Raw genomic sequence first — 1,153,433 nt, forward strand, 5'->3', positions numbered from 1 at the left:
TGTCACTGGGGCCGCCCTGGGGAGGAGATGGAGATGTTCCCTGAGGCCACCCCCGGGGAGGGGATGGAGATGTCACTGGGGCCGCCCTGGGGAGGAGATGGAGATGTTCCCTGAGGCCACCCCCGGGGAGGGGATGGAGATGTCACTGGGGCCACCCTGGGGAGGAGATGGAGATGTTCCCTGAGGCCACCCCCGGGGAGGGGATGGAGATGTCACTGGGGCCGCCCCCAGGGAGGAGATGGAGGTGTCACTGGGGCCACCCCCAGGGAGGAGATGGAGGTGTCACTGGGGCCACCCCCAGGGAGGAGATGGAGATGTCACTGGGGCCACCCTGCCCCCGGGGAGGGGATGGAGGTGTCACTGGGGCCGCCCCTGGGGAGGAGATGGAGGTGTCACTGGGGCCGCCCCCGGGGAGGGGATGGGGATGTCACTGGGGCCGCCCTGGGGAGGAGATGGAGGTGTCACTGGGGCCGCCCCTGAGGAGGGGATGGAGGTGTCACTGGGGCCGCCCCTGGGGAGGGGATGGAGGTGTCACTGGGGCCGCCCCTGAGGAGGGGATGGAGGTGTCACTGGGGCCACCCTGGGGAGGGGATGGAGGTGTCACTGGGGCCGCCCCCATGGAGGGGATGGAGGTGTCACTGGGGCCGCCCTGGGGAGGGGATGGAGGTGTCACTGGGGCCACCCTGGGGAGGGGATGGGGATGTCACTGGGGCCGCCCTGGGGAGGAGATGGAGGTGTCACTGGGGCCGCCCCTGGGGAGGGGATGGAGGTGTCACTGGGGCCGCCCCTGAGGAGGGGATGGAGGTGTCACTGGGGCCGCCCTGGGGAGGAGATGGAGGTGTCACTGGGGCCGCCCCTGAGGAGGGGATGGAGGTGTCACTGGGGCCGCCCCTGGGGAGGGGATGGAGGTGTGAGATGGAGATGTTTGCTGGGGCCGCCCCCTGGGGAGGGGACAGAGCTGTTAGTGGGGAGGCCCGCGGATGGGGGCTGCTGAGCCCTGTCTGAAGGAGGGCATACAGCAGGCAGATCTCCCAGAGATGAGGCCCAGGTAACAAGCAATGTGGGAATTTGAGGTGCTTGTGTGCCTGTGGTGTTCCTGGAGCAGCGACTTATAGAAAAAGGGCCACTTGTCGTTCAAGTTGTGCAGTACATCAGGGGAAACGCATGCAAAAATGGGCCCATTCACCTCGGTTCTCGGAAAGAGAAAATGTTTGTGCGGGGGAGGGAATGGTGAGGAGGAGACAAGGGAGACACTAACTCTCGGGGTGACCACTGGGAGCTGCAATTCCCCTTCCTCTTACCCTCATTACTGGGCAGCTTGCATCCCGGGCTCAGGTGACCACATCACTAGGGATTTTGCTGGAGCCTGGCCTCCTCGTCCAGCGGGGGCCGCCTGGCGGGGCCCATCAGGCTGGGCAGCCGCTCAATCGCTGTCTGTGTGCATCTGCAGGGGTCTGGACAAGAGGGCCTCAGAAAAGGAGTTGGCCACTAGCCCTGCTGTGGCGAAAAGAATTCAAAGGAGGGGAGGGTGGATTATTTCCAGTAAGAGAAGGAAGTGGCTGAAATAGTGAGCGCAGAGGGAGACTGCCCTCTTGAAAGTGTCTGCAGGGATAAGAACGTTCAGGGCCTAGGTCTCCTTACCTCTCTCCCCCAGGAAACACGTCTGCAGATGGCCTCGTGGTGAGAACAGAGTCTTGCGTGTCCCAGGGCGCAGTCTCAGCCTCACTCTGCATGCACAGATGGATCGTGGCGCACGTTGTGGGAAACAGACTGGGCCGGTGGGCAAAGATGACAGGGACCCTGCTAAGTGCCACCCCCCACTCCTACCCAATCCTTTTTATGCAAACCCACCCTTTTGTCCAGCTCTCTGTTCCCGGATGCCCACCCACAAATGACTCTTTTAAAATGCTAATAAATGACAAACATTCGGAATGAAACTCCCCAAGCCCAACTGTCCCCCCATAATTTAGTGTAAATTCATTGAATCAGATTCTTTCCTGAGGGCTCCCGTACCCTGGGGCAGTGGGGACTTTACAGCATGGAGGAGAAAAAAAGGGACATTTCAACCTTGGGGGGAGGGTCCCAAAGTGAGATCCTGGAGAGGGAATGAGTGTTTCCCGGGTGCGGTCAAGGCCAGGCGGAGGTCCCAGACTTGCAGGCTTGTGTTCATGATTTCCCCAGGCCCAGAGAGCAGTGCTTTGGGAGGGAGGGCACTGCTGGCTCCCAGCCCTACTCCATCCCTCCCTGTGTTCATGATTTCCCCAGGCCCCGACAGCAGTGGAGGGCACTGCTGGGAGGGCACTGCTGTCCCCAGCCCTACTCCATCCCTCCCTGTGTTCATGATTTCCCCAGGCCCCGACAGCAGTGGAGGGCACTGCTGGGAGGGCACTGCTGTCCCCAGCCCTACTCCATCCCTCCCTGTGTTCATGATTTCCCCAGGCCCCGACAGCAGTGCTTTGGGAGGGAGGGCACTGCTGTCCCCCAGCCCTACTCCATCCCTCCCTGTGTTCATGATTTCCCCAGGCCCCGACAGCAGTGCTTTGGGAGGGAGGGCACTGCTGGCCCCAGCCCTACTCCATCCCTCCCTCCCTGTGTTCATGATTTCCCCAGGCCCCGACAGCAGTGCTTTGGGAAGGAGGGCACTGCTGGCCCCAGCCCTACTCCATCCCTCCCTGTGTTCATGATTTCCCCAGGTCCAGGCAGCAGTGCTTTGGGAGGGAGGGCACTGCTGGCCCCAGCCCTACTCCATCCCGGAGGAATGAGGGAGCTCTTGCTGCCTCCTCTTTCTGATGTGTAAACATGAGTGCTAGGAGTACCTTTCTCAAAGGGCTACCTTGAAATGCAAAGAAATGATCCTTGCAAATGTTAAGTGTGGTGGAGGGCACTAGGGGAGCCCTGGGGAGGGCCCTGGGGAAGGTGAAGGCAGCCCACAGATAGGAGGAAGCCTGCTTCCACAGCCTGTGAGTGGGCCAGTGGAGCCCAGCCCTGGGGCAGGCCTGAGGCTGCAGTCTGGACCTCTGCCCTCTGGAGTCGGAGAATGTGCGCAGATGAGTGAGGCTGCTGGTGGTCCTCCAATGGCCATCCGCAGGGGTTTTCTCATTCTACTCCCTCTGCTGCCATGCAGACCTTGGCTTTGGCCTTGAGTTCTTCTGACCAGGAGCAGAGAAATCTCAGCTCCAAAAGAGCAAGGACTCCCTTTGAAACACGTGCTTGCAATTATTAAGCTTTAAATAAATTAATTTGGAGTCATTTTATCAAAGCTAAAATGCCTTCTCTCATAGGTATGAAAGACATACCAATATACTATAGTTTTGAAAAGAATGAAAATATACTGTTAATTAAATTGTAACATGCCGCTGATAGGTAGTTGCACCCTAAATTTACAAACGTTAAAATATTAAGGAGGGAGCACATATAAGAATTAAAGAAATATGCTAAATTACATCTGGCTAAGTTAGATAGCACCTTATGTTACCAGTAATATTACTGACAGTCATAAAAGTTTTGAAAATGTATAAACCATTTAAATTAAAAATATTTCTTCCAATAAATTTTTCTATGGGTGTGAGAACTTTTCTCTCTATCAAGTATTATCAAAAGCAGTGGGAATAGCATAATTGCATGAAAACGTGCAGAATTTCTCCCAGGAATAAACAGTCTGGGCAACAGGGGTAACCATGTATTTAGTGTTGAGGTGGAAGCTTTGTGTCTGGAAGTGGAAGTGACAGAAATCAAGACCTTCAGAGATGAGTCAAGGCTTGGGGCTCCATAGGGCTCTACCAGCCTGGCAGTCTGTCTGCACCGGCTCTCGTAGGCTGGTCAGGGGGTGACTGAACTCCAGTCCATTTCTTTCAATCTCTTAGCTGCCAGTACTGAACAGCAGCTTAGGAGATGGCAGACTGATTAAATTCAGGCATGATTGGAGTCAGAGACCAGAAGGCGGAAGACCCCAGAACCCTCTGTGTTTTCCAGACCTTATGCATTATAGAATATTTATAGAACTGTAAGGTCGGTGGATAGAGGGATGGTCACGTAGGAACTCAGACCCGCCCACTTTGGCTAGGACCGCCCACAATCAAGCCCGCCAAAAGAAGCTTCCCAGGAACCATTTGGAAAGAAGCGATTGTCTGCCCCCCAGTGAAATTTCACCACGTCATAGTAGCTCCACTTCCCTAGAGGAACCCTTTAAATATCTCCCACGCGGTTTAATCTTTGCAACTTCCCTGACCTCCATCTTGCACCTCCATTTCTCTTTCTTTCCTCGGGGCCAGGGAACCTTGCCAGGTGGGGTGTGCGCTCTGTACTCAATAAAGCCGTTTATTATTCCACACTTTGCGGCTCCGGCCCTCTTCCTTCCTTCTCGGCAGGGAAAAATACCTTACAAGAACATACACACCCCACGCAAACACACACACACACACAAATCAGACACACAATTCACACTCGAGCACCTGTCTTTACAACCAGCAGAACACTATGGTCTAGTTGAAGAGGAGAAAGGTGTTTCTGATGTCTGAAGATGGGACACTGTCAGAACAGGAATCATTCTGAAACCTCTTTGTTCTCCCTAACTCAAGGAGCATAAATTGTATCTGCTTTGCAGAAAATTTATTTTCTATTGAAAAAGGAAAAAAACACCTGTTGATAGTCTAAGTTATTGATGGGTTGTGGAAACTCTGAAAGCTGGAAAGAATCTTTGGAATTACACACACACACACACACACACACACACACACACACCTCACTCATGAATTTGTAATCTGAGACTGCCTTTAGATTTCTTTCTCTTGATAAATAAAGAATTGTTTTCTTCTGGATGCACAAACCTAAAAGCAAGATAGACATTACCGAATTATCAATTGTAGTTCCAGTTATTTTCCCCTTTAACCATAATATTACAAGAAACTTACACTGAAATATACACCATATTTTAATTAAGGAATGTCCATGTTCACATTTTTCTCTTGAGCAAGCAACTTCTCCTTATCTGTTTTCTGCATTTGTACCTGGGAATACAAAATTGCTCTCCAAAACCAAACCTGAGACAAGTTAAGTCCTTGAAACAGTTCCTGGTGAGACCTCACCAGTGTGCAGAAGACCCCAGATGACCCAGGTTTGCCCGAGCTGGTGCACCAGGTGCACAAGGAGGCCATCTGGAGAAGGAAACCTTAGGTAGAAAGCACATTCGGCAGCACCACAGCCAGTGGAGGAAAAGCATAATAAAGCAAGTTCACAGTCTCACGATGAGGCTGCTAGATTTTTACTCATGTTTATGTTTATCCATATTGATAAAATCCCAGTCCCAGGGCCCCAAACCTTTGGGGTCTGAACTTGTGGTGGGGGTAGGAAAGAGGGCAGAATTACAGACATGGCGTCCTGGCTGAGGGACAAGCCACCCTCTTCTGACAACACTTTAGAAACTCAACAATGCCAAATTTCAATCACTTAGTCCACCTGTGCCTTCTCCAGAAAAGAAAGGTCCTTGGGGAAGGTGGCCCGTGGGGCCACGTGTCTCAGTCAACAGTGCTCCTAGACTTACCTCTGACTCTATTCGGGTTTCTGAGCTTCTGTGTGTACTAGAAGCACCGTGGGAGCAGTTAAAGAGAAATTCCCAGACATTGCCTCTTGAGCTGTTGATTCAGCACATCTCACATTTTTAATAAAGACAATGCACATAGTTCTGACATCGTTTGTCTAGTTCCTGAGTTTGAAATATTTCCTGACATGTAAAGAACTCCTAGAGGGAACAAGAAAAGAAAGATGAGAATCCAAAACAGTCAACAAGCTTCTCCTTGTTAGCAAACTGAACAGGTGAGCTGGTATATTTAACTATAGTTTTCAGTTCCTAATGACTTTCCTTTCCATCCATCTCCAGCTAATGCATCTGCATTAAATCCATCAACATTTTACATTATTTACCTGAATGTTTACAGTGGGCTTCATTCAAGAAAGGATTTTAAAGCTTCCTACAAGCTGTATCATATATAAGCTGAAATAAAATTTATAATAGTGGATTGAAAAAAAACACAAAGACACATAAGTGTTGAATTTGAGAAACCAGTTGTTCATAAACTGTTCATTATCAAGTAGAAACATTTCAATTTAAATCTAATACTTCATTACTTCATAAAAATGGTCATCCTATGTACCAAGTATAATCATTTCATAGCACCATCTATATGACCTAAGTGTTCTAGGAATTTAAAAAACAACAAGCTTTGATAGAGAATTAAGGTATTACCAGTGCAGGAAGTTGAAAAATAATGATAACTTTAAGTGATTTTAGACAATCAACTTTAATATTAAGGCGTGCTTCTTTCAATTTGGAGGTATATACAAACATGCAGATTCATAAAAATAAACTATGTCCTGGTAGGGGTTATGCAACAATACGTTTTCTTTCTACTTTACATAAAATGTCCAGAATAGGCAAAGTTATAGAGAAAGAAAGTAGATTAGTGGTTGCCTAGGACAGGGGTAGAGCAAGCCGCTGAGAGTGTCTGGGAAGTGACAGTGAATGGGTAAAAAGTCTTTTATTAGGGTAATAATGTTCTAAAATTATTGTGATGATTGAGCAACTCTGTAAATTTATTAAAAACCATTGAGTTGTTGTATGGCCAGTAGTTGCTGTAGTCACGACCATGCACATGCAGGTTCCCATTTGATTCAGGCAGACGGTAAAGAAACATTGGAGCCAAAAAATGGTGGGCCATTCTTTTATTCAAGTCTCACACCAGCCGACAAGCAAACACACAGGGCTCCCAAAGCCACTGACACGTTCTCCAGTTCCACAACCAGGAGAATCTTCCCTGGTTTCTCCTAGAGTCAAAGACCCACCAGTCTCAGCCGAGCTTGCCAAAGCCCCTCACCTCTGGTTCCCCATCTGCATATCTTCTCCCTTCTCTCTGCACAAACTCTGCAAAAACATGGCTTCCTCCCTTCTCTTTTCAATACTTTCTGGCACAAAAACCTCTCCTCCAGCAAACATTAGCGAGACAACGGCCCTTCCCAAGCAGGAAGGTAATTTGCAGTTTCACAGACCACATACCTGGCGCTGCCCAGCACCATTTTTTAACACGAAAAGTGAGCAAACTCAAAAAATACAAATTTTACCAACTCATTTGCCCAACAGTTGTATACTGTAATTGCGTGAACTTTATGGTGTGTGAATTATATATCAATAAAGCCATTAAAAACATAAATTCCTTATTTTCTTTGCAATTTTCTTTCATCACCTTATGTTAGAGTAAATATCAATTTATGTTAGTTTGTAGATAAAGTGTAAGCTTGTAAGGGAGATCACTTTGTTCCGGTCTGAAAACTTTACAAAATATCTAAAATAAGATGATATATATCATTCCAGAAAAAAAAAAATTTTTTTTCTGAATTAACAAACACAGTAACAACAGACATGGATTCATTTACTCCTTCATTCAATAACTTCCATTCAGCATGTCCTGCTAGACTTTGAGCACCCAGTGTGAGCCAGAGGACACTAAGGCCCGGCCCAGGGTCCCCAGACCCTTCTCTCAGGGGCCACAGCAGGTGGAGGCACACAGGCCTGAACCTCCAGCTTCTCTCCTGCCAACCACAAAAGTAATTTGTTAGGCAAAATGCGAAAGGTGCATTTGAAAAGAAATGCTACAGGCAGATATAGATTCGTAGAATTTCAAAACCTTAGTGGTCCATTACAACTTTTATAATTTGATCATTTTATAGACATGGAAACTGACCCACAGGAGTTCAGTGATTTGACTGAGGAACCATGTTGCAAAATGCAAAAGTCTAAAACCCACAGACCCATGTATACAATACAGAAAAACAATCATTTTTCTCTCTTGAGGCATATTTATAAGGCGGATTTTCTGAGAGAGTTCCAATTAGAGGTGGTTTTATTCTTTCCAAAGGCCATTTTAAATGCATAAGTATATAGATTTATTTTTATTCCTTTGTTAAGACTTATAAAAAAAAATAAATTCCTAAGTCAAAAGTGTTGTTTTTTTCAAAACATGTTTTTGATTTTTTCGTCAGGCCATATTTTGAGTTTATAAAAGACAATCATCATAGGCACATTGTTCTCAAGAAGAGTAGGCCGTTGTGGCCTTGGAGTTCCGTGTCCTCTGCACTTGCCAATATCATTAACTTGCTAAACCTGAACTTCTGCTTTACTCAAAATTTTTAATTACTCCCTGCTTCTCTCAACCCCTTCATTATTACAAGCAATTAAATTGCAGAAGTAACGTCATCTTTTTTTACATCTGGAAGGTATTACCACTAGTCTCTTTTCTCTCCAACCAAACTGCAGTCTGAGGCTGAGTGGGACTGTCCAGGCAGGGTCAGCACAGGGAGCTGGCCAGCCCAGAGTCTCCAGGTTACTCTGTGAGTGTGGACAGTCACTCCACCTTGGGGCCTCGGATGCTGGCCTGGGAAATGAATGAGTCCACTACATCTGTATCTCTCAGTCCCAGATGCTCAAGCTTAGGGACATGTGAAGACACAAAGGGCTATGTCTTGTTAGTCTTCCCGAAAAGTCATTATTTAATGGAAAACTGAAAACTATTATTTCATTAAAGCAATCAGATTTATTAAAAATAGAATATCAGATTTATAAATTATTAAAACTAAAAATATAAGCTTTTTAAAGAAGTTCTACATTCAGCAAAAACTTGTGGTTAAACATGGAGCCTGCTGGGGCCCTTGGGGCAGGGGGGATGCTGTGAGAGCATTCTGAAGCTAGTGGGGTTTTTTTGTTGTTGTTGTTGTTTTTTTATTTAGAGAATTAACTTTAACATGGTGACATTGATCAATAAGAGTACATAGGTGGCAGGTAAACATTTCTACAGCATTTGAACTGTTGATTATGTTGTAAACTCATCACCCAAAGTCAAATCATTTTCCATTACCTTATATTTGTCCCTCTTTACATCCTTACACCCATCCCCTCCTCCAACCCCCTCCCTCACATCCCCTTCCTCCTGGTAACCACTTCACTTTTATCTATTTCCATGAGTCTCAGTTTTACATCCTACCTATGTGTGAAATTATACAGTTCTTAGCTTTTTCTGATTTACTTATTACACTTAGTATAACGTTCTCAAAGTCTATCCATGTTGTCATAAATGTCACTATGTCATCATTTCTTATGGATGAGTAGTATTCCATTGTATATATGTACCACATCTTCTTTATCCAATCCTCTATTGAGATACATTTTGGCTATTTCTATGTCTTGGTCACTGAATAATGCTGCGATGAACATGGGAGTGCATATGTCCTTTACATACCAATGTTTTTGAGTTTTGGGGGGTAGATACCCAGTAGAGGGATTGCTGGGTCATATGGTAATTCTATTCTTTTTTTTTTTTTTGTGTGTGTGTGTGTGTGTGTGTGTGTGTGTGACAGAGACAGAGAGAGAGACAGATAGGAACAGATAAGGACAGACAGACAGGAAGGGATAGAGATGTGAGACATCAATTCTTCGTTGCAGCTCCTTAGTTACTCATTGATTACTTTCTCATATGTGCCTTGATGGGAAGGGGTAGGGGCTACAGCAGAGTGAATGACCCCTTGCTCAAGCCAGTGACCTTGGACTTCAAACCAGCAACCTTTGGGTTCAAGCCAGCAACCATGGAGTCCTGTGTATAATCCCACACTCAAGCCAGGGACCCTGCGCTCAAACTAGTGAGCCTGTGCTCAAGCGGGTGACCTTGGGATTTTGAACCTGGGTCCTCTGCATCCCAGTCTGATGCTCCTATCCACTGCGCCACCACCTGGTCAAGCTGGTAATTCTATTCTTAATTTTTGGAGGAATCACCATACTTTCTTCCATAATGGTTATACTAATTTGCATTCCCACCAACAGTGGATGAGGGTTCCTTTTTTCTCCACAGCCTCTCTAACACTTGTTATTACCTGTCTTGTTGATAATATCCAACTTAACAGGTGTGAGGTAGTATCTCATTATAGTTGTGACTTGCATTTCTAGAATAGCTAGTGAAGATAAGCATTTTTTCATATATCTATTGGCCATTTGTATGGTCTCTTGAGAGAAGTATCTGTTCAGGTTTTCTCCCCATTTTTTAATTGAATTGTTTGCTTATTTGTTGCTGAGCTTTGTGAATTCTTTATATATTTTGGATATTAACCTCATATTGGAGCTGTTGTTTGAAAATATAATCTCCTACTTTAGTTGGCTGCCTATTTATTTTGTCAGGTTTTTTTGCTGTGCAGAAGTCTTTTAGTTTGATATAGTCCCATTCATTTATTTTTGCCTTTACTTCCCTTGTCTTTGGAATCAAATTCATAAATTGTTCACTATAGCACAGGTCCATGAGTTTAGTATCTATGTTTTCTTCTATGTAATTTATTGTTTCAGATCTTATATTTAGACCTTTGATCCATTTTGAATTGATTTTTGTGCAGGAGAACAAATTGAAGTCAACTTTCATTCTTTTGCATGAGGCTTTCCAATTTTCCCAGCACTATGTATTGAAGAGGCTTTCTTTTCTCCATTGTGTGTTCATGGCTCCTTTGTCGAAGATGATTTGTTCATATATATGTGGATTTATTTCTGGGCTCTTGATTCTGTTCCATTGTCTGTATATCTGTTTTTCTGCCAATACCATGCTGTTTTGATTATCATGGCTTTATAATATAATTTGAAATCAGGTAGTATGACACTTCTGGCTTCATTCTTTTTTTTCAGGTTTGCTTTGGCTATTTGAATTTTTTTATGGTTCCATACAAACATGGTAATTTTTTGTTCTACTTCTTTAAAAAATGACATTGGAGGCCCTGGCCGGTTTGCTCAGTGGTAGAGCATCACCCTGGCATGCAGGAGTCCTGGGTTTGATTCCCGGCCAGGGCACACAGGAGAAGTGCCCATCTGCTTCTCCACCCCTCCCCTTCTCCTTCCTCTCTGTCTCTCTCTTCCCCTCCCGCAGCCAAGGCTCCACTGGAGCAAAGTTGGCCCGGGCACTGAGGATGGCTCTATGGCCTCTGCCTCAGGCACTAGAATGGCTCTGGTTGTGGCAGATGGGCAGAACATCGCCCCTGGTAGGCATGCCGGGTGGATCCCAGTCAGGCACATGCGGGAGTCTGTCTGACTGCCTCCCCGTTTCCAACTTCAGAAAAATACCAAAAAAAAAAAAAATGACATTGGAATTTTGATGAGGATGCTTTATATTTGTATATTGCTTTGGGTTATATGGTCACTTTAACTATGTTAATTCTTCCAATCCATGAGTATGTAATATTTTTCCATTTCATTGTGTCTCTTTCAATTTTTTTTAAATAATGTTTTGTAGTTTTCAGTATATAGGTCCTTCACATCCTTTGTAAAGTTTATTCCTAGGTATTTTTTGTTGTTGTTGCAGTTGTAAAAGAATTTTTTTTAGTTCATTTTCCAATATTTCATCTTTGGCATATAAGAAAGCAGTGAACTTCTGTATATTGATTTTGTATTCTGCAACTTTACTGTATTGGTTTATTGTTTGAATAGTTTTTTTGGTGGAATCTTTGGAGTTTTCTAAATATAGGATTATGTCATCTGCAAAAAGTGATAACTTTACTTTTTCTTTTCCAATATGGATGCCTTTTATTTCTTTCTTTTGCTTGATTGCTCTGGTTAAAACTTCCAGAGCTATGTTTAATAAAAGTGGAGAGAGTTGCCAGCCTTGTCTTGCTCTTGATTTTAGAGGAAAAGCCTTTATTGTTTTATTATTAGTAGTATGATATTAGCTGATGGTTTGTCATATATGGCCTTTATTATGTTGAGGTACTTTCCTTCTATTCTGATTTTATTGAGTGTTTTGAACATAAAGGTATGTTGTATCTTATCAAATGCCTTTCTATATCTATTGATAGGATCATATAATTTTTGTTCTTTGTTTTGTTGATGTGGTGTATTACATTGATCAATTTCCATATGTTGAACCATCATTGTACTCCTAGAGTAAATCCCACTTGATCATGGTGAATTATTTTTTTTAATGTGTTGTTGTTTTCCATTTGCTAGTGTTTTGTTTAGGATATTTGCATCTGCATTCATTACAGATATCAGTCTGTGGTTTTCTTTTTTGTGTTATCTTTGCTAGGTTTTGGTATGAGGGTTATGTTGGCCTCATAAAATGTGTTGGGGAGTATTGTTCCTTCTTCTATTATTTGGAAGACTTTGAGACAAATAGGTACCAAATCTTCTTTGAATGTTTGATAGAATTCACCAGTGTAGCCATCTTGACTTAGACTTTTGTTTTTGGGAGGTTTTTGATAGCTGTTTCTATTTCCTCCCTGTTTAAAGATAGGTTTGTTTAGGTTTTTCACTTCTTCATAACTCAGTCTAGAAAGATTGTATAGTTCTAGGAATTTATCCATTTCCTCTAGGTTGTTGAATTTGGTGTCATATAATCTTTCATAATATTCTACTATGATCTTTTGTATATCTATGATGTCTGTGTTAATTTCTCCTCTTTTATTTGGATTTTGCTTATATGAGTCCTTCCTCTTCTTTTCCTTAGTGAGTCTAGGTCTAGCCAGTGGTTTATTGATTTTATTGATCTTTTCAAAGAACCAGCTCTTTTTTGAATTAATTTTTTCTATAGCTTTTATTTTTCGTTCTATATTTCATTTAGCTCTGCTCTAGTTTTTACTATTTCTTTTCTTTTGCTGACTTTGGGTTGCATTTGTTCTTTTTTTTTTTTTTGTAGTTCTTTAAGATGTGATGTTAAGTTGTTTACTTGGGATTTCTCTCTTTTTTTTTTTAATATAAGCTTGTAATGATATAAATTTCTCTCTTATTACTGCTTTTGCTGCATCCCAGAAATTTTGATATGTGTGTTATCATTTTTATTTGTCTGTATATATCTTTTGATTTCTGCTTTTATTTCTTCTTTGACCCAGTCATTTTTTAGAAGTATGTTGTTTAATTTCCATATTTTTGTGTGTTTCTTTACATCCATTTTACAGTTGAATTCTAATTTCAAAGCCTTATGATCAGAAAATATGTTTGGTACAATTTCAATCTTTTAAAATTTGTTGATGTTAGTTTTGTGGCCCCATGTATAGTCTGTCCTTAAAAATGTCCAATGCACACTGGAGAAAAAAGTATAATCTGACATTTTTGGATGAAATGTCATATAAATGTCTATTATATCCATTTGGTCCAGAGTGTCATTTAAGGCCATATGTTTTTATTGATTTTCTGTCTTAATGATCTATCTAAAGCCATCAATGGTGTGTTGAAATCTCCAAGTATGATAGTATATTTGTCTGCTTCTATTTTTAGATCAGTTAATAGATGTTTTATATATTTTGGTGCTCTCAGGTTCGGTGCATATATATTAAGAAATGTTATGTCTTCTTGATACAATGTCCCCTTTATCATGAAATTATCATCTTTGTTTCTGGTTACCATTGTTTTGAAGTTAGCATTGTCAGATATGAGGATGGCTACACCTATTTTTCTTTGGAATTATTTGCTTGGAGAATCATTTTCCAACCTTTCACTTTGAATCTACTTTTGTCCTTACATGCAGCTTAGATGTGTTGCATGAAGGCAGCATTTGGTTTGGTTTTCCTTTTTGATACAATCTGCTACTCTGTGCCTCTTTATTGGTCCATTTACATTTAGGTAATTATTAATACTTAAGGATTTCCTATAGCCATTTTATGTTTGTTTTCTGATTGCTTTGTGTCTTGTTTGGTTCTTCTCTTTTTTGTTTCTGTCAGTTGTTTTTGTTTGGTGGCATTTTCTACTTCTTTCTTCTGTTTATTTTTATTTTTAGCTGTTCATTTCAGTGATGATTTTTTGTGGGTGGTTACTACAGTGTGTCCATAAAGTCATGGTGCACTTTTGATTGGTCATAGGAAAGCAACAAAAGATGGATAGAAATGTGAAATCTGCACCAAAATAAAAGGAAAACCCTCCCAGTTTCTGTAGGATGATGTGGCAGCATGTGTGTTTGCACAGATGATGTACCACTGTGTATACAGTGGAGTAGCCCATGGCCATGCCAGTTGAGATGTGGACAGTACAGAGGAAAGTTCAGTGTGTTCTGTGGCTCGCTAAATTCAAATCCATGACCAAAGTGCAACATGAATATTGGCATGTTTATAATGAAGTGCCACCACATAGGAATAACATTACTCAGTGGGATAAGCAGTTGAAGGAAACCGGCAGTTTGGGGGAGAAACCCTGTTCTGGTAGGCCATCAGTCAGTGACGAGTCTGTAGAGGCTATATGGGATAGCTACCTAAGGAGCCCTAAAACATCTGTGTGTGATCCCACATCTAACTTCACTGAATAGGTATGAAACTGGGAGAGTTTTCCTTTTATTTGGTGCAGATTTCACATTTCTATTGTCTTTTGTTGCTTTCCTGTGACCAGTCAAATGTGCACCATGACTTTACGGACAAACTGTATTAGATTATTAAGAGAAAAATGTTCATAAGTACAAGAGTCCTTTGTCTTATGAGTGCTTCTGCACTTCATTCCCCTTTGTTACTGAAAATCTTTATCCTCTCCCATTTTATGTTATTGTAGTCACAGATTATCCTTTGTTTTATTGTGACCTTGTTGGAGCTTTTACTTGTAGTTTTGATTTGTTTTGTTCTTTACATCTGACTGAATAACCCCCTTGAGTATTTCCTGCAGTGGGGGTTTTCTGGTGATAAATTCCCTCAGCTTCTGTATGTCTGTAATAGTATTTATTTCTCCATCATATTTGAAGGATAACTTTGATGGATATAGTATTCTTGGCTGGTAATTTCTCTCTTTCAGTATTCTGAATGTTTGGGTCCACTTCCTTCAAGCTTGTAGAGTTTCTGCTGAAAATTCTGATGATAACCTAATTGGCTTTCCTTTTTATGTTACAGTCTTCTTTTCCCTAGCTGCTTTGAGGATTCTTTCTTTGTCATTGATTTTTGACATTTTTATTACAATGTGCTTTAGAGTAGGTCTGTTTGGATTGCAGTAACTCGGCATTCTGTTTGCTTCTTGGATTTGAGGTTCTAACTCTTTTCATAGGCTTGGAAAATTCTCACTAATTATTTGTTTTAATAATCTCTCCATTCTCTTCTCCATCTCTTCTTCTTGTGATATACCCATTATTCTCATATTTCTCTGTCAGATGGAGTCAGACAATTCTTGTAGAGCTCTCAGTTATTTTTAAATTTATGAGTCTCTCTCTCCTGTTCTCTTTGTATCACCTTTAGCACCTCTAATTGCCTATCTTCAATGTCACTGATTTTTTCCTCTATTAGGCTTGTTCTATTAGCTAAACTTGTTACCTCAGTCTTCAATTTATGTATTGAATTCTTCATCTCTGTCTTTAAAGTTTCAATCTCCTTGGTGAGGTATTCATTTTGTTCATTAGTTTGTTTTCTGAGCTCATTAAGTTGCTTATTGGTGTCTTCTCGCATCTCAGTGAGTTTTTTCAGAACTTCAATTTTGAATTCTCTATCATTTAACCACAAGGTTTCCATGCAATTGAATTTTTTTCTGTAGATTTTTTAATTTTCTTTATGAACTATGTCTCTGTCTTATGTAGCCATGGTATTCAATTTATTCTTCCTTGATGGCATTTGAGAATGGTATTGTTAAGAATCTTAACAAAAGAAAAAAACTAAAAAAATATTAAAAATTAAAATAAAAAATACAGTAAAAAATTTAAAAATTATGACAAGAAGAAAAAACCACAGAAAAATAATCAAAAGCAAGCAAGAAAAAGTCAAAACAAAAATAAAAAACAAATCATAACAAAAAATAAAATATATAAAATTTAAAGAAGATGAAATTCAGAAGAGAAAAAAATAAGAAGGAAAAAAGGGTAAAAAGAGAAAAAAAATCAATGTTGGTTTTGAGAGGTTTCTTCCAGTAAGTGTTGCTATATTACAGCTTTCAGGTCTATGAACTTTCTGAGTTGTCCAATGATATAGGTGAGGCTGCAGTTGCATTGGTGGGTGGGGTGTGTCGTGAGGGTTTTACCGCTTAGGCCTTACCACTTCAGCTTTACAGCTTCACAGCTCTAGCAAAGGTGATCTCAGGTTCCGTGTGTTCCTTTCCATGTCTCAACAGAGCTGGGGGCTGAATGCGAAGCACCTCTGTTCTTCAGGGGAGGGTGTGGCTCTGGAGAGCTAGCTGTGGGGTTTGTCTCTGCAATTCCTTTTACTGCAAGATGGTGGAGCTGGGATCTGGGAGGCTGGAGGCAACACTTTAGTTTTCTCTGTCTCTGCCAAGTGTGGTCTGCAGGCAGATCATGGAAACACTGGGTGTGTAACCCCACACTCTGGCCACTTTAGTTTCTGCACCTCTATCTGACCGCTCTTCCTGGCAGAAAGAAACCCAGTCACTCCAGGTTTCTCTCTCTGTACCTCTCAAACAAAATTTAAAGAGCTTGAGCTTTCTTTCTTCCGTAGTCCAGCAAAGAAAAAAACCCCCAGTCACTACAGGTTTGTGTCCTATCCTCTCTAAAGCCCACCATGAATGCATTTTATCTTCCAAACCTCTTTTTCACCCATCCCACCTTTAGTCCATTCAATGTACGGATATTTCAGGCTTGCCTGTGAGCCCAGCTGTGTTTCCTTCATTGCGTTATAGTTATTAAATTTGTTGAAATTTCAAGGGGAGAGATCAAGAGCATCTCTCATGCTGCCATTATTCTGACATCATCTGCTAGTGTTCTTTTAATGTCTAAGAGTTTACCAAAAAAAAAAAAAAAGATAGACCTTGCACAGAAACCTTAAGGCAGCCTTCACTTCATTAGAGAATCAGCACCCCTAGAGAACCTCAAGGCATTAGTGCTCTTTCATTAAACTGAGATCTGGGTTTCCATCCAAGGAACAAACCCCTCCCAGCTCAAGGCGAATAGGTTCCCTTTATTCATGGCTTACTTCTCTCCAGGTTGGTTCTGGGACTCCAGGCATCCCTGTACCCAGCTTCTCTCCTCTCATCATGAGAAGATTGTTCTGCAACGCCACACTTGGAAGTCTCTTTTTCTGGGCAGTATCCCCACAGTTCTGTGGTTCTTAGCCTCTCAGGCCAGGCTCCCCAGTATGAGCTGGAAAGATGAAAAAGAACCTGGAAGGAGGCAGAAAATAAGAAAAGGTGAAGCTAGCAGGCCTTGCCCTGCAGAACCAAGACACACTCCACTGGGTAGGGGCTAAAAGAGGCACATACCTGCAAGTGAGCTGTCTGCCTAGGTCAGGGGTCCCCAAACTATGGCCTGTGGGCTGCATGCGGCCCCCTGAGGCCATTTATCCAGCCCCTGCCACACTTCCTGAAGGGGCACCTCTTTCATTGGTGGTCAGTGAGAGGAGTACGTTGACCATCTCATTAGCCAAAAGCAGGCCCATAGTTCCCATTGAAATACTGGTCAGTTTGTTGATTTCAATTTACTTGTTCTTTATTTTAAATATTGTATTTGTTCCCATTTTGTTTTTTTACTTTAAAATAAGATATGTGCAGTGTGCATAGGGATTTGTTCATAGTTTATTTTTTTTTATAGTCCGGCCCTCCAATGGTCTGAGGGACAGTGAACTGGCACCCTGTGTAGAAAGTTTGGAGACTTTCCTGCTGAATAAAGATACACAAGTGAATCAATCTAGGTGACACAAGTCTAAGAAATCATTCAATAAACCCACAGAATTATGAGAAATAATAAAAACTTGTTTTAAACCACCACATTTTGGAGTGCTTTGTAGTAACATAAAGGCTAACTGAAATTAATGGGAAAATTGTGACTTTGACAAATTTACAGTCCCACCCTAGGAACATACCCTAGGAAGTATTAGGCACCAGCAGTCCTGAACACAGGGATTTGTCTGATGGTGGCCAAATGAGTGAAGGGACTCGACAGGACAAGAAGGTTATAAAGCATAATTTCTCATGGTAATCATTTTGAATTACTCACAAAATGATTGTCTCACTGCAAAATGAGAAAAATCAAAGCTCTCAAATGTTAAACAGTATAGGTAGTGTTCAAGGTGCTGTCACTAGACAGACATGAATTTGATATCTATCTCTGCCACAGTTAATGATGTGAGCTTTTCATCTCTCAGTTTGCTTATTTGTAAAATAAAGACAACAATATCAAACTATATTATTCTAGTGAGGGTTAAATAAGGGAGTATATAAAATACCTAGCCTAGTCCTTGAAAAGGACCCTCACTTTATAAATGATAGCTACTAAGCAACTTGCCAGGGCTGCATAGGTAAAAGTGAAGAATTAGCTTTGTTCTTTCCCCTGTTTGACTCTGAAGTCTGTGTTCCTTCACTGTATTTCATCTTTTATCTCTTCTATTCAGCTGGAAAACCATAAAAAACAGATTTTATTTTGTGTGTCTGCTCATACTCATTTATTCAAAAGATTTTAATTGATAGTTACTAAGAATCAGATATCAAATTTTACTCCAGGATAATGTCACCAGTCAACAAAATATGAAGGTGTGTCAGAGGAGACACGTTAATAGCACAGATGACTCTAATTGTAAATCGTAATCAGTTATGGAAAGAATAGGACTACATTCCACAAAGTTGAGGAACAGGAATATTTGACCTAGACTAGGCACAGAACTGACCAAGGGAAGGTTCCCAAGGAAGTGACATCTAAGTTGATATTTCAAGAATAAATGGGAGGTAAAGAGGGTGTGTTGAGACAAGCTGGGACTATTCTAGTCAGAAGACAGCAAGTTCAAAGATCCTAAAGCCAAAAGGAATATGGAACTCTGGGGAGCTGGAAAAAAGATAACGTAGCTAGGGGACGGAGAGCAAAGACGAGGCTGGTCTAAGGGGAGCCTGAAGAGGAAGCAGGGTCAGATCTCACAGGGTTTTGGGAGTCACTTTAAAGATTTTGATCTATTCTTACAAAGAGGGAAGCCATTGAAGAATTTCAAGTAGGAGAGTGATATAAACAAATTGATGAGATAACAGTCAGCATCTTGGTTCTTCTCAGAACAGTTAATGACCTATTAGTATCATTGCCCATAATCGTGGAAGATAAGAAACACCAGCAACTCATACCGAGGCTAGGTCATTCTGATTTAGCACACAACAGGCAAAGAATAAAAATCTGTCAACAAATAAATGGATAAATGATTCTTTAGTGATACACTTTCAAGCATCTTGATGGGCTAGCTAGGAAGGAATTTGGGAAGTGCGGGAGCTCTGAGCATGAATTCTCAAATTATATCAACAAGGGCAACTTATGCCGTCGTCTGTGGTTAGAGAAGAACCTGGCATGTCAGAGGCAGTAAGAGAAATGGGAGTATCTTGTGACCAGAGTCTCCCAAACTCTACCAAAAAGTATGTGAGCTATTCTTTGTTTAAATTTATGCTTTCCTCTAGATGTTTTATTTTGTAAATTGTCAGTTAAGTCTTCTTTGAACATGTTTATAAAGTGCTTATACAGTCTGAGATGAAAATCATCACAAAAACACTGGAAGTTGCTGCTTCTCCTCTTTATTGGAGGTGCTCCTGTGATTCTTTCTTTCTACCTCAGCCAATCTTCAAAGGAACGATTTATTGCTTAAAAAATAGAGTTGAGCCATCCTGTTTTAGTGCCAGTTCTCCTGAACACAGGGCACTAGAAGAAATAAATGAAGGGTAAAGAAAAGGAAATTCTTCAAACATCTTTTGCAGGTTCTTCTTAGAGAAACCAGTTTACTTTATTCCCCATATATAACCAAGTGTACACACAGGGAAACATGCAGATAGACATTACAAAAACCCCCACTAAAAATAAACACAGCTCATTCTCCTATATATTTTTAAAGATTTATCTATGTAATTCAAGATCAGGCATTTAGAGGCAGCCACACTCAATGCCACACAGCTCTAAACTCAGCCAGCGTGAGATGAGTCACCCTGTAAGAGCAGGTTGGATGAAGGCCGTGTCAGAAGATACATTCCTCTCGGAAATCTATTCTTTCCATAATGAAAGGGATGTCGAGTTTAAAGTCACCAGTTATGGTGTTCTGAAATGTTTTCTTGAAATAGAAAAGACGCTGGGAAAAATACACCCAGGGGTTCAAAGACATAAGTGTAGGAGGACTATGAAATTGCCTCTTCTGGGATAATAAGAAGCCAGTCACATTCCCCTTTACTTGGTGACTTAACCTAAGAGAAAAAGAAAAAGAAAGGGAGGGGAAGCTTTATTTCAGCATCAGGCATATGGCTGGCATTCACCAAGTGTTTATTAATAATAATGACTTATGTATGCCAAACCCCCTTCAGAGCAAATTGTCCCAGATCCAAATTCCACAGTAAGCCAAAAATTTCAATGCCCTGGCAGGAAACTCGAAGGCTTTGGACCAATATACACATAGTGCAAACTCCTGCTTATACACCACAATGCATTTTCTCCACCAGCTCAGCTCTATTCTCCCACTCCCACCTCTAGTGGGGTGGTCCACTGGAGCCCTCTGCCCCATCTCTTTAGTTAATAAAAGGGTGTCTTTTTTTTTGAACCTATATCAGACTTCTCACATTTCCTTCACAAGATAAACTAAGTTCTAACTGGGTTCTTCCTCCCAAGAATATGCACAAAAAAGTCTTCATGATCGGGAAAAACAAAAATGCAGCAGTTGCACCGGCAGCAAGATGGTGGTGGGAAGGTCAGGTTAGTCCATCGGCCTGTTCTCCTCTGCTCCAGGCCCAGCCTCATCTTGATGAGTGTCCAACACTTGAGATAATATACACCCGACATAGTGTTCCAAGTTTGCAGATGAGCAGACTGAGGCCACGGGTTTTTCCACCTTTTCTGCTTTTCAGAGATAAACACAAGATGATAAACACCTGGCTTGGGGTGGGGGATGAGCTGTATTCACTATGGATAAAACTCTGGACTCAGCTTGCAGAACTTCAGCTCAAACTTCCCCCTACTCCTGCCATGAACAGCATGAGTCACCTTCTCCTCTAAGAAGAGCAGAATAAGGTCCTTATTGTCACTTGGTTTGCCAGACAATAATGGATTTTGCCAACTTTAGTGCCTTTTCTTTCCTAAACACATTTGCTCTTACAAACACATAGAGCTTTTCACACTATCCTTACTATAAGCCGTTTTAATTGCCATTTGCCAGAGTGAAAAGGGCGTGAAAGCTTTGTTTATAGATACAATAGACAAAGAGTTTGTTTTGTTTTTGTAATTGTTATTTGAACTTATTTTCAATAACACTAATTTTACTAAACTCTGTTGTGTATTAACATACATGGGAGAAATATATTAGTAACAGCCAAGGAAAAAGGAATTTCATTTTTTACAGATGTGGTTCAATTTATTGCCAGTAAGAGCATGGCTCCTTCTCCTCAACATCAGTCAAAAAAACTCCTTCAACAAATTAGTCCTCTCATTCTGGTAAGACAATCTTATATAACCCTGAAGACACAAGAGCGAACAATAAGGATGCAGTCATGGAGCTTACCATCAGTTTCATAGCAGATAGAGCCAAATAAATATAAATAAAATGCAGTTTCAGTGTTCTGTTTCTTGATTTGGTGTTGGCTACACAGGTATCTTCAATTAGTAAACATTCAATGATTTATACACGTAGCTGTGGGATATATGTGTGTGTTTATACATATATATACATATACACACCTATATCTTTATCAAAAAGCTAAAAATACTTTCTAAATCTAAAGACTAGATATACATATTATTGTATACCAGGGAAACAGACCTTTTTCTCGGTTCTGAAGGTAATTCCCATAAGTCAATCTGTTATGGGGCAGAATATACTGAACAAATACAGAAAAGAGAAAATACACAAGACAAAGGGCTTTATGTGCAACTAAAATGACCAACTATTATTTTGGTAAATGTAAAATAATAAAAAGGCAAGGGCTCTCTAAGTAATGTTTTCGGGTGTTCCAGAAATGGTCTTAAAGGGAGTATGTCTGAAAGCAAGGCCTTCTATAGACTGTCTGAAATAATAAAATATGGTGGGGGTGTCTGATGCTAGGCACAGCTCTGCTCCTCGAGACGAAGGGTTGGGGGTGCTGACCTTTAACAAATAAGTGGCAGAATATTTCTCCAGGAAGACTGGATTTGTTTGGGAACAACAAAGAATTGCAATTTTGGACATGCCGTTCTATGGCAAACCACACACAAGTCCCAGAAACAAAGGAGAGGCCACTCTTCTATAGAAGAGAAGAGGAAGTTGAGAGAGCATTTACAGAATTCTTCCTGTTGGGTTCCATGATCAAGTAGGGTGTGAGAGCTCCCTTTCTGGCCTTTTGACTTCATTTTAATTGAGTTTTCTATTTGTTCAATTTTACCATGAGCTTCTTATCTGGTACATATGCTGGCCTGGACAGAGGACCAGGTGAGTCCAAGCAAAGCATCAAGAACCCTGCCATGGGCCCTGGCCGGTTGGCTCAGCGGTAGAGCGTCGGCCTGGAGTGCGGGAGACCCGGGTTCGATTTCCGGCCAGGGCAGGTGGGAGAAGGGCCCATTTGCTTCTCCACCCCACCCCCTCCTTCCTCTCTGTCTCTTCCCTCCCGCAGCCAAGGCTCCATTGGAGCAAAGATGGCCCGGGCGCTGGGGATGGCTCCTTGGCCTCTGCCCCAGGCGCTGGAGTGGCTCTGGTCGTGGTGGGGCGACGCCCCGGAGGGGCAGAGCATCGCCCACTGGTGGGCAGAGCGTTGCCCCTGGTGGGCGTGCCGGGTGGATCCCGGTCGGGCGCATGCGGGAGTCTGTCTGTCTCTCCCCGTTTCCAGCTTCAGAAAAATACAAAAAAGGAAAAAAAAAAAAAAAAGAACCCTGCCATGGGTCAAGGAAAAATCGGAGTCCTGGAATTCAAAGGCCAGAACAGAATGGTGAGAAGTTCCAGGGTGGCTGGTGAAGGAGGCGTTGCACTGTTGTTTTCAGGGGCTCTCTTCTATTTATGCATTTCACCAGTGACAAAGAAGAGTGAAGTTGGATAACAAGGTCAAAGCATATATATATACTTTAGAGATTCTTGTCTTTGGAATGAGTAGAGGTGGGAGTGTTTCAATCTGTTATATGTTCTGTGTTTAAAGAAAAACACTTATTTATTAATGAAAAATATAACACATATAAATAAGTTGAAAAAGTAGGAAATAGGAGAGGAGGATGAAGACAAAGCAAACAGGAAGATTATGGAGTGATGGTTAACCCAGAATTCACTCCGGGAGGTTGAGACTTCTGCATCCAGCCTGGATAGACTAGCAGGGATGGGATTTGCACTATCACCAAAATGAAGAAACAAACAAAACCCAAACCTAAAACACTGAGAAAAATATTTGAAATGAGTTTCCAGACATTACCCAAGAGGAAGGACTGAGAGTGAGAGATAGAATACACAAACAGACCATGGCCAGACTATAGACAAAAATCCAACTCTGACCCACTACCTGCAGCTACCAGCCCAGGAGGCTAACCTACTATCTGCAGTAACTGGTCCAGGAAGTGAGACCTCTATCTCTAGCAAAGTGTCCAGGATAACCCTTGTAACAATCAGCCCCAAATAGCCAAGTCTTGAGTAATTACTGACAGTTTCCCTGATTTTTGTCCCTACCTCCAACTTAAAACCAATCAGGGAAAGTCAAATTGTGAACCCCTAACCAATCAGACAGGATGTCCCAGTTCTAGTTAGCCTGTCCACAGCTTCTGCATACCTACAGCCTCCAAGCAGAGGATTAGCTTGTTCTCATTTGGGTGGTCTTTAGTTATTTCCACAAGGGGAATGATGAGGTGAGGAGAATTTTTAGACCATAGCACAGGGAGGGCACTGGAGTGGAACAGAGAGAAGGAGAGTCTGGAGAGGATAGTCTGACTGGAGTTGATGTAGAAAATCTTGGAGACCAGAGAGCTACACAGAGAGAGAACAATCAGAGTGCAGGATCAGCCATCTGTCATGTGTGGCTCAGTGCCCTAGGAAAATCTGAACGGCATACCTGTATAGAGCATACCTCAGTTACCCCTGCCAGAGGGTGAGAAATCTAGAGTATTAATCCTCCCTCTCCCCATTTCTGAGTTGCTATCCTTCCAGGGTTGAGAAAAGCCTAGAAAGAGTTATAGCTGGCATATGGATAAGGCATTGATAATGACTGAATTACCTTTCCCTTTCTAATTTGCTAAAAGTTATTTTTTTCCTGAACTGGCAATGAACTTTATTAAATGTCTTTTACACATCTATTGCTATGATCATTTTTTTTTTCAGTTTTAGTCTATTAATGTAATGACAGAGACAGATTTAATGGTGGGTACACTGGGCACGAGCCCTGGGCCCCAACGTCTGAAGGGCCCCGCAAAACCCCACCTTTATACCTTTTACTAATGTAAGGGGCCTAATATTTCCTTCTGCGCCTGGGGCCTCAACTGACTTTTTTTTTTCTCACCCAAAGTCAAATTGTCTTCTGTCACCTTCTATCTGGCTTTCTTTGTGCCCCTCCCTCCCCCAACCCCCTCCCTCTCCTTCCTTCCCCCCACCCCCATAACCATCACACTCTTGTCCATGTCTCTGAGTATCGTTTTTATGTCTCATCTATGTATGGAATCATATAGTTCTTAGTTTTTTCTGATTTACTTTTTTCACTCAGTAAAATGTTATCAAGGTCCATCCATGTTATTGTAAATGATCCGATGTCATCATTTTCTATGGCTGAGTAGTATTCCATAGTATATATGTACCAAAGCTTTTTAATCCACTCATCCACTGACGGACACTTGGGCTGTTTCCAGATCTTCACTATTGTGAACAATACTGCCATAAACATGGGGGGTGCATTTCTCCTTTTCAAACTGTGCTATGGTGTTCTTGGGGTATATTCCTAAAAGTGGGATGGCTGGGTCAAAAGGCAGTTCAATTTTTAATTTTTTGAGGAATCTCCATACTGTTTTCCACAGTGGCTGCACCAGTCTGCATTCCCACCAGCAGTGCAGGAGGGTTCCCTTTTCTCCACATTCTCGCCAGCGCTTATTCTGTGTTGTTTTGTTGATGAGCGCCATTCCGACTGGTGTGAGGTGATATCTCAATGTGGTTTTAATTTGAATTTCTCTAATAATTAATGATGTTGAGCATTTTTTCATATGCCTATTGGCCATCTGTATGTCCTCTTTGGAGAAGTGTCTATTCATTTCTTTTGCCCATTTTTGATTGGATTGTTTGTGTTCCTGGTGTTGAGTTTTACAAGTTCTTTATATATTTGGTTATTAACCCCTTATCAGACATATTGTCGAATATGTTCTCTCATTGTGTAGTTTGTTTTTTTATTCTGTTCTTATTGTCTTTAGCTGTGCATAAGCTTTTAATTTATATAGTCCCATTTGTTTATCTTGTCTTTTATTTCACTTGCCTGTGGAGATAAATCGGCAAATATATAGCTGCGAGAGATGTCGGAGAGCTTACTGCCTATGTTTTCTTCTAAGATACTTATGGTTTAACAACTTACAGTTAAGTCTTTTATCCATTTTGAGTTTATTTTTGTGAATTGTGTAAGTTGGTGGTCTAGTTTCATTTTTTTGCAAGTAGATGTCCAATTTTTCTAACACCATTTATTAAAGAGGCTGTCTTTACTACACTGTACGCTCTTACCTCCTTTGTCAAATATCAGTTGTCCATAAAGCTGTGGGTTAATTTCTGGGTTCTCTTTTCTGTTCCATTGATCTATGTGCCTGGTCTTATACCACCAGTACCAGGCTGTTTTGAGTACAATGGCCTTGTAGTATAACCTGATATCGGGAAGTGTGATACCTCCTGCTTTATTCTTCCTTTTCAAGATTGCTGAGGCTAGTCGTGTCCTTTCTGGTTCCATATAAAGTTTTGGAATATATGTTCTATATCTTTGAAGTAAGTCATTGGTGTTTTAATTGGTATTGCATTGAATTTATAAATTGCTTTGGGTAATATAGACATTTTATTTATTTATTTATTTATTTATTTATTTATTTATTATTATTATTATTATTTTGTATTTTTCCAAAGCTAGAAACGGGGAGAGACAGTCAGACAGACTCCTGCATGCGCCCGACCGGGATCCACCCGGCACGCCCACCAGGGGGCGATGCTCTGCCCCTCCAGGGTGTTGCTCTGACACGACCAGAGCCACTCTAGCGCCTGGGGCAGAAGCCAAGGAGCCATCCCCAGTGCCCGGGCCATCTTTGCTCCAATGGATCCTCGGCTGCGGGAGGGGAAGAGAGAAACAGAGAGGAAGGAGAGGGGGAGGGGTGGAGAAGCAGATGGGCGCTTCTCCTGTGTGCCCTGGCCAGGAATCAAACCCGGGACTTCTGCACGCCAGGCCGATGCTCTACCACTGAGCCAACCGGCCAGGGCCAATATAGACATTTTAATGATGTTTATTCTTCCTAACCATGAGCACGGTATATGCTTCCACTTGTTTGTATCTTCCCTGATTTCTTTTATCAATGTTTTATAATTTTCCGAGTACAAGTCTTTAATCTCCTTGGTTAAATTTACTCCTAGGTACTTTATTTTTTGGGTTGCAATAGTGAAAGGGATTGTTTCCTTAATTTCTCTTTCTGACAGTTCATTGTTGGTATATAAAAATGCCTCTGATTTCTGAGTATTAATTTTATATCCTGCCACCTTGCTGAATTCATTTATCAGGTCCAGTAGTTTTTTGACTGAGACTTTAAGGTTTTTTTATATATAATCTCATATCATCTGCAAATAATGATACTTTTACGTCTTCTTTTCCAATTTGGATGCCTTTTATTTCTTCTTGTTGTCTGATTGCTGTGGCGAGGACTTCCAGAACTATGTTGAATAAGAGTGGTGAAAGGGGGCACCCCTGCCTTGTTCCTGATCTTAAGGGGATTGCTTTTAATTTTTACCCATTGAGTATGATGTTGGCTGTGGGTTTGTCATAGATGGCCTTTATGATGTTGAGGTATGTTCCCTGTATTTCCACTTTGCTGAGAGTTTTGATCATGAATGGATGCTCGATTTTATCAAATGTTTTTTCTGCATTTATTGAAATTTTTCTCCTTCCTTTTGTTTATGTGATGAATCACATTGATTGATTTGCAAATATTGTACCAGCCTTGCCTCCCCAGAATAAAACCCACTTGATCATGATGTATGATTTTTTCATATATTGCTAGATCTGGTTTGCTAATATTTTGTTGAGGATTTTAGCATCTATATTCATCAGAGATATTGAACTATAATTTTTTTTTTAATTTTTTTAAATTTATTCATTTTAGAGAGGAGAGAGAGAGAGAAAGAAAGTGGGGAGGAGCAGGAAGCATCAACTCCCATATGTGCCTTGACCAGACAAGTGCAGGTTTCGAACCTGCGACCTCAGCATTCCAGGTCGACGCTTTATCCATTGTGACACCATAGGTCAGGCTGGACTATAATTTTAATTCTTTGTGTTGTCTTTGCCTGGTTCTGAAATCAGAATTATGCTTGCCTCATAAAAGGAGCTTGGAAGTCTTCCTTCCTCTTGAATTTTTTGAAATAGCTTGAGAAGGATAGGACTTAGTTCTTCTTTGAATATTTGGTATAATTCACTTGTGAAATTATCAGAACCAGGACTTTTCTTTGTTGGGAGTTTTTTGATAACTGTTTCAATCTCATTTGTTATAATTGGTCCATTTAGGTTTTCAGATTCTTCCAGATTGATTTTTGAAAGATTGTATGTTTCAAAAAATTTGTCCATTTCATCAAAGTTGTCTAGTTTTTTGGCATACAGTTTTTCCTAGTATTTTCTTACAATATTTTGTATTTCTGTTGTGTCAGTTGTTATTTCTTCACTGATTTTTTTTTTTGTATTTTTCTGAAGCTGGAAACGGAGAGAGACAGTCAGACAGACTCCCGCATGCGCCCGACCGGGATCCACCCAGCACGTCCACCAGGGGCGAAGTTCTGCCCACCAGGGGGCAATGCTCTGCCCCTCTGGGGCATCGCTCTGCCGCGACCAGAGCCACTCTAGTGCCTGGGGCAGAGGCCAAGGAGCCATCCCCAGTGCCCAGGCCATCCTTGCTCCAATAGAGCCTTGGCTGCGGGAGGGGAAGAGAGAGACAGAGAGGAAGGAGGGGGTGGGGGTGGAGAAGCAAATGGGCACTTCTCCTATGTGCCCTGGCTGGGAATCAAACCCGGGTCCCCCGCATGCCAGGCCGACACTCTACCGCTGAGCCAACCGGCCAGGGCTTCTTCACTCTGATTTCTAATTTTATTTATTCGAGTCCTCTCTCTTTTTTTCTTGGTGAGTCTAGTAAAGGTTCATCAAACTTGTTTACCTTTTCAAAGAACCAGCTCCTGGTTTCATTGATCCTCTGTATTGTTTCTTTAGCCTCTATGTCATTTATTTCCTCTCTGATCTTTATTATTTCCTTCCTTCTACTACATCTGGGCTTTACTTGCTGTTCTTTTTCTAGTTTTTTTAGATGCAGGGTTAAGTTGTTTATTTGAGCTTTTTCTAGCTTCTTAAAGTATGCCTGTAGTGCTATGAACTTCCCTCTCAGTACTGCTTTTGCTGTGTCCCATAAATTTTGAGTTGTTGTATGCTCATTATCATTCATTTCTAGGAATATTTTTATTTCTTCTTTGATCTCATTCTTAATGCATTCGTTATTTAACAACCTCCTATTTAGTTTCCATGTGTATGAGAATTTTTGAGTTTTCTGTTGTGGTTGATTTCTACTTTTATGCCATTGTGATCAGAGAGAGTGCTTGATATGATTTCAATCTTCTTAAATTTGTTGAGACCGCTTTTGTGCCCTAACATATGGTCCATCCTAGAAAATGTACCATGAGCACTTGAAAAGAATGTATATTCTGCTGCTTTAGGATGAAAGGTTCTGAAAATATCTATTAAATCGAGTTGATTTAGTGTGTCCTTTAAGTATGCTGTTTCTTTGTTAATTTTTTTTCTTGAGGATCTACTAGTGATGTTAGTGGGGTATTGAAATCCACTACTATTATAGTATTGCTATTGATCTCGCCCTTTATATTCATCAATGTCTGCTTTATATATTTAGGTGCTCCTAAATTAGGTGCGTAGATATTTATAATGCTTATATTTTCCTGTTGGATTGCTCCCTTTATCATTATGTAGTGGCCTTCTTTATCTCTTACTATAGCCTTTGTTTAAGTCCATTTTGTTTGATATAAGTATTGCTACCCCAGCTTTTTTTCATTTCCATTGGCATAAAATATTTTTTTCCATCCTTTTACATTCGGTCTATGTGCATTTTTTGTTTTAAGGTGTTTCTCTTATAGACAGCATATTTACGGGTCCAGTTTTTTATCCATGCAGCTACCCTATGTCTTTTGATTGGATCATTTAATTTATTTACATTTAAGGTTATTATTGATATGTAGTTGTTTATTGCCACTTTATTCTTTAAAGCTATATTCCTCTTTTGCTATATTCTTTTTCTCCTTTGATCTGTTTACAACAGGCCCCTTAACATTTCCTGCAGCATTGGGTTGGTTGTAATGAATTCCTTGAGTTTGTTTTGTCTTGGAAGCTTTTTATTTCTCATTCAATTTATATGATACCCTTGCTGGATAAAGTAGTCTTGGTTGTAGGTTCTTATTCTGCATTACTTTGAATATTTCTTGGCATTTCCTTCTGGCCTCAAGTGTTTCTGTTGAGAAGTCAGATGTCATCCTTATAGGGGCTCTTTTGTAGGTGATAGTCTTTTTTTTCTAGCAGTTTTTATTATTTTCTCTTTATCACTTAGCTTTGGTATTTTAATTATGATGTGTCTTGGTGTAGATTTCTTTGGGTTTCTCTTTAATGGAGATCTCTGTGCTTCTTAAACTTGTGAGAGTTTTTCCTGCATTAATTTAGGGAAGTTTTCAGCTATGATATGATTGAACAAAGTCTATATCCCTTGTTCTTTCTCTTCTTCTTCAGGAACCCCTATGATGTGGATGTTATTTTTCTTCATGTTGTCACAGAGCTCTCTAAGAGTTTCCTCAGACTTTTTGAGTCTCTTTTTTTTTTCTGCTCTGCTTCCATGCCTTTGTTCAACTTGTCCTCCAACTCACTGATTCGATCCTCAGCTTCATCCATCCTGTTTTTAATTCCTTCCATTGTGGTATTCATTTCTGATATTGTATTTGTCATCTCTGACTGATTTTTTTTTAATATTTCAATGTCCTTTTTTATACTTGCTATTTCTTTATTTAGGTGTTCGTAATGACCATTCATTATTGTTCTAAGATCCCTAAGCATCTTATCAATCATTATTTTAAACTCTGCATCCGGAAGTTTGGTTATTTCCATATCACTCAGTTCATTTCCTGGAGGTTTTTCTTGTGGTTTCATTTGGATTGCACTTCTCTGTCTTCTCATTATGTCTGTGTGTTTGGGTGTATTGTTTGTAGGGTTGGTTGAGTCTAGGCTTGATGTTGTCTGCTTCCAGGTTTCAGTTGTGTTATTTCTAGGTCTTCTTGGGTTGGCATCAGCTGTTATTTGTAATCCACTGTGGTATTTGGCTTTTCTAGTAGAGCCGCTTTGAAGTCTTGATTTGTTTGTTTTCTTCTCAGTTTCCTTAACATGTGGTAGTCTTGTTTACTGATCTCAGCAGTCAACCAACCTTAATTCACCTCTGTGTAGTGAATTTCATCATTTTCAAAGATTAAAGCAATCCTATTTCCTAGAATAAATCCGACTTGTTTCTGATAGACTATTATTTTTTTAGATTATTATTTTATTATTTTCATATATTGCAGATATTCTCAATGTACTTCAAAATATACTATCAATCATATAGTATATATGATTTAAAGTATTTGCTAACATTTTATGTAGGGCTTTTGCATCTTTGTTTATGAGGGTACCTAACCTAAAATGTTCTCTTTCTGGTGTTTTTGTCAAGTTTTTGTTAGTTATTCTGGACTTAAAAAATGAGCTAGAAAATAGGCCAGTGTTTTATATTTTTGGGAAATTTTTATGTAAAAATGGACAGAAGAACTTACCAGTAAATCTTTCTGGTTCTGGAGATTTGAGGAATGTGTTTAATTACAAATTTGAGTTCTTTCTTAAAAATAGTACTATTCTGATTTTCTACTTTTTCTAGAATCTGCTTTTGGAAAGTTGTATTTATCTAAATTGAAAAATATGTGTAGAGTGAAGGTTGGCAAAATATCAAAAGTAACCAAATTTAATTATTATTGCATATGTCTGAATAATAGGTTGATGACCTAGTAATGTTTTTAGAGGTAAAATGATAAAGACCCATATAATTAATATACTACTATAAATTTATTTTATAAAATTAATTTTTGCTTCCTTTCAGTGGAGTCACTAGTTATGCTTTCATAGCTAAAATTTTTAAATAATTTATATTCTGTTGTCACTAATGCCAAATGAAATAAACTTTCTTGAGTCATTGTAGTTATTGTCTTGACTTTAATTTGTTTCAATCTGGAGAAACTATTTTTCCAAGAGAATAGCAACTGGAATGTCAATAGAAATGTTAAACAAATTTGTACATTCAATAAATTTGACATATCATGGTGTATACATCACAATGGGTTGGAACAATTTCTATTTACAAAAAATATTACAAAATATTTTATTTTATTATGTAATTAGTGTAATTTATGCTGTGATTTTCACCATCTCTAACTACAAAGTATTTTAATTTTTCTCCAATGTATTCTTAAAAGAAAATTACATGTGAACAGAACACCTAAAATTATTTTATTTCATTCAAAGACCACAATGAGCTTTTTATTTGATAATATTATATATTTTTAAAAATTCTTCTAGTGCACGTCATATATTTTCTAAATTAAATCTAATTTTTGGAGCATTTCATTGGCATTCCAAACATAGAATATATCCAAAAGTGGCCATACAGTCATCTTTTATGTGTTTCATAGAAATGTTTCTCTTCAGCAGGGGCATAAATCAATGAATGAATGAAACAATCCATCAATCAATCATGGATAACTATTAAATTGTTCTGAAGAATGTCATCTACACCCACAAAGTTGCGACAGTGTCTCTGGTAAGACATTTTCTCTAGAAACTTTTTATTAACACAATAATCCTTTTGGATTTATGCTCAAAATTTTGGTGATACCTTTTCTTTTAATGACAGAGCTTTGCACATTCCTAGGCACCCATAGAAAGTCATTTTGTTTTCTCTTTACATTTTTTATTAATTTTAATTTAATGGGTTAAGACAGATTGAAGTGTTCCACTCAATATAACACACACACCCCCACCCAGATGTCCCCAATTATATTCCTTTTGCCACCCTCCCCATAACTCCCTCCCTCCTTTCCCTCTGGGATTTCCTGTTCCTTTATCTGTATCTCTGTGTTATGTATATATATAAATAGTTTCACAAATCCCTTCACCTTCTCTGATTCCATCCCCTCATCCCCCTTCCCTCTGACAACTGTCCCTCTGCTTCCTGTTACCCTGCCTCTGCCTCTATTCCATTTTTCAGTTTACTTTGTTCGTTAGATTCCACATATAAGTGAAATATGATTTTTTTTCTTTCTCTGCCTAATTTATTTCACTTAGCATAATGATCTTCAGGTCAATCCATGCTACTGCAAAACGTAAGAGTTCCTTCTTTTTCACAGCCACGTAATGTTCCATTGTGTAGATATACCACTGCTTTTTAATCCACTCTTCCACTGATGGGATACATAGGCTGTTTCCAGATCTTAGCTATTGTAAACAGTGCTGCAATAAACATGGGGGTGCATATCTTCTTTTGAATCAGTGATTTGGTGTTCTTAGGATATATTCCTGAAAGTGGGATAGCTGGGTCAAAAGGCAGTTCCATTTTTAATTTTTCTAAAAAACACCATACTGTTTTCCACAGTGACTGCCCCAGTCTGCATTCCCACAAGCAGTTCAGGAAGGTTCCCTTTTTCTCCACATCCTTGCCAGCACTATTGTGTGTTGATTTGTTAACAAGCACCATTCTGACAGGTATGAGGTGGTATCTCATTGTGGTTTTAATTCACATTTCTCTGATGATTACTGATGTTGAACATTATTTCATTTGCCTATTGGCCATCTGTATGTCCTCTTTGGAGAAGTGTCTATTCATTTCCTTTGACCATACTTTAATTGGATTGTTTACCTACCTGGTGTTGTCTTTTAAAAATTTTTTTATAAATTTTGGTTGTTAATCCCTTATCAGATATATTGGTGTATATATTCTTCTATTGTGTAGGTTGCCTTTTTATTTTGTTAATGGTGTCTTTTGTTGTGCAAAAGCTTTTTAGTTTGATATGGTCCCTTTTTTTTTTTTTTTTTGCCCTTTATTTCACTTTCCTGTGGAGATAAATCAGCAAAAATATTGCTATGAAAGATATGGGAGAGTGTACTACCTATGATTTCTTCCAAGATGTTTATAGTTTCGCAACCTACATTTAAGTCTTTTATCCATTTTGAGTTTATTATTGTGAATGGTGTAAGTTAGTGATCTAGTTTTACTTTTATTTTTTTACATGTACTTGTCCAATTTTCCCAAAAATTTTTTAAAGAAACTATCTTTATTCCATTGTATGCTCTTACCTCCTTTGTCAAATCTCAATTGATCATAATGTTGTGGGTTTACTTCTAGGTTCTCTATTCTGTTCTATTAATCTGTATGTCCGTTCTTATGCCAGTACCAAGCTGTTTTGAGTGCAATGACTTTGTAGTATAACTTGATATCAGGAACTGTGATATTTCCCACTTTATTCTTCATTTTGAAGATTACTGAGGCTATTTGTGTTCTTTTTTGGTTCCATATGAATTTTTGGAATATTTGTTCTATATCTTTGAAGTATGCCATTGGTATTTTAATAGAAATTGCATTGAATTTATAGATTGCTTTGGGTAATATAGACATTTTAATGATGTTTATTATACATGAACACAGTGTATGCTTCCACTTGTTTGTATCTTCCTTGATTTCTTTTATCAATGTCTTAAAATTTTCTAAGTACAAGTCTTTTACCTCCTTCATTAAATTTACTCCTAGGTACTTTATTTTTTTTGTTGCAATAGTGAAAGGGATAGTTTCCTTAATTTTTTTTTTCAGACAGTTTATTGTTGATGTAAAAAATGCCACTGACTTCTGAATATTAATTTTATAACCTGCCACTTTGTTGAACTTACTTATCAGGTCTAGTAGTTTTAACTGAGACTTTAGGGTTTTCTGTTTACAGTATTGTGCCAACAGGAAATAATTATAGCTTTACTTCTTCTTTTCCAATTTGGATGCCCTTTATCTCTTCTTCTTGTCTGATTGCTCTGGCTAGGACTTATGTTGAGTAAAAGTGGTGAAAGGGGGTACTCCTGCCTTGTTCCTGATCTTACGGTGATTGTTTTTAATTTTTGCCTATTGAGTATGATGTTGGCTGTGGGTTTGTCATAGATGGCCTTTATTACATTAAGGTATGTTCCCTTTATTCCCACTTAGCTGAGAGTTCTGATCATAAATAGTTGCTGGGTTTTGCCCTGGCCGGTTGGCTCAGTGGTAGAGCATTGGCCTGGCTTGCAGGAATCCTAGGTTTGATTCCCGGCCAGGGCACACAGGAGAAGCGCCCATCTGCTTCTCCACCCCTCCCCCTCTTCTTCCTCCCTGTCTCTCTCTTCCCCTCCCGGAGCCAAGGCCCCATGCTAGCAAAGATGGCCCGGGCGCAGGGGATGGCTCTACGGCCTCTGCCTCAGGTGCTAGAATGGCTCTGGTTGCAGCAGAGCAATGCCCCGGATGGGCAGAGCATTGCCCCCTGGTGGGCATGCGAGGTGGATCCCGATTGGGCACATGCGGGAGTTTGTCTGACTGCCTCCCTGTTTCAAACTTCAGAAAATACAAAAAGAAAAAAAAAATAGATGCTGGGTTTTATCAAATCCTTTTTTTTTTTCATCTATTAATATTATCATGTGATTTTTATCCTTTCTTTTTTTTATATGATGAATCACATTGATTGATTTGCCGATTTGTACCAGGCTTGCCTCTTCAGAATAAATCCCACCTGATCATAATGTATGATTTTTTTTCAGGTATTGCTGGATCCGGTTTGTTAATATTTTGTTGAGAATTTTAGCATCTCAGTTTCATCAGGGATATTGGCCTATAGTTTTCTTTCTTTCTAACATCTTTACCTGGTTTTGGAATGAGTATCATGCTTGCCTCATAAAAGGAGCTTGGAAGTCTTTCCTTCTCTTAAATTTTTTGAAATAGTTTGAGAAAGATAGGTGTTATTTCTTCTTTGAATATGTGGTAAAATTTGCCCATTAAGACATCTGGTCCAGAACTTTTGTTTGCTGGGAGTTTTCTTGTTAACTGTTTCAGTTTCATTTGTTGTAATCCGTCTAAGTTTTCTAGTTCTTTCAGATTGAGTTTCAAAAGTTTATGTTTCTAGGAATTTATCCATTTCACCTAGGTTGCCCAATTTTTTGGCATACAGATCTTCATAGTATTTTCTTACAATCCTTTTTATTTCTGCAATGTCAGTTGTTACTTCTCCACTTTCATTTCTAATTTTATTTATTTGAGTCCTCTCTTTTTTTTCCTTGATGAGTCTGGTTAAAGGTTTGTTAATTTTGTTTACCTTTTCAAAGAACCAGCTCTTGGTTTCATTGATCTTTTGTATTATGTTTTTAGGCTCTATGTCATTTATTTCCACTGTGATCTTTATTAATTTTTTTCTTCTACTTTCTCTGGGATTTATTTGTTGTTCTTTTTTCTAGTTCTTTAAGATGCAGGTTGAGTTGTTTACTTGAGCTTTTTCTTGCTTCTTAAGGTATGCCTGTAATGCTATAAACTTCCCTGTCATGACTGCTTTTGCTGTGTCCCATAAATTTTGAGTTGTTGTATGTTCATTTTCATTTGTTTCAAGGAAATTTTTGGTTTCTTCCTTGATCTCATTCTTAACCCATTCATTATTTAATAACATGCTATTTAGCCTCTAGGTGTTTGAATGTTTTTTAGTTTTTCTATTGTAGTTGATTACTAGTTTAATACCATTATGATTAGAGAAGATGCTTGATATAATTTCAATCTTCTTAAATTTACTGAGACTCGTTTTGTGTCCTAACATGTGGTCTATCCTAGAGAATTTACCTTGAGACTTAAAAAAAATGTATATTCTGCTGCTTTATGGTGAAATGTCCTGAAGATATCAATTAAATCCAGTTGAACTAGTGTGTCATTTAAGGCCGCTGTTTCTTTGTTAATTTTCTGTCTGGAGAATCTACCCCTGTTAGTGGGGTATTAAAATTCCCTACTGTTATAGTATTGCTGTTGATCTCACCCTTTATGTGCTTCAAAATATGCTTTATATATTTAGGTGCTCCTATATTAAGTGCATAAATATTTACAATAGTTATATCTTTCTTTTGGATTGCTCCTTTTATCATTATGTCTCTCTTGTTTTCTTTATCTCTTGTTTTAAAGTCTATTTAGTCAGATATAAATATTACTACCCCAGCATTTTTTCATTTCCATTTGTCTAAAATAATTTTTCCATCCCTTCAATTTCAGTCTATGTGTTTCTTTTGTTATGAGGTGGGTCTCTTGTAGACAGCAGATGTATGGGTCCTGTATTCTTATTCATGCAGCTACCCTATGTCTTTTGATTGGAGCATTTAATCCATTTACATTTAAAGTTATTATTGATAGTGTACTTATTGATTGCCATTTTAGTCTTTAAATCTACATTTCTCTTTTTTTCTATCTTTTTTTTATTTTCCTTTGCTCTTTTCACAGCAGGCCCCTTAACATTTCTTGTAGTACTGGTTTGGTTGTAATGAATTCCTAATTTTTGTTGTTTTTTGCTTGGGAATCTTTTCATTTCTCCTTTAATATTAAATGGTAGCCTTGCTGGATAAAGTAGTCTTGGTTGTAGCTTCTTGTTTTGCATCACTTTGAATATTTCTTGCCAATTCCTTGTGACCTCAAGTGTTTCTGTTGATAATTCGGATGTCATCCTTATGGGGCTCCTCTGTAGGTAATTAACTGCTTTTCTCTTGCAGCTATTAGGATTCTTTCCTTGTCTCATAAATTTGGCATTTTAATTATGATGTGTCTTGGTGTAGGCCTCTTTGGGTTCCTCTTTAATAGGACTCTCTGTGCTTCTTGAACTTGTGTGACTTTTTCCTTCATTAATATAGGGAAATTTTCAGCTATGATTTCTTCAAACAGGTTCTCTATCCCTTGTTCATTCTCTTCTCCTTCAGGAACTCCTATGATGTGGATGTTGTTTCTCTTCATGTTGTCACAGAGCTCTCTTAGAGTTTCTTCAGTCTTTTTGTGCCTCTTTTTGTTTTGCTGCTCTACTTCTGTGCTTATGTTTATCTTGTCTTCTAAATCACTGATTTGATCTTCTGCTTCATCTAGCCTGCTGTTGATTCCTTCTAGTGCAGTCTTCATTTCTGATATTGTATTTGTTATTTCTGACTGGTTCTTCTTTATGATTTCAATGTCCTTTTTTATGCTGCTTTTACTTATGTGTTCATTATGTCCATCCATTTTTGCTCTAAGATCCTTAAGCATCTTAAATATTATTATTTTAAACTCTGCATCTAGTAGGTTGGTTAATTTCATTTCACTTAGTTCTTTTTATGGGGATTTCTCTTGTTGATTCATTTGGGTTGCATTTCTCTGTCTTCCCATTTTGTCTGTGTATTAGGTAGTTCTGTCTGACTGAACGTTTTTGTGGTGTCATTATGAGGAAGATGGGCTTGGTGGTATTGACCTGTAGGCCACCTGTTTTCCTTGTTCTAGAAATGCTTCCTGAGGGTACTATTTTCCATCCTGTTGTCTGTGAGTATTGAATGCAGTTGGTCATTTCATGGGTACAGTTATCCCTTTAGGCTGGCTAGCTCTAAGGGTCAACCTTGATCATGTGTATTACACACTGTGCAATGTCTGTCTTGTTGGGTGTATTTATTCTCCACAGTGTCTGGTGCCTGCTAGACTCTACCTTTGGGAATGCTGCTTGTGTAGTTAGCTGAGTCTAGGGTTGGTGCTGTCTACCACCCACTACCAGTTGTGTTGGTTCTGGATCTTCTTGGGCTGGCATCAGGTACTTTTTGTAACCTGCTGTGGGCTACCTAGACAGGTACTACTATCTAGACAGGTACTACTACCTAGACAGCTACTGCTCTGTTTGCTGACTGCATTTTCTGTGCCTGGTTAATGTGGGAGGGGCCAACCTGTGTATAAGGATTAGCTTCCTCCCACTTAGAGATGACAATAGCTCCATAAAATCCCCATGCTCCATAAGATTTGCCTCACTTTTTAGCTGCTCCAGCTCCTCTTAAAGCTGCCTGGTCTTCCCACAGAGTCTTCTGTAAAAAGACTGAAGTGTGGGCCCAAACCAACTTCACCCAACCAACCCCTCTGCAGTTTATAATCTTCTTGGGTTAGGGCAGCTGAGTTTAGGAATACATTATTAGTGGGACTCCCTACTTCAGGGGTCTCTTGGTCAGTAGCTCAGTATGGGGATTGTGGCCCCTACTCCCTCAGCCACTGCTGGAAACTCAAATTTTACTAGTCCCCAACAAGGTGAACAGCAGGTTCAGATTGAAGTGATGCCGACAGTCCTTTCTACAGAAGTTCTTACAGCTGATGAGACCCTGGTCTCAGGGAGGAAGACTGAGAGAGTCTTTTCCTAGAGCTGACTGTGCCCCTTCAGAAAGTGGCTAAGTTTCTTGACCAGACCCAACAGTAGGCTCACAGGGACTCACACTTTAAATGTCCATGCTCCATGCCTCTCTCCTTCCTCCTGTGGAATCTAGCCCAGCAGGGCAAGATTATTCAACACCTGGGCTGGTTGACTGTGAAACTTCACCCTATCCAAAGCACATGATCTGCTGTGCTGGTGCTGATCACAGAAAGCAAAATTCACCTCAGCTGGTCCAGGTTTGAGGAGCCTTTCCTTTGGATACCACTCTAGCAAGGGTTGTTAGAGAGCATCAGCTCTCTGCAGCTGGCTACTGGTTGTGTCAGCCCTGGCCTACCTGGCAGGAACCAGGCAAAGACCATTGGGAGACACTGCCTGTGACTTGCCCTCAGCAAACTTCTTGGAGCTACAAGCAATCCAGAGTTTGTGGCAGCCTCTGCTGGGCCCAGATGCACATGGAAATACCAAGCTGCACACCTGGACTGGCTTTTACCCACACTGGGCTTGGGGAAGGTCTGCTTAAAAACCCAATGTTTCCTGAGTCCCACGTCTTGCAGCCTCTGTTTGCTGGCTGCTTATAGGTCTTGGCCACTGAAAAAACCTCTGGTTGAGTCTAGCACTTGTGGCAATTCAGGGATTAGGAAGGGTGGTGGGTGTGGCTATGACCTCCCCAGGTGTCAGTCTGTCCAGACTTTTTTCACAGACCTCAGTAGGGTGTGGCCCCAGGAATCAAGTGGTGTGGCCTCTGAGAACCAAAAGTATGGTCTGCCTGGAGACCAGATAGTTTGTACTGAGTCTCCTGTGGGTGGAAGCACCAGTCTTCAACTTGGGAGCATGTGGGGGAAAGCTCCAGCTTCAATACCAGAAAACTGAGTTACTGAGGTGCCCCTACTTCCTGGCTTCTGAGCACAACTCTGTCTCCATTATTAAGGCAGGAGAGATTCCCAATAGCAGAGCATTTGCTTTTCCCCAGGATGATGCCACTCAGAGGGGACTGCTCCACCTAAGAAAGATTGCCACTGCATCTTTCTTGGAGAATGACTTAACACAGGGGTTCTAGTGGCTGTCCCCCACGGTGTCTCTCCCTGGGCCTCCAACTTTACATTCTTCTTATGCAACTCTAGTCCTCTCAGCTCTTCCTCCACCAGAACCCTGGGTAAGTGGCTATGAATGAGATTTTCTGTGCTGGCCCTTTAAGATGGAACCTGCATCTCTGAGAGCTTCGTCTCTTTCTCACAGTCAGAAACTTCAGCCCTTTTTACCTCCAAATGCTGTGAGGATGCCTCTTCTAGGCTCTGGGGCTCTAGGCTGGGGCTCCTAGCCTGAGGCTGAGGACCCACACCTTTCAGGCAAACCTCCCTGTCATGAGAGTCCCTCTGGACATTCAGCTGCCACTCGTTCCTGGGAGCAGGGCAACCCTTCTTGCATTTCCACACTTCCTACCAGTCTCAATGTGGCTTCTTCTGTGATCCTTGGTTATAGACTCCTCTTTGTTTAGTCCAAAGTTGGTTTTTTAAGATGATTGTTTTTAAATTAAGTTGTAATTCAATTTGGTCCTGGGAGGTGGTAGTTGGGATGTCCGCCTATTTTGTTGTCATCTTGGACTCCTCCGAAAGTCTTTTAAATCAGCACTTCATGTTAAGAGGTGGTTTTTTTTTTTTTTTTTTAGATTTTAATTAACTCAAACTTGTACTCTTTATAACAAATGTAAAGCCAGTGAACCACTCAAGAATCCCAATACATGTGTTTTTTTTTCCGGTACAACCTAGTTGAAATAAATAATATTTACTTTTTTAAGCTGTTATGCATTTTTTTTCTTGACCAAAAACTGTTTAAATTATATTTTCACAGTTTTTAAATATTTAAGCAAACCATCTTTTTTTTTACTTTAAATAATTTTTATTTTTTAATTATGGTTGGCATACAATATTACATTAATATCACATCAGCAACCCAGCAATTAGACATTATATAACTTACTAAGTGATCATCCTGGTAAATCTTGCACTCATTTGATACCATACCTAATTATCAAAATATTATTGACTACACTCTCTGGGCTATACTTTATATCCCATGACTATTCTGTACTACCAATTGGTACTTCTTAATCTTTTCACTTTTTTCACCCATCTTCCTAGTCTCCTCCCATCTGGCAATTGTCAAAATGTTCTCTGTTCCGAGTTCATGTTTATTCTGCCTGTTCTTTTATTTTGTGTTTTAGATTCAATTGTTGATAAATATGTATTTATTACCATTTTATTATTCATATTTTAATCTAGTTTTCTTCTTTTTAAAAAAGACCCTTTAGCTGTTTTTGTCTGGGAAGCTCTTATATGTTCTTCAATTCTAAATGACAACTTTGCTGAGTAGACTAATTTTAGTTGTAGGTCCATGCTTTTCATCTTTGCAAATATTTCATGCCAATTCCTTCTGGCCTGCAAAGTTTCTGTCGAGAAATCCTGATGATCTTATGGGAGCTCCCTTGTAGGTAACTAACTGCTTTTCTCTTGTAGCTTTTAAGATTCTCTCTGTCTTTAAACTTTTGCATTTTAATTATGATGTATCTTGGTCTGGGCCTCTTTGGGTTCATCTTGTTTGCATCCCTCTGCACTTCTTGACCTAGTATGTCTATTTCCTTCACCAGGTTAAGGAAGTTTTCTGTCATTATTATTATTATTTTTAGTTAGGCTTTCAATTCCTTGCGCTTTCTCTTCTTCCCACTCCCTCATGATGTGTATATTGGTATGCTTGAAGTTGTCCCAGAGGCTCCTTAATTTTGTTCATAATTTTTAGGGCTCTTTTCTTTGTTGCTGTTCTGATTGAGTGTTTTCTACTTCCTCATCTTCCAAATCCCTGATTTGATCATCTGCATTATCCACCCCAATGTTGATTCCCTATAATATATAATATATTCTTCATTTTAGTTCATGTATTCTTCAGTTTCAGTGGGGTTCTGGTGCCCACTGAGTTGGCCCCTTGAGTATGTTGCTTGTGAAGGTGGTTGGGTATTGCTTTGACATAGTCTAAGGCTTTTCACAGTGTGCACTGATTCTGGGCCCTTCCTGAAGGTGCAGGTTAATGTCAGCCACTGCCTGTGTTCTTCCTGGGGCCACCAGCATGAACTACAAAGTGATCTTCAAATGGCTACTACGTATGCTGAGCTTGGAGCTGACCAGGAGAGGCTAAACTGTGAACCAAGGCCAACTGCTGCTAGTGTCATATCTGGGGACACTTAATGAAAGGTACAAAGCATGCTGAGGTCAGAAAGATTTTAGCAGAGTCTGGAATGTAGGCCAAAACAGGCCATTCATAAGGAAAAGGCACTGGAACAGCTTGGGTGGGCAGAGTCTCAGGAAATCCCCATGGTAGGGTCAATAGCGTCAGCCAAGTTGATAGAGACACAGATATGTTGCCTGCTTGCCAGCTTTGTGGAGAGAGGGCTCAGCAAAGGAACAATGGTCTCTGCAAACACTTCTGTCTAAGAAAAAGCTGCCCTTCCAGCTCTTGCCCTGCTGCCAGACTTTTCAGTTTATCCCGGCATGTCTCTGATGCTTTTCAAACTGCTACCCAGTGCTGGAGCTCAGAGCAAGTGAGTCTAGTCAATTCAGGTAGCAGCCCTTTAGGAGGAATGCTTAGGACTCCAGCAACCCTTTGTCTCACTCAGCCACAATCTTTGCTGATTTTTACAGCCAGTAGTTATGGAGACTTCTCTTCTGGCACTGCAACCCTAAGCTAGGGGGCCTGGTGTGGGGCTGGGACCCCTCATTTCTAAAGGGGGACATCTGCAGCCAATATATCTCTTCCAATTCTTACCTGTCACACTTAGGTGCGGATCCAGCCCACTCAGTGTCTTCACCCCTCCTACCAGTTTCAGTGGGGCTGCTTCTTAATATCTTTAGTTATAGGTTGTTCATCTACATTTCAGGTGGTTTGGATGATGGCTGCTGTGTAGTTCGGTTGTAATTTTTTTATGTGGTTGTGGGAGAATGTGAGTACCATGTTTGCCTATGCTGCCATCTTGATTGGAAATCCATACCACCTTTTGAAAGTGTTTTGAAAGTATTCTTTTCTTACCTTTTTTGGTCCTGAGCTCTACTTCTGAATTTTATCCCCCTGTTCTATTCATTTATCTAATTGAAAAGTTTAAAAATGTAGTCACTTTTAAATATGAGTAAATCTTCAATATATGTATATACCAGAATGAAATTAAATAAAAAATAAAACATTTTACATTATTTTATATATGTTTTCCAGTTACTTTTTAAAGATATCAAAAATTATCAACTGAAATCTAAAATCAAAATACATGACAATGAATTATAATTAATAAGTATTAATATTCTAAATCAAAATGTGTTGTTTTATTTTATAAAATTTAAATGTTTTAAAATATTTTATTCCAACAGTCAATGTTGTTTACCTATTAGTGTTATGTTTAGATCAACATATTTACAAATTTAAGAGTAATAGAAAAACTTTTATACTGCAAATATTTCTTGATTTTATGCCCAATTCATAGAAATATATTATTAATTTAAGATGGCTTCTGAAATGAAAACATGGAAAGCTAAAAAAAAAAATCAAAGCTAAAATGATGCTCAGTACTATTTGGTAATAATACTTCATTATATAAAAATTTGTACTTTTTGAGAAGACGAATTTGACAAACAAGTTGATTTTTCTTTTTCTTTTAAGTTCTTCCATTCCTAAAATTGTTCCTAACAATTCAAATTAATGTCCTTCTACAAGATCAGCAGCAGCACAAACCAGAAACTTTTATGGAATTTTGAAATAGCTGCATATGGCAAGAGATATGCACAAGTATATTCCTGGGGCTTGAACACTCTCAGTCACTAGAGTGAACGTTTAGGTTAGTCATTTCACCTTTGTGCTTTGTAACATGCAAGGACCTCAAAAGTGTGAGGATCTAGGGTAAAGGAGTTCTTACAAAGTCCATGGATTGTACTGATCATGAAAATACTACTTAACTATATAATTTTATAACATATAGAGTGACAAATGATAGGACCAACATGAGATGTACATAACTCAACACTTTTAGTTAGAGCTTTTGATACACTCTAGTTAGGTCTATTAGATTATGTTAAGTATAACAAAAGATATAGAAGAACTGAAAAATACAACTAATAATCTAAACCTAATAGATATATGTCAAACTTGACTGTATAACAAAGCTTATGGGGAGAAAAAAAATAACTACTAACAAAAAAAAAGTCAGTAAATAAAACTTGATCACTGTGGGGAAGCTGTGTTAGGCTTGCTTGTGAAGTTACCAGCTGCAAACACTTTGCCTGATTGGTACGTTAAGTGCGTGGCTCTGCCACATGTGTATGGTCCTTTATATAAGGTTAGGGGAGCTTGCACTCAAGAGAGATGAGAGGTTGCAGGTGCATGGATTGCCTGCCCACCACTGTAAGGGGCCATTTTGCTGTTTGTTTGCCTGAGAGGTGGTTTCCCCTGCCTGGGTTCTTGTCTGCCATTGTGAGACTTTATTAAACAGAATGGCCCAACCCTTTCTGGCTCTGCAGTGTCTGCCCAAATCCAATGTGAAACTGTCTGGCCTTGGCCACTGGCATTCCAATCACACAAACAAAAATAAGAAAAAGTGGAAGTAATCAGATAGAAGAAATAATATCCATAAATTAATATGTAAGAAATAAAAAAATTAATACAATAAACATAAAAAGACTAAATTTCCCTATTACAAACCAGGTATTTCTAGATTTTATTAAAACAAAAAAACCAGATAGATGCTGAAAATTAGAAAATCACTTAAAGCAGTGATTTTCAACCTTTTTTTTTTTCATGGCACAAACACACACTAATTCCTAAGGTCAGTGCCCCTGACTAAATAGAACCATTTTCATCTCATGGCACAAATAAATTATAAATTAGTTACTAAAGGAGAAGAGGTCAGGGCCCCTTTTTCTTTAGTAATTAGTTTATGAGTGCGTGAGAAACAAAGGTTGAAAATCACTGTCTTAAAGTAACAAAGAAAAATTTAAGATAAAGGGATAAGCAAGAAGATACACAAATGCAAAGAAAAAGATTAGGAGTGAAACCATTCCTTTGAAATTCTTGAACAATTTTATAAGAGCTGTTTTAAAGTTCCCTTTTGCTAATTTCACATGGAGGTCATCCTGGCATTGGTATTTATTTCCTTTTTTTTCCCTTGGCTGTAGGTCATATTTTTGTTTATTTGTATGCCTAGTGAACTTTTATTGTAAATTGAATATTGCAAATGATACATGCAGGGGTCCCCAAACTTTTTACACAGGGGGCCAGTTCACTGTCCCTCAGACCATTGGAGGGCCGCCACATACAGTGCTCCTCTCACTGACCACCAATGAAAGAGGTGCCCCTTCCAGAAGTGTGGCAGGGGGCCGGATAAATGGCCTCAGGGGGCCGCATGTGGCCCGTGGGCCGTAGTTTGGGGATGCCTGATAGAGACTCTGGATTTAGTTATGTTCTTTTGAGAAGTGTCAAGTTTTATTCCAGCAGGTCTCCAAACTATCTCTTTTGTGGTGTCCAGTGGTTAAAATATCTCAGGTCTTTTCACTTCTAGCTGCTTCATTTTCCAGGCCTCTTGAAATCTCCAATATACACAAGGTTTAATAGTTAGAAGAGTTTATTATTTGGGAAGAGTTTATATTCATATTTATGAGCTTCATTTCTCTGGTTTCCTTTCTTCTGAAAATTTCCTCCTAATTTTTCCGTTATCTCGTCCAACCTCAACTCTGACTTTTGAGTCTTTGAGCTTATATAAGACTGTCTGTCCTTCTAGTGCAAACTGGGGAGTGCCATCATGCAAAAAGGCCCAAACATTTAAATTTCACTGTGGTAGGCAGAGTTCTAAGATGGTCACCAAGATTCTCACCCTCAGTGCACATACCCTAGAGCAGTGGTAGTCAACCTGGTCCCTACTGCCCACTAGTGGGCATTCCAGCTTTCATGGTGGGCGGTAGCGGAGCAACCAAAGTATAAATAAAAAGATAGATTTAACTATAGTAAGTTGTTTTATAAAGATTTATTCTGCCAAACAGTGAAAATCTGACATAAATTACTTGATAAGTAATTATTATTATATGCTTTAACTTGCTGTAACTCTGCTTTATAAATTTTATAAAGTAAAGTTACTTCCCTACTTTATAAATCACCATTACTGTGGAACTGGTGGGCGGTTAGAAAATTTTACTACTAACAGAGATACAAAAGTGGGCGGTAGGTATAAAAAGGTTGACTAGACGATCTCCTGCCCTTGTATGTGAGGGCAATGGAGAATATAATGAGATTTCACTTTCATAATTAGATTAAGTATATGAGAAAGATAAGGGAAATTTTTAGAATTAATAATGTTCCTAATAAGTTGATGGTAAATTAATGAGGACATAATCAGGTGAGCCCTTATAAGAATTCAGAGAGATAAGAAACAGAGGATGTTCTTTTACTGGTCTTGAAGAAGCATCCTCCATGTTGCGGGAAGGTCACATGGCAGGACACAGTGGGCAGCCTTTAGGGCCTGAGCATTTCAGCCCTAGTGCAAATAACTGGCTTGTGCCAACAACCCATGAGCTGGAAGGCAACCCTGGGCCTTGATAAGATTAGAACTCTGGCTGTCACTTATTGCAGCCTGGTAGGACCTTAACAGAGGACCCAGCTAACATGTCCCCAGATGCGTTTCCTACAGAAACTATGACATACTAAATTTATATTGTTCTAGGCCACGCAATTTGTGGTGATGTATTATGCAGCAATAGAAAATGAATATATTTACCCAGTTCAGTTCTCATTTTTCAAATGTCAACTTTCCTTCAGTTACTGCCTGGTTTTGGTAGTTCTCCAGTGGCTTTTAGTTAATTTTATTTATTTATTTTTTTTGGCAGTATTTTGTGCAGATTTTGTAAATGTTATCTGCAAGAGCATTCATCTGGTCAAACTATAAGTTGTTACTAGAAGACAAAACTCTAACTTTTAATAGTTCATATTTATTTGGACTATAGAGAATGCACCTCTTTTTCAATAAAAAACATCCTTATTGAAAAGAAGGTAAAACTAAATATTGTTTTTAGCCTTATTGACCTTGAAAATACAAAAGAGCTGGAGCTCCAACAAGCACCCTTCAGAACTGAACAGGAGACAGTCCAGGAAAAGTTGACCTATGCACTAATTCTGCCTGAATGCTGACCCTGGAAATTTGATTTTTCTCCAAGAGAATAAACAGTCAACTTTGGTGAGAGTTGCAATCTGTTCGCCTCAGACTTCCCTCCTTACTATTTTTCTCCTGCTTACAAACCCTCCCTTGAGAACCATTTTAGCAGGGACACAAATCAGCGTGTCCTACGAAATGGCAGTGGCTTGTTTAGTGAAGCACTTATGAAATTTGGTTTCCCAACAACTTCTTAGGAATAAACAAGTCAAATGTACTTTTCATTTGTGATGATCTATTATTTGGTAGGAAGGGAAACATAGCGTGCCAATGTTTTAGCTGGCTAAACAAATGAATGAGACCAGTCCACATAAATCAGCCCACAGGGGTTTGATAGGCACATTTGTGCGCAGTATGTTGGACACCAGAGAGAACAGTTAGCAAGCAAGAGGACAAGGTCTATAGGAAGCCGGTGGAAGATTCCCAAAGACTTGTCTGTGCTAGGCTTCATGTTATCATGTGTGCAGTAATAACGCTCTATGGCATCTGCCAGGAAGCTTCTCTCCCAATCTCTTCCAATTGTGCAGAACTTAATGACTTTTTTCATTGGGAAAATGACTTCCATTTTGGCATGTGAAGCATTTGTTTATAGCTGGGCTCACAAAAAAAGAATCTGGAATTATTTATTCGTAATTTGCACGTTACTAAATAACAGATGGTCTGCAAAAGACTATCTCTTTTGCAACTGGAAAAATGGTTGAATTTTAAATGCTTTAATGTAGAAGAGTCTCACATTTTATAAAAAGCCCTTCAAGGGACACCAAACTGCCAAGGCCAGGCAAATACTGTACCTTCAAGATCGCAAAGATCTACTTAAAAACCAAGAGACCCTCTCTCTTGACTTGGGGTGGCTCTACCCCTGTGAATCACTGTGTGTGTGATATATAAGAACAGTAACATGCTGGTGAGGTCCTCAAGCTGGAGCTCATCACTGCATTTCTCCAAAAGGACTGAGTAATCACAATAATAACAGTTCGTTTTAATTCTGTGGACATGCTGCTCCTAATGTTCTAACAAGAAGAAAGGGAAGGGAAGGGAAGGGAAGGGAAGGGAAGGGAAGGGAAGGGAAGGGAAGGGAAGGGAAGGGAAGGGAAGGGAAGGGAGGAGAGGGGAGAGGGGAGAGAGGAGAGAAGAGAGAAGAAATGGAGGAGATGACTAGGAAGGAGAGGGAGGGAAGGGAAGAAAAGAGAAGAAAGCAGAACAGAACAGGCACACCCTGGTTTGTTTTCCCTGCATAGCTGCCTCACCTCTCCTGGTGGGGGTGCTCCTTCTAACCACAACTTATATGTGCGCATGTTGTTTGTTGTGCTCTGTCTGTCTCCCTCTCAGTGTCAGCAGTGCTTTTTCAGAAAGCCCTGAAGCTGTGTGTCTACTGGGGACATATGCCTGCTCTCTTAGAAAGAAGCCAGACAACAGCATGCTGGGGGTTCTGAGACAGGACTACTGGAAAGGTGAGACCAACTGGAGGGGGTGCCCTAAACACTAATGGGGGTACCTGTGAGATGCAAGAGATAGGGCCTAAGAGGGGAGAAATCTCCTTTCTTGCTTCAACAACATGCTAGTTCTCTGGTTTAGCAGCTTGGGGGAGGAGAAAGAGGAGGAGTGAAAGGAGGGTGAGAATCATCTGGAAAATTAAGAAAGGGCCAGCCCATTTTCTTTCCTTGGAATGGAGAAAACAGACTACAATGGGTTGACTTTTTAAACTGGGAACCCTGTAAGGGCTTAGCCATTAACTAGTAGGCTGGAGTTTTCTCGTTTCAGAAGAAAGAGTCAGGACTGATGTAAGAGGCTAAAATTATTGACAGCTGGCAAGAGGCCCAGTGGGGCTTTTTTTTAGGCTAAAATATTTCTGATACCAAAAGGAAAAGAACCTGAGGTTGTTATCAAGGACTTCCAGGATTGGTCAGGACTTCCACTTTCTACAAGATTTTCATGGGAATTAGTCCTGTTGAAACTACTTGGAATTTGAGGCTTCATGTGAATCTTACACCTCCTGTGTCCTCAGAAGTGTCTAGTTTTTGTAATAACTCACCCACTTATATTCTTAGTGTCTGAAAGACTTCTCTGTCCACTGTTTCACTGCATTGATATCATATTATCTTTAAAACTTTTTTCCAGAACACATTTATAAAATCATTACCACATGGAACACAGTTGAACACATCAGAATATCAGGGGAATGCCGGGAGGTACTCCAGGGGTATTTCCAAGCAGGAAAAAAAAGAAAAGGGAAAAAATATATATAGAAAGAAAAAAAAAAGGAAAGGAGGAAGGAAAGAAAGAAGAAAGGAAGGGAGAAGAAAAAGTCTCTAAAATATACTCTCAGTTAATTCATTAACTAGAAATGCTAGGTTGTTTCAGCTCTCATCTGCCCTGTGAGCTGGCCGGAAATGGGCTAATTTTATTCCCATTCTACAGATGGGCTCATTTTATTCCCATTCTACAGATCAAAAGGATCCAGGAGCAGAAAAGTGGCCTACCTGCCTGGGGTGAGTGCCCTAGTGACACAGCTGGGCCAAGCTTCCATTTTACCAGGAGTGTCCCCAGACAAAATGCCTGAGAAGTCTCGGAAAGGCAGGTGACATCATCTCGCCGTGGATCATTGAGGAAAGGGCATCTTGGAGCTCCAGGTCTGGAACCAGGAAGAAAGCTGATCGATCGCCTCTGCACCTTGGTGGTGGAGCTCACGACTTCCGACTCATTGAAATGGCAGCGAAGGCAACTTTTAGCGTAGGGCTTGTTTTGTCATGCCCAGTCCTGTGGCTTTCATCCGGTGCAGTGGATGTCTAAGGGAGAGAGAGTGAGGGAGACCCTGCCTCTACGCTATGCAGCTCCCACTCACTCACTTTCTCAGCCTGTTTCCTTTCTTCCTCACCTCTCACTCGGGCTATGTTCAGTGGCTCCCGACCAGATCCATGGTCAGGTCCCATCTACAGTCAGTCGTCACGGCAGGGCACCCTCACACTGCCCCTCACCGCTGTGCGGAGCCCCCTTCGCCCCGCCATGCCCTGGGTACGGCTCCCGGCCCTCCTCCACCGCAGCACCCCTGTGGCCAGCGCCCTGTGGTCTGGGAGCCACTCCCCCAAGGAGCAGCACATGCAGATTTGTCCCAATGAAGGATTACTACTGTCCCTTTCCTTTTCCATCTGCAAGCACAGGAAGGAGGTTGGAGTAGGATTGGTTTATTTTGTGGTCCCTCATTATCAACTCTGCTAAACAAATAAACAAACAGAAAAAGGCTTGGCTTGGCATAGAAGGAATTTAAACGATTAGCTCCAATGGAGGTTCGGGGGATTATCTGTGGATTTCCCGTATTTGTTCTCTTTCCTCCTTGGTCGTAACTAATCCAAATTTGATGGTAAGTGGGGCATAAACTGTTCCAGAAAGCCCACAGAATACTTCGAAATGCAGAATCCCAGGCTGCTCGTGGGTGTATTTTTGTCACTCCTGGGTGTATTCATGCCCCAAGTCTGTGCCCTGCTGCTCCATGCAGTGTGCTGTTGAGTTGCCTGAGGCCAGATCCAAGCAGCTTTGGACCCAAGACAGCTCTTTCAGGCCCACGACGCCAGTTAGCTCCCTCCAGGCGTCCCAGAGCAAGACATACGTGCACCACAGACCTCTGCTCCCCACCAGCACGCACTTCTGTTAGCACCCATGTCTTGCATGGCCCCTGAAGATGAAATAGTGATCCGAATGGTCGTTTGCTCTCAGAATTTTGGAGGCTGGGATCAAAGCCTGTCTCCTGGGAAGGGATGATTCGTTCTTCAGCAATGTCCTGGGCATATCATTAAGAGCTGCAACATGTCCTGCCCGAGATGCCCTTAAAATCTTTACAACTCCAGTTTAAAAATGCAACCCCTCAGAAAAATGTTTTCACAAAGGCAAAAGATAAAACCCACCACTTCCATGTTTTTCTTAAATTTTTTAAATCCCGAGGGCTTGTATGGATTTTCTGAGCATCATTCTGATTTAGCTCCAATGTCAAATCATTTACAACAAAGGTTTTTTTTTTTTTTCTTTTGAATAGGTGTTATAGTCTTTTAAGCTTTGTGTGAATTACTATTGTTCATATTTGAAAAAAAATTTTTAACTGTCAGGAAGAGAAAAGCAAGGTTTAATAAGTAAGAAAGACATTTTATTATAAATTAGAAAGCTAGATCTATGTCATTCAAGAAAAAAAACTATATGCCTGCACTAATTCCATGGTATATTTGAAAGCTGATTTAATTTAATCAGTGAAGAAAGACAGAGATAAAAAGGACTTATTTCTCTCCTAACAAATGAAAATCAACTGTGGATAAAATAAACCAGATGATCAGTTAAACTTTAGAGTTTGCTGGCTCAGGCTTCAGGGAGTGAAGTGAGCTGAGTGTGGGGGGTGTGTCCAGCCCATGTTAGGAAGGCTCTAGGTCAGGGAACTAACTTTTTTTTTTTTAATTTTAAGAACGAAAGTTAGGTTATACAACTGATTTTTGAAAGCAACTATTTCAGAGCTGAAAAAAAAACTTTTTTAAGAAAAGTCATGAGATTTTTAATTCTAGTTAAAATCTGTCCTTTAACATTCATGACTTAAAATCCCCTTAAGATACCATTTACAAATTTATAATAATTGCAGCCTTTGAGAGTTTCTGGGAGTGCATGTGAAATAAAAATACAGGCATATCTACTCAGAAATAAATAAATGCACTTTAACCAATTTTCTTTCTTTGTGAAACAATATAAAACGAAGTTATTTGAGAAAAAAAAATGTAGGCAGCAGTAAAGATTCCAGAGGCCAGTGAAGAATTTACAATAGAAATATCACCATTACACAGTACTTGTTCTTGTTTATGAAACTCGGGTCTCCGCAGTGCTTGAAATGTTCTTCAGTGGCCCCCATCTGCTGGTTGTGCCTGTTGAGTTCAGCACTTTCGTTAATTCCACTCATTCTTTAGAGGCTGTTTGAGCTGTGCTTTAATGAAGGAACATGTACAGATTTTAATTTTGCCCTATGAAGACACCTTGGCATGGCGTGTAAACATTTCAGGGACCCCTGGCCGGTTGGCTCAGCGGTAGAGCGTCGGCCTAGCATGCAGAGGACCCGGGTTCGATTCCCAGCCAGGGCACACAGGAGAAGCGCCCATTTGCTTCTCCACCCCTCCGCCACGCTTTCCTCTCTCTCTCTTCCCCTCCCACAGCCAAGGCTCCATTGGAGCAAAGATGGCCCGGGCGCTGGGGATGGCTCTGTGGCCTCTGCCTCAGGTGCTAGAGTGGCTCTGGTCGCAACATGGCGTCGCCCAGGATGGGCAGAGCATCGCCCCCTGGTGGGCAGAGCATCGCCCCATGGTGGGCGTGCCGGGTGGATCCCGGTCGGGTGCATGCGGGGGTCTGTCTGACTGTCTCTCCCTGTTTCCAGCTTCAGAAAAATGAAAAAAAAAACAAAAAACATTTCAGGGACATTGTTCATTCCACACGTTACACTGATCAATTGAACAGGAGCTGCCTTACTTTTCACAGCTGGGTCCCAAACTCTTGACCAAGGGCCCCAAGGAAAGACCCAACACATTTTCTGTAACTTGTAGAAAAAATTAAATCACTACTTATTATTTTCTGCCTCCCCATCCCCAAATGTCAGGCCACGGGCCATTTAATCCAGCAGCGAGAACCTGTTGGATTGCTTGAAGGGACAGGCACTGGACCACACAGGTGAAGAGGAAATTAAGTTCCCTGCTCTTTCTCTGAATGGAAAATCAGAACTGACACCAGGATTTCAACAAACATTAGCAGTCAGTTAGAGTTGAGTCTAGCTTCAGATGTGCCACCACGCCAATATTAGCCGCCCTTCAGTCTGGCAGAAGGGAAAAAAAAAAAAAAAAGTTAACTCTCAGTAATATTAAACTGGAATATAACTTGGTTAGAAAAGGAAAATGATTATTAAGAATTTGAAATATAAATATATATTTCTATGAAACAGAAATATATAGAACTCCAATCTTAAACTCCTTTCAAAGTTGCCAGCAGCACCAATCACAGACTCATACAGTCTTAGAATGAAAAAAAAAAAAAACAACTTTGAGGTCATTTATTCTCAAGTGAAACTTCTGTAACCAAGTTTTAGTGACCTTCTGGATGGAAAATTCTAACTCAGGTTTTGTCCTGACTTTTTAACACCTTTGCCAATATTTGACACTCCTGGACATCCCTTGTTTCACAGTCTGGCTTATCTTGACTCCCACAGCACTGCTCTTGCCTGGAATCCTGTGCCATTCTTGCTCACAACCCATTGTCCCACGTCAAGGTCTTCTGTTTCTGTCTCCATAACACAGGTGCTGGAATTCACTAGTTCACTATGACTTCACCGGTAACCTTCTTTTCTCACACCATCTAATCTTCCTTGGTCATTTCACTCAGCTCCATGGTTTCGGCTACCCCCTGAAAGCTGGTTCTTCTCTTCTGGCTTTGATACGTGTTACCCAAGCCTTGCTGGATGTCTCCAAAGGGTGTCAAACCAAACATATCAAAACTGGACCCATCTTCTTCCTTCACATTCTAGCTTCCCATTCATTTTCTTACTGGTAATGTCACTATGCTCCCCTTTTTACCCAATCCAGAAACCTGGGAGTCCTCTTTTTCCTTTGTACTCTTCAACTAAATGATCTGCAAGTCCCATAACTGTTTTTCCCTGTGCACATGCTGGATTATTTAAGTGGCTTTCTAACTGATCTTTCTTTCTCATTCCCCTCACACCACCATCTATCCCACTGCCTAAGTAATCTTTGTAAGATGCAAACAAGTCTACATCAAAGGTTCCAATAACCCTCCAAGGCTTGTATGATCATTTTCTAGGGTTTAATCTTTCATTACCTGGGTTCCATCTCATCTGTTCAAAATAGACACCCTGGCCAGCATGTTGAGAATATCTGATCAGTCCCACTCGGTAGACTAAAGCTGCTTCCTGGAACCTGTCTGGCTAGCACAGCATTGCATACGGTGTACAGCAGAAGTAATCTGTATAAGCAAACAGTGCGGCTGCCAGACCAGGAGAAAAAAAGAGAATCCAAAAGAAAAGGTAAATATACATTTCATTATTACTTCATTTGCTGAGGTAAAATCATATCTGTTTTATGACTAATCAAACATTCTTGAACAACAAAGAGCAAGAATGCATGACCTCTTAAATCTCCTATGGTGATTACATATTACATTTTATAACTCCTCTGCTTTGTGTTTCTAGCAGTTTAGACAGAATCAGTAATGCACCAGAATCTGGTTGTAAAGAGGTAGTGGCTGCAGATTTGAAAAATAAAAAATGCGTGCATCAGGACTGAAAGCATCTGAAGAAGGGAAAAAATGCAAGTGGCAGGGCACCCGCAGCGGTGGCCATAGGACACCAGGCCAGCTGAGCTGCCAGGCTGGTGTCCCCCCACACCCGGGTGGAGGGCCAGCCCAGGGCGTTTCAGAAGTTCCCGCCAATCACAGTCAGTGTGGGAATAGCCTCTCTGACTGGGGAATGTGATGGCAGTGTAAGCTATGGACCCTTTGTGGATTTAATATAACTTTTGCTTACATATACTGAGTTTTTAGAGTTTTGGAAATGCTTTCACAAGTAGATTCCAACAACTCATTCTACAAGGAAGGAAAAGCAAGTCTCAGAAATAAAAATATCTCACCCAAATTCACCAGGCTGAGCAATGGATGCCCAAGGAAATAGAAACGAGGGTTTCTGAATCTTACTTTGTAACACATGCAGATGTCCGGTTGAACTGCATCACACACAGAAGAGAGGAGCGTAGACAATGAGGAATTTGGTGTGTGTTTTATGCTATGTTAACGGGAAGTAAAGGGTCAAGTAGAGGATCATCATGCCCAAGTCTGCCGGTTCGGGCCCCGCTGGCACAGGGGTAGGCAGGGTAGGATGGCCTGGAGGAGACGTGGACTCGTGCTGGGGGCACCCATTGGACAAGCCAGGGAAGAGAAGCCAGTGCTTTTGTTGTGGAGGGCTGTGGGCATGTCATCCACAGTCAGAAAGTGCACCTGGCTTGTCTCGTGGGGAGAAGGTCTGCTCTGGCCCATGACAGCATGTGAAACAATCGCATGGGCGCAGCTTCTCTGACAGTGATCAAATTATCATGGAATGACATTAGACCCCATCGAGCATCAGAACTTTATAAACACAGCACAAAGGCCCGCGAGAACTGTCTTCTAATAGTTTGCTTTTCACTCATGATTTTAAACAGTTCATGCCGCTCCCTTTTATCTTGTCATGACTATTTATTTTTCTGTTGTGTTCTGGTGGGAGAGCCTAAGGCAGTGTGATTCAGAGGGAGCTGGTGGCAGGCGAGGGCTGCTCGGAAGGGCCAAGGCCAAAGGGCACTGCCTTTTCCCAAGAGAGCAAAGAGCACAGTGGATGGTTAGGGCACTGTTCTAGAGCCAGACAAAGCGGCATTTGAATTGTGCCTTCCTTTATGGAGTGAACTTTTACAAGTTGCTTATCCTTTCTAACCCTCAGTTTTCTTGTCTGTAATAGCGGTAATTATAGCACCTGGTGTAGCCACATCACACTTATATTGTCTTCTCTGATATGCCATTACTTCACTGAAGTCTATCTGCAACACATATTCACACACACACACGTGCACACGTACACACAAATGCACACAAGCACACACACACATGCTCACTCTGAGTCAATCTAGTTAATCCCAAAAGAACTGCAAGTAAAGTGCAGAGGTTTCCATGCTGCAGCTAATACCACTGCAGGAGTGAGTCGGACATTTATCTCTTTCTGTACAAGAGACTAGGTGGCAATAATGATGGTAACAGGACCAAAGAAACATTCAAATTCTACAGATTTTCTTGCCTCCCAGTCAGTTGCCAAAATTTATAGGTTTAAATTATTTTTATTTACTTATTCATTTTAGAGGAGAGAGAGAGAGAGAGAAAGAGAGAGAGAGAGAGAAAGAGAGAGAGAGAGAGAAAGATGGAGGGGAGGAGCAGGAAGCATCAACTCCCATATATATCTTGACCAGGCAAGCCCAGGGTTTTGAACCGGCGACCTCAGCAGTCCAGGTTGACGCTTTATCCACTGCGCCACCGCAGGTCAGGCCAAAATTTATAGGTTTAAATCTAAGCCCTACATAGTTTTTTATAGCCTATGAGCTAAGAATGGTTTTTTACCTTTTAAAATCATTGGAAAAAATAAAAAATATTATTCTGTAACATGTGAAAATTATATAAAATTCAATTTCACGTTCATAAATACCTGTTTATTGATGCATAATTGTTCGTCTGGGTGTTATCTGCAGCTACTTTCACAGGACAGCAGCGAGGGTTGTTGTGACAGACTGCGATTGGCCTGCGCAGTGTGATGTGCTCACGATCTGCTGCTTGGCGGAAAAGGCTTGCCAGCCCTGATGGATGTGCTTAAGTCACTTAATCTTTTTAGGTTTTAGTTTGCTCTTCTGCAGAATGGAGGGAATGATTCCCAACTCAGGAGGCCATACTGAGGATTGGATGAGGTCTGTGTGACCCGTAAGGCAGCCACTGGCACGTAATGGCCATGCAATGAATCTTGGTCCTTCTCTCTTCGCTCTGCCCTACCGCCTCCAACCAAGACACACTGCTACACATCCATATTTAGGGGAGGCTGTGCCAGTCTCCTGTGGCTGTGAGGAGTAGGCTGAGTGTGGCCTGGCCAGTATGTTTATATATTCTAACTTCTGGAAGCCCAGATGTGGAGGCAGGATCCACATCTCGATCATGGGCCTTTTTCCTCCAGCACACCTGCTATTTATTCCACAATACCAGCACGCAACAAGGGCCCCAAGCATCAGTGGCACGTGACAATGTACATTTATTTAGCTCCTGAGCTCAAGCCGTTCCATGGATCTGGGTTGTGCTCTCACATCCCTGGGGCTTGGCTTGCTTTGGCCCTAGCATGGCCTCAGCTGGACCAGCAGGGGCTACCCAGCTTCGAGCTGTGTGTCTTTCAGTCCCCAGCGGGCTAGCCCACATGTTCTCATGACAATTGCAAAGCTGAAAGAACAATTGAGCGCAATCACCAAAGTGCCTTTCAAGTATTTCATCTGTCCCACTAGCCAAGAGAAGTCACAAGGCCAAGCTCAGAATCGAGGGGCTGGTGAGTGGACTCTACCTCTTGATGGGAGAAGCTGCAAAGTTATGTGGGAAAGGGTGTGAATAGATCGACAAACTGACGGGACACTAATACAATGGATCTACCACTCGCGGGGTGGGGGTGGGGGCTCCTAGACTAGAGCTTTTCTGTTTTCTTCCCCTTCCTCCAATCAATACCTATTTTCAAAGCAGGTTCTAAAGCCCATTCATAAACAAAAATAGGTTTTGAAAGAAGTAACAAAAATGTAAAATACAATACTATACCTATTGGTGGTATTTAAATTTTAACCGGGAATAAATTTTGAGTTAAAGGCGTCGCACTCCAATGGGGGAATTTTAGGTAGGCCGTGAGAAGCAGTAGTTGGTAGAACTGTGGGAGAAGAGAACCTGCCTTCCCGTTTCCTTTGGGGGCAAACAACTTAGGTGGTCCCCTGCTTGGCCAGCTGGCAGCAAGAGTGGAAATGGAAGCTATTTACTCAGGGAACTCTGACCGCATGACTATTAAAATCTCTTGGAAACCTTGACAGCGCTCTACTCGATACCATTAAAATGGCTTGAGCTCCCTTGCCAGCTGGTGGGCCTGGGAGTGACCCTCTTCCCCCACCTATTCCCACATTAGAATTCTGCCAAAAAAAACATTTGTCCTTCAATTGTCATAGAATTCATAGAAAAATCTCCAGACATTCAATTCACTGATTCATTTAAAAGCCATCTTTTCGTGTGGCTGTGATTCTGATTTGGAAACCATTGTTCTAGCTGACTCATTTGTTTATCTGTAATGTTTCATTTTTCTGTATATGTTCTGCCTCTTTTGGGGTAATATTGCCATTTTTTTTTGCATATTCATGTCCAATAGTGGGAACAGAAACAATCGGTTCTAGGAATTCTGTGACCAGGAAATCACATACATATTCTTAAATAATTTTTTTTACTCGTGTGGCTGAGAGGTCCCCCAGAACTATTTTTGTGTGTTTTTCATGCTCACAGGGTGCTGAGCTCTTTGACTTTCATTTTTTTGTTCACTGAAATCCAGTGCACTTTCATTGGGCAACCGGCATGCTTGGTATGTACTGCACTATTGATCCAAAAATTAATAAGGTGTGAATTTGTTCTTTAGAAACATAGTCCATTGACTACATTTTAAGACAATTCTTTCCTACATGGCTAACAGTTCTTCACCTTTCTGGTGTTCAGAGACATTTATCCAACTGAAACTATAGCCTTGCTTCCATCAGGACTGTGAGAAAACTGAAAAAAAATAAGCCATTCCTTCTCTCGGCTTCCTTGGGAAGATGGAGACTTTTAATCTTCACAGATCCCAAGATAAAGATCTCTCTCTTTCTCTCTCTCTCTGCTTATCCATCTAGTTCCCTTTACTGCTTTTGAAGAGAGGATGAAGATGTCCAAACTCAGCCAGAATTCAGCCTAGTCCATTAAGTGAACATTAGGTTCCAGATGTATAGAACATGGTCTCATTGTCTCCAAGATCAGGGTCTGTGCGGGAGATCCAGTGTCCCTACCTAAATGGCAAGGCTGTGAATATACCTAAAATCCTCTAAGGACGTAGATGAGGAAGAAATTGATGCTGACAGAGAATTATGGACTTAACGAAATTCCACAAAGCCTTTAGAACCGGCTTTGATTGTTTCCTTTCGTTAAATTCACTCAAACATTCAGGCATTTATATAAACATCAGTGTTTCTTTCAGCTATTCTTTGGGAATTCTAAAATGTGCATCTATTTAGTCTAAGATGAAATACTTGTTATAGGATGAAAAAAAAAAATTACACATGCATTCCTCAGAGCTCAGACCTCAACCACAAACTGAACTAACTAAAAGAGTCATTAAATCACTGTGTGCTTAAAGTAACAAATTTGAAAGAAAAATGTTCCAAGACATTAAACTTCAAAATGATCTCTGATTGTAACTCTTTCTGTGCTTGAGTCTGTATGTCATTTGTGCCTCCCTAAAACATCCAGGGAGAGACTAGCAGGGGTCTCAGGAGTAGCACACATAGGCCATGTTGGGTGCTTGGTGTCCCCATACAATGCAACATTCTTGACAAATATTTGTGTGTGGACATCAGAGTCTAGCTTCAAAACTCATAGAAAAAAAATTTTTTTTGATGGTTCCGAGAAAGTGGAGAAGCAGATATAAGTGGATTCACTTGGGCTGGAGAGTAGGGATTCTTCTGTGCTGCCCAATGTGGAAATCATAAACTTACGTCCCTTACTTTTCTAATGTTCATCTGTGCAACAGTGCATTCTAAGAGTCCGTAGTAATGTCCATTCCATCCATAGGAGAAAAAAAATTGCAAGTGAGGGTGCCAATCAAGAAGCAATATAGAAATATCTTAAATAACAGTTTTATTGTTTTTTTTGTCAGGTATTATTTAATATTTTTCATTAATATTTTAAAACCCATTCTTATAATCTAGTTTTGTGTATCTCTTTTATTTTTCTTATTTAAGTATTAAATGCATGATATAATAAACTGCCTTTTGGTATATCATATTTTGTACTTAAAACTATCATTAGAGCAGAGAGACGGTTGTTAAATTATTTGAATCCCACCACTGGTGAGGGGGTGTCCTTGGCTCTGGGCCAGCTGAACACCACGGGCAGGATGGGCAGGCAGCTGGGACAGTGTAAAAACTAGAAACTAGGTCTTAAAATGAATGTTTAAAGAACTAAATGTTTATTTCAGGCAAAAAAACAAAGGGTAGATGCAATGCTTCCTTCAGATGTTTGAAGCTCTATTGTTTGGAGGAGGAAAAAGCTTTGTTTTGTTTGGCTCTAGATGACAGAATTAGAGCAGATAGGAAGAGGTTACAAGGATCCAGGCTTTGAATCAGTAAAAAAGAGCATTCTACCAGAATTTAGAAGAGCAATAGTCATTCCCTAAAGAGGAAGGGATCCCATCTTTTTTTTTTTTTTTTGTATTTTTTCTGAAGCTGGAAACAGGGAGAGACAGTCAGACAGACTCCCGCATGCGCCCGACCGGGATCCACCCGGCACGCCCACCAGGGGGCGACGCTCTGCCCACCAGGGGGCGATGCTCTGCCCATCTGAGGCATTGCTCTGTTGTGACCAGAGCCACTCTAGCGCCTGAGGCAGAGGCCACAGAGCCATCCCCAGGGCCCAGGCCATCTTTGCTTTAATGGAGCCTCGGCTGCAGGAGGGGAAGAGAGAGACAGAGAGGAAGGAGAGGGGGAGGGGTGGAGAAGCAGATGGGTGCTTCTCCTGTGTGCCCTGGCCGGGAATCAAACCCAGGACTTCTGCACACCAGGCCGACGCTCTACCACTGAGCCAACCAGCCAGGGCCGGGATCCCATCTTTGAAGTGGTTCAGGAAGAGCTAGAGAAGCGCCTGTCAGGGATGCTGGAGGAGATACCCCTTCACGCCCCCTCCCCACTCAGACTTGGGATGGAAAGGAGAAGCAGAAGGCCTCCAGTGTTCTTTCTAAGACACGAGTTCATTGTTTGGACGTCAGCCATGGAGAGACCAGACCCTTTTCCCTGCTGACCCCTCTCCCCCCCCCCCAGGGAAGGGAAGGAAGGTTGATTCATCTGTTTGTCTACAGGGTGAGTCCTTTCTGAGCTGGCAAACGAGGATGCTGTAAACATTTTCTTACTCTGTCCCATATTTGTACAAACAAATGTGTTTTTAATGTAAATATGTGCTTACTAATGAATGCTCTTGCCCCAAGCACTAACCAGATTTCTTTTGTCAACCGAAATATCTAAACCCTGTTGTTTAAACATTAACCATTTCTCTTAAGAAATCCATATTTGTCTTAATTTTTAACTACAGAAATGATTGATAACAAATCTGAAGCCATAGCGCCTTCCAGGTGGGCAGGGAGGTAGATGCACTCAGAGCATAACAGAGTCTCAAGACCACACAGTATAGATGGAGCTCAGCTTGAATGGGGAACTCGCATGGCACAATCCCACAACATAAGAATTGAGGGTTCACCACAAGAATGCTCAGCATTCTGGGTCATTGTTAATCCAATAGACCCACCAGTCACCAGGGAGCCAAGGGGCAGTTATAAGGGCATTGATCAAATCATACCTCAGTCTCCAAGAGAATATAGAATAAAAGACATTTTGCCTGATAGGCTAAACACCAGAAGCAACCACATACTAGGACCATTCTACGGGGATTTAAAAATGACTAATAATTTTAAAATTTGCACAACTATTTTAAGAGAAGAATAATATGCCATGACTTATGGCTCCTGGTGATGACATAATACACAGGTTGCATATGACCAGCCCATGACACCCCCTTTTCTCTATGTAAGTACGGAAACAGGGGCCTAGTGAGATGCATCACAACAGGTCAGAAGTGACTCCATCAAAGACTGGTTCATGTGGTGAGAGTCGTATGCATTTCATCCCAAAATGACCATTTCTTACTGAGCTGATAAGACTCTGGATTCATACAGAAAAGTTAAAATTGAAACGGAAAGTTGTAGCAAGAGCAAGCATAATATTGGCAGATGTGTTTGAAAAAGAAATTCAATCATTTTCCACAAACGTTTTACAACAGATTCGGATGATTAGTGGTCTTGCCAAATCCCTTCTCGTTCATTACACAGATTTCCCCGGAAATATTGCTGTACATCTTCTACTATTTACATGATGTTTTGGGGCCACATTTCAGGAAATAAGTGAGGATTAAAAATTACAATATTTCAGTGTTAATCTATAAATCGACCTTGTGTGTTGACTTCATGTGCACCAGTTAAGAAAGAACTCTTGAGTGGAAGGCAACAAATGTGAGCTTAAGTTTAGGGTCCCCGATTTACTGGGTGGGGAGAACCTAGTCCACATCCTCATCTGTTAGGGGAGAGAGTAGCATCTAGCGTCCCCACACCTGCAGAGTTGCGTGAAGCAGCGCTGTGTGAGCGCAAAAGCATGTGAGACTGGTGAACTGAAAGAGCGCTGAGCTGCAGTCACTTGGTCTAGAATCCTGCTGCTCACCATTTAGTTACTGCTGATTCTTTCTAATGACACTGAGGTTTTTCAGTTTGAAAAAAATGAAGATTATAATCCTTAACTTTTAGGATTAAATGTAGTAATTTTTAGATGCTCCCAGCAGGGTGATTTAAAATGGAAGGTGCTGAACACCAATAACATAGTAGCTGACATTTATTAAGCACTTAATAAATTTCTGGCACCCTGCTAAGTGCTTTATATACATTCTGTCATTTAGTGTTTATGACAGCCTTGTGACTAGGTAGCATTATTAACCCCACATCATACATGAGGATATCAGGTATAAGAATAGCTTTGTAACTCATTGAATGTCACACCATTATTTCACTTTTTAAAGAAACACACCAGACATTCTTCACAAAATGAAGCATAGCTACTCGAGGAGCTAGTGGATGGATTCTAACAGTTTACTTCTGTTCCTTTTGGGAAGATATTATTAGAACTAGTATATTAACCACACAAAAAAATTGAGCTTGTTATTTGACAATTATTTCTTTTCTGTTTTGTTTCTTTCCCAAAATGTTATCACCCAGACTGCTCACCTACCTTTATCACCAGACTCAGCTCAGAGTGAGTTTTTTTTCTACAACAAATGTAGACACCATTAAGAAAGACTTGCCATCACTTTAGGCATTCAGCATAACCTACCTTAGAATCTAAAGACTTTTACATAAGAAAGTTTTGAGCAATGGAAGCAAGGCAGAAATGAATTTAAGCTTCAAGGTGATTTGGATACTAAATATCTGATTTATTCTCCTAAAATCACACATAAAAGTCCTCATCGTTGAGGTTTCCTATTTTCTTCCTGATGCTGTTGATCACTCCTCCTCTGGAAGCGGGGGTCTTGTCTCCCCTTCCATCCGTGGCTCTTGGCATGAGTCATTTCAAACCCTGACAGGAAGCTTTCCCTCTGAGCTGTGCGGACGTTCTCGGAAGACTTTCCCTTAGATTTTGTTACACTGTTCATACTCCCTTCGAAGTGCCTGTCCAGCTATCCTTAGTTTTAGTATGTATTTGTTTTCATATGCTTATGCCCCCTTAGACCAACATTTGCTATTTTATTTAATTATTTCCCACTGTCAATTTCTTAACATTTCCATTTTAAGTGATATAGACCAGTGGTCCCCAACCTGTTTTGGGCCACGGACCGGTTTAATGTCAGAACGTATTTTCATGGACCGGCCTTTAGGGTGGGATGGATAAAGGCATCACGTGACCGAGACAAAAGTCAAGAGTGAGTCTTAGACAGATGTAACAGAGGGAATCTGGTCACTTTTTAAAAATAAAACATTGTTCAGACTTAAATATAAATAAAACGGAAATAATGTAAGTTACTTATTCTTTCTCTGTGGACTGGTACCAAATGGCCCACGGACCGGTACTGGTCCTTGGCCCGGGGGTTGGGGACCACTGATATAGACCATCTCACAATAATTCCAATGAGATCAAGTGTTTAGCTCTGAAGAAACTGTTTTCTGGAGGTATGTAGAATTATTATTTTCTAGCTAGACACTTGAGTCTCAGAGAGGTTCAGTGATTGCCCTGAAAAAAAAAAAAAGTTAAAACACTACAATAAATAAAATAAAATTTAAAAAAAGCCTGACCTGTGGTGGCGCAGTGGACAAAGTGTCGACCTGGAAATTCTGAGGTCTCTGGTTCGAAACCCTGGGCTTGCCTGGTCAAGGCACATATGGGAGTTGATGCTTCCTGCTCCTCCCCCCTTCTCTCTCTATCTCTCTCCTCTCTCTCCCTCTCTCTCTCCTTTCTAAAATGAATAAATAAAATAAAATGAAAACACTACATGTTTTTAATTCTTACCAACATTCAGCTGCTTTTCTTGAATAAATGCTCTTTAAATTGTAGCAAGAAAATAAAAAATTTTTAAAAAGACACACAGCTTCTAAACTGTAGACCCAGACTCAGCTCCTTCAGGACCCGAGTAAGGGCCTTAGCGAGTTGGCATTGATAATTTGGTATTCTTCCCCTTCAGAAGGTCCCCGGAACTTGGTGAGAACTTCCGCAGCCTCTCCGCTTCCTCTGTTTCTCCTGTGCAGAGCTGAGCCCTGCTCTCTGCTGGGACGCGTGCAAATCCACCGCACATTGCGGGGCTGTGGGGCCTCTTCCCTGCCGCAGGGATGCCTCCCCTTTTTTGTGGGGGTTTTAGTTACAAAGCTCTTCCCATAGTGCTACCTTGTTTGATCCTCTTACCAACTCTGCAAAGGAGATTTAACAGACATAGTCCTAAGAGAATCTTAGAAGAGGCTAAATGGTTTAGTGTTTTAGAGCTGGGTTTAGAATTATTCAGACAACTGTGGGTTTCTCATCTTACTTGACCTCTCTCCCATTTCTGAGCCTTACTACTTTTGTAAAGAGAATGGAGATGCCAACAGCAGGTCACACAGGGTCAGTGTGGATTCACTGAAATATGGCTCAGAGAGACTAAATTTCTAGGCCACCCAGCTATTAAATAGTAATTCTGAATGATAGCCAAGTGCCCTCTCCACAGCGCCCTGCTCTCTCTTTGGTCACATCCACTTCCTTTAAGGATGAGGAGTAAGTGACTTGCTTATGCCACAAGCAAGCATGGAGCAGATTTACTCTAACCTACATGCATGACAGGTAGTGTTGGGTGTGGTATCACACAACTCCCAGGGCAGTCTCTCTGGGTTTAAATCACAGCTCAATCTTTATTATAAGAAGTGTAACCTTGGCCTGACCAGGCGGTGGGGCAGTGGATAGAGCATCAGACTGAAATGCAGAGGACCCAGGTTCGAAAGCTGAACTCGCCAGCTTGAGCATGGGCTCACCAGCTTGCGTGCGCGGTCATAGACATGACCACATGATTGGTGGTTTGAGCCCAGAGGTCACTGGCTTGAAGCCCAAGGTAAGGTCGCTGGCTTGAGCAAGGTGTCACTCGCTTTGCTGTAGCCCCCAGTAAAAGCACATATGAGAAAGTAATCAATGAACAACTAAGGTGATGCAATGAAGAATTGATGCTTCTCATCTCTCTCTCTCTCTCTTCCTGTCTTTCCCTATCTCTCTCTCTCTCTCTCTCTCTCTGTCACAAAAAAAAAAAAGAAGTGTGACCTTGGATGAGTTACCCCTTCCACCTCAGCTTCCTCATATCGGACAATGAAATTGCTCATCCCAAAGGATTTGGAATATTGAATGAGTTATAATGTTGACTCTTATCACTAATCAAAGTTTCGTGTATGCTGGAGGGCAGCTATCTGTGAGCTCTGTGGAATACTTTTCTCCCTTCCAGATCTATTCTTTCTGCCTTCACCCCCATGGCAGCCACTTTAGGGTCTTTAAGAATCTTGCGGGGGGGGGACATAAAATATAGTTACTGAAGGGGAGAGAGGAGAAACTAATTCTAATTCACCACATTTTTTAAAATGTCTGTGATGGATATGGTCAACCGCACTTATGAAGTGTCTGTGGTCATCGCTGGGGGAAGCTAGTGGTAGGGAACTCAGTGGCCATCAGCCACAACCCTGCCTGTCTGGGAAGCCCAGCCCAGCCTCACAATCTTGTCTCTGGCACGTAGTGATCCCCTGTGGTTATAAGTGGGCTATAGTCCACAGGCCCTGTGTCAATGTCTGCTTATGAAAAGCTCAGGCTCTCACTGCCCCTGGCTGCCTGGATTCACATATCTAACCTTCCAAGGGCCACCTCTTGCCCCCAAGTCTGTGGTTCCCAGCAGTGGGTGAATTGTGGTTGAACAAAGCAAAGGCCAGTAGTTTGGAAATTTGGGCCCCACTTGTTTCAGACTCTCCCGTACGCCAGCCTAAGGCAACAGCCTTTATGGAAATTGTCCCAAGTAGGGCATCCTTTCCTAAAGCTATCTTTTGCCTTGCATAAATATAATTAAATGAGCAAGACTTAATTTAAATGAAGATTTAACAGCACTTATTTCCTATGGCCATTTTTAATACAGGTAACTTAATATTGCTCATTTTAATATTAAAAGTTATGTTTCTTTTCTCTTACTATTTTAAAATTTTGAATGCACCCCCATAAGCACACTGCTAGTTACAGCTCTGTAAAGAATCCTTGGCACTGGCCAGTTGGTTCAGTGGTAGAGCGTCGACCTGGCCTGTGAATGTCCTGGGTTCAGTTCTCCATCAGGGCCCACAGGAGAAGCGACCATCTGCTTCTCCACCCTTCCCCCTCTCACTTTTCTGGCAGACTCTTCCCCACCTGCAGCCATGGCTTAATTGGAGCAAGTTGGTGCTGAGTACTGAGGATGGCTCCATGGCCTCCGCCTCAGGCACTAAGACACGAAGAGCTCAATTGCATGGCCCCAGATGGGCAGAACATCGCCCCCTAGTGGACTTGCCAACTGGATCCTGGTTGGAGTGTATGCAGGAGTCTGTCTCTCTGCCTCCCCCCTCTCACTGAGTAAAAAAAAAAAATTCTTGTGCTTTTTCCTAAAAGTGGATGGTAATCCAAGTTCTTTAAGTATACTTTCCTTGTCATGTGAATCTTTGTTCAAAGGAAACAATAGCACAAGTCATGCTTTCCTCTACGTTTCTCTTTTTTTTTTTTTTTTTTTTCTGAAGCTGGAAACAGGGAGAGACAGTCAGACAGACTCCCGCATGCGCCCGACCGGGATCCACCCGGCATGCGCACCATGGGGCGAGGCTCTGCCCACCAGGGGGTGATGCTCTGCCCATCCTGGGCGTCGCCATGTTGCGACCAGAGCCACTCTAGCGCCTGAGGCAGAGGCCACAGAGCCATCCCCAGCCTCCGGGCCATCTTTGCTCCAATGGAGCCTTGGCTGCGGAAGAAGAAGAGAGAGACAGAGAGGAAGGCGCAGCGGAGGGGTGGAGAAGCAAATGGGCACCTCTCCTGTGTGCCCTGGCTGGGAATCGAACCCAGGTCCTCCGCACGCTAGGCCGACGCTCTACCGCTGAGCCAACCAGCCAGGGCTCCTCTACGTTTCTCTTAAGGATACTGTCTTCTTGTCTGCTCAGGCTGCTATAACAAATCACCGTGGACTGGGTGGCTTCATAAACATCTATTTATCACAGTTCCAGAGGCTGAAAATACAAGATTAAGATGCCAGCAAATCTGGTGTCTGGTGAGCCCTCTTTTTAATTTGTAGATGGCTGTCCTCTTGTTACATGATCACTTGTCAGAGACAGAGAGAGAGAAGGAGGAAAGAACATGTTCTATTCTTCTAAGGGCACCCATCCCATCATGAAGCCTCCCTGCCTATAATTAATTACCTCCGGAAATCCTTAGCCTTAATAGTATTCCATGGGCATTAGGGTTTCAACACAAATGTTGGGGGAATGCAAACATGTAGTCTGTAACAGATACCAAGTACTGCACAGCACATCATTCTATAGTGCCAGGAACCAAGGCATCCCAGGACTCTGCCCCGGGAAGAACTACAAGCAGGCCACTTGTGGGCACTGGTAGGGGTCTGCATTTTCCTCATACTTTCAAGGTCTTGAAATCCTCAGAATGGGGATTACTCACAAGTAAAGCCCGAAGACCTCCTTTCTTTGCTCTTAAAAGAAGAAAGATACACAGAAGAAAAGGCGCTTTTATTTTGAAAAACCTTCCAAATTCTGAGTCTGACAAACACAGTATAACATGTCAAATACAGGGGTCTTCGGGTTACAACAGTCTCGACATACAACGTTTTGAGTTTACCACGCTCACTCCCATAAAAACTTTAAAAAGTTGAGATGTAGATATTTCAGCTCACACAGTTATCATCGTACTTACAGACTACATGGGCGAACTGGTCCCAGACTAGCCTAGAACAATTTTTTTAAGAAGGTAGGGAGGCCTGCAACAGATCCTGTACCCTCTACATCAGCTGCTTCTCGAAATGAAACACTTTTAATACAGGTAGAATTATCTCCAGAGGCTCCTGCGTGTTCCTTAGGCAATCCTGATTCACCTGACCCGGTATCTCCAGCACCTCCTGCAGGTTCTCCTGCCTCTCCAGCTCCCTCCTCCCAGGAGGCCAGTTTCTCCCACCTTGCAATGCCCCTTCCAGTGTGCAAACCAATTACAGGAATAAAGGTAAGACATTTTTTTACACTCATTTTTTTCTGTTACTACAGTATAATGTACAGTACAGTATATTTATGTCCTTTTCTTTTATTGTGGCTTAGTTGTGTTTTAATGTTCTAGATTGTGATTTTCTTTATTCATTCATACCCGGTTTATTGACTTTAGAAAGAGAGGAAGGTGACAGAGAGAGAGAGAGAGAGAGAGAGAGAGAGAAAGTCAGGAACAATGAGCTGTTCCTGTATGTGCACTCCTGACCGGGAATCAAACAGATTATGATTTTATAACTGTATTCGGATAGGAAAGTGACTTAAGCTAGGGTGTGTTTTGACTTACACCAAAATTCGGGTTATGTCACTGTTATAGGAACAGAACTGTGTTGTAATCCGAGGATCCCCTATATATGTAAAATTACTTGGAGAGAGGTCTTGCCCCTAGAGCAGTTTTTAAAATATGTATGAAGTGGGCTGGGGTGGGAGGAGGAGTAGATAAGGGAAAGAAGAATACAGAGACATCAGAACCTAGGTAGACCTGCTTCTGAAGAATGAGAGGGTTGTAGAGAAGCCATTACACAGAAAGGAGGAGATCCAACCGCCCTTGTACGGTGTCACTGACCCCCCAGGACCACTCTCTTTGGAGACGAGGCTGATGGTGAAATCACAGACCCACCTTCTCTGACTCGCATCCCATGTCCTTGGACGCTCTTTTCTAGGAATTACATCTCTTCAGATTCATTCTCTCTTTTTTTCTCCAGGGCATCCGCCATCCATAATCACCACTCCTTGAAGTTTCCAAGTAACTGGTCTCCTATGTTATTTCTGCACTCTACCTCCATTTTATCTGTTGTCTGAAGTGCAAAAACCTGAAACCCATTCTGCAATGATCTCATCCCCAGCAGTCGTTTCATTTCTGTTATTCATCGGGGGTCAGAGTCACTGTCCTTTTTAATGACGTGACTAAAAATTCCAGTCGGCAAGTTTCAACCAACAAGCTCTTCCAAAGTAAATCATAATTGGCTTCATGGCTAAACACTCAACGCATTACTTTCTATGACCCTTAACAGCTGGATCATGGCATAGACAACCACCATGTAATAGCCAGGGTCTTTGTAACTATGGCTCTTCCCAGGTAACTCCCATAAGGTTCATCTGACATCCGCTCTAAATCTGAGCCTAATGATCTGTCTCCAGGCCTTTAAACTCTTATTCTTTTTCCAAAACTCACAGCACATTATCTACTCTCTCCTTTGTATTCAAAAGTATATATATTTGGAATAAAATTCAGCTATTGTTTGTTGAGCACCTACCATCTGACAATCACCATGCTAGGTATTTTAACCTCAGGTCTCTGTACTCACACATCTCAATGAATATTTGGCATTTTCTCACTTTTTAATTGATGTCTCTCATTTAAGTAAAAAAATGATGTCTCATTATCATTGTAATTCATATTTTCCTAATCAATAATGATTTTTACTATCTCTTTATATGTTTATTGCTCTATATGTTTATATGTTTTTGCTCTATTCTTCCACAAATTATTTACTTATATGCCATTTGTTTATTTTCATGTTAGATCTAATCTTTGACTTATTTTTTATATATTCTTAGTTAGCATAGATATTACTTTATTTTTAGTTCACTTATTCCAAATATCTTCTATCATTCTATCACACTTGCCAGCCTTGTCATTGTTTCATTGTACATAAATCTATACTGTTAATATAATAATATTAATCATTGCTGTACCTCTTTTTTCTTTTTTTTAAAGTTATATATCTAATAGGCTGTTTCCCATGTGAAGATCAATAAGATATTTTTCTACATTCTTAGATTATTTAAAAAATATTAGAGTAAAATATATGAGTTGTAGGACAATATCAAATACATATTGGAACAGATATAGAAAGAGTAAACAGAAAAAATATTTAAAGAGACAGTGGCTGATAATATTTTTAATTAATGAGAGTCAACAAACTAAAGATTTAAAAAGCTCAGGGAAACTGAAGCAGGATAAATAAAAAGAAAAACATATACAGGTACATCATAACAAAACTGCAGAAAACCAAAGATGAAAGAGAAAATCTGGAAGGCAGCCAGAAAATAAACATAGAGGATAAAAGACAAGAATTTTTTTTATATAATTAATTTTAATGGGGTGACATTGATAAATCAGGGCACATATGTTCAGAGAAAACATCTCTACATTATTTTGACATTTGATTATGCTGCATTCCCATCACTCAAAGTCTAATTTTCTTCCATCAAAAAGACAAGAATTATTGTCAACTTCATATCAGAAATTAATTAAGCCTAAAGAAAACTAAGAGATATCTTTAAAGTATTAAAAGAAAAATGAATCAATCCAGCATTTTATATTTAGTGAAAATATTTTGCAGAAATTAAGACAGAACAAAGACTTTTTAAATAAATGAAACCTGAAAGATTGACTTCTAACAAGTATTGCAGATTTTTTTTCAGAAATAAAGAGTAGGATAGCATATGAGAAATTAGATGTACACAAAAAAAAGGATGAAGGGAAAAATAAAAATGATGTTAACTCTAATAGACATTTTTCTCACTTTTAATATCTTTAGAAAATAACTGAAGATCTAAAGCAAAACTATTAATGACATAGGTAGGAATAACCTGAGAGACAATAATAAAATTATAAATATACTCATTTTCTCTAAGAGAAGACTTAAATAATATCCAAAATCTTATAACATAATACACAAAATATCCAAGATGTAATTAAAAATCACTTATCATACCGTAGGTCAAGAAAATCTTAAATTGAATGAGACAGACAGTTAACAGAGGCCAACACTGAAGTGACACAGATGTTGAAATTATTGGAAGGATTTTACAGCAGCCATCACAAAAATGCTTAAAGAGGCAATTATGAACATGTTTGAAACAAAAAATATCAAATATCAACAAAAAATAAAAAAGAAACAAATGGAAATTTTAAAACTTAGAGATTTAATGACAAATTCAAAACTATAGATGAGTTCAATAGAACAGAAAGAACAAAAGAAACGGTGAACTTGAAGAAAAAACAATAAAAATTACTAAATTCTAATAACAGAGAAAAAATTTTGAAAGAAACAAAATGAACAGAGCCTGAGGGATTCTGGTACTATAAAAAAGAAATTTAATACTTGTGTCATGACAGTCTTGTAAGAAAAGAAAAAAGAAAATGGGGCTTAAATGGCATTCAAAGAAGTAATGATTAAAATTTCCCAAATTTGGCAAAAGGCATACACCTAAAGATTCAAGAAGCTGTCCTGCCTAGTTACAGTAGCTCAGTTTGTTCAGAGCGTTGTCCTGAGACAACAAAGTTGCAGGTTCAATCCCCAGTCAGGGGACACACAGGTAGCAACCAAAGAATGCATGACTAAGTGGAACAACAAATAAACACTTCCCTTCTCCCTCCCCTCTCTCTCCGTCTCTCTGAAACAATAAAGCAAAAGAAATTAAGCCCTGGCCAAATTGCTCAATTGATTGGAGTGTCATCCTGCAGCATGGAGGTTACCAGTTCAATTCCCTGGTTGGGGCACATACAGGAACAGCTTGATGTTCCTGTCTCACTCTGAAAAAAAAAAAAGATTCAAGAAGCTGAGTGAGCTCCAAACAAAAAAAACCCCAAACAAATTCATGCCAAGACACAATGTAATCAAACTTTTGAAAACTAAAAAACAAAGAAAATATCTTAAAAGCAGCAAGAAAGAAATAACACCTTACTTATAAAGGAAATAATTTGAATACCAATGGATTTCTTATCCTAAACTGTGGAAGTCAGAAGGAAATGTCACAAGATTTTTCAAATGCTAAAAGAAAATAACTGTCACCCCAGAACAAATGGCATTCAGAAATGAAAGGGAAACCAAGATGTTCTCAGATGAAGGAACACTGAGGAATTTGTCACTAGTAAATCTGTCCTGAAAGAATGGCTTGCTGAAATTCTTGAAACTGAAAAGGAATGCTGAAAGTGGAAAAATTATGACGGATGAAAGAACATAGGAAAAGTAAAAATACAGGTAAATAGACTTTCCCTTCTCCTTTGAGTTTTTCTAAATGGTGTTGTTATTTAGGCAGATATATAACACTTTCTGATGTGGTTTTTAATGTAGATAGAGAAAGTATTTAAATTAATTCTACTATTAATGGGGAAGGGTAAAAGAACTTAAAGAAAGTAAGGTTTCTACGCTTCACTTAAATTGATAAAATGTCAACATCAATAGACTGTGATGACTTATATATGTATAATATCATACTTAGAGAAACTACTAAAAATCTATACAAAATTATATACTCAAAAACACTATAAATTAATACAGAATCTTAAAAATGTTTCAGCAACACATAGGCAGACAAGAAAATAAAAAACACAAAACCTAGAAGGAACAAAGAGAAAACAAAAAATTAAATGACAAACATTAACATATCAACATTACATTGAATGCAAATGATTTAAGTATACCAATTAAAAGACAGAGATTGGCAGAGTAGATTTTTTTAAATGTCCCAAATATCTGCTGTCTAAAAGAAATTTTATTCAGAACCCTGCCAGTGAGCTCAGTTGGTTAAGAGCGGCATCCTGAAATGACGAGTTTGTGGGTTCGATCACCAGTCAGGGCACGCATGGGAAGCCACTGATGAATGCACGACTGAGTGGAGCAACAAATGAATGCTTACCTTCCCCTTTCCCTTTCTCCCTTCCACTCTCTGTCTCTCTAAACATCAGTCAATAAATGAAAAAAAAAAAAAATTAACTCCTGGCCATATAGCTGGTAGGTTGGTGTGTCATCCCAAAGCACAGAGGTTGCTGGTTTGATTCCCAGGCAGGGCACATACAGGAACAGTTCAATGTTTCAGTCTCTCTGTCTCTCTCTCCCTGTCCCTCTAAAAAAAATAAGAAGAAAGAAATAAAGAAGGAAAGGGAAAGAAAGAAAGAAGAGAGAAAAAGAAAGAAAGAAAGAAAGAAAGAAAGAAAGAAAGAAAGAAAGAAAGAAAGAAAGAAAGAAAGAGAGAGAGAGAGGGAGGGAAGGAGGGAGGGAGAGAGGGAGGGGGAGGGAGGAAAGAAAGGAAAGGAAAGGAAAGGAAAGGAAAGGAAAGGAAAGGAAAGGAAAGGAAAGGAAAGGAAAGGAAGGAAGGAAGGAAGGAAGAAAGAGAAAGAAAGAAAGAAAGAAAGAAAGAAAGAAAGAAAGAAAGAAAGAAAGAAAGAAAGAAAGAAAGAAAGAAATAAATAAATAAATAAATAAATTCAACTATAATATAGGTAGGTTGAAAATAAAAGATATGGAAAATGATATACCATGCAAACTTTACTCAAAATAAAGCAGGAGTTCTTAAAGTATACTTCAGAGCAAAGACAATTACAAGATAGAGATTAGAGCATTATATATAATGATGGAAAGGTCACTTCACCAAGACATAGCAATCCTAAATGTTTAGGCATCAAACAATAGAGTCACAAGTTGTGTAAAACCAAAATTTATAAAGCTAAAGGGAGAAAGAGCAAATCCACAATTACAGTTGGAGACTTCAACACCTCTGTCTCAGCAACTGTCAGAACAACTAGACAGAAAATCAGAAGGAATATAGACCGACTCAGCAATACCATTGATCAACAGGTTGTAATCAACATTTATCGAACACTTCACCATTTCAGAATACATTTTCAACCTCTCACAAAACACTTAATATATAATGGGCCATAAAATAAAGCTTATAAAAATTAAAGAACTGAAATAATACAGAGTGTGTTCTCTGGCCACAATAGGATCACTAACAGGAAAATTAACAGAAAAATTTTCAAATACTTGGAAACTAACATACTTCTAAACAATCCATGGTAAAAGAAGTCTCAGGAAAAAGAAAAACTTTTAAAAATACATTGAATTAAATGACAAAACACACAAAATTTGTGGGACACAGGTAAAGCAGTGCTGAAAAAGAAATTTATATCACTACATGTTTACATTAGAAGACAACAGTCCTTGGAATATCATCCAAAAGTGAACATAAGTGGTATTTCAAGTTTGTGCATTTCTCATTTTTCGAGCCCCAGATATTCAAGAGATATTATTCTATCAAATGATCCTGTTCAATAATTTATTTGAATTTAGAAAGGTTTTCCCTGAAGGTTTATCATAGATGAACAAGCAATAGGTTGATTTTAGCAGACTGTTCTGAATCATAAGCAAAGATGTAAAAGATCGCTTTCTACCTGGTGATTTGTTTAGACATTTAAGGAGTTATCAGCTCAGAGTATCATACCCATTGCTAAACCTTGCCAGTGATAGAATGTAAATGTGATTAACTGAGGAAGGACTTACCCAGTAACAGGACGTCTCTATCCTCTACCTGAGGGATGGGTTTCAAGGGTATTTGTAATATCATAGGCCAAAGATTCTCAGTGTGATTGTGTATTTGCTTTGCTTTTCTGTCTAAGCTTAAAGGACAGAATAAGAAGTCTCATTTGATATGGTGGTCACAACACATTCTTAGTCCAGCAGAGAGAGCAATCTCTGACTTTTGGGTCTATTTTGCATTTGATTCAGACCTGATACTTATCAAGAGTTTATAGTTTTTCAAGAATGCTGTCTAAACTATAGTAATCTCTCAATAAATGACTGCTGTCATTACTGCTATGATTAATGTTGTTATTAAAGATGACCAGCATGTGAGAAAAACTCCTGGCCATGGAACTAGATCAACTGAATGAGGAAAATGAAGTAGGGAGGGAGAAACTTGCCTAGAATTACACGTGGCCAGTTGGCTCAGCTGTAGAGCGTTGGTGCAGCCTATGGAAGTCTCAGGTATGATTCCCCATCAGGGCACACAGAAGTGACAATCTGCTTCTCCCCTCTCCCCCTGTCCCCTTTCTCTCTCTCTTCTCTTCCTGCAGACAGTGGCTCAATTGGTTCAAACATCGGTCCCAGAGGGGGTTTCTGGGTGGATCCCAGTCAGGGCACATGCCAGAGTCTGTCTCACTACTTCCCCTCCTCTTAGAGGTGGAATAAGGTCAGTTGAGGCCCGGATGCAGAAGAAAATATTAAGCCCCTTTAAAAAAAAGACAGGGAAAATAAAAATACATATTAACCGTATTTTTAAATAAATAAAAAATATTATGTACTATTAATGTTAAAATTGCACATATGAAACCAACTTGATGTCATTAGAAAAAAGTATAAAGTTGGGGTTTTGTGGGGCTCTTCAGGATGCACGCCCGGTGTGCCCGCTGTTAAATCTGCCTCTGCCTCCTCTCACTTGGAAAGGAAGGGAAGGGGAGGGGAGGGGAGGGAAAGGAAGGGAAGGAAAGGGGAGGGGAGGGGAGGGGAGGGGAGGGGAGGGGAGGGGAGGGGAGGGAAGGGAAGGGAAGGGAAGGGAAAAGAAGGGAAGGGAAGGGAAAGGAAGGGAAAAGAAGGGAAGGGAGGGGAAGGGAGGGGAGAGGAGGAGAAGGGAGGGGAGAAGAGGGGAGGGGAGGGGAGGGGAGGGGAGGGGAGGGGAAGGGAGGAGAAGGGAGGAAGGGGAGGGGAGGGAAGGGAGGAGAAGGGAAGAAGGGGAGGGGAGGGAAGGGAAGGGAAGGGAAGGGAAGGGAAGGGAAGGGAAGGGAAGGGAAGGGAAGGGAAGGGAAGGGAAGGAAGGGAAAAAAGAAAAAGGAGCACTGAAGTCAGTGCTCTGAAACCCTGGGCTTTCTGGTCAGGGCACATAAGGGAAGCAACTAGAATAAATTGATGCTTCCTACTCCTCCCCTGCTTCTCTCTATCTCCTCACTCTAAAATGAATAAAATTTTAAAAATATTTTTTAAAATATGCACAATGCACTTTTAATGAATTTACAGCTTTAATGTAGTGAATAAAGGTTAGAATATGTCTCAAAGAAAACAAAGTAAATGGAAAACATATACAATTGAAATAAGTACAAATATATCCAGTAATCATGTTAAGTATAATTTAATTTAACACACGTATTAAAAGAGAGATTGATTTTTATAATCCAGTTACATGCTGACTATGTGAATGAAAAGAAATAATTTTGATAATATGATGTGCAGTTTAAAATATGAAGTTTACTAGGATGATACCATTTATATATAATTTAAAAACAAAACAATACTGTATATTATTTAGGAATATATATGTAATTGAAAAGTAAAAAAGTTAAACTGAGAAACACTCAACAAGTCTGTGATAGTGTTTTTCTGAAAAGGAGGTGAATGAGTTTGTACATGGGTATCAAAGTTGGAGGCAACTCACTCATCTTCTACATGTTTCATTTTCATAATATTTAGAACAAAAAAAATGACTAAATGTTATAGTGAGTATTTTAAAGATGTATAGAGTCTTTTATAGTGAGTATTTGGGAGTTTCTACTTAAAAAGTTAAACTGGAAAGGAAGAAGACCTTTAGAATGAAAGCAAGCAGGCACTTGTGCACTGCTGAGGGTGGGGTTCAATGGGGAGATGATCTTAGTAATGTTGGGTTTTGGGAGGGTGGCCTTTCAGTATCTCACCTACAAGTGGGCATAAATTTGCCTTTTATTACTCTGGACATTAATACAACTGTATTATAGGAAACAGTACTGTACTCACTAGAAATAAAATATATGCAAGAAAAACGTAGAGTCAGAGTCTTGTCTAGTTTAAAATTTCATCCCAAAGCACAACACACACTACAGTGTAACCGTGTGATTCAGACAAAAGGCCCTCACCTCTATGGAAATTTGGGAAATTCACAAACCATTCCAACATTGTTTTGTCATCTGAAAAACATTATTATTGATAGTTTGTAGAGTAATATGAGAACCAAGTGACACATTTGCAGAATTTTCTGCATTCACTAAAGTAACATATATGTAGGTTACCACTTTGCGATTACTAAAGGTTAGAAGTACACAGTGATAGAATAGCCAAATGTCTGATTTCATTTTCATCTGATAATTTCAGATTATGGCCTTCACAAAAGTTATAGGGCACAGAGAACTGGTATTTTTTTGGTTAGTACAGAGAACCTAAAATGAACAAGGAAATAGTTTTTTAATATGCCAGTGGCATTTCTGTGTTGCTAGGAAAATGCATTTGGAAAAACTGTATGTAAATGAAAACTGCTTCTCACATCTAAGCAAACTTTTCCTGGTTGAACGATTTTTTAGAATCACATTAAAGCCTATTCATTATTTTGATATTGAAGGCCAACTTCTCACAGACTCATCCACCCAGGGAGTCTACCATCAGCTATAAAAGCTAGGGAGATTTGGAACTGAGAAATTGAAGTAATTATCTCTGGCAAAATGTGAGTGTGAACACCATCTGTCTGCTTAGGGTGAGAGAGGGTAATAAAGAATGCTGAGTGAAGATGCAACCCTGGGAAGGGAGACCAAATGAACCGCCAGCTTCTGCTATGTGATGCACACACACTCACGCACACACACACACACACACACACACACACACCTCTTCACACACATCAGTGTCCAAGTGTAACACAGAATTATCCAAATTGTCTTGTGTGTTTTTGCTTGTGGATTTGTTCTCATAATTTGATTCAATAATATCAAAGACTATGGTCCTAAACTCTTAATAAATAAAACCTGTTCATTTTTACCAACAGAATTAATGTCACAATGTCACATGTGAATGTATTTTACATGAGAAAATCAAACTCTAAAATATTTTCACTTGTATGCTCTGAAGGTTTCTCCAGGGACTGGAGGTTTCTTCCCCACATGTTGGAGGCACAATGTATAAATATGGGGGCTTCAGAAAAGATTAAAGAACCGCCTGCCCTCTCCCACATCCTGTGCATAGTAAGACATCACTGTACATTTCTCATTTGGGCTACTCAGGCTAATGAGGAGCAGATAACAGAAATAAAGCAATAAAATAGCCAGTTCAAAAACAATTTACATTTAGGTTTGAAATATGTTAAGCAACATTCATTTTATTTCTTAGTGACATGTCGTGACTATTTCAATAGGAAGATATCAATAATTTTGGATGTCATAGGACCTGGGGTCTTATCATACAGACATAGTCTATTCCCAGAAAAGTCCTAGGCCAACAAAGCTCTGTCTCTTTGCCCAGCTGCTCCCTCAGTTGAGAATGTCATTCTCTACTTGTGTCGACGGGACTCATGCTCACCCATGACCCACACTGTTAAGTCCTGGTAACAACATGAAGGATGCATGTGCTTCTAATGTCAAACTTGAAACAACTAGGGCGTGACCCCAAATCTTCATAGCTCCCCTCAGCAGTACACTATCAATCACCTATTAATGAGTGAAAAAGTGGAGGTGATGCAAAAAAGGAAAGAAAAAATGCAACTTAAATATAAGAAGAAATGTTCGATCTCACTCATAGTAAAGAAAATTCTGGATAAAACAGCACTGAGATGCAATCTCTAATCTAGTAGTAGTTTGACAGTTTTTTCTGACAGTTTGATAAAACTATGTTTATTTAGGCTGTAGGGAAGAGGATATTTTCCTATAGAATTGGTAGGTGTGTACATATGGAAAACAATTTGGAATGGCTATTTTAAAATATCTATTTAATTATAAATACCTTCATCCTTAGACCTAGAAATCCCATTTCCAAAAATGTATCCTACATATATATTGGAAGATGGAAATAATATATGTACAAAGTTATCTAATACATTGTAACTGCAAAAAAGAGTGTGAACAACTCCGATGTCCATTAGCAAGGGATTGGTGCATTCACCAATTGTCTAAAATCTGTTATGCTGTATACATACAACACAGTATGATCCAACTGCAAACAGTGTAAGGAAGCTCTATATGTACTGACAGGGAATGCAAAATATATTGTTGTGCTAGGTACAAACAGCATAGGCAACATTACTAAAAAGTGGGCATAAGTATCTGTATTTGCTTATGCAAATGTGAAGAAAACTTCAGAAAAGATTCTGGAGAAGCCAATTATTACAGTTACTTGTTGCTTCCTTCTAATTTGGTAAAGGAGAAAACTGGGTAGTGGGGGCAATGTGTTGGAAGGAAGATAATATATTTTTATATTTTTGGATTTGCAAAATATGTTCATGTATTAGCTAATAGAAATTAAACAAATACATTTTCAAATGTTGAAATAGATTGGCCATTTTGGGTGTTAACTCTTAACACTGGAATTTGCTGCTTGATGTGATGTTCTAAGCCTTCATCTGAGCTCATTGGGAAAAACTGCCTTCTTTTAGACTGAAATAGCTCTTGAAATAATAAGCTAAGCCCTTGCCAGTTGGCTCAGTGGTAGAGCATTGGCCCAGCATGTGGATGTCTCAGGTTTGATTCCCAATCAGGGCACACAGGAGAAGCAACCATCTCCTTCTCCACCCCACCCATCTCCCCTTTCTCTCTCTCTCTCTCTCTCTCTCTCTTCCTCTCCTGCGGCCATGGCTCAATTGGTTTGAGCACATTGGCCCAGGCATTGAGGATGGCACTATGGAGCCTCTGCCTCAGGTGTTAAAAATAGCTCAGTTTGGAGCATGACCCTAGATGGGCAAAGCATCGGCCCCAGATGGGGCTTCACAGGTGGATCCAGGTCGGGGCATATGCAGAAGTCTGTCTCTCTATCTCCCCTCCTCTCACTTGGAAAAGAAGATAGATAAAATAAAATAAATAAGTTAAATAAATATATTACCATCTGTTTTTCTTTTTATTTAAACAAAAATGACCCATTTTTTAAAGACAAAATGGTATTATTTCATCATAGTGCTCTTGTGATTTGAGAAACAAATACCCAACGATTCATTTAATTCAGAATTGTAATGATAAGACCAATAAAACTGAAGAAAGAACCCGAATTCCCATTCCAGTACAACTGTGGAGGCCTGCTGTGCTGTTGGAAATCACTTAAACCGTCTGAGTTTTTAGTTTCTTTTATGAAAAGTAGTCGAGGCAGCTATATATTTCTTGTTCGTCCTCCCAGGGTGTTATCAGATCCCACGTGACAATAGTCTGGGAGAACACCACAGTCAGGTGCCACCTCCCAAAATGCAGTGCCGTGGGTGTACTGGCACAAAGCTGCCTGTTCTGGGCCTTTCTTACCTCCCTCAGGACCCTCAGGTGTGGCAGTCAGAGCCTCTCAGTGCCACGGGCAGACCCAGTCCCAGCGGAGGGCAAAGTTCTTAGCCTCCTTCTCTTTCTGATAACGCTCAGCTCTCTGTTGGCCTTCCAGAAGACGAGGACGGTAAAACAATGGGCTGATGACTTTCAGAAGCACATTGACAATAAGTTCTAGGGACCAGGAGCTCAGAGGCCATCTAAGATGAGAAGAAAAATCTGCTCCCCGAAAGGCATTATTGTAGACTTTCCACACATAGACTCATTTGCCATGTTTCTCTGGGTTTCAGGGGATTGGTGCTTAAATCATCCTTGGTCTTTTCAGCGGACATTATTCACACAGCAGGAGCAGCTACTCCACAGTCTTTAAAACAGACTTCTAAACACCCATGATCTGGGCACATGAGTTTCTTTCCACCTGGCTGATGGTACTTCAAAACATCACAAGAAGCCCTGGCCGGTTGGCTCAGCGGTAGAGCGTCGGCCTAGCGTGCGGAGGACCCGGGTTCGATTCCCGGCCAGGGCACATAGGAGAAGCGCCCATTTGCTTCTCCACCCCTCCGCCGCGCTTTCCTCTCTGTCTCTCTCTTCCCCTCCCGCAGCCAAGGCTCCATTGGAGCAAAGATGGCCCGGGCGCTGGGCATGGCTCTGTGGCCTCTGCCTCAGGCGCTAGAGTGGCTCTGGTCGCAATATGGCGACGCCCAGGATGGGCAGAGCATTGCCCCCTGGGGGGCAGAGCACCGCCCCTGGTGGGCGTGCCGGGTGGATCCCGGTCGGGCGCATGCGGGAGTCTGTCTGACTGTCACTCCCTGTTTCCAGCTTCAGAAAAATGAAAAAGAAAAAAAAAAAAAAAAAAAAAAAAAAACATCACAAGACAGTCTTGGAATCTTTGAAGCTGACAAAATGTAGAGCTGTACTCTTGAATCCTGATACACACATTATCACAAGGTTAGCGCCGGAGAGGTTTGAGGCTTTCTGTCTGTCTCTCCAGAGTGCCTGTCATTGGTAAGATTTACCATCTTCTGACACACAAAACTAGACTCTTATCCATAAGCATAAAAGGGAGTAGGAATGAATAAATCCTAGCCAACAAGTTAGCAAAAATTTACTGTTGGCTTTGGAATTTCTCTCACAGATACATCATATATATGCATATGTACGGTTATTCTTCCAACTTGTACTTTGATATGTTGAATTCCCTAGCAGACAGGCACCTTGAACTGAAAGAAAGAAAACTGACCAGAATTGAATTGGTGAATAAAATGAATCCCTCACACATTCATCAAAGGAACGAATGTGCTTAGAGAGAATTGATGGTCGCATGCCCCACCTGGAGACCCAGCATCCTTCCTACCTCTAAGATGAATTCCGTTCCTTCCCCTTGGGCACCACAGGCTGTGGGCACCACAGGCCTTGGGCACCACAGGCCGTGGGCATCACAGGCCTTGGGCACCACAGGCTGTGGGCATCACAGGCCTCACTCATCACAAACCTAGGGCCCCACAGGCTGTGAGCATCACAGGTCTCGGGCATCACAGGCTGTGGGCATCTCAGGCCTTGGGCACCACAGGCTGTGGGCATCACAGGCCTCACTCATCACAAACCTAGGGCCCCACAGGCTGTGGGCATCACAGGCCTCGGGCATCACAGGCCGTGGGCATCACAGGCCCCACTCATCACAAACCTGGGCCCTACAGGCTGTGAGCATCACAGGCCTCGGGCATCACAGGCTGTGAGCATCACAGGCCTCGGGCATCACAGGCTGTGAGCATCACAGGCCTCGGGCATCACAGGCTGTGAGCATCACAGGCCTCGGGCATCACAGGCTGTGGGCATCACAGGCCTCGGGTATCACAGGCTGTGGGCATCACAGGCCTTGGGCACCACAGGCTGTGAGCATCACAGGCCTCGGGCATCACAGGCTGTGGGCATCACAGGCCGTGGGCATCACAGGCCTCACTCATCACAAACCTAGGGCCCCACAGGCTGTGAGCATCACAGGCCTCGGGCACCACAGGCTGTGGGCATCACAGGCCTCACTCATCACAAACCTGGGCACCACAGGCTGTGAGCATCACAGGCCTCAGGCCCCACAGGCTGTGAGCATCACAGGCCTCGGGCATCACAGGCTGTGGGCATCACAGGCCTCGGGCATCACAGGCTGTGGGCATCTCAGGCCTTGGGCACCACAGGCCGTGGGCATCACAGGCCTCACTCATCACAAACCTGGGCACCACAGGCTGTGAGCATCACAGGCCTCGGGCATAACAGGTCATGGGCATTTAGAAGGTGACACCCACTGCTCCTCTCAGTGAGATCAGAGCCTGAAAGATTCTGAGGGAATATAATTAGCACCCTGTGTTCTGAAAAGGCCGGTGAAATGTCAGAAGCTTAACAGTGATATTTCCGTAGTGAGAAAGTTTTCCACCATGAGAAAAGAAAAAGTCCCCTCATTTTAGCTTTATGTCCTTCTCCAGTGGTGGGGTCACTGGACACACCATTTTGATTTTCAGATTAAAAGGCCCTGATGCTTTTGTGACTGGCTGAGTAATCCTTTGCCACACAGACCCATTGTCCCACTTGAACTCACCATAAATGAAGAATAAGCCCCTTCCATGAGCTCCTTAATTTCCGCAAAGGCTAAAAAACTCCCTGGCAACCCGGGTCCCCCTCTGCATCCATGCAGGGGGATCTGTGCAGCCAGGCCCCACACCCCTTCGCCTGCACACAAAAAGGCTTCTATTTTTTCAGGGATTACTTGGAGGGCAGAGAAAAGAGCAGCCGAAACACGTGACGCAGGGAGTAGTGTGAATAGCTGGGCCGAGCTGGGCGCTTAAATGAGCCTGTGACTAATTTACTGCATGGGTTTCCTTTCCCGGGGCTTTGAAGGAGTTGGTTGCACTCCACCCATCAAAGTCATAATAATGCTGCATATCCTGAACTGCTCAGTGTGCTGCTCACCCGGGGAACTCACAAGTGTTTCTATTTTGACTCATTTGAAATAAATAAAATAAAATAAAATACATGCTCATAGAAATGCTTATCCCTAGAGCCTATTACCTCAAATCGAAGTTTTAGATAAGGCTTTTTGAAAATATCATCTATTCCAGTCGTTAAAGCAACTTCCATGGTGATGCCTGGCTTCGTTCCCAGCGGTCCCAGCGAGCCTGGCTCGTCCGCGCTGGGAGTGGGGAGGCACAGCCCCATCTCTCTGTCCCTAGCTTGGTATCTGGTAAGGGTCGCCAAGTCTCTCCGGGCCTTTCCGCGGAGCACAGAAGTCCTGAGCAGAAGGGGAAGCTCAGTTTGCTCTTTTGACTATTGATTTGATTGGAGCCAATGCCTTCCTTGGTCCCCGGAGGTTCAGCGCGCTGGAGAGAACAGAGCCTAAGGCGCTTAGACGTCCAGTGAGGATAGACGCTGAAAACCCAACTGCAGGAACCGAAGAGAGGAACACAGGGCAGGGAGTCACGCATTTCGAAGGTAGCACCTTATTGTACTTTATCTCATCTCTAATTCTAGTGGAAAATTAGGAAGATGAAGGTGCTGAGTTTTAACTCCAATTCTAAAAGTGTACAGTTTCCAGAATCTGCTAACTCCTTTTGCTCACAAATGTGATTCTTGGGGGAAATGGTTTAAACACATGTCAGTCTTCTAAAGTACCTTAAAATACTATTTTATTTATAGGGACCATCAGTTTTCAAATTGGCATTGTCGTGTCTTGAAATAAAATTAAACTCTATAATGTTGCATCAGAGTTGCATTTAGAAGAATCAGTTAAGCAAAGACTGCTTATACCTGGGATTAGTGGTCATTCCACACTATCTTCTACCTCAGAAATAATTTTTAGCCCTGGCCGGTTGGCTCAGCGGTAGAGTGTCGGCCTGGCGTGCGGGGGACCCGGGTTCGATTCCCGGCCAGGGCACACAGGAGAAGCGCCCATTTGCTTCTCCACCCCCACCCCCTCCTTCCTCTCTGTCTCTCTCTTCCCCTCCCGCAGCCAAGGCTCCATTGGAGCAAAGATGGCCGGGGCGCTGGGGATGGCTCCTTGGCCTCTGCCCCAGGCGTTAGAGTGGCTCTGGTCGCAACAAAGCGATGTCCCGGAGGGGCAGAGCATCGCCCCCTGGAGGGCAGAGCGTAGCCCCTGGTGGGCGTGCCGGGTGGATCCCGGTCGGGCGCATGCGGGAGTCTGTCTGACTGTCTCTCCCCGTTTCCAGCTTCAGAAAAAAAAAAGAAAAAGAAAAAAAAAAAAGAAATAATTTTTAATTGTAAGAGTTATCATTATTAAAGAAAACTAAATTTGGAAGCAAAAGATGATCGAATTTGTACTGTGGTATTTATAACACGTAGTTATCAGGTATGCTATTTCTTTCTATTCTTCACACCTCTGAACGCTCTCATCTGTCATTTGTGTGACTATACTTTTAACAAAATGAAACTTTCAACAATGCAATAGAAATAGCATACAGTGTTATTTATTTTTTAATTAGGAGACTTGCATGAAACTTGACAACATGGTGGTAGAACTTCACCAATGCTCCTGATCGCTTGACTCATTTTAACCTTACCCCGTGGTTGGAAGGTGGACTCTGGAAATCAGAGCCTGAACCTGGAGTCCTGGTCACGTGAGAACCAGGGCTTGAGGGCCCCAGGCTCTCAGCTGGCTCAGTTCTCCTGACAGCAGCCTGCATCTGGAAAACATTAAATAGCCTCATCCTATGTGAATCCATTATGTTCTCTCGAATTCATTATCAATTATCAACTGATGGTGAAGAATGTTTTAAATCAAAATGAAGAGGAAATAATTAACGATGAAAAAAGAGATCTAAAATGTAAGCTGAGTTCTGGTGATGGTGACAAGGAGACAAGTTCTATGTGTTTCCTTAAATGCAGTGGCTTTTAGAGGACTTTTTAAATCAGTGGAAGATAAGAAATTAGGCTCTGTTGTATGTGAGAAGAAGCAAGGCCAAAGTCTAAGCTGATGTATATCTCAAATGGCACTCAGAAGGTTTGTGGCGTAGCCACAAAGCCAGGTTTTTGGCATATTGTTATCTACAAAGAGAAAACTCAAAAAAAGAACACCCTCTCTGAGAATAAGACTCTCCCCCAAAGCAGTCTGGGCTCTCAAGGAAAAGTTTTCCCACAGACTCTGACCCCCAACTTCCTGACAGACCACTGATCTCAGAGCTGGAACCCCGTCATTCACAGAGGGCCTGCCCTCAAATTCACCCACGAACTTGGGATGGATACGGACCTTCCACAAGATAGCTGTTCCTCCTGTGAGTCCACATCTGGCTTCTGAAAACTTTAGAGTTCAGTACCCAGAGCGTGTAGTCCTAGATTGGGCAGTAAGACTGGATTCTGTGCTAGGAAGACTGCCCGGCCCAACATCAGCCTGCAGAAACAAAAGGTGTGTCCACTGGAAGGAGCTCGCCTGAGCTTCCAGACCCTCTCCATGCGTTAACAGATGGTATGTGCATAAATACATGCGGGCCCTGTGGTGGGGAGAGGGAGCCAGCATGTTCCCCTCTTCAACTGGGCAGGAGGGCAAGACAAAAGTGCTTCCACCTCTCAGGCTAAGGAATAAACCGTGAGAGGGAGAGAGAGAGAGAGAGAGAGAGAGAGAGCCTGCAAGAGCCCTGAGCTTCATTATCAAGATGCCTTTCTTCCCCAGCCAGCTTCAGAGAACCATCTGTTGGTTTGGCCAGGAAATGCTGCCTGCGAGCTGACAAAGGAGCCCAGAGGTGCTGGCCGTCTGGCACCTGTGTAAATGTCTGCCACAGCTAGAGTGACCTACCCTGTAATCACCTTGACCTTGTGCAAGTAAAAGTTCCCCATCAACCCGAGCCTGATTTTAGCAGCCTGTCTGCTCCTTCCCCTCCCTGGGAGGGAGCCAGTGGAATCTCCCAGCTCATTGCATCTCCACAGCCCCATGGGGGAGCTTCTCCTCCTCTCCCGAGGTGGGGGAAGGGGACACCCCACGCAGTCCTGACATCAAAGACTTCACTTGGAAATACCCCAGCTGGGAGCTTTCTTCTGACTCGGACTCGTCAGCTCTCTCAGCCAGTGTGCTCAGGAGCCTGGAATCCATTGTTTGTAAAATAAATGCAGAGTCCAAGTTTACACACTCAGAAGAAAGGAGGAGTTTTTAAAGCACCTTTGAACTCCTGTGATTCTCAAATGCCACCTTTACAACATTCCTACCTGCCCTGCATCCCCTTTCCTGCCCCCCTCAGTCACAGGTGAGGTGATGTGTCATTTTTAACACATGTGAGGAGGATTTGTTACGAGCTGAGCTGAGGTAAGAAAATACTCATTAAGCCAGTCAGTTAGAAGGCATAGATAAGTGCTCACAAGAAACACACAGGAGTGTGACCTTTCAAGTTTTCGCTTTTCTAATATCACCTATGCTGAGATAAAGAGAATTTTCCCATACAGATTGAACTTTAGAATTTAAAGTTCCATATGCTATTTAAATAAGTACACAGAGACATAAATTTGAAAAGTAAAAATATCACTCCTCAAATGCAAACAATACCACTAATAATAAAGGAAATGAGAATTTAAGCAACTTTAAGTTATCATTATAAACCTAACCAAAAATCATCTAAAAGTAAACCATTTAGTTTTTGGTAGCAATGTTGCTTCAATATTCCTTTTTTTTTTTTTCCAGTGAGAGGAGGGGAGGCAGAGACAGACTGCTGCATGTGCCCCTACTGGGATCCATCCGGCAAACCCACTAGGGGGCAATGTTCTGTCCATCTGGGGCGTTGCTCCATTGCTCAGCAACTGAGCTTTTCTTAGGGCCTGAGGCAGAGGTCATAGAGCCATCCTCAGCACCTGGGGCCAACTTGCTCCAATTGAGCCATGGCTGGAGGAGGAGAAAAGAGAGAGAGAGAAAGAAGCAAGAGGGGGGAGGGGGGGAGAAGCAGATGGGCACTTCTCCTGTGTGCCCTGACCGGGAATCAAACCCGGGACATCCACACGCTGGGCTGATGTTTTACCATTGAGCAAACCAGCCAGGGTTTGATATTCCAGATGCTCCATAGATGAAGACTGTTGGGCAAACCAATGTGTTCACATGTGAAACAAGTGTGTTTAGGTTTGCTTGCTTATATTGGGGCAGCACCATGTGTGTATAGTTTATGGAAGACTGTGGGTATTTGCCCTCTATGGGGAGGGGTAATTGTTTGCTATTGTTTGCTGGAGAAGGGTATTTTTCCCCTAGCTGGTTTTACTGGAGAGTCAAAAGAGGGAGGGAGAGAGAGAGAGATTGTTGAGGGGCTTGGGAACCCTGCTAGGCTGGTAGGAGCCTGGAGTCTGGGAGAGTCTGGAGAAGGAGTCATGGCTTTGGGAGCCCTGAGTAAGAGATAAGTAGTCTGTCTTGCCTGTTTGCTCATCCGTCATTATGAGACTTTAATAAAGGAATGGCCCACCATTTTCCGGCTTCACTATTCCTTTACTGTCTGCTCACATCCAATGAGAACCTGCATGGCCACCACGAGGGCAGTGGTCACTGGCCTTACAAAGAGGCAGCTCATCATTCAGACTTAGCCCTCATCATTCCAAATAACCTACCCTCCACAGGAGTAACCTAAAAAAAATTAAAATGACTTGTGTCAAATTAGAGGAAAATTCTGCCTGACCAGGCGGTGGCGCAGTGGATAGAGCATTGGACTGGGATGCCGAGGACCCAGGTTCGAAACCCTGGGGTCGCCAGCTTGAGCGTGGGCTCACCTGGTTTGAGCAAAAGCTCACCAGCTTAGACCCAAGGTCGCTGGCTTGAGCAAGGGGTTACTTGGTCTGCTGAAGGCCCGCTATCAAGGCATATATGAGAAAGCAATCAATGAACAACTAAGATGTTGCAATGCGCAACGAAAAACTAATGATTGATGCTTCTCATCTCTCCGTTCCTGTCTGTCTGTTCCTGTCTATTCCTCTCTCTGACTCTGTCTCTGTAAAAAAAAAAAAAAAAACTTAGAGGAAAATTCAAATCAACTCAAATATCGTCTAAACTGTTTGAATGAGAGTAATGTCTTAGAGCTTTCAAAAGAATGAAAGAGTGAAGATTCAATAATGAGGACACCGTTAAATGATGGTGTGTCCGGGTGACATAATGCAGTGAAGCAGGGGTGATGTGTATTTTCCAAACGAGCTGTGTCTACCCCACCAGGCCTCTCAAGCTGTGGGAAATAATGCCTATCCCTTCGGTGCTCAAAGTGGGAAGAACTCACTGCCCAGGAGGAGAGTCTAGGGCAGCGCTAGGCAGGGGTTAAGAGCACCTGGGTTCCATGTGCTGGCTGTGTGATCGTAGACAATAATCTTTGTGCTTCTTTTTTTTTTTCTCATATACAGTGTGTCCGTAAAGTCATGGTGCACTTTTGACCGGTCACAGGAAAGCAACAAAAGATGATAGAAATGTGAAATCTGCACCAAAGAAAAGGAAAACCCTCCCAGTTTCTGTAGGATGATAGGGCAGCATGTGCGCATGCACAGATGATGACATAACACTGTATACAGCGGAGCAGTCCACGGCCATGCCAGTCGAGATCTGGACAGTACAGAGGAAAGTTCAGTGTGTTCTGTGGCTCGCTAAATTCAAATCCGTGACCAAAGTGAAACGTGAATATCGGCATGTTTATAATGAAGCACCACCACATAGGAATAACATTACTCAGTGGGATAAGCAGTTGAAGGAAACTGGCAGTTTGGTGGAGAAACCCCGTTCTGGTAGGCCATCAGTCAGTGGTGAGTCTGTAGAGGCTATACGGGATAGCTACCTAAGGAGCCTAAAAAATCTGTGCGTGAGCCCACATGGAACTGCACTGAATAGTATGAAACTGGGAGAGTTTTCCTTTTATTTGGCGCAGATTTCACATTTCTATTGTCTTTTGTTGCTTTCCTGTGACCAGTCAAAAGTGCACCATGACTTTACGGACACACTGTATAAAATAGCAAGAATAGTGGTGCCTTGTGAGGACTAAATATTTGTGAAGCTTCTAAAAAATTTCTAATCTTACCTAATGTCCTTGTTAAAGAATGTTCATGTAATAAATAAGCAATATTAAGGTAAACAAGATAGACTTTTCCAAATCTCCTCTCACTGGCCAGGAACTGTGGGCAGCCTCTAGGAGCTGAGAGCAGTCACTATCCAACAGCAAGCCTCAAAGCGAAGAACTCAGCTCTACAACGGCAAAGAACTGGATTCCGCCATCAAATGAACAAACCTGGAAGACGACCCTGAGCTCCAAATGAACACCAACGGAGTAGCTAACACCCTGGCTGCGGACTTGAAAGACCCTGTGCAGAGGGACCAATCTAGCCACCCACGCAATGCCCGTCCACAGACATGTGAGCTAACAAAGTGTGAGCTAACAAATGTGCTTTGTTTTAAATAGTTAAGTTTGTCATGATTTGTTACACGGTAATAGATACCTCAAACAAAGCAGGAAAGGTCTCAGCCCTATAAACAGATCTGCCCCTGAGTTCCTGCAAGGGTGAAATAGACAGCTCTTAGTGAGTGAAGAGGCTCCCCGGTGAGATGCAAGTTAACTTTTTCTTTTTTTTGGAAAGAAATTTTACCAGCATGAAGGTGCAGAAACTGTCGCTGGTTCCAGTTCCCCAACAATAGAGAGATTTTGCAACTGACACATTAATTCCTATTTCTCATGCCAATGAAATATGAGAAAAAGAAAAAAAAAAAACACAAAGAAAAAAACAAGAAAAGCCAGTGAAACTAATCAGCAATATCAAAACTATCCTATAACATATCTCCACCGGGTCAAAGCTTCTACACAAATATTTACTTAAGATGAATATATGTAAATTTTAATAGGAACTAAGAGCAAATAATTATTGAATTATCCTTTCATTTTACTTCTTACTTTTATCAATGCTCAGTCATCTATTTTTATTTACTGTCATGTCTACATACTATATGTTAATTTTGCTTCTTTAATTAATGGTATTTCACATGCATATACTATTCCATACCTTACTTATTTATTTATTTATGGCAAGAAAGAGAAAGAGATAGACAGGAGGGGAGAAAGATGAGAAGCATCAACTCATACCTGTGGCACTTTAGTTGTTCATCGATTGTTTCTCATACGTGCCTTGACCAGGGGGCTCCAGCCAAGCCAGCAACCTTTGGGCTCAAGCCAGCAACTATGGGTCGTGTCTATGATCCCATATGCTCAAGCCTGAGACCTCACACTCAAGGTGGTGACCTCAGCGTTTTGAACCTGGGTCCTTAGCATCCCTGGTCGATGCTCTATCCACAGCACCCCACCTGGTCAGGCTATAGTTGTGATCATTCAAAGCCAGCAACTTAACAGCTCTGAGCTCCTTTCCTGAGCAGTAAGTACAGTCCTAAATGTCAAGTCAATATAGACTTAACGGATCTCCAGCCTTGTGAACTGGTAAGAGGTCTGCAAAGTGTGATTTTAACTCTTTCTACAAGGAGTTTGCCAATACACTCAAATAGGATCGGAGTAATGTCAGTCCAATGACTGGGGTTTGTCTGCAGTCAGCAGGCCTCCTGGCAGCTTCCCGCACAGTCCTGAACCTCCAAGAAGGAGAGAGCTGGCTAGCTGCACTAAGAGCAGAGGCTGCAGCTCATGAGTGTGAGCCTCGGGGCTGCAGGTGACGTGTCAGTGCTGAAAGCTGGGGTGGCACCCATGGGCACAGGGTGTGAGCCCATACTCCTTGCCCATGTAGGAGTTCAACTCCCCCATACTCAGCCTACATAAAACATCCTAGCCCCCTGAGACATTTTCCTCTCATCCCCAGAGGGTCTAAAAGGTGAAGAGGAGAATCCTTAAGATTTTGAGTGATAGAAACAGTTAGGACTATGAGTCTCAATCTTTCTCCTGTGTGACTGGCCCTTTCCTAATCCATGACACCTAGCAATTACTTTCCCATGTGCCATGAACACCCCACCCCCCATTCCCTGCCTGATGGCATCAGCTCCCACCCCTTCCTTCCTACTTAATGGAGTGAGTGAGAATACATTATCTAAGGGTAATGATGAGGCCACTCCATTCACTTTAAAAAGTATATAACTTACAAGGTTTAATGAAATTCAGCTTTGGAATCAGACTCCACGAGTTCAATTTAGCCTTGGCCAGTTGGTTCAATGGCAGAGTGCCGACCCAGCATGTGATGTCCCAGGTTCAATTTCCAGTCAGGTCACACAGGAGAAGCGATCATCTACTTCTCCACCTCTCCCCCTTCCCTTTCTCTCTCTCTCTCTCTCTATCTTTTCCTCTCCCATAGCCATAAATTGGTTTTGGGCACTGAGGATGGCTCAGGCACTAGAAATAGCTCAGTTGCGAGCACAGCCCCAGATGAGCAGAGCATCAGCCCCAGACAAGTATTGCCAGGTGGATCCTGGTTGGGGCGCATGTGGGAGTCTATCCCTCTATCTCCCCTCCTCTCACTTGGAAAAAGAAAAAATAAAAAAAACTTTAATTCCCAGCTTTTCAGCTTCTAACTACTTGCATTGGACAAACTGTTCATCCTCTCCGTGTCTCAGTTTCCTCTGCAGTAAGTGGGGAAATCAATGGCACTGGCCTCATAGGGTCATTGTGAATGTTAATAAAGACAAATATATACAGTGCTCACAGGTGTGGAGCACGGTAAGTGCTTAATGAATAGCACCATTCATTAGTAGCAGAAGCGTGAACGAAGTAGCTGGGCCCACTGGTGCCTCACTGAGATGTGGGTACAACAGCTGTTCTCAGGAGCATCTGCCAAGCAGAGCAGAACCTCTTCCCTAGTGGGACACTTCAGTCTGCCCTCATCCTAGAGCCCTTGGGCAATGGCTCGTCTCAGCTCTCAGCCACTCATCTTCCTCCGCTCTGTGTGTGTGCCCGAGAACTGGGCAACGCAGTGCAGATGATACGCCTAGAACAGAGAGGAGGGGTGCCGCTGTCTCAGTTCTCCATCTGTTACTGAAATTTACATGAAACAAGCTGCTGCTGGAGACCAGGCAGGACCTGGGTGGCTGTTTTAACCGGGGCAGACAGAAACCAGGTTCCCCAGTCAGCGAACCCCTCCTTCTCCCACTTGTTCAGCCCTCAGTCCTCATCCATCTGAGCAGCAAGTCCCCTCCCCGTGGGTCACCTTCACAGCAGTCCCAGCAACACTTCTGTCGCCATCTCCACTCTCAGACAGCCTGAAAGGCCAGCCCTCAGGTCGTTCCCAAGGCCAGCCCTTTGCCAGGGGAAGGCCCTGCTGTGGCCGGGACTCTCTGGAGGGTCTTAGGAGATTATTTGGGTGGAAGGGAGTCCTCGAGTCAGGAGGTCAGAAATCAAGGAAGAGCTGCCACTCACCCAGTGCCTTGTGCGTGCGGGCACTGCTCTGTGCTTGTCCGCGCGTGGGTGCATTGACTCCTCCGTACCACAATTCCAAGATGAGAGCAACTTGCCGTGGCCACACAGTCAGCGGCAGAATCATGGGATTCAAAGGGCCAGGGGTCTTTTTACAGACTTTCCACTGCTGAGCAGGGCAGGGCAGGAAAAGGACTAGACTTTTTTTGTTTGCTATGTGTCGAAGGTTTTAATGCATGGTTTTTTTTAATTCAATTTTAAAATCTGAGGAGGTAGAAATTTTTACTATAAACCTACACACACACACACACACACACACACACACACACAGTCCTTATGCTCTTTCTCTGCTTTCTCTGCTTTATTGTCCTCAATATATTCGTCACTAATGAGTACGGTGTATGTTCTACTTGGTTCTTTATTCATTCTTCCCCATGAGAATTTTTTCCTTTTTTCCCCCACTCTTGGGTTTCTCATATCTAGAACATGGCATGTGATATATTTATTATGTAATGTATTTATTATTATAATGTAATATGTTTATGTATTGGTGCCTAATAAGAACTGTAGAACAAATTCCCACTTTACAGATGAGAAAACAAATGCAGAGCAGTCCTAGTGTTTTTCAACCAGTGTGCCGTGAGACATGGTCAGGTGTGAGTATAAATACATTTAGAAACTATATTATTAACTATATGTATAATATGTACTGTGTTAGAGTGTCATTTTGTGTCATTTTGGCCTTGGATTTGAACGCCGGGCATCCTGACTGGAACCCCACACTCTTTTCTTCCCCTGTTGTAATCATCAGAAAGCACTAGTGTATGTGGAGTTGAACCTTTTTTATGGTATTTCTTCTTATCACCATGATTACTATTCAGTGATAAAAATGAGTCCCATCCCCTTTCTCCTTAACAGACTTTGACATTTGCCAATAGTTACCGTTCCCACTTGGATGTGGCCAGGAAGGACCTCATGTGCAGCCGCTGTTCCACCTTTCGCGTGAACACGATTTAGTTTGTCCTCCTAGAAGCGAGACACAGAGCTCACCTCAGGGTGCAGAGACACAGAAGAGCAGCAAGCCCAGTGGATGGCCCCGTCGCTTGCACAGGGGTCCCCCTGCCGTCCCTCCACTCCTGCTGCCCTCCCACCTGCCCTGACAGTGGCCCCGCCCAGCTCTTCGCTGTTCTGCCCACTGACATGGTAGGTTCAACATCGCAAACCGTGCACTATGTTCTCTGCCAAGACAGCATTACGTGGGCAGAAGGAAGAAAAGCCACTGGCAGCCTGGCAGTCCCATCTGGGAGGCAGAGGGCAGGCCGACCTCCTGCAGCTCCTCCGAAAGCCGAAATCAAGACTGAGCAGGCCTGTGCCAGTGTCCTGTCCTCTCTGTGCTCAGACTTGGCAATACTGCATTCCTCACATAATTCCCTGTCCTCGTGCCTGCGAGGCACCGCTGTGTGGGAAGGGCACCCTTGCCTAATGAGCTGAGATCAATCCAGCATTTCATTCATGTGGGTGCCCCTCGCGCCCCTGGGCTCACATTAAAGGTGGCCGTTGAAAGTGGCTGTTGAAACTGTGCAAACAAGTATGAGTCAAGTCTGAACCCCGGTGAATCGCACATCACAGTTGTTCCTCTAACTTATAAAAGAGGCTGAAAAATGTTTCCTTTGCCTTTATCTTAGGACGGACGACATTGCTAGATTTTGCTGGGAACAGGATCCCCTACTTAAATTATCTTCCAAACATAGAGGGTGAGGCGAGGTTGCCCGCCCACAGCATGTGAAAGCACTGGGCGCCCCCCAAGTTCAGAACTCCCTACCGATCCCCTCCTGTCACCGTTCTGAGAGAATCGTGGCCACGTGCGTACAAGTGCTCTGCCTCCTCCACCAAATCTAGAAGGTCTCAGTTCCCCTTCAGTCCCCAACAACAACTCAAGTGGGAGCAGAGCCAAATGGTAGGGGGTATCTTATGCCCCCCAAGAGTGTGGGGTTCCAGTCAGGTGATTCTCAACCTTTTTTGAGCCGCGGCACATTTTTTTCAATGCTATTTATTTTTGAGCTTTGCCTCTTTCAGGTAGAGTAGAACTCTGGCTTGGCAGACATTAAAAATATCCATTTTTCTAATAGGGGAAATAGGTTTTTGGACATTAACAGCATTTAGAAACGACTTGGAAATGGCACCAAAGCAATTATTTTAAGTCGACGCGGCTGTTTTGATCTTGGGAGTCACCTGTGCAGGCCTCGTCAGCAGCTGTGCACACATGAGTCATTACTGCCAGCCTTGCACGGGCTCCTGCCTGGCGCAGCTCTGGGCTCCAACCTGCACACCTCCCAGGGTGGAAACGCCCCTGCCCCTTGGTGAAGCAGCTGGTATACGTGACATTCTCAAGTTCACCTCAGAAGTGGTAGTCTCCCAGTACCGGGTAGTTTGAATTACCCTAAAGCCACAGACTTTGGCTTTCCCTTCCAAAATGGAGCACTAAGGAAGCTGCAGAGAAGAATCCAAATACCGTCTGCAGGAGACATGCAAAACGTCACCCACACATTGGGCCCAGATCGGAATGTGTGGCCTCCGACCACCTGCAGTTGAGAGCAATTGCTTCTCTGTTGTTTCAGGCACTTCTTCCACTGCCCCTTGAGCAGCGACAGCAACATGGGTCTGGCTGGTCTCTACGCTCCCACTTGGCTTCTCCGTAATCTTTTTTCTACCCAGCAGCTAGAATCATTTTCTTATCATTTATTTCCTCACACCACCCCCTCTTCGCCCCCTTTACTTCAGCTTCTTTTCAGAACACAAGTCACATTCTTCTTTGCCCTGATTTACCAGGTTCTACATGGTGAGACCTTACGCATCTCCCACCCTCCTGGGCTCCTCTCGCCCCGGAGGCCTCAGCACATGGGCTTGCTTTCTTTTTTTCTTTGAACTTGCCCAGCATATTTTCACCTTAGAGCTTTAACTCGCTATTCCTTTGGCCTACGAATACCCTTCCCCTTAATCAATGCTACTATAGCAAGGGGATTGTGGCAGCAATGTACAAATATTCACTCATCTTCCCTGATCTTCACACAGTTGCTCTTCTTGCCTCAGCGGACAGGTCAACCCACCGGAGAGGCCTTTCTTGATCCTCCACACAAAGCGACCGAGTCACAGCACCCCGTTTTTTTTTAACCTTTAATTTTTTTTTTTTTTTTTTTCATTTTTCTGAAGCTGGAAACAGGGAGAGACAGTCAGACAGACTCCCGCATGCGCCCGACCGGGCTCCACCCGGCACGCCCACCATGGGGCGACGCTCTGCCCACCAGGGGGCGATGCTCTGCCCATCCTGGGCGTCGCCATGTTGCGACCAGAGCCACTCTAGCGCCTGAGGCAGAGGCCACAGAGCCATCCCCAGCGCCCGGGCCATCTTTGCTCCAATGGAGCCTTGGCTGCGGGAGGGGAAGAGAGAGACAGAGAGGAAAGCGCGGCGGAGGGGTGGAGAAGCAAATGGGCGCTTCTCCTGTGTGCCCTGGCCGGGAATCGAACCCGGGTCCTCCGCACGCTAGGCCGACGCTCTACCGCTGAGCCAACCGGTCAGGGCAGCACCCCGTTTTTATTGTGTGCCTCGCGCTTGCCATTCCGTGTTGTTGTTTTTCTTTGTTTATTATTGTCTCTCTTTCACTAGAAGGTAAGCTCTATGAACACAGACCAGTTTTGTCCTTAGAGTTTAAGAATGTCATGTGGCATAAACTCAATCACCCTTTTTTGAAGAACAAATAAACATATAGGACACTAGGCGTATTTCCCCCCAATTTTCAGTGTGCATATCACTCTCAACATGGGTACAATTATTTATTCACAAACTTGTAAGACTGTGACTCTCTCCTGGTCACATACAGGAACTAACCTTTCAAACTCAATTGCATAATATATCAATAAATGACCCTTTGAACCCCTAAACAGAAAATATATTCCAAGGACACCATCATAAAGACCATGTTTTTACCTTCAGGTATTAACACAAACATTCTATTCCTTAAGGTCCCCTAGTGGATACTCAATTATTTTGATGTTTAAAAAACAAAATGTGGCCCTGGCCGGTTGGCTCAGTGGTAGAGCGTCGGCCTGGTGTACAGGAGTCCCGGGTTCAATTCCCAGCCAGGGCACACAGGAGAGGCGCCTAACTGCTTCTCCACCCCTCCCCCTCTCCTTCCTCTCTGTCTCCCCCCCCCCCCCCCCCCCCCCCCCCGCAGCCAAGGCTCCATTGGAACAAGGATGGCCTGGGCACTGAGGATGGCTCTGTGGCCTCTGCCTCAGGCGCTAGAATGGCTCTGGATGCAACAGAGTGATGCCCCAGAGGGGCAGAGCATTGCCCCCTGGTGGGCATGCAGGGTGGATCCCGGTCGGGCGCATGCCAGAGTCTGTCTGACTGCCTCCCCATTTCCAGCTTCGGAAAAATGCAAAAAACAAACAAACAACAATAAAACGTGCTTTCATGACAAAAATATATTCCATTTCATGTGTCACTGATGTTTATGGGCCTAAAGGTATTTTGGTCAAAAATATATTGATAACTAAGGAACCAACAATTTTCAGGTCTTAAATTATTATTGAACATATAACTAAGAACTGGAAGGAAACGGTTTGTCTATTGAGCTCAGAGATTTTTTTAAACTCTTCTTACTTAACTGAGACACATAGTAAGAATTGCATTTTATATTATAACCTGGTATTCATACATATATGTCATTGAAATGAATGATTCACAGATAATCTGTACGTTTACTATATATAATAATCTCCTGTATTTTGTTGTGTTCTGTTCTACTCTATTACATTCTTCAAAAGGCTGGCCGTAACTCACTAAAAGTTGATTTCACACCCCTCTAATGGTTTATAACCCATTGTTTGAAAACACTGATTTGAGTACTACCCCTTTTTCTTGCAAAAAAGCAAGTACAGCCCAAAAGTTACGGATCTCCCAGACTTCAATAGCTAGTGCAGAACCGGCCTAGAGGCCAGCATCTGGTTTGCAGTTCCTCTCTGAACACCTGCTTCGTCCCTCCATGTGCCTCTCTGATCACCAGGGAAGGAATTCCATTAGTTTAAAGCAGCAATTTTTATACTTTTTTTTTTATTTCATTACTAAAATTCTGTGGCACACCAAAAATATATATTTTTTGATCTAACGATAAAAAAAAAGTTATACTTTTGACTCATTCACACCAGAAGGCAATTGTACTGGCTGTTACCTTTTTTTTTTTTTTTTTTTTTTTTACAATCTAAGGAAAAAGAGGTCAGTGCCCTTGACTAAACAGTCAGGTATTGCATGAGCCTCTTGTGGCCTAAGGGTTGAAAATTGCTGAGTTAAAGTGTTGTCTTTTTTTTTTTAAGCCTGTGAAATTTAAGTAGTGCTCACTGAACAATTAGCAGTGTATAGACAAGGTCCAGTTGTTGACATCACGTATATGATGTCATTTCCTCTTGAACATGATCAGTCCATTTTCTCATCCAGAAGGACCCCCCAGAGTTAATGACACTCCTGAACGGCACAGCAGACCCTGAACTTGGCAGAGTGTGCATACATGCAGAGAGCACTGTGCCCCAGAGGGCTAATTACATTGAAAAACAGTGTGCTTTTTCACATTTTTCTCAAAGATAATGACATGCAGATCTAAGATCTTACACACAGAGGAAAGGCATTTTATGAGATGATAATCCCAGAAGAGAATTCCAAGGTCAAAGTTAAATGGCTAGATATACACTAGAATTAATATACTCATTAGTTCTTAATACGAGGTAAGCCCTAGAATTTAAAAGGGAATGTTTTAAACACTCATAGAAGGAATTTGAACCAATAACATGTCATATTTATTCTAGGTTTACAGGGAGAGCAAGAAATACCAGACTTTACATGTACACTCTTGGTGGGTGGTTTGATTAAAAGCACTTAGGTTCCTAGGAGGACAGATGTTGTCCCTGATTTATTCAGTAAATACGTCCTGAGCTGCCTAAGAGTGGCACCTCTACCTGGGGCAACTTCATACTTAGTAAATAAAAAGCACAAATAGCTGGGAATTGAAAGACACCCCCGCCCCCAAAGGAAAAGTCAGCCAGGACAGACAAGCAGCATGAAAATCCCAAAACAACAAATTTGGCTCAGACAACAATGGCCATCAGTTCACCTGAGTCATTCAGAAGTGCCTCTGTACCCTTATCCTTGGCTACTCTGCTCTCCCAGGGTCCACACTCAGGGCTCCAGAGCATGCTTGCCCTGACCCAGCATGTCAAGCTGTTCAGTCCATGAGCTGTGTCACCTACTGTCTGAGCCTTCCTCCCACACAGTAGAGCCTGGGGCGCCGCACCTGAGCTATAGTGGGTGGGGTCCACATGCCAAGTCTGGGTGTAGTTGTTTGGGCAGGACGTGCCCTTGGGTACTGATGTTTAGAGACAAGGGAGCCAGGCAAGAGAAAATACCTTACCTTTTAAAAATCAAAATCAAAGGTGAGACAGTTCTTCCAAGAGAAGAGTAGGACAGACTGAAGAAGCCAGGTTTGAGGGAATCAGAGATGAATGGTAAAACCTGAAAGAATTCCTTGAGCCATGAGAATGCTCAAGGAATGGGATGGGGGGAGGGATGTGACTGGATGGCATGGGATGGGATGGGATGGGATGGGATGGGATGGGAAGGGAAGGGAAGGGAAGGGAAGGGAAGGGAAGGGAAGGGAAGGGAAGGGAGGGAGGGGAGGGGAGGGGAGGGGAGGGGAGGGGAGGGGAGGGGAGGGGAGGGGAGGGGAGGGGAGGGGAGGGGAGGGGAGGGGAGGGGAGGGGAGGGGAGGGAAGGGAAGGGAGAGAAGGGATAATATAATATGTAGTAGGACATGGAATGTCCTGTGAAACATTCATTTCAGTCCTATGTATGTATAAATACTGGATTATGATGTAAAATGCATCTTCTCCTGAGGTTTCGTTAAGGAAAATGGGTTTTGGTCATCCACTGCAGTGTCCTTGAAAAGTTGCTTAGGTGTGCAGTTCCAGGGAATGGGTTCCAGCTAATAGCATGTCCCTAAGAAGTGACCAAATTTCACCAGCAGCGCACTCCTTGTAGCCTCAGAGATCAGGGGCCTTTGTTTAGTGACAGCAGCATCACCTCCTGTTCCTCAAAGGGCACTTCTCTAGGTTAGCCCTCACTGAGGACAACATGATCAGCCTCTGGCCGATACCCACGTCCCCACCCCCAGGTCCCACAGGGCTGCTGCTTCTCACAGGGGAGGTCTGCACTAGCCAGGGCTGGTGACCTGGCAGTAACGGCCTTGAAGACATGATGCCTGGACCCGATGACACACAGCCACTGACAGGACAATAAGCCAGTGAGAAGTAAATACCTTTTCCCTCTCCGTTATTTTAAATCTTTCTCAATAAATTACTATATCCATGGATCTTTGGTTTTGTAATACCTGTTTAAATCAAGTTTTATCGACAGGGGCTCTACAAAAAATTTTTATCCAGTGTCCTGCAAAGCCTGAAGCAAGTCCTACTGAGGCTAATTTCGGCCTTAATTTTATCTTTAATCCTACTCTTTGGTGGCCTCCTTCAAATTGTGTCCATCATGCCAGCACAGCACCCAACATCTAGCCAGTCGCCGGTAAGAATGTTCCGGAAGGAAGCAAGAACTGGTGACACTAGTCATCCTCTCGTGTTTTTTTTTTTTTTTTATCTCAGAAGCAGCATGTGATAAGGGACTTATCTTAAGCAGTGAAGTAAAAGTGCTTCCAAAAGGAGACGAGTTTAAAGTTCAGATTTTAGGCAGACTTCAAAGTGAAGTTCAATTGTAGATAAAAGTGAGGTTCTCAAGCTAACACCGCTCAGAGACACCGTGAGGCAGGGCGTGGGGACCAGCGGTGCACAGCAGGGCACAGCAGCCTGTGACCTCCACTGAATGGCCAGTTTTACTACCGAGTAGGAACAGCTCAGGAGCCATAGGGACAGACGCATTGGCTAAGGAGCAGGTTCCTGAATGGGAACCCCACAAAGGAAAATACAAGTTTAGAAATCATAAGAGTTCCAGACAAGACCGCAGTCTTCAAAAGCAGCATGCATTTCATTACTAAGTGAATTTACTGATTTGTTTCAGTTTATGTCACTGGAAGGCTCTATCTTGGCAGGATTTTCATGTTCAGATCACTCCATGCTGTCACTGGTGATTTTTTCCTTCCTCAGCGGTGACCTCTCCCGGAACTGACAGCGAGCCACGCTGTTCCTGAACACGCTGCGATGCCAAGCACAGGCAGTCAGCCACAGGATTGCTTTTTAAACTTCTCTGATCGCTTTTGTTTTTGAAATTTGAGTTGCATATAGTTTGAGAGCAAAGCACCTTTTATAAGCAGGGACCTAACCAGCACCAGCTTAAATTGCTGAAAAAGTTGTTCTGGCTAAAAATCTGCGTTTATAAACACGTGCAGTCACAAAATATCTGCTGGGACCACTGTCACACCCCTGCCTGCAGCCTGACTGCACTTCTGATTACCACTTCCCCTTGTCTGAAAGGCTGATAAACACTTAGCTTCTCAGAATTAAAGGACTGAGTCTCTCTCTCTCTTTTTTTTTTTTTACAGGGACAGAGAGAGAGAGTCAGAGAGAGGGACAGATAGGAACAGACAGACAGGAACAGAGAGAGATGAGAAACATCAATCATCAGTTTTTTGTTGCGACACCTTAGTTGTTCATTGATTGCTTTCTCATATGTGCCTTGACCGCGGGCCTTCAGCAGACCGAGTAACCCCTTGCTCGAGCCAGCGACCTTGGGTCCAAGCTGTGAACTTCTTTTTGCTCAAGCCAGATGAGCCTGCGCTCAAGCTGGCGACCTCGGGGTCTCGAACCTGGGTCCTCTACATCCCAGTCCAACACTCTATCCACTGCGCCACTGCCTGGTCAGGCGAGGACTGAGTTTCTTTTATTAGACAAAATTTCTTCCCAACTTTAAAAATGGTGATGGAGACTGGTGCATTTTCCAGATTGGGAATGGTGACCGAAGTGATTTGCAGTGTTTGCCAGCTTCTGCTCATGGAGGCCGTGAATGCCCGTGAGCCTGACCCCTGGTGCAGACACCATTCAGGGTATCTTTGCTGGCAGGGATGATTATTATAATCTATAGTCATGCATTCCCTGAGGGTTTGCCTTTGCAGTGATCAAGAATGTGAGCTGGTTTATGTGCATACATGTTTGTAGAATGAATTAGTGCATGAATTAAAGCAGCCACGGGCAACTCCCTGCCCTCTGGAGGATGGGCTCTATGGACCCTCGGTAGCAGGGCATATGAGGTACACTTGGGAAGAACAGAGGTGGGGCCCGTGAGGAAGATGGAACTGTTCCAGCCTTTAGCAGAAACTACTTCCAGAGGTCCTGGGAGAAAGAGCTTACCCCTCTTCCCCTGTCCGTCTCCATGTGATGTCACTGATCCAGGCTGCCCAGTTCCTTCCTTCATTTCCACACGATGCAGCAAGACGCTCTCTGAAGTCGGGGCTGCCAGAGAATTATTTCCCCCAAAGAGATGCACTTAGTGGTGTAGAACAGTTGTGATGACAACTAAACACAAAGCACCCACGCCACACAAGTATTCCAAATCCGTGAAAGCAGGGTCATCTGCAGCATAACCGTCTCGATGGTGCCTTGAAGCAATGATTCTGTAAAAGCTGAGAATTGTGGAGTTTATAGCTGGAGGAGTGTTATCTAGCCCAACATTCAGGCAGCCCAGGGATTTCCTCTAAAATATCCCTGGCAGGATGTATAAAACCTATGCAAGGATGAGGAGGTATCCAGGCCACGACCATCAAAAGCCTTTAACAAGTTAGTAGCTTTCAACTTAAGTGTTCATTAAGAGATGATGGGAGCCTGACCAGGTGGTGGCGCCGTGGATAGAGCATCGGACTGGGATGTGGAAGGACCTGGGTTCGAGACCCCGAGGTTGCCAGCTTGAGCATGGGATCATCTGGCTTGAGCAAAAAGCTCACTAGCATGGACCCAAGGTCACTGGCTCGAGCGGGGTGTTACTCAGTCTGCTGAAGGCCCGCAGGCATGGCACATATGAGAAGGGATGATTGGATAAAGATGGGGTGCATTTACAATGGAATATTACCCGGCCATAAAAAGAAGAAACTTTACCACGTGCAACAACACAAATGGACCTGGAGATTGTTACGTTAAATGAAATAAGTCACATGGAGGAAGACAAGTACCTTATGATTTCACTTACATGTGAAATCTAAAGAACAAAATAAGTAAGCAAAATAGAAACAGACCCATAGATAACAGAGCACAAACTGATGGTTGCTGCATGGAAGGGGCATTCTAAACTCGGTAAAAAAAGATGAAAGGATTAAGAAGTACAAATTAGTAGTTACAAAACAGCCTTGAGGATGCAAAGTACAGCCTAGGGCTGTGATGGTGAACCTTTTTATAAAAACCACCCACTTTTGCAGTGCTGGTCAACCTGGTCCCTCCCGCCCACTAGTGGGCGGTCCAGCTTTCATGGTGGGCCAATTGCAGCGCTGTTTGTTGCTCTGCTACCGCCCACCATGAAAGCTGAAATGCCCACTAGTGGGCAGGAGAGACCAGGTTGACCAGCACTGCAAAAGTGGGTGGTTTTTTATAAAAAGGTTTGCCATCACCCATGTAGGGGATATAATCAATATTATAATAACTGTATATGGTATCAGGGGACTATTAGACTTACCAGGGGAAATCACTTCATAAGTTATATAAATGTCTAACCACTATGCTGTACACCTCAAAGTAATATTGAATGTCAACTGCAATTGGAAAATTTTTTTAATTAAATATAAAAACTTTAAAAAAATTAGTAGATTGCATTTACTGAGGGCATACTGCGTGTCACACATCAGGCTAGGTGCTTTAAGAATACTCTCAGTCTTCATAACAAGCTTACTACATAGGAACTGCTAATGTATCCATTCATAGATAAGGAAACTGAGGATCAGACATGCTAATTAACTTATCCTTAGTCACACACTAATATCTAGCACAGCCAGGATTCAAAACAGGTCTGTCTGGCATTAGAGCTAAACAAGTAACAAAGGCTGTCCTTCCTCTGTTACATTGTAGGTCATATAATAATGTCTTACCTTTCTCCTAAGGTCAAGAGGAGCCTGTAAAGGCTTGGAGAGCAAGAACACACCTCCTTCATGAAGATACTTCAGAATGCTGAAAACCTCTCCAAATGGGATATTCAAAATGGCCTGCCATTCTACAAATATGACATACCATGGAACTGTTGCTTCCTTTGTTTAAGAAATACTCATAACCTAACTCTTTAATAATTGGCTGTAGAATTTTGTCCTCAATCTTTCTCACCTCTTTTGGAAGTTCAGACCATTTCGAATCTCCAAACTTTTGGCATTTCTCATATGTTATTATAGGATATTGCCAGTAATATTATCAGTAATGATGTCAAAATCTTACCTTCAATTTTTATGTTTTATGAAGTGTTATTATAATTATGAAAAAACAAAAAGCTCCTAAGGTGAATTTTTCTCTTCCTCAAGCAGTTAAGACATTTTGAATAGATTTTAACATACTTCCCATTGTGTCGATAAAAAAGTAGGTAAACTGTGCTTGTGTATGAACCATTTCTTTTCCATTAAAAATTTTTAAATGTGTTTTACTAAAAATTCTCAGGAAATATGATATATTGTAGACCAACTTCACTTTTGTCAACTTTACTAACACTTAAATTTAAGTCATGGGGCATTTACATTTCAATGGGAATCAAGGTAATGGAACTCACAATTCTGGTCCCAGGGCAATTCTTCCAACAACACCATCAGCCTCCCTCTTGTCTATAGAGTAGTGCAGAATTGTTGATATTTGGAGATTGTTATTCATCCTCAGGAGTCAGAACTTATTTACAATTTGTAGTACATATAGGATGTCAGTGAACATCTGGTATAATCAACTGGGCCACCAAAACTAGCTCAGATAGGAAAAGCTTCCTTTGATGAATAGGTGGAACACAGAGATGTTTTTTCTTGTTTTCCAAATTGAGAGGAGGGGAGATAGAGAGACAGATTCCCGCATGCATCCTGACCGGGATCCACTCAGCAACCCATGTCTGGGGCAGATGCTCTTCCTATCTGGGGCCATGCTTGCAATGAAGCTATTTTTAGTGCCTGAGGCAGGGGCTCCATGGAGCCATCCTCAGTGCCTGAGGCCAAAGCACTTGAACCAATGGCTGCAGGAGGCAGAGAGAGAGAGAGAGAGAGAGAGAGAGAGAGAGAGAATGGGAGGAGGAGGGATGGAGAAGCAGATGGTCACTTCTCTTGTGTGCCCTGACTGAACCCAGACTGTACACACGCCAGGCAGACACTCTACCACTGAGCCAACCAGCCAAAGCCAGAACACAGGATATTTTTAGGGCAGTAAACTATTCTGTATGATACAATGGTGGATACGTGTCTTCATACATTTGTCAAAGCCTAGAGAATGCGCAACTCAAAGAGTGAGCCCTCCTGCAAACATTAGACTTAGTTAATAATGATGTATCAGTGTTGGCTAATTACTGTAGCAAATGTGCCTCACCAGCTCAGGATGTTAATAATGGGGGAAATGGCTTGTGGGCAATAGGGGAACTCTCTGTATTTTTCCCTCAATTCTTTTTCTGTAAACTTAAAGCCGCTAAAAGAAAAAAGAAGTATTTTAATTAAGAAAAAAAAGACCTCCTCTTAGCTGGTGTACAAATTTCAGAGGGGGAGAGCAAGGGAGAGAAGGAAATATGGAAGCATTACATGACAAAGAACCAAATTAGAAAGAACACATAATTTAATAAATGGAAGAAATTCAAATGTAACTTAAGGAAAAGAAGAAATTTCCCAAGTGCTTTACACTACAGAATTTTGAAAACACACGTTATTACATGACTGTAGAATGTGGCTATGATCTAGCCAAGAAAAATGTAAAATAACACTGAATCTAACAAGGCAGTAGTAGAGAGGTTAATTAAATCTCATGTCACAGAATACACGGCAGTAACATGAGCACAGTGCCGACTCCATCTCTCCGACTGGGATTAGCACCTAGAGAAGAGCAGAACTGGACACCAGCAGTGAGCGCTCGGGGTGGGGGTGGGGGGCTGGCTGTCAACCCAAACCCCGCCTGAAAGTGACCACCAAACCCTGACTATGAGAAAGGTTGAGCATGTTCTCCTGTGACTTGCGGCTACCACTCACTCTTGACCATGTAAAGTGCCTTTGTACAAATGTGAAAACGTTATCAGCTCTAGGAGAATAAACTGATGAATAAAAAGTCCTTGTGGCTGTTTCAGTCAGAACAAGGCAGCCGCTACTAGCGGAACAATTCATGCGAGCACCCCTCCTCTAGGCTGATGTGTTTGTTCCCTTGCTGGGGCCATGGCTTGGCAGAGTAAGGCTGGATTTCAGCTTCCATGATACACCCTTGCAGATCCCCCGGTGTAGGGAACAGCCTGCATATCTGAACCTGACTTCTTTACTTGGATAGCATCATCTTGCAAGGGCGTAATCCCCCAGGCCTCCCAAGCACCAGTGCCTGAATCTTAGGCTCAGATCTCTGGTTGATGAGCAACAGTAATGTCTAGAATTTTTGATCCAGGAAACCCCAGTCCACCAGAGAAGGTAAAACTACTCCTCTTTGTTGAATATAGAAATGTATTACTACATGGGGCTTTTAAAAATCAAACATAAAGTTATTAAAAACTTACATGATTAATTATTTGTGATAAATATATATCTATAAGTAGAAGAGTAAGGTTTGTGGGTTAAACTTGAAGCCTTAAAATTAGATTTTAACAATTGTAATTTTAATCAAATATTGATTTTCAGCCAAAAAATTTATAAAGAATTCTTTCTGCACATAAAATCACTGCTCTAACATTAAAGAGAAGTTCATAAAACAACAGACAAAACAAGGTTTGAAAAAAACACAGATTGAGGATTATAGAATTGTAGTGCTGAAGAAATAAATTGAGTGTGGAAATAATACCATTACAGAACCAATAAATGGATCAGAAGGAACAAGAAACAAAATAGCTAAGGTCAGAAATCAATTACTAACATAAAAGAATGGCTTCAAATAATCAGAGTAAATAAAAAAGAAAAAGACAAATCAGTTACAACAAAGAGAGTGTAAGAAATAAAAAGTTAGTTCCCTCAAATAAAAAAGTTGGCAAATGAAAAACTAAAAGTATTCAAAGATATATCAAGTAAAGAATGCAGGGAGAAGAGAACCTCAGGATCATGGAGCACAATTTCCAGAAAATTGATACAAAATGATGACTATTGAGACTTACTCTGGTTGTTATTAACCTCCAGGCAAAAACAAAAATTCTTCCGTCATTCAAATAGCGAAGCTCTAGGCCCAGGCTGGCCTCAGACTTGCCCACAACAACATTCACAGCCAAACACAGTGAAGCACTGTCATAAGGGGGAAAAGCATGAGCCAAGAATATTACACCCAACCAAGATGTTGTTCAAGTACAGAGTCCCCAGCATGAAAGCACTCAAGAAATACATCAACCTTGGGTCCTTCCTGAAAAGCGATGTATTGCTGTAACCAAGAGTAGATGGAGAAACTGAGGGCTGATATTTAAGGCCAGAAGGTAGTGAAGCAATGTTTACAAGATTCTAAGGGAAAGTGATCCAGGAATATGACATCAGGCAAGTTTTCTTTCAGATATTTAAGAATGAAATCTTAACCAGCCAACAAAGTGATAAATTAAAGAGACGGGGAATAGAATAGCTCTCAGGATAGAACTAATGGTGAGCAAGGAATTGTTTACAAAGAGAACTAAGGCTAAACAATCCATGGTTTCAATATGAAATAGAAACATTATAAAACTTAAAATCACAAAAGAACATAGAAAAGCAGGAGGAAGAAGTATAAAAACACTCAAATGGCCCAGTTTTGCACAGCAAAAGTGAATCTACTCTGCATAAAAATAAAATGTATTTTAAAACAACTAATGACTCCCATTACTTACTGTTTTCCTGATCTTTTCATTAATCATGAAAGAATATCTTAAGAAAGAACCTTTTGGGAAGAAAACAGCAAAACATTGATCTGAATCCCTAAAATCCCTTTATTTTTAAATGTTTCCACTAAAAATTTTTTAAAAGTTAAATTTAATTAATTTACACTATAGCCTCATGTGTATAAGATGTTGTAAGTCTGTCTATGTTTTTATTTGTATATGTTCATAGAAAGATGAAAAATTTTTTACATAATGCTAATGCTACTGAATTATTTGTGATGAGGTTTGGGATAATTTTTTCTTTCTTTGTATTTTTCTGCATTGCTTGAATTTTCATAACAATTATGAATCACTTTTGCAAGAAGAACACAGTTATTGTCTTAAAAAGGAAAATACATTGGCCTCAGGGGTGAAAAATTGGTAGATGGGGAGGGGGAGGGCTATACACACCAATAGGAAGGGGACCCTAGAGGTACAGAACTCACCTTAAAGGCAAGCAGAGAAGACACTTGCCTACCCTATGTGATTTGAAGGACACAAGGAGACACCAGCCCATATAAAATTATCATTCTCTTGAATTATCAACTAGGGTTACATTGACATGAGTTCACTCATCAAGTCCCCTTTCAATCTGAAGTGGCTAAAAGACAAAAGTCCAAAGGGATGACAGATGTACAGACAGCCTGGACTGAGCTAGGAAAAGCAATACCCAAGGTCAGCAGGTGCCTGGGGAGCTGGAATCCTGGGAGAATGAAGAGAGAGGGAAGCAAAGAAAGTGGATAGAAGCTAAATTGGCCAAGGAACAGGTATTTGCAATCTAGAGCTTGCCAAAGACTAAATGTAGTACAAAAATAAAGGTCAGCTTGAGAATGAATCAGGTAAGAACTAAGGGACTGATAGGATGAAAGGATAAGTTAGAGACAAAGACTCAAAGAATACTTTCCTTTGGACAAAAATCATTTGCCAGACCCTTCTTTGGGAGGCACCAGGCTTCCAGTAAAGGCTCACCTTGCCAGTTTGGCCCCTGAGGTGTGTGGTGATAAGGCTGATATATTAGGAATGGTCTGAGAAGGGCTAAGTTGGATGGAGTCCCCTAAATAGCATGGGAGCAGCAAGAGATAGTTGAGTCTTCCCTGGGAGTGGGGCACAGAGTGGACTTGAAAGGAGGGGTGCATGTGGAGGGGGAGGGGCAATGTGTAATTGTAATGCCACTGGCCGAGGCCAGGTGGGTCCACAGTGGATTTGGGTAGACGGTAGAGGAACTTTGGAGCCAGGAAGCATTGAACCATTACTGTTTTATAGATTCTTGGAATGGTGGATGAGCAAACAGGCAGGGGAAAACCCCTTCTCCAGCAAACAAACAGCAAAAATGGCCCCTCACAGTGGCAGGCAGGCAACCCACAATCTGCCATCTATAATCCCTCCCGGGTGGAAGCACCCATAGCCTTACATAGGCTATGCACACGTGCCTCTGCCATGCGCTCATGCATTAATCAGGCAAAGTGCTTGCAGCTGGTAAACCAGTGAGCAAGCCTAACACGGCTGTTTTTTCAACATTCCACCCCATTAGGGTTGCTCACTTCATAATCTACATGACAGGTATCTTCTGCAATGGTCCCTGTGTGAGGAGTGAGGTACTTTACATAAAGATAAACAGTGAAGACTACAGCAACCACATTACAAAGACATAAGCTATTACCAAAAATGAGAATTACAAAGGTGCCCTTCACAATGCCTCCCCGAGCACTCTCCCTAGGGAGTTAATTGGAGGCCCACCTCTAATTCTGTACCCCATGGTAGATGGGAAGGCCTGTATAGTCCAGGGCCATGTCCACTGAAGAAAGTGTTCTTGGTGCATCTCTGCAATTGGGGGGGAGCAGCTTTCCTGTGCAGGAGGGCCTCCACAGGTGCTGTGCCCCCCCCCCATCAGGGTCTCTCATACTGTCCAAAAACAGCACATCCATCCAGCAAGAAAGCCGGTGTCCTCCTCTCGTCACAATCCAAGAGTCCATTACACAGCTCAGTGATCAGTCCATGATAGACAGCCCAGCTCTCTGCGCAAATCACCAAGGTAAAGGTCCATTACAGGCAACTAGCCACACAGCTCTTTATTAATGGATCTCAGCACCTTTCCTTAAGTGCTCTGTTCATTGCCACAAGCTCCATCCAAACACCTCAGAGGTTGGGCTTGGAGTCTGCTGATGGCAGTTTCATCCTGAACCTTCTCCTCCTCAGAAGAGAAGTCGGAAATGCATGCTCCGGCTGACTCAGAGCCACTCCACCGGCATGAATGCAGCTCCGTCTTCCACGCCTGCTTTGGCTCCTGTGGCTGTCAGCTCTTGGCTCTTGACCTAAAGCTGGAACTTGAGCTCTTGAACCCACAGTTGTTTCTCCAACATCTGTCACTGCCAATATTCAGCTTCCAGGACAAATTTCAACTTGCAAACCTGTAACTCCTTTTCCAGAGATTGCTCAAGTTCCAGGTGCACCTTGTGCTCAGCCTGCGTCTCACACTGCATCTCTCAAACCCAGCTGGCCTTCCTCTCCAGTGCTCGGCTCCAGTTCACACTATCACTGGTTCTCAGCCTGCAGCCTGACCCGCAGTTCTCAGATCTGCAGGTCTTCCTTCCATGACTGTTCCAGCTTGTGTCATTGTTGCCACACAGTCCACAGCTCACCCTGGAGCTCTCAACCTCAGGCAGCCTCTTGCAAAGAGCTCTTGGTTTCCTCTCACAAGGCTGTAAAAAGCACTCAGCCCACTTTCCGCGAAAGGACAGCCACAGGGAACCATATGCTGGAGAACAGCGACCACTTCTCTACGCCACCCTTCAAGGGTATTGGTGGCTCCATACCCATCTGCTCTGAATCCTGCCCACTACGCCAGATGTAATGCCGGTGGCTGAGGCCAGGCAGGTTCACAGTGGATTTGGGTAGATGGTAGAGGAACTGTGGAGCCAGGAAGCGTTGGGCCATTACTGTTTTATAGATTCTTGCAACGATGGATGAGCAAACAGGCCGGGGGAAACCTCTTCTCCAGCAAACAGACAGCAAAAAATGGCCCCTCACAGTGGCAGGCAGGCAACCCACAATCCGCCATCTGTAATCCCTCCCAAGTGCAAGTACCATAGCCTTATAGAGGCTGTGCACACGTGCCTCTGCCACGTGCTCACGCATTAATCAGGCAAAGTGCTTGCAGCCAGTAAACCAGTGACAAGCCTAACACAGCTGTTTTTCCAACAGTAATGAAGCCCTAAAGATCAGCTTTACAGTCTTCACCCCTCCCCCTATCTCCAGCTAGTCTCGCTCCTATTGAAACTCATAAGGACACACCCCTTACGAGAAGTGAAGGCGATGATGCCTGTGAGCCACTAGAAAAGGTATGTTCAGGTACCAAGCAGCTGGTGCCCACAGCCGTGTCCAGGACCCTAACCTGGTTCTGAAGTTTAAACTGGTTGATGCTAGCCAGAGGCAGAAAGCCTGCTTGGCCCCTGTGTGCACAGCAGTAGTAGCGTGATTGCACAGAGCTACTATTAAGCAAGCTGAGTCACGCTGAAACCCAGCATTTAGCTCCAATTAGTAGTGATGTTAAGAAGGAGGTGCTCCTCGACCAGCCTTGAAACTCTCCCACTGTGTCAACATGGTTCACAGAGACCGTGTTTGGACACATTCTTACACAGTGGGCCAAAAATGGAGATGAGATTAATTTCAAGCAATAGAAATCAGTTGAAAACCAACATTAGTCACTTTAGTGTACACCCAGAAACTGACAAAGGCCATATATGCACCCTGCTTCACTGATGAGAAACTTAGAACAAAGACTAGAAAATCAGGCACGCACAGGATCAGATTAGCAGCAGTAAAAAGCCACAAATGAAACATAACATAGTAATGAAATATAATATAAAAATATGTCCCCCTCCCCCGAAAAGAGGCAAGACATCTCCCTTAAAGGAAGTTCAGGCCCAAAAAGATGTTCTGAGCTCAGCTGCTGAAAACAGCTTCTCACTACCAGACCTGCCCACAGTCCCTGTAAAGACCACTATGCAAATACCCTCCCCACCCAGCAGCTATGAGGAGGCAAAAAACCCACTAGATCAATCCTATTTGTAAATGAAAGCGGTAGAGTAGTCTGGTAGAAAAACGGGTGCTGGCAGGATACGTTTCATTACAGCTCCTTCGCTGGTTTACCGTCTAGCCTTGGCCGATCATTTAAGCTTTCAAAGTCCCATTCTCCTCGTGTGTGAAATGATGCACTGTCTGTCACCACCAGCCTCTCAGCCCCAAACCACGGGCCTGGGAGTCATCCTACGGTCTTCAATGCCTGGATTCTTCCGTTGGTCAGCAAGCCTCGTAGATCCCGCCTCTCTTTCCGTGTGGGTTCCTCCTCCCCCATCACACCGCAGACACCTGGCCTCAGGGCATGCCGGCTCTCGCTGGCTTCACCTTCACCACCGCAGCTTCCTCCTTGCCTGACTTCCACCCTCTCTATCATCCCCATGACTTTTAAGACAATTTTCCTAAAACATAAACCTTAATATATTTCCCCTTTGCGGAAGCCCTTTATTGGCTGCCCGTGGCTTTCTGGGTAGAGTTAAAGCCCCTTGACTTGGCCCAGGGGTGATAAGCATGTGAATTATGCTCACCTGTCCAGCCGCATCCTCTGCCATTACCACGTGATCAACCATTTGGTTGTTTCGGGCCTGTCCTGGTGTTTGTCCTGGTTCTAGTCCTGTCCTGCATTCTAGGAAGCCTCCCAGTCCTTGTCTAACCAGGATAACTGATCTCTTTACTGGGACCCTTCTCTACAGCCCTAAGGACAATTTATAATCCCCAAAGGCCCCTGCATTGGGCCTCATCCTTGGTATTCCATAAACCTAGAATGATCCTTTGTGGTGTTTTTTTCCTCCTATAAAGCTAGATGAGCATCTCTTCTTCCGGCATAGTGGTCTCAAAGAATTAGCTCTCAACCAGCAAGTCCAGCGTTCCCCATAAATTAATTAGAAATGCAAATCCGTGGGCCCACCCCAGACATACTGAATCAGAAACTCTGGGGTGGGGCCCAGCACCCTGTTTTTTGTTTGTTTGGGTTTTTTTTTTTTTTGTATTTTTCTAACGGGGAGAGACAGTCAGACAGACTCCCACATGCGCCCGACCGGGATCCACCGGGACGCCCACCAGGGGCTACGCTCTGCCCACCAGGGGCGATGCTCTGCCCCTCCGGGGCGTCGCTCTGCCGCGACCAGAGCCACTCTAGCGCCTGGGGCAGAGGCCAAGGAGCCATCCCCAGCGCCCGGGCCATCTTTGCTCCAATGGAGCCTTGGCTGCAGGAGGGGAAGAGAGAGACAGAGAGGAAGGGGATGGGGTGGAGAAGCAAATGGGCGCTTCTCCTATGTGCCCTGGCCGGGAAGCAAACCCGGGTCCCCCGCACGCCAGGCAGACGCTCTACCGCTGAGCCAACGGGCCAGGGCCCCAGCATCCTGTTTTAACAAGCCCTCCAAGGAATCCTGATGCTCCCTGAAGTGTGAGAACACCTACCCCAGGAAACCTTCCTGAGTAGTGGCCACTCCCCAGAGCAGCCTGGCCCTTTTCCTCCTATGCACTACCATGAGGCTCATCACACGAAATTGCAATTATTGGCTGACTTATCTACCTCCCCAATCTGACATCAAGTGTGTTGAAGGCGCTGTTGCACCTTCTGTTGCTTTCCAGGTAATATCAGTCTATGTTTACAAATCCTTGGAGGTTTTATTAACTCTTTTATCAAGGGAACAGACTTATTAAATTATAGTTAGTTTCCTAAGTCAAACCATTTTACAGAGAAGTGTGTAATCCTAGGAGAAAAGAATGTCAGAAAACGACAAAGGAGAAGGTGTTTACACGCTGCCTGCAAGAGTCGGTACGAATGAGTTTTGCCCTAATTCTTATTAAAAGCCATCAGTCTCATTTAATCATAATGATAAACATTCTTTTCCTGCTCAAAGTATTATCACTACTTTTCAAAAATACTTTATCCCTTGAGCTCTAAGGCTACACACGAATTCTTAGGCAAAAAAAAAACCTCTGGGAAACTCAAAATTGACGTGGAATATTTCACAGCCTCCGAGTTTGCGCTGTCTTTGTACTAGGAAGAACCCACACTTTTGGTCCCAATTTAAAACATCGCCACATGTCTGCTATTAATAATGACAGCAATTTACTTCTGTTGAAATTGAAAGCCTTCAATTCTCTTTGAAAAACCTAAATGTATTTCACATGGTTTACAGACATGTTTCAAAGCTTTCTTCTCCTTTATAGTTTTTCTTTTTGTTTTTTAAAATAGACTTAATTTTCTAAGTGTATGATTGCCATTTGGTGTCTGAAGATACAGCTCTAAACACACACATACATGTGTGTGTGTGTTTACACTGATACTGAGATTTATATGTTGTGGTTAAACAAATAGTTCTGTCTTCTGAGACAACTTGTTATTGTTCATGTGAATATAATTTAACTTTTTTTTCCTAGCACTTTTATTTGACATTTTAAGAGCCAGTGAAACTATAAAAAAGAAAAAAGAAAAAAAACTTTTCAATAAAGAAACATAATTGTTTTCAGCAAACCACACATGTGACATTTCAGATGTAAGTTTTATATGGTATTGTCTTGAAAGAGTATATATTAGGGAAGACTTCTTAAAGTAAATCATTAGGAAGAAACCTAAAACAACTAATTAACATTTATCAAATACATAAGGAGAAGAGATGTGAGTAGGACCGCATCAAAGGTTCATGTTGTAACGGTCCAGTTTTATAAACTGAAGATTTAAAAATCAGATTCTGATTCAAAAAGATTCTGTCCTCCCCCAAACAAGTGCATGAGGGCTAATGTTGCTGGTGTCGGTCACGAAGACATCTGGAAGCAATCGGGCAAGACTTCCCTGATACTCAATAGGAAGCAAATTCTATGCCAGGGCCGATTTCTGAAGTACGCAGAAAATTTAGGGTCAAAATTTGGATTAAGTAGAAAGATTTTAAGGCAATAATTTGGAAAATTCATTTAAAAAATATCTTACAGCCACTAATAACAAAGTTTGGGATTTTGTATGGAATTTGTTCAGTTTGATCATTTTCATTGATCATATTTGTCAAAGTAGCTTAGTCATCCCATTTTGCTGAGTAGGCACAAAGTAAACCCACATGCAATCATGCAATTACCTACAATATAATTCAGCAAAAAGATGTTCTCTGTTTATGATGGACCATGAGCAATTTCACTTATTCATTTATTTGTTCATTACTGAAATGGTGTTTGGCTCTCTATAACAGTGGTCCCCAAACCCCAGGCCGCGGACCGGTACCGATCCATGGGCCATTTGGTACTGGTCCACAGAGAAAGAATAAATAACTTACCTTATTTTCATTTTATTTATATTTAAGTCTGAACAATGTTTTATTTTTTTAAAATGACCAGATTCTCTCTGTTACATCTGTCTAAGACTCACTCTTGACGCTCGTCTCGGTCACGTGATACATTTATCCATCCCACCCTAAAGGCTGGTCCGTGAAAATATTTTCTGACATTAAACCAGTCTGTGGCCCAAAAAAGGTTGGGGACCACTGCTCTATAAATGCTCAGTAGATTGGATATTTCTAATTGCTTATAAGCTACTACAAATTCTTAACAGGTACTATCCTGCTTGTTTCATTTAACTTTAAGCCTGGGAGTTGAAAAGGCCAAAGAGTTCAGGATTATCCAGTGCGGCTGTCCTCAGGGACATGACGTGAAAGAGCATGTGCATAGATAGGGTGGTTATTCGTTAGAAACTAGCTCACAGTGACAGGAGATTGCTGGGTCAAAAGTAAGCAGGTAAATACATTAAAAATCCAAATGCAGCTGTATTACTAGCTCCACAGGGTTCTATGATTAAAATCAAGTAAAATATTAATCATAAAGAGGTAAATTAAAATAATAGGTTTCACTGAATATGTAGACTACATAAATCTTTGCGATAGAGTTGATGTGGCAAAAACACTCCCCAAACTTCCACTGGAGAGGATATTAGTTACAAAAGCCATTAAAAGAAAAAAGAAAAAAGCTCTGATATTATTTAATCATTATTTAAAATGTATCAAAATTAGAAACTAAAAATAAGTCTTTTAAGAATATAGAGGAAGACAAGCAGCATGGCAGATTGGGAAATCCTGTCCAAGGTGTCCTATACTACAATCTGCCCCTTCATTTGGAGTTAACCCTCAAGGACCCCTACCAGGACACGTTATGTTTGGGCATTAAATTGGACCATTTAGAAAAATTTTCTCCAAATATTTATGAATAGAGATATGAGAGCTTTTATAATATTTTAGTAACAAAATCATGTAGCGATTGAAACAATAGCAAATATATATTTTCAGTTTGGGGGAGGTTTTTTGGTAGCAAGAGACCCTTCTGAAAACCAGTTTCTTCCTCATTAATTTTTTAAAGTCACTCTTGCTTTGAGAGTAATATAACAAATACCTGCTATGACTCATTCTTTTGAGAGAGAGACAGACCTACAAGAAGGGAGAGAGATTAGAAGTATCAACTCCTAGTTGCAGCACTCTTAGTTGTTCATTGATTGCCTTTCTTATGTGCCTGACTGGGGGTGGTTCCAGCTGAGCCAGTGACCTTTGGGCTGAAGCCAGCAACCATGGGGTCATGTCTATGATCTTACACATGGAGTTTCAAACCTGTGTCCTCAGCATCCTAGGTTGACACTCTATGCAATACACCACAGCCTGGTCAGACAATACCTACTCTTACTTATTCTTGAGCCATGCTTACCCAAGAGATTATTTCCTTCCACCCCACCAAAATACAACAACAGGACCTGCTAAGTATCCTTCCACTGACATGGATTTATTACCACAGAAAAAGATACAGATGCCTTTTATTAATAAGAAAAAAAACATACTACTTATTTTTATATTAGAAAACTCTCCTAATAGCTTTACAGTAAGGTGACAGTACATCTCAGGGTGGTACATAACACAAAATTTTCATGTTAATTCACAATCTCATTACAAAGGTTGGTAAATTTTTCCCATCTGCAGTTCTTAGCTTGTGAGAATGCCAGCTGCCAGCTGCAAGGGGCTGGCAGGGGAGCCGGAGAGAGGCGGAGCCGCTGCCCGCGCAGGGCCGCGGGGGCTGTGCCTTTACAGGTGACTTGGGACCTGAGACTTCCCGATGCACAGACCAAATGAGGGTGACGGGTCAGCTTGTGTATGAAAAATTAGGACAACTTAATTTTTTCTTACTTTTAACATAAAAATAAAATCAGTAAAGGTGCTGCTATTTTCTTCTGTCTGTTCTCCCCACCCCCACCCCCCCCCCACCCCCCCCCCCCCCCGCCATGCCCATGGGGCAGGAAGTGCACCAGGATGCTTTGGAATCCAACCAACATCTTAGTGGCTTTCCTAATATCGTGTCCATGTGGGTCTAGCACCCCGTCTCCAGTCTGAGGTCTGGGAATAAGCAAAAGTACAACCAGGTGTATGATATCAAATCAGCGCAAGCCAGTTACGCCCAGGAGAGCGGACGCTGGTAACTCTTTCCATAATAAAGACCTGGGTCGGGGAGGTGCTGGTAATCTTTCATGGACTTTCCTGGCTTCGCTTAACCAGGAGTTAAAGTTCCATGAGCACCCAGTAGGGGCGCAAGAAGCTTCTTCAACCCTCCTCAGTCCTTTGTCCCTAAGGGTTGGGACAAAGAGTATCCCTGCCAGAGCCACCTGACAAATTATCCGATGCGCTGAGCAGCCCTCCCAGTGTCTCAGGGCTCACCTGCTCAGGAGCACAGCCTGTGGTGCTGGGGTTTTGAGGTTGTTCTCTCAGCTAACCGTTTTCTCCACATCCAGGGGTCTCTTCTTCCATATCCACCTCCCTCCCTGCTCATGGCTTTCTATTCCCAGTTAGTTTTCCCTCCTTTGGTCCATTAGATGCCTTCTCCTAGGAGGCTCACCAGTCTCTGCCTTCTGAGCTTCCAGGAAGACTGCGGGCGCTACAGGTAGGTGGACCAGAATAAAACTTGTGGGGAATCCAGAGCTTGGCCACCCATCCGGTCCTCAAACATTCCTTCTTAAGCCAAAGCTCCCAGGTGCTGCGATCGACTTTGACCCCCACAGTGAATCAGGCAGCCCTGGAGAATAGTAGTGCAGAAAGCCTGAATAGCCCACACTTTCGCAAAGAGGAACTTCGAGAGACCCCCCAAGGACACAAAACCAACTCACCTCCCCACTCAGCTTTATAACTGAAACTTATGGTGACAAGAAGCATCCTTTAGGAATCCATTCTGGTTTGAGTGGGCCAGAGGGGCAGCCAGTCAGCACCTTACAGGGAACAGGGGCAATAGTTCTAGCGGCCGTTTTCAGGGTCAACGGTATCCACAAGGCACTGTCTTTATCAAAACAGCTCTCTGCTTTCTGTTTCAATTAGCTACAGTTGCTCTCCAGCCCACAACCCTAAGTCAGACAGTTAGATTCCAAGACAAATGTGAAGAGCTGTGATCAGCTCCCACAGCAGGGTGCTAGCCCAGGCTGGCTCTGTTAGGGACATGTCTGGTCAGCTTATTTCAAAGGCTGCTCAACTCTTACCACTAACCACTCCTTTACTGACACTCACTAGGTGCCAGGCATCACGGGCAGAGCTTTACATGTCACCGTGTCCAAGCCTCACAATAATCCTATGAGATCCACGCTGCTGTTGCTACCACCTCACAAATGAGAAGACAGGGTTCTTTTTTTTTTTTTTTTTTTTTTTGTATTTTTCTGAAGCTGGAAACGGGAGAGACAGTCAGACAGACTCCCGCATGCGCCCGACCGGGATCCACCCAGCACGCCCACCAGGGGCGATGCTCTGCCCACCAGGGGGTGATGCCCTGCCCCTGGGTGGGGGGTCGCTCTGCCGCGACCAGAGCCACTCTAGCGCCTGGGGCAGAGGCCAAGGAGCCATCCCCAGCGCCCGGGCCATCTTTGCTCCAATGGAGCCTTGGCTGCAGGAGGGGAAGAGAGAGACAGAGAGGAAGGGGGGGGGTGGAGAAGCAAATGGGCGCTTCTCCTATGTGCCCTGGCCGGGAATCGAACCCGGGTCCCCCGCACGCCAGGCTGACGCTCTACTGCTGAGCCAACCGGCCAGGGCCGACAGGGTTCTTGAAAGACTGGATAATTCCTCCAAGTTGCATTGCCCGAACCCAGGTCCATGGCACCAGAGGTCCATGCTGTGATCCTCCAGCCCCAGGCATTTATCTCCACGCATCACGATGTTTCTGACCCTGACTGGACCTCACAGTTTGATCCAGTACGAGCTAATTTTAAAATGGGTAGCAGTTTTCAACCTAGATTTTGGACCTCTGCTGCCAAAATGCAGGTTTGAGCAACAGCTGTCAAAACAGCCAGTTCCGATCACTGTAGATGTGGTTGTGACTTGCAGGGTAACTGAAAAAAAAAAAAAAATTCCTAAACCATTTTGACTCCATACCCTTAAGTCACCAGAAGAGAACCCTGTTTTTCACCATTTAGCGATCTGTGGTATGCTCTCCCGGGAGCTCATTACAGCACGCGGCCTCTGAGGCCAAATACTCCAGCGACGAATAAGGTGGCCTAGCGGTCTTATCTTACCCAACACTCACCAGGAGACACTGTCGGAGCTTTTGCTAAGCCTCTGATTAACTGCCTTTCTGTCTTGTCATAACTAATTCTAACCACATCGGTGCTACAGAATTAAGCAGCTTTTTTTTGTCATCTGGTTTGACGCTGGGCGCAGCCGTCACTGGGAGTTGGGACAAGAGAAAGTCAGTGCACTGAATGCTCATTGAATGCAGATACAGCCCCAATCACAACTCCCTATGCACTGGTCTTGAGCAGATGGTTCAGTTTAGTTTTACAAAGCCATGTTGTCCAATCTAGTGACACCATCTACACGCCACACACTTCATAAAAGGGATTGGTTCTAACTATATGGTTTTAATATTTCCTCTCTTTGTAGGAATGTTAAAATGCTCAAAGGAGGTTGTCAATGTAAGAAACATCCAAATCTGTAAGAAATTTTTATGAGTTTCTTTGAGCCAAACCGATGACAATTGCTTGGAAGAAAATTTCAACAGATTGAGAAAATGCTCTGAAAAATGGCAGTTTTAACACTTATTTTATATATCAGAATCAAAGGGGAAGACATAAGAGGGTTACTTGAAATCCACTGGTGACATAATAAGGAGACAGAAGAAAGCAAAACAGGGAAATCTCTAGGATTGAAGAAACAGTAAAACTAACAGACACAAATTTCTTTGACATTGGTCGGTAAAGGATAGCTAATAGTTAACAATTAACATGATAATAGTAACAATGAGGGGACTTTTGGTCTGGCTCCGGGCAGTGGTTGTGCTTTGAGAGGTCTGGAAAAAGGAAATTACTTTGACATTCCTAAGGTATGTTATTGTAGATACAAAGAAAAAAAAAAAAAGAAAGGACAACATACAGGTTCAGTTAAAGGGAAGATCAACTTTGGTTAGGGAAAAATACTGGCCCAGAACATGATTACCCACCAAGAACTGCTTTTAGTTAGAACTTTTTACAGAGACACAGAGAGAGAATCAGAGAGAGGGATAGATAGGGACAGACAGACAGGAACGGACAGAGATGAGAAGCATCAATCATTAGTTTTTTGTTGCGACACCTTAGTTGTTCATTGATTGCTTTCTCATTTGTGCCTTGACCGTGGGGCTACAGCAGACCGAGTAACCCCTTGCTCAAGCCAGCGACCTTGGGTCTAAGCTGGTGAGCTTTGCTCAAACCAGATGAGCCCGCGCTCCAGCTGGAGAACTCGGGGTCTCAAACCTGGGTCCTCCGCATCCCAGTCTGACGCTCTATCCACTGCGCCACCGCCTGGTCAGGCAGTTAGTTTGAACTTTTAAATTTCAGACTATCCTATGTGATTGGTTACTTTAGGTCTCTGAATTTGTATGACTGTCATGTAGGCCTCCCCTGAACATATCAGGTTTAGTATGTGGTCCCTTTTCATCCATACTTTTTCCTTTTTGTCATAAATCAATCTAAAGTATTCCTTGATGATCAACTTCTTGGTTGCATAATGCAGTCCCACAATGTTAAGAAGGCTCATTCCTAGGAAGTCTCAGAGTTGGGGTCTGTCTTGCTGAACAACGGCCCATTGGGGATGGGAAAGACCATAACAGTGGATGGAGGTCAAGGCCAAATTTTTCTCAAAAGTTAAAGCAAAGAAATAGGAGGCAGTCAGGTCACATGGGTCTTCATTAACGAAAATACTCTGGATCATTTCTCACCTATAAGTTATTATGATCCAGGTTGTCTGTCTGTCTCACTTCTCCGTGTTTCGCGTCTAGTATAACATTGACTTGCAGTTGAGGGCACAACATACACCTCTTCAGTTTTCCTAATCTGACCACGAGATGGCTTCCCATTTACTATGGCCCATCTATTTCCCATTGGAAGCACTCAAGGGCTATCGTTAATCTGATTTCTGCTAGTTGTGCAATTGGAATCTGTGACCTTAAGGTTTAATCAGGACCAAGGCATGCTGTAAATCAGGGGTCCCCAAACTACGGCCTGTGGGCCACATGCGGCCCCCTGAGGCCATTTATCCGGCCCCCACTGCACTTTCGGAAGGGGTACCACTTTCATTGGTGGTCAGTGAGAGACGCAAAGCATGGCATCGCTCACATACAGTACTACTTCCAGTGACATGGGACGCATGCCTCACGGCTCCGGAAGCACATCACATCACTTGTTACATCTAGCAGTGACAAATATGGAACCAGACATTGACCATCTCATTAGCCAAAAGCAGGCCCGTAGTTCCCATTGAAATACTGGTCAGTTTATTGATTTAAATTTACTTGTTCTTTACTTTAAATATTGTATTTGTTCCTGTTTTGTTTTTTTACTTTAAAATAAGATATGTGCAGTGTGCATAGGGATTTGTTCATAGTATTTTTATAGTCTGGCCCTCCAATGGTCTGAGGGACAGTGAACTGGCCCCCTGTGTGAAAAGTTTGGGGACCCCTGCTGTAAATTATAATTACCATCTAAAAACTCCAGAGTCCAGGAAGATAGTAAGAGATTCATAAATAAATGTCCTGTGTCTCAGCAGCAGTTGGAGAGGGCCATGTTTTTATAGCCACCTCAGCTTCCACCTGAGTTGATATAGGTAGTAGTCCTTGTTAGGCTGGGTTCTATCGTTTCCCAATATTCCTTTTCCACTAACCTTCTATAACTTCCCTTGTTCTTAGTTTGTCTCTTTTTATTCAGTTGGAAATAATCAACTTATTAGGACAAACTACTTCCTTTTTAACTTCTCTTAAAATATTCACATTTCTTTCCTTCCTTTTGCAATAACATTTCTTTTAAATTTCAAAAGAGAAACCATAAAAAAGAGCATTACTGATAGTACAAAATTATTTTATACACCTTCAGCAATTATTAACAGTTGGGCTATATACACAAGGTTTGAAAAAAGCCTAAAGAACCAAGTGTAACTATTAATATTATGATTGATGTTAGCAGGCATGTAAAGACAATCAAAGCAATAAAGTTCAGCATCAATTTGTAGGTATACAGGCCTTGTCAATGTCTTGGGATCTACCTCTGATGTCGGCGGCTTCTCATGCTTGAGAAGTGTTTGATCTCTGCTGCTGTTGGAGGCAAGTATCTGAGACAGGGGCAAATGTCCATTCATGGTGAGGCACCTGATAAGGTCCCATTTAACAGTGTTGGAGTCTTTAAATGATGTTTCTTCTAATGGACAAAATCTCATTGTTTCATGGTCTTTGAAGTCTTTGTCCTCCAGGAGCACACACTGTGAAATAAATGTCACTAATTTATAAGTCCGTACAAGTTGGTTAATAAGCTCTTGATAATAATGCAGAATGTCTCCTTTTAGTCAAGTTGATTCATATGTCCCTTCATCTAGACTCATAAGACAGCTGGTGACTATTTTGTAAGGAAAAAGGCTGTTTACTAAAAGAAGTATATTTTAGTCTGACCAGGTGGTGGCGCAGTGGATAGAGTGTCGGACTAGGATGCAGAGGACCCAGGTTCGAGACCCCAAGGCCGCCAGCTTGAGCGTGGGCTTATCTGGTTTGAGCAAAGCTCACCAACTTGAATCCAAGGTTGCTGGCTAGAGCAAAGGGTTACTCGGTCTGCTGTGGCCCCACAGTCAAGGAACATATGAGAAAGCAATCAATGAGAAACTAAGGTGTCGCAGCAAAAAACTGATGATTGATGCTTCTCATCTCTGTTCCTGTCTGTCTGTTCCTATCTATCCCTCTCTCTGACTCTCTCTCTGTCTCTGAAATAAATAAATAAATAAATAAATAAATAAATAAATAAATAAATAAATATAAAAGAAGTATATTTCAGGTTGAGGAGCAGTATAGAGAGAGATTTGGCCAAGGGAGATTAAAAGCTTCTGAACATTTACCTAGTTGAGTTTTAATCATACCATTTATATTTTCCATCAACCAGAGGACTGGGGTGATAGGCATAATGAAAATATTCTATAATAGGATAAACATTACAAATGGATTACATTATTTGCTCAGTCAAATGAGTACCCCACTCACTAACTGAGAGAGAATTTCTTAATTGGGAATTAATTTTTCCCAATAATAATTACCTACTATTAAGGTTGTTGCTCTCCTGCAAAGGAATGCTTTGACCCAGTCAAAAAAAAATTCAAATACTAACACATATTTATATCTTTATGATGGTGGCATTTGGATAAGATCGAATCACTATCCCATAAATGGAACTAAAGGAGTGGGAAATATTCTTGGGACCCATGGATTGTTTTCCAAATTATATTTTGGACAGATAGAATATCTGCTATATACTGTATGAGTAACAGTAGGAGTAATATTGTTTACTACATGAAAGCAGCTTTTTAGGACCCCAATATACATGTTAAAATAAAGCACAGGTAACTGAACACCTGTAGGTAAGATTGGTTTCTGATTAAGGTCATATCTGTTTGTTTGGGACCAAGTTTGCCTCTTTTTGCTGCCATATCCTCTTTTCTTCTTTTGCAGCTGTGCATTGGAAGTATAAGAGAGAGTCTTTTAATGATTTAAGAGGAGCAAGGAGCATCCCTGGGTCTGGATCATTTGGCTGTTTAATGCTGCCTGTCATGCTGCAGCATCAGCTAAATGTTTTTTTGTTTGTTTGGGGGTTTTTTTGTTTTTTTTTTGCTTCTATGGTGGCAACTTTAGAATGTTCTGGAATTCTGGTAATTGCCAATTGTTCCAATTTTTGTATGACATCTAATAATTATGCAATCTATTTTTCATTCTTTATGGGCTGCCCTGAGAAAGTTAAGCTTCATTGCTTCTACAACATTCTAGAGTTTTGAGTTACACCAAGGGCCAAGCTACTATCGGTGTTAATATTGGCTGTTTGATCTTTGGCCAGTTGACAAGCCTGAGTTAGAACAATTAATTCAGCTTGTTGGGCATATCTTATTCAGGTAAATAAAAAAACTTCAATTATGTCCACCACAGAAGTTGTTGCATATCTAGCTCAGTAACACTCCTGTTCAAATTTCATTTATTTATTTTATTGTTTAAGTGAGAGGAGGGGAGATAGTGAGACAGACTCCTGCATGTGCCAGGATCAGGATCCACCCGGCAACCCTGCCTGGAGCTGATGCTCAGATCAACTGAGCTATCCCTTAGCGCTGGGGCTCACGCTCAAACCAATTGAGCCACTGGCTGTAGGAAGGGAAGAGGAAGAGAAAGGGGAGAGGGAAAAGGATAGAAGCAGATGTTCACTTTTCTTTTGTGCTCTCACCAGGAATTGAACCCAGAATGTCCATACACCAGGCCGACACTCTATCCACTGAGCTAACTGGCTAGGGCCTTGGTTCCTATTTCAAAGATCCATCTATAAACCAAATTAAATCAGCTTTATCAATAAGAGCAGGGGTCCCCAAACTACGGCCCGCAGGCCGCATGCGGCCCCCTGAGGCCATTTATCCGTCCCCTGCCGCACTTCCAGAAGGGGCACCTCTTTCATTGGTGGTCAGTGAGAGGAGCATAGTTCCCATTGAAATACTGGTCAGTTTGTTGATTTAAATTTACTTGTTCTTTATTTTAAATATTGTATTTGTTCCCGTTTTGTTTTTTTACTTTAAAATAAAATATTATATGTGTAGTGTGCATAGGGATTTGTTCATAGTTTTTTTTATAGTCTGGCCCTCCAACGGTCTGAGGGACAGTGAACTGGCCCCCTGTGTAAAAAGTTTGGGGACCCCTGAATAAGAGCTTTCTGTAAATTATTCCAAGAAACAAGAAGGTAGTCAATAACCAAAACACAATTATGGAAATCTTCATCCTGCAAAGAAAGTAGCAAAGTTGCTGGGTTAAGACTATAACATCAAATTAAAGTAATATTAGGCACAGAAGGCAAGAGCCTGTTGATTGGCAGAGTGTTTAATATGATGGAAATTCAATAGAGATTCAACAGAATGAGGAACATTAACAAAGGAGAACCCATACCTATCTTTTGTTTACTTATATTGATATAATATGTCTATAGCAGAGATGGCTATCATGCAGGGAGGAAGCCCTTTGGCTACTGAGTCTAGTTGCTAACTGTAATATACTATAGGTCTACAACAGTGGTAGTCAACCTGGTCCCTACCGCCCACTAGTGGGCATTCCAGCTTTCATGGTGGGCGGTAGCGGAGCAACCAAAGTATAAATAAAAAGATAGATTTAACTATAGCAAGTTGTTTTATAAAGATTTATTCTGCCAAACTTAGCAAAAATCCGACATAAAGTACTTGGTAAGTAATTATTATTATATGCTTTAACTTGCTGTAACTCTGCTTTATAAATTTTATAAAGTAATGTTACTTCCCTACTTTATAAATCACCATTACTGTGGAACCGGTGGGCGGTGAGAAAATTTTACTACTAACAGAGATACAAAAGTGGGCGGTAGATATAAAAAAGTTGACTACCCTTGGTCTACAATGATCTCTAAGTTTTTGAGTTAAAACTTCTAAAAGTAGGCCCTGGCCGGTTGGCTCAGCAGTAGAGTGTAGGCCTGGCGTGCGGGGGACCCAGGTTCGATTCCCGGCCAGGGCACATAGGAGAAGCGCCCATTTGCTTCTCCACCCCCCCTCCTTCCTCTCTGTCTCTCTCTTCCCCTCCCGCATCCAAGGCTCCATTGAGGCAAAGCTGGCCCCGGGCGCTGGGGATGGCTCCTTAGCCTCTGCCCCAGGCGCTAGAGTAGCTCTGGTCGGGGCAGAGCGCTAGAGTGGCTCTGGTTGGGGCAGAGCGATGCCCCAGAGGGGCAGAGCATCACCCCCTGGTGGGCAGAGCGTCGCCCCTGGTGGGCGTGCCGGGTGGTTCCCAGTCAGGTGCATGCAGGAGTCTGTCTGACTGTCTCTCCCCGTTTCCAGCTTCAGAAAGGAAAAAAAAAAAAAAAAAACTTCTAAAAGTATTTCCTTTATTTTTATGTATAAAAAGTTAGAAAGTTTATAATTAAGGTGTCCTAGAGGGGGGAGATTTAGATAATTCTCTAGAGACTATATGGCTTGTTTCCCTTCTGGGTTCCACTGAATTGGATCCAATTTAATTTTAATAAGACATATAGAGGCTAGGCTGTTAATGAAAACTTTGGAACCCAATTGTGACAGTAGTCAGTCAAACAGGAACCCTCCAAGCTGGTTTTTTGTTGTTGTTTTCATTTTTAGAAGAGAAAAGGATATTATGCCTCTGAGTCTTTTAGGGTTAATTAGTAACCCATCTTTACATATTAGATTACCAAAGTATTTTACCTGGGGTAATAAAATCAGAGCTTGTCTTTTGATATTCTATGTCCCTTTATGGCTAGCCATTGTAACAGGTAAATTGTGTCCTCTTGGGAGTCTATTATGTTCCAAAGCATAAACATAAAGCATCTACCACGTGGATTAGAGTGAAATCTCTAGAAAATTCAGCACCATTCAAATCACCTTCAGTATCTAAGACAATACGTGGGACTCTCAACATATCCCTGGGTCATTACTGTCCAAGTAAACTTGTCATCTTCCCAGGTGAAAGCAAAGAGGCATTTCTGTCTTTTTTTTTTTTTAACAGAAAAACTGCAAAAGGCACTACATAAATCTATTATAAAAATTTTGGTAGTCCACAGGAATAGCTAATAGGTTATATGGATTTTGAGTCACAGGATGTTTGGGAATAACTATTTTATTTATAGTTATAAGATTCTGTACAAATATCTAGCCTTTTCCATTGAGTTTCTTTACTTGAAGGATAAGAAAATTACAGGGCCACTTACATGGAATTATAAGCCCTCTTTTTAAAGTAATTTTGTATAATGAGCTTAATTCCAGCTAAAAAAATATCAATGACTGGAGAAGTCCTGAGGTAGCACGGGAGCATCCTATAACAAATAGTCAGTCAGTTCTTCCTGTGGATTTCCTTTAAAATCATTATTTTCTCTATTATTTTAGCATCTGATTTACATATTTCTAAACACATTTCCTCTTCTGGAAAAAGATGTGTAAGCATCACTGGTTTCACAAAAATCTTACCCTGGCAGGTGAATTGAAGCAGATTTGGTTAGCAAAAGTATCATTCGAATTGGAAGGGAACAGGTACTGGTTTAAAAACAGTCATTGGTTGATTAAATATCCTTACCATTTGCACGGAAGCTTTCCTCCGAGTGAAGGACAACTTGGTCGATTGTGGTTAGGAACAGATAAAGTAGCCCAGTATCAGTGAGGCTCTAAATAGTTTCTCCTTTTTGTGGTAATTCTAATTGCTCCTAAACTATTAGTAAGAAGCAGTGGAAACGTCCTCTCTTAGTCCTCAGAGCAACCATATGCTTGCCTCTGTCTCTTTTCCCTCCCTAAATCCCTCTTCTGTTTCCCATAACTGTTTAGGTGAGGTGACCTGGCTTTCTACAGTAAAAACAAACTTCTCTACAGGAATTTTTCCAGCAGACCTTATTCAGTAATTCTGTTGCTTTGCTTCCAGAAACCAGTAGGTATATTAATTGGAAGAGGCCAGAGTACTCAGGATCATATGTTCTGACAGTTAAATTCCTTTGTGAACCCATCAGGGTCCTGGAGAAAATTGGGGAGATTTTTAGGTAGACTCCTTAATTCTGTTGTAGTCCAAGAAACATCTACAAGTGCTGGTTCGTCTCTGCCTGAGACCAGCTTTTCCAAAGGGAGCTGCTAGAATTCCTGGATTATTCTTGTCTGAAATCTTATTCTCATTTCCCTTAGGTTAGTAAGGAGTGGTAGCGGAGGAGATACACAGGAGGTAGAAGAGGAGGAAGGAGGGGAGGGCACGTCCAGACAAGGAAGCTCATAGAGCAGTGGTTCTCAACCTTTCTAATGCCGTGACCCCGCAATACAGTTCCTCATGTTGCGGTGACCCCAAACCAAAAAATAATTTTGGTGGCTACTTCATAACTGTAATTTTGCTACAGTTATGAATCGGAATGTAAATACCTGATATGCATTATGTGTTTTCTGATGGCTTTAGGCGACCCCGTTGGGGTTGCAACCCACAGTTTGAGAACTGCTGTCATAGAGCAAAAGGTCTAGTGGAGGAGCAGCAGAAGGAAAAGAATGTGGTGATAGCATTAATTCGCTTCAGCCTTATTTAGTTCCGAAGCAGTCTCTAAAATTTCTTATTAACTTCTTTTTCTTAAAAAAAAGAATTTTTTTGTGCTCCTCCTAGAAGCTTCTAATTTCCAATCAAAATATGCTTCCCATTCATTCAGTTTTAGATTAGGCATTTTCTAATTTGGCATGCAAAAATTAATTTAGGTGCCCCCCCCCCCGCCAAAGAAGCTTTATTTGAGCCATCTTAAATTGATATTATTTCTAGTTAAATCTTCCCATTTCTGTACTTTCAAGTAAAGGCTTCCTATTTATAATAAAGAAGTATTAAAGGGGGGTGGGGCTGTGAGTTGACAGCCTTGTAAGGCACTATTTTTCATGTTAATTTTAGTTTTCTTTGGATATCTGCAGAGTCAAAACAAATTTCCAGGATAGTGTGTGGTGGATTGAAGTGTGCTCTTTATTCATTGGCTCCAAAGGGCTGTCACTTCCAGAGTCACATTCAACCCTCTTCAGTGTGTCGGATTCTCTCTCCAGCTGTCTAATACAGCCACAAGGACTCAGATCACTAGGTGACCAGACTTTCTGGGCATGTCTTGGGATGAGTCAATTAAGTAATTACCATTCAGATGCCACCTGACACCTCCACAAAGATTCTCAATCACTTATGCATACCTGAGATTTGGGCTGGAGGGAGAAAGTGCCCCTTATCTTTGAAAGTGGAGTTCAGGGTCACATTTATGCAGTGAAACGTTTCTGTTTAGACTCTCGGAAAGCAATTCCAACTAAAAAGCCAAATTTTAAAAATACCCACCCATTTTTTCCTCATGTTCAGCCTTAGCCTGGGTTCTCTCAACCTTTAACCTTTAGCTCTACCTCAAGGATTAAAAAAAGCAAGCAAACAAACAAACAGAAAAAGCAGCTCACATAAAATCAGAGCCTCTTACCTTACAACGGGGAGGTCCAAAGAAAACTCATCCAAGTTTACCTAATGCAAAAAAAGGAGCCAGTTGGGCACAACGAGCCCCTGCTGTTACCAACCATGGGCCCAGGTCGACAAGGTGGTCCTGGTGCGCTTCTTTGGAATCCTGCTGCGCTAAGCCAAGTAAATGTCAATGTAAGAAATGTCCAAGTCTGTATAAAATTTTTATGAGTTTATTTGAGCAGAACTGATGACAATTTCCTGGAAGCAAAGTACCAATGGATTGAAAGAATGCTCCCAAGAACCCCAAACGGCAGTTTTACAGCCTCTTTTATACATTGCAATCAAAGGAGGAGGTGAAAGAGTCACAATGAAATTCACTGGTGACAGATTAGAGAAGCTGGAGAGAGCGGAGCAGGGGAAATCTTTAGGATTTGGATAAAAAGTAAAACTAATGGACAGATGCTTCTTTGACACAGGTGGGTATTAGATAGCTAATAGTTAACAATGAACATGATAATAATAACAGTGAGGGGAACTCGTCTCTCTCTGCTGCAGTGGTTGTACTGTGAGGAATCTGGAAGAAAGGAAATTACTTTGATATTCAAAGGTATATTTTAAAAAAGCAAAAAAAAATGATGGAAGGCTCAATTATGGTAAAGATGAACCTTTGTCAGGGAAAATACCAGTCTAGGACATGACTACCCACCATGATCTGCTTTTAGTTAGAAAGTTTTAATTCCAGGTCATCCCATGTGGTTACCTGAGGTCTCTGAGTTTGTATGGCCCCAAGTCGGCTTCCCCTGAGCTTGTCAGATTTAGTATCTGGCCCACTCTTTTTGTCCACAGGTTGTGAACTGGCTGGCAGTAATAATTTCGTCTTGTTTTGTTTTCCAGTTTGTTCATATTATCATGTGTATTCTGTGAATATATTTAGATATAGCAGACAGCATATACACACACAAAGCTTGAGTGTTTAGCAGTTGACTGAAGATGGCTCATTGCATAGTAAGATACTCTGTTGATTAGTACTATTATTACTTTTTGTTTGTATGTGTCATGGACTGGTTTTTAGGCATTCTGCATATTTTATGAATTGTAAGTAAATCTGCATCCCCCAAAGCAAATGAGTTATTAAAGCTGAGCTATTCCATTCCTTTTGTGTAACAACTTTTGTCTCTACTTGGAATAAAATTAACTTAATAAATTGAGGATGTCCATCTTCGTATTTCTAGAAGTGGTTCTACTTTGAATGAAGAAAATAAACAAAAAGGCAACTTTAAACAAACACAAACAGCCCACCTCTCAGTGGGACTAAAAGGAACTTTCCTTGCATTTCCTATCTCTTAAAGAGTCACAAGATTTACTGCAGTCAGGCAAAGGATTTTAGGTTTACTGTGTGTTTTCTGTTTTTCTTTCTATTTATTTTCACTTTAAAGGGTTTTGTACCTAAAAGGAGTAAAAATTGTAAAAAAAAAATTACTTTGGAACTCTGGCTAAGAAAAATCTCTCTACTTTCACCTGCAATAACAAACCTCTTTCCATAGTAAAAGAGGCAATTATTAGGCATCTGTAGGAGCCTGTCTTGTTGATTTATTTAAGCCAGGTACACTAATTCCTGTAATGAGCTATAAATAAGTTTGTTATAGTTGACATCGAATACCGAAGTCCCATATGTGAAAATAGACTTATCTTTTCCTTAGGTAATACTGAAATATTAGAGTAATTTTGGGAGGGTCTTGTTTCGGCCATATACCAGCCCTAGACACTGTCACCACATTCAAGGTCTTTGGCCCATCTGGAGCTCTGCCTAGAGCAGGGGTCCCCAAACTCCGGCCTGCGGGCCACATGTGGCCCCCTGAGGCCATTTATCCAGCCCCCGCCGCACTTCCGGAAGGGGCACCTCTTTCATTGGTGGTCAGTGAGAGGAGCACATTGACCATCTCATTAGCCAAAAGCAAACCCATAGTTCCCATTGAAATACTGGTCCGTTTGTTGATTTAAATTTACTTGTTCTTTATTTTAAATATTGTATTTTTCCCGTTTTGTTTTTTTTACTTTAAAATAAGATATGTGCAGTGTGCATAGGGATTTGTTCATAGTTTTTTTTTATAGTCCGGCCCTCCAACAGTCTGAGGGACAGTGAACTGGCCCCCTGTGTAAAAAGTTTGGGGACCCCTGGCCTAGAGACTGCAAAGTCCCTTACGACACAAAGTGCTGCTTACGGGTGTCTTCAGCATTTTCCCATTCCATCAAGTGTTCTTGGATATCACAATGGACCCGTAGTATATTCAACTATGGGATCACAGTCTAACTCCTGAAATGCATCAGCATCCCATCTACTCTGGGAGACCTCATCAGTGAGGCCGCTGGCCAGTGGAGAACAGGGACCAGGAATCTTGAATCTTCAACTTGCTGATGATAGAGAAATCACCACCAGAAAATGGAAGAGAAGGCTATCAGGGCAAAGCTTGGAATGAAAAGTATGTAGAGCTTTTGGTTACTGCCCTGAATGTCAAGTCTTCTCCCCAGTGATACCTTATAGAAGGTACTAGGACTGAACAAGTGAGAGGAAAAGAGAGAGGAATGGAAAGGAGAGAGGAGAGAGAAAGAGAGAAGAAAGGAGGAGAGAAGAGAGGAAAGGAGAGGAGATGAGAAGAGGGGAGGGGAGGGGAGGAGAGGGGAAGGGAGAGGAGAGGGAACCACATGTGAGAAGTAAACAATCCTATCTAAATAAATATGTATGATGATTATCTGTAACCAAATCCTACCCTTTCTCTTTGCTTTCACACGGGAAAGGGAAGGGTTTTGCAATTTGATTAATGTTTTAGATAATATAGATCCTGAATTTATATTACATAAGGTGGAAAACAGAATAGAACTAGGTAACATTTACAAGTTAGAACAAAACCAAAAGGCAACACTTCAGTGGCATTACCAAATTCTCCACCAGCAACTAAAGATAATAAATAAAACAATCAGAGCCATAAGGTAAATGCAAGAGAAATCTGGCTTCCCTGAGTTCAAAATAAACACCACAAAGCCAAGTCTTCACCACTCCCTCACTCATATTGTGACTGGGGAGTGAACAGCCTCTTAAACACAAGCAGAGGCTCAAGTATTGCAAGTCTTAGCAAAAGTGAGATGCCCCAGGCTTGGGGTGGTTCTTCCAGATGGTGGCTCTTTCACCAGTGCCCTCTACTTCCAACTGATCCCTGAAAGTCCACCTTTCCAGTTTGATTCTAGCTCAGGGTTTCATCTGCAGTTTAAACGCTAACACCTTTGACTTACTGATTGTTTATATTTGAGTGTGGATGAGTTGATGAGATCAACTCTTGTTTTGTTAAAGGATGAGGACAGAGGACATGAGGGCACTCTGGTGTCTCTGGGGAGAATGGGGCAAAGGAAACCCCACCAGAGAGGTGAGTGCCAGGCGTGGCAGAGAGGGGCATGTCTCAGGGCTGCACTGGGGAAGAGATGAGAAATGCATCTTTTTGAGAGTCCCTCCTCTAATCCTGATGCTCTTATGTGCTTTTCTTGTGAAAATCGTGGGCACTTATAGATAATGTCTGAAACACAGTGGCTGCTAAATAAATACCTATTGAATGACACTAAAGTAGACACGAAGGCCCTCCCTTAGCCCTTTGGTTCTGTTCCAAGCAATAATCACACTCAGAGACCCACAATGTGGGAGGATGTGAGAGGTAGTCCAAGCTACAGCCCCTGGGCAACCCCTGCAGGTTCCTGGTGCCTTAACATCCATGAGGCTACTGAGGATAAGCAGTGCGCTGAGTGATTTACATCATTCATGTCCTTGGGCCACCCACCAGCCCGAAGAGGTAACCGGTAACCGTTTCACTCTCATGGCTATTTCACAGATGAGAAGCCTAAGGCTTGGGTTGCGCAGGGCTCAGACAGTGAGTGTTAGAGTCACAATTCTAATCTGGTTCTGACAGAACCCAAAGCCTGCCGTGGTAATCACAGGGCTACATTGCCTCTGTTGTTGTTGAAAAAGTAAAAATAACCTACCATGTGTATTATTATGCTTCCTTCTACTGTTATCACATCTGTTTGGAAAGGTCCTAGATATAATTTTAAAGGTCTTCATAGGGAACTTTTGGAAACCAATGTTTTTCAAATCAAGAGTATATCTGCCTCTGCACATTTGACTATACTTGTATCTGCAGATTTTAATTTTCAAAAATATTCTAAGTGTTACATATATATTATATTTTCTAATGTGTAGATGCATGCATGCATGCATGTATGGCGATGGTGCTCATATGTGTCTCTGTATGCATGTGTAAAGAGGAAGGCAGGAACAGAGAGAACAAGTGTTGTGCCTTTGGGGACTATGTGTGTCTCATCTCTGACATCACCTCCTTTACAATGAACTGTCATAGGCACTTCTGACAGTCATGGGGCACTAGGACTGGCTGATGGACAACGCGCATGGGTGTTCTGCTGGGGCGATCTTTGGCTCCTCTTTGTCCTGTCCTGCAGCAGCCACTTGTTTCTATGAACTGTCTGTCCCATGTGTGCTGCTGGTCTTCCTGCCCTGAAGACAGTTATGGTTTGCTCCATCTCCCAGGGAAGCGTACACGCCTGCGCAAATGCTCCTCATCTTCCAAGGCCCAGCTCTATGCCAGGTTGAGCCCATTACAGTGCAGCTGTTAGAGGCCCAGGACCTGGAATCAGAAATCCAAATCCAAATGCTGGTTCGGTCTCTTTTTAGCCTTGAAACTTTGGGCCATTAATACCTGTGGTAATGAATTTCTCTGTGGGTAAGATAGGGATGTTAATAGCTCATTACTCACTAGTTGTAAGAACTGGATGAGTGCTCTGGCCAGGTAGCTTAGTGGATAAAGCATTGAGCCAGTGCACCAGAGGTTGTGAGTTTGAGCTCTGGTCAGGGCACGTACAGAATCAATCAATGAGTACACAACTAATTGCAACACCTAAGTAGAACAACAAGTTGATGCTTCTATCCCCCAGCCCCACACCCTGCCTCTCTCTCTCTCCTTGCCTCTCTCTCTCTCTCTCAAAAATCAATGGAAAAATAAAAAAAATTTTTCTTAAAAAAAAAAAAGCAATTGGATGAGTTAATTCAGGTGCAGCAAGAGCTCAGCATCCAGAGGAACATGAAGGAGAAGGGATCGGATTTACTTAACCTGACTTATATGTAAATGTCACTTCTCACTCTGACAGGGGCACTGGGAAATACAGTAGTTCAGCCAGTCACATTCCCACCCCGAATAAAAGGATTCTGATACTAAGTCAACAGACCAGATGAGTATTAGACAGACACCCAGCCACTGTCCCATTGGGTCCTGTGTTCTCCGTATCTCCTATGCCCTAGTCATGTATATATAACCTCGATTCTCAATTTAAAGAAGTTGAATAAAAACTATCATTCTCTAACACCAAAAGTGATATCCTTCCCAGAACACATTTCTAAAGATCAGGAGTTCCGCTGTCACTGGCTTTCAAACACTATGTAGCAGAGAAATGAAGACAACTTCAGAACTGCTCCTGGCTCCATGTTCTCCACCCAGCAAGGCCAAAGCCACGTCCACATAAACATTCTTCTGCTCCTCCCTCAGGGCAGGACCCAGTACAGAGAGTGGACTAAGGAAGGCCTCATCTCGTAATAGGGAAAGTGTTAGGAGCAGAACTGAAAATGAAACCCCCATTACCTCCTGGTTGTCTCCCTGCTTTCACTGTGCCCTCATGTCAGCCCGGCTTAGGTTATCAACTGAACGTGTCTAGGATTCTCATCGCCTTCTCACACTGGCTGTGAGCCACCAGAAACACATTTTGATTTCTAGCACTTAGCCAGCTATCTGGAACATAATATTCATTATTTCAATTATCTAGCAAACATTTATTTAATACGGAACTGTGCCATACCCTGTCCTGAATGCTGACTTGGGCCCTGCCTTCCCACAAGCATCCAATCATGTCAACAGCCATCATCAACACAGTCAGGGCTGCCGTGGGGGCAAAGGAGGGACATGTGGCTTGAGAAAGGCTTCCAGGAGGAAGTGACATCTGAACTAAGATAAAAGGGATGTGTAAGAGGACAAATGCAACTTGGTTCTCAATAAGTATTTACCGAATAAAAAAGAAAGGTTTTAAATATTTTCCTTTCTTTTCTGTTTGGCTCTCTCTATATGTCAGCTTTATTCTCAGATTGCTCTGTAATGTAATTTTTCCTTATTCTTTTTTTGTTCCTGTTCTTTGACTTATTGGAGACAACATCTATTTGTTTTCAGATCATTTCGCCACAATCTGATTTCAGTGGTTGCCTCTGCAGAAGTCTCTGGTCACAGACATACTCCACCACCAGCTCATCTCTTTGAGTTAACTTGGCCAGCAAATGGAGCATCTAGATCAGCGTCCCTTATTATCCAAGGTGAAGATTAAAGAGTGTTGGAGCTGGACAAATGCATGCGCAGACTGGTGGTTACTGTAATAACTACTTCTGTCTGCATAGTGCTTTAAGACTCCTCCGGCCCTGCACCCACTTTCCACACCTGGGCTCAGCCCTGCAAAAACAATCCATCTCCATGGTAGGACATTTCTCTGTGGCAGAGCAGTGGACGAGTGTAGGGGAGGGGAGAGGAGAGGGTCGTTATGCAAAGTTTTGTGCAGGGTCTAGATTGTAAACCTGTTACTGAATTCAATACAATACATGGGGTCAGCCCTCTTCAGATGGCTGTCTCCTAGCAAGCAGCCCCACCCCTAGAAGTGTTATGTGTCATGAGGTCTGTCTGCTGCAGTGGCTTCTATGGAATTGGTGACAAGTTAGTACCATGCTAAATTCAGCGTGGGCTGGCAATGCCTTAGTCTCAGTGCTGAGACATAAGGAACCAGCCTCTACCTCTCTCCCTATCTGCCATGTTCTAGGGCAGTGGTGGTCCCCAACCTCCGGGCCGCGGACCAGTACCGGTCCATGGGCCATTTGGTACTGGTCTGTAGAGAAAGAATAAATAACTTACATTATTTCCATCTTACTTATATTTAAGTCTGAACAATGTTTTATTTTTTAAAAAAATGACCAGATTCCCTCTGTTGCATCCATCTAAGACTCACTCTTTCTTTTTTTTTTTTTTTTGTATTTTTTCTGAAGCTGGAAACGGGGAGAGACAGTCAGACAGACTCCCGCATGCGCCCGACCGGGATCCACCCAGCACGCCCACCAGGGACAATGCTCTGCCCACCAGGGGGCGATGCTCTGCCCCTCCGGGGCATTGCTCTGCTGCGACCAGAGCCACTCTAGCGCCTGGGGCAGAGGCCAAGGAGCCATCCCCAGCGCCCAGGCCATCTTTGCTCCAATGGAGCCTTGGCTGCGGGAGGGGAAGAGAGAGACAGAGAGGAAGGAGAGGGGAGGGGTGGAGAAGCAGATGGGCGCTTCTCCTATGTGCCCTGGCAGGGAATCGAACCTGGGTCCCCCGCACGCCAGGCTGACGCTCTACCGCTGAGCCAGCCGGCCAGGGCCTAAGACTCACTCTTGACACTTGTCTCGGTCACGTGATACATTTATCCATCCCACCCTAAAGGCCGGTCCGTGAAAATATTTTCTGACATTAAACCGGTCCGTGGCCCAAAAAGGGTTGGGGACCACTGCTCTAGGGGAGCTGCTAGGCCTAACTTCCTCAGCACCTCCAACTGTGCAACAACAGGGACAATGTCTTTCGTATTTCATTCTGCACTAAAATGTGGGAAAGATGTGGCTGATTACCTGGGAGGGTATGGCAGAATATGCATCAGAACGTAGCCTCTAATTTCTGTCCTTTGGCCATCTCTCCCCAGACCCGCTCTGCAATGACCGTTCAGGAGTACTTCTCCCCGTGGCTCACCCTCACAGAACCGCAGGGCTAGACTGTAAAGAGGGGCCCGAGGGGATCAGCCGGTACCACGGAGACAGAAAAGAATCGTGTTACTTATCAGGTTCCGTGGATGAGCTTCACAATGTTAGACACTTGGATAGTGACTATGAACCGCGAACTTGCTGTGAAGTGGAAGATACTTGAGTTCCGGGACAGAAGAACCGGACACATCTCCAGAGCAGCAAAGCCAGGACTGATGCCATGGGAGAAGAATGAGTGATGCAGACATGCACTTAAGAGGAAATCCAAAGTACAATTAATTTAACAAACAACATGCCTCATAAGGTTCTGCTTCCCAAATTTTTAGTCACTATGAGAGAAAATACATATTTGTGAGGGGAAGATGCTATACAATGAGACGACGAACCGGGTATCTGCCCAGCTCCAGACCCAGCCTACAGCACGTGTGACTGTGGGCAAGTCTGACTTCAGGTGGCCTCGGTCCCCTCATAGTCAGAGCCCTCTGGCTGAAACCCAAGCTCTGTGCTACTCATCACAGCTAGTCTCCCCGTCCGAGTTTAAGAGTCTCTGATTGGCTTTTTCCCCATCTACTTTATGGTCAGTTGTTTAACTTCTGACTACTTTGGAGTAGCTCCGCCCTTTTCAGCTTCCAAGATGAAAGGAGTGAGGTGTGTCCTAAATGCCAACAGCCCGACAGTACAGCTTGACCACTTGCTCCATCTCCGGAGCATCTGCGGGCACCAGGTGTGTTGGTGACTGTGAGCCACCCTCACTCACAGCAGAGCCATTCTGTCCCACAGCTGTATGGCCATCCCCATTGACACGGGATCAGACAGCTGGTCAGCATGAGACTCTTACACCCAGAGAATCCCTCCAACACAAGCTGGTCCTTCTGTTCCGGATGACCTTCCATTATGTTGACTCTTGTTCCATGAGCTAGGCTGGTGTACTTGACCCAGTTTCTCACCTCCTTGTATATTTCCCCGCATAATTTTCCCAGCATATGTGCAGCTACCCATTGGACTCAATGGGTCCATTGCAGGAAAATTCTAATCGCTTGAGAGTTTGGAGATAGCTCCTAATGTTGGTATTAGCTAAAGCATATAAATGATTCTAGAGACAAAATGTGAGACAATAATCTACGTACGCATGTGAAGTTTTCCTCCATTGATATGGTTAATTTATTTTCAATTGAACTCTGGTGCTTTTTTAGTGTTTGTGTCAATTTATAAAGATTTCCCCCCTACTGTCTGCCTATAGATAGAGGTGGCAAAAACACCAAGTTACTGTATAAAAATAAATATAAGTGATTCTAAGTTAGGGCCCGAGGTGCATCCATACGAATAAAGCACACATTGCTAGCACCCGGACACACGGAATTGTGCAGTATTATGTGTCTTGAGGAGATCGTGTGGAGACAGTGTAAACCTCTCCAACCTCCAGCTTGCATCTCTGAATCAGAACAGCCCTGGTTGTCATCTGCCCTTCACAAAAGTGCATGAAGACCAAAAAAGAACAGGCATTTGAAAGCCTTTTGTGAATTACAAAGTGTTAACAAAAACTTGGAGATGAAGTATTGCTATGGAGTCCGTGACTTTGAATTTGGTGGCCCAGAGGATTGTTTTGTTTAATCTCAGCTCTGCTTTAGGGACCTCAAGTTTAAGGTGGATGAAATGTGTTTGCACATGGCCATGTCTACACAGCTCGTTGCTCTGAATATGCACAAGCCAAAACATGATAATTCAGCCGTGTATGTTCTGAAAGGACTAGCCAGGTCCTACCCTGCAAAGCTCGGGCCCACAGCAGCCAGCAGGCAGCATTTTAGTGACTATCTGATCCACCCTCGTATCTTATTTGCAATAATCTGTTCTAAAAACTAAACTGCTTGGACATTTTCCATATAAGATAGTGATGACACAACACACCTTCAGGTCTTAACTATAATAAATGTCCAAATAGCCTACACAGCATTTTAGCTTGAATGTCTCAAAACACATCAAAATCAATATTCTGCTTCTAAGAGGTAAAAATAATTTTTTTGTACAACCTTGGTGCTGAAAATAGCACCTTCCTGGGAATTAGAAAACCTACTGATTCTATCATATAAGTTGTACGATTTCCAGACAAACCACTGACTCTTTGGTCTTAGCTTTCTTATCTGTAAAGAGAGACTAGTATATTGACGTATCTAAATCAAAGATAATAATATTGAATGTGATGTTATGTTAGGAGGCTAGTCACGTAAAATAAAACATATTTGATTTTATATAATAAAAATCTATCCAGTGAATTAAAGAAACTGTTATTATAAATATTTAATATATGATTAATTATAATAAGACTAATATGTTATTCCTCTAGTACGGTGTTTCTTAAACTCCTTTTCATGATTTTTTGGAGACCCCCCCCCCCAAGTATCAATTTTCTTCCTTGGAGGCAATTTCACCAATGTTGAGAATGTATGGTCAAGTCTAAAGTCATCACTATTAGTGAGTTATTTTTTAGGGTACATTTACATAGTGCTTGACTACACGTAGTACATCCTCCTCCCTCTCATTTGATAGCTGTGTTAGGTAACATGCCTAAGGTCCTCCAGCTGAGAGGCTTGAGCCTGGTGCATCTGGCTCTTTAACAAATGCGGCATACTGCTCCTCACTTGTCAACATGTTTGAGCGTTGCTATGTGTACTGTAACAGCCCAGGGCGTGCTCGGATTGAATACCAGTGTTTTTGTGTCTTCCTGTGTCTGTAGTTGTGTGCTGCAGTGGCTTTGGGTGGTGCTGGCCTCATAAAGACTCTTTCTTGATGGTCTGATCTTATCCTGCCTCATCTACTAGCCCAACAAATGCCCATTATGGAACGACTTGTGAAGGGGCTGGAGGGAGATGTGAACATAATACCCAATTTTCTTCCCACCCTCAAAGAGCCAAATAATCTAGTTATACAGATAAAGCAGCTGGATATACATGGCAACCAGCACTACAAGGAAGAATTTTATGACAGTCACATGAAAGTACAGACAAAAATGTTTCACCTCCTGCTTGAATTTTCCTCCAGCGATAAGTCTTCTCATCAGCCCCTCTAACAGACCTGTGACAAAGGGTGAGCAGATGGTTAACCTAAATCACCCTCAGACGTAGCTGTCTTTAGTTTTGGATGGTTGCACATGTATACCTGATACACAGTATACGTTGGTTGGATGAATAAATGAACGAATGAATGAACTAACAAATGAATGCTGAGCTTATATTTTTTTTTTGTATTTTTTTTGTTTGTTTTTTGTTTTTTCTGAAGCTGGAAACCGGAGGCAGTCAGACAGATTCCTGCATGTGCCTGACCGGGATCCACCAGGCACGCCCACCAGGGGGCGATGCTCTGCCCATCCAGGGTTTCGCTCTGTCGTGACCAGAGCCACTCTAGCGCCTGGGGCAGAGGCCAAGGAGCCATCCCCAGCACCCGGGCCATCTTTTGCTCCAATGGAGCCTTGGCTGCGGGAGGGGGAGGGGTGGAGAAGCAGATGGGCGCCTCTCCTGTGTGCCCTGGCTGGGAATCGAACCCGGGACTTCCACACGCCAGGCCGACGCTCTAGAACTGAGCCAACCAGCCAGGGCCTGAGCTTACATTTTATTTGTTTTCTCTGATAACCTCCGTGAATTTAAAATGCAATGCAATCTTTACTTTCATAAGTTCAGAAGACTATGCCACTCAAAGACACATCTAAAACGACATTTTATTTTCCAAATAGAGTTTGTTCTAATTAACATGTTTTTAAAAATATAACTCAGAAGTATGCCCCTTCCTAAAGACTCCTCAGGGTAATTTTATTAGCTCTGCCTCTGAGGAAGAGCTGTAAGATTGTTTTCAATTTACTGTCTTTACCATTTATTAAAGTCTTGCTGTGGGCAAAATACTGAGAATACTGGCATGGGTGTTTTTAGTATTTTGAAAATAGGTGCTGAAAGGAGTATGGAGGTGATTAAGCACCACTCCTGTCCTCCAGATGTTTACAGTCTAGAGCAGTGGTAGTCAACTTGGTCCCTACCGCCCACTAGTGGGTGTTCCAGCTTTCATGGTGGGTGGTAGCGGAGCAACCAAAGTATAAATAAAAAGATAGATTTAACTATAGTAAGTTGTTTTATAAAGATTTATTCTGCCAAACTTAGCGAAAATCCGACATAAAGTACTTGGTAAGTAATTATTATTATATGCTTTAACTTGCTATAACTCTGCTTTATAAATTTTATAAAGTAAAGTTACTTCCCCTACTTTATAAATCACCATTACTGTGGAACCTGTGGGCGGTGAGAAAATTTTACTACTAACAGAGATACAAAAGTGGGCGGTAGGTATAAAAAGGTTGACTACTCCTGGGCTAGAGGAACGACCCTAGGTCTTGGGCTTGTACTGACATCTAGCAACTTTCAAGAAAAGTCCATTTATTCCAGTTGCCATATCCCAGCCTCTGAGGATGCAGAGGGAGTAAAATGTTTTCATCCATACACATAGTTGAGCATGATTTGAAATTAAGGCTTTAATCCCTTCTGACCCTTCTTTTTTTTTTTGTATTTTTCTGAAGCTGGAAACGGGGAGAGACAGTCAGACAGACTCCCGCATGCGCCCGACCGGGATCCACCCAGCACGCCCACCAGGGGCGACGCTCTGCCCACCAGGGGGCGATGCTCTGCCCCTCCGGGGCGTCGCTCTGCCGCGACCAGAGCCACTCTAGTGCCTGGGGCAGAGGCCAAGGAGCCATCCCCAGCGCCCGGGCCATCTTTGCTCCAATGGAGCCTTGGCTACGGGAGGGGAAGAGAGAGACAGAGAGGAAGGAGAGGGGGAGGGGGTGGAGAAGCAAATGGGCGCTTCTCCTACATGCCCTGGCCGGGAATCGAACCCGGGTCCCCCGCACGCCAGGCCAATGCTCTACCGCTGAGCCCCTTCTGACCCTTCTTAATACTATCATTTCCTCAAGGCCCGAAAGACCTGGCCTCTGAAGTTCCAGATGATCTGTGTGATGGCACACCTTCAGATTAGCTTTCACAAGGACTGCATTAGGAAACCAAATTGTAACCTGTTTTTAAGGACATTGGTCCTCGTGTCTCCCCAGCATAACAACGTATTGGAGCTCTCTACCACTCTGTGTTCACTGAAGATCGAGACACTTTCCTAAGAAAATCAATCCGAGGTCATCACTCAAGCTCTGCGCCCCGTGCAGACATACCAGAAAATCTGCCTGTGACTCAGAATGCCTGTGGAAGAGCAAAGCTGGCTCTGACTCAGAGACCGAGCCAATTATTGAGGCTGTTTGTTAAGACTAGCAGGGCTCACGGGAAGGGACCACCTGGTAAACATGTGAGAGAGGTCTTGTGAGCTGGTGACGGAACAGTCACGGGGATTCCAAGTGTGCCTGCGATGTGCTATGTGGCGGAGAACTCGGCCCCTTTGAGCTTCTTCTTCCACATCAACGTGGTAAGAGTTGTTTGTGGGCAGCTCTGAGTATTCTAACATACTTACTTATTGATGCTAAGGGAATTCTGTCCAGCTGCCTTGGTCAGGAACTCTTCTGCTACAACCAGGGACTGGCTACACACACTCCTGCTCCACGCTTGGTTCTTATAAGTGGTCCGAGGAGATTCTCTGTAAGGGTTTTTCAGGTGGCCAGATTCTGAGTTGGAACTCACAATCCCATTCCTGGAAATGCCTTCCTCTCGATTTTATTATTCAAAGCATATATCCACATACAAGCACTCTAAGACAACTTACAGTGTATTTTTTCCCATTATTCTCGTGCAGTACACTAACAGTGAGAGTAAAAAGTCCTGCAGAAAGTGAACCCTTTAACTCAGGGGTCCCCAAACTTTTTACACAGAGGGCCAGTTCACTGTCCCTCAGACCGTTGGAGAGCCGGACTATAAAAAAAAAAAACTATGAACAAATCCCTATGCACACTGCACATATCTTATTTTAAAGTAAAAAAACAAAACGGGAACAAATACAATATTTAAAATAAAGAACAAGTAAATTTAAATCAACAAACTGACCAGTATTTCAATGGGAACTATGCTCCTCTCACTGACCACCAATGAAAGAGGTGCCCCTTCCGGAAGTGCGGCGGGGGCTGGATAAATGGCCTCAGGGGGCCGCATGTGGCCCGCGGGGCCGTAGTTTGGGGACCCCTGCTTTAACTATAGTCTGTACCTGGTAGACAGGCAGAAGGCGATGGGGTTGTATCTGGGAGTAGCACCCCTGGCAAGATGTTATGTTGAAGGTCAAGAACTTAAATCTAATGACACTACATGTGGAAAATAAACTGGCAAAAGAAATTTGAAACTGGTGACATCATCTAGGCTGTGTTTATACCACACCAGTGAAACCAGTTGAAAAAACAAAAATGGAATCAACTTGACTGTCAGGATGACACAAATTACGGCTGGACTGCTGGTTTTCTTCTTCTTCTTCTTTTTTTTAAATGACTGAATCAAATAATTATTTAAGTAAATGTATTATCTAATTGTTCCGCTAATGTGATAAATGACCTTACATTTCTCAATTACTATCAACCCAGTTGCTTATACATAAACATACCATCTCTAACACTCTCTAATGTTGTTTGCTTCTTTCAAACGTACCCCAATAGACTAAAAGGCATCAAATGACTAAAAGGCCTAGAAAAGCTAGACCTTGCCTTGCTGTGTGCTTGGTGATGAGGCTAATGTTCTGCATAAGCAGCCAAAAGTGCTGTTTACATCATTTTCAACTGCCCCACATTCTCGAGGAAATCAAGTTCCTGCTTTAAGCTCGATTGATCCTTGGGCAACATTCAAACTCATGAGTCATCATCTGCTACCCAAACCTCGAAACAGAGACAAACAAGGACAATGAAGCCATAAGGAACAACGTTGACCTACAGAGATGCTTGAAGAGCAAGCCCAACATAAAAAGATAGCTCCTGATCACAGGCATTATTGTAACAATCTTCCTTTTCCTCACATGCAGGGAGTCTTTCATCTTCAAGATTTGCAAATACTAACACTTTAATCCTCACAACATCCTTGTGAGCTAGGCAGGTGGCATGAGTTATGATCCTCATATTAAAGGTGGAAAGATGATAATGACGGTGATAAAAATTAAAGCACATCAAACAGTATCAGCTCCATGGCATCAATGGATCCGTGGCTTTCTCAGAAAATTAAAAAAGCGAAAACTGTCAAATGTATTCTCATCTATTTTACTAAGTTTCACACCGATGCTTAGGACCCACTCCTTTTGAAAGACTAAAGCACAAGTTTAATTACTACTTTGTTTAAAGTGGCAAAAGACTCTCTTGGGAAGTCAGGCATCGTTTTTCTTAAGTGTTTTTATTTATAAATAACACCAGTACAATTGAGTCAAGAAATGTTCTTTTGATTCCATCTGGTCCTGTGGCTGTTCCTCAGCTTAGAGAGGAGGTGGTGACATTTAGCCTAGGTAACTGAAGAAGCCTCTACCTGGTGGTCACAGAATGGCTGGAGGATCTTCTTGGCAGAAGAAAGACCTCCAGATAAATTCGAGTCCAGGGCACTTCAGGCCAGCATGGGGGCCACCACTTATGGAAAGCAGCTTGTTTGAGCCCTGGGGAATTAAGAGAGTGGAAGTTGTTTCTGCCTTTGGGTTGTAAAACCCAATGCAAAACTGAACATACACCCCCAGACCCACAGAACATAAATAAAAATCAAGACTTGGCCTGGAAGAGAAGACTCACAGAAGGGGCCTGGGTGCTCTTTCTTGGGGACTGACAGGGAGTCTTCCTCTAACATTTCTCCTTTGTTTCAACAGGTAATTTGCTTCCCGGAAGGATGGAGGAAGGGAAAGGGCTCCTGCTGCCTACACCATTCCCTTCACAGACTGGGACCGGTGAGGGCTCTCACGCGCAGCAGAGGAGCCCAGGCACTAACCTATGGGGGGCACGTCCAGTTAGAGCAAGTACTGCACTGTCCAGGGAGCCCCGCACGGCAGCGCCCCCACCCTGAGCAACTTTCCAGGCCTCAACTCTTCTCTTTTCTCCTCTTCTTTTCTCTTCTATCTTCTATCCCATCTCTCTCTCCCCCTCCCTCTCTCACACACACACACACACACACACACACACACACCAATCTCTGCAAACCCATCTCTCTCTCACACACACACACACACACCAATCTCTGCAAACCCATCTCTCTCTCACACACACACACACACACACCAATCTCTGCAAACCCATCTCTCTCTCACACACACACACACACACCAATCTCTGCAAACCCATCTCTCTCACACACACACACACACACACCAATCTCTGCAAACCCATCTCTCACACACACACACACACACACACCAATCTCTGCAAACCCATTTTTCTCAGACCTCAAGTGAGACCCCCAGCCTCCCAGCGCCCCTCGTCCATCCTTTGGAACACCTTTCACAAATGGGGCATCCACCCCTGTCGAGGGAAGAGAAAAGGTCCCAAGTTCCCCGGGGTGGAGGCAGGGAGCTAAAGGGCACGTTTTCTTTCCCTGCCGGCGGTGCCAAGGGCTGTAAGCCCTTCGAAGAAAGAAGCTCCCACGGAGTGGGCAGCTGGGGAGGAGGAGAGGGCTGCGCAGAGCCTGGGGGCAAGAGAAGGGGAACTTTCGGGGGAGGGTGCTCGCAGCGAGGAGGAGAAGGGCAAGGGTGGAGGGAAGTGGGCGGCCGGGAGGGCGGCGGGGGGAGCAGAGGCAGGAGGGGAGCCGCGGCGGGGGTGGCGGCGGAGGGAAAGGGGGTGGAGAGGGAGGCAGGAGCTGCGAGAGGCGGCGCCCGACACGCCCTTTCAAGTCCCCGCGCCCCCATCCCCCGCGGCGGCCCGGGGGCGGTGGCGCGGCGTCGCCTCCCCGGTCCCTCCCCCAGCCCCTCCTCCGCCCCGCGGCCCGGCCGCCCCGCCGGCGGCGCTCTGGAAATATGAAGAGACGCTGCAGCTGCGGCGGCGGCGGCGGCCACAGCAGCTCCGTGGGGCGCGCGCTGCGGCGGCGGCGACCGGGACGGGACGCGGCGGGTCCGGGCGCGGAGAGAGCCGCAGCGCCGACAGGGACAGGCCGGGCGCGCGGGGCCCCCCGGCGCCGAGGGAGCGCGCGCCCCGCGGCCCCCGTGCCGCGCCCCCCGGGGATGGGGCCCCGCGCCGCGGCCGCCTGATCGCCGGCCCGGCCCGGCCGCACTCGGGCTGGGGCCGAGGAGCGTCCCGCCCCCGTGGCCCCGCGCCGGAGCACTCGCCCTGCTCGCGCCGACGCCGCGCCGTGTGGCCCCAGGCTGGAGGCGGGAGAGCAGCGCGCGCGCGGCGCCGCGGCGCTTCCCGGGGAGCAGGGGCCCCGGACGGCTCGCGGCTCGAGCGGTTCCAGGCGCGCGGGAGGTCCCGGAGGAGGACCGGAGATGTCCTGTCTGTGCCGCCTCCTGCTCACATACCTGTTCCCGGCCCTCCTGCTTCACGGTGAGTCCGAGGCGGGGTGGCGGTGCCTGGCTGCCCGCCGGAGCGGGAGCGGGAGCGGGAGCCGGAGCCGGGGGGCGGGAGCCGCGGGAGCCCCGGGAGCGGCAGAGAGCTCCCGCGGAGCCCGTCTCGGTCGCGGCGCTCCCTCCCCGCCCGCCGAGCAGCTCCCGCTTCCTCCCGCTCCGCTCTCGACGAGGGGCTGGCGTTGCCTAGGCTCTGAGCTCCTCTCCCCTGGCAGCGCCCGGACCTCTTTGGCTGCTGGAGTTTTCTTTTCAGGAAGGTTACAAATGTCACGCACAACTTTTATCTCCTGAATCCACTGCCTCAAGTCCTAGGGAAAAGTTTTATCCACTGTTAGATTTTCCAACTGTAGACTCATGAAATCACAGGCTTTGCGGTCCTGGTTCCAAAGTGTCAGCGCAGGAGGAGCTCTTGATGTGGTCCAAGCTTTTATGGGACTGAAAGAGAAACTACGATTATTTGAGCAGAAGAACAGCACGCGAGTGTATCTGTGTGCCTTTCCTAGGACTAGTGTTTTTTGAAAGGGTGGTGATGGGGTCTTCTCCCAAGTAGACTGGGTGCAGTTACAAGAAGCAAGGGATTCCTAATAGCCACGGTGTAATAATTAAAACCAGTCACCTAAGTTCTCTTGAACTTGATGCCTTATTTTCCTCAAGCCGTTGCTTGATCATTTTGTCTCTGTGCTGCATTCGCTACATTTTCTTAGGAGGTCTAGTAAACACACAGAGAACATCCATAGTTTATAAGAGTTCCGGGAATTGCCCTGAGAAAATCAAAGCAATTGCCTGGGAGTTGCCAAGGCAGATTTTGTGCTAGATTGATGTTCATCATCTGGACAGGCGGTGGCAGAACATATGGAGCCCATTCTGATGTCCTGAGCGAACTTTCCTTAATGGTGGACACCTGCCTTCAGCAGAGTGTCTCCACTGGGAGCCTCCACCAGGAGTGTGGCTCTGCTTCCTCAGTACCTACCACAGTCAACCCACATCTCTGCAGATCAGATTACCCTCCAGGTAATCTGGACATTTCTGAGTAGGATCTGCAGCTGATTGGGGAGCTTCAGAATGCTTTGTAGTTAGCCCTGAAGATCAGGCTATGGCCATTGCAGAAGATTGAGGAAGGTTAACCTGCAAGCTGTACATGGCTATTTTGTTGGCTGTTTTGTTTTGTAGTCCTGCTTTAGGCAGGGGGCTTGGGCAGCACAGCCACACAGACCTTGCAAACATGTTGGGCTGGGCCAGACCCGCCTGATTGCCAAGGTGTGTATTCTGAACTCTAGTGATCCCAGACTTTAAAAGTCAGGGTGGAAGGCTTGCAATTCGAGGGCCAAAGAGAGAAGGTATAATTATAGGGTTGCACTCCTAGGCCCATCTGCTTAGAATTACAGAGTAGTTTTAATCTTTGGCTGAAACATGAAACAAATCAGAGCCAATGAACAGATCAAACAGCAGCTGCCACACACACCAGAAAAAAGAGAGCAAGAGAGATGAAACAGAGGAAATCGTTCCTCCTTACAAAAAACCTGTCGTAATATCTGTAAAGAAAAAAGACAGTATGGTCAAATGACTTTAAAATGAAAAATTACTTGAAATTTGGCAAAAACATTTTTTTTTTGCATAAAACCATTGACTTTTGGACAATAAAAGCAATCCTCAGAGATGCAGCCTGGGCCAGTTTGTACTGAGATTCTTCTCCTTTCCTTGAGAGGTGGGGGTTGTAATTAGACTTCCTACCCCTCTAGTCCCAGCTGGGATTTTAATAGCTGGCAGGTAACAAGAGCTCAAGTGTGTCCCTAGTGAGGTCTGGATATAGCCCCAAATCTCTAAATTCAGATGTGAGTTGGCCTGAACTCCTTTGGATCAGGGATTACCCAGACCCAGCTGTGCCTTCTGCCTGGAGAACAGGCTGGGGGGAGAGAGAATGGAGGGGCAGCCCATGCCCTGAATGATAAATGGGAGGACTGTGAGGCTAGACCCAGTGGGCTTGTGTGTGCACGTGTGCTCACACTGTGTGTGTGTGTGTGTGTGTGTGTGTGTGTGTGTGTATGACAAAGAGGATAAAAGATTAAAAACAAAGGTTTGCAAAGTGTAATTGGATGACCTGGATAACCCTGCGAAAAGTTATCCTATTTCAAAGTGAATCTGCGATGACAAAGTTAGTAGCACTGAAGTGTCCCAAAGATCTACTTAGATCCTTGTAAGGAGTATCCAACTGGAGGGAAGAAAAGACACAGGGAATATTTGTTCACTGTATAAATCCTCGTGATTTAAGAAAGGCTTGTAATAATTCATTTGGATAATGTAAGAAAGACACCAGTAAAGAATTGGGTATTCTCCCTTCCCTTTTATTTTTTTTGCCTGAATTTTACTTGACTGAAGTAGTTTTAATAGAAAATGGGTGTTAAACTAACCCAAGAGAGTGGCTGTGTTGTACTCTATAGGAAGGGGTTTTACAAGCATTTAAAAATTCAGTAGTAACAGATGGCACTTGATCATATATTGTAATAGATGCTGTAAGTCTGAAAGAAATTACCTGAAATCTCCTTAGGATAGTTGAACGATTTTTTTCCCTGATAAATAAGCGTTTTCTTTTGCTAACCATAGGACACCATCTGTCTATTAATGGTAGTGATTAGTAGGTAAAAGCACATTTTCTGTGATTATAAATGTACTTGTGACAAACAATTACATTTCAGACACAGACTTTTTGTTACACTAATAAGTCACATTAATATGATTAAAAAATGTACAAGACCTTCATGAAGATTCTTTGTGAGGATGCCTTATGTTGGGCGTACAATTTTTGTCCAGATTTTTGGTTACTTTTATTTCAATTAATCGCAAGTTACAAATCACCTTTAGGTCCTGTTAGTGAATAAATTAAGTTCCGGCAAGACTCAAGTCCATTGTTTACTTTTGCTATTTTTTTAAAGATGGAAATGCAGTGCAAAACTCAAATTTAAAATTTAATGGCATAAAAATATATATGTCATTGGTACTGTCCTCTCCCGCAACTTCTGAAAACAATCGCATTTCCTAATCCAGATAAAACCTATTGAATGTTATGAAGGTATGCAGCTGGAAGATGTCCATTATCACTGTTTTCTTTGCTTAGAGGAAAAGCTGCAAAAATCATTCAGCTCTAAAAACACAGATCGGCACGAGGTATTCCAAAATCAGTAGTGCTTAAATGCACAGCAAAGTGCTAACTAACATCTCTTTGATTTTCAGTTTTGGAGCTGATGTTGAGAGAGATGTTCTTATTCCCCAGTGCTGTTCACTTTTGTTCAATTCATTTACTTTTCTGAAAGGTGAAGACAGTTTTGAGCTCTTCCCTTTCATTCGAGCATCTATTCTATCAAAATATTTAAAAACTGTGTATATTACTGAATGATAGCTTAACCAACAAAATGTGAGGAAATATTCTGAGTAGGATAAAAGAAGAATCATTGAAATACCATTTTACTGAAGAGAGTTCTTATAAACAAGAAAACATTGTCTTTTTCATACTGTTTCCTCCTCAGTCATAAAATGAAATGTTGAAAAGAAATATGACTCATCTGTTCATAATGGGGCAAGGTTCTTGGACAGATGTTAATGTTATTTTGTGAAATAAATTGAGTTGCTTTAAACATGTGGCTAAGCAGATCTATGATCACCATGTTTATACTTTTTCTCTCTAAATGAGAAAAGCACTAAAAATGAGTGGATAATAAGACTATAATTACACACTGTTTAGGGACAGACTGATAACTTTATATAATCAATTAAAGAGAAGCATAAAACATTAGAACTAGAAACATAAAAAGATAAGTTAGAGATTATATACTTCTATTGAAAGCTTGCATAGCAGGACATGTCAATAAACTGCCAGTAGAGTCGAAGTGATTATAGAGAAAACCTCAGTAAAAAACCTGCCATTCTCCAAGTGTGACTTCTCACTGTGTCAAGATTTTACATGTACAAATTGTTTAGTTCTCTCCAGTTGGGGAATAAAATTATTCTGGAAAGTCACATGATCGGTATCTAGGTTTGAAAAAGGATATGGTGTCACTCCAAAACAATTAACAGTATTTTGTTCTATAGGGTTTTCCAGATTCATTCATTCGCTAACCATTCATTCAACAGGTACATTTATTAGAACTGACTTTGTGCCAGGTGCCGCTGCTTGCCAGGGATAGGGGTTGTAAGGAGGAGCATTCCCCCTTTCCTGAAGAGTCCTGAAGAATATCTAGAGGTTAAGAAAAAAAGCTATTGCAGAGCCCCAGAGCTGGGAGGATGATGTCACCCTATGGTTGACTGCAGTATTTTCCCTGCTGGGACTCGTAGCATGCACGCACACACACCACAGACATGCACAAACACACCGTGCACACAGTTAGCACATGCACACACCGCACATGCACACAGCTGTGCTGAAAAGCACGAATGTGGCTGCAGCAGCCAGCTGCAAACCCATCATGCAACTTTAGCACTCAGTGGTTCAACCCCAGTGTTTGGGGACCATGGCATTAGAATAAAAACACAGAGAGAATTACTTCGTGCTCAACTAAAGTTAGATGGAGCCAGGAATTTTAAATATTGATTTCGTGATACATTTCATGAAGGGAAAATTCTTTTAGACATCACGTTTTAAAGATTGGCCAAAGCAGCTCTCTTTGCTTTTATAAAAAATAACAATAATAATAATAATAATAATAATAATAATAATGGAAATAGAAAGAAGAGGTTGGTAAGCACAGATTTCTGTGTAGCAGTAAAATCCAATATGTCTGTGCTACATACGTGCTTTTATTCCAAAACATGAAAAGCTGCCCTGGAGTTTATCTAGCAGTATCCACTTCAAAGCACACATTTACAGTAATGACTGCTTATTTAATTGGGCAGGGCAATTTCATGGCTAAGTAATTACCTGCATTTAATCTAATCAGTCTCATTTTATCTGCTTTAAGTTTTTAGGTATCGAACCAGTCCTAACTTGAGAATATTTTCTCACTCTGATTATCAAAGGACTACATGTCACATTGTATAAAATACAGAAACATGCAAAATGAGCCAGAAAAGAATCATTTAAAACCCTTTACCCAGAGAAAACCATTATTCATGTTTTGACATTATACCTATTTAGCCTTTTTTTAGTTTTTTTTTTAAAGCATTAAAGTACGTATATAAAGGCTAACCTGATCAAAGATTTGTTTTCAAAGTTTGCTTGAAAATTGTTTGCTTTCCAACTAATTTTACATTTCATTATCTGTTTGGAACTTTTGATTCTCAATCTAGATAAGCAGGTGAAAAACTGCAGAATATATTTGGAAAAATCGGGATGAGGACCCTGGAGTGCGTTGCCCTTTCACTTTTCCTAAAACAGTGCTCCCTGCCTGAAAGATAGGCTCACACATAGTAGGCTCTCCGCTATTTGTTGAATGAATGAATATCAACTTTCAAAAGGCAAGCAGTCACTTAACCTTTCCCTTTTCCACACCCTTCTGTGTTGTCCCATCAATGGACTGCGTTGTTTTTTGAGGGCACCATGGGTTGAGAAACAAGCTTTGCTGTGGATGACTAGTAGAAGTACTGTATTTGTCCCCTTTGAAAACTGCGCTAAGCACAGCTCTCTGAATGCATAATCTGGCCAGTTCAGTGATGTAAATAGTTACCTGGTCACTAAGGCATTTTTTTTTTTTAGCTTGTAAATCCCTGCATAAACGGTCAACCCTGTGCTTCCTTTCATTTCATGAAACCTGGTTTTTTGTTTGATAGCATTGGAAATTTTCACTCTCTGAAGAGTAGATTATTGCAATGATGGTAGTAATTAATATTGTTCTATAGTCATTTAGGATTACTGTTGTGGAGTAATTTATTCCTTGGGAGTAAATCACTCGTACAGATGCACACACATGCACGAATACACACACTCACACACATGCACTCACTTGCACGCACGTGAATAAACCCTCCAGAGCTCCGGGATCTCATTTCATTCGCTGGAAGTGCTAATCTATAAAACTGTACTCTGAAGTCTTCAGGAATGAATTTGTTTTCAACAGGTGAACAATTTCATTCCAGAGGAGACTTTTTTCTTCCACAGTTGTATTATTATTTGTCATAATAACTTGATCTTGTCCCAGGTCATGGACCCCTGAGGTTGGAGATATTTGATAACCTACCGGTATTTATTCAGAATCCCACTGGACAGGGAGCAGTGTTAGGGAGAGCTTCCAGCTGAGCTGGTATCACAGACTGGCTGTTTGTGTAACTCTTCACATTAAAGTGTGGTTCTCTATTGACTCCTTTCTCTACTCGTATAGTAACTATCATTTGATATATTAGATATAATATGCATAAAGTGGATTGTCAAGTGTTACACAAATTTTAGTTATCAACACATTTTTTTTTTACTTTATACAGGGAAAAAAGGCACATATCAGATAACCCAAAGCTACCTCAAAGACAGGAAACTCATAGCTACTTTCTTACTGGATAGTTGTTCATTCTTAGATGCTCTTTTCCTTGGATTTATTTACAGCAAAATCTTAATGAGAACCCGACTAATTAGTCTTCTCAATTAACCAAAACATCTAGAATCTTCAGTTAACCAAAATGTTGAAGTTGTTTGTGTGTGCACTCACACACATGTTTTCACACTCTTGTAAGAAAAATAAGGAGGAAAACTTTTCATGGCTTAAACAGAGCTGTTACCTGTTCAGTCCAATATCTCTTTATCCACACCACCGTCCCATGAACAATGATGTTCCTAATAATGACCTTGAGCCACTTTAAGAACTGCATCATCTGAGAAAGATCATCATGTCAACTGCACTCAACATACACTGGTAGAATTTTCTACAACCAAATATTATGATTGGCCAACACTTCAAATTATGCAAAAAGTCTAATTAAGTGGTTTAAAAAAGTTATTATATATAATAAGCACTTCTATTATTATAAATTATAGGTATATTCAGACAGGAACTGTCATTGTAGTTAGTTGCCATACCTAAGCACTGCATTAAAAAGTACCAGGATGATTGATTTACACAATTTAAGATGTATTAAAATAGGACATATAGGTATTTCGCAAAATTTTTCTTCAGATATAGTGCTAAATTAGTAGAAGATCCTTCTTTTCTCCTTCCCTCCTTCTCCCCATCTTTTTTTCTCTTTTAATATAACTTCTTGATAACACTTCTCTCTACAACCTGCAAAAGATGGTCAGTAGCACTCCCAAGACTACAAAAAAAATTTTACTTCTGTTTGTTGAAAGCCGTTGCCTTTTTTGATCTTATTTATTCAGGCAAAATGATACACTGAACCATTACAGAAGCTTCATAATTGAACTTCTTGCTTCCAGTCAGCTTCTCATTCCTCCAGAACAGGGAGAAGCGGTTTTCCCAGTGGGCTTCTTCTCATGCCATTACATTGTTTAAAACCTTGTAGCAGTTCCTCTTTACCTTTCCTGTTGAATCCACTCTCAGTATGACACATGGCTTCTTCATCCTGACCCTGTCTCTCTCGCTGCTCTTCTGTCCTTGGCCATCCGGTGATCTCCCTTCCCCGAGCCTTGTCTTGTTCCTTCTACACTCCTACCTGCCTCCTTATGTTTGAACGTGCTGTGTATTCTGCCTAGACCACTTCCGTTCAGTCTTCAAGGCCTAGTCACCCCTCCACGAACCCCAAAGAGGATGAATTCAAGAGTCTGCTGCCTCTGTCCCTATGAGTCCCTCTGCAAGCCCATCCATCTGGGGCTGGTTTCTTACCCAACCAAGAGAGACTCCCTCTAGGCATAATGTTTGTTGCTTCCATGCCTAGAACAGTACCTGACACTTCTGAGCCTTTCTGACTTTTTGAATGAATGAATGAATGAGTTGACAGCTTCAGTCCCACATTGTAGTTAACATACTCCTGGTGACACAGTGTACTCAGGGGTCCCTGGGTTGACCAGATATCCAAGTCTGGTCTCTTTGGAGGGCACACCATTGCTGATCCTGAGAAGGAAGTCTTGAGTTATAAACATATAGCTGTTACAGTTGGCCTCCTCTCCTGCCATTGAACTTGGTTCTTCAAATGACCTTTATTTAATTCACAAGAAGGCTACCTACATTTTCCACACCAGATGTCAGTGGGGAACCACTGTCAGTCGACTGCAGACCTAAGAGACAGTTTCTCCGACCTGTAGCGACTCCTGCTTTTACTTAACCCGTTTAATTTTGCCCCTAAGGGTAAACAAGGTGATGAGTACTTTGAAGGGAAAAAGATAAAAAAGGGAAAAATAACAACCCCACTTTGTTTTCACCCTGAAAATACAATGTCTCCCTGGAGTGTGAGCCTGAAATCACTGTGTCCTGTGTCCTGAGTACTGTGCTAACCGTGAAGTTCTTTTCCATCTGGCTGCTCACTCTGATATTCTTCTGTCCTGACAGCCTTGCCAGGTTCATGAGCTTTGCTCATTGTCTAATAAATGCAGTAACGAAATGGAGATTTTACTCTAGAAACCCAGAGCAATTTACTTATTTGCCTGCTTTCTGACGCTCTTTATTTCTTCCAACTCTGGGGAAACGCATAACTGTAGGCTTCCTTCCTGTGTGACTAGCCTTGGGAATGACCAGTGCACACCCTGACCTGCTCCTCTTCTGCCTTTGAACTCCCAGCTTCCTTCCCGGAGCCTTCTTCATCATCTCTACCTTTGTTCTCTGACATCTGGGCCACTGAGACCTTAACAGCCTCAAGGTCAGAAAAACTTGTCTTTTTTCTCTTTTATGCTTTTGGCTTCTAAAATACAGTGTGTCCGTAAAGTCATGGTGCAATTTGACCGGTCATAGGAAAGCAACAAAGACGATAGAAATGTGAAATCTGCACCAAGTAAAAGGAAAACCCTCCCAGTTTCTGTAGGATGATGTGGCAGCATGTGCGCATGTGCAGATGATGACGTAACACCGTGTATACAGCGGAGCAGCCCACAGTCATGCCAGTTGTGATGTGGATGGTACAGAGGAAAGTTCAGTGTGTTCTGTGGCTCGCTAAATTCGAATCTGTGACCAAAGTGCAACGTGAATATCGGCGCGTTTATAACGAAGCGCCACCACATAGGAATAACATTACTCGGTGGGATAAGCAGTTGAAGGAAACCAGCAGTTTGGTGGAGAAACCCCGTTCTGGTAGGCCAACAGTCAGTGACGAGTCTGTAGAGGCTATACGGGATAGCTACCTAAGGAGCCCTAAAAAATCTGTGCATGAGCCCACATCGAACTGCACTGAATAGGTATGAAACTGGGAGAGTTTTCCTTTTATTTGGTGCAGATTTCACATTTCTATTGTCTTTTGTTGCTTTCCTGTGACCGGTCAAAATTGCACCATGACTTTACGGACACACTGTATACAGGGTAATAGTGAACAGGTATTTGTTAAACTTGGTGAACTTGTCAACAACCACAGAGACCCACCCTTTTCTCCTTCAGGGTTACCAAGTACTCTGGCCCGAGAGCCCTGTGTCCTCATTCTGAGTGCTCTGCCCTTCCCAGGACTCTGAGTGAGATGGCTATGGATGACCTTTACCATCATTTTAACTGTGCTGTTAGCTAGGAAAGACTATTTACGAGCCATCTAAGAGCCTAGTTATTATTTCAAAAAACAATGGCTAACATTGAATGAGAACTGTGTGCCACATCCTCTTTTAAAGAAAACAGTCTCTGTTAATCCTAAAACCAAGCCTAAGAGATGGGTAATGTTACTCCCTCTTTACAGATGAGTAAACTGAAGCTTGGAGATGTGAAGTAACTTAAGGTCACAATGCTAATAGTTTTTCAGTAGTGGTAAGACAGATTTTTTTTCATATTTTAAGATCTTTGCGATAGAGGCACATTGATCTTAAGGTGAATGGAGTCCATCCCTGTTAGCGTGCAGACAGCAGGTATGGGAATAGCTACTCATCACTGCACTCACTTCCTTGATGTGCATCATTGGGCCTCTGTATCTTCAGTTTAGTTGCAAATAGTTTGGTTTTGAAAATAGAGTAAACATTTGAGCCAAGCATGTTTGGGTTTTTTCTCCATAATTTATAAATGACACTCAGCACAGGCCTCTCGACAGAGCACCGGAGTGTCATTTGACATCAGTGAAGCAAATATTGATCACTGGAGGAAGAACTTCAATTCCATATCTTCGCACATGGCAACAATCGGTTGCTTAGAAAGGAAGATGCCCACAACGAGATGAGGATGTGTTTGAGTTTTGTTATTGAGATAGGAGCGGAACGGAGGGATTGCCTGTCACCTGTAAAGCAATGCAACTAAAGGCAAGCCATTACCACATCAGTTTGAATAGATATCTTTTATCTACTGTCAGAGCAACCAGAGGTTGCTGGCATGGTTCATAGGTATCTCAAGACTGGTAAGGCATTATGCCATCATATAAATGGAAGTGTTTTTGCCCCTGGTAATAAAATGACAATGTATCTTAATTGTTGAAGTCTTGGATTGGAGGAAATCCTCTAGGGTGGCAATCTACTTTCAAACTCAAGAGCCTAACTGGAGATTTTTCACCCAAAACCTCCAGTCTATCTTTACAGGAGAACATATGCAGGGGGTAAAGAGGTTACAGATCATTTTTTAGAACATGGCTTGGTTGATAGTGAGTTGATGACATCTTTACTGAATTCCTAGTGACATATTTAAAGTAGAATCTTCCCCGACTCCCAGCGCCTCATGACTTCAATTAAAATCTGTTTCAAATTAGCCACATCATAATTGATCACCAGACAGCAGGTTGTACTATGTTTTATTGCCTAACAGGGAACTTAGGAAATGCTTCCTATCATTAATTTAAGATAATATAACTGTTGGGATTGGCGGAGGTACAGTGACTAAGTACCCTTTTCACCTCTCTAGTTCAAAGCTAATTGGGAGATAGATACAGGTGTGAGGCAAATGGGGATTAAAACATTGGAAATCATGATAAATACTTGGTAAGAAGATACCATATAGACGGCTTGTCCATGGTAGGGTTGCTAATGGTTCATTCCTGGGTTTCTACCTGGCGCAGTGCCATAACAAAACCCCTGAAGGGGAATCGTCCTTACTACATGGCAAGGAGCTGATCAACATGCATGTAATTTACAAACAAGTTGGTTTTGAAAAGAAAAAGAGAGAAATGGGGCAAACACACTTGTTTCCTCCTTCATCACATACATTACTTCACTTGGAGGGTTGACTGAGGCATGGGGAAGGACCACCCAGAAGATTGCGGGTGGGTGGGAGCGCCTTCCCTTGGATGGAAGTAGGAGGCCACAGCATGGGAGGTCGGCCCTTCAGAGCGCAGAGCATAGTCTCAATGTTTTCTTCTAGCTCACGTCTGAGTCACCTGGTTTGGCTAAACACGTTGGCTTATAGTGAGATTGCATTTGATTTGAACACAACACCATCATCTTTTACAGTCTCTTTTTTACAGCTTTCAGTTAGTTGAATCATGCACAGATAGAGTCTTTGCTTTGTTGCTTTTCGCTTTATTTAAGATCTGCAAGAACCATGTGAAACTCTTGTTCCATCCCAAGGTAGCATTTTGCTCAGAGGAAGACCCTGAGACTTCCTTGGTGGAGACTTGTCTTAGGGCTTGCAGTGAGACTTTCAGAAGACCTTCGATAGAACTCAGTGCTCTGGTCAACCCTCCAGACCTTGGCAAATGTCTGCCTATTTTACAAATGTCTGCATGTTATCAACCTGCAGGTCTGAGTTTCTTTCTCTAGCATATTTTCATCATGTTGGTGGAAGTCACTGTATTCTGGGTCTAACTTTTCATTTTCAAAAGATCTGTGATAAACCATAATTTCTTTTTTCAGATGTTTATTTAAAAACATATAATTACCTCCTCATAAATAGCATTCTACTGGGTACGTTTTATCTATTTTATTTTTGTGCATACGTCTAACTAGTGTATTCTTTGCTAACATGGTGCTGAAAGCATGGTATAGCCCCAATAGAGACCTGTCAATTTGTTAATTACTTCAGGAGTGAATCTCAAAGGAAACAGTGGGTTTTCAGATTATAACTCCATTTGTTTTCATTGCTTTGTTCTGAACACTGGACTGTGAGTTTACTGCTATTTGTAGGATAAACTAGTTATACTAGGGATGAATTTAGACTTCTTATTCCTTTAGCTAATGGAAAATGAAAAAGGCGCAATCTTCTTCAATCACTCTTCATCTTAAGCTCTCACCGGCAGGGGTCGTCAAACTTTTTATAAAAACCGCCCACTTTTGCAGTGCTGGTCAACCTGGTCCCTACCGTGCAACCAAACAGCGCCGCAATTGGCCCATCATGAAAGCTGGAACGCCCACTAGTGGGCGGTAGGGACCAGGTCTACCAGCACTGCAAAAGTGGGCGGTTTTTATAAAAAGTTTGACGACCCCTGCTAGAAGTTCTACAGTGTACATTTAGTCACTGACTTTGTGGGGATTAGAAGGGGCCAGACTTGGAGGATGGGGGAAATGTCATGCCCTGACTCTGCCGTAGGGCAGGTAGATGGCTTGCACCCACTTAGAGGGTTTGCATGTGGAGACTGAGAAGACCAGAAGGTGCCTGACCTGGTGTGAGTGATGGAACCACACATGGAAGCAGTCACAGTTGGGAGCTTCGAGAGCTGTTCGCTGGGCCTTTCCCGATTCCATCAAAATTACATATGCACTAAGGCTGGTCTCCTCACTCTTTCCCGTACTCACCTAAGTGTGTCGCCACACATGTCACCCTTCTTCTCCCTTGAGTCCCATCTCCTCTTGGTACTCTGGAACGTGTCCATTTCTCTGCTCTATATCCCCTTGACATTCATTTGTCTGCACTGCATGACTGCTCATTTAGATGCATGACCTTTTACCTTTTCATAGATGCCTGGATTGGAGCTCAGGCTTTGCGAGGAACCAGCCAAGTGATCTGGTACAAGTCCATGTTCGTTATCACCATGGACCTCCGTGTCCTCACTTGGGAAATGATCTCCCAGGACACTCCCCACTTTGGATGTGTATTTATGGAAGCAGGCGCAGTGACAGAGCCTGGTGGGGCTGGGGTAGGGTAGGTGTGCATTTCCCACCGGCGGTGATTTTCATGCCACAGAGGTGGATGGGATGCATGTCTGCTGTTACCCACCTTTCTGCTAACTTGCACTGTGTTTTCTTGCAGGGCTGGGAGAGGGTTCTGCCCTCCTTCATCCGGACAGCAGACCACATCCAAGGTCCTTAGAGAAAAGTGCCTGGAGGGCCTTCAAGGAATCGCAGTGTCACCACATGCTCAAACATCTCCACAATGGTGCCAGGATCACTGTGCAGATGCCGCCAGCGATTGAGGGCCACTGGGTGTCCACTGGGTAAGAGAGCCAGGACAGCAAGGGTGCCAGAAGGACCAGGAGCATCCTCCTGTGGAAGGCCCGTCGTAGGGTCTCTCAGACTCATACAGGCTATACGTAATGTACGATGATGTAGGTGTTGTCTAAATCCTAACCAAGAGCCCAACAACGCTTTGAAATTCCGGTTGGCAAAGAAACAGAGCTCAACACTGTAGAAATCTTAGCTCAAGCAGAGGTGATACTGTACCACTGTTAGCCACAGGGTGTGAGTGAATAGGTCCTTGTTTACTGAACTGTGTGGGACCACTCCAGTATAAAAAGAAACCATTAGCAAGTGAAATTAGGAGTCTGTGTTTCCCCAACCCTGAAACATGACTTGCAAGTTTCTGATGGTCTAAATATTCCAGCCATATTCTGGTAATTGAATATACGGCTTCAGGGTTCTAAGAGCAAGTTAAAAGGTTCTCATGCTACCTCCACTAGCCAGGCTGTAGTTCTTGGATTCTTTTCCAGGCTGTGGGGCTGAGATTTATCCCAGTTTGAGCTCGGGCTTATCTTCCATTAGAGCTTTTAAAAATAGCCTAGAAGGCAGGCTTGCAGTTTTTCTCCTACCCACTAAATGGTTCAGAATTAGCAAGGCTAACTCTGGGATCTGATCGCCTCTCCCCCGAAGTCTCTGGGTACCTTGGGGAGGGATCAAATAAATATGGAGAAGAAGGAAAAGGAATTTTATAAGATGATGAGGACCCAGAGGGGTTTTTTTCCCCCCCATAAAAACGGGACTTCTCAAAATAAATACATGATATTTGCACAAGCCATTTTAATATGATGTACTTTTTAAGTAATTTATCATTTCATTGAGCAAATATTTATGTAGTAGACAAATACCGAGTGTCGAGCATTATTCTAGATTTTGTGTTTATAACAGTGAGCAAAACAAACATGGTCCCCGTCTTCGGGAATTTTACAAATAAACACACAAAGAGATATTATGATGAGGGAAAAGAAAAACAGGTGCTAAAGGAGAATGCCAGGGGGTCCTGTTTTAGGATGAGGTGGGGTCAGGAAAGGTTAGCAAAGAAGAGGACGCTGGGCCTGACCTGTGGTGGCACAGAGGATAAAGCATCGACCTGGAAATGCTGAGGTCGCTGGTTTGAAATCCTGGGCTTGCCTGGTCAAGGCACATATGGGAGTTGATGCTTCCAGCTCCTCCTCCTCTCTCTCTCTCTCTCCCTCTCCTCTCTAAAATGAATAAATAAAATAAAAAAATAAAAAAAGAAGAGGACGCTGGAGCTGAGTTGTGGTTGGCTTTGCAAGAACTGAGGAAAGAGCTTTGCATCGGGAAGAACGAGCAGAGCCTGGGTCGCCGCAGCACCCCGTGGCTGGGCCGAGCACCGCAGGCAGAGCAGCTCCCGGTGAGCTGTCTGGAGGGCAGGGTCAGCTCCCCGGGCATCTTGCAAGCCAGCTCTCCTCTCTGAGTTTAGCTTTTTAATCTAAGAGAACTGAGAAGTCACTGAAGGGTGTTCCACAAGGCCCATGCTTACGACGGGGTTTAACTCTGGCACGCTGGCTGCTGTGTGGCAGGTAGATGGTAGACACAGTGATTTGGGGATGACCAATTAAAAGACTGACAACAGTTCCCACTAGAGATGCAGGAGGCTTAAGGTGAGGATGGCGGCCAGGCCGACAGAGAAGGGAATGGACCTGACGTGTGCTGAGCTCCGTGGCCAGGTCCGCAGATCATCAGTGCTTAGATAAAATACTAAAAATAAGAGATCTTCTTAGCTTAATCACTGCTCACATTAAACCTCTCTTTCCATGGGGCAGAAATTGTGGGTCTTCTCTCACTTCTTTTTCAGAGGTGATGAGCAGAAGTCCAAGTACCGCCGAGGGCTTTGCATACACGTGGTGTTACTTGACGTCGGTTGACAAATCTTGACCTAGTGAAATGCATCCACTTCAACGTAGTGCTAATTTCTTATCAGTTTACCTGAAAACGGGAATGTTAGCAGTTTTTTTTGTTTTGTTTTGTTTTTGTATTTTTCTGAAGCTGGAAATGGGGAGAGACAGTCAGACAGACTCCCGCATGCGCCCGACCGGGATCCACCCGGCACACCCACCAGGGGCAACGCTCTGCCCACCAGGGGGCGATGCTCTGCCCCTCCAGGGCACCGCTCTGCCGCGACCAGAGCCACTCTAGCGCCTGGGGCAGAGGCCAAGGAGCCATCCCCAGCGCCCAGGCCATCTTTGCTCCGATGGAACCTTGGCTGCAGGAGGGGAAGAGAGAGACAGAGAGGAAGGAGAGGGGGAGGGGTGGAGAAGCAAATGGGCGCTTCTCCTATGTGCCCTGGCCGGAATCGAACCCAGGTCCCCTGCACGCCAGGCCGACGCTCTACCACTGAGCCAACCGGCCAGGGCCTAATGTTAGCAGTTTTGAGAGTCACTGGCCTTTGGGATTCCAAACACCAGTGTTTGATTTAGCAAAGCTGAGTCAACTTGACACTAGAATTATTATATATAATATAAATATGTATATGTATATTGTATATAATAATAATATGTATAGTATAGATGTTAGTCAAACTTAATGAGATGAAAGTCATGATGTAAGTGATGCTGAGATCTGGTAAAAGGTATGGACAGACGAATTCTGTGGCCAACACATGGAAAGAAAGCTTCACCCCTGCCTGGGTGGGCTGTGCTGCACGTCTGAATTGATCACAATTAAAGCAGTATAAGGAACGTACCGAAGTTAGAACCGGCAGAGCCATTTGTGCCTTGTCGACCCAGTCCAAGTCTTCTAGCCTAGGAACAGCATTTATCTAAAGCCACAGCAGAGGACACTGTGTCGTAGGCAAACAGCGGAAAACCTTTATAACTTGTTATATTAGCTGTGTTTTAATAATTGCCTCTTTATGAATCTAGAGGGAGACTTGGTTTTGATGGGCTGGGACTGACTTTCTGATTGCCTGTAGGGGACGCCTCCCTAAGACCAGGACGACGGACTTTCAGCAGCTGCCTACTCTAGACGAGGTCCATAGAACAGAGGTGGTCAGGAAAGCAGTCATCTCTGAACTTGAATAAGGGAACTTCTTTATAGGCCAGAACTCGACTCTTTTTCCTATTTCCTACGAGAAAGGAAGAAATTTCCCCGTGCGTTAGGCCCATGGGGGGAACGGCCAGTAGCAGGTTTTACTCTCCTGGCTTGTTCGTGAAGTGAGGGAAAGGCTTCTGGTGTAGTGCGATCCGGCTCCCAGGCACAGGGGCACCGGGCCGTCTGCGCTGGTTCACTGCCTGGCTCTGATGCTGGCCGGTTACATGAGCATGTTTTTTCATCTGTTGTGCCTCTGTTTCCCCGTCTATGAAATACAATAATAACACCTACCTCACTCATAGGTTCTTGTGAGGATTCAAGGGACTGGTATCTGTACAGGACTTAGAACAGTGTAAGCATTTCGTTGTTATCGTTACTGTAACTCTTTAACACTGGAACGAATCTCTTATTCATGCCTTTGGACTTAAAAAACTTCTTTCTTCCCCTTTTCTTCTTCAGCTGTGAAGTGAGGTCGGGCCCAGAGTTCATCACGAGGTCTTACAGATTCTACCACAACAACACCTTCAAGGCTTACCAGTTCTACTATAGCGGCAACCGCTGCACAAGCCCCACCTACACCCTCATCATCCGGGGCAAGATCCGCCTGCGCCAGGCCTCCTGGATCATCCGCGGGGGCACAGAGGCCGACTACCAGCTGCACAACGTGCAGGTGATCTGCCACACGGAGGCCGTGGCTGAGAGGCTCGGCCGGCTGGTGAACCGCACGTGCCCCGGCTTCATCCCTGCGGGAGGCGCCTGGGCGCAGGACGTGCCCTACGACCTGCTGCAGGAGGAGGACGGCTGCGAGTGCACCCGGGCCGTGAACTTCGCCATGCACGAGCTGCAGCTCCTCCGGGTGGAGAAGCAGTACCTGCAGCACCACCTGGACCGCCTGGTGGAGGAGCTCTTCCTCGGGGACATCCACACCGACGCCTCCCAGAGGACTTTCTACCGGCCGTCCAGTTACCAGCCCCCCCTCCAGAACGCTAAGGTAACCCGAGGCCCAGTGCCCTTGCGGCCCAGACCGGCAGGCTCCTCTGCGTGAAGTAGAACGAGGGGCCTAATGGCGCGGGGTGTCAGCGGGGTCCGAGGGAACCCATGACAGAGGGAGAAGAGAGAGCTGAGTCCTGAAGGAGAGACTGCTGGGAGGGGAGAGGAGTCTCAGGCCTGAGGGAGAGACCCATGGCCAAGAGTCAGGAGACCTGGATCAGCCACCAACTCACTCTGTGATTTGGGGGCCTCGATTTTCCTGTTTGATGTGGGGAGTAGTTCTGGGGTTGGTGGTGTGGGCCGATCTCTGGTCTCGGGTAATTGTCCTAGAAAATTCCTGGCCCTGGCTGGTTGGCTCAGTGGTAGGGTGTTGGCCTGGCATGCAGGAGTCCCAGGTTTGATTCCTGGCCAGGGCACACAGGAGAAGCGCCCATCTGCTTCTCCACCCCTCCCCCTCTCCTTCCTCTCTGTCTCTCTCTTCCCCTCCCGCAGCCAAGGCTCCACTGGAGCAAAGTTGGCCTGGGCGCTGAGGATGGCTCCGTGGCCTCTGCCTCAGGCGCTAGTATGGCTCTGGTTGCAACAGAGCAACGCCCCAGATGGGCAGAGCATCACCCCCTGGTGGGTGTGCTGCGTGGATCCCACTCAGGCACATGCAGGAGTCTGTCTGACTGCCTCCCTGTTTCCAACTTCAGAAAAATACAAAAAAAAAGAGAAAATTCCTGAGGCTGCTTTCAGGCTCACACTCCGGGAACTTTTCCTGTGATTCTGAGAGGGAAGTGTGAAGGAAATATGGAGATGTTCTAACCACACATGGGACAGAGACATGCACAGTGGCGACTCCAGCCCTGGGGGGAGGTGGGAGGCCCCGGGGGCACAGCGGCAGTGCCGTTTGCCTAGGGCTGCAGACCCCATGAAGATCTCCCACCTACGCTGTGGCTTTCAGACTCCACAGCGACCCTCTGAGGCAGATATTCCCTCTCTCATAGGCAGGAGAGGCCGCTAAAGTTCAAGAGGTTAACCTCCTGCCCACGGTCCCCCAGTCGGTTTCAGGAAACTCGGACCCAGACGTCTTTCTCCAGACCCTCCGCTTGACCACATTAAATGTAAAGCCAGTGCGGTCAGAAGGGAGGACGGAGGGATCAGGAAACAATTAAAACCTTCCAATGTTCTTTTCTTGAATGACCGTGCAATAATTATATTTGGAATTCAGAAAGCGTTTCTTTCCCACGGTCTCGGTATTCGTGTCAGCGTGCAGTGGGATCCTTCCCACCACGGGCGCTGGGGAAGCTCGGGGCCGGTGGACATGCGGGCTCTGGCCGTGGTGGGCCGGGGTGGGCCGGGGTGGTCGGAACTTTTCTCTATAACGGCATTTCTAACTGCAGGGCCCTGTTTGACTTTTGTTTGGCAGTTTATTCATTTTTTTTTTTAAACGTTTTTTTTTCTTTCTTAGTTTTCTTAGTCCTTTGAGCTCATTCATGACTAGTGGAGAGATCACAGAATACTTCCCCTGCCAAAGACCACTCAGTGTTATCTTCTTGGCTGTGTTATTGTGAGCTCATGTAATGAGAGTCAGCCTTATTATAATTGTGGGAAATCTGCTGAGGAAGCCTGCTTGGCCGAGGCCGTTTCCTCTGGACGCGGCTGGTCAGGGATGGTCTTGTGAGGTGAGGCCACCTGAGGGCCGAGGGCATGGACCCGGCGCCCCCTGGGCTCCCCACACGCAGGTAGTAGTAGCTCACCAGCCTGGCACGGGGGCCGCTGGGGGCAGCTCCCCACGGCACAGGACAGGAGCCGGCTCCACGGCGCTCCGCCTCGGAAGTGTCAGAGGCACGGAGGGGAACGGTGAGTCAGGGCAGCGAGCAAGAGGGCACGCACGTTCATACCCGCGTCCAGGCTTCTCTTGGGATGGGTGAGGAGGGAGGCTAAGCTCTAGTCGTCCCACACGTTGATGCACAGGCATCAGAGGAGAATTTTCCGCGGGGGGGGGGGGGGGGGGGGGGGGGCACCTGGGTGATGGCCTGGTTTGCAGAAAACAGGAGTAATGAGCTTCCAGTTTCATCATGGGACCTTTCTGGTGGGTAGCATTCTCCACAGTCTGTGCTGTGTGCTGCAACTAAATAGCACTGCTGTTGAAACCTTTGGTGTGCGATAGCAGCCGGGGCAAGGGGGGTTTTCATACGTATGTTTGGCTTCCTCTGAGTCCTGTCTAGCCAACATTTAAATTATCTCTGGTGATGGAAGGTAAGAGTGTCATGAATAAAAATGGTCCACAGATAATACAGAAAAAACTCACGTGAGCCAAGAACAGCAGCCCCTGGCTCACCCCAGACCTTATGAAGAGTCCGTTTCATCCCTCGTCACCGGGCAGGGGAGATGCTAACGAGCAGCGGAACAGCCAGAGCTCAGGGGCAGTGGGGCAGGGGCTGAGGAGGGAGGGAGGAAGGAGGAGGCTGAGTCGCTCAAGGACGAGGCGCGCTGCCGCCCGGGAGCCGCAGCTGGAGCTAGGGCCCTCTCAGCTCCGAGCCTGACCTTGGGTGGGTCGTGTGCACACACTGCTTCAGATTCCGTGTCCTCACCTGCAGACGCCTGTGTAGGCCCTTTGATCTCTCTTTAAAAAAAAAAAAAAAAAAAAATTATTTATTTATTCATTTTAGAAAGGAGCGGGAGAGACAGAGAGAGAGAGAGGAGAGACAGAGAGAGAGAGAAGGGAGGGAGGAGCTGGAAGCATCAACTCCCATATGTGCCTTGACCAGGCAAGCCCAGGGTTTCGAACCGGCAACCTCAGCATTTCCAGGTCAACGCTTTATCCACTGCACCACCACAGGTCGGGCTTTTTTTTTTAAATTATTTTTATTTATTCATTTTTAGAGAAGAGAGACAGAGGGGAGAAAGAGAGAGAGACAGAGAGAGAGAGAGAAGGGGGGGGAGGAGCAGGAAGCATCAACTCCCATATGTGCCTTGACCAGGCAAGCCCAGGGTTTTGAACCGGCGACCTCAGTGTTCCAGGTCGATGCTTTATCCACTGCGCCACCACAGGCCAGGCCCTTTGATCTCTTAATAGCTTTTTAGGACTCTAAAAAAAAAAAAATACTACTATAACCATTTCCTTATCCCTCTCTTTTCTCCCTCAAACTCACTGTTGTACTTCCGGTAGCGTGGCTCTTCGGAAAGCCTGACAGGTCCACTCAGTCTCGCCGAGCCTTGTAGCTGCCCCTGGTTCTCTCTCCCTCCCTCTCCTGGCTCCGGAGGAGAGAGTTCTCCTGGTCAGTGTCCCTCGCTAACTGGAGCCTGGTTGTTGGGAAAGCGAAGCATACAGGTGTGGCTCTAGGAGGAGAAATGTCTTGAAAGTGCGTTATTGGCATTGGCATGGAGAATTCAGGATGAGAGTTGTAAAGACTGACCTTAGGATTTTTATAAACACAAAGCTGAAGGGTTTTTTTGTGTTGTTTTTTTTTTTAAACCCTGTGTGGATAAATTGGCGAGAATATGGACTTGGAGATGGTGGCCAGTCCTGGAATCCATGCTCCCGTGGCTGTCGGCGGTGGGCACTGGTGGTGGTATCCGACCTTTGGGAGTCTGCGTTTCTCTTTTCTGTAAAATGTACAAATAGAAGATTCAATTGGGTTCATGTGCAGAGTGCTGTTCGCTCTGGAAAGGGCCCTCACCAAAGCTCCCCGCCCCCGGCCTGGAGTAAGTGACCCTTCTGGGCATGTGGCTCCTAGAGGAAAGAGAAGGACAGTCAACCAGGGACGACATCAAAGTGTTTTATGCACTTAGCAATAAAACCGTTCCTTCCAGTTTCTCCTCCCCCTTCTGCGAAGCCAGTTTCTTAAGTAAACTCTTTAAAGCCTAGGTCTGATTCCCTTAACTTAATATTCAAGAAATATTAAGGGTGGAAAGAACTTTGGGTCTTAGATATTAGCCAAGATGTACTGTTAAGTAAAAAAGAAAAAAAGAAAAAGAGTACAGAATAGCATGATGAAAAGTGTTTTGCCACTGTTGTAAAAACTAACCATGAAAGAAGAAGAAAAGCTCACAAATTAGTATTCGTGTTCCTGGAAGGTTACATCAGACATGTAAGGTTGTTTCTGAGGAGGGGGCTGTGTAGCTGGGGGACGAACAGAAACTTGTCACTGTATATCCAGGCGTCCCCAAACTACGGCCCACGGGCCGCATGCAGCCCCCTGAGGCCATTTATCCGGCCCCCCCACCGCACTTCCGGAAGGGCCACCTCTTTCATTGGTGGTCAGTGAGAGGAGCACTGTATGTGGCGGCCCTCCAATGGTCTGAGGGACAGTGAACTGGCCCTCTGTGTAAAAAGTTTGGGGACCCCTGGATACCTTTCTGTACCTTTTGAAATTTGTGCCCAGATCTTAAGTTACCTAAATACAGTCACCACACAAAATTAAAATACATTTTAAAAAAAGTCCGGATTCCAAGGCTCAGAGCGCTGTGGCCACAGATGAAGATGGCGGCGGGGATGGGGGGTGGGGTGGGGGACGCAGGCAGGCGTCCAGGGCCCAGCGTGTGTGCTCTCCGCGCCAGGACTGCCAGGGGGAGAGGGGCGTCCTTCGAAGATCGGGCCCCGAGGTCTGCGCGGCTCCGAGAGCTGAAAGGGCTCCTTCTTCTCTTGTTGTCCCTGGCATTGTACGTCTTGGCCTGCAGCGCGCGGCAGAGTCTTCAGGAAGTTTTTAGATCCTTTCCCCAGGACAGCTATGAGGAGGAATAAATGGACTTGGCCCCCAGTGCCTTTCCAGACACCAAGTGCAAAGCCCCAGGTGCTCGCTCGCTGCCTGCTGGGCCGGCGGGAAGGAGGGGGCTGGGGCGCATCCGGAAAGACTGTGTGCCCCGCCACCCCCTTCTTTGAACTCCTTGCCTTCTCTAATTGTTGGTCCATAGAGACCTGGCTGAAAATTAGTTTAAATGCTAAATTGAGTTTGAAACCACTAGTCTTGGCCCTTCTGGAAACGGGACACCATGTAAAAATAGAAACTTTAAATCATCTTGTTTTTCTAAGCTTTATACAGCTTTACTGTGAGGTTCAGAGTCCTTTGGCAAATAAATTATGTTTGAAGAAAATCAGGTGTGCTGGGAGTCTTTCAAGATGAAACCAGCTACTCTTCATTAAAAAAAAAAAAAAGTCAAGGCCACCTAAAATAACCCGGAGAGAAGATGCTTCGCCTGGATTGAGTTTAGCATCTGGGCAGCCATTACCCTAAACCTAGATTCTTGTGCAGTTGAAGCGTTAGAAAGGCGCATTTTTTTTCCCATGGTAGAATCAAAGTGTAATTAAAAGCAAATGATCGCTGGGGTCGTTGGCAATGCCAAAGTCAGTATCTGACTTGTTAGCAAATGGAATTAGCCTTTCTCCAAAACTCCGCACTGATTCAGCCACAGGGTCGTAAATCAAAGGGCTGGTCAGAAAACCAGACAACTTTCCTCAAGCTCTGTGTCTTACACGTTCTGCGCCAGCATGCGTACCACAGTGGGTCTGCTCATTGGAGGCAGGGATGCACCAAGTGGTTTGAAAGTCCCTGGGCAACATACACGAAGAAGGAAGTACCTGTGCGCTTGCTTGGATTCATGGTAACCTCCAGCTGTGAACAAACAGGCTTGTTCCTGAGGAATCTTGCCTTTCCAGGTCTTTTCAGAGTACGTGAACATGACTGATTAATTGTAAGACGGTCTGATATCTGGGGCATCAGAGGGACTTTGGACCAGGTGGCCACCGGCAGTGGACTTTCAGCTCGGCTCCAGGAGGCAGGTCTGCAGCAGAGCAGGGTCTCTCCCTAGGCGCGAGCTTAGTGTGGCCCAGGTGGGAGGGTGAGCGCGTATTGCGGGAGTAAGAGAAGCAGCAGCCAGGTGCTCCTAGAAGAATTTGTGTCCCTTCACATCCTGTCAGTGCCGGTTAAGGAGAGGGCTTTGCAGAGGTGATTGGAGCAGAGAGAGGTGGTAGAGGATGAGCAGGGTTAGGGAGTTATGACCTAGAATGGTTTCAGAAGCCCCGCTTATATTAAGAATGACTCCTAAAGAAGATGGTGAGCCTGCTCCCTGGGACTGAGTGTTTTAACACTGAGGCAGCAAATGTTGCACATTACGTGAGATTGAGGTTGGATGATGGTTGACTCTGACAGGCTCACATTTATGTGGACATTTTATGGGGCCAGGTATGAAGTGTCACACAATTCACACTATGCAGATGCTGGCATATACTTTTTATTATTTTTTATTATACATTTTTAAATATCAGAAACAGTTTCTTATAGCTTTTTTTTTTTTTTAGTTTTTTGGATTTTTTTAAGTGAGGAGAGGGGAGATAGACTCCCACAAGTGCCCTGACCAGGATCCACTTGGCAACCCTGTCTGAGGCTGATTGATGGCCTCACCCTTTCCTTGATGACATGCCTCAATTAGATACTTCTACATGATTTATCACAATCTTATCAATAATCATCACACTATTTATCTTTATACAGTTAAAAATCTCCAAACACACATACTATTCAAACCCTGAGCCTTCTTTAGCTAAATCACTAAAACATACAACTCCTTGAGAAACAAAATGAACGAAAATCTATTCGCCTCTTTCATTACCCCTACAATAATAGGACTGCCTATTGTTGTGTTAATTATTATATTCCCCACTATTCTATTTCCTTCCTCAAGCCGCCTAGTTGCGAATCGATTAGTTGTAATTCAACGATGACTCCTTCACCTAACATCAAAACAAATGATAGTAATCCATAGTCAAAAGGGACAAACCTGAACCCTTATGCTAATATCACTAATTATATTTATTGGATCCACAAATCTACTCGGTCTCCTACCTCATTCTTTTACGCCCACTACCCAGCTGTCAATTATATTAACCACTAATGTCTCAAATCAACTGAGCTATCCTCAGCGCTGGGGGCCACTCTCCAACCAGTCGAGCCACTGGCTGTGGGAGGGGGAGGCAGAGGGGGAGAGAAGCAGATGGTCACTTCTGTGTGCCGTGACTGGGGATCGAACCCCAGACATCCATACGCCGGGCCGATGCTCTATCCCCTGTGCAAAGTGGCCGGGGCCAGTTTCTTATAGTTCTGGATTCCACAGTATTTCAGCAGATAAACAGGCATGCAAGGTTGCTTTATTTAGGGAATTAGCAGACCAGGAAATACTTGTTGTCAGGGACAGGGCAAGTGGTAAACATTTCATCCCTTAAAAGGCAAGAAAGCTGAGAGGACAGACGGGAAGCCTGAGCAAGCAGGAAGTCACCCGTGCAGAAAGCGGCGTGAGCCCCTGCCACGTGGGAGTGCCGGCTTCCGAAGCGGGCAGAGGGTGGAGAGAGGGGTGCACGGTGGGGTCCCCCGCATCTACAGTTTGCTTTAACTATTTAAATAAACTTAAATTAATAGGAGAAGAAGAAACAGACAAGCAAAAGATAAATAAAAAATGTCCTCTGAAAACATTTTAAACTAATTTCTATTAAAGAACCAGCTTATTATGGTTCTTTTAATCTGGCTGTTGAGTCTATACACAGTGTTGAGGCATAGGCATGGTGGAGGCAAAACTATCTTTTGTGTGATTTTTTTTTTTTTTAATATCTTGTAAAACAAGAAAAAGGCCTTTGTGAGCTAATTTCTTAGATTCTAAGCTTCTTAGAAAACTCATTTCTGGAAATGTGTCGCTCCCCAGGGTAGACAGACTGCCTGTTCCCAGTGGTAGGCCCTCAAGCGACAGTTAACAAAACCCAACATGTACAGCCGTGGCTATTCACCCTACTTCTTTCCAACGTGGAATCACCATGATCGCTTTAGGTGGTCAAAATGAGCTGGAGATCATAAATTCTCAGGATCCCAGATCTGAAAAGCACCCCAAGAGGCTCCTTCTACCAGGCTAGTCAACTGTCATCATGTGTCATAAATGCTGCCTTACTCTATTCATATTTTTAAATATCCAGTGATGTGTTTCTATGAGTCAGTTAGTTTAGAACAGCGGTTCTCAACCTGTGGGTCGCGACCCCAGCGGGGGTCGAACGACCAAAACACAGGGGTCGCGACCCACAGGTTGAGAACCGCTGGTTTAGAACCTTTGTCATACCCACTGCACTCTCCTAGATGTCATGGAAAATTACGGAAAAGAGAGAATATATTGGTCTTGGCCTTAAAGAACTTATAATAAAATGGAGGAAATTTGGGAAGGATATACGATAGGAATACCTACAGCAGAAATTTAATCAAAGACATGGTGAATTGCAGTTGTAAAAAAAAATTTAACATCAGTCATTGGCCATGGCAGGTTTGTGCCTGAGAAATATTATGTGTTTTTTATCCCATGGAACAAAACTCTATAAAAGGAACTATTTATCCTCTGTTCCCATTTCTCCTCCTCTTTGAACAAAACTTTTAGCCCAAGAAATGCTTTTTATTCAGCCTGCTTCTCTAGTTGATCTATTCACAGCAAGGTCATATCAAGTAATTTCTTCCATTCTGGGAAGATGCTGGAAACAAGTGGATGCTGTCAGCAGATGTTGAAGAACCAACTCTCCAGAAATAAATATTGGCAGGGGTAGGAGAAAGCCTGGAGAATCCCGATCAGTCATCAGCCAGAGAAGACCATTTCCAGGCCCTGGAGTCCTTTATAGGGAGACGTGTGTTCTTTGCAGGACCTTGGCCTCAGAGGCAGCAGGGGGCCAGGAAGTAGCTCTCAGCAAGCAGCAAGACCAGTTATGTTCCATTTTCTACTCTGGGCTTACAAAGTGATCTGAGCCATGTTATTCTCTCTCTCTCTGCCTGGGTGGACTCATCTGTAAAGTGTACCTGTGGTCTGTTTAGGAGGTTGTGAAGCTTAAGGAGGCCATGTACTTGGACTTCCTCAGAATCAAATGCCCTGTCTACGCAAGCTGTGGCTATTCGATGTGTTATCAGAACGCTGGGCAGCAGACAAGAGAGTGGGGAGAACCCCACTCTTTGCCTAGAACATCGCTCACTTATAAAGTTTAAAGTTGATTTCTTGTTTTTAGAATAAGCTTGATTAATTTAAGAGATTAAATGTATAAGAATCTTTTTTCCCCTCCCCCTTTGGAATTAAACCTTTTTATAGTTGATGTGAAGAATAGCAACAAGGAAACACGTTCTGGCCTGTCTTTTAATCTTCAGAGCTTCTGTGGACAGAAACCCTGACTTTAAAATAGTCCTTTCTGAGATCGGGGGGGTTGGGGGGGGAATCTCCCTGCCTGGGAGGCTGGGAGAGGACAGCTTCTCAGATGGGACTCCTTTGTCAGAGCGTGGCCCCAAAACAGAGAGTAACTTCATAAAGCAGATGGTATTTCATGGTAAAAATTACTCTTCGTGTTGAAAAATTCTTCCCTTCTTGAAAGACTACTATTTAAGAGAAGCAGTTTGGGAAAAAGAAACAGTCGAGCCAGTATAGAGCACAATGTGGGCTTTAACTTCTGCCTCCCGTAGTTGTTCCTCTAGGTGTTTTGATTTCTTCTGGTACCCACTAGAATAGCTATTAGGAAAAATAATAATAATAATTGTTGATGAGAACGTGGAGCAATTAGAACCCTGGTGCACTGCTGGTGGGGATGGGAAATGGCACAGCTGCTGTGGAGAACAGTGTGGTGGTTCCTCAGAAAGTTAAATACAGAATTACCATATGATCCAGCAATTCCACTTCCGGGTATCTGCCCAGAAGAATTGAAAGCAGGGTTTGGAATGGATTGTTTATCCATGCTCACAGTATTATTATTTACAGTAATCAAAAAGTAACGGCAACTCAACTGCCCGTTAGCAGACTAATGAGTAAACAAAATGTGGTCCACACATGCCATGGAATACTATTCAGCCGTTAAAAGGAGGGAAGTTCTGACACAGGCTATAACATGCATGAACCTGGAGGACATTATGCTAAGTGAAATAAGCCAGTCACAAAAAAAGGGCAAACACTGTATGATCGCACTTAGATAAGAGACCTAGAGTAATCAAAGTCATAGAGATAGAAAGTAGGATGGTGGTTGTCAAGGCCTGGGGCAGGGGGGAAGAATGGGGAGTCGCTGTTAAATGGATACTGAATTTCAGTTTGGGAAGATGAAAAAGTTCTGGAGATAGCCCGGGCCTGATCGCTGGGTTGGTTAGAGCATCATCCTGAAGTGCGAAAGTAGCCAGTTCGATTCCCCAGTCAGGGAAAATGCAAGAACAGATCGGTGTTTCTGTCTCTCTTTCTTCCTTCCTCTCTCTCAAAGCAATAAAATTCATCTCTAAATAAATTTCTAGAGAGAGACGGTTGTGGTGGTTGCACAGCAATGTGAGTGTAGTATGCACCACTGAACCATACGTATAAGATGCTTAGGATGGTAAGTTTTATGTTATGTTTATTTTACCACAATAAAAAATAAAATAAAATAAAAAAGCTACGTTAGGCATTTGGCATGACCAATACCGAAGGTACCTAAGGTCTTCCCACTCCCTTCCAACTTCTCACAGACCCAGCTGAGGATGGCCAGCTTCCCCCACGCCGTCTGATCAGCTCTTCTGTGCTGAGAAATGGAAACGCTTCATCTCAAGACCATCACTCCCCTGAGTCAGCCACAGTTCAGCCAGGCCCTCATCTCAGAGCTCAAGACCCTGCCCCCTTGTCCCTTGTATTTGTTTTATTTACTTACTTACTTATTTATTTATTTATTTATTTAGTAAGAGGAGGGGAGGCAGAGAGGCAGATTCCTGCATGTGCCCCAACTGGGACCCATGGGGCAGGCCCACGAGGCGGTGATGCTGTGCCCATCTGGGGCTCCTTTGCTGAGCAATGGAACACCTAAGACACAGGCCACAGAGCCATTCTCAGCGCCTGGGGCTACCTCGCTTGAACCAATGGAGCCATGGCTGCGGGAGGGGAAGACAGAGGGAAAAACGGGAGGGGTGACTTCGCCTGTGTGCCCTGACTGGGAATCAGACCCAGGACATTCATGCACTGGGCCAGCGCTCTACCACTGAGTGAACCAGCCAGGACACCCTGCCCCCTTGTTCTTGAAAGTGCCACATGAACACCAGACACTACCAGGTTGAGTGTGGCACCTTTCCAGAACGACGTGGGTCTGACAGCTGCACCATGTCCCCTCCCCGAGCCTGTTTCTTTTTTGAGCTAAGAAGCTCCTGAGCAGCTTCTGAATTGCTGTTGGTATTGGAGGAAACAGACCTTTTCAGGGATTGAGACTCATGCCTTTTTAGAGTGGCCAGAAATGAAGTGGTCACAACTGATGTGTTTAAGTTCCCAAACGGCTGATAGCCAAGCCAGCTGTGGGGGATGGGAGGAAGAGGAGGTGCAGGCCAGGTTGGCCTGTAAGTAAACAGGCTGCCCACTTGGGCTGTTTAGGACGGGCTCGGAGGGCCATGGAGGAGAGTCGGCAACTGGTTAGCGCCAAGTGGAGGAGCGTGGAGCTCTTCGTGGACCAAAGCTGCTGGCTTGCGCTCTGAGAGAGCCGCTTGTCTTTGCAAGGTCGCCCCGCAGAACTCAGCGTCCCTGTTTACAGGCACCAGAACACCTCTCTCCTGTCCGTGAAATCTCAGAGATCTGAATCTGAGTACTGGGCTCGTTTTACTCAGACCATGTGGGGCTGGGGTTGGAGGCAGGGACAACAGGTGCAGTTTGATAAATGTGCTAACCCTTATGATGTTTGCTAGCAGTTCGGGGGCTGCTTCCCAGGTGCGGGAGATAATATGACGTGACACCTAAATCGTTAACTTCTCATCTCAGATTTAGAGTGTCAGAACTCCGTTTTAGAGAAAAAACACATTGGAACTTTTACCGCCTGGTAGTTTACCAAGAAAATACATCATGGCAAAATTACTGTATTTAGTGAGGCTTTATTTTAATTAAATGTGTCTTGTGGTGGCACACAGACGGTGGGACACTCCCTTTAGTCTTCCTGTGAAGCGCCATGCATGCAGGTGATGCTACTCCTGCCCCACCCCCACCCCCCGCGCCACTCTGAGAATCCTCTCCTCAGAGTGGGGAAACTCCTTATCTACTGCTCATTTCTTGCAGCACAGTTATGCAGGGAAATATGCGGATCCCCATTTTACATATGAAGAGATAAATAACTTGCCCCAGGATTGGTCATCAGCCATTAAGCGGCAGTCCCTGCTGAGAGCGTGGGCCTAGTGCTGGCTGTCAGGACCTGGCTGGAACCCTCGCTTTCTGAGAGGGTGGGCACAGTGCTATGGGCGTGCCCCCTCTGTGTCCTCATCGCAGCTTCAGCTCACTGCTGACCACAGACTGCCCATCTCTTGTGCCTTCAGAGTCCTTTGTAGGAGACTGTACACCACAAATGCATCGGGACCCAAGACAGCGAGTCCTCTGCCTTCATCTCTCTCTGCCTCCGTCTACTTGATTTCATCGTCTACACGTTGCAAATGGTGTTAGCAAAGGAGCCCTTATCTCCCATGAGTTACAGTGTAGTCTTATCTAATGAGCACAGCAATGAGTGAGTGAGCGCTAGGTCTTAGAGGAGGATGTAGGGGGCTGGTGGCTGGAAGCCCCCCTCCCTCCCGCTTCCGACTCTCTGAGATGGCCGTGTGTCTCACTGAGTGTCCATAGCAATGTCACATTGAGTCAGTGCTGGAGATGGAGAGGGCTTTGAGCTTTTGGGATTTAGAAAACAAAATGTGTGTCTGCCCAGAGTGCCCAACTACCAGCAAGCTTCTGCACCTCATGGACCCCCGGGCAGGGGAGCCCAGGGTTGGGGTCCGTGGCTATCCACCTGAACTCTGAGCCTCACCTGTCACCCCCACAAGAGCACTGACTGGATTTGAGTCATGCTTCTAGCATGGCCAGTGCAGGCCGGCCCTGGCTTTACAGCCCCGAGTGGGAGGGAGTATGAGGCGACAGATAGATGGTCCCCACTGCCAGGGGAGGCAGGCCCTGGCTTGCAGGAATCTGTGACTGAGGTCACATAGCTGGACAATGGCAGGTATGGTCAAGAGCCCAGCTCTCCTGTCCTCCAGACTGCAGCTTTGTATTAATCACTGAGCCCTGCGGGCCACCATCATTTACATGACTGGCAGTGTCTGGCTACCCGACTAGTAGGTTTTCCAGCCACAAACCTAGAGAACCCCGTTCCAAAGTCTGTGTTAGTGTGGTAAAGCAGACTCAGCAAGAGGGAAGCTCCCGAGAGAGCCACAGCTAGCTTGCACTCATCAGATGGCTTAAAGCAGGGGTCCCCAAACTTTTTACACAGGGGGCCAGTTCACTGTCCTTCAGACCGTTGGAGGGCCGGACTATAAAAAAAAACTATGAACAAATCCCTATGCACACTGCACATATCTTATTTTAAAGTAAAAAAACAAAACGGGAACAAATACAGTACTTAAAATAAAGAACAAGTAAATTTAAATCAACAAACTGACCAGTATTTCAATGGAAACTATGGGCCTGCTTTTGGCTAATGAGATGGTCAATGGCCGGTTCCATATTTGTCACTGCTAGCCGTAACAAGTGATATGACGTGCTTCTGGAGCTGTGACATGTGTGTCCTGCGTCACTGGAAGTAGTATTGTATGTGACCAACGCCGCGCTTTGCAGCGCCACCACATACAGTGCTCCATCCGCATCCTGTGCTCCTCTCACTGACCACCAATGAAAGAGGTGCCCCTTCCGGAAGTGCGGCGGGGGCTGGATAAATGGCCTCAGGGGGCTGCAGTTTGGGGACCGCTGGCTTAATGCTATAAAGCAGGAAGCACAGTAAGAGCCCATAAACCTTCCAAACCCCGAGGCCTGCAGACACAAGCGGGTGACCGGTGCACCAGCCCACTTCGGAGGCTCTGCTCCCTCCTTCCGGCTTCCATCACTCCCTCCTTCACTAGACAGCTCCCTTTCTCATCCTCAGCAATTGGGTTCTGTCCTTTTTAAAAAATTGTGTCTTCTAATTTTTTTTTAATGAAAAAAATCTAATTGTCGTAAAATGCACATAAAATATACCATCTTAACCATTTTAAGTGTACAGGTTAGTGGTATTAAGTATATTTTATGTTATTGTAACCATTACCATCATCCATCCACAGAAGGTTTTCATCTGTCTCCAACTGAACTGTGCTCATGAAACACTAACTCTTCCCCAGCCCCTGACCCACCATTCATTCTACTGCCTATCCCTATGAATTTGACTACTTTAGGTCTCTCATATAGGTGGGATCACACAGCATTTGTCCTTTTGTCATTGGTTTATTTCACTTAGCATAATATCCTTAAGGTCCATCTGGGCTGTAACGGGTCAGAATTTTCCTCTCTTTAAAAGGGAATATTTCATTCAATGAGTATGCACATTTTGTTTAGTCATTTTTCAGTCAGCGTGCATTGGATTGTTTCCATGTTTTAGCTCTTCTGAACACTGTAAGAGCTACGAACCTGATGAAAAAATATCGCTCTGAGATGCTCAGTTCAGTTCTGTTGGATATAACTCAGAGGTGGAATTACTGAATCATATAATAATTAGTTTTCATAGCAGCTGCAACATTTTACATTCCCACCAGCAGTGTGTGCACAAGGGTTCCAGTTTCTCCATATCTTTGTCAACACCGTTTGTTGTTGTTTTATAGTAGCCATTCTAATGGATGTGAGGTGATACGCATCCGCCTTTTCGGAAGAGTGTCCAGCACACATGGTCTGAAAATGTAATAGGATTCTAAAGAGAGTCCATATCTCTTTTTTTTTTCTTTTCTTTTCTTTTTTTTTTTTTTTTACAGGGACAGAGAGAGTGTCAGAGAGGGATAGATAGGGACAGACAGACAGGAACAAAGAGAGATGAGAAGCATCAGTCATCAGTTTTTCGTTGCGACACCTTAGTAGTTCATTCATTGCTTTGTCATATGTGCCTTGACCGCGGGCCTTCAGCAGATCAAGTAACCCCTTGCTCGAGCCAGTGACCTTGGGTCCAAGCTGGTGAGCTTTTTGCTCAAGCCAGATGAGCCCGTGCTCAAGCTGGTGACCTCGGGGTCTCGAACCTGGGTCCTTCCACATCCCAGTTCGATGCTCTATCCACTGCGCCACCACCTGGTCAGGCGAGAGTCCATATCTCTTTATGAAATATTTAGGTAAGTTTCTAATGTCAGCCGAACACGTGTGCACTGTGAGCATACACAAACACGTGCGCACACACGCGCCCCATCTGTGCCGTATAGCATGGCTCCAGGTGCTTCTTGGGTACTCAAGTCACAAATGATGGTGCTCAGGTCCCTTACCCACCCCTGCTGTGGTGGTCCCCGATTGCAAAAGCACGTGTACACTTCTCTCTCATGAAGACAGGTGGTCTCTCTTTGTGTTTGTGTCTTGACTGCAGAACCATGACCATGCGTGCATAGCCTGTCGAATCATCCACCGGTCGGACGAGCACCACCCTCCCCTCCTGCCCCCCAAGGCCGACCTGACCGTCGGCCTGCATGGCGAGTGGGTGAGCCAGCGCTGTGAGGTGCGGCCCGAAGTCCTCTTTCTCACGCGCCACTTCATCTTCCACGACAACAATAACACCTGGGAGGGACATTACTACCACTACTCCGACCCTGTCTGCAAGCACCCCACCTTCACCATCTATGCCAAGGGCCGGTACAGCCGCGGCGTGCACTCCTCCCGAGTCCTGGGAGGAACTGAGTTTGTGTTCAAAGGTAGGTCTCCTGCCTCTAGCCCAAGACAAACAGCCCAGCAGGTGAGAGTGAGCAGTTTTGTGACTTTTGTTGAAGCAGGACCTGAGGGCAAGGGCCTCTTATCAGCTAGAGATGCTGGAGAAGAGATTAGGGAATACTTTCTGCCCCAAGGTCATCATTTACCATAGCCTCTGAGCTCTGCTGTGCCAGCCAGGGTGAGGGGGCCAATCTATAGACCATGGTGCCCAGGAGCCCACCCGCTGTGCACGGCGTCAGATGTGTCCCGGGAAGGTGTTACCAGCAGTGAAATCTCAAGTCAGCTCGTTTCCTTTCTTATGCGCAGCTCACGGCTTATTCTGAGCTGCCCCGTGATAACATCACACTGGCTGCGTGCACCTGATTTCTTTAGTGGGAAGTAAAGAGTGGGGATTAGTCGGGGACTCAGAGCTGTCATTTCCAAAGCTGAGTTTGCCCTGCAGGGGGAAGTTTTCACATGCTCGAAGGTGAGAGGAGTAAGGATTTTTCGCTTCATAAGACATACCTGACCATAAGACACACTTAGGGTTTTAAAGAGGAAAATAAGAAAAAAAAAAATTCTGAACCAAATGGTGTGTTAAAATATTTAATAAAATATGGTAAATAGCAAGGAAGGTAAGGAACAAGACTCAGTGGGCTATTATCAGGAAGGGAGGTCTTTTGGCTTTTATGTCTAGATCTTTTTTTAACTGAGAGGAAGGGAGATAGACAGACTCCCGCATGCACCCTGCATGCCAGGATCCACCCGGCAACACTCATCTGGAGCCATGCTCGCAGCTGAACTATTTTTAGCACCTGAGGCAAAGGCTCCACAGAGCCATCCTCAGTGCCCAGGGCCAGCGCACTGGAACCAATCAAGCCATGGCTGCAAGAGGGAAAGAGAGAGAAGGGGGAGGCAGAAGGGTAGAGAAGCAGATGGGCACTTCGCCTGTGTGCCCTGACCAGGAATCAAACCTGGGGCTTCCACACACCAGGTCGATGCTCTACCACAAAGCCAACCGGCCAGGGCTCTATATCTAGTTTTTTTGTTAAAGCTTGTACATCTTTGTAAAGTAGTGTCAGCCCTGTCATGGCCAAGAAAGACACCCTGGACAGTGGGTATGACCGCTTTCAGTATTCCATAGTTCAATCTATTTAGTATGAAGTATTTCTGATAATTCAGGTGAGTCCAAGGGCATCTTAGCCCTCCTCATAGGAAGGGAAGATTTGCTCCAAGAAGAATGGAATTTTGATAGTTGTAGCCAAGAGCATGGCCATGTTTATCTGATTCCAGCCCAAAGCACCCTTGTTGTATGCAGATTGCAGTCCCCTGAGAGAGCCTTCAAAAGAGGTGCACTGTCAGTGCTGGGGTTTGTATTTAATATATTTACTCATTTTTCTTGCTTGTAGCCTAATTTGTTTTAGTTGTTAATTTGTGGGCCAGTACTAACTTTGCAAGACTTTTAACTAGTATAGGTGTTTGATACCAAATCTATTTAAAAACTTTAATACCTTTTTATAAAAAACCAAATTCTAGATTTTGTAAATATTTTTTCAATATCAAAGAGTCATTGTCACCAAAGACAACTGTAATCGATTGCAGTCTGGGCTCAGCGACTGTCTGCCAAATATAGTTGTTTTGGGGGTTTTGTTGTTGTTTTTTTTTGACCACACACATTTGGTGTGATGGTCACTCAGGGCAACACATTGATCTTTCCACCTGAGAATGCTTTTCTCCGGCTGTGGTCCCGTGGGTGGGTATCGGGGTTGGTTTCAGATCAGAAAGCCTCGAGGAGGTGGCGTGCTGGCAGCAGGCGCTCCGTGGGCTGTCTGCACTGCCCCCTCACTCCCTGAGGGTCACGGGACTGTCCCTCTCTCCTCTGCAGTGAACCACATGAAGGTTACTCCCATGGATGCAGCCACCGCCTCTCTCCTCAACGTCTTCAATGGGAACGAATGCGGGGCCGAGGGCTCCTGGCAGGTGGGCATCCAGCAGGACGTGACGCACACCAATGGCTGTGTGGCCCTGGGAATCAAACTACCTCACACGGAGTACGAGATTTTCAAAATGGAACAGGACGCCCGTGGCCGCTACCTGCTGTTCAACGGCCAGAGGCCCAGTGATGGGTCCAGTCCAGACAGGCCCGAGAAGAGAGCCACTTCCTACCAGATGCCCTTGGTCCAGTGCGCGTCCTCTGTGTCCCGACCTGAGGACTTCTCTGAGGACCACAGGGCTCACCAGCACGGGAGCCGGGCACCGAGCAGGGGCGCTTGTCCCTGGCTCCTCACCACGCTTGCCAGCCTTTGGACTCTGACGTACTGGAATGTCCTCAGATAGAAATATTTTTAAAAAATTATATTTTTCCAAACCAGGTTTTCCTTACTATTTACAGGTTGTTGTTTTTTTTTCCTTACGAAAAGAGAGGACACTTCTTCCAACGCGCTTGAGTGCCCGAGAATTGTGGTGCCTTTTCCCTCCTCCCGGCCCGCCCTCCCCGCCTGAGTCATGAGCAGCGCCGTTTGAAGATTCTGCTTTGAACTCTGTCCAGTCGGATCCTGGCCTGGGAAGCTCCACAATAGCAATTGCACTTTAAAACCGCAGTGTTTCAGGCTGGTGTGTTTGGTAGAGAGAGGGAGCAGGGCGAGAGCCTGGTCCTCTTCTTTTCTTCCTCTGAATTATTACTAGGTTGCTGAGGAGAACTTAGAAGAAATGAATAACAGCTACAGCTTTTGACTGTGGTTTGCTTCCCGTTCTCCTTTGAAACTGTTTCCTCTCCCAAGTTTTTTTTTTAACCTGCAATCCAGTACAGTGTTGGTTTGGGACGGCAATCAAGACACCTTGTATTAATAAAAGAGACTTGGGTGTAGATAATGTACATAGGTAAAGACACACGATTTAGCTTAACCACCTTGACAGCCTTTATGCAGAAAAGGAGAGAATCTGAACTTGGCCATGTTGAGTGGAAAAACACCTGTAATTAAAGTTTCAACGTAATTTAAACTATTGTTGTTTTAGCTTGCTGGGGAAGAGGATGGCGGGTAGACGCTGGTTTCTGGGAGGTTGGGGGCCGCGTGCTGCTCCCCTTCCTGCCGAGGAGACGAGGGCGGCAAGCATTAGACAGACAGGAACACGGGATGGTGGCAGTGTGTGCAATGCCACGTGAATGACAAAGTGCCCGTTGTTGCCACAGTTTCCTCTTCGTGGGACCCTCGTCTTGGCTCACTCTGTGTCTGGCTGGGGTGAGCAGTTCTTCAGTCTGGTGTCTCTGCCCGCTTCAGAGATGAATGCTCAGAGAGCAAGCACACTGTGTTATTTATGGGCCCAACTGATCAAAGAGAATGCTGTAAGGCTGAGTGCTCCCTTCGGCCCTTGACTTCTGGGAAACCCAGGCTTTGTGTATAGTCTCCTTACCATGGAACATGCCAGCTTTCTGTCCCGCCATGGCCTTGGCTCTGTCACTGCAGTCTCTGGGTCACCTTACACAGACTCTGCGAGCTGCTTTCTCCCAGACAACGAGAGGGTGCACGAATCATGTCTGATTGTTACTTTGGATTATTACAAATGGTGCTATCTGAATACCAAGATCTATTGCCGGTAGAGACTGATGGAAATGGTAAATAGCGGGAACCCTGGATATAGCTAAAAATAAACATGGCAGCCGTGATCAAGGTCAAGAGTCATACTTGTATTTAAGAAATAAATGTATGAATTGCTATAGCATTCGATGTGGTGTTAAGTTATAAGGATGGCATGGAGTACCAAAATGCTTTCTCTTTAGATTAGATTTTAAGTTGTGGTGCAAACTAAAGGGACTTATTCAAATGAAAATACTAACTTAATATCTGCCAAGTTTAATAAACAAAGATGTCAAAAATACTCTTCAGAAAATACATTTTTACCTGTGGATCTATTTAATTAATACTATCTTTAAAGGATATAATAAAATTATATGGAAAACTAAGTTCACTGATAAAAAATACCTCAGTGATTTACTATAAAAGTGGTACATTTATAGCCACTTAATTCACAACTATTCACCTAGATTTATGTATCTGCTCACACTTTTAAAAAGTATATTACATACATATGTACACACACATATGCACACATACATACGTATCCCCAAATATGTAAGTATTAACATGTACATAGTGTAATATATATAAATGTGATTGAGGGATAGCATGAACTTCACATGGTTATATCACTTCTTTTTTTTATTTGTTTTGTTTTAAAATTTTTTTTTAATTTTTTTTATTATTATTATTATTAATTTTAGAGAGGAGAGGGAGAGACAGAGGGAGAGAGAGAGAGGAGAGACAGAGAGAGAGAGAAGGGGGGGGAGGAGCTGGAAGCATCAACTCCCATATGTGCCTTGACCAGGCAAGCCCAGGGTTTCGAACCAGCGACCTCAGCATTTCCAGGTCGACGCTTTATCCACTGCACCACCACAGGTCAGGCCAGTTATATCACTTCTAATGCAGAGAATGACCAATATAGTTTGTCCACAACTTAGTAACACAATTTGATTTATACCTGTTGCTTACTTTATCACCTACATATACAGTCTTATCTTGCTTATGTCAGTCAGATTAATACCAATAAGTATCTCTGAAAGTAAGTACCCATGTATCCTGTGAAGATCTTTCCAAGTGATTTCCCATCATCTTGAAGAAAAAAAGTCATTCAGGTTTAAGAGTCAGAAATTTTAACTTAAGACCATGGTGCTATCTCTGAAGATGGTATGACTGAGTCTAGAATATTTTATTGTAAGCTTAAAATACCCCATAATATGTACTCAGGTGCTGGCAAGTCTAGCCCTAATTTAGTAACAGGCAGTTCTACTTCTAAATACTAGGTTTGGGGAATGTAGTAAATAATTAAAGGGTGTTCTAGACTTCACTGGCTTTCTGGGACTGGACTTCTCTTCCTGGGTAGCAGTCTGATAACAGTCAGGGTTGGAAAGTTGTCCCTTGGGCAATAATAAAATTTGTTGGTGATCTAGGGTTCAAATTCTAAACTCCAAGTTGACCCTAGACTCAAAAAGGAGCTTCCTGGAGTCCAAAGTCTATCCAATACAGAACAAAGGTAGTTTGTTCAGATAGGACAAGTTGTGTCATGTGTTGTAGAGTAATAAAACATCATAGCCAGCGTCTGAATTCTGGGTGATATAGATCCTAAAGAGTCCATCATAGTGCTCCAGTGCTGTGGCAGCCCACCCGAGTTATTCTGAGCATCCCAATCAAAGGATCTCAAGTAGAGAGGCCCTCAGTCCAGGACATCCTCGATAGGGTCTCTTCACACACTATGGTTTGGAATGAAAGAATCTTGTGGTTCCTGGTTGAAGGAAAAATCTTTAATATATTAAAGAGTCATTCTCTATTCCACCAACTTTTAAAAAAATATCTTGAAAACAGAGATGATGTTCGTAGCAGTCCAAGAACATTGCAATGTTTTGTTTTATAATGGTGAACCCAACCTCTGTTAAACTAGACATACGAGGTACCTGGCAGTGGAATATAGAAACCAAGAGGTAGCATCTGATTGAGCATTTCAGGATACTGTCCTCAAAGGAGAAAGCTGAACATCCTGAGGTGGCTTATGGGAGAAGGGGTGGTGGGCGGAGACAGGGAGGGTGAGTCTACTCTGATGTAGAGAACTCTAACCCACACAGACCTGGCCTCTTTGAGATGTCTGAACTTTCATGAGTCCAAACAGCTTGCAGAAGGATTTATCTTCATCAAGAACAAAGGTAGCTTGGATAAAATGATTCCCCCTGATTTCTAGATTCATGAGAAAATGCATAAGCGTTCTTACCAGTAAGAGAGTCACATGTCCTACCATGGTAAGTGAATTCTTCAAATCCCTGTGGTGGCCCAAGGGTGACTTACAGGGTAAACAATCTCTGGATGTACAACAGGCTCCTAGTTATTTATCACAACCTCGTTTCCCTAGTGTTCAGTTCAATAGGCATACGTAACACTCATGAGAAAAAATACTGGGGAAGTTATGACCTCCAACTTTTCCATTGGCTCAAGGGGTCATATCCTCGAGGGTCACACCCCTCCAGATGAAACCTAAATGATACCAAGTTATTGCCGCCAAGAGTGTGAAACTGCACAAACATATCTTTACTGAAACGCAGTGTCCTACTGGGAAGCAGGTGTCAGGTTCTGACTGGTAGCCTCTCATTCTAAGAACAAGGCTGTGGATTCCGTGGATTCATTTTAGTCTGTTTTACAGCCACCTCCACAGCCCCTGTGCCCTTTGAAACACCATCATATCCACTCCTTCATTTAAGTCAGGGGTCTCAAACTCGCGGCCCGCCGAACAATTTTGTGCGGCCCGCAGACTAATCCACGATGTTCAAAATATTTTGGATAAAATTAAGTAAGCCTAGGGGCCTACTTGTATTTTTCATTTCTCTAGCATCCTAGCTAGATATTAGCTTAGTTAACAGCAGTTGTGATGCAAACTACAGTTTCTGGTCGTTTTGCGACATTGAGTAAACTGCATGTACGATTGTGCTTGTACTGATTTTTTTTTTGTTTTCAACTGCAGTGAGAAAAGTGTTGCGTAACAGTTGCCTTTTGTAGACCTAGTGCGGCCCGCCGAAGGGCTGTGATCTTGCTCTGTGGCCCACATGCTGAGTTGTTTGAGACCCCTGATTTAAGGAATCTCCGGTAGCCATTACATTGGAATTCAGGGGCATGAGAGTTTGGGGAGACTTTGTGAGCACAGAACGCTGCGTTTTGCAACCTTGGACCTCCAAAGCTCTGTTGAGCTAGCTCAGTCTCCATCCTGAGCTGGAGGAGCAACTGGCACTTTCATTAGCATCTAAGGAGCAGCTCCAGCCTTTCTGTCTCTCATGAAGTCACTTTCTCCTAATTGATATTTTCTAAGAACTTTAGGCAGTTGAGACCCAGTCTTTTCTGCAGCTGATAAGAAAAAAATATGTAAGACAATTGAGAAGCTGTGACCTTCAGAAAATCAAGGTTGTTGTAAACAAGTGTGGGCCACTGTGTATTAAGAGAGCTCATTTACAGAGTGTTTTCCTGACCTCTAAATAAAATAATCCAGGTTTTCACAGTCGGGGCCCAGGATAATATACCTGTCCTGGAATCAGTTTATAATATTGAAACTTTTGAGATATCTGTTGCATTTGTGATTTTATTCCAACTTAGCTGAGAGTGAAGCTATGTTATATGTAGGTTCCAGCATTGCTTATGTGAAAGAAAAAAGTTAATTGGCCACGTAGCATGTGCTTAAATCCTAGCTTCTAAGTAAAACGCGCACGCGCGCGCGCACACACACACACACACACACACACATGTTTTAGGAAAAGGTCCATAGTCTCTAATGGGTTTCAAAGCGGAAAAAAAAATAGATTGCATTGTATTAGAAATAAGCAGCTTGGCCGGGTAAACCGGTGCAGGCAGCAATGCTGTGAAAGAGACGTGTAGCACGAATACAGCCCTCCCCCACTCTTGCCGCCTTGCAAAATACCTAGAAATAAAAGGTGCCTTAGTAACACATAAAGCCTTATTCCCTGCAAGTATTAAACTTTATTGAAATGAACTCTCTTCCTAATATCAAATGGAGATTGCAGCAATACAAGTAACGGTCTTTTAAAAATCAATAACATAGAGTTCTCTGCCATTTATGTACAAAGAGAAGCAATCACTATCTAAATTCAGTGCAGACCTTTATCCATGCTCAATGCTTTTGCCACTCTCTATCAATGTGCAGATGTTATTTTTCAATTATATATATATATATTTTTCCCTGTACAAATCAATTATGTTGCCCAAGAAATTTGACCAGTGGTTAAATGTTTCTAAAAATAAAGCTAGTGACTAGACCACTGAATTGCTTGGAGATGTCACCCAGATCTAGAGAAAATCAAGACGGCATTATTAATCTCAATTTAGAGAACCTAAAAGCTTTATTGAGCTGTTCTTTCCTTGCCCCGGAATTTCAGCCTGACTTTCTTAACAACACCACTATTTCTTGAATGCACACTAAATATGTCTATGGCATTGTACTTCGTTCTTTACATACACTGTATCGTTTAATTTTCACAACTATCTTGAGTGTTACATTACAGTTTCGAATTTCTTACTGAAGAAAAATTTAGTTATGGTTTGCAAGATGCTCAAGTTTAATTCCCTACAAATAAATGCCTTTATCACTGACCCTTCCGGAAGATGTGAAGATGGAAAGAAGCTTACAAAGCAGATACCGCCTTCCGAACTCTGGGAGGATAATAAAGTGGAAACGAACGAGGCATCAGAGTCAGTGCTTCGGTTTCCCGGTGGGAATCCCCCATCGCTGTCCCCTTGAGCAGGCTTAGGAAAGCTAAGGGAGCCTCTTTCCTTCCATATGGCTTCAGGAGCCATCCGGGCAGAACAGTGCATGTCCTCTGACACAGGTGGATAATTCCAACCTCCATCCATTTGGGGGCTTGCCTTCCCATTCCTCAGGCAGCCCAAGAAGGATTCCTTCCAGATTTTTCCTCGACTAAGGTCTCCCTAGCCCAGTGAGTGAAGGTGCCTTCAAGATGGGTTCCTGCACACATCAGCACACCCTTGATATTTCAAGTTCAAATGACAGATCTTTGGGCAGCTCAGGTCGGTTGGAGAGAGGTTTAGTTCACTTAATGAAACTCCTTGAAAGAAGCACGTGTGTGCAGTGCGAAGGCTCCTCTGAGTGGAAGTAGGCAGGCCGAAGTCTGCGGTCTTTCTGGCCACCAACATGCTTCGGTGAATTACCATTCTAGTATTCTCCTTGCACTTTGGTCCTGGATTATCTACAAGTGGGTCAAAGTTGTTCACATGGAACATAAAATAATAATAGAGGAATAAACTCTGTGTTTCACATACTCACAACTGTGAACCCACCTTTGCCCCACCCTGTCTGTATTTGTCTTCATTCTCCGAGTCTTCCCAGAAAGACTAATGTAGTCACTATGACTTTGAACTAATTAATACTCTAATTTTCAGTATAAAAAGCTCAATGCCAAGACATGGAGTATGTTAAACAAATATGTTACATTTTTTTTATTGTAATAAGAACATTCAGCAGGAGGTCTGGCCTTTTAACAAAATTTTAAGTGTACAATATAATCTTTGTTAACTATAGACACAATGTTATATAGCCATTCTCTATAATTTATTAACCTTGGATAACTAAAACTTTATACCTATTGAATAACAACTCCCCATTTTCTCTCCCTGAAGCCCTGGTAATCACCATTCTATTCTCTGTTTCTATGAGTTTCTTTCAGATACCTCATGTAAATGGAATCACACAGTACTTGTCTTTCTGTAACTAGCTAATGTAACAATAAATGTCCTTCTGTTTCACCTATATTGTTACATTTTGTAGGATTTCCTTATTTTTAAAGGGTGAATAATATTCTATTGTATATGTGTACCACATTTTGTTTTTCCATTCATCCATCAATGGACATTTAGATTGTTTCTGTATTTCAGCTATTGTGAATAATGCTGAAATGAACAAGGGCACATACTGATTTCAATTCTTTTAGATAAATACCCAGAAGTGGGATTGCTGGGTCACATGGCAGTTCTATTTTTAATTTTTTTGAGGAGCCACCATATTATTTTCTGTAGTTGTTGCATCATTTTACATTCTCAACATAGTGTGCAACAGTTCTAACTTTTCTGCATATTCTCTTAACACTTGCTGTTACTTGTTTTTTTATAATGGCCATTAGAGTGAAGAGGTTACCAGAGAAGGAGGGGGAGGGGAGGAAAGAGGGACAAATATACAGTGACGGAAAATGATTTAACTTTGGGTAATGGGTACACAACACAATCAACAGTTCAAGTGCCATATAAATGTTTACTTGAAACCTATGTATTCTTATGGACCAATGTCACCCCATTAAAGTTAATTTCTAAATAAAAGAAAGGTAAATGTAAAGTGATATCTCATTGTGGTCTTGAATAAAATTATTGCAATTTACCTAATGATTTTAGTATATTTGTTGGCCATGTGTATGTCTTCTTTGGAGAAATACCTATTGGAGTCTATTGCCCATTTACAAAAATAGAGTTTTTTAGAACAGTTTAAGGTTCATAGTAAAATTGAGGGGAAACACAAAGATTTTCCATATGCCTCCTGCCTGTCACATAAGGGGCCTCCCCCATTACCCACATCCACCACCAGAACGGTACATTTGATACTAATGATGAACCTCTATTGAGTCATCATAATCACCCAAAGCCCATATTTCCATTATTTTTCACTCTCAGTATTGTACATTCTATGAATTTGGACATATCTCCATAATTATGGCATCATACAAAATATTTTCACTGCCCTAAAAATCCTTTTGTGTCTATTTATCTCCTCACTCCTTGTCAACACGTGGCAACCAGCAATCTTTTTACTGTTTTGCCTTTTCCAGAATGTCACATCTATGTAGTTGGAATCACAAAAACCTTTTCAGATTGGCTTTTTTCATTTAGTAATATGTTTCCTCTCATTTTTATGGCTTGATAGATCATTTCCTTTTAGTGATGAATAATACCCCATTATCTGGATGTGCTACAGTTATTTATCCATTCACCTATGTTAAGATATCTTTGTTGCTTCCAAGTTTTTGGCAATTATGAAGAAAACTGTTATAAACCTCCATGTGTAGATTTTGTGTAGATATAAGTTTTCAGCTCCTATGGGTAGATACCAAAGACTGTGATTGCTGGATCATATGGTGTTTAGCTATTCAAGAATCTGCCCAACTCTCTTGCAAAGTGACTGTATCATTTTGCATCTCACCAGCAGTGAGTGAGAGTTCCTGCTCCTCCATGTCTTCATCGGCATTTGGTGTAGTCAGTGTTCCAGATATTGACCATTCTGATAGGTACAGTACGTAGTGGTATCTTAATGTTGTTTTAATTTGCATTTCAGCAGATGACATATGATATGGAGCATCATTTCATATGCTTATTTGCCATCTGTATATCTTCTTTGGTGAGATGTTCATTAAGGGTTTCATTTAGGCCCTGGCCAGTTGGCTCAGTGGTAGAGCGTCGGCCTGGCATGCGGAAGTCCCGGGTTCGATTCCCGGCCAGGGCACACAGGAGAAGCGCCCATCTGCTTCTCCACCGCCCCCTCCTTCCTCTCTGTCTCTCTCTTCCCCTCCTGCAGCCAGAGCTCCATTGGAGCAAAGATGGCCCGGGCGCTGGGGATGGCTCCATGGCCTCTGTCTCAGGCGCTAGAGTGCCCTGGATGGGCAGAGCATCACCCCCTGGTGAGCGTGCCAGGTGGATCCCGGTCAGGCGCATGCGGGAGTCTGTCTGTCTGCCTCCCTGTTTCCAATTTCAGAAAAATACAAAAAAAAAAAGGGGGGGGTTTCATTTATTTTCACGTCAATCTCCAGTTTTTCCAGCATTACTTGTTGCTCCATTGAATTGCCTTTGCTCTTCTGACAAAGATTAGTTGAGTATATATATGTGGGTCTATTTCTTGAATGTCCAGTCTTCTCCATTCATATATTTTTTGATTATTCTTCCCATGCCATGCTGTCTTGATTACTGTAAGTTTAAAGTAGGTCTTGAAATTGGGTAGTGTCAGTCTTCCAACATCGACTATTCTCAGTCTTTTGGCTTGCTATATAAACTTTAGTATCAGTTTGTTGAGATATACAAAATAACCTGTTGATATTTTATTGGAATCACATTGAATCTATAGATCAAGTTGGGAAGAACTGACATATTGACAATATGGAGTCCTCCTATCCATGCATAATAGAATATCTATTTATTTAGTCATTTTAAAATTTAGTTCATTTTATAGTTTTTCTTTTCTAGATCTTGTACAATTTTGTTAGATTTAGAACTAAGTATTTAATTTTTATTATGTTGATGCAAAGGGCATTGCACTTTTAATTACAAATTTTACTTGTTTGTTGCCATTACATACAAAAGTGATTGACTTGTGTATACTAACCTTGTAATCCTATAATTTTGCAATAATTGCTTATTAGTTGCAGAGATTTTATTGTTGATTCTTTTAGATTTTCTACACCGATGGCATGTAACCTACAAACAAATACAGTGTTATGTATATATTTCTTCCCAATCTACATGCATTTTATTTCTCTTTGACTTAATGCATTAGCTAGACCTTCCAGTATAATATGGAAAGGAATGATGAGAGACGATATCCTTGCCTTGTACTTGACTTTAGTAGGAAAACATCAAGTTTCTCACCATTCAGTTTGATATTATTATAGGGTTTTGAAGTCTTTATCAAGTCCTCTATGGCTAGTTTACTAAGAGGTTTTAATCATGAGTGGATGTTGGATTTTGACAAATGCTTTTTCTGTACTAATTAATATGATCATGTGATTTTTTTAAGCCTATTGATGTGATGGACTACATTAATTGTTTTTGTTTTTTGGTTTTTGTTTCTTTTTTTTGCAAAAGACAGAGAGACAGACAGATAGGGACAGACAGGGAGAGAGATAAGAAGCATCAATTCTTTGTGTGACACCTTAGTTGTTCATTGATTGCTTTCTCATATGTGCCTTGACAGGACAGGGACGGAGGTCCTACAGCAGAGCAACTGAGCCCTTGCTCAAGGCAGTGACTTGGGCTCAAACCAGATGAGCTTGCACTCAAGCCAGTGACCTCTGGGTTTTGAACCTGAGTCCTCCGCCTCCCAGGCCAATGCTCTATTTACTGCACCACCACCCGGTGAGGCTACATTAATTGATTTTTGAGTGTCAAACCAGCCTTGCACACCTGGAATCCCACTTAGTCATAGTATAAAATTCCTTTTATCTTTGCTCATTTTGGGGGGTTGTGTAGCCCTTTATTAGCAACTAAAATAGAAAATATCTGTTGTACAACACAAGTAGTAATTGAATATAACGAGATTTATTATATTTTAATGCGGATCACTTATAAATGCAATTTCTTATGAAAAATTTCCACCTTTTTTGTTTGTGTACAATTTGTAAAACTGTAGCAGAATAAATGGACACAACCCTTCAAAGAGTAGAAATTTAGGCCATGGTAAATGCTTTATAAGTTACTTTCAAAAACTGTCTGCCACAACTGGGCCTTGACACTGCCATTTTTTAAAAAAAAAAAAATCAAAATATTTGATGCCAGGTTGCCTTCCACTGACCTAAACTATAAATGTTTTTTTTTTTAATGAATCGTAATTAAGGAAGGACTACACCTACTAGAAGAGTAGAAAGTTCTATTAGTTTGAGGTTTCAGAATTCCCCCAAACCAAGACCAGTATCTTGGCAAGAGCTAGGCTGGGATCTGGAGCAGAGCATGCGTACATGCAGGTAACCTCTCTGAGGATTCAGAGCTTCAGTGGACTGTGAGTACTCTAGCTGCATAACTCACTGAACAGTCTTACCAGTTTCTGCCCTGGCTTGACTGGAAACAACTCAAAAAGGAAAAGCTCATATTCATTGTATTCTTCTGTTGCTCTGTGATAGCATTTAATAATTCCCTGGGATGCCTTCCACATGTAGTATTATGGTATTTCTTCAGGTAATTGCTAAAAGATGCGGGTCACTCTATAATACTCATACTCATTTTATCTCGATGTTCAATGGATCTATAAATCTCTCTCTGGAATTTATTGCAGTAATTGTAACAGAACCTTTGACCGTTCCATGGCTTTCTTATAAGGCAAATGCATTTCTATGCTGTGTTCCTGTCATCTGTCTGCAGAAACTTGTGTTCAAACATTCCTGTCATCCATAGTTTTCTAAAAATCATTTGGTCAATACAAGGTCATATAGAGGTGTTCTATATATACCCACATTAGAAAAGTACACATCCAGAGAGAGGCACATCATGAGGGGGCCCAAAGATGAAAATTCTCCAGGTGCTAGATGGACCCATTGTCTGTAAGCGTGAGCAGCACAGGACCCACAGTGTGTATATGCTGTATAGGTACAGTGATGGCCCTAGCGGGTCTTTTTGTGGACTGGACTTGTGAAAGCCCTGCAGTCTTGAGGATGCATACCAGCAGCGGCCCACGGCTCAGTTGGGGAATCTTCATGCCTGCGTCCCAGATGGTGTGAGAGGATGAATGAGGGGACAGCGCAGCAGGAGCAGCTACTGGAGGGGAGGAGGCACTGTTGGCTCAGCACAGGAGAAGGTGGCAGAGGGGAGGGGAATCATTCTGGCCCAGGGGGAGAAGGATGAACAGGTGGCAGAGACACGGCAGTAGCAGTCTTCACAAATTCTGGTGATCATAGGAAGATGGGGACCATGGGGCGTCACTGAAGCCCAGCAAGCTCTAGCCCCACCCCTGGAGTTGCCTCCGCTCTGCATTCTGGGATGGTTCCACAGAGCTGTTCTCATGCCTCCTACCCTACAGTGGCCTCTAGGAGCCACTGCCAGTGACTTTGGATCTATCCTTCCCCCCACCTCCTGCGGGACTCCTGCCCATTTTTATCTGATTATTATTATTATTGTTATTGGGTTGTAGAAGTTCTTTATATGTTTTGAATATTAACCCCTTGTCAGATATTTTCTCCAATTTTATAAGTTGCCTTTTCACACTAGGAATAAACTAAAGAGGTGAAAACTTGTACATTGGATAAAATAAATTAAAGAAGACACAAAAGAATGGAAGAGATCCCATGTTCATAGATTAGAAGAAGTAATATTGTTTACATGTTCATATTACTCAGAGATCTACAGATTCAATGTAATTCTTATCAAAATCTCAACAGTATGTTTTGCAGAAAAAGGAAAAAACAATCCTAAAATGTATATGGAACTAACTATAGAGGACCCCAAATAACTAAACCTGTCTCAAGAAAGAAAAACAGAGCTGGAAGCATCATACTTTCTGATTTCAAAACATATTGCAAAGGCACAGTAATTAAAATAGTGTATTATAAACCAGTGAAGGAAAATAACCTGGCATAGAGACAAACACATAGACCAGTGGAATAGAATAGAGTCCAGAAATCAACCCACCGTATATGGTCCACTGTTCTCTCACAAGGGTGCCAAAATGCATAGGGATACTCTCTTTAACTAATGATCCTGGGAAAACTGAATATCCAGACTTAAAAAATTTGACCTTTACACTATACACAAAAGTCAAATCAAGATGGATTAAAGGCTAATATATGGAGACCTGACACTGTAAAACGCCTACCAAGAAAACGTAAAGAAAAGGCTTCATGACATTAGTCTTGGCAATGACTTTTTGGATAAGACTCTAAAAGCACAGGCAACAAAGCAAAACTAAACAAGTGGGACTATGTTAAAACAAAAAAATTCTGCATAGCAAAGAGAACCATTAATAGTGTGCAGAAAAGCAACATATGGAGTGGGAAAACATATTGCAGACCATATCTAATAAAGGGTTAATATTCAAAGTATATATAAAAAACTATTACAACTCAATAGAAACAGACAGACAAACAAAAACCCAAACACACCAACCTAGATTTTTTAAAACTGAGCAAAGGACTTAAATAGACCTTTTTCAAAAAAATATATATTTTTATTGTCTTCCTTAAATATTTTTTTTTTTTGCCATGGAAACAACTGAATGATGTCACAGATGGATTTCATAAATATGGAAGTTGAAGCTTCACCAAAGGGTTGGTCAAAGATGAGAAATAGCTCTAATTTCCAAATATAAATAATTTCAATAGCCAAGAAAACAAAGTCCCTAGTACAATAAAGTGCATTCTCTAAAGAATCTTCTTTGAGCGTGTTCCAGCACAAATATCTGTGTACAGTATTCATAGCAAACTCTAGCCAACCTCTGCATTTCCTTATTAACTTGAAACTAAATGGCAGGAAACACCCAGGGCACCAATAATACTTCAGAATCTTGTGCCAGTTTCAAACTGAGTAGTCTGTACTATGGAGCTAATTTCTAAATATTTTGAAAATTTCCATTGAAATGAGAGATAACGAACTTGAAAGGCAAGTCCTTTTTCTGAATTAATAAATAAAACATCAAAGTGATTATTGAGCCAAACATCCAAAGAAGTCATGTGTAATTTTCAACATAATAAAGCAGCAAATATGAATTCTAATGAGCAGACTGATTTGAAGGAAAAAAAACAAAACAATACTTTCTATTTCTGGAGTAACCATTCTCCTAGGGAATGCTGTGGGCATTAACATCACTGTACTGTACCCAACTGTTCACTTGTGCCTGGTTTCTGACAACAAAGAGCCAAGAAGTTCACTTTTCACTTTTAATTCACTCAAAGAGCACCAAGATGTTGGAGAGAATGGTGGTGCTAAAAATAATTTTTTTGTTGTTTTCTTTTGTTTTTACAGAGACAGAGAGAGAGTCAGAGAGAGGGATAGACAGGGACAGACAGACAGGAACGGAGAGATGAGAAGCATCAAACATTAGTTTTTCGTTGCGCATTGCGACACCTTAGTTGTTCATTGATTGCTTTCTCATATGTGCCTTGACCGTGGGGCTACAGCAGACCAAGTAACCCCTTGCTCGAGCCAGCGACCTTGGGCCCAAGCTGGTGAGCTTTTCCTCAAACCAGATGAGCCCGCGCTCAAGCTGGCGACCTCAGGGTCTCGAACCTGGGTCCTTGGCATCCCAGTCTGATGCTCTATCCACTGCGCCACCGCCTGGTTAGGCACTGAAAAAATTTAAAAGGAACTGAACTGAAAGTCTGGAAGCCCAAAGTTCTTGTGACAATACATAAATTTAAGGACAAGAATATAAATTCTTTTACCTTTAGCTGACCCATCTAATGATTTGTAAGAAATCCTGAAAAACATATCCTGTCTTGGAAACTGCTTTCTCATTTTGTTGTTTCCTCTGAGCAGGCTGGGCAGAGCTGTCGTTTCCTATAGCCCTTCCACGCGTGCCTCGTGCTCTGTGCTCCAGCTTTCTTAGACGTGTGGTGGAGAGAGTATGGGCTTTGGAGCCACACAGACCTGTGTTTGAATTTCTGCTTGCCTACACCCCTCTGGCCTCCTTTAGATAAGTCCTTTAGCTTCTCTTTGCATGGCTTCCTCACTTAGTGTAATGAGAATTATAACCTAATAGAACTGCTGCTTTCATAACAGACCTACCTTCATTTACCAGGGTCTTGGATTCATGGACTCTCCCATTTCCTCAGGAAAATATACTGGCTGATGCCCATGGCCTGCTTTAGCACTTTGCTGTCTAGACAGTGAAAGGTCAGCATTGTATCATATGTGCTTTTATTATTATTATTATTATTTTTTAGATGTGTACATTCTGGTTATGTTTTTCAATCACTTTTATTTTTATAAATAAATTTTTGTTAATGTTAATGGGGTGACATCAATAAATCAGGGTACATATATTCAAAGAAAACATGTCCAGGTTATCTTGTCATTTAATTATGTTGCATACCCATCACCCAAAGTCAGATTGTCCTCCGTCACCCTCTATTTAGTTTTCTTTGTGCCCCTCCCCCTCCCCCTTCCCCTCTCCCTCCTTCCCTCTCACGCCCCTCCCTCCCCCCCCCCCCCCCCAGTAACCACCACACTCTTGTCCATGTCTCTTAGTCTCGTTTTTATGTCCCACCAATGTATGGAATCATGTAGTTCTTGTTTTTTTCTGATTTACTTATTTCACTCCGTATAATGTTGTAAATACTCAGCCATAAGAAATGATGACATCGGATCATTTACAACAAAATGTACTTTTATTAAATATGCACAATCCCAGGCCCCATTCCAGATCTCCAGAATCAGAATTTGCATTTAAATCAAGCCTTTCTCTCTTTCTAGGTGATTTTTGTGCACACTGAAGTTTGAGAGGTATAACTTCAATTTAATTGCTGCCACCTGCTTAATTGTATGCCTATTACGTTTTTTAAATTCCCAACCTTATTTATGCTGGCTGTTCTTATTGTTGGGATTATATAAATAATTTCAAAACTGATTTTTAAAAAGAGGGAAAAGAAAAGAAACATTAATAAAGTAATTATTAAAATTTTAAAAAAGAGTGTTGTCTTCTCCATGAAACCACAGTTCAATATGTTAGAAAGATAATATAAAAAGTGACTGTAAATATTTCTGCTGAATAAGCTATAAATAAGAGAACTGTAAGTTACTGGTTAGAATAGAGGACAAAAATATCAAAGGAATTTGTGCTTCAATGATTTCACAAGCATCTCTAAGTACTTTTTCCTCAGTAAAGAAACCAAAATGGAAATTGTGGGCTATGCTTTACAAGTGAGATGTATGCAAGAAATTGCTTCCTTATGAAAAGATTGATGACTAAATATACAGTGTGTCCGTAAAGTTATGGTGCACTTTTGACTGGTCACAGGAAAGCAACAAAAGATGATAGAAATGTGAAATCTGCACCAAATAAAAGGAAAACTCTCCCAGTTTCATACCTATTCAGTTCAGTTCCATGTGGACTCACGCACAGATTTTTTAGGGCTCCTTAGGTAGCTATCCCATATAGCCTCTACAGACTCATCACTGACTGATGGCCTACCAGAACAGGGTTTCTCCACCAAATTGCCGGTTTCCTTCAACTGCTTATCCCACTGACTAATGTTATTCCTATGTGGTGGCGCTTCATTATAAACGTGTTGATATTCACGTTGCACTTTGGTCATGGATTTGAATTTAGCGAGCCACAGAACACACTGAATTTCCCTCTGTACCGTCCAGATCTCGACTGGCATGGCTGTGGGCTGCTCCGCTCTATACATGGTGTTACATTATCATCTGCGCATGCGCACATGCTGCCACATCATCCTACAGAAACTGGGAGGGTTTTCCTTTTATTTGGTGCAGATTTCACATTTCTATCATCTTTTGTTGCTTTCCTGTGACCGGTCAAAAGTGCACTATGACTTTACAGATACACTGTATATTTATATGTTTCTAATCAAAATAAAATATTCAAATTCATAAAAATCTTCCCTTAGGCCAAGGTCCATAAGTTTAGCACCTATGTTTTCTTCTATGTAGTTTACTATTTCAGATCTGATATTTAAATCTTTGATCCATTTTGAATTAATTTTTGCGCATGAGTAGTAAACTGTAAAAGAGGCCAAATATATGGCTATGGAAGGTAATTTGACTTTAGGTGATGGGCACACAATATACCGGTCATGTATTATAGAAATGTGCACTTGAAACCTATTTGATTTTATTAACCAATGTAATCTCGATAAATTTAAATTAAAAAAATAAATAAAATATGCAAAGTACATTCAGACAATTGTCTATGATAGTCTCACTTTGACTCTTGGTATTAGTTGAACAGCTATCATTCCTTGCACGTGATAACCCTGTCGTACCCACCTTGCAGAATTGTTGTAAAGATTAGAAATGATGAACATGCATGGCTCAGAGTAGTTGCTCAAGAAATAAAAGTTATTAGAAGGTGGTCATGCTGCTTGTCAATGTGCGTCTTTGGGCTTTGATGCATCTTTGGAGCCCATAGCCTTTGTGAGGCATTTTACTTTAAGGACTACTACATGTAAGATATGGAAAGTGGCATTGTAAAAAATACAAAGAAATAGCCCTGGCCGGTTGGCTCAGCGGTAGAGCGTCAGCCTAGCGTGCGGAGGACCCGGGTTCAATTCCCGGCCAGGGCACACAGGAGAAGCGCCTATTTGCTTCTCCACCCCTCCGCCGCACTTTCCTCTCTGTCTCTCTCTTCCCCTCCCGCAGCCAAGGCTCCATTGGAGCAAAGATGGCCCGGGCGCTGGGGATGGCTCTGTGGCCTCTGCCCCAGGCGCTAGAGTGGCTCTGGTCGCAACATGGCGACGCCCAGGATGGGCAGAGCATCGCCCCCTGGTGGGCAGAGCGTCACCCCTGGTGGGCGTGCCGGGTGGATCCCGGTCGGGCGCATGCGGGAGTCTGTCTGACTGTCTCTCCCTGTTTCCAGCTTCAGAAAAATGAAAAAAAAAAAATGAAAAAAAAAAATACAAAGAAATTAGTGCACCGACTCCAACTTCTAAGAGTTTGCCATTGACTACTGATAAAGTAACAGAAATAAACATCATTTAAGGCAAGATACTTTCTGTGCATTTTGATAGTTATTCCTTTCAGGAAAATTTTACACACAGTGAGGTGTAGACAGAAAATGGCCACAAATAACTTTTTAACTAAAGATGATTTTATTGTGTTTAAAGTCACATAACCTCAAATTCATCATCGTAACCACTTTAAAGTGTACAATTCAGTGGCTTTTAGTACATTCACAATGTTATGCAAACATAACCACTATCTGGTTCCAGAACATTTTCATCATCCCCAAAAGGGACCGATATCCTTTAAGCAGCCACTCCTGTAACCCCTTCCTTCAGCCCCAGGATATCAACAATCTGATTTTGTTCCCTATGGATCTGTCTATTCTGAATATTTTATTTAAATGGAATTGTACAGTATGTTGCTTTTCTCTGCCTGGCTTCTTCATTTATCACGTTTTCCAGGTTCTTCCATGTTGTAAAATGTATTAGTACTTCATTACTTTTTATGGATGAATAATTGCCCACTGTATACCATATCTTGTTTATTCATTCATTGACTCATGGACTTTTGGATTGTTTTCATTCTGAAGAAATTGCAAATAGTTCTGATATAAACATTCGTGTGCAAGATTCTGTTTGACTACTTGTTTTCAGTTATTTGGAGTATATGCTTAGGAGTCAAGTTGTTAGGTCATAGAGTAAGACTGGTTAACTTACAAGAAACAGCTGCATCATTTTACCTTCCCACCAGCAGTGTACAAAAAGTTCAATTTCTCTATGTCCTTGTCAACATTTATTATTTTCCATTTTTTAAATTATAGCCATAGTAGGACCTACAAATTGGTTTTCCATTGTAGTTTAATTTGCATTTCCCTAATGACAACTGAGGTTGAACATTTTCTCATGTGCACAGTGGCTATTTGTGTATTTTCTTTGGATAAATGTCTTTTAGTACTTCATCCACTTTGAACTATGTTTTTCTATATATATATATATATATATATATATATATATATATATATATATCCTTATCATATATAAGTATACCTTAGAGCTACTGCAGGTTCAATTCCAGACCACCACAATAAAGTGAATATTACAATAAAGTGATATTTTGGTGATTTGTTTGGTTTCTTAGTGCACATAAAATTTATATTTACACTATACTGTAGTTTATTAAGTGTACAATAGCATTATGTTCAAATAAAATATAAAATATATGCCTTAATTCAGGCGTCCCCAAACTACGGCCCATGGGCCGCATGCGGCCCCCTGAGGCCATTTATCCACCCCCATTCCCCGCCGCACTTCCGGTAGGGGCACCTCTTTCATTGGTGGTCAGTGAGAGGAGCACTGTATGTGGCGGCCCTCCAACCGTCTGAGGGACAGTAAACTGGCCCCCTGTGTAAAAAGTTTGGGGGGAGATGACGTCAGAGTAATGGCAGGGTAGGAAGTGATACCGATAAATCTCCCCCAAAACTCAACAAGATCTTCAACCAGAAACAGAAAAACCTATCCTTGGAGCCTCCAGATGTTTCGCAATACACCCGAAGGTATGGTCGAGCGAAAAATTGGCTAAATATATAACCAAACCCCGAAGGAAATAGAGAGTAAGAAATGCTCCGCCTTTCTCACTAACCTAAACAGGGCGGCTTTCACTGGGAACTGTGAATATAGAAACTGAGGCGGGCAAAGGGGGTGAAAAGATCCAGGCCGCGGCACAAATGGCCGAACCAGGCTGTGGCACGGAGATCCAAGCCAAGGAAAAACTGTGCCTGTGGCAACCGGGCAACACAAGCTAACCCTCGCACCAAACCCAGACAAAGAAAGACAAGCGGGGCAGCCATTTTCCCCGATCCCCTGGTCAGCGCGCATAGATAGTGGGCGAAAGATTCCTTCCAAAGCCCCGGGAGTGGGCGCCCGTGTTATCCCACAAAGAGGCAGAGTCAGAGGCCTTTGTGTGGGCCGAAAGTGGAGTCTCTGGGCCGCCCCAGCGCCCTGGGAAAGCCATGCACTGGAGGGAGCGAGAACTATCAATAATTCCAATGGTGGAACTTTTCCGTGCTGGTGGGGATTTCACTCAGAGGGAGAGGTGGCTGGCCTGATATCCTGGTCTGCGTGCGCTGATAGTGAGCGAGAGATTCCTCCGAGTGCCTCGGCAGTGCGTGCCCATGTTATCCCACAGAGGGGCAGAGTCGGGGGCCTTTGTGTGGGCCAAAAGCGGAGTCTTGGGCCGCTCCAGCACCTTGCAAAAGCCGCGCACGGGGACGGAGCGAGAGCCAATTCCAATGCTGGAACTTTCCCATGCAGTTGGGGGTTTCACTCAGAGTGTGAGACTGCCGGCCTGATATCCTGGTCTGTGCGCGCAGATAGTGAGAGAGAATCTCCTCCAAGCACCCCGGAAGTGGGCGCCCGCCCGTGTTACCAGACAGTGTGGCAGAGCCAGAGGTCTTTGAGAGGGCGGAAGCCCCACCTGATTATGCTAGCAGCTCTGAGTGACAGAGCCTTACCCAGAGCCCTGTGCTGAGTGGAAATAGAGTGCGGAGTTGCCGGCTCTTTGAGCCTCTTACTATCCAGGCAGAGGCAGCAGCAACCCCATAGCTGGATTATCAGGCTACTAATTGAGGAAGGAAAGACTAGGAGAAAGGCTCCAGGAACACGAACTCTCTCACTGGCGGAGCCTATAAATGCTAATGAGCCTTGACTGCCAACGAGACTAAAACACAATACATGACATCGCCATAGAGACTTATCAACAACAAACCTCTACCTGAGCATGCCGAAGGGGCAGAACCTGGGGTACAGAGTCACCAACCAGGAAGAGGGAGAGAAAAGAAAAAGCAAGAAGATAACCTCTCAAAATCAAGAATAAGCCCAGGCTGGTTGGCTCAGCGGTAGAGCATCGGCCTGGCGTGCGGGGGACCTGGGTTCAATTCCCGGCCAGGATACATAGGAGAAGCGCCCATTTGCTTCTGCACCCCCACCCCCTCCTTCCTCTCTGTCTCTCTCTTCTCCTCCTGCAGCCAAGGCTCCATTGGAGCAAAGATGGCCCGGGCACTGGGGATGGCTCCTTGGCCTCTGCCCCAGGTGCTAGAGTGGCTCTGGTCACGGCAGAGCGACGCCCCAGAGGGGCAGAGCATCACCCCCTGGTGGGCAGAGCGTCGCCCCTGGTGGGCGTGCCAGGTGGATCCCGGTCGGGCGCATGCGGGAGTCTGTCTGATTTTCTCTCCCCGTTACCAGCTTCAGAAAAAAAAAAAAAATCAAGAATAATCTGCAGACTTTATAACCTATCCCATTTTATTATATTTGTTCATTTGTTTCTCTTATCTTCATTCTTGATATTTTCTTTTCCTCCTCCAATTTGGCCGATTAATTCTCTGCCGGTCTTACTCTCTCCTCTCCTTGAATTACACTACCCATAAGTATTACATCTCCCATTATCTTTTCTTTCCTCTTCCTTTCTCTCTATGAGGGTTGCACTCCAAAACCCTTAACTCTCTCTCTCTCTCTCTCCTCTTTTTTCTTTTTTCTTCTTTTAGTGGTTCCCTCTTTTTTTCTCTCTCTCTCTTTCTTTTCTCCCTCTATATTAGTTTCTTCCTTTCTCCTTTACATCTCCTCTCATTCAAACCTCAATAATGAACAAATTATCTTATCTGAGACTCAAACTTATGTTTGTGGCATTTTGGGGGGTTTTTACTTCACCTTTTTAACTCACTAGCAGTGCTCCCATCCCTGGCTCTCCATTTTATCTAGTTCTTCTTCCACTAAATACAATAATAATTTTTTAATTTGTCCCCTCATTTTCCTGTTTCCCTCTTATTCCTCTCATCATAACTCTTAGTCAACCAACACCTAAAAGTAAATCATTTTATTCTTGACCCAAATTTTTTCCTTATTTGCTTTTTGTGGGTCCATACCCCCTTCTTTTTTCTTTTCTTTTCTTTTTTTTTTTTTTTTTTTTTGCCCCTTTATTACTTTTCCCCAATTCAGGCCCTCCATTACAGGCATTGTTTGTTATAATTCACAATTCACCACAAGATTTTCTCAAGAAAGAGGGGAGAAGAGAGGAGAGGAAAAAAGGAGGGGGGGAATAATTTCCTTTTTTTAAAATTTTTATTTTATTTTATTTTATTTTTCTTTATTTCATTATTAATTTTTTTTTTAAAAAAACCCAACTCTTTTCGATTTTTTATTTTTTTAACTTTTTATTCTTTATTAAATCTCATTAATACTATCAACAAAACCATCCTCAGATGCCATTAAGGAAGAGAAAATCGAATATCATGGATACGAAAGAAAGAGAGGTAACACAGCTAGATGAGGAAAAATCTATGGAGAAAAAATTTAATATATTGGAAACCTTGGAGCTAAATGACAGAGAATTCAAGATAGAAATCCTAAAAATCCTCCGAGATATACAAGAAAACACAGAAAGGCAATTTAGGGAGCTCAGAAAACAACTCAATGAACAAAAGAATATATTTCCAAGGAAATTGAAACTATAAAAACAAATCAAACAGATATGAAAAACTCAATTCACGAGCTGAAAAATGAGGTAACAAGCTTAGCTAATAGAACAGGCCAGATAGAAGAGAGGATTAGTGAAATAGAAGACAAGCAACTTGAGGCACAACAGAGAGAAGAAGGAAGAGACTCAAAATTTTAAAAAAATGAGATAGCCCTACAAGAATTATCTGACTCCATCAAAAAGAATAACATAAGAATAATAGGTATATCAAAGGAAGAAGAGAGAGAAAATGGAATGGAGAACATACTCAAACAAATAATAGATGAGAACTTCCCAAGCCTGTGGAAAGAACTAAAGCCTCAAGTTCAAGAAGCAAACAGAACTCCGAGTTTTCTTAACCCCAACAAACCTACTCCAAGGCATATCATAATGAAATTGGCACAAACCAACGGCAAAGAAAAAATTCTCAAGGCAGCCAGAGAAAAGAAGAATACAACATATAAAGGAAGGCCCATTAGATTATCATCATATTTCTCAGCAGAAACTCTACAAGCTAGAAGAGAGTGGACCCCAATATTTAAAGTCCTGAAAGAGAGGAAATTTCAGCCATGAATACTATACCCATCAAAGCTATCCTTCAAATATGAAGGAGAAATAAAAACATTCACAGATACAGAAAAGATGAGCGAATTTATCATCAGAAAAACCCCACTCCAGGAATTACTAAATGGGGCTCTCCAATCAGATACAAAGAACAACAACCAAAAAAAATCCACAAGTAAAAGCTCCAAGAAGAACACAATAAAACCAAATTTAAACTGTGACAACAACAAAAAGAAAGGGGGAAGAGGATGGAGATTAACAGTAGCAAACGATGATGGAGTGCAAAAGTACTCAAAAAATAGTTCGCTACAATGAACAGGATAGGAACCCTTTTCATTACTTAAAGGTAACCACCACTGAAAAAACCACCGCAGAAGCACATGAGATAAAAAAGATAGCAACAGAGGAAAGATGTATGGAATACAACCAAATAAAAACAAAAGATAGAAAAATGAAAGAGAAGGATCAAACAAGACACAAAACTAACAGAAAGCAATCTATAAAATGGCAATAGGGAACTCACAAGTGTCAATAATTACACTAAATGTAAATGGATTAAACTCACCAATAAAAAGGCACAGAGTAGCAGAATGGATTACAAAAGAAAATCCAACTGTATGCTGCCTACAGGAAACTCATCTAAGTAACAAGGATAAAAACAAATTCAAAGTTAAAGGCTGGAAAACAATACTCCAAGCAAATAACATCCAAAAAAAAGCAGGTGTAGCAATACTCATATCGGATAATGCTGACTACAAGACAGGAAAAGTACTCAGAGACAAAAATGGCCATTTCATAATGGCTAAGGGGACACTGAATCAAGAAGACATAACAATTCTTAATATATATGCACCAAACCAAGGAGCACCAAAATGTATAAGACAGCTACTTATTGACCTTAAAACAAAAACTGACAAAAATACAATCATACTTGGAGACCTTAATACACCGCGGACGGCTCTAGATCGGTCATCCAAACAGAGAATCAACAAAGATATAGTGGCCTTAAACAAAACACTAGAGCACCTGGATATGATAGACATCTACAGGACATTTCATCCCAAAGTGACTGAGTATACTTTTTTCTCCAGTGTACATGGATCATTCTCAAGAATTGACCATATGTTGGGCCACAAAAACAACATCAGCAAATTCAGAAAAATCGAAGTTGTACCAAGCATATTTTCTGATCATAAAACCTTGAAACTAGAATTCAACTGCAAAAAACAGGAAAAAAATCCCACAAAAATGTGGAAACTAAACAACATACTTTTAAAAAATGAATGGGTCAAAGAAGAAATAAGTGCAGAGATCAAAAGATATATACAGACAAATGAAAATGACAATATGACATATCAGAATCTATGGGATGCAGCAAAAGCAGTGATAAGAGGGAAGTTCATATCACTTCAGGCATATATGAACAAACAAGAGAGAGCCCAAGTGAACCACTTAACTTCACACCTTAAGGAACTAGAAAAAGAACAAAGACAACCCAAAACCAGCTGAAGAAAGGAGATAATAAAAATCAGAGCAGAAATAAATGAAATAGAGAACAGAAAAACTATAGAAAAAATTAATAGAACAAGGAGCTGGTTCTTTGAAAAGATCAACAAAATTGACAAACCCTTGGCAAGACTTACCAAGGAAAAAAGAGAAAGAACTCATATAAACAAAATCCAAAATGAAAGAGGAGAAATCACCACAGACACCGTAGATATACAGAGAATTATTGTAGAATACTATGAAAAACTTTATGCCACTAAATTCAACAACCTAGAAGAAATGGATAAATTCCTAGAACAATACAACCTTCCTAGACTGAGTCAAGAAGAAGCAGAAAGCCTAAACAGACCTATTAGTCGAGAAGAAATAGAAAAACCATTAAAAACCTCCCCAAAAATAAAAGTCCAGGCCCTGACGGCTATACCAGCGAATTTTATCAAACATTCAAAGACTTGGTTCCTATTCTACTCAAAGTCTTCCAAAAATTGAAGAAGAGGCAATACTTCCAAACACATTTTATGAGGCCAACATAACCCTCATACCAAAACCAGGCAAGGATGGCACAAAAAAAGAAAACTACAGACCAATATCTCTAATGAATACAGATGCTAAAATACTAAACAAAATACTAGCAAATCAAATACAACAACATATTAAAAAAATAATACATCATGATCAAGTGGGATTCATTCCAGAATCTCAAGGATGGTTCAACATATGTAAAACGGTTAACATAATACACCATATCAACAAAACAAAGAACAAAAACCACATGATCTTATCAATAGATGCAGAAAAGGCTTTCGATAAAATACAACACAATTTTATGTTTAAGACTCTCAACAAAATGGGTATAGAAGGAAAATATCTCAACATGATAAAGGCCATATATGATAAACCATCAGCTAACATCATATTAAATGGCACTAAACTGAAGGCTTTCCCCCTTAAATCAGGAACAAGACAGGGTTGTCCACTCTCTCCACTCTTATTTAATGTGGTACTAGAGGTTCTAGCCAGAGCAATCAGACAAGACAAAGAAATAAAAGGCATCCATATAGGAAAAGAAGAAGTAAAGGTATCACTTTTTGCAGATGATATGATCCTATACATCGAAAACCCCAAAGAATCCACAAAAAGACTACTAGAAACAATAAGCCAATACAGTAAGGTCGCAGGATACAAAATTAACATACAGAAGTCAATAACCTTTCTATATGCCAACAATGAAACAATTGATAACGAACTCAAAAGAATAATCCCCTACACGATTGCAACAAAATAAAAAATAAAATACTTAGGAATAAACATAACAAAGAATGTAAAGGACTTATATAATGAAAATTATAAATCATTGTTAAGGGAAATCGAAAAAGATATAATGAGATGGAAGAATATACCTTGTTCTTGGTTAGGAAGAATAAATATAATCAAGATGGCCATATTACCCAAAGCAATATACAAATTTAATGCAATTCCCATCAAAATTTCAATGACATTTTTTAAGGAAATAGAGCAAAAAATTATCAGATTTATATGGAACTATAAAAAACCCCGAATAGCCAAAGCAATCCTAAAGAAAAAGAATGAAACTGGGGGCATTACAATACCTGACTTCAAACTATATTATAGGGCCACGACAATCAAAACAGCATGGTATTGGCAGAAAAATAGACACTCAGACCAATGGAACAGAATAGACAGTCTAGAAATAAAACCACATATATATAGTCAAATAATTTTTGATAAAGGGGCCAAGAACACACAATGGAGAAAAGTAAGCCTCTTCAATAAATGGTGCTGGGAAAACTGGAAAGCCACATGCAAAAGAATGAAACTGGACTACAGTTTGTCCCCCTGTACTAAAATTAACTCAAAATGGATCAAAGATCTAAACATAAGACCTGAAACAATTAAGTACATAGAAGAAGACATCGGTACTCAACTCATGGACCTGGGTTTTAAAGAGCATTTTATGAATTTGACTCCACAGGCAAGAGAAGTGAAGGTAAAAATTAATGAATGGGACTACATCAGACTAAGAAGTTTTTGCTCAGCAAGAGAAACTGATAACAATATAAACAGAAAGCCAACTAAATGGGAAATGATATTTTCAAACAACAGCTCAGATAAGGGCCTAATATCCAAAATATACAAAGAACTCATAAAACTCAACAACAAACAAACAAACAATCCAATAAAAAAATGGAAAGAGGACATGAACAGACACTTTGGCCAACAGATATATGAAAAGATGCTCATCTTCTTTAGCTATTAGAGAAATGCAAATCAAAACTGCAATGAGATACCACCTCACACTTGTTAGATTAGCTATTATTAACAAGACAGGTAATAGCAAATGATAGAGAGGCTGTGGAGAAAAAGGAACCCTCATACACTGCTGGTGGGAATGTAAAGTAGTACAACCATTATGGAAGAAAGTATGGTGGTTCCTCAAAAAACTGAAAATAGAACTACCATATGACCCAGCAATCCCTCTACTGGGTATATACCCCCAAAACTCAGAAACATTGATACGTAAAGACACATGCAGCCCCATGTTCATTGCAGCATTGTTCACAGTGGCCAGGACATGGAAACAACCAAAAAGCCCGTCAATAGATGACTGGATAAAGAAGATGTGGCACATATACACTATGGAATACTACTCAACCATAAGAAATGATGACATCGGATCATTTACAGCAAAATGGTGGGATCTTGATAACATGATATGAAGCGAAATAAGTAAATCAGAAAAAAAATAGGAACTGCATTATTCCATACGTAGGTGGGACATAAAAGTGAAACTAAGAGACATTGATAAGAGTGTGGTGTTTACGGGGGGGAGGGAGAAGAGGGAGAGGGAAAGGGGGAGGGGGAGGGGCACAAAGAAAACTATATAGAAGGTGACAGAGGACAATCTGACTTTGGGTGATGGGTATGCAACATAATTGAACGACAAGATAACCTGGACTTATCTTTGAATATATGTAATCCTGATTTATTGATGTCACCCCATTAAAAAAATAAAATTATTTTAAAAAAAAAGTTTGGGGTCCCCTGCCTTAATTTAAAGGTACTTTATTGCTAAAAATGTTAATCATCTGAGCCTATAGCTAGTCATAATCTTTTTGCTACAGAGGATCTTGCCTCAATGTTAATGGAAATAGAGAATTTGTGAAGCCTAAGAAAGCAAAGCACAATAAAATAAGGTATGCCTGCATATAATTTACAAATATTTCCTCTGATCCTGTGGATTTTCTTTTTCTTTCTTGATTGTCTTTGATGCACAAAAGTTTTTAATTTTGATGAAGTCCAATTTATTTGTTTTTTTTCCTTTTCTTGCTTGTACTTTTGATATTATATGTAAGAAACCATTTCCAAGTCCAAGGTCATGAAGTTTTACTCGTACCTTTCTTCAAAGAGTTTTATAATTTTAGCTCTTAAATTTAGATATTCAATGTTTTTGAGTTAATTTTTGGATCTGGTGTGAGATAAAGGTCCAACTTTCTGTTGTGTTGTCTCAGCACAATTTGTCGAAGAAACTTTTTCTAATTGAATGGTCTTGATACACTTGTGAAATCAACAAAAGATGAAAGCTTATTTATAAAGTTTCAATTCTATTCCATGACTTATACATTTATAATTTTACATATACCTTTATTTATAATATACCTTTATTCCAATACCATATTATTTTAATCACTGTAGCCTTGTAGAAAGTTTTGCAATGAGAAATACAGGCATTGCAACTTTGCTTTTCTTTTTCAATATTGTTATGGCCATTTAGGGTCCCCAGCAATTTATGTGAACTTCAGGATTGGTATTTTCCATCTCTGGAAAAAAAAAGTCTATTAGAATTTTAATAGGGATGTCATTGAATCTTTAAATGCTTTGGGGCACTTGCCATCTTAACAATATTGTTCAATTTATGAACGAAAAATGTCTTTCCATTTATTTAGCACTTCTTTAATTTCTTTCCACAATATTTTCTGGATTTTGGTGTACAAGTTTTTCACAGTTTCAGTTATTTATTCTGAACTATTCTTTTTAATGCTATTATAGATTCAATTGTGTGTTTTTTTAGATTGTTTGTGGTAGTGTTTAGAAATGTAACTGATTTTTTGTGTGTTGATCTTGTGTCGTGCAACTTGATGAATTCATTTATTAGTTCTAATCATTTTTATGAGGATTTCCCATTTTTTCTTATATAAAATCATGTCACCTGTGAATAAAGATAGTTTTGTTGTTTTTACAATTTAAATGCCTCTTAGTTCCTTTAATTGCTTAATTGTTCTGGATAAAACATCCAGTAAAATTTTGAAATAAGCTTCAAAAGTAAGCATCCCTGTCTTGTTCCTGATATGATGAGGAAAGTTTTCAGTTTTTCATCATTGAATACAATGGTATTTGTGTGATTTTTTCCCATAAATATTCTTAATTATTTTGAGAAATTTTCCTTCTATTTATAGTGTAATAAGTGATTTTTATCATGAAAAGGTGTCAGAAATCATAAAATACTTTTTCTTCACCATTTGAGATAATCCTGTATGTGGTTTCTTTCCTTTTTGCTCTATCAATATATTGAATTGATTGCTTTTCTTATTTTGAACCACCCTTGCATTTCTGGAATAAATTCCACTTGGTAATAGTGGATAGTGTGTTAGGTATACTGGTAGATTCAGTTTGCTAGTATTTTACTAAGGATAACTGCATCTATATTCATCAGGGATGGAGGACTGTTATTTTCTTTTCTTATAATGTCTTCTTCTGGCTTTGGTGTCAGGGTAATGCTGACTTTATGAATTGATTTAAAAGATGTTCCGTCTCTTCTATTTTTTTTTTAAGAATTCAAAAGTTTTGGATTTAATTTCTTAATATTTTGTAGAATTCACCAGTGAAGTCATCTGGTCCTGGGCTTTTCTTTATGCCAAAGTTTTTAATTACCGATTCAGTTTCTCTCCTTATTATAGGTCATGAGAGTTTCTATTTCTTCTTCAGTCAGTTTTCATAGTTTGTGTTTCTATGAATCTGTTCATTTTGTCTAAGTTATATAATTTGTGATGTGTAATTTTTCATAATTCTTTTTATTTCTGTAAGGTTGATACTTCTCTGATTTCACTAATTTGACTGTTCTCTTTCATTTTTCATTAGTTTGTCAATTTTGCTGGTATTTTGAAAGAACTCTTTCACTCTACTTGTTTTTTTATTTTATTTTTCTCTATATTAATCATTATTATTTTTTCTGCTAGCTTTGATTTTAGGTTTTTTTATTCTAGTTCCTAAAAGCGAACAGTTAAGTTGTTGATTTAAGATCTTCCTCCTTTTTGAACACAGCTACTCAGTTATAAATTCACCCTGAGTACTGCTTTTACTTAATCTCATAGGTTTTAGCATGTCATGTTTTTGTTTTCATTTGTATCAGAGTATTTTCTTATTTTCTCTTGCAATTTCTTCTTTGCTCAATTGGTTTTTAAGAACTATATGATTCCATACATAGATGGGACATAAAAACGAGACTCAGAGACATGGACAAGAGTGTGATGGTTATGGGGGTGGGGGATGGGGAGGAAGCAGAGGGAGGGAGGGAGGGGAGGGGTACAAAGAAAACCAGATAGAAGGTGAAAAAAGACAATTTGACTTTGGGTGAGGGGTATACAACATAATCAAACGTCAAAATAATCTGGAGATGTTTTCTCTGAACATATGTACCCTGATTTATCAATGTCACCCCATTAAAATTAATTTAAAAATGTTATTTCTGAAAAAAAAGAGTGTTGTTTAATTTTGACTTATTTGTACATTTTCTAGTTTTTCTTCTGTTATTGATTTATAGTTTCATTCATTGTGGTCAAAGAAAATACTTAGCATGATTTCAATATTTTAAAACTTATTGATAGTTATTAATGGCCTAACGTGGCCATTCTGGAGAATGTTACATGTGTGCTAGAGAAGAATATGTATTCTGCTGTTGGTGGAGTGTTCTAGTCTGTTAGGTCAAACTGTTTATGTCTTCTGTTTCCTTACTGATTTTCTGTCTAGTTGTTCCATCCATTATTGAAAGTGAGGTATGAAAATCTCCAACTATTATTGTGGAACTATCTATTTCTCCCTTCATTTTCACCAACATTTGCATCAGATATAACAAAGCCCTGTTGTGAAGTGAGCATAAATTTATGATTGTATCTCCTTAAAGAATAGACACTTTATCAATATTATTTTTAATTTTTATTTTATTTATTTATTTATTTATTTATTTATTTATTTTAGAGAGGAAAGGGAGAGACAGAGGGAGAGAGAGAGGAAAGATAGAGAGAGAGAAGGGGGGGGAGGAGCTGGAAGCATCAACTCCCATATGTGCCTTGACCAGGCAAGCCCAGGGTTTCGAACTGGCGACCTCAGCATTTCCAGGTCGACGCTTTTATCCACTGCGCCAGCACAGGTCAGGCCAAATATTATTTTTGCTCCATGTAGAGTTTTGAGTTTCCCAGGAGGCAACAGGGTACAGCTGGACACCACAGGGCATGCTATGTGGTGTTGGCTCTGTGGGAGGTGTAATTGTGGGTCTTGATGGACAGGCAGGGATAAAATGGATAAAATGGATGGGATGAGCTGAGTGTCAGGGGTGGCTCAGAGAATAGCTAAATCAAGATGCTGCAACCATGATCACTCTCCCCAGAGAAAGTTCAATCTCATGGTATCTTGGGAGTTCTATAAGAGTGGTCAGGGAATTTCTAGAATGAGAAAAACCTTGGTGTCCTGGTCACCAGAAGCCCGTTGTCTCAGACTCATCTGTAAGGAGTATGGCTCAGACTACCTGTCAGGTAAACCCCATGTTTTTCTTTCAGAACTTTATATCATCTAATTGCTTTATGTCCTTCATTGTTTATGATGAGAAATAAGTTGTTTAGCTTAGTGAGTTTCCTTGAATGTGAAAATTAGTTTCTCTCGTGCTTTTTTAAAAATTATTTCTTTGCCTATGACTTTATTTTTAACAGAAACAGAGAGAAAGAGTCTGAGAGAGGGATAGATAGGGACATACAGGAATGGAGAGAGATTAGAAGCATCAATCATCAGTTTTTTTTTTGTTGGTTTTTTTTTTTAATATTTTTTTTCTTTCTTTTTCTTTTTCTAAAGCTGGAAACAGGGAGAGACAGTCAGACAGACTCCCGCATGCGCCCGACCGGGATCCACCCGGCACGCCCACCATGGGGCGACACTCTGCCCACCAGGGGGCGATGCTCTGCCCATCCTGGGCGTCGCCATGTTGCGACCAGAGCCACTCTAGCGCCTGAGGCAGAGGCCACAGAGCCATCCCCAGCGCCCGGGCCATCTTTGCTCCCATGGAGCCTTGGCTGTGGGAGGGGAAGAGAGAGACAGAGAGGAAGGCGCGGCAGAGGGGTGGAGAAGCAAATGGGCGCTTCTCCTGTGTACCCTGGCCGGGAATCGAACCCGGGTCCTCCGCACGCTAGGCCGACGCTCTACCGCTGAGTCAACCGGCCAGGGCCAATCATCAGTTTTTCATTGTGGCACTTTAGTTGTTCATTGATTGCTTTCTCATATGTGCCTTGACTGTGGGGCTACAGCAGACCAAGTAACCCCTTGCTCAAGCCAGCAGCCTTGGGTCCAAGCTGGTGAGCTTTTTGCTCAAACCAGATGAGCCCACGCTCAGCTGACGATCTTAGGGTCTTGAACCTGAGTCCTCCGCATTCCAGTCCGACCCTCTGTCCACTGCACCACTGCCTGGTCAGGCTGCCTATGACTTTTGACAGTTTTTTTTTATGTATTGACCCTATTTGTTTTATTTATTTTTTGTTCCTTTACATGCCTCATAAATTTTTGTTGCAAATTGAATATATGAATGCTGTAATGTCATAACCTTGAAAGTCAGATTTACACATCTGCCAGGGGTCTTTTTTGCTGCATGTTGTGGGTTGGAGTACTCCTTTAGTGAATTCTCTAAAGTATTATTGGAAAGACTGTATTCATTGTCATACATGGTCACTGAAGTCTCAGTTCTGTTAGCTTTGTCATTAGAGATTTCCTTAAAAGTCTAAAAATTTAAAACAAAACAACAACAACAAAACACCACTTCCCTGGATTCACAGATTGGTTTTTGTTGGGATGTTCTTGTCATATTTAGCCAGGCTGTTGACAACTATGTCTGGCTTATCTGGAACCTAAAGGAGTATCAGAGGTGAAAACTCAAGGTCTTCTCAAATCATTTTTGAACAAATGTTTAGCCCTGAGAAAGAATTTGACCTCCTAGATTCCATGGTGATTGTTCATCAATGTTTTCTTCCTTGCCTTTACCTCCCAAAGACTCATGGTCTGTATGCTATTTGCTTTTTAATGTCTGAAGCTAGTAGTATATTTGCCTTTAAATGCATTTGACAAATACTACCAAAGAGGTTATGCAGTCTGACAAAGCTCCAATAAGGGAGCCCAATGCATGAGTTGAAGCTTAGAAATAAGAACAGTTTAGGGGGTTTCCTCTATAGACAAGGCCTGGTATATTCTTTGGCTAATCACAGCAAAGGATTTCTTAGGACCCCAGCACCCTCCAGGCATCTGTCATTGTGGGAAGATATGCGCTCGTGGCTACAACCACGTTACTACTTCCTTGGGGTACCCCCCAGGTATTGTTCTTGGTGGAGACCGCATCTGTCCAGAAAGGCCTTTTCCAGGCCTCTGGCATGCCCTGTGAGCATTGGCCTGGCACACGTACTTGTCACTGGACACTTGATGAAAACTCACCTCAGATGATGGAGAAGACAGTCATCATTAGAAGATTCCTGCTCTGAAGAGTCAAATGGTGAAGCTGGATGATGGATACTCCTCCCCTCTCCCTTACCATGACATGAGGTACCTGCTGGGCCTCTGGAGCTCTGGGGGTGCTCCGTGCTTCCTCTGCACTCAGGGCCTACACTCTAGTGCTGGAGGCTTAGCAGGGTGCTCATTAGTCTCCCTCCATCCCCTCCACCTTCCCAAAGAGAAGCCTCTGGGGTGTGTTGAATAACCTCTCTCTTCTGAGTCCTTTCAGTGAAGCTTAGGGTTTCTTTCCACAGGAACCAACAACTTGCATAGGCCTACCAGGTCCCAGGCAAGGCTTTTGACATGCTGGCATTTGGGCAAACAACAGTGCCTCACCTATGCACCATGGTCTCCACAGGAAGGGCTGCTAAGACAGGCCAGGTGCAGAGAATTCTAACCTAGCTACTGTGTCAGGGTTGACACCAGGCATGCGTACAGCTCCTGCACCACTTGGTGTCAAAACTTCTGCCTCCATGGCCTGCTGGGGACTTTGGTGCCTCTCCATAGAGACCTGGGTACGCCTGGACTCTTGAAGGCCTGACTCACACCCCTCCTCCTGAGAGCAGGACCTGGACCTGCAGCCCCGTACATTGTCCCTGTTTTCTCCAAGGAGGAGCCTGAGGTCTAGGGGGGTCAAAGGAACCTGCATGAGGTCACGTGACAGGAAAAAGTCAAGATGCCATTGAATCTGAGTAGTTTAGGTCTATTGTGAGCTGAAACCCCTGAATAGGGTGAGGAGTTGCCGTCTACAGGGAGAAGGAGATTGGCCTAAAGATACCTAACAGTATCCTAAATCCAGCTTGCATAAGTGAGAGCTAACCAACTGAGAAAGCAAAATCAGACTTGACATAACCACTCTCCAGACTGCTCTGGGGTTCTCCAAGGGCGAGCCTGAGCACCTGTGTGTCTGCCCACCTCCTGCTGTAAGAGAGAGAAGCAGTCTCTCTCCAGGGCAACACTTGGAAACTATAGGAGTCCTAACATTTTTTTATTGAGGAGTCTATTCTTCCCCCTCATTCTGGATTTTCAAGGTACCCCAAGTCTTGGGATTTATTAGATCTAAGCATTCCTGACAGTGATAATTGTAATCAGTCTTCTCACGAGGATATACGTTGGCCTGTGGTCCACATGGCAAGATGAGTTACAGTGCCAGCAGTCCATTTGAAAGAAATGATAGGCACCACCCATGGTAAATAAAATAAAAACACCTCATTTCCACAACCCTGGTACACTAAAGGTGACCCTTCGCCTGTATCCATGTATTCTTCAATCATTTATACTGACATGTACACACGTGCATGTATGCATGCGAGCGCACACACACACACACACACATAGCCATTCCCTTTCTCCTCCCCCTTTCTCTTTCTTCAGACAGGAAACTGGTGGCTGTGGCATGGAGGGTCACAAGTACAAAGCTGGACATCTTCAGGAGTCACAGTCAAAGGCCCTGGCCAAGTAGTTCAGTTAGTCTGAGTGTTGTCCCAATATGCCAAGGGGTCACAGTCAAAAGCTTCCATAAAGCCAATACTTCTGTTTTCCTTGGAAGTGCCATTCCCTCAATCTGACTGTCCCTGTATTCCTTATTCCACCTTTTTGCTGTTTTTCATTTTTATACATTTCTCTCTAGCCCACGATCTTCATCCATATTTGCCTCCTCCACTTCAGGGAAATATCCCTCTTGCTTTACATCCTAGTGAGAATTTTTGATATTCTCCTCTTGAGTCTTGAGATTGTTCAAAGTTTTCTCTTACTCCTTAGGTAGAAGGCCTTTCACCTCCTTTTCAATGCCTGAGGATTACAGATATTGTTCGTCTTTTCCAATTGTGTTTAGTTCTGACTTTGTTCTACTTTAAGTTCATTGAGCTAGTTGGATCTGGAAATTTATGTATCTCATCTTATTCTGGAACTTTGGCCATTATTTCTTCAAATACTGTTTCTGTGTCTTTCTCTTTCAGGCGTCCCCAAACTCCGGCCCGCGGGCTGCATGCAGCCCCCTGAGGCCATTTATCCGGCCCCCCACTGCACTTCCGGAAGGGCCACCTCTTTCATTGGTGGTCAGTGAGAGGAGCACTGTATGTGGCGGCCCTCCAACGGTCTGAGGGACAGTGAACTGGCCCTCTGTGTAAAAAGTTTGGGGACCCCTGATTGTTATTTTTAAGACTCTTGTTATGCATATATTGGTATGTTTTATGGCCTCCCACATTTCTTCTCTGTTCATTTTTATTCATTATTTTTCCTTTCTCCTCCTCTGACTGGATTTCAACCAGTATCTTCAAGGTCATTGATTTTTTTTTTTTGTTCTGTCTCTTCTAATACACTCTTGAAATTCACTAATAATACTTTTATTTTTATTGTTATATTTTTAAGCTCCAGGATATTTGTTTGGTCTCTTTTTATAATTTCTATTTATACTCTTTATTTGGTGGGAAATTATTCTTTTTACTTATAGTCTGTATTTTGTGGGAAAGTATTCTTCTGCTTTTTGTTGTTTAATTTTTTGTCCACTATTTTTTTAGTTATATGAGTATATTTAAGAAAGTTGATTCAAACTCTTTGTCTAATAAATTTAATATTTAAATTTTATTAGGGACAGTTTTGTTATTTTTAATTTTTCTTATGGATGGACCCTATGAATGGTTCCTTTACATACTTCATATTTTTTTTCTCTTTGCAAATTGGATATTTTTAACTTTATGATGTGATGATTCTAAAAATCATATTTATCCCCTTCCCTGGGTTTGTTGTTGCTGGAAGTTGTGGGTTGGAGTTACTTGCTTAGTGACTTTTGTAAATTATTTTTGTAAAGATTGTATTCTTTGTCACTCACCGTCACTGATATCTCAGTTCTGTTAGCTTTTTCATGAGGAAGAAATTTTCTTGAATGTCTAGAAAAAGAGGGAAATAATACTTTTCTATGTTTACAGGTAGATTGGCTTTTGTTGGGACACTCTTCATGTTTAGCCAGATGGTTAACAATTATACCTTTCCCTTGACTTCCTGCTTATCTGGAGCATGAAAGTTAGAGTGGAAAGGGTCTTCTCAGGTGTTTTCTAAACGTATACCTATCCCTGGGCATGCATGTGGACATCTAGATTCCTGGAGGGCTTTTTAAAGCCCTTACTCCCCTGTGAACCTCCTTCCTTGGCTATTCCTTCCCAGGATTTTTGGTCTGTCTCTTTCTTGTTTTTTGATGGCTGATGCTAGTAAATCTGCCTTTAGATGTATTTGAAAAATTTGCCTTTAGATGCATTTGTTCCCCCAGGAATCCATGCACTCTGAGAAAGCTTCAAGGTGGGAAAGCAAAAGTTATCTCCCTGGGCTAATCCCTCGGGGAGCCCCCAGACAGACAATGCCCACAAATGCAATTCTCTAAGAAAAAGATCAATGCACATTACCCTTGCTTGTGCCCCTGTACTCATGGCTACGTTTGCTGAGGTGCTGGTGATCATGGGTAAGTAAGTCAACATGCCACAATTACATCTTACTAAATTTCAGAAGCCTTTTTCTTCTTTAAGCATCCCCCTGGTTGTTGTGAGTTTTTAATTAGATTACAGAAATACAAAAAGTTAATTCTGACAGATTTTGCCAACTTAAGCATTGCTTTAAGTAGAGGAAGGTAGTTTTGGAGTTCCCTATGGCACCTTTTTCAATCATGTAATATTTTTTTTTTAGCTTTCTTTGGAACAAAAAGCAGACAGGTTTGCCTATGCCTGTGATAAAAGGTTTGGATTTCTTAAACTCAGGGATCTTCAGATGTAACATAAACCTACTGCATATATACCATGGCATGTAATAATGTTTTAATCTTAATTTTTATAGAACTGTTATTCATGTTTTGTATTTAATAGTATAATTTATATTGAGCCCAGAAAAGATCTCTGTGCTGAAAGTCCAAGACCTTGCTAAACCCCTTAATCAAATTTTCTTTTATTTTTTGATGAGCACTAAAATAAAGTGTGCTCCATATTATATTATGTCCTGATTGCCTCAAAATAAATCTATTCATTTATTGACAATGTCTTTAAAACTAAAGTCTTTTTTTTCTTATAACAAATATTAGGATCTGGTTCTGTAAAATAGTATTGTTTACCAACAAAAAGCTGGACCCTAATTCTATTTATCATACTCTATTTCTTAGAAAAGATTCAAGAGTAGTCTTAGGAATGGGAATTTGGCTCTTTTAATTTCCTGTTACTTATGCCAGGTTTAGGTGATCTACGACTTTGCAACTTTACCCTGAACCTGTGATTCTGACATCTTATTACCAGGCACTATGGTTAAGATGAAAGTAGCTCTCACACAAAATTCTGCCACACATGCCAACATCCATTAACAAACAAGTGTAAAAACAGTTTCAATCTGTTTTTGTGAGGTCTGTGAAGTGCCAGCGTCTTCCTTCAGGCTAATTACGTGGCCTGCCTGATTTTTAGTGGGACCCATGCTGCCACACAATGGTGCATGTAGGTTAGTTCACCCTAGGTGCATCATACCTTATTCTAAAGCTTAATATTTATTTTGATAGTTACTCACTTATTTTTTACATGACCAACATTAAGTAAGTAGATTATTAGGCTATATCCTTCCAGAAGTTAGAAATAACAAAAATGTTGCAACAAATAGAGGATTTTACATTCACAGGAACTTTGAATCTGTCTAGTCCTATCCCATACCCAACACAGTGGTATCTGCTCCATGCTGTAACTGATGAGGACTTCCGGTGTCAGCTTGACACTTCCACAGACTTGGCTGAAATCTTTAAGGCATGTCATTCCATTTCTGAACACTTGAAGTTAAAAGAAATTATTATTGATATTAAGATGAAATCAGTTTGCTTCCACCAATAGTCTTATTTCTGTCAAAATTAATTAGGCTCTTCCCTTAATAAGCTTCTAATTAACTACCTTTCCCAATTTGGTTCTTTGGCAGAAGTGTTTTGGGTTTTTTTTTTTCACACTTTTCTAATATGACTTTGCTACAGTGATTCCAATCCATTCTTTGTTTTTAAATTTAGCTTCAGTTTGACTCATTATTTCTCCTAAAATGCTGAATAAAATATCATACACACAGATGGAGCAATGGAAATAATAGTACCGCCACTACCTCTACTATTCTAGCCTATTCTTGTGCAATCAATAAGTTATCATTTGAAAAGTAAGACTTACATTCATTTTTTTTTTGAAATTGGCGTCAAAGACTATACTTTCAGGGATCATTTTTATAGTTTGCAATTGGCATCCTCAGAGATTTGGAAGCTGAAGTTGTTTCTTTTGTGTTGCATTGTTATAAATATAAGGAGTAAAAAACAATTGCTATAAGAATTTGAAAAGATTCAGAGTTTTTATAAAGAAATGATATATGTATGTATTTATTGTATCTATCTAGAAGCTATTCCAATGTAACATCAATTTTACCTCCCTCATGTCTGGCATCTAAGGTATGTGTCATATATAATCCCCCCAAAAAGAGATGATGCATGAAGATACCTATTAAAATATTTACCTTTGACAGATTTGGTGCTTATCAAAATTCATGGAAGATACTTAATTGTAATGAAGAGTCAGGTCAGTCTGCAGGGCAAGTCATTAGGACATGTTTGAGAATCACTGGAGGCAAGACAACTGGGTTTCATTTCCCTAAAAGACCAAGAAGTTTTAAGAGTTTGATGTCTGTTCAGGGGAAGATAAAATAGAGAACATTACCTTGATCTGATAGCAAGAAGCTATATTAAGAGCAGAGTAGTGGTTATAAACTGATTCTTTGGCTCATTTTAGTGCTTTATTGCTTGTGCTTTGAATGGTTGATCTGTATTCTTGGCTTTGATCTTAACTGCATCGGTTCAGAACTTCCTGTATTAGTTTAGTATGCTAAAATTGTTTGTGTTTTTAATTTGTAATCTGTGTTTATTTACTTATTTTTTTTATCGCACTTTATTCTAAAAATGATTCAAGGCAGTTAACAGAAATACCTATAATTCAACAAGACCAAATAGAACATAAAAATAGCTGAGTGCATCCAGCCAAACAGAATGTAAGGCTACGAAAATAAGAACAGTCCAGAAATGACCTGGATTTTATCAGGATGTGAGAGCAAGTCTTAGATCCTGGTTAAAGGAGAGCCATATTTAATGTCAAGCTTTGTAGAAGCCAAAGTGGCAATATGACTTAAAATTTCACATGACTTGAACAAGTTAATTGCTCAGGAAGAAGAACAACTATTTTTGACAGCAGAGAGAGAGTTTCGTTTGAGAGACTTCCCAATCTACTACACTCCCATTCAAGAATATGAGAGCTAGACAAACTTTGCATGCTTATTCACTGAGCTGGGTGCCATTTGTATCTTTTAATTGATGTAGTAATAATACCGGTGTGTGCATTCCGGGTCTGCATCACATTTGTTACCAGTAGTAAGGTTTTCACTTAAATTTAAAACTCTGGGTCCATGTGAAATTAGCCTTCCTTGGTCCAGGGGTCTTTAGAAAACATAATTCTCTTATTTGTGTGAACCTTTGATGTATGTGGTTTCAATGTTCAATTATTGTAATAAATACAGTGGTCTTCCTTTCTAGGGTTTTGTGTAGCAAAAAGTTGACTTTCATCTTTCAGTTAAATCTCATTAAGAAAATCAACTGAAGGAATGTTCCATAAAAGTGAGATGTTATTATGTGCTAATGAAAGGCAGATTGCCTCCTAGTTACATAAGACATAAACACAAGGTTGAATTTCTATTAAAAGGTCTTAATTGTCTGTATCCAGAGTGTTCTCATGACAATGACTATTAACAGGTGTTAATAAATGCCCAAACATGCAGTCTACGTGCAGTCTGCATGCAGAGTGTGTTCTAACAAATATTGAAAATGACAATTTTTGTTAGCCAATCTAAGTTGAAGACTCTAAATTGGTCTACTTCTTTATAGCAAATCTATGTACTTTATAATCTCCATGTACAAGTCTCCTTGCTTTTCTTATATATCCAAGGATGTTCTTAACAAACTCTTGTGGAAAGCCTGACCAGGCAGTGACGCAGTGGGTAGAGACACAGAGGACCCAGGTTCGAAACCCCAAGGTCGCCAGCTTGAGCGTGGGCTCATCCGTTTTAAACACAGCTCACCAGCTTGAGCAAGGGGTCACTCGGTCTGCTGTAGCCCCCAGTCAAGGAACATAAGAGAAAGCAATCAATGAACAACTAAGGTGCTGCAAAGAAGATTGATGCTTCTCATCTCTTTCCCTTCCTATCTGTCCCTATCTGTCTCTCTCTCTCTCTCTCTCTCTCTCTCTCTCTCTCTCTCTCACACACACACACACACACACACACACTTCAATTTGTAAAAACACAGTATACAATAAAAAAAGAATGGGGTGCCAATCATGTCCATCTTACTGACCTCATCCCAGAAGGGTCTTGCTGTGGCCAGCCTCATGGGTCCCCTCTCTCTACCAAAGTTAATTTTCCTCAGTGTCAACCTTCTTCTTCCCATTTCTCTGACACAATGGCTGGCTTGGGAAATAATTTTTTTCAGTGTTCCCCTGCCTAGACAGTCTAACCATAATCAGTTATACCAGATCTCAATGGTATTATTTTATATATAGTCACAAAATATTTCCTTGGAATACCTCAAAGTGATGGGCTTTACCAAGACAGTCTCTCAAAGGCATACCATCTCTCTTAACTTCTCTTTCTTTCTTTCTTTTTTCTTTTTTTTTTTTTTTTTTTTTTGCAGAGGGCTTTTTTAAAGTTTTCAATCCAAACCAACTTCTCTGGGAATTAATTCCCTGCTCTCCCTAAGAGAGGTTTATGTGTGGGTGCATGTGTGTGTGTGTGTTTATTTTGTATCACAAAGCTTTTCTTTATCTTACAAACTACTGTCCCTGGCTTTAAGGAAAGGCTCCTTCTTGGCAGGGTTCCACTCAGCTCTCAAACAGGAGGAAAAGGCACTGGCTCCTAAATGAGTGAAAAATGAGTTAAAAAGAGTCCTACACATCCTTTTTATCTTTTGCATCAGCATAAACTGGGGTGGATTTCATCATTGGAAGCAAACACCACATTGCAAGATGAGCACTGTTTTGTTTTTGTTTTTGTTTTTTTACCGTAGAGTTAAGAAGCATCCAACCCTCCGTTGAAATTGCTTATAATTGAAGAATCAACTCAAGTTAGGTTTTTTCTATTTTCAGTCATCATTCTTTCTCCATTCCCTTCTCCCAATTAAAGTGTTTCCTCAGTTTAGCCTGACCTGTGGGGCTCAGTGGACAAAGCATCAACCTACAATGCTGAGGTCGCCAGTTCAAAACCCTGGACTTGCCTGGTCAAGGCACATGCAAGAAACAACAACTATGAGTTGATACTTCCTGCTCCTCCTCTCTTTCTCTTTCTCTCTCTCCCCTCTCTAAAATGAATAAATTAAAAAAAGTGTTCCCTCAGTTCATCTTCATGAATTACAATAACCACATATGAATCACAGATTATTCAAAAACCAATCATTTTAAAGAACAACTTTCAACTCTGAAAAATACCAGAGTTAGAAGATGTGGCACATATACACTATGGTATACTACTCAGCCATAAGAAATGATGACATCGGATCATTTACAACCAAATGGTGGGATCTTGATAACATTATACGGAGTGAAATAAGTAAATCAGAAAAAAACAAGAACTGCAGGATTCCATACATTGGTGGGACATAAAAGCAAGACTAAGAGACATGGACAAGAGTGTGGTGGTTACGGGGGGTGGAGGGAGGGAAGGAGGGAGAGGGGGAGGGGCACAAAGAAAACTAGATAGAAGGTGACGGAGGACAATCTGACTTTGGGTGATGGGTATGCAACAGAATTGAATGACAAGATAACCTGGACATGTTTTCTTTGAATATATGTGTCCTGATTTATTGATGTCACCCCATTAAAATTAATAAAAATTTATTTATTTAAAAAAATATCAGAGTTATCTGATGTTTTATGCTCCAAGTCTTATAATATTATTCCTCGATTTGCCATATATTTAGGATTTGAGATGTAATATATAACATGCTGGTCAAGCATCATTTATTCAGTTGATAAGTGTTGAGTACCTGGTCACTATCCTCAGTCCACATTCACACCTAAAGTAGAGGTGGAGTTCATGGGCACCAAGATCCAGTCTTAGGATCTCGCTTATCAACCCATGCAGTCTCTTCTGTAGACGCCCATCTCTACATTTTCCCGAGCTGTTTGAGATACAGCACGACCATCCTTCCCTAACCCACCCTCAGACAGGTCCCATTCCCCTGGCAGCAGTTTCCATATTTGTAATTTTGTAAAATGTTATTTAATATCTGTCACTTTCGTTACAGATTGAGGTTCTCCAAGGAAGGTACCATGATTAACTTGCCCATGCTTTGTCTACATTGTGGGCCTCAGGGCTTTGCAAACATGTTCTGGATCAATAAGCAAACACTGAATGTGCTATTTCAGTCCCCGCCCCCCTTCCCCACCAACTATAAAACCTGAATTCATTAAAAACTGCCCTAGACAGAATTCAAAGTTACAGAATATTACTCAATCTGAAACAGAGTCAACAGACTTTATTATAACTCTGGCGAATAAAGTCAGCAGAACTCGAGCTTCAAAAACAATCTTTTGATTCAATTCAGAATGTTTGATTACATTACTCTAATTCCCTATCCAAAACTATTTTCAAGAGCAAAGTTAATCATAAGTGCTTCTCTATGCATAGACCTTCAGTGCTTGTCTAAAGAACAGAAGGGGATTCTTTATTTCAGAGGCAGAAGAAAGGATCTTGTCTGGGCAAATTAAACACAGATAGTCCCAGCCACAAGGGAGAAGATGTATGTCTTCTCTGTTCAATGCCTGGAGAGCAGGGCAGCCAAAGTGGTCTCTGGGAGCCGAGAGGCCTGACTCGGCCAAAGCCACCAGCCCTACAGCTTCTAGTGACAACCGAACTGTCTTGATAAATTGATACAAGAAAAATTAATGTTAAGGTTTTCTGTTTTTATAAGTTTGTATGTTTAATTAAAAAGATATAGATTATATAATTGAGTAAGAGAATTTAAATACTAAAGAGCCAATTTTATTTTATTTTATTTTTTTTTTATTTTTTTTTTTTTATTATATAATTTTATTTTTTTAATGGGGTGACATCAATAAATCAGGATACATATATTCAAAGATAACAAGTCCAGGTTATCTTGTCGTTCAATTATGTTGCATACCCACCACCCAAAGTCAGATTGTCCTCTGTCACCTTCTATCTTGTTTTCTTTGTGCCCCTCCCCACCCCCTATCCCTCTCCCATTCCCCCCTCCCCCCGTAACCACCACACTCTTATAAATGTCTCTTAGTTTCACTATTATGTCCCACCTACGTATGGAATAATACAGTTCCTGTTTTTTTCTGATTTACTTATTTCGCTTCGTATCATGTTATCAAGATCCCACCATTTTGCTGTAAATGTTCCGATGTCATCATTTCTTATGGCTGAGTAGTATTCCATAGTGTATATGTGCCACATCTTCTTTATCCAGTCATCTATTGATGGGCTTTTTGGTTGTTTCCATGTCCTGGCCACTGTGAACAATGCTGCAATAAACATGGGGCTGCATGTGTCTTTACGTATCAATGTTTCTGAGTTTTTGGGATATATACCCAGTAGAGGGATTGCTGGGTCATAAGGTAGTTCTATTTTCAGTTTTTTGAGGAACCACCATACTTTCTTCCATAATGGTTGTACTACTTTACATTCCCACCAACAGTGTATGAGGGTTCCTTTTTCTCCACAGCCTCTCCAACATTTGCTGTTACCTGACTTGCTAATAACAGCTAATCGAACAGGTGTGAGGTGGTATCTCATTGCCGTTTTGATTTGCATTTCTCTAATAGCTAAAGAGGATGAGCATCTTTTCATATATCTGTTAGCCATTTGTATTTCTTCCTGGGAGAAGTGTCTATTCATATCCTCTTCCCATTTTTTTATTGGATTGTTTGTTTGTTTGTTGTTGAGTTTTATGAGTTCTTTGTATATTTTGGATATTAGGCCCTTATCTGAGCTGTCGTTTGAAAAAATCATTTCCCATTTAGTTGGCTTTCTGTTTATTTTGTTATCAGTTTCTCTTGCTGAGCAAAAACTTCTTAGTCTGATGTAGTCCCATTCATTAATTTTTGCCTTCACTTCTCTTGCCTGTGGAGTCAAATTCATAAAATGCTCTTTAAAACCCAGGTCCCTGAGTTGAGTACCTATGTCTTCTTCTATGTACTTAATTGTTTCAGGTCTTATGTTTAAATCTTTGATCCATTTTGAGTTAATTTTTGTACAGGGGGAGAGACTGTAGTCCAGTTTCATTCTTTTGCATGTGGCTTTCCAGTTTTCCCAGCACCATTTATTGAAGAGGCTTTCTTTTCTCCATTGTGTGTTGTTGGCCCCTTTATCAAAAATTATTTGACTATATATATGTGGTTTTATTTCTGGACTTTCTATTCTGTTCCATTGGTCTGAGTGTCTATTTTTCTGCCAATACCATGCTGTTTTGATTGTCGTGGCCCTATAATAGAGTTTGAAGTCAGGTATTGAAATGCCCCCAGCTTCATTCTTTTTCTTTAGGATTGCTTTGGCTATTCGGGGTTTTTTATAGTTCCATATAAATCTGATGATTTTTTGCTCTATTTCTTTAAAAAATGTCATTGGAAGTTTGATGGGAATTGCATTAAATTTGTATATTGCTTTGGGTAATATAGCCATCTTGATTATATTTATTCTTCCTAGCCAAGAACAAGGTATATTCTTCCATCTCATTATATCTTTTTCGATTTCCCTTAACAATGGTTTATAGTTTTCATTATATAAGTCCTTTACATTCTTTGTTATGTTTATTCCTAAGTATTTTATTTTTTTTGTTGCAATCGTGAAGGGGATTGTTCTTTTGAGTTCCTTCTCAGTTGTTTCATTGTTGGCATATAGAAAGGCTATTGACTTCTGTATGTTAATTTTGTATCCTGCGACCTTACTGTATTGGCTTATTGTTTCTAGTAGTCTTTTTGTGGATTCTTTGGGGTTTTCGATGTATAGGATCATATCATCTGCAAAAAGTGATACCTTTACTTCTTCTTTTCCGATATGGATGCCTTTTATTTCTTTGTCTTGTCTGATTGCTCTGGCTAGAACCTCTAGTACCACATTAAATAAGAGTGGAGAGAGTGGACAACCCTGTCTTGTTCCTGATTTAAGGGGGAAAGCCTTCAGTTTAGTGCCATTTAATATGATGTTAGCTGATGGTTTATCATATATGGCCTTTATCATGTTGAGATATTTTCCTTCTATACCCATTTTGTTGAGAGTCTTAAACATAAAATTGTGTTGTATTTTATCGAAAGCCTTTTCTGCGTCTATTGATAAGATCATGTGGTTTTTGTTCTTTGTTTTGTTGATATGGTGTATTACGTTAACCGTTTTACGTATGTTGAACCATCCTTGAGATTCTGGGATGAATCCCACTTGATCATGATGTATTATTTCTTTAATATGTTGTTGTATTCGATTTGCTAGTATTTTGTTTAGTATTTTAGCATCTGTATTCATTAGAGATATTGGTCTGTAGTTTTCTTTTTTTGTGCCATCCTTGCCTGGTTTTGGTATGAGGGTTATGTTGGCTTCGTAAAATGTGTTTGGAAGTATTGCTTCTTCTTCAATTTTTTGGAAGACTTTGAGTAGAATAGGAACCAAGTCTTCTTTGAATGTTTGATAAAATTCGCTGGTATAGCCGTCAGGGCCTGGACTTTTATTTTTGGGGAGGTTTTTAATGGTTTTTTCTATTTCTTCTCTACTGATAGGTCTGTTTAGGCTTTCTGCTTCTTCTTGACTCAGTCTAGGAAGGTTGTATTTTTCTAGGAATTTATCCATTTCTTCTAGGTTGTTGAATTTAGTGGCATAAAGTTTTTCATAGTATTCTACAATAATTCTTTGTATATCTACGGTGTCCGTGGTGATTTCTCCTCTTTCATTTTGGATTTTGTTTATATGAGTTCTTTCTCTTTTTTCCTTGGTAAGTCTTGCCAAGGGTTTGTCAATTTTGTTGATCTTTTCAAAGAACCAGCTCCTTGTTCTATTAATTTTTTCTATAGTTTTTCTGTTCTCTAATTCATTTATTTCTGCTCTGATTTTGATTATCTCCTTTCTTCGGCTGGTTTTGGGTTGTCTTTGTTCTTCTTTTTCTAGTTCTTTAAGGTGGGAAGTTAAGTGGTTCACTTGGGCTCTCTCTTGTTTGTTCATATATGCCTGAAGTGATATGAACTTCCCTCTTATCACTGCTTTTGCTGCATCCCATAGATTCTGATATGTCGTATTGTCATTTTCATTAGTCTGTATATATCTTTTGATCTCTGCACTTATTTCTTCTTTGACCCATTCATTTTTTAAAAGTATGTTGTTTAGTTTCCACATTTTTGTGGGATTTTTTTCCTCTTTTTTGCAGTTGAATTCTAGTTTCAAGGCTTTATGATCAGAAAATATGCTTGGTACAACTTCAATTTTTCTGAATTTGCTGATGTTGTTTTTGTGGCCCAACATATGGTCAATTCTTGAGAATGATCCATGTACACTGGAGAAAAATGTATACTCAGTTACTTTGGGATGAAATGTCCTGTAGATGTCTATCATATCCAGGTGCTCTAGTGTTTTGTTTAAGGCCACTATGTCTTTGTTGATTCTCTGTTTGGATGACCGATCTAGAGCCGTCAGCGGTGTATTGAGGTCTCCAAGTATGATTGTGTTTTTGTCAGTTTTTGTTTTAAGATCAATAAGTAGCTGTCTTATATATTTTGGTGCTCCTTGGTTTGGTGCATATATATTAAGAATTGTTATGTCTTCTTGATTCAGTGTCCCCTTAGCCATTATGAAATGGCCATTTTTGTCTCTGAGTACTTTTCCTGTCTTGTAGTCAGCATTATCCGATATGAGTATTGCTACACCTGCTTTTTTTTGGATGTTATTTGCTTGGAGTATTGTTTTCCAGCCTTTCACTTTGAATTTGTTTTTATCCTTGTTACTTAGATGAGTTTCCTGTAGGCAGCATACAGTTGGATTTTCTTTTTTAATCCATTCTGCTACTCTGTGCCTTTTTATTGGTGAGTTTAATCCGTTTACATTTAGTGTAATTATTGATACTTGTGGGTTCCCTATTGCCATTTTATATCTTGCTTTCTGTTAGTTTTGTGTCTTGTTTGATCCTTCTCTTTTGTTTTCCTATCTTTTGTTTTTATTTGGTTGTATTCCATACATCTTTCCACTGTTGCTCTCTTTTTTATCTCATGTGCTTCTGTGGTGGTTTTTTCAATGGTGGTTACCTTTGAATAATGAAAAGGGTCCCTACCCTGTTCATTGTAGCGAACTATTTTGTGAGTACTTTTGCACTCCATCGTCCTTTGCTACTGTTAATCTCCATCTTCTCCCCCTCTTTCTTTTTGTTGTTGTCACAGTTTAAATTTGGTTTTATTGTGTTCTTCTTGGAGCTTTTACTTGTGGCTCTGTTTTTTTTTGTTCTTTGTATCTGATTGGAGAACCCCCTTTAGTAATTCCTGGAGTGGGGGTTTTCTGATGATAAATTCCCTCATCTTTTCTGTATCTGTGAATGTTTTTATTTCTCCTTCATATTTGAAGGATAGCTTTGATGGGTATAGTATTCGTGGCTGAAAGTTCCTCTCTTTCAGGACTTTAAATATTGGGGTCCATTCTCTTCTAGCTTGTAGAGTTTCTGCTGAGAAATCTGATGATAATCTAATGGGTCTTCCTTTATATGTTGTATTCTTCTTTTCCCTGGCTGCCTTGAGAATTTTTTCTTTGCTGTTGGTTTGTGTCAATTTCATTATGATATGCCTTGGAGTAGGTTTGTTGGGGTTAAGAAAACTTGGAGTTCTGTTTGCTTCTTGAACTTGAGGCTTTAGTTCTTTCCACAGGCTTGGGAAGTTCTCATCTATTATTTGTTTGAGTATGTTCTCCATTCCATTTTCTCTCTCTTCTCCCTCTGATATACCTATTATTCTTATGTTATTCTTTTTGATGGAGTCAGATAATTCTTGTAGGGCTATCTCATTTTTTTTAATTTTTGAGTCTCTTTCTTCTTCTCTCTGTTGTGCCTCAAGTTGCTTGTCTTCTATTTCACTAATCCTCTCTTCTATCTGACCTGTTCTATTAGCTAAGCTTGTTACTTCGTTTTTCAGCTCGTGAATTGAGTTTTTCATCTCTGTTTGATTTGTTTTTATAGTTTCAATTTCCTTGGACATATATTCTTTGTGTTCATTGAGTTGTTTTCTGAGCTCCCTAAATTGCCTTTCTGTGTTTTCTTGTATATCTCGGAGGATTTTTAGGATTTCAATCTTGAATTCTCTGTCATTTAGCTCCAAGGTTTCCAATATATTAAATTTTTTCTCCATAGATTTTTCCTCATCTAGCTGTGTTACCTCTCTTTCTTTTGTATCCATGATATTCGATTTTCTCTTCCTTAATGGCATCTGAGGGTGGTTTTGTTGATAGTATTAATGAGATTTAATAAAGAATAAAAAGTTTAAAAAATAATAAAAAAAATCGAAAAAAGTTGTTTTTTTTTAAAAAAATTAATAATGAAATAAAGAAAAATAAAATAAAATAAAAATTAAAAAAAAAAAAAAAAGGAAATTATTCCCCCCCTCCTTTTTTCCTCTCCTCTCCTCTCCCCTCTTTCTTGATAAAATCTTGTGGTGGACTGTGAATTATAACAAACAATGCCTGTGATGGAGGGCCTGAATTGGGGAAAAGTAATAAAGGGGCAAACAAAAAAAAAAAAAAAAAAAAAAAAAAAAAGAAAAAAGAAGAAAAAAAAAAAAAAGAGCGTATGGACCCACAAAAAGCAAATAAGGAAAAAATTTGGGTCAAGAATAAAATGATTTGCTTTTAGGTGTTGGTTGTCTAAGAGTTATGATGAGAGGATTAAGAGGAAAACGGAAAAATGGGGGGACAAATTAAAAAATTACTATTGTATTTAGTGGAACAAGAACTAGATAATATGGAGAGCCAGGGATGGGAGCACTGCTAGTGAGTTAAAAAGGTGAAGTAAAAACCCCCCAGAATGCCAGAAACATAAGTTTGAGTCCCAGATAAGATAATTTGTTTGTTATTGAGGTTTGAGTGAGAGGAGATGTAAAGGAGAAAGGAAGAAACTAATATAGAGGGAGAAAAGAAAGAGAGAGAGAAAAAAAAAAAAAAAGAGGGAACCACTAAAAGAAGAAAAAAGAAAGGAGAGAGAGAGAGAGAGTTAAGGGTTTTGGAGTGCAACCCTCATAGAGAGAAAGGAAGAGAAGAGAAAAGATAATGGGAGATGTAACACTTATGGGTAGTATAGTTCAAGGAGAGGAGAGAGTAAGACCGGCAGAGAGTTAATCGGCCAAATTGGAGGAGGAAAAAAAAAAAGTATCAAGAATGAAGATAAGAGAAACAAACGAACAAATATAATAAAATGGGATAGGTTATAAAGTCTGCAGATTATTCTTGATTTTGAGAGGTTATCTTCTTGCTTTTTCTTTTCTCTCCCTCTTCCTGGTCGGTGACTCTGTACCCCGGGTTTTGCCCCTTTGCCACGCTCAGGTGGAGGTTTGCAGTTGATAAGTCTCTATGGCAATGTCATGTATTGTGCTTTAGTCTCGTTGGCAGTCTAGGCTATTAGCATTTATAGGCTCCGACAGTGAGAGAGTCCGTGTTCCTAGAGCCTTTCTCCTAGTCTTTCCTTCCTCAATTAGTAGCCTGATAATCCAGCTATGGGGTTGCTGCTGCCTCTTCCTGGATAGTAAGAGGCTCAAAGAGCTGGCAACTCCCCACTCTATTTCCACTCAGCACAGGGCTCTGGGTAAGGCTCAGTCAGTCAGAGCTGCTAGCATAATCAGGCGGACTTTCCGGCCATTCAAAGACCTCTGGCTCTGCCACTCTGTCCGGTAACACAAGCGGGTGCCCACTTCCGGGGCGCTTGGAGGAAACTCTCACTCACTGGCTGCGCGCGCAGACCAGGATATCCGGCCCGCAGTCTCACGCTCTGAGTGAAACCCCCAACCGCAGGGAAAAGTTGCAGCGTTGGAATTGAGTCTCGCTCCGTCCCCGTGCGCGGCTTTTGCAAGGCGCTGGGGCGGCCCGAGATTCCGCTTTGGCCCACACAAAGGCCCCTGACTCTGCTCCTCTATGCGATAACACGGGCGCGCACTGCCGAGGCACTCAGAGGAATCGCTCACTCCTTATCTGCGCGCGCAAACCAGGATATGAGGCCGGCCGCGATTCCCTCTGAGTGAAACACCCTCCAGTACGGAAAATCTCCACCGTTGGAATTAGTTCTCACTCCCTCCCGTGCGTGGCTTTCCCAGGGCGCTGGGGCTGCCCAGAGACTCTGCCCTCGGCCCACAGAAAGGCCTCTGACCCTGCCTCTCCGTGAGGCAACACAGGCACTGACTCCCGGGGCCTAGGAAGAAATCTCTCGCCCACTAACTGCGCACCAGCCAGGAGACCGGGTAAAATGGCCGCGCCGCTTGTCTTTCTTTGTTTGGGTTTGGCGCGAGTGTTAGCTTGTATTGCCCGGGTTGCCACAAGATCAGATTTTCCTTGGCTTGGATCTCCGTGCCACAGCCTGGTTCGGCCGTTTGTATTCACCCCCTTTGCCCGCCTCAGTTTCTATATTCACAGTTACCAGAGAAAGCCGCCCTGTTTAGGTTAGTGAGGAAGGCGGAGCATTTCTTACTCCCTATTTCCTTCGGGGTTTGGTTATATATTTAGCCAATTTTTCACTCAATCATACCTTTGGGTGTATTGCGAAGCATCTGGAAGCTCCAATTATAGGTTTTTCTGTTTCTGGTTGAAGATCTTGTTGAGTTTTGGGGGAGATTTATCGGTATCGCTTCCTACCCCGCCATTACTCTGACGTCATCTCCCAAGAGCCAATTTTAAATACTAAAGATTTAACCCTGCATTTTAAAGTCACCTGCTAGTTGGTGCTGACCTAACTTATAGGTACAATGTTGGACTTAGACGTCAAAACCATAAAACTAAATTTCTACAGTGATAAATGCTGCAGCTTCCAGTTAGTGCTTTGAGGTGATCTATTTCTTCAGGTAGATTGCTGTTCTCTTATCCCACTGACCATAGGAGTGGGAATCTTTCTCTGTTTGTAGGATAAGCAAACTCTCTGGAAATGAAGAAAGAGTAAGTTGTTGCTAATGTGGAAGCTTCCTAGAGCGACCCTCACTCCACCCACTCGTCTGCGCAGCTATCAGTGGTATATGTGGAGCCTACTAGATGAAAATTTCCAGCTCACTTGTCTTTCTGTCCCCAGAATAACCCGTGGTGGGTGGCAGAAAGCCAACCAAGGGCAACGAAAATCCATGAAAGGGATGCTTTCTAAAGGTAAGGAGGCCAGTGGGGAGATGGGAGTCAGTGGGGGCCTGCGTGCTCGGCCAGCCCAAGCGGCAGGGTCAGGCCTGCAGGAGTGTCAGAGATGTGGGCCAGGACGCCGAAGGAAACGGAACACGTCAGCGATGTGGGCCAGGACGCCGAAGGAAACGGAACACGTCAGAAATGTGGGCCAGGATGCCGAAGGAAACAGAACACGTCAGAGATGTGGGCCAGGACGCTGAAGGAAACGGAACACGTCAGAAATGTGGGCCAGGATGCCGAAGGAAACAGAACACGTCAGAGATGTGGGCCAGGATGCTGAAGGAAACGGAACACGTGACCCATAGTGACAGAGGGAGAAAAGGAAGCTTGGTTTCTAGGTGGGAAGGAGGAGGTCGCTATGGCTACATGGGAGCCCTAAGGAGGAGCTGCGGTCCTTAGGAAACAGAGGAGTCCGGAAGTCTCAGCATACAGACTAGAGTGCTGCCCAGTCCCCGCTTTGTTGGGGACACCTGAGTGTTGATTGAAGTCTCTCCCCTCCCAATTTTTGCTGTTTTATTTTTTGCTTTCATCTATTCCTCCCTTTTTCCAAGCAGTGTAAAAGAACCAACCGGGAAAGCACATCATGCAGAGCTATTTGTCGCCACCCTGGGAACGGATGGACCTCCAGGTTCCCAGCTTGGGGTCCAGAGGTGGATTGTGAGAAACACGAAGAAGCACTGGAGGAGGAGACCCTCCCTTCGGCTCCGAGTTGGGCTCACCTGCTCCCATCGTGTTTCGGCGTGTCACCCCCCACTCATCCTGACCTCCCCTTCTCTTTGGGGCTGGGCAGAGCGTCATCCCCACCCTTCATTCAGTACAGCAGGTGAGGGCAGACACAAGGTCTGGGCCAGGAAAGCTGGGTATCCTGCCTCTGGGAGTCTTCTTCTCCTTCTTCATTTTCTTTTTGGTTTTGCTTTTTGTTTCTTTTTAGCCTCCATTCTGACTTCATTAACAGTTTTGGTTTTATAACACTTAGTAGGGTAAGCATTCCCCAGCCAGACAGAATATCCATTCCCATGTACAGTGGTCGACAAACTCAGTCAACAGAGCCAAATATCAACAGTACAACGATTGAAATTTCTTTTGAGCGAGCCAAAGTTTTTAAACTTAAACTATACAGGTAGGTACATTCCCTTTTGAGGTAGCGCCCACACGTGGTATTTTGTGGAAGAGCCACACTCAAGGGGCCAAAGAGCCGCATGTGGCTCGTGAGCCACGGTGTGTCGACCACTGCAAACATTTGAGTGAAGACACAAGTTATCTGCATAAGCCTGTTTAAACATTTCAACTTGCATAATACCATAAACCCTTCATTAGGAAAATAACCATTATGTTCTCTCAATCTCAGTGTAGTCCATGACGGGGTTTCACCAGTAGATTTTTGTACCACAGTCCGTGCGGCAACTATGTCAATGAGTCCAGAAGCTTCTCTTCTCCACCTCCTGACCCGTTTACCCATTCTGGTGCAAAGGCTTTGAGTCCCCAGTGAGGGCTTGAGTCAAGGGACCACAGTCTTTTTGTCAGCTTTTTTTTTATTATTATTTTTTAATTTTTATTTTATTTATTCATTTTTTTAGAGAGGAGAGAGGGAGAGAGAGAGACAGAGAGAGAGAGAGCAAGGAGAGAGAGTCAGAGAGAGAGAAGGGGGAGGAGCTGGAAGCATCAACTCCCATATGTGCCTTGAACAGGCAAGCCCAGGGTTTCGAACCGGCGACCTCAGCATTTCCAGGTCGACGCTTTATCCACTGCACCACCACAGGTCAGGCTTGTCAGTTTTCATCTTGATTCATCTCCCTAACTATTACTCAAAGCAATTGCAGGTTAGATTTCTCATTATAGTCTTCAGGATAAGTAGATTGAGTTATTCGGGACTCTTTAATCTTTGGGGTTCAGTAAGGGATTCTTTCAACCTGCACCAACTTGGGTAGTACTGTATTAAAATCTTTGCTTAAACTCCATTTCATTCATACCTAACCATCAAGAGTGTGGGTGTTCTGGCTAGGGCTGCTATGGTTGGGTTGCAGCATCGGCTCGTCCTCTGGGGAAGCTCAGTGGCTTGGATTCTGAGATTGACCTAAGCAAAGACTAAGGGAATTCTTAGTAGCAAGAGCTTTGGGTGTCCCTGACAGCCACAATGGCTGCTTGGGACCCCGGTGGTGAAGGCTGCTGGGGTCTTCTGCTTGCCTTTTCCTCCACAGGGTGAAGTCACAGCTGAAGGGATCTCTTCTGGTGGCAAGCTATGTATGACTGGAGGATGGACTGACAGGTAAGTGTTGCCTATGCCTTTCTATACAACTGTCTTTGATTTTCATGCTCCACTGGGTGCTGTAGCACCTCCATTGTACTCTGGAGCTCTTCCAGAGCTCTTTTCAGCAGTAGGTAGATGTTAACCATTATTTTTCTGAAGGCACAAATGCTGGGACCTCCTATTTCACCAATCTTGCTAAGGTCATGCTCTTAAATGTTTGTCGTATCTTCCTGTTTTGTGTAAGAAATAAAGATGGTCCTTGAGGGACAGGAATTTTTACATGGTATTTACTTTAGTTGGGGTGGTATCACGGTGTTAAACTCAATTGGGACAGGCCAGGACCCAAGGAAAACTAGCTGGCTTCCGCTTCCTCCAAAGACACCAAGGATTGTCCATGTCCTTGATACTAAAATTTGGCTCAGGAGACTCAGAGGACAGAAATTTCAGGCAATGATGAAAGTTAGAGAGATTTCTTCTTATACAAAAAGATAAATAACTGGTCTACTTAAACTGGAGCTCACCCATAGAAGTATTTGGAAATGTCTCTCAGCTTGGCAAGATTTGGATCACAGACCTTTCTCAAGAGCCATAGCTATGTAAGCCATCACGCTGAAAATCAGTCCCAGCCATACCTCCTTAACCAGGACACATTGGGAAGAGGTACTGCTCTAGACTGCTGGTGTGATCGTCACCAAGTAAGGCATATAGTTATATAGACTGATTTATGTCATAGCAAATGGAGGCCCAATGAGGATCAGACATACCTAGACATATCTGTTGGAGATTGTAGGGCTGAGAATAGCCATGATGAATTCTACACAGAGACATCAGCCTTTCCAGGCTGTTTGATTTCAGAAGTCTTAGGTGGTTCGTAGTCATAGGCATTCATCATCCTGGGATGAGTGTTCACAGAAGTTACAGATAAAGGGGTCTCCTCCTTCACTAAAATGATTGGGTTTGGTGCTTCCAGTGCTGGATTTAGCGAAGTTTATAGTCGTTGCTTCCTCCTTTTGAGGCACTAGTTCTTGAACCAAGTCTTCCATAATACCTTTCAGAAGCAGAATGATCCACTGTGTGTGTTTCTGAGCTCCTGAATTTTGTCTGTCAGGAGTTGCTACATTTTCTTCTATCCATGAGGAACTACTGCAGTTGTTGAAATGGAATGGTGTGCTCACACAATGACATTTGTGCTTTAAGGAGGCTGTGCTGCAGAGTGGATGATGGATCTCAGAGGTCAGAGTGGTGGCTGGATGACTGATCCAGTGGTTCTCAAAGTGTGCGCCCTAGGAAATGTGTAGGTGTGCCCTATGGTCTTCCAGAGAAATATGTGCCTTTTGAAGACCAAAAAACCAACAGCGTTTTTGGAGTTTAGATTTTGGGGGACAGAGGTGTGGGGAATTGGCTGTAAGCTGACAGTCTGCCCAACCCCCCACCTCACTTGCCTGATTAGGTTGCAAAGGGCTGTTAAGCTGTGGTGCTGGATTGTTTACACTACCCCCCATGTTCCCCAGAAAGTCAGCAGGCAAGTTTCTTCTATCCTTTGTTTGGTGTAAAGTTAAGATGATATATATGGTGGGGTTTTTCTGCACTCAACACAATTAAGAGTAAAAAGAGAGAAATTCTTCAATATATTGACGAGGAAATGAGAGTTTGCCTTTCAAATATATGCCCAAACATTGAAGAAATCACTAGGACACATCAGGCTCATGTTTCTCATAAACACAAGAATGAAAAAACTTAACACATTTGCACTGGGACCTGCTGAATTTACTAACTCTTACTAAGAATGTATCTATCTATCTATCTATCTATCTATCTATCTATATATATATATACATAAAAAGATAACATTTTGTCATTTTAAAAATTTTTTTAATCCCTCTTTTTTATGAATTCTAAAAAGCATAATTCAAAAAATGTAACATAAAAATGTTTTTTAATGTTGGAATAAATTTAATTTTGTCATATTTACTTCATTTAATTACCATAAAACATGCTCAGACTTTATATTTTTTCTGTAATATTTGACTTAGTTATTATAAGATATTTCTCAGAAATTTGTATATAGTGCACCTACAATTATTTGTAGAATTTTTTTTTAACAGATACAGAGAGAGAGAGTCAGAGAAAGGGATAGATAGGGACAGACAGACAGGAACGGAGAGGGATGAGAAGCATCAATCATCAGTTTTTCGTTGTGGCACTTTAGTTGATTGCTTTCTCATATGTGCCTTGACTGCGGGCCTTCAGCAGACTGAGTAACCCTTTGCTCGAGCCAGTGACCTTGGGTCCAAGCTGGAGAGCTTTTGCTCAAACCAGATGAGCCCGCGCTCAAGCTGGCAACCTCGGGGGTCTCGAACCTGGGTCCTCTGCATCCCAGTCCGACGCTCTATCCACTGCACCACCTGGTCAGGCATTTTGTAGGATTTTAAATGCACCCTGACTTCAAAAAGTTTGAGAACCACTGGACTAATCAGTAAGAGCAGGTTGAGAGGATGCCGATGGCAGCAGGGAAGCAGAGTAATGAGCTTTTACTTGACAGATTAAAGGATCAGCACATAACATCTTTTTGAATTCTGAGTTCTGTAAGTTTACTACGATAAAAATACTTTCTTTCTTCTTTTTTTTAAGCAACAGTGGGGAGATAGTGAGACAGATTCCCACAAGTGCCCTGACTGGGATCTACCTGGCAACCCCATCTGAGGCCAATGCTTTAATCAGCCGAGCTATCTTCAGTGCACAGAGCCGATGCTCAAACAATCTGAGCCATGGCTGTGGGAAGGGAAGAGGGAGAGAAGAGGGATAAAGAGGAGAACAGAAGTAGATGGTCCTTCTCATGTGTGCCCATTGGGAATCAAACCCAGGACATCCATATACCAGGTTGATGCTTTATCCACTGAGCCAGCTGGAAAGGGCCAAGAATACTTTATATTTTAATATTATCAGTACCACAATGGTCCCAAGAAGTCTAATGCCATCATTGGAAGTGTCCCTTAAATACCTGTGACTGAAAGATAAGATCCCCTGGGGGCTATGGAGACCAGAGGACCATGAGTGCTTGAGAGGTTCTCAGCCTGGCTGGTGAGCTCTCTTCTCCCCCATAGAGCCTGGATATCAACAGCTACATTTAAAGATCTTCTCCTTAAACTCAATTGTGCTGCCTGACCAGGCGGTGGTGCAGTGGATAGAGCGTCAGACTGGGATGCAGAGGGCCCAGGTTCGAGACCCCGAGGTCGCCAGCTTGAGTGCGGGCTCATCTGGCTTGAGAAAAGCTCACCAGCTTGGACCCAAGGTCGCTGGCTCGAGCAAGGGGTTACTAGGTCTGCTGAAGGCCCGCAGTCAAGGCACATATGAGAACGCAATCAATGAAAAACTAAGGTCTCACAACGAAAAACTGATGATTGATGCTTCCCATCTCTCTCCATTCCTGTCTGTCTGTCCCTGTCTATCCCTCTCTCTGACTCTCTCTCTGTCCCTGTAAAAAAAAAAAAAAAAAAATTGTGCTTAGTTGCCTATTGAGTTTCGGTCATCAACAAGATTGACAGGAGAAAAAGAAGACAAGCGTGGAGCTGTGCTAGCCGTGCCTCCGGTGTCTCTGGAATGCAGGGCCAGCACGTCTTGCTCACTGAAGAGGCACATGTTTCACGTCAGCGCCAGCAGTGACTGGACTGAGAGGCTCTGCCTGTACCCGACTTGCCTAAGCTAGGGATCTTCGCAATCCTGAAGCCTGGGAACTCCCTCGTGAGTCAGGTCTGAGGGATTTTAACATTTTTTTGTGAGCTCAGAGAGGATTCTCTGCCCACATTTCTAAAAAAGTACCCTATGAAAATTAAATGCAGAGGAAATTAAATGCATTACTTAATGATGATGGTCACTATGTACCGAATGCTCACTATGTGCCAGTTCTGGGTCTGGTGTTTTGAAGGGTTCTTTGTAAAACTAACATAGCTCCACAAGATAGGCACTTACTGCACTTGCCTGCTGCTGCTTAACCAACGACCCCAAATCTCAGTGGCTTAAAACAGGACTTTATTATAATTGTGTCTGATGATAGTGTGGGCAGGAATTTGGATAGAACACATTCAGAAGAGCTCACCTCTGCTTCCTGATGTCTGAGACCTCAGCTGGGATGGCTCTAATGGCTGCAGGCTGGAAGAGCTGGGGCTGGTTGGGCATCTCTCCTTCTACACACAGATCTTCTCCCGCAGAGCTCAGGCTTCCTCACATCATGGCAGTCTCAGGGTAGTTGTGCTGTTCAGGGCTCCAAGAATGACAGGAAATAAGAGCTGCTCTAGTCTAAGGCCTGGGCCCTGGAGCAATATCATTTCTTCTATGTTCTGTTGGCCAAAGTCGGTATAGAAACTACAGCCTGGGGGATGTTCAGGGAGGGAACATACATTGCACCTCTCAATGGGGATAGTTGTAGAGTTTTAACTGCCTCCCCCCCCCCCCCAGAGAGAGAGAGAAAGAGAGAGACGGAAGGGAGAGAGATGAGAAGCATCAGTTCGTCATTGCGGCACCTTAGTTGTTCATTGATTACTTCTCATATGTGCCTTGACTGAGGGGCGGGGGGCTACAGCAGAATCAGTGACCCCTTGCTTAAGCCAGCGACCTTGGGCTCAAGCCAGCAACCTTGGGCTCAAGCCAGTCACCATGGGGTCATCTCTATGATCCCACAGTCAAGCCAGCGACCCTGCACTCAAGCTGGTGAGTCTGTGCTCAAGCCAGTGACCTCAGGATTTCGAACCTGCATCCTCAGTGTCCTAGGCTGCGCCACCACCTGGTCAGGTTTAACTACCATTTTTAATTCACCTCATTATTGTCACCCTTATTTTATAGAAGATACTGAGGCCGAGTAATTTAAGAGTTTGTGTTTCTATGAGAAACACAGCTGAGTTTGGAAAGTATCAGTAACGACAGGTCAGTTCACTTTCCAGTCCACGGCCCTCAACACGTGAGTGAACATTTGGTATAAATAAGGTAAAACTGTTGAGGGGCAAACTGCTCTCTGACAAGATCAGAACCAAGCACAGAAAATCATCCTGCCACCGTCTCTTCTGCCATGTGTCATTACTGACAAGGCCCAGTCCTGTACACAGCCCGAGAATCCAAGGCTTCTCTTCGGTTTGAGAGGTTGTTCAAGGTAAAGGAAGAGGAAAAATACAAACAACCACACTCACCAATTTAAAAGAGAAATACCTGGTTTGCTGTAGGTTCCTTCCCCAGAGGATACAAATATATTTACATTATGAAATAAGCTGAATCCAATGGGAACTCTTTGTTATTATTAGATTTCCTCTTGGGAAGGATTTATAAATGGAAACATAACTTGCTATTTTAGTATTTTGTTTTTCAGGGGAGAAAAACCTATTGCAAAAACAAATTTAAAAAAGAAAAACTTACCCACTTTAAGCACTTGTTTATTTACTTATCTGCCAGGCTAAAACTGTCTTCTTTCATCTCTGACTTTGTTGGGGGTTGAGAAGAAGAGGGTTGGTTTTTTTTGTTTGTTTGTTTTTCTATTTTTTTATTTTTATTTTTCCTTTTTCCAAATCTGAAAAGTCCCTTCTCAAATGTGAGCAGTACTAAATCCTTCCTGGAGACCCGGGGGCTGAGTCCCAGACTTCCACCCGCCCAGCCACGGCTGAGGGCTCCGTGCTGAGCCGCGGGGGGAAGGGAAGGCAGGGCAGAGGGCTTAGGCTCCGGGCTTTCATCCGGGTTTCGGAGGCTCCTCTGCGTTGCTGCGATCAGCTTGCTCTCCAGACCTTTTATATCTCTTGTCTAGGATGTGTCCTGCCAAAGTGTTGCTATTCTATTTCCTCAGCTACATGAGAATCTTGACAAAAACTTTCCTGTCGCTGCTTTTGCAATCCTAGTCTACTTTGTGGGCTGGCCATGTTCATGTCTAAGTAAACTCCATCTCCCGGCTGTGTGTGCTTCCTTAGCTTCCCTATAAACGTGTTAATTCTCATCTCAGAGGTAGCAGGAAGTAAGAGATGGGCTCCTGAAGATTTTCAAACATAATCCAAACTTCGCCTGAATCTAGTCTTGACAAAAGATGTGTGTTGGTTCACTTGCTAAGGGGTCACTCCGCTGTGTCCTCCTGGCCCTCTTGCTCTGTCTGGAATAAGCCAGGCACACCCTGCCCACAGACGTGTGCTGAGCCTATCAGCAACTCTCCCTGTCCCCACGCGCCATGGCCCAGGCCATCAGTTCTGCAGCTCTCATTCAGCTGTCACCTGCGCAGTGAAGTGACTGCGCCTCCCCTCACATGCGTGCTGTTCCAGCTCCTCTTCCTTCTGTACACTCCCTGCAGTGTGGGTACCCTCTAGCACTCCGTCTACATCTCCTGCTTGCCCTCCGCTGCCCCCGTACTAGTATGTAAGCTCTGGGAGCAGCGGGCAGGATCCTGTCTGTCTTGTTCATGGATGCATCCCAAGCCTGGAACAGTGCCTGCTATGGAGAAGCCAACCCATAAGTGTTTGTTGAATGAATGTTTAAAGAGTGAATAGTATAAGCCTGGTTCACAAGTCTTTATTCCTGACAACTCAAATTGTGCAATTCTTGAGGAATTTTTAATGTGAAAAATGCATGTTATTTTAAACTTTTCATTGATAAATTGAGGTGTTATTAATATTTTATATTGTATTATTGAAAATTTGCACAATTTATATTTCCACAAAATGTAACTACATGAATATATTCCCCTGGCAATAAAATTAAATTATTACAATTTAAGACTAAAGTCCCGGCCTGACCTGTGGTGGCGCAGTGGATAAAGTGTCGACCTGGAAATGCTGAGGTCGCCGGTTCGAAACCCTGGGCTTGCCTGGTCAAGGCACATATGGGAATTGATGCTTCCAGCTCCTCCCCCCTTCTCTCTCTCTCTCTCTGTCTCTCTCTCCTCTCTGTCTCTCTCTCTCCCTCTCTCTCTCCTCTCTAAAAATGAATAAATAAAAAAAATTAAAAAAAAAAAAGTCCCTTTCACAGATATATCTGTGGGATATAGTCTTATCTTAAAAGAGAACATTTACTGGATAGAATTAAGTTATCTGTACATTGTCTAATAAAATATACAGTAGGACACAACTGAGCCAGCTCACTATATTGGTTTCAACTTTCACTTAAAAATAGCTAACAGAATAAGTTCTATATCCTGTCTCTTTCTTTTTAAAAGTAATATTCATCAAAACAATTGGTTAAAGTGGATGTAAAGCTTGTTATTAAGAATATTAATGAGGCAGATCTTTCTAGTTTTACCGTACTCTGGACTTTTGAGCAACAATGCTTACCTTTGTGTACAAAATAGTGAGAGTTATCAGTTTCATGTAGAAAAGTCGGTTATGAAGGCAAAGGGTTCAAGAATCTCACTGTAATCCAAAGTAGCAATCACCTCTGTTTGATGACTTATGTCTGTAAAATCATGTGCACATGGTGCCACCGTGTGTTTGTTAAGAGAACTACAAGACTACAGGTAAAGAGGAATGGACGCCAGAAAGATGCCGCCTCAGGTAGAGACATTCTCAGGACAGTAGGCTCATTATGTTTGTTAAGGATGCTTCTTTATCAACCATTTGCCAACTTACTTCAGTCATACCTAATAATAAACTCCAAAGTGCAATTATTCAATTATTTGTGAAATTTCAAAATAGTTACAGTACACTGCATAATAAAGTACACTGTGGTTTTTTTAAATTTAAAAACATTTGAAAATCTATCATTGGCCCATGCAGCTAAGCAGAGATGCTATGTGAGTTGTTATTAAACTACAAAACAGAGGCCATTTTTCTGTCCATTATAGTGGCTCAATTACAGATTTGGAGTCAAATGGTTTGGGGTTCAAGTCCTGTCTTCCCATTTACTGACTGTAAGAGCTTTGGCAAGTTATTTAGCCTCTCTGAGCCTCAGGATCCTAGTATATGAAATGGGATAGTAACAGTACTTCTAAGGTGGAACACATAATACACACGGCAGAGTTTCTGACTGATGCTAGTTGCTCGATGGCCATTTGTCTCATAATTGCCAGGGAGCCCAGGATCAGAGTCTTAGCTGCTGGCCTCCATCAGGAGCCTGGTCAGTAAGGCGAGCTGGACAGTGCTAGGTCCACTCCCAGTACTGCCGTCACCCACCTCCGCCCCGCTGAAGCAGAGATGACCGTAGGACTAGGCTCCGTGGCTTGGGTTTCGGTTTCGTTACACTGGTCTGCGCTGCCCTGTGCTGAGTGCGGAGGACTGGCAACGCCCCACACGGTCCTGCTGGTCTGTTTTCATTTTCATACCCTCGCTTTCTTACTCTGTGTTTGAAATTCTATTGAAAATATAGCGAATTTAAAAATGATGACTCTGTGAAAAGGTAATGTAGGAGAGACCCAGGAAACCGTGGGGACAGCCCAGAAAATAGAAGCAGATGACAAGCTAAAGAAATCACTTTGAAGAGGGGTCCCCCCCACGCTCCTGAGAAAACAGCTTCGAAATATTTGAAGTCATCTTTCTGTTCTCCCGTAATAATGCAGGCGAGTGTGGGGCAGACAGGGCAACCGTCAGACAAGGTAGAAGTTGGCATCATAAGGGTATCATGAAAGGGCCCTGCATCTGCCTGTACAAAAGGGAGCGAGTCATCAGTTAAGACCACAAGCGTGCATTATGTGCCTGTGTTACATCCTAGCGAGATAGACTACAGCAGACACAAAGTAAATTTTATAAGTTTTATTGCAGACCTGCACAGGGACTGCAGGCAACCCATGCAAGGGAGCACTGCAGCCCCCCAAACCTGCACAGGGATGCAGGTAACCCACACAGGGGAGCACTGCAGCCCCCCAAACCTGCGCAGGGACTGCAGGCAACCCACACAGGGGAACACTGCAGCCCCCCAAACCTGCGCAGGGACTGCAGGTAACCCACACAGGGGAACACTGCAGCCCCCCAAACCTGCACAGGGATGCAGGTAACCCACACAGGGGAACACTGCAGCCCCCCAAACCTGCGCAGGGACTGCAGGCAACCCATGCAAGGGAGCACTGCAGCCCCCCAAACCTGCGCAGGGACTGCAGGTAACCCACACAGGGGAACACTGCAGCCCCCCAAACCTGCGCAGGGACTGCAGGCAACCCACGCCTCCGAAGAGACTGGAGCACTGCAGCCAACAAACTGCGCAGGGACTGCAGCCCCCCAAACCTGCACAGGGACTGCAGCTCCGAGCTTCTAAAATGGCTCCTTTTTATAGGGTGGCTGTCTAGGATGAGCAAGCATCATACAGAAGCTGATATGGCTGTTAGTCATTGGCTAGGGAGGTCGTGCGCAGTTACGGGGGGGTATTACTCAGTGGAGAATTTCAAACATAAACTTCTGATAAGGGTCTCTGACTCAATGCAGGATGTTGCTGAACTCTTTGTTCTCAGCGTCACAGGGACCTTGTACACTCTTGGCAGCCCCAGCATGTCAGTACTCCTTGAATCTAACACCTGTTACCCTGGTACGTGTGAGACATTGTTCCAAACACCAGCAATAAATAAATAAATAAATAAATAAATAAATCCAAAGACACCTAACCTATGGAGCTTAAATTCCATGGGGAGAGACAATTAATAAAAATTTAATGAAACAAGTAAACGATCTCATGTCAGAAAATGAACATACTATGCGGGGACGTAGGACAGTAAGGGGGCTGAAACTGCGGAGGAGAGGGGGCAGGCTGCGGTTATCCGTGGCCAGCTTCACGGACCAGTGAGGTTTGAGCAAACTGCAGGAAGGCGGGGAATCTTCTGGAAGTTCTCTGGGGAAATGTTCCACAGGAGAAAACATTGGAACAAAGGCTCTAAGGTGAAGTTTTCCTGCTTATTTAAGAAAAGGTGTGGCCAGTGTGAATACAGGAAAGCCCAAGGCAGACCTGGAGGTCGTGCAGGCTGTTGTCAGGCCTTTGGCTTTTCCTCAGGAAAAAAAAAAGGAGTAATTGGAGAGTGTGCAGCCAGGAGTGATTTGATCTGATATCTTTGAAAAAGTTCCTCTGTGTTGAGAATAATTTGTGTATCCCAGGCAAGAAAAAGCTGAAGAGGTCATCACTCCCAATCCAGTATTACAAGATATGTCAAGGAGACTTAGAAGAAGAAAGAAATAAAATGAAAAATATGAATAATGTAATGGCGATAACTATAAGGTCTACCGGAAAGTTCTGTCCGTTTCTATCACAACAAGTTTCGACACGTAAGCACATGTTTATTTGGCGCATGTGTGCCTCTCTATTTTTATCACTTAATGTCTACATACTGACGTAGCAAATTAACTAAAACAAAGTTGATTCACGTCAGTCTTATGTGTGAAGCGATAGTGTACCCATGGCTACTGATAAAGTTCATTTACGCCACTGTAATTTTTACGAATTTCAACAAGGAAGAAATACTACAGAAGCATGTCTGTCACATCCACCATATTCCCCGGACTTAGCACCCTCTGACTATCACTTGTTTTTGTCCTTACAAAATTTTTGAAGGGCAAAAAATTCAAAAATGAAGAAGATATCAAACAAGCACTGGTTCAATTTTTCGCATCAAAAGATAAACCACTTTTCAAAAATGGGATATACAAATTGCCCTCACACTGGCAAGAAATCATTAATAATAATGGCAATTATATTATTTAATAAAGTTTATTGACAGGAAGAAAAATTCGTATTTTGTTTTCTTCCAAAAATGGACAGAACTTTCCGGTAGACCTTATATTTTCCTGTCAATAACCACTGTAAAAGTAAATGGGTTAAATGTTCCAATCAAAAATATAGAGTGGCTGAATGAGGAAGAAACAAGACCCTTACACATGCTGCTTACAGGACGCCCAGTTCAGATGATGGAAAAACGCACACAGACAGAAAGTAAAGGGATGGGAAAAATATTCCATACAAACGAAAACAAAACAAACAAACAAAACAGCTGACTAGTAGAACCTAAGATAGGTAGGGGAAGAGATTTTTTTCTATCCTACATTCTCTTACTCACTATTTTGTCCTGGGTGTCTAGGTGCAGGGCCTTGTGTGGAGTGGTTGCTCAGGAAATACTTAATAAATGAATATGTGAACAAGTAAGGACGAGGCTGCAGACTTCTAGTGGAGATAACCTTAGAAAACTATCCGGGCACTTTTAACGGTTTTAGAAGTTGATGGCACTGGGTGGTTAGTCTAATTTCACTTAAAAATGTAAAGTTTTCCTGTTTGCTGACACAGGCACCAGCAACAGTTAGTCCTCTTGTACTTAACCAGTCATCCCAGAGCTATGTTGGATTGGAAGTCATCACAACCACCATATATTTTTAAAAATGTTCCCATTGATTTGAGGAGAGAGAAACAGAAGCATCAACTCACTGTTCCACTTGGTTGTTCCATTTAGTTGTGCCCTCATGGGTTGCTTCTTGTATGTGCCCTGACCCAGGGTTGAACATGTGACCTCAGTGTGCTTAGATGACACTCTATCCATTGAGGCATCTGGCCAGGACCTAAGCCACAATATCTTGCGATTTCTTTATTTCCTCAACTCTTGAATCTAGACTTGCTTTGTGACTTAGTGTGGCCAGTAAAATATGGCAGAAGTGATATTGATGTAGTTTTGGGAGCCTAGGCCTTATGAACCTATAACTTCCACTTGTAATGCTGTCTCCTTCATCCAAGGAAGCTCAGGCTAGACTAGAGGGTGATGGAAGGCCTCAATCACCTTGTGCTTGGGTGGCACTTATACCCATGAGACTAAATAAGAAAGTGAGGCTAGAAAGGGGAGAGGGCCAAGGCCAGTTCAACCATTGACACTGGAGCAAAGGCAGGATATTTTGGAACAGATACAAGTAATTGGTTGATGGGATGATGAGGGAAATGGAAACTCTCTTCTAATTGCTATTTGCTGTTGTTGTTATTATTATTATTAAACAAGAAGTGAGAGCTAGCAGGTGGCAGGCAGGCAGGGAGACTGTACTGGAGTTTTTTTTTTTAATTTTCTTTTTTTTTTAATTTTTTTTTTATTCATTATAGAGAGGAGAGAGAAGGGGAGAGAGAGAGACAGAGAGGGAGAGAGAGAGGAGAGAGAGAAGGGGGAAGGAGCTGGAAGCATCAACTCCCATATGTGCCTTGACCAGGCAAGCCCAGGGTTTCGAACCGGCGACCTCAGCATTTCCAGGTCGACGCTTTATCCACTGCGCCACCACAGGTCAGGCTGTACTGGAGTTTTGAGAAGAGAAAGGTGTATACAAGCATCCCGGGGAGTGCTGAGTGACTGACCAGGGAAATGTAGTGCAGCTGCCTGGCAGCACCAAAGGTCTCCGTGACGTTTACCACCATCACAATGAGTAATGTTAGCATTATGCTGGATTGTTTTTCTCAAGCCACATCTACTTGCCCAAAAGTAGTTCCAGGGTAGGTGAAGAGTTTGGGTTTTTCCAGACAAGGAGAAAGGAGAAAGAGGGGAGGTGAGAGGTTGAGAGTCTTTGGAAAAACTAGCTTAAATGATGGAGCATGGAATTTATGCCAGATAAAGAGGGAGGGTGAATAAGAGCAGAGGGATAGAAAAAAAGGTGCGAGTTCTGTAGAAGGTGAAGAATTATTGGCACTAGGATAAGTGAGTTGGAATGACAGGAGGAGGTAGAGTGGGCTGCTTGAGATTGACACTGTGGAGGACAAAGTTATTACAAATTAATAAGGTCTAGGTTATAATCCTGGAAATGCTGGCTGACCCTGTTGGGCTAGAAGCTTGAGAAGCTGCATAGACAGTGCAGGAATCATCTATGTGGATATTGAAATCACCACGAAATATGAACTGAGCCAACTGTATTACTGACTATTATCTCTGCTAGATGGTCTCAAGCCATTCTAACTCCCTAAACTTTTCTTTCAGCTCATTCACCACAGTTTCTATTGGTCGTGTGATTAATTGACAGTAATCAGGAATAACAGTCTGTTTTTGCCTACCGACTGACATATAGTTATATGGTGACCAACTTTTTGACAATGAAAAGGAGGACAAAAATAAACTGAAGAAAACAATATTGTAAATAAAAGAAACATTTTATTCATTGCAACAATAATACACTATAATATGATAAATGCATAATAAAAACATTTGTAATATCTTATATTATAATTATGCTTACATGCCTATTAATTTTTAGTAATAATTGTAAGAATAAATGAATATTTTTGTCAACGTATCATCTTGTAACAATATATTGGAAATATCTGAAGAAATATCCTTTATATTGAATTTTATGGCAAGTGCTGTAGCTAGAGTATCAACATTCAATCTCAATTTCTCACTTGTCCAAAAATCATTAGCAACTGAAAAAACTCTTTCAACTGCTGCATTAGTTCCAGGGCGGCACAATGTAAATTGAACAAGAATAAATAAATTTTCACATGGAATATGTTCATTTTTGAAATGGCTGAATTCCACCCATCTTTTATCAATTTTGATGTGTTCATTTTCCCATTGTATTAATTTTTCAGAATTTATATGTATTTGGAAATTATTAAAGATAATAAATTAATAAAACGTGAATTGTGCTTAACTGTCTATGATTGAATACTCACTGAGAAAGAAATAATCGTGAGTCTACAATGCCGTATGTGCTATGTTGTGTTTCAGTAAGAAGTTTCCAAAGCCATTTGCGAGCTCCGTATATTGCGCACTCTCTCAAGGTCTCCTGTGCAGAGCGCATGCGTCTCCTGTCTCATACTCCCGTCTCACCGCACTGTACTGACCCTTGTCAAATCATCACGTCAAGTACAGATACATCACATCACACGCAATGGAGTGACTCTGCATCGATCAAATACAGACATTTACAGATTAGTCTTCCAATATCAAAAAGGAGAACATGTAAGAGGACACTTTTCAAGGGAGGACAAAACTTACAAAAGAAGGGCTGTCCTCCCTAAAGGAGGACGATTGGCCACCTTAATAGCACTCAAAAGGAAAAATAAAAACAATACTCTTAGGTTTCATTTCTTTAACCCTGCCAGTAAGTCTGTTTCAGGGCTTGAAGCAGATGACCAACCGCAAAAGAATGTCTGATGTCACAAGAGAAGTCCTGGTAAACTTCCATAAAAGACCCTCTTTGGTCCAGCAGCCAATGGGTTAATACCTCACGACCCTTCTCACTCCCCCCCAAACCCTAAAAACCGAAGTCCCAGGATGTGCCTGGCGTGACTCGCTTTGCAAGCCAGCCGGGCAGGTTTCCTCTCAATAAAGCCTGTTACTCTGGTCTTGTCTGACTCCGATTAATTCTAACAAATACTATTCTAGCTATGGAACAAATGTAATAAATTATAACGCCCACGCTTTTTTCACATAAATAGGGAGGGAAGGCTCCATGAGGGAGGCAGCTTTTGTCTGTTGTACTCCCCGCCGATTTTCTGGTGCTTAGAGCAGTGCCTGACATACATATATGAGGGGTTCCATAGAAATTTGTTGAATGAACTACCAGTAAACGAGGGAACCACCTTTAGAACCCAGCCGCGCAGGCGCTAAATCCCTGGCGCTGGCGCTTGCGCTTGCGCAGGACCTTCCTGCCTTGCGCCCTGACAGGCGTCCGTTCCTCCTTTGCCTCACTAGATTTGAGCCCTGCTGGCCCCTGTAGCCGCTGGGTTGTGGCGCTGCCCTGGTTTCCTCCTCGGCGTTCCCACGCCTACTCAGCCAGCCTTCTCTTCTCCACGTCAGGGGCGGACCGGAGAGATGGCAGCACAGAAGATCAATGACGGGCTGGAGCACCTCGCCAAAGCTGAGAAATAGTGAGTTCGAGACTCTGATGTGGGCCTCTGTACGGGCACTGGGGTCGTGCCCCTCGCAGGCCGGGTCTTAGCATCGCGGGGGTTGGAAGGAGGGAGTGACGGTGAGGGCGGCGGCGGCGGAGGCCTGCGACGGGTCGGGAGCGCGGGCGCTGCGGGGCCGAAGCCCAGTCCCCCTCGGCGCACCCGCGCCGGAAGTCCTCGCGCGCTTTCGGGGTCGGTGGAGTGAAGGCTCAGCCGCTTTGACCCTAGACAGGGTTCCTGAAATTCTCACTGCGGACTGCGCATCCCGGTGGCGGGCCGCCCTGTGCGTGGCGGCGTGTTGAGCGGCATCCCTGGCCTGGACCTACTACGTGCCAGCAGTGTGTGTCTCCTCCCCCCTATTTGTGACCACCAGCGCTGTTCCTGGGGAAGATCAAGTCGCGCCGCCGAGAACCCCTGCCCTAAAAAGACTGCCTTGTGTTGGGGAGTGGGCTGGATTGACCCTGACGATTCCCCGGTGACCGCTGGTCATGCCCCATTGCCGTCTTCCCGGGGTCGAGAACTTCCTGAGTCATTTCATGTTTGTTTGGCCGGCTTATGGTACGTCGGCACCCACAAATATCATATTTGCGGAACTGAATTGAATCTGCCTAATTCACACTCCCCTTCTTCTCGATTGCGTTATTACTCCCAACCAAGTTTTTCTTGGCAGTTCGAGATAATGGAAAGTGTGCATTGGGCTCTATATATCAGATGCTTCACATACCTAATCTGACATCTCCACGGCTTTCTAAATCGATTCTCATTACGGAAGAGAAAATGAGGCTTGGAGAAGCTTCCTAGCTTACCCAGGGCTGGCACAGTGGGAAGACACAGACTCGGTACTCCACCAGTGAAAAAGCCCAGGCTCTTTCTGTTGTACCACATCACTTCCAGCAGTGTGGAAGGGGCAGCTTCCCACAGCGGTCTTGAGAACAAACACAACGTATTATCAGAATAGTGTGTGTGTGGACCCTGGCCGGATTGCTCAGTGAATCAGGTGTCCTTCCCGGCAGGCCGAGGCTGCAGGTTCGATCCCCCGTCAAGCTACATAGGCGAAGCAATCAATGAATGAACAATTAAATGGAACAACTAAGTGTAGCAAAAAATTGGTGCTTCTTTCTCTTTCTCTCTCCTGCTTCTCCTTCCCCACCCCTACCCCAAATCAATGGAAAAGTTAAAAGAAAAAAGAATAGTGTATGTAATAAGGATCATCCTAAAGCAGTGTTAACTATGCTTTGATAACTCAGAGGGAGAAAGAAGTTTTTTCTGCCTGGGGAAATTTAGAAACATGTATTAACAAAAGGTGATTTATGAGCAGGGCCTGAAAAGTAAGACATTTTAGAGGTGGGTAAATCCTGTGAGAGAATCTCTGCCCAGAATGTAGAATCTCTGCCTAGGATGTAGTTTGCACACAGGCCTGAAACGTGCTTGGGGAACAGTGAGTAGTTGAGTCCACCGTGTGAGCTAGATGGATGGTCCTGAATCTTAGTTTTTCTGAGGATCAAATAACCAGTGAGACATGGTTGGATTTATTTTAGGCAAAAGAAATATGGCATCCCACATTGGCTCAGTGGTAGAGTGTCTGCCCAGCACATGGATGTCTGGATTCAATTCCTGGTCAGGACACACAGGAGAAGCGACCATCTGCTTCTCCATCCCTCCCCTTTCCCCTTTTCTCTCTCTGTTTCTTCTCTCCTGCAGCCATGACTTGATTGGTTTGAGCTCATTAGCCCTGGGCACTGGGAATGGCTCTATTAAGCCTCTGCCTCAGGTGCTAAAAATAGTTTGGTTGCCAGCATGGCCCAAGATGGGCAGAGCATTGGCCCTGGATGGGGTTACCTGGTGGATCCTGGTGGAGTGCATGTGGGTATCTGTCTGTCTCCCCTCTTCTCATTTGGAAGAGAAGAAAAGAAATATGACAATGTGAAGAATGGACTGGGAGCAGAAAGAGTGAGAACTTTGGCATATTTAGTAAGCAAACATTTACAAAGTTGTCACCGTGTATCTGAACACCAGCTACTGTGGTTACTGTGGTAAAAGGTGGTCTCTTCCTCAAGATCTTAGAATTCATGGGAGGGTGGGCAAGTAAACAGATGAGGCAAAATCAGGTATTCCGTGCTAGAATAGAAGTACACAGTGGCTTCAGTTGAGATACAACGGAGGAAAGGTTGCTGTCACCATAGTGGGAGGAATGGAGGAGGAGGGCAGGTGGGGAAGGTGACTTTCCCGTTATAGGGCAGTAGGCCCTCCTGGGGAAGGCCTGAAATCCAGCAACAGTGCAAGGGGCAGGGTTGGACAACATCCCTTAGAATTGAAAAGCTTGATGACTTGACTGGATGTGGAGGGAAAGGCTTGACCCCTGTATTTCTAACTTGGGAAACGAAACAGAGCGATGGAAAGACCTTCAGCAAAGCCAGGAACAGAGAGGTAAATGCATGTGATGGGTGGGCAGGGCTAGGGCAGGGAGGTGTGGGATTAAGGCTTGAATGTGTTGTTTAAAGGCTCAGTTGGTGGCCAGTAAAGTGGGCTTGGAATCTAGGAGGGCTTGGAATTTAGGACAGACGATTTGATATTTATCTTCTAATGATAATATGGTTCAGTAGTGCCAAGTAGTTTTATAATTATAAAAAAAAGTAATCCCCTCAAACAGGTAGTGGTTTTGTGGGTTTGGGCCTCAACAGGATTTCTTTATTGAATCTTTTGACGAAAATAGTCAAAACAGATAGCCATTAAACTAAATTAACCAGAGTGCCTTCACACTTCTGTTAAAGATTCTCAGTTGACTGGGTATTTACTGTTTGTAAATCTCTAGCTCTTTCACATGTAGCCCCTTAGCAACTGAGTGATTATACCTTGTTTTTGATGGAATATTCAAAATTCCTTTGATACACAGAATACAGTGTGTCTGTAAAGTCATGTTGCACTTTTGACCAATCACAGGAAAGCAACAAAAAATGATAGAAATGTGAAATCTGCACCAAATAAAAGGAAAACCCTCCCAGTTTCTGTAGGATGATGTGGCAGCATGTGCGCATGCGCAGATGATGACGTAACACCGTGTATACAGCGGAGCAGCCCATGGCCATGCCAGTCGAGATGTGGACAGAGGAAAGTTCAGTGTGTTCTGTGGCTCGCTAAATTCGAATCCGTGACCAAAGTGCAACGTGAATATCGGCACGTTTATAACGAAGCGCCACCACATAGGAATAACATTACTCGGTGGGATAAGCAATTGAAGGAAACCGGCAGTTTGGTGGAGAAACCCCGTTCTGGTAGGCCATCAGTCAGTGACAAGTCTGTAGAGGCTATACGGGATAGCTACCTAAGGAGCCCTAAAAAATCTGTGTGTGAGCCCACATCGAACTACACTGAATAGGTATGAAACTGGGAGAGTTTTCCTTTTATTTGGTGTAGACTTCACATTTCTATCGTCTTTTGTTGCTTTCCTGTGACCTGTCAAAAGTGCACCATGACTTTATGGACACACTGTATATAATAGGTGTTTTGGAGTGGCGGGGGATTAAATTTTTATTGCGTCCTTCCTCAATTTTGTGGATTAGAGTGGACAGGCTGCAATTTAAAGTTTTTGTTCTGAGCAAAAATATTCTTGCTAAGCTTGAAAAATCGCTTTACAGATTTGTGTCTATGCCAGTATATACATGTAAAGCCAGTAGCCGCCATCGTGGCCATTCACATGCAGGTTCGCAATAGATTCGGACAGATGGTAGTGAAACAATGGAGCCAAGAACTGATGGGCCATTACCTTTAATCTTAGCTTGCACCCCACAGGCAAGTAAAAACACACAGTGGGCTCCAAAACCCACTCATTCAGTGCTCACAAAGCTACTGACTTATCTGAGTTTCCTAGAGTCAAAGGTTTCTAGCTCACCAGACTTATTCACCTCTGTTCCCCATCTCCTCTCTGCACAAACTCTGCACAAACTGGCTTCTCCTTTAGCATTCTGCCATCTTGGCTGCTTCTCCTGGGCTCCTCCACGTGGCCTTTCTCTACTCTCTGTAATGCTAACCTCAGGAACAGAGAGCAAGCTCCCAGTCGGCCCCAGTTTGTAGTGTAGATTCAAAACCTTTAATCCAATATATAAACTAGGAAGTCTCTGATACAAAGTCACTTATCTGAGGCATAATGGGATTCCTCATGAGAGTGTACCACCCCACATCAAAAAGGGTGGGAAAGGCTTAGTCTTAAAACTAAGCCTTAGGCTATAAGGATCCTGCCTGCTTACAGCCTGTCCCCCAACACACATTAATATAATCACGCCCATCCCAAGCAAGAAGGGCAACTAATATCCACCTGGGTGACAGACTTCCACGTGGGCAGCGCCGTTTTTAACAAAGTGAGCATAATATATTTTATCTGCTCAACAATACACAAGTACAAATATAAATATATAAATTTAATTGGCAGAAAAATTTTTCTTTAAAGTTAGGGCCTCTGCACACAGTTGTCTCAAAATGAAAGCGTGCTCCTGAGGGCTCTGAGGTTTCTCCATCTCTCAGGTAAGGCTGGAAGCTAACGCGTTACATTGAATGCTGCGAACTGAGTTGAAATTTAGAATCTAAGATGATGTTTATTTAGTCATTCTTATGCACACTCAGGCTTTATAGTCACTAAATTCATACAAAATTATTTTAAATTAAAGCAAGAAAATAAAATATTGCAGAAAGGGCAAGTAAGGTAAGGACTCAAACCTGAACGACCTTTGGTTTGGCATCTGAGAAGCCCGTAGAGATCCTTGAAAGCAGCTTATTTTCATAACATCCATGTCTTTCTGGAATTCTTCCTGTTCACCGGTGGCTCATTTGCATCCTTTTTTGGTGACTCCCTTTGTTGCTCCTCTGAATGTTTGTATTCTATGGTTTTCTGCCCCCTCTCTAAGGTCTCCTTAGGGCAGGGGTCGGGAACCTATGGCTTGAGAGCCAGATGTGGCTCTTTTGATGGTTGCATCTGGCTCGCAGACAAATCTTTAATAAAAAAAATGTTAAAAATATAAAACATTCTCATGTATTACAATCCATTCATTTCCTACCGCTCATGTTCATGGTTGCGGGTGGCTGGAGCCAATCACAGCTGTCCTCTGGGACAACACCAAATTTTTTTTTTTTTTTTTTTTTTTGTATTTTTCTGAAGTTGGAAACGGAGAGGCAGTCAGACAGGCTCCCGCATGCGCCCAACTGGGATCCACCCGGCATGCCCACCAGGGGGCGATGCTCTGCCCATCTGGGGCATCGCTCTGCCGCAACCAGAGCCATTCTAGCGCCTGAGGCAGAGGCCACAGAGTCATCCTCAGCGCCAGGCCAACTTTGCTCCAATGGAGCCTCGGCTGCGGGAGGAGAAGAGAGAGACAGAGAGGAAGGGGAGGGGGAGGGGTGGAGAAGCAGATGGGCGCCTCTCCTTGTGCCCTGGCCAGGAATCGAACCCCAGACTCCTGCACACCAGGCCGATACTCTACCACTGAGCCAATCGGCCAGGGCCAACACCAAATTTTTATTGGATAATGCGGAACGTACATGGGTCATTGTATGGCTCTCATGGAATTACATTTTAAAATATGTGGTGTTCATGGCTCTCTCAGCCAAAAAGGTTCCCGACCCCTGCCTTAGGGGATCTTAATTGGGCCCTTGGCATAGCATATACTGATAACTCCTCCTGTGCTTCAGTCTCATAAATCCGAATGCTTGCTTGATGCTGTGCTTCAAGCTTTAATGTGCCCAGGGGCTTGTTACAGCCTGGCTTTTGCTGCCACCGTTTCTGGTTCAGTGGCTCCAGGATGGGACTCAACAATTTCCATTTCTAGCACATTTCCAGGTAATACTGGTCTGGGGACCATGCACTGAGATTCTGTGCTATACTTGGATGTTATTCAGGCATTTCAAAATGAGGAAAACCATGTCTATGGCAGTGGAAAGGAAAATGGTGAGGTTGTATTAAATTTAAAAATGGTTGGATGGAGATTGTCAAGATGGGGACTTGTTACCTGATGGCCCCTCGTCCTCTCTTTTTAATACAGCCGTTACAAGCAGACTTCTGACTTATAAATGTGGTTGGTAACCTCTAAGAGACATGTCTTTCTTTCATTTTAGCCTGAAAACTGGTTTTTTGAAGTGGAAGCCAGATTATGACAGTGCTGCTTCTGAATACGGAAAAGCAGGTATGGGTGACTTATAGCCCTGTAACTCCCATGTGTAATCTTAAAGGAGGCTGATAACCTTCTCTTATACTTACTCATAATGCTTCCTCTTAATGCTTCCTATAAGGGTCTACTGATTAAACAACCACCAGCACCAGCCCAAGCCCTTGCAGTTTTTACACTTGTTATCTTCAAATGTGTGGAGGGCTGAGTCAGAGGTCTCCATACTTCTGCCTCTCGTAACAGCAGAGATGAGTAGGGTTGGCATAACATGGCTGCAGGTTTCAGCATTGCGTACATTCCTGAACTTTAGTCAGTTGCATATATTTCTAGGCGTTTTGCCATCTCTTACTGAATAAAGATTTTAAGATTTTTGTTAATTAATTTTTTTAATTAGCTTGTTGTGAACATCTAACATCAGATGTTTGGTTCATGGTTTTTTTTTGTTTCTTTATTTTTTTTTGTGTGTGTTTTTTTCTTTTTAGTGAGTGAAGGAGAGGGAAAGAGACAAGGAAGGGAGAGATGAGAAACATCAACTTGTAGTTATATTATTTATCTCTTCATTGATTCTTTTTTATTTTTTGCCATTTTTCATTTTGTCATGTCACTGACTGAAGCAAAACAACACAACCTGCTGCTGCTTCACCCAAATCAGCGTTTTACTCGGCCCTTTCCTGACAGCTCAGTGAGTCATTAGCAAAAGGCCCAATGATTGCTTTAAAAAGGGGCACATTGATTGCCACTCATATGTGCCTTGACTGGAGGGCTCAAGCCAAGGCAGTGACCCCTTGCTCAAGCCAGCGACCTTGGGCTTCAAACCAGCAACCTTTGGGCTCAAGTTAGTGACCATAGGATTATTTTAATGATCCACACTCAAGTTGGCAACCCCATTCTCAAGCCAGCAATCTTGGGGTTTCACACCTGTGACCTCAGTGTCCGAGATCAACTATCTTCTGTACCACCACCAGTCAGGCCTTGACATGTGTTTTTTATGAGCCTCACTTTGAGATATACTGATAACTGTTCATGAGTATTATCTGTATGTAAGATAAAAATGATCTGAAATGTACAACAAACGGGCTTTACTAAATTTTTAGCATTTTAAATTATGGAATGATAGCTTTCAGCATATTGGATTATTTTGGGTGTAAAGCATAATACGATTTGAAGTACCTGAATGTATTTTCAGTTGTGTTTTGGTGATAGCCCTAATTACTTTTGTTATCCTGGCATAGAGATCATGTAGGAACTGTGCTTAATGACAAACTTTAGTTTTAGTATATCACTAAAGGAAAAAGAAATGGGGTAAATTGAAACTAATCAGTACAATGAAGGTATAATTTTCTAGATAATAAAAGAAATGACAACAAATGAGTCATTAGCCCTTTTTTTTTAACCTTGAGTAAATTATCTCTGGTATTTATATATCATATTTAAAAGGAAAATTATTCAAAGTTCAATCTTTATATAGATTTTATGGACACCTTGTATAAGAAGACTTCATAAGTGGAGGGCACAACAGTTTGCAAATTTCCACTAGGGAAATTTGACACAGTTGTTTTAGGGATTTCTGAGACCGTGAGCTGCTTTCAAAAATAAATATTTCAGGTCCGATTTCCCCGTTAAAGCATTCTTTGTTTATTTTCTTTAAGAGTTTACACAAAATGTGTTTACAACAGAATAAATGTGGAAATCCAGAGAGGGAAATAGTTTTAGAAGTTTATTTTCAATATTTTATTAAAGAGAATTTTAAGAGTCTTATTTTTTTAATTTTTTACTTAATGATTTTTAGAGAAGAAGGGGGCAGCGGGAGCATTGGTATATTGTTCCATCCAGGGGTCCCCAAACTTTTTACACAGGGGGCCAGTTCACTGTCCCTCAGACCGTTGGAGGGCCGCCACATACAGTGCTCCTCTCACTGACCACCAATGATAGAGGTGCCCCTTCTGGAAGTGCAGCAGGGGAGGCCAGATAAATGGCCTCAGGGGGCTGCATGCAGCCAGAGGGCCATAGTTTGGGGACCCCTAAATACATTCACTGGTTGATTCTTGTATGTACTTTGGGGATTGACCCCGACAACTTTGGAGTATTGGGATGACGCTCTTAACTAACTGAGCTACCCTGCTAGGGTTTAAGAGTGTGTGTTTAATAAATAACTATTTTTTTTTAAGTTGTATCCTTTTTATGTATTTGTAGCTAACCTTTAGTAAGCTTACAAAAATCTCTAATACCATCTTTTATGGCAGTCCTAATTGTTTTTGCTCTGATGATGACATTTTAAAACAGTGAGCAATGCATTTTAACTCTTTAAATACTGAGATTTTTTCCCCACAGAAACCTATACAGTGCAAGAGTTTTAGTTTTAAAAAGCACTTTTAATTTTTTAGACATATATTTAAAGATTGTGCCAAAGAGGAGGGTTTATTGTAAAAGTAATGTGTGTTCATGGGTCTTTATTTCTAAATCATTGAGAAGATGGAGTAAGCTAGGAGTAAAGCACTGTTGGTGTGTTGTCATTTCTTTTTTATTATCAATAAATGTAAAGTCAGTGAAGCGAGGTACTGGTTTTTGTGACAGTACCTGTTATTTGGTGTGACTGATGCAGTCTTAGTTTCTCAAAGCTTAGATGTTGGTGTTAGAAAGATTTCTTGATTTGAGTGGAAGTATCACTGATTTTAGCAAATAGTCTATAATTTTAAAAAAACTTTTGATAATACTTCTGAGTTATTGGTCATCAAAAAAGTAAGAAAAATGCTTTAGAAAAAGTAATACTTTATCATTTTATGAAACCGCCTAAGTATTTGATTAAAATAAGTATACATATTTTCTAATACTTTATACATGATGCAGATTTTGGTAAATTTGAACTTTTTAAAGTGGTGGAAGTAGAAAGTCTCTTTGTTTTATTTCAGCTGTTGCTTTTAAGAACGCCAAGCAGTTTGAGCAAGCGAAAGACGCCTGCCTGAGAGAAGCTGTCGCCCATGAGAACAACAGGGCGTATCTTTTTCAGCCTCTACAATAAGACTTGACAGTTTGCTGATTTTAAAAAACACTTTATCTTCCCTTGTTATAAATTTGCTACATGTGGGTACAATGCTGTTAGAAAATGATCAGAAAAATATTCTGCCTTTTTAAACTCTGAAGGAGCATTTGTAGATTTTTTTTTTTTTTTGTATTTTTCTGAAGCTGGAAACGGGGAGAGACAGTCAGACAGACTCCCGCATGCGCCCGACCGGGATCCACCTGGCACGCCCACCAGGGGCGACGCTCTGCCCCTCCGGGGCGTCGCTTTGCCGCGACCAGAGCCACTGTGGCGCCTGGGGCAGAGGCCAAGGAGCCAGCCCCAGCACCCGGGCCATCTTTGCTCCAATGGAGCCTTGGCTGCGGGAGGGGAAGAGAGAGACAGAGAGGAGGGGGGGTGTGGAGAAGCAAATGGGTGCTTCTCCTAGGTGCCCTGGCCGGGAATCGAACCCGGGTCCCCCGCATGCCAGGCCGACGCTCTACCGCTGAGCCAACCGGCCAGGGCCTTGTAGAGATTTTTGATCATAGGGTCCACACTGCTTTGCAGAACTACCTTTGAGGGTTTATTTTTGATTTTTTTCTGGATTTCCTTGACCTGTTGACAGGCACTGAAGACTAAGGAGGAAGCACCAGTGGTGGGGGCGCTTAAGCTGCTGTAGAAGTTTTTGTTTGTTTTTTTTTAACAGAGACAGAGAGAGAATCAGAGTGAGGGATAGACAGGGACAGACAGACAGGAACGGAGAGATGAGAAGCATCAATCGTTAGTTTTTCGTTGCGCATTGTGACACCTTAGTTGTTCATTGATTGCTTTCTCATATGTGCCTTGACCGTGGGCCTTCAGCAGACTGAGGAACCCCTTGCTTGAGCCAGCGACCTTGGGTCCAAGCTGGTGAATTTTTGCTCAAACCAGATGAGCTCACGCTCAAGCTGGCAACCTCGGGGTCTCGAACCTGGGTCTTCCGCATCCCAGTCTGACACTCTATCCACTGCGCCACCGCCTGGTCAGGCTGTAGAAGTATTTTTAAAGTACAGTCTGCCTCAGGAACTTGAAATAAGATGTATAAGTCGTTTAAGACAATAACTTTTCCTGAAGTCTTTTAAAATCTATACTGAAAAATGCTTGTGGTGTCTCGCTGGCTACTGATAGCTGCACTTTAGTGAAACTTCAGATGAATGTGGGATGGAACTAGCTTGAAATCTAAGTGGTGTTTTTGTGAATTAGGGGGTTTTAAGAGACATCCACAGGCATTAATTTATTTCTTTTTTACCTATTTTTAGGATTTCCTTTTTGGATCACAGCTGGGGCACTGATTTAGTTACTTTTGTCTTTTAAATAGCACATATTTAGAAGTGGTTGATTTGCTTCTTTTTTTCCTTAATTTTAACTGTTACACATCCATTCAGTCTTTTTCATGCTGCCAAGTAAGTAAATATTCTCCCACATTTTCATATGTTTGCAGATTGTTATGTTTTAAATGTTTTCCATAGGTCAGTAAATTTTTTCTAACATAAATTTGTAAAAGGTGAATTCTTTTGTACTGATTTAAATAAAATCAAAATAAATGGAAAAATAAATTTTTCCATTTATTTCAGTCTTCACCTGAACCTTACAAACTAGGCTCTCATAAGATAAACATTTTATTCACTTAACACTTTTAGGACCATTTTGTTCAGTAACCTATGAAAAACCAAGTAAATTAGACTCTTTTTTCCCCCCCTCTTTCTTGGTAGTTAATAGTGCCTATGAAGAAAAATATGGGGCTTTCTCTCTCCTGCTATTGCGGAGAGTACTTATTTGTTTTTAAACTTGGAGTTAGGCTTGTGAAATAGAAGCTCATTTAACCTTTCTGAGTCATACTGAATTTTGTATCTGCAAAATAAAATCCCTTCACCTCAGATGCCTGGTGTTTCTAAGGCATTACTGCCCATGAAAATGAAAAATAAGTATGTTGTGTGCTAATCCAAGCCTAAAGCCATGTGTAATGCCTGAGCCAGTTAAAAGTGAAGTAACTTCCCTTAGCTGAAGCAGAAAGTTTCTCCTTATTTCTTTAAGATCTCATCCAAGAAACTATATTCTCTTTGCAGAGCTTATGAGCAAGCGGGCATGATGTTGAAGGTCAGTAATGTCCTGTCACAACTGTTATATAGCTAAAAGGAATTAACTACATGGTGTTGAAGTAAATTTATGTTGAAGTTGAAAAGTGTCTTTGCTGTAAGGTAAGAGATGTTGTCCACAGAAAGCTAATTGGACCTATAGGGTGCCTTGTGTGTGTTATAAGATAGGGAGTTTTAAAAGTGAAATTTAGGAGAGAAAGTGTTGGAGGGAACTTGGCACCCCAAGGGTCTAAACTTTGTAACCAGGAGAGAGCTAAACAAAGTGGGAGGTTTCCCTACTTTTGAGAACTTTAGGACATCTTAATGTAATAAAAATCTACAAGTATTTATTTTTTTACTATCCATGGGTTAGAGAAAGGAGAGATTTTGGCTTATTTTATAAATGTCAGATGGCATTAAGAGAACCAAAGACTTAAGCTGTTGCTATTTAACTCTTTTTTTTTAAATGGAATATTTTAATTAATATAGTTATGCTGCTTTTCATATTTCTGCTTCTTAATAACAGGTTGGGAATTAACTTCCTGTTGTGAGACAGAACGTATTACTTTATGACATTGACTCTCCAAGTGTGCCAGTGGCAATTGAAATAGAACATTTTCCTTTCCATTTTTGTTCTCTAATATGGTAAACAGTTGTTTTGAATTATTTATTGTAAAGCCTTGTTTTAAGAACTTACTCTGTTTTTAATGTTTACAACTTCCATAATCTTAACTTACTGATTTTTGTAAGTGAATACATGCTCATTGTAGAACACTTAGAAACAGTGAAATGATTCAGGAATGTTAGTTATTGCTGTTAGCATCTTTAGTTTTTTTTCTTCTAGTTTTTTTCACATAAACATTTTCATTTATGTAGAAGACAGTTAATGTTTTACATACACTTTTGTATCTTACAGCTTACAGTTCATCTTTTCAGGAAGATTTTCTAATGTCATTTAAAAAATACTTTCATAATATATATCAAGGGCTTGAAGAGTTTCCATAGCCTTTGGCCTAGTAACTCTAATTCTAATTCTACCATAAAGAACTAGAGAGATAGCTTCCCCTAAGACTAGGAAATTCTAAGACGCCTCATGGAATGGCCTGGACCTTGCGTCTACTATTAGGGTACACTGTCCCAGTACGGAAGTGCTAGAACACTAATCATGCATAATCTTGACAACCTCAGTTTATATTCTAGCAGCTGTACTAAGGCATTAGTTTTCATCAGAGTTTGTTCAGAAATAATTTCCTTTTCTCTAATATCTTTAATGTGAGGATTTGAAAGGCGCTGCTTTGAATGAAGGTAGAATAAACCTGTGAATAGAGGAAAAGATAAAAGAAAATGCTTTCTGGCATTCTCTTGTGTTTAAATTAAATACCTCTGAACAGTCCTGGCATTATGAGGAGGTCTGAGCTACCTGTCCACAGTTCATTCGGGATGATAAAACTTCCACCATCTGTCATACAAACCTTCATGTTCACCCCCATGAGGCTCAGGAGGGGCGGTTGTAGATGGAGGCACTTGTGATTTCATGTCCTGTTTGCTTCAGAGAAGCAATAAGGTGACTAAAGCACACAGGCCACTAAAAATAGGCATATTTTAATTTTGTTCTTTATGATTTTGCCATACTAGAAGAACACGTGAAGAGTATAAAATTGTGTAACTTTTAAGTAGGCCGCCCGTTGTTTTTCTATGGAGAGGTGTCAGTGCTGTGGTTGGGCCTCTGCTACTCTTAGTCATGCTTGATTTGATGCAAAAGCAGGAAGAGGCACTGAATTAATTTTTAAACACATAACTTAGATGATACTTCATAGTGCACTTTCACGTAGTGCTGCTCTGTTTTGTCTGCGAGGGCAGGACTTATGAAGGACAGTAGTGCCCTGTGATCTATTTCTTTAATCCCCCTCATTAGTTTTAGATTCTCGGTAGATATTTATTTAATGGATAAGTAAATCGGGGGAAGAAATGCTCTATAAAAGCCTAAGTAACCGTCAGGACTAAAGTGGGTGAAATAGATTTGTTAAGACTTACCTCCCCTTCCTACCAAATATCCTTCAACATATATATACCATAGACTCTGAGTCTTTCCTTGATCTCTGGCTTCCATAACAAAAAGACTTTTTCACTGAAGGTCGAAGTTATAACAACTGATACCATTCCACTTGAGTTTGATAGCAATTTATTTTTTAGTATAGTGTTTTTTAGTCTTTTTACTGTTATATATTTCTATAGCTAAATAATAATAAAAAAACATTTTAAAGTCTAGGAATGAGACCGGCAAGTTTTGCATCCTAAAAAATTTGTCAGCTTAGTGAGGGATTGAATTGGTATTGGTAGATTTGAAAACAATCCATGAGATGTCAGCATGGAATCTACAGCATGTCAACCCTAAATAAATAATGTGTGTATACTTTATATTGAGCTTTTAAGTGGATTTTTTAGTTTTTTAAAAAAGATATTAGACGTGAGGTCCACAGGGTGCTGAGGTTTATGGTTTAATGGTACAATATGGAGTGACTCTGTTGATAGCATTTGTCGTGGAAGGCGGTTGCAGACTCACAGGAGCTCCGGGAGTCGGGGAGTGCTGCGGTGGGCCTGGGCGTGTAGCGCAGGGGGGAGGGAGTGCTGCGGTGGGCTGGGCGTGTAGCGCAGGAGGAAGGGGGGGCGACGAGGCTGTTGCCAGGAGGTGGTAAGGTGGTATGCCTGCGCCGGACTGCTGCTGCTCAGCCCCGGTGTGCTGTTGCTATGCTGGAATTCAAACCTGCTGATGAGATATATATAATATTATATTAAATATGATATATATTTAAATAGGAAGTCATAAAACAACTTGTTGAAGTATCTGATTTAAAAAATTCTGAATGGTTCAAACAACATGCTCTTAGAAATAAGATACAGCCCTTGGGCTACCAGTTTGCAACCTTTGGCATAGGCCTTGTGTATAGTAGGGACTCAGTAATGTTCAAAGAAGCTTGAATATTTACGAAACTGTAAAGAGCCAATGTTTGGGTTCCTACTATTTGTATAGTTCCCTGAAATACTGTAAAGTGATGAGGAATTCTGTGCATAGCAGTAACATACCTTTGGCATAGGCCTTGTATATAGTAGGGACTCAGTAATGTTCAAAGAAGCTTGAATATTTAAAAAAACTGTAAAGAGCCAATGTTTGGGTTCCTACTATTTGTATAGTTCCCTGAAATACTGTAAAGTGATGAGGAATTCTGTGTAGGAATTAACTGATACAGATTTGGTTTGGCTAACTAGAGCTTGATGGGAAAAATAGCCCTGTGAAGGCATTTCATTGCAGTGTATTTATCGTATAAGATTTAAGTCATTTCCTTTCATGAATCAGGGATAAAAGAATTGAATTTCAGATGAACGTTGTCTTTCTCAAGTGGAAGCACTCGCTGCTCTGTGTGCCCTCCCCTACAGGAGCTGCAGAAGCTGCCCGAGGCCGTGCAGCTGATCGAGAAGGCCAGCACCATGTACCTGGAGAACGGCACCCCCGACACGGCCGCCATGGCCCTGGAGCGGGCGGGGAAGTGAGTGTGCGGGCGCTCTCGGCACAGAAGCCAGCCTCTTTTTGTTTTAATGAAGTCCTTTGAAAAGCAAGTTTTCAGTTTCTCTTACGTCAAATTTTCTTGTCTGATTTAGGCTTATAGAAAATGTAGACCCAGAAAAGGCGGTGCAGTTATATCAACAGACAGCTAATGTGTTTGAAGTAAGTTGGAACTTTATTTTTTCTTTAAGTGTTCTTAGAGTGTTCAGAACATGTAGGAAAACAGAAACGCAGCAGCTACTTTTCAGAACTTTTCTGTGCTCATAGCTGTTTTTCCCCTTCGAGAGTTATAAATGAACAGCTGCTTTGGTGTTGTCTCCCAACCTCACCCCTCACCCCCATCTCGAGTGCCGTTATTTTTATTAGACGATGATTGGAGGAAGGAAGATTCCTACGTTAAAGCAGCCAACACTCTTCATTTGCTTCTTTAGAATGAGGAGCGTTTACGACAGGCAGTGGAATTACTAGGAAAAGCCTCCAGACTGCTGGTGCGCGGACGCAGGTGAGTTTCCCAAACTGTGTTCATGTGTGTCCACACACATTTTTCGTTTGTGTTTGAAACTGTTAAGTAATTTTGGTGACAGCTTGTTAATCTTTTTGGTGTGAACCACAGATGCACCAGGTGACCCAGTAGAAAAATTGATGTCTATAAGATGGCACACTGAGTTAAATAAGAAGATCTGCTGTTTTTCTAAAGTGGATTCTCATGCATTATGCTTTTATTTATTTTTTTTTATTTTTTTAAATTAATTTTAGAGAGGAGAGAGTAAGGGAGAGAGAGAGACAGAGAGGGAGAGAGAGAGGAGAGAGAGAAGGGGGGAGGAGCTGGAAGCATCAACTCCCATATGTGCCTTGACCAGGCAAGCCCAGGGTTTTGAACTGGTGACTTCAGCATTTCCAGGTCGACGCTTTATCCACTGCACCACCACAGGCCAGGCATACATTGTGCTTTTATTGGTTAAGACCTGGCTCAGCAGGATGAGAGAGAGCAGTTTTCTTGATGTGATAAATTATAATGTCTCTTTCATGAAGAGAAATAGTTATATAGACATGAGTAACAATGTGCCCTAAATGCTCACCCATGAAAACAGACAGCTTTTTGCTAGCCAGACTCATTAAATAGGGTATTTGCTTTTTATCCTTTAAACATATGGCTTAAAGCACAAATAGCTGGATCCCAGAAGCCTAGAATTCCTATTGAATTTTCCTTTGTTCTTACTGTACCTCAATTTAAGCTTAATACACAATTTCTGTCATTCATGAAATTCTGTTATCTGAGATCTCATTTAATAACATTTAAGATAAACACCTTTAGGAGACTCTAAGTCTGAAACTAGATATTTGAACTGAAATTTGCTCCTAGCTGTCCAGTGGCAGGAAAGACCCCAGACACATTTTGTCAAGGAATCAAAAAGAATGACTGAAGGTCCGTTTCTGAGACAGAATTCAAGTTTTTTCTTCATTAAAACTACAGATTCTAGAATATGATTCAAACATTTAGAGTAGTATCAGAATAAATTAATATAGAATTAATAACTATTAAATATTCTCAAATACAGCTTTGTAAGACCTTTTTTTAAATTGATTTGGGTGTTTGTTTTTATTTTGCTTTTAAATTAGGACTTTGTATTAAACAATGAAGCAGAATCTAATTTACAGACCAGCCTTGGATCATTACCTTTATTCATCTTGATAATATTGGCTTCCTAGAAATTGAAGGAACTGAGATGCTAACTGGAATTGCCCGCTGATGAAGGGCGGTGTGATAAGTTGAGGCGAGTCTCGGACTGTTTCCTGAGGAACACAGCTGTGTGGTGGTTTCTGGCCTTTGCAGGGCTGCTGAACGGAAGGGTAGATTCGGCTTTGTGAGCAGGGCACGCAGACCGGGCACGCAGAGACAGGAATGGTGTCTTTGACTCTTTTTAAATTTTCCAATAATAAAAATTGATTACAGTTTACTCAGGAATCTTAAAGAATTTGGTATTTTGAAAAGTGTCACCCGGGTACGTGTAGTATGGAAGAATTAAAAGTCACTGCCATAATAGTTCTATCAGGAATTTAAGTAGTGCAGGGTAAGAAAACATGGAGAATTACTAATAATTGAAAGATAATTGAGGTAATTTATGTGCTGTTTGAATATCTTGAATTTATACTTTGATTATAATCTGATTTGAGGCTATCAGTTGCCCAAAAGAACTAAAACAGTGCTAATTTTATACTTTATAAATAATATCTGATCGTGTAGCATGAAATTTAAAATTTTGTTATTTAGTTAAGATGCTTATATTTTTACATTAACCTGAGACTGTAAGATTTAATTCTAACTAAATAATTTGTGTCTTGATATAGCAAAATTAATCTATTTAATGCAGTGATGTTAGTCTCCTGTTTCTCCATCGTTCTAGAGAATCGTAATGCAGAAATGAAATTTTAGTTTAGGTCGCATCCAGGAGGCCTTAAATCAGTCCTAGATCAGTGTCCTCGTTTCCTCCTGGGAAAGACCTTTCCAACAAGTTGACCTGACTTACCAGTACGCCTTTCTGTTTCTGTGCCTTCCAAAGATCTGAGGCAGCTGAGCAGATTGGCACACTGTGTGGCTGGCTCTCAGTGACCCCAATCCAGAGACCTCTTTCCCTGAGCTGTGCTGGATCCCAGTGAGCAAGAGAATATGGCGTTCATTTCAGTTTACCACCCTCAACCGTACCTCACTCCCTCTTCTAAGACTCACTTTGCAGAGGAAAGTTCTTTCCACTAGTCATCTGGAACAGTCCCTGGATTCTGAACTCAGGGAGGGCTCGGGGTCTGTGGGGGGTTGGGCAGGAGAATACTAGCTGAGGATAATCACTGGGTTTCTATCTTGTGTAACCACCCCGTCCAGTGTGATGCCTAGGTTTGTTGTGGATGAGGACAAGCTTTGTTGGCAATGTGATGAATCAGCTGAAAAATTTTATAGAAAGTTAAAAGTGTATCCTGGATTCAGGAAGTAGTGGGGGCCAGAGGAGGACTTTTGAGTCACTGTAAGGGAGGTGTCCATTGAAAGCTGGGTGGAGTGAGGTCCTTGACAGATTCCTGTCATGTGCATATAATTTTTATGGGGCTTACATTTTGTTTTATTTTTGAATTACAGGAAAATAAAAATTCTCTTTTCTTTTTTTTTTTTTTTTCATTTTTCTGAAGCTGGAAACAGGGAGACAGTCAGACAGACTCCCACATGCGCCCGACCGGGATCCACCCGGCATGCCCACCAGGGAGTGATGCTTTGCCCCTCTGGGGTGTCGCTCTGTTGCCACCAGAGCCACTCTAGCACCTGGGGCAGAGGCCACAGAGCCATTCCCAGCACCCGGGCCATCTTTGCTCCAATGGAGCCTCGCTGCGGGAGGGGAAGAGAGAGACAGAGAGGAAGGAGAGGGGGAGGGGTGGAGAAGCAGATGGGCACTTCTCCCATGTGCCCTGGCCGGGAATCGAACCTGGGACTCCTGCACGCCAGGCCGATGCTCTACCGCTGAGCTAACCAGCCAGGGCCTCTCTTTTCAACAAATCAGATACATTTTATTTCTTTAAGCAGAGGAGGGATAGGTGGTGATGGAGGGTAACTTGGGGTGGTGAATACGCAATGCAATATACAGATGATGTGTTGTAGAATTATATACCTGAAACCTATATAATTTTATTAACGTCATCCCAATAAATTCAATAATTTTCTTAAAGAATTAATGCTGTGTTTTATTATATAAGCACTAAATAACTTTCAGTATACATTTGAAAATAGATGACTATATACCAAATTTATGGACTTATAGCAAAGTTGGTCAACTTTTTGTTACTACAAATCCATATAATGTAATGGTATTTTTATGCCATAGAAATAATTCATGTATGCAGAACATAGCCTTTATAGTTAAATTCTTGAAAAGCTTAAAATACTGAGATTCCTAAATAGAATGATATAATCGGGACATTGTGAGCATAGAATGTTGTGATATAGTTTATTTTTTTAAATCAGGATCTGTGATAGCTCATGGTCACAATTAAAAATGATTCGGATACGTGTAATTATTCTGTATTGATTCTCTGTTTCTGCCCAACAGGTAACCAGAATCCTAGCAGCTTAAAACCCCATTCACTCATCATCTCTCGGGTTTGTAGGTCAGGAGTCCCACACAGTTTAGCCAGATTCCCTGCTCAGGGTCTCTCCAGGCTCATATCACAGTGTCAGGTAGAGCTGTGACTTCATTCCAAGGTCACTGGTTGCTGGCAGAATTCCCTTCCTTGCATCTGTAGGTCACAGATTCCTGTTTCTTGTTGGCTTTTGGGCCAGGGGCCACTCTCAGCTCTAGAGTGCGTGCAGTTCCTTAGCACATGCCCTCGGAGTGACTTACAACATGGTAGCTTGCTTCTTCTTTAAGGTTGGCAAGAGCACAGCTCTCTTGAAACCCAATCACTGACCTTTCAAGGGTTCACTGATTAGGTCAGGCCCATCTGGAAAATCTTTCTTTGATTTACTCAAAATCAGTTTAGTATTCTCATAGGAGTGGTATCCCATCGTATTCAGAGGTTGTGCCAGCATTCAAGGGGAGGTTATACAGGGACTGAATATGAGGAGCTCGAGTCTTGGAAGGCAGTGTTAGAATCTGCTACCATGCCCACCTTGTAAGTCAACTTTGTTCCCACAGTATAGCAAGTTGATCTTCGGAAATTCAGAATACATTTCTCTGATGAATACATTTCTCTTACTTTATGAGACAGTGAATTGACAAGGCACAGCCCATTAAAATTCAAATTAATTTATAATGTCAGCTATCCCAAGCCACAGTATTTATTTTTGTATGCAGATATTTTTTAAAAAGTGATTAATATAGAAAAATACAGTGTGATGTTTCTGAATGTATGTGTGTTTTTAAAAACGTTTTATTTATTGATTTTACAGAGAGAGAAGGTGGGGAGGAGTGAGAAGTATCAACCCATAGTTGCTTCACTTTAGTTGTTCATTGGTTGCTTGTCATCCTTGACCGGGCAAGCCCAGGGTTTCAACCCAGTATCCTCGGTGTTCCAGGCCGACAGTGTATCCACTGCGCCACCACAGGCCAGGCTCGTTTCTGTGATTTTAATTTAGTCATAGCAAGGCCTTTTTCTGTATCCTAACAGTACAGACTGCTCTGTTTGGCTGTTGGGATGAGAGAGAGGGGGAAAGACTCAAATTCACCCAGTCACAGATGTTAGGAAGGGAGTTCTGGAATTGAGAGCATACTACGGCTTTACTATGAAGATCTGAGTAGGATGTGATGAGGTATGGGTTGAGGAAGCAAGAAAGGGGGCCGCTTGGAGTGTCAGAGGAAGATTTTGGGGATCCTTTCCTCTCCTTCTGCCATTGGAGTGGGGTGGAAGAAAAGGAAAGTGTGTGAGAGTAGACGGAAAGAGATGAGCATTGAGGATCAAACGTGGCGGGAAGGACTTTGCTGGCCTCAACTGCCCGCCCTCCACTGCTGCCCTGTCTGCACCAGGTGCTGTCAGGGTCACTGTCAACGTGCCCGCCCTCCACTGCTGCCCTTGTCTGCACCAGGTGCTGTCAGGGTCACTGTCAACGTGCCCGCCCTCCACTGCTGCCCTGTCTGCACCAGGTGCTGTCAGGGCCACCGAGGCAGCGGTGCGGATGCAACAGTGGGGACAGCGGAGAGGTTCTTCGGCGGGAGGCTGTGCTCTCAGGGATCTGGGTGGCCTTCAATGGAAGGAAAGAAATCTGGGATTATTAAATTGAAGGCTGGTTTGTTTTTTTTGTTTTTTTACAGGGAAAGAGAGAGAGAGGGGGATAGATAGGGACAGACAGGAATGGAGAGAGATAAGAAGCATCAATCATCAGTTTTTTGTTGCGACACCTTAGTTGTTCATTGATTGCTTTCTCATATATGCCTTGACCACGGGCCTTCAGCAGACCGAGTAACTCCTTGCTCGAGCCAGTGACTTTGGGTCCAAGCTGGTGAGCTTTTGCTCAAACCGGATGAGCCCGCGCTCAAGCTGGCGACCTTGGGGTCTCGAACCTGGGTCCTCTGCATCCCAATCTGACGCTGTATTTATTGTGCCACCGTCTGGTCAGGCAAAGGCTGTATTTTAATACATTTATAAACATTCATAAAGCAGGTGTTGAACTTGGTAGATACTGATTAATGATCGTTACCAAACTTAAAACTATCCATTTGAAGTAACCCGTCCATAAGTTCTCTTGCTTTGCTGTCTGCTTGATGCCTACAAGGACAAGTTGAGCACTTAAAAGACAAGCCGTATGAGCAAGGCTCATGGAAACAGGCTGCGGAGCAGTTGCTATAATGCCTGTTACTGTCTGTTTCTCTGAACACTGTAACATCAAATATGTTACAAGAAGACCTCTGCTACAGAGCATTTAGACCTACCTGCCTTTGTTACATTTCTTTGTTTTGTCTTCAGGTTTGATGAGGCGGCACTCTCTATTCAGAAAGAGAAGAATATTTATAAGGAAATTGAGAATTATCCAACTTGCTATAAGGTATGTTTTGAAAGTTCTTATTTTTGTCTTTATATTAGATAATTTGTCTTTTTTTTTAAATTGAATTTCTTGAGGTAACATTGATTAATAAAATTACATAGGTTTCAGGTGTGCAATTTAGGTATTGTTTCTTATTGGCATAAATATATATTTATCTACAATTAGATTCCATGGCTATTTGTATATTTTTTGAAATAATGCTTTCTGGGTCTCCATTTTTGACCAAGTTGGAGTTAAGCCCATTGTACTGTAGCCTCTCTCTCCTGTTGATTACAACTGAAACTTCCAGACAAAATAGAAGAAGCAGTTCTCTGAGAACTGAATAGAGCAGGACGGAGGGGAGTAAACACTTAGGAGAACCAGCCCAGGGCCGGGTTCCCAGGGTTTCCGCTCTCTCCTCGTGCGGCATTGACTTACAGGAAGCGCAGTCACGAAGCTGGGCAGCAGGGGCCCAGAGCTGAAACTCCTGGAGAGCCCACCCACCTCACTGTCTACGCACAGGACCTGGGAGGAGAGGCCCCACTGTTCTCCTCTCTCTCTCCCTTGGCTTTACTCTGGGGAAGCCCTCGTCATGGGGCTGTGCTGGTGGGCACAGGCTGGTGGGCACAGGCAGATGGCCTGCCAGTGGAAACCCGGGCTCTGTGACCAGAGCAGCTGGGAAGATGAGCTGAGCGAGCAAGGAGAAAACCCCAGAAGGGCGAGCTGGGATAGGGAGTTCTCCAGCGTGTGTGGCCCACACAGTCCTGGGTTTCCTCTCCAGCATGATATCGGGACAGGCCCGGAGGCAGAGCATGGGCTTCGAGAACTGCATTGAGGTTGAACCGCGGCCAGGGCTCCTAGCATCTTTGCCAGGCTTGTGCGTAGGGCAGAGCGCAAGCAGCGTGGAGGGGCTGAACTGAGACTAGAGCCTCTGCCGCCAGGAGCAGACAGAACGCAGTCCGAGCCTGGCTGGGCAGTCCCTGCTGGAGATCCAGCTCTCCCGAGAATGACAGGAGAGGCTGTGCAGCATGACATTCACGGGGTCCAGATGCAGTCCCAAATCACTGATGGGAAGAACCAGGGAAACACGACCAGTTTTTAAGAGAAAGACAACTGATGCCAACCCAGAGATGACCCGGGCAGTGGAGTGGTCATGTCAGGCTTATCGGCAGCTGTCATTGCTGCATGAGGCAGAAGTGATACAGGTGAATGACTGGAGGACAGATTTTTTATTTTAATAGAAACTATAAAAATGAACTAAATGAGAATATTAAAACCTTAAAAGCAGTATCTGACAAAATACTAGATGGGCTTAATGGAAATGAGAAGATTCAGGAAACTTAAAGTTAGATCAGTAAGAGTTATCTGAAAAATAGAAAAAAGATTGAAGAGCTATTTTGCCAGCAAGATCTTATCAGTCACGTTTGATCTTATTAATGCTTTTGTTGGCTAATAAATAGTATCATTTCTTTTATCTAAAGTTTTTCTTCTCCTTTTTCCTAGTATCTATCTAAGAATTACAGAGTTATGTTCCCACCCCATTTTTATTCTGTTTTCAAAATGAAACCTATATAGGTTTTTAGAAGAAATTTTCTTTAAAATGTGTGGTGCTGTGGGCCTCGGACTGGCAGTGTCAGGACCACCTGGGAGCTTGTTAGAAACGGCAGGACCTCAGGCTTGCTCTGGGCCTGCTGACTCAAAGCCTTGTTAGAAATGGCAGGACCTCAGGCTTGCTCTGGGCCTGCTGACTCCAAGCCTTCACTCTGACAAGACCCCGGGGTAGTCTGTGTGCACAGTATAGTTCCAGATGAACTAAATTAGGGATCCAGTACTTTCAGCCTTTTGTACAGTGCATTTTCACCAATGAAATAAAAGTTGGTTTTGCATCTCATTTGTATATTTGTACAACTTTCTTTGACTTCTCATTTGCTTTTCTAATGTTCTTGTTTAATAAAAAAAATTTTAATGTTTTTATCACTTCATATTCATTTTGAAATATCCCCTAATTTTTGTGAGCATTATATTTCAGGGTACTATTTTCTCAGCTGTCGTCTGGAAGTTACTGTAGAATTTGTAAATCTTGCTGTATAAAACCAAAACTTCGAAAGTTAAATTTCAGATGTGGGGAAATTGACTTTATTAAGTAGATACAAATCTGGACCATAATCACTCTTTTCTTTTAGAAGACAATTGCTCAGGTCTTAGTTCACCTGCACAGAAATGACTACGTGGCTGCCGAGAGGTGCGTCAGAGAGAGCTACAGGTATGAGCTGCAGCGCTGTCTTGGCCGGCCGTGGCCTTTGTGTTCATTTGAGATTATTGCCTCAACAAGTAATCCTGGCGTGAGAGGAGCTCTGGACTCTATTTCAGCTTTTACAGCAGGGTTTTTACACGTTACATTCTTTCTTGTGTTTCTCTCCTGGGAACGTCCATGGAGATGAATGACTTGAATGATTTTGTTATATTTGCTTTCTAAGAAAAAAAGAACAGAAAACGAAAGAAGGAAGGGAGGGAGAAAGGGAGGACAAAAACGTCCTCAGAACATGTTACAGGAAGATCTGAATAAGTGATTTTCCTGTCAGAGATGTTTGAAGCGAGCAGTCTCAGACTGGGCACTGTTGACATCTTGGGCTGCAGAATTCTGTGTTGTCAGGCCTATCCTGTGCACTATAGGGTGTCTAGCCTTACTCCTGACCTCTGCCCACTTGTAACAAGTAAAGCTATCTCCAGCTTTTGCCAACCCTCTGCTGGGGGAAAATGCATCCCTGGTTGAGAAGGACCAGGTGGAGTGTGTGACTTGTGTTTGCTCCAGCATTCCAGGGTTCAACGGCAGTGAAGACTGTGCTGCCCTGGAGCAGCTTCTCGAAGGGTATGACCAGCAAGACCAGGACCAAGTGTCGGAGGTCTGCAACTCACCGCTCTTCAAGTACATGGACAATGACGTAAGTGGCCTTTGGCTCGCTTTCTTCTTTCTTCTTTTTATTTTTTTTATTTTTTTACAGAGACAGAGAGTGAGTCAGAGAGAGGGATAGACAGGGACAGACAGACAGGAACGGAGAGAGATGAGAAGCATCAGTCATTAGTTTTTCGTTGCACATTGCAGCACCTTAGTTGTTCATTGCTTTCTCATATGTGCCTTGACCGCGGGCCTTCAGCAGACTGAGTAACCCCTTGCTGGAACCAGCGACCTTGGGTTCAAGCTGGTAGGCTTTTTGCTCTAACCAGATGAGCCCGCGCTCAAGCTGGCGACCTTGGGGTCTCGAACCTGGGTCCTCTGCATCCCAGTCTGACGCTCTATCCACTGCGCCACCGCCTGGTCAGGCTTCTTCTTTCTTCTTGAATGGAGGAGGCCTCTAATGAGATGCTGTCTCATGAATTTGTGAGATTTTTCTCTCTCTACTTTTTACCTGGAGATACTTACAGAAAGGGAACTTAGCATTTGCACTGAATTTCATTATAAGTTTAAGTTGTTTGAATGTTAATCATGTAGATTTACAGCCAGATATTTATGTATCTGTGTTGACCATACATGTATTTTTAAATTCAGCCCTAGTTTTTCAGCTTCTTTCATTCATTGGCCTCTATAGGTGCTTAGTTTTATTACGTTTCTGTCCCAGTAGAGCCCAAGCTCTACGTCGATCAGGCATCTCTGATTGACTTCCCCGTGCAGTGGGACACTCCTGCTTATCAGCAGGGCTGGCAGCCTCTTCGAGACTACTCTTGAGGTGGCTATGAGGATGCTACTGTTAAGTGCCACCGGAGGAAAGATGCGACCGACACACAAATTAGTTGCAATAATCACACAGGCAGTTTATTACTCACAAACCCTTTTGGTGTGCCTGGGTACAGCTTAAGGGGGCCCTGTCAGCTGCTCCTCTCGGCTGGCTTTGGTCAGAGCTCAGAGCGGGTGGAGACGGTCCACATCAACATTGGAGTCTGGCGACTACTGCACCAGGGGCCCCCTCAGCTTTAGTACCCTTTCTGGCTAACGCCTTCTAACAGGTGTCAATCTGTAGGATTATCACCTCAAACCACCTTTTTGGGAGTTTCTTGCAGGGAACCCCTTTATATCAATCTACTGAAATGTTTACATTAAACCACTTTTAAAGATGTTCTTATTTTCATTAATTTACAAAGTTAATATAAATAACACCAAGCCACTTATCTATGTATAACTTTACACACATACTAACTGGGCTCTGCTTGAAAGTCAGAGTCTGTTTATCACATTACAGAGTTATGGCACTAAGCCACTAGATTAATTCCTATCCAATTGGCATAACTTTACTTAATTTTAATAATTATTTTTAATATCCTTTTAATTACTTTTATATATCTTACATATTTTTATATTTCTATATATTTAATTACTATAACCTTATATACTACAACAGTTTCTTTTAGGCTCATAGTCTGAAAGAGACCCATCATGTAGTGGCCTTTGTTATTCAGTAGGCCTGTTGGAATTCCACTTCTGTGACAGCTGGCTGTGGGAGGCAGCATATTAATCAGCTCTGTAAACCCCAGTTCACTCAGCTGGAGAAGGGGGGCACGGGCCATCTTCCCAGCCTGTGGTGAAGAGGACAGTGGGTGCTCACGGAGCAGCCTCACGGGTTCGCGCGCAGACTGAGCCGGGGTGGCCGCGAGTCTCTCCTCTGCAGTCCCCTCTGCGGTAGATTGCTGAGCACCAGGGCCACAGTCCCCTCCTCTGCAGTTCCCTCCTCTGCAGTCCCCTCCTCTGCAGTCTCCTCTGCAGTCCCCTCCTCTGCAGTCTTCTCTGCAGTCCCCTCTGCGGTAGATTGCTGAGCACCAGGGCCACAGTCCCCTCCTCTGCAGTCCCCTCTGCAGTCCCCTCTGGGGTAGATTGCTGAGCACCAGGGCCCCGTTCTCTCCTCTGCAGTCCCCTCCTCTGCAGTCCCCTCTGCGGTAGATTGCTGAGCACCAGGGCCCCGTTCTCTCCTCTGCAGTCCTCTCCTCTGCAGTCCCCTCTGCGGTAGATTGCTGAGCACCAGGGCCCCGTTCTCTCCTCTGCAGTCCTCTCCTCTGCAGTCCCCTCTGCGGTAGATTGCTGAGCACCAGGGCCACAGTCCCCTCCTCTGCAGTCCCCTCTGCGGTAGATTGCTGAGCACCAGGGCCCCGTTCTCTCCACAGTCCCCTCCTTCACAGTCCCCTCTGCGGTAGGTTGCTGAGCACCAGGGCCACAGTCCCCTCCTCTGCAGTCCCCTCCTCTGCAGTCCCCTCTGCGGTAGATTGCTGAGCACCAGTGCATTTGATGTGGTCGTGCAGCTTTAGTCCTATGCTGTCAGGTCAGCTAAGACCTTCATTTTCTTTTAATCACAGTGTATAGAGAGGAACCATTTTTTTCCTGGATAAATTCTTAATAGGCTTTTGTAAATTTGTATGTATTTTTTGAGAATTTGTCCCTAGCTTACACTCTTCATTTACTCAGCATATCTTTATTTCATAGGAACTATGAGTATTACTTAATCACTATGTCTTGATTATCGTCAGATTCCTAAGTGTGGCGTATAATTGACATTTTTGCTAGTTGTATGCTTGTCACATGGCCACGAGCCAGATCTGAGGGCAGAGCATTTGAGGTTGGTTGTGGTTGTGTTTTCCACCGTGTGGTGGTATTGTTTTTTGTGAGGTAGAGCTGAGATCTACCTTTTGTGTGACATCACACGTGGAGACTAGTTACCCAGCTTTTTTTTTTTTTTTTTATTAAATTTAATGCAGTGACATTGATAAATCAGGGTACATATGTTGAGAGAAAACATCTCTAGATTATTTTGACATTTGATTGTGCTGTATACCCCTCCCCCAAAGTTAAATTGTCTTCTGTCACCTTCTATCTGGTTTTCTTGTGCCCCTCCCCTCCCCCAACCCCTCTCTCCTTCTTCACCCCATCACCCCTCCCCCCACCCCCCACCCCTGTTGCCATCACATTCTTGTTCATGTCTCTGAGTCTCATTTTTATGCCCCTTCTATGTATGGATTCATCTTAGTTTTTTTTCTGATTTACTTATTTCACTCCGTATAATGTTATCAAGGTCCATCCATGTTATTGTAAATGATCCGATGTCATCATTTCTTATGGCTGAGTAGTATTCCCTGCTGGTGGGAAAGTTACCCAGCTTTTGAGGACATGCTTTTCGTTGACAGTACGCCAAGCTGGGCCTGAGCTTGGTGGTTCCCGGAGGCGGAATCAAGAAGAAAGCGGCCGCAGCACCACAGGCCAAGCCTGAAGGCGCCTCTGCCACAGCGGAGGAGGACGAAGATGAGTACGCGGGAGGGCTGTGCTAGGCTCTGCCTCTGCGCCTCTGCGGAGAGGAGGGGACACCTGACATCGAGGACACGGGACTTGCCTAAGGGCATGCAGACTTCACTGCACCATGGCTTTGAAAGCTAATGAAGACTAATGTTTTAGTTACTGGTTCCCCAAATCACCCATTGTACCCTCTACCTGTAAAACACTTTTTCCCCCCAGAGACACCAGGGGAAATTTACAGAAAACAGTACTGTCACATTTTAATACAGTTAATTTTAAAGTTTGCAGACCAAATTCTGGGCAAAGTATGTTGTAAACAAGAGGGAGAATAATAGGCACAGATATTCTTTTTCTTATAATTTATTGTTAGAGAGTTTTCCTTGCATTCTATTTACTTGCTGCTAAAATTGAAGTTTACTACTTAAACAAAATATTGTAAACATTTTTTATGTTTTGGAAAGGAAATTTATCTCCCATAATGTTAGTTATATTTAAATTATTATTAAATTAAATCATTTCAGAGGCAAGATTGGGACAGGAAGCTATTTTGATCCTTACAGTATTAATTAACCGAATAAAAGATGCAGTTCAAGTCTTGTATGTAAGTTTGGAAGGTAGCATATGAAAGTGATGCTGTAAATGTCTTCAGTTATCTGTGAAGTGGGTGTTCTTCCCACCAAAAAAAACACGTAGTGACTGTCTCAAACCCACTTGGTTTTTGACTAAGTGTGAACTGATGTGGGCCTTTTTCTGTGTTCTAACAAAGAGGTAATGTTTTCATCAATTTATTTATACATTTTTTTCTCTCCAAAATAATTTGATTCATTTAGTCTTGTAACAGGACAGTAACGTGATACGGGAAATGCTTTATACCATAAGAATTTAGCTGAAATGGGAGAATTGCTTTTGAAGTGCTTACATTTAAAGGACTGTGCTTGCAACATTTTGATCCTTTGTAGGTATTCCTAGAAGGTGATGTTGAAGCATTCCTCTTTCACAGAACGAGGCTCCACACACCAGCCGGGTGCATTCTGCAGGCCCTGCTGCCCAGAGTGGCTCCCGTTCATTCGCGCCCTGTCTCTCCACATCTGTCTACCTCATGTGTGGGGGGGGGGGGGCATGGTTGTTAGGGCTGAAATCTTGATTGAAGGCCTGATTCAGAACTCTAATAAATCTGATCTTTTGATTCCTTAAGTTGCGTACGTAGTTCAGTGGGTAGTAGCTAATTTTTGATAATTGTTTGGAGATTAACATTGAACAATCTCAGTAAAACTGTTTAGGCAGTTGTAGTTAATGACATTAATATTTCAAAGTTCCTATCATTGCTGTTGTACCCTTTAGTTCCAGGGAGAAACTTCCAGAGTCTTATTGGAGCTAATTAACAATCTGTTTAGACAGACCTGGGAGCACTTAAACAGTATTTGTCTATAGACCATATTATCCATTACAGCCTTGGATGTTTCTTTTTTTTAACTTTTACTCTTTTCTTACATATTAAACAAAACCCAGGCAGGATTCAGTCTATTCTGTAGCAGCAATGCAAGCGAGTCTTCAACAGCATAACAGGTTTATGCAGGTGCGACCTCTGACCACCCTCCCTGCCCACATTTAAGAGCTAATGTGCAGGGCCTGTGGACGGCAGGGCTATTCTCTGTGGTGTCCAGTAAAAAGCATCAGTTCCACACGTGTGCATTTAATTTTCCACTTACTTATGTAAGTCCCTATTTTCAGAGAATAGAGTGGAAAACTTGTGTTTACAAAAGGAAAAATTGTTTTCCAGAACTTATGTCATTACTTTTACCAAAGTGGAAGTCTGCATGAATATGTTCAGAATTTAATATTCAATGTTCTATTAAACTGTAAGTACAGTCAGCCTACAAAATATATATATTAAATATGAAGAATTTATTTGTACATATGCAGAGTATGATATGTGTGCTTTATTCCTATTTTTTTCCAGCTCTTAAATGAATAGAATATTAAATGTTATTATGGAAATGCAATTGTTGCTACCTATGGGGAGATAATTATGAAAATAAAATCTGAAACATAAATGTGATTACTCTTTTTCTAAGAACAGTATTTGACTATTGAGTTGCATTTTCTGCTCTGTGGGAGTTAGTTAAGTACCTTTGGGAATTACTTTAAACTATTTGGGATTTTAAGATACCGGTAAGTTCCTGTCATACCACATGACCTACTACATGGTGAGATAGATGACTTCAAAACATCTGCCAAAAAAATAATTGTTTCATGGCGTTAAGTGAGGTAAAAATGCATGATTAGGAGGCTAAGAAAACTTTGTTTGAAATGCCATTGTTTTGCATTTAAGCAACTAGTTTAATAGTTAGCATCTTAATTACCAGTGGATCTACTTATAATTGATCAGATATTTTTGAGTGCCTGCTGTGCGGTATTTTCTCAGACTGGGAACCAGTATGATGTACTAGCTGACTGCTAGAAGGCGGAGTGCGAGGGGGGGAATGCAGGGAAGGAGCGGCGCTTGGACATGATGTGAGTTAGCATTTCTTTCAAGACACCTTGGAATGTTCTGAGTGTACCTGTGGTCACCTTGGTATTTTATAGCAGTGGTCCCCAACCCCCCCCCCCCCCCCCCAGGCCGCAGACCAGTACCGGTCCGCAGAGAAAGAATAAATAACTTACATTATTTCCGTTTTATTTATATTTAAGTCTGAACAATGTTTTATTTTTTTTAAATGACCAGATTCCCTCTGTTACATCCGTCTAAGACTCACTCTTGACGCTTGTCTCGGTCATGTGATACATTTATCCATCCCACCCTAAAGGCCGGTCCGTGAAAATATTTTCTGACATTAAACCAGTCCGTGGCCCAAAAAAGGTTGGGGACCACTGTTTTATAGCATTAAGGTGCAACAGCTAGGAAGAATGAACAAACTCTATCTCCCTCCATCCCGCCCTTTGTTTTTATTAGGCTGGTACCCATAAAGGGATTAATATAGACTTTAATTTGATGTTAAATTTAAGGACAGTAAAAATGTCTTGAAAGAAAAAGGACTGAAGCAAATATTAATTTTGAAAAAGGAGAACAAACTTCCATTTGAGGGCTTTTTTTTTGTTTTTGTTTTTTAACAGACCTTTGTGCATAGGAGGAAATTATAGGTCTTAATTAGCATTCAAAGGCAGTGAGTACGATTTCCCTAAGTAATTAGATCCCATTAATAACTAGGTTAATTAAATCCCCTTAGACTTTAAGGCTTAAACATTTTAAATTACATTTATAGATATTTTTTATATCTGATTCTCCCAAAGCTTTCAAGGGATCTAATTATATGCACGCCTAAGCCGTGTGTATGGACCCAGGTGTAAGTGTCTGTGTGGAGGTGGGACAGTCAGGATATGGAGAAGAAACATTCGGGATGGGGAAGCTGTTGAAGATGTCAGAAAACCCAACTCAGCTACAAAACCATCCCCAAATCCAGGAACATATCAAAACGTGTTGCCAATTCTACACTGTTCTAAACACCACAGCTTAGTTCGCTTAGTATGAGTGTATCACCCTGCTCAGTGACATTTTTACAGCATCCTTAATTTCAAAAAACCATATTCAATCAAATCCCTAGTATTTGCTAAAAACCAGTTGTAAGGAACTACTGGCAGCAGAATGGAATCTACCCACAACTTCAATTTTGAACAGAAATGTAAAGGCGGAGTTGTACAAGCTGTCTATGCAATAGGCTTCTGCAGCACTGTCTGTCCTTGCGGGCAAGGACCTCAGTGCGAGGAATGTAAGCTGTAGGGTGTTCTACCTCTTGAACTGGAAGCCCAAATTCTAGAAAGGGCTCAAGAAGAACTTTTAACTGAAGAGGAAAGACAAGATTTTTGTGTACAAGTTCTATTATTGAACAGGGCAGTTCAAATCAATTTTGTTTCTTTTTTTTCTTTTTAATATTTAATTTTTTCTTTTATTAATTTTTAGAGAGGAGAGAGAGAGAGACAGAGAGAAGGGGGAGGGAGGAGCAGGAAGCATCAACTCCCATATGTGCCTTGACTAGGCAAGCCCAGGGTTTTGAACCGGCAACCTCAGCGTTCCAGGTCGACGCTTTATCCACTGCGCCACCACAGGTCAGGCCTCAATTTTGTTTCCGATTTCTTTTTCTCTCCCAATCACCATCCCTCCAACATGTCACCCTTGTGAAATCACAGCCAGATCACATCTTAGCTTCAGGCATTGAAACATTTTTATCGTTTGGCTCTTGACATTTGGAAAGCTTGGAACTCAAGATGCCCTTGCTGGGCCCTGGGAGGCTGGGAGCTGGCCCCCTTTCCAGGTGCTCACTTATCTCCAAGCATATCCTGAAATCCCAAATGCACCCTGGCCAGAGGTCTAGTCATCAGGTATGAAGGCTGGGGAAACAAAGAGTTCTGTAAATTAAAGATTTTCATGACTTTAGCAACGTTAGATCAATTTGGTTTGAAAAGTGTTGGATAAATATTGGTTAATAGAAATTCAGAGTGACAAACTTAATTCTCAATAGAAAATCACTAGAGAACAGCCAATTTTAATAAAGTTTATTTGTTGAGTGCTTTTGTTCATGTATGTACTAATATTTATTTGGTGCCTACAATGTGCCAAGCACTGTTCCGGAAGATTCAGTGGTGAGGAAAGAATAAAGGCCTTCCCCCATCCTGAATGTTTCCATATCTTGGCTATCCCATCCCACCTCCACACAGACCACTTACATCAGGGTCCATATACATGGCTTAGGCGTGCATGTAAGCAGGTGAACATCCCACTGCAATCCAGATCATCCAGTCAGCTTGCAGGCATGTTTAAGAGGGATGTCCGGAGTTTATTTTCAGAACATTGGCTTAAATAATTTAAATTTCTTTTTATTTATTTATTCATTTTAGAGAGGAGAGAGAGAAAGGGGGGAGAAACAGAAAGCATCAACTCCCATATATGCCTTGACCAGACAAGTGCAGGGTTTTGAACCGATGACCTCAGTGTTCCCAGGTCAATGCTTTATCCACTGCCAGAGATCAGGCAATTGGCTTAAATAATTGAATGCTAGTTCAAATGGAGTCTCGACAAAAGAGTGAGCTGGTATCTGTGTTATCAGAGAAGAGTAGAAGGCTCAAGAAGAGGAAATGAAGGGAAGTGTTACGATTTATCAGGACCTGACTGCCATTGAGACCTTGGAGAATCCTTACATCACGGTCCTTAATCATTCAGTAAACATTGATTGAGATGTTGTTATGTGGCTACAAAGAATCGTGAGCTATGGTTCTTGTGCTCAATGTCTAGCAACTCTGGTCCTGCTCCCCATTTTCTGACCCCCTTGCACAAGCTCTGTGCCTTTTGACAGCTGCAGAAAAGACAAAAAAAATAAAACAACAAAAACCACGTCCAGGCACAGATTGTCCCATTGGTCATCACAAATTCAACTATGGATAGGGACAGGATAACCTAGAGGAAGGCAGACTGAGCTGGGCGTCTGGAGGGAGTTGTGAAGCATCCCTGTGCTGCAGAGCATCCAGGTACAAGGTGTGCACAGGAGCCATTCACTCCCTGAATGACCTAGAACTTCAGGGTTCCCAACGGTTTCCCCACAGCGGCCTGAGATCACATCACAGTTCTCGTGCCTCCTACCCAGGTCCAGCCAGGCTTGAGTCTGGAGTTTGGAGGTGCTCTCAAGCCAGGACCAGCTATGATTTTGTGGGGCCAGTACAAAATATATAAAAATGCAGGGCCTTTAGAAAAGGAAAAAAGAGACAAAAGTGTTCTTCTGTGCCTCTCTCTGCCAGTCAGTATTTCATATTAGCTATTCAATGTCAGTCCTTTGGGTGCACACCCTCCTGGGGACTTGTGCCCTGCCTGTAATGTAGTACAAGATTGCATTCCTCATGCTGACTCCCTGCGCCCACGTCACTGGGGCAGAGGCAGCAGCAAGTTGGAGAGCCGGACAGGGAGTGGGAGGCCAAGAACGTGACCTGAGGAGGCGGGCCCACAGGAGCCGAGGCTCTGAGCCCTGGCACACCCTCTATTGGCCAACAGACTTTGCTTAAAAAACACAATTATGAGGATAAAATTATTTAAGAAATACACCTGACCTGTGGTGGCGCAGTGGATAAAGTGTTGACCTGAAACGCTGAGGTTGCCGGTTCAAAACCCTTGACTTGCTCGGTCAAGGCACATATGGGAGTTGATACTTCCTGCTCCTCCCCTTCTTCTCTCTCTCTCTCTTTATATATCTCTAGCTCTCCTCTCTAAAATGAATAAAGTCTTTAAAAAAATGGAAATGCAAGATGACCCCAGGTGCAGGACCCTCTGAATGTTCCCTGTTCGACTACAGTGGTTCCCTGCCAAAGGCCAGAGCAGTGGCCACGGGCTTCAGCTTAGGTAAAATTTCCCCTCCTGATGAACAGCTTTTACTTTCTTTTAAAATAGAATTCATTGGGGTATAGGTTTCAGGTGTGCACCTCAATAAAACAATGTCTGTGCCCTGGCTGGGTAGTTCAGTTAGTGAGAACGTCATCGTGACATGCTGAGGTTATGGATTCTATCCCCAGTTGGGCACATAGAATAATGAATCAATGAATGCATGAGTAAGTGGAATGATAAACTGATGTTTCTCTCTCCCAAGTTAATAAAAATTAAAAAGACATCTGCACACCGCATCATGCACCCATTGCTCCAAGTGTCTCTTCCCATTTTCTCCCCCTTTGCCCGCCTCCACCTACTCCCAATTTTTACGTTTGAATGTGGACCAGGGAGTCCCTTTTACCTCCCAGCCTCAATATTCTCCCGTTCTGGAGGAGTTCCCTACGGGCCCTGTTCTGTCGCAGGAGGGCAGGGATGGATTCATACCGCCCAGATGCTTGGTCCCAAACAGGAGTAGGTAGAGGCCTTCCAGGCTCTTTGCTGCAGGGTAAATAAGCACAAATAACATTTCTTATGATAGTATTGATCCCTTCTCATAATCCAGCTTCCTGAATTATTAAACTAAGAGATACCATTGGGGGTAAAGGGAAAATACAACTATGTGGAGAGGAGAGAGGTTTAAGGAAGCTGATTGTATCGGACTACAGGAGCGGAGCCCCAGTCCAAGTAGAAATGCAGAAGAAAGCCTGCTGAAAAGAGACCTGTGCTTATCAGCAGATCCTGAGCACTGCTCACAGCTATGATCTAAGCTTGCCGGTGTCCACACATTTCCTTGCTCCCGTTTTGTTTCTCTTTTGCTTTCTCATTTTGATAGGGGAACTCAAAAGTTAGAAATTTGGCTTCAGTAATAAGTAGCCTTTTAGTTATAGTGAATAGGAGATATTTAAGGGTTAGGAAATAGTTAATCTGCTTGTTATTCTCTCTTTTAATGGCTTCCTGGCCTTTACTTTGAAACGTAGCAAAAACTTTACCTTTGTAGTAATACAGTGGTACCTTGAGATACGAGCAGATCAACATACGATCTTTTTAAGATATGAGCTGCGACTCAGTCCGTATTTTTGTTCGAGATCCAAGCGAAATTCTGAGATACAAGTCGTGATTTGGGAAGCTGCCACTAGTTGGCGCATTGGCACACGGGTCCAGTATTGGCAGCACAACACCAGCATCTCGTTCTTTCTCACAAGTTACCCGCATAATCAAGTTGAATCTCGTGCGCTGTACTCGTTCTTGCATCATTTTTGCATTTTTTACTAACTTTTTCTGTGTGCTATCAAGGGGCCGAAGAAAGTGAATATAAAGGACAGTTGTGAGAAGAAGAAGAGAATGATGTCGATAGAAGTAAAGCAAGAAATAATAGAAAACATGAGCGTGGTGTACGAGTGATTGAACTGGCAAAGCTGTACAACCACAATCCATCTACAATTTGTACCATCCTTAAACAAAAGGATGCCATCAAAAGCGCAAATCCAGTGAAAGGAACTACAATTCTGTCCCAATTAAGTACAAATATCCATGAAGAAATGGAGAAGCTTCTGCTGGTGTGGGTGAAAGAGAAAGAACTGGCAGGAGATACAGTGATGGAGACTGTAATATGCAAAAAGGCACATATTATTTATGGCGAATTGAAGAAGAAAGAACCATCAACCTCAAAAGAGGCAGCAGAAGATACGTACGTTTAAGGCAAGTCACGGCTGGTTTGAAAATTTCAAGAAGAGATCTGGCATCCACTCGGTGGTGAGGCATGGTGAAGCTGCGAGTGCTGGAATTAAGGCATCACACATTTTGCTGCGCTTATCGCAAAGGAAGGCTGCATCCCCCAACAAGTGTTCAACTGTGACAAAACAAGATTGTTTTGGAAAAAAATATCCTGGAAGGCTTTCATCACCACAGAGGAGAAGAAGCTGCCAGACCCATGAAGGACCATCTGAACCTTGCATTGTGTGCAAATGCTAGCAGTGTCTGTAAAGTAAAGCCATTGCTAGTGTATCATTCCAAAAATCCTCGGGCCTTTAAGACTCACAAGATTCTTAAAGAAAAACTGCAGGTTATGTGGTGTGCCAATGCTCGGGCATGGGTTACGTGGCAACTTTTTATTGAATGGGTAAATCTCATCTTTGGTCCTGCAGTGAAGAAATATCTCCAAGAAAATAAACTCCCGCCTGACCAGGCGGTGGTGCAGTGGATAGAGCATTGGACTGGGATGTGGAGGACCCAGGTTCAAGACCCCAAGGTCGCCAGCTTGAGCACAGGCTCACCTGGTTTGAGCAAAGGCTCGCCAGCTTGGACCCAAGGTCGCTGGCTCGAGCAAGGTGGTTACTTGGTCTGCTGAAGGCCCATGATCAAGGCACATATGAGAAAGCAATCAATGAACAACTAAGGTGTTGCAACAAAAAACTGATGATTGATGCTTCTCATCTCTCTCCGTTCCTGTCTGTCTGTCCCTATCTATCCCTCTCTCTGACTCTCTGTCTCTGTAAAAAAAGAAACTCCCGATGAAAGCATTACTAATCCTTGAAAATGCTCCAGCCCACCCACCTGGTCTTGAAGATGACATTCTAGATGAGTTCAAATTTGTGAAACTCCTCTACCTCCCACCCAACACGACTTCAATCTTGCAACCTATGGATCAGCAGGTCATTTCCAACTTTAAAAAGCTTTACACAAAGCACTTGTTCCACCGCTGCTTTGAGGTGACTGAGAATACAATTCTAACCCTTTGAGAGTTTTGGAAAGATCACTACAACATCGTGATATGTTTACACATTATTGACTTGGCATGGTAAGAGGTTACAAGAATAACCTTGAACTCAGCATGGAAAAAGTTCTGGCCTGATGTTGTTGCAGACAGGGACTTCAAAGGATTCGAACCAGAGTTGGAGGAGACTGTGTCCCTTGGAAAGTCGATGGGTCTGGAGGTGGATGAGGGTGACGTAAACGAGCTCATCGAGGAACATGAGGAGGAACTCGCAACTCAGGAGTTGAAGGAGCTACAGATGATGCAACATATGGAGCTTCTGCAAGAGATTAGTAGTAAGGAGAAGGTAGAGTTGGAGGAAGTGATTTCTACAAGTGAAATTAAAGATATGCTGGCAATGTGGGAGAAGCTTTCAAGTTTCATTGAAAGGAAACACCCAGAAAGTTTCAACTGGTTGTGCTTCAGCACTTTTTAATGACCCCTGTTTGTCATATTTCCGTAACATTTTAAAAGGCAGGCAAAAGCAAACCTCTTTGGATAGATTTTTATTCAAAAGTCCTGCAAGTGAAAGTGCCGAAAGTGCAGCCAAAAAGGCAAAAACAGGTGATTATTAAATGAAAAATACGTAATGTTAAGCTTAGGTTAAGTGTAAAGTTAAGAAAGTGCATTTTTTTACAATTAAGTTTTTGTGGTTTCATTTTAAGTAAAGAAAGTGTAGTTTTAGTTTTGTTTAAAGTAAAGAAAATGCAGTTTTAGTTTACATTTAGTGTTAAGAAAGTGCAGTTTTAGTTTACGTGTCTACAGTGCCTGCATCCCTTCCTCCCTCCCTCCTCCTCCTCCATTCACCTCCATTAGCCGCACTCGTCTGTCTCCAAGGTAAGAATACAGTATTAAATAACACTTTTTTCTTTTATTTCATTTATTTTGTTATGTATTAGTAAAGTATACATGTGTGTTTCTTAATTAAAAACATGTCTTTTTCATAATTTAGGATGTTTTGGGGATGTTTCACAGGGCTGGAATGGATTAAATCTATTTCAGTTATTTTAAATGGGAGAAATTTGTTTGATATACGAGTTGACTGACTTACGAGCTCGGTTACAGAATGAATTAAACTCGTATCTCAAGGTACCACTGTCTCAGGAAAAGCTTACATTGGGGGGGAGGGACCTGACAGTTAGAGGAGTTTAATCAATATTGTTGTTTGTAAAAGCCGAGCCACAGGATTTACAATGAAAAGTTAAGGCCTATAAACTAATTAAAAACTTAGCTCACCAATCTTAAATCTTTACTTTGTATCCTAAGAAAATAGGGAGTCTTATCACAGATAATTCCCAGAGGCAGAGGATGCCAGAGGCACCAGGCCCTGGCTGCTCCTGGGAGACTCCTGCCCTGGCTGTCTTGGAGATTTACCAGGACACCAGAAAGAACCATCCTGATTGGCTTGTGCTACAGCAGAATAACCTGCAGAGGAGATGTTTCTGCGACTGATCCTCTACCTCCTGTACATTTGTACATGACTAACTGCACAGGATTTTTACTTCTTTTCCTTTTTTTCTCTGAACCCTATTAAAACTGCCAACATCAAGAGAGTATTAAGGAAGCTTTGTGGACAGGACTCCCCAGCCTTCCAGGGTACTGGTATTTCGGAATTAAAGCCGCTCTTATACTCAGTCTGGTTCATCTCTTTTGATGGGCTGAGTACAGCAAGCTGCCCCGAACTGGCTTGTTCCAGTAACAAATTGGCCTTCTGGAGATGTCCCCTCCCCCAAGGCCATGCTGCCCCAGACATAGGTCTATGCCGACACACACGGCCTAATCACCCATACCTGTCCATAAGCCACCACTTTACAGATGAGAGGGAGGAGAACACAGCAGGGAGAATGCATCACAGGTCCAACCGGAAGGAGCCACCACGGGGAAGAGTGTAGGAACCTGGAGTGGGAATGAAAAAGCAGAGAGTAAAGAAAGGCCAGGGAAGCTGCCAGCCCATGTGGGAGACAGGAAGCTGGCTGGACCAAGGCAGACTGTGCTCCGCCTCTCCCCAGCAAGCTGGAGGCTAGGAGTACCCCCTGGGAAGCAATGCCACAGGGTTAACATCTCTGACACCTTCCCCAGATCTCACCTTGTGACAGCTCTGAAGACCCACCTCCTGCTGTTATCCACCAGGAAACAGTTTTGCAATGTTAACCTCTTTATTTGCTGTTTATTCCTTTCCCCTCGTTTTTGGCATAATAATTTAGGTTTATCAAGGAGAGTCTCAGCTTCTTCAGGGTTCCAGTGTTAGAATTTTTGAAGCCGTTAGGTGGAGCTGTGGAGCACATTTAGGGCTTGCTGGGCAGGATACTGCTGGTCACAGGGAACCTCTCCATTTGTGATCTAGGCCCAGAGTTACTTTACAGAGATCAACGTGAAGTCATTGTTGATAGAAACTGCAAACAACAGGATGGGTGAAGAGTTTTCACCAGATGAAAACTTGCAGCTATGGTGTCTATCTCTTTCTCTCTGCATCACGCACATATGCTTGTGACGTACAGACACACTCTTTTCACAAAGCCTTGCTTGTAACCTATTGTTACTATCCTTGTCCCAAGCCTTACCATGACATCATGCAGTGGACAAGAACTGTCCTGTCCTTTGCTAAGGCTCTGTCCTGGGCTTCTTACATGGGGTTGGGCCGTAAGAATTTGGTCAGGACAATTCTTTGTGTGGACTTGTTTCTCTCATTGCAGGTCATTTAGCTTTCCCTGGCTCTTGCCCAGTAAATGCTAATAGTGTCCCCCAAGCACTGTGACCAATCAACAATGTCCTTCCACACATGCGGTGTCCCACCAGGGCTGGGGTATATTGTCCCTTGTTGGAAACCAAGACAGTTTTGAGAATACAGTGTCCCTCGGTCCTGCTTTCTAAACACTTACATAACATCACAGCATCCTGGCTCTAGGCCATGCTGTCCTTGGTCCCACTAGCCACATCTCGGGAGGCATGCACACAGAGAGCATTCTAGCATTGCAGAGAGTGCTGTTGGACAGTGCCAGTCCCGATCGTTCTTCTGAAGTACAGCTGAGAACTGTTTCACGCCTGTACCACAGAACCCTGAGTTAGAGGGTCTGTGCAGGTGGAGCACCCGCTGACCAACCCTGGCAATCTGTGAGATGCCAGCTGCAGCCATAGTCCCTCCCACCTGTGCAGGTGCAGGTACAGGTAAAGCAGTCAGACTGTCCATTTCTGCAGCTCTGCAGCCAAGTCTTGCTCACGGTCCTTCATTTGGCTCCCTCTGTCTGATCCTGAATCTGCCGCCTGCCTGGTGCAGGGTACATGTTGTCTGGGACCCCACGAAGCCTATATATATTTTTTTTTTTTTTTTTTCTGAAGTTGGAAATGGGGAGGCAGTCAGACAGACTCCCACATGTGCCTGACTGGGATCCACCTGGCATGCCCACCAGGGGGCGATGCTCTGCCCATCTTGGGGCGTCGCTCTGCCACAATCACAGCCATTCTAGCTCCTGAGGCAGAGGCCACAGAGCCATCCTCAGCGCCCGGGCCAACTTTGCTCCAATGGAGCCTTGGCTGCGGGAGGGGAAGAGAGAGACAGAGAGGAAGGAGAGGGGGAGGGGTGGAGAAGCAGATGGGCGCTTCCCCTGTGTGCCCTGGCCGGGAATCGAACCTGGGACTTCTGCACGCCAGGCCGACGCTCTACCACTGAGCCAACCGGCCAGGGTCTGCCTACATTTTCTTTACCTGACCTCACTGGATTTATTCTTTCTCCTATGGGTTCACAGGTTCACTTTCATGCACAGCCCTTGCCCCTTTCTCCTTTCAGACTGAATTATTCATATCAGAAGAAGGCTTTCTAGTTTAGCAACCCAGAAACATTCAAAGGATTCTGTCAGAAGTACTGTTTTCCCCTAATACCAAAAACAGAGGCTCAGTTACACAGAACACATCAGGCATCGGGACTTGGGGGCTGGGACGGTGGGCACTCCTCAGGGAGACACTGTGGGTGGCTTCGGAATGTCTGCCACCAAACGCTGCCTGTGTAAGTGGGTTTCCCAGTTACTTCAACAGGAAACCATGATACATGAAGGAACCATTAGCAGAGAGAGAAAGACACATGCTTTAAACAGGATAGACATCTCCTTGCCCGGGAAAGGGACTGGGAGCTCCCAGCAGCCCGCTGGTGAGGATGTGAGCCTGCTGTGGAAGCAAGGCCCACCCAGGACTGTTTCATCTCGACTGTCTGTTTCTTACAACTTTCTAGCAGGTACCATTTCCTGGGTGTGTCACAGGCCATTATTCCCATGAGGTGCTCCTTGGAAAATGGTTCCCCCAAACAGCTCACAATGTTTAAGAAAAGCTGTGTGGTATCTTATGGAGCTCCACAATGCACTAGCGTATTAAGGGTTCTGAGAAGTTCTAGCAAGAAAAGAGTCGTGAATGTGTAACTCAGCATTCCCTGATGCATTTGACCCTATGACCTTCTCTTACAGTGAGGGAGGAAGGGCTGGCTGAGTTAGTTTGAAAAGTAACAAACCACAGCTGTGCAGCCCCTTTATCAGCTCCTTGAAATAACTTGCAACACAAGCAAGAGAAACAGGATATGTGAATAGTCAAGGACAAATGGTTCGAATCTTCTCTCCTACCCCCGCCCCTCCCAGAGACACAAAAGTCACGTAGGCCTGCAGACAAAGAAATCCCTTGTCACGTGCAAACTAAAGCTGTAAAGGAATAAAAGATTTAGAAAAGCTAATTTGCGGGAGCTCGTGTTTTGTTGCCTTTTTTTGGGTCACGCTGCTCCACCAGCTAACAACCCCCACTTCCTCCAGCACCTGTCTGAGCATCTTTGCCCTCCAGGGGTCACTTCTGTTGTTTCCTGCAACAGCAGAACCCCATCCACATGCTACAAACGAGGTACCTGAAAGACGAGCTATTATACGGGAGGTTATCTGCAGGTTGTCAGCCCAGGAGGGCCACGTCCCCCTCGTGATGACCACACTGGAGCCCACCTGCAAGAAACCCACAGATGCAGGTTTTACTGGGTGAGAAGGACCCATTTTAGAACAACCTCGCTGGTGAGGCCACTGACTAGTACAACAGCCATGTAGCACTTTATAATCTAACTCTCCGCAGGGATAGGGAGGACGTTTTTCAATTAGGGTAAGAACAATCCTAAATGTTCAGCAATTTGCCCTAGATCTACACGTCCTGGGCACTCTCCTCTTTACCAGTCTGTTGTACAGAGACACCATTTGCTCAGGTTTCTTCTACTCATACGTTGCAGTTCTGCAGTCTAGATCGACAGAGTGCAAATCCATTTCTGTTTGTTGTGGTTGAAAACAGAAACTTCAGAATTAAAGCGGTGAGGATTTAAATTCCAAAGTTGTCCTGGAAAAGTTGCTAAACCCTTCTGCGCCTCAACTTTCTCATCAGTAATACTCCCTACTTTGGCTGGTTTCTGTAAGGATGCACTCAAATGGAAGAGAGTATGACAGAGTTCTCACTTCGAGGAGTTTAAAGGCCTAAGGGGAATGTGACTGATACTCACTCAGCAAGCAGTATGCATCGGACTGTTAGTGAGACTGGAGCCACTCCACTGGGGCTCAGCTTTGTAGGGCAAGTGACTCAACCTCTCTGGCCCCCGTTTTCTCATCTGTAAATGGAGCTCATATAAGTCCCCACATTCAAGAGTTGTTGGGAGGACAAGATAATAATAGGTTGCAGAGCAAATAAGTTTGTAAAATTTGTGTTACTTGATTTTGCTCACTTTTATTGTTAAAAATGGCCACTGCCCACAGGAATTGCGTTGCCCAGGTGATACTGATAATTACCTTCTTGTTTGGGAAGGAGCTTTGTTATGCTAATGTGTGCTGGAGGAGGCGTTTTCACGCCAAAATGTTATAAGAAGGAGAATCGAGGGGAAGGAGGACACGTTTTTTTGCAGAGAGAAAGCAGCCAAGATGGCAGGGTGCTGAAGGAGAAGCCAGTTTGTAAAGAGAGGAGAAGCGTGCAGATGGGGAACATGAGGTGACTGAGGCTACTGGGGCCTTTGATTCTCGGAAAACCAGGAGAAAGTCAGTGGCTTTGGGAGCCCTGAATGGAAAGGAAAGTGTTTTCCCACTGTGTGTATTTACACTGTGTGCCAGTGCGAGGCTGGAATAAAAGCATGGCCCACCAGTTTTCGGCTCTGCTGTTTCTCTGCCGTCTGTCTGAATCTAATGGGAACCTGCACCTGAACAGCGGCCACGGTGGCCACGGCGGCCATACATATGTATAAACAACTTAAGAGTGATGTCTGGCACATTTCAGAGATTTGAAGTAATGGGATGAGGAGGCAATTTTAGAAAGGACATGGAACTATTGCTGGAAGAAAATAGAATCCTTCCTCAGTATCGCAGGAAAAGCGTTCCAGGGACACAGACGTTGGAGGATTGGAGCTATAGATTTAGTGGAGCAAAAACAAAGGACTGCCACCAGGTGCCCAGTGCTCACCCACAACCCAGTCGCTCAGCTCTGCATTGCTGCAGAAGAAGTCCAGCCTCTGGGGCAGGGGCAAAGGAGCCCCACTCGTCCCCACCAAGCCCAGGAGGAGGGCCAGGACCCCAAGCTGCCATTCCATTAGCCCAGCATCTGAGCCTCCAGTAATCCAGAACAGGCTCTGTTCCCATCTGACCCGTGTTAAGGACCACATGGCTGCTGAAGGCTGCTGAAGAGACAGGGTGCGCTAATACCTCGGGCCTTTGTTAACATTGTTTCTTATCAAGCTTGACTTGAAAGGGTGGGCTTTCTTTTGACTATCCAATCTCTCTCTCTCTCTCTCTCTCTCCTTTTTATTATTATTATTATTATTATTTTTTTTTTTGGCAAGAGAGACTGGAAGAGAGAGAGATTAGAGGCATCAATCAACTCATATTTGGGGCACCTTAGCTGTTCACTGATTGCTTCTCATACATTCCTTGACCGGATGGGGGGGAGCCCTCAAACTGAGCCAGTGACCCCTTGCTCCGGCCAGTGACCCTGGACTCAAGCCAGCGACCTTCCCAGTTTAAGCGAGCAACCCCACGCACAAGACTGAGCACAAGCCGGATGAGTCTGTACACAAACTGGCAACCTTGGGTTTCAAACCTCAGATGTCAGCGTCCTAGGTCAACACTCTATCCACTGCCATACTGGTCAGGTCAAATTATCCAATCTCTTTCCTGGCTTTTCCTGGGACTACTCTGGTGCCTCCCCTTTTCCAATACTTTTCCCAGATTTTCCAGGGTTTCTGCCCTTATCCTATCCAGTCCTTCCCCCAGGCTAGCCTCCTACCCTTTATGGCAGGGGTCGGGAAACTTTGGCTGAGAGAGCCATGAGCGCCACATATTTTAAAATGTAATTCCGTGAGAGCCATACAACGACCCGTGTATGTTACGCATTATCCAATAAAAATTTGGTGTTGTCCCAGAGGACAGCTGTGATTGCTCCAGCCACCCGCAACCATGAACATGAGCGGTAGGAAATGAATGGATTGTAATACATGAGAATGTTTTATATTTTTAACGTTATTATTATTTTTTTTTATTAAAGATTTGTCTGCGTGCTCGCTTCGGCAGCACATATACTAAAATTGGAACGATACAGAGAAGATTAGCATGGCCCCTGCGCAAGGATGACACGCAAATTCGTGAAGCGTTCCATATTTTTTGGTGGTTACGGGGGGGAGGGAGGAGAGGGAGAGGGAAGGGGGAGGGGGAGGGGCACAGAGAGAACTAGATAGAGGGTGACAGGTCAATCTGACTTTGGGTGATGGGTATGCAACATAATTGAACTTTAAGATAACCTGGACATGTTGTCTTTGAATATATGTATCTTGATTTACTGATGTCACCCCATTAAAAATAAATAAAATAAAATATAAAGATTTGTCTGCGAGCCAGATGCAGCCATCAAAAGAGCCACATCTGGCTCGCGAGCCATAAGTTCCCGACCCCTGCTTTATGGTCACCATTTTGGCTCCTACTGCGCATGTCTCACAGTTTTGCTTCATCATCTGACATTTACTGCACATCCCTCAGTGGAGGAATTGCCCCTCACTGTTTATACTCCCACCCCGTAATCTGGGCAAATGCAGTTGTTCTCAGGGAGATTAGAAAGTCAGTCTTTCTTGTCCACTCTGACACTAATCCTTCTGGCAGAACAATTCCGGCTGTGCCCTGCTATGTCTGAAGTCTGTTGTTTCCTAGTTAATCTGGCTTAATTAGATACCTAGCTTCCTTCTCTTTCGTAAGTATCTAACTAGCTACATACTGTAACAGATTGAGAAGCAAACCTTGACATTTTAAATCAGTTGGTGAGGTGGAGCTTGGGTGGTGGTTTAGCAGGTATACGACACAGGATCTAGAGCAGGGGTCCCCAAACTACGGCCTGCGGGCCACATGCGGCCCCCTGAGGCCATTTATCCGGTCCCCGCCGCACTTCCGGAAGGGGCACCTCTTTCACTGGTGGTCAGTGAGAGGCCACAAAGCACAGCATCGCTCACGTACAGTACTACTTCCGGTGACGCGGGACGCACGCGTCAGGGCTCCGGAAGCATGTCATATGACGCACATCCGGTCTGCGGCTGCGGCACCCCACATCACCGGAAGCCCTGTGAAATAACAGCAGAAGTAAGAAGAAAGGCAAAGCACTATAACCATTACTACACAGTACAGTGGCCCCCATACTCTCCCAAATGTACAACAACATAATGGCCCCTATAACCTCCCTTTGCCCAAAACTCTCCCCCCACATTACTACACACCATGTTTCCCCTATTATAAGACCCTGTCTTATATTAATTTTACCCCCAAAAGACGGGAGCTGTCTTATTTTTAGCAGGTGTCTTATAATAGGGGAAACATGCAGCAGTGGGCTTCCTACAGAGAAGGCCCACCGCTGCTGCTGCAGATGTCCAGGACACTGTATACACAGTGTCACAGGCTGGTCACCACCATCCCTGAATACAGCACTGGAGGGGTGCTGGGCAAGGTGGCATGTTTCCCAGTTACTAAGCTAATAGCGTGCACTGGCAGACCATTCGTGGAGGGAGAATTTGTTAAAGAGTGCCTTCTTTCTGTTGCCAAAGAGATGTGTCCAGAAAAGGCAGACTTATTTAGTACAGCTAGTCTTTCAGGATCTACAATTACACGAAGGATTGAAGAAATGGGAGACAATTTGCATCAGCATTTGCAAAACTCCGCAAGAAAACTTTCCTATTTTTCCTTGGCACTAGACGAGAGCAATGATGTTTGTGATTCTGCACAACTTCTAATTTTTATTTGTGGGACGAATGACGATTTCGAAGTCACAGAAGAGCTTGCTGCACTGCAAAGCATCAAAGGAACAACTACAGGAGAGGATATCTATGAAAAGGTTTCCCAAACTGTGAAGGATTTGGAGCTACTTTTAAAGTAGCCAGTGTGACAACTGATGGTGCTCCTAGCCTGGTGGGGGGGGGGGGTCTAAGAAAGGAGTAATTGCTCACATTAACCTAGAGATGGACAAACGTAACCATTCTCATCCAATAGCCATACCCTGCCTCATCCACCAACAAGTGCTATGTAGTAAATCACTGAAGTGGTGGACTCTGTTATGAAAATTGTGGTATCTTGTGTTAACTTCATTAGAGCTAAGGCACTAAACCACAGACAATTTCAGGAATTTCTGTCTGAGCTAAATGTTGCCTCTGAAGATGTTCTGTACCACACAGAAGTCCATTGGCTGAGTCGAGGGAGAGTTTTGAGACATTTCTATGACTTACTTCCACAGATTACAGCTTTTATGCTTTCAAAAAACAAAGAAGTACCAGAGCTCAATGATGCCAAATGGAAATGGCATCTCGCCTTTCTGACAGATGTAACAGAGCTACTCAACAGTTTCAATGTGCAACTTCAAGGAAAAGGGAAGCTCATCTGTGATATGCAATCACATGTGAAAGCATTTGAAGTAAAATTAGGCCTCCTTATCAAACAAGTGAAGGAGGAAAATTTCTGCCATCTCCCCTTAACTAAAAATCTTTTAGCGGAAAAACCCTTGATTGCATTCCCAAAAGAAATATGTGTGGATTCACTGGAAAAGTTGCAAAAGGAGTTCCAATTCAGATTTAAAGAGCTTCATCTCCATGAACAGGACATACAGCTTTTCCATAACCCATTTTCTATTGACATTGAAAATGTGGATTCAATTTACCAAATGGAACTGGCTGAACTGCAGAATTGTGACTCTCTGAAAGGCGCGTTCAAGTCAAGCAGCTTGCCTAATTTCTATGCATCTCTCCCCTCTGAGAAATATCCTAATCTCAGGAACTATGCACTCAAAATGGCAACCATCTTTGGCAGCACTTATGTCTGTGAACAGAATTTTTCCAGAATGAAACATCTGAAATCTCCAACCAGATCTAAACTAACTGATGCACACTTGCATCACTTGTTATGGCTAGCAGCGACAAATATGGCAAAAGCAGGCCCATAGTTCCCATTGAAATACTGGTCAGTTTGTTGACTTAAATTTGCTTGTTCTTTATTTTAAATATTGTATTTGTTCCTGTTTTGTTTTTTTTACTTTAAAATAAGATATGTGCAGTGTGCATAGGGATTTTTTTTTTCAGGGACAAAGAGAGAGAGCCAGAGAGAGAGAGACATACAGGGGCAGACAGACAGGAACGGAGAGAGATGAGAAGCATCAATCATCAGTTTTTCATTGCAACACCTTAGTTGTTCATTGATTGCTTTCTCAAATGTGCCTTCAGCAGACCGAGTAACCCCCTGCTTGAGCCAGCGACCTTGAGTCCAGGCTGGTGAGCTTTATGCTCAAGCCAGATGAGGCTGCGCTCAAGCTGGTGACCTCGGGGTCTTGAACTTGGGTCCTCCGCATCGCAGTTCGACACTCTATCCACTGCGCCACCACCCGGTCAGGTGGTATAGGGATTTGTTCATAGTTTTTTTTTATAGTCTGGCTGTCCAACGGTCTGAGGGACAGTGAACTGACCCCTTGTGTAAAAAGTTTGGGGACCTCTGATCTAGAGGCTGGTAGAGAGGCTAAGACTGCCCTTTCAGTTTCATGTTTCAAATTCTTGATTTCCAAATGAAAGCATCTGGTCCCTCAAAGGGACAGACGGAGAAGCAGCAGTGGGCTGGTATCTCCCCAAATGGGGGCGAAAATCTGAGGCCTAACCCTGGGCTGACCTGGCGGGCCTGCCCTCTACCCAGGGATCTTCTTCTTCTTCTTTTTTTTTTTTTGTGCTGGACTCAGCTTGGTGCTTCCTGGGCAAAAAGGTTGCCCTCTTGGGCTAAGCATCTGCGAGTGCCGGTCAGCCACCCGCACGCCTGGTCCCGGGCTGCAGGGAGTGACTACACTTCCACAGCCAGAAGAGGGAGCTGTGCTTCGCTGAGGGAGCCGGATGGTGACCACGGAGAGCGGATGCAGAACCAGTCAGGCTGGGAGTGGTGTTCACTGTCCCCTCAAGGGTATCAGTCAAGAGGAGGGGACTAGCTCCCTCAGATGCTGTCTCAGTTTCCCTACTCTACCTGTCCTGTCTCACTGGCCTAGTGCACGAAGAGCTGACGTTGAGCATTTCCTACCACACTGCTGGCGTGGCCACTACCTTCCACCTGCGCTAAGGCAACGGCTCTTGCCTCCCACTCCATTCCACTTTCTACCCAGCAGCAAAAAATATAAGTGAATTTCTAAAAATATAAGTGAACGCATGTTATGTTCTTCCTTAAAGTCTTTTGAGAGCCTCTTTTTTTTTTTTTTTTTTCTGAAGCTGGAAATGGGGAGAGATAGTCAGACAGACTCCTGCATGCGCCCGACCGGGATCCACCCGGCACGCCCACCAGGGGGCGACGCTCTGCCCACCAGGGGGCGATGCTCTGCCCCTCCGGGGCGTCAATCTGCCGCGACCAGAGCCACTCTAGCGCCTGGGGCAGAGGCCAAGGAGCCATCCCCAGCGCCCGGACCATCTTTGCTCCAATGGAGCCTTGGCTGCGGGAGGGGAAGAGAGAGACAGAGAGGAAGGAGAGGGGGAGGGGTGGAGAAGCAGATGGGCGCTTCTCCTGTGTGCCCTAGCCAGGAATCAAACCGGGACTTCTGCACGCCAGGTCGACGCTCTACCACTGAGAGCCTCTTCTTGAACTTAGAGAAATTCAAACTCTTTTATATGGTTTCAGCTTCATTTTGTGCCAGTTGCTTTCAGAAATCAAGTCCATCTGGACTTGGGTGAGGACAGGCCTTACCAGATGAGGATAGTACATGTGTTCCGAGTATGAATTCCGTAGACCTCACTGCCAGGTTGCAGCATGGACACTGTGTATATTTTATAGAACATGCATTAATTTTCAACTTTGAAGCCTCATTCAGTCTGATGAGAAAAACAATCTAGACCAGCACTATCTAATAAAAAATATGATGTGAGTCACATATGCAACTTTATATGTTCTAGTGTGGTAGGCAGTTAGACAGACATGAGCAGAGCAAGGACAGTGGGTCAGGTACAGCATGTCACCAGAGCAAGGACGATAGGCCAGGCCTCAGTTCTGTTTCAGTTCTAGGCCCAGAAAAGCAGCAAAACCAGCCAAGTAACTCCAGGGCTGAGCTCAGGACCAACTGCGTTGAATGAAGACGTCCTGCCCTGGTGCCGACTGATCAGAGGAGACCATGACCTGGGGTCTCCCCTAAAATCCCTACCCTTAAAAGCCCTTGGCACAGAACATGCCCACACCTTCCCCTGCCCATCTCCCCATCCCCAGACCCATTTCTCCCTTTCTCCTAAGCCCCCCTCATATTGCCTCTATAACCTGTTTCCTAAAGCCTATTTCTTCTACCTCTGTAACTTCCTTAGTAAACTTTCTTTTGTATTTTGAGTCTTGGCTCTGAATTCTCATCTACTCAGAACTCAAGTACCGAGGCTGCTGAACCCAGGTCCAGTCTGCCCCGCTGGTCTAACACCTGGTGCCAATTTCATTCTCACCGCCGCCAACTTTCGTAGTTATATTAAAAACTAAAAAGAAACAGGCAAGATTAAGTTTAATAAAATCTATTTTTTTAGCCCTATATGTGTTGCTCCGATATAACTTGTTCCTATTGGTCCTAAAGTGTGTCTGTAGTTCACGCCAACTCCCTGGCTTGGATCCATCCACTGGCCCTCTGCCCTGTGGCATCCAGAGAGCCATCCAGGATCTCGCCCAGAGCTCTGGAGACAGGACAGCTGCTTCCCTGCACTGAGGGCCCTTTTTGACAACCCCAGGACACTGGAGGCTCTCATCAGGCACTTGCCTGTCCCCAAACTTCTCACAATAATCTTACTTTTGTTGCAAAGCTGCCAATTCTGAGGGTCATAATAGATCACTCTAGCCCAGAGGCTAGGGCCCACTGGACTCTAGCAACCTGTCTTATCTGGGAAACTCCTACTCAGCTTAGAAGAGTCCAGGCAAGACCCAGGAACTGCAATTCCGTGTCCCCTTGTCATCCCTACTACCTCCCTGCAGGCTTCAGAACCGGCCGCCCCACTCGGTGCCACCTTGACACGCAGAGCATTTCAAACTGAAAACAAACAAGGCCTAGAAGGCTCAGAAAGAAACTTTGACCTTTCTCTTTACTGCTGAAAAGACAAAGGACTTGCTCTAGACTGGGAGATACCATCATAGATAACTGCAGGTCAATCTGAAGTGGCGTGATAGACAGGAAGGAACCTGGCAAGGAGACCCGTTGGTCAAAGTCCTCTCCCTGGTCCATTGCTTCAAGATGCCAGACATACACTTGTTTACTAAACAATAACTCTTTTCATCTCCCTGGAAGGTGCCCTACTATCCCCTCCTTAGAGCTGAAGGACATGTAAACCTCATTCTGATGCATTGTCTTTGGATTTATTTTATTTTATTTTATTTTTGTGGCAGAGATAGAGTTAGAGAGAGGGACAGACAGACAGGAAGGGAGAGAGATGGGAGACATCAATTCTTCGTTGCGGTTTCTTAGTTGTTCATTAATTGATTTCTCATATGTGCCTTGACCAGGGGCTACAGCAGAGCAAGTGACCCCTTGCTCAAGCCAACGACCTTGAGCTCAAGCTGGTGAACCTTGCTCAAACTAGATGAGCCTGTGCTCAAGCCAGAGACTCTGGGGTCTCGAACCTGGGTCCTCCGCATCCCAGTCTCAAACACTGCGCCACCGCCTGGTCAGGCTGTATTTGGAATTTCATGCAGTGTGAATTCTCTGTGAGCACATATGAAAACTTGGTTTTCTCATCTGAAAATACAGTATGTCATTTTGTTACTGAGCGAGGACCTGTTTCCCAATGTGCATAAGAATCAAAACCATGACATAAGTCTTTGAGAAAAGAATGAGCTGTTGATTTACTGCTGAATCTTGCAGAAGGTGGGAGGCACTGCTCACCACTGTCTCCTGGATCTGGGGTCTCGGTGAGGGGGAACAGCACGGCATGAAGCCGTGTGGCAGGCCTAGGTTTGATTGGAGTGTTTGGGAACTTGACCAGTTATGATATAGGGTCTAGAGGCGAAAGAAAGCAAAAAGAAATTTCAATGTGTCAGGGTTTGATTGGTCAGTTCTATATTCGTCCATGTTTGATCTAAGCCCCACAGACTCTTTACTAAAGGACTCTCGTTTATAAAGGGCTCTGGTGGCCACAGTTCTGTTACTTGAGTTCCATGGACTGAAGATTCTTGGTTCCAGGGTCATCTTAAGAATAGGGTGTCACATATGCACACTCTCTCTATAAAATAACCCAAGGGTTGTATTCATCTCCAGTTTGCTTTAAAGGAATAGAACCAGTGTGCTGTTTCAATAATTTCAATAATCAAATTTCAATTTGATAAGTTAATGAGCCAGAAGAACTAAGAGGGGAAGAAAGAGAGTTCCCTCATGCCCAACAACTCTCTTCCAGATAGGGGTTTTATCTTATCTTGGGAGATGTCATGGAGGGGGTCAGGCTGGGTGCTGGGTGGTAACTCCCTTCACTAATTTTCTCTAATGGCAGCCCTGCTTCCAGCCCCTCCTGTCCAGAGGCACTGGGCGGGCATATTTCTAGTGTAACTTTGCAGAAGCTCCCTTTCTTTAACATGACCTTTTCTTCTTTTTGTCTGTCCACTCTCTTCCTTAATCATTAAGCCCTAGGACAGGGGTCCCCAAACTTTTTACACAGGGGGCCAGTTCACTGTCCCTCAGACCGTTGGAGGGCCGGACTATAAAAAAAAACTATGAACAAATCCCTGTGCACACTGCACATATCTTATTTTAAAGTAAAAAAAACAAAACGGGAACAAATATAATATTTAAAATAAAGAACAAGTAAATTTAAATCAACAAACTGACCAGTATTTCAATGGGAACTATGCTCCTCTCACTGACCACCAATGAAAGAGGTGCCCCTTCTGGAAGTGCGGTGCGGGCCCAATAAATGGCCTCAGGGGGCCGCACGCCATTTCCTCAAAAAATAAACTCGTACTTTCTTGGCTGCAAACTCTTATTCATATTTGACTAGGCTTTGATGCATGCAGACAAACAAACCTCTTTAATTTGGTAGCATTATGTGTACCCTGGGCATGGATCAGAACCGGGGTCAGAGATGTAGAAGATTTACCACCAAGGATCCACTGGACTCTACCCATTTCCAGCTCACCAAAAAGCTGGACCCTGCAGGTCCCCCTATTACTCCTCTTTTTAAAAAACCTTACAGGACCACATCCGCGAAGTTTCTCCAGTCACGGCCAAACCGATGTTCCTACTGACACCCCTCAAAACCACCACCTGCCCATCTCCCCCTCCCCACGATGCCCCTAATCAGCAGGAAGTAGCTAGACGAATAAGCAGCGCCCCTAATTAACACAAAAAGATCGAAATGTAGGGTGGTCAGCAATGGGGGAACAGTCACATGGGGAACCCAGGCCCAGGAACTTTGGCTAGACCCGCCCACAGCCAAGCGCACCAAAAGAAACATCCCAGGAGTCCTTTGGAAAAAAGCGACCGTCTGCCAGCCAGTGAGATTTCACCATGTCACATTAGCTTGACCACCCTAGACGGGACCCTTTAAATATCTCCCATACGGGTCACCCCATGCGACTTCCCTGGCCTCCATGTCCCCAGGACCAGGGAACCTCATCGAGAGGGATGCACTCTGTACTCAATAAAGCCTTTTATTATTCCACACTTCGTGGCTCCGGCCCCTTCCTTCTTCCTCGTAGGGGAAAAATACCTTACATTCTGAAATTTTACAATGATGTGACTTGGAGTTGTTCTTTCCACTTGATCTTACCCAACAGGCCAAGGAGCGATTGGAATAGTTCTTTCCATTGATTGTGCTGGGAAAATAAAGTTCTTCATTTCTGCCATGTTTTCTTTTCTTTTTGAAAAATAGTTTCCATTTTTTTCCCCTTTAGATTGCCTCCTGGTGGGATGTTGCACTTCCTGATTTAATCCTCTCATTTTATTATCTTTTCTCTCTTATTTTTCATCATATTGTTTTACATAATTGAGAATTTTCTCAATTTTATCTTTCACACTTTTTGTGCTTTTTTTTTAAAGCTGCTATATTTTTTATTTCCACTGAGCCTTTCCCTCGTGTTTTCTAATTGTTCTTTTTTTTTCTCTCATAACTAAAACTGTTATTAATTTTTTAATGCAATGTCATATTATCTTTTGGAAGATATTAATTAATGAGCTTCTCTGCTTCTGCCTCAGAGTTCCGTTTTTGGGTATGTTTTGGTCTTTCATGTTGGAGCCCCTTCCTGAGTGTCTGGTGATACTTTGTGACTTGAAATTTGAGCCCTGGCCGGTTGGCTCAGCGGTAGAGCATTGGCCTGGCGTGCGGGGGACCCGGGTTCGATTCCCGGCCAGGGCGCATAGGAAAGGTGCCCATTTGCTTCTCCACCCCCCCCTCCTTCCTCTCTGTCTCTCTCTTCCCCTCCCGCAGCCAAGGCTCCATTGGAGCAAAGATGGCCCGGGCGCTGGGGATGGCTCCTTGGCCTCTGCCCCAGGCGCTAGAGTGGCTTTGGTCACGGCAGAGCGACGCCCTGAGGGGCAGAGCATCACCCCCTGGTGGGCAGAGCGTCGCCCCTGGTGGGCGTGCCGGGTGGATCCCGGTCGGGTGCATGCGGGAGTCTGTCTGACTGTCTCTCCCCGTTTCCGGCTTCAGAGAAATAAAAAAATAATAAAAAAAAAAAATTTGAGAGGGAAGCACTAAAAGTTAGTGGGAGGAGTTGTTTGTGGGTGAGGCTTATTGATGAAAGGTTGTGTTGTAAGGAGATTCAGACAAGCATCCCTATATGTTCAGAAACTGAAGAGCTTTCCTCAGGGTCCACCAGTCTTCCCAGCGTTCTGTGAGCGAGTGGAGGAAGGGAGACGTCTCCCAGAGGCTTGTGGACTTGCACGTGGTCTTCCCAGATAGCCCTTCACGCTATGTCTACAAATCCAGAGCCCCTCTGAGGGTAAGAGAGTTTCACCCAGGGCAGCACACCAGGACCAGGAATATGGGGGTCAAGTAACCTCTCCTTAACCAGCATTTGGATCCCTTTCCCTGTTTTCCACCTCTCACCTCACTCATCTGATTCCTGAAACATCTGGCTCCCCAGACTTCATGGGCTTCTGGCTGGACAGGCTCTCTTCTTGTCGCCGTCACGTTCTACAGGCACTCAGGGCTCTGCCTCTCTGTGCTTTCTCCTCCTTACTTTCCACACGGCAGACTTTCTTACCCTTTCTCCTCTAACACGGTTTCTTTAACATTTCCTTTCTTGGGAGTTTGAACACTGCTTTACCCTCTCACTCTCCTTTCAGGAAAGCTTGGCAAGGGGTCCGTGCTCTAAGTGAGCGTTGTCCCCCGCCACGTGTTATCACCAGTGCTTTCATAACTGACTCTTTCCCACTTCGTCTGCTTCCCTGTCTTCTTTAGGAACAGCAGTGTGAGCACGTTGGATTTTCTTCCAAGTCCGCTCATAGCATGATGATCTTTCTGTGTTTTCATGAAGCTCCTGGTCATGCCCACCTTGTTTCTATTTTAAACCAGGCTGACTGTTTATTACTTCCAATGCCATTTTCATCGTCTAAAAATTTATTTTTGTCTTCTATTTTTTTCCTTGAAAAGATTGCTTTGAACCCTAATATCTTTTCATTTCCATGGTATAGCCTGTGCGTGTGTGTGCGCGCGCGTGTGTGTATCTTTAAGATTATGCAGAACTATTTGTCTAAATTCAGTCTCTTTCTTATTCAGTATCTCTTATGATATACATTTGTCCTCTGACTTTCACTTACATTAATTTCCTACTTAAAAATATCTATGAATGATTCTTTCTGATTATTACTCATTTTTAAGTATTACTCAACACTTACCTGAGGAGGGCAGTATTGCCCTTTATGATCTATTGCTGGCCCTGAACGTGGCTTCTGTGTGTGCAGCAGAGCGGCCAGCGTTTCCTACGTGCACTGAGGTCCGAGAGCCCGGCTTCTGCTCCCTGCGTTCTGCTCCGTGAACCCTCCGGGAGATTTATTCCATTGGCTCTGTAGTACTTGGCTGTCAGTATTTCCAGAGAGCTGTCTCAGAAATTTGACTCATCGTACTTGAACTCTGGTGAGAAAATCCTACAAAGGATCACATGTGTAAATGTCAATAGGAGGAGTAATGTGATTGGAATGGGTTGGCTGACCTGCCGGCAGCCCCTGGCCGAGGCCTCACCCTCTCCTTCTTCATTCACGTGGGGCCTGAGCCAAAGAAAGGAAACCAGAGAGAGGCCTGTGGAGGGAGGGACCGCGTAGGCTCTGCAGAAGGCTGCTTCAGCCCCCCGAGGTGGCCCTCGGACTTCGCACTTGTCCCAGTGCAGCACGGGTTGGGGCTGTAGCTACAGGGTGTTGTGAAGCTGGCTGGGCAGCACTTCCCACACAGAGTAGAGTTGGAATAAAAGTAAGACTGTTCTACTTGTAAGTGGACAGCAGGGGGCATTGTGGCAGGAAAAGCTCCTTAGGGGGTTGGAACGTGCTTCTTCTGAACCAGCCAAAAGATAATAAAAACATATATCTGTCTATTGCTGCATAACAAGTGCCACAACACTTACTTAGTCCAGCACGCTATTGTTCTCTCTCCTGGTTCTGTGGATCCACTGGATTCAGCAAGTTGCTCTAACTCAGGGCCTCTGGGCTTGCAGCTAGAAAGAGGCTGAAGGGGGAGTCAGATCAAGGCTTATCGGCGGACTATCAAAAAATGGTGCCCCTTCCTTGGCAGTTGATGCTGGCATGGGCTAGGGGCTCGGTTGCAGCTGTGAGCTGGAGCAGCTGCCCACGGCTGCCCACGTGGCCGGGCTTTCTAATCACGGTGCTTGTTCCGACAGGAAGTGGCCGAAGAACAAACATTCCAGGGGACTCCGGTGGGAGCTGTAAAGCTCGTTATAATCCCAAAGTATCACTTTATTTTCACACTATTGGTCAAACAAATGACTAAGTCCAGCCCAGGTATGTGTGGAAGGCAGTTTCCAATGGGGAAACGGCAAGGGCAGATTATAGAAGAGCACGCGCTGCCACAAGGTAAGACAAGGGGGCAGCCAGGAAAGCTAAGGTCGAGGCTACTTCCTACCTGCCCTCCCACCGCTGGCAGACTCCCAGACCACTCCTTACAGAGTCATCCTGGCAGCTGCGCCATGGGAGTGGACTGGAGCAGGAAATGATTGAGAAGAAGAGCTTGCAGAAGGGTCATTATTCCTTCCTCTCCAAGACCAGCGTGTTTCCTTGGTTGTACCCACCTCACGAACGCAGAGAAGAACCCTGCTCGGTGACTTCTCCATGTCCGAGTCAGGGGTCTGGGCTCTGCTCACTGCCCTAGCTCTAGCTGCACCATTTGGACTCCGCATTGCATCTCTGGGCATCGAAGGAGAAAAACCACCCATGTTTGGAGTCCATATAGGAATCTGTGGATTTGTCATGGACCCCTTCACCCGCCCCCTGCCCTGTTCTTCTGCTCTTTCTCTAGTTGCATTGCCCATTGGAGAGATCCAACCCAAGGAAACTGAGAGAAATTCTGAACTTATGTAAAGCCAGTTGCCACGGCCACCATCAGAGCCGCCTGGCCCATGCAGATTTGCATTAGATTCAGACAGTCGGTAAAGAAACAACGAAGCCAAGAACTGGTGGGCCATTAGCTTTAATCCTAGCTTGCATCTGGCAGGCAAGTAAAAACACACACTGGGCTCCAAAACCCACTCATTCAGTGCTCACAAAGCTACTGACTTATCTGAGTTTCCTAGAATCTAAGGTTTCTAGCTCACCAGCCTTATTCACCTCTGTTCTCCATCCTCTTCTCTCTGCACAAATTGGCTTCTCCTTCAGCAATCTGCCATCTCGGCTGCTTCTTCTCTCCTCCACGTGGCCTTTCTCTGCTCTCCTCTAGCATGGGCTCCTCCTAGAACATAATCACTCTTCCCTTCAGAACAACGTGATCTCTCTTCCTTTTAAAACCTTTTTGGCGCAAAAGCCTTCCCCCAACACACATTAATATAATCACGCCCATCTCAAGCAAGAAGGGCAATTACTATTATCACCTGGGCAATGGGCTTCCACGTGGGCAGCACCATCTTTAACAAAGAGAGGACAATATATTTTATCTGCCCAACAACTTAACAGAGATCTTTTCTCCAGGGAAATTGGCCAGGATGAGAATGCAGAACCAGCCACACCACAAGTGGTGCATAAGGCAAATATCCCTGGGCCCATCTTCCCAAACTTATTAATGTTATGAAGGCTTGGCCAGAGACAGCTGCATATAGAAATGTCTTATGAACTCAAAAGATGAGTTATTGCTTTGTCCTTTATGGGCAGGTAGAGCATGATGCCACATTCATAAACTAAGACCTGTTGTCATCCCTGGGATCATCTCACCTGGGTACAGGATGTCTTCATGAACAGGAACTGGCAAGCACATGGTTACCCAGGCTGGAGGAGGGGGAAATAGAACTAAATCTCTTCTTTTTTTTTTTTTTTTTTTTTTTTTTTCGTTTTTCTGAAGCTGGAAATGGGGAGAGACAGTCAGACAGACTCCCGCATGCGCCCGACCGGGATCCACCCGGCACGCCCACCAGGGGCGACACTTTGCCCACCAGGGGGCGATGCTCTGCCCATCTGGGGCGTCGCTATGTTGTGACTAGAGCCACTCTAGCACCTGAGGCAGAGGCCACAGAGCCATCCCCAGCGCCTGGGCCATCTTTGCTCCAATGGAGCCTTGCTGTGGGAGGGGAAGAGAGAGACAGAGAGGAAGGAGAGGGGGAGGGGTGGAGAAGCAAATGGGCGCTTCTCCTGTGTGCCCTGGCCGGGAATCGAACCCGGGACTTCTGCACGCCAGGCCGATGCTCTACCACTGAGCCAACCGGCCAGGGCCAAGTCTCTTCTTGGAACAGGGCCATAGACTAGGGGCCAAGGTAAAAAGCCAGCATCAGGAAATGGCATGCTCAGGGCTTAGGGGTGGCACACAGGAGCACCACTGGCAGGGAGGGGCAAGGAGTGTAGTCAGCAGTTGTGCATGGCATAGCAAAGCAGCATTTCCAGGGATGCCAGGGTGCCATGTAGGGCTCAGCATCTAGTTCTGAGTCCTTGATTCCTGGGCCAGCCTACGGGAGAGGAGAAGTTTCAGCGAACATCTGATAGTTCTCACATATCATCTTCTGTATTGTCTTGTTAGGTAGGGTAGACAGTTACCAGGGCAGGAAAAGGGGAGGAGAGGAAAAAAGGGGGTTTACCTCACCCACTGAAGGAGGAAGTCAATAGTCTTAAGATCTGCCCAAACAAAATCACCAGATGTTCAAATGGCCTTGGCACCCTGTATGTTAGTCACGATATCAGAGAACGGGAGCCTTGAAACCCTATACGTTAGACCCAGTAACATCAAAACAAAGCCTTGAAGCTAAGAGTATATAACTCTTAAGACCCCTACAGGTCAGGCGCTCTAACTAGCTGAGTTGCCAGCTTGTGCCTTTTACCGAATGTGTAGCTTTGCTTAATAAACTGCTGGCTTTGCTTGAATGCTGCACCCTGTCTCTCATTTGAAGTCTTTCTTGAGAGCATGACAAGAACCAAGGACGGAGAAGCCTCCTTGGACTTGAGCCTTCTCCAGTGACATCTCACCAACTGTTCTTTAGGGTACTTCTTGGTCTTTCTTTACTCCAGGAAGAGACAAAAGGGAGGGAGTTATGAAAAGAAAGGTGATCATCACTTAAAAACATTGTCTTGTTGAACATAACTTTCAAAAATAAGAAACATTACCTCTATTTTGATCGATTAGAAACTGGGGCTAAAGAGTGCTCATGACTACTCAGCTGTGAAGTACTAGAGTCCTGCTAAGAAGGTGGGAAACTTCCTGCTCCCCGCCCCCCACAAGCTGTCAATACCAGACCTGGCCTGAGGGCTGGATGGTGGGGTCAGTTCTTTCGGTTTCACTTCAGGATTGGTTTACAGCCCCTGGGGAAAAAGAGGTCAGTGAGCCTGGCTGTGGGCTTGAGAGGAGGGGAGCGAGGGGGAGGGCAACAGGTGGGACCCAGAAGTGGCCGTTCTGTGCCTCAGCACTGCAGATGTCTCTGTGCTCCAGCACCGTAGATGGCTCTGTACTCCACCATGTCCATGGCTTTGTTTTTACGCTGAGTCTCCTCACTAGGGAAGCAAAGGATGCCCGTGCTCCCCATGTCGTAGGCGGTACAACACATTGAAAACTGATGTGGTTGACTCTCGAGAAACAATGGAAATCAGTGAACCGCCCAGTACAGGTATTGATCAATTTACGACCTATGCAACTTGCGGCCATTCGACTTTACGACCACAATCGCTAGCCACGACTGCTCCGCGTCTGGCAGCACAAGCGTTGCCCAGTTGGGCTTACGACAGTGCGGACTAGCTTCCGGCAGCACTACTATCTCCGTGTACACCATTTCAACTGTTATTCCAGACTCGGTACAGCAATTTGTGTTTTGTGTCTTGGATATTTTTCATCAAACCCCTCCCAAGATGTCTACCAAGAGGAAATTGTCTTTGTCTTTGACTTAAAGATTTTTATAACATCATTTCACAGTACTGTACATATAGCCTACTCAACTTACGACCAAATCATGTTACGACTGGTCTGTAGGAACCAATCGTGGTTGTAAGTCAAGCACTAGCTGTATAAGCTTTTTCTCATCTCTGGCCATCACTTTGGGACTTAACTGAATGTCTGTGGAAAATGAGCCCATGACCAACATGTAAACTTCTCTATCATTTTACCACAAAGAAATTGGTTAATTTGTGAAAACACAAATTCATTTTTTTCAGACTCAAGGCAAAATACTGCATTATACTGCCCAGAAAATGCAGTTTGGATGAATTCCAAAGCCAGTTAATGGGTTTTTCTTACATGTCTAAATAGTGTTTTGATGGCAAATCCTGCATTTGGTTTAAAAAACAACATGGTTAACAACTAGAAGAGGGTTGTGAATTCTGTGTAAAAACAGAGACTCACATTTGGGGAAGTCATTTGAACGTGACAGGGAGAGCACAAGACCTTTAACTGTGGTAAGGTACCAAAGGATAGAAAAATTAATATTAATTTTAAGAGAAAAAGTCAGGTTTCTTATCCTCTCCTTTCTGTAGGGAGTGAGGGGGGAGAAATGTGAAAACTTCCTGGCTTACGGAGACATACTGTGTAGGAAATCCCCTTTTACTAGGAAGCTTAAAGGGCATTTTATAATTTGGGCTAAGCATACAGAGAGATTTTGTAAATATGATTTCTATACTTGTGTGTGATTTAAACCAGCTCAGGATGGACGACAGCATTGTTTTGTAATTAGAGAGATTTTGGTGCTGGGTTTTGAGTGGAAGTGGAGAAGGAACTTGGATCCCCCCCCCCACACACACACACACCTGTGAGGAAGAGGATAAACACCTAGCCAGGTGCAGGGGACGGGAAGAAAGATTAAGCGAGCCCTTTTCCTTCCCCTTTCTTTCTTTCTTTAATGGGCCACTCACAAACCCTTACCCCCTGGCTCCATGTAGGCTCCCCCTCCCATCCTGAAGGCGTATAGTTAATGCATACACCTCTAGATCAGGGGTCTCAAACTCACGGCCCGCAGGCCGCATGTGGCCCGCCGAACAATTTTGTGCGGCCCGCAGACTAATTCACGAAGTTCAAAATATTTTGGATAAAATTAAGTAAGCCTAGGGGCCTACTTGTATTTTTCATTTCTCTAGCATCCTAGCTAGATATTAGCTTAGTTAACAGCAGTTGTGATGCGAACTACAGTTTCTGGTCGTTTTGTGACACTGAGTAAACTGCATGTACGATTGTGCTTGTACTGATTTTTTTTTTGTTATCAACTGCAGTGAGAAAAGTGAAGGGGTAGCAGATGAACACTGAAAGATTTGGAAATGTCTTTTGATATGAAAAACATTTTTCGCTATTGTGTTACCTTATAAGTTTTAATATGTAAAAATGTTTTTTTTTATAGATCCTGTAGACGAATGTTATAAGCTTAATAATGATTATGTCATGCCCTCCTCTTTTCCCGCCAACCTGTGTGTGATCAAAGGTATATAACCTGCCTCAGGGTTATATTCTGCACAGCACAATTTGGGTCAGCTTTGCCCCATGTTAGTCATATGCAGCCGGCATATTAATAATCTCCTCCTTTTAATAAAACACCTTAAAAGTTCATTTGGACTTGGTGCCTCTACGTAAACCCCATGAAAGTTACTTTACAACATAACAAACTGCAAATTATTCTCCAGAGCTTTTAGCTGCTCAGGGGAGACAAACCACGCAGGCTGCAGCTGTCTTAGCTGCAGGGCAGATGTGAATGAAAATCTGGACCCGAGAGCAAATCAGAGGCTAGAACTATCAAATAAATCAAGCTTTTTTTTTTTTTTCTCTCCTTTCTCTTTCCCATCCCTCCCTCTCTCCCTCCTGCCTTCTTTTTTCTGTGCTTCTTTCCTCCTTTTTTTTTTGCTTTCTTTCTCTCCTCTTTCCCTCCCTATCTTCTTTCTCATTCCCCTTTCTTCCTCCTTTCCTATCTCTTTCCTTCTTCTTTTTCCTTTTCCTTTTCCCCATCTTTACCCCTCTTCTCACTTCTACCTCCTTTACCTTGGCAACTAATATTCTGGTTAATGGGAGGAAAACTGTCAAAATAACAAAAACAACTCAACCAACTGAGTCAGAAATACGTATCTCTGTATAGCCTCAAACTAAAGGGCAAAGCAATAAATTACATTTGTATTTTATCAAAGAGGGGCACAGGATCCCAAAATGCTGGGAATGCACCTCTATTTCTTACAATAAAGACTGTTTAATAACTTTAAACCAACATACCAGTCCATTCTCATTTCTTCAGGAAGTCAAGTGATAGGTGCACAGTTTGGCAGCCAAGAGGCTTTGGACAAAATATTCATTGCTCAGTTCCTTGGAGTGAAGGTAAGCAAGGAACTGGGAGACTCCGAAGTGCAGGACTTGGCGTGTCTGCCCCAAAGGATGAGGGGTTAGTGGCGGGTAGGTTTGGTCCACTTTCTCCCTGTCCTTCATATGCTTTGTAACCTAACTGCCATCACAACCTACAAAGTTCCCAGAAAAACACAGAGTTCCCAGCAGCACCGACAGAGTTGGTTAGATGGATTATAAAGAGGTGTAAAGAAAGAGTTATAGGAAGGGAGTTTAATGTAATTTACCTAGACAGCCCTATTATTTTTTGAAGCTTGCACTAAGTTGAGAGCTGGTAGGTGCTCATTCACCTATGCCTCATCTATCTTATACATATTTTAAGCATCATCAGCTTAGAATTCAAAAGAAAATACAACAATGTGATTAAAGAAGACCTCATCCTTTAAGAATGTGGACTAAGCCCTGGATGGTTGGCTCAGTGGTAGAGCGTCAGCCTCGAGTGCAGGAGACCCAGGTTTGATTCCTGGCCAGGGCACACAGGAGAGGCGCCCATCTGCTTCTCTACCTCTCCCCCTCTCCTTCCTCTCTGTCTCTCTCTTCCCCTCCTGCAGCCAAGGCTCCATTGAGCAAAGTTGGCCCGGGTGCTGAGGATGGCTCTATAGCCTCTGCCTAAGGCTAGAATGGCTCTGGTTGCAACAGAGCAATGCCCCAGATGGGCAGAGCATCGCCCCTTGGTGGGCATGCCGGGTGGATCCTGGTCGGGCGCATGCGGGAGTCTGTCTGACTGCCTCCCCATTTCCAACTTCAGAAAAATACAAAAACAAAACAAAACAAAAGAATGTGGACTAAGCCTCAAGAATGAAGAGGATGTGAACAGAAAAGGCATTGGGGTAGTGAGGCAGCAGAAGGAGGGAAATTTGAGTGGAAACGGCTGGAGCTGCTAACCCTTCTGTCAGTCCTAAGAAGCCATCTGTCCACATTTCTTTTCTTTTTTAAGTGAGAGGAAAAGAGATGAACAGATTCCTTCATGCACCTCGACTAGGATCTACCTGGCAACCCCTGTCTGGGGCCAATGCTCAAATTATCTTCAGGGCCCAGACTGATGCTCAGACCATCTGACCTATCCTTAGTGCCCAGGGCCAGTGCTCGGACCAATGAGCCACTGGCTGCAAGAAGGGAAGAGGGAGAAAAGGGGGGTGGAGGTCAGGGACAAGAAGCAGATGATCACTTCTCTTGTGTGCCCTGCACAGGCCGGACTGATGCTCTATCCACTGAACAAAATGGCCAAGAGCCACATCTCTAACACTTAGACATTCACACTTTATAATGCATATATTTATTTGTCGGCTCCCAGCCAACTAGTTTTGCTAAGTTTTATTTTTTTTCAAGGATTTGCCTACTTTATCTAGGTTGTCAATGTCTTTCTATATCCATTTTCCCCCTTCTGCAGATTGGATAATTTCTACTAGTCTTTTTTCTTTTTAAATTTTTTTATTGTAATTTATTGTGTTTACATAGATTCAAGTGTCCCACAGAATATATCTTCCCCTCCATGCCCGTGTTCCCCTCAACACCCCCCTTCCCCCCTCCCCCCAACACCTGCCCCCCTTCCCTCTAGGATTTGTTGTCTTGCTCTCTATAACGCTATTATGTAGATATAATTTCACCAATCTCTTTCCCTTCTCTGATCCCATCCTCTCATCCCCTTTCCCTCTGACCATTTTCCCTCTGGTCCCTTTGATCCTACCTCTGCATCTATCCTGTTCCTCAGTTCACATTGTTCATTGGATTCCTCAAATGAGTGAGGTCATATGATATTTTTCTTTCTCTGCCTGGCTTATTTCACTTAGCATAATAGTCTCCAGGTCCATCCATGTTGCAAAAGGTAAGATTTCCTTCTTTTTCATGGCCCCATAGTATTCCATTGTGTATATGTACCACTGCTTCTTAATCCACTCGTCCACTGACGGACACTTGGGCTGTTTCCAGATCTTGGCTATTGTGAACAATGCTGCCATAAACATGGGGGTGCATTTCTTCTTTTGAATCAATGATTTGGTGTTCCTAGGATATATTCCTAACAGTGGGATAGCTGGGTCAAAGGGCAGCTCCATTTTTAGTTTTTGAGGGATCTCCGTACTGTCTTCCACAGTGGCAGAGGGAATGAACCAGCTGCGGCAGCCAGGCGCTGCGGCTCCTTCGTTTCCCCCTCCCTGGTATGGGAAATGAGGCCTGACGCTCTTAGGTCATAGGAGCCTGTGGGTCTGCATGGCCCAAGTGCAGATGTTGATGAAAAATGGCCTCTCCTGGGCCCCCTCTGCACATCCACCTGCCCGTGCTCATGGGGCATAGTGTGCCTGAGAGGCAGTGAGCGCCAGCCACAGGGAATGCCTCCTCAAAAGTGAAGCCCCACTCAGGGGTAGCTGTGGCAGTGACTTGCTGATGCCTTTGTTTGGGAAAAGGAAGGGCTGTTCCAGCTCCTGAGCGCTCCACAGGGATCGGCAAATCTCCACTGCAGCTGTGTGGCTGGGCCAGCTTGTCCCTCTGCCTCATCCTGCCTTCCTCGCTGACCAGGGTGACTCCTGGGCCACTCACCCACATGTCCTTGGGTGACAGACCATCTCAGGGGCTGTCTCCTGAGAATCCAGTCGAAGGCAGCAGCCTGCTTTCCTAAGGGGCATTCACTGGGGCAGGGCAAGCACTCACCTGAGGCTTAGAATGCGGCTGGTGACAGCCTGACGATCCCTTCATGCTGTCAGATAAAAGAAGTTTGGAGAGGAACAGTGACCAGCTGGGCTGAGCCAGAAGCAGAAGTCAGGCAACCTCACTCTGTTCCTGTTCCACTCCAGTGCGTGTCTCCCTGGAAGGGATGCTTTCCTAGTTTTTGTATGTTAATCTTCTGTATGTTCATGTAAACAACAAAAAAAGGGGAGGTCTATAGAAAATAACCTCACAGGGTGATATGACCATGCGCTACTCACTAGGCAGGTCATGGTGGGTAGTCAGGTTGTAGGCCAGGGGTCGGGAAACTTTTTGGCTGAGAGAGCCATGAACGCCACATATTTTAAAATGTAATTTTGTGAGAGCCATACAACGACCCGTGTACTTTACGCATTAGCCAATAAAAATTTGGTGTTGTCCTGGAGGACAGCTGTGATTGGCTCCAGCCACCCGCAACCATGAACATGAGCGGTAGGAAATGAATGGATTGTAATACATGAGAACGTTGTATATTTTTAACGTTATTTTTATTATTATTAAAGATCTGTCTGAGAGCCAGATGCAGCCATCAAAAGAGCCACATCTGGCTCGCGAGCCATAGGTTCCTGACCCCTGCTGTAGGCATATAACTGCTTTAACTAAAAGGCTTATCTTTGCCTTAAACAAGCCCGGTCCATTGTTTCTGTACATCTAGGTTAACACACCTTCGAAATAACCACACTAAAGCTCATAATTCTGTTAACTATCCTGTAATCCAATCCCCACCTGGCTTTCTCCAATCTTCCTCCTGTCCTCTCCTTCATTTCAAATGCATAAAAGAAGCCGTGACACTGTTATTCTCCAGAGCATCTGAGATCCTGCTCCCCAGCATGTGTTTGGCTCAAATAAATTCGTAAAAATTCTCTACAGGTTTGGATGTTTCTTATGTCAACAGCTTCTATATTTCTCCCCTTTATACAATGAGAAGCTTTTTTTCTTGAAACCCAGAAGTTATTTTCTTGAGGAATGTTACAATTCTGATATACTTTGACCATTATACCTTTTTTATTTTCAGGAGCATTTTCCTACTTTTCTTTTTCCTAAATGTGTCATAATGTACTCTCTGGAAATTCCCTGTTGACATTTTTTAAAAGAAAGAATTCAGGACCAAAAATGTGCACAATGATTCTTCCCGTTGTAGGGAAGTCAGAAGGTGGGCCACAATGTTCCCTAAGTGGTTCAAGTTTAGTGTTTCAGGATTGAAGCCATTGATTTCCGCAGACTGGAAGCATGCGGGCTATAACAGTTAAACAAATATCCACTAATTCTCTAGAACACAGTGAACATCATTTGAACTCTGCTATTTTTTTTAAAGCCCCATAATTACTGTAATAGTTTTTTTTTTCCAGAAAGTAATTTGTTTACAGTTGCCTCCTGCTTCTATTATTCACAAAGAGTACCTACATGAGAAAAACACCCTAATCAAACCAATAAGAAGCAAATTCTTTTCTCAGGTGATTTTTAAAAACTCCTTGTACACATTTAAAACAATTTTCTCATTTCATGCGAAAAGGCAGAATGATGAGTATTCTTAAAATGACTTTGCAAGATGTGCTTTATTTTAAGCCAGTCCTGAACCCCAAACTACATAGGATCATTTTTTTGACATATTCTAGTCCATTCAATAATTCTTCTTAGAAACTGTGTTTTAATATGGAATGAAAACTACATTTTAGTCATAAATTTCCATGCTACATTGTTATTTAATGAAGAGGCTGTATTACCAATAACAATAATTTAAGAAAAGGCCTTTTTTTTTTTAATTTCCCCAAGCTCAATATACATATTTCTTTCATAATTATGAACTTAAAAAACCCATCTCAGATGTAAAAATGTGAATTGGAATATGTAAACTCTTTGATATACCTGAAAAACAGGAAGGAAAATTGTCACTTACTGGAAAAACCATTGCCTTAAATCATCGAAATGGGGAAAAGCATGTTAAGGGCTGGGGAAAGGTAAATGAGTGCTCATGACCTCACTTAACAGTTACAAAGTCAAAGTACTTCACGTCCGCCAGGTGGCGTTCTCCTCTCTCTCATGTCCTGCCTGGGATTCACTAGGAGCAGTAACTTTCTGAAGTGGAACCGCCACCACCATTGAAGTGGGTCACTAGCTGGGCCTTGACAAAACCAGTGCCCACATATTTGTTTTGCTGCTTTTTTTTTGTTTTTTCCTGAGAAGTCACTGGTGTTTAATGGAAAAAAAATTTTTTTATTAGTCTTCAGTTAAGATAAGGCAGTAAGAGTGTCACTAAGTTATCTTTTTGCTTAGAATGAGGTGTATCCATCCACTGGCGTCTTCGAGGGTTTGGCTCCCTCTTTCTTCTCCTCCTGGGAAAATGTTTAGGAAAACGGTCAGCCTCCTATTGCTGTTGTGTATTTGGGTCGTGCTGAGGCCCATCTGTGTCCTCATAGTGGCTTCCCCCATCGGGGTCAAGCACTGTGGACTGCATTGCAGCGGCCCTTCAGGAAGGCCGCCACCCCCACACAGGAAAACATGGCGTCTTTCCTTCTTACGTCTTCTTCTCTTCTGTTTCTCTGAGGGGGGGGGGGGGACCATCAACGATTCCTTCACGTAATCTATCGGAATGCAAGACACTATTGATTAAAACATAAACCAAGTAGCCCTGATTTCAGAGAAATGGAAATACAAATAATTGTTTTCAACAGCGCCTTAACTTGCAAGGTAGCTTTGACGACAAAAGGAAGTCAATTCCTTTCGGCCACCTGTCAGAAGAGACACCATTTCCATTGAACTAGAAATGCTTTAGCTCTTATGAGGATATTGTGCTTTTTGGTTTTTGTTTTGAAAATGCAAATATTAGCTTGATTTGTAGTCTGTGTCCCAAGGTATCAATCAATTTGTTTTTTCTCTGGTCCATTTGATCATGGTCTCTGGTGAACGGTACAGGAAGATTAATTTGGCATAGAGATCTTCCTCCAGTTCCAGCTCCCCTGTCTCTCGAACTAAAAAAATGTCTGTGCACAACTTCAGAATTCGGTCCACATTTGGGAGCTCTTCAAACATGATGGAGTGAGAAATCCCACTGAAGAACTCACGAACGAACTTCCCAATCACAAGGACAACAGAAGCATATAATCCCATGATACTGAAAAACAAAACAAAACAATTAAGTAGAAATTGTATCTAGCAGTTAAATATGGTTAATAGAACAAGTCTTAAAGAAAAACATAGCATTTTCCTTCAAAATCCATACAAGATATAATAAACTTATTCAAGCTTAAAGTTTTTCCTTTTGTTGAAGACATTTATTTTTTTTCCCAGATAAAAAAAAGGTAATTCATGTTCTTTCTAAAAAATTTACATATTATAGAACTGTAAGACTTAAAATATCTCACACTTTGGAACTTCCCAATGTTAACAGTTTCATGTACGAACTTTATGTGGTTTTTACCTCATATAATACATGTACAAACCACATAGTTTATTTGGTGGAAATCCAATTGTACTATATGTACTTTTCTGTACTTAACACTCTTCATTTTAATAATACTATTTCCCCCAGAGTTTCATTTTTATAATAAAACTTTGGATAGACAATGATTTCTTAAGAGGCTCATTCTGGGAAATGAAAAACTTTCTACCTGTGCTTGTAAGAAATGTAGGTGTCATAGAATTTTAAGTATCATAATGTGGTTAAAGGTTAACAATGGACTTGCCTAAAACTGTGGTTTCTAATTGATTCTAGATCTGCTAAGGTTGTATAAATATCTAAAAAGAAAGAGATAATTGTATGCCAGTTTCTAAGTTTAAATACTGAAATGCATCAAACTATGCCATAATATGATGATATAGCTAAAAAGCTGGAAATATAGCTTCTAGTCCCATTACTAACAGTGTGATTTATACAAGGCATTGTGACTCTGGGACTCTGGTCCTTCATTTTAAGATGAAGGGTCATGGATCTGTGAATTTTAATATTTCAGCTATACAATTGGAAAATTTTAAGAAGATAAATCTTTCCATCTTCCATTTTATATGATACAGAAGTAGACTTTTTTATGAGAACAAAAATGCTTTCTTTTTTTTATATTATCTTAAATTTTGTTTTTCAATTACAGTTTACATTCAATATTATTTTGTATTAGTTTATGGTGTACAGCATAGCGGTTAGCAGAAGCAGACACTTGCAACTGTTGATTGTTAAATGAGTCCTTACCCATAGCCAGCCAGGAAGCCCAGACTGGGGGGGCTGACTTTGTCATTGAAGACCATCAGCTCTAAGGCCTGGGCATGCTGATTGTATAGCCTAGTTCCAGTCAGATTGAGAACCCACCACTCACTGTTAGATTTAGCTGTATCATCTCTGAACAAAATGATGGTGATATTCATGAAATTATTATCTGGAAGAGAAGAAAATGAAATCAAGCTACCATGAGAATTTTAGGATTTAATGCACATCAACAAGTCTTCAGAAGGCTAAACCTGGTTCCTGTCCATAGCAGTTGATTCCAGGATGTCTACATGGACATGTTAACAGTGTAAGTGGAAAAGAGAGTGAGGGGCCTAGGTGTGAGTGGAGTTTCTCATTTCCACTAAAGAGGTCAGTCACTGTTGTAACATGTGCAGGACAGTCAAATCACAGGAGAGGCAAAGACCCATCATCTGAGCATCTTTGCTGATAATTTCATACAACTAATTAGGCATTGAAAAACCCAAGCCACTGGCTCTTGATTGAATTGACTGGTTTATTCATATTACCAGCATTCATGAGTATCTAAGAGAAAGGCACTCTGTTCGGTGCTGAAGCGTTGTAAATTTGCATACAGTGTGGTTCTTTATCTCGATGGGAAAAGGCCATGCATACAAGCACGATTGATGGGTATGTGGAGACCACCGGGAGACCTGCATTGAGAAGCTCTACTAGTGTGGAGGGACCTCTTTTGGTTGGTGTGATACACGAGAGCTTCTCAGAGATGCCAACATCTGAGCCGAGTTTTGCTGAAAGAAACCGTCAATAGGTAGAGATGGAATGGGGAGAGCAGACCCTTTCGGGAAATTGCTGGCACGAAGCTCTGCTAGGTTCTGAAAACCCATAATGAACAGTCAGTGACTGCCTAGGGTGAATGTAAAAGAGCAATAAAAATAGGGTAAACAAGAAACGTAGAGTGACATCGAGTGCAAGTCCTGTGGTGGTCTTTTTAAGGACAAGCAGCCTTTGCTACTGATAATACGGCCGCCGCTGAGACTCATGATGGGAGACCGTAAACACTGTGAGCTTAGGACTACCTTTCCATTATTTCATGTCAAATTCCTAGATCATAGGAATCTAGGATATCTGGCAATAAACATCTGTCTGTCGGAAGGAAGGATGGATGGATGGATGGATGGATGAATGGATGAAGAGTGAGGAATGACAGGAGGCAGGTAAAGATAAAGTCCTTACCCAGAAAACACTATGAATTACCCAGCATGCTCAGGAATAGGAAGAGCCTTGATTCTGAAGTCTAGAGATAGTTCGAAGGAGAAAAATCTGGCCCTGGGCCCACACAGGCCCAGGTTTGGATCTAATTCCTACACATGCTGCTTGTACAACCTCAGCTGAGTGTCTCACACCTGAGCCTGTCTTCTGTCTGGTAACCTGGTGATAACCATCAGGTTCTGCTAAATGTACCTGTGGTGAAGATTAGAGGTGACTCAGCTAAAGCTCCTGAGATAAGCCGGTAGGTTGTTGTGGACAGGATCTGAGAGCACCAAAGCCGTGTGGTCTGAGGAACAAGCCTTTGTAGGCTGGACCTCAGATCATTTCCCCACAGACAAGTCGGGGTGGGGTGAGGACAAGACCCCTGAAAAGAGGAGGGGAGAAAGGACACTGTGGGAATGAAGGCAGGGAGGGGATGGGCCCAGGGCACAGGGAGAGGCTGACCTTGTGAGGGAGTAAGGACACATATTGCTGTGAGACTGAGAGGAAGGAGGAAGGGAACTATGCAAATATAGGTCATTTGGCCATGGAACAAAAGGAAGCTGAAAAGAACTTCCCTGGCCTGCAGGGTCCCGCTCTGGAAGCAGCAGGGCGGGGCCTGCGGAGGGACAGAGACCTTTTGCAGAGCAACTGCTGAACAATCTGCACTCTCAGATTAAACACTCATAGAACTACTGTGATCTGGATTGAAAGGGAAATACCAAAGTTCTCAACGCATCTTGCAATTACCTTGTAAGACATACTTATTTCCTGTTGAAGAGGAAAAGCACATAGGTGTGGGATCTGGCCAGCACTTGCAGGGGTCGTCAAACTTTTTATAAAAACTGCCCACTTTTGCAGTGCTGGTCAACCTGGTCTCTACCACTAGTGGGCATTCCAGCTTTCATGGTGGGCCAATCATGGCGCCGTTTGGTTGCTCTGCTACCGCCCACCATGAAAGCTGAAACGCCCACTAGTGGGAGGTAGGGACTAGGTTGACTAGCACTGAAAAAGTGGGCAGTTTTTATAAAAAGTTTGAGGACCCCTGCCTGGGCCCTCTATCCTGCCTTTATTCCTGGTAATTGCTGTGGGGAATTCTAATTGATTACTTACATACAGTTTCATCTTTACAGTGACTATGGCAAATGAATGAAGATGATCTTGCATTGTCCTTCTACCTTGACCAGATATATTGATTAAGCTAATTGATTAAGTCAAACAGTGCTTGGTTGTTAAAAGAATCCAAAAACATCATTTCGCTCCCATCGTGGTTGTATGGAGAAAATACAGTCCCTCAAGTACTACTGTTTATATTCACTCACCTGGGGGCTAAATCAAGTTTCCTGCTATCTTCACATTGCTCTTTTTCTTTTCTTTTCTTTTTTTTTGTATTTTTCTGAAGCTGGAAATGGGGAGGCAGTCAGACAGACTCCCACATGCGCCCGACCAGGATCCACCCGGCATGCCCACCAAGGGGCGATGCTCTGCCCATCTGAGGCATCGCTCTGTTGCAACCAGAGCCATTTAGCGCCTGAGGCAGTGGTCATAGAGCCATCCTCAGCGCCTGGGCCAACTTTGCTCCAATGGAGCCTTGGCTGTGGGAGGGGAAGAGAGAGACAGAGAGAAAGGAGAGGGGGAGGAGTGGAGAAGCAGATGGGTGCTTCTTCTGTGTGCCCTGGCCGAGAATCGAACCCGGGACTCCTGCACGCCATGCTGACGCTCTACCACTGAGCCAACTGGCCAGTTCACATTGCTCTTAGTGTGAGGCCTTCATATTTAATGTGGTATGAGGCAATTTTCTGCCACAGATATGATTGCCAAGAGAAACAAGCAAACAGACTGACTAAACAGTAACATAAGACACTAAATATGAATTTGAGTCAATTAAGTTCTATATTAATAAAAAAAAAAGAAAGAGGCCCTGGCCGGTTGGCTCAGTGGTGGAGCGCCGGCCTGGCGTGCTGAAGTCCCGGGTTCGATTCCTGGCCAAGGCACACAGGAGAGGCGCCCATCTGCTTCTCAACCCCTCCCCCTCTCCTTCCTCTGTGTCTCTCTCTTCCCTTCCCGCAGCCAAGGCTCCATTGGAGCAAAGTTGGCCCGGGCACTGGGGATGGCTCTGTGGCCTCTGCCCCAGGCGCTAGAATGGCTCTGGTCGCAACAGAGCGACACCCCAGAGGGGCAGAGCATCGCCCCCTGGTGGGCGTGCCAGGTGGATCCTGGTTGGGCGCATGTGGGAGTCTGTCTGACTGCCTCCCCATTTCCAGCTTCAGAAAAATACAAAAAAATAAATAAATAAAATAAATAAAAAAAAAATAAAATAAAAGAAAGAAAAAGAAATAACATGGCTCCCAGGTGAGTGAACGAGTCTTCTGGCTGATAACTACAGGCAGGAGCCTGATCCTTGCAAGCCCTGTCACTTAGAGAAAGGAAACTGGAAAGGAGCTTGATCAAGGCTGAAAAATGTGAGCTGTGAAGTTGACTAAAGAAGGATTAAAAAAGAATTCTGCATGAATTCCTTCCCATTCTTACCAGATAAAAGTTGCTTTATAGGTTTGGAGTTAGAATCACTAGGTGCTCTCACGTAATACGGGTAGATCTTTTCTATAGTCCTGCGCATTAAGAAAAAACAAACAAAAAAATAAGTTTTGTTGTTTTACTCACATAAAATAGATTTTTTTTGTTGTTATTTTGACCTTATATCAAATAAACAATGGTGAGAAACTTCATCTGTCTATGTGATGTATTGTCGTCATAATTTATGGGTTTCTAGTTTAATCAGAATTCTCTGAAGCCAAAACTCACTAGGTTCTATCCAACTCACTCATGTAACTGCTATACAGAAGCTAGGTAATGCTTCAAAACTCCCCCAGAGATTTCCCCATGTCTGTGACTGTTTCTGAAGCAAGGGGCTGCCTTTCTTGATAGGAGCCTATCATTTGTTTGAACAACACTGAATGCTCTTCTCATGTTAATTTTAGGATTCTAAAAATATCTATAATCAGGTGGACAACATTTGATCTGTGATAAGAGTGAGGAATGAGGAGAAACTGGCGACCTGGACCTTTTCCTGCCTCTGCAGATATGAGCTGGCTGACCTGAGAAGGTTATTCCATTATTCTAGACCTGTTTCCGCATCTGGAAAGTGATGGGGGAGGATGTGATGATCTTTAAGGGCCCTTCCGCTTTAGTGATGAACACAGGGTATTTTAGTCAGGGATATGTCTAGGGGCTGCGCATGGTGGTTCCCACATTCAACTCCAACAGTGGGGCCCGGGCAGCCTAGACGCTAGACTGGGAGATACTGGTGGACGTTATGAATAGGAAATACTCCATTTAGCAGTTTGATGGCAATGGCAGTTTTCTCTCTTGCTAGATCTTACATTAGAATCTAAACATCACGACTTGGATGTGTTTGAAATGGAGCACTTACATGGCAGGATACTATGTTAATATATCATTTTTCTCTCAAATTTCTGTTTATGTTTTGTCCCACCGCCACCCCAAATTCACTAGCTAGGCATTCAGTGACCCTGAAGCAGGAGTAATAAAAAGAGGTCTTGCAGGGTCTTTCCCTGGCTATTGGTGATTATGGTAATAAAAGAGCAAGGCTTGCAACTCAGAGACGAGAGCAATACTCCCTGGCCAGGTGGACAGAGAGTGAGAGGGAAGAGAACACAGCGGCATTAATCTAGCACAATGAGACCTCCAACTAGAAATTCACTGCAGGTACCAAAGAATGACTGATGACTGAAGTCGCATTTCTTGCACATGATGAATTCGTAGGTAGAGATTCTCTACCAGATACATATACCTAGTAAAGCTATATTAACAGGAACAATCAACTTACACGGGTGTTGTTGAACTTGCTGTGTCATTGCCAGCTATCATTTTAGCTATACTCTCTCGTGTATTATTTTTAAGAGGAAAAGAAAGCTTATCTGTTGCTATTTCTGCTTTTGCACCCAGAGTCATGTTTCTGTGAAGAAAAGAAAAAACAAATTTAAAGTCAATGATTATTCAGAAGTTGGGAAGAGAAATAAAAAACTCACTTGACTCTTTAATTTTATTAATTTCACCACAGTTTTATTGGGTTCAAAATTGTCAACCCCTACCCTTTCTGTCCATTTTGCTTTTGTGTCCGGCTTCTTAGACAACCAAGTTAGTAAAACCCAGAGAGACCACAAACAGACAGCAGGTAAGGAGGCATGTGCTGACCAAAAGAGGGACCATCCTGCTTTCTGACAGGGATTTCTAAAAATGTCTTTATATTAATCCAGTGAGGTTGGTCTTCATGGTGACCAATCGAATTCACATTTTTAAAAGAATGTTCAATCAGCCCTGGACAGTTGGCACAGTGGTAAAGCGTTGGCCTGACGTGTGGAAGTCCCGGGTTCGATTCCCGGCCAGGGCACACAGGAGAAGTGCCCATCTGCTTCTCTACCCTTTCCCCTCTCCTTTCTCTCTATATCTTTCTTTCCCTCCCACAGCCAAGGCTCCATTGGAGCAAAGTTGGCCCGGGTGCTGAGGATGGCTCTGTGGCCTCTGCCTCAGGCACTAGAATGCCTCCACTTGCAACAGAGCAACATCCCAGATGGGCAGAGCATTGCTCCTGAGTGGGCATGCCGGGTAGATCCCAGTTGGGCACATGCAGGAGTCTGTCTGACTCCCCACTGCTTCTCACTTCAGAAAAATACAAAATAAAAAACCAGAAAAGAATGTTCAATCAGAAGTTGATTTTTAAGGTTGTTGTTCTTTTTTGGTAGCTCTTGAAAGAAAGACTAAGAGTAAAATTTTTGGTAGTGCAGAATTCCATATGATGAATTTAGGACATTTAAAAGCAGAAAATAAGATGAAAGAAGTTCTTTAAATCTGAACTGCCGCTTTAAAATATTTTTTTACTATTTCCTTGTGAATTTACTTGAGATTCTAGTAGGCTTTCTTCTGTACCTATTATTATTCTTTTTTGATTCTGTGTGAGAAGCTGGAATCATGGATCCAAATGAACCTAAAACTTGACTGACAAATAAACTTGTATAGAGTCCTGAGTCACAACCGTGATGAAAGAAAGCTAAACTAATTCATTGGTATATTGTGTAGAGGCCCGTGAACGGCTTCACTAACATGTTGGGCTTTGGGATGCTGTAAGGTCAGGGGCTGCTGCTGTGGCCATTCAGATACTCTTTGGATTCGGGCAGATGGTAAAGGAACTTTGGAGCCAGAAAATGGTAGGCCATTCCATTTATTAAATTTTAACAGCAGATGAGCAAACAGGCAGGGAAGATCGCTTCCCTCTTACTCAGGGCACCCAACGCCCTGACTCATTCTCCGCCTTTACCAGATTCATAGGCACCCACCAGTGTCTGCACTCCCCAGCCAAAACAGGCCAGGCTGAAATATCTCTTTCCCTCTCCTCTCCTCTCCTCTCCTCTCCTCTCCTCTCCTCTCCTCTCCTCTCCTCTCCTCTCCTCTCCTCTCCTCTCCTCTCCTCTCCTCTCCTCTTCCCTCTCCTCTCCCCTCCCCTCCCCTCCCCTCCCCTCCCCTCTCCTCTCCTCTCCTCTCCTCTCCTCTTTCCTCCTCTCCTCAGGCTGAAATATCTCTTTCCCTCTCCTCTCCTCTCCTCTCCTCTCCTCTCCTCTCCTCTCCTCTCCTCTCCTCTCCTCTCCTCTCCTCTCCTCTCCTCTCCTCTCCTCTCCTCTCCTCTCCTCTCCTCTCCTCTCCTCTCCTCTCTCCTCCTCTCCTCTCCTCTCCTCTCCTCTCCTCTCCTCTCCTCTCCTCTCCTCTCCTCTCCTCTCCTCTCCTCTCCTCTCCTCTCCTCCCCTCCCTCCCCTCCCCTCCCTCTCCCTCCCCTCCCTCTCCTCTCCTCTCCTCTCCTCTCCTCTCCTCTCCTCTCCTCTCCTCTCCTCTCCTCTCCTCTCCTCCAAAACAGGCTGGGGCATGCTGGGAGGAAAACCCCCTTCTCCAGCAAACAATAGCAAACAATCTCATTCTCCTTGGGAGGGGAAGCACCTGCAGCCTTCCATAGACCATACACACATGGTGCTGCCCCAATACAAGTCCCTATACACACATGTTCCTGCCCTAAAAAACACTTGATACAAACCTGTTTGCCCAACAGATGCACAATCTTTTCCTAAGACCTGCTCTGTCTGAGCAGGAGAAGTAGCAGCTGCATGCTGGCCACTGGCTCGGGGCTGCCTCCTGGGTCTGCCCAGCTGCTCGCACACCTTGGAGATCTTTTCTCACTTGGAGAAAAGATGTTGGAGACATGCAGGTAGGGAACACCCAGCTGGGGTTCCAGAGGCTGCATGTTTTTTATTACGTATTAAGACCAAACTTCAACTTAGAGGTCCTTAGTTTTGTTAACAATTTCCAGGCAAACCATTATTTCATAAACAAAAACATTAGCTGTGGCATTGAGTGAATGTTCCCAAACTGAAATGTGAACTAAGGTCCACATTAATTTAATTGTTCTATCCTTGTATGCCCCCACCCCGCCCCACGTTTAGACTGGGGAGAAGGGAAATTATGCACGGAAATGCAGTAACTACCTCTGAATACTCCATGAAAAAACAACAGAGAAGCTACTATTGGGGTCCATGAGTTCGTGAATCATTTTCTGCTTACTGGGAGGGCTGATGGTCCATAAAGAATTTGAGTTTCCTTCCAGTTCTGCTACTGTTATGTCTTCTTTTTCATAATTTTCCAGAAATTGCATAGCACCCTGTATGCACACAAATACATATGCATAAATAGATCATATACGTCAGTGTTCCCCAACCCCCGGGCTGCGGACCGGTACCGGTCCGTGGGCCATTTGGTACCAGTCCGCAGAGAAAGAATAAATAACTTACATTATTTCTGTTTTATTTATATTTAAGTCTGAACGATGTTTTATTTTTTAAAAATGACCAGATTCCCTCTGTTACATCCGTCTAAGACTCACTCTTGACGCTTGTCTCGGTCACGTGATACATTTATCCGTCCCACCCTAAAGGCCTGTCTGTGAAAATATTTTCTGACATTAAACCGGTCCGTGGCCCAAAGAAGGTTGGGGACCACTGATATACGTGATGATGTATAAAGAAGGCTATTACTTTTGTAGCCCACTGTACAGAAAGACTTTCTTCCTATGAAAGGAAAATTTCTATAACAGATTATCTGGGTGGTCCACCGCAGCTCCCAGCGCCATCGTCAAAGCCTGGTGGCGACGCTGCTGCACCAAAGCAGCTATGGAATCATTCCGATTCAACAGTTAGAAAAATCTAACAATTGAGTGTCTTTTCCCCTTCCCGCTAAGAAGAAAATTTATCAACTAGCGGGAAACGTCCCTTTTGTGAGAGAGTCAGATTGTACCGACCCAGGACATCCCAGCCCGGTCCTCCTAGCTGTTCATCCTCAAGGTTGGTTTTGACAGTGTGCATTATAGACCAATCATTTTACAAAAGAGAAAAGCCTCTGTTTGCCTAATCACTTTGAAAAAAATTAAATATAAAGTATTGTTTGTAAAGCAAACTTTATGTATGAAAAATAATGTTATAATGCTGTTAAAAGTTGGAATGTAGAGAAAAATAACAGCAGCCACAACTCTGCCTCAGAACTCCAGCTGCTCCATGCTGCAGGGGGTTCTATCTTATTTTTTATCATTTAAAAAGTCAACATTTCTTATCATCTCTATTTTATCTTGAAAAATGATCATGCCATGTATAGTCTTTGTAATGATTATTACAAAAGAAGTTTTTTGGAAACAGAGGTGGATTAAGGTTGATTGAGGCTCTGGGCACAGAAGAAAATATTGGGCCCCTTAAAAAAAAAGAGACAGGGAAAATAAAAATACCTGTTAACCATATTTTTAAATAAATAAAAATACTATGCACTATTAATGTTAAAATTGCACATATGAAACCAAACTTGGTGTCATTAGAAAAAAGTGTAAAGTTGGGGTTTTGCGGCGCCCTTCAGAAGTTGGGGTCCAGGGTGTGCGCCCAGTGCACCTGTCATTAAATCCACCTCCACTTGGAAAATATTCAGACAATGTGACATGTAAAGAAAATATAAAGGGAAAATCCCCTTCCTCTCCTATGACCACCCTAGGGAAGCCAGTGCCAATCAGTTCACTTCACACTGTGTGTGCGCTATAACTTAACTAGTTCCTACTTGTTGAATCCAAAAGTTGCTTCCAGTTTTTGCTAATACAGGGAATGCTCTCTGTAAGGTCGGTGGGCAATGGGGAAGGTCACATGAGGAACCAGACCTGGGAACTTCGGCTGGAACCGCCCACACCCAAGTGTGCCAAAAGGAACTTCCCAGAAGCCCTTTGGAAAAGAGCGACCATCTGTTAGCCAGTGAGATTTCACCACCTCATATTAACTCAACCACCGTAGACGAGACTCTTTAAATGTCCCCCACACGGTTTCGTCCATGCGACTTCTCTGGCTTCTGTCCCCAGGACCAGAGAACATTGTCCTGGAAGCGCTGTACTAAATAAAGCTTTTACTATTCCACACTTCGTGGCTATGCCCTTCCTTCTTCCTCGATGGGGAAAATACCTTACACTATCAGAAGTCAGTACCGACACAGTGCTCTTCCCACATTTTGAATCACTCCTTCGGATAGCATCCCAGAGTAGACCCTCTGGTGAAAAGGATCAACATGTACCACAATTTAAAAAAATTTAAAAATTTAAATGGATCAATACCACTGAGTTTCCTTAAAATGTTCTGAAATAAAATTATATTTGTTAACACCTATATCCAATAATATAGACGTCTTAGATCCCTGGTTGGCAAACTGCAGCTCGCGAGCCACATGCGGCTCTTTGGCCCCTTGAATGTGGCTTTTCCACAAAGTACCACGTGGAACTTGGGACTATCTCGATAAGGAATGTGCCTACCTATATAGTTTAAGTTTAAAAAATTTGGCTCTCAGAAGAAATTTCAATCGTTGTACTGTTGATACTTGACTCTGTTGACTAATGAGTTTGCCGACCACTGTCTTAGATGATCAGAGTGGCCAGTGGCTAGGGATCTGCTGGTACAACTAATAATCTGTGAAAAGCCCTTCCCCCCACAGGCCACAGCAAAGCAGTGAGTAATATGACAACCACTCAGTTCAACTAGATGAAAGGTCTTCATGGAGATTTATTATACATATTTACTTACAGTGTCCTTAGAGAAACGTTTTGAAAATTCAGAAAACTTTGTTTGGTTCATGACTTTCAGCTGGCTTTGCTGGGCGCTCATTGTAAAAATAGGCTGGAAAACAAGATACACAGTATGGTCAATATTCCAAAGCTCTTCTCTGCATCCTGGGTTCTCAGTATACTAACTGCATAGCATGTCACCCACTGAATACCCAGCAGCAACTAGCCTCAGAGATTTCTTTTTGAAGTGGCTATTTTACACTCAAAACCAGAACACACACACACACAACACACACACACACACACAACACACACACACAACCCAGAACAGAACTATCCTTTCACTGCCTTCTGAACCTTATTTCAAACATCATGTATTTCCTGAGAAGTCAAAATTTAGACAGGAAATATGGATCAGCAAAACCTAACTGAAGGTCCTCTAGGTGGTTATCAGGAAAGATTAATGCACAAGGTGAGGTACTCGTAGGTGACTGAGACCTGGAGGAAGTTTCACAGCGATTACCTGGTAACCTCCCAAGGTGATTGTGACCGAGACATCCAGGGGCTGGTTGATCACCCCGGCAACAGATTTGATGAGAGACATGAAGAGAAGAGGAAACCAGACGATACAGATAAGCAGGACGATGATCATGCCCCCCATGCCATACTTCACCACCTTCTTCTTCTTCTGCCCCCGGGGCTGAGGGTATCTCTGCAATGGAAGAGTTTGCACCAGGTTCAGACTACTGTGCCCTGAGAAGCAGACGGAGGGGACGAGTGCTCTTCTCATGGGGTTGTGACTCGATTCAGTCCTGATGCTGCTCTGTTTGCTCTGAAGTGGGGAGAGCAGCCTTGTCACAGCCTGGGAACTAAGTTAAGTGGTGACATGAAGCTATAATGAGATTCCCTACATGTCCTCACCGTGGTGCCACAAGGGACCAACAGGACCTGAGCAACTTTTTCCTTATAATTCTGGTGTGGGTTTTGCTGGTGATGAATCTAAGGACCGATGGATCAAATATTCTGCTAAATAAAGCCTTGGGTTTTATGGGATCATGTAGGAGAAAGGCATTTTACTTTAAATTCCTGAGTGTTCAAAGCTGTGTCTTTCAACTGACCCCTCCTCCCCTTTGGTAGGTGGAAACACTTTTTCACTTCATTCATCACACACATTGTCAAAACAATGTTGTTCAAATATGATAATAAGATTTGTAGGATCAGACCAGCCGTGTGTTGGAACTGAACTCCACAGGGGTCCTTGCTTGGGTGCTGTGCTGAGTGGGGAGGGGTAGGCGTGGTGGTAGGTGTGTGTGTCACACAAGGGACTTGCTCCTTCCTGTACAAGGGCAATGCACTTGGCAAGGCTGGAATCACTTTCATTCATCTTACCAAGTACCCACTAAGCTCTGTCTTAGAGGCTATGGGCAAGATGGAAGGAGCCAGCTTTGCTGCCCAGTATGAAACTGTACCAGCTGTCTATGTATATTTCTTGCTTAAATGTTGCTTCTCGGTGACCTAATTTCTTATTTCTTTCCAGGGTGACCCTTGAGGTTAGGCTACGTACATAATGGGGCGGTCATCCCCCTCCCCAACCTGGAGCTCACACTTCCTTGGGATTTGTTCATTCAGTAGGTTAAGGAAGAAAAATAATTCATGTTCTACCTGTAAGCAAAGAGTTCTGGGTTACAAACTTAGAAAGAGAGGTCTCGAAGCCAGCAGAGACCTCCCTGAGGACTTTAAAGGACACTGGTAAAGGGCTCTCTAAGCTTTGACACTCAGTGGCTCCTGACTATGGACTTAGAAACACAGGACATGAAGGGCGGATCAGAACCAGCATGGAAGCATTATTTACTTAGTGCACAAAAGATAATGCGTTTAAATTACTCTGGGTTGTGAAGTTGCATGAGGTTCATATTAAGGACTATAGTTAATATCTTTGCACTAGGATTTGAGATCGTTGCTTAAAATGTTCTATTATGAAAGAAAAATTAGAATATTTGAAATATCTATTCATACACACACAGATTTGCTTTTTCTTTATTTTCTCAACGAGGCAAGCTTAGACAATGGGACATTTTATCCACTCCAACAGCACCGTCGTATCACATAATGAAGAGTTCTGTGAATTTAAGGAGATACAACTATTCTGTCAAGAACAGTTTGAGTCTCTTCTGCCTGAAGTGAAACCATGCCCTCTCCTGAAGGCCAGTGTCCTTGAGGCTCACGGCAACAGACTCTCCCTTCACTTTCGCAGCAACCTCCTTGCCACCTTCTCGTCCTATGCTGCCCCATCACCCCTTTCCTACGTGATTCACTCTCAGCCAGGTTTCCTGGTTGGCAGTTGCTGTCATGCCACATTTCCTGACAGCTGTGTAAAGTGTTTTGGGCAATGGCTGCGTGGAAATCATTGTGCGAAATGACTAGGAGGGAGTGGCCTGCACTGTTGCTCATGCTAACATTGGCCGTTCAGAAAATTGTTGTTTCTTCCTAAAGTGCATTAATAAAGCCCAAGGAGAGCCCTGGCCGATTGGCTCAGTGGTAGAGTATCGGCCTGGCATGCAGGAGTCCCGGGTTCAGGGCTCCATTGGAGCAAGGTTGGCCCCGGGCGCTGAGGATGGCTCTATGGCCTCTGCCTCAGGTGCTAGAATGGCTCTGGTTGCAGCAGAGCAACACCCCAGATGGGCAGAGCATCACCCCCTGGTGGGCATGCCAGGTGGATCCTGGTCGGGTGCATGCAGGAGTCTGTCTGACTGCCTCCCCGATTCCAGCTTCGGAAAAATACAAAAATATATATATATATATAAAACCCAAGGAGAATATTACATTCAATATAGAATAATCCACAAGAAAAGTCACTTTTAAAAGACACTCTTCCGCGTCATACTAGACAAGTGATCGCCACTGGTAAGGTTTCAGTCTCTTATGGGATGAAGTAGAAACTAGAGTCAGATTTGCTTAGACTCCCTAATACTTACTTCCCACATACCTACATTTCTCAGGATGTTTGACCATGTTTGATTTAAATAGCCATAGACATAGCATAAGTTAGAAGCACATGCGCTGCCCAGGTGGCTCAGTGGATAAAGTGTCATCCGGGTGTGCTGAGGTCATAAGTTTGATCTCCCGTCAGGGCATGCACGGGAAGCAGTCCATCAGCGCACAACTAAGTGGAACAAAGAGTTGATGCTTCTCCCTCCTCTCCCTTCCCCTCCCCCTCACTCTGTCTCTCTCTTCCTTCTCTCTGTCTCTCTCAAAACAATGAAAAATTTTACAAAAGGTAAAAAGTTAGAAGCATATATGTAAGTAAAGGCAATACATTAAAATAAGGCATTTATTTATTTTTATTGAGTTTACTGGGGAGACATTGGTTAATAAAATTATATAGGTTTCATGTGTGTAATGCTATAAGACATCATCTGTATATTGTACTGTGTTCACCACCCCAAGTCGAGTCCTCCTTTCATCCCCACTTACCCCCCTGTACCCTCTGCTCCTCCCCCACCCCCTTCCCCCTCTGGTAATCACCATACTGTTGTCTGTGTCAATGACATTTTTTTTGTTTAATCCCTTCCCTTTTCACCCAGCCCCCACCAACCCCCTCCTCTCTCACAGCTGTCAGTCTATTCTCTGTATCTATGAGTCTGTTTCTATTTAGTTTGTTAGTTTATTTCTATCATTAGATTCTACATACCAGTGAGATCTCTGCCTGGCTAATTTCACTTAGGATAATACTCTCCACGTTCATGCATGCTGTTGCAAAATATATGATTTCCTTTTCTATGACTTAGTAGTACTCTACTGTGTAAATGTACCAGAGCTTTTCTTTAGCCACTCATCTACTGATGGGTATGTGGGCTGCTTTGAAACCTTGGCTAAGTCATAGAAAAGGAAATCATATATTTTTCAAATAATACTGCAATGAACATGGGGTACATAGATTCTTTCAAACTCGTATTTTGTTTTTTTTTCAGATATACTCCCAAAATTGTTGGGTGAGGCTTTTATTTCTTAATCATAAATAAAAATGAGAAAAGTATAATTGTAAGTCCTTTGTTGTGTAGAAATACCTACTGTTCTAGGCCAGAATGACCCTGTCCTTTATAAGAAGGATGGCCGTAACACAGAGGCCACACACTGTATAGTACAGTGGGCCCCACAACTATAAAGCAGAAATTCCCAGAAGAAACTGCAAAGTACAGAAATTATATGGACTAGAGGGCACTTTTCCAATAAGGGTATTATGGAGATAAGTAAAGAAACATTTCATGCCACCTCGGCTAATGTTGCCTGAGTATTTCTATTGCTACTATGCAGCTGGCTCCTGTTTCATGTTAAACTTGAAAAATCCGACAAATAATCATAATTCTATCCATACTTAACCTTAATATTCAATCTGGCAGAATAATCAAAAATTTGCACTTCAATTTCTTTTGCAAAAAGCAGTTCTATGTCTATCCCTCATCAAAGAGGACATTAGGTGGTGAGCTTGGGTCTAAGCCACCTGACCCCACTTTTCCCCCTCATAGCACATTCCCCTCCTGTTCCCAAAAGAGCCATATAAGAATTATTGGGTCATACAGCAGTATGTCATTTCTTCTTTTAAAAATAACTACAATATACAGTTGCCAAAAAAAAAAAAAAAAATACATCTGGATGCTATTGTCCAAATTTCCCAACTCCAGCGGGGCGAAAAGCAAAAGACATTTATAGGTTCCAGTATTTTTTTTTTGCCCCATCTCCATTTATTCGGCCACAAAACTTGAGAAGTTCACAGTAATCTTATAACCAGCCTGTATCTAAGAGACACAAATAAGGAGAAGGGATTCTTTCTTGGCTTACTTTTTCTGACTCCCGCCAACACTTCAGGATGAATATGTGAGCGTAGATGTCCTCCACACAGATCCAGCTGGAGAGGCTCAGAGTCGTGTCTGTCCACACCCAGTCCATCACCGCCCTGAGCTCGGTCAGAAACGGGACGAGGCGGAACCTGGAGGAAACCACGTCTTGTTAGAGCAGTGGTTCTCAACCTTTCTAATGCTGTGACCCTGCAATACAGTTCCTCATGTTGCGGTGACCCCAAACCAAAAAATAATTTTGGTGGCTACTTCATAACTGTAATTTTGCTACAGTTATGATTCGGAATGTAAATATCTGATATGCATTATGTATTTTCCGATGGCTTTAGGCGACCCCGTTGGGGTCGCGACCCACAGGTTGAGAACCGCTGTGTTAGAGAGACCTTGTGGGATGGCCCCCAATACCTAGCCAACTCTGCGAGCTCATGTAGTTACTTATTTTTTTAGCCCTTAGATCTTAGGAAAAATTCTCAAAGTGATCCACGTGGTAAAATCCAACTTGGCACACAATTGCTTTTCATTAGAAGTCTAATAAATAGATTGGTATTTTTCATTCTTTTTTTTTTTATTTTGGCTGATACAAACTGGAATTCCCTTTTAAAATGTTTAAAGATGATCTTCAAAATTTTTTAATAAGAAATTGGGCAAATCTTTCATTTCTTTGGTTAAGTTCATTTCTAAGTATTTTGTTCTTTTTGATGTTATTGTAATGAGAGAGTTTTTCTTCGTTTCATTTTCAGATGTTTTCGTCTTAAAACATAATCGATTTCTGATTTTATATCCTGCCACTTGACAGAATTTGTTGATTCGTTTTAAAGTTTATCAGGTGATGAGTTTTCAGAATTTTCTATATATAAAAATCGTATCACGTGTACTCGAAACATGTATAATTTTGTTAATTAATGTCACCTCAATAAATTCAATACAAATTTTAAAAAATTAAAAAATCATATCATTTGCCAATAACCACTATTTACCTTTCAAATGCATTTATTTGTCCATATTACTAGTCTCTGTTGGTCATAAGATTATTGTGTTGTTGGGGCTTTGCTGTCGCATGAGTTGGGAAAGGTAATACACCTGGTAAGTGAAAGGTGAGGGCAAACGGGAGCCATCAGAGGGAACAGGACGTCATCGGGGGCACACAGGAGGGCCCATGGCCGATAGACCTACTAGATGACTAAGGCTAATAGGACTCAGGCTTAGTCTATTATATTTAAATATATTTAAATTGGGTAGGCTGGTCTGGGTTCCTTCTCCAGTCTGGGGACAGTTCCTCTTTCTTGACTGACACAGAACTTCTCCAGGTTGGAGAGTCTGGTTCATCTGACGGCCCTCACAACAGCTTGGGTTACCACTTGGGCTAATCAGCCTTGTCACGAGAGCATTAATTCAATCCCTTGATGAAATATCAGTCCCTCCACTCCTACAGGATGGCAATAAGCAAAACACTGTTCCATATAGGAAGGTTTATAACATCTGAGCATGCTCCACACCTCTTCTATGACTAAGTCCCCAGTCCCGGGGACTGCTTCTAACTAGGAGCCAGCTGTACCAGGAGAAGACCAACTTTTCATGCCCTAGTCTAATTTCTGAGGGAACAGAGAGGAGTTGCTACCAATGAAATTCTCACATGGAAGACCTATATGCTTCCTTTGACAGCTAACTTACCACTGGGAATTAGACAGTTATGTGACATTCCTATTGATGTTAAAGGGAATAAACAATCTTTTTCGATGGATAGACTTATGTACATGCAAAATTCCAAAGATACTTTGGAATAGTCTAGGTTCCAGGCATTCTGTTCTATTGTACCCAGAAGCATATTAATACTTAAGGATCATGTATTCCGAAGTATTATCACAGTAATTATGCAGGATACGGAAATAGAAAATTAACCCACATGGACGATCCTAGAACAGCATCCTGGCCAGGTGTGTGGCAACTACACATAGTATTTCAAAAAGCATAGTTGTTCTTTGCTAAACATTGCAAGAGTTCCATAATGATCTGCATTATTGTATGTCAGCTTTCTTCCTCTTCCTGTTCCTTCCAGTAGGAAACAAAATGCCTTTTCATTGCCAGCCCCCACTCTGTGAGAGACTGTGATGACAGAGAGTGTGTCCTTACCCTTGAAACAAGAAGAGGTTGACATAATTGTAGCTTTTTGTGAGGAAGTTTCCAAGGACTCGTGTTGGGTAGCCACAACGGATCTGATAGGCAGACAACCCGAAGTAAACACATTTCACAAAATACCAGAGCTGAGCAACCAGGTTCTGGCTGAATTTCCTAAAATACAAAAATTTGGAAAATTGAGAGAATAAAATCCTCCTCTAGGAAAAAGAATACCAGTTTAGGATTTTAGAAAAAGCCTAATTACCCATCTCACACGAAAGTCAATTCAGTCAAGTCTAAGGAATTCATTATACATAGTTGTTTAGGCGATAATTAAAGTAAATTACTGTTAGGCAAACTTACTAATAACATTTTTCTCACAATATGGATGGTGATGCTACCCTGGTCCAAATTAAAGACCAGCAAAAACAAACAAACAAACAAACAAAAAAAAGCAAAACGCACATGTACAGTGTTTTAAAGTTCATGAATGTTAGTATTAAGTTCAAGCAAAAACAGTGGAACTAAATATCCCACTAGAAAAACAATTTTGGAACAGATTTTCAAAGAATGATGAGACATAGGATTTCTTTTTACTCTGGTAAATATAGCGTTCTTCAAGAGTCTTTAATATGGTCACTACAGATTTTAAAAAACTTTGTTTAAATTAAGAGAAATACTTGATTTTTCTTTTAATCAAGCAATGTATTACTCAATATTGTATTTTGGTTTTGTCTTAGTAGCTTTTACTTTTGTTATTAGGAGAAAACATGTATTATTTAAAAATTAAAAATAGCTATTCTCAGTTGAAAAACTCTAAGGACAAGCCAGGAATGCACTGGCCTATGTATCTGGAGGACCTAGGGACCTCTACATAGATGTCAACAACTAGAGAATTCAAAAAATATCCTTATAAATGTCTTTCCTATAGAATAATCCACCTTGGGCATTTCAGAACCTAAGGAATTAATTTAACTATATTGAAACATAATTTAACGATATTGAAGCATGATCTAGCCAGTTATCAATATAAATGTGAGATACTTTATAGAGAGCTCACATATACTACTCATTCTCTCACTCTTTCTAAAAACTGTCCTTATTGATAGAGTATTCAGAGAAAATATTCCTTTAGCTCTCCAGGGAAATGCCCTTAGGTATTATAGGCAATTGATATAAAAATGGCATGGGGAAGAATTCTTCTATATCTATCAAAGTTATAGTCAAGGACATAAAACTGTGTGGCCTATTCCTTAGGAAAGGATCAATCCATGATTCACCCATTAAAAATTTTTCCCTCCCATGACCTTAAAGTGTGTTAAAAAAAGTAATAGTTAATCTGTGGTCTTTGAAGCAATTGTGTTAAATCTAACTAGGGACATTGAGGGTGGCTTGCACGGGAAGGTTTCTTTGTTGGTCTCCGTGTGTTTTGTTGCTGGAAGTTAGAGTCAACTCTATGTCTTCCATAGCACCTGCTGTGCTGCTTTGTAGACTGCAGGAAATTCTGGGATGTTTGTGGACTAAATAATGGCATATCTACAGAAAAATCCATTTATTGAATTAATTATTAATTAATTATTCAAGACACCAGAGCTTCCTAATGCTCAATATACGACTGGTAGCCATAATATATATTTTTTTACAGAGACAGAGAGAGAGAGAGAGAGAGTCAGGGAGAGGGATAGATAGGGAGGAATGGAGAGAGATGAGAAGCATCAATCATCAGTTTTTCATTGCGACACCTTAGTTGTTCATTGATTGCTTTCTCATATGTGCCTTGACTGTGGGTCTTCAGCAGACCGAGTAACCCCTTGCTCAAGCCAGTGACCTTGGGTCCAAGCTGGTGAGCTTTGCTCAAACCAGATGAGCCCGCACTCAAGCTGGTGATCTCGGGGGTCTTGAACCTGGGTCCTCTGCATCCCAGTCTGCGCTCTATCCACTGAACCACCTCCTGGTCAGACTGGTAGCCATAATTTTTTCTTGTATAGCTTAAAAGACTCCTAATCTATTTTTCCCTTTATTCTTTTATTTGTTTTCAAAAAGACTTAGAAAATATGGCTATTAAGAAATGTTTTCTTTGCACAATAAATTTTCGATAACAATATTTGAAAGAAGTAAAATAAATTTGGAATGTTAAGGAATGGCAGCATGATTTGAAATGTCAAGAAATTATGTTGTCATTGATATGCTGGTGATGGAGGCCAAAGGCTCCCAAACCCAATATATCTTAAATTAAATATACAAAAAATAAGTATAAGGCCATCTGTTTCATTAAGAATGGCATTCAGGTGAGGCCCAAAGGTGAGATCTAATAGAGACATGATCGATCTCTGTGGTCATAGTGTCATGAGCTCTGGAAGCCCACTGTGTGGGCCGTCTCACATGGCGATGAGTCCATGCTATATTTATGTTGGCGGTATGCCCCTTTTCACTTGGTCTACTGCCCTGGGCATAATAGGTACTCAATAAATGTAAAGTGGGATTGAATAGGCATGATTGTAAATCACCTCAGGAGAAGCTTTTATTCATGGAGTCATTATAACTAACATTTCAGCAATATTTGATTTGGAAGGTGTTGCCGCCATGCTGCTGATTTTTTCAAAAGCCTGGTACAACCGCGTGGAAGACAGAAGGACAGCCCCCCACAAAGATGTGTACGTCCTGATCCTCAGAATATACGAATATGTTACCTTAGATGGCAAAGGCAAACTTTGCAGATGAGAGTAAGGTTAAGAACCTTGAGGCAGAGTCCTAGATTATCCCGGTGGCCCCATCTAATCAATGAGTCCTTAAAGGAGAGAGTCTTTGTCAGCTGGGGTCAGAGGGAGACTTGACAACAGAAAGGTCAGAGAGATATGATGAGAGGACTTGACCCTTTGTTGCTGGTTTTGAAGATGGAGGAAGGGGCCACGAGTCAAGAAATATGGGCACCTCTAGAAGCTGGAAAAGGCAAGGAAGGGGCTTCTCTCCTAGAGCTTTTAAAAAGAAAAACAGCCTTTGCCGGCACCTTAATTTTAATCAAGTAAGACCTGTGTGGAACTGCTGACCTACAAAACTGGAAGATGATACATTTGCATTTGCACTTTTTAAAGCTCTAAGGGTGCATCAATTTGTTCCAGCAGCAATAGCAAATTAATACAGACAGGAGCCAGGGGTGATGAAAATACACTGCTCACAAAAATTAGGGGATCAGAGAACATGCAGATACTCCAGTACTTTCAGCCTTTTGTACAGTGCATCTTCACCAATGAAATAAAAGTTGGTTTTGCATCTCATTTGCATAATTGAACTTTCTTTGACTTGTTTGCTTTTCTGCTCTTCTTGTTTAATAAAAAAAATCAAAATGCTTCTTTTTTTATCACTTCATATTCATTTTGAAATCTCCCCTCATTTTTGGGAGCAGTATATTTGGTGGTTTGATCCCGCTAAAAGTGAATCTCTGTGGCTTCACAACTGTGGTATATTTGGAAGCACTGGTCTTTTTGGAGGCTCCCCTGTAAGGACAAGGCAGAGATCCTTGCTCTGGGGCTCTGAGGCTCTCTTCTAGGACTGGAATGGTCAAATTCTTGACACTGCACAGTGAAATAGTTGGCTATGTGTTTTTAAAAGATCTGCTTGGGGCCCTGGCTGGTTGGCTCAGCGGTGGAGCGTCGGCCTGGCGTGTGGGGGACCCGGGTTCGATTCCCGGCCAGGGCACATAGGAGAAGCACCCATTTGCTTCTCCACCCCCCCCTCCTTCCTCTCTGTCTCTCTCTTCCCCTCCCGCAGCTGAGGCTCCATTGGAGCAAAGATGGCCCGGGCGCTGGGGATGGCTCCTTGGCCTCTGCCCCAGGCGCTAGAGTGGCTCTGGTCGCGGCAGAGCGACGCCCCGGAGGGGCAGAGCGTCGCCCCCTGGTGGGCAGAGCATCGCCACTGGTGGGTGTGCCGGGTGGATCCCGGTCAGGCGCATGCGGGAGTCTGTCTGACTGTCTCTTCCCATTTCCAGCTTCGGAAAAATACCAAAAAAAAAAAAAAAAAAAAGATCTGCTTGTAAGCAAGTATGAGATGCCTCCCATGAGGAGAGGGGTATCGCATATAGTATGTACAGCATACAGTAGGGCCAAGAGGCCTGGGATGGGGAGTCTGGTCTCACCAACAGTTAGCTGAATGACAAAGAGCTTGCCTTAATCTGAATTATTTTTATTGTCTGAAATATATTTACTCTCTCAAAATACAGTGCGTAACAGAAGACTTACTGGGCTTCTGAGGATCTTCTAGTTAACAATCTTTTGTTTAGTTAGTACTACTTTACACTCCAGAAAAATGATCTTAATTTATTTATTTTTAAGTGAAAGAGAGAGAGAGAGAGAGAGACACACACACACACACACACACAGAGGGAGACAGAGAGGAACAGACAGGGACAGAGACAGGAAGAGAGAGAGATGAGAAGCATAAATTCTTTATTGCAGCACCTTAGTTGTTTATTGATTGCTTTTGCATATGTGCCTTATGGGGGGGGCTCCAGCTGAGCCAGTGACCCCTTGCTCAAGCCAGTAACCTTGAGCTCAAGGCAGTGACCATGGGGTTATGCCTATGATCCCGCGCTCAAGCTGGTGACCCTGTGCTTAAGCCTGGGCTCAGGCAGTAATCTTGGGGTTTCAAACTTGGGTCCTCACTATCCCAGGCCAATGCTTTATCCACTGCACCACTGCTTGGTCAGACTTAATTTCATTTTTACTTTGAAAATATTTTGCATTGCTACCAGTTATTAATATAAAGCAATAATTTTTATACTAAAATTAAAAGGTCAGAGTCTAAACATTCAGTTAAAAACAGATATTTAGCTCCAGCATCATTAGAGCTGGATTTCCTCATTACGAATTACACTTCAGTCAATTTATGAGCAAGGCAGCTAAAATCCATTTTCATTATTTTCTATTCACACTTCTAAAAAATGGTATTAGTGGCCCTGGCTGGTTGGCTCAGTGGTAGAGCATTGGCCTGGCATGCAGGAGTCCCGGGTTTGATTCCCGGCCAGGGCACACAGGAGAAGCGCTCATCTGCTTCTCCACCCCTCCCCCTCTCCTTTCTCTCTGTCTCTCTCTTCACTCCCACAGCCAAGGCTCCACTGGAGCAAAGTTTGCCTGGGCACTGAGGATGGCTCTGTGGCCTCTGCTTCAGGCACTAGAATAGCTCTGATTGCAGCAAAGCGATGCCCCAGATGGGCAGAGCATCCCCCTCTGGTGGGCATGCCGGGTGGATCCCGGTCGGGCACATGCGGGAATCTGTCTGACTGCCTCCCCGTTTCCAGTTTCGAAAAAATACAAAAAAAAAAATGGTATTAGTCCACCTCATTGACACGTTATACATAAGGCTATGAATGACTCTAATGATTAAGTCAAATTAGTGTTGCACATAAAGACTTCTAATAATATGTTTATTAAAAATATCATTCCTATTGCATTAAACGAACACTTCCATGTTCCCCTTCTGTGGGCCCTTTACTTTCATAACCTAACAGAACTGATAGTTCCTGTTTATAGCTGTCTCCCTTGCATTATCAATCAACACATTTATCTGTTCATGCATTAAGAACTCAATTTGTCCCAAGTATTATTTTGGGTAGAAGTGAGTGGTGGGAAAACCCGGGGAAAAATGGTATCAGGGTTAAGATGTAACGGGCACTGTGGGTTGGAGGTTGGAGAGAAGGGGTGACAGCAGAAGAGCTTTGAGATTTGGGACGACATGGTACCCTTGGGAAACTGAAGAAGCTCAACACAGAAGATGCTTAGGGTTCCAGGTGATGTAGGGGAAAATGGTGTTAGCAGCTTTCTAGGATCTTAGCAGGCCTCTCACTCTCAGACTTTAGGCTACTCTTTTTAAATCTCCCATCTCTAGCCCGTCTTAACCAGAGGCAGTAGTGGTGGTAACAGCAGCAGCGTCGTGGCTTCTTGGGTCTGCGTTCCTCCCTCTCTGTGCGCTGAGACTGTGCCTGGCGCTCCCCAAACGCTGCTACTCGGCCCGCACACTTACCCTGCGTGGCAGACACTAGTATCATCTGCCCTCCACCATCCTCTGCATTTTCTTCTTTTTTTATTTATTTATTTATTTATTTATTTATTTATTTATTTATTTATTTTTTTATTTTTCTGAAGCTGGAAACGGGGAGAGACAGTCAGACAGACTCCCGCATGCGCCCGACCAGGATTCACCCGGCACGCCCACCAGGGGCGAAGCTCTGCCCACCAGGGGGCGATGCTCTGCCCATCCTGGGCGTCGCCATGTTGCGACCAGAGCCACTCCAGCGCCTGGGGCAGAGGCTACAGAGCCATCCCCAGCGCCGGGCCATCTTTGCTCCAATGGAGCCTTGGCTGCGGGAGGGGAAGAGAGAGACAGAGAGGAAGGCGCGGCGGAGGGGTGGAGAAGCAAATGGGCGCTTCTCCTGTGTGCCCTGGCCGGGAATCGAACCCGGGTCCTCCGCACGCTAGGCCGACGCTCTACCGCTGAGCCAACCAGCCAGGGCTACATTTTCTTCTACCAGTTAAACAGTCTGCATTTTTCTCATCCACTTCTCATATGACAGTCTCGTGTCCTCTCTTCCTAAGACTATGTCCCAATACATGCATCTACAAGGCAGCAGTTTGCAACCTGTTTCATCTCACAGCATAGATAAACTGATTACTAAAATTCTTTAGCACACCAATAAATATATTTTTATTGCCGATCTGACAAAAAAGATAGTATAATTTTGATTCATTCACACTGAGGAGCTATTGTTGTATTGGCCTTTGTCATTTTTTTATTTGACAGTCTAAGGGAAAAGAGGTCAGTGCACCTGACTAAATAGTTAGGTATCCCATGTTTTAAAAATTCCTGTGGCACGCTTGTTGAAGATTGCTGTGTTAATGTGTAGAAACAATCACAACATAATAACCTTTGATTTGCTCTGATCCTTAAGGTTGTCACCTCTGTTGTTCTGAAGACCCTATTTCTTTGAATATATATATATATATATATATATAAACAAGCAATGAAAAGATTTTGCAGAATGCGTTTACACTTCGGATGCACATTGAATTTAACAGTTATTAAACGCTCCAGCGTCTCCTGCCCATGGAGCTGCTTTGCCATCCCTCGGCCTGTGCCTGGTGACTCTGCTGTGCATGTGGAGCGATAACCTTCCGAAATTCGTTGCATTGTGGGCCCTTGGCTCCAGCTTCCAAAGATCTTACCTCTCTGTCACGCCAGGCAAGATGAAGAACATCCAGAAGTGAATTCCAAACACAAGAATGACCTGGAAAATGACCTTTCCCAATACGGTCTTCCTGAGGTATAGGGCTCGGTCCACCACCATGGTTCCAAACTGGATGAGGACCATCACCAGAAACGGCCCAGGGACTTGGTCTTCAGACAGGGAAGAGGTGATGTCTGCTGCTGCTGAGTGTTTCTGGGGAGAAGTCAACAGATTCAGGCCTGAGTGGCATTTCACACGGAAGCATCGCTATTAGACATTGCCTATGTCAGTGGTTCTCAACCTTTCTAACGCCGTGACCCCGCAATGCAGTTCCTCATGTTGCGGTGACCCCAAACCAAAAAATAATTTTGGTGGCTACTTCATACCTGTAATTTTGCTACAGTTATAGTTCGGAATGTAAATACCTGATATGCATTATGTATTTTCCGATGGCTTTAGGCGACCCCGCTGGGGTCGCGACCCACAGGTTGAGAACCGCTGGTCTATGTGGTGGCCTTTACCTACCCCAAAGGCCCAAAAGCCAAAGACGATGATGATGAAGTCAACAGTGTCAGCCAGGAACATAAGCACATACACGTCTGTCACGGCACTGTAGTCCGGGTGGATGAGGTTGTAGAAGAACTGTCTGATGGGCACATATATTTGCAGTGTCCTGCAAAAGAGAGACCAGCCCACTTGCTTCAGGAAAGGCAGAAGTGAAGAGAAGAGCAGATACCACAGTCACTCGGCTCCTCTACACTTCTCTTTTCAATCAGGCTGAATGTCTCTCTCGGCATCCGGACAGTCCTGCTGGGCGGCGGCTCTCGCTCTAACCAGGTGTATTGTATACAAGCTTACTACCAAGGTGGGAACTACAGCCCTTTTTGATGGTGGGAAGACAGAGCTTTTCTCTTGCCTGATATGTAACAGAATGATACAAAGCCCTGAAATTTAAAAGAACAATTTGTCACCTGATTCAATTACACTCCACCTGTGAGACCTTGAGCATGCTATTGAACTCTCCTTGTTTTCATTTTCTCTTCTATAAAATGACAGAATCCTCAGACCTGAAGCACAGGACTGGGATGAGAAAGCAATGGGAATACTTATAGCGTAAGTGCTGATCAGGCCCCAGGTCATCGTTAGGAAGCCCTGTCCTCCCCTTTCAGGGTCTTGGGCCTCCCTCGGTTCCCAGGTGGTGCCCTGGGCATTGAGTTCTCCTTGCTCTGTCCTGTGTTACTGTCTCCTCCTGGCCTGGCTTGTCTGCCCAGCTTCTGCCCTATCTTTACTGTGCTCTGGGTTTTGCCTTCAGTTCTAGGCCACGTTCAGGTATAGATGACCCCCCTGGTCTCAGAACCCATATCCAGGACCAGCCTTGCTTTGTGTCCTTTCTTTTGCCTTCTCAGTGGTTGCTTGTCTGTGTTCTTGACACTTGTGAACAACCTGTATATTTGCTGGAGACCGACTATATGACAATGGACAAACTATTTCTCTACCACGTGCCTCAGTTTCCCCTCAGTAGGATGAGATTGTATGTCTAAAGCTTTGACATCGAATTCTTCTCTGTCCAAGGAGAAATGCACCCCCATGTTTATGGCAGCATTGTTCACAATAGCGAAGATCTGGAAATAGCCCAAGTGTCCATCAGTGGACAAGTGGATTAAAAAGCTTTGGTACATATATACTATGGAATACTACTCAGCCATAAGAAATGATGACATCGGATCATTTACAACAACATGGATGGACCTTGATAACATTGTATGGAGTGAAATAAGTAAATCAGAAAAAACTAAGAACTATATGATTCCATACATAGATGGGACATAAAAATGAGACTCAGAGACATGGACAAGAATGTGATGGTAACAGGGGGTGGGGTGGGGGGGTTGGGAGGGGGCGAGGAAGGAGAGAAAGGGGGTGGGGGGAGGAGAGGGGCACAAAGAAAACCAGCTAGAAGGTGATAGAAGACAATTTGACTTTGGGGGAGGGGTATGCAGCATAATCAAATGTCAAAATAATCTGGAGATGTATTCTTAGAACATATGTACCCTGATTTATCAATGTCACTGCATTAAAATTAATAAAAATAAGTTAAAAAAATTCATCTCTGTCCAGTATACTTTCCCATGATAATGACTGGAATTACATACTGTGAGCTTCTGAAATTACTTATTTATCCTGTTCAAACAGAAAATGTGTGTTTATAAATGCAATGAATATAAAAATGAATCGCACTTATTAAAAATTGATTTTTCAGAATAATATAATAATGAGTCCATTTTTTCATGCCTTAAGAAGATGATATGTGTGATATCAGAAACCACTTCTCTGTTTACTTCAATGAATTGTTATCAATTATTTCCCAAAGTTCCCCAGCCCTAAAATAAAACCTATAACCCAAGGGTTTGCATGCACTCACTTATTTATGGTGAATGCTTTTGCTTTGATTAAATGTTCTTGAAGCTTTTCCATATAAAGTTCTTTTTTGCTTTTTTGCTTGATGCTCAAAACACTGCTTCCTTTTTGACTGCTGTTGCGGGTGCTCGTGCTGCCTGGAAAGGAAGAGACCGAGACGCACTGTGAGGCACGGGCATGTTGACACAGGAGCCACAGGAGCTCCCGGGGCCCACATGGCAGATGGGTGGCTTGACGCTGTTTCAGAGGGAAGAACACACAAGCCTGTAAGAACAGTGACTGAAAAAGTGGAATCTGCTCTCTCAACTGTGTCAGCAGTAAAATGCATCCGGGGTTTTTTATACCCAATGCTGACTTTTTCCTGGATTATTATGTGACCTCTGTTCCCCGGAAGAAATACATTCAAAGAACAGCTTTTGTAGTGCTAACTGGGGTCCTAGGTTGCAGGCTTTTCAGATTGGGTCCGTGACTCAACCCTTTTTTCATGTCCTAATTTCCCTAACTGTAAAAAGCATATGAGATGATGTTCTAGCATCTGCCTGAAAAATATCTTCTGGTGAATCCAGTCATGCACCAATTAATGACACATTAATTGGGGCTACATTCTGAAAAAATGTATCAGTAGGCAATTTTGTGGTTGTGTGAACACCAGAGAGTGTACACAACTCTAGATGGTACAGCCCCCTACATAGCTAGGCTTTATGGCATACCACCATTGTGTATGTGGTACATCATCGCCTGAACAGTCATTATGCATGGCACGACTCTACACAGCATTTGGTAAGTTTCAGACAGAAGTGCTATAAATACAAACACGCAATCATTCCTAGACTGGCAACTGTAAGGCATATATTCTGATTGTATTCACTGTTTAGTAAGAAATTCATAATTAGGTGGAAAAATTACTAGATAGTGTGGCTAAAAGTTCCCATCAATAATATCTAAATATGTTCTTGAATTGAATTGTGATTTCCAGCACTCTGGACACACTCAGCAGAATGTGTGGTTATGATTTTAAAACTATCGTGGGTCCTACATTTATTAGGTCTCAAGCGGTATGCTGGTCGCTTTTCACAATTATCTGAACTCCCTGTTCCAGAAGGAATCTGCTATTTGGAGCAATAATACGACTGCCCTAGGTCACATGTGCAACTAATCCAGGATCTGATTGGGGTTTGTCTGATGTCAAAGCACTTTGTTTTCACCTGTCTCCTTGGTAGCACCCAACAAACTCCCCTACCCCAGACATACTGGCACCAGGAAAAGGAGACAGCTCGGTTGGTATTTCCAGCCCCGGGATACCTCTTTGGGACCTATTTGAAGAAAAGCTGGATCTCTGGGATATCTGGGAGCTGCTGCCAGAACGCTTCCTTCGGACAGCCGTCGGCTGCTCCGGGAAGGACACGTGCACTGACTCTGTGGACGCGGCCAGGTTGATGGATTTCAGAGAATCAGAGGAAGCCCTTCTGCCGTGACTGAGGGATAGCTCGTCCTCCGAGTCTTCCTTGTCGGTGCTGCTGTCGGTAATGTCATCTTCATCCCATAAGCCGTGACACTGTGGAAATAGGGGAGGGACACTTCAGAGTGCCATTTCAGGAGAAGGCGCGTGTACTCTGACCTACAATAGCTCATCCAACAAACTGTCTCCCGAGATTAGAAAACCGAAGGTAAAACAGAGTGACTAGAGTTGATTGTGTTGTGTTATTATCTGTTGCTATGTAACAAATTCGTGGAGAGAGTGGAACTTAAATGTTCTTGTTAAAAATAAATTTGTGAGGTGATGAGTGTGTTAATTAACTAGATGGGGGAGTCCTTTCACAATGTATATATTTATCTAATCACCATGATGTACAGTTTAAATATTTTATAATTTTATTTGTCAGTTATACCTCAATAAAGCTGAAATGAAAAAGAAAGGATTAGAAAACCAGCGATGGGGAGGGATTCTGGGAACTCTTATTATATATAATATTATGGTAGTCCCAGTAGAGTGGAAATGAGTGGGTGTGGATGATAAGAGTTTGGCCAATTAACTGAAATGGAGACAGATGATTTGGGCAGATGGAGAAAAGGTAAAATTATACGTAATCACTTTACTTATTCTTTGAGTGACAGCACTTTCCGGAACACATCTCTATGCTTACAACTAGTATTCCAAGCATCAACTTGAAGTATCAGTGGGTGAATTTAGCCCTGCTGCCCTGTTTACCAAATGTCTGTGCTTGAACAGTGCTACTGTCCCCTCCCAAGCCTGTATAACAAGATGTGAATACTTGAGTCATCCATGGCTGACTCAGAAACAGAGCTGAAATACTTTACTTAAGAAATGTCGGCCCACATGTGAGACAGAGATTATGTTGCATCCTACAGAGCCCGGGTTTGCCTCAAAGAAATGGGATAAAAGGGGCTGATTAAGAGGGGAGGAGTGATAGTAGAAAAGGAGGCTGGGAATGCAGGAGCCTTGCTGGAGTAAGATGCTTCCTGGACTGAAAGTCACCCTTACAATGACGACCTTGCTGCTGTTGGACAAAGCTCCCCAGTGAGCTAGCTCACTGCCCGACTGCCAGGCTCTGCGTCGATTCCCCAACGTTCTGACCAATCCTCCCTCTGACATACTTCTGCAGAGAAGAGCTCCAGGCCAATTTGACAAAATTCGGTTGGTCAAAAAAACCAATTCACTAATTTAATTATTCTTAAATATCTATCTATCTATCTATCTATCTATCTATCTATCTATCTATCTATATCTATATATCTATATATAGATATTATTATTATTTTTTACAGAGACAGAGAGAGAGTCAGAGAGAGGGACAGATAGGGACAGACAGACAGGAATGGAGAGAGATGAGAAGCATCAATTATCAGTTTTTCATTGCAACACCTTAGTTGTACATTGATTGCTTTCTCATATGTGCCTTGACTGTGGGGCTACAGTGGACCAAGTAACCCCTTTCTCGAGCCAGTGACATTGGGTCCAAGCTGGTGAGCTTTGCTCAAACCAGATGAGCCCATGCTCAAGATGGCGACCTCGGGGTCTCAAACCTGGGTCCTCCGCATCCCAGTCTGATGCTCTATCCACTGCACCACCGCCTGGTCAGGCTGTTTTTAAACATTAAATGAATGCATTTTTATAAATAAACATTTTAGCTATCATTGAGATTTTTTAGTTTATACTGATTTCTTTCAAATCACTTTAAAAGTTGTTTTGACTTTTGCCAACATTTTAACATTAATATTTTGAGTCTTTCCCTACATTCTTAATAGTATATTTAAGTTTATTAATTCTTCTAATTATTTATAAAATTGCAGCACTTAATACTAAATAGGATAGGTTTAACTACTTTTCAAAGTTTTACATAGTTTTTATTGTTTGGTTTCCATAGCAGCATTTTATAAGAGGTTTTTCTACCAAAAAATTTGTAGGGTAGTTTGGTCTTCTCATGAAAAGAATTATCATTCCAAAAGTATTTTTCATATGATTATCCAAAATTTCAGCATAATACCAGTACCTCAAATCTTATACATTCACCATGTAAATGAAATTTTCAGTGAAGAAATCAAAGTATATCAACACAAAACACTAAAATTTTGTTTATTGTATACTTTAAATGTAAAATTGTAACTTTAAAACATTTGACTATTTGCAAAAAGTAGTAAAAGTGCCTAAAGGTTTATAAGAATTTTTAAAGGACCATGCAAAATGATACAAAAGTTGCAAGATAAATTATAAAGTGGCCAAAATTATATCATTATCTTTTAAATATTGACTATATTTTAAATAATTTCTAGAACGAAAAATATAAGATCAATATATTCAAAATTTAATTAGTAAAGTGGATTAATTCAGAAAATTAACATATTCATCAGCAAAACCAAAGCTTTCGGGCATATTCAATGTTGGCTAACTGGTTTTTTTGAATAACATACCTTTGCAAACCTTGAACTTTGAAATAGAGTAGAACAGAAGTTGAACACACTATTACATATATATGTGTGCATGTGTATATATGTGTGTATATGTATTAATTTAGGTCAAGTTTATTCTAAAAAGGAACTAATAAAGATACTACTTATTAAATTAGTTTAAATGTTTTATAAAAGGAGACAAGGTTAAAGTAAAGGAAGAAAAGTAAGGCTGTGACAATAACTACATCAACACATAAAATGTATACTATGCAATAATTTCTAATATTTATCATTGAGTAGCATAGTTTATATATTTACAAGCTTAGCTTATAGTTCATAGTGTACAAGAAGAAAAAAACCTACATAGTTGCTCAGGAGGATGACAAGAGTTACTTAACCTGAGACAGGTCATTCTGAGGGCAAGTCTTGCCAGAGCAGTGTGACAGTTTTCGTAACAGAGAGCTGATAGGAAGTAAGACACAGCACTGGCCACCCCAGACGGATTACTAAACGATCTCTCACTAAAGCGAATGGTTTCCCAACAAAGAAAATACCCAGTGAGAGAAATGCTACCAGAAGAAGGCAGGCACAGGATGGGATGGAGATGAAAAGCAATATGATCCACTTCACATTGTAACTCTCTGATGTTCTGCCTGAAACTAGGAGTAGAAATTAGTATATCAGGCATTAATTATTATATGTTTAACACAGGATAGAAATATGGGGAAATCTGCTCCCAGATTCATAAGTTTCATTACTGAGCACAGAGCATTAGAGAAAATATCCACTAAATGAATAAAATGAATATAACCATTAAAAAAAAAAAGCATCCAAGAAGATGCCACCCCCTGGTCCCTCAGCACTATCACCAATCCTAGTGTTCACATTCTCTAGGAATATTACAGGGACAGCAACTATCAACATGCCCTGGTTAACTGTTAACGTACAGTACCTTTAAAATTGATCGATGGAAGAACAGAGCCAGGAGCTGAATGAGATCATAAAGAACATAACCGTCTTTCTTTTCCACACCTATGATATTAGGTGGGTGGTAAGGTTTATCCTTGTGTAACTCCACACGCTTATTCCAGGGGAAAAACCCAAATTGGAAGAAATACTTGACCACAATTGTCACCTACATGTGGATGATAAAAAATAAAATTCTTTGTAAGAATAGTTATATAGTAGAAAAAGCAATACAAAAAAGGAAAAGAAAAACTAAGAAAAATCCATTTCGCAGTTTTGATGATGGAATGCACACAATTATGTGGAATAATCACATTATTATTCTTATAGACTTCAGAACAGCAGCTAAATCTTACCCTTGGGAATGCCTTTTTTGATCATAGAAATATCAGGGTCAGTCAGATTACTCATGACACTGCTAAAATAATTTCCTCTATTTTTGAGGAGTAAGCTCTGATTTAACTGATACATATATAATTATCCAACTATTAAAATACAGTAATTAGGATACAAGAAAAGAATAATGTTTGTCTTCATTTTTTTACGTATTACATTAATTTGTAATCTTTATGAACATATCATACTTTTGATGTACACAATTTTCACTGTACTCCGATCTTTTTCTTCCCACTACTTAATTGTTCACTAGAATTTCTTCTCAAGAAGAAATAGAAATAAACAAGAGAAACTAGCCAGTTGTGCTGGTGTAAGTGTATAAATATGTAGAAAAGAGGTATGTTGAGAGAGGAGGGCAAATGAGAAAATTGACGGGTTTCATTTAGGCATACCTCTATGTCTATTGGGAGTTCATTGCAACATACACAATTCATCAATAAAAATACTTTTAAAAGCCCTCTCTTGACTTAGAGTCTTCCTACAGCTCTTCTCTCTCTCTTGTCTTCTTAGTCAAACTTCCGCAAAGAACAGTCCTGTTTTCTTATCTTAGTGAATGACATCCCCACATACCAAATTCCAAAGCAGAAGCCTGCAGGCCCTCCTTGCCTCTCCCCTTCTCCCCTGCACCCTACCTAGTTTTACTCAATTACTAAAACCTCGTGTACCCACTCATCTTCAGCCTCATCACCACTGCATCCAGACCTTATTACTTCTCATGCAGATAGTTACAATGGTGTCCTAGCTGGTCTCCATGTGCTCACTTCCGTTCTGTATAAAAACTTGCAAAACCACAAATCCAATTGAGTCATGCCCCTGTTTAAACCCTTCGGTACCGTGGGGATAAGTTCTGAGCATAAACCCTGTTGACATTCTCAAGCTCCTGCAGCTGCGCTCTCCACTCATAACCTACCTTCCAGCCATCGTAAGCCACCTGTCATTCTGGGCATTTGCCAGGTCGTCATATGCCTGTGTTTCTTTGCATGGCTTATTCCCAATGACTGGTGCTCTCTTTGCTTTTCTTCCTTTGGTGACTTTATACTCACCTCTTAAGACTCAGCTCTAAGCTCTCTTCCACTGAGAAGTCACTCCCGTGCTGTCTAACCTCTCCCCACATTCCCCCAGGCTGCATGGGGCACAGCTCCAGTCTAACTCTGTATCTTCTCTGATGCAGTTTTGCATCAGTTGTGGGGCAATTCTTATTTACATCACTTCTATTTGCCACAGTAGTCTGTGAGCCATTGGGAAGCAGAAATAGCTTTTTTATTTTTTTTTTGTGTTTTTCTGAAGCTGGAAACGGGGAGAGACAGTCAGACAGACTCCCGCATGCGCCCGACCGGGATCCACCCAGCACGCCCACCAGGGGCGAAGCTCTGCCCACCAGGGGGCGATGCTCTGCCCCTCCGGGGCGTCGCTCTGCCATGACCAGAGCCACTCCAGCGCCTGGGGCAGAGGCCAAGGAGCCATCCCCAGCGCCCTGGCCATCCTTGCTCCAATGGAGCCTTGGCTGCGGGAGGGGAAGAGAGAGACAGAGAGGAAGGAGGGAGGGGGTGGAGAAGCAAATGGGCGCTTCTCCCATGTGCCCTGGCCTGGAATCCAACCTGGGTCCCCCGCAAGCCAGGCTAACGCTCTACCGCTGAGCCAACCGGCCAGGGCCAGCTTTTTCTTTTTTTAAAAACTCATCATTGTATTCTCATGCTGAGCATAATTCACATTGTGGAGTGAATTAACATCAACTTAATTTTTCACTTCTTCTCAAAATGGAGAACCCAAATTTAACTTAACCAGGACGATTTTTATTTTTATGATGAAAGCTGTATATAAGTAGCTCTTGTCCCATTCTGCATTCTCAGTACCTGCTCTTACTTTACTTCTGGGTGAGAAACTTCCTCTCACTGAGATGTTAGAGGGTGTAGCCATTCTCTAATGAGGAAGTCATTTACATCCTGGGTCATGAAATGACATAACGGAAGTAATATTTAAGAACAATTCTTTTGGCAAGATTGTGATAGGCTAATTAAAGTAATAGATATACATTTGGCTTTACAGCTTTTATTTTATTATGAAAATAAGGTACATGATATCAATACTTTAAATTGAATACTTTTGAAATGATTTAATATGTAACTTTGTTTTAATTTTACTGTTGAAATACTTATACATCTACACAATTTCTAGACTCAGATGGTACATCCATGCTGAGTACTAGCCTTTAAGAAGAAAGCACCTTTTAGAATTAAGTACCACTGTTAGTGAAAACCCTTTCCTTTTGCATAAACCTAACACAAAGATCCAGCATAGCCCAAGGCACAAAGTCTAAGAGCTTCCTTTTATTTCAGTTTTATGATTGTCATGGGAATTTCTGATCTTCTCTGCATTTGATAGGGCAGGATAGAAAAGCAGGTACAATTGGATAGTGTCTTTTGTCCCCTCACCTGTGATAGAAATAGGCTGGTAATTCTCCATTTTTGTCATTCAGATTATTTATTTATTTATTTATCCATTAAAATTTATTTATTTATTTATTTATTTATTTATTTATTTATTTATTTTTTAAGTGAGAGGAGGGAAGATGGAGATACAGACTCCTGCATGTGCCCTGTCGGGATCCACCTGGCAACCCCATCTGGGGCCATGCTCACAACCGAGCTATTTTCAGCTCCTGAGGCAGAGGCTCCATGGAACTACCCTCAGCACCTGGGGCAAAGCACTTGAACCAATCGGCCATAGCTGTGGGAGGGAAAGAGAGAGAGAAGGAGGAAGAGAGAGAGAGAGAGAGAGAGAGAAAAGGGGAAACAGGGGAGAAGAAGCAGATGGTCACCTCTCCTGGGTGCCCTGACCGGGAATAGAACCCAGGACATCCACACGCCAGGTTGACACTCTACCACTGAGCCAATCGGCTAGGGCAATCATTCAGATTTTTAAGTGGGTTATTATATAACTTGTGTTTTGATGTGCGGAAACTGGCCCAAGTTTGAAAATGGGACCTATCCTTGCTGCTGTTCAAAGCGCTTGCTGCATTGTTTAATTCAGCATGCATTCGGGGAACTGCCCCAGCCCCAGGCACTGTGCTGGGTTCTGCCCTGTACAGCTCCGCTGTTACCTTTGTGGTTCCTGTCGCCGGACAGCCAACCAGGATCCAGGAGTCTGCCCCACCACTCACCCGCTGGGTCACTTTGGGCCAATTATTTAACATTATTAGAGCTGGTTCTTATCTACTAAATATGAATGATATTAGCACACCTACCTTGTGTGAGGTATGAAATGTCAAAGATATCTAGAATTACCAGCACTAGATAACTGTCACTGATATTCATTTGTCTCTCTAAGACTATCTATATAACTGATTGTTCTGTGTAACAGCATGTGGGGCTCAGGCAGGCTCACCTAGAGGAAATGTCTGAGCAGCACACAGGAGGGGTCCGTTCAAAGCTCACCTCTGTGTAGACAATGGCCATCATCCAGAAGCGTCTGCTGGGCCTGGGGACAGACAGCATGGCCCAGAGGAAGATCAGAATGGGCAGCACCAAGGTGATCATGGAGGCAGAGACCATGTGGTTGAGGATAATCACAAAGTAGCACACCATTTCCGAGCGGGCCACCAGCGTGTTGTACATGGCGTAGAAGAGCAGCAGGAACCGGGGCTGGCCCACATAGAACCTCTCCGACTCTTCAAGCTCGTCGTCATGGAACATCCTGCGGAAGAAACATGACCACCCAGGTGTCTGAATTCTCCAAGGTACTGATCCCCACTTTGCAGCTCCTTCCCCCCTTCCTCTGTTGCGGAGTGCTTTGGAAAACACAACATTACATTACAGAAATTATTATGCAAATAATTTCATTTTTAAACAATTATTATTTTATGGTAGGATTTAATGAGGACCCTTAAGCCCAAATTCATCTTTTTCAAACAAAACAAGTTAGTCTACAAATGTGGCGCATATATATATATTAACATTCTTTTAAAATAATCAGTGGTAACCTATAGTCTGACTTTTTCTGTCAGATATACATATAAAATGTAGGAATGTGAGCAAGAACCTATTGACGGGTCTTGCTGGTTCTACTGCCCAGCGGCAGAGGCACTGAAGCTAGTTTTGTGTTTACAGAATGATGAGTAATGAAGGCTGCGTTTGCTGCAAACATGTAGACGAGCATTCTGAACATGTGGGTTTTTCCGTGTGCAACCACCCATGCCGACCCCCGGATGCTCTTACTTGTTCAGCAGCAGCTCGCTGGCCGTCAGCTCATGGGTCAGGGGTGGTAAGATGCTGGACTCCAGCCTGTCAGAGCGGCTGTCGTCGGGGCTGACAGCCATGCGGCTCGGCCCCACGGAGTCATCCCGCGAGTCGAAGGACAGGCGCTCGAAGCTGACCGCCTTGCTGTAGGACGGCGGCACGTCCACGTCGCCCTCCTCGGTGGAGGACCGCAGCAGCTCAGGGTCTGGGGTGAGGCCAGCCTCCTCGGCCTCCTCGGCCTCTTTCTGCCCCTCCTCTTCAGGCCCCGGGAGCCCACCTGAACCCATGTCCACCTCGGCCTCACTGCCCTCGTCGTCGGTGTCTCGGATCCCCACCTCCTGGTCCGGCTCAGCCTCCTCGTCCTGCGTGGCCTCCACCTCATCCTGCTCGGCCTCCACCTCCTCTATGGTTTCCGTGGTCCCCTGGCGTGAATACAGCATGGTGCACTGCGTGGGCTCGCTGTGGGGAGAGAGGGGCGGGCACAGACCTGGCTCAGAAGCAGCTCCTGCGAATCCCTACACTCTCAAGGTACCTTCTTAGAGCTCCCAAAGAAAAACATCAAGACACGTGAGAGATCCAACACCACATTCCCTCTCCTCTCCCTGCGTTCCACCTGCACTGTCCCTTCAGCCTAGTCGCATCTGGCCTGCAGACTGCAAGCACGCTCTCTTAATTTCAAGAGCTGACCGTGTGCACACGGGTGAAAAACCAGAGAAAGTCACATGGCTTGCTAAACCCACCTGTGCATTGAGGTTTCAAACTCATAGAGAGATCCGCAGCCAGGGGTTCCAGTGTGTCTCTCCAAGTCAGGATGTAGTAGAGCACACCTACCGTTATGTACATTTTAAAGCAAGCTGTATATGGGAATGAGCAGCTTTGCCAGTTTGGGTCTGTTGGTGCTGACCAAGTAAACGCTACCCTTGGTTCTATGCAGAGGGCCCACCCTTGATCCAGAAGAGGATGATAGGAATGACAAAATGTTGGCTAAAGAACTGCATGCTTTATCAAAAAAGGGCACACTTCTTTCATCTTTGTTCCTTCTCCCTGTTTTTTCATCCTTTGCTTTTTTTCTTATTGGTGCTTATTACATTTGACTGAATTTTCACCATCTCCAGCTCCAACCATCTCCCACTGAACTCTTTCTGCACAGGGATACGCCCACCACTTCCCCCGCCCCCGTGATCCCTTGGGGTTGCTGGCTCCACCCTCAGCTCCCTCCTGCCCTCCCTCCTTCCCTCTACTTCAGCTGATCTTCTGCAAGCTCCCTTCCAGCGCTCGCTTCCTGTCAGCTCTCTACCCTTATGTTCACTGTCTCTTTTTGGCCTCTTGTTCTTGTCCCTTGCATGCCTCCTGTCCTTTTTGTGTTTTATTTTCTCACTGTCCCTGCCAGGTCCATGCAGGATAAGGTGGAGATGGAAACAGAGCTGCCATACCAGGGAATGTCATGGCACGTGCTTTTTAATATTGTCTACCTCGGACACATCCAGCCCCCAAAGGGGGGAGGGACAACAGTCATCTGGAGATGTGGAATCTGTGGATATAGAACTATAATTTATTAGATTCTGAAATACATGCTGTTATCTGAATGGCATACACGGGCCGTTTGGGTCCATAAACACTGAGATTCTCAAATGCACAGATTGCACCCATTTTCTTGGCATTGACATCAGTGTAGATATGTGAATGAACAGATGAATGAACAAATGAATGAGACTGGCTGAGTCCTGAGGCTGAAGAATCAGATTAGCGTGAGTTCTTAGTATGTGCTCGGGTGTTTTAATAGTCCCAGGGTTTGGCCCTAAGTGTGCACATGTAGAAGGCTCTTGGAATGCCAAGCCAAGGAGGGTTTTTGCTAAGACTTACCTCTATTAGATACAGTCTCCTGGGAAGGCCATGAAATGGACTGATCACCCCAGGGAATTTCCAGACCACTAGAGCCAACACCACAGGAATGCTCTCTATGGTTTTGGATCTGGTCTGTTCCTGAAGGGATTCAACAAATCCTGGTACCTTCAGGAATCAACAGAGTGGAATAGCACAGCACGTGTCAGCCAGGGGACATCTCCCATTGCCAAGGCATCGTCGTCATTGCCCGGCTCCAGCATACTGCAGCACTGTATTAAGAGTGTAGCTGCCAGCTAAAGGAAGTTAATGACCCTCTGATTTTCCAAAATTGATATTAGTTTTGGATTGGGTTATTTGAGTGGCAGGATAACTACCATTAACTGATGCTTCTGTTCCCTGTTGATCATTCAAAAAAACTCAAAAAAGAGCTTTTGGATCTTATACAAATAATTTCATTTTTAAACAATTATTATTTTATGGTAGGATTTAATGAGGACACTTAAACCCAAATTCATCTTTTTCAAACAAAACAAATTACAGTCTACAAATGTGGCATATATATATATATGCCACATTGTTATATATATATATATATAACAATGCCACATTGTTATATATATATATATATATATATAACATTCTTTTAAAAAAATCAATGGTAACCTATAGTCTGACTTTTTCTGTCAGATATACATATAAAATGTAGGCAGATTTATTCTGTTTCAGAAAATGACCATGTACGGCACATTTTCAGATTTTTTCCCCCCCTATGGCATGTATGATTTGATAGAATCATGAGAAAACTGTTTCTTCCTTTTTGGACACATTTTCCCCTGTGAGGACGACCTACATGAGCTCTTAGTCAAGGAAGAAAGATGCTTAGTTCTCTGAAAGTGAAAAGTGTAAAAATACTTACGAAATGGAGGACAATGTTTATAAGAATGGTTTTTAAGAAACTTCTAACAGACAAAAACTCAAGAGCAGTTAGTTTACTAGAATGCTGGGAACAACCAGTTATGTCCCCAGAAAGGGTAGTGGTTATGCTTTGGTTATTCATGCAAATTCTTAAAAAAATAAAATAAAAAGAAAACATACATTACATGAACTTATATTTGCAATGATACAAGGGGGAGGGGACACATATGATAAAATGACAGAACAAAGCATGCACAAGTTAAGCACCTTGATGCTAAACTGCCACTGTCAGCTGATGAGGAGGACATATCCAAGCTGAGCATTTTACGGAGCCTAGGTCGAGCACGCTCACTTGTTTTAGGAACAGTTTCTGGTCCATCTAAATCATCAAGGGTAGACTGCCTTGAGAACAGCATGGTTGCTTCAGTGTAGCAGCTAGCAGCGCAAACAGTTACAGAGACACAGGGTTAAAACACCAGTGGTAAATCAGTTTACACATGGATCAATTGACCAACACACTGCCATGCAGCTAACGACACACGAACACCAACACTGCTGACAATGACGACCGCCACAGCGGGGCTCAAGGACAGGGAGGGACCTGCTTGGCAGGACAATAAAATACAACAGTACTGGATTGACCAAAATATAATGGCTAGTGATACTGTATGAAATGTCACTCTCTGGGTGGGACATGGAAATAAGAATAATTAGAAGTCCTGACACCTCCTCTCACAGAGAATTCATGTTATTATAACTTTGCAAAACGGAATTATTTTAATTGAGGAAAAATATGGTTTATTTGGAGCTCCCTGAGTTCATGGAGAGCATTTTGTAACCAATTGCTTAAGAAGAAATAGCTTTTCTTCATGTAAAATTTATATAAAAGATTAAAAAATATTTTAACACAGTCTCCAAAATGAGAGAGGGAAGCTCAGGGATGACCACAACAAACTGAATTTTCCACCCCATTGTTCGAGTGATATTCAGTGAAGCCAAACTCGATGCCTTGCATGTTGAAGAGATGCTGGTTTGATATGCAACTGGATATAAACCAACATCAAAAAAAAAATAAAAGAAAGAAAAGAAAATAAAGAAAGAAATTGGTACAAAGAAAACAACAAAGGAAGTCTAGCAATGGCAGGGTTATTTTGTCTGTTAACTTTTCATTTTGCCTAATGAATTTTATCTTCTGGATGATGTTTTTGGTCTTGATGGATATCTTTAAGATGAGAACCCATTGGCTGAAACACCCTCAGCTCCTGGTCCCCGATGAAGCAACAATTGGGGAGGGGATGGTGGCAGATGCAGGACTGAGATGCTACTGAAGGAGAAGAAGCTAAAAGAGTTAGGACGTAGACATGATCTCTGTTCAGACACACAGCTTAACCCCCCAAAGGGTGGCTAATGGAGTACCTATCTTCCGGCCTGAATGCTAATGACTTGGTTGATGCAGGAGAGCAGGCCCCTGTGATACAGGATGGCTGATTTACCAGCTGACACTGTTAAGCTGAACATCTTCAGCAAGCGACCTCACTGGGAGGCCTACTCTATGCCCAATGGGCACAGCCTGATGCCGCCAGGTAATGATTGTGAGGCAGAAATGGACCTCATTCAGGATGGAACCATCGCTGGGAACTGGGGAACAGGGACTCTGAGTCACTCGCTGATGGAACCAGTTAAGGGCTTTTTTTTAGGTTTCAGGTGCTTTAGCATAATCCCACTGTGCGCCAGTGTGACCATCCTGCTGCACGTGTCATAGCTACGTGGCCAGGACAGGGCCAGGACAATGAGAGAGGTGAGCATGTAAGCATCCAAATAGTCTTTAATGACACACAGGCTGATTATCTTAAAGAGGGCCATAGTTCCTTAGGATGTCACCATGTCCTGAGCCAAATGAGGAGATGACAACGAGGTAAACTAGAAATGCATGAACAAGCATAGGGAGGACTGGGTTTGAACCGCCAGCTGGACATTAACTGGCTGTTGAGTGTCAGGTAAGGCAGTCTCTCATTTCGGGTCCCAGTTTTGCCATTTATGAGGCGGAGGAACTGGATCTGTGCATTTCGGTATTGCATATTTTAGAGGTACAGCCCCACAGCCCTTTTGGAGTTTGTAGGAAGAGACTTGTGCACGCTCTCCTGCTGCACTGCTCAGATGTTCTGCACAGGAGCCATTCTTTAATAATCCCCACTTATCTCCTTCGTTCTTACCTTGAGTCCTATTGTCCCATCAGCCCACCCACCTTCAGAACCCAGGTGATTGGGTTGTTTGGGTGATTTGGACCTAGCTGCTGTCCAATCCAGGATGGTATTAAACATAAAGGGGAAACGGAGAAACTTTATAAAAACAAGCCCTGATGACAGGTTTAACTGGATGGTCGTCACCTTGCAGGGCCATATAGCAACCTCTAGGTCAGTGGTTTTCATCCTTTTCACACTTGGTGACTGGTACAAACAGGAGAATTATTTGGGGGACCACTAAGGCAGAAATCGTCCTGAGCATAAGCGAATTCAGTGAAGATCATTGGGTCTATAATTGTCACACAGCAGCAAGATGGTTAACTCTCTTTTGCGGACTGGCACGGAGTTTCTGGTGGACCAGTCTGTAGACTGGTGGTTGAAAACACTGCTCTAGGTGACATTCTCAAACAACAATCAGCCCCTTCATATCTAGAAATGCTCTTTAGGATTTCACTAATATTTCTTGCAGGAATTTAAACCAATGTATTTTATGAGAAGGTAATGATTTCTGATTTTCTACAACAACCATTAAAAATATGGCCATTTTACACTTGGATTTGAAGGACCTCATGACTATTCTAATAAGTCAAAGGGAATACAAATTCATTTGGTAGGTTCCCACCCAAACCTCATATACTGTAAGCCTAGATGTAAACATGTGTGACATGGAGGCAGAGCAGGAGCTGTGACAGGTGGGAGGCTCCACCCAGGCTGGGTCTTCTGTAAAAGCGGCGGGGTCACACTGAGCATGTCACACTGGGCGTGTGAGTTCTTACTTGGGAATGACGCTAGGCCTTGCCCAATGGCACAGATATTGGGAACAAGCTTCTATACTCAATACCTTCTAGGGGAGATTACTGCCCTTCCAGCAATCAGCATGCCTTACTGTTGACTCTAATGTAGACAAATGATAGGCAGTTGGAAAATTTCCTAAAGCAAAGAAGCTAGGAATGCAGCTCAGCCGTTAATAAAAGGAAAAATATGTAAATTCATTTCTTTTCTTTTCTTCTTTTTTTAGCAAGAGAGAGAGAGAGACAGACAGACAGACAGAGACAGACAGGAAAGGAGAGATGAGAAGCATCAGTTCTTTGTTGCAGCACCTTAGTTGTTCATTGATTGCTTTCTCCTATGATGGGGGGACTCCAGCCGAGCCAGTGACTTGTTGCTGAAGCCAGGGACCAGGGGGTCATGTCTATGATACCATGTTCAAAGTCAGTGACCTCGCACTCAAGGTGGTGAGCCCATGCTCAAGCCAGTGATCTCAGGGTTTTCAGCCTGGGTCCTCAGCATCCTAGGCCTTCGCTCTAACCATTGCACCACTGCCTGGTCAGGCATGTAAATTCATTTCTTAATGCTAGAGATATAATGATATAGTGAACCTCATTGCATTTCTTTTTTCTTTAGGTTGAAAATAAAAAGTGAAAATTAATTTTAAAAATACTGACTTTTTACTAATATATTTATTGATTGGATGACCCTTTTTAAATTTGGGGGGTATTTTGACAGTCTCTGCTAAAAGGCAATTCATGGATTTAAAGATCTTCTATCTCACAATTTTTTTTAATTTTTTTCTTTTTTTTTTTTTAAAAAGAAGTATCACCAATCCATTTGATCAATTATTGGAAGTTAACCCTAGATTAGTCACACACACATGCGGAATTCTTTTTTTTTTTTTTATTTTTATTTATTTTATTATTTATTTATTTATTTATTTTAGAGAGAGGAGAGGGAGAGACAGACAGAGAGAGAGAGAGAGAGAGAGAGAGAGAGGAGAGACAGAGAGAGAGAAGGGGGGAGGAGCTGGAAGCATCAACTCCCATATGTGCCTTGACCAAGCAAGCCCAGGGTTTCGAACCGGCGACCTCAGCATTTCCAGGTCGATGCTTTATCCACTGCGCCACCACAGGTCAGGCAAAATATCTTCTATCTCACAATTTTTGATGATGGATACAGTTTTATATTGTAATTTTGGGTCAGATGAACTGTTTTAAAGGTTTTTTTTCCTTTTTCTTCTATTTTATCCTGAGTTGTGATCTAGAATTTTAATTAATTTTACATTGCTGACCACTCACGAGTTAACTCATGTTTGTACTTGCATTAGTTTTTTCAATTTTTGAAACTCAGGGTAATGAAGGATTGTTGTATTTGTGACTCTTCGCCCTGAAGGTTGAAGTTCGAAAACTAGCACACGGTTCTGTATTCTCACACAGACTCCTTTTCTTTCCACTCTTCCTCTTCCCACTCTTCCAGGCGTGAGACCGCAACATCGAAGGTACAGTAAACAAACACAGTGTCGAGCCATCTAAACTAAACTTGGACTATCTTTTAACCGCTTGCAGTTAGAACATACTACTAAGGATATTGTAAAGTCTTTTTCATCATGTTCAATCCAACTAGAACGTGTAAAGTGTGTGTTTGAAAAGGAAAGTGCAGCGAAACAGATATATTTGCAAAACATGTTCTGTACCATTACCCATAGCTGATTGCTACACAGTATACCACACCAAAAAAAAAAAAAAAACTACTAAAATATATAATATGTATAAAATATAATATGTAGCAGATATATACAAAGTTTCATTTAAATTCATTATGTATAAATAAAGTATACTGAAGTTTATTTAGATTGTTTCACTTTCATAATTATAAAAAAAAATAGCTGGTGACATGATATAACCTCTGTGTGAAATTGCCGGTCAACAATGTGTTAATTGGCTATATTATTATTCAATAATTATTGTGCCATTGAATGTTGCTAATACGGGAATTATATATGTTTATTTCATGGAAGTTTGATTTTCAGTTCACTGTCTAACATTCTCTTTGCTCTGATTAGTGTGATTCCGAATCTGCCTCTGGAGCCCTTACTCTCCAGCATGGCTCATGTGTGATATTCAGGAGGCTTGTGAAATCCTCAGAAATTTCTGGAAAAAAATGTATTTCTGTACACTTCTCCCTTTGTGAGAAAGTATATAACTTCATGAAAAATATTTTAAATTATTATTTATTTTTTTATTAAGTGAGTGTCTTTTATTAAGAGAGACAGACTCCCACATGTGCCCCCACAGGGATTCACCTGGCAAGTCCCCTACCAGGCAGTGCTCTGCCCATCTGGGACCACTGCTCAGTTGCTCTGTAACTGAGCTATTTTAGCACCTGAGGGAAGTCCATGCAGCCATACTCAGCACTATCCTCAGCATTATCCTCAGTGCCTGGAGCCAACTTGCTTGAGCCATTTGAGCCATGGCTGTGGGAGGAGAAGAAAAAGAGAGAAGGGGGAGGGGTGGAGAAGCAGATGGTAACTTCCCCTGTGTACCCTGGCTGGGAATCGAACCTGGAACTCCCACATGCCAGGCTGATGCTCTACCACAGAGCCAACCAGCCAACCAGTGTAAGTGTCATTGCAAGTTAATGAAGAAAGGTTAGTTCATCCAGTCCCCTTCTTACTTGCCAAGTTTAGGGATCAGGTAACAACAACAGCATCCCTGTATTATGAAGCAAGGCAAGAAGGGAGGTAAAAAAAAATTCATTTCAAAATATTATAATTCACCTGACCAGGCAGTGGCGCAGTGGATAGAGCATCAGACTGGGATGCGGAGGACCCAGGTTTGAGACCCCGAGGTCACCAGGTTGAGCTCAGGCTCACCTGGCTTGAGCAAAAAGCTCACCAGCTTGGACCCAAGGTTGCTGGCTTGAGCAAGGGGTTACTCGGTCTGCTGAAGGCCCATGGTCAAGGCACATATGAGAAGGCAATCAATAAACAACTAAAGTATCACAATGGCAACGAAAAACTAATGATTGATGCTTCTCATCTCTCTCCATTCCTGTCTGTCTGTCCCTATCTGTCCCTCTCTCTGACTCTCTCTCTGTCCATGTAAAAAAAAAATTATAATTCACATTATGGAGCATCATGTGTTTTGAAAAACAGATGCAAATATGCAGTAACCAAATATATACTATGCATGTATACAATTGTATTCTTAACTCTGTGGGAGGATATATTTCCAGTAAAATATAAACATGACTTTCAGTTAAGATAAACAGAGTTATCGTAAGCCGTTTATTTTTAAATTCAGAAAGAGGAAAACACAGTTTGCCTCAGACCTTGTCCATATTCTATATATGCAGAGCAGAGCTATCCAAACTTGAGCGTGTGGGGGGGTTAAATATGCTATAGACAAATAAAAAAACAAGGGGAATATGTTTTAGAAAATGTACAGAGTATCTCAGCTGTTTTCTTCTTCATTCTCCCATTTTTAAAAAAATGGTTGTTGAGTCATGAACACATTATAAAGCATGAATTTGGAAACTTTTAGATTCCTCAGTTCATTTTCATTCACCCTATAACCGAGAAGTAACATTAGTCAGTATCTTGAACATTCACTACATTCAGACAAATATTGCCTCCCTCACCTTGCTGACATGTCCAACCACTTCTGCAAATGTACCTATGCAGTCTCCTCTTATTGTAAAAAAAATAGGCTCTGGCTGGTGGCTCAGTGGATAGAGCTTTGGCCTGACATATGGATATCCTGGGTTTGAGAAGAGTGACCATCTGCTTCCCTTCCCCTCCCTCCCTGTTCTCCTCCTACAGCCTGTGGCTCAATTGGTCTGAACATTGGCCTCAGGCACTGAGGATAGCTCAGTTGATTCAAGCATCAGCCCCAGATGGGGGCTGTCTAGTGGATCCTGGTGAGGGTGCCTGCTGTCTCATTATCTACCCTCCTCTTACTTAAAAATAAATAAATAAATAGAAATAAAAAGAATCACTACCATGAAATAACTTTAAATATGTAAGAGAGTGGGTGGAATGGGAATGAAAATGAACTTTTACTTTTAGCATGAAAATGAATTAAAGAGAAAATAATTCAGTTTAAATAATTGATCCATATATATAGAGAGAATTGTTACAAGAAGAACACATTTAAGAAGGTTGGAAACTTCCAAATAAGACAGGTTTTATGGCTTGCAAAAATATAAAAATAAAGTATAGACAAAAATGACATTCTGTTTCAATGAAGTCTGTCAAAGCAGACTGAATGTCTCCTTTTAAAAACGCTGATTGTGGGTCGCTTTCAGGAAGGCAGCTGGGAGGCTCAGCAGCACTCCCAATGCAAGGACACACGTATGTTCACTCTGTAACTGATATCACCAATAGCTTCAGAAATTAACTATCGAGAAATGTGTGGATGCTGGGGTAGAAGGAAAGTGAAAACTTAAGTTTTATTACCATGTACAATGTTTTAATAACCCATTATTTTATTCTAGGATTAAAAGCATTTCAAATAGCAAATAAATGCTTTTACCTTGAAACTCTTACGAGTTTCTGTCCTAAGTGTTTCTTCTGTTCACAAAAATACAGAATAGCTGAAATATATCTACTTCTTTGATACTTATAAATAAGCAAGGATTATTTCCAAATTAAATGAAAAACAAGATTCCTTTTATTATTCCTCAAAGGATTTTAAAAGAATCAATACCTATTTTGGGGGGACTGGAGGGGTTATATCCATGAAGAATTTTATCTGTACAAAAATCAAATTTAAATCAATATATGTATGAGTACATATATTTTTAAAAAAATAAAAATAAGATTTTAGCATATATATTATTTTAAAACTTGAATTTTGTTTTATTAAATATTTATATATTTACTAAATATATATATTGATATATGTATAAAACATCTTTCCGTACCAATTAATTCAGATCTGCATCAAACAGATTATTAGAATAAAGAACAGGTACAATTGGAGTAGGTTAAATACAGCAATTCAGCAACAACTAAAAATAGCACTTAATGGTAAATTGTTTTTTTACCCACTTCTCCCCATTTATGTTGCAATTTCAACTTCTAGTTACTTATTTTGGGTTTGGTTTCTTGGTATTGATAAAATAGCCTTAGTCCCTTCCCCTGTTTCATCTGTAACATGTTCAGTATTTGTGAAGGACAGATAGTCCTGGAGCCTTGCTCAGCACATGGAGCTTCTAAACCAGCAGTGGGCATGTCCTCACACAGCAGGAGTTTTAGTCCAGAATTCCAGAGATAATCTTGTGGGTGAGTCTTTCTTCCCAGGCTCAAATCACTTAGATATGACTTATCTTTATGTGTCTATCTCAGAATCAAGACCAGGATCTGGCATGGAATCGGTGCTTTTTAACATGTTTAATGAAAACAATAAAGAAGTGAATGTCCTCAGTGATAACAATTCTTTACCTATGAAGATGGATACAAGGTGTAATTCATTCAGTCTAGCTAATTACCCTAGGCATGTTATTTTTCTCCTAAGACAGGACTAATGCTTTAAGGCAAAAAGCTAGATCTGTATGCTTGACGGCAGTGATCTAGAACTCAGTGGTGCAAAGAATCCGAGGCTCTTCTGGGGGAGGCAGTAAGAAAGACAGGCCTGGAGTGCAGAAGATATCATGAGAGGCAGCAGTACACTTGTTACTTTGAGAGGTGGTGGAGAAGTTGGGCTCAGAGCTAAATCAGATGGTTTTGGATTCTGAGTCCATTTATATAAACTTTCAAACTGTGTGACTTTGGGTCTGTAGCTAAACTTGGTCTTCTGTTAGAGGGATGATAACATTGTGCATCTCATAGGGTAAAATAAGGTAACCCACACATAGAACGTGGTGCTGGTCCATGGCGAGTGGTCAGTGTAGGGTCCCTGCTGTGAGACAATGCACATGTTCCCACAACACAGGGAGATGAAAGCTGACAGAACCCCTTCCTGGACTTTCATTATGGACCATGAACTAATAATTCTGAAAGAAAAAGATCAAAGATAACAGCAGATGTAGAAGATTCTAGTATAGGAGACATTTTGTGGAGCAACATTTTAAAAAGAATGAAAGATGCAACCCTTGACACCAACAGTAATTTTGTCATTAAAAAGGTTCATTCTTACTTGCTTCCAGCTTGGAAACTACTATGCTGTGCCTGTGAATCATACAGGTGTCCCTAGTAGCTTTTTCTTTCTTTTTTTTGTATTTTTTCTGAAGTGAGAAGTGGGGAAGCAGAGAGACAGACTCCTACATGTGCCCCAACTGGGATCCACCTGGAAAGCCCACCAGGGGGCAATGTTCTGCCCATCTGGGGTGTTGCTCTATTGCAACCAGAGCCATTCTAGCACTTTAGGTGGAGGCCATAGAGCCATCCTCAGCACCCGGGCCAACTTTGCTCCAATGGAGCCTTGGCTGCAGGAGGGGAAGAGAGAGACAGGGAGAAAGGAGAGGGGGAAGGGTCGAGAAGCAGATGGGCATTTCACCAGTGTTCCCTGGCCAGGAATCAAACCCGGGACTTCCACACGCCAGGCCAACACTCTACTGCTGAGCTAGCCAACCAGGGCCCTAATAGCTTTTTATTGCTACCTGATTTTATCTGGCTTGGTCAAGGGGAGAACAACATTCCTTTGGCTTGCTGCACACATGGAGATAACTTGAAGAGGACGGGGATCCACATAAGTTTTGATTAACTTTCACCTCACACATTCATTTCTCATATTGATAAGGTCCACCTCTTTTACCTTTGTCAAAACCAAACCCATTGTTTAGAACGTGAAATACCTGGAGATACTGTCATGGGAATCTAAGCTATCCATCCTGTGGGCTGTCTGTGCACCTGAAGCAGCACCAGGACAGTCGTCAATTGTGTCCAGTCCAGACTCTCTGGAAAGGTTCATGATGTGGTTCTGATAGTACATGTGGATGCTTTCCCGAGTGGGCACGTTGCCCTGCAGTGAAGGAGAGAGACAGGGCACAGTTCTTATTCACCTCTGCAGCCCCCTGACATTTCTCAATACTGACAACTCTCAGCCACCGTGCGCACTTTGAGTAGATTAATACAAAGCTGGTGAGTTGGGCACTGACATCCTCTCATTGAATTAATTGCACTCATTATTGGATAATGCTAAATAATAAATCCCTCTTGTTTATGGCTAAAGACAGTTAAAAGCTACAAACTTCAAGTTGTAAAATAAGTTAGTCATGGGAATGTAATATACAACATGGTGACTATAGTTAATCATATTATACTGTATATGGGAGTCCTTTATCCACAAGGGATACGTTTCAGACCCCCCAGTGGAGGTCTGAAATCATAGACAGTACTGACATAGTATGCTTTTTCTTATGCATACATATATATGATAAAGTTCAATTTATAAATAGGTACGCTAAGGTATTAAGAACAATAATAAATTAGAAAAATTATAACAATTTACTATACTAAAAGTTATGTCAGTGTGGTTTCTTTATATCTCAGCAAAGTAGCACAGATTTTTTTTCTCTTTCTTCACAATTTCAAAATAGAAGACTTGTTCTTACATAGATCTTAGCAAGCTTAGTATATGATTTTTTTGTTCCTGATTAAATCAAGAACTCTTTTCCACTAAAAGTAAACACTTTACTGCTTCTATTTGGCTTATCTGAATTGCCAGCATCTCCATTCTTGCACTGTGGGGCCATTAGTAAGTAAAATAAGGGTCACTTGAACACAGCACTGTGACACCACCACCACATTGGATCTGATAACCCAGACAGCGACTATGGGATTAACGAGCAGGAAAGTGTACACAGAGTGGACATGCTGGACAAAGAGATGGTTCACATCCTGGGTAGGAGGGGCGAAGGCATGAGATTTCATCACTCTACTCAGCACAACAGGCAATTGAAAATTTATGAATTGTTAATATCTGGAATTTTCCATTTAATATTTTTGGATATCAGTTGACCAAGTGTAAACCACAAAAAGTGAAACCATGAATAAGAGGGACTACTGTATTTGTAAGTTATTAAGAGAGTAATAGATCTTAAAAATTTACAAGAAAAAAACATATGTAACAATGTGTAGTAATGAATGTTAAGTGGTGGTCATTTCAAAATATACATAAATATCAAATGATTATGTTTTTCACTTGAAACTAATATAATGTTATATGTTAATTATTTTTCAATTAAAAATTTAAAAGAAATCTCTTCTTATATGTAATTTCATACCTATATATAAATATGTATATAATAGTAACTTTTCCACAAATAAACTATTATTTTTAAATAAAATATAGAAACTTATATAACTATATTTTGTTGCTCTTCATATGTTCTAAATTTTTGTATGATAAGCTTAAGATTAAACTTTTCAGACTAAACAATGTGATCCTTTATGACACATGGCAGTCTGGGCACCTGTAAACTTTAATGAAGTGAGGTGACAGAATGAATAAACTGACCAGTATTCTAAGACTTTCAGGACTGTGTGTATTTGTGTGTAGTGTTTGATTTTAATTTTGAGCATGGAACGGATTTAAATATGTATAAAAATAAAGGGGTTATGTAAAGATGGTCTGGAAAGAAAGGATTTTGACTTTTCCTACTTGGAGTTATGAATATTGATTGTCACAATCTTTATAATGTGAGAAAAAACAAAACCAATTATTCCAAGAGTGTTACCTTTTTAATTTCTCTGGTCAGCATGCATCTTTCAATTCTCAGAACTGTAGATATATCAATGTGCTCCCTTGAAATGGAATTAAGCCAAGTTGTGAAACTATCCACTGTAGCCAGAAAAAGGACCCAGGTAAATTTCAAAATATTAAATATCCTCTTGATGATATTGTCTAGGAGGAAGAAAAAGAAACTAAATTTCAAAAGAACAAAATACCATCAACCATTTTGCAGTGTGTAGCCAGTGATGTTTGACCAAAGGCAGACCCGATTTTGGCCCTGCATACCTCACGCGGAGAGGGGCATGTGACACTCAGTATAAGGGGGAATGAGGGGCCCCTAAAGTATGGGAAGCTACCACTGGTCTTTCTACACATGCAGTGCCAACCTCCAAACCAAGGTAGTATAGAATTATTAACCTTTGATCAAAACAGCTGTCAGAATACATTCACATACAGAATTAGATTAAAAGAAGAGATTGCATTTAAAGCTATTTCTGTTATTGACACAGGGCTCTAAACACTCTGTGTTTATCCAGGGAATTGGATACTTTATATGGCAATTGCATTTTAATTAAATCATCTTAAAGCTATTCTATAAAGAGTTCAGTACATGTACTGAGAGTATATATCTAACCCTGGCCAGATAGCTTGGTTGGTTAGAGCGCTGTCTGGAAGCATAGAGGTTGCTGGTCAGGGCACGTACAGGAACAGATTGATGTTCTTGTTTCTCTCTTCCTTCCTCTCTCACTAAAATCAGTAAATAAAAAATAGAAAAAAAAAGGGTATATATCTATACCACTGAACTATCATTATTCTTAATTATACTAAGCTGTGTTAAATACAAAATACTGCACATGGGACCAAACTTTCCCAAACCAGCAAAAGTCATGAAATTTCTGCCATGCTTGGGTTCTCTTCCTTATCTGTGGCTGTGACTTGGGGAGCCCAGGACAGCTGCCCGGTGTGAGGAGCTCATCTGCAGATCGCCACTGTGTCCCTAATGTGTCCCAGTGCAGCACATGGTGATCTAGTGCCCTCAGAGAATTCAACACAAGCTACCTGATCATTGATCAGGTTTAGAGAGACACCATAGCTATATGGCTTAACTTTTTTTTAGGTTTGCATCAAAACAAAGGAGGGAAGATTCCATATTAAGTGTTGCTCATTTGTTTGCGTAAGCCAATGGTTTCTCAGCCAGAATACAAGAAACCCTTCAGAACATGCCATCAAATTTTCATCCGTGTGTACTTTTATAAAAATTTAGTTTTATTAACTATTTCAAACATTAATTTCAATAAAGCGAATACTTGGTGAACATGACAATGAATTATGATACCGTTTGTTAAAGACAAATACCAACAAGAAAACAACTCTTATCTCTCACCCTTCCCTTACCAAAAAGAAAAAAGAGAAAGAGAAAGAAGATTCAAGTGTCATAATAAAACCTTAATAAATTTAGAATTAATGGCAATAGTTTAAAATTACAGTTTACAATCATTCAGATAGCATGTAGGAAAGGGTATAAGCCTTTATGATCTTGTGCAGGGCTCAGCAAACCTTTTTCTGACTTCTGAACACAGAGAACAGTGTGGTGAATGCCGGAGGGCAGGGAGGTGTAGGAAGATATCAGGGGCAAATGGTGATGGATGAAGACTTGACTTGGGGAAGTGAACATACAATACGGTGTACAGAGGTGTGTTGTACAGCTGGGTACCTGTAAACTGCATAATTTTGTTAACCAGTGTCATCCCAATAAATTCAATAAAAAAAACCCTTTCTTCTGGACAGGGCCTAATAGTAAAATATTTTTGGCTTTCCAGGCCATACTGTCTCTATTATAACTAATCACTGCTGTTGTAGTGTGCAAACACCTGTAGACAGTGAATGAATCGTCTATGAACGGGCATGACTGGGTTACCAATAAAATTTCATTTATGGACACTGAAATTTGAATTTCATAATTTTCGTATGCCATAAAATATTCTTCTATTTTTTTTCCAGTCATTAAAAATATAAAAATCATCCTTTGTTAACCATATAAACACAGGTGGCAAGTGGAACAGTTTCCTGACTTCGAATCCAGTATAATCAGATATGACCTTTGGGAGACTCACCCATGATTTCCGTACTCCTTTCTCTCTGCTTTAATTCTCACACCACAGTATGAGTTAAGGATTAACTTTGCAATGGTGAGAAAGACGAAAGAAAGAAAGAAAGAAAGAAGGAAAGAAAGAAAGAAAGAAAGAAAGAAAGAAAGAAAGAAAGAAAGAGAGAGAGAGAGAAAGGGAGAGAGAAAAAAAGAAAGAAAAAGAAAGAAAGCTAGCTATCTGTGAATCCAGTGGCATAGGACAAAGGCAGTCTTTCTCTAGGTAAATGTTTGCTCTTGTCAAAGGAGAAACTATCAGAGAAATCATGGCTTTATATGGGACGGCGTCCAGACAGAGTCCAGGTGGACAAGAGGGTCAAAGCAGAGTCAAACAGTTCTATCTGTGGGAGCAACAAGAATCTAGGAGTGGCCAGTGGGCAGCTGGGAAGAAAACTGGGAATATGGGGAAGGAGATGGGAGAATGATTAAATGAGAAGAACCTGAAGGGATGGGGCCCTGAGCTATAGAGACAGCAGCTGGGGAGAGATCTGATAAGTTGGGCATCTTGATTACTGGCTGACTTTCCCTTTGAGTAATTTCCTGCTGTGAGGGCCACTGCCTCCCACTACCCCCCACCCAAACCTTGGTAAAAACTGGGTCACATCTATCACAGAAATGAGAGAGTAATCTTCACTGAGCAAAGACGCCCAGTAAGGGAGCCGCTGATCTGTGAGTGGGCTGAGATGTGGGAGACAGCCTGTAAATTGACAAAGTTCTTATGGCCTAGGGCTTAGTTTAAGACTAAGCTCTTCCCCACACCCTTTTAAGACTAAGATCTTCCCACACCCTTGACTGTTGCATGGTGGGGAGGGGGGTGCATTTTTATAAGGATTTCTGTTTATGCCTCAGATGTGTGACTTTGTTATCAGAGACTTCCTTATTTGCATATGGCTCTGCACCATATAATAAAAGATTTGCTTTTGCTCTGGCAAGCTGTGGGCGGAGCGGAGACCTCCCGATTCCATCCTTTTTCTCTCTGAGTTTATTTCTTCATTCCGCACCATTTTCATTCAGGACCTGGACAATTACTAGCCACACTGGTTTGCGGCAAGTGGTGCCTGAACGGGGTCCTGAGGAAGAGAAAACTAAACTAAAGGCAGGTGATGGAACTCCCCAAGTGTGCACAGTGAGTAAAGTTTATAGGGAAAGTATAGTCAGGAGTAATAAATTATGGGACAATTAGGGTCAAAAGTAAGAGACCTTTTTTAAAAAATAGTTATGTAGCTAGAATGCTTTTTGCGATATATTCAAGATGTGCGCCCCTGGTTCCCAGAGGGAGGAAATGGTTAGTTCTGCTACAGGGGAGCATGCAGGTAAAGTTCTGAAAAGGTAGTGGTGTGAGGAGACTATGGCAGGTCGTGCTGTACTTTGTGGTTTGGGGGCCAAGGAATGTGGGACGGTGTGGCTGCTCCTAGTTCTCTCTGGCTGCTTAGTCTGCTGCTCAGCTAAAATTGAGGTAGAGGGGAAGTCTTGTCATGGTCAACCTGAGCCCCCAGTTTCAACAACTATGGAATTTGAGAATGGCTAGGAAACTCAGCTATTAAAGTCACAGCTTTTCCTGTTATTGTCTGATTTTCTTTAATGTTTTAGCAACAATCCTCTGAACTATTATTTTGTTTCTTTCTTATTCTTTGCCTGGAAATTTAGGCAGGGGACCCCTGGTGGATTTGACTACAAAATTTCCTGTGTAGCTGCCGAGAGCAAATTCTCTTGGGGAGATTTTGTTTAGTCTCATCCTTCAGTCCCTCTGTCAGAAAATGCCCTGACTGAGAATAGGCAGGCAACTTTCTAGTCTGGTTGTGCTCTGAAATCCCGGGTTTCTTTCTAGTTTGTCTGATTCTAGTTTCTGTTTAGTTTTTGTCTGATGTTTAAAATGTTATTTTTAAGGCCTAAATTAAGTTCTTGCATGCAAAAAATTGGAAATGCTGGCTCTTATATTGAAGAAATAAAATAGTTTCATTCCTACATTTTTGCTTTAAAATTGGAACATGTCAAGAGTGCTCATTTAAATTTAAACAGAATGGACTGTAGAGCCTAAAGACTTGCTAATTTAGTTGGTGCTTTGTAAGGTGTGTTCTTTGTTTTCTGAGTTGAGAGTAAAATAGCAACTCATGTATTAGGATTAATCAGATTTAGAGCATGTCTATCGAACACTTAAAAGTCAATTAAAAAATAAAAAGGAGGGATTCATACCCTGAAACTCCTGCAAATCTTCTTTATCACATTCTTTTTACTTTAAAAAAACTTTAAATGCTGATGTACAGGGCCATTCAGTAGCTTAGAGACTCTGGAATCCAACAAGGAAAGCATTCCCTGAAGTGCGATGGAAGGACCCGCTCACAGGAATCTGGCAAGGGCCAGACCCTGTTCTCTCATGGGGCGAAGGATATGTTTGTGTTTTTCCTAGGACTGCTAAGGCTCCTTGATGGGTTACTGAATGTTTGTTGAGACACCATGAGCCAGGAGAAGAGACTTACTCCACAAGCACAATCGTATAAGGCTTATTATACTCCACTCTCATCCCTCTCTCTGTTAAACCTGTTCCACCTGTCAAATCCTCTTAGCACACCCCAAACCTCTTCCTCCTGCAAATTATACTGTCTCTCTATCTTCTTCCAATCAGCCCCCAATATATGGAAAAAGCTTAAAAAGGCAGAGGAGGGCCTTCAAACCCCTCAACAAGCTCTCTTGAGCATGGTTTTTAAGGACTATAATGACCAAGAGGAACAGGAGAAGGCAGACAGAGCCCAGAGATCAGGCAAAATACCAGCTCTTGGCAGCCACCCTTAAAGGCTCCAATGCTCCTAAGGGCCCTCATAAGACTCCATCTGGGCCCTACTTCAAGTGTAAAAAGGAAGGTCATTGGACTAAAGCCTGTCTGGCTTCTCGGCCCCCACCAGGGCCATGCCCTCATTGTGGGAAAAAGGGACACTGGAAGGTAGATTGCCCCTTTGCTTTTCCAAGGGAGGGTTCAGTCTCTTCCAGCCCTACCCCAGCCACCTCTGACCTAACCTTGCCCAGCCTTCTGGAACTCGCCCCTGAAGACTGAATGTGCCCAGGGCCATTGGCCCCATCTCATATCATCATTGATGAGCCTAGTGACCATCCAAATAGCAGGTAAACTGATCTCATTTTGTATAGACATGGGGCCACTTACTCTGTTTTGCCCAAATATTGGGATCCTGCTCATCCCTCAAAGATCTCTGTTGTAGGTGTTGATGGTCTTATTTTCCTCCTCACTTGCCATGGATCCACTGCCTTATCTAATACATGGTGTCTCCTTTACACATACTTTTTCTTCTCCTGCCTTGGTGCCCCAACTGTATTTTAGGCCAAGACCTATTCTCCAAATTCAGAGCCTTTCTTTTCTTTCACCTCCCATCCTCAGAATCAACTTTGTTGCTATTCTCACCCAGCCAGATTTGCCTATTTCTGTTACAAATTTACCTCTACTATGCAGCATAGTGAATCCCAAGGTTCGTCTCACCACCCTCAAGGCTGCAAAACTTCAGGAAAAAGCTCCCTGCTTTCATCTCTCCAGGTTAAAGAAAACAAAAATCTCCATCTCCACATATGCCTACACATGGCCCTTTCAGTCTACCTGAATCATCGCCAGAAACCCAGAATTGACATTAAGCTTGTGACAAAAGCTTAATGTGCTGGAAGCAGTGGTCATGGGACTTGGAGGCCAGCTGCAGAGTGTGGAAATGTGACAACAGTTCCAGTGCCATGCAGACTTTCCCTGGATGTGTGTGACTCCTGCTCCTTGTGACAATTTTCAATGGGACTGAAGTGGGGTTGGGTTGCATTTGCAGGGAATATGGAACAGTGATGTGTCAGCATGGACTTGGTGAGCATATTAAGGACATTCAAAACAGCAAAATCTTTATTACGGATCCTGCTATATTGGCTAAGAATTTGCTTAATGATCTAAAAGGCTTCCATTAATGTATTAAGACACTTGTTTTGGTATCTGTTAACATTGGTTATACTAATTTTGTACTTATTCTGTATTTTTCCAATCTGCCTCTGAATTGGAATCTGGGAAATCAGACGAGTGCAAATCTCAGCACATGAGCTAAAATTTAAAAATAAAAACGGGGCATATATGGGAGATAGGCTATAAACTGACAAAGTCCTTAGAGCCTAGGGCTTAATTTAAGACTAAGCTCTTCCCCACACCCTTCCAAGACTAAGCCTTCCCTACACTCTTCCAAGACTAAGATCTTCCCCACACTCTTCCAAGACTAAGATCTTCCCCACACCCTTCCAAGACTAAGCCTTCCCTACACCCTTCCAAGACTAAGATCTTCCCCACACCCTTCTAAGACTAAGATCTTCCCCACACCCTTCCAAGACTAAGATCTTCCCCACACCCTTGACTGTTGCATGGTGGGGGCTGGTGCATTCTTATGAAGATTTCTGTTTATGCCTCAGATATGTGATTTTGTGTCAGAGACTTCCTTATTTGCATATGGCTCTGCACTATATAATAAAGTAGACCAGGGGCTTTGCTTTTGCTCTGGCAAGCTATGGGCTGTGCAGAGACCACCTGATCCCATTCTTTTTCTCTCTGAGTTTATTTCTTCATTCCGCACGGTTCTCACTCAGGACCTGGACAATATTAGCCATGCTGGTTCACAGCACTGAGTGGCTGCAGATTCCACAGAAGAGCAACTCTGAGCAGAGAGCACTGGGAACGCCCACACTTCTCCTTCAGCCCCCGGCTCCTGTTCTCCTCCTTCTGTTTCATTATTGAGCAAGGCATGCATTTCCCCCAGTAATTTGGATGGAACCTCAAGCTGTTTTATACAGACATCAAAGGCAACTTGGAGCTCTGGAGGCTGAAGGATTTGAAGTTAGTTACAACTGTACTGCTCACAAAAATTAGGGGATATTTTATCGCTTCTTATTCATTTTGAAATATCCCCTAATTTTTATGAGCAGTAGACTAATCAACATTAGCAGCATCTTATATTTTTTGGCAACTTAATTTTTTTTCTCATATTCACAGTTATTTCCTTAGAAGAGTTAGATAAATATAATATTTATGAAATACATGTATAAAATACAGATAAATATAAATATAATTATTTCATAGTTTTGCTTATGGCGGTCTTGATGGTAAAACTAAAATAGTTGTGTTAAAGACATGTATAACATGCACTTTATTAACTTGTGTGATCACAAACTAACATGTGAAATTAGTATTTTTATTTTTACTCAGGGCATTGTCATCAAAGAGCACAAATTCTGGGTTTAGACTCCTTGGGTTCAAATCCTATCTCTACCTCTTAGTAGCTATCTAGACTTGGAAAACTTAGCTAATCTATTTCTTCCTCAGTTTCTTAACTGTCAGATGAGGAAGAGGGTTTTGAGGTGCTTAAACAAGTTAATATGCCTAAAGCTCTCGAAAAAGGCTTTGAGCAATATTAGAATACTCGCTTCACAGACATGTGAGCAGAATTGTCTGGAAACGGAGGCTGGGTTTAAGGATATTAGACAGCTTTCAGAAAGTCTCATTTTGAGCCAGCAGATGGCATCCTTGAAAGTATTTATGCCCAGAGAAAAGAGCTTGAACATCCAGCTTGTGATCTACACAGGAGTTCCAGCCCCGTGCAATAAAGAAAACAGCGTTCTTACAGAACAAGAGAAGCATTTGAGTTAATTTCATGTGGAGAATTTTGTTATGCCTTCCTCCCCCCCCCCCCCCCCACTGCATAGAGAAATCCTCCTCCCAATCACATACTATGTGAAGCCCAAATGGTACCACCACTGGGCCAGGAGTTAGAAGACAGGGGTTCTGTCCCTGACCGCAGCTGTGGAATCCTGGGTAAACTCACTGGGATTGGGTTTCCCTCATAAAATGAGGAGGTTGGCTCAAGCATCCAGAATACCTCTCATTTCCCCCATTCTACTTAGCTCCCACTTCTTCCTTCTCTGTTCTTTAAAATTAATTGTTAACATTTTTTATGTCTCTATTCTGATAGCTTCTATGGGACATTTATAATTGGTGCCCCCACACTCCCTTTCCTAGGTACTTGGATAAAAGATTTAACAAACTCACTCTTTATTTACTCCCACAGTGCAAGGGGCAGATTGATCAACTTTTAGGAGTCAGTTTGCAATTTCACAGGAGATATCAAAGGACACATTATTTAGGCATAGTCCAGAAATAGTATTTGATGGATTGTTTTTAGGCAGCCTTTCATTACATAAACATTTGGGCAAGTGACATTTTCAAATCTCTGCCAGGTCATATTTGTCTTTATCTTATTACCTGGCCCATCCGACTTCTTTTTGATTGGTTCATCCTCGTGGCTTTCCCACTCCACAGGACCTGCCAAGTGTGTTCAATAAACATGAGTTAGATTCATTTAAAGTATATTAAATTTAAACACGACTCATCTAAATTAAAAGAAATTTTTAAAATTAAGTTTCAGATAGTCGGCCTATCTGAAACTCTATTTTAAGAGTTCCTGGGGAAAAGTTGTAAGAATTCACAGCTTTCAGATTCTCTTCTCTCCAGAAGAAGAATCAGGGGCCCCCAGGAGTGGGAAGATTACAGTCCCCTGGCCAGATCTCTCCTGCTTCCTGTTGTTAAAAATGGCCTGTTGGGTTTAGAATGGTTTTTATATTTTTAATAGTTGAAAAATCTTAAAAAGGAATATTTTGTGCTCATAAAAATGACATTAAATTCAAAATTTAATGGAACACAGCCAGACCTATTCATTTATGTGTTACTGATGGCTGCTTTCAACCTACAATAGCAGAGTTATGTTGCAACTTAACTTATGACCCGCAAAGCTTAAAATAGTTACTACCTGACCCTTTATGAGTTTACTGACCGATGTTACAAATTTTAGTGTGTCACCCCCTAAAGTGACATAGAAGGTGGTCAGATCTAGCAAATACCAATATAGGATGACCAATTAAATTTTAATTTAAGAAAAACAACAAAATTTTTTTAAATTTATTCATTTTAGAAAGGGGGGGGGAGAGAGAGAGAGAGAGAGAGAGAGAAAGAGAAAGAGAAATGGGGGAGGAGCAGGAAGCATCAACTCTCATATGTGCTTTGACCAGACAAGTGCAGGGTTATGAACAAAATTTTTTTTATAATTTTTTATTTTGTATAAATAAGTCCCACGCAGTATAGCCATATTATTAAGCTAAAATAAATATTTGTTGTTTATTTAAAATTTTCAAATTTAATTGGGTTTCTTGGATTTTCTCCAGCAACCCTATCAAAGACCATTAATGATCGGACTGCACTTCATCTTCTCAAACTGATTTTCTCCTCCTCTGTTTTGCATCTTGTTTCCACCAGCTACGCTGACCTGCTCGTGGTCTTGCTTCATTCTGCCAGACTGTGAGGCTCTGTTCATCCGCTGTCTTTTTCAAGAGGTATTACATTCCTTTATACTCTTTTACTCTCAGTCATCTTTTCTCCTCTGGCCCCACACTATGTTATCTGTACTTGTATTTTAAATGAACCTAGGCAGTTTCTGTGTCATTGGCGTCTCTCCTTTCCCTCTACTTGTGTTCCTTACTGGTTAAGATAGAAGGATCTAGAGCCAGGATGCTTGTTTTGAATTCCAGATCCACCGCCCACTGTATGTCTGTGTGACCTTAGGCAAGTTTCTTCAACCTCTTGGACCCTTTTCCTCGTCTGTGGGACACAGAGGATGAAATGGCCTGGGCTGTGGTGAAGACCAGGTGAGTTACTGCATAGAAAGCACCACAGACCTGGCACATCAGACAGAGTGGATGTGCTTTACCTCCCTAGGGGAAACCTGGAAGAGGTGACACCTGGTACCAAGAAGGTGCCGAATAAAGATTTATTAAATGATTAAGTAAAAAATGATTTCAGTCCCGATATCTTTGAACTGTTGTTGCCTTTGATTTATAGGTAAATGGTGCTCTATCTGCACATGAAATAACCCTCACAATACAGAGTCATGAAACATTTATAAGATGGTTGAAGGATACATATATATAGAACTGGTCAAATAATTTTAGAAGAACAAATATTTTACAATAGCAAACACAATTGTAAAGGAAATAAAATGGATAGCGAGGAGAGTATACAACATAATTAGCTCTGTAGTTACTAGACTAAAAAATATATGACATTGATAATATTGTAATAACAGCATATGGTACCAGATGGGTACTTGGAATATCAGGGGGAACACTTTGTAAAGTATATGATTTTCCAACCACTGCACTGTACATCTGAAACTAATAGAAAATAATATTAAATGTAAAATGTCATTGAAAAATAAAAAAAAATTAAATTAAAAAAAGTAAAAAAAGAAAAACACCAACCAACCAACTAACAAATATATGACATTGGCCTGAAGCTAGCAGATAATAGGACAGTGAGTCAGTATTCAGAATCCAGAAACATTTCTAAGAGTAAATGAAAGCATGATATTGACAAAAGTAGCACTGAAATTTAATAGAAAAAAGAAGAACCATTTAATCAACAGGGAGTGCATAACCGTCTATCAACCTAAAAGTAAAAAGTAAATAAACTAGATCTCTACTTCATAGAATAAAAACTTCTAAGTATAAATAAAACTAGGAGGAAATTTGGCAAAACATTAGCATAATATTTGGGGGAATTTCCTAATCAGAACTGAAACCTAGAAACATCAAAAAGAAATTTAGACCTACTTGACATAAAAAATTAAAAATTGTTTCGATAAGTGCCTGACCTATGGTGGCCCAGTGAATGGGGCATTGACCTGGAATGCTGAGGTTGCCAGGTCAAAATTCCGGACTTGCCTAGTAAAGGCACATAGAGAAGCAACTGCTGTGATTTTGTTTCTGTTCCCCGCCCTTCCTCTCTCTCAAATCAATAAATAAAATCTTTATTTTTTTAATGTGAAAGGAGGGGAGACAGAGAGACAGATTCCCACATGCACCCCAACCAGGATCCACCCAGCAACCTCTGTCTACGGTCAGTGCTTGAGTACTGAGCTATCTTTAGCACCTGAGGTGGAGGATCCATGGAGCCATCCTCAGTACCAGGGCCAACTCACTTAAACCAATCAAGCCATGGCTATGGGAGGAAGAGAGAGGGAGAGTAAGAGAGAAAGAAAGAGAAAGAGAGAAGGGGGAGGAGGAGGGGCGGAAAAGCAGACAGTCACTTCTCCTGTTTGCCCTGATGGGGAATTGAACCTGGGATATCCACATGCTGGCCGACTGATGTTTTACCACTGAACCAACCGGCTAAGGCTCGTAATCCCACTTTTGATAACGTATTCTATGGACAATGCATGTTTTTCCTGAGTTTTTGCTATGCATTTTAATATACATACACATACATGTATATACATTGTTTCGATTAGGGATATCTATGATAGCATTGATCATTGTAGAAAATCTGGAAGCAAACTTTTGTCCATTAGTGATGGACCAGTTGAATAAATTATGCATATTCATATAACAGAATATTTTACAACTTAAAAATGATATGGATTTATAAATACTTAATTGGAGAAATGTTCATGATGCATTGCTAATGAACATATAAGAGCAGTTGGTATGACATGAACTCATTTTAAAAAACAAACAAAGGAAACCAAGCCTGCACACATGTGCTATGGCCAAAAGAAAGGAGTGAAAGTGAACGTACATATTGGAAGTATTTGGTAGCTTAGTGGGTAGGTTTCTTGGGCAGCTTGTGCATTTATCTCTTTACTGAGATGTCTTGTCATCAGTTCTGCCTTAAGTTTATCTTATTAAATCAAAATAAAATAAAATGAAAGTTACCAGGAGATAGCAGGGGGCAGAATGATAAAAATGGTGAGAGGCTTTACAATTAGAACTCTATCAGAAATTATATTTTCCTTTTTATTTATTTTTTAATATATTTTTGATTTCACGAGGATCATATATACATTTTCTTTATAAAGCATAAAAATGTAACAGATAAGCCTAAAGTTCTCTTTAATCATACCACTAATTCCAGTCTCTCCACTCCTCCCCCGGAAGTAACCACTGTTGATAATTTCCTAAGTATTCCTCCTGATCTTTCTTTTGCATTTATACACTATTATATGCAGCCGTTAAAATACAAAATATTCTCTTGAGGTTTCCTTTGTTTCATAAATGATTTCATAATGTCTATGACATTTTGCAACATAGTGCTTTTCATTTAACAATATGTCAGGAATTGATCTCCAAGTCAGTTCAAAGTAATCTTGTTTTTTGAAACTACTGAAGAGCATTCCATTATATTTCCATTATATACTGGCGGCATAATTTACTTGAGTCTTCTTCCTGTGAGCATTTAAGATGTTTCTAAGTTTTTGTTATTAACAAATAATGTTTGAGAAATACTGATGTATCCTCGTGTGCATGTACAAATCCTGCTTCAGGTTAAGCCACACACCTAGAACTGGCACTGGTATCTAATAGGATATGTACATTTAAATTTTCACAGATATTGACATACTAATCTTCAAAGTGGATGTATATAACTCTATAACACCATTCAGAGTCTGTACAAGCACATAACTTGCTACTATTGATAGTTCCAAATGGTGATGTTACAAATTGTTTAGTTGCTTGCCAATCCTGGAGGTAAAAAATCAAAATGTCAAAATATTTAGTTTGTGTTTCTCATACTAATAGTGTAGCTGAGCTTCTTTTTAAAGGCCACTTCCGTTTTCTGATTTATGAATTGTCTTCATATTCATTCATACTAACCTTTAGTCAGATTTATATAATGAAAATGTTTTGCCTGAGTGCCCCTGTTGCACTTTAACTTTGCTATTGGAGTGTTTGTTGTGGTTTGTAGTTTTTTCCCCTTTAAAACTGTGTTCCTGTCATTTGTCTTCAAATGCATCAGCATAATGTTGAATACAGCGTTGGTAGTTATGTTCCATTTTTGGTTCCTGAATACTATTTAAGTGTGCTTTCCCTTTTTTCTTGAGCAAATGTTTATTTTCTTATTAGTTTTTTCTAAAAACATGTTTTCACATAATGATAAGGTCTTGTCTTGTACATATGCTCTGTAACTTAGTAATATTCCCCTCAAAGTTAATTTTTTCTTTCCACTTTTTTTGGGCTTATCTGACCTCTCTTTCCATTTTATAAAATGTACCTTAACTTAAATTCATGTTTTAATTTCTTCCAAGTGTGAGACACAGCAATTAAGGACAAGTAAAAAGCTTTGCCTTCTTTAGAACTTAAGAATTTGATTTCTCCGAATATTCTGTTTTTGCATTTCCACTGTCTTCCTCCGGGCCACAGAACCTGAGCATGCTGGCTAGACCCGCCCACCCGGGCTAGACCCGCCCACCCTGCGACACTCACCCTCCCTAGAGCCTTTTCTCCTTTTCTGTTCTTCTCTGGCAGACCTTTTTTTCTCTTTGCGCCTCTGTCGGAGTGCTGTTTTAGGGTCGGTAATCCAGGCTTGATAAACAAACTGAAGGGAGAGAGTTCAATTATTTTTCTGACTTCATAATAATTTGATGTAAAAGAAAAGGGACCAACACCAAGCATCCTGACTTCTGGAAACATTTTTTTATTTCTCCCAACACAAACTTAAATCTCTCTCTTTCATATCCTTTCTCCCCCGCTCCTCCCCATAGCCTTTCATATGCTGAGCTGCCCTGTGCTATTTCTTTTGTTAAGAAATAACAGATGAATACGGATACGTAGAAATATATAGATTTCAGCTGGGATCACAGACGATCATGAGAAACTTCCGGTGTGTACAAAACCAGCACTTCTCCCACGTCCTACCACCATCTCTGATACTTAACTAAATCTTTCCCATTCCACACAACAGGAATAAACTGGAAGCCTCACGAAGTATCATTAGAATAGTCTCCCATCAAAAATAAACTTTGAGTCAGGAACAAAATACCATCTTTTACTCCTTTACTTTGGGAAATAGTTTTGCACATTTGATATTTTCACTTGCAAATAACAGCTATTACCAGCAACTTGACAAAGGGTTTTGAAGGCTGATTAGTATTTGGAGAGGAAAAATAGTATGATATTAAGATTAAGAAGTTATTTCAGATGGTTTGGAAGAAAAACATGTGCTTTTTGTTTCCTTTTGTCATTTTCATTCAAGAGCTGAAAATAGTTGCATTAATATAAATATTATATATTATAACCGATAACCACGATAGACCCACTTTGAACAGCCCGCCCACCAATAGTTTCCCAAGTCATGCAGAAAGAACAAAAAGAAAACCTAGATATATAAAGTCAGCCACCTAGAACCACGAAGCCAAGCAGGCATGCTCCTCATGCACCCACCGACACACCTGGGTCTCAGGGAAGCTGGGTTTTCTATTATCATCATAGAGTTAAAGCAACATTTCGCAGGGGTGCTTGTAGACCCAAACACTTTCATTTTATTGTATATAATGTTCAGATTTCTGGAATCTTTGAAAAGCACAGTTTTTAAGGACACCATGGGCACTGAGATGTCAGTAAAAATAAAGAGGAATTCAATGTTTCCATATATGGTAATGTAAAATAAATCCAGAAGACAAAAAAAAAAAATTATTTTATGCCCCCAAATCGCATTTTGAAAAATGAGAAAAACTAGAATTTGAAAAAGAAGGACCAAATAAAGGAATTTATGGTAGATCTTTATTGAGCAGATTAATTAGGAATTCTATCAAGAATATCTTTGAGGCTTAGTATATTAATAAGCAAACTTGTTTTTATAAAATATTCTTTGAAAAAACAGCTATTCTTCTAAACGTAAATAAGTTTTCAGGCTTAAGAGCAAAATATGGTGACATTTTACTTTAAAAAGTTATTAGAGCATTGCTTTTAGAGAATGCAAGAATCCCCAAAATAGAAAATTTTTTAAAAGTTCAGGATTTATGAATGTATTAAGTTCACAGCTGGAGTTGTTTTGCTCTGAAGAAAATGAAGACTGGACGAGAAGGTGGGAGAAGAGGAGGTGCTTAGAATAGGCTTCAGAAGTCTTGTAGAATGGCAGAGAGCCACTGAAATCTGACTGCTTTAAAAGGGAACTCCTGGTTCTAGACACACATCTGAACAATTAGGTCTATCAGTTCTTTCTCACTGAGATAAGAATTTAGATAACGCAAATAGGAGAGAAGAAGGGGGGGAGAAAGAATCATATGAAAAGTCCTTATCCATAGGTAAGCTATCTTAATGTTGATGTTTGGAAATGCAAACCTTTTACAGTTCCAGGAACATTTCTCACAGAGGGTCAGTTTGGCCTAAGTTCAACTGTTGGAGGAAAAAGTTGATAATGAAGGTAGAAGAGGAAACACCTCATTTCTTACTGAGTCAAGAAATGGAAGTTTCTTACTGAAACTTCTCAATTCTGACTTGGTGGCTGTAGCTATCATCCATCTGAAGGGTCTCTAGGGAATCAGACATGAGCAGTGGTCCCCAACCCCTGGGCCGTGGACCAGTACCGGTCCGTGGGCCATTTGGTACCGGTCTGCAGAGAAAGAATAAATAACTTACATTATTTTCGTTTTATTTATATTTAAGTCTGAACGATGTTTTATTTTTTAAAAATGACCAGATTCCTTCTGTTACATCCGTCTAAGACTCACTCTTGACGCTTGTCTCAGTCACATGATACATTTACCCATCCCACCCTAAAGGCCGGTCCATGAAAATATTTTCTGACATTAAACTGGTCCGTGGCCCAAAAAAGGTTGGGTACCACTGGACATGAGGACTACTAACCTTAAGTAGCAATTTACAGGGAAATGTATTTAAATGATCTTTGTCTTCTCCAAACTGCACAGTCACTGTACTCTCAACTTTATAAATTTTATTTTACATGATTTTATCTTAAGTTTTATCATATATATTAAGGAAAATGGAATTCATTTTACTGAAAAGTTATTATACAAAAAATAATTTAATCTTTAAAACAGGAAAGAACTTCATTGATGTGGAGATCCTCATCTGTAATTGGTTGTGTCATAAACGTCCTTTAATTCAGGTGCGGCCCAGGACTAGAATTCTTTATGTTGTCTGTAAGAAGATTTTTTAACCCTTTGAGCAGTACCAATGTTCATGTATGTCCTCGTGCTTCCTGACCAGCCAGAGTACGACTGTACAAAAATTTTTATTTTAAAAATGTGTAAGGCAGCATTAATAAAAAGGCAAATGTATGTTCTTCTTGTTTCCATAAATTGGTTATCAAACAAACATGATTTTAAGTTAATAAAACTGTAACTGGAACTAATTTCATTTTTTGAAAAAAAACCAACAAAAAACAAACTCACTCCGGGAGGTCAGTGAGCATGAAAAACACTCACTACTCAAAGGGTTAAAAGAGTAAGATGGGGGATAATTACATTGTAATATTTCATATAAATGCTTTTATAGGGATGGAGACACTCTTGTGGTAGTCATGAAGGAGAAAAGACAAAGAATCCTAGAGAAGTGACAACAGTGAACATTAAACTAAGGACTAGAATCCTGGCATTTAAAAAATGGTAGGAACTAGAGTATTATTAGATCATGCTGCTTAAGGGGGACCGGCTGCTTGCACTTCACCCAGGAACTTGCTAGTGTTACAGAATTTCAGGTCCCACCCAGGCTTTCATTTAAACGACTTGCATTTAAGTAAGCTCCCCAGGTCCAAACCATTTGCTTAACTCTGAGGAGCATAAAGATCTAAGAGTTTTAGTGCTTGCCTCAGATTAACTCAAGAGAAACAGTTTTCATTAAAGTATAGAGTAATTCATTGCCTATGATTTTCAGCAATGAAGTGACAGCAACAGAGGTAGCTGGACAAAAAGAGTTTATTCAGCGCTGTCACTGAGGACCTGGGAGAGCCGCAGCGGATGGCACAGGGCAGCACACTCTAGTGCGGACATAGTCCGGAACTCCGAATGGGAAACGGAAGATGACGTCCAGTTTAGGAAGATGGAGACTTAACAGGAAGCCAGAAAGGAGCTGGAGCAACTGAGTCTTTATTAGCATATTTGTAATTTAACCAGCTTTCTGAGAAAAATCATCAGACTTTTCACACATCATAACTGATGCATGCAACCAGATGTGACCCTTTTAAAGTGAGATGTGACTTAGACAAAACTACACAAAGGACAGAAAGTAGATGTGTATCTGCATTTTCTCTATTTTTCCATAGGCTCTGGTATTAACGGAAAAAAAACAGGAATAAAATAATAGGAACTTTGGCTTCTCAGAACCCTTTGTGGAAAAGTTTGCCTAGTATTTTAAATTCTTATCATTCCTTCATGGCCTGATCTATAGAACAGGGAAAATGCAGACACAGCACAGGGGTCTGCTTGTCTAAAGATCTACGGAGCAGAGGGTCACACACCACACACCAGGAAAACATCAAATACCTTTGCAGCTCTGATTAAATACTGAAGAATAGTTTTGGGAAGTTTAATGACAGACTTTGGCAAGGCTAAAATGGCTGAAGCAAACTTCCCAATAGCTCTCTATAAAGAAGGACAAAGCAAGAGTAATTAGTAGAAAAAAACAAAAACTAATAATTTAATATAAGACGTCAGTAAGAGTTTGTCTCTACAATTACATCAACTAGGTTCAAATGTGTCAATTATTGAAGCTAGAATAAAATGTGCTCTGCTCATTTAGGAATAAAGAAAATAGTCAATCATTGTAAGTAATCCATAAAAACAGTGAAGATGATCACGGTCTCTCCTTTGCTGCGTGATGAGTGATGGTTAGAATAAAAGTCATTAGAATAGAAATAAACAAGTCAAGTCATTAGTATTTGACAGGACAGCTGCACACGTGCACACAGACAGTCATCTAGAAACACACAAAGTTAGCGATGTGGTCAGTGAGAAAGCAGCACAGCAAAGTGTCTCCGTGAATAATTCAGTTCTTCAGTGTCACTGGGAAAACAAGTAGAGAAGACATGGCCGGCAGACCGGTGGGGGCTTCCTCATTGACATATTATGTAATTCTAGGTGCTTACAGTATAACAAATGGGAAATGACTCCTAATAGGTGGCTCCTTCATAAAATGTATATACGTTTAAATACATCAAGCTTCCATTCCATATATAACTCTTCTGACAAATCATCACATTTAGGTAGCATTAATTATACATTCACTGGGTACACTATATTTAGGTTAATGAGCTATTCAACTGAGAATGATCTGGCAGGTTCTAGAAAAAGCAGGGCAGTTAAGCTGAATAAAATCAGAGCTATGCTAGATATTTTCATTTTTCCAATATATTCTCAACTCTTTTGCAATACAAACAAAACTGACTTTCAAAACTAAGTAACATTTAAGTAACTATTTGTTTTAAAACAAAGCAAGTATTTTATTTTCATGCTACATATCAAAATATAAATCCATTCAAGTAACCCAGAGCAATGCCAGAGAAGTCTTCTTTATCTCCTACTTTAACAGAAAAATAGCATTCACCCAAGGAAGTTTAACTTTTTGTTTAAAGGATCAGAAAATGTTTGATGTAAGTGAATGAAGACTGAACTGGAACAGTGTTCTTGCATGGTCATAATTATGGCAATGCTGAGAGCAAGTAGCACTAGTTTAATGAGGAATAAATTATTTTAGGTGTAGGTTTGAGGCTTGTTGGCACTCTAACATGTATGAACATGGTAAAAGTTTAGGCTTGTAATCATGATCTGTCAAAAAGTAGACTCAACTAGGAAAGGACATGGTCTCCCAAATCCCATAATTACCTGGAAAGCTGACTTTCTTGGGGGTTCTTCATCTTCCTTTTTAAATTCTTCCTCTTCCTCCTCTTCACTATCCGTTTCAAACAAATAATAGTCTCCACTCCTGACCACTAAGCAAAACAAAATATTTACTTATTTCTTGAAAGAGATAAAAGATAATCAGAGGCTTATTAATGAAGTGCCCCTCGAAGATACACATAAATTGTCCATAAAAGGATCATAGCAAGAGACAGGTAGGGAAGAAAAACAAGAGATGAAGAAAATTCATTCTGGGCTATGCTACGTGTTGCTGGCATGACTGGGTCTCCAGAGCATGAGGCCTTGTCTATGCCATAAGAGAACTGGCCACTACTGGGTTTATCTGGTATTTTCTTCCTTCTTCATTGCAAATTTTATACAGATGCATCAGATCAATTCTGCAGCAACCAGTTTTGTTACTAAGATGGCCAATATAACTGAAAACTATTTCACCATTCAGCAATCTGGTCCCTTAGAGAGGGCCAAAGTAAAGTAGGGGGCTGGTGTTGTCTGAATGGTCCAGACTTGTAAAAAGTCCAATCTGGAAGATTCCAGGCCAAGAATCAGTGTCACCAATCTTCTACTTTATTGTATACTGTGTAGACCTCACTTTTACACACATGACACAAAGGGACATAACAAACATGGTGTTTATAAAGGAGGTGATTTTTTTGTTTGTCTGTATTTTTAATAGCACATTGCCATGAGGAAGAAAAGGATGGGTAACATGAAAAGAACAACACAACCAGAATAGCAACCCCCCCAGGCTGTTTATACATGTGGCACGGACTGACTGGGGCACAGCAGACATGACTTGTACAGTATAGTGCTGTTAGGCTTCTGGTCAACCAGGAGCTCTCCAGTTACTTCCTGACATTTAAGGAGACCTGGATTGAGCATAAGACATAAAGCTCATCAGTATAGATTGTTCTTGCCTTGCTTACTACCTTCCCTGCAAGAACATATTACTGTGCTAAGATTGAAGAACATATTACTACTGTCCAGAGATTTAAAGAAATTTAAGGATCCAAATATTTTCAGTTTAGCCATTATTTTAAGTTTATCAGAGAAAAGAGACCCAGCATATACATTTCTGATGCTACAAGAACTGCACCATCATTGCAGGAAAGGATTTTTTTTTTCAAGCTATGTTCAAGTCTTCAAATGCTGAGTTATCTTTTGGGTGACATAACATAATGTGTTCAGTTATCTTTTGGACTTATTGTAAGATAATGGGGAACCTTGGCTTGTTTAATATTAGTTACTTGAATATCACTAAATATGGTCAAAAGTTAAATAATTTTGCCCGTGATTTCAGACGTATCTGAGGCCTCCATCCATGAAGACACAGAGTGAGTGAATTGGGCCTTATATCCTTGAACAGAAGCACTGTAATTTGTGATTTTTATTTTGAAGAAAGAACCGGGCCCAGGGTACTGGGTCCAGGTCTGAGGAAATGAATGCAGTAGAACATAAGGTGAGAGTAAGCAGAAAAAACCAAAGTTACAGCATTACATTTGACAGTGAGAAGACCATTAAAGTAATGCCTTCATGTAAGCTCCGAGATTTGCAGGAAAGTGACATGGACTGTAATCACATAGTCATTGATAAAAACAAAATATTATAAGATTGAGCATTTTACCCTCATTATAGTCTCTAAAAATCAACAGTCGCTTAAATTGTATTCAATCATACCTTCTTTAACTTTCATCCATATGGACTGGGAGCCTAAACAGCTTTCATCTCAAGTAGTCATAACATTGATTTTATAATTTAAAAGAAACTACTAATTTGTATGTGAGAAGTAGAATTAATACATTTAAAAAAACATTAAATATTTTCTATTTTTTTATAAAAAGTTACTGAAATAAAAGTAGGAAAATAATAGAATATTCTTTAGTGCTATCTGCTAATGAGTGGAGAAGCTCTCATATATGCCTTTGTTAGTTTGGATAGAGAACTTGTCTACAGCCTGTGTCCATATACGTATTGTGGATGTTGATACTATTGCTGAGCAACTAAGCATGAAAAGAACATTTAAAACCCTGCCTCCTGAAACTGGGCCTTTTATTTCAGATATTTAACAATAAATTGAGATTTCTAATTGATTTAAATAGTACTGAGTTGACATGAAGACATACCACACTGAAACGGAAGGTATCATTGAACAGCAATAATGCAATCGTATGTGTGCACACAGGTTTGGAAGTGGGAGATTTGTTATCTGCAGTCTATGTTAAGATCTTGAGTGCTTACCAATAATATGAACAACATAGAAACACTATTATATTGTCAATGAATTTATATAAGGGTATGCTAACTACATTTATTTTTATATTTGACTCCTTTAAGAAATATCTATTCCAAAGCCCAGTTACTTTTAAAGAAATAAGAGCTTTAAATAAAGTGCTTCCAGATCTGAAGATAAGTTTTAGAACTTGTTATGGTCTAAAATTTAAACCACATATTCATTTTTTTTCATTTTCTCATAAACTTGTAAAGGAAATGCATTTTGTGAAAAAAATTTAACACTATGCTGAGAATCTGACTCCAATCTATGAATTGCACACATTCATGCATTATTGCACCATACGGTATTGTTAACAGGCACGTTTAGTTTAATACCAGTCTTCAAGAACTTGATATAATGAGGGTGAAATGAATCAGAAAATCTAAAGACAATAACCCTCATAGAAAGTGCTTTAAATTATTCCCAACTTGTAAGCTGATTATCAAAGACCATATCCAAATCCTTCCAAAATGCAGTGTTTAGATGAGAAGGGAAATACAACCACAATGATTGCATTGGGAATTTGCCCCAGCTGAAAGAACCAAACATTTAGTATGACACAGTTTTGAAATGGATAGGTCTCTCTAAACTAGCAAAGGACCCTTTAAAAACAGAAAGATAAGCATAGTTTACTTGTGACTTGATAGAAAGAGGCATATACTGCAATGCATTGTTAGATTGTTAACATGACTAACATACCAATGGACAATAAATTATTATTTTTTTGTTGTTGTTTTTTTTTTCCTTTTCATTTTTCCGAAGTTGGAAACGGGGAGGCAGTCAGACAGACTCCCGCATGCGCCCGACCGGGATCCACCCAGCATGCCCACCAGGGGGGTGATGCTCTGCCCCTCTGGGGCGTCGCTCTGTTGCATCCAGAGCCATTCTAGCACCTGAGGCAGAGGCCACAGAGCCATCCTCAGCGCCCAGGCCATCTTTGCTCCAATGGAGCCTCGGCTGCCGGAGGGGAAGAGAGAGACAGAGAGGAAGGAGAGGGGGAGGGGTGGAGAAGCAGATGGGCGCTTCTCTTGTGTGCCCTGGCTGGGAATCGAACCCGGGACTCCCGCACGCCAGGCCAACGCTCTATCACTGAGCCAACTGGCCAGGGCCAGGAGCTGAATTTGAAGTGTGGTTTCAGAGCCTCTTTGAAACTAGAATGAAGACAGAGTGACAAAGTAAATAATTTTAGGTTGTCCTCATTTTTATATTTAATAAATTGCAAAAAAAAATCCTTAACATAAATAAAATCAAAGCTCTGGGATAAAGGTATGGGAGGCTCACTGGCATTCATGCCTAGTGCCTTACAAAAAGGGTCACAACACTTCAGACACAACGACTGCCCTTAAATCAGAGACTCAAGAGGAGCAGAAACATATTTTTGTTAAGGGGTTTAAGCCATAAAACAAACACACATCAGCAGAGATCTGGAGCTCAGAAGTGGACAACGGAGTAGTCAATTATTCTTCCGTTTTTAAGCCCATAAATGGTGCTCAGAAGTGTGTAAGCCACACGTTGGGTTTTCTTCAGCTGGGATGCTAATCAGCTGATTTATCTGGAAGATTCTGTAGACAGGCTCAGAGACCCATTTATATTACAACTTTCCTATACTCTGACCCCCTATCAAGTCACAAGGATCAAACCATGCATGGAACACACAGGCCATGGGGACGTCTGAATTCTGGTCAAGGATATAAGGGTTAGAATTGATGAAATTGTAAGAGGATTGAGCAAACCTACTGGAAGCATGATCAACCCAAGGCCGCCACCACTGCTTTTTTTTGCCCTTGGCTTTCTGTTTGTCTGCTTCTCCTAAAATAAAATATGTCCAAATATTAATTCTTATGAAGTGAGAAAAACAAATTTTGAAAACTATGCTTTAACAACTCAATTGTCAAAATATAGATAAGTTGCAAAAGTACATCAGAGGTCAGGAAAAAGAACTCTACTGAATCCGAGAAGCTGACATGTTTCAGCAGATAAGTACTGTTTTCTTTTAACATTATGCCACATTTTCACTTTCTTTTTAGTAACAGAGAAACAATATTAAAAAAGATGGGGTTATCTGTCAAAAACGTATTTCTCACTGACTTTTCTATTGAATTAACAGAAAGGAAGCATCATCCAAAATTTATAGAACGACTTAGTGGCAAATAATTTGTTAAAATGCATATATTCTCATAACCAGACATTTTTCTTATAATTATTTTAATGCATGGTTGAAGAAATATATATTCACTGGTGATTAGTAGATACTGTCATGCATTATTTCTTTATTCCCTTTAAATAGAAAAGCATGCAAACATCTATAAGAAGACCTTTAAAACTTAATGGGATATAAAATATATTAGATATAATAAATATATATTTTATCTTACGTTTCATTGGAACAGACAATAATTAAATAATATTTTAATTACCATTATTAAATACCACATAAATGCATACCTACTTAGCTTTTATATAAAGTTTATAGAAATCAAAGATTATAGTAGATTACATATCTGAAACATCTTCTCTGAAGGAACAAATTAAGTAAATGTATGCCTATTTCCTTTAGAAACATCTGTGAAACAGAAACTAGGTTATGTGTTGATAAAAGTTGTCTGGTTGAAGGGGAGACACTTGTAAAGTTATGGATTCATTAAGTATGTACTTTATGAAACAAATAAAGGTATCCTGTTCACTGAGAAGGGAAAAATTAAGGTAAAAAGAATACATTGATAATATTGCCCAAATGAAAAGTTATATATTTTATGCCCTAGCCAGTATCATGCTATTATTCAATGTCAAGGTACTTGAATAAGAGGAAAATGTCTTGACATACTTTCATCATCTTCTTCAGAGGGTTTTTGGATGTCTTGGCCTTCCCCTGACTCCTGGGTCAAGCTCAGCATCCTCTCCTTACCCTTTTTGTACTTCTGTTGCCTGGCTTTGATGCGATCCATCCTGTAAGATGCAAGAGCAGCAGCAATGCAAGAGCACGGTGGCAGTTATCACACGGCCATACTTTAGGTTCACACTTTTATGTGTATAGCTAAAAGTGTGAACAAAGTGGCCAATATTTTAGATTTGTGAATGGTTTCTTATTAGGAACAATATGTTCATTTTTTAAAATACACCCATGTTCATTTTCACTACACAGATGCTAGTGTTAACACTAGCAATAATAATGGTCTTAATACTGACCAGTAATAATTATGCTAAAGTGTGATATGTGATAGTTTCTGTCTACTTACACCTTGTACCACAGCCATTCTGAACACAGCATATTATGAAATATAAGTCCTTTATTCTCCTAGGGTTTGCATTTTTATAATATCTGTCTACACAGTTGTTGTGACTATCATATATATGAATGTGAGAACTGCTTTGTAAATAGCAAAGTCACTCCCAAATGTTCTTTAGTATTTTGTTAGAACATATGCCTCTTCTTTATTTCAAATCCAATTTCTTATTGGTTATCGGAAAATGTATTATTGTATCTTTAATTATTGATGCACTACCTTTATTTTGTCTGCTTATTCAGGAAGTCTCTTCAGAAACTCCAATATTGAACTCTATTTCCCAGATCTGTCCCCTGAAATGTTTCATTGCTTCATTTAATGTCTTAAAATTTTGGATATAGTGCTCAAGTCTTTAAACTGCTTTAAGATTTAAGCACTATTTCTGCTTTGTGCAACTAAAACAACACTTTCAGTTTGTCTTTGCAATGATCACTGCCTCCATTTTATTCTGCCCTTCTATTGGTTAAGCAAATGAACAAATTTAGTGAAGTAAATTGGAGTAACAGGCCTTGCTTATGGGAACACATTCTAAATGGGGGTCCAAATTTGTTTCTCTAGACTTGACTTGCATAGTTAGAAACCACACTAGCAACAGTTGCACTGTATTACACTCTATATCTCATATCTTTGATTGTAAAAATAACCATGCTATGGGATATTGTAATTTATAGTAGCAAATATGAGGTCAGAATGGAATGAAGCAGTATTAGCAAACTCAAAATTCTTCTTGTGGCCTAACAGACATCTCCATTTTCTTGGGGAAAGTGGTTAGATTCTCCATTCGAGGCCATTAACTCTTAAACCTGGCCCCCAAACACAGGGAGGCTACCAATCCTCAGAAGTTCCATTGATTGCTGGAAATGTCACTCTAAGAGAATTCTTTACAAATGTGTTAAAAACAAACAAACAAATATCCCTTCCAAAGAATTCAGAATTCTCAAATCTTTAGGGTGAAGTCAGTCCCTTACTGGGGCTTTTCCAGAATGTTGTGGTGGAAAAAGTCTTAAATTGAATCTAGGGAAATATGGGTTTTATTGTTATTGTTAGTACTGCTTTTAGTTAGTTGTGACTTTTAAGTTATATAATATGGTGTGCCATTATTTCTTCCTGAAAAGAGTCTATTATATTATCTCTAAAGATCCTTCCAGAGCCAGGACTCTGCATTTGTTCCCTTCACCCACAGATCTAATGATCATTTATTCCAAGTGCCTGCCACTGGGCAAGATGCTATCTCATTCATTAACTTGTTTATTCTTTATAAAAACTTAGGTAGAATTGTGAGCCCTAAACGTAAGACAGAAAATTTAACCTCAGAGAATATGAATGACCTGCTTAAGTTTCCAAAGTAAAGAGCCGAGCTAAGACTTGACCTTGGCCTTCCCCAAGACGGCTCCCTGCCTACCACCTTGCAGCCATCTTCCTTTCTAACAGCTCCCATTCGCAGTCTATCAGGCACCAGAGTGAGTAAGCACCTAGGAAGTTGTGAAAATTAACAGGAATACCATATTTTTCACTCCATAAGATGAACTTCCCCTCAAAATGCCCGTCTTATGGAGTGAAAAATATGGTATTTTATTAAATATTTTAGCACACCATTTGGTTCAGAATATTTTTCTTCTTAAAACCCTCAGTGTGTCTTATGGTCAGGTGCATCTTATGTGGAGCGAAAAATACGGTAGCTTTTTGGGGGGGTTGAGTTCTCGAGAGCTGAGTGTGTCTGAGTGGGATCATAGAGACCCAGAGTAAAAGGCAAGGAGGAGAGTAAAGGAAAGCATCCTTACTGCCTCTTCAGCTGATCCATTGACTTCTTCTCTTCCTCAATTCTTGCTTTTACAGCCTTTACAATTGTGGCCTGGAAAAGCTCAGCCCCTCTAAAGCAAAAATGGAGACATAGAACAAGTTAACATTTCTATTGTCGTTACTCACCTTCCCCTAAAATGATTACTTAGGACTAGAAAACACTTCTTGCTGGGCTGTGTGTTGACTGAAGTTTCCTGCCTGGGGGTAGGAGTCACATGCCCTTTCTAGAAGCCTCTTCCCTGTGGACAAACATGGTGCCACCTCTCCCAGGAAGGAGTAGCTGCTCACAACCCCGAGAGAGCAGTGAAAATAAAATGGTCTGTGTTTTCTAAGACATTAAAAGCCACATGCCTCTTCAAACCTGTCCCACAGAATGTTGTAAGCGAAGTGTTACTCCTCTGACCTTATTCTAATTGCTGCACTAGGGAGTATTTGCAAGCAGTGAGTTCGGATTAGTTTTCTATTCAATAAACAGAGAGGTTATGTAGTGAGCTAAGGACTCCTTAAGGGAATGTACAAAGTTGGAGTGCAAACACCATCAATGGGATTTTCAGTCTCTGGACTCTTTGATTCTCTTCTTTCTATCCTTCCCCTCCCTTCTGTTTTTTCTGATATTTCAAGCCAACTCATCAACCTCTCTTAACATCCTCAACTCTGTCCCATTGTCATAGGGCACAGTTGCTTGGTAAATTGCTAGTCTGTAGAATCCCAATGGTGGCTAGCCCTGTGCTTGGGTGAACAGTCATCCAGGTGCAAAGAACACATGCTGGGCAGACTGTCCACTGCACCACACTCTGGAAACCCTTCTGTTCCTCTCTAGTGGCTATTTCAAACTCTTCCTTTTCTCAAATCTTGAATTCTGTCAAGGGCTTTTTAATCCCACTAAATGACCTGGCTTCTTCCTTCCCAGGGAGAACATAAGTCATGAAGCAATTATTCGCTCAGCTTATTGCCACCTATCCTGTGGGTACCCCCCCCTTTTTTTTTTTGCAGTGACAGAGAGGTGACATTCTCCTGCCTAAGGCCTGCCTGTGCTCAGGTCCCTTCCCCATCCACTGCCGAGGGACTCTATACTTCTTTCCTTTCTTCCTTTCTGCATTTTCAACCTTTCCACTGCTATGAAACCTGCTTATAAGCATGCAAATATTGTCAAATCTTAGAAAAACACGTACCCTGTGTTTTTCTATGTACAGCCTTACAGCACTGCCCCCGCACAGGCCAATATCTGGCACTCACTGTCTCCAAGCCTTTACTTTCCACCTCGGCTCACTGGTGCTCAGCTCTGATTCTCACCTGTCAAGGTCACTGATTTCACAATTCAATTGCCCAGTGTCTCTGAGGTGGGTACAGCCGTCAAGGGATCATGCATGCAGCCATTGACACCCCCATCTGAATGGCTTTCCTTTTAATACCTAGTCATCTTCCCAGTCTTTCCCCCTAAACCTACAAGACCAGGGACAGAAACTGGAAGAAGAGTGGAGTCTAGGAGAAGTCTGCCCTACCTCGATGCCAGGATCTGTGAAGCTTTTATATCAGCCACAACATGCAGGAAGTAGTAACTCATAAACACTCTCCTCTGCAGCAGGAGGAAGGCAAAACATATACTGTCCCAAATAATTCCCGCTTCACCACTGGGGAGTTTACACGAGGAGTCGTCATCAGCTGGGGCAAAAAAATAGACAATGATTAAAATGAACATCCATTTGTTGTTATTTTATAAAACCTGGTGTGATCAGGCTTAGAATAATTACACAGGCAGGAAACAAACATTCTGACCCAACAACTCACTTGTTAGTTGATTTATCTACAAGGGAAGCTAGGCACATCATACCCAATATGAACATTGATCCATAAGACTGACCTCAAGCAAACTCATGACAATGTAAGGAATAGGAGGGGCTCTTTGCCAAGGAGACCTCCTGAGTATGCCTCTCTTTTAGGGAGAAAGGGATCCCTTCCCTCAACCCCCAACAAAGGCCATAAAGAAATAATGTCAGCGTGTCTCAATGCTCTGGGACAAGAAAAAACACCCTTTCTGAGAGTGGGTTCTACCCAGAGGTAGGCAGCACAGTGGGATCTCTTAGAAAAAGAGTCTTGACAACACATCTGATCCTAAGTCAAAACAAATTCCCAGTGACTCGTCATCCTTGGCAAAGTGTAGCCTGGACTGGCAGACAAGTGTGAGAGCATCAGGATGAAGTTGTCCCCATTCTGGGTATCATGGAGGACCATGTGTGATGTTTCCCTGGGTTCTGGTACTAGAGGCAGAGAGACGGAAATGGGACTTCTGCCTCTGGCTTAGTGGTGTCTAACTCCAGAAATTCTGCAGTCCTCCCCACTTGTTTCCTGAATTTGAGGTTCTATGAGCTACGTAAGGAGAGGAGAGCCTGGAAGTCAGAATTATGTTGATGATTCAAGATTCTAACTGTAACAAAGGTTACAGTTTTAAGCCCACAGGTTTAAGTGGGCTTCTGTACCCCCCCCTTTTTTTTTGTATTTTTCTGAAGCTGGAAACAGGGAGAGACAGTCAGACAGACTCCCGCATGCGCCTGACCGGGATCCACCCGGCACGCCCACCAGGGGCGACACTCTGCCCACCAGGGGGCAATGCTCTACCCCATCTGGGGCGTCGCTCTGCCACGACCAGAGCCACTCTAGCGCCTGGGGCAGCGGCCAAGGAGCCATCCCCAGCGCCCGGGCCATCTTTGCTCCAATGGAGCCTTGGCTGCGGGAGGGGAAGAGAGAGACAGAGAGGAAGGAGAGGGGGGTGGAGAAGCAAATGGGCGCTTCTCCTATGTGCCCTGGCTGGGAATCGAACCCGGGTCCCCCGCACGCCAGGCCGATGCTCTACCGCTGAGCCAACCAGCCAGGGCCAACCCCCTTTTTTTTATTTATTCATTTTAGAGAGGAGAGAGAGAGAGGGAGAGAGAGAGAGAGAGAGGAGAGAAAGACAGGGGGGAGGAGCTGGAAGCATCAACTCCCATATGTTCCTTGACCAGGCAAGCCCAGGGTTTCGAACCGGCGACCTCAGCATTTCCAGGTTGATGCTTTATCCACTATGCCACCGCAGGTCAGGCCCGTAACCCTTCTTAATCATAACTCAGAAAAGTTCAGGGAGTTACCACAGGCCACACCCAGCCCCAGACCTGCAGGATTTGACATGTTTGGAGATAAGGATCCAAGGTGTCTAGAACAGGAGCACTTCCCGTCATAGACAACAAATTCACAAAGCAGTGCAATCCCACAGCCTCCATGTAGAGATCAAATTGAACTCCACTTTTATCTCTTTTCTTTACATGTTTTGGCTCAACTTTTAAATTAAAACAATACAGCTGTCCTTCCTTCTTTGTTCTTCCACTCCCAAGTATGCTTTTTATACTTACGCATTTTATAGCCCTTGACTGTGCAGGCCAGGCTGAAAGCTTGGATCAACCAGCAACTATTTTTAACCAATTTTTCAATGTATCCACATGCTCCAATCTGAAAAGCAAATGGGAAAAGCAAATTCTGAAACTCTGCACTCAGAAATGAAGCTTGATGTCTTTTGATCCCACATATGCAAGAATTCACAAAATCTCAGTGCCAGTGATAGTGGGAAGTACTGATAATACTTAAATTAAAGCCACCACAGGGGCAGTGCAATTGATGCTTCAGAAGCACCATCATTTCCTAAGGAAAATTAAACCCAATAAGTAAAAGGAGAGTCTTTAGTGTGATGTTTCTTCACTTGGAAGCACCTCTCTTTTCAAAGAGCAAATCTTGAAATATCATAGAGAGAAGCTGAACTCTGTGATAGCAGATGGGTCAGCCTGAACCCAAGGACTTTGATTTTGGTACAGTAATTTCCTGGCAAATCAGACATATTAAACCCATGCTATTTTCCAGGACATCATCACAAATATAAGCTGCATGATACATAATTCTCAGAATAGGAGCAGAGTATGTGTTTTGAGGATTTTTGGTCAATTCTCTGTAAAGCAATAATTTTGTTAATTTGCATGTAGTTGTCTCATATCAATGCTTTATTTTCATACATTAAGTTCCATCTTGAGAAAAGAAAAGTTTAAATAAAAATTAACCATTGGAAGCCAACACATAAAGGCAATGGCTGATGATGTATATTTCCTGAGAACATGTGAGATCGAAAAATATAATTAGGATTTGCTCCCTAATCAGCAGTTACTCAGCATTAGTACCCAACCGAACATGCTTTCTGAATTCATGTTTCAGTCCTACACAGCCATGCTTTTGCCCAGGTTCCCTATGTTTGAAATATTCTCTCCACATTGTCCCCTTGGAAGACACCTTCAATCTCTGATAGGCCCAAATGGTATCACCTCCAAGAAGCCTGTTTCCAATTTATCTAAGTAATATATTAGGTACCCTTTTTTTTGGTCTTGTTTGCCTGAACTGTTGTAATAATTAGTATTAAAACATATATTATGCTTACAAGTAGGTTGAGCTTCCCTTTTACAATATGAGTTCCTTCAGCATAAAAATTGAATACTATTTATTTTTAGCTCCTCAAGATATAAAATAATCCCTAGCAAAAAACAGTGCAATATAGGTTCACAGAATAAATGAATGAACGGAGTTTGTAGCTACACATTTTCTAAAAATGGCGGCAGGGGTCAGCTTCTAGTAATGGATCCTCATCATCAGACAGGCTTCAGGATGAAATGGTATTCTTTTGTCTTGTCTCATACCCTCTCCTATAGCTCCCAATAGTACCCCAAATGTACACAAATACTGGTGGTAAAAGTGGTAAATAAAAGTCACTTTTAGTATCAACTACAAAATTAATATTTCAGTGGACTATAGACAAAATAAATTATTAAAATACATACTCATGTTTACACTGATTTCCTTTCCAAGACTTCTAAATGCAGCAATGAAAGTGCTGCTCCTCCTGTCCCTCTCAAAAAAAAATCAAATGTTTTCAAAATTAAATTGCCTGACTGGTGAGCTCATCTTTAAGTAGTTAAGAGGGAAGAAGCAGGAAGTCATTATATACTGTTCTTCTAATGCATTATCAGGTATAGCCTAGGCGTAGCAGGCACTAGGATTAACTTTACGTTAGAGTTGACTAGAGATGTATTAACTCCTTCAGTTCATGAAAGATTTTTGTTCAATATCCTGAAATAACAAATAACGAATAACTGGTGTCCAAGAGTTTTTGTGACTCTGGGATTAGAAGGGGGCAGTCTGATTATTTACCAGATCAGAGGGAAACACTGTGCTATGTAACATGGAACTTTAAGAGCAGAGCAGCTGAACTCTGTGGAAGAAAAAGATGGGTTTTGTTTCAACTCTACGTTGGCTTAGCTGGACCCTGATCAGAATGCCTGTGCTCAGGGCAGCCATGAAGCTGTGACTGCCTCTGTGATTAGCCACATTTTATGTGTACATAAGACATTCATGCTTTCTATTTTCTCCAATGATTTGAGGGGAGTGGAGGGAGTGAGGGAGAGAGAAAGAGAAGCATTAATTCATTGTTTCATTTAGTTGTTCTATTTAGTTGTGCACTCATTGATTGCATCTCATATATGCCCAGATAGGGGTGGGGGAAATCGAACCCATGAACTCTGGCATGCCAGGGTAAGCTTTATCTCCTGAGCCACTCAGCCAGGGCCCATTCACGCTTTCAATACCCTATTTCATCTCATTCCCTACCCCACACAGCATTATAGAGAACTATGCTCATTTTATTTAATACTTCTATAACTCTTTCTTTTAGCCAACATGATATGACTTTAAAGAACTTTCATAGTATAGTAAGAATGATGATAAATTATTCCTCAGAAGAGATGAGAGTTTAATAAAATGTGTTTTAGAATTTATTCCTATGAATGTATATCCTCTCATCATGTGACCTTGAGATGGTGAGAATAAGCAAAAAGTATTCTGCTTAATATTGCAAAATTAATAAATGGTTTTTGAATTCTGAATTTGCAGCATCTCATTTGGGGCTATTAAGAGAGCAGTGTGATGGACAATGGGTTTTTAATAACTGCTGAACAGACTGTTTACTGTTATACTGCAACCACAAATGTGTTACACAGTGGGAGTCACTTACTGACAGTATGTTTTTCATTGTAATCACAAAAACGTTGTATGCAATCAGCCAGTCCCAATAACGCAGGATGCTCTTGATAGGTTTCAATAGCAAATCACCCCCAAAGAGTAGGAAATAGAAGCAGGCCACCAAGTAACCCATACAAAAGATGCTGATTCTTGTTGTCCCGGTGATGAAGATGATTGTGAGGACAAACCAGAAGAGGTAGCTGAAGATGATCACTTTGGACATGTCTAAGTATGATCTGGAAAACAAAACAAAACCATCAAAGGACAACAACAAAAACAAAAAATTAAATTGGGAGATTCTGCTTTACGGGAAAAGCAGAATCCTTTAACATAGGAGCACTTACTATAAATTTGATTCCACTTAACAAGTCATACTGTGAACTCTTCACTTTTCATTTGGCACCACCTGATCTATAACAAATCTTCATTGAAATAGTATTGGATGAATAGGTAAGTTAGATAAGTTGTAAAAAAAAACTGTGTGCATGTTTATCAAATCTGATTTGGGCCACATTTCCAAAAACAGCAACATTTTATGTCTACTACTTGAGTACAGAAAAGTCCTCTCTTTCTATAGGAGGCAAGAGTAAAGAATATTCTAAAATACAGATGCCTCCCGGAGCAAGAGAACAGTTAAGAATTTTTTTTTTCAAAGCTAAAGGAATTCATCACCACCAAACCAGTAATACAAGAAATATTAAAGGAGTTTCTTTAAGGAAAAAAAAGGGGTTGGGGGGAAGGAACATAAAATGGAAATACCTACAAAATACCTATATACCTATCAATAATCACTTTAAACATAAATCATTAAATGCTCCAATCAAAAGACATAGAGCAGCTGAATAAATAGAGCAAGACTCATCCACATGTTGTCTTTAAGAGACTCACTCAGATTAAAAGACATACACAGACTGAAAGTGAAGAAATAAAAGATATTCCATAAAAATGGAAGGTAAAAGAAGCTATAAAACAAAGACTATAATAAGAGACAAGAAAGGACATTAATAGTGATAAATAAATCAATCCAACAAGAGGATATACACCTTGTATACATTTAGGCACCTAACACAGGAGCATCAAAATAAGTAAAGCAAATATTGATGGACACCAAGGGAGAGATCAGCAGTAATACAGTTATAGTAGGGGTCTTTAATACCTCATTGACAGACTCTCCAGATTAAAAATTAAAAAAAAAATAGTGGCCTTAAATGACACACTAGATCAACTGGATTTAATTGATATCTCCCAAACATTTCACCTTAAAACAGCATAACATACATTATTTTCAAGTGCATATGGAACATTATCCAGAATTGAACACATGTTAGGCCACAAAACAAATCTCAGAAGGTTTAAAAAAATTAAAATCATATCAAGCATTTTCTCCATCTACAATGACATGAAAGTAAAAATCAGTTGTAAGAAGAAAACTGAAAAACACTCAAGCACATGAAGGATAAATTAATGCTACTAAACAATGTATAGGTTAATAATGAGACCAAGAAAGAAATCAAAAGATACCTTGAGACAAATAAAAATGAAAACACAATGACCTAACATCTATGAGACACAGCAAAAGCAATCCTAAGAGAGAAATTCATAGCATATAGGTTTACCTAAAGAAACAAGAAAGATCTTAAATAAATAATCTAATCTTATACTGAAAGGAACTAGAAAAAGAACAACAAACAAAGTCCAATGAGAGTAGAAGAAAGGAAATAATTAAGATCAAATTGGAAATAAACAAAATAGAAAAGTAGATCTGAAAAGAACAATACAAAAGGTCAATGAAACCAAGAACTGGTTGTTTGAAAAGATAAACAAAATTTATGAACCCTTAGCCAGAGTCATAAAGAGGGAGAGAGAGAGAGAGAGAGAGAGAGAGAGAGAGAGAGAGAGAGAACCCAAATAAATAAAATCAGAAAGAGAAGTGACAACAGATACCATAGAAAGACAAAAAATTATAAGAAAACACTTTGAACAACTATATGCCAACAAATTGACAACCTGGAAGAAATGGATAAATTTCTAGAAGCATATAAGCTTCCAAGACTGAATCAAGAAAAAACAGAAAACATGAACAGACCAATTACTATCAACAAAATTGAATCAGTAATAAAAAAACAAACAAACAAAAGACCTGAACTGGATGGCTTCTATAGGTCAATTTTATCAAACATTCAAAGAAGAATTATCATCTACCCTTCTCAAATTATGCCAAAATATTCAAAAGAAAGGAAGGCTCCTAAGCACAATTCCAGCATTACTTTGATTTCAAAACCAGACAAAGAAAAATAGTTATAAGCCAACATCACTGATAAAGGTAATGCAAAAATCCTCAACAAAATATTATCAAACGGAATTCAGCAATATACTAAAAATATCATACACCATGATCAAGTAGGATTTATTCCTGGGATGCAAGGTTGGTTCAATATTCACAAATCAATTATGGTGATACATCACATAAACAAAATCATATCAACAGGTGCAGAAAAAGCTTTTGACAAAATCCAGCATCCATTTATGATAAAGTAGGAATAGAGGGAACATACCACAATGCGATAAAAGCCATATATTACAAACCCACAAATAACATCATACTGAATGGGAAAAATCTAAAAATGTTTTCTTTATAATTAGAAACAAGACAAAGTTATCTACTTTTAACAGTTTTATTCAACATAGTATTGGATGTCCAGCCACAGCAATCAGAAAAGAAAAAGAAATATAAGGCATCAACATTGGAAAGGAAGAAGTAAAACTATTTGCAAATGACATGACACAATTCATAACCCTAAAGATTCCACCAAGAAACTATTAAATAAATAAATTCAGTAAAGTAACAGGATACAAAATTGATATTCAGAAATCAGTTGTATTTTTTATACCAATAATAAACTATCAGAAAAATAAACTTAAAAAAACAAACTATTTAAATACCTAAAAATAAATTTAACCTGAGAGGTAAAAGACCTGTACTAGGAAAATTATAAGGCATTGAAGAATATACAAATAAATGAAAACATATATATGTTTCTCATAGATAAAAAAAAATTAACATCATTAAAATGTCCATGCTACTCTAAGCTATCTATATATTCAATGCAACCCCTATCATAATACCAATGGCATTTTTCACAGAACTAGAACAAATAATCCAAAAATCTATATGAAATCACAAAAGACCTTAAATAATGACAACAATCATGAGAAAGAAGAACAAAGTTGAAGATATCATGCTCTCTAATATCAAACTATAGTATAAAACTATAGTAATCAAACAGCATGGTACTGGCATTAAAACAGACACATATGTCAATGGAACAGAATAGACAGCCCAGCAATAAATCCACACTTATATGGTTAAGTAATCTATGACAAAGAGTCAAGAACATACAATGAGGTAAAGACAGTCTACTCTATTCCATAAATGGTGTTGGAAACATTGGACAGATACATGCAAAAAATAAAAGTAGGCAGACTTCTTATGCCATATCCAAGAATAAACTCAAAATAAATTAAATACTTAAATGTAAAACCAAAAACTATAAAATACTAAAGAAATACATAGGCAGTAAACTGACATTGCTCCTAGTAACATTTTTTCTGACATACTTCCTCAGGCAAGGAAAATAAAATAAAAAGAAGCAAATGGGATTACATCAAAGTAAAACGTTTTTGCATGACAAAGGAAACCATCAACAGAACGTAAAGACATTCTACTGAATGGGTATCGATACTCACCAATGACACATCTGTGTTTAATATCCAAACTTTGTAAAGAACTCATACAACTCAACACCAAAAAAAGCAAATAATCCCATTGAAAAATTGGCAGGAGATCTGAATTGACACTTCTCCAAAGAGGACATACAGATGGCCAACAGACATATGAAAAGATGTTTAATGTTACTAATCATCAGAAAAATGTAAAATAAAACTGTAATGAGGTATCACTTCACACCTGTTAGAATGGCTATCATCAATAAATCAACAATCAAGTGTTGGTGAGGATGTGGAGAAAAGGGAACATTGGTGCGTTGCTGATGGGATTACAAACTGGTGTAACCACTGTGGAAAACAGTGTGGAGTTTCCTCAAAAAATTAAAAATAGAATTACCTTATGACCCAACAATTTTACTTCTGGTTATATAGCCAAAGAAATCTAAGACACTAATTTGAAAAGACAAATGCATCCCTATGCTCATTGCAGTAATTTCTAATAGACAAAATGTGGAAATAACCCAAGTGCCCATTAGTAGATGATTAGATAAAGAAGACGTGGCACATGTAAAGAATGGAATATTAGTTATAAAAAAGAATAAAATCTTACCATTTGGAGTAGAAGGTTTCATGCTAAGTGAAATAAGTCAGTTACAGAAAGACAAATACCATATAATTTTAGTATATGTGGTTCCTAAAAGAACAAAATCAATAAACAAAACAGAAAGAGACCCATCCAGTGAGCAAACTGTGGGTTGCCAGATGGGAGGGAGTTGGGGGTGATGGGTGAGAAAGGTGAAGGCAGTAAGAAACCACAAAATAGTCACACAGATGTAAAGGACAGCATAGGGAATACAGTCAATAATATTGTACTAACCGTGTATATTGCCAGGTGGGTAGTAGAATGATCAGGGAGATCAATTTGTAAATTAAATAATTGTCTAACCACCATGTTATACACCTGAAACTAATACAAATTATAAAATTAAAATAAAAAAATATTTTTTGATAACTGAGGAATGAAGAGATTAAACAATTCCATGTTAGATGTAAAGGGTTTACTAGAGATAAAAGGCTCTCCCTGGAGCTGAGACAGCCACATGTCTGACAAAGCAGGTACAGCCACGTGGTGCTCGTATGCTCTGTCCAACACTCTTGTCTTTGCCCATCTCTGGGTAGAATCTAGATCAGGGGTCGCCAAACTTTTTACACAGGGGGCCAGTTCACTGTCCCTCAGACAGTTGGAGGGCCGGACTATAAAAAAAAACTATGAACAAATCCCTATGCACACTGCACATATCTTATTTTAAAGTAAAACAAACAAACAAACAAAAAAAACCGGGAACAAATACAATATTTAAAATAAAGAACAAGTAAATTTAAAACAACAAACTGACCAGTATTTCAATGGGAACTATGTTCCTCTCACTGACCACCAATGAAAGAGGTGCCCCTTCCGGAAGTGCGGCGGGGCCGGATAAATGGCCTCAGGGGGCTGCATGTGGCCCTCTGGCCGTAGGTTGGGGACCCCTGCTCTAGATTCTTTTTTAGGGAGCTATTCCTCCGCTCCACCTTCCCGAGGGAAGTGAGGCAGACTCAGGGCTCAGTCGCCTTGCTGAGAGTTTCCCTAGCGCAGTTTCCGACACTGACAGATGTCACGCCTGGACCTGCATAATTAGAGTTGTTTGTTTTAGAGGTTTTGCTTTGATTGCTTCTCTTCCCAGGTTTGAAGAGAAGCACAGAGGAGCCAAGAGGGGTCAGTTCTTTGATTAATGAGTTGCTATTTTGTACGGGTTAATAAGTAACCTCTGGATGAAATATGCACTGCATTTGACATACTTGTTAGACAATAAACTGTGCTTTAAAGGTACAATGTCAGCTAAGTGAACTTTGGAATTTTACTTTTTTTTAGAGTACCATCCTCAACACTTAAATGTTTTCGTATTTTTTTCCTAAAATATATTACACTGTTTCTTGATTTCACACCCAAGAAAAGTTGACAAAATGTCATTTTTTCTGTTTCCCAGGATCATCGCAGGTAGAGCTAATGATTCAGTCCATTCTTAACATTGGAATGCAGACAGGATCTTCTGATGTGTGTGTGCGTGTGTGTGTGTGTGTGTGTGTGTGTGAGACACCCATTTGTCAGACTTGCACACTGAAAGTGAAGTTGAGTCTGAAAGGCTTTACAGGATGAAGGAGCTGCTCTCCACAGGGGGGTGTCAGGTGACAGAAACTTGGAGGACTTGGGAACCCAGAGACTCCAGAGGGAATTCACAGTGAGAAGTTTATTTGGTTTATACACAAACTCTGTGGAAGGGGTGATCAGGCTGCCAAGATCAGCTGTCACAGACAGAGGAGGGCAGAAAACATGCTACAGAGGGAGCCACGCGCAGTCACGGAGGAGACAGGGCTCCAGGAGCTCGCTAGCATGGGGCAGCGGTGACCAGCTGTCCTCCGTGCCTGCTGGATACGGGTGATGAGGCGGAGACAAGAAGGATGAGGATGAAGGACAGAGGATGAGGAGGAAGGACCAGGGGTGAGGAGGAGGGATCCCTGCTAGAGAGCCAGAAAGCAGTATAAGAGTACATGTCAGTTTGTGTATAAATAAAAAAAACACACCAAATAAATGAGGCATAAAAAAGTGTGGTTAATGGTGACAGAGCAGAAATTGACCTCCAATTCAGAGGCTCAGCTTCCTGATTACTGAATCACCTTGTCCCATGTTTATTAGTTTCATGTGTACAATCACCTGCCCACGTTCCAAGACTGCCAGAGAGAGTGGAAGTAGAGATACACGACCCTCAGGGAAAGGCAGCACCAAAGCGCTTTGAGACCGCTGCCCTCACCTGCAGTGAATAAAATCCGGCACGGGGTTATGCTGGCTGAAAGAGGCCGCGTCCAGGTTCATGCAGATCTCAACATTGTCCCCGGCCATGATGCGCACTGCCGCTTTGTTCTCGTCCTCAAAGATCTGCCGTTGTAAAGAGGCACACAGAAGGAGCATGAAGTCATCTGGCAAGACAGAGGGGAGACGATGACACCTGGGTTCGCACGTGTAGAAACAGTCCCCGCACGGTGTGAGCTGCCCCTTGACTCCTAAGGGAGCTGTGTCCCCAAAATTCCTCCTGGAGTCCAAGGTCGGGGCTCTGTGCCACATTCCTTCCCCTGGGTGTTGCGAGAGGGACTACAGACATTCCAGGGACTCAAGGTGGGACAGTCTCCGACCGTCTGCACGTGGGTGAGTGAACAGTGCCAAGTGCTAACTGTTGCCTTCAAGGCTCTCCTATGCATTCGTCTTTCTCCAAGGTTTTGAGGAGACCCTCTGAGCCCCTTCCTCATCTTTATCTTCTTACATTGGCAGAAGCAGACACTGCTGATTTTTCCTATCCTCTCCACTCCCCTTTTGTATTTGTAATCAAAGACTCTTCCCAGTGCACACACTGTAGCGAAGGAGAGGTGACAGCAGATGACAATTACAGGCCAATCTGCGAGAGTGGAGAAGTCTGACTAGCTGTTCTTGTGTCCAACAGCCCAGAGCAGGCCCTCACTCCAGCTGGGCTGGCAGCCTCCAGCCCAGGTTGCTTTGCTGTTCTTTAAATTAAATCTGAATTTGTTTAGGCAGTGAAGTCGCTCTTTGGTTTTCCATAGCACCCAGCACCCCCTATTGTCTTAGGTGGGGCCCTGTAACTTTGACCTTCAGTTTATCAGTCTGCCCTTGGAAGGGCTGGGAGCTGAGGCCCAGCTCAGGAGCATGGGCAATTTGAGTAGCATCTTCCTGGCAGTCTTACCTCCAGATTTGGTCAGCCTGTGGTGGCAGCCAGAAAACAGCCACTTCACACAACCTAAGACCTCCCTCTCCAGTCTACCTTCTGGAAGGTGGGTGCGAAGGGGTGTCGGGTGGGCATGTGTGTGTTGGGAGACAAAATTATGAAAGCGATTATGGCCCATCAGTGTTTATTAATTTTGCAAGTGTAATAGGGCAAGTAGAAGCCATTAAGGACCTGTGATATTAATGCATTGAAACAAGCCTTTTGCATGATTATAAAGTGCAGCGGAAGAAGCAAAAGCACTAATGCATAGCGCATGAAGATGGATTAGCGAACGTAATGTCAAATAACAGTGCTCTGTGGCCCCACCCGAGGCTGCAACACTTACAGACGAGAAACACAGGGTTGGGCCGCACAATGAAGTCTGGGAAGTACAGCCACTTTATGATGTTGTCGTTGAAGCTGGAACCCTTGAATCTCCATGGGTAATCTGCAGGGAGGGAGGTGGTGAGAGCAAAATCAACATGCTTCTTTGCAGCCCTTTGCCCTCTGCGCGCGGGGTAAAGGTGGCCGGGAGAGCGGTGCCCCGGGGACGCACGCTCACCTTTGCAGGGAGCCGGGGGGATGCCGATGCAGATGAAATACTGGAACGTGATGATGCACGCCAGGAAGCAGCAGTACTTGGGCCAGATCTCCGCTATGGCTTTTCTTCTGCGTCGATATAAGACAGCGATCAGCCAACAGGCGTGGATCATGGCATAGAAATCCATTCGCTGACCGATTACGTTCACTGACATTAGGAAACAGGTCTGTGTAAGGATGAAAAGAGGCAATAAAATTGGGTTTTTAGGGAAGGGAAGTGCTGTCAGGTGTCAGTCCTCTGCAGGGGCATCCCTAGGATTTCTCTGTAAATGTTCACTAGCTCTTGTCTTTTTGGTGTTTTGGTTTTTTTTTTAACCTGAAGACAGAAATACTGTACAAATTAATTCTGAGGGATAAACTGACTACATCATCATTGACAAAAACCACTGCAAACTATGAAGAGAACTACAGCTATGATCTTTCATGAAAATCACTGTTTAAAATTCATTCTGTGAAGAAGCAGGTACTACCACAACCATTCCAGGTCAAAACAGTTTATTTTGGCTAAGGCAACATTTTCAGAATGCACAAAACAGAAAAAAAAATTACCACTTTTTTTTTTTTTTTTAACAAGGAACTAGTTAAAATGACAAGTGATGGATATCCATGTGTCTATAAGACTACAGGGGTCCAGAGAGGCTGAGTTCGCTGTTAGAAGGGGTCAATGACACTTGATCTTGGAAAACTTCCAATCAGCCCAGGCAAACCCTTCAGCAGAATCTCCTGCTGACCCCTAGGGTCAGTAACCATGGAGATGCACAATGAAACTACAAGCGGCCAACTGGCCAAAAGCAGCGCTTGGGATTATCACAGAAAACCGAGAGAAAACGTGTCACAAGGAAACTCACCTCCAGACCAAACTTGTAGAAGAAGTAATTTATGAAATATTTGGCACAGTTAATAAGCCCATCATCTAGATGGTGTCTCGTGATGTCATGGAAGATAGTTTTCGATACGGGGGCCGTCAGGTTGTTTCGCCCTCGGTAGTACTGCTGATGGCGGTAAACGGTGACCTCGAAGGCCAGAATGGCCAGCATCAGGAGGTTATTCTACGAAGAAGGAAGCAGCTAGGTGAGGCCAAATACTCACAATAAATCATTTGATTCCATTCTTGATGTCTAATAGGACAATGCTTTATAAAATCCCACCTCTATAAAATACAGTCTTGAAATCAATGTTCATTTTCCCTTGTTTTCTGGTAATAAGATGAGTTATCTCTATTATGTAAATTAGAATAATATACATAATGCTAAGATCTAGAATCTCCAGACAAAAGTCTGTTCCTGAAAAGGTACACACCTGCACCAGGAAAAAAAGTGTACAGTCACTTTGGGAAGGCGGTTCAACCTTATTGGGAACTAGAAGTACAAAATACCTCTACAGTGTTCTACAAGGACATCCTGGGAAACAGACTGAGATGCAGGAGTGGGATAAACATTCGAGGGGAAAGTTTGGAACACTTCTGAAATCTGGCTAGAGAGAGCAATATTGAGATGCTTGAAGATAATATAGTAACAATACCAATAGTGATGATAATAATAATAATAATAATAAAATAGTTAACATTGACAAAAACATATGCGCCAGACACTATTCTAAATACCTTTTTCAAATATCAGTTTATTTTATACATAAAACAGCTCTTTATGGTAGATATCATTCATATATTACATGGCAGAGATGGTCAATCCCATTTATAAACATTAGAAATGGTATCAGCCATATGGTTTGTCAAATGAAATCTGCCACAGTCAAAGAAAAATGGGCTGTTTAGTACATTTTAAAGTTCCAGGTGTTGAATATAAATTTTTCATTTTTAAGTGCCTTGTCAGCATATTACTAAAATTACTCAGATTATCCATCAAAGTAAAATGTGAAAAATCTGAAGTCTATTACTTTCATTATATTTCTCACAACTGCTTGCAAAATTCCTTTTTCAAAGATATGCTCTTTATTTGATTATCCCCAAATGCCCTCTATTAAAAACTGTAAAGAAACAATTTAGATAGCAAAAAATTATTTTAATGCTCTACCTATTTTTCAGAAATAATTATTGCTGATGATTTGGTATATTTTACTCCTTTTTTTTCTTTGTATCTAAAAGAGATTATACTATGTACAGTGTTCTAAATTTGTTTTAAACTTAATAGATTTTGGATATCGTTTAATGTCTGATATTACCAATCTCAATCTTGCAGTGGTTCTATAATATGCCAGTGACTCTATCTGTCATGTTTTATTCAATTAATCACAAAGTACTTGATAAATTTCTTTTCAGCACAATATGATACTGATCTTACTATTTAGTCATTTGTCTCGAAGGTGATTCTCAATGCCACGTAAGATGAGGCTACTATCAAATGCGATTTTCTAGAAAATAACGGCAGAGGCACCCATTCAACACAACAAAGCCTTTACCCTCAGGTAGATGAGCAAAGGTGAAGACTTCCTCAGGCCAACCCACTCCGTGGGATCAACGGGAGCGTTGTAGAGTACAGACTTGTTCAACTGGTGGAGGGGTATATCTGTTTCGTTTTCATTTGGCTGAAAAGAAAAGGAAATAGAAAATGGCTTCACAGATTAGGAGAGTTCTGAATACTCTCCTTCAGTTTTGAGCATAAGAACATTGGGAACAAGGAGGGAAAGACCCATTTCAAAGGGAAAAATCTCATCAGGAATAGAGACTTGAGCCCAGCATGCTGGGTCAGAATATAGCCAACCTGCCAAGGTGACTTAAAGGCCAGGTGGAATGTGCTTGGGGACATAGGTTCCTCAAGATCACCCTTATTTCCCTAAATGCCACTCAGAAAGATTCCCCCATCTGTGAGGCTCACCAAGGAACAGTTAACAGAAAAATTTTCAGGCTTAATGGTTTGCAGCTGGTACAACATTTTGCAGACGATGATCACACATGTCCAGACAGTGCAGATGCTTGAAGCCAGACGGCGTAGCTTGGCGTATGGCAGAGCAAAAGCCCAAGAAATCAAAAATACATAGTTGAACACAGACACCTGAAAACATAAAATCAGAAATGGGGACAAAAATACATAACATGGCATAACACCCATAAACATGGCAATATGATTTATTCAATTCAGCTCAGTTCAGCAGAGGTTGACTGAGCTCTGAGCATGGATAAGACATTGTCCTAGGTGCTAAGACAAATCACTTGTATGGCAGACAGATATGTAACCAGATGGTGTCAATATAACGTAGGAGTAATAAACTAGATGCAAAAAGAGAATACCCAGAAGGGGTCCTTGACCCAATCTGGAGCTTCAGGAAACATTTCCTGGAAAAGAAGATGCTGAGCTGAGCCTTGCAGGACGCATAGAGCCAGCCAGGCCATGACAGGTGAATAGTGCCTTCAATGTAAAGGGTATGTGGGCAAAGGCGGGACAGCACGAAGGGGCGTGGCAGGAACAGGTGACCACAAACACCTGTGGGCTCTGAAGTTGAAAGTGCTGAACTGCAGCGGTAGTGAGGCTGGAGATGCAGTGGGAGCCATATTTTGATGAGCCCTTTAAATCCATGCTATGGCTCATAACCCCTCGAATAGAGAATAGTGAGCCACCGCAGGGCTCTACATAGGGAAACTTTAGGCAACAATCAGCATTTTATTTAGTGACATGTAACTAAAGAATGGGGGTGCATCAATGGGGGTTAGACCAGAGGAGAGGAGACCAGCTCACAGGCACTGTCACCCCCCCCCCCAAGGAGAACAATGCGAAGGGCCCACACTTGGACAGTGGGGCAGAGCTAGTGGGAGGGATGCATGGATTTGAGGGCGGACGTTAAATTAGCTGGATTTGATGACTTGGAGTGGGTGCTGGGTAAGGGAGAAAGTGTAAGAATGCCTCCCAAGGTTCTGGCCTGGGAGTGAGAGTCTTGAGAGAATTGACCAGGCCGCCACTGAGACAGAATCTGAAGCCAGAGGCAGGTGTGAGGGGGGGGGGGGCAATGACTTATTGATCAGGTGAGCTGTTCACTCATTTTTAATAATTCTCTGTCAATAATAGTTCACTGAATAGTTCACTGAATGGCAGCCATGGAGAATACTCATTTATTCTGGGTATTGTTAAAATAACATCTGAATATTGTTAAAATAATACCCTAGGGATATTTAAAATTACCAGGTAAAAAGAACTGCACACAGTCCATGGACAGCCTCAAACATGCTCCCAGGCGCTAAGCACTGTGGGCTCCGGGGCATGGCTCCTGTGTGGCTGCAGATCGACACAGGAAGCATGGAGACTCCAGGACACTATTTACTTTGGCAGTTTGTGACCTACTACTCTTCTTACTCTTCTACGTAACTACTTGACACTATCCAAAGCAAGGAACTTCTTAGAAGTAAGTGCTGAAATATTAGGGTAGTAAGAGATGCCTTATGGAGTTGAGGGTGAAATGTATGGAGAAGTACCCGGTAAAATAGAAAGCACTCACCAGCATAAATGCTACATTGACCCAAAGCAATTTATAAATTCAATGCAATACCAATTAAAATACCAATGACATACTTCAAAGATATAGAACACATATTCCAAAAATTTATATGGAACCAAAAAAGAACACGAATAGCCTCAGGAATCTTGAAAAGGAAGAATAAAGTGGGAGGCATCACACTTCCTGATATCAAGTTATACTACAAGGCTATTGTACTCAAAGCAGCTTGGTACTGGCATAAGAACAGGCAAATAGATCAATGGAACAGAACAGAGAACCCAGAAATAAACCCGCACCTTTATGGACAACTGATATTTGGCAAAAGAGGTAAGCGCATACAATGGAGTAAAGACAGTCTCTTCAACAAATGGTGTTGGAAAAATTGGACAGCTACCTGCAAAAAAATGAAACTAGAACACCAACATACAGCACTCACAAAAAGAAACTCAAAATGGATAAAAGACTTAAATGTAAGCCGTGAAACCATAAGCATCTTAGAAGAAAACATAGGCAGCAAGCTCTCCGACATCTCTTGCAGCAACATATTTGCTGATTGATCTCCACGTGCAAGTGAAATAAAAGACAGGATAAACAAATGGGACTATATCAAACTAAAAAGCTTCTGCCAGGAGTCCCGGGTTCGATTCCTGGCCAGGGCACATAGGAGAAGCGCCCATCTGCTTCTCCACCCCTTCCCCTCTCCTTCCTCTCTGTCTCTCTCTTCCCCTCCCGCAGCGAGGCTCCATTGGAGCAAAGATGGCCTGGGTGCTGGGGATGGCTCTGTGGCCTCTGCCTCAGGTGCTAGAATGGCTCTGGCTGCAACAGAGCAACGCCCCAGATAGGTAGAGCATCGCCCCCTGGTGGGCATGCCGGGTGGATCCCAGGCGCATGCAGGAGTCTGTCTGACTGCCTCCCCGTTTCCAGCTTCGAAAAAATGAAAAAAAAAAAAAAAAAAAAAAAAAGCTTTTGCACTGCTAAAAACAATAAGAACAGAATAAAAAGACAAACTACACAATGGGAGAACATATTCGACAAGACATCTGATAAGGGGTTATTATCCAAAATTTATAAAGAACTTATAAAACTCAACACCAGGAAGAGAAATAATCCAATCAAAAATGGGCAAAAGAAATGAATAGACACTTCTACACAGAAGATATACGGATGGCCAATAGGCAGATGAAAAAATGCTCAACATCACTAATCATTAGAGAAATGCAAATTAAAACCACAATGAGATATCACCTCACACCAGTCAGAATGGTGCTCATCAACAAAACAACACAGAATAAGTGCTGGTGAGGATGTGGAGAAAAGGGAACCCTCCTGCACTGCTGGTGGGAATGCAGACTGGTGCAGTCACTGTGGAAAACAGTATGGAGATTCCTCAAAAAATTAAAAATCGAACTTCCTTTTGACCTAGCTATCCCATTTTTAGGAATATACCCCAAGAACACCATAGCACTGTTTTGAAAGGAGAAATGCACCCCTGTGTTTATGGCAGCATAGTTCACAATAGCGAAGATCTGGAAACAGCCCATGTGTCCGTCTGTGAACGAGTGGATTAAAAAGCAGTGGTGCATATACAATGGAATACTATGGGACCATGAAAAAGAAGGAAATATTACCTTTTGTGACAACACGGATGAACCTGGCAACTATTATGTTAAGTGAAATAAGCCAGGCAGAAAAAGAAAAATATCATATGACCTTAATCATTTGAGGAATCCAATGAACAAATGGAACTGAGGAACGAAATTGAGACAGAGGAGAGATCAAAGGGACCAGAGGAAAAGAGGACAGAGGGGAAGGAGATGAGAGGATGGGATAAACCTGAAGGGAAGGGAGGAGGGTGCAATGGGGAGTGGGGTAAGGGAGATGTTGAGGGGAATATGGGGGAGGGGGGATGCATTCAGGGCAACACTAGAATCTATGTAAACACAATAAATTAAAATCAATTAAAAAATATAAAATAAAATATTTTGACCAGCTAGATTACTCCTCCTCCTCGGTAATCAGCAAGTGGGATGTTAGAAAGCAAATTCTGTTAAGGATACTAAGACATTAACTCCCTTTGTTATTTTTATTATTTATTTAAGGCATTAAGTATAAAAACAGTACAAGAAATTTACATAAAACTAAGTTTTTTTGTGTGAGAAAGGGAAAAAATTAATATCTTTAGTAAAAGTCCTAAGTTGTGTGGATCCCTGCCCTCCAGAAACACAAAGGGTCATGCAAGTGAGAACTACACGGGTGACCTCTGCTAACAGGCTAGGAAGATGCCAGGAAGAACTCTGCTGGGTGAGCCGAGCTGCATGGGTGCACAGAGCTGATCCTCTAACCCAGCATTGGGGGAAATGGCCCAGAGGACTTGAGGTCAAGTAGGAGTTAAACTGGCAGAGGAATTCTGGTCCAAGGCTTTACAGGCAAGACAGAGCATGTGGTGGACATCTTTAGAGCACCAAGTGCTTTGCCAAGAGAGCCATGTGAGATGAGGCAGTTTAGAGGGTTTGCGAATTTTCCAGGCAGCTTGGGTGTGTAGAAGAGGAAATAGCGAAGTGGTCTAGGACCAGATCATGAGTTTTATATCATGTTATTAGGAGGAGGACAGAGAGCTGTTGCAAGTTTTCAAGTAGAAGATTAACGCGATCCTCATACTCGGAAAAGATTATTCTGACTGTATGACAGAATAGAAGGAAGAAGGATTAAAGTAGAGTCAAGAAAATGTTAACTGAAAGGGAACTGCTATAGATAGAGACATTCATGAGTTCAGTCTTAGAGACATTTAGTTAAAAAGGCTTTGGGGACACACAGTCACGTTCAATGGTCACTTGGGGATATGGGGATGGAGCTCAAAGAAGGGATTGGTTGAAGATACAGGTTCACAACTCATTGTGCACAGATGGGAAGTGAACTGCAGGAGCTCGTGAGATCACCTAGAGTCCAGTCACAGAAAAGGGGTCTGCACATAGACCTTGAAGAACCCAAAGAAGCTGGAGGAAGAGAAGAAGGAACCCCCGTGAATGAGCTGGAAAGGGGGACCAAACAATGGGGCACGGGGGAACCTGTGCTGATGTGGAAAGGAAGAGAAGGGACAGTTCTGAGGATGAGAACACGATCTTTAACATCTGCTGTGACAAAGAATCAAGTAAAACAAGGACTGAGAAGACTCTGTGAGGGGGGGTGTTTTTATTTATTTATTTATTTTAATCAATTTACAAAGAAGAAAACAGGCTCAGATAAATACAATATTTTGTTCAGTGCAAATGTGGTTGATGATGGTGATAGGAATTCCACAGAATGACATTTAAAAAAAAAAAAAAGACAACTACCTGGGCCCTGATCAATACCTGATAAATCAGAATTCCTGGGAAATGATTGATAATACTATAGAAAAAGTATCCAGGTGACTTTTACTATCACGGAATTTTGGACAATAATTTTATGGTGTACTATCTTCCCAACAAAACATTTTTACACAAATTGTCATTTTATCTGACCATAAACTAGTAAAACTTGAAGCCACTGCCTTGAGAGAGGAGCCCCTAGCACTGTGGCTCCTGGCCCTCTGCCTACCCAGCCCTGCCCTTCCTTCCTCAGAGAACCCACCATGTCAGTGCCACCTCCTGCACACAAACCCCCTCCCTGTGTGCCCAGAGCTCCTGGGGACACCTGTCACCCAATAGTAAAGGTGACTTTGGTTTTATGACCAGCCATTACTATCAGACTGCAAGCTGAGACAGGAAATGTTTTTAATGCTTTTGCATCAGCATCTAGCACAATATAAACATTCAATTTATCGTAATTTATTGTAAGTGTATAATAAAGGCTAAATGCACACTTAGTGAGACTGAAACTAATAGTGATGAGATATCAACTGACAGCTAAGAAGAATGTCAACAGATGTCTAGGAAGAACCGCAAGTTGTGGTCATTCCTTTTCTTCCCTCAGCCAGCAAACATTCACTAAGTCTCTGCAGCCAGCCTGGTGCTCTGGGGTTACTAAGGACACGAGGAGACATATTTGGTCCCTTTCCTCAGGAACAACTTGGCCTCACAGATCACTCTAGGAACCTTTAGAAATGAAAACCATGCCTGACCTGTGGTGGCACAGTGGATAAAGTGTTGACTTGGAACGCTGAGGTCACCAGTTCGAAACCCCAGGCTTGCCTGGTCAAGGCACATGCAGGAAGCAACTACTACTATTTCCTGCTCTTCCTTGCACACCCCCCCCCTTTTCTCTCCTCTCTCTAAAAAAAATCAATAAAATATAAAAAAAAATTCCCATTAAAAAAAAAAAAGAAATGAAAAAGGTAGTTGTGTATAAAAAGAAGAGAACGGTGCATGTATTTTTTAATAAGGTCATTCAGAAATGGTATCACTCCTCAGCAAGAGAAGTTGATAGAAGGCCAAGGTTTCAGTAACAAATTCTTTCTCAGAGAGCTCTTCTCCCCTGGATGAGACTAATGGTAAGCTTGGAAGGTTTAATATTTGTGGCAGAAAGTTTGTGAAAACAAGCACCCTGGCTGATGGCATTGGGTGAGGGAAGTTTGAACCTAAAGCAGGTGGCCACACACCTTGAAGATTTAATAGGGGATTCTGACTTTGTTCTCAGTTTGCCAGGTGTTGATCTGAAAATTTTCAGAAAGGATATATTTTGCATTAATCAACAGTAATAAGCTACAAATGCAAATATATATATATATATATATATACACACACACACACTGCTCACAACAATTAGGGAATATTTTATCACATCATATGAAGCTATAAAATATCCCCTAATTTTTGTGAGATCTATATACTGTATACACATATACATATACATTGTAAGTGGCATTGCTGGCAGCCTTCTCCCATTGAGAGGAGACAAGCACTGGAGCAGAAGAGGCTCCTGCAGGTATACACTGGCCTCTCAGGGGGGCACAACCTCAGCACTGTTGTTTACAGGTGAATATGCCCCTGGAATTGTACAAGATAGCCACCCTGAGGTGGACAGCTATACCCTGTCCCTTGTTATAACTGGGTAAAATACAGACACATCACATGCTAGACTGACATATGGCTCCTTACAAAAACCATATACAAGAGTCAATGTTTGTCTCTCTTCCTCAGTCATACTCAGTAGAGAAAGGTGTTAAGTCAAAGTGTTGTGAGACACCAAATTATAACAGATGGTGATTTAACATCCCAAAACCAGGTGCTAATCAACATGTAGAAACTTCAGAACAGTTGATGGGAAACCACTTGGTGGTCTTTAATGCCCTCCAGGAGGAAATAAATGGGGTCAAGATAGTGAAGATGACATTGTGGGGGAAGTGTGAAAAAATTTCTTAGTAGGGAGATGTCGTTGTCCCCCTTACCCGAGGAGGATGGGGTGGTGTAAAGGGAGGCTGCATTCTTCTACCCAGAGAGTCAGATGGCAAGAAGAGAGGCTGCGGTGGTGGCAGAACACAGGGGACTGACTGCTTCCCTGGGACCTGAGCAGAGCGGACTCCTCAGTGTTGCCCTGGCACCCGACGCAGGAGGGAGAAAGCCACTTCTGCATCCGGCTCAAGTAGACTGCCTGGGTGAGGGCCAGGTCCCCAGCAGCAGGGTCCCAGAGGGAGGGTCCTGGGAAACCGGGGCAGAGGAGCCTCCCTGAGAGAAAGGGTGGGTTCAACTCATCCAGCCCAGAGTGTGAGACTATCCAATGATAGAACCAGTTATGTCCTCGGGAACCCCCATTCCCAACCCCCTGCCCCCACCCAGCAGCAGCTTATGGTCCAGCCCAGCAGGTTTCTAACAGAAGTTAGTTCCTGGGGGGGAAGCAGTAAGAGGAAGTATTTGTGAGAGAGAAGAAAGCAGCTAGGAAGAGGAGACACTCCTCCCTGGTAAGAGATCAGTTTGGTTCTTTTCTGTGGATAATTTTAATGAACAAAGTGAGATATTGCATCTCTTTAAGATAACAGTAGGACTTTCCTTTACCTAGGCATGATCAAATGTTTTGCATTCAGGGACATGAAGAAAAGTTTCTCGTCAAATACATTTTAAAGGAACAGTGGAGGTCCAAAATAAAGTTATTTTTATGATTACGTCCCATGTTTTCTGATCACTCAGTGCTTCAGTGACATCAATAAGAATCAGCCGTGAACATGCCGGCTGGAGCCACAGACCAAAGTCAGCAGAGAGAGGGCAGAGACCTCAGCGGTGACGGCACCCTCGGATTACACAGTAACTCACACTTCAGGTCCGGAAAACCCTCATGGGTGGGATGACATCATGTGGAACTCAGAGGTACACATGGGGGTTAGACCATTTTACATCAGCAGGATTCTGGCAGATGCTCAGTGCAGTAGGAGCAAAATTTCTCTGCCGCATAAGTCTGTGATGTGTTTTAGAGTTACAGCCGAGAGAGATGGAACGAGGAATAAAATTTCTGGAAGTCCACACAATGTATAAACCACAGAGAAGGAACTGGTCATATTCCATCAAAAGCTGTTTTTCTAATAGGTAACAGGGTGAATAGATCCACAATCTTTAATTTGTTTGTCTGTTAAGAAGATACTCTTTATAGACTCATTAAGGATGATTTAAAAAATATATGGCTGCCTTTTGCTTAGGATTTGTAAGACAATGCTATCATTTCATCATATCTGTTTCTGAACTCTCTAGAATAGATTTCAGAGTGTGGATTTTTTTGTATCCCAGTCACACTAATTTTTTCTCTTATTTTGTACCCACTCCCATCATGAAACCTTTGCTCATTTCTAGCCAAATTGCCTTCTCTTTTCCTCTTTAATATTCTCTCAAATTCTGTCGAAATTAATTAATTTGCTAATATAGTTAAAGTCTAATATAGCTGAAAATCTTTTGTTCTCAGTTAATAAACATATTAGGCTAGATAAGATACAGTTCTAATTAATGTTACTTAGCCACAGAGCTTATATCATTTTCTGTCATAAATCTCACAGGAAGAGCGGCTTCTGGTTTTGTTCCCACCTGGCAATAATCACTTACCCACTTCAGATGGTTTTTATGAAATGGGAAGAAGTTCTAGCTTAGACTGGGGAGCTCAAACTAAGCTTTGTCCCTTAGTTACCTATTTGTGAAACATTTTAGGTTTATGGTTTTGTAGTTATAATATTAATTTATTATGTGAATTTTAAAAATGTATAATTTTTAGAGAGTCAAGACTCTGAACTGTCACTCAAAATAGTCCAGGGAAATTAGAAGTCTGTGAAAATTGTTGATTGAATAAATTGATAAAAAACTAATTTCTCCACCGTAAACATCAAATGATTGTTGGTTGAATGATAACTCTCCTCTTTACAGATGAGAAAACAGATAGATATGCAATTAAAATGTGGAAAGACTTTGTGTCTTAGCTCAAAAAAATCCAGTGACAAATGAGGTGAGCTCTACTAAAAGTTTTATTAAATTTTGGAACCCAAGTTTACTTTTTGGTAACATAAACTATTGTTTTTTTCTCAAAGTAAATTTAGGGAGATAGATTCTCACTTGTAGTGCAGAAAAGCAGCTTGCTCTCACACACTTCAATTTGAAAATAAATAATCTGTGTGATCTGACCAAACCAAGTAGGAACTAAGCCAGGAGCCTCTTTCTCCCATTATCTTCCCCTCTTCTCAGGACAATTGTCCTTCATTTTTTTTTCTGTAAAATAAAGTGTATGTGCCTATCTTACAATCTCAATATTCTAATGTAGTAAGAATTGCATTTCAAAAAAATTGTGGACAGTTGGAAAAGTAAAGTAACAACCCACTGCAGCTGTGCTTGCCCCGATGATACAACCAACATTTACTTGCCTCTTTCACGGAAACCCAGATAATGTATGACGAGACGATTTTGATGATGTGCAGCTCCAAAATCCACCACATGAACACCTGCAGCTTGTGAAAATACTCCAGGAATTTTAAGAAGAGCACAGTGAGGCGGTCAATCACCAGATGCCATTTGTTTCTTAAATCTGCAAAACAGTCATTTACCCAAGGGCATAATAAGGTTTTCATATTATTTTTAACTGAATTTATTGAGGGTGACACTGGTTAACATAATTATACAGGTTTCAGATGCCCAAGATACAACACACCTCTGCACACGATATTGCGTGTTCCTTTCCTTCCCAAGTCGAGTCTTCGTCCATCACGATTTATCTCTCCCACATTCTCCTCCACCTGTCCCCACCCCACAATTACCACAGTTTGTGTGTCCACGAGCCTTTCTCTCTCTCTCTCTTTTTTTTACTTTTTGGTCCTTTTTGCCCAATCCTTCCACCCCTTCACCGAGCCCCCCATTCCAACAGCTATCTGCCCGGTCTCTGTGTATGAGCCTGCCTGTATTTTTCTTGTCAGTTCCTTTTGCTCATTAGATTCCACACATGAGTAGAATCATACGGTCCTTGTCTTTCTCTGACAGGCTTATTTTTGGGCATTATTATTTAAAGCATATCTTGTAACTTTCAGTTTGGAATAAAAAAGATATAAAATAAAAGAAGTGGGTGAATTCTAAGGCTATCCAAGTCTAATGCAAGGGTGGTCTAAGAGTCCCATGTTGTGAAGATGACTTAGACATCCTATACTGAGATTCTGAGGGGCAAGGTTACTTTTAGCTACCTTTTAATTAAATTATTGTGAAGAATTTGGACTTTATTGACTCTGTTTTTTTGCTTTAGAAAGGAATTCTTTTAAGTAAAAATTTAACACTATTAAAAATATGCAAATATCAATTACTAGAAGATGCTCTAAGACAGGACCATTGTAGGTGGGCATTCACAGGGCAAGACGTGAGCCGTGCATTGCACATGTATCACCACATATGCCCTGGAAACAAAAAAAAAAGGGACGCCATGATGGCAGTCGCTGAGTCTCCTCTGTGCCTGGCTAACCACTGAGTCAGGTGTGGAACAGCATAAGGATGAAATGTCCCTCCTTTTCCGCAAATCTTAGAGCTCAGACATGCCTGACACAGACAGGTATTTGGATATATGATTATACACATATAATTTAAATTCAGGCATTTCATGTACATTTATACATTATAGATGTGCAAAGTATGTGTGTATACTCAGATGTGTATCTATTGACAATTATATATACATACAGTTTTATCTAAAGCTTTAGATATGAATACAGCCCACATAGTATATACATAAAGCAGACATACAGAGGTATTTGGGTATATGTATACACACATGACCTTATTTACTGTTAAAGCTGAGCTATCAATATAATTTCTTAATATCCTGGGAATGTTAAGTAACATGAGCTCCATGTAAATGACACCTTGCTTGCAAAGTATGTAGTGCTTCTGCAAATGTCATTCTCTTTCCAGGGCCTGGGCTGGAGAGTGGGCACAGCCTCCCCAGGGGCTGAGGGTCCAGCTGGGCTGCACTGCCCCAGGCAGGAGAAGCCTGGTCCTCCGCCAGCTGAAAGCGAACCCGCAGCCTCAGCTCACAGAGTGTGATCAGATTCATTGTAATCAGCACTTTTTATCAAATTAGTCATTTTCTTCTTTCTACCTTGTGCTAGGGAGTATTATTCACTGACTGGGGTAATGCTTCTGCCTGGAAGGACTGTCCTGGTTAATAGGAATGACAGTCACCACAGGACTGTTTTTGCGAAATCAAACATTACCACATTCATAGGCAAAAGCTCTCAAGCCCAGTCAGATGATGAGAGTTAAGCGCCTCTTGTGTGGTTGAATTAAGTACGGTTTTAGTTACTGTGAAAAAACGTCCCTTTGCGGCTCTGATGACAGTCCAAAGATTTGCATCATAACTGGGCACAGCGCAGAGGTGCAGATGACAGGTGCAGAGACAATAGGTAAAATCCAAGTTTTGGTGACACTCTGTTAGGAGGGCTCCAACCTGTGCTGAAGCAGTATAATCAGTGGTGGGATTCAAATAATTTAACAACTGGTTCTCTGCTGTAATGACCATTTTAAGTATAAAAAAAAGATGGAATGGTAATTTATTATTTCATGCATTTAATATTTAAATAAGAACAACAGGCCCTGGTCAATTGGCTCAGTGGTGGAGCTTCGGCCCAGCATGTGGATGTTCAGGGTTCGATTCCTGGTCAGGGCACACAGGAGAAGGGACCCTCTGTTTCTCCAACCTCTTCCTTTCTCTTTATCTTTCTCTTCTTCCCCTGCAGCCATGACTCAGTTGGAGCAAGTTGGTCCGGGCACTGATGATGGCTCCATGGCCTTGCCTCAGGCACTAAAATACTTTGGATGCTGAACTACAGATCAATGGCCCCAGATGGGTAGAGGGTTGACCCATAGGGCGCTTGCTGGGTGGGTCCTGGTAGGGGGGCATGTGGGAGTCTGTCTCTCTGCCTCCCCGCTTCTCACTTAAGAAAAAATAAGAAAGAAAGAAAGAAAGAAAGAAAGAAAGAAAGAAAGAAAGAAAGAAAGAAAGAGAAAGAAAATAAGAAAGGAAGGAAAGAAAGGAAGGAAAGAACAATAAAAGAGGTACATAAAACTAGATTATAAGAAAGAGTTTTAAAATATTGACAAAATATTGAATGATACCTGACAAAAACAATAAAACTATTAAAGGTATTTCCATATTGATTCTTTGTTTTTCCATATTGCTTCTTGATTGGCATCCTCACTTGCAACTTTTTTCGCCTTTGGAGGGAATGAACATAACTATGGGTGCTTAGAATACGCTGTTGCGCAGATGAACATTAAAAAAGAGTAAGGAATGTAAATTTGTGATTTCCACATTGGGCAGCTGCCCAGGTGTCCACCTTAGAGAGAACCCTGATTACAAGTGCCATTCTAACACCCAGTTTGCTGAACTTAAAAAAAAGTAGCTATTGGTTCTGCTGAACCAGTGAGAACCAGCTGAATCCCACCACTGAGAATAACCAAATTCTCACCCTGATTGCTTGGTCCCACAGAGCTTGTTTCTCCCTTTATACTCAGGGAATACATGTTGCTCAGAGACAAAGAACATTCCTGGGCCTCTCCTAGGATATCTCCTGAGACAGGTGGAGTGGATGAAAGGTCCAGGTTTGGGGAAGTTTGTTTTTGGGAGGGATCTCCTACCTCGTGCTTTTTTATTGTCAATAATTTATAAAGCACAGAGCACAGCAGAGAAGGGAGCATCTTACTGTCACTGCCCCGGAACATCAACCCAAAGGCTCTAATCTGGTTCCTCCCTCACTTTCTGGAAACTACTGACAAACTAAGCTTGCTCCCTTGCAGACCCCCTGCCATACAATGTGTCATGATCACTGAGGCCATCTAGACTCAGCACGCCCTATTCCAACATTATTTCAAGTCTATAAGAAAAAAAATAGAAAAGAAGAGCCTAAAGAATAAAAGGAAAAGGTCTAAATAACAATGACAACAAAACATCTCTAGAAATTGACCTGAAATGATAATTAGCCAATTGTTCATTTTCTCTCCTCCAGTTCCCATATCCTGAAACATTAGGGCAGGGTGAGAAATATATTGTCAATGATTAGTTTCCTGGAAAAGCCTCAAAATAATTTCTTCCAGGATGCATTTGGAAAGGCCATGTCTAGAACTCTCAGAAATTCCATCTAGCTGCCCGCTTCTGCTTCTGCAGGAAACGTCTTGGCCGGCGTTCCTGTCTGAGTGAGGGTCAGAGCCATGCCCCTCCAGGCTCTGCCCGGGCCGTACTGCGGAGCAGCAGCTGCTTACCAGCCACCAGTCTGCTTCTGCTGCTCAGTCAGAATTACAGGGAAATCAGTGGAGCAATTGGAACAGAAAAAGTATCACTGTAGCAACCAAAACACCACACCCTAAGTTTCATCTCACTGAATGGGTCATGTATATATATATATATGTGTTTGGCTCCAAACGCACCGGTCTGTCAGCCACCATTTTCTGAGCAGCGACTGCCAGTGTGGATGGATTACCTGATGTCTCTTCTTCTTCCTCTTCATCTTCATCCTCCTCATCCTCCTTGCTGCCCTTCCCAAGCTCACCCTTCTCCATGTTTTCGGAGCATCCTTCCGGTTTCTCTTCACCAAACTCGGCCAGCTGCTTGGCCTCCGGCTTCTCCAGGCTGGAGGTCAGGTTCATCATGGCGAGGTCGGGCAGGCTGCCTTCGGGGTGGGCCAGTCTGTTGGCAGAGAGTGGCTGAGTCAGGAGTGGCCAGGGTGCTGGCAGACATTGGAGTGAGGGTCAAGTCAAAGGAGAAGGAACAAAAAATGAACATCAGTGCGTGTGCACAGGCCTTGCAATGCGGGCTTGTTGGTGTCTCGTCCCTCTTATTTTTTTTTTTAAAGATCTTTCTAAAGACAAACTGTAAATTCACTTAGGTTTCGTTATCTCTTCCAATTTAGGGTGTAAGCGATTGGTCAGTATTGAGATCTATCAACACCTAAACTTGGCATTTTTCCCGGAGGAGAAATGGTCAGAGTTTAGGAGGCAGAAGCATGAAACAGCGTCATGTAGAGCAAGCGTTTCATGGCTTCACAGGGGGACTTACTCATTTTGGTGGATTGGTAATTTTTTCTTGATGCTGCTCAAAGTAATTGAAATAGAAAGGGGGAAAAAAAAAGGAGATGAGAACAGAAGAATTATAAGGACTATCAGAGATCACACATCATGCTACACATCATCCACTGGCGCATTCCTGTTTGCCAGTTGCGGCGAAGTCCTGATGCCAGTGCATTCCGGGGTGGCATCAGGGGCGTGCTTCTGCCAGGAGCCCTATGCTTGGCCACTGATGTGAGAGTGGACGGGACTGCAGGTGGTAAGGGAGAGAACGTATAAACTACCGAGGCAGATCAGGTCATGCATTCTTTAGTGATGCAACAAACCATCCCGCAAGAATCAAGTCATTCACATTTTAAATAGGTTTATACAAAAGTTCTGAACTCAGTCAACTTTTGCATAGCCTCATCCCATTCTGCTATTATTTGCAGTGAACGCAGCGGATGCTAAATGCTTTCCGGAGAAGAAGTCTGCACTACGTCTCCATTCACGGACATGGATGTTGCTATTGAGGATGACGTGTGAGCCCAGAGTGAGACGGGGGGTGGGGGGGGTGGGGGAGGGCAGCCTCACTGAGTCTGGTAGTAATCAGGGCACTACAACCTATTTCACAGTGGACAATAACAAGTGTGATCCTTCTGCTGATTTTTTAAAAAAGTTCTTTTTACTCATATTCAAGTGACTGAAGGAATGTTTGTGGGCAGTAAAGTAGGTATTAGGAAGAGGTCTAGTGGAAACCCTGGTGGCCTTCTCCATTCGTCAGAAGTAATCGATACATATCAGCTTCATTGCAATGGGATGGACAGTTAATGCTGACCTATCTGCATAATTGTGGGCTCTGAGTAAATTATGTAACTCTCTGGAATTTAATGTTTTTTTCTATAAAATGGGGCAGCTTGACTAGATAAAAAAATATCTAATCTTACTTACAACTTGTAGGTTTTATATTTGAAACACACCTATGATGTGTTGGGTAACTATTGTAATGAATCTACGTCATCCTTTGACTTTTAGACAGCTTATCATTCAAAAGTAATTCCTTTTAACAGAGTGTTAAGCAGGTAAATTAAATAGTGCCAGAAACAAACTATTCATTGAATGAAGAAATGACATTCTAAGGACGTTTGTTTAAGTATTGGTGGAAGGAGTAGTGCTGATACATTTTATTTTATTTTATTTTATTTATTTATTTATTTTGTATTTTTCTGAAGCTGGAAACGGGGAGGCAGTCAGACAGACTCCCGCATGCGCCCAACCGGGATCCACCCGGCATGCCCACCAGGGGACGATGCTCTGCCCATCTGGGGCGTTGCTCTGTTGCAACCAAAGCCATTCTAGTGCCTGAGGCAGAGGTCATGGAGCCATCCTCAGCGCCCAGGCCAACTTTGCTCCAGTGGAGCCTTGGCTGCAGGAGGGGAAGAGAGAGACAGAGAGGAAGGAGAGGGGGAGGGGTGGAGAAGCAGATGGGTGCTTCTCCTGTGTGCCCTGGCCGGGAATCGAACCTGGGACTCCTGCACGCCAGGCCGACACTCTACCACTGAGCCAACCGGCCAGGGCGATACATTTTCTAAAGCTAGTTCAGTGGCCCTTCCTGCCTTTGGGAAAGAAAGTCCGCCATTCTTGAAACTGCAGTAGCGACTCTTACACGTCAGCAGTGCACATCACGGCTCAGTGCACATGCTGCTGGTGCTGCTTTGTCAGGACTCTATGAGTTAAATGGTATTAAATGTAAAAGCAGTCAGGAGTTACATATTGTCAATATTTATATGTTCTCTTCAGCATTGCCAGAAGATCGCATTTTGTAAGTGAGAAGATAAACTTTTTCATTATGACAGGCATCTGGTAGCTTTTATTTTAGAAGTATGGCCATCTCAGAGTGCATTTCTAATAGTCTACATAGATGCGGCCACGACTTGATACTGACAAAACAACTTTCTAAGAAGTCAGGTTATTTATGGAGTAAAACATAGAGAAGAGGCTGTCTCTGAACCTGCCACTGGGGCTCCGTAACAAAACTCGTCAAGCAACGAGGCCCCAAGGTACCCTTCCACAAGAGGTAGATTGAGGGGGAGACTATTGAATGAAGAATTCAAAGATAAACACTGGAGTTAACCTTTTAAAAGTACGTCTAGAAGATGTACTTCTGGAAGCTGGTCTACAAGAGACCTGGGACTAGATAATGCAGGGGGGAAGAGAATGTAATCTCTGGGTCTAATGCTGCTAATTTTTCTCTGCCATGATCCTTGTGAGAAAACAGGGACTGTGACAGCTGGGCGCCCCTCGTGTAGTCCAGCCTCATGAGCTTGTAATAAATGACAAAAAGAGAGAGAGAAAAAAGAAAACATATATCCATCTAATTATTTACTAATCTAGGAGTTTAACTATCTGAGAAATTTCACTGAGAAAATTTTCATGTAGAAAATGTGGATAGATAAGAATATTTTCAATGCACGATTGGAGTTTATTCTTTTTAAAAGACACCTATGTGAATCCTTTCATTTTTCTTTCTTTCTTTTTTCATTTATATCAGCATTTTGGAGGTAATACAGAACACTGTTAAAAGCATGTTCTTTGGAATCAGAAAAACTTAGATTCAAGTCTCAACTAGACTACTTACTAGCTAGGTGACGTGACAGAATTCCTTACACTGTCTGTTAAGCCTCACTTTCCTAATCTGTAAAATGGAATAACAGTGCCCACTTCACAGGATGTCGTGAAAATTATGATGATTTGTGTTAAGGGCTTAACACAGTGCTTAGTACACAATATTTTTAATATAAGAAACTATCTCCTAATGATAGATTTTCATACCCTGTTTTGCTAACCTGCATCGTAAATTCAGGTTAATGAAGAGGCACCATTAGAAACATGCCTTTGAAAGGGACCACAGAGTTCCAGACACCAGGGAAGGTGCTATGTTCAAATTGTAATTCTGTCATCGGGACATTCTTAAATAAAACTTGTGTATTAAAATACCATTCAGAAGAAAAAGAGTAAATGTTTATTCCTTGGGAATCTGTCTCCAATACTGTCAACCCTCTGAGCACTCTGCTCTCTGTTACCTGTCGCCACTGCATTCTGTGACGCAGGTGCTGGCGAGGTGGGTCTGTCTGGGCAATGCTCACAGACCCCTCTAGCTAATAGTGTGCCAACATCTGTATGGCTTATCCAGGAAAGACTGTACACTTTAAGTTAGCTTTTTCCACCCTAGCATATTTTTTAAAAAGGATCCTGATTTTTTTTTTTAAAGCTGTATTAAAAATTTCCCTTTAAGTAATAACATTCCCTGAAATGTCTAGTTAAGGAACTTACAGTGCTGGTTAATTTTCCACTGATTATCACGTACAAATGACCTAGTTATCATAGGATGGGTTTATACTTTGGGCCTCCAAACAGACATGGTAATAATGAACTGGATTCTCAGAGGAGCCCCTCCCTTCACCTCCCTCCCCCATCCCATTGTTTCTCCTGCCTTTCCCCACGGGGAGTTCATTTCAGTTCTGTGTTTTCTACAACCAACGCCTATAACTTTGTTGCCTTGCTTTTATTTTAATACAGGCTCTGAGCTGTAATCCTCTCACTGTTTCCTAAATCAAATAAGATCCTCTCACGGACTGTTTCTCATTTTGCACTCTAACACAACAGATGATATTTATCTGTTTATTCACCCGCTCTCTCCTTCATGCTCATCAGTCTTTCTTGTGTGTGTTTCTCTGCATCATTTTATTCTAATGATGGTGCTGAGGACTCTCCCCCTGGAGGGCAAAAATCCAGCCTTACTCTCCTCATCTCCACTGCATAATGTAGCATTGTGCTTGGTATACACTATGATCCACTGAATGTTTGGTGGATAAATTCTACGCCTGGTGAGGCACTCTTATCTGAAACAGAAGAAACCAATTAGGTTACATGGAGAATTGAAGAGGTTTAATGCTATACTGGAAACCTGACTTTGAAAAGCCACATATTAAGCTAGTTACCATGAAAGAAAATTGATATTTTGCCTTTGTAAAATCCCATCTAGATTCCATTTATTTATAACTATTCTGGTTTAGAATATGTTGTAATGTAAACTTCACTCACCTCATTTTTTAGAATACTAGAAAAAAGATGTCTTTGGAATTTATAGTGTTTATAATATAAGTAGTATTTAAACTAGAATATTTATACTGTTTAAGATTATTTTCTAGAATTTACAGACACTTTTAGAAGACTGTATTCACAGAGGAGCAAATGATTTGTAAATTTAATATCACATCTTAAATGTGTGTGGTACTAATTCCTCCCAAATAATCTACCAGATAGGATGGGGTGCAAAGCCTTCCATTTCTATTTTTTACTGAGGAGAAATAAACATTAATCCTGTTAAAAGTATTCTAATACATACTGATTACTAATTCATTTGGATCTTCCCTACAATTATTTATATCATCAAACTTTTATTAGTCGCTCATTCTCCTCAACATTGGTCCCATCTCGCACCTTAGATGGTAACACATAATTTAAACAACCCAGAAGTTGAATGTAGCTCACCCTCTTTCATTGAGAACTTGCGTTTATAAGCACATTATTCTTCTTATAAAATAAAAATAACAATGAGCATAAAGAAATAAATTATGAAAATAAGTAAAACGTCTTTACTTAATAAAAGCATTCACCTCACCAATCTAATCAAAAGTAAGCCCTATTCAAAACTGACCACACACACTGCCTTTCAGAAGCACACGTTATCTAATGAGAGATGGGTTTATTTAGCAAGGTTTTCTCTGGGGCATAGCTCTGGCCTTTATTAACATGCTAACATCAAGGCAAAAATAAGAGATTTAACTAGGAAGAGAATAGTGCCAATGTTGAAACGCTTCAAGTTTTTAATTATTTTGGATGACTTTGAATCTTAATCATTCTACATCTCCTAAGTTAATTCAATGGCCTTGAAACTTGAGGTAACAGGCATTGGTTTCTCTCAAGAGGTAAGTCTGGGACAATTAGGGCCAACATTTGTATCAGGCTCAGCCAACCAGGTCCATCAAACCAACTCCTGTTTTCTTTAGTGTCCCAGCCATCTTCCATAAAGCAAATGGTAAATATGAGAAACATACACAGAGAAAGAGAGAATAGTCCCTTATGTTTGGAGGGATGAGATTTAAATAGTTGCTCAAGATTTCTAGGTAGAGTCTATCTTTTACTTCTGCGTCTATCAGCTAAAAACCTGAGGTTCACTTTGCTCTCTCAGGTTATCAACAAACTGGCTTCCAAAGGCAACCATCCAGTCCTCATTCCTCCTTTCTGCAATCTGCACAATGAGCACTGATTTTGCACACGTCTTTTTAGAAGCACTACCTACGAAGGTTTGCGTTTTGGTTGTTAGCCTTAGGATTTTACCTCAGAGATAAGTGAGTAGAATAAAACTTTCAAAGAGTTATATTGTTAATTGGATTTATAGTAAAATAAGTGTTTCTATCACCTAAATTATTGGTTTTATTACTAATTCCATGAGGTTATGGGAGTAGATATTTTAATTCACCTAGTTAATAAGGTAAGAATAGTTTTAGTAAATGAAATCCCAAAGGATCTTGACTCTGTACTCTTGGGGCACTTGAGGACAAATATATACACAATACTATCAATTCCAACTCTTTATTATGTGTGGTCATTTGCATTTTTTATCTCCCCAGCTAGGTGACATGCAGCTAAGATAGGGTCATATCTTAGTGCTCACCTTGGTGCCTATTGTGGTAAGCAAATAAATTGTGAAACTGGTGATATAAAATACCTTCTTCAATATGTTGATCTTTAAGTAGACACATATTTGAATAAACTGATGTTTTAATTTTCTTTCACCATATATTGTGACTGTTTTCACTTCATTTAGTAAGTATCAACTGAGGGTCAGCTATTAGGTAAGGCCCCAAGGTAGGTGGTAAGTGGATACCTTGGTGATTTATAGGGGACTCCAGGCCTGAGGAGCTGACACCTCTGGCCAGGGAGATAAGACAAGCAGGCAGCTAGAGGGCTGGGAGGCAAGTGTCAGGAGGCAGCGATGAGAAAGAGCTACAGGAATTCAGAGGAAGGGCAGTGACTTTTAGCAGGGCAAGTTTGTGGAGGAGGTGGTTCTTGAGCTGAGCTCTCAATTTATGTGTCCAATAGAAAGATGAGCTCTCAGGCAAGCCTTGAACTAATTCTACCAAAGAATAAAATTAGTGGTGCATGCATTTGAACCCAGACCAAAGCACCAGCTGAAGAACCCTGTCAACCTCCAAATCCGCTTGGCGGCACCATTTGGTATAAGCACCAAATGGTTTGATTTGCACAATAACATCCATGAGCATACCTGAAGACCATCATCCACTCTCTGATGACATAGTTTTTCATTTACAAAACAGTACAACGTCTTACAGACTCAGAAACCGTTTTTAAGAAAATTCAGGGAGAAAACACTGAAGTACCCACCTATTTATTATTAGATAGACACGCCCATTGACTTTGGCATGGCTACGAGGCGAGAGATGGAAGCACAGGTGGCATGCGGTGGCAGTGGGAGACAGGTGGAGAGAAAGAGGAGACTGTTAGGCAGAGGCCAGTGCGGCGGACTGTCTGTGAGCTTTACCCGCTTTACCCGCCCGGCGTGTCTTCATCACGCACGTTCACGCACTCAAGAGTAGTCTAGATAGCGAGATCCAGTAGCAACATCAAGTTAAACACGTTCAGGAGAAATGCTTGAATATAACAAGTCTTTCCATTCTTCTTATCCCTTCCCATCTTACACACGTTATTAAAAATTTGTAATGTTTAAATTTGCAGGGTACACTGATTAAATAAAATACAATCTTTAATTCTTGTTCCTTTCCCAGAATTTAAAAAAAAAAAATAGAAAGTTACTAAGTCACCAAATTCAAGATAATTGTTCTCTAAGTTTTTCTATAACAATTTTAGAAAGTCTTTGTATTTCTATATGCATCACAATATATTCTGAAATAAATTATGGACCAATCGTAGTGATAGATATTTAAATACCTAGTGAATATTTAGCACATTTTTTATTAAGTATATATCAGAATAATATTTGTGGTATAATTATTACATAGTTTATTAATAAGAAAGTCAAATGATAGTCCTGAGAATACCAACTTAAAAATAATACTACTTTCCTCTTATGTATAGCATAAGACTTCTTCATAATGCTAAGTTGACAAATTCTGTCACAGTGAGTGGCTCCAGACACGTGACGTTTCCCTGCGCTACCCCTGTGAACAAGGCACGCAGCACACACACACCACAGACAGGACGGGAAAATAACACCAGATGTTTACAGAAACAATAACATGTGCATCGACTTAAGGAGCACAGTGAATTGACTGCTCCTGGTTTGTGGGCCCTCTTTGTTAAAGCATCTACCGAGGAAATGGGATTGTGAAAGAAAAGCATGACAGTCATCCCCACACTGAACATATTTCTTTTTCTCCATCATTTCATCTCTAATATAGTCAATCATTAGGACTCCAGAGACAAACAAGAAAAAAAGAAAAGAAAGAAAATACTGTGAGGTGAACATTATTAGTAAGAAAAATACTGCAATGGGAAAGATTTGCTAAAAAGATAAGGGAATATATCATATGACTGAAGTTAAAATTTGGGGACTTTTAAATTAAACTCTGGTATAAAGTCCCAAAATACTAAACCAGAGTGAGTCTTTCAAATTCCTTAAGGTTCCAGAGACTTTTTTCCACAAAAGTAAAAATGAAATTCCATATAACTAAACTCTTCAGATAGCTGACATTATAGGCTCTCTCCTCTCCCTTTAAATTTTACTGGAAAATTACTTGTGAGGGGAGTGCTTAGAGGTAAACTGAAGCACCCAGGAAGGCAAGCAGAGAGCTCACTCTGCTACAGTTCCTAGACCGTCTTCCCTCGCTGTGGTCTGGGAGGAAGGGCTGGGAATGCAGCAGCTGAGGAAACTGGGAAAATGTATCTTAACATGAGGCTGTAGTCCTTCCCCAGAACACATGACTAAATAATATTCTATATACTTAAAGGGAATTCAATTTTCACATACCCTTCACATAAAAAAATTATGATTCCTTAGGCTGGTAAAATCTTTGCTGAGGTGTATTTTTTCTTGTAAAAATGTGGTCCTGAAAATCTCTATTTTTCTGGAAAAAAAAAGTGACATTCTCTATTTGATTGTGTGAGAGAAGACTCAGATACGTGATAATAAAAATAATGGCAAGTGCCTAACCAGTAGTGGTACAGTGGAAACAGCATCAACCCTGAGATCTCTAACTTGAGGGCAGGCTCATCTAGATTGAACATGGTCTCACCAGCTTGAGTGCAGGGTCACTGGTTTAAGCGCAAGGTCACTGGCTTAAGCTCAATATGATCCTGTGGTCACTGGCTTAAGCTCAAGGTTACTGGTTTGAGCAAGGGGTCACAGACTCAGCTGGAGTCCCCTGATCAAGGCATGTATGAGAAGTAATCAATGGATAACTGAAGTAATGCAACTATAAGTTGATGCTTCTTATCTCTCTCCCTTCCTGTCCCTTTCTCACTAAAAGAAAAATAAAACAAAATAATAATAATGACAAGCAACAGCTCCTACAAACTGGAGAAGCTTCTACCAAAGAGAAAAGATGCAAAGGCAAAAGGCATTTAGACGAAAAAAATTAAAAAGGTATCATTAGCAATTAGTAATAGTTACATTTCTTTCACAATCATTTTAATCTACTCTGCTGACTAAAAGATTTTTTTTTATTAATGAATATGTTACATTGTCAGAGTTAAATATCAAATACTAGTTCAATCCACAGGTATCACAAGTAATGTCAAAAATCATCAAATAATACTTTTTATAATTATTGACAACTCACTTTTCTATGCAGGCATTGCTTTTAGAAATTTTTAATCTTAGGGTTATTTCTCTTGCCAACAAGTCTGCCTATAAATAATCTTTCCTAGGGATCTTCAAACATCTTTTTTCTTACACTTCTACTTTTTTTAAAATTTATTTTTCAATGACATTAGATATACAATATTGTATTAGTTTCAGATGTACAACATAGTGATTTGACATTTATATACCTTACAAAATGATCACCCTGATAAACCTAATAATTATTTTATTTTTCTTAATGTCATTGAAGGCAGCCACTTACCCCATTCATACCCTTCTCCTCTTAAAGCATTGAGAGGAGAAAGTTTTAGTTGAGCTTGATTATTTATGGTAGCAAAATAGGATAAGAAATAATGACTGGTTGATACCTCTTGATTCTATTGGTTGGGGGCCATTGACACACTGACAGTCATCTAGAGTTTGCTCAGAAGAAAAACTAAATGAAACTGTAAGTTCAACTAAACACAATGAGAAAAATTAATCTACTGTTCATAAGTAAATAGATAAAAATTATAAAATGTTTTTCATAATAAATAAAAATGTTTTGGAATTATCTTTAATTTCAGCTCCTACTACAGCAGAAAATGGAAACTTTGGTATTTTATAAACTGTGCATGATAAAAAACTACTTCATCTTTTTTTCTTTTGATGAACTCATTTTTTCCCTTGAAAAAGAGTTAAGGAGAATTTTCAGCTGTGGCATCTGTGTGCTTTAATGTAGCCCTTGGCTTCCTTAGTTAAGGAACAAGTGTTTTTCCAAACACTGAATGATGGAGCGGAGAAGAACATCCATATTGACATTTATTAGAAGAATGATGGTAATTTTCCTGTGATACAACAGATTGAGGAATTTACAATAACCTATTGTGGTTTCAACACACATGGGCAGAGAGAGCAATATCCCCTCTGTTACTTGTAGACAGTTTCTATTTATTGATGCAAAGACAACAACAGAACGCTGATAAAAGATGTTGCCTTCACTTTCTCTTCTTAAACATTATTCTAGTTACTAGTCGACTGCAGATTCTGTCCTTTTAGCTAAGGCTCACTTCCAAGAGGGAAGGGAAAATTCTGCCCATCATCTTTTGGTATGATCTTCCTCACGATGACTCCTTACTGATTGTCAGCACCATAGGAAACCCATCCTTTGAATTAGCTAGATTTTGTAACTTTCCCAAAACACATCGCCAGTCTTGACACAATATGCATCACCAACTCTGAGGTATTTTCGTCTGCACAGCTACTCTGAATCTACTCAATGACTACAATCAAGGTCAATTTAATCAGTCATAAATCATTACCGATTGTTTAAAAAAATGTCATTAAATGTCCCATATTTCTTTTTTATTTTTTCACTCACAGGTTGATACTCAAGGTTGAAACTCTAAGTTAAATTATTGGCTTTTTGCAAGGCAAGCGAGGGAAGGTGGGGAATTAAATAAAGCTGCCTTCCCATTGAGTTCTGTGCTTCCTGCGCTCCCTCACCTGTAGATGGCGCTGTCTTCCTTGCTGGGAATGGAATTAAGGTCTGTGAGTTCCAGGAACCGATCATGGAAATAGTGAAGGTGTAAAATGCACACCAGCAGAAAGGAGGTTGGGATGAATATGCGAGTGAATAGTTCAGCCACAGTGAACTGTTTTAAGCCAAGATCCTCAAGCCTGTAAAACAAAACAAAATAAAAAAATCAGGAACTTTCTTTAGGAAATGAAGACACAGTCTCTTCACTATGAATTCCAGCCCGGTCTTTCCCCTTCACCGGGCTCACCACTGGGCACACCCTTCACTCCCACACATCCCACTCTGGCTTTCCTTTCCAGAGTCCAATGTACCTGGTGGTCAGTAACCACCCCAGTATTGCCAAATTCGGTGGCTGCTGCTCTATCTTTGTTCAGTCTTGCCTTTAGTCCTTGAAACAGTCCTGGTTTTCCTTTTTGTCACTATCTCCTCCTTTGTATTGGACCTCCAGAGGCTGAAGTACTCCCAGGGCTCAGTGCTGAGCTTCTCTAGCTGGTTTTTCCCTAGGAAATCTCCTTCTTCCTGGGGACTAAACACCATCTTTACATCGATGGCTCATGTACATTTAAAGCTCAGGCATTTCCTATGGATTCTGATACCTAAATGTCCACTGGAAATAAATCAGTTGTTTCAGAGTTATTTCATATTTAGTGTTTTCAAAACAGTGTTCTTGATTTCCCTCGTTTCCTCCGGCAAGCTGTTCTCCACCCACTCTCCCTGCTTAAATCTCCTCTGGTACAGCCGCCTAATTCCATGAGCCAAATTCCAAAGTCAGGAGGAGGCCTTCCTTGATCCTTTTTTTGCCTTCACATCTCGTTCACCTACTTTTTGCTCACTGCCCGAACCATCTCTGGAATCTGCGCACTTCTGTTATCCATCTCTACTGCCACCTCTGCCGGGCGAAGCCACCAGCGTGCCTCACGGTTTCATGGCTATTGCTCACTGAGCAGTCTTCTCGTTTTGATCCTGCCTCCTGACACATCCCTTTTTCTCTGCCAGTTCAGAATGCTTTAAAGTCTTAAAAATTTCACCAAGAATGAAATACCAACCACGGCTACCAATTGCCACGTGCGATGTCCTAGGTGCCTGGCTGAACTCTCCCACCTCTTCTCCTTCCACTCTCCACCCCTTTGCTCCTGCCAGGAGAACATTCCTTTAGTTCCCCGTATCAGCCAGATTCCGTCCTGCCTCAGCGTGTTTGCATTTGCTGTTGTCTTTGCCTGGGATGCTCTCCCACAGACAAGCTCTTTCTTAGCTTTCAGGTGGGATTTAAATGACATCCACTTATTGACGCCTGGCCTGACCACTCCACTTATGCCTCGCATCCCTCATTATTTACTAACCCAGCCTGGGTTTTTTTGTTTTGTTTTGTTTTGTTTTTTGTATTTTTCTGAAGCTGGAAACGGGGAGGCAGTCAGACAGAGTCCCGCATGCACCCGACTGGGATCCACCCGGCATGCCCACCAGGGGGCGATGCTCTACCCATCTGGGGCATCACTCTGCTGCAATCACAGCCATTCTAGCGCCTGAGGCAGAGGCCACGGAGCCATCCTCAGTGCCCAGGTCAACTTTTGCTCCAATGGAGCCCTGGCTGCGGGAGGGGAAGAGAGAGACAGAGAGGAAGGAGAGGGGGAAGGGTGGAGAAGCAGATGGGCGCTTTTCCTGTGTGCCCTGGCCGGGAATTGAACCTGGGACTCCTGCATGCCAGGCTGACGCTCTACCACTGAGCCAACCGGCCAGGGCCTAACCCAGCCTGTTTCTGTTTCCTTCACAGGCCTGTCACAATTTGTAATGGATTTATTTGCACATTAAGTCTTTTTTTTATTTGTTTGTTTGTCTCCCCTACCAGAATACAAATGGCAAAGGGCTCAGATTCTGTCTCGCTGCCTGTTGTGTTCCCAGCACAGAACAGTGCCTGGCATCTGGAGGTCGTCCAATAAATATTTGTTGAATAAATGTTAACTATGTTTCAGTCTAGCTCCTTGGTGATCCTTTCCTTTTAATCTTTTCTCTTAGTCACCAAAGTATATTTACTCTATGCCCAATTCTGGTTGGATTTCTAAATTATTTTCAGAAATTCAAAGAAGCAAACTAGGGAAAGGATAGAGTGCCATTTATTTCGTGCACAGGAAAAATTATTTCATTGTCACTAGTCTATACGCACTTAAATTTCTTTTTCCGGTAAGTCAGCTACTCTTTAAAACCTTAGCATAAGCTACACAAATGAGGAGAAGTTGCCACTTTCTGAGTCCATGCGCCTAATGACGGACTGAAGAACTGAGCTCCAATTTGGAAAGCAGAAAACACGACTGGTTAATACGAAGCAAGTCTGAGTCACATGAAACTGACATTAGAAAATGTCATTTCATTACAATGAAGCTAACAATTCCCTTTCAGTCAGTTTGCTGTTCAGTCAATATTCATAAGTTCTTCCTATGTGCCGAGATCAGGGCTAGATAGAGAAGACACAAAGTGACTAAGACATAAATCCTGTTTTCAGGGGACTTATAGACATTGATGACATCATATTATAGTAAACTCTTCCATAAAAATATTTTGAACAATACGCATTCAGGTCTTCACCCTATTTGTCACTTTGACTCCCATCACACACCAAAATTGCTTACTTTTCTTTTTTCAAGCCAGTCATATTTTGCCACAGGCCTGGGAAGTTTTCAAACTGATATGTGTATATAAAGATAAGCACCAGCATAGTGTAAATAACCACAGACATCCAAAAATATTTCAGAATTTTCCTCCACCATTCATAGTGCACCTGTGAGTCAGATGTTCAAAACAAACAAGAAAAAAATTGGTTATAGGAAAACTTGCAAAACAAACAAACAAACAAACAAACTGGTTTATTCAACTAAGACAGTGATGATATTTACAGATACTTAAAAATAAAGTCTATTTAATTTTTAGTTTTTTCTGTTCCTCGTCAAGTTAAGTGGATCTGGGTTGGAATCTCAGTACGATCAGAAGTTGCTGATTGTGTCTTTGGGTGGGTTGCTGGGCCATACTGAGCTTCAGTCTCCTCTTCTATAAGTATCTACTTTGAAAGTTATTAAGACAATAATGTAATATTCATAAAGCTCGCAGCACAAGCTCTGGTCTATAGGAAGCATTCAAGGAATGGTATGGTAGATGCTGCCATCACTCTGTTTCTTGCTAGAAGAAAAGTGCCGGGGGTTTGATATTCAAGGTGCTACTATATGATTAAAAATGTGAAACCAACACGGAGAGAAACATCTCTCTGTAGCACAGCCTGTGGATATTCATTACAGAATACCTTCCTGATTTCAGTTGAGATATTTTTACCTCCACAATAATATACTCTTGTTTATTGTAGTTGCTTTGTATCTTTTCTTTGGTGCTTGCAAAAATATTTTACTGTTGCACTTGTTTATATCATTGGGTTAAAACTTCTATTATTGGTTAAAACTGAAATTGTGGAGAGGCTAATTAATTATGATATAATCTTTTATAAATTCTAATTAATGAAATACTAAAGTAGTTGATGCATTATACATATATATGTAGACGCATACCAATATTTTCCAATTCCAGAGTGTAAAATACATGTGAACTGGGTATCGTACAGTATTTTAGATTATTCAGCCACTGTTCTTAAAGTACTATTTAAAATTAATCTAATGATACAGTCTTCTTTCTTTAAGAATTTTTGGAAAAAAAATCACAAACTATTTTTTATTTACTTTTTAAGAACCTACAATTTAAAAACAATGAACAAGATGAAGATAGTCACTTTCCATTTAAGAATTCTTAGTATGTAGCGCTTGAATCGCATATCACTTAAATGACATGTGCATAGGATTAAAGTAACTTAGAATGCTGTCTAAGGAAGCTCATATATATATATATATATTCCTGGGGTGGGTGCGAGGATTAAAAATGGAGGACAATGGTTTACGCACCTGATACAAAGCCACACAGAACAGAAACAGCACCATGTAGATGATTTTGTACATCACAATTTTGCCCTCGAAGCTGACAAAGAAGAACATCCCTCCACAGACGTAGATCCAGTACTTGATGAACATGGCCACCACCAAATTGCCCAGTACTTTCATGATGTCCTGGTCATCATCTTCTCCCACTTCCTCCTCCTCTTCTTTCTTACTCTCTTGCTTCTCTGTCTTTTCTTCTTCTTCTTCTTCCTCCTCCTCCTCCTCTTCAGCTTCTCCTTCCACTTGTATATCTTGTTCGTCATCTTCAAAACAAAAGACCGTGCCATTAATACCTTGCTGGTCCCATGTCCAAATCCACACTTTGACAAGGGTCATGTGTGGACCATGGAAGCATATATTTTATGTGTTACTGTATATGATTTGAATGATTTTAGACTGTTCTGGTAAACAAGGCAGCATTTATAACTAATCATAGTCAATTTTTAGAACCTCCCTGAGTTACATTTTCAAGGAGATATAGTTGATAATATTTTAATTACTCTTTTAATAACACTTATTTTATTTTCAAGATCCACGATAGCTTTAAGTATAACAGGTTCTAGAAAAATAAACAGGCACTAATGAACACCAACCAAAACTACCATTTCAATTTTGAACTCTGGTGACCGTCCCAGTGGCACCTCAGAGGCATCATTTCACTTCTCGGAGGCCTATTCCTTCTTCCCTTCAGTGGGAATCACTTTTGTGAGGATCAAATGATACAATATTTTTCTTTTTTTTTTTTTGTATTTTTCTGAAGCTGGAAACAGGGAGAGACAGTCAGACAGACTCCCGCATGCGCCGGACCGGGATCCACCTGGCACGCCCACCAGGGGGCGATGCTCTGCCCACCAGGGGGCGATGCTCTGCCCCTCCAGGGCATCGCTCTGTCACAACCAGAGGCACTCTAGCGCCTGAGGCAGAGGCCGAGGAGCCATCCCCAGGGCCCGGGCCATCTTTGCTCCAATGGAGCCTTGGCTGCGGGAGGGGAAGAGAGAGACAGAGAGGAAGGAGAGGGGGAGGGGTGGAGAAGCAGATGGGTGCTTCTCCTGTGTGCCCTGGCCGGGAATCGAACCCGAGACTTCTGCACGCAAGGCCGACGCTCTACCACTGAGCCAACTGGCCAGGGCCAATACAATATTTTTCAAAAACTCCTTGTAAGCTCTCATGTGTACGCTAAACCTTACGCACTATAACACTGCTATTTATCATTCCAGGTTAATGTCAGCATCCTTTTGTTCTGGAACACAGTGGCTTTTCCTTTGTACTTTATGGGCTCTTTCTTTGTAATTGTGCTGAGCACAAGATATCTCTCGTCACACACTGTACACACTAATTTACCTTTTTCTTCAGTTTCCTGAGTTTCTATTTTGACTTCAGATAAAAAAGCTTCCTTTTCCCGAAGGGCTTTCTGCTCTGTGAGGTGCTGCCTTAGCAGGAGCCAGAAAGTAATGGTGAAAAGTATCTGCAAGCAGAGAATGAGCACAACAAGAATGAAGCCACCGTTTTAAGTGTAAGTCCATTTCAACAAATACAACATGTTCTCTCCATTTCAGTGGGAGCTGGCTCAGTAAACCTTTGTATTTGAAACAGAATCAGTGCCCGCTTGATTTCAATGGGCTTTCTCAATCCCCTTTCCCGAGGACGCTAGTGTGCATGCTCAGTTGCAGGGTCACATTTGGCACCGTGCAAGGCCCGGGTAAGATGCACCAGACAGTCTACATTACTTTCATATCGTCCAAAAATCAGTTACGGCAATTGTCCTCATGGAGTTAGCCCTTGATTTCCTGTCCTGACTGCGACATCAGCACAATTGTAACAGGAAGACATACTTCTATAATACTCATTGACTCCACAATTTCCTTATTTTGAAGAATTCTGAAGACAGGAAAAACAGCATTTCATCCTAGAAAATATCCTTCATATTCTCAATTATCTCTCAAAATCAAAGAGAGAATTATTTTATAACATGTACATTACTATTTGTAAATTAATGCGTTTTTTAGGTCTAAGAGAGAAAATCTTATGATTTTCCAGCTTTGTTCTTCAGAAAATAGAGAGCCTGATAATTTACATGCATACAATTTGCCCATTTAAAGTGTACAATTCTATGGTTTTTAGCATATTGATAGAGTTGTACAACCATCACTGCGGTCAATTTTAGAATATTTTCATCACTCTCAAAAGAAGCACCATAGTAGTCACCCCCTCTTCTTCCCACCTACCACTAGTGGTAAAATGTCTTCTTCTTAGTTTTTTTTTTAAGTGAGAGGAGGGGAGATAGACAGACTCCAGCACACACCCAGACTGGGATCCACCCAGCAATCCCCTGCTTGAATCAACCAAACTATCCTCAGCTTCCGGGCCGATGCTCGAGCCACTGGCTGTGAGAGGGGAAGGGAGAGTGAAGGGGGAGAGGGATGAGAAGAGAAGCAGATGGTCACTTCTCATCTGTGGCCTGACCAAGGATCAAACCCAGGACGTCTGCACGATGGGGTGATGCTCTATCCACTGAGCAAACCGGCCTACTTTCGGTCTTCTATAGATTGTCTAATCTGAACATTTTATATAAATGTTCATTATGTTTTATATAAATGTTCATTATGTTCAAATGAATTATGTAGGTATTCTTTTGTAAGTAGCTTTTCCTACTTCATAATGTTTTTAAAGTTTAGCCATGTTGTAACATGAGCTGGTACTTCATTCCATTTTATTATAAAATAATATTCAAGTGTATGAAAGCAACATTTTATTTATCTATTAATCAGTTGATGAACATTTAAGTTGTTACTATTTTGGGGGAACTATTATGAATAACACTGCTATGAGGATTCAAGGATTCAAGGACAAGTTTTTTTGTTTTAGTTTTTGTTTTGTTAGATTACATACTCTCATTTTTACTGAGAAAATACGGTTTGACATTACCTTTGGCCAAATTATCTATAAAGATAAAATATCTTTATATCTAATCCAACACTAGTAACCTATCTGCCCATACACATGCCTAACATACTTCAGTTAGCATTAACTGATTAAATGATCAACTATGTGTACTGAGTAGCAGCCATTGTGATTCAAGACCTACCCATTTAAAGGAATAGCTTTGTAATTTTTTAAAAAAATATTGGCTCTGGATGGTGGCTCAGTCGATAGAGCATTGGCCCAGTATATGGATGTCCCAGGTTCAATTCCTGATCAGGGCACACAGGAGAAGTAACCATCTGCTTCTTTCCCTCTTCTGCTCCTAAGGCCAGTAAATTATTGGTTTGAGCATGGCCATGGGCACTGAGAATAGCTCCCTCAGAGTGCAATAGCCTCAGGCACTAAAAATAGCTTGGTACTCAAGCACTGGCCCCAGACAGGGTTGCCAAGTGGATCCCAGTCAGGGTGCATGTGGATGTCTGCCTCACTATCTCCTCTCCTCTCACCTAAAAAATATTATTGAATTTATTGGGGTGACATTGGTCAAGTACAATTTTTTATGTGAACATAAATTTTCAGTTCTCTTGGTTACATACCTAGGAATGGAAAGCTGGGTCACGTGGTAACTCTATGTTACACTTTGAGGAACTGCCACTCTATTTTCTAAAGTGGTTGCATCATTTTACATTTCCACTAGCAGTATATGAAGGTTCCAATTTCTCTACCTCCTCATTAACACCTGTTACTGTCTATTTTTAACTCTAGCTATCTTCGTGGGTGGGATGTGGTAACTCATTCTGGTTCATAGGATTTTAATAAATACTTGCCAAAGAAATGAAAAAATAGGCAAACGAGTGGGTCATTTTTCCCTTTGAATAAGTACCCACTTAACCAACCATAACATCCACTTATTAGTTACCTTCAACATAAACCAGTGCCAATTAGTCCTGGTAAACACGCTTAACACCCAGTGAAATCAAGAACTGGCATGCCTATACTCTTGAAAATTTGGAATTAGACTTTTAGAGGTCACAATAAATTAAACTATAGCTACAAGTTGGGAAAGAAATTAGTTTCTCGAATGCATATGCATGACAGCCTAGGAACAGCTTGGGGCAGATGGGACATCTTTCCTGGGAAGGAGAGTTAAAGGCGAGGCTTTGAAGGCAGTGGTTGGTGGGCTTTGGTAGAGCCAGGAGCGAGAGAATGCTGTGCAGTGGCTGAGTCTGGCTCTACCAGAGGCGCCCAGACCTTTGAGCAACCAGGCCATATTCTTTCTTTCTCTCATTTTCTCTCACAGTAACCCATCCAGTACTCTGCTACCAGTGTGTGTTTAATAATGTCTTTGGCCAATGTTACTGTGATGGAGATTTTATGATCTTAGAGTTTTACTATTATCAATGACAGAGCCTTGCACTTTTTTCTTTCTTTTTTGAGCTCCTGGGTACATTAAAATGTAAATGCAGACCTTAGTCTCTTGAGAATAACATTTTTTACGTGTAATATATTTATTTTTCCAAAAATGTCTCCTTCCTCCAAAGAACTTTAATTTTCGGTTAGACAGGGAGATAATTCAACTAGTTAGGTGACATGCCATTAATGAGAAGTCTGACCAATATTTTGAGCTAGGTTGTAATGGCTCAGATCACACTATATTATAGTAGGAAGTTAGATAATTAACAAAAGAGGAGGGAACAAATGGAACAAGCACCTGGGGATGGCATCAGTCAGCTGTATTAACAGGGGGAGAAAATGGCAAGGAAAATTCCTTTCACTGAGTGCATTTGCAGTAGAAGCCAAAATGGTGACTATCAGATGGGGAGGGGAAAACCTGGGAAAATCTGGGAAAGAGATCTGATAGGGTAAGGGCACAAGCCCCCAGGAAATCCAGGAAGGAAACTGGACAGCGGGAAGGCACAGGAAAAGCTTGGGAAAAGCCAGGGAAGATACTGGGTAGGTTGGAAGAAAGCCTGTTCCTTCCCAAACCCCAGCAAATACATGGAAACAAGACAAAGAACCCAGTGCACCCTCCTTGGAGCGTGACCATGCCCTTCATTCTCACAGGCTTGTACTGTCTGCCTTCTTTTCTCATGAACTCTAAGGGTCCCCAACCAGGGGAGCAGCGACCAGTGGCAGAGGGCTCTCCTTTTGCCTCTGTAACTTCCTTTTTTTGTGTGACAGAGACAGAGGAGGCAGAGAGAGGGATAGATAGGGACAGACAGACAGGAAGGGAAAGAGATCAGAAGCATCAATTCTTTGTTGTGGCACCTTAGTTGTTCATTGATTGCTTTCTCATACGTGCCTTGAACGGGGGGCTACAGCAGAGTGAATGACCCCTTGCTCGAGCCAGCGACCTTGGGCTCAAGCTGGTGAGCCTTGCTCAAACCAGATGAGCCCGTACTCAAGCTGGTGACCTCGGAGTTTTGAACCTGGGTCCTCCCAGTCCCAGTCCAATGCTCTATCCACTGTGCCACTGCCTGGTCAGGCTGCAACTTCCTTTTCTGAGTTCACACAGCTGCTAGCCTACAGTCTTCCCACTCTCTGCTTCTCCAAGAGTGTACTGACTCTAGTTACTTTTTGCTCTGATAAGTCTTGCCGCTATCACTAAACGGCTCCTTGATGAGTGTCCCTGAAATTCTTTTCCTGTGACACTACTGAAGAACATATTTTCTCCCTTAACAAGAGGATGAGGGCCCTGGCCGGTTGGCTCAGCGGTAGAGCATCGGCCTGGCGTGCAGGAGTCCTGGGTTCGATTCCTGGCCAGGGCACACAGAAGAAGCGCCCATCTGCTTCTCCACCCCTCCCCCTCTCCTTCCTCTCTGTCTCTCTCTTCCCCTCCCGCAGCCAAGGCTCCATTGGAGCAAAGATGGCCCGGGCACTGAGGATGGCTCTGTGGCCTCTGCCTCAGGTGCTAGAATGGCTCTGGTTGCAACAGAGCAACGCCCCAGATGGGCAGAGCATCGCCCCTGGTGGGCGTGCCGGGTGGATCATGGTCGGGCGCATGCGGGAGTCTGTCTGACTGCCTCCCCGTTTCCAACTTCGGAAAAATGAAAAAACAAAAAAAACAACAAGAGGATGAGTTTTTAAATTTCTTTTATAAAAAGACTAACTTGGCAGTTGTGTGTGTGTAAAGGGAAAGATGGAAAGGGAAAGAATAAAAAGAATAGAGTGTCAGTTAAGGTGACCTCTGAATGAGAGTATTATGTGGGCTTTTAGCAGAGAGTAAGGTTTGGGAGAAAAGGTGCAAGTAAGGTAGGTATGGGAGTTTTATGTGACTGAATAAATGAATGAATAAAGTTGTCATGGTCCATGGACACAGGGGATTATGATCTAATTGTCATCAGCATTCACCTGTTAAGATTTCTTCCTTTATCTCAATAGTCTTTACCAAAAAATCTGTTACAAGAACCAGTCTTCAGTATAGTCTGCTCAATATCTCATTTATGCCTGAATGCCTTAGTTATGGGCTACTTGGAACATGTAAAAAAGTTGGATTTCATGGGATGTAAGTAAATGTCTCTTTCAGAGAGCCGTTCTCTACTTAGAGAAAGGTTTCCAAGGCTCATTCATAATTATACGGGATTACCTTTCCTGTCCTAACACAGCCATCAGCACAAAGGGGAGATGGATGCCCAGTGTGCTACTCTGTTCACAAAGCAAAACACTGAGGCACCTAACCTTCTGAGGTAGAACTACTCAAATGGGACAAGAAAACAGATGGATAGTGAAAGGTTATGAACTTCCTAACTGCAGATGAAGGCATAGTATATGATCAATAGAAAAAAAAAGCACATCATATTTGATTTTTTGCCGTTAAAAACCATTTTAAGGTGTAATTGGAGAAGAACAATGTTTTCACTAATAATCAGTAAGTGCCTGAAGCAGCCATGCTTTCAGCCTGTTCTGCAAATTAATGTCAAAGTCTTCTAATTCTTTGATACATTTACATTTTATTTTCCTATTGCCCCATCTAACTTCTACTATGTCATTGATTTTCAACCTTTTTCATATTATGGCACACATTAATTAATTACTAAAATTCTGTGGCTCACGAAAAAATGTAATTTTTGTTGACCTGACCAAAAAAAAAAAAATAGGCATAATTTTGATTTACTCACATTGATGGCTATTGTTGTGTTGCCATTTTCTTTTATTTGACAATATAAAGGTAAAGAGGTTAGTGACCCTGACTACATAGTCAGCTATTGCATGTTTTAAAAAATCTTGCACCACACCAGTGTGCCTGCCACGACACACCTGTTGAAAATTATTTTATACTATAATTTATACTAAAAATAATTTAGACTATCTTTTTTTTTCTTTGAGTGGAAAGCACTGTCACTTTAAAATAAAATCTAAAAGCACGATGTAATATTTGTTCGATTTGAAATTTCAGACACCTCAAAGCAATATAAATGATTTCTTATAGATTCACATCTATTCATTTTTGTAAAGCAGTCAATATTTGGTACCTGTTTTTTTGTAAGTGTTTGCTTAGGCATGATTATTATAATTATTGTGGGTGTAATGTTTTGTTTTCTTATTTTCCCATTCACTTACTTTTGAGGCAAGTTCTCCTGGCTCTTTCTTTTCTAAAAATCCCGGGACCTTTTTAATTTCCGGAAGTTCAAAACTCCATATATACTGTAATATCAGCAACAGATTTGCATAGACAACCATGAAAGGAGAGCTGATCATAGCGTATTTTCTTCTGTTGCGAATCATCCAAAGAGTGCACGACCAAATTAATAGCACAAAAGTCAACCAGCTGTGGTAGGTGATGCTCCAAGCCTTGAGGGAGAAAGGAAGAGAAAAAACAATGGTCAACACAATGTATGGCCCCCAACGCTGGTAAGTTAAGCTATCCATAGAGAAAAATTTAATAATATAAGAGAGTTGTGCTGAAATCATGGGAAGAGATCCCAACCTGTGGCAGAGGGAGAGAAGAGAAGAGAAAGACTGATTCTTCTGAGAAGAACCTGCTTTTCCACTTCCTGTGAGGAATCTAGTTAAAGGCAAGGGGGGGGGGGATGTCTTTGTTCCATGTCCTTTTCCCTCAAACCTCAAGGGTCTTCATTTTCACCCTACTTTGCAATATTAAAAGCAACTGTAAGGGCCTTCTCCCCTCTATTACCAAACTTGCTTGGAGTCAGCAGTTACTTAAGGGTGCCGAGTGTGGCTCGCAGCTGGGCTCAGAGATGGAAGCTGTGGGAATACCCAGGGTGAGCACACTCGGTGGGCTTCAGAGATCGATCACGCTTAGATGATTCAAAAAGATACACACGTTAGAAATTAGAAAATGTACACGAGGAAGTTGTGTGTTAGGCTTTTGTGCACCCCAAACAAGAAAGCCAAGTTAACTTACAAACCAGCCTTAGCTTTTGTCCTGTAAGGCAGTGGTCTCCAACCTCTGGGGCCACGAACTGGTACCGGTCCATAGGCCATTTGGTACCGGTCCACAGAGGAAGAATAAATAACTTACACTATTTCCGTTTTATTTATATTTAAGTCTGAATGATGTTTTATTTTTAAAGAATGACCAGATCTCCTCTGTTACATTCATCTAAGACTCACTCTTGACACTTGTCTCGGTCACATGATACATTTATCTGTCCCACCCTAAAAGGCCGGTCTGTGAAAATATTTTCTGATATTAAATGGGTCCGTGACCCAAAAAAGGTTGGGGACCACTGCTGTAAGGGGTAGGACAAAAGAGCCCTCACAACATTTGGACAAATGATCCTCACACTAACCTTTTGAAAATTCAGAAATATATCTCAAAGGGCAGCTACCAGACAATCTGTAAAGCAGGCTCATAATATATATTAATAGTATGAACTTCAGGAAATCTACATGTTTTATTATAACCTCTGATATAAAATTTTTGTGAAAAGACCTTTAAAAACACCTTCTAGATATAGTTTAGGCTAACTGTAATCAATAATATTCCTGAAATATCATTATTATCAGGAATTAGTTATAAAGTCTAAAATATTTTACAAGTTGGTTTTGCTTCTGGAAAATAGGTAAATATCAAGACAAAGAAAGTCAGCATGAACAAAGGACTATTTCTTCTTAGCAATTTGCAAATTTGTCCTAAAGCACAGCTAGCTTTTTAAGTGACAAATTATTGATATTTAAAATTGTTGGTTAAAACACATAGATATAAGCTGAAAATTAAATGTTTTTATTAAAATTAAGTTAGTACCTGACCAGGCGGTGGCGCAGTGGATAGAGCATCGGACTGGGATGTGGAGGACCCAGGTTTGAGATCCCCGAGATTGCTAGCTTGAGCGCGGGCTCATCTGGTTTGAGCAAAGCTCACCAGCTTGGACCCAAGGTCACTGGCTCGAGCAAGGGGTCACTCGGTCTGCTGTAGCCCCACAGTCAAGGCACATATGAGAAAGCAATCAATGGACAACTAAGGTGTCGCAACAAAAAACTGATGATTGATGCTTCTCATCTCTCTCCGTTCCTGTCTGTCTGTCCCTATCTATCCCTCTCTCTGACTCTCTCTGTTTCTGTTAAAAAAATAAATAAATAAAAAATTAAGTTAGTGACTGGTAACTATGATCAAGTCTGAATTGTTTTCGTAAAGATTTTATTTCTTGGAAGTAGTGTTTATCAAAGTTTAGGTAACATTTAATATATATATATATATATATATATATATATATATATATATATATATATACACACACACACATATATATCTACATTAAATAATGAATTTAATGCATTTATCCCAGTATGAAAGGCAGATATGACTCCCATGTTTGTGTGTGTGACCCAGGAAAATAAGCTCCACAGATATAATTCCCCTGCATGCTGTTCTTGTTCGGGAAGGCGAGAGTGGAAGAGGGAGAAAGGTAAGTGATGAGGATTCTTTACAAACGTCCTTCCCCGCTATTGGTTAAGTTACACATGGGAGCTGGGAAGTAGCCTCTGCTTTATGCTGCTTCCTGTGTTCAGTGTCTGGATTTCCTGAGCATTCAATACTCCATCCTTTGTATTGATGCAGAAATACACGTATTGTTCTAACAGACACGGCTCCTGGGGTCTCCTCTTCCTGTCTGTGATTCAGTCTGCCACCCTGGGCGCTGCCTGGAAGGCAGGCGCTTCTGAAACGTTAATACTGTGGCTCCACTAAAACAACAGAAGTCACATCAGACAAGGGCACGTCTTTAATACGGGCATGTCTTTCCTGAAGGATCTGTCTCTTAGGTTGTTTCCATAATAGATTTTTTTTTTTTATAAAACGTGTATTCAAAAAATGTTCAAGCCCTATTTATTTACAAAAAGGGACCACCAGACTGAACTGGCTTATTTTTAGAAATAAAGGGGTGGAAGTGTGTATACCTTTTTGAGTTAAGAATCAGATTTGTAAGTTTCATTTATATGTTCGATATTTTAGAATGAAAAATTTGGGGTAGAGATCGATATATAGAAAACATTAAAAAGTATCCCAAAGAGCCCTTAATTAATGTTATTTAGAGAAGAACAGTTGCCAGAAGAGCCACGTTTAAGTTGGTGGGGTTTTCTGTCCCCTAAACCTCTCTCAGATATGGCAGTGTCCTCACCAGAGCCGAAGTTTGGAAGGAACCTGACTGAGTGCCAAGGAAACTGTGTAGGTATTTTCCTCCTAGAGTTATAGTATATTTTCATTTTTATCCTTAAAGATGTCCATGAGATTTCACCATTGACCACAGAATTTGGAAGAGACTTGTATTAAAGAAGTGTTAGGTCTCTTGAAAATAAATTAGATTTCTCACGAAGGTTTATTTTTAAGAAAGGTAGAAATTAGACTTTCTGTTATCATCCGTGTACAGGCCGGAGATGCAGGACGTACCCACAGGTGAATAGAAACATGTACCAGCCGAGTGCTCACAGCGGGAAAGGCACTTGGGAACTCTGGTTGCTTGATGTTCATATTGGTAAAAATTTATTGCAGCTAAGATACAAACCAGTCTCACTCAAATCTAAGATACCATGTGAATCCAATTCTCACTTTCTGAAAGAAATATAAGCAATCTGTGTTCATCTTGAACACCTTCAGTACCACTTAGAAAAACTACCCAATATGTCCTTTTAAATGCCAAAATAGGGGACAAGTGTGACTTGATAGGCTAATTTGGGAGAAATGTATTAAAATTTAAAAGGAGGCTGAGTAGAAAAGGACATGATCTTGAAATCAGGGATATAAAAATCCCATGAAAAATTCATATAAGTAAATATTCTCTGCCAAGACGTTGGGCGGATTACGGTATCTCTGTTGTCCACGGGAGGGTGGAGGGGCTCCCAGCCAGCGGGCCACCCGGGCCTCTGTACCTACCATCATAGAAATGAGGGCGCAGATGTAACTCTGTTTCATAATAAACTGGAACACGGAGACCATGGCGTGAACTTTCACACTTGTTTTCTCCTCACAGATCCATCCCTCTTCAAATTCATCTTTCTCATCCTCTTCTTCCTCTTTCTTTTCTAGATAGACAAATATTTTATATCACTATTAATGCAAATATATACATTTTATTTAAATGTCCCCAGCAATGCAGCCTATATATGGTTTTAGCATGGCCTTTTTTTTTTTTTTTTAAGACTTTGGAGATTATTCCAATTAACGAAGCCCTTAGCGTTCAAACGGATTCATTACGTTCTGCTTGCTGAGTGTGATGTGAGCGGCACTCAGAAATCACAGGAGAAAGGCTCAGATGAGAGAGAGTGGAGGGACGCCTCTCAGCTGGCCGTCGGTGAGCCACCTTCTGCTGTTCACGGCCTGCTCAACTCTCTTTCGACCGTGGGTGGGACCATGCTGGACTTTTAAAGAACGGAATACTTGAGAAGGGATGGAATACTGCCAAGATGGAGTTATAAAAGACTAAGACTTTCATTTGGAGCCCTTTCTCCCCTTCTCTCACTCTGGGCAAAGCCAGCTGCCAAACTGTAACTGCTCTATGGGGGAGGGTTGCCCAGGTGGCAAGGAGCCGATGTCTCTGGTCAGCAGTCAGCAAAGGCTAAGGCCGGTCAATATCCATGTGAATAGCCATGGAAGCAGACCCCGGTCCCTGGATGGGACCAAGGACTTGGCTAGCAGCTGGACTTTAAAACCTCAGGAGAGACCCTGAGCCAGAGAACGTCAGCCTAGTTACAGAGGATTCCTTATTCACAATTAAAGCTGTGACATTAAACGTTGTTTTAAACCACTAAGTTTGTTACTCAGTAATAGATAATTCATACAAAGAGTATATGGGGTACAGGCACAGAGAAGATGCAGAAAGCCAGGAAAACAGCCAGCCAAGCATCCACTGTGCCAGAGAGAACACGGTGGCCCACAGTTTGCTTCCAGGTCGTACGAAAAGCAGAGAGAGAAGTGGAGTCCGCATGGCGCAGACCAGGATCAGGACAGCGCTGATGTGGGTGGGAAGGGCTCTCCTCCAGGTCCCCTGCAGCTGTCAGGAGAGCCACTCTGATTCTACGGATGAAGTAATGAGTGACACACTTAAGTAAAATGTCCTGTCTTTCTTTCTTAAATTGTATCGGCTATATAAAAAGGGGTTATATCCCAATTAGGGAGTTGCTTCACACCATGAAGAGGAAGCATACACACATCACCGAAACCCAGTGCCTGAGAAGGCTGAGAAGTGGGCCTCTGATGGAGGCTGCAAAGTTTCTTCCTGCAGAAGCCCCTGGCTGCCCGCCCCTCCCGTGTGGGGTGGGATGAGCCCAGGGTGTGCTGGGAGGGCCACGGAGACAGCAACAAAGGAACCAAATTGGATGGGTTTTATAATTACTGGCATGCTACTTCTCTAGCAATAACATTTTTTTTTTTTTGGATATAGAGATTTGAATAAAAAAAAATAACCAACTATTGTTTTACTTTTGAAAGTTCAATTTATGATTTTAGTATGTATGGGTTTTGCCTTGTCAGCAGTCAAAAATTCTCTTCATTTCTTTTCACGTTAAGTAATGTGGAAATAGAAGGTTATTTGGCTGTGACCGGAACTTCTCAAACATTAGAAGTCACAAATGCTGGTTCTTGGGCCTGCCTTTGTGATTCTAATGCCGCAGGTCTGAAGACCACGCTTCGGAAAGTAGTGTGTTTCCCGACACATTAAGTAAGTGAAGACCTGGGTTGCAAACTGAAACATGCATGTAGAAAGGAGAGATGGGCCAGTAATCAGCAGAGTCTGGTGCTCTCCAGAGATTGAAGATGCGTCTTGGGGCTGGGTGAGTGAGGAGGGACAGGGTGGGGGCGGGAGAACTGAACTGATCTGACCTGGCTGAGGAGTGTTGGCTAATGTAACGAACCATTTGCTCTGCGCAGTGGATGCAGGGTCAGAGGCAACTGCGGGGAGCACGGATAAGGATTAAGCAGAACAGAGCATTAGAATAAGGCCGATAAAGAACGGTGAAAAAAAAAGTACAGAAGAGTCAGCTCAATGTACAGATAATACAGATTGGAGGGTTGCTGACTGTTTACTAAGCATGGGATAATTTATAAAAACTCAGTTTTAAGTCCATCAAAACAGAGAGAAAAACCCACTCTAACTCTGTAGCCGCTTTGCTGCTACCTGCAGGCATCCTGCTTTGCCTTCTCAGTAGTAAATGTAGCCAATTCCGTCAGTACGAGTTGGTGATGGGCGTGGCCTCCAGCAGGGCAATGACAGCCTGGGGCTGGCCAACTGCTGCCTGGCAGAAACTAGGGACTGCTTTGCCAGACGCTTACTTCTTCAACGGATTCCAGAAATTTTCATTTCTGGGTTAGAGCTTCAGCTTTTAAAATGTTGTTTACTAGTTGATTAAAAAAAAAAAAAAAAGATGCTCTATAGGCCAGAAAAGCAAGTGTGTGAGAGTAAGACTTCCTCTCCCCCCCCCCCCCAGGCCTCCTTTCTGCTTTCCTTCATCACAACAAACTGTGGGGAGAAAGGGGGGGTGGCCTGGACACGTCTGGACCCTCTCTACTTTTTAATAGACAAAAAGAACAATTGCTGAAAACATTCAACCATTAACCTGGAGAACTATTGATCATGATTTACATTCTCAAATTACAGAAAGACTCAAACATACATATACACAAGTTGACATCCTAAAATCATTTTTTACCTTCTACTTTTCAAAGTTTGCCCTGCTTACGCCTCTTCGGTAAACAAGGATAGAGCACACCTAGCCATAGGTTGGGCTAGAATACAGGGAGAACGGAAGGAAAGGAGCTTAATTATACCGACCATGGAAGACAACACTTGTTAGAAGAAGAAAAAAAAACCAAATCCAGTGAACAATTATAAAAAGACAGCGATGCCAGGCTGAGTCTGTGCGAGGGAGAGACCAAAGCCTGGTAGGCCCGCGCCCTGCAGAGCTGGCCCCTCACCTGTGGAGTCGTCCGAGGGCTCCCACCTGTACTGCGGGGTGGAATACAGCTCGGCTTTGGCGGGGCCGTTTTCCATGGGAAGACTGGGATGGATGGTGTGGTAATCCACAGGATTGCCATTGACGGTCACCAGCAGGCTCTGTGAGGGAGTGAGGGACAAAGGCACACCTGTGACCAAGGAGCTGCCATTTTTGATATGGACATCCCGCCTCTTTTCCTTACGCTAAGGCCTAGCTCAACAGTGAATTGCTGATTGACAGTTGAAACAGCTTACTTAACTATCCACTTTTGTGAGATGAAATCACGTCTCTTTCCTCTTCAAACTTATCCTCCACAGAGAGATCACAATACCCTGTGAATCTGACCCTGCCCCACCTCTGCTGAGGCACCCCCTGCTCTCAGCATGCAGTGAGAGCTCTGGGAAAGGCAGGCAGGCAGGCAGGGGCTTCGTGACTTGGTCTGGTCCTCCAGTCTCATGGCTATCCCCCTCCCAGCTAGTCCTCTAGCTATAAGGAACTCCAGACCTTTCCTGGGCCCTGCCCAGGGGCATCCTGCCCCAGCCCCTCCCAGTCCTGTGCACAGCCCAAGGGGCTTTGCACAGACTAACACCACGGGCCTCAGCTTAGATGGCTCCCCCTCTGGCATCTCTGCCTGATGCTTCCAATTTATCTCCTTTACTGCAGCATGTTGTATGCTTAGTGCACTTTCTTTTTCTTCCCTCCTCTATTTCTTTGCCTTTACAAATTTAAAGATATACATATAAACATATGCATATATGTCTGTGTGTCCACAGACAAGTAAGAGTTCCTATTTAAACTATGTAACAGGTATATCTACAGAGCAAAATGCTTTTAAGAAACCATCCAACATGGCTTTTTAAAAGTTTAAATTCATTTTGTATTATACTCGAGCTCATATGAGCCAGTGTTTTAATAGCAATAAACCAGATATAATATTTACAAAATGATTATTCAAAACCTTGTAAGATATTTTATAGATCATTCAAATATAAGCAAAGGAGCTAATTCCACTTATGTCATTTCTATATCTCTCGTGCACGCACAAATAATAATGCTAAGGATATACTAACATCAGATGGTTTGTAGTCATCTTGGGTCATGGATAAAAGCTGCAAAAAGCAATGCAGAACAGCATGTTAATATATAAGCCGAAAGCACTGTAATGTTTATACACATCTATACGACAATCATATCCATGCTGTTAAACTAAATCAAGGTCAGTATGTTAAAACAGCCATGCAAAATATACAGGAACAAATATTCAGTTGGGATGTTGCTATTTATTATAACCACTTTCCAGCTTCTGATGTTAACTTTTCATTATAACAGCAAATAAGCCTCAATAAACTACGTCACTACAAAAGTTAATTATATCTTTCAAGTGTTCTAATAGTTTAAACTGCTTGATTTTCTATTCCTAGAACCATCTGAGACAGCTGCAGGATTCTCAGTGTTCACTTTTCAAGAAACAGAAGTTTCATAATGAAGAACTATTAGTTTGTTGTGTGATTTGAGTTTTAAGATTTTCATGCTGTCTACAACAAAATAATTATCATATGACTATTTTTTAACTATATTAGTGCCATACGGTTAGGGCTTGCCCTGAATAATAAGCATTTGCTGTGACAATGCCCTGAGCTCCCCAGGCCTTTTAAGTCAGGATTCATTTACATTGTAACAAATCACTGGGAGTCCCAAAGTGTTTTTATTTATGTGGGTCTTATTGATCAATATCTGCCACATTAGAAATTAAAATTGAGGCATTTAAGAATATGTATCTATTAGTTAATTAAAAATGAAATAGCTATTATATGTTAACATAAATTTTATTCAAATAGCTATATTTTTTTAAAAAAAACAGTGAAAAGTCTCTCTCTCCTCTCTCTGTCTCTCTCCTCTCTAAAAATGAATAAATAAAAAAAAAAAGAAAGGTTAAAAAAAGAAGCGAAATAAGTAAATCAGAAAAACCAGGACCTGCATTATTCCATACGTAGGTGGGACATAAAAGTGAAACTAAGAGACATTGATAAGAGTGTGGTGGTTACCGGGGGAGGGGGGAAAGGGAGAGGGAAAGGGGGAGGGGAGGGGCACAAAGAAAACTAGATAGAAGGTGACAGAGGACAATCTGACTTTGGGTGATGGGTATGCAACATAATTGAATGACAAGATAACCTGGACTTGTTATCTTTGAATATATGTATCCTGATTTATTGATGTCACCCCATTAAAAAAATAAAATTATTTAAAAAAAAAACAAAAAAAAAACAGTGAAAAGAGTAGCATTGTTTTATGCTTTTGTGTATCTTTTTTTTTTTTTTTTTTTTTTTTTTTTCTCATTTTTCTGAAGCTGGAAACGGGGAGAGACAGTCAGACAGACTCCCGCATGCGCCGGACCGGGATCCACCCGGCACGCCCACCATGGGGCGACGCCCTGCCCACCAGGGGGCGATGCTCTGCCCATCCTGGGCGTCGCCATATTGCGACCAGAGCCACTCCAGCGCCTGGGGCAGAGGCCACAGAGCCATCCCCAGCGCCCGGGCCATCTTTGCTCCAATGGAGCCTTGGCTGCGGGAGGGGAAGAGAGAGACAGAGAGGAAAGTGCGGCGGAGGGGTGGAGAAGCAAATGGGCGCCTCTCCTGTGTGCCCTGGCCGGGAACGAACCCGGGTCCTCCGCACGCCAGGCCGACGCTCTACCGCTGAGCCAACCGGCCAGGGCCGCTTTTGTGTATCTTTATAGTGTCTGATTTAAAAGAAGGCAGCTAGATTCTCATATCTGTTTCTGCAGTCAATCTGTTGTGATATGTAGTTTTGGTCGAAATGTCTGAAGAAAATCTGGTTCATGGAGACATGCAGTTGGAAAAGAAAGAAGTATTTCAATAGTCTACCCAGATAATCGTGGATAGTTTTCTTTGCTACTAGACCAAACTCGTCAAGTAGTAGGAACTTGAAGGTTAATTGAAATGTGAAATTTGAAACCAGATCAACAACCTTAGCAGTTTGTTTCATCACAGCCCACTGATATGCGGTCACACCTGGGAGATATCGCATGTTTGGTTCCAGACCACATCAATAAAGCGAGTATTGACATAAAGCAAGTCACCCTCTTTCTGCTGGTGGAGGGTCTTGTAAAAAACACCACATCTGTGAAGTGCAATGAAGCGAAGCACAATAAAGCAAGGTGAGCCTGTATCTTGCACCTTCTGTGGATTTTGTACCCACACATCACAATACTGAGTGTGGCGATTTGCTTCAGTGAGTCTTACAGCCCTACGGAGTACTGACATATATTTCATTACACAGTTAAAAAGCACATTGGTTAATGTCACCACTGATTTCATCAAGATAGTCCTTAGCATGGGGAACTTTTCCAGCTCTCAGTAGTAGATAGAGATTTTCCAATATTTGAATTTTCACTCAAAAGTTCAAATTGTATCATTGGCAACAATGTTGTGTGAGTCCATGTCTTGAAATAAAAGGGGTTCATTTCATTTATTTTCCAGGAATTATCTGCCAAATACCTATCCCAGTATAACCACAATCTATCTGTCTGCGGGCTGTTCTTTCAAGTAAACCTGCTGTTGGATGGAACGTGGCCAGTTCAGCCCACACTTCCAGTGATCGGCCGAGTGCTTTTCATTCCACAGTTGTCCTACCTTGGATGTGGCACTCTGTGTGGACTCCCTGTTTTGCCACACAAAATATTAAAAAGACGTGTGCTCTAAGCTTGAGATTTAAAGAAATGAATAACTATCTCTGGTCATCAAGGCTATATTTAAGTGTAACTGAACTTTCTGCTTTGTGTCCTATGAGCGTGCGGCCTTGAAGAGCTGACCATGAATGTAGCGGTTCGCGTTGCTGCCTTGGTTTGTGTTTTTCTACCATCAGAGAAAATATAAGCACAATGAAAGGTAACTATTTTACCAGTTATGACAGTAATAGTTTGGGGCTGGTGAATTGCTCTAAGGGTCTCAGGAATCTCCGGAGGTGTAGAGACCTCTCTTTGGAAACTGCTGATGATATCATCACTTAGGGAAATGGGCAGGATCACCAGAAACAGTGCAATGGGAGAGAAGAGGGCCCCCGGGAATCCTCAGACTTCAGGGCACCACATCTGCTCCACTCTGCTGTCCGCTCCCTGAAATAGCACATCTATTGTCCCCTCCCCCCTCCCAGCACAGGACAACCATGCTCAGAATAAGACCATGTGCCTTAGGGAAACTCACCCACCACCAAATAATTCAGAGAATCTACTCCTCAATTCTCTAACTTGCTCTAAAGCAAAACACTGACCCTATTTGAGAAACATAAGATTATTTGTCTTTAGAACATTGCAAGTAGACCATTTTTGGTTAAGTCAGTACAGCACTGATTGAGTGGAGTTTAAAATGGTTAAATGTGATCAAAATGTTACATGAATTACCAAATTGTAGCTCACACTGCTGCTTCAAAGTAGTAAGAGTCACTTAATTATATTCACATAGATTGTGTTGATTTTCTTAAGTGGTTTCTTGAGTTATTATTGTGGCTGGCTACTTAATAGAGCGAGAGTATTTTCTGCAATGTATTTCAACACCAACTTTTGCCACCCAGTGCTAACAGAGTACTTCATCATTTTTTGTTTTTACAAATCTAAGAATGTTCTTTCTCTTTAGAATTAAGAGACTTCACTAGAAAGCACAGAAAATGGCATCTCATAGAGTATGATGGAGCCATGGTATATCTTTTGGAAGCCCTGGGTTCCCATCTTAAAAAGAGCTTTCTGATTCTAAGACTTGGAAATCAAGTTATTTCTATAAACTGAGCAATTTGAGTTTGCATATTATATTATATTATTATTATATTATATTATATTATATGACTTATATTCAGCGATATAATATGAAAAGAGGAAAATAAAGTAGAAAACAGAAATTCCTTTCTTAGGGACTTACTTTTCTCTCATCGGTTGGGTAATGGGTTGCATACCACAGACTCCGCCTCCTCTCGGCTGTCATTGGGATGGGGCTACAAGCCAGGGCTCTGTCCTCTTCCTTGGTCCTCTCATCCTGCACCTGAGACACAGAGTAACTCACAGGATCATTCCTGCTTCCCTTAGCAGTTTGCTCAACAACCTGGGTAACCAGTGAAACTTTTCATCTTTGCTTCAATATGATTATGTTTTTTAAATTAACGTATATAATATACAAAATTTTATCAAGATACTTTTAAAAATGACAAAAAAACTGTTCTTTAAATGCTAAGCTCATCAATATTAAATGTTCTTGATTGCTATTAAGCCTCATAAATTATAGAGATATGCTCTAATGTATTCATAGCCTCTCAATGTATATTCTAAACACTAGGAAGTAGCTGTACAAACTGTTCTTAGAAGAAGAGTTTTCCAAAAATGTGCCCAGTTAACTATGTAATCCAGCCGTGGAAAGTCTTTCAGAAAAAAATCTATTAAAGGCACAATCAACTAGAACTTACATACACTATTAACCAAGAATATATCTTATGCACAAAACTATGATCTTGCCTAATAACACATTGGCCTAAATTAGAGCATTGGTCTGGGAGAGCTGATAGAGGGTATAGGAACAGGAGGCACTTGGGTATTTAGTTTGGCTTCCCAACACTGATGGCCCAATCAAAAGGGCGTTAACACACCACCGCTTCTGGAGCAGGGGGAGGGGACACAGCCTGGTGTGCCAGCAGCAGCTGTGGAAACACTCAGACACACTAGTAGGAATTCACACTTGCCAGCAGGGAGTCCATAGATTACATCTGTCTTGACACTTGCTTCTCTCTCTTTTTCAAACATGTATCATAGACTTTGACCTCAGAACTTACATTTGCCACTGGCATTGTTCACAAAATGTGCCAGGTCATCTGGAACTGTGATAGGAGCTGTCACTCATCTTCCAGCACTGCCTCAGGGGCCATTCCCCTCTAGCTCTGTGCTTCGTGGTTCTGCAACTAACTGTGCAGGCTGGGACTTCGCTTGTCTTCCTCACTGCCTTCCTTTGTCCCCAGATGCCCTGCGGCTAAGGAAGCCCACTGGGCCTGAGGGTCAGTGACAGCCTTCCCCTTCACTACAGCAATGACCTCCACAGCTCAGGAGAACCTGAGGTTCCACGAGTCTGCTTGAGACACCAGTAAACGCTAGGGCGCTTAGAATGCTGATTAACTCAGATAGCTTCAAGTACTCTCCAACATTTTAAAACATTTCTCAGAAACTATTCCCATAGTATACTTTAATTTTTCACGTTTTTACTCATACATATTAGATACTATCCATATCCATATGTGGTTCTGTGGCTGAAAGAAACACAATAAACAACTTAAGGAATTTTACCATTTCAGAAGGGAATTGGATAAACAGGTTAATAGATGGCAATTTGGGCCTCCTATGACCCTATGAAGATTCTGCTACTATGCAACTGCCATCAGTGGGCCTCAAAGAAAGGTGAAACACTATAGATATTTGGGAATGTAGCATCCATTAGTGAGCAGTTAATAGGCATGAACCAGTTCACTTGGAGTTTCCAGGTTACTTTGCAGACAAGGTCACAAAAACGTTTTGATCCTTACAAGGGGTTCCTGTAGCCAGATGCGGATCAGAGTTGCCAACGTGTAGTACATCACCAGCAGGAGGATGGGGTTGGCATGGTGGTACCATGACAGCTCTGGGTTTGCTATGATCTTCCACGTGTTGGAACAGTCTATCTGAATTACTGATTTGATGCCGAACAACCTGTTTAAAAATAAAGAAAAATATTAAAAATATATAACAAAGATCCATGTCCCTAACTCAGAAGAGAAAAATCTTGTTTTTAGTACATTCTTGAGCTCTTCTCAGGTTAATAATCTTATTCGGATAGTTCATGACTCTTCTGTATATGTAACTACATATTTAAATAGTATATTTATTTATATATACTGTGTATATATATATATCCTTAAATCATATATACCAGAATGTTCCTTCTATGATATAATCAGATTGTATCTAGTTATATAATGGGAATATATGTAAAATATGATTTATTTAAAAATTCATTTTATATGGATTTTTTCTAAGGACTCTACTAAATGAATAAAACTTTAATGCTAAGTGAGTTTTCTTTCTGTCATCTGTATCTCATGTGTTCCTCCTTTGATTTTTATGCTACATTATTCATTCAGTTATAAGATCTTTCAAGACTAATTATTCCTCACTTGTAAAACCTTTCAGGTTTATTATTGTTTTCCATAACAAGTCAAGTACAGTACTGGTGAATTTATGAACATGTTTTTAAAGTAAGCTACATAGAAATTAAACTTTCTTTAAAGAGAAATTAGGAAACAATCCCCTTCACTATTACAACCAAAAAAATAAAATACCTAGGAGTAAACTTAACCAAGGAGACTAAAGACTTGTACTCGGAAAATTACAAAGCATTGATAAAAGAAATCAAGGAAGATACAAACAAGTGGAAGCATATACAATGCTCATGGTTAGGAAGAATAAACATCATTAAAATGTCTATATTACCCAAAGCAATCTATAAATTCAATGCAATACCAATGACATACTTCAAGATATAGATCACATATTCCAAAAATTTATACGGAACCAAAAAAGAACACGAATAGCCTCAGCAATCTTTTTTATTTTTTTTATAGAAATTTTTTATTTAGCCTCAGCAATCTTAAAAAAGAAGAATAAAGTGGGAGGTATCACACTTCCTGATATCAAGTTATACTACAAGGCCATTGTACTCAAAACAGCCTGGTACTGGCATAAGAACAGGCATATAGATCAATGGAACAGAACAGAGAACCCAGAAATAAACCCACAGCTCTATGGACAACTGATATTTGACAAAGGAGGTAAGGAAATACAATGGAGTAAAGACAGCCTCTTTAACAAATAGTGTTGGGAAAATTGGACAGCTACCTGCAAAAAAATGAAACTAGATCACCAGCTTACACCACTCACAAAAATAAACTCAAAATGGATAAAAGACTTAAATGTAGGCCGTGAAACCATAAGCATCTTAGAAGAAAACATAGGCAGTAAGCTCTCGGACATCTCTCGGAGCAATATATTTGCTGATTTATCTCCACGGGGAAGTGAAATAAAAGACAGGATAAACAAATGGGACTATATCAAACTAAAAATCTTTTGCACAGCTAAAGACAATAAGAACAGAATAAAAAGACAAACTACACAATGGGAGAACATATTTGATAATACGTCTGATGAGGGTTTAATAACCAAAATTTATAAAGAACTTGTAAATCTCAACACCAGAAAGACAAACAATCCAATCAAAAAATGGGAAAAAGAAATGAATAGACACTTTTCCAAAGAGGACATACAGATGGCCAGTAGGCCCATGAAAAAATGCTCAACATCACTAATCATTAGAGAAATTCAAATTAAAACCACAATGAGATATCACCTCACACCAGTCAGAATGGCACTCATCAACAAAACAACAGAACCCTCCTGCACTGCTGGTGGGAATGCAGACTGGTGCAGCCACTGTGGAAAACAGTATGGAGATTCCTCAAAAAACTGAAAATCGAACTGCCTTTTGACCTAACTATCCCACTTTTAGGAATATACCCCAAGAACACCATAGAACGGCTCCAAAAGGAGAAATGCACCCCCATGTTTGTGGCAGCATTGCTCACAATAGCAAAGATCTGGAAAGAGCCCAAGTGTCCTTCAGAGGATGAGTGGATTAAAAAAGCTTTGGTACATATATACTATGGAATACTACTCAGCCATAAGAAATGATGACATCGGATCATTTACAGTAACATGGATGGACCTTGACAACATTATACGGAGTGAAATAAGTAAATCAGAAAAAACTAAGAACTATATGAATCCATACATAGATGGGACATAAAAATGAGACTCAGAGACATAAACAAGAATGTGATGGCAATGGGGGTGGAGGGTGGGGGGAGGGGGGAGGGGGCGAAGAAGGAGTGAGGGGGTGGGGGAGGGGGAGGAGCACAAAGAAAACCAGATAGAAGGTGACAGAAGACAATTTGACTTTGGGGGAGGGGTATAGAGCACAATCAAATGTCAAAATAATTTGGAGGTGTTTTCTCTCAACATATGTACCCTGGTTTATCAATGTCACTGCATTAAATTTAATAATAATAAAAAAAGAAATTAAACTTTCTTTAACTGTATTGGAAAAAATCAGTTATAATAAAACTTGCTTTTCTTCTGGGTCCAAGCAGGTTTTTTGTAGTTAGCATTTTGTAGTTAGAAAGAAAAAAGTTTCTAATAACTAGAGAGTTATGTCCCTCTTAGAATAGTGGAACATTCTGAATATTGCTCTGCAGCCTACATAAAATGTGAAGTTCTTGTGAGCCAGAAGCTCTCAGATTTAGGATCCAACGAGCTGAATAATCTTTAGGTGTGTTTCAGCTACTGAGTCCTCCCTCTTTTTGCTCCATCCTGATGCATGCTCTAATATTCTCATCCGTTGTTACTTTAAAACCACCTGTTAATTAGTTTAAATGCATCAGCATGTTAGTATTAATTTCCGCAGCTGGTTGTAAACTCTGTGCCGCCTAAAAGACTATCATGTCCATGCTCCACACCTTACAGTTGAGATCATAGCATATTTCAGACTGACTGCACATTTCCACAAGAACACTGAGAACTCGGTGTTACGATTTGTACTGCCAGAGCATGGACTACCAAGCAGGTGCTGAAGCTATAAAATGGGAGACCATTGCACCCTACATGCAATTTTTCTAACAAGACTATGCAAATATTGTTAAGACCCAACATTTCTCCCCTTCTCTTTCATTTTTTTTTCTCTCTTGTTTTTTTCTATTTCATTTTTAATTTTTCTAAATTTTCTTTTTCTTTTTTTTTTTTTTTTTTGACAGAGATAGAGAGAGGGGCAGACAGGGACAGACAGGAAGAGAGAGATGAGAAGCATCAATTCTTCATTGTGGCACCTTTGTTATTCATTGATTGCTTCCTCACATGTGCCTTGACTGGGGGGCTACAGCAAACTGAGTGACCCTTTGCTCAAGCCAGTGACCTTGGGTTCAAGCTGGTGAGCTGGGATCAAACCAGATGAACCTACACTCAAGCTGGTGACTTCGGAGTTTCGAACCTGGGTCTTCCGCCTCCCAGTCCAATGCTCTATCCACTGTGCCACCACCTGGTCAGGCTAAATATTATTTTTCAACGGCAGTTTACATTCAACATTATTTTGTATTAGTTTCAGTTTTATAGACAAGTGGTTATACAACCATGTACTTTACAAAGTGGTCCCCCTGATGTTTCAAGTAGACCCTATAATGTTGTTGACTATATTCTCTGTACCTTAAATCTCTGGGACTATTTTGTGACTGCCAACTCTTGATCTAACTATAATAACATGATATGCTAGTTTGGCGAAAGCAAGGTGTTCGGGCAATTCTCCGTGGGTGTTTGGGAGGCATACTGGGTAGGGTGGTTAGGAAGAATGCTGGAGGCTGGGACAATCTGAAAAGGATGATAAGTAAATCAGGATAAAGAGACATCCTGAAGGGTTGGTGAGATGCTGCCCAGTTGTGACCTGGACTGAGGAAGGAGAGCCGGAAACTGGCACAGGAATATCAAAGCTCTACGTTGTTGTTGCTGGATATTCATAAACCTCATTCTTTCCTGATGATTCCCACACAACTGTTAGTATCTTCACTAGGTCCTAGCCCAAATTTATTAAATAAAATTATAGGTATTGTCAAAATTTATCAGAAAATGACACTTAAAAATTACAATCTTAAATCTTTCCAAAGAAATATCAGTTTGCCTAAGACATATAGGGTGACACAACTATAAAGTAGCAAATTGTGTTTATTGCTTACTTAGAAGCAGAAAGACAAAACTGTTCTCTTCTGTGTATTTGGAATATCTCTTGTTCACCTTGGACCCCAGGCCCAGATCTATTGATAACACACACATGTGCATTTGGTAGGTGGCTCCAAAGTTATATCCTGCATGAAATCTGAAAGAATTAGGGGTGGGCAGGGCAGGTAAGCCTGTGAACAGAGATGGGACATTTTCCAAAAGATGTCCCACACATTTTATATCTCTTTTAACATTTTGTAACATGCTTGCCTGATGGTATCTACCTACCTATCTACCTAAAATTAAGATATTTTTAAAGAAAATTTTCTATTTATCTCTATTTATTTATTTATTTATTTATTTATTTTCTATTTACTAAATAGAAAACTTTTAGCATAGGTTTATTGTCTGTAAACACAACCTGAACAATAATAAATACCTGATTTGCAAATAGCACATACAGAAAAGTGAATGTACTTGTTTCACTTTTTTCTCTTCTTACTTCATTTCAGAAATGACCTAGAAATTTTCCAGACTGCTGTCACTAGGACTCATTAGTCCTATATGGCCACCACCACCTTTTCACCAGGTTGTACTCAAGTACATTGCTTCTTTTCTGTCTCTCAGCACTAAAGACGCTCCCTCCGGGTACACCCAGGCACACACTCTCTCATCTCCTTTCACACTCTCCCTTCTTCAACTCTCACTAAAGACGCTCCCTCCGGGTACACCCAGGCACAGGCTCTCTCATCTCCTTTCACACTCTCCCTTCTTCAACTCTCACTAAAGACGCTCCCTCCGGGTACACACAGGCACACACTCTCTCATCTCCTTTCACACTCTCCCTTCTTCAACTCTCACTAAAGACGCTCCCTCCGGGTACACCCAGGCACACACTCTCTCATCTCCTTTCACACTCTCCCTTCTTCAACTCTCACTAAAGACGCTCCCTCCGGGTACACACAGGCACACGCTCTCTCATCTCCTTTCACACTCTCCCTTCTTCAACTCTCTCTAAAGACGCTCCCTCCGGGTACACCCAGGCACACGCTCTCTCATCTCCTTTCACACTCTCCCTTCTTCAACTCTCACTAAAGACGCTCCCTCCGGGTACACCCAGGCACACGCTCTCTCATCTCCTTTCACACTCTCCCTTCTTCAACTCTCACTAAAGACGCTCCCTCCGGGTACACACAGGCACACACTCTCTCATCTCCTTTCACACTCTCCCTTCTTCAACTCTCACTAAAGACGCTCCCTCCGGTACACCCAGGCACACTCTCTCTCATCACCTTTCACACTCTCCCTTCTTCAACTCTCTCTAAAGACGCTCCCTCCGGGTACACCCAGGCACACGCTCTCTCATCTCCTTTCACACTCTCCCTTCTTCAACTCTCACTAAAGAATCACAGCAACATTTTTTTCTTTTACTCTCCATGTTATTTCATGTTATTTGTAAATCCAAGAGTGCTTTAAGTTATAATTTATAAATACAGTAGTGTTAATGTTAAGTAAGTGTCAGGTAAAATCAAAAGTTATACACTTTATAATAAAAATAGACTTAATTACAAGTTCAATCACTTTCTAAAATGTGTTTCCTTAGCTATCCCTGAGAACCACATTAAAAATTCCTATCTGCTCTGTACTGATACAGTTGTAAAATACAATAAAAACTACTTAGTAGAAAAATAATCATATGCCTGAATAGCATAACAATGTCAACCTGCTATATTTTTTTCAATGCTGTCTCTCACTTTCTGTATTTAACTTGTTAAAAGTTTGTTTTAAACATTTAATGCATGAGCACATCTGCTACTTTGAATAGCAATGACTTAGGGTATCCAGACATTCGCGTCTTAGAATATTGTCAAGAGTCTTTTATTAATGGCTTGTCCATCTTCAATTAATACTTTTCCCCAGCTGTATAATTTAAAATAAACACTTAACATTATTCTTCCCATATAATTGATACTATTAAAATTACCCATATAATCGATGATAGTGATTAGAATTTCCTTGTCTGTGTATGTGTTGGGGTGGGGAATACCTAAAAATATCTTTGAGGAAACATAATTCCTATCGTGCTTTGTACTTTAAGGGTGTGTGAAGCTAGCCAGAAGGGAACCCCCCTGACCGTGTGTTTCATAAGGAATGGTGGCACACAGCACTTCCTGCGAAGTCCAGAGCCTGCAAAGCACAGGAGAAGCCGGGGCAGGGTCTGCTGGCCCCCACCCATCTACGCAAACTGCTCTGCTGGGCACCGGAGAAGGAGCAGACTGCGTGACTAGAGAGCTTGCTAACTTCTGTCATACGTACTTTTCACTGGGGGTTATCAATATTTCTCTTTGCAATTTTGTATTTCATGTGTATTGGTTGAAAAGCACTAAGGTGCTCATTAGTGTCTACTTCCCAACTTCTAGAAGGGAGTATAAGCCAAAAGATGGCCAAAAAAAAAAAAAAAAAAAAGAATCCCAATACTTTTGATTACACTAGCTTTCATAAATCAAACTTAGAATAATAAATTTGAAGCTCACCAAACTTTTGTAACTCAGCTAGACTGAAATCTGTAGATGTCTTATATGTTCACTATTTTGAAATAAACAGACTACATTTTAATATTAGGATATTTCTGAATGTTATATAATTTTTTCATGACCTTGCAATCAACTTTAGAAACATCAGTTCCTCCTGACCAGGTAGTGGCACAGTGGATAGAGCGTCGGACTGGGACGTGGAGAACCCAGGTTCAAAACCCCAATGTTGCCAGCTTGAGCGCAGGCTCATCTGGTTTGAGCAAGGCTCACCAGCTTGAGCCCAAGGTCACTGGCTTGAGCAAGGGGTCACTTGGTCTGCTGTAGCTCCTCGGTCAAGGTACATATGAGAGAGCAATCAATGAACAAACAACTAAGGTGCCACAATGAAGAATTGATGCTTCTCATCTCTTTCCCTTCCTGCCTGTCTGTCCCTATCTGTCCCTCTCTCTGTCTCTGTCACACACATACAAAAAAGAAACATCAGTTCCATTATAGGAAACTGCATTGTTATAGAGGTTGTAAGAATTTGCACTGACCCTTTAAATGTCTGAGCAGTTTGTTTATTTTTTGAGACAAAAAAATCCTGTTAATTAGTTCTAACAGTTTTTTTCTTTTTTATTAAAAATTAATTTTCTCTTTCAGATTTTTAAATTTTGAATAAGTAGGGATTTTCTGTTGTACATGTGACCCTGAATTACTTATTGCATACTTTGAAGATTCCTTCCAGCAAGAACTACTGGCAGGGTCCAACCTGTGGTGGCGCAGTGGATAAAGCATCGACCTGGAACACTGAGGTCATGGGTTCGAAACCCAGGGCTTGCCCAGTCAAGGCACATATGGGAGTTGATCCTTCCTGCTCCTCCCCCCTCTTCTCTCTCCCTTCTCTCTTCCTCTTTCCTCTCTAAAATAAATAAATAAAATATTTAAAAATAAATAAAACTCTTACTTAAAAACAAAAACAACAACAAAATAACTACTGGCACTGCTGGCAGCTTCTTCTTACCCCCTTCACAACTCTGATGCATTTTTAAATTGTATACTCAACAATAAAAGTATTTAAGAGAAATAGTACATTTAACTCTGATTTTTTTCTTCACATACACTACTGATAGAATTAAAGCATCATCAGTAATTAGTGTGTGTGGTAAATAAAAGACAGACTCAGAGCTACGTACTATTTTGGTGAATGCTTTAGGGAATATTATTTTTTGTGTGTGTTAGTTTTCGGTCTCATATGTGGCCTTATTAAATTAAAGAATAAAATAAAAGGAAAGGAATAAGAAAAGAACAAAATGGAGAAAAAAGGGAGAAGAAAATCAACTTAGATACGATAAGCAAGCACAGATGCAGGCAGAATAAAGTCCATCTCTGAAGTACAGGGGGAAAAAAACCCTATAATAACTAAATAACAAAAAACAAACAAACAAAAGAAAACTCAACCTCATATCCACAAACAGTATGGTCATTAACACAGAGAAAGGAGGATGGGGGAGGGAGAAGAGGGGAACGGGGGTTAATGGTGATGGAAGGAGACTTCACTTGGGGTAGTGAACATACAATACAATATACAGATGATTTATTATAGAATTGTATCCCTAAAACCTATATAATTTTATTAACCAATGTCACCCCAATAAACTTATTAAAAATAATATTATAATTTGTCAACAATACAAGGAAAGAACTGAATCGCATATAAGTAAAATGACTTTAAATTTTAACAAATTGGATGTAAAAGATAGAACTTATAAAACATCCACAGATACTCACTGCTCAGGTTAAAGAAATATTAACATTTAGCCATATTTGTTTCTGCTCTCACACTTAAGAAAAATAAATAAAAAGTTGTTGGCATAGCTGAAGACTTATCCAATATTCTTTTGCTCCTCCTCCCCCTTCCTTATGAACAGAATCCTAAGGTTAATGTGTATCATTCACAAGAATGTTCACCCACTTTTTAAATAATTCATACTATCGTTGTATGAATTTTACTTTCTATACATGGTCATATTTGTATATATTCTTTTTTGTTGTTGTTACAGAGACAGAGAGAGGGACAGATAGAGACAGACAGGCAGGAAGGGAGAGAGATGAGAAGCATCAATTCTTCGTTGCAGCTCCTTAGTCTCCTTAGTTGTTCATTGATTGATTTCTCATATGTGCCTTGACTGGGGGGCTACAGCAGAGTGAGTGGCCCCTTGCTCAAGTCAGTGACCTTGAGCTTCAAGTCAGCAACCTTGGGTGTCAAGCCAGCCACCTTGGGCTCAAGCCAGCAACCATGGGGTCATGTCTGATATCATGCTCAAGCCAGTGACCCCTCGCTCAAGCTGGAGAGCTCTCGCTTAAGCTGGTGACCTCGGGGCTTCAAACCTGGTTCCTCTACATCCCAGTCCGATGCTCTATCCACTGCGCCACCACCTGGTCAGGCTGTATATATTCTTATGCATGTATTAAATAAGAGTTCATTTTATTTCTGAGTAGTATTCATTGCATAAATAAACCAACTACTCTAGAAATGGAATAATTTACAGGAGTAAAAAGATAGAAGTATCATTAATGCATGGGGAAATATACTAAAACTAAAGGTGACATAAAAAATTATCTAAAGGCCTTTAAGAACTCAATATTTTCAGAGCCTTTGCTTCCTATATTTACATTTCAAAGTTTCTTTAGATTTAATGCTTTAGAAACAGACAAATTCTTGGGAGGAGGGAGGAGAGAGAGGGAGTGGGGGGTGGGAAGGGGCACAAAGAAAACCAGATAGAACGTGACAGAAGACAATTTGACTTTGGGTGATGGGTATACAACATAGTCAACTATCAAAATAACCTGGAGATGTTTGCTCTGAAAATATGTGCCCTGATTTATTAATGTAACCCCATTAAAATTAATAAAAAAAGAAACAGACAAATTCTTGTAGATGTGCATACATCTAAATACCGTGGTGGCGGATGTCTAATGAAGTATGTCATGTCTATGTATTTTATGGAATAGTATGTAGCCATTATAAATAATAAGGAATATCTATATATGTTTTTCATAGAAAATATTCCAAAGTATATTTTAAATTTTAGAATAATTTTAAGTTTATAGAAAGGTTGCAAAGATTGTACAGAGAATTTCCCACACCCAGTTTTTTCTATTGTTAACATTTTACATTAGCATAGTGAATTTTTTGGCCACTAGTACACCAATCCTGGTACATTGTTTATAACCAAAGTCAATACTTTACTCAAGTTTCCTTAATTTATACCTAATGTTCTTTTCCTGTTCTAGAATCCTATTCAGAATATATAAATAGCATCACTATTAGTCATCATGTCTCCTTAAGATACTCTAGACTGTGACATGTCAGATTTTTTATGACCTTGTGACAGTTTTGAGTATTGATCATGTATTTTGTAAAATGTCCATAAGTTTGGTTTGTTTGTTTGTTTGTTTGTTTATTCATGGCTAATGAGAGCTATGGATTTTGAGAAAGAACACCACAGAGGTCAAGTGCCATTCTCATCACGTCATATCAAGGATATGTGCTATCAATATATCTTATTGCCTGACCCGTGGTGGTGCAGTGGATAAAGCGTTGACCTGGAAATGCTGAGGTCGCCGGTTCGAAACCCTGGGTTTGCCTGGTCAAGGCACATATGGGAGTTGATGCTTCCTGCTCCTCCCCCGTCTCTCTCTCTCTCTCTCTCTCTCTCTCTCTCTCTCTCCCCCCCTCTCCTCTCTAAAATGAATAAATAAAATTAAAAAAAAGAAAAAGATGAGCATCTTTAAAAAAATATATACATATATCTTATTACTTTTAATAATAACTTTGATCACCCAATACAGGTAGCTTTTACTAAGTTTCTCCACTGTAAAGTTAGGCTTTCCCTTCCTTCCGCTTTGCACTTGGGCAGGAAGTTACTATGTATAATCCACATTCAAGGGGTGGGATGTCATGCTCCACCTCCTTAAAGGGTTAGTATCATTACAAATTATTTAGAATTCTTCCATATGGAAAAATTGTCTCTTCTCCCTCATTTATTTAGTAAACCATTTACCGATATCTATATGGACTCATGGATTTGTATTTTATACCTTGGTTTGTACTCCAGTACTGCTGCTTTATTTATATTGTTGCTCAAATTGTGCCTGTTTGACCATTGGGAACACTTTCAATTTGCTCTTTATTCCTTTGACAAGTCCTATAATTTTGTTTATTTTCTGGCACTAACAGATGCCCCAAGCTCATCTTGCATAGTCCTGAACCAAAGCTTGGAGCCTGCCTTTCTCCAAGGAGTGCTGGTTCCGTTTTACTGGAAAAAAGTATTAAAACCAAGATCTGGACATTCGGTACCCTATTGCTCCTGGGAGGGGGGTCAGTGCCTCTATGCCCTCTGACCGAGCAAGGAAATGCGTGTATGCAGACTTCTTCATGCATATACACACATGTGAATTTTTATACATACCATCTGTATTTAGATGAGTTCATACTTAATGTCTCCAACTGTAATTTGTTTTCACAAATTTCTGCCCTTGCCTATCTGTAACCTTTCACTCAAACAATGGAAAAGTGGCTCTCCTCTCTGTCATCCATTTACTTATTTGTTTAATCCCAGTACACGTGTATTGTGGTCTTAGAATTGTTGCCAGTACCTCCAGGGGAAACAATTGAATTAACTAGAGTGCAGGGCTTATACGTGCAGTTATTGTGTCTTTAGTTTTTTAATTTCCACTCATCTTCAAAGTTACTTAAGTAGCATCTTCCTCTTTATCCCCAGTGAGATTATAGCTACATTTGTAATACAGTTAGATTGTTTCATCACAATCTCAATTCCATGATTTAATCTTCCAACCTCCTAAATTTTTTAAATTTGCAGTGAACCTTGATGTTCACTCTTTATGCTATAAAGTTCATTCAGTTTTGACTAATGTATAGTGCCATGCATCCAACATTATTGTATCATACAGAATAATTTCACTACCTTAAAATGTTTCCATCAGGTCCTGGCCGGTTGGCTCGGTGGTGGAGCGTCGGCCTGGCGTGCAGAAGTCCCGGGTTCGATTCCCGGCCAGGGCACACAGGAGAAGCACCCATGTGCTTCTCCACCCCTCCCCCTCTCCTTTCTTTCTGTCTCTCTCTTCCCCTCCCACAGCCGAGGCTCCATTGGAGCAAAGATGGCCCTGGCGCTGGGGATAGCTCCTTGGCCTCTGCCCCAGGCGCTAGAGTGGCTCTGGTCGCAACAGAATGACGCCCCGGATGGGCAGAGCATCGCCCCCTGGTGGGCAGAGCGTCGCCCCCTGGTGGGCGTGCTGGGTGGATCCTGGTCGGGCTCATGCGGGAGTCTGTCTGACTGTCTCTCCCCGTTTCTAGCTTCAGAAAAATACAAAAAAAAAATGTTTCCATCATTCACCTTTCAACTTTCTACTACTCCTCCCCTCAAATTTCTTGTAAACACTGATATAGTTACTATCCCTATAGTTTTGCCTTTTCTAAAATATCAAATAAATGGAGTAGTATAGTATGTAAGCTTTCAGACTGGCTTTTTCTTTTTCACTTAAGCATATGTATATAAGATTTACCCTCCGAACCTTGTTCTGACCTATATATATATTATTATGTGTGTGTAAATATATAGGAAAATATTTGGAAGTATACTTATTATTGATTTCAGTTAACTCTGCTAGAAAAGAACTAAATTATGGATAGGACAAATTAGAAGGGGGAAGCTTACCATTTTACTCTCTCTTTTTCTCTCTCAGATATATCCTCAATGATTTAGACTTTTTCCAATGAGCATACATTACCACTGTCATTTTAAGATTATTAAAAATATTTCATTCTATGTCACATTTGTTTTCCTTCCTTGTTCATGCCCTTGTATACGTCTTAGGTTTTTATTTCTATAATTTATACAAGTATTTTTTAGTAAAAGCTATTACAATATACAAGCAAAGCTACCACTTCTTTTATCATGCGTTTGCTTATCTCTTGATGTTTAAGAAAATTAAAACTGAGTCCAGTTTTCCTTACTTAAACAAACATTTGCCTCCTTTCTTTATTTTTCTCTCTGATAATTTTCTTTTTTCTTTTTTTGTATTTTTCTGAAGCTGGAAACTGGGAGGCAGTCAGACAGACTCCCGCATGCGCCCGACTGGGATCCACCTGGCATGCTCACCAGGGGGCAATGCTCTGCCCATCCGGGGTGTCGCTCTGTTGCGACCAGAGTCATTCTAGCGCCTGAGGCAGAGGCCACAGAGCCATCCTCAGCGCCCGGGCCATCTTTCTCCAATGGAGCCTTGGCTGCGGGAGGGGAAGAGAGAGACAGAGAGGAAGGAGAGGGGGAGGGGTGGAGAAGCAGATGGGTGCTTCTCCTGTGTGCCCTGGCCGGGAATCAAACCCAGGACTTCCGCATGCCAGGCCGACGCTCTACCACTGAGCCAACCAGCCAGGGCTCTCTGATAATTTTCTTTTTTTTCTTCTTTTGTATTGCCCCCTCTCACCCAAGGCTTACAAAGATGGTTCTCAGAAATACTACTCTGAGGATTGCCAAAATGTGATTGCATCAACCATTTCAAGACAAAGACATGAAAAATGGCATCATCTTCCAACAGTTTCAAGTATAAGTGTAGGAGCAGTCACAGGTAAAGATAACTACAACCTTGAATGAGACCACAGTCACATTCCCTGCTCTTCTCTCTGCTCCATAAAATCTCTCAACCCAATTTCAGCCTAGGGAGCTATAGTTTTGAGGAGCTTTTTATACAGTAAATGGAAAAAAAAATTTAACATCTATTTGAGTAATTTAACTATTTTTTTCTTGATAATGTTGAAAGCAATTTAGTTTCTGCTTAAAAAGTAACTTCTCTTATGCAAAAAAAAAAAAAAACCCTAAAAGAACTAAGAAAAAATCAATTAAATATGATGGGCAGGTTAGTAGGTAAACAGATTTTATAAGTTTCTTACAAAGGCACAGTAAGGTCATAAAATATTGCTAGCTTTGCAATGAATAAACCTGAGAAAACCTAACTACCTTTTAATTAAAGTAAAAACAATCTCATAGATAGTAACATGTCACTGAACTTTAAACTTCAATTGTTTGAGACAGGATATTGAAGTATTACTTGATATAAATTTTCACCTTTCTAAAAGTTTGGTAATAATTGAAAGTTTTCCTAAGCCTTTACAATTCAAAGTTGTTAGGTTTTGGAGACCCACTAACCAAATTGGGTATTGGACAATAAATTCATCAAAATGAGAAATTAAGCTGTTGCCTGTAGAAATCCTTATTTTAACAAAATGGTTGGTGTTTTTGGTGCATGTGATAGCTCTTCTCAATCAAGGGACTCAATTTTTCCTTCCCATTTCCTAAATGGTGCTGGAAGAACTGTGAACCAAAGGTAAAACAGGTACAGAGAGAATGAGTTTGAGGTGGACCGTGGAATTATTGCAGAGTGTGTAAAATGCTGATGCCCAGACAGGATCCACGATGCCATGTGGTAAACAGCAAACTGTGATTGTCCTCACTACCAAGGTTATACATTATAAACACACAGGTGACAGTACTGGATCACTTGCTCAGAGAAATTCTGGCATCTGAAGTCTGAGCACCCATGAAAGTATATATATCAGAGCTTTGCAACTCATTCTCCTCCCTTAGTATCTAAGGCTAAAAGTTCCATCTCATCCCCCTCAGTGCCAGGTGCTATGTCCCCACTGTTCTGCTGGATTCCCCTTGGTGCTTTCAAGAGTTCACTGGATGCTGAAATAAATGACACAGAGGTTGTGGAGCTCACGTAAACTTGTTTTTCATGAGCACTAATGACCGTTCTTTTTCTGTCTGGCCTTCGGTGATTAAGTCCCACCATCTTCTACCTGCTTCCCAAAATGAACCTGTATTCCGGTCAGGAAGCCTGGTCACTGTCCCCAACAGCTCTAGGTCTGAGCCATCTCCCCTCAATGACTCACACCATTTCTCCTCACTTGGAATTCCCTGCTCTCTCCGTAACAAACCTTCCTCCGGGTCCAAGCTGCTCACTTCCTCCACATAGCACCTCCTGTCTGCATCAGTCTCCTTTTCTCTCAGGGTTTTACTCCTCACTTAGCTCAAATGTTGAGTGTTCCCTTGCATTTTTATTGTTATTTATAATTGGTACCCTAAGTTACTTCACATGCCTTATCTTATTCTGTTGGCATTAATTTCATAGGTTTATCGAATTCATCTCAATGATCCCTGAACTTTTCTTTTCTTTTTTTTTTTGTATTTTTCTGAAGCTAGAAACGGGGAGAGACAGTCAGACAGACTCCCACATGCGCCCGACTGGGATCCACCCAGCACGCCCACCAGGGGGCGATGCTCTGCCCCTCCGGGGTGTCGCTCTGTTGCGACCAGAGCCACTCTAGCGCCTGGGGCAGAGGCCAAGGAGCCATCCCCAACGCCCGGGCTGTCTTTGCCCCAATGAAGCCTCGGCTGCGGGAGGGGAAGAGAGAGACAGAGAGGAAGGAGAGGGGGAGGAGTGGAGAAGCAGATGGGCACTTCTCCTGTGTGCCCTGGCCGGGAATCGAACCCGGGATTCCTGCACGCCAGGCTGACGTTCTACCACTGAGCCAACCGGCCAGGGCTTGAACTTTTATTAAGGACAGTGTTTAAAATTTATGCTTTGCATCAACTCAATGTTTCTCCAAGAGGGATGTTTGGGTCACTTGGAGAAGCTGTGGAAAGGCCAAGTTCCAGTTCCCGGCTCTAGGTACTGTGTGTTTTCATCAGAGAGAAGCTACTTTTAAACTTGTCCTTCAGTCCCCAACCTTAGTAATTTTTTTTTTAAAGAGAGAGAGGAAGGGAGAGAGGGAGAGAGAGAGAGAGAGAGAGAGAGAGAGAGAGAGAGAGAAGAAAGCATCAATTCATTGTTTCACTTAGTTGTGCCACTTCTCATATGTGCCCTGACTGGGGCTCAAGCTGGTGACCTTGGGGTGTTGAATGTGGGACTTCAGCATCCCAGGTTGATGCTCTATCCACTGAGCCACCACTGGTCAGGCTAGAACATTTTTAATTTCCAATTCTCATTAGAGTTGAGAGGAAGGAGACTACATGTGAAGGAAAGGACTCCTCCATGCAGACAAGGTACCGGGAGTAGCAATACAGGGGTTTTCTTTTATTGCGGCTCTCCAGCATTACTGTCTGTGACCTGTAGGGTGGGTACTGTTATTGTACTGATTTTAAATATAAGGGAACTCAGTCGCAGGGTGGGTGATTTACCCAGTTCACCTAGCTCCTAATAAATGGCTGAGCAATGTTTTAATACAGACCAAATTGGCCCTATAAAGAGGGGAGAGGTATTTTATATTAAGATTGATGCTTAATACAGTCATCCCTTGGTTCCTGATATCAAAATTCTTTTTTTTATATTTAATAAAATTTTATTTTTCAAAATGTACAGCTGGTGGGACCTGTTTTCATGCATCTTCACCAGCAGCTGGGGCATCCCTATCTTTGGTGTTTCTGGTGTAAATTACTTGAGCTCCATGCTTTGAAACTAGTTGGTTAAGTCCTTGACTAAGGAGCTCCTGAAAGGCTTGCCAAGGAACCAGGGATCTTCAGTCTCTCAGAGACAACAGCTGTCTTCAATTCTTGAATGCTCAACTCCCTTAGTCTGCCCTGTGTGTCTGTGTGTTCTGCATCTGCCCATTCAGCCAACCTATAAACCCGTGGCTACAGAGCTGGCTGGCTCTTGGTGATGGCTGAGGGCTCAGAGCACACTAGTCCAGGGAAACAAGACCCTCAGGGCTGAAGGAGGAGTACAAGTAGGAAACAGTCCCCAGGCTCTGACATCCCTTTCTGTGTGCTTCTTCTCCTTTGCAACTTCAAACCATTATGGCGTCTGTGGTGTCTTTCCCCTCTCCAGTTGGAGTCACCTTGGGATCCTTCAAAGTGCCACTACCTGGCCCTACTTTGGACCACCTGGAATCTCTCTGGGTAGGGCTGAAGGTGACAGAACATCTACAAAGCTCCCCTGTGGGTCTTATTTGCAGTGAGAGTTGAGAGTGACCTCTCCGTGACTAAATTTACTACAAAGATAACTAAAACTATAGTACAAGTTGTACACAAACAAAACAAGTTGAGAAGACATCACTTCATAGAGGCTCCAAGAGCCAGCTCACTAAGTCTATACCCAACCCTTGCTCAGACCAAGCTCACCAAGCTTCTCAGGCCTCTAGAGAGTCTCCTTCCCCTTTTCCTCAGCTTCAGCTCACATATGTTTTCTTGCCTCAGTTTCAAACTTGAAATTCAAAAACTACTCACAAAAACGTATATGCAAATTCTTTGTTTGGAGAACTCATTAGTTTACTCTTTCCTGAAAGCAAGAGTCCCTTGTAAATATATACATCTTTAGCCCTGGCTGACAGTTCTCTCTGACCCTTGTTTTTACGGCTTCTCTGCAGAGCTCATTGCATTTCTGTGAGGTAGGAAAGTGGTATAGGAAGTGATTCAGAGCATGGGCTTCAGAGTTAAATTTGAGTTTAAACTCTGGCTTTGCCTCTCCTATTATGTGACTTGGGCAAATGAGGGTAATGAAACCAACCTTATCAAGTTGTTGGGCACATTCAATGAATTAGAACTTGATGCTGATTAGTATTCAAGAAACCATAACTATGCAATGATCAACCCAGTCCCACTATATAGAGGCGGTGCCTCACTTTCCTCTCACATTTCCTTGCGGAGTCATGGAGCCTTCTTGGGAGAACACAACAACTAGTGACTGAGTTTTATCAGATGCCAGGCACTGTACATCCACAATCTGGTAAGCACCTCACTGATTCCATGAAGTAGATATTATTCAACTAAATACAAGATGAAGAAGTCAAAACCGTAGTCTCACAATGAGTAAGCCAGGCCAAGTGGAAACCCACGTCTGTCCGAATTCCAAGGTCCTTCCCCCTCATGAGGCCAAACTGCCAATAAAAGGCAGAGCGCCTGGAACTGTCACATGAGAAAGACTTTTCCTTCTTGCTTGAGCAAAAAGCACCCAGTTCCCTTTGCTCACACCCTCCTCCACCTCTTTCACTTTTACAAGCACATTATTATAGACTCTCCTAGGATAAAGGCCACACAATGACCTCAGTCTCTTTGGTAAAAAAGTGGAAGATACAGCATGAGAAATAGATGTTCTAAAATTAGAATATTGAGCAAGAAGCCACTGAAAAGTGTTTATGGTCAAACATAAAACAGATCTTTCTATAAAGACAGAAAAACTTTCCAGATATCTGTTCTATATTTTTCCAACATTTGTTACATCATCAATTTATTTAAAAATGTACATAATATTATACTGTCGATATGCCTATGAAAAAACTACACAATAATCTCCCAAACAAGTTCATACATTGATCATTTACATTTTAGAAATTGTTACTAAATCTTACTAAAAGTAGTATCTTTTTTTAATTTTAATGGGGTGACACTGATCAATCAGGGTACATAGATTCAGAGAAAACATCTCCAGGTTATTTTGACATTTGATTATGTTGCATACTCATCACCCAAAGTCATAGTCTTCTGTCACCTTCTATCTGGTTTTCTTTGTGCCCCTCATCTTCCCCACCCCTTCCACCACACTCTTGTCCATGTCCCTGAGTCTCATTTTTATGTCCCATCTATGTATGGTATCATATAGTTCTTAGTTTTATCTGATTTACTTATTTCACTCAGTATATTGTTATCAAGGTCCATCCATGTTGTTGTAAATGATCTGATGTCATCATTTCTTATGGCTGAGTAGTATTCCATAGTATATATGTACCACATCTTATTTGTCTAATCTTCTATTGAAGGGTTTTGTGGTTGTTTCCATGTCTTGGCAACTGTGAACAATGCTGCAATGAACATGGGGCTGCATGTGTTTTTATGTACCAGTGTTTTTGAGTTTTGGGGTTATATACCCAGTAGAGGGATTGCTGGGTCATATGGTAGTTCTATTCTTAATTTTTTGAGAAACCACCATACTTTCTTCCATAATGGTTGTACTACTTTACATTCCCACCAACAGTGGATGAGGGTTCCTTTTTCTCCACAGCCTCTCCAACACTTGTTATTACCTGTCTTGTTGATAATAGCTAATCTAACAGGTGTGAGGTAATATCTCATTGTAGTTTTGATTTGCATTTCTCTAATAGCTAATGAAGATGAGCATCTTTTCATATATCTGTTGGCCATTTGTATTTCTTCCTGGGAGAAGTGTCTGTCCATGTCCTCTTCCCATTTTTTTATTGGATTGTTTGCTTGTTTGTTGTTGAGTTTTATGAGTTCTTTGTATATTTTGGATATTAGGCCCTTATCTGTGTTGTAGTTTGAAAACATCATCTCCCATTTCGTTGGCTGTCTGTTTGTTTTGTTGTCCATTTCTTTTGCTGTGCAAAAGCTTCTTAGGCTGATGTAGTCCCATTCATTTATCTTTGCCTTCACTTCTCTTGCGTTTGGAGTCAAATTCATAAAGTGCTCTTTTTAAATAAGTTTAGTACCTATGTTTTCTTCTATGTAATTTATTGTTTCAGATCTTTTTTTTTTATTTTTTTACAGAGACAGAGAGAGAGTCAGACAGACAAGAACGGAGAGATGAGAAGCACCAATCATCAGTTTTTTGTTGCGTGTTGCAACACCTTAGTTGTTCATTGACTGCCTTTCCACATGCGACTTGACCTCGGGCCTTCAGCAGACTGAGTAACCCCTTGCTCAAGCCAGCGACCTTGTGTCAAAGTTGATGAACTTTGCTCAAGCCAGTTGAGTCCATGCTCAAGCCAGCGACCTCGGAGTCTTGAACCTGGGTCCTCTGCATCCCAGTCCGACGCTCTATCCACTGCGCCACTGCCTGGTCAGGCTGTTTCAGATCTTATATTTAGGTCTTTGATCCATTTTGAATTAATTTTAGTACAAGGGGTTTAGTCAAGTTTCATTCTTTTGCATGTGGTTTTCCCGTTTTCCCAGCACCATTTGTTAAAGAGGCTTTCTTTTCTCCATTGTGTGTTGTTGGCCTCTTTATCAAAAATTATTTGACCATATATATGTGGTTTTATTTTTGGACTTTCTATTCTGTTCCATTGGTCTGAGTGTCTATTTTTCTGCCAATGCCATGCTGTTTTGATTATTGTGGTTCTATAATATAATTTAAAGTCAGGTATTGTAATGACCCCAGCTTCATTCTTTTTCCTTAGGATTGTTCTGGCTATTCAGGGTTTTTTATAGTTCCATATAAACCTGATGATTTTTTGTTCCATTTCTTTAAAAAATGACATTGGAATTTTTATGGGAATTGCACTAAATTTGTATATCACTTTGGGTAATATAGTCATTTTGAGTATATTTATTCTTCCTATTCAAGAACAAGGAATATTTTTCCATTTCATTATATCTTTTTTTTATTTCCCTTAACAATGCTTTGTAGTTTTCATTATATAGGTCCTTTACATTCTCTGTTATGTTTATTCCTAGGTATTTTTTGTTGTTGTTGCAACCATGAAGGAGATTGTTTTTTTGAGTTCATTTCCTGATGTTTCATTGTTGGCATATAGGAAGGTAATGGACTTTTGTATATTAATTTTGTATCCTGCAACCTTACTGTATTGGTTTATTCTTTCTAGTAGTCTTTTTGTGGAGTCTTTGGGGTTTTCAATGTATAGGATCATATCATCTGCAAAAAGTGAAACCTTTACTTCTTCTTTCCCAATATGAATGCCTTTTATTTCTTTCTCTTGTCTGATTGCTCTGGCTAGAACTTCCAGCACTATGTTGAATAAGAGTGGAGAGAGTGGACAACCTTGTCTTGTTCCTGATTTTAAGGGAAAGGTCCTCAGTTTTATGCCACTTGATATGATGGCCTTTATTATGTTGAGATATTTTCCTTCTATTCCCATTTTGTTAACTGTTTTAAACATAAAATAATGTTGTATTTTATCAAATGCCTTTTCTGCATCTATTGATAAGATCATATTGTTTTTGTTCTTTGTTTTGTTGATATGGTGTATTATGTTAACCGTTTTATGTATGTTGAACCATCCTTGTGATTCTGGGATGAATCCCACTTGATCATGATAAATTATTATTATTATTATTTTTGTATTTTTCTGAAGCTGGAAATGGGGAGAGACAGTCAGACAGACTCCCGCATGCGCCTGACCAGGATCCACCCGGCACTCCCACCAGGGGCGACGCTCTGCCCACCAGGGGGCGATGCTCTGGCCCTCCGGGGCGTCGCTCTGCAACGACCAGCGCCACTCTAGCGCCTGGGGCAGAGGCCAAGGAGCCATCCCCAGCACCCGGGCCATCCTTGCTCCAATGGAGCCTTGGCTGTGGGAGGGGAAGAGAGAGACAGAGAGGAAGGAGGGGTGGGGATGGAGAAGCAAATGGGTGCTTCTCCTATGTGCCCTGGCCGGGAATCGAACCCGGGTCCCTCGCACGCCAGGCCGACGCTCTACCGCTGAGCAAACCAGCCAGGGCCGATGAATTATTTTTTTAATGTGTTGTTGTATTCGATTTGCTAGTATTTTGTATAGTATTTTAGCATCTGTATTCATTAGCGATATTGATCTGTAGTTTTCTTTTTTTGTGTTGTCCTTGCCAGGTTTTGGTATGAAGGTTATGTTGGGCTCATAAAATGTGTTTAGCAGTATTGCTTCTTTTTCAATTTTTTGGAAGACATTGAGTAGAATAGGAACCAAGTCTTCTTTGATTGATAAAATTCACTAGTATAGCCATCTGGCCCTGGACTTTTATTTTTGGGAAGGTTTTTTTTGTTGTTGTTGTTGTTTTGTATTTTTCTGAAGCTGGAAACGGGGAGACACAGTCAGACAGACTCCCGCATGTGCCCGACCGGGATCCACCTGGCACGCCCACCAGGGGGCACCGCTTTGCCCACCAGGGGGCGATGCTCTGCCCCTCCGGGGCGTCACTCTGTTGCGACCAGAGCCATTCTAGCACCTGGGGCAGAGGCCAAGGAGCCATCCCCAGCACCCGGGCCATCTTTGCTCCAATGGAGCCTTGGCTGCGGGAGGGGAAGAGAGAGACAGAGAGAAAGGAGAGGGGGAGGGGTAGAGAAGCAGATGGGCGCTTCTCCTGTGTGCCCTGGCCGGGAATTGAATCCGGGACTTCTGCACACCAGGCCGACGCTCTACCACCGAGCCAACCGGCCAGGGCTGGGGAGATTTTTAATAGTTGTTTCTATTTCCTCCCTGCTTATGGGTCTGTTTAGGCTTTCTGCTTCTTCATGATTCAGTCTAGGAAGACTATATTATTCTAGGAATTTATCCATTTCTTCTATAGTGTTAAATTTGGGGGCATATACTTCTTCATAGCATTCTATAATAATTCTTTGTATATCTATATCTGTGGTGATTTCTCCTCTTTCATTTTGAATTTTGCTTATATGAGTCTTTTCTCTTTTTTCCTTGGTTAGTCTTGCCAAGGGTTTGTCAATTTTGTTGATATTTTCAAAGAACCAGTACCTTGTTTTACTAATTTTTTCTATAATTTTTCTGTTCTCTATTTCATTTATTTCTGCTCTGATTTTTATTATTTCCTTTCTTCTGCTGGTTTTGGGTTGTCTTTGTTCTTCTTTTTCTAGTTCCTTAAGATGTGAAGTTAAGTGGTTTTCTTGGGCTCTCTCTTGTTTGTTCATATAGGCCTGTAGTGATATGAACTTCCCTCTTATTACTGCTTTTGCTGCATCCCAGAGATTCTGATATGTTGTATTGTTATTTTTGTTTGTTTGTATGTATCTTTTGATCTCTGCATTTATTTCTTCTTTGATCCACTCTTTTAAAATTATGTTCTTTAGACCCTGGCTGGTTGGCTCAGCGGTAGAGCGTCGGCCTAGCGTGCGGAGGACCCGGGTTCGATTCCCGGCCAGGGCACACAGGAGAAGCGCCCATTTGCTTCTCCACCCCTCCGCCGCGCTTTCCTCTCTGTCTCTCTCGTCCCCTCCCACAGCCAAGGCTCCATTGGAGCAAAAGATGGCCCGGGCGCTGGGCATGGCTCTGTGGCCTCTGCCTCAGGTGCTAGAGTGGCTCTGGTCGCAACATGGCGACGCCCAGGATGGGCAGAGCATCGCCCCCCTGGTGGGCAGAGCATTGCCCTGGTGGGCGTGCCGGGTGGATCCCGGTCGGGCGCATGCGGGAGTCTGTCTGACTGTCTCTCCCTGTTTCCAGCTTCAGAAAAATGAAAAAAAAAATTATGTTCTTTAGTTTCCACATTTTTGTGGATTTGTTTACTTTTTTTTGCAGTTGAATTCTAGTTTCAAGGCTTTATGATCAGAAAATATGCTTGGTATAATTTCAATCTTTCTGAATTTGTTGATGTTATTTTTGTGGCCCAACATATGGTCAATTCTTGAGAATGTTCCATGTACACTAGAGAAAAATGTATACTCTGGCACTTTGGGATGAAATGTCCTGTAGATATCTATCATTTCCAATTGTTCTAGAGATTTATTTAAGGCCAATATTTCTTTATTGATTTTCTGTTTGGATGAACAATCTAGAGCCACCAGTGGTGTATTGAGGTCTCTAAGTATGATTGTATTTTTGTCAGTTTTTGATTTTAGGTCAGTCAGTAGCTGTCTTATATATTTTGGTGCTCCTTGGTTTGGTGCATATATATTAAGGATTGTTATGTCTTCTTGATTTAATGTCCCCTTTATCATTATGAAATGACCATTTTTGTCTCTGATTACCTTTGCTGTCTTGTAGTCAGCATTGTTAGATATGAGTATTGCTACACCTGCTTTTTTTGGATGTTATTTGCTTGGAGTATTATTTTTCAAACTTTCACTTTGAATTTGTTTTTATCCTTGTAGCTTAGATGTGTTTCTTATAGGCAGCATACAGTTGGATTTTCTCTTCTAATCCATTCTGCTACTCTCTGTCCTTTTATTGGTGAGTTCAATCCATTTACATTTAGTGTAATTATTGACATTTGAGGGTTTCTTATCGCCATTTTATATATTGCTTTCTGATAGTTTTGTATCTTGTTTGGTTGTTTTCTTTTATTTTTCTATCATTTGTTTTTGTTTGGTTGTAATCCATACTTCTTTTCTCTGTTACTTCTTTTTTCAAACCATGTGCTTCTGTGGTGGTTTTTTCAGGGGTGGTTACCACTAAGTAATGAAAAGGATACATATCATTGTAGTACATTATCTCATGAGTGCTTCTGCACTCCATTCTCCTTTGGTACTGTTAATCTTTGTCCTCTCCCCTTTTTTGTTTCTTAGTCACAGATTAATATTGTTTTTATTGCGATCTTGGTGGAGCTTTTACTTGTAGTTTTGTTTTGTTTTATTCTTTGTGTCTGGTCAAAAAAACACCTTTAGTATTTCCTGAATTGGGGTTTTTCTGGTGATAAATTCTCTCATCTTTTTTGTATCTGTGAATGTTTTTATTTCTTCTTAGTATTTGAAGAATAGCTTTCATGGGTATAGTATTCTTGGCTGGAAGTTCCTCTCTTTCAGAACTTTAAATATTGGGGTCCACTCTCTTCTAGCTTGTAGAGTTTCTGCTGAGAAATCTGTTGATAATCTAATGGGCCTTTCTTTATATGTTGTATTCTTCTTTTCCCTGTCTGCCTTGAGAAATTTTTGTTTGTCATTGGTTTTTGCCAATTTTGTTATGATGTGCCTTGGAGTAGGTTAGTTAGGGTTAAGATAACTTGGTGTTCTGTTTGCTTCTTGAATTTGAAGCTTTAGTTCTTTCCACAGGCTTTGGAAGTTCTTATCTATTATTTGTTTAAATATGTTCTCCATTCCACTTTCTCTCTTTTCTCTTTCTGATATACCCATTATTCTTATGTTGCTCTTTCTAATGGAATCAGACAATTCTTGTAGGGCTATCTCATTTTTTTTAAATTTGTGAATCTCTCTCCTCTTCTCTCTGTAGTACCTCTAGTTGCCTGTGTTCTATGTCACTAATTTGCTCCTCTATCTGGCCTGTTCTATTGGCTAAGCTTGTTACCTTGTTTTTCAGTTCATGCATTGAGTTTTTCATCTCTGTTTGATTCATTTTCATAGTTTCAATTTCCTTGGTGAAGTATTCTTTCTGTTCATTGAATTGTTTTTTGAGCTCCCTAAATTGTTTTTCTGTGCTTTCTTGTATATCCTTGAGTACTTTTAGGACTTCAATTGTAAATTCTCTGTCATTTAACTCCAAGGTTTCTAAGCTATTGAATTTTTTTTCTATAGATTTTTCTTCATCTATCTGAGCTACATCTCTGTCCTTTGTATCCATGATATTTGATTTCTTTTTCTTTAATGGCATTTGAGAGTGGTATTGTTAATAACGCTAATAAGATTTGATAAAAAGAATGTTTTTTGAGAAAATGCAGTGAAAAACTGAAAAATATATTGTGCTAAGTAGAACAAAAATACATAGAACAGAGGGTCTGGGTTGGGGGGAGTGACAAAGAGGCAAAAAGTGAGGCAAGAACCCAGAAAATGCCACAAGGAAAAAATTTGGATCAAGAATAAAATAATTTGTTTGTAAATGATGGTCGAATGGGAGAAATAGTGTAAGAGAAAAGAAAAAAGAAAAAGAAAAAATATATACAGTGAAAAATGAAAATTCTATTGCATTAAGTAGCACAAGAACTATAGATTGAAGAGCCAAAGTTGGGGGAAATGCTAAAGGGATAAAAAGCAAAGTAAAAAGCACACAAATTGCCACAAAAATAATTTGTTTTAGGGTGAGATTTGAATGGAGAAAAAGTGAAAGAGAAAGGAAGAAACAAAAAGAGAGAGAGAGAGAAAAAAAGAATTGAGTTAAGTTTTTTGAAATGTAACACTCATAGAAAAAAAAAGAATGGAAAATGTAACACCTATGGATAATAAAGTTCAAAATGAAAAGAATAAAACTGAAAGAGGGTAAAATGGCCAAGGTGGAAGGAAAAAAAGATAAAAAACACAAGAAAAAAATGGAAAAAGTTATAAAGACTGTGGATTTTTCCTGGTTTGAGAAGTTATGTTCTTCCCTTTTCTTTCTTCTCTCTCTCTTTGGCTGGTGGCACTGTACCCCAGGTTCTGCCCCTGCAGCACTCTTAGGCAGAGATTTGCTGTTATGGTGATGACATAATCTAGGTCTCAGTCCCATTGGTAGGTGGGGCTTGTTAGTGTTTGCAGGCTCCGACAATGTGAGAGTCCATTTTCCCGGAGCCTCTCCCCAAATCTCTCCTTCCTGATCCAGCAGACTGGGATCCAGCTGTGAAGTTTCCCCAGCCACTGCCTGGAGAGCAAGAGGCTCTAAGAGCTGCCAAATTCCCCCTCTATTCCCACTCAATGCAGGGTTCTGGGTAAGGCTTTGCCAGCCTGAGCTGCCAACATAATCAGGCAAGGCTGGGAGCCGACTGCCTTTCAGGTGTCTTTCTATGAGCCTCTGGGCATGTCTAGTATGCCTCAGCACTCTGCAGGTCTGCTCTCCAGAGGCTGTCTGCAAGCTGTCTGTGCACCTTCCCCCCACCACTTCCTCAGTTCTCTTCCCAGGAGTATGCTTTGTTAGCCTGTATGGCTGGCGGAGGTGCTGCCAGGTCCAGGTGTAGGGAAGCCAGCTTTCGTGCACTTCCCGCACGCTGTTGTTTGGGAAGCCAGGATTATTCAGAAACTCTGGTCACAGCCCACACAGAAGGCCATTACCGACAGTCTCCGGCCGAGCCCCTCTGTCCCAGAATGCGGCACCCATGCCCAAAGTGCCAGGTGGATCCACTCGCACACTGCTCGTGCTTGCCAACTGGGAGACTGGGAGTAAACAAGGCAACTGCTTGCCCACTTCTGCTGGTGTCTGCCGCTGGCATTAGCTCTGTGTGGGCTGAGCCATGGGCATACTCTCTCCTCGGCTTGAATGTCTCTGCCCTAGCCTAGCTTTTTCTCTCGGCCCCAGCCCTCCCTTTCTCTCAGTTCCAAGTGAAAGCAGCCCTTCCTCAGATCAGTGAGGAAAGCAGTTTACTCCATTCTCCATCTTATTTCCTTCAGAGTGGATTATATATTCAGCCACCTCTTTGCTCAATCATACCTTTGTTTGATGTATGTGTATTTCAGATGCTCCTGAGATTGTTTTTATGTCTCTGGTTGTTGACTTTGTTGAAGTTTCAGGGAGAAATATTGGAAGCGTTCCTCACAGTGCCATTTCTCTGACGTCAACCCAAGAGTAGTATCTTAGCAAATGCTCGATTACAAAGATCCAATAGAGATATTCATATTACTTTCCTTTATGGAAAAAACATCCATTTACTCTGATAGTATAATGAATACTATTGTCAGAAACAGATATAAATGAATCAAAATAAGACAATGTCATTTATGCTTCAATTTCCTTTCTATTTGAATATGAAAGAAAACTGGTTTTCTAAACACTTTGTAAGATTCTCTCAGTTGCTGGTTTACAATAACAAATTCCCACAAAATAAAATAAAATAATTCTCATCCAAACTTTATTACTGAAATCATTCCCTTCATTTCAAAATTTAAGAATCCTAACTTCTACTACTTTCCCAGTCCCTGGATGATTATTACTGGAATTTATAATGTTAAATCTCAACAATGAGTAATGAAGCTGCTTCCACAGCAGCAACCAATCTGAAGGCTACTTATGTACTTATTTTAGGGCTTGGAGATCTATGTCAAATCACAAATATTTTTGAGCAAAAAAAATACCTTAGCAATCTCTAATCCCAACCCCATTATTCATATCCCTACCCAATAACCTATCCCCTTTCAGGCTCAGCTATGACTTGCTCAGGTTGCATACTACATTGAAAAAAAGAGCTAGATCTAGAAAACAGGATTCTTGAAAACAGCTACCAGTCCATTAGTAATGCCAGTACATTGTTGCTAATGACTAGATAAAGGTAATGAGGTATATTATAAAATGCATATAAAGCATATATATCACACAATGCATCACATAATAGCTGCTCAAAAAATTTTGGCTCTTATTATTATTATTGCCATTAAGTATAATATGAACTTGGTTTATGCCAGGTCACAGCTCTTTTTATGATACATACTTCTGTTGCTGGAAAACAAACATAGGTAAATGTCCTCTTTTAAGATGGAATAGAATCTTAATTATCCTCAATAAAAAAAACTGGGTGGTAATATTTGGTATAGGTTTGGAGAGTTTGGGTGAGGTAGTAGGAAAAGTGTGCAAGATTTTATATCATGTTATTAGTATTAGGTTATTTATCAAGAAAAATATATTTATTTCATTTGGTAATGTGATTAAAAAAAGGAGAAGAAGACCAGTGAGAATACTCACACACTGTATATTGGTTTCTGCAAAACAGACATTCTTCTGTTGCTGCTCTTACACATTCATAATCCATATATTAGTTTCTGGTATTAAACAAAGAAATACTGTCGACACAGAAATGACCCACAACTACTTTCCAATCTGAGAAGAAGGTGAATGAGGTCAGGGTGATATAGAGCCTTGTTTGGGACAGTAATGGGACATAGGAATCAATGCTTCTGCTGGGCTTGATTTCAACAGTTTTCATTAACTTTGTTTTTATGATTTTTCAAGCCTAGAATAGAAAATGTCTGTGGATTCAGTGATCTTCAAGGAGAAAAAGAAGTTCTTTCTCAGGGGAAACACAGAACCTCCTGCGGTCACCTTTTCAAACTGCACCCTCTTTCCTGCTCTCATGCTCCACTTTCATCTTTCTGATAAATTTGCTACACAATGCTCCAGCACCCTTGAACTCCTGGGATGGGTGGTGAAGTGTATATTGGGAAAGGATGATCCCTGAGATTGTTGGGCCATCAAAGAAACTTGAGAACTACCAGGAGATGGTGTCTGAATTTCTTCCCAATCCAAGATTCTATAGTGCTATCAGGACCAGTAAAGTGTTCAAAACTAACTGTCAACTGGGGAAGACAGTTTGTGTTCACGTACGAGTGAAAGCAAGGACACACACTGTTTAAAAGGCAAGGGAAATCAGGTGTCCACAGAAAGCAAGGTTTGTGTTTCCAACCCTTTTAAAACATTTCCTCAACACTAGACAAATGTCTTTGCTGGAACAAGATTGAATCTGGTCCAGCACAGTTCTCTCTTTCTCATGGCATCCCATCCATATGAGCATAATGCTGCTTTTTACACATGAGTTTTTGCTACTTTGGCTTCCAAGTCCATTTTCCCTTGTATTGCATCATATGAAAAACACAGCCAATGTTAACCATCCTTTTTCATTAGTCTCTTACTTATGCTTTAAACACATTTCCATGCCAAACCTTTAGACACTTTTTGTGTGGGAAAATTGAAATCTGACAGGTTTCACACTACATTGTTTTTTTAAGCTTAGAAAAACTTTGCATCAAGTCCCCTGGGCTCTGCATCATGACTTTGAAGTCTTTTTTTTTTTTTTTTTGGTGCATATATGTCTTAACTATTTTCCAATTTTCTGTAATTGGACTTTATGCTACATGTGCAGAACACTGCCTTATAATAAAAGTACTCTGTCCAAAATACAGTTTTGTACCAGGTAAAAGGTGTCTTGTCTTCAGAACTATGATTGTCGATGGACAAGTTTCAGCCATTTGGAAGTTTCTTTCCATTTAAACTGTTAAAAGCACTCCACCTTCTCTGATGTCACATCCAGGGTTCATAAGAGAACATTTATATTCTATGAGCATTTTAAATATATGGTCTATTTCCTTGCCTGAACACATTTTCACCTCTGAGAGAAATGTGAAAAATCAATCAGGAGCAGTCCTCCCAGGGCCAGTTTCTTGTCCAAGCTCCTTCCTGCACTGCTTCTTATGACAACAAAGCCAAGCTCAACACATCAGCTGTGCAGCCTTCCATGACGGGGGCACAAAATACTGTAAGAAGTAGTAAATGTAGGCACTTCTATTACCTGCAACTATAACTTTCCCCAAAGTAGCTACAATGTAAATGTGGACTTAAATACCTCATTTTTAGTCCTATATAGTTCATAATTGATAAAGTTACAAGGCGGGAGAGAAGGAGACCAACACCAAAGAAGTGGTCCCTCTGATGAATCAGGTACTGTTTCTGATGAATCGAGTACTATTTGTTATTGTTTTCATTATACATAAAAATTTTAGGGACAAATGACTGAAAAGGTAATAAGTGGTGAGGCTTATGAAACCAGGTCTGCTAGCTTCAAAGCACATTGTCTTATTTCTTGGAATCAGTAAGTGGTCATATAAGAAAACCCTAAGAGTATTAGGAAACCCTAAGGAAAAGGCATTAGTCATAGGGAAGTTCCATTATAGTACTCATTTCATCCTTTTATTTGATGAGTCCCTCAGTCCTGACTCTGTGTTGGGTACTCTAGTTATACCTAGGGATACCTAGGTAAATATGACACTATTCTTTTCATCAAAGGGCACCCCACTCTAAAGGGAATATTACTCAGATATGTTGGAATGCCTTTGGGGAATTGGCACTGACTTGTTTATCCCATAAGAAGATGATTGTCAATATTTTCCTCCCTTAGAGTTGCTTTGCCTGGATGGTGGGTAGCCAGGGATGCTCACCACTTTCTGAGCATCAAAGCAGCAGGAATTAATCACTGTGACGTGATACAAGACCACAGGAGGGGATTTCACTTCCTAAGAGAATAGCTACTTCTCTGCTCTTGCATCTTAATTTATAGGAAGGACACTAATGAGAACCCTGAAAATTAATGACCAAGGAGTTTAATTTAGTGTCAGAAAGGTCACAGAAACATAAAGGAAAAGGCTAGATATCTATTTATAAAGGACTGCTCTGAGGGAAAGCAATAAATCTGTGAGAAAAGTTGTAGCTAAATTAAAGTTACTCAGGGAAGAAACAAACAGAACAATAGGTGATCCAAGACTGTGTCAGAGTAGCTGCCTCTTCCCAGGACCAAAATGGAGATACAACTAAATTTAAGAACAATCATCTTGAACAACCAACTCAAGACTAAATGAAGAGGAATCTTATAACTGAAGATTCACAGAAGAAGCCATATAGAGACTGGTAGGAAGGGCAAAGACACAAAATGGGCCGACTCTGCTCTCACAAGCAGGTGCTGAGGCTCCCAAGAGATACTGCAGCTGTGGCATGGTGATGGGGTTCACCTTGAGAATGTGGGGTCTAAACCCCAAGCCAGGCTTCTCTGCCCAGAACACCATGCTGGTAAGTGGTACCCACATAGCATTCAGCTGTGAAAAGCAGTGAGGTTTCTGTCTACTAGAAAGAGATAGGAGTCTGCAGAGTCTCATAAAAGGGCTAATGCACAAAATCTCATTCATAGCACTTATTCTGGATTAAGGTGGAAGGATGGCTGAGCAGACTAAAGTCACAAGAGGTGAGTCTAGGGAATGCTTCTCTGGGGAGAGACAGAGAAGGGATAGCCACCAAGAGCACTGTGCTGACTCATTGTCCCATATCATAGTCATCACATTTCTTGGGCAGAGCGCTCCCCTCAGTGTGGCATCAGCCTTGAGGAAAGCAATTTCCCCATCCACTAAACTTCCTCTTGCCCCACCCTGTGGAGGTTAGGCCCTGCTGAGGAGTCAGTGCCCTTGGTCAGGGGGTAGAGATCTGGACAGTCTCAGGGGGTGATAGTGACTCAGTTGTCTGGCTTTGAGGTGGGGGCCAAGGCCCCACCTGCTCAATTCTTAGTAGCTCTGCCCTGCTGAGGTCAGAGCAAAATCTGAGACAGACTGACACCTGAGGCTGTAGGGGGTGGAAGCCACAACTACCACTTTCCCTGAAGCCTAACAGGAATCTCTCCCTGAGGGGAGATCCATTAGCCTCATTCTATCACCTCCACTAGAGGCTCTTACAATGACAAAGACTAACAGGCAGCCAGCAGGTGGAGGCAGCCAAGGCAGATTTGGGGCGCCTTGGAAATTTTGCTGACCCGCCTCTCCTCATGTCCAGTGCTGGCAAAAGCTGGCATTGGTGTGCAGCTTGGTTCTTCCCAAATGCACCTAAGCCCAGCAGAGTTAGTCATAAGTTTTGGATTGCTTGTGGCTCCAAACAGGTTGCTGAGGGTCAGTCACACACAACATCTTACATTGGCTTGTACCAGGTCCCCTCCCAAGAGGCCCAGAGTCGACATACCCAGTGGCCAGCTTCAGTCCATATCAAAGCAGGATTCAATTAGCTTGATAAGCAGCATATCCAGAGGAAGATCTTATCAGGCAGCAAACCCAGATGAGGCAAATTCTACTGCCTGTGATCAGCACCTGCACGCACAGCAGCTTGCATGCTTCGGTTGAGGTAGAGCCTCACAGTGAGCCAGCCTGAGGGCCGATCTCATATACAATGGGTCAATAGCCATCAAGACTCAGTTACAACAGGAGCACCCACAAAATCCACACAAGGAACATTTCTGAAGCACCCAGCTCAGGTGATAAAGGAAACTGCACCACTGGAGCCAACAGAACGCCTACAACAGAAAGATACCCTACGAAGACTGGAAACCATAGCAGAACTCTCTAATAAATGGAAACAAATACACAGAGGCAGCCAAAATGGGGAGAAAAAAAAACAGGCCCCAAATGACTGCACAGGAGGAATCTCCAGAAAGAACTAAATTAAACAGAGGCAAGCAATTTATCAGATACAGAGTTCAAAGTAATGGTTGTACGGATGCTCAATGAGCAAAGTGAGAACTTCAACAACAAAGAGATAGCAAGCATTAAAAAGGTCATATAAATCATAAAAAGAAACTAGTCAAAAATGAAGAATAAATATCTGAACTCAAGAATATGCTGGGAGGATTAAACAGTAGGTTGGGATAAAAAAAAAAGAATCAAATCAGTGATTTGGGGAAACACGGTAGAAAAAAACATGCAATCAAAGCAGCAGAAAGAACAATGAATTAGAAAGAATGTAGAGAGCTTAAGTGACCTTTGGGACAACATGAAGCATAACAACATCCATATCACAGGGGTACCAGGAGAAGAGAGAGAGCAAGGGATCAAGAAGCTATTGAAAATATATAGACCAAAAATTTCCCTAATCTGTTAACAAAAGAAACACACAAGTGTAGGAAGTACATAAAATCTCAAAACAAAATGGACCCAAAGAGGTGCACACCAAGATAAATCATAATTAAAAGACAAAATATTTATACAATCGGAAGAGAAACCAGAGTATGACACATCTTAATTAAAAATGGCAAAGTTTAAAGAAAAAGAATCTTAAAAACAGTGAGAGAAAACTAGTTAGTTACCTACAAGGGTAAGACTGTTAGCTGATTTATACACAGAAATATTTTACCTTGAATTGATTGGGGTAATTAAAACTAAATTAAATAATTAAAAAGAAAAAAAGGGAAGAAATAAACATATTTAGAAAGGGAAACAATTGTTAGAAGTCTAAATAAAATCCAGATTTTTTCACTTTAGGTTAAATATTTCTGTGTTTTCTGGGATAAAGTCCTAAGTTTCTAATGTTCATGTTGTAAGAAATCATCGAAACTTTCCATAAAATATTCTTGTAACATGATTCAACAAAAGTATAAGCTGAATAAATCATTTCTGATAATTTTCTGTTTTAGGAATTCATAAACATATTTTAATCTATAACATGTATCATGAAAATATAGCTCAAAGGAATTTTTTTAAAAAACAAAGATTATCTTTATGGAAAAAAATCACATTCATTAGTAAATGTCTAATAAGTAAATTGATTTTCCCCAAAATAATTTATTATTTGTTTGCGATTTTAGAAATAACATTAATATATGATTTACTCTTTCATGTCATGCATATTAGTCTCGGATGGGATTAAAAGGTTTAAAGGAGTCAAATATTGACTTAGTAGCCACATTTAACCAGTTCCAAACCTAAAAAATCATCTCAATGGATGTTAGAACAGTTTTTTTTCTTTTTTAGTGTAGCAGTGGTCCGGAAGGTGACTATAAAAATTTTTTATCAATAGTAACTTCAAGCATGATTCCTCAACAATTTAAAATGAAATCAGCCCTTTTAATAATGGATGGGGAAAACTTAGCTCAAAAAGCAAAGTGCCCTGGCTGTTTGGCTCAGTGGTAGAGCGTTGGCCTGGTGTGCACGAGTCTCTGGTTCGATTCCCGGCCAGGGCACACAGGAGAAGCGCCCATCTGCTTCTCCACTCCTCCCCCTCTCCTTCCTCTCTGTCTCTCTCTTCCCCTCCTGCAGCCAAGGCTCCATTGGAGCAAAGTTGACCCAGGCGCTGAGGATGGCTCCATGGCCTGTGCCTCAGGCGCTAGAATGGCTCTGGTTGCAGCAGAGCAACACCCCAGATGGGCAGAGCATCGCCCCCTGATGGGCGTGCCGGGTGGATCCCGGTCGGACGCATGTGGGAGTCTCTCTGACTGCCTCCCCGTTTCCAACTTAAGAAAAAAACAACAACAAAGTATGTATACTTTGTAAACAAGTACCCTCAATATCTTATTTTGACAATAAAAGGCTAATAATTGCTCATAAATGGTGTGATGGGAAAATACTGGAATTAAATACATTAAGTCACTCGGAATGACATCTACTGAAACAGATTAGATCAGCTGTCTGAACCAAACTTATACCTCCACACTTGCCAGCTTCTTCCTGACAAGTACCTTTAGGGGTTAGAGACCAGATCCTCCAAAATAGCCACAAAAGTACATACATTTCTGCTGTCGAATAGATTTTCACAAGGTTTCAGATTTAGTATACAACTTCTTTGCATCAGTGATGTCACAGATATACTAGTTAAATGTTTGCTGTGAGAAAAACCTGCATGCGACTGATAGAGAGAAAGGCTCCTTCACTTGTTTGCCAGGATTAGGATCTGACATGATCGTAGAGGAAGGAACAAACAACATTCAGAACTTCTGTCATCAGCACCAGTATTTACACAAAAATTTGTTTCTTGTCAAGATGAATAAGAGAGATTGAATTAATATTTCTGCAGAGTACAACCCAGTGCACATATGTGAAAAGACTATTTCAGACTGCCAAGAGAACCACCAGAAAGGATTAGAGGCAACAGTACCTGCTGCTCATACATGACAGGGAAGAGTGCCTGTCCCAGGAGCCAGAGTAAAAACTTTAGGATCAGGGAGCACTGGGTAGAGAACACAGAAGGTCCTTGACTCAATAGTGAGGAAATTCATCTGACATTCAACACTACATTTGTTCCTATTAACAAATCTTAAAAAATAAAACCTCAAAGGCTCAAAACTTTTCCATTTAATTTAATTTCCTCCCAGAACACACCTTACAAGTAAATTTAGAAGTAACAAAATATTTTGCACCCAACCAAATAAAAATAGCAATGTCTGGCATCCAAGCTAACATTACCAGGCATACAAAATTACAAGCTATTTAAAGAGTAGAAAAATCAATATTGAAACTTACCCAAATTTGATAGAGTGATAAATCAGTAAACAAAGTTAGCTAGACATATTCATGTATACAAAAAGTTAAGTAGAGACAAAGAAGATAAAAAGATAAAAAGCCCACCACTCACTTCAGCAACACATACACTAAAATTGGAACAATGCAGAGAAGATTAGCATGACACCTGCAAAATGATGACATGCAAATTCATGAAGCACTTTATATTTTTACTGGATAGATACATGCAAAATATTGAAAATAGACCATATTCTTAAACCATATTGAAGATAAATTCAAAATGAATTAGACTTAAATATAAAACTTGAAAATCTATAACTCCTAGAAGAAAATATAGGCAGTAAACTCTATAATACCTCTCTCAGCATTTTGTTTCTGATATATCTCCTTGGAAAAGGGAGAAAAAGAAAAAAAAATAAACATATGGAACTAAATCAAACTAAAAGATTCTGTAGAGAAAAAGAAACCATCAACAAAACAAAATGACAACCTACTAAATGAGAGAAGATATTTGTAAATGAAACAGTTAATACCCCAAATTTATAAAGAATTCACACAACTCAACACCCAAAAACCTTTCAGTCAATTCAATCAAATAGTGGGTAGAGCACCTGAGTAAACAATTGGTCAAAAAGGACATGCAGATGGCCAATAGATATAAGACAGTGCTCAACATCACTAACCATCGGAGAAATGCAAATTAAAATCACAAGGTGATATCACCTCATATCTGAAAGAATGGCTATCATCAATAAATAAACCAAAACAAGTGTTAGTGAGGATATAGAGAAAAGCAAACTCTTGTGCACTGTTTGTGGGGATGTAGCTTGGTGCAGCCACTGTGGAAAACAGTAATAGATTCCTCAAAAATTTTTAAAAGCTGGAACTGCATTATGACATTGTCATTCCACTTCTGGGTATATGTCCAAAGAAACCCAAAACACTAATTAGAAAAGATATATGCATCCCTATTTCTACTGCAGCATTATTTACAATAGCCAACATATGGAAGCAACCCAAGTGCCCATCATTAGACAAGTGGATAAAAGAGTGATGTGTGACACATATATACAATGAAATATTAACTGTAAAAATGATGAAAATATTACCCTCTGTGACAACATGGTTGGACTTAGAGTGTATTATGCTAAGTGAAGTAAATCAGACAGAAAAATACAAGTAGTACATAATTTCACTTTTAGGCATAATAAAAAGTAAAACAGGAACAGATTCATAGATACAGAGAACAGACTTATGGTTGCCGACGGGGGTGGGGTGGGGGTGGGGATCAGGGTGATAAAGGTGAAGGGATTAAGAAGTACAGATTGGTAGTTACAAAATAGTCACAAGGATGTAAAGTACAACATAAGGAATATAGCAAATAATACTGCAATAACTATGTATGGTGCCAGTTGGGTACTTGAAATATCTGGGGGATCACTGTGAATATTATAAAATATTTGATTGTCTAATCACTATCCTGTATATCTGAAATTAATATAAAATAATACTGAATGTCAACTGTAATTCTAAAATAAAAATAATAAACACCCTAAACTTCTATTGGTAAAAACTTTAATGTGTATGAAGGAAAATATAATATAGTTGATGTTAACAGCAGATTAGGTGTTGCAGGAAAAGTATTAATAAACTTGAAGACATAGGAGTAGAAAGTATACTAAATTAATTCAAAGAGAAAAAAATAATAATAAAAAAGACATAAACCTACCAAAAAGAAATAACCTGAGTACTCCTATGTCTATTAAAGACATTAAATTGTATTTAAAACTTTCTCATAAAGAAAACTTTAAGCCCATAGGATTTCATTGGTGAATTCTACCAAACATTTGAGAAAGAAATAATAAAAATTCTAAAGAAGCTCTTCCTGGTCATTGCAAAAAAAAAAATACTTCCCAAGTATTTCTATCTGGCTAGCATTATCCTATACAAAAACTAAAAATAACCTAATAAAAGATAAGTACTGGTTATTAATGACTATGTCCATGGGTGTAAAAATTCTAAATAAAAATTTTCAATTCAAATTCAACAATATATAAAAAGGATAATACTGCCTGACCAGATATGATATATCTAGAAATACCAGGGTGGTTTAATATTTAACAAAATCAATTCACCATATTAACAGACTAGAAAAGAGTAAAATATAATGATCTAAATAGAAAACATTTGACAAAATCTAATATTTGTTGTGTATAAAAATGCTCAGAATAGATGGAGATTTTTGTCAACTTGATAAAGAAAAGCCTACAATCAGTATCATATTTTATGATGAAAGCCTAAATGCTTTTCCTCCCAAATAAGGAGAACAAGACAAGGCTATCTATTCTTGCCACTTAAATTCAATATTAAGCTGGAGTTTTAGAAAGTGTGATACAATAATAATATATATATATCTTCAAATTGAAGGGTATCCAAATTGAAAGGATGAAAGTAATGAAGGTAGAATATCTTTTGAAAGTTTAAAGACCTGACAGAATTCATAAAAATTCTTATAGAACCAATACATGTGTTTAGTAAGGTGGTAAGATACAAGATCAATATGCAAAATAAATTATATTTTAATGTACCAACAATGAACAATCAGAAATGGAAATTAAAATTACCATTTACAATGGGCATTAAAATTATGAAATACCTAAGCGATAACTTGGACAACAGCTGTGTAAGACCTATGTATTAAATTAAAAAGCACTGCTGAAAGAAATTTGAAAAGACCTAAATGCATGGAAAAATATATGTACTCATACATAGAAAGACTCAATGCTATTCAAAAGCATCATACAGAGTCAATGCATTCCCAACCAAAATCCCAGTAGGCTTTTCTATAGATATTAAAAAACTGATAATGAAATTCATGTGAAAATGTAAATGATTTATGATAGCTGAACCTACTTCAAATTTAAAAACAAAAAGGGGAAGGACTGATCATCTGAGTTCAAGACATTATGAAGCTATAATAATCATGATAGTGGTGTAAAGATGAATAGATCAATCGCAAATATATGGACACGATTTTTAACAAAGGTGACAAAAGAATAGTCACTTTAATAAATGATTCTGGAACTATCTGACATAATCAGCAAAAATTAACAAACTTCTAGAGGAAAATACAGAAGATACCTTTGTGAGTTTGGGTTTGGCAAATACTTCTTAAGTACCACATCAAAAACATAATTCTTAAGAGAACTACTATAAAGTGAACTTTATTAAAGTTTAAAAGTCTGCTATTGCAAAGGCACTGTTAAGAGAATGAAAATTCGCCCTGGCCGGTTGGCTCAGCAGTAGAGCGTCGGCCTAGCGTGCGGAGGACCCGGGTTCGATTCCCGGCCAGGGCACACAGGAGAAGCGCCCATTTGCTTCTCCACCCCTCCGCCGCGCCTTCCTCTCTGTCTCTCTCTTCCCCTCCCGCAGCCAAGGCTCCATTGGAGCAAAGATGGCCCGGGCGCTGGGGATGGCTCCTTGGCCTCTGCCTCAGGCACTAGAGTGGCTCTGGTCGCAACATGGTGACGCCCAGGATGGGCAGAGCATCGCCCCCTGGTGGGCAGAGCATCGCCCCATGGTGGGTTTGCCAGGTGGATCCCGGTCGGGCGCATGCGGGAGTCTGTCTGACTGTCTCTCCCCGTTTCCAGCTTCAGAAAAATGCAAAAAAAAAAAAAGAGAGAATGAAAATTCACAGAGGGGGGAAATATCTGCAGAATTATATATCTGATAAATAACTTGTATCTAGATTTTCTAAACTTGCACAACTCAATACAAACACAGTTTTGATGTGTTTTTTTAAAGTAAAATATTTTAATAGACACTTACCAAAAAGATATATGAATATAAATCAGTTTATAAAAAAAATATTCTCAGCCTCATTATTCATTAGGGAAATGCAAATTAAAACAAAACCAGAGTGAACTGCCAGTCCACATCTACAAGAATGCCTAAAATTTAAAAAGAGCAACCATTACAGAGAGGGGAGAAACCAGAAGAATGCAGGAGAGGGGGCTTGCAACGTCTGTGAGTTTACGTTTAAGCCAGTAACCTCAGGGTTTCGGACTGAGGGAGGAAGGGCTGACTGAGAAATTTTGAAAAGTAACAAACCACAGCTATAGTCCCTTTATCAGTTCCTTGAAATAAACTTGCAGCACCAGTAAGAAAAATGGGATATGTGAATAGTCAAGGACAGATAGTCCAAACCTCCCCTTCTATCCCCTCCCCTCCCGGAGACACAAAGGTCATGTAGGTCTGCAGACCAAGAAATCAAAGAAATCAGGCACTTGTCATGTGAAAACTAAAGCTGTAAAGGTATGTAAGATTCAGCAAAAATAACTTTGGGGAGCTCGTGCTTTGGTGCTACTAGTCTCACATGCTCTGGTAGCTACTAATAAATTCTTCCTCCATCCAGTTGTTGGACATCTATTATCCTCCATTGTGGGCCATGTCCTGCTGCAATACTGTTAGTGAGGATGTAGAAGAACTAACTGAAACTCTCAACATGGCTAAGTCTCAAACTAACTAGGCATAGTGGAAGAAGCCAAATCTGGCCCCTGCGCCTCACCTCTGGGGAAATTAATAATTATAATAATAATCATCAATATACTGCATGAGTCCATTTATATAAAATCCTAGAAAGTGTAAATGAATCTAGTTACAGGTAGCACATCAATGCTGACCTTGGGGTGGGATCGGTGGTGGCATTCAGCTAGTTCTCTCCAGTTTGGCAGAATTGATACCTAATCTTTTGTTGAGCTTGGTGAACTGGTTGTTAAAATGGTACTTGTAATCAGGGTTCTCTCTAAGGTGGACACCTGGCCAGTCGCCCAATGTGGATATCACAAATTTACATTCCTTAACTCTTTTTTTAACATTCATCTGCACAACAGCGTATTCTAAGCACATGTAATGTTCATTTAGTCCACAGGTAAAGGAATGGGACCCTACTCCTTCAGTGAAAAAATGGTTAAGGAAAAATCACTGAGTAGTGATGCTTGGATAAAAGTGAAGAAAATTGCAAGTAAGGATGCCAATCAAGAAGCAATATGGAAATATCTTAAATAACAGTTTTATTGTTTTTTCATCAGGTATTATTTAATATTTTTACATTAATATTTTAAAACTTTTTCTTATACTATAATCTAGTTTTGTCAACCTCCTTTATTGTTCTTACCTAAGTATTAAATGTGTGAAATAATAAACTACCTTTCAGTGTATTGGTTTTTTTTTATATTTAAAACAGTCATTAGGGCAGAGAACAGCTTGTTAAACTAGTTGAATCCCACCACGGGGTGGGATGAGGAGAGGACAGAAGGGCAGGAGACAGTGAAATAATAAAGGATGTGAGGAAGCTTGAGGTCTCATAGGTACGCTAATTAGCTTGATTGTGGTAACGGTTTCATGGGTATGTTTTTGTTCAAACTTACCAAATTGTATACTTTAAATATATCCAATTTACTGCATATCAATTATATCTCAAGATAGCTATTAAGGAAAGCAATATGCTACTTACACCAATAATGCATAACTAGGAAGTTTATAAAAAACTTTGGTCAAATTTTTTTCAGCAAAAAGCTCTTTTAGAACAACTCTGAAAGAAAAAATAAAAAAATTATTTCTCATTCTCAGAGCTAATCCTTCATCCTTGAGTCAGAGTTGCTTAGAACTAAAAAGGAGATGAAATAGCAAATGTTATGCATAAGCAACATTCTGAACCATAATAAGCCAAGCAGTTATGAGGCAATATCATTCACTATTATTTATTTTCAAAATACTTCACAAGTCATCCAGCTTGGCTTATTTACAACCAAACTAAAAATTAATGAGGTGTTGCTGCAATCAATTAAAATCCAGACCACGGATGAGAATCTTAACTGTAATACACAAGATGGTCACACTTTCCAATAAAATGTTTGATAGCTAAATAATTGTTTTGTTCCAAAATGCCCTTTCTCAAAACGATCACTTTAGATTTAATTTTTCATAAGCTTGTTATCTTAACTTGAAGGAATAGTCTATCTTTTCACCACAAGAAATTCTATTTGCTATTAATGTTCAAAGTTGAAAGAATAGAAATGTACTATTCCAGGCATAGTTAGTAATATGGTCATTAATACCAATCATTTGGAGTAAATTAAAAATATTTATATAACTTTAACTTATGTCTGGTCTCTTTATTCCTCTTCATATTGTGAAAGATTAAGTGAAAATGAGTCATTTGTTTGACCTAGCAAGTGGTCACTAGAGCCTGGGGCACACCAGACATGGTCCCAGATACCAAGGGAACATAAAGATAAATTAGTTATGTGGTTACTGCCTTTGAATGCTGGGCAAATCATCTAACACTGCTCTTTGCCTGGATCCAAAAGCTATGTATCCAGAGGGACTAGCTTAGTCCACGTACATTACGTCCACACAAATAGGCTACCTCATGTCACTATGGCTACATATGTTCCTCATAGGGGCTCAAATTAGAGTCCCTAAACTTCTAAGAGTGAAAGAAAATACAAAGACTGAGTGACCAACAATCATTTTAGAACCTGATAGTGTGAGGAGATTGTTTATACGTATTTGAGGAAGACTATAGTTTTACTGATTCATGAAGGTGGTTATGCTCAGTATAACCAATATAGGACACAAGGTTTGGAGTCAGGTAGGATTAAGCCTAAATCCTGGTCTGTCATTTAATAAACATGTGGCTGCAGTGTGTTACTCAACCTCTGTAAATTTCAGTTTCTGTCTTTTAAAGAGTGAGTATAAAAAGAACAGTACCTACTGCCTCCTAGGGTTATTATGAGAATTAAATTGGAAAAGCAGTTAGCAAAGTGTCTCCTACAAAGTAACTGACAAAAATTATAGCTATTTCTAATCCTGTAACAAACACCTACAATTACATTGCCTAAAATCAAAAGTCTTGTTTGAACTCAAAATTTACAAGTAAAATATATAAAAGACTACACTTATATACTGTTATTAAAATTCTAATCAAAGGCTTGAATACCTAATTAACTATTAAGACAATTTATTTAACAAATTTATTTAATATTAACCTCTTTACAGTTCTTAATATATTCTAGGATTTGTTTTGCACAAATATTAACTCATTTAATTTTTATTTTATTTATTTTTATTTTATTTTATTTATTCATTCTAAAGAGTAAAGAGAGTGAGTGAGAGAGAGAAAGAGAGAGAGAGAGAAAGGGGGAGGAGCAGGAAGCATCAACTCCCATATGTGCCTTGACCAGACAAGTGCAGGGTTTTGAACTGGCGACCTCAGCATTCCAGGTCGACACTTTATCCACTGCGTCACCACAGGTCAGGTCTAACTCATTTAATATTGATGACAAATCTGGGAAGGTACCATTATAATTATCCTCATTATATAACATATATATGTTTAAAACACACACACACACTTAGGTTTGCTTAAGAAATATGTTTTCTGATGTATAGAGAATACCAAGAAACAGAATTAAATAGTATTAAACTTTTTCAAAGCCCAGACTATGTTTTTTGTATCATTAATAGTGAGACTTTTAGTGGAGGATGACAGAAGAGTTATTCTGGAATGGATTTTACTGAACTATTAGATGCCACATAAACTGAAAATCAGCAGATACAGGAAAATATTACTCACCAACCATCACATATAACAGTTTTTTTAATTTGAAAAATCACATTGTGCATGCTTTCTACACACACATATGCACAGACACACACACACACACACACACACACACTACAAAAGAAAGTAGAGCTAACCTTTCTCCATCACCTCTGTGATCGGGCATGGCAGGCCCTATGCGCATCCTCTCATCGAAGCTCACCACAGCTCTAGAGCAGGGACAGTAGCCCTATTTTTAATACAGGGCCCCCCAAAGTCTCAACAATAAGAGAGAAACCTGGTCCCCGAGAAACATACTGAATATGAATGAAAATCTCTTAATTCCTTCAAAAGTGAAAGCTACTTACTAGTTTAACCATGTTTATTTTAACCATCAGGGATAAAAAAAATACTCTTGAATTTTTAAAATAAATAAATTGGAAACCATCATTTGTCTCAAGTGAAAAGAAATACTTGTCAACACGACACTTAATGAAGCCACACTATATACCATAGGCTCTCTCATCTCTCGCTGCACTGGATACTTCATACCTGGAGGACACGCACCACAGAGCATAACAGTGAGGCTGCGTTAAAACTGGCCATGACTTTGCTGGGAAATAATCTGCATGTATCTCTCACAGCCAGTGGCCACATCTGGGACTGGGAGTTCAGGAAAATTCTAAGTAAGTTTTACATGATTTTGATATACAAGTAGATAAATGCAAAAATTTTAGAAGACAGCGAGAAAACCATCCCGGACAGGGATTTCCTGAACAGCCACTGCATGGTCAGCAGTGTCAGAGCCTGGAGTGCCGAGGCCCCAGGCCAGCACCTGTGGGAAAGGTACATACTTCAGTGGACTACTGTGGCCCATGTAGCAAGTGCTAGAAGCAAGTCTGCATAGGCAATTGCCCAGAAGATAATTCTTATCCCTCCTGGAAGGAAACATGGAGGATTTCAGAAGGAGGTACCAATGCCGGGTGTGAGGAAAGAGTAGGAACAAGCAAGATGAGGAAGCAGAAGAAGGACATTTCCAGTGGAAAAAATAGCACAGGCGGTCGAGTAGCTCACTGTGCTCAGGGAACAACATGGATGAGGACAGGGCAGGCCATTAGCAGAAATGGGGAAGTGAGTCTAAATAAGAAAAGTATTTGTGTTAACATGACTACAATAATAAAATCAGTTCCATTTATTTATTTATTTATTTATTTATTTATTTATTTATTTAGTATTTTTCTGAAGTTAGAAGCAGGAAGACAGTCAGACAGACTCCCGCATGTGCCTGACCGGGATCCACCTGGCATTGCCACCAGGGGGCGTGCTCTGCCTATCTGGGGTGTTACCCCATTGCAGCTGGAGCCATGGAGGCGTCCTCAGCACCCAGGCCAACTTTGCTCCAATGGAGCCTTGGCTGCGGGAGGGGAAGAGAGAGATAGAGAGGAAGGAGAGGGGGAGGGGTGGAGAAGCAGATGGGCGCTTCTCCTGTGTGCCCTGGCTGGGAATCGAACCCAGGACTTCCACCTGCCAGGCTGATGCTTTACCGCTGAGCCAATCAGTTCCTTTTTAATAATCACTGCACATTGTCATGCACTGTGTACCTGTTTTCCTATGTAACACAACACTCACTCTGCTCTTAGAAAGGCACTGTTTTCATCCTCAGTCCTGAGCTGTCCAGCTCCAGAGGACGCACCTTCAAACATCAGCATAATGCCCTCAATGTCACCTTATGAGAGAGTGGACCCCATTTTATCATTGATAGCACTTGGACAACAGGTCCTGCCCTGTGATTATATGTGTGCAGGTGAGCTGCGCTTGTAGATTTGAAGCCTCTAGAATGAGTCTGCACTGTCAGGTACCAGGGGTTCTAGGTCCCCACAGAGAACAGAGCAAATTCTCCATGAAAACCGAAAGGGAGGCTCCTACTGGGAGCTGCCCTCAACAGACAAAGGGGAAGAAATCTGAACCGCAACATTGCAGCATGGCCGAAATTCCAGAAGACCAGATTAGAAAGTTCAGTTCTCTAGGTTAGAAAGATGACCTGTGCGTAAGCTTGTCTATCTGGTAGGAAGCAGCTTTGGTATATAAATGGTGGGGTGGGACGCCTATTTCAGGGTTCCTGGACCCACAACACAAGTGGGCAGAGGTTGTAGAAAGAATTGCTGAAACGGACTCAGGGGTTCCAGTATTCATGTCCTATTGATCTTTCATTCATCTGTGGCAAGTGAATTAATTTTTCTTTAGGCTTCTATTTTTAACCTTTCAGATGAGCACAATGAATTCTGTGTGAAGCCTGCGGAAAAACTCAATCATTAAGGATGTTTTCAAGGTGAAACCAAAATTTTGGTTATCAATATATCATCTACCAACTCTACAAAGTCAACAACTATAGACCACCAGTGCCATCTTCTAAAACAATGGTAAGGAAAAGTTTTACCTTTTTCGGTGAATTTACATTCCTTAGCATTAAAACAACCTGCTTTACATTTATTTTCCCTCACATACTGGACTGCTTTCAGATGAAGTTCTTGTCAACTGTTCTCCATTAAAAACAACTTAGTCTTTCTGTGCTGTTTCTGTTACTAAACCTCAGATCACTCTAACGCAGCACAAGGCACACCATAACAATCCTGGCTAGGCTGTAAAAGTACATTCATTTAAATCACCTGGATTACATAACCATTTGCAAAGCAAACTGCAGCAGACCTATCAGAACTGGTCATATTGTTTCATTTTCTAAAGGACCCACTGGCTTCTCCAAACTAGAAGAAAAAGACATACAGCATCGAAACCTTTACTACTTGAGATCTTGCACATTACGGACATTTTTATGACTAGTGTAAAATAGCATAAATATAATAAATAATATTGTACTTTTAATGTTTGTTTTTTTAAACATTTTTCTAACTTGTCATAGAACAGTTAACTTGTAATGCTGGGATTTGAGGCTTTGCTTTGCTTTTTTACATTTTTTAAACACTGAATTAAACAGAAGCTTTTTCTTCACTAAACATAATGCACTTTCTTATCATTACAGTTTATTGAAATAGAAGTAAAATGAGTAAATAACATAGGATAAATATTGTATATTTAATAGAGGATCCTACTATCACAGAGAATCGCCCAAGAACCTATCCCATTCCCTCCTACCCCTTCATTTCCTAACTGTACAATATAAGGCAATAAAAGCAGCAAAACAAATTGAACTTGAGCAAACAAGTCCAGTCCCTGCAGTAACTCCTGTGAACATTGGAAGGGAAGCCCAGGGGTTGGAATACTAGTCTAAGATGAGAAGAGACAAAGAATTATTCCGTCAAAGCTCACCTCAAAGCTTAACACACACACACAAAATGTTCATTAATAGGGTTGCGAAAAGAATTTATGAGTTCTAAGTGCCTACATTATGATAAAGAAAACAATAGACATCTCAGTCTCCTGCCACGCCCTTCACCCTGGCCTATGTCAGAACTCTTAATCTATATAGTTAAAAATTAAAAAACAAAGAACCCACTTTCTGTGGAAGATTGTTTTTAGATAAGGTCACCTTAGAGTTACTTTGGGTACCATCTTCACAAGGAAATACAGTCAGTGCTGCCAAAGTATTAAAATTGTCTTTTAATTCAGGTGACTAATAGAAGTTTATAGCATTCAAATACATTTTAAAGCTTTCAACACTTTTCACATCCATGATGCAGAACAAATCAGATCTACCTGCCTCTATTCCCACCTTCTTTCCAGTGACATTCTGCACTATTCATGCAGAAAGCCCATAGGACGCAAGTTGTCCAAGACTTCATAAGCACAGCCATCCTTTCAGGTAGGGAAACAGGTCAGGATATGCACACGTACAGGGGTGGGCGGGCAAAGTAAGTTCACAGTTGTGAGTATGTGAAACACAGTTTATTCTTATATTATTATTTACTAATTGTTGCATTATTTGTTTGAATTATAACTGTAAACCTACTTTCCCCACTCCTGTATAATTGCAGGAATCTGAATACTAGCCACCACCTCCAATTCTTGCTTTGTGCCTTTCAAAATTTAAGGTGTACGCTGTCTTAGAAATTCCCTGTGAAAATACAAAACTTTTAGAAGGGACTAGACTTTGGATAATCGAAGCCAAATGTTTAGCTCATCATTTTTCTTCGAGAGACTTTCTAGGATAACACTGTAGTAGGGCTCTATTCTATTAAACAAACTATGTTAACTAGTATATGATCAGTCTTACCTTTAGTTATGTGGATTTGTTTTGAAGATTTATTTTGCTAGATCAACTTTAGAAGAATAGTCATTGTTTTTATATGGATATGATATAGTACAGCATTTCAGATTTGGGAGGAATAATCACACTTTTAGACACAGTATCTTTAGCTTCCTATACTGTAACTATCAAATAAATGAGCTCCAAATATTGTTTTGGAAAATATGGTCATGTGACTCCTATGTGCAAAAATTGATGAGAATCCCCATTTCTCCCTGAGGAACATTACTCCCCTGCTCCGCCTTTAGGTTATCCTTAGTCTCCCGTCTACCCCACACACTTGAGATCCCTGCTCATCTTCTTCACACCTTCCATCACAGGTCTGGATGGAGCTGAGAGGAATCATATGACCTCTTGGTGCCACTGGGTTCTGGGTTGAAAGAAGAGATGGACTAGAGAAAAATAAAATCCTAGACCTATGCTATACCTAAGTGTGGGATTTCAATTTACAACACCTGCATGGCGAGGGAGTCACAAACCAGTAAATTTTCCAGCTGAGGCAAGAACCAAGCAGCCCTGTAGAGGTGACTTTACAACCCAGAGAACCAGGGGTGGCAGTTTGCTCCTCATGAGTATTTTAACTTCAGAAAAAATGAGTGTTCATCACAGTATTACTCAAGAGAGCAAAAATAAAATAAAGAACTACCTAAATCCACATGGCCAAAAGTCAGGTATTCACTAAATTATAATATAGTCACACTATCAAACACTTTGCAGCCTGTGAAAATCATATGTTAGGGCATTTCATAGCATGAGAAAATGTAAACACAGAACTTGAGTAAAGCAAGTTATAAAATAGTATTACACATTACGATTCAAAGCTTGTTTTTAAAAAACACGTAGATACATAAGAAAAATATTAGAATACAGACCAAAAGTAAATAGTGTTGATTTCTGGGAGTTAGAATTACATTTTTGAGTAGTTTTCTTTATTATATTTTTCCAAATAATCACCAACGAACATATATTATACTAATGGTAAGTCAATTCAATTTTTCTAAAAATAATCATAATTCACACAAGAGAGCCTATCTGAAAGCTTATGCGATGATAAAAATGGCTTGGATGATTTTAAGAGTAGGCCACATCTGATGCTGGATATAGGCTGGAGTATTATGTTATGAAATTTGTGACAAACGCTCATGCAAGATACTTTTTCCCCCCACAATTTTCTTTCAATTTAGAATATGGGATTAATAACAATTCATTGAAATTATGCCTCATAAAAAGATATTGTTTTAAAAATGTAAATGCCCAAGCTTTTTAGACATAAAATGTAATATTGTATTACCACCAAACTAATGGGAGCAAGAATCTACAACAACAAGGCAATTTATATATACTTGTATATTGCATTGTATAGTTCAAACAGTCTATACAATGCTAAGCAAACTAACTTCTAATGATTTACTCTAATGATTTTATTTTTTCTCTGCTGGACTATGGAGAGGAGAGAAGCTTGGAATCTCTGGATTTTGTCTGAGTGGCACTGAGAGGAAAACCTGGAATGACTGGGTCTCCTTCTGCCGGGAGGAGTGGTGAGACAGAGGGCAAAGAGGGAAATAACCCAAAGCAGCCAAAGCGTGGGGTTGCAACCAGTGTTCCTGCAGTCTGCCTGCAGCCCTCACTCAACAGAGACAGAGAAAGCTAAATTGTGGCACCCAGCCTCCCAGATCCCACCTCCCTCACCTCATGGGGTACACAGAGAGTAACAGAGACAAACCCCACAGCTAGTTCTCCATAGCCACTCTCTCCTCTGAAGAACAGAGGTGCTCCATGTCTGATACCCAAGACTGTTGAGATGTGGGAACGATCACTCAGAAGCCTGAGATTACCATTGCTAGAGCCATAATGTGAAAAGCTGAAGGCATAAAGGCAAAGCCTGAAAGCCCTACCCACATAATTGTTACAGCAATATCTCAGCGAAGGACAGCCCAAGAACTTCACAGAGCTACAAGTTGTAATACAGCAACACCTACTGGGAGAAACCTCTCAAAATCAAATTTTATTTTTCTTTTTTTCCCCCTTTTTCTTTATTTTATTCTTATTTTTTCTCTTTTTCTTTTGAATTTCATTTTCTTCAAATTTTATATTTTTAATTCTTTTTATGGGTGTTTTGTTTTTTATTTTTTGTTTGTTTTCAATTCTTTGTGTTTTTTCTTGTCATAATTTTAAAATTTTTATTGTATTTTTTTATTTTAATTTTTCATATTTTTAGGGTTTTTTTTTTGGTTAGACTTCTTAAAAATACCACTCTAAAATCCCATCAAAGAAGAAGAAATAAAATACCATGGCTATACAAGAAAAGACATAGTTCAGAAAGAAAATGAAAAATCTCCAGAAAAAAACCTTAATCACATGGTAACCTTCAAGTTAAATGACAGAGAATTCAAAGTTGAAGTCATAAAAATACTCAAGAAGGCCCTGGCCAGTTGGCTCAGCAGTAGAGTGTCGGCCTGGCGTGCGGGGGACCCGGGTTCGATTCCCGGCCAGGGCACATAGGAGAAGCGCCCATTTGCTTCTCCACCCCCAGCCCCTCCTTCCTCTCTGTCTCTCTCTTCCCCTCCCTCAGCCAAGGCTCCATTGGAGCAAAGATGGCCCGGGCGCTGGGGATGGCTCCTTGGCCTCTGCCCCAGGTGCTAGAGTGGCTCTGGTTGCGGCAGAGCGACGCCCTGGAGGGGCAGAGCATTGCCCCCTGGTGGGCAGAGCGTCGCCCCTGGTGGGCATGCCGGGTGGATCCTGGTCGGGCGCATGCGGGAGTCTGTCTGACTGTCTCTCCCCATTTCCAGCGTCAGAAAAATACAAAAAAAAAACACTGATAGGCAATTTAATAAGCTCAAAAAACAAATTAATGAACAAAAAGAGTACTTCACTAAGGAGATTGAAACTTTAAAAAAGAACCAGCGATGCAGAATTCAATACATGTATTGAAAAATGAGGTAACATGTTTAGCTAAAGAAACAGGCCAGATAGAGGAATCAGTGAAATCAAAGATAGGCAACTAGAGATGCTACAGAGAGAAGAGAGAGACTCACAATTAAAAAAAAACGAGAGCACTCTACAAGGACTGTCTGACTCCATCAGGAAGAGCAATATAAGAATAATGGGCATATCAGAGGAAGAAGAGGGAGAAGGAAATGGAGAGCCTATTGAAACACATACCTGATGAGAATTTCCCAAACCTATGGAAAGAGTTAGAGCCTCAAATCAAAGAAGTAAACAGAACACTGAGTTATCACAACCTAAACAGACCTACTACTCCACGGCACATTGTAAAAAATTGTCAAAAATCAATGATAAAAAAAAAAATCCTCAAGGAAGCTAGGGAAAATACAAAAATAACATATAAAAGAAAGTCCATTAGGTTATCATCAGACTTCTCAGCAGACACTCTACAAGCCAGAAGAGAGTAGACCCAAACATTCAGGGTACTGAGGAGAGTAATTACCGGCCAAGAATACTATATCCATCAAAGTTATCCTTCAAATATGAAGCAGAAGTAAAAGCTTTTACAGACATATAGATGCTGAGGGAATTTATCACCAGAAAAAACCCACTGCAGAAAATACTCAAGCGGGTTATTTGACCAGATACAAAGAACAAAACAAATCAAAACTACAAGTAAAAGCTCCAACAAGGTCACAATAAAAACAAGAATAATTTGTGACAAAAATAAAATAAAAGGGGAGAGGATAAAGATCTGCAGTAGCAAAGGAGGATGAAGTGTAGAAACAATCATGAGATAATAGACTCTTGTACATATGAACATTTTTCTCTTAATAACCTAATGGTAACCACCCATGAAAAATCCACTACTGAAATATATAGCTTTATAAAAGAAGAAATAGGGGAAAGAAGTATGGAATACCACCAAATAAAAACAACTGACAGAAACAAACAAACAAAAAGAACCAAACAAGACACAGAGCTACCAGGAAAGAAAACGTAAAATGACTAGGGTATCCTTAAGTGTCAATAATTACCCTAAATGCAAATGGACTGAACTCAACAATAAAGAGGCACAGAGTAACAGATTGGATCAAAAGTAAAACTAAACCAAATGCTGCCTTCAAGAGACACATCTAAACTGCAAGGACAAAAGGAGATTCAAAGTGAAAGGTTGGAAAACAATTCTCCAAGAAAATAATATACAAAGAAAAGAAGGTGTAGCCAGACTCATATCTGACAATGCTGACTTCAAGACAACAAAGGCAACCAGAGACAAAGATGGACATTTCATAATGATAAAATGGACACTGTAAAAAGAACATAACACACACACACACACACACACACACACACACACACACACATATATGCGCACTGAGTCAGGGAGCATCAAAATATATAAGATATCTACTAACTGATCTAAAAATAGAAGCAGACAAAAACACAATTATACTTGGAGATTTCAACAAACTATTGATGGCTTTAGATAGATCATCCAAACAGAAAATCAATAAAGAAATATCAGCCTTAAACAACACACTGGACCAAATGGACATAATAGACATTGACAGAACATTTCATCCCAAAATGTCAGATTATACATTATTCTCCAGTGTGCATGGAACAATCTCAAGGACAGACAATATGTTGGGCCACAAAATTCACAACAACAAATTCAGGAAGACTGAAATTATAGCAAGCATATTTCCTGATGATAAGGCTTAGAAATTAGAGTTCAACTGCAAAAAGGAAGTAAAGATACACACAAAGATGTCAAAATTAAACAACATACTTTTAAAAAAATGACAGGTCAAAGAAGAAATAAAAGCAGAAATCCAAAGATATATACAAACAAATGAAAATGACAACACTATGTATCAAAATTTCTGGGATGCAACAAAATAATAAGAGGGAAGTTTGTATCATTACAGGCTTATATCAAGAAACAAGAGAGACCCCCCAAGTAAGCAACCTTACTAACATCACATCTTAAGGAACTAGAAAAAGAAGAACAAAAGTAACCCAATGTCAGCAGAAGAAAGGAAATAGTAAAAATTAGAACAGAACTAAATGAAATAGAGAACAAAAAGAAAAAATTAATATAACAAAGAGCTGGTTCTTTGAAAAGAACAATATAATCAACAAACCACTGGCTAGATTCCCTAAGGAAAAAAAAAGATAGAGCTCATATAAACAAAATCCAAATTGAAATAGAGGAGAAGTTACCACAGATATCTTAGATATACAAAGGATTATAGTAGAATACTTTGAAAGATTATATGCCACCAAACTCTACAACCTAGAAAAAAATGGATAAATTCCTAGAACTATACAATCTTCCTAGACTGAGTCATGAAGAAGTGGAAAACCTAAATACACCTATAAGCAGAGAGGAAATAGAAGCAACTACCTAAACCTCCCAAAAAACAAAAGTCCAGGACCAGATGGCTACATTGGTGAATTCTACCAAATATTCAAAGAAGATTTGGTACCTATCCTTCTTAAAGTCTTCAAAAAAATAGAAGAAGCAATACTCCCCAACACATTTTATAAGACCAACATAACCTTGATATCAAAACCTAGCCAGGACAACACAAAAAAAGAAAACTACAGTCCAATATCTCTAATGAATACAGACACAAAAATCCTAAACAAAATACTAGTAAATTGAATACAACAACACATTAAAAAAAATAATACATCATCATCAAGTGGGATTCATTCCAGGAGCACATACAGAAATTGATCAATGTAATACACCACATCAACAAAACAAAGAACAAAAATCATATGATTCTATCAATAGATGCAGAAAAGGCATTTGATAAGATACAATATCCCTTTATGTTTAAACACTCAATAAAATCGGAATAGAAGGAAAGTACCTCAACATAATAAAGGCCATATATGACAAACCATCAGCTAATATCATACTAAATGGTGAAAAAATGAAGGCTTTTCCTCTAAAATCAGGACTAAGACAATGCTGCCTATTCTCTCCACTCTTATTCAACATATTTCTGGGAGTTTTAGCCAGAGCAACCAGGCAAGAGAAAGCAATAAAAGGCATCCAAATCATGAAAGAAGAAAAGGTATCACTTTTTGCAGATGATATAATCTTGTATTTAGAAAACCCCAAAGACTCCAGCAAAAAAAACTATTATAAACAATAAACCAATACAGTAAAGTTGCAGGATACAAAATCAATATACAAAAGTCCACTGCTTTCCTTTATGCCAATGATTAAACACTGAAAACTACAATGAGATACCACCTCACGCCATTTGATTAGCTATTATCAATAAGATAGGTATTAACAAATGTTGGAGAGGCTGTGGAGAAAAAGAAACCCTTATTCACTGGTGGTGGGAATGCAAAGTAGTACAACCATTATGGAAGAAAGTATGGTGGTTCCTCAAAAAATTAAGAATAGAACTTCCATATGACCCAGCAATCCCTCTACTGTGTATCTACCCCCAAAACTTGAAAACGTTGGTATGTAAAGACACATGCACCCCCATGTTCATAGTAGCATTATTCACAGTGGCCAAGACATGGAAACACCCAAAGTGTCCCTCAATAACAGATTGGATAAAGAAGATGTGGTACATATATACAATGGAATACTACTCAGCCATAATAAAAGATGACATAGCGCCATTTACAACAACATGGATGGACCTTGATAACATTATACTGAGTGAAATAAGTAAATCATAAAAAGCTAAGAACTCTATGATTTCACACATAGGTGTGATATAATAAGACTGAGCCTGTTGAACACAGATAAGAGTGAAATGGATACCAGGGCGGACAGGGATGTGGGGGAGGTAGACGGCAGAGGGGGAAGGAGGAAGGATATAAAGAGGGACAGATATAAGATGATGGAAAATGATTTGACTTTGGGTGATGGGTATACAACATAATCAACAGTTGAAATGCTATAGAAATGTTTACCTGATACCAAATCAGTGTCACCCTGCTAAATTTAATATTCTAAAAAAAAAAAAAAAGACAAAATATAAAGAAGCTTCTCTATTGAAGTGTAATTACACATAAAATCACAATATATTTAAAGTGTGTAACTTGATTTAATGTAAATATACAGGACGGGGCAATAGTAGGTTTACTGTTGTGAGTATGCAAACCAGTTTATTCTTATATTATATTTATTAATTATTGTATTATTTTTCATATGAAGAACTGTAAACTTACTTTTGCCTGCCCTGTACATTGTGAAATGATTACCTCAATCAATTTCATCAACTGCCACCTCACATACTTCTTTTGTATGTGAGAATGTTTAAAATTTACTCTTTTATTTCTAGTATACAACGCTGTATTAATTATAGTCACCCTGCTGGACATGAGATCTTCAGTACTTATTCATCTTAGAACTGAGATGAATTGCCCCCACCCCACTGCCTGGCAACCAGCATTCTGCTGTCTGCTTCTGTGAGTTTGGCTTTTCTGTTCAGATTTCCACATATGTGGTACCATATGGGTTATGTCTTCCTCCGTCTCCCTCACTTAAGCACCCACACCACTTTACAGAGACATATCAAAGAGAAGACTGGCACAGTTTTTCACCCCACCCTCCCATTCTCTCCTTCCATTTCTTTTTCTTTTGTTCAGTGAGAGGAGGGCAGATAGAAAGACTGACTCCCGCAGGCGCCCAGACTGGGATCACCCGGCAACCCCTATCTCTAAACAACCAAGCCATCCTCAGTGTCTGAGGCTGATGTGCTTGGATTAATGAGCTATCCTCAGCACCTGGAGCTAACACTCGAACCAGCTGAGACACTGGCTATGGGAGGAGAAGAGGGAGAGAAGTGAAAGAGAAGCAGCTGGTTGCTTCTCTTTGTGCCCTGACCAGGAAGCGAACCCAGGGCATCATAGGCGGGGCTAATGCGCTATCCACTGAGCAACCAGCCAGGGTCTCTCTCTTCTACCATTTCTGTTCCCTTTTATTTTTTCTGTAACTTTTAATTATGAAATTTTCTACATAAAAATAAAATTTTAAGTAGGACAATGAATAATCCAATGACAATCAACTAGTTTTTAATACTTTAATACTTTTATTATTTTCTACTATTTACTAAACAGTAGAAAGTGTAGACATCATGATACTTCATTCCCAAATAATTCACCATGTATTTATCTCCTAAAATAATGACATTTTCCTGTAAAGCCACAATATAATCATGCATCTAAGAATTAACAAAAAATCTACACTACCAGCACATAATCACTGAATATTGAAATTTCCCCATTTAACTTCAGAATATCTTTTAGAGATTTGTCATGGAAGCAGGACGTAATTTAGAGTCACATTTGTGCTGGTTTTAGAGCAGGCCAGATCATCTGCCTTGTAGAATCCACATTCTGGATTTTGTTTTCTTGTGAAGGCATTTAAATTACTATTTGATCTTTTCTATTTTCTGTAAATTGAATGTTAGTTCTAAAGGCTTAACAATACGATGCTGTTTATCACGTACTGCATCACACCTAGGAGTGTGAAGTGTTGAACTATCCCATGTTTGGTAATGTAATTTTTGATCAATTGGTTAAGGGGTTGACCACGATCATAAGGGTTTGGCTTTTTTCTTTGCAATTAGCAAATAATCAGTAATGTTATACTTTGTCATCATTGCGAACATCCTTTGTGCCAAGAACCTTTTTAAGTAATGCTTTTAGTTTGTGAGTAGAAGCAAGGATTTCATTAAGAATTGATAGGCGGTAATTTTCTAATTCTTTTATTTCTTTACCTTTTATTAGCTGGTGTTATTCTGGAAAGAGGACTTTTCCCTCATTAACTGAGAATGGCCTAGAGTTCCTCTAAAAAGTCAGAGCAAATGCTGGATTCTTTTATCTTTAATTCCTATTTTTACAGTAAGGAGTTGGTGTAATAGTAATCTCTATTTGAAGCAAATTACATTTTTTCTCTCTCTCAGCATAGACTCATTTATTTTTATTTTTAAATTTTAAAATCCATTATTTATTGATTGATTCTCAACATGTTACTTAGCTCAGGAGAGCTCCTTCCAGCTGGATGCTTTAACACAGGTGAGACCATGTATCTATCCACCTTGCTACAAACAGCAGCTTCCCCTCTTTACTGTCCCAGCAGCACCTTCATCTGAACAGACCTTCTACTACTTTCTAGACTGTCATTCAATAAATGTAAAGCACTAGACTGCTTCCCCCACCTCCATCCATCCTTTGCTTTACACACCAACGGCATGAAGAACCCCTGCAAATTCAAGCAAGAGTATATAAAAGGAAGGTTAACCCCCCTTGAAATACCTTAATGAATTCTCTTCTCTTACCTCGCATAATAGTCATTGGGTGGAACTGCTTCCTGAAAGAATTGGAACTGGTACAAATAAAGTCCAATCAAGTGTCCTGCAGTAAAAATAGCCAGGAGAACACAGAGACAGCTGAACAGCAACGGATCGAATGTCCGGCACCAGGACCACCAGGTGCACAGACCCAAAAATACAAAGAAGTAGACAGATGAGGTCAAAGATGGCAGCATCATACCTAGGGAAGACGAAATACAATTAGGAAAAATTGCATAAGAACTAGAAAATCAGTTGCCATTCAGTAATTACTAGTACTGGAGATTACATAAATTTCCTTAATATGGTTTTAGGTATTGATCAGGTCTTTATAACAATCACATTTTATTTATAAAATCAGAATTGATGCTATTTTTATTATGCCAAAGGTCTCATATAAAGCAATATTTATTAACATGGAGAAATATCAAATGATGAAGAAACTCTACCTATGGTATTTGAGCTGAGTAAACATCTACTTTTCATACTAGTAGAATTCAGCATATTTATTGGCCTATTTCCATCCTCTATTTCTCCCTAAAATTTTTAGGATTACTGTATGTCCATTACAACTTTCCCTGATACCACTTTTAAAAAAATAATTTACATTTTTTTAGTCAAATAGGATTCATAATAATAATAAATTTTGTGGCAGTTAAAGTGTCACTAAAACATTCTATCTGATGAAAACTGATTTGCAGTATTATCAAAAAAGGGAAATATAAATGAGGTAATTACTTTACAGGCATTTCTTTTTGTAAGTGAGAGGAGGGTAATAGAGAAACAGACTCCTGCATGCGCCTCAACCGGGATCCACCTGGGAAACCCCCATCTGGGGCTGATGCTCAAATCAACTGAGCTATCCTCAGCACCTGGGGCTGATGTTCGAACCAACCAAGCCACTGGCTGTGGGAGAGGAATAGAGAGAGAAAGGAGAGAGGGAGGGGGAAGAAGCAGATGGTCGCTTCTCTTGTGTTCCCTGACTGGAAATAGAACCTAGGACATCCATGTGCTGGGCCAATGCTCTATCCACTGAGCAAACTGGCCAGGGCCCCTTTACAAGCATTTAAAAACTTTTTTTGGGGGGGAGGGTAGGCATTTTGAAGTGACTCCTTACTAAAATATTGGGTTATATTTCTTGGGATTCTACTCTCTTTTCCACTTTTTAAATTTTTCCATTACAAAAACAATAACAACAAACAAACAAACCAGTTAACTTGTTTCATCTTGTGAAATTTCAAATAGGCAGTGCTGAATAAACTTCACAGGGGCACTGAAGCAACAGTGAACAGCAAAATGGAAGGGGAAGAAACCAAGATAACACAGTTATGGTAGAAGGAGTCCAGAGCAAAATTTAAAGAAAGTGAGTGTCTGTGCTGAAAGATTACAACCTCATTTAGGAGGAAAAATAGTAAATCCTGGAGAGTTAAATTATGATTACTAATGAATCAATGTAAACAGACAAGCTCTTGGGATGCACCTATGTAGCTCTGGATGGTTACATAAAATTGTTCACTGTAGGAGGGCACCATTCACAGGCTCTGAGCAAGAATGGTTGGTTTATTTTTTTAATCTACACAGAGAAAATGATGTCACTTAACACAATGGTCCCCAACCCCCAGGGCCGCGAACCGGTACCGGTCCATGGGCCATTTGGTACTGGTCCACAGAGAAAGAATAAATAACTTACATTATTTCCATTTTATTTATATTTAAGTCTGAATGATGTTTTATTTTTAAAAAATGACCAGATTGCCCTGGCCGGTTGGCTCAGCAGTAGAGCGTCGGCCTGGCGTGCGGGGGACCCGGGTTCGATTCCCGGCCAGGGCACATAGGAGAAGCGCCCATTTGCTTCTCCACCCCCACCCCCTCCTTCCTCTCTGTCTCTCTCTTCCCCTCCCGCAGCCAAGGCTCCATTGGAGCAAAGATGGCCCGGGCGCTGGGGATGGCTCCTTGGCCTCTTCCCCAGGCGCTAGAGTGGCTCTGGTCGCGGCAGAGCGACGCCCCGGAGGGGCAGAGCATCGCCCCCTGGTGGGCAGAGCGTCGCCCCTGGTGGGCGTGCCGGGTGGATCCCGGTCGGGCGCATGTGGGAGTCTGTCTGACTGTCTCTCCCCGTTTCCAGCTTCAGAAAAGAAAAAAAAAAAAATGACCAGATTCCCTCTGTTACATCTGTCTAAGACTCACTCTTGACGCTTGTCTCGGTCATGTGATACATTTATCTGTCCCACCCTAAAGGCCAGTCTGTGAAAATATTTTCTGACATTAAACTGGTCCATGGCCCAAAAAAGGTTGGGGACCACTGACTTAACAGATATGGATAAAATCTGCTTCATAGAGGTCAACAAAAACCATCTAAAATATAAAAACTAGAACTGCACCAGAAACAATATTTTTGTCTGTGTGGTTTGTACACACGGCCACTTCTACAAATGCTGTAGTTATTATGTTGGTGTCAGGGAATAGAATTATTTTCTTTATTTTCTCTCTGGCCACTTATTGTTTTCCAAAGCATCTTATGTGCTCCCGCCGGTCCTGGGAACTCTCACCTGAAGAACCGAGTAAGATCGTCACAACAACCTTTCCAGCAGTGGTTATCATGTTGCCGATAAACTCCTTCAGCCTGGAAGCCACGAAGGCAAGCCGGCGGAAGATTTTTAATTTTGTGCTATCTTCCCTTTCACCTTCAATATCATCTCCTTTGTCGAAATCTTCTTCATAGATTAGTGCCTCCTCTGAGTCGATTTTTTCTCCTCCAGCCTAAATTAAAAACAAAAACAGAAAAAAACTGTAGCCCAGAACATGGCCTATCCATGCAGCAGATTATACAGTGTAGTAATTTATGGGTCAGTCAACGAAGTGATTTCACAAATCTGGAAAAAATGCAGACAATTACTTAAGACCCCCTCCCCTCATCCCCGACACACAGACCAGGTCTCTGATAGTTCCTGTATAAGCTTAAGGAACCCTAATCTTTTCTGGTGAAGTAAACAGCAAACATCATTTATCATAGGGCCACTAATTGCATGTCATTTTACCGATGTGAGTTCATTTTTATAGGAGGAAGAAGAAACTGTCTGAAATATCTATTAATAATCTTAGCTTTCATCAATTTGGGTTTGGTTCCTCAAATTTATAGAGTTTTCCAGCAAACTGGAGGGAGATTTAAGTATCCAGGGCTTTAGCAGAAGTGGTGGGCCAAATAACTGCTTAGAAAATCATGTTTGTCCCTGAAGTTTATGTTTGTTCACTATTTTAATATTATCTGATCATGAGGGGATAATCTTGGGCTACTTGGCTAAATATATGGTCACTTCCTACTGTATTCTTTCAGAATATACTGGTTCAATCCTGGACAAGTCAGCAGCTCAGTACAATCATTAGTGATTTAGGGAAGAAATGTATGTACAGAACATATATATATTTGCATGTTGTACTTTAAACTGGGTATAATGAAGTGTTTTTGTTTGTTTTATTTTTAAAGGTTAGATAGGATTTTTTTTGGCAAATTAGAATCTTTCCCTGGAAGGGATCAGATTTTTGTAGAGAAGTTATAATAAAAACCATGACATTAAGACAAAACGGGTCTATTTAAGATGTCTGAAACCTTGCATTTGAACCTAGGCTGACAGACCTGTTTCTAGCCACATTGGCTTTAGATGCTGGCTGCAGAATCGGCAGGTCTCCAGGCTCTGTTCACCCATCTATATAAGGCTTCTGTTTACCTAAGAGGGTACAGACCACTTGTGACTTAGGTTGACTACTGATGCACTCTACTGCCCTACACACACAAGAACACACACACACACACACACACACACACACACACACACAGATTTAATTCCAGGTCTATTCAAGTTTATACACCCAAATTGGGTTCTATTCTATTCCATCATGACACATTTGTATTTTTTCCTGAAAGGAAAGGAATTTCTCATGCTTATTCATTAAGATTTTTCTATCTGTTCAAAGCCTGGTGTGTGCTAGTATCTCTAGTAAAAGATACAGCAAGGGACATGTAAATAAGTGAAGAATAAACAAGCTAAATATCTCACAGTGATAAAATGTTAATCAGAGACACATAGGGTGATGCGACAGGGTGGCTATTTTAGATTCTGAGGTCAGGGGGAGCCTCTCTGAGGAGGTGACATTTAAGTTAAGATATGAATATCACAGAGTCACCAGTCATGTGAAAGATCCTATGTAAGAGCTTTCCAGGAAGAGAAAAGAACTGGTCAGGGTTCCATGGTGAGTTCGAAAAGAAGGCACATGTCCCTAAACTTACTTCTTCTACCTCCTAACCTTCCCATTGTCAGCTGCTGACCCCACTTCCTACTTCACTGAGAGAAGAAGGGTGAGCTCGGGCCAGTTCATCAGCACATCTACCTAAAACCCACCAGCAACTCTTCTTCTGGGTATTTGTTCACAGAAAATAAGAACACTAATTCAAAAAGCTGTGTGCACCTCTATGTCAGCTATTGGCATTATAAATATTGTAAATAGCATTATTTACAATAGGAAAGATGTGGAAGCTACCTATTGTCCATAAATGTATAATAGATAAAGAAAATGTAATTCACGCACATGCACATATGCACACAGACACAATGGAACATTACACAGCAATAAAAAAGAATGAAATCTTGTCATTTGTGACAACATGGATGTATCTAGAGGGTATTATATTAGCTGATATAAGTGAGGCAGAGAAAGATAAATAACATATGGTTTCACTTGTATGTGGAATCTCAACCAACCAACCAAACAAACAAACAAAGCAAAAACAGACTCATAGAAACAGAGACTAAACGGGATGGTTACCAGAAGGGAGTGGGTAGGGGACAGGCGAAGAGGTGAATAGGAATATAGTCAACAATACTGTGATAAGATTGCATGGTCACAGATGTGTACCAGAATAATGGGGTGATCACACTGTGAGGTATAAAAATGTTAAATCACTACCCTGTACACCTGAAACTAATATAACCAATATAATATTATAGATCAACTACTAAAAAACAACAATACAGCCCACCTGTGGAGCAGATCTCAGGTCCCTCCCTCCTGTGGCTGTGGATGAGCTGCATGTGCTGGGACACAAAGGAAGACAGCCCAGCCATTCTCCCTGCTGCCCTGCACCACCCTGGGCTCCATTACTCTGGGTCACAGCGTCAGCAAACAACAGGCCTTCTCATCTCCCTTTAGAAAAACACATTCCTTCCAGCCCACATTCGCCTTGCAAAGCGAAACTAAGAGTGAGCTACTCCCCCACACTGAATTTCTCTCAGATGCACTGGAGCGGGATTTTGATTGCCAGCCACTTCACCTAATGAGGGTTGTGATGGTCTGTTTTACAAGGTAATTCCAAATAACAACCGGCTCAAGGTTATGCTGTGGTCAAGCAGCGGGGAGAAGCGGAGCTGGGGAGAGGTCTGCCTCCGCGGTGTCTGGGAGTCCCAGTCAGCTGGGCTAGCTGGGACCTAGCCACGAAGGAGGGACAGAGAATCAAAGACAGTTACATGTCTTTATTGATGAAGTGGAGACAATTGGAGTGGGGTGGGTCAGGGAAATCCAACTCTGAGATGCCTTTCAGTGTCCCCCATGGTGTCAGCAGGCAGCCAGCGGAACAAGCTGGACTGCTAGAGAGGTCAAACGGGAGACGTGTATTTGAGGTTCACTGGCATAGGGGTGGTTTTAGACTGGGGTCCGGTGAGATTTCCGAGGTGCTAACACACCCTGGAACCAGTCTGTCTCTCCACCCTTAGGCTCAGCTCTTTGCTGGGAAACGCCATACCTGGAAAACCAGTGGGGGAACCCAGAATCCACAGGCTCTTTGCTGGGGAGCATGCTGTCCCTCGCTCAGCTCCTGACCCAGCTCACACCCAGGTCTTCCCTCCACCCGCCATCTTCCCCAAGCAGAGTCAGGAGGGAGAGGAGGTCAATCCGACACTGTTGCCATGGCACCCATGCTATATCCCCATATAAAGGACCTGCCCATGGGGCATCTGCTGCTTAATATTCCCTCACAGCAGGTGAGCAACACATTAAAAAATCCTCCTGGGAGGGGGAAGTTTGACCCAAACCTTCAGTCACCGCACTTAAAAAAGGAGACAGAGAGAGAGAACACAGCGAGAGCTGACTGGACCACAGCTGGAAACACACTCATAACTTTCATAATGAATGACTTATTATTCAATTTCAAAATTGCTACAGATGTAGATTAAATCGAGTAAAAATTTCTGGACAAGTACTTCTGTGAGGTTAAACAAATGCATTTTCCTGACCTCTCTTAGGCAGGACTAGGGCCCCTGTGATTTTTATAAATATACCACTATACTTGAGGGTTTTCAGCATTTTTGTACCCAAATCCCTGAGACCCTCAGTTGGAAACACTTTTTTAAACCTTTCAAGCTGAGAGAGAGCCTTGAGTGAGGCGTGTCTGACTGTGCTTCCCTGTGTCCCCACGGGGCCAGACTGCCATGAGTCAGTCCCGCTGTCTGGGTGACGGGCGGGCCTTCTTCCCCAAGGCCGCGCAGGTAGAGCAGAAACATGGCTGCCCTGGGGGAACATCGCTCTGGTGTACTCACCAGCAAGCACCTGTGCGTGGCGGCTGTAACCTGTCCACACTAGTGCTCAACTTGGTTCTGGCCTTGACGCTGAGAAGCAGCTGTAAACACTGATTTTGTTCCCCTGGTGTCTGGGGTTACCTTAGAAATTGAAGGCCAAGAGAAACCTTTCTAGTTTCAAAAGCCCCACAAAGTATTACCTATCATTATTGTCTATGTCAACATCTAAAACTCAGTTGAAGAAATGTACGCCCTTCAACTCACCTCCTTTCAAAGTTCCTGACATCGACGTGCTCCCGCACCCATGGTGGTGGCGCCTCTCCTTCTGGAGAGGAGCTCTCAGGGGCAGGGACGCTGCAGCCCGGTCAGCTGAGCTGGTCAGACCCTCAGCAGACAGGCCCTGCATTGCCTCTCACACTGCATCCCCGACGGCGCATCCCAACAGTCACAGCATTACCAGTCATTTCCACTCAAATTTAGACACAGAAGACACAATATATTACTTTTGGCAGTACCCAAACATCCATATTTTTCCCCCTTGTATTTTTCTGAAGTTGGAAATGGGGAGGCAGTCAGACAGACTCCTGCATGTGCCTGACCGGGATCCACCCAGCATGCCCACCAGGGGGCGATGCTCTGCCCATCTGGGGCTTTGCTCTGTTGCAACCAGGGCCATTCTAGCACCTGAGGCAGAGGCCATAGAGCCATCCTCAGTGCCCAGGCCAACTTTGCTCCAATGGAGCCTTGGCTGTGGGAGAGGAAGAGAGAGACAGAGAGGAAGGAGAGGGGGAGGGGTGGAGAAGCAAATGGGCGCTTCTCCTGTGTGCCCTGGCCAGGAATCGAAACCGGGACTCCTGCACGCCAGGCCGATGCTCTACCACTGAGCCAACCAGCCAGGGCCAAACATCCATATTTCTTTACCTCCAAGGGCTTGGAATAAATACTAAGGATCACCTGGGACTCTTTAAGAGGACAGATTACCCAGCTCCATCCTAAATCTGAAATTCTGGGAGTGAATATTCATGAATAAGGAGCTGCCTTAGGTGACTCTGAGGCCACCAGCCCAGATCATGCCCTGAGGACTTCTGCCACCACTGAGCCACCAACTCTACATTCAGCTGACGAGGCAAAATCTGAAATATTTTGTTTGACTTATTGCCATGACAGACTTCCTTAATTGGAGAGTATATCGAAGTGATTTGTCTGGAGTGTCCTTTAGTTTTCAGATTTTAGACCAGAGCCTTTCAGCCGCCTCATCTCTTACCTTCCTCTTCGTGGTTAAAACCAAGCTATTACAAACATTTCAATGAAAGTGTATCAAAGGCATAAATAATGAGTCAATAGATCTGGGAGGCAAGGGGAGTCTTTTTTTAAAAGTACATTTTTTTTTCAGGAGTTGCTTATCCATTGTTTATTATTGAAAGTTAACAATTTATCTCACCAGAATGGGTTCATCTCAACAGAAGAGCCCATGGCATGAAGAGACAAGTGTTGTGACTCACTAAGGAAAATAAATGCCATCCACAGTGTCCCCACAGGAGTGAGCAGTCAGGGGGAGAAAGTCCCTTGTTTCTGTGGTGTCATGTACGTTATATAAGCTTAATGTGATAGCATTGGACAGATAAAGCAAATATTTTATTCTGTTGCTACACTTTTTTGATGAAGATTATTTTTCCAAACTTCGAAGAGCAGTTTAAATAGTCTCCTGTTTTATTTAGTAAAAAGTGAGTATGTAGATGTATTTGCTTGACCACCTTCTCCAGAGGAATGAAAATTGAGCAGAGGACAGGTAGAGACAAACTGAACTAGCCAACAATAACCACGAGGTTAGTCAAGATGGCAGGATCCGTGGAGCTTTAAAAAAACTGCCCTAGTCCCGCCCTCCCCGCCTTCTCCTGTCTTCCAGAGATGCTGATTATTAAGTCTGAGATGAGCCTGGCATCGGAACTTTAAAAGAGTTCCAGGCCAATTCACTGATGAGAGCCGTGCTCACAGATATGACTTTAGTTGTCATTTCTCTGATAATCAGTGATGTTGAACATCTTTTCATATGTTTATTGGCCACCTGTATATAATCTTTGGAGAAGTATGTATTCAGATCCTTCGCCCATTTTGTAATTGGACATTTGTTCTGCGTGCGTGTGTGTGTGTGTGTGTGTGTGTGTGTGTGTGTGTGTGTGTGTGGTGTTTTATAAGGTTTTGTTGTTCTTTTTGGTAGAGGCAGGGAGAGAGAGACAGGAACATGGATCTGCTTCAGTATGTGTCCTGACCCAGGAATTGAACTGGGAACCTCCATGCTCCAGGATGATGCTCCAACTGACAGAGTCATCTGGCCAGGGCTTAATTTCTTTTTCATTTTCAGAGAGACAGAGAAAGGAAGGAAGGGAGAGAGAGGAGGGGAGGAGGGAAGCATTCATTTGTTATTTTACTCAGTCATGCGCTCATTGGCTATATTCTGTGTGTACTCTAACCTTGGATCAAACCCGCAACCTTGTTGTTTAGGAACAATGTTTCTTTTCTTTTTTTTTCTGAAGTGAGAAGCAGGGAGGCAGAGAGACAGACTCCAGCATGCGCCCGACTGGGATCCAACCGGCATGCCCACCAGGGGGCGATGCTCTGCCCATCTGGGCTGTTGCTCTGTTGCAACCAGAGCCATTCTAGTGCCTGAGGCAGAAGCCATGGAGCCATCCTCAGCTCTTGGGCCAACTTTGCTCCAATGGAGCCTTGGTTGTGGGAGGGGAAGAGAGAGACAGAGAGAAAGGAAAGGAGGAAGGATGGAGAAGCAGATGGGCACTTATCCTGTGTGCCCTGGCCAGGAATCAAACCCGGGACTTCCACACGCTGGGCTGACGCTCTACCACTGAGCCAACTGGCCAGGGCAGGAACAACGTTCTTAACTGACTAAGCCTACCGGCCAGGGCAGAAGTTTTTTAAAATAAATTTTAACCCTTACTACATGTATTGGCAAATTCATTCTTTCAGTCATGGGCTGTCTTTTCATTTTGTTAATGGTTTCCTTTGCTGTGCAAAAACTTTTTAGTTTGATGTAGTCCCATTTGTTTATTTTTTCTTTGTTTCTCTTGCCCACAGACATATATCAGAAAAATGTATTGCTATAAGAAATGTCCAAGATTTTACTGCCTATGTTTTCTTCTAGGATAAATCAACAAACAATAAGTATTGGCAAGAGTGTGGAGAAAAGAGAACCTTAATGCACCCTAGGTAGGGATGCAGATTGGTGCAGCTACTGTGGAAGGCAGAATGGAGTTACCGCAAAAAAATTAAAAATGGGCCCTGGCCAGTTGGCTTAGCATCGAGTGTCGGCCTGGCATGTGTATATCTGGAATTCAATTTTCAATTTCCATCAGGGCACACAGGAGAAGTACCCATCTGCTTCTCCACCCCTCCCCCTCTCACTTCTCTCTCTCTCTCTCTTTCTCCTTCTCTCTCTCTTTTTCTGCAGCCATGGCTCAATCAGAGCAAGTTGGTCCCAGGTGCTGAGGATGACTCCATGGTCTCTGCTTCAGGCACTAAAAAAATAGCTCTGGTTGCAATGGAGCAAGGACCCTAGATGGGAAGAACATCGCCCCCTAGTGGGCTTTCCACATGGATCCTGGTCAGGTGCATGCCAGAGTCTGTCTCCCTGCCTCCCCTCCTCTCACTGAATTAAAAAAAAAAAAGTAAAAATCGAACTGCCTATGACCCAGTGATTCTACTTCTGGGAATATATCCAAAGGAAACTGAAACACTAATTCAAAAGAATATATGCAGCCCTATGTTCATTGCAGCATTATTTACACTAGCCAAGATATGGAAGCAGCCCAAGTCCCCATCAGTAGATAAGTGGATAAAAATGTTGTGGTTCATTTACACAATGGAATACTTGTGAGAGCATGATGGGCCTGGACTGCATTATGCTAAGTGAAATAAGCCAGTCAGAGAAAGACAGTACCATATGATTTCACTGATATGTGGAATCTAATGAACAAAATGAACTAACAAGCAAAATAGAGACAGATTCATAGATAGAGAGCAGGCTGACAGCTGTCGGGGGAGGGCAGAGGATTGGCTGGGGAAGCGAAGAAATAGAGCAAAAGTGAAAAAAAAAGGAGAGAAAACTCATGGACACGGACTGCGGTGTGGTGATCGTGGGACTGGGGGAAGGTGGAGGAGGGCGTGTGGGGGAGAAATGGGGATGGGCGGAGACTTGACTTGCGGTGGTGAACACACAATATGGTGTCCAGATGGTGTGTTGTGGAGTTGTGTATGGGAAACATGCATAATTTTGTTAACCAGTCTCACCCCAATAAATTCAATTAAAAGGAAACAAATAAAATAAGTTAAAATAAAACTTCTAGTCTTGTCACCAAGTTAAAAATTGAAAGTCTTTACGTATCATCTGAAATATCATTCGAAAGGGAAATGAACAACAATGGATATTAGACAAACTGTATTGACCATTTATCTTAATTTTTTTTCATTTATCTTTTATAAATCACTTCATGAAACACTATACAACCAAACTGGCACATACACACACACACACCCCTATATCACTTACTCAACGTTTACCTTTGGTTGCAGAGATTATTACTAATTCTCATCTCTTGTATGAACCAACTAAGTTTAGCTCTTTCAAATGATACACTTTGGGGCTCCCTCTAGAAATAATTCAGACACTGATGAGAAAAGCAGCATTTTGAGGGCAAGCAAATCCTTCCTGTTGTTCAAAAGTTTTCCAAAAGATTCAAGAGCCATATCATTCCTTGTGATAGAACTAAAGTGCAAGAAAACACACGTCTTTGTTCGTGAAATGTTGAACAGCTGAGCGGTGCTGTAGCTGCTCTGGCACTCACAGCATGCCTCTCATCCACCCATTCCTGGTCTCCCTCCAGCCAGGATTTCTTCGGGGGCACAAGTTCTGCTCTGGGCACTGTGCCAGGTTCAGGGTGGGCTACAAATGTGGATCCACCGTGGAGCTGAGAGGAGCTGCGATTGTGCAGAGGAATAAACCTGGTATGTATAAATAACTCTTTCTAAATGAGAATACAAGGTCCTGAGAACACTGAGAGGAAGAAGGAATTACTGCTACTTGCAGGGGTTTGGGATACACTGTTTTAGTTATTCCCAAAGCCCATGTGATGAATAAAGAGACAAAGGTTTGGAAAGCAAAGCAAGAAAATATAAAATAGTCTTTGTTAGATAATAGTCTTGACCATCCTGACACATAGCAGGTAATGAACAAATAAGCATATCCGTAGATAAACTCGCCTCCTCCATCTGCAATCCTGGCATGGAGAGGTCACTCAAGGCAGACATGTGGGTATGCCCTGATCCTGCTGAGTGCCCTGTGAGTTCTGGGGGAGAAGCACCTCTTTGCAGACAATCCTGGCCCAAGACTGACCTTTCATGCTTTGTCGCTTTAGTTTTATACTTTGGATTGCTTTGCACAAGCCTCCATGTTAATTAATTGGTGGTCAACCAATTAATTTGATAAGTATATGAGCATTACTATGTATACTTTGTAACTTAAGATTTGCTGCAATGGAGAACAGACAGATGTGACCCTTTCCATCACGAGCTTATAGCCTGGTGAGGGGTACAGAGAGCAGATCACACAACAAAGCACTACAAAGAGTAACTCACATTGTGATAGGTGCTATGAATATAACAGGGCAGGCACAGCCAGAGGAAATAATCCGGGGGGAGGTCAGCAAAGGCCTCTGTGGGAAGAAGGTAACTGATGACGGAGAAGGAGGCAGCCATGCATTTATCAGGGAGTGAATGGAAGAGCAGAAAAAGAACTTGTCAGCTCTGGGGATGGAGAGGAGGGCAGTGCGACCACAGCCCGGAAAGGGAGAAGGAAAGAGACGGGGTGAGTATGCAAAGCCAAGGCGTGGCCTGGCCATGCAGAACCACGGCTCTCAGAAGGAGACACCTGCACTTTATTCTTGTTTGATGGGACATCAATGAAGTGTTTCATGAAGGGAAGTGGCATAATTCTATTATACTTTTACAAGAATAATCCAGATGCCGTGTGGGTATCAGTGAGACAGGGTAAGAACTGAAGCTGAGTGTGAGATTTCCGTTTGGACATTATTTCTGGGTCTGACTGAGAAATGGTGGTTGCTGGAACGAAACCCTGGTATAATTCTTGGTTTCTTGAGTCCCTTGTCCATCACCAAGGACAAGTCTTATGGGAACTATATTCAGAATTTGTCGGATTTTGGTCCTCTTTTCTCCATCTACTACGCCACAACCCGCATCCTACAGTAAAATCTCTGATGTTTCTCTTAGCAATACTTTTTTTCTGATATATCTCCTCAAGCAAGGGAAACAAAATAAAAAAAATAAACAAATGGAACTAAACCAAATTAAAATGTTTTTGCAGAGCAAAAGAAATCATGAACAGAATGAAAAGACATGGCCAAGACATAGAAACAACTAAAATGTCCCTCGACAGAGGACTGGATAAAAAAGATATGGTGTATATATAATAGAATATTACTCAGCCATTAGAAATGACAATTTATTGTCATTTATGACAACCTGGATGGACCTTGAGAACATTATGCTAAGTGAAATAAGTAAATCAGAAAAAGCTGAGAACTATATAACATCACACATAGGTGGGATATGAAACAGAGACTTGAGGACATAGATAGAAGTAAAGTGGTTACCAGGGGAAGGGGAGTCAAGAGGGACAGATATATGGTGACAGAAAATGATTTGACTTTGGGTGACAGGGACACAACACAATCAACAGCTCAAATGCTGTAGAGATGTTTACCTGAAGCCTATGTATTCTTATTGACCAATGTTAGGAATTTAATTTCTAAACAAAAACTAAAATAGAATCACTAGAATTAAAAGCTACACCCAACTTGTGAATGGGTTACCCAGAGAAGGCAGTCCAAGTGTGCTATATTCTGAGGGACATATGACAGTCAGTTCTGTCTGGTTTCTGACAGTGATCTTGAGAGGCAGCAAAAGTACTGAAATGCAGGCTTTGCAGGGCAGCGGGGCAGCCGTCCAGAGTCTCGCCATTCTGAGTGGTTCGTTTCAGATGATTATGTCTGTGTGCCTGAAGAAGCAAGGCCTACACACTTTAAAGAGGGTGCCTAGCCTAAATCACAGGAAAGCACCGAGCTGAGCAAATGCTAAATGCCCAAGTAGAAGGTGTCAATAAAAAGGTTTCTTTTTTTAAAGGAACTTGAACTGCACAGCTAAAATTTGAAGCACAGCCCAGTTGGTCATCATATAAGTATGTGGAAACCCAGGTGCCACCTAATGGACATTATGTATTAGAAAGGCCAGTGCAGTTTTTTGTTGTTTTTTTTTTTTGTATTTTTCTGAAGCTGGAAACGGGGAGAGACAGTCAGACAGACTCCCGCATGCGCCCGACCGGGATTCACCCGGCACGCCCACCAGGGGCGACGCTCTGCCCACCAGGGGGCGATGCTCTGCCCCTCTGGGGCGTCGCTCTGCCGCGACCAGAGCCACTCCAGCACCCGGGGCAGAGGCCAAGGAGCCATCCCCAGCGCCCGGGCCATCTTTGCTCCAATGGAGCCTTGGCTGCGGGAAGGGAAGAGAGAGACAGAGAGGAGGGGGGGGGTGGAGAAGCAAATGGGCGCTTCTCCTATGTGCCCTGGCCGGGAATCGAACCCGGGTCCCCCGCACGCCAGGCCGACGCTCTACCGCTGAGCCAACCGGCCAGGGCCGCCAGTGCAGTTTTTGAGGTTCAGAATGAATTTCCAATATTAGCAGGACTTAAATGTTGAATTCCTGAAGTTTTAACAGATCATGAATGACTTATGCTGGAATATTCTTTTTATGCTTCATATTTGATTTGGGAGACTATTTAGAAGATGCTTCTTTAAGCAAACCAATCATGACTAAAATTCCTATTTGAATAAACATTTAATTTATCATAAATTTGGTTTAATAATATATTAAAATACCGTTTGCTTCAAAAATAAGGCCTGAAATCTCATTAAACAGCTAGATAAAGATAGAAGCATAAAAATATACAAGATTAATGTCAGTTGGGTGAAAGTTTATCGTGTTTCATCACACAGGTAACCTTTTTCTACACAACTTAATTTTCATAACATAACTCATTTTGTTAAATATTTAAGAAGAGGAATCTTTTCCCCAGCAATGTTTTGTAGATCTGTGTATGAATTAACATGAACAAACCAACAAGACCACAGACGTGTCAGATGAAAAAAAGAACATTTGATGGCACTTGAGTTTGTTCCCTTTCTGAGATCTGCGCTCCGATAATGGAAGAGAAAGTCAGTCTCCCACCTGCTGCTAGTCTCCCTCTCTTCTGGGGCCTTCAGGGGGATCCTTGGGTATGTGATGCCCTTTAAAACAGCAAACTTAGGCTCATCATCAAGTCCACAAAGGTTAGGGGAGACTCAAGAGTCCTCCACAGGAATTAATTGCTACTTTAAAACAATGCAGAATTTGAAAAGGAACTCTCCCAGGCACCAGTGGATTAATCTTGCCATTTCTCCACTGAGATAAATGAAAGAAGAAACAATGCCAGTAAACACTATTCTTTCAAAGGATCCTCCAAAAACCAAACAATCTAAAGTGCAAACGCCAAGATTTATAAGTAGCAGGAAGGATGTTGGGGCCTTCAAAACAAAATAAATTCTCCTGCTTATTTTGGCTGCGTACTTCTTTCTAGACTTGGACCAGCAAACTCACAAGTAAGAAAACATATCCTTGAGGATTTATCTCAGATGATTCACTCACCAGCCTGTTCCTGCTAGGTCAACTGGTAGGTTGGAAGATGCTAAGAAAATACAAATTAATATCTAAATGAAATCAGAACAAATATAGCTGATAGGAAATCAACCTCTTAATAATGATGCAATGGTCCATCATTAAAAGCAGGGGTGAGGTTCCGGAACCCCTTACGATAAGCTAAAAATCTGCGAAGTAGCGACTTTATATTTATTTTGTTATTTATATATATTTTAAGGCTTTATAAACGCCCCCCTCACACTCTTATAAACCTTTCCTACACTGTTGTTAATATTTCCCAAACTTATTTTGCTTATTTTACCACAAAAATAATTAAAATAATAAATATATAAAAATATCTGTATATTGCAAACTCCTGCGATATAGCGAAAAATCCGCAATACAAAATTAGACATATACAATTTAAAAATCCGCGATACAGTGAGATCGCGAAAAGTGAACTGTGATATGGTGAGGGATGACTGTATTTAGTATTTTCAAAGCCCCAAATAAGCAATGGTTACAGTACCTATCCCTCTTATTGTCATTATATAATTGTGATTAATAATATATGGGGCACAGGTACTTAAATTTTAAGAAGGAGAGAGGTGCCACAAGTTTGCCTTTGAGAAAAGAATAAAAGCAGTAAGGAAACACGGTTTGTTATTTCCTCAGTGTAAGAGCTTGGTGTCTCTTCTTCACAGATATGTACACTTCACTATAACATCCATCCTTCTGTTGGTCAATGTAGGTTTTCCCAGCCCTATGGCAAAAGAGCCTTTGTCCTTGCAGACAAAAGTTATTTTTATACAAAGTGTTGTAATTTATTCATGGTTGTCTGTTAAGAATAGCATGGAAAGGATTCTTTTGCTGAATGTGTTGGCTTCAAACATATTATCCAACTTCCTAACTTCCTAAAAACTCTGAATTTGCAATTTAAAAAATTGCATTATATAGATGATTATTGTTGAATTGTGTGCCTGAAACCTGTATAATTTTATTAACCAATGTCACCCCCAATAAATTCAATAAAAAAATCAAAAAGAAAAAAATTGCTCTAATGCCTCTCAAATTGGAGAATAGCAGAATGAAGAGCAAGTAGCATTTTATTAAGAAACCCAAAGGAGGAGACACTGTGTTGATGTTTTTTACTTGAGGTTTCATTCAGTAGTCACAACTCTGTGATGTAGGCATTATTATTTTTGCTTTGCAGAAGAAGAAAGAGATTAAACAATTTTTTCAACAGCACACAGCCACTATTAGATAGCTTCGAAGCTGAACATCAGAGTCAACTCAATTTCCAACAAATATCCTTTATTCTTCACCTATAATATGAGGATCATTGAAAAGCAAGCTTGCCTTTATAACTTAAAAATGATAAAAAATACCAAAAGCTGGAGAGTTTGCGTTAATAGGGTTACTTTCACTGAACTTGGACACTTTTTGGGAATGATTATTTAAACCAAATGATTTTCAAAGCTGTAAGTACTATAAAAAGAAAAATTCAAATGTAAATATAGATATTAAAATTAAAAATTTTCTGTCTTAAAATTGTAAAGTCAACATGAAGAAAAAGCACTTTCATAGTTTTATTCTTAGGGCACTGACAAATTGATAGGTTGTGAACTTGAATGCAAGATGTGATTGGTTGCTATCATGCTATGATTGTTTTTTATGCTGAGTTCCTTTTTAATGTTTGTCTTAAAGATAGCATAATATTGACATGCAATGTTATTGCATACCTTTTATCCTTAAGGGTTTTAGGCAATCATATCATTTCTAGTTTGCATGGGTTTACTGAATTATATACTTTCTTTATTGTTTTGTTTTTGTTAGTATAGAAGACAATTTGCTGCTTAGTTGTAAAGCATGTAAGTCATTTACTGTAACAGAATTTTCTGTATTTGATGTCTTTGTGGTTATCATTCTCAATATAAATTTTAAAACTTCAGTTTTACAAATTTAGTTTCTGCCAAAGCTTATGAATGAAAATATTTGGTAGTTGGGTCTGTGTCAAATGTCCAAATTAAGTCTTTTTAGAACTTTTTCTTTATAAATTTCATTTAATGACTAAATCAATTACTTTTCAAATCGATGTCACCTAAGCTTACATAACAAAGTACAGTTATAAGAACTTTGGGTGTTCCAAAGCAGGTCGGGGGACAGTGTGACATGCTAGCCAATGAGCCCTCTTTCACCAAGGATGACATCTGACATGTTCCCTTATTCAAAAGCTCTTCCTGAGACCCTTCCCCATAAAAACATAACTCAAAATTAATATGTATATATTTTACTCAATTTTATTTTACCTTTTAAAAATTCCTATAGTTTTTCAAATGTTTATTACCTTTTCTCTGGAGCATTTTAAAATAACTTGATCAAAGCATGCTGAGATGACATAGCTACTCTGAAGAGCAAGGTACATACACGGAATAGCTTTCCTTAAAAGTGAAATTAATTTTTCCCCCTAAAACTACAAGGTGTCCCTACTGCTCCAAATAATTTGCAATAACTAAGGTATCTATACCAATGGAGCATAACACTATGAACTTAAAAGTTTAACCATCCGGCTAATATTAGATGATAGTTTGGGATTGCAGAAAGGACGCTGGGTCAAGTCCTGGCCACATGGGATGAATGCCTCATGAAGGGTAGCACTCATGTCTCCTAAACTTGTCCTCATGCCAAGGTATGGATGTGAATGCCTGTTCATCAGGAGTACATGGATTTAAGCCAAGCACAGTAAAGCTTTTAAAGCATAGTGCACACTTAGCTATTACTATTATACTTCTACACCCATTAAAAAGTCAAGGCGGGGCCCTGGCAGGTTGGCTTAGCGGTAGAGCGTTGGCCTGGCGTGGGGGGGACCCGGGTTCGATTCCCAGCCAGGGCACATAGGAGAAGCGCCCATTTGCTTCTCCACCCCCCCTCCCCTCCTTCCTCTCTGTCTCTCTCTTCCCCTCCCGCAGCCAAGGCTCCATTGGAGCAAAGATGGCCCGGGCACTGGGGATGGCTCCTTGGCCTCTGCCCCAGGTGCTAGAGTGGCTCTGGTCGCGGCAAAGCGACGCCCCGGAGGGGCAGAGCATCGCCCCCTGGTGGGCAGAGCATTGCCCCCTGGTGGGCATGCCGGGTGGATCCCAGTCGGGCACATGCGGGAGTCTGTCTGACTGTCTCTCCCTGTTTCCAGCTTCAGAAAAATACAAAAAAAAAAAAAAAAAAAAAAAAGTCAAGGCGGTTGGAAATCAAAGGAAGAGACATGAAGTCAGACTTACCACTTCTTCACTGTCAAACTCCAGGTTATTCTGAGCTGCTTCTTCTGTCACTGGTTTCTGCACAATGTTTCTGCAGATGAGCCAGATGGCCAGACTAGCAATGAACATCCCGATATCAGGTACAAACACTCTGATCCCATTGCCGGCATCGGCTCCCTTTAAGCTGTGGAGGGAAAAAAAGGGGGGAGGAATTTAGTTGTATTTATATTTCTATGGCTAAACTACTGTAAAGTACATTTGAATCTTCTTAATGATTTAAAATAAAAGATATCCAGTTTCTGCTCCGAAAGGTACCAAACAACTTTTCATTGAGTCTTAGGTAATCTAAGGTTTAGGAAGACTTCAGGATTCCCTGGAGTTTCGGAAATATTAAAAAGAACCTAAATCAATTCTCATTCTCAAAACATGCTAATGAACTATATTGTTACTAAATAAATCGCATGCCTGGCACAGATATGGGTGTTTGCACTCTAGCTGAAGCAGTTAAAAACTAGACAGGTATTAGTGGCCTAGGAGAGATTTTACCTTATCTATAAATTAAAGCTAGAGGGGAAAAAATATGAGAAAATGTTGAAGTAATCCTTGAATCCAGGAACCTCTTCATTATTTGTAATACTTAGTTGATTTTGTTTACCTTACTATTCCAAGAAAGGCAGACCTATAGTATGTTTGTTTGTTTGTTTGTTTTGTTGTTTTTTTTTGTTTGTTTTGTTTCAGTCTTGGAGAATTAACAATGAATTTAGCAAATTTGGATTCAAGTGTGAGTACGACACCAACGCCGAATGGCTGCATTCCCCTGAAGGAACTCTCAGCCGTGTGCTCTTCCTCTGTACAAAAAAGATGATACTATTTGCCTTCTGTATTTCATTGAATCAAATGAAAGTGAGTCAGTGTTATTAGAAATAAAACTAGTTGAGAGACAGGAAACAGAAAATAGGCATATATATCATGTAAAGATGTGTTTATTCATATATACTTTATGTAATTAAATATATATACTTTATGTAATTAAATACATATTGGATTAAATACATAGTCATTTTATTGTATATATTATATATTTTGATAAAAACAGAAAAATGTAATGAATAGCAAGACCACTCTCCACCTGGAAATAATCATTGGTAACATTTTGGTAAATTAAAGAAGTAGTAATCATATCTACCACTATGGAGCAATTGCTGTATGCTAAGGGCGTGGCACGTGTTATTTAATGCAATTTACTACCATGTAGAGCAGGGGTCGGGAATCTTTTTGGCTGAGAGAGCCATGAACACTACATATTTTAAAACGTAATTCCATGAGAGCCATACAATGACCTGTGTACATTATACATTATCCAATAAAAATTTGGTGTTGTCCCAGAGGACAGCTGTGATTGGCTCTAGCCACCCGCAACCATGAACATGAGCGGTAGGAAATGAATGGATTGTAATACGTGAGAATGTTTTTTTATTTTTAACGTTATTATTTTTTTTTATTAAAGATTTGTCTGTGAGCCAGATGCAGCCATCAAAAGAGCCACATCTGGCTCGTGAGCCATACCCATGATGTAAAGTTAGGCGTTATCGTCTAACCTTCTCTCAGATATGAAAATACTAAATCTTCAGAAGGCAAACTAACTTCCTTAACATCATAGAAATAGTCAGAGAGAGAACAGAAATATATTCAAGTTCCTTGAAGTCCAAATTTTGTGCTTTTAACGACTGTGTTCTCAGGTATGTATCCAATGGCCCTCACTTCCAAACTTCCTTCCATGCATAGGTGCGCACAGAGTTCAAACTAACTTCATGCTCTACCTATTGTTTTGAAACTAATTTATACAAATCACATGCAAACATTACCATGCTCATGGTCGGTTAGTAGTATTTATTTAACTAGTCCACTACTGTTATACATTTACCACTTTTCCTACCATAATATACCTAAAAGTAAATATAAATTAAATAAAGACTATTCTAATGTAGGATATTCTAGGAGAAAATCCTCAGACTAGTCTAATTTTCTTTTTCTTAAAAAAATAAAATAATGGTCTGGAAAAGGGCATGCCCTGCAAAAGCTTCATTTCATGAAAGTAACAAGCGACTCCCTTACCCCATAAATAAAACAAACATGATTGTGTGAGAAGCTTTTTAAGTTGGCAGATTCTTTTCCTTTGGAGCAAGAGTAAGAAGGTCCAATTAAGAAAACCTCTTCCAAACTAAATGTATACTGACATCCGATGGCTGATTTCATCATAGGAAAAATGTAGGTTCGTTGTATGCTTTTAACGTGTGCTTGACGTGATCAAAGAGCAGAAATGAGAGTTAATATCACTAGAATAAGAAGGAAGGGGATCAAGGCAGATTTGGTGGGAGAGGTTACTATTGCTCCTTCACGGAAAACAAACTGACCATGGCGTTTTATGGAAAGCACCAACTTAGTGAGTTGAGGGGAAAGAGTTACTAAAGGGAAAGAAAAGAGACTTCTTTCTGTGGCCTCAGCTGTTAAGTGCACCACAGCAGAGACTTAGGAAGCCAGAGCAGAGCCTTATGCCCCCCACCCCCCTCCCCGTGGCCTGCATTCAGCTCCCAATTTGCAAACAGTCCCTTTGAGACAACAGTCTTAGCTTTGTGCTTCTTGATCCCAAAAGAGACGTTTCGTAGCATCCATATATTAAGGCAGTAAATGAATGCAGTTTGCAAAAGCAACCACAGACACTGGATCCAGGATTGGGCTGCGATCCCAATTTAGAATGGAATTCAGCCACAGAGGTGCTATCCCATTAACTACTACTCTAGGCTCATTGAGTTAACAAAGCGGTGCATTCATACTACTGCCACGCAGACACAATGAGACTCTGAAGAATCTACTGAAGATATAATGAACGGGTCATAGTCTGAGTGGTATGTCATTTGGGACTGTCTTATCAATAAAATGTCCTTCACTGTTTAGATCAGTGTCTACTAAAGTACATTAACCAGAATGCTCATACTCAGAAATGCTCTGAATTAAAACAAAAGACAAAACAAAAGAAAAAAACAGTCTTTGGTCCAAACATGTTAGAAAAGCACAATGTATATTACTATAGTAAAGTGCTTGAGAGGTTCTGTAGTAAAACAAATTTAAGTTCATTTAAGTCTCTGTTTCCCAAATTTATTTGACCACAATTGTTTCTTCAGAATTTTATCTAACACCTATTTTATTCTGCAGAGCTAATAATGTTCATGGAATAGCTTTTAAGAAATGCTGGGTGACAGTCTGCTCATGGGTCTAGATATTTGATCGAAATGAATGGGCCCTGGCCAGTAGGCTCAGCGGTAAAGCACTGGCCTGGTGTGTGGATGTTGCAGGTTTGATTCCTGGTCAGGGCACACAGGAGAGGTGATCATCTGTTTCTCCACCTCTCTTCCTCCCCCTTCTCTCTCTCTCTCTCTCTCTCTCTCTCTCTCTCTTACCCTCTGGCAGCCATGGCTCAACTGGTTTGAGCACATTGGCCCCCGGGTATGGAGGATGGCTCTATGGAAACTCTGCCTCAGGTGCTAAAAATAGCTTGGTTGCAAGCATGGCCCCAGATAGGCAGAGTTTCAGCCCCAGATGGGGGTTTGTTAGGTAGATCCCAGTCAGGGTGCATATAGGAGTCTGTCTCTCTATCTCCCCTCCTCTCACTTAGAAAATAATAAAAAGAAAGAAAGAAATGAATGGGTAATTTGGAAACTATATATTTAACATTTAGCTAATCCTTATACATTTGACTTGCAATAGGCCTGTAATAATTTTAGAAATCAGTGACATCTCATTTCATTTCTTTATCCAATCACCCAAATATCTACCCATATACCCAGTAAATCATTGCAATTATGAAAATGAAAAAGAACTATGAACAGTCTAGTCTACTTCCTCATCTTACATATTATAAACGCCAACAAGGGGAAACATTAAAGGATTGGCTCAACCACACAGTTAGGGACAAAGCACCTTCTGCTCAGAGACATCTTCTGGGCCAGCCGACACTCACTGCTCCTCCTTACCTGGTGCATCTTCTACTTCCTGCAACAGGCTCCCTCTCGAGAGCAGGGCTCAGACAATGCCTTGTTGGGGTTACCAGCCATCTCCCAACTGCCAGACCCAAGTGACCCACTCCACCTCTGTGCCACACTTGACAAGCAAGATTACCCCTCTCCGCTCTCAAATCCTTGGTTTTCTCACCTTTCTCATCTAGTTCTCTACCTGCCTCTGAGTATTCCTAAAAAGTCACAGTACTGGAAAATCCCCCTAAGAAGTGCTAGACTGTACCCACCACTCTTTTTCCTACCTCCTCCTTAAATATGGATGAGTCTGCAAGGCTCTGCTCTCCACTTAGTTTTCTTCTCGCTCTGCATAGTAAATCCGAACACCACCATCCGCAAGGCTCCAATCAGCATCGACAGGACCTGCAAGTCTACAGATTCAGTCCAAGAGTGTCTCCCGAGACACACCAGCAGATACACACTTCCTACCAGGTGTCTTCACGTCAGTATTCCATAGCTTTTCAAAGCTAACTGCTCTCTGCATTTCAAAATGTGCTCTTTCTCTTATATGGCGAACCTTAAAAAAAATGGTGCTTTCCTCCATTTAGCAACCAAAACAGAACCTGGGCCCTTCCATTCTCTCCCTGGAAAACTGAATTCTGTCTCCATAACATTTCTTTAACCCACCATCCTCTTCTTCCTTATAGCTCGGTTCTGACCCCTGGATTACTGCCATATCATTATTTTGTCCCAGGTTGTTCCCTCTGCCGACCAGGCCTCCACACTACCACCGAAGTTTAATTTTAGAAGCATCGGGTTGAGCACGTTAAACACACCGCCTACAGGAAAGGTCCACATCCCTGAGCGTGAGGTGAGGGGCGCTCTGCTTTCCAGGGCCTGTTTGCCTTATCTCTTGCTATCATGTCCTTGCACCTCAAATTACAGCCATCCAAACTGCATATGTTCAGAATACGTAAATGTTTTTCCCTCTGAGCTAGTGTGTAATCTTTCCCCTTGTCCAACAATGCCCTTCGTCCACAACACTTACGTCTCCTCCTCATCCTTCAAGGCCCGCCTCCCGCATCTCCACTGAGAAGCTCTTCCACCAACCTTCCTGTAACGGGAATCGACCATTTCCTTCCTTAGTGTCTGCCACGCCTTGCACACACCCCGTCATAAAATCTTTTAATAATTTATCTCACTCACTTATTTACAAATCTGCCTGGCAGAGCCTCCTGTCTATTTCCTCTTTGTTTCCATGAGGTCTATATGTGTATGTATAGATATATATTATGTTTGCATCTATACACATACTGGTGGAACACGTGTTATCTCTACATATTTATTCTTTACTTCCTATGACAGTAGTTTGTCAAAGTACCATTGAATCAGAGAAGACATGTCACAGAGAGCCCTGTCATTTAGTTATGGGAAGATAAAATACAAACATAAAGGGAAGAACGTGTCACTATTTGAGGTGACATGGAAATCAGGGGAGTTCAGGAATAACGTCTCAGTAATTTGGAAATAAAGATTTAATTGTCTAGTTGGAAGTTAGATGTCATTAAAATATGCATATTCAATTTTATTAATACATAGATTGGAAAAAACATTTAAAAACCAAGTAATATGAAGCGTGTCTAATGAACATTAAATGGTTCAATTTGGCGTATATATGTTGATTTATTAAAAAATATTTATTAAGCATCTACCGTGTGCCAATTATTGTCCCTGGACACTGAGTGTTGACTATGAAGGAGTGTAAAAAAGGGTTACAGCCAGGCTCCTCCTGGGCTTGGATTTGGGGCAAATAATTCACATAACCAGAATTACTGAAGGCTTTGGAGCAAAGAAGAAACATGATCATCAGGAAAACCGAGACACAGGAGAGATGATGGAGATTTGGTTTCATGGAGTGAGGTGTGGAGGTAGTGTTTTCATGCTAAGTGTGAGGTGTGACTTAGAGCAGTGGTCCCCAACCTTTTTTGGGCCACAAACCGGTTTAATGTCAGAAAATAGTTTCACAGACCAGCCTTTAGGGCGGGACGGATAAATGTATCACGTGACCTAGACAAGCATCAAGAGTGAATCTTAGACCAGGGGTCCCCAAACATTTACACAGGGGGGCCAGTTCACTGTCCCTCAGGCCGGACTATAAAAAAAACTATGAACAAATCCCTATGCATGCTGCACATATCTTATTTTAATGTAAAAAAAAAACAAAATGGGAACAAATACAATATTTAAAATAAAGAACAAGTAAATTTAAATCAACAAACTGACCAGTATTTCAATGGGAACTATGGGCCTGCTTTTGGCTAATGAGATGGTCAATGTTCGGTTCCATATTTGTCACTGCTAGCTGTAACAAGTGATATGACGCGCTTCCGGAGCCGTGACGCGTGCATCCCGCGTCACCGGAAGTAGTACTGTATGTGAGCGATGCCGCGCTTTGCGGCGCTGCCACATACAGTACTCCTCTCACTGACCACCAATGAAAGAGGTGCCCCTTCCGGAAGTGTGGTGGGGGCCGGATAAATGGCCTCAGGGGGCCACATGCGGCTGGCGGGGCCGTAGTTTGGGGACCCCTGTCTTAGACGAATGTAACAGAGGGAATCTGGTCATTTTTAAAAAATAAAACATCATTCAGACTTAAATATAAATAAAACGGAAATAATGTAAGTTATTTATTCTTTCTCTGCGGACCGGTACCAAATGGCCCACGGACCGATACCGGTCCGTGGCCCGGGAGTTGGGGACCACTGACTTAGAGTTCATGCTGGGAGCCAAAGGGGACCTCTGCCTGGGAGAGGACCATGGCTGACGGGGTCAGTGTGAGAGTCTTCTTCTCACATATGTTGGCTAACTCAATACAGTGAATTAGAGTGTCCAGGGACCATGAGTAATATATGTGTAAGGCCCACTAAGCTAATTATAAGTATACATTACAGGGTATTTAACAATAAATTCAGTTTTATTTTGAGTAAATTCTGTGTTTGGAATCAGGATAACCAGGTTTTGCACAGAAGTCCTGTCTTATTAAATTAATAAGATCTATGCATACATTTCTACATAAAATATCCTAGATTGTGTTGCTTTCCAGGCATATGACAGTTACATTTTTAAAAGCAGGTACTGAACTGCTTAAGACGTCATGTTCTCTTAAACAGGTAAACGTTTCCTCTCTGATTTTGTTATAGTCACATTGATCTTATTTGTTCAGCGTGATTATAGCTCTCAAAAGGGAGCAGGAGGTGGTAATTGGGAATAACCTATATTTCTGTCAAGAGGAGAATGAATAGATTAAGTTAGCATACATGCATGAGATGAAAGAAATACTACATATCAATAACTTAGTGTAAATGTATGTGTGACCTAGGTCTACATCTATGTATCTCACAAACATAATGTTGAGAAAAAAATATATAAAAAGAAAGACAAAGAAGTAGCAGACATTTAGAATATTAATCACTTAGGAATTTGAACCTAAAAACTACATGTAAGTAACAGTTATTTCTGGACACAGGAGAAGAATAGAGTCAACTGTATTGGTAATATTCCAGCTCTTAAGCTGGTTGAAAGAGGGCTGGTAGGTGCAAAAGTATATCTTTCTTATTTCAAACTTTTCATAGTCAAAACAGTCATTCTGCTTCATTGTACAGAACATATTTGAAAAACATTAAGTCAGTACTCTGGTAAAAATGATGATCAAATGATGCTATAGTGGTCATGCTTATATTGAATATTTGGTTTGATTGACTCATGAATTAAATTTAGTTACCATTTTCCTATCAAATTCCAGAGAAGAAGAGAGACGGGTATGTATATTCACGGGCAAACTATTTTTCTAAGATTGTTTCCTACTGACAAAATGACTCTGAAGGGTCTTCTCAACTGTAATATTTCACTATGACTAGAAAAATCCAAAATAAGAAGGCAGTGAGAGTGAGGTGGGGGCCAGGAAGGACTTCGCTTCGGGAAATGCTGACAAGGAACCTCCAGGTACAAACACAACCACAGCCGCTGTAAGAAGTTCAAAAAGAACACTTCCATTTATACCACTCTTTTTGGAAAACAAGTCCTTTGGTTCAGAATTAATAGGAAAGTCAACTTCAATTGCATTTCAGTAAAATGATTTAAATATCAAATGAACATCATTAAATGAATATAAACTATTAAAATAGTTGCACTAGTTCACAAGTGGCCTCTGAAGTCCATGCACTGAGAGTCAGTCTACTTTTTTCTGTTTTTTTTTTCTTTCTTTCTTTTTTTTAGCAAGACAGACAGGCAGGGAGAGAGATGAGAAGCATCAACTTGTAGTTGTGTTACTTTAGTTGTTCATTGATTGCTTCTCGCATGTGCTTTGATTATGAGGCTCGAGCCAAGCCAGTGAGTGACCCCTTGCTCAAGACAGTGACCCTGGGGTTTCAAACCTGGGTCCTCAGCATCCCAGGTGGATGCTCTATCCACTGTGCCACCACGAGTCAGGCTGATCTTGTTTTTCTTAAGCTGAAATGTGACTGCATGATTCAGCTTCATCAGTCACTCAGATCTAATAAGTCACCCCAGGAGCAGAGTAAATGTATGTCTATCTAATAGTAAAAACAAAGAGCTAGGACTCTGATTTCAACTGCTTCCCACATGTCTTGACAATAGGCACAAAGGCTATTTTTTATTTAATATATTACCTCATACAGTGAATCATATATGGCAGGACTAATATATTTTTATGTGAATGGAGAAACATTTAGATTAGAGAAACTCTGGAGAGAAATGTACCTTTATTGAGAATCACTTTCAATATGCAACTCAAGGGAACTCCCAGTTGATGCATTAGAGAATCCAAACAATTAGCTCATTTTCGTGAACTTCTACCACTGAAATGGCAATTAAATGCCAATTTCCAATTTCCTACAGGTGTGAGTTGGAGCTGGATTTTCAGGATACTTTTACATTAATGGCTGGGTTTGTGTACTTTAAAATTCAAACCCCGCTAGTCCATTTTAATCAGATCTCATTGGGAGAAAGTGCTGCAACACACACACTTCATTTTCATACCAGGATACAGCTGGCTTTTCACATTGTTATTTATGAGGTTGAGGGTCAATTAAGAGAGTCCTAAGGTCCTTGCTTTAACTTAGGACACTCCCAGTGCTGAAGGGGAGCGAAGGGAAAGACAAGGCCTTCACGTGTTCTTGGCTGTTCAGGGGTGTGCTACACCTGGCTAGTCCAGCTCCGTGTTCAGTGACCGGGTATGACTAGCTCGAAATTAACCACAGTGAGAGTATTTATGTCATGGAAGTTGGACAATGCTGAAAATTGGGCACTTTCCCCCCAGAGAGCTAGTTGTTTAACATTTACCAGTACACTGGCACTGCCGTCAAAATACTAGAACAAATAAATAAAAAACAGCCCTGGCCAGATGTCTCGGTGGACAAACGTCAACCCAGCATGCCAGAGGTCGTGGGTTTGAAACCCCAGCCGGGGCATGTGCGAAAAGCAATCAACGAGTACGCTACTCAATGGAACAACTAAGTGGAACAATGCGTTGATGCTTCTCTCTCTTCTTCTCTGCCTTCTCTCTCTCTCTCCCTCTTAGGCTTTCTTTCTCTTTAATCAATGAAAAATGAAAAAAAATAAATAAATAAAACAAAAAGCACAGAACAGTAAAGATACAACTTACTCCTTTGGTCATGTGACTCTTTTGAGCAAGACTAAAAAATACCCTAAAACCAATAACATCAAATCCAAATTCCTCTACTTGGTGTTAAATCTTACTTCTTGTTCCCTCACATGTCTACCCCATTCTCTAGAGCCTGCACCATCCGGGGACAGTGTCACAGCCATTCTGCCTTCATATCTTCACCGATGCAGTTTCTACCACTGTGAGCTTCCACCCTCCTTTTCGACACGTGGCCCAATCAAAATAACACGTGCGCTCTTTCAAACTTGTTGATGGCAACCTTTGTGTAAAAGGTCATACATTCTATCCACTTGTCTCATGTTTTGTCAAATCCTTTAGGCCTCTGAGAGGTCCTCACATGCTTCGTCTGTACTGATTCTGTGACCACACGAGGCCCTCACCAGGGAAATCCCCTCAGAAATACTTTCTTACTGTCAGGAGTAAGAAGAATGAACCTGCAGACCCATGGGCTCTCCATTTCCCTCTGCTCCGTGCTAGGGAACTGCATGTGCCCTGACTCTTGCATTTGTCTTTTTCTTGCTTATTTTCTCTGAGTTTGCAAACAATAGTCCATCTTCCCACACAGCGCAGAGATCACTGTTTAAAGTCTCCAAATCATGTATTCATAACAGAAGAGAAAACTCTACCATAACACTCGTAAAAACAGAGCCGCCCTGCCCGGAGCACATCCTGCGTGCTCTGCGCTCCAAGTTAAAGACAAAACATTGGTCCAAGAGTCCAACTGTTGAACTATCAGGTTCTGCAGGAGGCGGGGTTACAGGGACAACAGAAAAAACACAACCAGAAATCTTCATTCTTTTAAACCACACTGACAATAAATACAACCTGTCATATCAGGTGTTCCCTCCTTCTTGAATTACAGGTACTGAAATACTTGGAAAAACGGACGACATCAATTTTTTTAAAAAAGAAAAAAATAGACACGCGATGGGTGGCTGCAGCAGGGCGGCGTGCTCATCTTTCATAAACACTGGGTCGGAAATAAACAAGAGGCTTTGTGTGTCACTACGGATGACGGCGCAGGATAAAGAAAACAGCATGAACTCCCGGACCTGAAGACCTCAAACTGAACCCTGTTTCTACTAATCTAATTCAACCAATACGGATGCGTATCTGTGAGGTGACAGGCATGTGGCCAGGTCCCGGGCAGGCAGTGCCAAGCAGTACACTGCGCCCGTCCATAATGAGGTGTTCGCATCATAGGAGAGGTTGATAAAGGCAAATAAATTCCCGCAGAGTGGTGAAGGCAGGGTGACACTCGTGTGGGAGCTCTGGCGGAAAAGGAACTGTGAACTCTATTTGTCCGGGAGGTGACAGAGACGGTTCCCTCAGCCGGCAGAGTGTGACACGGGTTTTGAAGGATGTGGCCAACGGGATGGCATGCACAGAGAATTGTAAGCAAATTGTTTTTTTTTCTTTTTTTTTGTATTTTTGTATTTTTCTGAAGCTGGAAACGGGGAGAGACAGTCAGACAGACTCCCGCATGCACCCGACCAGGATCCACCCGGCACGCCTACCAGGGGCTACGCTCTGCCCACCAGGGGGCGATGCTCTGCCCCTCCAGGGCGTCGCTCTGCTGCTACCAGAGCCACTCTAGCGCCTGGGGCAGAGGCCAAGGAGCCATCCCCAGCGCCCGGGCCATCTTTGCTCCAATGGAGCCTTGGCTGCGGGAGGGGAAGAGAGAGACAGAGAGGAAGGAGGGGTGGCGGGGGTGGAGAAGCAAATGGGCGCTTCTCCTATGTGCCCTGGCCGGGAATCGAACCCGGGTCCCCCACACGCCAGGCCAACGCTCTACCGCTGAGCCAACTGGCCAGGGCGCAAGTTGGTTTTGAAATAATACAAAAGAGAACAAATGAGAGTAGGTAGGTTTGAAAGACAGTAGGATCCAGGCAGGAAGGCCATTGACCGTCATGTGGACACGGAAATGTTATGGGGAGAGACAGTGCTCAAAATTCATAGTTGACTTGCTTTTATGTGAACATAAGTCAAGTTATCTAACTTCTCAGTTTCCTAAATTATAAAAAGAAGACAAGACTATGTTCCTTATAAAGGGGTGACAATAAATTGAGATGTTTACTGTGACCCACTCCTGCTGGGCCAATTTTGGGTGAGTGGCAGAAGCTGGATTTAGGAGTGCACAGGGCAGAGGACCGGAGTGGAAGAAGACCCAGTGTTTGGCCCTGTTTGAGTATGTGGGTTTAGAAACAGGGTGAAAGTGAGATGTCAAGTCCAAGGAGTCCAGTGAAGAATGAATCCAGGTCTGAAGAAAATCCTAAGCAAGGGAGAATGCATAAATAGAACAAGCAGTCTTGGAGACTGACGAAATATCAGATTATGCAAGAAGCATGAACACGCACATACCCAGCGCAGTGTACATCAGGCAGGCGGAAGCTCAGTCTAGGTACAGGAGTCGTGTGCTGATGTTGTTTTGTGCATTTATGTACAATGTGTCAAGACAAGATATTTTCATTTTGTTTCACCTCCTTCTCTGTACACCTGTCTGTACTTCCCCAAATCAAAGCCCCCCGGCCCTCTGCATTCCCACCATGTGTTGTTCCCGATGAGGAACTCCACACAGACACAACACTGTCATCAGAGGCACAGACCCCGTTCCAATGTCACCAAACGTGCCAACAACACCTGGTCCTCCAGGCGGGCCAGGGTGCACCTGCCCAGGTGCACTTAGTTGTCACGTCTCCTCAGTCCTCTCTCACCTGGGACAGCTCATCTTTCTCCATCCTTCACGCCCCGCGCAGGCTGAACGAGGACAGTTTTCCTTACGTAGAACGACCCTCAGGCTGCCACAGGCTTTCCACGGAGTTACAAGAAGCAACCCTGCGCTCCCCTCAGCGCACCAGCTGGGGGCGCACGCTTCCACCACGACCCGCCTCTCTCACTTTGTCACACTGCTGAGTGCCAGCTTTCTCCGCCGTGTCGCCATTTCCCCTTTTGTATTATCGTCATATTTTATGGGGAGATACCCCCAAATTTCATCAATGTCCGATTCCTTGTCAAAGCCCCATCCACCAACCTTAGCCGTCATCAGTAACTCCCTCATGGATTGATCACCATTATGAGGGCGCCAACAATGTTTAAGTACGTCCATCATTATTAATTGGTGTCCTACTGCAAGATAGCACTTCCCCTTAACTCCAATTAATTAATTACTGGGCTAACTAGTGTCAGTATGGATCCCCGGGTTCCTTTGTTAACAGATGGGTTGTATTTTGAAACTACCATTATTATTTTGAGCTCAGACTGAGTTGGGAGAGTCAGCCCCTTGAAGTTGGGCCCCGTGACATGTCCCTATCATCCATTAAGCATTTTTCTATTTTATGATACAGTCAAGTTTTCAGGCTCATCCCCTATTTCCTCTACTTCCAGCCCTTCTCCTTTCAGGAACTGTTTCTCCAAAGAGCCCCTTTATCAGTGGAGGGCGGTATTCAGAACTGCATCCTCGAGGTCTCATTGTTGCTGGCATCTCATTACTTCTGGGTCCTCTCACTCGATGGAGGGAGGAAACTGATGTCTGTATTTATTTTAATACACTCAAAGCTACATTTATAACTATTTCTATATCTATATATTTTTTTCCAAAGTTGGAAATGGGGAGGCAGTCAGACAGGCTCCCACATGCGCCCCACTGGGATCCACCCGGCATGCCTACCAGGGGGGTGATGCTCTGCCCATCTTGGGGCGTCGCTCTGCCTCAATCAGAGCCATTCTAGCGCCTGAGGCAGAGGCCACAGAGCCATCCTCAGTGCCCGGGCCAAGTTTGCTCCAATGGAGCCTTGGCTGCGGGAGGGGAAGAGAGAGACAGAGAGGAAGGAGAGAGGGAGGGGTGGAGAAGCAGATGGGTGCTTCTCCTGTGTGCCCTGGCTGGGAATCGAACCCGAGACTCCTGCACGCCAGGCCAACGCTCTACTGCTGAGCCAACCAGCCAGGGCCTATTGCTATATCTTTCTATGCATATATATATAAATATTTCCAAAACCGTGAGTTCATTCTAAATCTTCCATTTTTTTCTAGTCTCTGCTTTCCATGTTTATAAATCTTTGCTCAGATGGTAAGAAACCTTCCCTGGATGGATAGCTTGGTTGGTTAGAACTTCACTCCTAAAAACAGAGGTTGCTGGTTCGATCCTGGGTTAAGGCACATACAGGAATAGACCAATGTTCCTGTCTCTCTCTCCCCCATCTCCTCTTTCTAAAATCAATAAATAAAATTTAAAAAAAAGAAACCTGAAAGTCATATTCTCATTATATTTAGAAGTTTAGTCAATTTTTTTGTTTAATGTAACTAATTTCTAAACCACTCCAGGAACCTCATCCACCTGACATTTCTGAAATCTGTGATACAGGATCACTTTGTTACACTGGGGACATCCCCACCATGTCCTCATGTGACCCTTCCCTAACGGGCTCCCACAGCCAACACCTGAAGGGGACTTCATCCCCTAATGCAGGGGTCAGGAACTTATAGCTCACGACCCAGATGTGGCTCTTTTGATGGCTGCATCTGGCTCGCAGACAAATCTTTAATAAAAAAAACAAAACATTAAAAATATAAAACATTCTCATGTATTACAATCCATTCATTTCCTACCACTCATGTTCATGGTTGCAGGTGGCGGGAGCCAATCACAGCTGTCCTCCGGAACCACACCAAATTTTTATTGGATAATGCGTAACATACACGGGTCATTGTATGGCTCTCACGGAATTACATTTTAAAATATGTGGCGTTCATGGCTCTCTCAGCCAAAAAGTTTCCCGACCCCTGCCCTAATAACGTATGCACTTCATGGACACTAATATCTAAATGCTTGATGGGAACTAGATAAAAAGAAAAATAGGCAATAAAAGATGAAAGGGACCTCACTGATCCCTGAGAACAGGGAGACTGAAAAAGAGGCTACAGGAAGGAGAGGTGAGAACACACTCCACTGAGCCCTTTGTGCCCATGAACTTCTGTCACCTGTCACACTCTAGGTTCCAAATTCAACTTTGCCTTCCTCCCAAATATGCTCAGTTTCTCCCCAGTCTGTGCCCTGGCTATTGAATAAAGTACCACTGACTGAATGGGTATGGAGAAAAGCAGCGAACGAGTCTGAACCAAAGACTGTCTAATAGAAGTCATAGTGGTTTGATGAGATTAGACTGAGACATCTATTTTTGTTTTGATAACAAATTATTTTTAGGCTTTGGAACAAATGTTTCACTTCTCTGAACTATAAAATTTGACTATAATGTCTTTGCAAATTGAAGAAATTAATCATGAGCCTTTCCAATTAAGTTTCTGAAGACAAAAGCTAAAGATATATAGAATAATAATCAGCAGTTTAGAGTAGCCTCCTAGGTATGAGGTTGGGCTGTATCAACTTTGTTAAAGTGGGGGCTCTTTCCCGAATCCTGACTTTGCAAGCATTCTGAATTAGACATGTCAAAAGAGATAGCTGTGCATGACGCGGAAGGTGCAAGTACAGCAGGACGACTGTCTATAAAGGTCTTTTTTTTTTTTTTTTTTTGTATTTTTCTGAAGCTGGAAACGGGGAGAGATAGTCAGACAGACTCCTGCATGCACCCGACCGGGATCCACCCGGCACGCCCACCAGGGGCGATGCTCTGCCCACCAGGGGGCGATGCGCTGCCCCTCCGGGGCGTCGCTCTGCCGAGACCAGAGCCACTCCAGCGCCTGGGGCAGAGGCCAAGGAGCCATCCCCAGCGCCCGGACCATCTTTGCTCCAATGGAGCCTCGGCTGCGGGAGGGGAAGAGAGAGACAGAGAGGAAGGAGGGGGGGGTGGAGAAGCAAATGGCGCTTCTCCTGTGTGCCCTGGCCGGGAATCGAACCCGGGTCCCCCGCACGCCAGGCCGACGCTCTACCGCTGAGCCAACCGGCCAGGGCCATTATAAAGGTCTTTTCAGAGTTGGGTGCATTGATGGATTAAGGAAGAGATGTGGAGAGGTCCTTCTTACCATGCTTCTCCTCACTCCATGCCCAGACTTCTTTCTGAGAGTTGGTCCCTGGGCCACAGCCCACCAGGTGCACGCAGCACCAGATACCTGACTGCAGACCCAGAGAAGTGGGGCAGCACAGAAAGAGCGCAGAGCTTCCCCGGGGCCTGCTCCCCACCCCTATCAGGGTCTCACTTCACCCCCTGGATGCACCCGCCTCCTCAGACCGACCAGGTCACCCCTTCCTTTGCTCTGGGACCTCCACTTCTCGGCACCACCCTCCCCTGTGTCCAGTCCAGCCCTGGAAATCAAGTCTTCCTCTCCGAGCAGAGTAACCCGCTCCCCCTTAGCACACCCTGATTGACACACTTTGACTGTAACTCTCTGACCGGCTCGCAGAGCTCTTGTGAATTATTGCAAAGTGTGAAGCAGGTCAAATCTGCTCTGCCTGAAGTGCAGGCCACATCCTGGAGGTCTGCGCTCTACTCCAGGTTACGGGCAGAGACAGTCTTGAGGCCTCAGTTGCTTGACCAGAAGTGAGAGGCCTATGACTCTGATCCACACCCAGTCCTGAGGCCCAGCAGCGCTCATCGGTCAATGTGACAGCTGTGAAAGATCACATCCATCATCGCTGCAGGGAAGAGATGACTCACAGTAAGCAACAATCCGGGGATAAACTTCTCATTTGCTTCCCAGCTTACTGCACATCCCGCTGAACTCTGCCCTGCAGCTCAGGGATTCCCAACTGCAGGCCATGACTAATCCGTTCATTATGAAATGAATTTAGTGGCCATGCACCAGCATTTTCTTTTTCATGAAACATAGAAGAATGAAATGGACAAAAAGTATAGAGAGTCCACTGCATGCAGTAAGAGTACATATTGTGTTTTGATACTGTAAATATTTGCATTGAACTGTATATCATGACATAAAGTGAACTAGTGTGGTCACAGTGAAAAAATGCTTAAAAATCATTCTCTATGGCCCTGGCCGGTTGGCTCAGCGGTAGAGCATCGGCCTGGCGTGCGGGGGACCCGGGTTCGATTCCCGGCCAGGGCACATAGGAGAAGCGCCCATTTGTTTCTCCACCCTCCCCCCCTCCTTCCTCTCTGTCTCTCTCTTCCCCTTCCGCAGCCAAGGCTCCATTGGAGCAAAGATGGCCCGGGCGCTGGGGATGGCTCCTTGGCCTCTGCCCCAGGCACTAGAGTGGCTCTGGTCGCGGCAGAGTGACGCCCCAGAGGGGCAGAGCGTCGCCCCCTGGTGGGCGTGCCGGGTGGATCCTGGTCGGGCGCATGCGGGAGTCTGTCTGACTGTCTCTCCCCATTTCCAGCTTCAGAAAAATACAAAAAAAAAAAAAAAAAAATCATTCTCTAGCATCGTAGGACAGTTGTGCCCAGAAGAAGGTAATAAAAATCCTTTCTCCAAATCTCTCAGAGCCCAGTATATTTCAAAATTTATACTTTTCCAGATTTCAGAAAGGCGTCCCTTAGAAGACAAAGCCATCGTGGCTGCAGGCACTTAGGCAGGGGACCCGTCCTCACACACACACCTGGAACAAGTCACACTAACTGCAACGCTCTCTCGTCAGCTCCCAGGTAAGTTCAGGTCAGGTAAACCCAGGAAATGAAGAATTTAACTTGTAAAAGCACAAATCAGAGTGTGACAGAACTACACTGCAAGTATGATTGCCAAGGAATGTCTCTAAATATACTTCCCAGATAGTTAAAATGTGATTTCATCTTCAAAAGTTTGTTCAGTAAACATTTTGAGTATTGCAGGATCATTAACTGGCAGGCAGATTGAAAAACAAAATAATTAAGAGATTTTGGAATTAAGAGAAACAAAAATATATGTCCACACAAAATCTACATGCAAATGTTTACAGCAGCTTTATTCATAATCACTAAAAATAAGAAGAAAAAAAAAAAACCCAAACACCTCCAACTGGTCAATGGCTAACTGTGCCGATCCGTGCAATGGAGTACCATTGGCAATGAGAGGACATGAGGAGGGACGCTTCCCGCTCCATGGTCGAACCGAACAAGCATCATGCTAAGTGAGAGGAGCCTGGTACTAAAGGCCAGATATGTGATGAGTCCACTCACATGACTCCTGGCGAAGATGAAACTGTAGAAACAAATAACATATCAGTGGTTGCTGAGTTGGGGGAGAGGGGCGGGACAGAGACTTTCTGGGACAGTGCAGAAACATATCTCGAACACAGTGGTGCTTACACGACTATATATGTTTGTCCAGTTCACAGAACTACAAACCTAAAATGGGGAGAATTTCACTGCATGTAAATTCTACCTCAATGAAGCTGATGAAAAAAAGGAAAGAGAGAGAGAGAGAGAGAGAGAGATTGATTAAGGGAGTGCTGGAGTGATCCACTAAGAAATGACAAAGGCAATCTTGATTTATGGAGAACTAGAGAGGAAAACCAAGTCTGAGACAAAGTAAAAGATAAATGATAAAAGCACTCGAAACAAATCAAGCTACATCTGTAAATAATGTAACTGTTGAAAGTAACACCAAAAAATGTTCTAAATGGTAGATGTTATTCTGTGACATCTCAACACTGGAAAAGAAAGATGGTCCCAGAGGCCCTTGAGCATCTCACTGTGATATTTCCACAGGAGCTGCTTCCTTGGCCGCTTCTCCCAGGGGATTTCCCTCGTAGAAAAATTTATGGCAAGGATAAAATTAACAGTGCTGGATGCAGAGGAAATGGTTTCTTTTGTGAATCCCTTTGCTGGAAATTCTGGGAAATTATGTTTCAATAGTTCAAGACCTATTACAAAATCACTGGTTTATGGGATTTATGGCTATGTTATTGAGGGACTTTCTGATAAACAAAGATTTGTGGTTTTATTTTTTTAAAATAAATATAAAGTAAACACTCCTAGCGCTAGCGTGAGCTGTGGCCATTGAGATTTGCATTGCCTACTAATGTGGACAGTGCATCTTTCTCTCCTGTTCTTGGGATATAAGCCTTCTGCCCTAGTAGAGCCAGATTTCTCAGTGATGTTCATGGAAGTCATGCTCACTCCTGTCCTTGCTCCTGTCACTGTCCCCCACAAACCCTTCTCTCACCTGTGCAAATATTAAACCCCTTGGATTCACCAAGATGAATCCAGTTTTCCCCATTAGGTCTCTCCCTTCCTGTCCAAACCTATGGTCTCTGATTCCATAATAATTAACACAGATGCTCTCCATGTTGACATGGAGCTTTTGAGTGTCTATTTGAGAACAGGTGAGCGATTCAGGATGAGACTATTTCTTATGCTTCTTTCCCACCCTCTTCATGCCTGCTTCAATGCTGTATATGAGATATTTATATAATAAATACCTCTTTATTGAATGGTACAAGAAATTATCATTTTTTATAGTTAATAAATTTGGTGGGACTGATTGTTCGACAATAGCTGTTTATGCTATAATGAAGTTCTCATCTTTTTATGCAATTTAACAAGCCCTTTAATTAAATATTTTTGGAGTGCCTGTTAAGTACAAGGCATTGTGCTGGCCCAGAGCTTCTTCCTGGTTACACAGGTATTTTATTTTATTTTATTTTTATTTATTTATTTGTGTTTTGAGAGGGGCGCAGAAAGGAAGGGACAGAGATGAGAAGCATCAACTCAGAGTTGTGGTCCTTTAGTTGTTCACTGATTGCTTTCTCATATGTGCCTTGACCGGGGGGCTCCTGCTGAGCCAGTGACCCTTTGCTCAAGCCAGAGACCTTGGGCTTCAGGCCAAGGCCTTGGGCTTAATGGGTCATGTCCACGATCCCGCGCTCAAGCCAATGAGCCCGCACTCAAGCCGGCGACCCTAGGGTTTACAAACCTGGGACCTCAGCTTCCCAGGCCAACGCCCCATCCACCGCACCACCGCCTGGTCAGGCACGTACACAGGTATTTTAACATCATATGTCTGTAGATTCCACAATCCCTCCCTCTCCTCCCTGAGAGGAATTCCCTAATAGAGAACAAAGTGTGGCCCATGCTTCTCCCTGGTTCCTCCTCCCCCTAAAGCTGCAGGCAGCTGTTATTTTCCCAGAGAGGACCTGTGTCCCACAGACACTGACAAGCCACCAGTTCTGGGTTATTCCCAGATTGTTTGGTAGAGAAAGTCAGTGACCTTGTGAGGCTGTTTGGCTCCCACATGGGAACCACCGCCAGGATAGGGTGCCAAGGAGGGAGGGTGGTGATGTTGGTCCAATACACGAGCAGAGTCAGGGTCTGAGCGGGGCTGGTGATTGTGGGGCACCTAACAACCCAGATGGTTACAGAGTGAGAAAGAAACAGCATCACCACTGGCATGAGCGCACTCCCTCTGACCTAGACGGTTTCTCTCTACCTCATGCCTTTCAGTAACAGATGGTGTGGGGTTCTGGGCTTCTGTTTCTTTACTGGGGGGCCCCTTCCCTAAAAGTAATTCGGGGCAGTGTGTGGATGAGTAACACACAACAGCATTCCTGGGGAGAAGGGGAAGTGGTGATGGATATTAACAAGGACCATTCGCTGATCTATCCTAGTAATGAATGAGTCAACAGAAAAACATTTATATCAACACCTACCGTTTTCCTTCAAGAAGTTAAATGCCTGTTTTCTGAAAAGTGCTGGTCACTACCTAACAGCTAGGGACAAATCATGAGCATTTGGTTTCCGATTTCTGAGGATGAAGCTGTCCTTATCCTCCCCAGAAGATCGTCAGTATCTGTTATCGTTCTGATACAAAATACTAGCAAATTCAAAAAATGATATCCACTCCAGCATAGAATTAGATTATTTGTGTGGATTTCTGAGTAAATATATTTCACCTGTTAGAGCAGAGAGCCAATAAGACTTCAAACCCAAACATTTCTCATAATGACCAAGTGAAAACAATTTCCTCTCTGTTTATGGCAAGCGGGTCAATGAACAGCATCCGGTATAAGTCATCTGATGCTCTCTCTGAGATTCCCCTGACTTCTCTCATTTACTGTTTGTACTACCCAGCGCCGTCAACTCATTAACTCATCAGCGTTTACTATATTTGCTCTGCACAAAACACTCGTCAGGTATCTTACTGCTCAGGAGATGAGGGCAGAAATATATGACGCTAGTTACCTGCTCTGCTGTGCTAACACCTACCCTCATGTGTGAAGAGACGTTAGCGTTGTTTGTTTCTGCTCATCATCTACTGTGCCACAAGAGTCATGGGGAGACAGGTCCGGAATTACATGGTTCTCTGGTACGTTCCATGGAAAAAAATATCTCTCAACCTCTCAGGATAAGATGAGCTGCTCTCCTCTTATGGATGATGCAGTATTAGTCCCAAGCTCTAAAGCCTCATGTGAAAAACTAAAAATACTAAACATCACAGCCATGATTGCTAATGGGTGTGCTACTAGAATAATATTCATGTTTCCCATTTCTAATGACTTTAAACACGTTTCAGTGTGCACGGATGACTTCTGAAATGGTGCTTTACTGTCAAAGAAAAATACAATCTGTGTTACCATCAAATTGTATTTATTTTATATGTTCTTTCTAAAATGAGAATAACAGCTCTTTTATGTAATAAAATGATTTAAGTATTTTTTAACTACCATCCCTCTCTTCCATGGGGAGAGATTAAGCTTGTTCTTCATAAAGTATTCTGTCATTAGAGCTTTCCCTGCTATAGAATGACATTCAGGTAGGCGGATGCAAACTCTGCAAGTCCTATGAAGAAGAAGCATTTTTTGGATACAGTTCTAATTATAAACTTGGTATGAAATTCAATACAACAAGTGTTATTTTGTGTCTGCTTTGCATAAGGCATCGTGCTAAGTCGTCAGTCATGAACATGGTACTCTGTTTTGGCATGAATACTATCTAAAAGGTAGAAGTTTTACTGAAGTGAAATCATATATTTATTCAGGATAAAGAGGTGTCAGAATGGGGTGACTTGATACACAGGAGATACTATAAATGAATGGCAAGATTTTGACAGTAATGCCTGACATCATAGGTGTTCCAAATAAAGAAGAAGGCTAGAAAGTGCAGACTGAATTCAGACTTCAGTTATCAGCAAACTCACACGTGTGCAGAAGGAGCTAGTGAGCGAGACAACTTGACTGGAAACATGGATAAGGACCGAATTTAGAAAAGTTTTGAATATTAAGTTGGAGACTAAGAAATTAATTCAGTAGACAAGTGAATGATTTCATTATGACTCTGTTCTAATAGGAGTAATTTAGTTTACTGTCTAGGAGAAAGGAACTCTGGAGAAATTGGAATAGGGCAGTAAAATAAGGCAGAAGCCATTTCAGATGCCCAAGGAGGGAGGGCCTAACCCTAAATTGGCAATGATTGTAGGCTGTGTGCAACGGGAGAAGTGGACAGCAGAGAATTTCAAAGGAAGGGAAGAGTTTTTCTCACGTGTAAATCAGCACCATACAGGCGTGAGCAAGAGGACCCGGAGAAAGGTTTACATGGCACGTGGAGGTGGGAGGCCTGCCTGATCAAAGCTACCCTGGGTCCCCTTAGCAATGAGGGATGTGATAAACTGAGGCCAAGAAAGAGGGGGGACAGAGAACACAACCAGTGATGTTTATGCAGAATCACCAGTCTAGATGTCAAGTGTGGTAGGATTGCCCTTGATCTATAAAGAGGCCTTCACGATGTCTACACAGATTAATAAGGAGTGTAGACTTTCCAGTCAGAAAGTCCTCACTGCCACCTGGTCATCTGTAAAGCAGTTACTTAACCTTTTTGAATCTCATTTATAAATTACCTATGCGAATCAAACTACTAGGCTATAGAAAGGTGCAACATTATTAATTGCTATTTCGAATAAAATTAGACAGTTTTGTGTACCGATACATCAGAAACAAAAGAGCGAGAAGGCACTGTTTCCAGTTTGTTCATCGAGGACGATGTACAGTGTGTCCGTAAAGTCATGGTGCACTTTGGACCGGTCACAGGAAAGCAACAAAAGACAATAGAAATGTGAAATCTGCACCAAATAAAAGGAAAACCTTTCCAGTTTCTGTAGGATGATGTGGCAGCATGTGTGCATGTGCAGATGATGACATAACACCGTGTATACAGTGGAGCAGCCCACAGCCATGCCAGTTGAGATGTGGACGGTACAGAGGAAAGTTCAGTGTGTTCTGTGGATCGCTAAATTCGAATCCGTGACCAAAGTGCAACGTGAATATTGGCGCGTTTATAACGAAGTGCCTCCACATAGGAATATCATTACTCGGTGGGATAAGCAGTTGAAGGAAACCGGCAGTTTGGTGGAGAAACCCCGTTCTGGTAGGCCATCAGTCAGTGATGAGTCTGTAGAGGCTATACAGGATAGCTACCTAAGGAGCCCTAAAAAATCTGTGCATGAGCCCACATTGAACTGCACTGACTAGGTATGAAACTGGGAGGGTTTTCCTTTTATTTGGTGCAGATTTCACATTTCTATCATCTTTTGTTGCTTTCCTGTGACCGCTCAAAAGTGCACCATGACTTTACGGACACATTGTATTTTCAAATATTCCAGTGGGAAAACTGAAACAGTGCCTAGAAAATATTCCTATTTTATATGTCACCTTATTTAAGCAATAATGTCTTCGTCCTTAGCTAAGCTCGGCTATGAAAAAGACAGTCTATAGTAGTTAGAGCTTGAAAGAGCTAATTTCAGACTCATGAAATACAAAACCAATAAGAAATCTGAACTCTACACTTGTGAGTATCTGACTATTAGTACAATTCTTCAAAACATACCATTTTATAGACTCAACATCCAAATTTTACCCCCATATCAAACAGCATAAATTTCCTATTATTCATCATACTGTCTACACCAAGACTTGAAATCATTAAGTGATATATTATACAGTTCATTTGGTCTTGTCACTAATGAAATCTAAAACATTCCTGCTGTTACCTCTAATTTTGTATAGAGCAAGGTGCCAAGCAAATCACCCGGAGATTCAGGGTTTTAGTTCAAGAATGCACTGGTCCTCTGTAGGACCTGATCTTTATCATTTGCTAACTCAAACATTGTTTATCTTAGTCATAAGGAAACAAATTAGTAAAAGGGTGGAGAGAACAAATCAGGACACCTCTTCTTCCAGCCACATTTTGAAAGAAAAAGAAGCTTAATGAAAGATTTTATCTTCTTTTTTTTTTTCCAGGAGAAAAATAGATTTATATTCACCAAATACTTATTAAATGATGTCAACTATGTTTGAATAGAAAAGGTTACTTTTCAAGTCAGAAGCTAAAGTCCCAAGTAAAGCTCTCAACAGCTTAAGAAATGTAAATCACCTACTTCTGTCACACACACATACATATATTAATCTGTAGCTTTTCATCTGTTTTAGTACACACATGAAATTCTGAGAGAGCAAAGAAAACATCAGATTTTATCCATCCCATGAGAAAAGTTTAATGAGTGTGATTATATGATATTATATAGATATAAAAGTCCCAAATATAAAAACCTTGAACTTTTCTTCTGATTGTGTGGAAATTATCAGCACTTGTAATGGACTGATACTTGTGTCCTATTATCTCAAAATAATGTTGAAATCCTACCCTAATCGAAATGTAATGGTATTAAGGGGGTGAAGCCTTTGGGAAATGATTAGGTCATGAGGGTGGAGCCCTCATGATGGGATTAGTGCCCTTATTAAAGAGACCCCAGGGCCCTGGCTGGGTAGCTTAGTTAGAACATCATCCCAATACACCAAGATTGTAGGTTTGATCCCCTGTCAGGGCACATACAGGAATCAGCCCATGAATGCATATGTAAGTGCAACAACAAATCAATCTCTCTTTCTTTCTCTTCTCTCTAAAATCAATCAATCAAGCAATAAAAATAAAAGAAGAGAGACCCCAGAGAGCTCTCCTGCTTTCTCTTTGCCATGTGAGAACACAGTGGAAGATGGCTATACGTGAATTGAGAAGCAGTTCTCCACTAGACTCTGAATCTACCAGTGCTTTGACTCTGGGCTTCCCTGCCTCAAGGACTGTGAGAAATAAGTGTGTGTTGTTAGAGCCTGACCAGGTGGAGGCGCAGTGGATAGAGCGTCGGACTGGGATGTGGAGGACCCAGGTTCGAGACCTCGAGGTTGCCAGCTTGAGCGCAGGCTCATCTGGTTTGAGCAAAGAGCTCACCAGCTTGAGCCCAAGGTCACTGGCTCGTGCAAGGGGTCACTTGGTCTGCTGTAGCCCCGGTCAAGGCATATATGAGAAATCAATCAGTGAACAACTAAGAAGCCTCAACAAAGAGTTGATGTTTCTCACCTCTCTCCCTTCCTGCCTGTCTGTCCCTATTTGTCCCTCTCTCTGACTCTCTCTGTCTCTGACACACACACACACACACACACACACACACACACACACACACACACAGTGTGTGTTGTTTGAGCAATTGCAGTCTGTGGCGTTTTGTTACAGCAGCCTAAACAGATAAGACGACACTTAGCAAATGCTTGTGGCAAGAATAAATGACATGTTCATTCATGATGAAATGTGCCAATCTCATGACAATGGGCCTAAATAAAATCTAACTCTCAACCCTCATCATTTTGCAGGTGTGCTTTGTCAGCCAGAACTTTATCTGGACTAAAGATAAAACTAGTCAGCCGCTCTTAGTCATAACATAGCCATTTTCTTAATGGTGCCTAATGAGACTGCTAGCCACCATATCCTTGCAAATCTCTGGTGTACGCATTTTGACCCCACATGTTGACCTACCCCTACACGAGGTTGGGCATATGAGGATGATCACCCCGGCGAAGTTCAGGGTATCGCTGGGAACGGAAAATGGAGACAGATGTGCTTCCACTTCTACCTCCACACTCAGGGCAGACATCTGTCCTACGTAACCCCAGCATTCATTTTTACCTTAAAAAATGTTTTATTGATTTTAGAAAGAGAGAGAAGAGAGAGAGACAGAGAAAGAGAGAGAAACATCGATTTGTTGTTTCATTTGTTTATGCATTCATTGGTTGATTCTTGTACGTGCCCTGACCAGGATGGAACCTGAAACTCTGGGGTCTCAGATGATGTTCTAACCAACTGAGCTACCTGACTAGGACCAAAATCCTTTCAACTGAGTGCTCTAGTCAGCCAAGCAATGATCTGAGTTGTTTGGATACACGCTTATGCAAAATACTATTATCATTGTGCTTTATTCTAATTTTGTAAAGGAAATAAGAAAGGGAGAGAAAAAATAGATTTCTTTAAAAAACAAAGTCCATTAGTGCAGAGAATATTTGATATATGCACACTAGCTTTGTTTGAGAGAAGTGAATTTTGACTTTATTATAAGCTTAACAAATGCCAAAGAAGAAGGTGACCAACTTTTTTACAATGAAAAGGAGGACAAAAATAAATTGAAGGAAACAATATCATAAGTAAAAGAAACATGTTATTAATTGCAATAATACACTATAATATGACAAATGCATAATAAAAAACATTTGTAATATTTTATATTGTATTATGCTTACATGCCTATTAATTTTTAATAATTGTAAGAAAAAACTACTTACTTAGTAAAATTAAATATCAAACAAAACCACTAATTTGGAATGATATTCGGGTGTATTTATCATTTTCTAATTTAAAAATGTCTGTTTTATGCAACTATTTAATCAAAATACGTTTTTAATAGATATGGTTTGAAGTAAGATTTCCACTTTAAAACTCAAATTTCAGAAAAATATTTGTAAATAAAATTATATGTATTTGGAAATTATTAAAAAGATAATGAATTAATAAAATGTGAATTGTGCTTCCCTGTCTATGATTGAATATTCACTGAGAAAGAAATAACCGTGAGTCTACAATGTCGTATGTACCGTATCATGTTTCAGTAAGAAGTGCACAAAGCCATTTATGCCCTTGGTATATCTCGTGCTCTCTCTAGGTCTCCCGTACAGAGCGCATGTGTCTCATAATCGTGTCTCGTCACACTATACTGATCCTTGATGAATCGTCATGTCAAATACAAATACGTCACATCACACGCAATGGGTCGACTCTGCATCGATCGAATACAGACATTTACAGATTAGTCTCCCAGTATCATGAAGGAGGACATGTAGGAGGACACTTTTCAAGGGAGGACGAAACTTACAAAAGAATGATTGTCCTCCCTAAAGGAGGATGATTGGTCACCTTACAAAGAATGATGGTGCAATAAAGGAAGAATCAATCCATGGGCTTCTCTGGCATTTTTCCAAGCTTGCTTCATTATATCAAGGCAAAAGAAGTCTAGGTGTTCATTTTATAGGAGGAGGATAGCAATAGAATTGCTGCAAATGCTTGCAACCACAAGAACTATTTCTTCGAATTTCAAGGCTCTCTGTTTGTCCTTTCTATGGTGTGACAAGCAAAGGCTCTGGACTGTGTATGTGTAGAAGGGAATGAAGCAGGGAATGTGACTCATCTTTTGTTAATACACAAATGCATGTGTAAGCATGCAGAAGCGGAATTTAGAGTAAAGGATATATGACAACTGTCTCTATGATACAAGACAAGAAAGCAGGTTAAATGTAGTGTTCAGAGTTTAAATCCACTGTTTACTACCGTAGTGACCCCTTTCACTTTCCTAGGTTTCAGTCACCCTAGGTCAAGCATGGTTTGAAAACATTAAACTGGAAATTCCAAAAAGAAACAATGCATAAGTTTTTAACTGCACAGCATGAGCAGTGTGCTGTGCCGTTCCATCCCACCCAGGGCGGGCCTCTTCCCCGTCCAGCCAGCATCTCCATGCCATGTAAACTTCCCGCCTGTCAGTCACTGAGTAGCCATCTCAGCTACCAGGTCTGCTGCTGCAGTATCTCAGTGCTAGTGTTCAAGTGATCCTTATTTTGCTTAATAATGGTCCCAAAGCACAAAAGTGGTGATACTGACAATTTGGATATGTCAAAGAAAAGCCATAAATTGCTTTCTTTAAGTGAAAAGTCTGTATGATGTATGTATGTATAGGAAAAAAAACCGGTGTATATAGGATTCAGTACTATTCATAGTTTTAAACATCCACTGTGGGTCTCAGAATGTATCCTCCCTGGTTAAGGATAGACAGGACCCCCATGACTACTGGGTGGAGGTGCTCTGAGCCTTGGTTTCCATATTCATAAGCTGGATGGTGCTAACAGCCACTTCAGTGTGTTGCAAGTTAAATAGCACTGACACAGATACAATATTGTCTGTAGTGCTTGGTTGAATATTATTATTGTTATTATTAATATAATTATTCTTATTAAATGGTATCAAAACAAATTTATTAGTAATAAAATTCCATCATTAAATTTATTAAATACAAATTCAGATCCGGATTTTGACCAATCCAGATTTTCTAAAAAATCCTATTTCCAGTAATTCTGCTTAGTTTTTCTGTGTTTCAGGGTAAGCACATGTAAAAGAAAGAAGAGGTTCTGTCTGCCCTCTGGAGCTCTCCAATGGCCTAATTTTGTGACCTATGTTTAACTCCTACTGCCCACCTGCTTCCAGGTCATCCACGGTGAAACTTTTTATAAAAACCACCCACTTTTGCAGTACTGGTCAACCTGGTCCCTCCCACCCACTAGTGGGCGTTCCAGCTTTCATGGTGGGCGGTAGCAGAGCAACCAAATGGTGCGTGATTGGCCCACCATGAAAGCTGGACCTCCCACTAGTGGGCAGGAGGGACCAGATTGACCAGCACTGCAAAAGTGGGCGGTTTTTTGAAAAAGGTTCGCCCTCACGGATATAGGGTAAGGAACATTTGTAGATTTTATAATTTGAGAAAGAAACACAATGATGTCCTTATCTAAAACTGGTCTTCTGACAGGTTTGTGTTTCAAAGGCTCTTTGAGTTTCTGAAATTGTATGTAAAATTTTTTTGTTTATGTGTGTATGTGCATTTTTTTCCCCTAGGGATCTGTGATATGACACTTGCCCCTCAAAAATAGAATTATAAACCAAGAATTTCTAAAGGTTCATAATTGTTGATCAAAAACAATTATACTACTATAAATAATAGTGTAATTTTGTACTTTCATAGAGTAAACCCAGGCCAAAGGTAAAATTATAATCCAAGAGTTTTAGTTTAGTATCAGTTAGGATAAAGTTTAGAACTGGTATCTTAGTTCAGATCCTTGGGGGCAGACAGTTTATTTGGGAAGCCCTCCTGTAAAGGACAAGCAGGAGAATGTGACAGTATTGTAAAGAGAGAATTTCACAGAGCGTCTTGTGTCACTGCTGTAAGGAGTTCTGAGGAAGCATTTGTAGAACCCGATGGAATATGCTTGAACAGGGTGGCTGGAGCATCTGTCCACTCACTTTTGCTCACTGATGCTGCTGAGGATTTCATCTCAGACCCTTCCAGGCTGCTCTATATGTGGAAGGAGCAAATCTAGGGGACCAGAGAAAGCCGTTGGGCAAACAAGCAAGAGCTGCAGGCACGGGACTGGAAGACAGCAGCAGCTATAGGGTAGAATCGACCCGTTGGGTATGGCCCATTCCAGAACCTTTCTTCTGCTACACAGCAACATCCAATCATTCACCAAGTCATAACCTCAAATGTCCCTTCCTGAAGGGACACATTTGGTGTACATCCTCTCTATCACAGTCAATTGTCACTCTCAGTTCAGACATTTGTAATCACTCTCTCGATAGCCTGCAATGCTTTCTAGCTGGTCTCCTTGCTAACCTAACCCATCTTCTGGTCTCTACTGCTGCCCATCTGACATTTCTGAAGGGATATCTTCTAACAATGTCTTCCCCAGGCTTGATACCCTTCAACAGCTACCAACACTATCAGATGAGACCCAAACTTCTTGGCATTGTTTGTAAGTTTATTTCTGATGCATTTTCATCCTGTTCTTAGTATCACTTTCATTCTCATTTGTGCCTTCATTTGATGGATCAACTCCAATGTAATCATTTTTCAGAATCCTGCCGAGGCAGCCCCTGATGTCAAGCTTTCACAAACCCCTTTTTCACCATAACCAGACAGCCAAGTCTCATTCAGCAGTCCCTCCACCGTCACACCTAGATGCACACGGCCCCATCCTTTTCTCTCCAGTTCTGCACTGCATACATCATCATAATGGTACCTTGTGCAAAAATAATTGCACGAAATGGTAGCAGGTAACCCACTATGTTATATTTTATGTTTAGATATTAGTATCTTTTATAAGATCAAGACCATGTCCTCCCATTCCCTTATCCCAAACTGCCATTTAATATGAGCAAGATATACACCTTTGGTCTTACAAGTCAATGAGGTTTGAAGTTGTTAGTTAGCTCAGCATAAGTCAGCAGATCCAGACTCTAGAACAGTGGTTCTCAACCTTTCTAATGCTGTGACCCCGCAATACAGTTCCTCATGTTGCAGTGACCCCAAACCAAAAAATAATTTTGGTGGCTACTTCATAACTGTAATTTTGCTACAGTTATGATTCGGAATGTAAATACCTGATATGCATTATGTATTTTCCGATGGCTTTAGGCGACCCCGCCGGGGTCGTGACCCACAGGTTGAGAACCGCTGCTCTAGAATGTTCTCAGAATTAAATTAATCAGATAACATATTTAGCAGAGGGGCCAGCCGATGATAGGTTTCTCATGATCTAAGTATCTTTCCCTTGTCATGTTTGTTAGAACACCCAAATCTAGCCCAGGAGTGGGCACAGCGTGGATTGACAATATTCAAATGAATGAGTAAACAAATAAACGGGGCTTAATTTTAAACACCCAAGTACAGAAACATGTTTTTCCTCTAGTCATTTCCTGAATATAAATCACTGTGACAAAAATTTTATATCATGATTTCGAAAAAGCTTGCTAACATTTCCAGGAATATTCAGATGCAGTCTGAAAGAAAGAAAGCATTAGAAGCTCAGCTTTCAGGAAACCAACACAGCCACAGGGAAATTGTCAAATAAAACCCTGAATTGTGCACCTCTATATTCAAAAACACTGTGGACTTACGGGCTACAGATTTGACAACACATTAGTAAATTCCAACGAAGATTTCCTTTATTTAACTGCCTAAACCACAAGGTGATAGTAACGGTGTGATTTGAATGTAATATTTTCTCCTTTCTGTATACATCTCAGAGAAGCAATATGTAGAAATATGTGTCTTCATCGAAAGGAATAGGTATTCCAATTATCCATTTTATGCTACAGACTTATAACTTTAACTTAAAAACTTCAGAAAAACATAGTAGTAACTAGAGACATTAATATCTTTATTTCTATCACAATTGATTTAACCATCTCATTTCTTAGATTATAAGTTTTCATATAGAAAAGCCTATCAAGAACCATGGTTGGAGTATAGTTTTTCATTATTTCTCAACATTTTATGTAACATTACCTAAAGAAACAGCATGCATTTCCATTGCACAGCTAGTGAGTTATACATAAATCTGGAGGATATAAAATATTTTAATAATTGGCCATAAATTTCGCAAAGAATCCATTCCTTCTTCAAAGGAAAGTACCAATCAATAGAAAAGAAAATTAATCAAGAAAAGTATATTCCATGAAAGTAGATGCTGGGCCAACAAAGAAATGACATACTAATATTTATTTAAAAGGTCACTTATTTATCAAAAATTTATTAAGAGCTTATTTGTCAATCCCTGGGCTGCCACTAGAGGTTGTAAAGTGGCAAGACATATGACCAGTCCTCAGAAGCACAGGTCTAATAAACAGGGCGGGCAAATATGGGTTTGCAGCTGTGAATACACAAAACACAGAGTTTATTCTTATACATATCATTATTTATTAATTTCTGTATTATTTTCCATATGAAATGATGTCCCATATGTAGGATATATGTGTCCCAATTATGTAGGACACTAACAAGTCATCTGGTGGCTTTACTCTAAAAGAAGACAGGAGGTGACAGGAAGACAGAAGAGGGACCCTGAAGAGTGGTGGTTGGTGGAGTACAAGAAAGGTTTTGGGAGGAGGTAGGGTTCTGGCATAAACAACGGCAGTGTCTTGAAGGAAACTGTAGGTGAGAATGGAGGACAGCCAATGAAATGTGGTACAGAAACATTTGCTAAGAATGTGGCCACAGAATCAGCTCCTCACTCCTGTAGTCACTTCAGTGATTTCAGTACAAGATGCCTCAGTAAACAAGACAGAGGCAGCCTCTGACCTCGTCAGGTCCTCGATCCTGATGCAGGGATTCTAGCCTGGGAAGCAGTCAGTATCCTGCTCAGAACATCAGACTCAGTAGTTTGAGAAGAGAGACTCAAAAATGCTCTGTCGTTGATATGCAGGTCATTGAATTAAGCAATTGTTCACAATGACACACAGAATAGAGCCCTGTCTACCTCCCTGTACTGACAGGAGGAGCCAGCGCCACCTGCAGGCTGCCCCCTCCTCCCACCAGTGGCTGCAATGTGGTGATAAAAGACGCCAGGCCCTGGTCCCTCACCTCTCTCAGAAGCCCAGTCTTTCACAAGCACTCTTGTTGGTCAAATAAGTTTGTAAAATTTGTGTTATTTGATTTTGCTCACTTTTATTGTTAAAAAGGGCTACTGCCTATGTGAATTGCGAATTGCGTTGCCCAGGTGATACTGCTAATTACCTTCCTGCTTGGGAAGGGGCTTTGTTATGCTAATGTGTGCTGGAGGAGGGGTTTTCACATCAAAAAGTTTTAAGAGAAGAAGGAGAAAGGGAAGGAAGGAGGCTACATTTTTTCAGAGAAGCAGCCAAGATGGCAGGGTACTAAAGGAGAAGCCGGTTTGCACAGAGTTTGTGCAGAAAGAAGGAGATGGTGAACCAGAGGTGAATAAGCTGGTGGGGGCCTTTGATTCTAGGAAAACCAGGATGTGTCAGTGGCTTTGGGAGCCCTGAATGGAAAGGGAAGTGTTTTCCCTCTGTGTGTGTTTACTCGCCGGCCGGGTGCGAGGCTAGAATAAAGGATGGCCCAACAGCTTTTGGCTCAACTATTTCTTTACCATCTGTCCGAATTCAGTGTGAACTTTCACTTGTTTGGCAGTGACTACTGACCATACAACTCTCCAACCAAACCCACGTACGCTTCTCCATCAAGGACTCAGTCAAGTACCCACCAAAGTCTGGCTAGCCAGCACACGCCTGGCAGTGCCCAGGGCACCAGGGTGACAGGAGGGCCTGATCCTTCATGTCTCAAAGGAGGAGAAACACAGGACAAGTTCCAACACAAAAGTGTGGTACCATAATAGAAAAATGTAAAAAGTGTGGTGAGGTACAGTCCTGAAGGAAGTCATAAAGAAAGTCTTCAGAAAAACAATAATGTGTAAAATGTGAAGGGTAGGGCCCTGGCCGGTTGGCTCAGTGGTAGAGCATTGGCCTGGCGTGCAGGAGTCCCGGGTTTGATTCCCGGCCAGGGCACACAGGAGAAGCGCCCATCTGCTTCTCCACCCCTCCCCCTCTCCTTCCTCTCTGTCTCTCTCTTCCCCTCCCGCAGCCAAGGCTCCACTGGAGCAAAGTTTGCCTGGACGCTGAGGATGGCTCTGTGGCCTCTGCCTCAGGCACTAGAATGGCTCTGATTGCAGCAAGGCGACGCCCCAAGATGGGCAGAGCATCAACCTCTGGTGGGCGTGCCGGGTGGATCCCGGTCGGGCGCATGCGGGAGTCTGTCTGACTGCCTCCCCGATTCCAGCTTCGGAAAAATACAAAAAAAAAATGGTATTAGTCCACCTCATTGACATGTTATACATAAGGCTATGAATGACTCTAATGATTAAGTCAAATTAGTGTTGCACATAAAGACTTCTAATAATATGTTTATTAAAAATATCATTCCTATTGCATTAAATGAACACTTCCGTGTTCCCCTTCTGTGGGCCCTTTACTTTCATAACCTAACAGAACTCCCTGTTTCCAACTTCAGAAAAATACAAAAAAAAAAAAAAAAATGTGAAGGGTGGGTGGGAGTTTCCCCAAAATCTATGCAGAGAGATAAGCCTGGCAACACACAGGCTGCAGAGGGTGTGTCAGCACCCGAAAGACAAAGCCATGCCTTTTGAATTATGTCTACACAGGGGAAAAAAATTCTAGAAGTATGTGTTTCATCAGAGCAGGCTGTTTTCAGGGTGGTTTACATTTTAACATATTCTTTGAAGGGGCAAGCTATTTCATTACATAATCCAAGTACAACATCAAATAGAATCATGTACAATATTGTTTGTAATGATGTTATCTGAGGCACTATGCTGATTATATAGATTTATTAAAAAATAACTTCATTGCTTCTTAACTAAAAATGAGAGGTCAGTAAAAGATTGGTATTTTGAAAGAGGCAGCAGTAAGATTTCCCAGCAATAAAAACTTGAAGGTTACTAGGCATGAGCTTATTTCCTTGCTGAAATATTTTGTCTCAGATGTAAAGTGTAGCTTTGGAAAGAGAAAACCATGTTCAGACCTTACTCAAAACTTACTGTCGTAGACACTACTACAGCTTTCTGATATTTCTTCTTGTCCTCTTCCTGCATGCATGGCAAAAGAACATATCTCCTACCTATGCATTAGCAAGGTGACTTGCTTTGGGACAAACTGTAAGCTTCAGTGACAAATGCCACTTCAAGGTGGAAACATATAAGGTTCAGTGTGCAATTCTGCAATCTCTCCTTCCAGGCTTACATAAACACAGGAACATCGAGTTGAGAGGAAGCGTTCCAGACTGAAGCCAGACTGGGACTCACGGCACAGGGCTGCTCCTGGGGAGGTGTCCGGCCTCCTCATCAGTTTTTGCATGTGAGAAAGAAACACTGAAAATTGGACTATTCCCTAGCTGATAAAATGTTTAGAACCTACAGTGTATTGATACCCACCTGCATTGCCTTAACCCGAATGAATGAATATGATTTGTAAATATTTATACTCATAAATTCAGAAAATCTGCACAGAAAGTTAAGCTTTTTAACTGAAATCAAAATATGTTAGACACAGACATTTTTTTTTTCTCTAAAATAAAAACAAAAATAGAATAACAACACAACCGAATCTTCTTTTGTTATGTAGATAGCAATATTGTAACAACTAGAGATGGGAGAGGGTTGTTAGAAGTGCCAACAAAAATATATGACTTTATATCTTTCCTCTGTTACAACACACTCCTATAAGGAAGTCCTAAAATAAACTCTTGGTGAACTCACAGAGGCTAGGATGATGGTTCTCATGGTGAACATAACAAATGATCAGGAATTCACCCACAGAATTCAACTGTAACAATGTGTATTTATTCGGAAACAATGCATATAATCACAAGGTTTTTAGAGAGTGAATGGGTGAACACCATCTTACTGCAAGGAGGGAGGGTGGGCAGGGCAGACTCTTAGGTCTTCCGTTCAGTTATAAAATGTACAATGGAGGACATCTCCACTTTCTTATCCTTGGAGAAAGCTTTGAAGCTTTAGCTGACGGACGCAGTTACATTTTTTCCTTTAGATGTAACCACTTTAAGGTAATCTGCTAGCAAAGAGATTGATGGGGCAAACTTCAAAGGATACAGCAATGAAAGGATCAATATCTCTTAACAACTGCTCTAAAGAATCAGATAGTTTCATTTAAGATATAATTGACATTTCCTTTAAGAGAAAGAAGAGGTTAAACTTGAGAAGAAAAAAAGCAAAGCCATATTTGAAAGCACTGCTTAATACGGACTTTGCTACTACAAATGTGCACTAACCCCCAAAAGATCAGTATCTCTTCTATGTTTTAAGGTAGCTGGTGTGATTCAGGCAGTACTCTCTGCCCTTAAATAAGAAAACATGGGACGATATGGAAAAACACAGGATGACATTTTCACATAACATCTAAAAATCAGGATGATCACAGAACTGAGATGACAATTCAAAAACAAAAGCATAACACTTCATAGATCCCTTAACAATATTTTTAGCTGTGCATCTATTTGGAAACAAAAATTTTAGGGAGGCACTATACTATGGAATTTATATTGTCTGGATCGATTTAAAATATTCATAATATGAGAACAGCCAATAAAACTTGTGATTTGAGACCATGTCATCAAATATATAGGAATAGAAAAAAATAAAACAATACAAAAGAGGAGACCTATAATTCAAAAACCCAGCATAATTTGGTGTAAAATTTCTTAAGTCTTTGAAACCAGGCAAACCTTTACACAAATGGACGGCACTGATTATACGAGTAGACTACTTAGTTTTCTTTGAAATTCTTTATCTGAGAGATGGCGACCATAGTCAATAGTGGTGGTCAGTGGTGGTCAGCAGCCAACTCCTGCCAGTTACCTGTTTTTGTTAATAAAGTTTTATTGGAATACAGGCATACCCAGTATTTATGTTGCTTTCTGTTACAATGGCAAAAGTGAAATTGGACTAAAAATTGTATGGCCTGTGAAGCCGGAAATGTTTACTATCTGTTCTTCACAGTGTCTACAGTACTTGGCACATGGTAGCTGTTTTCATGAAGTCATTATTCAAGTAAACAAAGGTTAAGGTCATGTAAGCTAGGAAGAAAATATTTCCATTGCTGCATCCTGTTGATCAATGCATCCTTAACCATCTTAGAGGAAGCTCCTGCCCAAAGTGCTTCACTTAAGAGACAGCACAAATTCTCAACCTGTTCTCGATGAAAATATGACCTAGTTCCTAGGATAAATTCAGGTTAAAAGGACACTGAAATACCATTTCTCACCTGTCAGACTGGCAAAAAATCTCAAGGTTGACAGCACACTCTCTGTTGGCAAGGCTCTGGGAAAATAGTTATGCTCATGCCTGGCTGATGTGAAAAATTGTTGAAACTCTAGGGATAAAAACTTGGCAATATTTAAGAAAATATCTTATGAATTTATTGTTTGGTTATATTTGGTCATTTATCCCTAAGATATCTGGCAAAAATACAAGTGTGCCTAAGGTTATTCATTACAACTTTTTTTTTATATAATGGCAAAAGACTGGAAGTAGCCTAAATATCCCCCGTAGAGTATTGAAGGAGGAATTAAAGCAAATGGTCTGTGATTCATTTCCTCCTACTTATCATTAACACACTGGGAATGGGGGGAAAGGTAATTGGCTTGGTTAAACTCCCTGTAGACATATTAACTCAATCCCTGGACAAATAGATTAGTGAATGTTTTGCTCAGGATCTGGTCCTCATCAATGGAATGCTTCAGACAAGGAAATCCCTGGTTTAGCATGTATGGTAAACAAATATTTAATCCACTGAGTTATAAAGCATGACTCCTTGGAGAATATCACATGAGCTATTCAAATTTCTTAGGTATAAAATTGGGGAATGCTGCAAAATTAAATATCCCCGCTATGGGAGGGACCTGCAAACATCATCAGAAACCTTCATCTATCATTCTGAGCCAGAAAACATGGATACAGAGTGAACAAGGAATCCTGGGCTTCTCCCTACAGTACCAGCGTCCCTGAATCACTTGTAGTCTTGAAATTCTTAATAAAGCCTGATACTGATAAGATCCCTGACTTGATTAATTTCATCCCTTGTGTTAGCTCCTCCACATAAAGCAATGCCCTCTGCAGGTTAATGAGGTGAAGAACATCTGTACACACTACTGTACAATCAACTCTACGATATACTCTCAGTAAAAGAAGAAACAAAGGGCAGAAGAATGTATTTAATACGACACCATTCCTGCAAGGACAGTGCATGGATACAGATAAGTATTAGCGTGCATACGCAAAAGCAAACATTGCAAGGTTAAACCAAAAGCTAATAAACATGGTAACTATAGAAGAAAGAAGGAACAGGGCACGAAGGAAAAGAATGAATGTGACAGTTTTGTGAATAAAACTCTGTCGTATAATTTGTACTTGGAGACCTAGATTATACATTCAAAAATTAAATTAAAGAAAAAAAAATCTGTTGAAATTAAAAAAGATGCTACAACACACGAACCAAATCATATAGAAAATTTAAGCTATGACCACACAAACAAAATTAGGCAACTTTAGTTTTCAGTCTTTCACTTGTACATTTTTAATAAAATTAAGAAAAAGTGTAAAATTTTAAAACTTCATTCAGTAATCTTATAAGAGGTAATATTAGTGTTAATATTATTTTGAACATAATACAGAGCCATTAAAATGAAACATGTAATCTTAGAGAAATTATTTAAAAAATATATATTTCTTAGCTCCATCTATTGAAAAGGCACAGAAACAATGCTATTTCTGAATTAAAAAGCATCCCTAGTATTTAGATTATGGTTTCTAAATACCATTCTCCACAGAGAAGGATGGTCTCCCTAGAGAGGGTGCCTGACTCGGTACATATCTAGTTGTGCGAGAAACAAGGAAACTATAAAAGATCAAAGGGCCTGTGTCAGAAGGACAAGAAATCAACAGGAATTTGTTTCGAATGCCTGGAAGGGAGCCATTTGAGTTTGCAAGAACAGGGGAACAGAATAACAAGTAAAACAATACCACAAACAGACAAATCCAGAGTGTGGGACATTAGAATGTCTTGTAGACAAGACAGCTGACCTGGCTTCAACAGGAGTCAATGACGTAAAGAAGAGCAAAATGAACTGGGTAAAACCATCTGAATAAAGAGTAATCAAAATGAAATGTGCGGGCTTTAGTGGAAGGCTGATTCAAACTAACATCTGTAAGATGACAGTTATGAAATGATCAGAATATTTAAAATTTACTGGGTAATAAAGGATACGAAGGATCTATTGTTATTTGTCTTCAGTAAGATAGTGGCTTTACAGTTTTAGAAGAAAACACCCATTTTTTTTCAGAGATGTATCCTGACCTCTGTAGAAACAAAATGATATAATGTCTGACATTTTCTTTAAACTATATCAGGCAAAACAATAGGTAAAGCAAACAAGACACATCTTCTAAAAGCTGGGAAATGGATATATGACATTCAATTTGCTTTTCTCTCTCCTTTTGTATATGCTTGACATTTTTCAGAATTTGAAAGAAGAATCAAGGAAAAGATGCTTTGGAGAAAGATTTCCCAGGAAATGAGGCTGCACAGAATTTTCCATTGTTTGTTTTAAGTGGCCTTCGGGACTTGCCCATCCAAGCCAATCCCCCCAATAACCATAGGCTTACTGTGAAACCCAAAGCTGAGCATCATTGTTGAGTAGTATTGTGTGTAGAGAAATAATAAATCTTTGAATCAACTAAAAAATGGTACCCCAAAAAAATGCTATTACAGCCAGCCTGGTGATGAGCTATTCTCTCTCACTATTGGGGAAATAATGCATTTAAAAATATTTTATTATTTCTTTTGCATGCTGTAAGCACTCTGTCAGCTTGATCAATACACATAAAAAACACTCTTTCAAAATGATGAAGAGAATGAGGCAAAATCTACTTTTTGAGAAAAAAATTAAAATTACTTTTCTTTCAACAGCAGTATCAACATTGCAAGTTCAATACAAGATGGCGAATGCCACTAGGAGAGATCTTTCTGATATGTTGCCACTCAGTTCCAAGGGCAGGTGGTTTAGTGACCACGGATCCCTCTTCTACATTTTCTGATGTTATAATGAACCGTTTTTTTTTTCTTTTAGGGACATGCAAGTGCAGAAATGTTTAAGAGTGATTTGATTTCAACCTTTCACTTAGAACTAATATCTAATCATTTTAATAATTGGAAAGATATCAGTATCAATATAAATATCTCTGCACTAAAACTATAAAACTGAACTGGACATTTGAGGTGAATAAGTTAGAGGAGAGGAAATTCAAATTCTTATAATTCTCTAACTATACAACTTACCTTTTTATAAAGTTTTGCAGTTTAAGGAGTGTTTTCAAATAAGTTGCTCCATTTAATCTTCATGCCCACTCTGTAAGCAGGTAAGAATTTTCTAGTGCAAAGCTCTACAGAGAAACTGGGTTTCAAGGGGCAAAATGATGACTTCCTCAAGGGCACACACTTACTCACTTACTGAAGTAGTGGTAGCAAAACCATGGACTTGTAATCAATAAATTTACTTAGAATAAAATAGGACATTAGTTGCTAAAAGTGGAGACATGCTAAATCCTGCTTACCTTTCAAAACCAATCTGCCGAAATGTCTTTTCCCAAGTCGAGCCTGTAACAGAAGGAAGAAACATAATTAGTGCACATCAGGTATTCAGATAGTTTTGTTCTGTTTTTAAACATCCTGCTAGATATTTGGTTTTATTTTTTTATTTTCTTTCTTTTTAATATTTTTCTGAAGTTGGAAATGGGGAGGCAGTCAGACAGACTCCTGCATGCGCCCGACCGGGATCCACCCGGCCTGCCCATCAGGGGGCGATGCTCTGCCCATCTGGGGCGCTGCTCTGTTGCAACCAGAGCCATTCTAGCACTTGAGGTGGAGGCAATGGAGCCATCCTCAGCACCCGGGCCAACTTTGCTCCAAAGGAGCCTTGGCTGCGGGACGGGAAGAGAGAGACAGAGAGAAAGGAGAGGGGGAGGGGTAGAGAAGCAGATGGGTGCTTCTCCTGTGTGCCCTGGCCAGGAATAGAACCCGGGACTCCTGCATGCCAGGCCAACGCTCTACCACTGAGCCAACTGGCCAGAGGCCGATATTTGGTTTTAAATTTAAGTTTTCCCTAGGATGCATCACTGGTTTCCCCCAGCCCCAAATGGCCTTTTAGCATTCCACTGTGGGACTGAATGGGACAAATCTCTACACTACCTTCCTGGGGTAAAGCAGTCCACTAACTCATTCTCTAAACATCTGTGTTTGATTCAGAATAATATGAGCAGAACACCCCTGTCAAAAAATAACAGGTTCAGTGGTAGAACATTGGCCTTGTATATGGAAGTCCCAGATTCGATTCCCAGTCAGGGCGCACAGGAGAAGTGATCATCTGCTTCTCCATCCTTCCCCATTCTCTCTCTCTCTTCTCCTTCTGCAGCCATGGCTTGAATGGTTTGAGCAAGTTGGCCCCAGACACTGAGTATGGCTCCATGGCCTTGCCTCAGATGCTAAAATAGCTCAGTTGCTGAGCAACGGAGCAGCGGCCTCAGATGGGCAGAGCATCGCCCAGTAGGGGCCTTGCAGGGTGGATCCTGGCCAGGTGCATGCAGGAGCCTGTCTGTCTGCCTCTGCCTCCCCACCTCTCATTTAATTAAAAAATAATAATAATTAAACAGCATACTGCACGTTGTACTCTCTAAAATTCAACTTGTACTTTTGTGCAACAAATAAAGAACTAGATGCCACTGTAGGGGAGCACAATCTGCCACTCTCAAATGTGTCACTTTATCAGGAAGATTATTTTAGGCTGATTATTTATAAGAAACAGAGGGTACCACAGTTTTTCTTTTTCCTTCTGCTTTTTAGCTGCCTAAAAGAATTTAGACACTCTAGTGCCTAAACCTGGAAAAGAGCTATTTCCAAAGACAACTTCTTTTTACATCAGAAAAAAGTCATCTGCATTTATTTACCAGACATTTGCTCTGCGCTCTTCACATCTCCATGAACTGTCCTCTCCCTGTGAACTCTCAGACCCATGCCTCCTTCTCCTTCGACCACGATAATATTTAAATTTCTACTACCTGATTGCCTAGGAGCCTCATATCTTTGGGGTTCCAAAATTTATAAAATTAAATTGATTTTTTTCTTGTGTTAATTTGTATTATATTAATCTAATTAAACTAGCTCAAAGAACCTCGAAGGATAGAGTAAAATTGTCTTCCTCAACAAATCTCTGAATTTCTAACTCATTATACACTATGCCTTTATCTCACTAATGTTGAACCACAGGATTAATATTTGATGTTTTAAGCTAAATATTTCAATCAGAAGTCTCCTAAATGCAAAAAATGCTGCTTCAAGTGACATAATTTAAAGAGCAGTATATCCGACTCCACAAAAAAAGCAGCTGAGTTTAAAAGTTACTTTTTTATACAAAAGTTAAGGGTTTTTGCTTAACCCATAGTTTTACATTTTCATGATGTTCAGTCAGTGGCAAAAATATTTTAATTTTACTAACCACTTCAAGTAAACACCCATCCATCCCCAAATTTATGAGTTGCTCTTTCTACTAGTTGCCTGATAATCACAGCAGATAATTATTGCTTTTCTGTACAATTTAGTTCTGCAAACAGGATGTGGTGGACTCAGCGTTGGTCTGCAGGGACAGCTAAAAAGCTACCCTGCTTCTTTTCCTAAAGTCATAATAAACATGGCTGGTTGCTTATGTTTCTTTCTTGAGAACTCTACCTCACCGGCTTTGTCTTCAGGTAGCCACTTGGTGTCTCCTCAACGTGAGGTAGACTTTCTGGAAAGATGGAGATTATGCAGCAGTTGTTTCTTTCCTGAGGGCAGAACCAGTCCCAGGAAGGCACAAATACGCTTTTTGCTCATGAGGTTTGGGTTCATACTCCTTGGTTATGAGAGAACATTTTAAATACAGTGTGTCCATAAAGTCATGGTGCACTTTTGACCGGTCACAAGAAAGCAACAAAAGACTATAGAAATGTGAAATCTGCACCAAATAAAAGGAAAACCCTCCCAGTTTCTGTAGGATGATGTGGCAGCATATGCGCATGTGTAGATGATGATGTAACACCGTGTATACAGCAGAGCAGCCCACGGCCATGCCAGTCGAGATGTGGACAGTACAGAGGAAAGTTCAGTGTGTTCTGTAGCTCGCTAAATTCGAATCCGTGACCAAAGTGCAACGTGAATATCGGCGCGTTTATAACAAAGTGCCACCACATAGGAATAACATTACTTGGTGGGATAAGCAGTTGAAGGAAACTGGCAGTTTGGTGGTAAAACCCTGTTTCGGTAGGCCATCAGTCAGTGAGGAGTCTGTAGAGGCTATACGGGATAGCTACCTAAGGAGCCCTAAAAAATCTGTGCGTGAGCCCACATCGAACTGCACTGAATAGGTATGAAACTGGGAGAGTTTTCCTTTTATTTGGTGCAGATTTCACATTTCTATTGTCTTTTGTTGCTTTCCTGTGACCGGTCAAAAGTGTACCATGACTTTACGGACACACTGTATTTTTTATAAATAATAAAGGACTACATTTCAGATATGCATTACACACATACACACACACACACACACACACACACAAATTTAAAGCAGATTCAAGTCTATCTCCAGCTACTCACTATTATCCAACTGAATTCCAATATGCTTTGCTGAAGAGTAAATGATATGGAATTTTAGTTAATCAGCCCAAGAATTTCTCATGGCCCTGGGCCCAGGGGAGCAGACCCCATATGAATGTTATCTGTCCTGTGAGTCACACGCTCAACAACTAAGAATCTCTATCTCGGGAATTCTTTGAAGACAATTATACTTGCCCCTAAGAGCCTGGCAATTAAGATGCTGGCGAAGAATACATAACCTGAGTCAGAAACCACATTGTATTCCAGGATAGCTGGCAACTGCCCGGCCTAAACTAAGAAGCAGGAGGACTGACAGTCTCCTGCCAAGTGAGAACCAGACAGTCTGAATGCCGACCAAGTGGGAAGGGTTCAGGGGTAGGTGGGGGGTGGGGGGTAGGTGGAGAATGAGGTTTTTTTGTTGTTGTTGTTGTTTTTTTTGTATTTTTCTGAAGCTGGAAATGGGGAGAGACAGTCAGACAGGAGAATGAGTTTTAGATGCTACTTTTTTTATTTATTTTTTTTTCACATTTCTTACTTCCAGTGAGAAACAGAGCACCTTGCATTTTTAAAAATATTTTCTCAGATTTTTTTTTCAGTAGCTTTCTAAATTAATTTTGAAACGAAATTGAAAGGAAAAACCCTTTTCAATAGATCATTTATTTTTAAAGTAAAATAAAAGTAAATGACTTCGCTACACTGCGCTATCAGGCTTTTAGAGCCTGGAGCTTTGATTAATAAATAGGTTATTTCTGAGAAAAGCAAACAATACAGACAATGAAATAAATTCCTTCTAGTCACTAGAAATCAACTGAATTAATAATTTCAGCATCTTACGTACCATAGGCGTCCATCAACATCCACGCTGCTGGTACTCTACGAAGTATCGTGACACGTTAGGTATGGAATGACTACATTGAAATAACGGTTTCTAACTCAAACACCACATAACCTAGTAGAGGGTTAAGTTTTTAATGCCTTTTGTGAGCACTTAGTTATGATGAAAAAAAGAAACACACAATAAATGGAACAGACATATCCAGATCCTTTGGCACCCAGAATGTTTTTGGCAGCCCATTATTCAGTTGCTGGGGAATTCTTTTAAAGCCATTAACCATGTTTTACATGGTAAGGTAATATTCTTCTCCTTTGCCAGAGCAGTCCAACATGGAGAGAAACGCAGGCAAAACAAAAGGAGCTGGCAGGCTTCCTTGATTCAACACTTTTAAAGTGAGGTTTAGGACGCAGAGAATGCTAACACATGCTACAGTCTTCAGGAAAAAGCAAACAGCAACAACAAAAGGAAAATATATAATGCAGAGACAGGGATACAGTCCTTAAGGGGTTTTTTTTTTCCTTTCCATTCCTCCTTGTAGTTAGAAATGACCATGATCCTTAATTTTTATAAAGTTGCCCGTTAGAGCACAGCCATCCCAACAGCAAAACTGAAATCAACATTGTGAAGGATCATAGAGACCAGAGGCTGGAAACAAACCCTGGACTAAATGTCGTTCAGTCTGTGGACCAAGTGTGGGGATCCCAGCCCCTGTGTATAAAGGTGATGAACTATCCCTTCGGCGCTGTCATCCCCAGGACTCCACGGGGAATGGCCACACCAAGGTGTGGGATGTTCCTTCCTGGACACCAGTCTTTGCTCTTTCACTTAAGTGAATGAAGCTCCACCCTCCCTCCTCACTCTCCCACTTCCCGCACCCTCTCTACCTATTAGCTCCTGTCAGTTTCGGGTTCCCTTCCTCTCTCCATCGCAGAAAGAAGTTATGGAAACTTCCTTCCTTTGGGAACTACTTTCCCCAGGCCGATGAGTTCCTACCGGGTCCCCTAGTCATCCTACCTCTCCTTTCCCGGCCACAGAGGCAGGGCAGGCTGCCACTCCGAGCAGCATCTGTCTTCCAGGCCCCAGGTGATCAGGACGGGCACGTGATTGGCTAGGTCAGGCCGAAATCGGACCTTTCATTGGCTTCATTTGATGGGTACTGAGCTCTCTCTCTGCTCCCCTGTCAGGAACCAGGATCATTCACGTGAGCCCAGCCCTGACCACATTCACAGAGTGGCCATGTCCCAGCCGCATAGGGAAAGCCTGGGTCAGCCGAGAGGAGATCCTGGGGAGCTGGGGAGACAGGAGAGGGGCTGCTGATGACGCCGGCCTGTTCCCAGCTGCTCCGGATGCCCTCACCTTACCGGCCAGTCCAGTTCTCATATAGGAGACAAGCAGTCTGTGTGCTTGGTTTTAGGTCTAAGTTCACTCTAGTCTTATGTCTAGATTTAAGCCTGACATTTGTTTCTCAAAGAGCACTAAATAGAAACAATAAAAACAAAATTTGAACAATACCTTGAGTATCCAAATTTTAGGTGGGAATAGGAACATTGAAAATACATCCCAGAGGACTATACTTTCAGGGACTGTTTCTATATAGTTTGTAAAATACATCCTACGTGGGTTTGTTTTTTTTCTTTTTTTTTTTACCATATTTTAAATCAAGAGAGTAACCATTCTCCCCAAAATTACCAAGGCAGTAAAAACAGCTTTCACTTCATGCTAACTTCAAATATATTAGCTAATCTAATCCTCCCAAATACTCCAGGAAGTCAGGACTATCATCATACCCCTTTTGCAGGTGAGAAAGTACAGGGTAGAGAGTCGGGACTCCAAAGCCAATGCTCCTAACTTCTTTACTCACTGTTTTGTCCTATGTTGGGGGTGTACTGTGGTCTTTTCTTCTTTCTTCATTTTCCTTTTCTTATTCTCCTTCTTAACATTTGTCTTTTGCCCCCATTTGGCTACAATAGGGAATTCAATTTTTTTTTTTAATTTCCACACTTTATCTTAGCTAAAAGGCTGAGAAGCAATTTTTTTCATTCCATAGAGTTTTTGTGTCTGTTTATCGATTTTAGAAGCATCGTAGCACCTATAGTTGAAGTATCTGTCATCAGACATCTTCTTCCATCACCTTTCTTTCATCTAGGGCTTATGAGTTTCCTATGTTAACGTTAACACTCTGTATGCCAATCAGGACCCCAGTCTGTACAAATACATGTGCAGAAGAAGGCCATGCACCAGCATGTGACCCGAGGATGATGGAACAGGGCCGATGACTTTTTCTTTGTTCTAGTTCTTCTGTAGTAGTTGTGCAAAATTACAGGGCTTTGTCTGTTACTTGAAACCAGACATTTGCACGCTAACAGGTCTGCCTCTCCTCTGGTCATCTGTATTTCTTTACACAAGTCACTCTTGGGTTTTTCTCTTTCTTTTATATAATGTTAAGGGTTTTTTCATCAAGTCACTCTCTGTTTGTAATTTTATTTTTTCATAAATGCTATTGAAAGCAAAAAGCTTTCTATCTTTACGTTGTAAATTGGCTGCTCACTTTATTAGCACTTTTCCTTATGGGTTATTACATTTATCAATCATTCTTTCAATCAACTTGTTGCTCAAATTCTAAGACGCAATAAAAGGAAACTTATTTTAATTACAGGTTAGCAGTGGTGAAACTGGTGGTCAAAGGAGGCATAGATTTTCTTCTAATCACACAGTTTTACACCATCTCAGATGTTCAGAGCCACTGAACTTGGACCTGCACCTCTGCCTTTTTCCCAAAATAAATAGAAGAAAATGAGTAAGAATTCATGAAAGTTATAGGTTTTTCCCAGCATATTCCTATAAAAAATTATTTTTATATATTTTAGGGGTTGCCAAGCAGTTGGACATGCAACCTGGCACAGCAATTTGTGATGAAACACTCAAATATAAGGAATTATACCACTTACACATTTTCTAATGGAAGCTTCGTTTATATTATCTTTAACTCTCGACAGGAAAAGATTTTCATATCCAATAAGTGTCAAGATTTTATTATGCATTGAATGTTGAACATAATGTGAAATTCTAAGAGAAAAATGGAATTTTAATGATTGTTTACTTTGCAAATATTAAGATGCACTTGTGGTGACCTGTAGCTGAAATCTTTTACACCTCAGACATGGCTGCTCTAATGGATGATAAGCACCCAAGTAATGCAATTTTCCCAGCTAATAAGCAATTTCTGCATTTTGGATTAAATTGTGAGCTCTGTAAAATTTTCTGAGTCTTAATTCCCAGAAGATATTCATCATTAATGGGCTAAAAGTAATTATAAAATATAGTGGTCAAGAAAATCAAAACATGTTTTTACTATCCTTTAATTAATAATTTTTATATTAAATGACCTCTGTATTTTTAAAAACGTAATTTTCACCTATACTTAATATTCTTGTTTAGAATGTCCATTATCTCCTGCTCTGATCTATGATACTCTTCTGTGGATATGGTAACTGTCATTAAATTGCATACTTTGATTTTCATCCCACTTATACTTTGTCAGTTCTTTTCATAATATGCCTTAATTTTTCATCATCAAAAGGTTATCACTTCATTTACCTTATTTATATAAATAATATAATCACTACAAAACATAAAAATACTTACATTTTTAAAATTTTTTGCATAAACACCTTCCCAAACACACTAAGTCTCTCACATTCACCTATGCACACATAAAATAGGGTCATCCTATTTTTAAACCTACATTAATCACTTAATAATATAAATAAGTGTAACCCTTTCCATGTCAATAAATAGAAGCATGTAATTATTTTAATGCCAGTAAAGTGGTCCATATCTAACAAAATACAAGTCCTTATTAATTAATATATAAATTATATCTACATTTTTTATATCATACATACAATGTGTGAAACATTCTTACCATTTCAACTTTTCAGTTTTCCATTTACAAGTGTGTTGCCCTAAATAGGTGGGAAAAAATATTACATTTGTTTCTTTAATCCTCATGAGTTCTCTAATATCCAAATATCTCAACTACAGGAGCTCTTGAATGAGCAGAATCCACATTTCATTCTATCATCTCAGTTAACTAGGCCCGGTCTGGGAAACAAACAGACAAACACCACCACAATTCACTCTGTGGTGACTAGGACAAGCCTAGTCACAAACTTTAAACAAGTCTATTCACAAATATGCAACACTCTATGAATGAAGGATGCTACACCATCTTAAAAGATTTTCTTTCAAAGAACTACCTTCAAATTATTCTAAAATAAAATAGAAATTCTAAATAATTATTTTCCTTACCAAATAATATATTTTTAAAGATATCTGATTATAAAATTTCTGGCTTAAGATTGGGTCTGACTGGCAGTCTGTGATGTGTTTTTGTGTTTGTTTTTTTTTCTACCAACATAGCACTGACATGGTTGTGGACACACTGGAAGGGAGAAACACAAATACACAAGCACACATATACACACAAACTCTGTGTTCAAAAATCTGAGAAGAACTTTCACAGGTAAGTTAATTGAATTGAACTGTTCTATGCATGTGTCTCCCTTGGAAACCAAAAAAACCCAGCTAGTCTTAAAGAGAGCAAAACATATAGATACAGATAACAGGACAGCAAATCTCAGAGGAAAGGGGGAAGGGACCTAGGGAGAGGGGGTAGAGGGGGGTAATAGGGGACACGGGGGTAGGGGGTGAGGGAGCCATATTGAGTGGGACACTTGAATCCATGTTAACACATAAATTAAAATTAATAAAAATTATATATAAATATAGAAGCATGTAATTATTTTAATGCCAGTAAAGTGGTCCATATCTAACAAAATACAAGTCCTTATTAATTAATATATAAATTATATCTACATTTTTTATATCATACATACAATGTGTGGAACATTCTTACCATTTCAACTTTTCAGTTTCTATATATATATATAAAGAAAGAAAGTAAAACTACGTTTCATTCTTTTCCCACTGCATTCCTCCTAGTCCAGAAACACAGATCCATACCAAACAGAAAGTGTGCATTGTGCATTTTATGCACAGGATGTCTCTTTCTGAACAAGCCAGACTTTTGTTTCTGTAATTATCATCATCATCATCACTCTGTCTTCCCTGACTTCCCTGCCTAGTATTATTTGACAACCAGTCCAACTCTCAGAAACAATAGACAATAAGAGTTTTTGTGTATATATTTATGTTTGTGTATTTCTGTCTATGCATGTTTGTATGCGTTTATATTTGCCTTTATATATTTATATTTGTGTATGTGTGTGTTTGTATCTGTGTACACATGTGTGCATACATGTGTGTGTGTGTGTGTGTGTGTGTGTGTGGAGAGTGACAGACAGGAAGGAAGGGGACAAATGCCCCATAGTTCAATGTCTTTTGGGATATATAGTCCTTGCCAATGAAAAGTTACAGGAATAAAGTCTAAAAATCCCTGGACACTACTCATCCTGAGCACTAGGAATAGCATAAATATGCAATTCTTATAAAATATTTATATACAGTTGAATAGCATGTGACTTTCAAATTAGATTTTGATAAAAAGCATTGAGATAACTGAGACTTGGAATCTTTATGGAACTTAACTGAAATTACAGTTGATACAATGTCACACTCACTCATTTAAATCCAGGTTTCCATGACTCCAAATTATTTTTGCTTCTTTTTCAGCAAGGAGTGTTTAGAGAATAACATGGTCAAGAATAGAATCTGGGAAAAACTAACAATATTTAGAGAGCAGGTCAAGAAAGATGATCTAGTTAAATAAAGGTATAAGAATGTGAAGGGAACAGTTAAAAAGAAGAAATCAAACAGAGTAGAGAGACTAAGTTCAGAAAGAGGCGATTCATGAATTTTAGCCTTTCGGTGAAAAATGGTAAAGTGTGTGAGAAAAGTTTCAGTGAGATTGTAGAAACGGTAATGTGCAGGAAGAATGAGCTGAGAACTAAACGGAAGGTCAAGAATTGCAGACAGGGAAGGAAGACTTCTCTTTTTAAAAGCCAGGCCATATTGGATGGGAAGGGATGAGAAGGAAGGGAGGAGCTCAGAGTGAGAGCTGGAAGAAGAGGCCAGGACAAAGGATGGCATGGCATCCTTGGGTTAACATTGTGGCAGTTTTAATAAACTAACGAGAAGGAAGCCAGGTGTGATCAGAGGGTGAAGGCACAGAGAGGAAGGGTATTACAAGATTCCTAAGTGACTAAGAGAGAAAAGACTCAAAGTGGACCAAAGATCCTGAGACTGGAGGACACAGACAAGGGAGAATGCTGCAGGATCATCTTTGCAGCAGAGGATGGGCAGAGAGTCTGGGCAGTCTATGCCCGCTCCTTAAAGAGGGCAGGGAAGTGAAGAAGAAAGCAATCGGTACATGAAAACACATCCTGGTGGTTGCCTATTTGGATAAATGCAGTTACTGCACAGTCCATATATAGGTTACTCTTTAGAAGGAACTGTATCATATAAATCAACAAAATTGTACAAAAAAAAGTCATCTGTTTTAGAAAATTTAAATGTTTTATTTATTTATTTATTTTGTATTTTTCTGAAGTTGGAAACGGGGAGGCAGTCAGACAGACTCCCACATGCGCCCAACTGGGATCCACCCGGCTTGCCCATCAGGGGGCGATGCTCTGCCCATCTCGGGTGTTGCTTTGTTGCAACCAGAGCTATTCTAGCGCCTGAGGCAGAGGCCATGGAGCCATCCTCAGCGCCCGGGCCAACTTTGCTCCAATGGAGCCTTGGCTGCGGGAGGGGAAGAGAGAGACAGAGAGGAAGGAGAGGGGGAGGGGTGGAGAAGCAGATGGGCACTTCTCCTGTGTGCCCTGGCCGGGAATTGAACCCGGGACTCCTGCACGCCAGGCCGATGATCTACCACTGAGCCAACCAGCCAGGGCTGTTTTAGAAAATTTAGAAGCAACTTAAAGACACATCCATGTTCTTCATTATAAATAATAAATCTTTATTGTAGAAGTGTGGAATGTCGGGCTGCCTCTGAGTGGGCCCCATGATATGCTCTGAAATCAACTTTAAATAAACAAACTTCTGATATCCATTTGTTAGCTTGTTTTCTGTCTCTTTCTCACAAACGTGACTATAATAGACATTTCTGGTAACTCTAATTTCAGTTGTTTGGAAGCCAGATGAATGGGAGTTTCCTGCATAGCCGCATAAGTATTTATTACATTTGCCCCAAAAAACTGCTTAAACTTGACTTCAGACTTTTAAAACACTATACTCCTTAAACACATCTGTTCTCTAGTTTACTTGAAGTTCTTATGCTTGTATAAGATTTAATCCTGCTCATTTTTATATGAGTTTCATGCTATAGTTTTAATAAAAATTTAATAAGCTAAAAATCTATAGGAAAATCACTTAATAAGTGGAAAATCACTAGAAAGTGCTGATGGTGAACCACAGTCTGCCATCCACCCCTGGTAGAGTTCAGCTTTTGCGAACAGAGGTGGGACACAATGTACTAACAATTTATAAACAGCCCAGCAGAAGAAAGGCCTGAGACCAAGGAGACCAAGTTAGAGAATCTCCCTAATGTAGGCATCAGGGACCTGCCTAAGTTGGTTCATATATGTTACAACATTTTCTTTTTTTTCTTTTTCTTTTTTTTTCATTTTTCCAAAGCTGGAAACGGGGAGGCAGTCAGACAGACTCCCGCATGCACCCAACCGGGATCCACCCAGCATGCCCACCAGGGGTCGATGGTCTGCCCATCTGGGGCATCGCTCTGTTGCATCCACAGCCACTCTAGCGCCTGAGGCAGAGGCCACAGAGCCATCCCTAGCACCCGGGCCATCTTTGCTCTAATGGAGCCTCGGCTGTGGGAGGGGAAGAGAGAGACAGAGAGGAAGGAGAGGGGGAGGGGTGGAGAAGCAGATGGGTGCTTCTCCTGTGTGCCCTGGCTGGGAATTGAACCCAGGACTCCTGCACACCAGGCCAACGCTCTACCGCTGAGCCAACCAGCCAGGGCCTACAACATTTTCATAAATTAATATTTAATTCACATGAATTTATTTTCTCTAACAAAATTTTCTATTCTACTTTATAAATATAAACTATAAAATATACAACATATTTTATATAAAATTTTACATTTCAGTGTCAATGTTACATAGCTTTTATCCTTTCTTAAAAATAGTTTGCTATTTCATATATTTTGAGTAGATAATACCAATGATGTTAAATTTCCCTCTACTTCAGGGTGTTATTTTTCTATCAAAACCAAAAATGAAGTACCTGAAAATTCAACGGGGCAGATAGTGATAACTCTCGCAGCAAAATAACTTTGACCTTGAATCTCTGCTCTGCTATTTGTCACCATCTGCTATGACATTGAGGCACTCACTTTAGGTATATGAGTAGTTAGTCAAGGTATCTTCAAAGTGAGGATTAATAGCACCTGCACACAAATACAACAAAGACGTGTATTTCAAGCATCTGTGCAGTAGCTGGCACAAAGTAGATATGTAGTGGAATAATCCATCACATGACCTTGAATGGGAACACAGCCAACAAGAAAAGAATGTTTTGTCAAGAGAATTGTTTTGTATTTGAAGGCGAGTCACTGAAACAAGTCTATGTGACTGAAGGCGGTTGCTAGACTCTCTTCTCAGTAAAACATTCTCATAAGATTTTACTGCTCCCTTCCAGGCTATTCCTTGAGATAAAGAAAGGAATGTTGTGAGAACCACAGAAGCAATAGCAGTTCAAGCCTTTTGATATTGTATTGTTATTAACCTATCATGCAGATGTATTCCATGTATCTTTAAGTAAAGGTTATGCTTGATGCTATGCCAATTTCTAAGTAAACAAGCTTTTTGAATTCTTGTGAATAAAAGTAGGACACAGCATGAACTTGGGGCCATTTGCTTGAGCGAGCTGGGTCCTTTGCTAGTTCACTGACATTTCGTCTGCTGATCTCTCTCTGCACCCCTGACTCACAACGACATAGATGGTAGATAACCGGTAGCTACTACTAATATAAGGCTCTCTACTACTATTTTAAATGAACAATGTTGCAATGTAGGCAATTTTGGGGAGTTCAGGGCCCTTAAATATGCAGAACAACCAGAGCCCAATCTCCCCTCTCTATGTTACAATCTCTCGCCACACACACACAAACACACTTCAACAAAGCGTGCATGTCAGTGTAGAGAAATATGCTTTTAGCTTCATTTCTCTTTCTAATTTGGCATATTGTTTTGTTTGTTGGTTTGTTTCCGTTAATCCATGTTGTATTATACACTTTTCCTCTTAGTGTGTGTTTGCCAAAACTCCCCTAAACTTACTTTATAGGAAAGGTATAGAATGTGTATTTAGGTTAACCCCATAAATAACTTCATTCATTTAAACTTAATCTCTTCATAAAAAGCTTACAAAGGTTATAAAAGTATTGTTTGGTGTTTATGAGGTTGTCTCTTAAAAATACACGTGAGCACATGATTTCATGTAAGAAATTCTCTCATTTTTGCAGAAGCCAAAAGAGTAGAATCACTATGCTGCCAAGCCCAGCAGTACACTCCACAGAGGAGAAGTGCTGAAATGCAAAGTTGACCAGCAAGGTGTCTTAAAACAAACTAGATAGTTGACCCGTGAACAAGTAGAAGTTAGGGGTGCTGATCCCTGTGCGTTTGAAAATCATATCCACATATAACTAACTCTAACTCCTCAAAATTTAAGTCATTCTTCGGTATCCACCGGGAATTGGTTCCAAGACCCCTCCAGGGGTGCTCAAGTCCCCAATATAAAGTAGTATAGAATATATACCTCTGGTCCTCTGAATCTGCAGATTTCCAACCACAAACTGAAAATTCTATAGGTATCTATTTTTAAATATCTACATATAAGTGGACCTGTAGAGTTCAAACCTGTGATGTCCAATAGTCAACTATATTTTTGCCAATAAAAATGCACTTATATTCTTTTGAGAAAAGGAAGACATTCGAGTTCTTTTGTTTTTTGTACTTGCCAGGATTTACAGAACACTGACAGGTACTCCATGGAGGATGCTGAGTTGTGCAGGATGAGGATTTTCACTTTTATGTTCCTGTGGGAATCTCAGGCAGCATTTCAGTCATTCATAGGGTTTGAGGCTTTCTTTACACTAACTGCAAACTCCTCACTGCCAGAAGTATGTGCCAAATAGTGATGTTCACTGGTAAAAATTAAGTAGAAAACCCTAGCAAACATTTTGATAGATGGAAATTTTATGAAAAAGAAAAATTAATGAAGCATATTTAGGTTAAACTTGCAAGAGCAGTTTATTCTTGTTTTCCCTGAACATGGGTCAAATACAAAGTTTAGACAAAAGACAAATATTTATTACATGGAGGGCCAGGTGATTTGTTGTTTTCATATTAACACAGTTGATAAAATATATACTGTGATATATAAAATATTATATGTATATAGAAAAATCTCATCTTATCATGTGTCACACATTTAAATTTTTTGGCATTTGGATCATATATTTCTTTTTTAAAGTATAGCTGACATACAATATTATATGAGTTTCAGGTATACAACATAGTTACTCAACATTTATATGCATTATAAAGTGATCATTCTGATAAATCCAGTACCCATCCGTCACAGTACAGTTATTATGATATTATTGATGATACTCCCTGTGCTGTAAATTGCATGCCTGTGACCTATTTATTTGATAACTGGAAGTATATAGTTCTCAATCCCCTTCACCTTTTTTGCTCACCACACCTCCCCTCCCCTGGCAACCATCAGTTTGTTTTCTATATCTGTAAGTCTATCTGTTTTGTTTTATATGTTTGTTTTGTTTTTCAGATTCCACATGTAAGTGAAATCATACATAATTTGTCCTTCTCTGCTTGAGTTATTTTATTTAGCACTGTGCCTCTGAGGTCCATCCATGTTGTCACCAATGGCAACATTTCATTCTTCTCACGACTGAGTAATTTTTTATTCTATAAATATATCATATCTTCTTTATCCATTCATCTATTGATGGGCACTCAGGTGGCTTCCATAGCTTTGTTATTCTTATTTGTTTGTTTTTTTGTTTAGATTTTATTTAGAAAATTAACTTTAATAGGGTGACATTGAACAATAATAGTACATAGGTTTCAGGTAAACATTTCTATAGCATTTGAACTGTTGATTATGTTGATTATCACTCAAAGTCAAATCATTTTTGTCACCTTATATTTGTCCCTCTTTACACCCTTCTCCCCACTCACTTCCCCATCTGCCCACGTCCCCCTCCCCCTGATAACCACTTCACTTTTATTTATGTCCACGAGTCTCATTTTTATATCCCGCCTGTGTGTGAAATCATACAGGTCTTAGTTTTTTCTGATTTACTTCTTTCACTCAATATAATGTTCCCAAGGTCCATCCATGCTGTCATAAATGGCACTGTCAAGGCACATATGGGAAGCAACTACTACAGTTTATGATTCCTGCTTCTCCCTTCACTCTCTATTTAAACACACATACATACATACATACATACATACATACATACATACATAAATAAATAAATTTAACCTATCCATATCTTGACTATTGTGAATAATGCTGCAATGAACATAGAGATGCATATACCATTTTGAATTAGTGTTTTTATTCTTCTTTGATTGATATCAATTGCTGAGTCAAATGATATTTCTATTTTCAGTTTTCTGAGGAACCTCCATATTGTTTCCAATAGTGGATTCACCAATTTACAATCCCAGCAACAGTGCACAAGGGTTTTCTTTTCTCTACATCCTCAGCAACACTTGATATGTCTTGTCTTTTTGACAACAGCAATTCTGACAGGTGCGAGGTGGTATCTCATTGTGGTTTTGATTTGCATTTCCCTGACTATTAGTGGTGTTGAGCATTTTTCTCGTGTCTGTTGGACATCTGTATGTCTTCATTGGAAAAATATCTATTTAGGTCCTCACCCATATTTCTAGTTGGATTGTTTTTGATGTTGAGTTGTATTAGTTCTTTATATACTTTGGATATTAACCCTTATTGAATATATCATGTGCAAGTATCCTCTCCCATTCAGTGGGAGAATATCTTTTGCCATTTTCCTTTACTGTACACTGTAAACTTTTCAATTTGATGTAATCCAATTTGTTTATCTTTGCCTTTGTTGTCCTTGTATAAGGGGGCATATCCAAAAAATATTTCTTAGACCAATGTCAAAAAGTTTATTGACTGGTTTCTTTTCTTACTTATAGGTATTTAATGCACTCTGATTTATTTTTGTATTTGGCATAAGAAAGTGGTCCAGATTCCTTGTTTTGCATTTAACTTTATAGTTTTTCCAACACCACTTACTGGAGAAAATTGTATTTTCCCCATTGTATATTTTTGCCTTTATTATAGGTTAATAGGCCATATAAATGTGGGTTTATTACTGGGCTTTCTATTCTCTTATATTTATCCATGTGTCTGTTTTTTTGTGTGTGTGTGTTAAAACATTTACTGTTTTCATTACTATAGTTTTGTAATACAATTTGAAATCAGGAAGTGTGATGCCTGCAATTTTTAATTCTTTCTCAAGATTGCTTTGGCTATTCAGGGTCTTCTGTGATTTTGTACAATTTTTAAGATTACTTGTTTTAGTTCTTTGAAAATATCAGTAGTATTTTGTTTTTTGTTTGTTTGTTTGTTTTTTTCAAGGTCTGCGTTCATTTTTTATTTTTTATTTATTCATTTTTAGAGAGGAGAGAGAGAGAGACAGAGAGGGACAGAGAGAGAAGAGGGGGAGGAGCAGGAAGCATCAACTCCCATATGTGCCTTGACCAGGCAAGCCCAGGGTTTCAAACCGGCGACCTCAGCATTTTCAGGTCGATGCTTTATCCACTGCGCCACCATAGGTCAGGCCAATATCAGTAGTATTTTGATAAAGATTGTATTGACTCTGTAGATGGCTTTGGGTAGTATGGACATTTTAATATATCAATTCTTTCAATCCAGAACATGGTATATATTTCCATTCATTTGTGTTGTCTTCAACTTCTCTCATCAATGTCTGATAGATTTCAGAGCACAGGTGTTTTGCTTACTAGGTTAAATTTATTCCTAATTATTTCTAAGTATTTTGTCCTTGCATTTGTAAATGTTACTGTTTTCTTAATTTCTCTTTGATAATTTGCTATTAGTGTATAGAAAAGCAACTCATATTTATATATTACTTTTGTATCCTGAAACATTACTAAATTATTTTATTAGCTCTAATAGTTTTTAGGTAGAGTCTTGAGGATGTTCTATATATGTATAGTTCCATATTATCTACAAATAATGACAGTTTAACTTACTAGGATTTTTTACTTACTAGAATTTCTACGACTATGTTGAATAAAAGGGATGAGAGTAGGCATCTTTATCTTGTTCCTGATCCTAGAGGAAAAGCTTTCAGCTTTTTACCATTGAGTATAACATTAGTTGTGGGTATGTTGTATAAGACCTTTATTTTGTTACAATATGATCCTTCTATACCCATTTTGTTGAGTTTTTATTATAAATAAATATTGAATTTTGACAAGTCTGTTTTCAATCTCTATTGAGACTGAAATGATTTTAATCCTTTGTTTTGTTGATGTGATATATCACATTGATTGATTTACAAATATTGAATAATTCTTGCACTCTTTAAATAAATCACACTTGATCATAATGTATAAACCTTTTAGTATTGTTGAATTTAAATTGTTAATATTTTGTTGAGAATTTTTTATCTATGTTCATCAGGGACAGTGGCCTATAATTTTCTTTTGTAGTGTTTTTGTTTAGTTTTGTTATCAGAGTAATACTGGCCTCATAGACTGAGTTTGAAAGTGTTCCCTCCTCTTTAACTTGTTTGGAATAGTTTGACAGGTATTAATTCTTATTTAGCCTGACATGTGGTGGCACAGTGGATAAAACGTTGACCTGGAATGCTGAGGTTGCCAGTTCGAAACCCTGGGTTTTCTTGGTCCAGGCACATATGGGAGTTGATGCTTCCTGCTCTTCCCCTTTCTCTCTTTCTCTCTCTCTCTCTCTCTCTCTCTCTCTCTTGCTCCCTCTCTGTCCCTCTCTTTTCCCTCTAAAATGAATAAAGTCTTAAAAGTATTTTTTTTTAATTCTTATTTAAATGTTCAGTAGAATTATTCTTTAAAGCTGTTTGGTCCTAAACTTTTGTTTTTTGGGAGTTTTTTGATTACTGATTCAATTTTGTTAAGAACAGTCAGTTTGTTTAGAGATTTTCTATATCTTGCTGATTCAGTCTTGGAAGATTGTATGTTCCTAAAAATGTGTACACTTCTTCTAGGTTGTCCAATTTGTTAGTGTATAATTGTTTTTAGTAGTGTTATGATCCTTTATTTCAGTGGTGTCGATTATCACTTCTCTTTCATTTTGTATTTTATTTATTGGACCCTTTCTCTTTTTTTCTTGATAAATCTGGCTAATGGCTTATAAATTTTATCTCTTCAAAGTACCAGCTCTTAGTTTCATTGCTCTTTCCCATTATTTTTTTTTAGACATTATTTCATTTATTTCTGCTCTGATCTTTATTATCTGTCTAGTAATATCTGGCTTGGTTTGTTCTTTTTCCAATTACTTTAGGTGTAAAGTTAAGTTGTTGATTTGAGATTTTTCTTGTTTTTTTTGAGGTTTGCCTGTATTGTTATAAACTTCTCTCTTAGGATGGCTTTTGTTACATCCTATAGATTTTGAAACATTGTCTTTCAATTTTCTTTCTTTTTTTTTTAAATAAATTTTTATTAATGTTAATGGGATGACATTAATAAATCAGGGTACATATATTCAAAGAAAACATGTCTAGGTTATCTTGTCATTAAATTATGTTGCATACTCCTTGCCCAGAGTCAGATTGTCCTCCGTCACCCTCTATCTAGTTTTCTCTGTGTCCCTCCCCCTCCCCCTAACTCTCCCCCTGTCCTCCCTCCCCCCACCCCTGGTAACCACCACACTCTTGTCCTCAATTTTCATTTATCACAAATTTTTTTTTCCTCTTTGATTTCTTTGTTGACTCATTGATTGTTTAGTAGCATGTTATTTAGCCTCAACCTGTTTGTGTTTTTTTTCTGATTTTCTTTTTATAGTTGATTACTAGTTTCTAACATTGTGGTTAGAAAAAATGCTGTAAAAATTTCAATCTTCTTAAAGTAATTGAAACTTGTTTCATGGCTTAGCATATGATCTATCTTGGAGAATATTCAACGTACATTTGAAAAGAATATATATTTTTCTGGGATAGAATGTTCTATATGCATCTATTAAGTTCATCTGATCTAATGTGTCTTTTAAGGCCAATATTTCCTAGTTTTTTATCTGGATGAGCTACCCATTAATAAAAGTAGGGTGTTAAAGACCTCTGGTATTATTATAATACAGTCAATCTCTCCATTTATGTCAGTTAGTTATTTGTTTTATGTATTTACGTGTTCCTATGTTGGGTAATATTTACACGTGTTATATCCTCTTGATGGATTAATTCCTTTATCATTATGCCCTTATTTATTTCATGTTATAGTCTTTGTGTTAAAGTATTAAAGCACTGCAACTCCAGGGTTCTTTTCATTTTCATATGCATGATATATCTTTTTTTCATCCCTTCACTTTCAGTTTCTGTGTGTCTTTAGATCTGAATGTGTCTATTGTAGGGAGCATATGAATGGGTGTTTTTTCTTTTTTTAATCTATTCATTCACCCTGTGTCTTTGGCTGCAGTATGTAATACATTTACATTGAAAATAATTATTGATAGATATGTACTTATTTCAATTTTTAAAATTGTTTTCTTTTTATTTTTGTAGTTCTCCTCTGTTCCTTATTCTATTGCTCTTTGGCCTTGTGTTTTGATTAGTTTCTTTAGTGTTAGGTTTGAATTCTTCTGTCTTCATTTCTTGTGTATCTATTATAGGTTTTTGGTTTGTAGTTACCATGATATTTACATATAATATCCTACATACTGCTCACAAAACTTAGGGGATATTTCAAAATAAATATGAAGTGATAAAAAAAAAGAAGCATTTGATTTTTTTTATTGAACAAGAACATCAGAAAAGCAAACGACAAGTCAGAAAAAGTTGTTTGATTATGCAAATGAGATGCAAAACCAACTTTTATTTCATTGGTGAAAATGCACAGTATATAAAAGGCTGAAAGTACTGGAGTATCTGCATATTCCCCGATCCCTTAATTTTTGTGAGCAGTATATATAACATAGTACTTAAAATTGATGGCCATTTCTGTTCTTAAGCATTTCAAAGCACTGCCTTTATTTTCCCACTTGACATTTTATGTTTTTGACATATTTTACATATTCTGTGTGCACCCCTTTACTAATTGTTGATATGTATGATTTTACTACTTTTCTCTTTTAATCTTCATACTATCTTTATCAGTTCTTGATCTCCTACCTTTACTATATGTTAGCCATATCAAGAGAAAATTTTCTTTTATATATATGTGTGTGTGTGTGTGTGTGTGTGTGTGTATACACACAGACATAAATACATATAGTTTTAGTTTTGACATTTTCTTTTCCCACTAAAGAAGTCTCTTTCACATTTCTTCTAATGCTGGTTTAGTAGTGGTGAACTCTCTTAGCTTGCTTGTCTGGGAAACTATTTCTTTTTAAATTTTGAATGATAACTTTGCCTGGTAGAATATTCTTGGCTACTGGTTTTCTTCTTTCATCACTCTAACTATATTGTGCCACTCCCGTCTGGCCTGCAACATTTCTGCTGAAGAATCAGCTCATTACCTTATGGGGGTTTGCTTGTATATAACCAGTTTGTCTTTCACTGTTTTGTTGCTGCTTTTATGATTTGCTCTTGGTGTATAACCTGATATTTTAACAATGATTTGTCTTGGTGTGAGTCTCTTTGTGTTCATCTTTGGGACTTTCTGAGCTTCTTGGTCTTGGATGTCTGTTTCTTTTGCCAGGTTAGGGGAATTTTCAGCCACTATCTCTTAGAATAGACTTTTTGTCCCTTTCTCTCTTTTCCTTTTTTTTTTTTTTTTTTTTGACCTTTACAATAGCAATGTTAGTATATTTGGTATTGTCCCAGAGGACCCTTATACTCTCTTATTTTTATTTTTTATTTTATTTTATTTATTATAATTATTATTTTTAGAGAAATAGAAAGTAAGAGAGAGAGAGACAGGAAGGAGAGGTGAGAAGCATTGACTTATAGTTGCATCACTTTAGTTGTTCATAGACTGCTTCTCACATGAGTCTTGACCAGGTGGCTCAAGCTGAGGCAGTGACCCCTTGCTCAAGCCAGCAACCTTGGGCTCAAGCCAGCAACCTTAAAGCTCAAGACAGAGACCTTGAGGTCATACTGATGATCTCACACTCAAGCCAGTGACCCCACACTCAAGCTAGCAAGCCTGCACTCAAACCTGATGAGCCCATGCTCAAGCCAGTGACTTTGGGGTTTCGATCCTGGGGCTCTACTCACTGCACCACCACCAGTCAGGCTACTCTACTATTTTTCAAAATTATTCTTTTCTTTTTGTTCTAATTGGGTGATTTCTACTACCCTGTCTTCCATACTGCTGATATGTTTCTCTATATCAGGGGTCCTCAAACTATGGCCCACGGGCCGCATGCCACCCCCAGAGGCCATTTATCCGGCCCCGCTGCACTTCTGGAAGGGGCACCTCTTTCATTGGTGGTCAGTGAGAGGAGCACAGGATGCAGATGCATCCGCATCCTGTGCTCCTGGAGTACTGTATGTGATGGCATCGCTCACGTACAGTAGTACTTCCGGTGATGCGGGACGCACGGTACTACTTCCGGTGATGCGAGACGCATGCGTCAGGGCTCCAGAAGCGAGTCATATGACGCATGTCCAGTCTGTGGCTATGGCACCCCACATCACCGGAAGCAGTGTGAAATAACAGCAGAAGTAGGAGGAAAGACAAAGCACTATAACCATTACTACACAGTACAATGGCCCCCATACTCCCTCAAACATATAACATAATGGCCCCTATAACCTCCATTTGCCCAAAAGTCTCCCCCCACATTACTACTCACCATGTTTCCCCTATTATAAGACCCTGTCTTATATTAATTTTACCCCCAAAAGACAGAGGCTGTCTTATTTTTAGTTCCCATTGAAATACTGGTCAGTTTGTTGATTTAAATTTACTTGTTCTTTATTTTAAATATTTTATTTGTACCCGTTTTGTTTTTTTACTTTAAAATAAGATATGTGCAGTGTGCATAGGGATTTGTTCATAGTTTTTTTTATAGTCTGGCCCTCCAACGGTCTGAGGGACAGTGAATTGGCCCCCTGTGTAAAATGTTTGGGGACCCCCGCTCTATATCATCTAATCTGATAGTGATTTCTTCTAATGGATTTTTCATTTCAGGTATGGCATTCTTCCATTCTGATTGATTCTTTAAATGTTTTTTAATTTATATTTTGACATTCTCTCTGTGTTTATACTTCTAAATTCAGTGAGCATCTTTATGATCATTACTTTGAACTTTTTATTTGATGGACTGTTTATCACTCTTTCATTTAGCTACTTTTCTGGATATTTTTTTCTGTTTTTCTTTTCTTTTTTTTTTTTCATTTGAACCATATTCATTTGCCTCCTTATCTTGCCTAAATCTAAGAATTGGGATCAGTTATGCTTCTAGGTATTGTCAGAATGGACTTATGTAGAAGGTCTCCTCTGGGGACCAGTGGTGCAATACCCCTGATCACCAGAATCAAGTAAACCAGCAGTATCCTCTGTGTGTGTTATATGCACACTTCTGTTGTGGTTATAGCACAACTGCTGTGGGTGCACTATTGCATGGGGTTGGCCCCAAGTCCAGCTGTCTTTGGGACTTGGCCATTACTGCTACTGGTATGCATTTGTGCAATGCAGGCTTCTGTGTGGGGTCCTGTCTCTACTGTGTGGGTATGATGATGTCCAGGGACTGGCCCTTCCAGAATTGGCCACTTTAAAAGGGCTCAGGGGGCCACCCAGAGTGCCCCACCAGGTACTTGATGGATGGAGCACTGCCTTGAAGTGAATTTGATGCATACTGGTTGAGATGGGCAGGTTAGGGAAATGCCAGGGTGGGACAAACTGTTAACAGATTAATGGAGAGTGTCAAAATTAATGTCTGCCAGTGTGATCATTCCTGAAGAAAGTTCCAACAAATCCATGCTCTTCTAATGCTCCCAAATTAGTCAGTATATCTGCTTCATGTATAACCCAGGCACTTTTCAAACTGTTTTCTCTGCACTAGATGCAAAGTGAGTAAATTTACGCTCAAGCCCTGTAAGAGTAGAGGTTTCCCATAGGCCCTCAGCTCTTCCTAATGTAGATCTCCTCAGCTGGGAAGTCCAACATGGGTCTCAGATGCCTTGATCCTCAAAGGTATCTCCAGAGGTATGATATTCCTCTCACTTGTGGGATGCCACACTGAGGGTGTGGGTCCTGCTCAGACCCTGTCTTTGCCCCTCTTATCTGTCCTATTGTGACTTTTTCTTTATATCCTTCATTGAAGAGAGTTGAAGAGAACCTGTTCTGCTGGTCTTCAGGTCATAGTCAGGGAGAATTTCTGTCTATGTAGTTGTAGTTCCAGTGCCTCCATCAGAGACAGGAGCGCAAGATCTTATGAGTCTGCCATCTTGACTGGGGAGTCACACATTTTAAAATTTTGATTTTTAAGCTTACCTTATTCCCAAGAACACTACCTAGGTCTAGATGATTAATTCTGTAATAATTTTTTAATAATCTTTGCTCTAAAATGTCAAATATTATCTTTGGGTTGATATTCTAGAAATAAAATAAAATCACAATCTGATAATATTCATGAAAACAAGTAAAAGTAAGCTATTTATTCATCAAATATTTATTAAGCTCATACATATACTAGGCAGTGGGAATATTAGCAGTGAAGATGACTCGTACAGTTTACTGGGGGAGAAGTAGTAAAAATAATCAGGATATATATCCACACTCACACACATACTATGAAGAAAATAAAGAGGAGAACGGGTTAGCAAAATAAGAGTTAAAATTAAAGATTTCTAGAAAAAGTAAAAATTTTATATTTTGAAGGTTTCTCTGAGCCATACTCAAGGAGGGTGATGAATGCAGTCTGAGGTTTGACTCCTGTTGTCCTTCACTCATTCTAATTAGTACACGCTCTTCAACTGGTTGTCATTATGTGGGATCTGATTTTTTCACTTCAGATATTAGAAAGTGCCTCCCAAGGCTTTCCATTTGGGCTCAGGTCTCACTTTAGGGTAAAGACCTATAATGGAAGAGGTACAGAAAATGAGTGTCTTTCAATGTCAGCCTGAGTGAAATGCAGAAGGTCAGGGTCTGACCTTCAGGGGCACTTTTGGCTGACCACAGCCTGGGGACCAGGGGTTGCTGGAGGCCTCTGGCACCTGATCAGGACCTCTTGGCTAACTCCTCGGTCAGTAGTACCATGTTCACAGTGTAGAATCATCCATGAGCAGAGTATTTATACCATGGAAATTGGTAATGTACAAACCAGGCTGTTACAAATTTCCCAATGTATTACTAGGTGAGACATACTTCTGGTGACTGTCTTAGCTGGGAAGGCTCTGTTCAATCAGGCAGATGAAACAGGCTAAAACAGGGGTCCAGTAAATCAACCAGAGAGAAAAGCAGGTTACAATGAACCTAACTAGGTAGAAGCCTCAATAATCAGACTTCCATTTGATACCATTACTTTGCCTTTGAGGGGGGAGGGGGAAGAATAATTGAAAATGAAACAACCTAAAAGCAAGATTTCATAAAAAATATTGAGTCCGGGGTATTTTCTGCACATTTAACAAAATAGCCCACTCCTCTCTCCAGGATAAGCCTGCAAACATTAATAGCCATCAGTTCTTGTTGGAACAGTAAGATGTCGACATGATACAAAGATTTGAAACAGCAGCTATCTACAAAGCTAATTATCAGTTGACTGAAAAATACAAACTAAATACTCCATTGAACTGGTCCTATTTCTGAGGTTTTATTGAAAATGACCCAGTAACTATGTGGTCTGACAAGTAAACATACACCCCATATCACACAGCCCTCATCCAATCTGCTCAGTGAAAGAAAAATTAAAAATATTTTGCTCGTTGCTATTTTTCACTCAGTAGCCACAAGGAGCAAGGGGCAGCCGTGTGTTTGTGTGTGGGTCACATACCCGGTAGAAGAAGGCAAGCTGCATACTTCCTGAATGTCTTTCCTATGCATCCTCAGCTCTCTCCAGGGACCAGCAGCCGCTTTTCCAAGTATTGTTATCTGATTATCGTCTAACTCTCTCAGATGTCGGGGTTTTCTTTTCTTTTTTTTTTTTTTTTCCATGACTTTTTTTGATGGAGACCTCTTTTGAAACTTGAAAAGGGCTCCAAAAGAACCCCTAGGGAAATCTAATTTCCACACAGAAACTTGAAATTGGTTAGATGAGGAGATACTTGGGGGGAGTTTCCAGACCACAGATGGGGGAGGGTTGCTCAGGCTCCTCTGGGCCACGGAGCTGGCCTGATGTTACAGAGTTCTCAGACAGCCAAGCTTTTCCTGCAGAATCCTGCTTTTTACTGATAAATATTGTGAACATTACATTCACATATAAGAATGTCTGACTAATCGCTTGGCACCGAGCAGAATCCCTGAGTTTTAAATCTGAACGAGTTGAAAAGCAATCAATACACATTTAAAGAATGCAGCAAATATCAGAACTTTAAAAAAATCTGTGCGTGTGTGTGTGTGTGTGTGTGTGTGTGTGTGTGTATTTTCAAATCTGCAGTACTTAGTAATACCTAAAATAAAGAGTAAAGCTTTCTTGGACAGACTACAAATTCTTTTTCTCATCGTGGTTTTCCAGAAGTCTAGCTCAAATCTAGCCAGACTAACGCTGCTGCACACATTAGTTTTTCTGGGAGATGATATTGATGGCAGCCTTCCTTTATTTTATTGTATACTTTCTATGCTTTGGGTCAAGTTGGAATATGAAAACTGCATTTTTAGGGGGAATAAAATGTTTATGACGAGAGCGGTAGACTACAACTCATAGAACTTAGATGTGGATTAATGAATTTAGTCTGGAAAGGATTCAAAATTTCATAAGCATATGCTTCCTTAATAATAATACCAGGCCTTCACACGGTGACACATGGCTCCTTTCAGATGCGGCTCCACATGGAAGCAGTCACGGCAGGCACACAGAGACCGTTAACAAAGAGGATCGAGTCCTCCCCAGCCTGCGGCTTTCAAACGGATACCCACACGCTTCCATTTCACAGAAAGGAAAAGGAGGACCGTGAAGGGAAACCAAAATTCTTCCCAAGGAAGGACGACCCGTGAGTTCTGATTCAGGAGTGCCAAGTGACCAGGAAAGCCTTTCATAAGGCACCTCCCACGGCCAGCATCCTAAACACAGAGAAACAAAGGCAAGTGCTCGCGAGCAAAGAGGGGCTGCGTGATGGTCACGCCACTCACGCACCAAATCAGGTCCCTGCGGAATGATGTAACACAGTGGTCCCCAACCCCCGGGCCATGGACCGGTACTGGTTCGTGGGCCATTTGGTACCGGTCCGCAGAAAAAGAATAAATAACTTGCATTATTTCCGTTTTATTTATATTGAAGTCTGAACGTTATATTATTTTTTTTAAATGACCAGATTCCCTCTGTTACATCCGTCTAAGACTCACTCTTGACGCTTGTCTCGTAAGTTCGACCATTATATTTAAAAATATCACCGTTTTTACGCTGGCCGCATAATTTTATTTTGTGCATTTATCCGGCCCACCCTAACGGCCAGTCCGTAAAAATATTTTCTGACATTAAACCGGTCCATGGCCCAAAAAAGGTTGGGGACCACTGACTGATGTAACAGACCCGTCCGCCTGGTTTGCTGGCTGTGACTGCTCCGCAGCACCAAGCACTCCTCACTTCCCTTTGCAGAAGTAGATGCCAGTTTTATTCTATTTATTTCGCAATCCACAGTTCTTAAAGAGTACCTGGCACATGCACTCTACAAATAAAAACTGAAAAGGGGGCTATTGTGAATGAATAAACGTGATAACCATGGAACAAATGCTTCTGAAAGCCGGGTCCTGACCTGCATGCCATCACCTCCCAGGATCCGGGGACATAACAAACCTGGCAGGTCTTTTTCTGGCTGTAGCATTACAAGAGCCAAAAGTCCCCCGACTATTAGGAACCTAAAAAGATTTGTGGCCACCTTCCTTAGAGCATCCGTTTGTCCTGCACTTTACCGGCCAAACGTCTCTTCCCAGGTTGTAATTCAAAGTGGAGGAATGTTTGGAAATAGCACACGAAGTGTTTGGAACGAAGGATGCAGAGTAATACAAGCCTGTTACCGTGGCCCCAAAGCTAAACATTTCCCTGTCCTGTTTGTGCAAAACTTTTACAGCCCTTCACCTTCATCTCTGCCTAATGGTTTAATTCAGATGCATTAACGGCAAGAGGAACCTTCTTGGTTTGACTTAGTGCTGACTCAAAAAGATTTGCAGGACTTTGCTGAGGTTTTGGCTGACTGCGGTCTCCCAGCTGCTCTCGAAAAGGGATCCATGCATCAGTCTTTATGTAAACACTCACCGGCATTAACCACAGCTGCAGTGCAAATGAGAGCCACAGAAAATATCCCTCTTTCATTGATGAGGTGGAGCATCTCAACTCACCACCCTGCTTCAAATACAGAGCTCAATAAAACAAACAAACAAACAAAACAAAACAAAAAAGTAAGGAAAGGTGTGATCAGTGCTGCACACGTGCACAGATAACATTAGGGAGTCTGGTGCTTCAGGAGTAGGGAGGTTCCCCAGTCTGCTGTGTTTACTGAAAGGATTCAGAAACGTAACAAATTGCCACAGACAAAAAAATAATAATAATAATTCTGAATTGTTTTGGCCAGATAAGATGGGAAGGGTTGAACAAAAGGAAAAAAAAAGGGGATCAAAACTAACAACTTACTGTAAACAATAACGTTGCATTTCAGAAGCCTCACAATTTGGGCCGTTTCAAATTAGGTACAGGTAGGAAACTGTTGCCATAGACTTGCTGCTCACTTCCGAAGGGCTGGGGAGAAGGCCATCACTAGCGAGTTTGTGAGAGAATGTCTTCCCTGCTCTCGAAGGCCCCATTTACTGCTGGCCCTTCGGACAGAGGCTGCTCTTCTTGCCCATAATGGAAAACAATTCTTCTGTAGTGTTTAACAGAGTTTGACACAATTCGGTAAATGGATGGAATGTTAGGGCAGGAGTGCTTGACTTGAGATCCCGAGTTTACAGAAGTTCTGGTGGGTTCTTAGAAGGGGTGAGGAGGGCACTAATAATTACTGAGTCCCGTTAATATTTTTATGGATGGCACCTACACTGTCTGATCACAGTTCCTTTTTGAAGTTCTGTCTATATACTCTGAAGGCAATAAAATTATAACTCTAAAATATTTTTCAAAAACAAATACCTGGGGAGTTATTAAAGATATGATTTTTATAATTCTGTTATAAAGATCAAGTATGCCTTAAGCTGAGAAAAGTAAGGGACTGGATGTGCCTATAGGTAATGTCTTTTTTATCATTTACCTAAAAGCACCATGGTGTCATATCAGGATGTTTTACTTGATTGTTCTCAGCCCTTTGAGTTTAAAATAAATACAAAATAGCTATTTTAAATTGTATAACTTAAGATTTACTACCCTAGATTTCAATTATAAATTAGAAACCCTATTATGTAACTATATTAAATACAAAATGCTTGTAATTTGGTAGGGCCTGAAGTATAGATCTCAATTGAATTATAATTCTACCCTCTCTTCCCTATTTATCTATCATCTCCCTAAACATATATCTATCTATAATTTTAATAGGCTCTAGAATTTAATATTTTCAAATAACTTTTCCTTATTTCTCCAGTGATGTATATTTATTTAAGTCCTTAGTAATCCCACCATCTAGAAATTAACCATTGATAATATGATGGTATATACCTCTCTGGACTTCTTTTTGTTCTGTGTGTGTGTGTGTGTGTGTGTGTGTGTGTGTGTGTGTGTGTGTGTGATATGACAGAGAGAGAGAGAAATCATACTCATTGCTGTGTAACAGACTTCTCTTCATGTGGTAAATGTTTTTGTCAAAACATGTTATTTCTTTTTTGCATTGATTTGAGAGAAGAAGGGAAGGAAGAGAGAGAAAGAGAGAGAAAGAGAAGCATCAACTCATTGTTCCACTTAGCATTTACTGTGTACTCATTGGTTGCTTCTTATATGTGCCCTGGCTGGGGATGGAACACATGATCTCAGCACACCAGGAAGTCACTCTATCGACCTTAGACACCAGCCAGGGCTAACATATTCTTAAACATAACAATTTTTAATGGTCACAAAGTATTCCAGTGCATGGATGCACACTTTCGTTAGCTAGTTTTCTGGATTGGACATTTAGACAGTTTATAAGGCTGTGAGTACAGCTACCCCTTTGTATATCTTTATATATATATATATATATATATATATATATATATATAATATATATAAGACATTTATAAAATTTAATATATATATTTTCTATATATCTATATGTGTATAATCTTTAATATATATATTTTCTATATCTCTAAATATATATAAAAGATATATAGTAGCCATCCTATATATATATACTATATATGTATATACTATAGACATCTATGTCTTTTAATACTTATAGTTAAAAATACCCTCTGAAAATTACAATTATAAATTGAACTTTATAAAATTGGTGACAGCTGACCATTTTACCTATAAAAACAATTTCACATGATTTGACACACCAAAAGCGTAACATTTTAAAAAAAATCTTGATAACTCCACTTTATTAACTCACTCACCCAGTGGAAAACATAAACAGAGCAACTACTAAATATCTTACTAAGCATTACATTAGGTTCAATGTATACATCGGGGAACACATAATCCATGATCCCCGCCCAATTGCAGGTTACAGTCTAGAGTGGAAGGGAAGCAAAAAAGACAGTGCTGTGATTAAAAATTACAGCAAGTTTTAAGAAGCAAAAGAAAGGGAGAGAAAACTTGACCTTGGAAAAAGAGGAATTTAAGCAGAACAAAGAGTGGGGGAAAGCCTGACCTGTGGTGGCGCAGTGGATAAAGTGTCGACCTGGAAATGCTGAGGTCGCCGGTTCGAAACCCTGGGCTTGCCTGGTCAAGGCACATATGGGAGTTGATGCTTCCAGCTCCTCCCCGCCTTCTCTCTCTCTGTCTCTCCTCTCTCTCTCTGTCTCTGTCTCTCCCTATCCTCTCTAAAATGAATAAAAAAAAAAGCACCTCTTACCTAAGAGTGTGCCTAAAAAAAAAAAAAAAAAGAAAGAAAGAGTGGGGGAAAGACCTTCCAGACAAAGGAAAGAGCAGGGAGATGACCAGGAGGCAAAATTGCCTATTAGCACAATCAGGAACTTGCTGAAGAGAGGCTGGAAGAGTGGAAGGTCCTAACCAGGGACAAGAGTGCAGACTGCAATGTTAGCAAGTGGAGAGGAGGGTGGAGGATTCACTTTTTCCATCTCTGTCAACTTTATAGGTAAAAAAAAAAAAAAGATATGTGATTATTTTCTTTAAATTATATTTCTTTATTTATATAATGATGCAGAACTACTTTTAACATTACACTGGCCATGAAAATTTTTTTAATGGCCTATTTTTGTGTTTTCTCCATTTTTTCTATTGGAGTGATCATTTTCTTGTGCATTTCAAAGGTTACATATTAGAGATATGAATAATTTTTCATTTACTCTGCACTTTTTTCTCCTTGTTATTTGGTTTTCAGTGTGTAGTTAATAAGATATACCTTATGCAAGATATTCTGCTACATGTAGCCAGGATCCCTACTGCCATGGTAACAAACTATATCAGACATGAAAGTAGTCATTTGTTCGAGATGATGGAATTGTACCTTCTCCATATCCATCTGAAACACTTCTCGGAGGAATTTGAGAACCCTGCATACAATCACCATTACTCATGCAGACATGTCTTGTAAAGGGTCCCTTCCTGAAGTTCTAATTAAGGTGAACGGATGGCATGATGTAACTATTTTTCAGTCTGAAAAATATCAGCCTATTAAGGTCATTTGTGACTTCATTAACTGTTACATGCCACCATCAAGGTTCCATTAAAGTATTTTTATAAGGAAAATTATTGAGTGCTCACTGAAAACTTGTCATGTTGTAAGTCCCCCAGCAGGATTAACTACTGTAATTTCCCAGTACCTGAGTGAGGGACAGGCGGCATTATGACGTGCCCATGTGTGTGCGTGTGGGGGGGAGGCGGATTCAGCCCCTCACTGAGGGGTCCGCAGGAGCTGGACTAAGTCAAGCATTGAGGCTCTTGTGTTCCCAGACTCCGCATGTCTCTCATGCTGAGTGCACTGCTGTGGGAAGGTATGAAAACAGGCTACTGTGACCCCACTCCCACCCCTAAATCAGGCAGAAAAGCCATTTTAATCCCCACTTTTAAATTACATACAGCATTTGCTGATAGGCTAAGGAATTCTGATTTCAGTGGGTAACTTAAGTCTCATGAAAAGAATTAGAAATGAGGAGTGCTAGGAATTGTCAATATGATATAAAAATATATTATATGTATTTACAGACCGTATATTACTTTTGGCAAACATACAATGCCTTCACTGATACATTTTTTTTAAGTATGTGTTAGGTCCACTGGGCATGGCAGAAAGTGACTAAACCCAAACTCTGGAACAATGACTTACTTTAAGGTTCAACTCCTGAGACTTGGTCCAAAAGGACAATTTCACCTTTGGTCTGCCCTATGAGTCCACGCTTTAACTGTTCCCTATCAACTTCTAAAGGAATAAAAAGTCTTTCTTCTTAATCTACTCCTTCCCTGCTTTCTTTAATTTCATTGAATAGGTCATTACATAGCACTCACCATGTACAAGGCATTATTGTAAACCTTTACAAACATTAAATAATTGTGTTTAATTCCCCTATCTACCTTGTGAGATAGACACTATTATTACATTCATTTTACAGTTGTGGAAACTGAGGCCACAGAGAAGTTAACTATGTAACTTGCCCTGGGACACACAGCCATTATATGGAAGGGCCAGCATCCAATACCAAAAGTCTGACTCTAATGTCTGTGCTCTAACCACTATGTGATATGCTGCTTCCCTTATCAAAATAGTTTGTTTTGATCTTTACATAATCCCAATAAACTATTCCATGATAAAGTAAAGTATGTCATTTTTCACAACTGAGAAGGCTATCACGGTAGAATTCCTGGTTCTCTTCTTGGGGACAGCAATGCATTCAGAAAACGCTCTCTGTGATGCCACTTGTTTTTTGGTTTTTTTTTTACAAATATTTAATTGACTGAAGGAAGCCTCCAGGGGTAGTCAATCTTTTTCTAAAAACTGCCCACTTTTGCAGTGCTGGTCAATCTGGTCCTTATCACCCACTAGTGGGCGTTCCAGCTTTCATGGTGGGCCAATCGCAGCACCATTTGGTTGCTCTGCTACCGCCCACCATGAAAGCTGGAAGCCCACTAGTGGGTAGTAGGGACTAGGTTGACCAGCATTGCAAAGGTGGGTGGTTTTTATAAAAAGTTTGATTACCCCTGGAGACTATAATGGACCAAGAAGGAAAGCTTGGTAGCTTCTTTCAAATATTCCAATGTGGTTATTCAGAAGAGATACGGGGCTGCTCATCACCAGTGAGAGTGCAGAAAGAGAAGTCGTGGGTGAAAATGACAACAGAGGTTGATTTGTGCTCACCCGATAGGACAATTCTCCATCAGCTCAAAAAGGACTCTGTTAGTGGTGACGTAGATAAATTCATTGTCGAGGTAGTAAGGATGGCGCACAGTACTCTTTCAAGTCTTTATAACATAAAATTTTATAAAAAAGGAGCTTTAGTGCACTTTAAAAAAATAACCTGGTGAATTATAGCTATGATCAAATGTTGGCTTTAATTAAGGCAAACTTTGTCCAAAAAGAGCAATTTGGGATTGCTTATTCATGAGCCAGGACTCTGAATGCTACCGCTGGTAAAGCACAGCCCATTGGTTAGTGAGCCTTCTTTCGTCTCCAGCACAGCCCATTGGTTAGTGAGCCTTCTCTGCCTCCAGCACAGCCCATTGGTTAGTGAGCTTTCTCTGCCTCCAGCACAGCCCATTGGTTAGTGAGCTTTCTCTGTCTCCAGCACAGCCCATTGGTTAGTGAGCCTTCTCTGCCTCCAGCACAGCCCATTGGTTAGTGAGCTTTCTCTGTCTCCAGCACAGCCCATTGGTTAGTGAGCTTTCTCTGCCTCCAGCACAACTGCAGCCACTGCTCCTGGACTGACTGCTGCGCATCCCACCGACAGCTGTCACTTGCAGGGATAGTCATCTGCCGAATGGGAAGCTTTTCCAACCCACACTTAATTGGAAGGAGACACCAACTCTCAGAACTCTCTTTTTCACTATTCCTTTTGAGAAAGGATATGACAGTGTGTCGTAATGGGAAGTGGTTAATTTTAAATGGTCCCCTTAAAATTTTCTCTTCTATACTTTATCCCTACTTGATATCTTTGGAGATATCCTGGACAGTCCTTGTATAGGAACTGAAATCCCAACTACTTTTCGGAACAACAGAAGGAGATTCTGTGGAGGTGACTTGGTGCAGCAAGCTGGTATGTCCTTCCCAGCGATGAGCTTTCCTTTTTGAAGCAGTAATGCCTCTCCTTGGGGCCTTGCCTTACTCTCTGTGAAGAGTCTCAGGTCAGAGTTCTGACATTTCAATGTCTCAATAATTTCTTTTCCTTTTTTAAAAAATTATGCACATTTTACAGCTCATAAACCTTCCTTGGATTTATAAAGGTAGAACTTTCTTTGGAATGTCTCCTGGAGTCTGTACTCATTGAGATGGCTTTTTAACACACTCTTCAAAAAAGAAAGAAAGAACAAGAAAGTTTCAGCATCGTTGAAGGGCGGCTTCATAAGCAAGCAGGCTGCAGCAAACTCTCACTCAGTGTGGGGCCACTGATATAAAAACCCCGCCCACCATTACCGCTCCGTTTCTGTTGGTGTGCTGGTTAGCTAACTCTCCCGCCCAGGGGAAGTTCAAGGCTAGCAGCTACATTGTACAAATTTTGCCAAGACTAAAATACCTGGGGCTAGAATTTCAGTCCCTGAATGTAGGAAGGAAATAGTGTTATTTCTACAGGACAGGCAATCACAAACTTAACCCAGTGAAATACATCTCTGCCAGAGATAAAAAAAATAAATAAATAAAACACTGTGAGCAAAGTTCTAGTGGGTTCTGCTTGGAAGGCTGTGTAGACACAGCAAACAGCACCCCTGACCATGATGCGGCTGCTCTGGCCCAAATCCTGTGGAGAACCTGTGGAGACCCGGAAAGTGTCTACACTTGTTTAGATTGTTCATTTGAGTCTACTCTGGTTTCTTCACACTGACAACTCCTAAAACACAGTGACAATCCAGCTCTCTGTCAAGAGAAATACAAATTGAATTTATAAAGAGTAAACTATTGGTAATGACCAGGAGATGAAACAAAATTAAACACTTCTTCTTGAGATAGCTGAAGGGAGCTAACAATGCCATGAGCTACAATGTGAATAAATGAGAGGCGACCTCTTGTTTCCTCAGCACCTTACAGATCTGTGTTCTTGCTTAACAAAGAAAACAAGGTTTAATTCTTCTGACTTTGAGTTTGACATCTTTTTTTTTTTTTTCACTTTTTTTTTTCCTGTATTTTTCTGAAGCCAGAAACGGGGAGAGACAGTCAGACAGACTCCCGCATGTGCCCGACCGGGATCCACATGGCACACCCACCAGGGAGCGATGCTCTGCCCACCAGGGGGCGATGTTCTGCCCCTCTGGGGCGTCTCTCTGTTGCGAACAGAGCCACTCTAGCACCTGGGGCAGAGGCCGAGGAGCCATCCCCAGCGCCAGGGCCATCTTTGCTCCAGTGGAGCCTTGGCTGCGGGAGGGGAAGAGAGAGACAGAGAGGAAGGAGAGGGGGAGGGGTGGAGAAGCAGATGGGTGCTTCTCCTGTGTGCCCTGGCCGGGAATCGAACCCGGGACTTCTGCACGCCAGGCCAACGCTCTACCACTGAGCCAACCGGCCAGGGCGTGAGTTTGACATCTTAACGAAGTCATCCTGCACCTTTTGGAGAGATGTTCTGTGGACAAGTTTGGGCATCTGAAAACATCCTCCTGTGTTCTGAGCCTTCTGTGCTAGTGGTGACTGCCATGTGAGGAGGAAAGAGTCAATGCTTACCCAGCCTATGGCTGGGATGGGGCAGATAATTGGGAATTCTGGCAGATTTGCCTAAACATCTATATGTTTTCTGCCCTATATACCAAGTTACCTCATTATAATATTGCCCTTCTATTCCATGACACACATGAAAGCAATTTAAAAATAGCCCTGTATTAGAGTCAAAACTGGATTTCTACAAAATTGGATTTTTTTCTTTATTCTTCTGATTTTTCTAATATTCCATCTCCCAAATTTTGGGAGCATTCTTCCAAGTACCTAACCCTTTAAGGCCACATCTGGTGTCTCCTACGTGGTTTACTGCGTTCTAGACGTCTTATTCCTCATCTCCTTTTCTGGCACTCTCCTCAGTTACTCTCAGTATTCTCAAAGGCTAGCTCAGAAAATGGTAAATAAAGCTACATGAGAGTGTTCATTTAAAACACCCTTTTAATTACATTGACTGGGACACAAATAGTGGGTTATAGAGAGCAAAGCAGATACCAGAGGTATGACTTTCTAAAAGAAATTGTGCAGGTAAACTTCAAATAAGTCTCAGACACCTAAGGAAGGCATGTCTCGCTTTTAATATCCAAATAACAGCTATCTGAAATGGCATATACAGTTTTCACTGTAGAGTCAATTCTACTTCATCATTCCCTCAGATGGGAAGCGAGGCATCAATGAAGTAACAGAAAGGAAAACCCTGGAATCAGAAGTTCTATGGTTAAATCTTAACTTAAGCCACAGACTATGTAACAGTGGCCACTGGCCTCATCTTTCTTATCCATAAGATGGGCTTTGATAAGACTCGCTTCATGTCGTTCTTAGCATTACACTGAAATAGCAGTGTGAAGAGTGTTGTGCCGAGAGTTCAGTGCTACACAAATGTAAAATATTAAAGAAAAGTTAGTACATTAGGTGGTTAATAAGTGTTAATAGCAGCAAGGTCTGACCACAGGAAAACACCTATTTCAATCTGTGACTCGTGCCAGAAATCCTGGGGCCAGACAGAGGAAGGAAAGGCCCACAAATCCAACAGTCTCCTCAGGAAGTCAGCAAAGGCTTAAACATTTTTTTTAGCTTCCAATTTAACTAGCATTGAACAACTCCATAAAAATATTTAAAAAATTAATTATTTAGCCTTCATATATCATGAATAAAATATATTGTTCTAATAGACAATAAATATCTGGAAAGATTCTTTATAACCAATAAAGAGAATACTCAATGCATTTTATACACAAGTTCATTTTATAAATGAAGATGAGTTTTTGAAAAGCAAATTTCCAACACAGAAGAGATAAATAGGCAATGAGGATCCACATTTTAAAAATGGGTATATATTCTTAATACAGCTTCAAGGAGAGACTCTTTAAAAAGTAAGGACTTTAGTGAATATTATATTATGGGTTGTACCAAAATTTAATTCCAAGCTACTTTTCAGCTCCTGGATGCATGTGCATTTATGTCAGTAGAAGAGCTGAGACTGACAAGGAGAATCTGAAAAGTACACACATCACAACGCACACAAGTGATAACCATGCAACAGAAAGTGCAGCCTTGGTACGGGCTCGGTAGTTGAAGCTACAACTGCTTCCACGTTGGCCATGTGAGATACACATGTGCTAACTGATGTGCATCTGTATCTCAGGACAGTCTATCGCCCTCTTCAGAGTCATTCACTACAGATGTGATTAGCTAGCATTTCCTGCAAAAAAAATCACACTCCACAAGAGGCAACCAGTGCTTTGGCGTCTTTATCTCAGAGTAACACAGTAATAATTTATTATTTAGTAAAATAAACATTAAAGTGAGTGTTCGTTGGTGAAATCAGCAGTGTTCAAGCTTTGTGGACTGGTAAACACAAGGAAGAGCTCTTGCAAAGTTAGGTAATACAATCACAGTGAGCTCTCTTCTCCTTCACCCTCCCTGGGCGGCACATTTGCAGCTGGGAGAACTGATTCTGCAGTAGTGCTGTGGCTGGCTCCTGAATTCATAGGGTTAGTGCTGCACCAGTACCAACAAGTCCAGATGAATTCTACCTATAAAACATCCTGATACTTCATGGAAGATGCACTCAAAATTCCTTTTAGGATTAGGAACAGGGACTTTGTGGACTTTGTGAAGAATATGGAACAGGATATATTACTGCTTTTGTGTCTTTTGATAATAAATGTTTACCTCTCCAAAAGAATTCAGTCTGAGATACTAAAAGACATAACTCTCTAGAAAGGTTATAGAGAAGAGCCATATAGCTCTAAATTTTCTCAAAATATCAAGAATTATTGCTCTTTAACTAAAAATAACTTAGTTGCTGTGCATGACCAAATTTTATTGGGTCCATTCACAACACTGACATATTGATTTGGAAATATCAGCTGTGTCAAAATTTAGATATCTAAACATAAGGGCTATCCACAGTACAGGCAACTAGATATGCTGAACAGCTCTCTCAACTGAAAAATAAAAGGACAAATAATGTTGAGTTCAACATTCTAAAAGTCATTTAAATACATCATTGATCTAAAAAGAAAGTAAGGAACACTCAGAAGCCTTCAAAAAGTGAAGATTAGGCTGCACTCAAAACAGTATTGCACCATTGTAATACCACATCACCATAGAGCACTAGGAAATGCTCATGTGTCCAAAGAAACCCATACAAAAACACACCCACTTACGCTTCGGAAACCTAGACAATGAGGAACGGTGACTACGCAGAGTGAAATGATTTACTTGTAGGGAAGACCAATTCATACTAGGACAGTTATTTAATCTAAAACCAAGGAGGTCAACCAGAGGAAGAAGCACAGATTTTTTTCATGTACTGAAAGAAAAGACATGTCAATCATGAATTCTATGTCTGGCAAAAATTTATTTCAGGAATAAAGGAGAAATAAAGACATTCTCAGATGAAACAGTAGTAGGAGAATCTATATCTAACAAATCTATCTTTTAAGAATGACTAACAGACATTCTTTGAACAGAGCAAAATGATAACAGAGGAAGGCTTGAAAAATGTAAGAAGAAAAAGAACCTGGAATGGTAGAAAAAAAAGCTAAATATAATAGACCATCCTTCTAGAGTTTTGTAAATCTTACTTGATAACCAATGCAAAAATACTACCATCATTTAATGTGGTACTCAATATATGTAAAGAAAATAATTAAGACAATTAATTATATTTTAAAAGGGGAATGGAAAGTAAAAGGACCTAAATGGAAATGATCTTCTATGCTTCATTTTAAGTGTTAAATCATCAATACCAGTAGGCTATGATACAATAGGTTATGTATGTATATTGTAATACCTAGAGCAACCAGTAAGAAGACTATACTCAGATGATGTCAGAGTAATGGCGGGATAGGAAGCGATACTGATAAATCTCCCCCAAAACTCAACAAGATCTTCAACCAGAAACAGAAAAACCTATACTTGGAGCCTCCAGATGCTTCGCAATACACCCAAAGGTATGGTCGAGTGAAAAATTGGCTAAATATATAACCAAACCCCGAAGGAAATAGGGAGTAAGAAATGCTCCGCCTTCCTCACTAACCTAAACAGGGCGACTTTCTCTGGTAACTGTGAATATAGAAACTGAGGCGGGCAAAGGGGGTGAATAGATCCAGGCCGCGGCACAAACGGCCGAACCAGGCTGTGGCACGGAGATCCAAGCCGAGGAAAAACTGATCCTGTGGCAACCCGGGCAATACAAGCTAACACTCGCGCCAAACCCAAACAAAGAAAGACAAGAGGGGCGGCCATTTTACCCGGTCTCCTGGTCGGCAGGCGTGCGCGCAGTTAGTGGGTGAGAGATTTCTTCCTAGGCCCCGAGAGTGGGTGCCCGTGTTGCCCCACGGAGAGGCAGGGTCAGAGGCCTTTCTGTGGGCCGAGGGCAGAGTCTATGGGAAGCCCCAGCGCCCTGGGAAAGCCACGCACGGGAGGGAGTGAGAACTAATTCCAACGGTGGAGATATTCCGTGCTGGAGGGAGTTTCACTCAGAGGGAAACGCGGCCAGCCTCATATCCTGGTTTGTGCGCACAGATAGTGAATGAGAGATTCCTCCGAGTGCCTCGGCAGTGCACGCCCGTGTTATTGCACAGAGGGGCAGAGTCAGGGGCCTTTGTGTGGGCCAAAGCGGAATCTCGGGCCGCTCCAGCGCCTTGCAAAAGCCGTGCACGGGGACGGAGCGAGACTCAATTTCAACGCTGCAACTTCTCCCTGCGGTTGGGGGTTTCACTCAGAGCGTGAAACTGCTGGCCGGATATCCTGGTCTGCGCGTGCAGCCAGTGAGTGAGAGTTTCCTCCAAGGGCCCCGGAAGTGAGCACCCGCCTGTGTTACCGGACAGAGTGGCAGACAGAGCCAGAGGTCTTTGAGTGGGCGGAAAGCCCGCCTGATTATGCTAGCAGCTCTGACTGACTGAGCCTTACCCAGAGCCCTGTGCTGAGTGGAAATAGAGTGGGGAGTTGCCAGCTCTTTGAGCCTCTTACTAGCCAGGCAGAGGCAGCAGCAACCCCATAGCTGGATTATCAGGCTACTAATTGAGGAAGGAAAGACTAGGAGAAAGGCTCCAGGAACACGGACTCTCTCACTGTCGGAGCCTATAAATGCTAACGAGCCTCGACTGCCAACGAGACTAAAGCACAATACATGACATTGCCATAGAGACTTATCAACTGCAAACCTCTACCTGAGCGTGCCAAAGGGGCAGAACCCGGGGTCAGAATCACCGACCAGGAAGAGGGAGAGAAAAGAAAAAGCAAGAAGATAACCTCTCAAAATCAAGAATAATCTGCAAACTTTATAACCTATCCCATTTTATTATATTTGTTCGTTTGTTTCTCTTATCTTCATTCTTGATACTTTTTTTCCTCCTCCAATTTGGCCGATTAACTCTCTGCCGGTCTTACTCTCTCCTCTCCTTGAACTGCACTACCCATAAGTGTTACATCTCCCATTATCTTTTCTCTTCTCTTCCTTTCTCTCTATGAGGGTTGCACTCCAAAACCCTTAACTCTCTCTCTCTCTCTCTCTCCTTACTTTTTTCTTCTTTTAGTGGTTCCCTCTTTTTTTCTCTCTCTCTCTTTCTTTTCTCCCTCTATATTAGTTTCTTCCTTTCTCCTTTACATCTCCTCTCAGTCAAACCTCAATAACAAACAAATTATCTTATCTGGGACTCAAACTTATGTTTGTGGCATTTTGGGGGGTTTTTACTTCACCTTTTTAACTCACTAGCAGTGCTCCCATCCCTGGCTCTCCATTTTATCTAGTTCTTGTTCCACTAAATACAATAGTAATTTTTTAATTTGTCCCCCCATTTTTCCATTTTCCTCTTATTCCTCTCATCATAACTCTTAGACAACCAACACCTAAAAGGAAATCATTTTATTCTTGACCCAAATTTTTTCCTTATTTGCTTTTTGTGGGTCCATATGCTCTTTTTTTTTTTCTTTTTTCTTTTTTCTTTTTTTTTTTTTTTTTTTGCCCCTTTATTACTTTTCCCCAATTCAGGCCCTCCATCACAGGCATTGTTTGTTATAATTCACAGTTCACCACAAGATTTTCTCAAGAAAGAGGGGAGAGGAGAGGAGAGGAAAAAAGGAGGGGGGGAATAATTTCCTTTTTTTAAAATTTTTATTTTATTTTATTTTTCTTTATTTCATTATTAATTTTTTTTAAAAAAAAACTTCGATTTTTTATTTTTTTATTATTTTTTTATTTTTTTTAAACTTTTTATTCTTTATTAAATCTCATTAATACTATCAACAAAACCACCCTCAGATGCCATTAAGGAAGAGAAAATCGAATATCATGGATACAAAAGAAAGAGAGGTAACACAGCTAGATGAGGAAAAATCTATGGAGAAAAAATTTAATATATTGGAAACCTTGGAGCTAAATGACAGAGAATTCAAGATAGAAATCCTAAAAATCCTCCAAGATATACAAGAAAACACAGAAAGGCAATTTAGGGAGCTCAGAAAACAACTCAATGAACACAAAGAATATATGTCCAAGGAAATTGAAACTATAAAAACAAATCAAACAGAGATGAAAAACTCAATTCACGAGCTGAAAAACAAAGTAACAAGCTTAGCTAATAGAACAGGTCAGATAGAAGAGAGGATTAGTGAAATAGAAGACAAGCAACTTGAGGCACAACAGAGAGAAGAAGAAAGAGACTCAAAAATTTAAAAAAATGAGATAGCCCTACAAGAATTATCTGACTCCATCAAAAAGAATAACATAAGAATAATAGGTATATCAGAGGGAGAAGAGAGAGAAAATGGAATGGAGAACATACTCAAACAAATAATAGAAGAGAACTTCCCAAGCCTGTGGAAAGAACTAAAGCCTCAAATTCAAGAAGCAAACAGAACTCCGAGTTTTCTTAACCCCAACAAACCTACTCCAAGGCATATCATAATGAAATTGACACAAACCAACAGCAAAGAAAAAATTCTCAAGGCAGCCAGGGAAAAGAAGAATACAACATATAAAGGAAGGCCCATTAGATTATCATCAGATTTCTCAGCAGAAACTCTACAAGCTAGAAGAGAGTGGACCCCAATATTTAAAGTCCTGAAAGAGAGGAACTTTCAGCCACGAATACTATACCCATCAAAGCTATCCTTCAAATATGAAGGAGAAATAAAAACATTCACAGATACAGAAAAGATGAGGGAATTTATCATCAGAAAACCCCCACTCCAGGAATTACTAAAGGGGGTTCTCCAATCAGATACAAAGAACAAAAAAAAAACAGAGCCACAAGTAAAAGCTCCAAGAAGAACACAATAAAACCAAATTTAAACTGTGACAACAACAAAAAGAAAGAGGGGGAGAAGATGGAGATTAACAGTAGCAAAGGACGATGGAGTGCAAAAGTACTCACAAAATAGTTCGCTACAATGAACAGGGTAGGGACCCTTTTCATTACTCAAAGGTAACCACCATTGAAAAACCACCACAGAAGCACATGAGATAAAAAAAGATAGCAACAGAGGAAAGATGTATGGAATACAACCAAATAAAAACAAAAGATAGAAAAACGAAAGAGAAGGATCAAACAAGACACAAAACTAACAGAAAGCGAGATATAAAATGGCAATAGGGAACTCACAAGTATCAATAATTACACTAAATGTAAACGGATTAAACTCACCAATAAAAAGACACAGAGTAGCAGAATGGATTAAAAAAGAAAATCAAACTGTATGCTGCCTACAGGAAACTCATATAAGTAACAAGGATAAAAACAAATTCAAAGTGAAAGGCTGGAAAACAATACTCCAAGCAAATAACATCCAAAAAAAAGCAGGTGTAGCAATACTCATATCGGATAATGCTGACTACAAGACAGGAAAAGTACTCAGAGACAAAAATGGCCATTTCATAATGGCTAAGGGGACACTGAATCAAGAAGACATAACAATTCTTAATATATATGCACCAAACCAAGGAGCACCAAAATATATAAGACAGCTACTTATTGATCTTAAAACAAAAACTGACAAAAACACAATCATACTTGGAGACCTCAATACACCGCTGACGGCTCTAGATCGGTCATCCAAACAGAGAATCAACAAAGACATAGTGGCCTTAAACAAAACACTAGAGCACCTGGATATGATAGACATCTACAGGACATTTCATCCCAAAGTGACTGAGTATACATTTTTCTCCAGTGTACATAGATCATTCTCAAGAATTGACCATATGTTGGGCCACAAAAACAACATCAGCAAATTCAGAAAAATTGAAGTTGTACCAAGCATATTTTCTGATCATAAAGCCTTGAAACTAGAATTCAAATGCAAAAAAGAGGAAAAAAATCCCACAAAAATGTGGAAACTAAACAACATACTTTTAAAAAATGAATGGGTCAAAGAAGAAATAAGTGCAGAGATCAAAAGATATATACAGACTAATGAAAATGACAATATGACATATCAGAATCTATGGGATGCAGCAAAAGCAGTAATAAGAGGGAAGTTCATATCACTTCAGGCATATATGAACAAACAAGAGAGAGCCCAAGTGAACCACTTAACTTCCCACCTTAAGGAACTAGAAAAAGAAGAACAAAGACAACCCAAAACCAGCCGAAGAAAGGAGATAATAAAAATCAGAGCAGAAATAAATGAATTAGAGAACAGAAAAACTATAGAAAAAATTAATAGAACAAGGAGCTGGTTCTTTGAAAAGATCAACAAAATTGACAAACCCTTGGCAAGATTTACCAAGGAAAAAAGAGAAAGAACTCATATAAACAAAATCCAAAATGAAAGAGGAGAAATCACCACGGACACCGTAGATACACAAAGAATTATTGTAGAATACTATGAAAAACTTTATGCCACTAAATTCAACAACCTAGAAGAAATGGATAAATTCCTAGAACAATACAACCTTCCTAGACTGAGTCAAGAAGAAGCAAAAAGCCTAAACAGACCTATCAGTAGAGAAGAAATAGAAAAAACCATTAAAAACCTCCCCAAAAATAAAAGTCCAGGCCCTGATGGCTATACAAGCGAATTTTATCAAACATTCAAAGAAGACTTGGTTCCTATTCTACTCAAAGTCTTCCAAAAAATTGAAGAAGAAGCAATACTTCCAAACACATTTTATGAGGCCAACATAACCATCATACCAAAACCAGGCAAGGATGGCACAAAAAAAGAAAACTACAGACCAATATCTCTAATGAATACAGATGCTAAAATACTAAACAAAATACTAGCAAATCGAATACAACAACATATTAAAAAAATAATACATCATGATCAAGTGGGATTCATTCCAGAATCTCAAGGATGGTTCAACATACGTAAAACGGTTAACGTAATACACCATATCAACAAAACAAAGAACAAAAACCACATGATCTTATCAATAGACGCAGAAAAGGCTTTCGATAAAATACAACACAATTTTATGTTTAAGACTCTCAACAAAATGGGTATAGAAGGAAAATATCTCAACATGATAAAGGCCATATATGATAAACCATCAGCTAACATCATATTAAATGGCACTAAACTGAAGGCTTTCCCCCTTAAATCAGGAACAAGACAGGGTTGTCCATTCTCTCCACTCTTATTTAATGTGGTACTAGAGGTTCTAGCCAGAGCAATCAGACAAGACAAAGAAATAAAAGGCATCCATATCGGAAAAGAAGAAGTAAAGGTATCACTTTTTGCAGATGATATGATCCTATACATCGAAAACCCCAAAGAATCCACAAAAAGACTACTAGAAACAATAAGCCAATACAGTAAGGTAGCAGGATACAAAATTAACATACAGAAGTCAATAGCCTTTCTATATGCCAACAATGAAACAACTGAGAAGGAACTCAAAAGAATAATCCCATTCACGATTGCAACAAAAAAAATAAAATACTTAGGAATAAACATAACAAAGAATGTAAAGGACTTATATAATGAAAACTATAAACCATTGTTAAGGGAAATCGAAAAAGATATAATGAGATGGAAGAATATACCTTGTTCTTGGCTAGGAAGAATAAATATAATCAAGATGGCTATATTACCCAAAGCAATATACAAATTTAATGCAATTCCCATCAAACTTCCAATGACGTTTTTTAAAGAAATAGAGCAAAAAATCATCAGATTTATATGGAACTATAAAAAACCCCGAATAGCCAAAGCAATCCTAAAGAAAAAGAATGAAGCTGGGGGCATTACAATACCTGACTTCAAACTATATTATAGGGCCATGACAATCAAAACAGCATGGTATTGGCAGAAAAATAGACAATCAGACCAATGGAACAGAATAGAAAGTCCAGAAATAAAACCACATATATATAGTCAAATAATTTTTGATAAAGGGGCCAACAACACACAATGGAGAAAAGAAAGCCTCTTCAGTAAATGGTGCTGGGAAAACTGGAAAGCCACATGCAAAAGAATGAAACTGGACTACAGTCTCTCCCCCTGTACAAAAATTAACTCAAAATGGATCAAAGATCTAAACATAAGACCTGAAACAATTAAGTACATAGAAGAAGACATAGGTACTCAACTCATGGACCTGGGTTTTAAAGAGCATTTTATGAATTTGACTCCACAGGCAAGAGAAGTGAAGGCAAAAATTAATGAATGGGACTACATCAGACTAAGAAGTTTTTGCTCAGCAAGAGAAACTGATAACAAAATAAACAGAAAGCCAACTAAATGGGAAATGATATTTTCAAACAACAGCTCAGATAAGGGCCTAATATCCAAAATATACAAAGAACTCATAAAACTCAACAACAAACAAACAAACAATCCAATAAAAAAATGGGAAGAGGATATGAATAGACACTTCTCCCAGGAAGAAATACAAATGGCCAACAGATATATGAAAAGATGCTCATCTTCTTTAGCTATTAGAGAAATGCAAATCAAAACGGCAATGAGATACCACCTCACACCTGTTCGATTAGCTGTTATTAACAAGACAGGTAATAGCAAATGTTGGAGAGGCTGTGGAGAAAAAGGAACCCTCATACACTGTTGGTGGGAATGTATAGTACAACCATTATGGAAGAAAGTATGGTGGTTCCTCAAAAAACTGAAAATAGAACTACCTTATGACCCAGCAATCCCTCTACTGGGTATATATCCCAAAAACTCAGAAACATTGATACGTAAAGACACATGCAGCCCCATGTTTATTGCAGCATTGTTCACAGTGGCCAGGACATGGAAACAACCAAAAAGCCCATCAATAGATGACTGGATAAAGAAGATGTGGCACATATACACTATGGAATACTACTCAGCCATAAGAAATGATGACATCGGAACATTTACAGCAAAATGGTGGGATCTTGATAACATGATACGAAGCGAAATAAGTAAATCAGAAAAAACCAGGAACTGTATTATTCCATACGTAGGTGGGACATAATAGTGAAACTAAGAGACATTGATAAGAGTGTGGTGGTTACGGGGGGGAGGGGGCAATGGGAGAGGGAAAGGGGGTGGGGAGGGGCACAAAGAAAACAAGATAGAAGGTGACAGAGGACAATCTGACTTTGGGTGGTGGGTATGCAACATAATTGAACGACAAGATAACCTGGACTTGTTATCTTTGAATATATGTATCCTGATTTATTGATGTCACCCCATTAAAAAAATAAAATTATTAAAAAAAAAAAAAAAAGAAGACTATACTGACACATTCAAAACATTATTAGTAAACCAAGATGCTCATGGGAAAGTAAAGACAAAAATAGAAAAGGAAGAAAGAAAGGAGGGAGGGAGGGAGGGAGAGAGGGAGGGAGGGAGGGAGGAAGAGAAGGAAGAAGGGAGGGAAGAAAAAAGAGAGGGAGGGAAGAAAAAAGGGAGAGAGGGAGGGAGGAAGGAAAGAAGGGAGAGAGGAAGGAAGGAAGGAAGGAAGGAAGGAAGGAAGGAAGGAAGGAAGGAAGGAAGGAAGGAAGGAAGGAAGGGGAAGGAAGGACAAATAATAAGGTGACAAACCCTAGCATATTGATAATTACTTTAAATATAAAAGCTCTAAACACAACAATTAAAAGTCATTGGCAGAATAAATAAATCTTATTTTTTTTAAAAAAGAATGATTTAACAATAGGCTATCTATGGCATCTCATTTTGAATGCACTACAGGGAGGATGAAAATGAAAGGATGGGCCAAGAGATACCCCATAAAAACCAAGCAAATCTGTGTGACTTCTTCAGACACACAGATGCTAACGTTCACCAGCATACTGTCACAAGCAAGATGAAAAGAAGTCCCTTCAGGTGGAAGGAAATGATACCAGGTGAAGATGTGGATATATAAAGAGAATAAAGAGTGACTACCTGGGTAAACATAGAAGACAGTTTATATATTATACAGATCTCTTTGAAAGATGACTGTTTAAACAAAAATAATAACGTGTTGTGGGCTTTATAACACACTAAATAAAATATATGGTAAGAATAGCATAGAGCTAGGAGGGGATAAATTCTAATACACTATAGCAAGATTCAAAATAGTAAAGTAGTATAAATACCCCATGAAGGTAGATTGTAGCAAGTTAGAAGTGAATATTACAAACCCAAAGAAATGCATATACATGTCACATACCACAAGGAGACTACAGTTAACAATATCACATTGTATATTCTTTTTTAAATTTATTCATCAATTTTAGAGAAAGAGGAAAGGGAAAAGAGAGAGAGAGAGAGAGACAGAAAGACAGAAACATTAACCTGTTTCGGTATGTGCCCTGACCAAGGATTGAACTGGCAACTTTTCATAAGAGGACGATGCTCTAACCAACTGAGCTATTTGTCCAAGGCTCACTGTACATTTCAAAGTGCTAAAAGAGTAGATCTTAGAATTTCTTATCACAAGAAAAAATTGTAACTATATGGTAATGGATGCTAACTAAACTTATTGTCTTAGTAATCTTTACACAATATATAAAATCATTATGTTGCATACCTAAAACTAGTGCAGTATTATATATCAATTCTATCTCAATAAAACTGGAAAAAAACATTAAAAGAATAAAACAAAAGTTTTGCTACTAAGTCAAAAAATGGGATACAATTTAATTAAAAAAAAGCTAATCAATCCAAAAGAAAAAAGTGGGGACAGACAGATTTTACACATAGAAAAAAATAGTGAAGGATAGCCATGAGCTTAAATATACCAATTATCACATTAAATGTATATGGTCTCAAGATTGTGGAAGGGTACACTTGAGACTTCTAAGATACATAATGTTTTAGATACATTGTCAATCTTTATATCTTACACATAATTCCAAATTTATAATAAAAATTAAAATATACATAGAAGTGTTTTTAGATCTCATACTAAGAATTACTGTGACAATCTGATGCATACACAATGAATTGATTTTATATTTTGACCAATAGCTATTTATCACAGATTATTTATGAGATATAATTTTGTTAAATTAGAAGACTTTTCTATAACAGAGGTATTCTCAAGAAATCTTATAATGTATGTTTTTTGATTAATGTAATCTTTGAATACCAACAAATGTCAAGTAACCCTATTAAACTAAGTCTGCCTTAGTTGTCAAATTATTACATTGGTGATGTTTTAAGATTGATCCATTTTTTTTTAGTTTTTTGATTAAAATGGGTGCTGGGAGTGTGCTCACTGGTAAAAGTGAGGGATGACAGAAATCAGTATGGTATAGACATGCACAGTGTGTGGGGATTGTGTAAAGATTTACGCTCCCGAAGGGGAAAATATCTGGAAATAGTTATAAAAGATCAGTCGATTCTTTTTCCAAACTGTCATCCTTTCCTAATAGTAATTCACAAACATATGGTCCTCTCTGCCAACTTTAAATTATAGAGAATTTTACTTTAGATTTTATTTTATGACATGGACGTGCATGCACCTGTGTGTGTTCATTTGTCTATTAACAGAAATAGAAAGTATGCAAATAAATAAAGTAGTGTTTTGTATAGATGCATGTAGATGCATGTATTCACTCTCCCCAGGATATGTGTGAGGGTGTCACAGCCCGTTTATAAACTCCAGCTTCTCTAACCGGGCTGATATGATGCAAGCACCTACTATTTACTCCACAAAACAGGAGGAATGTCTCCACTTCAATGCAAGAAAAGTCCTTAAAAGGAGGCGGAATAATAGAAATCTGAGTATTAACACAGAGATAATCATTTATTGGTTAGTAGAAATGGTAATAATATCTATTTTGAGATAGAATTCTCCGGGGAGCAATAACATAAGTCTTGAATTTTTTAATTGGCTCATGACTGGGAAATAGGAACCTTATTTTTTCTCTCATTGCACACCACTGTGTAGCAACCTGAATCAATACTAATTCAGCATATAAGAGAAAAGACTGCACATTTGCCCTTCACATAAGCAATGCAACAAAGCTCCACAAGAACGCGAAAAAATCAAGCAAATTACATCAGAAGCATCCTAAATACGCCCAAATAATGTTTAAAGAAAGGAGGTTGAACAAGAACGTTATGGGACTGAAGTCTCACTTCTCAAATACTCTTCTTAGAGGTCATCCAAGGGCTGTTGTTTTCTAAGCCAGATGGGGGCGGGCAGGGAGAGAAAAGCTCCAGGAACTCTAATCCCCACCCTCCTTCTTCCCAGAGTAATGGGGGCTTCCGAGAGAACAGGAGCCATTCCAATCTGGGGCCATGCAGCAGCCCTACACACAGCTTCTCTATTTCATGTGGACAGGAGCTTCCAGAAACGCACTGAGTCTGGCTGTGACCTCAGCCACAACTGGCAAGAAAATGACTGCACTTACTCAGCTAGTGAGGCCAGTTTACAGTGTCTCAGAGTTCGTGGAGGAGATGCTCTTCTTCCCAGGGACTCAAAGAAGACATTGTCACATACTTCAAAGTGGGAACTGAAAATCATGCAGGTGACTGGGGAACTGATGTGGTCAAGTTCCTCTTCTGTTTCTCAGTTTATATCTTTCAAAATAAATGGCACTGATAACAGAACTGAGAAGCAGGAAGAGGCAACTTCCTCTGGATCCAAATGCTTTCCAACAGTCTCCTTGAAAGAAGTCGTGAATTTTCAAAGATGTCAAAAATGTATCAGATGGCCCTGGCCAGTTGACTCAGCAGTAGAGCGTCTGTCTGCCCTGCGTGTGAAAGTCCTGGGTTCAATTCCTGGACAGGGCACATAGGAGAAGCACCCATCTACTTCTCCACCTTTCCCCCTCTCCTTTCTCTCTCTCTCTCTCTTCCCCTCCCATAGCCAAGGCTCCATGGGAGCAAAGTTGGTCTGGGCACTGAGAATGGCTCCATGGGTTCCACCTCAGGCACTAGAATGGCTCTGGTTGCAGCAGAGCAATGCCCCAGATGGGCAGAGCATCGCCCCCTGGTGGGCATGCCGGATGGATCCCGGTCAGGTGCATGCGGGAGTCCATTGCTGACCCTCACTTCTCACTTCGGAAAAATACAAAAAAAAAAAAAAAGTATCAGATGAATAGGATTGAAGCAGGAGTATGGCTTTTATTAAATCTAAGGAAAACAAATATTTTTTTTTTTATTGAAGAACTAGGGATTTAACTCAATTTATATTGTTAAGTGTTCTAATTATGTTGGCTTCACCCTACATATTTTAATGAGGTTAACAGTGAAAAATTGGGAGGGGCATGTAAAGGTGAAGGGATTAAGCAAAATAATTTATAGACACAGACAACAGTGTGGGGATTACAGGAGGGAAAAGAGGGTGGGGGGAGGAGGAGGAGGGGGACAGATGGTGATGAACGGAGACTTGACTTGGGGTGAGGAACACACAATGCTATATACAGATGATGTGTTGTAGAATTGTACACCTGAAAACTATATAATTTTATTAACCAATGTTCACTACAATAAATGCAATAAAGGTTCTAAAAATAAATAAATAAATGATGAGCTAGATTTTAACACTAGTCAGGGAGTTAGCACAGACAAAAACACTTTTTTGCTATTGTTATAAATTAGCGTGTGGTATATAATGAGACAGGAGAAAGGTTAATAGATAGTATACCAGTCAGTTTTTCACTTAAAACACATGTCTACTGTGTGCCAGAAACCGTACTTAAAGCTGGTGGTAAGAAAAAAATAAGCTTCTGTGAAGGCATTCAGCACCTCATGGAAGAACACACATAATGACATCTGCTTCAGCAACAAACAGAATGAGAAACAAGGAATGAGCAAAATATATATTGTGAAAGCTACCTCATGATATTTTGCCATTGCAGCTTTGATTTCTGACCACCGGCTGAGTATTGCTCATTCATGTCTTCAGCTATTTTTTTTTTTCAACCAGAGAGCAGCAAACGTAAATTACTGTAAAGGCAGCTTGATCTATTACCAGTACCCTGATAAGTTCATATCTGTGTCTCCAAGAGGTCTTTTCTGAACCATAGATCCATTTACACAGTGACCTGTTTAGCCCCACAGACACATTGATCTCAGGATTTCAAACACTAAACTGACACACAGCTTCCCCTCTCCCTCTCCCTCCTTCCCTTCCCTACGTCGAATCTGAGCTTCCTCGTGTGGTCCTTAGACTGCTTACATGGTACCTCCATCCACTGAATGAGCCTCTCTTTCTCCTTCCTCCACACTTAATTAGGCAATACATCGTATTTCTTGAATGTCTCTTCTAAAATTTCTTTGCAATCTCCTTAGTTCAGGTTCTCATCACTTGTAATGCAACAGTCCCGACTGGTCTGCCCACAGCCATTGCCTTCATCTGTCATCACACACATACGCACACCACACAGAATTTACACTGCGGTCAGAATGAGCTTCCTAAAACATCATTTGCTCATAGTTCCCACCACCAGTGGGCTAAATAAATTCTAAACACCTAGAAATGATGTTCATGACCTTCCAAGTACCTGGATTACTTTCCAGGGCCCTTAGCCAGAGCAGTTCTCCAGTCACCCTTTTGGGAATCACTTTACCTCATAACTGTATCTGTGACAGTTTCATCATGTGTTATTGCAGGGGTCTGTCTGTATGCCAACCTTTTATCTTGGGCATAGGACTCTGCGGGGCAGGCACAACGGTTTACTTATTTGTGATTCCCAGAGGCTGGCACACAGTATCCCATGTGGTCAATAAATAGTTGTTAAATAAATAAACAAAGAAAATCTAAGCTATGACATTGTTTCTTTTTTTTTTTAATTTTATTTATTTATTTATTTATTCATTTTTTTAGAGAGGAGAGGGAGAGACAGAGAGAGAGAGAGGAGAGACAGAGAGAGAGAAGGGGGGGAGGGGCTGGAAGCATCAACTCCCATATGTGCCTTGACCAGGCAAGCCCAGGGTTTCGAACCGGCGACCTCAGCATTTCCAGGTTGACGCTTTATCCACTGCGCCACCACAGGTCAGGCAACATTGTTTCAAAATGTTATCTAATTTGGTCTTCACAGTAGCTCCTGAGTTAAGCAATCATGGTCCTGAGCCCCAGTAGACAGAACCAGTGTCTACTGCTCTGACCCCTCCACTCTTCTCTAAATGCCAACACATGTGAGGAGGAAAATTGAAACTTGCTATAACTATGGTCACTGGCTTTTTTCAAAACACTTTCCTCATTAAGGTATCATATATAAATTAAAATGTACGGGTTTTTTGGTGTGTATAATTTTTCAAGTTCAGACAAATGCATTTAGTTATATAATTACCACTCTGTCAAGACACAGAGCAGTTTCATCAGTTCCCAACCCCCCCCCCCCTGCCCAGTCAAACACTGCCCTGACCCCAAGCCAATGGTGACCACTGATACTTAGAGTTTGACCTTTCCCAAAATATCATATAAGTAATCATAGAGCATGTAGTATTCTGAGACTAACTTCTTTCATTTAACATAATACCTTAAAGACTCAATGATGCTACTATGTAAATTGGTGGTTTGTTACATTTTATTGTTGACTAATACTCCATCCAGTATCCACAGTTTGTTTATCCATTTAACAGCTGGAAGACTTATTTTTTTTTCCAGTTTGGGAAAATTAGAAATTTTCCCAAGTGCAAACACTTGCTTAAAGCTTTTTGTGTGAACATAAATTTTCACCTCACTTGAGTAAATATCCAATAGAGGATTGCTGAGTTGAATAGGAAGTATATAGTTAACTGTATAATATACTGACAAACTATTTTTAAAAGTGGCTGTATGGTCTTGCATTCCCACCAGCAATATATTTGAGCTCTAGTTGTTCTATTTCTCTAAATCTTCATTAGAACTTGGCATTATGGGTTTGTTTCTCTTTTTTGGCATTGTAAGAGGTGTTTAATGGTAATCTCATGTTTTTAATTTGCATTTTTGTAATAACTAATGATATGAAGTATATTCTCATGTGCTTATTTGTTATTTGTATATCTTCCTTGGCAATGTGTCTGCTTATTATTTTTCTCTTTTTTTTAATTGAGATGTGTGTTTTGAAAATTACATATCTCATACTATTGAGTTTTGAAAATTATTCATATATTCTGGATACAAATAGTTAATCAGAAATGTGATTTAAAAATATTATCCTTCAGTCTGACCAGGCGGTGGCACAGTGGATAGAGCATCGGACCGGGATATGGAGGACCCAGGTTCGAGACCCCGAGGTCGCCAGCTTGAGCGCGGGCTCATCTGGTTTGAGCAAAAGCTCACCAGCTTGGACCCAAGGTCGCTGGCTCGAGCAAGGGGTTATTTGGTCTGCTGAAGGTCCATGGTCAAGGCACATATGAGAAAGCAATCAATGAACAACTAAGGTGTTGCAACGAAAAACTGATGATTGATGCTTCTCATCTCTCTCCATTCCTGTCTGTCTGTCCCTATCTGTCCCTCTCTCTGACTCTCTCTCTGTCTTTGTAAAAAAGAAAAAAAAATATCCTCAACTCTGGCTTGCCTTTTTATTGCCTCAGTGAATTTTGAGGAGAAGTCCTTAATTTTGACAAAGTCCAATTTATAAAAAAAATTTTCTCTATAAATCATGCTTTTGGTCATATTTAAGAAATATTTTCTTTTGTCTAATACAAGATGAAAAATCCTATATTCTTGAAAGGGTTTTAACTTTTACATTTAGGTCTAAGGTACATTTTGAATTAACTTTTGTATGCGGTACAAGGTAAGAATTAAAGTTCTCCTCCACCTTTATCTCTTTCCTCTTCTCCCCTTCATTTATTTTATTTTATTTTTTTATTTTTCCAAAGTTAGAAGCAGGCAGGAAGTCAGACTCCTGCATGTGCCCAACTGGGATACATCCGGCATGCCCACCAGGGGGTGATGGTCTGCCCATCTGGGGCATCGCTCCATTGAGGCCAGAGCCATTCTAGCGTCTAAGGTGGAGGCCATGGAGCCATCCTCAGCGCCCAGGCCAGCTTGTTCCAATGGAGCCTTGGCTGTGGGAGGAGAAGAAAGAGAGAGAGAAGAAGGAAAGGGGGAAGGGTGGAGAAGCAGATGGGTGCCTGGCCAAGAATCGAACCCAGGACTTTCACATGCAGGGCAGATGCTCTACCGCTGAGTCAACTGGCCAGGGCCATCTGATACATTTTTGATGTCTTTGAAAATTCACAGCTTCTTTCAAGGAGACTGTTGGAAAACATTTGGGTCCAGAGGAAGTTGCCTCTTCCTGCTTCTCAGTTCTGTTATCAGTGCCATTTATTTTGAAAGATATAAATTGAGGAACTTGACCACATCAGTTCCCCAGTCACCTGCATGATTTTCAGTTCCCACTTTGAAGTATGTGACAATGTCTTCTTTGAGTCCCTGGGAAGAAGAGCATCTCCTCCACGAACTCTGAGACACTGTAAACTGGCCTTGCTAGCTGAGTAAGTGCAGTCATTTTCTTGCCAGTTGTGGCTGCAGTCACAGCCAGACTTTTGTCCACATGAAATAGAGAAGCTGTGTGCATGGCCCCAGATTGGAATGGCTCCTGTTCTCTCAGAAGCCCCCATTACTCCCCCCTTCATTTTTTAAGTATAGATACCTAATTGTTCCATTACTATTTGTTGAAAAATCTTTTCTTTGTCCACAATATTGCTTTCATATTTCTGTTGAAAATCAATTGACCACATATGTGTGGGTCTATTTCTGGACTCTCTTGCTCTGTTACATTAATGCATACATCTGATTTTTTGTCAATAGCAAACAAGCTTGACTGCAGTAGTTTTATAGTTTTCTGATTATCTCCTATTCATCCTATTAGTGAGGGAAGACCTCCTGCCCTACATACAGTGAGTTGGTTGGACACGCAGCACACAATACTGGGCAGATCAGATTGGCAGCACTTTCTCAGTCACGTGTACTCACAACCCTGGCAAGGACGCCACATACCATACAGGGCTGCATGGGATTGCACTTGGGAACAGAGTTGAATGGGCAGGTTGCAGGGGGCAGTCTCTGGAATATAAGAGGATAGGGTAGTTCCACGTTAACACAGGAAGACACGATTGGCTTGTATGAGTGATTATGTGGAAGGACAGGGAACAAACGAATGAAGGCTGTTAGGTTGAAGACGGGTACAGTGTGGGAACTGTTTGGGTTTGTGGGCATGTATCTGGTCAGAGCAGGCTAGCTCACAGTTTGGCATTTGTGGCCCTATGAGGCTCAAAGATGCAAGGAAGCACATGCAATTTTAGGTCTCACACTACAGAAGTAAGACGTGAAATCATATAGGGTAAATATTTAAACTTTCATTTTTCTTTTTCAAAATTATTTTGGCAATTCTAGTTCCTTTGTTTTCCACAAAGATATTAGAATCAGCTGGTTGATTTCTATAAAAATGCTGTAAGTTTCTGGCTGGGAATGTGTTGAATTTATATATCAGTTTGGAGAAAAATGATATCTTAACAACCATGATTTTCCAACCTATGAACAGAATATATCTCTCCATGCGTTTAGATTTCATTTGATTTATTTCAGCAGCTTATGGATCTTATGTATATTTTGTTACATTTATATCAAAGTAGTCTCTGTCTTTTGGTGCTATTGTAAATAAGCCCATTAAAAAATCTATATCCAATTGTTTGCTAGTAAGTATATAGAAATACAATTGATATTTTTGTGTGCTGACCTGCAACCTTAATTATTTGGACTTTTCTACACAGGTGACCTCTCTGCCTGTGAACATATTTCTGTGGGTATGAGAATCATTTATACATGGACATTCGCACACTGATGCTGCTCAACCAGAAAACAACAAACAGAAGAAAACAATAATGTGGTCAGTTCAATGAGTTCTCCTCAGGTTCATGACAGTTACTTGACAGTAGGTTTTGTTCTGACTTCCAGTCAATAAAGAGATTGGGAATTTGGCAATGCTGCTGACTCATCCATATACACCTGTGGTACATTCAGAGCCTGGGTGACCGTGACCCTGAAACACAACAGCATGCAGAACCTGGAGTCAACTGAAAACGCTGTGAGAGGATGGGAACAACCAGGGATCCAGTAGATCTGTTTCTTACATCTTGGCAAGAAGCCCACCTGGCAATTTAGAAGCCATGTGTTAGAGCCCCAGGACACTGAGCCTATTGTTCACATTTCTGGGTCAACACCTTGTTCTTCAGATGCCTAGTGCTGGGCTTAAGCCATCTCTACATCTCTACATCTCTACATCTATACATCTATACAGACAATTCCCTCTGGAGACTTAAGCACTTAAACAATAAACAACGAGAAGGAGAAAGAAAAGTGCCTCTTTTTTCATCCTTCTCTATATGTATTCATTTATTTTCAAGAGGTAAAAGTGATTCGGGGCTGTTTTCCACATTTTCAAAAACTATCAAGTATTCATGACCCTACCTTGTCAGTAAAGCTGACACATATACTAGACCAGGTTGGTGAGTCATGAGAGCAACAAAAAAAAATCTATAAGGGCTCTCCTCTGTGGAGAGTTTGGCAGACCAGATCAAGACAATATGAAACAATGCAGAAAGTTATGCTTCACCTTCCTTCTCCAGCCTCTGCAGAGGGAGGCTGGCAGGGACACACGTGTCTGGATCGGAAGATCACATGTGCATGACCCACTGAAGGTGCAGTTGACATGAAATGTGACACATCCACACAGACATAAAGAATAAATTATTCAAACTTATTATGAAGATTCTGCATCTCACTTTGTCAGCTTCTCAACACCACCAATGCCTCTGCGAGACATCCAGTCACTTCGTTTGCTTCCACAACTACCCTTTTATTTCATAAAATCACAAAGTTAGTTGAAGTATAGAGATTTGCCCCAGTAAAGAGAGTCAGAAGATTTTTTAGACTTAGCCAAATCTTCATATAATATATAGGTCTTAATATAACAGTCATCTACATCTCTTTAAAAAAATATTCTTTTGACATACTTGTAATAAAGTTAGATAAGTGATATAAGCTTTTATTTTACCACAAAGTATTTTATAATAAGGCTCTATTGTATCCTAGTACTTAGAAATAAAGAAATAAAGCAATGACTCTCATGTCACAATACTGATTATTTCCTGAATAATTATTAGAGCTGCAATATTACTTGTTTCAGAAATTCTTAAATTTATTTTTTATAGATACTTTTTAATATTTGTAAAAGTTGAAAATTTATCAAACTGAAGTAAAATTAAACTTTTTATTAGCTTTGAAAAATTGGAAATCATGAGGCTCTGAGCTTGGTCTTATAGAAATGCAGTTTCTGTTTTTCATCTTTTTATTAAAATTAGAAAATCTTAAAAAATACCAAATTAATATGGTATATACTTTAAATATTAACCTTGGTTTTACTCAGCCAAATGCTCTAGAACTCATTTAAAATATAGCTTTAAAAATTTAGCTCTAGTAGCAAGAAGTGAAACTTCTTATATGTCCAATTTCTAAAATATTTTTCAAGGAACACTTACGGCCAGACTCTAAAAAAGAAGTAGAAATTCTCTATTTTAAAAGCTATTGCTGCCTGACCAGGTGGTGGTGCAGTGGATAGAGTGTTAGACTGGGACGCACAGGACCCAGGTTCGAAACCCCAAGGTCGCCAACTTGAGTGCGGGCTCACCAGCTTGAGCGAGGGGATCACTGGCTTGAGCATAAGATCATAGACATGACCCTACTGTCGCTGGCTTAGACCAAAGATTGCTGGCTTGAGTGTGAGCTTGCTACCTTGAACCCAAGGTCGCTGGCTTGAGCAAAGGGTCACTTGCTCTGCTGAAGCCCCCTCACCCCTACCTTGCATAAAGGCATGTATGAGAAAGCAATCAATAAACAACTAAGGTGCCACAAAGAAGAATTGATGCTTCTCATCTCTTTCCCTTCCTGTCTGTCTGCCCCTATCTGTCCCTCTCTCTGTCTCTCTGTCTCACTCTCTCTCTATCAAAAAATAAATACATTAATTAAATAAATAGAAGCGATTGCTTTTTATACTATTGCTTATTTTCATTTAAATTCTAAAAAGTAATTAAAAACAAGAGTAGCATTTCCAGCCCTAAAAAAAAGTTTATCTAATGACTTCAAGAAAGCAATGAAATAATAACAATTATACCATGACCACAGAAAAAAACTTGAGTTTTCTCACTTTATAGTGAGCATCTATTGTTACTTAATTGGTTTTTATAAATCAACATTGTGTTTGTTTTTTCTGAGTTGATGAATTAGAGTAAAAAATGTCCTCTAACTCTTCTTTTAAAATTATATTTTCTTAGCATGTTACCCCCCAAAAATTCAATAAACAATTAAAAAATAAAAATAAAATTATATTCCCATTTTTTCAAAAAAATATTTCTAGGTGAGCACTGGACGAGGTGTCCTAGTGCAGTAGTTACAATCAGCTCTCTCAGTGACCCTAGAAAATTCTCATAGCTATTGTGTCTCTGTTCATCCCTAAACTGAAAAGTTTGGACTGCATAGCTGATAACAGTGAACTTTGTAGAAAAGCTCATTCTGTGGATAGGGACATTTCAAAATGAGTCAGTGTGTGCCTAATATAATTCCCAGGAGACTGCCATTTAGAATGCTGCTTCCAGGTAGCCTCTTAAGTTAACAACAAAGATAGGCAGATTTGCACTCTTACCTACACTACTCAGGATTGAACTCCACAGAGGAAACTTGAGTTCAGTAGAGAACCTTAAATGTAAAAAGTCAATATGGCTAGATGGCTGTTATGTCTGAGAGGAAATAAAGTTAAACAAATAACAAATAAATAGACACCAGGACTTTCCCTAGAGATGCATTAATGAAAACATCTCACAAAAGAACATCAGCATCAAGAGTGTTGGCTTCCCCTGGAGGATGTATGTAAACGTAGGTGAACTGCCACACAATTTTTAGGCTATGCGAAAAGCAGTCCAGAAACACACCCTAATTCTCAAAACACATACACATTTTTCCCCCCAAGAACTTAGACCAAAGATTATAACTACATTAGCAAGACAATAAACTCTATCCTATTTGAGGCTTATTCTGTTCCCTCATATGGCGACTGAATTAGAATTCTTTCCAGATGCTCTGTTCAGTGAAAGTCTCAAAGGGTTGTGAAAGAATGACAACCCCAGCTGTTTGTAGGAGGTAAAATACACAGTGATTGCTTTTCTGCCCATCTACCTGGCATCTTTCCTCTGCTTGCCTACAGCCTTTCCTCAGGACTCACTGCCCTCCTACTCCCCATAACCCCGACTGACAATCGGCATCTTCTTCCCATGCATTCTCCATTTTCCTACAGTGCTCCTGGGAGTGGGAAAACGTTGAGACCAGGAATCCTGGAGCTGTACACAGGATTCACTCCTTACTCTTCTGTTTTGGATTCATGGTTAATTTTCACTCAGTCTGTGCAGTTATGATGGTTTCTCTGCAATCTTCCCGCCAGTTCAGGTGGCCTCTTTTATGTTGTAGAACTAGAATCTGCTGCTTCTTCAGACAGCTGTGCTACAATTTCCCTCCTTCTACCGTCCCTTTCTCCATAGACACTCTTCTGCAGGCACCCTGAGATGCGGCACCATCTCCACTTTGGACTTATAATCCCATCCCCAATATATGTCAGTTATGAAATCTTTTTAAATGGATGAACCCTTTCTAGTGACCCAATTCTATGAATACATGTTAGTAAGAGAAGGGATCACTTTGGCCATTAAGCTAGAAACAGATAGTGACAACCAGGAAAGTTCCATTCTATCATGAAATACATATACCTGTACCATCTTAGGAACTTTCAAATATTAGAATTGGCTCTAGGTCTATAAAGACACTCAGAAATATTCCTCCAATCAAGATTAAGTCAGTACATCCTCAGAAAGGATCAGTTTGCTGTGAGATAACCAGACAGCTCTTAAGATATTAACATTTACTCTATGGACTAAAAAGCAACATTTCTGCATCTCTACATGGAGTCTAATTGAAGAATTTCACCAAACACATATCAAATTTTACATCAAAGTTATGACCAGATAGTATCTAGAAATAGTCAAAGAAGGTTTTCTGTGTTAATTAATTATACTACACAGCAATGAAAAAAAAAATCTTTTCTACATTTATCTTGTTTCCCCTAAATAGATAGCAGTACTGATTAACATTGCTATCTACTGACATAATTAATGGAAGAATGACGGATAAAAACACCTGGAAATTAAGAGGGAGCTGAGTCTAAAAATATACGGTATAATATTACCTTTACCAGAAGCTATTTTTCCATTTTATGGTTTTATATTGATACATACACACAGTTACGTCTTACTCTGAAATGAAGAAGGTGGAGCATATCAGTATTTGTCGATTCATGCAATTATCATCTGAATTTCTAAGTCATCAAAGAGCTATATTTTCTACCTGCATTTTGTTTTTCAGACTTCTCCAGAATCTTCTCCAAATCAAACCTCAAGTTTCACAATAAAAAGAAATAGGACACTGACCAGGCAGTGGCACAGTGGATAGAGCGTTGGACTGGGATGCTGAGGACCCAGGTTCAAGACCCCAAAGTCGCCAGCTTGAGCGCTGGCTCATCTGGTTTGAGCAAAAGCTCACCAGCTTGGACCCAAGGTCTCTGGCTCCAGCAAGGGGTTACTCAGTCTGCTGAAGGTCCGCAGTCAAGGCACATATGAGAAAGCAATCAATGAACAACTAAGGTGTTATAATGCGCAACGAAAAACTAATGATTGATGCTTCTCATCTCTCCGTTCCTGTCTGTCTGTCCCTGTCTATCCCTCTCTCTGACTCTCTCTCTCTGTCTCTGAAAACAAAACAAAAACAAACAAACAAACAAAAGAAATAGGACAGAGAATAGAGTGCAGGAGAAAACGGAAGCACAAGAGAAATAGGTATATTAAAGAAACAAATTCTACAAAGATACCTAAAACGCCAACTTTCTGCCAGAGCTCAGAGAACAGTGCCTTGTGCACGAGCAAGCTCACCTAGTGGTAGCAAATGAAGGGTTATTCAACCAATGGTGATGGGAAAACTCAGTAGCCATTTGGGGGGGAAATTCACTCTCCAAAGTCTCTATGCAAAATAAGTTCCAAATGAATTAAAGAGTTGCCTAGATATTAAATTATATAAAAAAATAGAGTATAATACATATCCACTTTGTAAATTTACTGCATTGAAGCAATCAGGAAAAAAATAGAAATGAAATAAACCTTGTAAAATACATTTACAAAGAATAAGTAATTACATGAGCAAGTCTTCCACAAACATAAGTATAATTGGTAACATATAAATAATAAAAAATGTTTGCTTTCATCCACAATTATTTTTTAGAAAAAGCACTAGATTATTTAAAATCTACTGAAGTTGCAAAAGTGCCTTATTCAAATGCTGATGAAATGTCAGTGAATATGATCTACTTTTAAAAGTTATTTTTCCTTTGTTGAGATAAAATTCATGTACCATATTATTAACTATTTGAAAATGAACAATTCAGTGGCATTTAGTATATTTACAATGTTATACAACCACTACCTCTATCTACTTCTAAGCATTTTCTTCACCCCAGAAGAACACCCCAAACTCATTCAATAGTGACTCCCCTTTGCTCCCTCCTCATAACCTCTTGCAGTCACAAATATGCCTTCCACCACTATGGATTTGCTTATTCTGGATAGCTCATATAAATGAAATCATACAATAATTGAACTTTTAGATTTGGCTTCTTCACTTAGCATAATATTTTTGAGATTAACTCATATTGCAGTTTAAATCGACTTTCATTTTTATGGCTATTCATACATACACATGTTACATTTATATATATTTATACATATATCACATATAATATATCATATTTTGTTTACCCATTCCTCTTTTGATAGATATTTGGGTTGGTCTCACCTTTGGACTATTGTGAATAATTGTGCTATGAACATTTTAAATATATGTTTGAACACCTGTGTTCAATTCTTTTGAGTGTACACCTAGGAGTAGAATCGCCAGATCATATAATAGCTCTGTTTAATATTTTGGAGATCCACAAAATGGTGTTCCATAAAGACTGCAACATTCTCTCCATCAGTGTATGAGGATTCCAATTGTCACCAACACTTGTTATTGTCTGTCTTTTTAATTATAGCCATTTTAGTGGGTGTGAGGTGGTATATCATTACAGTTTCAATTTGTGACCTTATTGATTATTGATGTTGACTATTTTTCATGTATTCAATGGCCATTTGTATATCAGAATGAGGCTGTGAGTGAAGATTTTCTGAGGCTTTATGGGCCCCAAGGCTTTGAAGCTTATGATACAGTTTAAAAACCTACCTATGTAGCCATCCATCCATCCATCATTTATTTCCTTTTACAGGTGGCAACTCCAAGAGGTATAAACACACTGATAAACAATGTGATCAGTATAGGAAGAGGGAAAATAATGTTCAAATTCTTCAACCTAGGAAGTCTACTTCTAGAAATTTATTCTAAAACAATAAACAACATATTTCAATGTCTAAATGCTCACAACAACATTAAAATGAAAATCTCCCAGGGAAAAACTTGAAACATTCTCATGTATCAACATGAGAGAAGATTGTGCCAGAACTAAAATATTTATAAAGATTATGTAGAACTATGAAAACATAACACACAATAACAAAGAGTTCTGGTTCTCCTCCAGGTTATCCAGATTTGATGCCAGTCATAGAGACACAAATTGAAGGACAATATAAGGTCCATGAGGGCAGAGATCCTTGATTTGTTCACTAAAGTAATCCAAATAAAAAACAATGTCTGGTGTATAACAATTTATCAATAAATGTTTGCTGAATGAATCTATACACAGTTGAATTAATAATTACAGAATATAAATTAAAATATATATGACATGTGAAATGTAATACACAAAAAGTAAAATATTCAACCAGGTCTCTCACTGACATCTGGACTTCAACCCAAACCTTTATCCTTCCCACTGGAATTCTTTCTCTCTTATTTCAGGAAGTGCACTATTCTCTAGCTCCCTAAGCAGAAACCAAGGGACCACTACCTTATTCTCTAATACTCCACTCCTAAGCTATTCATTCACCAAATCAGTGATTCCTCCTCCTTTAATATCCTTCCACTGTCTTCACTTCTCTCCTCCATCATCACCATCGTTATTTTCCCACGGATTACTGGTATAGCATACAAAACAGTTTCCTGCTTCCAGTCTTGTCCATTTCAATCAGTTCTTCACACACATGGACAGTGTGCATTTTTCTAAAGCACAAACCTTAACATTTTACTCCTTTGCTTAAGAGTTGTCAAAGCATTCTCATTACCCATGAGAAAAACCCACAGTTCTTCATAGAGTTTACATTAGAAGCCCTCCATTTTGAGTACAGGTTAAATGATCAGGGTAGTGTTTAAGCAATATTGGTGCCCAAGCCCATCTCAAAGACTCAGTTTCAACTGATTTGGGGTGAAGCCCAGGCATGGATAACCTTGCAGGTGACTCTACGATTCAACCACAGTTAGAACCCGCGGATTTATACAGTTCTGTGTACTTCGGCTACTACTCACCTCTTTGTGTGCACGTTGGTTACTCCCAACATCACATTCCAAACCCTAGTTATCCTGTCTCTCTTCTCCATTTCTCCAGCTGTGCTATGATCTCTCTTGTTCCTAAGTCTCTACACTTCTTCTGCCTTCAATGGGGGATGGGCTTCCCACTCTTTTAGGCAGGATTGCTCCTTCGGGTTCCTGATTCAACATCACTTCCTACAGGGAGTCTTCCACCCAGACTGAAGTAGGTACCTGTTATGTACACTACTACCGTTCTTGATATATTCTCAAAGCAGTCTATGTCAACTTCATTACTGTTGCGCATTTATCTGTCTGCTGCTGCCTTTCCCCAGCAGATGGTAACACCTGTGACTGAGGTCTGATGGCCACTCTTTGCTAAGTACAGAGTGAACGCACACAGTAGACATTTAATAAATAGTTAGCAAATAAACTAATAAGTGACAGAATCAAAACTAGTTTTCTTTATGGTTGGTGTAGTATCTACTTAATGAAAAAATAGTTTCAAAATGAACAATGCAAGATATCATAATCATCATTATAATTTAAATATAACATTCAAATTTCTCAATTAAGGAAGTAAATATAGAAGAATATTTTTTGAGGAGTACGCGGCCCCACTGCATGTCCCCAGAGCAGTAGGCAGCGCAGTTACCTCCTGCACTCCTGATCACGCACAGGGAGACTCAGGGCCAGCAGCGGCCCCTCAGGCCCGCCCACAGCACCTGGGAATGCAATCCACTGGGTGGAGGCGGTAGCCGGTAGCCGTGACAGCAGCACTGCCCCAGTCTAGAGACAACCGGAAAGAGGAAAATGGCTCCAAGCAGGGACCACCTGCTGCTCTTTGCCTTCAAGGTGACAATGTTTTCAAATAGTAATGAAGCTGTAATCAATTAAAACAATAACAACAAAAAACATGCCCAAAGAACTCCTATGACAGCCTGGAATGTTCTGGCTCTGGATGGCAGTCACTGGCAGCGAGCTGACCCGTTTGATTTCCGGAGGGACATAGAGGGCTGGGTGTTGGAGAATATTTCAAAAAGATGTGAGGCTTTTAAGGAAAGTTAAGTCTTTGTGGGTGTCTTGGAGTGGTAGATAATGCATGAAAGACCTTTGCACGAAAGGGCAGGGACATGAAGTACTCAGTTTGCATGGCTATCCAAAGACGAAAGAGGTGGAAATGGTTGCCTATGGTGAAGTGAAGTGAAGCCACCAAAGAAGCACTTTGACAGCAAGGCCAGGATTACCTACTGAATCTTCCTGTCCCAGCCACCTGCATCAAAGATGGCAAAACGCTGAATGGAGGAATTGGGAAGACACTCCACGCACTGGTTACACATTGTTTATTTCAAATCTTTCTTTGAGATCGCTGTTAACTTTTAATATACGAAAGTGTTTGAATGAAAGAAAAAATAATTATCAATGTGACATACATGTTTGTAAAGTAAATACTTCTCTTTTTCAAAAGATAAATAATAAAAGAATAAAGCAATATGTAAAACATGTCCATAAATGTAGTATAACATTGTATTGTAATATCTTTAATGTTAATATTCTATAGATACCTATATCTTGCAGTAGGAATCTGGGAACTGTTTAAATGTCTTTAAAAATTAATGTAAGAGGTAAATTGTATTAGCAAGTTTTTTGTCAATCTTTTACATCGCTGAATATTTTTTATTACATAAAATCAAAAGGAATTTTCTAAATTCAAACGTCTATTTTAAGGAAATAATGGTTTTCATGGATGAATCCATATAGCTAAGCCCTAAAATATAGATCAGTTTTGTAAGTGTGAAGGATAGCTAAACTTGTGTTATACAATTAATATTTTCTGGAATCTGAGGACTCTACATGGCCCGATTTCACTGTCTCCATTATGCCTTTGAAATATCCTTGCATTATACCAGGAGTATGAAAACATTGTTATAGCCTTATGTTGTCTGTCTATAATTTTGAGGTTAAGTTTTCTCCCATACCACACAGACTCACCTTAGTGCTTTTATGGTAAATAATTTACACTAGAAATGCTGCATCATGAAATTGAAGCTAGGGAAATTGTTATTTAAGCAAACACAATCGATCCAAAGTCATTTTACATTTCCTGTATTTGATTTATCTTACAGCAAGGGTTGCTGGGAGCAGATGCGCTCGGGAAGAACAGCCTCCCTAATTATCAATGAGGGGCCTGCCAAAGCCCCGCCCCCCACAGCTCCCTTTCTCCTCCCCCATCCTTGCTACTTTCAGCTTCGTCTTTTCTATTTTCATTCCTAACTTCCCCAAATACAAATGGAAACTCAATTTCCTTTCACAAAGGAAGTCAATACTTTCTGTATTTGATATCTATTTTTTAAAGAGAGATAAACGCCCTCCTGTGAGAGTCAGTCTCATATTTCTCTAGAAACTGAAAAGAGGGGAAATGACAAAAACTCCCAGCAAGAGTCTCAGTCAGCAGCATCTGGAGGCAGAGAGAGGACACTCATACACGGCAGTGGCTCTCACTGGTGGCTCAGCCATGGAGCTAGACGGTGAGGCAGCCACTGAAAATTGATCACCAAAGAATCATCCAATTCCATCTTTGTCACTGTAAGGTCGGTGGATAGAGGGCTGGTCACGTGGGGAACCCAGGCCCGGGAACTTTGGCTAGGACCGCCCACAGTCAAGCGCGCCAAAAAGAAACTTCCTAGGAGTCCTTGGAAACAAAAGCGATTGACTGTCAGCCAGTAAGATTTCTCTACGTCATATTAGCCCGACTGCCCTAGAGGGACCCCTTTTTAAATATACCCTCGGGATCTCTCCATGTGCGATTTTTTCCTGACCTCCATCTTGCACGCCAGTGAATCTCCTCCGGGGAACGCTTTGTATTGAATAAAGCCTTTTGAACTTACCACACTTGGTGGCTCCGAGACCTGTTCCTTCCTTCTCGGTGGGGAAAAATACCTTACAGTCACTTTATTTTTTGCTGCTTTTAATTCAATTATTCATTCTGCAAACAATAATTGAGCAGTATACTGTACATGGGTCTCTGTGGTAGGTGCTCAAGTTACAAAAATAAATAAAATGTGATAGTCCCGCCTGACCTGTGGTAGCGCAGTGGATAAAGCCTCGACCTGGAATGCTGAGGTCACCAGTTCAAAACCCTGGGTTTGCCAGGTCAAGGCACATATGGGAGTTTATGCTTCCTGCTCCTCCTACCCCCTTCTCTCTCTCTTTCTCTCTACCTCTCTTCCTCTCTCTCTCTGTAAAATGAATAAATAAAATCTTTAAATAAAAAAAATGTGGTAGTCCCTACTTTCAATTTGACCAAATTCTAATGGGAGAATATATAAAATTCGTGATTATAACTCAACATGAAAGGTTCAATGACCAATGTTTAGAGTACTTGTGGAGCCCAAGGGCACCTGGTCAGTTGGCTCAATCTCCTGAGGAGGCAGTCAGTACTGCAGGATGAGTCTACTGCAGGAGGGAAAGGCTGGCAGTGTGGGTGAGAACGTCCTCCAGGAATAAGAAGTCCAAAGGTATGGGCAAGAAATAGGAAGGCTGTAGGCTTCAGGAAGGGAAGGCAGAAAGCCAGTGAGGTTGTCTTTCGACCTTCCTGCACCTCTTCTCCAGAGTCTAGGTAAGCTCGCTGACCTACACAAAGTGGCCTCAGGGAGCTATACACTCCTTGGTGATGTTGTATGCTATCGTCACATTTACCTTTCTATCTAAGCAGAACTTAACTCTTCTGTGGCTGCTCGTTTTATCTGCAAAGTGTAAGACATCAAGTACCTAGCAGAATTATGATGAGGAATTGAGATGTTATAAATGCACTGTGCCTGGTGCGTCATGGGCAGTTATACACTAAAGCTGTTATCATTACTGATTTAGAGAAAAACAGCCAAAAGGATGTTGTATATAGAAAACAGCAAACAAGAAAAAGCTGGGAGTGAGCTCTGGTGGCAGAGAAAGAATGAAAAGGTTTTACTGCAGTGCTTGAGCTGTGTCAGGGACTATATACATTTTACTTCATTTAGGGGCAAGATTAAAATGACACAGAATGGAAAGAGGCTGTACACATCAGTAGAATCCAAAACCCACATCCGATTTAAAAGAATTAGAAGTAGGATTTTACAAGCAATAGATCTGACATTTCAGGTAAGAAAATATCTATATTACAAACATACAATTTGATGGAAGAAAGGACAGTTACCAGAGCAAGAAGAGTCACAGCCCCGTGATGTCTGGTGTCAGTGGGCCACAGCTGCCCCACCTGATAGGACACCGATGCTCTCTCACCCAATCATCTATAAAAGACACTGATGAACTGAGGAGATAGCAGAGGGGAGGGACTCAAGATGTATCCGAAAAAAGACTTAGGTGTGATACACAGCTGCTTCAAAATTTTGAAATATTCTTTTGTAGAGAAAAGATTAGACTATATATGTGTAAGATCCAGGGTCTCAGGGGCTCACATTTCAGAGATTCCCACATACCAATAGAAATTCCACACACTCTTTTTAATTTATTAACTGATTTACATCTTCAGGGAAAAAAAAAAGTCTCCAATTTTCTCAAGCTTTAAAAATGCAGAGTAAAACCACTCACGGGCCGGAAGGATTTAGTGGTTAACAAGCTAACATAAGGCCTATGGCAGGAACCCTCCCCCCCACCACCACCACCAAGCACGGTCACAGCAGGGAAGTGAATCAGGCAGCACCAGCACACACCCCCAGTGGTAATGCCCATGCCTGCAGCCAGGCAGCACCTGCAGCGGCCCATTGCTCTCTCTTAGGGATGAAGATACTCTTAAAGGCTAATATTTACCAAGTAAAGCACACTAAGTTATTAACAACAGCGAATACCTTACCTAGAGTTAATATATCAGATTAATCATCCTCTTACCCAGCACACCCCCAATTTGCCTGTCTTATTCTTCAAAATCTAGTTAACCAAAACCTAATTTCTCCAAAAAGTGTTACCCAAAAACTTATGAGGCTGGATAATGTACTGAAAAGGATATGAGCTGTGCGGGCCAAGAGACCTGAATCTGAATTCTTGCTTTGCCACCAATCAAGGACCTAAGACAAGATACTTTCTGCCTCTGGTCTTCAACTCTTTTAGTAATATGGTAGGGAGAGTTACTGCTTTTCAGACAGAGTAAGAATTAAAATGAGATGATATATAAAGTGTCAGTTTATTTCACACACACACACACACACACACACACGTTAGTTTCTTCTCTTCGTAACATTTCCAACCCTTATTGCTTTCTTCTAAAATTCTATCTTATAAAAAGAATAACAGAGTGAATAATGTTATATATTCCTCTGTGATGGAGGGCATGACATGCATGACAAGCTGTGGGGTAGATAAGGGAATGAGGAAAGAACCAAAATGCATTCATAAATCTAGGTCAGACTACACTACAGCCATGTAACAGGTGGGCTGAGAATTCCCAGTGGGGAAGTTGCTGAAGAGGAGAAAAAGGTGCTGAACCATTTCCCACTATTATTCGGGATCTTAACTGCACAACATAGAGTAGATATATACCCAGTTAGTAACAAACTGAGATAAAGATAAAGATTATAATAGAGAATTATTTGGTACCACGTAAAGTTCATGTGTTTCATAATTTCCAAATGCCACCCACATGATTATGTATAATTTGGAGATGGAATTTGGTTCTGAGTTATTTCTGCTATCTTGTAGCGTGTGACCTTGGGCAAGAAATCTGACTTATCTATCTAATAATAATAGCAACAATAACAATAATAATAATAGCTTATACTTATTGAGCACTTGCTATGGGTCAGCACTGTTAAGGGCATGGTCTATATGAACTGAACCTCCACAACACTTTGAGATGGCAACTGTCATCATTTATCTTCAGTCTACAGTGAACAAAACTGAGACAGAGATGAGTACCTTGCCACAGTCACAGAAGGTCCTAAATTTACTCACATACTGGATAGCATAAACGAGTCTCATGAAAAATTATTTCTCACAATAAAATGAGATATTCTATTTTAAAAATGCTGCATAGCTCTGGCCAGTTGGCTCAGTGGTAGAGTGTCAACCCAGTATGTGGAAGTCCCAGGTTCGATTCCCAGTCAGGGCATACAGGAAAAGTGACCATCTGCCTCTCTACCTCCACCTCCTCTCTCTTTCTCTTTTCCTCCCACAGGCATGGCTCAAATGGAGCAAAGTTGGCCCCAAGTGCTAAGGATGGCTCCATGGCCTTAAAATAGCTCATCTGCTGAGCAGTGAAGCAGTGGCACCAGATGGGCAGAACATTTCCTGGTATGGGACTTGCTGAGTGGATCAGTTGGGGCACATGTGAGAGTCTGTCCTATGCCTCCTTGCTTTACACTTAATTAAAAAAAAATTTTAATGCTGTATAAGCTAAGCATCACTACATGACTGTCCAAGAGAATCAAGATATCAACAAGGCACTGGCCTAAGAGAGTTTCATTCTGATGTAGTTTCTCTTCCACGCGGTCCACCTGTCTGTTCTCCCTCTTTCTGTGCCTAGTTTTTGCCTGGAAAGCTGAATGTCTTCATTATCCCAAGGAAGTAGACTCCATCAAATATCATGTTACCAGAGTTGTTCAACAGTGCTTTCCATCTGGGTCTACCAATTATAAACCCATCATAGGCTGGAATGGCCCTGCCCACCGTGATGAACATGGTTGGCATATGCCTAAGTGTGTTGGTGGATGGAAAAATAATTTGCCTCAATTACCAGAGTCTGAAGGAAATAACACTTAAGACTAATTTCACTTATTATAAATGTGATTGGAAGGTGTCTATATAATCCAGATGCTCTCAGACTATTGTAGTTAAGAGAAAATAAGACTGGTATCTTCCTCCAGGAACAGACGGCCCACAGAACTACAACTTGGTCCAGATCTTTCTTGCTTCTTTTGTTTTTACATTGTTGTATTGAGGTTGGTAACACTTGCTTTCAGGAAGCTAGCACGGGAGATGAGAAGAAGAAAGAGATGGGAAGATGAAAACCCTCTCCACAGAGCCTGCAGGCCAGCTTTTATGGGAAAGCAAGAGGCCGAAAGTGATACCAAAAAACAACTCTTAAAGCATGTGTAGGTCTAGTTTGCTTTTACATAGCTTATCTTCCATTTCATAAATATTAACTCTTCCATCCACAGTACTATGTCCATAGGCAATGCAATTACATGAGAGTGGACCCACCAGGTGACTGAAAATCTAGGGGTCCATCTCCAATTAACATGATGAATGATAATCAAAGCAGGGGATGGACTTCTGTCTGTGTGTGCCAAGAGAGAAGCCATTGGCACTGGAAGGCAGAGTGTCTACCGGAGGAGTTCACTTCCTGTGTCCACCTCACAATCACTGGGCTGCGATGCTGAGCCACCAGGCCCATGTCTGTCTCTCAGACCTCTTATCATATACTGCTGTGTCATACCTTGGGGCTCAGCATTGGGAACTTCATATGTTTTGATGATAGCAGGGTATCCAGAATTAAGTACTATTAAGACCTATAATAACCTCTTGGTCAGTGGGCTTTGGGGCTGAGTTTTCTGTGCTCTTCAATTGAGAAGAATTGAGACTCTAGGTGCCCTTCCCTCAAAGGGGAAAAAAGCAGCTTTCAGAGGTTAGCTGACCTTCAGGGAAAAACCACTCTAACAATACATGCTGCAATTGAATGAAGCAAAGGAAATATTCAATTCATTATAAAAACAATATCCAAACAAAAGAAAATCATAGACTAAATACCAGAAACCCTACTTGAGTCCTTCGATTCTATTCTCATCCAAAGTCCTAGGGAATGCAATGGCGGAACGAATCAATCCTAAATACATGATAAAGAATTCTACAAAGAGGAGGAAAGACTGTGGAAAGGCAGGCACATCAGCGCCCTCAGCCCAGCTCAGACGTCTGGTGGCTTTGGGCAAACCATTGAGCCAGTTTCTTCATCATGAGTCACCCTCACTGCTACCCTCATCCCCACTTCATCCATCATCACTCTCAGCCCTACGTCAACACAACACGCAGCCTGGGCATGGTGTGTATATGAAAGAAAGGTACCTCATGAAGAGAGATCATAAAAAGGCACAGCCCTACAGGTAGGTACAAGTCTTGGTCAACAGACCATCCTCTTTGTAGGAATAAAATGATTCCCTCTCTCCAGCTAGACCTGGAGGGAAGGGGGTGCCCAGCCAGAGCTCAGTGACGGGAGAGCCCGCAGCTCCCACTCACTTCCGCAGGCCTGTGGACAGCACACAGCTCTCCATCTGCACAGCCCCGCCCACCTCAGGATTGTTTAAAAACTGGAATGGGATCGTGGGTATGGAGCCCCCTCCTTAAAGGATAGTGAAGCCAATTTGTAACTAGAGAAGTACAGTCATTAATTGGAAAAGGAATATAATGACCCCTGAGGCCCTATCGTTGGTAGGTGCTCTACAAACAGTAGCTATTATCACCATGACTTTTTCCTTTATAGTTTTGAATTCAAAAGCCTCTTTCAATCAATAGCATGCTTTGGCATAGCACAAGAATCCAGGCTGGTCTTAAAGTTTCACCACTCAGTCAAACAAGCTACTTCTGTGGAATCTGTAATGATATAATTGAACCCGGGTTTACATTTATTTAAATAGTATAGTTTTGATGGAATGAAAATATTTTAGTAAGCAGCACGACACATGTTTGAGGAAAATTTACAGAGGTTCACCCCTACCCCACTGATTTCCTCACTTACCTGTATGAGCACCGTTTTAGAAATGAAAAAAAAGAGGGGGAGGGGAGGTGTGTTAAGTTTCAAGCCCACACAATGGCACCTTTAACAGACCTGCCAGCTACTCAAAAACTAAATAGGCTGGTTTGAAAAGCTCTTTACTGCTGCCAGTTAATATTCACAGGGCTCTGGGGATACAAGAACTCCCAATGACTCAATATTTATAAATGCTACTGTTGTTTCCCAAACATGTGTCTTCGATTCCTAGGGGATCCTGGGAGCTTTTGCCATAATAAGGGTGAGGGTATGTGAGTTTTAAATGGGGAGACTAGTTAGGAAAACAAAATGAAACACATAAAAAACGAGCACTTGGTGATCCTGAATTTGAATACTGCTTGAATGTGATTGGGAAACAGGACCTGTCTGGGTTACTTCGCTTTCATTTACCAATGTCTTAAACATAGAAAAAGCATTCAAAATGCACAACGCTGCTGGCCAAGGCGCTTTTTGTCTTTTCATTTGAAATTTTGCTACTTCACATCTACCAATGCCAAGACAGGCTAAAACTTCCAATGCGGGATACCAAAACAGCTGAGTTTGTGTTTACAACCCTGATGGGGTAATTGAAACTCCAAATGCTCAAGAAACAATAACATTAGTGAGGTGAAGTCAACTCTAAATTAAAAGTCAGTGTTTCCATTACCCAGTCTAACAGTATTTTCAGGATTTTATATAACTTGATCATTAAAAACCGCTCTCGCCTGAAAGCCTCGAGTCTGTGTCCCTCTTGGACTAAAGTAGCTTGCAAAGCTCTGAAGTTTGCTTTCCCCTTCTCTTTTACCCATTTTCAGGAATGTATTACTTTTAAATGCTGCACATGAAACTAACCAAAAAAATCTCTGACACCCACGGAGCCAAGACTGTTGCATGCATCGCTCGTTTTTCAGAAGAAATTTATGACTTCTGTAAAACTCCCTTTCAAGGCGCTTATGGCGGGAAGTAAAAAGCTCAAATTCCTTTTCTAACTCAATCTTTAGTACATCCTTTCTCTGTCAGCTACTTCACCAAAAACACCCAAATTTCACATTGGAATGTTCACTTTTATAAAAATAAAAACTTCAAAATAGTATCTTACTTGGTAAAAAAAAAAAATGAAGTTGCTCTTACGACTTTATTAGATTGGCTCTTCCCGGACAGAAGAGTTTATGTTCGGGAACGTCAAAAAAGAGAGGTGGGACGATACATTAGATTCATATATGATCAGTGACATTGCGGGATATCAGTAGAGGGCAGTTGTGCGTGGATCAAAATATCTCCGAGAGAGATAGAAAAATATCTTCGTATCTAGAAAGTTCAACTATGTAGGCTGTGAGGTTAGGAGAAGCAGATCTAACTCCCCAAGATTAAGTTGCAAAGAATACTTAGGAAGAGGTATGTCAAGAAGTCAGCTCTGACTGCACGGGAGATGCTCTCCACCCTTCACTGCTGAGAATACAGACTTCTTCATAATATTAATGTAGGAACCATCCAAAGTACCTAGGTAATTTGGATCCTTGCCTGGGAAGAAGGAGACAAAGCAAGAACAAACTTACATGTGTATGTATGTTCAAGTTTGTATGTCTTTCTTTTTTAAAATGTTTTTTATTGAGCCTGACCAGGTGGTGGTGCAGTGGATAGAGCGTCTGACTGGGATATGGAAGGACCCAGGTTTGAGACCCCAGGGTTGCCAGCTTGAGCGCGGGCTCATCTGGTTTGAGCAAAAAGCTCACTAGCATGGACCCAAGGTCACTGGCTCGAGCGGGGGGTTACTCGGTCTGCTGAAGGCCCGTGGTCATGGCACATATGAGAAAGCAATCAATGAACAACTACGATGTTGCAACGAAAAACTGATAATTGATGCTTCTTATCTCTCTCAGTTCCTGTCTGTCTGTCTATATCTATCCCTCTATCTGACTCTCTCTCTGTCCCTGTAAAAAAATAAAAAAATAAAAAAAAAATAAAATGTTTTTTATTGATTGATTTAGAAAGAGAGGACAGGTGAGAAAAAAAACACAGAAACATCCATCTATTCCTGTATGTGCCCTGACCGGGGATCGAACCTGCAAACTTTCATATTGGGATGAGGCTCATACTAACTGGGCTATGTGGCCAAGGCTTGTATGTCTTTCTGTCTGCCTGCCTCTGTCTGGACCTTATAGGGGAGAACTTATATACAGTAAATACATTTATAAAGGTAAGAAAGAAAATATTGTTTTAATATTTTAATGTTACGTTTTTAAAATTTTAATTCTTGTAGAATTGTGAAAAATCAAAATTTTGAATGGAAATCAAAATAACCTTGACTCTCTGGGTCAGAAGAAATGATTGGTTTCACTTCTTATTCTAGATACTTCCAGTAAATCCTTTCTACAATTTCAATCAGCATCTGAAATTATTTTTAAAAACAGGCAAGCTCTATATTTATAAACTCAAAAATTAAAAATCTGATGAATTGTAATATACCTGTGATTAAACCCAGTGATAAAGAGCTCATTGCTCATGAAATAGCCTTTTATTTGGACACTTATGGTTCAAAAATTCTTTCTTATGATTCTGGGAATGACTTATTAACAAATATGCAAAAGATTTGTGATTGAAAAGCATTTTGAAATATCACTGATATTATTTCTATTAAGTACAAAAGGATTTGAACCTGGCCACATATAATAAATACTCTTTCTCAGTATAAGTTCCATTTATATTGAAACACCATATTTTATCAAGTTTATAATAACAAAGTGACTTCTATCAAACATTAAAAAAACAAAAACATCTGGCCTGACCAGGCAGTGACACAGTGGATAGAGCGTGGGATTAGGATGCAGAGGATCCAGGTTTGAGACCCTGAGGTCGCCAGCTTGAGCACGGGCTCATCTGGTTTGAGCAAGGCTCACAAACTTGGACCCAAGGTTGCTGGCTCGAGCAAGGGGTTACTTGGTCTGCTGTAGCCCCCGGTCAAGGCACATATGAGAAAGCAATCAATGAACAACTAAGGTGTCTCAATGAAAAACTAATAATTGATGCTTCTCATCTTTCTCCATTCCTGTCTGTCTGTCCCTATCTATCCCTCTCTCTGACTCTCTCTCTGTCTCTAAAAAAAAAAAAAAAGCAAGAAAAACCCACATCTTAGTAATGAAATATTATAAAGCTATGAAAAGAAACAAAGTGCTGATAAATGCTACAACATGAATGAACCCGGAAAACGTTATGCTAAGTGAAAGAAGCCAGATGTAGAAGGTCATATATTGTATAATTCCCTTCAGATGAAATGTCCAAGATAGGTCAATCTAATAGAGGCAGAAGTAAATTAGTGGTTACATAGGGGCTGGGTAGAGAGGGAGTGAGAATAACTGTTCGTGGACACAGGGCTACTATTTGGAGTAATTGATGAAGGTATTCTGGAATTTTACATTGGCAATGACTGCACAACCTGAAAACCACTGACTTATATTCTTTAAATAAGTAAATTTTATGACATATAAATTACATCTCAATTTAAAAAATAATAACCAGATCCTAAATCAAAAATAATTTGATAGGTATTACTATCCAAGGAACTCTGAACTCAATGAAATGGACAAAAGGAATGCTAACATTAGCTCTGTAATGTTCAGCTCTCTAAAGGTACCCAATGAGAAATACTGAATAGTTTATAAATATGGTTTCACTAAAGACTCTTTCACTATGTATATGTTAATAACTCTTTGATTTGTAAAGAATTTTGAGCCCCTCTTTATTTTACAAGGAAGCATAGAGTTACTTCAAATTACTTGTAATTGAACTTATGAAAAATCAGGAAATAGCAAACTCAAATGAGTTTTTCAAAGAAAACCTGGAAATTTAAAACTGTTATTATAGTCTATTTCAAATATCTCAGGGTTTCTTGAGGCTTAACTTAAACATGTCAATTTGATTTTGCCTACTGGAAATGCTTCTGTTGTTTTTTTTTCTGTTTTTTTTAAAATCACAATCACACATCCTACAAAAACTGAAATAGAATTTCTCTGATGGCAGGTTAATTTTTGAAAGATGATACTACTTAGATAAAGCATATATATGTTGAATTTTTATGATCATAAATATAAAATATAATGCATATAAGACACTATTTTCCTCTGAATAGAAACAAAGCACTCCCAGTTTTAAAAATAAAATTATATATCATTACATTTTCCCCATAAAGACATATACAGTCTTTATGCTTCAGAATAAGTTTTTGGTCACTAAATGGTATAACGGTATTCTACTTTTATATTCTTACTTATCATGTTAGAAATTGTACATGTCACTTGCTGCATTGTAAGCACCAGGGACTTGATATATATTTTTTAGTATGCCCAATGAAAACGTCTTACATACAGATAAGGGGTTAAATATCTAGTCTATGTTGAAGATTCATTAAGTTGCTAGCATTACCCAATTCTCTATGGCATCATTTCTTTACATGTATGTATAGTATATATCAGATTGCCAAATGACTAAGTACCGCCATAAATTTGATAAGATAATTATATATTACATAGATTTCTATAAAAGTTATGACCTGTAGGCCCTGGCCAATTGGCTCAGTGGTAGAGTATCGGCCCAGCAAGTGGAAGTCCTGGTTCGATTACCAGTCAGGAGAAGCAACCATCTGCTTCTCCACCCCTCCCCTTTCTCTTTCTCACACACTCTCTCTCTATCTCTTCCCCTCATGCAGCCATAGCTCAAATGGTTCAAGCAAGTTGGCCCTGGGTGCCGAGGATGGCTCCATGGCCTCATTTCAGGCACTAAAATAGCTCGGTTGCCGAGCAATGGAGAAACAGCCCCAAATGGGCAGAGCATCGCCCAGTGGGGGCTTGTTGGGTGTATCCTGGTCGGGGCATATGCAGGAGCCTGTCTGCCTCCCTAACTCTCACTTGATTTTTTTTAAAATAGTTATGATCCATAGCTTTATGATACATATACATAATATGAAAAAAAAATAGTACTCACAGTTGTAACCAGGTCCAATACGCTGTTGAGCTTCAAGGCTAGCCAACGTGATGTGAAAAATGATGTGCAGGAACAGGAAGGAAAGACTGGTGAAGCACAGAGACTTTAGTAACCGTCCCGTATGCCCTAGGGGATAAAAGCACAGAGACCGTGAGAGAACTTCAGGTGCAGCACACTCATTCTCACCTTTCTGTAGTTCCACATAAAACATGTTTCCATATCATATTATATAAACTGAATCAAAATAATACGAAGGGGCAAGGGGATGTGAGGAGAGGGAAGGGAAGGGGTTGGGGGGAGGGTGTAAAGAGGGACAAATATAAAGTAACAGAAAATGATTTGACTTTGAGTGATGGATATACAACATAATAAACAGTTCAAATACTATAGAAATGTTTGCCTGAAACCTATGTACTCTTATTGATCAATGTCACCCTGTTAAAGTTAATTTTCTAAATAAAATTAAAAAATTAAAAAAAGAAAACATTAAGTGATAGAAATAGCCATTGTTGCTATTATAATATACAATAGTATATTATCAAGTTAAAATAAAATGAGATTTATTAACAAAAAAACTATATTGAATGCCAACTGTAACTGAAAATAGAATAAAAAATAAATAAAATAAAATGTAAGAAAAAGTACATGAAGTGTAATGATTACTCTTAATTATTAGTCTTAAGATGAAAGCTATCTTATTTCCTTTGTAAAAATTATACAAATGACATTGATTAAAAATTCAATGTAAAAGAAACATGCTTTTTTATTTATACTGATTTGTTACCACAAAATGAAACCACAAAACTCCCCTGGCCCAGAAATTTTATAAGGGAGTTCTGCCAAATTTGAAGGAACAGATAATCCCTATCAATAAAAGTAGTTCCAGAGAATAGAAAATAAAAAGGCAAGTTTCCTAAAACATTTTATGAGGATAGCATAACATTAGTTTCCAAATTTAATAAGTTTAGAAAAGAAAAGGAAATTATAAGTCCATTTTACTTATGACCATAGACACGAATTATTAAGAAAGATATTTGCTAACCAACTGAAACAGTGTAGAAAAATATAATTCACCATAATAAACTAGGGTTTACTGCAGAAAAAAAAGTGCGGTTTAAGATTAACAAATCTTTAAGTGTTAAATCACACACTAGTGGGCTGAATCATGATTCACTCAATGGATACAGAGTATTTCATAAAGTTCAAAAGCTCTTCATAATAAAAGAAAATATCACACAGAAAAATAGAAATAGGAGGAAATATTCTGATTATGACAAAGGATTTATACAAACTAAAGCAAACATTCTATTTATGGTGGAATTTTAGGCATAGCCCATTAATGTCAGCTAATGACATTTGATATCCTTCCCACTTAACATAGCTCTGGGTATACTAAAATTATTTACAGATAATATGTAATTACATGCAGATGACATCCATATAGAATGCCAACTGTATCTACAGACCAACTGTTAGAACAAATATAAGAAAATAATTCAGGCACAATATCATCTTACAGAAATCAATACAGCTCCTCTACATTAACAATAATCAAATAAAAAAACAAGATACAACTTAAGTTAACAACCAAAACTACTGTAATAGTTTTATCAATGTTTCAGTTGGCTGGGCTACAGTCTCCAGTTACTTAATCAAAAACTAATGTAGATGTTGCTGTAAGTTTACAGATGTGATAAAAGTCCATAATCAATTGACTTTAAGCAAAGAGATTATTCTTAACAAGCAGGAAACCCTAATACAATCAGCTGGAAGGCCTGAAAACCAGGTCCTGTTACCTATGGGCAGTAGTTTCAAACTATGCCTAAGAATTTTAGCTTGGTCATGATGATGAGCTTCCCTTCCCAACAGCAGACTATATCCTATGGAATTTGGGCTTTCTTAGCCAGCTTATGTAATCAATAGTGTAAGCCAATTCCTATAGGTTGAACCTTGACTAATAAAAGTATCTAAGAATTAAACTTAATGAAGAATACACATGACCTTTATGGATAAACTGTAAAATTCAATAGTAAAACAAATAAAAATACCTTACTAAAGAGATTTGTCACATTCATGTATGAGATTACATAAAATAAAAAAATGTCAATTGTTTTCTAAATTTAGTCTGTAAATTCAATATTGTTTCAAATAAAATAGCAAGAGAAAATCTCAGGCCTTCAACAAACGTATTTCAAAATACATATGAAAAGATTTTTTTTAATATATATATTTTTAATTTATTGATTTTTTTTAGAGAGAGAGGAGTGAGAGAGAGAGACAGAGAGAGAGAGAAGGGGGAGGAGCAGGAAGCATCAACTCCCATATGTGCCTTGACCAGGCAAGCCCAAGGTTTCGAACCGGCGACCTCAGTGTTCCAGGTTGACGCTTTATCCCACTCCGCCACCACAGGTCAGGCTGAAAAGATTTTTTGAAAAAGCCAACAAACTTATTTAACATATATATTTAGAAAAATATAAGTTTATGAATTGCTAGGTCAATTTAAAAATTTTGAAAAATAAGTCTAAAAGTGGGTGAGGTTTGTGTGTACTAATAGACATGAAAGTATGCTATAAATCCATAAGTTAAAACACAAACAAACTTAGATTTCTATGAAGAAGAAGAAAAAAGTCAAATGGAATACCATATGGAGTTTAGAAAAACACTATCTGTGTTTTTAAACGTTAAAGTTTACTCCTTAAGTCAAGAGGAAAGAATGGGCTACCTAGCAGATGAAAAACTGTCTCAATATATACAGAAAAGCATGCTGGATCCCTGCCACAAAGGTGATCTCCAGATGACTAAAGACCTAAATGTGAAAGGTAAAATTCTAAGTCAATAGACAAAAATTATGTGATAATTACTTTGTGCTTTTGCTGTGAGAATTGCCTTATAAAACAAGAACTAAAAAATAAACTTTAAGGAAGAAAAAAAAGAGATACATTTGACTCAGTTAAAATTGAGGATTCAAAAATGACATCTTTGAATTACTTATATTTTAAATAAAATTTATATACAAATGATTAGTAGGGGCATCCAAGAGGTACAATAATTAATATTCAGAATAAAAAATGTCTGCATGAGGCCCTGGCCTGTTGGCTCAGTGGTAGAGCATCGGCCTGGTGTGCAAGAGTCTCGAGCTCAATTCTTGGCCAGGGCACATAGGAGAAGCGCCCATCTGCTTCTCCACCCCTCCCCCTCTCCTTCCTCTCTGTCTCTCTCTTCCCCTCCTGCAGCCAGGGCTCCATTGGTGCAAAGTTGACCCAGGCACTGAGGATGGCTCCATGGCCTCTGCCTCAGGCGCTAGAATGGCTCTGGTAACAACAGAGCAATGCCCCAGATGGGCAGAGCATTGCCCCCTGGTGGGCATGCCGGCTGGATCCTGGTCAGGCACATGCAGGAGTCTGTCTGACTACCTCCCTGTTTCCAACTTCAGAAAAAATACAAAAAAAAAAAAAAAAAAAAAGTCTGCATGTCAACAAGAAGAAGGATACAATCCCAAATTATTTGATATACAAAAACCAGGAAAATACTACCATTCTCAAATCCTAAAATTACCAAGACATTGCAATATTTGAAAATAATTTTCAAACCTCCATTACAACCACACTCCTGAGGTGAAGGTGAACAATCTTGAAATTAATGAAAAAAAAAAAAACAGAGTTGTCAGTGGAGAACTAGGAAGTTAAATAAATAAATAAATAAAATGTTAGAAAGATATAATATCTGAAATTTAAAATTCACTTGATAGAGTCAGTTGTAGAATAGAGATAACAAATGAACGAGTCAGTGAACTTGGAGTGATTAATAGAAAGTATCCAGTATGAGTAACAGAGGAAAAGATTCAATTAAAAATTAATAGGCTCTCAGTAACTTGAGAATTAAAAGGTCATTTGTCACTAGAATTATCAAAGGAGAGGAGAAAGAGACTAGTGGATTAAAAAAAAAGTGTTAATAGCTAAAATGTCCCCACATTTGATGAAGACATTATTTACACATTCAATAAGCTTAGCAAACACCAAATAAAATGAATTTAAAGAAATTACTCCAAGACACATACTAAGGAAACCAAAGGAAAAGAAAACTTAAAGCAGCAAGACAGAAATGTCACACACATACAGGGGGACACGTACTTTTAATCGCAAGCCATGAAAACCAGAATATACAGTGGGACATCTTTAAAATTATGAAAGAAAAGAACCATAGACCCAGAATTATGTAACCCGTATAAATATCCTTCAGGAATGAAGACAGAAAAAGATGTTCTCAGTTGACAGAAAATTAAGAGTATTTGTAACCAGGAGATCTGCTCAAAAAGAAACGCTCAAGTAGAATAGGTTTTACAGGCTGCTGGGAAATGGTACCAAAGGAAAACTTGGAACGTTAATCACAAAGAAGAGCAACAGAACAGAAATGTATGAAAGATAGTTGTTTACACACACACACACACACACACACACACACACACACACACACACACACAGCTAATTACAGTCATGCTCTAATTAATTCATGGTATTTCTAGAAATGTTCTCTGGTTTGGGAAATATGTGTGTGTACGGGAATAATTGAGGATATTATGTTGTCCATTTGTTTTAAGTATTTATCCTTATTTATACTAGAAATATAAATTATCCAAAGATATGTCACTAATAAATAATCCCTCTTAATTAGAAACATAAGAAAACTGGGCATAAATTAAAAAGGATCAAAAAATAGATATAGTAACTTTGACATGATGTGCAAAAATAATCTAGATAGCAGATTGATAAAATAGAAAATTTATGGCCAGAAAGACATGGCACCAAATTGTACATTCATACACTATTTTTCTATGATTATTAGAATGCTGAAGCAAAAGAAATTTAATATTAACAGAAGGATTAAATAACGAGGAATGGAAGCACATTTTTTTCAATAAATTTTAACTTGAGTTCTATTCATTGATTTTGTTCATTTGTAATATATTTTCTCAAACAGAGCTTGCAAAAATAAAATATTGTCGCTTCATAAATTCCATCCAAGAACTGGATTTTAATCATAAGTATAAATCTAACTCCTCTTACTATTCTTTTGGAAGTTAATTCAGAGGCTACTGCTTTAGCCAACATTTCCAATTCTCTAGCTTTCAAGTGATTTTAAATGTGACACACATGATTGTAAGCTAATTTACATATTTTTAAGCTAATTTGGAAATTTTTCACTTAAGAAACAATCTAATCCAAAATCTTAGCAATTCTTAAAAAACAGTCTCTGAGCCTTATGATAATTTTCCTTTTCGTAAAAATGCAACAGCAAAAAGGATCTATTTTTATAGACAAGTTAATGAATCAAATTCAAATTTTGCATAAAGCCAGAATTTGAAGAATTCTCTATATATTTCAGACTTCAGCCTATGCCAAAGATACATATTTATAACTTAGAAAAATCTCTTAGAAGTATCATATAGACACTGTGTGTGTGTGTGTATATATATATATATATATATATATATATATATATATATATATGGCACTTAGAAAAACATACCCTTGGAAAGCAAGTATTTACATTTAAAATATTTCCCACACTTTTGTGGTCCAGAGAGAACAAATAAAAAGCAAGTTGAGGCCCTGGCTGGTTGGCTCAGTGGTAGAGCATTGGCCTGGTGTGTGGATGTCCCAGGTTCAAATCCCAGTCAGGGCACACAGAAGGAGCACCCATCTGCTTCTCCACCCCTCTCTCTCTTGCTTGTCTCTCTCTCTCTTCTCTTTCTGCAGCCATGGCTCAATTGGAGTGAACTGGCCCCGGGTACTGAGGATGGCTCCATGGCCTCTGCCTCAGGCACTAAGAAAGGCTCAGTTGGAGCAATGGAGCAATGACCCTAGATGGGCAGAGAATTGCCCTCCAGTGGGCTTGCCAGGTGGGTCCCTGTCAGGGTGCATGCAGCAGTCTGTCTCTGCCTCCCCTCTTCTCACTAAGTTTAAAAAAAAAAAAGAAAGAAAAAGAAAAGAAAAGCAAGTTGACGCATAAAAATGAGGGTTTTCTTTTCAATTCACAATGAGGTTAAATATAAACACCTTTTAGCTAGAAAAAGTGTGCCAGGATGTCAGAATAAACTAAGCAGTCAGGCTTTTAAATTGATTATACAAAGTTGCTAATACTAAGCACTTCACTGAAAAGAATGGCCATTTCATTAATACCAAACTAAGAGAAATGGAGAGAAGACATATAAATCTACTCCATATTCTATTTGAAATCTCATTCGGGTCATCATTCCAGCACTCTTCAAACCTGAAAGAGTGAATCATAGAGGGGCTTCTGGGAACACTACAAAAACCAATGGAAGAATGAATGACACGTTCATTTCCTACCTCCACAAATTGCACTAAAAGCTTCCACCACAGGTGTCCAAGTGAAACTTGGAATTTCCCACTGCAGCCCACCATTTAATCCTCCCTTGCAAAAGCTCAATTTTCTATTTCCCATATTTTTATTGGCATATTATTGGGGCCCAAAAAGTGTTTTTTCCTCTCTCCCTTCCCATTTGGATCTTTTACTACCCTGGCTTTATGTGTTATTATCTAATAACTTTTAAAGTGTTATAATCTCTTCTGAAAGGTTCTCCACAATGAAACTGACACCATAATCAGAGAGAAGAATGATCCTTTGAGTGTACAGAGGAATGACAGGTAAAGGACAAGGGAAAAGGACACTGTGGTGCCAGCCTCACAGGTATCCACTCCACCCTCCTTCTGAACTCATCAGTCATGATCATGTCTCACTTCTTCTACAACATCTTTGACCCACAGGGACCTCGTCCTCTTATATTACAAACTATCTACATCTGACGCTTGGGGATATATATATATACTGTATATATACTGTATATCTTTTTTTTTTTTTTTTTTTGGATTTTTCTGAAGCTGGAAACGGGGAGAGACAGTCAGACAGACTCCCGCATGTGCCCGACCGGGATCCACCCAGCACGCCCACCGGGGGTCGATGCTCTGCCCCTCCGGGGCGTTGCTTTGCTGCAACCAGAGCCACTCTAGCGCCTGGGGCAAAGGCCAAGGAGCCATCCCCAGCGCCCGGGCTATCTTTGCTCCAATGGAGCCTGGCTGCAGGAGGGGAAGAGAGAGACAGAGAGGAAGGAGAGGGGGAGGAGTGGAGAAGCAGATGGGCGCTTCTCCTGTGTGCCCTGGCCGGGAATCGAACCCAGGACCTCTGCACGCCAGGCCAACGTTCTACCACTGAGCCAACCGGCCAGGGCCCTGTATATATCTCTTTTGAAGTTAGTTGCTCTTCTAGGTTGGGTTACCAGGAAACTGACTGAAATTGAGATTGACATTGCAAGAAGTTACTGGGGACACTTCTCTGTCACAGGACCAACAGGGAAGTGAGGGAGGAGGGGCTAAACCAAGGGAGGAGCTGGGCAGGGATGCACTTGCAGGGGAGCCCTCAATGAGTCCTTGGGGAGCCCTGGAGCCAGAATAGCCCTTCAGAGTTCTCTCGAATTGCAGCAAGGGGCTGAGCCTTAGATGTGACCTGTCTCTAGATATGGGTGCAATGCAGCTTCCTAGAGTTAAAGCAATTTTGGCTGTAAGCAGTTAGAGTAAACTGTAATCCTTAAAGCAGTTTTGGCTGTAAGGTCCAGTCAACACTCCAGTAACCTAGACTAGAGGAATAAGTGCCAGAGTCATAGAGGGAGAATGGGATGGCACACCACAAAATAACCAGGTCGTCATGATCTAGACCAGGGGTCCCCAAACTTTTTACACAGGGGGCCAGTTCACTGTCCCTCAGACCTTTGGAGGGCCGAACTATAAAAAAAACCTATGAACAAATCCCTATGCACACTGCACATATCTTATTTTAAAGAAAAAACAAAACAAAACAAAACAAAATGGGAACAAATACAATATTTAAAATAAAGAACAAGTAAATTTCAATCAACAAACTGACCAGTATTTCAATGGGAACTATGCTCCTCTCACTGACCACCAATGAAAGAGGTGCTCCTTCCGGAAGTGCGGCAGGGGCCGGATAAATGGCCTCAGGGGGCAGCATGTGGCCCGCAGGCCGTAGTTTGGGGACCCCTGATCTAGACTGTTATTCTCCTCAGCTGGAGCACAAGCATTCATCAGGCAACTTAGCAGGGACCTCGTGGCCTAACATCTCCAGGGCAAGAAGCAGGCCGAGGGCGTGTAGCAGCAGGGTCCTGCAACTTCAGAAACACTGGGGAGCTAGGAACTCCAGGGATGGGGTAGTTCTTATTTTGAGGTGTCTCTTTTGCTCTCAACATATAAAAAATAACAGATAAAGTATGAAGTAGATACCAGAAAGACATGCCAGACACCAGCATAAGCTACAGTGTTTCCCCATGGAGAAGACACACCCCTTTTTTTGAAAAATTTTGGGTCTAAAAACTGGATGCGTCTTATACAGTGGTTGTAGATTTTTTTTTTTACTTGCATTTTCTGCTTTTTTGTGCTTGTTTTTGCGCTCATTGTCGTAGATTATTTTAGCTGCTTTTCCCTTTTTTTCGCGCTCGTTGTCTTTGTGCTATCGTCTCTCATGTGTTACGGGTATATTACAGTCGGTTACACTTTGCCATGTTCTGCCCAGAAATGGCTCAGAAAAGATTTTCGGACAGTGCTGAATTCAAGTTAAAAGTGATCCAGTTTGCAAAAGTGAATGGAAATCGTGCTGCTGAATGTAAGTTTGGTCCTCCTCCAACTGAGAAATCAATCCGAGACTGGCTACGGGAAGAAGAAACCCTACTGAAAACGCCATGGCAGAAGAAGGCCATGAGAGGCAAGTCAGCAAAATGGCCTGATTTAGAGAGGGAATTGATGATATGAATTGAAGAGCAAAGGGCAATTTGAATTCTTATGTCCACAAAGATGGTTCAGTATGAGGCAAGAAGAATTGCTGATGAAAAAGAAGTTACTGATTTCAAAGGAGGACACAATTGGTGCTTCAGGTTCATGAAACGAAATCGACTAAGCATGTGTGCATGCACCAGACTTACCCAAAAGATGCCTGAAAGCTATGAGCAGAAGGTCCTTGAATTTTATCATTTTGTTATTTAATATCAAAGGACACATCAGTTTGAGTTGGGACAGATTGCAAATATGGACAAAGTGCCCCTTTAATTTGATGTTGATAAGAAGGGGGTAAAAATTGTAACTGTGAAGACAAGTGGACATGGAAAGAGCCATTATAGAGTTGTTCTAGCTTGCTGTGCTAAAGAAACCAAGCTGCCTCCTATGCTGATTTTCAAACACAAAACAATGCCCAAAGAAGACATTCCTCGAAGAGTGATTGTCCACGTTCATGACAAGGTCTGGATGGATCAGGATGGGATGAAGATCTGGTTTGAGAAAGTTTGGAGAAGGAGACCAGGTGAGCTCTTACACAAATCTGCCCTATTGGTGCTTGATCAGTTCAGGGCACACATAACAAAAAAACACAAAGAAGATTGTTGCAGAGCAAAAAACAAAACTTGCCGTCATACCTGGAGGCTTGACATCCCAACTCCAACCTCTTGATGTCAACATTAATAAACCCTTCAAAGCTGCCATGAGAGATGGATGGAACCAACGGATAAAGTCTTCTGGGGACAATCTGACACCAGCAGGAAGAGTGAAGAAACCAACTATAGGAGAAGTCTGTGCCTGGGTGAAAAGATCCTGGGGTAATATCAAGATTGAGATCGTTTTCAAGTCATTTAAGAAGTGTGGCATTTCAAATGCCATAGAGGGAAGTGAGGACAAGGCAATATATGAAGACAGTGATTTGTTATCAGACACAGATGAGGACAAGCTAATGGATGAGAGTTTTGACTGTGATAAGGAATTGTATAGATTTTATGATGAATAAAACTTGACTTCAGTAACTTCATGTAATACATTTTTTTCCCCTCAAATTTCAGGCCCCAAAATTAAGGTGCATCTTATACATGGGGAAATATGGTAAGTATCTCTAAGGGTCAGAAAGGGAAGAGAAATGCAAAGCTATCTGCAGGCTGGCCCTGAAGCAGGCAATGGAAATCAAAGTTGGTTTCTTGGTGACCATTTAATCACATGCTCAGTGTAAATAAAGAGAAAATTGTTAGGAACGCTGATTAAAACAAGGGTTTGGGTTACAAACCCAAGCTTCACAGGTTTTACAAGGATTGTGGAAAAGAATCTCCTTTGGGCACTTTATGATCTATAGTTTACATGGAGTTATGTACTCTGCAAGGAGGAAAAACAGAGCTAGGACCTACTGAGCAAGCCCAAATCCCCAAGATTACTGAAGGGCAAATCTCTAAACCACCAGGATATGACTTAATTGTCTGCTGGGGTCCCCTGTGTCCTGGTGGGAACAACTGCAAAAGTGAGAGAGATAAGAATGTGGTTTAGGCCCTGGCTGGTTGGCTCAGCGGTAGAGCGTCCGCCTGGCGTGCGGGGGACACGGGTTCGATTCCCGGCCAGGGCACACAGGAGAAGCGCCCATTTGCTTCTACACCCCCCCCCTTCCTCTCTGTCTCTCTCTTCCCCTCCCGCAGCCAAGGCTCCATTGGAGCAAAGATGGCCCGGGCGCTGGGGATGGCTCCTTGGCCTCTGCCCCAGGTGCTAGAGTGGCTCTGGTCGCAGCAGAGCAACGCCCCGGAGGGCAGAGCATCGCCCCCTGGTGGGCAGAGCGTCGCCCCTGGTGGGCGTGCCGGGTGGATCCCAGTCGGGCGCATGCGGGAGTCTGTCTGACTGTCTCTCCTCGTTTCCAGCTTCAGAAAAATACAAAAAAAAAAAAAAAAAAAAAGAATGTGGTGTAAAGAGAAGGTTGGAATGACAGCAAGAGAGGGGAAGGCGCTGAGACAAAGAAACACATCTTGTTCCAAATAAACCACAATTCAAAAGCACACAAGGAAACATAAAGCTAGAAAGAATGACTGGGATTTGAACCCACTAAGAGTAAAATGACAATTATGAAATATACTAAAAATGACTTAAAACCAAGTGGCTTGAGATCCTCAAAATGATAAATTGTATCCTGAAAGGTGAACAAAACTATGTATTTTTAAATAGACAGAAGTGAAATAAAGCAAATAACACTTAAAAAGCACCTGTAGGCCCTAGCCAGGTGGCTGAGTGGACAGAGCATTGTCCTGGTGCACCGATGTCACGGGCTCGATCCCCAGTCAGGGCACAGATAAGAAACACACAATGAGTGCACAACTGAGTGGAACAATGAATTGATGCCTCTCTCTGTGTGTCTCTCTCTCTCTCAATCAACCAATGAAAAAAATATAAAAAGTAATTCTGCATGGAGGAACCTATGGATAGTAATTAATGGGAGCAAACAATTAAGTTATTGAGTTCATTCCCCTTCCACGCAGGCTTATTCCCCTTTGGAGCATTCTTCCAGCAATCAGCTTTAGATGCCTCTTGCATAGTTATTCTGCAATTTCTTTAGGGAAACAATGAATTTGACTCTGAAAAATGTCTACCCTTGCTACACTTCATCTTCTTACACCCCATATAACTTTGCCTTTGTCTCTTTTTTTTTTCTACTCCTGTTTTCAATAAGTCTAGTTCTCCACTGACTGTCAGGCGTGAGAAACCACATAAAGAAGGAGTTCCATCCTTCAGCTTTACATTGATGAAGCTGCAGAACCTTGGATGCTGGAATGTGTCACCACACAGCCGAGATGGGTGCTCGTCAAAGGCAGGTGTGGATTAGGGACTGTCAGTAGTGTTTCTGGCTGCTCACCACCTTCATCTTGGATGTCTGCACAGTATGCCCAGCTTAGTTGGCCAGGGCTGTCTTTCTCATCAGGAGATGCTTCATGTGCTGTTATCTTGTTTTTTCCCCCACAGGGAGCATGCACCAGGTTACTATGACTAAGTGCCTTGTGACCTGCTGTTTATTCTCTCTAACGCCGAGCTCCCTTCTCAGGCTGGGGAGCCGAGAGTGGCAGCTGTCAGCCAGCACTGCCTGCTGTTTGCTGTTTGTTCTTACAAGCGACAGAGAAGTGACTCATCTACAAAGGGGGTTTCCTCTGAAAGGCCTTTATTATCCTTATGTTTTCCAGAAAAAGCCTAACAGATTTTAAAAAACCAGCCTTTGAATGAACTTTTGACCATCACTACAATGGTATTTTTGTTTAGCTGTGAAACTGACAAGAAGACAATGCAATTCCTCTTTTTAGAGGGTCCCAGCCTGTCTCCTGCCTTTTGCCGAGGTCTTCGATCAGCTGTTTAGAAGTTCCATGGTCATTCCAGCTAAAGCAGACACCATCTCCAGGTGCTCCTGATCATATTATCCTATTTTATACACCTCACTATTTGCAATTACTTTATTCATTTACTTCTTTTTTTTTAACACCTGTCTTTTTCAAATGTAAGTTTCACAAGTTCAAGGGTCCATTTTGTCCTGCTGGTTATCACTTTATTCCCAATGCATAGAAAAGTGCTTAGCAGATAGGTAGCATACAATAAATACTGGGTAAATGAATTAAGTCACAGTGAACCTAATAAGTCATATGGTAATGTATGGCTGTTAACAGAGCCATGTGGAGAACATAATGTAAAGTCTTTAACTTTCACCAGGGTAAAAGACCGAAGAAGCGGGACAATGCATATAGCAGGACAAGAAATTTGATAAACTTGTTTCCTCAGAGTTAAATTTATTGAGATAATAAAATTATTAATTATTATTCTTGCATTGACGTACCTACATAAGCTATAAAATAGAGCAGTCAAGTTCACAAATCCCTCCTTCCCATCAGCTTCAAGTTCATTCATTCTCTTCTTCCCTTTTTCTCCTTCCCATCTTCTCTCTCTCTAACACACACACACACACACACACACACACACACACACACACACACGCACACACACACCCCAAATCTTAAGATGTTTCCCTTTCAGTTTTATCTGTTATTTGACTCTTGAGTATATTCCTAGTATACAGATCCTTCTCTAATACTTTAAAGTGACCTTAAATTTTCTTTCTTTTTTATATTACCTGTTTTGTTTTATGTTATTTTTTGTTAATTTTTAACCAGGACTTATATCACTTAGAAGATAAGAATACATGCAGATATTTAAAAAGTGTCCTAAGAAACAAAATGATAAATTGACTTCTCAGACTTAGTCATAATACACTCACTTATTAAGGAAAATGAATATAGATAGCTTCCACAGATTACATAAAAAGGTTTAAATTACTTATCTAGTCTGAATACAATAAAGTGTATAACTATTTAACATAAAATTCACTGAGTTTTGGGAAATGCCTGCAGCTGTGACATCACCATGACAAGATCTAGAACATTGACACCACCCAAACTGTTCTTCATGCCCTTCTCACTCCTTCTAGAAGTAGAAGAATCTCAGTGAGTCCCAAACATAACCAACTCAAAGAGAAATGACTTTGAGATGCATTCTAGTCAAACTATTGAAAAATCTAAGATAAAAGAAAAAAATTTTAAGGGACCAGAGAAAAATAGCAGATGAACAATGGCAAGGTTTATGACTGACAGCATCAAAAACTTTGGAAGCCAGAAAATATTAGAGTGACGTATTATTCTGAATGAACAGACAAAGAACTTTATTTTTCAGTCAAAAATTCTTTGTCTGGTGAACCTATCCTTCACAAATGAAGAAAGATATAAATCACAGTTTTGGACAAACAAAAATCCAGAGGATTCACAAGCAACAACCCTGCCAAAACTTCTCCAGGACAGGAGACCCGCACTCACTGGCAGCTCAGATCTGCAGGGCAGAATAAAGAATATGCTAAATACAGGACTAAATATAAAAATCTGCCCCTCCTCCCCTCTTCCTAGTTGGAGCTTGGCAGAGTCATGCTGGTTCCCAGTCTTCAATGGGGATGTCTTCCCCCTCACATGGCAGGTGCAGGGTGGGTTTGACAAAGGGCTAACTCTAACTCGTATGCATACACAGAGAAATGCATAACCCTGGGACTCCTTTGACCCACTGTTTTCCCATTCATTAATCACTCATTGGGCATCGAACACTTTGAATTTAGAAATAATCTGTTAAGAAAAGGAATCTTTTGATCATTTAAAATGGTCAAACTACACATGCCTTTGTGCCTGCAATATGTGGCCCAGCCACAGCAGGGGCCTTGTGCTAATCACCCAAGGCACTGTCTCTGCATTGGAAACAGCCCAACCACAGCACAGCACAGGGTTCTGCCCAGCCAAGAAATCCCAAACACATGCCTTCATCTTAATTACTTCATGCTACTAGTGGCTAGTTAACTCCCTTCCTGGACACTGCACATTCTGTGGCCCAGTGATGACTTTCCCAATTCCTCGGTTGCTTGCCTGTGACTGTCTGTCTCTTGCAATTCACTGGGCCCACCGTTGATTGGGTTCCCTGGCTTCTGCCTCATATCTCAGCTTTTGACCCTTCATAACTGATAGACTTCCAGCTCTAAACTTATAGATCCCAAATCACTTTTATGTTCCAAAGTTCCATCTTTTGAATATCTCTTAATCATTCTCTCATCCATTCTAACATCTCCTGGCTGCATACTATATACATGCCAGTTATAATGGTTGTTATGGTGACCAAAGTACACAACATACAGTCGCCGCACTAGAAGTACTCACATTTCCAAAGGGGTGAGGGGCCAGCTAGTTGATTTAAGGATAGAAGAAATGACAAGGTGTTCTGATGGCTTAAGGTTCAAAAAACTGCGTGCTAATCATTACACTTAATCAACAATTATAAATATTTTGGAGCCCTCTTGCTATAGATAATAAATCTCTCAGCTAATTAACTCAATAGAGACATAGGCATAAAAATTTTTTTATATGATAATAATTGCTTTTATTACATTCTTATATTATCCCTTCAACTGGGTTGAGAATTCAAGTCCATCAGAATCTCTGTAACTTTCTTTTGCTACATAAAATCAAAGATTGCCTCAAAACAGAAATTGTGGTCAGGTGTTCTTGAGGTGTAACTGCTATATCACTGGACGATGTACGCCAAGGGTTCTTATTACATAATGTTTGGCTGACTGTGGAGTCTCGGAAGGTTGCTGAGATGCACAGAGGTTTCTTCCTGAAAGAGAGTCACTCTGGGGCCTCACATTGCTCGGCACTGGGTCAGACAATGGGTGTGTTGTCAAAACTCCTCAGGTAATTCCACAGTGAGCCGGGGCATGGAACCACTGTGCAGAAGGTTCCAGATGACGCTAGGTTAGGCTTGACTCAGCAAGTAGACTGGTCAAGGCAAATTGTGGAAGTGCTGTATAAGTCTTCATTTTCAAAGATTTTTACACTTTTATATTCATACAAACTAATAAAAATAAGTGGGTGCTGTAAAAATAATTTCTGTGTTATGGGTTGAATTGTTTCTCCTCCAAATTCATATATTGATGTCCTAACTCCCAGTACTTCTGACCGTAACTACATTTGCAGTTAGAGTTTATAAAGAGATCGTGTTTTCTGTAAGTTAAAATGAGGCCCCGTGGGTGAGCCCTCATCCAATCTGACTGCTGTCCTTATAAGAGGAGATGAGAACCCAGACACACACAGAGGGAAGACCATGTGAGAACGCAGGAAGAAGATGCCCATCTGTAAGGCAAGCACAGAGGCCTCCGATGAAACCAACCCTGCCGACACATTGAGCTCAGGCTTTCAGCCTCCCAAACTGTGAGAAATAACTTTCCGTTGCTTAAGCCACATATTCTTTGGTACTTTGCTAGGCAGCCCTATGAATATATGTGGACGCTGCATAAAAAGATTATAAAGGAACTTCTAAACCTTCATAATTTTTGTAATCAATAGATCCCTAACCAAAATCACATTTCAAAGTGCTTTGTAGCTTTAATTCAATAAATATATCCTCCCAGATATCTACTAGGTGTCGGCATTGCGTTTCAGCTATGGATAGCAACTGTGTTTGAGGAACACAGAAACCAAAGGGAAATAGAGGCCCTTAAAGAGATCATTACTCTACATTTGGGTTTTTAAAGTTTTAAAATCAAATCAATCAAAATGCTGCCGCAGTGCTCCCCAAAGTACTTGCAAGATAGTGATTTCATGCTTGTAAAACGCTCTTGAGAAGAAGCCGTGCTCCATAAAACTCAGGCATGACAGACACCTCATCACACAGTTCTCTGGAAGTCACTCTGACTCCGCACACCGCACGCTTGTCCACACCCCAATACTTCTGGGAGTGGAAGGGCACCGAGAAAAAGCACCTGCACTCAGAGTGCATAGGAATCAAGTCACTGATTCAGAAGGTCTTTACTCACTGACCTTCATTTATTCTCTACCTCTGTTTTCTCTAAAACACTCACCGACTTGGAATAGGTAGCTTTGAGAAAATGGGCAAAAAACTATAAACGGACATCTGTGGGTCATTAAATAATACAAGAGTTTCAGTATATTGGCCATTGTTTAGCCTCCATGGTAATTGCCAGGAGCTTGAGGCTCCTGTCTATCTTCCATGTGTTTATATATTTAGCCCAAAGAAGACTTGGTCCTAAGAGAAAGCCAAGTAAATATTTTTTAAAAGAATAATTATATTATGAACATATTATAAGAATAATTATATTACGAATAGACAACATCTAGTCATTGTGCATTTATAATAGACGACATTATGCTATGTAGTATGAGAAAGAAAAAAAAGCAGAGAAGGCATGATCCCTAAGTATAAGCTGTCACTTCTAGTCCTTTAGTCCAGGGGTCCCCAAACTACGGCCCACGGGCCACATGTGGCCCCCTGAGGCCATTTATCCGGCCCCCACCGCACTTCCGGAAGGGGCACCTCTTTCATTGGTGGTCAGTGAGAGGAGCATAGTCCCCATTGAAATACTGGTCAGTTTGTTGATTTAAATTTACTTGTTCTTTATTTTAAATATTGTATTTGTTCCCGTTTTGTTTTTTTACTTTAAAATAAGATATGTGCAGTGTGCATAGGGATTTGTTCATAGTTTTTTTTATAGTCCGGCCCTCCAATGGTCTGAGTGACAGTGAACTGGCCCTCTGTGTAAAAAGTTTGGGGACCCCTGCTTTAGTCATAACATGCAAGAAGCCTCCTAATAGAATGAAAGAATACAGTACTTAGAAACTTTTAAGGCACATTTTCTCTCTCTTTGACATTTTATTTTTCAAATTAAACCTTTTATTTTTTTTTATTCACTCATCTATTTGATAAAAATTTGTATATCTAGTAAAAACATATCTAGTAAAATTTAAATATAAACAAGTACATCATTAAAAACAGGCACGTTACCCATAAATTACATTGTTCTGATCATTTTGCAAAAGGAAATGAATGAAGGTTTAGAGGAGAAGTCAGCAGGTTGTGCTCTATTCTTAAAGGCAAAACATTTTCAAGGCTATCTAAACCTGAATGATTGTTTCTTATGACTTCAGAAAACCATTTTCAGCATCCTTTTTAACTCTCTAAATGCTCCATTATGACATCTAAATGTCGACTAAAGCACCCATGCACAACGGTTAACAAGCATGTGTTTTCTCAAGTGTGACAGGTCCATAAACTAATGGCACAGGAATGTCGTATTCCTAGCACTTTGGGCACTTACAGCAGTTCAGTCCTTGTCTGCCTCCTATCCGATCTCCACAAATACTGTGAAAAGTCTATCATACGACTCTAGATTCTAACTTTTTTTTTTTTTTTTGTATTTTTCTGAAGCTGGAAATGGGGAGAGACAGTCAGACAGACTCCCACATGCGCCGGACCGGGATCCACCTGGCACGCCCACCAGGGGCGAGGCTCTGCCCACCAGGAGGCTATGCTCTGCCCCTCCGGGGCGTCGCTCTGCCGCGACCAGAGCCACTCTAGCGCCTGGGGCAGAGGCCAAGGAGCCATCCCCAGCGCCCGGGCCATCTTTGCTCCAATGGAGCCTTGGCTGCAGGAGGGGAAGAGAGAGACAGAGAGGAAGGAGGGGGTGGGGGTGGAGAAGCAAATGGGCGCTTCTCCTATGTGCCCTGGCCGGGAATTGAACCCGGGTCCCCCGCATGCCAGGCCGACACTCTACCGCTGAGCCAACCGGCCAGGTAGATTCTAACTTTTAATGAAGCTTAATTTCTAGGTAATAATGAAATAGATGTTAACACTTGTGTGGGCAATTGAAATGTAAATTTCTGATTTTCATCATCTACTCAGAGGATGCCAGCTCAGGTGGTGGGTGATTTCGGTTGATTTTTTACATTCCCATTGGTCTGAAACCAGTATTATTTGGTTTTATCTTATCTGGCACTAGGTATTGCTGCATTCTTTTGAAAGGTTGTATTATTCAGATATTGTAAATTTTCTGATTAAATCTTTTATTTCTTCATTATCTGTTTGAAATGTTATTTGGCAGAATAATGACCCCTAAAGATATCCTTGCCCTAATCCCCAGAATCTGAGAATATGTTTCCTCACATGGAAAAAGGACTTTGCTGATGTAAATAAGTGAAGAATCTTGAGATGGGAGATGATCTTGAATTATCCACGTAGGGCTAATATCATCAATAGTGTCCTTATGAGGGAAAGATGGAGGCAGGAGAAAGATGGCATCATAAGAACTACAGTGGTGCCTTGAAATACGAATTTAATTAGTTCTGTAACCGAGCTCGTAAGTCAGTCAACTCGTATATCAAACTGCCAATACTGGACCTGTGCGCCAATGCGCGAACTAGCGGCAGCTTCCTGAATCACAACTCGTATCTCAGAATTTCGCTCGGATCTTAAACAAAAATACGGACTGAGTTGCAGCTCGTACCTTAAAAAAGTATGTTGGTCTGTTCGTATCTCAAGGTACCACTGTACTCAACAATTGTTGGCTTTGAAGATAGAAGGGGTCATGGGCCAAGAAATGCCCTGAAAGCATCTAGAAGCTGGAAATGACAAGAAAATGAATTCTATCCCAAGCCTCCAGTAAGGACCATAACCCTTTATTTTAGAACATTTCAGACTTCCATAACCATAATACGTTTGTGTTGTTTTAAGACAATTTGTGGTAATCTGTTACAGCAACAAAAAGGAAATAAGGATTTGTCAACATTTAATTTGATTTTATTATTCTTTTACACTTTAATCACCAATTCTGCATTTTAAAGCAATTCGAGAGGCTGTGGATAACACAGATGGACTAGCTGCTGCCCCTGCCAGCTCTGCAGTGCTAACCAACCAAGGGGAACAATGAGATGCAACATTCTCATTCACTAAGGACAATACAGTCCATGTGGGTGGTCTGATGTCATTTCCTAGTCAGAAATGAAATGAACCTTTTAAAGTGGTGATATAGGAACCCCAACACTGAGGTGAAATGTCAAACAGCTTTTTCACAGTTGAATTGTCCCAAGTATTGTACTGTTTCAATCCTCAAATATGTTATTCCTTCTAAAATAGAGATCATTCAAAAACTCTCCAAGTTCTATAAAACTAATACGAGAGCTAATGTGAATTTAAGAACATTGCAACTGGCAGTCTGACCTGTGGTGGCTCAGTGGATAAAGCATCAACCTGAAATCCTGAGGTTGCTGGTTTGAATCCCTGGGTTTTCCTGGTCAAGGTACATACGGGAGTTGATGCTTCCTGTTCCTCCCCCTTCCCTTCTCTCTTTCTCCCCCCCACCTCTCTAAATAGAATAAATAAAATTAAATATATATATATATATATATATATATATATATATATATATATATATATATATATATTGCAAGTGGGCCAGAAACCCAGAGAAACAAAATGGTAAATGATGGTTTTTCCGGGGCAGAAATAGAGTGACCATCAACTCAGTCCCTGATGAAATCCATAATGGTTGCTGGCATCAGCAGTTTGCAGATAGCATCATCTGCTCTAGGTGCTGCTATAAATCCAAATAACAGAGACCTGGTCCCTTCCCCCTACCTCAGAGAACGGGCCTCAGCAAGCCTCCCTGAGTTCATGAAGAAATCAAAAAAAGAATATTCTTTGGCAATAAGATTTCCCAGTTTCCCACACTATTTACTTGGTTATTTGATCCTGAGGGGAAAGGGGCATAATTGCTATGTACCCTAAGTTACAGAACAGACAAACTCTTGTAGTCCTGTTATGTACATTTCATCTCTGTTTATTTGCATGGCCCTGTATGGCAGACTTGAATTTCTTATAGAAAATTAAAGACCAGCAAAACACACACAAACCCTTTAAGATTAAAGGACAGGTTAAATCAGAACCAATTACAGGTACACGTATATTCAACTTCATATTTAAAATATCATTCTGAAAATAAAAACCTTCCCAACTATCCTGTGATGCTTCTTTGTTCAACCACAACTTCAGTCACTGAAAACTGTCTCCCCAGCAGTGAGAAGTCACTATCCATCCAGGGTATTCTGGTGACACTCCTCTTCCTCATGCCCTGCTCTTCTTTCCATCCCCTCTCCTTCAGTTCCATTTTTTACCCTCTTTCCCCAACATTCTTGTTTACCAAAACCCACCAGGACAACAGACAATTTTTATGAACCTATGTGCATGTTATCAGTGTAGCACATGGCACCAGGACCCTAGGCAGGAGGCAAGAAAGAAGCCTTTGACTCTTCTTTAGGAAGCTGTAATGCCACAGGAAAGAAACAGGCAGCGGAGCTGGAGTGGGCAAGAAAGGATGGCAGCGGACAAGGTCATAATAACAGGATAGATAGCCACAGGGAAGGAATAGAAAGCAAGGTCATATAGCAAAGGCACAGACAGAACAAAGGAGAAACTGAGAGAGCATAAAGGCTGAGATCCAGACACACAACATGGAAATACAAACAGAAGTCCAGTCAATCAAGGGCCTGGAGAGAATGTGAGCGCTTGGGGGCCTCTGCATGAGCCGAGGGATGGGGCGGCAAAGGGCTTAACAGAGAGGAGAGCCAGAGACAAGTGGGTAGTCCATTGAAATCAGGCAGCAAGGTATATGTGGAAATGCGCAGGTGAAGAGAGAAGGGACACAAAAGCCAGGAATACGAAACAAGCCCTGGAAAAGGCAAAAGCAAAAGCATCTAAGAACATGGTATTGAAGAGATCACATTTAATTATAAATCCAACATCAAGAGATAGAATGTATTTCCTTTTCTTTCTTCCCCCTTTTTTTTTTTAAGTGAGAAAGAGACTGACAGACAAATGGGGACAAAAAGACAGGAAGGGAGAGAGAATGAGAAGCATCAACTCATGATTGTGGCATGTTAGTTGCTCATTGATTGCTTTTTCATATGTGCACTGATTGGGGGGGGGCAGCTGAGTCAGTGACCTCTTGCTAAAAGCCAGTGATCTTGGGCTCAAGCCAGCAACCTCTGGGCTGAAGCCAGAGACCATGGGGTCATGTCTATAATCCCATGCTCAAACCGGCGACTCTGCGCTCCAGCTGGTGAGCCCAAGCTCAAACTGGAGACTTTGGGGATTTGAATCTGGGTCCTCAGTGTCCCAGGCCATCATTCTATCCACTGCACCACGGCCTGGTTAGGCAAAAAAATAGAATGCATTTTCACCAAAGGCATATTTTTTTTCCCAATTTTTGTCCACATGCATGCAGATTTTATATATTTATTTCACATTTTATTCTTCAGGTTATAGTTGAAAGATGTTTATCTTTTCATGCTCAAAGTCTTTTGTCATTTTGTTCTCCCCATATTATTATTTTAATGTGGACACTCTGACATGCTGATGTTTAAACATGGAGTTGGGAGAGCTGCCAGCAAGCTGAAGAAGGGTCAGGGAGACCACGCAGTTGGTGGCAGCTAGAAACACTCTCCAATAGAAAAATCAAGCACACCCTGCACGGAGACAATTCTCACCAAAAGTGGACATGGCATTCACATATCACGACGGCCTTTTGGATAACAAGACATGAAACTTAACTTTGAGGTTTTTCAAAGGACATAGTTCAGGGAAGATGCTGAAGTAAACAAGAGACATGTTTTTGCTCTCAAAGGCCAAAATTATTAAAGGTCCAATGAATGGGCTACCCTGGAAGCCAATGAGATCCTTATCTTACTGGAGGTGTTCAAGTAGGAATTGAGTGACTCGTTCATGATAAGGGAGGAAAGAAACACTCAGAAGAGAGTTCCTCCGGAGATAACCTCTCCTGTACCTTAAACTTCTGAAAATGGATGGTATTTTTAATACTCTAAACAAGTACAAATATCCTCACCATAATGCATTTCAATACAAGTAAACCCAATCATTAATTAAGTATGAGTGCTTTTTATTTATACTCTCTGGGTGTGTATAATATAATATAATCATGCAATATCTCTTTCAGTCATTACAAGGGATAGACAACATGCTATAAAAGCTTATATTTATTTAAATTCTCAGGGATTATGTTAGTTGCCTTCCAGAATGATTACTAAGTGTAAATGAATCAGTGTCATGCTACAAACTGAAATGTTCTTCCTTCTGCCTGGAACATTCTCCCTTAGTGTCGGGATTGATGGATTCTTTTCAGCCTCAGATTCAGACCTCTTCCTCTGAGCTCAGACAGAATCTTGTATCAAACGCCTGCTGATGGATGAAATTAGCTTCTTGTGGCTTCCAGAGCATAGGACTACAAGCTGGGTGGCTTACCGAAGCGCAGGGCTGCATAGTCCTGGAGGTTATAAGTCCACACGCAAGATGTCAGCAGGGCATGCTCTGTCTGAAGGCTCTAGACAAGCATGTTCCTTGCCTCCTCCAGCGTCAGTGCTGGCCAGCAAGCCTCAGTGGTCCTTGTCTGGCAGCTGCATAACCACAACCTCCGCCTCAGTCATCGCAAGGTGGTATCCCGATGACTGTGTGTCAGCGCGTGTCTATTTGTCTGTGTATAGTTGTGTCTCCATGTCTCATCTCTCTTCTTATAAGGACACCAGTTGCACTGAATTAGGGTGCACCCTACTCCAGTATGACCTCATGTTAACTAATTACATTCGCAATGGCCCAATTTACAAATAAAGTCACACACCAAGGTACTGGGGGTGAGGATTGGAACATATCATTTTGAGGGACACAATCCAAACCATAACAGAAATCTTAAACATTACATATCTAAAGTAAATCTATTAACTCTGTCCCCAAACACATCCTAACCTACTATTTATTTGACTTCAGTAGATGTCACTGCAACCTATCCAGTTGATCAAGATAAAAACCTAGGAGAAATCCTTGATTTTTTCTGCCTTCACCATAGTCCACATCCATTCCATCAGCAAAACTGCTGTTATGTCTCCGCAATGAACATCAATCCATCCTTCCCCATTTCCACTGACATCCCCACTGAGAGCGAGCCCTAGCATTTGCCACCTCTGTCCTGGGCCATGGAAGCCGACGGCCTTTTTAGGGACTCCCTGTCACCCCTCTAGCTCCCTTGCCAAAAATGTACCAGAGAGGTATTTTAAAGACATAAATCTCTTCATATAATTCCCCACTTCAAGTCCTTTAGGACACTTAAAATCCATTGCACTGAGAATATTAAAACTCCTCACCAAACCTACAAGGCCCCACTGTCTTCTTTTCTACTTGCTTTCATATTGCCCCCATAATCCACTGGGCTACTCACCTTAGAACGGGTAAGCCTTTCTAGTACCTACAAGCTTTTGCAATTCCTGGATGATGAACTCAGCCCTTGAACGACTGGCTGTTTTTCTTCCCTCCGGCTTCAGTTTAAATGTCTTCTCCTCCAAGAGGTCTTCAGACCTCGCACCACATAAAACACTTTTCTAGTTTCCCTGATGATTTTGGAAGGTCTTATTCGTGGCTCCCTTGTAGCAGTGTTTCATACCGGAACCCTTGCCATGTCTCAACCTGGGCAGAATTCTGTCCTTCTTGGCCCCCTAGACACACAAGTGAGCAAGAACACTAATTTCTGTATGTCACCAAGATATTGTGATTGGTTGTTATGCAGCAAAAGATGACTAGTACAATTTCTATCTCACCATCCTGTTTATTTTCTTCCTAGCACTAATTATGATCTGTAACAAAATTATTCAGGTGATCATCTCCTTGTCTGTCAGCTCTCACTAGAGCAATGGTTCTCAACCTGTGGGTCTCTACCCCGGCGGGGGGTCGAACGACCAAAACACAGGGGTCGCCTAAAGCCATCGGAAATAGTGAGTAAGGCCATGAGGACAGGCGGCACTCAGTGCTGCGTAACCAGGATGTGACTGTGTCTGCAGGGCCCACACCTCCCTGGGGAATGGATACCTCACCTCCTGGCAGGGCTGACTTTATCTAGTCTTCATCTGGCTCAATATTCTACTCTCTTTTGAAAAAAAATACTTTCTATGAAACAAATTAGAAACTTCAATTTTCTGCTTTTCAAAGTTTGGTTTTTGGGGACTGGTTTAAAACCAAAAAACAAATTCTCTGCTCAGCAAGAAAACACAGAACAGATCACTTTAAAAAAGATTAGATGTGACTTTTAATTATATTTTATGCAGTTCCATAGTTTGTAATACTTGACCTCAGCCCTTCTCTGTCTGACGGGCTCCATTAACGTCTCAGAGTCCCCATCAGAGCTCTAAGGCTCTGTTCTCGATGAGTCAACAGTCCTCTCAGCAAATGACTCCCAGCAACATTTCTGCTTGACTTAAACTGAATTGGCACTTGGGGTATAATTATTTCCCATCATTAGAGTCAAAATGCACAATTAGGTATTTCTGATTTGAACATTTGCAGGCCAGTTGTTTTCCTGTGCATGCCTGGCACTGCTGAATTAATATATTTTTCTAGAAAAAAATTCTCAAAGTTCTTGGGGTTGTGGACATGACTGTGGCAAACAACCCGTGTTCAAATTGCCCAATAATTGTAGAGTAGTGTCTTGAAAACATTAAAATCAAAGGTTTCTAGCAGTTTGCTAACCACTAAACAGAAGTTATATTTCACAAAATAAGCCTTTTCTTTTTAACCAATTAATGGGTCTCACTAATACAATTTTTCTAGAAGCCTGGGGTTTCCCAGGAAGTTTTAAGAACACTGTAAATTGAGAGTTACTATCCTGCTACTCTGTTCTTCTGTCTTACACTTCAAGTTAATTTCTGTGGTCTTCAAAGTGAAGAGACAAAGAAACAAATGTAAACCCTTAAAGAAAACCAAAGAAGTAACGAAGGTGAAAGATAAGGACAGACGGGGAGTAAACTACTTCGTTACTCCCAGTGGGCATGCTTGCTGGGCAGAAAAGCACCAACATGTGTGTCTCCACCAGAGAAGACAGCTTTTTGGGGCAGATAAACCTAAACTCTGCTGGGGTCTCTATAATTATCTTCTGATCCCAATGCAAGAAATTCCAATCACCTCTATCTGTCCCCAAACCACACTCTCACCTAGCTCAAATGTCAGAGCCCCACTCTCAGGTGCCAGTCACAGCTTTCAAGGAGATGGCCAACTCTATCCCAAAGAACTCAAAATGAATTTTTCACTGAGCCAAATGGAGACATGATGTTCTCATTTCCTAGTCTCCTCAACTCTGGAGAAAACACTTTCTTTGCCCTTCAACCAAAACAACATACAACTTGTAGTCTGTGCAGTCTGGGTGTTCCTGCAAGAATTTCTCCTTTTCTTCTCCCCAACTCATGGGATTCAATGTGCTTTCCTTTGTTGGTGGAGGCACTAGGAATGTGAGCTGAGCTTCTGAACGTACCCTCATGTTCCACCCTCTGATGACTTTCCCTGTTCACCATGCATTCTCTTAGGGACCAGACACAGCTGCCGTTACAAAAACCCTTCACCGAGGCTTCTTTTCCACAGATCTCACAATCTAAAACACAGATCATGCTGAACTATGCTGAGGAAATCAATGAAAAAATGCATGTCCTTGTCATTCATGCTTTCATTAGTTCCTTCTTAACGGGTACATTTGAATACTTATGGTGTTCTGGGCAGGAGTCTAGACACCAGGGATAACAGACACAAATTAGTGAATGTCTGGCCCTGACACTGCTCCTTTCTCCTTAGTCTTCACAGGACTGTCCAGGTGTTGTATTTTCTTGATAGCATCCTTCATTCTTTCCCTTTTCCCAGTCTGAGAGCAGAAAAGATGGCCCGGAGGAAGGGAAGGGTGTTCACAGTTGAATAGACAGTGTCCATAGTTCCAGTTCAGTATTTCACGGTCCCTCGAGGGGCATGGCTCTCATCTCATGCACAGCTACACACAGTGGTACAGCACCCTTTCTGTGCAACCCCAGACTTTGGAAAACATATGACAGTAGCAACATCTTCAAATAAACTGTTCAGTTCTTGTTCAGGAAAAAAAAAATGGACTCTAGAAAAAAAATACTTACAGCCAAGTCAGTAAAAATCAAGGCAGCATAATAAGCATATTTCTACCAACTTAGTCAGTTTTGACTGCCATAAAAAAGTACCACAGACTGGGCCACTAAAACAACAAAAGTTTTTTTCATCACAAAAACAAATGTGGAGGCTGGAAGTTCAGGATCAAGGTGTGGGCAGGGTTGGTTTCTCTTGAGGCCTCTTTCATTGGTTGGTACACAGCTACCTTCTCACTGTGCCCTCACATGGTCTTTCTTATGTATGTGCCTCCCTGGTGTCTCTTCCACTTTTTATAAGGACACCGATCCTACTGGACCAGTGCCCTATCCTTATGACCTCATGTAACCCTAATTATTACCTCCTTAAAGGCCCTGTTCACAATGGGGCTAGGACTTCCATATATGAATTTTAGGGGACACAATTCAGTCCATAAGAACTACATGTTACTATACCTTGCATTTGAATAGAATTCTGAACCTTTATAGTGCAAAATTCCATTTAATTATGTAAATATAAATAGATATGGACTGGGCTGTGAAAGGAAAGGAAAGAAAGAAAGGGACAAAGGAAGGAAAGAAGGAAGGAAGGAGGGGAGGGAGGGAGGGAGGAAGGAAAAAAGGAAGGGAGGAAGGGAAGAAGGGAGGAAGAAAGGAGGTTGGAAGAAAAATAAGCTTTAACATCTAGGTTTTTTTTAAAGTAATATTTATGATATTTGATTTTTGCTAACACGTTGAATACACAAGACAGCCACTGTGTGAGATGGAACTCCAGTTTACTTCAAAGCATTTCTGCAGGGACGTCTCTCTGAAGGACCCACTGTGGTGGTGAGGAACGCAGGCTTTATGCCGAACTGCCTACATTCACATCTTGGTTCCTGTATTTAAGAACGGTGACAAGTTAACTCTCTCTGCCCACTTTCCTCATCAGTAAAATGGAGATGACAATTAAAATATCCTCTTCATTTTTGGGTTACAATTAAAATAATACTCTTGAAACAGTGTCTTTTAACAAATAAACCATCCATATATATTTCATATTCTTTTTTATCCTCACAAGTCTTATGCGAAGCAAACAAGGAAGATGTCATTACTTGCTGCTTTACAGGATATATTTAAGGGTCTAAGTGGATTGCTCAGGGATGCATAACAGGTTCCCAGAGGAGTCTGGGCCAGAATTCAGGTTGCCCAACTCCAAGTACTTGTCTGAGCACAGGGCAAGCTTGGAAGGAGGCAGCAGGCTTCCAAGGGGAAAGGAGCGCTGGCAACTGAATCTCATCACCCCCGTTACCCAGGAGGCTTCACGCCAACAGGAGGACTCAGGGGATCCCGCTCCTCTCTGTCCCAGGACGGATGCACTTTGTGCCATTCTACAATCAAATGACTCTTTGTTTCTGACTCTGACTTCATGAATGCACGGCCTTGAAGACACAGACAAGGAATGAGGCCCCATCCCTCAACGAGCTCAGAGCTTATGGTGGCAACTGTCCAGAAAATGGAAATGACTCACATAATTTACCTTCCCGCTGGGAGGCGGCTGGGGGAAGAGCTTGCTGGCCCAAGTGCGTCCTGCACAACTCTTGCTGAGTAGAGAGGGTGGAGGGCTGAGCTCGGCTTCGCTCCCCAGACTGGCTCTGATCGCAGCATCAAGCCCCAGGAGCCGCCAGTTCCACCTGGGGGTCCCCTTTAGCAAGCTGCTCCACATAGTCACATAGTAGGAAGCAATGAACCTCCCAGTTGTTGTCAATTAGTTGGTAGTGAGACCAGGAGAACACCCTGCCTTCTAAGCTTCCAGGGCCTGTCCAACTGTTCAGCTGTGAGTTCCGGGTCACTCTGCATGAGCATGCTTTTTTTATTGCAGGGGCCGGCGCTAATATCCATGGCCAGCAAAGAAACGAGCAAGTAGTAGGACCCGAGTTGCTCTGGGTGACTGTCTTCTAGTTTTTCACACACTATTCTTATTTTTATCAACATTTTGAAACTCTGGTTACATTTAGAGCACATCACACAGCCAAAAATATAGAGGCTTAAGTGTACCAGGATGGAAACAGTGTTTTTACTCACCTCCCTGTTTCTAGCCCTATCTGATCTCATCCACTAAAAGAAAATTGACCTTCTGCTCCTTTGCTTGGCGCACCACTGCGGCTTCCTAATGCCTCAGCTAGCTCTGTGCTCCCGGGCACACCTTGTGACCTGGTCTCACCTACGTTTCTGTCCTTCTAGAACTCGGGCTTACATCTACTAGCAAATCAGGAAAACAAGCTGGAAGCAAGGCACTGGTGCACATGCACCTTGCAGTCGGTGCTACCGTGGGCACCCTGGGCGGACCCAAGTCTGCACACAGAACTGCCGCTTGGCCTCGCGGGACTGCTCCCTCTGCCCAGAACGCCCTGCCACTGCCCCTCACCTGCTCAACCTGCTCATTATTCCCGAGTCTCCAAAGGCTCAAAGCCCAACTTCTGTTTCCCCAACCCCCTCTTCCAAAATCTAATGCTCTGTTGATGTATTAAATATTATAGAGTATCTGTTCATGTGTCTGTCTCCCCATGTCACCCATAAGTGCTTAGATTAGAGACCACATTACATTTAGCTCTATTTTTTCAGCTCCCAAACAGAATGGAGAGAGAAGAGGAATTACAAAATGTGTGTAAAACTGAACCACACACCGGTAGAGAAGAGAAAAACAAAAGACTACTGTCCCGGAAAGAACCAATCACAAGCATGCAGGGCAGACCTTGAGCCAGTGTGAGCCCCTCCAAGTCTGTACATCAGTGGTCCCCAACCATTTTGGGCCATGGACCGGTTTAATGTCAGAAAATATTTTCACGGACCTGCCTTTAGGGTGGAACGGATAAATGTATCACGTGACCGAGACAAGCGTCAAGAGTGACTCTTGCCCTGGCCGGTTGGCTCAGCGGTAGAGCGTCGGCCTGGCGTGCGGAGGACCCGGGTTCGATTCCCAGCCAGGGCACACAGGAGAAGCGCCCATTTGCTTCTCCACCCCTCCGCCGCGCTTTCCTCTCTGTCTCTCTCTTCCCCTCCCGCAGCCAAGGCTCCATTGGAGCAAAGATGGCCCGGGCGCTGGGGATGGCTCTGTGGCCTCTGCCTCAGGCGCTGGAGTGGCTCTGGTCGCAACATGGCGACGCCCAGGATGGGCAGAGCATCGCCCCCTGGAGGGCAGAGCGTCGCCCCTGGTGGGCGTGCCGGGTGGATCCCGGTCGGGCGCATGCGGGAGTCTGTCTGACTGTCTCTCCCCGTTTCCAGCTTCAGAAAAATGAAAAAAAAAAAAAAAAAAGAAAAAAAAAAAGAAAAAAAAAGAGTGACTCTTAAACGGATGGAACAGAGGGAATCTGGTCATTTTTTAAAAATAAGCCCTGGCCGGTTGGCTCAGCGGTAGAGCGTCGGCCTAGCGTGCGGAGGACCCGGGTTCGATTCCCGGCCAGGGCACATAGGAGAGGCGCCCATTTGCTTCTCCACCCCCCCTCCTTCCTCTCTGTCTCTCTCTTCCCCTCCCGCAGCCAAGGCTCCATTGGAGCAAGGATGGCCCGGGTGCTGGGGATGGCTCCTTGGCCTCTGCCCCAGGCGCTGGAGTGGCTCTGGTCGTGGCAGAGTGACGCCCGGGAGGGGCAGAGCATTGCCCCCTGGTGGGCAGAGCGTCGCCCCTGGTGGGCCTGCCGGGTGGATCCCGGTCGGGCGCATGCGGGAGTCTGTCTGTCTCTCCCCGTTTCCAGCTTCAGAAAAATACAAAAAATAAAAATAAAAAAATAAAACATCATTCAGACTTAAATATAAATAAAATGGAAATAATATAAGTTATTTATTCTTTCTCTGTAGACCGGTACCAAATGGCCCACGGACCGGTACAGGTCCGCGGCCCGGGAGATGGGGACCACTGCTGTACAGGGTTTACGGTTACTAGTGTTGACTGCGCTGCAGAGCATTTTACAAACCATCTGGTGACACAGATGAACACACAGGAAATATCACAGATCAGTCAAAAGCTCAACTGTGTGAGAAAGGGTGGGAGCTCAGTCGCACTGTAATGATAAAGATTTGGACAAACTAAGGTAGGTACAGAATTCATTGGGGTGAGGATGGAACTTAAACAGATCTCAGAGCATGAGTGAAATTTGAAGAGATGAAAGCGAACAGCACTTGAGGTGAAGAAACAGAAGGTGCAAACGGTGACCCCTGATATCTGAGCTCCTGTCTTGGTACAACCGGACTCTGCTGAGTGTATATATGAACAACAGAAAGGCCGCGCTGACCAACCAACCAGGCAAAGACTGCAGGGACCGCCAGGCCAGAACGAGGGGCCAGGAAGGGGAGCTGCAGTAATAGGCCCAAGCGGTTAAAAAACAGAGGAAGGTCAAATTGACAATGAAACAGTAAAATACCATTGGGAATTTAATTTTCAAGAAAATCTAGGCTTCACATGAGAGCCATACCTAAAAGTCATCTGGAATCATCTTCAACCACATTGTATATGTATGATTTTCTTCAGAAACCATTGCTGGTGTCTTTTTTTTTATTTTTTACTAAAGAAAATGTAATTTAAACATATGTCCTAGGTAATTGGTTGATGGACGAATGGGAGTTCAGTGGGGTTAAGTTCCATTTGAGATATTCTTTCACAATTAGGCAGTACAAATAAATGTAAAAATCATTAACATGAACCGAAAATAGCCATTCACTGTAACTCCCGGACTAATAGTGATCTTGATAGATCATTTAGAGTTTCAGTTCAATACCGAAATTTCAGTTTATGCCTTGGGAAGTGGTTTTACCCTTTGAGAGGTTTTTGTGTTGTTTTGTTTTGTTTTCTTAACAGCAGAACAGACTTAAAAAAAATAATGTTATATAAACTAAAAGACTTTTACTAAATTAAGTTAAATTCTTCAAAAAGAGTACCTGGGAACGATGTTCACAGAATAAAAAGACTTGATATTCATGATCAGTTTAGGGTGACCGGCAAGGATTCCTAAAGCTACACAGGTGCGGCCACAGAAGGACAAGCAACAGTGGCTTATGCCTACAGATGCAATGCTCACATCCATATTTACTTGTGGTAACACCATGAGATGTAAGTTCTAGGAACTCTAGTTAATATTCTGCTTCCAGAACCCAATGCCAGAAAAAAAAAAAAGGCTTTGCAGTATCCAGCATCTCATAGAACAGGGGTCCCCAAACTACGGCCCACAGGCCGCATGCGGCCCCCTGAGGCCATTTATCTGACCCCCGCCGCACTTCCAGAAAGAGCACTTCTTTCATTGGTGGTCAGTGAGAGGAGCATAGTTCCCATTGAAATACTGGTCAGTTTGTTGATTTAAATTTACTTGTTCTTTATTTTAAATATTGTATTTGTTCCCGTTTTGTTTTTTTACTTTAAAATAAGATATGTGCAGTGTGCATAGGGATTTGTTCATAGTTTTTTTTATAGTCCGGCCCTCCAACGGTCTGAGGGACAGTGAACTGGCCCCCTGTGTAAAAAGTTTGGGGACCCCTGTCGTAGAGGGAAGGGGCGTCGTGTACTTGGGATAGCATGGCCGTGGTCACCACCTTTGAGGTTTACCTCCATGTTTCCTGTGACACGTGTGACAACTTGAGGTGGAGACAAGGAAAGTCCGCAGTTTTAGGGATAGCTGTTTCCTCAGATGACTCTTCACATCTTCAGGGAAGAGAAAGGACTAATAGTCAGATCAGTTCTGAATGATACAGGGGCCGCCTGGAGCTGGCCACAGGGCTGAGAAGATCATCGGTTCTGGTCTCTTTTTACTGCTTGTGCTGTCAGACTACCTGTCGGTTCATTCTGACAGCAAATATCCATCCAGGCCTCTCTGCCAAAGACCTCCTTTAGTGTCAAAGGAAATGGAGTTGAGAAAGTGCTCCCTATGGTGGCACAGGACAGTCTACCTTGCACCCAAAGCACTACTGATTAGTGCACCATCAGTTACTTAGATAACTCAGGGAACATGACGTTGACTGTAAAATTGCACTAATTTACCATCACGTAAGATTACTAGAATATTACAATAAATCTTCACTGTTAAAATTTAATCGAGGCCTTCTTCATATCCAACTTTAAAATATATCTGAATGTGGCTCACGCGACAGCACCATGTGGAGGATCCCTTGCCAATTCAAACACATCATGTCCAAAAAGGAACTCTGGCTTTTCCTCCACCGATGCTACTGTCCCCTTCATCGCAGCAAATGTGTACCACCACCCAGCCAATTGCTAAAACTTGAAACCAAGGACTTTCTTTAATTCCTCCCCCAATTCTCCCTACCACATTCCATATCAAATCCATCTGCAAGACTTGTTGACTTTTCCTCCAAAACAGATTTTGAATATGTGTTTTTTTATTGCTGCGGCCGCTGCGCTGGCCCCGGCTGTGCCTTCCTTCCAGCAGCTCCCCAGCTTGTCTTTCCACCCGCTCTGGCCTCAGATGGAGCTCTTTTTCTTTACAGAGAGATAATTGACATGATATGAGTTTTAGGTGGACAATATACTGCTTTTCTCTATGTATACATGGCAAAGTGATGAGCAGAATAAGTTTGGTTCCATGCATCACCACACATAGTTACAATCTTTCAAACACACACACAAAAAGGTCCATATATCATTCCTCTGCTTAAAACCTGTCAATGGCTCTCCATTGCACTTAGAATAAAATATAAACTTTTTTGGTACCGCAGAAAGCCCTGTCTGTGTTCAGGCCTCCGTCCTTGGCACCTCTCACGCCTCTGTCTGCTTGTCCCTTCAGTTCCTCCACAGGCCAGTGGGCGTTTCCCTTCTCTCTCCCACCTCGGCCCCATTCTTCCCTTGGCCGGCTTCTCTTCCTTCTTCAGAGAGGCTTCACCTGACCCCTAATCAAGGCGGATCCTTCCACCACCTGTGTCCTCTACCACAGCACTTAACCCAATTTGTAATGATCATTGTCACTGTCTTTCTTTACATCTGACCCTCACTAGGCTGCAAGCTCTATGGATTGATCCAAACAACCTTAACTAGATTGAAAATATATTTATCTCCTGAACAATTTTTGTGACTTTTAGTTCCTCTAAGTAATGATAATAATAAAAAAACAATGCGCTTCATACTCATCTTTTAATCCCAATGCTTCTCATACTGGTATTTCTGAGGAATCTTAAATAACAAATTATCACCCAAAGAAACCAAGCCCCTTTTAGTGTGAATAATGTCAATAAATTCCACTAAGGTGTCAAGTGTCTGAAGAGATACTGACCTTCATGGCCAAGTACTCAGGTTTGAGGGCCATGAGAACTGGGAGGCAATTTACTCCTCAATTATAAGATGTTTTATACTTTCTAAAATTCCAAAATAAGAAAAAAAAAATGTATCCAGGAATCAAGGAAATACAGTACTGGCTTTTACTATTCTCTATAAAACATGCTTTAGTTTTGGGAGCACATTTCATATATTATCAGAAAGAATTCCTAAGTACTCCCTCCCTTCAGTGATGAGAAAACAGGTACAGAGAAGCAACTTGACCCACCTTTCAATGGCTTTTGGAAGACCTGATTAACAGCCAGAAAGCTCTGGCATTTATTTGCTCGATAGCTCTGTCAAGTCTTCTGAACGCCAAACACAATGTCCTCTCGGCTCTTGTCCATTGAAGAGCTCGAAACCCTGATCTCTCCGGTTCCATAGTGAGGACCCAGGCTCTCCAGGCAGGAATGGTGCTGCCCACTTGTGGCTTCCTGGTTAAAACCTAGTCCAAGATTTCTCATTTATTGGGCCAGTAAAATATGCCCATAAAAACAGGCATCTTAAAAAAAAAAAAGGTACTTGACAAAATAATCACATTTCTAACTAAGTTTAGCTGGACTCCCTCAGCAAAATGCATTTGAATTTTTAACAGGATCTTGAGATGCAATCTCAAATATACCGCTTCACTGCAACAAAACCTCGCTTTTGTAATTTTTTTTTTTTAAATTGCCCCATCAGGATCTTGAGTAAACTTATTTTTGTCACCAAAAAACACATTTCATACAGCATAGCTTTTAAAATTACACTCCACTCTTAATTCTTAGATATTAGCTCAGAAACAACTGGTGAATACTACTAGAACTTTTTAAAATTGGCTCCCTAACTTCTTTAAAAATAGCTGAATTTTACAACTCTGGAACTTATACTGTTCTGATATTTTAATCATCTTCACAGAGGTGATATTCAAATTTTACTATTTTAATATTCTTATACTTTTATACAGGAATCATATTTAAGATGTTTAACCAGCAGCCTGAGCTAGACACCAACTACTCAAAATTAAAGCCAGCTGTATCACTGGGGCAGGGTTGTGAAGGTCCTCAGATGAACTGGGTAACCCGCAGGCTGCTGTCTCAGAAGGAGAGCTCATGGTCCTGGGAGAGACTCTAGGAGATGGCGCGTTAGAGCAGTGGGATACGGAGGCGGGATTTGGCAGGCTCAGAATTGTTGTTTATTAACCTATTGGGTCTATTTCCGTATTCTAGGAGCCATCTGGCCGTACAGGTGCATGTCAGCTGAATTTCAGCACAACCCTTTATATTTTCACCATCCTATATATCCAGACATAAGACAAAATTAATTCTCTCTCTTGAACACACATGTACAAATACTCACAGCTGATTCTCATAATGATGACGATGATGCCAAGAGTAATAAGAAGAACTGACATTTTTGAGAGCTGATCAAGTGTCAGACATATTTGACATTAACTATCTTATTTCACTTGAGCAGCAAACTGACGAAGCGAAAAGCTTTTGTGAATGGCAGGAATTTAAAACTCAAATGGAATACAAACAGCAGAGAGCTTTCTGTTGCAACATTGATTTTGAGGTCTCCAGTACGGTCTGAAAACCAGAGGACTACCTATGAGACAAACGCGGCTCAGAGGTCCCTTAACTAGGCCACTGAGACTGCTGCAGAGGAGTAAGTGCCATTTACACTGCTCCTGATCATTCATTTCCGCGTCTGCAGACAGGAGGTAATAGTGTCTGACCATTCCGTCCTTCCCTCACCTGGGAATAAAGACTTGCTGAATTTCATCCCATGCTCTCTGAGTATAAGGAGCTATTCTTGGACTGCCCTAGAGTAAGAATAAATACTTTAGCGCCACTGCGGCTGGTATATGGACGAGTGGGAATTACATTTACCTTGCTCTTAAGAGCACCGGGGGCAAACTTAAATGCCACTGGAATGATTTTTGAAATATTAAGATGGGTTTATGTTCATTCAAATAAGTAGTATGATCTAAGCCATAAGGCAAGTGTCTTTTAGTCGTAAAATACAAATACTTTGTATATATATACTTTTTATATATCACAGAAACAGAATATATCTCCACACACTACATGTGTGTGTGCACATGCACATGAGACCTAGAGTTACCTAGAAAAAGAACATTATTCCAAACTACTCTCCTTAAATGCCCACAGTTAACCTTGGAACACTGTGGGTGTTGGAGTGCTCACCACCCACAACTGAAGTAAAAAATACATGTATAAATTAAGCTGGCCCTCTGCATCTGTGCATTCCCAACTGCAGATAGAAAATACTGGTATCGATCTGTACTTGCTTGAGTCTACAGATGCAAAACCTGGGGATACAAAGGGCCAACTATATATTTATTGAAAAAAAAAAAAAACCACGTATGAATGGGCCTTCCCAGTACAAATCCCTGCGTTGTTCAAGGGTCAACTTTATAAAAACTCTTCTGGCAGGCCCTGGCTGGTTGGCTCAGTGGTAGAGCGTCGGCCTGGTGTGAATGAGTCCCGGGTTCGATTCCCGGCCAGGGCACACAGGAGAAGTGCCCATCTGCTTCTCCACTCCTCCCCCTCTCCTCTCTGTCTCTCTCTTCCTCTCCCGCAGCCAAGGTTCCATTGGAGCAAAGTTGGCCCCGGGCGCTGAGGATGGCTCTGTGGCCTCTGCCTCAGGCACTAGAATGGCTCTGGTTGCAACAGAGCGACCCCCCAGATGGGCAGAGCATCGCCCCCTGGTGGGCATGCCAGATGGATCCCGGTCGGGCGCATGCAGGAGTCTGTCTGACTGCCTCCCCGTTTCCAACTTCAGAAAAACACAAAAACAAACAAACAAACAAATAAACAAAAAACTCTTCTGGACCTTGCCTCTGTATGGAATTCACATAAGAAACCTGAGAAGGATTATTTAGGTAATTTTAAAAAGGGAGATGTTGAGGGGAATATGGGGTAGGGGGGATGCATTCGGGGTGACCCTAGAATCTATGTAAACACAATTAATTAAATAAAAAATAAATATATAAAAAAGAGAGAAGAGAATAATATCTGACACCCTTCCAGCAAGCAGTCATGCTCACCTCACAGTTAAGGAAGATAAAGAATGAGAAGGGTTGATTCCACCTGCCTCCCAGTCACTAGTACAAGTTTTCACCAGTCGGTAGTACCAGTGACTACTGATGCCACGCTTCCATTCTTCTTCTGACTGATCAGATATAAACAGCCAGAAACAGTAATAACTAACACCCTTTGAGCATCCACTCTGAGCCTGAGATGTGTCATTGAGTGCTCTCTACAATTTTGAGGTGAGCACTGCTCTTAACTTCAATTTTTAAAATTTATTCATTTATTTAGTAGTATCTGCTGGGTGGTGTAGAAACAAACGTGAGCAAGACAGTGAGAGCTACCATCAATGGAAGTTTCTGCATTCCATTCTCTATCTATTCATTGTATCGCCATCGACACAGTGGCCCAAACTACAAAGCTCAGCATCCTTCATGACTTGCCGTCTCTTTTTTTCATTGAATTTTATTGGGTGACACTGTTTAACATAATTGTACAGGTTTAAGTTGCCCAATTCTACAACACATCTTTGTACACTGAATTGTGTGCTAACTCCCACCAAGTCAAGTCTTCAACCATCACCATTTATTCCTCATATACCCTCCTCCCCCTCCCCTACCCCCAGCCATCACCATTCTGTTGTCAGTGTCCATGAGTTTCTCTCTCTCTCTCTCTTTTTTTTTTTTGCTTAATCTCTCTACCTCCTTCACCTAACACTAGCCCCTCAGACAACTGTCAGTCTGTTCTCTGTGTATGATGAGTCTGTTCCTATTTTGCCTGTTAGTTTATTATGTTCATTAGATTCCACATATAAGTGAAATCATAATTATCTCCAAGTCCATCCATGATGTTTCAAAGGGTAAGATTTTCTTCTTTTTTATGGCCACATGGTACTCCATTCTGTAAATATACCACAGCTTTTTTATCCACTCATCTACTCATGGGCACTTGGACTGTTTCCAGATCTTGGTTACTGTAAATAATGATTCAGTGAACATAAGGATGCATATATTTTTTTCAATTAGTGTTTCAGGACTGCTAGGGTAAATTCCCAGAAGTGGAACCACTGGGTCAAAAGGCAGTTCCATTTTTAATATTTTGAGACAACTCGTACTGCTCTCCATAGTGGCTGCACCAATCTGCATTCCCACCCACAGTGAATAAGGGTTCTCTTTTCTCCACACCCTCATCAGCACCTTGTTGTTTGTTGATTTATGGATAACAGCCATTCTGACAAATGTGAGGTGATATCTCATTGTGGTTTTAATTTGCATCTCAGATGATTGGTGACATTGAGCATCTTTTCATATATCTATAGGTCATTTGTATGTCCTCTTTAGAAAAGTGTCTATTCAGGTTTTTATTCCAGTTTTTAATTGGATTTTTGGTTTGTTGTTTCAAGTTTTATAAATTCTTTATAAATTTTGGATATTAATCCCCTATCAGATATCCTCCCATTCTTTGGGTTGTCTTTTCCTTTTGTTGTTGGTTTCCTTTGCTGTGGAAAACCTTTTTAGTTTGATGTAGTTCCATTTGTTTATCACTTTTCTTATTTCTCTTGCCTAAGGAGAAATACCTTAAAAAATATTTCAATAAGAAATGCCCAAGATTTTACTGACTGTTTTCTTCTAGAATTTTTATGGTTTTAAGTTTAATATTTAAATCTTTAATTTGAGTTTATTCTTGTGCATTGTGTAAGAAGGTGGTCTAGCTTCTTTTTTTTCTTTGCATGTATCTGTCCATTTTCCCCAACACCATTTATTGAATAGACTGTCTTTGCCCCATTTGTATGTTCTTGCCTCCTTTGTCAAATATCAATTGGCCATACAGACACGGGTTGATTTCTGGGCTCTCTAATTTCTCCCATTGATTTATAGGTCTGTTTTTATGCCAGTACCATGCTGTTTTGGTTATACTGACCTTGTGGTACTAGTGAGATATCAGACAGCATAAATTCTCCAACTTTGTTCTTCTTTCTCAAGATTGCTGTGGCTACTTTGGGTTTCCTATCATTACATATAAATTTTTGAAATATTTGTTCTAGGACTGTGAAATACATCATTGCTACTATGATAGGAATTGCATTGAATCTATAGATTGTTTTGGGTAATATGAACATTTTAATGATGTTAATTCTTCCTATCCATGAACATGGTATACACTTCCACTTGTTTGTATTTCCTGCTATTTTTTTCTTCAATGTCTTATAATTTTCTGAGTATAGTAACATCGTTGGTTAAATTTATTCATAAATATTTTATTTTTTGAAGCAATTTTGAATGGTACTGTATTTTTGGTTTTCTTTTCTGATAGATCATTACTGGTGTATAAAAATGTAACTGATTTCTGGACCTGGCCGGTTGGCTAAGTGGTAAGGCATCGGCCAGGTAGGGTGTGGATGTCCTGGGTTTGATTCTCGGTCAGGGCACAGAGGAAAAGTGCCCATCTGCTTCTTCACCACTCCCTCTCTCACTTCTCTCTCTCTCTCTTTTTCTCCTGCAGCCATGGCTTTGGAGCAAGTTGGCCCCAAGAGCTGATGATGGCTCTGTGGTCTCTGCCTCAGGCACTAAGAAGAGTTCAGTTGCTGAGCAATGGAGCATTGACCAAGATGAGCAGAGCATCACCCCCTAGTGGGCTTGCTGGGTGGATCCCAGTTGAGGCACATGTGAGAGTCTGTCTCTGCCTCCCCTCCTCTCACTAAATAAAAAAAAAAATGTAACTGATTTCTGGATATTTATTTTGTATGCTGCTACTTTTCTGAATTCACTTATCAGTTCTAGTCATTCGCAGGGGTCTCCAAACTTTTTACACAGGGGGCCAGTTCACTGTCCCTCAGACCATTGGAGGGCCGCCACATACAGTGCTCCTCTCAATGACCACCAATGAAAGAGGTGCCCCTTCCAGAAGTGTGGCGGGAGGCCGGATAAATGGCCTCAGGGGGCCACATGTGGCCCGTGGGCCATAGTTTGGGGATGCCTGCTAGGGTTTTCTATGTACAGTATCATGCCACCAGCAAATAATGACAGTTTTATTTCTTACTTTCAAATTTAAATGCCTTTTACTTCTTCTTCTTGTCTGATTGCTGTGGCTAGGACTTCTAGAACTATGTTGAATAAGAGTGGAGATAGTAAATATCCTTATCTTGTTCCCAATCTTAAAGGAAACACTTGTATTTTTTACCCACTGAGTATAATGTTGGCTGTGGCTTTGTCATTAATGGCCTTTATTATGTTGAGGTATGTTCTCTCTATTTACACTTTGCTGAGAGTTTTTAAAATAAATGAATGCTGAATTTTATCAAATGCTTTTTTCATATATATTGATATGATCATGTAATTTTTACCCTTCATTTTTTTTATGTGGTATATCACATTTATTGATTTGTGGATATTGTACCAACCTTGGATTCTCAGAATAAATCCTATTTGATCATGGTGTATGACCTTCTTAATGTACTGCTCAATCCAGTTAGCTAATATTTGGTTGAGGATTTTAGCATATGTTTATCAAGGATGCTACCCTATAATTATCTTTCTTTGTAGTATCTTTATCTGGATTCCAATTAGGATAATGCTGTCCTCATAAAATAAGCATGGTAGTCTTTCCTTTTCTTAAGTTTTTTGGAATGCTTTGAGAAGGATAGGTATTAATTCATCTTTGAATGTTTGGAAAATTCACCTGTAATGCCTTTCAATCCAGGACTTTTGTTGGTTGGGAGTTTTTGTTTTGTTTTTTGTCTGTTCGTTTTAGTTTTTATTTTTGTTACTGCTTCAATTTCACTTTCTGTAATGTCTATTCAGATTCTCTGAATCTTCCAGATTCAGTTTTGGAAGATTGTATATTTTTAGGAAGTTATCCATTTCATCCAGATTGACCAATTTGTTGGCATATAAATGATTGTAATATTTTCTTACACTGCTTTGCATTTCTTTGGTGTCAGTTTTTACTTCTCCTCTTTTATCTCTGATTTTACTTATTTGGGCCCTCTCTCTTTTTTTCTTAATACATTTGGTTAAAGGTTTGTCAATCTTGTTTTGTCTTTTCATTTTTTTTTTTATTAAGTGAGAGGTGGGGAGGCAGGAAGACAGACTTCCTCAAATGCCCTGATGGGGGCTGTTGCTCTGTTGTTCAGCAATTGAGCTATTTTAGCACCTGAGGTGAGGCCATGGAGCCATCCTCAGCACCCGGGGCCAACTTTGCTGGAATCATTCGACCCATGGTTATGAGAGGGGGAGAGAGAGAGAGAGAGAGAGAATGGAGAGGGATGGAGAATCAGATGGGCACTTCTCCTGTGCCCTGACTGAGAACTGAATCCAGGAATTCCACATGCCAGGCTGACACTCTACTGCTGAGCCAATTGGCCAGGGCTTTGTTTGTCTTTTCAAAGAACCAGCTCTTGGTTTCATTGATCTTTTATAGTGTTTCTTTTTTAAAGTCTCTATTTCATTTATTGCTTCTCTTTATTTTCTTTCTTCTACTCACTTTGGGATTTTTTAGGTGTTCTTTTTCAAGTTCCATTAATTATAAAGATAGATTGTTCATTTGAGGTTTGTCTTGTTTCATGAGGTAGGCCTGTAATACTATAAATTTTCTTCTTAGGACTGCTTTCACAGTGTCCCATAAATTTTGGGTTGTTATGTTCTCATTTTCATTTGTTTCAAGTTATCTCTTAATTTGTTCCTTGATCTTGTTAACCCAGTCATTGTTTATTTTAGTAACATGTTGTTTAGCCTCCATGTCTTTATGTGCTTTTGGGTTTTTTGTTTTGTTTTGTTTTTGTGGTTGATTTCTAGTTCCACACCATTATGATCAGAGAAAATGCTTGATATATTTTCAAGCTTCTTATATTTATAGAGATGTGCTTTGTGTCTTAACATATGATCTATTCTAAAAAAATGTTCCATGTACACTTGAAAAGAATTATCTATTTTGCTGCTCTGGGGTAAAAATTCTCTAAAGAAATCAATTAAATACAGCTGATCTAGTGTGTCATTTAAGGCCTCCATTTCCCTGTTGATTTTCTGTTTGGAAGATTTATCTATTGATGTCAATATGGTGTTAAAATACCCTACTATGACTGTATTGCTATTGGTCTCTTCCTTTATATCAATTAAGATATACTTTACATATAAATTTAGGTGCTTCTACATTGGGTGTGTAAATGTTTACAAGGGTTATACCTTGTTTTTAGATTGCTTCCTTTATCATTACATAGTGTTCTTCTTTATCGTCTACTGCAGCCTTTGTTTTAAAGTCTATTTAGTCGAATATAGGTATTGCTATGCCAGCTATTTATTTCCATTTACAGGAGATATTTTTTCCATCCTTTTACCTTTATTCTGTGTGTATCTTTCATTCTAAGCTGGATCTCTTGTAGACAGCATATACATAGGGTCTTGTTTTTTATCCAGTAAGCTACCCCGTATCTTTGATTAAAGCATTTAAGCCATTTGCATTTAAAGTGATTATTGATATTTTATTTTTTGAACTAAGTTTCTCTGTTGTCTTCTTCCTCCTCTTCCTCTTCCTCCCCCGCCTCCCCCCCCCCTTCTCCTTCTTTTTCATAAAGCGGGCCCTTTAACATTTTCTTGAAATACTGGTCGGGTGGTAACAAACTTTTTTAAGGGCTTCTTGTATAGAAAGCTCTTTATTTTTCTTCCAATTTTAAATGATACTCTTGCTGGATCAAATAGTCTTGGTTGTAGGTTCTTGTTTTTCATCACTTTTAATATTTCATGCCAATCCCTTCTGGCCTGAAAAATTCTGTTGAGAAATCAGCTAACAGTCTTATGGGAGCTCATTTGTCATTTTAATATAATGTGTCTTGGTGTGAATTTCTTTGGGTTCTTCTTGTTTGGGACTCTCTGTGCTTCCTGGACTTCTGTGTTTTTTTCCTTAATAAGTTAGAAAAATTTTTGGTCATTATTTCTTCAAATAGATTCTCTATCTCTTGTTCTCATTCTTCTCCTACTGGTACCACTAAAATATAAATGTTGTTATGCCTTATGTTGTTCCAAAGGTCCCTTAAATAATCCTCATTCTTTTTCATCCTTTTTTGTTTTTGCTGTTCTGATTGGTTATTTTTATTTACCTTATCTTCTAATTCACTGATTTGATCCTCAGCTTCATCCAACCTACTGTTTATTCCTTCCTAGTTATTCTTGATATTGGGTATTGTATTCTTCATTTCTGACCAGTTCCTCTTCCTGGTTTTTATGTCCTTTCTCATGCTTGTTCTCTCTTTGTTGACATTCTTTCTTTGTTCCTTGAGCATTCATATGACCATTACTTTGAATTTTATATCTGATAAATTGCTTATCTCCATTTCAGTTAGCTATTTTTCTGGAGATTTCTCCTGTTCTGTCATTTGTGGCCTGTTTCTTTCTCTTCCCATTTTGGCTGCTTGTTTGTCTTGTTTCTATGAATTACATAGCTTTTCTATGTTACCCAGTCTTTATGAGGTGGCCTTATGCAGTAGTTGCTCTTTTGTGTCCAGTAGTGTAGATTCCTTCATCACCTGAGCTTTGTGTTCCAAAAATGTCCCTTGTGTGGGTTATGCGGCCCTCCTATTATAATTAAGTGTTGGCCCATTGCACATGGGATTACCCTTCAGGCTGGCAACTGTGAGGCTCTACCTCACCCAGTGTGTGTGAGATGCTGTGTAGGTGCCGATTACAGAAAGCAGGTTCACCTCAGCTGGGTTTGGTGCCTGACAAGCTCTCCCTTTGGATATGCTGCTTATAAAGCTAATTGGATCCTGCACTAATGTTGTGTGAAGCTGGCCATTGGGTGTGTTGGTTCTGGGGCTTTGGGGAGGGAACCTAGTAGAGGCCAATGTAAGACACTACTTATAATTGGCTCTCAGCAACCCATTTAGAGCTACAAGCGAATTACAGTTTATGGCTATCTCTGCTGGCCTTGGGTACACATGGGAAGAATTGATATATCCCCCAAAATCTTTGCTATGGTTCATGGGAGCTGGCCAGCCCATTAGGTGTCTGTGCCTGTCCTACCAGTCCGGATATGGCTTCTTCTGTGAATCCTTGATTATAAAACTCCTTTTTATTGAGTCTTGAGTTATTCAGAATGATTATTCTTAAATTTAGTTGTAAATTCAGTTTGGGCCTGGGAGGAGCTGGGTGTATCATCCGTCTACTCTGCCACCATCTTGGATCATACCTTCATTTTATAAATGAGGAAAATACGATTTAGAGTCACAAAGTGACTTACCAAAAGCCCTGAGGCGAGTCAGTGGAGGAGACGAGGTTTCATTCTAAGTTCATGTAATCCTGAGTCTAGACACTAGTTAAGCAATTTTGAAGCAAACTTCTATGCTCTTTCCTGCCAATCTAACGCAAATATGGCACTGAATCTGTGCAAGAGTTCTGTCATGTATTTATATTTACAGTGTGATTAATGTCAAACTTAGCATAATGTTGACTTAGAGAAAGGTCTATTTTGCATGGTTTTGACAGCACTGCCTACAAGATGCTGGAGGAGCACATTCCATGACAAATGTTTGACTTCTAGAAACTGTCCTTGATGCCTGATGTCAAAATAACTGCATTTCACTAAAAAAGCCAGCCTCAAAACATAAACAATATAACAAGAGTCAGACACATTATAGCATATGCCAGAAATAAAACACTTTCTGTCATATGAACTGGCTATACCAAGAGTATAAGCATTGCTCTCCCAAGCTCTCAGAGGAAGTCAAAATTTGATTTAAAATTGGTATACAACTTACCAGGCTAGGGATGCTCAACATATTTAGAGGCATAATCACTGACTGCGAAGCATGTGCAATATTAACAAAGTAATGTTTTTCCCAACATCCCACCAAAATATTATCTGCAAATTGTATTGGATTGGGTTATAATTCAGTATTTCAAAAACTTGAACAGCCTAACATTGTGCTAAGTTGAAACTGAAGGGAGAAGAAAATTCCCATTTTTAATTTTGAAACATCTTCAACGTCCCAAACCTTGGACTGGGTTTCCCATCAGCCTCCTCTCATCCTGTGCTGTGCTGCATGCAAAGGGAACCTTGGACTGACACTTGTCCTTCAGTTATACAAAGGTCCTATTGTTTCTCTCTCCTGAAATATTTGAGTCAAAGTTTTATTTAATTCTTTTCTGACTCTATTAGAAAAGGAGTAGGGAAGAGTAAAGTCTATTTATTCAATTAAATGTGCCATCTCTTTAGTGTATCTCTATTCAGCACTTCTGATTGTCTTACAACCACCGTTAGTGGAGCCAAAACAGACACATAGGCATCCATCCAGGTGCTTAAAGTATATTCTAGTATCAAGTTCCTGTACTCATACGAGAACTGTACTTCCTGTCCGCCATGCAGATTTCTTTTGCACAAACACTAGAAATGAGGTAATCCAAGACTTTCTTTACCTCGTGAAGCAAAAGCAGAAGCAACCCCAGTTCTCAAGTGCATGGGAAGCCAGTTTATCTGAGAGAGTAAATCATTGACTACCGAGTATAGATGGATGAAGCTGAGGATTTCTGTGACTCTTCCTGCAAGAAGTGAATACACAGAGCATGCTCAGCAGGTCCCACCCAGAGGGAAGGCTGCAGGTTAATTATCAGGAAGTAGAAAAAAAAACATCTGTACAAATAGGAATTCACTTTTATACATGAAAAATGTCCACAGAGGGTTAGAAAGTAGATAGTGATGAAGAAATCAATAGCCCACAAAACAAATGACCTGTGGGAGGATGTATTAAACAAATGCAGCACAGCAGCACATATTTATAATAAACTAGTTCTTAGAAACACACCACCCAGACTAAGAAACCACAGGGTTCTCTTCCAGTGAGCAGCAATGATATCAGAACTCCAGGTTATCTGTCTGAGCGCAGAAACTCAGAATTTCGGCCACTTCCCACCTGCGCCTGTGAGCAGAGGGCATGCCTGGAAGCGCATTCCTGGCAGAGCTCTGGAATACCCGGGAACCATCAGAACCAGCAAGCTGGTTCCGCAGACAGACAGCTGGATCTAATTGGAGGCCACGCACAAGTACACTAGGTGATTCCAATGTGACTGCAGCGTTGAGACCCTAGGCCTAAGGCAAATGCAGTCCTTTGTTCCCCTTAGAGATTCTAACTTTTATCTTATGCAGATAATAAGCAGGGAAGTCCCCGTGGTTATTTTCTTTACTAAAAAGATTGTTAAGAATGGGGTTCGCAGCATGGCACAGTGTTTCCTTCCTGGGGATGGAGGAGTAGACTGACCCCACATCTAAACATCAAGACTTCCCATACTTCTGAGAATGAGTTTCATCTTAAGGACTCTGAATTCTTTACATTACTATTTCCCTCTCTGACTTGGCTGCTAAAACACTTGGAATTTCCTATGGACTCACCTCTGCTAAAGTCTGCAGAACTTTGGTTATTAATTTTATCCCTGGATTTGTCTTTTTTTTTTTTCCTATGCTATGTATTATGCAGTATGTTATGCTATACCTATTTTTGTAAGCCATTTTATATCCTAGTTGGAATAAAGTGAGATATTTTTAAAATGAAATATTTATATTTGATAAAAAGAAATAAGTGTCCTATAGAAAACTTTTGACAGCCTGAAAGGCCCTGCATTATTGCAGGCTAGTTTCATCAGTGTGAACAGTATTCACTATTAAGTTTGTCCTCTGTGAAAAATTGGAAGAAAGTATCATTAAAGTCATAAAACAAATTACATTGATATTTTCTTGATGCTGAATTATTATAATAATGGGCATCTGTACGCTAGACTAGACCAGTGTGGGGGAAAAGAGCTGTGTTAGGCTTGCTCACTGGTTTCCCGGCTGCAAGCACTTTGCACAATTAGTGGATGAGCATGCAGCAGAAAGCCACGTGTGTGTCTCTATGAAAAACCGTGGGTGCTTTCCCTTGGTGGTGATTCTTCCAGATCGCTCTCCTGTCACTGCGAGGTGAGGTCCCCTGATTTCCTCAGCCACTACCGTGAGGGGCAGTTTTCCTGATCCCTTGCCCTCCACTGTGAAAAGGTTTTCCTTTGTTTCCAATAAATGGGTAACAGCCTGATGTTTTCCGGCTCTGCAGTTCCTCTACCATCTGCCTGAATTCAGTGTGAACCTGCCTGGCCTCAACCACCAGCATTACGACCAGGTTCTCCAGTGGTCACTGATATGTCCTACCATCAACAGTGATGTATCAGCCTGGCCTGTGGTGGTGCAATAGATAGAGCACACACCTGGAATATGACGTCACTGGTTCAAGGCCCCAGGCTTAACCAGTTAAGGCACATATGAGAAGCAACTATTAAAAGTTGATGCTTCCCACTCCTCCCATCTTCCTCTCTCTCTCTCTTCTCTCTCTGAAATTAATAAATAAATCTTTTTTTTTAAAAAAAAAGAATAATGAATCAAAATACTGCAATCCTACTATAGTAGATATAAACTTTAGTCTGGTACTTCATGTTGGCAGTTGGAACTTTTAATAATATCCATGGCCTCTATCTAATTTATGCAACAGAAAAGTCTAATAATACAGAATCATATCATAACTCATGTCACAGACAAGTTACATATTTACAACAATTCATTTTTTTCTGATTAAAGTACAGTATCCAAAGTGTCCCTTGATAGAGGATTGGGTAAAGAAGCTGTGGTACATATATATATACAATGGAATACTACTCAGTCATAAGAAAAGATGACATACTGCCATTTGTGACAACGTGGATGAACATTGAGAATATTATGCTAAGAGAAATAAGTCAGTCAGAAAAAGATGACTGTATGAATTCACTCATATGTGGGATATGAACCTGAGACCCATAGACAGAGATAATAATATGGGTTAGCAGAAGAGAGGGGGGGTAGCAGTGTGTAAAGGGGGCTAAATGTACAGTGATGGAAGATGGTTTGACTTTGGGTGGTGGCCACACAATGCAATGTACAGATCACGTGTTGTTGAAATGTACCCTTGAAACCTATATGATCTATTACCCAATGTCACCTCATTAAATTTAATTAAAAAAAATAAATAAGAAACTGAAATGGAAAGAAAGTGTCCTAAAAGACCTATGACAAATAATGGGAGAACAGGAGACAGAAATGAAAATTTATATTGATAATTTATAAGTTTGCAAACAAGCTAAACTAAAATAAAATTATTGGGCTCTCATTCTGTGCAATATGAAAGAGTTGTAATAAAAGAAAAATGCAATCTGGTTGGAGATATGTAATTTACACTTATCAAAAAATTCCAAACAATTTGAGACGTATGAGGTGTCCTAAACTATGACATTCAGACTTTACATCCTATAAGGTTTCAGAAGAGAGAGCTTATTATAGATTGTAGTGAGAGGGCATTTCACACAGGGAGAAAACAATATCCTTTATGCTGTTTTAGAAAGGACTCTCTGTGTTGCTAGCCCTCCAGAAGCCTCATCTGTCACACACGCAGGGGGTACAATAGGCGGATCGCTCTTGCAGGCTGTTAGATACAGTGTCCTACCGAAGACAAGGAAGCAAAGCCTGACAACATTTTCTTGCCTTTCTTCCAGGATCATACTTATGTGTTGAAGCACCAGAGGCTTTGGGAATAACTGGGTCATCAGCAACTTCTTGGATGTGAGATAATGAGTAAAATATTATGACTTTTTCATCCAGATAGACATGGTAAACATTTAAATAACTTTTACAAACAAAATTTTCTTTCCAAGTTTGACTTTTCCCAAATAAAACCACTTCTGGTCAAAATATGGACTCTAAATAAAAATCTAAATGCCCCTTTACCGCACATATACACAGAGTCACATACATCTAGAATTTTCAATTAAATCAAACGAGGTGAGAAGTAGCATAAGGACAACAGCACACATGTTTTTCATTAACGCAGGCTCTGTAGAAGAAGCCAGCACAAGCTAGGAGCACTTTAGCAGCATTCGGGCCTGTGTAACTTTTCTGCTCCAGATCCCATTCATATAACATAGCCATAAAAGTCACACTGCCTGCTCACATAGAATTCATCATATTCTATTTGGATAATGTAAATTACTTGCAAGGAAAAAAGCCACAAGCCTTCAAACTACTTAGCTGAGCAATATTATGCTTCAATTCTATTTTCTTTCCCTAATTTTTAATCCAAACTTACTCAATGACAGGAAATTAAAAGGTAACCATTCCTATGCCACGTGGAAGATAAGGCGCTTATTTAAGAATCTCCATCCATTCCAAAAGCTTCAGGTCCAATGCAAGTTTTTCTCCTCCTTCTTCATGTTCAACACCTACGAAGATCTGGGCTGTTGTGATCCTTATGTCAAGTTCCTGAATGAAAACTGGAGCAGCTCCGGGACAGTGGCACTCACAGGGTAGGTGCAGAGCAGCACGGTAGTTAGGAAGGAGTGCTGAATCAGAATTTACAACTGAGTTTCTATATTGCTGTTGCCACTTTCTTACTTCATCTTGCTTTAAATAAATTATGTAACTTCTCTACATTTCATTCGCTTTATTGGTAAAACACAAAAGAAGGCCCTGGCCAGTTGGCTCAGTGGTAGAGCATCGGCCTGGCGTGCGGAAGTCCCGGGTTCTATTCCCAGCCAGAGCACACAGCAGAGGCGCCCATCTGCTTCTCCACCCCTCCCCCTCTCCTTCCTCTCTGTATCTCTCTTCCCCTGCCGCAGCCAAGGCTCCATTGGAGCAAAAGATGGCCCGGGCGCTGGGGATGGCTCCTTGGCCTCTGCCCCAGGCACTAGAGTGGCTCTGGTCGCACCAGAGCAACGCCCCGGAGGGGCAGAGCATCGCCCCCTGGTGGGCATGCTGGGTGGATCCCGGTCGGACACATGCGGGAGTCTGTCTGACTGCTTCCCCGTTTCTAGCTTCAGAAAAATACAAAAAAAAAAAAAAACCCACAAAAGAAAAGAAATGTGATCAGCTCCAGCCAATATTTAAGTATAGTTGTGAGGGACAAATTAGATAACATATGAAACTTTAAAAAATTATTTAGGGCTATGCTTAGTTTTTTCATTTTTATAAAATTTATTCGAGATAATAGGGAAGAGAGGAATATTAATGAGGATGGTGAAACCCCTATAATCTTGCCTAGAAATAGTTTAAAAGGTGCTGGATGTGTCTGTCCTCAAACCAAATACCTGACCCAGAGACAGTTTATAGCCTGTTTAATTTTCAAAATTAGTCCTAACAAAACTCCCACTGTCTGTAAGATGTAATGCAGAAAACGAAAAGAAAGTAGAAGAGGAGGGGAGGGAAGAGACAGGACAGGAAGAAAGTGAGGATCCTTACACAGCTTAGAGTAATAAGTAGAAATTCATTAGCATGGTCTGCATGCACAACGCCCACGTGCAGTGCTATATTCAACCAGTGATTAGGTGAGAGTAGTACACTTTGCAGAAGGTAACACCCAAGCCCTGACTTGGCTTCTTAGACAAACAGAACATTCTATAGGCAGAAAGGGAGAAAAAGTTGTACCAAGTTCCAGAATATGGCACAGACATCATTTTAACAGATTTCTTTTAAAACCAGTCTGCTTTGGGGAAGGCTTTTGTTATGCTCCAGTTTCTGGCTCTACGTTCCAAATAGTACGCTCCTTTCAAATACTCAGGCAAGTATTTTAAATTCTCCTTTCTCATTCTGTCTTCTTTTGACCTAAACAACCCAATATTAGGTTGGATCTGCTTTATTTATTTTTTCCAAATAAAGTTGGATTTATTTTAAATAGACATGCACACATACACACTTTTCCCCCCTTTCCATCGTCACCCTCGGAATTAAAAATTAGCAAAAACAAGCTAAAACACTTGATATGTTAAGATTCCCTGAACAACTGCTTTTCCTGATACTTTATTATGATTATGAACAGGAAAGGTAACTGCATTAACCTCCCAATTCTCCCTGCCTCCTACAAACACACGGATAGACTCACACTTTTTAACCACGAGCTAGACAAGTCAGAACAGGCTTTAGATAAACTGTAGCCGAGAAAGTTGCATACACATCTCTGCACAGATTATGTGAACCTGCTTTAACAATACAGAGAGTTGTTGTGGTCAAACACTATCTGCAGGAGGGGATAAATATAATCGTGTCAAATTACAATAGGAACTTTCAGTACATGCTCCTAACCAACCAGAACAAGTCTGCCCTCTGTAATTATATAACAGTAAAAACTCAGTTATTTGTGATATTGTTCCTATTATTGACACGATGTTACTCTTATTCAGTCATTATTTCCAAACATAATCTCAGAATTAGGTTGTAAACTACTTGAGTTTAGAGACATTGGCTTATATGTATTTCTTTGTATCCTAAGTCCTAATTTATAAAATCCTCAATAAAGATTTTATAGGTAATGGGTATAACTGTCATCCTCACTATTGGTAAAGTAATTTTATCACGCGTCTATGATATAATTAATTAGTTACATAAGCAGATGCTGTGCTCTATTCTTGAATAATAGCACAAAAGCATTTAGCATAGAATGCTTTGTAATGTTCAGGATTATATCATTCATGTAGAAAATACATAATTTAATATTATTTATGTACCTACATATATGAAGGTTACTTTCAGACTTTAAACTGATAGTAGTACATACTTATTTTTCTGAAATCTTTTCTCCTATCCTTTGGTCCTCACCCCCATACTTAACATCAACATTGAGGAGAGCGTATTTTGGTTTTATCATGAAGTCAGTTCTGATATTAGTGCTACTTTTATTTCCAGTAAGTTTGATTTTCATGAAACTGGATTCCATCAGACTCCTTCCCAAAAACATTCTTGTCTTTTCACAACTTAAAATCAAATAATACTCAAAATAATTATTTTAAATGTTATTTTTCTAAAAAAAAAAATATGTATGAATGAGCCCCATTAATGGGGTAAATGGGAATTGTCCTTGAAATTCCACAGTTGGTGAATGCGTTTGGACAAAGTGACTCCCTCTGGTGGAAACAGAACCCTCACTCTGGACAGACACATTACACAACCAGACAGTAGGGTGTCTGATGAAGATGTCAGAGCAGAGAGGAAGAGTCCACCCTTGGTATTTTGATAGTCTGTGGCAGGTGGGAAAACTGAAAAGAAATCTAAAACCTGAATCATTAAATGACTTGCATTCAATTAAACTGCTCTAATAACTGCCCCAAAGCCTCTGGAGTAATTAGCCAGGGAAACCCCAAACAGTGATGTGCATGCATGAATATATGCACACTTGGAATCCAGGGAACGGCTCCCCCGCCGCTGAGTTGATGGTACCACATCATTCATAGGTTTTCCAAATTTACTTGCAGGGCTCCAGGCGTGAGGAGAAAGAGCAATTAAACACCAAGCTCAGGAGCTGTGAAAGGTCTATGCAGATTGGAGAGGAATGAGCATGGGCAGCTCGGCCTTGAGTTCATGAATGAACAAAGGCCTGATTTCAAAGCAAAAACATCACTACAGAATTCGTCCTGTGTTCCAGACAGCCATTCTCATTGTTTCTAAAGGTCAAAGGGGTTTTAAACTAAATAGTTGGAACTGCAGGAAATGGTAATGTTAGTCATTGTTTATTTTACCGTATTATCTCTCCACATCTGTGGTCTTTCTGTGTTTAGACTAAATCTGTTCATCAATTTTCCTATGCCAATTATATGGATCTCTCTAATGTGAGAAAACATTACAAATTGGTTGTTGCTTTAATACAACTTATAAAAATGTAAGTGGTTATTTAATTTGGAAAACGGAGTAAAAAAATCCTGTATGGAACTAATCTATTTGTTTCTTCTTCATAAAATTCTCCAACAGAGTGACATTTGTTCACTCAATATCTATATTGCAATTTAGTGCGTAATCCAGTTACATTAAAAGTTATACCTGAGGGGTGGGGGTTGCCTTTCTGGTGGTGGTGCAGTGGATAGAACATCGACCTGACACGCTGAAGCCCCAGGTTTGAAACCCTGAGGTTGCTGGCTTGAGTGTGGGCTCACCAGCATGAGCGTAAGGTTGCTGGCTTGAACAAGGGATCACTGGCTTGGATGGAACCCTCCCCAGTCCAGGCATGTATGAGAAGGTATCAGTGAGCAACTAAAGTGCCACAAGTACAAGGTGATGTTCCTCATCTCTCTCCCTTCTTCTCTCTCTCTAAAAAGAAAGAAGGAATGAAAGAAAGAAAGAAAGAAAGAAAGAAAGAAAGAAAGAGAAAGAGAAGGAGGGAGGGAGGGATGGAAGGAAGGAAGGAAGGAAGGAGGAAGGGAGAAAGGGAGGGAGAGAGGGAGGGAGGGAGGGAAGGAGGGAGGAAGGAAGGAAGGAAGGAAGGAAGGAAGGAAGGAAGGAAGGAAGGATGAGAAGAAAGATGAAAGAAAGAAAGAAAGAAAGAAAGAAAGAAAGAAAGAAAGAAAGAAAGAAAGAAAGAAAGAAAGAAAGAAAGAAAGAAAGAAAGAAAGAAAGAAAGAAAAAGTTACACTTTGGCCTTGGCCTGTTTGCTCAATTGGTTAGAGCAGTCATCCCCAACCCCTGGGCCACAAACCGGTACCAGTCTGTGGGCCATTTGGTACCAGTCCGCTAAGAAAGAATAAATAACTTACATTATTTCCATTTTATTTATATTTAAGTCTGAATGATGTTTTATTTTTTTTAAATGACCAGATTCCCTCTGTTACATCCGTCTAAGACTCACTCTTGACGCTTGTCTCGGTCACGTGATACATTTATCTGTCCCACCCTAAAGGCTGGTCCGTGAAAATATTTTCTGACATTAAACTGGTCCGTGGCCTAAAAAAGGTTGGGGACCACTGGGTTAGAGCATCCCAAAACACTAAGATTGCAGGTTTAATGCCCAGTCACCAATGAATAAATGCAGAACTAAGTGGAACAACAAATGAATGCCTCTCTCTCTCTCTCTTTCTCTCTCTAAAATTGATCAATAAATCAAAAAATATTTAGACCTCGAACTGAGCAGAAAGAGTTTCTCTTCACCTGCTACAACCATGTCTCAACTGTCTTTGTTTAGATGGCATTTGATCTGAGCTCCTAATTGGCTAGAATCTTCTGTTCGTTACATTTATTGCACACAACTCATGAAAGGCTTAATGCTCTCTCTAGGAAACATGCTTTCCTTGGACAGTGTTTTGTGGAGAAACAATATGGAGCACCCAAAAGTTATATCGCATGCTTTCATTCAGGTCAACCAAAGAAAAACCTGCCCCGCCAGAGCGAGACGCTAACAAACGTGCTCTGTGGAGACAACTTCCAAGAAGAATGACCCTGGTGTCAGCCCCAGACCTCGTCCCTTCCACTCTCAGGAGGATTCGCAGGCTTCATGGCTCAGTCACACCGGCTCAGCATCTCACACACTCAGGCTTCCTGGCCAGGGGACTGACCCTTGTATGGCCAAGTGTCAGGAAGCCAGTGTGGGAAGAGGAAGTTTTGCTGCATTCCAACACTTGCCAGAAAGTGAATGAGCACCACCAATGACTGCTCAGGGTCTTGTCCGCAGAACAGGGAAGCCATAGGGGGAATACGGCCTGAGATGGATGTACTCAGGGAGATTTCTGGGGCAGGGGCAGAAATGACCTGTGCCCAGCAGATGTGGACCTCCTGAGAGCCTGGCAGGAGGCTATTGTCAGAAAGTCAAGTGTCACCGTCAGCAGGATGGGTGTGTTTGGTGGGGATTCACTCAGGTGTTGTCATATACTTGTGGGATGCAGGAAAAGAAATGCCGGAAATAAAGCCCACAGTAGTTGACTCACTGTTAAATGTCAGTAGGTACATCAAGCTAGTAAAATAACTCAGGGACCCAGCCAACCTACTAGGTTGCATCAAATTTATAGTTAAATGAGATACAGAAAACACTTCTGCTGGTAACTTTTAGTTTTATCAGCTTAGGAGGCTTTAACCCCAAAAATATTTTATCAAAAATTGTGTGGCATACAATGAGGAGATATTCTAGATACAAGTTCAATCAGCTAACTATAATCTCAGCCTAATCAAATTTCCAACATGTTTTGTTGTTAACATAACCTGTCAGTATAAATGAGTAATTGGTAGAGTAAATCAATATTTTGTATTATCTTGAAAATCAGTGTTTAGAAATATTTACGAAGCCAAGCTAATGGTGATTTGAAAAAGTAGGAAATATCTCCCCTTTATATACACACACATACCACATATGTATAATTATTAGAGTTGTCAGATTTAGCAAATAAAAATGCGGCACATTCAGTTAATTTTGAATTTTAAATAAAAAAATGAATAACTTAATTTTTATAAGGCTGTTCCATGCAATTTGGAACAAAATTATACTTAAAACATTTGTTGTTTATTTGAAATTCAAATTTAACTGGCCAAGCTGCATTTTATCTAGTAATCATAACACTGGGGAACAAATCCACAAAAACACTCGTTCTCACCTAATTCGAGTGTGCTGATCTCAAATCTGACATTAGTTTGTCTCTGTAAGCTACAATTCTTTTTGCAATTCAAGATTTTAGGTTTTCATCTTATTGTAAAATTTTCAACATTTAGTTTAACATAATGAAGTAGAATGTCTTCTTGGGCATCATCTTTGTGAAAATATAATAATTTATATAATGCGGTAAATGCACTAATACACTAAAAGATATGATTACATCAGAATTTGTCTACATTTTTGAAATAGAACGTTAAAACACTTATTTTAATAATAAAATTTGCACAAAACTTCTTTAAATTCTATTCAGGCAAAAATTTGCGTTTGTAGCTCTTGCGTTTGTGTACTTGTTGAGGACAATCTTGTTTGATGCTCCAGCAGTAGTCTGCTCATCACTAACAGGCTCCAAGATTTTCGGCAAACCGATCAAGGTGACTGTTCAGGAAGTGAATCTTAATGCTCATGTTATATCCAATGTCTTGGAAAGACAACAGCATCCTTTGAACCAGAAGTTCATAGTTTTCTGCTTTTTTGTTGCCAAGGCGGTTCTTCGTTACTGCCACGAAAGACTGCTATGCTGCTTTCTCCTTCTTATTCAGCTTCCTGGCAAATTCTTTGTCATGTTGAATTTGAGGTCCATCAAATTCACCAGCTTTTATCTTCTCAAAAGACAAGGCAGGAAAAGCAGAAATAATATGTTGAAAGCATTCACTTTCTCTATTCAAAGCCTGAACAAACTGCTTCATTAAGCCAAGTTTGATGTAAAGTGGAGGAAAAATGATCCTGTCTCAATTAACTACAGGTTCACTCACAGTATTTTGCATCCCTACTTCCAGAGCTTCACGTTTCGGCCACTCCTTCTGTGTCCAGTGTTTCTCCCGAGCTTGGCTGTCCCACAAACCAGAAAGCAAAGATACTTTGTAAAACCTCTCTGTTGTCCTAGCAGGAAATTTACCATTTTAAGATCCACACAAGTGATCCCGTTATGCTCCTCATACTTCAGAAAGTCAAAGATAATTTTTATGTCATTCTTACTAAGTTATTCAATTCAGGTTGGCTAAACTGCTGAGGGGTTAATGACTACTTGGCATCAGAAGAAGACTCTTCAGATTCTACAACCATTTCCTCATGCATCTTATCAAAATACACTTGATCACCATGTTCACTTTCTTCATCCTTAGAAGAAATAAAACCATTGAAAACTGGAACCAGGAGTGTCTCAGAGTGTGGGATAGGTCGTATTGCTGAAGGAATATTAGGATATACGATCATATGCCGTTTTTTCTTGCCGATGCCCTTTGTATGGATCAGACAGAAATAACAGTCACTGCTGTGGTCCTTAGGTTCACATCAAACCATGGGAATACCAAAAGGCATTCCTTTGCGTTTTCCTTTTGTCTAGTCACGAAGCATTTTCTTACAATTATGACACACGATATGAGGAGCCCAATTCTGTCTTAATCGCCAAAGGGAATTTGAAAATAGGCACGTGTCACAGATGATGAAATATTGTGCCTTTGACATTGAAGTGTGTAACAGCCACATATATAACAGAAGGTGTCAGGACTATTCTTACATTTACGCCTGCTCAAAGAAGCCATGATTCAATCTTAAAATAAGAGGGTGTTTATATCAGATAATAATGTTTTACATTTAAAAACAACTATAATTATGTAAAAGTGATGTTTGTAAAACATTAATTGCCTTGTGGTTATGTTCAATCCAAGAGTCACTGCCCTTTAACTGCAATTTAAAAACCAATGCATGCCATTAACTGTAACAAAAAATTTAAATTGCATAAAAACTAGAGCATGTACCAAAAAAATGGATTTCAGATTTGGAATCAGTGGTGCAGAAATATATAGAAACAGTTCTAAAACCTCGTGCAACAGAAATAGAAAATAAATTGTTCCCCAGTGATTACATATATATATATATGTATGTATAGACTCTATATAATTTGTATGTTATTCTGGGAATTTTGCCTCTGTGTAGGAGAGAGGTTAGAGAGAATGAATATATAAGTTAAATAAAAATGATAATAAGAAAAATTCATGAGAAACAGTATTATTTTCTTCCTAATCCCATACACTTCCTGAAATAAACAGAGAGATTACTGATATTTTTAAAATAATGCTATTATAAATAAAAGTGTCTCATCAATATACTACTAGTACTAACATTATTCTGGATTCCTGCTAACATTTCTTTCACACATTTCATAACTAGGATACATTAGATCCATGATCAGGAAACAAAAATTTGGGAGACAAATTTATACACAGACACACACACACACACACACACACACACACACATAAAAAATATGACAAACATCTAGCAAATTAACCTGAACCTATTCCTCATTTTTATGGTGGAAAAATAATAAAAATAATTCTCTCTTAAGATATTGTTGTATTATAAGAAATGAAAAAAGCAAAAAGTTATTCTGTGCAATATAGAGATCATGTATCGTAGAAATATACACTTGAAAGCTATATGATTATATTAACCAAGGTCACCCCAATAAATTTAATAATAAAAAAAGTTTCCATAAAATGTAAAAATAAATATTATTAAATTAATGAATAATTTAAACAAGTGAAAATATAAAAATGCAAGGTTCTTTCACACCCTTCTTCTATATACATCTACCATAGTGTGGCACTCCCAGAAATAGACCTGGGTCTTAAGATGAAAATTCCAGGCCTTTAAAAAGAATAAAAGTTCAGAAGAAACACTGTTAATTACAAATCAAATACAGAGAACACTTTATCAAAGGAAAGGTTGTGACAACTTTAGAAAAGTTCTCCTTTGGTCACACTATATTCTAAGCTGTCTGTTGTAGTAATATAAGGTTATAGTAATTAAATATAGAAATATAAAAATATGGAAGATATATAAAAGTAATTAAATGATATTAAAAATAATAATTAAAATTAAATAAAGTTATGCCATTTGGATAGGAATTAATATAGAGGCTTAGTGCCATAGCTCTGTAATGTGATAAACAGACTCTGACTTACAAGCAAAGCCCAGTTAGTATGTGTGTGAAGGTATACATAGATAAGAAGTGGCTTGGTGTTATTTTACATTAATTTTGTAAATTAATATAAATAAGAACATCTTAAAAACTAGTTTAATGTAAACATTCCAGTAGATTGACATGGAGGGGATTCCCTGCGAGGAACTACCAAAAAGGTGGTTTGAGGTGATAATCCTGTAGATTGACACCTGTTAGAAGGCGTTGGCCAGAAAGGGTACTAAAGCTGAGGGGCCCCCTGCTGCAGTAGTCGCCCAGACTCCAACATTGATGTGGACTGTCTCCACGCCACTCTGAGCTCTGACCAAAGCCAGCCGAGAGGAGCACGCCGACGGGGCCCCCTTAAGCTGTACCCAGGCACATCATAAGAATTTGTGAGTAATAAATTGTCTGTGTGATTATTGCAACTAATTTTTGTGTTGGTCATGTTTTTCCTCCTGTGGCACTTAACAGTAGCATCCTCATAGCTGCCTCAAGAGTAGTCTTGAAGAGGCTGCCAGCCCTGCTGATAAGCAGGAGTGTCCCACTGCACAGGGAAGTCGAATCAGGGACACCTGATCGACGTAGAGCTTGGGCTCTACTGGGACACTGTCCTAACTTAACTCACCATAAAGAAGGTTCTAATTTAAATGTTTAAGAAATCACTTGATGAAATCTTACCATTTGCAACAACATAGATGGCCATAGAGGATATTATGCTAAGCAAAATAAGTCAGACAAAGACAAATACCATATGATTTCACTTATATGGAATCTAATAGACAAGTAAAACAAAAACAAACTCATCGATACAGAGAACAAACTGGCGATTGCCAGATAGGACGAGATTGTGGGGCTCAGTGAAAAAAATTGACGGGATTAAAAAATGCAAATTGGTTGTTAAAAATAGTCACAGGACTGTAAAGTAAGCAGAAAGAATATAGTCAATAATATTGTAATAACTATATATGGTGTCAGGAAGGTATTTGACTTATTGGGGGAATCACTTTGTAAGTTATATAAATGTCTGACCACTATGCTATACACCAAAAACTCATGTAGTATTAAATGTCAACTGTAAATGAAAAAAAATTTTTAATTAACTTAAGAAAAGAAACCCCTTTCAAAAAATATGATACTTATTCTCTCCTCCTTTAGCCTGTGTCAGTATAATCCTAACACTCACATTCTAATGCAAAAATGTATATAGTTTATTCCTGTTATCTGAAGTAGGTAGTTGCCATGAACACTGAATTAGAGAATACAGTATTTTCATCAACTGATCAATATATAACTTTGTTTGATATGTGTGTTTGTTTAAAGACACCTTATTCAATATATATTGTTAGTTCTTTAACATTGAAATCACAGCCAACAGCACTGACTCATGCCTGAATGAAGCTTCTCTGATAAATGCATCATAGGGCATACCACAGCATTCTTGCATTTAAGAACACTAGACAGTGCTTCAGCACTATGCTGGGGAGTTACTATTATTTATTTTTAGATTTTATTTATTGATTTTTAGAGAGAAAAAGAGAGAATGGCAGTGGAGGAGGAGGAAGTAGTGCCTTGATCAGGGAAGCCCAGGGTTTCGAACCAGCAACCTCAGCATTCCAGGCCAACACTTTATCCTCTGCTCCACCACAGGTCCTGGGGGTGGATTTTTTTTTTTTTTTTTTTTTTTTTTGTATTTTTCTGAAGCTGGAAACGGGGAGAGACAGTCAGACAGACTCCCGCATGCGCCCGACCAGGATCCACCTGGCACGCCCATCAGGGGGCGACACTCTGCCCACCAGGGGGCGATGCTCTGCCCCTCCAGGGCGTTACTCTGCTGCGACCAGAGCCACTCTAGCGCCTGGGGCAGAGGCCAAGGAGCCATCCCCAGCGCCCAGGCCATCTTTGCTCCAATGGAGCCTTGGTTGCGGAAGGGGAAGAGAGAGACAGAGAGGAAGGAGGGGGGCGGGTGGAGAAGCAAATGGGCGCTTCTCCTATGTGCCCTGGCCGGGAATCGAACCCAGGTCCCCCGCACGCCAGGCCGACGCTCTACCGCTGAGCCAACCTGCCAGGGCCCTGGGGGTGGATTTTAAAGAGCAAAATCACCAATACAAAGAAAATTTGTAAAACAGGACACTAATAGACTGTAAAAGGAACAACATGACACTAACAGACTGTGAAAGGAACACTTGCTCATAGTCTGGTTGCTGAAAGAGGAAGGCAGAGAATCCCTGCTTTGTTCTTCATCGACTGGGAACAGCATGGTAGACAATTCCAGTTTTTTGCTCCTCTCTGCATGTCTGTGAGTAATCATGAATGCACTGTGCAGGCATTATTTGAGGGATACAAATAAATTTTATTAGTTAGGCATATTCACAAAAACAGACTCGGAATAATGAGGATCAACTATAAGTAGACTTGACTTTAGATTGTTTTCTAAAAAACTAAAGTTATAATTTAGCATCACTAAATGGCTAGTAAGTTTCTGGATTATGGGGCTGTTTATTTTTGCTTGCTGTTGTATTACGAGTTCTTTTTCTTTCTTTTCTTTTTTTCCAAGTTGAGAGGAGAAGAAATAGAGAGACAGACTCCCACATCCACCCAGACCAGGATCCACCTGGCAACCCCTATCTGGGCCTAATTAATGCTCTGCCCATTTGGGGCCATAATCACAACCAAGATATTTTTAGCACCTGAGGCAGAAGCTCCACAGAGCCATCCTCAGCACCTGGGGCCAATGTGTTTGAACCTAATTGAGCCATGGCTGTGAGAGGAAAAGAGAAAGAGAGAGAGAGAGAGTGAAGAGGAAAGGGAGGGGTGGAGAAGCAGATAATAATTTCTCCTGTGTGCCCTCACCAGAAATCAAAACTAGGACATCTGCATGCCAGGCCAACACTCTACCACTGAGCCAACCAGCTAGGGCCATGTTACTAATTATTTACAAAGAGTAAATGCCTCATAAATATTTTTCAGATGTCTGAATCAATCAATTAACAATCAGTCAATCACTACTTTGTCCAGTCCCGCCGTTCAATCTTATTATATGATAGGTGGCCCCATGAATAAATGTAGGGGACTTGTTCTTTTAGATTCTGTTAGGGTATTATACACAAAGTCAAAAAAATCAGGAAAACTCTGGACCAGAAATATTTTTAAATTTTCCAGGTTAGCATTCCTCAGCCAGCCTCCTCCTTCCAGCTAGCTGGTGCCCTGTTTCCAAACAACAAGGCCAAGCCAGGCACTGCTTTCAGAAGCCAGTCTCTTTATTCCCTAATGCCTTTGCAAAAGCTCTGGCTGCTGAATATTTGATGAGCAACATATGGTTGAATGTTGAAACCAGTTACTGCTATTCAAAGACAGATGCAGCCCAGTCAGCACCTTGTCATAGTTTTCAGCTCACTCTGATGGACAAGTGTTTGCTAAACACTTATTTCTTACATATATAAAAAAGTAATGGACAGAGCCAGCATCCAGGATCATGCCTTTCTAATAACCTGGCTGGTGAATAAGCCTGGAGGTAAATAGGTAATTAATTCTCACCTTTGCACAGGCCCTTTGGAAGTAATTGTGGAAAAAAAAAAAAAAAAAAAAAAAAAGGAGCGCAGGGCGGTAACATATCACATTACTGGGAAGACCCTCATCCAGCAGTTTTATTGCCCATTATTCAGCTCATCAAGGACCTTGCCTTACCATTAGCCACTTCCTCTGCTCACTCTGTCTCTCATGATCTTAACAACCCAACCACTTTCTACTCTCAATATGTGATAAAGCAGTGATGGATCATTGCAATCAATTAGTTCTGCCTGGCAAGGCCGCTGGAGGAGGGGGCTGGGAGGGGGTGCTGAGGCAAGAGCCTCCCACTGATAGCCACACAGTGTGCTGAGGTTGCCAGCATTGCTCAGGAATTGAGGAACCCAGGAGGAGGCATGTACAGGGTCGCTTTGAGTAAGAGAGGGTTCATCTTCAGGAAAATCGTTTATTGGGTGGGAGCTCCAAACCAGCCCACCCTGTGCTATCTGCAGAGGTCTGATCGTATCATCATGGGCCACTTCCCAGGCTTGACAACTCAGGCTCCAGGCCACCTGAAGAGGCTGTTAGTGACTTTCCCCAAATATTCCTTAAGGGTACACAGAACTGACAACTTGAAATGCAGAAAATATATTTAGGCAAAAATAATTTTTTTTTGAAATGGAGAGAGTGAGTCTAAAAGGGAGAAAAAAAAAGGAGAGAGGGAAGGAAGGAGGGAAGACTAAATGATGAGCTGTGAGATCGAAAGGACCGATTTCAGCATTGCTTGTGGCTCTAGCCCACTTCAGACACTCAATAATGCTTATTCCATGAAAAGAGAAAATGAAAGGCATATTTTATATCAATATCCTCAGTGTAGTCATTCCTACTTACTGCTTAAGAAATATACTAATAAGTGGCTTAAAGTGCAATAATTGCTCACTTATATTGCAGTAAGGCAACTGAACAACATAAATAATCTCTATACTTATTTTCGCTCTATAATAATTTTGTAATAAAATGCAGTCAAATGAGGGAAATGCCTGTGTAGATAACTGAATTATTTATATTAGAAGCTTTCACTCATTGAATCAATTTTAAGAATTCTTTGTTCCAGGAAGTATTCATTGGCTCCTGTGTGTTTATCAACTTCCTATCTGTAAAATATAATCACTACCACCTCCCTCGTATGAGAGTGTTGGTGCCTGGCTCAGAGCAAGCCCTGTGGGTGTGACCTACTCATTCTCCTTAAACTTGATAATTAGCTCTGTTTGAAAATTAAATTAAGTTTTCATCCCAAAAGGTAATTGTACATGGATCTGCAAATAAACATGAATCTGTTTAAGAGAAACAGTTGCACACAAAGTAAGGCTCAAATTCTCTAACAAAGGAATCAATCTGAAATCGGGCTCGTCCAGCCTTTGAAGGAAGCCAAACTTCAACACTGAAATAAGCTGACTCAAAGTATAAAAACAAGTAAACCCAAGTAAGTCAAACATTTTTAAAGGGAAACCGGATTTAAAAAGGAAGAAGGGGACCTATGATTTCCTCCTTGAGAGATCTTGTCCCTCTGTTCGGCACATCTCACACGAGCTGGTCCCCACAAACGTGACTCAGACAGGCAGATTTCTTAATGTCTGTCCTGCACCAGTAACAAGAGCACAACATATGAGGAAACCAGGACTGAGAGAATTTTTTTTTAATTCATTTCAGAGAGGAGAGGGAGAGGCAGACAGAGAGAAAGAGAGAGAGAGAGAGAGAGAGAGAGAGAGAGAGAGAAGGGGGGGAGGAGCTGGAAGCATCAACTCCCATATGTGCCTTGACCAGGCAAGCCCAGGGTTTTGAACCGGCGACCTTAGCATTTCCAGGTCGATGCTTTATCCACTGCGCAACCACAGGTCAGGCCAGGACTGAGAGAATTTAAAGAGTTTGCCCAAGACAATGCTATTAATAAATGACAGAGCTGAAGATGTATCCTGAGGACAGACCGCCTATCCTATTTATCTTTGTATGTCCAATTGCCCAGTGCAAGGCAAACTGCGTAGGTAGGCACCAGTAAATGTTTGTAGATTGCATAAACAAAAGACTACTAATTTGAAGAGTGTATCGCAAACTGATACCAATTCAAGTGAAGTACCTCATGGTAATGATAGGGCAGCTGTTAAATCACAGGTGAGATCATATTGTATATTTGTTTTATTGTAGCCAAACAAAGCAAAAAGTTTGGGACTTCTAAAGTCTTAGTCAGATAATATTCCCAATGTTTCCTGAGCTGAGAATTACATATATGTGTGTTGCCTGAAAGTCCCTCTGTCTGACTGAATAGTGTTTGCTAAATTTAAAGTAACAATGGAATAAGATATCTCTACCATCTTCAGAGAAGACAGATTAAAATAATCTAAAAGACCTATGATGAATTAAGTCAAAATTTTAAGAAACAAGCATCTAATTATTTTTGATAGCACTTCCTTTGGTAGTAAGCTGATATTAATAATAAAAAAACCCAATAATTCACTCAGTTAAATATTTTCCTGCTTCTTTTTATATTATGACATAATAAAATATTGTAATAATAAGCCTAATGGTATAAAGACTAACAGTGTTTTAACAAAAAACAGATGGTAGCAGTTCTAAATATCTGCTACTATTTCCTCTCTGATGTCTAAACTTGTCTTTACAAGTTACAGACCTCTTTGCCTCTTCATGCAGGCAAACTGAACATCATTTTTCTTTTCCCAGGATTCCTTTAGTGTATCCTGAGTCAGAAGCTTAGGGGAAGTCTTTTACAGTGACTATTTCACATACAACACACACACAAACACACACAAGGATTACTTATGGTTAGTACAATATTTTCTTAAACTAAGACCCTTATTTAGAGATGAAGAGAATAAAATCTCTCTTTTTTTAACTTGGCCTGCGCCAAATATATCACTGGCTGACAGTTGTCACCAAAGCATAATTAAGCTTCTTCTTTTTTTTTTTTTTTTTTTTCATTTTTTTTTTCATTTTTTTTTCTGAAGCTGGAAACAGGGAGAGACAGTCAGACAGACTCCCGCATGCGCCCGACCGGGATCCACCCGGCACGCCCACCAGGGGCGACGCTCTGCCCACCAGGGGGCGATGCTCTGCCCATCCTGGGCATCGCCATGTTGCGACCAGAGCCACTCTAGCGCCTGAGGCAGAGGCCACAGAGCCATCCCCAGCGCCCGGGCCAGCTTTGCTCCAATGGAGCCCTGGCTGCGGGAGGGGAAAAGAGAGACAGAGAGGAAAGCGCGGCGGAGGGGTGGAGAAGCAAATGGGCGCTTCTCCTGTGTGCCCTGGCCGGGAATCGAACCCGGGTCCTCCGCACGCTAGGCCGACGCTCCACCGCTGAGCCAACCGGCCAGGGCTAAGCTTCTTCTTTACTATACCTTTCTAAACATATAGCCTTTCTTAATTGTTGGAAAAGATCCCAACCAGGATATATATATATATATATATATATATATATATATATATATATGCGCTTAATAACTTTTCATTGTAAATGCAAACAAATATTATATATCAGGGAAATTGCTAATTTGCTCAAAATAACAATGCAAAGTTAATTAGAAAAAACAAAAACAGCCCTGGCCGGTTGGTTCAGTGGTAGAGCGTCGGCCTGGCGTGCAGAGGTCCCAGGTTCGATTCCCAGCCAGGGCACATAGGAGAAGCGCCCATCTGCTTCTCCACCCCTCCCCCTCTCCTTCCTCTCTGTCTCTCTCTTCCCCTCCCGCAGCCAAGGCTCCATTGGAGCAAAGATGGCCCGGGCGCTGGGGATGGCTCCTTGGCCTCTGCCCCAGGCGCTAGAGTGGCTCTGGTCGTGACAGAGCGATGCCTCGGAGGGGCAGAGCATCGCCCCCCTGGTGGGCAGAGCGTCACCCCTGATGGGTGTGCCGGGTGGATCCTGGTCGGGTGCATGCGGGAGTCTGTCTATCTCTCCCCGTTCCTAGCTTCCGAAAAATACAAAAAAAAAAAAAGAAAAAAAATTAATTCAGAAACCCACTCTTTTTATAGCAGGAAGGAGAAAATCTCCACAAAACCAGATATGGGAAATTATTGTCATCCCTGGTCAGTAGCTCAGTGGATACAGCGCCAGCCCTGCATATGGATGTCATGGGTCAGAGCACACAGGAGAAGCAACCATCTGCTTGTCTCCCCTTTTCCCTCTCTCTCTCCCATCTCCCCCATCTCTCCCTCTTCCCCCTTTCCCCTCCCACAGCCAGCAGCTTGATCAGTTTGAGCATGACCCTGGGCACTGAGGATAGTTTGGTTGGTCCAAGCATGACAGCCTCTGGTGCTAAAAATAGCTCAGTTGATTCAAGCATCGGCCCAAGATGGGATTGCTGGGTGGATCCCAGTTGGGGCACATGTAAGTGTCTGCCTCAATATCACCCCTTCTCTCACATAAAAAAAGAAAAAAGAAAAGTATTTTGAGGGCAGAGCCTGACAGGGCTTGCAGCATGCAGTTCTGCTGTTAGTCCTCTGGCCATTGGCCTGTCCCCAACAGAGTTCCACCTCTGTGGGAGGAGCTACCGCTGCGCCTGAACAAAGAAGATGGACATCTGCACAAGCCCCAGAGTCCCTCCCATTCCTTTGCCTCTGGGAGTTTTGTTCTCATCATTTACAATGCTGGCCAACCTTAGAAAACATTCAGAATGAGAGTATGGGTCCTTAGGCAAAAATACATCTTTGTCATTAGAAATAATTACACACCTTAGACAACAATCATCTTTGTATGTGTGTGTGCATGTGTATATCACAAGCAATATGTGTGTACTAATTAGATGATGTTACTTCTAAGATATTCTTGTTGTAAGGTCAGTGACTCATGTTGTCCAGGAAATGCTGTAGTCTTGTAATTTAGAAAATAGTTTTTTGACGAGCCCTCAGGAACAGTGAATCTCACACTGGGCAGCAGCTTTGTGGGAGGGAGCTCCACAGACACACAGAAAGGCTTTAAAGAGACAGACTGACAATGGGAAATAAGAATCTAGACTGGCCACCATGTGACTAGGTCTCACTAATATAGATTTCTCACCAATTCCTTAATAGGAAGAGAAAGCTTTAATATCAGTACCTCACTTTGTAGCATTCTTAGTGTGTTAGGTGACTTTATAATCCAGGAAACTTCACAATAAGTGTTTGGGGTTTTTGTTGTTGTTGTTGTTGCTTTCATTCCAGAATGGAGGTTCTTTTTCAATAAACAATTTTTTATGCTCTAATTAAATGAGTTTGTATGGGGAGTGCTTACAATGGTGCCCGGCACACAGGAATCATGACATAGAAGTTAGCTGCCTTTACTATTACTAAAACTCTCAAGTGAAGCACTCTGGTCTAAGTAGGTGCTGCCTGGCTATTATAGTCAAGACTTGAGAGTAAAACTACTTAATTCTTCCTTCAGGGTGCTACCTTCTCATCCCACTACCTCATTTCATAACAATATCGTAAATCATGTGTATCATACATCTATCATGGAAAGATGTTTCACATGTATTTGTTATGTCTTGTACAAACCATGGTATTCTCATACAAATAAGCTTTAAAATTCTTCATTTTTAATAAATGACCTTCAGGCACTTTGTTTTATACTAAATATTCTGGGTTTTGTCTTTTTTAATATAAAATTGATTCAACTAATTTCATCACCAGTTTTTCCCCATTAAGCTTGAATCCAAATGCCATACAAAGCAGGTCCTTCTTAAGGACAATGGTTTACCACCACTGAGTCTATTCAAAAAATTCTTATGGCAACTAACTGCAAAGGACGAACTTGAGATCAATTCAGAGAAATGATAGTGTTGCCAAAATAGGTCTATGACTTCCTAAAACAAGGGTCGGGAACCTATGGCTCGTAAGCCAGATGTGGCTCTTTTGATGTCTGCATCTGGCTCACAGACAAATCTTTAATAAAAATAATAATGTTAAAATATAAAATATTCTCATGTATTACAATCCATTCATTTCCTACCCCTCATATTCATGGTTGCGGGTGGTTGGAGCCAATCACAGCTGTCCTCCGGGACAACACCACATTTTTATTGGATAATGTGTAACGTACACAAGTCATTGTATGGCTCTCACGGAATTACATTTTAAAATATGTGGCATTCATGGCTTTCTCAGCCAAAAAGGTTCCTGGCCCCTGTCCTAAGACATCACCTTTTAAAGAGCTACCTTTTATTAAGATATATAAAATGCAAAACCTTTGAGAGGCTACTCCAGGGAAGAGCTATGCTTTTGCCTCCTTTTTATCCTCCACAAATTTAAATATAGTGTTTTCTGAAAAGTAGTCTTTCAATTACTATTTGTTGAAAGAAATAACTAGTCACATTTAATATGATGTAGTTTCTATATAACATACATGAAGGCCATCACTCTGCACCAATGTACATTAAAATATCTCCTTTAAAAATATTATCTCTTCAGATCATGTGCTCGGGCCCTGGTAATCTATCAGCCAACAAGTATTTATTAAGTGACTAGGTTTGCCTCTCCTTTTGCAAATCTCCAAACAATGGTTCTGCCCAGGGCATGAGTCAGAACTGCCTCAGCTCTGAGCATGGCCACCCACTCAACACCTGTGTCTTCCAGGGCTTGTTCTTAACCCACCTGGAACTCAATTTTCATATGTAATTTGAGGATTTATAATAGTAGTTTTTTTTCTTGTTTTTTTTCTTTTTACAGAGACAGAGAGAAAGTCAGAGGGATAGACAGGGACAGACAGACAGGAATGGAGACAGATGAGAAGCATCAATCATTAGTTTTTCGTTGCGTGTTGCGACTTCTTAGTTGTTCATTGATTGCTTTCTCATATGTGCCTTGACTGCGGGCCTTCAGCAGACCGAGTAACCCCTTGCTGGAGCCAGCGACACTGGGTCCAAGCTGGTGAGTTCTTGCTCAAGCCAGATGAGCCCATGCTCAAGCTGGCGACCTCAGGGTCTTGAACCTGGGTCCTTCAACATCCCAGTCCAACACTCTATCCACTGCGCCACTGCCTGGTCAGGCTATGATAGTAGTTTTTAATAATAATAGAAGCTCCCTCAAAAGGTTGTTGTGAGCATTAAATTAATTGACACATTTAAAGAACAGCTTGTACTTTGTAGGCAGTTCTACTGGATCTCTATTAATAGGTTACTTAAATATTATTTAACAAGAGACCTTAGAAATCACATAATTCTTAGCTGATATTTACAGAGCACCAGAAAAGTCCTGAGATAATGACAGTCTATGGGCATACACATGAGATTGAAATTTCTCAATCTAATTCATTCTGATGTTCAAAGTAATTATGGTATATTTTTAAATAATAATAATAATATTGTAATTAGCCAATATATATTGAACACTTACTGTTTCCTTCTTCCATATCTTATATGTTTTATATTTATATTCTTTTTCACCCAAACAAAATATAAACTCTTTCACCATGTTGACCAGTGTACTGTATGTATTCAATGTATCATCAGATATAAGAATTCTATTATGTGTATGGTTAAAGAATTTAATACCTCATCAGTTTGGAATATTTGGGCCATCTGAAGTTAATTAGAGATTAATTAATTAATTTAATGGCATGCAATTTCAATTGAATGTACTCTGTTACACGAATAGCGAAAGATGTTCTTTCTATAGTATTATAGGCATTGCCTGCTTTCAAAAGTTCGCTTCACACCACTTCATTTTTTACAAAGGCCCACATTAGTCCCTGTTTTTTGCTAACTGAAAGTAATCTGAAGATGATTCTGCATTTACTATAAAAAGGTGACAAGCAAAGATAGCGCTCAGTGTTTGTTCTGCAGTGCGTGCCCTGAGCCCGGAAGGTGGCCCTACCAAGCTCCCTTCCCAGAGACCACACTCCGCATCTCAGCGTCGAGCCAGCACAGCCACGAACTGCTTGTGAGGATCTGTGCCTCGTCTCCATTTGTTTTGTGCATTAGTCAGTAGGACATGTCCTAAGGCAACTGCTTCTTCACTTTAGACCAGTGGTCCCCAACCCCCGGGCCGCGGACTGGTACCAGTCCATGGGCCATTTGGTACCGATCCGCAGAGAAAGAATAAATAACTTACATTATTTCCGTTTTATTTATATTTAAGTCTGAATGTTGTTTTATTTTTAAAAAATGACCAGATTCCCTCTGTTACATCCATCTAAGACTCACTCTTGATGCTTGTCTCGGTCACGTGATACATTTATCTGTCCTACCCTAAAGGCCGGTCCGTGAAAATATTTTCTGACATTAAACCAGTCCGTGGCCCAAAAAAGGTTGGGGACCACTGCTTTTGACCATTTCAGCTTAAGAAAGGTTTCATAGGTATGCTCCATTTTGGATAGCGGGGGAAACTTGTACATCTAAATAAGATGTTTATTGTAAGTAAAAGCATAAAATATTCAATTTATTTAATTACCTAAGATCCTCTCATTTTAATCAAATAGAAAATAGCCAAATCCCATGGCCTATCATACCCTAAACTTTTATCTCCGGGGGGACAGGTATATGCAATAAACTGTTGTGTGATGTTTGCTATTACAGGATTACAGCTGTGCACATGAATGCTTCCAAAACACTTGACACTGGAAATAAGTTGATTCCAGAAATAATTACTTAGTGTTTTCAATACACCAGGCACTGGTCTAGGTCCTGGAAATACTGCAGTAAACAAAAGAGCACAAACGTTGCCATCTTGGAGTTTACATAGTAGAAGGGGAAGAGACACAGTAAATAAATGAGACTGTGGCTCATGAGACTGTGGCTCTATTTCATTAAGGGCCCAAGGCGGAGGGACCACACCACCTTAGTGGCAAACAACGCTTCGTTCTCCAATAAACACGATGGCAAAGGAGACTTGTTTTCAACCCGCGATTCCTTGCCCCGTGGAGAATACGAAGGAGAATATCGGAGAAGTGGAAAGCATTGGACACTGTTGAGAGAATTCCAAGCCTAGTGACAAGGCTTCAGGGAGATAGCCTCTGAGCTCAGGGGATGTGTTCCCCCGAAATACAACTCTTGCTTGAGAAATCCAAAGGTGAGGTTCTTGCTGAGGGTGGAAACTGTACACTGACTGATGGCATATTGAAGGGGCTTGTTCCCCATGACATGATAGTGTATGCTCGTGGTTATGTGTGTGTGTGTGTGTGTGTGTGTGTGTATGTGTGTCTGTGCGCTCATGTGAGTCAGGGAGATGGGGGGAGAGACAGACACCGAGAAAAGAGATAGAGAGAATAACTCTCCTGGAGCCAACCTAACCTCATTTTGCCCAAGAAAGACAATGGGAAAGGGAAAGGCAGTCAGCACGGGGCCGAGAGGATGGAAGGGAGTCCTAACTGGAGTGGAGAGTGCGTAGGACTTTCCCAGGAGACGGGCTGCTCTCTGTGCACCAGTCGTATTTCAGAAGACTAGCGGCCAGCCAGCTGTGACACTGGAGAAGGGATTCCACTGCTGGTGGCTGGAATGTCCTTAGCAATTCCTAAAAGCTCCTCTGGCTCTGCCTTCAGCAGTTCAGATGACTCCCACAGGTAAGTTATGTGTGCTGAACCCCCAAGCAATTGTCCTCACTCAAGTTTCTTTTTAAACTTGATAATATTTCAACATATAATTGACTGTTTCCAATCTTCCTCTATCCCCCACACGGTCATTTCCAGCCTTACAGCAAATCTTTCTCTAATCACAGAAATGGGGAAAGCCTCAGTCACACATTCAGATGATCTGTGTCCTGCTGATGGCCCTGAGAGCTCAGTAAGGGGACAGTCCTGTCCTGAACAACCACAGTGGAGAGACTGGGCTTTCACACTCAAGTCACCTCAATATTCACCAAAGATCCACCCTCTCCGTTAGAGCACTGAATTCTCCCACCTACCATGCCCCTCTGTGGATGTATTTACAAGAAAAATAGCCACACACGGAAACAATTCCCACAGATCAAATGGAGCGCAGCGGGTAACGGAGTAACTCTCACATATATGCACCGAACATCCGGGTCAGGGGGACTCGGCGCTATTACTGGTCCTGGGGCCATGTGTGGAGGCCTGAGCAGCTTGGGAGGCAATTCGAATTTGCTTGGTATTTCAGTGCAGAGGTTGTCTATGAGTAGGTGGTGCCGAGGTTACTAACAGTTCTTCTAATTTGCCAATATGTTTTCTTATCAATTCATGAGAAATGAGTGTGAGCATGGGTTGGCAAGTCCGAGTGTATTTGAGAAGCTGCACTGTCATCACTCCTCCAGGTCTCACTGTGTGTTCGTTCCACACAGGCCTTGAGGGTGGTCTTGATCGCGCACCACCAGCAGTGCCCAACGTGAGATATTTCACAATATAGGCTTAGAAGCACCTGGCTTGTACTTCCTACATGTTCAGAGAAAAATAAGAAGAATGAAAAGTCCTTTCCTAGAGTCCTTCTGCATTTCCGTAAACAAACAAACAGATAAATAGGGCTATGTTGAATAATAGTTGTTCTTTTTGGCATTAAAATGCAGGAAAAGGAAAATAAATAATCACAATTCTGCTTCTAAATAGTAACTGAAAAGATGCCTGTGGGTTTCCCTAAGAAGCACAGTCCTCCCTTCCTGTCCCATTAGGAACAGTACCCGCAGACATCTGTGTACTTCTTATGCATTTTACATTTCAACTATGAGTTTGATCATAGTGTCAGTCCAGTCCTTGATACACTTGGTCATAAAGGATGGGACTGGCCCTGGCCAGTTGGCTCAGTGGTAGATAACTGGCTTAGCATGTGAAAGTCCTAGTTTTGATTCCCGGCCAAGGCACACAGGAGAAGCGACCATCTGCTTCTCCACCCTTCCCCCTCTCATTTCTCTTTTCTCTCTCTTCCCCGCCCGCATGCAGCCAAGGCTCCATTGGAGCGAAGTTGGCCCGGGCGCTGAGAACGGCTCCATGGCCTCCACCTCAGGCGCTAGAATGGCTCTGGTTGCAACAGAGCAACGCCCCAGATGGGCCGAGCATCGCCCCCATGGTGGGCATGCCAGGTGGATTGCATGTGGGAGTCTGTTGCTGCCCCCCCCACTTCTCACTTTGAAAAAATACAAAATAAATAAATAAATAAAGGATGGGACCACTGCCATGCACTTCTGACAGTTGCGCACCCCATCCCTACAGAGACTGAGGCAGCCTACAGAGAGCAGGGCTGGTTATCTGGGAAGAGGGCCAAGCCGGCATTGTCACCTAACAACGAAATGGGAAATCCCAGTTACCTGATTTCCAAATAAAACAATAAGGGGACAGACACCCTGATAGAAAAGCAAAAGATAAATTTGTTTGAATATACACAAGTACTGTAGTTTATTCTGAATGTGGCTGAAACCTTTCTTTGAAACATGAACTCTAAGCCATGAATGAGGAGCTGCCTGTGTGTTTAAACTTGGTTCGGAGTCCAGCAGCTACTCTGTGTAAACGTCTTTGTTTATGTTGAAGTCTAGGAAAGAGGCTGAGGTGGGTGGGGTCACATCAACAACGTATTTTGGTTTAAATGAAGATTTGTATAAACTCACACATTTCTCTAGCCCTTCTTAACTTTATATATTAAGGACTTAAATGACTTAGAAGAGCTATTATTTAGATTCTCCCTGAGTCAGGAAAGTCAACACAGCATCTACAGTCATAACGATTAGGATGAACAATCATAATATGCACAGTAAATGTAATAGTTAAGGGGAGACATGGAAAAGATAGAGTCATTATTTGTTGCTCTGGACACCTACGTCCTTGCTTTGAACTGGCAGCCCTGACCAATGGCTTTTCCCCTCACCACACCATAGCTAGGGCCAACAGCTTCCTTTTCCTCTCGTGTAAATGTACAGCCATCCTGTTCACCTAAGGCGTTTGGCATAGCCCTTACTTCTTATAATTGTTTTGCCTTCTTTTTTTTTTATTTATTTATTCATTTTAGAGTGGAGAGAGAGAAGGAGAGAGAGAGACAGAGAGGGAGAGAGAGGAGAGAGAGACAGGGAGAGAGAAGGGGGGAGGAGCTGGAAGCATCAACTCCCATATGTGCCTTGACTAGGCAAGCCCAGGGTTTCGAACCGGCGACCTCAGCATTTCCAGGTCGACGCTTTATCCACTGCACCACCACAGGTCAGGCTCTTATAATTGTTTTGGTTTGAAAAACAACTTATCAAATTAACAGTGTGGTTTAATTTTAATACTTGTGGAAGAAATTCAAATACATACATAAATTTACAAACCAGACCATGCTTCCGAATCAGAGCCTTAGGAGATATGGTCACTATTCCTTTCTATAACTTCAGGTTCTTGTAGAGAAATGGGAAATAGAGCTAAAGTTTTGTAGTAATATGCTTGAAAAACTATCCCTCAAACTCCGATTACTCGCTCTCAGTACTTGGTAGAGGCTATGCAAGAGATCTCAATGGATGTATGAACAAGTCATGACTAGGACCAGGTTTTCTACCTAGTTCTCTTGCGAGGTGGCTTAGAAATGTAAGTCACCTTGTTGCCCCTTTTCTACTTATCACCACATTCTCCCCAGCAATCCAATATGCCCATCATGTGCCAATCTTGTCACGCCATCTGCCTTATTTCATTGACAATTCATTAAGTTAATCTTAACTAGCCAAACATTCTAGAGTATTGCAAGCCTGGTAATGTAGAGCTAATAAGAAACTTACATGGGGACATTAGCTGTGTAAGTGACATAGGTCACCAACATGTTCCATATCGCTCTGCTTGATGAAGCTATTCATGTATGACACCTGGTCCCCACTGGACCAGCTTGCTGCACAGACAACATCTATTCCATCAGATAAAGACAGAGACCCAGGGGCCTGTCCAGGCAATAATGCAGTGGATAGAGCATCGGACTGGGATGCAGAGGACCCAGGTTCGAAACTCAGGTCATCGGCCTGAGCAAGGGCTCATCTGGTTTGAACAAGGCTCACCAGCTTGAGCCCAAGGTCTCTGGCTTGAGCAAGGGGTCACTTGGTCTGCTGTAGCCCCCCGCGGTCAAGGCACATATGAGAAAACAATCAATGAACAACTAAGGTACTGCAATGAAGAATTGATATGTCTCATCTCTCTCCCTTCCCGTCTGTCCCTATCTGTCCCTCTCTCTGTTTCTCTCTGTTTCCGGCACAAAAAAAGAAAAAGAAGAAAGAAAGAAAGGAAAGAAAGAAAGAAAGAAAGAAAGAAAGAAAGAAAGAAAGAAAGAAAGAAAGAAAGAAAGAAAGAAAGAAAGAAAGAAAGAAAGAAAGAAAGAAAGAAAGAAAGAAAGAAAGAAAGAAAGAAAGAAAGAAAGAAAGAAAGAAAGAAAGAAAGAAAGAAAGAAAGAAAGAAAGAAAGAAAGAAAGAAAGAAAGAAAGAAAGAAAGAAAGAAAGAAAGAAAGAAAGAAAGAAAGAAAGAAAGAAAGAAAGAAAGAAAGAAAGAAAGAAAGAAAGAAAGAAAGAAAGAAAGAAAGAAAGAAAGAAAGAAAGAAAGAAAGAAAGAAAGAAAGAAAGAAAGAAAGAAAGAAAGAAAAAGACGACCCCAGGGAGCTCAGCAAGTGCACTCAGGCCATGGCACAGACTGGCGTAGACTCTTACCTTGCATCGTTGCTCTTGTTGGCTCTGAGAACAGAGGGATGAGCAAGAGGTAGATGAGGTAGACGAAGGAGAGTCCATTGTACCGGAACGCACATGCTGTGGGTGCAAAGAGGGAAGAGAGAGAAAACTTGTTAATTAGGTAGGCTAACAGAAAACATGCGATTGTTTGTCGACACCACCAAGCATCAGTGGATCAAGCTAAATAGATACATCAATTAGGGAATAAATTTGCACATTTATTCTGTGTTCATCACTATATTAAGGGTGATGAAAAATATAGAATTAAAATGCATGGTCCCTGCTCTTAAAATCTAACTAAAAAGGCAGCATCAAGATATCTGAGTGAAGGCAGGTCATAAGTAGATCATAAATTAAGCAGGCAACTTAAAATTGCTACAGAAATATAAAGGACAGTGAGATTAGTGAGATCTTACGGTGTCAGATAAGGTTGTCAATGGAACTGAAGAGAATGAAAGGAGAAGAAAAATATTTACTATATGCTCTATGGTAGGGTTTTGTACAAGTTCTTTTATTTGATCTTCTTTTTATAAGTAAGGACACTCAGGTTCAGAGAGACTCAATCACTCACCTGAATTCTACCAGCTAGGATGTGATCGAGTTCGAATCGAATTCAGGTCCACCACGCTTATACCCTTTCCTTTGTATTACTCATCTTACCCCAGCGGGTGCCTTGTCTCTCCAAGCTCCCTTTTCCTCATCTGTGAAATGGGTATGATAATTATCTCTAACTCACAGACTTATTATGAGTGATAAATGTTATCTGTTTAAAACACAACACAGGGGGGAGGGAAAGAGGGAGAGGGGGAGGGGGAGGCGGGGCACAAAGAAAACTAGATAGAAGGGTGACAGAGGACAATCTGACTTTGGGTGATGGGTTTGTAACAGAATTGAATGACAAGATAACCTGGACATGTTTTCTTTGAATATATGTACCCTGATTTATTGATATCACTCTATTAAAATTAATAAAAATTTATATAAAAAAAAACCCCACAACACACGGTATATACATATCATAAAAAGCCCTCAAAAACATGAGCAATTGTTGTGAACACTCTCATTACATCAGGAGAAGAAAGTGTGAGCATTCCAAGTAGGAAGAAAGTGAGCACATTCTAGCAATTTAAAAAAATAATGTTTGGATGAATGAAGACAGACTAAAGATGAGAAGGAATAAGTATGAGTTTGTAGAAAAAGAAGACCAGATTAATATTTATAGATGCCACAGGATAGAGAGAAGTTAGTAAGGGACAACATAGAGGGAGGGAAATATGGAGTTGAGAATTTAAAAAGTTGTTACAGATAATTTGGATCAGGAGGAAACACTTCAGAAAGATTACTCTGGTGATTGTACACGAGCTATGTTGGTGGGAAGCAAAACTTAAAAGTATGGTAACAATGTTGGGGTATAAATGAGGACTTGAAGCCATGTGGTAACAATGGGAATATATATTTTTAAAGCAGCCAATAGGAAATCAAAAGCATTTTGTAAAGTAAATACGGAATGGTATAAAGAGAAATTATATAAAAGTAACTCCAAAGCTGACAACCCAGGTAATGATAAGCCATGGAGAAGAATACGACATTTGACAAGAAAGTGAAAAGTTTACTTTTAGTCACATGTATGGAATCAAACCATGGGACTTAGAACTAATGGAAACAGACACTAAGAGTGTAGACAGCATTTCTGCATGAGTAAAGGAGACCTGGGCAGAGGTTAAGAAATGACAAGAAGGGGTGAGTTCTCTAAAGGCAATGAGGAAGCTCACGGGCGGAGGCACACCATGGCTGCTGCCCTCGTGCGCGAGGGCAGCGAAGGAAAGGTGGCATGCATGAGGGCAACAAGCAGCAGGACATTTCAGACAGACGTGAGAAAAAACAGAAAAGTCCGTTTTCACACAAGGACAGGTGATTTTTTTTTGTTCTTTTGGGTTTTTTTTTTTTGTATTTTTCTGAAGTTGGAAACGGGGAGGTAGTCAGACAGTCTCCCACATCCTGACCGGGATCCACCCGGCATGCCCACCAGGGGGCAATGCTCTGCCCATCTGGGGCGTCGCTCTGTTGCATCCAGAGCCATTCTAGCACCTGAGGCAGAGGCCACAGAGCCATCCTCAGCACCCGGGCCAACTTTGCTCCAATGGAGCCTTGGCTGCCGGAGGGGAAGAGAGAGACAGAGAGGAAAGAGAAGGGGAGGGGTGGAGAAGCATATGAGTGCTTCTCCTGTGTGCCCTGGCCAGGAATCGAACCCAGGACTCCTGCACGCCAGGCTGATGCTCTACCACTGAGCCAACTGGCCAGGGCTACAAGGACAAGGTTTCATGGAAGAAGTTCTCCACAACAGAGATAAATGTGTCATTTGATTGGCAGTCAAGATGTCCTCACAGGCCTTTAAAGAAAGCTCAGCACAGAGGAAGGAGGGAGCCAAGCGCTGGAAGAGCAGAGTCAGCACTGTTATAACCAGCAAGTAGGAAACAAAACCTGGGTGCTCTTAGTTACGGAGCGTGGGGGGGTTGGGGACCACGGGACAGTCCTGTGTGGGATGAATGTCAGGAGAAGAGATGCAGTGCCCAGCCAGATCAGGAAGTGCCAGTCCCGAGACAGAGCCTGGGCAACAGGAACGAGGCGAGTGCAAGCCCAGGGCCCTGCTGGCTCTAGCAGCTGGCCGTAGGTCAGGCAAAAGGAAGGAATGTGAGGGCCGGGGTGTCGGGGAGGAAGAAATCAACAAAAGGAGCTTTTCATCCCAAAATGGTCCTGTACATATTTGTAGCTTTTAATGCCATTATTGACATTCCCAACCTCCTTTATGAAAGAAAGATCCAAAGTAGGAAGAAACTTTCACACTAGGGATGGGACTGACAAAAAAATATATAAATGAGACAATAGAAAAGAACAAGGACGTATGTTTGAATCGTCTTTCTAGCTTTTTTCCTTCTGCTTCTTAGTTCTCATCCAGAGTTGACATTCCCTAAAAACAATCCAAAGACACTCATTCCGTCAATAAATACTTTTGAGCGTGCCCCATGTGCCAGGGCCGACTGAGGTCACTTCCTGCCTCTGGGGGCTCACCTTTTAGTGGGGAGATATATGATGAACAATAACACAATAAAAGGTCAATGACAGGTATGTTGGAAGGTAAATGCTACATAAACAAGAAGTGAGCAGGAAAAGGGGGCCAGAGGTACACAGGGTGAGAAAGTCCAGCAGCGGCACTGGTTAGGAACACCGAAGGTAGACCCTCTGTGAGAAGGTGCGGTTTGGGCCCAGTGGTGAGGTAGGTGAGCAAGCTGGCAACCCACCTCGTGGGGGAGCGTGTCAGGCAGGCCGCAGCTCAAGCCAAGGCCTTAGAGCAGAAGTTGAAGCATACCAGCCTGTTCGACCCGCCCAGGACAGCCTGCAGAGAGCCCCATGTGCAGCCCAGTCCTGGATAGAACCAGTTCACGCGGGCCTTGCCAGGGAGCAGAGGATGGGGTTTTTTACTCTGCGATGTCAATTCAGTGATGGTTCTTATCCTCAGTTCAAAGTCACAGACCTGACTCCTGTCTGTGCTTACGGAGTCATTACCGCCAATGCGCATCCTGTGCTCTGCGCTGCTGCCCAGCTCAACAGCCAGCGTCTCCTATCTGCTTCGCTGCTTCCTGCCTTCCAGTCCCCGCCCTCCATCCAAAACATCTTCCTGTTCTTCCTATCAGGCATAGTCCCACAGAGCTCACATGTTTCCTCTTATAGGAAGTTGTCCCTGTCTGTGATTTCCCCCAGCGGAAGTGCATTTCCCTCCATGGTGTCTCTTCCAGAGCGCCTCTCATTCGGCGTCGCCTGCATCTGTTTGTGTGTGTGACCGTGTCTGTCATGTCCGGTGCCCAGTGCCCAGGAGGTGCTCAAGCTCACAAAAGAAATGAACAGTGAAGAAATGAAATGAAAAAGACAGGAGGACAGGTAAAAAGGAAATTAAAAGGTATCCAGGTGTACAACATTCTTCATAGCATAGAAACATCACGACTGACATTGTCCAAAATAGACAATCAACTGGGGTGTTTCTTTGCTTTTAGCTTTAGGGTATTATTTTTAAGGTTGATTTGTTTTGTGCAGCCAAATTACCTAATTCTGTGCATTTCTTCTGGGTAAAGAGGACAGTAGAACTTGTATAATTGTATCACTTGAAATAGCATTCATAGCGCACTTATCTGCTGTGGGTTTGTATCCATCACAGCTGACACCGGTGTGCCTGCTATGTGTCAAGCCTGACCTGTGCACTGCACATAGGAACTCATACGATTACTATCCTCCCTCTACAGGTCCTATTTTGTTCTCTTTTTACACATGAAGAGGAGGCACAAGGCGAAAGCACAGCTAAGTAGTAGGATGAGGGTTGAGCCTGGGAATCCAGTTTCTGAGCCCGCACCACCATCAGGAAGCTCCAAAGAGTCACCCCTCCCCGCATCCTTACCTGTCTACCTTGTCCCCACATACCTGCCAAGAGCTCAGTGAGCCGATGCCTTCCCTCCACAGCCTGGCAAACATTCTGCATGTATTTTGATCTCTCAGTTTTATAACTCTGTTCTCTAAGGCTTTATATTATGCGCGGTAGAATGTGTACTGAGGAAACTTCTGATGATTAACTTTGAAGGAGGGGAAAAAGGAGCCCACTCTCGATTTCTCGCATCACAACCTTTAGTTACCATTATTTATAGCAGAGTCCAGAAGCTTAAGGAAGGACAAGAACAACTCATGGTGGCAGGCAGCCTCTAAAGGCCCCGGAACTGTCTCCTCCTGGTCGCAGCGCTGGTGAGTAATCCCCGCTCTAAGTGTGGACTGGAGCTGTGACTCCCTGCCAGTGAGCAGACCAAGTATGTGCATACTACCGGGTGGGTTTGGTCCGGCACCCCCTCTGCCTCCGCTCTTGTCACAGATGCCAGCCTGTGAGTTGTCCAGGGGAGAGGCTCACGTGGCAGGAAACAAGTCTCTAGCCAGTGGCCAGCCCCCACCAGCCAGCAGCCACATGAGTTAGCATGGAGGTAGTGGCTCGGACCCTGCACCCTGATCAAGCCCTTGACTGCAGCTTGTGAGCGGTTCCTGACTACCAGATACTCTGAGATAGTGTTTGTTGTTTTAAGCTACAAAATGTTTAGATAATTTGTACGCAGCAATACATGATTAATACAAACTTAAAAAAAAAACAAGCCATTTCTAAAAAATCCAACTTAATTTATTTTTGTTTGCAACTAGCCCAGTTGAAAGCAGTGGCCAAACTGCTGAATTCTCCTCTTTATATGTGAAGTTGCCACTCGGAAATCACCCAAGCACGTGGGGACTGTGGATGCTGTATCTAAGTGATTTACCCCCACCTAGGCCAAAATATATCATACTTTTGAAATTGACAGTAAGGCACATTCAAAAAGAAAAGCCTTAAAAGGCAAAGCAGCTGCTCTTTGATCAAGCGCGATGTCTCTGTTCAGGACTTGGGAGACACATCTTGTGTATTGGTCAGTATTCATAATGAGCTATCATATTCTGGCTGCACAAAGCTCTCTGATAGTCCACACCTCTCTGACAGTCCATTCTCTGGGACTTCTTCTGTCCTCTGCCTCAGGAATTTTACTGTTGACAGTACAATTTTTTTAAATGCTGCTCAAGGTGTTCAAAGAAAGAAAAGATTCTTTCTAGCCCTGGTTGGGTAGTTCAGATGGTTAGAGCGTCACCTGTCCAGAGACACCAAAGTTTTGGATTTGATCCCTTATCAGGGCACATACAAAGAACAACCAATGAATGCAGAAATAAGGGGAATAACAAATTTGATGTTTCTCTCTCTCCTTTCCTCTCTCTCTCTCAAAAATAAACAAATATTTTTAAAAAAATTTATTTTCTATACCTACACATTCACTATAGTTTCCAAGATTTAACCATCCAATTTTTTTATTATTATTATTTATTTATTTATTTATTTATTTATTTTGGGGGGTGACAGTGAGAGGGACAAACTGGGACAGACAGAATTATATGGAAATTTCCCTTAAGGGATAACAACTACTGACAATAATTTCCCAAACAAAAGACTATCACTGAAGTACTTTATAAACATCAGTGCTGCCATTCAAATAGTTAAACAACTAGCTCATCTAATGAACTTCATTTTCTGAAGGTGAAAAGTGACATGCAGTGTTGGAGAAACTCTCTACTTAGGAGACATGGTAGATTTGACTATGACAACTTAAAAGTTTATGACTATGGGAAGGAGACAAAATTTCTTGCAATCATAAAACAGTTAAGATAGTCACATAACACATAAAAAATACTTGTGTTGTAATAGACATATGATAATTGCCCTATTACTACAATAAGATCATGGAGAGGTTTATGCACACTTTAATTACTTTTCCATAATAGTTGAAGGTAATAATTTTAGATTATGTTATTAAAAGTAAGTGCTCTCAAAGCGGAATTTTTAGCAAGATGTGACTTTCTACTTCCGTCATACACTTTAGCAAGGCCAAACAATATCTCACTATTAATGGCCTGGTAGACAGTATCTTAAATGTTTAGAACCTCCATTTCAACTAAATACATTCTAAATTATCTTTATTGCCTCAGAGAGCTTCGTTTCTTTTAGTAGATGCCAGAGCAGTAGATAGACATATTCAGAATAAGCAACTTCAAAACCAAGTGACAAAATCGTTCTATCAATTTCATTTGACAGAAACTTCTTGTTTATACTTTTAATATTTTTTTTCTTCTGTACTCTGATCCCATCGATTGCTTTTAAAAGAATGTTCTCAAAATTTTGGTTATTTTATTAAAAAGAGAAAAACACCAAAAATGCAAACAGCTGCAAAGTATTGACATGAAACAGGAAGAAAAATTAAACAATCGTAGGTTTTTTTTTTCTAAGGAAGCAAAACTATAAAAGAAATAAAAGGCAGGAAAAAGGCTGTTATGTCACCTGATTCATTGTCTATTTCTGTAGCACTCTCTCACCCATTATATACTTCTGGGTTTTACATCCGGTTAAGTTTATAAATGTCTCAAGTAATGGTGCTTTAGAACAACCCACAGTCAAGACAAAAGCATTCTTTTTCCTTTTCTTTTATCTGACCTCCTCTTTCACCGGAGGTCTCATCCCCAGTGCTTCCTTCAGAAAGTTACAGAAATTATTTCATCAAGAAAGGTATGCCAGAAAGTCTTTCTCACCGCTGTCCAGAAGCACAAAACATATGTTCACCCACTTAATCTTAGATAGCACCTGCAGTATGTTCTTCATGTATATCATAAGAATGTCTATATATTTGTCACTCAAAAGGCTAATATACATATTGTTTAAATAAGAAAACGTTATGCTTTCAAATGTAGAGACAATCCCTACATTTTAGCATTACATTTTTAGAGAGATGTATGAAAGTTGACTTTGTTTTAGGAAGTTTGTGGGCATAAGATTGAACCTATCAGTCCTGTATTTCTCACATTTGGAGAAACAGAAATATTATATTGCACATTAATTCATTCAAGAAGTTGGTTAAAAGAATGTAATTTTAGAGTAAAGCCTCAAGGGGAAACAAGACTTTTACAAGGTAATCGATTACAAGGACTTAGAATGAAATTGCATTAGCAAAAAATCATAACTCTTGCTCAGTTTATTAATATTGTGAAGCCAGCCTGTCCAGGCGGTGGCACAGTGGATAGAGCATCAGACTAGAATGTAGAGGACCCGGGTTCGAGACCCTGAGGTCGCCAGTTTGAGCGCAGGCTCATCTGGTATGAGCAAGGCTCACCAGCTTGAGCCCAAGGTCACTGACTCGAGCAAGGGGTCACTCAGTCTGCTGCAGTCCCCCTGGTCAAGGCACATATGAGAGAGCAATCAATGAACAACTAAGGAGCCCTAACGAAGAATTGATGTTTCTCATCTCTCTCCCTTCCTGTCTGTCTGTCCCTATCCGTACTTCTCTCTGACTCTTTCTGTCTCTGCCACTAAATAAATAAATAAATAAATAAATAAATAAATAAATAAATAAATAAAATATTGTGAAGCCAATCTAAGGAAAAATCAGTTGAAAGCACTTCATTTGTAAAAGATAAAAGGTTTCGGTCTGAGTGTCCTACTTTTTCAAAACAATCTAAGATACCATTTGTACAGGGTTGGCCAAATGCGTTTTAAAAATTATTATCTTTTTAATTATTATAACAAGGTAGGGTTCTATTTTCTATTTTAATTAGTTTAATACATGTATATCAAGTTAAATATTACTAACAGTTATTAGCAGTTTAACTGAGGTTTATAAACTCATCCTGATTGATTGCAAGGTTTGCATAAAGTAAATTTTTAAGAAAAAATAGCGTTAAATTTTTCCTCCATTAAAAATATCTTTTAATATGTTATTTATCATTTTAACAGGTGTACAAAAGTTGCATTTAAAACACAAATCCTTATGCTCATGCTGGATTGTGCCCCTGCCATGAAACTTTCGTCTGCCCCCGAGAAAATACAATATGACAGTCTCACATGATCACAGATGAGGAAACAGAGCTTTTAAGTTCAGAGACGATTTCTGAAGCTATCTGAAAAAAATATATATGTTAGACATCGGGTCTATATCATTCTGCATATGAAGAGCTCTGGATTTAAATCTACAGTTCCTAAGGTCACCCCAACTAAAACTTGCTCTCTTAACACTGTGATGAACAAGAAATTAGGGTGCCTGAGTGAAAAGGTCAGATATTAATGTTATTGATTTCCCCCCCCCCATCTTAGTAGCTCTTTATTGACTGAAGAGGAGCGTTAGGTATTTGTAGACTGGGAGACTGGAAGTTAAGATCTCACTAGTATGCTCAGGTTTGTGTCATGGCATTGACTGATTTAGAGTCACTCATCATCCTTCACAGACACATTTATTTCTCATGTGCAGACGGTACTTTTCAACTTAGTCTTAATTTACTGTTGTATAATTCAACAGTGAACAAAACCATGGATTAATATACCTCTCTAGCCTGACCTGTGGTGGCGCAGTGGATAACGCATCGACCTGGAAATGCTGAGGTCACCGGTTCGAAACCCTGGGCTTGCCTGGTCAAGGCACATATGGGAGTTGATGCTTCCAGCTCCTCCCCCCTTCTCTCTCTCTGTCTCTCTCTCTCTCTCTCTCTCTCTCTCTCTCTCCTCTCTAAAAATGAATAAAGAAAAAAATGAAAATATATATACCTCTCTAGTAGTCTATTATTAGCAGAATATAGACCATTTCTTAGTATCTTTAATTAATTGTAATGAATCTTAGTGTGCATAAAGCTATTAATCTTTAAGAATTTAAAACTTTTTTTTTCTCAGTAAAACATTATTTTCAAAGAGAACTGATTATCACGCTCATTTAATTTTATACTTTTTTAATTCCAGGGTTTTTTTATTTTTAATTAACTGTCTTTATTGCCTTTATTTTTTTTTTAATTAACATCACTTTTCTGTAATTTTTCTGAAGGTTAACTTCACCTTCCTAATATACAGGGTGGAACAAAAGTAGGCTTAGAGTTGTTCACGTGGAAAATAATACCATAGTTAATAAATAATAATACAAGGATAAATTTTAGTGTACTCACAACTGTAGACCTACTTTGCCCACCCTGTATATAAATCCTACTATATTACAAGTTAACGGTAGTTTGATTAGTTTTAATATTTCATCATTGTTCTTCTGAAAAACCGAAGAGAAGGGCTTAGGACCCCAATAATAAAGCAAACTTTCTTACTGGACTTTTGTAAAGAGAGGTGCTTAGGACCCCAATAATAAAGCAAACTTTCTTACTGGACTTTTGCTTACTTAGACTTGCTAATGCCACAATCTATTTCACGAGATTACTTTAACACAGTGGTCCCCAACCCCTGGTACTGGTCCGCAGAGAAAGAATAAATAACTTACATTATTTCCGTTTTATTTATATTTAAGTCTGAACGATGTATTATTTTTAAAAAATGACCAGATTCCCTCTGATACATCCGTCTAAGACTCACTCTTGACGCTTGTCTCATAAGTTCGACAATTGTATTTAAAAATACCACAGTTTTTATGCCGGTCGCATAATTTTATTTTGTGCATTTATCCGTATCCATCCCACCCTAAAGTCCGGTCCGTGAAAATATTTTCTGACGTTAAACCGGTCTGTGGCCCCAAAAAGGTTGGGGACCACTGCTTTAATAGACACATCAAGATCTCAGATTAGGAAAGTTACCCTTGCATCAATGTTGATATCAGTATTCCTAAACTATTAATTAAGTTGAACCATCTAACTGATGGCTTCATAGGCCAAAATGATTAAGTATTAACAAGCTTAGACGATTCAATCTGAAATAAGTTGGGACTTTACTTATTACTGGACTGTGTTACACCTGGAGAATAAACGTCATTTTCATTTTCAGAAAAAAGAGAAATCAATCAGCTTCAGTGTTGTTTTATCCCCTGATGTTCAACTGCTTCCATATTCTCATCCCTAAGTAACTTCTTGCGGCAGCTATGGTTACAGGCTGGCCGGCAAGGACAAAATATATAGTAAGTGTATGTGTCTGTGCGTATATATGTCGGCTTTATGCAAGCGGCAGTGGTTTTTTAATAACAGGCTTAATTTACGGCCTGCCACAGTTTCCTTCTTTCAAAAGCTTAGTAAAGCCAGATTTTTTGGTGAGCTTTTACTGTAGGCTTTGGAATACTCTATATTATTCTTGGCAGCATCCTCCCTGGACTGATGTGTGTATTAGCATGAGAAGAAATCAATTCAGCTAACTTTAATGAAGTCATATTTCTTCCATCTTCGCTACATCATGCTGCCCAACGTTGTGTTTTGTTTAACAAACGAATACAGCTTAAAATTGATTTAAAATGATTGTTTTTTATCTTGATAAATGTGCTTTGATATCCTGCCTGCTTCTCCCTGAGAACACCCTCTTCCCTGACATATATGGGACTATTGCTATTGGCTTCAAATATTTTTGTTGCTGAAGAAGTAGAAACACCTTTTATGGCATGAATTCAGCCTTCAACCGTGTCTGGGGGGTTTATGCTTAGGATACCACACTAATGAGGAGCGGCTTCTGACCACAGTGTGAATACCCTGCTCCCAGAACAGCATCCAAAATAGCAATGAATTGGACTGATGCCACAAAATTAGCTTCTTCCTCTAGATCTCTTTGCTCGGTCTCTTAACTACTCAGAGTCTTTGACCTTGCATTTAGTTTCTTCCTCAACACTTCAAATGCTAATCACACAGAAGTCGGTGTTACTAAGAATGGAGTGGGGTACAAAGGAATCCTTGCAGTGAGCAAAGGAAAGAGACATTTAGGCTTGGCCTCCCGACCTCATCCCACACCCTGGGCTGCTCAGCCTCCTGCTCTTGGTTTTTCTACCCTTCTTTTCCATATACTCTACACATCCTCCTGCCTCACGAAATTAAGCTAGTTTAAAAATTGCTTGTGAGAATTAGAGTAACTATTCCACTAACATAGTTAAGCCCACCACAGGTGTTTTCATCAGTTCATGGCTTCAACCTGAGAAAGCATTTGAGTTTTGGTCAATAGATAACAAAGTCTCAGATTTCTCTTTTCCTGATTCACTGTTATGCCCTCTATTAACTAGATAATCCATAATTATCAAAATTCCCCCCCCAAAAACCTCAGAACTGAAACTATTTGGTTATCTTAGTCTATCTCCAAAATATAGATACAACTCACGAGCCATGATTAGGCTAAGCCGATGGTTCATATGAAAATTCTGGGGAGGCTGGTTACCGCCATGAGCGTCTTTGCTCGGTCACTTGACAAATTTTCACTGGGGGACAGGGATGCTGCCGAGCCCTTTCCACTCTTGGCCTGTCTTCTGACAAAGCTCAAGCAGCAATGAGCTTCCTTAAACACTCTCCCTCCCCTTCTAGCCAGCACCCCCATCAGCCAGTCCCAAACATGCATGTCAGCAGGCCCTATGCCCCTTTGGAACTTGAACTCTTTCCTGTTCACTACTCTGTTTCCTGTTTCTATTTCTACACATACTAAGCATTCAATAAATATTTACCAAAAAAGTAAATAAATTCCTGACTCTTCCCTTGCCAATCTGTAATACCCTCTGCTCAAAAATGTATTCCAAATTCTATGTGTGTGTGTGTGTGTGTGTGAGAGAGAGAGAGAGAGAGAGAGAGACAGACAGACAGACAGACAGACAGGAAGGGAGACAGATGAGAAGCATCAGTTCTTCGTTGCAGCACCTTAGTTGTTCACTGATTGCTTTCTCATATGTGCCTTGACCGGGGGGGGGGGGCTACAGCAGACTGAGTGACCCCTTGCTCAAGCCAGGGACCTTGGGCTCAAGCTGGTAAGCTTTGCTTAAACCAGATGAGCCCACGCTCAAGCTGGCGACCTTGGAGTTTCAAACTTGGGTCCTCTGCGTCACAGTCTGGTGCTCTATCCACTGCGCCACAGCCTGGTCAGGCTGTATTCCAAATTCTTAAGCATCCTTCAACCTAGCTCAAATATCTACTCCCAGAGAGTACCCTCATCACTCCAATAAAAACTAATCATTTCTGAATAAAAAAAAATTATGTCTAGCAAAAAGGGAATAATAATTCAATATGCATTCCATACCATACATGTGAAAATTTTGATTGTTGCATATGTAAATGAATACTGAAAGCTGTTCACAGTACAATCAGTAAAAAACAAATAGATCATAAAACAGTAGACAGTGTGACAGACCCATGAGGTACTAATAATATCCCACACTTTCAGGAAAGTAAGGTTCAAAGGATAAGTAACTTGTTCAGGGTCAAGGTGAAACTGGAATTTAATGACAGTCAAGCTACCTCCAGAGTCCTTATTCTTGACCACCAGGCTCTGCCTTGGCTCTGCACACAGATAACACATCTGTACTCTTAGTCACCACACTCTACCTCCTCTCTGCACACAGAAAACATCTGGGCTCTTGGCCACCGCTCTCTGCCTCATCTCTGCACACAATAAACATCGGTAGGAATGCATCTGGCTGTCAGCAATGATTGCCTCCGAGAAGAGGTACTGAAGAGAGAACAGTAGCTTTTTATAGTATAATGTCAACATTTCTTACAATGTGTATATTTTGTGTTTTAAAATAAAATTAAACCTAAGAAAGTATAGTCTCTTTCATTTCTGAATACACACTATATTTTGGCTTTATCATTCTTTTGACATAACTACATATGGCCTTTGTAAGAATTTCACATTGTAAACACGCTACTTCCTCGATTTCATGGTAAGCCCCTTCAGAACAGGGCTTTGCCTCGTTGTGTCTTTGGGAAACTTGTTTAAAGGAATGAACTTCGATTGCCCTTAGAAGCAGAAGGTCAGAGAAGACTATCCTATCTGACTAGCGGTGCATATGTTCAATAACTTTCACTGGATAAATTATTCTGCAATACAAAATCTGACTAACTTAATGACACGGCTACAACAACAATATTAAAAAAGAATGACATGAAAGTGTCTGTTGGAAAAATATCATTTAGGTAATAATTTCCACTGCAGCATCCAGGAGCACACAAGAAATAAGAGAGCCTCTTGAATCACGAACCTTTTCTGTCACAAGGAAGTTAGGCTCCAGGAAGCTTCTCTTGGAAGAAAAAGTGTGTGAAGTTAAACTCCAAGCCTTAACTATATTTTTCTTACAAATGGAATCAGTGCAAATTCTGCTTCAACATAAGAGGCTCTATGAGGCTTGGTTAGCTTTTGGGAGCAAAAAGACATTTATTAATCCAACGTCCTCTTTCGGCGAACACTGAACCTCAGCACTCTCCGAAGGGGACAGCAAGAGGAGGAAATCAAACGCTAATCCTAGGAGAGCTGCTATATAGGTAAATCCATTTGCGCCAAGCCTCACACATCCTTCATGGAGAAAGCAATCAGCCAGGTGTGACTTTTTATGTAACTAGAGGCTAGAGCAGGGGTCCCCAAACTTTTTACACAGGGGGCCAGTTCACTGTCCCTCAGACCATTGGAGGGCCAGACTATAAAAAAAACTATGAACAAATCCCTATGAACACTGCACATATCTTATTTTAAAGTAAAAAAACAAAATGGGAACAAATACAGTATTGAAAATAAAGAATGAGTAAATTTAAATCAACAAACTGACCAGTATTTCAATGGGAACTATGCTCCTCTCACTGACCACCAATGAAAGAGGTGCCCCTCCCGGAAGTGCAGTGGGGGCCGGATAAATGGCCTCAGGGGGCCACATGCGGCCCATAGGCCGTAGTTTGGGGACCCCTGGGCTAGAGCAATTCCAAGGGCTTCAATGACACATGGGATGAGTTGCAAGGACTTCACAGACCTGAGCCATCCTGGGGTCACTTCTCTGCTAGCAGGACCGAGTTCCCAGCTCAGACAGTGCTCACCAGGGCGAGCTGTGAGCGAGACTCAGATGTCTATATTGGGGATGAGGGCTGAAGATAAATTTTTCTGAGCAGAGGAAGGACTGGAGCGGAGGGCTGAAGGCAAAAGGTTTCCCTTCAGCGACTTTATTCATTTATTTATTTTTAGATTTTATTTATTCATTTTAGAGAGAGGAGACAGAGAGACAGACAGACAGACAGAGAGAGAGACAGAGAGAGAGAAGGAAGGAAGGGAGGAGCAGAAAGCATCAACTCCCATATGTGCCTTGACCAGGGAAGCCCAGGGTTTTGAACCGGCGACCTCAGTGTTTCAGGTCGATGCTTTTACCCACTGCGCCACCGCAGGTCAGGCTCCTTCAGCGACTTTAAAGGGAACATTCCCCTTCAGGGCCTCAGGCATTATTTTTTGGCCTTTTCTCCTTCAGCTAAAGATGAGAAAGAACCTTTCAAAACCCAACTTAAACTACTTGGGGCAAATCACATGCTGGCCAACAATCAAGTAACATTTTACCACTCATTACTAAGAACTAACACAGTAAATTCAATTAAAATGTCATATCAACAACATAATTAGGAGGAGGTCAGGGAGGAAAAATACAGACCACAAAGATTATCTTCCTTTTGAATGTACAGCATTTTGAAGTTGTTTTGTATTTTTTTTAAGTCTATTAGCCCTTCCTTGGCACAACTGAATCTTGAAGAACAAATAATTTTTTTTTCTCTCAGAATAAAAAACAACTAAAGTTGTTTTTTTCTCAGCTATCATCTGGAACCTGTTAGGTTTTTGTAGAAGACCATCTAAAAATACAACCTGGAAACTAAAGGAACTCAAACTCCAATCTACTTCTTTATAATTTTCCTTAGAAGGACACCCTGAGCGCCATCCTCCTCCCCTGAGCGCCATCCTCCTCCCCTGAGCGCCATCCTCGTCCCCTGAGGCTTCTCCCAGACTTCAGGAGTGGAAGTTTCAAAGGGAAGAGAGCAGTCTGATCCTAGGACCTCCATTAAGCGCAGCCACCGGGAGGCAGGAATGTCAAAATGCACTGGACTGAACCAAGGTGATGCTTCCTGTGAGTCAGATGTGACACCAGCTGTCCCAGAAATTCACTTAGTGATTGTTAACTTCTTCTTCTTTTTTTTTTTTTGTATTTTTCTGAAGCTGGAAACGGGGAGAGACAGTCAGACAGACTCCCGCATGCACCCCACCGGGATCCACCCAGCACGCCCACCAGGGGGCGACGCTCTGCCCACCAGGGGGCGATGCTCTGCCCCTCCGGGGCATCGCTCTGCTGTGACCAGAGCCACTATAGCGCCTGGGGCAGAGGCCAAGGAGCCATCCCCAGCGCCTGGGCCATCTTTGCTCCAATGGAGCCTCGGCTGTGGGAGGGGAAGAGAGAGACAGAGAGGAAGGAGAGGGGGAGGGGTGGAGAAGCAGATGGGCGCCTCTCCTGTGTGCCCTGGCCGGGAATCGAACCCGGGACTTCTGCACACCAGGCCGACGCTCTACCACTGAGCCAACCGGCCAGGGCCCGATTGTTAACTTCTTCACCCTATAGAACCCATTCAAGTTGCACCCGGCAGCTCGCACCATCGACCAACCCACACAGTTCACAACCTGAGACCCCAGCCATCATTCTTTTTCCATCAGCCGGTAGAAGAACAATCTTCCCACTCAGGCAAGTGTGAATATGATCATTTACAGATGAACATTACATAGCAGAATACATTCTATGTTTTAACTATATTTCATGTCCAGCGACTCTAAAAAGTAACTTACGTTTTATTACAAAATGGAAATATTTTTATTTAATTTAGTAGCTAGAACCATCATTTCTCTTAGGAAGAGAACTACATTGGTTTGGATGTTTTCTGTAATAAACATTGGGGGTAGAATGAGAGCTCTCAGGGCTTCCAGGTAAAGGCACAAAAGCTCCAGGCACAGGGGACAATGCTGTCTGGGCTTCAGAAATGGAGGGAAAATAGAGAGAGAACCTGAGCATGGAGGTGAAGCCACTCAGAGGTCTCAGTCCTGCAGTGCCTGGTGTGGCTTCTTCCTGGGACGGGAGAACTCAGGGCGGGTTTGCTGCAAATGCCCGAAGGAGCTGCTCTTCACATCCAACTGGACATGAGGCAGAACCAAAGGGGGATGCAGATGTACAAAGCCCCAAGGCAGGAAGAGTTGGGGAATTTACAATAATCATCCTTAGAGAGCTCTGGACTCTCACAGGTAACACAACAGGGGCTCAGGGGACAGGCAAGCTTTATATGACAGACACTGTAGATGTGTTTGATACCAAAACAACCAATCTAAGTAGTTCATTTTGATTGAAAAGTCAAGCAATTCAATTAAGAGAAAGGGATAGTTGATAGAATTCATTTTTCTCTTTTTAATCCTTTGTTGAATCGCCTGACCAGGTAGTGGCGCAGTGGATGAAGCATCGGACTGGGATGCTGAGGACCCAGGTTCGAGACCCCGAGGTCACCAGCTTAAGTGTGGGCTCATCTGGTTTGAGCAAAGCTCACCAGCTTGGATCTAAGGTCACTGGCTTGAGCAAGGGATTACTCAGTCTGCTGAAGGCCTGCGGTCAAGGTACATATGAGAAAGCAATCAATGAACAACTAAGGTGTCGCAACGAAAAACTAATGATTGATGCTTCTCATCTCTCTGTTCCTGTCTGTCTGTCTCCGTCTATCCCTCTCTCTGACTCTCTCTCTGTCTCTGTAAAACAAACCCAACCAAACAAATAATAATAATAATCCTTTGTTGAATCAATCAAATTTTATAGAGCATATCCAGGAGCTAGGGAAAATAACTTGCTAGCACTGTTCAGGTTACAAAGGCTTTGTCTTATTTGATGCACTCCACAGTCCTGTGAATTAGAACTTGTGACCACTCCCTTTTCAGAGGGCACATAATTGCAGCAGGATTAGCAGGTAAAGTCAGAACTCAGAGCTTGTATTCTAGCTGCTTTCTCCCCCCACTCTGGCTGCCCAGCACCATGGAGACCAACCACTGCCTTCTCCCGCTGCACCCCTCCAGCTTGAGCACCTACTTGGCTTGGATTTGGGTCCCCCAGTGATTTAATTTCTTACCCTTTGCAACTTTTAGCCTAGTTGCCTATTCTCTGACAAGAATTTCATTTTAGTGATGGGAGATGGTGGAAACTCCACTAGATACCAGGCCACCTGCAAATTTTAGCTTCTCAGTTCTGATTTTCAAGAAATTAGGTTTGAGATTAAATGAAAAAACTATGTTTCTGGTATCATCTTTCTAGAATATAAATGTGATCACATCTCTCCTTTACCTTCAACTAATTGTGGGAGAGTAACAATAAGAACAATTATTAGTCACGTACATGTTGCGTCATCTATTGGAGATGTTACATTTTGCAGCTCTTTGGTTGGCCAGTTTTATCTCTCTCCCCTAGAATGAAGCTGCCACATAGTTGCTAAGTGAATAAGTAGATCACAGCATAAACACATGAATATATTTTCTTCATCTTCCCAAGCCCCACAGGAATTGTCATTTTTATTTTGAAGATGAGCATGAAAGTCTAAAAGGATAAATATTTTGCCCTAAGTTATGTCAGTAGCTGGAAGATAATAGGACAAGAATCAAAGCTGATTCAAGCTTTGAATTTCAGGCTCCTTCTGCTTCCTTCCACGGACTCTCACCCACAACGTTCCAGGCCCCTTAAAATCTGACAAGCCATCTCTGCAGCCTCTGGCCTCAGCATGCCCAAACTCCAAATAATCACCCACTTAATCAAAATACTTCCAGAATGTTACATTCTTCTTTTCCTTTTGATGTGATGTCCAACTTCCTGAAATGCCTCTTCTCGTCCTTGCCTTTCACATGTGTCTGGCTAAATCCATCTTCAAGCCCATTTGTTGAGTAAGCATCTTCAACTCAGCCTCCCACATGCTCACTCCAACCTAGGGGGGCTCTTAGTACACCTACATTTTGCTTTTTAAACTGTTTATTGGTCAGAAACTACAAGCCAGTACTCTTATCTTGATAAATTATGAAATGACTCTCTTACCCTTCCTTCTTCCTGAGTCCCCTCCTCCCTCCTCTATTAAGGCTGCAATTTCCTAGACATTAATGGAAAGCTAAATATAGAACAGCAAATAACACTGTGAAAATATAAGAAAATTTTTTAAAAGCTTACTTGAATTGTAATGCTTCCTGGCATACACACAGAGCTGCTTTAGGAAGGAAAAAAGGAAGGAAGAAACAAAAGGAGAGGAGGGAGGGAAGGCATACCCCCCCATAAGCAAAACCTTCATGGTGTATAGTGATCTAAGGCCCTATGAACTACCCGAGACAGAGGCTATAAATTACCCCCTTTGCATTCCAGCATCTAATACAATGTCCTGGTATGAAATGAGTGGCCAGTAAGTATGTGTATGCTGTATGGAATTGTATTGACATTGCATACAAGAAAATGATATTTATTATCATGTACGGATTATAGAAGATTAGCATGTCAACAGTGCGAAATGTTAAAATTATTAGTTGCCATAAAAAATTAAGTTCATAAGACTGATAAGTAAGTGGAAAGAAATAAATAAAAGAAAAGCCTGGTGTTATAAAATACCTAAACAATAAGAAAAAAAATTACAAATTTGCCTGTAAACTCTAGTGAAGAAAATGATAGACATGAAAAACACTATTATGTACTAATAATTAATCTCTACTCCTTCAGAAAAACTTTCTTATAATGCAGCAAGGAGGGAAATAAATCATTCAAGTTTCACTTTTATGGGAAGAGGTGACGGGGCTGAAAATGTCATATTTAAAAGAAACAGGATTTTTAATTCAAAGCTATATCTCAAACTCCAAGATTATTTTCGGGAAATGAAGTAAGTCTCTGGACACACGAGTGACCAGTCCTGCCTGTGGAATGTCAGAGCATCGGCCAAACCCACCTTCAGTGCCGTCTGCAGCCCCGAGCACGCGGTCAGAGAGGGGACTCCGAGCACACGGCGCCAGTGTGCCTCATCCGCAGGCAGAACCCTCCGCGCACAAGGGCCCCTCTCTGCCAAGCGATACAAGTGGCCTGTATGCATTTTATTCAGTCTACTAAATAGATTTACTTTACCTCTCTTTAGAAAATGCTAGTTTGTTTTTTTTTTTCTTTTTCTACAAATAACTAAAAACACCGTGCTGGCACTCACAGGGTGTATAATCTGGATGCACAGTGAGAAGAAACCAGCTTTACGCCGTGGTGCTTTCTATGAACGCGAGAAGGTTCCTTCCTTCCTTACTTAGTTCATATCTCACTTCACATCCCTGAGGACACTCTCTCACCTTCTCTTCCTCACTCTTTCCACAACTTTTCTTCAAGAGTATAAAACCCCCCACACCCGTTTTCACGCGTGCTTCTGTCTACCAAGTAACATTTCCATCTTTCTCCAGGGATCCCACTGCACCTGAGGCCCACGTGGCTCTACAGGGCTTCCCGCGGGATCAGAGGCTGTGGCGCTGCTTTCTCCCTGTTCGCTTGCCCGGTGTGCTCAGCACCGCTGGCGCCACTGACTGCGGACAGCCCGTGGCTGTCGCTCCTTTTCTGGTTCTCTCTTCACCTTTAGATTAAAATATACTGATTCCTCCATTCCTTCATGATCAGCTCAAGCATCACCTTCGGAAGTCACCTCTTGAACTCCTGATGCTGAGGCACTTCCCTGGCTGTGTTCCGACAGGCCTTGGACAGACCTCTGAGTACTCACAGCACTTGAACTACTTGGTTATAGGTCTTGCTTCTTCTCCTCAATAGAAGTAAATACCTAGAGGCAGAGATTATATCCTATCACTTTCTGTTTCCTCAGGGACCTAAACCAGAGAAGGTCCTGAAATAAACACAGCTCAGCAGAATTCCAAGTCAATCAGAATAATGAAATTCCACTTTGATACTCTCCAAATAATTGTTCTATTGAGGAAATCTAGACAAAATGAAGCACTTCAGCCCATTTTCTTAAATGAGAAGTCTAGAAAATTCTCTGTGATTCTCTCTAGTTATTGGATTCCCAAATTAAGCAATATTTCATCTCTATAGTGCAGAAATGAGGACTTTAACATACTGAAAACTCTAAGTTATACAGATAGGTTTTATTCTGTTCTGGTATTTTTTATTCTTTGAGCCTTATCATAATGAATTTAGCAATTGCTTCTTCTTTTTTCTCTCTCTCTCTTTTTTTTTTTATCATGTTGCATTCCTTAGATAGAAATGAAGCAAACTATGTCACCCAAGGTCCTAGCAGAACACAGGGCGTACACTCAAATCAGATAACCAAAGACAGTGTAATGAAGGGACTGTCTTCGGTGGTATCATCTGGATTATAAAAAGGTACCGTGCATAGTAAAGAATCTAGTGTTATGAACAGTACAGAGCCACCAGCACTGGTCTGCTCTCTCCTGCCTTCTGATCTTGTGCCAGCACCTCCCATTAACCCCTCCAGAAGCCTCTGAGCAGAAAAGCACAGTAAGTCAGCCTTTACAGGGCAGTCTCCCAATGCACAAAAGATGGCCAGTGACCTGGTGCAGCAAATGGAAAATATCCAACACAGTGACTAATCCCCACTGAGTCCAGGAACTGCAGGGAAATGGACTGTCCGTGGAAATTAGCCCATAAAAATAACATCTAGTTTGATTTAGTTATTATAGAAACTGCTCACTGGTATACTGCTTATAAATCAATGATAGCAAGCAATGGTATGCCTCATGTAAATGATACATGCACATATGTGTATTCTCTTCACTGGTCAGTGGTCCTCACAACAGGCCTCCTGTTAGAATCTTCTGGATAGTTTCATGCACACCTACTGGGTCCAAATCTCCAAAAGTAGCACCTCAGACAGCAACTATATTTTCCCAAAGAGTTTCAGGTAATTTACATGAGTATAAGGTTGGTAATCATCCATATAAGCTCTCAGAGTTTAATTTAACTTAACTCACTTTGACAATAGAATGCTTCACAAAATACACTGAAGACCTACCTAGTAAGACTTAAAAACTTGTTGAATTGAGCTAAAACACAATGTGTAATTGAACCTTTTCAACAGAAAAGACAACTGAGTTCAATAATTCATTCACTTCACCAAAAAATAAAGATCCTCAGCAGTGGTGACTGCTGCCTCTGTACTGAATTACTGATGGCCTTCCTTCATTCATAGCACCCCAAGCTGCCTTCCCATCCCAGGACTCTGAGAATAATGTGTACAGTAATTTGGTTGCTCAAACTTAAAATTTGTCTCAAGAGACAAGCTTGTGTAACCAAAAGATAGGGGTCGGGTGAGTCATTCCTTTTCTGAAGAATAATAACCATCAACTAGTGTTTGGGAAGATGAACTGTATTCTAGTCACCTTGTCAAATCCCTATAGCGTTCATCACAATTGTCCGATGTTGTCCAGCAGAGGCTACATCTCAAATGTTCTATATGGTCAACGAGTGCTTTACCAAAGTTCTCATAGGACAAAAAAAGAGCCTTTCTTTTCCTGGTCTACAGGGCCTGGGAGATGAGCTGTGCTTCCCACACAGATCTCTCCCAGCTCTGTTCAAAGAGTGTGTCCTGCCTCAGCCCCTCTCCACAGCCACAGTGTGGGCTCTGACAGAAATCCATAGTGTTTTCAGTCTTATGAAGAAAACCTATTGACCTCATAAATTATGGTCTTATGAGGCATCATAAAATCATGACAAAATATGTCAAAGTTTTTCCAATTTCTCTTCTCATCACAGGGAAAGGAGTGCACAAAAAGTTTAATGCAAAATTCTAACATGTGCCTTGAGGTGTTGGCCGGCCAGCAGAGCCCTTCTGAGCAGGGAGGATGGGAAGGCAAAGCAAAAGCTAGTGGTCCTGATGCCAAATCCTGCTTGTTTGTGCCTGTTGTCCAGCTCAGCGTGCCAAGGTTTTTCTTTCTATTGATTCTGCATTACAGCATCTGTAATGTGCCCTTTTCCTGGAACAGACTGCAGAAGTCTCCTTCTGACCTCTGATAAGCCGGCTGCCCAATTTGGTCTACCAGATTAAATGGCAAGGAAGTAAGGAGAGGGAGGGAGAGAGGGAGAAACACAAACTGCTGTGTAAAAATCAAAGTGAAAAATAAGTATCTCTATCCGGCTTTAAGCTTTGAAATGACAGTGAACGCGCGAGCACTCGATGTGGGACGCACCAAGTTAGAGGGCTTTACAACGTCCACTGACCGGACCGACAGAGACTACGGAAACCTGTTTCGGAACTGAATGGGTGGGGGTGTCAAGGGGAGGGAAAAGGCAATGGAAGTCAATTACTTCTAGGCAAACTGCCCAATACGCTTTAAGTATAAATACAAGGCAAAAAATAGATGGACAACCATTTTATCTCTCCAATCAAAGTTTCACAACCACATCCCCAACTTCCTTTCAAAGTCCATGCAGGGTGAAGCCTCCTTTAAAAGACAGAACCATTCATTTGCGCAAGGAAGATAAATTTGCCAAGAAAGCCGTAAATATAAGGGTTCAGGGGTCACCGTGTTAACATACATGAAATGTCATCTCTCTAGCCCTCTGTTTAAAATTAAATAAGAAATATTCCCTAATAAGTGAATTGGCATAGTGGAGAAAAATGATAGAAATGGCAGGTTGTGAGTTCTGGCATTGATAAGTGATGTTTATTTTGAAAACTTATTTAATGACAAGGATGATTGCACTAACAAGTCATTTAGCAATAACTCATTCAGCATGAATCTTTCTGGTCTTGTTATCTCATCTATAATGTAGGAATAAGACGGATATGTGTTTCATAGGTGACGAGGGAAGAGTTAAAAAGATGTGAACATACCGAGAAATGGGTGGCCTGTCATAAGCACTACAAATGTGCTTGCTTTCAATCATGTTGTTATTATTGGAAATCTTCTCCTGGCACTGGGATAAAAATCTGGAGATGGCCAATCCTTGATTCAGCTCTCAGCATCAGGGTTAGTGAAAGTACGCCAGTTCCCAAAGACAGTAGCCCTAATTCAAGAGCACAAAGCAAGTCTTTCTTGTCAAAGTGACCAGCCAGACACAATACTTATCACTTCAACAGCCTCCTAAAGCAGAGCAGCCCTGAGACCCAGTTCAGTAATGGGAACACCAGTGGGTTTCCCCACGCTGTCAGTGAAACATAGCCAGTTTGCCACAGAAAGACCTTTTGGAGAGTGTGGCTAATATGTCTTTGTTGCAGGCTTATCACTCAGAAAGGTAACCAAAAAAGCAGCTTTTATCTGGTACGTTGACTATAGAAAGACATTTGAAGATGGAGAATAATAGAGCATATTCTGGTCCAAGATCAAAAAACACATCATCTCAAGCACTATTGACCAAAGCAAAGAATGGGAAATAACAATAGGAAAATGGATAAAAATATTAAGAAAAATCTATATTATGGATTACTGTTCATCCATTTGAAATCATGCTGTCGATAAATATTTACTAATATGTAATTTTATTAACATATAACGGAAGTGATATCCAAATTCATATGATAAAAGCTTGAATAAGGAGAAATAAAAATAATAAAAGTAATCATCACTCAGAACTATAAATACAATTTATCCATATTGGATCTTGAAGAAATTTGAATAAAAAGGATTATAGGGGAAGAGATTCACAAATGGGTTCAGTCCTTGCCTTTTACTAACTGAGCCTACGGAATCAGGGCGGGAACTGAGAAAACTGCTGAGCATAAAGCTCCTGCCTGCGCCTTGCCCAACCTCACAACACCCACGCGCCTGTCCTTTGAACACGCAGCAAATCACACATTTTCTCTGGCCTTTTCCTGCTAAAACCTGTTCTCAGAAAAAAAAAATTGATAATATTTGTCTAAGGCAGGTGTTCCCAAACTATGGCCCACGGGGTCTGAGGAACGGTGAACTGGCCCCCTGTGTAAAAAGTTTGGGGACCCCTGTCTAAGGTGTACATTAAAACCATACAATTCTTACTTACCCTAAGGCTTGACAATTCTAAGAGCTTAAAATATTTAATGTTTTTGAGGTCTGGGCTATTTGGTTTCCAGGTTTCCAGATTTTCAAACTAGAGAATAATTTCTGGAAAAAAATTCTAATTTCAGTAACTTTAATTAGCAATGATACAGAGCTTTAATTAGCAGGGATACTAATAAAGAGTAGATTGTTAAGTAACCTGGAGGAAAACAGTATCCTTTCTGTCTGGTCTGAAGTTACTCGTCACTTCCAGAGTTGTTATAAGCCCTGAATAAAGTAGAACCACCATTTCGGGGCAACAGCCCTCCCCCACCCCACTAACGCTGGTACCCGACCAAACCCTCCTTAGAAAACAATGTTGATCCAATACGAAGATGTTGAAACAATCCTAAAAATCACTTCGTTTTACTGTATATAATTTAATGAACAAACAGTAATCGAATATGAAGACAAGATAAAACCACCCAGAAGAAAATAGGTTTGTTTGGATGTTGTAATAAAAAAATGATGGTCAATTTAAGTTTGCGGCATCTCATAGTCTCTTCTATAAAATTCTCCCTTTGGTAATTCTGGGGAGATGCCAAAAAAATGGATTTCTCACAGTATCAAATCTATTCACTCAATACCTAGAACTACCTTAACGAGAACTTTACATTTTTAAATCTTTAGCACTACAGGGCTAAATAAAAGGCTTCTCTCTGACTGTAAGTACCATGAAGGCAAATAATATATCATATTTGTTCACCTCCATACTGTCAGCACCTGGCACAAAGCCTAGCGCAATGTAAACACTCAGGAAATGGGTATTAAGTGACAGAATGTTAAATAAACAGTAGTATAAGTCTACTGAATTATCAGGCTATAAGAATTCAACTTTTCCACTCTAATAATTTGAGAAGTTCTTTTGTGTCCAACCTTTCACATGCATACAATAGTTAACTGCCCCAAATCACTAGAGAAACTATTTATTACTAAAATTTTACAATTGAAAAATTTATGGCACCTTGGCTGGTTGGCTCAATGGACAGAATAATGGACAGAATATTGTTCTGGCGTATGAATAAAAAAGAAAGAAATGAATGAGAGAAAGAAAGAAAGAAAGAGAGAGAGAGAGAGAGAGAGAGAGAGAGGGAGGAAGGGAGGGAGGGAGGGAGGGAGGGAGGAAGGAAGGGAGGGAAAGGGAAGGAATGGAAAGGAAAGGAGAGGGGAGGGGAGGGGAGGGGAGGGGAGGGAAGAGAAAACAAAACAAAATAAAATAAAATAAAATGAATGACTGTTGTGAAGTAACTTTCATAAAGTCACAAAGAGAGAAAGTAGTGTTACAGGAGGAGTCAAACCCAAGCCTTTGACTCCAAATTGATGACTTTTCTACTATGTGTTTTAGAGCTGCCTCCATAGATGAAGAAAATTCATGCTCTTAAAGACTCAGTGTCAAAGTACAGGAAACTCAGGTATAAGTGCCTGGAGGTAACAGCCCCATTCCAGCAACACTCCAAAATCAATTTATTTCTGCAGATGCTGAGAACCTGCCATTCTCCTTCTGAAAACAGGCACCCCTATCCTTCCTGCCCAACTCAAGCTGTTCCTTCGCTTCCCTAATAAAGTGCAGACATTCGTTCTCAATATTTCTGTGCTGATTCTAAATAAGAAAGGAAAACAGAAGCTGGATGAAGAGATCATTATTCTACATAAATTATAAAATATTTTTAAACATTGCCTGGTTTTCTCTTTCAGTTCTCATAAAAACGTCTCTTCTTCATAAACATTAGTCTGCAAATTTAGAAGCACTTAATAAAACGTCATGTGAAGCACCACAGAGATGGCTTCACTGAAAACTGCCTCAGGAGCTCCGTCAGCTCACCAGAAGGCAGCCCCCTTTTAGTGTGAACCCTGTGGGCATCACGTGGGGGCTTCAGGGGACTGGTTGGGGCCTCACCCACTGCCATGCTCATCCCTCCACAGAGCGACTTCTGTCCGTGCCGAGGAGACACTGGCTGTGTGCTCCTGAGCAGGAGAGAGGCTCTGGTCAGAGCCTGCTGTGTGGAGTGGGTTAAATGGCTGCTCACTGTGGAGACTCAGGGGAGAGCAGCCATGCCTGTTCCCTCCAAGATCACAAATCAAAGTATAAACCTAATCAGCCCCAGGAGCTGAAGTCTAGACATTGGCCTCCTTCCCTTTGCTCCTGGGTCCAGTGAGAAAAAAATAATCTCCTTCCTCTCCATGACAGGAAATACAAACTACTTACAAAGAAAAATGCCCTAACTCCACGCTGTGGAATCACAGAGTGTTTAAACTAAGCGGCTTGCATTATAAAAGGGAGGAATTTGATATTCAGTGAAGCGCAGTGACTTGTCCCAGGTCAGAGTTAACTGAGATCCCAGGTCAGTATCAGCTCTGCACCCTGTTTACCCCATCCCATCCCACACACCTTTGTTCCTCTTCCATTTTAAAATTAATTCAATATGTGACCAAAGATATTTCTGAACAATACGGAAAACAGAACTCATATAACACTAGTGAAAATTATTTTATTTATATCAAGTAAGAATCAAATAGAAGTGAAAAAAAAATAGGCATATCCTGTTGTATAGTTAGTAAAAGTTAATAACCTCAACATTAACCCCCTTTCATATAATAGCCGGATCCTAAATCAGGATGTCAACCGATCTGGAAGATTTGGTCTAAAAGTCTTAAAGCCCTTGCTGTAGATTAAGGGAGCGATAGAGATGAATCAGTCTCCTTTTCCCTTTACTGGCCCCCATGACTTCCAAAAATAATACTCGGGTCCATCTGCTCAGTAAGAACTTTAGTTTATTTGTAGTTAGTTGAAGGAGAAGACTATAAATTAAACTCAGATGCCGTGAGGGAGAAACGTCAATCCTTCCAAATTCAACACTGAAAAGCCTTTCTTGTTTTTATGCTGAATGAAAGACCACTGGGGCCACGGCGCTTTGACCCAGCATTCCCTTGCTCAACTCCAGACATGAAGGACCAGAAGAAAGGGGACTTGTCCTAAAATGGTGCATATTCTCTAAGCCAGCAAACCAACCTGGGCCCCTTGTGTTGATCCCCAAGGCACCTGGGCTGTGGCAGATCCCCCGAGAAGTGAATCAGTGTCTGAGGCACCGGCCAAGCTCCTGCCTGTCACGGTGTGTGGCCCAGGTGACGCAGCCACAGGAGAGGGGCCGCACCTGTCTAGCAAACAAACCCCATGGGCTCCGGGCACTACGTTTCAGTCCTGCCATCAAATACCATTTCATTGGCTTCTGTGATATTTGCTTCATTTTGAATGTTGAACCCTGTCCAAATTAGGAGAGGTTCGAGGCAGGAACACCGAACACCGGAGCCTGAATTCTGGGGTCCAGCCCGGCTCCGCCACCAAAGGAACGGGCACCCTGAGATACACACATACCACCGGTTCTGTATTTCAATTTCCTCATCTAGAAAATGAAGAAAACTTGACTTGAGCGAACTATGTGGCCATGTCTAGTTCTTTTCAGTAAGAATTTCCCAGGGAAACAGGAAGTGGACGACCTTTGAAATGTAACTTCTCAGACTGATGCTTTCTTTCCTGTCCTTCACCACACCCTCTCCACCTCTTGTCCTCCAAACGAAGTTCACCTGAAGACTCGGGAAAAGAGGCAGGGACAATGTGTCACCTGTGTCACGCAGGAAGAACAGACCAACATAGGAAAAATCTGTCCTCTGCGCTTCCTATCTTGAAACTGCCAGCTGAACTGGAAGCTTGCCTCTCTGCCCGCCCACCAAGACCCAGCGCAGGAGCTGCGAGCTGGAGTTGGGTTTTTACTCGCTTTGTCCAAGAAAGATTTAAACACCTAAAGTCAACATGGTGCTTCCGCTAGGACGCTGTCAGACAAAAATAGCTAATGAGTTAAATCTGCCTTCAGCGCGAGAGGTTTCTTTTGTTTATGAGGCAGTTTCATCCTTTCCTGGGAATCGCTTTCTCTCCATTTTCTGTGACAGGTGACACCAAACTCCATCCTGTGGGCCAAATCCTGTCCCCAAGCTAAAAATGGTGTTTACATTTTTAAATCACCGGGGAAAAGTCAAAAGAAGACTATTTCATAAAACGTGAAAATTTCAGTTGTCCATGCATACACTTTTATGGCAGCACAGCCAGCCACACTCGTTCTTGACAACAGTCTGCAGCTGCTCTTTGCTAGGACAGCGGAGAGGTACCTGCGACAGAGCCTGCGTGGTGTGCAAAGCCAGAGGTATTCAGTGTTCCGCCCTTGCAGAAAAGGTTGCCGAGCCAGACAGCGAGGGATGGCATCCAGAATGTAATGCGGAGCCAGACCTGAGCTGGGGGCCCTCGGATGAGAGAGCGCAGCGCTCGGCCAGGCTGGTTCACGGTGTGAGGAGAGCAAAAGCTGTTTAAGGAGAAAACAGCCACCCCACCACCAAATCAGTCGTCACCACAGACCTCTCCTCTCTGCTCATTAAGCTTCATTGCCAACCCCACTTCAGCTCATTTTAACATAAACTGCCTCCATTCTTACAGTAGGAATACCTCTGTTTACCCATGAGAAAGATTATTTTGTTGCTAAATGATTGATTTTGCTCAGATATACTGTTTCACGGTAGCAGGCATCCCCAAACTACGGCCCGCGGGCCGCATGTGGCCACCTGAAACCATTTATACAGCTCCCGCCGCACATTCCGGAAAGGGGCACCTCTTTCACTGGAGGTCAGTGAGAGGAGCACTGTATGTGGCGGCCCCCCAACGGTCTGAGGGACAGTGAACTGGCCTCCTTTGTAAAAAGTTTAGGGACCCCTGCGAGAGGAATATTCTCCTAGGGCAGAAAGTCTGCCCACTTGGATGTTTTCTGAAGATATCTGTAGACTCCTGTGTTTTGCCCTTAATTAAAATGCTACATGTTGGTAACACAGGGAAAATGTGAGCCTTTTATCTTTGACCTGAATGTCATGTATGATTTTTGAAATTAAAATACACTAATTATAACTATAAACATGAACTAGTAATTAAACAAATGCTCATATCTATCTATCTATATACTGCTCACAAAAATTAGGGGATATTTTATCATTTCATATTCATTTTGAAATTATCTCCTAATTTTTGTGAGCAGGATAGTTTAATCCAGTAAACTTAATTCTAGGAATTTACTTTATGGAAATAATCAGAGACACAAGCATAGATTTATGTATCAGTATGTTAATCTCAGCATTATTTGTAAGACAAAAATTAGAAACAACTTACTATCCAACAATATGGAACGATTAAATTAATTATGATGTTACTCTGGGATAGTGTGGGGCAGCTGTGTTAGGCTTGCTTGCTGGTTTACCAGCTGCAAGCCTTTGGCCTGATTAGTGCGTGAGCATATAGCAGCGCCCACTGTGTATGACTTGTATAAGGCTGTGGGTGCTTGCACTCGGGGGACTGTGGATGCGTGGATTGCCTGCCCGCCACTGTGAGGGGCCATTTGGCTGTTTGTTTGCCCAAGAGGCAGTTTCCCCTGCCTGTGTGCTTGTCCCACTGTTGTGAGACTTTATTAAACAGGTATGGCCCAACACCTTCTAGCTCTGCAGTTTTTCTACCATCTGCCCAAATCCAATGTAGGCCTGCCTGGCCTTGACAGCGGCCACCAGCATCACAAGGAAAAAATCTGAAGTCAAACTACATGCGCAGACGTGAAAATATATCCAGGGGTGGGGCACACATAGGTTCACTGTTGTGAGTACACACAATATAGTTTATTCTTGTATTATATTTATTATTATATTATTTATTATTATTAACTGACTTTTGCCCATCCTATGATAATATGAGAATATTATTCCAAAATGTTAAAGATGATTACATGTAGGTGGTGAAATTATGGGTGACCTTTTTTCTGTTTCTCTTTTTCTTAGGTAAGAAAAGGGGAGATAGTGAAACAGACTTCTACATGTGCCCTGACCAGGATCCACTCAGCAACCCTGTCTGGGACTGATAATCAAATCGGTCGAGCTGGTTTTAGCGCCTTAGGCTCAGTGGGATCAACTGAGCTGTCCTCAGTGCCCAGGGCTGACACTCAGACCAACCAAGCCACTGGTTGTGGGAGGGAAAGAGGAGAGAAGGGGGAGAGAGAAGGGAAGAGAAGCAGATAGTTGCTCATCTTGCATGCCTTGACCAGGAATCGAACCTGGGACGTCCATATGCTGGGCTGGTGCTCTATCCACTGAGCCAACAGGCTAGGTAGGATTCGTTATGTTTCTTTATTGTCCAATTTTTAACTCTTTTTCTAATAAAGTAATAAATGCTCTTTTATAAAAATTCCAAATATTAAAAAATTCATTGAAAAAAAACTCCACCCACTCCACCCTCTACTTTGAATTTCATTCTTCTCAAGTATTCATTCTTAACTTTTAGTGTGCATTCTTCCAAATCTATTTCCTTTTTACAAAAGTAAGAGTATATTATTGATGACATTCTATAACTTGCTTTTTAAAATAAACAATCTATTTATTATGCCAGGACATTCATAGGTATTATATACATTTCTTAAAATACTGCAGTTTCCATAGATACCATGATTTATGTAACCAATCCCCTAGACTGGACTTTAGGTTTCAGGCCTGCATTCAACATTCTTTACACATCTCTGCTCATTTGTGCCAATATTACTATAGGTTAACATCTTACTGGAAGATAAAATGAGCATATTCAAATTTTCAGTAAATACCCCCCTTTCTCCATAAAAGTTGAAAAACATACTCTACATAAAAATTCCTTGTTAAGTGTACCCTCTGCAACCAAATCAGTTCATTGAGTTTGCCATTTATTTTCCAAGAGGCAAGGTATAGAACAGGGGTCGGGAACCTATGGCTCATGAGCCAGATGTGGCTCTTTTGATGGCTGCATCTGGCTCGCAGGCAAATTTGTAATAAAAAAAATAATAACGTTAAAAATATAAAACATTCTTATGTATTACAATCCATTCATTTCCTACCACTCATGTTCACGGTTGTGGGTGGCTGGAGCCAATCACAGCTGTCCTCCTGGACAACACCAAATTTTTATTGGATAATGTGTAATGTACACGGGTCATTGTATGGCTTTCATGGAATTACATTTTTTTTTTTTTTTTTTTTTCATTTTTCTGAAGCTGGAAACAGGGAGAGACAGACAGACTCCCGCATGCGCCCGACCGGGATCCACCCAGCACGCCCACCAGGGGCGACGCTCTGCCCACCAGGGGGCGATGCTCTGCCCATCCTGGGCGTCGCCATGTTGCGACCAGAGCCACTCTAGCGCCTGGGGCAGAGGCCACAGAGCCATCCCCAGCGCCCGGGCCATCTTTGCTCCAATGGAGCCTCGGCTGCGGGAGGGGAAGAGAGAGACAGAGAGGGAAAGCGCGGCGGAGGGGTGGAGAAGCAAATGGGTGCTTCTCCTGTGTGCCCTGGCCGGGAATCGAACCCGGGTCCTCCGCACGCTAGGCCGACACTCTACCGCTGAGCCAACCGGCCAGGGCGGAATTACATTTTAAAATATGTGGTGTTCATGGCTCTCTCAGCCAAAAAGATTCCCGACCCCAGGTGTAGAATCTTATCATTTTAATTTCTATTTTTATTACTAATGAATTTGATTTTATTTTTCTATAACTTATTGGTAATTTGTACTTCTTCTTTTGTAAGTTGATCAATATCATTTCCTATTTTTTATAGGCTATCTTTTACCCAGAAGAATTGTTATACTGTTTTATATACGTATTCTAGAGAACAAAGCTTTGTTAAATATACTACAAATGTTTTCTGCTGGTATATATCAGTCTTATATTTTGTTTATGATTTCTTTTATCATAAAAACCTTTTAATAATTTTTATAGTAAGAAAATTAACAGTATTTTTAAAGCTTCTAATAAATATGGATAAAATGGAAAATTGAAGCATCGTTACATTTAACATGAAGTTGCATCTTGTTTTGCAAGGAAGATTTAAAAATTTAGACTTGAGAGTTTCCATAATTATTCAAAAAGAATGAGAGTTTTAATTGAATACACTCATTGCCCTAAATGCACAATCATTTGATTTTCTTGCTAAAATAATCAATGTTCCAAATAATTATTCCTTTTTATTTTTCCTTCCATTTGAATGCTTTTTAAAAAGTGAAATTAATTATCACAAACATATTCATGTAATAGTCAAATGTCATTGAAACTAAAGGGATGATTTAGATGATCTAGCTGGCTGGAACTTAGCCAGGTTCCATCATAAATGCCAAGGACAACATTTTAAATATCTGTCCTGCCCAATGAAAATTTCAACTTATATCTTATCTAAAGGTGTTTCCTTATACACCATGATGCCTCCTTTTGATTCTTTCCAGGGTCATTGCTCACCTCATTTTTACTTCTGTAATGCTCAAACAAATGCCTTGGAAACACCAGGGTCATGCAGAGGTGGGTAGAGAGGACGAACTTAACCTCAGGTGGCCATAGTGAACTCTTGAGTTCACTATGTAGAGGCTGGATTTCCATCTGTATATACAATTTTGGAAACTATTTAACGATCAAGGCATTCCCAGGAGTCTAGGAAAATCCCATAGGATCTGGATTTGGTTCTGACTCTCCACAAACCTCCCCAAGTCTAAGTGGAACACAGTTTTCTCATGGGCATCAAGAGTTCTAAGTTTATTAGCATAGAACCAACACTCACCATCATTTGGCAAGACACAGCTTGACTAAGAATGATAATACAGAAGAAAGTAGTGCCAGGAAATGGAGAAAAAGAAGTGAGATTTGGACCCCAGGCCTTGCCATATTGAGGAAGTGCCAATAAATCTCCCTCTTTCTTTAATCAAGACTTTTTTGTTTGTTTGTTTCTGAAACTAGCAACTATATAAAAACTATAGTTCTGACCCAAAACATACCAACCAAAATAGACTGTCATCCTTTCTGACAATGTCTGGGTGGCAGAGAACTTAAAGATCAGACTTCTTCTAGCCTGTGGACCAGACAGAAACTCAGCTACTTTAAATAGATAAAAAAAAATATGCCCCGTTTTAAAAATGTTGTAGGGATGTGTGATCAATAGCTTGACTCAGAAGCTCATTCAGGATGTCCCATCATCGTCACAGCACACCTCTCCTCTTAGAGCAGGGGTCCCCAAACTACGGCCCGCGGGCCGCATGCGGCCCCCTGAGGCCATTTATCCGGCCCTCACTGCACTTCCGGAAGGGGCACCTCTTTCATTGGTGGTCAGTGAGAGGCGTCGCAAAGCACGGCGTTGCTCACGTCCAGTACTACTTCCGGTGACACGGAATGCACGCATCACGGCTCCGGAAGTGCGTCATATCACTTGTTACAGCTAGCAGTGACAAATATGGAACCAGACATTGACCATCTCATTAGCCAAAAGCAGGCCCGTAGTTCCCATTGAAATACTGGTCAGTTTGTTGATTTAAATTTACTTGTTCTTTATTTTAAATATTGTATTTGTTCTTGTTTTTTTTACTTTAAAATAAGATATGTGCAGTGTGCATAGGAATTTGTTCATAGTTTTTTTTTTATAGTTCAGCCCTCTAATGGTCTGAGGGACAGTGAACTGGGCCCCTGTGTAAAAAGTTTGGGGACCTCTGTCGTAGAGCCTCCGCTTGCCATTTGTCTCTAGCACAGGTTTATCTCATTCTCTTCACTTCTTAGTCTCTTTGAAAACGCAGTGTGAGGTTTTACAAAATGTATATAATCATCCACAGTGCTTGAGTCTGACCCACACGGTCCCACAGAATCTGAAAGCCGTTATAAAGCAGTCTCCCAGCATTGCACGTCCTGAGACAACCTGAACCCAGGAGTCTTTCACTGAATGCCAGCACCCCTTGAGGTTTAACTGTAAGGCTCCCTGTCTGCAAAAAACCCCCTGTGTTATATATACAATATAAGCAAGTTGATGTTGGACAATAACCAGCGATGCATTTAGATTGATTCTCTGGCCAGGCAAGGTTCGGCTGGAAGCCCCAGTGACCCTAATGGACCACATACATCCTGAATACCCAGTCCCTCTGCCGGGTGCTTATCTGACACATCAGGTCCTTTCAAGAGCTTCTGAAAAGCACCAAAACCTTCTGTTTATTTGAAAAGTTTTAGTTTCATTTTTTTTGGCACCTGAGAGAAAAAGTAATTCATAAACAAAGTTCTAAAACATCTTTGGTCATCTTGCCTAAACATATCTGAAAAACGCAGCTTTAGGACAAAACTCACACTGCAGGCATTTTTTTATCCTGCCAAGGGGCCCTATTGAAGCTCCATCCCTTTCATGTGTGAAGTGTAAGGAGGGTGAGTGGAAGGGATGCCTTCACCATAAACTTAGAAGCAACACTCATGGAGCTTTCCCAGAAACCTGGCGTGGGGTGGGGTGTGGTGTGGTGGGGTGGGGGAGAAATGGCTTAGGAATAGCTTCCCTGGTGAGCCACTTCTAAATACTGCTCCAGGACAAGCTGCAGGTCCCAGGGACTGGAAAGGATGATGTAATGCTGCTCAGAAACCATCTCAGGGAGTGTCCTGAGCCCTGAGAAGACAGACCCCCAGGAGAGAGTTCTTTCTGGGAATCAGGCAAACGTCCAGTTTGTCAAAAACCCTTTTTGATGGATCTCCCTAGGGTTTGTCCTCTGAACTCAATTGTTGTAACTTCATATGCCCTTTGGAGGGGGGGGGGGGAATAAATAAAAATACTACTATCTGGTTACTTTAATGATAGACTATATTTCTAAAGGTAGAGAAGAGGAGCACATGACTAGGTTGCATCCTAGGGCAGTTATGAGGCTTAAATAAAGTGAAGGTCTTAGAACTATCTGTAGCCTGTCACACAAACAAGCGAAGGTGTTTGCTATTATTTTATTTTTCTTTTAAGTGAGAGAAAGGGAGATAGTGAAACAGTCTCCTGCATGTGCCTGGACTGGGATCCACCCAGCAACCCCTATCTGGTGCTGATGCTCAAATCAACTGAGCTATCCTCAACACCTTGGGCTGACACTCGGACCAACTGAGCCCCTGGCTGCAGGAAGGCAAGAAGGAGAAAAGGGGGGAAGAGGAGGGGGACAGAAGCAGAGGGTCGCCTCTCCTGTGTGCCCTAATGGGGAATCAAACCCAGGACGTCCACACTCCTGGCTGGCACTCTATCCACTGAGCCAACCAGCCACGGCTGCTATTATTATTAGACTGCCAAAATATTGTCATAAACTTGCTTTGATCTCAAAATATGAAAAAAAATGTGCCAGGAGATTTTATTATATCACCAGCTTTCTGGAATTCTGGGAAGGAAACAATAAACTAAAAATAAACAGATAAAATTTAAGTATTTGAATTAAATTATATATAAGAATCTAGTGGGTAAGAGAATTTTCTTTCTGCTTCTCCAAAGTAAAACATCAAAAACCTAGTAGAGTTAGGTTTTTTTTTTCTAAATAAATCTGTAAAATTTTATGTACAATGTTATGTGATTTATTGGGCTATAGTCAGTAGATAATTTTCATAGTCTTCTGAACAATGCCATTATTGGATATACAAAATTATAGAGACTCAAGCTTCATATTAGTGAATTTAAAACCCTGGCCCTGCCTAATTTGTGGGGAAGTCATTAAAAATCCCTTTGATTTCACATTATACTTAGATAAATCATAAGGTAATTTTTGTTTGGATGAGAGGGGCTAGAAGTATCATTTAATTATAAAAGTTAATATTTTTAACTTTTTAAAATTTACTAATTTTAGAGAGAGAGATATTAAAAGAAAGAGGGAGAGACAGAAACATCAATTTGTTGTTCCATTTAGTCATGCATTCATTAATTGACTCCTGTATGTGTCCTGACCAGGGACTGAACCTGTAACCCTGGTGTATCCAGACGACACTCTAACCAACTTTGCTATCCAGCCAGAGGAAAGTTAATAATGAAGTCAGAAGCAAAATAAAACAAACAAACAAAAAACACAAAGCTTCTCTCTGAGTTTCTGCAAAGTGGTGTAAATCCAGATGCACATTTGTAGTTTAACAGTGGCTTCCAATATACAATACACATTACTAAATTCAGAGCCTTTATATTAACTTGTTCTGATTTAATCCACAAGTAGAGTAGATCTGGGAGAAAATCAAAGTCACCTGGGTTCCACAAAAACAAGCCAAAAAATTCACATTCACTAGTATTTATTATAATAACTTACTTGAAAACTTGTGGTCATTACTTTGCCACTGAAATAAATTCTATAATGTTCACATTGAAACACCATGTCCAGTGTATGAGTGTAATCTGCATTTGTTCAAGGAAAAATGTAGAACAGAATACCCATATTCAGCCTGACCAGGCAGTGGTGCAGTGGATAGAGTGTCAGACTGGGATGTGGAGGACCCAGGTTCGAACCCGGAGGTTGCCAGCTTGAGCACGGGCTCATCTGGTTTGACGTGAACCCAAGGTCACTGGCTCGAGCAAGGGGTCACTCAGTCTGCTGTAGTCCCCCAGTCAAGGCACATATGAGAAATCAATCAATGAACAACTAAGGAACCACAACAAAGAATTGATGTTTCTCATCTCTCTTCCTTCCTGTCTGTCCCTATCTGTCCCTCTCTCTGACTCTCTGTCTCTGCCACAAAAAATAAAATAAATAAAGAATACTCATATTCACCATACACATTCAGATGTGTAGCCTCAAATACAAATGATAATATTTTGATTCTGGAAAATAGGCAGAATTTCAGAAGGGAAAAACATCTTAACACAATCAAAGTGCTAACCAGAAAAAGTTGTATAACAGAAGTGCAAGAGTAATAAGTGACATTTCATTTTAGTTTAAAACATGTCTTCACATAAGTTATCTAATTTTATTCTCATGACAACCCTGTGAGGCTGGTCTGTTTTTGTTTTGCTTGTCTGTTAGCTAGTTAGTTTAATAATTGATTTTATCGGGATGACATTCGTTCGCATAACCATACAGGTTTCAAGTATACAACTCAATAAACCACCAGCTGCCCACCACGTCATGCAGCCTCCACCCCAAGCAAAGTCCCCTTTTGATGCAGGTTGAGATGCAGAGTGTTCATGTCACATCATAGCTGCTAAGTGACGAGAAGCGCAGGACTAGCAAGTTGAAGACAGTGTTCTTTCCACTGTGCCCTGCTGCTTCCAACACGTCAGTAAGAAGTATCACCAGCAGAAGTGTTACATAGTCATGTGGATTTTTTTTCCTGCACAAGAACCCTTTCCAAGAGATTTTCAACAGAACAGGCTACCCTCTCCTCGGACCAAGCACAGCCCCACAGAGGTGGGATGATGCCCCTGCCCACCATGTCTGCAATGCCAGAGGTGCCCCGCCTCTAGGGACCTGAGAAAAGGTGGCATCGTGCCAGGGAAGCAGTAATAACACGGACCACATCTCCACAACTCCTCGGAGCCCACGACCTCACACAGGAGCAGGTGAAGGTGTCATTAGTATCTTGTGGCCCACATGATTCTTGAAGGAGGGTCAAAAGCTTTGCAGGCCAGAGGTTTGCTGAGCTTAACAGCATTACTGAGTGCCTGTGAGATGAAAACCACTGTACTAGGCATGTACTTTAGTGGGCCCGTGCTCTGGCAATTTATTTGACAGGTGTGTGGCCAGGGAGCAGGGCTTTACTTCATAAATGGAAAAAAACAAATTTAATACCAGGAAAGAAAAATTTGTATGCATCTGTCAATTCCTGATAAAGATGAGTTGCCGAAACCTTACTAGTGCTTCTTGTCTTGTGTCTCTGTTGCTAAGATTTCTAATTGGGTTTGATTGAAGCTTTAAAGTGAAACAAGTCATTTTTTAAAAATCATAAGAAAAAGTGTTGATGGTTAGAGTGAAAACAAAGTTACCGTTCTGATAACGTGAGTACTGACACTGGGCTCCTTCCTGCTCCAGCAGGTGGAGGGAAAGGAGACCAGGGAGAGCCAGAATCCTTCACTTCCAGGGACTCCGGCCTTCCGCACCACTGTCCTAGCAAACCCACACATACAATGTCTGAAAAGGTCAATCTTCATTCCGTTTCCTCTCCTACAAAAATATCCTACTGTGTAACAAGAAAATAGGAAGGTCACCATTCTATGCATATGCTTTCTCTGGAACACAGCGTTTGCCGGCACAGTGTTTTGAATTTGAATTATTTGCCAAAACACGAAGTCCGGGAGTTGGCTGGATCATCTGTGGCCCATTTGGCATCACTGCCACCCCTACCTAAGGTCCGCTCTGAACAACAAGGGGAAGCCAGGGCTGCTCTGCCCAGAGTTACCTCCTCACGTGCCTCTGTGTGAGACTCTGCCAGGAGAGGCACCGCACACAGAGAGAGAAGGCACGAGAAGCTGCGATGCTCCAGGGCACCTGCAAACGTATTGGACAGACAGCTCAGAGGGCAACATAACGGTCTCAGCAGCCTCCCTCAGGCCCCTGGGAAGTACTCAATCCAGGGCTGCAGAGACAGTGGACAGTGGCTTCCTCTAGCTCCTGGAGCATGGGTGCTGCCAACGGAGAGAAAGGTAGTGGTTCTCAAGGGGTCAAAGATCGGTCAAGGGAGCCTGCATGAACCTTGGTATCAAAGATGAAGAACTGTCGGGTCTGTGAGAATTTCCTCCACTCCCATCCTTCTGAAATGGTATAGACCTGAACTTCTCTCACGTAAAGTGGCTTCTGTTTTCCCGATCACTCCCCAAACTGACATAATATTTCTTATAACCACCCTAGATTTTCCATTCTTTAAAAACAAATCATGCCATCCGGCAGACCCAGGCTCACTCGCCACGGGGTGGCAGTGGGCTCCAGCAGCTCATCCTGAGAGAGAAGCCCTCTTCCTCCAGGGGCCAGCCTCCCCCAAATCCGGGACACTGCGACCACCCCCTGTGCCACCTTCCCCTGCCTGGCACCCTGTGGGCACTTGCATTTGAAAGTCCTGACCCAGCTCCTCTCCTGCCAGCTCCCCTTCCCTTCCCCTGCTCTCAGATGACACTAATCCCTGCTCAGACTCAAGTGGACACGACTTCCGGAACCAGGCACACTGAACCAGGCACCAGTGTGCTCTCAAAAGCACACAGCAAAAGCATGGCCAATATCCCTGAAGCTTCGTAACTATATAGTTTAGTTTTGATGAAAAGTAATTTAAAATACTATTTTTATATAAAAAACAACTATGGATAAGTTCTAAAGTAAAAAAAAAAAGTGTGTCTCTTTTAAGATAAAACACAAGATCTCATAGAAATTGTTATCTTATGCTGGCACGTCATGGGTGCCCGTGAGTCGCCACTGTGATTCCCACTGAAAAGTGAGGCTGCTCACTGGGTCTGAGACGCCCAGGCTGAGGCTTTGTCCTCCTGGTAGTAGTTATGTGAACAAAGAACTCCTCACACCTGAAAGAATTAGAATAGAGTAAAAGGAGATAGGATGTCTAGGAGGGTGGTAATTCCTACAAACACAAAATATCCAGATATTCCTATTTATGTACGTGTGTATAGTTTATCTCTAAACATTTCATATCTACAGGACTAGATATAGTATTTGGATATTTTTAAATATAAAAGTGACTTTTTAAACTCTGAATAAACAATATTTTTAGATAGCAGGAAGAGATTTTGAATTTAAAATCAATTAAAACAATTGTTTGAAATGACTGCTTTGGTCAATTAGTGACTTCCTAACCAAATCTATTGTCCAACTAAAGGCATAGGCTGCCTTTTCTGAGAGCAACTCCTCAATATTTCAATCACCATGAGGAACTCAGCGAGGCCAAGAACCTCAGAATCTATGTCAAAACCAAAATACACACTTCAACAACATCATTTATTTAAGTGATACTACTGAGGTTCAAGTGCCAAATTGCAGTGACTAGTGAGTCACTGTAATCGACAAAGTTATCACACGTTGGCCTTACTGTAGCTACGGAAACCACTTAGATATTTCATATTAGTCAGGGTCTCACTAGAATGGTGAAAAGAGTTATGTACTTAGTTATAAATCAACATTTTTCAAATTAGGTACAGAAAAATACCTAAGTAAATTTTTTAATTATGCTGAGGACACATCTATTCTGTTCTCTCTTGGGAAAATGTATAATGCCCCAGGATTCAACCAGAAAGGTGGATCCTATTTCTTCTTCAGATAGTGCTCTGTAGGAAGAAAGGGGTGTTATAGAGAAGAAGAAACAAGCCCTGCCCAGGACCCAAATTTCTTGATCCTCAGATACTCCAAACATAGTCCTTGGGTCCACTGCATCTGCCCCTGTCTCCTCAGGGTTTCCATGGAGCCAATCTGATCTCTAGGTTCAAACCTGGAGACAAAGATCATGGTTTCTTTATTTGTTTCTGCCCCTGCCAGTGTGCCCAGTACAATGTAGGCACTCAAGAATTGTTGACTTGAACTGACCGATTCATGAAACGCCAATAAAGTGCAAATAAAACGACAACGTGAAACCTCACTCTGACCCTCTGCCCTGGAACACAGCAGCAGTTAGGACTCGCCCATGGGGGAGGGCACTGGGTGGGAGCCAAGTCACACTCCAGAAGTAAAGGAGCAGGTAGCAGATTTAGGTGATGCAAAAATCAAACTTTAAAATTGTATCCTTTTTAAAAGATACCATGTATGATATAATGAATCCTCCTTATATATATGAAACCTCCATGTTTGTTTAACGTGACCATTCAATCTAAACCAATGTACAGATGTACAATGAAGAATTTAATGCCACTTTCCCAACATAGTGTAAAGTAACAGTGGGATCTGCAAACATTTCATATGAACAGCTTCACTCGCTGCCCAGCACAGCTGGCTTCAGGAACCAATAGGTACTGGAGCCAGGGGTTAAAAGTACCTTTAAAAAATATGTATGAAAGTTGTCCAAAGTAATGTTACTAAAATAGATTTATTATTTTTTTAAAAAAAGGACAAAAGGAAAAGGAGATCTTCTCACCCTTTTGTGTTCCAGAAAATGGCTCACTCGGCCATCCCACGACGACTTAGTTTCTGAGATTCAGGAAGGGCCTTTTTGAACCTACGCCACAGTCAGACACAGAGCCACTACGGCCCCAGTCCCTGTCTCACATTATTAGCTGAACTGCTTGCTTCCATTAATTAATCGGAACAAAATACCCACTTACTTGCTCATCTCACTCCCCAAACTCTGGGTTACATGTTTACTTCTCCCTAGGAGAGAAAAAAGTCCTTTCTTTTTGACCTGTGAGACCCCGGCAGGTCTCATATCAGACCATCCACTCCATTGCTGTAGGTAGAGCGCAGAGCGCATTCCTAGCAGCTGTGGCTGATGCAATGCTGTGAGAACACTCCAGCACCTGAAACCCTTCTAGGCACACCCAGGAGGAAGCTCGCCCGCTCTAAGGAAGTAACTCAGTGCCAACCAGGCAGCTCCTTGACCTTTTCAGCCATTGGCTGTGAAGGGCACACTGTAACACCCTATAGGCTGAACCTGTGTATATAAGCTAGCTTACTTCCTGAATAAAGCGGATCTGCGTCACTGAACCTGGTCTCCGGAGTCGGGTCTCTGTGTCTCCGTTGTCCTCACCCCCCCCCCCCCCCCCGTGGGTCTTGTCCACAATTGCAGTAGTCTTTTCAGATAAAGTCTCTCCTTATTCAACACAGAAGAAATTACTCAAATATTAGCAAATAGGTTATACCCTCAGCACATTACTTTACATTATATTACTACAGTGAGTTTCTCCTGGCTATCGTCTCCCTAGTCTGCTCCCAAGGCATGATAATGAGGAAAGGCCAACAGTGGACAGAGTCAGAGAACGTCCCGTTTGTGTCCAAATTTTGTTGATGTTTTCCTGACCATATAATTCTTTCAGACATAACTTTTTAGTATTTATCACACCAATACATTGACAATTACAAAATATTCATGTGGTTTCAATAGCTATAATAAAGCCAAATCTATGACAATTTTGTTGACGCACAATGTAGCTCACTACATTAATGTGATGGATACACTAAGTAATCAAAAATCATTGTAGGTTGATAATCTTCTCCAAAATGTATATGCCTCTCTTATGATTCATAAACTAGTCTGGTTGCATTACACAGTCTTAACATAAACATCTCAAAATGTTCAAGTTGAGGGAGACTCTAGCACTAGTATAATGGTAATCCTTTGCACAAACTCCAGCTCTCTTAGCATGGCTCTCAAGGTCATCCAAAACCTATTCTAAAACTATTTTTCAAGCTTATCTGCCAATGATACTAGATGCATTACAAAGGGCTATCTGATGAGGGAGAATGTGCAACTATCCTGAGCAATATGGGATTTTTCCAAAGCTACCAGATGTTGACCCTGAGAAAGAAAATTCCAACCAAGAAGGGCTCTTGGTAACTAACTCAAATTATAAAACAGAGCCTAGCAGCCATTTCTAAACAGGAACCTTTTGAGCAAATTGCACTTCAGGGAGAAGCCTACACTGAACTGCTTGCTGCTTACACTGAACTGCCTGCCTACACTGTGTTAAGGATCTGGGCCAGCCCTTATTAAAGATTTCCTGGAACCCTATTTCAACAAACAGGACTGAGGATTTTCCCATCCAATCGGACTCATGCAGCTATTGCGGCATCAGCATCTTCACTAACCAATCAGAGTGGCTCCTCTGGGACCAATAAGCACAGTGCTCTTTGGACCAATCAAACTTGGAGGATTACAAGTCCTCATTTGCATTAAGACAGACCAATCAGGGACCAGGACCAAGGACTTCTCTATATACAAGTCAGCACCCCTCTGTCATGGAAAGTGCACTTTTCTTTTCCACCAAAGACTGAAGACTGCCTTTTACTGGCTGGAGTTGAAACACTGAAGACATCTCTCCACACCAGAGTGGAGCAGACCAGAGCAGCTCTAGCCAGGGAAAGACCTTGATGTTACAATTTTTTTTACGGTTCAGACTCACAAGGAATAAGACACATCAGATGAAAGTAGTATAAGCAGAGGGCTGAAACTCATAAGGCGTAATCAGCCCCGAGAAACTGCGCCACTGCATATTTATTGAGTTTCAAAAGCCACAGCTCAGCAGATAAAGCTAGAAAGCTAAAAAAGCCTTTTTCCCATCCCCAATCCTGCACATCTACTGTTTCCTTCATGATCAAGGACATGAGAAGAGTCAAAGTCTCAGAGCTTATCAATCATAAAGGACATCTGGTTCTTGAAGGCATTCCTCCAAGAATCCTGTGTACTTGCATTCAAGTAACCCCAGGCCAGTCTCCTGTTATGGTTAACACATTCCAAGATCTCCTGTCTCCAAGTAACCCCTGCTCTGAAGTTAACTACCATTTATATGTATATTTGTGCAGGGTCTTTCCCTTCACCTTGACCAAAGGCCACTTCACAACCATACTGTTCCACAGCCATGCTCTATCATGTGATTGAGCTATTTGCACTGAATAAATTTCCCTGTTCACCACACCCCAAATTGGGGATTCTTGTTGGTGCTGAACTTGCATGAATGACACTTGGTTGACACAGATAATAAGAGATTATACAAGGAATCATCTTTTAGCCACAGACACTCAAATCTAAGGTCAGGAGCCTTCATGAGACACTCATAAAAACAGTAAAACATCCTTCAAATGTCACCTGTTTTTCAGTGACTTCCCTTTCTCTGTGCAGCCCCATTCAGAAATCCCAAGAAAGGATCCCTTCAAGTTGGTTGGTCACCATCCTGAAGAAGTATTTCTAGTAGCCATAGCTCTGCAGCAAGTATTTCAAAGTCCTGTCCCATTTTGGTCACCAGTCTGTGTGTAGTTGTCTTTGTTCAGGAAGGAATTGTGTTTTGATTGACCAGATCAAATTGTAGGTTTGATTTTTCTCAAAAGAAATGGCAACACTCATACTAACAGTACTCATGATAACAGCATGGTACTGTCATAAAAGCAGGCATATATGTCAATGGGTATAAATAGCCAAGAAATAAACCAACACCTTCATGGTCACAAATATTAATATTTGACAAAGTCGGCAAGAACATATAATAAAGTAAAGACTATCTATTCAATAAATTATGTTCAGAAAATTGGATACAAATAAAAAATTAAAAGTAGACCACTTTCTTACACCATGCAAAAGAATAAACTCAATATGAATCAAATACTTAAATGTAAGTCGGAAAACCATAGAAATCCTAGAAGACACAGTAAAATTTCAGACATTTCTTGTAGCAATATTTTTTCTGATATATCTCCTCAGGCAAGGGAAACAAAATTAAAAAAATAAACAAATGAGACTATGTCAAACTAAAAAGTTTTTGCACAGCAAAAGAAACCATCAACAAAGCAAAAACACAACCCACTGAATGGGAGAATATATTTGATAGAAGTTCATACCAAAAAATTATAAAGAATATATAAAACTCAACACCAAGAAAACAAATAATTCAATTGAAAAATGGGCAAAGGACTTGAGTAGACACTTCTCCAAAGAGGGCACACAGAAGGTCAACAGACATATGAAAAGACACTCAATGTCACTAATCACCAGATAAATGCAAATTAAAACCACAATGAGCTATCACCTCATTCCTGTCAGACTGATTATCATCAATAAGTCAACAAACAATAATTGTTGGCAAGGATGTAGAGAGAAGGGAACTCTCATGCAATGTTGGTGTGAGTGCAGATTGGTATAGCCACTGTGGAAAACATTTGGATGTTTTCTCAAAAATTAAAAATAAACTGTCTTATGACCCAGCAATTCCAATTCTTGAAATATATCTGAAGAAACCTGAAACACTAATTTGAAGGACTATGTGCAACCCTATGTTCATTGTAGCCTTATTTCCAACAGCCAAGATATAGAAGCAGCCCAAGTCCCCATCAGTAGATGAATGGATTAAAAAAGCTGTTGGTACATTTATTTATACAATAGAATACTACTACTTGGTTGTAAAAAAAAAAAAAAAAAAAAAAAGAAGAAGGAAATCTTACTTTTTGCAATAGCATGGATGGACCTGGATATAAGTGAAATAAGCCAGTCAGAGAAGGACATATACAATATACAATGTTACTTATATGTGGAATCTAATAAACATATAAACTAACAAAATAGAAACAGACTCATAAATGCAGAGAATAGACTGACAGCTGTTAGAGATGAGGGAGGTTGAGAGGCTGGGTGAAAAAGGTGAAGGGATTATCAAAAAAGAAAAAAAAAAATCCCAGACAGACAACTGCATGGTGATTTCCAGAGAAGGAGGGATAAATGGTGATGGACGATTTGACTTGGGGTGGTGATCACACAATACAATATACAGATGATGTATTATATAGAATTGTACAACTGAAATCTACATAATTTTATTAACCGACATAACCTCAACTTCAATAAATTCAACTTTATTGGCCCGGATGCTGAGGATGGCTCCATGGCCTCTGCTTTAGGTGCTAGAATGGCTCCAGTTGCAACAGAGCAATGCTCCAGATGGGCAGAGCATTGCCCCCTAGTGGGCATGCCAGGTGGATCCTGGTCATGCACATGTGGGGAGTCTGTCTCTCTGTCTCCTTGCTTCTTACTTCAGAAAAATACTAAATAAATAAATAAATTCAATTTTAAAAAAGCATCTGTAGATGTCTTTGATATAAGACATATCTGCTGAATAATCTAACCCAAGACTAGTCTATGGAGCTGATATCTGTTGTTCTACATAATTTTTATGTCTCTCTGAGAGAGACAGAGACAAAGAGAGGGACAGATAAGGACAGACAGGCAGGAATGAGAGATATGAGAAGCATCAATTCTTCATTGCAGCACTTTAGTTGTTCATTGATTGCTTTCTCATATGAGCCTTGACAGGGCAGGGGGGCTACAGCAGACTGAGTGACCCCTTCCTCAAGCCAACAACCTTGGGTTCAAGTTGGTAAACCTTGCTCAAACCAGATAAGCCCACACTCAAGCTGGAGACCTTGGGGTATTGAACCTGGGTCCTCTGCATCCCAGTCCGACACTCTATCCACTGCACCACCACCTGGTCAGGCTGTTCTACATATTTTATACTTTTTCTTTTGTAACACTTTCAACTTATCTTGTTCATTATTATATATTTTGAAAATCATTTTAAGTCCCTTTAGAACAAGGCAGGATCCATATTTATTAAGTCACTAATATAAAGTAATATATGCTTTCAGTATAGAACTTGAAATTAATTTTATCTATGTATAAGAGAAAGATGCTGAATAAACTAATTAGAAAAGAAGGAAGGGAGGGAGGAAGAGAAGGAGGGATGAAGGAAAAAAGGAAGGAAGGGAGGGAGGGAAAAGAAAAAAGAAAAGAAAAGAAAAAAAGAAGAAAAAAAGAAAAGCAAGCAAGCAATGGCAAAAGCCCCAGGTAGGTTATGCAGAATAAAAAATTCTAATGGTTCTTTCCAAGAAGCAATCATAAACTCAACTCCAAGAGAAAGTTCCTCCAGTGCCTGCCTACTTTCCACCCCTAAGCCTGCCTATACGCCAAGGCAGAGGGCCAGCTTCTCTGATTCCTCACGCCCAGGATACTTCTCGACCTCTGCTGCACACTGTTGGCACCATTTGCCACCTTCTTATGTTTAACATCCTTCAGTCAGGAGCTCTACTATCTGACCAACTATCTTTTTTATTGCTTGTCTGTTATATACAGCTTGCCTTTTTTTCTGCAAAGATTCAAGGGAGCCTATATAGAGCATTTGCAACATTGTAAACAAGAGTGACTGCAAATCAAAAGAAAACACTGCAAGTGGCTATATGTTTATCAATCATTTTAGTGTAATCAATGCAAAGAAAAGTGAAACATATCACATTAATAGAGATATATTTGTTCAGCCGAATCCTGGAATTGAGAAAACATACTATAACACTCTTGGTGAGGGGAGCAGTCTAGCATATCTGCAGCTAGTTATTACTTCATATCTAGAATGAAAGCTCAGTTTCTGCCTGACCTGTAGTGGCACAGTGGAAAAGCGTTGACCTGCAATGCTGGGGTCGCAAGTTCAAAACCCTGGGCTTGCCTAGTCAAGGCACATATGGGAGTTGAGGCTTCCTGCTCCTCCTCTCCTCTCTCTCTCTCTCTCTCTTTCTCTCTTTCTCTCTCTTCCCTGACTAAAATAAATTAATTAAATTAAAAAAGAAAAAGAAAGCTCAGTTTCTGATTAAAGCATTTAATTTTTCTTTGTAAATTCCATGAGAAGAAAATAAAATGACTAAATGACATATTAATAGTTAAAAATACTCACTTAAGTTGGGAATGACTTTATTCTAAAATTCAGTACTAAAATCAATTTTCATAAAAGCACAGAAAAATATTTAATATATGGCTAAGATGTATTTCAGAACATTAAGTCCTTTAGGGCACAGAATGCCTTAATTTCAAATTAGACAAATTTTATTGAGTTTGAGAGACACACATATATTTGCTTATAAAGTTGAGCAAATAAATTTAAATTTTGATTCCTAACAATTCCAATTTCTCAAATTTTTTCCCTACCAAATTGAAATCCAAGTCATATTTTATATCTAAAAATATTCTAACTGGTGTAAAAAATCAAAACTGGTATAAAGATGTTTTAAAATTATAGTTTAGAAAGGTGAGTTTATCAAACTTTTATATGATCCCAAGAGATAAACTTTTTAAATAATTTTACAAAAACTTAATTAAATGTTTTTTCTTGGGAAAAATACATATAATTTATCTAGAAAATCATGTTATACATTATCAACAAAGATTAATTCTAATAATTAATACAGTATTTACAACTTTTTAAAGTTTGACCTAATGTAAACTACAGTCTTTAGGTGATAATGATGTGTCAATATAGACTCATCAATTGTAACAAATGGACCAGTCTAGTGTGAGATGCTGATAATGGAAGTCTGCCCATGTGTGAGAGCACAGCGTATATGGGAACTCTCTGTACTATTATGAAAAACAAGTGTGTGAATAGACATCAAATCATCTTCCATTATCTTTTCATGCCAATGATAGTTTGAGATTCTATGAGAAAAAGAAAGTGCACTGTCTAAACTATTTCTCTCAACTACACTAATTCCTCCCATAAATTCATTCCTCATCTAGTCTTAAAATTGAATAACAGTTTTTGAATGCCCTTACACTGATTTAATTATGCAATACTAACATACAACAATGACTTTGGAAATCTTTTTCTCAAATACCATATGATCTCACTTTTGTGTGGAATCTAAACAAATAAAACCAAGCAAAAAATGAACTCAAAAGTACAGAGACTAGATCGGTGGTTGCCAGAATTGGGGAATTAGGAAGTGGGACTGAGTGGTCAAAAGGTCACAAGGTGCCAACTTCAGGTTGTACAATACGTAAAAGTCTTGGGATGTAATATACAGCATGATAACATAGCTAATAACATTGTATTGTATATTTGAAAGTTGCTAAGAAAGTAGATCTCAATAGTTCTTACCACAAGAAAAATCGTGTATAACTCTGTGCGGTGGTGATGGATGTTAACTAGACATTATGGTGATCATTTTGCAATATACACATATACCAAATCATTTGCAACTAATGTGTGATTCCAATTACATCCCAATCTTTTAAAAAGCAGTTTTCTCATCCTGAAAGCTCTCAGCTGAGGTGAAGAGACTGTGGCCATGCTTACCCTAGTGCAGCACATCACCAGTCACTTGGAGCACTTGGCCACACAAGCACGTGAGCCTTGCTCTCTGTTTCTGAGTCGGAAGCTCCAGGATGGAGCTTGGAAATGCTCATTTCTAACAAATCTGAGGCAATGTTGATGCTGCTCATTTGAAAGTTGAGACCCACTGTCTTTATATATATCAGGAAACTCCAAGAGCTTTTTTATTTTGATATATGAAGTAGCAATTCATATAAAAATTCTGAAGTATATACTTTAACAAAATTCTAAATAACTATGCAAATATATACACATATATTATGTATATATTTTCTATATATGCATATATAAATACATTATGTATGCATACACAGATATAATTTATATATATATAATTATATAAAATAAACAGTTACAATTCCCCATGGTATTTCCAGTTGGTTACAATAAGGGAAATATGTATTCTATTTAAGGGTTTGTTTGTTTTTTCCTCTAATGTCAATCAAGTCAGAGTTATATTTTTGGCAGATGGCAGTCAACAACAGCTAGGCTATATATACTCTTCCCTATCGAACATAAAAAAATTTCACAGATTATCCCAAACTGTCACCAAGAATAAGATAAGGCCAGCAGGCTTCAGAACCATCAAAGAAGCTCAAAGAAGCTCACAGACGCAGGTCTCTAATTTCTAAATTCACAGATTTCTAAATCTGTCAAAACTTTGATCAGTTCAGCTATGTAATCAACAACAAAGGAGCATTTAGTTTTTCTTTGAATCACCTAAATCTAGTTATAGATCAGGACAAACAGAAATATTCATAACTACTAAGATATTTTCTTTTTATTCTTCTGTCTCTCCCTAAAGATAATGACTTACAGGTTAATCAATTACTTGCTACATATTAGGGTACCTAAAGATCTGGCTACTTAATGTTGAAGTTTAGTTATAGACAGTTAAATGAGGACTCATGGAGATACAGAACTCAGAAATAAATGCTTAGATTTTAAGTGTTGAGTATTTTAAAACGTTTGATGGCCCTGGCCAGTTGGCTTAGTGGATAGAGCATTATACTGGTGTGCAGGCATCCTGGGTTCAATCCTTGGTCCGGACACACATGAGAAGCGACCATCTGCCTCTTTCCCTCCCGCTCCCCCTTCTCTCTCTCTCTTCTCCTCCCACAGCCAGTGGCTTGATTGGTTCCAGCATGGGTCCCCGGGCTCTAAGGATAGTTCAGTTAGTCCAAACATTGGTCTAAGGTGCTGAGGATAGCTTGGTTGATTTAAGCATTGGTCCCAGACAGGGTTGCTGGGTGGATCTTGGTCAGGGTGCTTGCAGGAGTCTGTCTCACTATCTCCCCTCCTCTCACTTAAAAAAAAAAAGTTTCTTCACTTATTGCACACTTGGTAACTTACAATTAACTTTTATAAATGGTTATTAAGCTTAAATAGAGACTACAAAATAAGAAAATATTATAAAAGAATGATAATCCTTATTTGTGTTTATTTTTATCTATCCTGAACTTTCTAAATTCCTTTGAGGTCAAAAAAGATAAGTTTTAGATTACTGCTGTAAGTAAAAAGTGTTGAAACCGCCTAAATGTCCAAAATAGGCAACAGTTAAATAAACATATTATTTAACTTATGTTAATATTATACAGCCATTCAAATAATAACAATGAAAATTAGGTAGCAATATAGATATTATTATGAAAGACTAAGAGTGTAAAGTTGACATACATATAATGTCACATTTATGTATAAAATATATAAATTTGAAGAAAAACATATATAACCTTCCAAAATACTTCAAGAAGCATACTATACTAAAAAAAATGCATTATTTAACTGAAAATCTTGTATTTTTATCTTGCAACCCTAATACTAAACAAAATGCTTGTACTAAATTATAAGCATTCAAAATATTTGTGTTATACTTAAGTAAACAAGTTTGTGTCCTAGTGGAGAGGGTCAGGGTGAAGAAGAGCATCACAGACTATTAAAAACAACAAAAACAAACTTGGTTCCTTAAAATGACAAAATACAAATATACATAAACATTTGGAAAAGCAAATTGAAATATCAATAGATATTTTCACTTGTTAGTTTGGAATAAACTTCTCAGAGCTATTTTAGAAGAAAACATAAGCAGTTGTAAGGACAATATTTATATTGTGTTTAGAGCTGAATAAACAACATAATAATAAGCTTGTAAAGGTACTTTATAAAATACAATAGCTATAATAATTCCTACTTTCTAAAAATTCTCATAAGAGATTTCAAAAGATGTATGAAAGTGAAAAATGACCAATGTTCAGGGTATGCCATTGCTTTCATTTCATTTTATTTTATTTTATTTATTTTAGAAAGGAGAGAGAGAGAGAGAGAGAGAGAGAGAGAGAGGAGAGACAGAGAGAGAGAAGGAGGGAGGATCAGGAAGCATCAACTCCCATATGTGCCTTGACCAGGCAAGCCCAGGGTTTCAAACCGGCGACCTCAGCACTTCCAGGTCAACGCTTTATCCACTGCGCCACCACAGGTCAGGCGCCATTGCTTTCAATATCTGCCCTTACATATCTTATTTGGCATTTGTTTTTGGAAACTTGCAAGGGTATGGGGGTCCCAGGAGGGGCAGTTTCTCTAAGCTTCAGACACTGATAGAAGATGTGCATAGAAACCTTAAGAAAGCAGCTTCCAAAAAGCGTGAAATTGCCGCTTTATATTGCTTGGCTGATTTGTTCCTTGAGTATGAATGAATAAAGTTTTCAGATTTCTTTTCTTATCCCATGGTACTGAGTTAAAGATTACTTTTTGTGTGAAAGCAAAATATGATATCTAAAGTTCAATGAGCTGGTTAAATCCTAGGGAGGTCTTCAATCTTGAAAATATTTGGAATTCAAGCAGATACAGATGCTGGCAAGCCAAGTTGACTATAAGATTCAATATGGCAGCCCTGGCTGGTTGGCTCAGTGGTAGAACGTCGGCCTGGTGTGCAGACGTCCCGGGTTAGATTCCCGGCCAGGGCACACAGGAGAAGCACCCATCTGCTTCTCCACCCCTCCCCCTCTCCTTCCTCTCTGTCTCTCTCTTCCCCTCCCGCAGCCGAGGCTCCATTGGAGCAAAGATGGCCTGGGCGCTGGGGATGGCTTCTTGGCCTCTGCCCCAGGCACTAGAGTGGCTCTGGTCGCAGCAGAGCGACACCCCGGAGGGGCAAAGCATCGCCCCCTGGTGGGCAGAGCGTCACCCCCTGGTGGGCGTGCCGGGTGGATCCCGGTCGGGCGCATGCGGGAGTCTGTCTGACTGTCTCTCCCCGTTTCCAGCTTCAGAAAAATACAAAAAATAAATAAATAAATAAAAAAGATTCAATATGGCTGAAGTTATGAGTGATAATTTTATTACCATCTAAGGACTCTAAAAAATTATTCCAGTACACAGGTTTCACACTTTGATTTGTAAATAGCAGACACAAAGGATTTGTCTGACTAGTTATGAGCATACATTTTGGTCTTTGGAAACCCTCAAGCTATAATTCCTCCCCAAAATTACAAACTAGTCATGGTATTCATGCAAGTAGGGTCATCAGTACAACTTGTATCCATGAATAAGGAGATACAGTACAAATAGTGTCATCAGTACAACTTGTATCCATGAATAAGGAGATACAGTACAAATAGTGTCATCAGTACAACTTGTATCCATGAATAAGGAGATACAGATCTTATAATGATTTTTATAAATTCAACATCATAAAACGAGTTTGTGTAGAATGTTTTCCCTACACTTTACTTACTGTCTACATCAGTAAGGTCTTAAAATTTCCAAAGCTTAAGAATTTAAATATTTCTAGTTGAGACAGACAGAATATCTGCCGTGGGATGTTTGTCTAGGGGATCAAAATGTGTCATCTACTTGAAAGTCCCAACTAACCTTTAAAAAAGGTTGGGTGGGAAGAGGCTGTGGGGTTCTTTAGGTGTCAGGAGCTTCACCAGGTCCAACACAAGGATGTGAAGTCAGTGCCTTCTGCTTCCAAAAGCCTGAATTCCGAGAGGACACACACGCTCAAATACAGCCACTCCAATGCCAATGGACACAGAGGCTGCATTCAAAAACATTCCTAAGAGCAACATCTCCTCTTGGCGTCTCTTCTGTTGACTCAGAATACCAAGCTTTCTGTTTATTTACTGGTTGGATAGCTAAGAGTTTATGTTGTCAGCACAGAGGTGACAACTTTTGTTTTCTTCAATCCCCATAAACTTCTGTACACATTCCACAGAATTGAAAATTATTCATCTGTCAAGTCCATCCTCAACTCATTCTACTTCTGTTATATTATTTCTCGGGGGACTGTTATCACCACAAATTGGCACATCTGAGGCAGAGATTACACAGATTTTCCACCATCAACAGCCAGGTGTGAACCCAAGCACTTCTTTCACTGTGTGTGATCCTAACTACTACACAGTCTGCCTTTCTGATGCTGTGACTGTGAGGGGCTCTGGGCCACAGGTGTTATCCAAGGCTTGTTCTCTTCCACATCTGTTTCCTTTTTATTTCATTGCACAATTGACTGAGATGCCTAGAGAAGGAACTCCAAGATGTCTTAGCATCATTCATTTCCAACTGGCCTGAGATGAGAACAAACTATTCCACGCAGCATTAGAACATTAGACACAATAGTAAGGCACAATCGATTGCACCTAACTGTTGGATCTCATTCAAATGCCAAATAATGTCACAGCATTTTATGATAGAAATAAGGTAAAAAAGAGAAAATGCCATCAAGATGTAGAATAAGTACGAGAAACACCTTACATGCCCTCATGTTACTGTAAAACAGTTTCTTTAAGGATAAATTACTGATCCGAATTCTGCTTGGATACATTGTCTCACGGTGAGTTCTTAACTTTAAGAATTAGTCAGATCAGGTTAGTTATAGCAAAAAAGAGACTTAATCACCTGACTCTGTTGGAAAAATTTACAGTTCAAGTAAATAGCTTAGATGTGATGGTAGGCAGAGTAAAACCAGGACAAAAGAAAACACAAACACTAGTCCACAGGAGAATTCTCAGTTCTTCACTGTGAAAATAAACTGGAGCGGACACAGTTTACCCCTACAGAAACCTGGCTCCTGTCTTACAGTTAAAGAACTGTAGTCTGCCTTGCAGAACCTCTAGCAGGTGTCCCCAAACTATGGCCCAAGGGCTGCATGCGGCCCCCTGAGGCCATTTATCCAGCCCCCTGCCGCACTTCCTGAAGAGTGATCTCTTTCATTGGTGGTCAGTGAGAGGAGCACTGTATGTGGCAACCTTCCAACGGTCTGAAGGACAGTGAACTGGCTCCTTGTGTAAAAAGTTTGGGGACCCCTGCAAGGGATAGGAATGGGGAGTGAAGAGAAAGTTATGGCAGTTGAAGGTACATTCTCACTGATTTTTTACCATAATAAAAAGATATAAAGAACATTTCTTTGGGTGGATGGGGGATAAGCAAACATCAGCATTTGATTACAAATAAACTATTATGGATCAATTAAAGATCATCAACAGATAATTGTCTTTGCTTAATTATGTTTTAAAAGATGGTGTTTGTGACTTTCTCTACTAAAAACTAATATGGCCCTTATGTTTTATGTTAACAATGAAATACGAAGGTAGCAGGTATGCAGAGTAGAGAGAAGGTGACTAAACTTGGTCCTTGAATATCAATGCCACCTTCGAAGCACCTGTTCTCTGTTGCAAACACATCTAAACACTGCCTCTGGTCACGGCTGTGCCAGGTCACACCAGGCAAATAAATGTAGGAGGTGATTTTTTTTTTCTTCAAAATGACCTTCTTTTCTGTGGCTTAAAGTATGCTAGGCTATTAGATTTAGAGTTTCTGGCACTAAATAAACAATTGAATGAATGTGGATACAAAGAAAAAACAACCACAGCCTGGAATTACTAAATAGTTCATACTTCATAAAATTGCAATGGTTTTTGTTAATCAAAATGTAACTTTAGAGCAGGGGTCCCCAAACTTTTTACACAGGGGGCCAGTTCACTGTCCCTCAGACCGTTGGAGGGCTGGACTATAAAAAAACTATAAACAAATTCCTATGCACACTGCACATATCTTATTTTAAAGTAAAAAAACAAAATGGGAACAAATAAAATATTTAAAATAAAGAACAAGTAAATTTAAATCAACAAACTGACCAATATTTCAATGGGAACTATGCTCCTCTCACTGACCACCAATGAAAGAGGTGCCCCTTCCAGAAGTGCGGCGGGGGCAGGATAAATGGCCTCAGGCGGCTGCATGTGGCCCGCGGGCCGTAGTTTGGGGACCCCTGCTTTAGAGGTTGGTTTTGCCCCATATTCTCATTTGAAATGATCAGATAATCTGGATATTCAAATTGCACCAAAAAGAACTGGTCAGAATTGCATAGGGCCCTGAAGAGCTAGCTATTGTTAAAATGATCCCCGCCCACAGTACACCTACCCAGAATTACACTAAGTCACACTGGGTTAATAAATCACCCAGCCTTTTATACTTCACAACTGTCACAAAGCACCAGCAATATTAGATCACATGACCTATGCACAGATTCAGTGGCATCTTTTTCATGAAAATACCACAAAACAGGTTTTCCTCAAAAGGACATGTTAATATTGCTTTACATTATTAATTAAATTTTCTTTAGTGCATTCTTCACATTATGAGGAAAGTTAGACACTTCATTTAAACAGGAGCAATGCACAAATCTGTACCCACTTCCTAGTTTCCACCCAGGAAACTGGCAGAAAGAAAATAATGCAAACATTTCATTGAGTGTCAACTAACTGTGTTAGACACAGGGAGCTGTGGTGCGGGGCGGGCGGGGGTGGGGTGGGTGGGAGGGTGGGAACGGCTCTCAAATAAGAAAATAAACAGCTCATTCAACCCATCACTGATTTAAAAGACTGCTAAGCAGCCTATGCCCCAAAAACCTTTTTGTTTTTTATTTATATTTAAGTCTAAACGATGTTTTATTTATTTTTTTATTTTTAAATTTAATGCAGTGACATTGATAAATCAGGGTACATATGTTGAGAGAAAACATCTCTAGATTATTTTGACATTTGATTGTGCTGTATACCCCTCCCCCAAAGTCAAATTGTCTTCTGTCACCTTCTATCTGGTTTTCTTTGTGCCCCTCCCCTCCCCCAACCCCTCTAGCCTTCTTCGCCCCCTCCCCCCTCCCCCACCCCCCACCCCTGTTGCCATCACATTCTTGTTCATGTCTCTGAGTCTCATTTTTATGTCCCTTCTATGTATGGATTCATATAGTTCTTAGTTTTTTTCTGATTTACTTATTTCACTCCGTATAATGTTATCAAGGTCCATCCATGTTATTGTAAATGATCCGATGTCATAAGAAAACTTCAAAGAAGTACCAGCAATTCATGGTAGTTCTAATTATCCAAATCAAATCTAAATCAAATGACATATTTTTATAACCATGACTACAGGCTCTAAGGACACTCCTGTACATATGAATCAAATACCTATCTCTACAAAGCCACGTTACTATTTCTACTGTAGCTAAAACCACCCGTGGTCGGAAAGATAATCTATCTTTTCTGTTTATAATTGGCTTAGATATATTTTTTAAATGACAAATACCTGCAAATCAAATCACATTTTATTTTGAACAAATCACATTTATGAAGAAATATAAAATTATATCAAAAATATAAAATTCAATAACATTATGTCAATTTAATTTTTTTTCCATCAATCAATAAAGTTAATGAAATATTGATTTATTCTCACATATCTGAGGAACTCAGCTTACTAAATAATTGCTTGTGCTCCCAACATTCTTAAATTTATCTTTTGGCTGGTTCTTCCTATAAAATGTTACAGTCTGAAAGGTCAAAGTCTTCTCTAATATCAAATTCGTTAAGCAACAAATGGCAGCAATGAGAAGACATATATGTACATATTCCCATGACCAGAATATAGGCGTGGTCAACCTCTCATTGATCTGTAAATAGTTTTCCTTGTTCTGTTCAATTATCAATTTCAATTATAAAATGAATTGAGTGTATAAACTTCATTATAAAGTCATACATCAAATCAAAAGACTTCTTTCAGTCTCATTTAAGACTTTCTAATTCTTTCCAGTACCAGACAGACATCAAGATGTACCTTCCGAAAGTTTTTATTCAAACAGTTAGCTACGAATTGTCTGATAAATTCCTACAGCAGATGTGAATGACGATGAACACCGTTATGAAGAATTTTATTTCACAAATTTCATCTGGAAAGCTAAAGTTATCATTTTTCTTTCTCTACATTTTGGTCCAGGAACAAATACACACCTTCCATCTTCATAATCAGCCCCTTTATTTTAAATCTAAGGTCATGGGAATTCGCAGTACTATATTTCAGAGGACACAAACCAATGTTCTGAAATAAATTTTTCAAAATAATTATTTATAGGTAGATTTTAAATAAGGTGAAATTTATTAGTTCCCTTAGTGAGGAAGGAAGGTCTCAGAGATCTTGTCCATGAATTCAGCAAGAATTGTCTTCACGATACTTGGAACAAATATTATTCATCTAAGAGTAGCCAGAGTTTTCAGAATTATAATAAGCTGATGGTTTAATTTTTGTAAAATTCTTAAATATTGGAATTTTAAAGCAATTAATGTCTTAATCATTTAATTCCCTGAGAATTAAAACTGGTCAATATTCCAGACAAGTAAAACTTCACCAAATTCAGTTAATGAGTGCAGACCACTCTGTATTAGTGTAAAAGCTAGCTACAGAATAGGAATGAATCCTTTCTTTTCAAGGACAAAAACAAATTCAAGTTAATTTCTGCACAGTCTTATTTAATATAAAGGTAAACTGATCAGAACATAGATAAGTAAAGGTATTGTGCCTGGGAGACAGGTATCTTCAATACCTATTTGTTGAATAAATGAATGTCTAATAAGGGACATTTCAGGCTAATGGCAGTTGAGTATGTGAAGGTTACGAAGTAGACTAAGCCACCTGAAATTAGATCAGTTGGTGACTTTCTATTCCTCTAGGATCACAATGGCTGCTACATAAGGGCCCAACATGATTGAAGAAAACGAATTCGTACATTTAATTCCTAGTTCCTCCCAACAATTTTTTTGTATACTCAAGTAATTATTTATTGTATCAGCCCATAGAAATATAAAAGCATTGTTCAACAGAAAAAAATACCCAAGAATGCAAGCTAAAAATATTTACAGAACACATGTGAGGGCACAGATGGCCCCTGAAGAAATGTGCAGAATGCTGAAGACCTCAAACCTTCGCAGTTAAAGCCAAGGGTTCTGAATGCAGCTAGTTATCCGAGAAGACATGCCATGACCTTACTCCATCTGCCCCTTTAGACAGTGGCCAGGACAAACATCAGAACGCCAGTAGAAGCTTCATTCCAAGAGGGTGCTAGCCCCAGGATGAGGCCCTCAGAGAGACGATAGTACTGTCCTTCCCGTTGGTGGAGTAAGAAAAACGCCAGCAAAGAATCTGGGCCCCTTTACACAGCCACTCAGAATAAATGCTGCATCCTAATCTAAAAGGGAATGCTATATTTTAAGCATTGGACTGTATGTGGACTTAAAAAAACTCACTCTGGCAGAAATTAAGAAAAGAGCTGGAAAGATCCAAATTAGGAGCATTTGTGGGAGTTAGTCTTGTAGAGAAGTACTTTTCTGTAGCTGAATATATACTAGGCTAAAAACTTTAAAAAGAACAACTGAGGTGCAGGCCCAGGTCTACCACTCTCTTGATGTTAGGCCACACAAAGAGAATTTTTCTGAGTTTCCATTTTCTCATGTTAAACCTATTTCCTCTTTCCCTTTCCTTGTATGTCAATTTAAGATAGTAATGCCTATCTCACAGAGCATTTGCAAGTATTAAATGCAAGAACACCTGTATGTACACATGTATACACACATACATGTGTACACACACACACATATATAGTGAGTCTTCTATCTGCCAGCCACCAAGGGTGGGAGATGAGACGAATGCTAAAATGAACAAGAAAACCACAGTCCTTCCTTCTTAAGCTTACAATGCAAAAAGTACATAGACATGCTTCATAAACTGCAACATGTCTGAAAGATAAAAGGCTGCTATTAAGTGATCAGCGTTGTTACATCTCTTTGCAATGATGAATGTGGCATTCCAGCAATTATAAAATCCAACTTTTGCCATCATCTCAAGATACTTGAGGAAGGAAATCAGCTATCTCTATCACATACACAACTTCATCTCTGTTTAGCCAACAGTCATGCTTAGTGCTAAAGACCAGAACACTTCATTAAACTGTTACATTGTTTCCTCAACATGTGTGAGGAAACCAAGACACATTCCATTCTAAATACAGGACTACCCTCTCAGGAAGAGCCTTCTGGTTTTATGAAGTCCTGTCGTAACCACAGGAAAGAAAGAAATTTAAAAGCCATATATATATAGCAGCTCCAGCTTCATGCCAAAGAAAGGACTCCAGTCCGAGACAGGATCACCTTCCAGTCCTGGCAGAGAGGAACTTGGGGTCATCTTTTTGAGCACCGCTAGGTTTTCTGAAGTGTTTGGATGTCTTTGCAAGCATTGACTTTTCTTTTCTTTTTTTTTTTCTCTGAAGCTGGAAACAGGGAGAGACAGTCAGACAGACTCCCGCATGCGCTCGACCGGGATCCACCCGGCACGCCCACCAGGGGGCGACGCTCTGCCCACCAGGGGGCGATGCTCTGCCCCTCCGGGCATCACTCTGTCGCGACCAGAGCCACTCTAGTGCCTGGGGCAGAGGCCAAGGAGCCATCCCCAGCGCCCAGGCCATCTTCGCTCCAATGGAGCCTTGGCTGCGGGAGGGGAAGAGAGAGACAGAGAGGAAGGAGAGGGGGAGGGGTGGAGAAATAGATGGGTGCTTCTCCTGTGTGCCCTGGCCGGGAATCGAACCCGGGACTTCTGTACTCCAGGCTGACGCTCTACCACTGAGCCAACCGGCCAGAGCCAGCATTGACTTTTCATCAGCTTGACTGCGTGAAGTGGCTGGCATGTCCGAGAGAAGATAAACTAAGAGAAACACAAAAGAGTAATTCACATCTACTAATGCTTGGACTTCCAGCCATGGAGTGCTATCCTCACCCCAAACCAAAGTATGTGGAACTCTACTTCTCTCCCAGATATGCGGGGTTTCAGCCTGTACAAGTAGGACAGCTGGGCAGTCAATTCCTCACAACATCAGGACCAGCTGGGACACCCGCCCCCTCCCCTCTCCGTTCACAAAAGGCCTACAGCACGGTGACCCGATCATAAAACTCCGCAGCTGAGACTTGTTTCTCTGGTTCGTCTTTGTCCCCTGCTTTAATGTAAACATTTACAGAAGTGTCAACACAAAGTCTTTTCAGCCACTGTTTCGTGTATTGTGGTATTTCATTATCTGGAAGGGGGTCTTTGGGGTGAGGGGTGTTCTGTTTAGCCAGCCATTACTTCTCCACCCTCTAGTTTCCTTGGCCTTTCATTTATTCTAGGACTCATCTCACTGAATTGCACTAGCCTGGGAGCTCCCAGTTGGCAAGTACTATGACTTTCTCATCTTAGAGTCCCCTAGGCCTAGGCCAGTGGTTTTCAACCATTATACCCATGAGGACTAATGAAAATAGGAGAATTATTTCAGGGACCGCTAAGGTAGAAATCACCTTGAGCATAAGTGAATTCAACTAAGATCATTAGATCCAAAATTTTCATACAACATCAGGGCAGTTAACTCTTTTGCCGACGAGCACAAAATTTCTGGTAGACAAGACAGTTAAAAACAACAACAAAACATTGCCCTGGGCCTATTAAAGGGTCATCATTCATACTAGGAACTCCTCATACATTTGAGGAGTTCAGCTTCTTGGTCAGTTCCCACCATCATTCAAAATGCTCAGTGGCATGACATCATCAAATGGACACTAGTAGCAATTTTCCATTCTGAGTACTACAGCGACTCTGTGTTTCCTGAAGTTTAAGCAGAACCTCAAGGGCAGGAACTGTGCGTGATACACATTTTGTTTTCACAGACTCTAGTTATAATGGTTGACCAATAAATTAATATTAATGAATCAGTGAAATATCAGCATTATAATAATTATATTTATTAAATGCTTACAATATGCTAGATACTATGTGCACACTTTAAATACATGTCTTCTAAAATTCTCCAATCGCCAATCACCCCCACGAAATAGGTACTATTATTATCTCCATTTCACAGATAAGGAAACAGACACAAACAAACAGAGGAATTAATGGACACGATGAAGCCAAATCCATTGTTGTCATGTAAATATTAATGTATGTATTGAATTACTGTGTGCTTACTGTCGGGAAAACCCTTAAACTTGCTGAATTCAATGTCTGGAGAATTTCAATGTCTGGAATTCTCTACAACAGGGATCCCCAAAGTACAGCCCAAGGGCCGCATGCGGCCCCCTGAGGTCATTTATCCGGCCCCCACTGCACTTCCCGAAGGGGCACCTCTTTCATTGGTGGTCAGTGAGAGGAGCATAGTTCCCATTGAAATACTTGTCAGTTTGTTGATTTAAATTTACTTGTTTTTTATTTTAAATATTGTATTTGTTCCCGTTTTGGTTTTTTTTTACTTTAAAATAAGATATGTGCAGTGTGCATAGGGATTTGTTCATAGTTTTTTTATAGTCCGGCCCTCCAGTGGTCGGAAGGACAGTGAACTGGCCCCCTGTGTAAAAAGTTTGGGGACCCCTGCTCTACAAGAACCAATGGAGACACTTTCCTATGGCCACTGTCCACTACAATAAACCCCTGGCCCATGCCTGTTAGAAACAGTCTGGGTGGGGAACAGAACAGAGCTGGAATCTTTGAAATCTTTGCTTCACTTTTACACAAAGCTGTTACTATCTAAACCTCGTTGTCTTCATCTATAAAGTAAAAATAAACACCTACTTCAGGGAGTTTTAAGACTGAGAAGTAATGTCTGTAAATGCCTGGTCGGGACCGAAGGCAGGTGGTTCCTCCTGCGGCTCATCTGTCTCATCAGCATTCCTCACAGTCACTGGCACAGCCACGTGCACAAAGCAGGTCTATTACATTTTTTTTTTTCCTGTATTTTTCTGAAGCCGGAAACGGGGAGAGACAGTCAGACAAACTCCAGCATGCGCCCGACCGGGATCCACCCGGCACGCCCACCAGGGGGCGATACTCTGCCCCTCCAGGGCGTCGCTCTGTTGCGACCAGAGCCACTCTAGCGCCTGGGGCAGAGGCCGAGGAGCCATCTCCAGCGCCCAGGCCATCTTTGCTCCAGTGGAGCCCCGACTGCGGGAGGGGAAGAGAGAGACAGAGAGGAAGGAGAGGGGGAGGGGTGGAGTAGATGGGCGCTTCTCCTGTGTGCCCTGGCCGGGAATTGAACCCGGGACTTCTGCACATCAGGCCGACGCTCTACTACTGAGCCAACCGGCCAGGGCCAGGTCTATTACATTTTATTAAGAGATTAGATAAATAATTTATCACTTCAAGTTTTCTACAGAAAAGGTATTTCATAAACTCTAGATATTTTACTTATTCAGGTTAGAAACACACCAGGTGCTTTTAAGTTTAATCCTCTTTGCAACCCTATCAGGTAGGTCCTATAATTATCTCCATTCTATGCACGGGACAGCTGAGGCGCAGCGAGTTCAATGGCACCTTCCACTCGCACGCCGCAGAGCTGGGACCACAGCAAGGTAGGCTAGCCCTGTCCTAGGCGCTCAGCCGCCAAGACAATGGTGACTGTTGAACTCTGTGTAGTGACTTCCAGGACATCATATAAAACGGACGGTAAGGAGGAAAATTTCAAAAACTGGTGAGACAGAGAGTGAGAAGCACCCATAAATCTCTTTCTATTTTAAATAGAATCAAGGTCTGCCTTGATCTGACCCAGTCTAGAACCACCCAGATTAATGGCCATAACTGCATGAAAATGGGTATGAATTTTGCAAGGATGATTGTGTCAGTTATTCTAATGAAGATATTAGGTCTGACATGTAGCCCCATGTTCATTGCAGCATTGTTCACAGTGGCCAAGACATGGAAACAACCAAAAAGCCCTTCAATAGATGACTGGATAAAGAAGATGTGGCACATATACACTATGGAATACTACTCAGCCATAAGAAATTATGACATCGGATCATTCACAACAACATGGATGGATCTTGATAAAATTATACGGAATGAAATAAGTAAATCAGAAAAAAACTAAGAACTGCATGATTCCATTCATAGGTGGGACATAAAAATGAGACTAAGCGACGTGGACAAGAGTGTGGTGGTTACGGGGGAGAGGGGGGGAGGAAGAGAGAAAGGGGGGGGGAGAGGCACAAAGAAAACCAGATAGAAGGTGACAGAGGACAATCTGACTTTGGGTGAGGGGTATGCAACATAATTGAATGACAAAATAACCTGGAGATGTTTTCTTTGAACATATATACCCTGCTTTATTGATGTTACCTCATTAAAATTAATAAAAATTTATTTTAAAAAAGATATTAGGTCTGAATTAACAAATTATTGTTTTCCACACTGATGGAATATCCAAAGTTCTACTTCTTTATACACTTATTACTTTCCCACAGAAAAAAAATTGGCTTAATATCCAGTAGGTAATTATGACATGTTTTCCATTCATTTTAATACATCACAGGAGATCTGTGATGAGACTTATGACCCTTAACATCTGTTCCTGGAAATTAACAGGATTCTACATTTGTAATATGCCTGCAGGCTCTGCCATGGAATTTACAGCAAGGTTGTGTAAGACATTTGGTGAAATTGCAAATGCAGATTTAAACTTCAGGGCAATATTAGAACTTCATATCACTGATGATCATATAACTCATTCTGCCTGCATTAGGAGTTGAGGTGAAATAGCATAGGCCACTGTCCTCAGGTACTAGAAACTTCTCTGACACACAGCTGAAAATGTTCTTCTTAGTAGGAATGTTGACATTTATTATGTAAAAAAGTTCTTGACACACTCAAGGTATTTAAAATATCATTAAAACATTAAATTAAATTAAATTAACACAAAATTATTAGCTCCACTCATGTCTTTCACCTTACTACAAAAATTATTAATTTATTATAGAGGAGTACAGTCACATCGGTAGCATGTCTTTGAAGTTTTTTAATGAGCAAAGTATGATAGTATTTTACACCATTTTAGAATTCTCAATATTTGAAACAGCTTGCAACTATTACAAAAATCATTCATTCTTAATTCTTTCAAAATGTTTAAATAAAAAAAGTACAATTATTAAATCTATCCAACTAAAACACCCTTAAGTAATCCTTAAAAATATTTTTTGAAGCTTTCTTTAACACCTAATTGAATTAGAATCAGGTTGTAAAGGCAAAGGAAATTATACAATTCCAGTCATTTTTTTTAATGAAATTACCTGAGTTACGGTATCACTTACATCTCAAACTGGAAATAGTTCATTGAATTCAAGTATCACAAGAATTACAATCAGGTAGGAAAATTAAGATTTCCAAAATTTAAAATATAAGATGTTTTATGACTACTAAGTTCAATGTTGGAAATTACAATAAGAAAAAAAATAATCAAGAAATACAACTCAAACATTAAATACATGGCTGTGTTATTTAATAAGATATGAAAAAAGTTCTATTTACTACATATTATATCAATACTGCTTAACACAGCAAACCTGAAATATTTCACTATTCAACAGCCTTCATCGACACCTACCATTATTTAAGTTGGATCCACCTCCTTTCCTACTCTTCCTGTCATTCACTAAGTGATCACTTCAAAGAATTACAACTGGATTTAAAACATCACGAGCTTCTCAGAAAACCTACTTTACGGTCATGGATAGAAATATAATTGGCCTAATTTTTATCCTCATAAGTCTCTTAATTTCCTTCCCCTGAAACTCCATCTTTCTAATTCCTAGTTAAAAACAGCGTCCCCGGGAGAGAAACACATGAGCCCATAACACATTCCCCTGATGTCTTACCTAATCCCCAAAACTACAAACTACAGGAGCCAGAGCGACACTGCAGGCACAGTGTTCAGGGGACAGGCGGGGTGAGAGAGGCCCAGACACTTGGGAGGAGTAAGGAAGAGAAGCGAGAGAACATTCGGTTAGCCCTTAATTTGTTGGCACTGTGCTAGGCGCCTGATTTACATCCTTTCATTTAATCCTTCCTATTAGTTTTCAGATGGATGTGATGTTTGTCATTTTTTCAGGTTGGGAAACAAGCTCAGAAAAGTTTGGCAACTTGAACTTGTCTTTATCTTATCATCAATGGGAGTTAGACAAAAGTTTGAAACCTGGTCTGATGAACTCCAATGCCCCTACTTCTTCCTCCGTCCTCAAACAGCTGGAGAAGTCCCGGAAGCCCGTGGAGGGGGAGACAGGAAAGGGAGGAAGGTGTAGAAGCAGTAGTTACTGAAGGGCAACAGGGGGAATGGGAAGGTGCTGAACTGTTTGGACCTGTGACATTTTTGCCTGGTGGATCAGCTTTACGGGGAAACCCTGTCACTCTAAGAGTCTATCCACTTTAAACCTGGTCTTGATGAGAGACATCCATACCTTGTATTTATGTAAATCACATGTCAAATGGATACCTGACACTCTCTAGACTCAGAGAAAAATATTGAAAACAAACCAAAACCAATGTTAATCAGTCTCATTCAAGGAACAATATAAAAAGAAGACAGAAGAACTGTGGTTGTTAAATGATGAGTGTGCTTACAAGCAACCGTAATTTAATTATTTTTGCTAGAAATACACACAAAAGAACGAGTGACTAAATGACAAAGACCTTTACTGAACACCTACCAGCTGACTGTTAGCACAGGAACAAGAGCCCCTAGGCACTCAGACCCTGTCACAGGGCAGTGGAGGAGGGACTCTCAGAGTGATCTGGGCAGAACTGGCAGAAGGAAAGGCAGGACCTGGGGTCAGCACTGAGAACAGACACCTGCAAACATGACCTGCAAATCTCTCTCTTTTTAAAATTTTATTGTATTTCTTGAGGTGACACTGGTTAATAAAATTATATAAGTATCAAGTGCACAGTTCTGTATTACATTGTCTGTATACTGTATTGTGCACCCACCACCCAAAGGCAGGCTTCTTATCTGTGTCCTTGTGTTGCTTAATTTTCAGTGGAAAAAAAAATTAGGTAACCAAAACTATGTTTTATGATTTTATCGTGAATTGAGAGAGAAATGAAGTGCCAAAGATTGAGCCAGGAGTACACAGACGAAAAAGCCAACAATGAGGATATTTAGAGAACTGAAGATTTTAAAAGTTGTCAGATTCCTCGAAAATAGCCAAAAAAAGAAACCTAGAAAGCAATAATCTCAATAGTGATACAAATGAACAAAAGAAAACAGACATGAGTTCTCTCTGACACTGGAATAAACAAAAGCCAGTGCCTATTTTAAGATAGAAAAGTTTGGGCGTGTCACAAAACAGTTTGGGGTTACTAGATTATTTGAGTGAATTCTGAGAAATGTATGATGGGAAAGGACAATAAAAATTGGTCAAAATCAGAGATTAACCAAAAAAAGTGATTGAAAGAAACAAAGTCACGAAGGAACTATTAAAACCATACTTCAAATATGTCGTTTTAAAGAATATGCATTATCTGCATATTCAAATTTATTATATATTATTAAGGTGTGCCAAGATACTTTAAACAAAGTTTGTTTGACTGGCACACTGCATCCTCTTTGGAAGACCAGCATTACATTTAAATATTCTTTTCAGAACTAGATCTAATACGCAAATCCAACTATGGATATGTTGGAATAAATAATATCTGAGATTATCTTCCTTCTAGGTAGTAACTTTGGAAACATATGTCCTTAAAGATAACGGCTCAAAATATTTTTTACATCCACTTAAACAAATGCCTTTGGAGCCTATGCCACCATCCCTTCTAAATGACCTTGATGGTGGGAAATTATTGCAAGTGGAGGCTGGTTTCAATGTTTGAAAATAGCCCAAAGTAATGCTCAGCGGAGCCCAGTAGATGAGGTGGGAGCTGTGAGGCAATACCACCATGGGTCAAAATACAATGTGACTCTAAGGCAACAGCCAGAGTGATGATGCTTTAAAAAGCATTGCTAAAGAGGTTTGTGGTTGCTAATAAAAACTTCCAGGGAGCTGGAGGGTTCTGGAAAATACTGGCTCACCAGAAACAACCTCCCCTCCCCCCCTCTTCCTTTTACTATCCCTTTTCCCATGGCCCTGTAACCTAATCTTTAATGTTTTCTCCTAAGGATGACCCACCAGAGGCTGTGTGCTACATACAGCAAGTCAGGCTGGCGCTGGGATGGTGAGCCTGGCAATGACTTCCAGCTCAAGGACCCACAAGGGCCAGGATTAGCCCAGGGCCGGTAAACTCCAATCTCTAGTTTGAATAAATTGGAGGAAGAGCGGAGAGGAGCTTAGAGAAGAAAAGAACAGGAGGAGGAAAAGGAGGAGGAAGGTGCGGGGGGGGGGGGGGGGAGTGGGACAGGAGAAAAGGAGGAAAGGACTGAGGAATAGAGGAAAAGAGTGGGGGAGGGAAGAAGAAGAACAGGAGGAGAGGGGGCTCTGAAGTGCCGGAAGCTCGCTGGGGTGCATAGCTAGCTCACTTGCTCTGAAGCCAGGTGACAGCAGCAACTGTAAGCTGATACTCATTCTCTCCCTCATACACCTGCAGTTCTTGTGGGCCCTCTTTTTCCTTTGCTGAATGATATAGACTTGTCCAAGTGAAATCTCATAAGGTCTAGAACAGCGGTTAAATATGTATTTTCCAATGGCTTTAGGCGACCCCTGTGTTTTGGTCGTTCGACCCCCACCGGGGTTGTGACCCACAGGTTGAGAACCTCTGGTCTAGAATGTCATTGAAATGCTATATATTTTTTTTATAAAATGCAGTATTTGACTCAAATATCTTTTTTTCCTGACTCAAATCTGGTTTATACAGTTCTATGTCCCTGAACTTTGGTTTGGTTTTCTTTACAGGCATGCCTGATCATAAACTATGGGTAGTAAAATTCCTTTATTTCTGCAAAGCTACACACAGCTCATTGTAAACGAGCTTTCCTCTCCTTTGGTGGTTCTGCTTGTTCCTGCCACCAGTGCTGTTTGTGCGGCCACGTCGGGAGCCAGTGACGAATCACAAAAGTATTAGAATCGCCAAACCCGAGCTAGTCCCTCTCTCCTACGTACCTGAAAAATCCTCAAATCTAATACCTAACATGATTTTAAAAACTACTTTCCTTATCAGTTTCTAACACTTCTTTGAGATCAAGTGTGAAATAATGTAAATAATGATGGTTATTAAGAGACCCGAACAATTTTTATGAAAAAATTCTGGTGTGTTGGCTGAAAAGTAGTGCCTTAGAGTCATATCATCGAATATTGACAAAATTATGTGAAGAAATATGACTGTGAAAATGGATGAAAATATTTCTTAGCCTTGAACACCTCATTTTCTAGATGATATACAGTGTGTCCGTACAGTCATGGTGCACTTTTTTAAAATTATTATTATTATTTAAAGGCATTATTTATTCAATTTTCAGAGAGGAGAGAGAGAGGGAGAAAGAGAGATAGAGACAAGGGGGAGGAGCAGGAAGCATCAACTACCATATGTGCCTTGACCAGGCAAGCCTAGGGTTTCAAACTGGTGACCTCAGTGTTCCAGGTTGGCGCTTTATCCCACTGTGCCACCACAGGTCAGGCCATGCTGCACTTTTGACCGGTCACAGGAAAGCAATAAAAGATGACAGAAATGTGAAATCTGCACCAAATAAAAGGAAAACCCTCCCAGTTTCTGTAGGATGATGTGGCAGCATGTGAGCATGCACAGATGATGACGTAACACCGTGTATACAGCGGAGCAACCATGGCCATGCCAGTCGAGATGTGGACGGTACAGAGGAAAGTTCAGTGTGTTCTGTGGCTCGCTAAATTCGAATCCGTGACCAAAGTACAACATGAATATTGGCGCGTTTATAATGAAGCACCACCACATAGGAATAACATTACTCAGTGGGATAAGCAGTTGAAGGAAACCGGCAGTTTGGTGGAGAAACCCCGTTCTGGTAGGCCATCAGTCAATGACGAGTCTGTAGAGGCTATACGGGATAGCTACCTAAGGAGTCCTAAAAAATCTGTGCGTGAGCCCACATCGAACTGCACTGAATAGGTATGAAACTGGGAGAGTTTTTCTGTTATTTGGTACAGATTTCACATTTCTATCGTCTTTTGTTGCTTTCCTGTGACCGGTCAAAAGTGCACCATGACTTTACGGACACACTGTATTTTGAGGAGTCGAGTTTCTGTGACTTGGCAAAGTCATAGTTCGTTATCAAAAGGATTGAGATATGATCACGAGACCTCAGCCCAGGGCCCTCATGCTGGTCGCCCATATTCTCCAGCAGGGGCACATGTCCAGTGGCAACGACAGAGCAGCCCGCTGCTGGCAGCCAGGTACAGTCTGGGCAATGCAGAGGGATGGAAGAAATGGCCACAGCAGGCACTACTCAATTCTGCACATATCTATACCTCAACTCCATGGAACTCTGTTTCTAAATCATCATCTTGTTAAGGTTCTGCATTCTTCCTCCTCTCCTGTACCTGTGGCCAAAACTGCTGCTCCAGCATATCTGACCATAACAGAAAAACAGATCGATTTGGGTGGTTCCAGGAGAGCTGAACACGTTTTAAAAAATAATGTGCACTTCAAGGAGGATGCTGTCATCAAGCTTTACCACTCTCAGATGATGTTTTTATCTATCACTGCATAGCAAGTAAAAAGTACTGATTGCCATAATGACAAAATTCACATCTATGAAAGTCAAGAGAATATAATTGGACACGTATGGATTTTAAGTTCAAAGACACAAAAACAAATACCTACCTATATGATGCTAGGCCTGACTCTACTTTCAAACCTCTGAGATATTAAAAAATATATTTAGTGCATGAATTCATTGATTAATCAATTGGCAAATATTTCTTCAGTATTCACTATGTGTTACAGCCTTTGCTGGACAGCTAAAATCTAATGATTGGACACAGTTTTGCAGTCTGAAAAACATACACATGTATGTATGTTGTATATATAAATAATTGTTCTTGGTATCCAAGGGGCATTGGTTCCAGGACTCACACACACACACACACACACACACACACACACACACACCACAATCCAAGGATGCTGAGGTTCCTTATACAAAATGGTATACTACTTGTATATAATCTATATACATCCTCCTACATACTTTTAATCATCTCTAGGTTACTTATAATACCTAATACAATGTAAATTTTATGATTCTATGTAAATAATCGTTATACTCTATTGTTTAGGAAATAATGACAAAAAAATAATTCTGTACATATTTAGTACAGATGCAACCATTGTAGCCTAACTATATAGTACACATCAGCAACAACATAACTGTTTTCAAACATTTTCAGTCCTGGGTTGGTTGAATCCACTGAAGGAGACTCGCAGGGGTCTCAAACTCGTGAAATATTTTGGATAAAATTAAGTAAGTCTGTGGATTAGTCTGTGGGCCGCACAAAATTGTTCAGCGGGCCGCATGCGGCCCGCGGGCCACGAGTTAGAGACCCCTGAATAGAGAGGGCGGACTCTATCTGTTATATGTTAGGCAGTAATTTAGTGCTAGGTATATCAAGAATTGCATAAGGTCCCTGAATTTACAGATCTATGGAAGGGAAGAGGACAATCGTATATTTAAGTACAAAACTGTGATAATATGAACCGAGTGTCAGGTGAACATGTAGGAAACAGTTCATTTCTCTTGGAAAGGAGACTTAAAGAAGGAAAGAATATGTCACATTGTTTCAAAGGTTAACAATGAACAATTGCACAGAGGCCTTTCAAATACTCTGATTGAGGAAGCAGGAGGGACCAGACAGTCCTCATTTTACAACATTGGAACTCCAAAGTATCTGCCCATGAAACTAGGTTGCAACATATTAGTCAAAAACTAATAATGAGACCTAAGATTTATTGAGTATTTACCATGATTCAGGAACCACACCAATCACTTTATAAGCAGTCATCTAAGCCTTGCAACAATCCTCTGAACTAGATACTATTATCATCAACTCATTTTACAGATGAAATCACTGAAAAGAGAGATGAAACAACTCCGTCACACAGCTAGTATGACAGGCCTACATCTGTACATAAGCATTCAGGCTTTAGAGTTGGGGCTCTTAATCAAAGCAGTATATTTCCCCTAGAATGTCAGAAACCCTACTGATATAAATAAAGGAAGAAGGAAGAGAAAGAATCTTTGTGTCATGTTTCCTGTGTATAGAGCTTACTAGCCCTAAGAAAGATATACTATTTTTGGTATTGGAACTCATCTTGGTAAGCCCTAAAAGGCCCAATGATATTATGACCCCCTAAAAATATCCCTGGGATCTAGACCATACTTACCCTACACCCACCATTTAATAACTCTCTTCCCCATTCAATTAAATGTCCATTTTATCCTAACTATGTGATAGGAAGAAAATAAGCTATTTGAACTTATACTAACATACAGATAGCAAATTGTCATCTTTCCACAAATACTTACATTTAATTGAAGAGACTTATTACTCAAAGACATAGGGTGGGGAAAGAAAAATGAATATGTAATTGGCAGCACAATGGGGTCTTCCTGAGGGGACCTAATCTGCTTTTCTGCAGTTAAGAGTAACTAGGGCTTTTCTCTGTATCAGTTACATTCTATCCTTACATCAGTCCAATAAGGCAAATGATTGTTGCCACTCCCACCTTCAATACCACACTCGACTATCAACCCAACAAGTTTCTATTCTTGTCCTGGTAGTAAGTAAATTATGTACCTTCTCCAGTTGAGAAGTGGCCCTTGTAGCCAGTTCTAAGCAAAATCATTCTGTTCTTCACAAGTTCTTTTAAAGTTTCTGGGTCTGTAAACTGGTTCAAGTCTGGGATTTATTGAGGAGCAATGACTCTTTGTGTTGCTAAGTCAAATCAGACTTTTGTTCACTTTATCTATTTCACTTCTAGGAACACTTCTAGGAAATCAGTCCACCTATTTCACTCTTAGGAACACCATGATCAACAAGCTAAATGCCATAGGTCTTTTGGAGTCAGACTATTCTCATTACTGCTTTGGCTTCACTGTCTGTTATGGTAACACAACCATCTTGTTTTGGGCAATTAGGTAGACCAGTTGGTGGCCCCTGCCAACCAGGATCCAATGTTCCCATTGCATTTAAGGGATTCTAGTTTAGTGGCATCAATTTCCACTGTAATTTCTGACCTACAGAGGAGAGCAAGCACAGAGTCAGGATACTGAAGCTCCCCTTACAAATGAATTTCTCACACTCGTGGTGAAAGGAGTGTCTGCTGGACCCTCCAAAGGTGGGTAAGAAGGTCTTACATGATAAATCCACTCTACCATTCAATCCCTAAACCTTTAGATCCTTTCTTCTAGAGCAGTGGTAGTCAACCTGGTCCCTACCGCCCACTAGTGGGCATTCCAGCTTTCATGGTGGGCGGTAGCAGAGCAACCAGAGTATAAATAAAAAGATAGATTTAACTGTAGTAAGTTGTTTTATAAAGATTTGTTCTGCCAAACTTAGCAAAAATCTGACATAAAGTACTTGGTAAGTAATTATTATTATATGCTTTAACTTGCTGTCACTCTGCTTTATCAATTTTAAAAAGTAAAGTTACTTCCTTACTTTATAAATCACCATTACTTTGGAACCAGTGGGCGGTTAGAAAATTTTACTACTAACAGAGATACAAAAGTGGGCGGTAGGTATAAAAAGGTTGACTACCCCTGTTCTATAGCATAACAAGGCAATCTGACATTTTAAGTTTCTTTAGCATAGGTCACCTTTTGGTCCATGTTTCAGACAAACTGTTCAAGCCCCATCTAACCCTTAAGCTATAATAGTGAATCGAGAATCTCTGAATCTAACTTCATGGTTCTTCCACCATTTTCCACACATTTGTCTCTGTGTAAATCTGAGACTCATACAATTCTTCCAGAGTGCAGGGCACCTGTTCACAAATCACTCTGTATGTCACATTTAGGAGCTTGTTGGTAGTTGTGTGTAAGTACAAGTAAAGTGGGATGGGGGGGTAGAAAAATCAGCAGTGTGAACAAGGCACATTAAGTTACCTTCATCTACAGGAGGCACTGGCTGATGTTGGTACGTTACTATCCATTCCCTCTTTCATTATCACTGCAACACTTTATCATTTCCCCTGTTTGTAGCTGAGCACATTACCAGCCAAAATAAAGATGACATTTCTCAGCTTCCCTTGCAATTAGGTAGGTGAATTATATTATTAAATGCAGGCTAATGGGATATGAGCAGAAGTGATTCCTGTAACTTCCAGATTGTGTCCTTAGTGAGTAAGGAAGAAATATTCCTTTCGTATTTGCTCCCTCCGTCTTTCAGCTTCACGAGGGCAGGGGAACAGGCTATCAGGAATTACAGAGATGAATGCCAGGCAGCAGAGCAATGCCAGCCACCTTGGGCAACCTCATGGAGCATAGTTAGCATACCAGCTTCGACTCACCTACAGCTTAACTAGCGTGTGAGGGATGTAACATTTATTTTATCTAAGTCACATTACTTTGAGAAATTTATACTGCAAAGAGAACTTGTGAAAAACAGGATTATCTTTGCTTAGAACTGGCTGCAATGGCCATCTATCAACTGAAGAAAATAATCTACTTGCTAGCAGGACAAGAATACAAGCCACTTGGCCAGTGACAATAATTTCTGTCTTGACTGAGCGAAGGCTGGAATGTAACTGACCCTGAGAAAAGCCCCAAGTTGTCTTAACTGCAGACTAGATCCTGCAGGGATTTGAGCAGTGGAAAGCACATCTGGCTCAGAACACAGGGAGGAGGTAAAGAGGCCCAACAAGTAGGCTTGAGGTTTTCCAACACTGCAGGACACACAGGATGTGAACCAAGACAACTCTTGTGTTGGCCAAGGCGAAAGAGCAAAGAGCACTGAGCTCACGGAGACGGCTGCAGGTGGAAGGCGAGATGCTTGGTGTTGGCAGAGTCAGATCTAATGAGGGGAGGGAGAAGGATGGAGACTTTCGAGTTGGACAAAGCACTTAGGGGAGATTCATCTGAGTGTGGGTGATAGAATAAGAAACTATGTTAGAGAACAGTTAAAGTCTTAACAAAATCTCTACCCCCAGACATCCCCCAGATGTGAAATTGTGGCAAAAAAAGTCAGAACTAAGCACACAGATACAACAAATTCATTCCTTTGTTATAAAATATATTAAATTTTTAAATTTTAAATATACAAAAATGTTTAAATATGCTCATCCATAATAACCTAGTTTAATTCATATTTGTACCAACCAATACAACAACAACAAAAAAGAGAATTCAAAAATAGCAGATTATTGCCTGACCAGGTGGTGGCGCAGTGGATAGAGTGTCGGACTGGGATGTGGAGGACTCAGGTTTGAGATCCTGAGGTCACCAGCTTGAGCGTGAGCTCATCTGGTTTGAGCAAGGCTCACCAACTTGAGCCCAAGCTCGCTGGCTCGAGCAAGGGGTCACTCAGTCTGCTGTGGCCCCCCGGTCAAGGCACATATGAGAAATCAATCAGTGAACAACTAAGGAACCGCAACGAAGAATTAATGTTTCTCATCTCTCTCTCTTCCTGTCTGTCTGTACCCATCTGTCCCTCTCTCTGACTCTCTCTGTCTCTTCCACACACAAACAAAAAAAAGCAGATTATTAATCGGAAAATATCACCATGCTATATGATAAAAAACAAGGCAAGCAAAATTGTATATTTTGAAGGAGCCTGGAAAAACATCTTTTAACTGGTACTATACGTACTTAAAAAAAATACACCCAAAATTAAAAAAAGAGTAAAATTGAACGTTATCAATCTTAAATTTTAAAAATCACTTAGTTAAATGTTCTGTGCCCATCAGATAATTATTGGACAGATCAAAAATTATGATGTTAAAAAAGCTGTATTTCTGATGGACTCTCTCTACAGATATTGATTTAATATGCGGCTACAAGTCTCCGCATCCTTCTTGATCCTGCCATGTCCTGACAGGCCTGAGAGGCCAGATGGAGGGTCTAGTGCAGGGGTCCCCAAACTACGGCCCGTGGGGCTGCATGTGGCCCCCTGAGGCCATTTATCCGTCCCCTGCTGCACTTCCGGAAGGGACAACCTCTTTCATTGGTGATCAGTGAGAGAAGCACATTGACTATCTCATTAGCCAAAAGCAGGCCCATAGTTCCCATTGAAATACTGGTCAGTTTGTTGATTTAAATTTACTTGTTCTTTATTTTAAATATTGTAGTTGTTCCCGTTTTGGTTTTTTACTTTAAAATAAGATATGTGCAGTGTGCATAGGGATTTGTTCATAGTTTTTTTTATAGTCTGGCCCTCCAACAGTCTGAGGGACAGTGAACTGGCCCCCGTGTAAAAAGTTTGGGGACCCCTGCTCTAGTGAATGTGATAAGCCTCATATAGGTTTGTCTCTCATGGCCATTTTCCAGACAGCTAGCATGTACCCTCAATTCAATGAGATGCTTGCTTTATTTTGTTTATTCATTCCCTGCCCACAAAGCAACTGTTTAAATCTACAAATCTTACAAAATTTAATGTTTCACATTATATAGACTATATCTTCATGTTGTTTTTAATCAATCACTCATATATATCTAGGTGTGCTTACATGGTTTTAAGTTCTCCTGGAAACTTATGGGAAAAATATCAATATTATATTTTTTGTTACTATGTCACTTCATATGTAATTAACCATTAGTAGCATAAGCTTTAAAAGAAAAATGTCATGTGAAAATAAGTAGATAAATAAATAAAATCATATTAAATAAAATTTAGTCATCATGAATTTGCCAGGAACGTCTACTCTTCCTCTTCCCCAAAGCGGCCAGAGGTGACCTCTGAAAATGGTTCACCATGTACCTGATGCAGAAAAATCATGCAAATCAAGAGGTTCAAATCTTTGTATTCACTTTAAGGACACGTGTGAAACTTCCTAGGCCATCAAGGGTATGCATGTTTGAAAAGCCACCAAGTATCTGAAGGATGTCACTTTACAGAAGCAGTGTGTGTCACTCTATTGTTACAAGAGTGAAGTCAGTAGGGGTGCCTAGGCCAAACTGTGGGGCTGCATACAGGGTCAACGGCCCAAAAAGAGTGCTGAATTTTTTCTGCACACACTTCAAAATGCAGAGAGTAATACTGAACTGGAGGGTTTAGCTGTAGATTATCTGGTCATTGAGCACATCCAGGGGAACAAAGCTCCCAAGATGCAGCGCAGAACTTCCAGAGCTCACAGCCACGTTGCCCCTCACATGAGCTCTCCCTGCCACATGGAGATGATCCTCTCTGAAAAACAGCAGACTGTTCCTAAACTAGAAGAGGAGGCTGCACAGAAAAAAAAAAAAAAAAAATATATATATATATATATATATATATATATATATATATATATATCCCAGAAGAAACTAAAGAAACAAAAACATACGGCCTAGGAATGAATTCAGCATAAAAGAAATACTAACAGAAGTAAAAGCCTACAATTAGCTGGGGAGCGCTCCTGATGTGCTAAGGTTGGGATCAGGTTGTGGGTTCGATTGCCACAACTAGGTGGAACCAAAAGACCCTGTGTGTGTGTGTCTCCCTTCCTCTCTCTCCTATCAATTTAAAGAAAAGTAAAGCCAGAAAAAAATCTGTGAAGATTATGATATAATGTCAGAAAGATAAAAGTGAACACTGGCAACATAGTTCTGTGGAATATATATATATATATATTATATATATTATTTATTTATATTATATATAATATATAATATATATCATATAATATATATTACTTTTTTACAGAGACAGAGAGAGTCAGAGAGATAGATAGATAGGGACAGACAGATAGGAATGGAGAGAGATGAGAAGCATCAATCATCAACTTTTCGTTGTGACACCTTAGTTGTTCATTGATTGCTTTCTCAAACTTGCCTTGACTGCGGGCCTTCAGCAGATCGAGTAACCCCTTGCTCAAGCCGGCGGACCTTGGGTCCAAGCTGATGAGCTTTGCTCAAACAGATGAGCCCGCCCTCAAGCTGGCGACCCCGTCTGGGTCTTGATGCTGGGACCTCCGCGTCCCAGTCTGACGCTCTATCCACTGCGCCACTGCCTGATCAGGCGACAATATATTATTTAACTAGAAGGCAACTGAAGAAGTTATATAGGATATTGAGTAAAACTAGTAAAAAAAAATTCCTGATAATTAAAAATCCTCCTGGCACACATACAATTTTCAATAGAATATTTGTCTCTAGAAAGTTCCTAAGTTGCTTTCATATAAATCCCACAACTCATATCAGTGTCCTCATGATTCATGTAACTGGCTGTTAGTCTGTTAATTTCTACTAACACATTCCTCAAGCATCCTTGCTCTTCCACTCATCTTCACAACTGCAATTATAATGCCCGCTGTTTGAGCACCAGCAGAGCGTCAGGCGTTATATAAGGCATGTAGTGCACACTATTTCACCACCACCTAGAAAATGTCAGTATCTCTAATTTACAGAAAGAAAAGAGAAACAACAAAAACAATTCTGGGATCACACAGTCAAGGGCAGAGCCTGGATGCGAATAGAGGCCTCTTAAATCACCAAGTCACAAGGTAAAATTTGTATGCAAAAAAGTTTAAATATGCTCATCTATAATGCCCTAGTTTAATGCATATGTGTACCTACAAAGACAGCAAAATTTTTTTCAAAAATAGCAGATTATTAATCACAAAGCATCACCATCCTATATGATAAAAACAAGGCAAACAAAAATTGTATATTCTGTAGGATCTTACCCTCAAAATCCCGCTTCCCTCTGGATCTGTGCCAGCACACGCTGCCTAGAAAGCAACACGTCCACGACAAGACAGAACTCGGCTCCATCTCACACTGCTCAGGTGGCAAAATGATTACGCCCATTTCTGTTTATGAACTATTTTCTTTTAAAGTTAAACTACAAATTTCTAATTCTTTTTTTAATTTTTTTAAAAAATTTTTTTTTCTGAAGCTGGAAACGGAGATAGACAGTCATACAGACTCCCGCATGCGCCAGACCGGGATCCACCCGGCACGCCCACCAGGGGCCACGCTCTGCCCACCAGGGGGCGATGATCTGCCCCTCCAGGGCGTCACTCTGTCGCGACCAGAGCCACTCTAGCGCCTGGGGCAGAGGCCAAGGAGCCATCCCCAGCGCCCGGGCCATCTTTGCTCCAATGGAGCCTCGGCTGCGGGAGGGGAAGAGAGAGACAGAGAGGAGGGGGGGGGGGGTGGAGAAGCAAATGGGTGCTTCTCCTATGTGCCCTGGCCGGGAATCGAACCCGGGTCCCCCACACGCCAGGCCGACGCTCTACAGCTGAGCCAACCGGCCAGGGCCTCTTTTTTCAATTTACTTCAAGTGGTAAATATACTCTCCCCATATAAGCCAGGAAGATGTGACAGAGAAGAAAATGACTTTAAGCACCATGAACGTGCCCTCAGGGACGGCAAGCTCCTAGGCCCCAGAGCCGAGGCAGAGGCAGGCCAGACTCTGTCCTCTGATCATGCTCTATTTCTAACTCTTGGGGTGTGTGTGAGTATGACTTCACAATGGCAGGTGCTACATAGAGGGAAACAGATTGTACAACAGAGAGAAAATGATGTTTACAGAGCCTTATCCATACATATTTTAAAAGTGAGTCCATGTTTTTGCTCAAATTTTAATCCATTTCTAAAGGGAATTTTAGAGATTCTTCTTGGATTTACACTATCATCCAAGTGTGACTTTTTTTTTTTCTCAAAGTACTATTTAGTTGACTGTGAACGACATTCTCCTGTTGTGTTCTGTTCTTTCCTAAGCTCTGGTCACTTCATTTAGGGGGAAATAGAAGCTATTGATGCCACCTGTCCCTCCTGGACCAATCTGTTCCATCCAAGCCAGGCTCTCCTCCCCTCCCCTAGAAGACATCAAGGCAGGGGTCCCCAAACTTTTTACACAGGGGGCCAGTTCACTGTCCCTCAGACCGTTGGAGGGCCAGACTATAAAAAAAACTATGAACAAATCCCTATGCACACTGCACATATCTTATTTTAAAGTAAAAAAACAAAACAAAACGGGAACAAATACAATATTTAAAACAAAGAACAAGTAAATTTAAATCAACAAACTGACCAATATTTCAATGGGAACTATGCTCCTCTCACTGACCACCAATGAAAGAGGTGCCCCTTCCGGAAGTGTGGCAGAGGCCGGATAAATGGCCTCAGGGGGCCGCATGTGGCCCTCGGGCGGGCAGTAGTTTGGGGATCCCTGCATTAAGGGAACTCCAAGCAACACTAGGCAAGATGAAATGAATGGGTTAGGAACATGTAAATAAAAGTACTCCAATCCATTCCCAGAAATAGACTCACTTCAAGACGGGTGGGACAGTGGAATTATGCTAAAAGAAAGTAAATGTAAAAGTTTTTCTAAAGTGCTAAATAATGATCACTTATCATTACAATGATTAAAGATTGCATGATATTATGAAAAGTTTTATATATTATTTTCATGTATTAGATGAAGGAAAAAATGTCAGAATGGCTACCCAGTAGTCATAAATAATTTAGGAGATCTTTAAAATGTTTCCCTTTTTATTGATATAGGCAAATCTGACACTGGATGTTCAGTTTGAATGGCAAATGACATGGTATATTATATTATGGTTTTGCCAGGCTTTTAACACTCAAGAGCCCCATAGCACCTGCATGATAAAAGCCTACAGTCACTTATCATGTTTCTGTAAGTTTTCTTCTACAAGGAAAAAAAAAGAGAGGAAATCTTAAGCATCCGATTAAACAAAATAGCGGTTAATTTTTTAACATCCATCATTAGGTGCAAAGGCCAGAGCATCTGAGTGCAGAAAATTCTCAACAATGATGTTAGACAAATGGGTTTAGAGTGAAATACATAAGCTTCTTCAAAGTGTCGGCTTTGAAGGCTGCCTTGCCCAGATATAAAAATAGATAGTTAAAACGTAAAAATCGATTCTGATGGCAAACAGATCGCTGCACTCTCTATGCCCAGGATATTAGGAAAACCTGAATATTTGATTTAGTAGCACCTGGGGAGTAGGCAGCCTTGAAAACCCTCCAATAACCTTGAAAATATCCACTTCCTCTATAAATGAATGCACCAAGCAGGCTACCTACCCAGCCCCCTTTTGTCCCTTCAAGTACAATGATTAGAAGGAGTCATTGATCATGGTTAAGTGGTTGTCTTTCCTAAGCAGCAACCAAGCAATGAGGAGGTGGGTGTGCGGGGACAGGGCCTCTGGGCTTCCTAGGAGCTCTCCTCTCTTACAGCCAGGGAGTCAGGAGGGAAGTTCCAGGTCTCTGTCCTGCACCTCTCCCTAGGTCAGCTTTCCACAAGACGGTGGTGCAGAGCAACTGGCTCTAGATCAGGGGTCCCCAAACTACGGCCTGTGGGCCACATGCGGCCCCCTGAGGCCATTTATTCGGCCCCCGCCGCACTTCTGGAAGGGGCACCTGTTTCATTGGTGGTCAGTGAGAGGAGCATAGTTCCCATTGAAATACTGGTCAGTTTGTTGATTTAAATTTACTTGTTCTTTATTTTAAATATTGTATTTGTTCCCGTTTTGTTTTGTTTTTTTTTTACTTAAAAATAAGATATGTGCAGTGTGCATAGGGATTTGTTCATAGTTTTTTTATAGTCTGGCCCTCCAATGGTCTGAGGGACAGAGAACTGGCCCCCTGTGTAAAAAGTTTGGGGACCCCTGCTCTAGACCCAGCAGGGGCCCTCCACTGCCTAGGAGCCTGGAGACAGCAGGTAAACCATCACAGCACGCGCGCGCACACACACACACACACACCGCAGGCATGCACACAGGCAAAGTCAGGTTAGTTTCTTTGCGCCCCAAAGACGCCTGGGAATCCAGAGAAATATGTTGGAAAGGGCAGGGGGCCGAGGATCGTCCAGGCCGGGCTGACTCCAGCCGTCCAGGAAGCCAGGAAGCAGGACGGCAGGCGGATGGGTCTGTCACCTCTGAGTCCCTGAAAGCAGATCCAGGAAGGTGGAGACCGCGCAGCGCACGTGCGCGTCCCAGTGCTGAGCGGGACTACTCCAGGGCCCCAGCCTGCCAGCGAACTGCTGGGGGCCCACAGGGTCCCTAGAGGAAGCCCGGGAGGGAGGGGGCAGAGGCCGGACCGAGTCGGGACCACATTTGCGGGACAGCGGTGACTGATCCGCCCAGAGGCCCCGGGAGCCTTCCTCAGGGCGCTCTGAAGCCGCCTGCTCGAGCCTCGCGCCCCGGGGCGCCGGAGTCGGGAGTGCGGCACCCCCAGTCCTCTGGAGAGCAGAGCTCCGTAGTCCTGCTGAGGTGAAGGGCTTTGCGGTGTAGACCACCGACCATTAGTCAAAATTACAGGACCCCAAAACCAAACCAGCGGTTCCGGAGCAGCGGGGGCAGACGAGGCGCAAGGGCCTAAGCTCGGGGCGAGGTCGCCGGCAGTCAGCGGGTGAATCCTGCTGTTCTTTCCCTCAACTAGACGTGCGAGTGACAGAGTGGACCCAGGGGGCAGCAGGTAACCGTCAGACTGACTCTTCCGACTGTCCCCACTAGCTGCGACCGGGTGAAGAAGGGAGGGCAAGGGGAGGAACAGGAGGAAGGGGGCGGTGGGAGGAACCGGAGGAAGGGGGCGGTGGGAGCAGGTGAGGCAGGACGAAGGGGCAGCGGAGACGGGAAGAGAGTGTCTTTATGACTCTAGGGATATCACCCAGGGGTCCTCCCCTGTTGGCACGGACGACCACACACCGGCCTCCCACCGAAAGCCCCTTGTTAACTTGGGCACTGGCTTCCATTCGGCGTGTGTTCAATGTGCCGGGCGCTTCAGACACACAGAAGGTCCCTAGACCAGGCCACGACGTGCGTGTAACCAATCAGAAGTAGTCAGGCCCTGTTTTCCCCAACTGCTTCCCAAAGCCTTTTTTTTCTTCGAACTTAAATCAGCTGGCAGAGAGGTTCTCTTCAGCTTCCTGGAAGATGCACTCTTCATCTGCACGGGTGATTTTTAAAGGCAAAGATCCCTGCAAACTAGTTTTGCCTGGAAACTGAAAGGACGCCCTCGAGGAGGCCAAGGCCCGCAGCAGACACGCGCCGGCCCCTCCTGCTCTGCGCGCCCCCGGCCACGCCACTGACTATTCCCGATCGAAAAATCGTCTCGGGTTTTCCGCGGGTTCCTCTAGAGTCCCCCAAACACTCCACTCACTCACTCAGCGTTTTAATTCCAACGACTAAATCCTCCAGGTAGCGGAGATCGACCCTCACGAAAAAACGATAGAACCCTTCCTTCGACTGGTTATTTTGCGCACAGAAAACAACCCAGGTGTGATGTTGAGTCCTCAACATCTGGCAAATGCAAACAGGTGGCTTTTTCTGCGAAGGCCACGCTCTCTTTATAAATGTAATTGCTATTTAGTAAAGAGGTTCTGTTTTCTAGATCTCCCGAGGAAAAGGGAAAGGTAAGGCGCTGTCAGTCATTCTTGGGAGCGAGAACCAATCTCAGAGGCCCCGTCTCCCGGAGGAGAAGCGCAGCCTCGCTCCAAGCGCGCCGCCAGGGTCGTCAGACCTGACACCACGATGCTGCAACACCGCCAGCCCTACAGAAAGAGGGGAATTCTTGACTGAGAGTCCACGAGGCTCTCGTCTGGCCCTCCGCTAACCCCTGCCAGTCCCAGAAAGGGGCAGTCCCGCTGTTGAAGCCTCTAAAACCCTGGAAGAGCAGGAGCCTGTCAGGCGAGACTGGGTCTGTGTCCGCACCCATCACTTTCGTGGTAGGGGCTTAGGTGGAAGTAAAACACAGTGAGCCACTCCAGGGCACTGTTTCCCTGTACGTCTTCCGTCACAATCCTGGAATTTGGGGGAGAGATGGCCTCGGTACCTTCTGCGTGCGCCCTGTGTTACGTGCGTCCGGGGACAGGGGGAGGAGGGGACTCGAGTGCAATTCTGCACCGCACCTGGGAAGGAGGGTCTACCGCCGCCTTCCAGCCAGGCTGCATTCTTTGTGAACCAGTCAGCACTCCACGAAAGAAATTCCACTTGTGACTAAATCCAACACAGTCTCCAGCACATGCCTCCCGGGTCTCCCGGACTCGGCAGCGGGGCCGTTAAGTGAGCCCCACATCGGGAGCCCCAGCGCGGGAAGTGAGAGGGCCGGGCTGGGTCCCACTCCCGACGCCTCGGGGGACTGACGCTGCCGACGCTGGGACCCCAGCGCGGTTCCCGAACCGAGTCCCGGGAGTACCCAAGCCCGTCACTTCGGATCGCTCGGAAGCCCGCCCGCACCCCTAGGCGCCCCCTCAGCCTCCCCAGTCACCTCGGTGAGCGGAGCGCACTCACCTACTGCCAGGCAGATGGGGAGCAGCAGCCTGAAGATGAGCCCGCACACCACTTCCGAGGCCATCACGACAGTCCGGCGGCGGGGAGCGGAGGGGCGTGGCGCAGGGGTCCCTAGAACCGGGGTGCCAGGCCCCTGCCCGCCTAGCGCCTCCCGGCCGCGCGCAGCCGCCCGGGCATCGCCTCGGCAGGGGCCGCCGCGCCGTCCGCCCCGAGGGCGCACTCAGCAGGCTCCCGGCCAACCCTCACGGGTCTCGGCGTAGCCCCTCGCCAGCTGTCCGACCGCCCCCGGCCGGCCCATGAAGTGCAGTCTCCCCGATCGAGCGGCAGGCAGCGGCTTCTTCAGCGGGCGGCCGGGACCCGCGCCCCGCGCGCGGGAGGCACCCTGGGAGGGTCCCGGGAGGCGGCGCGGCGAGGGAAAGGGGAGAGGACGGGCTGTACTTCTCCCTGGTGCTCTGGGCGTCGCTCAGGAGAGTCAGGGGAATTTTCTCAGCGGAACCTCCTCCGATGCCGACGTGCTTCGGCCGCCGGGCCGGGCCCTGAGCCCACGCAGCGCGCTGCGCGACCCCCGGCGGGGTTCTTGGAGCTGCCCCCGGGCCCGAGCGCCGCGCCCCGGCGGATCCCCGGCGGCGGTGCGGCTCAGCCTCTGTGCCTCCCAGTTTCGGGCGGGAGGCACCCGTGCGGGAGCTGCCGGACGCGCAGAACCATCCCTCTGTCACCAGAAAAGAACTGTGCGAGCGTGGGCAGAGATCGAGACAAAAGCTCGCAAGGAGTAGGTCAGACTCCAACTCCCTCCTCCACGGTCTCAATTGAAAAAATAAAAATAAAAACCCAGCGCCGCCCAGATGCCAGCGCGACCCCCGCCCACGGCGGTGCAGCCTCGCCCGGGCAGCGCAGCCTCCGCTCCGCTCGGCAGCGGGCGCGCACTTCTCCACCTTCAATGAAACTTTCGAGCACTCTCCCGGGGACGGGCGTGCCCCGCGGCCAATGGGACGGCGCCGCCGGAGCCGGCGCGCCAGAGGCCCGCCCCTGCCTGGCTCCCGAGGCGGGCGCAGTCCTGGGGCGCGGAGGGCGAGCCTCCGAGCGTGCAGGGGCGGCGTAGGGAGAGGCCCGGGCTCTCCAGTCCCGTAGATTTGACGCTTTCGCTCGCCCCTGCTCCGCGCCCTCGACGGCTGCTGCGTCCCGCAGACCCGTGGCTCTGCCAGGTCCTGTCACTGCGCTGACACAGAAGGCACACGTTCTGGCATCCTCTCCTGGAGGCGCGTTTCTGAGCTTACCCAAACACAGGGAACCGTTTAATGCTCAATGAAAAATGCACAGGAGCAACTCTAGAGCAGTCGGGAGCTTGAACAACTTTGTGGGATTGTCACTCGTGCTAGAACCATACTTACCCACTTGTATTGATTGAGAAGAATAGAACCAGACCAGTGATCCTGTCCTTCTTTAACCTTGTGTCAAGTTTTAACTCTGAATGGACTCTGGGAAACCCTGGGTCTCTCCAAGAATAAGCATCAGTGTTCATATGTGCATCCACTTTGGACATTTGAGAAAATCTTGTTTTGCCTCGAGTTGTTTTGTTGTTTGTCATGGCTCTGGGGAAAAAGCATATACATCAGGGGTCCCCAAACTACAGCCCTCGGGCCACATGCGGCCCCCTGAGGCCATTTATCCGGCCCACCACACTTACCACTTACGGAAAGGGCACCTCTTTCATTGGTGGTCAGTGAGAGGAGCATAGTTCCCATTGAAATACTGGTCAGTTTGTTGATTTAAATTTACTTGTTCTTTATTTTAAATATTGTATTCGTTCCCATTTTGTTTTTTTACTTTAAAATAAGATATGTGCAGTGTGCATAGGGATTTGTTCATAGTTTTTTTTTTTTTTTTAGTCCGGCCCTCCAATGGTCTGAGGGACAGTGAACTGGCCCCCTGTGTAAAAAGTTTGGGGACCCCTGATATACATAGTTCCCCATTTCTCCTAATAACTCTCTCTCTCTCTCTTTCATTTTCAATTCTTGTTCACTAGGTAAAATATAGAGAAATCTAGCTCTAGCGGAAAGAGTTTAATGAGTCCCTTATTTCACAATTATCCAAGTGTGTGGGAGGTGTGCTGAAGCATGGGTGGGGGCCTCAGGACCAGAACTCAGAACTCAAGTGATGCTTGCAATCTGTAGAGAAGACCATTCAGAACTGGTATTTGCATCAAGAGAACAGAAGAAAGAATTTGACTTCCATTCAGCACCAGCTTTCTGGGCTTGTAATGGTCTGCAACGACGCAAAAGTCGGGGGATAAACAGTATGCAAACATTGATTCTGTCAACCCATAGTCATTGGTGTCAATTCAACACCAACAGAAATCCCCAATTAGGGGTGCAGTGAAGAAGGAAACTTGATTCAGTGCAAAACCGCTCCAATTGTGATATAGCAGGGCTGTGAGGTAGCCTTGTGGCCAGACTCCTCTGGGCCACACACCTCTACTCTGCTGATAGGTGGGCTGGTCTGTTCCTCCGCTCTAGTGAGACATCACCTTCCTGTTTAAGCTCAGTTAGGGAGGGGCAGTCTTCAGTGGAAAGGGAAAATGAAGGAGAGGGAGAAGCTGGCTTATATGAACAGAAGCCCCTGCCCCTGGTCCCTGATTGCTCTCAGGAAAATAAGGACTCCAAATCCTGACATTTTGATAGGTCCAAAAAGCACTTCTCTCATTGGTCAGAGCTGTGCAGCTTCAACTGAATCTGGGAAGCCTCGGTCCTATTGGTTGATAGGAGATTCCAGGAACTCCTTTATGAGGAGTTGCTCAGGTGGCAAAAACACAGGGCAGGCAGGCAGTTCAGCATGGCTTCTCTGTGAAGTGTTTCTTTGTTTTGTTGTTTTTTGGGGTTTTTTTGAGAGAGACAGACAGACAGACTGGAAGGGAGAGAGATAAGAAGCATCAACTGGTAGTTGTGGCACTTTAGTTGTTCATTGATTTGCGTTCTCATATGTCCCTTGACCAGGGGTGGAGGGGCTCCAGCTGAGACTGTGACCCCTTGCTCAAGCCAGCAATATTTGGGCTCAAGCCAGCAACCCTGCGTTCAAGCTGGGGAGTCTGCACTCAAGCCGGTGAGCCCGCGCACAAGCCGGTGACCTCCAGGTTTTGAACCTGGGACCGTAGTGTCCCAGGACAACGCTCTATCCACTGTGCCACCCCTTGGTCAGGCTCAGGAGCCGTCTTTAGTAGGTGTTTTTTTTTCTCTTATGATTCACAGTCCTATGTGTTAACCTTCCTCTTTTGAGATACAGTAAGCTTGTATTTTGAGCTCATGCCTTCACAGATTCTCTGAGAATGACCAAAACACTGTGAACCATTTTTTAAATGAAGACTAGAGGCAGCAAAATTTTGTAGAAACACCTCGAAACTTAGAGCATCTACGTGTTCTGGATTCCTCAAGAAGATTGACTATCTAAACCCCGGACATAATCAGAAGACCAGCAGTAGGGCTAGAGATGATAGGAACTCAAATTATCAGCAAATTATTGACAACTATCAAGAAAGGTTTTGTGTTTTGTAGAAGCCTGGTGTGAATCTGCACTCATTTCTCGAGAAGTCTAGCTTTTTGGTGTTCATAGGTGGTGTTCTTTCTCTCTCTGGTACAACTCTTCTTGGGGACGTAATTAAGAGCTCCTAAACTGTTCCTGAATTTCAAATTATATTATATCATCACATGAATCCTCAGCTTTTTTTTTCCCTGAATATATTGTTGTGTTTTCATCAAATTTCTCATATTAACAACTGTCTAGATTTCTTCAAAATAACTATCTTGAATGCCAAAGTAGGAGATAGCACAGATAGGTGATCTTACCATATATACTTTCTGCTTTTATTTTTTTTTTTTTAATTTTTCTGAAGCTGAAAAATGGGGAGGCAGTCAGATAGACTCCCGCATGCCCACCTGGGGGCAATGCTCCACCCATCTGGGGCATTGCTCTGCCACAATCAGAGCCATTCTAGCACCTGAGGCAGAGGCCACAGAGCCATCCTCAGCGCCCAGGCAAACCTTGCTCCAATGGAGCCTTGGCTGCGGGAGGGGAAGAGAGACAGAGAGGAAGGAGAGGGGGCGGGGTGGAGAAGCAGATGGGCGCTTCTCCTGTGTGCCCTGGCCGGGAATCGAACCCGGGACTCCTGCACGCCAGGCCGACACTCTACCACTGAGCCAACCGGCCAGGGCCGTACTTTCTGCTTTTTATGCTATGTTATATGTCAATTTAGCTGTTTAATTTTTTAGAGATTTTAACAACTGCATCTTACTTCTTAGTCTTACCAACACATATGCTGAAGGCAGAGTTTCAATTGTCTAGACTACACCTACAGAGGGGTCTCTATCCTGGCTACACGTTATAGTCACCTGGAGAGCTTTTTGTCAGAACAGGGAACTTCTGTCTTCATTCACATATCACAATTCAGGCAAACAAATCCATCTTTCTGGAACTGTATTTTCACACTGGGGTTGACTGATTTCTCAATGACATATCAGTAGCCAGAGGCAATATTTTACAAAGACTATTTTACCCTAAAATTGCCCTAATCTGAGGAAGAGCATTGCTGTCTAGGCAGATTTGTTTGAGGACTGTCCATCCCACTAGGTTATTGGTCCCATTGTTCAGGAGTCCTGTTGGCGTAGTGACCTTCATCATCAATCCGAGCGTGATCTTGGCTGAAATCTGATATAAGGTAGCAAATACATCAGGAAGAAATTCAACTCTGTAGAATACTCATAAACACATTATTTTGATATTTGATGAGTACCTAACGCATATGGCCACACGTTTAGCACAGGTCATGAATTAAGCAGCAGTCACCCTGTGTCTCTCTGCATCTGCAAGACAATGGATGGTTTCTCTTGATCACTGTTGACATTTTAGTGCCTTGAATTCTTCTTCTGTAAGTTGAGGAAAGCCATCAAACTTATCTCATATGTAAAGCTATACAACTAGAGATAATTTATAGAGTGCTTTCAGAAGGGCCTGGTAATAATATTGTTGTGGTTAACATTGAGAACAAGGACTGGTCCTACATTTCTGAGACTGTTATGCTGAAACACAGCAGCCAACTTTTACGTGCAGAAAGACACACTGGCTCTTTGTAATATGTTTAAAAAGTATGACATAGTTGAGCAATAGATATTCTTTAAGTGTTTGAGTTTTAGCCATAGGGAATGTTGCTTTGTGCCTTGCACTGGTTTCATCTTACCTGTTTAGCTTTGATCTTTTCTGAACTTGGTCTAATGCTACACAGTTTACAAAATCTTTCGAAAACACCATCTTTGTTCCAAATGATAATTTTCTCTAATATGCTCAAGATGCAAACAAAAAGTTAATAAACCTTTTTTTGTCCTGTGTTAATTAATAATTTTCTCAAATATTATAATAGCTCTTTTGGAAGAACTCAGGAGTGTCAAAATGGTAACTTTATAAAGCAGTATCTCCCAAAGGAATAAAAAATATGTCAGCCTGACATTTTTTTCTCCATCTGAAATCTGTCAAAATCCACCTGCGCCATCTAGCCTGTAGAGACTGTGGTGCTTCTTGCCAACTTAGGGAAGTCTTCTAATATTGGTAACATGTTATCCTTATACATATACTAATATAATATTTTAGATATATACATTCTATGTTTTTATTTATAAGTAACAATATTTGTTTAGAAGTTACTTTCATTGAAAGCCACATAGTTTTTGGCTCTTATTCTTGAAAAAACGAAGAAACAGAATGAAAGTCTTTCTTCCTTTTGCTAATATATTCTGTGGTTGCACTTTTTTTAAAAAAAAAAAAAGCTGTTAATCTAGTATTTACAGAAGTATTTTCAAGATTTCTAAATTTCAAAAACTATACAACTTCCAATACTTTGTAGACTTTATCCCAAACAGCTTTCCCCACAGACATCCACTGAAAAAAATGTGCAGGACCTTCATCTCTCAGGTCACTGGCCCCGACACATAATCTTCCTGCTGGGGAACATGATGTTTATAGCACATCCTGAACTACAATTTGTGAGCTGTAATGTGGATGCAGAATCAGAAGCAGATTGCTAATTTGTGTCTGTCACTCAAGAACCTTGAAAAATCAGCTAACGGACATGTGTGTGTGCATATTTTTCCAATCAAATTGTAGGTTTTCAGGGTATGGACATATTTTGTCTGTAAAATAAAGCAATCTATAAAGCAGGCTATACAGCAAAATATTATTTCCAAACAATATTTTTATTGTTTCTCCCCCCCCCTCTCTCTCACACACACACACACACACACACACACATGCTTGCACACACAATCCTTAACAGGGTAACAAAGATCACATATAAAAATAAAAGAGCATAAGTAATTTTGTTTCATTTTTTTGTAAAGTTGACACATAAAACAAGAGATTATGAATTTGTGGGGAGGGTGCTCTGTTGAAGTTGGTGACTTGCCTTGGGCACACAGGCACCCAGATGGCTGACACTAAAATGTGGAAACCACCATTCATTATTCACAGCAAACATCATGAATAGGTTTTTATCACCGAGGTTGTCTAGCTGCTTTCTGTAATTTGCTTCTGAAGCTATTGAAGAGGCTTCTGGTTTTAATGTCATTTCATCCAGATAGGTTTATTAAAATGTAGGAAATGTTTTAAGAAAGAAATTGGAATTTGGGGGACAATTTATCAGTAAAATGTAGTAATTCAAAGCAGGTTAGTAAGCAAAAAAACATCACAAGGTTTTTTTTTTATTTACTTACTTGTAACCACTGAAATAGGGAAATCCTCCTGGTGTATATCCTAGTAGATAGTGATGTTAATAAAGACACATTTCAGAATGATTTGGATTTCAGTTGTATTTGTTGGAACTCCATCAGTATCTCCTCAGTGGTCACAGAAATGTTCATTCCCTTGGTAAGCCTAAGTGATATTTTTATTCATTGGGCTTCTTAAGAGATTTCAAATGTATGTATACATGTGAGTGTTTGCAAGTTTTTGAATTGGCTATCTCTAACTATTAACATTAACCTATAACTAGCACTCACGGATCCCATTCAATGACTGTTCAGTCAATCTGAAGCTTCATTCACTTATTCTCCTGCAGTGCCACCTTTTGGTTAAAAATGTATTGAAAAATATACAAGTATGTAGAGTCAAAAGCAAGCACAAACAGAGGCGGATGTAGTGGTGGGCGCACCAGGTGTGTACCCTGGGCCCTGACTTCGGAAGGGCCCCACAAAACCCCAACTTTATACTATTTTCTAATGACAACAAGTTTGTTTTCACATGTGCAATTTTAACATTAATAGTACAAGCCCTGGCCAGCTGGCTCAGTGGTAGAGCACTGGCCTGGCGTGCGGAAGTCCCAGGTTTGATTCCCGGCCAGGGCACACAGGAGAAGCACCCATCTGCTTCTCCATGCTTCTCCCTCTCTTTCCTCTCTGTCTCTCTCTTTCCTTCCTGCAGCCAAGGCTCCATTGGAGCAAAGTTGGCCCAGGCACTGATGATGGCTCCATAGCCTCCGCCTCAAGCACTAGAATGGCTCCAGTTGCAATGGAGCAATGCCCCAGATGGGCAGAGCATTGCCCCCTGGTGGGCTTGTGGGGTAGATTCCAGTTGGGCATATGCGGGAGTCTGTCCTTCTGCCTCCTCGTTTCTCACTTCAGGAAAAAAAAATAGTACATAATATTTTTTATTTATTTAAAAATATGCTTAACATTTCTATTTTTCCTGTCTCTCTCTTTTTTTTCAGGAGCGCAATATTTTCTTCTGCATCAGGGGCTTCAACCAACCTTAATCCGCCTCTGACAATCAACAAATTCTGGCAGTCAGTGATCTGCAGATAGGCTCAGAAATGATGCTGCCATGAGCAGAACCACCATAACCACTGCCTTCATGGAGCAGCCATCTAGTAAGGAAAGGCAGACTAATCAAATAATTATAAATAAGTAATTAATACATGTGTGCAGAGGACTATAAAGAAGGCATATGGGAGAGCATAGACAGAGTGTCTGACTGCCAGGGACTTAGGAAAGGACAGATTGCTCAAGAAGGTGGTGTTTTTCCCATCTTGAAAGATGACTATGGATTCTGCAGAGTGTAAGCTCCATGAAAGCAGGTATTTTGGCTCTGTTTATTGCTGCATACACAAAACCTGAGACAGAATGTGGTCCATAGCAGACACTGTGTGAATACCTGTTGAATGAATGAAGAAGTTATCTAAGTGAGAAGAGAAGGGTTACGTTGTAAGAGAGAACATGCAGCTTCCTGGAGGCAGAGGAAAGCACAAGCTGCTAAAGGAATTGTGAGCGGTCTGTACTCAATTCCAATATTCCACCGAGTGGGGGTCATGCCCAGATGAAACAATTTTCCAGATCAGATGGTTTCCAATGCACATCCTCTCTCTCTCTCTTCTTTTTAACTCAATTAAAGAATAATAAGCGCTTTTTAAGTACAAGTAAAATAATTGATGCAGGTAGGTATATTACAGGAGTTAGGACACCGGGCACCGGGGGAGTTTATGGGTCCACAACACTCTGAGGCTGTTCACTGCACGCTCGAGATTCAGTCTACTCCCTGGAGAGCAGTCACAAGGTCTGGCTCATGGGGTGGCAGCTCTGGCCACCTCTTGCTAAAATTACGCTAAATAAATTGCTTGACCTTTCTGGATTTTGTGAGTTTTATCCCCCACATTGAGGTTTGTGTGTTTTTAATCTACATTTTAAAAGTCTTTATACAGAGAGAACATATCTTTTCATGTTCTCTGGGTTTGTGGCAATGCTGTCGTTATTCTTCCGCCCTGAATTTATCTGTGTTGTACATTCACTTTTCGGTAGATGAGAGGCGCCATGGGCAACGAGCAGCGCTCTACCACACTCACCAGACAAGCACAGCAGACACTGCACTCAGCTTGCTGACTCTGAAAGCCCAATAAGTTTTCTCCAGTGTGAAACTTTCCCTGGCTTGCCCAATGATGACATAAACACAAAAAGTTTTTTCAAAGATTCTTTTTGGGCTTTCAAACGACTGTTTTGTTTGTTATTGGGATGTGAAGATAGAGTCCTTCTTACTAAAATAAACATGAGACACCTCTCTCCTTTCCCCAACATCTGAAGAGGATCTCCAGGTCAAAGTTCCACTGAGAAAAGGCTCTTTATTCTCACTGTCACATAGCCAGTACCTGGGTTTCCTAAGGGGAAGGAGATGTCTTTTTTATTTTTTCTGTTAGAAAAACTGAAAAAAGTAAGCATTTAAAAAATGAAGCATGCTAAAAAATTAACAATGAATAAAGCATGAATGGTATAAAATATCTCTTCCAAAATATAACTTTCTGATGTTTATACATCTTAAAACAGTAACAACTTTTTGAGATGCCCTAAGACAACTGGCCCCCCAACTTAGATGAGTCTAGGGCCAGCTGTCCAATTTGTGGACACCAGTGCAAAAATGAAAATGTAGATTCCTTCTTCAAAAGGCAGAAAAAAAATTATGCTAAGGATGCAAAAACATAAAACTTTCCCCTTTCTTCCAAAGTCTTTTGTTGAAATTGCTACAGTATCTTTTATTTGGCAGTTATGCTGTTCTACGTGAAAATAAAATTATTTAAATCATTAGTATGAATTTAACCACAAATCTTTATATTCTGCAATGCCAGTTTTAAGTGCAAAATAAGAGTGATTCACATGCAGAATCACTGAATCATTAGAATCATATTTTGTAGCTCAAAAGTACATTCATATTTTGTTCTTAGCAAAACTGTTGACATGCACAAAACCAAGTCAATCTTGGATTTCACTTCTTGGTTCACTTACACGCTACCAACACACTTAACTTTCAACTTACTTATGAGTAAGAAAGGATTTAGGCCTTGACCAGTTGGCTCAGCAGTAGAGCATTGGACTGGCGTGTGGAAGTCCTGGGTTTGATTCCCAGTCAGGGCACACAGGAGAAGTGACCCGTCTGTTTCTACAACTCCTTCTCCTCCCCCTTATTTCTCTTTCTCTCGTTCTCTCTCTCTTTTCCCCTCCCACAGACATGGCTTGAATGGTTCGAGCAAGTTAGCCCCAGGCACTGAAGATGGCTCCATGGCCTAGCCTCAGGCATTGAAATAGCTCAGTTGTTGAGCAACAGAGCAAGAGCCGCAGGTAGGCAGAGCGGCGCCCTGTAGAGGCCTTGCCAGGTGGATCCCAGTTGGGGTACATATGGGAGTCTCTCTCTGCCTTCCTGTCTCTCCTCCTCTCACTTAATAAAAAATTTTAAAAAATAAAATTAAATAGAGGACAGAAAGGAAATAAAACCACAGGTTGTCTTTCTCTTTTCCCTACACCATAATTTCAGCATATTGGCCAACACAGGAAAGTACTGCAGGTCTTTGAATAATGTCATTTGGTTCAATGTTGTTCATTGATGAGATGTTGAAGAAACTTAACTCTTGTTTATATAGTGCTCACAAAACTTAGGGGATATTTTATTACTTCATATGAAGCAGTTATCAATGAGTTATATATATATCAATTAGCCCATGGTAGCATTGGTTTCATAACATGTGATTTTGCTTAGAGTCACAGAATCTATCAATGATGTTAAATGAGGAGTTACTATAACACGCGTAAGAAAGGACAATGTCACGGCCTTCTTTCTTACTTCAAAGCAGATTCTTGCTCAAACAGAAAGAGTGGCCTCTGGAGGCTGTCAGTGCTTCCCTCCTTTACTCAGTCATAGGTAACACTGGTCTTGTACTCCTTCACATAGTGGGTTCACAGGAATTCCATGCTCATGGGCATCAGAAATATCAAATGTGAACTGAGGGGCAGAAACAATGGACATGCGTATCACGTGTTTTCCTTGCTTATGGCATGCTCCATCATCCTGTGGATTTCACTTGTAAAAAATAAGTTCAAAGATAAAATGATTAAAAATTATAAGACAAAAAGGGCCGATCATTAAAACAAGTGCAGGACCCTTCTGGGGACGAGGGTGGTGGTAGGTAGGCTCTTTGACTTGTTAGGGTGCATCCATGAAGCCAGTCCCAAATGAGTAGGTGTTATTTTCCTGGCCCCTCAAGCAACATTTCTTCTCTAGCGGTGTGTCTGTGTGTGGTTCTTCGTGTCAGTTCACCTGGACAACCTAGCTCCATTCTAAAAAGACTGCCAACAACTCACCTGGTTACAAGCTACCATACTTTACCAGCTTAGGATCCAACTATGAGTTCTGGGTTCTAAAAATCTATATTTCTAGGTTCCCGTGAGAGCACACGTGGGCCCCAGGAAATTATCTCCTGGTACCCTCAGCTCAAGCATGCTTCAGTCTCCCTATAGCTCTCTCATCACCTCCACCTTTAAATAGCTGGACCCACACAAACCTGCTCATAAAGTTTTAAAATATTATTGGACTTTAAGAATTCAATAACAAAAATAAGTATATAATGGAATTAGCATCATGTAAATATAAACTAAAGGAAAATTACAGACTGAGAATATTCACAACATATATGACAGTGAGTTGCATTGCTATCCATATTGCTTAAGTCATGAAATTTACTTAGGAGAAAAGAAACGAAGACACGAGAAGATACTCTACCTTACTAAAAGAATAGAAAAATTTTCAATTAAGTTCAATTTTTCACCCATGATATGAATCATTAACTTTTAGTTGTAATAACAAATGTTATTACAAAACAGAACATTTGTTTCTTATTGCATCCCATATAAATTTCAGGACTCCTTTTAATCAATATGTCATAGGTGGAATTGTTACACAGTTTGTTTAACCTCATTAACTTCCTTGCAGTTTCAAAAAGGTTAAGGAAGCTATTTCTAATCCTCTATAGTAGAAAAATAAGAGTGTAGGGAGTGGATGGAAGGGATTTGAAGTTAAACAAATCTACATTCAAACCCCAGCTTGTGCACTTAGAAGCTATACAACCTAAGACAGTTTACTTAAATTCTTATTTTATGTTTTTGCTAAAATAATGAAAGTTAAGTGTGGCCAGAGAACAGAAAACTTGCACTATGTATAGAGAGCAAGGATCTGGCCACTTGGGTAAAGGACTGGTGGAAAAAGAAAAATAGCTTCATTTTCCCAGAAGTGTGAACATTAAGCAGAATACAGTGACTATAATGATGATACCTCGCATTTACCTTTTTCCTTTCTCTTAAGAGCTCAGAGAAGCCCTGGCTGGTTGGCTCAGCGGTAGAGCGTCGGTCTGGCGTGCGGGGGACCTGGGTTCGATTCCCGGCCAGGGCACATAGGAGAAGCGCCCATTTGCTTCTCCACACCCCCCCCCCCCCGCCTCCTTCCTCTCTGTCTCTCTCTTCCCCTCCCGCAGCCAAGGCTCCATTGGAGCAAAGATGGCCCGGGCGCTGGGGATGGCTCCTTGGCCTCTGCCCCAGGCGCTAGAGTGGCTCTGGTCGCAGCAGAGCGACACCCCGAAGGGGCAGAGCATCGCCCCCTGGTGGGCAGAGCGTCGCCCCTGGTGGGTGAGCCGGGTGGATCCCGGTCGGGCGCATGCGGGAGTCTGTCTGACTGTCTCTCCCCATTTCCAGCTTCAGAAAAATACAAAAAAATAAAATAAAAAAATAAAATAAAAAGAGCTCAGAGAGCCTCTTAGACATTATCTCATGAATTTGCAAAGCATTCCTAGGAGGTAAGTAAAACTGAAGCCAGATCAAAGTTTCTAGCTTATCATTTTACCAAAAGCCAGAGATTGAAATATTCTTTCCAGGCAAGTAGACCCACTTCCTGGGCATGGGTATACTATTGCACAGGTCATACACCAGATAATCAGTCTGAAGATTCTTGTACTCTTTAAAATAACACATGAATTTCATGTAAAAGCTATAAAACTAACTGTAAAATCAACACAAAATAAATGAGGTCAGAAATGTGCAAAGTCGCCTTTAATACACAAAATAAGACCCTAGCCAACATGATTTAAGCACCCTGCCTGAAGATATTAACCTATCTAAAAGAAAATGTCAACTAAAAAGAATAGAAAAGTACAGAGAGCGGGAAGCCATATTTCCCAGTGACCGATAAACATTGTGCATTAGAAAAAGAGACTAGATCGATACACTGCCAATATTTGTCCCATTAGCAAAGCAGTTCCTAGAGGTAATGTTTTACTTGACAGTTTTTGGCACAAGGATGAGAAGGCAAACATGAGGTCCCCAGACACACAGAGTCTGGAAATAGGTCTACAGCTGGGAGGACAGCCAGGCAGAGCAAAGTCGTGTCCAGAAGAAGGATGAACCCTGCTGTAGGTCACTTTCCTAGAAGCAGAGCCCGAGGGGGTTCTGGGGCAAGTGCTAGACTGCTGCGGTGTGTCCGCAGGAGCAGACGGGAAAGGGAATACTAAGGAAGGATGAGGCTCAATGGAAGGATAGAGACTGGCATCAGTCTGGTCACAAAGCACACTCAGAAATGCACGTTATGTAGCAGAGATGGTCCCACTTGGAGAAGGGGACTGCTCTTACACCCCATTGTCCATTAGTCACTAGCTGTGAGCCACCCAGGGCAGATGGTGGGAGCACATCCTTCCTGGAGATGTGGGCCCCATTCAAGGCCGCTGGGACCACTGGCAGCCGACACTCAGAGCACGCTGGTGAGGGGATGAGGAGCAGGTGCGGAGACATCCCCGGGGTCGACTGTGGCTCTGCTCAGTGACCAGGAAACTCGGGGTACTGGTGGTTTCTCTCAGAACACACATTTATTATTATTATTAGAGACAGAGAGAGAGTCAGAGAGAGGGACAGACAGACAGGAACGGAGAGATGAGAAGCATCAATCGTTAGTTTTGCATTGCGCGTTGCAACACCTTAGTTGTTCATTGATTGCTTTCTCATATGTGCCTTGACTGTGGGCCTTCAGCAGACCAAGCAACCCCTTGCTGGAGCCAGCGACCTTGGGCTCAAACTGGTGAGCTTTGCTCAAACCAGATGAGCCTGCGCTCAAGCTGGGACCCTGGGGTCTCGAACCTGGGTCCTCCACATCCCAGTCCGATGCTCTGTCCACTGCGCCACCAGTCAGGCTCAGAACATACATTTTAAAGGAATCATTCTTTCCTCAAAAAAAATCTTCTTTTATTTTCTAATAATAACACATGTACAGGCTACTAGTAAGTACACTAATAAAACAAAATAATAAATCAGCTTGTCATGTGAAGCAGGTGTTCAGTCAAGCTGATGAAATTCTCTCTCTTCTCAAAGTACGATGACTTCTCATCTCCTCCCCTTCTCTCCACTACCCTCAATTCTGTGCATTCACTTGTGCAACACTTAACCGTTTGAGCATTTGTTCTGTTCTTAGCACTCTCCTTGGCTCTGGACACTGTGGTGAAGCACGCGTCTCTGTGCCCCTGTACACTCAGGGGAGGACCTTTAAGGAGGCATCTGCCTGGCGTGCACTCCAGGCCCCACTATCAGGTACCGAGTCACAAAACCAGAGTTCCGTCCTCCTTAACTTAGGTCATTTCCTGATAACACTCATGTGAGGCCTTTCATGCCCAAGTGGACAGTCGCCGGTTAGGTCTGCTTCGCTTCTCTGCGAGATGCAGACAGACGCTTTGAGTTGGGCCATTCCTGTTGAATGAGTCGCAGCCAAGCTTGTCCCACACGGCAACCCAAATGTGGTTTGCCAAATCCTCCTCAGACGAGTCCAAGCCAATGACGAGTACGATTTCTAATGTACTTTCTATATTAGGGTTAGAAGAGGGAACTGGAACTGGCCAACCGCCTTGCTCCTTCAACGAGGCAAATGGCTTTGATTTCGCTCCACATGAAAACACCGTGTTTTTTTTTTTTTTTAAGGCTTCATATATCTGATTTCTCTCCCCAAAAAGCTCATCATCCCAGTCTTCCTGTGAAGGTCCTTTTATCTTTTTTCAATCTCAGCTTCAGATCACCTCCTGAGAGAATCCTTTCCAAACTGCACAATCCGTAGCTTCCATTCCCACCTTCTCGTTATTCTATTTTCAACAGCGTGTGCTTTTTTTCCTAGCACTTCTCACTGTTGAATATTGTGTGTGTTTATTTCTACCTGTCTGTCCCCCTAGACCGGAAGCCCCGAGGGGACTGCAAACGTGTGTTTTGTTCATCATTCCCATCAGTTCACAGCAGAGTAACTGGCATAAGAAACATGCTGACGAAATATTCGGGGTGACAGTGTGGCGCAATGATTGAGAACCTGGGCGCTGGAGGAACACGACCCCAGTCTGAGCGCTGGCCTCCCACTCACCAGTTACTCAACCTTTAATCCCGCTAAACCTCAATTCCTTCAAATTTCCTCATCAAAACAGCAGTTATGATTTTATGTTATGCTAACATTTAAATGGACTACTTCAGGTATTGCATTTACTTAAGTACATGGTAAACAATGTTTCCAGTTTGTGTTACAATTTTGTTTGTAGCTTGCCACAAGAAGTGAAATGTGTAAAAACACTTTGAAGTCATGCCTTACTAATACCATAGGCCAGGGGTCCCCAAACTATGGCCCGCGGGCCACATGCGGCCCCCTGAGGCCATTTATCCGGCCCCCACCACACTTCCGGAAAGGGCACGTCTTTCATTGGTGGTCAGTGAGAGGAGCATAGTTCCCATTGAAATACTGGTCAGTTTGTTGATTTAAATTTACTTGTTCTTTATTTTAAATATTGTATTCGTTCCCATTTTGTTTTTTTACTTTAAAATAAGATATGTGTAGTGTGCAAAGGGATTTGTTCATAGTTTTTTTTTTTTTAGTCCGGCCCTCCAATGGTCTGAGGGACAGTGAACTGGCCCCCTGTGTAAAAAGTTTGGGGACCCCTGCCATAGGCATATTTCCACGAATCAATTGAATCAGAAAAATAAACTCTTTAAGACTCACTATTTAGTATTTTCCCTGAAACCTTTCAATGACCTATTATCATTTTATGATGAGATGAGAACATGAACTCTTGATTGTCTGAGGTGCGCCCCCTGCTGGCCTCACTGCAAAGGGCTGAGAAGCAGAGGCATGAATGGAACCCACAGAACCCTTGCTTAGTAGAGCACTATTAAGTGCCACACTTAACATGTGGCACTATTCCCAGCACCACACAGGCTGATAGTCACTAAAGCAATTGAGACACGAGCTCCCACACGCCTGAGCACTCCACGGAAGGGAACAATCAGTGCTGTTCCCCATAAAATGCCTGCCTTGTGATCGGACCTCGTAAGCACAAACACGAAGGAAAACAATTCTTTGCAAATGGAAAAGAAAAAGATTAAGGGAGAGGAATTTATTTTGATTATACATAAAGAAGAAATGACACCTCTGGAGACACAGAAAAAATATCCCTGCCCACAAGACATTTATAATCTAGGAACTCAAACTGGGCTAAAACTAGGTTGATGTCTGCCGCAGGAGAACACAAAAAAATGTGAGAGTTTGCCTTACAATCATGAAAAGCATTTGCTTAGCTGAACCATTTTGCCTTCATGAAAGGCTTCCCTATGCTTAAGTATGAACAGAATCCAGGTTCTTGATTTAAGAGGCAGTATCTGTGGACTTTAAACATATTAGTGAAGTTTAAACAAAGTTCTTTTGATGAGGGGCCACTTATTTTCAACTGATCTGATAAACCTAGGTTTCTGAAATCAAACAGCAGGCGAGTAACCCTGCTATTGCTCTATCTGTAGAACAAGCAGATTGCCGGTGGTGACTGAGGAGTATCCTCAAGGCACTGTGAACAGGGGGCCCTCACAAATACTAATCACGAAAAAGTGAAGACTACACAGTATATAGAGATCATTCCCTCTTATCTTTCTCTCTCTCTCTCTCTCTCTCTTTAGAAATCCATTTTGTCATTCTTCTTGGAGGGAGACCCTGAACCTGAGAAGCTAATTACTTTAGCTTGATCTGATGAGACAGAAGAGAACCGAATGAGTCCCCTTGGGCAACTTGGAGCAGAGAGTGTGAACAACACAGGCCAATGAGAGAACTTTAGGGAAAAACACAAGGTTTGCCTTGTCTCCATTCCAACTCCTAATCTCCTTGGTCTTTTCCCCTTAAACTCCCTATATCTCTTCTCTCGTCTCATATACCTTCTTATTGTACAGAACATCCCACTCCACGTTCTCTTGTATGCTCCTTCTGAAATTATTTTCCATGTTAAAAAAATAATGAAAAGCTAGTCTTTAGATCATAATCAGAAAAGTATAGCTCATAGGCTTAGTCTAGGCCACTGCTTGTTTTTTATAAATAAAGTTTTATTGGGACATACAGGCACATTCATTTGTTTACATATTATTTATGGTTGCTTTTCTGCTAGAACAGTAGAGTCCAATAGTTAGTGTCAGCAGAGACTGTATAGCCTGCAAAACCTAACAATGATCTGGCTCTTAATAGGAAATGTTTGCCAATCCTGCTCTCGGTCCCCTGGTGTTCAGTGGATGATGTTTACTGCAGTATAATCATCTGAATAGCCATTCTAGACCAAAATATCATTGAAGGCAGTGTGGTGTTTCCTTTATTGTTTTATTTCTTCCACACTAGTGACATTGCTTAATAAATGTTTCATGGAATCAAATGATCAAATTAAACTAATTAAGTCCACAAAGAGTTCTATTTTTTTTATTGTGTTCCTACTCAAACCTTGTAATAGAAGCTAATCATACTAAGATCAATAGGCTCTCAGTCTCTGCTTTGGATAAATTCACAGATTAAGTACTAGCTCATGGTTTTACATCAAACTCAAAAGTTTCTGCTTAGCAGAGGAAACAGTAGCATGAAGAGACAGCCCACGGAATGGGAGAAAATATTCGCAAACCGTACATCTGATAAGGGTTTAAGTTCCAAAATATAGAAAGAACTCAAAAAATTCAATAGCAAGTAAACAAAAAAAACCCCGATTTTAAAATAAGCCAGGGGAACTCAGCAGATAGTTTCCAAAGAAGACACATACAAATGACCAAAAGGTATATGAAAATAATGTTTGCTAAGAACCATTTTCTGGTAGAAGGAATACTGACTCAGAGAAGAAGTGGAGACTCTAGGTCAGAGGCAACAAACTACAGTCAGTCGTGATATCTGTGCTAAACAGCAAATGCTCAGAGAGTGATGAGACGTGACCAAGTGACCCAGGAGAGAGTTCGAAGGGACCCCCACCTTGTCCCTCTCAACTTGGAGAATTCTGAACATTCGTGAAATAATCAGTAGAATGAATTGTAACAAACTGAATAAATAATCAATACTATAATTCAAAACATTAAAAATTGAAGGCTAGAAAGAACATTTTTCTTTAGGTATAAAAATATATAAATAATAGCAATATAAAAAATGATGGGATCTGAAAATGACCACTTTGTGCAAACACATAAGTGCACACAAACATGCTTATTTGGCCAGGAATCATTAATATAATCTAAACCCGCTAGGTGAAAGGAGGAAAAAATGTTGTTGGAGAACAGGACATTTACAAAATATCACTTGGAAGATTATTTGTCAGTTGCTAAAGGAGAGCGGAATATCTGGCCGTCGTCACTTTAACCAAGTCATCAAACTTAGTATCACTAGTGAAATAATCGGACATACATGCCTCTTGATGTGGTGCCGTATGAAGGATCCAACAAAATCACCTTTGAACTATTTAAACTGAACGTAATGAAGCCTCTAGACTTCCAGTGTAAGTGAAATTCAGGGAATAGCATGGACAAATCAAATGATACCATGAAGAACCAGTCAGACAAACCTAGGACATCCAAAACAAGGGTGAGACATTTACAAGACAAAAAGAAAAACGCAATAACCAAATGCAACACATGAACTTTGTCGGGGATGTTGGTTCAAAAATCAGTTATAAAAAACATTTTGGGGGCTTTGGATGATGCTTAAATGTTATTTGGATATTAGATGATATTGTTAAGTTATAGGTATTTTATTAGATACAATAATTATAATATAGAAGAAGAACCCAATTCTTAGGAGATGCCTGCTGAACTACTTAGGAGTGAAGTTTCATCATGTCTGCAGTTTATTTACAAATTATTAATAGCAACAATGATATCTATATCTACATCTACCTCCATGTTTGTATCTATACATGTCTACCATATTTTGTGCTTCATAAGACACACTTTTTCCCAAAAAAAAGTGGAGGGGAAAATGCCTATGTGTCTTATGGAGCAAAAAATATGGTATTTTCGCCCTTATAGGCTCCAACGCCCCAAAGGGGTCTCATAGGATGCCATCTGGGTCCTGCTTCAATAGTGGAAAGGAAGGTCATTGAGCTAAAGCCTGCAAGACTTACATGACTCTGCTGTGAGGAAACAGGGACACTGGGAGGTAGGCTTCCCCTTCGCTCCTCTAAGGGAGGGTTCAGTCTCTTCCAGCCCTGTTCCAGCCACCTATGACCTAACCTTGCCCAGAAAGCTGGGGTTTGCCACTGAAGGCTGAAGGTGCCCAGGGCCGTCAGCCCCATCTACGACACTGTGGATGAGCCTAGGGTATTTCTTCCAAGAAGCAGGTAAACTGATCTCATTTGCACAAGGGCCACTTAACTGTGTCTTGCCTGAATAGTCAGGTTTTTTATTCTTCCCTCAAAGATCTCTGTTGTGGGTGTTGATAGTCCTATTTTCTGCTGCTTTGTTTAATATATAGTGTTTCCTTTATTCTTCCTACCTCAATGCCCCACTCATATTTCAGGCTGGGTCCTACTCCTAATTTAGAGCTCTCTTTCCCTCTTTTGCCAACTTCTATTATAAATGTACCTTTGCCACCCAGCTTAGTGTATCCCAAGGTTCTCTTTACCAACCCACAGTCGCAGAGCTCCAGGGAAAAGCAACCTGGTCTCATCTCTCCAGGCAGAGGAGAACAGAAGCTCCATATCCACGCATGCTGCAGATGGCTTTTTCAGTCTACCTGAGTCATTACCAGCTAGAAGCAGCGGTCATTGGGACTTGGACATGAGCTGCAAAGTATAGAATGGTGACAACAATTCCAGTGCCATGCGGACTTTTCCTGGATGTGGACTTTTCCTGGACTCCTGCTCCTTGTGACAGCTCCTAACAGACTGAACTGAGGTTAGTTGCATTTTTCAGGGATTTGGCATGGTGTTGGGGCCAACTTGGACTTGGTGAACATGTTAAGGACACTACTCTTTTATGGATTCTTGCTGTATTGGCCAAGAGTTTGCTTAAAGGTTTTAATCACTGTAAAAAAAAAAATAGAAGACTAGATAAAGAATATGTGGCACATATACACTAGGGTATACTATTCAGCCATAAGAAATGATGACATCGGATCACTTACAACAAAATGGTGGGATCTTGATAACATTATACGGAGTGAAATAAGTAAATCAGAAAAAAACAAGAACTGCAGGATTTCATACATTGGTGGGACATAAAAATGAGACTAAGAGATATGGACAAGAGTGTGGTGGTTACGGGGGGCGGTGGTGGTTACGGGGGGGGGCAGGGGGAAGGGGAAGGGGAGGGGCACAAAGAAAACTAGATAGAAGGTGACGGAGGACAATCTCTCTTTGGGTGATGGGTATGCAACAGAATTGAATGACAAGATAACCTGGACATGTTTTCTTTGAATATATGTGCCCTGATTTATTGATGTCACCCCATTAAAATAAAATTTTATTTATAAAAAATTTAAAAAAATAAAAAAATACGGTATTTTATTAAATATTTTAACACACTTCTTGGTTCAGAATTTTTTTTTTCTCATTTTCCTTCTTAAAACCCTAGGTGTGTCTTACGGTCAGGTGCATCTTATGGAGCGAAAAATACAGTATATTATGTAGTAGATCTATTATATCTATATCTATATGTAGATAGGTATAGCTATAGGTAATGTAGGTATAAAAGTATATAAATATAGGTATAGACAGTAGAGAAAAAATGTGGTGAATGTTAAAAAACTATTTGATCTACTTCACGGATATGTAAACATTTATTGTATTATCCTTTCAACTTTTTCTTTATGTATAAACATTTTGAAAAGTTGGTGATATTTTTAAGGGTTTCTGTTAAGCATGAAATAATTCTAGAATAATATAAAAACAATGTTTTTTTTATCAAACACACAGAGATATTCCACAAAGCTTCATTCATTTTAAAATATTTGCTTTTAAATTAATTCTGTGCAAGTGACAAGCTGCTTACAAGATTAAATTATCTGAGAAAAACATATTCCATAAATATCTAGACTTTAGAAAACTATGAAGCAAAATGTCTTAATTTTCAGTTTGTCTATTTGCATATGCACATTTTAAAGTGACTAACATGTTTCATATGTCTCATCTATAGCTAAAATAAAGCTTCTCTTGACTTTCAAAACTGTAGAAAGATTAAAAGATAAAAAAAACTCATTTGAAGAGGTTTTATGAAGTTTAGGAAAACTGCACAGCAATGTTATGACTGTGTAGATTGGCATGCACCTAGAATTTTGGTTTTGGTAATTACAGAGCTGTGGTATGTAACATCATATTTTTGCAGTTTGGTCATTGTGTTATGGTATTCAGCAGCCAACCAAAAAGTAGCAAGTTATTTTTCATCCCATTTTTTTCCCAAAGGAAAAGAGAAACAATACCATGACAATGAAACCACTTATTAACGTAAATTTGGAAACTCAATAAACAGTAGCTCTTTCTAGCTTTCAAGTTCCCTTGCTATAATATGTTCCCACGATTCCCCATCACATTTTTTTTTCCCTTTTCCCATTTTCCTCTGCCTGTCTGTCTCAGTTCACAGCTCTCACTACCATATTTAAATTCAGCCCCTTCGGAGTATCTTCACAACTGGGGATGAGGCAAACATGCCTGGGAGTATTCTGTGTAAGAAGGTTACAAAAGGAATTATTTCTGGGAGATCACAAATCAATAAAGCTCAGGAGACATAAATTGGCAGGTGAGAAAACTAATTTACTTCTGTATCCCTGGCCACATGAACCAGGTCTACTGTTCACTGACAGAGCAGTCCTCGCTCCATTCACAGACCTCTCTGTTTTCTGTGCCCGCCTCTCCTTTCCCCTCAATTTCTTTCCCTCCTTCCCTGTCCCATTGCCACTGCCAATTCAATACGCAGCATCATTGAACCCAATGACAGCCTCGTGTGCCATATATAATATTACCAGTACCAGGTTCTCAGGCCCAGCCCTTCCCTGGCCCTCCCTTCACCCCTGAAAGCCCCAGATACGCTCAGGAGTCACAGAGTCATCAGCCCAGGAAGAAAGGCATGAGGCAATCTTAGAAACTAAAATGTTTTGAAAAATTCCCTCAGGGTGACTTTCCACTGTGTAGCTACACTTAATCTATTCAAATTATTAAAAATCAGTCTATGAGACACTAACCTTATCTTAAATGATATTTTATTTTACAGGAGAAGTCTTATATAAGTTCAATGCCTAGGTTTATGGGAAGGACTGAAGTTATTTGCAAAGTAAAGGAAATCACATAATCACTATTATTCCTGTTCTTGCCCTTAAAAATCACATAATATATCAAATGCAAAGCAAACACTGCACTTTATTCATATGAGCAACAAAGGAGAGAGATGGAGTTCCAGAACAATTCCTTTAGAAACCTTAAATTATTACTGCTGCAACGCAGACTAGCTTTTCCTAATGTCTTACACCTGTAATAGCAACTTCTGATTTGTAACCTTGGCCCCAGCCACATCCTGGCAAGTGCCCCCAATCCAGAATAGTTCAGATTAAGTATCTCTAGGAGTGCTTGTATTTCTCAGGCTGTGCCACTCGGTGAATTCCACGATGTTTTGGCAGAGCCCCTCCACGGGACTCTCAGGGTCGCCAGCTGAGGTGAGCCCACATGACTCAGACCGTCCCGGTCCCACCTCTCCTGCAAAACCCATCAGGAGTCAGGGCAAAGCTGAATCAAGCTCAAGAGAGCCATCAGGTGATAATGCATTTTCCTTGGAACATCAGTTCTGAAATAACCTCTTCGAGGTCCAGGTCAGAAAATAATTCCCCCTGGAAGCATCAAACAGGCATTACAGCTTGAAAAATAGAAAACTGGACTGCCCTCAAGAAGGAACCAAATTAGCAATACCACAAAGCCACAAACAAACCTGCCTCCTTCACCCTGTGGCCTTTTCATTAAAAACATCAGTAATATGTATAGTGTTCAGGAAACATTTACTGAGTACCGACCGTGGCTGGGCAGCCTTCTACTTCCCCCTCATTACTGGCGACTCATTACACCTGCCACCCCCCCCACCCCCCTCCCCCCACCCCCGAGCTGTATTATGCAACTTCTCTCACACAACTGTTAACTCCCTCCTTACTTGTTGTACTCCCACTCCTTTATACTAAATGAAAAGATGCTAAGGGCCATGTCTTATCAAACATTATACCCAGCACAAAATACAGTGCTTAGTACACAGCAGGCACTCAATGAATATGGTTGGATGCATGAATATTCAATGGAGGACTTCTCAGGCACTCTGTTGTAATATGAATATGAAAAAAAAAATCATTTTTGAGCTCCTGCAGTGTGATAGGCAGTGGTTTCAGAAATGTGTTACATTGTTTTATTTAGTCCTTACCAAAACTCTGCAAGGCAGGTGCCAGTATCCCTGGATCACCGAGGTGGTCATTAAGAGGGAAGATATCAGATATTACGGCCAAGGTCACACGTAGTCAAAAGTAGAATCAGGATTTAAACATCAGACTCTCTGCTACTCTAGACCTGGGGTCCCCAAACTTTTTTACACAGGGGGCCAGTTCACTGTCCCTCAGACCATTGGAGGGCCAGACTATAAAAAAACCTATGAATAAATCCCTATGCACACTGCACATATCTTATTTTAAAGTAAAAAAAAAAAAAAAATGGGAATAAATACAACATTTAAAAAAAAGAACAAGTAAATTTAAATCAACGAACTGACCAGTATTTCAATGGGAACTATGGGCCTGCTTTTGGCTAATGAGATGGTCAATGTCTGGTTCCATATTTGTCACTGCTAGCCGTAACAAGTGATATGACGCACTTCCGGAACCGTGACGCGTGCATCCTGCGTCACCGGAAGTAGTACTGTATGTGAGCAACACTGTGCTTTGTGGTGCCGCCACATACAGTGCTCCTCTCACTGACCACCAGTGAAAGAGGCGCCCCTTCCGGAAGTAAGGCAGGGGCCGGATAAATGGCTTCAGGGGGCTGCATGACCTGCGGGCTGTAGTTTGGGGACCCCTGTGAGACACTCACTATCCTCAAGGAGCCACTGATACTTGAAACAGGGCATCTGGCCCCTGTAACAGTAGTGGGGTTCAGCTGGTTCGCACTGGGTCGGCTGAACCAATACTTAATTTTTTGTTTAGTGAGGTGAATCGGTTGTTAAAACGCACTTGTAATCAGGGTTCTCTCTAATGTGGGTGCCTGGGCAGCCACCCAAAGTGGAAATCCCGAATTTACATTACTTAATCTTTTTTAACATTCATCTGCACAACAGCGTATTCTAAGCATCCATACTAATGTTCATTGCGTCCATAGGTGTAAACAAGCTGCTGGAACTATGCTTGATATATTTATTTATTCATTTCATAAAACTCATAATAACTTTGATGAAATACTACACTTTAATTCCCTCACTATTGTTACTTCAATAAACAAGCTTATACCGTAAAGAGAAGAAGTACCAAACAACCAAGGGGTGACAAGCTGTCATCTTAAATAACAGTTTAGTTTTATTGTTTTTTTGGTCAGGTATTATTTAATATTTTTTCATTAATATTTTACAGCTCTTTCTTATAAGACAATCTAAGTTTTGTATACCTCTTTTATTGTTCTTATTTAAGTATCAAATGCATGAGATAATAAACTACCTTTTGGTATAACATTTTTTTTTATACTTTAAATGGTCATTAGGGCAGAGAACCGGTTGTTAAATTATTTGAATCCTACCACTGACCTGTAATGTTTGGGGTTGAGGCCAGGCAGGTTCACATTGAATTCTGGCAGATGGAACTGTGGAGCCAGAAAGTATTGGGTGACTACCTATTTATCGGAGGTTCACAGAGACAGGCAAGTGAATAAACAAAGAAAGACCACTTTGCTCAGTGGAGGGCCAAAAATCAGGAAAACTGCCTCTCATGATGACAGCTGAGAGAATTAGGGAACCGTACCTCGCAGAAAGGAATCTGGGAGAATTGCCCACAAGGGGAAGTACCCATAGTTTTTCATAGAGACACACACACATAGCTTTCTGCCACATGCTCACACACTAATCTTGCATAGTGCTTACAGCCAGGAAACCAGAAAGGAAGCCTAACACAGCTGTGTTCCCCACATTCCACCCCTTTAGAGTTGCTCACCTCACAATCTATGTGACAAGTATCTTCCGTGATGGTCCCTGTGTGAGGAGTGAGGTACATTACATAAACAGAAACAGTACAGACTACAGCAACAGAATTACAAAAGCACAAGCTATATGACAAGAGATAGTGCTCCGGCCTGCTGCTAAAGACGCCCACCTTTCTTGGATGGGGTTACCTGTTTGGCGTTCTACCCCTGGGTCTCCTCCACCAGGGTATGCAAGGCCTGGCTTACAATGTCCATTAAGCTATGGGCGAAAAAGAGAGAGTTGTCAGCGGCACCAAGAGAGGCAAATTTCCCTGTAGAATACAGGCCAGAGTTTTGTCCACAGAAAGCACAGTGCAGGTACCAGAGGCTGCCCTTGGCAGGCATACTAAACTTCATTGGCCTGCACACCAGGATCTGCTGGTTTAACGTGTAATAAAATGGGAGAACTCATTATTGGCCATAAAGAAATTACAAAGGTACCCTTCATATTGCTGTCCCCCTGAGCACTCAAGGGGTAATACACTTCTACCTTAGGTGGCCAGGTGCTGGTTGCCCCAAGGAATTAACTGGAGGTCCACCTCTAGCCCCCTACTCCACGGTGCCACAAGGCCACCCATCGTAGCCTGTACAGTACAGGGTCATGTCCACTGAGGCCACTGGCCTTTAGGAGGGCTGTTGGGGCAGGCAGGAGCTCATTGCCTTGCCGTCCAAAGCCCAGCTTGAGTAAAGTGTCCTTGGTGCATATCTGCAATTGGATGGGAGCAGCTGCCCAGTTCAGGAGGGCCTCCACCAGAGCTGGGCCCCCATCGAGGACTCTCACTCAAAATCCAGAGTACCGTACACAAGTGGCACGACCATCCAGTAAGGGAGCTAATGCTCCCCTCCTGGCTCAGTCCCTGCTTTAAAAGTTTATCATACTGCTCAATGATAGCAGCAGCTTATGGGTGGTAGGGAACATGGTACTTCCAGTTCACCTTCAGATGTTGAGTCCATTGCTTCACCACAGAACAAGTAAAATGGGTACTGTTGTCACTTTCAAGGGCCAGCGGTCACCTGTACACAGCACTCAGATGTTCCAGAGCCTGTATGACTGCCCTCTCGTCTGGGTTATGGGTGGGGTAAGCAGCAAGCAGACCGGTGGCAGTATCTATACAGGTGACTGCATACTGATGGGACCCATCAGACTTTGGTAAGGCTCCAGTGATGTCTATCTGCCACCATGTTAGTGGAACACGACCCCTCTGGATCTGTCCAGGTAATAGCAGTTGTTTTTGAGCGTGCGCTTTGGAACACACTGCACATTGATCACATGCTACAAGTACTTCTGCATAAGATATGGGCAAGTTCCACACCTTAACCATAGCTCGTATAGTTTTCTGTCCCACATGGAACAGACCCCAATGGAGCCACTGTGCCATATCAGCTGTGGGTGCGGTCTCCAACCATCGCACCCTGGCCAAGGTCTCTGCTTCATCATTCCCAAGGTGGGCTATAGGGGCATGCTCTGTGACATGATATATTGTCACTTGCTTCTGGTGTCCTATTTCCCATAAGTCCTGCCACATAGCCTGACCCCATAGCAAATAGTGCACTACTGTCTGCCCGAATGTATTCAATAGTATGAAACTGCCTGGCCTCAATCACCAGCTTTACACCATCCACTGGTTAATTTGCCAAGTAGCTATCCGAAGGGTTAGTCCATGATAGCCCAGCTGTCAGTGCAAATCACCAGAGGTGAATTTTCATTACAGGCAACTAACCACACAGCTCTTAATTTTGCCCATTGGCTGCTTTGGCTCATACCTTTGTTCATTCAAATAGTCTGAGTGGCTGGATTGAAGGCTATAGCTGTCCACCTGGTAAGTTGGCCCCTGATAGAATCGTCAGTTTACAGGACATCCTTGTGAAAGGGTGTCTGCCCCTCCAGTAGAGACTGACTTCAGGTTCTGCCTCCTGAGCCCCAGCTACTCCTGAGTCTAGTATCACATAGGTGACTGGACCCAAGACTTCCTGCAGTTCTGCCCTCAGCAGGCTGGTGCCGAGAGCACAGCGTTGCTGCAAGTATTGATATATACCCCACTTGGCCAGGGTAGAGGTTTGGGCTGTACTACTACCTGGTTTGGTTGCCCAATCTCTCAGCCATCCTGCAATGAGGTTTGTTGTTTTGACTGCAACTGGAGTTGTAATCCTAATATTCTCAGTGGCTATGAGGGCGGCATACACAGCTGCCAACTGTTTTTCCACTAATGAGTAGTGTACTTCAGTGCCTTTCCACAGTTGGGACCAGAACCCATAGATGTTGTAAGCACTTTGTTTGTTGCCACAAGCCCCATCCAAACCCCTCCGAGTTTTCTGTCCCACATGGAACAGAGGCCCGTGGAACATCTGAGGTTACATGAACATCAAGCTCAGAGGGCCTGGTGGGATCAAACATATTCAAGGGCTGTGCCAACTTGGCAGCTCTCTTAGCTGCTGCAAAAGCACCTTGTGCCTGCTCCGTCCCATCCCAGCAAAGCTCCTTCCAAATAAGGCGATATAAGGGGACACAGTAACTGAGCCAAATGGGGTATGAACGCTCGCCAGTACCCCAACAGACCTAGGAATTCCTGCAACTGTTTTACCGAAGTGGGCACGGGAAACACCTGAATCTTATCTATAACTGCATCGGGGATATGCTTGCTCCAATTCTGCAAGAGTTACTGGTTAGCATGATATCATCAATATAATGGTACATGTGAACTACCTGTTTCCATTTAGCCAGGTCAGCAGCCATCAGTCCGTGACACAAGGTGGGGCTATAAAAATAGCCCTGGGGTAATACTGTAGAGGTCCATTGCCGCCCTTCCCAAGTGAAGGCAAATTGGTCTTGATTCTCTGCAGCTATAACAATACATTAAAAGGCATTAGCAGAATCTACCACAAAGTGGTATGTCCCCTACTCATGTCTTAGCCGAGCCATCAGGTTAGCTATCGAGGAAACAGCAGCGTGCGAAGGGGAAACAACATTATTAAGTTCTCTATAATCTACTGTCATTTGCCAAGTTCCATCTGACTTTCACACAGGCCATACCGGGGAGTTGTAAGGGCTGTGTGCAGACTGGATGATCCCCACCTTTTCTAGTTCAAGGATCATCCTTAGGGATTTCTTCATAATTGCCTGGCATGTGGTACTGCTTTGTGCCGGACATGCACTGGGGAACAGGTAATTGCAGGGGAGGGGGATGTGCTGTGTGGCCCCACAACATTGCCTTTATGATCCAGACACACAGGTGGAACTTCCCCGCTGTGGTTTTTAACCAGAGTCCTTGTAAGACATCTACCCCTTGAATATATTTCTATATATTCAGGGATAGGAGTACATATACCTTGTATGGCTTAGGAGGCAGTCTTCCTATCCCCAATGGAATAGTTATTGCCTTCACTTGAATAGTTTGGCCCCCATGACCATTAATGGCCACTGGGATCCCAGCAAACCACTTTAGGTCTCCATAGAAGAGGGAACATTCTGTACTTGTACCCACCAAGGCCAACACCATTTTACATTAGAACGGGACCAGTGGATTACCAATTCCAATGGAGCCTCCAGTCCCCACCCATCCCTGTTAGGTCCCTCGGCTGTCCCTCTATTCAAACTAAAACAACAGATTTTGGGAATCTTCTTTTCCCTTGGCTCTCTGCATCATATAATCTTGCAACAGTGCCGTCTGTGAACCAGTCATTTTATCGGTAGCTGCTGGGGCTGTTCGTTTCAAAGGCTGGAACCTCTGTTCTGGTTTAAGCTGCTGCCAAAGCTCCAAAATAACTTCATTAGATATGCCATCTAATTTCTCCCTATCTGCACTGGCTGCAATTAGACATACCCAAATCTGTGTGTGGGTAACCTTTACAAGCCTTTTTCTCCTGTTAGTCGGGGGGAACAGCATGAGCAGCATCCCACACAGCCTTATAGCTTCATGCTGCCTCTACTTCCACCCAATCTGCCACTGTCGGTATAACCCCGTTGATGGGCTGGCCCACACTGGGGCTCAAAATAGCCACTAGTGACCCAAAAAGGGCTGACAGGCCACTACAGAAAATAAGGTTTCTCATCCCTGTCATAAATAATTTCTCATCTGGCCCATGGGACCTCAGGTTGAAAGCAGCATTTTTCATACCTAGTCCCTAAAATATCTACTACAGCTCGGTAGATGACTGCCACCAACTCACTTCCCCCAGAAAGTCTCCAGCATTCTGCCAGACCATACGAATAGCAGCCATCACCCATTCTAACAGGGTATGTTCTCCTGGATTGTCATGACAGTTCTGAAGACGCTGCCTCAAGGAGGACTGCACAGTAATGACAGCTAAGTTTTTCATCCCTGTTCCGAAGAGCATAAGTTCATCCACCCCTATGTCCCAGAACTGTAGTAACCAAGCTGCCAGGGGCTCGGTGGGTTTCTGTCTGAATTTTCCCCCTAACTCTGTCAGCTCTGTCTGGGTGTAGGGCCAGTCCACACTGTACTCAACTACCTGAAAAAGGGGTTGTGCCTGTCCCTGAGGTACTCTTGGCTGCTAGGATATTACCTTCTGGGTTACCACTGGCCGGGATGGCAGTTTCAGCCCAAACCTCCTCCTCAGAAGAGGATTTGGAAATGCCTACTACTGCTGCTGACTCAGAGCCACTCCACCAGGATGAATGCAGATCCTTCTTCAGTGACTGCTTCAGCTCCTGTGGCTGCCAGCTCTTGGCCTGAAACTGGAACTCAAGCTCTTGAATCCACGGTTGTTTTTCTAACAACTGTTGCTGCCAGCATTTTACTTCTAGGGCAAACTGGAGTTCTCGAACCCATAATTCTGTCTTCTGTGACATTTTCAATTCCAGGGGTCACTAATGTTCAGCCTGCGTTTCACACTGCATCTCTCGAAAGCTGTTGACCTCCTTCGCTAGCATTCGTTCAAGTTCAAGCCATCATTGATTCTCAGCCTGTAGCCTGAACTAGAGTTTTCAAATCCACAGCTCTTTCTCCAGAGACTGTTCCAGCTCATGCTGTGCCGGCACTCAGTCTGTAGCTTATCCTGGAGCTTTGGACCTCAGGCAGCCTCTTGGACAGAGCTTTCGGTTTCTTCTCATAGGGCTGTAAAAAATCGCCAGCCCATGGCTCCCAACAGGCTAGCTGTAGGGAACCATATGCTGGAAAACAAGGACCACACTTCTGTCCGACCCTTCAGGGGTGTTGGCGGCTGCATACCAATCTGATCTAAATCCTGCCACTACACCAGATGCAATGCCAGTGGTCAAGGCCTCGCAGGTTCACATTGAATTAGGCGATAGAGGAACTGTGTAGCCTGGAAGCATCAGGCCATCACCCATTTATTGGAGACTCGCAGAGACGGGCAAGAGAATAAGCGAAGGAAAAACTGCTTTCCATAGTGGAGGGCAAGGGACCAGGAAAGCCACCTCTCACTGTGGCAGCCGAGGGACTCAGGAAACCGCATCTTGCAGTGGCGGGAGGGTGGTCTGGGAAGAAGCACCCATAACTTTTCATAGTGACACACATGTGGCTTTCTGCCACGTGCTCACGAACTAGTTGTACAAAGTGCTTGCAGCCAGGAAACCAGTAAGCAAGCCTAACACAGCTGTTGCCCCACAGGACCCAATGGCAAAATGCTGTGATAAATGCTGTAATTAGTTTTCACTCGGATTTCCGTGAGGCTGCAGTGGAGCTCACTGCTGTTAGGAGGATGCAGGAAGGAGAAGTCTAAGACATGTTTAATCTGGGTTGTGAAAGACAAGTGGGGGATTTGGCGGAAGTTCATTAGCAGCAAAGACATAAAGAAGCAATCTTAGGGAAACAAGGGCGGTTCTGCCTCTGGAGGACAACCCCCATTCGGGAAGGCCGACATCGGAGAAGCCCTCAGGAGGTCACATGAGAGAGCCTGACGGGGGTCACAGAGAAGTTTGACTTCTGTTTGACAGAATAATTTTCTTTTTTCTTTTTTTTTTCTTTCTTTCTTTTTTTTTTTTTTTTTTTCTGAAGCTGGAAACGGGGAGAGACAGTCAGACAGACTCCCGCATGTGCCCGACCGGGATCCACCCGGCACACCCACCAGGGGCGACGCTCTGCCCACCAGGGGGCGATGCTCTGCCCCTCCGGGGCACCACTCTGCCGCGACCAGAGCCACTCTAGCGCCTGGGGCAGAGGCCAAGGAGCCATCCCCAGCGCCCAGGCCATTTTTGCTCCAATGGAGCCTCGGCTGCGGGAGGGGAAGAGAGAGACAGAGAGGAAGGAGGGGGTGGAGGTGGAGAAGCAAATGGGCGCTTCTCCTGTGTGCCCTGGCCAGGAATCGAACCCGGGACTTCTGCACGCCAGGCCAACGCTCTACCGCTGAGCCAACCGGCCAGAGCCTGACAGAATAATTTTCAAAGCAACAGTTGATCTTGGTGACAGAATATGGAAAAGACTTCAGCTAAAACCAGGAAGAAAGATGAATGAATATGGGGCGTGAAGGGCAGAAAAGACTTAAAAGACCACATTTCTTCTAAGGGGTGAGTGAAGAAGGACTCAAAAAGCTTGATGAGTAAATAAAGTAGCAGATGAGGTCAGATAAATGTTTTGAAGAATTACCTTATGTATTGTGTTTTACCCTGTGGCTCTTCTCGTTGAGATATTATTGCTCAAAGGCCCCAGGACGCAGGAAGTATCATGACAGCTGATCTGATTTGTTGCTAAATAAAACCCCTGATGGAATAAATGGTTCAGTAGTTCTGCTTCCTGATCCTCTGGTTGTGTGGTGCTTTGCCAATCACAGCTCCTGGGCTTGAATGAACCAGGAGAAGACATCAGAGAACACAAGTGACATGGTGGCTTTCCCCTATGGTATAACAGCATGTGAATCCAGGCTCAGAGAGGAACACAGTACTGTGACTAGGGACTCTTGTTAGCCAAGGCAAGGGACTGTGAGAAAGCGACAGCTTTTGCTAAATTTGTTAACAGTATAAAGAAGAAAATACACATTGGTTTAAAGCAGCCTTTTTTGTGTGTGCCCATGCAGAACTGGCTGGCTGCCCCAGGACGCTCCTGCTCAGGTCAGCGAGGGGCACTCAGGCAAACCGGCTCCAGTCCACAGGAAGCCCTCTGGGATCAGCAACAGCACGATGCCCACAGTTAGGTAGTGGCTCAGTTCGAGATGTGGTTTTGGAAAGGAGCCAGCTGATGTGGGGATGCAAAGTCTCCCGCTTTGTCTGCCCTGCTGGGCCTGGGCAGGAGAAGGCACCTTCTGCTTGAACCCAGTGCTGGCCTCTGACAGGTCGTGCAGCACGAGCACGGGATGCAAGGGCACGCAGGTGTGGGCCCTGGAACGGCCGGGACAACCGCTGTAGAACCTTATGTTGGCCTGGCCTACTGGATAACAGGTGGAGCTTTCCAAATGACCAAAAGAAAAGAAAAGAAAAGAAAAAGAAAAAAAAAAGAAAAGAAAAAAGACACTCTTTTGTTGGAATCAGCTATTCAGCGTTTCTTTCTTTCTTTGAAACCTTTACTTCTGCCCTTCATAGCTAAAAGTTACAAGGAAATAAGGGTGGCATTAACTGTAGAATAAAATATTCATGTCCCAACACCTGTGGTTTAAAGAACAACTAGCCCATGAAAGCATGAAATGGCCCCTTTCATGAACGAGAAAGTACAGCTAAACACAGGGGGATTTCTGGGTGAGCCCTATAAAACAGTCGACAGTGCTTAAACCCAGGCTGGTGACTCCACAGGGTGCAAAACCAAGTGGGCACAATGATTTATGAACCTGTCAAGCTCCCAGCAGTTTGGGGGTTTGTGGGGGCAGAGCAAGCAAAGCTGAGCGGGTAAATCCCTGTTACTGAATGCTGGAGGTGGGGGGCTGGGCTTGCCCCCTGCCCCCCCTCCAGGCTCACAGACCTTCTTTGTTGAGCTTGGCAGTTAATTGCAGTAGATCCTGCAGCTCTTATTCCTCTTGGAGTTTACTTTCAATTTGACTTAGAAAAGAAAGAAAATCAAAAGTTTTAAAAATCATTTTTGGCTAGTTTTTTTTCACCCAGACATACTCAGTTTTAGGGAAACAAACTCACTTTCAATTTACACAGTCTTTGTCCATTTTATCAAAGAATCCATATCAAAACGCAGGAGTAATTTAACAGGACTGGTACCTATTTATGTACACTCATAACATAAACTTTGTTTTGAAAAAGAAATATGATTGCAAAGGCCTCTAATGATTCTTAAAGTATTATCACAACAGTAAATCCACTCAATTTACTAGTATAATAAATACCATCAGTAGTAATATTTATGAGACTAATCGATCTCAAGCATCTAAGAGAAAAATAAAACAGCAACATGATATATGTTCCAAAAATTTAATTTATATGTCAGTAATTTGTGATTTAAATCCAAAGTATGAAGAGTTAGATTACGACTATATCAATAAACAAGCCCATTTATTCAGGATAATTTAATTCATTATACAACTAAATTATAGTACTTCAAAAACCTAAACTCCATTTAAAACAATTATTTTTGAAGTAAATGGCTTTACGGTCCATTTCAGGATAACAGGAAAGAAAAGGAATGCCCACACCACCACAGTTGGAGCACAGCCCCTGGGAGCCTGGGCGTGAACTCTGGGCCCAAAGCTGCTGAGTGCCCTGTAGCAATGACTTCTCTCACCCTGGGGTCGGGGTTGCGGAGCGCGTGCTCCAGCAGGGAGAACAGGTGGTCAGCTTGGGGGCTTTACAGGGTTGGGGCCCTGGCTGGTTGGCTCAGCGGTAGAGCGTTGGCCTGGCGTGCAGAAGTCCCGGGTTCGATTCCCGGCCAGGGCACATAGGAGAAGCGCCCATTTGCTTCTCCACCCCCCCCCCTTCCTCTCTGTCTCTCTCTTCCCCTCCCGCAACCAAGGCTCCATTGGAACAAAGATGGCCCGGGCGCTGGGGATGGCTCCTTGGCCTCTGCCCCAGGCGCTAGAGTGGCTCTGGTCTCGGCAGAGCGACGCCCCGGAGGGGCAGAGCATCACCCCCTGGTGGGCAGAGCTTCGCCCCTGGTGGGCAGAGCTTCGCCCCTGGTGGGCGTGCGGGGTGGATCCCGGTCGGGCGCATGCGGGAGTCTGTCTGACTGTCTCTCCCTGTTTCCGGCTTCAGAAAAATACAAAAAAAAAAAAAAAAAAAAAAGAGGGCTGGGGAAGTGCTAAGAAGCAGAAGCAGCTCTCCCCTTATTCCCTCTTCTAATTCATTCTTTCCCTGGCCGTAGCCTGGCGACTATTTAGTTGAAAGATTGATTCAAAAGCGAGAACTGAAAGTTTTTCCTATTGCACAAAGTAGTTAATTAACTAATTATAATCACTGAATGCCCTCTTTTCGACTCGAGGATATCAGGGACTCTGGGACCCTACCTGTCTCATCTTTGCTGGCCACCAGCACAGATCTTTCCTTGCCCACACTGACGCGTTTGCATTAATGAAACAAATGGAAAGAAATAAGTGAAATAATGGGTGTAACTGACGACAATGGAGGCTCAGGAGGAATTTGTAGATTGTTATATATTTCCTTCTGGCATTAGAAAAGTCACCCACAAGACCCGTTGTCATCCTATATGTGAAGAAGAGAATTTACAAAGGCTTGAAGTACTTCACAAATAAGATTCCCATATACATCTCAGGAACCCCCAAAACAGTTCTGAGTCACACTGGGTGACACTGGAAGAGCTGAAGAATACACTTAAGATCCCAAATATCAAGACACCGTTCAACTACAGGAATGTCTGTCAGACTGCATTGAATTGCAGCTGCACTCCCCACCCCCTCCGCCATCAGAGATGCCTTCCTTGAAAGCGAGCACAGCAAGAAACATCACGGTTCTGGGAAATCAGACCTTTTCGTGGACTGTTTATCAAATCTTGACTTTTTATCGATGTAGCCAATTTCTTCTTAGAGAAGGCTGGGCTTTGATCCAATTTGTTACACTAACCACATTCTTACATTCAGACAAAGGTGTTTCCAAAAGAGAGGTCCACGTCAGAGGGCACCTAGGTACAAGCAAAGGGAGCGCCGCACTGGTACAATCCCTCTGACCACCCACAGGTAGGGAGGAAGGCCCCCCGCAGAGAACCGGCCAGCAGACCACTGCTTTCCGGAGCACTTCCGCCTCCCCACCCCCATTCCCCGTCCATCAGCCCAGTCTTAAACAGTTCTGCACCAGTGAAATCTCTTCAATTTATACTCAGGAGGTGATACACCTGGGGGAGCTTATTTAAAGAGAAAAGAAAACAACTTTACAAACCGCAGAGAGGCCCGGCATGTGTACTTTAAAAAAAAAAAAAGGGCCAATTTTGAAACGGTTCGGACACCAACTCCAGAGTAATTACCTTCAAGCCCTTGCAACTGCAACCCATTGTAAGAAATACATTTTTAGACCACACATGCATACACAGGTAACCAGAAACAAAATTTTACTGAACAGTATTTATTCTCATTATATACCCTATTTGCTATTCCTTTCTATTGCTTTAAAAAAAATTTTTTTTTTATTGTGACCCATTAACGCAGTGGTTCTCAAACTTTTTGAAGTCAGAGCACATTTAAAACCCTACAAATAATTGTAGGCGCACTATATACAAATTTCTGAGAAATACGTTATAATAATTAAGTCAAATATTAAAGAAAAAATATAAAATCCAAGCGTGCTTTTGTGGTAATTAAATGAAATAAATATGACAAAATTAAATTTATTCTGACGTTAAAAAACATTTTTATGTTAAATTTTTTCAGTTATGCTTTTTAGAATTCATAAAAAAGAGGGGTTAAAAAATTAAAAAGTGACAAAAAAGTTATCTTTTTATATATATATATATTGATAGATACATTCTCAGTAAGATTTAGTAAATTCAGCAGGTCCCAGCATGAATGTGTTAAGTTTTTTTATTCTTGTGTTTATGAGAAACATAAGCCTGATGTGTCCTAGTGATTTCTTCAATGTTTGGGCATATATTTGAAAGGCAAACAAACTCTCATTTCCTCATCAATGCATTGAAGAATTCCTCTCTTTTTACTCTTAATTGTGTTGAGTGCAGAAAACCCCCACCATACATATCATCTTAACTTTACACCAAACAAAGGATAGAAGAAACTTGCCTCCAGTCTTTCTGGGGAACATGGGGGGTAGTGTAAACAATCCAGCAACACAGCTCAGCAGCCTTTTGCAACCTAATCAGGCAAGTGAGGTGGGGGGTTGGGCAGACTGTCAACTTACAGCCAATTCCCCACACCTCTGTCCCCCAAAATCTAAACTCCAAAAACCCTGTTGGTTTTTTTGGTCCCCAACAGGCACATATTTCTCTAGAATACCATAGGGCGCACCTGAAAATCTTCTAGTGTGTACCAGTGCTCCCTGGTGCATACTTTGAGAACCACTGCATTAATGACTTAAGACCTCTAGCTTAATAAACACTTTTAGAAAATACTAAAACCTGTATCCAAATTTATTTAGTGATCATATTTTCCTCTTGATTTCACCACTCTGCATCATGGTCATCACACCCATTGCTCTCCCTGTGTCCCAGAGCATATTAAAAATTATTCAGTCGATTTTTCTGTTCAACTATCTTTGAAGCCAATATTGTGGTGGGCAAGAGTTTTAGTTCCATTATTTTTTCCTGGCACCTTAGATAAACGAGTTGATTTGTAAGTTCTAGTTCACAACACATATGCTACAGATCAAAAGTATAACATAGAAGAGAACTGAGCAAAATTCTTTAAAAAATATTGGTTACAAGCACTTTGCTTATATTTCTAAGATATTAGAGTCTTTAGAATATTTAAAAGGACAAATAAAATGGGACTATGTAAGGGTGATAGGAAAATATATTAAAACAATAAAATTATTTCTCATTGTGCACTGTAAAAATTATTGAAAATTATAGTTTGGAAGGTATCTTATAAATACTCAAGTTCCATTTCTTTTCATTATCCTTTATAAAATTATATGATTTGAACTCCTAGGAGTGGCTATAAAATATTTACAAAAGCAAAGATGTTCAAAAACATATTATATCCTGTATAGTGAACCTTTTGAGGCTCAGATAATATGAAACCAGAAAAAAAGGACTTATGAAAACACTTTGGACTAGTCTCCTAATCTTCAACTCAAATGCTTAATTTAGCTTCTTGAAATATTTAGTCTCAGCTAAATAATGCAGAAAAACCAAATATTCATAGACAGATATGCAAATTTCTACTTATTAACATAATAGATTCACTTTAACCTTTCTAATTAAATTTAGCAATAATATTAATAATAAACTTCTTGAAACTTTGCATCTTTAAGAGTTAAGCAACAATATAGCGGCTAAAAGGAGCTCTTGATTCTGAATACACGTGGTGAAGACAAGAACCATATGATACGTGGGCCAGTGGCGCAATGGATAACGCGTCTGACTACGGATCAGAAGAACCATATGATTTCACCTATACATGGAATCTAAAGAACAAAATAAATGAACAAAATTGAAGCAGATGCACAGATACAGAGAACAGACAAATGGTTTCCAGAGAGGAGGGGAGCTGGGGGACTGGGTGAAAAAAGGTGAAGGGATTTAGAAGCACAAATTAATAGTTACAAAACAGTCATGGGGATGTAAAATACAGCATAGGGAAGATAGTCAATAATATTATAATAACTATGCATGGTGCTAGGTTGGTACTGGAAATATTAGGGGAACATTTTTGCAAAGTATGTGATTAACCACTATGATGTACACTTGAAACTAATATAAAATAATATTGAAAGTAAACTGTAATTGCAAAATAAAATGAAAAATAAAAATTAATAAATAAATAACCAAGCATGGCATCCTATGCTCAGTCTTTAATGCCAACCACAAAACTAATCAAATGGCAGATATTTAAAAGCTAAGAATTAATTAATAACTCTTGAAGCTTTCATTGCAAGGATTTTGGTTCTAAAATAATAAAATATGTGGATAAGAGAGGATACTGTTGACAGGTTTTTCACTAATAACTACCCAAAGCTAAAACATTCAGCAGCACAAGTTATCCAATCACTATGCAGAAATTTCCCAGAAATATTCTGCGAGGAGAGGAGAAAATATATTTTAAAGTTATCAAACTAGAAGTTCTCTTGATAGTACATAGGCAAAAATATACCATTGTTTTCTTAAGGAAATACCTCTAGAAATGTATCATATGACCAGAAAATTAAACAATCAATAAAATATAATGCATTTGATTAATTTTGGCCAAAATTGCTAAGTATGTAAAGTCCAGCTTCAACAATTAAGAAAATAAAGTTCAGCAAGAAAACTCCCACAATGTCCAAATAAATCTGTAATAGACCACAGTGAACTGAGGAAACTCACAGAAAATAACAGAACTAAAAGTATAAAGTCACTACTTGTTATTCCCAACATAATTCATGACTTATTATAGAGGAAATACTGACTTGAACACTATTCAATAATGCTGATTAATCTGTTGGGTGTGTAAAATTTTACACATTGCCAAAGAGACAAAAAGAAAATTAAAACCCTAGTATACTAAATAACTCATACAGGCTTTTCAAATGAAAAACTTCTACTTATAATGGAAATTATGACTTTATTTAGAATGACAGATTAAAAGTTAAATATTTATTGCCTTCCTATAAAAACAATTAAAGTACAGTTTTTTTTAATCTAACTTAATAATTAGAATTAGAAATTAATAGGGTCTCTCTTCCCAAAATCCTATCCAAGTTTTAGATTATGACTCTCAGCATTTGGAAAATCATTTATTTCTATCACTCAGCTAAAAGGTTTCCAGAGCTCAGAGAAGCTGGGTCATCAGTCTGGAAAGTCATGCAGTCAAAGAAAAGTTAACCACAAAATGCAAACTTGCTTTTAAGTTCACAAGGCAGTTTATAAAGATTACTCTCATACTTACTGCAAATTGAATCACACAAAAGTCAATACATAAGAATATACTGCCTTTGTTCCATAAGGATGTTTTCTCTGCCCAAGCCAATTTTTCACATAGATCTGCCAAGACAGCAAATCAACAAGGAATTCAGCCCAATGGAGTCTTACCTCACCTTGGGGTGAGGGTGAAGGAGTCTATAACAATAATGGGACAGCCTAAATATTCAATAGCCTAAGAAAATTTTATTTAGCAGAAATCCTAATGAGGGATGCATTATAAGAAACCCTTTAGGTAGCTGCTTTTGTTTTTTGCTTGTTTTCTAATGAAAATAACTGTGTTTGTACCATAGGTAGAACATATATATTATTCAAATATTGTATTATTTATGCCAGGAAACCAAGTGCTAATATATAAAATTAATATACTCCCATAATTAGTTAATAGGAGAGCTTGTGAGAAATTCTGAGTTGAATAGCATACACATTGTGAACTTTATTTAGGGACAAAAATCCACAGTGATAAAGGTAACAATGAGCACATTCAAATATGTCAAAATTGTTCTTTCTTCTTTCATTTCATGCTTATCATTTTGTAAAGCACCTGAAATGTTGACTGTTTGTCTTTGGGTCACGTGTGTTAGGTTATACGTAAGCAGCACCTTGGTCATGGCTGGTCTTTAGCTGAAAGATATAGACTATGTGCAGTGGCCAGGCCTTAGTGTATACGCAATGACATCTTCTAAGATGGTTTTCTTTGCCAAGTAACCTGAGAGGATGCAGCCACATTGCAAGGACCGATGAAAAAGAAAGCCAGAACTTTCTCTAGAAGTGTTTTATCAAAAGCAAAAACTGGTGAGAAATGTTTTCCTTTCTTCTCTCTCTGGTACTGGTTTGATTTAGAAATTTGGTTTGATTGTTAGTCCAGTTGGCTGGGCTATAGATGTCTGTAGGTTACACTTGTACATAATCGTTTCAAAATCAATTGTTTAATTTCTGTTAAGCAAATCTTTAGTTAGAATACTGCAGTTGAAAAATCATTAGCGTTAGAACACTTGGTCCCTATGTCCTGATTACTAGGCAGAAAAATTATTCCCAAGATTTTCACATACTAACTCCCAGAGGCTATGGAGCTTAAGACTTGTTTGGAGGTTCTAGCAGGGGAGCACAGCTACTCGTGTACCTTTGACCGAAGAACGGTCCTCTCCTCTAGCGGCGGGGGAAGGTTGTCCTCTTCAACCGAGCTTGCAGCTTCAGGAGGGATGCACATGGGGCGGTGAGGGAGGAAGGGGACACCCACCTAGCCAGCCAGATCAGCCGAATCAACCCTGGCAATCAATGGGGTGACAGATGTCGCAGCCAGATCGCCCTCACATCCTCCCAGAGGCTATGAATAGGTTAGGTAACACAGATGGCAAAGGAGAAGGTAAGGTCACTATTAGCTGGCCTTAAAATAGGGAGATTATTTTGGATTTTTTTTTGAAAGGACTAAATGTAATCATAATGATCCTCAAAAGTGGAAGAGGGAGGTCAAATAATTAAGGAAACAAGAGTGATTGTGACGATAGAATCAGGGTAAGAGAGATTCTATGTTGCCGATTTGGAAGGTGAGGGAGGGGGCCACAAGCCAAGGAATGAAAGTGGCCTCTAGAAGCTGAAACAGGCAAGGACATGGAATCTCCTCCAGCCTCCAGAAGGAACAGCCAAGCTGACATTGTGACTGTAGCCCAGGAAGACCTGTGTTAGACTTCTGCACTACAGAAGTGTTAAGAGAATATACTTTTGTTGTGTTAAGCCTTTAATAATGTTATAATTTATTACAGCAGCGATAAAAATCTAATACAAGCAGTCTGCCTGCTTTCTAGAGACAAAAGTCACAAAATCTCTTTGAGACCCAGTTCTATTATCTGTCAGATGGGTTACATTAGCCCATTTGAACTCTGAAAACAGGAAACACAGTGAAATATTATGCCCTCTCAGTTGTCAGGACCAAATACATAACAGAAGAGCTACCTGCTGCTATTTCCTGAAAGTCCGGGGAGAGAGTATGGTTTCAAATACAATGAAGAGCATAGATGCTAAGAAGGGCAACTACTCAGAGTCAAGGCAGTATCACTCATGCTTGAATGTGATTTTCATAATATTAATCTTTACTGACTAATTACTATGCATCAGACACTGTGCACAGTGTCCTTCCCATATATTTTATTAATTCCCCAACAACCTTATAAGGTAAACATAACAATGATATCCATTTTGTCTATAAGAAGACTGAGGCTCATTAGCAGTCTTTTGTCCCAGGCCATACACCTCCTATATAGCAGAGGTGTAATTTGAATGTTGATACCTACATATTGAGCCTACCTTCTCAAACAAGCTATGATTCTGCATGGCCAATGGCTTTTAATTTTTTAAAAAAAACCATGTTTTGAAGATTTGTATTAGAATAGTGAAGTGTGACTATGGCAAAAAGCGTACATTCCTACTTAATACATTACTAATGAAGTGGAAATGAGCTAAGAATGAGAGACTATCATAGATATGATCTTTTGACTCCTGAGTGGTACTATTCTAACTGAAGTTCAGTAGAAAATATAAGTCTTTTAAACGAGAAAAAAAATCTTGGTTGTATTTGGTGGGTGGGGGTTTTACCAACAAATTTTGAGTTTCCCTCAAAAATGAACATTGGAGATTATTTTCTGAGGTCATACTAAATGTTTCTAGGAATATGTACTCCCTCTGCTAAGGCAGCCAAGTATCATCTTTGGACAAGATCATTCCTCCTATGAAAAGAAAACCACCAGCAAGATTAACAAGGAAGGGTAGGCCCTGGCCAGTTGGCTCAGTGGTAGAGCGTCGGCCTGGCATGCAGGAGTCCTGGGTTCTATTCCCGGCCAGGGCACACAGGAGAAGTGCCCATCTGCTTCTCCACCCCTCCCCCTCTCCTTCCTCTCTGTCTCTCTCTTCCCCTCCCACAGCCAAGGCTCCATTGGAGCAAAGATGGCCTGGGCACTGAGGATGGCTCTGTGGCCTCTGCCTCAGGCGCTAGAATGGCTCTGGATGCAACAGAGCAATGCCCCAGATGGGCAGAGCATCACCCCCTGGAGGGCATGCCGGGTGGATCCCCGTCGGGCGCATGCGGGAGTCTGTGGAGTCTGTCTGACTGCCTCCCCATTTCCAGCTTCGGAAAAATGCAAGAAGAAGAAGAAGAAGAAGAAGAAGAAGAAGAAGAAGAGGAGGAGGAGGAGGAGGAGGAGGAGGAGGAGGAGGAGGAGGAGAGAGGAGGAGGAGGAGGAGGAGGAGAAAGGAGAAGGAGGAGGAGGAGGAGGAGGAGGAGGAGGAGGAGGAGGAGGAGGAGGAGGAGGAGGAGAAAGGAGGAGGAGGAGGAGGAGGAGGAGGAGGAGGAGGAGGAGAAAGGAGTAAGAGGAGGAGGAGGAGGAGGAGGAGGAGGAGGAGGAGGAGGAGGAGAAAGGAGGAGGAGGAGGAGGAGGAGGAGGAGGAGAAAGGAGGAAGAGGAGGAGGAGGAGGAGGAGGAGGAGGAGGAGGAGGAGGAGAAAGGGGGCACTGACTCCCAGTGAGTGTCCACGTGCAAATAGATCCCTTTATCTGCACGGACCGAATCAGGTCTGAGTGAGCTCTGGTTGAAAAGCTCCAAGCACCAAAGCACCCAAGCACCCAGGTCAATAATAGGGAAACAGGAGAAGGGGAAAGAAGACCCTAAGGAATTATCCTTAAAACTAAAAATGTAAGCACTACAAAAACTCCTAAGATACTTAAGAAAATAGTCAGGTGATTTGTTTTCTCTGCAGCATTGACTACTTAAATGTTTGAATTGAAAAGATAATTATAGCAGGAGACGTTTGCTTACCTCATCTTCTCTGGGAAGGAAGAGCATTACATTAGAAGATAACTAAAGAAAGTGAAGAAAGAGGCTTTTAGTGTTGGAAATCTACTGTTCAATTGCAGGGAAAAAGAATTCCAGATGGGAGTCCTGTCAGCAGTCACAAGGACTCACAGGAGGCTAAAGAAAGTGCGCGGCAGGCATGCTCAGTCAGTGGTTCAGTGAGGATTTCAGAGCAACTGAAGGTACCCCAGCCTTGGCAGTATCTGGCTTATCTAAAATGCATGTCTATAAATTTCTGTAGGCTGCTGACCTAAAAATTATAAAAAAGGTTGTGCTCATTAAGTCAGGAGTGCCATAGATGAGGTAAGTTACTTGTTTAATTTTAAGATAAATAGGATTAATCTGAAATTTCCACATTGACTATGTATATGGAAAATGTGTCTCCATATAGATTACTTTTACATATATTTCTACAATTAATGTATATGTATAATAAAAATTTTGGTGGGCTAAGGAATATTGCGGTTTTTAAAACATAATTTCACCACAGTCTGTTTAATTATTTCAACTTAATAATTGATTACCTGAACATGAATGAGAATTGTATTAAAAATAAGTACTAAGAAGAGTCTATTTTGGTATGTAATGAAAAACATGACAATTGCCATTTACAGGAATTTCCTGTGTGTGGATGAGAGTGTGTAAGGAAGCTACAATAATAGACCCTTACTCATCAGTGTCCTTACATCTTCATTGGCCCAACATTGTGAGACAAAATTACCAATATCAAAAATAAGCCTGACCAGGTGGTGGTGCAGCAAATAGAGCATCGGACTGGTATGCCGAGGACCCAGGTTCAAGAATCTGAGGTCGCCAGTTTGAGCATGGGTTCATCTGGTTTGAGCAAAGCTCACCAGCTTGAGCCCAAGGTCACTGGCTTGAGCAAAGGGTCACTCAGTCTGCTGTAACCCCCTGGTCAAGGCACATATGAGAAAGCAATCAATGAATAACTAACGTGCTGCAACAAAGAACTGATGCTTCTCATCTCTCTCCCTTCCTGTCTGTCTGTCTGTCCCTATCTGTCCCTCTCTCTGACTCTCTCTGTCTCTGTCACAAAAAAAAATGAGTTAAGTGACATCACAATAGATAATATAGATATCAAAAGAATAAAAAGAAGAATATATGAACAACTTTAGGCCAAAAATTAATACGTAGAAGAAATGGACAAGTCCTCGAATAAATGTCCCTTATAAGCATAAATGCAAAAATATCTAACATCATAATCATTAGAATTCAAACAAATATAAAAAGCGTGAATAGCATAAAAAAGGAGATGCACAGGGATAAGTCTGACAAAATGTTGTACTCCAGCTCACTGGGAACTCCGAATGTTGCATGGAAAAAACCTACTCAAGACACAAACTTATGTCAAGGGGAAGAGGGGGAGGCTTGCCTTGGAAAGCAAAGAAGACCTCCCGAATTTTCTTCTCCCTTAGCTTTTATTGGTCAGAAGCAGAACAGAGGTAACAGGATCATAAAGAAGAGAGATCAGGTGATAGAAAGAAAGAATGATTAATGGCCATTTTGATGACATGAAGGAAGGGCTTATTTGGGTCAATTAGTACATTCTTTTTCTTTTGCTAATTAACAAGCACAAGGGAAGGGGCAATCTAGAAGCTCTAGGGCTAATTTTCTAAAACCGTTCACATCCATTCCTTTGTGTCTGCACAAAAGTCACACACACAGTTTCTTGGTGTTTGCATCCAAGAGACATTCACTCAGGACTTTTCATTAAAGTTCCCCAATTCGAAGACTGGATAAAGAAGATGTGGCACATATACACTATGGAATACTACTCAGCCATAAGAAACGATGACATCAGATCATTTACAGCAAAATGGTGGGATCTTGATAACATTATAAGGAGTGAAATAAGTAAATCAGAAAAAAACAAGAACTACATGATTCCATACATTGGTGGAACATAAAAATGAGACTAAGAGACATGGACAAGAGTGTGGTGGTTACCAGGGGTGGGGGGAGGGTGGACAGGGGGAGAGTTAGGGGGAGGGGGAGGGGCACAGAGAACTAGATAGAGGGTGGCGAAGGACAATCTGACTTTGGGCGAGGGGTATGCAACATAATTTAATGACAAAATAACCTAGACATGTTTTCTTTGAATATATGTACCCTGATTTATTAATGTCATCCCATTACCATTAATAAAAATTTATTTTAAAAAAAAATAAATAAATAAAGTCCCTTTTGTATGATATAAAAAAAAAAAAAAAAAAAAAAAAAAAAAGTTCCCCAATTCAAGTCTTTGAGGATTCAAGGTTAAATGAGTGATTTCCTACAACAAAAGATGTGAAACACCTATACACTAAATACTATACACCACTTCTGAGAAAATCTAAAGTCATAAATACATGGAGAGATCTACAACTTTGTAGATCAATTTTCAATAAGGTTAAGATGTCATTTCTTCCCACACTGATTTATAGGGTCACTGTAACCTGATGAAAATCTCAGCATATTTTTTTTGTAAAAATCTAAATGCTGATTCTAAAATTAATTTGGAGAGGCAAAAGGGCTAATATAGACAAACAACTTTGTAAAAAGAACAAAATTCATGGACTGACATTACCCAACTTGAAATCTTGTTATAAAGCTACAATAATCAATTTTGCAAGCTATTGGCATAACTATAGATATAGATAAATGATATAGAATACAATCTGGAAAACAGACCCATACCTATATGATTAAATTCTTTTTATCAAAGGTACAAAGGCAATTATTCAGTAGAAAAAGAATAACTTATTTAATAAATGGTACTGGAACGATTGGGTATATCTGTGCAAAAAGTGCAATTTAAACTTCACACCTTATTAATTATTAACTGAGCATGTAAAACCTACAACAAAAAGCTTTGAGGACAAAACATAGGACTAATTATTTGTAATACTAGATTTTTGTGGACATATGTTGTTTTTTTCTTGGCGGTAAAAAAGCATAGGAGCAGAATTTCCGAGTCACATGGTATGTGTATGTTTAACTGTTAAACAACTACTGAATTATAGCATAAATAAAGAAATTACAAATTACTAGAATTTATTTATACTATTCTACTGATTTTCCAGCAGGACATAAACAAGGGGCAATTATACAAAAAAGCAGCAATAGAAATATTAGCCTTCAAATAAAAAGACAGTATATCAAAATAAGTAAGACATAGCTAAAGCAATGCCAAATGAAAAATGTATGGCATTAAATTCTACATAAAAAGAAAAGAAAGGTTTCAAATTATTGATTTAAATTCTTAATAAACTAGAAACAGAAGAGCAAAAATATTCAAAGAAAATAGAAGGAAAAAGATAATGATAAGAAGATAAATAAATGCAACTAAAACCAGGGAAACAATTGAGAAGTCATAGAAACAAAGCATTTTAACTATAATTTAACTAAAAATCAATTTTGTAGTACTATTCAGATCATCTGTTTCATGTTGATTAAGTTTTGGTGATTTTTTTGAGGAATTCATTTATTTCTTTAAGTTGTTGAATTTATAAGCTTAGAATTGTTTAGTATTACTTATCATTCTTTTTTTTAAATAAATTTTTATTAATGTTAATGGGGTGACATCAATAAATCCCGGTACATATATTCAAAGAAACCATGTCCAGGTTATCTTGTCATTCAATTATGTTGCATATCCATTGTAAAATCCCTTGTTTCATTTCTAATACTGGTGATTCCTTGTCAGTATTTCTAGATGTTCATCAGTTTTGTTAATTTCTTTTGGAAGAACCAATTTTAAGAATGGCTTTCATGACATGCCACGGTACTCTGCAGAAGTCTGGAGCTCTTCACTGCCGAGTTTTCAAGGCCTGTGGCAAGTCTTAAGCTTCACACAATTAATTCATACATGAAAGGCAGCTTCCCTTGACTGAGCTGAAACAACCCAAAAGAATTAAAAGACATATTAAATACTCAGAACTCACAGAGGGTCAGAAATAGTCCTTGTTCTGACCAGAGTGGAAAATTTAAGGAGGAACATGGTGAAGGGTTTCCTGGGTTCTCTTTTATCTTTCAGATATCCCAGGTCAGGTACAGAAAGGGCCTCCAACTCAGAATTACCAACAGAAATAGTTTTTTTTATTAAGCACAAGTACAGTATGGTCTCTCTGGCTAAAGGACTGGAAATGGGACTCCAGCAAGGTCGCCTCCTGGTTCTCTACTCAGTGGAAGAAGGGTACCCCGTGGAAGAAGGGTACCCCGTCCTGGCATCTCCTGTGACAACAATGGCACAGAGTTATCAAATGCTGGCTTTTCCCAACACACCGTATCTACCCTCTCTCCTTTTTTCCCTATCAGTCTGAATAGATGGTTTTCAATTACATTTTTATTAAATTAAAAATACTTTCTATCCCGTCTCCACCCATTTCCATGGATTACTTGGTATGCTACTTCATTTTCAGATATTTGGAGATTTTCCAGGTATTTTCTGTTATTGAACTTTAAATTATTTTCACTGTGGGCAGAAAACACAGTTTGCATGACTTGGATCCTCTCAATTTGGGGAATTTGTTTCATGGCCCAGAATAGGGTTCATCTTGGTCAATGTTCCAGGTGGACTTCTAAGCACTTGACTCGATGCCCCATGAATTATGAGGTGTTCCACTCTGGCTGCTGGGAACAGGAAATATTCCCAGTAATGTAAGCTCCAGCTTCATTTCCTCTTTTCCTCTAGGGTGGGTCTTTCCCCAGCACTGGGTGTTTTCTTTACGTTCATACTCAGCTGAAGACTCAGGGATAAAACTCTCCAGAGCTTTCTCTGTGAAGCTCTTTCTTCCTGCCTATTTCCTCTCTCTGAAGTGTAGCTGCTTTGCCTTCCCCAGGCTCAGAGCTCGCTCCTTCACTCTGCAAGACCACCCTGGTCCCCAACCTTGGTGCGGCTACCTCACTTAACAGGGTATAGTTGAATTCTCATATCTGCTGGCACATTCAAAAGAGTGTTCAGAATGAAGAAAATCCAGTTTCACAAAGATGTCTAATGTACTTGAAAAATACAATATTATTTCAATAGTTTTTCCTGATTACTATAAGTAAATATTCTGTTACATCAAAATTCATTGTTTTGTCTTTCACTTGGAATGGATCATTTATCTATACGTAATTTTGTTAATCATGAATTCATCACTTGGGAAATACTGACTCACAGAGTTAAAGCTGATACTATAAATGTTGATACATTTTATTACACAATATATTAAAAAAACTCACAAGTTTTTTTTATTTTATTTAGAAAATTAAATTTAACAGGATGATATTGATCAATAAGAACACACAGGTTTCAGGTAAACATTTCTATATCATTTGAACTGTTAATTATGTTGTATACCCATCACCCAAAGTCAATTTATTTTCTGTCACCTTCCTCCACATCCCCTTTTCCCACCTCCTCGTCCCCAAAACCCTCCTCCTTATAATCACTTTGCTTTTATCTATGTCCACGAGTCTCAGTTTTATATACCACCTATGTATGAAATCAACACACAAAAGAACACTACAGACCAATATCTTGAATGAATACAGATGCAAAAACCCTAAACAAAATACTAGCAAAGAAAATACAACAGCACATTAAAAAAATAATACATCATGACCAAGTAGGATTTATTCCAGGAGCACAAGTATGGTTAAACATATGGAAATCGATCAATGTAATATACACCACATCAAGAAAACAAAGAACAAAAATTATATGATCCTATTAATAGATGCAGGAAAGGCATTCAATAAGATACACCACCGCTTTATGTTTAAAACACTCCATAAAATTGGAATAGAAAGAAAGCACCTCAACATAATGGTCGTATATGATAAACCACCAGCCAATATCATACTAAATGGTGAAAAATGAAGGTTTTTCCTCTAGAATCAGGAACAAGACAAGGCTTCCCACAATTGTTTTTATTAGAAATCTTATCATACATTCTTTAAAACCATGAAAAGTTCAGGCTCACAGTGCCTATTACAAGTTGTCAAGAATTTTAATTTTTACTGGAAGCTTTCAATTTATTATTGGCAACAAACACTGTCCTTTGTTTCCTTTAAAGGAAGAAACAGAATCCCTTTATTTTTGAAAAAAAATTTGGCCAAAACTCAAGTCTGAGACAGTGCAGTTTGTCAGTTGCTGTTTCAGTGACAATTGCATTGATTACAGCTGAAGTCATCTCCTAAGTGATTTTGCACAGGCCCGGGTCTTCCCTACACGCAGCATTTGCCATTCTCCACACAAAGTATCACAAAGACATACTCAGGGCAAATTTCACCTAATTAATAGTAGAAACATTTTCACCAGTGACATTCTTAAGTGAAACTGACATTCCTCCTCAATTGTGTGTGGCAGTGTCTAGCACAATGACACCTTGTATCAATATTTTCTGCCACTGCCTAGATTTTTACTAAGGTGTTAACATCTCTTCTCATCATTGAAATACAATGTCAACATGGTTAAAAAGGCAACTAACATTTTAGTTTTATTTTTGGCTTCATGAATTTCTTGAAAAATTTATAGAAACTTCAAGAGTCCAAACTTTGAAATCCCACATTGAGAATTACTAGCTTAGGAAAACTACATATGATTGCACTCTGCAACAATGAAATGAATCAATACTCTTTTGAGTAGAAATGACTCCCAGTTCTGTCCTCCACCCCATCCCAAGTGTCCCCTTAATCTTACATATGCTTTTTGGTATAGTTATGAAGAATGGGGATGTGAAAGAGATGAATTCAATTCTTCTTTGCAGTCAAGTCTTCACCTCTACCACCTTTATCTTATTAGCTTTCATGTCATTCTACATTCTGTGAGTTCAGAGTTAAAAGAATGAAAAGCATTATTTTTTTCAGTGTCAGAAACTTTACCACCAAAAGCTAGCTAAGCTATTATCAAGCAGAGTTTTCTTTCTTTTTATCCTAAGGCAAAAGAAACAGACAAACAAAAAATCCAAACAGAAGACATCTAGATCAAGAGGCTTGATGCTGCTGCTGAATTTTAATGATCAGACACTCCGTCTTACCAGAAATTTGACTGCCAGCCACTGATTACTGCCAGGTCAAGTTCTTTTGTATTATGTCATTTGTAAGTCTGGTTTGGTGGAAAGGAAAAGATGTCTTTGAATTGGGGAAAATATGTATTTTTGATGAAATTATTTAAAGTTATAATTATTTTTTTATCTTTCTTTTTAGATGAGAGGAAGGGGAGATAGTGAGGCAGACTCCTGCATATACCCCAACCATGATCCACCTGGCAACCCCATTTGGGGCCAATGCTCGAGTACCAAGCTATTTTTAGTGCCTGAGGCTGATTTGCTCCAAGGGAGCTATCCTTAGCACCCAGGGCCATGCTCAAACCAATCAAGCCACTGCCTGTGGGAGGAGAAGAGCAAGAGAAGGCAGAGCAGAGGGAGAAGCAGGTGGTTGCTTCTCTTGTGTGCCCTAATCCAGAATCAAACCCAGGACAGCCACATGCTGGGGTGACGTTCTATCCACTGAGCCACTGGCCAGGGCCTGAAGTTATAGTTATTACTACTAAGTTTAATTAAGAAAACATATTTGTGTAAATATATACTTTAATTATTTTAAATGAGACATAAAAGATAAATTATTTGAAGGCTAACATTTCATTTGCTATTTTTTTTTTATACCAGCACCTTTTGTTTATGACCCGCTGGAAAATCCTGGCCATCCCATCCGAGAACTCAGTGCTCTATACCACTGAGCCTTGCAATCCCAATCCTTTCCAAATGGTCTTCACTTGATTGAGAAAAGGAATCTTGGGCCAACTAACAAAACCGATTCAATACATAGATATCTTCTTACTGAAACTATCAATATTTTGAGGGCTCCATAATTGTCCCTGAAGTTTTTTTTTTAATGATTATTATTTTGAGTTAAGATATTGATGTCCCATGAAACATCATGTTTCATGTTACTTGGAAGAAGTAATACTACAATATTACTCTTCACATCTAAGATGAGAGATACCGAAAAGTTTAGCTAGTCACCTAGGAAGATCATGAAATGCGGGAGACAAGACAAATAAAGGTTAAAGAGTATAAGGAGGCCCTGGCTGGTTGGCTCAGCGGTAGAGTGTCGGCCTGGTGTGCGGGGCACCCGGGTTCGATTCCCAGCCAGGGCACATAGGAGAGGTGCTCATTTGCTTCTCCACCCCCCCCCCTCCTTCCTCTCTGTCTCTCTCTTCCCCTCCCGCAGCCAAGGCTCCATTGGAGCAAAGATGGCCCGGGCGCTGGGGATGGCTCCTTGGCCTCTGCCCCAGGCGCTAGAGTGGCTCTGGTGGCGGCAGAGTGACGCCAGGGGGGGGGCAGAGCATCCCCCCCTGGTGGGCAGAGCATCGCCCCTGGTGGGCGTGCCGGGTGGATCCCGGTCGGGCGCATGCGGGAGTCTGTCTGACTGTCTCTCCCTGTTTCCAGCTTCAGAAAAATACAAAAAAAAATAATAAGAAGAAGAACTAAAAAAAAAATAAAAAAAAAAAGAGTATAAGGAGCAGAGGGTACTGCATGGGAAATCTATGGTATCTTATTTTTAGAGTCATTCAGGCAACATCTAGTGTTTTGTTAACAGCAATGTGAGTTACCAACAAAGTCAGGTTTTTATTAACACCTGACTTAACATGTAAACAATTTAGAGATATCATTAGATATAATATACCCCTATTTTCATAAAAATAAAACACCTCTGTTCATGCCCATTTTATAAGGTTATGAAATAATTTTTAAGGAAAAAGTTTTTGCTTTTCTTAAAATTTTACTAAGAGCTGGAAGCTTGTAGAATACAAGTAATAAAAACTTCTATGAACTGTAGCTAAAATATTAAACACTCATTTTCTAGAAATGAGTAGAAGACCCAAACCAATGTCTTTTCTACTCTCCAATGCTACATGTATGCCCAGACCTTTCTTTTAATTTATCAGGATTTCTAAATTGAGCTTTTGACTTCTTTTGTAGTCCAGACTGGTTCGTGCTTCCCAGAACCACAGCTTTGGTGACTGGCTTTGGCTGTCAGGTGTAGTATGTTAGTGTATGGACAGAGTATGCGGAATGGGGTCATCAGGCACTTTGCATTGGGAGGTGAGAAGGAGGGGGCTGGCTTTGCCCATCTGGCTATTACTTACTGCCCTAACCAGCCAAGCACTGATTAGGATAAAAGCAAAGGGAGTTGAGAATATGAGTACACAGAGTAGGGTAACAGGGAATCCTCTGAGTCTTGACTACACTGAGATTCTTTCACTGGCTCTGTTCTGTTTTTTGTTTGTTTTTGTTTTTATCACGGAAAGTAAGGATAACAGACTTCTCCTGGTCTTTTCTGTATGTTAATAAACAAAAAGCAGTAAAGTTCTCTTGAAATTAGAGTTGGTTAAAAGTACACCTTTATAATTTACATGGATATCAATTCAAATACTACAGAGCTGTGTCTAAAATGAGTTTTCTTACTTTGAAGGGAAGACATAAAATGTTTTATTTTTGAATAACAAAATTAATTTTTCAACATTTTTATTTATTTGTTTGTTTGTTTGTTTTTGAATCCCTGGGCAGCATGGACTCTGGGGCAAGGCAGACACGGTAAGCTCCTTTGCTACTGCTGCCCTCACAGATACCACAAAGTTAGAGGCTGCAAACCACCCCACACCGATTCTCTCCTAGTTGACTGTCACAGGTGCTCATTTTGTTCTCCGCTCTGGGCTTCACATGCCCAGGTCAAGCTGTGCACAGAGTGAGCAGAGCTGTGGTCCTTCCTAGACACTCTGGAAATGAGTGCTGAGGCACGCTGGGGGCTGGCTCTTCAGTTCCATGTTGTTGCAGGACTGAGGTCCCCATTTCCTTGCTGGCTGTCAACCAGCAGTCATTCCCAGCTTCCTTGACTCACATCTTGAAAACCAAATATGACAGTTCAAATTCTTTTCATGCTTTGAATTTCTCTGACCTCCTTGAGTTATAATCTCTGGTGGGCTCTTCCGCTTTCAGATATCACATGATCCCATTGGTCCCACCTGGATAGTCCATCATGATTGTTCTGTCTTAAAGTCAACTATTTAATAATCCTCATCAGATCTGAAAAGTCTCTTTATACAGTACTAGATTAGTGTTTGATAAACAAAGGATGGGAATCTTGAAAAGGCATCATTAGAATTCCACCCATTGTGATGTGAATTAGAGGATGTGAATACTGAGTGGTCCTTGACTAATCCATTAAATTCAATAATCTTTTCTTCCTTTTATTTTGCAAAATGGAATTAAGATATATTTTATAGAATTGCTATAACATTAAATGAGATTACCTGGATAAGGTACTTAGTACAGTGACTTGGCAAATAGTAAGAAAATCAATAAGTCATATATATATTCCTATTACTACTATATATTAGTACATAGTAGTAATAGGAATATAAATTGTAAAAGTATCATACCTTGACCAGAGTAGTTGCTTAATAAATGCTTATTTTCATTCTTCCTACATACACCAGATATAAGCAAGCACTAAGCTTTCATGTCTTAAAGGATCTTCCAGGGGAGATCAGAATCTAACAGTCCTGGGGTACTCCTTATAGAGTATTCTCTTGCTCTCATTTATTTAACTCCATTGCTGGAACAATGACAGTTATAATTGTAAAAGAGTAGTCATGTATCCAAGTACAGAAAGATAAGCGATATTTTGAGACATAAAACAAGTTTCAATAAATTAAAATAAACAAATCCAAATCATACATTGTATATTCTGTGAGTATAATGGAATTGAATTAAAAATGCCTAAGAGAAAGATATCTGGAAAATCTCTAAATATTTGGAAACAAAGTAACATGCTTCTAAATAAGTCATGAGTCAAAGGGAAAATCAAAAGAGTGATTAGAAAATATTTTTAAATAAATGAAAACAAAAATACAAGATATCAAGATTGGTGGGATGCTGTTAAAGCAGTACATGGGAGAAATTTACATTATTGTTTTGGAAAAGAGCAAAGGTCCCATATTAATAATACCAGATTTCACCTTAAGAAACTAGAACAACAAAATACAATCAAATTCAAACTTAGAAGAAAAACAGAAATGATAATGTAGTAAGCAGAATTTAAGACAGCATCCAAACAATATAATATTGTTCAGCCATAAAAAAATATGTAAATCTTGCCATTTGTGACAATACAGATGGAACTTGAAGGCATTATAATAAGTGAAGTAAGTCAGTCAAAAGATATACACACACACACACACACACACACACACACACACACACACTATATGATCTCATGTATTTGTAGAATCTAAAACCAAACCAAAAGAAAACAAAATTTCCCAAAAAAACAGAAACAAAATATAAACACAGAGGCACAGAGAACAGATTGGTGGTTGCCAGAGGTTGGGAGTAAGAGGTGGGCTAAATGACTGAATGTGGTCAAAAAGCAGACTTCCAGTTGTAGAATAACTAAGTCCTGAAATGTAATGTGCAACATGCTGACTTAGTCAATAATACTGTATTGCATATTTTGAAAGTTGCCAAAAAAATAGTTTTTAAAAGTTCTCATCAGAAGAAAAAATATTGTAACTATGTATGGTGAGGAATGTTAACCACATTTATTGTTATAATCATTATGTCTCAATAAAAAGAAAATTATAGTTGGAAAAGAAAAGAAAAGAAATACTTTTTTTTTTGTATTTTTCCGTAGTTGGAAACGGGAAGGCAGTCAGACAGACTCCCGCATGAGCCCGACCGGGATCCACCCGGCATGTCCACCAGGGGGCGATGCTCTGCCCATCTTGGGGCATGGCTCTGCCGCAATCAGAGCCATTCTAGCGCCTGAGGCAGAGGCCACAGAGCCATCCTCAGCGCCTGGGGAAACTTTGCTCCAGTGGAGCCTTGGCTGCGGGAGGGGAAGAGAGAGACAGAGAGGAAGGAGAGGGGGAGGGTTGGAGAAACAGATGGGCACTTCTCCTGTGTGCCCTGGCTGGGAATCGAACCCGGGACTCCTACACACCAGGCCGATGCTCTACCACTTAGCCAACTGGCCAGGGCCCAAAAGAAAAACTTTTTAACTCATTATATAAGCTAACATTAACCTGACACCAAAACCAAATAAATACATTATCTAAAAAGTGAAATGCAGACCAATATCCCTTTGAAACAGGTGAAAAATTCTAAGTAAAATTCCAGCAAATCCAATCTAATATGTATAAATTGATAATAAATCATAACCAAACAGAATTTATCTGAGGAATGAAAGGTTAGTCTAACATTTGAAAATTAAGCAATGTTATTGCCTATATTAACAATCTAAAAAGTCATATTATTTGTTTAATATGGTCAGAAAAAAGCATTTGGCAAAAATCTAATATTCATTCTTGATTTAAAAAAAACAAACTTTTAGCCAACTAGAAATAACAAGGAACTGCCTTAACCTGATAAAGGAAAATATGAAAAACCTAGAGCTATTAGCCTACTTATTAATAAAAGACTGAATACTTTTCCTCAAAGAATGTCTACTCTCACCACTTCTATTCAGAAATGTGCTGGAAATTCTAGCCAGTGCAGCCAGGCAAAGAAAAGAAATAGCACATGTCCAGATTGGGATGGAAGAAGAAAAACTCTTTTTACCCTCGGATAATGTGGATGTCTGTAATAGAAAATCTGATGAAATATACAAAAAAAGTTTATTGGAATTAATATTTGTACTTAACAACATGGCAGGATACAAAAATTTGTTTCTTCTCACAAAAATTAGGGGATCAGGGAACTCCAGTACTTTCAGCCTTTTATATAGTGCATTTTCACCAATGAAATAAAAGTTGGTTTTGCATCTCATTTGCATAATCAAACAACTTTTTTTGACTTGTCTTTTGCTTTTCTGATGTCTTGTTTAATAAAAAAATCAAATGTTTCTTTTTTTTTATCACTTCATATTCATTTTGAAATATCCCCTAATTTTTGTGAGCTGTATATTATAAATGGATATTTGGAAATTTTATAAAACTTAGAGATCAATCTGATAAAATATTGAAGAAGGCTTGTACACTCTAAATTAATAAACATTGCTGATAGAAATTAAAGAAGACCTAAATAAATGACAAAGTATACTATGTTCATGGCTCAGAAGACTGAATTAATATTGCTTAAAGGTCCCTCCTCCTAAAGTTGACTTATAGATTGAATTCCATCCCTGTCAAAATCCCAGCAAGCACTTTTTAAATTGAAAAGCCAACTCCATAATTCATGTAGAATGGCAACATATCAGGAATAGCTAAAATAGTGTTAAAAAAGAACAAAATTGGAGTACTAACATTAACTGATTTCAGTACATATAAGCTACAGCATGCAAGACAGTGAGGCATTGTTGTCTTGATAGAGAATTTGATCAACTGAAGTGAATAGAAACTCCAGAAATAGACCCACTTGCTTACAGACAACTGATTTTCGACTAAGCCACAGAGGCAACTTGGTGGAGAAAGGATGATCTTTTTAATAACTGGGGTTAGAAAAAGTGTATATTCACAGGCAGAAATGTGAAGTTCAATTAGTAGTTTATGCCATTTATTATAATTAATTCAAAATGAATCTAAGACTTCAATACAAAACTTAAATCTATAAAACTTGTCAAAAAACCCCAAACAAAACAGGAGAAAAACATTGTGACATTGCAGCACACAAGTATTGCTTAGCTATAACACCAAAACACAATTTGTTTAAAAAGTTAATAAATTGGCCCTGGCCTGTTGGCTCAGCAGTAAAGCATCAACCCAGTGTGTGAATGTCCCAGGTTCAATTCCCAGTCAGGACAAGCAGGAGAAACGAGCATTTGCTTCTCCACCTCTCCCTCCCTTCCGTCTCCTTCCCTCTAACTCTTTTGCCTCCTTCCTCCTGCAGCCATGGATCAAGTGGTTTGAGCATGTTCTCCTGGCTAAGGATGTTTCTATGGCTTCTTCTCAGGTGCTAAAAACAGCTCAGTTGCTGAGCAACAGAGCAGCAGCCCCAGATGGGCAGAGCATCATCCGATAGGAGGGCTTGCCAGGTAGATTTCAGTAATTCTAAAAGTCAGTAAGAAAGAAACCACCCAATACAAATGAGCAAAATATTTTACCATACGTCAGCAGAGAAGATAGCAAGTAAACAAGAGTGCTCAACATTGCTAGTTATTATAGAAATTCAAATTAAAATGACAATAAGATAACACTCATTACAATAGCTCTATTTATGAATATTGACCATAGCAAATGTTGATAAGGATTTGGAAGAAACAGAATTCTCATATACTGCTGGTGAGACTTTACAGTGGTATAAATACTTTTGAAAAAAAATAACTGGCAGTTTCTTAAATAGTTAAGCCTACACCTTCCACATGATCCAGCCATTTAAAATCTAGATATTGCCATGGCTGGAAAGCTTAGTTAGTTAGTGTAGTGGTCCCCAACCCCCAGGCCGTGGATCGGTACCAGCCCATGGGCCATTTGGTACGAGTCCACATAGAAAGAATAAATAACTTACATTATTTCCGTTTTATTTATATTTAAGTCTGAACGATGTTTTATTTTTAAAAAATGACCAGATTTCCTCTGTTACATCCATCTAAGACTCAGTCTTGATGCTTGTCTCGGTCATGTGATACATTTATCCGTCCCACCCTAAAGGCCAGTCCGTGAAAATATTTTCTGACATTAAACCGGTCCGTGGCCCAAAAAAGGTCGGGGACCACTGAGTTACAGCATCATCTTGAAGAACAGAGGTTGCCAGTTCAATCCCCGGTCAAGACACATACAGGCACAGATTGACATTCCTGTCTTTCTCTCACTCTTTGCCTTCCTCTCTCTAAAAAAAACAATTAAAAAATTTAAATTCTGTGTATTTACTCAGAAAAAATAAAAGCATGATCCATACAAAGACTTGTAAATAATGTTCACAGTAGTTTTATTAGCAATAGTCAAAAATGAAATCAATTTGCATACTCATTAACAAGTGAATAAATAAACATTTGTGGTATTTCCATACAATGGAAAACTTAGCAATTAAAAACTTGAACCACTAATGTATACAACAACCTGGGTAAATCTCAAAAATTTATGCTGAGTTAACAAAGCCAGACAAAACATAGTTCTATCACTGGGGAACAACATTTTTGTTGCATTCACAAAAAAAAACTTGTTCTTACCTAATTTGAGTGTGCTGATCTCAAATCTGACATGAGTTTTTCTCTGTAAGCTACACTGTTTTTGCAATTCAAGATATTAGGTTTTCATCTTATTGTAAAATTTTCAACATTTAGTTTAATATAATGAACTAGAATGTCTTCTTGGGCATCATCTTTGTGAAAATATAATAATTTATATAATGCAGTAAATATACTAATACACTAAAAGATATGATTGCATCAGAATTTGTTTACAATTTCAAATTAGAACATATTAAAACACTTATTTGAATGATAAAATTTGTACAAAACTTCTTTAAATTCTATTGAGGCAAAAATTTGCATTTTTGTTGCATTTTTAGTTCTTGCGATTGTGTACTTGTTGAGGACAATCTCTTTTGATGCTCCAGTAGTAGTCTGCTCATCACTAACAGCTCCAAGATTTTCAGGAAACTTATCAAGGTGACTGTTCAGGAAGTGAATCTTAACGCTCATGTTACATCCAATGACACAGAAAGCCAACAGCATCCTTTGAACCAGATGTTCATAGTTTCCTGCTTTTTTGTTGCCAAGGAAGTTCTTTGACACTGCCACAAAAGACTGCATGCTGCTTTCTCCTCCTTATTCATCTTCCTGACAAATTCTTCATCATATATGATATGAGGGTTCGAATTTGAGGTCCATCGAATACACCTGCTTTTATCTTCTTGAAAGACAAGGCAGGAAAAGCAGAAATAATATGTTGAAAGCATTCACTTTCTCTATTCAAAGCCTGAACAAACTGCTTCATTAAGCCTAGTTTGATGTGAAGTGGGGGGAAAATGATCCTGTCTCGATTAACTACAGGTTCATTCACAATATTTTGCATCCTTACTTTCAGAGCTTCATGTTTTGGCCACTCCTTCTGTGTCCAGTGTTTCTCCCGACCTCGGCTGTTCCACAAACACAGAAAGCAAGGATACTTCATGAAACCTCTCTGTTGTCCTAGCAGGATACTTACCATTTTAAGATCCACACAAATGATCCATTTATGCTCCTCATACTTCAGAAAGCTGAGGACAATTTTTATGTCATTCTTACTAAGTCATTCAATTTGGGTTGGCTAAACTGCTGAGGGGTTAATGACTGCTTGGCATCAGAAGAAGACCCTTCAGATTGTACAACCATTTCCTCATGCATCTTATGAAAACATACTTGATAACCATGTTCACTTTCTTCATCCTTAGAAGAAATAAAACCATTGAATACTGGGACTGGGGGTGTCTCAGAGTGTGGGATAGGTCGTATTGCTGAAGGAATATTAGGATATGCAATCATATGCCGTTTTTTCTTGCCAATGCCCTTTGTATGGATCAGACAGAAATAACAGTCACTGCTGTGGTCCTTAGGTTCACGCCAAACCATGGGAATACCAAAAGGCATTTCTTTGTGTTTTTCTTTCATCCAGTCACGAAGCATTTTCTTACAATTATGACACACAATACGAGGAACCCAATTCTTGTCTTGATCACCAAGGGGAACTTGAAAATAGGCAATATATGCACATGTCACAAATGATGAAATATTGTGCCTTTGACGTTGAAGTGTGTAACAGCCACATATATAACAGAAGGTGTCAGGACTATTCTTACATTTTCGCCTACTCGAAGAAGCCATGATTCAATCTTCAAACAAAATAAGAGGGTGTTTTAATCAGATAATAAATTTTTACATTTAAAAACAACTACAATTATGTAAAAATGATGTTTGTAAAACATTAATTGCCTTGTGATTATGTTCAATCTAAGAGTCATTGCCCTTTAACTCCAATTTAAAAAATAATGCATGACATTAACTGTAACAAAAAAAATTTAAATGCATAAAAATGAGAGCATGCACCAAAAAATTGATTTCAGATTTGGAATCAGCGATGCAGAAATATATAGGAACAGTTCTAAAACCTCATGCAACAGAAAATGAAAATAAAATTGTTCCCCAGTGTTATATGATTTTTAATAAAATTCTAGGAAATGCAAATGAATTTAGAATGACAGAAAGTAGATCCGCATGTACTTCTTGAGAAAGAGAGGGATGAAGGGAGGATTACAAAGAAACACTTTTGAGGACACTTTTGGGGATGATGTATATGTTCACCCAACTCATTATGGGTTCCTTTAGCCACAGGTTTTTTGGTGATGACCTATGGCCACTGACTCCAGAGCCCTACAGTGTGCAAGGGCTTCTTTCTCACTGGTGTTGAGTTCTCTTCAGCAGAAGCATGGTTTTGCTGCAGAATTCCAGAGGACTGCACTCTCACTCTCCAAATAGGACTTGTCCTCTTTGTGTACCACAGATATCTTTGTGGGGTCTGCCATTGGTACAAGGGACAGAGCTATTTGTATCCCAGCATGAACTTCCTGCAGAACCTTCTCTCTTGTGAATTCTCCTTTAAAAACTGGCAACCTTTTGGGTCACTTGGCATATCAAGTAAAACAAAATTCCAAAATGTAATATATGCTGGTTTTAAAACCTAAAGGGGTTTTCTAAGCATGATGCTTTTCTCTTGGGGGGAGGAGCCGCAAAGTTGAGTATGTCTAGACATTTCCCAAATCATTGGACTTCGTTGGTGTGACAGTTGCCTCAAACTTCATAGGGTTTATATCCAATTCACTAGCTGATATGTACTTAACTGTGTGTTCTAACATGGCAATACACATGATGGCATCAATATAGTGAACCAATGGATATTCTATGAAATATTGAGGTGATATAAGGCAATAGAGAGCAGAAACATTAACATAACTAGAAATGTGTATGGCTATCGTTATTTGGTAATTCTTCTTCTGGAGGGGAACTGAAAATCATTCATTCATTAGGTCAACAGCCTCATACCACATTGATCTGTTCTCATATCATCTGCGATATGAGATTGTGGCCACTGATTTATTGTTTTCAGTGGTCCATTGCCTTCTGCCATTTTCTTTCCTTCCCTTCCTTCCTTCTTTTCTCTCTTCCCTCCTTCCTTCCTTCTTTTCTCTCTCTCTTCCTTCCTTCCTTCCTTCCTTCCTTCCTTCCTTCCTTCCTTCCTTCCTTCCTTCCTTCCTACCTTCTTCTTTTCTTTTTTTGTAATTGAAGCCTGTGAAATACCCCCACCTGTAGCAAGATGGTGAACCAAGAACACCGCCACATCCCATGTGGAAAGGGACAGATTTCTGTGGCCCTCAAAGAGGGAAAAATACAGGGTGATTTTCACCAATACATCTATGTTTCATTCACCAGTCTGATACCAAGATAGAAAGTTTAATTGATCCTATAGGCCATAATCCAATAATGCTCTTAACAAAAGGTCTTATAAGAGTTCACACTCTTATTAGTATCTTTTCAATATAATCATGCTTGCTGATGTACTTTGTGGTGAAAATTATACCTCTCAATTCAATAGACACCACAGGAAGAAAAGAATGAATACTGATGTGAATTTTCTACTTAAAACTAGTTCAATAAAAAGGATTCACAGTCAAACATCAAACCTACTTTTGTGGCTTGGACATTAGACATGTTCTTTCATCTTAGTGTGAGAGCAGAATGCCCTCGGTGTTCTGTTTAGATAAAAAAAAAACTCATTAGAGAAAAAACTCAACTGAAATGAAGGCCATCTGGTCCTGGTTTTCCTTCCATGTGGTGTAAGTCAAAAGGCATAGTCTATAAGTAACAAAGCCTAATTAAAATGGGTTTATGAAGAAGAAGAGAATTTTACAGAAATACAGACTAGCAGCTGCAGAGCTGGCCTTCAAGAAAATTTCATCAGGTACTCAGTCTAATATCTTAGTCTCTCCTGCTCTCATTGTTTGGCTTTTTTTCTGGGCTAGCTTCCCTCCCCTTCCTGCAAATGGTAAATCTTCTCCACGGAGCATGCAATGCACCACAAGCAATTGTAGACTCATCCTTCTGATTCATCCAGGCCCAGAAAGAGAACTACTCACACTCTCCGCCAGCTCCAGTTAGAAACATTCCAGAGAAGCTCACATTATCCTGGCTTACATCCTGTCCACCTCTTGACTCACCCTGTGGCTAGGAGGTTAGGACTGTCATCAGCCCACCTCTGTTACATGTTCTCATAGGGCAACAATATGTTATTAAAATCATCGGAAGAGTCAGTGATGGGTAGTCAAGAATAATAGGCATCATCCATGTCTTTTATTTTGAGCTGACAAGAAACTTTGGAATTATACTAAACAAGTGTTATATCCTTGTGTATATGGGTATCCCCCCCTTTTTTTTTCTATGTGGAAGGCACTGTAAAAGTTGCAAAGATAAGTATCAGTGTATCTCAAAATATCCTCAAGTAGTTTAACATTTCATAAAGAAAATAGCAACAATAACAACAAAACTGACACTGAAGGGATAATAAGCCAAGTGCTTTAAGAAATATACAAGAATCTGTTGTAGTCCATTGACTTTGATGGAGAATCGCATATTCATCCATCCACCCATCTATGCATCAGAATCACCCATGGAGCTTTGAGAACTATAGATTATAGGTCAACCTTCAGAGATGCTGATAGGGCTAAGACACTGTATTTTTAAGAACTTTTCCAAGACATGGGGCTAAACCTACAGGTTCAGTCGGTGCTGAGCAGCGACACTGGAAACATGAACTTGGGGACAGTATACACCTAGGGTAAGCACCTAACAATAAGCTTTTTTATTGTGATGCAATTGCCTAACTTTAAACTTTTGACTGCCAAGGCGTCTATTTTTAATAAACATATGCTAGCTATAAAACCGAGCTACTGAGAAGCAAGCCAACTAGGTGAGGAACCAGATCACTCCTATCCGTGAATTCTCCTTTCAGAAAACCCTAAGGAACCTAGACTACCGGCCATTGGAGCCACCTACTTTTCCCTTCAGGCTCCCTAATGCTTGCTTTTACATTTTAAACTTGCCAGTAAAGAATGAACCCACAAAACCTAGTCACCCCACCCTTGACTTCAATAAAGGCAGAGTACCAGATCTGTTATCTCTCTCTCCCTCTCCCTCTTTTCTACCTGTGACCTTGCGATGTGGCTCCAGTCATGCCATCTACCCTCCAGGGCTTGTAATAAACCTTGATTTTTCAAAGTTCCCTGCTGTTTGCTGTTGAGGTGCATCTTGCAACCAGAATAAGAACCGCAAAGGCCAGTCCAGCCACAAGGTTGGCTCCGGTCGGGGAAATGTCTGCAGGGCTGCCATAGATAAATGGGCCAGGTGAGTGTCCAGGCATTCCTGGTTGATAACATCATATGGATAGGCTGAGACTGATAGTTAACGTGCACTCTGTGTAACATTTGTATAATTTTCTTTCTTTTTTTTTTTTTTTCATTTTTCCGAAGCTGGAAACGGGGAGACAGTAAGACAGACTCCCGCATGCACCCGACCGGGATCCACCCGGCACGCCCACCAGGGGGCGATGCTCTGCCCCTCTGGGGCATTGCTCTGTTGCATCCAGAGCCATTCTAGTGCCTGAGGCAGAGGCCACAGAGCCATCCTCAGCACCCGGGCCATCTTTGCTCCAATGGAGCCTTGGCTGCAGGAGGGGAAGAGAGAGACAGAGAGGAAGGAGAGGGGGAGGGGTGGAGAAGCAGATGGGCGCTTCTCCTGTGTGCCCTGGCCGGGAATCGAACCCGGGACTCCTACACGCCAGGCCGATGCTCTACCGCTGAGCCAACTGGCCAGGGCCAACATTTGTATAATTTTCGAGTAACAAATTTGTGGGAAAATGGAACAGACATTGTAAGAACTGTTAGTGCTGAGTTTGCAATATTTTAATAAAAAGTATGAACTGGTGTTAATGGTATTACCTCCAACATTCAAACTACATTGGTTATAAAAGTATATATTTGAATTGTTTGGTCCTGTTGGTACCCATTGCAGCAATAGGAAGTTATTATTTGTTCTCAGTTTGTAGGTTTTCTACATTCCTCCCTAAATAGCTCATTAAAAGAGATAACATTGGCATAATGGGGCAGTCAGCAGGAACAGATGCTTGGAGTGAGTCTAGGTGTGCTTCTAGAATACAATCCCAGATTCTGCCTCCCACAGCACCCAGGGTCCAGTGGCGGCCTAACTGCAATGCTAGAGAAAGAAATCCACTCTGTTTTCAGACAAAATATGATTAGCAGGTGACAGGAGTCCAGTTTAGACTTAGTCGTAACCAGGAAATCCAGAAGAAAGCTGCACTTCAGATTTGGTTGATGTACTTCTTCCACAATTATATCTAGGACTCAGGTGCTTTCTGTCCTTCTGCCCTGTCAACTATATCCTTATATCATTATAAAGCTGCCCTCTTCCATGGTCATGAAATATAACAAGTGTTTCTCCATGCTTCCCTCTTCATGAACGGCCTGAGGACAGTGTGTACTGTCCCCAGATCCATGTTTCCCGTGTCGCTGCTCAGCACCGACTGAACCTGCAGTTTTAGCCCCACGTGGGAGATGGGGTCAGGAGCCCAGCTTGTGTCTAGAAAAACCTTTCCAAGAGCCTCCGTCAAACCATCCCTCATGACTCATTGACTGGAATTGGGTAATAAGCTTATTCTCAAGCCACAGCTGGTGAAGAGAACAGGATTTCCAATCAGGCTTACCTCATGAGCTGGAGTGACTTACTCAAACCACATTGCCAATGTTCAAGGGAGGGAAGAGTTTAGCAGATATTACCTTTGTCTTTCTACTTCTCCTCTTGTGAGGGTCTAGAGTAAAAACCTAGGCATGAAGACAATAAAGTAATGTAATTAGTATTTTCATTATGGTTGCGAAAAGAGTAAAAGAACCATATGCCTAAGATAGAGGCATAAAATTTTTTCATCTTTACATTCTGGAAGTCCACCTGTCTAGGTGGAAAGGAAAAAAGACACATTCCTGACTTTGTGGAGCTGACAGTCTGACTTAAGGTATGATGAGCATCTTCATGTGGGAGGCTTCAATAGAAATGGGCCTGCCAGGATTGGTAAGGTGTGGACATGAATATAGGACTGAAGACACTTCATGAGGAAAAGACAGCATTTGTACAATTGTGGTGATGGTAAGCACAGGCTATGTTTGAGGACAATACAAAAATCCAACATATCTGTGGGACATACACAAATGAAAGAGGACTGGAATATAAAAATCAAAAAAGTCACCTGAAAGATTTTGTGGAAAATCTTAGGCATCAAGCCCTGGCTGGCTAGCTCACCAGTAGAGCATTGGCCCAGCATGTGGAAGTCCTGGGTTTGATTCCCAGCCACCAAAGCTCCATTGGAGCAAAGTTGGCCTGGGCACTAAGGACGGCTCCATGGCCTCTGCCTCAGGTGCTAGAATGGCTCTGGTTGCAACGGAGCAATGCCTCAAATGGGCAGAGCATCACCCCTTGGTGGGCATGCTGGGTGGATCCCAGTCGGGTGCATGCAGGAGTCTGTCTCTCTGCCTCCCCACTTCTCACTTCAGAAAAATACAAAAAAAAACCCTACAAAAACCCTTAGGCATCAGACCAAAGAATTTGTACTTTGTTCAAATGTAGGTTATGTAAAAGCAACGAAAGTTTTAGAGCAGAAACATTAGGTGATCAAATCTGAGTTTTTAAGAAATAATCTTGCAGTGAATACGAGTGGTGTTAGATAATGTAAAGGTAATAATTGGAGGGTGTAAATTATGATAGTGGTAGTGGACAGAGAAGAGCAAATATAACAGATGTTATTGAAAGTATTATCAGTGGGACCTGGAACCTGATCAGATGATGGGGCAGGTACACAGAAGAGTTAAGAGTGATTCCAGATTTCATGCCTGCAGGGCTAGAAGAAAGTAGGGCTTTTAAAAGAAAAAAAGTTAGGTCTGGGCCAGAAAGTGAGAAGTTTGATTTCATTCTCCAATGGCATAATCATATGGTAATAGAAAACTGCTGGTTAGAATGTTGGGAGAGAAACCTTCACTAGTCACAGATTTTCACTTTTGACAAGGCAAGTTAAGTCTCTGAAGCTTCAGGAGTGGGCAACAGAATCTGTGTTTTTAAAAGCATTGCCGATGGTCATGAGGCACGGAGTGTTGATAATCACCAGGTAAGAGCTAGTTTGATTGATACGGCTTCTGCATGGGGGCTTCCATCTTACTGCCTCTGCTTACAGGGTGCACTTAGATAAAATGTTCTCAATATATTTATGTCAAACATCTATTTAGTATATCCCACTGAACTTTTTTTCACAATATATTGAGCTCATGAGAACAATTTAAAGGCCTATCACTTTTCTCAGTCTTCAGCACTTTTAAAAATTGATTATTGCAATTTGGGTACTGTAATGTCATAAACAAGTCGAGCTCAACTGCATTCTTTAAATTGGTTTGAACAGAGTATAGATTATAATTACTATTCCTAGACTTTTGGGAAGAACAGAAATGTAAACAACCCACATTCTGCGCACTCTTTGTAAATAGTACCAGCACACCATAAATTTGAGTGAACAAGTCTGACTCACAAAGTGCTACATCTAGATTTTTCCATAATTTTTACTCTGTGACCACGTGTTGCTGTTTCATGCACTTTTTCTATTATATCAGAAAAGATAGTTTGAAAAGAAAAATAGATCCTAATGAATGTATCTGCTTCACAGTTTTACCAAGAGTTGATCTTACTTCTGCCCAACACAGAGAGAAAGCAGTAGCCAAAAGGAAAGTGCTAATGAGACTAATATGGATTAACAGACAAAATATTTGTATCAGAATACATAAAGACACCTACAATGTATATTAAAATAAAGATACATAGTATTGTACTGATGTGAGTTATGTATATGAAATAGAAGGCCACTTAAGAAACAAAATAAATAGTCTATAAACAAACTATAATATGCTGAAATTACAAGTCAACAGAGATATGCATACTAAGGCAAAAGAAGACTCTATTTTTTCACTAAACATATTGAAAAACTTTGATACTTTAATGCAATTACGAATGTGGAGAAGTTGGTGGTTTTGATATATTATTGATGGGCCTGTAATTTGGCACTCTTTACTCTGTTTAACAAATTTAAAACATTTATACCTTCTATCTCAGAAATTCATCTTGACCAAGTCTAATTCGGAGAAATCCTCATTTATGAATAAAAAGACATACATTAAAAAATATATTACAACATTATTTATAAGGGTGACAAATAAAAAATAATCAAAAGAACTAATTCAGAAAAACAGTATGATATAGGATAAATTGCAATATATACATATTATAGAAAATCAGGGATCAAATCAACATAATGAGTTATATCTTTATTCTAAATATTTATGTTAAATATGTTCTGTGTGTGGGGAGGAGCATATCTGCTTATAAAAGTAGGAGCCCGTGTCTTTTTATAAAAGAATGAAAAAGAAGTGTGACAGGAGTCCATAGTCCCTTTTGGTGAATGGGGAGAAGGCTGGCATTTAGGTCGGTAGTCAAAAGGAACTTGAATCTGATCTATAATACTAAAATATTGCATCAAAATAGTTGGATTTGTGTGTTACTTGATAAATAAAAGACTAATAATTCAAAAATACAAAACTGGTTGTAGGTTTTACGTGGTGGGTGTACACACCTGAAAAAAATGGAATGAGTCTCACGTGTTGAATGCTACTCTGCAGAGCCTCCCATCTTTCGCCTCTCAGATAGTTTTTTCTCTCCTTATACTTTTTAAGTAATTAAGTACTTTCAAATTTATCGTCTCATTTATTACTCCTAATTTGGAAGTAGGACAAGGAAAGAAGCTTAGGGAAGTTATATACCTTGACTAATATCAATGGCAATTAACTGGCAGACTCTTAATTAGAATTGAGATTATTTAAGATCAAGTCCATTATGTCATTTTTGCTTCTCACATCTACAATTCATAAATTTAACATAATCCCTTTCAGAACTTTTGTCCTAAAATCAGTCCTACATGGACACATACCAAAGACTGGAACACACATACTTCATTAACCCCAGAGTTATACAACACACAGCATACTCATTAGCACATAAACAAGCATGAACTCACTTTTCATCCCTCACTCAGCCTGCAGGCGAATACAGCCAGATCCAAACACATTCTTGCATGCTGTGCTATGGAACTGGCACAGGGCTCACTAACCCAGAACTCTTGGCAGTCAGATGATAGGCCCTAAACCCAGCTCATCCTGTGATCACTGCACTGGATCATTCAGTCCAAAGGAAAACAGTCCACATTACATATAATTAATAAGAATCTTTTCTCCAAATCTATGCAATAAGCAGAGAGAGGACCTTCCAAACTTCTCATCATATTCACAGTATTATACAAACAGATATATGTGGAGGTGAGGAATCCCACCAAGATCTTTCAGTCTTATACATTTCTTTAGAATATATTAACTGTATTTCCCACCCTCTCCTGAGTTACATAGCTTTATATCATTGAGCTAGACAGCAGAGTTTTTCCCAGGAAGAAGCCAGCCATAGTGGGCAGACTGCATGTTATTTAAGGACTAAAAAGGAAGCTACAATCCCTTTGGCATCCTACTGCTGTTTTATAGCCTCTCAGAGGAACAGAGGACAGACGTCTTGGAAGCACTGGGCCCCTGGAGAGATGGTAGGATGACCTCTTCTCTCAACTTAATCTGATGTTGGCCGAGGCCGAAAGACACAGTGAAAGACAGTGAGCCATGAAAAGGATGGCAAATAACACAAGTGATTATGTGTCCAAAAAAATGTATCATGAGAACCTCCTATAAGAGTGGATGCAAGTAGTACATGAAAGAAAACATACTTGGAAATTTTTAAAAGAAAAGTTGTTACTATGAAGGTCGGGAGGCAACATGGGGAAAGCCCTACTGTTTCTGCTGGACAAAAAAAGAAAGAAAGAAAAGAAAAGAAAAGAAAAGAAAAGAAAAGAAAAGAAAAGAAAAGAAAAGAAAAGAAAAGAAGAGAAAAGAAAAGAGAAAAGAAAAGAAAAGAAAAAAGAAAAGAAAAGAAAAGAAAAGAAAAGAAAAGAAAAGAAAAGGAAAGAAAAGAAAAGAAAAGAAAAGAAGGGCCTCTGACATTCTCTTGCTATGCAGGTCACCTTGGAAGCAATTCTCCCTCGTTATCCATCTATTTATAGAGAAAGAAAAAAATGCGTCAGTTGTTGCCAGAGTCCAATTAAATATTTGTGCAAAGATTAGTTATTATTGAGGAAGTTTCTTTGTAAAACCCCTGGTATCATCAAATAGACATCTGTGAGGAAAGCTACTTTGAAAATTATTTACACTGTGGTTTCTCTTTTTTCCCACCAAAGTCTACTGTTTTTATCATTTTATTGCCTGTTGTTTTCTAATACAACAATATAGAATAATCTATAGAATCTCAAAAAGACTTTGAATCATAGCTTTGCCATGATCTAATCTTAGCAAAACTATTTAATTGTTCTACACTCCAATTTTTTAATCAAAAAATGGGGGGGGGAGTAGAGTTTAACCCATAGCAATGCTATAGGCATTAAATAAGTGGTACATGCAAAGTACTTTGTACAGTGCCCAGCACATAGTGAGCATCCAATAAAAGGAACAATGATGTAACAATGATGATGATTTAGCAAGCAGTGAAGGCAGGCTAAACTGGCTTTAGCATACAGGTAGTCCCTAGTTTACAAATGGGATAGGTTTGTAGGTTTGTTCTTTAGTTGAATTTGTATGTAAGTTGGAACAGGTACATTTACCTATTAAATGCAATTTATACAGATGTTTATCTTAGCATAGTATTTATTTTACCTTTCTGTGCATATAAATACTTCAACATTTTTAAATACAATCTTTGATGATGCAGAAGATCAGGAACTTGTTGGAGAGGATGGGACTGGTGTTAGAGTCAGGGTTTGATTCTCTTGGTGGAGCCAGTTTCTTGAAGTAGCATCAGGGAGGTTTGTACAGAGCTTTTCTTTTTCTCATTAAAAAAGGCCCTGTATCATCTCAGGTCTTTGAAAACTCTACGGTAAACTTTGGTGGACCTCTCTGTATCAGGATCTTGGTCCTCTAACTTTAGTATTCTTGCTTCAATTAGATGAAAGCATCAGGTAACTCTTATGTAGAAAACTTTTTATGTTCTGGAGTTTCTAGGTCCCTGTTCTCTTCCCTAATTACTATCACCTGCTGCTCTAGTTCCATAGCTCTTCATTGGTTAATTCTTTGCCACGGAAGTTGAGCAACTCTATGATATCGTTTTCACTGATGTCCAACTGCAGTTGATTACCAATAGCCCTTATGGTGCTCCATTCATAAGTACAAGTTGTATGTAAGTCAGATGTTTGTAACTTGGGGACCAACTGTATTTAAAATTGGCCCATGCAGGTCATATCAGCATAGCAGAACATCCCTAGGAATGCTACAACTCTATTACAGAACCAATTAACAGAGGCCGGAAATGAGAAGCAGTGGCACCAGGATACCTCAGCCTTTTCTAAAGTCCTAGAATTGTTCTTTAATCACTGTTTGTTGGTTATTTATAATACGACAGGCACAGGTGATTCAAAAGACAATATATATAGCATATATTGGTTTCTGCCTGTCTAAAGAAGAGAAAGAATGTAATTGCTTGCTTAGCCACACAAACAAATGTACAATTAAACATAAAAAGGGGCAAAAGGAAGTTAAGCAGGGCTATAAATTCACACATGGCTGGGGGTGAGCCCAGCCATTGTGGGATTTAATGCAGGATGATGGTAGAGGTCTGAGTGGGGTTGTGGAGTTAGAAGGGGATAATTAGCTTGCCCAGAAAATAGTCCATGGAAGATCTGTGGCAAGGTGGCAAATGGCATGTCTGAAAGGATAAAATACAAGGCTTGACTATATGTTGTCTCTAAGAAATTTACTTTAGTTATAAATACAGATATATTACAAATCAAAGGAAACACTAATCAAAAGAAACCCAGAGTAGCTATATTAATTTCTGATAAAACACATTTCAGAACAAAAAAAATTTATCAATGATAACAAGGGACATTATACATATAATGATAAGGGAGTAATTTCTCCAAGAAAACATAACAATTCTATACACATATGCACCTAACAACAGAGTGTAAAAACAACAACTGAGAACAGAAAGAAGAAATAGATCCATTACGTGGTTGCAGACATCAATACCCATGATTTTGGTAATTGCTAGACCCATAAGGGAGAAATGATTAAGGATAGAGTTGAACTGAACAGCCATCATTGAACCAGATAGACCAATATAGACCACATTCTAGGCCAGAAAACACATCTTAACAAATATAAAAAAATAAAAATCATATGAAGTATGTCCATAGACCACAATGGAATTAAACGAGCAATTAGGAACAGAAATATAGCTAAGATAGTGCAAAAGATTTCATAATTAGTAGACTTCTAAATAGCTCATAGTCAAAGAAGAAGTCTAAAGAGAAATTTTAAAATATTTTGAATAAATAAAATAAAAATACAACTCTTAAAAACTTGTCGGATCCAGTGACAGCAATACTTAGAGATAAATTTATAGTAATAAGTTCATATGTTAGCAAAGAAATATCTGAAATCAATAATCTAAGTGTCTACTATAGGAAACTAGCAAAATAAGGCCAATTTAAGCCTAAAGCCATTAAAAGTGAAATAATAAAAAGTAGAGCAAAAATCAAATAACATGAAAACAAAAAAATAGTAGAGAAAACCAACAAAACCAAAAGCTAGTTATCTGAAATAGTTAAATTGGTAAACCTCTACCCAGACTAAATAGGAAAAAAAAAATTGAGAATATACAGTTTACTAATATAAATGAAAGATCAACACTAATGATCCAAGATCATTAAAAAAAGGAAATAATAAATAACTCTATATTAACAAATTTGATAATTTAGATGAAATAGACCAATTCCTTAAGACAACACACTATGAAAACTCACACAACCCGAAATAGATAATCTGAATAGAACTAGATCTATAAAAGAAATTTAATTAATAAATTACCTTCCACAAAACAAAACACCAGGCTCAGATGTTTTCACTGGTGAATTCTACCAAATACTGGGTACTGCAAATGTAGGTCTACTGTTCTGAGTATGCGAAACACACTATTATTTAATTGTATTATTTTCCATATGAACAACTGTGGACCTACTTTTACCCCACCATATATTTAAGAAAAACATGACCCTGGCCAGTTGGCTCAATGGTAGAGCATTGGCCCTGCGTGTGGAAGTCACGGGTTTGATTCGTGGTCAGGGCACACAGGAGAGGCGCCCATCTGCTTCTCTACCTTCCCCTCTCCTTTCTCTCTATCTCTCTCTTCCCTTCCCACAGCCAAGGCTCCACTGGAACAAAGTTAGCCTAAGCACTGAGGATGGCTCCATGACCTCAGCCTCAAGCACTAGAATGGCTCCAGTTGCAAAGGAGCGACGCCCCCTGGTGGGCATGCCAGGTGGATCCTGGTTGGACACATGCAAGAATTTGTCTCTTTGCCTCCCCCACCCCCACTTCTCACTTCAGAAAAATACACACACACACACACACACACACACACACACACATACAATGAAATAAAAAAAGAAAAACATGATAGCAATTCTCTGAGAGAATAGAATAAGAAGGAATACTTTTAACTCATTCTAACAGACCAGCAACACCCCAATTAAAACTAAAACCAGATGAAAACACTATAAGAAAACTAGAGGAAAATACTCCTCATGAGCATAGAAGCAAAAACAAAACATTAAACATAACATTAGCAGCTTTATTTATAATTGCCCATAACTGGCAGGAACCAAGTTGTCTTTTAATAGGTGAGATAAACAAACTGATGCACGGTACAATGGCATATTACTCAATGATAAAAAGAGGTTAACTATCAAAACACAAAAAAGGAATGGAAGAAGCTTAAGTGCACATTACTAAGTGAAAGAACTTTATGACACTCTAGAAAAATATTTTTTAAAAAGGACAAAGATTCTAAAAAGACATTTCTCCAGAGAAGACCCTCGAATGATAATGAGTACATGAAAAGATTCACGGCACCATTAGCACTTCACACACACTGGAATGACTCCAGTCACATAGGCAGTCAATAACAATGTTGGTGAAGGGAAATTTAAACCTTCTAACTTTTCTGTTGGAAATGTAAAATGGTAAAGTCGCTTTGGAAAACAGTTTGGCCATTCCTAAAAATAATAAACACAACTTTTATATGATCCAACAAATTCACTCCTAGGTCCACTTTACCCTCAACCAGAAATGAACATGTACTTTCACATAAAAACTTGTACACAAATGTTTTTTCTATTATTATTATTATTATTCAGTGAGAGGAGGTGAGGCAGAGAGACAGACTCCTGCATGTGCCCTGACCAGGATCCACCAAGCAAGCCCACTAGGGGAGATTCTCTGCCCATCTTGTGTGTTACTCTGTTGCTCAGCAACCTGAGCTCTTTTTAGCACCTGAGTCAGAGGTCATGGAGCCATCTTCAGTGCCCAGGGCCAACTCGTTCTAATTGAGCCATGGCTGCAGGAGGAGAAAAGAGAGAGAGAGAAAGACGGAGAGAGAAGTGAGAGGGGGAAGGATGGAGAAGCAGATGGGTGCTTCTCCTGTGGACTCTGACAAGGAATAGAACCCAGGACATCCACAGGCTGGGCTGACACTCTAACACTGAGTAAACTGTTCATGGCAGCATTATTCGTCATATTGTATAGAAAAAATTATTTACCCAAACGTCCATCAACTGATGAATGCATAAATAAAATGCCGTATATCCACATGATGCAATATTATTTGGCAATAAAAAGGAAATGAAGTACTGATATATGTGGCATCATGGATGAACCTGGAAAACATTATGCTAAGTGAAAGAAGCCAGTCACAAAGTATCATATACTGTGTTTCTATTTCTATTAAATATCCAAAATGAGCACATCTACAGAGACAGGAAGTAGGTTCATGGTTGTCTTGGATTAAGAGGGTGGAGGAATAAGGAGTTACGGATAATGGGTTCAGAGTTTTGTTTTGAAGTGATGGGAATATTCTAAAAATAACTTATAATTATTACACAAATCTGTTAAAATACTAAAAACTTTTGAATTGTACACTTAATTGGGTGAATTGAATGTTATGTGAGTTATAGCTCAATAAATCTATTAAAAATTTACCATAAATACTTTAAAAATATTTTGGATAGAGAAGAATTTTTCCTATGTAACCAGAAAGCCAAAACCAGAAAAATTATGAGTAGTAGACTTGACTATAAAAATATTTTAAAATTATTTTAGGCAAAATATACCACAGAGTTAAAAAAAAAAACAAACATAGACAATATTTAAAATATACATGACCAATAAAGGTCTACTATCCATAACAATAAAACTTTTTTACAAATACAATAATAAGAGAAACAGTTCAATGCAAAATGTGTGATGAAAAGCAATTGACAAAAGAAAAAATAAACTGGACAATTAGAATGTAAAAAAATGAATCTTATTTTTCTATAACCAAAAATTATAAATAAAAATAACACGTGAATATATTTTCCTACCACTTGGAAAATATTTAAAAAGTTTGTCAATATTCAATAGTAAAAAAATGGAGAAATGAAGCTAAATGATCTATACAGAGGGCAATTAGAAATAGATGTCAAAAATTTTAATTACAAGAAATTTTACTTCTTATAATGCATTTTAAAAAAATAATTGAACAGAAAAAGATATAAAAAGATATATAAAGAATTGTTATGCAACACTGCTTATAAAAGTAAAAACTCCATACATGAGAAAGTTCATGAAAAGGAGTTGATTTTTTAAAAAGTATGTTTATGAAATAAAATGATGTAAATCTCTACACAAAATGCTTACGTTATATTGTTAAATAAAAGAGTGGTTCACAAAATGTTAGGTGCAGAATTGTGTCATTAATGTTAAAATATAATGTATGGATATGCAGAAAAAAATCCTGAACTAACATATACTATGGGCAGTAATCATCTATGAATGTAGAAGTTGTAAGTGATACTTACTTTCTTCTTTTTATATTTGTAAGTTAGTTTCATTTTTTAATAATATACCAATATTCATTTTAAAATAAATAATAAAAAATTTTCCAAAAATCCAGTTGTATTTACGTGAAACAGAAAATCAAAAATTAGAAAGATACAGCAATGCACAAACAGAGAAAATTTATACTTCCCAGATGTCATTCAGACAAAGAAAGATGCACTTTCTGATCTTAACCCAGAATGTTACTCGACAGGTTTGCCCTTTGGATTCTCTGGTCCAGCATGTATCCTCCACAGCATGGTTTTTATTTATTTATTTATTTATTTATTTATTTATTTATTTATTTATTATTCAGTGATAGGAGGGGAGGCAGAGACAGACTCCTGCATGTACCCTGACCAGGGTCCAAGTGGCAAGCCCACTAGGGGGCGATGCTCTGCCCATCTGGGGTGTTGCTCCATTGCTCAGCAATCAAGCTCTTCTTAATGCCTGAGGTGGAAGCTATGGAGCCATCCTCAGCACCCAGGGCCAACTTGCTCCAATGAAACCATGGCTGCAGGAGAGGAAGAGAAAGAGAGATAAGAGAGAGAGAAGCAAGAGGGGGAGGGCTGGATAAGCAAATGGGTACTTCTCCTGTGGACCCTGACCAGGAATCAAACCCAGGACCTCGACTCACCAGGACAATGCTCTAAGCTAACCAGTCAGGGCCATTTATTTTAAGCAAGAGAAACACAAAGAGAGAAAGAGACAGGAGAGGGACAGGTAGAGACAGACAGTAAGGGAGAGATATGAGAAGCATCATATATTGTTACTGCACAGTAGTTGTTCATTGATTGCTTTTGCATATGTTCCTTGACCAGGGAGCTCCAGCCAAGCCAGTGACCTCTTTTTTCAAGCCAGCAAAATTGGGCTCAAGCCAGTGACCTTGGGCTTCAAACCAGTGACCTTTGGTTCAAGCCAGTGATCATGGGGCCATGTCTATGATTCCACGCTCAAGCCAGCAACCTCAGGGTTTCAAACCTGGGTCCTCTGCATCCCAGGCTGATGCTCTATCCACTGCACTACCGCTGGGTCAGGCTATCCTTTAAACCACAGTGTGGTTTAAAATTAATGGCAATATAGGATGCAGAGGGAAAGTCTTAAGCTCTAGTACAGCAGTGCTAGGAACTCAACTATTTAGAATAAAATATTCCCTAAGTCCACAAAGCATGGAAAGAGTAACATCTATCCAGTGGGAGAAAATTATAATATAATATAATATCATCTGAAATGTGGCCCCAGCTGCATGAGCGTTTGCACATCACTCATAAAGAATTCCAACCAGAGTTCTAGGCAGAGTAAGAAATGATCTGAAATCCTCATCTTAAGCACAAGCAATGGAATCAAAGGGTGAAAATGTTTCAAGTTCATTAGCGGTAGCTTGTTTTACATAAAACATATGAGACAGGATTATATCTTTTGTCAGGAATTGATTTTGCCACAATACATTCTAATCAAGTTTGTGATAAAAAGTATAAGTGAACTGTAAAATCTCAGCTGGACGGATTAGGGGATATCCAGGCATGGCGCAGGGAAGTACAAGGGACTGTGCCGTTGTCCTGTGACTGGTGCCCACCCCTGGGCCCCTCCAGCTTCCCAAGCTGAATGCCAGTGAAGCCAGAGGTCCAGGCCAACATAAGAGGGTGAGAGAGAGCCAGTCGAGACAGTTCTTCCCACAGATGAGGAAAAGTGTGAAGAAAACCTAGAGGCAGGCCAAGCTCCTGAATTTAGGCAGCTGCTGAATTTAGGGAGTTTGATGGGAGGTAGTAAGGCCCTAGATGTCTGTGTGCTGGGGAGGGGATGCTCAGAAGATTGGTGAACAAAGGGGAAGCCCACTCCTAAAGGACCTGGCCTGACAAAGGGACAGAAGACCTGCTCGGCCACTGCAAAAGAAATGCCTAATTTAAGAACCGTGACCCAAGATTGGAAGAGCTACTCTGAGGAGTGAACTGAGCCTGCACTGGGCACTTTCGGGCTTTCTCCGGCAGCCCCTGCCTCGGCCCAAGAGCTGTGTGGGAGCCAGAACATCAGAACACTGAGAATGCAGATGGAAGCCAAGGAGACCAGTTTTATGAGGGAAGTAAGTGACATTTCAGTGTCTTTTGAACTTATCTATTAAAAAATAGTTATGATTTCTGTATAACAAAATTAGGGGTGCAGAGAATTGGCTAAGTAAAAGCTAAAAATCTTAAAAATAAGATAAAGCCCTCAGATTAAACAAGGTACTTACAGCAAAACCTTTGGAAGCAAGATGGTTGAAGGCCCTTCTGTCCAGCTCTTCAGGTCGGCAGTCGGCCACGGCCATGCTGTGACTTAATATTGGAGTACTCTGCATTACTGAGTCACTCCCAACCAAACTGAGCTGGAACACGGGCCCCGGGGAAGGCTGGCCAGTGTCACTGCTTGAGCAAGAAAGGAGTGGTTCCGCTGAAGAGTGTGAAAACTGTCCCTGAGTGCCAGCATTTCCATCTGGGAGCCATTTGTAAAAGTGCGTGCATAGCATTATTTAAAACTTTCTGTGTCACTGTGCACCAGTTTTAGTGCATAGTGACATGGGTAGAACTGGGCCTGTGTGTTTATAAAAACAAGGCTATTTACTCTGAGATAATTTACGTGGTTGCTTACTCTTCTCTGCTCGACCCTGAAATCACACAAAAGCGTTTTTAGAAGGGCTGTTCCTCTGACTGAATGGAGAGGCTTGGGCCGGTGGCCGTAAAGATACTCATCAGAATCTTCGTGGGACATGCTCCCTTTGCAAAAGCACAGACAGTTTTGTATAATTTTATTTTGGGAAAAAGTTGTAAAGCCTATTGTCATAAACCCAGTGACAAAAAATAAAAATTAACAAGAACTTTTAGACAGGAATGTTTTGGTAGGTCAGCCAGTTTGACTTCTTTTTATTTTTTTTTTATTTTTATTTATTTATTTATTTTTAATTTATTCATTTTAGAGAGGAGAGGGAGAGATAGAGAGAGAGAGAGATAGAGGAGAGACAGAGAGAGTGAAGGGGGGAGGAGCTGGAAGCATCAACTCCCATATGTGCCTTGACCAGGCAAGCCCAGGGTTTTGAACCGGCAACCTCACCATTTCCAGGTCGACGCTTTATCCACTGTGTCACCACAGGTCAGGCCCAGTTTGACTTCTTTTGTGGTGTGACTTGCTTGGTTATCAGTCTTCTCCATCCCACCAACCTCACTGGGTAATGAGTTTCTTGAAGACAGACGAAATAAAAACAGAATGCTTTCTTCATTGGCCCAGGACTTAACAAAATGTTCAAGAGCAAACTCATGGCTAAATACCTCACAGTGAGGTGAGTTGCTGTATAGGTACTGTAGCCAGATGGCCTGTGTGCAAATCCTGACTCCACAAGGCCAGAACTGCATGACCTTGAGCAAGTACCTTCATCTATAACAGGATGACCATAACATTACATCAGGTAGAGTTGTTGTGAGCATTAAATATCTTATGTACACAAAACACTTAGAGTAGTTGTGGTCTTCTAGTAAGCGAGGTGCATATACTGGCTATCACCATGTCACATATAACATATTGTGACATGTACATGTCTACTTATATAATCCTTATACCAACCCAATGATACTTTCAAGGAAATTAGCTCCATTTTACAGAGGAGAAACTGGGCTTCAGGAATTCTTGCCTAAAGCCTTATAGCTACTGAGAAACAAAGCTAAAATCCGTCTCAGTTCTTTAATCATTGCTTTATTGTAATTCATGTCAAGAAATTCTTTACTAAATCTTGTCAATAACTTTAGTCATTTTCAGGCCATACCAATCTAGGTGTAAATTAGGGTCAAACAATATTAATAAAAACAGTATTTCTCTGGCCCACCCTCATCAACAATGTGGAAGATTCCAGCCTCATATAATCCATTTGAGGCCCTGACTGGATTGCTCAATGGATAGAGTGTCAGCCAGGCATATGGACATCCTGGGTTCAATTTCTGGTCAGGGCACACAAGAGAAGCAACTGTTTGCTCCTCCCTTTCCCTTTCCTGCTTCTCTCTCTCTTCCCCTCCCCCAGACAGTGGCTCAGTTGGTCTGAGCATTGGCCGGAGTGCTGAGGATAGCTGAGTTGGTCCCAGTGTTGGCCCCAGGCACTGAGGATAGCTTGGTTGGTCCAAGCATCAGTCTTAGGCACTGAGGATAGCTCATTGATTCAAGCATTGGCCCCAGATGCGGTTACCAGGTGGAGGATCCCAGTTGGGGTGCAAATTGGAGTCTGTCTCTCTATCTCCCCTCCTCTCACTTTAAAAATAAATAAACAAAATAAAATCAACTTGAGCTGGCCTGGTAGTCTCAGGATAATGTAATATTCTCTCACACAATTCCTCGTAGCTCTAACTTAACAAGTAAACTTTTTACCCATTGACTTCACCTACTGTGGGGACAGTTGTCCATGGGACACCGTTGCCTCTGCCAAAGTTGCCAACCCACAAGCCTGCTCCAATTTGTTCTCCTTGCCAGGCAGCCTGCAGGCTGGGCAGCTACTGGCCAACCTGACTTCCCAGCTCTCTGCCTGGATCCAAACCCAGTGCAAACAAGGCTTTGTCTGTGACCCATGTTAACACAGAAAATCGAGAACTTCATTCTTGTTTTTATCAATATGTCAATTTCTTGTGAGTAATAAAATGCTAAGGTATAATTTTCAAAAATATAAAATCATGACTCTCAGATATAAAGGGAGTATATGTCAAATATTTTATTTAACTCATTAACTAGTAAGGAAACAAATAAAATGTCATGAGCAGTTTAGAAAGCATTTTAGAAACTAAAGCATCTACAGGAGAATGAGATTGTTCACTTAGATGTGAAGCTGGATGATGCCCATGAGGACTACACACAAAGCAAAAATTTTTCAAGTGAAATATGAAATCTCTTCAATTAAGCAAGTGATAGAAAGGTAAAAAATAACTTTTTACATTACGTTGAGTTCAGTGATAGAGTGTCGGCCTGGCACATGGATGTCCCAGGTTTGATTCCAGGTCAGGTCACACAGGAAAAGCCTCCATCTGCTTCTCCACTTCTCCCCTTCTCTCTCTCCTTTCCCCTCCTGCTGCCATGGCTCAACTGGAGCAAGTTGGCCCTAGGCACTGAGGATGTCTCCATGGCCTCCACTTCAGGTGCTAAAAAGAGCTCGATTGCTGAGCAATGGAGCAATGCCCCAGATGGGCAGAGCATCACCCCCTATTGGGTTTTCTGTGTCGACCCCAGTAGGAGCACATGCAGGAGTGTGTCTCTGTTTCCCCCCTTCACTGAATTAAAAAAAAATAGTGAGTTCTTAGATAAATTGATTATCTTAGTAGAGAGAAAGCCAAATTCAAGTTATTGTATTATATATAGTATATGTCCTTTATAACAATATTTGACAGTAAAAGTTCACAAGGATTTTACTCTTTCTTATGAGTAAATACATCAAAAAAGCTAACTTTGGCAAATTTTTAATACATTTTATTGCATCCTTCAGAGTCAAAGCAAATAAAAATTCCTTTCTGCTAACCTCCTACAAATTTCTATGTCCATTCAGATATATTATACTATCTTATCTAGAAATCTAGAACAACCAGGCATTTGTAGACACAACACCACTCTCTGTTAACTTGCCGAACAAGAACATATTACACAAGAATGTATTCTTGACTTTCAGTTGTACTTCTGTTACCATTGCTCATAATGGAGTCTCAACCACCTATATTTATTATAACTTTTATACAAATTAACTACTATTACCAGAAAAACACTAGAAGATAGAAAATTGAGAACTGTCTGCCACATGCAAGTATTTCAGCAGACTAGCAAAGTTAGAAGATACAACGCAACATTCCAAAGCTACACATTCTTTTTTCCAAGTGACCAGTTTTAACATGGCATTATAATATATGAAGATAAGAAGCAATAGTATGTAATTTTAACTTACACTTAGTAAGGTCTCAGTAAAAGATTATTTAGTAATTATATTGATTTCCTATTATATCAAATTGTTAAGTAATCCAAGGATCTTGGATTATTTGGGCTGACACACAATAAAACATAATTACTTTTGCTATAGAACATTTATCAGAATAATGGTTAAACAGGATTATTTTTCATAATCTGTCGGGAGCCGATCAACGACTGCTGGCTGGCAAGGCCACAGCAGGAGAAGACCCACAACTGCTGGCTGACAAGGTCACAGCAGGAGAAGACCCACAACTGCTGGCTGACAAGGTCACAGCAGAAGAAGATCAAAAACTGCTGATTGACAAAGTCACAGCAGAGAAGACCAATGGCTGCGGGGTGACAAAGTCACTGCAATGAAGACCAATGGCTGTGGGGTGACATAGTCACCATAAAGGAAAGGCACAACGATACTCCCCCCTTTGACTTTTTGAATTAATCTGGCCTTATATCCCCCCTTTTCTGGGTGTGTGCTATTATTTGTGGCACAGGGATAATAGTTCCGTGCTTTCCCTGTAGATTTGTAGTAATTTCTTTGGAAATGAGACAGAAGGTGTAAGTTCCACAGAAAAGCCTGTAAGCCCCTTGAACTGGGCTCATAAACATAAGAGGCTGGCTATGATATCCCTCATAAAGGGTTACGTTTGTAGGAGAATTTCTTCTTATTGATCATGTTAGAAAGAATAAAGTTAGAACTTAACTAGTGTATGAATATAGTAAATGAATCAAGTTTAACTAGACATTAGAACCTTAGGTAAAGTGTAGTGGAGTGGCCTGTTGCGTGGCCTTGGATAGGAGTGCAGCTGGCAAGTAAGAATGTTTTGTTAAAAGACTTGTTTTGTCACTGAAGGCAGTTGCTGGGATTTTCTCAGTAAAACATTCTCATGAGATTTTTGTATCTTCCAAGGATAAGGAGAGGAATGTGGTGGGATTCATAGCAGCAGTAGCAACTAATGCCTTCTGATATTGTGTTGCTGCTAGCTATCTTGCAGATGCGCTCTATGTATCTTTGGGCGAAAGTTACTCTTGATACTATGTCAGTTTCTTATAGCAGGCCTTTTGTAGTCCCGTGGGAAAAGAATTAGGACACTGCATGAACTCAAGGCCATTTGCCTGAGTAAGCGGTGGTCCTTTTGGTAGCCCTTGATGATTTCGTCTGCTAACTCTTTCTGCGCCCTCGACTCACAACAACAGTAATATAGAGTTATTAATTAGTACTAATCTTTTAGAATTTTGTACCAATATTGTTATTACTATTCAAGTTATTGTATAACTGTACTTTGTATAACTTACCACCTGACTTGTAGTTTATAGATATGAATTAACTGTTATCTAAAAATATGTAACCACAGTGAAATTAGAACAATGATGTATTCAAAATACCATGCGATTGTAACTTAGTGTGTGTGTATAAAAAGAAAGCTAGACCAGCACTTAGCAGAGATGCCTGGCAGTAAATGCTAACCAGAGAATAAAGAGAAAGAAAAGAATTCGGCTCTCTCACTCCATTTTCGCTGACGCCGTCTCTTCCTGTGGGACCCCTGGATCCCCCCCGGGGCTGGACCCCGGCAATAATCTTAAACAGGATGTAGCAGCAGTAATTGCTTTTTGATAAGTAAACTGATATAAAAGTTTGGGAGACTCAATATAAAATAAATTGTATGAAAAATGTACACTTGTGTTATTTTTAACATAAATCAGAGAAAAGATTTATAGCTGTTTTTTTCTTAAACCAAAATTATTAAACCAGTCTTTTTTTTCCTAAGATTTATCTTAATTATACAGAGTTTGATGTTTTAAGACATTTCTGAAGTAGCAGTTTTTGGAAGAATGTTTAAATTCTTAATGGTATATCACATTTAAAGTATTAGAAGTTCTGTATTTTTATTTTCTATGATATTTGTGGATATTGCATTGATGTGTTTATTCATCTCTATAAATCAATCAGAACAGTCCTTTAACTTAAGAGACAACGTAATCTAATGTATTAATACCATCTGGTGGTAAGAAGATATTTCATATGACACAATGAGTCAAAGGTCTTTCTAAATTACAGATACAAAGATGCATAAAGCTTGCAAGTTTACTTCTACACTTTTAGCCACAGGTCAACAAAAACACAAAATTCACCAGTCCAGATGTCAGAGTTGTTCTTCTTTCCATCAAGCACAAAAATTTTAGTCGGTTTGAGCACCCAAATAGACAAACTGATAAACAAAGAAGAGAGGCTAACAAACTGCATTTTTTTGTCATCTCTCATCCAACAGAGAATAAATCTGTATCATTTATCCAGTAGATACCACCAAATGGTCAAACCATAAAACCAGATTCTCAAATGTTGCTGCTACCCTTTGGAATAACTTCCAGCCATATATGAATCAAAACCAAAATGAAATTATCAGGGATAAGCAAAAAAAAAATATTTAAAAAAGCGAGTCAATGAAGCACAAGTTTTATTGCCACTTGGGATTCACCCAGGAAGGCAGGAAAAGATGTCAGGACTTAAGCAAGCTATGAGGTTTATGTCGCAATCTTGGTCCAAGTTTGAGGCATGGTATAGGTGGCTCAGTCCAGTTAGTATATCTGGGCTTCTTGATGAACCAACCTTCAAACAGTAAAAATATATGATTCAAAAGAGTAAAATCATGACTTTCTTGCAAATATTGTGGGTGGAGCGCAGAGCGCATTCTTAGCAGCTGTTGCTGATGCAATGCTGTGAGAATACTCTAGCTCCCAGAACCCTCCTGGGCACACCCAGGAAGGGAGCTCACTCGCTATAAGGAAGTGACTTTGTGCCAACCATGCAGCTCCCTGATCTTTTCAGCCATTGGCTATGAAGGACAAGCTGTAGCATCCTATTGGCTGAACCTATGTATATAAGCTAGTTTACGGCCCTGGCCGATTGGCTCAGCGGTAGAGCGTCAGCCTAGCGTGCGGAGGACCCAGGTTCGATTCCCGGCCAGGGCACACAGGAGAAGAGCCCATTTGCTTCTCCACCCCTCCGCCGCCTTTCCTCTCTGTCTCTCTCTTCCCCTTTCGCAGCCAAGGCTCCATTGGAGCAAAGATGGCCCGGGCGCTGGGGATGGCTCTGTGGCCTCTGCCTCAGGCGCTAGAGTGGCTCTGGTCGCAACATGGCGACGCCCAGGATGGGCAGAGCATCGCCCCCTGGTGGGCAGAGCGTCGCCCCTGGTGGGCGTGCCGGGTGGATCCCAGTCGGGCGCATGCGGGAGTCTGTCTGACTGTCTCTCCCCGTTTCCAGCTTGAGAAAAATGAAGAAGAAAAAAAAAAATTTTAAAAAAATTAAGCTAGTTTACTTCCTGAATAAAGTGGATCTTTATCACTGAACCTGGTCCCGGGAGACAGGTCTTTGCATCTCTGTCGTCCTCACTCCTGGCAGGACTTGTCCACAAATATAAAAAGAATATGCATTTATATTGAAATTTTTAGTTAAATCACCACATAGTAAAGAGTTATGGACTGAACGTTTGCTTTCTCAAAAAATTAATATATTCTTTTTTAATTGTTTATTTTATTGATTTTAGAGAGAGGGGAAGTGAGAGAGGGATTGCAAGAAGCAGAAACATCAATTTCTTCCTATATGTGCCCTGACCAGGGATTGAGCTGGCAATCTCTGAACTTCCAGAGGATGCTCTAACCAACCAGGCTATCCAACCATGGTGTCATAAATTTCATATATTCCTTTTTTTTTTTTTTTTTTTTTACAGAGACAGAGAGTGACTCAGAGAGAGGGACAGAGAGACAGGAACAGAGAGAGATGAGAAACATCAATCATCAGTTTTTCGTTGCGACACCTTAGTTGTTCATTGATTGCTTTCTCATATGTGCCTTGACTGTGGGCCTTCAGCAGACCGAGTAGCCCCTTGCTTGAGCCAGCGACCTTGGGTTCAAGCTGGTGGGCTTTTGCTCAAACCAGATGAGCCCGTGCTTAAGCTGGTGACCTCAGGGTCTCGAACCTGGGTCCTCTGCATCCCAGTCCGATGCTCTATCTACTGAGCCACCGCCTGGTCAGGCAAATTTCATATATTCTTATGTTGAATTCCTAACCCCCAATGTGATGGCATTAGGAGGCAGGGCTTTTGGGAGGTGTTTAGGTCATGAGGGTGAAACCCTAAGGAGGGAATTAATGCCCTTATACAAAAAGCCAAGAACTCTCCTCTCTCTCTCTCTCTCTTCCCCTGCCACTCATCCACCCCCATTCTGAGGAAATCAAGAAGAGTGGCCCTCACCAAAACCTAATCATGATGGTTCATTGATTATAACAAATGAACCATATTAATGAAATATATAAATAATAATAAATAATAAGGGAGATGATGGGGCAGAGACAGAGTAGGTATATGGAAGTTTTCTGTATTTTTATGTAAACCTAAAATTTCTCTAATAAATAAATAAATAAATAATTCTTTAAAAAGTAATTGAAACAACAATTTGCAAAATGGACTAGTTTACATCTTATCCTTTGACCCCAACACAAGATAAAATATCCACCAACAGTCATGTGATTTGACTTAAAACATAGGGAAACCAATTACTCATGCTTTTTGGAATGTAGGCATGTTTGACTTCAATTGTTCACAGGTTCAGATTATAATAAAATCTGTTCCTTATGAAAGAGGTTCAGAGGTGGGATCAAAGATGAGTTTTTCTAACACTCCACGTAGCCATGGGATCTTGTGTACCAGCCTGAGACTTCTTACTGCTCTCTCCTCCTCCCAAGACAAGGGCACAGTAAAACCTTGTAGAATGAAAAAGCCAAGTTAAAGTGTACTGAAGTTTAGATGGAGGTTGGAGATTAAAACTAAGTTTACATATGTGGAATGTGTCTCCTCCAAAAATAAGTTGTGCGCGTATGTGGGTGTATGTGTGTTTGTGTTTGAGTGTGCATGCACACATACACATGTGCATGGGCACATGCATTTTTCATGGTCCTATAATTATGTATAATCTGAAAGTTATCATTTGAATTTCTTTGCTGCAGGAATGATTTTTTTGCGACCTAGAATTATATGACTGTGATTACTATTTCCATTGACATCTGCAGAACCATGGTGTCAGCATGTGTAAGAGCTAAGGCACAGTTCTGGAGAAGAGGTAGCAAGTCTTTTCGGACTTTCAGCTCATTGTGTTTAAGGAGCCAAGAATAGAGAGAAATATTTTATACATAACAGAGTTGATTGTAAGAAAAAGAATGGAATAAATTAGAAGTAGTGGGGGTAGAACAATTTGGAAAAAATATATGACCAATAAAGGAGTTAAATTTTACCCAAAAGGCTATAAGAAAGACTAAGAGTTGTTCATTTTAGAAGTAATGTCCAAAAAGAACAAAGCAATCTAATTCTTTAGTAACTGCATACCTGACATTATAAAAAAGATGAAGCATCGCCTATAAATTCTGAACAAAGATAAGTACACTTTCCCCACAAGACCTTTGAGCAGAAATATATAAATTAAATTGTAAACAGAAAAAATAAAGTCAATAAAACAAAAAGTTGATTCTTAAAAAGATGATTTAAATTGATATGCCTCTAGCTAGGCTGACAAATAAAGAAGAGAGATGACACAGATACCAAGAATAAAAGCTAGCATACCAGTTCAAACTTATAGACAGTATAAGAAATATAAAGAAATATTTCTAACAACTCTATACACATGAATAAAAAAACTTGAAAAAAGCAAGTCATTTTTGAAAATAGGAAAAATCAGTGATAAAGTAAACTCACCTAACATAAAATAAACATTTTTTTAAATTAAAAATATAACACTGTGCTGGTATCATTCCTAGATTACTACCTAACGCTTAAAGAAGTAATAACACCAATTCTACATTAATCTGTTTTAGGAAAAATAAAAAAAGAAGGAAACATTTTATTCAGTTAAAATATTTTAAATTTCCCTTGAGGTTTCCTCTTTGACCCATGAATTTTTTAGAAGGTGCTGCTTAATTTCCAAGTATTTTTTTATATTTTTTCAGTGATCATTATGTTAAAGTTCACATAATTTTAACATAACAGCTAAAATGCTAAACAAAGATGTTGTGAGAAAGTTGTTTGCACACATTTCTTTTACTACTGGCTGTTTATGTGTTTGAAGAATCAGAACTCTTCATACTTGATATACTTTATAAGTCTGAAATTACCAATACTATATAAAACCAGACAGGAAGTTTCAAATAAAGACTATATACAAATATCCCTCACAAACATAAAAAATTTATCAAAAAATATTAGCCTATCATCTGACCTGTGATGGTTCAATGGATAAAGCATCAACCTGAAGTGCTGAGGTTGCCAATTTAAGACCCTGGGCTTACCCAGTCAAGGTCAAGGCACATATGTGAAGCAATTAACTATAAGTTGATAATTTTTGCTCCCTCTTGCCTCTCTCTCTAAAACCAATAAATAAAATCTTTTTTAAAAAAATTAGTTTGTCAAATCTAGGAATAGATAACAAGAATAATACATCACGGTCAAATAGGATTTTCCTGAGTAATGCAAGCTTGGTTCAACACTCAAAATCAATCAGGGGTAACCCATCAAAATTAATAATCAACAGTTCAAATGCTATAGAGATGTTTATCAGAAACCTATATATTCTTATTGACCAATGTCACCCCATTGTATTTAATTTCTAATAATAATAATAGTCTAAAGAAGAGAAAATCATGAGATAATATCAAATAAAGTAGAAAAGGCATTATAAAAAATTCAACATCCATTCATGATAACAGTGTTCAGCAAAAAAATAAAAAAACAAAAACTAGAAAAAAAAACAGTGGGAAAGAACTTATTTACCTGATAAACGGTATTTACAAAAGTCCACAACATAATGCTTACTTGGTGAAATACTGAATACTCCTCACCAAGATTGGGGAGAAGGCAGGTATTTTTAATCTTACCACTCCTATTAAATATTGTACTTAAAGTCCTAGTCAGTGCAATAAAACAAGAAAAAGAAAGTTTAAAGATTGATGAGGGGAAAAAATTGCTATTGTTGAGACAACATTGAAAACATCAAGGACTCTACAAAAATTTTAAACTAATCTGTGAGTTTATCAAGGCCACAGTATACAAGGTCACAGTATACATATTTCAGAAATCAATTGTATTTTATATAATAATAAAGAACAATTGAAAACCAATATTTAAAAAAAATAATATCATTTATAATAATCCTTTAAAAATCTTCAGTATGTATCTAGCAAAATATGTTAGGATCTATATGCTAAAAGGTACTTGAGAAGACAAAAAGGTCAATGAAATAAAATACAGAACTTAGAAATAGACCCACCCAAATACCCCCAAATGGTTTATGAACAAGGTGAAAAAAGAGCTAAATTGAGTAAGAATAGTTTTTTAAGAAAGAGTTCAAAAAATTGGATAACTCTGCAAACCCATGAACTTCTATCTAACCCTTACAGCTTATACAAAAATTAACTCAAAATGATTCATAGATCTAAAAGTAAAAGATAAAACTCTACAACTTTGAAAAGAAACTAAAAAAAAAAAAATCTATTTTATCTTGAGTTCTTAAATTTAAAACTAAAGCACAATCCATTAAAAAAACACCAATAAATTGGACTTCATTAAAATGAAAAATATTTGCTCTTGAAAAGACACTGAAAATGAAAAGAAATGCTAAAGATAGGGATAAAATATATGTAAATCACATATCTAACGTAGAACTTGTATCCAGAGTAGATGAATTCTGAAAACTGAGCAATAAGAAAATAAGCCGGAAGGACAAAAGATTTGACAAAAGTGGCATGTAGATGGGAAATAAACTCAGAAACAGATGTTCAACATCATTAGCCATTAAAGAAATGAAAATTAACACCACTATAATGTGTCACTACCCACATATTAGAATAGCGAAGATTTGTTTTTTTAGTGACAGTACCAAGTGTTGTTGAGAATACGAAGCAATTGGAACTCTTACACATTGCTGGTGGGAATGTAAAATGGTTAGCCACTCTGAAAAACAGGTTGGTAGAGTCTCACAAAGCTGAACATGAAGTCAGCATATGACTTAACAATCTCATTTCAAGTTATTTACCTTAGAGAAATAAACACATACTTAAAGAAAAAAAAATCGGTACCCAAATGTTTATAGTAGCTTCATTCATAATTGTTGAAAACTGTCAAATGTCCTTCAATGACTAGATAGATAAAATAAACTGTGGGACCACTATACAATGGAATATAATTCAACAATAAGCGCCCTGGCCGGTTGGCTCAGCGGTAGAGCGTCGGCCTGGCGTGCGGGGGACCCTGGTTCGATTCCCGGCCAGGGCACATAGGAGAAGCGCCCATTTGCTTCTCCACCCCCCCTCCTTCCTCTCTGTCTCTCTCTTCCCCTCCCGCAGCCAAGGCTCCATTGGAGCAAAGATGGCCCGGGCGCTGGGAATGGCTCCTTGGCCTCTGCCCCAGGCGCTAGAGTGGCTCTGGTCGTGGCAGAGCGATGCCCCAGAGGGGCAGAGCATCGCCCCTGGTGGGCGTGCCGGGTGGATCCCAGTCGGGCGTATGCGGGAGTCTATCTGACTGTCTCTCCCCATTTCCAGCTTCAGAAAAATACAAAAAAACAAAAACAAAACAATAAGCAAGAACAAACAGTTCATACACAAAAGAATGTGCCTTGATCTCAAATATATTCTACTGGGTTTCTTTTTTAAGCCATTCTTAAAAAGTTCCATAATGTATGATTCCATTTATGTAACATTGTGGCAAAGGCAAAACTATAGAGAGGGAGATTGGGGATTGCCAGCGATTCAAGTACAGGACAGATTCGAACACAAAGGGAGAGCATAAGAAAATTTGGGGGGCTGATAAAAATATTTTGTATCCTCACTGTGATGTTGGTTACAAGAAGCAAGATATATGATGAAACTTAGATTGGTACACCAATAAAAGAGCACATTTTATTTTATGTAAATTTAAAAGATAACAGTGTTTTTTAAGACACCAGAAATTATAGAACCCAAACAGTTGCCTTGAATAGCTCAACAGATACAAAGCATATTTTTTAAAGGGAAAGGCACTGTTTTCATGGACAGACAAGAGGATAACTTGAAATAGCAATAAAGAGATTAAACAACTTTCATCATAGCATGTTACAACCACTCGTATGAATTGAGACAGCAGATGGGGAACAAAGGAAAGACCGCTGCTGTTGGTATTCAGGATCTCATGAAGAGGAGCTGCAAAGGAATGAGGCAGCAACAATACTGCAAGTGGAGGACCCCAATCTCTCCAGGATGGAGGTGCCTTGGAGAGATCAGTTATTCAATTTATTAAGCAGAAACATGACATCATGCATGAGAAACTAACAAGCTGAATACAGTGTACAATTTTATTATTTAGTTTTGCAAAACTGATTAGATTTCTCTTGCACTTTCTGAGACCTAACACCATACCACCTGCTGTCTGATTCCTGACCTGCAGAAAGCTCCAGCAGGGCCAAGCATCGCATCCTTGAGGCCTTCCCTGGATGCAACTGCCTTCAGTCATGTGTGCTTGGTCTCAACCTTCACTTTCTCAGGATGGCAACAGAAAGTCACTCGGTGCTTTGGCTTTCCTCCAACAGACCACCAGTCTTGCTCCACACACCCCAAGAAGAAAAGGGAAGCAAGAAGTTTTAATGGAGGGAAATTTTGTGACAGAAGTTATAATCAATTCTCTTATTATATGTCCTGGTCCTAAGTCTCCTGAATGCAGTCTTGTTACTTTCAAGTGACTTGAACTTAGAAAAAATAAAAGAAATACCAATGTGTGTACCTGATGCTTAAATTATTGATTCATTTACTTGTTTAGGTGACTTTATTAATCAAATCATTCAGTAAATATTTACAGAGCACTTGCTATTTGTCAGCCTGTAATACAGTTATTGGGAACAGAGCAGAAAATACAATAAAGTCTCTGGTTTCAGGGGCTTACACCTATAACAGGTGACAAAAGGTGTACTGAAGAAGAATGCTACAGACTAAAGGGAAGGGAAAAGATAAGCAGGTGCTAATGATTGTTATTTGGAGTGATCTTAGAAGGCTTCTCTCATCAAGTGACACATGAGTGAGACCCAAGTGAAGCCAGTAGGAGAGGCAGGGGTATATCTGGTAGGGGGTTTTCAGTCTGAGGGAAGAAATAACAAAGACTGTAAGGAATGTGTGGGCTCAACAAGTCCTAGGAACAATAAAGAGACCATGGAGAGTGGTGTGAGAGATTGAAGGAGAGAGTGAGAAAGAAATAGAGGAGTAGACAGGTGTCATATCCAGTAGGACTTTGAAGACCATAGTAAAGACTAGATTTTTCTCTCTAGGGTAAAACTTTAAGGTTTTGAACAAAGGAGTGATAGCTCTGAGTTATGTTTTAAAATAATAATTTTGGATAAAGTGCAAACACTAATCTTCAGAAAAATAAGAGTTGAAGAAGGAAACAGCCGGGAAGCGGGTTCAATAGGCTACTGAGAGATGCTAGGTCCTGTACCAGAGTGGTAGCAGTGGAAGTAATGAAAAGGGGTTTCTGATTCTGCCACTCAGTTCCAAGGTGTGGCTGTTCCCCACCTCAGACAACTCTTAAACACCATATGGGTGTCCTGCAATTCAACTCAACTCTGACACTATACACCTGGAGATAGCAACAGATGACACAGATTAAGACAGGGGTCCCCAAACTTTTTACACAGGGGGCCAGTTCACTGTCCCTCAGACCGTTGGAGGGCCGGACTATAAAAAAAGAACTATGAATAAATCCCTATGCACACTGCACATATCTTATTTTAAAGTAAAAAAACAAAATGGAAACAAATACAATATTTAAAATAAAGAACAAGTACATTTAAATCAACATACTGACCAGTATTTACATGGGAACTACGCTCCTCTCATTGACCACCAATGAAAGAGGTGCCCCTTCTGGAAGTGCGGCGAGGGCCGGATAAATGGCCTTAGGGGGCCGCATGCTGCCCGTGGGGCCGTAGTTTGGGGACCCCTGGATTAAGAGATCAATCTAAGTCTGTTCCCACTGTGGACACCAGTTACAAGTTCAGGTTGTCATTTCTGCTTCTGACCAACTGGCTGTAAATAAGAGATTCTCATGACCCCCTTATTGGTTTTGTTTGCAAAAGAAGCTCACAGAACTCAAGAAAGCAGCTTACTTATGATAATACTGGCTTATTATGAAAGGGAACAGCCAGATGGAAGAGAGGCAGAAGGCAAGGTATGGGAAAATGGCAGGAGCTTCCATGCCTTCTCTGAGAGGGAGCCACTCTCTTCCAATTTCCACGTGTTATGGAGGTCTCTGTGCACAGGAATGGTTGATTAATTCATTGACTACTGATGACTGATTCACTCTAGACCCCCTCGCATCTTGGAAGGTCAGGGGAATGGAACTAAAAGAAGAAAAGGCCTTGGTTAGTTCTCCTGGTGACAAGCGCCATTCTTAGGAGCTTTCCAAAATTACCTCATTAGCCTAACAGAAGACACCTTGAAAGCTCTCGTCACTTAGGAAATTCCAAGGAAGGGGCAAAGATCAAATCCATGTTTCTTATTATAAATCACTGTAACACAGGTTACATTTGGATGTGTTGCAAAATTATATGCAAGATAATTGCTGTAAAATTAGATGCAGTGTGTGTGGGTTAGTGGTGGAATAGTGAGTGAATTTCAAATTTTAAAGCTTACTCAACTAATTGGGTGCTAGAAGGAGCAATTTAATGAGGTGAAAAATAATTTGAGAGAAGCAGGTTTGGAAGGGATCAAGAGTTCAATTTTTTTAATATATATTTACATTCAATTTTATAGCAGCATTATTCACAATGGCCAAGAAATGGAAATAACAAAAGTTCAATTTTAACCTTGCTAAAAATGAAATGAGGATTAAAAAACATCCATGTGAAAATGACAAGTAAGCACCTGGACAAATTAATAATTAGATAATTTGAAATGGCAAGTTTGATAATAATAAATAATGTGTTAGAAAATTAATTTGTTATTTTATGAACACAGATTGGAGAGCGAGAGTCTGCAGGTGATAAAAACCCTGAGGAAAAGTGGCAGTGAGCCTGGCATTGAGAGAGGAGGAACCTGGTACAGTTGAGCATCAACGAGTAAAGAAAAGAAGGTAAGGAACAGGGAGGAAGGACTATCCAGGCAGTGAGTCAAGAATAACTCTCAACATGGTAAGCCTAAATTACTGGAAAATTTATGTTAAATCAGGCAAAAATGGGAGAATAGAGAGGAATTTGTGCCCCCCTCCCAAAAGGGATGGATTAATTTTTAGATAATTTAAAGTAATAGAAGAAGAAAGTTTAGATAACCAGTTAGAGATGTGGGTCTAACACTAAGTAGAGGGTGTGAGGACGTTAATCATAGTTAATACTTAATAACAATATTAAGAACTAACAGTTATTGAAATCTTACCATGTGCTAACCATTGTTTCCTTGTTTTAGTCTTTTTTTCACGTATTAATTTAGGGCTAACAACTGTTCCACAGGTAAGATTTTTTATTATCCTTAGTCTAAAGGTGAGACAGCTGCAGTGACCAGAGGTTAATACCTTGCCCAAGTGCGAGGATTGTAGTTATGGCAGTTTGACTCTGGAGTCCCTGTTCTAATCACAGTGACATGCCCTAGGTTGAGCTAGTTGAATATAAAGCTTATACAGGTATTAAACAACAAAAACAACACACAAAGAATAAAATAGTAGTGTTTTCTTTAAGCTTAGCCATATAATTTATTCTTCTAAGAAGCTTGTCTAATCTATAAACTTTAAATATTTTTTTTCTTTGCCTTTAAACCTACCCATGTGAGAGTCTGAAAACAGGGCCACTAACTTTGAAATAAACTTAAAGGTTGCTAAGAGAGGACCATGCAATGTGTCAGAATCCTGAGATAAGTTTCTCTGGTGAAGAACCAGCCCACTAAAAAAATTGTCATTATGTATGGATTAAGTTTGTCTTGATATATTAAAAAGCATCTTGTCACTCTTATTGGATCTCAGTAAAATCCAAACACCTTTTATTAAGATGAAAGAAAACCCTTTTAACAAGACAGGAGGCTGAACTGGAAATAAAAAATAAATTTTAAAAGGAAGGAAATCACCATGCAGAAGCAAGACCTCAAAACAGGTTAGAAAGGAAAATAGTATTCCTGTAACAGGAAGTTAGCTTCCTCGATCTGACACAAAGCAGAATCTCCTGAGAAATAAGAAGCGCCGTAAATCCCCTGTCTGGGAGAAGTCCGGCCATGAAGAAGGTGGAAAGTTGGCACCCGATGGACCTGCACAAACACACTTTGCTGAGATAACTGTTATTTTTCCATTAGTTTCCTCTACATATTTACTTTCCCACAGTTTGCCATCCCTCGGAAGCCCCCAAACATGTTTCCTTTATCACATCTTTATAATTTATCTCACTTTGTTGAAATAATAGGTAAGCTCTCAGGCCTATCCACTTCTTCAGATCTTCATTCTTCCCTAGAAAGATTCTCTCTCCTTACAAGAAAATTAATATAAAAATAAAATGTGTATGCTCTTCCCTTGTTCATCTGACTTTTGTCAGTCTAATTGGCAGGGGCCCTTGGCTATGAACTGAAGAGGGTAGAGAAGGTTTTTTTCCTCCCCTACACATGCTAATTGGACTCAGTTGAATTCATACATCTAGATAATTCATCAAGGTAAGACTAGGGAGGGTACAGACACAAAAGCTTTGGGAGTAATTCAGTGTGTCAGAGCGATGTGGTAAATGAATTCCCGACATTGGCAACTTCCCACAGAGAAAACCCCTCCTGCAAAAGAGACACAACCAGTATGAGTTTCTAGACACAGGGTTGAGCTGTGAGGGTGTTGGTGATAGTAGAAATTCATCCCCATACCTAAAAGTCAGCTCTAACTGACGTCACTTGGTCGACACATTATTTGTGGGACAGATCAACCATTTAGACACAAAATACTCTTAAGAGGAGGGATATCCTGGTTTAAGAGTAATATTTATAAAGTTGGCCAATAAATCAAAGGGGAAAACCTTAAACACAGTTGTTGGAAGCCTTTAATGAAGAAAACTGTTTCTGGAAAAAAGTAGTCAACACTCAAGAATTGAAGACTTTTGGAAACCAATTCAAGAATTTGATAAACATCCCAGCATGGTGGTTGGTATTTTGTACATTAATTAGCATTCTCTTTTGTACCAAAGGGATGTCATGTTATCATTTAATCAATGTCAGTTCCTCCTTTATTAAAGCAAAAGAACTGATGTAGATGATTACTGCAAGTTTTTTTTTATATCAAAGTCACTAAAATGTACTTGAGTAAAGAATATTGAAAATACTTCTTTTGTATTCTTGATACAGAGTTGAATTAAAAAGACTTTTCTGCAATTAGGAAGAATTTATTTTTTTATGGGAGGAACACACTAGACAATAGACCGACAAAAAATCCCAATTTATTAAAGGATGTAGAATTTCAATTTTAATTAACCAACCAATTACATCCTCCCTCAAGAAAATGCATAGAAACACACACACACACACACACACACACACACACACACACCACATCTTTCTGTGGTAATTCTATCAAAAGTGTAAAATATTTACCAGGACAGAGCTGTGTAACAAGAAATTAATACCAATAGACTTATGGCTTACTCAATGCTTGTCCTAAATGTCTGTATAAACAGTCTGAAAACCATAGGCCCATACTCTATTTCTAGATAAACTGATGGAAAAAATAGCAATAGGATAATAGCCTTGCCATAAATCCAAAAAATTAATGGCAGAAAAGAACAGTAAGAGAGTATTTCTAATCATGTTTCTAAAGAAAAACTTTTATTTGCTTGGCTCAATATTCTTGTTGTCATTTGCCTGAATGTGTTGAATAGGTATCTCCTATATGTGGAATTGATATTAAAATTTACTGGTGAAAGATGGAGTAAAGACTTGAATATATTCAAATAAAGTTTCTGTAACTCATTGAAAATGAAAAAAAATTTATTTCTCATAAAATTCAAATCAAAATCTTAATATTTAGCTAGTTGTTTTTTGGGGTTTTTTGTTTTTGTTTTTTTTGAGAGGGGTCATAACTCTACCAGTTTTACTACAGCAACTAGAACTAGAGAGCCCAGGTCCCTTGAAATGATCTGTGGCACTTTGCATGCAGGTTCTGGCCTTCAGTAGTGAGTACTGTTCCAACCCCTTTCTTGAAGTTGGTTCTGGCAAACCCAGCCTATATTCCACAACTAATAAATCTTGCAAAGTTTATGGAAATACCATCTACAAAGTGCCTCATCTCTAAATCTGGGCTGCAGACAGTTTTTTATTTGCTACTAATTATCTCCAGTTGTTGGAGAACAAAGGAAAAAATACTTCGACTTAAAGCATCAAATAAATATTCTTCATTTCCCTGCTGCGCAAAGTTCATTCTGCTCATCTGAATGCCACAATTTGGAAGGGGCATTAAACAACATTGAATTCACACTCAAGCTTCATGGGAGAACAATGAGACTCAGATATTATGAGTTATATGCCCAAGGTCAAACTTTTGATTAGTAGTAGAAGACACTCTGAGTCTAAAGGGATGGTATAGTTTTAAAAACATTTTTCTAGTTTTTTAAAAAAGAGTTCTAGAAAACTATGACCTACTCTCAGTTGTTTACTGCAAAGGAATGTGTGTGTGGGTGGGGCATGGGTAAGAGTAAGTGAGGGAAGAGAGGAAAAATAAAGGAGCAGCATGAGTAAGAGTGAGCCCTACAGGGACCAGTAGGTACCTGCTGGATCAAACCATTTCCCAGAGCTACTAAAGAAGAAAACAAAATGGCCATTTTGAGTTTTGCTTCTTCTTCCTGCTCTCACCACAACCTCTCATGGAAATAATGTAATGCAGTGAATTGGACAAAGGATGAGCAGTTAGAAGGGAAAATAAGAGAAAGGGATTGGAATCCATAAAGTGCAGCCCCTCAGTAATTGAGTTTTGGCTGCAAGGTTACATTTAGAGAGTAGTGAAATGCCATCAAAACTTTGGTTAATAGAGTCAGGAATTAATGTCAGCATTTTTATCAGTCATAATTTTAAGGTACTAGATTAATAACTAACTTGTCTCAAAAACTCCTTTTAGGATACTGAGACACACCTCTCATTAGGAATCGCAAATACTTGGGTACATACTCCAAAAACCATCAGATCTGTGTAGTTCACTTAGTATACAATAAGGAGCAATGTGTCATCCATTTATAGCCCCATCTCTTACTTCTAGCAACTTGGCAGTGGCACTGTTGAGACATGAGATTACTTAAAGGGATCAAAGCAAGTCCACATCCCACTCTCCAGCACAGAGCCACTGTGAAATTATGGTAAATTATGTCAGCACCTCTCCCTGTTTTTCCAAGTTCTCATCTGTAAAATGTTAACAGTAATCTGTGAAATACAAACCCTGCATCTTTTTTTGTGTTCTTAGGACACAGTAAGAAGGATTTGTGAGATCGTGGCTACCAAAATGCCCACAGTTATTGTGGTGCCTGCCATCGGGTTGGGACCTGCCATCCTGGCCAGTGGTGATAACGACCTGGGCTCTTTGATAAATCCTCACCCCACCACTCTTCTATTGTTGCTGATACACGTTGCTTTAAAAACAACAGATGACCTGGTTCTGTCTCGCTCTCTCTCTCTGTCTCTCTTTCTCTCTCTCTCACACACAAACACACACTCATCATATTAGATGTTTATGTCTGTTGTTTTCACTACATTGTCATTATCTCAAGTAGCTAGTACATACCTGGTGCCCATTACAGTAAATGAGTGATGAATGAGTAAGTGAATGGGTTTTCCACAAGGATATTTACTTGGGAGAGGCATTATATAAATCAGGGATAGGCTGCCTTTAATCGGAAGAGTTCCCAGAAGTAATAATCCTCTGACAATTTATCCATCATTCAGTGAAAAAGTAGAATTGACACTTTCACGCTAACCCATTGTGGCTCTCCCCTTACACACACACACACACACACACACACACACACACACACACACACATGCCTGAATGCACACTCTCATTCCATTTCCTGAACCTCTGTGGTTTCAGCAAAGTCTTTGCTTTTGGACACACATCCATATAAACAAAACAATTACTGCTGTAAAGTATGTAACACATAACTTGAGCAGCAGAATGATACAGTCTCCGCACACGCCTTGGTAGCCTCTGCTTTCCAGTTGAAATTAAACCCTTGTTGGAGCTATTTTTTGCAAATATCATTTCCCATTTATCTTTATTTTTCTGAAGCTGGAAACGGGGAGAGACAGGCAGACAGACTCCCGCATGCGCCCGACCGTGATCCACCCGGCACGCCCACCAGGGGCGATGCTCTGCCCACCAGGGGGCGATGCTCTGCCCCTCCGGGGCATCGCTCTGTTGCGACCAGAGCCACTCCAGCGCCTGGGGCAGAGGCCAAGGAGCCATCCCCAGCGCCTGGGCCATCTTTGCTCCAATGGAGCCTTGGCTGCGGGAGGGGAAGAGAGAGACAGAGAGGAAGGAGAGGGGGAGGGGTGGAGAAGCAGATGGGCGCTTCTCCTGTGTGCCCTGGCCAGGAATCGAACCCAGGACTTCTGCACGCCAGGCCGACGCTCTACCACTGAGCCAACTGGCCAGGGCTTCATTTCCCATTTAGTTGGCTATTTGTTTAGTTGTCAGGTTTTTTTGCTGTACAGAAGCTTTTTAGTTTGATGTAATTCCATTCATTTATTTTTGCCTTTATTTTCCTTGCCTTGGGGTCAAATTTTAGATTATTTCTACAGCCAAGGTACATAAGCTTAGTATCTATGTTTTCTTCTACGTAATTTATTGTTTCAGGTCTTATATTTAGGTCTTTGATCCATTTTGAATTAATTTTTGTGCAGGAGGACAAACTGTAGTCAAGTTTCAGTCTTTTGCATGTGGCTTTCCAATTTTCTCAGCACCATTTATTGAAGAGGCTTTTTTTTCTCCATTGTGTGTTTTTGGCTCCTTTGTCAAAGATGATTTGTCCTCATATAAATGTGGTTTTATTTCTGTACTCTCAATTCTGTTCAATTGGTCAGTATGTCTGTTTTTCTGCCAATACGATGCTGTTTTGATTATCGTGGCTCTATAGTATAATTTGAAGTCAAGTAGTGTGATACCTTAGCTTCATTCTCTTTTCTCAGGATTGTTTTGTCTATTTGGGGTTTTTTATGGTTCCATACAAACCTGTTGATTTTTTTTGTTCTATTTCTATAAAAAAATTACATTAGAATTTTGATGGAGTTTGCATTAAATTTGTGTATTGCTTTGGGTCATATAGCCATTTTAACTATGTTTATTCTTCCTATCCAGGGATGTGGATATTTTTTTCATTTCATTGTGTCTCTTGCAATTTCTTTCAATAATGCTTTGTTGTTTTCAGTATATAATAGGTCCTTTGTATCCTTTGTTAAGTTTATTTCTAGGTATTTTATTTTCTGTTTATTGCAATTGTAAAAGAAATTATTATTTTTTAGTTCCTTTTCCAAAGTTTCATTGTTGGTGTATAGAAAAACAATAGACTTTTGTATATTGATTTTTTTTTTCTGAAGTTAGAAGTGGGGAGGCAGTTCGACAGACTCCCGCATGTGTCTGACCAGGATCCACCCAGCATGCCCACCAGGGAGTGATGCTCTGCCCATCTGGGGCATTGCTCCATTATGGCTGGAGCCATTCTAGAGCCTGAGGTGGAGGTCATGGAGCCGTCCTCAGCACCTGGGCCAACTTTGCTCCTATGGATCCTTGGCTGTGGGAAGGGAAGAGAGAGATAGAGAGGGAGCAGAGGGGGAAGTGTGGAGAAGAAGATGGGTGCTTCTCCTGTGTGCCCTGACCAGGAATTAAACTCAGGACTTCCACATGCCGGGTTGATACTCTGCTGCTGAACCAACAGGCCAGGGCCTGTGTATTGATTTTGTATCCTGCAACTTTACTGTACTGGTTTATTATTTTTAATAGTTTTCTGGTGAAGTCTTTGGGGTTTTCTATATACAAGATCATGTCATCTTCAAAAAGTGATGCCTATACTTTTTCTTTCCCCAATATGAATATCTTTTATTTCTTTCTGTTGTCTGATTGCTCTGGCTAAAATTTCCACAACTATGTTGAATAGAAGTGGAGAGAGTGGGCAAACTATATTGCTCTTGATTTTTGAGAAAGAGCTTTTATCTTTTCACTATTTAGTATGATATTCGCTGATGGTTTGTCATAGATGGCCTTTATAAAGTTGAGGTACTTTCCTTCTATACCCGTTTTATTGAGTATTTTGAACATAAAATGGTGTATCTTATTGAATGCCTTTTGTGCATCTATTAATAAGATCATATGATTTTTGTTCTTTGTTTTGTTGATATGGTGTAGTATGTTGATTGATTTACTTATGTTAAACCCTTCTTGTGCTCCTGGAATAAATTCCACTTGATGGTGGATGTATTATGTTTTAATGTGTTGTTGTATTTGATTTGCTAGTATTTTGTTGAGGATTTATGCATCTGTACTATTTAGAGATATTGGTCTGTAGTTTTGGGGGGGGGGGTTTGTACTATCCTTGCCAGGTTTTGGTATCAAGGTTATGTTGGCCTCATGAAATGTGTTAGGGAGTACTGCTTCTTATTCTATTTTTAGAAGTCTTTGAGAAGGATAGGAACCAAATCTTCTTTGAACGTTTGGTAAAATTCACTAGTGTAGCCACCTGGTCCTGGACTTTTATTTGAGAAAGGTTTTTGATAGTTGTTTCTATTTCCTCCCTGCTTATGGGTCGATTTAGGTTTTCTATTTTTTCATGACTCAGTTTAGGGAGATTGTATAGTTCTAGGAACTTATCTATCTCTTCTAGGTTGTTGAATTTGGTGGCATATAATCTTTCATAGTATTTTACTATGATACCTTGTTTATCTATGATATCTGTGGTAATTTCTCCTCTTTCATTTTGGATTTTGTTTATATGAGTCATTTCTCTTTTCTCTTTATTGACTATAGCCAGAAGTTTGTTGATTTTTTTCTTTTTAAAGAACCAACTCTTTGTTGTATTCAACTTTTCTATAGTATTTTTGTTTGCTATTTCATTTAGTTCTGCTCTAATTTTTACTATTTCTTTCTTCTGTTGACCTTGGGTTGCCATTGTTCTTCTTTTTCTAGTCCTTTAAGATATGATCTTAGGTTATTTACTTGGAATTTCTCTCATTTATTTATATAAGCATATAATCATATAAATTCCCTCCTTATTACTGCTTTTGCTGCATCTCAGAAATTTTGATATATCATGTTGTCATTTCCATTTGTCAGTATTTATCTTTTGATCTCTGCTTTTATTTCTTCTTTAACCCAGTCATTTTTAGAAGTATGTTGTTTAATTTCCACATTTTTGTGGGTTTCTTTACTTCCTTTTTGCAGTTGAATTCTAATTTTAAATTTTTATGGTCAGAGAATATGATTGGTATGATTTTAATCTTCTTAAATTTGTTGTGGCTAGATTTGTGGCCCAACATATGGTTTATCTTTGAAAATGTGTCATACATATTACATATATATATATATATATATATATATATATATATATATATGTAAAATTCATTTTAGAGAGAGGAGAGAGAGACAGAAGGGGGAGAAGAGCAGAAAGCATCAACTTTCATATGTGCTTGACCAGGTAGGCTGGGGTTTTGAATCGGTGACCTCAGCATTCCAGGTCAATGCTTTATCCACTGCAGCACCACAGATCAGGTCTCAGTGCATATATATTAAGATGTCTTATGTCTTAATACAATGTCCCCTTTATTGCTATGAAATATCCTTCTTTGTCTCTTGTTACCTTTGTTGTCTTAAATTCAGCTTTGTCAGACATGAGCATGGCTACACCTGCTTTACTTTGGTTATTATTTGTTTGAAGAATCATTTTCTAATTTTTCACTTTGAGTTTACTTATGTTCTCATAGCTTAGATGTGTCTCTTGAAGCCAGTATACAGTTGAGTTTTCCTTTATGATCCAATCTGCTATTCTGTGTCTATTTATTGGTGAGTTCAATCCACTTGTATTTAGGGTAATTACTGACACTTGAGGATTTTCTGTAGCAATTTTATGTTTTGTTTTCTAGTTGCTCTGTGTCTGGTTTGGTTCTTTCTTTTGTACTTCTGTCAGTTGTTTTTGTTTGGTAGTATTCATACTTCCTTCCCCTGTTTCTTCTTTTTTTAAGCTATGTTTTTCAGTATTAGTGGCTTTTCTGTGAGTGGTTTCCATTAGATTATTGAGAGAAAAATGTTCAGATGTACAAGAATCCTTTGTCTTATGAGTGCTTCTGTACTCCACCCTCCTTTGCTATTGTAGAACTTTATCCTCTTTTCTATTATTGTTGTTGCAGATTATATATTTTTTATTGTGACCTTGTTGGAGATTATTTTTAATTTTTATTCATTGTAATTTATTCTGTTGACATAGATTCAAGTGTCCCACTGAATATAAAACCCTCACTCCCCACCCATGTGTCCCTTTATATATCCCTTTGCCCCCCTCCCCCTAACTCCTACACCCCTTCCATTTAGGATTTGCTGTCCTGTTATCTATATCTCTGTGTTATATATATATGTAATTTCACTAATCCCATTACCCTCTCTGATCCCATCCTCTCATCCCCTTTCCCTCTGACTGCTGATCCTCTGGTCCCTGCGACCTTGTCTCTGCCTCTATTCTGTTCCTCAGATCACTTTGTTCATTAGATTCCACATATAAGTGAGATCATATAATATTTATCTTTCTCTGCCTGGCTTATTTCAGTTAGCATAATAACTCCAGGTTCATCCATGCTGTCACAAAAGGTAAGATTTCCATCTTTTTTACAGCCACATAGTATTCCATTGTGTATATGTACCACTACTTTTTAATCTGCTTGTCCGCTGATGAACATATGGGCTGTTTCCAGATCTTGGCTATTGTAAACAATGCTGCAATAAACATGGGAATGAATATCTTTTTTTGAATCAGTAATTTGGTATTCTTAGGATATATTCCTAAAAGTGGGATAGGTGGGTCAAAAGGCAGTTCCATTTTTAATTTTTTGAAGAAACTCCAAACTGTTTTTCCACAGTGGTTGTACCAGTCTGCATTCTCACCAGCAGTGCAGGAAGATTTCTTTTTCTCCATACCCTTGCCAGCACTATCATGTGTTGTTTTGTTAATGGGCGCCATTCTGACATGTGTGAGGTGGTATCTCATTGTTGTTTTAACTTGCATTTCTCTGATGATGAGAGAAATTGAACATTTTTTCTTATGCCTATTGGCAATATGTATATCCTCTTTGGAGAACTGTCTATTCAATAATTTTGCCCATTTTTAAAATGTTTAATTTAAACATTTTTTAATGTTTACCTTCCTGGTGATGAGTTTTACAAGTTCTTTATGAATCTTGGTAATTAATCCCTTACTAGGTGTATTGGTGAATATGTTCTCTCATTGTGTGGGTTGTCTTTTTATTTTGTTAATAGTGTGTTTTGCTGTGCAAAAGCTTTTTAGTGTGATATAAACCCATTTCTTCATCCTGTCCCTTATTTCACTTTCCTGTGGAGATAAATCAGCAAAAATATTACTACAAAAGATATAGGAGAGTTTACTGCTTATGTTTTCTTCCAAGATATTTATGATTTCATGACTTACATTTAAGTCTTTCATCCATTTTGATTTTATTTTTTTGAATGATGTAAGTTGGTGGTCTGGTTTTATTTTTTTGCATGTACCTGTCCAAATTTCCCAATACCATTTATTAAAAAGACTATCTTTACTCTATTGTATGCTCCTTTCTCAAATATCAATTGACCATAAAGACATGGGTTTATTTCTGGGTTCTCTGTTCTGTTCCATTAATCTGTATGCCTGTTCTTATGCCAGTACCAAGCTGTTTTGAGTACAATAGCCTTGTAGTATAACTTGATTTCAGGAAGTGTAATACCGCCTACTTTGTTCTTCACTTTCAAGATTGCTGAGGCTATTCATGTTCTTTTTTGGTTCCATATAAATTTCTGGAATATTTGTTCTATATCTTTGAAGTATGCCTTTAGTATTTTAATAGGAATTGCATTGAATTTATAGATTTCTTTGGGTAATATAGCCATTTTAATAATGTTTATTCTTCCTATCCATTAACACCATATGCTTCCCCTTCTTTCTATCTTTCTTGATTTCTTTTATCAGTGTTCAATAATTTTTTGAGTACAAGTCTTTTACCTCCTTGTTTAAATTTACTCCTAAGTACTTTAATTTTTTTTATTGTTGCAACAGTGAAGGAGATTGTTTCCTTAATTTCTCTCTCAGACAGTTCATTGTTGCTGTATATAAATGTTACTGATTTCTGAATATTAATTTTATAACCTGTCACCTTCCTGAAATCATTTATCATGTCTAGTAGTTTTTTGACTGAGACATTAGGGTTATCTATATACAGTACTATGTCATCAGCAAGTAATGATAGTTTTACTTCTTCTTTTCCAATTTGGATGTCTTTAATTTCTTCTTCTCTGATTGCTATGGCTAGAACTTCAGGAACTATGTTGAATAACATAGTTATTCAGAGGGCACCCCTGTCTTGTTACTGATATTAAGGAGATTGCTTTTAATTTTTTCCCATTGAGTATGATGTTGGCTGTGGCTTTGTCATAGATGACCTTTATCATTTTGGGATATGTTCCCTGTATTCTCACTTTGCTGAGAGTTTTGATCATAAATGGGTGCTGGATTTTATCAATTTTTTTTCTGCATGTATTGATGTTATCATGTGATTTTTATCCTTTCTTTTGTTTATGTGATGAATCACATTATTGATTTGCAAACATTGTACCAGCCTTGCCTCCTTGGAATAAATCCCACTTGATTACTATGTATGATTTGGGGGGGGGGGGTATTGCTGAATCCTGTTTGCTAACATTTTGTTAAGAATTTTAGCATCTAAGTTCATCAGGGATACTGGCGTATAGTTTTCTTTCTTTTTGGTGTCTTTATCTGGTTTTGGAATGAGGATTATGCTTGCCTCATAAAGGTAGCTTGAAAATCTTCCCTCCTCTTGAATTATTTTAAATAGCTTGAGAAGGATAGGTGTTAGTTTTTCTTTGAATACTTGGTAAAATTTGCCTTTGAAACCATCTGATCCAGAACTTTTGTTTGCTAGGAGGTTTTTTGATAACTGTTTCAATTTTATTTGTTGTGATTTGTCTGCTTAGGTTTTCTGATTCTTTCAGGTTGAGTTTTGGAAGATTATATGTTTTTAGGAATTTATCCATTTCACCTAGGTTGTCCAATTTTTTGGCATACAGATCTTCATAGGATTTTCTTACAATCCTTTGTATTTCTGGGGTGTCAGTTGTTACTTCTTCGCTTTCATTTCTAATTTTATTTATATGAGTCCTATCTCTTTTTCTAGTTGAGTCTGGTTAAAGGTTCCACAATCTTGTTTACCTTTTCAAAAAACCAGCTCTTAGTTTCATTGATCTTCAGTATTGTTTTTTTAACCTCCATGTCATTTCCACTCTGATCTTTATTATTTCCTTCCTTCTACTTCCTCTGGGCTTTATTTGCTGTTCTTTTTCTAGTTCTTTTATATGCAGAGTTAAGTTTTTTATTTGAGCTTTTTCTTGCTTCTTATGGTAAGACTGTAGTGCTATGAACTTTCTTCCCAGGACTGCATTTGCTGTGACTCATACATTGTGAGTTGTTTTATATTCATTTTCATTTGTTTCAATGAAATTTTTTTCTTTCTCAATGTCATTGTTAATCCATTCATTACTTAATAACATGCTATTAACTCCCCAGTGTTTGAATGTTTTTTAGTTTTTCTATTGTAATTGAGTTCTAGTTTCATGACATTGTGATCAGAGAAGATGCTTAATATGATTTCAGTCTTCTTAAATTTATTGAGACTCATTTTGTGTCCTAACATGTGGTCTATCCTAGAGAATGTACCATGAGCACTTGAAAAGAATGTATATTCTGCTTCTTTAGGGTGAAATGTTCTGAAGATATCTATTATATCCAGTTGATTTAGTGTATTATTTAAGGCCACTGTTTCTATGTTAATTTTCTGTCTGGAAGATCTATCTATTGATGTTAGTGGGGTATTAAAATCCCCTACTATTATAGTATTGCTGTTGATCTCGCCTTTTATGTCCATCAAAATCTGCTTTATATATTTAGGTGCTCCTATATTAGAAGCAGATATATTTACAATGGTTACATCCTCCTGTTGAATTGCTCCCTTTATTATTATGTAGTGACCTTCTTTATCCCTTACTATAGCCTTTTTTTAGTCTATTTTGTCAGATATAAATATTGCTACCCCAGCTTTTATTCCTTTTGATTTGTATGAAATATATTTCACATCCCTTTACTTTCAGTCTATGTGTATCTTTTGTTCTGAGGTGGGTCTCTTGTAGACAGTATAGGTAATGGTCCTGTTTTATTTTCATGCAGCTACCCTGTATCTTTTGATTGGACATGTAATCCACTTACATTTAAGGTTATTATTGACATGTAGTTGTTTATTGCCATTTTATTCTTTAAATCTACTATTATCTTTTTCTTGATTTTTTTTCCTTTGCTCTTTTTACAACAGGACCCTTAACATTTCTTGCAGTACTGGTTTGGTTGTAATGAATTCCTTGAGTTTTGTGTGTGTGTGTGTGTGTGGGGGGGTTGGGTAACATTTTATTTCTCCTTCCATTTTAAACGATAGCCTTGCTGGATAAAGTAGTCTTGGTTGTAGGTTCTTGCTTTGCATCACTTTGAATATTTCTTGCCAATCCCTTCTGGCCTCAAGTATTTCTGTTGAGAATTCTGATGCCATCCTTATGGGGGTTCTTCTGTAGATAATTAACTGCTTTTCTCTTGTAGCCTTTAGTATTCTTTCTTTGTCTCTTAACTTTGGCACTTTAATTATGATGTACCTTGGTGTAGGCTTCCTTAGGTTCCTCTTTAATGGGACTCTCTGTGCTTCTTAAACTTGTGTGACTTTTTCCTTCATCAATTTAGGGAGGTTTTCAGCTATGATTTTTTGAAACAAGCTCTCTATCCCTTGTTTGTTCTCTTCTCTTTCAGGAACCCCTATGACGTGAAAGTTATTTCTCTTCATGTTGTCACAGAAGTTTTTTAGAGTTTCCTCAAACCTTTTGAGCCTCTTTTCTTTTTGCTGCTCTGTTTCCTTGCTTTCATTTATCTTGTCCTCTAAATCATTGATACAATCCTCTGCTTCATCCAGCCTGCTGATAATTTCTTCTAGTGCAGTCTTTATTTCTGATATTGTATTTGTCATATCAGACTGGTTCTTTTTAATGATTTCAATGTCCTTTTGATGCTTGCTATCTTTTTATTTAGGTGCTCATTATGTCTATCATTGTTGCTCTAAGATCATTGAGCATCCTAAAAATCATTGTTTTAAACTCTGCATCTGGTAGTTTGGTTACTTTTATCTCATTCAGTTCTTTTTCAGGGGATATCTCTTGTTGATTCATTTGGGTCACATTTCTCTGTCTGCATATTAGGTAACGCTGTCTGACTTTGACATTTTTGTGGGGTCTTTATGAAGAAGATGGGCTCAGTGGTACTGTCCTCCAGGCCTCTTCTTTTCCTTGTTCTAGGACTACTTCCTTAGGGTACCATTTTTTCTCTTGCTTTATATGAGTATTAGATGCATTTGGTCCTTCATGAGTATGGTTATTCCTTTAGGCTGACTGGCTCTAAGGGTCAACCTTGGTCATGTGTATTATACACTGTGCAATGTCTGTCCTTTTGGATGTATTTATTCTCCACAGTGTCTGGTGCCTGCTAGACTCATCCTTTGGGTGTGCTGCTTGTGCAGGTAGTTGAGTCTAGCCTCAGTGCTGTCTGCCAACACTACCAGTAGTGTTGGCTCTAGTTCTTTGGTTGGCATCAGCTGTTGTTTGTAACCCTCTGTGGGCTACCAGTCTGCAGCTACTGCACTTTTCACAGTTTGTTTCTGTGTTTTCAGTGTCTGGGTAGTGTGAGAGGGGCCAACCTGTGTATAAGGATCAGCTTCTCCTTGCTTAGAGATGATAGCTTCTCTGTAAAAGCCCCAAGCTCTGTTAGATTTGTCTCCACTTTTCAGCTGCCCCTCTTCCTCTTGCAGCTGCCTGGTCTTCCCACAGAGTCTTCTGTAGGAAGATAGTAGTGTGGGCTCAGATTGGCCCCACCCAAACAACTCTGCTATAGATTGCATGCTTGGTGGGTTAGGGCAGCTGATGTTGTGAATACAATGTTTATAGGACCCTCTACTTCAGGGATCTCTGACTTTGGAGCTCCATACAGGGAATGTGGCCCCTACTCCAGACTTGATCCCTCAGACACTGCTGTATACTCAAATTTTATTTTGTCATAACTAGGTGAGCAGCAGGTATAGACCGAGTGTAGCTGACAATTCCCTCTGCAGAAGTTCTTTCAGCTGTAAAGACCCCGGTTTCAGAGAAGAAGACTGAGAGAATCCTCTCTTGGGGCTGACTGTGCCCTTCCTGAAGGTGGATAAGCCCCTCATAAAGACCCAAACAAGAGACTCACAAGGACCAACAGGTTAAATGTCCATGATCCATGCCTCTCTTCTTTCCCCCTGTGTAATCTAGCCTAGAAGGACTGATTATCTAGCACTCAGGTTGGCTGACTGTGAAACTCCACCCTATCCAATGCTCATGAGCCACTGTGCCAGTGCTGATCACAGAGAATAGAACTCACCTCAGCTGGACAGTTGTGAGGAGCTTTTTCTTAGGATATCACTCTAGCATGGATTGTTAAGTCCTGAACCAATGTTTTTCACAGATGGCCCTTGGATGTGCCAGCCCTGGGCCTCTCTAAATGGACCCCAGTGCAGACCAGTGGGAGACACTGCCTATGACTGGCCCTCAGCAACCTTCTTGGAGCTACAAGTAATTCATAGTTTGTGGCTGCCTTTACTATGCCCAGGTGTACATGGAAATACCAAGCTGCACTACTAGGCTGGATTTTACCCTCACTGGACCTGGGGAAAGGTGCACTTAAATGGCCAAGTTTCCCTCAGTTCTGCCTTCTGTAGCCTCTGTCTGCTTGCTTCTTGTTGGTCTTAGCCACTAAAAAACCTCTGCTAGAGTCTAGAACCTGTGGCAATTCAGGAATTAGAAGAATGGTGGGTGTGGCTCCACCTCTTGGCTCCCAGTGTCAGACTGTCCAGATTTTTTTTTACAGACCTCAGTAGGGTAGGGTATGGCCACAGCAGTTCACTGGGTGTGGCCTCTGAATCCAGAGGTGGGGTCTGCCTCCTCTCTGGACTGTTTTAATTCTGTCTCCTGTGAGGTGGAAGCACCAGTCATAGACTCGGGAGAGTGTGGGTAGGAGCTCCGGTTGTAACACCAGAAAAGTGAGTCACTGGCACTCCCCTTGCTTCTTAGTTTCGCAGAACAACCCAGTTGCCATGACTGGAGAAGGAAATACTCCTGAGGGTGGAGCAGTTACTTCTCCCCAGGTTGGTGCCACTCAGAGAGGTCTGCTGCACCCAAGAAAGATGGCAACTGCAGTACTGGAGAATGGCTCAGCACAAGGGTTCCAGTGGCCGTCCCTCACAGTGTCTCTTCCTGGGTCTCCAACTTTTCATTCTCCTTATGCAACTCCAGTTCTCTCAGCTCTCCCCTACTAGTGCCCCAGGTAAGTGGCTGTGAACAAGTTTTTCTGTGCAGGCCCTTTAAGATGGAGTCTGCATCTGAGAGCTCTGCCTCTTTCTCAGATAGAAACACCACTCTTTTCATAGCTACATGCTGTCTGGGCAGCTCTTTTAGGCTCTGGGGCTCTAAGCTGGGGCTCCAGGCCTGAGGATGAGCACCCACACCTTTGAGGGCAAACCTCCCCACAGTGAGAGTCCCTCCAGATCCTCTGCTGCCTCTCACTCCTGGGAGTGGGGCAGCCTTTTCTGCATTTCCACCCTTTCTACCGGTCTCAGTGTGGCTTCTTCGGTGACCCTTGGTTGTAGACTCCTCTTAGTTTAGTCCAGTGTTGTTTTTTCAAGATGATTGTTCTTAAATTAAGTTGTAATCTAATTTGGTCCTGAGAAATGTCAGTTGGAACATCTGCCTATTCTGTTGCCATCTTTGTTTTCTTTCTCCTTCAATTTTAAATGATAGCCTTACTGGATAAAGTAGTCTTGGAGTCTTGGTTGTAGGTTCTTGTTTTGCATCACTTTGAATGTTTCTTGCCATTCCCTTCTGGCCTCAAGTATTTCCATTGAAAAGTCTGATACCATCCTTATGGGGGCTCTTCTCACCCCCATAGAAGTGGCTCCCAATACCAGAAGGTGTGGATTAGGATATCAAAATTAGCATAGGGGCCTTGGTAGCTCCTGCTACCCCAATAATTCATTGTGCTGACACAATTACTTAGAAATCAGATAATCCTGTATGGGTAGACCAATGGCACCTTTCTCAGGAGAAACTTAAGGCAGCTGCTCGATTGGTACAAGAGCGGTTGCAGCTTGAGCACATGGAATGCACCTATATTTGTTATTAAAAAGAAATCAGGAAACTGGAGGCTATTACAAGATTTGAGAGAAATAAATAAGACTATGGAAATTATGGGTCCTTTCCAGCTAAGACTCCCTTCTCCTACTTCCATTCCATGCAATTTTCACCTTGTAATTATTGACTTGAAGGATTGCTTTTTTACTATTCCTTTAAGCCAGGGGTCCCCAAATTTTTTACACAAGGGTCCAGTTCACTGTCTCTCAGACCGTTTGGAGGGCCGGACTATAAAAAAAACTGTGATTTTTCCTGGACTTCTGCTCCTTGTGACAGCTCTTAATGGACTGAACTGGGGTTGGGTTGCATTTGCAGGGATGTGGAATGGTGATGGTGCCAACTTGGACTTGGTGAATATGTTAAGGACATTCAAAACAGCAAAGACTCTTTTATAGATCCTGTTACAATTGGCTATACTAATTTTATGTTTATTCTGTATTTTTTCAGTCCGCCTCCAAATTAGAATCTGGGAAACTAAAAAATCAGATGAGTGCAAATCTCAGCACACAAAAATAAAAAAGGGGGGATATATTGTAGACTGCAAGTGGCAAAAAGCCTTTGTAAATTTGAGGCTTAGCAAAAGGCTAAGTTCTCCCCCTCCACCTCCATATTGGCTATGATGCTGAATATTTGCACCCACTTTACTTGCTTGTTTAAGTTGCTAAAAGCAAGTTACATGCCCTTCCTCTCACTCTTTGTTTGCTAGATGTTGGTTGATTTCACTTATGCATGGTAGGAGGGATTCCTGTTTATGCCATGGGAGAGTTCCCGTTTTTGCCTAAGATGTATAACTTTGTATCAAGGACTTCCTTGATTTGCATATGGCAATATAATAAAGCAAACTGGGGTTATGGGGCACTCGGATATTGCCATCAGCATTGAAGAGTCCTCCTGATCCCATCCTTTTTTCTTAATAAGTCTGTTTTCTTAATTCCACACCGTTCTCACTCAAGACCCAGAATTACGAACCGTGCTGGTCCGCGGCAGCCAACCCGTGTATAAGGATCAACTTCCTCCTGCTTAGAGATGACACTCTCCATAAAAGCCCCAAATTCTGTAAGATTTGCTTCCACTTTTCAGCTATTCTACCTCCTCTTGCAGCTGCCTGGTATTCCCACAGAGTCTTCTGTAGAAAGACTGTAGTGTAGACCCAGACTGACCTCACCCAATCAACCCTTCCTCAGGTTGCAAACTTGTTTGGTTAGGGCTGCTGAGGTTGGGAATCCAACGTTAGTGGCACACCCTATTTCAGGGGTCTCTTGGTTAGTAACTCAGTATGGGGAATGTGACCCTTACTCAAGAGCCCTATCCCTCAGCCACTGATGGATACTCAAATTTTATTTTTCCCCAACAAGGTGAGCAGCCCGTTTAAGTCAAAGAGTGGCCGACAGTCCCCTTTTCAGAAGTTCTTACAGCTGGTGAGACCTTGGTCTCAGGGAGGAAGTCTGAGAGAGTCCTCTCTGGGGCCTGATGTGCCTCCACAGAGAGTGGCTAAGCCCCTTGACCAGATCCAACACTAGGCTCACAGTGACCCATACTTGAAATGTCCATGCTCTATGCCTCCCTTTTTTCCCTCTGTGGAATCTAGCCCAGCAGGGCAGGATATCCAGCACCTGGGATGGCTGACTGTGAAGCTCCACCCTATCCAATGCACATGAGCTGCTGTGCCTGTGCAGATCACAGAGAGCACAATTCACCTCAGCTGGGCCAGGTGTGAGGATCCCTTTCTTTGGACACCACTCTAGCAGGGGTTGTTAGGTCCTGAACCGATGCTCTCCCCAGCTGGGCACTGGATTTGCCAACCCTGAGCCTCTCTGGATGGAACCCAGCACAGACCAGTGGGAGACACTGCCTGTGACTGGCCCTCAGCAACCTTCTTGGAGCTGCAAGCAATCCAGAGTTTGTGGCTGCCTCTGCTGGGCCGGATGCACATGGAAATCCCAAGCTACACACCTAGGGTGGCCTTTACTTACACTGGTCCTGTGGGAAGTTTCCCTGAGTCCTGCCTCCTGCAGCCTCTCTTTGCTTGCTGGCTACTTGTTTGGCTTGGCCACTGAAAAAACCTCTTGTAGAGTCTGGAGCCTGTGGCAATTCAGGGATTAGGCAGAACAGTGGGTGTGGCTCTGCCCCTGGCCCTGGATGTCAGTCTGTCCAAACTTTTTCCACAGACTTCAGTAGGGTGTGGCCACAGGAGTCCATTGGGTGTGGCCTCTGAGACCAGAGGTGTGGTCTTCCTGCACCTGGACAGTTTGCAGTAAGCCTCTCATGAGGTGGAATTATCAGTCTTAGACTGTGGAGCATGGCAGCGGGGAGAAGCTCGGCCTCAACACCAGCAATCAGACTCATTGATGTGCCCAGCCTCCTGGTTTCTCAGAATCACCCAGTTACCATGACTGGAGCAGAAGATACTCCCGAGGGTGGAGCACTTACCTCTCCCCTGGTTAGTGCCACTCAGAGGGGACTGTTCCTCCCAAGAAAGATGGCAACTGCAGTACTGGAGAATGACTCAGTACAGGGCTTCCAGTGGCCACCCTCAGTGTCTCTTCCTGGGCCTCCAACTTTTCACTCTCCTCATGTAACTCTAGTCCTCTCAGCTCTCTCTCACCAGAGCCCCGGGTAAGTGACTGTGAGTGAGATTTTCTGTGCGGGCCCTTTAAGACGCAGCCTATGTCTTCCAGAGTTCTGTCTCTTTCTCGCAGACAGAAACCGGGCTCTTTTCACAGCTAAATACTGTCTGGGCACCTCTTCTAGGCTTGGGGCTCTAGGCTGGGACTTCTAGCCTGGAGCTGAGCACCCACACCACTCAGGGCAACCCTCCCTGCAGTGAGAATCCCTCTGGAGCCTGAGTCGACTCTTGCTCCTGGGAGCGGGGCAGCCCTTTCCATATCTCTGCCCATATCCTGCCAGGCTCAGTGTGGCTTCTTCTGTGATCCTTGGTTATAGACTCCTCGTAGTTCAGTCCAATATTGTTTTTTTATTTAAGATGATTGTTCTTAAGTTAAGTTATAATCCAATTTGTTCCTTGGAGGTGGGAGTTGGAATGTCTGCCATCTTTGAATCCTTACTTGAAGTTTTGATTTGTTTTGTTCTTTGTATCTGGTCAAATAACCCCCTTGAATACTTTCTGCAGTGGGGATTTTCTGGTAATAAATTCCCTTTAAGGGATTCTTATGTGAGGTCTTACTGTAGGAACTTTAAATCACTCTTTCTTGACAAATACGCTCATTTTTCAAAATTCTAATTTATCAGGTTCAAGAAACCCTTTAGACAAGAATCATAAATTTTTAGTATTTCATGGACTCTTTTTGGTGAAATTTCAGAGAATTCACTTCTCTCATATATTTAATTCTTTCTCTCTCATCACTTTCTCTACAGGAGGCCCTCTCCTATTCCTAGAAACTTTAAATTATAAATTTTTTTGCATGTGAGAACATTTAGAAATTATTTTTTTTCAGTATGATCATTTAGTAAAAATGTCAGGCTGAACAGAAAAAAATACAAAGTAGGACAATCACAGGTTGATGTGCTAAATCCCCCACTTCCTCATGGTTGTACACATCTAACCATGGCTTCCCTGGTCTCACCCAGGATAAAGACAATTGAGATCAGAATCACATTATTTCATTTGTTAAAGTATACCTAGTTAAGACTCTGAATTTCTAATAACATAAACTCACTTTAAACTTTGTAAAGCAAACCAGTATTCTTATGATGAAAATGCTGGGAAGTCAGAGACCAAGAGCTAGGTAATGATTAAACTTCAGGCTCAACTGGAACCAGACTCAACAGATATCAGGAGTTTTTTCTCCTTCTCTCTTCTCTCTCCATTTGGGTGTGTCTACATTATTCATTCTCTCCATTGTCAGCCTCCTCTGCTTCTTTGGTTGGCTTGGATGCCAGTTGTTTCTAAATTTCATTTCATATCATTGAATAGAGACACTCAGAAGAGATGGATTTATTCTTGTTTTTCTTTTTTCAAAAATTCTTGAAGTCAAGATTTTTATTAACCTTTACTGGATCTCATACCTACTTCTAGATAAAGAAATGATGATCTAGAACTGGTGTTACCTTACTGATATGGTAGTTCTCAAAATAGTCAGATAAACAGAGATTACAAGGGGCCATTTTTAGAATGTCCCTGGCCGGTTGGCTCAATGGTAAAGCATCAGCCCAGCATGTGGAAGTCCTGGGTTTAATTCCTAGCCAGGGAACACAGAAGAAGTGCCCATCTATTTCTCCACCCTTTCCCCTCTCCTTTCTCTCTGTCTCTCTCTTCCCCTCCTACAGCCAAGGCTCCATTGGAGCAAAGTTAGCCTGGGGCACTGAGAATGGCTCCATGGCCTCCACCTCAAGGTGCTAGAATGGCTCCAGTTGCAAAGGAGTAATGCCCCATATGGGCAGAGCATCATCTCTAGTGGACTTTTTGGTTGTATCCTGGCCAGGTGCATGGAAGAATCTGTCTCTCTGCCTCCCCACTTCTCACTTCAGAAAAATACAAAGAAAAAAGAAGGGGAATTTTTAGAAAAAAATTTTGGGTAAAAATTACCATCTCCATTATGGTAACTCTTGATGTATCTAATAACAAAAAGTGTTTACCTCCGTATGTTCTAGATATACTAAGGTACATTGTAGGTTATATTTTTTGTTAAATTTTATCTTCCTCCCTAGACCTAGCTTAAACCAGCCTCCTTTTTTCCCCTGCAGAGGTTCAGGAAACAGAATGCAAGTGTGCACACAAGCCTGTGTGTGTTTGTGTGTGGGGGGGATTCAAAATGTAAAAGTGATTTTACTGAAGATCACTGTTTTCACTGAATGATAGATAAATTGTTCAGAGAATTACTTCTGGGAACTTTCTGATTAAAGGCAGCCTATCTCCAATTTATATAATGCCTCTCCTAAGTAATTTCCTGCTGGAAAATTCATTCATTTATTCACTCATCGTTCATTTACTATCTAATGTAATGGGTACCAGGTAAGTACTAGATTCTTGAGATAAAGATAATGTAGTGAAAACACACACACACACAGAAAGCCATTCCCATATGCAGGCCAGAGAGCATGACTTGGGAAATTACTGACGTGTATGACTAAAGAATTAATAAATGTTACCAAATAAAAATTTTTTTTCTTAAAATTTTAAGCAAATGAAGTCTGAGAAATACTACCCCATGATCTTTAGACCAGTTGAATATTTTGTCTAAGAACTTCATTAAATCCTTATTCTACCCAAAAAGCTGACTTCATGATTTTTTTTTTTTTTTTGCAAAAAAATGCCTAAAAACCAAAAGAGATAACAGTGTTTGGGATTTCTGGTATAGTTGTTTCTTCTCTCTTCATGTTTCTCAGTTGGTAAAGCAATTTCCATCAAATATTCTATGTGCACAGTTCACCCATCCAAAGTTAGAAGCATGTGTGACTAAATTTCTGTCATCATGGGTGAATAATGCCGTGTGTTAGAGTAGGATTCACTGGGTGATATATTCCATTATTCTCTAATAGATCATTTGCAAAACAGGAATACATTTTTATTATAATGGTCTTCTAATAAGATAATAGATAGTTCACACAGGAAAGCACAGAAGTTATATAAGGAGTTCAAAGGAGCTATGTTGGAAGCAGAGACAAAAACACATTTTGGCCAGAAAAAGAAAAGATATGGATCTAACAGGACAGAGTTCTTTTTTTCTGCTGTCCCAAGGTGGGCTAAGGTTCCAAAGTCTGAGATCACATGTTTAGATGCCAAGTTTGATCACAGGATAAAAGAGGCCAATAAACTTCCTACAAGTCCCTTGCTAAGAGACTATACAGGAGTTTTTATAACACCTGCAAACTGTGTAAGAGACAATAAGCCATTTCTCATAGAGACTTTAAAAGACAGCAATTAGAATTCCTTTGCAATGTCACTGGGCCCTGGGCCCTTCTCCCACCCCCACAAGCACAGACATATGCTCCAAGTGAAGGTGGTTTCCAGAGGACTACAGCTTAGAATCTGAAGGACACTTAGCAGCTAACACCAGTGAACTGTAAAGGTGGGTCACTGGCTGGCTGCCTTGAGATGGCAGAGGGAGAAGAAATAACACTCTGCGACAACAGAGTTAACCAGGAAAAGTTGTGCAAGTTCCGTGGCTCAGATAAACCCTCTCATGGAGATCCAGGTTAAGTCATCTGAGAGTCACTCTATACAAGAGGATCGCTGGAAGGTAAGTTACACTCAAAAAAAGATGAATCACAAGAAATGAGAGTCTAACAAGGAAATTTAAGCAGCAAACTGAAAGAAAGAACAACACACCCAAGAGAAAAGATTTTCACTAGTATATAGTTTTTAAAAGTATCCAGAAGATCCCCTAGGAAAAAATCAACTCTTGAAATCTGTGAGACCCAGATTGCAGTTTTACTAGATAAGAAACGTAGGACCTGTTCCTTACCTCCCTTTCCAACTTTCAACTAGAATTTTCTATGGTTCCCAAAATAGCAACTGAGTGGCAGAGAAAGTGGGCTGGGAAGAGAAAACCAACAGCTGTCATCCTCTCCTACTGCAGCCTGACTGATCTGGCCCCGTGCGTGAATGAAACCCAGATCTGACTGTTGATATTACAGTGCACTGGAGTTTAGTACTTGGAAAGTAGAAGCCATTCTGATTTTTACCTGATAGTGATTGGAAAGTAGTGAAAATTGCCTAAAATTGCATCCTCAAAATGGATGCAAAGAAACAGTGATGAGAAAGAACAGTTTCTGATTGCCCTTCCAAAGTTCTGTTTGTCCATTTAATTGGTTACACTGAAGATCGCTTTTTATTAATTGCTTGCCTGCATTTTAAACACTCTCCTGTAGCTTTTTAAAGGATGCTCCAGGACAGCAGTCGGAAACCTTTTTGGCTGAGAGAGCCATGAACGTCACATATTTTAAAATGTAATTCTGTGAGAACCATACAACGACCCGTGTATGTTACGTATTATCTAATAATAATTTGGTGTTGTCCCGGAGGACAACTGTGATTGGCTCCAGCCACTGCAACCATAAACATGAGCGGTAGGAAATGAAAGAATTGTAATACATGAGAATGTTTTATATTTTTAAATTTATTATTATTTTTTTAATTAAAGATTTGTCTATGAGCCAGATGCAGCCATCAAAATAGCCACAACTGGCTCACGAGCCATAGTTTCCCAACCCCTGCTCCAGGAGGTGTGGCACTGTACTCTTGGGTTTCTCCCGTATGTGAAAGAAGGGATGAAGGTGTCCCTCTAACATTGTTTGGATAATAAAAATACATAGTATCTGTAAGCATTTTCAGATTACCTACATCAGAAAATTTTCAAGCTGTCACCTATCTCTTTATCTGGGCTTACCAGTGCCACCCTCTATTCAACCTTTAAGAGATCAATTTGATAAGAAAAATATATCATCAAAAAAACTCTCATTTTGGAATTTACAGATGCCCTGTTTTGACCTCCCAATCTTGACTCTATTATTTAATTAATGTCACCTGGATTTGTATTGTCTTCGGAGGCGGTAACATCACATTGCTGACAAGTAGTTAAAAAATCTCTAATGTGTTTCACACATGATTCTATTGGCAGTTTATGATTACTCTGTACTTAAACATTAGTATTTTGAAGGTACAAAAGCTTGTTTTTATATTTGGTTCTGTTAAAAGTTATTTTGCTCTCTCAACCCAGTGACACCTTTTACGTCTTTATATAATTTATCTTCTCTTTAGCTATACCAATGCCACAGAAGAGAAGCATTTAACCCCTGTGTCTTAGTCTCTTTTTAAGTTACGTGTAAGATGAAGATGACATTATAGAGACTGTCAGCTTAGTGATCCACTTAGAGACCTTACCAAAGGGCTCCAAAACCCCAGCTCCATAACTCACTCTCTGTGCTACCGTGGGCAAGGCACCTAATCTCTCTGGCTTTGCTTCCTCACTTGAAAAATGGTACTAAGGGAGTCACCTCCACAGGTCTTGGGAAGGCTGAAAAAGATGATGTATATACAGCAAACAGAATGCCCTCTGGCCTCTGGTAGTTTCCTAATAAATCTTAGCTATTGTTCTTGTGGCTTCTGACCACAGAACTCTTACTCAACCTAAGGGACCAGACACCAATTTTAGAATTTAGTCACATTTGGAAAACTCTGACAATTTAAATTTGGAGTTCAAAAATTCAGATAAAGAGGTTCTTGATTTTTCTGATGATTTCTTATTCCTAGTAGGCAGCATAGTGACTTGGGGGTTAGTGTTGTGGGGTGGGCTCCAACATCCACTCATCTCTGACCAGTCTGTCCACTTTATGGCTCCAGATGACCAGATCACTGAGACCTGTAAGTGATGTGAAATGCCTGTAGAGAATGCTATGTGGTTTCCAAATTGCCGTTCCTGGAAATTTTGCCTTTCTATCTTCCTGCTTGATGCTTCATTGAGAGTCAGAGAGTGTCATAGGTGTATAGTGCCATTAGCTGTTTGACCTTGTTTCTGCTTCTGAACTGGTAACTCACAGAGCTTTACTTATTTTATTTTTCTTAAATAAAATAGTGAAAGAGAAAACAAAGTCCCAAGGCATCATCCTATTAGAAACATGATCCTGTCTACCACACATCAGTAGATTCCTAGTTCTTTAATTATGCCATCTCTAATTCCCAGTGAACCTGAAGCAGGAGAAAGATGTGACATAAGTAGCCTTGGACAGACGTCAAGGACAGTGCAAAGATGACAGGATTCTCTTGATAAATCCTTAAGTTCCTTAAATTCCTGTGGTCATTGTCCTTACACATGAGTTTCATTTTACAAAATTGATACCAACCATTTTATTGACACTTTACATCTCAGGATGACATATGAGCATCTTACAAGTCAATCAGTAAGGAACTGCCTTATAAGTGATTTGAAGTATTGGCCGATGTTAAATTAGATTTACTTTGAAAGCACTTGGATTTATTTCATTATGATGTAAGCTAAATTAATTACAAAAATTTATTCCTGTGATTAAATGTCTGTTTATTTTGTTATAAAAAATCAATCCAGAATACAATGACAAGGTTTGTGATGTGTTAGCCAGAAAAGTGGCCAAGTGGCTAATGAAATTGAAGTATTACGCTTATCTTCTCAGATATAATATCATCATAGTTTAAAGTCTTCTATTTCCCACCCATAAATTTAAAATGTCAAAGGCTAATTTTGAACTTATCAGAATGACATTAATTTGTGTCATCTATGAAATCAAAGAAAGGAAGCCGAAAGTGTTCACAAAATAAATGCTTTTTACTTTTTCCTTCACTTCAAACCTTTCTTTACATTACTGACAATTGAATGCTTTACTCCAATGATAAAATAAGAAATGGATATTATCTTCCACCTGCAGTACTCACTAATATCCTTGAAAATTTTTCTGAGCATTGCAGATTTTTCAGTCTTGGGACATGGTTGTTTCTCTAATTCCACTTGAAACAGGTAAAGGAGAAGCTAATTATAAACAGTGAACAATGGTTGCCTGTTTTAGAGTAAAACGTGCTTTCATTTCAAGACATCAAAATAGGTGTTTCATACAAAATGGTAATGTTTTAGTGCTTATTTGAACCTTTCATCAACTGATATTTTGGTTATGCTTTTTTATTTTTTAAATGCCAGAATGAAAATAAATTATGTGAATTTGCCAACAAATAGAGAAAAGCATTTTTTGTTGTTGAATCATTTGATCTGATTGACTATTTCCAATGACAAACTTGAACTCCACTTTTAGGTGCCATAGCTTTGTGTCTCAAGAAAGAATAGTGATGTCTGATTAAATCACACCATGTCAAGAAAGTAGCCATAACATGTTCTGGAATACAGAAAACTTAAAACTTTTATGTCTTATAACCAATAATAATTTAACTTCAGTGAAGGGTTATTTTTTCATCCTAAAGCTTTACTGTACTATAAAAAGTCCTTCTGTAATATTGAGTTTTTCTATAAATCATAAGGTTTTTTCTAATTCTTAATTACAATATAAAGGGATTTAAAGTATTGAGATTTAAAGATTTAAAATTAAAAAAAATACTTTTTCTTTTTTTTCTTTTTTTCTTTTTTTTTCTTTTTTGCAACAGAGACAGAGAGGGATGGACAGACATGATGGGAGAGATGAGAAGCATCAGTTCTTCGTTGTGGCATCTTAGTTGTTCATTGATTGCTTTCTCATATGTACCTTGACTAAGGGGCTACAGCAGACTGAGTGACCCCTTGCTCAAGCCAGTGACCTTGGGCTCAAGCTGGTGAGCTTTTGCTCAAACAAGATGGGCCCATGCTCAAGCTGGCGACCTCGAGGTTTCAAACCTGAGTCTTCCACATCCCAGTCTGACACTCTATCCACTGTGCTACCACCTGGTTAGGCAAAAAATACTTTTTTAAAACATATGTCTGGTTTGTCCGTACATGCTGTCACAGCAATGGGAAACCAGTGCTGTGGGCATGACTGTCACACAAGAGTTTGTTCATAGGTGTAATCCATGGTTTTTTTGAAACAGAACTATGGAAAATATATTCTCATCTTCAAGCATTACTTCTCGAATATAGCACCAACAGGAGGTAAAGCTGTGAATTACAAAGTGTCTTTAGCATCCTTCCATCTCTCCTATCAGTGCTATTTTTTCTACTCCCTGCTGTGTATGTGCCTTTGCTTTTCTCATCTCCTCATGTGGCACACCAAGGCCTTTCCTTCCTGAGCCACTTCAGAATTTCCCATACTCCAATTACCCACAGACCTATATGTATGTCTTTCTATTTATGGGAAGCAATGGCCTTGCCCATCGCTCTCTCCCCATGGGCATCTGGAGCATGTCCCAATACAGATATCCTTGGGAGACCCCACAGAGAAGCCCAGCAGATGTCCAGGAAAGATTTAGTAAGTCTTGGAGGCCAAAGTGACGCTTCCCTCTCTCCTACACCAGCACCAAACAATAAGCATGGGTTTCTTGACTACTTTCAATGCCCTACTTTAAATTGCTGTTCTCACTTATACACTTGCCATGCAAGTCATGCTTGTAATGCCTTGTCTTTCTCTCTTTTAACTCTTTTCTCTCTCCCCCATTTCATATTGATGCACTATTTTACTCCACTGCATCCTTAAGCCAATATATAAATATATATGTGTGTGTTTCTTTTCCCCTTGAGACTTTCAGAAGTGAAATAAAAGCAAACATAATTATTTACAATGAAGTAAAGCAGTAGGGATGTAAAATGGAACTTAAAAGGAAAAAATAAAAATATACTGAAATAATGTAAGTACATGGAGATAGAATCAAATGAGTAAATAAAGAAACCCTAACTAGTAGGCATTTCAATTGCAGTTATATGGGAATTTAATTTTAAAAAAGTAAAAAACAAAGAAAACAAGAAACAGAGCAGGACGCCTTTAGAGAGGTAAGATTGCACAGAGAGGAAATCTAGAACATAGCTCATTTCCATCTGGGATTAACTGCCTGGTACCCTTGAGAAAGCTCAATGCTAATTAGAAGTAGAGCATATGCCGGAAGGTTCTTCACTGTGGCGTTTCAGTATGAGACAGAGCAAACACCCAGTTTTTCGCAACAGGATGGATGAACCTTGAGACTATTACGCTAAGCAAAATAGCTCAATAAGAAAAAGCTAAGAACAATATGATTTCACTCATATGTGCGATATAAAACTACAACTCATATACACAGACTAAAGTAAAGTGTTTTCCAGGGGGAGGGGGCTGGCGAGGAGGGAAGAAAAGGCGGTCAAATAGGCAGTGACAGAAGGTGTTTTGACTGAGTGTTGGGCACACAACGCAATGAATAGTTCACATGAATAGTACATGAAACTATGGACCAACATTACCTCATTAAATTTAGTCACTGAATTAAAAAAAAATTAATCCAGTTTCCAGTGATCGCTTCCGGACTTATTTTTCACTGCTCTGAGTCCCTTACAAGTTTCCAACTTCTACCTCTCCCAATTTTCTATTCAACTCCTTTGCACATTCATTTTAATATTTCATTGTTCTCTTGAAAGAGGGAGGAGCAGCATCTGTGCCTATTCCTTTTAATCGATTTGTTGTGGCCATTATATTTATTTTGTTTTTACTCCAGAGGATGCTAAAGAGGCTGCTGCTTCCCTGAAGGCAGTGTTTTAAATGTCTGTGTAATCCAGCTGTCATTCTCCCCGTGCTGCTCCTGCCCTGTCTCCAAGAGATTTTGCTGTGTTTGTGAAACTCTAAGTTTCTACGAGTCTTGCGGTTGATTTCTAAGACCTGTTTCAAGATAAGGCCACCTTCGTCTTCTAGTCAGGCCCATTGACTAGTGATTGAGTAATAACTCAGGAAAAAGAGGACTCTGGCCACAGGTTTCCTTTAAGAGAAGGTCTTGAGAAAAATCCAGTTTCCATGAACATGATGGCCCAGTGGCTTCTTGCCCTTCTCAAGCAAAACTACAGAGCACTAACTCTTCACTCTTATCTTATGAGTAGCTAATGAGCCCTTCATCATAGTACATTTAATGTTTTCTTGAGGCTTATGCTTTCAGATTTAGAAATAAATGTTGCAAGTAACATTGAGTCATTTTACAATGTTATGTTCTGGAAACTTCATAAATCTAAATGTGACAGTAAAATGCAAAATAGAAAAATATCAGATAGAATTATGTTTAATTTAACATCTTAGCAAACATTTCATCCTTCTTCCCTCTGTTTCCTTCCTTCCTTCCTTCCTTCCTTCCTTCCTTCCTTCCTTCCTTCCTTCCTTCCTTCCTTCCTTCCTTCCTTTCTTCCCTCCCTCCCTCCTTTCTTTTCTTTCTTCCTTTCAATTCTCACCAATCAAAATAATTCATTCACTCATAAATATTAAGCATATATCACATGATGGGAACTGTTTGGATACTACAGATTAAACAAGAAGCAAAACAAATTGAGAAATAAAGGAATAGTCTGTGCTTGCATCTGGAAGAGAGAATTCTGGGCAGAGGAGCAGTCACTGCAAAGACTCCAGGAGGTAAGTGTGTGCATGGCAGATATAAGGAGGCAAAGAAGCCCACAGCCAGGGGCAGAGGAGATGCAGTCCGAGGGGCCTGTAAGGACTTTTGTGTCACTCTAAGTAAGATCGGAAGCCATTGGCCAGGGTTAAGCAGAGAGAGACATGATATGGCTTAGGTTTTAACCAGGTCACTATTGCTACTGTCAGAAGACCAAACTATAAAGACTGTCCCCATCACATTTTGTAACTGTCCTCATATTTTAAACTTTTTATTTATTACCCATGCCCAATCACATCATTATATTTGTGTACAATTACCAAAATTATGTAATGTATAGTTACGCTGAAGAAACTGGTGACTAAAAAAAAATATTATGACTTCTTTGTAAAAGCAAAACAGCCTCTGTTTTTTTGCTCTGTTTTGTTTTGTTTTTGCAAAGTACAGCAAAGATTTGATTCTGGGCCATATCAAAATGAGAGGAGATGCTCTCAAACAGAAATATCCAGACTCAAAATCCTAGCCAGCATCATACAGAAAGGAGAATGGGCAATATTTTCATAGGCTCATTTTTTTTTAAATAGTTTACATGTTGGTGTGTTGGCCTGTGCTATTTTACCTATGTTAATTTTGTACCATTTCTCTCTGTTCTTGTCCCAGTCTCCTGGGCACATTCATAAAGTAAACTTGTCCCAGGAAAGGTTTTAGACTATTGGCCAAGTCATCCTGCAAACACAAGACCTTCCCCAGAACTCCTGTTATTGTAATAATTAAACTCTCATCGGAGAGCACTGTCTAACACTGAAAACATTTCAAAATTTTTCCCCAAGTGATCGAGTTGCTTCTTTTTCCTCTGCAATCCTCCAGCCAGGAAGGCAGCTGAGCCCTGGGCTTTAGACACCAGAATAACATTCCTACACCTGGGAGCAGCTATAGCATTCCTTAAGCAGCACAGTCAGCTTATCCACTCAGCCTTTTGGAAGTGATAGGTACATTTGTATGAACTGAGATTTTTGCATTTAATTAAATGAAAGTGAATATCTTGGCGACAAACCATAAATGCATTTACACATTGTTCCGTGGTAAGCTAACACCACTAAATGATAATTTAGGAGATCTGGGCAGCTAAGCTTGCTGTCTATGCATTAAAATCAGCTTGGATGTGAGGTACAAATGTCAAATGTGTTATTCATGGCGCACTTTATCCAGCCACTGCTCACACATGCTATCCTCTGGCCAGGAAGGGTGGCGTTCGCTGAGCAGCACAGCACACAGTCTGTATCTAGCAACCTCTGGTCCCCAAAAATCCTAGTCTTGACCAGAAACAGAGAAGCAAATATTCACTTTAGGGTTTAAAATTTTTAGGTAGAAATGAAGAAAGGAACAGTTTCCTGTTCCAGATACCTGTAGAGATGCTTTGTTGATGGGCTGGGTCCCTGACCAAAGGAAGATTCATAACTGACATAGTTGTCTGGGGCTGTCTCAGTTATTCCATCAATGCCTTCATTTTGTTTTTCTTGTGAATTTTTCTCACACAGGTTCTCAGCCATGTAAAGTAACTAAATATTATTTATATTTTAGGAATGGGCAGTGGTTAAGGGACATGAATGATAAGAATGGACTATATAAATAGTAAATTATTATTGACCTTCTTCTGCCTTTCAAACAGCCCAGGAAGGCATTCCTTAAAGTTTTATGCATTGCCTACACTCTAAAGTCAAACTGAAGGCTCTAGCTATTAAGTGACCATGTCTAACCGTCTTCTCCCAGCAAACTGTAAACTCAAAAGGGTAAGAATTTTTACCTCTTTTTATTCTTTGTTGTATTCACAATTCTGAAAACAGAACTTTAGCACAGAGGCTCAGAAGTGTTGAATAAATAAAATCAATGCAGGCACACTCAGCATGATGGGGAATAAATCCCAAGTCACGATCTTGACACACCTTTCAATTTCAGAGAACCACTGAAATCCTACTGGATTATGTACCAAAAATCTGGTGCTAACATCACCAAGCCTTGCTTTCTTCACAATTTAAATGGATGGACTACTATCTACCCTATAAAATACCAAGCATCATTTTTAGTATAAAATAAAATATCAAATAAATATTAATTTATCATTTGAAAATACTCTGAAATAAGTACAAAAACACAAGCTGCTCTTATTATTTTTATTATTATTATTAAATTAGCTATTACTTCCATATTAACCATGGCCTGGGTTACGCTAGTTAAAGCTCATCTTCCTTAGCTCTCTCCTGTTTTTTTTTTTTCGCCTTCCAAATTCACTGTATTTTGTTTTTATTCTTGCATTGATGCTTATACTGGGTATTTTGTGTGTTATTCATTCATTTATTCAACCAACACATCTGAAACAACTATTCAGAAACAGAAAGGTGGAAGATACAGTCCTCTAGAGAGGCAGGGAACTCCCTGAGCGCACAGGTGTGCGCTGTGCCTGAGAGAGGAACAGATGTATGCAGTCAACATGGAGGAGGATGTCCACTTCCCAATTTACGCTCCTTACTTGCCAACAACTAAACTTGGGGTCGTTAACACTGGGCTCAGTTAAAATAGAGAACGCACAATAAAAACTGCCTGAAGTGATATTTTGACATCTGTCTACATTCCCCTCCCTCATTCTCGGAAACTTCTGCCCTAAATAATATATTTATTTCCAAAAGTTAAAGAGATTTTTACCAAGTTCTTGAACATATTACTTCCATGACATGCAAGACTGATGTACGGTGTCGTTCCTTAAATCATAGACTACTCTTTGTTAGGTGCCATCGACATGGCAAGGTCTCTGAAAGTATAGCCTTGTGCACATTACTCTATTTAATAACAGAGAGGCAGGCAATCTGGTAACCAGTCCTCAAGCTCTGAGAACAATGGAAGCTCTGTCACTTACTAGTTGTGCCTCACTTTCTCATTTCTAAATTGGGGGTTATAATAAAATATGTACGTCAGAGGATGTTTCTGAATATCAAGTGAATGAACGTAAGTCAAGTTAGTAAGTGCATGCGACATACCAAAAATGCGGGAAGAGAGTAAGGGGTGTATAAAGTTAGCTGTCATCATAAATCAATTACCTTCTTATCAATAATTCTCACAACAAATATGTATCCTGTTTAGCTGTTATAGATTAAGGAACTGAAGCCAAAGTTGTCCCACAAGGAGGTGATTATTTTGATGTTATATTTACAGTAAACCCAGAGTTAAATAGGTTGAATTTAAAAGATTGATGAAGAAACTGTTCTAGTCAAACTAGGATGTGATGTGTTGAACAAAGATACAAATGCAGTGCACTGGGGGTAGTGGGATGGAGACTTACTTCAGCATTGTGCTTGGGTGTGTGGGGGGGAGGACTGGAGAATGATCCAGGGGCATCCATGGAGAAGGTGACATTTATATTGGCCCGGAAGACGGATACAATTTTCAAGGGTCCGTAGAGTGCAATAAGAAGTGTATAATGAACAGAAGGTACAGTCTGAGCAAAGACCGAGAGGCTGGTGTAATGCCGGTGGCCAAGGCCAGGCAGGTCCACACTGGATTCAGGCAGACGGTAGAGAAACTGCAGAGCCTGAAAGCGTTGGGCCATCCCATTTAATCAAGTCTCACAACGGCGGACAAGCACACAGGCAGGGGAAACTGCTTCTCAGGCAAACAAACAGCAAACACGGCCCCTCACAGTGGTGGGCAGGCAGCCCGTCATCCCCAATCTCTCTGGAGCACAAGCACTCATAGCCTTATATAGGCTACACACACGTGCCTCCGCCATGTGCTCACGCACTAATGAAGCAAAGTGCTTGCAGCTGGTACACCAGCGAGTAAACCTAACACAGCTTCCCCCATTTTACCCCTTTAGGGTTGCTCGCCTCACAATAGATACATTACATACATTCCAAAAATGACCATTACAAAGGTGCCCTTCACAATGTCTCCCTGAGCACTCTGTCCAAGGAGTTGACTGGAGACCCACCTCCAAGTCCCCACCCCACGGTGCCCACAAGGTCACCCATCATAGGTGGGGGGCCTGTACAGTCCAGGGCCATGTCCTTTGAAACCCAAAATGTCCTTGGTGCATCTCTGCACCTGGGTGAGGGCAGCTTCCTGGGGCAGGAGGGCCTCCATTGGAGCTGTCTCTCATGCTGTCCAAAGGCAGCATGTCCATCCAACAGGGGAGCTGGTGCACCCTCTGGTCGCAGTCCAAGAGTCAGTGCATGATAGACAGTCCAGCTGTCTGTGCAAATCAACAAGGTAAAGGTCCATTACAGGCAACTAGGTTCACACAGGGCCTCAGGCCTCCTGCCTCGTCCCTGCCGTCATGGCAGCTCTGAAGACGCTGCTCCAAAGAGGAGCACATGGCAACAGTGGCCACCCTCTCCACCTCTGCTCTAGAGTGCACAATGCCATCCACCTCTATGGCCCACAATTACAGCAATCCTGCCAGGGGCTCAGTGGGTTTCTGCCTGAATTTCAGCCCAACTCCCTCAGCTGTGCTCGGGTGTAGGGCCGGACCACAGAGTGCTCCACTACCCGGGGAGGAGGCTGTGGTTGCCGCTGGGGGACTCTTGGCTGCTGGGTCTTTACCCTCTTGATGACCACTGGCTGGGCTCCGAGTCTGCAAAGGGCAGTTGTAGCCTGAGCCTTCATCTCAGATGAAGGGGAGTCGGAAAGGCCTGCTCCTGCCAACTCAGAGCCACTACGCTGGCAGGAATGCAGCTCCACCTTCTGTGCCCACTTTGGCTTCTGTAGCTGCCGGCTCTCAGCATGAAGCTGACTCTCAAGCTCCTAAGCCCGCAGTTGTGCCTCCAACAGCTGCCACTGCCCATGCTCAACCTCCAGAGCAAACTGCAGCTCAGGATCCCGTTCAGCCTCCTTCTCCAGTGCTCGCTCCAGTGCAAGCCGTTGCTGCCACTGGGTCCGCAACTCACCCTGGAGCTCTGGACCTCAGACTGCCTCTCTCACAGAGCTTGTGGTTTCCTCTCATAGGACTTTAAAAAACACTCAGTCCACAGTTTCCACCAGGAGAGCCACCAGGAACAGCCACTCTTCTATTCCACCCCTCAAGGGTGTCGGCGGCTCCATACCAATCTGCTCTGAATCCTGCCCACTACACCAGCTGTAAGGCTGGCAGCCAATGCCAGGCAGGTTCACAATGGATTCGGGCAGATAGGAGAGAAACTGCGGAGCCAGAAAGCGTTGGGCCATTCCATTTAATAAAGTCTCACAACGGCAGACAAGCAAACAGTCCGGGGAAACTGCCGATCAAGCAAACAGCAAGATGGCCCCTCACAGTGGCAGGCAGGCAATCAACACATCCACAATCCTCAATCTCTCCCATATCCATATATATATATATATGGGCTATGCACACATGCCTGTTCCATGAGCTCATACACTAATCAAGCAAAGTGCTTGCAGCTGGTACACCAGCGAGTAAGCCTAACACAGATGCCCACAGCTGGGAAGCAGCATCTACATTCAGAAGTCATGTTTAGGTGTTCAAAAAAGCTCAGGGTGCACACGGGAGTGAACTATACTAGGAAATGAGGCCGCGAAGTTAGTTTGGCACCATTTTTAAAGAGATTTTATTTATTCATTTTAGAAAGAAGAGAGAGAGAGAGAGAGAGAGAGAGAGAAAGGGGTAGAGAGTGGGAAGCATCAACTCCTATATGTATTGTACCTTGACCAGGCAAGCTCAGGGTTTTGAACCAGCAACCTCAGCATTCCAGATAGACGCTTTATCCACTGCGCAACTGCAGGTCAGGCAGTTTGGCGCCATATTAAGACAGATCTTAGCTAAGATGAGCTTAGCTTTATTCTTACGGCTTTAAGGGTTGAAGAGGATCCAGTGAGACATCAGGGCAGGCAGTCTGCCGGGCAGGGTCTGGGAGTCGCTCTTATGTGGTAACAGTTAGCACAGTGTGAAAAGATAACCTGAGAATAAAAAGTGTTATTTTAATGTGGAATCACAGATGGAAAACCAACAAAAAGTCCAACTCAGAAGGAACCACCAAGGTGACAATAGCAGGAAAACCTATCCCAGGATGAAAGTTGAGGTCAAAGAGGGAAAGTGAGAGGAGGAGAGGAGGGCTGATCTGACTACTGTAGAGGCACAGCCATAGGAAGGCTGAAGGAAAACCTCTTGGCAGGTAAGAGAAACATTAGGGCCCTGGCCAAATAGCTCAATTGGTTAGAGCATCGTCTGGAAGCACAGAGAGGTTGCTGGTTCAATTCCCAGGTCAGGGCACATACAGGAACAGCTTGATGTTCCTGTCTCTCTCTCGCTCGCTCTCAACTCAATAAAATAAACATTAAAGTATAAATTAAAAAGAAATGCCAGGGAAGAAAGCTGAATTTAACAATTCCTCCTATTGCATTAACTTGAGAGAAAGATAGCCAGTCAAAAAGAACTCCTGAAGTATGCTTTCATTGCAAACAAATACCTTGGGAGACATGTAAATAGTTTTGAATGTCATACTATTTAACTAAAACAAGTAACTGTATAAAATATTTAAAGTCATAAATCATATGAACCGGTCTAATCATTCCATTTACCTCTGTTCTCCCATAAAAGTTGATTCATTCATAGTGGGTGTCATTTACACATTAACTTAGTAACAATGCATGTTTCTACCCATCTCCTGTACCCACTGCTAAAATACCAAAAGAATAATTCTTTAAATTGCTTTTTTTTTTTTTAAATCTTTGGGAACTGTTTGTTTATCACATTGAATTTTGAAGTAGTTGAAAGAGGAAAACAGTTGGTAATTTGTCTGAAATAAGTGTGTTTTTTTTAAAAAAAGAAAAGTCTCTCAAGGGAACATTTTAATACTATTGAGCATTTAGTAAGAAAAACGTTCCAAAAGAACCAACATCAGCGGAATTGTGGAGCCTGCAAATCTGTTCCTGAGTTTCAAAGGAGAACCAGGTTACACTCAGGGGAGGGTACAGTGGCTAAGTCTCTCTTGCCTTCCTAATCAACTTCACCTGTTAAAAATGTAGACACATCATTCTGAATGGCTCCTGATAGCTAAGTGTTCACAGCAGGGAGTTTGTTCTTAACTGTTTTTCTTTCTGCCAAGCGGTGCTCAGCTGCAGCATTTTAAATGATGTGCTCCGTGATGAAATTGGATGCACTGCTCTTAGGGTTCCGTCCAGCTAAGATCATGTTTGGGGAGAAGCCAACTGTCAATGCAGTTTTCTACCTACGTGCTGGAAACTGGAGAGTTCACGAAAGTTCAGGAAGTTCAGAAAGACAAATTACAGGGAAGGGTAGACGTGCCTGTTCGGCGGTGGCTCACCCCAGCTGGCCCAGGTCACCGGGCAGCAGTGTAAGGAAGCACGAGCTTCTCCTCTCCCCAGCTGCACACCATTTCCTTTCTCATGGAAGACCCTCAATAAATATGTATTAACTTGGTTTTATCTTCGGAAGATATCCCATATTTTGGTTCCAGAAATTCTTATTTAGTAAAAATAGCACTGACTTTCCAGAAAAAAAAGACCCCCCCAAAAAAACATCATACTCCCACATTTTTATCTCACTCTCACTGCAATGTAGAAACAACTGCAGGGGTTCATCAACTCCAATCCACCTCCCTGGCTTGGGAAGAAAATAGCATTTTAACACATTGACACTTGACAGCTGCCTCTTAGCGACTTTAGGGGATGGACACTGTGTGGGGCAGCTGTGTGAGGCTTGCTCGCTGGTTTACTGGCTGCGAGCACTTTGCCTGATTGGTGTGTGAGCACGTGGCAGCGCCACGTGTGTGTGGCCTAGATAAGGCTAGGGGTGCTTGTGCTCAGGGGGACTGCAGATGTGCAGATTGCCTGCCCACCACGGTGAGGGGCCATTTTGCTGTTTGTTTGCGTGAGAGGCGTTTTCCCTTGCCTGTGTGCTTGTCTGTCATTGTGAGACTTCATTAAATGGAACGGCCCAACCCTTACCAGCTCCGCAGTTTTCCTACCGTTTGCCTGAATCCAGTGTGAACCTGCCTGGCCTCAGCCACCAGCATTACAAACTGGGTTCCAGTCCATAATTGCACTTATACTGGAAAATGAAAAGAGCCTTGGAAAGCAAACCATGGTATGTATAAGCCTAGAAACAATGATGAAAAATCTTACATATAAACTCTAAATCTAAAAAGCAAAGACATTAACTTTAAAAAATAAAGTTTGTCGCCTGACCAGGCAGCGGTGCAATGGATAGAGCAGCGGACTGGGATTCAGAGGACACAAGTTCGGGACCCCGAGGTCGTCAGCTTGATTGTGGGCTCATCTGGTTTGAGCAAAGCTCATCAGCTTGGACTCAAGGTCACTGGCTCGAGCAAGGGGTTACTCGGTTTGCTGAAGGCCCGCGGTCAAGGCACATATGAGAAAGCAATCAATGAACAACTAAGGTGTCACAACGAAAACCTGATGATTGATGCTTCTCATCTCTCTCTGTTCCTCTCTGTCTGTCCCTATCTATCCCTCTCTCTGACTCTCTGTCTCTGTCTCTGTAAAAATAAATAAATAAAATAAAAACAAGTTTGTCAATGGTGAGGGAATGTTTTCTATATAGGAAGCCTGTGCCCAGGGTGGATGGGTGGGGGTTGAGAAAATAAATCTGCCTGCACAGTTCTGTACTGCAGTTCAAGTCTGGGAGTTGTCATATTTTTTATGCAAAGGTATGAACTTCCAGCTTGCGGGCTATATGATGCAACTATTCCATTCTGCAATTGTAGTGTGGGAGCAGCCCTGGGAGATGTAAACAAATGAGCCTGATTGTAGTGAATGAACTTTCTTTACAAAACACAGCAGATCCCTAAGCTGGTATATCTATCATTACATCATTTATTCATACCTTTCACTCCTTCATTCTTAATATCTTCATTACCAAAAACACCTTGAATTGAATATGGGAAGATCTTTGAGTTGTTTAGCTTCATAAGACCACAACACTGGGCCTTAGTTTTATTGGTAAACAAAAAATGTTGGCAATTTTTTAAACATTTCACCAAAATCTAAGCTGTGTCAGATCTTTCTACAGAAGATTTTTTTTTCTTCACCGAGAAGGAAATGCAGTTCTATCAATAGTTACTTAGGATCACAGATTTGAACACAACCTTGCGAGCATCTGCCTCCAGGCAGTCTCTCCTCACTCAATCATTTCTGCATCTAACTGCCTGTTTGAGAACAAGCTACAAATCTACTCCATGGACTGATTTTCAAAATATATATTACTGATTTTTCCAAGATGTATGTAATACCGATGGTTGAGACCAAGAAGGCCCACATTGGATTCGGGCAGACGGTAGAGGAACTGCGGAACCAGAAAGCATTGGGCCATCCCCGTTTAATAGAGCCTCACAATAACAGATGAGCACACCAGCACGGGAAAACCACTTCTCGCAGCAGCAGGCAAACACACAGCAGAACAGTCCCTCACAGTGGTGGCAGGCAATCTGCAATCCCCCCAGCAGCTAATGCCTTACATAGACTGTGCGCATGAGCCTCTACCACCTGCTCACGCACTAATCATGCTAAATGTGAGCAGGCAAGCCTAACACAACTGTTTTCCCAATAATCCACCTTTTTAGGGTTGCTCGCCTCACAACCTACATGACAGGTATCTTCTGTGATGGTCCCTGTGTGAAAATTGAGATACGTCACATAAACAAATAGAGAGTCCAGCAACAGCACAAGTTTTATAATAATTATAATAATTACAAAGGTGCCCTTCACAATGTCTCCCTGAGCACTCTTCCCAGAGAGTTAACTGGAGGCCCACTTCTAGCCCCCTATCCCACAGTGCCAACAAGGCCACCCATAGTAGGGGGTGGACCTCTACAGTCCACGGCCATGTCCACTGAAGCTGCAAAGTGTCCTTGGTGCATATCTGCAACTCGGTGAGAGTAGTTTCCCAGTGCAGGAGGGCCTCCACAGGTGCCATGCCCCCTCATCAGGGTCTCTCATACTGTCCATAAGTGGTCTGTCCATCCAATAAGGGAGCCAGTGCCCCTCTTTTGTGGAAGTCACATGCTCAAGAGCCATCATACCACTCAATGATCAGTCCACAAAAGCACAGCTGTCTGTACAAATCACTCTGTCCATTGCCAGAAGCCTCATCCAAACCCCTCAGAGGCCCAAGCTCATAGGGCCTGACGAAGTCAAACACACTCAAAGCCAGTACCACCTTGACAGGTCTCTTAGCTGCTGTTACTGCTGCAAAAACAAAACAAAACAACCACACACAAAAAACAAACAAAAACACCTATTATAGTCTAAGGCCAACACGTGCTGCACATTGAAAGGGGATCAGTGGATCGCCAATTCCACATGGAACCTCTGGCTTCCCCCACTCGTCCCTGTTAAGTGAGTCCCTCTATTCAAACTGGTTTGGGGATCCTCCTCTCCCTCAGCTGTTTCCAACAAATCACCCTGCAACAGTGCAACCTGAACATCAGCCATTTTCTTGGCAGCTGCCTGGGCCACCCGATTCCCCCGTTTTTTCAACAGCTGGAACCTCTGTTGCAGCTTAAGCTGCTGTCAAAGCTCTAACAGGACTCTATTAGACCTGTCATCTAAGTTTTTTCTATCTGACCTGGCTGCAACCAAATCTACCTACATCTGTGTTTGGGTAACTTATACAGACCAGTTTCTCTTGTTATTTGGGAGGCAGCATAGGCAGCAGCCTGCACAGCCTTATGATTTCGTGCTGCCTCCAACTTCCCCAAATCGACTACCAACTGTGTAACTGCATTGATGGGCTGCTTCACATAGGGGCTCAAGATAGCCACTAGTGACCCAAGAAGGGCTGACAGGGCACTACAGAGAATAATGTCCCTCATCCCTGCTGTAAATACTTCCTCATCTGGCCCACAGGACCTCGGGTTGAAAGCAGCATTCTTCACACCTGGTTCCCTGTGGACCTGCTGCAGCTCAGTATATGACTTTCACTGACCCACTGCTCCTGGCAAGTCCCCAGCATCCTTCCAGACTGGACGAAAAGCAGCCATCACCCACTCTAATAGGGTATGGTTCCCTGGGTTGTCATGGCAGTTCTGAAGATGGCTGCCAGGCCACAGAGGGCTCAGCTACCTACCTGTGGAGGGGGTTGTGCCTGCCCCTGAGATACTTTTGGCTGCTGGGTTCTTACTTTCTGGGTGACCACCAGCCAGGCTCTGAGTCTGTGGACAGCAGTTTCAGCCAAACCTCCTCCTCAGAAGAGGCTTTGGAAATGCCTGCTACTGCCGACTCAGAGCCGCTCCCCTGGCACAGACGCAGCTCCTTCTTCAGCACCCGCTTCAGCTCTTGTGACTACTGGCTCTCAGCCTGAAGCTAAAGCTGAAACTCTTGAACCTGCGGTTGTTTCTCTAACTACTGTCACTACCAATGTTCTGCTTCTAGGGCAAACTCCAGCTCTCTAAAATGGTCAGTCTCTTTTTCCAGCAACTGTTGCAGTTCAAGCAGCTGTTGACGCTCATTCTGAAGCTCATCCTGGAGCTTTTGACCTCTCTCGGCCTCTCGCACAGAGCTTCAGTTTCTTCTCACAGGGCTGTAGAAACACCCAGCCTATGGCCCCCAAAAGGACAGCCACAGGAAATCATATGCTACAGAACAGTGGTAGTCAACCTGATCCCTACCGCCCACTAGTGGGCGTTCCAGCTTTCATGGTGGGCGGTAGCAGAGCAACCAAAGTATAAATATAAATAAAAAGATAGATTTAACTACAGTGAATTGTTTTTATAAAGATTCATTCTGCCAAACTTAGCAAAAATCCAACATAAAGTACTTGGTAAGTAATTATTATTATATGCTTTAACTTGCTGTAACTCTGCTTTATAAAGTTTATACAGTAAAGTTACTTCCCTACTCTATAAATCACCATGACTGTGGAATCAGTGGGCGGTTAGAAAATTTTACTACTGACAGAGATAGAAAAGTGGGCGGTAGGTATAAAAAGGTTGACTACTCCTGCTATAGAACAAGGGCCACTCCTCTATCCCACCCTTTAAGGGCATTGGTGGCTGCATATAGATCTGATCCGAATCCAGCCGACTACCCCAGATGTAATGCCTTTGGCCAAAGCCAGGCAGGGTCACACTGATTTCAGGAAGATGGCTGAGAAAGTGTGTAGCCAGAAAGCATTGGGCCGTTCCCGTTTAATAGAGTCTTGCAATAGCAGATGAGCAAAAAGGCTGGGGAAAACCACTTCTTATGGAAGCAGGTGAATGAGCAGCAAAACAGACCCTTGCAGTGGCAGGCAGTCAATCCACAATTCCCCCAGGCAGCTCTAGCCTTACACAGCCTATACACACATAGTTCTGCCATGTGCTAATGCACTAATCATACAAATTGCAAGTGAGCAAGCCTAACACAATTGTTTTCCCAACAATGTTATAAAGGTCTGAGTTTGTTTACTGTGAATTTTCATGTTAGTGCAAACTTTCCTTACAATATGGAACTGATGAGCTCTAAAGAAATGAGATTTGGAGCCCTGGCCAGTTAGCTCAGTGGATAGAGCATATGAACCTGGTGTACAAACATCCCAGGTTTGATCCCCAGTCAGGGCACACATGAGAAGTTACCATCTGCTTCGACCTCTTCCCTCTCCCCCTTCTCTCTCTCTTTCTCTCTCCCAGCCAGTGGCTTGATTGGTTCCAGTGCTGGCCCCAGATATGAATTGCCACGTGGATCCTGATTGGGGTGCATGTGAGAGTTTTTCTATCTCCCTTCCTCTCACTTAAAAAAAAAAGAATCAAACATTCTAGCCTGACCTGTGGTAGTTCAGTAGATAGGGCATTGACCTGGAATGCTGAGGTTACTGGTTCAAGGCCCTGGGCTTGCCCAGTCAAGGCACTATGAGTTGATGCTTCCTGTTCCTTCCCCACCCCCAACCCCTGATTTTCCCCCTCTCTCTCCACTCTCTAAAATCAATAAATAAAATCTTCAAAGAAAAAAAAAGAATCAGACATTCTTAAACAGCTCTCTTGTGTTGATTTATTCAGCTAAAGGCAATTATTCTTAAGAGCTCATATAAACAAAACAAAAAGTTATAAAATATAAAATAAAGTTCTTGACATTTTAGAAATGCCTAGATTATCAATTCCCACTGGTTTGTTTGTTTGTTTTTTTTCCATGAGAAATTAAATTGATCAAGAAAAATGAAAACTTGCCTCCACATAATTCTTATCTGAGAAGTTCTCATTTACTTCAGCTTTATGCATCTACTTAAACTGACGTCTGGTTAGTATCAAATGTTGCTTTGGAATGTTTTTCAAGGAAGCTATATTTTTGTAAGAAAAACAGGCTATGTTAAATACCATAATATCACTGAATAAGGCAATTTTTCTCCAACAAGTAACAGAACCCAACAGTTAAAAGTATCCTAAATAAAAACCAATTTTTAAAAAAAAAAATCTTTTTAAAAATAAGAAAGAAATGTACTTGTGAGAATGTGTCAATCTTAATTAAATTTATTTAATGCTATGTGATTTTATCTTTCAAATAAATTATAGCCTTTTTAAAAAGATTTGAAATATTAAGAACATATTTTCCGAATTTCAGTTGTTAAAATTTGAGATAATCTTAAATATGTTTAATACTCCTCAAGTCCCTAATTACAATTCATATGTTTAGATTGCCTGTGGGTAACAGGTAACAGAGGAACATACAAAATTATTTCATTGGGTTGACTGATTCCTTCCTATATGATCTTCTTTCTTCTCAGGAATATTTTTCGTTTGATAATAGTGGCAGAACAAAATGATATGCATGCGAAAAGTTTTTTTTTTTAATTTTTTATTAAAGTTTAGTTGGCATGCAATAGAATATTACTTTCAGGTGTACAATGTAGTGGTTCAGTATTTATATACCTTATGATGTGATTGAGAGTAATCATCTGTCATCATACTGAGTTACTACAACATTATTGACTAATTCCCTGTACTTTACATCTCCATGGTTTATTTATTTTATAGCTGAAAGTTTTTTTGTTTTTGTTGTGTGTGTGTGTGTTTTTTTTAACACATGAGGCTCCACACTGAGAGGGCCATTGAGGAGGGTGAGGCAAAGGCTCCCTGGCCAGGCACACCTGAGCTCTTAGTCCGGCGCTACAGCCTCTTCCATTTAGACAGGACTACTGTCTCGAACCCTCGCTTCTTTATCTGTAAAATAAGGGTGAGAATGCCTGCTGTGAAGAATTAGATTTACATTCATTTAAAAGGCCCGACCTGTGGTGGCACAGTGGATAAAGCGTCAACCTGGAAACGCTGAGGTTGCCGGTTCAAAACCCTGGGCTTGCCTGGTCAAGGCACATATGGGAGTTGATGCTTCCTGCTCCTCCCCCCTTCTCTCTCTCTCTCTCTCTCTCACTCTCTCTCCCCTCTCTATAATGAATAAATAAAAAAATCTTAAAAGGCAATTGACATTCTCTCATGGATGCTCTGACCCCGCCGTTTTCTCACTGTTCCATCTTTAGCAGGTTGCTTAGTCTCTCTGCGATTCGGCTTCCTCGTGTGTGAGAGAAGGATGTCCCCAGACCTATCTCTCAAGAAAAGAGAGGGTTAATGAGAGAAAGGTGTATAAACAATACACCTTTAAAACAATACCTTCGCACATGGTAAGTGCTCCATAAATATTAAATATTACTGTTGTTGTGATCATTATTTTAAAAGTATTTTTAGTGGTGGCCAATGGACAACTATATGTGAGACTTACAGCCTAGCATAGAAGAGAGACCAAAACTACCAATGATGCTCCCTGACTTGTGCTAGCACCGAGGAGAGAGGGTACCCTGGAAGCAAAAGCTGGGGTAGAGTTAATAACCTGACAGAAATGCCTCCTGCACGGGAGCCTGAGGGCTGAGCGGGAGTTCGCTGAGCACAGTGTCCCTGGGGTATTGCAGATGCAGACAGGACATGTGAATGTGTCCATGGAGTTCGGAGGATCAGAAAAACTAAAAGGCACTTATTCAGTTACTTTAAACTTTTTTTTTAATTTTATTTATTTATTTATTTTTTACAGAGACAGAGAGTGAGTCAGAGAGAGGGATAGACAGGAACAGACAGACAGGAACAGAGAGAGATGAGAAGCATCAATTTTTAGTTTTTCATTGCGCGTTGCAACACCTTAGTTGCTCATTGATTGCTTTCTCATATGTGCCTTTACCACAGGCCTTCAGTAGACCAAGTGACCCCTTGCTGGAGCCAGCGACCTTGGGTTCAAGCTGGTGAGCTTTGCTCAAACCAGATGAGCCCGCGCTCAAGCTGGCGACCTCGGGGTCTCGAACCTGGGTCCTCTGCATCCCAGTCCGACGCTTTATCCACTGCGCCACCGCCTGGTCAGGCTTATTCAGTTACTTTAAAATGTGAAGTACAGGGGGTCCTCGGGTTACAACGCAGTTCTGTTCCTATGGCAGTGATGTAATCCAAACTTTGTTGTAAGTCAAAATATACCCTAGCCTAAGTCACTTACCTATCCTGACACAGTTGTAAAATCATAATCTAGAACATAAAAACACAACTAAGCCACAGAAAAAAGGAAAAGGACATAAATATACTGTACTGTACACTGTACTGTTATTAACAGAATAAAATCAGTGTAAAAAAATTCTTTACCTTTATCCCGTGTGACTTGCACACTGAAAGGGGCATAAAGTGTGAGAGAAAGTGACCTATTAGGAGGAGGAAGCTGGAGAGGCAGGAGAACCTGCAGGGGGTGCTGGACATACTGGGTCAGGTGAACCAGGATTGTCTAAGGAACATGCAGGAGACACTAGCGATGATTCTAGCTGTACTAAAGATGTTTAATCTCAAGAAGCAGCTGATGTAGAGGGTACAGAATCTGCTGTAGGCCTCTCTACCTTCTTAAAGAATTGTTTCAGGCTAGTCTGGGAGGTTGATGACTTCTTCTCTTCCAAAATCTGCCGAAGGCACTGCAAGGCATCCACAACAGCTCTGTAGACCTTACTGAGTCTGTCATCGCTGGGGTCCTCAGCCTGAAATTTTGCCAACCCATCCTCTACCATAAAAAACAAACAAACAAACAAACAAAAACAAAACCTTCTGCCAAACCCTTGGCACTAAATCTGTTGGGTTCTGGAGTTTCTATTTCTTCCTCTTTAATCAGCTTCTTCTCCAGCTGAATAAGGTCCTCAGCAGAGAGCTCCTCTCCATGGGAGTGAGCATTGTAAACTTGAAACGTCATATGTCAAGACTGTCATAACCCGAGGACCCCCTATTACAAGGGTTGGGGCCAGGAATGAGTGTCAAAAATAAAGTTGAAGGAGTAGGTAGAGGCGATATTATGAAGGGCCCTATAAACCTTATTAAGTTTTTTTGGTTTTTATCTTGACCATTATGGAAAGCCAAAAAAAGAGATTTACGTGGGAAATGGAAAGCAGTTTCCTCTGGAAAGCATTACGGACTGCATTTGCAAGACTCCACTGGAAGGGCAGAACTGGAGGCAGAGGAACCAGAGAAGATTCTACGGCAGGGATGTATGTGGGGGTCTCGGATTACAGATTCAGGTAATGCAAGTGGGGGTGGAGGGGGCATATTTGTGAAATGTGTAGGAGGTAACTTCATATAGCAGCTAAATTTATTACTGCTATGGAAATATGCATTTATTCAACCAGTAAGTTGGATTGTAATAAAGATGGGCTAGTAGTTGAGACATGATCCATTACAATATTATTGCACTGATAACAGTAAAGTACCCGGATGTTTCACTTTATACAAGAGCCTGTGAGAGACACTGCTTGCACTCAATGATGCCTTTACTGGCATTAACTTTCCCAGTAATGCCTGTCAGGAGCCAAGCAGGATCCTGGGGCAGAGGGGGGTGTATATCCAGGATCTGAGAGGCTAGGACTTGGGACACAGTGAAAAAAAGAGCCCTAGGAGGCCCCCAGATCTCATTATGTAAAGCTAATTCAGGCCTACCTCATTTAGGGTAATTTTTAGCAAATATGTCATTTAGGGCAATTTTGGCCACTAACAACAGACTAATTCTAATTACTTTTTAAAAGGGAACTGTGAGGCCAGGGGCCACTGCCACCGCCATTGTGGCTATTCCCATGCAAGTTCTCATTGAATTCGGGCAGACGGTAAAGAAAAGGAGGAGTCAGAGGATGGTGGGCCATTCTGTTTATTGGTGTCTCACCAAGACAGGCAAGCCACAAGAAAGCCAAGGGAAAAGCAGGAAACCTGCTTTTCCCATGGAGGGAAAGGGGTCAGGGAGCCGAGAAAAAGAAATCCTGGCGCACCTCTCAGTGGTGGGGGCAGACTCTCTCTTCCAGTAAACATGAGCATGACGGGCCTTCCCCAAGTGGGAAGGCAGTTAGCTGTTTCACCTGGGCAGTGGCCATTTCTAACAATAAAAGTGAGCAAAATCAAATAACACAAATTTCACAAACATATTTGCCCAACAATAACGTTATTATTTTACAGTTTTGTTTACTGAAGTATTTTGACAGCCTCCTCTGCAGCCTGGGTTCATTCTTCTCTTTCCACCTTCTACTCCCCCCCCCTTGCTAGTCCCCTAGTGGTTGCATAATGGCTTTTCTTGGTCCAAACATCCGGTCCTCACGCAGAGGTCCCCAAACTTTTTACACAGGGGGCCAGTTCACTGTCCCTCAGACTGTTGGAGGGCCGCCACATACAGTGCTCCTCTCACTGACCACCAATGAAAGAGGTGCCCCTTCCGGGAGTGTGGCGGGGGGCCGGATAAATGGCATCAGGGGGCCACATGCGGCCCGCGGGCCGTAGTTTGGGGACGCCTGCGAGGGTAGTCAGACAGAACACCTGTCTTCTGACCGGGGATAGCGTGGAAAAGCTTTCCCAAGACTGTGCCATCTCTTCCCTTCCTTCTTGGTGACCAGACATCACCCCATACCCAAACCAAGGCTGGCAGGTGAATAAATATCAAGATTGCCTTTAACTAATAAGGGTTTGGCCCTGAGACGAGGTGGGCCCAGACTTTCCTGAAGTGCTTGGCACCTGAAGGAAACCCAAGTGCTATCTATCATTAAGAAGTGGGTAAACTAACAGCAACTGCCCCAGCCAGCCTGGTCATCGGGCGGCTACTGGCTGAGGGCAGTATTGACCCAGACATGAGAGAAGACTCCTTATTGATCTAGTCAGCAAACTTCAGTGACAAGCTTTAAATTTTCTAGTTCAAAAGTGCTCTCAGTTCTCCCCCGTGTTGCTTAACTTTTGAAGGGTTAACAACCACCATCAGATCTGTCGAGACCTATGGATCCCTTCCCCTCAGGAAAACTGTTCCTGAATTCATACATATAAAATTTTACATGTGATTTTAAGGGGTCATGACCCTCCTGAAGCATTTTAATAGACTCCCATGAGGTACACACCCAGGCTTCCTGGTTGAGACCCTTCAGGCTCTTCCAAACCCTTTGCGGTCACTTAAATATTAGAAACTAAGTTGCTAACTAAAAAAATTAAAATAAAAAAAAATGTGATCTGATTCAGACATTGCTATTACATATATTCCTGTAAGAGGTTTATCCATTGAATCAACTATTCAAATGAGACACCCCCCCCTAAATTGCACAAAAAATATTTAAGTTTTCTTAAATATTTCTGGTAGCTGATACTTAAAGCATTTCATACACTTTCCCTCAAGATTTTGAATGTCCTCTCCCAAACTGTGCTCAAATGGAATGACCCCCACCCAAGCTCCTAGCTCTACAACGTATCTCAACACATGAGTTTGGCATTTACACCCTTGGCTTTGAACGAGGCTTCTTAATGATTGGCCGTCCGATGACTGGGGTGGCATTGTCTGTAAAACTGTTATTCAGTGTGTTGAGAGATGATTCTCCACAGGTTTCTAGCACTTTTGCCCATCTTACAAAACAAGCACTGACCGCATTTATTCTGAAGTGTCTTTTCAAGGATGTTTTCTATAGTGAACAGTGTTAATAGATAAAGATCGTGTCTTCCTCTGGAGCGATAGGCGGTCATGACTACGGTTCAGCACATAAGGTCTGGCCGCTCAGTGCTCAGGCTCCAATCTCAATGCAACCCACTGTGTGTGCAGGCATTCTCTGCTCCTCTCTCTGCCACCCTGGGGAACGTGGCGCTCAGGGATCCAGTGCAAGGAAATAGCAACTCTCTGGTTGCTGTTGCTGTGAGTGATAAAGTCTTTTTGTCTCTGGCCCAGCCATCTCATGTCTTCTGTCGGCATCCATGAAACTGTGACCTTCTAAGTTATCAGCTTATCAGTAGAGTGAAATCTCACATTTTTTGGGGTTTTTTTTTTTTTTTTTTGTATTTTTCTGAAGCTGGAAACGGGGAGAGACAGTCAGCCAGACTCCCGCATGCGCCCGACCGGGATCCACCCGGCACGCCCACCAGGGGCGAGGTTCTGCCCACCAGGGGGCGATGCTCTGCCCCTCCGGGGCGTCGCTTTGCCGCGACCAGAGCCACTCCAGCGCCTGGGGCAGAGGCCAAGGAGCCATCCCCAGTGCCCAGGCCATCTTTGCTCCAATGGAGCCTTGGCTGCGGGAGGGGAAGAGAGAGACAGAGAGGAAGGAGGGGAGGGGTGGAGAAGCAAATGGGCGCTTCTCCTATGTGCCCTGGCCGGGAATCGAACCCGGGTCCCCCGCACGCCAGGCCGACGCTCTACCACTGAGCCAACCGGCCAGGGCACATTTTCACATTTTTTTGACACAGTGCCCGTCGTTTAGAGAGATACATATGGTCAGAGAATTTATTGCCAGTAAAAACCTGTCATTTCCAAACAAAATGCTTGCTTTTTTTGCATTCAATGATAAAAAATATGCAACCATCACTTTTTTTTTTTTTTGCCTTAACTGCTAGGAAGCTCAAAAGTAAATTAACATTTAATTAAAATAACCACATGTACAGAGGCTTAAGAATAATTATCTTTCATTTGGTTATATATCATCTTCATGTTAATATATCCACTTTCCTCTAGTAAACTGGTAAGCATTATATTAGAATGAGGAAAAAAAGTATTTATTCTGGTAAGTGTTAAATGAATAAATAGTTCAAAAGGTGATTAACTTAGACTATTATAGTATCTAAGAACTATTTAAATAATTATTCCGGTTGAAAAATGCAACCCAAACACCACCAGCCCTCTTCGCTCAGAGCGGGGACACTGCATCCAGAGCCTTTAGAGCAGTGGTCTCCAACCTCTTCTGGGCCACGGACCGGTTTAATGTCAGAAAATATTTTCACGGACCGGTGGGATGGATAAATGTATCAGGTGACCGAGACAAGCGTCAAGAGTGAGTATTAGACGAATGTAACAGAGGGAATCTGGTCATTTTTTAAAAATAAAACATCGTTCAGACTTAAATATAAATAAAACAGAAATAATGTAAGTTATTTATTCTTTCTTTGCGGACCGGTACCAAATGGCCCACAGACTGGTACTGGTCCGCAGCCCGGGGGTTGGGGACCCCTGCTTTAGTGAATCCATGTCACAGGTCTAGGGCGAGCCAGACTGTGGAATGACCCCGAAGGAGGGGTCCTGATGGCTCTCAGAAATGTAGGTTTATTATATAACTCCGTTCCTGGAAGCAAGGACCAAGTGTCTAGGGAGGTACAAGGTGTAGATTCAAGAGGTGGGAATGATCAGGGCAGAAACTCTGCGCATAAGGGGCACTGAACACAGATTCCAGCTCTGGGGCATAAGCAACAGCGCTAATGAGGTCCTGGGCCTAGTGCCCTAGAGGCAGAGCCTGGGGCAGGGTTGCAAGTGGGTCTAATTTACTGAGAAAATCCTATTCAGAAAACACTGAGATGAGAGAAACAGGATAAGGTAGGGGTGGCCTTAGAGAAAGTCCAGCCTCGGCCTGATCTTTGTCAGGTGTGGGGGAGGGGAGAGGGGGGGATGGCCTCCAATAAAGCAAGTGTGCCAGCTAGAGGGGAGGCCGTGCACAATACGTACCTGCCCCTGAGGTCCTAACGGCTCCCCTTCGCCCAGAGACAGTTCTCCAGAGAAAGGCAGCGGTGAGCTGTTAGAAACCAACACTCCCAGCATGAGGCAGGAGATGTACCATCTCCATGGAGGAGAAGGTGGAGGACACCAGCAGCACCTACCACCACCTACAGCAGGGATGCTGGGGTGAGGAGTCAGACTGTGGGGGCCGGCAGGGTACAGGACAGCACAGAGCACGTGGTGTTGCTGTGACAGCGGTTCACCTGGCTATAGGTGATGGCAGGTCATTTCTATGTTTGATATCGATCATTTGTAAAGTCTCCATGCTAACATTATCTACAAATGGTCTCTTCAAGAATTAAAGCCCATTAGCCCCCGATTCCACTTTGCAGCTCTGCAGTTCTAACTTATGTGGATTCGTGGTGTTGGTGTCTACCCATTTTCCTTCAGAAAGAACACAGGTTGCCAGAAGAACCTGCAGTTGTATTTTTTCATAAAGCATGGCAAAGTGGTTCACACTGAGCAAAGAAGATTGAAAAGTGCCCATCAACTTTTTCCTGCTGATGGAAAACGCAAGTCAGGAAGTAAAATTACCTGCTTACAAAGTCAGTGAAGGCAGGATGACATCGCGCTGAACTTCTATCACCAACACTGGCTTGTCTTTAAAACTTTGTAAATAATGTCGCTGCCATCACATCTCTGGGGAGGCCATATCCTCCCAGTCACCAAGTTATATTTTAGTAAATTCTCAAGTGAAACTTGGTCTTCAACTTCTACACAATGAGACTTTTGAGAGTCTAAGGAAAGTTTTGTTTTGCATGTTACAGGTCAAAAGTACACTGTGAGGGGAAGCTGAGAGAAAGCATCAAGCCATACAAGCACAAAATTGGTTCTTTAGATCCAGAGATCTTTATTTTTTTAACATTTTTTTAAACTTTAAAAAATATTTTAGTTATTTATTTTAGAAATGAGAGAGAGAGAAGGGGAGAGAGGAGCAGGAAGCATCTACTCCCATATGTGCCTTGATCAGGCAAACCCAGGGTTTCAAACTGGCAACCTCAGAGTTCCAGGTTGATGCCTTATCCACTGCATCGGAATAGAAAATTTAAATTTTTTTGTGTAATTTAGGGGGGTCTTATTTGAATAGTTGATTCAATGGATAAACCTCTTACAGGAATATATGAAATAGGAATGTCTGAATCAGATCCAGATATCTTTAGACCAGAGAATCGTAAATGAGTCCATGGGGGTTGAGCTTTCTGTGAGAAGTAACCATTGCCTGTACACTACAAGAATCCCTGATAATGGAATCTACTACTAATAAATGCCCAATTGACATTTTATAGCCAGATAAACAAAACAGCACAACAAACCATGGATGATTTCAGCCTTTTTATATCACAAAGGCCAACACCATTCTCCACCCACCACTCAAGCTGGATCATTCAAAATTAACATCCCATCTACAGTTGGTCATCTCCACAGTGGGTCATCTCCACAGTGGGTCATCTCCACGGTGGGTCATCTCCACGGTGGGTCACCTCCATGGTGGGTCATCTCCACGGTGGGTCATCTCTACAATGGGTCATCTCCACAGTGGGTCATCTCCACGGTGGGTCATCTCCACGGTGGGTCATCTCCACGGTGGGTCATCTCTACAATGGGTCATCTCCACAGTGGGTCATCTCCACGGTGGGTCATCTCCACGGTGGGTCATCTCCACGGTGGGTCATCTCCATGGTGGGTCATCTCCACGGTGGGTCATCTCCACAGTGGATGCAGTATGCCAAGTGGCCTTCAGGAAGTATACTGCTGGGCCTGAAAGGCAGTGAGAGAAAAACCAGGTCATTGAAGAGAAAAGGATAGTCTGAGAGATTTTGAAATGTTTTGAATTTAAGGCCATAAGCTGTGTAATACCTGCCACGCTCTTCTGGACGCACCTGTTCTCTCTATGGCTGTGTGACCCACTCTTCCCAGAAGGAGAGAGTGAACCATTGGGCCAGTAAACACCAATCTACTTCCTCAGCAATAACAGATAAACTACACCTCCAAAGGTCAAAGGCATAAAACATTTTTCAAAGAAGTCCTTTTTTTTCCTTTACTCTATTTTTAATTTTCTTTAAAGGAACAAACATTAATCATATAATCATAAAATGTAAATGGTAGTGAGCACACAGATGGAAAATGTGGGGAGCTAAGGCTGTATTTCCCAAGGGTGTTAGACTCCAGTCCAGACTTGGAGCGCAGGGGGAGCTTCTGCAAGGAAAGGCACCTTGCAAAAAAAAACAAACAAACTGAGCTCAGAGAGTAAATAAAATTTTTAAAGATGGGGCAGAGGAGTTCAGCATGGGCCCTGAGGCAAACCAAACAAAAATGAAAAGGAATGCATGGGGTGGCGAGTGGGAGAGGGGGAAGGACCACAGTGAGGCAGGAGATGCAGGCAGGTCACAGATTTAGAACTGCATCTCTGACAACAGAAAGACAATAATGAGTCGGAAGCCAGAAGAGTACATAATCGTATTTGCATCCACATGATAGGCGGGAAGATCTAATGCAGAGAGAATGGTCAGGAGATGACTGAAAAAAATGTAGGAAAAAATGATAGTATTTGGAAAAATGTGGTGGCAATGGAGTTTATTTTTTGGGTTTTTTTTTTTTTTTTTTAATGGGCAGATTTAAGAGCTGTGCTTAATTAGAGCAATCCTCCCTAAAAAGAATTGACTTTTTCTTATCTATGCAATATTTTTAGTTTTGTGCCGGGAACTCTGTAAGACATTTATGACGAGTTACTCAAGGGCAAGTGTGATGTCCTTCCTGTTTGTGTCCCCAGCGCTCGGCACCTGTGGAGATCGCCACTGAGCAGTCCTCCCTGGAGGGGTGGAGGTGAGGGGAGAAGCCTGGTGACTCAGAGGAGTGGAGTGAGGGAGGGCGTGTTACACAGAAAGAGGCACAAACAAAGAACTGACACAGGAGCTTTTAGGTGGGCAGAGATAAGAGGGAAAGTGTTAAATGGGGAAATGATTCCATGGTAAAGAGAGCTTTAAAATAAAACAAAACAAAACAAAAAAAACAGTAGTCATCCCAATTTTTTGTTTGTCATGCTGTGTTATATCCAATAATTCATGTCATTCCCGGTAATAGTCCCTTCAGTTTGCTATGTATTACAGTTCTCCATGCACAGGGGTGTCTGTTCCCATTCTTCAACGTGAAGTAGAAATTCAAAAAGTGTTATCAGCCCTGGCCGGTTGGCTCAGTGGTAGAGCGTCAGCCTGGCGTGCAGAAGTCCCGGGTTCAATTCCCGGCCAGGGCACACAGGAGAAGCGCCCATTTGCTTCTCCACCCCCCCCCCCACTCCTTCCTCTCTGTCTCTCTCTTCCCCTCCCGCAGCGAGGCTCCATTGGAGCAAAGATGGCCCGGGCGCTGGGGATGGCTCCTTGGCCTCTGCCCCAGGCACTGGAGTGGCTCTGGTCGCAACAGAGCGACACCCAGGAGGGGCAGAGCATCGCCCCCTGGTGGGCAGAGCGTGCCCCCTGGTGGGCGTGCTGGGTGGATCCCGGTCGGGCGCATGCGGGAGTCTGTCTGACTGTCTCTCCCCGTTTCCAGCTTCAGAAAAATACAAAAAAAAAAAAAAAAGAGTTATCATGCCCTTTATTAACTACAAAATAAAAGATTTTCAAGATGAGAGCCTCCCTCCATCCTGTGGTCTCTCAAATATGCTAGACCTTCTTGGGCAACATCTGTGTCCATAGTCATACTCTCTGAATACTGTACTTGCACTGCAGTGTCTACACAGGCTAAGGGACTCAAAGCTCATTCACTCTCTCTTCTTAACACTTGTGACTTCCTGTGTTCTCACTCACCCCACAATGGGGCATGTTTGCAGTGGCCAGGGCACAAAGGCCACAGACCCGAGTGCAAGCGCAATCAGTGCAACTCCACTGCCCAAGGCCCCCCTGTACCCGGGGACACAGATAGAACTCGGCAAGAATCCCAGCCCATTTGTGCCATATCATCATCCACGTCGCATTGTCATAGACAAAATTACAACTGTGACAGTGTTTCCATGATGGAGAGGAAGGGTTGGGTGTCAATGAGCTAGGCCTACGTGGCCTTCCCTCCTCTCCTGTCCTGCAGATGCATTCCTGATTCCGACCCAGACACTTCCTGCCTCACTTTCCAGAGCATGAAAAATCTTGGAGCTTGGTTTTTCTTGACACCTAGTAATGCCCCTTCCGGCAGCCTCACGCACTGGGACTTCTGGACTTTCCCCTTCAGCCCGCTCCCTCTTCCATCGTCCTTCCCTCCACTCCCTGACACCAGCACGTGCTCCAGGACCAGAGGCACTGGAGAATTTCTATGTGGGAGAGCCTTCACAGGCAGCCACCTCGAGGACAATGGTGCGGTGCTGGGAATGAAGGCTTGAAACTGAGTCTGCAGAGAAAGTGTGGGGTCTTCCTCAAAGAGCACTGGGTGGGGGCAGCGAGGGACAGCCGGCACTCAGCCAAGCACTGACAGCCACCTCCTGAGCTCCACCTCTTTGCCGTCACCTGCTGGCTCGAGGGGCAGCCCTAGTGCACTTGTGCTGGATATCCCAGGAGGAAGCCCAATGAAGGACGCTAATGAAATAGCAGGCTGAAATCTCTAACCCCTAACATGCACAGGCGTTGCTGGCTCCGCAGGCTGTCCTTCAGTCTCACCCCACTTCTCTCTTCTCTCCAGGTTTCTGTTGGAGTGGAGCTGGGTCCCAACTCCAGGGGCAGCCTATAGAGAGAAGGCCTGGGGGGTGAGAGAGCCATTGCTTCATTTGTTCACTCTCTTGGCAATCATTTATTGAGTTCTTCCTCAGGCAAAATGCTAAGAATATGAGAGTAAATAAGACAAAAGCCCTATTTTCTCAAGGAGCTGATAGCTCAGTGGAAGAGTAAAGAGTGGCTATGACAGAGGTGGTCACAAGGTGCTGGGGAACCCAAGAGGAGAAGCAGGACTCAACTTTGGGGACCTGTTGGACCTGACTTCTGGTACCCCTCAGTGCTCTTCTTTATCTCCCAAACATCCACTTTGAAGTGAGACAGAACGTGGCTTTGGAAAGCAAGGCTTACCCTGGTCAGACCATGTCCTACGGTTTGTTCATGCTTGGAAATACAGATGTGAGGGGAGGGGAGGGCAGTGGAGAGGGGAGGGGAGGGGGGGAGAGAGGAGCGAAGGGGAGGGGAGGGGAGGGGGGGAGAGAGGAGCGAAGGGGAGGGGAGTGGAGGGGGGAGGAAGGGGAGGGGAAGGGAGGGGGAGGAAGGGGAGGGGAGGGGAGGGGAGGAGAAGAGAGAGGAGTGGAGCGGGGAGGGAAAGGGAGGGGGGAGGGGAATGGAAGGGGGAGGGGAAGGGAGGGGAGGGGAGGGAAGGAGGTGCATTCCAAGAGGAGCCTCTTGGAATGAAACATTGGGTGTGTCCAAACTTCTCCCAACACCCACTTTTATTTTAATCTAATAATAAATAAGGTTTGGGCTTCTTTCACATCGAACATGAACAGACACGTGGGTCCTCACCTGATGTGTGTGGCAGTCACTGTCACAAGAGGTGGTGGGGCACAAACCCTGCTAACTGGCTCACTTTAGCTTCATGCAATGCATCGCTGGCTACATTTGCTGATTATTTCATCTACAATTGACTGAACCCAGCAAAGGAAATCACAGAGTAAGACACTTGTGATATGAGCTCAAGTGAACAGGAAAGTCGAGGAGCTAACACTCCTAACAGAAGCCAACTGTGCAGTTAAAAAATATTCCATAAATTTCTATTTTTACTTAAAATGTATGTACAACGGAATTTTCTCAAATTTATAAATAAATAAGTTCACAGTATGTTTAAATGTTTCATTGATAGCAATTTTTCATTATAAATGCATGTGGATCCCTGATTTAGTTTGCAAGTCCCTGTCTCAAAGCAGGCAGCTCATCAGCGTCAGGTAGCAATTGCATCCTGACTGGTAGGCTACCACTTGCATCTCCTCCAATGGGGCCACACCAGCAATAGAACAAGGAAACCAAAGCAATGTCTCAGGTAGATTGCCAACAGAAATCCGGAGAACTCTTTCTGTCTCCTAGCTGAAATTCAACCAGTATGAAAGCTGATCAGGTGGTGGCGCAGTGGATAGAGTGTCAGACTGGGACGCAAAGAACCCAGGTTCGAAACCCCAAGGTCGCCGGCTGGAACACAAGCTCACCAGCTTGAGTGTGGGGTCGCTGGTTTGAACATGGGATCATAGACATGAGCCAAAGGTTGCTGGCTTGAACAAAGGGTCACTCATTCTGCTGTAGCCCCCCAGTCAAGGCACGTAGGAGAAAGCAATCAATGAACAAGTAAGGAGCCGCAGCAAAGAATTGGCGCTTCTCATCTCTCTCCCTTCCTGTCTGTCTGTCCCTATCTGTTCCTCTCTCTGTCTGTCTCTCTCTTCTCTGTCTCTATCACAAAAAAATAAAATTAAATTAAAGAAAGCAACAGAAAACTCTATACCTTCCTGGATGCAGCAGGCCACCGTCCACTGAGGTAACAGACACACTGCTCACTTCTGCTGGGAGGTATCTCCAAGCTCTCTTTGATTCGGCTCCTGCTGCTTTGCAGTTTGAAGTCTTACCTTGTTCTGGATGGAAACCATGTAAAAGTATCACAATCTGTGTTGTTTCCATTCTAAAATATGAATTCACTGGCACGCATCCAAACCAAACCTCAGCCCTGATTTTTTCAATATTTGGCTCAGATTTATAAACCTCAGAGAACCTCCCAGCCAACCTGACATGGTTGTAAACTTTTACCCACATTTTGCACAGCTCTGCTTTTAAAACCAGCAAGTCTAGAATCCACTGCTCAGGAATCCCATAGCTTCCTTCCAGTGGTGTTATATGTAACTTGTGTGTTGCTTGTTTTAAAAAAGAAAGAGTTCTTGATTTAAATTGAGTGAGTTTAATATAACCACCAGGATCTTGACAATTATTTTCAAAGTTGCAACAGTGAATCATTGTAGATCTAGCTATATATCCTGATAGACACATGGAGAATATTAACAAAAATCGTTCCACAAAGTTTCTTTTAGAGCTTGTATGCAATTTGCTAAATGTTCACTCATGTTTTCTGTAGAAAGGACATGATCCCTTTTAAAATAAACACTTTAATGTTTTCTATATATTGTATTTTAAAATATATATGCATGTTTGCAAAGTCCCAAGTGGAAGCAATATTTGCATATGGCAACATGTCTCACAGTTTGACATCATGACATTGCGGAGTTCACAGCACCTGTGAACAGTGTTGGCTCTGTAATGAATGCTCATATTGTATGTACAGGAGAAATATGCCATGTGTATTACACCCTATAAATGTAATACAGGAAATTAACATAAAGGCATTTGCAGGGTGAAAGTTTATGTATCTCTCTCCCACGAAGGGTCTCAATACTTGACTTCATCCCTGAAACACTGGGCGAAGATGCTGCATAAGTCCCAGTGTTGTTTCTTCTGCGGTCCTATAAACATGCCCAATACATGGGGAGAAAGGGTCTCTATTTGTTTTCCTTTCCTAGTATTTATTACAGCACCTGGGACACATAAGCAAGAGCCAGGGATCAGCCCTTTGGTCAAATTCAGAGACTAAAGCATACGAAAGCATGTGCTGCTGCCTCCCACGTGGACCCTGCTGGAAAAGAGGTAGAAGAGTGTCCCACTGAGGCTTCTTGTCCATGTGCAGGCTTCCTGTGGCTGGCTGGAGACTAATGCTCCCAGCTGGGTTCAGCCTGTAGTTTAGATGTACACAGACAGGATAAACAGAAAGGATGTTGTTTTAGGTTCTGCGGCTGCCAGGCAACATGGTCAAAGAAAGTGAGTCTTTAACCACAGGCAAGAAAAAGAATAAGGAGAGACAAGGTAAGTCCATGTATACCACAGGCTAAAGCAAAACCCCTTCAAGCAGAGGTTTAGAAACGAGGGTCGGAGGACGGGCATGTCTTTACCTACCCAGGTTATGTATGTATTAAATACTACTGTTTCACTGCAAAGCGCATAACGTTCCATTTCACACTGTGGTATAGGAAGTAGATACAGACTTTTCTTCTGCGTGAATTTCTCAAATGACCACTGTCCTTATTAAGGACTTTGTTGATTTTGAGTCTGCATTTCTTATTCACAAATCAAGCAGCAAGTTGAAATGCAGATAACTAATTTTTTTTTTAATTTATGGATTTTAGAGAGAGAGGCAGGGAGAGAGAGAGAGAGAGAGATAGGAACATCAATCTGCTCCTGTATGTATGTGCCCTGACCGAGGATTCAACTGGCAACCTGGCAACCTCGGTGCTTCAGGACAATGAATGGTGCAACCAAGCGAGCCATCCAGTCAGTGTGTAGATTCCTAAATTTAATGAGGGACCACTGGAGTGGTTCATCTCCTAGAAGGGAAATTGAAATGTCTTGTAGTTAATTCATGGCCTCACCTCACTGTCCTCAATCATCTAACACAACTACTGTCATTCACCGATTCTAAGATATCATGGGTGGCCACACTAAGTTTTTTGTTCTTCTGATCCATTTAAGTGTCTAACAATCTCCCACGTGACATTGATGCTTCTAGTCTTTGGATCATAATTTGAGTGGCAATACTTCAAAAAACTACCCATACTTTGGAATTAAAATGTTACTGGGAAGTGTAATGTTTTAAACTGAAGACATAAAGGGACAAAAATCAAGAAAATATGTGGACAAACTTTGGCCTAAATCAGGGGTCGGGAACCTATGGCTTGCAAGCCAGATGTGGCTCCTTTGATGGCTGCATCTGGCTCGCAGACAAATCTTTAATAAAAAAAATAATAACATTAAAAATATAAAACATTCTCATGTATTACAATCCATTCATTTCCTACCGCTCATGTTCATGGTTGCAGGTGGCTGGAGCCAATCACAGCTGTCCTCCGGAACAACACCAAATTTTTATTGGATAATGTGTAACATACATGGGTTGTTGTATGGCTCTCACAGAATTATATTTTAAAATATGTGGCGTTCATGGCTCTCTCAGCCAAAAAGGTTCCCAAACCCTGGCCTAAATGCTATATTAAACTAAGGGTATATGCAAAAATCTTCTGTATAGAGAGCTTTATTTACAGATCAATTTAGATAATAGACTTAAGCTCTTATTCATATTCTCAGTTCATACTTTATATGAGCATTTATGATCAAGTTTCTTGAACTGAGAAAACACATGATGTGGATGAGGATAACAGATGACAGTATTAGAAACGAGGACGGTCATAAAAGTTTGAGATATGTGACCCCAGATAGCTGCTTTCAATGGTCGATACTTGTGCTCAGTCCCACAGTAAAATCTCTGGTTTTTGAATCTATAAAAATGATTTAAATATTGTTTTGGAAAATCACACTTGCCTTTTCTATCCAGGATCCTAATGACTCAGTAATAAAGCACATATTTCCTTTCTTTTCCTTAAGAAAGAGTGTGCTATTAATATTAAAATGTGATTCCCCTTACTCCACCCCCCCACACACATACACACACCAAAGAGCCTCCATTGCTACCACTCTTTTAGACAAATAGTTTGAAAGGTAGCGATGGGGGTGAGAGGATGGAAGAGCACGGTCAGGCACAATGTCACTGCCAGAGGTCAGTATCAATACCATGTTTTTTAGGGACAAGTCAAGCTTTTCTTTCAGACATCAGAAATAAGATGTAGAGGTGCTGCCTGACCTGTGGTGGCTCACTGGGTAAAGTGTCGGCCTGGAATGCTGAGGTCGCCGGTTCAAAACCTGGGCCTGCCTGGTCAAGGCACATATGGGAGTTGATGCTTCCTGCTCCTCCTCACCTTCTCTCTCTCTCGCTTCTCACTAAAATAAATAAATAAATAAATAAATAAATAAATAAATAAATAAATAAATAAAAAGATGTAGAGGTGCTAATTTAAAATTATCCTACATTATAAATGGACTGTAATTTTTTTATTCTATACCTTCCTTTTATAAAATTAAAAGGGGTGTAGGTAGTTTATAAAAATACATACAGCCTGACCAGGCAATGGCACAGTGGATAGAGAATCAGACTGGCATGTGGAGAACTCAGGTTCTAAACTCAAGGTTGCCGGCTTGAGTGCGGGCTAATCCGGCTTAAGTGCAGGCTCAGCAGCTTGAGTGCGGGGTCGCTGGCTTGAGTGTGGGAACATAGACATGACCCCATGGTCACTGGCTTGAGCCCAAAGGTCACTGGCTTGAGCCCAAAGGTAGCTGGTGTGAGTCGAAGGTGGTTGGTTTGAGCAAGGGGTCACTCACTCTGCTATAGCCCCCGGTTAAGGCACATGTGAGAAAGCAATCAATGAACAACTAAGGTGCTGCAATGAAGAACTGATGCTTCTTATCTCTCCCTTCCTGTCTGTCTGTCTGGCCCTATCTGTCCCTCTCTCTGACTCCTTCTCTGTCTCTGTCAAAAAATAATAATATACATACACATTATAACAATATTTAAAATAAAGGTTATGAGGAAATCAGAGAAGAAGCAATAAAGTGAGGACAGCAGCCAAGCACCAGTAAAGGTAACCCTCAAATCCCTGCCATGAGAGCTTTCATACTTCAGAGAAGTAGAATATGTAAAAAAAAAAAAATGATTTAGCCCATTTTTGGCCACTGATTGAAAGAGGGAAACAATAGTTAGTTATATGACTTTAAATGCCTGAAAGATAACAGTAACCAGTTGGTCGGGACCACCTCTGCTACCAGGGCAAACAGCAGTTCCTTCTTCACATAGAAGACACAGAGAGACAAGCACCAACACAGAGAGTTACCACTGTGGTAAAGACAGCAACAAGTGACATAAGTCTCCCTGCACACACTCTTTCAGACTAGATAATACTTAGTATCAAGACAGAACAGAAATGAAAAACAGTAATTTTACACCACTGTCCAATATGCACAATAAATTTTATAGTATCAAAAAATTCATTCATTGACATTTCTCCAGGAAATCATCTCTAAATATTTCTCATGATATAGTTCTTGTTGGGTAGAAAAAGACAGTGGTTCAGGTTAATACTCTAAAACAGCTGGCGTTGGGTATATTGTACAGAACCATGGTGTTCAAAAACCAAGCCACAGCGTTAGCTGCCCTGAGGACAGGGTAGGACTAAGGTCTTCCTGGGAAAGCTGACAGCATGGTAAAGACAGAACCTGAACACAATGTTGCTCCCCTCTTTCCATATGTGGACAAAGGGTCTACATATGAAGAGCCACAACTTCCTTAAGAATCAATTTAAGTTCGTTATGACAGGCACTGGAGGAGTCATCTAGTTACTAAAGTTCTGGGTCAAAAAGCAGTATTTTCGAGGTTTTTATAGCAATTAAGCCCTTTATTCAATTAAAATCTAATGTGAATGCCTAATATCTATCAAGCTAATAAAGACAGCTGTCCCTGTTGAAGCAGGGCGGATGCCTGTAGCCACACCCCTCCAGTGTTCTGTGGACTACTCATAGTGGCCCAAGGCAACTTTATAGCAAGTCCAGAATGAATAACCCCATGGTCATTTTATCAACAAATTCCAGAAAGCGGTTTCCTCTGAGGTTAGCAAACACAAACAGAAATCTTTAAAATTAATAACAAACATCTCTATTTGTAATTGAAAAAAAATCAATAAAGTTCACATAGAATATTTCATCAAAGCAATAAAACTTCTGATGTGCTCGCCAAGATAAAATATATAGTTGCAAAGTGTATGTCTGGGCAACTAAATAAGTTTGTTAACTCAAAGGCAAAAAAGTGCTTGTGGGTGCCTAATAAATATGATGTAATTTGATAATACTGTCAATTGACTCTTAAAGCTTAATTGATGACATAGAACTCAAGTCTTTTCAGTTCATTTAAAAGAAAGTTTTTCTGTTGTATTTTATAAAAAATAAAGTCATTCAAGAGACCTTTTTTTAAAAAAATGTTTTTGAAATATTAAGTGTTTAAAAGTTTAAATGTTAGCCTGACTAGGCTGTGGAGCATCGGCTTGGAACACTGAGGACCCAGGTTCGAAACCCCGAGGTCACTGACTTAAGCTCAGGTTCATCTTGGATCATAGACATGAACCCATGGTTGCTAGCTTAAGCCCAAGTTTGCTGGTTTGAGCCCAAGATTGTGGGCTTGAGCAAGGGGCCACTGGCTCTGCTGGAGCCCTCCACCCAATCCCTAGTCATGACACATATGAGAAAGCAATCAATGAACAACTAAGGTGCCGCAACTGTCTGTCTGTGTTTCTCTCTCTCTCTCTCTCTCTCTCTCTCTCTCTCTCTCCCTTTCTCTCTCCCTCTTTCTCACTCCCTAAAATAAATAAAGTTTAAATGTTAAAAAGTTTCATTTTAAAAACAAAAATTTAAAAGTATTTTAGAATAGATTACTATTTGACCTCACTGAAGTGGTTTTCTTGTCTTTCAAAAGATGGTACCTATCAAACTTGACTTTCAAGTTAATATAAAATACAGACTCTAAATTAGGGTCAGAAACTGGGGAAGTTGAATTGAACCTCTACAGCAAATTCCATTATAAATATAGTGTGTCTGTAAAGTCATGGTGCACTTTTGACTGGTCACAGGAAAGCAACAAAAGATGATAGAAATGTGAAATCTGCACCAAATAAAAGGAAAGCTCTCCCAGTTTCATACCTATTCAGTGCAGTTCGATGTGAACTCACGCACAGATTTTTTAGGGCTCCTTAGGTAGCTATCCCGTATAGCCTCTACAGACTCATCACTGACTGATGGCCTACCAGAACGGGGTTTCTCCACTAAACTGCTGGTTTCCTTCAACTGTTTATCCCACAGAGTAATGTTATTCCTATGTGGTAGTGCTTTGTTATAAACCCGCCGATATTAACGTTGCACTTTGGTCACGGATTCGAATTTAGCAAGCCACAGAACACACTGAACTTTCCTCTGTACCGTCCACATCTCAATTGGCATGGCCTTGGGCTGCTCTGCTGTATACACAGTGTTACATCATCATCTGCGCATGTGCACATGCTGCCACATCATCCTACAGAAATTGGGAGGGTTTTCCTTTTATATGGTGCAAATTTCACATTTCTATCGTCTTTTGTTGCTTTCCTGTGACCGGTCAAAAGTTCACCATGACTTTACGGACACACTGTACATGTCCACAGGTGCAAAAATTGAGGTAAAATTAATAAAGATACTATCTTATGTCAACTTTAATATATATCTCCATAAAATTAAAAGGGATCTAACAGTGTCTAGATTGGAGTAACCATGCTGGCATTCTTATTAACCTGAAAAACATTTTAAAATTCATTTAAGATAGAAGATGGCATCATTTGAAAAGAATATCACCTCAAAGAAATAAAGAAATGATTCTTTTTTTTTTTTTTTTTTTTTTGACACAGAGAGAGAGAGGGACAGACAGACAGTAAGGGAGAGAGATGAAAAGCATCAATTCTTCATTGCAACACCTTAGTTGTTCATTGATTGGTTTCTCATATGTGCCTTGACCAGAGGTCTACAGCAGAGTGAGTGCCTCCTTGCTCAAGCCAGTGACCTTGGGCTTCAAGCCAGTGACACATGCACAATTGTGCTCAAACTCAGGACCATAGTGTCATGTCTATGACCACATGCTTTAGCCAGTGACCCTACGCTCAAGCTGGAAAACTTAGGTTTTGAACCTGGGACCTCTGCATCCCAGTCTGATGCTCTATCCACTGCGCCAACTCCTGATCAGGCAAGAGAGAGAGAGAGATGATTGATGGTCTTTTTAAAAGTAGAGCAAACTAGACATTAAATTCACCAGGATTCAATATTTTTTTGTACCACCAGGTAAAATATCTGTTTGTACTACCAGGTACAAACAGGCCTAAATAATTATAAAATTGACAAAATAAACAGCAATGACCAAGAACAAAAACTGTGTTTCCAATTTGATTTTGAACTGTTTCAGAAGTAGAAAACCTTTCTGTTTAGTTTATAAACTTGATTCAGCTGCTCAATGGAACAAAACTCTTCATGCAGTAGCAAAGGAGGCATGAATTACTGAGGGCAGATTATTGCTGGGAAGACACTTGAGTCAGTACACCATACACTTTATCTTACAGGTGAGGGCAGATGCAGGAAGCAGAGATTGAGGAATATGAAATATATATATATATATAACTAGCAAATTATTTTTTTAAAAAGACATATATGTGACTAAATAAAGGATTTCACAAGTTTACTTTATTAGCTATAAAATGCAACCCCAGTTAAAAGTAGGTACTGCTTTTATGAAATGTGAAATATTAATTCTAAAATGTGTGCGAGTGAATGTGTGTAGAAAATAAACCAAAATTGCCAAAGTATATTTTTCAATGAAGTAGAATAAGGGTAATGATAGAAATTAAAACACATTAAATAATTACCTTAGTGGCCCTGGCCGGTTGGCTCAGTGGTAGAGCGTCGGCCTGGCGTGCGGGGGACACAGGTTCGATTCCCGGCCAGGGCACATAGGAGAAGCGCCCATTTGCTTCTCCACCCCCCCCTCCTTCCTCTCTGTCTCTCTTTTCCCCTCCCACAGCCAAGGCTCCATTGGAGCAAAGATGGCCCGGGCGCTGGGGATGGCTCCTTGGCCTCTGCCCCAGGCGCTAGAGTGGCTCTGGTCGTGGCAGAGTGATGCCCTGGAGGGGCAGAGCATCGCCCCTGGTGGGCGTGCCGGGTGGATCCCGGTCGGGCGCATGCGGGAGTCTGTCTGACTGTTTCTCCCTGTTCCCAGCTTCAGAAAAATACAAAAAAAAAAATTACCTTAGTGATAAGAGTTCACAATTGAAACAGAAGTAAACAGTCAATAAAACTGGCTGAAGTCCAGATATAGTACATCCATATACATAGAAATGCAATACTCAATAATTGTACTATTTCACCAAATCATTGTGACATATTATTAATAAAAATGTTTTTAAAATGAAATATAATTTTTGAAAAATAATAAATTTGATTCCTACCTCACGTCATAGAAAAAAATAAAAGAAGTTCTAGGTATATTAATTATCTACATATAAAAACAAAACTAAAAAAACTAGCAAAAAATATTGAAATATGTTTAAAATGTAATCATAAAGTGAAAAAACCTCTCCTAAGTAAGTTATAAAAACTGAAATCCTTAAAGAAGTTAAAATTTAAATATGTTAAATATAAAACTTTTGAACAGTAAAAATAACATTTAAAATTAAGACACAGAGGATACTGGGAACTTAACATTAATTCTTATTTTAAAAGTAAATCAGAAAAAAAGCAAACAAAAATGAACTAAAGCCAAGAAAATGTAATTTTTGCCATATCACATTAGCACAAATATACAAAATTTGATAATAAATATTTCGTTTATTTTTATTGTAACATAAACTTCCATTGCATGGATATACTTCATTGTATTATATTTATCTATTTGTTAGTTGATGGCTATTTGTATTGTTTTCACTCTCTGGTTACTATGGATAATACTGCCATGAACATTCATGGACAAATTTCTGCGTGAACACATTTTCAATTCTCCTGAGCATGTACCTAGGAATGGAATTTCCGAGTCACGTGATAACTCTATTTAACTTTGAAGAGACTGTCAATTTGTCATCAAACTGATACACCATTTACACTCTCACCAAGTTTCAATTTCTTCACTTTCTCACCAGCACTTAACTATACTTAGGTTTTTGGTTTTTAACTCTAACTATCCTTGTGGATGTGAAGTGACTTTGATTTTCATTTCTGTAATAACTAATAATGTTGAACATGTTTTCATGTGCCTGTGGCCATTTGTATATCTTCTTTAGACAACTGTCTATTCAAGTCTTTTGCATATAAAAATTTTTAATTGTAGTAAAATACAGATAAAAAATTTATCTTCTTAACTATACTTAAACGTACAGTTCTGTGTAATTAAGCACATCCACATTGTTGTGCTGCCATTACCTTTACCCACTCACAGAACTCTATCTGTTTTGCAAGATTCTGTACCTATTAAACAGTATTGCCTTTTCCCTTCTTCCCCCCAGCCTCTGGCAAACATACCACATTTTGTTTTATCCATTCAACTATTGATAAATACTTGATCTGCTTTCACATATTGGCTATTGTGAATAATGCTATTACAAACATGGCTGTGTACATACCCAGAAGTGGAATTGCTGGGTCATATGGTAGGTCTATTTTTAATATTCTTGAGGAATATTAAACACTGTACTGTTTACCATAGCAGCTGTACCATTTTATATTCCCACCAACAGTGCACAAGGGTTCTAGTTTCTTCACATCCTCACCAAATTGTGCTAATTTTAGTTTATTATTTGTTTTATGGTAGCCATCCTTATGGTTGTAAGGTGCTGTCTCCTTATGACTTTTTCATTTCTTTAATAATAACGTTGAACATCTTCTTATATGTTTATTGACAATTTGTGTATCTTCTTGAGAGAAATGTCTACTTGAGTCCTCTGCCCATTTTTAAATTGGGTTGTTTTTGTTTCTGTTGTTGACTTGAAAGTATTCATTATATCAATATATTCTAGATATTAATCTCTCAATAAATATATCATTTGCATGGTTTTTTTTTCTATTCTGTGGGTTGCCTTTTCACTCTGTTGATTGTATCACTTTTTTAGATAACAGAAGTAATATTTTTTAAAATTGTTATTGAGTTTTTGGGGATGACATTGGTTAATAAAATTATATTGGTTGCAGGTGTACAATCTTATTATACATCATCTGTATATTGAATTATGTGTTTACCACCCCAAGTCAAGTCTCCTCCCATCACAATTTATTCTCCCTATACCCTCTTCTACCTCCCCCATCCCTTTCCCTCTTGTAATCTCCATCCTGTTGTCGGTGTCTATGAGGGTTTTTTTTTCTTTGCCTATTGATAGTATCCTTTCTACACAGAAGTTTCAAATTTTGATGTAATCAAATTTGTCTGGTCTTTTGTTATTGTTGATGTCTGTGCTCTTTGCATATTTTTAAATGGGATTGTTTGTCCCTTTGATGTTAAATTCTAAGAGCACTTTATAGATTCTGAATATTAAAACATTTTCAGATGTATATTTGCAAATACTTTCTTCCATTCTGTAAATTATCTCTTCATGATCTGTTTTTAAATTTTTAAAAATTATTTATTGATTGATTTTAGAGAGAGAAGAAAGGAGAAAGCGAAAGAGAGAGAGATTTTGATTTGTTATTTCACCCATTCATGAACCCACTGCTTGATTCTTATATGTGCCCTGACAGGGAATTGAACCCAGGACATCCATATACCAGCCCAACACTCTATCCCCTGAGCCAGCAAGCCAGGGCCATATGCTATATATTTTAAACTTACACAGTGTAACATGTCAATTATATCTCAATAAGACTGGAGAAAATAAAAGCAAAAAATATTCAGTATTATAAAATTATTTTTATTTGAAGACCTATATGATAAAATTTTGAACTTAAATAGCTCCAAAAGATCCTAAAAATTTAGAGATGCTTTAGTTGGTTAGCTGTAGTTAGTGTGGTAAAATCATATTTATAGATAATCTACAATTTAAGAAAGTAAATTAATAATCCAATGTCCTTATACCACTGCATTGCAATGTTATGACTCTTAGTTATTACCATAGTGAATAATAATAATAAATGATTCCCAGAGGAACTTTCACTAAGTTTCAGGACAGTAAATAAAGAGAGTTATAGAATAAAAATAACCCTAATTTTACAGTTGGAGCTTTGTGTAACTAACTAAAATCTAAAGTAGGAAGATGAAGAGGAAACAGAGTGGGGGGAGTGAAAATTGTGTGTTGAACATGTCCATTTTGAGCTGCTTATAGGAAACTCAAGAAGAGAGGTCAAGTACACAGTTGGTTATACAAATTTAGAATGCTGTGGAAATTTGGTCAAGAGATATAAATATAGGAGTCATCAGTATATAAATAGTACTAAAGTTATGGGAGAAAATATAGACAAAGACAAAGAAGGAGAAGGCCTGGGGTTCACTGCCGCATACACTTACAGTGCAAAGCGAAGGGGCAACAAAGCCTGTTTTGCTCGTACAGGGTTTCCAGCCATCTTCACATCAATAGGTTCGTGGATCACTTGGCTTCTTGGGACCACTTAAAATGTGTGACTAAAAAGACTTTAGTGAAAGGATATTTACCAATGTGTCATCAGGGTTAAAAACAACAACAACATATGTCAAAGCACCCACGATCATGCAAGTACTACCATACCTAGACCTGCGTCTCCTTAGCCCAGAGTGCAGGGAATATAAGGACTAGAAACACCTAGCACACTTTATCAATATAAATAGTTACAATTGACCCATAAAGGGGGTTTCAGTCTGCTTTTAGACACCAGTAATGTAGCATTTATATGCCACTCAGACTTTGTCCTTCAAATAAGAATAATTTGCAAACTGAACCAGGATACTCTATTTCACTTTTGCCCGTCATCATCTGTATCTATAAAGATGTATTTGTACCATATCTTTAATATTTTAAATTTTTTTTTATTTTTAGAAATGATTAAAAATATAAATATAAAGACTGATACTATTGATTTAAACACAAGCCTTATAATTCTATACTATTGTAATAAAAATAGAAATCATTTGATGTACTAATTAGGCCCTTGTCGAGTAGCTCAGTTGGTTAGAATGTCTTCCATCTGCCGAGGTTGCAGGTTCCATCCCCGGTCAAGATACATACAAGAGTCAGCCAATGAGTATACAAATAAGTGGAACAACAAATCAAGTGTTTGTTTCTCTCTATCTATCTCTATCTCTCCTTCTCTTTCCCTCTAAAATCAATCAATAACTTTTAAAAATTTAGAAATCATTAGATGTAATAATTATTAATTTTAGATTTCAAGCAGAAAAGCAGTAAAAGAAAAATTAAAATTAAAGAATTTGTATGGGATGCATAAAAGTAATGCCAATAGTATGTCTAAAAGTAAAAAAGGTAATTAGGAATTTTATAAAAGTTTTGGTTTTCAGCAGATTTTTCCCCCATCTCATTTAACCTGCAGATGGCCAATAGACATATGAAAAGATGTTCAACATCACTAATTGTCAGAGAAATGCAAATCAAAACCACAGTGAGATATCTATGTGTATTTCATGGTATAATGTTATATATGTGGAGTTCAATAACAATTTATATCATTATTACTTAAATGTGAAAAATCATTAAAATCGTTTTTTAAGTTAGTCACTAAAGAGAATCTCGAAGATCTCTACCTAGTCACACTTCCTTGGATCTCTTTGAGGAAATGATTAAGATGAAAATATAACACTATATCTTTTATTTTTTTTTATTTTTATTGAATTTATTGCAGTGACCTTGGTTAATAAAATTTTATAGGTTTCAACTGTACGGTTTTATCACACACCATCTGTAGTATATTGTATTGTGATCTCACTATCTAACGTCAAGTCTCTTTCTGTCACCATTTACCCCCTTTTCTTTTTCTTTTCTTTTTTTTTTTTTTTTTTTTGTATTTTTCTGAAGCTGGAAATGGGGAGAGACAGTCAGACAGACTCCCACATGTGCCCGACCGGGATCCACCTGGCACGCCCACCAGGGGCAATGCTCTGCCCACCAGGGGGCGATGCTCTGCCCCTCCGGGGCGTCGCTCTGTTGCAACCAGAGCCACTCTAGCGCCTGGGGCAGAGGCCAAGGAGTCATCCCCAGCGCCCAGGCCATCTTTGCTCCAATGGAGCCTCGGCTGCAGGAGGGGAAGAGAGAGACAGAGAGGAAGGAGAGGGGGAGGGGTGGAGAAGCAGATGGGCGCTTCTCCTGTGTGCCCTGGCTGGGAATCTAACCCGGGACTTCTGCGCGCCAGGTCGACGCTCTACCACTGAGCCAAACGGCCAGGGCCCCATTTACCCCCTTTTCTTCCTCTTCTAACCCCTTACTCCCTTTTCCTTTGGTAATCACCATACTGATGTCTGTATCTATTTCTTATACTTATTCTTTATTTCAGACAATGGTGGAAATAAAAGCCTTTTATTTAGTTTAATATTTTTAAAACATATTTTAAATGGATTTTATAGGGATTGCTTGATTTTTCCAGTCATTGTAATGATGAAAGAGGGTAGGAAGATTTCAAGAGCTACCTGATATGGAAGGCAAACACTGTCCTGTGTACCAGACCCTGGCCAGTCCTGAAATATGACTTTTGAGTCTCTCAAAGCCAGAAGTGAACAGAGCCAGAGCCATAGTGCTCACCAGGGTGGTCACCAGGGTCTACTTAAAACTACATGGCCTCAGAGTCCTAGAATAGCTCCCAGTTTTCCAGTTTTTTTCCCAGTGGGACAATCCTAGAGGAAGGAAAAGAAATCATACTTTAAAAGTTAGTCTTCCAATTTTGTTGCCTTGAGAACTAAAGATACAAGCACATAATTGTAAAAAAATATATTTGACCCTGTGTTACTTCACTGTCAAATACCAGACATTACTAATATTTTATATTGATTCTATTCTTGTTTCCAGAGGAGTGTATCACATTAACCACATACATTATTATCATAATGGCATAAATTAATCTTGTTGACTATAGTATTAAATTCTGAGGAATTGCTGACTATGCTTCAGAAAGCCAAGAATTTTTCTCATATGTAGGTTTTCTAAACTCAAGTCAGATTTTTTCATGAGTCATATATCAAGTAGTCATGTTCATGGGACAAGGGTCAAATAGCTTATAGCATCTTTAGGCAGGTTGACAATATTTATAACTCTGATACAGTTATGGGGACAGTGGGATGTTAGAAAGGGTAGCAAGGGAAAGGTACTTGCATTGTATAGTTTAGAAACTCAAAATTTCTTTTTTGTTAGTATCAAAATGATTGACTAGTTTATGCAAGAAGTTTAGTGATCTGTAAGAACCACAGATGTTTCAAAAATCTAGTTGATTCAGAGTAACACAGTGCTTTGCAACCTTCCTAGAGCTAAGGTTTAACTTTGTGAAACATGTATGCTAAGGTGGACAACAAAAGCAGTCTACATTTAACATTACCCATAGAATTATGGGTGATGTGGGAGGAAAGAATTATGGGTGATGGGGGAAAAAAAAGACGCAGGGCCAGAGCCTCAGATGCAATGAAGCATCGGCCAGTAGTGCTCTCCCCTCCTCTACATGGGGCAGATGGCACTGGTGGGAAAGTCTCAGGTTTGACCAGGGTGCTGCATTTGGTGTTCTTAGATCCAACTCCTGATTTAGCTACTAAACACCTTTTCTTAGTGGAAACATTTTTCTCTATACAATGAAGACAACATGCTATTTTAAAATCAACATTGATGTAGTTAGTTCTGATTTAACTCCTATGGGTTCCTCATGAAGCTTGAGACCTAAGGAGCATATGGTCTATTGCAATGACAAAATGACTAATAGCAAAGAAAGGTCTGTTACTAACACAACAAGTAGTGATCCAACTGGTGGAGGAAGTTTTGCAGATTGGACTTAAATTTAACACGTTTCAATCTGGTAAGTTTTTTTAACTTACTGTTGAGAATAGTTCTAGTCATTTACCAGAAAAATAAGAAAGATGGCAAGATGGATTATAACAGGAGTTCAGACCTTTCATAATAGATCAGAACAACATATGGAATACCAATTACTCAAAGCAGGTCTTTTCATGGCAAAATTCAAGTACCTTCAGGCTGTAGCCAAATGTAAGATGACTATGACAATTATAGTTAGTTGAAATTATACTGTTGGAAGGGAGGCTTCAGATACTACTGCTATGTTAAAAGATGAATGTGTTCCTAGCAATAAAGTTGAAGATATCAATGTAAAAAAAAAAAAAGTAGAAGGAATCCAGTGCTCTTATTACAATGCAAATTCTTGTGCTGTTTTTTGCTAGCTGAATTTGGAATACTTTCAGTTGGCATGATTTTGAATATAGTACAGGACTGAGAAAGTGCAATGATTCTAGATTTTTGGAGATACTGGGATGGGGTGAATACAGCTTGCATGTGAGAAGAACATGGATCTTTGGGTGCCAGAGAGTAGACCATCATAGACAGAATAATGTCTCCACAAAGATGTCCATGTTCTCATCCCCAGAATTCATAAATATGTTAACTCACATGGCAAAAGGGACTGTGAAGATGTGACTAATTTAAGAATTTTGGGATAGAGAGATTGTTCTGGATTATCTGGCTGGGCCCAATGGGATCACTGGAATCTTTGTGAGAGAGGCAGAAAGGTCAGAGTGAGAGGTGTGATGTGGAAGCAGAGGTCTGAAAAACAAAGAGAGAGAGAAAGACACTGAGGCCAAGAGACAATAAGCCAAAGAATGTAGGAGGCCTCTAGAAGAGGGAAACGACAACAAAACAGATATTTTCCTAGAACCTCCAGAAAGAACACCTTGGTTATAGGGTTTCTGATCTCTTGAACTGTAAGATAATAACCATATTGCTTTAAGTCACTAAATTTGTGGTAACCTGTTATAGCAACAATACTAGAAAAATAATACACAAGTCTTTAAAACAAACACAAAAGTTTTTGTTTTACTCTTGACTTCCTGGTCTCAATGGAACTTGGAAATGACATTGAGATACAGATTCTCCACGATAGCAGATGTTGGAATGGTGGAGTTATCCACTGAAGAATAGAACCTAATAATTTGCAATTCAGCCTTGATGCAGGTTCAGGCAACAGTAGATGGTTTTCTGGCAGCTGTGACAGCAATTATATTGGGCTGGATTCAAGAGGGAACATACTATCTTGGCCATTCCACACATGTATGATTTAGCAGAGTAGTAACTATCTCCATTGAATCTCTTCTGCAGGGAATAATAATAGTGGGGATTATCACTGGTCCAAAGAAGAATGGGATAAATCCTTATAATGTCATTATCTCCACGGCTGCTGGTTTGGCAGTCCTATAAATTTCTATATTATCTTGAGTAAGTCAAGATCCATACTCCTATGTCAAGACCTACTGTGACATATAAGTCATGCCTTTTTCTTGGTTTTAACTCCTACTTAAATTGTTAAAGCTGCCACTCAGTCACAAGATTGATTTTCTGTTCAAGCTGGGAACCTAGCTTAACAGCTGTGGCTAAAAGAGACATTGAGCCTTATGATGAAAATGACCTTTAAAAAAAAAGAAAAGAATTTTGTGTTGAACCAGAATGAAAAGTATTCATGCTGCCTTTCATAGAATAAACAATAACTGACATAAATATAAACTGAATCTTTAAAATCAATTAAATTGGAAAGGATATAGAATGTTTGCAAAGACTAACTCTTAAAATAACTAGCTCATAACAGAAATCCACGTTATTATTGTGTTACTGGTAATACACGGTTAGGGGAAATAAAGCTTTGGTCTCACAGATATGTTGCATTGCAAAGCAAGCTATAAAATGGAAGAGGCTCAATCACACCTGTAATAGTTTTAACATACCCACTTCCCTGTCAACCGAGGATGAATTTATCTATTACTTGTAGCTAAGCTAACCTAAAAGTTTTCTGTTTAGCATAAGATAAAATGACATTTCTCTGCATGTACTAATTACCATGGAAATGTTCTTGAAGATGGCTTTTTAAATATTTAGTGGCTTTGAGAGGTCTTTAATGAAAACAAGGTATCATTTTTGACTATCAATTTGTTAAAGGATCATTTTTTTTCCAGAAAATTTATAAAGAGTCAAAAACAAAAGTTAATCTGAGCTTCATATCATTCCTAAGAATAAGACGTGGTGAAAAATCATACATGCTAGTGTGTGTGTGTGTGTGTGTGTGTGTGTAAGAAAGAAAATAGATTTTAAAAAGTTTGGAAAATTAAACCTTGCATTGTTGATAGAAAAAAATCATAGAGCTATTGAAATATTATCACTGTGAAGTTATTTAACATTTCATTGATATACTTTTGTCATTTGCTCCAAAACTTTTGCTGCTGGTGGGAATTTAGGACTTGTTACCTACATAATTAACAGTGTGGTTTTTTTTCTTCTTCTTAACTAAAAAGAAACTGTACTAACCAGGGAAGATGGTGGAATAGAAAGTGTCAGAAATCCATATCTCCACCCAAACAACAATTGTAATGGAAGAAACTGTCTGAAGTACTATTTTGGAATTCAGGAGTCTACTGGAGGCTTATAGATTCCAGGGGGAAGACTGGTGGGTAAATTGTGATTCATTTCAGCATTTGGAATGACAGCAGCAACCCAAACCTTACTGCTCAGCTGCAAAACAGGCAGCCATGCATGAGTCCCTGGTGTGACTTTCTAGAGCCAGGGTCAGCAACAGAACCTTTTCTTCCAAATATTGGGTTTCTGTGATCTTATTGTTGATGACTGACTTTGACTGGAAAGATGCAGGCACAGAAACTGACTGTCAATGTCTCAAACTCTCCCAGTTTAATTTGCTTCCAGGTGATTTAAAGGTCAATCATCTGCTTTCCGTCCTCACCTTTCTCACCTTTCCCTTTTTGGGAGTCTGATATTTGAAGATTAGAACGTCAAAGCAATTGCATATATGAGCAAAATTTACAAAGCCACTGCACATGTCCAGAGAAATATAATAAGCTCAGGAATAACCTGACTAGGCCATAGGCTATGTATATATTTGTGACAGAGAGAGGAACAGACAGACAGGAATGGAGAGAGATGAGAAACATCAATTCTTTGTTGAGACACCTTAGTTGTTCATTGATTGCTTTCTCATATGTACCTTGACCAGGGGCTACAGCACACCAAGTGACCCCTTGCTCAAGCCAGTGATCTTGGGTTCAAGCTGGTGAGCTTTGCTCAAACCAGATGAGCCCGCGCTCAAGCTGGTGACCTTGGGGTTTTGAACCTGGGTCCTCTGCGTTCCAGTCTGACACTCTATCCACTATACAACCACCTGGTCAGGCTAGACCATAAGCTTTTCTTTCAGACTGATCCCCAGTACAGAGACAACATTTAATAAAATAAATAGCAAACACTAGGGAAAGAGAAAAATCAGATTTAAGTGTTCAGTTTTTTGTTGTTGTTTTTTTTTTTTTTGTATTTTTCTGCAGCTAGAAACGGGGAGAGACAGTCAGACAGACTCCCGCATGCACCCGACCGGGATCCACCCGGCACGCCCACCAGGGGCGACGCTCTGCCCACCAGGGGGCGATGCTCTGCCCCTCCGGGGCGTCGCTCTGCCACGACCAGAGCCACTCTAGCGCCTGGGGCAGAGGCCAAGGAGCCATCCCCAGCGCCCAGGCCTTCTTTGCTCCAATGGAGCCTTGGCTGCGGGAGGGGAAGAGAGAGACAGAGAGGAAGGGGGGGGGGAGAAGCAAATGGGCGCCTCTCCCATGTGCCCTGGCCAGGAATGAGCCAACCGGCCAGGACCAAGTATTCAGTTTTTAACAAAAATATAATTGCAAGGTGTTGGGAAAACAGCTGTGTTAGGCTTGCTCACTTGCACTCTGCAGGATTAGTGCGTGAGCGCATGGCAGAGCCTCTTGTGCATAGTCTATGTAAGGTGTAATACAGGTGGCCAAGACCAGCGAGGTTGACATTGGATTAAGGCAGATGGTTGAGGAACTGCATAGCTGAAAGTGTTGGGCCATTTCCATTTAATAGATTACACTGGAGAACAAAATTTTTGTTGCATCCATAAAAACATTTGTTCTTACCTAATTCGAGTGTGCTGATCTCAAATCTGACATAAGTTTTTCTCTGTAAGCTACAGTTTTTTTGCAATTCAAGATTTTATGTTTTCATCTTATTGTAACATTTTCAACATTTAGTTTAACATAATGAAATAGAATGTCTTCTTGGGCATCATCTTTGTAAAAATATAATAATTTATATAATGCAGTAATACACTAATATACTAAAAGATATGATTGCCTCAGAATTTGTCTACAATTTCAAAATAGAACATATTAAAAAACTTATTTTAATCATAAAATTTATGCAAAACTTATTTAAATTTTATTTGGCAAAAATTTGTGTTTGTAGCTCTTGCATTTGTGTACTTGTTGAAGACAATCTTGTTTGATGCTCTAACAGTAGTCTGCTCATCACTAACAGCTCCAAGATTTTCAGGAAACTTATCAAGGTGACTGTTCAGGAAGTGAATCTTAACACTCATGTTACATCCAATGTCGCAGAAAGCCAACAGCATCCTTTGAACCAGAATTTCATAGTTCTCTGCTTTTTTGTTGCCAAGGAAGTTCTTTGACACTGCCACAAAAGATTGCCATGCTGCTTTCTCCTCCTTATTCATCTTCCTGACAAATTCTTCATCATGTATGAGGGTTCGAATTTGAGGTCCATCAAATACACCTGCTTTTATCTTCTTGAAAGACAAGGCAGGAAAAGCAGAAATAATATGTTGAAAGCATTCACTTTCTCTATTCAAAGCCTGAACAAACTGCTTCATTAAGCCAAGTTTGATGTAAAGTGGGGGGAAAATGATCCTGTCTCGATTAACTACAGGTTCTTTCACAATATTTTATATCCCTACTTCCAGAGCTTCATGTTTTGGCCACTCCTTCTGTGTCCAGTGTTTCTCCTGAGCTCAGCTGTCCCACAAACACAGAAAGCAAGGATACTTCGTGAAACCTCTCTGTTGTCCTAGCAGGAAATTTACCATTTTAATATCCACACAAATGATCCATTTATGCTCCTCATACTTCAGAAAGTTGAGGACAATTTTTATATCATTCTTACTAAGTCATTCAATTCGGGTTGGCTAAACTGCTGAGGGGTTAATGACTGCTTGGCATCAGAAGAAGACCCTTCAGATTCTACAACCATTTCCTCATGCATCTTATCAAAATGCACTTGATCACTATGTTCACTTTCTTCGTCCTTAGAAGAAATAAAACCATTGAAAACTGGAACCGGGAGTGTCTCAGAGTGTGGGATAGGTCGTATTGTGAAGGAATATTAAGATATTCAATCATATGCCATTTTTTCTTGCCGATGCCCTTTGTATGGATCAGACAGAAATAACAGTCACTGCTGTGGTCCTTAGGTTCACGCCAAACCATGGTAATACCAAAAGGCATTCCTTTGCGTTTTCCTTTTGTCCAGTCACAAAGCATTTCCTCACAATTATGACACACAATATGAGGAGCCCAATTCTTATCTTGATCCTCAAGGGGAACTTGAAAATAGGCAATATACGCACGTGTCACAGATAATGAAATATTGCACCTTTGACGTTGAAGTGTGTAACAGCCACATATATAACAGAGGTGTCAGGACTATTCTTACATTTACACCTACTCAAAGAAGCCATGATTTAATCTTAAAACAAAATAAGAGAGTGTTTTTATCAGATAATATTTTTTTTACATTTAAAAACAACTGCAAGTATGTAAAAGTGATGTTTGTAAAACTTTAATTGTCTTGTGGTTATGTTCAATCCAAGAGTCGTTGCCTTTTAACTCCAATTTAAAAACCAATGCATGCCATTAACTAACACAAAGAAATTAAAATTGTATAAAAACTAGATCATGCACCAAAAAACAGATTTTAGATTTGGAATCAGTGATGGAGAAGTATATAGAAACAGTTCTAAAACCTCATGCAACAGAAAATGAAAAAAAAAATTGTTCCCAGTTATTGCAAGGGTGGAAGAGCAAACAGGCAAGGAAAACCGCTTCTAATGGCAGCAGGCAAATGAATAGCAAAATGGTTCTTCACGGCGGCAGGCGAGTGATCTGTGCAAAACTACCCTGAGTCAAAGCACCTGTAGCCTTACATAAACTATACACATGTGCCAAGCACTCATGCACTAATCATGCAAAGTGCAAGCGAGCAAGACTAACACAGCTGTTTTCCTTACATTTTGCCCCTTTAAGGTTGCTTGCCTCACAATCTATGTGAACGGTATTTCCCGCGATGGTCCCTATGCAAGGAGTGAGGTGCATTACATAAACAGAAACAGTACGGACGACAGCAACCGAATACAAAGGCATACGCTACACCAAAAATGACAATTACAAAGATGCCTTGACAATGTCTCCCTGAGCACTCTGCCAAAGGAGTTAACTGGAGGCCCACCTCTAGCCCCCTCCCCCACAGTAAGTGGGAGGGCCTGTGCAGTCCGAGGCCATGCCCACTGAAGAAAGTGTACTTGGTACATCTCTGCAACTGGATAAGAGCAGCTTCCCAGTGCAAGAAGGCCTCCACAAGTGCTGCCCAACCCCTGTAAAGGTCTCTCATACTGTCCACAAGCAGCATGTCCATCTAATAAGGGAGCCAATGCCCCCTTCTGGTCATAGTCCCTGCTTCAAGAGTCAATTACACTGCTCAATGATCAGTCCACGATAGACAGACCAGCTGTGTGTGCAAATCACCCAACGTGAAGGTCCATTACATAAGCACTCTGTCCATTACCACAAGCCCAACCAAACCCCTCAGCAATCTCACAGGGCCTGGCAGGGTCAAACACATTCAAGACTTGTGCTGCCTTGACAGTTCTCTTACCTGCTGCAAAAGCACGTATTATTTTCTAAGACAGCATTGGCTGCACATCAGAAGAGAACCAGTGAATTGTCAATTTCACATAGGGAATCCACTGCCCCCCCCCCACTCATCCTTGTTAGGTGGGTCCTTCGGCCTTCCCCCTATTCAAACTGGGACAACAGGTCTTGGGCATCCTCCTCTCCCTCAGCTGTCTCAGTCATGTAATCTTGCACCCATGCAACACGAACACCAGCCATTTTCTTGGCAGCTGCCTGGGTTGTGCACTTTCCTCACCTTTTCATTAGCTGCTGCCAAAGCTCTAAAAGGATTTTATTTGACCTGTCATTTAATTTATCTTTATCTGTCCCAGCCACAGTTAAATCCACCCACATCTGCATCCAGGTAACCTTTATAGGTCTGCTTCTCTTATTATTTGGGGAGGGAGCACAGACAACAGCCTTCACAGCCTTATGGTTTCATGCTACCTCCACCTCCCCCAAAATGCTACCATCTATGTAACAGCATTGATGGGCTGTCCCACATAGGGGCTCAAAATAGACACTATTGACTCACAAAGGACTGACAAGGCACTACAGAAAATAAGCTCCCTGATCCATGCCATAAATACTTCCTCATCTGGTCCATGGGACCTCAGGTTGAAAGCAGCATTCTTCATACCCAGTTCCCAGAGGACTTGCTGCATCTCAAAATGTGACTACTGTTGACTCATTGCCCCCTACAAATCTCCAGCATTCTGCCAGATCGTACAAATGGCAGCCCTTACCCATCCTAATAGGGTATGGTTTCCTGGCAGTTCTGAAGACGCTGCATCAAGGAGAAGTGCATGGTAATAGCAGCTAATTTCTCCATCTCTGTTCCAGAGAGCATGATGCCATATACCTTCTATGTCTTACAACCACAGCAACCAAGGTCCCAGGGACTCAGTGGGTTTTCTGAAATTTTTCCCTAAATTCATCAACTCTGTCTGGGTGTAGAGCCAGACCACAGAGTGCTCCACTACTTGTGTAGGGAGTAGTGCCTACCCCTGAGTCACTTTTGGCTGCTGGGTTTTTACCATTTGGGTGACCACCAGCTGGGCTCTGAGTCTGTCAATAATAGTTTCAGTCCAAACCTCCTCCTCCTTCTTCAGCAACTACTTCAGCTCTTGTGGCTGCCAGCTCTCAGCCTGAAGCTAAAACTAGAACTCTCGAACCTGCAGTCGTTTCTCTAACAAATGTCACTCCCAGCATTCAGCTTCTAGGGCAAACTGCAGTTCTCAAATTCACGATTCCTTCTCAAGTGACAGTCCCAATTACAGGCACCATTGATGTTCAACCTGAATTTCACACTGGAGCTCTCAAAAGTGATTGGCCTCCTTCTCTAGCAACTGTTGCAGTTTCTGCTGCTGTAGGCACTCAGTTTCAAACTCACAATAGAGTTTTTTACTTTACCCAGCCTCTCACACAGAGCTTTCAGATTCTGCTTACTGGACTGTATAAAACACCCAGCCCACGGTCCCCAACACATCAACTACAGGGAACCACATGCTTAAGAGCAGCCAGTTCTCCATTCTACCCTTCAAGGATGTTGGTGGCTTCTCACCAATATGATCTGAATCCTACCCACTATGCCAGTTGTAATGCCAGTGGCCAAGGCCAGGCAGGTTTACATTGGATTCGGGCAAACAGTAGAGGAACTGCAGAGCCAGAAAGCTTTGGGCCATTCCCATTTAATAGACCCTTGCAAAGGCGGATGGATATACATGCAGGGGAAAACCACTTTTCACAGCAGCAGTCAAATGAATAGCAAAACAGCCACAGTAGTGGGCAAGCAATCTGCAATCCAACCTGAGGGGAATCACCATGGGGGCTCCGCCACGTGCTCATGCCCTAATGATGCAAAGTGCAAGCGAGCAAGCCTAACACAGCTGTTTTCCCTGCGTAGGTTTTTATTGAGTTGTTTTCTTCTTATTGTTGAGTTACAAGATATATGCATACATATAAGGTAGGTGTGTGTGTGTGTCTATATATCCATGCTAGTTCTAGCTCTATGAAAGTTTTATAATAAGTTAATGTGTCTCTGCTAACTTTGCTATATTTTTTCAAGATTATTTGCATATTCAACATTTTTTCCTTTCTGAATGATTTGAAATTAGCTTTACAACGTCTCCGAAGAAACTGTTTATTAAGATTTTAGTGACACTGCATTGACTATAAAATCAGTTTTGGGGCACTGCAGCTTAACAATAATGAGTCTTTCAATCTATTAATTTAAGTGTTCTAAGATTTCTTTGTATTTTTTTTTTGCAATTTTCATTAATATCAGTATTGCATGTATTTTATTAAATTTATTTCTAAGTATTTTAGTTTTTAATCCTATTAAAATAAAATTAGTTTTTATATTTTCATTTAAATATAATTCATCTTTTTAATAAAAATTATATCTTGCACACTAGCTAAATTTGCTAGTAAGTTTTAGTAACTTTTATTCTAGATTCCCTATGATTTTCTATATATAAAATGATGTCACCAGCAAAGATAATTTTCCTTCTTCCTATTTTGTTTTTATTTCTTTTATATTTTTTTATTTGCCTTATTGAACTGGATATACAATATAGATAAAAATAGGTAGCTTATTCCCAAAAGGGGAAAAATAATGAAAAGCTGAGCTAAGTAAGCCCTGATTAATATTCTTAAACCTACTGATCTTGTAAGGCAATCTATCTCCTCTGTGCTGCAGTGGGTAAACAGTTGAAGGAAGCTAGAAGTGTTATACTGATTGAGCTCCCTTGACATGGTAGAGTAATATCAGGAATGGAAAAGAAGCAGTCCACCTTAATAATCAGGACTAGGTAAGACTAAGAAATATAACAGAGGTTACTGAGTACAAAGGATGGAAAAAAAAATTAAATGCCCCTAACTTTTCCCCAAAGTAATGTAAGCCCTAGCCTCCCTTCCCAGTTTGAGGAGAAGGTATCATAACAAAGGGTGATATCAGTCTGACTTAGGCCAAAATTTGATTCAAGGGTCAGCTTTAAAACCAGATGATACCGCAAACTGCCAAGAAATTGTTTTGTTATCAACATGAAGAGGGGCCAAAGTTACTTTCAGTTTTATAAGAAGAAGAAAGGCGCACCATTGTATATCTCATTGGTGATTTAAAATTTTAAGCCATGACTTTGAAAAAAAAGAAATAAGATTTTTGCACTCTTTTGATTTCTGAGAAAGACACTACAAAAAGAGAAATCCGAAGAAAGCCTTCCACCTTGGTTTCTAGTTACATTTAATGAATATCGTTTGGTACAGGTAAACTCTGCTAACACAGGTAAACAAAATACTCAACACCAATGATCTCAGTTAAAACAGACTTAATTCATTAATTACCAGGCTCAAAGAAAAAATATGAGTTAAAGTAGACTTTTAAGATGTAGCATTCTGCAAGTGACATATTTTATTTTAAACTCTATTTTAATATATACTATGGCCAGATCCCCTCTTGAAGGGTGAGGCAGTTATCACTCACTGCTGAAAATGTTACCTGCTGACTATTCATAATTGCATTCCACCTTGGGAATTCTCCTCAGCCCCAAGGGACCACCGCACCCAGGTTAGGACTGCATCAATGATTGGCTGGTGCAAGCTGTCAAAGGTCTGCCAGTCTGCCCAATTTAGGACACCTCTGAAGAGCCATTCCAGTTCCAGAGTTCACAGCGTTGGATGCAGAATGACTTGCAGCTGTGTTATGAGTCAGCTTCCCCTCTGCCCTCTCTCTTTCTCATAAGTACACGTCCTGAGAGTACTCCTCAAAGTTCTTGTATGAAATCTTTGTTTCTGATTCTACCTTCAGGAAACCCAGTCTAAGAAGGTTGGTACCAGGAGTCAACCTAGAAAACAGACTTTAAAAAGCCGTCTAGGGTTGGATCACTCACTGGCAGGCTGGCATTGAGGACACCACTTCTGGTGATTGGTATAATTTTCATAGCCTTCACCATGCCCTAGTGCTATAACTGTTGGTTTTTTCAGTGGTGACTTCTAAGGTCACCATCCTGGCTGGTAGAAATATGAACTCCTAGGGTTGAGGGAGTTTCTGAAATTGTTTCTTCTGCTCCTCTGGGTGTTTCTTTCCTGGGTGTGTGGCTTTCTCACATGTCTGTGATGATGGACCTGAACCTGACGTGAAGACTACCAGAGCACTTTCTCTTTGAGGCTTTCCCTAATCTATTCTCTGTTGTGTGAACTTGCGCATCTGTGGACTCCCCATGTCCCCTGCCCCATCTCTTCAAATCAAGATGGATGGCTAAGCAAATTTGGGGATATTGCAGCCTGGAAACTCTATCCAGGCAGTCAGATGGGGCGATGGTGAGCTCACTTCATTTGTTACCCATCTCTCAAGGATCAGTTCTGTGCTGCCTGGTACCAGGTATATAAAAACCATTGTTTTATATATTTTATCCTGGTTTTTTAGTTGTTTCATGTGAAGCAATAAATTTGTCCCTTGGCTGAGAGTAGAATTGCTCTAAATTAAGTAATTTTTAAGGAAATTGTGTGTGTTGATTTTAGAGAAATCTCTAAATTTTTTGCATATACATCTCCCTGATATCCAACAATCACAGTGTATTATATCTGACGTTTCATGTGATAAGCTCATACAAAGTGAAAAGTCAATGCCTTAGTAAACATGAATGACAGCATTGAAGAAAAAGAAACTAAAACTCTTCTTAGACAAAATAATGACATTTTAAAATTATCAGAGTTCTTTGTTAACATTAACATTAGAAAAAAATCTATAACAACAAACACTCTCTTAGAATAGTTGTGGTCAATTACTTTGTTTTAGATTTAGAGTACTCACAATAATTTTGGTTGGGGGATTATTTTAATAATTTTACATAATAATATTTATGCAATGAATTAATTTTCATTAGTGCTGTTTAGAGATCACCTAAGAAAAATGTACACATATGCCTGGAATGACTCTTAATAAAAGGGTTTTGTTGAGACCATGAAATAAAAAGCCTCCTAAAACTAAAGGAATAAGCTCATTAGAAATAAAATCATTATTTCTCAAATTAAAATCTGTCAGGGACAATGATAAGTTACTCCACTTTTCTGTCTTGAAGATAGTAGAAAAATACTTTTAAATCCTAACTTCATTTAGTATAATAAAAAATTTATTTTTAAAACATTTTAATTTAATTTTTAGCCAAATACTGTACTTATTATATATATAATTTTGATTGAATAAAAGTATTGTTGTACAATTAATATATTTATATATTTTTTCTCTTTATATGTAAAGATTTTCTATTTCGAAGAGTTTAAACAATTTTTTTATGTTAGGATCTGTTTATACACATTTCATTATCAATATGCTATACAGCCTGAAATATTTTGAAGATCATTATATATGTACAAGTACATTAAGATTTAGTGATTCACTATTGGTTCTGAATATACCAAGTGATTGTATTCATTTATTACATAGAGATTAAGAATGCACCCACTAACAATTCAGGTTCATATTTTAAAATAAAGAAACATCTTTCTACTTTTAGTTTGTGGTTATTCATTCCAAAGTGTTACAAAACTCCTTTTAATAAATTTTATTCACTGGCTACTAACTAAACACTATGAAAGAAATTTATCAATATGCTCCAATCTGTCATGATTTTCTACCAAGTTTATTATTTTGTTCTTTTTCAGGGGAGAGGTAGGTCAGATATAAGATAAAACTTCCATTTTTAGCATGAAAATAGCTAAAATAAAGTTTCTGTAACAGCTTGCATTACATGTGGAAATAAATAAGGCTTTATTTTTTAGAATGGAATTATTAAAAGCATGTTGGTGCTCTAGAAACTCTTTGGAAATTCATCTCTTTATTTCCTCAGCGAGTCCATCACATTTCCAGTTCGTGTTCTGGGATTTGATCCTTGTTATTGGTCAAGTTTCCAAGAGAAGGAGGTGGCCAACCCAGAGAAGGGGACATGCATTGCCTCTTAAGGAACCTTCCTCACCTGGGGCCTCTACACGACCCTCAAACAAATGAGTGGGGTGGGTTTAATCTTCTAACAAGAAGTGGGCTACTTTTGTAGGCCCAATGAGTTCAAAAGAATCTGGGCATTTTAAATACCTAATTGCATTTACGAGATAATCCTACTCCAAGTTCCATTATCCTATTTTTTTTCATTATTGGATCTCTGATCACAATGGAAGAGATCTGCTTGTCTAAGAATTCACCCTCTGGAGCTCTGCTCTTCTTATGATGGAGACTAGGGTTTGTGCTTCACTCTGTCTTTCAGCTTTAGGAGATAAAGTTTTCGTTAAGTATTCCCAAGGGGGCTGGCCCTCTGGCTTTCCCAGGTTACTTCAAGTTGTTCATTACTCATCCTGCCCTATTATTATGTCTTTCCAATAAGCCAATGTTGCTCCCACATCCATGCAAGGTTACAGTCTTCATATTTCCTTCATATCCTTCAAGTGCAGGAACACGTCCAGTGTTTTCATCATAGCACATTTGTCACAGACATCTTTGCCTGAAGCATTTTTGCTGCAAACATTTTTGCCTCATAGCTAATTGATTGTAAGGAAATTTTGCCATAAAAGAAATAAGTAACTGGTTGACAGCCTTTGTTTGTTGGGTTTAGTGTCTCCATTGATGAATTAACCACCTTCAGCAGGCAATGCATTTAAGATATATAGTTGTTAAGTTTGGTCTCATTTTTCCATTGACGAAATTATTCCAGTTACTCCCACTTTTATATTATGTATAAATTTTAGCTAGCCCTTATAGAGGTCTATACAGTGATGAGTATATGTGGGAGTGGCCTTAAAATAGCATTTCTTCCAGATGATGATGATTTGCCCCCAGTGTTGGTTTCTTATTTTGAAACACACGCCACTGGGAGGAGAAAGAGAGGTAAGGGGCCCTGTGTAATGTTGCTAAATTCAACCAATTTCTTATAGAATGAAGACTTACTGTATTTTTTGCTTCATAAGATGCACTTTTTTCCCCCAAAAGTAGAGGGGAAAATGCTCATGCATCTTATGGAGTGAAAAATATGGTATTTTATTAAATATTTTAAAACACCATTTGGTTCAGAATATTTTTTTTATTTTCCTCCTTAAAACCCTAGATGTGTCTTATGGTCAGGTGCGTCTTATGGAGCAAACAATATGGTAGGTGTGACTCACAAATAAAAAAGTTATTTGCGCACTATTGCCATGAATCTTCACACATTTTAAATATATTAAAATATTTTGTATTTTATGATAAAGACTTTTTTATTTAATTTCTTTTTAGGCCCTGGCCGGTTGGCTCAGTGGTAGAGCATCGGCCTGGCGTGCAGAAGTCCCAGGTTCGATTCCCGGCCAGGGCACACAGGAGAAGCGCCCATCTGCTTCTCCACCCCTCCCCCTCTCCTTCCTCTCTGTCTCTCTCTTCCCCTCTCCAGCCAAGGCTCCATTGGAGCAAAGATGGCCCGGGCGCTGGGGATGGCTCCTTGGCCTCTGCCCCAGGCGCTAGAGTGGCTCTGGTTGCAACAGAGCGAGGCCCCGGAGGGGCAGAGCGTCGCCCCCTGGTGGGCGTGCCAGATGGATCCCGGTCGGGCGCATGCGGGAGTCTGTCTGTCTCTCCCCGTTTCCGGCTTCAGAAAAATACAGGAAAAAAATAAATAAATAATTTCTTTTTAATTTCATCCTTTTTATTATTATTATTAAGTGAGAGGCAGGAGGCAGAGACAGACTCCCACATGCTCCCAATAGGTATTCACCTGGCAAGCCCCCTATCAGGCAATGCTCTGCCTGTTTGAGAAGCTGCTCTGTTGCTTGGCAACCGAGCTAGTTTAGCACCTGAGGAAAGGCCATGGAGCCCAGCTGCAACTTTGTTCGAACCATTTGAGCCATAGCTGCAGGAGGGGAAGAGAGAGAGAGAGAAAGTGTGGGGAGAAGGGGTAGAAAAACAGATGGTCACTTCTCCTGTGTGTCCTGACTGGGAATCAAACCTGGGACTTTTCACATGCCAGGCTAACTTTCTATCCCTGAGCCAACCAGCCAGGGCCTAATTTCATCTTTTTTTTTTTTAACCACAAAATTGCCATGTAACCAATTAGTTATATGGGAAAATTATTTGTGACAAGGATGTCTACAGCAAATGCTGTAGTACTAGAACTGTGTGAGAGACAGTGCATCAGCCAGGATGTCATCTTTTATTGGTGTGATACCCCACTGCATGGCAAATCAGGTAAAATACTCAAAGGGGTATTTTACTCACAAAACTTAAAATTGAGCCTTGACAAGATCAATTGTTTCTAAACCAAGCTCAAGAATATTTTCAGGAATACAAAAATATTCAACACCTAGCAAGATAAATTTCACAATATAGGTCACTCCAGTCAGATCTAACCAGGCACATGCAAAGAAGCAGGAAAATGCAATCCATAATGAGTGGATCAATCCTTCAATACAAACAGACAAGAAATGTCAGAATTAGTAGAAAAGAACATTAAAATGTCATTATGTCTATAATATATGTATTAAAGAAGTAGAGGAAATATTGAGCATGTTAACTAGAGATACAGAATTACCCAAAGGAGATTCTAGGTTTAAAACAAAGCAAAACAAAACACATACACACAATGCCTAAAGTAAAATAAATAAATAAATAAATAAATAAATAACTGAATAGGATAAACCAGTGGTAGTCAACCTGGTCCCTACCGCCCACTAGTGGGCGTTCCAGCTTTCATGGTGGGCGGTAGCAGAGCAACCACAGTATAAGTATAAATAAAAAGATAGATTTAACTATAGTGAGTTGTTTTATAAAGATTTATTCTGCTAAACTTAGTGAAAATCTGACATAAAGTACTTGGTAAGTAATTATTATTATATGCTTTAACTTGCTGTAACTCTGCTTTATAAATTTTATAAAGTAAAGTGACTTCCCTACTTTATAAATCACCATTACTGAGGAACCGGTGGGCGGTTAGAAAATTTTACTACTGACAGAGATACAAAAGTGGGCGGTAGGTATAAAAAGGTTGACCACCCCTGGGATAAACAGTGGGTTAGACATTACAGGAGAGGAAACATAGCAATGGAAACTGTCCAAAATGATAAAACACAGGGGAAAAATACTTAAATAAATAGAGCACCAGTGGGCTATATAGAAGAACTTCAGGTGTCCTATAGGAGTCCTGTAGAGGTAGGCTCAGAAAAAAATATTTTAAAAATTACCTAAAGATATTCAAGAGTTCATGAAAACTGTAAAGACACCATAGTGCCATTAATGTCTGTACCTAAAGACTTTATACATTTTGTATACATGACATAAAGTCTGTAAACATCTCTTTACCTAGCAAATACTGTTAGAAATTTAGAGGATGGAGAAACATAAACGTGAATTAGATTATAGTAAATTTATCACCAAACTACTGATTTTGAGAAACGTTATAACTTCAGAAACTTCTTTTCCTTTAAGGTTAGAGAGCCTTTGACACCAGTTCTACATAAATCTGTTCTGAATTCTGTCAGTGTTTGGTGAAGATTGCATGTGGGTTGAAGTTTTGTTTTTGCTTATTGGTTTGTTGATTTTTAAAGGAAAAAAAAAAGAGGAGCAACATAAGTATTTATTTTACAAAAGTATAATCAAAATGAACAAAAATTGGGGGTGATTAGTGAATTTAGATTTAAAAAAATCCAAGTAGTAAAAAGACAGGAATTCTTGAGTGTCAGTGCTCATGTTGTTCACTGTGCTAAATGTTGGAGCCCACCTGCTCCACAAGGGATGGTGCAGGTAGTGAGATTCCTAAAGTGTAAAAAAGCACAAGGAGCTGGAGGAATATGAGACGTACTTTATTCCTTCATTCTGTGCTGTCCTATACCCCTTTCCTAATGTCATGCTGTCCCTCAGTTCCCTTCTATCCTAGAGTTCTTTCCTCATTCCATGTTGTCCTGTAGCCCCTGTAGCCCCCCCCCCATCCCCAGCAGCGCCAGCATGGTAGATATAGTGTTTAGGGACAATAGTGGCATGGGGCCAGCATTACACCAGTGAGGTGATGTCAGTTGCTGGGTTAGGCAACCCAAAGAGTCATGGCTGCCCTCAAAATGCATGGGAGCTTGAGCTGAGGCAAGCAGCCCAGAAAGGCATAGGGGCTAGACTGCTTCTGCAGTTTATGTTGTTAACCAGAGCTCACATCCTGGATATCACCATTAGGGTCCCCACAATAAGATGATTGACAAGCTGAGTTCTCCCCAGATACCAATTTACTCATAAATCTGTGTAAATATTTCTTATATCATGTGGTTAAATGGGAAAAGGAACAGAATGTGAAAATCATAATAATTAACATAATTTAATGCATCCTGTATGGCAAGTCCCTTTTGAACATTGTAATATTGAATCCTTAACATAACTGTGCCATGTACTAGTTATCAGTCCTGTTCTAGAAGTGAAGCCAGGCTTTAAGAAATTTCCACATATGCTGCAATTTCAGCCAAACCAAATATAAGGCCCAAAACAAAGAATGCCATGACCATCTTCCCAATGAGAAGATTTAACAGTCATGTCTCTGGTTTATTTCCACTTTTTACACTTCATTTTGAAAGTCTCAAGTCCTGAAAGAGTCTCCCTGACAAACATATATTTATTGATTTCTCCTCAACACCCACAGGAATTTTTTATCAGAGTTCTTCATAGTTTGGAGTTATTTCTGTATATGTTTACTTGTTTATTGTCTCAATAGACTTAAGCCTCATGAAGAAAAATACAGTGTTTTCTTCACTTATCACTTACCGCTGTATACCAGTACTGCTGCCACTAGTAATAATATAACAACAACTGTAACAATAATAGAGTACTGGACTTTATACCACACAATACTTGGGTATTTACATGGCCCAGATATATGAAGGATGGAGTGAAAGACTATCTATTTTTATCATTTTGATAAAAACAATAAGAAAATAAGAAAGTCAATATATATCTACTGTGATAAGAAGAGAAATTCATTTCAAATTTAAAAAATTTGAACAACCATTCATGCATGCCCTTTAGCAACCTTTCCATTAGATATAGACTATTTCAATAGAACTGGCCACTCGCACTAGAGGTATCCATTTTCAATATGTGAAGCCCTGTTTTTAGTTCAAAATAATCTTACCGGCTAAGCACTGTTGCCTAAGAGAGATATAACTAAATAAATCTCCACTCTATGTTTTCTAAGAAGTCTATACAGTGTTTTAAAAGCCATTAAAATTTTTGTGGCTTTTGGATATTTGATATCATTATGCCAACAATCTCCGCACCCTATTTTTCTAATTCTCCCATTCCAATATTTGTTTAGATCACCAACTGACTTACAATTTCATTTAATGAAATGCAGAGCTCCATAAGTACATAACATAAAACACATGGTAATGCACACACCCAGAAGCAATTAAATCAATAAAAAATTCAGAATGCACTCCATTTCTTATACCTTGGAGTTCCAAAAATGTAAATCAGCCATACTCGGCTAAGACTACTGTGGATTGAGTGGATGGAAAGGGATATTTTTATAAAAATAATCACAGAAGAGATTCCTTAAAGTAACAGATTTGTGCAGAGAATATAAAGAGCAGTATAAATAGCTTTTCTCTTTCTAATGTACAATAAATTAGAAGCCACTCTTTTTATTTTAGAGGTAGCTTCAGCTATCCTTTAAAATGATGGACTAAACTCAGTCTATTTTGTTCTGCAATTTTACTCAAAGCCATTACTGTTTCTGTGCTTTAAGTAATAGCCTCTTAGCCCAAATAAATTTTATTCCTTAACACCTACTTATACTTTAGATAAAATAGAACAGAGGGGAAAATATGGTGATTTTCATTCCCCAACCCTGGTTTTAAATATTTGCTCTCTCGCAACTTTAAGTTAATTTTTATTTATAGGATTTTTGTGGGATTAAGTCAAGTAAAGACCAGCAGGTGATTTTTATTCCCCAATCCTGGTTTTAAATCTTTGTTCTCTTGCAAATTTAAGTTAATTCTTATTTATAAGATTTTTGTGAGATTAATTCAAGTAAAGACCAGCAGGTGTTAAAGGTCCAAAATTTGTGTGTCCAATGCTTCAGAATAAAGGCCAACATTCAGTAGATCAGAGTTTGGATCAAGGAAACGTTTATCAGTCATGAAGGCTTTGTTCAAGAAGATGGGAGAATTCATTCTCAGATTCATTTTTAAAAAGCCTGGAATCCAGGCAACTTTTATTGTGAAGGGAAGGAAAGAGGAGAGGGGCCAAGGGCTGAGCTGACAATACACGAGTGGGCAGGTAGGCAAAGAAAGTGATCCAAGAAAGAGTGTGAAACTTCTTGGTTCCTTTGTTCCTAATTGGTTGGTTGACTGATGATTGGAGTCCCATAACAGAGACTCCTGTGAATCATTGAAAAATAGTCATTACTTTGTGTATATTTCTTCACCTCTCTCCTGACAAGAGGCCTGCTCAAGCCTCAAGCAGAATTATCTTAGTTAATTAGCATATTTGTAGCAGAAGATATTATCAGCCTGCAGACCATTAGAGAAGAGGAAGCATCAGTCACCAGTCACTGTCATGGAAACAATCAATGAATTAAAAAATATGTCAATAGAAATTTCCCAAGCTGACATGCAAAAAGAAAAGAAAAAGTAGAATGGGAAAATAGTAATGAAATATCCAAGAACTCTGAGACAATTTTTAAAAGTATAACATACACAAAATAGGGATATCAGAAGAAGAAATAAAAAGAAATAATTGAAATAATAATGACAGACAACAATTAATAACAGATATAAAATCACAAATCCAAGAAGCTTGAGAATACCAGGAAGGATAGGTACTAAAAAAATCTAAACCTAGGATACCATATTAAAACTGAAGAAAATAAAAGGAAAAGAGGAGAGAAAACATGAAGAAATAAAAAACCAGGTTGGAGGCAGTAAGAGAGCATGAACATCACCCCTACAGGAGTCAAGATAAGAGCTGTGCTGGGCTTCTCTTCAGAAATCATGCAAACAAGAAGAGATATTAAAGACTGAAAGAATATATACCACCAACCTTAAATTCAGTATCCAGCAAATATTCCCCTAAAGCAGCGGTTCTCAACCTGTGGGTCACGATGGCTTTAGGCGACCCCTGTGTTTTGGTCGTTCGACCCCCACCAGGGTCGCGACCCACAGGTTGAGAACTGCTGCCCTTAAGTGAAAGATAAAGGACTTTTTCAAACAAACCAAATACCTTGAGAAAATTAATGGCCAGTAGGCCTTCTTTGATTAAAATGTTAAAGAAATCCTTCAGAAAGAAGAAAAATGATATGTCAGGAACACAGATCTATGTAGAAATGCAAGAGTGAGAAGAAATAAATACAAGTAAAATAAAATTTTATTTTTTTTAATTCTTTTTAAAAATTTTATTTAGAAAATTAAATTTAATGGGATAACATTGATCAATAAGAGTACATAGGTTTTAGGTAAACATTTTTATAGCATTTGAACTGTTGATTATGTTGTACACTCATCACACAAAATAGATCATTTGGCCCTGGCTGGTTGGCTCAGTGGTAGAGTGTCAGCCTGGCGTGCAGGAGTCCCGGGTTCGATTCCTGGCCAGGGCAACAGGAGAAGCGCCCATCTGCTTCTCCACCCCTCCCCCTCTCCTTCCTCTGCTCTCTCTTCCCCTCCTGCAGGCAAGGCTCCATTAGAGCAAAGTTGGCCCAGGCACTGAGGATGGCTCTATGGCCTCTGCCTCAGGGGCTAGAATGGCTCTGGTTGCAGCAGAGCAACGCCCCAGATGGGTGGAGCATCGCCCCCTGGTGGGCATGCCGGGTGGATCCTGGTCAGGCGCATGCGGGAGTCTGTCTGACTGCCTCCCTGTTTCCAGCTTCAGAAAAATACAAAAAAAAAAAAATTAGATAATTTTTTGTCACCATATATTCGTCCATCTTTACTCCCCTCCCCTAAATTCCCTCCCCCTGGTAATTACTTTACTTTTATCTATGTCCATGAGTCTCAGTTTTATATCTAACCTATGACTGAAATCACATAGTTCTTAGCTTTTTCTGATTTACTTATTTCACTCAGTATAATGTTCTCAAGATCCATCCATGTTGTTGTATATGGCAATATGTCATCATTTCTTATGGCTGAGTAGTATTCATTGTATATATGTACCACATCTTCTTTATCCAACCCTCTCTATCAAGGGACACTGGTTGTTTCCATGTCTTGGCCACTGTGAATAAGGTTGCAATGAACATGGGAGTGCATGTGTCTTTATGTACCAATGTTTTTGAGTATTTTCTTATTTTTAATTGATCTAATAGATAAGTGTTTGTTAAAAGTAATAAAATAACAATGTGTTGGGTTATAGCATATGGATAAGTGAAGTAAACGACAGCAATGTTACAAGTAACAAGAGGGAGGATTGAATATACTCTGTTATAAGGTATGTGCACTACTTATAAAGTGATATGGTGTCATTTGAAAGTGGATTCATATCAGTTACAAATGTATATTGCAAACTATTACAACCATTAGTGTTACTTTAAGAGAGGCAATGAGTGAGAGAGAATGGAATAAAAAATTCAGTTAAAATCAGAAAATGCAGAAGAAGAAAAATTTAAGAAAAAAACATAAGACAAGGTCAACAAATAGAAACACGGTAGATATTCCAACTGTATGAATAATCACTTTAAAGATGAATGGTCTAAATACAAGTATTAAAATCAAAGGCCATTATTAAACTGAAAATCACAAAACATGACTATATATTGTCTACAGGAGATACAGTTAATATTTAAAAAACACATTGAGAGTAAATGTAAAGAGATGGAGAAATATATACTATGCTAATGTTAATAAAAAGAAATCTGGGACAACTACATTAATTTCTTTTTGAAATTCATAATTGAATTTATTGAGGTAACTGGTTATTAAAAGTACATAGGTCTCATGTACATAATTCTATAATATATCATCTGTATTTTGTGTTCACCACTTAAGTTCACCACTTAGTCTTTTTAAGAGACTTAAAAACAAGGAAAATAACCATAGATAAAGAGGAACAATTCATAATGATAAAAGTGTCAATTCTCAAAGAAGACAGTAACAGTCCTTCATGTGTGTGCACCTAACACAAAGCATCAGAATACATGACAAAAAAACTGATAAAACTTAAAGAAGAAATAGATGAAAGAACTAAAGATTCCTTAAGGAGATATGTAAAGAAAAAATAAGCAAATAAGAAGTTGTTCAGTATCATATGTAACTAAGGAATTGCAAATTAAAACAGCAATAACATTTCACTACACACCAATCAGAATGGGGAATGAATACTGGTCAGATTGCTTATAGGAATACAAAATTCTACAACCACTTTAGAAGACAACTTGGCAGTTTGTTACAAAGCTAAACATATGCTTACCATATGATTCAGCTATCACAGCCCAGATATTTACTCAGATGACTTGAAAAGTAGGTTTACACAACATTCTATACAGAAATGCTTCTGGCAACTTTATTCATAACTGAAAAATCTGTAGGCAACTTAATGTCTTTCTTTAGAAGAACAGATGAACTGTGGTACATCCATTCAATGGAATATTATTTAGTGCTAAAAAGAGATAAGCTATCAAGACATGAAAAATCACAGAGGATCTGAGTGCATGTCATTCAGTGGAATAACTTTGCCTGGTTACATATTATATGATTCCATTTATGTGACATTCCAAAAAAAGCAAAACTGTAAAACAGCTAAAGTTTAATGTTTTCATAATACAGGGGGAATTGGTGACTCATGAATAGATGAAGTGTAGGGGCCATTTTTAGCACAATAAAATCATTCTATATTATAATGAAATAGTAGATAGATGACTCTGCAGTTTTCAAAACCCATAGAATTGTACACACAAAGAGTGAAGTCAAATGTAAACAGGGACTTTAGTTAATAACAATATACTAACATTGGTTTATTAATTATAACAAATGTTTCACATTTATGCAACAAATTAATAATAGGTTAAACTGTGATGGGAAAGAAGAAAACATGGGAACTCAATGCTGTATGCTCAATTTTTCTGTAAATCTCTAATTTTCTAAAAAAATAATAATAGTTTACTAATTTAAACAAAAACTTAATTTCCTCTGTATCCTGAAATAAAATTAATCACAGAGTTTAATGCACTTAATAGACACAACATCTAATAAATTCATGGAAGACACAGGAAAGATAAGGGAGAAGAAAATGTTTTACTTTGTAACTAACTATGGAGCACATGAGTCTTCTCACTGACACTCAAGCCAACTTCTTAAAATAAGCAAATAAAATGTGTAACTTTAATAATCATAAAAAAAAAAACACTAACAAAAAGTCAGCTAGTTTACATGCCTCGTGGAGCAACCAAAGCAAATAAGATTTGATTGGTTAAGATCCCAAAGGACAGCACACTTAAGTTAGTTCAAATTTTTGTTTCTCTACCTCTGAAGACAACTCTCTATTGGTAAGCAGAAAGAAATATAAGGACTGAGAAAATTGCCCTCCAAAAAGTGGACAACATGTATAAAAATAAATAAATAAATAAAATTTCATCTAAGAAGTGGAAATAAAGTAAAATGAAAATGATTAAAATCAATGTAGAAACAAAGATTAAAAATCTCTTTGGTCCATTCATCAGTATACTTGACACAGTTAAAGAATCAATGAACTTAAATAGGTTAAAATGCAGAGTAATTACAGCTCTCAAACATTGCTAGAGGAAATGTAAAATGGTGCAGCCACTCTCAAAAATAGCTTGGCAATTTATTACCAAATTAAATATGCACCATATGACCCAGAAATCACACTAATGGACATTTTCCCAAATAAATTATAATTGATATTTACACAAAAATTTATACACAAATGTTCACAACAGCTTTATTTATAAAAGCAAAATACTGAAAACAGTCCACATATATTTCAGTGGGTGAATGGTTGAACAAACTATATACATCCATCCATGCATCTATTTGAATAATACTCAAATAGAAAAAAGAATATACTATTGATATAGACAACAACTTGGCACTATGTTTAGTGAAAAAAAGCCAGCTTCAGAAGATTGCATACTGTATGATTTTATTTATATAACATTCTCAAAGTGGCAAAACTATAGAAATAAAGACCAGATTAGCAGGCATCAGGGGATAGAAAGGAATAGAGAAAGGGGTGAGTGTCAATAAAAAGAGGTAGCTTCAGGGATTTCTTTTGTGGTGGTAAAACAGTTCTGTATCTTGATTGGGGTAGTGGTGCTAACACAAATCTATACATGGAATAAAATTGCACAGAAATACATATATACATACATTCAGACATATGAATAAATAAATGAAAGCTTTAAAATTGTGAACGTTGAATAAGTCTACTTAACTCTAATGTACCAATGCTAGCTTTCTGCCTTTTGTATTATACTATAACTAGTAAAATTTTAACCCTAGGAGATACAACATGAAGAAAAGACAGGACCCTTTCTATTATTCTAACAACTCCTTTAACTCTGTAATTATTTTAAGTTAAAAAAAAATAGATCAATAAAATTATTCAAACTGGAAAAACAAAGAGAAATAGAAGAAAGATAAAATAAGACAGAGTAGGCAGCAAGATGGCAATGGAATAGGTGGACATTCCAACTTCCACCTCCCAGAACCAAAGTGGATTACAACTAATTTTAAGAACAATTATTTGGAAAAATCAACTTTGGACTAAACTGAGAGGACTATTTAACCAAGGGTTACTGAAGAAGCCACACTGAGACTGGTAGGAAAAGCAGAAAGGTGGAGAGGGTCGCCCAGCTCCTGGGAGTGAATGGCAGCCTGGAGGGACTCGTGTGGCAAGAAGTGAGTTTAGCGGAGAGGGGAGGGTCCTGGGCCCCAGGAATGAAGCTCCAGCCTGCAGCCCCAGAGCCTAGAAGAGATGGATGGATGGTATTTAGCTGAGAATCCAGGATACTGTTTGCGAGAAAGAGACAGACTTCTCAGACCCAGGGTTTTCTTAAAGGGACCATGCAGAAAACCTCTTTTACAACCACTCACCAAGGGCTCTGGGGAACAGGGAGAGATGAGAGTACCAGAGTAGCAGGAAGAGAAAGTAATCCAGGAAACACAGAGAGAAACACTTTGAGGGATAGCCACCTTAACCCCTGAACTGAGTCACTCCCCAAAACTAAAGTGAATATTTTTCCTGGAACCAGCAATACCAGAAAAAAGAAGCAGGTCACCAGCCAAACAGAAACTCTCCTGCTGCACTCAGAGCAAAGTCACTTAGAAGCAGAAAGCCATCAAGGATACAGTATTGAGTGCTAAGGTCTGAGCTGCATTGCCCCTCCGACACACACACTGCTGAGGGCTTGCTGGAGGGCAGACAGTGGAGGAACGCAGAAGCAGGTCCCATGGGCAGGGGCGGAAGCCGGGGTCTGGCTGCGGCTGTGGCCCAGATGCGAGTGCAGTCCTACCTGCAGGAGTGGAAGTCAAGGAAAGCCACAACAGAGGCCCGGTACAAGTGCAGTCCCGCTAGGCAGGGGTGGAGGCTGAGGGTGACCATAGAAGCAAAAGGGGCACATGAAAGCAGTTCAACCCACAGCTGCGGGCTGGCAAGCGAGAGTGGTCCCACATGCAGTCCCACCTGCAGGGGCAAGACAAAGCCAGGGAACTGGCTGAGACATGCAGCTGAGTGCAGGAGTGCAGCCCCACCCATGGGAGAGGTGAGGAGGCCAAGCTGGCTAAGGCTTGCAGCCCGGGCACTTGAACACAACACTACCCATGGAGGCGAGGCGGACACTGCAACGACCACCACTAAGGGCCGGTGCAGGCAAGCCTGAGGCAGGAGCAGAGGAGGTTGTGGGCCTGCAGACAGACCACACCTAGGGAAAACAGAGGCCACACCCATCAGACTCCTGTACCACACCCTTCTTATACACAGACAAAATAAGAAGGCAGAGATATTCAACCCAAATGAATCAAGAGAATTTCCCAGAAAAAATTTGAATGAATCAGAAATAACCAAATTACCATATGTAGAGTTTAAAATAATAATTTTTAGGAAGCTCAAAGATCTTAGAGCAACAATGGATGGACATAATGAGTACCTATATAAAGAAATAGCAAATATAAAAAAGGACATTGAAATAATCAAAAAGAATCAGTCAGAAATGACAAATACAATAGTACAAATAAAGACCACACTAGAAGAAATTAAAAGCAGGATGAATGAAGTTCAGGATTGAATCAGCAAATTAGAGGACAAGATAAACAAAAGCACAGAAACAGAGCAGCAAAAAGAAAAGAGGCTCAAAAAGTCTGAGGAAACTCTAAGAGAGCTCTGTGATGCTTGACCAGGTGGTGGCACAGTGCATAGAGCATTGGACTGGAATGCAGAGGACCCAGGATTAAGATCCTGAGGTCGCCAGCTTGAGCGTGAACTTATCTGGTTTGAGCAAAGCTCACCAGCTTGGACCCAAGATCACTGGCTCGAGCAAGGGATTACTCAGTTTGCTGAAGGCCCACGGTCAAGGCACACATGAGAAAGCAATCAATGAACAACTAAGGTGTCGCAACGTGCAACCAAAAACTAATAATTGATGCTTCTCATATCTCTGTTCCTGTCTGTCTGTCCCTGTCTATACCTCTCTCTCTCTCTCTCTCTGTCTTTGGAAGAAAAAAAAACAAAAAACAACGCAGCTCTGTGACAACATGAACAGAAATAACATTCATATCATAGGAGTTCCTGAAGAAGAGAAAGAACAAGAAATAGAGAATCTGATTGAAGAAATCATAGCTAAAAACTTCCCTAAATTGATGACAGAAAAAGTCACACAAGTTCGAAAAGCAGAGAGAGTTCTATTAAGGATGAATCCAAAAAGGTCAACACCAAGACACATCATAATTAAAACACAAAATAAAGACATAAAAAAAGAATACTAAAAGCTGTAAGAGAAAAGCAGTCTATTACATACAGAGGAGTCCCCATAAGGATGACATCTCACTTCTCAACAGTAACATTAAAGGCCAGTAGGGACTGGCAAGAAATATTCAAAGTAATGCAAAACATGAGCCTACAACCAAGACTTCTCTATCCAGCAAGGCTATCATTTAAAATTGAAGGAGAAATAAAAAGCTTCCCTGTGGTGGCCCAGTGGATAAAGCGTCAACCTGGAAACACTGAGGTTGCTGGTTCAAAACCCTGGCTTGCCTGATCAAGGCACATATGGGAGTTGATGCTTCCTGCTCCTCCCCCTTCTCTCTCTCTCTCTCTCTCTCTCTCTCTCTCTACCTCTCTCTCTATCTCCCCCCTCCTCTCTAAAATGAATAAATAAATAAATATTAAAATTGAAGGAGAAATAAAAAGCTTCCCATACAAAAAAATAAAAAAAAATTAAGAAATTCATTACAACCAAACCAATGCTGCAAGAAATGTTAAGGGGCCTTCTGTAAACAGAACAAAGGGAAGGAAAATCTAGTAAAAGAGGAATGGAGATTTAAAGGATAAAATGGCAATAAACAACTACGTATCAATATTAACCTTAAATGTAAATGGAATAAATGCTCCAATCCAAAGACATAGGGTAGCTGTGTGGATAAGAAAACAGAACCCATACATATGCTGTCTACAAGAGACACACCGCAAAACAAAAGATACACATAGACTGAAAGTAAAGGGATGGAAAAAAAATATTTTATGCAAATGAAAATGAAAAATAAAACTGGGGTAGCAATACTTGTCTCAGATAAAATAGACTTTAAAACAAAGGCTATAGTAAGGGATAAAGAAGGTCACTACATAATGATAAAGAGAGCAATCCAACAGGAAGATATAACCATTATAAATATCTATGCACCTAATATAGGAGTACTTAAATATATAAAGCAGATTTTGATGGACATAAAGGGAGAGATCAACAGCAATACTATAATAGTAGGGGATTTCAATACCCCACTAACATCACTTGGTAGATCATCAAGGAAAAAAAATTAACAAAGAAATAGCAGACTGAAAGGATACACTACATCAACTGGATTTAATAGATATTTTCAGAACCTTTCACCCTATAGCAGCAGAATATACATTCTTTTTGAGTGCTTATAGTACATTCTCTAGGACAGACCACATGCTAGGACACAAAATAAATCTCAACAAATTTAAGAAGATTGAAATCATATCAAGCATCTTCTCTGATCACAATAGCATGAAACTAGAAATCAAATACATTAAAAACTAAAAAGCACTCAAACACTTGGAAATTAAATAGCATGTTATTAAATAATGAATGGGTTAACAATGAGATCAAGGAAGAAATAAAAAATTTCCTTGAAACAAATGAAAACGGACATACAACTCAAAATTTAGTGAACACAGCAAAAGCAGTCCTGAGAGGGAAGTTTATAGCACTACAGGCATACCTTAAGAAGCAAGAAAAAGTTCAAATAAACAATTTAACCCTGCATCTAAAAGAACTAGAAAAAGAACTGCAAGTAAAACCCAGAGGAAGTAGAAGGAAAGAAATAATAAAGATCAGAGCAGAAATAAATGACATAGAGTCTAAAAAAATATAGAGAGAATCGATGAAACCAAGAGCTGGTTCTTTGAAAAGGTAAACAAAAGTAATGAACCTTTAACCAGACTCACCAAGAAAAAAAGAGAGAGAACTCAAATCAATAAAATTAGAAATGAGAGAGGAGAAGTAACAACTGACAGAGCAGAAATACAAAAGATTGTAAGAAAATACTATGAAGAACTATATGCCATTAAATTAGACAACCTTGGTGAAACAGACAAATTCCCTGAAACATATAATCTTTCAAAAATTAATACAGAAGAATCAAAAAACCTAAACAGACTGATTTCATCAAATGAGATTGAAACAGTTATCAAAAACCTCCCAACAAACAAAAGTCCTGGGCCAGATGGCTTCACCAGTGAATTTCACCAAATATTGAAAGAACTAACTCCTATCCTTCTCAAACTATTTCAAAAAATTCAAGAGGAGGAAAGACTTCTAAACTGCTTTATTGAGGCAAGCATAATACTAATTCCAAAACCAGGCAAAGATACTTCAAAGAAAGAAAACTATAGACCAATATTCCTAGTGAACTTAGATGCTAAAATTCTCAACAAAATATTAGCAAACCAGATACAGCAATACATGAAAAACATCATACAGCATGATCAGGTGGAATTTATTCTAGGGAGAAAAGGCTGGGACGATATCCACAAATCAATCAATGTGATTCATCACATAAACAAAAGAAAGGAGAAAATCACATGATAATATCAATAGATGCAGAAAAAGCTTTTGATAAAATCCAGCACCCATTTATGATCAAAACTCTCAGCAAAGTGGGAATACAGGGAACATGCCTCAACATGATAAAGGCCATCTATGACAAAACCAAAACCAACATCACACTCAATGGGCAAAAATTAAAAGAAATTCCCTAAGATCAGGAACAAGGCAGGGGTGCCCCCTTTCACCACTCTTATTCAATATAGTTCTGGAAGTCCTAGCCACAGCAATCAGACAAGAAGAAGGGATAAAAGGCATCCAAATTGGAAAAGAAGTAAAACTATTATTACTTGCTGATGATATGATACTGTACATAGAAAAAGCTAAAGTTTCAGTCAAAAAACTACTGGACCTGATAAATGAATTCAGCAAGGTGGCAGGATATAAAATCAATACTCAGAAATCAGTGCCATTTTTATACACCAACAATGAACTGTCTGAAAGAGAAATTAAGAAAACAATCCCCTTCACTATTACAACCAAAAAAATAAATAAAGTACCTATTAGTAAATTTAACCAAAGAGATTAAATACTTGTACTTGGAAAATTATAAAACATTGTTAAAGGAAATCAAGGAAGATACAAACAAATGGAAGCATATACTGTGTTCATGGATAGGAAGAATAAATATCATTACAATGTCTATATTACCCAAGGCAATCTATAAATTTAATGCAGTTCCTATTAAAACACCAATGACATACTTCAAAGATATAAAACAAATATTCCAAAAATTTATATGGAACCAAAAAAGAATACGAACACCCTCCAGCAATCCTGAAAAAGAAATATAAAGTAGGGGATATCACACTTCTTTTTTCTTTTTTTTTTTTTTTTTGTATTTTTCTGAAGCTGGAAACGGGGAGAGACAGTCAGACAGACTCCCGCATGCGCCTGACCGGGATCCACCCGGCACGCCCACCAGGGGCGACGCTCTGCCCACCAGGGGGCGATGCTCTGCCCCTCCGGGGCATCGCTCTGCTGCGACCAGAGCCACTCTAGCACCTGGGGCAGAGGCCAAAGAGCCATCCCCAGTGTCCCGGCCATCTTTGCTCCAATGGAGCTTTGGCTGCGGGAGGGGAAGAGAGAGACAGAGAGGAAGGAGAGGGGGAGGGGTGGAGAAGCAAATGGGCGCTTCTCCTATGTGCCCTGGCAGGGAATCAAACCCGGGTCCCCCGCATGCCAGGCCGACGCTCTACCACTGAGCCAACCGGCCAAGGCCACACTTCCTGATATCAAGTTATACTACAAGGCCATCGTACTCAAAACAGCTTGGTACTGGCATGAAAACAGACATACAGATCAATGGAACAGAACTATTCCATTGTATGTATACTACACATAGATTTTTTTCAACATTTCTATATTATGTATTTTACTAATATATGTACTATGTTATGTGCATTATGTATTATGTATTTTTGTTGTACTGCCAGATCCATTTTTAAAAATATTTTATTTATAGGTTATCAATATTTATAAGTGATACTGATCTACTGTTTTTAAAGTGTGTGCCACTTTTTTGGTACTATTAGTGCAAAGCAGCACCAGAATGTTACTGGCAACTGGACCTCAGTTTAGTAACCTCAGTGCTTGAGTTCTGGTTAAGAAAGAATTCAGAGCCAAGGCTCAAATACAAGCGAAAGTTTATTTAGAAAGTCACTGAGGTAGAAGAAGTGAGCTGCAGAAGTGAACCATGGAAGAAATGAGCCAGCTGGGCTGCATGGGCTCAGGAAACAAGTTACAGAGGCAAAAGAAGGGCCCTTGGAGTTTAGGGGGAAAAAATAATTAGGGAGAAATGTGCCTGGGGGAAAAAGAGGGAATGGTTCGAGCATGCTTCAGAGGGGGAGAGAGAGCTAGAGAAAGCTTCAGGCTTGCTTTCCAGAGAGAAAGTCATTCTGACTCTCATTTTATCTACTCTCTAAGGTAGTGATTTCAGGGAAAGTCCCAGAGGAGGATCTCAATGGAATATTCATCAACTTTTCCAGGTGTGTCCCTTTAGGGTCATGGTCTCTACTGATTAGTTGCCACCAGGACAGGGGGTCATTAATCATTGCAGTGGGTTCTGATGCCATCCATGACATTAACATTAATATTTTATTTATTTATCATCAATATTTTTAAGTTACACTTACCTTCAGTTTTTATATTATGTGCTACTGTTTTGGTACTGTTAGTGGCAAAATGGCACCAGAATTTTAACAGTCAAGGCTCTACCTGGTCTTGCAGCATTTCTGCACCCAGAGCAAAAACACAAGTGAGGCCTAGATATAATCTTCAGTTTGATCAAGGCACTGTCTCTGTGATCAACAGAACTGAAGCTTTGTTCCTAAGATATTTGATTCTGGTCAGAACCTCATTGTCTTGGGAGCTTAATGTTAAAGGAGTGGTAGTGCGATGGCTTATATAAGAGTCACACGACACTACTCCATGGCCCCTTTGTTCTTCTTCTAAGAGGGTCTACCATATGATCAATAATATGCTAGGGGAGGAAAGGTTACCAGGGGTGAGGTCCCACCTAAAACTGTCTGGTGCTGGGCACCCAGGGTATTTTGCCTTGGTGACCTCCTGTACCTGGCCTCTCATTTCTACTAGGCTCACATCTGTCTCACTGCCTGCTGACAGTATGGCTTTTGCATAGGTGTTGTAAGAGTAATCAGAATGTAAAAAGTAATCTGTATTTTTTAAGTTTGGAAGAATTTCTTCATTAAGTTTTTAAGATTGAGTAGAATGTTTTTGGTTAGCTCTCTCTCTCTCTCTATCTCTCTCTCATCTGTTAGGCGATTAGTTATATACTTTCATTTTATCCTATATTTTATCTTGTTAGGGTAAATGTCTAAAAAGTTCATTTAATCATTATCTTAAATTTCTCTATAATTGGTCTTTTTCCTATTCTTCTTTGTAATTTGGCATTCTTACACTTCTCCTTTTACCCTTTTTTTGATTTTTTATCTACTAAGTTTTGTCTAATTATTACTTATTGTTCTCTTGAAAGTATAGCCTCTGATATATGCACAAAGTCTGTTAGTTTTCCTTTTCCTGACTTACTTTTATAACTTTATTAACTTTTCTCTTCTGCTTTTCCTAGATTTGTATTCTGTTACTTTTTAACAACATAAGTTTTTATTATAAATTCTATTTTCCTCTGAGTATAGGTTTGGCAGTAAGTTGTGGATTTTTATTTGGAGTTTTCCTATTATTGTTATTTTCTAAATATTCTGCAATTTGAAGCTTGACTTTCTCTTTGATCTTAAAGTTATTTTCCAGATGTTTTTATAATTTTAAAATGCTTGGGGATTTTTTTGTGTGTGTGTGGTGGTACTTATTTATAGTATTGCTGCATATCCAGTAACATACAAGTTTTACTATCTTATTTACAATTTTATTTCTTTGTAATCTAATACACTGCTAGATTTTATAAACATTCTATGAACATTTGAATTGAAATTCCAGTGTCTGTTTATATGGTAATACATTTCAAAATATATTAGATCTACTTGGTAAACCTTACTAACCTTAACGTTTTACTCAGATGTTCTATGTGTATACTTACTATATTTTTGGTTATCAAGAACTGAGAAAACTGTGTTGAACTCTCCTATTTCTTTATTTTTTCAGATATAACTTTTATTTTTTTTTAAATCAGTAAAAGAAACAGGGTTTTTCTAAGAAGATGCAGTGATCTAAGCAACAAGTCTGTGCATTCAGCATTTTTTTTGGCTTTTGTTTAAATGATTAAATGATCTCACTGCCAGCACACTTCTTTTAAATAAAGTTCTGCACCATACAGACTGATTATAGTGAAGTTATCTCCATCCCAGGGAAGCAAAACCTAACCTGGAAGACAATCTTTACTGAAATTTCACCAAACTTCAGTAAGACGGACTATGACAAAAGTATAAATAATATGAAAAATAATATTTTAACATCTGGTCATCTACTTAATGAAATGGTTTATCTAAACAAAATTTTTTAAAGTTTTTAAAAGTCAATACAGTTTTTCCTCAGATGAGTTGAAGCATAAGAGGCAGAAGAGAAAGGAAAGGCACGCGACGCGCGCCGACTTCCCTCTCTGCAACACCGTCACTGTGCCAATGTTAAAAGGACTTCTTCGTGGCTCAGATTCAAGTTTACATCCCCTGCTTCACAACTTACTTAAAATCACCTTTTATTTTTCTGTTCGGTTCACTTTGAATAGATCAAATTTAACAAGTGAAGGGAATGAAGCCAGGGTCCTAGAAACCGAGTGTGCTTTGTTTGGATGGTAGAGAGCGGGGGGGGGGGGGGGGGGGGGGGGGGTGTTGCCTTCCATCTCCCCCCAGCCACGGCCACGGCCACGCAGTCCGCGCTGGATCCTCCCACAGGGCCGCTCTGCAGGTGGAGACAGGCGTCAGCCCGCTGCACCAGGGCTTACCCTCCTGAGAAGTACTCATTTTATGCCAACAGTAATACATCTTAATGAATAAATTACCATCTCCATGATAAAGTAAGGAAGGTATCTGGACCCAGAGATCCTGGTATCAGACTGTTTCTGATGCCCACCCCTCTCAGTGCCGTTCCTTTTTTAAGAGTGCCCCCCCCCCAAAAAAAAAACATGCAGGGAGAGTCTCATCGGATCTTTTATTTAAGCTGCAAGAGAGAATGCCATTTTTCTGGACACACCGTGAGAGTGTGTGGTAACGCTCGCTGAGGCTACCACGTGCTCAGCCCTATTTCTGACTCTGCCACGAGCTTGTCCTCCAGTAGTAAGAGCTAACCTTTTCTAAATGCCAATGCTCAACCAGTTGATATCAAGAAAGAGTGGATCATAAATAAACAGTCTCACCACCAGAAAAAGAAGTTGAGACTCTGTGTGGTGATGGATCTTAACTATTGCAGTAATTGCTTCACAATAGTATATGCAAATACTGAATTATTATGCTGTGCATCTAAAAATAATGTCATGTGTCAATTATATTTCAGTTTAAAAAAAAAAAAGATTTCCAAAAGTCACACAGATCCTGACAATGGAGTGGGAATTTGAAATCAGGTCCGCCTAACTTCCATGTGACAATGTTTCTCAAGTTTTGGGGTACACGAGAATCACCTAGTGCACTGATTTTCAGATGCTAGTCTGTGGACCATTCTGCCAGAAATTTTGTGCTGATCCATGAAAGAGTTAAGCACCCTGATGATGTATAAAGAACATAGTGTCAGCTCTTCCCAGGCTAATTCCCTGAACCTATTTCCAAGGGCCCCTCCCCTTCTCTCTGACTTCCCAGGAAGCCAGAGCAGCCTTGCCTAGTTTCTCTTTTGTTTCTCCTTCTGTCTTAAGCCTTCCTTGTTTCACTATCCTCAGCTTTATTAAACTTACTCTCAAAATCACCTGGACTCATGCTGTGAAATTTTTCCAGCACAAAGTCAAGAACCCACACATTACCAGGTGGCCCTAGGCAGACTGGAAGGGCCAGGTCCCCTGTCCGATAGCATCATTACAATATCTAATAAAGATTCCTTTCAATCAACATAGTATGTGATTTATTACCCATATTACAGGATTTTTAAAAATCACACCCTCAACTCAAAGTTAATCAATATCATTTTCTCCCTTTACACTTACAAAGACAAATATAAAGTGTTAGAGAAAAAAAAAGGCAGAACAATAAAAAACTGAAGAAAATATTTTTCTTTTGCCAGAAGATAAATATTGTTGCATCCAGGGCCCCTCTCCCAATCCACCTCTTTCTGGAAGATATTTTTGTTGAATACAGAGAGCTCTTTATTCCCTTTTTTTAGGTCCTAACAGGAAAAATAACTTGGGTGACTGTTTGACCCTTACCAGCTAGGTAACTTTATTTGATAGAAAAATACGAGCCAAATATTTAACAGTGAGTAGCAGCAAGTGACTGGTCAACAACACTTTTGAAAGGAAAGACCACAAACTGCAGCATGGCGGTTAATCCAGGCTCAGCTCATTCCTCAATCTGGACGCTTCGCTCAAGTTCCCGCAGAAGGCTCACTTTTCATCCCCACGACAGAAAACAACTCAAGAGCCCAGAGTTTAGATTGAGGAAATCTAGAGGATTCCTGTCTCTTACCTGGTTGTTTGACTTTGCACAAGTTGCCACATTCTCTGAGCCTCAATTTACCCAGGTGAAAAGGAAAACATGCTCAACACATATTATTGGGAAGAATAAAATGAGATAATATATAAATGTTTCCTCCTCCAACCTTTCTGATTAGCTTCTGGTCTTCAATGAAACAACAGAGATAGCACAGCCAATCCGGGTTGTGACCATTCTTATCACATAGCTTTGTAGCTCTACTTGGATAGGCACTTGTTATTCCCCCAACATCATTCAGCAATTCCTCATCCTCATAAAGGACGTACAGCCTAGTATACATTGTTAAATATGGCTTGTCTACCGCACTGTTCACAAACGTGTGATAGGTAACTTGAATAGAGAGAGAGCAACTAGCAGTGTGGGAATGCAGGAGTCATAGAAGGCCAAGGTCTCTGGTTCAGAACTTCAGACTTCCAGGTGCTATGGTAGGAGGGGCAAGGTGGGGGACGGTAAGGAAGTGGGATGCACTCTTTGCTCATAATTCTATTAAACACAAATTCAAATATATCAGTTCTGTGTACTTGGTGTCTGTGTTTCTTCAAAGAAATGTTTTTTCACTAAAAAATCTGGAAGACCACTAATGCTGTCTGCCCTTTCCATCCAAGGAAAGAAAGGTAAGACAGTTGCCAGTCCACATGTCTCTTGATGTAGGTGTAGACCCTGAGTGTCCCAAGCCTGTCAGTTTTCTTTCAAAGCCGGTAAAGATTCTACATATATCAAGACACAAAGTGGTCATGGGTTTGTCTGGAAGAGGTGAAGCTCCATGTATGACACAGCAGAGACGGGTTTGGCTTCTGTCTTCTCCATATCCAGCAACGTGGGAACCATCAAACAGTGCATTTCTGAGACGTGAAAAAATAGACTTGCTCTTTTTAAAGGGAGCTTGTGATCCAAATTATGTTTATTTGGAATGTTTTATTTTTTTATATGAAGCATTTATTTAATAAGCTATCGCATGGCCTGGCTACACGGCTCAGTTAGTTAGAGCATCATCCCAAAGCACAGAGGTAGCCGGCTTGATTCCCAGTCAAGGCACATACAGGAACAGATTGATGCTCCTGTTTCTCTCTCACTCTCTCCCTTTCTCTCTTTAAAATAAATAAAAATACACATTTTTTTAAAAAAATGTGTTTATAAAAAGTTATTGCAGTGGAAGAACATTTAACTTCCCAAATTACATGCATAAACTGAGTTCTGTGAACTATCCTGAATGAGTCTAAGAGTTGCATTCTAAAAATCACAATTTCTATGTTAATTGAAAATCCTGCCTCACATGACATAGCACCTTGTAGTTTTTCTCTCGAAGTAGTGGCGGGGGGGGGGGGGCAGGAAGAAGAACAGGAAGTTTAAAGCAGTCAAATATCACCATCTCAAAACATACACATTCACACACACACATATACAGAAATAAAAGTCCTGGACTTCAATGTACTTCGTTCCTAATCAAAGTTTGGTTTCAGCCATTAATCTCTGTGCAGGGGGGTGAGGGAGCAGGTCCATAAAGCTGGGGGTTTTTAACTGACACTCATTATCAGTTTTGTCACCCGATTGTGCCACATCACTGCAAAGCCCCAACATGCTGAGCAAGGAATTAATGAGTAAGAGTTCAACTTTCTAATCATGAAGACCATCATTAACCCTTTTCTTGAAATCATCACATTTGTTCTAGTCTAGCTCAACTCAAGTTGAGGGGAAAACTATTGTATTCAGGGAAAAAAAGAATCTGTCTAGCAAAATGAGGCAGGCAGGATGAGATTAATCTATTGCTTCAGGAAGGTTGCAATAGAAGCAAAACCACCAGAAACAGGAGAAAAGCATAATAGAAGAAAGAAGTTAACTGAAAGGCAGTCCAAAACACGTTGGGTTAATATGGTTCTATTTTTCTAATAAAAGTATGCCAAATAATGCATCTGCAGAATACCTTTTTTTGTTTGTTTGTTTTTTTGTTGTTGTTTTGGGGGGTTTTTTTGCCTATAAATTAGTTGAACCAGAATTTCATTGCTTGGTGTCATATATAGAAGATTTGATAGTTTTGATACCTTGATATCTTGGAATGAGAATACGGATTCATGTAGTGACTAAGACATTTAATTACTGCTTCCCAAAAGATTGCTGAGATTTCTTCAAATAAATGATTTTAGTATCGATACTCCATAAGATCTGAGCACATCATTAAGTGAATTATAAGACAGTGAAAGCATCCTTGTGCTGAGTTCCAGCAGGGCACTCTAAAAAATAATGTGAATGAAGCCACTTTAAAATGAAGCTGTCATCCCAGAGGAACTGCCTGGCATATCTTCTGCCTCAAATCTTTGGAATATTAAATCTGGGCAATGTAACCTTGGACTGGACCTAAGGAACATTGTATCCCACACAGCTGTTTGCAAAGATACACAGAAAGCAGATGTTAGGACTGGCTGGAAAGTTAAAAACATTCTTTAGAAGAACAGACTGATGGTTGTCAGAAGGGAGGTGAACCGGAGGGATGGGTGGAAAAGGTAAAGGGATTGAGAAATACAGGCTGGTAGTTAATGGATAGTCAGGAGGAGTCAAGCACAGCATAGGGGATACAGTCAATAATACTGTAATATGTTTGGTGCCAGGTGGATACTGGAAATGTCAGGAGAAATACTTCATAAAGCATATAATTATCAAACCACTACCAGGGGTCCCCAAACTTTTTACACAGGGGGCCAGTTCACTGTCCCTCAGACCGTTGGGGGGGCCGCCACATACAATGCTCCTCTCACTGACCACCAGTGAAAGAGGTGCCCCTTTCCGGAAGTGTGGTGGGAGCTGTATAAATGGTTTCAGGTGGCCACATGCGGCCCGCGGGCCATAGTTTGGGGATGCCTGCATATTATACTATACCTAATACAAAATAATATTGAATGTAAACTGTAATTTAAAAATTTTCTAAATAATAAAAAAAATGTAAATAGGAATTAAAACAACATCAATATCACCAATAAACTACCGTAGACTATAAATATTGGGGCAAAAAAAAAAACCAACCCATTTTTTAGAATTAGCATTGCTATGTTAGCTTATATGCAGCTGTAGAAACTCCTTCCTTTTATTCACATAATTGTTCGTCTTCCCTTCTCATAATGCCCCTTGCCTTCCCCTTCTGATCAGAACACTGTTTGGGTTTCTGCCTCAATCAGTGCTATTCTTTTGGATTTCAAATAAATGCTTGTGCCTCTCACTTTGGCCTTTTATGTTTAGGTTAACGGCTCAAGAACATGAACAATCGTTTGGAAAAGACTTAGAGAGAAATGATTTGTAAAGCTGTGGAAAGAGAATAGGGAAACCATAGGGGCCCTAAAGGCCCCAGGACTGATGAAAGAAGCCTGACTTGGAAAGGACAGAGGCAGTTGCCAGGATTGGGAATGGAGAGGGTTACGGAGGAAGCTGAGACCTGCCGTGGGGAGGCACAGCTAGAGCGGCCAGCCAGGAAGCACGCCAAGCCTGATTCTCCTTCTTTCCTTCCATCTCCTTCCTGTCAGGGCTTCCCATTGGCCAAACCCGAGGGAAGTCAGAAATCAAGAGAACCCGTGACTGCAGTGAGTGCCTCCAGGACCCTCCCGGAGCGGAGGAGACTGGGAAAGACCAGCGTGGTCCAGAGAGAATGGAGACAATGTGGCTCCCAGCAGCCATCAGAGTCTGAATGCCATCTGGCTGGGTGGCTCAGGACAAATGATTTAAGTTTAGGGAGCTCAGTGTCCTCACTGGTGGTACAGTCACCATTCCAGAGGACTGTAAGAGTGAAACAAGTTACAATTTCTACTGCACCCCAATCAGGGCCTCAACACATAAGAAACAGGACATCTTAGCTGACTTCAACACTCTCTGATGGCCCAGCTGAGCTGCCTGGCGTCCCGCTGTCCTCTGACCAGTACAGTGCACCCAGGCTGTCCACCGCACGAAGAGCTGCAGGGGAGACCCACGCGACGTGGGTGGAGACGCAGCCAAGCAGGCTACCGTCTGCTGCCACAGACTGCAAGGTTGACAATCGTGGGTTCCGCCCAAAGCCGTCCTCAAATACGAGTGCACAGGCGAGCAGAGGCACTGTCACCAGGCCCTTCAGGAAGGGGACCAGCTTCTGTCTAAATGCCCGGCAGGTACAAGGCTGCCGTGTGTTCCTGCAGTTCACTCAGTGAAAAAAAAAACTTGCAACAACCTAATATGCAAAACGATAACTTCATCTAAACACAGGAACAGTGTGCCAGTTACTTCTGAGGAAAGTCCTCTAAAATCCTTTTAATGGCCGGGCAGGGTTTAGATACATAACGGGTAACTGCGCACAGAAGACCTCTTTGTTTCCCAGCCCAGAATGACCCAAGTAGTGCTGCAGACCCAGGCGCTGCCCCGGAAGATCACTGCATTACTCAAAACTGCTGTAAATTCTCCATCAGTCAGAACATTCTCTGTATCCTGTTTCAAAGCGCCTGGTTATCCTGTGAGACTTTTTTTTTTGTGATGTAGTTAAATCATGGGTCAATTTCTAGACCATCCAAGCCTCCGAGAGGTTGCAGGGCAACCGCCCTCCAGCTAGTTCAAACAGTCAAGCCCTTAACTGAAAGAAAAATATTTTCTTCTCATTCAGAAAACTCCTTCAGCTTTGGTAAACAGATTATTTATTGCTTTAGGAGCTATTTCTAGATGTATCCCGTCTTCAGAGGCACAACCAAGGGAGCCCCATTTCTCCAACGATCTGTGACTCGGAGACGCAGAGGCTCCACACTCTGAGTTCGCAACACTGGCTCTGCAGAGCGCTGTGCTTTTGATGTGGGTCTTGAGGTGTGTGTACCACTTGAGAAACACAACGTACCTGTTGTGTTAGGCATGGTGTTGGGCAATGAGAACAGAGACGAGAGAGAGAGAGACAGACAGACAGACAGACAGACATAGTCCTGGGCTAAGGGACTCACTGTCTAGTTGCAGAGTTTATCACTCGAGGATGTGAGAACGTCTACAATAAAGAATAAGGTAAATCAGAGTTATTGGGAGAAGCTGACAGAAAATGCAAAGACTTTGTAATCTTTATAATAAGCTCATTATAAAGGACTGACATTCTGAATAACCAATGTTTGAGCTATTCAGGGAAACAGACAAATTTTTTTTTTAAATGGTATTGTTCCAGGATCATTTGGACTAGAATAAAAACTGAAGACAAATCACTTTTAGGATAGTACTGCACCTCATGGAAAGGTTATTGTTCATGATTAGTTTTTTTCATTTTTATCATCGCTCTGGGCAGGCTCATTTCTGAGGCATTAAGTTGTTTCTTTCAACTTGTACAGTTAATTGAAATAAAGAAATGTAGTTGAGATCATAAAGGAAATTTTTCTCATAGTAAGGAAATTAAGGTTTTTGTTTTATTGTTATGACTATCATTATAGTTAATTGTACATTTTAGTGATATTGCAGGGCTAATAAAAAAAACTAGGATATTACGAGCTATAATACTTTATTTATTTTTATTTATCAGGTAAGGCAAACCAAAAATGTTAAGGGTAAAGGAAGGAAGAGAGACAGAGACAAAGGGAGGGAGGGAGGGAGGGAGGAAGAGTGAGAGTTGGGGAGTATTCTTTCTTGTATGATCATGAAAACACACCAGGCCCATGTACTAGTGGAGTAAACCTGGTGGATGGCACAGAAAATCAGAACTCTGTCTGTACTATCTTGTGTACCAAGATTAATGACTTCCTTACTAAGACTAGTAAAACAGATGCTCGTAGGTGGACAGGAAGACTAGCTATGGGGTGTTGTAAGGAATCTCAGAAGCTCTAAGTGTCCTGGCAACCTCTCTTTCCAAGATAAAATCAGTTTGAGCTGGAGGGTTTTGCAAGGACTTACAGATGTTCTCAGTGTGCCAGTTAGGCCTCTGGCAAGATGTTGGGGGAACACTCCTCCTAATGATGTAGAGAGACTTATGAAGGCTATTTATTATACAAAGGTCCAAGAAGCCAAAAGAGTGCCTAAGCCAGGCACTAATAACATTGAGGAATCTTTCCATTAGGAAGAGCAAGGACAAGAGCAATCTTTGGAGGGAAAGAGAGAGTAGTAGGGGGAAGGGAAACGGAGGGGAGAAGGAGATGAGAGAAGTCTTTAATCAGAAGTAGCCAGAGCAAGATGATTTTAGGAAATGAGTAATGAGCCAGAGAAGGGAGCTGGGAAAGAAAGACCCTTGGCTTCAGCCATCTTTGGCATCCAGGACAAAGGAGTCTCTAGTGCATTCTGCATAGGCCAGTGTCCCAGGAAACGGAGTGGAAGCAGGAGGGTGGAGGGCTCCAGAGGAGTCAATGGGAGAGATCTGGCACATTTACCCAACAGCTGTTAGTTACTCCCTGTGCCTAGTTTACTGAATTAGAACGATGTAGGTTGAGAGGGGCTGCAGTGTGGATGTGCAACTGTGGAGAGACCAGGGCTGGGGGAGCCAACAGTTCAGACAATCTCATACTTAGTAGGATGACAACAGATATTAAGTAGCTCACCAAGTAGTTCCAATCCCAGGAACATGATTTCCCTAAAAGAAGTCTACAGGTGTCAATGGGGAATCCAGAAGATCCAGGGGCAGGTGACATTCTGATGTCCAAGCAGATTTCATGTTCTAGGAAGTGACCTTGCTAGCAAGGTCACAGGCAGAAAGGTGGTTCTAAGTCTGAATGGAGGATCAGGTTTGGGACAGGTTTTCAAGGTCTCAAAATCCCAAAAGAGATGAAAAACTTGATTAAAGCTAAGATTTGAATTCATTTTGAATGAGCCAATAGTTTCTTGACAACATATTTAAAACATGTTTTATTTCACCTAGTTTCAAAACAGCTATTGACGTGATAGGAAACGATAGATGAGCCTCTTTAAAAACAAGATCTTATTCTTTACTCAATAGAATATTAGTGAGCACCTCCTCTCCACTGGGTACCATGCTAGGTGAGGAGGATAAAAGGAGAAACTAGACTAAAACAGGTTGTCATGAATCTTGCACAATGAAGGCTCTAACACGACTTGAAAAATACTTATATATATTTTTATGCAAGACTGGATTGTTAGTTTATTAAAAATAGAGATTCGGTATGTATTATGACCAATCACCACAAGAGGTGCAACATTTACCAAAGTTGGTCTCACTAAAAAATAAAAATGAGATAAAAGGACATCTTTATCTCTGCCCATTCTATTTGTTGAGGGGAGGGGTCCACATGGCATCCCTACTTTGCTGACTTGTGTATTCAAAATTCTACACAAATGTCTTTTCAAAATTAATACCTGATTGGAGGAAAATATTTCCAAAGGCATTTATACTTTAGAAATCTTTTATATCTTTGCTGCCTGACCTTTATTCCTATTAATTTTTGAAAATTATCACCTTTAAAATGTAGCACTAAAAACTGCCAGATTTTTAGCACATTAATTTTTCAACTGATCATGTAATAATGGTCTTTAATCTTCCAACCTTGACCTTGTTGGTTTACTCATCGACAAGAACTATAACAAAGTTATTGACTCCACATGACAAAGTAGTTTTTCTGAGACCAGGTGCTTTCATAGAAAATGAGGAATGGTTCCTGGCAGTTGTCTTGAAAAATCTGTACAGCATAAAAATTGATAACACTTAGTCACCGAGTGCAGGAAAAGGGAAATTGGTAAAACATTTCTTATAAAGAGAAAATTTCTAAACTTTTTGTATTTGTTTCTCTCTTGAAAATAACAGCAGTTTTGTCTACCTTGATAGAAAATGATCAGAAAGGCCCCATTTTTTAATTGAAAAATCACTTTTCAAGAATTCTGACTTTCTAGATCTTCGCTATTGTGTCTATCAGTAGACAAGTGGATTAAAAAGCAATGGTGCCCTGGCCGGTTGGCTCAGCGGTAGAGTGTCAGCCTGGCGTGCGGGGGACCCGGGTTTGATTCCCGGCCAGGGCACATAGGAGAAGCGCCCATTTGCTTCTCCACCCCCCCCTTATTCCTCTCTGTCTCTCTCTTCCCCTCCCACAGCCAAGGCTCCATTGGAGCAAAGATGGCCCGGTCGCTGGGGATGGCTCCTTGGCCTCTGCCCCAGGCACTAGAGTGGCTCTGGTTGCGGCAGAGCAATGCCCCGAGGGGCAGAACATCGCCCCCTGGTGGGCAGAGCGTCACCCCTGGTGGGCGTGCCGGGTGGATCCCAGTCGGGTGCATGCGGGAGTCTGTCTGACTGTCTCTCCCTGTTTCCAGCTTCAGAAAAAGACAAAAAAAAAAAAAAAAAAAAAAAAAGCAATGGTACATATATACAATGGAATACTTTGGAGCCATGAAAAAGAAGGAAATACTGTATTACCTTCTGCAACAACATGGATGGACCTGGAAACTATTATGTTAAGTGAAATAAGCCAGGCAGAGAAAGAAAAATATCATATGACCTCACTCATCTGAGGAATCCAAGAAACAATGTGAACTGAGGAATGGAATTAAACCTGAAAGGAAGGGGGGAGAGAGCTGCTGGGAGGGGGGCCAGGGAGATGTTGAGAGGAATATGGGGGAGGGGGCTGCATTCGGGGAGACACTAGAATCTATGTAAACACAATAAAAGAAAGAATCCTGACTTTCTGTATCCCCAGGGAATTCAGGGGTGAAAGCTAAAATGAAGGAAATCTTCAAATTCAAGGAAAACTCCAGCAGTCAGCCCTATTCAGAATATGAACCCTTCATCTCTCTGTGAGCTAAGAAATAAAATAGAAATTCAGGCATTGCCATGGACACTTTTTTGAAGAGATATGGCAGTTTCTACAGTTCACTATTATCCCTGGTGTGAAAACAGAAAAGAAACCATATGATTCATGCAGCTGCTGGAAAAGATTATCTATAACGTTACAGAAGGACAATAAAAGCCAAACCAATAATAAAACAGGAGTGGGAGAATTGAGTCTTGCTTAAAATTCACATAAAATGTGAACAAGTCCTGGAGATTCTAGGGGTCTTCTTTAGTTTATTTTGGGAGAAGAAACAGTATCACTATTGAAAATTGAACTAAGTATTTCTTTTAGGTCTTATGAAATGCTAAGGGGTGAGAATAGAGAAGATGAGCATGTAATCATTTAAACAACATAAAATAATTATTTGGATTCAAGGAAATGTCTTGAAAAAAAATAATGCAATATTACTCTTGATGATAGACAAATAGATCTTTCCCTTACCCATGTATAGATTTCTCTTTGGGAAAATAATGAGCTTATTTTGGCATTGTTTTTCTCAAAGGATCTTTAGGAGTCAACTCGGAGGTTGGGAAAGATGAAATAAGCATTAATTTAATACGGACAGCATTAAAAACCACCAAAAAAATTGTTGCATTTTATCGTTTGCCATAGAGCCATATGGAAATGTTGAGAATTGAAGTATTTTTGATTAAAATAAAAATTTTTCAACTACTCTCCTGGCTAAATGTCTACTACTTGCTTAACAATTTTTTAAATGTAATTTTTAACTATTACTCTATTACAAACTAAGAAATTCTCTAATGCTCGAATAAAACTAGGGATTTTAAAAAACATATGTTGATGGCATTATCTGAACAATGAATATTCTGCAAGCTTCCATGTCAGAAGAAAAGTTTTATATAATTTAATTTTGAATGCATAGGAAGGGAGAGAAAATGTAATATTTAAGAAATGCTGTCACTTAATTTATTATTTTGTCTGGACTTTTGATGATATTTTTAAAATTAACTGCTTTATTTTACCTTAAGCAAAATTACAAGCCTCGATCCCATGGCTTCCAGTAGTATATGGTTCAAGGTTAAAGCAAAGTGGTGCAAAAGTAGGTTCACAGTTCTTTGTATGGAAAATTATATAATAGTACAAGAATAAACGCTGTATTTCACATTCTCACAACTGTCAACCTACTTTTGCCAAACCCTGCATATGCAGTATTATCCAATTTTGGTAAAATATAACAAAATAGAAAAATATGTTAAATTGTATATAACTTGATAAAATAAGTATTTAGATGATATGTTTATATAAGCATTATAGTATATATGCATGCAGGTGTGATTGCATATATATTGTTTAGCACAGGAGTCGGGAACCTATGGCTCACGAGCCAGATGTGGCTCTTTTAATGGCTGCATCTGGCTTGCAGACAAATCTTTAATATAAGAATAATAACGTTAAAAATATAAAACATTCTCATGTATTACAATCCATTCATTTCCTACCACTCCTATTCAAGGTTGCCGGTGGTTGGAGCCAATCACAGCTGTCCTCCAAGACAACACCAAATTTTTATTGGGTAATGAGTGAGGTACACGGGTCGTTGTATGCCTCTCATGGAATTACATTTTAAAATATGTGGCATTCATGACTCTCTCAGCCAAAAAGATTCCCAACCCCTGATTTAGCATATGTCATTTGTATAAAGATAAAAACAGGAATAGAAGAAAGACTGGAGTGACATACACCAAAACAGTTATTTCAGGAAATATTACTCTTTTGTCTTTAGTTTATCTACAATTTTCTAAAATTTCTGCAAGGAACATATATAAGTTTTAAAACTGAGTATGAGAGATGCCCTGTTTGCCTTTTGAGATCACTCTTTTATACCCTGCTTTGTTCTGTGGGTGATTGAAATGTATGGATTGAACCCATGGGCTCAAATAATTGCTTTGACTATTGAATTCCAGTTTGGTTTGACAGCAGGGGACATTTGCAAGAAACCCTGGAAGAAGTCAGAGTGAAGCTGGACATTTATTTCCCTGGTCAGTGGTGTCATCAAAGATGACTCTACCCCTTGACCAACGGTCATAGCTCCTAGCAGGTTGTTATTTGCAAACATCCTTCCCTCTCTCTATGAATTTTTTTAGTAATTTTTTAAACTCCATTTTTTTTACTAGTCTTAGATTTTGCACTCTCTCTATATCAGGCCCACACCTTTTAAATAATCTCTTCAATATCTCTCAACAAATGACACAATTACATGTGTCATATTGTTGCTATAGGAACATACATAATTGAAACATAAGGATAAGTCCTATAACTACATTTTGCTTGAGCTTCACTATTAATGATGTTTGTGGGACTTCACTCATCATGGGAATTTATTATATAAACAGAGCTCAAGATATACTTACATACCATTATATATTGCAATGAAATTACTGTTAGAAAAAGCAATGCTTGAAATAGAAGCATTAGGATAGAGTTGAATTATGAATATGTCAGTCTTTATCAAAACATAAGGTCATTATGAAAGTTTTTAGGGTCTTGGGTTGTCTTTATAACAATTTCAAAATGAATTTATTTTCTCTCCTTCTTCCCAATTTTAATTCGTTTTACCCATGGTCTTTCTTAATATCGCCAATGCCATTCTGGTTCATGTTGCCATATGTGCTGGAGGCATGGAAGAGATTCTGTGCCAATGATAAGAATCAGCTGGCATAGGAGCACTAAAAGAGGGTTCTTTTGTTTATTTAAAAATAAACAAAACAAAGCAAACTCTCGCTTCTGACAATAACAAAGTAACAGGGACATGAATTAACCCCCTGCCTGAAACAACATGTTTGAGAAGACTGTGGGAAGCTTGCCAAAGCAGCATTGCAAAGACAAATGAAGTAATTCCTGGAGTTCACACAGGTCCAGGAATCTGGTCTGTCATCACGAGTCAGATGGGAGAGCCCTCACAGTACACAGGGCAGAAAGATACGGTCTTATAAGGATATTGTCTCAGTGGTGAAATCAATTAGTCCCATGCTAAACACTAAACGGATGTTGCTTGATAAAGCTTAAGAGCAAGCTTTAAGAAAATGAAACTGTTCCCAAGGAACTTAAATGTATTTCAGAAAGGAACTCATACATACTTATAAGAACACTAAAAATTTCAGGAATCAACAAAAGAAAATCATAATTTTGAGAGTTCATTTTAAAATTACTTTTATCTAAAACCTATATACTCTTATTGATCAATGTCACCTTATTAAATTTAATTTTCTAAATAAAAATACAAATACAAAAACAAATTACCAGGTATGTAAAGAAGCAGGAAAAGCAACCCAAGGTGAAAATAATCAATAAAAATAGACTTGGTAATGATAAAGATAATAAAATTAGTCAACAGGAAATTTAAAACAATCACTATGTTCAAAGGGAGAGTAGCACATGTGCATGTTATGTAGAAAAATAAAAGATATTCTAAAACCCCAGATTGTATATCTAGTGATGAAAAATAAAATAGCTTATATGAAAAATACTTTATGGGATTATCTGAAGATTGAACAATGTAGAATAAAGGAGCAAAAAATTTAAAAATGGAGAAAAATTAGAAAATATAGCAAAACAAACTATCAAGAATGAAATAGAGAGAGACAAAAAAAGGGAAGAACAATTTCAAAAGGAATAATATAGCTAGAATTGTAGTTCCAAAAAGAGAGTGCATAAGGAAACACTTGAAAATAATGACTAAAAATAACGGTCCCAGACCATTAATTAAGGAGGCTTAATTAACTTCAAGTAAAATAACCATGAAGAAAACTACACTAAGGCATAAATTATATAAGAAAACAACTGATAAATTACATTTTATTAAAATTTTAAAATTTTCTCTTCAAAAAATACTGTTAGAAAAATAAAAAAGCAAACCACAAGCTGGAAGAAAATATACAGAAAACATTTATTTGAGCAAGGACTTGTATCTCAAATATATAAATAACTTTAATAAATGAATGATAAGAAACCAACCAATTAAAAAACTGGTAAGAGATTTAAGCAGACACTTGACCAAATAAAATATAAAGAGGGCACATAACACATAAAAAAAATGACCAGCATCATTAGTTGTCATAAAAATATATAGCAAAACAATAATGAGACACTACTATACTTAAAATGTCTAAATTTTTAAATCACAGATTTAATTTTTTTTTTTTTTTAAGCGAGAGAGAGACAGGAAAGAGAGAGATGAGAAGCGTCAACTCACAGTTGTGGCACTTTAGTTGTAAAGCATCTAGAATTTTAAATTTGAAAGAAAAGAAGTGACTGAAATGTTTATACAGTGTTGATGAAAATGAAAAAATGGAAAAAAATAGTTTAGCAGTTTCTTAAAAGTTAAACATAAGCTACCATATGATACAGCGATTTCACTCCTAGGTATTTACTCAAGAGAAATGAAAGCACACATCTACACAAACACTTATACACATTCATAGCAGGTTTATTTGTAAAAGCCAAAAACTGGAAACAACATTATGTCAGTGATTGCCTAAATTGTGTAACCCTAAAATTCGTATGTGGAGGTCCTAACCCCGAGTAACTCTGAATGTTAGTATATTTGGGATAGAGTCGTTAAAGAGATAACTAAATTAAAATGAGGCTGTGAGGGTGGACCTTAATCCAATCCCACGATCCTTACAAAAAGAGGAAATTTGGGCACACAAAGAGACAACTTAGCCCTGGCCGGTTGGCACCATGGTAGAGTGTCTGCTGGGCGTGTGGATGTCCCGGTTAGATTTCTAGTCAAGGCACACAGAAAAAGCACCCATCTTCTTCTTCACCCTTCCTCCTCTCGCTTCTCTCTCTCTCTCTCTCTCTCTCTCTCTCTCTCTCTCTCTCTCTTCTCCTCCCCTCCTGCAGCCAAGGCTCGATTAGAACGAGTTGGCCCCAGGTGCTGAGGATGGCTCCATGGCCTCTGCCTCCAGTGGTAAAATGGCTCCAGTTGCAATGAAGCAAGAGCCCCAGATGGGAAGAGCATCGCCCCCTAGTGGACTTGCTGGGTGGATCTCGGTCGGGGTGCCTGTGGGAGTCTGGCTCTGCCTCCCCTCTTCTCACTAAAATTAAAAAAAGAAAAAAATAGACACCATGAATACATTTACACCGAGGGAAAAAAAAAAAAAGGTGGAGAGAGGCCTTGTAAAAAACCAAACCTGACCACACCTGATGTCAGATTTCTAGCCTCCAAGACTAAAAAAATAAAATTCTGTCTTTTAAACCACCCAGTTTGTAGTATTTTGTTATGGTATTTCTAGCAGACTAATAAAATATCTTCAACAGGTAGATAAATAACTTGTGACACATTCATGCATTGAAATACTACATGGCTATAAAAAGAACAAACAATTTATACATGCTACAATGTGAACGTATCTCAATTTTTTTTTTTTTTTGTATTTTTCTGAAGCTGGAAACGGGGAGGCAGTCAGACAGACTCCCGCATGAGCCCGACCGGGATCCACCCGGCACGCCCACCAGGGGGCGATGCTCTGCCCATCCGGGGCATCGCTCTGTTGCAACCAGAGCCACTCTAGCGCCTGGGGCAGAGGCCACAGAGCCATCCCCAGTGCCCAGGCCATCTTTGCTCCAATGGAGCCTCGGCTGTGGGAGGGGAAGAGAGAGACAGAGAGGAAGGAGAGGGGGTGGGGTGGAGAAGCAGATGGGCGCCTCTCCTGTGTACCCTGGCGGGGAATCGAACCCGGGACCTCCGCACGTCAGGCCGACGCTCTACCACTGAGCCAACCGGCCAGGGCTCAATATTTTTATGCCGAGTGAAAGAAATCAGAACCAAAAAAAGTTACATATTAAATAACATTTATGTGTTTTGTATAAACTTCTAGAAAATGCAAAACATCTATAATGACAGGAAGCAGATCTGTGGTTGCCTGGGGATTACCAAGGGGCATGAGAAAATTGTTGGGGTGGAGAGTAGATATACTCATTATTTGATTGTAGGTCTCCTGAGTACACACAATTTAAAACTCACCAAATTATTAACTATACTTCAATACAACTATAACTTTTTTACAAAAGAATCAATTGACATAAGTCACCTGATATTTTTCATCCACAGAACCTGCCACTCACTCTCAGGGTAACTATATAACCAATGGGAAGATGGAAACTGCAACTGGCAGTTATAAGAATGTCATTTCTTTCATTGGGCTGCCTTTCCATTTTATTCAGTTCATAGTGGTTTCAAAAGATGCAAGTCCCAAAGTGATCTGCCTAGAAATAGAAAAGTTGAGGAGCCGGAAAAGAGGAAAAATTTAAAAAGCCAATAGAAAGAAAGTAAAGACACCATAGCCACTGCAGAGAGCTGGCTTGAGTGGTGCCAGGCCATTAATGGTTCCCGAAGGGAAAGACCTTGCACAAATATAAACAATAGTTAACTTCAGAGCAGGGGTTACTTGGAGACAGGAGGAAATTGGCCTGTTGTCACTTGAATGCAAGTACGCAGAATTCTTAGAGGAATACCATCAAGAACTAGCTGTCCTTTATGACTGATAAACTTTGAGACTCTGATTCTTCTTGTGACCTTGCTCATGAAGGAAGCAGTAGACGTGCAGGATGAAGGATGGTTTAGTTGGGAAAAAAGGCTTTTGTAGCTTTCTGGTTTCATCTATTGAGCTTTTGCTTTTGGAACTCAATAAACATGCAGTGGCACAATTTCCCGGGGCTGATTCTGCTTCTGAGTTTCAGCCCTCTGCTTGTACTACTTTCATCTAATGTGTCTTATTCCTTGTGTGTCTGAACCGTAACAAATCATAACATCTGGCGCCCAACGTGGGACTCGAAAAGAAATGAGTTGTAGTCTCAGGATCATCAGACCGAGGGGGAAAAAAGTCCGCTCAGTAGTAAGCGAAACCTGTGGAATATTTTAGGCAGTCATGGGGAATTCTCCATCTGTTGAGACCCAGTATTATAAAATTACTGCAAGTATTATTAAAGGGGTCCAGTATAACTGTTAAAGATAAAAGTTTTAATTTACTTTTTTAAAATGTTAGGAAGCATTGTTATTAATTCCAGCCACAAGGAAAAGCTGCTTTAAGTTTGGAAACATGTAATGAGAGCTTTACAGCATGCTTATCAACAAGGATATACTATTCCTCTTTCTGTTTGGTCTCTTTATCATTTAATTTCCTTGGCTTTGCAACCATTACAGTCTAATTCTGAATCCTCATGGCCTCCAGCTCATAAAATAATATCTAATATTAATATAATCGAGGTCATAGATGTTGAGGCACATACTTATAAGTCTGCCAATGATATTTTAGGAAGACCTCTTCCTCCTTTTCCCATTAATAAGAAAGGCAAATGTCATAACTATTCAAAAATTGAATCTTCGGAGTCTTTTATTGAATCACAAGGTAATCGTCAAGAATAGTCTGATGAGGCAGAAAATTTAGATCAAATTCCAGGGTCTAAAACAGCTTATCTGCCCTTACAAGAACAGATCAACAAAAGAAATAAAAGGCTTAAGAAGTTAGTTATAGGAGTTCAAGAAATCAAGTCCCTAAAAAATAGTCCATGTAAATGTATAAATGCAGCTGAACTTACGGCACCTCCTTATCAACTTAAAGGAGAATTCTATACAGAATCATTTCAAAAGACATTTCGAGTTCCTTAAACTCTATGATGCAGACTGTTGTAGAAGGGCAAAATGCTAACTATCCTGATGCTAGTCCTGGCAGGTTGGCTCAGTGGTGGAGTGTCAGCCCGGTGTGTGGAAGTCTCAAGTTCAATTCCTGGCCAGGCACACAGGAGAAGCGCCCAACTGCATCTCTACCCCTCCCCCTCTCCTTCCTCTCTGTCTCTCTCTTCCCCTCCCGCAGCCCAGGCTCCAAAGGAGCAAAGTTGGCCCGGGTGCTGAGGATGGCTCCATGGCCTCCACTTCAGGTGCTAGAATGGCTCTGGCCACAGCAGAGCAATGCCCCAGAGGGGCTGAGCATCGCTCCCTGGTGAGCATGTCGAGTAGATCCCCATCAGGTGCATGCGGGAGTCTGTCTGCCTGCCTCTCCCCCACTTCTCAATTCGGAAAAATACAAAAAAAAAATCCTGATGCTTATGGTGTTTCTATTGGGGCTTCTACATACCCTGTTACTGTAATACAGCATCCTCCAGATGCTCAGTATCCTCAAGAATATATTCAATTTGACCATCAGCCCATCTCTTTTAAAGTAAAGATTTGAAACAAGCAATAGTACAATATGGAATGCAATCTACTTATGTTAAAGGACTATTACAAAGATGGGCTAACAAGCATAGGCTCATACCATACAACTGAGATGTGTTAGCTAAAATTGTATTAAATGCTGCTTCCTCTTTACAATTTTGAACCTGGTGGAAAGATGAAGCAGACCAAATTGAATGGAGAAATTAGGCTAATGATGTTTTAACAATTAGTGCTCAGTTTACAAGGATCAGGACAATGGTTTGAAATACAAAGACAATTACAATATGGTGATACTGTTATTGTACAAACTCATATTTGTTGCATAAAAGCTTGGGAAAAAGTTGAGCCACCAGGTAAAAATACTGCTTCCTTTATTAAGATTCTTCAGTCTCCAAATGAACCATATGTGAATTTTATTGCTTAACTGATTGATGCTATTAGCAAGACTATGGCTCAACCAAAATGAAGGGACATATTAATGCAGACTCTTTCGTTTGAAAATGTTAATCCAGAGTGCCAGAGAGCAATAAGACCTATAAAAGCAAAGGGAGCTCCCCTTAATGAGTATATTAAAACTTGTATGAATATAGGCTCAGAATCATATAAGCTAATTTATTAGCTGCTGCATTAAATGGAACTTTTAATCAAAGCACAACTAAATATTTTCATTATGGCAAATTAGGCCATGTGAGGGAAGATTGTAAAAAGAGGCAAAAAGGTTATAACCAAAATATAACTTCTAAAAATAAACCAACTTCTCCCAAACTATGCCTTATCTGTAAAAAAAGAAAACATTGGTCTAATAAATACCATTCCAAATGGACAAAAAAAAGGCCGACCTATTAATAGGTCAGGAAATGGGAGGTTGAGCCCAGTAACTTAGGGCCCTATGACAAACAATTTGAGTGACCAACAATACCCAGTGGGCGACGGGCAGGAACACGCCACTATGTCAGCGACCTCCTCACGCCACCTCAAGTAATGTGGTCTTAGACATAACCTTATTAAATAATATTAAACTTTCACCCTATGAAGCTGTTACCAAAGTAACCACTGGAATTTATGGTCCCATTCCTTTTGGAACAGTAGGACTAATCATTGGTAGAAATAGTTTAACATCTAAAGACATTTTTGTCCATTTAGGAGTGATTGATTATAATTATACTGGAGAAATATTGGTAATAATGAGTGCTAAAACACCTGTTCAGCTTGCAGCTGGACAAGATATTGCACAACTCTTACTTTTACCACATATTAAAAGAAAGAGTGCTCCAATTCGGAAAATGGAAGGATTTGGGAGCACAGATAAATTTATATTTTGGCAAACTGCAATTAGAAAAAAAATAGACCTCAATTGACATTAAAAACTCAGGATATGAAATTTCAAGGTTTAATAGATACTGGAACAAATATTTCTATTATACAAAAATCTAAATGACCATCAAGATGGGAAATAATTGAAGTTCCAGTTACTTTTACTAGAATAGGTTCTTTGACTGAAGTTTGGCAAAGTGCCTTGCCTCTTAAGTGCACAGGACCTAAAAATCAACAAGGAATTATTCAACCATATATACCTGACATTAATATCGTATTATGGGGACATGACTTGTTGACACAATGAGAAACTACATTGAACATTCCTACTTTACCTCAAGCTAAAAATATAATGACCAACATGCATTATACATTCTTAACAAAAATAGAATAAGAGGAACAGGGGAAAACACCAATATTCTTCCTACAAAACAATCAGACCAAAAAAAATTAGAATTTTCAAATTTCAAATAGCTGCCACTCAAACAAGCTTCACCCTTCCATTAAAATTATTAAATAAAAAACCAATATAAGTTGAGCAATGGCTGCTAAAAGAAGAGAAGCTTAAAGCTTTACATCAATTAATTCAGACTAAATAAAATTTGGACATATAGAGAAATCACAAAATCCTTAAAATTCTCTTCTTTGTAATAAAGAAAAAATCTGGAAAATGGAGACTGCTTACTAATCTTCAGCAAGTTAATTGAGTAATTCAACCCATGGGGCCCTTACAACCAGGTCTTCCTCAACCAAACATGATTCCAAAAAAATTGTCAATAATTACTATAAATTTATTATAAAAGATTTTTTTACTATTTCTTTACAATCACAAAATAAAAAAATTTGCTTTTACTATTTTATCATTAAATAATGTATTTCTTACCAAAAAATATCAATGGAAAGTGCTTCCACAAGAAATATTAAATAGCCTGACATTATGTCAAAATTATATAAATCAATCTTCAGAAAAAATTCATCAAAAATATCCTCAATCTTTAATAATCCATTATATAAATAATATATTAATAACTTATGAGAATAATGTTGAACTTTCAGTCATCCTTAAAAATGATTCTGAAATCTTAAATCAATACAGTTTAATAATAACTGAAGACAAAATTCAAACATCTTGTCCTTTTAAATATTTAGGGCATATAATTAAAAATCAAAAATTATTCCTCAAAAAGTCAATTTATGAACTAACTCCTTAAAAACCTTAAATGACTGTAAAAAATTATTGGGTAATATTAATTGATTAAGACCCTCCCTAAAAATCTCTACTTATTACACTAACAAATTTACTTAATATTCTTTAAAAACTCTAATTTAAACAATCTTAGACAGTTAATAAAAATGACAAAACTAAAGCTATCACTTATCAAAAAAATTATGCATACTACTTATTTAAATTTTATTAATAAACATCAACCTATTCAATTAATTATTTTTTCCTCAAAACATTCTCCTTCTGGCATTATATGGCAAGAAAACATGAGAATGGCAATTTCCGCCACATAAGACTCAAAAAAAATTATATACCTACTTAAAGAAAATCTGTACTTTAATTACTAAGAATAAACTTAGAATAAGACAACTGACTGGAAGTAATCCAAATAAAATCATTGTACCCTTAACATGTAATCAAATTTCAACAATTGGAAATCAAATATTAATTGACAAATTGTGTTAGCTAATTATTTTGGTACCGTAAATAATCAGTATCCTACAAATAAAAGAATTCAATTTTTAAAAAGAATGCAATGAATTTTATCAACTAAAGTATTGGCTCAGCCAATTCAAAAGACTTCTACTTTTTATACTAATGCAAATAAATTGAGTATAGCTAAATATACTAGACCAGTGACAAAAGTTATAAAAACTCCTTATATATCAATTCAAAAAGCAAAGTTATGTGCTATATTATTACTTCTTAATAATTTTCCTTGCCCTGTTAATATTGTTACTAATTCACAATATGTAGAACATACAATTAAACTTATAGAAACTGTCAACATTTCAAATAATGGTTCCAAATTACACAAATGATTTCAAGAGTTACAACTTTTATTGTGGGAATAAAATTCGCCTATCTATATAACTCACATTCATTCTCATACAGCTTTACCAAGTCCTATGTCTAATGCAAATAATGGAATTAATCAATTACTTATTAAATCTATAAAAAGAGCTGCTAAATTTCATGCAAAGACTCAGACAAATAAAAAAGGTTTAATACAAAATTTTAAATAACCAGACAAGAGGCTCAGAATATTGTCAAAAATGTCTTCAGTGCAGTATTATAAATGCTCCTCCATTACCAGGAGGAACAAATCCTAAAAAAAAAAAAAAAACAGCACAGTAATGAACTATAGCAAATAAATATAACTCATATTTCTTCCTTTAGAAAACTATCTTATGTACACTGTTCTATTAATACCTATTCTTTCTTTCAATGGGCCACACCTTTGCCTGGAAAAAAGGCTAATTATGTCCTTCAACATCTTATAAAAACTTTTACTGTTATAGACATTCCTAAAACAAAACTAACAATAGTCCTGCCTATACATCTGCAAAATTTCAACAATTCTTAGTGTTTTGGAATATTAAACATACTACTAAAATCCTATATAATCCACAAGGACAGGCAATTATTAAATGCAATAATCACAGTCTGAAAAATATATTTCTTAAACAAAAAGGGGGAGAAGAAAAGAGATTATCCCTTATAATTATATTACACAAAGCTTTATTTACTTTAAATTTCTTAAATACAGCAGAGGGTAATTTGACTGCTGCAGACAGACATTGGGAATAAAATAATAGTTCTAAAATTAATCAACCTGGCCTGACCAGGTGGTAGCACAGTGGATAGAGCATCAAACTGGGATGCGGAGGACCTAGGTTTGAGACCCCAAGGTCGCCAGCTTGAGCGCGGGCTCATCTGGTTTGAGCAAAGCTCACCAGCTTGAACCCAAGGTCGCTGGCTTGAGCAAGGGGTTACTTGGTCTGCTGAAGGCCCGCGGTCAAGGCACATATGAGAAAGCAATCAATGAACAGCTGAAGTGTTGCAACAAAAAACTTATGACTGATGCTTCTCATCTCTCTCCGTTCCTGTCTGTCTGTCCCTCTCTATCCATCTCTCTGCCTCTGTAAAAATAAATAAATAAATAAAATTAATCAACCTTTGCATTATAAAAATGAATGAATCAATGGGTACCTGGTGTAGTACAACATTGGGTAAGAGAGTTTGCTTGTGTCATTTCAGAATCCAGCGAAGTCCTTTGAATCCTTGCCTGCCGAATTAAACTAACAAGATGAGCAAAAGAAATAGATTTTCTCCATGTCCTCCCATTGCCAAGATGGAAGCACTGAACCTTGAAAAAATAACCTTAAAGGTGCCTCTGCCTAGTACTGAGAAGGCTAAAATACCAAGTTGAGGTCAATTTAAAAAGCTGACCTTTGAGGGTAAAAAGATGCTATAAACTACTGGAAAAGAACAAAATGCTACTAATCTGTTCTTAGCAATGATTGCCTTGGTAACAATTCCTGTAAATATGGCTGAAAATTTTAGTTACTGGGTGTACATCCCTAATCCTCCATTAAGTAAAGCTATTCATTAGAAAGATAGTGCCGTTTCTATTTTTGTTAATAACTCCAATTGGCTTCCAGGACCTTTTGATGATAGAGGCCCCTTAGTACCTATGGAAGAAGGAATAAGATTAGAGAATTATACAACAGGAGTTAAGGAATTACCTATATGTATAGAATATGAGCCACATTGTTTAAAAATAGAAGCTCAAGCTTGGCTCTCTATTGTAAAAAATAACAGTAAAGGAGAAAGGAAAAAAACATTTGTTTTTGTTACAAGGATATGAATTTAAAGGTAATACATTCATACATGGTCCTGAACCTCTACCTAATTTACCATCCTGTCATACTGCAATTGTTAATCAGCTAAGTAAATGGGTACATTGAAAAAAACTGCAGAAATAAAACTACTTGGGTTTTACTTCATATTTCCTATGGAAAAGTCATAGATTGGAGCCCTCATGGTTCTGCCCGAGTTAAAGGGCAGGGTGCTGATTTAAGGTGGCATAAGAACAATGGTTCAATTACAGCTGATGGTCAAGGTAATCACACTATCGTATGGCATGGAGGAGGGATGTCACCTTAAACGCCTCACATAAAATATGCTCCTATACAATATCATTTGTGGAAAATAGCTATGACACTTAAACATATGTCAGCATGGAAATAAGAAATCTGGAAAAAAATCATTCTTCTAATCAAACTATGTTAACCTTTAAAAAGAATGAAACACATTTTATATCTGCTTGTGTTAAATTGCCTTATATGTATATTATTGATGAAACCAAATAAATAGCTAAAAATTATTCTATAACTTGCAACTGTACTATTTATACATATAATTACTCTTCCGTTCCTTTTGATAAAAGTAGTCAAAGTCTATGCATTTTAAAAGCCAGAACATAAATGTGAATTCTAATACAACTGCATAGAATATGACAAAATTCCCCTTTTATAATGCTGTTACAACATCTTATTAAGTCTTTGAAGCAAACCAAAAGACTAGTTGGACTGGTCATTACCATCATTATAAAATTAATGGCTATAACCACCATGACTACTGTATCTGTAATTACATTACATCAAAGTATACCAACTGTGGACTTTGTACAAAAATGGCATGAAAATTCTGGACAACTATGAACTTCTCAATGATGTATAAATAGTGAAATTAATGCTAATGTTAATAATTTAGAACAGACTGTAATTATGTTAAAAAATCAAATTGTTAGTCTTCAAAGACAAGTTAAACTAAAATGTAATTGGAATATTACTACTTTTTATATTACCCCTATTCCTTAGAATCATAATCATTTCCCTTGGAAACGTGTTAAAAACCAATTGCTAAATCGTGAAAATTTAACTATGGAAATTTTAGATTTACAAAAACATATTAACACTACTTTTAAGAATCAGTTAAAATTAATTGATAAAGAAAATTTGTTAACTACTATTTGAGTAATTTAAATCTTCTAAAACAGTTTAAAATTTTTGGAAAAACTCTAAAAGGCATTATACTAATCATTTGTTTTATGTTTCTTTTATTATATATAGTCAGAAAAAGAAATCGGCAACAAAACAAAATAGAGCAACAGAATCTGCCATATTTTCTCTTATGCTACATAAAATGCAAGCTAAACAAAAAAAGGGGAAATAAAGGGAAAGACCCTGCACAAATATGAACAATAGTTAACTTCAGAGCAGGGGTTTCTGGATACAGAAGGAGATCTTGAAGTGTATTAACCATAACAGGAGACTGGCCTGTGGTCACTTGAAGGCAAGTACGTACGCAGGATTCTTGGAGGAATGCCATCAAGAACCAGATGTCCTTTATGATCAATAAACTCTGAGACTGATTCTTCTTGTGATCTTGCTCATAAAGGAAACAGTAGATGTGCAGGATTGAGGATAGTGTAGTTGGGGGAAAAGGCTTTTGTAGCTTTCTGGTTTTATCTGCTGAGCTTTTGCTTTTGAAACTCAATAAATATGCAATGGCACAGTTTCTTGTGGCTGATTCCACTTCTGAGTTTCAGCCCTCTGCTTGTACTACTTTCATCTCTTAAGTGTCTTATTTTTTTGTGAGTCCGAACCATAAAAAATCGTAACAGGTTTCCACAGTTATGGGATTACTGATTGGTTCTCCAAAACGCTGAAAAAATCATCTGTCCAACTTTATACTGAGAATCAAAATAAGTGGAAGCAAGCAGAACAAATCCTCTGTAGCAAGGTATTATTTGTTTCCATGAAGTACTTCAAGTCTTAAATCTTGTGTCCCTCACTCCATAACCCCCTTTTTTCTTACCCCTTCACATGCAAAACAGTACTCATAGGCATGTCTCTGCTGAGGATCACACAGTCAGGGGAGTTGATAACAAATGTGAGGAGTGGAATTAACAGGAAGACTAGTAACTTATACTCTTTCAGATACTGTTGCTTCTAACAGAAATTGAATGTGTATTAACTCATTTGACTCCCACAAATTGCTTGGAAAGCAAGAAGCACCTGCATAATCACCCCATTGTGACTAATAAGGAGAGTGGAGAGAAGAGGCATTAAGTGGACGAGGCACTCTCATCAGGGCCAATTCAGGTGTGGATGTCTGGAATGGATTATGGTAAAACCCCTTCTTACTTGTTACTTTGAGCCATTGGGGTTCCAGCCTTTACCTTTGAGATCTGTTAGAGTCCTGTGGAGGAAAACTCTCTGTTGTCAGGAACTGTATTGGAATTTGGTGCTAAATATTTATTAAATGAGAAGTTATGCATTTAAGGAAACTATCAATGCAAAGATAAAAACAAGGACTCAAAAGTGAAGGCGTAAGCCAAGCTGTCCTCTGTTTTTTTTTCCTATGCATTAGCAGAAACCAAAAGTGTAGTCAGCATATTTTCAACTGAGAAGACACCACATTAAAGGACTTCCGTGAAGCACTTTGATGAGCATAAATGTTTTTAGTTAACAACACAAGAGTTGATACTTCCATTATTGTGAGGTTTTTTCCTTCAGCATTAGTGCAAGCGTCTCCAAGCTGGAGAGAACCAGAGACTTCTGCTGCTATAATAAAAACATACATAATTAAAATGTCTTAGGTTGCCCCTTCCTTTAACATTTCCCATCCAAAGAGGCCACAAATCACTTCAATGAAAATGCCTCATTTTTGTAAACCCCATATCTGTATCTAGGTTTATGTGCTTCCACTAAATTTATGCAGTTGACACAGGAAAAAATAAGTTGATTGCCTGGTTTATAGTGTTCTAGATATGTCACCACCACACAGTACTTTCCAGCAAAGGGTGGTCACAAAAATAGACTTCACAGGAGACAATTTACAACTTTCTGTTGGGCATATAATTTTGTAAAATCTGTATTTTGGGGGTTTGCTCACTTTTATTGTTAAAAATGGCTGCTGACCACTTGATTGCATTGCCCACATGATAATGTTAATTACCTTCCTGCTTGGAAAGGGGCTTGGTTATGCTAATGTGTGCTGGAGGAGGGGTTGTCCCACCGAAAAGTTTTAAGAAGGAGGAGCTAGAAGGCCATTTTGGCAGAGAGACCATGTGGTTTCAGGGAGGCAGTCAGCAAGATGGCTGGGGAGCTGAAGGAGAACAGAGGTGGGGGCCTTTGGTTCTAGGAAAAACCAAAAAGATTCTCCTGGTTGTGGAACCGGGGAACACGTGTATGGGTTTGGTGCCCGTGTGTTCGGTTTTACTCGCTTGCTGGTGCGAGCTAGAATAAAGGATGGTCAACCAATTCTTAGCTCTGCTGTTTCATTATGATCTGTCCAAATCTAATGTGAACCTACATGTGCCAGGTGGTTGTGATAGTAGCCATGGCTACTGGCTTTACCCTTGTTTTTTCTTCTGGAAATGTCAACCCTCTGTGCTCTGAACCAGATTATTAACCATAATTAATTAACTCTCGTTAGGGAGTTCTTTAAGGTCGAGATAGAGTGGGAACAACAAGAGCAATAACTATAGCCTACTAAGTGCCTGGTACCTAAGATCCTTTATTTCATCAAATACTCAAACATAATCATGAATGGTTAATTCTATTTTCTCCATTTTGCAGACTTAAAATGGTAATGGACTTGCCTAAATCCTCATAACTAATTAGGAGAAACTGGATTTGCATCAAGTTCTCTCTGACTTAAATATTTTATCAATAAAACTCTCCTTTAAAAAAAATTAAAAGTTGACTCTGGTCCAATTAGTAGAAAAGGATCTATCAATTGTTTCAACCATATCTTCAAAGCAAGATTATAACCATTTATTGAGGCAGCTGGGAAAGCATTTTTTCCTTAACTTCTCTAGAAATTAACACAAAAATTTCTCAGAATGTTTTTGTGTCCAACCTTAGACTATTCTATAGATGTAAATTTAGTTCTGAAATGTTGCTCACTCTCTGAGCAGTATCTTCTAGTTCTACTTAATTCCATTTAAACAGCAGTCAGTGATAGTAACAGGTAATATATACAAATTATAAGAACATGACACAGCTAATCCACTCATTTCAGGCAATTTCTCAGCCTCTATGTATTGCAAAAAGATGAGTTTTGACATAATAAGTACAATAAATTATAGGCAGTATGGAAACGCAGACAATAAATAAATTTTGAAGTCAGATTTACTTAGATTCAAATCCTAGTTTTATCACTTAAAAATTGATTGACCTTCAGAAAATCTCTTAATCTCTCAAAATATTTATTTCCTTATCCATAAAATGGATTAATACCACCTTCCTTATACATATTGATAGGAATTTTAAAAGAGATAATGCAAGTAAGATGTTTAGTGATATTTTAATGGTTATAACTATTGTTGTTATTATTACTATATCATATATATAAAATCCCAATCAGTCTACAGTTAATTGTGTCTCACTCTATGGATACATGTAAACTTACTAGTAAAATATATCTCAACATATTTCTCCAAACAATTTTCATTTGTGAGAGACCAGTGCAGTATGGACTGAACTAAATTGAGGATGTACTGAACACTATAAATATCCCAAATTTGGAAGGACAAGGATAATAGGAACAAAACAGATTCACATATTTTTATTCTACAATAAAAGGATGGAGCAAAAAACAGATGTCCTTCAATTGTTATTTTTCTCTTCTAACTTGACTCTCTGATACCATCATGCATATTTTTTTACATGTGCATAACATCCCCCTAATCTGGAGGAAAGTGCTAGTAGTAAGAGATGAAATTTAAAGTCATTTTTAGCAGTTGAGTTTCAATTTGAGTAAATACAGACAAAAAAGTACACATGTGAATACCTCAAACTAAATCTTTTGATCTGAAGACAATCTAGTTAAAGTAACTTCAGTTTTCTGAGGGTTACATGACATGCAATATCATTAGAGTCAATGCAAAAGTAGCTATGAAGACCCAGCTGTTCACTATTAAACCAGACAGTGAAAGAGATTTGAAAAAATGCAAATGAAGTAACTTCATGTCAAAGTAGTCCATCCACCTTCAAAGTGGAGAGAAGAAATAAAATTTGAGGGGATTCTGATTCCTTGGGTACTCTAGTAGGAGAAGAAAAATATTTTTTCTGTATTCTTCTAAATTCTTGGCTGAGACCTTGGTAATAAAAGACAACTTAGCAAGAAAAATACATACAGAAATTTATTTATATAGACATGGAGAGATACACAGGAAAAATGAATACCTCAAAGAGGTGGCTTAGAACTCTGGCTTATATAACAGTTTTAGCTAAGAATAAAAAAAAAATTTTGAAGAAATGACAGGACAAAAGAAAACAGACTTAAACTTCCAAGGTCAGCAAACTGTGTCAAGGTGAAATAATGGTAAACAAAAGGTAGGTATTAAGTTTGTTATATAGATTTCTCTTATGCCATCTACAGGCAAATCTAAAATTATGTCCAGTTATGAACTTTCATAATTCCTGGTAGAGAGTGGCTAAAAGGACTCCTTTGAAATGGCTGTCCTCCTTTTAGACTAATAGGGAGGGAGCAAAGAGCTTTTTTTGTCTGCACCCACTCAATTGCTGTCAGGTAGAAGTAATCCTTATGCCAAAAAGGCATATTGTGGAGTGGCATATTCTGTTCATCCTCATGCTTAACATAGAAACCCTAAATGTTAGGCAATGAATTTTTACAAATACCAGGAGAAAGCACTTGAGTAACAAAACTCTAGGACTTCCATGTGCCTTAAGTCCCAGCTCTTTCTCTACTTCATTAAGAGCTTAATGAAAGAATTTATTGTCTATCAATCAGGTGTCTTTTTATCTCAGACAACTCAATTTACACTGGATTAAATAACAGGAATGGCCAGTTTTGGGGTGGGGTACAGCTGCTTATTGACATCATGCCTTCACTAAGTCTCCTGAAGTTTGGTAATCACAGAGGAGCTGCAGGAACAAAGCAACCACACTAGTGAGTGGTTATTTTGATGAAAACAATAAAATATGTTAATTGACATAAGCCAAAAAGACTAACCTGGAGCTAAGGATTGGTTTTCTCCTAAGTATAGAAGCTTGACTGGGGGAGGAATGGATACACTAATGAACTTCTGGGACTATTTGAAATGCGTGAAGGAGGAATGAGTGCTGGGTATGTAAACAAAGAATGCACTGAGGATTGTATAAGCCATCATTCTATGGGACTTCTCTCACTTTAATGGCAAAATCTGAACTACTCTCCTTAACTAGGAAATGAACCCAAGAAAAGCAGGGAAAAAACAGTGAACTATACTATATTGGAAATATGCTAAGGTAAAACTCCTCCTTTCTTAAATAAATGAGAAGAAAAAAATATATAATTTTCATATAAATATATACATTTTTCTATTCACTCATTTACGCATATCACATGTCAGTTAAGAATGAGTTGGGTTACATACAACAGAACAACAAAAATACCAGTAAATTAAGCAAGATAGAAGTTTATTTTTTTTAATGTAAAAGAATATTTAAAAAACCTGGTATTGTTACTCCATGAACTGAAAAAAGAATTTAAAAAATACTGAAAATATTCTAGCTCTTATTTTTCTGCTTTTCAACACTGGCTTACACCTTCAAAGTCACCACAAAGTCTAAGGTACCTGTTAAAACTCTGTTGCTTCCGCCCTGGCCGGTTGGCTCAGCGGTAGAGCGACGGCCTAGCATGCGGAGGACCCGGGTTCGATTCCCGGCCAGGGCACATAGGAGAAGTGCCCATTTGCTTCTCCACCCCTCCGCCGCGCTTTCCTCTCTGTCTCTCTCTTCCCCTCCCGCAGCCAAGGCTCCATTGGAGCAAAGATGGCCCGGGCGCTGGGCATGGCTCTGTGGCCTCTGCCTCAGGCGCTAGAGTGGCTCTGGTCGCAATATGGCGACGCCCAGGATGGGCAGAGCATCGCCCCCTGGGGGGCAGAGCACCGCCCCTGGTGGGCTTGCCGGGTGGATCCCGGTCGGGCGCATGCGGGAGTCTGTCTGACTGTCTCTCCCTGTTTCCAGCTTCAGAAAAATGAAAAAAAAAAAAAAAACTCTGTTGCTTCCACATTGCAAACAAGTAAGAGGAAAAAGAAGTAGAGTAAAACCAAAGGAATACTTACCCTTTCCCCTATGGATGAAAGAATCTTCTTGAAAGTTCTATGCTTTCATCTAATTGGCTACAAATTGGTCACATGACCATATTTACCCCAAAAAATTAAATGATTGCAGAGAAATGTAGTCTTTTAGCAGGTTACACTGCCCATGCCTCAGAACCAGAGGACAAAAGGAAGAATAAATATTGAAAACTATTGGTGGTATAATTGTCAAAACTTATGAATATGACTCAGAACAGCCAAAACAAGTTAAAAAAATGTTTGGAGAACTTGTGCTATTTTTTTTTCAAGTATTACAATAAAAGTAAAATGATCAAAAGAGTGTAGTACTAGCATAAGAATAAACATATCAATGAAACAGAATGGAATATGCAAAAACATATGCAAACATATATAGCTAATTAATTTTTGGCAAAGTTTCCAAGGGATTTTCATGGGAAAGAAAAGTCATTTTAAAGAATAGTTGCTGTAACAACTGGATATTGGTTTGGAGAGAAAAAAATTAACCTCAACCATTACCTTCCAACATATATAAAAATGTTATAAAATGGAACATAGAAGCTAAATGTAGGAACTAAATTTCTACAATCTCTACAAGAAAACAGGATGTGATATAGTTAGACAAGGATTTCTTAAAGAGGACACAAAACTCACAAACTGTGCAAGAAAATATAATCGAATCGACTTTATTAAAACTAGAAAATTGTGCACTTCAAAAGATACAGTTAGTAAAATGAAAAGGTGATTTACAGAGTGAGAGGAAATGTTTGTGTAACACATTTCATACAAAAGCAATGAGCCCAGAGTTCAAAGGAAAACCTTACAACTTAAGAAACCCACTCACTAAAAAATAGGACAAAATTTTCAACAGACACCTTATAAAAGACAATATAAGAACAACCAATAGAAAAATAAAAAGCTGCTCAATATGGTTAGTAATTAGGACAATGCAAATTAAAAAAAAACAATGAGAGATTACTACCAGGTCACTTGAATGACTGAAGTGTAAAAAGTGACAATATCAAAAGTTGGTAAGGATGTAGAGAGCTTGAAACTCGCATACATTTCTTTTTTTTTTTTTTTTTTTTCTGAAGCTGGAAACAGGGAGACACAGTCAGACAGACTCCCGCATGCGCCCGACCGGGATCCACCCGGCACGCCCACCATGGGGCGACGCTCTGCCCACCAGGGGGCGATGCTCTGCCCATCCTGGGCGTCGCCATGCTGTGACCAGAGCCACTCCAGCGCCTGGGGCAGAGGCCACAGAGCCATCCCCAGCGCCCGGGCCATCCCCGCTCCAACGGAGCCTCGGCTGCGGGAGGGGAAGAGAGAGACAGAGAGGAAGGCGCGGCGGAGGGGTGGAGAAGCAAATGGGTGCCTCTTCTATGTGCCCTGGCGGGGAATCGAACCCGGGTACTCCGCACGCTAGGCCGACGCTCCACCGCCGAGCCAACCGGCCAGGGCCTCGCATACATTTCTTATGGTGACATGGAATGTTGCAGCCTCCTTAGGAAAGAGTTTGGAACTATCATAATAAAGTTAAGCATACACTTACTGTATGAACCTGCTCTTCTACAGTTAGAATTTGTTCCAGAGAAATGAAAACATCTGTCCACACAGACCTACACATGAATATTTATAGTAGCTTCATTCATGATAAACAATAACTAGAAACAATGCAAATTTTGATCAACTGGTAAATAGACTAACAAATATGGTATATTCATAGTATGAAGTACTATTTAGACAAAAAAATTTTAAAAAGAACAAAATATTGATACACATAGTTATATTATGCTAAGTAAAAGAAGTAGAACACAAAATACTACATACTGCATGTTTGTATATATATGAAAAAATTATAGAAGTGAAAAAATATAGCTATAGAGACATAAAATAAGTCAGTGGTTGCCTGTGCTGGAGGTTGAGGAAAAAGTTCTGGTTGCATGCAAGTACAAGGAAACATAGATTTTGATGATGGTCAGAAGACTGTATGCCACTGCTAAAATCTATCAAATGTAAAATGGGTGAATTTAACTATATATAAATTCTACCTCAACAAAGTTGGGTGAAAAACATTAAGAAATCATGAATAAATAAAGTTATGAATAGCTGGTGGTAAATGCTAAGTCTAAGTATACAACAAATTTTAAATAATCATTAATAACTTTAGTTGATAAACAAAATTTAGATATTATAATTCAAAAACAATGTATGCAATGGAAACTAAAATAACTATCATTTTAATAGAAACAATTTCTAGACCATGCCTTTAAAAACATAAATAAAAAATAAAAATAAAGGAAATGTAAAGTTATACACTATAAAGTTCAAGAACAATAAGTGCTAGGATTAACTGCAAAAAGAAAAAACCATAATCCACAAATATAGTGAGAGATTTCTTCTGTACTCATTTCATAGTAACTGACTGAATAAGCAGAAAGAAATGTAGTGAGCATACAAAAAAATGGAATACAAACAACCAATTTGACCTGGTTTATATTTTTAAAATACTCAACACAAGATCAGAACTCAACAGTACAAGAATCATTTAGCAAGATAGAATATGCTCTAAAACAAATCTATACATATTTTACATAGTTATTATAAACTATGTTCTCTGTCACACTAGAATTAAATTATAAATAAAAAACATCGGCCAAAAAAAAATCAGCAAAGTCAACAAATATTAAGAAACTACATAACATACCTCTAGGTAACCTGTAGATCAAAGAAAAAAATCAGATAGTAAATTTAAAACTATTTAAATAAATGAAAATGATACAACATCTAAAAATTTTGGAGATGCCATTAAAACAGTATTTAGGAGAAAATTATAGCACTAAATATCAATTTTAAAGAAAAAGTTTTCAAATCATTGACCTAAGCTTCCACCTTGACACAATAGAAAAAGAAGTGCAAATTACACCCAAGCAATAATAATAATAATACCTATTAAAATTAAAAAAACCATGAATTAGGAAATAAGAGCACATTGAGAAAATCAAGAAGCAAATAGCTAGTTGTTTGAGAAAGTCAATAAAATTGATAAACTTCTAGTCAAACAAATCAGAAAGAAAGAATACTCAAATTACCATTATGAAGAACAAAAGAATTAATATTATTACTATTATCACGCATACTACAAGAATAATAAGGGAATATAATGCACAGTTTTATGCCAGTATACTTGAGTTTGTAGATCAATTATACAAATTCCTTGAAAGACACACACAGTACCAAAACCCATTCAACAGCTAGAGTAAACCTATTTATATTGAAGAAATTTAAATCATATTTTCAAACTTTTCTACAAAGAGAACACCAAGCCAAGATGATTTTACTTGTGAAGTAAAACAAACATGTAAGAAAAAATAAAACCATTTATGCACAATCACTTCCAGAAAATAGTTCCAAACTCATACCATGTGGCCAGCATTGCCTGAAACCAAACCCAGATAAAAATATTATAAAAAAATAAAACTACAGACCAAAGGTTTTCATGAAAATATATGCAAAAACTCCAAACAAGATTTTAGCAAATAAAATCCAAGGATACGAAAAGGTCCAACTGACATTTATTGCAGAAATATAAAAAGTAAGTGTAACACTAGAAAATTAATTACTGTAATTTTGCATATTACAAAAACAGAAAGAAAAAATCATATGACTAAATCAATAGAGACAGAAAAGTACTTAACAAAATTTATCATTTATTTCTAATAAAAATCCTCAACAAACTAAGAATAGAAGAAAATTACTAACCTCATACTTAATTGATGAAAGATGAAATGCTTTTGCTCTAAGCCAGGGAACAAGACAAAGATGCTTGCTCTCATTACTTCTGCTCAATATTGTACCAGAGGTTCTAGCCATTACAATAGACAAAATAATGAATGAATGAATGAATGAATGAATAAATAAATAAATAAATAAATAAATGGAATCTATGTTAGAAAGGCAGATGTGAAGCAAAGGACATGATCATCAAAGTGGAAATCTGAGAGAAATGTCAAAAAACCTACTAGAATTAATAAGTAATGAGAGTATACAGGACACAAGCTCATTATTTAAAACTAATATATTAGCTACAAACAATCAATTTGCAATAGCATTAGAAATATAAAATATTTTGAAATAAATTTAACAAAAATGTGTAAGAGTCATACATAAAAAGTGCTAACATTGCTAAGAGAAGTAACTCAAGACCTAAATATATGGATAGATATAACCTGTTTACGGTATTGATAAGATGTCACTTCCCTCTAATTTAGTATAGAGTCCAACAAACCCAGTCAAAATATCAGCAGGCTTTTTTTGTTGTTGTTGAAATTGTTGCAGTAATTCTAAAATTTATATGAAAATGTACAGTATACAGAATAGGAAATACAACTTTGAAGAAGAACAAATTTGAGCTCTTATACTCTCTGATTTCAAGATTTATTAAAAAGGATCATTAATCAAACATTTTGGTATAGGAATTTAAGATACACAAATAAGTCAATGAAATGAAATAAAAAGTTGAGAAATAACCCATATGAATTGGTCAACTGTTTTTTGACAAAACTGTTAAGGCAATTTAATAGAATAATTGGATAACTATTAACCACACACACAACACCCAAAAACCTCAATTTATACTAACTATACTTTACCTAATATACAAAAGTAACTCAAAATTATTATAAAAAACTAAGGGTAAAACCTAAACTACAAAATTTCCAGAAAAAAATTAGAAGAAAATTATTTCACCTATGTTAGACAGACTTCTTAGATAAAACACTAAAAACAGTCTATATGATCTTATTAACCAATGTCACCCTAATAAATTTTGTTTAAAAATAATAAATAAATAAACAAAAATAAACACTAAATATGATACATGATGCATCAAAAAAAATCAAAATTAGTAAAATGCACTTAAGATCTTTTATTTTTCCAAATAATAGAAGAAAATGAAAAGATAATTCAAGGCCTGGGAGAAAATATTTGTAAAACAAAGGGTGAATATAGGATTTTGTACTAATTATCCATTGTTGCATACAAACACTTAAGCTACTTAAAACAACACATTTATCATCTCACATTTTCTGTGGGTCAGAAATCCTGGAATGACTTAGCTTAGTCTTCTGCTTCAGAGGTTTTCACAAGGGTACAATCAATGTGTCAGCAGGAATGCAATCTCATCTGATGGCTAAACTGGGGAAAGATTTACTCCAAAGCCCTCTCATATAGTTGTCTGCAGAATCCATGTTCTCAAGTGCTGTTGCTCTGAGGGCCACAGGATCTCCTCAGCGGTTGGTCAGAAGTCACCTAGAGTCCCTTGCCATGTGGGCCTCTCCAGTTTGCCCATCAGAGCAGCATACCAGAGAGAAAGTACGGGTCAGACAGGATACTATTAAAAAGAAACTCACAATCGTTTGTAACCTAATCTCAGAAGTTATACCTCATTATTTTTGCCTAACTGATTACTAGAAGCCATTCACTAAGTCCAGCATACATTCAAAATGAAGAGATGACACAAGGGCATGCACACCTGGAGGCAGAATCACCGGGGCCAACTTATAAGTTCTGCCTACTATAGACTACTTGCTTGAATATATAAAGTACTCTCAGGACAACTTGAAACTAAAACCAATTAAAAATGGACAAGCGGCCCTGGCTGGTTGGCTCAGCGGTAGAGCGTCGGCTTGGCGTGCGGGGGACCCGGGTTCGATTCCCGGCCAGGGCACATAGGAGAAGCGCCCATTTGCTTCTCCACCCCCACCCCTCCTTCCTCTCTGTCTCTCTCTTCCCCTCCCGCAGCCAAGGCTCCATTGGAGCAAAGATGGCCCGGGCGCTGGGGATGACTCCTTGGCCTCTGCCCCAGGCGCTAGAGTGGCTCTGGTCGCAGCAGAGCGACCCCCGGAGGCACAGAGCATCACCCCCTGGTGGGCAGAGCGTCGCCCCTGGTGGGCGTGCCAGGTGGATCCCAGTCCGGCGCATGCAGGAGTCTGTCTGACTGTCTCGCCCCGTTTCCAGCTTCAGAAAAGTGAAAAAAAAAAAAAAAGGACAAGCAATTTAAACAGATACTTCATATAAAGATATATCAGTGGCACATAGGCACATGAAAAAATCTTCAACACCATTGGTCATTAAGGAAATATCTATTAATTAAAAGTTCAATGCAATACCACTGAAAAGCCGTTAGAATACCTAAAATTAAAAAAAAAAAAAAAAAACTGTATACAACGAGTGTTTGAGGAGATAGAGGTAACTGGAACTCTCAAACACTGCTGATGGTACAATCCCTTTGGAATATCATTGGCAGTTTCTAAAATCTTAAACATGTCATTACCATATAATTCAGCCATTCCATACCTAAGTATTTCCTCAAGACTAAGGGATGTAAAATTATATCAGTGTAAAATTCTACTATACCAATATTCATTGAAGCCTTATTTACAATAGTCAAAAACTGAAAATAACCCAATTTCCCATTAGCAGATGAAGAGATGAACAATTAATACACTCAAAAAATTAAAAATTTTAATGACTTGCAAGTATTGTGATTGTACCCCTGAAATACCAAGAATTTCAGTAAAATCTGTGAATTAGTGGATTGAATAAGGGAAAATGGCAAAATGAATAATTATAAAATAAAATAAAAAAGTTAAAAATTTCAAAAGTATTATTAAATAGGTAGAAATATTATGACTAAAACTGTCTTTTCAATACCAAAAAAATCATAATATACAGAGATGCACACATACCGTGAATTGTCTATGGTTCATAAAGGAAAATACTAGAAATATACAAGGAAAAAATCTAAGACTTACCTAAATTAATAGCTATAATTTATTCTTGGATCAGTAGACTCAAAATTGAAAAAATTCTAAGTCTCCTCAAAAACTAATTTACAAATGCAGTGGAATTCCATTTTAAATTTAAATGTTATTGTGGGGGGAGAGTGGTGTCTGAAAACTGTCAGTCTGATTTTAAAATATTACTGAAAGACAAATGCATGGGGAAAGATTTTGAAAAAGTCGAATAAGCTAGAACTTGTGCCATCAGTATTAAAATATACTTAATAATTTAAGTTATATTAAATTAATTATTTAAACAGTACAGTTATTGTACAAAGCAGAAAAATAAATGGAACAAAATAAGACTTAAAAATATATTGAATTATATTCATGGCATTTCAAATCTATAGCGGAAAATGGATTATTCAATAAAAAATGTTGGAGCAAATGGTTGGTCATTAGACACACAATGAAAATGGATGGTTATTATACTCTTCCAACATAATGTACTCCAGATGGATTAAATTGGATATGGAATAAATGACTATATAAAAAGTACAATAAGAAAATATAGCTCAATGTACTGGTGCCCTGGAAATGTAAAACCTTTTCTAAGTCTGACACTAAATACAGAAACTGTAAAAGAAAAATTATAAATTTAACTATATAAAATGTTTAATTTTCTGTTTTTAAATATATTTTTGTAAAATATAATGACAAACTGCAGAAATATTTTTATTTTATAAGCCAAATACATATAGCAGTTAATGTACAGAGTTCTTACCAAAGAACTGGAGTGAGAAAGTCCTGGGTTCGATTCCTGGTAGGACACACGGGAGAAGCACCCATCTGCTTCTCCATCATTTCCCCCTTTCCTTCCTCTCTATCTCTCTCTTCCCCTCCAGCAGCCAAGACTTTATTGGAGCAAAGTTGGCCCAGGCGCTGAGGATGGATCTATGGCCTCCACCTCAGGTGTTCGAATGGTTCTGGCCGCAACGGAGCAAAGCCCCAGATGGGCAGAGCACAAATTTCCTGTTTTTATGTCAGCCCCGTGAAACACCTGTATCAATAGTTGCCATTCCTTCACAAGGAAAAGGGAGAAGTTGGGGTCTTTGAGTGCTCTTGTTACAATGTTACAAGAAGAATTGCAATTGCTAAGAAAAGCCAAAGAAAATGTCTGTGTAACTGGAACTGAAGAATTCTTCCAAATAACAGTATCTTCTCAATTTATATTTATTATGTAATGTTGATGTACAAACTGCAAATCCAGGCAGTGTGAACTTCTGGTTTCACTACTGCACTTGAGCAATCAAGCACCAAACACTTGCCAGAATTTAGACAGTGCAACAACACTGGAATAATGTCTGAAATTATTAATGAGACCAAAACCTAAAGAGAAAGAAAACTTAAAAAAACTGCCTTATTTATAAAGTTAAACTATTTCCTGGAATGTGTCCACAATGGCCATTATTGAGCAGGGAAATCTTGACCGCTATGATCAAGCAACTCAGATCTGCCTCATGTGCATGATCCAGAAGCTGGTTCTGTCTCATGCTGATGATATGATTTGCAAAAATGTATAAGAGTGTGCTTGATGGAACCTATACTTCTTAAATCAGTGTCCTTGAATCAACTATTAATTACAGAAATACAATAAAATATTTCTAATGGCATTGTTACCTAATTATATTATGCAATGTTCAATTTCATCATGTGTACTTATTGCTCATTAATTACATAGGAGAGCAATGTGTATATCTCTATCAGTTTATCTTTCATCCTTGTCTCTCTCAGCTACACTGCTAACTTCTTTACACTCCCATCTTTTTACATAGTCCTTGCTGGAAAAAAAAAAATTGTAGATTAAGCTGTCTCAAAGCAGAATAAGTGCTCTCTCTATTCTTCAATTTTAACTCTCTCTTCAAGATACTCAGCCAAATAAAATCCACTCCAACCTCAACATTCAAAATAATGAATCTTCTCATTTCCATTTTTCAGTTGGAATCAACCCTCTCAAATACAGTGTGTCTGTAAAGTCATGGTGCACTTTTGACCAGTCACAGGAAAGCAACAAAAGACAATAGAAATATGAAATCTGCACCAAATAAAAGGAAAACTCTCCCAATTTCATACCTATTCAGTGCAGTTCAATGTAGGCTCATGCACAAATTTGTTTAGGGCTCCTTAGGTAGCTATCCCGTATAGCCTCTACAGACTCGTCACTGACTGATGGCCTACCAGAACGGGGTTTCTCCACCAAACTGCCAGTTTCCTTCAACTGCTTATCCCACCGAGTAATGTTATTCCTATGTGGTGGCGCTTCATTATAAATGCGCTGATATTCACGTTGCACTTTGGTCACGAATTCGAATTTAGCGAGCCACAGAACACACTGAACTTTTCTCTGTACCATCCACATCTCTACTGGCATGGCCGTGGGCTGCTCCGCTGTACACACGGTGTTACGTCATCATCTGCACATGCGCACATGCTGCCACAGCATTCTACAGAAACTGGGAGGGTTTTCCTTTTATTTGGTGCAGATTTCACATTTCTATCACCTTTTGTTGCTTTCCTGTGACCGGTCAAAAGTGCACCATGACTTTACGAACACACTGTAGTTTTTACAAGTTGGCTGCGTGAGCACAGGACTCTACAATTCACACATATCAACTGTGTCCTTACAGATCTTCCTCCACTTAGCTGCTGCCTGACCCTGCTTCCCACCTAGCCATCACAGCTAGATGATCTTTGTCACCTCTTTTAGATCTGATTCTTGTGCTCCTGTGACACAAATCTCCTTGCTGCTTGGACTGATCTATTCTTTTACCTGAAAGGAAAACTTCTTTTTAAAAAGGCAATGAAGATGAGCATCTTTTTATGTACTTCTTTGCTGTTTGTATGTCTTCAGGGAGAAGTGTCTACTCAGGTCCTCTCCCCATTTTTTAAATTGAGTTTTATGAGTTATCAGTCAGAAAAAAAGATATTTTTTCACTCATATGTGGGATATAAAACTGAAACTCATAGACATAAACAAAAGTATGGTGGTTATTAGAAGGGAAGGGGTAGGGATTGAGGTAGGTGGGTAAAAGGAGCCAAGTATATGATAATGGAAGATCATGTTCCCTGGAGATGAACCTGAAACCTGTGTGATCTTATAGACCAGTGTCACCCCTGTAAATTTAATTTCTAAATAAAAAAATTTTAAGGGACAGAATATAAAAAAGGCAGTGAAGAGAAGTGAAAAGAGCAGGAAACAAGGTCCTGGTTCTTGAAAATAATATTTTGTATAGTAAATTACCATTAGTTTTTACCACTAATGCCTGACCTATGGTGGCTCAGTGGATAAAGTGTGGACCTGGAATGCTTAGGTCACGGTTTCGAAACCCTGCACCTGCCTGGTTAAGGCACATAAGAGAAGCAAGTTGATGCTTCCTGCTCCTCTCTACCTCCTTTCTCTCTCCTCTCTCTAATAAATCAATAAATAAAATCTTTAAGAAAAGAAAGACAATGAGCACTTATTATACCATCAATACATGAAACCAAAAAACACTGGTGAGTTTTGTTGTTCTCTAACAATAAAAAGTGATGGAGTCTACAATGAATGAGTCTACAAATACTGATTAACATCAATATTGAATGAATAAAAAGCTTGAAGGAAATAAAACCCATTCAAAACTTGCTTAGCCAAAAGGTTAATCCACCACATTAAAATAAAAAGCAAATAAAAAGCACTTAATGACTATTGAACAAAATACATATTTTAAAAATGATAGACTACTTAGAAATTAATTATAGTAATATTCATAAAATGTGGCCATTATCATTTCTGATTTAGAAAAATATTACTTTTTGTGGTCTAATATATTATTTATTTAAAAAATGTTTATATATTTAATGAACATGGGAAAGTCATTGTATATAGGATAAAAAGTTCATGTGCATTTATTAAAACTACTTACACAATTTACAATGGTTTTTATGTAAAACTTTAGTAATTTATTAAATTTTTAAATCTTCTATTTTCTGTACTGTCTTAAGTCTTAGATTCTGAGAGAGCTGTTTTAAAATCTCCAAATGCTATTGTGTTTCTGTCAACTTCCCATTGAATTAGTAAGATCCTTGGCTTTATATACATATTTTAATGTAATTTGTTTTAACACAGTTTCAGAGAACTTATATTAATAGAATGAGTATTTATCACTTTACTTTTAATTTTTATGTATTACACAATATTTAAGAAATATAAAGTTATAAAATAATGCAAAAACATTTTAAAACAAAAACATTGACAACAGTTAATTTATCTTTGTGACCTCTCACCCATGGCTAACTATCTTCCTTCCTCCACAATTGAAACCTCTATACTGCCTCTTAAGTCTATATTTCTCATAAATTTTTTTATACTTCTGTTAGCTATGGACCCAAACAAACACTATTACAGTATTTTTTTGTAATAAAATTTATGCAACAATGAAAACAAATGACATTAAGACATTTCAAGTTGTATGAATATCAAAACAATTTAGAAACAAAGCAAATACCGAATAATATATACAGTGTGAAACCATTTATAACATATTTTAAAAGAAATTGTATTTTATTTGTATAAAATAATCCTTTTTCTCCCATTTAAGTCTTTTTCATCTTATCTTTTACTATTAAATATTTTTTTATGTCTGGTTTATTTTGTTTCCATTTTTATGATTTACAAATGACCATACTTGTGCTTTTATGCTTTTTAAAACAAATTTTCTTTAAATGTGTTTATTTAAACCAGTTTTATCTTATATTTAATGTGAAAGACTGTCTTTTCATAAGGTAGTTCAACCAGTCAACATATACAGCTGAAATATTTAGATACATTTTATCTTGCTCTTTTTTTCTAAATTGAATATTATTGGAGGGACACTGGTGAACATAATTATACAGGTTCAGGTGCCCAATTCTACAATACATCTCTGTACACCATATTGTGTGTTTGCCCCAAAGTCTAGACTTCATCTATCACCATGTATCACCCCATACCTTCCTGTACCTCCCTCTGCCCCCAGCAATCTCCACATTGTTTTCCATGACCATGAGTAAGGTGTTTTTTTTATCTTTTTGGCTGTATCCCTCCACCTCCCTTACCCAACCCTATCCCGCCCAACAACTGTCAGCCTGCTCTCTATATGTAAGTCTGTTTTTATTTTGCCTGTTTGTTGGGGACCAAATAAATAAACAATCTGGACAGAGGTGCTGGACCCAACTCCACCTCATTTGCCTAGTTAACAAAGAGCTACAGCTGATTCTCATTTGTCTCACCCATGTTCTCTGGAGGAGGCTGGAAGCTAGTTTCTTATTAGTGTAATGTAGATTTGGATGGTATGGTGGGGATTGTCTTTGAGTTGCCTTGGAAACTTAATTGAATTGCTGATGGACCACATTTTTTTCTATGAATAAAAGTGGATGTGCTTCTGGGAGCACGAACATTACGGCTAAGGAACAGTGGAGGCTGTTTGCCGTGGCGTCCTCCTAAACCCATCTGTATATATACAGTGTGTCCGTAAAGTCATGGTGCACTTTTAACCGGTCACAGGAAAGCAACAAAAGACGATAGAAATGTGAAATCTGCACCAAATAAAAGGAAAACCCTCCCAGTTTCTGTAGGATGATAGGGCAGCATGTGCGCATGTGCAGGTGATGACGTAACACCCTGTATACAGCAGAGCAGCCCACGGCCATGCCAGTCGAGATGTGGACAGTACAGAGGAAAGTTCAGTGTGTTCTGTGGCTTGCTAAATTCGAATTCGTGACCAAAGTGCAACGTGAATATCAGCGCGTTTATAACGAAGTGCCACAACATAGGAATAACATTACGTGGTGGGATAAGCAGTTGAAGGAAACTGGCAGTTTGGTGGAGAAACCCCATTCTGGTAGGCCATCAGTCAGTGACGAGTCTGTAGAGACTATATGGGATAGCTATCTAAGGAGCCCTAAAAAATCTGTGCGTAAGCCCACATTGAACTGCACTGACTAGGTATGAAACTGGGAGAGTTTTCCTTTTATTTGGTGCAGATTTCCCATTTCTATCATCTTTTGTTGCTTTCCTGTGACCGGTCAAAAGTGCACCATGACTTTACGGACACACTTGTGTGTGTGTGTGTGTGTGTGTGTGTGTGTGTGTGTGTGTGTATTACAGTACTTTTTCTCTCACTGGCTTATTTCACTTAGCATATGATATGTTGTTCTTTTTATGTTTTTAAATTTCCTTGTTGTTTCTTTTGATTTTGTTTTCTTACCAAATAAACTATATGACTTTTATTTTTATCATAGATAGATGATACATAGTCAATATTTTCTTGTTTTCAATTTTAACTACCAGTTACTTTTAAGGTTTTCAAAATTATGTTTAACCTATATTTCTTAACCTATGCTTCTTGAATTTTCATAGTTAAAACAAAAAAGTGGGTTTTGACTTCTCTGATGAGTAGATTATTTTAATACACTTTTATTTATTTACTCACTCTTTTCTCTCCCAGTCACCACTGGAGTCTCTTAGTATAATTATTAAGAACTTTTTAATATATATTATTGTTATATTATTATTTTAAATATATTTTCTTTTCTTGGAAAAAAGCTGGCATTTGCATTGTTTCTAAGTCAGTGATAGAAGTTTTCTGTTTACTTAATTGCTTTACCAACTTCCCATTTGCCATCTGTCTCTGTACTCTGTTTTCTTCCTTTTTCAGATTAGTATAGCTATATCTTTCAAAAAAAATGGATAACCTTGAAATAGATATTGCAAGCAGGTGCATGAAACTTGTGTGAGCATGGGTTTATTTTGCCTTGACACAGGTAAGAAGGTGCATTTGGTGAAGTACAAAATCCTGAGTCACAATATTAACCTAAAAGATTTTGAGGATAATGCTCCAGTGAGCATAAACAACTGCATCAGAGAAACCTAAGATGAGCTTGGCTGATTTCTTGTGTGTGTGCGATCAATTTCTCTTTCTCCCATTCTCCATCTCCCTCTTCCTGAATGATTATAAATGTTCACTTTATTCTTATAACTAGAAAATGCTTTCAGGGTATATTTAGGCCTTTATTGCTGAGATTGTGTGTTGAAACTTCAAATCTGTAAATATAGCTCTGAAAAGTTGTTCTCGTCCCGTCTCCACCATATATTATAGTTGATTATTACTTCTATTAAATTACTTCAGTTTATCTCCAGGACTGCTAACTATATCTGTATCAGGACCTTGTCATTTTCATATATATTTAATATTCTCTCTTAATTTTCATGTCTTTACATTTTTTTATATTTTGTGGAAAAATTCCCAAGTTTATATTTTTCATTAATGATACTATTTCCTAAAGAACAAAATCCAGTTTTTACTTTATTAAATACATATTTTAATTATGAAATTTTTATCACCTGTACAACTCTTTCTTTTCTCATCATCTTTCTTTCCATTTCTTTCTGTTGATATTTATCTAAGTTGCTTTCTTCCTTATATTTTATTTTTTATATTTTCCTTTACTGATTACAGGGTTTTAAAAATTTTATTCTTCTAGATTCTCTTTAGATCTGTGCATGTCCTATGTTTCAATTCAAACGTTCTCTTTGCTTGGTTTTAAGGTATATTTTTCAAGGGTTAATGATTTATTTTCCAACTCATTCATCTTTAAAGATGGCCTAGTGCAGTGGTTCTCAAACTTTTTGAAGTTAGGGCGCATTTAAAATCCTACAAATAATTGTAGGTGCACAATATACAAATTTCTGAGAAATATGTTATAATAATTAAGTCAAATATTAAAGAAAAAATGTATAAAGTCCAAGTGTGCTTTTATGGTAATTAAATGAAATAAATATGACAAAATTAAATTTATTCTGACATTAAAAAACATTTTTTTTTAAATAAATTTTTATTAATGGTAATGGGATGACATTAATAAATCAGGGTACATATATTCAAAGAGAACATGTCTAGGTTATTTTGTCATTAAATTATGTTGCATACCCCTCGCCCAAAGTCAGATTGTCCTTCGCCACCCTCTATCTAGTTCTCTGTGCCCCTCCCCCTCCCCCTAACTCTCCCCCTGTCCTCCCTCCCCCCACCCCTGGTAACCACCACACTCTTGTCCATGTCTCTTAGTCTCATTTTTATGTTCCACCAATGTATGGAATCATGTAGTTCTTGTTTTTTTCTGATTTACTTATTTCACTCCTTATAATGTTATCAAGATCCCACCATTTTGCTGTAAATGATCTGATGTCATCGTTTCTTATGGCTGAGTAGTATTCCATAGTGTATATGTGCCACATCTTCTTTATCCAGTCTTCTATTGAAGGGCTTTTTGGTTGTTTCCATGTCTTGGCCACTGTGAACAGTGCTGCAATGAACATGGGGCTACATGTGTCTTCACGTATCAATGTTTCTGAGTTTTGGGGGTATATACCCAGTAGAGGGATTGCTGGGTCATAAGGTAGTTCTATTTGCAGTTTTTTGAGGAACCACCATACTTTCCTCCATAATGGTTGTACTACCTTACAGTCCCACCAACAGTGAATGAGGGTTCCTTTTTCTCCACAGCCTCTCCAACATTTGCTATTACCCTTCTTGTTGATCATAGCTAATCTAACAGGTGTGAGGTGGTATCTCATTGTAGTTTTGATTTGCATTTCCCTAATAACTAATGAAGCTGAGCATTTTTTCATATATCTGTTGGCCATTTGTATCTCTTCCTGGGAGAAGTGTCTATTCATGTCTTCTTCCCATTTTTTTATTGGATTGTTTGTTTGTTTGTTGTTGAGTTTTATGAGTTCTTTGTAAATTTTGGAAATTAGGCCCTTATCTGAGCTGTTGTTTGAAAATATCATTTCCCATTTAGTTGGCTGTCTGTTTATTTTTATATCAGTTTCTCTTGCTGAGCAAAAACTTTTTATTCTGATGTAGTCCCATTCATTTATCTTTGCCTTCACTTCTCTTGCCATTGGAGTCAAGTTCATAAAATGTTCTTTAAAACCTAGGTCCATGAGTTTAGTACCTATGTCTTCTTCTATGTACTTTATTGTTTCAGGTCTTATATTTAGGTCTTTGATCCATTTTGAATTAATTTTAGTACACGGGGACAGGCTGTAGTCGAGTTTCATTCTTTTGCATGTGGCTTTCCAGTTTTCCCAACACCATTTGTTGAAGAGGCTTTCTTTTCTCCATTGTGTGTTGTTGGCCCCTTTATCAAAGATTATTTGACCATATATATGTGGTTTTATTTCTGGGCTTTCTATTCTGTTCCATTGGTCTGAGTGTCTATTTTTCTGCCAATACCATGCTGTTTTGATTATTGTGGCCCTATAATATAGTTTAAAGTCAGGTATTGTAATGCCCCCAGCTTCATTCTTTTTCCTTAGGATTGTTTTGGCTATTCGGGGTTTTTTATAGTTCCATATAAATCTGATGATTTTTTGTTCCATTTCTTTAAAAAATCTCATAGGAATTTTGATGGGAATTGCATTAAATTTGTATATTGCTTTGGGTAATATGGCCATTTTGATTATATTTATTCTTCCTATCCAAGAGCAAGGAATATTTTTCCATCTCATTGTATCTTTTTCGATTTCCCTTAACAATGCTTTGTAATTTTCATTATATAGGTCCTTTACATTCTTTGTTATGTTTATTCCTAGGTATTTTATTTTTTTTGTTGCAATCGTGAAGGGGATTATTTTTTTGAGTTCGTTTTCTAATATTTCATTGTTGGCATAGAGAAAGGCTATGGACTTCTGTATGTTAATTTTGTATCCTGCGACCTTACTGTATTGGTTTATTGTTTCTAATAATCTTTTTGTGGAGTCCTTCGGGTTTTCGATGTATAGGATCATATCATCAGCAAAAAGTGATACCTTTACTTCTTCTTTTCCAATATGGATGCCTTTTATTTCTTTGTCTTGTCTGATTGCTCTGGCCAGAACTTCTAGCACCACGTTAAATAAGAGTGGAGAGAGTGGACAACCCTGTCTTGTTCCTGATTTAAGGGGGAAAGCCTTCAGTTTAGTGCCATTTAATATGATGTTAGCTGATGGTTTATCATATATGGCCTTTATCATGTTGAGATATTTTCCTTCTATACCCATTTTGTTGAGAGTCTTAAACATAAAATTGTGTTGTATTTTATCAAAAGCCTTAAAAAACATTTTTATGTTATACTTTTGAGTTATGTTTTTAAGAATTCATAAAAAAGGGGTTAAAAAAATTAAAAAACAACAGAAAAGTTATCTTTATATATATATATATATAGATACATTCTTAGTCAGATTTAGTAAATTCATGCAGGTCTTGGCATGAATGTGTTAAGTTTTTTCATTCTTGTGTTTATTAGAAACATGAGCCTTATGTGTCCTAGCAATTTCTGCAATGTTTGGGCATCTATTTGAAAGGCAAACTCTCATTTTCTCATCAATACATTGAAGAATTTCTCTCTTTTTACTCTTGTGTTAAGTGCAGAAAACCCCCACCATACATATATCTTAACTTTACACCAAAGGATAGAAGAAACTTGCCTCCAGTCTTTCCAGAGAACATGGGGGGTAGTGTAAACAATTCAGCATAACAGCTTACTAGCCTTTTGCAACCTAATCAGGCAAGTGAGGTGGGGGATTGGGCAGACTGTCAGTTTAAGCCAATTCCCCACAGCTCTGTCCCCCCAAAAATCTAAACTCCAAAGACTCTGTTGGTTTTTTGGTCCCCAACAGGCACATATTTCTCTGGAATACCAGAGGGAGCACCTGGAAATTTTCTAGGGTGCACCAGTGTGTCCTGGAGTACACTTTGAGAACCACTGGCCTAGTGTTTGTCAATAAACTAGGTTTATGGATATTTCTTTTTTCAACCCTTTGCCACCACAGTCTCAATAAAGGATACAATCTCTAATTATCAACTGGAGATCAATGAGGATTGATGCTAAAGTTTGCAAATTTCCTTTGGTTTCACCATTCAAGGATTTTCTATTCTATTGCTCTGCTTTTTCAAGTCTACAATGAGGAGGAAAAATATAATTATATCAAGCTTCTCTTTCTGTAAAGCTACTCAAGTAATGACTTTCTTTTATGCTCTTTGACTGCTTCCATCTGAAACAAAAATGTATTACATTAAAAACAGCAATCTTTAACATGCCCTAATACCAAGGCTTCTATATATCAATGACCCAACCCATAAGCAATTTCCTTAATAGACTATATTTCCCTGAATGAATTTAACTACCAATATTTTAGGGTTTTTATATCCTACCTAGATATAGAAAGATAGTTAAAAAGTGGGAGAGAAAAGGTGATTAGCTTAGAAAGTCAATTATAATGAATGATGTAGGTTGACTGGGTCATTCAGCACCTGCTCCAAGTCACTAATAACTTCCCCTGTTGGGGAAAGTTACACTACCCAATTGGGAAAGCTGGACACTACCTTTCCCAATCTCTTTTAGAGTTAAGGTTTCCTCTGAGACCATGGGTGCATAGAATTACCCATGTAAGAATTCTGAGATGGAAGTGAAGGATGAGGTGGAAGCCATGAAGGGAGATGGTCTTCTGGCAAACCCAAGATAAAAATATTTGGTAGTTCTGCATCTATTGTATTTCAGTTACTAAATCTTCTCTATTGAATGCCAGCAGTGAGAAGCTTGGGTTTTTGCCAGTGAAGACTGGGTATTTCTTGTGACTCTTTGGGTCCTGGCTGTACAACATCTAAGCCTAATTCTCTGATATACTATTCACACTACTTCTTTTATGTTATTTATAAGTAAAAATACATGAAGATACAGTGATTGATATAGTAGATGTGGTTTTAAGCAATAGACTAGCAAGGAAATGAAAATATCTGATTGGTTATTTGATATAGTTAAGTGAAGGTAATGTCACCAATCACTATTATCTTCTATAATCTCCTGGAATTATTTATTTATTTATTTATTTATTTAATTTATTCATTTTAGAGAGGAGGGGGGGGAGAGAGAGAGAGAGAGAGAGAGAGAGAGAGAGAAAGGGGGGAGGAGCAGGAAGCATCAACTCCCATATATGCCTTGACCAGACAAGTGCAGGGTTTTGAACCGGCAACCTCAGTGTTCCCAGGTCGACGCTTTATCCACTGCGCCACCAGAGGTCAGGCATGTAATCTCCTGGAATTAAATGCTTATTGAAGTCAAGTCTTCAATAAATTGAGTGGCTACTGTTATAAACCATTATATTGAGCAGTGGGAACACAAGGCCTAACATGAGGTGGCTGCTCTTCACTGTGCTAAAGAACCCAAAGTAATGAGATAATCAGGTCAAGATGCTAAGTATTTGGTTAAAGGCACAGAGATTCTAAAACTCCTTGCCTCTTTTAACTAATTCGATGCAGCCAAATATCATTGTTGAATTATAATGTAGTGTGGTTTCTTTGTTTATTTGGTTGGTTTTTGTTTTTATTTGTTTTTATTTTTGTATTTTTCTGAAGTGAGAAGCAGGGAGGCAGAGAGACAGACTTCTGCATGTACCCTGCATGGCCACTGCTTTATTGCAACCAGAACCATTCTAGCGCCTGAGGCAGAGGCCATGGAGCCATCCTCAGTGCCTGGGCCAACTTTGCTCCATTGGAGCCTTGGCTGCAAGAGGGGAAGAAAGAGATAGAGAGAAAAGAGAGAGGGAGGGGTGGAGAAGCAGATGGGTGCTTCTACTGTATGCCCTGGCTGGGAATCAAACCCAGGACTTCCACACACCGGACCGATGCTCTACCACTGAGACAACTGGCCAGAGCTTATCATGTAGTTTTAATTTGCTACTTATCCATACCTTTCTCTGGCAGTTAGAGCACTGAATGAGAAAGAATGAGACACCAAGAATTGGAAAAGAGAGATTTAGAATAATTCTAATTACCATGAGTACATCCAAATGCTAAACCTCATAGAAATTTTCATGTCAGCAGAAGCATCCTTTCTTCAACCAATTGATAAAGCTGGTTTTGACTTGTTTGAGGGCCTTGCAATGATTTTATCTATATCAGTTACCTTCCAAGGAAGTGACAATTCTCTTTGCATACCCAGATAAACCCCATGTTGGCAGATCTCTCAAAGGCATAATTCTCATTTTAGTCTCTACAAATAGTAACTCCTACAATTGAGGATATGCAAACCATCCATCCCTACTACTCCTCATTTCATAAAGACTATGAGTCAAATCCAGGAATATACCAAGGACCAATTACAAAATGAAACCTGAGAGAGAATGGTACATACTCAAAACATCATAATATTTCTAACCTAATATATTTTTGCCAAAGTTTGCTATTTTAAAAAAATTGCAAAATATTGAATGGTATAATGGAGTATTATAAACTTAATCAAATGGTGGTTCTAATTGCTATTTTACTTTGGACCTCTTTCCTGGGAAATCAACATATACCAGGCATTTATACACACAGTAAGCAACTCTTGATTCTTAAGAAATTTTTCTCATGTCTTAAAAAAATCATAAAACACCAAAATTTATTTTTTTACTTGACTAGAATATCAATATACTTTCATGTTCTTATTTCAGAATGACTCAGTTCTATAGCTCTCTGTCATACTTAATTAGATTGTCAGGGGCCTTGATCCTATTACACCCACCCACCCATACACACACACACACACACACACACACAGGTTGGTCTACTACATTGATGACATCATGAATATGAGAACTGATAATAAAATAATGTCAGATATCTTACATGTACTTGGTAAGCATCTACACATGTGTGACAAAAGATGAACAATAAATCCTATAAAATTTAGAAGATTCAATGGTCTGCAACATGTCCAAATACCACCTTCAAAGTCAAAAACAATTTGGGACATGAGAAACACTTATCATTAATAAAAAATATTATGCTTAATTGTACCATTTAAATTTAAAAAATATTTAAATGTTAAGAAAATATTTTATATTTGAGCATTCTGCTCTCATATATGATATAAACTTTTGGACTATTAGGCAAGATGTTATTCTACTTAATTTTTATGACTTCATACATTAAAAGATCCTCAAAGTGTCTGTAGTTTATTGGAATGCTGTATAAAATCTGTGGCAAGTCCTAGTAGGAAAATCACAGAGGAAGTCTGTGAATTTGGTAACAAAGTTCTACCCTCCTGACCACGAGCAGCAACAACAAAAACTAAAAGGAAACAGTTCTTAGTTTGTTATTGGGTCCTAGTTGAGACTAATTGACTGATCATGATACAAGTTATCAAGTAATCTGACTTGTTATGAATGAAACTGGTGATTTCTATTATACCAGACTGCAACATCTAAATCACATTTTGAGAAAAATAGGGCTCATTATATGGCCTTTAGCTAGGACAAAAAGGTAGATGGTTCAGCAGTCTTTCTTACCTGGAGAGCCAGAAAACAGAATGTGGAAAACTGTAGCTATTGAATATAGTGAGATAACCCTGGAACAAAAAAAGTCCAAAGAAGAATTCCAAAATATATTCACCTACCTCTTTGAGAGACTTCAGAACAGCTAGACTCAAAGTCTAGCTAACAACAAACAATTGGAACTAAGAACAGAGTTACCATTCAATAAAGTTTTCAGCTCAAGTTCAATCAAGTTAATTGCCTTCCAAAAACAAACAAGCATTGAGGAAAAAGGTACAATGTCCAAAATACAATTCAAAATTATCCAAAATATGCCCTGGCCAGTTGGCTCAACGGTAGAGCATCGGCCCAGCATGTAGAAGTCCCAGGTTCAATTTCTGACCAGAGCACACAGGAGAAGCACCCATCTGCTTCTCCACCCTTCCTCTTCTCATTTCTCTCTGTCTCTCTCTTCCCCTCCCACAGCCAAGGCTCCACTGTAGCAAAGTTGGCCCAAGCATTGAGGATGGCTCCATGGCCTCCACCTCAGGCACTAGAATGGCTCTGGCTGCAATGCAGCAATGCCCCAGGAAAATAAAATACATTCTCCAAAGAATATAAAATCAACTGTAAACTACCCCAAAATGTTTCAGATGTTAGAGCTAATAAAAATAGTCAAGGATTTTAAAGTGGCTATGACAATTACTTTCAATGAAGTACAACAAATATGCTCTGAGAAATACATTATAGGAAATCTCATTATACAAATATAAACAATAAAGATGAACAAAGAAAAAATTCTTAAAGTGAAAATTAAGTATTTGCAATAAAATTTCCTTTTAAAAACCAGATCTTGACTTGGTATTGTAACTGAGAATAAATATAATATGTTACTGATTTAATGATACTAGTCTGACTAACCATAAAATAGACCTAAATAAGAATGTACTAACAAAATAAGCTTATAACAGAATTTCTGTAAAACATTAAATCCAGTTTATTGCTCTTAAAACCATGATTCAATATCACCAGTTTAGTATTCTGTAACAAATCAAAAGTATATAATCAATCTTATGCTTTCACCTCTGGCCAAATTCTCATTACAATTGAAAGGCTTGTTCCCCTATGACTGATATATATCAAGGGTTAGCATCTGAGTAAGAAGAAAAAGCATAAGCAGGAACTATACCACTCCACTGACTCCACCTCATCCCCTCCTTTTCCTCACTCCCACCACTCAAAGGCCTGCATTTCTGATTCTCACTCAAGGCCAAGAGGAGACCCTAACTGTGAAAATATGTGAAAACCTGTTCCACAATTATTGATTGCTCATCATGGCAGGCAGCTGAACCCATGTTTTGGTAACAGTTAGTTTCTACTTGGATCTTAGCTGGATAAATCAAAAAGCTGCATAGAGATGACAGAGGAAAGTGTAACTGAGCTTTAACATAGATCAATGAACATTACCTAATGTAAAAAAAAAAAAAAACAGAAATAAAAGTTAAAAAATAGAAATCATAAACAGAGTATCAAGGACTTGTTAAATGATACAAAAACAATGCAACATATATGTAACTGTAGCACCAAAAGGCTTTCAGAGCAGAGATTAGAAGTTAGCATGTTGGCCCTGGCCGGTTTGCTCAGCGGTAGAGCGTTGGCCTGGCGTGCGGGGAACCTGGGTTCGATTCCCGGCCAGGGCACATAGAAGAAGCGCCCATTTGCTTCTCCACCCCCACCCCTTCCTTCCTCTCTGTCTCTCTCTTCCCCTCCCGCAGCCAAAGCTCCATTGGAGCAAAGATGGCCTGGGCGCTGGGGATGGCTCCTTGGCCTCTGCCCCAGGCGCTAGAGTGGCTCTGGTTGCGGCAGAGCGACGCCCCAGAGGGGGCAGAGCATCGCCCCCTGGTGGGCAGAGCATCGCCCCTGGTGGGCGTGCCAGATGGATCCCGGTCGGGCGCATGCGGGAGTCTGTCTGACTGTCTCTCCCCGTTTCCAGCTTCGGAAAAAAAAAAAAAAAAAGTTAGCATGTTTCTTGGAGCATTTCATCTGGTCTCCAGGTAGTTCATTGTTGTCGCGACAAGTGGTGCCCCACATGAGGTACCAGAAGAAATGACCTCACAAAGCCTGGCAAAGGAAAAAGACATACACTCGTCCCATTTGGTAAGGGATACAACCAGCAGGGGAAAAGCTGTTGAGTGCTTGCGGTGAGGTCACTTTTAGGGATCGGGCCAGGGGATTTTCCTTTCTCTTCATCTCACCTTCCTCACGGGGAATTCCCTTTCCCCTGAGCAGCAGAGTCTCAAATTACAGCTACAGGGTCTCTTCCAAATTGCAGGGTGTTGGATTAGAATTTAACTGCCTTCTTGCTCACAATCTGACAACAATGCCCTTGGTATCCAAAGGAGGGAAGTTTAGAATTAGAAGATTAGGAAAGCACTCTTAAGAAGTTGAAACAATAGGGATAGGATATAAAATGACCTCTTGGGATAGGAAAGGGCTTATAAAAACTGTTTTCACCACCTCGCCCAAGTCTCAGACCAGCCCCTCTCCTAGATCTTTCACAGACCCTAACCAGCAGGAAGTAGCTACACAAGAAGAGACTTTTGCCTTTTTTTCTTAAACAACAAAGGGCTAGACTGTTAGATTTAGGTCCAGAGCTCCTTTAAATCCAGAGTCAAATTTCTCTCACCCAACCTCCCACTAGGTCAACTTTATTAAGCATCTTGTTCACCCAACCTTCCCCTCACCTTAAGTAACTCCGCCTTCCTGGGAAGGTACTGGGAAGTGTCCTTGGGACAAGGCCTTCAGAAGGAACCTAAGAGTTGGGAAAGGAGGCAGTGTGTGACCAAGGCCACAGACCAGCAAAAGCTTTGCAAAAGAAGGACATTTTCAGAAAGATTACAAGCAAAAGCTAATAGCAACTGTGTAGCTTGACTTTTGTGTGTGCCCTGAGGGGCTAATTGAAACCCAATCTAAAAATTTCTTACCAAGTTCCAGCAAAGCAGATTGTAAAAAGCCAATATGATCAATTACTATTTTTATTGTGTTTATGCAAATCACCAGGTGAAGTTAAAACTGGACTTAACACTGTATATAAAATAATCTTAATTTGGCTCTTTAAAAAAAAATAATAACTAAGGGTAATCTTAGGAAGAAAAAAAGATAATCTAAGTCATGTAAATATCTTAAAGCCTTCTCCTAGAGACCTAGAAATGATTGTAATCCTAAAAACAATAGGAGCATTAACAACTCTCCAGACCCTATGCAGGCTGTAAAAATGGGAGGGGTCATGCCAAGACCTCAATGTAAAAGGGGAAAAAAGGGGGACACCTTTAAAAACCTTCAGCCTATCCCTTTGCTCAGTAGCCTATCTTTCTCTTCAGTCATCGCAGAAGGCTGCCAAAAACAAATAAAGAGTCTTGCCTTGGAGATCCAGAAGATGGCGACCGAGTAGACAGACGCTCCATCTACCACCTCCCAGGACCAAACTGGATTACAACGTAAGTTAAGAACAATCATCTTGAAAAACCAATTTAGGACTAAACAAAGAGAAATTTATAACCAAGGATCACAGAAGAAGCCACAAAGAGACTGGTAGGAAGGGTGGGGATGTGAAAAGGGCTGCCCCGCTACCAGGAGAGTGACACTAGGAGGAGAGTGGCACTGAGAATTGTGGATCCTCAGCCCCAGGCCTAGAGCCCCAGCTTAGAGCCCCAGATCCTAGAGGAGGTGCCCGGACAGGGTTTAGTTTTGAAAAGAGCCAGATTATTGTTTGTGAAAAAGAGACGGAACTCTCAGACCCAGCCTCTGTTTTAAAGGACCCATGCAGAAAACCTCCTTCACAGCCACTTACCTGAGGCTCCCGTGGTGGGGAGAGCTGAGAGGACAGGAGTTGTGAGAGGAGAGTGTAAACTCAAGGGCCTACCGTGGGGAAAGGCCACCCCTGTGCTGAGTCATCCCCCAATACTAAAGTGGCCATTTTTCCTGGGAGAAGCAACACCTTTCGGCAGCACCAGCAAAGGGAAGCAATTACCCCAGCCATTGCCATCTCTCCTGCTCCAGGGCAAAGGGTTGCTCAGAGACAGGGAGCACATCAGGGACACAGATTTTGGGTGCTGAGGCCAGAGCTACACTGCCCCCCAAGCACTGTGGAATGCTTGTGGGGGGACAGGGGGCTCATACATGGCAGAAGCAGGACAGCAGGCAGTACACACCTCTGACTCTCAGAGGCCACACCCATTGGACTCTTGTAGGCACTCTACTGAGGTCTGAAAAAAAAAAAGTCTGAATAGAATGACACCTGAGGCCAAGGGGCAAGCCATACCTACTACCCTTCCTGATCCCTGAATTATCATTCTGAACCCAACAAGCAGCCAGCAGTAAGAGAAGGCAGAAAGCAGGGCTGAGGGGACCCTAAACTTTTAAGCAAACTTTCCCTAGGTCAAGAGTAGATAAAAGCCAGTTTCAATAAATTTAAGAAGATTGAAATCATATCAAGCATCTTCTCTGATCACAATGGCATGAAACTAGAAATCAAACAATAGAAAAGCTGAAAAACATCCAAACACTTGAAGGCTAAATAGCATGTTATTAAATAATAAATGGGTTAACAATGAGATCAAGGAAGAAATAAAAAATTTACTTGAAACAAATGAAAATAAACATACAAAATCTGTAGGACACAGCAAAAGCAGTCCTGAGAGGGAAGTTCATAGCACTACAGGCATATCTTAAGAAGCAAGAAAAAGTTCAAATAAACAACTTAATTCTGTATTTAAAAGAACTAGAAAAAGAACAACAAAGTCCAGAGAAAGTAGAAAGAAGGAAATAATAAAATTCAGAGCAGATATAAATGACATTGAGGCTAAAAAAAAATACAAAAGATCAATGAAACCAAAAGCTAGTTCTTTAAAAAGGTAAATAATATTGATGAACCTTTAACCAGACTCACCAAGAAAAAAGATAGAGGACTCAAATAAATAAAATTAAAATTAAAGTGGAGAAATAACAACTGTCACTGCAGAAATACAAAGGATTGTAAGAAAATACTATGAAGATCTATATGCCAAAAAACTGGACAACCTAGGTGAAACGGATAAATTCCTCAAAATATATAATCATTCAAAAATCAATATGGAAGAATCAGAAAACCTAAACAGGCTGATAACAATAAATAAAATTGAAAGTGTTTTTAAAAAACTCCAAAAAAAACAAAAGTCTTGGACCAGATGGCTTCACAGGTGAATTTTACCAAATATTTTAAGAAGAATTAACACCTGTCCTTCTCAAGCTATTCCAAAAAATTCAAGAGGAAGAAAAGTTTCCAAGCTCCTTTTATGGGGCAAGCATGATCCTCATTTCAAAATTAAGTAAAGACACTAAAAAGAAAGAAAACTATAAGCCAATATCCTTGATAAATTTAGATGCTTAAATTCTCAACAAAATGTTAGCAAACCAGATCCAACAATACATGAAAAAAATCATACATTATAATCAAATGGGATTTATTACAGGGACGCAAAGCTGGTACAATATTTGCAAATCAATAAATATGATATATCACATAAACAAAAGGAAGAATAAAAATCACATGATAATATTAATAGATGCAGAAAAAGCATTTGATAAAATCCAGCACCCATTTATGATCAAAACTTCTAGCAAAGTGGGAATACAGGGAACATATCTCAACATGATAAAGGCCATCTATGACAAACCCACAGCCAGCATCATATTCAATGGGCAAAAATTAAGAGCAATCCTCTTAAGATCAGGAACAAGGTGGAGGTACTTCCTTTCACCACTCTTACTCAACATAGTTCTGGAAGTCCTAGCCACAGCAGTTAGACAAGAGGAAGAAATAAAAGGCATCCAAATTGGAAAAGAAGAAGTAAAACTATCATTATTTGCTGATGATATGATAGTATACATAGAAAACTCTAAATTCTCAGTCAAAAAACTACTGAGCCTGATAAATGAATTTGGTAAGGTGGCAGGATATAAAATCAATATTCAGAAATCAGTGGCATTTTTATACACCAACAATAAACTGTCTGAAAGAGAAATTAAGAAAAATATCCTCTTCACTATTGCAACAAAATAAAAAACAAAGTACCAAAGAATAAATTTAACTAAGGATGGAGAAGACTTGTACTTGGAAAATTCAATGCAATTCCTATTAAAATACCAATGGCATACTTCAAAGATATAGAACAAATATTTCAAAAATATGCATGGAACCAAAAAAAAGAACATGAATAGCCTCAGCAATCTTCAAAATGAAGAATAAAGTGGGAAGTATAGCACTTCCTGATATCAACTTATACTACAAAGCCATTGTACTCAAAACAGCTTGGTACTGACATAAGAACAGGCATACAGATCAGTGGAACAGAACAGAGAACCCAGAAATAAACCCACGCCTTTATGGTCAATTGATATTTGACAGAGGAAGTAAGAGCATTGTATGTAAAGACAATCTCTTTAGTAAATGGTGTTGGGGAAATTGGACAAGTATGTGCAAAAAAAATGAAACTAGACCACAAACTTACACCATTCACAAAAATAAACTCAAAGTGGATAAAAGACTTAAATGTAAATCATGAAACCATAAGCATCTTGGAAGAAAACATTAAGCGATAAACTCACCTATATCTCTTGTAGCAATATTTTTGCCAATTTATCTCCATGGGCAAGTGAATTAAAGGACAGGATGAACAAATGGGACTTATTAAACAAAAAAGCTTTTGCACAGAGAAGACACCATGAACAAAATAAAAAGACAGCCCACACAATGGGAGAACATATTCACCAATACGTCTGTTAAGGTGTTAATAAGCAAAATTTAAAAAGGACTTGTAAACTCAACACCAGAAAGATATACAATCCAATTAAAAATGGGCAAAAGAACTGAATAGATGCTTCTCCAAAGAGAACATACAGATGGCCAATAGGCATATGAAAAAATTGTTCAACATCACTAATCATCATAGAAATGCAAATTAAAACCACAATGAGATACCACCTCACACCTGTCAGAATGGCGCTCATTAACAAAAAACACACAATAAGTGCTGGCAAGGATGTGAAGAAAAGGGAACCTTTCTGCACTGCTGGTGGGGATGTAGACTTGTGCAGCCACTGTGAAGAAGAGTATAGAGTTTCCTCAAAAAATTAAAAATAGAACTGCCTTTTGACCCAGCTATCCCACTTTTAGGAATATATCCTAAGAATACCAAGTCACTGATTCAAAAGAAGATGTGCATTCCTATGTTTATTGTAGCACTGTTTACAATAGCCAAGATCTGAAACAGCCCAAGTGACCTTCAGTGGACGAGTGTATTAAAAAGCAGTGGTACAGCCTGACTGGGTGGTGGCACAGTGGATAGAGCGTCAGACTGGGATGCGGAAGACCCAGGTTTAAGACCCCGAGGTCGCCAGCTTAAGCATGGGCTCATCTGGTTTGAACAAAAGCTCACCAGCTTGAACACAAGGTCGCTGGCTTGAGCAAGGGGTTACTCGGTCTGCTGAAGGCCTGCAGTCAAGGCACATATGAGAAAGCAATCAATGAACAATTAATGTGTCACAACGAAAAACTGATGATTGATGCTTCTCATCTCTCTTCGTTCCTGTCTGTCTGTCCCTATCTATCCCTCTCTCTGACTCTCTCTCTCTGTATCTGTAGTAAAAAAAAAAAGCAGTGGTACATATACACAATGGAATACTATGCAGCCATGAAAAAGAAGGAAATTTTACTTTTGTGATGGCATGAATGAACTTGGAGATTATAATGCTAAGTAAAATAAGCCAGGCAAAGAAAGACAAATATCATATGATCTCACTTATATGTGGAATCTAATGAACAAGGTGAACTGAGGAACAGAATAGAGGCAGAGGTGGGGGTCACAGGGACCAGAAGGACAGCTGTCAGATGGAAGGGGATGGATGAAGGGATAGGATCAGAGAAGGTGAAGGGATTTGTGGAATTATATATACATAACACAGAGAAACTTATAACAGGACTACAAATCCCAGAGGAAAGGAGAGAGGGTGGGAGGGGTAGGGGGACAAACGGGGTATAAGTAGGAATATGAGGGTGGGGGTGAAGGTGTTATATTGAGTGGGACACTTGAATCTATGCAAACACAATAAATTAAAATTAATAAAAATTTAAATTTTTTCATAAAAGAAAATATTATATATACATATAATAAAATATTATTTAGCCTTTAAAAGAAAAGAAATCCTGGTATTTGCAACATGTGTGAACCTGGAGGACATTATGCTAAGTGAAATAAGCAAGGCACAGAAGGATAAAGATTATGTGATAACACTTGCATGAGGATTAAAAGAAACTCATAAAGCAGAGAATGGGTTGGTGGCTGCCAGGGGCTAGGGCGAGAGAGAAAGGAGAAGAGTCCGAGGTTTCAGTTATACAATAAAAAGTCCTAGAGACTGCTGTACCGCAGAGTGCCGATAGTTAACGATGCGGTTGCATATTTTAAAATTTGGTAAGAGTATAGCTTTTATGTTGTGTTATCACAAAGAAAATAATAATAATAAATAAGAGACTGGGAGGAAACTTTGGAAGTGACAAGTAGGCTTATGGCCGGTGATGGGATTCAAATAGTTTAACAACTGGTTCTCTGCCCAAGTGACCTTTTTAAGTATTAAAAAATTATACGCCACCCTCCTACACTGCTGGTGGGAATGCAGACTGGTGCAGCCTCTGTGGAAAACAGTATGGAGATTCCTCAAAAAACTGAAAATCAAACTCCCTTTTGACCCAGCCATCCCACTTTTAGGAATATACCCCCAAGAACACCATAGAACAGTTCCAGAAGGAGAAATGCACCCCCATGTTTATAGCAGCATTGTTCACAATAGCGAAGATCTGGAAACATCCCAAGTGTCTGTCAGAGGACGAGTGGATGAAAAAGCTTTGGTACATATATACTATGGAATACTCCTCAGCCAAAAGAAATGATGACATCAGATCATTTACAATAACATGGATGGACCTTGATAACATTATATGGAGTGAAATAAGTAAATCAGAAAAAACTAAAAACTAGATGAACCCATGCATAGATGGGACATAAAAATGAGACTCAGAGACATGGACAAGAAGGTGATGGTAACAGGGAGTGGGGTGGAGGGGTGGGGAGGGGGCGAGGAAGGAGAGGGAGAAGATAGGGGAAGGGTAGGGGCACAAAGAAAACCAGATAGAAGGTGACAGAAGACAATTTGACTTTGGGTGAGGGGTATGCAGCATAATCAAAGGTCAAAATAATCTGGAGATGTTTTCTCTCAACATATGTACCCTGGTTAATCAATGTCACTGCATTAAAATTAATAAAAATAAGATTAAAAAAACTATACACCAAAAGGTAGTTTATTATTTTATGCTTTTAAAACTTACATAAGAATAATAAAAGAGGTATACAAAACTAGATTATAAGAGTTTTAAAATATTAATGAAAATATATTAAATAATACCTGACAAAAAACAATAAAACTGTTAAGATATTTCCATAATGCTTCTTGATAGGCATTTTCACTGGCAATTTTCTTTGTTTTTATCCTAGTATCATCACTGTATGATTTATCCTTAAGTATCTTTTCACTGAAAGAGTAGAATCCCATTCCTTTACCTATAGACCAGTGGTAGTCAACCTGGTTCCTACCACCCACTAGTGGGTGTTCCAGCTTTCATGGTGGGCGGTAGCAGAGCAACCAAAGTATAAATAAAAAAAAGATAGATTTAAGTATACTAAGTTGTTTGATAAAGATTTATTCTGCCAAATTTAGCAAAAATCCGACATAAAGTACTTGGGAAGTAATTATTATTATATGCTTTAACTTGCTGGAACTCTGCTTTATAAATTTTATAAAGTAAAGTGACTTCCCTACTTTATAAATCACCATTACTGTGGAACTGGTGGGCAGTTAGAAAATCCGACATAAAGTACTTGGGAAGTAATTATTATTATATGCTTTAACTTGCATATAACTCTGCTTTATAAATTTTATAAAGTAAAGTGACTTCCCTACTTTATAAATCACCATTACTGTGGAACTGGTGGGCGGTTAGAAAATTTTACTACTAACAGAGATACAAAAGTGGGCGATAGGTATAAAAAGGTTGACTACCCCTGCTATAGACGAATGAACATTACTATGGGCGCTTAGAATATGCTGTTGTGCAGATGAACATTAAAAAAGAATAAGGAATGTAAATTTGTGATTTCCACATTGGGCAGCTGCCCAGACACCCACCTTAGAAAGAACCTTGATTACAAGTGCCATTTTATCAACCAGTTTGCCAAACTCAACAAAAAATTAGGTATTGGTTCTGCCGAACCAGCGCTAACCGGCTGTATCTCACCACTGTTTATAGTGTAAGTTGTGGTGATGGTTTCACAGACACAGAGTTATCTCCAAAATTATCGTTATATACATTAATTATGTACAGCTTTTTGCATGTGAAAAAAGAGATAATTTTCTCTAAAAAGAAAAGTGTACATCTATTCTCTTCTCTCCTTCTTGAGTACCTTAATCCAATTCTTTACATTCTCTTATCTGTACGTTGCGATTTTCTGTCTACATTACTGTGGGACCTTTCTAATGTGAAGGTAAGTCCCAATATTCTTAGTATGGCATTCAAGGCCCCTTATGAATAGATCTCTATCTTCTAATATGTTTTCTTTTCCGTTCTTAGATCACATTTTGCTCTTAAAATTTAAAACTGTAATGCCTACATAAACTTTTATGCCTCTTGACTTTATTCATGCTGGTGAATTGCTCTTCTCCACCGTATTTGTGGAACTACCATACATATACTTCAAGATGCAGATTAGGCATCACCTTTCCTGACTTATTTAGGCTGAGTTTAGTGTCCATCATCTCTGTTCCTCTTGCCTCTGTCTATAACTGTATTAGATCATTTACCACATTTTAATCATATTTATCTTTTATTTCTTTCCATCTCCAAAGTATGTGCTATTATTAGCATATTACAGATATAGCACCTATATCCAGTGTAAATCTCACATAGACACTACATAATTTTTTTTTATTTTTTTATTTTTCTGAAGCTGGAAACGGGGAGAGACAGTCAGACAGATTCCCGCATGCGCCCGACCAGGATCCACCCAGCATGCCCACCAGGGGGCGATGCTCTGCCCCTCTTGGGGGTTACTCTGTTGCGACCAGAGCCACTCCAGCGCCTGGGGCAGAGGCCAAGGAGCCATCCCCAGCGCCCGGGCCATCTTTGCTCCAATGGAGCCTCGGCTGTAGGAGGGGAAGAGAGAGACAGAGAGGAAGGAGAGGGGGAGGGGTGGAGAAGCAGATGGGCGCTTCTCCTGTGTGCCCTGGCCGGGAATCGAATCTGGGACTTCTGCACTCCTGGCCGATGCTCTACCACTGAGACAACCGGCCAGGGCTACATAATTTTTTTTTTATTTTATTTATTCATTTTTTTTTAGAGAGGAGAGAGAGAGAGAGAGAGAGAGAGAGAGAGAGAGAGAGGAGAGAGAGACAGAGAGAGAGAAGGGGGGAGGAGCTGGAAGCATCAACTCCCATATGTGCCTTGACCAGGCAAGCCCAGGGTTTCGAACCGATGACCTCAGCATTTCCAGGTCATTGCTTTATCCACTGCACCACCACAGGTCAGGCGACACTACATAAAATTTAAAATCCCCCCTTTCATATAAGGAGAACAGAATTTTTATGCACTAAACTGCTATAATTTTCTCTGGCAAATTAAAGATGTCATTTAGTTCTTAACAATCCAGGAAGCTTCAATTCACAGAACCTGGAGAATTGCCTTATGATTAGCACTGGTGTGGTTAACCTAGAACACTGTATACACCCTCAAAGGTACGCTCAAACTAAAGCACTGCATTACACTCATCACTTGTGTGCTGAATTCTAACCGTCTGGACGAGAACAAATGACATTAGCCAGTAATTGCCATATCTAGTTTCAACAACTCAAAGCATTTGCACATCAACACTATAACAAAACTGCATAGTGTTTTAAACTTCTCAAGTGAAATGTTCTAAATGTAGAAAATGCAAACCCCTGTGTATTTCTATTTTTAAAATGTATTGTGAGCCTCCATCTGATACATCTGATTAAACCTACTTTATACAGTACCCAGAAGGCAACACACACCCATGAATGTCTGTGACTGAGTCAGTAACATGGATAGTTCTCATGGATAATTGTTTCATATTTCTCTGGTTGCTACAAATAGTAACAATTTAGTGCAATGATCAGATGAAGGTAGATATATCTATGGAGAAAAAAAATGTGCACTGTTGGCATTTCTGAGCTGAGAAACATTTTTCCAAAGGGATGAATTTTTCAGTTCACTGTATGACTCATTGTGGAATTACTGATGCCTACTTAAAAAGAGTCTAGACCCTCACCGGTGGGGTTTGCTTAAGACTGAGGGGTTTCCCCAAGACAGCTCCATAGAGCATCTGCACATATCAGATCTGGCCCAGCCCAGAACTGCCCTTGTGGGAGTGCTGACCAAGAACCATTGGCTCTTCTAATCAGCAGATCCTAAATGTCTACATATAGGGCAGGCTTTCTCCATTTGCTTCCTGTTTTCATCACATTTGAGATGCTTTACTTAAATCCAGCACATTAGAAAGGTGGGCATGTTTCAGAAAGTAAATAAATTAAAAATGTATGTCATTCTTTAATCAGGTTGTGGATAACCCCTAGAAAGGTCAAATATGGGGGAAAGGAAGTAATTCAACAAACGATTGACCTCTCTAGCACACAGTTGAATCCCTTGTGTGCAGTATATATATTTTTTTTTTATGCAATCTCTTGGCCTTACCGACCTAACTTCTCAGGCATTTACTCTGAGAAATATTTATTTGTGCAAGGTCTCTCATTACAAACTGGAAGGCGGATTTACAGAGCTTTTTCTCCATGCTTCTTTCTTTGTGAGTAATTAATTAGAAGCTTTCAGGATTACCAGAAAGATTTTAGGAAGATGACACAGATGGTATTCATTAGTATTTATGCTCTGCATTTTGATCATTTAAAGGAGAAAACTAGGAAACCGGGCAGTTGGCCCAGCCATCCATCCATACCATTCACGAGAAACAGCTGACTGACAAAAGAACAAAGCAAACCCTATTTTTTCCTGGCAAATACAAACAACAAGCAGAGAGTCTCCAAATAAAATTACAACCCCCCCCCCCCCACACACACACACACACACATTAGATGCAGATCTCAAACCAGGAGAGTAATCCAGAAGAGAAAGTGGAGGTAGCAAGAAAGTCCCTGCATGTGCAATCCATTATTGGATTGGATCTTCAGCCAAACCCTCAACGGAAAGGGAAAATTAAACTTCCAATCAATTCATTATATCTTAGTTTTTTAAGAAAGTCAGTCTTTTTGAGTAAAAGGGTTCTAAGAGCACCCCCTTTTTCTTTGGCCCCTTGGGGACAGCCTGCTGGTTGTTCCAGCAACCGGATGGCTTTCTCTAAGCCAAGCTTCAGAACAATTAATAGAAAAGGGGTCATGGTGAGGTTATTATTGCTCTCACTTCTTCTCTACTTGTTTGGGAGCCACATAAAAGTGTTCATGCTCCAGAAATATCATCCATACATTTTTTATTATAAAAATAAAGCAGAGTAGAATGTTAAAAAAAAAAAACATTTATATATCCCTTCCAAAGAATTAAGGTACGATTTGGCAGTGGTGCAACTTCCTGAAACGAGTAATTGTACCTCTGTCCAGTGCTCCCGACACAGTCTGTGGGCGATACGGTTCAGAAATTCTGAAAAGCTAAATGCCAAATGCCATCATAGTAATGTGATTCTGGGCCTGGGAGGAGACATGTTCTGGTGTAATCCAGAGGTTAGAAGACCTTTCAGACCCTCTCCCATTTCATAGGACAGCCAGGCTTATGGCCTATGTCACACTCTCTCCATTTCTGCTCCATTGCTGCTACTATGCCATGAGGCAAACCAAAACCCCAGACTCAAAGGTAAGGCCTTGCATATCCAGTTAATAAATATGGAAGATAAGTGAAAAGTTGGAGGGTATTGGTTCCTCTGGAAGGTAACAAATTGCCACAATCAGTGTACTTAAAACAACAGAAATTTATTCTCTCACATTCTTTGTGTCCAAAACCAGGGTGTTGCCAGAGCAGAGCTCTCTCCAGAGGTGCTAAGGAAGGTTGAATTGCTTTCCTCATCCAGCTGTGGGTGGCTGCCAGCAATCCTTGATTTGCAGCGGCATCACTCCCATCTCCACCTCCACGGTCACCTTACTTTCTCCTCTTCTATTTACATGAAGTCTGTCTGTGTCTCTCTCTTACAAGGACAGTTGCAGTTGGTTTGGGGTCTGTCTAGATAATCCCAGGAAAATCTCCTTATGTCAAGATGTTTCACTTGAAACTTTTCCCTGCTAGAGAATACTTACTGGTTCCAGGAATTAAGATCCAATGTCTTTGGATGGCCATTATTCAACTGACTATAAAGGGTAAGAAAGAGTGTTATTATTTATTTAATTTAATCTTCTCTTATTGATGTCCTAGTCTATTCAGATTGCCAGAACAAAGTACCATAGACTGGGTGGTTTATACAACAAAAATTTATTTTCTGCCAGTTCTAGAGTCTGAAAGTTCAAGATGAAGGAGCCAGCCTAGTCAGTTTCTAGTAAAGTCTCTCTTCCTGTCTTGCAGGTGGTCATCTTCCTACTGCATATTCACATGGTCTCTTGGTGTGTGTACTGGAAGAAAGAGAGAGCAAGGTTTCTGGTGTCTCTTGCTCTCAGGGCTCTAATCCAGTTATGAGGACTCCACCCTCATGACCTCTTCTAATCTCAATTACCTCCCCCACAGACCCTATCTCCAATACTGGTCTTTAACATATGAATTTTGGAGGGACACAAACATTCGGTCCATAACACCTAACTCTGTGCTCAAACTTGGGCTATAATGTATAACTACAAATCTCAAGAAGAAATAGAATTCAGGACCCCAGTGTCATCCTAGAGTCTCTGAGTACCTGTTCCATCCAAGATGGAACTAGCTAAGTGCAAAGTAGAATATTATTCCCTTTCCAGAGTGAAGATGGTATATCAGATTTTCTGGCACTTGAGTGGGATTAGAATAAACACTGCAGGACAAAAACTTATAACACTACAATTGCCCTCAAACCAGCTAGCATCGCATTCTCTTTCAGTTAATAATACAACTGTAATGAAAAAATGCAAATATTTTTAAATTAACTTTTTTTATAACATCTAGATCACAATAGTTTTTGAGACCCAGAGGTTTCATAACTCATGAGAATTCCAAACCATATGTTCCACATTTCTTCCTACAATTTTACATTCTGGATATACATCTGGGCCTAATCTGAAAACATCATGTAATCATTGTGCAGTGCAATAAATTTTTAAGACAAACTGAAGAATGCAAAACCATAAGCTAGCATTAAAGCACATATTTTTCACTTCTAAAAAGTTTCATCACTAATCTTCGGAAATCAATAATGTAGCCACCGTACCTCAATTACCTCCATGTTTTCTCAACAAGGAGATTCATAAATATCAATACTTCTTACACTTTTCTGTGGTCTGTATAAAGTAAAGGAAATCACAAATATTTACATTGGGCAGTGCCCATGAAGATCACTACAGAGCACATATTAAAATATCCTAAGTGTGAGAGAGAGACAGAGACAGAAAGAGAGAGAGAGAGAGAGAGAGAGAGGTAAGTATGTTGAACACTTGGAACAAATCAATAAAACCATCTCTGGAGCCAGCTGGCCTTGCAGTTGAACCTTTAAACTGTTTGAAAAATATGTTTTATGATATTTATGGAGACATTTTTTTTAAAGATATTGCTAAATTCTTTTTGTGATTATTTGGACCATCTTCTGTTTCTAAGGAAATAAAAGCAATGCACACTTTCAAAATAAGTAATAAACAACAAAGACTAAAATCACTAGAGCTTTTTCTTCCCTCTGAGAGAACTAGACTTTAAAATGGTCAAGCTCCTTCCCTTTTATGTATGTGGAGTCTTTCCCACATCCCTAAATTGGTTGTTATTGCTGAGTGCTATGAAGATGGAGTCTTTTTAGATGTATTCTTTTTCTTTGTGCAAAAAGCACAGAAGATTATGATGAGTATGAGGGGCAAAATAATTGATAAGTCAAACATATAATGCTGTATCTTTTAGACAAATAGCCTGAACTGCTAGAATACAGACCAAGTATAGGCTTTTGTTTTTTTTAATAACCACATAGAAACTGCTGCTGTGATACCTGTATTGCCACTATAAGCGGACTTGTAAAGTTTTCTTTGGGGAAATACTCTGACATTTATAAGTATAAATATTTATAAGTAAGTTTACATACAATTAGCATGATTTGCATTAAGTGTAGCTCCCAACCTAAGAATGGAGTGCCCTCTCATCGCTCTCTCCTAGCTTGATTGTTCACCATTAAAGACTCTTTCTCCAGGAAACCACATGGTGGGTAGACTACCTGGCCAGCCCACAGAAACCCCTTCTCCCAAAACTGCTGCTGAAATGGCCCTGAGCAGGGCAGTGGCTCCTCCAGCTGTGACTTTGCAAGGAGGAGGCAGCCAGAAGTCTATTTGCACGGGCTGGAGGCTCATAAATCAAGGATTTGTGAAGTGAGGACTGCCTGTCCATGCTGCCTCTCTGTTGACATGCATATTCTTTAGTGGTAGAAAGCACTACATTTTTTATAAACACCAGATTCTCTCAGAACAATGAGATGGGTAAGAAAACAGTGTCTCAATAAGACCAGTATCTTTCTGCTTTTGAAACTATTTTTTTTATGTTTCAATTTATTATGCTTTCATTACATTACTTAAAAATGAAAAACAGTTGTGTTCTCAAAATAGTAACTATTAAAAACTTAATAAGACAAATTCTGTCTGAAGAATAAATTGGCCTTTATAACTATGGAAATTCAGAACTCTCTAGATGAACTAATTTTCTGAAGTGACAAATGTATTTACTAATATCCACCCACTGAAGATATAAACGTATTAAAGGCAAATGTTTACATCAAATTCGCGGCAGATTGGCACCAGCCCCTTGCTGTCAGCCTGCCTGTGCAGTGGCTTGATGATTGTTATTGCCTGTATCATCAATTTGTATTTACTCTCTTCCACTTTCAAGTGAAAACAAGTTTATTGCCTAAACCACAAAAGCCTCTTGTTATCTTTCTCAGTCAGGCATTAATAATGCATCCCGACATCCTGTTCATCAATGCAAGTGCATTTACAAACTTTACATTAACCATCGAGGCCCCACAGGGCCTGGTGCTCCCTTGCAGCTAGCAGAGGTAGACGAGCTGGAGTCTCTCTGCCTTGGCCCAACACTTGCCTGGCCACAGCCTCTAGCAGACCTGGGTTCCCCATAAGAACCCCGGTGATCTGAACTTTGGTGCTAACCAATTTATCGCTTTCAAAGAAAGGATAATTATTTTGATAATTATTCCCAGAATTGTATTGCTTATCTCACAGCCATGGGGAACCAAGGCCATCAGGCCACCCGAGACATTGACTAAAGTTCAGACATTCTTCTCTTTAGGTTCAACTGAAGTCTTGTAGGAAAAGAAAACCAGTGCTCTCGATGACACCTGCACCTCTTGCTCTTGTCACAGACAAAACACGCACCTTGGCACAGAACCCACGGGAGCGCCCCTTTGTTTTACCCCTCCCTCTTCTCTATCCTAACGTTAGTCAGGGGCCTCCGTAAGACTCAGTGTTTGGAGTTCCAGGCTGCTTGGCCCACACAGTTGAAAGTGCTTAGAGAAGATACTATAAATAAATCAAACGGATTTCTTCTTATATAAGTTTAAGCAGTTTTTAATTTATGTATTTTCATTGTTTATTCCTTAATTCACTCAGAAAATACTTTTGACCCCCCTACTTTTGAATACCAAAACTTATGCTAAATGTTAAGTGTATAACAGTGATTAAAGCAATTTTTCCCATTTTATTACTTATTGCATAAATAGCACCAGAACTACCCTTACAGAAACTAAAATGAAGAAAACTATACAGAATGCTGCATCGCTATTTTTTGACTTTGTGACTCCTTACCCTTCAAAGGCTACCTATTGCTTTCATCATAAAAGACCACGCTTTTTACAAGTCTTAGAGCATCTTTAAGAATTCACTTTAGGTAATTTTTAAAAAGATAGTCCAATGCAGAAGAAATGTACACAGTAGAAATTATACTTTTTATTCCACAACTCTTTTGCAACCATACCAAATAGAATAATCTGAATGGTTTTATAGAATGTGCAGGGATTATAGTCAGAGATGCAAGTCAATTCAATTTAGAAACCCCAAGACTGTGGTGCATTAATTCTTAGAAAAGTAAGAAGTATAATGGTGAGAAGAATTTAACAAGATGAAAACCTCCCAATGTTTCAATACAACAACTGCAAATGTACCTTTTAGGTTTAAGTTTGAATATTTAAAAACTGGAAGAATCTAAACAGATTCAGAAGAAAGTCATAACCTCATGCCAGTTGTCCTACATCCTTGTTGATAACTGTGATCTGGCAAATTGAATAGATTTTTATATTCACAGGCAGAAATGTTATTATAGGGGTTTTTTTTTTTTCAGTTATTTGTGTGTCACTAAGTCCTTTAGAAAGGTTTTTTATTTTTTCCTTGAAAGTAACTAACTAAGCTTAATTACTTGTAAGCCTAAACCATACACCAGCAGATTTTTAAAAATCTTCAGTTTATTTTGGACAATTAAGGATAATTTATTCATGGAAGACTCAGAAAAAACAACAACACTAAAACATTTATTCAGCCATTCAACAAAGCATGTATTATGTGTTTACCATGGGCCAAGCACTGTTCCAAGTACTTCCAATTGAACCTGAGCAGAGTCTCAGAGCTCCTGGAGCTCTTGCGTGGAGTCAGAGGACTGATTCCAGCCCACTCTCTGCAAACTTGCTGGGTAAACTATGACAGAGCACATCACACTGAGGAACCTCAGGTTCCTCATCTATAAAGTGAAGAGGTTCTCAACTCAAACTTTCTATGATCTTGTACTTTGAATAGTACAATTTAAAAATGCCGGCCCTGGCCGGTTGGCTCAGTGGTAGAGCGTTGGCCTGGCGTGCGGGGGACCCGGGTTCGATTCCCGGCCAGGGCACATAGGAGAAGCACCCATTTGCTTCTCCACTCCCCCCCCCTTCCTCTCTGTCTCTCTCTTCCCCTCCCGCAGCGAGGCTCCATTGGAGCAAAGATGGCCCAGGCGCTGGGGCTGGCTCCTTGGCCTCTTCCCCAGGCGCTAGAGTGGCTCTGGTCGCGGCAGAGCGACGCCCTGGAGAGGCAGAGCATCACCCCCTGGTGGGCAGAGCGTCGCCCCTGGTGGGCGTGCCGGGTGGATCCCGGTCGGGCGCATGCGGGAGTCTGTCTGACTGTCTCTCCCCGTTTCCAGCTTCAGGAAAAAAAAAAAATGCCCCACGTAAGAGAACATGATATTGGTAATAAGAAACATTTTCCCATTTAAGGGGATGAATGTCCACAAACTGACTTACATGTTCTTCTAAACCTCTTCAGAGGTTACCAGGGTAGATGATCCCTTGTCCCAAGGATCCAAGGTGGATGAATTATCAACTAGCTTTAAACTCATTCATCTTAAATCCTCAGCACCTAATTTACAGCTAATTTAATCTACCACAGAGCTATTTTCATGGACAAAAGTTAAATTAAATGTAATATTTACTATGTAAAACAATTCAACCGCTCAAAATATTTGAAATGTTTAAATCACATCATCATTATTAAATCAAAATATGATGTGCTCAGTAGGATAAGAGTGACACGAGGGTAGGGATTTGCACCTGTTTCTTCAGTTTTTTAGTCCCAACAACTTAACACTACTTACATATAACAGACACTTGATATGTATTTACTGATTGCATGTACTCTAATTGTCAATTAATATAACTAAGTTGATAAATCTAAGTTATGAGGGATGGATGATAATTCAAAGATAAGTGAAGAATTTGATGCTTAAAGAGTATCCTCTCTGGACAATGCAAGCAGAAAGAGGTTTCCTGAAAAAGATAATCTTATGGAACCTGTTTCAGAAAGGAAAGAGGGAGTTGGGAAAAAGATTTCACTAGTTACTAACTATAAAGTTTCCTGTGACAAAGGAAAGAGATGTAGGAAAAATCACAGAGGAAAGACCTGGATTCACATGTTGCCTTTCTTTTCACGCTCCTTGACAATTAGATTTTAAAATTTATTTATTTATTATTTATTCATTTTAGAGAGGAGAGAGAGAGAGAGAGAGAGAGAGGGGAGGAGCAGGAAGCATCAACTCCCATATGTGCCTTGACCACACAAGTGCAGAGTTTTGAACCAGCGACCTCAGTGTTCCCAGGTCGACACTTTATCCACTGCGCCACCACAGGTCAGGCAACAATTAGATTTTAATAGGTTTTATATTTTCAGTACTTACCATATGCTTACTAGGTTGTATGGGACTAAATACATATGTGATTAAAGGGTGAATGAGTGAGTAAAAGAGAGATGTATTTGGTCAAATAAACCACTTCCAAGAGCAAGTCAGCTATTCCAGAATCTGAATAATTGAGCCACTCACGTTTATTTGATTACACCAGCATATGAATTGCTCTACTGCTCCAATTCATCCCACATTCAGGGTATAAAATGAATCCAGAGTAAATTTGGCATCGTCTTCCTACACTCTAAGTCCCAACCAGAAACAACATTCATGAAATAGATCAATACCAGCCACACCAAGCTTATTTTTTACATCTAACTTTTACATTAGTGATCATCAGTGTGTGTTAAACCATCCTCCTCAAGTCTATATGCTTATTCAGTATCAAAATTTTAACTATTTTGTTATAGCTTAATTATCTACGAAACTAATTACATTCATGGACAATGCAAAATGTGAAAAAGTTAACTTGATAACTGGGACCAAAATTCCTTTCGGAAAAGAAACTGCCTTAGTTCCGAAATACCTTATACATAGGGTATAAGGGAAGGGAAGACCTGGGTGTTGAATTATGCCAAGGATTCAGAAGAGACCTATTTTCTCTGTTTGAGACACATAAAGGGAGGACATTTTTATTGCTCAGGAAAGAGTGTGGGAGATCTGAGACCGTGCTCTGTGGGACATATATAGTTAGAAGAGCCGCTCCTGGACAGAAAGGCAATGGGCAGTTTCTGATGAGACTCCAGGCCCATCAGAATGGTAATTACACCTTAATTAACATCTATCAAGCTGATGAGCTACTTGCGTGACTGGAATTGTTTTTGTTGGAAACTAGTAAAAAGCTGAAGAGTAAAGGATGGAACCAGTACCCCCCATATGGAACGTTAACGTCCAGAGAGCACCGTGAGTACACAGGCCACAGTGAGAGCACCGAAATCTTGAGGAGGGCTTTAGAAATCACAAGATATTGAGTGGAGATACAAAGCAATCTACTTAATCTCTCAAGTGGCTGGGAGGCGCTAACCGAAATGCTTGTCTCTGGGTTTGCTTTACATTTTGTTTATGGCAAAAGTTTCTTTTTCATAATGTGACATTGAGATGTGTACATTCTGCTCTTCCTAGCTTTCTCTGACTTGCTTGCTGGCTTTGAGATATTTTCTTACGACCATTCCACACCTAAATTCTCATTTACTTTTGCTTTCTCATACTGCCAGATCCATAACCCTTTATCTGACCACTTCTGATACTCTGACCATTAACAGGTTCTTTGCTAAGCCCCAGGTTCAACTCGGTTTACATCAAAGCTCAATAAACGTCAAGTAAACGCAGAAATCTAAATCATTCCCAAGAAATGTGGCATGATATCGTATACAAAGACCAAAGATAAAATTCTAGAAGAAGCAAGGAATATGAACAATCATATATCAAACCACAGTATTTGAGATATACAATAGCATTGGATTAAATAATACTTTTTAGAATCTCTAACAAAAAAACTGAACTATAAATGAACTAAAATTGAACTAAAAATTGAACTAAAAATGAACTAAAAATTGAACTATAAATACTATATTCACCCTCATTATGAAGAATTTATACACATGCTTCAACAAATATTTTGTTGCACATTAGATAGGAAACACCACAAATTAGAGAAATGGAAAAAGAAGTTGAAATAAAAAGGATTTACTCATACCACGAGTCAGATTTTTGTCCAACAGCTGTGCATGCAAAACCTAATGGATCTTATTATAAAAATTTTAAAAGCATTTAAAATACCATAAAATCCAATTGCCGCCCTGGCCGGTTGGCTCAGCGGTAGAGCGTCGGCCTAGCGTGCGGAGGACCCGGGTTCGATTCCCGGCCAGGGCACACAGGAGAAGCACCCATTTGCTTCTCCACCCCTCCGCCGCGCCTTCCTCTCTGTCTCTCTCTTCCCCTCCCGCAGCCAAGGCTCCATTGGAGCAAAGATGGCCCAGGCGCTGGGGATGGCTCTGTGGCCTCTGCCTCAGGTGCTAAAATGGCTCTGGTCGCAACATGGCGATGCCCAGGATGGGCAGAGCATCGCCCCCTGGTGGGCAGAGCGTCGCCCCATGGTGGGCGTGCTGGGTGGATCCCGGTCGGGCGCATGCGGGAGTCTGTCTGACTGTCTCACCCTGTTTCCAGCTTCGGAAAAAAAAAAAAAAAAAAAAAAAAATCCAATTGCCTAGGCCAGTTAGTCAAAGTGGATAGAGAAGCATAGCAAACTGTCTTTAAATACAACTATAAAATTAAAATGATTGACAGAAGTTCCTGCAGAACTGTCATATGATAAGAATAAGGATACACTTTATTTGGAGACTGAACCAACTGCTTCTAGAACAGAGGTGAGAACTTTGGAGCTTTGTAGAATTAGTCGGAGGGTTTTTGAAGCAGTAAGTCTCCACAACAGTGAGAAAGCCTGCTGGATATGATTTCATGTCAGAGAATAGTACAAGCAAGGGCTGTAAAAACTGAACAAAAAGATTTATTGCAGAATTTTATATGAAGAAAAAAATACCCAGACGGGGTGTAACAATTTTTTTCATGCCTTCTTGTTCTAAACTACATTACATGCTCATTACCGTGTCCTTTTAGCAAATTACTATTCATTTATTCTTTTTTTAACATGAAATTTATTTTAATTTATTGTGTTTACATAGTTTCTAGTGTGTCCCCCCCCCGAATACATCCTCCCCTCCCCTGTGTTCCCCAGTACATCCTCCTTGTCCCCTTCCCCATAATGCCCTCCTCTCCTCCCCTCCAGGATTTGCTTTTCTGCTCTCATCCCATCCTATCAGTCTATCATCCCCTTTCCCTCTGTCAGCTTTCCTTCTGGATCCTTTGATCCCACCTCTGCCTCTATTCTGTTCCTCAGTTTATATTGTTCATCGGATTCCTCAAATGAGTGAGGTCATATGATATTTTTCTTTCTCTGCCTGGCTTATTTCACTTAACATAATAGTTTCCAGGTCCAACCATGTTGTCGCAAAAAGTAGTATTTCCTTCTTTTTCATGACCCCATAGTATTCCACTGTATATATGTACCACTGCTTTTTAATCTTCTCGTCCACTGATGGACACTTGGGCTGTTTCCAGATCTTGGCTATTGTAAACAATGCTACCATAAACATGAGGGTACATTTCTCCTCTTGAATCATTGATGTGGTGTTCTTGGGATATATTCCTAAAAGTGGGATAGCTGGGTCAAAAGGCAGTTCCATTTTTAATTTTTTGAGGAATCTCCATACTGTTTTTCCACAGTGATTGTACCAGTCTACATTCCCACCAGCAGTGCAGGAGGGTTCACTTTTCTCCACATCCTCTTCAGCACCTATCATGTGTTGTTTTGTTGATGAGCACCGTTCTGACAGATGTGAGGTGATATCTCATTGTGGTTTAAATTTGCATTTCTCTGATGATTAGTGATGTTGAACATATTTTCATCTGCCTGTTGGCCATCAGTATGTCCTCTTTGGGGAAGTGTCTATTCATTTCTTTAGCCCATTTTTTATTGGGTTGTTTATCATCCTGGTGTTGAGTTTTACAAGTTCTTTATAAATTTTGGTTATTAATCCCTTATCAAACGTATTGTCGAATATGTTCTCCCATTGTGTGGTTTGCCTTTTTACTTTGTTCATATTGTCTTTAGCTGTGCAAAACTTTTTAGTTTTTTATATAGTCTCATTTGTTTATCCTGTCCTTTATTTCCCTTGTGTGTGGAGATAAATCAGCAAATATATTGCTGCGAGTGATGTCGGAGAGCTTATTGCCTATGCTTTCCTCTAGGATGCTTATGGTTTCACAGCTTACATTTAAGTCTTTTATCCATTTTGAGTTTATTTTTGTGAATGGTATAAGTTGGTAGTCTAGTTTCATTTTTTTGCAGGTAGCTGTCCAATTTTCCCAACATCATTTGTTAAAGAGACTGTCTTTACTCTATTGTATGCTATTACCACCCTTGTCAAATATCAATTGTCCATAAAGGTGCAGGTTTATTTCTGGGTTCTCTGTTCTGTCCCATTGATCTCTATGGGACAGAACATCTATCTATCTGTTCTTATGCCAGTACCAGGCTATTTTGAGTACAACGGCCTTATACTATAACTTGACATCTGGAAGTGTGATACCACCCACTTTATTCTTCTTTTTGAAGATTGCTGAGGCTATTTATGTTCTCTTTTGGTTCCATATAAATTTTTGGAATATTTGTTCTATATCTTTGAAGTATGTCATTGGTATTGTAATAGGAATTGCATTGAATTTATAAATTGCTTTGGGTAATATCAACATTTTAATGATATTTATTATTCCTAACCATGGACATGGTATATGCATCCACTTGTTTCTATCTCCCTTGATTTCTTTTATCAATGTTTTATAATTTTCTGAGTACAAGTTTTTAACCTCCTTGGTTAAATTTATTCCTAGGTACTTTATATTTTTGGTTGCAATAGTGAAGGGGATTGTTTCCTTAATTTCTCTCTCAGACATTATTGTTGGTGTATAAAAATGCCTCTGATTTCTGAGTATTAATTTTATATCCTGCCACCTTGCTGAATTCATTTATCAGGTCCAGTAGTTTTTTGACTGAGACTTTAGGATTCTCTATATAGTATCATATCATCAGCAAATAATGATAGTTGTACTTCTTCTTTTCCAATTTGGATGCTTTTATCTCTTCATCTTGTCTGATTGCTGTGGCTAGGACTTCCAGAACTATGTTGAATAAGAGTGGTAAAAGGAGGCACCCCTGCCTTGTTCCTGATCTTAAGGAGATTGCTGTGAGTCTGTCATAGATAGCCTTTATCGTGTTGAGCTATATTCCCTGTATTCCCACTTTGCTGAGAGTTTTGATTATAAACGTGTGCAGGATTTTATCGAATGCTTTTTCTGCATCTATTGATATTATCATGTGGTTTTTATCCTTCCTTTTTTGATGTGATGAATCATATTGATTGATTTGCAAATATTGTACGAGCCTTCCCTCCTGGAATAAATCCCACTTGATCATGATTTATGATTTTTTTCATGTATTGCTGGACCTGGTTTGCTAATATTTTGTTGAGAATTTTAGCATCTAAATTCATCAGGGATATTGGCCTATAATTTTCTTTCTTTGTGTTGTCTTTGCCTGGTTTTGGAATCAGAATTATGCTCACCTCATTAAAGGAGCTTGGAGTCTTCCTTCCTCTTAAATTTTTAGAAATAGTTTGAGAAGGGTAGGAGACAGTTCTTCTTTGAATGTTTGGTAGAATTCTCCTATGAAGCCATCTGGCCCAGGGCTTTTGTTTCTTGGGAGTTTTTTGATAACTGTTTTGATCTCATTTGTTGTAATTGATCTGTTTAGCTTTTCTGATTCTTCCAGATTGATTTTTGAAAGAATATATTTTTCAAGGAATTTGTCAATTTCACCTAGGTTGTCTAATTTTTTTGGCATACAGTTCTTCATAGTATTTTCTAATAATCCTTTGTATTTCTGCTGTGTTCATTGTTACTCCTCCACCCTCATTTCTAATTTTATTTATTTGAGTCCTTTCTCTTTTTTTCTTGGTGAGCCTGGCTAAGGGTTCATCAATCTTGTTTACCTTTTCAAAAAACCAGCTCTTGGTTTTATTGATCTGCTGTATTGTTTTTTTAGTCTCTATATCATTTATTTCCACTCTGATCTTTATTATTTCCTTCCTTCTACTTCCTCTAGGCTTTACTTGCTGTTCTTTTTCTAGTTCTTTTAGTTGCAGGGTTAAGTTGTCTATTTGAGCTTTTTCTAGCTTCTTAAGGTATGCCTGTAGTGCTATGAGCTTCCCTCCCAGGACTGCTTTTGCTGTGTCCCACAGATTTTGAGTTGCTGTATGCTCATTTTCATTTGTTTCAAGGAAATTTTAGATTTATTCCTTGATCTCATTGTTGACCCATTTGTTATTTAATAATATTCTGTTTAGTTTCCAAGTGTTTGAGTATTTTTCAATTTTTCTCTTGTAGTTGACTCTAGTTTCATGCTATTGTGGTCAGAGAAGATGCTTGATATAGTTTCAATCTTCTTAAATTTTTGAGACACATTTTATGCCCTAATATGTTCTCTATCCTAGAGAATGTACCATGTGCACTTGAAAATAATGTATATTCTGCTGCTTTAGAGTGAAACGTTCTGAAGATATCTATTAAATCCAGTTGATCTAGTGTGTCCTTTAAGTCTGTTGTTTCTTTGTTAATTTTCTTTCTTGAGGATCTATCTAGTGATGTTAGTGGGGTGTTGAAATTCCCTACTATTATATTATTGCTGTTGATCTCTCCCTTTATGTCCATCAAATTCTGCTTTATATATTCAGGTGCTCCTATATTAGGTGCATAGATATTTATAATAGTTATATCTTCCTGTTGGATTGCTCCCTTTATCATTATGTAATTACCTTCTTTATCCCTTACTATAGCCTTTGTTTTAAAGTCTATTTTGTCAGATATTAGTATTGCAACCCCAGCTTTTTTTTTTCATTTCCACTTACATGAAATATTTTTTCCATCCTTTTACTTTCAGTCTATGCATATCTTTTGTTTTGAGGTGGGTCTCCTGTAGACAGTATACATACAGATCCTGCTTTCTTATTCAGGCAGGTACCCTATGTCTTTTGAATGGAGCCTTTAATTCATTTACATTTAAGGTGATTATTGATATGTAGTTGTTTATTGCCATTATTTTCTTTAAGTCTACATTCCTCTTTTACTAGATTCCCCCCCCCACCCGCTTTGTACTGTCTACAGCTGGCCCCTTAACATTTCTTGCAGCATTGGTTTGGTTGTGATGAATTCCTTGAGCTTTTTTGTTGTTGTTTTTGTATGAGAAGCTTTTCATTTCTCCTTCCATTTTAAATGACAGTCTTGCTAGATAAAGAAGTTTTGGTTGTAGGTTCTTTTTCTGCATTACTTTGAATTTCTTGCCACTCCCTTCTGGTCTCAAGTGTTTCTGTTGAAAAGTTGGATGTCATCCTTATAGGGGTTCCTTTGTAGGTGATTGACTGTTTTTCTCTTACAGCTTTTAGTATTTTTTTTAATCTCCTAGCTTTGCTATTTTGATTATGATATATCTTGGTGTGGGTCTCTTTGGGTTCTTTTTATGGGGTTCCCTGTGCTTCTTGAACTTTTGTGACTCTTTCCTGCATCAATTTAGAAAATTTTTCAGCTCTAATTTCTTCAAACAGGTTCTCTATTCCTTGTTATTTCTCTTCTATTTCAGGAACCCCTATTATGCAGATATTGTTTCTCTTCATGTTGTCACAGAACTGTCTTAGAGTTTCCTCAGACTTTTTGATCCTCTTTTCTTTTTGCTGTTTTGCTTTCATGCTTTTGCTTATCTTGTCCTCTAAGTCACTGATTCTATCCTCTGCTTCATCCAGCCTGCTTTTAATTCCTTCTAGTGTAGTATTCATTTCTGAAACTGTGTTTGTCATTTCTGTCTGGTTCTTGTTTATGATTTCCTTGTCCTTTTTGATGCTTACCATTTCTTTATTAAGGTGTTCATTAAGTCCATCCATTGTAGCTTTGAGATCCTTAAACATCCTAACAATCATTATTTTATACTCTGCATCCAGTAATTTGATTACTTTTGTTTTATCCAGGAATTTTTCTGAGGATTTGTCTTGTTGAAGGATATGACTTATGTTTCTCTGCCTTCCCATTGTTCTGTGTGTGGCTTGCAGGCTTGTTCCAGTTGTGGTCTACTTACCTAGTAGAGCCACTTTGAAGTCTTGATTTGTTTGTTTTGTTTTCAGTTTACTTATCTCAGTGGTATGCTTGTTTACTGATCTCAGCAGGGGTCTTATCTGAAACTGTATCCAGGAATGAGGTGGGTGTAGCTTCTGAGAATCGGAAGGCAAGTTCTGCCAGCTGCTCTTGGGGAGCAGGGCACTTTCTCAGCTTCAGTAGGGGGTGGTGTATCTCAGATATCCCTGGAGACCTGAGTTACTGTCCCTCTACCTCACTTCTTACTTTCAGCTTTTTCTTTTGCACTGATTAGAGGTGGAGAGCTTTCTGGAAGTGGGTCACCCAAACCACTTTAGGCTTGTGTTGTGTTTTAAGAATTAACCCCTCCCCCAGCTATGGCCTTCTCTGTAATGGATGAGTCAGCTTCTCAGTCATCCCAGGCTTCCTCTGCCCATCACCATCTGTCTCACTCTCCCCACTTTCTTTTTGGAAAACAAGCCAGTTCTCTCAGCTCTCCTTGCCCCCAGGGCCCCAGGAAAGTGGCTGTGAGCAATATTTTCTCATTTTTTTCTATTCTCTCTCTTTTCACTACTCTTCCTGCCCAAGAATGAACTTGAACTTGATGGCCATGTGCTCCATTTTGCATAGCTAGACAGGGGGAAGTATTTTATTTAATAAACCCTTTGATGATAATAAAATAATAACACATTTCTGCCATTCCACATATATAGCAAAGACTGATTAGAACATCACCCATCCTGCCTTCCTTTCTCCCTAGGCTCTGACATAGCTGACATTTCTAAACCTTGGTGTCAACATGTGACAGTAGTGTCCAATGGAATTAGTGTGAGGCAGAAATGATCCACCCTTCTTCTAAGCCTGGCTCATTAGATTTCTCTGAGCAATGATCCACTCTCCCTTTTCCCCTCACTTAAGGCTGGGACAAAGCAGCCAGCAGTGAACTCTGAGGCCTAGGGATTAGGCATGCTATATGGTGGGAGGAGACTGGGTCCCTGCATTGCAGTGTATGGGACTGCCTATTGAACACCAGCACCAAACATTTATGAATTCAAAAAAGAGCCTTTTATATTGCTATACCACAGTACCTGTGGATGCTTGTTATTAAGGAATTTATTTATCCTAAGTAAAATAGTTTGTTACTCTGACAATTTTGATCAGCCATATAATGCAGTGCTTTACAAACTATCTGTGGTGAAAAACTAGATTTTGTTTGCTTGTTAAATTTCTAATCCAGCCTGGGGTGACTATTTTGTTAAATGTAATAAAAATAAATTACTTGAAAATAAAGTTAAATCGTAATAAAGATATCCAAAATACAAATGCAAATTTGTTATATAAAGTTATTAGATATTATCATATTACTATCAAGTTTCTAAACATCTTTTGTTTTAATGTATTCTTTTATAATCTTTTTATAAATCAAGGTTCTTATAACCTAACAATAAGAAAACAAATAATTCCATTTAAAAATGGGCAAAGATCTAAGTAAACAACTCACCAAGGAAGATAAACAGATGGCAAACAAGCATAGATATTCAACCATCACTTATAATTAGGTAAATGCAAATTAAAATAATGAAAAGGAAAGGCAATGAAAGCAAAAAGAACAAGTGAGACTATACCAACCTATAGCAAAAGTACTTGTATAACAAAGAGCCAACAGCAAAATGGAGAGAAAACCTGCTTAGTAAGATTAAAAATATTTCCAATTCATATACCCAATAAGGGGTTAAGATCCAAAATATAGTGAGCTGATACAACTGAATAGCAACAACAAAAAAGCAATCCAAAAAAATCTAATTTAAAAATAGACAGAAGGACTGAATAAACATGTTTCCAAAGAAGAACACTTAAACGGCCCATATGAACATGATGCTCAACATCACTAATCAGAGAAACTCAAATCAAACCACAATGAGATATTATCACCTCATATCTGTTTGAATATTATTAAAAGAAAGAGAGAGAGAGAGAGAGAGAGAGAGAGAGAAAGAAGAAAGAAAGAAAGAAAGAAAAAGAAAGAAAGAAAGAAAGAAAGAAAGAAAGAAAGAAAGAAAGAAAGAAAGAAAGAAAGAAAGAAAGAAGAGGAAAGAAAGACTCAGTATTAATGAGGATGTAGAGAAAAGAGAAACTTGGTACACTGTTGGTAGAGAGGTAAACTGGCACAGCCATTATAGAAAACAGTAGTGAGTTTCCTCAAAATATTAAAAATAGAACTACCATATGATTTAACATTTCCATTTCTTGGTGTTCATCCAAAGGAAACAAAATCACTGTCGCACAAAGATATCTGCACCCCTGTATTTACTGAAGTATAATTTACAATAGCCAAGATACAGAAACAAAGAATCTATTGATGGATGACTAGATAGAAAAAATGTGGTATACAAATACAATAGAATATTATTAAGCCACAAAGAAGAAGATAATTTTGCTCAATTCCAAGATGGTGATGAGTAGACAGATGTTTCAACTGCCAACTTTCAGGACCATATTGGGTTGCAACTTAATTGAAGAACAATCATCTTGAAAAACCAACTTTGGACTACACTAAGAGGAGTCTATGACCAAGGATCACAGAAGAAGCCACAACGACAATGGTAGGAAGGGTGGAGACACAGAAAGGGCTGCCCCGCTCCCAGGAGCAAGCAGCGACTGAAGGTCCAGAGGGACTCTCACTGAGGAGAGGGTCATCCTGAGAGGTATGGATCTTAAGCCCCAGTCCAGGAGCCCCAGCCTAGAGCCCCAGAGCCTAGAAGAGGTGCCCATACAGCATTTGATAATAAAAAAGAGCCAGGTTTTTGTCTGCAAGAAAGAGACAAAGCTCTCTGAGACACAGGCTCCGTCTTAAAAGGCCAGTTCAAAAAATCTTGTTCACAGCCACTTTCCCAAGGCTCTGGTGGAGGGAGAGCTGAGAAGACTAGAATTGCGTGAGAAGAGTATAAAGTTAGAGGCCCAGGGAAAGACAAAGTGGGGAACAGCCACCAGAAACCCTGTGCTGAGTCATTCTCCAATACTGCATTCACTGTCTTTTTTGGATGGAGCAGTCCCCTCTGACCAGCATCAGCATGGGGAAGAGCAACTGCTCAACCCTCAGGAGTCTCTCTTGCCCCAGTCATGGAGAAAGAGTCATTCTGAGAAGGCAGAAAGCAGGGGGTGCATCAGTGACTCAATTTTCTGGTGTTAAGGCTGGAGCTTTGCCCGCATGCTCCTGAGTCTAAGACTGTTGTTTTACCCTCATGGAAGTCTCAGTAGAAAGTGTCCATAGAGCAGGCCGACCACATCTCTGGGTCTCAGAGGTCACACCCACCAGACTTCTGGGGGCCCACCCTACTGAGGTCTTTGAAAAAAGTCTGGACAGACTGACACTTGTGACCAAGGGGCAGAGCCACGCCCACCACCTTTCCTAATTCCTAAATTGCCACAGGCTAGACTCTAGCAGGGATATTTTTCAGTGTCAGAGCCCAACAAGCAGCCAGAGGCTTCAGGAGGCGGACTCAGGGAACCTTGGCCTTTTAAGTGGTCCTTCCCCCAGGCCCAGCATGGGTGAAAGCCAGACTAGGTGTGTGGCTTGGTGTTTCCACATACACCCGGGCCCAGCAGAGGTAGCCACAAACTCTGGATTGCTTGTAGCTCCAAGAAAGTTGCTGAGGGCCACTCACAGGCAGTGTCTCCCACTGGTCAGCACCAGGTTTCTACCAGAAAGGCCCGGGGCTGGCACATCGAGTGGTCAGTTGCAGAGATCATCAGTTCAGGACCTAACAACCCTTGCTAGAGTGCTATCCTAAGGAAGGGCTCCTCACATCTGGCCTCACTGAGATAACTTCCACTCTCTCTGATCAGCACCAGCACAGCAGCTCATGTGCATTGGATAGGGTAAAGCTTCATAGTCAGCTGACCTGGGTGTTAGAGATCCTTTCATGCTGGGCTATATTCCACAGGGAGAAGAGAGAGAGGCTTGGAGCATGGACATTTAAATTGTGGGTCCCTGTGAGCCTATTGTTGGATCTGGTCAAGGAACTCAGTCACTTTCTGAGGAAGTACAGTCAGCCCCAGGAGAGGACTCTCTCATTCTTCCTCCCTGAGACCAGGGTCTCACCAGCTGCAAGAACTTCTACAGAGGGGAAACTACCAGGAAGTTAAACAATCCAATTTAAAACTGGGCAAAGAAACTGAATGGGCACTTCTCTAAAGAGGACATCCAGATGGCCAATAGGCCTATGAAAAAATGTTTAATATCACTAATCATCAGAGAAATGCAAATTAAAACCACAATGAGATACCACCTCACACCTGTCAGAATGGGGCTTATTAACAAATCAACACACAATTAAGTGCTGACGAAAGTGTGCAGAAAAGGGAACCCTGCTGCACTGCTGTTGGGAATGCAGACTTGTGCAGCCACTCTGGAAAACAGTATGGCATTTTCTCAAAAAAATTAAAAATAGAACTGCCTTTTGACCCAGCTATCCTACTTTTAGTAATATATCCTAAGAATACCAAATCACTGATTCAAAAGAAGATATGCACTCTCATCTTTATTGCAGCGTTATTTACAATAGCCAAGATCTGGAAACGGTATAATTGTCTGTCAGTAGACAAGTGGATTAAAAAGCAGTGGTACATATACACAATGGAATACTCTGTGGCCATGAAAAATAAGGAAATCTTACCATTTTCAATGGCATGGATGGACCTGGAGATTTTTATGCTAAGTGAAATAAGCCAGGCAGAGAAAGAAAAAAATCATATGATCTCATTTATAAGTAAAATCTAATGAACAAAGTATACTGAGGAATGAAATAGAGGCAGAGGCAGGGTCACAGGGAGCAGAAGGACAGCTGTCAGAGGGAAGGGGATGGATGAGGGGATGGGATCAGAGAAGGTGAAGGGATTTGTGGAATTATATATACATAACACATAGACACAGATAACAGGACAGCAAATCCCAGAGGGAAGGGGGGAGAGAGCTAGGGGTAGAAGGGTAAAGGGGATGTAATGGTGGACATGGCAGTGGGGGGGTGAGGCTGTTATATTGAGTGGGACACTTAAATCAATGTCAACACAATAAATTAAAATTAATAAAAAAAATTTTAAAAGAAGATAACTTTGTCATTTGAACAACATAGATGGACCTTGAGTGCATTCTGTTAAGTGAAATAAGTCAGACAGAGAAAGACAAGTATAGCATTATCTTACATTTTTGTAAAATATTAAAAAAAATAAAACACCTCATAGAATACAGAGAACAAATTAGTGGTTTGCAGAGGCCACGTCATTAATGCTGTATACCTAAACTAATACAGTGTTATATGTCAGTTATATTTCAATTTTTTGAAAAACACATACTTTTTTATTGATAGAGTAGAGCAACCACTACACATTTAGTAGAAGAGCTAGAATTCAAAAGAATGATAATGCCAAATGCTGGTGAGAATATTAAGAAACAGAAACTTTTGCCTGACCAGGCAGTAGCACAGTGGATAGAGCGTCGGACTGGGATGCCGAGGACCCAGGTTCAAGACCCCAAGGTCACCAGCTTGAGTGTGAGCTCATCTGGTTTGAGCAAAAGTTCACCAGCTTGGACCCAGGGTCACTGGCTTGAGCAAGGGGTCACTCAGTCTGCTGAAGGCCCACGGTCAAGGCACATATGGGAGAGCAATCAGTGAACAACTAAGGTGTCACTATGCACAGTGAAAAACTAATGAGTGATGCTTCTCATTTCTCCATTCCTGTCTGTCTGTCCCTGTCTATCCCTCTCTCTGACTCTCTCTCTATCTCTGTGAGAAAAAAAAAAAGAAACAGAAACTTTTATTCATTACTGGTGAGAATGCAAAATAGTACAGCCACTCTAAAAGACAGTTTGGCAATTTCTTAGAAAGCTAAGTATTGCCATACAAAAAAAAAAAAAAAATCTAGCCTTTATATTTACCCAATTAAGTTGAAAACATGTCCACATAAAACCAGCACATGAATATTTTTAGCACTTTTATTTATAATCACCAAAAATTGAAAGCAGCCAACATATGCTTCAGTTAGATAAGTAAACAAACTGTAGTGTATCTATACAGTTCAGCAATTTTAATAAATAATATATGAAGCCATACAAAAACATGTTTGAATCTTTTTGCAAAGTGAAAGAAGCCATGCTAAAATGACTATTTAGTATAGATTTCTTTTACTTGAGTCCTAGAAAGAAAACACTATAAAGACAGTAAACTGAGGCCCTGGCCGGTTGGCTCAGTGGTAGAGTGTTGGCCTGGCGTGAAGAAGTCCCCTGTTTGATTCCCGGCCAGGGCACACAGGAGAAGTGCCCATCTGCTTCTCCACCCCTCCCCCTCTCCTTCCTCTCTGTCTCTCTCTTCCCCTCCCGCAGCCAAGGCTCCATTGGAGCAAAGATGGCCCGGGCGTTGGGGATGGCTCTGTGGCCTCTGCCTCAGGCGCTAGAGTGGCTCTGGTCGCAACAGAGTGACGCCCCGGAGGGGCAGAGCATCGCCCCCTGGTGGGCATGCTGGGTGGATCCCGGTTGGGCACATGAGGGAGTCTGTCTGACTACCTCCCCATTTCCTGCTTCAGAAAAATACAAAGAAAAAAAAAAAAGATAATAAACTGATCATGGGATGCAGGAGTGTAGGGGGTGGAGTGAGGGAGGCTGGGATGGATGGAGCACAGGGTACACTAAAAGGCAGTGGTTCTCAAAGTGGGTGCCAGGGTGCATGCACCCTAGAAGGTTTCCAGGTGCACCCTATTGTATTCCAGAGAAATATGTGCCTGTTGTGGACCACAAAATCAACAGGGTTTTTGGAGTTTAGATTTTGGGGGACAAAGGTGTAGGGAATTGGCTGTAAGCTGACAGTCTGCCCAACTCCCCACTTCACTTGCCTGATTAGGTTGCAAAAGGCTGTTAAGCTGTGGTGCTGGATTGTTTACACTACCCCCCATGTTCCCTGGAAAAACTGGAGGCAAGTTTCTTCTATCCTTTGTTTGGTGTAAAGTTAACATGATATGTATGGTGGGGGTTTTCTGCACTCAACACAATTAGGAGTAAAAAGAGAGGAATTCTTCAATATATTGAGGAGGAAATGAGAGTTTGCCTTTCAAATATATGCCCAAATATTGAAGAAATCACTAGGATACATCAGGTTCATGTTTATCATAAACACAAGATAAACACAAGAATGAAAAGACTTAACTATTTGTGCTGGGACCTGCTGAATTTACTAAATCTTACTAAGTATGCATCTCTATATATAAAAAAAGATAACATTTTTGTCATTTTTTTATTTTTTAATGCCTTTTTTTATCAATTCTAAAAAGCATAACAAAAAATGTAACATAAAAATGTTTTTTAATGTCAGAATAAATTTAATTTTGTCATATTTATTTCATTTAATTACTGTAAAAGCATGCTTGAACTTTATTTTTTTTCTTTAATATTTGACTTAATTATTATAACGTATTTCTCAGAAATTTGTTTATAGTGGGCCTACAATTATTTGTAGGACTTTAAATACGTCCCAACTTCAAAAAGTTTGAAAACCACTGCTTTAAGGTGATGAAACTCTCTAGTTGGTGGATCCATAATGCCACAAATATTTCATAACTCATAAAACTTTACAGCAGAACAAATGAACACTAATGTATACAAATACAAAATTTTTTGACACATCTATTAGGAGATAGAATGATCGATCACAGGATGGGATGCAGACTGTGTCAGAAGTACCTGACATATTACAAAGGTATGAAACAAATCCACCGAAAGGGGTAGTGGAGCAAGGTAATGTTTTACCTTTGGAAGTAAGTGGAGTCTGCAGATGAAAGGCCAACTGACAGGTACATAAAGCACTGTCCTACAGCTGAGAAAGCCATTTCCCACAGAAGCACAAGTTAACACTTCAGGAATCACGTAACCTCCACATTGGAATGGATGTAAGGAAGAGAGTATTGGGAGAATACTAGACCAGACTCATAAAAGCTAACTTGACATACTCAGTATTTCAAAACCATCAAAACACTTTTTTAAAACACAATCTGTAAACTTTCCTCAATTACCTTTTGCATATCAAAGAAACAAGAGACTCTGGAATTAAACCCCAAGTCTAAATTTCAGTGTGACATTTAAATAGCAACGTTTTTTATATCCCTTATAAATATTGGGGAGAAGTTATATAGTATATTTCAGAATAAATTCAGGTGGTATGTTAGTTTACTAAGGCTTCCCTAACACAAAATCACAGACAAGATGGCTTAAATGACAGAAATTTATTTTTTCATAGTTCTAGAGACTAGAAATCCAGCAGTGTTGGCTTTTGGGGAGGCATCTCTTGCACATGGCCTTTTTTTTTTTTTAATAATTTTATTTTTAATGGGGCGACATCAATAAATCAGGATACATATATTCAAAGATAACAACTCCAGGTTATCTTGTCGTTCACTTATGTTGCATACCCATCACCCAAAGTCAGATTGTCCTCTGTCACCTTCTATCTAGTTTTCTTTGTGCCCTTTCCCTCTCCCTCTCCCCCCTCCCCCCGTAACCACCACACTCTTATCAATGTCTCTTAGTTTCACTTTTAAGTCCCACCTATGTATGGAATAATGCAGTTCCTGGTTTTTTCTGATTTACTTATTTCACTTCGTATAATGTTATCAAGATCCCACCATTTTGCTGTAAATGATCTGATGTCATCATTTCTTATGGCTGAGTAGTATTCCATAGTGTATATGTGCCACATCTTCTTTATCCAGTCATCTATTGACGGGCTTTTTGGTTGTTTCCATGTCCTGGCCACGCACATGGCCTTTTTTTGCCGAGTAAGCATGGGCAGAGAGAGCTCTCTACTGTCTCTTCTTCTTCCGTGGACACTAGACTTACATGATTAAGGCCCCTCATTTAACATGAATTACCTCTCCTTTTTTTCTTTTTACTAAATGAGAGGAGGGAGGTGGGAGGCATGGAGGCAGAGATAGACTCCTGTATGCACCCCCACCGGGATCTACCTGGCAAACCCTTTATGGGGTAGTGCTCTGTCCATCTGGGGCCATTGCTCCATTGCTTGGCAACCAAGTTATTTTAGTACTTGAGGTGAGGTCATGGTGCCATCCTCAGTGCCTAGGGCCAAATTGCTTGAACCACTCAAACCATGGCTGTGGTAGGAGAGGACGAAGAGAGAGAGAAGAGAAAGAGAGAGAAGGGGGGGGAGGAAAGGGTGGAGAAGCAGATGGTCACTTCTCCTGTGTGCCTTGACTGGGAATCAAACCTAGGACTTCCACATGCCAGGCTGAGGCTCTACCGCTGATCCACGGCCAGGGCCATAACTTACCTCTTCATAGACCTATCTCCGGATACAATTACATTAGGAGTTACAGCTTTAACATCTAAATTAGGGAGGAAATAATTCAGTCCATAACAGATGGGCAACTAGATCTCAATTTAGGGTCACCTTTTGCTCATTATGTTCTCAATGTATTAAGACTTTCTAGTAAAATGAAATATAAGGACTGGAATTCCAGTACTACATTCTGTCATTTCTTTTATACATTTAGAAATGTCATGCTTTCTTAACAGTGATAAATAATATTACTTATGTTCATATTGCAAAAATTAGAACATACTTCTTTTATTTTACTAGAAAGAATTTGAAAAATATATATATTATATAACTTATTCAATAATGCCTCAGAAAAATAGCAGTGTAAAATTAAGACTGAGTATAGCAAACCTTCCTAATCACATAATTCTGGTTTTTTGTTTGCTTCTCATAACACTCAACAGTTAAACACAATATGAAAACTTTTACTTCTAAATTCTCCATTTATTTAGAGAACACAAAAGATTCTGTTTTCAATTATTATCTAGGCTGAGTCCATTAGGAGTTCTCATCCCACTTCTTTTTATTATATAAAGTAAGAGGATTTAGGGGCTCTAGAGAGCAACTGAACTTACTTGGGTAGTGGGACCATTCTAGGAAGAGAAGTCAGGAATCTTCAACTTCAAGCCGTTTCAAGGAAATTATTGAAGACCACAGAGTATGCCTAGAACACTTGGGTTCATAGATTCTTTCAGTCTGTTGAGATTATATATGCTATACTTTGAGGTAATGTAATTATTATGTGGATACCTACAATCATCATTTGATCCTAAAATATTATAATTATAACATTAGTAATTGAAAGAAAAATGTGGTAGCACCTTTGAAAAAATATAAATAATCACAGTATATTAAGAAAAGTGGCCCTGGCCGGTTGGCTCAGCGGTAGAGCGTCGGCCTAGCGTGTGGAGGACCCGGGTTCGATTCCCGGCCAGGGCACATAGGAGAAGCGCCCATTTCGCTTCTCCACCCCTCCGCCGCGCTTTCCTCTCTGTCTTTCTCTTCCCCTCCCGCAGCCAAGGCTCCATTGGAGCAAGGATGGCCCGGGCACTGGGCATGGCTCTGTGGCCTCTGCCTCAGGTGCTAGAGTGGCTCTGGTCGCAATATGGCGACGCCCAGGATGGGCAGAGCATCGCCCCCTGGGGGGAAGAGCACCGCCCCTGGTGGGCGTGCCGGGTGGATCCCGGTCGGGCGCATGCGGGAGTCTGTCTGACTGTCTCTCCCTGTTTCCAGCTTCAGAAAAATGAAAAAAAAAAAAAAAAAAGAAAAAGAAAAGTGAAATGATGTGAAGAAGAGTGAGAAATTCCATTAAAAATCATTTTTTAAGTCTCTCGTCAATTTTCATTGGGTGTTTTGCTGAAATAAATTGCAAATTTGTGATATAGACTGATTTCAGCAGCCTGCCCAGTAGGCGTGGGGTGAATCTATGAATCAGTCAACTAAAAGCTGAATATGGCATGTATTTTAGATTAAAATTTTTCAAAGGGCAACAGCCCACTTGACTTTCTGTGTATCAGTGTCAGCTCTCAGTTTTCACTCTCCAGACCGATCTGACTTCTGTGGGGACAGGCTGACAGAGCCACAGTGAGTCTGCTTCCCCTCCAACCACTTAGTGTTTGTGCAGGAAGAGGTCTGCATTCTTGCTTCCTCAGCGTTCCACAGAGTTTGCTGTTTCAGTGGCATTTCAGATGTTATGTTTAATTAAGTAACCACTCTATTTCTCTAATCCTTTTATGCTACCCCCTGGAGACAAAACACATTGGCAGAATTGGCACTTATTCTCTGCAGTGTCTGTGTGTGCATGCACATGCCTTTGTATTTGTAATAAAGATACCACAGTGTGCGTTTGAGCTACTTGTTCACCATGTTTAGATGATAGAATTTTTAAAATATAAGGAATCTTAGATATTATCTAAGCCAAAACTATCATGATGAGAAAACTGAAGTCAGAGGATGAAGCAACATGTGTCAACTCAAAAATGGTCTAATCAGTATCTTGACCTCCACACTTCTCCTTTGGCCCATCAGAGTTGATACCTCCCTAGTTTCTTATGAATTGTCTCCGCTTGCCTTCTTCTAAGTCTCTATTGTGGCTTCCGCAACAGCTCTTCTCCTCTGTGCTTTTGTGGGTGGAGCGCAGAGCGCATTCCTAACAGCTGTGGCTGATGCAATGCTGTGAGAATACTCCAGCTCCCAGAAGCCTCCTGGGCACACCCAGGAAGGAGGCTTACCTGCTATAAGGAAGTGACTCAGCGCCAACCATGCAGCTACCTGATCTTTTCAGCCATTGGCTATGAAGGACACGCTGTAACATCCTATTGGCTGAACCCATGTATATAAGCTAGTTTACTTCCTGAGTAAAGCGGATCTGCGTCACTGAACCTGGTCCTCGGAGTCGGGTCTCTGCGTCTCCATCATCCTCACCCCCGGTGGGCCTTGTCCACATGCTTTCACACAGTTCTACCCCCAATCTGGTTTCATGCTTACACTGTCCTCAAGTGATTTTTATACTAATCACTTCAGTGAGCTCATTTGCATGAGAGAGTCTTAAGTATTTTAGCTGGGGCTTTCTTCTTTCCCCAGACTTCAACTGTCATATTAGAGATCTCCAGCAGGGCCAATGTACTCTTGGAAATGGAATTCTCCTCTCATATTCTTGCTGTAGCAAACTCCTTCACTATTCCAGCCATTCTCTCAAGTCAGAAACCTGAAAACAAAACCATTCTTAAATCCTCTTCTACAAACATGCACATACACACCATTCAATTAGTGACCAATTTTCTTTCTAAGTCCCCCTGGACTATACCTTCTCTTTTTTATCTCCACCATCACTTCTTCAGTTCAGGCTCTTCTCTCCTGTCACACCTCTTTTTTTTAATTGAATTTATTGATGAGGGAATACACCTCTGTTTCCAGGGGCCTCCGGTGGTGCTCTCCCTCCCTACTTTAAATAGCCAGAACAATATGTCAACTCATGGGACTGAGTTTGTTTCTCTGCAGGCATGAGCATTCTCCTAGCGTGAGTGCCTCCTGAGATCACAGGCTTCTGAAGAGAAGTGCCCCAAAGTTCCATATTACAAAGCTGAATTCAGAGATACCGCATGAGCTGATTAGAACCTTTTAATATGAAGATTAATTTCATCACCCCATATTACATTATTGCAAACCATGATAATGAGCACAGATCTTTTTCACTAGTATTAGCATTTGAAACCATACAAAATCCTAGAAATGCCACTACAGTTGAAACACAGTTTTTTAAGATTTCGTATTTTTTCATCATAAATTTACTCAGCTTCCTTATTTAAAAAGTTTAATTGAGGCCTAATAATTTAAGTGTATAGTTTGATGAGTTCTGGCAAATAAATTCACTCCTATGATCACAATCATTTGCAAGATGCTGATCACTTTCACTACCCAGAAATGTTTTTCACTGCCTTCTGCTATTTCCCTGTTCACACTGCCACCCCAGTCTTAGGCAACCACTGATCTACTTTTAGTTTTGACCCTTCTAGAATTTTACATAAATGAAATCAAGCAGTGTGTAAGTTAGTGTGACACTTCTGGGACTCCACAACGTTGTGTGTATCATCAGTTCATTACAATAAAAACTAATGAACTGATACACACATTTATTTCTTTGTTGTTTTCTAAAATGTAATATTTTAAATCATTTATTACTTTTCAATTATAATGCAATAACAATACAATATTATATTACTGTCAATATAATATTGCCATACAATATTATATTTCAGATGTATACCCCAGTGATTAAACAATATATAAATTATTAAGTGATCACCCTAATGAAAAGGCAGAAACCACGGGAGACAAACCAAAAATATGAGGCTTGCGTGTTCCAAAAAGAAAGTTTCTTTTAAAAATGCCTGGATACTAGCCTGACCAGGTGGTGGTGCAGTGGATAGAGCATAGGCCTGGGATGTGGAGGACCCAGGTCGGAGACCCTGAGGTCACCAGCTCGAGCGCGGGCTCATCTGGTTTGAGCAAAGCTCACCAGTTTGGACCCAAGGTCGCTGGCTTGAGCAAGGGGTCACTTGGTCTGCTGTAGCCCCAAGGTCAAGACACATATGAGAAAGCAATCAATGAACAACTAAGGTGTCGCAAAGAAAAACTAATGATTGATGTTTCTCATCTCTCTCCATTCCTGTCTGTCTATCCCTCTCTCTGACTCTCTCTTTGTCACTGTAAGTAAAAAAATAAAAATAAATAAATAAATAAATAAATAAATAAATAAATAAATAAAATGGCCAGGCACCCCTGACCATTCAACCTGACCTAGCTGCTGGGGGCGTGGCGGGAATTCTGCAGGGCTTGCCCTGGGCGCCAGCAACCCGGTAAGGAAATTCGTGGCTAGCACCTTGTTCCGGATTGTTCCACGCCCTGGAAAAACCGGCTTCAGTACGGCCTTTCACACACCCGGAGTTACTCCCTGGGGTTTGCTACCTTATCTCACTCGACTCCTCTCCTCTGGCCCTGGAGTCTGTGTTACTGAACTCGGTGGCATGTCTCCTTAGCACCACACTCCCCGGCAATTAACCTTATCTCTGTATGCAGAGGAAACTTTTCCATTTAGTTCTCTTTGTTTTTAACTTGAAAACCATTCACCCGCCTTAGCGTTTGGAAGAGGTTTCCTGGACTCCTGGCTGCTGGAAGGACGTAATCTACCCCCTGCTGTAGAGGCTGCATTTACCCAGAACAAAATTGTGGTTGGTTAAATTGCGACGCGGTCATGTGACAAGGGTGGACCTCGGCGTTACTATGTGAAGTTTACATGAATGAATTTAAAAATACTGTGCTTTTTATCTACAAGAAAACTGGCTCTAGATTAAAAGACTAAAGAGATATAATAACCAAATGAAATATATAAAACTCAGTTGGACCCTGGTTAGAAAAAAATAGATATTTGGGGGAACAACTTGGGAAGTTTGAATATGTACTCAATATTAGATCTTATGAAATTATTGTTAATTTTTCTAGGTGTATATATATTGTAATGTAGTTGAGATGCATGCTGAACTATGTAAAAGTGAAGGGTCATGATATCTGCAACTTCCAAATATATATTTTTAAAGATTTTATTTATTGATTTTTAGGGTGGGTATGGGGCAGTTGTGTTAAGCTTGCTCATGGGTTTACCAGCTGCAAGCACTTTGCTTGATTAGTGTGTGAACACCTGGCAGAGTCACGTGGGCATAGCCTATATAGGGCCATGGGTGCTTCCCCCTGGGCTGCAATATTGCTGTATCACTTTCGGGGCACACTACCCTGGGTGTGGTTTTTCTTGTTCTCTTGCCCTTACTGTGAATAGATTTTCCTTTGTTTATTAGCTTTTTCCCTGTTTATTTGCTCTCCCGTCTTTGCAAGCCTCCAATAAACAGGTATGGCCTGAAAAAGATAAATAAATAAATGAATAAAAATGCCTGGATACTAGATACAAGCGGGCTGAGACGAGCAAAGGGGTGTCAACCCCCACAAATAGCTGTGGGAGAGAGCATTAGATATAGGAGTTACTGCAGGCACTTGGACATACTTATATTGGCATATCGGGGTTAGTTGCCTTGGTTACAGAATGTCTTCTTTTTCCAATTGTCAGGCCCCTCGTGATGGCCTTGTCTCAAGGCTATTTTTCAGAATTTTGCCAGGGTGAGGGGGGAGTTACGTAAAGGAAGGGGAGAGTTGGGCGAGAAAATGTTTACCGAAGAAGTTGCTGGGTATTGGGTGAGCGGAATTTGTAAAGGAGCCAATTTAACCCTAACACCTAGTAAATCTAACCCATTTAATTCCATACTGTTCTTAGATTACTATTGACTGTATTCCCTTTGCTATATTCACATCCCTATGAGTCTTCCATGACTACAAATTTGTACACCTTAATCCCTTCACTTTTCACCCATGCCCCCAACACCCCTCTGATTTGGCAACCAATAAAAATGTTCTCTGTATCTATCCATCTGTTTATGTTCTGCTTCTTAACTAATTTTGTTTTTTAGATTCAATTTTTGATAGATAGATATTTATTGCCATTTCATTATTCTTATTTTTATCTTTTTCTTTCATCTTCTTTTTAAAGAAGACCTTTAAATATTTTGGATAATACTGGTTTGGTGATGATGAACTCCTTAGCGTTTTCTTGTCTAGGAAGCTCTTTATCTGCCCTTTGATTCTAAATGATGACTGGATTGGGTAGAGTAATCTTGGTTATAGGTCCTTGCTTTTCATCACTTCGAATATTTCTTGCCAGTCCCTTCTGGCCTGCAAAGCTTCTGCTAGAAAATAACTGACAGTCTTATGGGAGCTCCCTTGTGGGTAAGCTAACCACTTTTCTCTTGATGCTTGTAATATTCTGTCTTTAATTTTTTACCTTTTAATTACGATGTGTCTTTGTGTAAGCCTCTTTGGGCTCATTTTGGTTGAAACTGACTATATTTCCTGGACTTGTATGTCTATTTCCTTCACTAGGTTAGAAAAGGTTTCTGTCATTTTTTTCAAGTAGGTTTTCAATTTCTTACTCTCTGTCTTCTCCTTCTGGCACCCCCATGATGCAAATGTTGGCATGCTTGAAGCTGTCACTTTCGGATTCTTTTTTCTTTTTGATGTTCTAATTTAATGTTTTTTTGCTTGTTTTTATTCTGAATCAATGGTTTAATTCTCAGCTTGATGTACTCTACTATTGATTCCCTTTAAATTATTCTTCATTTCAGTTAGTGTATCCTTCACTTCTGAGAAACTTCAGTTTATTTTTTGTGGTTCTCATGGCTTTTTTCATGCTGTTAAAGTTCTCACTAACTTCATCTATTCTTCCCTTAAGTTATAACCAGTGTTTTGAACTCTGCATCTAGTAAATTGTCTCCATTTTTAGTTTTTTTTCTGGCATTTTGTTCTGTTCTTTTATTTGGGACACTTCTTTGTCTCTTCATTTTGGCAGCCTCCCTGTATTTGTTGGCTGCTGCATCTTTTGGACTTAGTAGTGTGACATTATGTGGTAGGGTTCTGTAGGATCCAGTGCCACAGCCTCCCTAATCACTGAAGCTGGGCGCTCCAGGTGCTCCCTTTCCCCACATAGGTTGCTTACACCCTGTTGTTATAGTTGAGCTTTGATTGCTTTCGGCCTTATATGGAAGAAGCTTTCCCTCAGTCTCATTGGTTACAAAGACAGACTGGCTATGACCGCTGGGGAGCATCAGCCATGCAGAGGCCCACTTCATGGAGCAGGATTTACTTGATTGGGGCTCTGGTGCTCTCTGGGTTTACCTTTTGGGAACGTGCTTTGTGGAGGAAACTGGGTGGTGCTTCAATGTGGTCTGAAGCGGTCCATTGGGTGCACTGGCCCTGGGGCCTATCAGGAGCTGTAAGCCAAGGTCATCCACCACCTGTGTTTTTCTGTGGCCACCTGGCACTAGCTCCAAAGCAATCTTCAGATGACTGCTACTTTTGCTGGAGTTGGAGGTGTTCAGGAGAAGCTACACTGCTAACCAAGGCTGGTGCTCAGTCTGGGGCCACTTAACGAGAGGTATGAGATATGCCAAGGCCAACTGCTGCTTGTCTAAGAGATTTTAGGAAAGTCTAAAGCATGATCCAAGACAACCCATTTGTATGAGAAAAACAAAACATTACAGTGAAAATAGCTTGGGTGGACCCTCAAGTTGGGTGGGGCAAGACCTCAAGAAATAACCAGAGCAGGGAAAACAGTATTAGTCAGGTTGATGGAGACTCAGATATGGTGCCCCATTCTGGCTCTGTGGAGATAGGGCTCAGCAAATGCACAATGGCCTCTGCCAAGGAGAAAATTGCCCCTCCAGCTCTTGTCCTGATGCAGACAATTCAGTTCCTCTCCATTAGTCTCCAGTGCATTTTGAGTGGCTGCCCCAGTGCTGGAACCCAGAGGGAGTAAGTCTTAGTAAGTCCATATGTGCACTCTTTAAGAGAATGGCCTGGGAGCCCAGCAGGCCTTGGTGGTATTTATAGCTAGAAGGTATGGGTACCTCTCTTCCTGGCATTGTAGCCCTGGGCTGAGAGGGCCTGGTATGGGGCTGGAATCTCTCCTTTCTTAGAGAAAACCTCTACAGCTGTGCTATTCCTCCTGATTTTTATCCACCACACACAGGTTTGAGACCAGTTCATTCTGTATCTCTGCCCCTCCTACCAGTCTTGATGTGGCTTCTTCTTTCTATCTTTAGTTGTAGGACTTTCGTTCAGCCAGATTTTAGGAGGTTCTGCATGATGGTTATTCTGCAGTTTAGTTGTAATCTGGATGTGGTTGTGAGAGGATTCGAGCATATTAACTCATACCGGGATCTCAACTGAAACCAGTACATGTTTAACTTGAAAACAAAGTTTAAAACTGCTTCCTGAAGTGGCAGTATCATTTTCTCACAAGCACTAAATGTGAGTTAGTTTCACATCCTCACCAACATTTAGTACTGTACTTTTTTTTAAATTTTGACTATTCTGGAATGTCTAGCAGTTTTAATATTTCTTTTCCTGAAAACTAGCATTGTTGACCATGTACTATTGGACCTTTATATCATGTCTTTTGGTGAAATGTCTCTTTAATTCCTTTGTGAATTTTTAAAAGCTTGCATCTTCTTATTGTTGAGGAAGATTTTTAAATACATATTTTGAATAAGTCATCCTTCAGACATGTGTCTGGCTAAACATTTTCTATTTTAAAGAAAAAGTTCTTAAATTTCAATAAAATACAAAGGATCTTTTTATGTCATTTATGGTTTATTTGTTAAAATTCTACTTGAGATATTATTGCCTACCCCGAGGTCATAAAAATTTATTTCTGCATTATCTTCTGAAAGTTTTATATCTCTTAGAGTTGTGATACATAGTCTATAATAGGTACATGGTTGGCTTTTTTTTAATTCATATATCCAATAGCTTTAGTACTAATTTTTGGAAAGATTATGCTTTAACCATTGAATTAATTGCCTTATATCCTTTGCCAAAAATCAATTAAACATATATGTAGGTCTATCTCCAAAATTTATTCTGGTACATTGATTTTTATATTTATCCTTTAAACAGCACCACATTATCTTGGTTCCCATAGCTTTGTAATAAGTCTTGAAATCAGGTAGTGTAAATTCGTCAGCTTTGTTCTTTTTAAAATAATTTTGGCTATTCTAGATCTTTTATTTCCATATAAATTTCAATGATCAATGTCACCCTGTTAAAATTTATTTTCAAAATAAAAAAAAGAAGAAAAATAATTTTAATGTCATCACTTGACACTTTCTACCAAAGCTCGCTATACTTTTGATTGGGATTGCTTTGAATCTTTAAATCAATTTGTGGGAAATTGTCATCTACCATGTCTTCCAATATATAAGCTGATATATTTCTCCATTTTTTAGGTCTTTAATTCCTCTCAGCAAAGTTTTGTAGTTTGTTGTGAGTAAAATGTGTATTTTTCACATATCTGCTAAATTTAATCAAAGGATTCTTATTTGTGCTTTTGTAAATAAAGTTGTTCAATAAACGAAGTTTGTTTTATTCCAATATCCAGGAGATCTTTGCAGGTACATACAAATGCAATTAAATTTTTAAGTTTAATCTCAATCTTGTAGTTTTAAAATTTACTTCTTTTCTTTTGCTTTTTTTACAGATATCTTCAGACCTAACACATACATAGTCGTATAGACAAAGTTAATAATATTCATTTCCAATCTGCATTTCTTTTACTTTTCCTTGCTTTTTAGGACTTCTAGTAATGTTGACAGGACATAGTGACTTGTTCCAGATCTTAATTAAGTACAAAGTATTTAGCCTTTACCATTATGTATAATGTTAGTTATAAATTTATCATAGTTGTCCTTTATCAGGTTGAGAAAGTTGTCTTTTGTTACTAGTTCGCTGAAAGTTTTTATTGTTTCTGTTGAATTCTATCAGATGCTCTTTTGACCTTTATTTAGAAAAATCATGTTATTTTTCTCTTTTATTTTTATATAAAAAATATTATGTAAAAGAAAATATAGTGAAATATATTGGTTGGGTTTCAATATTTAAGCAACCATACATTTTTGAGATAAAAAACCATTTCCAAATTTTTATTATTGTATATTTTAATTTGATATTTTTTTCTTCAGGATTTTTGCATATATATCCATGAGGGATATATTTCTCTACTTCTGTTTTCTTGTAATTATTTTGTTTGGCTTAAATATGAGGGTATAATAGCCTTATAAAATGAGCTAAGAAGAATTAATTTACCTTAATTTTATGTGAGAACTTTTGTAGCTTTAGTGTTATTCCTTCTTTAAATGTTTGTTATAATTCATCATTGAAACCATCTGAGTCTGGGGATTTCAATTTGGGAAGATTTTAAATTATAAATTTAACTTCTTTTATTGGTAAAGGAAAATTCAGGTGTGTGTTTCTTTCTCAGTTACTACTCATAAGTATGATTTTTCAAGAAATATGACCATTTCATTGACACTGTCAAAATATTTTATTTTCTTTTTTATGCCTTCAAAATAAAATTGATGTCCTTCTCTTACTCTTTATACTTGAAATTTCCTTTGGTTTAATATGCTATCATTTCCTATCTTCTTAAGATAAAATTTTAAATAATTGTTTTTAGGTCTTCCTTATTTAATATAAATACTAATTTAATAAACTCTCTAAATACTGTTTTAGCTACATCTCACAATGTTGAACATGTTGTACTTCCATTGTTATTAAATTCAAAATGTTTTCTAGTTTCCTTTGTGATTTCTTCTTTGGCTAGAAAGTTATTTACAAGTGTTTAGTTTAATTTCCAAGTATTAGGATTTTCTTAATAGCTTTTGTTGTTTATTTATAATTTAATTTTTGTGACTATAGAACATATTGAATTTGTTTTATGTCCCAACATACAATTTATCTTGGTAAGTATTCATGTGCACTACAAAAGAATATGCACTATTTATTGCTGTCTAAAGTGCTCTATAAATTTTATTTATGTCATGTTGTTTGATAGTGTTGTTCAAGTCGCTATCATTACTGTCTATTTCTATCAATTATAAAAAATAACAGTCTTGAAATATCTGACTATAATTTGGCTAACTCTTTTGTGAACTTGCATGAACTTTCTCACAGACTGATCCACGGACCAGCAGTTGAAAAACATTGCTATAGCCCAAGAGTTAATATTAATTCATAGCACATTTTTGTTAATATCACTTAGTTTCTCTGATACTTGGAACATCACTATGAATTCTATTTACTGAGTAGTTTGACCTTAACTTTCTAGAGTAATTGTCTGTCCACAGCAGGCCACAATGTAGCCACCTTTGTGATGAGTGTTGAACCTCCACTTCAAGTTGCTTTCCATCAACCATGATGCCTCTTTAAAGATCCTCCAGTATTCTGAGACTCATGGTCATAGATAAAAGTAAAGTGGTTACCAGTGGGAGGGGGTTGTGAGAAAAGGGGATGAAGAGAGGGGAGTAAAGAAGGACAAATATACAGTGACAGAAAATTGTTTGACTTTGTGTGATAGGTATGCAACATAATCAACAGGTCAAATACTATAGAAATATTTACCTGAAACCTATGTATATTGACTGATCAATGTCATTGATCCTGGCTGGTTGGCTCAGTGGTAGAGCATTCACCCAGAATGTGGAAGCCCGGGGTCAGCTCCCAGTCAAGGCATAGAGGAGAAGGACCATCTGCTTCTTCACCCCTCCCCCTTCTCTCTCTCTCTCCAGCTCTCCCTCTCTCCCCCCACCCCCCTGCAGCCATGGCTCATTCGAACAAGCTGGCCCTGGTCACCGAGGATAACATAATGGCCTTGCCTCAGGTGCTAAAATAGCACAGTTGCCAAGCAACAGAGCAACGGCTCATGATTATCAGAGCATCACCTCACAGGGGGCTTGCTGGGAGGATTACAGTCAGGCGTGTGTGGGAGTCTGTCTCTCTGCCTTTCTGCCTCTCACCTAATAATAATAATAATAAATCATATATGGGTTAAGTAACTATCAAGGAGATTTAAACACATAGTTGTCACCTGCTTATGTAAGCAATGGATATCTGCAGTAGATTCTTCTGTAACATAGTCTTGAATGCATCATTTATTTTTGATGAAGGAACTCTTCAGTTCACTGTTGAATGGAATATTTTTATGACATAACTTATTACATTTTAGGTCTCAAAATAATTTATGGCATTTAATAATAGATACAGTTTCAATCAGTGATCAATAACAGGCTAATACTTGCCTCTCAAAAAAGGGTATGCCTGGTCACTATCTCAGGCAACATCCTAATCTAAAATATTAAGTGGCTATCACTGATTGGCAATCAGGGGCTTTATTAAGCATTCATCTGGTCAGCAGGAGTATGTGTTGTTTATACATTTACTACCATTTCCTTGAATTATTTTTAGGTTGTTTTTAGGATTACAACATGTTTTTTTAACTTTTAGTAATCTATGTAAATTTAATTTTTAATTACTTTTGATGTAAGATAGAAACTTTACAATAGAAGTTTATAAAAACTGAAAGTAAATGACTGCTCCTATATATACACTTATATTTATTAACTATTTCTAGTGCTCTTTTTTGTTGTTGTTGAGGATAAAGTTATCATCAGGTATCATTTTCCTTCTGTTTGAAAGAACTTTTTTTAGTATACTTTGAAATACTAGACTGCAAGCAATTAATTATTTTTTATCTCAAAATGTTTTAACATTTCAATATTGAAAGATAGTTTGGTGGATATAGAACTCTTGATTATACTTTTTCTTTCACTTTTTTGAATAGGTCATTCCAACCACTTCTGACTTCTGTTGTTTCTTTTGAATTATTTTCTGTTTATCTAACCACTGTTCACCTGTATGAAGCATGCATTATTTTTCTTGATGCTTTCAAGATTTATTTTTTAACATATAGCTTTTTGATGTTTGATTATGATGTACTTAGTCTGACTTATTTGTATTTAGTTTATTTTGAATCTATATATTTCACCAAATTTAAGAATTTCAGTTATAAATTTTCAAATATTTCTATCCCTTATTCTTTTACTTCTTTCCTTTTAAAGCTTCAATTTCATATATATTGGGCCTTTTGATATTGTAAACCTTTGTTTATTTTCTTTAATCTTTTCATAGGTTCACAAAATTGCGTAATTTCTAATACCTATCTTGAAGTTCACTGATTTTTTTCCACTGCCATCTATAAGTTTTTCTATTAAGTCTATCTGGTAAATTTTTTTATAGATGTACTTTTCAGCTCTAGAATTTCCATTTTTATAGTTTCCATTTCTTTGTTGAGATTTCTTATCTGATCACTCATTATTCAATGTGTTGTTTCTTTAATTTTTTAACATATTTTAAATTCGTTGAACATATTTATAAAACCATTTTATATCCTTTTGTTTGTTTATTATTTGTTTCTTCTGTTTTTTAAGTGAGAGGAAGGGAGATTGTGAGACAGACTCCTGCATGCACCCTGACCAGGATCCCCCAGCAACCCACTCTGGGGCTGACACTTAGACTAATCTAGCCACTGGCTGTGGGAGGAAAAGAAGAGAGAAGAGGAAGAAGGAGTTAGAAAGAAGTGGATGATCCCTTCTGATACATACCCTGACCAGGAATCGAACTAGGAAATCCATATGCCGGGCCAACACTCTATCCACTGAGCCAACCAGTGAGAGCCTATTCTTTGTTGTTACATGCAACTGAGGGCTGCTTGGAATCAGTTTCTATTGATTTTTTGTAATTATAACACAAATGTTTCTATTTATTTTCATATCAATAAGTTTTGTTCCAAAACTGGACATTATGGATAATACCTGTACACTGTACAAACTCTGGAGTCTGCCATATATTTCTGAGGTTTTATGGGAAGGATTTTTCGTCCTAACAGGCAGTTAATTTGTCTGGGACCAACTGTGACATCTCTCATGTCTCTGTGTGCAGCAGCTGATGTGCAGCAGCTGGATTTGGGTAAATAGTTGTTGAATGTTTTAGGTCGGCCCCTGGAGGGATCTACCCTACACCTGTGTAGGATAACAATCAGACAAAGATTTATGCACAGCTTACACTCACGTTCTGAGGGTTATCTTCTCAGTGCTTCCCTTGACTCCAAGTTTTGTTTCCTAAATTTCTAGTTGTATGCCAAACCTAAGTGCTGTGCTATGACATTTCTAGGCAGTAAGATTTTTACTTCTTACACCTTTCACTAGTCACGTGCTGGCAAATGGACTAAAAAGGTCTGAAACTCAGAAATCTTACCAGAAGAAGTTGTAATTTTCAAGTGGAGCCTACGAAATTCCACCTACTTTTCTTGCAGCTCTCCGGAATCTTTGTGTGCGTACACTGTTCCATACTCACCTAAGGATTGGGACAGGATTTATGCTGGCTCAGATTTTGGATTTTTCCCCTTATGTTTATCTTTTGCTTTTACATTTTTCCTTAAAATTTCCAGCTGCTCTGCTAAACTATCATTTGCCCCTTCAAGTCACTAATATCAGTGTCTGACTAAAGAAATTGTGGAGTGGCCCTAGACAGGAAAGTCATTGTTATATTTTTTTAACCCCATGCATTAATAGTCTTTAATGAGTAAATTTGTCTCCAGTTTTCTCTTGTTTTTGATCATTTTCCAATTTTTGTCCAGTTTTTATCATTGCTGTCTGTGGGAAGAATCACTAAACCTCTTTACACAACATTTACACTCTCCATTTAGTTTCAAATATGTCTTCAATTTTATGCTTATTACTTGATCTATGAGTTAAAGTAATTTTTAAAGTTTCAAAAGTATGAGGAGTATTATATCTTATTACTTATTTCTAGCTTAATGACACTGTGGTCAGATAAGATGTTCTATATGATACTCGATTTTTGCTGTTAATATTTGCTTTATGTTCTGCTGCATGGTCTATTTTTATCAATATTCCTTGAGAGCATGAAAATAATATTGTTTAAATCTTGAGTGCATGTAGGTATTCAATCACACTTGTTTTTCAAATGCTTTTTATTTTTACTAATTTATTTTTTGCTTGAACTATTTTTTACTTACTGAGAAAATTGTGCCTAAATATTTCACTTTTATAGTGCTTCCCCTTAAGTTTTAATATAAATATATTTGATTAACATTCTATAAATATATTAAATATCTTTATCCTTTCAAATACTGCAGGACTTTAACTTGCTTTATATTTAATGACCTCCCTCTTAACTGGTTTTTGTTCCTCCACATGTTATCATTATTATCTTTGTTCTATTTTATCAATAGTTTCTTGATTGTTTGACTATATATTACATTTAATTTTTCTCTATTTTTGTATCAAAGTGTTTTGTGAGTATTTAGTAGCAAGAATTAAATGTTTATAAAATTCAAAAGTGAATATATTTTCTTAAGCACCTTTGGAAAACCGTACATTTGAGTAAGCAAGAATGAAAATTTTATTTCTTAAAAAAATTTCAACTCCAAATAGGTTCTCTGAAGTAAAACTTCATTTTCCATCATTCCATCATTTCATTAATTTTATATCTATAATAATAAAAATTAAAAGTCTTTCTCCCATTCTTTATTATAAAATCATTTCTCAGTAGTACTTCTGTTACATTTCTTACATGTCCTCACAAAAATTTTCTTTAAATAGCCAATTATAATATGTAGTCAATACATAATTAAATTTACCCATATAAGTACCACCTTCTTAATCATCATTTATAATTTCACCTGAGTCATGTTTTGTTGGTTGCATTTTCTTTCCCTAGAGTAAATCCTTTAACAGTTTTATCAGTGAGGGTCTATTAATTCTCAATTATTTCCATTCTTTTCTGAAAATGTCTTTATTTTATCCTTAGTCTTAAAATATCATTTAGACATATAGAATTATACTTTGCAGTTATTTTTTCTGACAAGTTGGATTGCAATTTTTATTGTTGAAAATTCTCTTCAGTTATTACAGTAGTTTCTTTAATTGGTCACATTCCCTATAGACTAGCCCCAAATATGTTGCATATTCTACTGTGCTACTAAAATAATCTTTCTAAAACACAAGACTGATTCTATCACATCTTTGTTTGAAAACTTTTGTGTGGCTTCAGTCAGCTAACAGAAAATGTTTAAACTTTTTTCTTTGGCACAAAAACAAGGTTGGATCTGGCACCAGTCTCATCTCCCTCAACTTCTTCACAGGCATGCTCCACTAACTACCATATACTGTGTACACTCCGACTTAGTCAAACTTACCAAACCTCTATGCTTTTCTATATACATCTACATATTTCTCTCTACAGTTTTCACTATTCCTGGACTGTCATTTCCCACCCTCTTTTTTAGCTAGGTTAAATCTCAGTCATCATACAAAACTTAACACCATTTCCTTCAGAATTCCACCAGTATGATTTAGATTACTCCATTCTGAGCTCTCATAACATTTTTACACAACATAGTCATTGATTTAATTGTCTGTCTCTCCCATAAACTTATTGGTGGCAACGATGATGTTTTATTTCACTTCTTAGCCTCAGATCCTGGGTACATTATAGTGCTAAATAAGTGTTTGTTAGGTGAATGAATAAATGATTCAGTGACAAGTGACTGCAACCCAGGAAAAAAATTTTTCATTAGTCTATGTGATCACTGGGTTCTCCATAACACCAGGAAATCTGGGCATGGCCACAATAACAAATGATTAGAATTCTTAAATCATTTTCATTGGATAATTTGTAGTTAGGTATGAAGATATTGTGAAGTAAAGGTAATAGCCTACAAATAAAAAATAATAATAATAAACTGGATCCCGTTCCTGATTGCCCATAAACTCACCATGCATGAGTCATCTTATTATAATTCTTCACACCAATATTTTGTCATTCAATTTAGTAATGACATTAAGAAGTGCTTTCATGATTCATCACATAATAAAAGAAAATTGGTCATTTTTTAAACTTACTAATCATTCCACAGATTCTAGATGTCAAGTGTATTGGTTGAAGTTTGCTTTCTAACTCTTTTAAAGCATTAATAGAACTTGCGAAGAAAATAATGAAGTATAGTTCTAGCCTTCCCTACACTGTTGTTATCCATTCAGTTCTATAAATGGAACTATTATCAGCAAGTTACTTTCTTTCACCCACAACTTGGGAAAGATGTGATATTGTGTGTTGGAGGATGGGTGTGATCTATGTCAAAGTCCTTACCATGTAAACAGTGGCAGAAATAGCTCCCATCATGGTTACTGGAAACATGGTACTCCAGCTCACAAGACTAGAAAAACTGGTGACTCAACTGATTCTAGTTTTGAAGATTAGAGATGTGTGTGTGTGTGTGTGTGTGCGCGTGCACGTGCGTGTGTGTGTGTGTGTGTAAGGGCTGCTCATGGTGACTGCTATTGTTGGAAGTAGTAAAAAGGTTCAATAGATTATTAACTTCCAACTGTTGGAGATTTGTATTGGAAAGATTGCTGGGAGAGGCGATCTTGCCATCTCACTAAAGGTATAAATTTCTTGAGTGAGGTCAGAGAAACCTTTTCTCAAAGAAGCCAGACAAAGATCTTAAGCTGTGCCAGGTAGTTGTCTCTGTCTCAGCAACTTAACTCATGTTTATGCAAATCAGCCATAAATTATATATAAACAAATGAGCATACTTGTGTTTCAATAAATTTTTATTTATGGACACAGAAGTTTGGATTGCATATAATTTTTATGTGTTATGAAATATTTTTTTTATTTTTAAAGTCACCTGAAATGTAAAAATCACTCTGAGCTAACAGTCCCTATGAAATAGGCAGTGGGGCTGATTTGGTCCCTGAGTCCTGTCAACTCCTGAGCTAGAATTTCCTTTGGGCTGTAATGCAGACTGCTCTGATGAAATCTTCTGTACCTCTATGAGCTCTTAGGTAGACTGGAGCAGGCTTGTTTTTCTCTGGGAATTCTGAAACTCTAGTATGTTCCAAGATTGTGTTGATGTTGTCAATTTATGTTCCTTGTGCATCCCAGAGCATGTCAAAATAAGACCTTGTTCTTTAATTTGGTTTTTAAAGATGCCACTCAGGCTACTGCAAGCAAGTTTTCTCCAGCTTTCTACTTATTTCCAACCCTCCTCTTCTCCACCCCAAAAGTTGTGAGTTAGCTAGAGGACAAGAGTGCTACCTTCAGTCTACCACCACTTGGCAACACTTTAGCTAAGAATGTGCCAAAGGAAACTCCCCTGAGTGATGCTTGCAATGAGACTGTAGGGAAGAGGGAACTCAAGTTCCTCTAGCCTGCCTCCCAGGACCGGAAGAGGCTGGAGTTTAATAAATGCTGAAGGGATCATTTAGGAATAGAAAGAGTATGGACTTGAGTAATATACAGACTTAAGTTTGAAACTACCAGAATTACCTCACATTATGAACCCGAAGTAAACTATGTCAACCTTGAGCCTTCATTTTCTCATGTCAGAAGTGAGGGTAATGATGCTCACCCACCCAGGCTCATGGTGAGAACTCAATTAATGACATTCGCCGGCAAATATATATACATGTGCTATTTATGCCTGACCTTAAACCAAAGATTCATCTTAAAAACAAGAGAGTCTCTGTACTCATGGAGTTTACAGTGTAGAAAAAAAGATAGAAAAATTGAGCAAATATTAACAAAAAACTGAGAACAAAACTAGAGAACACTGAGAAAATACACTAGGAAGTCCAGCCGTTTTTAGGAGCCAGAGAAAACCTCAGTGAGCAGGTGCTGTTTAAGTTAAAGGCTTGAGACTGAAGAACAATAAAGAGAAAATTTAGTCCTGGCCTCAGCAAATATTCTTATCTTAAAAGAGTGCTCTGTGAAGCCCCAGACCCAACTTATATTTTCTAAGGAAGAAGAGCAAATTGGTTACAACACTAAAGCTAACACTAACTAGTCATGAGCTCCAGGGAGATTGCCTCTCCTTTTCACTGAAGCAGAGCAAAATTAAATTGTTAGACATAATCAGCTTTGCTCTCTTACAGCAGAGAGAAGGTTAACACTTAAGCTTGACAAGGATTCATTTCCTTTAGCCTTCTAAAAAGTTTGCAATTCAGGAATATCGACCTCTCTAAAGTAGCATGTTGGCCTTTAGTAAGCAAGCTTTTCTTTTGAAAAGCATAAACAATCTCTTCTCTGCCAAAGATTTTGTTTTATTATATAAGCACCCAGTGCCTTTGGGAAGGCTACAGACCAGCGATCATCTTGCATTCCACTAGGAGGAATAATAAAATACTTGGAAAAAATAAGCAACTAAAGTGCCTTCCAAGTGATGTCAGAGAAATGGCACCATGAGAGGTGCTCCTGATATCTCCCCTTGAAATTTCAACAAATTTAACAACTAGAGACAGAAAAACAATCTCAGGAGAATCAGAAATACACATACACCAAACAAAGGTACGATTGAGCAAAAAGATGGCTGAATATATAATCCATTCTGAAGGAAATAAGATGAAGAACAGAGTATTCCACTTTCCTCACTGATCTCAGGAAGGGCTGCTTTTGCCTGGAACCAAGAAGAAAGGAGGGCTAGGCGAGAGAGAAGAAGCTAGGTGTGGGCAGACGATCAAGCCAAGGAGAGAGCTCGCTGGTGGCTCAGCCTGAGATCACGAACGCAAAGCTAGTGTGAGCGGCAGACTCTGGCAGAATTGGCTGAGCAGGTTTGGGCTTTGTTCATTCTGGGTCTATGATCACGAGCTGTGTACGAGTGGCTCCAATGAGCACCTCTGGCGTGTGCGTGCACTTGCTTGCAGAGGAGCTATAGACTGTCAGCAGTGGACTTCTGTGTGGGATGTAGCCAGAGTTTCTGTGTGGTTCTGTCTCCTCGACCAATAGCATGAGAAGTGAACAAGGGCCAGGATCCCTAGGCCTGGATCTGTCTGGATGAAGTGCCTCTGCCAACCAATACAGGTTACAAACCACATTCCGTGAAGCAGACCTCAGAGAACACTGCAGAAGTTGTGAGGGGCTGGGTTGCAGGCTGAGTTCCAAACAAGGCACAAGGAAGAAGAATAGATGAGACCTTCCCAAATCTGTGGAATTAGAGCCTTGAATTAAAGAAGCAAACAGAACACCAAGTTATCTTAACCCAAACAAACCTATTCCAAGGCATATCATAATAAAATTATCACAAACCAATGACAAAGAAAAATCTTCAAGGCAGCCAGAGAAAAGAAAATTTCAACATATAAAGGAAGGCCCATTAGGTTATCATCAGATTTCTCAGCGGAACTCTACAAGCCAGAAGAGAGTGGACCTCAATATTTAAAGTTCTGAAAGAGAGAAACTTCCAGCTAAGAATACTATATCCATCAAAGCTATCCTTTAAATATGAAGGGGAAATAAAAACATTCACAGATATAGAAAAGATGAGGGACTTTATAACCAAAAAACCTCAACTTCAGGAAATACTAAAGAGGGTTATCCAACCAAATACAAAGAACAAAACAAAACAAAACTATAAGTAAAAGCTCCATCAGGATCACAATAAAAACAAGATTAATCTGTGACAAAAAAAACAAAAACGGGGAGAGGGCAAAGATTAATGGTATCAAAGGAGGATAGAGTGCAGAAGCACTCATGAGATAATGTACCACAATGAATATGATATGTATCCTTTTTATTACTCAATGGTAACCACCCCTAAAAAACTCACTGCAGAAACACATGGCTTAAATAAAGAAGAAACAGAGGAAAGAAGTATGGAATACAACCAAACAAAAACAAATAATAGAAAACAAAAGAGAAGAACCAAACAAGATACAAAGCTATCAGAAAGCAATATATAAAATGGCAGTAGGAAACCCACAAGTGTCAATAATTACACTAAATGTAAATGTACTGAACTCATCAATAAAAAGACACAGAGTAGTGGAGTGGATCAAAAGAGAAAATCCAACTGTATGCTGACTTCAAGAAACACATCTAACCTACAAGAATAAAAACAAATTCAAAGTGAAAGATTGGAGAACAATTCTCCAAGCAAATAACATTCAAATAAAAGTAGGTAGAGCGATACCCATATCTAACAATGTTGACTACAGGACAACAAAGGTAATCAGAGACAAAGATGGTCATTTCACAATGATAAAGGGGACATTGAATCAAGAAGACATAACACTTCTTAATATATATGCACCAAACCAAGGAGCACCAAAATATATAAGACATCTACTAACTGACCTAAAAATAAAAACCAACAAAAATACAATTATACTTGGAGACCTTAATACACCGCTGACAGCTCTAGATAATTCATCCAAACAGAAAATCAATAAAGAAATATGGACCTTAAACTAAAGACTAGAACAATTGAATATGATAGACATATACAGGACATTTCATCCCAAAGCACCAGAGTATACATTTTTCTCCAGTGTACATGAAAAATTCTCAAGAATTGACCATATATTGGGTCACAAAAAAACATCAACAAATTCAGAAAGATTGAAATTATACCAAGCATATTTTCTGACCATAAATCTTTGAAACTATAATTAAACTGCAAAATAGAAGTAAACAAACCCACAAAAACTTGAAAATTAAACAATATACTTTAAAAAAATGAGTGGGTCAAAGAAGAAAAGCAGAGATCAAAAGATATATACAGACAAACAAAAATGACAATACAACATATCAGAATTTTTAGGATGCTGCAAAAACAGTAATAAGAGGGAAATTTATATCACTACAGGCCTATATGAACAAACAAGAGAGAGCTCAAGTAAACAACTTAACTTCACATGTTAAGGAACTAGAAAAAGAAGAACAAAGGCAACCCAAAACCAGAGGAAGAAAGGAAATAATAAAAATCAGAGCAAAAATAAATAAAATAGAGAAGAGAAAAACTATAGAAAAAATCAATAAAACAAAGAGCTGTTCTTTGAAAAGAATAACAAAATTGACAAATTCTTGGCAAGACTCACTAAAGAAAAAAGAGAAAGGACTCATAAACAAAATCCAAAATGAGAAATGCATCCCCATGTTTATGGCAGCATTGCTCACAAAAGCGAAGATCTGGAAACAGCCCAAGTGTCCGTCAGTGGATGAGTGGATTAAAAAGCTTTGGTACATATATATAATATATACTATGGAATACTACTCAACCATAAGTAATGATGACATCGGGTCATTTACAACAACATGGATGGACCTTGATAACATTATACTGAATGAAATAAGTAAATCAGAAAAAAAACTAAGAACTGTATGATTCCATACATAGATGTGACACAAAAATGAGACTCATGGACATGGACAAGAGTGTGGTGGTTACGGGAGAGGGAGGGAGGAGAAGGAGGGGGTCAGGGGAGGGGAGGGGCACAAAGAAAACCAGATAGAAGGTGATAAAAGACAATTTGACTTTGGGTGATGGATATACAACATAATTAAATGTCAAAATGACCTGGTGATGTTTTCTTCGAATCTATGTACCCTAATTAATCAATGATACCCCGTTAAAATTAATAGTCTAAATAAAAAAGGAATGTTAATTTAGAAAAAGTGCCTTTCTTTGAAGCATTGAATATTTATGATTTTTGGCATTAATGATTCTAATTTTCTTGGCTAACTAAATTAAAAAGCTCAAGAATACAATGTTTAATTTACTTTAAAAATAGTGAATGATAAAAAAATAGTAAATGATAACACATTAAAACAATTTACATTATTTATTACTTTCTAAGTGTCTCACCTGTCCTACCTCCACCCTCAAAGAGGAGTGTGTATGTTTGTTGCATGTGTATATGTGTTGTGTGTGGTCATGTTAGTGTGCACTATATCATCATGTAATCATGGTTTTCTTTAACAATCTCAAAGCATTCAAGTAGCTTTCTAACACTTCTAATCACATTCATGCCAAACCCTTAACCACTCAGTTCACACTGGTTCTACATAGTAATCTAATTATAGAAATTTAAGAAGTATTGATCCTAAAATATAATATCATTTTAATGTTCTTTTCACAAAATATAGAAACATTTTTATAAACAATGCTAATAACATTAAGCTATTCTATAAGACTAATGGGACATTGCAGTGTGATCATAAATTACTAGGACAGACTGAGTGGTGTGGCTCTAGGACAGGAGCCGTTTTTCCCTTGCAGGCCCAAGCATTGAAGAGTCCTCCTTTCACATGGCCAAATATTTATCTGCTTGGGCCTGATAAACTCTGTTGGCCTCACTCTGACAAGTCCCTGAGAACCTGCCCCACCATAAAAGTGTGTGAGCACTCAGCAGGTGGCAGCTAGACTTAGTGTACCCTGAGACTTTGCTGAGTGTCCTCAGACAGAGCCCTGACACCATGATTGAAATCTTTCCTTTTGGAATAGCATGGATGAACCTGGAGAGGATTGTGTTAAGTGAAATGAGCCAGTCAGAGAAAGACATCTGATTTCACTCACATGTGGAATCTAATGAACAAAATAAACTAACAAAATACAAAACAGACTCGTAGACAGAGAACCAACTAACAGATATCAGAGAGGATGGGTGTTGTGAGGCTGGGTGAAAAAGGTAAATAGACCGAGAAAAAAAATAACTCATAGACACAGGCAACAGAATAATGATAACCAGAGGAAATGGGGGTAAGGGGGACTCAGAAGAAGGTATAGGGAGGATAAATGGTGAGTGTAAGACACTGGATTGAGATAGTGAGAAATAAAATATACAGATGATGTATCATAATATTGTACACCTAAAACCTATATATAATTTTATTAACCAATGTCACCCCAATAAATTCAATAAAATAAGAAAAATTATTGTAGCAAATACAACAAATGAACAGTAGGTAATTTTTATATAAATCAATAAGAATAACAAGGTCCCAAAAGATATATGGATAAAGAGCATGGGGAAATATAGAAGAATTATAAATATTGGGAAAATGTTCAGTCATACTAGTAACACTTTCAAGTGTAAATTGGTGCAATTTAACTTATCAGTGTGGTAAATGCAAACAAAGGTAGAGTCAAGTGAAAATCCCCTCCCACCCAAGGTTTTTCAACATTTTGGCTCCAACTTCAATATTTTCATAGCAAAAACCTCAACATCATGTCAAAATATCTTACTAAATTATCCAAGGATGTCTCCTTATTTGTCTTCTAAAATTTATGTGAATTGTACATCATCTGTAATCCTTTTTGTATGAAGGTTATCTTCAATTAATTTTGTCCTACATGCATCAAAGAAACAGCCTTCATGTAAATTTGCAGAGCACTTCACAATTTCTAATTCATTCCTCCCTACCCAATAAAATAATCATTACATTATCATTTTATGAATGAAGAAATAGGCTCTCAGAAAGTAATTTATTTACTTGTTAGCAAATAAACAGGTCTCAAATTCAAGAGAAACTTCTCTTTTATATTAGCACTGCCCATTGGTTGCTAAAACTTGTTGCTACCCCGTTTCCTCTGCTTTATATGATACCAGATAATTTTTTCTCCATATCAAATTTATATACTTATTATCTTTAAAATACATATATTAGGATCTGAAGTTTATACATATCATTTTGAGAAGAAAATATACAATTATAAGTGTCATCAATTTTCAGTTTCATAAGTTCCAATTTATATACTGTTGACTAACTTTTACATTTTTTTACTAAATATATATTTTCTATTCAATAATCAATACTATGAGAATATGTCTTGAAAAGTTGTAAATTAATTAAACAAAAATTTTAAAAACAACTTTCAAATAATAATTTATCTTTATTCACAATGAAGTATAAGATAAATAGGAAACAATGCCAAAGTGAATTATTTTCAATATATAATGAAATTTGATTCTACCTGTACTACAGGTGTTTTATTTTAAGAAGCAGCTGATGTAGAGGGTACAGGATCTGCTGTAGGCCTCTCTACCTTCTTAAAGAATTGTTTCAGGCTAGTCTGGGAGGTTGATGACTTCTTCTCTTCTAAAATCTGCCAAAAGCATTGCAAGGCATCCACAACAGCTCTGTACACCAGGGGTCCCCAAACTACAGCCCGCGGGCCACATGCGGCCCCCTGAGGTCATTTATCCGGCCCCCGCCACACTTCTGGAAGGGGCACCTCTTTCATTGGTGGTCAGCATCCATATCCTGTGCTCCTGGAGTACTGTATGTAGCAGCGTCGCTCACGTACAGTACTACTTCCGGTGACGCGGGATGCACGCGTCCCAGCTCTGGAAGCACGTCATATCACTTGTTACGGCTAGCAGTGACAAATATGGAACCGGACATTGATCATCTCATTAGCCAAAAGCAGGCCCATAGTTTCCATTGAAATACTGGTCAGTTTGTTGATTTAAATTTACTTGTTCTTTATTTTAAATATTGTATTTGTCCCGTTTTGTTTTTTTACTTTAAAATAAGATATATGCAGTGTGCATAGGGATTTGTTCATAGTTTTTTTTATAGTCCAGCCCTCCAACAGTCTTGAGGGACAGTGAACTGGCCCCCTGTGTAAAAAGTTTGGGGACCCCTGCTGTAGACCTTACTGAATCTGTCATCGCTGGGGTCCTCAGCCTGAAATTTTGTCAACCCATCCTCTACCATAGAAAAACCTTCTGCCAAACCCCTAGTAGTAAATCTCCTGGCAACAAGTGTGTTCTTAGCAACTGAAAGGCCTTTTTTGCTCACACTTACGTTTCCTAGTGTGTCCTAGGTGCTTGACAAGGCTAAAAAGCTGACCTTCCAATAAGGGTGCATTTCCCCACTAGCAGCTTCACCCTGCACCTTAAGGTTATGCAAGTTGGCATGAAATGCATGAACTTAGTAGGCCAGCCCCTACTAGCCACAAACTCGTCACTCCCTTCCCCCCTTTTCACTTTTTATTGCCTCTAACAATCATTTAGCCTTCTCCTGAATTAACATTAGACTAACTGGTATATGCTGCTGATGCTGGTCTTCCAGCCACAAAACTAGCAATCTTTCCATCTCGATCATTATGCCACTTCGCTGTTTAGTAATAACAGTTGATTTCATATGGGCTGATCCCTTTACATGCTCTAGGACAGGGATCCCCAAACTTTTTACACAGGGGCCAGTTCACTGTCCCTCAGACCGTTGGAGGGCCGGACTATAAAAAAAAACTATGAACAAATCCCTATGCACACTGCATACATCTTATTTTAAAGTAAAAAAACAAAACGGGGACAAATACAATATTTAAAATAAAGAACAAGTAAATTTAAATCAACAAACTGACCAGTATTTCAATGGGAACTATGCTCCTCGCACTGACCACCAATGAAAGAGGTGCCCCTTCCGGAAGTGCGGTGGGGGCGGATAAATGGCCTCAGGGGGCTGCATGCAGCCCTTGGGCCATAGTTTGGGGACCCCTGCTCTAGATTATGGTCTCTATCCATGATAACTGTTGCTGCAGTAGAGCAGTCAAAGCCTAGCACGTGGCGGAAGTTTGTCGCTGATTCTCCTTTTTCTACTATCTTTACAATGCCTAATTTCACTTTCATCATGATGGCTTTCCTCTTCTTCAAAGCACTACCATCTGAAGACTCTGACTTTCCTTTAGGAGCCATGACAAGGGCCAAAATGTCATCAAAGTAGCACAAACAGAACACTTGCACTTTTAACAGTCCAAAATAGCGTAAGTAAGTGTACTGGGGAACACCAGCACCCTCACTAATATGTCTCCTTACTCAGAGGCGGATTAAGGTAGGTTGAGGCCCCAGGCACAGAAGAAAATATGGGGCCCCTCACATTAGAAAAAAGTGTAAAGTTGGGGCTTTGTGGGGCCCTTCAGAAATCGAGGCCCAGGGCTTACACCTGGTGAACCCACCATTAAATCCGCTTCTGTTGTTACTGTGTATTCTTTCACCATGTGCAACCAAACTAGTTCACCCATGGCATAAGCAAAAATGCTCACACTGCAATTTTTTAAAGTTTTTATGGGAGTGACCATTGTAAACTCGAAATGTCATATGCCAAGACTGTCATAATTGAAGGACCCCCTGTACTGGCAATGATACAGTCAAACTACAAAATAATTCCATTATCCAAAAAAATTCCTCTTGCTGCCATTTTATAGCCACACCGTCTTCACTTGGGCCTCTGTTCTCGCCTAACTTTATTTCATGGCAATCTAACTCTGTTCTCCATTTCTATAGTTTTATTATTTCAATAAAGTTACGTAAGAGAAATAAGATAATATGTAATCTTTTAGAATTGGCTTTCTTTACTCAGCTTAATTCTCTGGAATTTTATGCAATGCCTTGTGTGTATGAGACATATATTATTTTCTTTTGTTGAGTATTACTCTTTTTTAAATATTTTATTTATTGACTTTTACAAAAGGGTGAGGGGAATGAGGAGTAGTTGCTTCACTCTAGCTGTTCATTGGTTGCTTGTCATATGTGTTTTGACTGGGCAAGCTCAGGGTTTTGAACCAGAAACCTCAGCATTCTAGGCTGGTGCTTTATCTACTGCATCACCACAGGTCAAGCATTCTTTTCTTGAGTATTATTCTATGGTATGATTAGTTCATCCATTCACCCACTAGTGGACATCTGGATTATCTGCCACTTGATGTCATTATGAATAAAAACTGCTATAAACATTCAGGTTCAAGTTATTTTTCTAAAAATGAATTTTCATTTATCTGGCATAAATGCCAAAGAATGCAATTACTGGATCATATGTTACTTACATGGTTATTTTTAAAACTAAAGATGTAGAAGTTCTTTTCATATGTTTATTTTGCATCTGTATGTTCTCTTTTGTGAGATTCTACTCAAATCATTGCATGTTTTCTAATTTAATTATTTCTTTATAGTTGAGTTTTAAAATTTTTTATGTATTCTTGACAAGAGTGCTTTGATAGACGTTGTTTTCAAATATTTTCTCCCAGTCTGTAGCTTGAATTTTCATCCTCTTCAAGGAGTTCTTTGCAAAACAAAAGTTTAAAATTTTGATGAAATCTTGTTTTGTGACATTTTTCTTTTATGGATTGTGTTTTATGTGTTAAGTGTAAAAAAATCTTTGTCTCCAAATACACAAATTCTTTCTTATTTTCTAGAAGTTTTATATATTTAAATTTTACACTTACTTCTGTGATCAATTTTGAGTTAATATTTATATAAAGTGTAAAAATTAGGTCAAGGTTCATTTTTAGTCTTATGGATATCCAATAACTTTAGCTATTATTCCTAAATTGAATTGTTTTTAAACCTTTGTCAGAGCTAAGTTGGGTATGTCTATGTGAGCCTATTTGTTGGTTCTTGATTCTATTTCATTTACCTATTTGTCTGCCACTCCACCAGAACCACACAATCTTGATTACTGACATTATATAATGTTTTGGTTCAATACACTGAAGTTTCTGATTTTGTTTTTTTTTAATTATTTTACTTACTCTAGTTTCTTTACATTTCCATAAATTTTAGAATAATTGCATTTATGTCTATTAAAAAAAAAGCTTTGCTCTAATTTTGATAATTACATTAAACCTGTATATCAATTACAGGAGAATTAACATCTTTAGGATATTGTTATGTGCTGATCTCAACTTATCAATACCAATGTTGTGGTTGGACCAGCCCTTGTGGTTCTTTTATTATGATCGCAAGATTCTCTTCCATAATAACTATCAGGAAACTATGAAAAAAGTAAAGGTTTATTACTTACAAGGCCTGGAAATTACACAGGACATCTGGGGCCATATAGTGAGGTCTGACTAGAGAAAGAAAGCACACATGGGCCTGGGATTCTACTTTTATTGAGATCAAAGGTAAGAGCTTAGTATTTTATATGCTCACTCTTTATTAGTGAATTTAAAACATAAGAGTGGTAAATTAGCACAGGAAGAGAAAAAACAAGTAGCCCAAATAGTCAGTTATTGAAATCAACCAATATCTCTAAAAGAATAAAGGATCAGTGCAGGAATCTGGTTTGGTTCTTTCTCTAGTAATATGACTGGCAATGTGTTTATTTGAAATAACCTTCTGTGAAGTGGATGCCTTGAAGTAGATGCCTCTGCAATTAAAGCTTATGTCAGCACTTGCATTATAAAAACAAACAAACAAAAACTGCCTGGCTTTCTACTACATTTGTCTTCTAATCCATGAACATGGTATGGCTCTTCATTTATTTTATATATCCTTTTTTTCTTTTATCATTGATTTGTAATTTCAGCATAAAACTCCTCTCCCACATGTTTATTAGATTTACAGCTGTTTTTATTTTTTGAGAAGTAAATGGCACTGTATTTTTTTATTTCAGTGTCCTATGTTTATTCCTGGTATATATGAATGCAATTAGCTTTTTAAATTTTAATTTTTTCTTTTTTATTGAATCTATTGGGATGGCACTGGTTAACAAAATTATATAGGTTTCAAGTGCACAATTCCACAACACATCATCTGTACACTGTACTGTGTGCTCACCACCTCGTGAAGTCTCCTTTCATCACCATTTATCCTCCTTATACCTTCTTCCACCTCCTCCTCCCTCTCCCCTGCAATCATCACACTGTTGACCATGTTCATCTTGTAAAATCTTGTATCTTAAAACCTTGCTGAACTCATTTATTAGTTCTAGGAGTTTAGGGAAAATTTTGGGGGGATTTCCTACATCAGCAATTATGTCATTTGCAGTTTCACTTCTTCCTTTCTGATGGGTGTGCCTTTTTCCTGTTCTTATTATACTGCCTAAAATTTCCAATATTGTATTCAATAAGAATGGTGAAAGCAGACATCCTGGCCTGTTCCTGAATTTAGAAGAAAGCATTCAGTCTTTAGTATAGTATTATCTATAAATGTCTTATAGGAGATTTTCTTAATCAAGTTAAAGAAATTCTTATACTTCTATTTTTATAAAAGTTTTTTATCGTAAATAGATACTGAATTTTATACAATACTTCTTCTGCATCATTCATTATGACCATGTGAGGTTTCTTTATTAGTGGTGAATGTAGCATTTCACATCAACTGATTTTTACATTGAGAGACAAACTTGCATCCCTGGAAAAACTTGTCCATAATTCCTTTTTATTTATTGCTGAATTCTATTTGCCAAGTTTGTTAAGGATGATTGAATCTATATTCATGAGTAATTTTGGTCTGCAGGCTTCTCTTTTTGTACTGTCTTTGTCTGGTTTTAATACCAGTATAGCACCAAGTTTTTAAAATGATTTGTAAAGTGCATCCTCCTTTTTGTTTTCTAGAATATTTATATAAGTGATGTTGATTCTTCTTTAAACATTTAGTAAAATTATCCAGTTAATACATCTATCTGTCCCTGGAAATTACTTTTGGGGGAGTTTTAATATAAATTCAATACCCTTAATATTTATAGTACTACACAAATTATTCTTTTCATTTTATGTATATATTATGGTAGTTTGTAATTAGTTTTAGAATTGGATCGTTAAATTTTTGAAGCATGTGTATATAAAGTTGTTTGTAATGCTGATAGCCTTTTGCTGTCTTTATGGTTTGTAGTGACACTCCCTTATCCATTGCTGGTATTAGTAAATTATGTCTTTTCTCTTTTTCCCTCTGGCAATCTTCCTAAAGACTTGTCAGTTTTATTGATCTTTAAAAAAAACCCAGCTTTTTGGTTTATTGCTTTTCTCTATTGCTTTTCTGTTTTAAATGTAATTTAATTCTTCTCTTGTCTTTATAACTTCCTTGCTTTTGTTTGCTTTGGGGTTTTTTCTTTTTTTCCCCTCTTTTCCCAGATTCTTGAGACAGGAGCTTAGATTATTGATATGAGGCTTTGGTTGTTTTCAAATGTAAGCATTCGGTGCTATAAAATTTTCTCTTAGCACTGCTATAGCTGTGCCCAGACATTTTCATGTGTTATATTTTTATTTTCATGAAATCAACATATTTTTATCTCCCTTGGCTTTCTCTTTGATGTATGAATTATTTTAAAGTGCACTGTTTAGTTTCTAAGAGTTTGCAGATTTTACTTTTTGTCTTTCTTGTAATGGCTTCAAGTTTGATTCTATTGTGATTAGAAAATATACTCTGTCTGATTTCAATTTTCTTAAAGCTTTTGTGGTTTGTTTTATGGCCCAGGTTATGACCTATACTGGTTTATGTTCCATGAATGTTTGTAAAGAATATGTACCCAATATTGAGGTGAAGTGTTCTGTCAATGTCAGTAAGATTCTGTTTGTTGATGGCACTTTTGAGTTCTTCTATATAGCAGCGGTTCTCAACCTGTGGGTCGCGACCCCGGCGGGGTCGAATGACCAAAGCACAGGGGTCGCCTAAAGCAATATGTATTAATGATGGCTTTAGGTGACCCCTGTGTTTTGGTCGTTCGACCCCCGCCGGGGTCGCGACCCACAGGTTGAGAACCGCTATTCTATAGTCTTACTGATTTTCTGTCTAGTTGTTATATGAGTTGTTGAGAAAGGGATGCTAAAGTTTCCAGCTAAAATATGAGTTTTTCTATTTCTCCTTTCAGATTAATCAGTTGTTGCTTTATGTGTTTTGCAGCTCTGTGATACACATTTAGTATTGCTACATCTTCTTGGTGAATTAACTATTTTACAATTATATAATGTCCTTCTTGTTCTCTGGAAATTTTTTTGTTCTAAAGTCTATGTTATCTGATGATATATCCATTTCTGCTTTCTTTTGAATATATAATATGTCTTTTTATATCACATGAAATATATTTTTATTTTTATTATTTTTTTTTATATTTTTATATCACATGATTTTTAATCTTTTTATTTTCAATTTAAATATATGTTATATATGAAATAATTTATTGTAGATATCTTATAGTTGGCCATGCTTTGTAAATCTACTCTGTCAATGTCTGTCTTTTAATTGGCATTTGTAGACATTTTACATAAAATATGACTAGTGATATGTTAGAAATTAAGTCTCCCTTTGAATTCATTTCTCTTTTTTGTTTTTCAGTTCTGTTTTGTTTTTTTGGTTTTTTTTGCCTCTATTTCTATGGGTTACTTGAACATTTATTTAGAACTCCTATTTTTATCAGTGTTTTTGATGAATCTCTGTGTAGCTTTCTAAGTGTTACTATAGACATATTACATATGCATAATTTATTACAGTCTATTGGTGTTAATATTTTACCAATCTGAGAATAAAAATTTACCTTCTTTTTTACATCTCAGTCAAATATTTTATCTATGTATATTTAGATATACATGAGGTAGTGCTATAATTTTTCTTTAATTATTGAATTTAATTTAGAAAACTCAAGAGGAGAAAAAATATGAATTGTATTACCCACATATCTTTCTATTCTTCTTTCTTTCTTTCTTTCTTTCTTTCTTTCTTTCTTTCTTTCTTTCTTTCTGGTATCAAAAGTTTTCTTCTCTTATTCTTTCCTTACTTTTTAGAGATCTTCTTTAGTGTTCTTTCAAGGTAGGCCTGCTGGTGACAAATCCTTTTCATTTTTCTTTATTAGTTTCCACTTAATATTGATTTTTCTTTCATCCCTAAAGGATATTTTCACTGGACATAGTGAATTCTAAAGTGATATTTATTTCCTTCCATACTTTAAAAATGTTTTGCCAATTCCCCTAATATTCAAGGTTTCAAATGGGAAATCAACTGCCATTTGAATTGTTTTTGACATGTAGGTGTCTTTTCTATTTTCAATATTTTTTGTCTTTGAATTTTAGAGATTTGTTTGTAATGTGTTTCATTGTGATTTTTTTTTTTAGTTTGTCCTGTGCTGAGTTCTCTAAGTTCTAGAATCTGTAAGTGTAGAAATATGCTGCGAAGACTTGCAGAGTTAGAGTAACAATTTGAGACAGCAAGCCACCCTAGGGCAAAAGCTCTAAGTGGAGGAGAGTCCAGGGGCCTCTTTGACTCCATACTGAAAACAGTGTGTTAGAAACAACAGAACAGCAGGATAAGATTTAGCAACAACAACAAAATATGTTTAGACTCTCAGAACAAAGATTAGGAGTCAGCATGTTCCTTGTCCTTTACTTAACTCCCTGAAAACTTTTTTTTTCTTCTTCCTTGAGTTATTTGTACTGGCTAATAAATATCTGAGTAAGGCTAGGGATGGGGCTTTAGTCCTTTGGTCTGCTGCCCAGGACTGTTGACTCCCCCCAGCCCTTCAGTGCATGTCATCTGGTCTTCAAGTACTCATTGTAGTCACAACATGTAGGTGTATGTACTTTGGCAAATTTGGAAAGTTTCAAACCTGCCTTCTTTTTTCTCTCCTGTAACTGCAACTACACAATATATTATACTTTTTGTGGTTGTTGTTGTTGTTGTTGCTATAGTTTTAAGGCTTTATTTGTTTCTTCATTTTATTTTCTCTTTGTTATTCAGATTGTGTAATTTGTACTGTTCTCTCTTCAAATATATTGATTCTTTCCTTCATGATACTCATTCTGTTATTTGAGCCCATCAACTGAATTTTTAAATTTTAGTTATTATATATAATTTTAGTTCTACAATTTTCATTTGTTTTTCTTTATATCATCTACTTCTTTGCTGAGACTTTATTTTTTTAATTTTTCATTGAAACATTTTTATTATGGCTGCTTTGACACCTTTTTCAGATGTCTCTAACGTCTCTGTCACATCAGTGTTATCATTTATTTAATTTTTTCATTCAAGTTGAGATTTTCCTGGTTTTTGGTATGATGAGTAATTTTATTTTGAAACATAGATATTTTGAGTGCTATCTTATGAAATTCTAAATCTTATTTAAGCCTTGCTGGCTTCCTCTGACATCATTCCAATAGAGGAAAGAAGAATATGCTGCCTCATTACCACTCAGACTCTGGAAATCCAGGAGAGAGAGAGAGGATATTCAATATTGTTGGGAAGAAGTGGGGGGGGGGGCAGGTCTTAGCTTCCAACTAGGCTCTGCTGATACTACCCTAACTGAGAGTAACAGAAGTGCCTTATAACAGCTCTTTACATAGCTTCATTGACACGATGGGCCTCATTACTCCTGAACAGTGGCAAAAGTCTTGATTCTCCACTAGACCTCCATTGATACAACCCTCATTCCTGCCCAGCAGGGATCATGCACAGGCCTGCTGGAACTCTGCACTATAACCTGACAAAATTGGAAGTCTGGGCAATCCATGTAACTTGGTTTTTTGGGAATAGAACTCCAGTTTCTTTCTGTGGTATTTGGCCACAGTACAGAAGTTTTCTAAAAGTTTTGTCTTATCAGGCTCCTCTTTCTTAGGCCTTTGACTAGAGACAGAGGTGTTTTTTGGGCTTTTGTTATCTGTGTCATTGGCATGTCCACATTTCTGATTTATTCCACTCAAGTCTCGAATGAGGCAAAGAGAAAAAAGCCAGGCAACTCAGCACCTATTTCAAGTGTTGCCATATCACCAGCCAGTCTGCTTTCTTCTTTCCACCTTTTAGAGTCTTATTTTATTTGTTTTATATGTAATATCCAGGGATTTTAGTTGTACTTAATGGGAAGAGTAGGAAAAATTACATCTATTTCATCTTCCCAGAAGTCAACATCCTAACAATTAACTATTTAGGAAATTTATCTGCCATTTATTTTTCTAAAATATTTAACAACCTTTTAGATTTGCCAATTCCTCTAATTGAAGCAAATGTTTCAGTGAAGCAATCAGTAAAGAAAACGAAGCATCCATCCAGAATCATCCCATTGGGAGGAAAGAACAAGACCAACAGAAGGTAAACAATAAAAGAATTATCTATGAAGAAGCAAATCAAGAGGGGTTAGTAGATAAGAAGAAATACATTTACTTTACCATCAAAAGGTCAATCTAGATGAAAAACAAGTCTCCAAGGTTGAGAATGGCTACAACAAACAGTAACAGCATCAGGTAAACATGGAATGTTTACGATATGAATGCAAATTGTTATTAAGAATTCATATTTGGCAGTTGTATTTTAAGAACCATATATGGAAGCCTTTAAGGTTTAAATTGCTGGTAAGAAGTGAGGAAAGCAGGGAGTGAGGATGTAAGAAGGAATGTTTTTGCTTTCTGCCATTTGCAGAACTGAACTTCATTATAGGTAAGGCTGTGCCTCAGCCAGTCAGAATACCAGAGTAGTGTTCCAAATATGATGGTATTTTTACCTCTGTTTTACATTTTCCCACTGGCCTTTAAATATGGCTGTTCCTGACATCCTTACCTCTGTGTTTCACTATTCACTATAAGGAGTGCTTGGATTCAACAAATGAGGGGCTTTTCTCCCATAACTTTCTCAGCCCAAGAACTTAGAAAGTAGATAATCTCTGAGAGCTAACCTTAAAACAAACATTTAATGAATAAGAAAAAAAATGATGTCCCATCAGGAGGTAGAATGGATCTCAGGTCAGCAATACCTGACTAGAACAAAAAAAAAAAGATACTAGTCTGTCTAAAAACAAACAAACAAAACATTGTGCCAAGAAGAAAGGAAATGATTAGTAATGCAGGCAGAGAAAAAGACAGGTGAGAGGCAAATCCTCACACTGTCTCTGCCTGTGCAAGGAAAAAGCCTGTCTTAGATAACATGAAACTGTTCATAGAGCATAATATTCCATTAATGAGGATGAATGCATGTGACTAATGCATAAAATATTTGCACTTGCTAAGAGCTTATGGTCCACAATATTTCTCTGATCATCATTTGGCTCCCATGTAGATTTGTCTGCAAAGAGAACATAAGCTGAACAGCAGATCTAATATATACTCTGACTCGAGCTTTGACTATAAAGAAATAAATTGATATTTTGGTTTTTAATCATCAGACCCTGGTAAATTTGTTAGAAGTCTGTCCTCCAATCTAGTTATTTCTGATAACACTACAATCACATTCTGAACTCAGAAAACTGAGTACCAGGGGAGGCTAACCTGCCTCTACATCCTGGGGAGACCTGCCTGGAGGATAGCCAGCCTTGCTAGCACATTTCCTCAGATTCTATTGCTTGTTTCCTTCAAACTCTCACATGCATCCTCCACTTTCCTTCAGGTCAGACCTCCAATACCTTATCCTTACCTTGGGGCAGATGGATTATACCTTTAAAATGTCATACCCATTTCACCAGACAAGATTTTTACTAGTGCTTGAGGCTAGGACTAAGTTCCAACTTGCCCTGTCCAAGTCAACAACGTCAGTTGCAGCTGCTGGCCCTGCATAGGTCTCAACACACGTGGTTACCTGGACCATCATCACAGTTACCTGGACCATGTTTCTACATGTCTCAAGACACAACACTGACCAGGAAGCAGAAAACACAGTTATAACACTTTGAATACTTTTAACTAATTTTAAAGGCTCCACAAATATTATAAATCATTATTGCTGTAGATTTTGGGTCTGAGGTCCATGAGAAAAACTTGAAAGCATTCAATATTGTCTCAATATTTAAAAGTATAATGGAACTGCACATGCAAAGAATGCTTATTTTATCAATATAATTGCAAACATGACCCATAAATCATGTGAAACAAATCATAAATCATAACCTGCCAGTAAGTCTTTTAAGATATTAAAGCATAATTCAAGATAAGAGGGTCTTTCTTCTAAACATAAAGCAACTAATGCAATTTCACTCATGAATTCTGCCTCCAAACAGAGAACTCTTTGAGCGCATAAAGACATAGGTGGCCTTGTTCAGTGAGCATGTAACTTTTTGTATTCAGCAATGGAACCCCATCACATAATGACTATATGACTAAGGGGCATTCTGAGGTAGGAGTACTGCTTCCAAAGTTCATTTCCCCACTTTCTTCTTCCCACTTGCAAAGAAAGGACCATCACCATTGACCTGTTCAAAATCCATCCAAATCTGGGCTCAAATGCTCAGCAATAGCAAAGAGTAAAGGAGGCTGCATGAGGGGCTGGATTCATTCATCCATTGAAAGCCTTTATTTATCTGGACTATTTCCAAATAGGCGCTAAGATTCCTGGTGACAATAACATGTATACACAGATTACACTGGGGAACAATTTTTTTTTTTCATTTTCTGTTGCATGAGGTTTATACATATATTTCTGCATCGCTGATTCCAAATCTAAAATCTGTTTTTTGGTGCATGCTCTAGTTTTTATGCAATTTTAATTTCTTTTTGTTACAGTTAATAGCATGCACTGGTTTTTAAATTGGAGTTAAAGAGCAATGACTCTTGGATTGAACATAACCACAAGGCAATTAATGTTTTACAAACATCATTTTTACATAATTGTAGTTGTTTTTAAATGTAAAAAATTAGTATCTGATAAAAACACCCTCTTATATTATTTTAAGATTGAATCATGGCCTGACTAGGCAGTGGTGCAATGGATAAAGCGTCACACTGGGATGCAGAAGACCCAGGTTCGAGACCTCAAGATCACCAGCTTGAGCAAGGGCTCATCTAGTTTGAGCAAAGCTCACCAGCTTAGACCCAAGGTCGCTGGCTTGAGAAAGGGGTTACTCGGTCTGCTGAAGGCCCGCGGTCAAGGCACATATGAGAAAGCAATCAATGAACAATTAAGGTGTTGCAATGCACAATGAAAAACTAATGATTGATGCTTCTCATCTCTCTTCGTTCCTGTCTGTCTGTCCCTGTCTATCTCTCTCTCTGACTCTCTCTCTGTCTCTGTAAAAAAAAAAAAAAAAAAAAAAAAAAGATTGAATCATGGCTTCTTCAAGTAGGTGTAAATGTAAGAATAGTCCTGACGCCTTCTGTTATATATGTGGCTGTTACACACTTCAACGTCAAAGGCGCAATATTTCATCATTTGTGACACGTGCATATATTGCCTATTTTTAGCGGTTCCAAATGGTTATTCAACTCATCTGCGAGAAGATTATAATGACATAAAAATTGACCTCGACTTTCTGAAGTATGAAGAGCATAACTGGATCATTTGTGTGGATCTTAAAATGGTAAATTTCCTGCTAGGACAACAGAGAAGTTTCACGAATTATCCTTGCTTTCTGTGTTTGTGGAACAGCCAAGCTTGGGAGAAACACTGGACACAGGAGTGGCCGAAATGAGAAGCTCTGGAAGTAGGGATGCAAAATATTGTGAATGAACCTGTAGTTAATCAAGACAGGATCATTTTCTCCCCACTTCACATCAAACTTGGCTTAATAAAGCAGTTTGTTCAGGCTTTGAATAGAGAAAGTGAATGCTTTCAACATATTATTTCTGCTTTTCCTGCCTTGTCTTTCGAGAAGATAAAAGCAGGTGTATTTGATGTACCTCAAATTCGAATCCTAATATGTGACGAAGAATTTGTCAGGAAGATGAATAAGGAGGGGAAAGCAGCATGGCAGTCTTTTGTGGCAATTACAAAGAACTTCCTTGGCAACAAAAAAGCAGAAAACTATGAACTTCTGGTTCAAAGGATGCTGTTGGCTTTCCGTGACATTGGATGTATAATGAGCGTTAAGATTCACTTCCTGGGCCCTGGCCGGTTAGCTCAGCGGTAGAGCGTTGGCCTGGCGTGCAGGGGACCCAGGTTCGATTCCCGGCCAGGGCACATAGGAGAAGCGCCCATTTGCTTCTCCACCCCCCCACCCCCTCCTTCCTCTCTGTCTCTCTCTTCCCCTCCCGCAGCCAAGGCTCCATTGGAGCAAAGATGGCCCAGGCGCTGGGGATGGCTCCTTGGCCTCTGCCCCAGGCACTAGAGTGGCTCTGGTCACGGCAGAGCGACGCCCCGGAGGGGCAGAGCATCGCCCCCTGGTGGGCAGAGCGTCGCCCCTGGTGGGCGTGCCGGGTGGATCCCTGTCGGGTGCATGCGGGAGTCTGTCTGACTGTCTCTCCTCGTTTCCAGCTTCAGAAAGAAAAAGAAAAAAAAATTAAAAAAAGAAAAGAAAAGAAAAGATTCACTTCCTGAACAGTCACCTTGATAAGTTTCTTGAAAATCTTGGAGCTGTTAGTGATGAGCAGACTACTGATGGAGCATTAAATGAGATTGTCCTCAACAAGTACACAAACGCAAGAGCTACAAACACAAATTTTTACCTGAATAGAATTTAAAGAAGTTTTGCGCAAATTTTATGATTAACAATAAGTGTTTTAATATGTTCTATTTTGAAATTGTAGACAAATTCTGATGCAATCATATCTTTTAGTGTATTAGTATATTTACTGCATTATATAAATTATTATATTTTCACAAAGATGATGCCCAAGAAGACATTCTACTTCATTATGTTAAACTAAATGTTAAAAGTTTTACAATAAGATGGAAACCTAAAATCTTGAATTGCAAAACGACTGTAGCTTACAGAGAAAAACTAATGTCAGATTTGCGATCAGCACACTCGAATTAGGTAAGAACAAGTGTTTTTGTGGATGCAACAAAAATTTTGTTCTCCAGTGTTATTAGGTTAAGTGGAAAGTATGTTCCAGCTGTAGAATGTTATTACTTTTTATATCCACAGATACAGTAACACGCTAAACCTAAAGGATATTTCCACTTTGATGGACAAAAACATTTTTTGGTCTTAGGCCAGCCATAGTAGCATTTCCCAATCTATGTTTCAGAAACTATGAAGTGCTAGGTAAAGGATCTCATAGTATAAAAGTTTGGAAATGCTGGATACAATGTCTAATGCTTAGAGACTACCAAGAAATTTAGAGTCTTAAAGGTTCTGGGCAGTCTTGCTATAAAATATCAACTGAATATTATATAACACAGATTGATTGATTGATGTGTACATTCATATATATGTATATATATGTATGTATGAAATATCTTTTTCTAAAAGTTTTATTGAGGTATAACCTGCATGTAATATCTACTTATTTTTATGCCATAATTTAATTGGTTTTGAGAAAAGTATATACTTATGTAACCATCACCATAATAAAAAAATAGAGAGAGCACTTCTATCATTCCAAAAATTTTCCTGATTATTCTTTCCGTAAATCCATAACCAAAGTCTAATGGAGAGAAAAACATTACACAAACCCAACTGAGGTACATGGCACTTGACCAGTACTACTCAAAATTGTCATGTCATGAAAATCAAGAAAAGAATAAAAATCTCCCAGATTGCAAGAAAGTAAGGAAACATTACAGCTAAAGGTAAGTTTCTGTTTTGGATCCTGGAGAAGTAAAAGGGCCTTAGTAGAAAAACTGGTAGAATCAGAATAAAGTCTGGAGTCAGTTAGTAGTAGTGTTGACTTCTTAGTTTTGATAAATGGACCACAGTAAAATGACAACATTAAGGGAAAGTGAAACTAGGTGAGGCATGCACAGGAACATTGTGAACTCACTTATTATCTCACAGTTTCAAGAGGTCAGAAGTCTCAGCCTGGCTTAGCTGGATCTCCAGGTCAGGGTCGCACTGGCTACAATCACTGTGTCAGGCAGGCTGTATTCCTATCTATTAGAATATGGAGTCTTATTTCAAGTTTACGTAAATGTTGGAAGAATTTACTTCCTTGTGTTTGTAAGACTGAAGCTTTCTGCTAGCTGGAAGCTGGAGGCCATGCTCAGCTACTAAGACTGCCCACAGCTCCTTGCCATGTGGCTCCTGTTACAACATGACAGCTCACTTCTTCAAGGGCAACAAAGGAGTCTTCCTTCAGTCAGTTAAAACTCAGTCTTATACATAGTAATGTAACCGTGGGAGGAATAGTCCACCAACTTTGCCATATAATCTAACCCAGGGGTCCCCAAACTACGGCCCACCAGCTGCATGCAGCCCCCTGAGGCCATTTATCCGGCCCCCCGCCACACTTCCGGATGGGGCACCTCTTTTATTGGTGGTCAGTGAGTACTGTATGTGATGGCACCACAAAGCATGGCGTCGCTCACATACAGTACTACTTCCGGTGATGCGGGACACACGCGTCACAGCTCCAGAAGAGCGTCATATCACTTGTTACGGCTAGCAGTGACAAATATGGAACCGAACAATGACCATCTCATTAGCCAAAAGTAAGCCCATAGTTCCCATTGAAATACTGGTCAGTTTGTTGATTTAAATTTACTTGTTCTTTATTTTAAATATTGTATTTGTTCCCATTTTGTCTTTTTACTTTAAAATAAGATATGTGCAATGTGCATAGGAATTTGTTCATAGTTTTTTTTATAGTCTGGCCCTCCAACAGTCTGAGGGACAGTGAACTGGCCCCCTGTGTAAAAAGTTTGGGGACCGCTGATCTAACCTAATCAGGGGAGTAACTTCCCATCAGCATATTTTATTTATTTATTAGAAACAATGTTTATTAGAAGTCCTGCTCTCATTCAAAATGAGGAGATTGCACAGGAGTTATACTAGAAGTTCTTTGAATTATTTTTGTCTGTGGTTAATATAGATTTCACCATTTTAAGATATAATTTTAGAGACAAAAAACCCACAAAAATGAATCTAATCGCAACTTTTTGTTTTATAGAGGAGGAAACTGAGACTCATTGAGGTGATGTGACATTTCAGGTACGTAGACAATCAATGACAAAACGAGGAATAAAAACCCAGGTCTTGTAAACAAAAATGTTTCTAAAACTCTGTAAAGTTTCTTATTTAGCTTCTAAAAAATTGTAGTTCATTTAGAAAAAAAACTCTTAGCTTTCTTGATGCATATTTTTGGGTGTACATTATCAATTGTCCAATATCAAGCCTTCCTTTAGGGTAAACACAAATTAGAAAATTTATGAACTGTGCACAGCATTTATGAATAAACACAACAAAACTAATCTTGGCAATGAAGCTCCAACAAGAGTTGAAAAGGTTTAACAGAGCTTTATTGGAAATCAATATAACATCTTGTAATGCTCATGTTCTTATAACTTCCCACACAAAGTCTACATTGAAATCTTTTCCTTTCTTGTTTTTTTCTTTCAATTACTGTTTACATTCAATATTATTTTGTATTAGTTTCAGGTGTACAGCCTAGGAGTCAGACAATCATGTATTTTACAAAGTGTCCTCACTGTTATTTCAAGCATCCACAGGCCATCACATATAGTTATTGCAATCTCATTGACTATATATATTCCCTAGGTTGTACTTTTCATCTAAAATATCTTGCTCAGATTATTTCACAGAGAACAAAATAATTTTCAATTATAGGAGAAATACTTCATCTGGGCAATTGCAAGTGCTACTAACTCATATTTTAATTTATTAAGAAGTTTTGTTGTTCAGAGTATATGTCAGAGGACAAAATTATAGTTCTGTTGTTTTCTAGGGTGTATCATGAAGGATGAAAAACTAGCTTCTTTGTTTTGCTTTGACTTTTTTAGATGAATATCATAAGCATTTGTCAGAAGCTTTTAGGTAGCCCATTCTAAAATAAAAAGACTCACTAAATTAACTTTAAGAACAATAATTTTTATGCAATGCAAACCCTGAATACTATACCATAGAATAACAAGAGACCATGTCTAAATGAAAATTTAAAAGACCCATTTATTTGAAAAATAACACTTTAGCTTCTCTGTGCTGATGGGTCCAAATTAAGGATTACAAAAATCTGAGAATAAGCAAATTTGGGTTTAAAAAGTATTCTTCCATGCTTCCCAAAAAGTATAGAATTGAAAAACAAACACATCATTTTGAGTTTATTTTCCCATGATAACTGTAAAGCCGTGAATAGCAAGAGTTGGGTAAACCGTGGCAACTTTTTGAATCTGCCCATCATTCATTAACTCAGCTGAAAACAGGAAGCAGCTAAGCAAGTTCATTTCGTCTCTTCACTCCCTTTACATCATATGAAGATCTGTGGGCAACTAGGGTGTGACTGTTGACTGGACATGAGCACTGAGAGCAGCTATAGAGGGGCCACATTGACTGTTCCTGTAACTCTACTAGGATCACCGACACCAAAGCAGATTCAGCTTCAAAATCAAACAAACATACACACGGAGGGAAAGTTAAGGCATTGTCTCCAAATTATCTATGACCTATGATTTACCAGGGGTCTCAAACTCAACTCAGCATGTGGGCCGCAGAGCAAGATCACAGCCGTTTGGCGGGCCGCACTAGGTCTACAAAAGGCAACTGTTACACAACACTTTTCTCACTGCAGTTGAAAACAAAAAAAAATCAGTACAAAATTGTTCTGCGGGCCGCATGCGGCCCGCGGGCCGTGACCCCTGATTTAAACCAAAAAAAAATCTTAAAATTTTTAAGTTATAAGGAATTTTAATGATCAAATGAATGCATTAATTTTTTGAAAAAAAAAAAACACATTTAACTGTGCTTGAAAACAGCATATACATTATGAGCTACAATTTAAGTTCTATCTTTTCATATATATGTTATTCTAAAATAATTTTTATTAAACTATCATCCAATGCTAATTTTATATTTCAAAGACACATATTGTGTCGAGATGTTTAAGATTATGCAGTATTTCAGTGCTTTCCCAAACCTGTGATAGCCAAAGCCTTTACTTTAAGAGATGATCTAATATTGTTTGTGTATCTGAAATCAAATAGATGACTAACAAGATAAAGAAATGCTACTTTGAAAGCATAAATCTTTGGATCAGATTTTTTGCAAGTGCTCCTTGGCTCTCTCAGGAAAAGAAAGAAACCGCTGACATCCTGGAGACAAAACAAGCTATGTTCATCAGTGAGGGTCAGGCTGCCTGCTCTCCTTTGTGTGTGTATGAAGCAAGTAGAGCACAGTCAAATTTATTTAATCTTTTCCCAGAACTTCCCAAGAGAGATACTGGCATTTCTAGCAAACTCCATATACACACAAGCACGTTCTTGAATCCACACCTCATATAAGCTATCCAAAGCCAAAGAGGTCTTTAAAATAAGATTCCTTTTAAGGAATTGCCATTGTGGACATAACAGTGCTCAACTAATTCACCCTCCCCACAAATTCTTCTCCAAGAAAACAAACTCTCAGTGCCCTTAGTAGAAGAAACATGATCATTCGTGGTCTTACCAGAAAGAAATTTAATTAGTACCTACCACTAAATGAAATTTGCTTTTTTGTTACAAAATCATTTTTCTGAGTATGTTTGGCTGGCTTAACAAGTTCCAACTGCCCCTGGATGAGTGTATAAACCAATGGTCAGAGCCAGGACCAGTTAGCATTAAGAACTCTACATTCCAAAGAGCACAAGATCCTCTGAAGATATGCTCTGGTCTAACACATTTTCACTGTGAAAATAGATCCCAGGAAGCAATGAACTGGATATTTAAAACCCTGAGCACAAATCTAGAGGATAATATCTTTTCTTTTCAATGTTAATTCTTATTCTGTGCTCTCCCCAAGGAAATCTAAATAGCCAAGTCCTTAGAGGGGATCTACACATGTTCAGGAGCTTGGGGCATTTTTGGTGCAGAATTCGCATTAAGAAAGTTAGTAATGGTAATCTATTATGCCTTGTGTTCCTTATATATGTACATTGTGCTACATGCATTGTGTGTATTAATTAATTCAACCCTTTAAATTAACCCTTAAGCAAGAGGTTCCAAAAGTGTGGTCTACAGATCCCTGAGGGTTCCCCAAGATAATTCATGTCTTTATATTATTTTAATATGTTATAATAATTTTGTAATATTCTATATTTTAACATGATACTTTTAATACTTTTACTCTTTTATAGAAATTTTTATAATACTACTAAAATATTATTTCCTTTTTCATTGTGTTGACATGGGCACTGATAACAACACAAAAACCCATCACTTTTATAGTCTTTCTAAAACATCCAACTTAAGTTTTATTAAAGTAGCAACTCTCTACACATAGGGATTTCATTTGGCTACATAATATGTAAATATTTTATTTACAAAAATAATTTCAATAGCCATAACAGATTTTGGAAGCATACATTCTTTGGAAAAATAGTACACTTGATTCAAAAAAGGACATTGGAGCTATAAACAGGTTCCTAATTCATTCTTTGGATGTGTATATATCTGAAAGATATATATATTTGGGAATGTATTTGATCTTTGTATAGTTTTTAACCATATTTAATAAAAAAAACCATTGGGAGGAAATACATTGGTAAAGGGCACAAGATTTTAAAGAATTTTTAAGAAATGGACCATTTTTACGGGGAACTTGATTATTCTTATAGGTTGGGAAATCTGTAGATGTATTTATTCTAAAATTTTTATATAATCTCTTCCAAGCACTCATTTTAATTTGACTATACCTTAGGACCATTCCAGAATTTAGTAAAAAATGCAAATATAGCAGTGATTCTTAGCTAACTTGGAAAATATTTATTTAGTTCTCAAAAAGTAGCAACTAGTCTTCTAAACATAAAGACTGAACAATGAAATAGGTCTAGTTGCTTGGTAAATAAAAAGTTCCTATGCATCTCTATTCCTCCAAAGGAGAAAGCAAACAACCTTTCCAGCTTAAGATGAATACCTATTATCTACTTTCTGTTGTTGTTAATCACATGCCTAAAAGATTATATAGATTTTTGTTTTAGGGTTAAAAAAGATAAAGTGTTTTAAATAAATTTTCTGATAGCTTTTTTTTTTATATATAATTTCTAGTTAGATTATTCAAATGGGTTAACACATTTAATTCTGCTCACATGATGGTATGGAATTATTTCAAGGCCCACAATCACATAGCATCCCCACTTCTTAAAATGATACCCTGCACCGGAAAGTAGTGTGAAGATGTCTAGGTTCTTCAGGAAAACAACATGGCTGCTGTGCGGTTGGTCATGGCCTCCGGAAGATTCTTGCCTTCTAAGAAAAAGTTAGCTGAACTAACTGGAGAAGTTCTTGTTATTCACACCATTTCTAATACTTGTAGAAAACCATACACCACTGTTAGGTCATTTATTTTTCTAAAATAGACCTTATGCATAGACAGTAATATGAGAATTTCAGAGAAAAAGTTCAGAAGTTAATCAAAATAAAAGAAAGGTTCATAGCTTTACTGGCTTTCTTTCTTGTTATTTAAGTTGAGAATTGTCTTAAGACTCCTGGAATCTTTCATTAATGCAGAATTTTGCCTCTTTATTTGTAACTCTTTCTAAGATTAAAATTTGTGATGATTTAAAGCAACTTGAAGGCGTGATGAAAGCCAATACGAAAGAAATTCATCTTAAAATTAAAATATTGTATTTTAAGGTGATTTTTAGTTTAGTTCCATTTCTCTGTTTGTTATGTGTTTAGATTGAAACTGAATATATGTAAGATGTCTGAGAAATTAGAGCATTATTTGGCGTTTTGTAACTTCACAAACACTAGAGATAGCACCTCAAATTTCTATAATGATGCATTTTGAAATACAGTTGGGGGAGTATTTTTTTAACCTCAGAATTTTTGTTGCTCATCTAATCCTGGTGACATTACTTAAAGGGAACCATGAAGAATACATTCTATGTGTACGTTCTATAAATTGATCAATTGAATATCACCTGCTCTTTAAGCCTTACCCACAGATCTATATAAGAATTAAAATTGCAACTCACAGTGCCATGTCCAAGAAAAGAATGAAATACCTATACATGCATGAGTTTCTCTCACCGGTCATAAAGTATCACCAAAATCATAAAATCAAAAGATTCAATAAAGGGTGCTAAACATGATCCAGCTGAGCCCCCAAATGAATGAGGGCCTTATTTTCTTCAGACAAAAAGAAACTTGGCCAGCATTATATACAATTATTCTAAGAAGAGCATAGTAACTTCTCTTCCTAAAACACATAGAAAAATATTTTTAAATTAATGGTTAAAAAGTTTCACACTTAGGTGTGTAAAGTATAATTACTTAAGCTGGATCTTCTAATATGCAGGCACCTAAAACACAGACATGAGGTCATTATTAAGCTCCAGCAGTCCAGCCTTGGGTTTTATTGCAGCACTGGAAGAAGTAGGTTTCCCAAAGCCAACAACAGAAGTCTCTGAATGACTTCCAGACTGACTGTCATGGTTGGAAAGGCAGGTTTGGGGCTGGAGTGGGGAGATACAGAGAGAAAAGAGTCGAGAGAACTAAAAGGTAACTTTATGAGATCTGCTGCTTGGCAAGTTTGCAGACAGAAGCATTTGTTAGTTCCTCTTCTCTCTTGACTCAACATATCTACTTTTCTTGTGCTACATCAGCAACTGGACACATAACCTTTTAGAGCCCTCTTGTAATCCATTATTTAAGTAGCGAAGGTATAATCCATCACTGCAGGCACCTTCTTGCTCACATTACTACTGCACAGGCAAGCAGTACTGAACAGGGAGTTACGTTAAGGAATAAGGAGAAGAAAAAGTTATTCATCTTAAACATGGAAAATAACCTCTGTGTGTTATATTGGTTGAATGTCTAAGGGTGTCCCTGGGCTGCAAAACCCAACATGATTTGAAAGGCAGCATTGCATATCCAAAGTGTGCACAGGCCAACAAACTTGGGTTCACTTAAACTTTGCAATAATTATTTCCCCTCCATCAACCTCAATCTTTTCATTGGTAAAATAGATATTTCATACTCTTCTGGTTGGAATATTGTAAAGAGTTGAGAGAATATATAATATATGTAAGGACCTGACCCAGAGCCTGACCCACAGTAGGCACTCGATTAATGAGCAACAGCAGCAGCAGTGACTAAATGAAGAGCCGCTCTTCCTCAAGAGGTCTTTACCCAGAGAACTGCTGATTTCTCAGGATAGGGCTTTCCCCAGAGTGTTTATCCATTCTCCCAGACATTAACAGTTTCTTGGGAATAAAAAAAGAAATGTGATTGGGTACCTCATCTGGTCATATAAGTTTTGGATATTGTAGATTAACAAAGAATATTTTAGTACTAAAGATTTTTTGTGGTTTAATATGTTAAGGTACATTGAAACTCTCCAAGAGGGTAATATAGTATGAAGTGCACCCCAAAAATATATTCAATGGCAAAATTATTTTGAGGAAGCATTATATAAGACTAGTGATTTATGGGAACAATTAGAAATTGCTGCTTTAAAGGTAAAAGTACCGGTTAATACAAGTATCTAAAGATTGAAAAAAAATCATTTTGACAATATAAAAAGAAAATAATATAATAAATGTATTATTTATTAAAACATGACAGAATTCTTCTTTGATAATTTTATTAATAACACAAACAACTCTGCAAATCTCTTTTTGACTTTTTATTTGTGTAATCTAAGTAGGTACCAATAAATTGAAACATCCTTGGTCCTGAGGGAGCCGAGGTCAGGCCAGTCCTTGTCTCAGACACCTAGGTGGCTCTGGAGCTTGGTGACATCATCAGTTCAGTACTCCACCAACCCAAGCACAAAAGTGGGGATCTGATCTCCAAAGAGGCCATTGGGGTGAGCCTGATAGTGATGGTTCTGGGCAGAAATGCTCAAATTTCCCCCAGTTCTATACAGAATTTTGTCACCTAAGATCCAAACCAATATTTTGTGTAACCAAAGCCTTACAAAAATATATATATATATAATGAAAGCATATCTGTCTCCACTTGGGGTAAAATGTCAAAGGACCAAATAGGGATTTAATACTAGGTTACCCTTGATCATAGAAACTATCTCATCTCAGAGTTCCAGCGAAGCTCAAGATGACTGAGTCATGCAAGGTAAGTACACAGGTGCAGCAACTAAGTCCACAAATTGCACAAACTGCCAAACTATGAAACCCACTTACTCTTGCTGAATTTGAACAGATAGTACCCAAGAATATGAATGGGAGAAAATGGGCTTGGTATGTGCAAAGGCAGGGATTAAGGGGTGAAAATAAATCTCTGTTATGTAAGAGATACTGAGAACATTGACCTGTGTTATCTATGGTTTATGATTAGTAACCTACTTCAGCATTTTTTAACGTCTTTCAGTTCTGAACACAAAAATGTCAATATTCCTTGAAGAGTTAATATGTTAAACTGCCTACACATCCCACATTGAGAAAATACTCACTGAGTGCCCACTCTATGCATGAGGCACTGTTCTAGATGCTGGTGTTACAGCAATAAATAAAACAAACAGAAACCCCCGCCCCATGGGCGTCCCCAAACTACGGCCCCCTGAGGCAATTTATCCGGCCCCCCACCGCACTTCCAGAAGGGCCACCTCTTTCATTGGTGGTCAGTGAGAGGAGCACTGTATGTGGCGGCCCTCCAACGGTCTGAGGGACAGTGAACTGGCCCTCTGTGTAAAAAGTTTGGGGACCCCTAGGTATGTTTAAGTTCATCCAGAAGATAGATGATGAATATTGCCTGGCAAGAGCAGGCCAATAGAATCTTTATGACTGTCAGGAAAGCATGGAGCATGGAGATGCAGGGCACTGACCCCATCATGTGTGTGGGCATGTGTGTTTGGAGGGAGGCAGGATGTGTGAATGGGCACATACATAAGCATCATGTTTGGAATGGATATTGAAAGCATTCGTGCAAAGAAAACTGAAGTAAGTTTGCCAACCTCAAGATTCATCTTAGGCCCGCCTGAAATAAAAATGCTCTGAAAAATGAAAATAAATTGATGCTCACAAAATACTTTGCTAAGGCAGTATTGCCATTTCAATAGTAAGTCTGATGAGTTTCATTAACTATTTACATAGTCTTTTCTAATTGCAAAGGGCACTTGGGGAATTCTAAGAGGGTTCATACTTTTAATGGGTGAATAAAAATTCTGAATCTGACAATAGTATTAAAATAAACTGAAGAAGGTAAAATAATGTAGGAAATGTAGAAGACCCTTTCAGAGTGTCTGTCGGCTTTAAATAACAGCTCCTGAGCTCATGAGCCCACCCATGACCCTGGTCCCAGCTACAGCCAACTAAACTAAGGAAGACACCAGATCCAAGTGTGGAAAATCAGATTATCCTTTTTGGCAATTTATAATTGACCTATATAACTTAAGTTTAGTCTATGCTGGTATCTTTTATCTAGAACAGCAGTTCTCAACCTGTGGGTCACGACCCCAGCAGGGTTGCCTAAAGCCATCAGAAAATACATAATGCGTATCAGGTATTTACATTCCAAATCATAACTGTAGCAAAATTACAGTTATGAAGTAGCCACCAAAATTATTTTTTGGTTTGGGGTCACCGCAACATAAGGAACTGTATTGCGGGATCACAGCATTAGAAAGGTTGAGAACCACTGATCTAGAACATGACATTAATTATTTAAAATCTTATTAGAGATTATTGTCCCCCCTCTTAGTTACCTGATATTGAGAACCATAAAATATTATATTCTTTTCCCCATACCACATGTAGACTAAAAAAACAATCAAAATGTAAAAAGAAAGAAGAATGAAATAGATGAAAAGAAAGAAGCTGTTTGGATACCTAATGGTTTTGCAAGTACTGATTTTAGTGGTATTGAGAGGCTGCAGATTGTGTTTCCAAAGGTAACCAAACAGTGCCTCCTAATCCACGTGCTCTTCTGAAACATCGTCATTCACTTCCCCATAGAGAGGTGAAGTTCAATTCTGCCCTCTCTCGTGGGTTTGGTGAGGCCTCTCTTATAATCAATAGAATGCAGCAGAATCCATGCCATGTGACTTCTGAAGGTAAGTTACAAAAGACAGTACAGCTCTGCCCTCCGTGCTGGGACATTCTCCTTTGGAGCCCTGAGCCACTACATAAAAGGTCTAATTACCCTACGACCACCATGTTATGAGGAAGCCCAAACCACATGGGGAGGTCATTTAGATGTGTGAGTAATGGTCCTGAATGAGACTCTGCTGACAACCAGCCTCAACCATATGATACACAATAACACCACCTCTAGGACTCCAAGCCCAAGGTGCCTGGGGTGACTCCTCCAGGGAGGAGCGCTGGGGTGACTCCAGGGCCCACTGCACACCCTCACTCGTCCAGTGGGAACAGAGTTCGGTGATCAGAGGCATCCCAGAGCAAGAAGTGAGCCATTCCTGCTGTATCTTGTCTGAACTCCTCACCCAAGGAATCCATGAGC

General features: G+C 40.6%; 3 protein-coding genes, 7 non-coding genes and 1 pseudogene across 11 annotated transcripts; 6 read left to right on the top strand and 5 right to left on the bottom strand.

Annotated features, from left to right (window-relative positions):
• The first annotated feature begins 146,044 nt into the window (after positions 1-146,044).
• Positions 146,045-183,498, top strand: APCDD1 (APC down-regulated 1). Its single transcript, XM_066352261.1, has 5 exons — positions 146,045-146,246; positions 159,427-159,610; positions 163,143-163,674; positions 178,990-179,311; positions 181,192-183,498. The coding sequence occupies exons 1-5, from the start codon at positions 146,189-146,191 to the stop codon at positions 181,641-181,643; spliced, it is 1,548 nt and encodes a 515-aa protein (XP_066208358.1). The 5' UTR covers positions 146,045-146,188; the 3' UTR covers positions 181,644-183,498.
• A 6,838-nt stretch (positions 183,499-190,336) lies between these two features.
• TRNAA-GGC (transfer RNA alanine (anticodon GGC)) lies at positions 190,337-190,412 on the top strand. Its single transcript has one exon. It is a non-coding gene; the product is annotated as a tRNA-Ala (tRNA).
• Positions 190,413-192,664: 2,252 nt separating this feature from the next.
• On the bottom strand, positions 192,665-193,367 carry LOC136382910 (protein MEMO1-like; annotated as a pseudogene).
• Positions 193,368-249,924: 56,557 nt separating this feature from the next.
• On the top strand, positions 249,925-279,769 carry NAPG (NSF attachment protein gamma). Its single transcript, XM_066352867.1, has 12 exons — positions 249,925-250,112; positions 256,236-256,303; positions 259,195-259,279; positions 260,708-260,725; positions 261,389-261,419; positions 264,833-264,942; positions 265,055-265,121; positions 265,391-265,461; positions 271,398-271,476; positions 273,639-273,718; positions 274,268-274,397; positions 277,621-279,769. Exons 1-12 carry the CDS (start codon positions 250,057-250,059, stop codon positions 277,759-277,761), a joined length of 936 nt encoding a protein of 311 aa, XP_066208964.1. The 5' UTR covers positions 249,925-250,056; the 3' UTR covers positions 277,762-279,769.
• LOC136383658 (small nucleolar RNA SNORA21) lies at positions 256,877-257,010 on the bottom strand. The gene has a single exon (XR_010747469.1). It is a non-coding gene; the product is annotated as a small nucleolar RNA SNORA21 (small nucleolar RNA).
• A 14,652-nt stretch (positions 279,770-294,421) lies between the features above and the next one.
• On the top strand, positions 294,422-294,528 carry LOC136383609 (U6 spliceosomal RNA). The gene has a single exon (XR_010747434.1). It is a non-coding gene; the product is annotated as a U6 spliceosomal RNA (small nuclear RNA).
• An 18,169-nt stretch (positions 294,529-312,697) lies between these two features.
• TRNAS-CGA (transfer RNA serine (anticodon CGA)) lies at positions 312,698-312,773 on the top strand. The gene has a single exon. It is a non-coding gene; the product is annotated as a tRNA-Ser (tRNA).
• A 3,858-nt stretch (positions 312,774-316,631) lies between these two features.
• Positions 316,632-813,419, bottom strand: PIEZO2 (piezo type mechanosensitive ion channel component 2). 2 transcript variants are annotated; one of them, XM_066352260.1, is made up of 53 exons: positions 813,130-813,419; positions 729,651-729,746; positions 654,626-654,751; positions 577,284-577,326; positions 537,638-537,800; positions 521,592-521,802; positions 519,034-519,247; positions 462,750-462,912; positions 461,108-461,227; positions 457,247-457,285; positions 456,157-456,295; positions 453,121-453,269; positions 449,349-449,579; positions 443,208-443,331; positions 441,834-442,129; positions 440,523-440,671; positions 437,865-438,038; positions 426,910-427,115; positions 422,821-422,981; positions 413,402-413,578; positions 412,986-413,111; positions 411,416-411,616; positions 410,530-410,734; positions 410,314-410,415; positions 409,005-409,170; positions 402,422-402,665; positions 399,729-399,825; positions 397,848-398,007; positions 396,327-396,416; positions 394,086-394,207; positions 392,999-393,070; positions 388,957-389,063; positions 387,619-387,717; positions 383,600-383,711; positions 378,552-378,611; positions 370,130-370,296; positions 368,246-368,412; positions 355,653-356,132; positions 354,873-355,131; positions 351,029-351,211; positions 347,470-347,722; positions 346,172-346,304; positions 344,275-344,422; positions 343,748-343,962; positions 336,549-336,707; positions 334,402-334,549; positions 330,086-330,274; positions 329,582-329,674; positions 326,972-327,144; positions 324,271-324,399; positions 322,953-323,032; positions 319,182-319,365; positions 316,632-318,110 (listed from the first exon to the last, which is right to left on the bottom strand). In XM_066352260.1, exons 1-53 carry the CDS (start codon positions 813,191-813,193, stop codon positions 317,858-317,860), a joined length of 8,421 nt encoding a protein of 2,806 aa, XP_066208357.1. In that variant the 5' UTR covers positions 813,194-813,419; the 3' UTR covers positions 316,632-317,857. The 2 variants fall into 2 exon arrangements, with proteins under 2 accessions (XP_066208357.1, XP_066208355.1); XM_066352258.1 differs by lacking the exon at positions 387,619-387,717.
• TRNAA-UGC (transfer RNA alanine (anticodon UGC)) lies at positions 442,921-442,996 on the bottom strand. The gene has a single exon. It is a non-coding gene; the product is annotated as a tRNA-Ala (tRNA).
• On the top strand, positions 497,997-498,099 carry LOC136383625 (U6 spliceosomal RNA). The gene has a single exon (XR_010747447.1). It is a non-coding gene; the product is annotated as a U6 spliceosomal RNA (small nuclear RNA).
• On the bottom strand, positions 792,011-792,086 carry TRNAI-GAU (transfer RNA isoleucine (anticodon GAU)). The gene has a single exon. It is a non-coding gene; the product is annotated as a tRNA-Ile (tRNA).
• Positions 813,420-1,153,433: the final 340,014 nt, after the last annotated feature.

The sequence above is a fragment of the Saccopteryx leptura genome, chromosome 11, assembly GCF_036850995.1.
Source record: "Saccopteryx leptura isolate mSacLep1 chromosome 11, mSacLep1_pri_phased_curated, whole genome shotgun sequence".
Lineage (NCBI taxonomy): Eukaryota > Metazoa > Chordata > Mammalia > Chiroptera > Emballonuridae > Saccopteryx > Saccopteryx leptura.

Bases quoted from the DNA above. Each gene is read 5' to 3' on its own strand.
- APCDD1 (XM_066352261.1), top strand. From the start codon at position 146,189: ATGTCCTGTCTGTGCCGCCTCCTGCTCACATACCTGTTCCCGGCCCTC. The intron at 159,611-163,142 runs GTAAGAGAGCCA...TTTCTTCTTCAG, and splicing joins GGCCACTGGGTGTCCACTGG to CTGTGAAGTGAGGTCGGGCC. The intron at 179,312-181,191 runs GTAGGTCTCCTG...TCTCCTCTGCAG, and splicing joins AACTGAGTTTGTGTTCAAAG to TGAACCACATGAAGGTTACT.
- NAPG (XM_066352867.1), top strand. From the start codon at position 250,057: ATGGCAGCACAGAAGATCAATGACGGGCTGGAGCACCTCGCCAAAGCT. The intron at 250,113-256,235 runs GTGAGTTCGAGA...CTTTCATTTTAG, and splicing joins CTCGCCAAAGCTGAGAAATA to CCTGAAAACTGGTTTTTTGA. The intron at 265,462-271,397 runs GTGAGTTTCCCA...TTTTGTCTTCAG, and splicing joins CTGCTGGTGCGCGGACGCAG to GTTTGATGAGGCGGCACTCT.
- PIEZO2 (XM_066352260.1), bottom strand. From the start codon at position 813,193: ATGGCCTCGGAAGTGGTGTGCGGGCTCATCTTCAGGCTGCTGCTCCCC. The intron at 409,171-410,313 runs GTAAGTGTTGCA...CTGTCTTGCCAG, and splicing joins CAACCCTGTGTTTCTCGTCT to ATGACTTCATGCTCCTTCTG. The intron at 330,275-334,401 runs GTAAGCCAAGAA...CTTCCATTGCAG, and splicing joins GTTGGCGGGAGTCAGAAAAA to AGATACCCTCAGCCCCGGGG.